We start from the raw sequence: 1153433 nt of genomic DNA, 5'->3' as shown, positions 1-1153433 counted from the left end.
GACGTGCAGGAACCTTAAATGTGTATTAAGTGAAGGAACCCAATCTGTAAAGGCTACATAGTATATGGTCCCAACAGTATGTCATTCTGGAAAAGGTAATGCTGTGGAGAGAGTTACAAAGGATTGGGGGTTCCCAGGGGTAGGGGGCTAGGAGGGAGGGATGAATAGGTGAAGCACAGAGGATGCTTAGGGCAGTGAGACTACTCTGCAGGATACTATATGGTGACACATGTTACTCTATATTTGTCCAGACCCATAAAATGAACACCACCAAGAGAGAGTGAACCCTAATGTAAACTCTTAACTCTGGTTGATAATGACGTGTCAGTGTAGCTTCATCAATGGTAATAAATGTACCGTTTTGGTGTGGATGTGGATAATGGGGAAATCTCCACATGTGTGGTGACAACGGTTACACAGGAACTGTCTGAAACTTTTGCTTTGAGCCTAAAAACTGATTTTAAAAAGAAAATCTATTTTAAAAAATTTTCTAGTGCCCTACTTTTGTACATTATTTAAATTATAAATTAAAGAAATTATGGTGTCCCCCATAGCTAATTCAAAATGGAAGCAGTATTAATGGTAAATTAAGTTTTAAAACATGTTCCTAAACGACAGTATCCCTGTTTTAGGGGAAACAGCAAATTCTTTCAAAGAATATTGTAACCCTCGTTTTGGTGTGGATGGGCACTCCTGCTTCCTGGAGCTTGTGGTCTACATTTGGACACCCAGCAGAAGGTAGAGCTGCCTTGTAATTTGCATGTCCCTTTTCCTTCCCCAGTGGTTCCCTCGGTCTCCATGGCTGCGACACTTGGAAAAGGGAAAGGCCTGAAAAGCCCTGCCCATGGCAAGGTACCTGCTTAGGCCACAGATACATACTTCCTCCTGGTTCCCAAAGTCCCTCCTGAGCTTGGTGAATCTCCAGGGACTACTTCCAAGGCTGAATCTGAGGTTTTCGGTAGATGTGACTTTGCGAGCTATCCCCTCTCATCTAACTGTGCAAACCAAGGCGAGTCATTTTATCTCTCTGAAGCTCAGATGCATCTGTAACATTTGTTTTAAAATACCAACCCCTTAGGAAGAATGTGAGGGAGAAGTGGAATAATACACATAAAATGCTGCCAATAGGTGTCAGTTCCACTCTTCTCTGTCCCAGCTCCTTGATAAAGAAAGAGATCCTATACTGCACATTTTACAGTGATTTATAAACTACAAAGCAATTTCATACACACTCCTAGAATTATCAAAGATTAGTGTTTGAAGATAACTTAACAACCATCTCACCCTGTTCCTATTTATGAATAAACACAGGTCAAGAGACTTTATGTAACGTATCCAAGGTCACCCAGTTAGATAATGGTGACATTATGATGAAAGCATGGCTGATATTTTGTTCTAAACGTACTTTGGGGTATATTTTATCTTTATTGGGTGGGGTAATATCTTATAATAATTGCTATTGTGTATAATCAAGATTTTCCCAACACTTTCTCAACTAATTCCTACAACAATATTCTGAGGTGGGTACTATTATTTTCCCATTCAAGGAGTCAGGAGTGGAGGCTCAGAGAGGTTGAGTAACACCTATAAGGTCACTCAGTCAACAAGAGGCAATGTAGGAACGGGTCTGAGAAACTTCAGGTGTGTGCTCCTAACACTGAAAGGTGTTGTCCTATTGGGGTTATGAAAGAAAGGCTGGATCGAGTTAGCTGCACTGTTCAAACCATCTGTGTGAGTAACTAACTCCCTGTGACTGGTATTTATTGTTAGAAAACATGGCAGTGGAAAGTCTGTCTGCTTTGGAGTTAGACAGATTGGGGTTAAAATTAGAACCCCAGAGAAGGAGGCTTGAGTGGACTTTGGTGTCAATCTGGCCCGTGTTCCAGTCCCAGCACTGCCACTGACCAATTATGTGACCTTGGGCAAATTACTTGTCCTCTCCAGCCTTTCTTTCCCATCTGTGAAATGGAGATAATAATAGTGTCAATATTACTGGTTGTTGTGAAGAAAAAATGAGAGTGATAATGTTTGTTTATTTATTTTTAAGTTGAAGTATAGTTGATTTATAATGTGTTAGTTTCAGCATAGTGATTCAGTTATATTCTTTTTCATTATAGGTTATTATAAGATATTGAATGTAGTTCCCTGTGCTATAGAGCAGGACCTTGTTGTTTATTTATTTTATATACAGTTGCTTGTACCTGCTAACCCCAGTAGGTAAGTAGTCTTAATGCCAGTAAATTTCCTTCCCCATGCTCATTTTCTATTTTGTAAAACTCCAATTATCAGGGATAAATGAAAAGCTAAAGGTTAGGAAAGATGTGAATTATCCTTGGGACTAACTTTTTAAATGGCTTAAATGCCCTCAACCCCAAGGTTAAAAAGCCAGATCTGTTGGTCTTCTTCAAAAGTTCAACAAGTTCATTAATTCCTGAGTCAGCTGAGACATTGGACTTAGCTTATAAGAAAAATGATTTAAACCAGTCAAAACAGAAAAAATTCCAGGAAGCCCTTGAGGAGGGAACAAAATGGTGGGCGTTTCATGGTGTTGCAACAGACGGTTGAGTGTGAGGTCTTTTCTCCAGTGTTCCTTTTGTGCCGCATGAATCATGCTAGGATGGTGAGGTCCTGCCCATGCTCACAGCCCAGTGGCTGGTGCTCCTCCTCACTCTCCTCGGCTCGCAGAGAAACAAGTGGGTGAAGCTAGTGTCTGCTGGGGGAGGGGGCTGCTGTTAGTGGGTGTCTGCTGAGGGGCAGGGATCCTGGACCAGAAGTTCTCCTAAGTGCACACGGGTAGGAAAAATCAACCATCACCGAAACCCTGCTGTGAGGGTGGACAGAGAGACCACCAGGAGGGCCCTGATGGGAGTGTGTGCCTGCCGGGTGCCCTATCCTCAGCCACAGTGCTCTGAGGTCTCCCTGCCTGGCACAAGTGCCCCAAAAAGGCTAGGCGGTGCTCACATCATGGTGGCCTCTCTCCTTCATATTCCCTCTTGGAGCACAGGGTGCACAGGGGCAGGGTGGGATGTCAGAAACCATGGGGAAGTAGACAGCGCAAGACTTCAAGCCCAGCTCCATTTTCTATCCACTGTGGACCCTGGGTAAGTAAATATATCAGCCTTTTATGTTGCTCCCTGACTCCACCATCTGTAAAATAAGAAGGAGGAAGGCTGTGAAAATTCAATGCAGAAATATGTTTGATGTGATGTATTGTGGGTGCTCCAAAAATGTCTTCAAAAAATTTAAGATAATTAATGTTAAATGGTGGAGAAATATAGAATATATCACAAGTATGAAAACAAATAAACACTAAAAACAAAAAACAAGAAACCCCCACCCCCACTCTGGCTCTCCTGGCCTCCTGTTCAAAACATGAAATGACACTCAAGGCATTGTTTTGATAATTAACCCAAGGCAAAATGAGTAGTACTATTAAAAAAAGAACCCTTTATTTAGATTCTACTGGCTTAAAACTGCCTTGAAAGACATTTTCATCAGTGACACACTCTTCCTAAATTAATTTGAGAGATTAAGTCATAAGAACTGCCTGAAGAAACTTAAAAAAATAATTCTTCCTGAATACCTGCTATCTTAATAAATATATGAATTTGCAACTTTGGTATTTTAAATTAAGTACTTTCTATTGTCTAGAAGAGTCTTTTTATAATTCTGAAAAGCTCCTTCTTGTCATCTTAATTATGACAAAATATTTAGTTTTGCAGCAAGACTGCCCTTTCACGGTTCCCCTGACTGCTCAATGATCAATGAATGAATTCTGAGCCCCTTAGTCACATACAGTTTAAGGCCAGAGCTATGAAGACTCAGAATATTCTTAAAAAAAAAAAAAAAAAAAAGCTCATTTTTGAAGAGCAGCAAAACCTGGGTCCCATGACAATTCCAACCTTTTCTTACAGGAAATAAAGATATGAAAAATACATTTTCCCAAATAGAAGCTGTAGGTTTCCCTATAGAGAGACGCAATCTACACTGCCCTGAAATAAGAGTGCTCTAGAGGGAGAGGAAGCACTATTAATTTAGCACCTGCTTTGGAACCAGGAATCGTGCTAGAAACAATAGATGCACAATCCCATTTTACTTTCACGGACTCCATTTCATTTGAATCCTTACAGCAACGCTCTGACTTAAACACCCCTTCCATTCTTGCGCAGCCTGCCTCCCAAACACGTGTCTCTCCCCAACCCTCTCTCTGCTTCAACCCCAGGTAGACCAGTGTGTCCCATGTTCGTATTTGTGGCTCATGTGGAAAGTGTAATATTTGCAGGGTACACTGAAACAAACAGCAGGGCCTTCTGAAGCATTTTGATAAGGCTTGGTGAAAAAAAATATATAATAAAAATCAAGTACTTACACTGTAGAAGATATTAAATACTGAATCTGTACTACCTTGTCAATTTAGAACACTTCAAGCTTTTTGAAAACTTAAGCCTGCTTTTGTGAACATAGCTTCATTATTTACGGGAAAGTTTATTGAGGCATAACGTACATTCAGTGAAATATGCAGATCTTAGTACATTGTTGATAATTTTTGACAAGTGAACACATACCCCTCAATCGAGACATAGAACTTTTTTTTTTGCTCTAAAAAGTTTCTTTGTGCCTACAATCAGTCAATGCTTTGCCCCTACAAGTGGCCCCTTGATCTATTCTTGTGGAAAGGACTTCATATAAATGGAATAATACATTATGTAATCTTTTGTGTCTGGCTCCTTTTATCAAGCATAATATGTTGTGTGTTCTGACTGCTCCACTGTTCCCCCATCTCACTCCCTCTCCTCAGGCCTCTCTATTCCCTGAGACACAACAGTATTGAAATTAATCCAATTAATGACCCTACATTGGCATCTATATGTTCAAGTAAAAGGTAGACTCACATGTCTCTCAATTTAAATCAAAAGCTAGAAATGATTAAGCTCATTGAGAAAGGCATGTCAAAAGCTGAGGTAGGCTGAAAGCTAGGCATTTTGCACCAAACAGCCAGCCAACTTATGAATGCAAAGGAAAAGTCTCAGAACTTTTGAAACTTTTGGTCTGAAAATTAAAAGTGCTGCTCCAGTGAACACACAAATGACAAGAAAGCAAAATAGCCTTGTTGCTGATACAGAGAAAGTTTGAGTGGTCTGGATAGAAGACCAAACCAGCCACAACATCCCCTTGAGCCAAAGCCTAATCCAGAGCAAGGTCCTAACTCTCTTCAGTTTTAGAAAGGCTGAGAGAGGTGAGGAAGCTGCAGAAGAAAAGTTTGCAGCCAGCAGAGGTTGGTTCATGAGGTTTAAGGAAAGAAGCCGTCTTCATAACATCAAAATGCGTAATCAGTCAGCAAGTGCTGATGTAGAAGGTGCAGCTAGTTATCCAGAAGATCCAGCTAAGATTATTAACAAAGGTGGCTACACTAAACAACAAATTCTCAATGTAGACAAAACAGTCTTGTATTGGAAGATGATAGTTGTGGATCTATGTACAATTTTATTTAGTTCTGTTGTATTCAAAATTGTCATATTCTCTTGATCACCTGACCCTCTTATTATTATGAAATGCCTTTCTCTCTCAATAATGCTCTATCTTGAAGTCTGCTTTTGTTATAAAATACAGTAATAGTAGATTTTTAATGATTAGCATTTCCTTTTCCATTTTCCATTCTTTTACCTTTAAATTTTCTGTGTCTTTATATGTAAAGTGTGTTTCTTGTCAACAATAATACACTTTGGTCCTGTTAATTTTTAGCCAGTCTGACAATCTCTGGCTTTTAATTTGGCTCTTTCATCCATATGCATTAATTGATACATGTGAGTTTTAAGCTACCATAGTGGCCTTTGATTTATATTGCTCCATCTGCTCTTTTGTTTTGTTTTGTTTTGTTTTTGCTCCTCCTTTTCTGCCTCTTTTTGGTGTGAATTAAGTATTTTTAGGTATTCATTTCATTTTTAGTTTCCATGTTAGTTATTATCATTAGTTATTTCTCATTATTTTTTAGTCATCAACCTAGAGATTAAAATATGCTTCTTTAATTTGCCACATCTACAATAAAAATCATTCTATTACTTTTTTATTGTTACTTTGAAAGATCAATAGTCTTTAAAATGTGTATATGTGTCTGTGTTCTAACGTCCTTTGTATTTACTAACATGTTTCCTCTTTCTGGTGTTCCTTCCTTCCTAAAGAACTGGATGTCTATCTGGTATTGTTTTAATTTGGCCAAAATAATTAATTTTGGTATTCCTTACAGAAGAGTTCTGCTTGAGACAATTCCCTCCACTTTTTCCTTTTTGAAAGTATCTTTACTTTGCCTTACTTTATTTTCAGAAAATAATTCCACTAGACCTAGAATTCTAGATTGATTTTTTTTTCCTTTCAACATTTTAAAAATGTCATTCCACTGTCTTCTGGTCTCCACTGTTTCTAGCGAGCTGTAATTTCTATTATTGTTCCCCTTTATGCAATGTGTCTTATTTTCTCTAATGGCTTGTAAGATTTTCTCTTTATGTTTGGTTTTCAGCAGTTTGATTATGATGTACCTAATGCTGCTTTTATTGGTATTTCTTTGTTTATCTTTTTTCAGGTTTGCTGAGCTTATGGAATTATGGGTTGAGATCTTTCATATATTTTAAAAAATTTTAGGTCATTCAAATTTTTTACCTGGGACTCAAATTATATGTTTATTTGAACAACTATATATGTACATACATATGTAGATACATATATGTGAGATATTATATACATATGTATATCTCATTTATCTTGGCTGCAGAGTTCAAAAATGAATTGTCTGATTGTGTTCAAGGTTTCACTGATTCCTTCCTCTGTTGGGTTCAGTCTGCAGATAAACTAATTGAAATAATGCTTTGTCTCCGATATATTTTTCATTCCTAGCATTTCCATTTGGCTATGAAATTGTCCATCTGTTCAAACTTGTTGTTCACTTTTCCCACTCTCTCACTTTATATATTCATTCTTATTTTAAAACTCCTGTCTGATAACTCCAACAGCAATTCTATTTACTAGGTTTGGTTCTATTTACTATTTTCTGTTTAAGGAAGAGTCACGTTTGCTTGACTCTGACTGAATTCAGACATGATAAATTATCAGTAGATAGTAGAGTCTGAAGGAAATGACAATGACATCTAGAAAACTGTAGACCATTTTTGTCTGGTGGGCCATTAGTGAGATGGTTTGAGACAATCTAATCGGCTGTTGACCCAGGTCTGAAAGTTTTGCTGCTTTAGGTGAATTTAGCTCACCACATGCTTCACATTGTTTGAAGGAGGAATCAGAACCTGTCCTTTAGCAGGACTTGGCGAATGGGTGCCTGGGGGAATTTTACCAGTGCTTTCCTGCCCTTAACTTTAGCAGCCTCTGTTTGCTTTGCCTTCCGCCTGTCTCAGCAATCCTGCCCTCTCCCACCTGCCCAGGCCCCTGCCTTGTACTTGGCGCTAAGTGAAGGGGTTTCTCTCAACATCCCTGTTCTGCCCTTGGACTGCAGCTGGCCCCATGCACCTGTGTTTTAGGTGAAGTGGCTTCCTCAGCTTTCCAGCTCCTCCCCTGGCAGGAAGAAGGACTGAACTTGGTAAGGGAAGGCCCATCAGTGTCTGTGGAGTTTCTCCCAGCTCTCCTTGGACCCCAGTGGGCTCTGCCCACCTGTCCGTGGGGAAAGAGAGAGGAGCTCTCCTCAGCTCTCCAGCCCCTCCCTCAGGGACGTTCAGCTACTGCCGCATGCTCAGCACCGTGACTGGAGAGCTGCTGGAGTCCCCTCAGCTCTCCTGCTCGGTCTCTGCAGTCCCCGCACACCTGTGCACTGGGGGCCTTTCAGCAATCTTACCACACCCCCAGTGCACCCTGTGGGCACTCAGGGAAGGCTCGTGGGAAGATCTGGTTGGTAGGGGCAGACCTTCTGTGTCTGAGCTCACGGGGATTTAAATCCCTTTAAAACTGCACGAAAGGTTCAGCTGTTTTTTCCTTATCAGCTTCCTCTTCCATACACAGTGCTGCCAAGGAAGAACGCAGCTCTCATGAAAGTCGTTGTTACTTTTTCGATTTTGGTTCATTAGGTTTCTTTACAACCTGAACACTCTTACAGGCTCTAAAAAATTACAATTTTGCAGATTATCTGACTTGTTCTCATTGTTAGAGTGACAGCAATGTTCTCTTGTGACATTCCACATCCCAAGTGGGAGAGGAAGTCAGCATGGCCTTTTCTACCAAGGTTTAGGTTGAAATGGTTACAAGCACATCCTAATTGGCTTTTTAATGTGCTCTCCTCAAATTCTCATCATCACCATTGAAAACAGAGTTTCACACAGAGGTGATAAAATATTTGAAACCATTTTCTTATGACCGTTCAAACATTTACAAGAGTTAAAGTTATGTTTGAAAACCTTAATAATGCTTCCTTTTCTTTTATTGGCAAATGGTACATTAAATTTTATTCTGTAATAATGCAACTAGAGTTCAAATGCAAACTATCTTCTGCATATCAAGTATTTGGAAATAACAATGAAGCTCTACTTTACAGAGCATGCATGGCAAAGCCTTCACTGGGCTGCTAACTGGGCTGTTAGTAAGAGAAGATTAGCCACAAAGCAACACTTACTGTTAAGTGTGAAAAAGAGGTTTGGGGCTACACTGCCTGGAGCTGTGTCTGCTGGGGCCCCTGGACACCTTTACCCCAAGTTCCTCCAAGGGCTGCGAGCCCTGTTCTGTGGATATTTGGAATATAAACTCCACTGGGTCCCTGGGTCCCTGGGCCATGCTGGGCAGTTCAGTGCTTTGCAGCTGGCTGCTGATGTAGAGGTCCAGATGGAACCATTGTGGATGCCTCCTGAGAAACCATGGGCCCACCATTAGACCTCATCGCAATTGGGTTACCCTTCAGGGAGCTCTAGAAGGGACTTCTGTGACTAGAAGTGCCTGGCCTTGTGTTTCTGCCACTCCAGGCTTCCTTGGATGTGCAGGGGGCTGACAGAAGCAGTGTCCCACTGTCCACCTTCCACCACTGGCACACATGGCTGGGGAGCTCAGAGACAGAAGTAGCGTCACCAGGCTTCCAGGTCCCCCAGCACCCCCTGCTCTTCTTTCACTCAATCCTGTGTTCTAAGCCTTTGTTCTCACTTGTAAGGTCACCAGATAAAACACTGACAAAAATTTCAGATAAGCAATGGATGATGTTTCAGTATAAGGGTGTCTCAAATATTGTAGGAAACACACTTATGCTAAAAAAAGTTATTCATTTTTCTATCTGAAATTCCAGTTTTACTGGGAGTCCTATGTTTTGATTTGGTTAATCTGGAAACCCTACTCACTTGGATAAAGCCAGTAATAACGCAAACTCCTGGTTATTTTAGTCCCTGATTAGCTATGTTAAGTTGACCAGCACACTCATCCTCTGTAGCCTCATCAGCTCCAGTATCAGGCAGGGTTGGGTGAAACTTAAATGAGACAATGAATGTAAGTGTCGTTGGTATATTATAACCTGCTCTGCAGAGGTAACAGACAGCATCATGACTACAGAAATGGCTGAAATGGCTGAATCTAGTTAAAATGCCCAACTGTAACAGAGAAGAAACAACCTAACTCCATATTGGATCTGTTCCTTTAGCACTGACCCTTGTGCTCTGTTGCCTGTGCTGAGTCAGGCTGGCTCCGTACCTTTTGTAAAAGAATGTTGCTTATAGCATGAAATGCTCTGCCTCCCAGGCTTGACCTTTAACACTATAACTCTTTTCCATTCACACAGATATAAAAAGTTGCAGAACAGAGAATAACATTTGTCTTATTGGAGGTTTGCAGGGACATTGTGGCCTGATCTAGGTGGACAGCTGCAAGAACAAAGGATTCTGGCACCAAGATGTTTGCAACAACCAACCAGCCACACCCCCTCCCCTTTTAGTATAAAAGAAGCCTGAATTTTAACTCGAGTAAGATGGTTCTTTGGGACACTAGTCTACCATCTCCTCAGTCTGCTGGCTTTCCGAATAAAGTCACTATCCTTTGTCCCAACAGTTCATCTCTCAATTTACTGGAGTGTTGTGCAGCAAGCCATACGAGCTTGGGCTCAGAAGCATAACCACACTGAGAAGTCCTTTTATGCTGCTCTCATTTCAGGTCACATGTCCATCCATGGGGGAGACAGGATAGCATAGTTGCAGGGTTCTAACATTGAGCTCTCTGAATCCTGACTCTACCATTTAACTGGTTGTGGAATATTGAACAAATGATTTGTAGTGTCTATGCCTCAGTTTCCCTCTTTATAAGTGGAGGTACTGTTAGTACAGAGCTCACAGGGTGCTATGTAATTGCACTTAGAATAGGGTCGGCATATGAGTAGGTCATTCCCATTTTGCTAAAAGGAAACTGATGCTCTTTCCATCCCATCAAACAGGAGATGGCCTCCTCTACCTCTTTACAAGCATTTCTCTAAGATATTAATAGAGGTTCTGTGAAGAAAGTAAGTTCCTATGATTAACAGTTGGGAAATGCTACACATCACATGCCCTTTTGAAGTTTCACAGTGTATATTTGCACATCAAAGCTTCTGAAATGATCCATTGTAGAGAAACTTGTTCCATTTATTTACCCAGGATTTCTTAAACTTACTTATACATGTACACCTTTTTTATGGCCCATCTATTAACATCCTGTAAAACTATGTTCATCTGTCAGCATCCCTGTTAAAAAATCCTTCCAATGCAAGGGAGAAAGTCAAGAGGTGTTATTGTCTGGGGACAATGGAACAAGAAGTAAAGGTTGTGGGATGTACAAACTTCCTCAATAGAGGAAGTACAAACAGTAATAAAGCTTTATGGAAGTTAGGGGTTGGGATGATCGTTATAGGTGAGCAAAATCTTTTCCTACTAAAGAGAGTCAGGAGATCTCTTCTCAAATTAGTACACAAAACAAGAGTGATATAAACACAAGCTTTGTAGGTAGGACAGGAACTACCCAAACAACTGAAAATGGGGGTGTGGGGAGCATGGGACAGAGATGCTGTCTTCCATTACCAATCCCTCTGTAAAAGCTGGTTTTTAAAAGATGTGTGCATGTACTACTTGGATAAACATTTACAAATCAGAAAAAAAAAAACAAAACCCTGTGAATTCTCTAAGTTTTCAGGCTTGGGTAACTCTAGGCTGGGCCAACCCTAGAGCAGAAGCCAAAGGAATGTCTGGGGACTAAGGCCCCCATCCCTCCCAGCTCCACACCTCTGCCAGCGAACAGAGTGGTGATCAGTCACTGCCAGCCAGCTGGAACTTCATGCACGGCTTTCTACTTGCTCCCTTTCAATTTTGTGCTTGCTTTAATAATCTTCCCTCCCTCCCTTCTCTCCTTTTCACATTTCATGCCATCCTGCAGTTCTATATTGTGGTATAAGATTAAGAAGGAACTAACAAGCCCAGGGCAACTGGCTGATTGGTGAGTTCAACCACCGTACTATCTAGACAGTATTATGACTCTTTTTCCTCCAGCAACTCCACATATGCTTGCTCCTCTGTGGCATGTTTTTTTAGCAAAAAGATTCTGATAATTCACTAGTCATCTTCTTGAATAAGAAGAATTTCAAAAGGCAGCAAGCTTTAGAAATGAGAGCCAGATGCATTGTCTAAGTCCCCTTAAATCACCAAAGGAAGTCAAGGTAGTCAGTCACTGGCTGATTAAATGATTAATTCTGCCTAGGTTTAATTTCAGGCTCTTTTGGAATTCAGCTGCGGTCTAGATTAAAGCATTCGTCTTTTACCCAGAAACATGAATCTGGTTTTCATGTGCATTTCCCATCAGGGACCAATTCTCATCCATCAAATCTCAGTTCAGAATTCACCTCCTTTCTGAACCCCATTCTCTCCTCTCCTCCTCCTTCACTTTTACCCTAGTTGCCAGGAGGTCTCATACACACCTTTGGGCCCATACCCCCTAGGCTGTTCTACCACCTGTTTACCCGCCTGTCCTCACCTTACTTACTAACAGGTACATTTTAGACACAAAGATGGTGTGTATATTCCCCTCCCCTTAAGTGTGGGCAGGACCTCTGAATACGACGATTTATCACTCCGTTGATCAGGTTACTTTATAGGGCAAAGGTGATGGGAGAGGCACTCTGTGATTACCTTGTGTTGTGTAAGACTGTCAGAGCTGATGACAGGAACCCAGCACTGCTGATGCCTTGGTTTCAGCCCACTGAGACAGACTTTGGACTTCTGATTTCAGCACTGTAAAATAATAAATGTGTGTTATTTTAAGCCATTAAGTATGTGGTAATTTGTTATAGCAGCAATAAAAACTGATAGAGATTTCAACTTCTGCCGCATTCTGTATTATTTTGGAGACTCTCGGACATTGTACTTAACTCCACTTCCTCCCCAAAGAGAAGGTGTGACCCAGATTTCCTATCCTGGAATTCGAATCTTAAGTGAACTCAGACCAGGATCAGAACCGAAGGCATCTGGAGCTTAATCTTCCCAGTGCAACATCCAGAAGAAGGCTCTGGAGTGAATTTCAACAGCTGAGACCCCGCCAGGCCCATCCTTCCCAAGGCTGATTGTTCTCATTACACTTTGAGCCAGTTAGTACCTCAGCATCTTCATAAATTCCTTTCTTTGTTTGCTTTTGGCTTCAGTTAGCCAAACTCAACTTCTTTTGCTTGCAGCCAAAACACCCTGTAGCTATCGTTTGGTCAGCATTTACCCTCTTTCTTCACATATTCTCTCCAGCTTGACTTCCCCTCCTGGGCACTGTGCTTTGTCCTTAATTCCATTCTAACCCAGTACAATAATTAATTCTTTACACTTCAACTCTTTAAGCCAACTCTCTACTTTTAGCAACATTAGCCAGAGAAACGTTGATTGTCCTCAAAAAGATTCCCACTGAGGCTGGATTACTCAACCTAATATCCTCCAGAAAGAATGGAAGGACCTAAAACCTTCTTTTCCAGCACCATCTGGCGGAAACTCTTACAAAACTGGGATCTAGAGGAAAAAATGGAGGATGGGGAAAGGGCAGAGACAAAAAGACTGAAAGCGACAAAGGGGAGAGTGGAGGTAGGAGTGGAACAGAGAGGAGGAAGACTAAGAGGTAAAAAGAGGGACAAGTAAGCTCCTTTGTTCATTCTATGGGTTATTTACAGACATCTGCTACATTTCAGGGAATGTTCTCATAGGAAAAGAGGGCCCCTGACCTCAAGGAATTCACATGACAGTGAGGATGTGGACAGTCAACTAGCAAATGAATGGACAGACTAGATGTTGTCCGAGAGTGGTAAGTCTCCTAAGACAAAGCTACAAGAAGATGACATAATGGAGAGTTGAGGATGCAGTATCGGATTGGGGGCCTGGGAGGGTCTTTCTGAAGAGATGAGAGTGAGCTGAGATCTGAATGATGAGAAGGTGATGAAAAGAATGTTCCATGCAGAACAAAAAACAAAACCCCAACTGCAAGTCAACATGGAGGTGCAGAGAGACTGGTCCAGGTAGAAAGAGGAGAAGGACCAAAGCCTTAGTGGTCCTGTACCTGCCATGGTCAAGCAATGGGAAGCAGACCTTGGGCAGGCTTGTTCCTGCTCCACCCTTTGGACCCCAAGTACACAGGCAGGGTGACTCATGGTGAGTTTTCTCTCAGATAGTGGCCTCCACCAGGCTACCCTTCCAAACATCAAGAGGAAGCACAGGGATAGCGATGCATCTTTTACAGACGAGGAACCCTAGGCACACAGTGGAGATGATACACCCAGACTGGCTGAGCCAAGGGCAAGAACCCACGGCATCTCCATCACAGCCGCGTACGCTTCCCCTTAAGCCCCAGAGATGTTCTCTGGATCCAGCTCTTGCTGCCTGCTTTTACTCTTTCTACCACATCTTAAAGAAACCTTGAGCGACATCATTCTCAGTTAATATAACCTTTATTATCTGACATTTGTATTGCTTTCCTCCTGGTCCCTGACTCTTCTTTTTCCCTTATAAAGTCAAGCCTGCCTCCCTCCACTTGGTTTATTTAGCTGCTGACCCCCTCTAGCAGTCAGGCCTCTAGAGACAGGGTCTTCTTGGCCGGAAGGGAAACAGCCATTTCAGGGTCTAAGAGAAAGGGAGGTAGGCTTTAAGTCACAGTGTCCCTTACCAAGTACCCAGGAGCATAGGGGCGCTTATTATAACACCCCCACTCACCCTGAGGCCACATATCACAGGGATTCTCAAACTTCATAGAAGGTATTAGAATTCTGTGTGATGCCTGGAAAGAACGCAGATTCCAGGGCACTACCACCAGAGACTCTGATCAGTGGCCCTGGGATGGATCCCAGGAATCTGCAGTTTAAAAGCTCTCTCCATGGATTTATTTTCTTTCAATCAATTTAAATCTGATCCTGGTGGCAGAAATAGTCTGACTTCATCTTTTAGTTCAAATACATGTGTTAGTATGAGGTTCAGAAGTATTTAAATACCCTTTAAATTTAATTTAGAGTAAAAATAAGATACTAAAACTACTGACAAATAAATGAAAGAATTCATAGTATAAGAAAGCTAAAATGATGTAGATATTATTAATTTGTCTTCTTTATAGTAAGTTGTAAAAACCACTGAAACATCAAGTTGCTCTTTTTCATTGGACTCTAAGCCTCAATCTCAGTCAGTACTGGGGACCCTCCCTTCCCAGAGGACACAGAATCACGAAGGCCCAGGCAGTGTCTGAAAAGCAGTGAGGGTCCTTTAACATCCTGTCTGCCACGGATGGCCTAATAGCTACATTTTCTAAATGTATCCCTTGAATATCCTTTGAACTGGACAGCTCTGCTGCTTCCTGGCTGTGCTCGGGTTCTGGGATGGAAGGCTGGGACCCTGGTGCCTAGTGCCCATCCTCTCCGGGTGGCCAAGTAGTTATTCCTTCCACCCCACCTGGCACCTTCTGGAGGCCTCTGCAGAGCTGTGGGCAGCGGGAGGTTAAGGTTACTGAAGGAAACTTAAGAATTCTTCTCCTTACCCATCAGGAAGCACTCAGGAATCTGCATTTATAATAAATTCCCTAGATCAGGAATTCTGATCTAGGTGGTCCTTAGACTGACTTCCAGTAATGCTGCCTTAGGGTTTGGGATTACCATATATACACTACTATATGTAAAATAAACAACAAAGATACACTATATAGCACAGAGAATTATATTCAGTATCTTATAATAACCTATAATGGAAAAGAATCTGAAAAAGAATATCTATATATATATAACTGAATCACTTTGCTGTACACCATAAACTAACACAACATTGTAAATCAACTATACTTCAATTAAAAAAATTTTTTTAAATGCTGCCTTAGGGAATATGCTCTGAATTCATTTGTTCTTTTGTTCATTTTATTCGTTCATTCATTCACAAGTGTTTATTGACCTCGACTCTGTACCAGGTGCTGTTTTAGATACTGAAGAAGGAGCAGTCATCAAAGCAGGCAGAAGTCCTGTCCCTCATGGAGCTTACATTTCTCTGTCCTTAGGCCAGTGATAAACAAGTTAACAAAGAAACATGCATAACATAGTGTCAGGTGGTGACAGGGAAAGGGATGGGGATGCGGGAGAGGGGTGGGAATGGAAGAGGGGCAGGGGCACTACTTTAAAAAGGGTGATCAGGTCTCCTGGAGAAGGCGTCAGCTGGGGCAAGGCCGGCAGGGAGGGAGGCTGTTCTCCAGGGAAGCGGGTCCTGAGCAGAGACTGGCACAGGTCCAAGGCTGGGGTGTGCCTGGTATCACTGAAGGACAGTGAGAGGCCAGTGTAGCTGGAGTGGGACTAGGGAGGCAAGAGTAGGAGAACTGAGTTACACAGTTAGGCAGGGCCAGTCCAGAGGCTACTTGGACCACGGAAGGATTTAGATTTTACTAGGTTTCAAAGGATGAACCCCTTTGGATGCCGGGGGATGACCACCACGGTGCATGCTGCTGCTGCCCTGCCCAGAGCCTCTGGGGGTCCTTTTCCTCCCTGTGTGTGTCTGTCCCTCAGCTTCTGAGTGTGTTCAGAGGACTGATCAAGCACGCTGGCGCCATCACCACAGGGAGAATTAGAAGAGCTTGAGAAGCTTAAGGCCTGCCCAGGAGCCGTGGCCAGTGCTGACTGGTGTGGCTACCAGAGTCCACCTCCTCCCATCCATACCTGCTGCCTGCCTCCACCCTGTCACTGGTGTTTTGTCACTTAGACCAAATCTTTGGTTCCAGTCCTGCTTCTGGGAGAGCCCACCTTCTGACAACTCCCAGGGTTGGCTAGTATGCAGTGAGCTCTCTCTCTGTCTGACCAGGCCCCTCGTCCCCTGTGGAGAGCTGGCTGGCAGCCTCCAGCACTGATTCTGTGTCATTCCCACTCGCCTTCTATTCCTTTGGCTTTATCTTCCTGATCCTTCTGAATTTCAACATCTCCCTGTCACCGGACATTCAAAGTGCAATTCTGGGATGGCAGACTTTCCCATCCAAGAGAGTTTTGGTCTCAGCTCTGACACCTGCTGGCTCTGTGGGCTTGGCTGAGGTGCCTGATCCCTCTGAGTCGCCCTCCTCTTAATGGAAAGTAGTGATGATCAAGCCACCTAGCCAGGTGGTTGTGCCAGTTCAATGCCAAAAAGCACATGAAGTGCCTGGTTCTCAGGAGTTGCTCAACAAATGCCATAACCTTCCTTTCCTGTCCTACCCTTAGAGCTTAAAACTCTCCTGCCTTTCCTCAAGGAGCTGAAGAAGGCTTTAAAAAATGATTACGCCAATAGCAAACATATTTTTGTGTTTACTAATACTCTGAAAGAGCGCTGAACACTTGGCACATGTTATCTCTCTGAGTTCTCTTATGTTGTCTGTGGTTTGCTTGAAATCTTCGAACCAGACAATGTGTTCTTGTACGTGTGTGACTGTGGTTAAACAGTCGCCGAAGTGCAGGTGACATTCCAACGCGGGCCCCACGCAGAGTGTGGTCTGTGAGCACTCCATTCAGGAGGCCTCCACCAGGGCTAAGGCAGGCTTCTGCTGTCTGCCTCCCCGTGGGGATCAGATGTGTTGCCTATGAGCTCAGCGAATGTCAGAAATGTTTCCTTACTGGTGAAATTAGTGGCTTGTTAAATAGCATGGCAACTGTTAGAAATGTGTTTCAATGGGGAAATAAAAACCTTCAAGATGTTTGGGCTGCATAAAATATTTTAGAAATGCTCCCTACCTTTGTGTGAGCTGGGTATCAAGAACCAGAAAGACCTGTAGCCTGAATCCTTAGGAATAACTCAAGAGGGCTAAATCCCTAATCTGTCTGGTGTCCAGCATGAGGAAGGAAGAAGATTATGGTGCCTGATGCCAATTATAACATGAACAGAATCCCTGCCTCAGCGGTCACTGTGGATCTGCCAGGCAAATGGGGGTGGGAACATTAAGGGGCTGAGAACTTCCTGGATCTTACAAGTACTATGAGTTCTTTCGGGTTTGCTTGCTAATAAATGTCTCGATGTATGGGAGGATTTTGAGATTTCCTTCCTTTGTAACCTGGCGGTGGAGAGAAGGAGTTGGCCAGCTCTTCCCTACCTCAACCATCTTCCATTACCCATATCTCCTTAAAGGAACCCAAGAAATGTATGAGATGAAATCAGCTTAGGTTGGTTCACAATAAATCCTACGATTATCTAACCCCGGTTAGAGGGGTCAAGCCACTTGTCTGTGGTCACCAGGAAGTGGCAGAAGGAGGGTCTCAGCCACACTCTTAATGCAGAGTCCACGCTCTTGATCACTGTGCTGTTCTGCCACCAGAACACCCCTCTGTTATCTGCACCTCCTCCACTTTCAGGCTGGATAGTTCTTTGTGGTGGAGCTGTCCTGTGTACCGTAGGATGTTTGGCCGTAACCCTGCCAATAACACCCCCTACCCGTGTTGTGACAATCAAAAATGTCTCCGGTCGTTGGCAAATATTCCTCGGGGAGCAAATTTGCTCCGGGATGAGAAGCACTGGTATAGATCCTACCTCCTTGACAAAGTGCTACCTCTTCTTAAAAAAACGAACAAACAAAAAAACAAACAAACAAAAATGTTTTCCTGAGTGCCCGTGCAAATCTCCACATAAGGATCTGCGTGGGGCTCATCATGGTTGCAGACCTTGAATTGCAGTTCTCTGCTAATCCTAATTAAACCCATCTCTGCTGGAGAAATGTCTGGCAGTCTGTCTGTTTCTGGTCAATGTTTTGGTGGTCTGTGCTGGGAGCACAGAGACTGCCAAAGGCTCTGGGGCTGGTGAGCAAACAGGTGCAGGACCCACCACTGAGCTTGGGGTCACTCCCTGCTTCTCTTTTCAAGCCTGGAGATTGAAGATATATCTTTCTCCTGAATCTAAGCTCATGCCCTCTTTGTGTTTGAACCCCTCCAGGCTTTATTTGGGATCTATTTTAAGCTTTCCTCTTTCTGGTTAAAGCCTTTTTCTGTAGGTGAGTACTTGTTTGGCACCTCAATCTGATTAAAAAAATTTTTTTAGTTGAAGTATAGTTGATTTACAATATTATATTAGTTTTAGGTGTACAGCATAGTGATTCTGTACTTTTACAGATTATACTCCATTAAAAGTTATTATAGGATAATGATCATAATTCCCTGTGCTATGCAATATAGATCCTTGCTGCTTACTTATTTTATACATAGTAGTTTGTATCTCTTAATCCCACACCCCAAATTTGCCCCTCCTCCTTCCCTTTCCCCTTTGGTAACCCCTAGTTTGTTTTCTACGTCTGTAAGTCTGTTTCTGTTTCAACTGAAGGTGGCTGAGATGCCTCCAGCCGATTCCTTTACGAACAGGGGCTGCTTCAGTTTAACTGTGCCAGTTCAGCCACCGGCTCATTCCTTTGGAATAGGGGCTATTCTCTGGAAACTGGCAGAAAAAGCTTTTGGGCTGGCTCCTCCCAGGCCAAGCCATCTCCTTAGAACTGGCTGGTATTAGCTTGGAAGCTGTTTCAGTTGAGCTGTTTGTGTTGCCAGCTGTTTGAGCATTGTTCTTCTCCTCTAGAGGAAAACCCCTGAGAAATGGGAACCCAGTTATCTAAATATTTGAGGGCACACCCCCACCAGGGACTCTGGCCAATTTCGTGTTTATAAACTGTGGTTCTTCTCATGGGTATTTCTAACTACATGGACGGACCTGACCAAAGGTGATTGAGAATATCAATGGCCATTATGGGGAACTCTGGAAATTCCCAACTTAATTTGCTTAAAACTGAAATTGGGCTACAATAGCTCAAAAATTTCAGGGCTGGAATGCTCATTTCAATTGGTATTCTGAAACTTCCAAAAGTTATCAGTAGCCTAAAATTGCCTCTCTGCAATGTAAGATTTTAAGGATAATTGAGGCAAACAGAAGATTAGGGAAAGAAAAAATGGCTCTCAAAACCTCAGGCTCTTCCTCCTTGGCTTCTTGTCTCAGGCTACGTCGCTGGCACCATCTCCCTCTTTTCCTTCTACCCTGCCTTTGCCTCCTCTGTACCCTCAGTTCCCTCATACTAAATCTCTCACCAAACTTCCTCTTTTCTCTGAAACTCTCCCCTTTTCTCTGAACATGTCAGAACCTGTCCTTTTAAAATTAAGCCTTCTGAGGAGTCAGAGGCTAAATCCTTAATTTCTTATATTTCCTGGACTAAAGCTGAACTGCAAACCACAGTCAAAGATTATCCCCAAATAACTGAAAAATCCTCACAGATTTGCTGAGAAATTTAATACAGTCATTTAAACTTGCCTATCTGGTTTCTCTGACTTATATCAGCTAGTTCATATGCTTGTGGGTGAAGGCCAGACCCAACATTGGATGAACAACAGCTAACTGGGAAAATTCTGAACGTTCTCTAGAATTATTATAATAATTATTATTCTCTAGAACTTATTACATGATCAGCCTCAAGCAATTGCTAGGTGACTTCATCAAGCAATTCCTAGGGCTTTTCCAAAGCCTGTTGGAACAAAATTCAGCCTTGTCACACACAAAAATCTAACAAATAATGGATTCATGACTATTACAATTGACTTCAGATTGATTTTCAAGAAAATTCAAGTCTTCCTTCAGATTCTGACTTCACCCGGGTAGCTTTTATCTCTATGTTAATGGGACTGGGACCTTTCCCTTCTGGCAAAAAGGCCAGGACAGACTGGGAAACTACGTCCACTCCAGACTTAGTGAATCTGGCAAACCAGCTCTCGCACACTCTAGGTGAGTCACCAAAAAGGAAAACTGCCAAAACTCCTAATCTTCAGCTCCAGCAGATGAAGGCTCAGAAGTGAAACCAAAACCCTTCAAGTTTCTGATGTTCCTGCAGAGCCAAGACCTTGAAAAAGAGGTTGTTACACATCTGAGTGTTTAGGTGCCTTCAGCCCTCTAACCAGCCTTCCCAGCGCCCTCCAATTCTCAACAACAGGGCTCTGAGTAACTGCAGGGGCTCTTCCTAATCCTCCTTCTTAAGCAGCTTGGAGAAACATTTCTCCAGATTGGGAGTGAGTCTCTTCCAGCCCCTGACACCAGGGTCACATTCTTGGTGTTCGGCCCCACTACTGTAAAACAGCCCCAGCCTCTGAGTACTAAAACAGTTCAAACAGTCAGATCTCTAATGAACCTCAAGAGGTTCCTCTCTCTGAAACCACTCCCTTTCACTTAGGCTCTTTGAGAGACACACACCCTTTTCTGCTTAGTTTCTCTGTCCTTACTCATTTATTAGGCCAAGTATCATATTGGACTTTCTCCCAAAGGGGGAAGTAATTGTAGAATTGGGCAGTAGTCATCAAATTAATGAACCAGGTAAATTAAAATGGCCCTTTGACATATTTCATTTGTTCTGTCTCCGATGGTACTAGAGCTGATTCTGGAAACTGATCACTTGTCCCTGTTGAATCAGCTGCCACCCTCCTTATGCGCAAAATCTCCAGCTGATACTGGCAAAATTCACAGTGCACCTCACATTAAGATTCAAATAGATCTCTCAAAACCTCTTTCCAGAGTAATCAATACCCTATAAGTAAAGAAGCCCTTCAAGGCATAATGGCCATAACAGAAGATCAAAGGCGCAATGCCTCGGTATCCCTGTACCAGCCCCTGTAACGCTCCCATCTTCCCTGTGAGAGGAACCTGAGGGCAGACGGTGGAGGTTCACCTAGGACCTCCGAGCAACAAACACTATTATTATCCTTCAACACCTTGTTGTCCTTAACCCTCATACATGACTAATGTCCATTCTCACCAGAAGTAAATTTGTTACTGTAATTGATTTATGCAGAGCCTTCCTAGCTGATGAAGATAGCCAATAACCTTTGCCTTCACTTAGGAAGAAAAATAATTCACCTGGACAGTAATGCCTCAGGGTTTTACTGAGAGTCCTTTTTATTTCTTACAAATCCTGAAGGCTGATCTGGATGATACAATGTACTCTGAGAGTTCTACTTTATTGTAATATGTGGATGATTTACTTCTTTGCTCTCCTTCCCAAGCCTCTTCACAGGCAGACAGCATCCACTTAATAAAGCTTTCGTCCTTAAAGAGACATACAGTCATCAAACAAAAGTGGTTTGCCCAATCCCAGGTTCAAATTTTAGAGCATCTGATTAGAAACAAGGGCTACACCTAGATCCATAGAGACTTCATGTTGTGCTAAGTTTCCCCAAACCCAAAACTAAGTGCCAACTGCCTGGTTCTCTGGGGCTGGTTCGTTATTGCTGAAATTGGAATCCAAACTTCTCTCTTATTAACCTCTATATGTTTTACTCAACAATAAAAACCCCAAATCAATTTTATGGAAAGACCAGAACAACATTGCCTTTAAAGCCTTAAAAGGAGAGTTTGGTGAGCCCACCTGCCCTCGGGCCTCCCAATGATCAGATTTCCTTTCTCTTTTTTTTTTATGAAAAGGAAGGGGATGCCCTTGAAGTACTTACCCAAAGACACGGGGACTGCCACTGACCTGTAGGGTATTACAGCCAGCTAACTGGCCCCTGCGACATGTGGGCACTCCCCTTGCCTTAGAGCCATCATGGCCACGGCCCTTTTGGTTAAGGCCACTGAGAAAATTATTGTGGGATCTCCTTTACCCATTTTTTTGTGTCACAAGCAGTAGAAACCCTTCTGAACTCTCATCACATTCACCATTTCTCAGCCAGGCCTCCTCACTTCCTAGGAAGTCCTTCGGCTAACGACCCCTCACATAACTCTTTTATCGTGTTAGTAACCTTAAACCCTGCCACTCTTCTCCCCTGCCTCTCTGACGAAGCCCCTCACAACTGCTCAACCCTGACAGACCACCTGACTCCTTATGATGATCTGCGGGAAATTCCTTCGGGTAACACTGACTTCCCCTTGTTTACCGATGGTTCTTCGTCACAAGGTGGCGATGGCAAGCCTTGCCCTGGGCATGCTGCTTTTGATGTTGACGCAGAAATCTTACCTGCGGCTGTTTTAGCCCAACAAGCTGAGTCATAGCCGTTGCACGGGCTTGGGCTTCAAACAAGGACAAAACCGCCAATATTTATACTGATGGTAGAGATTCTTTTGGAGTAGCTCACGAGGTTGGAATGTTGTGGAAGCAATGTGACTTCCTTACATCCAGTGAAAATGAAATTAAAAATAGCCCCCATGTTAAAACATTATTGGGTGCAGTAATTTTACCTGCCAGTTCATCTGCTATTAAGATTCTGGGGCATTCTAAACTTGACTCTTTGGACACAAGGGGAAATCAACTGGCTGATATTTCTGCAGAGAATGCTGTCCTTAAAGGGACCAACAGCAGCCAAACCTCTGTTGCAGTCCAAAGGGATATTTCCCCAAATGATAAGTTAGAAAAACTGGCTGGAGAAGCCCAACAATTGGCCTCAGAAAAGGAAAAACAAGATTGGAAATTCAACAATTGTTGGCTTAATTAAAAAAAAGGGCTTTTGTTTGGACCAAATAACAACCCAGTCCTGAAACCCCCACTCCTGGCCACTGGACATGCACTAGACTGTTGGTCTGCTGACAAAATGAGAGCCTTCGTGCATCAGTATCAGCGCGGAAACATGAACACGGCTGCAGTGGTGCTCCCTCACCTGCCCCAGTTGTCTGAAGTGCAACACAGAGGGGACTGCTTACTGCTCCAGGCTTTTTAAACTGTCTAATAGACCATTTGAGGTCTGGCAAATGGGTTTTATACAACTTTGTCCATCTTGTGGCTATAAATATGGTTAAGTCATGGTCTGTATGTTTGCACACTGGACTGAAGCCTTCCCTTGCAGATAGGCTACTGCCTGTTCTATAGCTAAAGTGCTTTTAGAAAAGATTATCTCTACATAGGGACCTCCCCCTTGAACCTCATAGCAATCAAGGAACTCATTTTTACTGACCAGGTACTTCCACAAGTCTGCGCTGTTTGGCCAGTTTAGCAACACTTTCATTAAGCTTACCACCCTCAATCCTCTGGTTTAATCGAATGCACTAATGGCATTGTTAAAACCCAACTGGGAAAATTTATAGAGGTGCCCTAAATACTTTGGCCAAAAGCATTGCTGTTGATCCTTCTAAAGCTCAGATTCAACCTCTTTGGAACTTATAAACTTTCACCCTTTGAGGTAGTCAGAAAACACCCAATGGACTTAGCTCCTTCTTCTTTTGACCTACAACTCATAAGAGAAGAGATACTCCAATATTGCAAAGGTCTAATTGCTTCTATTGAAAATAACCATACTTTGGTCATGCAATCTTTTCCTAGTGCACTCTCAGGAGATGAAAACCTTAAGCATCATACCTTGCAACCTGGAGGTTTTGTCTATTGGAAAAGATATCTCCAGAGGAATTCTCTTCAACCTCACTGAAGAGGCCCCTATCAAGTACTGCAAACCAGCCCTTGAGTTGCCAAACTCCAAGGAATAGACTCTTTGATTCACCTGGCACACTTAGAGAAAGCACTGACCCCTGACTGGACCTGCACATCACCTGGTGATCTAAGAGTAAAGGTTTCCTGGAACTGAAGCAGATGGCAACTGATGAGACAACTCTCCCTAGAGATAGGGACCAGGCCTTTTGGAAGTTTCTCCCCACATCTTTGATGATGACCTATTGCTTCAGATGATCTCCAACATCTATGATCTTGATAACATGTGGACTTCGGATTAAAAAGTGCCTGTGAATTCTCCCTCATACCCCTCCTTTTTACTCAAATGTGATCTCAATAGGTTTCCAATCTGTGTACTCTCCCTCTGACATGAGATACCGCACCTAGGAAAGATCCTTCCTGGCACTGAGGGACAAAAAGCTGCTGAAACTAGAAAACCTGACTCTTGATCAGTGATGTTTTCAGAGAAAGCTCTTGATCAGAAGGAGGAAATGTAAAAGTTAATAAACAGAAATTTCAACTAAATAGTGTTGGAAGACCAGGAAGGGGAGCTTTCATTCCCTGTGATGAGAGCAGAGCCCAATCGGGAAGAGAAAGACTCCTCTTCTTTCCTGGCGACACCTCAGCCAATGAAAAGCCATGAACCCTTTCTTTACGATAGCCCTCTAAACTTCCTTTGTCCCTTTTATAAAAGAGTTCCTCTTCCTTTGCTGTGCAAAGGCTTGCATGTGTCTCACCATGGTTGCAGACCCTGCATTGCAATTCTCTGCTGATCCTGAATAAACCCATCTTTGCCAAAGAAATATCTGGCAAACTATTTGTTTTAGGCCAACAGGACAAAGAGGGCTTTATTTTCAAAAACTCTCCAAACAGATACAAGATATTATTTGCAGAGACAAAGAGAAATAGGGAAGAGAGAGAGAGAGAGAGATTGAGAAAAAGGTATAAGAACCATCTGAGTGTTCAGTCTCACCACATCTATCTTGTTTTATATTCTCACAACCACTCTATAAAGTACATGTTACAAGCCCCATTTTAGTACTAAGGAAACTAAAGATCCAAAAATTTAGACAATGTTCCTATGGCCACACAGCTGATAATTGATAGAGGAGATTGAATCGAGTTCTCCCCAACTTCAAAGGCCCCGCCCTTAATCACCACCCAGCTAGCAACCTTTACCTCTCAAGGCAGGGCACTGGGCGAACCAGGCGGGAGATATCTGCCTTGGGACAATGCTTCTCAAACCACCTGTCCGGGGGGCCAGTTCATTTCCAATCTGCTTCAGATCAATAAATGGATTTATTGCACAGGTCTAGTTTGTATCTCTTGCCACAAGTGACTCACCGGCAAGTTTGCAACCTCCCTACTGGTCCAAATCTGCTGAGCTGATCACAGCTTGGGATGTCATGGCAAGGTCAAACTGCCCAAATTGCCAGTTTCTAATGCTCACTCTCATTCTGTTCTTATCTCCTCGTGGACTGGTAGCAAACCATTCACAGATGAAAAGCACTTTATGAACCACACTCAGTATCAGCGGTGCAGGACACGGCTCTTACGCAGACGCCAGGCTTCCAGCAGGGCCCTGAAGTCAGGGATGTGGTGCTGCTCGCTCAGCTGTCATTCTTCCTACTAACCACGCAGCAATCTCTAGGTATTTTACATCTCAGAGAATGCACAGCTGGCTCTCGATAAATAATTTGACAATGTCCTCATTCATGGGAAGAATATCTATGACTCCTTTGAGATGCTAAGTGCAATATTTTCAAAGTTCCCTTTGCTCTGCGTGTGATGTTAATTATAGTGTAATTTATGGCTGTCGCTATGCGTTTTGGCTCCGAGGCAGCTGAATTGTTCAAGAGCTGCCGGTTCAACAAGGACTTGTTAAGGAGTTTGGACATCCTCACTGTTGGTGATTGTGCTTATAATTTTTCTTTTCTTTGAGCACCCACAGGGATTTCTGCGTGCTCCTGGTAAACACATGTATTTAAATAGTCTGCTTTTCTCAGGATTATGATTTTTCACTGAAATGCAAGCTTGAGGATTTGCTGCTATCTTTTTCCATCAGCATTTGACCCCCAAGGAAACATGTTTTTCACTCTGTTTCTTTGATCTTTGGCTTTTTTCCTTCTGGGCAGCTTAGCCTCTCTATCTGTGTGCAGTTCACCTCCAGGAACACCTCAGAGCAGAAAACCGCCCTTGGCTTGCTGGGTTTTGGGTCTCAGACACACTTCTTTGGTGCCACCTAGTGGACAATTTGGTTGATTTCAGGCCTTGGAATTGCGACTCTGGCAAACCTGGGCTCATGATATTTAAGGAATACCCACAAATGTTTGGGAAACTCAGGCAACTTAAACAGTGGCCAAGGAAACGGCCGTTTAGAACAGTATAGATTTTTTTCCCCAAAAAGATCCTATTGAGAGCATGGTTTTGAGAGCCTGTCAGGTTTGGGCTTGAACTCTGGCTCTGAGGCTTGCTAGCTGGGTTCCACTGAACAAATGACTTAACCTCTCTTGGCCAGCTGACTCATGTATAAAAAGGAGATGATGACAATAATATGGTGGTGAGGGTTACTATGCTACCATAGACTGCTGTAATACGGTGGTGAGGATTAAATAAATATTTCCAGTGCACATGGCAACAGCTCACTAATTACAGCGACTGTTACTATTATTCTTCTTGTTTAGTGCCTGAGACATAACAGGTAGCTACGTAAACGGTTGTTACAGGAATAATTGCCAAGTCCAAATTAGCAGTCAGTTAGCAAACATTTATCAATGACCTTTTACGCATTCAAATCTTGTGTGTTGAGTCTGGCACTAAACAAAATACTTGGCGGTGGTTATGGGTTCTTTGCCTTTTAAGAGATGAAAACCATTGAAGTCAGTGGAGCAACACAGCCAACAGCATGGCAGTTCTGTTCATCACAGAGGCTGGGAGAGAGGAAGGGGAGTGCGGGTTGGGGAGGGGGAAGGGGGAGGGAGGAGGTAGGGAAGGGGAAGAGGGAAGGGAGCACAGGGGTGAAGCCTGGCCCAATGGAGGGAAAGGAAAAGAGTCCGGTGCCTTAGCGAATCCCTGAGGTAGGAAAGCACAAAGAATGCTTGCTGGCTGTGTAGGAGGCTGGGAGGCTAAGGCAGCTGTTTACTTAAGGGATGGCCAAATGGATGGAGGAGACATTCTCTGTCATCTTATATACTTGTTTCCTGTGGCTGCTGGAACAAATGACCACAAACTGGGATGCTTAGAACAGCAGAAATGTATTCTTTTTAAAATCAAGTGGTCAGCAGGGCCGTGTTCCCTCCGGAATCTCTAGGGGAGAATCCATTCCTTGCCTCTTCCAGCTGCTGGTGGCTCCAGGTGCTCCCTGGCTTATGGCCACATCACCCCAATCTGCCTCTGTGGTCATATAGCTCTCTCTGCTGAGGTTTTCTTGTTCTTGTTCTTTTTTTTCTTCTGCATTGAATTTTTATTTTTATTTTTTTTGATTGAGTTATAGTCTGTTTACAATGTTATGTCAATTTCTGGTGTACAGCACAATTCTTCAGTCATACATGAACATACATATATTCATTTTCATATTCTTTTTCACCGTGAGCTACTACCAGGTATTCAATATATTTCCCTGTGCTGTACAGTATAAACGTGTTTATCTATTTTATATATACCTGTTGCTGAGGTTTTCTTCTTGCCTGTCACTTAGTAGGACATGTTTGACAGCATTTAGGGGCCATTGCAAAATCCAGGGCAATCTCATCTCAAAAAACATTAAGTTAAGCACATCTGCAAAGACACTTTCCCCCAAAGTGTGTCCCATTTACAAGTTCCAGGGGTGAGGACTTGGCATCTTTGGGGTCATTATTCCACCCACTGTATCCTGTTTCATTTTGTCTCCTCTAGTCTGAATTTTCTAGCTTCCTATTCTTTACTGGTCCTCTTTTCCAGTCCTCTTTTCCTTAAATCCACTTTTCTGTTTTTCTCATTCTCCTCCATCATACCTCCCCCCCCCCTTTTCCCTTTCCTCTGGTTGGAGCTGGGGTGGTACCAAAGTTTACTGGGAAGGAAGGAGCTCTTAGATAAGCCAGGCCTTTGATGATGTCGGGCACCTGCTGATGACTCTTCTCCTTCCCCGTCTTCTTCCCTCCTTCCTTCCTCACTTTCTGGCTGGTGATCTGGGTCTTCACATGCTCTTCCCTCTTCCTGCAATGCCTCCTTTCCCCTCCACACCACCAGCCCTTTTGCCTTGGTACCACTACTCATCCTCCACTACTACTCGGTATCAGCACAACCTTGTCTAGGAAGGCTTCCCTGACTAGCCTCCCCTCCCTTGAGGAGTTTTCCTAAGAACTCCCATGACATCCTGGACTTTTTTTTTTTTTTTTTTTTTTTTTTTGGCTTCACGTCCCCTGGCATCTGGCAGGGAGCTCTGTTCAACATCTTCTCTTAGGAACCCAGGCTGACAACAGATTGGGCTCAAGGCTTGTTTCCCCATCACACTGGCTCATAAAGCTTCCACCTAGTGATGACCCATGTCACTTCTGCTGGCATTTTATTGACCAAAGCAAGTCACATGGCCACGCTTAACTCTAAGTGCCACCAAGGGCAATCATACCCATGCCCAGGAGAAGCCTGGAAACATTTCAGAGACGACAGGTAGGTGACCAGTACAAAGGTGAGCCTGCTGTGGAGTTTCAGCCCAAGCTAAGAGCACAGCATCTCTGCCCAGTAACCTCGGGCTCAGCCCGTTTGGGTATGCAGGGATACGCACGCCCTTCATGAAATTCAGGGCGGTTGTAGAAAGACAAAAGGGCACGGAAGTAACTGCCCACACTTGCCCTCAAATTCGCCTATTCAATTCCTGGCCAGTCGGGTAGGGTGAGGGAAGGAGAAATCTGCCTGCAGACTTAAGGAGTTAAGAATGGGCTAAAGGGATGGTGGAGAAGAGTATGAGGTTCCTTAAAAAACTAAAAATAGAGTTACCCTATGATCCAGCAAACTCACTCTGGGCATATATCTGGAGGAAACTCTTAACTCGAAAAGACACCTGCACCCCAATGTTCATAGCAGCACTATTTACAGTAGCCAAGACATGGAAGCACCCTAAACATCCATCGACAGATGACTGGATAAAAAAGATGTGGTGTGTGGCCTTGTGGAGTGGTAGAATAGCATGGATTGCTTACTCATTTCATTATATGATCGTCTCATTGAACTGTTGGTCATGGAAGAGGGCACTGGGCCTCAGAGGAAAGCAGCACATTTATGGACAGTCTGGGTTTTTTTGTTTTGTTTTGTTTTGTTTTAGTTTTTTCGGTTGGAGTGCATCCATTGGTAATAATACTGTTACATTTGGTGATACATAGTAAAAATAACAGTGTTAACCAAGGCAGAGCAGAGCAGGGCTGTGGGAAACCCATGAAGCCCTTGACTGGCTATGCCCTTTTTTTGCTTTGCTATCTTTTTACTATGAAAATGACTCAGGACCTTCAACTTGCCTCCATATTGTATTGCCAGCTCGTACCCAGCTGTGACAAATGGTGAGGGAAACAAGTACAGGATGTATATACATTATTTCACTAGCTGCTCTGTGACACAAAGTTAGGGTTTACACTTGCTCTATAACGTCTGGCATAAAATGCCGTTGTTATTCCTGTATTAACTGAAATTTGGATAAGGAAGGTACAGTTTTAAGTAACTTTAAACTTCTTTGCCACTGTTTTTCTGTCCTTTAAAGCAACACATATCAAGCCATAAAACACACACACACATATACACACACTGGAATATTACTCAGCCATAAAAAAGAATGAAATAATGCCATTTGCAGCAGTGGTGGCTACTTGTCATTATGCATTTGTCAAAACCCATAGAATGTACATCAAGAGTGAACCCTAATGTAAACTATGGACTTTGGTTAATAATAATGTGTCCATGTTGGTTCATTGATTGTACCAAATATGCCACACTGATAGGGATATTGAGGGTAGGGGGGTATATACGTGTGGGTGTGGAGGGCTATGTGGGAACTCTGTATTTTCTGCTCAATTCTTCTGTGAACCTGAAGCTGCTCTAAAAAAATAAAATCTATCAATTAAAAAAAATGCCATTTGCAGCAACATGGATGGACCCAGTGATTATCATATTGAGCGAAATAAGTCAAGACAAATATCATATCACTTGCACGTGGAATCTAGAAAAAATGATACAAATGAACTTATTTACAAACCAGAAATACATTCACAGACACAGAAAACAAACTATAGTTAGCAAAGGGGAAAGGGGTCGGTGGAGGGGATAAATTAGGAGTTTGAGATTAGCAGATATAAACTACTATATATAGAATAAACAACAAGGACCTACTGTATAGCACAGGGAACTATTTTCAGTATCTTATAATAACCTAAAATGGAAGAGAATCTGAAAAAGAATATATATATATGAGTGTGCATTTATGGTTGAATCACTTTGCTGTACACCTGAAATTAACATATTATAAATCGACTATCAATAAAAAAAATTTTTAAATGTATACACAGCTAAAAAAAAAAGTATATACAGCTTAAAAAAAAAAAAAAAAGAATGAGCTGAGAAGTTGTAGTTTCACAGACACATCAAAAGATGAACCTCAGTCTCCAGCCCCTCTTGCTTAAGAGGCTCTCGTGACCGGAAGAGGGGGCAACTCTGTGCTAATCTAGGCTTCTATGTGCCTCCTCCAAAGGTTCCAAGGATGTGTAGGAACAATTCTGAACAACTCTGTTCTGACCTGACAGTGTGGGGTCAGGAGGAGGGCCTGGGGTCTCACCAGCTCCTCTGTGAGGAGGAGTGTGTCTGCAGGCAGCAGAGGGGAACGCTGGCGTCTCGCTCCAGGAACGCTGATGGCTCCCCAGCGCTGCCTCTTCGCTCTCACTGTAAACAAAGTGTGACTTTGGATGTGGTGCTTTGACAGGGTGTACAGTTTCTTTCGTGGCAGAAGTGAGCTGCACTTTAAGGAGACTTGACACATGAAACTAGAGATAAATTAGGGACTGGCCCTTTGCTCTGTGAAAGGGGGTCTTTGATGTAGAAAGAGGATTTGTCATGAAATTTAAGATACTTGAAATCTGAGCTACAAAATCTCAGTTTGTATACAACTTTCCAGAGACACATGTCTTTCTTATCTAAAGCTCATCTGCATATTGGAATTTGAAGGATGAGGAGCCATTAAAATTTTTTTAAAAATGAGTAGAAAGTGACTATTTACATAGGGAAAACCCATGGATTTTGGGTCACACAGACTTGGTACCAAACCCCGTCTCTGCTGTTTACTTAAAGTCAGGCGGTCTTAGGGAGGATGCACATCTGAGTTTCTCCAATAGGCAAGAAACCACACACCTCAGGGGCCACGGGAGGAGCTTACAGGCATGTAGCTTTAACCTGGCACTGAGTTGGCTCTTGGTAAAAGTCTGCTTTTCTCTGTTCCCCAAGGAGTTGATCAGGATGGTGTCCTCATTGTGCCTATAGGCTGTGTGTGTCTCTACACAGACTTATCCAGCTGCACACAGCAGGGCGAGCAGGGTTAGAGACCGGGCTTCAGACTACAGGAATCTTCCATCTTCAGTTCACAGCAAAGTAAAATCAGAGTGAAGGCAATTGCTTGGGCTTCTCTTCCATTGCCTCTAGGAGGGTCCCAGGTTTCTCCCTCTCAAGACATCAGATGGAGGAAAAGGACTATTCATGAGGCAGAAACATTAGTAGGTTGAAAAGTCCCTAATGTTTAGGTACCAGAAACCTCCATATGTGGTTGTACTTTCTCAGCAAAGTTGACCAGGAAAGCTTCCCTGTTCTAGCCAGGGTGGGGAAGAAATGGTCCCTAGAAGCAAGACAGCCTCTGCTGTTCCTTCCTCCAGAATCCTGGATACCTGGACCTCATCTGACCACATCCATGCTTCCCTGGAAAAAAGACAGGGAAACCAGCCGCAGAGCTCTGGACACTTACAGATCATTCTCTGCCAATGATGCATGAATGTGTTTCCTTCTCCTCCTCCTCCTCTTCCTTCTCTTCTTTAATTGTTTTTTAAACAGAGATCATTATTTCCTTCAAAGAATGTATTCAACCTTTATATTTGGATGCACTGATTTTTCTTGTCTCCCCTCGATCTCTCTGATTGCTCCTGCTCAGTCTTTTTGGGGACCTGACTCACCCATTCCTGAATTGTGGAGGCCCCTGTGTTCTCCCTTCTCGTTGTCTCTTTGCTCCCCAGGCAACATGACCTTCCCCTGGAGATTCAGGAGATGCCACCTGAAGTCTCCTAAATTCATATTTGGGGCTGAGAACCACGTTCAGCTCCCCAGCATGCATCCTCACTGGGTTGTCCCACTGATGCCTTCAGGTCAACGTGCCTTGGACTGAGCTTATTTCCAGCATACACTGACCTAGTTGCTCAAGCCAGAGACCTGCAGCTCATATTTTACTACTTTCTCTCCATCAACCCTCACAGTCAAGAACTGCTTTCTCACTTCTGTCTCTTCTTATTGTCACGTCCCTAATTCAGGCTCCAGCATCTATTACCTGCATCATCATCCTGAAGCGTCTTTGGCCTCCCATCTTGACCAGCTCCAATATGTTCTCCAGAGGACCACCAAGGGTCTTTTTTTTCTAAAAATGCAGATTGGGACACTTTTTTATTTAGAAACTCCCAAGAGCCCTAGGCTAAGCTTCACTGTCCCCAGTAAGGCAAGGAATGTGCTCCGAGGTCTAGTGCCTCTCTCCGCTCTGCTTTTATTTCCCCCCACTGCCCCGCTGCATCAGCATCACTTGTCTTGCAGTTCCCCAAGCAGGCCAGCCTGCTTCAAACCTCTGTTCTCACTTTCTGCAAAGCCTTTTCTTTCACTGGACACTTGGTGAACTCGAGCGCATCCTTTGATCTTAATTTTTTCTCTATAGAGTTGTCTCTGCCTTTCGAAACGGAATTAATCACTCCCCGCCCTGGGCAACTGCTGCAGCTCATACTACTGCACCTCTATTGTTGCACTTGAAATTGCTTTTTACGAGTCCATTTTTCCTATTAGACTGTGAGGGCTTGAGGGCAGGAGCTGAGTCATATTCATCTTTGTATCATCAACTTCTGGCCCAAGGCCATATTGTCAATATTAAGTAGATACCAGGGTCCAGATCGCGAGTGTTTCACACGAGGCTTTCTGTGCATTTAGTAGGAAGAAGCACAGGAAAATCATCAGTCCAGCCCTCACGGGCCCTTCCTACACAGCTCTGAGGACTGCCTTGATGTCTGAGAGCCGCTCCCATGCCTCCTCCACAACCACAACATTCTTTCAGGCCTTTAAACTTTTTGAACTATTTTTCCTTCTCAAACTGTGCTCTATTTTGCTATCCAATATGACAGATCAGTTAATCTGGTCTAATTTTGACAAAGTATCAATGACTGATAATGACATAAATACTAACTATAGGCAGTAAACATTTACGTAACATAACTGCTCCTTGGGTTATTCACATTTTAGTAAAGATGGGTATCTTAGAGGGGAGGATATAGCTCAGTGGTAGAGTGCCTACTTAGCATGCATAAGGTCCTGGGTTCAATCCCCAGTGCCTCCATTAATCAAAAAAAGATGGTTACCTTAGTTTTTTTTTTTTTTTAAACTTGGGATTATAGTATGCATATTACTAAAATATAATGTATGATTATCAATATGAATAAAGAAAAAGAATCTCAAGTAATAGCTGAACTTTAGCTAAAAGTTCTTCCAGCATAAGAGTTTCTTAAAAAAACTTTAAAAATCTTCATAAATAAAATTATTTAAAAATCTGTTAGGAATTAGAGTTAGTATATTCATTTAACTACCTGTTTCAAATCCAGACAGTGTCTACAGAGTTCCTTCATCCTTGCTACAGTTTTGTTCAGGTCTCATCCCCTTCTATGTGTCCTAATTAATTTATACCCATCACGATCATTGTATTCACCTTGTTAGAGATTAGATTAGGACTCAGATCTGGCAATGAAATGTGGAAGAGGGCCTGCAGAAGAGTCTTGAAAAAATATATATATATTTTCACTCTTCTCCTGGACACAATGGACACCTGCAGATGTGGAAGCCACGGGGAGGGGGCAAGCAAGGGCCAACCCAACATGAGTAGCACAGGGCAGACACACAGAAGTGACCTGGATCCCCCATGTCATCATAGCTGCTGAATTAACTACTCGGGGCATCTCTACGCAGGAAGCCTTACAATGTGGGTAAACAAATCTTCCTTCTTGCTTACTCCAGTGGTTCTTTGAAAAGATCAACAAAATTGACAAACTTTTAGCTAGACAGGCGATGAAAAAAATAGTGAGAAGGCTCACAGTAATACAATCAGGAATGAAAGAGGGGGCTTCACTATTGACCTTACAGAAAGAAAAAGGATTATAAGGCCATCAATAGTTGCATGCCAACAAATCAGAAAACTATGATGAAAGAGGCCAATTCCTAGAAAGAAAAAAAACTACCAAAAGTAGCTCAAGAGGAAATAGAACACCTGAGTAGACCTATAACAAATACTGAGGTTGGATTAGTAATAAAAAAAATTCCCCCAAAGAAAATCCCAGGACCAGGCTTCACTGGTGAATTCTACCAGAAGTTTAAAAGAGAATTAATGCCAACTTTTCACAAATTATTGCAAAGGACAGAAGAGGAGAAAATACTTCTCCACTCATTTTATTTTGCTTATTTGTGCTCTCTCTTTTTTCTTCTTTGTGAGTTTGGCCAGAGGTTTGTCAATTTTATTTACTCTTTCAAAAAACCAGCTTTTGGTTTGATTGATTTTTTTTCTATTGTTTTTTTAATCTCTATTTTACACTCATTTTAAAACAAGACAAAGATAACATGAGAAAATTATAGATTAATATCTCTTATGAATATAGGCTAAAAATCCTTTACAAAATACTATCAAACTGATCCAGCAATATAGAAAAGATTACACACCATGACCAACTGGGATTTTTCCCAGAAATGCAAGTTTTGTTCAAGATACAATCAATATAATACAATATTAATAAAACAAAGAACAAAACTCCATGATACTGTCAGTAGATGCAGAGAAAGTATCTGACAAAATCAACACTCCTTTATGTAAAAAAACACTCAAACTAGGAATACAAGGGAACTTTTTCAATCTGAAAAAGGACAACTGTGAAAACCCTACAGCCAATATCATACCTAATGTTTAAAATCTTTAATGTTTCCGCCTGAGTTAAAAAACAAGACAAGGAAGCTTACTCTCAACACTTCAATTCAACATTGTACTGAAGGTTCGAATCAGAGCAGTTATGCAAGAAAAAGAAATATAACACATCCAGGTTAGAAAGGAAAAAAAAGCTATCTAGGAGATCCACACCAAAAGGATTATTAGAGTTAATTAGTTCAGCAAGGCTGCAGGATACATGATCAATGCTCAGAAGTCAACTATAATTCTATTACTGGCAATGAACAATCCCAAAACGAAATTAAGAAAATAATTCTACTTACTATTGCATCAAAAAGAATAAAACACTTTGGAATAAATTTAACAAAAGTAATGTAAAAATTTTACACCAAAAATGATAAAACTTTACTGAAATAAATTTAAAGACTTAAGTAAATGGGAAGAGATCTTGTGCTCATAAATTAGAAAACAGCATTGTTACGATGGCAAATCTCAACTTGATCTACAGATTCAGTGCAATCCCTATCGAGATCCCAACCAACTTTTTCTTCAGAAACTGACAAGATAATCATAAAGTTCATATGGGAATGCAAGAGACTCAGAATAGCCAAAACAATTTAGGGGGGAAAAAAGCTGGAGGACTCACATCTCCCAACTTCAAAACTTAGGACAAAGCAACAGTAATCCAGACTATGTGGTACTGGTGTAAGGTAGACATATAGATCAATGTAAAATGATGAGAGTGAAGAAATAAAACTTTACATTTATGGTCAGTTGATTTTTGACATGGGTGCCAAGACAATTTAGTGAGGAAAGAACAGTCCTTTTAACAAAGAGCTTTAAAAAATGACCCCTCTATCATACTATATACAAAAATTAACTCAAAATAGATCATAGACCTAAATTTAGGAGCTAAAGCTATAAAACTTTTGGGAAGAAAACAGGAATAAATCTTTGTGAGCTTGGATCAAGTAATGACTTCTTAGCTATGACATGAAGCACAAGCAACAAAAGAAAAAACAGATAAATGGAATTTCATCAAAATTAAAAGCTTTTGTGTTTCAAAGGATTCCATCAAGAAAGTGAAAACACAACCCACAGAATGGGAGGGTGTATTTGCAAATCTTGTATCTGACAGTGGATTTATGTATAGACTACATTTAAGTTTTATAACTCAAAAATAAAAAGACAAATAAGCTAATTAAGAAATGGGCAAAGGATCTGAATAGACATTTCTCTAAAGAAGATACTCAAATATCCAGTAAACACATGAAAAGATGTTGAACATCATTAGTCATAAAGGGAAATGCCAGTAAAACCACAATAAGATATCATTTCACGCACACTAGGATGGCTAGAATAAAAAAAGTCAGACAATAACATGTATTAACTGGGATGTGGAGAAATTGGAGCCGGTGGGAATGTAAAATGGTGCAGCCTCCTGGAAAGCCATCTGACAGTTTCTCAAAATGCTCAACATAGAGTTGTCATACAATCCAGCAATTCCACTCCTAAGTATATCACAAGAGAGTTCAAAACATATATCCACACATAACTGTCCACAGCAGCATTGTATGTAATAGGCAAAAAGTGGGAACAACTCAGATATCTATCAACTGGTGAACAGATTTTTAAAAATGTAGTATATCCATACAATGGAATAGTTTTCAGCTGTAAAAAGGATCAAGTACCGATTCATGCTACAACATCAATGAACCTTGAAAATGGTATACTCAGTGAAAGAAGCTAGTCACAAAGTTCACATAACATACTAATTCATTTACATGATATGTCAAAAATGGGCAGATCTAAAGAGAAAGAAGGCAGGTTAGTGGTTGCCAAGGGCTGGGGTAGGGATAGTAGCATGTGACTGACAATGAGCATGAGCCTTCTTTTTGAGGTGAAGAAAATGTTCTGAAATTGGATGGTGTGATAGTTGCATAATTTTATAAATATACCAAAACCCGCTGAATTGTATGCTTTAAAAGGGTGAATTTTAAGGTATGTCAATTATTTCTTGATAAAGAATTTGTATCAAATATAGAACGACCAGGACTAGTTAACAGGGAGGGTTTCAGGTTCTCTTCTTCTGACCCTCCTACAGAACTGAACTCGGTTGTAATAGAGATGTCCTCTGCCTCTTTGCTAACTGCCTTTGCCTCTGGATCTTTAATTGAAAGATTACTGGCTTTAATGTAATGGACATTGGCTATGACTTTTATGATGATGAACTGTATTTTTAAATTTAAGTATATATAACACACTCAGAAAATTACACCAACCCTAAGTATACAAAGTGAACACACCTGTTTAACTGTTAACCTGGTCAAGAGAACATTTCCAGCATCCTAAAAGTATAGTTTGTATATCTGTCCATTCCATAACTTTTCTATTTTTCCCTAAATGTACCTACCAACCTGAATCTGAACATCATAGATTAATTTCACCCATTTTTGAAATTTTATAAATGTAATTATACATTATGTATGTTTTCCTTCCTGACTTCTTTTCCACAATACCATGCACATGAGATTCATCCATGTTGTCACACGTAGCTGTAGTTAAGCATTTTTTGTTCTATTGAATTCACTGTATCACAAACCATGAAAATTTTTTTTTTTAATTTACTGTTGATGAACATTTGGCTTGTTATCACACTGGGGGCTATTATGAATAATGATTCTGTGAACTTTGCTACATGTAAGTTTTGGTGCACATGAGCATGGATTTCTCTTTCTATTTTTAAGTTTTATTTTTTGGACATGTATACAGGAATTGCTGGATCATTGACTTGCATATGTTTAAATTTAGTGACTAGTGCCATACAATTTCCCAGAGTGTTTGTACAAATTTATGCTCTTCTTAGCCCATGTGAGAGTTTCAGTTGCTTTACATTCCTGTTAAACTCGGTTTTGTCAGGCTCTTTAATTTATGTTAAAGTTTACACAGTGTTATCTTACTGTAGCTTTAATAGGTATTTCTATTAAATGAGCCTGGGCACATTTTCCTTTTTTTTTTTTTTTTAAAAAATTGTGGTAAGAACACTTAACATGAGATCTACTCTCTTAATTTTTTAAGCATACAGTACAGTATTGTAACTATAGGCACTATGTTGTGTAGACGATCTCTAGAACTTATTCTTCTTGAGAAGCTGAAACTTTATATTCTCTGAACAGCAGCTCCCCATCATCCACACCCACCAGTCCCTGGCAATCACCATCATCTTCTCTGCTTCTAAGAGTTTGATGATTTTATTTTTTATTTTTGTTTTTATTGAAGTATAGTCAGTTTACAATGTTGTGTTTATTTCTGACGTACGGTAGAGTGATTCAGTTATACATATATATATGTTACTTGTCATATTCTTTTTCATTACAGGCTATTACAAGGTATTGAGTATAGTTCCCTGTGCTGTACAGTAGGACCTTGTTGTTTAGGTGTTTTACGTATAGTAGTTGTAACTGCAAATCCTGAACTCCCACTTTATCCCTCCACCCCACCCCCTTTCGCCCTTGGTAACTGTAAGTTTATTTTGTATGACTGTGAGTCTTTTTCTGTTTTGTAAATAAGTTTGTGGAGTTTGATGATTTTTAAATATGAAAGTGGAATTGAGCGATATTTGTCCTTCTGTGACTGGCTTATTTCACTTAGCATACTGTCCTGAACGTTTAATCCATGTTGCCACATATGGCTGGATTTCCATCTTTTTAAAGAGTGAGTAACATTCTATTGTATGTATATACCACATTGGCCTTATAAACTCATCTGTCAATGAACATTTAGATTGTTTCTACATCTTGGCTATTGAGAATAATGTGGCAATGAACATGGGGGTGTAACTATCTCTTTGAGATACTAATTTCAATTTTGGGGGTAAATAGAAGTAGAATTGCAGCATCATATGATAATTCGATTTTTAATTTTTTGAGGGAACTCCATATCGTTTTCCGTAGTGGTCGCCCCATTGTACGAACATTCCCACCAACAGCACATTAGAGTTGCAATTTCTCTACATATTTACCAACACTTATTTTATATATATGCAAATATATAATATATATACACACAAATATATATAACATACACACACACAGACACACCAAGACCCACTGAATTATACACTTTATAAAATAGCCATCTTAACTAGTGTGAAGTGATCCTCATTGCGGTTTTGGTTTGCATTTCCCTGATGATTAGTGATGTTCAGCATCTTTTCAAATACCAGAGAAGATATACAAGTGGGCACATTTTCATGTGTTTATTGGCCATTTAAGTATTCATTTTTTGTGAAGTGCCCATTCAAGTACCTTGCGTGCTTCTATGTTGGATAAATGGCTTTTTAAATTTATTGTTAGAATTTCATTGTATAGTCTGGATATATATCCCTTTAAGTTATATGTAGTATAAAATCTCCCATTTTGTGTCTTGTCTTTTTATACTCAGAATGAAGTCTTTACATGAACAGTCATTTTCAATTTAGTCTAATTTGTTATTTTTTCCTTTATGGTTAGTCAATTTTGTGTCCTTTTCAGAAATCTTTGCCTACTCCAAGGTCATAAAGATATTCTACTATTTTTATCTTTTAGACTGTTTTATATTTCACATTTAGATAAACAATTCATCTGAACTTGATTATTTTGCATGGTATGAGGTAGGGATTGTTTATTAGATAGATAGATAGATAGATATCTAATTAATCAGCAATACTCAATGACAGAACTGTCTTTTCTCTGCTGTTTTCAGTGCCATCAGTCAAGTGTTCATATTGCATGAGTCTTTTTCTGGGCTTGCTGTCCTGTTCCATTTTCCTGTTTGTGTTTTCTTGGACCAGTACCACATTGATTTGATTACTGTGGCTTTATTGTAAGTCCTGACATCTTTAGACATCTTTGAATTTCTCTTCAATATTCCTGGTACTTTACATTGCCATATCAATTTCAGAACCAGTTTGTCAAATCATACACACCCACACGCATGTACACATTGCTGAGATGTTGTCTGGGATTGTGTCAGTTTATAGTTCAGTTTAGGGGGAATTGACATATTAACACTATTGAAACTTCCGATTCAGAAATGTGGTGTGTATACACACACATATGTATATTTATTAATTTTTGTCTTATTTAATTTCTCTTAGTAATTCTTTAGAGTATCTGTGCAGAGATACTGCACATCCTCTGTCAGATTTATTCCCTAGGAATTTTATTTTTAATGTTATTATAAATAGTATAATTAAACATTTTAAAATTTTCTAATTCTTTGTTCCTAGTATGTAGAAATACAATTAGTTTTTGTGTATTTACATTTTATCCAGCATAACTGCTAAGCCCACTTCTTAATCTAATAGTTTGTCTATAGTTTATTTTGTGTTTCTATGCACACAATTGTCCCTTATGCAAATTATGGCAGTTTTCCTTATTTTTAATCCTTTTTTCTTCTTGCTTTATTAGACTGAACAGGACCTCCAGAACAATGTTGAATAGAAATTAGTAAGTTCCATTATTGTTTCATTCCCAATTTGGAGGGAAAGTGTCCACTATTTCATTGTTAAGCATGACTTGTGCCTTTAGATCATTGTATAGATCACTGTAGATCTCATTTATCAGAGTAGGAAGTTCCCTACTATTGCTAGGGTTCTAAGATTTTATTATACATAAGTATTACATTTTATCATTTTTCCACACCTTGAATAAAAACCACGTAACTTTTCTCTTTTTCTGTAAATGGAATGAATAACTGAGCTTCAAAATTTAAACCTTCCTTGCATTTCTGGAATTAACTCAAGTTTTTCAAAAATTTTTTTTTAAATATTTCAAATGTATTTCTTCTCATATATTGCTGGATTCTTTTTGATATTTTGTTTAGTATTTTTTAATTCTGGTATCGTGTTTGGGATTCATGGGTAAGTTTGGTATGTAACTTCCCTTTCTTGTAATGTCCCTCATCAGGTTTTGGTACTAAGGTTATACTGGCATTGAAATGATTTAAAAGGCACTCTCCATTAAAAACAAAAATCTCTTGAAGGGTTTATGGAAGACTGATGTTCTTTCTTTCTTAGTGACACTTGATTTTGGGAAAATCTGCATCTTCCATGAAGTCTGAGGTGGGTTGGTTAGTTGACTCTCACTGTATTCCCTCAGCTAGATTCAGATCTTGTAGCATGGGCAGGTGTGCTTCACTGTTTATGCTCTGGGCACACACTTGTTTCCTTGCTTTATTTAAGATGTGTCATTTCTCTATCTTTTGTTTCCTTTTTTAATTTAAGCGATTCATAGGGAGAGAGTACAGCAAAAATACTTCTATTCTTCCATCTCTCAGTGAAAATTCTTCTCCTCTATTTTAATATCAGAATCCTTGCTTTACACCAAAGTAACAAATCTTTCTCTTTGGAAATTTCAGACACTTAAGGTGGGAGGGTGGAGGGACTGTTTTTGGAGGAGCATGGCTCTTAAGAAAGAGAGACACCATGGTGTTCTGGAAGACAACTGGATTGGGAGTTAGCAAGCCTGGGTATTTGACTGTCTTCCCTCTCTTGTTATCTGTGTGAGGCAGTAAACTTCTTTAAGCTTCAGTTTCTTTTCATATAAAACAAAGAGAAAAACACCAGCCTTGCCAAGCTCATTGTATTAGTGGGAGGGTCAAATGGGATAAACAATATTATCCTATCTGAAAATGCTATAGAAACAGTGTATTACTTTGATGCCTTCACATTGAACACCCTGGAAAACTGTCAGGGAGCATGAAACAAAAGGGTATCATAGCTACTGTTGCCTTTTATTCCATCTTAATGAATATCCCCCAGCTAATCTGCAGTCACAGAGGAGTCACATTAATGTGGAGCTTATATAATTCACAAACTACTACCACAGCCTGGAAAGGCTTTAATCAGTTGCCTTCACTCTTAATTATTTTAAAACCTCAATAATGGCCAAATGAGCTGCATGGCAGTTTAATTAATTTGCATGAAGCTCAAAGGTCCTGAATGAGGGCTGAGTTTACGAACACAAAGTCTAAGGGTTCAGCAGGAGCATGTCAAGCCTGAATGGATATCTGGGCTGGTCCTCTTTGGTTCCTCCCAAGTCAAGCACTGTGTGGGTGTGTTGCATTTACACAATTTCTCTCTCGCTTATTACATTAGAATTGGCCTTGAAGCCTATGAAAATGAGCTCACTTGCTGTCACTTGCTAGAGAAAAGCTTTGGAATTATCTGTATTGAATTCCAATTGCCTCTGCTTTTATTGCTCCAGTTTCTATGGTTAATAGAGAGGTGGCTGCATGCCATTTTTATTTTTCTGGAGGAGAATTGGGGCTTTTTACTTCCCACTCATCATATTGGCTAGGTAATAAGCATATTTCAATGCAAAAACTGCACTGGTGATGGGGGCACTCCTGAATTGTTTCAATCTGAGCATATGCTGCATCGAGTCAGCCCTGCTCAGTGAGACTGCTGCTCATTCTCAACCTGGGAGGCTGTCTGCTCAGGTCTGGCCCTGGGCGGAGAGGGGGGCGGATTTATTACCCACATCAGCATCTCTCTATGTTTGGAGCTGTTACCTGTCCTGTCATAAGACTTTGATATCCAAATGGTCAGGAGGGCAAAGAGGAAGAAAAAGGAAGTAGGTAAGTAGTCATTCATCTACTCTCTTTATGGGTCTCCTGTTTTCTCTCAAATGCAGCCCATTGCGATCTCCTGCAATGAAAGTGCAAGCAAGCTAGTTCGGGGGGGATAATAAACTACATATATCCCATAATAATGATGCCCTGTGTGTGAATCTGGCAGATAGTAGAAAGAGGGGTTGTTTATGCAATATCTCCTATTTAAGTACAAGTCTTCTTGCTGAGATGATTTTTTAACTTGGTGTGTGTTCAAGGCATCTGGAGCAGGGCTGTTCCAGAGAACTTTCTGTACTGATAAGGATGGAACACAGCGCACTGTTCAATATGGTAGCCACAGGCCCCACGTGACTACTGGGCACTTGAAGTGTGACTAGTGAGACGGAGAAACTCAATTTTTAATTGAATTTAAATTTAAATAGCCACTGGTGGCTAGTAGCTACTGTATAGGAAAGTACAGATCTAGACCCCACTAGAAGAGGCCCATTTAAACTTGAAATAGCTGAACTCTGACCTTGTCCATCAGCACCGAGGATCACATCCCTCACAGCTCCCTAGGCTAGTCTACAATGTCATCGCTGTCACTCTCACTTAGAATTATACAATGTCAGATCTTGGTGTGCAGCACATCAAATTTACTGAGTTCTTTGCTATTTTCAACCAAACGTACTAAAATCCCCATTGCTGCACATTCTAATGGTAGAAAATAGTATTTAAAGAATGACCTGAAAGAGCCCTAAAAGGCTTTCATTTGGACATTTGAGGGAATTTTAAGCTCTGCTCAGGTCTGAGTGGATCTCTATCATAGAGAAGAAAAGGGGAAAGTGTAAGGAGTTTTCTAAACCAGACCAGAAGCATGAAAGTGAGGTGAAGGCAGTGGAACGTGGCTTAGAGATGGGTGAGAATCTTGATTCACTTTCTCTGTTTCTTAAGGGGGAGCCAGGTGGGGAAGGAGCCTCTACTTTTACCTTTGGGGGGATCTATTACCCCACAGCTTCAAACACACCCTACTGTGTCCAAAACCCAAGCCCAGCTAGAAGACCTGAAGGGAGGAGGAGGAAATATTTATTATTTAAGTCAATATTTATTTGAATGGCTACTGGGTATCAGGCCCCTAGGCAGAGAATCTAGTGAGCAAAGAGGGATACTGTCCTTGCCCTCATGGAACGTGCAGGCTAGTGGTCCAGGCAAATAGGATCACATGATGACACCAACAGCTGTGATGAAGGAGAAAGAAATTTACTGGGTGCTGAGGTTGTGCTGACAGAGGACAGGCACTGAGGAAGGAATATTTGGCTGAGTGCTATGGGATGGGTCTCATGTCTTAGGAAGTGTCTCTTGGGCTTGAAGATGAAAGGACAGAAGATTAATCGTTCAATCACTATCTTAGTATTTGAGGCACTCCATTAGCTATTAGTACAAGGTGCAAATGTGACTAAGATGATTTCCTCCTTTGAAGACTAGGGTGGGGAAAACTGGGGCGAGTAAGTGTGTACAAGGTAAATGCCAAGACAAATGCTAGAATGCAGTCAAAACCAAATGGGGGTGGGGGCTTAAGGGACGGGGGTCAGAAGAGACAAAGATCTGCCCTGACGGAAAGGTTAGGAAGTCCTCGCTGAGAGTGGGCTTTAGACTGGAAATTGGCAGGAGGCAGTGGAGCCATCTGCCTCAACTTGACCATGTGGGCTTGGGCAGTGAGCACCAGGGCTGACACCACCCTACTCAAAGGAGGAGACTCTGGTCTTGCTACCTGCTCCCTTGTAAACCCCACATTGTTGTATAGTCTCATGGTGGTGGTGGGAGGGCAGATGTCAGAAGGAACTCACCAATGGCTAAAATGTAATGTTTCTCCAGCTAAGCAATAGAGCTTAGAACTAACTGAATTTGGTTTAGAGGAAGGATAAAGTGATCTTTGTTGTATCTTAGGGCTCAGGAGTAAAAGTCATGCTTGTGGTGCATGGTTCCTACCCCCAGGGAGCTTACTGTCAGGAGGGTGGGTGGACAAAAATGGGTTAATATTTGCCACAGTGCAGTTAGTGCTGTAGATGAGGCATCTTGTAGGGCATTCAGAAGGACAGGCCACTCGGGAGAACTAGGAAAGTCTAAGAGCATGAAGTGACATTCGTGATAGATAGCTCATTAAGAACAGGTGGGATCCCACAGAGGGCAGGGAAAGGCGTGCCGGGTGGAGAAAAGACTTTGAACAAAGGCAGGTGAAGCATGGGCCAGGTTCTGGGACAGAGATGAATCTGGTACTTCTAGGACAGACTGGCAGAGCAACCCCATCTTTCCCTGGCTCAGGGTCTGATCATTCCCTACAGGGGCAAGTCCCCATTGAAAATCACTATGTTTTCACTATATTCCCCCCAAATCTGGGATTTTTTTATTAAGATATACTTCATGTAGTTTGTATGACAAAAATCAATACAAGTACTTATTATCTGAAATACAGTGAAATATTGGGTATGCTTTTTATAAATGGCAAAGGATCTTTAAGAACCCTCCCTTTAGATTCTGATTCACTGCTGATCTTCCTCCTCGTTTGAATGTCATCAGACTTTAACTGCGTACATTTAAGATATGTGTATGGGGAGCCATGAGAGTTAGATCTGGGAAGTTTGGTTCAGACTAAGCAGTTAATACTGCGTGGACATAGAAGAAAGCGTTAGGATCAGAAGACTCAGATCAGAGTAGGATGGACTTAATCAAGGAAGACATCTTGGGAATGGCACTTTGAACCAGGCATTGATGAGCCCAAAGAAAAGATTGTGAAGAGAGAATAGGGTAGGGAATGAAGCCCATTTAGTGCTATGTTGCTGAATAAGCAGATAATGAATAAATAAATGAATGAATGCAGGTGATACGAAATTATTCAGGTAAAATATCCTATGGATAAAATGAGCTGCTGAGAGACAGTTTCTCCAAGGATGAATGAGTCACAAAAGGGCATGGCTCACATTTGGAGCTCTGTAGGTTGACAGCAGATAAAGAAAAAACAAAGTTATTATCGCTACTGTCTTGTGAGAAGAAAAGGTGTCCTCGGGGCTAATTGAAATTGAGTGCAGACACCTGACTGGTTACCTGGAGTTGGCAGGAGCAGTTGTTTGACTGAGGGGTACCCTGGGAATTTTATCTACTCTCTGCTGAAAATCAGAGAGCTCTTCCTTTCATGTGAAATAACCCCAGAAAATCTCCTGGGCCTTCAGCAGATTAACTGTGAGCAAAATTCAGACAGAAAATAGAGGCAGTGGTCAGGTTGTGGTATCAGCTGTTGAACCCAGTGTATGGAATTGGATGTAATTCAGCAGAAAATGATCTTCAGGGTGAGAAGCCCACCTAGTTGGGCTCCCAGGACTGAAGGAAAGTCAGTAACTTTGATGGTCCAGCTACTCAGGGACCACAGGCTGGATGGATTAGTATTGGGAGGGAGGGAGAAGCTTGTTTTATCTGATGCAGGCCTCCTGCCTAAAAGCCAACCACACAGAGGTCAGCTTGGGGGCTGGCTTTTATCATGTGGATGTGGTCATGAGATACTTTGAAGGTGGCCCTTGTCCAAGAGTTGTGCTGCCATTTTTAAAGACAAGGCAAAGTACAATAATATTCTAGAAGGCTTGAAACCTGGTCAGCTCCCCTTTCCCTGCTCAGGTTCTGAAGGATTTGAAAAATAAGACAAAAGAGAGGCAGGTAAAAGCCAGGATGGAGAGCACAACCTTGAGTTGTTAATGCCTCCAGAATTAGGCACGCTCATCCCTCCCCGCACATGCTGGAACAACCATGCCGTGGAGCAGAATCAGAAACCCCCTGCCCACCAAGAGCAGCTTGTTCCCTAGAGGAGAGGAGGGGAGCTGAGACAAGCAGGTCCAGGGGTTCTCCAAGCTATCAATCTGGCCCTTGATGGGATGTGGTATCAGCAGCATGAGGAAATAATACTCTCCTCTGGTCTCCTCTGGTATCTGGCTGAACCAAGTGATTTCCTATGTTTTTGTTGTTTTTGGTTGTTGTCTTTTTTGGAGGGGGAGTGTAATTAAATTTGTTTATTTATTTAATGGAGGTATCGGGGATTGAACCCAGGACCTCGTGCATGCTGAGTATGTATGCTCTACCACTGAGCTATACCCTCCCCCTCCCCCCAAATGGTTTTCCTGATTCATTTAGGTACCGACTCAGGACTCAGGGTAGCAGCTCTCTCTACCCCTTCTCGTCCCCACCCCTTTTAGACCTACGATGGGCTTTGAAATAAACCAGCTTCTCTGGGGCTTGATAGTAAAGAAGGCAGCTGTCACTCCAGTGTCCTTGAAAAAGCACACACAAGTGCTTCAGAGGTTGAGTCTACTCAATTCCATGACCATCTTTTGGATCTACTAGAGGAATTTTGGGTTCTGGATACCAGGAGCTGACAGTAAACCTGTACTCTGGACTGGCTACATGATTCACAGGGCCTAGGGTGAAGGTGAAATGCAGGTCCGTGGTTCAAAAGTTATTAAGAATTGTAAGGCGGTGACAACATAGCACTGATTCAAGTTTGGGACCCTGTCAGTGCAGGGCCTGGCGCACCTGCAGAGCTCCCACACCCGAGAGGCCAGCCCTCGGTGCTTGCGGATATTACCCAGGGTCTCTGGGCTGTTTCCCTCACTTCCTGCTCTCCAGTTGAAGGCATCTCTCTCTCTGTCGCTCTTTCTCTCTTTCACTCACACTCTCTCTCTCACACACACACACACGTTAGATGTATTTTATGTGTAACATGTATAAAAGAAATTGCACTTATCAGAAGTGTACAGCTTGACTGATTTCCACAAGATAAACACATTGATGCAACCAGCCTCCATATTGGTTAACAGAGGGTGACCGGAATCTCAGAAACCTCTTTGTGTTCCTTTCCAACCATTACCCAGTTTCTTTTGTGATTGGCTTTTTTCATTTAATTACCTTTGTGAGGTTTACCCACATTGTTGCACGCAGCTAAGTTCATTTATTTACATGGCTGTGTTTTAAGTCCTTGCCCTTATTCCTTGAAGTGATTTACTCCGTCTACAGTTGATGAACGTTTGGGTTGTTTCTAGGATTTGGCTGACACAATTAGTGCACCTGCGGACATCTCAGTGCCTCTCCCCTGGGGCATGTGTGCGCTCATTTTGTTAGAATTGCTGGCTCACGGAGTAAGCTTATGCTAAACTGTAGTGGTTACTGGTATTTCCCCAAAGTGACTGACCAATTTACCCTCCTATTAGCAGTAAATGAGACTTCTATTTGCTTAATATTTGTGCCAATGTTGGCTTCTCTTCTTTTAAAAAGTCTTTATTTTGACCATTCTGATTGGAAGGGTATATGAAAATGGACTTATTCATTTGAATAAATGAAAATGGATTATTGCCTAATTTCAGAAAGGATGGAACTATTCTTACACTTACATCTATTTCAGCTTCTCTCCGTGCAGTGGCTTCACTTTCTTGCACTATTTTCCCTCCACTTGGTGGCAAACAGAGCCACAGCAAATTCTATTGCTGTTAGAATTTGGGAAAGGAGAATGCTTCAGACCAGAGGAGTCAAGGAAGACTTTGTGTTGAAACTTAAGCTAAGATTTCAAAGCACTTGGAAAAGGTGAGGAGGAGAGGAAAGGATTCTCAGGTGCGTTAAGGTGGATGGAGTGGTCATGACCAAGCTGTTCCGGCTGCAGTGGCAGATTCAGCTTGGGAGCCACGGTTGGTGTGGCTGAGGGGTTGCAGGGCCACAGTGCAGTGACTCCCTGTGGCTGAGAAGCTGGGCTGCTACCACTGGTTTGCTCGTGCCTGGTTTAGGAAAATCAATCTGACCGAGGTCCACTCAAGGGAACCCAAGGGGAAAGTCTGGAAGCTGTCCAGGACGGGAGGAAAGAATGATGGCGGGTCTGGATTAGGGTTCCTAGTAGAATCAGAAGACCAAAAAGGAGTTGTACATATTTGGAAGGAAGAGTTGATGGTCCTTGGCCATATTCCTTGTTCTACCCTCTTCCAGTAGAGAAGCACCAATATAAAGATATGCATATGACGCTCCTTTCATGAAATCGTTGTCTAATTGACTAACAAAATGGTGGCAAAGCCTCTTAGGCCTAAATTTAGGAGAGTGTTACAGGATAAAACTAGTGCATTTCAGCTGATTTCATGATTTCTCATGATGGAATGGAAGCTCATTTTATTTATTTATTTACTTCTGTAAGGATACGGAGATTATTGTGGTAGTTTGAAGCCTCAAAATATATTGGATATATTTGCTTGTTTGTAGCGATGGCATGATATGGGCTATTTTTGTATAGATCTGTTTCTCCGTGGTTGCAAGTGATGTCTTCCCGTTCATGTCTGCTGGAAAATTTGCAAGTCACCACTTCAATTTCTTTCGCATTTTAATACTTGCATCTTATGCTATTTGTATTTGAAGTTGACTGTCTCTCTACAGAGATGTATGTAGTTCTTTTCAATATTTAAGACAGTATCTCATTCTGCCTCATCCCTAACTACCTATTTTAGGATGTAGGAGATATGCACCTAACTCCCTCTTGTGTGTCCAGAAGATATGACCACGTGTATAGAACCAGCTTTCAGTGGTTTGTACTGAAGGGAGGTGGTGGTGGTAGGTGAATGATCAGGGGTCCCCAGTCTTTGCCAAGATGAGCCACTCTCTTCCTCTCTTGAAGCCAAGTGGTTGCCTTTGATGCATGGGGGTGTCTGTGCATGTGGGCATCTTCAAGATAATCTGTGGTGGGTGAGTGGTTTAGGAAACAGTGCTGTGAAAAATGGCTCCCATTGGCCAATGGACAGCAGAGGTTTTCTATTTCTAGAGTGACGGTTTCATGCTCTTTTGTCCACCAGAAATATCCATGAGCCTCAAGACTAACCATCTACCCTCACTGGGCCTTGGTTTCTAAGTCTCTAGGATAACATTAAGGCCAAATGACCTACTGTCCTCTCAGTCATATTGTGAGAATTGCACATATGGGAAAGGTCTGTATGCTGTAAAGAATTTTTGCTTTTAACCAAATAAAACCTCCAGAAATCCTTCAGACATTCCCTGTGAGACATTTCTACTTGGAGTATTTGACTCTGAAGAATTAGAAAGACAGGAAAAGAGAATATTTATTACAAGTTCTTATTTAGGCAGAGTTTGCTTATCCTGTTTATCTAAAATAAGAGCCAACAATCTGGAGTAGTTTTGATTGGATATAAATATTTCTCCACATTTGAATGGACACCGAGGGTCTATTCCAGCATTTGGGCCAGAACAGCTGCATGTTCTGGAGGAGAGCGAGGTTTTCTGTGTGTGTGCAGTGGCTGTGTTGTGGCTGGTGTCATGTCCCCACCCCACTAGCTGTAGCCATCCAGCAGCCTCCCTCTGCTCTGAGCTGATGGTGGGTGTTGAGCCCTGGAATTAAATCCTAAGAGAAGTCAGCTTCTGCTTTTAGCCAACTCAGGCCACTCTGGACATTTTTAACTCTGAGAAAAGCTGGTCTGTGCTCAGGCGCCGTTCATACTTTGGGAGAGAAGAGTTATCACAGCTAATGTTTGTTGAGAATTCATGCACCAGGCATCATTTTAACCATAGTCCTTCTGTTTACTCATTTAATCCTCATAGCACTTGAGGGAGGTAGTGTTACTGCTCCTACTCTACAGAGGAGGAGATCGAGGTATAGAGAGGCTTAATAACTTAAGTCCAACTCTGCAGTAAGTGACAACATGGCTGGCATTCACAAGATGGAACAATGAGGATGATCCAGACACCGGCCAATCAGAGCCACGGCTGTGACCCCCTCAGAACAGACGCTACCTGTAAACAAAGCTGGCATGGCTCTACAGGTCCCCCCGACTGAGCATCACCCCAAGTGGGCATTTGAACCCAGGCAGTCCTGCTGCACAATCTGCATCCTCAACACTCCTCTAAATTGTCTCTCTGCTTTCATAGTGCCTCGCACAGATGCTCCATCAATAATGTGCAAAGTGAAGGTGCTCCGGTCTAACTGCTCCCTTGTCAGGAGTTCCTGTATTTTCTGTCTCCTGCCCCTCCTCTTGGCACCTATGGCAATGCCTAGATCATGATCATGCTCTTGTGGCACCATTCATAAGTGGTCTTCTAGCCTCTGCTCCAGGGTACCCCTTCTCTCTCCCTTTGCTTTCGAGATCAGGGGCTCACTCACCTCCTTCCAGCTTCTCCCCCAGACACACAGCCTGTTACTTCACATGTAAATACACCCAGCAGTTTTTCTTTTGTTGTCTCTCAAATTGTTCCATGCCATACGGTGGCTTCCCTGAGGGCGTTGAGAATTTATGGTTCTCAACAGGTGGGCTAGGCTGGTCCTGGAGAAAGTGGGGCCAGGGGACTAGGCCCACATAAGGATTGAATGACCAACTCCAGCAAGCCCTTCAAGTTCTCATGTATCTTTTAGGGAAAGAAATAGAGTTTATAGGCTGGAATTTCTCCACAGATTAAAAATGGACACAGAGTGTCTGACTCAGTAGGTCTGGAACGGATCCTGAGAATTTGTATTTCTAACAAATTTCCAGGTGCTGCTGCTGCTGCCGATCTGGTACCACACCTTGAGACCATGGCTCTACAATACTCCCCTGCCTTTAGAGCCAGCCCTCCTCTACCTGATGGGAAACTCTTACAGATGAGTTTCTCCTGGGAGAGTAAAAGGACTGGCCCATGGCTCAGGTCCTATTCCAGTCATCTCTCAGTGGCCTTGGCCACATCCTCATTATGGACACTTACTCGTGTGAAGAGTTTATTCCGACCCAAGTCCCGACACCTGGCCATGCTGGCCTGAAACCAAGGGCTGCTCGGAGTGTGCTGTGGAATGGTGGTGGCCATGGGCAGCTGGGAGTGCAGTGATCAGTCTCCACCAGGGGCCCATCAGTCACCAAGACCTGGTGTTGTCCCACTGGGACCCAAAAGGGTGCCTAATGGAAATTCTCCCTCTTACTGCTCCCTACCCCGACTCCCAAGTTTTTCTCCTTGGAACGGTCAATCTTACCTCTTCTCTGAAATCTCCATCCTTTCCAGGTAGATTACAGCCTTTGCCTCTGGGGCCCCGAGCACATCTTTACCACCACACTTGTGGCATCGATTTAGACTGTGAGCTGCTGGAGGGCTCCTCTCTCTGTCTCACTGATCCTTGTGAAAGTTCAGGACCCGCTGTAGGCACTCTCTGAATGTCTGATAAATGAAAACAAAGGCAACAATGAGGAAGACCACACAGCAGAACAGATATAACATAGGCTGGCTTTGGACTTACCAGACCTGAGTGTAGGTTCCAGTTTTGCCATTGTTAATCGTGTAAACTTGGACAGAAATTAACTTAGCTCATTCTCAGTTTTCTAATCTACAAAATGGGTACAATAATACCTTCCCCATAGGGCTGTTGTGGAATTAAGATAATATCCCACATAAAGCCCCTATCAACATGCGTGGAACACAAGAGATTCTCAGACAATGGTATTTATTAGTGAAAGGACCGTGTGCTGAGTAGATCGGGGTGGATGGGTACAGAAAGAGGAATCCTGGAGTCCCTATCTTTCAAGGTTTTATCCAATATCATCTTTTCAGCCTGAATTACTGATGTGGGATAAAGCAAGAGACTCTAGAGGGTAGATGTGTCCTGTCTGAAAGGACAGAGCCAAGGAAACTGGAAAGAGAAGACAGACCCAGCAGGCACTTCATGGCCTGGCTGGTCTTTGTTTCCATCTCTGTGTTAGTTTTTAATGGTGTTAATTCTCTTTCTGCCCTTTTACATGGACACCCTTTCTGTCTGTATCCATCAGCTGAACTGAGTCCAACAAAGGGTGGAGGCAACCGCAGTAAAACCTCAGTCAGCCTGTGCTGAGGACTATGACTCCAGGGATCTGCGTTTAATAGGTGTCTGGGGAGGCCACTGCTGATTAGTACACATGATATGTCAGGGCTGTTAAAAAAGGCTCCTTGTTCAGTCCTCTAAGCTGCACTGGGCTCTCATATTAGCTGATCTCCCATTGGTGCTCCGGAGAGAGAGGCCATGTAATGTGATGTTGGAACTGACATTGTGAGTTTCACCATCACTAGTATCACAACTGGTTCTCCTCCCATTCCAGGCATATGGACAACAGGGCTCTTGCAGTTGGGCAGGGCCATGTGTCTAGTTCTGGATGACCTGTGAGCAGAGGCAGGGGAAGCCCACACACTGCTCTCTGTCTGTGTCTCCAAGAGCATGTGATCCAGCAGGAGGCTTTATTTTAGGGGCAGACCTGCAAGATTAAACCAACCTGGCCCCTGAGCTGCACCATAAGGGAAGGTGCCTGAAAGAAGCATTTGCAACATCCCAAGTCCTTTGTTGCATTAAGCCACTGAAATTTGGAGGCTGTTTGTAACTGTCAGACAACTTGGCTCAATCTAATGCAAAAATCAATAAGAAAACATTACAAGTCTTTTCACACTTTTTTATCATCAGTAGAGTATCTGCTTTTGCTTTCAGTATAAGAGCCCAGGCACGTCAGTTTCTCATTTTCTTGATAATTTATTCTGGCCTGGAGCCATCTCTGCATTCTCCACTTCCCCCACGCAATTTTAGAGGAATCCTATTCGCCAAAACTCTTCCAGACGAGACCCGAGTGCCATCCTGGTTGGACTAAACCTATCTGCATCCCGCTGAAAGATACTTATACATTACTCATGGTGAGAAAAGAGTACCAGCTGCTTTGTAAACAGGCTTGGACCTCCGGATGGGTCATTTAGAGAATGGATCTAGAGAAATACCTGAGCCAGTAATTAACTCCTTTGTCTGGTTTTATTGTTTCTTGTGTGTTTATTGTTTCTCGTATGTTTTGATTGTTTCTTGTGTGGCCCCAAATAAGCGGTAGCAGCATAGTGCAGATGCCTAGACAAGGGATCATGAAATTGGGTTCCTAGAAGCGGCTTGGTTGGGTCAGCAGTGTGGTTGAATGTGCTGTGTCCTGGGTCACTGTTCACTACTCCAAAAGACACTGTTTCTATTGTGTCTGATGGAAATGGGGCCTTCTGGGCTCCAGGAGCACAAGGGTGACAGCATAGCATGGCAGGCCCTTAATGTGTCCCATCTGTGCCTCAGTTTCCTCACTGTGAAATGGGGCTGTGACATCCTTCCCATGCCTTTGGGAAAGACACCACACTTTGTACGTAACTGTATAGTTTTACTTTTTTTTTTTTTAACTGAAGGTCAGTATAATTTCTAAAAAATCCACCAACAATAAGGACTTCAAAAACCCCAGGATCAGAAATATGGATGAAATAAAAATTCTGACAGATAAAACATCATCTGAAACTCTCAGGGGTGTATCAGGATACAGTACGTCTGAGGACTAGCCCAGCCTCCCTAACTACCTCGCTAGGACTAGGTCTGGTCTCCTGATTATTTCTGTGAATAAAGTTTCACTAAAACACAGTCAAGCTCATTTATCTCACACAACGTTCCTGTCTGTTTTCACAGTACAATAGCACAGGTGAATAGTAGTGACAGGAATTTTTGGCCTGCAAAGCCTAACAAATGTGTGATTTGGTCCTCTACAGTAGACAAGACCAGCGGTTCTCAAACTTAACCAAGCACCTGGTGGACTTTAATTAAAGTACAGATTTCTGGGTCCACCTCTGAATCAATAGATCTGGGGGGTGGAACCCATGAACCTGTATTTTTATCAAGTCTCACTCAGGTGATGCTGATGCTGCTTGTCTGGGGACCACGGTTTAAGGCCCGAGGACTAGCGGGTTACCGTTGGCAAGTTCTACCGATGAGAGAAACGCTAATGGAACAGAATGAGCATCAGCTCTGCCTGGGGCACTTCTCCAGTTTCCAGAATGGAGTAGAGGAAGAAGCAGGTGCCCATTTCTCTGTGACTCTTTGGCTTAATTAAACAACAAAAAAAGTGCATATTTCAGGGCTGCACAGAAGGTACTGTACACATATTTGGGGAACTCCGTGAATAAGGTTGGCTATAAAACAACTCCTCAACTTGTGGGTGTGAAGGAATTCTGTAACTTTGCAGCGCCTGAGGGAAAACACTCTGTGAGTACCGTCAGCAGGTATCAACTTGTAGCTATATAATTACTGAATTCCAGACAACATGTCGAAATTCATCCAGGATCACTTCTTTCTTTTGGGTGTCAACTGCTGAGCTCTGGGAACCAGTCTGTGGGAGATGAACTCAGGCAATGATAATCAGGGTTCTTTTTTGGAGGAGGGAGGGAGAGGTAATTAGGTTTGTTTGTTTGTTTGTTTATATTAAGGTATAGTCAGTTTACAGTGTTGTGTCAATTTCTGGTGGACAGCACAATGCTTCAATCATACATGAATATACATATAATAATTTTCATATTTTTTTCACCATAAGCTACTACAAGACATTTGATATATTTCCCTGTGCTATACAGTATAAACTTGTTCATCTATTTTATATACACCTGTCAGTATCTGCAAATCTCAAACTCCCAGTTTATCCCGTCCCACCCTGTTCCCCTCTGGCAACCACAAGTCTGTATTCGATGTCTGTGAGTCTGTTTCTGTTTTATGTATAAGTACATTTGTCTTTTTTTTTTTTCTGACCTTACATATGAGCAATCTCATATGGTATTTTTCTTTCTCTTTCTGGCTTCACTTAGAATGAAGATCCATTCTAAGATCCAATCTCCAGATCTATCCATGTTGCTGCAAATGACATTATTTTTATTCTTCTTTTGGCTGAGTAGTATTCCACTGCATAACTATACCAACACCTTCTTTATCCAGTCATCTGCTGATGGGCATTTAGGTTGTTTCCATGTCTTGGCTATTGTAAATAGTGCTGCTATGAACATTGGGGTGCAGGTGTCTTTTTGAATTAAGGTTCCTTCTGGATATATGCCCAGGAGCAGGATTCCTGGGTCATATGGTAAGTCTACTTTTAGTCTTTTAAGGAATCTCCATACTGTTTTCCACAATGGCTGCACCAAACTACATTCCCACCAAAAGTGAAGGAGGGTTCCCTTTCTGCCACAGCCTCTCCAGCATTTATATGTGGAGTTTTGAATGATGGCCATTCTGACTGGTATGAGGTGATACCTAACTGTAGTTTTGATTTGCATTTCTCTGATAATTAGTGATACTGAGCATTATTTCATGTGCCTATTGGTCATTCATATGTCTTCATTGGAGAATTGCTTATTTAGGTCTTCTGCCCATTTTTGGATTGGGCTGTTTTTTTCTTATTAAGTTGTATGAGCTGTTAATATATTCTGGAAATCAAGCCCTTGTTAGTCTCATCTTTTGCAAATATTTTTTTCCCACTTTGTAGGTTGTTGTTTTGTTTTGCTTATGGTTTCCTTTACTGTGCAAAAGCTTGTAAGTTTAAGTAGGTCCCAGTTGTTTATTTTTGCTTTTATTTCTATTGCTTGGGTAGATGTCCTAGGAGAACATTTTTGAGATGTACGTCAGATAATGTTTTGCCTATATTATCTTCTAGGAGGTTTATTGTCTTATGTTTAAGTCTTTGATCCATTTTGAGTTTATTTTTGTGTATGGTGTAAGGGAGTGTTCTAGCTTCATTGATTTCCATGCTGCTGTCCAGTTTTCCCAACACCATTTGCTGAAGAGATTGTCTTTATTCCATTGTATATTCTTGCCTCCTTTGTCAAAGATGAGTTGACCAAAAGTTTGTAGGTTCATTTCTGGGCTCTCTATTTTGTTCCATTGGCCCATATGTCTGTTTTTGTACCAATACCATGCTGTTTTGATGACTGTAGCTCTATAGTATTGTCTGAAGTCTGGGAGGGTTATTCCTCCAGCCTCATTATTTTTCTTCAGTAATGCTTTGGCAATTCTGGGTTTTTTGTGATTCCATATAAATCTTAATATGATTTGTTCTAGTTCTGTGAAAAATGTCCTGGGTAATCTGCATTAAATCTGTAGATTGCCTTGGGCAGTGTGACCATTTTAACAATATTGATTCTTCCAATGCAGTAGCATAGGATATCCTTACATTTCTTTAAGTCTTCTTTAATTTCCTTAATCAATGTTTTGTAGTTCTCCATGTATAAGTCTTTCACCTCCTGGTTAGATTTATTCCTAGGTATTTTAATACTTTGGGTGCTATTTTAAAAGAGATTGTTTCTTTACTTTCTTTTCCTGTTGATTTATCATTAGTGTAAAGAAATGCAAATGATTTTTGTACGTTAATCTTGTATCTTGCTTGTCTGTGAAATTCTTTATCTCTCTTCTATTCTAAAGGATAGCCTTGCTGGATAAAACATCTTAGGTTGCATCTTTTTATCATTCATGACTTTGAATATATCTTGCCACCCCCTTCTGGCCTGCAGTATTTGTGTAGAGAAATCAGCTGAAAGCCTTATGGGGGTTCCCTTGTAACTAACTCTTTGTTTTTCTCTTGCTGCCTCTAGAATCATTTCTTTATCCTTAACCCTGGTCATCCTGATTATAATATGTCTTGGTGTGGGTCTGCTTGGGTTCTTGTTTGGGACTCTCTGTGCTTCCTGTACTTGGATATCTGATTGCTTCTTCAGGTTTGGGAAGTTTTCAGCCATGATTCCTTCAAATAACTTTTCGGTCCCCTTTGCTTTTTCTTCTCCTTCTAGGACCCCTATTATTTATAGGTTGCCATGCTTTATATTATCCCATAGGTCCCTTATATTGTTTTCATTGGTTTTTATTTGTTTTTCTCTTGCTGTTCTGATTAGGTGACTTCTGTTGTCCTGTCTTCTAAGTCACTTGTTCGTTCCTCTGCATTATCTAGCCTACTTTTTACAGCCTTTAGCTCAGCTCTCATCTCAGCAAGTGAGTTTTCCAATTTTAAATGGCTTCTCTTTATAGTTTCAGTTTCTTTTCTGATGTATTCTCTGTCTCTATTCACAGTCTCTTTTAGTTCCTTCAGTACTTTGATCACTCCTTTCTTGAAATCATGATCTAGTAGACTATCAACGTCTATTTCACTAATCATTCTTTCAGGGGATTTCTCTTGTTCTTTTAATTGGGAGTTGTTCCTCTGCCTCTTCATTTTACTTATATCTGTCTAGTTCTATAGATTATGGAGTATCAGTTGTCTACTGTGGTCCTGAAGGGGTATGTTTGTTTGTTTGTTTGTTTATCTGAAGTGGCTGTGGAAATAAAACTAAAAAAATTTTTAAAGAAAAAAAAAAAAGATTGGAGGGAGGCCAAGATGGCGGAGTAGAAGGATGCTCGCAGGTCACCCTCTCCCACAAATGCACCAAGACTCACATCCACAGACCCACTCAGCCAACCAGAGCACCTGCAGAACTCCGACAGAACATCGTCCTCTTCAAAAGATAGAGACGCCAAAAATCTGGTAGGAGAAAAGGAAAAAAGAAAGAAGAAAAGGCAAAACAGAGTGGGATGGGTCCCACGGGGAGGGAGTGGCAAAGGAGGACTGGCGCTCGCTCGCTGGGTCTCCCCTCTCCAACCGAGAGGCCAGTGGGTTGGAGGGGGAACCTCCGAGGCTCGGATCTGTATAGAGCAGCCCTTGATCGACAGAACTAAGTTAAACGGGCACAGAGGGTCCCCGCAACACCCAGCCTGAGACGAGGCCCCCCAGTTGGGGGCAGGGCCAGGCTGCCTGAGGCAGGCGGAGGACGGGCAGCTGCACTGGGGCAGCCCCGGGGGACTACAGGGGGCTGCGCGCTGTGGCTGTGGGTGCACAGGGCAGAACAACCTGGGCACTCCATAAAACAACAGGGCTGATGTGCTCTGGGGGGAAGGGTGCATACCCCCATCTCTGAAAACCTGCGGAAAGTTTTTGGGTGAAGAGAGGCAGGGCTCAGGCACAGCTGCCATATCCTCCAGTGCTTAGCACCCAGGCGGGGGCGGGGGTGAAACCTACATCTGCACCTAATGGCTTAGCAGCCTCAAAGGCCAGACAGAGACTTGTCTACAGCCCGAGGTAGATAGGATCCTTCCATCCTGGTCCCTCAGAGAACTTGCTCCACCAAGACAAACAAGGAGCTGGGTTTTGGCCCAGAGCAGGGACAGGGCTGTTCCTAGGGCTGTTCCTTGGTCTTCCCTGAGCCTGCCTGTGGAGCGCCGACCTGAGGCAGAGTGCGCAGTGGCACAGAGCAGCGGAGTGACCGGTGCCAGGAGAGGGAGGGTGCCCCCCCCCACCTTTCGGGCAGGAAAGCAGACCCTGACCGTGGTGCTGGGAGGGGGCGCGACCTGCCCTCCTACCTGGCCAGTCTGCAACATCTGACTGTGGCATCAGGAGGGGCAGTGACCTGCCCGCCTACAGCAAAGGAGAGCTGCACCTGATCCATTGTTGGGAGGAGGAGCGATCTGCTTGCTGACTGGCACTGGGAGCAGCACAGACGAGGGCACCAACGGAGGGCCTCTGGAAACAGCAAGCTGAGCTTCCAAGACGGTGAAGACAGAAAGACTTCACATTAAAAGCACACAGTCTCCAGAACACTGACCCCCGCCCCCCCTTTTTTAAAATCTGTTTTGCCTGTTCTATTTTCTATTACCCTTTTAATTTTTACTTCTTAAACAATTATATATACCCCCAGTTTTACTCCCTTTAAAAATTTTAAAAAATATTTTTATTATTTTTTAAAATTCTGCTTCAACTTGCTCTTCTATTAATCATTATACACTGTTTTCAAACCTTTTTTCTCCCTTCTTTTAAAATTCTTTATCTCTCTCTCTCTCTCTCTCTTTTTTCTTTTCTAAGTTTTATTCCTACATAGGCATTAGATAGATAAACTCCTTTAGGACCACAATAGATAATTGATACTCCATAAACCACAGTGCCAGAGAGGTATGAGCAAGATGAAGAAGCAGAGAAACCATTCCCAATTAAAAGAACAAGAGAAATCCCCTGAAAGAACAATCAATGAAATATACATCGATAGCCTACTAGATCAAGATTTCAAAAAAGAAGTGATCAAAGTACTGAAGGAACTAAAAGAGATAGTGTTTAGAGATATAAAATATGTCAAAAATGAAATTGAAGCTATAAAGAAGAGCCAAGTAGAATTGGCAAACTCATTGGCTGAGATGAGGAATGATCTAAAGGCTGTGCAAAGCTGACTAGATAATGCAGAGGAACGAATTAGTGACCTAGAAGACAGGACAATGGAAAGCACCCAATCAGAAGACCTATAAGATAAACAAATAAAAACAAATGAAAATAGCATAAGGGACCTATGGGATGATATAAAGCATGCCAATCTTGGCATAATAGGGGTCCCAGAAGGGGAAGAAAGATCAAAGGTAATTGAAAAGGTTTTTGAAGAAATCATGACTGAAAACTTCCCAAACTTAAAGAAGGAATCAGATATCCAAGTACAGGAAGCTCAGAGGGTCCCAAACAGGAAGAACTCAAATAGACCCACACCAAGACATATCATAATCAAGATGGCGAGAGTCAAGGATAAAGAAATGATCCTAAAGGCAGCAAGAGAAAAGCAAAGAGTGAGTTACAAGGGAACCCCCATAAGGCTCTCAGCTGATTTCTCTACACAAACACTACAGGCCAGAAGGGAGTGGCAAGATATATTCAAAGTCCTGAATGAAAAAATGATGCAGCCTAGGATACTTTATCCAGCAAGGCTATCCTTTAGGATAGAAGGAGAGAGAAATAATTTCACAGACAAGAAAAAGCTACAAGAGTTTAGCAACACTAAACCCATGCTAAAAGAAATACTGAAATGTCTACTCTAAATAGAAAAGCAGCAGGATGCTACAGAAATGAGAAACACAACTGGAAAGGTGATAACTCATGAATTACAAATAAAGTAAACACGAAATTATAAAAGAAGACATACCAATCATTGAGAGTGGGAGAGGGAGGCAGAGAAATATAGAATTTTTTTCTTTTTTTAAAATTTTTTTGTTCTCAGTAGGATGGGTTTGAGATCATGTTACTATCAGTTTAATAAAAACAGTTATAGTAATGGGCTAATAGATTTACAAAAAAGGGTAACCACAAGCCAAAAATTTACAAGGGAGTCACAAAAAATAAATAAAATCCATGAAAACATAAAGGAAAATTACCAAACCACAAAAGGAAGAAGAAAGGAACAAAGAGGAAATACCAAATCAACTGCAAAGATAAGTTCGAAATGGCAATAAACACACATCTATCATTAATTACTGTAAATGTTAGTGGCTTAAATGCTCCAGTCAAAAGACATAGAGTGGCAGACTGGATAATAAAGCAAGAACCTTCAATATGCTGCATACAAGAGATCCACTTTAGGGAGAAGGACACATATGGATTGAGAGTGAAAGGATGGAAAAGGATATTCCATGCAAATGGAAAAGCCAAAAAAGCAGGTGTTGCAGTACTGATTTCAGACAAAATAGACTTTAAAACAAAGGCCATAAAGAAAGATAAAGAAGGACATTTTATAATGATTAAAGGAGTGATACAAGATGAGGATATTACACTCGTTAATATATATGCACCCAACATAGGAGCACCTAAGTACATACAAGAATTACTAACAGAGATAAAGGGGGACATTGATGGGAATACAATCATAGTTGGAGATTTTAACACCGCATTAACATCACTAGACAGATCTTCCAGACAGAAAATAAATAAGGCAACAGAGAAATTAAATAATACAATAGAAAAATTAGATTTGGTAGTTATTTTCACAGCATTACACCCCCCAAAAATAGGATATACTTTCTTTTCAAGTGCACATGGAACATTTTCCAGGATTGATCATGTACTTGGGCACAAAAGAAACCTCAGCAATTTTAAGAAGATAGAAATTACTCAAGCATCTTTACTGACCACAATGTCATGAAACTAGAAATCAACAACAGAGAAACAAAGGAGAACAAAAGGAAGGCATGGAGATTAAACAATATGTTATTTAAATACCAATGGGTCAATAAGGAAATCAAAGCTGAAATTAAAAAATACCTTGAGACAAATGAAAATGAAAGCACAACCACACAAAATTTATGGGACACAGCAAAGGCAGTGCTAAGAGGGAAGCTTATAGTGTTACAGCCCTTCCTCAAAAAAGAACAATCTCAAACAATTTAACCCACCAGCTGAATGAACTAGAAAAAGAAGAACAAAAATCCCCAAAAGGAGGCAGAAGGAAGGAAATTATAAAGATTAGGGAGGAAATAAATAAAATACAGGTTAAAAAGACCATAGAAAAATCAATCAAACCAAAAGCTGGTTTTTTGAAAAAGTAAATAAAATTGATAAACTTCTGGCCAAACTCACAAAGAAGAAAAAAGAGAGAGCACAAATTAGCAAAATAAGAAAGGATAATGGAGAAATTACAACAAATAAAATAGAAATACAGAATATCATATGAGAATATTATGAAAAACTATATGGAATCAAACTGGATAACCTAGAGGAGATGGACAAGTTTCTGGAAACATACTGTCCACCAAGACTGAATCAAGAAGAAACTGACCACTTGAACAAACCAATCACTAGAAATGAAATCGAAATAGCAATAAAAAACCTCCCTACAAATAAAAGTCCAGGACCGGATGGCTTCACCAGCAAATTCTACCAAACATACAAAGAACTCATACCAGTCCTTCTCAAACTCTTCCAGAAGGTTGAAAAGGAGGGAATACTCCTAAACTCATTCTGTGAAGCCACCATCACCCTGATACCAAAACCAGGAAAAGACACTACCAAAAAAGAGAATTATAGGGCAATATCTCTGATGAACATAGATGCCAAAATCCTCACCAAAATATTAGCAAATAGAATCCAATAGCACATAAAAAAGATTGTACATCATGACCAAGTGGGGTTCACCCCAGAGACACAAGGGTGGTTCAACATATGCAAATCAATCAATGTAATACATCACATCAACAAGAGAAAGGACAAAAACCACATGATCATCTCAATCGATGCAGAAAAAGCATTTGATAAAATTCAACACCCATTTATGATAAAAACTCTCACCAAAGTGGGTATAGAGGGAACATGTCTCAACATCATAAAAGCTATATATGACAAACCTACAGCCAGCATATTACTCAATAGTGAAAAACTCAAAAGCTTCCCACTAAAATCTGGGACAAGACAAGGATGCCCACGATCACCACTCCTACACAACATAGTCTTGGAATTCCTAGCCACAGCAATCAGGCAAGAGAGACAAATCAAAGGGATCCAAATTGGAAAAGAAGAGGTAAAAATGTCACGATATGCCAATGACATGTTACTATATATAGAAGACCCTAAAAGGTCCACAGAAAAACTACTAGAGCTGACTGAAGAATTCAGCAAGTTAGCAGGTTACATGATTAATGTTAAAAAATCAGTGGCATTTCTTTACACTAATGATGAATCAAAAGAAAAAGAAAGTAAAGAAACAATCCCCTTTAAAATAGCACCCAAAGTAATAAAATACCTAGGAATAAACCTAACCAAGGAGGTGAAAGAACTATACACAGAAAACTATAAACCATTGATGAAGGAAATTAAAGAACACTTAAAAAAATGGAAAGATATCCCATGCTCTTGGATTGGAAGAATAAATATTGTTAAAATGGTCACATTGCCCAAGGCAATCTACAGATTTAATGCAATCCCTATCCAATTACCCAGGACATATTTCACAGAACTAGAACAAATCATAAAAAAATTTACATGGAACCATCAAAGACCTAGAATTGCCAAAGCATTACTGAAGAGAAAGAAAGAGGCTGGAGGAATAACTCTCCCAGACTTCAGGCAATACTATAGAGCTACAGTCATCAAGACAGCATGGTATTGGTACAAAAACAGACATACAGACCAATGGAACAGAATAGAGAGCCCAGAAATGAACCCACAAACTTTTGGTCAACTCATCTTTGACAAAGGAGGCAAGAATATACAATGGAATAAAGACAGTCTCTTCAGCAAATGGTGTTGGGAAAACTGGACAGCAGCATGTAAAACAATGAAGCTAGAACACTCCCTTACACCATACACAAAAATAAACTCAAGATGGATCAAAGACTTAAACATAAGACAAGATACAATAAACCTCCTAGACGAAAATATAGGCAAAACATTATCTGACATACATCTCAAAAATGTTCTCCTAGGACATCTACCCAAGCAATAGAAATAAAAGCAAAAATAAACAAATGGGACCTAATGAAACTTACAAGCTTCTGCACAGCAAAGGAAACCATAAGTAAAACAAAAAGACAACCTAGGGTATGGGGGAAAATTTTTGCAAATGAAAGCAACAAAGGCTTGATCTCCAGAATATATAAGCAGCTCATAAGAGTCAATAAGAGAAAAATAAACAACCCAATCCAAAAACGGGCAGAAGACCTAAACAAGCAATTCTCCAAGGAAGACATACAAATGACCAATAGGCACATGAAAAAATGCTCAATATCACTAACTATCAGAGAAATGCACATCAAAACTACAGTGAGTTATCACCTCACACCAGTCAGAATGGCCATCATTCAAAAATCCACATGACAAATGCTGGAGAGGCTGTAGGGAAAAGGGAACCCTCCTTCACTGCTGGTGGGAATGAAGTTTGGTGCAGCCACTGTGGAAAACACTATGGAGATTCCTCAAAAGACTAGGAACAGACTTACCATATGACCCAGGAATCCTGCTCCTCGGCATATATCCAGAAGGAACCCTACTTCAGGATGACATCTGCACCCCAATGTTCATAGCAGCACTATTTACAATAGCCAAGACATGGAAACAGCCTAAATGTCCATCAACAGATGACTGGATAAAGAAGGTGTGGTATATTTATACAATGGAATACTAACTACTCAGCCATAAAAACTGACAACATAATGCCATTTGCAGCAACATGGATGTTCCTGGAGAATGTCATTCTATGTGAAGTAAGCCAGAAAGAGAAAGAAAAATACCATATGAGATTGCTCATATGTGGAATCTAAAACAAAACAAAACAAAACAAAACAAAAAACTAAAAAAAAACAAAGCATAAACACAAAACAGAAACAGACTCACAGACATAGAATATAAACTTGTGGTTGCCAAGGGGGCGGGGGGTGGGAAGAGAGACAGGGATTTCAAAATTGTAGAATAGATAAACAAGATTATACTGTATAGCACAGGGAAATATATACAAGATCTTATGGTAGCTCACAGAGAAAAAAATGTGACAATGAATATATATATGCTCAAGTGTAACCGAAAAATTGTGCTCTACACTGGAATTTGACACAACATTGTAAAATGATTATAAATCAATAAAAAATGTTTAAAAAAAGATTTGAAAACAGCATTATCAATAACAGAAGAACAAACCAAAGAGAAATAAAAATGAAATTGAGACAAATTTTAAAAATTAATTTAAAAAAATTTAAAGATAATTTTAAAAGGGATTTAAAAAATAAAAAATTAAAAAAAATTTTGATTAAAAATTAAAGAAAAAGAAAAAGAAAAGGTGGGTGTGTTCCCGTGGAGACTATGTGCTCTTAATAATTTTATCAGGAGGTCCTCTTTAAGTATGTGTGGTTGCCAAGTCTCGCTTCCGTGCCTTTTGTCTATTATCCCTTTGGTTGGGGGTGTGACCAGTATTGTGTTGGCCAAAGTCTGCCCTGGCTGTTGAGCGAGGCCTCCTTTTTGTTCTGTTTGTCGCCGCTCCTGCCCTTGTCGCCCTGCTCTGCGAACTCTGCTCCCTGGTTCCAGAAGCCCTCTGGTCGCGCCCCAGGTCTGTGCTGCTCCCAGTGCACAGTCGGTGGGCAGGGCGCGCCCCTCCCAACGCCGTGACTCAGTGTTGCGTTCGAGCATGGTAGATGGGCAGGTCGCTTCCCCCAGGGCTGCTCCCCGTTCTGCGTCAGGTCTGTGCTCCGTAGGCGGGCTTGGAGAAAACGGCCACACCAGCCCTGGCCCCTGCTCTGTGCCAGAGCTCTGCTCCTTGTTCATTTGTCTTAGAGGCGCAAGTTCACAGAGGCACTGGGGCAGAATATTCCCTTCTGCCTGGGGCTCAGTCCCCGCTGTGAAGTGTGGAGTCCCCAGGTATGGGTTCAGGTTTCGACCCCGCGTTCCCCTGGGTGCTGCGCACCGGAGAATATAGCGCCTGTGGCTGTGCCCCGCCTTTCTTCACCTGAGAACGCGCCAGTAATGGCACCGTGGGTCTGAGGAGACAAAGGCTATGGCGCCCCTTCCCCCAGGGCACACCAGCAGTGTTGCTTTACTTTTTTTTCTTTTTTTTTTTTTTGTATTTTATGGGGGACCCAGGCTGTTCTGCTCTGTATACCCTCCCAGCCATGATGCACAGCACCCTGCAGTCCCTCAGGGCTGCCTCAGTGCAGCCGACCCGAGTTCTCCGCTCGGCTTGGGCAGCCTGTCCTGTCCCACCCCTGCCAGCTTGCGTCTCGGGCTGGGTGTCGCAGGGACCCTTTGTGCCAATTTAACTTAGTTCTGTCGGTCAAGGGGTGCTCCCTGCAGATCTGAGCCTCAGAGGCCCCCCCTCTGTCCCGCTGGCCTCTCCGTTGGAGAGGGGAGACCCAGCGAACAAGCGCCAGTCCTCCTTTGCTGCTCCCTCCCCACGGGACCGGTCCCACACTGTTTTGGCTTTTCTTCTTTCTTTTTAACTTTTCTCTCACTAGATTTGTGGCATATTTTGTCTTTTGAAGAACTTCTGTCAAAGTTCAGAGGGGTTCTGAGTGGGTGGGTCCATGGATGTCGCTCTTGGTGTATTTGTGGGAGAGAGTGAGCTACTAGCGTCCTTCTACTCTGCCATCTTGGCCCTTCCCCTATTTATTTATTTGTAAGAAGAAGCCACTTGTCAAAGGGAAGATGGTGGGTGGCAGGGTCACACTCGGAACAGGGAAAGAGAGGAAGTTTGCCCATGAGAATTCGTCCTGTGAAACTTTAGCTATAAAGTAAAGGAAGAAGACTGCAGTCTTCTTACCTGTGAGGATTCAGGAGCCGCACTTCAGGAGTGAGATCCTGACTTTATTGTCTGCTCCTGAAAATTCTCTCTACACAGTCAGATAGCTTGGAGGACGAAGTGAAAGCGAAGGATTCCGGTCCCTGCTGTCCCACAGGAATCGGACCTGGTTCTGGCCATGCTTGGGTTCCCTGGGAGGAACCTCTTCAGAGACAGAGAGGAGGGCTGGGGCTCACGGAGAGCGCCTCTCCCTGACCATGGCCGGAAGCTGCGCTCTCGGTCTCTTCGAGGTGGGGGGAGGGGGGGCCTCGACTCAGAGCAAACACAGCTGGTGTAACGGCTCCACCGGGATCACCGTAGCAGCTGATAGCACTTAGCCCGATCACCATGGTGGCGCCTGAAGCGTGAAGGCAATTAGGAGCGTCGTTTGACCAATGGTCCAAAGTCTGACAAATTTTTGCCAGTAGATGTAACCAGTTTCTAGGTTCTTGTCCCATCCCAGAAAGAATTCAGCGATGAGACTGGAAGGTTAAGAAATTAAAGTGAGAATTTATAAAGTGATAGGACACTCTCAAGGGGAGAGCGGGCAGGCTCAGGTGAGTGGCTGTCCTGAGATTCTTTGGCAAGTTGGTTACATAAGGTGTAAAAATAAATGGGCGAAATATTCATTAAGGAGGGAAGGTTTGGGAGCCATATTCCCTGATTTTCATCTCATCTCCACTTTCCCGAAGGGAGGAAGGATTTTTGTCCTTATTTAGTCTGGATCGGAAGTGTCATGGCGTCAGTGCCTGATGGGTACTTCTCATCTGCAAGGCTAATTTTATTTTATTTTATTGAAGTACCATCAGTTACAATATGACAATTGCTGGTGTACAGCACAATGTCCCAGTCATGCATATACATATCTATTCATTTTCATATTTTTTGCAAGGCTCACTTTATTGAAATGAGGGCATAATGAGCAAAAGATTACATTTGGACACTAGAGAATCCTGCCTTTTCCCAAAGGTCCCCTTTGTCAACCTCCAGGCCACTCATCACTCCAGAAGGTGTGACCACTTATCAGCCCAGAGTTTCCTGTTTTTCTTTCTCTGCCCAGGTATCCCTGGTGCTTACATGATATATGGTTTCCTGCATTTGGTCTGTGCCCCTCCTTTTTGCTCAGTTCCTGCCATTTGGCCTGCATCCCCCTTTCTCTGCTCGTATCTAGCTATCTGCCTGCTCTAACAGAAACAGGGATGAATTTTTGAAAATAAAACTCCCAAGCCCATTTTTTGCATCCCAGCCAAGGGTCACTTCTTGCTTTAGGGCCTGCCTTGTCCCATGCAGGCTGGAAGGACCTAGGTGATGGGGAGACACCAGAAAAACTAAGGGGCAACTTAGACGCCTGGATATTCCCTGCTTCTCCTTTGTCTCCCTGGAGGACTCCTTACCCTATAGATTCAATTTTAGGGCCACCTTCCCTGTCTTCTCTGAGAATCCTCTCCTGACCTTCCCAGTAGGGCTGGTCTCTTCCCTGTTTGGGCTTCCAGAACACATCTTGATCGCAGTACTTTCTGCATGGCTTGAACTATCTGGTTACATCTCTGTTTTTGCCTCTGAACCATATCCCCTTTATTTTACTTATTTAAAAACACGTAAGTTTTAATTCTTCTGTGTGCTTAACAAATACAAACTCTCATTTAATCTTTGTTTCTTATTACTATTGTTTCCCCCCACCCCCAGCTTTATTGAGATATAATCAACATATAACATTCTGTAAATTTAAGGTATACAAAGTGGTGATTTTATATATACACACACACACACACATATATATATATAGCAAAACAATTATCATTAGTTAACCATAAGTTTAGTTAACACCTCCATCATAATTACCTTTTTTTTCTTTTTTTGTGTGTACTGAAGATATTTAAGATTTACTCTCTTAACAACTTTCATGTATATAATACAGTGTTGTTAACTATGGTCACCATGCTGTACATTAGATGCCCAGGACTTCTAAATGGAAATTTGTATCCTTTGACCAACATCTCTCCATTTCCTCTACCCCCAGCCCTAGTCAACCACCCTTTTACTCTATTTTTATGAGTTCAGCTTTTTCAGATTCCACATATAAATGAGATCATTCAGTATTTGTCTTTATCTATCTTTTTCACTTAGCATAATGCCCTCAACTTCCATCCATGTTGTTGCAAATGGCAGGGTTTCTTTCTTTCTCCTGGCTGAGTAATATTCCATTGTATACATGTATGCCACATCTTTCTTATTCGTGTAGCTGTTGTCACTTAAGTTGTTTCCACGTCTTAGCTATTGTGAATAATGCTGCAATGAATATGGAGTTGAGATACCTCTTTGACACTGATTTCAATTTCTTCAAATATATACCCAAAAGTAGAATTGCTAGATTTTGTGGTATTTTAATTTTTGAGGAACCTCCATCTTATTTTCCTCTGTGGCTGCACCAATTTACATTCCTACCAATAGTGCACAAGGATTCCCTTTTCTCCACATCCTCACCAGCTTTTGTTATCTTTTTTTTTTTTTTTTTTTTGGATAATAGTCATTCTAACAGTTGTGAGGTGATATCTCATTATGATTTTGATTTGCATTTTCCTGATGATTTGTATGTTGAACACCTTTTCATGTATCTGCTCGTATGTCTTCTTTGGAAAAATGTCTTTTTGCTGGTCTCTTGCACAATTTTTAAATGGAATATATATATAATTATTATTGTTATTATTATTACTGCTATTGAGTTGTATTAGGTCACTACATATATTTTGGGTCTTAACCTTTTATCAAGGTCATGGTTGGCAAAAATTTCCCTCCATTCTGTAGGTTGCTTTTTCATTTTGTTGATTGCTTCTTTTACTTTACAAACATTTTTAATTTGATGTAGTCCCACTTGTTTGCTTTTTCTTTTGTTGCCTTTGCTTTTGGTGTCATACCCAAAAAATCATTGCCAAGATCAGTGTGAAGGTGCTTTTTCCTTGTTTTCTTCTAGTAGTTTTATGGTTTCAGGTCTTACATTTAAGTCTTTAATTCATTTTTAATAAATTTTTATGAGTTGTATAACATAAGCGTCCAATTTATCTACCTACATCAATATAGAATTTTCCCAGCACTATTTATTGAAGATACTATTCTTTACCCATTGAGAATTCCTGGCTGCCCTGTCAAATGTTAGTTGACTGGATATGCAAGAGTTTCTTTCTGGGCTCTCTGTTCTGTTCCATTAGTCTATGAGCTTATTTTTATGCCAGAATCTTAACTACTGCGCTACACCACTCCCTCTTAATGGTACCATTTTTGTTTTTTTTTAAATACATTTTTATTGAAGTACAGTCAGTTTACAATGTTGTGTCAATTTCTGGTGTACAGACAATACTTCAGCCATATAGGAACATACATATATTCATTTTAATACTCTTTTTCACCATCCATTTATGTTTTATTTCTAGTTTCTAACACCAGGCCTGGAACAGGGAAAAACTTAAATGTTTATGAAAGAAAGAATATAGTGCTTATTTCTTAGAAAGACAGAGGACTGAATACTTTTTTTGAATCAGTACTTACATATTCCATTTAATGGAATCTACACTGTTGTAATTTATTATGTTATTTTTCTCTGAACCTATTTTCCTAGCAAAAGTATGTATGTATGTATGTATGTGTGTGTATGAAAAATCCTTTGTAGTTTACTGTTACATATTTTTCCCACTGTGCTTCCCCCACTGTGCTTTTGTATTTTCACTTAAAAAAAGTGAGAGTAGGAACTGTTCCGCACACTCTTAAATAATGAATGTCAGTATCCTCTAATGCCAATCCTCTATGCCAATGAACCCTCTCCCCTCATTCTTGAGTGTATGCCACAAAGAGTTAGTGCCTCTGCAGCCTCTCTTTCTGCTATGTATTTTGTGTTCTAGTAAATGATTTTTTTATTGGAAGTATAGTCAGCTCATAATGTGTCAATTTCTGGTATACAGCATAATGTCCCAGTCATACATAGACATACATATGTTTGTTTTCATATTCTTTTTCATTATAGGTTACCACAAGATATTGAATGTAGTTCCCTGTGCTATACATAAGAAACTTATTGTTTATCTATTTTATATATAGTAGTTAGTTTGTATCTGCAAATCTGAAACTCCCAATTTATTCCTTCCCACCTCCTTTCCCCCCGGTAACCATAAGTCTGTTTTCTATGTCTGTGAGTCTGTTTCTGTTTTGTTAATAAGTTCATTTGTGTCTCTCTTTTTTTTAAGGTTTCCACATATGAGTGATAGCATATGGTATTTTTCTTTCTCTTTCTGACTTACTTCACTTAGAGTGACAATCTCCAGGTCTACCCATGTGGCTGCAAATGGCATTATTTTATTATTTTTTATGGCTTAGTAGTATTTCATTGTATAAATATATCATAGCTTCTTAATCCAGTCATCTGTTGATGGACATTTAGGTGTTTCCATGTCTTGGCTATTGTAAATAGTGCTGCTGTGAACATTGACACTGCATGTGTTTTTTTGAATTAGCGTTCCCTCTGTATATATGCCCAGGAGTGGGATTGCTGGATCATATGGTAAGTCTATTTTTAGTTTTTTGAGGAATCTCCATACTGTTTTCTATAATGTGTATATCTCTAAAAAATTATTTATTTAACAGTTACTGACTAAAAAAATGTGTTAAGCTAAAGACTTGAGCCTGTGTTAAAGAAATAGGTAGAAACTCAAGTTGGATCTAAAAAGACAGGCAGTGTTATTCTCTAGACGTAGCAATGTCAACCACTAGTCCAGCTCTGAAGTATAATATTCTATCAGCAGCTCTTCACCCAGGAGAAATTAGAGAGCCTCTTCAATTACCTTCAATAGAGTTTCCCCAGATTTCTCACCCATGAACTTCCTCTTGCTTCTCATTGGCCACTTTTGTGTCTCTTATTCACCCCTAAATGCAAAGGTGATTGAGAAAATTAGTTACGTTTTTGAAAGGGACATATAACCATGCCGTGCATCTTTGAGCTTTGGTTTACTGTTTCCAGCATGTATAGTCACTCTAGTAACTCTCAGAGTGAGGCAGACAAAGGCAGACTCAGAACTGCCTGCATGGTGTGTGAATCAAGGAACACTTCGTAGGTTCAGAGGCCAAGTCACACAGCCAGGGAATGACAGAAGCTGGAAACAGCGTCTTTGGGCCTCTCCGAACCTTTCCACTCTTACCATACTTCATCTGAGAGCTCAAACTGCTGTCAACTGACAACTCACCGAGTATGAATGAGTGTATGGCTCGAGGCACTAAAGATTCTTTCTAGAACCACATGAGCTCCAAGTGGCCAGTAGGACATTTCTATCCCTAGGGTGTCAGATAAGAATGGAAAATGTGCTGGGGGCTACTTTTTACTTCCCAGCCTCAGGACGATGCAAAATGGCATAGATCATTCTAGAGACAATTGAACCAGTATCTGTCCTTACTGCAGTCATAGATTGGGATTGGAATACGGGTAGAGGGGAAGTCCTCTATATTGTAAAGACACAGTTATAGGCCAGAAAAAAGACATCGAACTGCATGTACACTTATAGAACTTAGACATTTTTTAGGTGGGGCAAACATCACGGTAACCAGATTTTAGACAAAATTTTATAAAATCATGAATGACAGAGTCATATAATTGATTTTATCCCATCTTTGAGGCCAGCTCCATCCTGCAGCTCTACACTCATTAGCAGATTTAATCCAGGTAACAACCTTCCAAAGCGATTGGTTATCACCTTTGCACAACTGAGGACACTAAGGTTTGGCAAGTGAGCAACTTGCCCTGGGACACAGAAGGTGGCTGGGCTGAGTTTGAGCTGCTCCTGATCTTGTGTTCTTCTCACCACACTATGCAAACCTCGCAAGGCATTGTTAACCTTTTCAGTGCAAAGAGGAATCAGTTTCTTTTTCCAAGTACATGAGCATGATTTGATACATTAAGCCGACCTAATTTCAATACTATAATGAGAGGGAGGAATTCAATTTCTCACCGATTATTTCACATCTACGAAAACCACTTCAAAGGCATTAACCGTCTCTCAGACCTGATCAGGTTTGTGCAAGTAAGCGCTGTTTCTTCTAAAAAGATTTGTGTGCTTGCCCAGGCTCAAAGATATTAAAACCTAGCACATAAAGCTCATTCCTAGAGGTAGAAATACAGGTACTGTATATAATACTACAGCAACAATCATCAGATGATCTGAAGTACTCTCTAATTCCCTGGGACTCGTGTGGGAAATCTGCCCTTTCTCCATGTCTGCAGTTTTCCACGAGGTGGCACCAGATACCTGAGAATCAGTTGCAGAGAGAGCTAAACTGAATTAAAGTGAAGCCAGCAGGCAGCGCAGGTGTGGAGGGATCTCTGTACTGACCTCGGCACCGCCAGCCTTTAAGCATCCTCCATCTATTCCGGGACCTCTGGGCTGGTTCTGAGGTGCAGCCTTCCGAGAGTCAAGATGACCCACGACATGAAAGGTGTAAGGTAAGGGGGCAGACCATTTAAAGGTGAGGCTGGCTTCCGAAAATGGAGAGGTCTGCTGCTGAAGAGTCAGAAAGAAACAACAAAACAATCAATTTCTTTCTGTAAGGAAATGGCCTCATCAAAGACATTTCCCCAGGGATCTCATCGTGTGTCACCTAAATGTTTAGTCTAGGGCTGTCTAGGGCCCAAAAAGCCACAGGACAGGGGACAAATATCACCTCTAAGTGGTTTTCTTCTTGAGGCAAAGCTGGAGCAAAAAGAGAAGAAAATGAAAATCAAAACCCAAATCCAAACATTGTTTTTGGATCAAATTACATTAAGGTTTGCTCACTAAAACACCTATCTGCAAAAATACAGGTGACCCCCTCCCTGCTGTGAAGTTGAGAGCAGCCAGCCACATGTAGCACAAGGCATAGTCTGTGCCAGCTCTGCTGTGAGCTTCCCTGCACTGTTAGGTGATGTCCGTCCTTGTCCTTATTTCTGGAGCCCTTTTAGGTTCAATTTCCACATCCATAAATCAATTTCACCCGCAGCCCTGAGTCACTGGGCTTTACCCAGGGGCTCAGAGTGAACACTTCCTCCTTCAGATGTTTCTATTTCTCCCTGTTTAATGCATTATGAATTTGGCATAGACACAAGAATGTTTTTAGAAGATATGTTTATAAATGTTATCGAAATAATAGCACCTTGAAGCCATGTGCACACTTAGAGACCTCTAAAGCAGTTCAGTTCAGAAACAGACAAGCAGAGCATGTTTACAGGGTCCCCCTTAAAGTGAATATTATTTGCCTTCACAAGTCCACGTGTGTATACGTGCACTTGAAGCTCAGGGTGGTATGTTCCCTATGCCCTCGCTACTCAAAGTGTGGTCCATGGACCAGCAGCATCGGCATGAGCATCACCAGGGAGCTTGTTAGACATGCACCACTCTGGAACCCAGAACTACTGCATTAGAATCTGCATTTTAATAAGCTCCCCAGGATGGATTTGTATGTTCTTCTGAGTCTGAGAAGCGCAGTTCTCGGAGAATCTTTTTAAAGCTAGCTCCAAGAGCTGATAGTCCCACAGGGTGGGGAGGACCCCAGAGCTGGGTTCTGCATCCTGGGGTAGGTATCCTATATTATTATTAATCATCAGGACTGTGTTTTCTCTCTCGTTGTTCTATTTGCAGAGAAAAGAGGGGCTGAGTGGGGGGTATCAGCACATCACATTAGATGATAATCAGTAGAGGCTATGTATTTGTGCTATTTTAGGGCACGAGGTGTGGATTAGTGACCTTTTGAGAAAGACCACTCTTTGATGAGTGAGTAGTGGGCACCCAAGTGTCCTGGAGGGAGAGGTGGCAGGAAGGGGCAAGAAAACAGTGGAATCTCAACAGAAATGTTAATTCAGGCTGCCAAAGACCACCTGGACTTCTAAGGTATCTCCTTAGATGAGAGTGGGGCGGGCAGTCTGAGCTGGAAACTCCCAGCATTTTCAGGCAAAACCAGGGAGATCAGGAGACCGAGGAGCTCTAGGTGTTGCCCAGACTGTGCCCAGGGACTGTGCCCAGGGACTGTCCCCAGGACCACTCTGTGCTAAGTGAGACAACTTGGCCATCCTGGTTAGGTGGCAGGTGGGGACAGTGTGCAGGTACACAGCTGTCACAGCCAAGAGGTTTCTGTGCCTATTAAATGAGCATATTGGAGACCCAAAGGGACCATTGCTGTTCTTTTCCTGACCATCACTGCTGTCCACCATGGAGCAGAGGCAGATCACTGTCTGTCTATGCACATATTACAAGTGCTTTAAATGAGCATCCAGCCTTTGCCTGGGATGAAGACAAACTCCTTCTCTCTTTGAAATTCTCAGGCTAGTGGATATAATCAAATCTGATTTTTCTTCTAAAATAAAAGCAATATTAACTGCCACTCTTAAGGAAATAATTGGAGTGAGGGAGGAGGTATCATCCACCAGAAAGGCAGGCCCACCTAGATGGGAGGAAGGAGTGCAGGTGAGTGGTGTCCGGGTGGAAGCAATGACCCACTCCTTTTCCGTATATGCAAGCATCCTTAGAAGTCAGACCGCCCATTCAGAGCAAGTGTCATTTCCTGACCTACCCCTGAGTCTCCAAGGCCACCCAAGTCCTTGGAATTTAGTCTTGGCACAAAAGGAGGAAAGAGCATCTCTCTTTCTCTCTCTCTCTCTCTCTCTCTCTCTCTTTCTCTCTTTCTCTGTCTCTCTCTCTCTCTCTCTCGTCGGCTTCCTTTTTCCCCTGGAGGCCTCAGTTACTCATCAGGCTCCAGTTTCTATCTGTAGAATATTACCCAGAGAGAAATACAGCCCTGAGAGAAAATGGCAACAGCTCACATGGGGCCTCTGCTTGGCGTGTTTGGGCCTTGAAACTTGGTCAGAATCCCAAATCTAGTTGTTAAGGCCCCTGACAGTCTGAGGCTCCTCTGTGTGCCTCCCAGGCACAATTTGATGGTCCAGAGGCCAGCCAGCCATCACTTCTGGTTGCCTCCCCCATGCAATGTTGGCTTCTGTGGGACTGGGACCTTACAGTGATTCTGTCTCTGCAGCCTGGTTGGTTGGCTCACCTAGTTCTCCAGATGTAGGTGGGGGATTCTGAACCACTGGATGGCTGGGGCCTGGCCAACTGTGTTATGTGTCTTTTTATTCTGATGTTTTGGCATCTGAGGCCTTGCAGAGTCTGGAGACTGCTCTTGCGGGGTTAGCAAATTCCTAGAGACACTAAGGCGCCTGCCAGGAAGCGCACCCTTCTTAGGCAAACCAGCCAATCCAGAGCTCACACCCCATCACCCTCTCCATCAGGCTTTTATGCTCTGGGCCACTGTCTTCTTGCCTTAATCACACACAAGAGGGCCAGAGACTAGACAGGTAGGGACAGCTTCTGTGCCCCGTAGCCTGCCCAACATACTAAAACTAGCCAGTCCTTGGCTCTTCACCCTATTGCACCACTTCCTTCCCATGGAATCCACAACAAAGGCTTTTGCCTTTATTTTCTCTTTATTCTTTGTCTCCTGACTGACCATGGTTCTTCCCTGTGTGGCCCTATATGGCCTGCTCTGCCTCCTGCTTCTAGAGAAACATGAGTATAAAAGCTTCACCCTTCATGACAGTCATTTGACCCCATGTCTCGCCATACCTGATTAAAACAAACCTGGGGTACATTTTAAAACCCCACCCTTCCTACCACTAGATTGAGATTGGGTCATGCCCCTTGAGCCCACAGTCCATGGTGTTTCCTGTCCTGGGAGGCACACCTCCTGCCTTCCTGCCTTGCAGCCTGGAATTACTCCCCTACCCATGCACATTTTGTAATTTTTTATTGTCACTTTATTTGATATCCTGGGGCCAGCGACATCTGGAAATTGAGAATATGACTATAATGCACACTTCAAACAATGTACTTGACCCAGTGAGATGCATTTTCCCAAACTGCTATTGTTTCTGTGGAATGGATTCCAGGAGTAAAACTGCTGGGCTGGGGGATATGGTAATGCAGTTAATTTGGGTAGATGTTTCCAGATAACTTTATAAAAAGGCTGTCATAATTCACATTTCCACCAGCAAAAGATGAACCCTTTTCCTGCAAGTTCTGGAGGCTCTTGACATTCCTGGAATCTAACCCGCCAGCATCCCAGGTGGTGAAAAGGCTCTTCTGCCAAGAGTTCCCGGAGGTGGGGCAGGGCTGTTGGCAGCTCACAGGTGTTGGGGCCACCTAAGAACCCAGGCCGACTGGTGAAGACAGGGGTGGCTCCCATGGGTCTACCCATGGTGGGTGCTGCTTCTCTGACCTGAGATCATGCAGGTGACATTGTTTGTGGTCCCCTTCCCTCTCAGCTGGGACTCCTAGCTCAGACCACTCTGCAGGAGGGGCGGTCACTGCTTTAGAATCAGTTTATGGGAGCAAGAGGGGAGAAGCTTCCTCTCAAATAATTTCTGCCAAATTTACTTTTGTGATAAGTTGAATATCAAGGATTTAATGGTTCTTGGGTTGATTTTTTTTTTTTTTTAATCTTTCTCAAACCATTTTGACTTCCAGGTCAGGACTGGTCTTGGTGACAGTTAGCTCCTGTGGGATTTGCTGGTGGGACCCAGGACACAAGGTTACTGCTTACTTCTCAAGACCGTGCCAGTGGCTCCTCTTTCTATGCTCTAGGGCTCGCTTTTCAAAATATATTATTTTCTTAGAAAACTGCACAATTATTATTTTATAGGGAAAAATACAGCTAATCAAGAGGAAAAAATTATTTAAAATCTCACTAATCAGAAATAACTTCTGATAACATTTTGGGTGGATTTTTAAAAATTTATTTTTATTTATTTATTGGGGGAGTGGTAATTAGGTTTATTTACTTATTTATTTATTTATTTATTTTTAACAGAGGTACTGGGGATCGAACCTGGGACCTCATGCATACCAAGCATGTGCTCTAGGCTTGAGCTATGTCCTCTCCCCTACATTTTGGGTGGATTGTTCCCCAGATTTTTTCCATGAAAAAAATGATTATTTTTAGTTTATGATCTGCATATATCAACTTAAGAAAATCATGTGCATCATTCTTTGTCAGCATATTGGTTTATAGCAGCACTCACCATGGACACATAAGTGTTTTGTCATGCTTTACATATTTAACTGATTTCCTATTATTGGTTGATTTTCCCAGATTTTTGCTATTGTAATATCGTCTATAATAAACATCTTTGCACATATGTCTGTATAATTGTCCAATTATGTCCTTAGGCAAAATGCCTAGGAATGAGATTGCAGAATTAAAGCATAGTTACTTTTTTTAAGAGCTTTTGAGTTGAACTGTACTCCAGAAAATGTGTACCAATTTACCTTCTCCCAAGAGGTATCTGAATAACTGTTTCCCTGAACTCTCTCCAACAGTTAAGAATTATTGTGTTTTATCTTGGCCAGTTGATAGATACATTTAATATACTTATCAATAAGGGCAGTAACCCTCTATCCTCACTTCCAATAAACCCCTGTCCTTCACCACCTCCCCATCTAACACGAAGGGCTGAGAACTTGGGGTCAGCAGTAAGAGAGACCGTGTTTGTAGGACCCTGGGTAAGTCACAGGATCCTTATAAATTTCAGTTTCCCCAACTCTAAGATGGAGCAATTTAAAAACTTTATATCACAGATTATTGAGAGTTTAAATGAAGTAATGCAGAAAAAAAATGTTTAGCACATGGTTGGTACAACATGTACTTTTCATACACATCTTTTTAGAGAATCCTCAAAATGTCATCTGGTCTGTCTCTTAACTTAAGCGAACCCTTACTCAATCCAATGGAGACCCCTCTTGAAAGAGGCAAGACCCTAAGAAGATATATATATATATATCTTCTTTTTTATATATATATATATATGTATGTATATATATATATCTTCTTTTATATATATATATATCTTCTTTTTTATATATGTATGTATATATATATATCTTCTTTTATATATATATATATATATCTTCTTTTATATATATATATTATATATATATATATAAAATTTAGGAGCAGTTCTGAGCACACCACATGTGATTCATCTCTCTTCCTCTCTCATCACACACACACACACACACACACACACACACACACATCAGTAAGATTTCAACTTGGCCAATACTTCACAAAGACCAACAGTATGTAAGATTAGTTTCTGGGGAAATTTGGGCAAATCGCGTTACCTCTTTGTACCTCAGTTTCCTCATCTGTAAAATGGGGATATTAGTATCTACCTCATTGAGTTATTCTGAGGATTAATGGGTGAGTTTTGTAAGGTACTTAGACCAGAGTCTAGCACATGTAAGAGCAGTGTGTTTCCTAAGTAAACAGGCAGATGCTGGCCCAGGCTGCCTGTAGGGCGGCTGTGTGCTCACTGCAGAGTTGGCTCCTGATCCTTGGTGGGAGAGGAGTGAAACAGCCATGCAGGGAGTAAGATTAGTGGGGAGGGCCCACAAGTTGGGGCTCTCTGTACCGTACAAGGACAGAGGAGGATGCTGGAGGGGGAGCTCCAGTTTCTCCGCTGCACACATCAGGAAGGAGGGAAGGAGGACACATACCCACGTGCTGTCTTTCAGTGAAAGAAGAGGGGCAGGAGAGAGGGAGATTTAATCCAGCTTCTTTGAAGGGAGCTCTGCCAGTCTGATGAAGGTCAGATGACTTGATGAAATGTCTGTCTCATCTTATCTCCCTCCTTGTCACTTCAGCTCCAGTGTGATGGTTCCCCCGAAGAAACTTGAAACCAGAGTCCAGGTGAGATCAGAGAGTTACCCATTGGCCCCACCATGTGAGACTGATGAGAAAGTCATGGGACTTGCAGCTGTCGTCACCCTCTTCCTCCAGAGGGACAGCTACAGTGTCCTTGGGCTGAGGTCAGGCCTCAAGCGAAGGAGATGTGGGGTCCCTGGAGAACTTTAAGCAGAAATGTCCCCTGTCATTGACATTGGTTTCAGGCTGGCCATCTGGTTGAGAGCTGAGGCTCTGGAGTGTGCAGAGAAAGACCCCAGTGAGTGCGGTGGCTTTCTCGTATAAGGCCTCCTGTCACCCTGGCCCACGTAGGGCAGGAGGCAGAGCAGGGAGGGTGTGTGGTGTAATTTGGTGGGGGTGAGGGTACTGCAATGTGCCTTCCTCAAGTGATGCTGGCTCCCAGAAGACTTGTATTTGTGTGACAGAGAGTGTTTTTAAAATTTACATTGGGATGCCTTGGGGGTAAGTGGTGGGACCTGCCCTCACTCTCTCAGCCATCCCCTTTTATCTGATCCCTTGCCTGGTTCCCAGGGCACTTGGCTGGCTCCCGTGGGCCTTTGGGATGGCGGTGCTCATGTTGAAGAGACTCTGAACCTTGTGTAATTCTCACCAAGTGGCGGCCGAGCTGGCCTAGACCACAAGGGATGGCCTCTGTCTCTCTTGCTTGGCCTCTGACACTCTGCAGGGTCCCGCTCTCTACTCCTGCCCCTAGCTCGAGGCACCTTACACTCTCCATCTGTGTCTCCAGCCGTGGGCTGACTCTGGATTCTTGATCACTCAGTACCTGATGCTCCTCTAAGAAAGCCCTCAGAAATTCCCTATTGTCTGGATTATTGTACCCCCTGAGCCCCCTTGCCCCAGGTAGGAGCTCCTCATAGAGGGACAGCCCCCAGAACTAAGACCAACTTCATGACGCCCCTTTGGGTGACTGTGAATGGGCACCCCCTTAGGGTCTGGCTTGAAAGCGAGGTGGGCTCTCCCTGTCCCTGCTCCACCACCCCAGCCTCTCTTGGCCTAGTGGGTCTAGAACCCTCATCATGACCTTGGAACTTCACTCAGTTTTTTGATTCATAGTTTGTACTCTATTTCAGGGGCTTTGGTTATCAGACTCAGCTGTCGGCAGATGAAAAACAATGAATTGTAAAGTAGAACAAAAGGTGTCCAGAAGGAAAGGGACAGTCAAAAGGTGGCAGAAGTGAAGACCACTGACATACTGTGGTGTGGAGTCATAACCTGCGTGGACCCAGCTGAGAGGCTGCCTGCAGCCCCTAGGATGGGCTGTTGGCATGAGCCCGCCCGCCAGTGAGGGTTCTGTTCTAGCAGGAGTCTCTGGGTGGGGGATACTTTTTACGTAGGCAGGTGCACTAAGGGGACCACGGAGCTTAGACTCTCATTCCACGTCTGGCACCAATCGATCAGACAAAGCTCCACATTCCTCTTGGGGAGACGGAGTCAGCCCCTCTGTGTCTGGTGGAAGCCACTTTGAAAACGAGACATGGCCTCTTGGTTCCCCTTCAGTCCTCACTGAGGTGTAGAAGGGACTGGGGCTGGGGCCTGAGAAGCTGGGCTGTGTAGTGAAAACTTTTAGTTTTGTAGGTATTCATCTCTGTTTCTTAATACCCATTGTAAGATGCATCTGGATTTCAGAGATGTTAAAATGGAAACAACTATGCATCTTAGAATTGATGGCACACATTATTCATATGGGACATCCTTACCTTGGGGAGCTCAAGCCTGCTCGTCATTGTATTAACAGCTCCAGGAAGTCCTGGGGTGAAGGCACCGGCTTCACTTCGGGTTCTCCTCTCCCAGGCTGAGTCCATCAGAGAGCCCTCTCTATGTGCTCCTACAGCATTCTTTGGAACTCGTATTCTATGAGACATAGTTTAAGTCACCTTAAGTCATTTAGAAAAGTTTAAATTATATTCAGTGTGTTTTCTTCATTGGCCTAAGGTTTGTGATATGATATATTTTAGAAAGATTTTTATTAAAAAATGCTTAAGAAAATGTCCCTTTTAGGTACAGATTTGCATAGCACTTCAGGGAGCTTGGGACACTTCTGGCTTGCTCAAGGGACTAATTTGCATAAAGGGCCCCAGGCTTTGGGGAAACTGCTGTCAGGACTTCCCACATTTAAATGGAGACTGTGTCCTTCAGAAGGGGTGACATAGAACATGTTGCCATCCAAGACCCACCAAGCGCCAGAAGCACCTCCTATCCTGCTCTCTTCCTACAGCTAGTGACTGGTGCCCGGCTCCCCTGCCTGACAGTGCGACAAACTCTATAGTGTAACGTCCACTCTGGAGCTGTCTACAGACTCAGGCTGAGGCTAGGACTTGGCCTCAAACTGCACCCTTGCTCAATTTCTTCTCTTTTCTTATCTTCCTCCTTGACTCCCTTACCAGGTTTTCCTGGGATCACCTCCTTAACAAAGCACTAACATGTGAATTCTTGTCTTAGAGTTTGCCTCCAGGGATCCTCAACCCAGATAGGCACTAAAAATTAATAACTATTTTTAAGTATCTTACACATTCAGTTTGCCTTAAAATTTCACCAGCGTGTCATTGTTTCTTTTAATAGTTGCTTTTTGCTTCAGGATATGAATATGGTCTGTAACATATCAATGGGGTGAACTTTAAAACCCTTTTTAATCTTTAGATTCCCTTTCTTTTCTTTCCGGTTGCAGTTTTGTTTTGTTTTGTTTTTGAAGAATGACGTTCCTTTCTGTGAAAGTTTTCCTCAGTCTGGATTTGAATGCTGGCATTCCTTTGGTGTTATTTAACATATTTCTCTGTCCTTCTTTTTCCTGTAAATTGGTTGAGTCTTGAAGTGGGACCAACTCAGGTTTGAATTTTGGCCAAGACTCCCTCATAAGAGCTGTTGTGTTCTTCTATCAGAAAATGCCTAATTTCTGGTTGTTTTTCTCTTTGTGATGTTGGTGTCCATCGATGCTCAATACTCAGATACATTAATTCACTGGGGCTAGCTAAAAATTCAGATTCTATTATTTCTTCTTTATTAGCTTGAATATCCTGAGACATTTCCTCTTATCAACTGTTTGGTTACTTTGAAGTACAGTTTGTAAAGGGAATTCAAAGAAGAAATGTTGATTTTATCCTTTAATTGCCTATTTTCAAAATAATGAGTTGGTTCCTCAGCATCTTTGATAGAGTTCTTACCATATTAGATTTCTTTTTGTATCATGATGAGCTCAGGGATTTGTTTATATGTCATGTTTTCCAATCCGCTGCAGTTTTATGAATTTTCAAAAGTAAATGTTATCCGACTACATACTTTACTTTGTAATTTCCTGTTTAAAAATCTTCGAAGTACGTCTTGCAGATCATTTCACGCTTGCTTGTGCAGATCTACCTCATTCCTTTTCACTGTGACTGAGTGTGACACTATATACATGTCTGGGGGTGTACACTAGAGTCTTCCCTGGTAGGCTAAGCCTTTGTGTACATTATTTCATATGGTCTTTGAGGCAACTTTGTGATGGAAGTATGGAATTCTTATTTTTTGGATAAAGAAATGGAGCCCAAGGTTACCCAGCTTCGAAGGAGTAACCTGGGATTTGAGCCCAGTTCTGCTTCAGAAGTCCTATGCTTGACCACTAGGTCTCTGGCTGGGCCAGCCCAAGCTACTTTCCTGTTCCAAGACAGTTCTTCACACGTCCCCTCCTCCGTCTGACGCCAGTCCTCCTCTGAGCTTCAGGCTGAACCGCCGGCCTCCTCAGGAATCCCGTTCTAATCAGTTGTCCCTCTTGTGTATACACATCTGCTCCCAAGTGGATCTTTGCCTCAGCAGTAAAACATGCTCCATCCTAAGAAGACAGCGTGCCCTGCCCTTGGCTCATGTGCCCTTTGAGCACGGCCCACCTCTGTCTCCCACGGCTGCTGTTTACTTGATCACATCAGATGAGAGTGAGATGGTCTGTGAACTGGTTCTGTGTTTGCTCCTTGAGTGACCTTTGGGCCTTTGTACCTGCCCTGGAGGGACCATCTCAGCCCACCCACTGTGGTGAGCTCAGTCTCTGCAGAATCCTCGTAAGACCACTTCCACCTGCCCTTCCTTGAGTAGGTCCTGAGGAGCAGGTTCATTTTGGAAAGTCAAATGTGGCCTTTGTACTCCTGGCTTGGAGATGTTGGGAAAATTGCAAGAGAGAAATCTTGATTTGAAGAAGCTATTCTTCTCATAGTCAGGGAATATCTCTTTTTCCATCCTAAATACTCATTCTTTCTTGGTGGAATCTTCCTTGACATGCTCAGCCTTCATTAGTACTTATTTTTCAGTACAACTGGTACCAGTCCTCTGCGTATTTTGTTTTGCGTTAATAGCTAGGTTCGAGTAAATACATTTGTCAAATCTTTGAGGATTGGCATGTCTTCTAGTCTTTGATTCCCTCACAATTATGGGCACTCAGAGTTGGTGGAGGATGGTTTAATTTATTGTTCTTACCAGCCTTTGGGGGCAAATGAACTATACTAACAGACAACTCAGACAGCCCAGGCTTTAGATGTGTTCTACTAATTTAAGTGATCAGACTGTGGTCATATCCCTGGGCAATGTCTTGCATGAGCTCCCTGCAAAAGCCTATTTCTGACACCCCTATTGTCTGCGGTATCTGCCTTAGAATTTCCTCGTGTTTCTGTATTCAGGGAGCAGCACTGTTTTCACCACAGCTGGATTATGGAAATTTATGCTGTCCAACGTTTTTAGCATTAATAACTAGGGTTGGGATGGCATTGCTTTTGCCTGCCAAAAATCCCTTAGGCCTTTTAGGAATATATTTTCCTTGAAAGGCCACCCCACACCCATAATCAGTCCACGTAGTTCGGGTAGGCCTGATCTTCCCATCTCTTGCCCCAGTTCTGGGTGTGTGTGGATCACATGACCCAAGCCAGGCAAACAAAGCTCAGCCTTTTGTGGCATGACCAGGAAAGGCGCATTCGCTGTGTGTCGGGTTTGTAAGAGCAGAACTAGTTGGCTGCCATGAAGTGAGAGCCTTTCTGAGAGGGATGCCAACACAGAGTGGAGTAGAGAAACTGAGAGCCAGGCCTGATGATATCGTGTAAGCCCCTGGATCCTGCGTGCCTGAAGCCAGACCATCCCCTGGATTGACAGTTATGTGAGACAGTTGGTTCCTCATTTTGCTCAAACCAGTCTGTGTACATTTTCTATCACTTTAGAGCTAAAGAGCCCTCACTCATAGCCTATCTCTCCCTTTTAAGCTAGAATGTTAGAGGGGTACAGTGTTTGCAGGGGAGGAGCTCTGTTAACTTTGAATTTTGCCATGAGTCTCCTGCTTTCCTTGATATTTTGACAATGGTCCCGTGTGGAAAGAGGGACAAATCAAAGCAACAGACCCATGTTGTATGAGAACCTCTTTCCCCATCCAAGGAAGACTTTAGTGCTGGGTATATCAGTTATAAATATGTTTGACCTTAGGTAAGAGGCAAATCCAAGAAGCTGAAACCAATGGGCATGTATTTTGTTATGTAACAAGGATTCAGTAGGTGGGTGGTTGTTGGTGCAGATGAGGAATGTAATAATGTCAGGCCAAATTCTCTGCCAATCCCTTGGTTTTGCTTGGCCTCCTTCCTTCATGCTGTGGCCTCATAGTCATAAAGAGGCTGCTGCCACTCCAGACATCATATCCATATTTAAGACAGAATGAAGATGGAAAGGAGAAGGGTGGTACTACCTCCATTGCTCCTCTTTGAAAAGTAGAGACTTCCCGAATCTCTGTGCAGATTTCTGTTCATGTCATATTGTCCAGAACTCAGTAATGTGATCACCCCTACCTTCAGGGAAGGCTAGGGAAACAAATGTTCAGCTAGACATATTGATTCTCCTACCAATATCTGTATTCTTTTCATTAAAAAGAGGTGAGGAATGGATCTTAGCTGTGAACATGTGTCTGTTCTCCCACAGCTCCCTTGGCATGACTTCTCTGCCAGGAGGCTCCTCAGACTTATTGCGAAAAGACTCCAGCAGGTCTTCCTTGCCAGCTTGTCAGACCTGCCTGAAGCCCAGCTACAAGTCATTCTGAGTCCTCTCTATATTTGACAGAAGTGAACTCATCTGATAAGACCAAAGGCTAAATTACAGATACCAGTGTTCTAACTTACTGGCTGTGTAAAAAAGGTATAATAAAAATTACTGCAGGTGGTACCAGAAAACTTAAAGTGCCTAGCATACAGTTGGTGTCAAATGAATATTAATTTCCTTCTCCCTCTCTCTCCCTGTTGGTGCCCCCCTCCTCCCTTTGACCCCCTCATATCAGCAGGAAAGGTCATTGCAATGAGCCCTGGGCATCTCAGCTCTTTACTTTGTGACCCAGAAGACTCAGTAAAGGATCTCAAAGAACATGCCAATGTCCCAGACCAAAGGAAGCCAGAAATGTCACATCACTTTATTTTCACTCAATTCACAAGCTGTTCAGCCAGAAAACTTGAATCTATCTCAAACCAGGCCCAATTAGTTCTGGTGCTTGCCTCACGGATCTGCTCATTATCCTGTAATAACGTGATCAATACTGCCCGCTTGGCATGGAGCAGGGTGTCCACAAGATGCAAAGAAACTAAGCGGTCTTCCGGTATGCGGCGTGGCGGGAGGGAACTGATCCTAGGTTTTCTTTTTTTATGGTAGAATCCACTCCCCAGAGGCGGATAAGCTGGCAGCCTACGTGGCGTAGTTTGAGAAGGTGAATGGCAAGGACTCTCCCCCACCTTCTCTTTTTCCTTCTTGAGAGATCACCTGCTGAAGTGGAGGAAGCACTCAACATGAAGCCAAAATACGAATTTGAATTCGATGTTCCATCGACTCACTACATGATCCAAGGCAAATCATTCAGCCTCTGTAATGCCCCATCCTCCCCGGCAAGATGGGTTGTTGTGAAAATTAAAGAAAACTCTGAGACGGTCTGGCATATGGTTGATTTCAATGCATGCGTTTCTTCTCCTGCCAACACAGTAAGAGCGCCCCCTGCGGGCCAGGTACTCTCAAGACGTTAGGTCATGAATTACCGTAAAATGAGGAAGTGGGGAAAATCTCCACTTACAGGTGAGAGCACGGAAGCCCTGAAAGTCTAAATAACCTGCCCCAAATCCCACATCGGTTACTTGGTGGAGCCCATATTTGTACCCAGGTTGGTTTTATTCCTTTCTATTCACTGACAGTCGGCTTACCTGAGAGCCCTTTTACTATTCCTGGCCTAAAATCTTATGACCGTCACATTTTCATTTTAATAGGAGGTCAAGCCTTAGACTAAATGGAAAGTCTTAATAGTGACATTCAAGGCATCAACAAGTTAGGTGAGGAGATTCACCAACTGACCAAAGTTAATTTGATCTATAAGACATGGCGCTATTATAAACCCACTCTGCCTAGAGATGGATCGTGGAGAAATAAGAGTGCACTCAGCTTCCCTTGCCCTCAGGCCTTTCCAAGGGGTCCACTCCTGTCCACTCCTCTTTCCTCCCATAGGCTCTGGCTCGGGGCACACCCTCCCTTTATTAAATCCCAGCAAATAAGGCAACATTTCGCTCTTTCCCATCGATTGCCTTCAAAACAGTACAAAATCCCTTCTGATTTCTTTATGCCTCAGAGAAACAAGGAAAAGGTTAATCAAACATCCACTACTTGATAAATTGTGTAATTCTAGGAAAATCCCCAAAGTCACGGTGGGCATCGTCCCTGCTGACATATAAAGGTTGCTGATCTCAGTTCTCCAGTCTTCTCGCCAGACACACTCTCAATGCCTCCTTCGGAGCATTCAGCTTGGTTTACATTCCTTTTGTTCTCTTTCCCCCTCCTCTTCTCCGAGAGAGTATCTCCCAGCTTCACTGAAATCAGTCCAGGGTGGTTCCCTGTACTCCTGGTTTGAGCCTTAGCTCTGTATGACTTTGGGTTCGTCATGCCTCTGGACCTCAGGTTCCTTCTCCAAATGTGGGTAAGCGCATCATCTCCTCAGGGCGGTGTCATGAAGATCCCGTAAGAATGTGCTCCGCGTGGTGCCAGCTCATGGTAAACGATTCATCTGTGGTAGCTCTAAGAGTAACCACCATCCTGTGGAAAAATCCAAAGGAATGTCTCAATTTTTGTACTCCCCCCATCCCCACCCAGGAACTACAACAGCGGAAAAAACCCCGGCCAACCCAGACCCCAGCGTTCAGAAACCATTACTATTCTGTATCTTCATGACAAGGGGAAAGAATCATATTCACAAAGATAAATCATTTCATTCATGGAGGAAACACACACTAGCTGGAGATGTTATGATTGAAGGACTAAAGGAGAGTCCTGTAAAGAGACTGAGGACATAATATATTGCCACCATATCATTGGATAAATTATCATGTGTGTGTGGTTTTTTTTTTAAGGAAGTCAGCAGACAATGGAGTGAAAGATTTGTCTGGATTTTTTCCTCTGCATTTTCTTCTTTGATCTGAGATCAATGGTGCTGTTCTTTGAAGAGCTGGTTCCTGAGGCTCTGATGAGCTGCAGGTGGCTTGCTGAGCTGTCGAGTGATCATTTATCATTCTCCATTACGTATTTTGCCAACTCCAAGGTGGAAGTTTGGAAACCTTTTTGGCTGATTTATGAATGCAAAATGTGACAGGTACATTCTAAGTCTTTATTTGGGGCCAAAGGATGGCCCAGCCTGCTTTAAGCATGAACGCACTCAGATATCTATCAAAACATTTAGGGTTGCTAATGGGGACGATGTTTGTGGACCACCCCAGAGGTCACCCAAACACTGCAAATCATTTACAAATGAACAGCTGTGTTCTCTACACAAGCGACGGTGTGGGTGGAGACAAAAAAGCATATATTTTCAAAATTTCCCTGACAAGTGGGATGCTATTTTTGTGATTCCTGTAAACTAAACCATTCAGAGCATAATTTTTCCCCATATTTGTCATACACATTAGTAGAAAAGATCAAGGAAAGTTAATGAAATTATTTTTATATTTTTGTAGGAATCTTAAATACTAGCTGAATTTGCTTACACATGACTTTTGGACTTGAAATTTTGAGGGATAATCCATTAGATGAATTACTCAGTAATTTAACATATTCACTTTAAGATTATTCAGATTAAAATGACTTTTATATTTTTTCCAATCCAATGTTTCCATATTCTTTGAGCCCAAACTGTTAGTTACAGGAGCACCATGGCCTGCTGAATATTTTTTTGGACCAGCCTAATGAAGAGAATTTTCTGTGATGATGGATGTATTCACTCTCTGTGCCATCCAATACTTAGCAACTAGCCACATGTAGAGCTAGATCTGTAGTTTAACTTTAATTATTAACATTTCAATTTCAGTAGCACATGTGCTGGTAGCTACTTTATTGGACAGAGCAGGTTTGGACTATTCTGTGGGAGGGATATCAGAGGACCGGGTGTTCTGAGCTTGGCTGAGGCCACGGAGAAGAGCCTTACATCCTCTCTGGTTCAGGAATGAGAAGCAGCCTTGCTGTGTGCCCACTGGCTCCCATCTGTCCAGCCCTGCCCAAGTCTCTCAGTCCCAGAGCCTTCCCTGGAACCCCTAATGAGATGCTCTTCCTTTCTGACTATGGGTAAGTCATCATCCCTGCCCACTGCTGGTGCTCTGCGATGCTGCCCTGCATAGCTAGCTTTCATCCTGTAGGTCAACACGCTGTGTCCCCATAGACTCTAAGTGGATGGCAACACTGGGCCCCTGGAAGGTCTTGTCCTAGCACAGGAAGAACCAACCCAGGCAAAAACAAAGCAGAAAGGCCACAAGCCAGGGCTTGTGGAATTCATCCCAAACTCACCTCGACCTGCTCTGTACTGGCACTACTCCCCACACCACCTTCACTTCCCCTTGCTTATTGGGAACTCATTTGTTTCCCTTCATCTTCTTTCTTCCATTAAGGTCTCCTAGCTTTGACCCTCCCAGTCGGTTTCCACACTAGGATCTCCCTCTAGTTTCCAGTACCTTGTGAGTTTCCCACTGTGCTTCCTGGGAACTGACCTCTTGTGGTGAACACAAGTGTCCTCCTGAGGTGTGAGCCAGGCCAGATCCTCCAAGGTGTCTGGGGCTCTGGGGTTGTCTTCCTCCTCCGTTAGGTATCAGGGCCCATAAATATTTGTTGATAATAGGGACAAAAATCTTTTCTTAAAAAGACATTTCTATTTTGTTTGGTTTTGAATCGCCTCTCAGTTGTAAAACACATGCAGTTGCTTTGAAGATGCAAAACCAAAAGAAACGGCAACATGGGGGGATCTAAGCTGTCCATCCAATCTGTTGTTGTCAACCTGCAGTGAGGTTTGCCAGTTGTCATATTCTCTGTATCCAGCAATAAATAGAGTAGCGTGTTGTGGGAAAGGCAATCCGTAAGGTAAGTGAGCCCACTTGCTTGTCTTCAGTGTATGTGCCTTGTAGCCCTAAAGAAATGAGATTTTCCCCTGGGAAGGGGCAGGAAAGGTGTTTGTGGAGATGAGAGGGGCAGCATTGCCAGGTTGGAAGGGTGAGTGTACCCTAGGGCTGTATTTTATCAGACACGTGACCAGATGGTCAATGCTTTGGACATACATTGGAAAAGTGCTATCAGAGGCTTCCCAGGGCAATTCTTAATCAGGAAGAAAATGTTTTTAAAATTTAGGCAACATTTAATCCCTCCTTTGAATGGAGTGCCCAGTTGTAAGGCACTGGATGGTCTCTACACGCGCACACACACACATACACACACATAGATGTATGTACTTGTAAAGAATGAGAGTGGAGTTGATAGATGACTCTTACCACATTCAGGAGTGAAGAAACATGGGTTTTCCTTATTTTGCTTGGTACTGATATGATTTTCCTATGAAGTGCATACCTGTGGGAGGTGGGGAGCCCAGAAGGGACTTAATTTAATCTAAGGTAAACTAAGCCTGAGCCAATAGTTTGAACAGTCTCTCTAGGTAATTTTGTTTCTTTGGGGTAAGCGCTGCCTTTCCTATTTCTACCCCTCCCTGCCTTCTTCCCTGCCCTTGAACCACATGGCATCTGGGTGTATGGAGAGAGGGATGTGGCATAGGTGACCTGAGGGGTAATGGAGGGAAGGTGGGGACTCTTGCATCCACAGGCATCCTCTGGGGGCTCCTTAGCCTCTGGTGCAGTGAGGCAGGACCGGCATGTGTGGGACTGTTACCACTGACAAGGAACCAATGAGGTTGACCAGATGGTTTGACTTGCTGGCATTCACATTGCTGACATTGGCTCTCACCTTTTCTAACTGGTCTCAAAGTTCCCAGCCATCTTTAGGGACCCCAGATTTCTGCTGAGCCATATGGGCTTGTAGCACCTCCAAAACCCTCACTAGGGCCTCTGATGCCCTACATGCCACACTAGGAGGGCACACACAAAGCCAACTCCTGCTGCAAGTGCTGAGACATCCCCCAACAATGGTGTAAGGGGCTATTGAAAGGGTCCTAGTCAGCTCAGGCTGCCATAATGAAATCCTCAGACTGAATGGCTTAAACAACAGAAATTTATTTCTTCACGGTTCTGGAGGCTGGATGTCCAAGATCAAGGTACTGGTAGGGTTGGTTCCTGGTGAGACCTCTCTCCTTGGCTTGAAGATGACCACCTTCTTTTGGTCCTCATATGACCTCTTCTCTGTGTGTGCACATCCCCGATGTCTCTTCCTCTTCTTTTAAGGACACTGGGGGTAAACTTAATTGTCCCCTTAAAGGCCCTGACTCTGAATATCGCCACATTGGAGGTGAGGGCTTCAATATATGAATCTGGTGGGGGGGTAGGTGGTGGGGACACAATTCAGACCATAACAGGGGACTTCTTTTGGAGGCTTTTTCCATTGCACCTGTGGGAGCTGCCACTGGCTGTCATGTCTTGCTCCCAGCCTCATCTATACCTCTCTGGATGTTTCTAGACTGCCTGCACCTTCCAGAGAAGTGCCCAAAATGAAGACGTCACCATCCTTGTCTCTCTCCCTCCTCCTTCCCACAACCACTGATGAAATTCTACAATCTGGATCTTTTCCTTCTTCACTCCTGATAGGCTGCTAAAAACATCTAGAGGCACCTTCCTTTCTGGGCTTTCAAGCTTTTTGTCAAGCCAGAAGCTATTGTGACTCTGCTCTGTTAGAAGCCAACTCCTCCCTGAAGCACAGAGACCCATGTCTGGAAGTCCCAGGGACAAGGAGGGTCACGGGATGGGAAATATCTTTGAAATTATCTAATAAAAACTTCACCGACCCACATAGTATTTATGCACAAACACACAACACCTTTAATGCCACATCTTTTGCTTCCCTCAAATGCAGTGGAATTATTTGTGTAAATGTTAATAATTGGCAGCATACATGAGGGATTAGTTATATTTTAATAATTATAAGAATGTCATTCATATCCATGGATGGACCTGAAGGGTATCATGCTCAGTGAAATAAGCCAGAGAAAGATAAATACTACATCCTTTCACTTAGATATGGAGTCTAGAAATTTTTTTTTAAAGAACAATGATAACAAAACAAAAACAGACTCACAGATACAGAGAACAAACTAGAGGTTACCAGAGGGGAGTGGGGTGAGGGAGGGGCAAAAGAGGTGAAGAGGACTAAGAGGTACAAACTACCAGGATGAAATAAATAAGTTACAAGGATGTAATGTCCAGCCCAGGGAATATGGTCAATAGTTTATAATAACTTTGTATGGAGTATAATCTATAAAAATGTACAATTATGATGCTGTACAGCTGAAGCTAATATAATATTGAAAGTTAAATATACTTCAGTTAAATAAAAAAGAATGCTATGCTCTGAAAGTGTAAGATTCCGAACCCTGGGTGGTAGGGGTGTCCTGAAGGAGTTTGTTACATTCGCTTCTGGGCTCTCCCCTGTCCTTCAGGCCCCAACAAGGGAACTGGTGCCACGCGTTAGGCAGGCACCTTCCGTGGCGCTTACATGTGAGAAGTGAATTCTCAAGAGCACCCGGCAGCCTGCCCTGATCATCAGGCTTCAGTGTTCCCTCATCTCTCTCACCTCTCCCTGCATGTTCTTATACCCAGGCCCACCGCTCCACTCATGCCTCCACCTCCCAACTTGACATTTAAAAAGAAACGGTTGTGTTTGAAAGGGTAACATGTCCACTTGGTTCAAAATGCAAAACAATGAACAAAGGTGACAGTGAAAAAATTTTCTGTCACTCAGCCTCCCCCACCCCGTCTGCCACAGCTTCCCCACCGCCCCAAAAAAGTAACCACTTTTATCAGTATTTTTTTAGTGTATGTGGGTGGGAAGCGTTTAAAAATCAAATGGAGAAAATATGAATTTAGATTTTTATCTTTCCTGCTTTCACATAGAAAAGGTTATATAATATACATACTGTCTGTACATTGCTTTTTTCACTTCATTTTTAGGGAAAACTTTCCATTTTTTAGCACATAGTGCCATATTTTTCTCTTTTTTAAAAAAATGGATGCAGAGTATTCCATTCTTTGGCTGTTAAACTGTTTAACTAGTCTTTAGCTATATAAGCTATTTAACCATAAACTATTTAACTAGTCTTCTTTTGAGAAACATTGAATTATTTCCAAACTTGGTATAAACAAAAGTGCAATGCATACACTCGTATACATGTTGTTTTGGACATGTGTAGGTATGTCTCTAAGAAAAATTCTAAGAAGGTGTATCAATAGGGCTACGTCTATATTCTCTGGTGGTTTTGCTAGCTCTGGCCAAGATGCCCCCTTCAGAGGTTGCACCAACGTGCACTCTCACCAGGAACCTTTGAGAGGCAGACTTGATCCAATCATGCAGTCCTTAAATAACTTGGATGGCGAGTCTCAGTGTGACAGGCATGGAGCTGGGTCCGAAGGAGGTATCAGGCCATTCGGGGGCTCGCCCTCCCTGCTCCTCCTCCTCCGATGCACTAGATTCAGAGACCTTCAGTTTTGGTCGTATGCATGGAAGCACCCCCAGGTGACAGGGGTTTAAAATCACCCAAATTGAAGGAATTTACCCCAGACCTCTCCTTCTGAGCTCTTGCAGCTGCTGCTTTTTTGTTTATTTCTCCTGATGGTTTTTTTTTTTTTTTTAAATATAGTGGATTTAGTTTCAGGTGTACAGCAGAGAGATTCAATTATATATGTATGTGTGTATATGTATATATATATATATATTCTTTTTCAGATTCTTTTCCATTATAGGTTATTCCAAGAGACCGAATATAGTTTCCTGTGCTATACAGTAGGTCCTTGTTGTTTATCTATTTTATATATAGTAGTGTGTATATGTTAATCTCAAACTCCCAATTTATCCCTCCTCCTGACCCCTTTCCCCTTTGGTAACCATAGTTTGTTTTCTATGTCTGTGAGTTTATTTCTGGTTTGTAAATCAGTTCATTTGTATAATTTTTTTTTAAGATTCCACCTATAGGTGATATCATTGTCTTTCTTTGTCTGACTTACTTCACTTAGTATGATAATTTCTATGTCCATCCAAGTTGCTGCAAATGGCATTATTTCATTCTTTTTTGTGGCTAAGTAATATTCCATTGTGTATATACCACAACTTCTTTATCCATTTATCTGTTGATGGACATTTATGTTACTTCCATGTCTTGGCTGTTGTAAATAGTGCTGCAATGAACATGTGTCTTTTCGAGTTATAGGTTAATGGCTTTTGACCCTGACTGCCCATCCATTCTGCTGGGGTCTCCTGGTCACCATTCCAGCTGCACTCCTGGCCATTGCTCAGCCCTGCTCTCTGCTTCTCTTCAGGGATGCAGATGGTCAACCTTTAAGTCTGAGTGTGTCAGGGAGGAACTGAGAGAACAGAGTCTGAGCAACACATGCCAGAGCAAGTTTCCTGGCTGTCTTTACCTGAGGTCGTTGGAGCTGCCTCATGCCTGCCTGGGCTTGTTCTCCAAGTCTTTGCTTCAGCAGTAGAGGAAGGGGTCCCAAACATAACCACACACAGGGCCATCTGGACAAAGTACATGAAGGCCCCAGGCAGAGGGTCTCTGGGAGAAGAAGAAAGTGCTGGGATGCTGGAAGTTTCCAGAAAACTGCCTTCTTGTGGATATACTTCAGAGAGCCAAAACATTTGATATTAGCAAGAGAAGCTAGAAACCTAGACTTTGGTGTTAAATTCTACAACCTTCAGATGTTGGCAATGAGATCCTAATAAAATATCACCACCACCTGTGATAACAGCTTAAGGGACTCCAAGTAGCCCATCGGAGAATCGGGTTTGGTCTGTGGCTATAGTTTGCACCTCTCGCTTAGCCCAGTGTCCAGCTTCTCAGGAACATCCCAGCCTTTTCGTTTCTTCAGGCCAGGACCCACCACAAGGTGATCAGCCGCCATGCAGACCTGCTGCCCCCAAGGTACTGCTTGTTAATATTACTGGCTCAAAATAACTTTTCCAGGACAATAATCTCTTCTATAAAATCTTGACTGCTTTTAAGGTCATCAAATTACAATAAAATTTTTGTGACTTTCAGGGACACCTGCCTGGGATCCCAGTGCCCCACCCGCCATGTCTGTTTGCCCCGGGGCTTGGTTTCTTCTCTTGGGGGTGGGGTTGGGACAAGGGACTTTCCCTTTTGCATTCATGAACATACCAAGGCCGCCTCCCAAAGGCAAGACCAACACCATCTCACATGTCTCTGGCCATCTTCACCACTGCTTTCAGAGCCTGAGGCAGACTCATCTCGAGTCACAGCCTCCACCTTGGTTCTTTCTGGAATAATCTTCCAAGGAACCCTTTGCTTGATCCTGCTTCTCTTGGAATTTCGTCCTCGGAGCAGCATCTCCTTTCTTCTGAGAGGTAGAGCCCAGGAATGGAAAGAATATATTGATTCTGTAGCCTGTATTCTCCCCCCAAGCCTCAGTGTCCTCCACTGTAAAATAGAGTCAGTAATGGCAGTGCCCTCTCAGCTTCACAGAGCAGTAGTGAGAATCAAATTGCTATATGTGGAAATGCTCTGTGGACTGAAAAGGGTTGCAATGTGTATATTTTTTTCTTCCTTATTTTTATTTATTGCCCAAGACCATTACAGCTATAAAAAATGGAGACACTGAAGACATTAAAAAAAAAGGACCTGCAATCTCGCTATGCTAACACACCCAGTTATTATTTTCTGGTATTTTGTATTCTCTTCCCGTTCTCACCCACATGAAAACAATCAGAGGTGATCCTGAGCTGAATCGCTTCTCCCTCTAGGCTGCTCTCTGCCCTTCTGTTCCCCAGCATATGGGAGGGGAGCAGAACCCACCCCCTCGGAGGATGCCTGGTGAATGATTTATCACTGAGTGCTTTTAAAGAGATGAGGCATTTTCCACAGCATGAGCAGCCTGATGCTGAGTTCACCTACCACCAAACAGATACACAACGGACAGAGAAAGAAACAGATACACAATGAAATAAATACTCAGACAAGACTTCTTCACAGTGATGATTTATTTTTCAGAGTATCTTACAGTTTTCAAAGGGTTTTCGTATGTGGTGTCTTGTTCTGTCCTTTTAACAGTGCTGGTGATGTAGGGAGAACAGAGCTCACACATTTATTGTTATTTTACAGCCGAGGACAAGAAGCCCAAAGAGGCTGGGTGATTCATTCAAGGTTACGGTTAGTTTGTGCTAGGGTTGGGTTTGGAACCCAGATTTGATAGATTCTTCTCTTGCTCTTTAAGTTTCTGTTGGTTTAATTCTTAATTATAATCTGTGTTCTCAGTGATTATGTACTAGTCTTTCTTTTGTATCAATCCCTCCATGGTCTCTCTTAATAATTTGACTAACAATGTATGCTTAGAAGCCACATTTATGGTTATCTGGATAATAAAAAATGTCAGATATAGCTTACTGTAACCCTTTTTAATGAACCCCAGTGAGCTCCAAATCAGGTGGCTTTGCATTTTCTTGGAAGAAATGGGTCAGAGACTTGAGGTCTAAAAGCTTGGTTGTTACTACGTAAGTACTCTACTTTGTTATTGTGAAGTTTGCCGATTACTTTCCCATCTATTCTTTCCCACTGCCCTCACTGCATCTCTTTGAGGTAGTTACGACAGCTTTGAATCCCAGGTGCATCTGGGTCTTCAGACTTTCGGGGTCATAGTCCACTTGAACTTCCAAACAAGAGTACTCAAGTCTCCCTTCTTTGTAGTGCAGAAGGGCCCACCCAATGAATGGGTCCATGAATTTCCAGGGGAGACAAGCTTGGGGCAGGGGATGGACAGTGGAGTTCTGTTCTGCCTCAGATGGAGCTTACAGCCCTGGGCCAGCCTACCCTGCTGCTATCTGCTTGCAGGATGCTGCCTGACCCGCCCAAGCACCGTGACCCCCTCCCCATCGCTTTGTCAGCAGCTTCCCTTCATCCTGACAGTTCACCACTCATACCAGATTGCTGTGGTTTGCAGACTTTATTAAAGTTTGGGGGAGAATGGAAAGTAATTACGCCACAGGTAGAAAACCACTTCAGATTCTCATTCACAGAAAGCTACTGAGCACTTCTCACCACAGGGCACTTCTTATTCACCTGCAGCCACGTTGTCCGAGCCTTCACTGCCTACAAGGTCCCCGGTCATTCCTTTCTGATGACTCTTTACCCCTTTGTCTGGGTTTATGTTTTCTCTCACTGTGATTTGCAGAAAGATTCCTTTCTCCTTTTTTTTTTTTTTTTTTTTCAGACCATGCTCTGGAAGTTCTCACCTTTGATTCTTAAAGAAATTCATTAAGGTATTTTTGCCAAATAAAGAGCTATCGCCCCAGATTTGAATTCCTAATTATACAAAAGTGGCTGTAGTGGGTTCTCATATTAAGCACTGATTTTTCTTTCCTTTTCATGAATAATTATTTCCATTTTTCAGATGAGGAAACTGAGGCTCCGTGTCTTTTAAAAAAGGCTTGTACGAGCACCAGAGCTAGCAAGTGGTGGTGCGGAGACCTTGTTTTCTTACTCTACCCTTCTGTTTTTAAGAGACGTCAACGTTAACTGTGTTTGTTGTCATGATATCAAGCCGTTATCTTAATTTGCTTTTCTCCATTAGAAGTGATTACCTCGAAGAACACTTTGCATTGACTTTCTGCTGCTCAGAATTCAAGGAGCAAAATCACAACGTGAAAGAGCAACGGATGTCACGGCTGCTGTTAACACAGCTGAGTCAGGCTGTTTATATTCCTTGTAAAAGTAATTGTCTCATTAATCTTCACCTCAACCACCTAGTCCCGTTGCCAAGGTCAAAGATGCAGGTGAATTGCAAATACGTCCTCATGCACACAAAACACAGTCCCCACACCAGGTTTCTGTGAAGTGGCAATGACTGTTGAAGTGTCTGAAGCTGGAGATGGGAGAGATGGAGGCCCTCCTTCTGTGAACGTCCAAGATGACCCTACTCTCCATAATACTGGAAACATGTTGTGCATGTTAACCAGGCACATAAAGTCTTGCCGGGCAGGGGAGGGCTAATTTCCTGTGGTATTCGGTTCTACCAAATCTACTCAGTGTTGAATTAAATGATACACTTTTACTCCATTCCTAGGCAAGAATTTCCTTTTTAGTGGTCATCCTGCTGTCACGAGAAAGGCAGTGACAAATGTGAAAGAATCCACACAGATGAGTTTTTGCTTCCGTGCATAAATTACGGCACTGGGTAATAACTGGGAAAGAATGTATCACGGCAGGTCACTGATTTATGGGCTAAGCTTAGAAGAAAGAAATGAGGAAAAGAACCCTTAGAGGTGGCTTACATATTTTTAGGAAAGAGGAACAAGTGTCTGCCTTTAATTTGATTTTCTTATTCAGCAGTTATTCTCTGGGCCAGGTATGGTGTTAGATACAGGAAAAGCCACAGCTAACAGGACCCTGAGCTTGTTGCAAGGAGCTGACGGGTGAATATGCTATGACTGCTGAGATGTGCAGATAGTGCTGTGGAAGAGAGACAAATCCAGGGTGCCGTGAGAGCACAGAGCTGCACAGTCTTGATGGGCAGAAAGAGCTTCCTTGAGGAAGTGTGACCAAGCAGGACCCTATGGGTCCTTCCGGAACAGGCATTCCTCCCCACCTCCCCCACCATGTCCTCTGCCTGCCTCTTGTCTGTAGAAAAACGTTAGCCTCCTAGGCTTCCCTAAGTTCCAAAGAGTAGATTTAATCAGCGAAGTGAGAAAATGCAGAAAGGAACAGTCAAGCGAGGCAAAATAATAATAGTTTAGCCATTAAACAAAGTCAAGGACTTTCAGTTCTTCCTCAAGGGCTATAGATAATATTCTAAGCAACATTCTTTGGGTTGTTTTGCAGAGACTGTACCACCCCTCCCCTGCCCCAAGGTGGAAGAAGTTAACTGTATGCTACCTACAAATAGGTAGACCCCAGACATTTTGGAACCAGAAGGTTGACAGTATTGACTCCCAATTACCTCACCACCAACCAATCAGAAGAATGTCCATGAGCTTGTCACTCACCCCACAAACCCTCCCCTCTGCCCCTGTCCTTCCCTGAAAGCCTTTGGGGAGTTCGGGCCTTTTAAGCACTAGCTGCCCTGGACTGTGTGCTTGGTGCCCTGCAATGAACACTGCAGTTTCCCTCACCACAACCTGGCATAAGTAGATTGGCTTCACTGAATACAGGTTAGGGGTGAAACGTGGGCTGGGGACCCATGAGCACTCAGCCCTGGAAGTATTGGGAGTTAAAGCAAGCATCCAGGGTGTGTTGTGTAGACTGGGATGAGGAGGACCCTGAGGAACCCCAACATTTAAGAGATGGGCAGAAGTCCCCAAAGGAGGCTGGGGAAGCAGGTCCCAGAGGTGGGAAGGGGAGTGGCACCATGATGCCCTGCCTGTTTTTCACTTGGGGGATTGGGTGCTGCATTGTCTCAGTAAGAACCTTCAGATGGGCTGGCCCAAGAGATGTCACCAGCCAGGCAGAGCTGATGTGACGTGGGTCACATGGCATGTCTGATGGTCAGATTCAGCTTCACAGCTGCCAGTCTGGGACCCCCAAAACGAAATCAGTTCGTTGATTCTACAGATGAAGAAACTGGCAACTAAAATTGTTCAGTGACTTGCCTGGTGACTCACCTTTGGTTATTGTCAAAGCAGTGGGAAAACATACGCCAGTCCGGAAGGCTTCCCCACGCACCACATTGCTTCAGCTTAGAGCAGGCATCCGCAGCCTCCATGCTGTGCTAGGTTTTAAGGATGATGGGGAGGATGCAATGCTCATTTACCTGTGAGGATCAAGTCATTAAACCCCTCCGTGCTCTACTGAAGAAATAATGCTCAGAAATAATCCTTTCCATGCACTCCTTTCTGTGTGTTTTGTGAACAGAGGCTAGTGTGTTTGTTCTTCCTCCACTTGGTAGAGATGGTATCCTTGTATTCCAGATTCAGAAAGCAGTAAGACAGACCATTCCAGAGATGACCAGCCACAGCTGGAATCCTTTGGCAACAGGAGACCTTAAAGTTAGAAAGAAACATTCCATCCAACTGCACGGGCACTTTTGGGGGCGCCTGCTATGAGCCTAGCACTGTGCAAAAAGGGGTTTTAGTTTTTGACTTTTCATTTCTTTTCATGTGAATGCAAGAGGTTGAGGGTGGCCAGGTGCTTCCTACTAGGGCAGAAACAACACCAAGCTTATCTTTTACATCTTGAGGAACACCTTACAACTTTTCCTAAGCCACCACAGCTTCGGAGTGAATAACAAATGATTTTCTCTCTAAGCTTGCCAAGCATAGCTGAGGCCCCCATCCAGAGCTTTGATTGCCTGGAGAAACAGAATGGATCTAGTAAATTCCTTCATTCTTTCATGCTTTGAATAACAAAGATTTCTCTGTAGGGAGTTGCTAGACCTGGCTTACAAAAATCCTTTATTAAACTGGATTTCCCTTTGGCCTCAGGCAGGACAAGCCCATTCCATACACTGCCCTGGGCACCCGGTGCAGAGGACTCGCCCTTCCTTATGTTCTCTCTTCCTCTCTGATTTGTCAGATTCTTGGGCAGTTGAACTTGGGCCTCTGGAACTTGTGAATCCAGGGAGAACCCTCAGGTAGAACTGAGCATGCAAATGGCAGCCATTGCTGACTTTCCTTGTGTGTATCCGAAACTATCCCTGCCCCCTACTTCCCTCCCTGGGCAAGGGCTCCCTGCCACCCCCCCACCCCCCACCCCGCAGAGAAGCCAATACTATGAGCCTGGCTTATTGAGAAAAGAAATATTTGTTGCGAGTTCAACTGGCCAGAAGATAGAAGGCAAAGTTCTCAAGCCTGTCTCCTCCATCCAGGGTTTGGGGTGAAATTTAAGGGGATAGGGGAATTTCAAACTTGGAAGCTGATTGGCTGGTTTCGAATCTGCCCACATAAGCTACTCCCAATGCTGGCCGCCAGATTTTCCTTATTGAAGGACTTTTCCCTTCCTAAAGGATTCTGGTGGCAGCATTTCTATTCTTTGAGTTCCCAGACTGAAGATTCTTGGCTCCAGGCTCATCCCGGAGATGTGGGCTCCTTTCTTGCACATGCGCAGTGTTGTCTCTGTAAAACAACTCCAGGTTTGGTTAATCAACCTATTTAAGGAGGCAAAACCAGTTTAAGCTGGTCGATGTGCTTTTACTCCCTCCCTTTCCCCTTCTTGCTTCTATTCCTAGTTTCCATTTTCTTGCTTCTCTCTTCTTTTTCTTTATAATTTTCATTGAAGTATTGTTGATTTGAAATATTATATTAGTTTCAGGAGTACAACATAGTTTTCCATATTTTTATAGACTATAATTAATTTAAAATTATTATCAAATATTGGCTAGATTGCCTGTGCTGTACAATGTATCTTTGTAGCTAATTTCTTTTACACACAGCAGTTTGTACCTCTTAATCCTTTACCCCTATCTTGCCCTCCCTTCCTCAACCAGTAACCACTAGTTTATTGTCTATATCTGTGAGTCTGTTTCTGTTTTGTTATATTCACTAGTTTATTTTTTAAGATTCCACATATAAGTGATATCATATGGTATTTTTCTTTCTCTTTCTGGCTTACTTCACTTAGAATGACGATCTCCAGGTCCATCCCTGTTGCTGCAAATGACATTATTTTATTCTTTTTTATGGCTAGGTAGTGTTCCATTTTATATAAATATACCACAACTTCTTTATCCAGTCATCTGTTGATGGACGTTTAGGTTGTTTCCATGTCTTGGCTATTATAAATGCTGCTGTGAATATCGGGGTATATGTGTCTTTTCAAATTGTTTGCTTCTCTATTCTTGCTTCCCTTCCTGGTTCCTATTTTCCCCTCCTTTTCTGCATCACTCTGGTCACTTGTCTTTAATTGATTCCCTCTTCTTGCTTCCCCGGCTTCCTTCCTTTACCTTTCTTCCCATTCTTGCTTTCCGTTTCTCACTTCCCATCTTACTTTTTGTTCTCACTTTCCTTTTCTCACTCCACTTCTCCTGCCTTCTGTTTCTCGACTCCTTTTTCAGCCTTCCCTTTCTCAGTTCCCTTCACTTGCCTTTCTTGCTTCCCCCTTATCAGTGTCTTTTTCTCACTTCCCTATTCTCACTTCCTTTCCTTGATTCCCATTTCTTGCTTCTCTGGTCACTTCCATAGTCGTACTCCCTTTTCTTGTTCCCTTCCCCTCCCTTTTCACCTCTCTTTTCGTGATTCCCTTTTCTGGCTTCTATTTACTCCTTTCTCTTATCTTGCTCCCCATTTTCACTTCCTTTTGTCCACTCCCCTTTCTTGGTTCCACTTCCTGGCTTCCTCCTCCTCACTTCTTGTTCCTTGTTTCACTTTTCTTAACTTTTGTTTCTTTCCTTTCTTCCCGTTCTTGGGTTCTTTCTTCTTGTCTTTCTTGGTTCCCTTGTCTGTTCTCTCCTTTCTTGCTTCCCTGTCCTGGCTTTCTTCTCTCCTTTCCTTTTTCTCACTTTTCTTTTCTCATTTCCTTTTCTCCCCCCCCCCCCCCCCTTTGCTTCCCTCCTCTTGCTTCCTTTCTGGTTTTCCCTTCTTGCTTCCATCCCATGACCTCTCATTCTGGCTTGTTCACATTCCTCAGCTCACTTCACTTTCTGGCTTCTGTTATCTAATTTCTCTCTTGCCCCTTCATTTTCAGTTTCTCCCCTCACTTCTATTTTCTTCTTTCCCTTTCTGTTTTCCACTCTGATTCCCCGACTCTGCTTCCCTTTCTCTGCTTTGTTCACATCCCCGTCTTACTTTCTCCCGGCTTCTCTGCTGCTGCTCCCTCTCCCCCCACTTCTCCCTCTTTGCTTCTCCTTTCCTGCCCCCTTTTCTCCTTTCCCTATTTTACATCCCCTCCCTTGTTCCTCTTTGACCACTTCCCTGTTCTCAATTCCATGTCTTGCTTCCCTTTCCTACTTCTCTATTTCGTTCTCCTTACTGGCAGTTTTTGCTTCTCTTTTCTCACTTGCATTTTCTTTCTTCCTCTCTCTTGCTTCCCTTCTCTTGTTTGTCTTTACTCACTTACTTTTTTGCTCCCTTTTCTTGTCTCTTTCCTGGTTCCCTTCCCTTGCTCTCCTCTCTTCTTTCTTTCCTTCCTGCTTTCACACGCTTCCTTTTCTAGCTTCCTTTCCTTGTATCCCCTTTCCATTTAGTTCTCTCTCTTTCTTTGTTTCAATTTTCAGTTTTATTAGGTAGAACTGTTACAATTTGACTGCACGTATACAATATATTGCATGTAAATACATATACACAATATACTGTGCATATTTTAAAAATTTACATATATGTACTGTTCATTGTTTCTAAGAATGTTTAGAGCTTTATCTTTTTAAATTTACATAGTTATCAAAGGAATAAAGCCAATCACATAATAAGAATTAACCTAAAAAGATACCTACACCCTGCTATTAACAGCAACATTATTTATAACTGTCAAGATATGGAAGCATCCTAAGTGCACATCGATAGATGAATGGATAAAGCAGACGCAGCATATATATAGAATGGAATACAACTCACCCAGAAGAAAGAAGATTTTGCCATTTACAGCCCTTCATTCACTTTTTTTCCCATTCCTTGCAGCTCTCTTCTTCTTTCCCTATTTTGTTCTCTTTTCATGCTCCTGTTTGTAACCTCATTTTCTCCCTTTCCTTTCCTTCCCCTCTCTTTCTTCTCTTTTCCTGGCTTCCTCTCTTACATTCCCATTGGCTCTTTTTTATGCTTCTGTTTTCTCCCTTACCTTTTCTCATGTCCCTTTTCCTGCTTTAATGTTTTATGTCCCTTTTCTTCCTTTCTTTTCGTTCTTTCCTATGTCTCTTCCCTTTCTTGCTTCTAGTTTTTGCTGTTCCAGTTTCTTCAGTTCCCTCTTCTCATTTCCCTTTTCTTTACAGTTACTTGCTTCCCCTTTTCTGTTGTTTCCTCTTTCCCATTTCCCTTTCCCGCCTCCCTTTTCTTACATCTTCTATCTTGCTGACCTCGTCTTGCTTTTGTTTCCTACTCCTTTTCTGGTCCCACTTCCTTCCTTCCCTTTCCTTGTTTGTCATCTGTCACTTCCATGTGCCTCTTCTTTTTGCTCACATCCCTGTTCTCATTTCTCATTTCTTCCTTGTTTTTTCTTTCTTTTATCTTTCTTCCCTTCCTTGCTGCCCTCTCTCCTTCCCTTTTCTCATTTCCTTTTCCCCTTCATTTTCTTTTTTCACTTCTCTTTTCTTGCTTCTCTTCTCTCATTTCTCTTTCTAGTTTCCCTTTTCTTGTGTCCCTTTAAAAATTTCCCTTTCTTATTGCTTTTCTTTTTCCTTCCCCTTTGGCTTTTTGTTGTTCTCTTTTCTTGCTTCCCTTTCTGATTCTCTATTTTCCTTACCTTTTATTTGCTTCTGTTTTTAACTTACTCATTTCACTTCTTTTGTCTTGCTTCCCTTGGCTTCCTTCCTCTTTGTAGTTTTTCTTTCTTTCTTCTTCTTCTTTAAAAAAAAATTTTTTTTTTTGCTTCCCTCTCACTTCCCTTTCACTTCCCTTTCACTTCCCTTTCATTCTTTCTTTTTCTTGTTTCTCTTTTTATTCTTGCCCTTTCTGGCTAAATATCCATCTTTCCCTTTCCTGTTCTTCTTACTTTCCTTTTCCCTTTCTCTTCCTCTCTCTTCTCATTTCCTCTGCCCTTCCTTCTTTCTTTCTTCCCATTTTCCCTTTCTTCTCACATTTCCATCCATTTTTTTCCTTTTTCTTTCTTTCTCCCTTTTCTTTCCTTTTTATTTTCATTTATTTTCTCTTTTCTTTCCTTTCTTCCATTCTTTATTTGTTCCTTTTGTATTTTTTCCTTCCTTCTCTTTTTTCCTCCTTCTCCTCCCACATCTGTTTTGTTTTGTCTCCCCCTTTTCTTCTTCTTCCTGGTCACCACTACCTTCTTCTCCTCCCCCTCCTCCTCCCATTTCTTTTTTGTCTTCCTCAGTCTATGAGCGCTGATGTCCATGGGATTCATGGAGCCGTTACCCAAAGAGCACCTCCCTCCCAACAAGCTAGCGCAGCACTGAGCTCCCGCTTCCACCCCGTTAGCTGTGTGGCCCTGGCGGATCCGCCATCCCTCTGGGCAGTGTCACTCTAGGTCATCCAGTTGTCAGGTGAGTTGCCCTGTCTTTGTGTTAGAATCAAATCAGCTTGAAGTTCACTTACTGTGCACTGGGGGACCCACACCTCTTCAGATTTTAGGTACGAGGGTTCCTTTGGCTTTCCCAGTGGACTCCAAGCTGTGTGCCTGCTGTGATGTTCAAAGGATGGCACTTTTCAGTCTTTCGCCATCTGTATTCTGAACTGCAGCCCTCTGCGTCCCTGGCTTCCTTCTGCAAACCTCTCTCACGTGGTGTTTCTTTCTATGGCCGACTGTACTGGTGGATTGGGGCCAGCGAGAGGCTTTACCTCTCCATGTGACCGTGTGGGTTTCATCTCTCTCTAAAGCAGAGGTGGCAAACTTGTGGCCAACAAGCTACATCCAGCCAGAAAACAAAGGCAATCCATAGACCTATTATTTAGCTGTCCTGGGGTGAATACAAACTTTTAAACTAGTTCTAGCATTTGAAAATTAGGAAATTTCATAGCAAGATTCTGTTTTCTGGCTGCTCTTGAAAAGGAGCCCTCATTTCTGCGCAATGGGGTGCAGCTGAGGGTCATTTTCTCCCTTAGCAGAGCCTGGCTGTCCAGTTCATCACGCCTTCCCCAGCCTCTTCCCTCATTCTCTTCCTTGTCTGGTACACAGATGCACTGGGGGAGAGGGGCTGTTCTCTTTAATAATGCTTCTCCAGAGCATCCTGTTTGTGAGCCAAGTCCTCTAAGATCAACTAAACACTTCCCTCCTGGCACATTTCTACCCTTGAAGCAAGGTACCAGGACAGACTGTATCTTCTTAAATGCATTATTTAATTATTGCTGAATTATTATTGCTTGAAATAACATCAAGTGTCACCATCCTGACATAACCTTACCCTATTATCCCCATATGTTATCAAGATAAAGTGCTGTTTTGGGTGGGATACAAACTCAGGTAAGTAAAAATTCTTAAAATACTTTAAAAATTGTTAAATATTTATCTCTATGAATTTCAGTATTTTATCTTGGTTCTCGCTAAATATAATGGCATGTTAAATTCTTGCTTGTTGCCTTTAACCAGTTCATCAAAATTTTCTCACAAAAAGTTTTCTCATGTTGTTGAAGTTGGGATTTCCTTTTCCTGCCCAGCCTGAGAGTCATGCCCTGCATAAGGACACCGGTCCTTTCTTGGGCACATTGTAGCTAATTGAACCCCTGATGCTCTCTGTCCTCCTTTCTATCACCTTCTGTCCGCTTCTCCATAGCCTGTACCACCATCTAACGTGGTGTATCTTTTCCTTTATTGTCTGTCTTCCTCTATTAGATGCAAAATCTGTGAGTGCAAGATGTTTCGGGGTTCTGTTCACTCCCGGATCCGAGTGTGGTCCTTCATAGGCTCTCAGTAAGGATTTGTGGAACCAGGGAATCCTGGGCAGAGAGGGAGATGGTCTCTCCCAGTCTCTGCCACAGAAGAGCCACTCAGCTCTGTCAGTCGGGTCCCAGTAGGAGACGCCAAGCGCTCCAAGCTGGGTGATACATGGAGAGTTTACATGAAGGGACGCTGTTTACAAAGGTGTGGGTGGGGCTGAAAGGGATGCACAATGCATTATGTGGGACTAGGGTCCACTGGGAAAAAAAATACACAACCTAAAAGTTGAAAATTATATTTTACTGGGCAGACTTGAGGACTTAAGCCTGGGAGACAGCCTTTCAGATGGCTCTGAGGGGCTACTCTGAAGAGGCAAGGGAGGAGCCAGGATATATAGGAAGTCAAACCAAAAACCCAGGTAGTTGAACATTAAAAGAATACTGCTAATTAAAGAAAACTAGACATCTAAAGTTAATTAATTTAGCAATTTTTTAAGATCCAAGGGTCTGGATTCATTGAAATCATTCCTTTGATCTGCACCTTAACTCTCTGGGGCCAGGTCCTGCTTTTCTCCATCCTGAAGCCCCTCAGGGTGCACAGTCTGGGGTGGCTGCAGTGGGTGATGGCTGCAACATCCTTTATTTACTGATATGGCAGGTGACAGTTTTCATCCACACTAGCAGTACTAGCCTTACCACCCCTTCACTGAAAGAACAAGGGGAGAGAGCCTCTCCTAGACCCTAAAACATAGCTACTTGCAGAGGGCAGCTTGACAGTAGTGTGGTCTTTGGAAGAGGGACTCAGGCAACCTGAAGAAAGGCTCTGACCTCCAGCCCTTGCCTCCACGTTAATCAATCCCAATGGAATCAGAGGAGAGCCCATTGATATGATCCAGAAAGTCAGCCTCTGGGGCACAGAGTCTGGTGCAGGGCACGGAGGACTAGTGGAAAGCAGCCAGCATAAAAGCTCTCCTGCTGTGCTTCCAGAAGAATCATCTTCTTTATCAAGCAGAGCTGTGGTCAGCAGCCAGCAATGGGGACTGTTGGGAACCTGGGATGGGGCCTCCTGGTTCAGTCAGTTAGGAGACAATTAAGTCACCAAAAGTCAGAGTGCATGAGCTGTTCAAAGTCTATGCAAACAGCAAGTCTGGGGCACAGCCTATAGCGGGTGAGGGGCAAGGGTGAAGACAGGGACCAAGAACCCGGAAGCCTTCAGCGGCATGGGGCTCCCAGGGCAGGGGACTCCACAGCCTGTCCGGCCACCAGCCTGCCCAAGGGCTGATGGCTGAGCAGCTTCGGAGGCTGCTGCATGGCTTTCCTTGGTGCTTCTCCATCCATCAGCCTGAAGTTCTCTGCTGTGTTGCAGCCGGAAGGTGGAGCTGTGACCATGAAGGTGGGGGCTGGCAATTGGGTTTCTGGCTGAAAATCTGTCAAGGGAAGACTTTCTGTCTGTGGGGAGGGGGCTGGGGATTCACATCAAGGGACTGGAAAGTGAGTTTGGTCCTCTCAATCCACTGCCCCTACCTTCACAGCACTTAGTCCCTTTTATTTCTCAGTAACGTTCTCAGGCTGGTGGCTCTTGCCTCTCCTCAAGGCAGAATGAACTGTTTCTGCATCATTGATGCCATTACTCTTGGTGTATCCTAATGCTGGGGTGCACCTTGTAATGTAATTGGCTGTCTGTGGGCTCACTTCCCCCACGTAGTCAAACATGTACATGTTCACACAGACACACGCGCATGCCTCCTTTGAGGGCTTTGTTCATCTCCATATCCTTATACATAGTGCCCGGAACATGGTAAGACATCAATAAATGTTTGTTGTATGACTAAGTGACTGAATGAGCATTGACCCCCCTGTAGGATTATCTCTCTCTCTGTCCACCATGTTCTAGTTCTTACCTGTCCCCTCCCAATCATGAATGCTTAGGTATGTTTCACCGTTTCTTCAAGGTCCTGCTGGGTGACTGGCTAAGTAATCTGATGGCAATGCACCAGTGGATGGGATTGGATGATAGGTTTCCCTCCACTGGCAGTTTTGCCGACAAATACCTTGATTTCTTAATCCACGCAGAATGGTTTCCCCATGCGCCCTCTTCAGCAATCCTGTTGTTTCACGGTGTTTCCGGTCAAGCACACTTGTCTCCTGTGCCACTGTCAGCTGCCTGTGTTGCCTACCCACCGTGCAGCCTTGAGTGGACTCCTCCTCAGTCGGATTGCCCATCTTCCCTTTTCCCCCACCTTTCTTATCCCTGCAACATTTCCCAACCACAGCGGCTACCTGGGACCTGGGAGTTCTGTCCTGAACTTCTCTTCTTGTGGCCGGGTCCACCGAGGGTGCTGTTTCTTATCCTCCTGAAGACATTGGACGGGGTCTTCCGGCATCTCTGAAGGTGATGTGGGAGAGATCCGTGTGTATTTGCGCATGTGTGTTAAGCCTAAGCTACTCATGTTCTAAAAATCTGATGGTGACTGAAGGAGCAAGCTCAGCACACGGAGATCAAAACGAAAGAAGTGCGAGCTTTCCTTCCCAGAGGGGCAGCAGCGCGGGCGTCCACCGCGATCAGAGTCGTTTTGCAGACGTTTGTTCTCATCCGGTTCACCCACCTTCCGCCACCTGACAGCTGGTAATGCAGAATCTGCTGGTTCAGAGGCTGCTCGTGGCTACGGAAATTGTAACCCGCTTACTGTGTGTAACCAGTCGCTCCTCTGCTTGTGTATAATTCCCCACAGGAGCTGTTAGCCCTACATGTGCTAGGCTTTTGACAAGTGATTTTTTGCACATAGAGGATTAAATTATTTCACAGGGGAAAGAAAAGAACTAGGAATGGGAACATCGAAGTCTCCAGAAAAGAGGAGAGACAGCCAGGTCACAGCCGCTGTTTTTTCTCTCCAGACGCTGCAGGAATCTCTTCTAAGTTTGCTGGTTTAGGGAAGTGACTCTGATGTATCAGATCATTTTCCTAAAACAGCCTTGTTCAAGGACCACAAGATTAAAGGTTTGAACCGAAAGAAGAGCCATAAAGAGCCAGGCCTCCGGAAGATTCTTTGGTAGAAGGAAGCCTTGTAGACGGCCCTCCCTGGTTCCCACAGCATCTTACCTGCTGAGCACCTAGCGTGTTTGTTGCTTTTTGCTTGTCAGTTGTGTCCTGTAAACTCTAGATTTCTTGATGACGTTGATTAGACTTTATCTGTTCTGGTAACTGTGTCTGCGACGCGGCAGCTGCTCTAAGTGCTTAGTTATGAGAGCAGTGATCAAATATGCGGTCAGAGCGCTGACATGCTAGCATTTTTAAGACCCTCTTCTAATACAAAGGAGAGAGACAATGACAGCCCAGAGAATCACCAGAAGAGAAGGGGAGTCTGGGCTGCCTAAGGGTTACTTGTGAGGAAACCGGTGTGTGGCTGAGGCCAGCTGACCTTGCTAGTTCATGCTGGGGTGGTGCCATGCTTTAGAAACTTGGTGAGCAGGGGAGGATACAGCAAAGCAAGCTCTAACCCTAACCTAAGCCAAGAGCATCACTTTGATGCATAGAACATGGTCTAGGTGTCCAAAAACATCACTCAGGATGAATCACCACTGACCCGTGTGGGACCAGTGTTCATTCTGTTACGATATTTGAGGTGGTGATGCCGTGGGCAAACTGAGCCTTACAGTTCTCTTTCTGCTTGGCATTTGAAAGTCACATGGACCCCTTGGGTCTGAAAAAGGGTCTAGGATATCAAAGAATCATAGTAAATAGTAGTATTAAGAAGGAGCATCTGAACTTCCTATTGGTAAGCTCTAGTGATTAACTGGAAAAACAGAGAAGATTTTTTTGCCCCCAAGTTGATGTGGCTGGCCAGACACAAAGTTTCACATGTAAAATCTTTAGTATCTGTGGACCATTAAGGTGGAGGTTCCAGAAAGCACACAGGAATGTGAGCCCACACACAAGAAAAGGTTGGGGGTAGAAAAACAAATTTGGAAATGATCAGCATACAGAGAAGACTGTCTTAAACTTAGCTTAATAGTCCACTACCTATATGGTAGGGGTGAAAGTTAGCATTGGCTGAATGAGTAAATTGATGAATAAGTGAATGAGTCAAGGTCTAACTACAAAGCCGTATAATTAGTTTTTAAAAGCAAATATGCTAGGACTTATAGCCCAGATTTTTCTCTACTTCAAAGTAATCATCTTGGATTTATTCCTGCAATATCTTTATTGCCCAGGGTAGTTTCAAGCTCCTGTAGGAATTAACTGCATTCAGAGCACATGTTTTTACTTATCTTCAGTGGTGATGACTTTTTAATCCGTTGTGGGTGAGGGTGATTTTTGGAAACAACGGAAAGCAGTTCGTAGCCACCTTTGGTGAATGATTTGAGGAGTAGGAGAGAGAATAGAATTTTGGCCGTTAACCGTTTTAAATTTTAAAGTAACAGAACTTAATTTCTAATTCTGAAGTCAGTATTAAAATGAAAGTACTAAAATATTTGCATCTCAAATAAGAGCCTCCTGTGGTGCTTACTTTGAAGTCCAATATTGTATTTGTTTTAGTATAAAAACCTAAAGCAAAAGAATATTTTATTTATATATCTATTTAAAAATTACTTTAAATGTAAAGTTTAGGTCTTCAGTGTTGGCTGAAAGTATGATTTCTTAACTTCTTGTCTGTCCTTATTGGAATTCACATTCTCTCTCCTTTTTTCTGAACCCATTTATCATTCCTGAGGTCATAACAGCTGTGGTGTGTAAAATGCCCTATAACTAGTGACGAGCACTGCTGACAACAGGACAACTCCAAGAACCAGCAAATGCAGGAGATGTGGTCGATACCTCGCTCTGCTTTTGATTCTTATATCTTTTGTTACATTATCTAAGCCCTGACTGGATCTGACTGGGATGAAAGAAAGTCTTTGGCTGGATGGATTCTATACCATTAAGTGTTCATTAAGAGAATCTGACTCCAGTATTGGGGGGGGGGTAGGAAAAACCCCAGTGTTAGTGGTACACTCAGGAGACCTGGGTTCTAGTTCTGCCAATATTAAAAATAACTTTACATTTTTTTTAGATTCCACAAATAAGTGATATCATAATAAAGGACACAAATGAACATATTTACAAAACAGAGACAGACTCACAGACATAGAAAACAACTTTATGGTTACCAGAGGGGAAAGGGAGTGAGGAGAAATAAATTGGGAGTTTGGGATTTATAGATATTAACTACTATATAAAATATATATATATAATCAACAAGGTCCTACTGTGCACAGGAAACTCTGTTCAATACCTTGAAATGGCCTATAATGAAAAAAATATGAAAAGGAATATAAGTAAATGTAATATCTTTATAATGACTGAATCACTATGCTGTACACCAGAAATTAACACTGCATTGCAAATCGACTATACGTCAATGAAAAAAAGATTTTACTTTGGCCCCTATTGTTAACTGCTGTGCTGCTACTATTACTACTACTTCTGTATTTTAGATTTGCACAGAAATTTTTATATATTTTGTGCCAACTGATTTTTACAGCAGCCCTGTGAAATAGGACATCAACGGACCAATTTTCAAGTAAGTAAAGTGAGTATGAAGTAAACTTCCATGTATTCAAGCAAGAATGACACTTACAAATTACTTTAGGTCTTGGAACTGGACTCTCTAAGATCCACTTATCTTATAAATTTTATGCTCTATTCTTTTAATAGAGTGCAATATATCATATATATCAGAGTGTAGTTCTGTATTTCATGAGTGCCTCAGAAATAGGGGGTCATGGGGAGACACTCTCCCATGGTAAGAGTTATATGTGCAACAAGCAAGTTACTTAAAATTAAATACTTAAGGGAGAAAATTAAGTCATGAAAGTGTTTATTCTGAGCATATTTTAGTCTTACCACTTTACCCTCTAGGCTGGGTAGAATCATTACTCTTATCTGAGAAGTTGCTATGGAAACCAATTTGTACTGTCTCCCTTCGCCATGGTATTTTTCTCAGGCACGGCTCTATCTCTCGAAAATCTTAACAGCAGTGAAACAGACATTAAGCCCCAGAGGATTAAAAAATAGGATTTGTATTTCTTTTCTCCATCCTCACCCTCCTCCCTTCAAAGGCATGCCTATTGACAAATCGGTGGCTCACAAATTCCACCAACAATGGCCTATTTTCCACTCAGACTGATGCTAACACGGGGCTGCTGCGCTGATGAAGGGAGGACTGTGACTGCCGGGCTGCGGGTCTCCTGCTGACTACAGTCCCACCTGCCGTGGACACAGGTGCTCTGTCTCGGTTTGAAGGATGAGAGCCATTCATCGCACTGGGAGGAACAGAAGAAACACAGAATTATTGTTCATCATCTTCAAAATGATCAAGCAGGTAGCAGACAAAAGGATGAGAGAGAGGCTCATTTTATTTTTAGAGTTCTGAATGCACTGACCAAACAGGCATTGGGGAAACTTGAGAAGAATCTGGAAACACCGTGTTTGTGGCATTCTTGATCTTGGAGGTGACTTTTCATTACAGTCTGATAAGCCACATCAGCTCTATCCATCACAAGCTAGTGGGGTGGTCCACACGAGGGTTCTTGCTACAATTATTGTCTAAAAGTGATCTCAAAACATAGTGATGTAAACTGGCAACCATTCTATTTTTGCTCACCAAATTGTGAGTCAGAAATTCAAGGCATTTCCGGCTAAGAAGCTCTCCATTGGGACCTCTCATGTGGTTGTAGCCAGAGGTTGGCTCAAGCTACTGTCATCTGAAGGCTCAGCTGGGCTGGATGTCCGAGATGGCTGAGCCTCAGGGTGGTGTTAAATGCTGTCCGTGGGCTGGTCATCCAGCCATGACTGTTGATTGATGGCCTGCACGTGAACCCCCCCAGGACGGTGGTTTTACAACAGTTGGATTCCTTGCGTGGTGGCTGACTTCCCCCAGATGCAGCATCCCAAGAGAAGTAGGGGTCAGCTACATGAGCTTGGTGGACCTAGCCTCCAAAGTCTCAGAGCATCGCTTCAACCATACTTTGTTTCTGGAAGCAGTTATAAGTCTGCAAAGACACAGAAGAGAAGAACAGAGACCTTAACTCTTGATGAGAAGGCTGTCAAAGAGTTTATGGTCATTTAAAAAAAAAAAAAACCCTAAATAAATGAGTTTTCTGGAAAATTGCTGAAGACTTTAAGTGCCAAACTTTTAAAGCTTAACTCTCTGTTGGTAACTCAGATCTTCATTAAGAGCATCCGTTAATACATTGTGTGGGAGTAAGCGTTATCCCCAGGGCATATGGAATAGAGTAAGTTTTTTTTTAAACTACCTTTTGCTGAGTGCTTTCTCTGCTCCAAGTGTTTTACATGTTTTAGCTCAGTTAATTTCTGCAATGCTCCAGTGATGGGTAGATACAGTGTTAGCTGCATTTTGAAGGCAAGGGAGCTAAGGATCAAAGACAAATTGCCCAAAGACATGTAGCTAATAAGCCTCAGAGGTGGGTGACTAACTCTGGAATGCTACATTGCAAAAACTTAGATTTTTTTTTTTTTTTTTTTTTTTGCAGGAAGTTAGGGTGTTCTTTTAAAATCCTTTTTGGAGGCGATAGGGACCTTCACAGGCTCAGCCCCTACTTCATGCTCTCTTTTCTGTCTTAAGGACGGCCACGTTCCTCTCTTCTGTGATGACACCACCACTTCCCCTACACCGTGGAATCCTTTCCCCTAAAAATTTGATTGACAGAGATATCTGTCTCCTTAATTTTCCCTCCACCTTTTATTGCTGCTCCCAAGGCAAACTCAGATACCCTTTCTGCTTTAAGCATTTACTGCTGATCATCCCAGAAAAGACAACAGCAATTTTACTTTTGCGAGCTTGAGATAGTCCTTGGAGGTTTGGTCTCTGGCCAGAAGTTCTCGACTGCTTTGTTGCTGTAGCTGGCAGGTCTGAGACTCCCTGAACGAGCTTAGAAATAAGGCTATGTTTTGGCTCGTGATACCCACGTGGAGACTGCCCTCCTCCATCTCCCCAGCCTATTACTACGAACCCTTCCTGGTGTTGTGTCATGGGACCCCGGGACTAGGTCACTGCCGATGTGTGTCTTCCACTCTAGTCTCCACCTCTGCTGCCCGGCCACGCTTCTGCTGCCTGTGATCCTCGCTGGCGCCCTCTGCTGCCACCACCAGTCCTACCTCCAATAAGGGTCAGTGGACAGTGAGAGGTCATTGCTCTGCCTGTTACCACTCTCCTCCAAGTGAAGGACAGGTCTTTCTCTGGATTCCCCACTGCACAGCCAAGGCCAGGCGACTTTTGATAATAAGTTGGAGGTTTAGGTATACCAGAAGGGTCACACACCTCGATAAGACCTAGAAGCTCTTACCAGATGACAGCCCTCTCTGGGGGTCCATAAACACAAACTGCCTTTCACATTAAGGAGAAGGGCCCTCCTTGGCCTGGCTGCTGGGCTTCCTCAAACACTAGGACCCAGCTCACCTCTTCACTGGGAGTGCTCTGTGGTTTGTGCACTTTAAAGTTCTGGTCCCTACAGCTCTGAAGACCAGAGAGAGCAGAAAAGATTTCCCCTTCTCTGAATCGAAGTCCCATGCCAGGTGTCTTTGTTTTCTGCCATAAGGATGACTTCATTCCAGGAAGACTGATGGTAGGAATATTCACTTCCCTTAGGGGAAAATCATCTCTACTCTTGGTAACTTGGCTTCTCGTCATTTTTTTTTTCTTGGCTTACTTCTGAGGTTTGGAGAGTGGCAGTTTGGGGATAAGAGACACCCGCCTAACTGGGATGATGAAAGGAGGATCGCCTCCATTAGCTCATCACCACCCCCGAGCTCTGCAAGGGGGAGACAGGACTTGGCGAGGAGGGAGCAGGCTGTGTGCCTGTATACTGTCTGTATCCTGGCTGGGAGGACAGGAGGTCGGGCCAGGGTGGACATGGAGATCTCCTTCACCTTAGGTCAAACTTTAAGAACACTTGGGGGAAGGGTACAGCTCGGTGGTAGAGTGTGTGCTTAGCATCACGAGGTCCTGGATTCAATCCCCAGTACCTCCATTTAAAAGAAATTAAATAAATAAACCTAAGCACCCCCCTCCTCCCCAAAAAAACCCTACAACAAACAAACTTATTTTAAGATCACTAATTAGAGAGCTTCTGTAGGTCCCTTGGAAATAAGGGGTATAAAGACAGGCATCTAACTCACACTCAGGAAAGCTTACAGTTGTACCTCGTGGAGTGAAGGTCAAGGTGGCCTTGGAAGCCCCCCAGGTTGTATGCATATGTATTTCCTATGGGTCTCATGTGGATTCTTTGAAAAAGAAGCAGGCATCGGTTTTCTTATGCTGCTCAAGGGTACCATCTGGAAGGGTAAGGTAACTCCCAGTAGGAGGAAGAACCCTAGACAACCAGGAGTGGAGGGAACATGGGAAGTGGACAGTTGGAAAAGACATCATTTGCAGCAGGGTAACTGCCTGCAATGGGTTCTCTGAAGAACCTCCAAACACCCCCTGGGAGGCGTAGCCCTTCTGCAATGTGACACGTCCAGAGGGCTCGAGGGCCCATCACAACTGTGCTGGCCACATAGGACTGCGCTGTCTTCCTCTTCTCCCAAGCCCAGGCCAACCCAAAAGTGGCCAAGTGTGTCAGCTACTGAGGAGGGAAGGAGGTTATGTATTAGGAGGGTAGTAAACTTCTTATCAAGTCTCCCCTCCCTACTGAGGGCTTCTAAGTCTGAAGCAGGGGGCACTACAAACTGGGAAGGCAAGAAGTTCTGAATAGCATGAAAAATGGAAAATTCAATATTATACTAAAGAAAAAGTTTTAAAAATGATACTGAAGTGGGCATTTTCATACCGGAAGAATGAGTCTAGTCGTTGTTTTCGGAGTATGTCTTAAGAAGCTGTGGGATCTCAAATCCCACAAAAGAATTATACACCACAACCAAGCGGAGTTTACTCCAGGTATGCAAGGCTCGTTCAGTGTTTGAAACTGAATACCAATTATTGTAATCCACCACATCAACCAGCTAAGAGGAAAAAATGACAGCATTCTATCAACTGATACAGGAAAAAGCATTTGACAAAATTCAACACCCATTCATCGTAAAAACTCTCAGCAAACTAGGAACAGAGGGGAACTTTCTCAACTTGATTAAAACCTCAGCTAACATCATACTTCATGATGAGAAGCTGGATGATTTTCCCCTAAAATTGGGAACAAGGCAACAATGTCCCTTCTCACCACTCCTATTCAACATCACCTTGAAAGTCATACTTGGTGAATTAAGACAAGAAAAGAAAATCAATCAAGGGTATAAAGACTGGGAAGAAAGATGGAAAACTGCTTTTCTCACAGATGGCATGTTGACTATGTAGGAAACCCCAAAGAATCAACAAACCCTTGTGGAATGAATAACCAATTATAGCAATAGTCAGAGGAGGAAAAGCTAATATCCAAAGGTCAACTGGTTTCTTATATGCTGGTCATGAACAATTGGAATCTGAAATTTAAGAAGTACCATTTGCATTAGTGTCAAAAGGGAAACTTTTAGCCATAAATCCAACAAAATATGTTCAAAATATTCAGAAAACTATAAAACCAATGGAAAAAAATCAAAGATACAAATAAATACTCTGTGCACATGAACTGGAAGACTCATTATTGTTAAGATGCTGATTGTTCCCAAATTTATGTACAGACTCAATGCAATTTCAAAATCCTAAAGAGCTATTTTGTTGATATTGACAAACTGATTCTAAAGTTTATATGGAGTGGTGAAAAACCCAAATGGCCAACACAATAGTAAAGAGCAAAACTGAAGGACTGACATCACCTGACTTTAAGACTTACCACACAGCTATAGTAATCAAGAAAGCATAGTATAAGAGAAAGAACAGAGATCAATGCAGAAGCGTAGACCGCCCAGAAGTAGACCCACGCAAATATAGTTAACTGATGTTTGACAAAGGAGAAAAGGCAATTCAATGGAGAAAGAACAGTCTTTTGACAAATGGTGCTAGAAAAACTGTACAACCATATACAAAAAGAGAAATCTAGACACAAACCTCATACCTTTCTTAACTCAAAATGAATTATAGGCCTAAATGTAAAACAGAAAACTTTTAAAAGATAGCAGAAGAAAATCTAGATTAAATTCTGGGTTTGACAGTTTTTAGATATGACACCAAAACCATGATCCATGAAAGAAAAAAAGAGTTTGATTTTGTTATAATTAAAAACTTTGCTGTGTTCCTAAGACATCATAATATCATGTGCACATAATATGATACGTTGAAAGTGGCACTTTCCCTCTGTGATCTTCCTCCCCAAAACGCACTACTTCAGTCTAAATCATGAGAAAACAGCAAACAGATTTTGGGAGAGGTGCATCCTACAAAATCTCTGACCAGTACTTCTAAAACTGTCAAAGTCACCCAAAACAAGGAAGGTCTGAGGAACTGTCAGTCAAAAGGAGCCTAAGAAGATTTGACAACTAAATGTACTGTGGTGTCCAATATGGGATCTGGGAATAGAAAAAGGAAATTAGGTAAAACTAAGGAATTTGAATAAAGTATGGGCTTTAGTAATAATAATAATTATTTATATATTAATTATTAATAATATATAATTATATAATATATTAATAATTATTAATAATATATTATTATTATTATCCATTAGTTGTAGCCCATGTAACATGCTAATGTGAGATGTTAATAATAGGGGAAAGTGGAAGTGAGAGGTACATGGAAATTCTCTGTACTATCTGATCAATTCCTCTATACACCTAAAACTGTTCTAAAAAGTAAAGTCTATTGATTACAAAATAAAGCTGTGGATTCTGTATCTATCTGTGATCTTATCTTGGCCGTAGGGAAGAATAAGTCAACATAGCTTCAAGTTAAAAGACGGGAGTTAAAGCTCTTCTTTGCCATCAACTCTCCTGTGACCCTGTGACGCTTGTTAAATCTCTCTAGAGCCCAGTCGATTTATTTGTAAAATGGTGGTAATATAATTGTATTCACCAGGGCTCTTCAGAGAAAGAGAATCAGTGGAATGTACTATATATGCGTAGCTATAGTGCATATATACTTATATAGAGTGCATCCTGTTTGTTGTATTATATGTCATATTATAAGGAATTGGCTTATGGAAGCTGGCAAGTCCCAAGTTCTGTACAGGGTCAGCAAATTGTCGACCCAGGAGAGCTGATTGTGTGGTTCCATTCTGAAGGCCGACAGACTCAAGACCCAGGAAGAACCAATGTTTCAGTCCAAATCTGGAAGTGGGAAAATGCCGATGTCTCAGTTTGAAAGCAGTCAGGCAGGAGGAACTCTCTCTTATTCAGGGTAGGGTCAGCTCTTTTGTTCTAGTCAGCCCTCAACTGACTGGCTGCGGCCCACCCCCATTAGGGAGAACATATGCTTTACTCAACCTACTGCTTTAAATATTAAGCTGAGTCAAAAATACCCTGAAAGAAACACCCAGGATAATGTTTCACCAAATATCTGGGCGCCCTGTGGCCCTGTCACATTGACACATGAAATTAACCATCGCAACTGTCTGCTCACATAGTCTTGTTATGATAATCAAACAGGATGATTAATGTTCCAGCACTTTGTGAAAACATAAAGTGCCTAGCTATCAGTTTTGGATGATTGTTTGGAATAATGGATAACTACTTCCTTACAATTCCAAACCTCTTCCATTAGTATGTTGCAGGGATTTTAGATAATTTTATAGAACCCCCTCTTTGTGTTTTTGGTGCTGTCTTCTTATGTCCTGTGTGCAGAAAGCAGCCTGGTGTGCCTGTGAATCGTGAGGCCTTCTCCCTCCCTGTTCTGTCCAATTGCTTAGGTCTTTCTCTCTCTCTGCTCCTGCTTGCATTGTTGTTTTCGTCTCAGTTCTCGCTCTTTCACATTTGAACCCTGTGCTTTGCTCTTGAGTTCCTGCTTGCTCTTACATTTGGTGCATCAGGACTGCCTCAGGTTTCCCACTTTGTGTCCATCCACACGGCCCACAGACTCGGTTCCTAGCCACCTCTGGTTAGCCCTTGCTCCCTGTCCATATCATGTTTATTTCCTGGGAGCCCATCTCTGACCAGCGCCCTGCTAGCCAGTATTTTGGCAGGAGCCTGACTCCTTGAACGCCTGTAATTGCCCTTTTTATTTTGTCAGGGGCCCAGTCTACCCTTTTGCAGCTGGAGGGCAGAGAGGAGAAAAAGGAAGAAAAGGAAACATCGGATCACTTGGCCTCGCTTGTCGAGATGCAGCTGTGATGCGGGGTGTATGGAGTCCCTCAGACTCTCTCAGGACCCTCTGTACCTGGCTGGGTACACAGGAATCGCTGATGACCTGGCTGGACACACAAGTGAGGGAGCTACTCTGTCTCCATTCTGAAGTCTGCACGTAACTGATGTCATTACTAAATAATTCCCTTTCCACTGGCTGCTCTGGTTTTCAAGTAGGAAGAAGTTGTCCCCCTAAATGGCTGACATTGGTGACTCTCCCTCTCAGATTGCACACATAACAATGTCCCTAGCCTAGCTTCATTTGCGTCTCAGCAGGATCCTGGAACTCATGGGTCTAGCACTGGAGATTAACAGCATGACTAATGTTGGTGTCTAATCAGTGGCCAGCTTCCCCAGTGGCCAGGCCTCGAAGTCATCCCTTTAAGCTTGGGAGTCTGGCTCACTTTCGACCCCAGCCAGCTGTTCACATCTTTTCTAGCAGCTGCTAAGCATGCAAATGAGAACTCTTTCAGGAAAATAGTTCTATGGCTATTACGGACCTCTGCTCTTATCGCAGAGAGGAAATCCTTATCTCTGAGTCACAATTCAAACGAGAGAGCTGCATAATGTATCTCTCTCCTTTAAATTACAGGGAATCAGTGGTCTGTCCTTCTGAAAGGTCCTCTCCCTCTGCCTGAATGAAAATGGTTCCATGTTGGGAATGCCTAAGGATGCTTGTCGCTAATAGGACCAGAGCATCCTTAGCAGGCAGGGTGGCCAGCAGGAGCCACAGATATTTCAGATACTGTTGTCCCTTGAGATCTCCTTGAGGTGCCTACACTAATTAGTCTATTCCTGATGTTCACATCAGATAAATATCAGGGAGAAACACTTTGGTAAAAGGAGGGTTTTGGAAGCATCTCCCACGAATGAGAAAATTAGAATGAACATGCCCACCTGTTATCTTTTGTGGGTGAACTGGACTCTTCATGCAAAGAAGATGATAAAAACAGTTTCTTTTCTGCAGCATATTTCTCAGCCTGAAGGCTAGATATCAATTTGCAGGGATTTGAAAGATCGATAATTGTGGCTAGTTTGCTGATTTGTTTTTTTCTGCTGTGCCTTCCAGAAAGATTATGACTTGGCTATACTTGTAAAACAGCTTGTTCTCAGGAAGCTTTCAATGACTCCAACTGTTTTTTGTGTGAAAGCACAGTTACTAGTCATGTTTGGGGGAGTCAGATTTTAATAAGTGCCAAGTCACTCCTGTAAGTCTTTGTGTGGAATGTCACTGTTGGTGACAACACATTTCCAGAAACTGCATCCATGGAGTGGGACTCTGATACGGGTTAAGGACAAATTCCATGTTCAAGGATGTGTATGAAGCTATCTTTCTAGGGAAAGAACTGTTAGGAGAAGACATAATGAAGGAAATCTACATGAAATGACGAGGGACAAATGTTCTTTTAAAAAAACTGAGATAAAATTGACATATAAGATTGTATTCGTTGCAGGTGTACAACATAATAATTTGATATTTATATGTATTGTGAAATGACCATGACAATAAGTCTAGTTAACATCCATCACCACACAGAGTTAAAATTGTTTTTTCTTGTAATGAGAACTTTGAAGATTTACTCTCTTAAGCAAATGATTTCTGGAATTTCGGTCCTCAGAGTGCCTTCTGATGTGGCTGGAATGACAATCTACCCTTGGAAAGCTGAAAACGAACTGGGGTGGGGCCTAGAGGTAAGTGAAACGGAGTAGATTGCATACGCTGGCCCCTGACTCCAGCTTATCAAGTAGAGATCACGCTAAGCTTTGGCCCCAAAGCCCTAGCAAGTGTTTACAAAGCAGGGATTTGCCTGAAATGCCTTAGGCCTTAAGAGAGAAGTTGCCTCTGGCCATGGTAAGCGATTAATGGAAACTCAGAAATGTCAGGGTCCTGGATCTCAACCAGTGGAGGCTGACTATTTAACATCTCCTAATGAAGTGCCATGGACTAAGTTATGAGATAAGGTTTTGATGCTGAGAGGTACAGTATGGTTCAAAACTCATGTTTGCTGGTTTCCCACTTTACCAAGCATCCCTCACACTTGTCCTCCTTCCTGAATCTTTGCATAAATTTTGATACTCATGATGGATGGATATGTTTGGCCTACATACCTCAATAAGTTGACAGAAAGAGTTTCTGTATTTAAAACTCATGACATATCACATGCTTTGTCTAAGTGCCATGCTTAGGAGCTCAGCTATTGCAAGTGAAGGGTATGCTTTGTTGTAAGCTGAGGCACAGTCTACCCTGTGGAGTGTGGCATTGGCTCCACTATTGTATTAAGTACTATGTACTAATTAATCCAATCCCAAGTTTCGTGTGATTGAGACAGGAGGGAAGGGGACAGGGCGCAAGCATTAAAAGAATGACACAGCAATTAGCACCAAGATGGTGGAAGGTTCAACTCCCAGGCAACCTTGAGCTTCATTAGATGCTCATTTTAATACAACAGCTGCTAAATGGTACTCCCACAGGTGCCAGGACAGTTTTAAGGCTGACCGTAAAAGGTTAAAAAGTGGGTAATGGCTCAATTCCTGGGAATCCCAGTCCCTTCTCCAAAGTTGTTGGAATAATCCTCCCACTTGTTAGCATATAAAGTTATCAAGCCCGTAAAAACTAACAGCCCCGCACCTCATGGCTGCTCTCCCTTCTGAGTAAGATGGCCTGTACTCTGTCTGTGGCATGTGTATCTCCTAGTCTCCTCTGCCTTTTCTCTGGACTTCTGAGACATCCCCCACTCTGTCTGTGGAGTATGAATCTCTCTGAATAAATCTACCTTCACTTTACTATAGCTCATTGTTGAATTCTTTCCTGCGTGAAGCCAAGGACCCTCAATCGATGGGGTGCATCCCAGGGACTCACTTGGGACCTGGGACATGACCATTTTCTCACGCCCCACTTTCCTTGTTCATGATTAATGGAGCAAGAGACAGGAAAACAAATTTGTGAAACTAATTATTCAAAAGGTATGTAATTTACTGAAAGGAAAACAACTTACTAGAAATTTAAAAAAATTTTTTTTAAGTTTTGGAGATAGCAAACAGAGATCTTAGATGACTTACTCATGGCATCATGGAGTTTTAAGGGGTTTGGGGATGAAGGGTTATAAATAGGGCATCTGCCATGTTCCTTCATAATGTTCCATGAGTCCTTTCCTGTGCCGGATGGACCACAGGGCTGACCATTTCATTTTGCATTTTGAGTCAGTGCTTTCCCTAGAGAGTTAAGAAGATATCTTAGTAACTAGAAGAAGACATGCCTAGGTGACATTCTCAAGTGTAATTTTGAACAAAGACAAGAGTTCTTTTCCCATGGTGCTTATGCACAACCTAGTGATTAATTGGTGGGTTTTGTTCTTTTCTTTGGCTTCTGGAGGAGGTGCTGGTAATAAGTGGGACTCCCTAGAAGAGCAGCAGAACTGGAGAGAAGAAGGAGAAAGAAACAGATATCAGATAATTTATTCCTGGATCCTTTGAAATATTGACAATATGTCCTTTCCCAAGATAGACGTAAGCCTGACTTCATGTAGGTGAGCCTCAATAACCCTTTCTCAGGTTCAAACAGCCATCCTTAAGCCCCTGTGCTCTGCCACGAGCCTTTTGAAGACTCACTCCCAGTCAGGGCAGTTAGACACCAGGTTCTTACTCTGTTCTTAAAATGCATGATTTGATCCCAGTTGTTCCTCTTACTTTCTGAGCTCATATCTTATTCAGAACACCTGCTGTCCAGCTATCTGCTATGACTATTTTTGGTGTTGCTTATCCTGACATCTGGAATGATGGACTGCATCGTCAGCTCAGCTATGTATGTTCACAACCGTGGACTGGTTGAGCTGGCTGCTCTAGGGACTGGCCACAGGCTGGCCCTCATGTCAATGTTTCTTGGCTTTATTTGAGGCCATTTTCCATTCCTCTATTTTCAGATATTGGCATGAAGACATGGTAGATTTGGAAGACTTGGTTGCTTGAGAATTTCAGTTTCTACTTTTGGATGGAGTGGCACAGCTGTGGGGTTAGATTAGCTCTTGGAATTTTCTGGCGTGTGAGATTTGAGAAGTCAAGGGCAGGGAGGAGGAAACCCAGAATAATTAGTTACAAAGTCATCCTCTTAACTTTGTTCTCAGCAGGTATGTAAAGTTGAGATTGGCAAGGACATTCAGTGCTGTGGGAACTAGGTTTTGTGCAGTTGCTGTCCCTGTCTTGGCTTGTGCCTCCAGCGGGTCACTCACCCTCTCTGAGCCTTTGTTTCATTTTCTGTTAATAGAGACTTTGAGCTGGATGTTAGGCATTTAGCTTAGGCAATCACTGTCTGGAACTCACTGAAGTCTATCAAATTGGATACATCATTATGGATGTTGGATGTCTTTTTTGGAGGGAGAGTATCCAAGACTTTCATCCAATTCTAAAGAGTCTGTGACCAAAATGATACTATAAATGACTGTATTGGATGGTTTCCATGGCCCATTCCAAACCAGATGTTCCAGGATCCTGGAACACTTTATAACAAAGAAAAGCAGACATGAAGCCCAGTTCCTAATCTCTGCCTTGTTACAGAGCTTTATCTAACTACTTCCATCCACACTGACCTCTGCCTCTATTAATCTCCTATATGCTTTAGTTAAATCATTCAGTTATTTATTCATTCACTCATTCATCAAATATCTACTAGAAAGCCAATGAAGAAATATTGAGTACCCACTATGTGTCAGACACTGTCAAAACGAAGCCAGATCTTCAAATTAGCCACATTCAATGAGCCAAAAAGCATTTTTGGAATCCTTACTATACTTTAGGTACCACCCAAACCAGTGGATTTCAATTTTGGCTGAATATTGGGGATCACTAAAACTCTCATGCCCAGGCCTCAGTCTAGACTTGTTAAATCAGAATTCCTAGGGGTTGGGACCCAGAAGGTGGGATTTTTAAAAAGTTGTCCCCCGGCCCCAGCTGATGCCAAAGTGTAACAAAGGCGGGGAACTGGTGATGAGAATGGTGACCCCTGGCCTGGAAATGGCATGATGGAGCTAAGAAAGCACATTTAGGGAACTCATACATGACTGTTTATAATTTTCACATTGTTTCTTGGTGCATTTGGAATAAAATCCAAAACATGGCTGCAAGTCCTTAGATGATCTGGCCTCTGTCCACATTTATTCATCCATTTAACAATAGCTGTTACACGTCCAGTTTGTACCAGCCAATGACCTAGGCAGTAAGGATAGAATCATGACAAGTCAGACAAGTTCTTTGCTCTTTCGAGCTTACATTCCAATGAAAGAAACATACCATTAATGTGTAAACACAGTTATTGATAAGAGAGTCTCAGTGATTAAAAAAAAATCAGACTAGTGGACCTGAGAGTGACAAAGTGGTGGAGGGCTACTTTAAGTTGACTGGTCAGGGAAGGGGTCTCTGAAGGGAACAACTTGCAGCTGAGATTCCAATGTCTAAAAGGACTCAGCTTTGTGAAGATCTGGGGAAAAGGACTCTAGACAGCAAGAACAGCATGTGCAAAGGTCCTAGGGCTAGCAAAATAGAAAAGGGGAGAGACAGTGAGGAGGTCTGAAGGTGGGCAAAAGCCAGGTAATTTAGGGCTTTGTGGGCATGGTTTGGGTTTCCTTTTAAATGCCCTAAGAAGTTCTTACACTATGGCCCCATTTCAGAATCAATCATTTGTTGTTATATTTTATTAAGTACAAGCAGTCCTCACATGATATAGTACTGCATGACCAAATCTCAGTTACCCTAGAATCTTGCAAAGCAAAGACAAGCTTCCTATATGCCCAAGCTCCATGTGACATGGTACCATGCGAAGTGAGGACGATTGTATCTCTCAAAACTCTCAAACTATTTTTATGCTAGTCTTATTTTCTTAATTTAATTGTGAGATCCCTGGGGCAAGATGAGGAGCCCTTGAGGTACTGGATTATTGCTCCCAGCCATTCACTACTTCTGTGTGACTAGCCTGTGCCACCCATGGGAGAAGTAGACAAACTCACCTAATTGACTCTGGGCTTGGTCTCGTGACTTGCCTTGGCCAGTGGGATGAGGACTGGACATTTGCTGTGTTCAAGCAGAGTCAGTAAATGTGTGCTCTGCTTAACTTCCCTCTGCTGTTCTTTTTTTTTTTTTTTTTTAATTTAGGTATAGTCAGTTTACAATGTTGGATCAATTTCTGGTATACAGCATAATGTTTCAGTCATACACATACATACATATATTCCTTTTCATATTCTTTTTCATTATAGGTTACAGCAAGATACTGAATATAGTTCCCTGTGCTATGCAGTAGAAGCCTGCCATTTATCTATTTTATATCCAGTAGTTGGTATATGCAAATCTTGAACTCCCAATAAAAATATGGAGTGCTTCACAAATTTGCATGTCATTGTTGCACAGGGGCCATGCTAATCTCTGTACTGTTCCAATTTTAGAATACATGCTTCTGCAGCGGCACCCTCTGCTGTTCTTAAATTATTGTCCCCTGCACATCCCAGAGAGGAGCTCCTCCTTCCTCCTGGTCCCACAAGGAGGAGACATATCTTGCTGAGCTAAATGGAGCCAAGCCATACCCAGCAGAGCCAATCAGAGTTGAGGTCAACCCATAGCCCATAAGTAATGTGGGCAAGAGATAAACATTCGTTATAGTAAGTCACTAGGAAATGGGGTTGTCTGTTACTGCAGCAAAAACTGACTAATACAATCTAGGTGGGACTGAAAACACAGTACTCTTGAAATAGTTCTGAAATATTTACTGGTTGATTAAATGCAATCAGGAGCGTGAATGCTGGAGTCAGATGGCTTGGGTTTAAATCCCTTCTCCGACACTTAACAACCTAATCTTGCTGTCCTTGGTTTCTTCATTTGTGAAATGGAGATAATAGTAGTACTGAACTCAAAAGGTTTCTGTAAGGATTGAATTAGTTTGTATATATTACTTTATATACACTCATATAGTGGTTTTTGAAACACATATAGTGCTTGGAGTAATGCCACGAAACACAGAGTCTGCTGCCATTATTATTATTATTATTCAATATTTATCCTAGTTTCATTTTTGACAATATAGTAATAATTATTATGCATTTTAAATTTTATCTTCATTTTATATATTGTTTAAAGTAACTTCTTAGCAACCACAGTTCATTTTGTCAGATCAATTTTGTGTCGTGTATTTAAGAGCTTCCCCTTGCATGTAATATTCCCCTGCACTCAGTGGACATGTTTTTATTCTCATCTTCCAGGTCAAAGATTAAAAGTTTCAGCAGAACCATGCTTTTGCTATATATATATCTGGTACTTGAACAAGTGGCAAAGTACTCTTATTCAGGGAAAACTAGTTAATTAAAAAAAATCATTCTAAGTGAAGTAAGCCAGAAAGAGAAAGAAAAATACTATATGCTATCACTTATTTGTGGAATCTAAAAAAAAAAAAAAAAAAAAAAGACATACAAACTTATTTACAAAACAGAAACAGACTCACAGACATAGAAAGACTTATGGTTATTAGGAGGATAAGGGGGTGGAAAGGGATAAACTGCGAGTTCTAGATATGCAGATACTAACTAATATATATACATAATAGATAAACAACAAGTTTATACTTTATAGCACAGGGAACTATATTCAATACCTTGTAGTAACTTACAGTGTAAAAGAATATGAAAATGAATATACATATGTTCATGTATGACTGAAGCATTATGCTATACACCAGAAATTAACACAACATTGTAGACTGACTATACTTCAATAAAAAAATTTATATATATATAAAGCTTCAAATGTAGGTAATTTAAAGGTGAAGTAATGATAGTCTGGGGGAAAGCAAATATTGAATATGAGAGTGGTTATTGATGAGTAGAACTAATGGCTAAAGATGAGAAATGAATTAGGTAAAAATGCAACAAAAACGGAGATATTAGCTGTACTCTCTGTACCTTAGATATTCAGTTAATTCTTGTTAATAATGTTGATAACGTTGCTGGGGATGCTGTGGTATAGATTACAAGGCTTACTTGCTTTTTACATTAGTAGCCATAGAGTTTTATAGTACTGCTTGTTTTTCAGCTTTTCCTCTAAAAAAATAAAATGTTGGCGTCTGCCTCTACAAACACAGAGTGAAATGAAATGTCAAGCAATTGAGGACATTCCAATATTGGAAATTGAGAGTACATGACCGAGGAAGAGACGCTCATATTTAATAAAAGTGATGGACACCTGCTTAAAACCAAAGAGCAAAACCAAGACTCCAACATACATTTTCATTTTAGAGACAAATAATCTGAAAGTCAGTAAGTCTGTCAGTACAAAAGTTGCTTTCATTTTTCTTTCTCATTCATTGGTGATGCCCATTCATTTAAGGCTCTATTGTATGACGTGTACCCTTCTGTATGGCTCACTGTGTCTCAGTTAAGCTTTCTTGGCCCACCATAAAGCCTAATGCAAGCTAAAGGTTTTCCTTTCCTTCCTTTTTCTTTCCTGGGCACCAAACCTAAGCCATCTACATTAGTGCTTTATACTCAGTTCCTGAATAGACATTTGTCACCTAGAACTTCTTCCCCAGTTTCCCAAAGTTTTCAAAACATTCACTGTCCCTTGAAATACTTTTAAATCCCCAAATATAGACCTTTCAGTCAGAACTGATACTGCCCCAATGTAACCATTGATTGCCTGGGTTTTTATTTTTGAAATATCATCAGACAGTGGATTTGAACAGAAATGGGAAATTCATCCAGCTTACCGGGTTTAGCTCTGTGGTAGGTATGTTTAGCAGCACAGAAGTTTTTCTGGCGTCAGAAACCGTAAGACCAGAGGGAGAATCATTGCTGAGATTTTTTTGCTACAGCTCATCTTTGGGTGAGCTGATGATAATTTAGCAATAATAATAAAATGAGAAACAAAACTTAAAGTTCTTGGGAAACAGTCTGAGAGACTGGAAAGCTCACGGACTTGAGAAGCAGGTTATCTGTGCTCTGGTCCCATCCCTTCATCGAAGTATTTTAGGTCTCATTTTCCTCGTCCAAAAGTGTCCCAAGCATCCTTAGAGCAAAGAGAAAATAATGTTTTCTCATGCAGGAGCCACTTTAGTGTCATACTTTGCATTTTGTTGTCATATTTCTTTTCTTTTTTTTTTTAGTTAATCCTGGTTTGTAACATTATATACGTTTCATGTGAACGTTATATTTCGACTTCTGTATACACGACAGTGTGCTTACCATCAAAAATTTAGTCTCCAACTTTCATTTAACAGCTGACCGCCTCTACCCATTTCACCATGCACCCCACCCCTGTAACCACTACTCTGTTCTCTGTATCTATGTGTTTTGTTTCCGTTTGGTTTTATTTTATTTATTTATTTATTTTTTATTCCACATAAGAATGAAATCACACGGTTTTTGTCTTTCTCCATCTGACTTAGTTCACTTAGTGTAATATCCTCAAGATCCAGCCATGTTTCTCAGTGTCAAGATGTTATCATTTTATGGCTGAATAACATTCTGTTGTATATATACACCACATCTTCTTTATCCAGTCGTCTGTTGATGGGCACTTAAGTTGTTTCCATGTCTTGGCTATTGTGAATAATGCTGCTATGAACATAGAGGTGCATATATTTCTTCAAATTAGTTTTTTTGTTTTCTTTGGATAAATACCCAGAAGTGGGATAGCTGGATCATACAGTAGTTCTATGCTTAAATTTTGAGGACCCTCCATACTGCTTTCCATAGTGGCTGCATCAATTTACATTCCCACCAATAGTGCACTAGAGTTCCATTTTCTCCACATCCCAGCAACACTGTTATTTCTAGTCTTTTTGATAACACCCATTCTAATGGATGTGAGTGATATCTTCTTGTTACCATTTCTTTAGTCTCATTTAACGTGGAACACATTCCATCGTTCCTTGGCTTTGATGGTCTTGACAATCTGAGGAGCACAGGGAACATATTACATAGAATGTCTTTCAATCTATTTCTAATGTTTCCCCAGGATTACATTTTGAGATAATGTTTACTCAGGTTTTACATTTTGAGACTGACCACTTTGTCCCACACCCTTTTGTCACCAACAAACCGCAAGATGTAAACCTCCTAAAGGCAAAGTCTTTGTCTAATTTGTTCACCTATTTTCAGTGCCTAGTACAGTACCTGACACATGGTGGGCATTCAGGTTGGCTGAAGAAAAGGAATGTTTTTGTACTGATGTGTGACCTCATGGGAGTTCAAGTTCAGAAATAGTTTCTGGCTAGGATTTGTGAAAGTGAAATGCCATGAGAATCAGAAAACTGAGGCCGCATCGGAAAGCAGTCCCTTTTTCTCTCAGCTAACATTCCCTGTGTATTTGCTAATTTCTCTCCTTTCTCCTCATAGCTGCCTCCTTATTGGCACGTGGCCCTAAATATTTCCCCCTGTTTGCCTCATGACTCCCATGGATGGCTTATAACAGCTTGCTGCCCTGATATCTCTGTCTCTCAGTTCTCAGTTCCTAAGAGAAGAATCTGCTTAGCTGAGCTCATCTGTTGGCATCAGGCCCTGCAAGTTATAGGTGACTGACCAGCCTGGGATGGGCTGTTCTGTCAGGTAACCATGCTTGGTCTAGTCAGCTGTGGCTGGGGTGGGCAGAAGATACACACAGTACAGTGCATGGCTTTTGGGGGAGTTGAGGGGTGGATGTGAGCCACTGAGGAGACAAGTCACGACTGGCACCTCCGTCAGGGCCCCAGCAAGAAAAAAAAATGGTATCAATCGAAGAGAGTTTCATAAAGGGTCTATTTCAAAGGTGTGGGCTGGGCGTAGGGAAACCACAGGGAAGTGCAGTACGTGGGGCTGGGAAGCCTGCAGAGGAGGCAGGAGCAACTGCTGGAACTCAGAGGCAGTGAGGGCTCCTCCCCAGGCTTCTCCCCTCTGTAGGTAGAGGGCGATACCCTGACCTTTCTCGCCCTTCCTCCTCTGCTCTCCTGTCAAGGTTCCCCTTAGCCAAACCCAACTGGGAGCCAGAAGGCAAGGAAACCATTTGGTTCAGCCCATATAATCAGCCTGCCTGGGCAGGGAAGAGGGCGGAGACATGGAGAGTGGACATCATGGGCAAATCGAGACATCCGGCACAAGGGCATGGCCAGTGTGATGGCAGTGGAAGGCAAGGATGTGGAGGCAGAGGATTTTCACAGCATCACCCAGAGGCAGGACTCACAACAGAACTCAAGTCTCTCTTGGTGCAGGAACTTTTTGAAAAGCCTAAGCTTGAGAGTATTTTGTGGAAGTAGATCTCTGATATATGTCTCTGTTAATAACTTACCCTCAGTTGTGTTATTGTAGGTGTAACTGGAGTATCCTTAGAGATAAATCATCAAATGTGAAATAAATTTTCAAAGGCCACTCAGATAGAGTGCTCTAAGAACCTGGAGTTGCTACCATTAGAGTCATACTTTGGATTTAAGGCAAAAAAATTCTTTCATAAAAAGTGTGTGTGTGTGTACATATGTGTGTGTTTGAATGCACATATGTGAAAAAATATAGATTTGTGTACATATATGCATTTGTATATGTTTATAAACATATGGATTAGTCATGGATACCTTAATAACAGTTAATCATTCCCAGTAAGTGAACAATTCCCAAGCAGGGCAGTGGTAATGGGAGAGATGTAACAGGAATCTTTCACGGAAGACCCACTAGAGGAAGGAAAGGAATGTCTAAAGCTCCTTTAGAATTTTCCTTAGGGTTTTTTTTTTTTTTTTAAAATGGAGGTACTGGGGATTGAACGCAGGACCTTGCACATGCTAAGCATACACTCTACCACTTCCCCTGGGTGGCCAGTCTTGTGGGAACTTTTCATAAACATCTGGATAGCCAGCACCCCAGCTGCACATCTTCAATCAGTTTGTCCTTCTAACCTAAAAAGCATTTCATCTTTCTCTCTGAGTTCAAAGCACACCCACCCATGGGTACAGCTCAAACCCCCACTAGGGGTCCCCACCGCCCAGCTCCCCCATATTCACATAAATTTCCTCTATATTTTCAACAGTAGCCGTGTTTTTCTGGGCAGTTACTCTATGCCAGGCATTCTGCTGAATGCACTAATGATTAGTGCCTTTCATCCTCAGAACACTCCTCTGAGGAAGGGATCTGTAGTCCTCAAATAAGGAAAGTGAGACCAGCCCCAGCCAGCCTGCGATGGATTTACAGCCCTGGGCTTTGTGATTCCACCCGCAGGCTCCCAACTCCAAGCTACCTGACTTATTAGTGTGTATCGAACGTAAATTCTCTTTTCTTACGCTCCTAGTTTTTAAATACTTTGCAGATAAGAATGATCTTTTTTTTCTTTGCTATTTCTCACAGTACATAGCACGTTGCACAAGCACAGACCAGGCACCAAATGAAGTGGCCGGACTGAGAGGGTCTTCCTTCGCTGCGCACACAGGCACCTCCCACCCCACTGCACTCCCCTCGCTATCAGACCGGGAAGATGAGGTTGGATTGCAACATCCCTGCCCTCCGACAAAGGGGAACAGGTAGCTCTACACAGAAAAGATAAATTCAGTGGCATTTGGGAATGAATTTGGACCTCTCTGCCTGCCCTATTTGAGGGCGTTGCTGATGATCTCAGCTCTGGGAAGCTGGAGTCGTGGTTCCAGAATGACCACCACCTTGCTACCTTCTCTGCTTTCTTTTAGTTTCCGTGGCCGCCGCTTTGTTTCACTGGGATTGGACCACTCCATCTCCACCTATACAATCCGCCTCCCTTCCCTCTCTCCTGGATATCCCACATTATGCTTCAGGCATAATCTTGAATACATCACTCCTTGGCCTAAATGTCTTCAGTTTTTCCGCTTTCACAGAAGAAAGTGTACCCTCCTCAACATGCTTAGTAGGCCCTCAAAATCTGGCCTGACCCAGCCTTTACGGATTCAGTTGCCCCACACCTTCAGGAACCTGACCAGTTCCAGGATAGGAAGACTCGATGTTGTTGAGATGTCAGTTCTTCCTAACTTGATCTATAGATGCCACGCAATCCCAATAAAAGTCACAGCAAGGTATTTTGTGGATATTAACAAACCGATTCTAAAGTTTCTACAGAGAGGCAAAAGGCCCAGAATAGCCAACACCGTACTGAAGGAGAGGAACAGAGCTGATGGACTGACACTACCTGACTTCAAGTTATACTGGAAACCCAATCGGATTGCTTTTGGCTCCCAAGACATGTAGTGGATAGTGGGCTGAATGGTGCCCCACCGAACCCCTACCAAAAAAAAGTGCGTCCACCCCTAATCCCTAGACCCTGTGGATGTTACTGGACTTTAGAGTCATTTCAGATGTAACTGAGTTCAGGATCTTGAGAGAAGTGGCTCATCTTGGATTATCTGGTGGGCCCTGAATCCAATAACAAGTGTCCCTGTAAAAGTGAAGCCAAGGGAGATTTGATGAACAGGAGGGGAGAAGGCAATCTGACCACAGCAGTAGAGACTGAAATGATGGGACTGCAAGTCCAGGGATGCTGACAGCTCCTAGAAGCTGCAAAAGGCAAAGAATGGGTCTCTTTTCAAGCATCTAGAAGGAGTATGGCTCTGCTGACACCTTGATTTCAGACTTCTGGCCTCCAGAACAGTGGGAGATAAATTTCTGCTGTCTTACGCCATCCAGTTTCTGGTAATTTGTTACGGCAGCCACAAGAACCTAATACATCAGGCCCCATTTACTGACTGACACCTTATTCGCCCTCAACAGCCCCGCTCACATGTGCCCTCCTCCACACAGCCTTCCCTCATCTCTCAAGCTGATTGTTATCTCTATTTTGTGTTATAATCTGTGCTTCTCTCATAAGGCTGAAACCATTGGTTTTGCCAACCAACATAGCTGAGTTAAAAATCCTACCTCTGCTTCTTGCTACCTGTCAGTAGAGGGATGGAAGCAATTTAACCTCTTTGAGCCTGTTTCCTTGTCTATAAAATGGGTATAATAACACCAATTTTTTACACATATCAGTGCTGTACTATATGTAAGATGCTTGGCATAGAGTGAACATTCAACACTGATGATTATTATTATTAGTTATTATTATCACCATTATCACCTTTGTAGCTCCTTCCATGCTTTTGAGTTATTTGATCAACCTCTCTTCCCCCCTCCTGGACCACATTTCTCTTAAAAAAATTTTTTTTTAATTGAAGTGTAGTTGATTTACAATGTTAGTTTCAGGTGTACAGCAAAATGGTTCAGTTATACATATATGTACATATACTTTTTTTTCAGATTCTTTTCCATTATACGACATCACAAGAAATTGACTATAGTTCCTTGTGCTCTACAGTAGTGGACCACATTTCTCTTGATGGCAAAGATTAGAATTTTCTCATCTTGCCTCCTTTCCTCCTCTGCCAAATGATTGTCAAGAGAGCTTGTTGGTGAGCAGTCTTCTATAAATATTTAATAAATTCTATTTTGCAAAATAACCATATCTCTTGGTCTTATTTTGTTATTTGTGAAGTGGCAATCACACTGTACTAAAGTCACCTTCAAGACCTCTTTCATTTCCATCAGCATCAGCCTGTGAGCCCATGTTCTAACATCAAGTCGGCTCTGTTGGTCATGGTAGAGCATGAGTGTGTGTGTGTGTGTGTATGTGTGTGCGCGCGCATGTGTGCACTTGTGGTGGGGGATACATTTGAAACCAGCCAGCCAAAACAGAATAAAATCTGCCAAAGTAGACTGTGGCTCTTGGACACTGCTCTGCTGCTCTTTCTGTTCTGATTTTGGAGATGTTTGCTACTTTAGGAAGTAACTTTTTTTTTTTTCTAAATTTGAAAATTAGCACTTTTCTTGAACATCATTATTAAGGATGGATACTTGCTCTGGAGTTAAATTGCCTGAGATCAAATCCCACCTCTGCCTCTTAATCTCTGGGTGGTCCTGGAAAAAGGACTTAGCTGCGCTTTGCATCAGTTTCTTCATCCGTGAAATGGGATGACCAGGGTTGTTGGATGGATTTAATAAGTTATTACAGGTACTTAGGACTTGGCACATGATGAGCATTCAATAAATGTTAGCTATCACTGTCACTACCACCACCACCACCAGGACTGTCATCGACATCATAATCTTCATAATTACCAGCATCACTCTAAATCCATGCTTACTAAGAACTGAGCAGGGCCATCATTGGGTTTTGTTCATGAATTCACACATACCTTATCGTGAGGGCCTGGTTTCTCCTTCCTCCATTTTTTTTTAAGTTTATTATTGTATTATTTAATTATTTTATTTTGGGGAGAGGTAATTAGGTTTATTTATTTTTGGAGGGGGTACCGGGGGTTGAATTCAGAACCTCAAGCATGCTAAGCATGCACTCTACCACTTGAGCTATGCCCTCCCCTCTTCCTCCATTCTTAATTGCCCATTTCTGAGCAATTTCCAACCTATACCATTAGGACCTAGCTCTATAATTGGAAGAGAAAGCCTCAGTAGGGGGTGGACAGATAAGAGAGATGCTTGTCACTAAGACTTTGCTGTTAATTAGATGTTCTAGCAATATTGTATATCTCAGTGGAGGAGAACAGTTAAGTTTTTCTGTTTCTGGGCTGAGCTGCAGAACATAGAACTGGTCTCAAAAGCCTATTGGCAGCAACCTGAGTCAAGACTCCTGGGCTACCCATTCCCACCACTAGATAGCGCTGTGCCCATAGATTTAGATTCTTCATTATTGGTTTAGAAAAATGAAAGCAGCTCACAAAATATACAGAGGTTTCTCAATACGATTATTTGGTGTGAAAAGGTACCTCCCAGGATTAAATTAAGAGCTTTTAGAAACAGTTGGTGGATGGGACAATTTAAATATTTCTTGTGTTTTTTAATTCCTGGTAAGATGATTAGCCAGCAAGCAGAAAATTGGTGAAATTCCTTCGAAAAGGGTGAAGTTGCTGTAATAGTTCTCTTAATGAAACAGCAATCACTTTCTTCACCCACCCTTTCTCCACCTTTTAATCCTGAAATATAGTCTTTCCACCTGGGCCAATGGAAATTTGAACTTGGTTTTAAAGATGACTATTAAGTGATACCAACAAAATAGTTGGATTAGATTTATACCTAAGTAGCAAAAGTAAATTAAGTAATTAAGGACACTGTCCTTCATGATTTCCCTTTTGGATGTAGGAATTTTAGAGTGCCTGGAATTTGCAAACGAGGAGATCACATATGTGAAAGTAATTTGTAAAATATATAGTTAAACTATTAGTGTTGCGGAATGTAAGTTCATATGCCCAACGCACCATGAGGCCAAACAAATTGAAACCTCAGAGTTTGGAGCAGAGAACGGTTTATTGCAGGGCCCAGCAAGGAGGACAGAGTGGCTCATGCCCCCCAAAATCTGGAACTCACTGAAGGGTTTTAGCAAAGCATATTTAAAGGCCAGGTGAGGGAGGTGAGTCTCAGGTATATCAGCTCCTGTACAATTCTCTGATTGGTTGATGTGGAGGTAACAGAGTGCTCAACAGGATTCACCCCTAGGCGCCAGGTCTGGGGCCACATGCCCTTAAACATCAATTAGTTAATTTCCTCTCTTTGGTGATGGTTTTTAGCATCTGAAAAACTCAGGGAATATACATGAGACGTTGTCATCTGGGTGCTTCACAGAGGGGCTACAGCAGAGGATATGGGGGAGGGGTCTGTCCTGGGAAGGCCCCACAGGGTACTTTATATCAATAATTACATTAGTTACATTAATGTACATTAGTTACATTACTAGATTACACTAATGCTACCCTTAATTACATTTGTGTCACTGAATATGTGGGAATTGTTTATTGAATTGTGATTTTGATAGTTGCCAGGGAAAATTTCGTTCAGGTGGGTAAATAATCACCACGCGTTCGCGCCTGCGCAAGCCACGAGAAAGCGCGCCTGCGTGAGAACACGAGAAAGCGCGCCTGCGCGAGCCACGAGAAAGCGCGCCTGCGCGAGCCACGAGAAAGCCCGGGGCGCTCGGAGGGGCGAGAAAGTTTCCAAGAGAATTGGACATGCAGTAGCAGAGAGAAGAGAAAGCAGCCTCACAGAAAAGATGAATCTGTGATTTCTGCCTCAGAGAATTTGCAGCATAAGAGGAGAAATAAACCATCAGCATCTATAAAGAGTAATCTGGTAAGATATCTAGAGGCAAAGGTCAGTCACTTTGGGGCAAGGTGTAGCGTGTGCCCCGGCTAGTAGGCTGCATACTGACCTGACGAGAAGGAAAGACGCTTAACGATGGAAACTTTCACAGAAGGGACGGATTTCAAGTTTTGTGAAATAAAAGAGGGAGACAGGTTTTGGTGAGACCTGGGAGGACAGCATTCGGCGGTGGGAGTTTGCGTTTTGGGGAGAAACATGGCACCTCTGAAGGTTCAGTGGTGCAGGGAGGGCAGACGCGCGGTGGGGAGGGGGCAGCGGGGCGAAGAGTCCTGTGGAAATGACGGTGTCTCCACAGTAAGTTCTAACTTTTTGGTGAAAACGCTTTCTCTGAGGTTGCCCATTGACCTGTAGCATTAGGAGTCCTGCTCCCCATTGGTTTTCAGCTCTCAAGGCTCCCACCGAACTCTCTTCTAGAAGCATGGAGCCTGAACAGAGGCGCGCTCACCCAAGTCAAGTTGTTTGGTTGAGTGCTCACTGACTTTTTGTAAATTAGATTTTCTTTAGAAATGAGATTCAGGGTAATTTTTTTCCCCCCAAATTATTTCCTCTCCAGGTTGTTCCCGTTTAGGAAATCAATGTGAAGCGTCTGCCTGTGTTTGAGAAGCGGGGATAGAGGCAATTGAAATAAAGAACGGGAGAGGATCATCAGAGTGGCAGGGTGTCTGTTTTAGCAGCTACCAGACCTTGAGGTAGCCGTCTCTTCTGGGCCAGTTTCTCCATCAGTGAAATGGAAATCGTAGTACCTGATGTTGGGGAGCACGTGGTTGTGGAGTGGTAAACAGAAGTGAAAACTCTCTGCAGAGTGAGGAAGAGGACGCAAAACAAAGGTGAACATCATATTTATAAAAAGCTGTAATAGATACTTATGGTGTCTTCATTTAAATGCCTAACAACGTATGTGGGAAAATGCTTAGCATTGAATGGAATGCTGTTTTATTTTTTGTCCTTCGTATCCCTACTCTTATAAAACCTGTATTTATTAAGCACTGATAACGTTCAGTTCAAAGCCCCTTTCTTTTACCAAACAGCAAAGGCGAGGCAAAGATCTTTGAATAAGCTCTTTGCTATTTTTATTATTACATGATTCCTTTTTCTTTTTCTTTTTTTTTCCTTTTCAGTGATAAAGAAAGAGAAATACAGAAAATTGGTTGTAAGAAAGGCATGATTATAAAATCTTTTTTAAAAATGTGTTTGGGTGCTCATTAAACGTATCCAGTTACATCACTGCCCAGTGAGTCAGCCCATAACGGCAGCATGTTTCCTACAGCATCTCAAGGCTGCACGTGGTCCTTTACTGGCCCCTGGAGTGCTGTCTGGGGCCTGTCTCTCCAAGCTGGCAGTGCCCAGTGGAGCCTTCAGAGGTGGCAGTGGCTGTGACTGCTGCTTTACATGTGGCTGCTGTTTTGAATGTGGCTGCTGCTAGATTTTAATCATTCTAATTAACTTCCTTTTTTAATTGTGCCAGTTTTCAGGGTATCTGAAACGAGGGGCATTCATTTCATTTGGGAAAAGGAAAACCAGCCACTATCTGTTCCAGGCTGTGAGGTTTTTTCAGGAGGGGCAGAAGTGCACTCGTGTTAGGTGGTGCTAAGAAGGGGGGGAACTGGCCCCTCACTCCCAAGCCGTGGTGGGGAGGGTATTGGGTTCGTGGTACAGTCCAGGGTCAAGAGCGAAAGGCAGAGTAACCAAACACACAAGCAACCTAAGAAGCAGGGCTTGGGGGTATGGAGGATGCAGGAGTTGATGATTCTGGGGGAGTAGCCTGAATGGCAGGAAGAAGGGTCAGGAGGTCAGCACCTGGGGAAGCTGCCAGCCCAGACCCAGGGGCAGGAGCAGTGTGGAGACCTGGAATCAGATCAGTGGACAGAAAGTCCCTGTGGGCCACAAGTATCTGCTAGACCTGGTCCCTTTGGTTGGCAAGTCAATTTTACCTTTCTACCGTCAACCTCCACCAACCATCTTCTTGGAGGTAGAGGCTCACAGAGGTAGAAGAGGCTGAAAACTGCTTTCTGATACCCAAGGCTCGATGCAGACATTCTCTGCTTAGGATGCCATGCCCTTTCCATGCTTGTCCAATGCCTACCAATGCTCCTGGCCTCTCTGTCCACGTTTCCTTTTCCAGGCAGCGTCCCTGGGTTGGTGCCTTACCTCAATGCACCTCCAGCGGCCACGGTGCATTCTTTTGTAATGTGTCACCACTTATGGCCTCTGAACTCCTCAAGGGCAGGTACCCACAGACCTGGCATGGTGGTTGCTGCAAATGCGATGCCCAGTGTGTACTGAGAATATGCCAGGCGTCTAAAGCAGGGTTTTCAAAACTATAGTTATTTTGATGCCACCTTCACCATTTTTGCCCTCCCTGAAGGACCCCTTGTCATTTAATTTAGCATTTTTCATCAAATTGATTTGCCATCAAGTTGTTTTTTGAAAGCCTAGCTTTGTTGTAAGTACTAACATCTATGAGAGGACAAGCTCGTGATGCCAGTGATAATTTTTCTAATGTGCATTAAAATGAATGCATAAAGACTGAGGCAAAAACTTCTACATACTGATCTTGCCTGCCACCGACGCTGACTGCACGCACATGCCCCAGGGCCCTTACACTAGCTCTGGATGACCCAGTTCCCTGCTGCTGCCCCCACTGACAGCATCAGTGTCACGTGGCTGCTGCCATAAATGTCACTACTCCCATCAAGCCCACCTACTGCCCACCTGCTTGCTCCTCAGCCCCTCCGGCCTCCTTACCTTTCTCTGTCTAAAACGAATCTAGCCAGCCTCCTAGTCCTGTCTGGCTTTGCCTTTGGATGTGAATGGTGGATTTTAATCTGTGACAAGGTCTTAAAGGTTATTAAGGTGATACAAATGAATGGCAACCATGGGCTCCAGGAAATGGAATTTTTAGGCACACATGGCAGATTGTCTAAGGAAGAAACCTGCCATGGAGGAAACTTTGGGCATTTCTCATTACTTCTGCACAATCACCCTTAGGTGAGAGATTTCTTGCTTCTTTAACTGAAAATTATTTATTCTATGTAACCTTTTCTATTTCAGGATTAAACCATTCTAGTGTCGCTAAATTTTGGTCCGCTAGTTATTTTGTATTCCACACCCCTCCCCTGCTTTTTAAGTGAATTACCCTTATTTTTCTTTCTGGGTTTTTTTTTTTTGTTTGTTTTTGGTAGAACAGAGGTAGGAAATTGATCAGTGACTTCTGGGGAAATTAAGGACTCAGTGCATAGGTTTGTGAGTATAACTGTGCCCTGTTTCCTGTGCATTTCTCTGTGTATGAGAAACACACTCAAATGCTTTATAAACTCCAGTGGCCAAAAGCTGATGGGAGGAGCATTCCTCTGGGGTCATGAGATCAGGTCCAGATCCTGCGTCTGTGATTCCTAGCTTTGTGACTTTGAGTAAACCATTGATCTTCTGTTACTCTATAAGCTTCTCATCTGTAAGGAGGGATAGTGATATTTTCCATAATCTGTTTATCCAAGATTACGGTTATGGTGAGAAGTAAAACAGTGTATGTTGTCCTGAGCCTGCCAGCATCATCTCAGAGTGGCTGACACAGAGCCTGGGTCTGGTTGTGCTGCACGTGTTGGCAGCCCAGCCAAGGGCCACCAGTCTCTCCTCTGTAAAAGAGGGTGGGCACCGTACAGTGTTAGGGCTTTTGTGGATGCTTCAGACACTGTGAGAAACCCAGGGGAAGACGTCAAAGATTCTAAAATGCCACAGATCTTTCGAGTCATTGTACATTACACGTAGATGTAACACAGATGACACTGACTGTAATATTTCTCTTATCCTTTCGGTTGGGTGAACCAAGCCCACAGTGTTTAGCCATTGCATTCTAAGGTCTCCTTGTTTTGGTCCCATTGCTTTAAAGAGTCTGTAGAGCAGGCTCTGAGCCAACTCGTGGGCAGTGTCTGCCAAGATTGTCTGAAAGCCAAGTATGAGCCTCCTGGGCCAACAGTGGTTTTTGGCCCAGGGAGGCCACAACACCTCATATCCAGCAGAGAGCCCATAAAACTCAGTGGAAAAGAACAAAAAGAGACATTGAAGTCAGTCTAACTCAGAGGGAGTTTCAATGGAGTCTGGCAGATAGAGGCTCAAATTCTGGAATCTTAGGTCAGATTGTTGCCTCCGATCACAGAGGTGACGCTCCCAGGTACTTAGTGACCTCATTTTGCTCTGGAGAGACACGGATAGGTATCACAAGACTCTCATCTGACCAGGTCTGAATGGCAGCCTCTGTTTAAAGACAGATGTCTGACAAAACGAGCCAGGATGATGTAGGATGTCAGGAGAGCCCTGAAAAGACAGGGGGGCCACTCAAACAGTGCTTTCCTCTGTGCCGGCTGCAGCCAAGCCGAGGTATCTGGAGGCTCCTTTCACCAGCTCCTATTCTCCCTCCCCCCTCAAGCAAAATGATGTAATTGTGATAAATAACCTCAATGAGCATCCTGGCCTGCATAAATTCATCTTTGTTATTTGTGCTTCGCTTGAAACCTTTGTCATCACAGGTCACGCCTAATCCAAATACATGCCTAAACTTAGTTCTCGACCTGCAATGTTACTAGTGAATTATGTGGGTTTGGATGAGGGTAAAATATTGTTAGCCAGCTAGTCAGCTGGAGGAGGGAGCACTGGGTGTTCCCAAAGGATCTGAATGCAAACACAATGTCTAATATTTCAGCAAGTGCCCCCCACCCTTCCAGAATCATTGCAAAACCCAGCCATTAGGGCTGCTACTGGAATATTAGCACATTCTTTCTGCCTCATTGCTGGGAATTGTTTGTAAAGTTATGTTGTGGTAGTGTACTAGAATGATACTAATCATGTCCAACTCTGTTATTTCTTTTACACAAGGGACTCTGTGTTAGTAATCAACTCAGAGCCTGTCCCAAAAATCAATTTATTTCTCTCTGTGACTTTAGGATGGGATTTCTTCTTTAAAAATCACACATTGTGATTACAGTTGACCCTTCTCTAGCTGAGAGATAAATTCAGAACAGAAGCCATCAGTCTAAAACATATTTCCAGGATCATTTCTTTGTAGGAAGAATCGAATGAGTAGTGTGTGTAGAATGAGTGTCTTTTGAAGCAGCATTAAATCTGACTTAATGCAAGTGCTTTAATTATATGAAATGGCAGTGTCTTTTTCTAATTAAAATTTTGGGTTGGAGGCTAGATAACTCTTGAATATTGTAAAAACTTCAAATAGTACCAAAGATACTATTTTTTGACCTGACCTGACCCTCAACCCTGCAGTGCACCTGCCCTAGGCAGCAATTGTTACCCATTCTTTGTTATCACCACAGAGATGGTCTGTGCATATGAAATGCATTAGTGGGCAAGTTTCATGCTCTGCATTTTGCTCACTGCTGTATCTCTGGCTTCCAGAATAGTGCTGGGCACATAGGAGGAGCTCAACAAATATTTGTTGAATGAATAAATGAATAACTAGGAATATAAGCACAGACACACACACAATTGGTACTATAATATTTACGCTGCTTTGCACATATCATACATTTTAGAGTTATATCTATAGAGTTGCCTCACTCTGTTAACAGGTGCCTTGTGTTCCTTTGTAGGAACATGCATAATCTCTTTCTACCAGCCCACTAATAATGGGTACTTAGGTTGTGTACACTTTTTCTCTACTGAAAAAGAATTTTGCAACAATATCTGTGTATCTATGTCTTCACGTACATTTTGAATTTATTCGTAAGATAAATTTCTGGTTAGGCTCTGAGATACCTGTAAAATAAAATTCTTGGAATTACTTGATCAAAGGATATGAAATGGCTACTTTCTAAGTAACTAGCCACTGCAAATTTTAAGGAGAGCCTCCCGTATTCATTGGTAAATGCAAAACTTTTCTCCATTGTTCTTATTGTCCGACACCCTCATCTCATACTCTTTAATTGGAGGATTCCTAGTTAGCTTTTCTGAACCACTTAAATGTCACTCCTTCTCTGGAAATCTTCATATCACATTAAATTATTATTTACTTATGCACCTGTTTCTCCAACTAGAGTGAATATTCCCTGATGACCAGAGCTGTGTCTTGTTTCATTTCCATGTCCCCAGTGATTGGCATTACTGCCTGCCATATTGTAGGTACTGATGAAGATTTATTTAATGGCGAACATCACGGTGAATTTTAGCAAGTCAGTGTGGAGAACAAAAGTATAAGTACTCCTCAGTTGAGACTTCGGCAGTGGTGGAAAGAAGAAACATATTTGAAGTTAGTACTGTGAGACTCAAACAGGATGGGAAGGTTCGGTGGGCCTTGGATTCAGCCAGGCCAGGGAAGCCACCTAGATGGTCAGCTTAGCTGGGGCCTGAAAGTCAAGGGCTTAGGCTGTCGGTAGGTGAAAGTTAGGCAATTGGTCTGGAACCACATGGATGAAGATACAAGAAGGAAACAAGATGAATCAAACCCAGGCAGTTATTTGAGCAGAACAGATAGGATGAAAATAGGGTTGGGAGGTAAAGTGAGTTGTCGGTGCTCCAGGGAGAGTGTCTCCAAGGACCAAATGCAGCAGCTTCGGTTCAGGTCTGGTCTTCTCAGCCAGAAGGAATAAAGTCATATTTCAACTATTTCAAAGTGGGTGCTTTTTTATATTGGGCAATACATGAAGTAGAGATTTCCTAGGAGCTAAGAAAGTATATTAATCATCTATTGCTCTATAATAAATGACTCCAAAACTTAGTAGTTTAAAATAACAAACATTTATATCTCATTGTTTCTGTGGGTCAGAAATCCAAGAGTTGCCTAACAAGGTGGTTCTGGCTCAGGGTCTCTTATAAAGTTGCAGTCCAGCAGTCATCTCAAGGTGGAATTTGCTTCCAAGCTGACTCACGTGGTTGTTGGCAGTTCCTCGCTTGCTGTTGGCTGAAAAACCTCTGTTCTTCCAGACAAGCCTCTCCATGGGCTGCCTGAGTGAACTCATGACATGGCAGCTGGCCTCAGAGTGGGTGATCTGAGGGAGAGCCCAAGACAGAAGCCGAATTCCTTTACAACCTAATCCTAGTCTTAGAAACTAGCAGTCTTGAGGGGAGTTCCCAAGATGGTGGAGTAGAAAGACCCTGAGACCACGTCCTCTCATGAGCACACCAAAATTAACAACTACAACAATTACAGAACAGCTATGATGAAAGAGACTGGAACCCACGAGAAATGATCTTCTACAACTAAAGATATAAGGAAGGAACCACAACAAGATGGGTTGGGGGGAGTGGAGTCACAGTGCAGTCAAGTCCCACACCCTCAGGTGGGTGACCCACGAATGAGAGAATAATTGCAGAGACTCTTCCTGAGGAGAGAGGGGCCTGAGCCCCACATGAGGCTCCCCAGCCTCAAGGTTTTGCATCAGGAAGATGAGTCCCTAGAGCATTTGGCTTTGAAGGCCATCGGGGCTTACTTCAGGAGAAGCAGAGGAGTGTGGGAAATAGACATTCCACTTTTAAAGGGCACACACAAAATCTCACACATTCTGGGACCCAGGGTAGAAATGGTAATTTGAAAGGAGCCTGAGTCATACCTGCCTACTGATCTTGAAGGGCCTCTCAGAGAGGTAGGAGAGAGCTGGAGCTCACCCTGAGGAAAAAGACACTGGAGGCAGCCATTTTTGGGAGCTCATTCTACCACGTGGATGGTGGCGCTGGCAAGCACTGTTTTAGAATCCTCCTAGCGTATTAGCCCCTAGGACCCAGCCCTTCCTCTACCCACCAGCCTGTAGACACCAGTACTGAGATGTCCCAGGCCAGTCAACTAACTGGGTAGGGACATAGCCCCATGCACCAGCAGACAGACTGCCTTAAGACCCCCTGAGCTACAGCCACCCTTGGACATGGCCCTGTCCACCAGAGGACCCAGGTCCTGGCCCTACATACCAGTGTGCAGGCACTAGACTTGGGATTCCAAAGGCCTTACAGCCAGAGACCTCAGGATGCAGATCCACCCACCACTGGGCAGGTAACACCCTGAGAGTCACCTAGACTCCATCCTCACCTATCAGCCAGCCTGCTCTAGCCTCAAGACCAGCCTTGTCCACCAAAGGGCAGACACCAGCCCCAGGACAACCACAACTCTTCAGACTGCCATGGCAGGTTCCAGCCCACCCACCAGCAGAATAGCATCAGTTCTGTATCTCCTGGGCCCTGCAGCTGGATGCAAGAACCTGCATCCAGGCTCCAATGAGCCAGCACTAGACCCAGAACCTGACTTTTCCCAAATGAATGGTAGAGGGGCATCAGCTGTGGGGTCTCCTGGACCCCAACTCCAACTATCAGTGAGCCAGTACTAGTCCTATGGCCCCCTGGAGTTCTGCAGCCCCCCCCCCCAATCTCATGAATTAGCCCTGACAACCAGCAGCAGGCAGCCTCCACGTAAGGCAGGACCAGGCAACAAACCAGACTGGGGGCCAGCCACACCTACCAGACTGCCCACAGTAGTCAGCTCACATAGGAGGCACCCCTAGAGCAAGTATCTCTGGTGACCTAAGGGGTGTGTGCTGCTGGGTTGAATAGGATGTCTCCTACAAAATGTCAGTTCTCCAAGGCTGGGAATGCTATCAGATGGATCAAAATAAAAACAGTATGTTAAGCAAAATGAGGTAACAGAGGAACACGTTCCAAACAAAGGAACAAGATAAAACCCCAGAAGAACTAAGTGAAGGCCATCTACCAGAGAAAGAGTTCACGGTAATAATCTTAAAGATGATCAAAGAACTCAGGAGAATGGATGCACATAGAGTGAAAAGTTACAAGTTTTTAACAAATAGTTGGAAGATACAAAGAATAACCAAAGACAGATGAAGAATGCAATACCTGAAATGAAAAATACACTAGCAAGAATCAATAGTAGACTAAATAGTACAGAGGAACAAATCAGTGAACTAGAAGACAGAGCAGTGAAAACCACTGAAGATGAACAGAAAAAAGAAAAAGAAATGAGGAAAGTATGAGACCTCTGTTGCAACATCAAGTGTTCTAACAGTCACACTGTAGGGGTCTCAGAAGGAGAGAGAGAGAGAGGGGCTCAGAACATATTTGAAGACATAATAGCTGAAAAGTTCCCTAACCTGGAAAAGGAAACAGACATCCAAGTCCAGGGAACACAAACAGTCCCAAATAGGATTAACCTAAAGAGATCCTCACCAAGATGCACTGTAATTAAAATGGCAAAAATTAAAGATAAAGAATATTTAAAGCATCAAGGGAAAAGCAACAAGTCATATAGAAGGGAACTCCCATAAGACTATTGGCCGACTTTTCAGCAGAAACTCTGCAGGCCAGAAGGGAGTGGCACAATATACTTAAAGTGATGAAAGGAATGAACTTGTAACCAAGAATACTCTACCTAGCAAGGCTCTAATTCAGATTTGATGGAGAGATCAAAAGTTTCACAGGCAAGAAAAAGCTAAGAGAGCACCATCAAACCAGCTTTACAAGAAATGTTATAGGGACTTCTCTTAAGCACAAAAGAAAAGGCTATAACCAGAAACATGAAAATTACCTTGTATGTGGAAGCTTATCAGTGAAGGAAGATGTATAGTAACTGTTAGTAAATTAACCACATATAAAGCAGTGAATAGATTAAAAGGTAAAAGTAATAAAATCATCTATATCCACAATAAGCAGTGTAGGGATACACAAAACAAATAGATGGAAAGTATGATGTTAAAAATAGTAATCATGAGAGGAAGAGGGTACAAATGCAGGTTTTTTGAAATGCATTTGAAATTAAGACATCAATAACTTAAAACAATCATATATATATATTATATATAGCTAAAGATAAACCTCATGATAACCACAAATCAAAAATCTATAATAGATACACATACAAAAAATAGAAAGGAAATCCAAACAGACATCAAATCACAAGGGAAGAGAAAAGCGAGAATAATAAGGGAAGAAGAAAGGAACAAAAAAGAACTACAAAAGCAACCCCAAAACAACAGAATGGCAGTAAGTACATGCATATGAATAATTACTTTAAATGTAAACGGGTTAAATGCTCCAATCAAAAGACATAGAGGGCTGAATGGATACAAAAACAAGACCCATATATATGCTGTCTACACAAGACTCACTTCAGATATAAAAGGAAATCAAAAGGGTAGCAATACTTATGTAAGATGGACTTTAAAACAAAGACTGTCACAAGAGACAGAGAAGGATGTTACATAATGATGAAGGGACCAGTCCAAGAAGAAGATAGAACAATTGTAAATATATACGCACCTAAGATCATGTAAATACATAAAGCAAATATTAAAACGGAAATGGGGAAATTGATAGTAACACAATAATAGTAGGATATTTTAACACATCAATAGACACATCATCCAGACAGAAAATCAATAACAAAATACTGAACTTAAATGACACAACAGGCCAGATGAACTTAATAGATATATTCACACCTTAATTTGAAAATACACATGCACCCCAATGTTCATAGTAGCATTATTTGCAATTGCCAAGATATGGAAGCAGCCTAACTGCCCAACAACAGATGAATGCATAAAGATGTGATAACACACACATACACAGAATGGAATAGTACTCAGCCATCGAAAAGAGTGAAATTTTGTCATTTGCAACAATGTGGATGGACCTGGAAAGTATTAACACTTAGTGAAATAAGTCAGACAGAGAAAGACGAATACTGTATACTATACCTTGTATGTGGAATCCAGAAAATGCAACAAACTAGTGAATGTAACAAAAAAGAAACAGACTCACAGATGTAGAGCACAAACTAGTAGTTACTAGTGGGGAAAGGGAAAAGGGGAGGGGCACGATTGGGTGAGGGATTAAAACATAACAAACTACTATGCATAAAATAAATAAACTACAGGGATATATTGTACAGCACAGGGAATATAGTCAATATTTATAAGAACTATAAATGGAATATAATGCATAAAAATTGTGAATCACTATGTTTACTCTTGAAACTAATTACTACTGTAAATCAACTTATATATACCTCAATAAGAAAAAAACCCCGATGGTCTTATTGTAATCTAATCCCAGAAGTGACATACCATTACTTCCACCATATTCTATTGCTAAACACACTGACCCCATGGGAGAAGGCTCCATAACTGTATGTCTACCAGGGGAGGGGGATCACTGGATGCCATCTTGAAGACTGGCTATCAGGAAATGAACTGCACAACATCAGACCTCATTGCAACTAGAGCAGGAAGACTATTAGGTACCAAATCCACTTTTTATTATTGCTTCCTTTAAGAGCTGTTTGGCCTTTTCCTCATAGGATCACTGCTACTTTCTGCACATCTTCTGCAAATCCATTCCACCCTCCACTAGTTTTACTCATTGACTTCCTCTTTTTATCCCACCCATTGGCTTACACATGGCCGTACAAGGAAGGGCTCTCTGGTCCTACCCTGCTCATGCTCATATGACTTTATTTCTTCTTCTTAACTGCTTGGCACCTCGGTTACACAGTTCTACATTTCTACAAGATAAATCTGATTGTTCCAGCTCATCTTTTTACATCAAATTGCACGTAGAAGGCCAGGGTCCAGTGCAACAACACTTGGGGTAGATGCCCCCTCCTGGCTATCAGCCATTGCTATGGACTTGCATTTCATGGTTCCCAACAGGAAACCTGAGACATGAATATCTTCGGCTAGAACCAAGTCTCCTAGAAGTCTTGTGGACAGGGCAAACAGTGACCAACATCTTTAATGATTAAGAACACAGACTCTGGAGCCTTCCATAGTAGAGCCTGAATCTTGGTCTCCAGTTTACTGGCCACATTTCCTTAGGTAAGGTAGCTATGCCATCTTTGTAAAACTGGATGTAACAATAAAAGTATAGTACTTGATAGCATTATCATGAGAATTAAATGAGATTGTTTTTAACATGTTTGGCATTCTGCTGGGAACATAATAAGCTTCAATAAATGCTAGCTGTCATTTCTACTGATATAGCTTATTTTGGGTGATGTTGTTGGAGCCCAATAGATGGAAGAAGAGTTGTCTCCATCAATTTTACCCATTCATTCATTCATTCAACAAATATTTATTGATAATTCTTCCTTACTGTTGGAATTTGCTTCTTGGTTATATTATAAGCATTAAAACTGTACCTATTGTGGATTCATTATCATGTTATTCACAAAAGCTCTTTCAATATTTTTTTCATTTAAAAAATTCTCTACAGATGCCCAGTTCTCTTGGAACCTTTTCTCACTTTTCATAGATAATATCTTGTCTCTTTTACCAAGCAAGGGTAATAGTAGGTAATGGAAAGAATCCTGGACTTGGCACAGGAAGATGTGAATTTGAATCTTGGCTTTGCCTCTGACTGGTTGACAAGTTACTTGTCTTCACTGAACTGGTTTTCTCCTTTATAAAATAGTTATAATAAAACTTACCTCACCTCACATAAGAGGCCATGGGGTGTGGTTGTTAAGAACAGACTCTGAAGCTAGCTCATCACGTTCAAGTTCCAGATCTCCCTTTCACAAGTTGACCTTGCACAAGTTACCTTAGTTTCTTTAAAACAGAATGTTAATACCAGCACTATGTCCATAGGATTGGGTTGGGAGGGTTTGATGAGCTGATATAAGTAAACCACTTAGACCAACTTGGCAACAGTAATTGGGGCATAAATGTGATCTATTTCTGTGCAATTTTGCTTGTGGCATTAAGAGCCAGTAATAGCATTTTACTATCTTCATCAGACACAGGAGGAAAACAAGAACAAACATTCAGAAGTTGGAAGTTCCTCATGTCTTTTCCAGGGATGTTTTTGTCTCTTATTTCTTGCAATATTAAAAAAAAGTGCCCTTCTATGCTGCTACTACTATTTTCTATCTCTTTATCACCAGATTCATGAAAAGGGAACCACAGTTACACTTCCTTTTTCAACAACTCCTGTCTCCATTGACCCTCAAGTCTGGTTTCTAGCTTCCTGCCCACCTTCACTCACTCTTCTTTGCTGAAGTCACTTCCTTATTGGGCACATAGAGTCTCCTCTTCTGACATAGCACCACCTGCCTACAGGGAATCTTTCTAAACATCCATATGGAATTCTGTCCTACACCCCACCTCCTTTAAAATTTTTTGGATCACCTTTTTTTCTTTTTAACATCATACCCTAAATTCCCAAGTCTTTCCTCAGTAGCCTTCTCATCAGTCTTACAAGTCAGTCCTCTCCAAAGTCTTACGTTCTCATCTCTGTGAAGGGGGCTTCTGATGTGTAGTTCTGACTCCAACTTTCTGAGTTCAAGTTCTTTGAGCTTTAGACTCAATACATCAGAAACAAAATGCATTATCCATCTTCCAATCTTATTGTTCACGTCTCCTTATTTCTGTAAATGGCATCGCCCTTGTCTTTGTCACCTGAAGTTCAGAGTCATCCACTCATGGTTCATTCAACTATTTCAATGTCTATTTTGGGGCAAGCATTTGCTAGGTGTGAGAATGCAAAGCTGCATCTGACACAGTCCTTAGGCTAGAAAGAGACAGACGTGGTGGTGGTGGAAGAGTCTGGTGAGTGTGGAGAGAGGAGGGGGTGCCCGAAATGCCTGAGGAGATGGGGTGGCAGTCAGAAAAGCCTACAAGGAAGAGGTGCAGCTTGACCAGAATGTCACAGGTGAGAATATTTTCAAAAAGAGCTAGGAAATCCAAACAAAGGAGAGTTGGAGCCAAGACAAGAGAAAAGAAACAATCATGAGCTGCCAAGACCTGACCACCTCCCCAGCCAGCACTCTGTCTGGGGATGGGATTCCCTGCAGACCTACACAGATATGTCTCTGCCATTTATCTTTTCCTCTCTTTCCCCAGTTCCTTATTCAGTTCCCCCATCACTTTATTATTTGTTTGATTTTAGTATTAACCTTTAACTATGAAACATTTTAAATACATACAAAAATAGATACTATAATAAACTCCCATGCACTCATCACAGTTTCAATAATGATCAACTCTCACCTCCCACCTAGATCCTTCCCATCTGTGTTTTATTGAAGTGAGTATCACACATTATCTCACTTTATCCACAAACATTCCTAAAAGATAAGGAATGTTAAAAAAACACAACCACAATGTATTATTTATAGCTAAAAAGTAACAATAGTTTCTTAACATGATCATATACTCAAATCTCATAAAAGCTTTTATTTTTCAAAATTTATTTCTACCAGGATCCATTTGAAGTCCAAGTTTGTAATTGGTCGAAAACTTTTTAAAATTTGTTTTAATCTCTAGGTTCTCCCTCCATTTTTTTTCTTTCCCTTGTAATTTAGTTGTTGAAGAAACCAAGGCTTTTGTCTTTAGATTTTTCCCACGGTCTGGATCCTGCTAATCGTTTCCCTGTGATGTCATAAGAAATGTTCCTCTGTCCCTTGTATTTCTTATGAATTGATTGGTAGATCTACAGATTTGATCTACAGATTAAATTATTTTTGGCAAGACCAGTTATTTTTGGTACATCACTTCTACTTGTCTCTTTTAATATCATTGATGTTTGGGACCATTCATTCATAAGAAAGGACAAAGTGGCAATACTCTAACTGCTAGCAATCCTTATTCATCTATCAGCAGAAATACTTCTATGAAGATAAACTTCCCTTCACGTGGGTTCCCAGTGGTACATTTCACAGAGGAAAGACAAGATCAATGCATGATTCTTTCCCTTACTTACTGGTTGGTTTCCCGGTATCTCCAAATAACGACTCATTAATGTTTTTCTTTTATATCAACATGAGATTGTAGATTTAATATCTGTGATGTGTTTCAGTCCCCTTCAGTTATGATTCTGATTTGTTGCTCGAATTGCTCTGTAATTGGCCTGTGGTAGCTTCTCCAAGTTGGCCCCAAGTTCTTTTTGTACAACCCTGTGGTCTTTGACAGCTTCTTTGATTGCTTCTTTGGTAGCTTCTTTGTTATCTGACATAACAGGATACTCCACACCCATCTTGAACATTTGCCCCAGGCTTGGAGCCAGCCATGTCTCTGAGGACTCCTGGTTTCTTGTAGTGGGAATGTATTCCAAGACCACAGCTTGGGTATTAGGGGTCTCCATTACTTCTAATCTCAACTGCCATAGCAGCCTGAACCCACCAGCTTCGGATTGCTACTCACTTCACGGTCGTGCTACTTTTCTGTTGCAGGATTGTCCAGAAGCCCAGAACTAGTCATGTCTTTCTTGCATGGAGCCATTTCACTAGCCTCCCTGATCCATCAGGTCCATCAGCTGGGCATCCCAGCCTGGTCCAACCTGAGTTCCTAGCTGCAGCCTACTTCTCCCCTGGGCACCCTGCCATGTATCAGCCAGACTGATCTACTAGCTGTTTCATGATTCTGCCTCCTATTTTCTCACCTCTGTGCTGTTGTTCATGCTACATATTCACCTGGGCCAGCCTTCCTCTAAACCTATGTTTTTAGATGTCCTTGGAGACACAGCTGATTCCAAGTCTGGGGCAGGAAATGCACAAGCCATCCCTTAAATGTCATCTCTGCTTGCAGGGGCTGGGCTGATCACCTCATAAGGAAAGTTCTCCTTTCTCTGAATTCCTGGGACTATGTCTCATGGCACCAGACATACACATATCCCCAGTGGGACTATGAATTCCTAGACGGCTGAGATCCTGGCTTCTTTATTCTTTAAATTCCCAGTGCTAAGTATTTTTCCCTGACACACAGCAGATATTCCATTACATGTCTTTAGAGTGAAAGACTGCTCTGATGACTAAATGAATGACTTATGTTCTCCTTGGTGTCATGGTTATTAGGTTACTGTCTTGTTCTCATCTACTTCCGGTCTCACCAGACCACAAGCTCCTTGAAGGGAGGGGTGGAGCTTGTCACCTTTGCCTCCCTTTTAGCTCCTAACACAATGCCTGTCTTAGCTTAGAGTAGCCACTCATTGCATATTGTTTGCGTTGAATTTATTTATAGCCACAAGAGAGGAATTTAAATCCAAGACTCACTCTTGACCCATTCTTTTCTGCCTTAGTGGCAGAAGATTTCCAAACCCAAAAAAAGCACAATTCCATTTGCCCAGTTTTGCCCCTGTGCAGTTCAGGATAGGCGAGCTTAATATTACAATTCTTTTTTTTTTTTTTTCCTTCTTGCTTTTCTTTGGTATTCTCTCTGAGGTATCTTGTGTGATTGAGGCTCTTCTAAGCTCACTGCAGAGGCCCAGCACGACAGTAAAAAGCTTCCCAGAAAGCAGTCCAAGAACAAACAAGCAGTGACCCTGGGGATGACAGCACAAAAATGCTATTGACAAAAGATGGGCAGAGAGCGGCTGCCTTTATTTGGACAGAGTGAGGAAAGAACTCAAAGTGAGTCTGTTAGCCAAGCACACCCTGGGTGTTCTATTGCTCTTTTGGGGAGAGTCGCATGCCTGTAATATCTGGAGCCAGGGCAAGGATCCAGGGCGCTCAGCAGCTGCCCAAGGGCCTTCTGACCACAGCTGTGGAGATGGGGGATATTACGTGGACCAAGTCACCCAGCCTGCTGGCCGGAGTTGGGGCTTGGACTCCAAAGGCTGAATTTTTAGGCCATGTTCTTTCTGCCGTATCAATCTCTCTTTTATGAGGAAGTCCAGGGTTGCTTTTTTTTTTGTTTTGCCTGAGGACGTACAGAAGCCAGCAGAATATCATGGAACCTGGATGTCCTGAGACCTGCTTTTTGATTTCTGTTCTTTCAGTAAGGAGCAGCAAGACATTAGTCCTCTGCCCATTCTTTTTCCTAGTCTCTTTTGATACCAAATACCTGATCTCAGTTACCCCTAAAGCCCTTCTAGTTCTGATTTTTTTAAAAAATTAAATTCTCGACTTCCCTGCTACTGGAAATTCTGCTAATTAAAGTAATTTCTAAAGTGGCCTTTAAAAGATTGTGGCTGATGATTTGAAAGAAACCGTCACCTCTGGAACCCTCAACTCTGATTTTCAGGACTGTTTGCATGATGTAGAATCTTTAGCACACATGGCCTATGCCAGCCTCCTGGCCAGCCTTGGAGAGCCCAGCCCTGTCACCACCCTCCTGCGGTCCCAGTATAGAGAACAATCATTTGTACTAAGAATGTTCCAGCTACCCAGAGGAAGGGAAAGATGTCTGGGCACCAGGGATTAAGAGCAACAATTAAGTTCTTTTCTGAACTCCTGAGTATTCATGTCAGCTGGCTGAGGCTGTTATTACTCTGGGAAGGTTGGGAATTTCCAGTTCCTAAATGCCTCCCCCGTGCCCGGCATGGGACTGTGTGCTGTGTGGATAGTCTCTCACTTATTTCTCACAACAGTTCTATGAAGTCGTTCTTACTATTTTCTTCAGTTTATTCATGAAACCAGTAGAGAGAAGGTGCTCCCTGAAATGTTATTATTATGAAGAAGAAGAAAAAAAAGAGAGGGGTAGGGGAAGGAGATAGAACAGGCTTAAAGAGAAGTAATTTGCTCACAACTGTGTAGAATAACACTCTATAAAAACGTAGCTTCTCTGATTCCAAATCTAGTGTTTTATTTCCTCCTAATAGTTAAAGTTCAAGAGTCCTGTGAATATCTCCCTTCTTCCACTAGCATTTTCTGGGTTAAGTCACTGAAGGGCTGTGTGAAAATGCAAATGTTTCCTTTGAGAGGGAGGAGATGGGCAGTCTCTGTCCATCCTTTCTGCCTCGGGAGGGATTCCTTGATCAGATCAGTTCCACCTTCCAGCTCAGGCACCTGGAGAAGCAACCCCGGGAAAGGAAGCATCTCATCTTTGTAGGGAGAGGCCCGAAAAGAGGCACAGCTGGTCCCAGGCCCATTCTGCTCACCTGTATCCCACTTTGGGGTGATGTGTTATAGCTCAGTCCTCTGCTGCTCATAAGCTGAATGTGGCTTATCTCCATCACATGACCTAACCTAACTGCTGAGGAGGGAATTATGCTTTTGATTTACGCAGCTGGGCCTTGTTCTAGGCATCACCGACCCCCTCCAGCTGCTGCTGACAATAAACCACCTGATTTTTACTCCCAAGAATGGGTAGACACAGATGTTATATTTTAGGTCATGGCGGGGTAGGGGGCACTGTTAGTCATTGTTGCTCAGTGGTGTGGACAGGCATCGGTGAGCTCCGTTTTGGTGTGACTCGGTCAACATCGCTTTCTTGACATGGGGCGGTCCTTTCAACCCTGACTAGCCAGCTTGCAACACCATGAAGTGAACATAGGACCAGAATGCTAATGACTCAACACACTCTTTGTCTCTACGGTGAAGACATTTATTTCACATGCTCCTCTGACAGAGACTCTCCACCCCACATTCCTCCCGCACTGGGAAAGAAATGCTTTCTTTCTTAAAGGCAAAACTGCGATGGCCCAGGGTAGCCCTAGAGTCAGCTGAGGGGCTGCCTCCCCCCTTCTCCTCTCCCTTCCCAGCGCCACCTTCTCACCAGCTTCATCATGGGCAGGGCCGAGAGGTGGTGCTACTTCCTGTTGAAGGCTTTGGCCAATAAGCATGGGCAAACCCTGTTTACTTCAAACCTACTTGTGCAGCTGAAAGAAGATTTGCTATCATTTGACTAGAAGGCCAAGGACCGCTGAAACCAAGTCCAGTTTGTTCCCTACTGCACTGCATCCACAAGGACCTCTCCCTGGCTGTGGACCCAGCCAATGGCAGGAGCCCCAGTTCAGCAGCTGTGCCTCCATCTGCATTCAGTTCAACTGATAATTCCTTTCTGACCTTGCTGCCACGTGTCCCTGTGGGTAATTTTCCAGCAATAAAACCAATCTCTTCAGGTTTTATCTGCCCTAGACCAACCCCAGAGGCAGACTTCTAGCCCATTTTTTTCCTTTTTATTTTATGTGTGTACATATATATATGACATATATTATATATCATTTATATATATATAAATTGAAGTAGTCAGTTTACAATGTTTTGTCAACTTCTGGTGTACAGCATAATGCTTCAGTCATATGTGAACATACATATATTCATTTTCATATTCTTTTTCACCATAAGTTACTACAAGATATTGAATATAGTTCCTTGTGCTATACAGTATAAACTTGTTATTTATCTCTTTTATATATAGTAATTAGTATCTGCAAGTCTCCAACTCCCAATTTATCCCTTCCCACCCTTTTCTCCCTCTGGTAACCATAAGTTTTTTTTCTAAGTCTGTGAGTCTGTTTCTGTTTTATAAATAAGTTTGATTTTTAATGATGTCCTTTGGAACTGCACCAGTCTTCAGCTCTGCTTTGTTATGACCTTCTAGAATTGGGTTCACCCATGGTCTCACATTTCCACTTATCCCTGCGTTCCTATGTTTCAACTTCTGGTAGTTGATTTTCCCATCCCTCCAGTCTCTACAAAGGAGACTGGATGGGCCTAGCCTTGTTGGCCAGCTCTGCAAGTTTGCATTGGAAAGTGAGAAGACCCCTTACCCACAACTGTATCATGTAGGGTCAGAAGTGAAGGTCAAAACCAGTGTTGTAAGAGCAAGGAGATCTGATGCAAATTTTAGGAGCCACTGAGTATTGTCAGGTTGGGTTAGTCGCTCAGAGGAATGAAGATGAAAATGAGAAACAGTGAGCAGGAATGAACAGATAACACAACCCCTAAGCAATGCGTGGTCCTTCAGTACTGGATTTTGCATATTTCCATCAGAGTTTGTGTAGATGCGGTAGCTCCATTCACAAAGATGGGGCAGGCTGTGCCTCTAATAGGTAAACCCCTACTTCTAGGTCATGTCACTGCTGTACTTGGATTTGACACTCAGGTTTAATAATGAGAAGAGTGAAATCACAATGAAAGCACAGGCAGCCACACATAATATCTTTTTTATTATTCTGGGGACCTCGAAGAACTATTGGGGGAGAGTATCTTTTCTCCCTTTTCTAGATGCCTAAAGTCTGGCTCTAGTTTTCTTTAGCAGTTGACTTTGTCAAGCTTACTCCAATATAACAGCCTTTTGTGTATTTTTTTTTTTTTTTCGGCCAAATCCCCTTGGCCTCTGAACTAGAGCAAACTCCACTGAATGATATTGCTGAATAGCTCGTGGCATGTTTACCATACATCTGACTTTCTCTGGCTGACCTCACTGAAGGGGGCTGTTGCCTAGCCAGGGACCCATTTAGAGTGGCAGGGGATGAGAAATTATAGACCGTCCAGCCTAACCTCAGAGGTAGGCAGATCTGAGAGACATTAAGAAGAAATGAGATCGCAAAACATCTGGAGAAATATGAACTGACAAAAACTAGCCATTGTGGTTTCATAAGGGTAAATCTTGTTTGACAAATGTGGTGGGAAAAAGAGAGAATGAAAGAGATAATATGGAAAGCAGAGGGTATGAGACAGTGGACATAACATATTAGAATTTCCCAAAGACTTTGGACAAGGTGTTCTAGAATAGGTGCACGCATTGGGTGGCACCTTTAGGCTTCCTACAGGGGTACATTTCAATCATTGCAATAAAGAGCTCAACTCTAGCTGAAATCACCCCCTTTCTTTTCCTAAGGGCACGGTCTTAAATCCTCAGTTATTATACACTTGGGTAGTGAGACTAGAACCAAGTTAGACTGTGGAGTTTAAGACCTTCAGCTTTCTTGTCAAGGTGGTTAAAATAATAGGTTGGCTTTGGTGTGCCTACAATAGTTCTTCAGGAAAGACAACTAGTCTTCTTGAGGAGGACCATCCAGACACTGATGAAACAGATTTTTAGTTCAGTGGTCAGCCAACTACAGCCCACAGGCCAAATCCGCCTGTGTTTGTAAATAAGGTCCTACTGGAACACAGCCATGCCCATTCACTTCCATGTTATCTATGACTGCCTTCATGCTGCAGTGGCAGAGCTGAGTAGTTGCCATTACATGGCCCATAAAGCCTAAAATATTGATGGTTTGGCAATTTACAGGAAAGTTACTAATCCTTAGTTTATCTGTAATCGAATACTTTATCCAATCAGCCATTTTACGTAGTCCCACAGTGACTCCATCACTTCATTTTGTTCTATTTTTTTCATAGCACACGTCTAATATAAACAACCTTGTTGATCTTTTACTTATATTTACTTATATTTTGACTATTTTCTCCAAACAGAGACAAAGCTCCTTGAAAGCAGGGATCTTGCCCATTCTGTTCATCATGGTATATCCCTAGCTCCAGGCACGTAGAAGTTGTTCAATCACTAGTTATTACGTGAATGAATGAATGAATGCAAGTGAGGAAAGTGGAGGTAAGAATGAGACAGTGAAAATGCTTAGTGATTGATAAGGAACAGAATAATCATATATTTGTATTTTCTCGTTAACTGGCAAGAGAACAGTAGTCTCACATTAGTTGAAGAAATGTCCAAATTGATCTACCCATTCTGTTATGTCAGATTATAACCCATCCTAAGTTCTCCAGTGTATGTATTTCTCTCCATGGTTCATAAACATTTTCAGGAATGGATATCACACACTTACCAGTGGTGGCCTGGTGCCTTCCTGGGCCTCTTGTGTCTGTCTCATTGCTGAGCTCCTGATGTCTGGGCCATGTCCCTGAGATGGGAAGAATGCCCACTGCTCGATGGAGGGAGGCAAAGAGAAATCAGGTCCATGGTATCATCCCAACTTAACCTGTTTGCCGTTTGGAACTTGGGTGTTACCTACATTCTATTTATTTTTACTTCTAGAAGGCATCCTTAAGAAATTGACTGCTGCAATTATATACTCTTGCAATCTAATCATCAAGTCAGATGGAGCTTTGTGGTCTCAAGAAAACAATGGAAGAAGCCTCATAAGAGTTAATTAAAAAAAAAAAAAACTCCACTATTTTTTGAGTGCTTGGAGAATAATCTGCAAGATTAAAAGGTATGGCTCTAACCCCTGAGTTCAAGTCTTTTTCCTGGAGTACTCCCCAGTGGATCTCTGAATTAAGCATAGTTCAGTGGGTAGCATGGCATTTTGTTAGATATGCCGCCACTTGGGAGAGAAGACAGGTGCTTATCTGCATAAAAATTCTCTTTATTCTGTGGATGTTTTAATGTGTCTTAAAATGACTGTCACGGGCTACTAGGGTCAAACCAAAAGGACTCGAGCCAATTTTAACCAGGCTCCACTGGTCAAAGATGAAACAATTTGAGTATTAAATAAGGAAATTAACTGCAATGGATTGATATTCATCAAATATAATGAAATCTATGAGTTCAAAATGACATTGGGGTAAAAAAGAAAATGAATTGCTCACCATTGGAGGATGTTAGGGAACCAACTCATTACTATGAACACTAAGGGGAAATTATTAAATATTTATGTTTTCTTTCCTATACAAGCTGTACCACTGAATAACCAAATACACAGTAGATAATGGGAAATTTATAGAGGTAGCCAGCTAGTAAGTGAAGAAGAGATGATAGCATTGGACTATCACCATGATGGAAGCACTAATGAATGAGTGGATCTCAGTGCTGAGTGTGAATGGCTGCTAACATCACAAAACGACACAACAACACATTGTGTGCCTCCTGATCAAAGAACACATCACCACCTTTGAAACAGTCTTGCTAACAGATGAAACTTGAATCTGATCAAACCTCTAGATACAATGACCAATTTACAGGAAATACAGAGGACAGAGGATCATGATAGAAGATACTGCATGAATACAGTTGGCAAAATCCAAACTGGGAAGCTCTATAAGTTAAGTGATCTTGTTTCTTCACAAAATAAATTGTAAGAAAGAGAAGAAGATGAAGGGGAGGTATGGATTGAAAGCAAGTTAAGAAATTTCTCAACCAGTCATAATGTATGTGTCTTATTTGCATCCGGATTCCATAAACTATAATAAATTATTAACGTTTATGTTTCAGTTAGAAACTTGAACACTGACTAAATTTTGAATAAAGGAATTCTTGTTAATTCTTTAGGTGTGATGGTCAGAATAGCCATCATTAAAAAATACATAAACGATAAATGTTGGAAAAGCTGTGGAGAAAATGGAACCCTCCTACACTGCTGGTGGGAGTGTAATTTGGTGCAGCCATTATGGAAAACAGTATGGAGATTCCTCAGAAAACTAAAAATAGACTTACCATATGATTCAGAAATCCCACATCTGGGCATATATCTGGAGAAAACTCCAATTCAAAAAGATACATGCACCCCAATTTTCATAGCACTGTTTACAATAGCCAAGACATAGAAGCAACCTAAATGTCCATCAACAGATAATTTGATAAAGAAGTTGTGATATATACATCATATGTATATATTTATATCACACACACACACACACACACACACACACTAGAATACTATTCAGCCATTAAAAAAGAATAAAATAATGCCATTTGCAGCAACATGGATGGCCCTGGAGACTATCATACTAAGTGAAATAAGTCAAGTATCACATGCTGTCACTTATATGTAGAATCTTAAAAAAAGGAGACAAATGAGCTTATTTACAAAACAAAAACAGACTTATGAACATAGAAAACAGACTTATGGTTACCAAAAGGGAAGGGGGAAAAGATAAATTAGGAGTTTGGGATTAGCAGATACACACTACTATATATAAAATAGATAAACAATGAGGTCCTAGAATATAGCTCAGGGAACTATATTGAATAATTTGTAATAACCTATAATAAAAAAGAATATGAAAAGGAATATGAATATATATATATATAACTGAATCACTATGTTGTGCACCAGAAACTAACACAACATTGTAAATCAACTGTACTTCAATTTAAAACAATTAAAAATTGCAGTCCAAAAAAGATTTTTTTTAGGTGTGATAATTGATATATTTTAAAAAGAGTCCTTTTAGAGATACTGAAATATTTAGAGATGAAATAATACGATTTCTGGGATTTCTTTTAAAGTAATACAGAGCAGAGAGGTAGGTGAGAAAATTAGGTGAAACCAGATTGGTTGTGAGTTGAAAATTATTGGATGATGAGTTCATGGGGTTTGTTGTACTGTTCTCTCTACTTTTATGTATGACTGATGGGTCCATTATCCAAAAAAAATTTAAATGACTATCTTGGCAAAAAGAACAGTGGTTGTTCAACTAGTTCTTTTAATGGCAGATAGAGAAGATGACATATGACTATAAATCATTCACTGTGAAAGTTATCTATGTGAACCTAGGCTATATAATTAAATAATGCTTTATGTACAATGTAATGTTTTTATAGTGTAATATGAGGTTATAATATATACTAGTTAATCACCAGGTTATCTCAGTGATTTAAAAATATTTAATCACTTAAAATAATTTGCTTAGTGGAATACACAATACTGTTTTACTACTGGGTAAACAAGGGCAGTTATGATGGTGAAAACACAAGCCTCATCGATTAATTTGTTCTTTTGAAAAATATTTCCCAAGAGTCTACTACTCTATGCCAGCACTAGGCTAGGCTCTGAGGATAAAAATCATTGAAGTCATGGTTCCACCCTGGAGAAAACTCATTGTCTAGTTGGGGAGACAGACAAGTGAAAACCACAGAACAGCAGCCACGTGGCTCGTACACCAAGGGAGTGCAGTCAGCCTGTCCTGGGGAGAAGGATATTGGCTGAAAGGCTGAGCCTTCAGTGGGTAGAAGGCAGGAGGAGGAGAGGAGGTGGGAGGGCAGTGATGACAGCCAGGCATCCTGGGAGGACATTTACCTGGCTTTTGCTCCATACGGTGGGATTGTTGTGTGCAAGGGCAAGAGTGAAAACACATAAGACTGGTTGGGGAGCATTTAGTAGCTCAACATTTTAGAGAATGTGGAATCAGCAAAAGGCACACTGGTCTCTGCAAGGTCCATCACATCTCATCCCACAGAATTCCTGTCCTGTTCTTGACCGTGACAGCCGACATGAAGCAACGCTTCCCTCAGGAGCTGCTCCTGAGAATTCCATCTGCACACTCCCTTCTTGCCAAGCTTTCTCCTCTGCAGTCTTTCTTTCCTCACCTCCTGGTCTGTCCTCTCTCCTAGCCTGGGCTTTTTTTTCTTGTTTTTCTGTCCAAATCTCCAGAGGGCAAAGGCTCTGACTTTCTTTGCACTGAGTTCAGCCAGAGTTGGACGTTTCCCTGCATTGGTGTTCTCCAGTCATCCTCATGGCTTTTTTTCCAGTTCAGTTTGTCAACTAGAAAGGACTTTGGGAATTAAACAGTTTGAAACTTTTTTTTAAACTGGAGAATGATCTTAAAGTGGTAGCATGTATTATGTGATCACGCATCTCTGTTGCTTTGGTTTTACTTACCCCTTTAAAGGAAGAGTTAAAAAAAAAAAAAAACCCCAAAAAACTCAAGGAGTCCAATGAGGGTAATTCCTGGTCATTTACTGAGAGCTTTTCCTTGGTCAGAGCAAAACATTAGCATTCTTAGCTGTTCACTTATTTATGCTACAGGAAACCAACAGTTATGCAAAGCCATTGCCAATATAATCATGAGCTGCCATGTGGACTCTTAAGTACTGCATGGAAAAATAACTCTGAATTGGAATTCTTCCCAAAGCCAGTTTTGTTAATGCTTTGATAACTGAGATAGGCAAAAAAAAAAAAAAAAAAAGAATCTAGAAAGAAGTTATAAATATGAATGGCTGTTAAACTTTTCAGCAGGGTGATTCAGTGTAAAAAATGTAAGATATGATAGCACAAATCCTCTTGCAATAGTACTATGGCCATGTCATGTCTTTAATTTACCTAGAATTAATTGTAGGTTGAAGGTGCTTTATAGTTTAATGAACAAACAGAGCACAGCCTCAAGCATATTTTATTAACCTGATTGTGCCTTGTATTTTAGAACAGCCTGAAAACGGGGGAGACAAGCTGTGTGTATGTGTGTGTGTATGTCTGTGCAAATACACAGAAACAGTGTGGAGCACAGTGGACATGAGGGCAGAGGGTGTTGGTTTGTTGACAAAGTCATTCTCAAAACTACACATATCAATCATATGGCAATTAAATCTTGGGACGGCACATTTAGCACCCTTGTCTTTAAATGGAGTTTCTGGGGTTTTGTTGTTGTTCTTCTTCTTATTTTTTAAATAAGCTTTGCCATGCACATTTCCTGAATACACATTCTTCTTTTTTTAAGTGAAAGTCAGGAGCTGTGAATTAGACCAAGAATTTTGGAAATGAGAAGGGTTTATAAGGTTATTAGACACAATTCATCCTAAAAAATAGACAGTGAGCACCTTTTTGGACAAAAGTGCCCCCTTATCCTGAGAGCTGATGGGCAGAGACTGAATTTCTAGGACTCAAATGACAGTTGCACTTCAGAGGGAGATCATTTTGTCCACACATCAAGCGAGCCTTCTTACAATTTTCATCAGTGGTTACTTGGCCATAGTTTCTCATTTATACTCACACCCTCTATTCAGTATGCCAACTCCACTTTCCTGGTCTCTTGGCTGCTTCAGATGAGTTGATCCATTTCCAATCTTAATTCCAAATTGCCAAGAGAAGGAGCAAGGAGGGCTCAACATGGTGATGATGACTACGGAGGCCAACGATGGTAGAGACCAATAAGGCACCAGACACTGCACAAAGCACTTAACTCTCACCTTATTCGATACTCACCACAAGCCGTTGCGGGAGTACTAATCATTTTTCCCTTAATGTGGGCGAGGAAACCAAAGCGTAGTGTAGCCAAGTCAAGACCTTAGGACAAAGATGCACGCATGGCCACACTGGGCCTCTAGCTGACACTAGAGCCTGGCTCTTGGCCAGCGTGCCCTTGGGTGCCCCAGGTCTCCACTCACCTTTCACCTTTGCTGAGAGACGAGTGATTTCTCTCCAGAATCCTGGATATTCGTGTTTCCAAGATTTCCGTCAATCACATTTATACACTTTGCTTTTCCAAATTAAAAAGCAATATTTCTAAACCCACTGGAAAAAAAGAGATAGAATGTCTTTCCAGATTTGAACATTTGATTGTAATGGTGATCATGCTTATTATAAAAACTTAAATATTATAAAATGGTAATAAGTGAAAATTTTTTCTTGTTTTTTTTCCCTAACTCATCACATTCCTTAGCATCCAATCACCTATAAACCCAGTTCCACTCACTAGATGTAACCAAGGTAATTTGAAATCTCTCTCTCTGTCTTTATCTCTCTCTCTGTCTCTGTCTTATTCATTGCTCCTAACACGCGCACTACTTGGCAGGGTTAATTGGACTTAACTCTGGGGCTAGCCTCCCTGTATTCAAATCCTGATTCTGCCATTTATTAGCTAAGTGGTTTTGTGCTGGTGATCACTTCATGCTTCCATCTCCTTATCCATAAAACAGAGATAATATTATCTACATCACAGGTTTATGTGAAAATGACATGAGTGAATATATAAAACAGTTAGAACAGGGATCAGCGCAAGATAAACCCTCAATAAGCGTTCTATCTCTGTGTGTATACATGTGTGTTTAATACACACGAGGTGATAATGTATACGTTATTTTGCATCTTGTCCTTTGGACTTAACAACTTATTATTTTAGTAATATAAAATTTTTTTTTAAAGTTAGACAATATTTCATTCCATAAATGTGGCCTGTTGGTAGACTTTTAGATGTGTCTATTTTTTAATCTTCTAAACAATGCTATATTAAACTTCTAGGTACATAAATCTCTATGCATTTGTTTGAGGACTGCTGTAGGATAAATTTCTAGACATGAAATGGCTGATAAAGATGTATGCACATTTAATATTTTGGTTGAAACTGCCGAAGTGCCCTCCCCAAGGGCCATATCAATTTATGACTCAAAACATCAATACTGGATGTGCCCATTTCTTCACAATATATAAACTATATTCCTCATAATATATAAAACCCTGCTGATTATGAGAGTATTTTTTAATCTTTGCCAGACTGATAGGTGAATATCTTCTTGTTGCTTTAATTGCATTTCTTTGATTAGTAGTAAGCTTCAACTTTTTAAATGGGTAAAATGACTACTTGAAGTGGTCTTTGTGAATTGGCTGTTCTTATTTTTCTACTGGGGTTTTTTAAATTGATTTTTAAAATGTTTAAATAGTAAGAATTTTAATCCCTTATCAGTTGCATATATTAAAAAGTTCCTGTGTGTTTGTTGGTCTTTTAATTTATTTGTTATTTTCACCTCGTGGAAATTTGAAATTTATACACAGACAAATCTGTGCATCTTTTCCTCTCTTGGTTAGAAAGCTCTTCAGTGTCTCAAGTTCAGTTAATTCTTCTGCTATTTTTTTTAAACAGTTTTTTTAAAAATATTGAAATATCTGAAATAAGGTATCTCTATGAGCACTATGGTGTGAGGTGGGGAATTTAACTTTATCCCTAAAAACGGGCAATATTTAGAGAAGATGAAGAAACAGGAAAAAATATATTTGGAAAAACTTTAGTACATAATTATTCATTCATTTAGCCAATTAGTGAATATATATTTCTTGAGTGTTTATCCTGTGACGTGTACTATATAGATCAACACGGGTCGATAGAACTTTTGGTGATGATGGAAATATTCTCTCTGAACTACTAAATGCAGCAGCAATGAGCCACGGGTGGCTATTGAAATATGGCTAGTGTGATCAAAGAACTGAATTTTAAATTTAAACTTAAATAGATGTATTAAATAAAATTAATTTAAATTATTTACTTAAAAATAAATTAACTTATTTATTTAAATTTTATTAAATAAAGTTAATTTAATAAATTCAATTAAACAAATTTAAATTTAAAGCAAAGAGCTACTTTTGGCTATATTTTATCATGTAGGGTAGAGAGGCTACAGATGATGGTGAAACAACAGAATTGTGACTGTGTGTATTGAGACACAAAGAGAATGTGTGTAAGAATGCAAAAGGTATAGCTAAATGCTTTCTGTTAGAAATTGTCAAAATTTTAGAAAAAGTCCGATTTTGTTGTCTCCTGATTTAAGGATAGGAAAAAGAGGAGGTTTAGGCAAAAGATGGGATGCACGTTTGGTCTTGAGATTCCTGGCTCCCCAAATGGGAAAGAACGAGTCTGCTGGTTAATAGCCCTTCCTTTTCAAGCTTTCAAACTGTGTCTCTGCCTCCGTTCTGCAGACCCCACCTCTTTTCGACATACCACACATCTCTTTTTCAAGAAGGTTATAGCCAACCTACAAATCCGATGACCTATCTCTCTGTTAGTTTCTTCCTTCTGGGGATAAGGATGAGCTTCTTTTAAGAAGTAAGCCAAGAAGATACCAAATGTGGAGCATTCTGGATGTGGATTCTGAAATCTCTTTGATCTTTTCTGTAGGGTCCCCTTAGTGTTTCAAGAGTTTGAAGTCCTGGCTCTGAATTCACTTGATACTGAATTGTTCAGAGAGTCCCAATGAACACTCATTTGATGATGTTAACATGCAGCTGCATTTGAATGGTGAGAAATCCTGCGGATTCTAGGCAGGGAAACCTTTCTTTTCCTTTCTCTTTTTAAGAAAATAGGCCTATTCCTCTGTGGTGAACCCAAGCTGGTTAGAATTGTAGAAAGTTATTCTTGTGGCTCTGGGAGCAAATGGATGTACATGGGGGAGGAGATTGTGGGTGAGAGGAGGATGGGGAAATACCAGGCTGGTGCCAGCAGCTTGCATGTGCAGGTGACGGGAGCCACGTGCAGGCTGTCAGGCATCCGGGCACCAGATTTATTACTGAGGTAAGAGGCATCTATTATGTGCGGAGCCTGCTGGTCACCTGTCGGGTGGAAAGCTGAGGCTGAAAGCAAGCTGTCCAACACTGAGGAGATAACTGCTTTATGGGGAATCAGCGGCGGAGGTGTTACGGGAAAAAAAAAAAAATCCTATCCTGCAAGGTGCACCTGCATCTTTTTTGGAGATAAAACTGGAGGAGGAGAAAACAGAGGCAAGCGCTGTCAAAGTGCTAGACCTTGAGGTTTAGAGACTGTTTGACGTGGCATCTCATCAAACTTTAATCATGAAATTCATTCAGATTCACTGAGATGATTGGGGTGATAGGAACTGACAAGTGGCAGGAGCCGTCTCGGTTCCAGGTGGTGATTTATGGGGAGGCAGAGCTCAGAGTCCCGCCAGCTTCCCCCACCAGCCTCACTTAACAACTTCATTAATAACCCAGATAAACCAGCTTTCTAGTTCACAAATAGCATCTGATATTAAACCGAGAGGTGTTGGAAGTAAAAAGGAAATCCTTAACAATGGGCTCACGTGGAGGGAAACAGAGACTACTGACCAAGTAGGATTCTATTCGTATAGGGAAGATGCAGAATTTTTTTTTTTATCATCTCCAGACACATTGGAGGAAAGAATGGAAATCCTTTGAGTAACAGCTATTGATTATTGAGTACCTGTGCCAAACACTCTCACTGAGTCCTCACAGCAACCTTAAGATGTGGGCTTTTTCTTCTTTTTTCTTTCAAATGCTGTAAATGGAGGATCAGGAAGCAAAGTAATTCATGCAAATAGTAAATGCTAGAGAGAATCTGCATTTTTAGCAGGCTTCCCAGATGATTTATATGCACGTGGAAGTTTGAAAAGCCCTGGTCTATGTTCAGTGGACGGGAGAGCAAAATCCTAATGTAAACAGGTCCCTGGAACCTTCTCATTCCTGCCCTTGAGTCATCCTAGCGCCATTAGCTTCTCAGTCAAGGTCATCCCCCATCTCACACAGCCTTTGGTGCCCATTCAGGAAGTAAAGGGAAGTTTCCAGAGCAAATAACTCTAACCTTTGCTGCATTCATAACCTGTATTACTGCTAACACAGCACTTAGCACACAGAATTGGAATTGCTAGTCTAATTGTTGTTAATTTCCCACTAGGCTCTGAAGGCTTGGAGGGAAAGGGACTGTCTGTTACCCATCTTTGTTTCCCTGACAGTGAGCGCAGAGCTTCACCTGGCCCTGAGAAGATGCTCAATAAATGCTTATTGACAGGCTGTGAATGAATGAATGAAGCCTGGCAAAGATTTTTCTTCTACCTGGGCTGTGTCTCATTGATGACTTCCCCTAGATACTTGAAAATGTCTGGAAAGCTCTGGCACTCATGCGCTACCCTTAACCACAGGTATATTTTCCTTCTAGGCCCCAGCAGATGCTCTCTTCTGGCAAAAACCAAAGAAAGGAAATCTGTGGTATCCCCTTGACAGTGAATTTAGAAATAAAAACCAGTTGTAAATAAGAAAAATACTTTCACAGATGGAATTTTTATGTTCTCATTTCTCCTGCACATTGCAATTTGTTGTGAAAAGCTTAGGTTAGGATACATTTATTCACTCATTCAACAAATATTTATGGAGTCCTGTTAGGCACCAAATGTGAGAGTTATTCATGTGATCAGATATATATCTTGCCCACCCTTGTGGAGCAGAGACTGACAAGAGTGATAAGACTTAAATTGGAATAGGTCAAAGTAGTTCATGAAGTTCAATGGACATTTATTGAGTCCCAGCTCTGCACTGTTCCAACTGCCTAGAGACAAAGATGCTTCAGACGAAATCCCTGACTCAGAGGCGATCACTACCCTCTGAGACCAGCTCATAGACAGATCATCCCTCTGCGGTGGCAGGGGAAGAGATAGAGGGGTGCCCAGGATTGTAAAGGAGAACAGTGGGGGACAATGAATGGGGCGGGGGTGTGTGTGCAAAGGGAAGTGGAAATTAGAAGGGTTCCTGAGGGAGGTGATGCCTGAGCTGAGTCTTAAAACATGAGTAGGGCTTTTCCAGGCAAGAAGGGATGAACATGAAAGTCAAAGTTTCTCTGACTCAGTTGAAGGATCAAAACAGCTAAGTGCGGAAAGAAAGAGGTGCTGAAGATTATGGGAATTCCAAGGAGGGACAGATTGTCCACGTCTCAGAGACAGACAAGACCTCGTGAACGTTAAGTAGGCTTTGTGTCCCTGAGACAGGGAAGGGACATTCTATGCTATGGAAAGTAAGCGGATATTCGAGTTGCTCCTTTTCTTTTCCAGACTTGGTCTTCCTTGCTCGCTCAACTCTCATCTTTTGAAGTTTCTAGGACTACAAAATTCAGCTACTAAAAATAACATGCTTTTCAAGTTTAAAAATTACATACTAACTACTATATATAAAATAAACAACAAGATCCTGCAGTATAGCACAGGGAACTACAGTCAATATATTGTGGTGACCTATAATGACAAAGAATATAAAAAGGGATATATGTATGTTCCTGTATGACTGAAACATTATGCTGTACCCTAGAAACTGACACAACATGATAAACTGACTATACTTCAATTTTAAAAATTACAGATATGTAAGCATGAAAGATCATCATGAGATTTAGTTCCTGTATCAGTTCATTGTTCACTGAAGTCAGTTGGTGTCGTCCAGGCAGTGGACGAGAAATTAAGAGACGACCGATGCACATCTTCACTTTCTAATCTTGTCAGCATGTCTCTGTAACTAACGACACCAATAGCCTCTTTCAAAAATGGCTTCCAGACTCTAAATTTGAAAGCCCCTGGGGAATATGAAGCCTGGCCCAAATGGTTCTTACGGCCCAGCCACATGCTACAGTGGATTCTTTTTCTTTAATTTGAGAAGGTATCTGGCGAGGATATTAAGGGCCTACCTTGTGGTTTGAGTGGGACATCTCAGTTCTAGTGCACACACTGCCTTTTCCTTCTATATTCTATCATATTAGGGTTCCACATGGGGACCGAGTGTGGTCCATAGTCTCCAACAGTCTCTAGGACCTTCCAGTGAGAGCAGAAAGCTCTTCACTGCCCTAGTCCTTGGGTGGGAATCAGATGTGAAATTTGCCCATTATTACAAACCAATAATAAAACACTAGGAAAAGCTTGCTGCCTTTCTAAAGTATTGATGGGGAGACTCGATTGGAAATTCCAAGGCACTTTAGAGCAGAAAAGCTCTCAAATGAAATGATGTGAAAGAGGAATCCCAGCAGCCTTGTGTGCATTCTTCTCCTGTTCCCCAGCAAGGTAGAAACGCCACCTCAAGATTTCTCTTATTTTCATTTTTGTTGTGTTTTTGAGATAGAGTTCTTCTGTGCTCTGGGGCTCTCCTCTTTGGTACGTAAGATGTGAATTACGGGTCATGTGGAGGGTCTCAGAGGGTTCGTATGACTAACAACTGCTCATAAATATGAGTCAGGTCAGAAACTCCTGTGACGATTCCTTGCTGCCTCTCCATAAATCACAGCCAAATTTTTCATGAGAGGATATTCAGGGAAGCCAAAGGTTACGTTCTCCACTTTCTTTTGTCAATATGTCACAGTACATTGGACCCAGAGACCAGGTCCCCACACAGCTGGTGGTAGAGTCATAGCTGTGGTCTTTATTAAGATTTAAATCACTTTAAGTCCCATTGCTTTCTCCCTGGCCCCAGATGTAAAGAAGATGTCCAAAACTAAAAAAAAAAAAAAAAAGAAAAAAGAAAAAAAGGATTTTCTTTTAAGAATCAACTATTTCTTTTAAAAGTAAAGCCATTGTTGACATAAGAATGTGCAGTTTTTTAGGTTACAAAATCTATACTACATGATGATTTTTTAAAGTAAGCTCAAATGTTATGTAAAAATATAATGATGGTTCCCCATTGTGGCATTTTTCATATTCAGTTCAAGTGGTATATGTTAGAGGATGTGTTAGGTGATTTACTTCCACAAAGTCAAGTGTAGTAGTCTCGGTGATAATGGTCGTAGTTGTGGAAGGGCTGCCTTTACAGTAGAGTGGAGTGTGGATAATTTTCATGTCATTACTGCATAAAACCCATAATTCTTAGCAGAAAATCCATTTACACGTAGCTTTAGTGGCAAAAAACTTGAGCAGATTTTGAAAGCTGGGTCTCATATTACCTAGCTTTCATGAATTAGACATATTTACTATGAAGTAATATCATAAATACTTAAAATTGAACTACAGCTGTCAAGATGAATAAAATAGCCTTTATGATCCTGAATGTTTCCTTTTATGACTAGATTTAGTGGCTCTGTGTCCCTCAATTTCATTAATTCATCAAACATTTCATACTCAATAGTACAAAATAAGACAATGCAGTGTTTTTGCTTTTAGTGTAATTTTTAAAGCAAAATTGTATGCATGTGTTTGAACTTATTTTGGCAAGGGAGGGGGAATGATTATTTTTAATCCCCAAGATTTTAAAGTAAAAATAGTAAGCACCCTTCTTGTGAAAGTACTCTCCTTTGATTTAGAGATGCACTGTATTATCATGAATGAGCAATTCAGTTGCTTGAAGATTGCAGTGGGATCAGATAGATTTGGGTGAAAATTTAGGCTACACTGTAGTCTTAGGCAAATCAGTTAACCTCCTCAAGCCTCAGTCTTTTCATCTGTAGAATGGGGATAATACCTAACTCTCAGGTTTTGTAAGGATTAGAGGTATTGCATATATAATTAGAAGAGTGCCTAGCTCCAAGTTGGTGCTGAAAGGTGCACCTATTATGTGCAAAATACATGTATCTATTGTACAACAAATGCAAAATATAAATGCTAAAGAAATATATGTCTTCTATATTAGACACTGTGTTATCTACTGGGAGTTTAAAAAAGAGGGAAACCTAGTTTCTATTCTCAGAGAGTTTATGATTTGGGGGAGAAGGGCGGGCAGGAGAGATGCACATAGCAAACTATTAAAAAACTATAAAATGAGTCAGATAATGTTTAGACTTCTCCATGTGGGATTACGGACAGTGCCTGGGAGCCCAAAGGTAGGAGTCAGTAATTCTGGTGAGGGTAAGGGAATGGAGTGAATCAGTGAGATATTAGGGAAAACTTTATTTTAAAAAAATCACATTTGAGTTACCCTAAAGAATAAATGAAATTTTGAGAAATAGTAGAAGAAAGAACATCCCAGCAAAGGCAGACAGCATTAGAACAGGTGCAGTGGCACAGGACGTGCCCACAGAGCTCGAACTGTCACTTGGTTCTTCCTTGGTCTCAGCCTGCCAGGCCACCCTGCAGATTTTGGAGTTGCCAGCTTCCATAATTGTATGAGCCAATTCCTTAAATCAATCGTCTACATAGATAGATACATAGATAGAAGACAGATAGCGATACATAGATACATATGTGTGTGTATATATATACATACTTATATAGACAAACCTACATCCTATGATAGACACACACACATATATATACATCCTATGTATAAATATCCTATATATGTTTGTGTATGTATACACACACATACTGTTTCTGTTTCTCTGGAGACCCTGACTAATACAGATCTGAAATTCGTATTTAAGCATTTATAGAAGATCGAGAGGACTTGCTTCTATTTGGATATGAATTAGGGCAATCCCCAGGATCAAGGTACATTGTTAGTTTCAGAGCCCCACGAAGGAGACTTAACTCCATTATTGGCATCATCCTTTGTTTTGGTCAATTCAGCGTTCCTGGGGGTTTTCGATCGCCCCCTGCCCACACAGCCCTCCAGCAGCGGAGTTGGGATGTGATGGAGTTTAGGCGCACTGACTGGGTGCCACACTCCGGAAGCTGCCCAAAATGGTAGCATCTGTCAGCCTTCTGTTTCCCTTTCCTGCTTCAGGAGCCAGGGAGAATAAAGCACATGTTAGCTTGTCATGTTTTGTACACGGCTGTCCGAATCCCTTAACACCTAGATGCGCATTACCAGATGCCAAGCTTTGCAGCCACTTGAGCTGAATTATTCTTAAATGAAAGCTATAAAAATCATAATATCTTTCCATGCCCTGCAGAAGCTGATGTGGGCTGCATATAAAACCAGGCCTGGCTGCATCTCACTGGTGCTTTTATTATCATAATAACGTCTCATATTGGATGGCTGCTTCATTTACTGCTTCATTTACTTTTATAAGTATTATCTCATTTGATTGTCACAAATATTAGATATGGAAGGAGTTCTTATCCTAGTTTTATATCCATGCACATATGGAAGCCCTGAGAAGTCAGGTGTATGTGAGCACACGGCTGATGGTAATTGGAGGAGCTGGGGTCCCCACCCTCCCCTTCCTGTTTTGAATCCCAGGTTATTTCCTCCTGCCTCTATGCTCTTATCCTCCCTCCTTCAGTTCTATCTTTCAAAGATATTTATTTATTAAATTCTGTGTCAAGTATCGGTCCAGGTCTTTGAGGTACAGGGGGATGATAATAAGACAGACCTCTTCCCGGACCATTTCCGTGGACCGTGTCCATGGAACTTGGAGGCCAATATAGAAGATGGGTGTAAACATACACACAATTAATTCCAGTTGTGAGAAGTGCCACCAAAGAGAAACATAAGAGGCCTTTAAAGTGTATAAATATGCTCATTTATTCAGCTTTGTCTCAGAATAAAATGTTACCTATAAGCAAATATTCCAGACAACCCTATCTTGACCCTTCAAACACAAAACTTCCAGTTTGGGTGAAACAGGGTCTCCAGTTTGGGTGGGCTTCCTTTGAAAATACATTAGCACCTTCTCTGCCTTCTTAGGGGCATGTAGGATATACGTTATCCTTTTATTGACCCCTGGGTCAAGGACTGGTCTCTGGTTGGAATACTGTGTGGAATTCATACTCAGCAAGAAGCAAATGGCACACACACTCAAATAAGATAAATGAGGAGAATTAAATAAAGGGAGTCCTTACAAAGATGTGGGCAAATCTAAAGGAATGAAAGAGGGAGCAGTTTCCAGAACCTAGATTGTGTAGCTGTAGGAGAGAGCTGCCCACCAGGAGCTGTTCCCTTCAGCCAAATACACACCCCCTCACTCACCCCTTGCCGTTCAGTCTGCTGAGCCAACCAGTAGCCACTGGGTGGGGAGACCTGTTGGAGATGCCCATACAGCTGCCCTCTGTGGGCAGGGTGAGAAGGGTGAGGGGGGGTCCAGACTGGCAAATGGTAGATGAACAGCTTCTTCTGATCGCTGCTAGCGGTCTGCCTCTAACGGCCTCTCCTGCCACTATTTTAAACTCCCATAGTCCCATGAATGGTCTTCCTGCTTGCATGCACTATTGCTGCTGATAACGAAATCCCTTTTTTCCCCTGGCAGCCAAAGTGATGTTAGGAAAAGCCCATAAACCAGGTAATATGCTCCCAACCTCCATCTTGCTGCTTAAAACAGGTCAATTGCTTCCCATTGCCCTTAGATGAAAATCGACTCTTCCATAACCACAACAGCCGTGCCTCCTTTCCTGGTTTCTTTGGGTACCGTTCTCTCCCTTGTCTGTTGCAGGCTGGCCTTCCAGGTGCTGTCTCAGCTAAGCTTGTTCTTGCTTCAGGAACTTGACATTCTCTGTTCCCTCTGCCTGATGGTCCCTCGAAGCTGGTGGCTCTTCTCTTCCATCTCTTCCTCTTTCTCCTTTTCCTTTTCCTCCTCCTCTTCTTCCTTCCTGCTCCCTCTCTTCCTCCTCCTCAGTATTATTTTATTATTATTATTAAAAGCAACTCCTCCTTTTTTTGAGGTATAACATCATACACTTCAGGGCCCACCTTTTAACTACACACCTTGGTGAATTTCTGCACGTGTGTACACACCCAGAAAACAACCACCCTGATCAAGACAGAAAGCATTTCCAGGCCCACAAAAAGCTCCCTGGTGCTCTTGTCAGTCAGTTCTCGTCCTCAAGGTATGAAAAGATTCTGTGCTCTGTCATCAGAGACCAGTTGTGCCTGTTTTTGAACTTCATCCCAATGCAGTCGTCCATGTGCTCTTTGTATCAGGCTTCTTGTGCTCAACCTAGTGTCTTCCAGATCTAGCCCTGCGGTTCTTTGCACCAGCAGTTGGTTGTTTTTGTGACATAGTATCCCATTGTGTGGACAAACTAGAGTTTACTTACCCAGTGTACTGCTGAAAGATGTTTGCTTATCGTTTCTGGTTATCATGACTGGTACTGCTGTAGACAGTCTGTTGGGTGTATGCCCAGGACTGGGATTATTGGGCCATAGGAAAAGGGATCTGTTTAGCTTTAGTAGATGCTGCCAAATAGTTTTTCCAAAGTGGCTGTACCAGTTACCCTCTCAGCAGCAGGGTGTGAGAGCACATCCTTGTTTGCACTTCGTACTGACTGGGTCATTTTAGCCATTCTGGCGGTGGAGAATGATGTCTCAGCATGGTTTTAATATGCATCTTTTTTTTTTTTTGCACCTCTATTCTCTTTATTTAAAATTTTTTCACATCCACTTATTTATTTTTTATTGAAGTATTATCACAATGCATCAATTTCTGATGTACAGCACGATGTCCCAGTCAGCATTTTTCTGATGACTAATAATGTTGAGCAAGATTCCATATGCTTACTGATCATGTAGATAGCCTCTTTGGTGAAGTACTGACCAACTGCTCTACCACTGAAAAAATTTTTGATTGCCTGTCTGTTTCTTATTGACTTCTAGAAGGTCTTTATATATTTGGATATGAGTTCTTTGTCAGACACCTATATCACAAATATCTCCTTTTAGTCTATAGCTGGTCTTTTCACTCTCTTAATAATAATAAAAAGAAGTTCTGAAGTCAAATTTAGCAACCTTTTTTTTTTATGGTCAAGGTGTTCTGTGACCTGTCTAAGAAATCTTTGACTATATCACTTATGGTAACCTGAACAGAGAGACCTGCACTGACCCCTCTATGGAATGGCTCTCTGTCCAGGTCCGAGCTGACCTCTCTGGGCCTGGAGCGTGAGAACAAATGGAGTCCTTTGATGCTCTTGCTGGTGGACCAGCAGCAGTGGCCTAGGGTTCAGACTGATATTCAAACTCACAAGCCTCAGTTGGCTTTATGGAAATCAAGGACAAAGCAACAAGACAGCGTAATGTGTGTGGTCACAAGAGACAGAGCTGGGAGGGTAGGGACTAACTCAGTTACCAAAAGCCATAAGCTTTGAGGTCCTTTGAACTTTAAAATAGTCACATATCCCCTGTGGTGGCTTCTGAGGGGCTCTGCCCAGATCCCCCACATCAGAACCAAGGCACTTACTTCCCCCTCCCCTCATTTACCCCAGAGATGTCAGCTACTGACAGCTGAAAGCTGAGTCCCTTTCTGGTGTCATCCCAACGTAGGAAGTCAGAAGCATCCTTTCCTTCCTAAGAGATCAGCCAAGGCCTCTTTTGCAAATAAATTGCAATTCACTTTCTCCCCCTACCTAATGCCCTTGCTCCCCCCTCCCCACACACAGATGTAGATCCTAGGAGCCCTCTTCCAGAAACTTCCTTCATGCCAGTCTCCCTCTGAGAATCTGCTTCCCTAGTCCCACCCAGGGACCCGCAGGGTTGCATGACTAATACCCCTTCTCTGCTGTAGCTGTCACTCACCAGTAGCCTGTCCTCAGTTCTCAGTAAAATCTCAGTAATGAGGTACAGGTGCTTGGAACGTGCCCCGTCCTCTGCTGAATTTTCACTCCCCTTGGGCCCAGTGGAGGGATTCTCCCAAGTGATTCCCTGAGGTAATGTTGACTAAGGGTCAAATCCTCAGGCATCTCTGAGGCTGGAGGGTGACCACAGAACCAACTGGTAACCTTTTTGTTCTCAAGTGTGCGCGTGCATGTGTGTATGTCTCGATGGATGCACACATATATGGGTGTATGTAGTAAGTTAGCAAACTTTTAAACAAAATATATTCTAACTTCATACCCTGACAAAGCAGGAAGATCAGGATCATATTTAGAAATCTCAGATTCATTGGTGTTTTGTGTCACAACTAGGCAGCACAAAGAGAACCAGCCCTTGACCCATGACCAGAGGCCACCCAAGTTTTCCTGCCATCTCCCACCCTGTCCCACACCCCAAAGGCCCTTCACTCCCTCCACCTCCATAAGGCACCAGCTACCCCTCAGGCTTAGAGGTGCACCTACCTTGGGAGCGATCCATCGCTTGGGACAGACCCTAGAGGTAGGCTGGAGCCCCATGGACAGGGCAGTGGAGATCCCAAGTCCCTGGAATGCAATCTACAAGGGAGAGAGGGGGCGTGCCTTCATGGCCCACAGTTTCCTCGGCCTCCTTTCTCCACCTAGCATGGGGAGGGCAGGGCTTTGAGAGCCAGGGCCAGGCTAGGGGTGGTGGCCCTGCCCTCTTGCCGGCCCTGTTCAGCACATCCCTCTCCTATTCCAGTGTTTCTTCACCATCTTACGCTCTGAAGTTATCTCATTTATTGATTTTTTTTCTTTGTTTACTATTAGTCTTCCCTACTAAAATGGATGGTGCAGGAAGGCAAGGCTCTCATCTCTCTAATTCACTGTCGTATGCCCTGGGCCTAGACCAGTGCCTGGAACATGAGTGATAAAACAGACATCCAGGCTTCTTACAAATGCTCCTGAAAGACTCACAGACATGGAGAATAGGGCCTGAGGGGTGAGGTGCAGTTAAGGGGAGCAGTGACCCTTTTGCTTGCGCTCTGGTTTTTGTTGAGAGGCTTGAGGTGACAAGATGACTAATCCATCTCTGGGGCTTTTCTGGTTGTAACAGTAAATTTCTGCATCCCGATGACCTCTGAGTCCCGGGCAAATGGAGACCCCTGATGGGACACCCCATCAGGTTTGGTCAGGAAGCCGATTGAAAAAGAGTTGAATTTCTCTGATAGTTGAAGGGCCAATGCTGTCTTCTCAGCACCTCCTCACAGTGATGAAGAAAAAGGCTGTTTCTCAGAATTCAGTGAGGCTGAAAGATTTATGCTGTGTTCTGCACACATCAGAATTGGATTAAACATCATGTGATGAGCCATTTTCAGAAGCACGTGGCACCAAGATGGAAAATGTGAGCTTCAATAAATAGGAAGTGACTAGGACGGCATCTCATTTTCAGCAGCTTTCCCTTCATTATGTTCTTGGATAATGCATGGCTTACTGTTCTCCCTCACTTTCTTTAAAGATTTTATGAAAATGCACAAGTTGTGGACATTTAGGGCACCACTAATGATGAAGACTTATTGTCCTTTATGCCAAATTGAAGAGAACAGAGATGACAGTGTCTGAGGAAGGTCTGGCAGCAACAGCACCATGCCCAACACAGCTGCAAATTCCAATGAAAGGAGCAGAGCTCCATCCAGGAAGTCTTCATGCAAAGGACAGTGCTCAGAGGGTGCCCCAGTCCAAAAGCAACTTCCTGCTTCAGTAGAACGTTTAGCTGCGGGGCACCCCTCTCTGTGGGGTACTGCCTGGAATGCTTTCTGCTGAGGGTTACAGGGACCTGAGCAAGAGCTGCTAAACTTCTTGAGGGGGTTAATTTCCATCACATAAAGTAAAGCCACACAGTAGCCAGTCCAGGACAGCAGCTCCACTGTGCCAGCAGGGACAAGTTGTTTATCTTTCTGTTTAGTCTTTCTTACCACGTGGTTTTTGTCCTCATGCTTATTTCATGGTTGCTTTACCACCTACATTTGTCTCTGTTCCAGTCAGGGAGGAAGGGAAGACTGAAAGGCAAAAATGTGAGTGCCAGGGAGTTAAAAGAGCTTTCAGAGAGGCATCATCTTACAATTCCTGTTTGTATCTCATTGGCTAGGGCTGTGTCACATGGTCACTGTCCATCTCACAGGCTAAGGCTGTGTCACTTGGCCTCTTATGGCTGCATGGGGTGAGAAAGTAGAGTTTTTCAGCTGGGAACATCACTGCTTTCTATCCTACCTCTACTTCAAATTAGACTCCTGTTAGTGGAGAAAAGGAAGAGATATGGGGTAGGCAGCCAGCAGTGTTTGGCATAAGAAGAGGGCCTCCCCATCTCCTGATCCAACGTTAGCAATCTGTGTCTGATCAGGATGTCTGCTGAGATGGATGGTATGTACACAGTACAGTATAAGTTCCAGGCTACGCGTTACACAAAGTCCCCGGGTGAGATGAAATACCAAGTGAATGAGGATAAGCAGTAGGAAGACTTCATGCACCTTCTTGAAGATAAAAAAAATGTCATTGAAGGCAGTGCAAGGAAAAAATAATCCAAACTTTATTTAGAAGAAATAGGAGATACTTTATAATTAATTTAGCACATGTTCCGTGCAGCAGCTAAAATTATGACTTAATACTGTCCTATTGTTTTGAGAGATAAAGCTAATCTACTATTTTTGCTATCTAGATGATCATATTCTCATTGGTGGTATAGGACTATTGAAGAAAAAACTAAATAATAACCAACTGGATAAGTTTCCAGTAAGAGAAGGGGAGGTCACTGGGCTGAGGTGGTCAGGAAAGACAGGCATGTCTGAAATCTTGGATGGAGGATTGGATTTGGGCAGTTGGAGAAGATGGTACAGGGGTCACAGGGTAAATGTAATCCTGAACTTGGGATGATTTGTTCTGGGTGATGAAATGTGAGAAAACCAGCTTACAGGAAAGTGTGCAGAGACTGCCTACACATTTTCTCCCCATTTTCCTTCATGGGAAAACCCCCACTTTGTTGGATATAGTAATGTGTCCACTACATTTCCCAGCATGCTTTGTAGCAAAATGGCCAATGATGTATAACTGGAAGTTTCTGGGGGAGACTGGTACTCCCAGGACAGATCTTTAAAACATCCTGATGCAGTTGTAAATATGCACTTTTGTTGTTGTTGTTGTCTTTTCCTCTCTTCTGCTGCCTAAAACATTGATGTGATGGCTGGAGACACAATGGCCATCTTATGACCATGTCTTCTTGAAATTGAAACCATAAGATAAAAATTACAGAGCAAAAATGTATAGTGTCTGGGACCCTGCTGACCAAGCAAACACCATACCAATTCTGGACTTCTTTTATGAGAGTGAGAAAATAACTTTAAAAAAATGGATGTATAGTTTCATTTATAGTTGATTTATAGAAAATAAACTTTTATATTGTCACTATTATATGGAAACCCTGTTACCTGCAAGAAAACCTAACTCAACCATAGGTTAGGAGATTAACTTGGAAAAATAGGGTCAGACCAACTTATGGATAAGATGAAAGACACTACAAATTTTTTAGCATTAACTGAGGGCACTGAGAAAAGACATTCTGAAATACATTGTGGATATTCTGAAGTAGATCCTTCCCTTTTCTCTCCATTGAGTCTCTAGCCACTCTGGGGTGAGGCATGGCCAAAGCTGATTTAAAAAATACTGGCTTTGGGGATCCTCTTGACAGCCTGTTAGTTCTCAGCTGTGATATTTCTATGCCTGCCAGTGACATTGTGGTAGGCAGCTGTTCCCCTGCTGTTCCTTGATGCCAACATAAACATACCAGAAGATTTCAGTGGTTCTTGGCTCAAGAGTTTAGACAACATGTTCAAGAGGAAAAGAAAGAAAGAAAGAAAAAAACACGGTGGGGAGTGAGGGGTATTTACAGTTGAGCATTGGGCCCTAATCCCCAAATTTGGCCACCTAATGGACTTGCACAGAACAGAGAAGCAGGACCTTCCTTAGGACTTGCTTTAGGGGGCCCAGTGCAGAGGCTCCTTGGGCCTCTCAAGGGCCTTCCCGAAGTATCCTCTGTCCGTTCCTAATGATCCCTCTTCCTTCCCAGGTCAGCTGGATTCTGCAGAAAGCAGATGCTGAGATTGAGTTAGGAGCACAGGAGATTTGGGATATGGGGACAGGGGAGGGAGAGAGGTGATATCCGCAAAAGATGAAATGGCAAGATGGTTCAGAGAAAGATGACCAATCTCAGCCAATGCAACAGAGAGCTTTGGTGCAAAGATGCCCGTTAGAGGGGTCCTGCTTTGGGCAAATTCCCTTGCTGTCAGTGGCTGACAGTTGCCCAGAAAGAGTGTGGTCTCAGCGAAAGAGCTGAGATCAGGCCTGAAGGTGCTTAAACAGCTGGAGGCCATCAGCGAACTACTCTTCCCGCAGCTGGACAGCAATTCTTCTTGAAACGATCTTAGCGACACCTCCCTGGCTGTCACAGCCCCCTTTCCACATTCCTCTCTATTAAACCCTCCCTCTCCAGAGTCCCCCTACCAGACTTCTGGGACCATCTACCCTCCCTCCAAGACCATCGAGTTCCAAGTTCTCTTTTGCACCCGACATGTTTCTCGGCCTTGGATATCTTACTTGCTCAGTGATGTGGCATCTCTCCTCTGCAGTTTCTGCTACCATATGCTGTGGACAGCGCAACACTGTTTTAGGGTCTCCCAGTTCAGGGGCTAGGAGGGATGAGGGTGAGCACTGGTCATCTGAGGGGCGGAGAGGACCAAAAAGAGAACTTCCACTCTGGCTGCAGCTTGTTCTCAGCTAAAATGTGGAAAATGCAGCAAATCTCGCAGCTCAAAGATGACTCTTTTTGACAGACCTCCATTCACATAGTATGAATACTGTTTCCTCAGAACTGTAACCTGGGCTGTGCTCTGCTAAGAACAAAACTGATTCTTTCCCAAAGCAATCTGTGTTCACTGGACCCCAAAGGGAGCTTCCCTGAGGAGGAGGAGACCTGTTCCAAGTCCACTCTGGCACTCCAGAGAGACCCCATTCCATCCTCAAAGTCACCCCACAATGTATGACACTCATCACTTATCCAGGCGGCCAAGATGCCATGTGCTGAGGTGATTGGAACAGAGGGAACCAGGCGGCAAAGCCCCGGTGCTTCCTGGGAGTCAGTGCTTAGTAGGAGTCTGGACTTCATGGACCCGTCCATTCATTTGTTCAGTATCCGGCACATCATTTGTTCAGTATGAGCCAGCTGGTCCCTGATTCTAGGTAGTTTTGTTTTAGTGGACGCACAGACACTAATTTCATTTGTGATATTAGCTAATGTGGACCAAGCTTTGCCAGACTGCTAGCTTCTCACAGCACTCTATGAAAAAGTAGATTTTAGTTTAGTCTATTTTATTTTTTTAATTGAAGTATAGTCAGTTTACAATGTTGCATCAATTTCTGCTGTACAGCATGTTTCAATCATACATATACATATATATATATTTGTTTTCATATTCTTTTTCATTAAAGGTTACTACAATATATTGAATATAATTCCCTGTAAAGTATGAACTTGTTGTTTATCTGTTCCGTATATAGTAGTTAGTATCTGCAAATCTTGAACTCCCAATTTATCCTTCCCATCCCCTTTCTCCTCTGGTAACCATAAATTTGTTTTCTATGTCTATGAATCTGTTTCTGTTTTGTAAATAAGTTCATTTGTGTCTTTTTTTAAGATTCTACATGTAAGTGATATCATATGGTATTTTTCTTTCTCTTTCTGCTTACTTTACTTAGAATGATGATCTCCAGGTCCATGCATGTTGCTGCAAATGGCATTTATTATTTTTAATGGCTGAGTAGTATTCCATTGTATATATATATACACCACAGCTTCTTTATCCAGTCATCTGTCAATGGACATTTAGGTTGCTATCATGTCTTGGCTATTGTATATAGTGCTGCTATGAACACTGGGGTGCATGTATCTTTTTGAATTAGAGTTCCCTCTAGATATATGCCCAGGAGTGGGATTGCTGGATCATATGGTAAGACTACTTGTACTTTTTTTTTTTTTAAAGGAATCTCCATACTGTTTTCCATAATGGCTGCACCAAACTACATCAAATCTGTGCTTTGCTGCTGATGGAGCTGAGGTTAGCAACATTCAACAATTTACTCAAGATCACACAGCAAGTAAGTGGAAAAGCGGGGATTTAATCTCAGGCAGTCTCATGCTGGGGTTCACATACTCAATTGCAAGGCTCAGATGAAGAGGCACAGAAGGTCTTTAAAGCAAAGGATGGACTGTTGAAATTCACATGGAGGAGGGAGTATGGAATCACGTGCTGCTGGGCCAGGATGCCACCAAAGGCACTAGAAGGGACAGCATGCTAGATCCATGCCTAGCTGCTGATGCCAGCCCCTAAGAAAGGTGTTGCTGAGTCCTGGATCGTTATGAGAGATGCAGCTGGAATGATGAAGGGGGTTCCCCTTGAGGACCGATTAATAAAAATAATCTGCTGTTAAAAAGATGAAAGAGAGAGTTAGCATATTATTCCAAGTTCATAACACCCACCACTGGGTTATGGACACTATGAACACAGACTTATTCTTTCAAATTCAGAAGATGAGAAACAGGTGGCCCCTCTGGTTCTGGGACAAAAAGAGGGACTTGTTGCTTCCCACAGCTGGTGGTGTGGGGTGAAGGCTGGGGGCTCTCTGTGGATCTGGAAGAGCAAGCACTTGGTCCTTCCTCAGGCCAGTTCTGAGGGAAGCTGTGGTTTCCAAAGTTCTTACAGATAAATGGTAGCTTTTGTTCAGACGACATTTTATGAGACCAAAAGGAGCTGCTATGGGGGGAGGGGAAGGCCTCCCAGTTTACAGCAGCCTCTAAGGCAGCTCCAAACCTGGAGCAGGACTGAAAACCACAGGGAAGATTCAGGTGCTGTGTCTGCATGCAAGCAAAATGTCTTACTCTTGTTATACAATAACACTTCTGGGGCATCAGACAGCCTGAGAACCTTTAGTGGTCATCAAGCATGAAACTTCCTGGAAACAGGAAGTTAAGAAGGAGCAGGATCTAACAGGTGGTATTTGAAAGCCTGGGAGAAAGTCCTGAGAAGATGCTGCCCTGGGCATGGCCAACCTGCTAGATGGACTTGGAAGGAGAGATGACCATGAGGTGGTGGATTTAAACACACACATCTGCTTCCTTGGGATGTTTGGGTGGGGAATTAAAGGGAAAGTCCCTGTTATCAGTTCAGCCTGAAATTGTGCAATGCTGGTGATTTGTGAGGGTGGGATATTACGATCCAAGCATATGGTCTGGGATGTGCTCATATATAGTCATAAATTAGGATACAGCTGGGGGTAAGGCTTTCATCCAATTAGAAGATTTGTGATGCTTATTTTTAATGTTTTTGGTTTGTAAGTCAGAAGAGAAGTACAGACCACATTTGGGCTGACTTTCACTCTTAGAATGAGATAGTAGCTTTCAAACAATGTTTGCAATTGCTTCCAAATATTTTTAAGGAGCAGAATTCTGTTTTCAAATTAAATCTTACTTGAGATTCCATGATCTTGAATAGACAATGCAATATTCTATCAGCGTAAATTTGTTTTGTTAGGTCCAAATGTATAACATTTCCTTTGTAGAGAGTTAATCAGGGAGAAAAATGGGTCTGTTTTGATGATCCATAATATTTGAAATTAGAACTTAATATCACAATCTTTTAAATCAGTTCCAGAATACAGTTCCATATGTTTTTCCCTTGTTATCACAGATTTGATAAACCAGTGCTTTACACAAACAAGGGGCAGTAAAATTTATGTGTTTTTAAGTAACTTCTCGTTTAGTCCCCAAATACTCTTTAATTAACCAGAAGAAGCAGAAGATATTTTATCCTAAGTTTTCTTTCAGAGTAAGTTTTATTGGTGCACAAGTTGGTATACTAGTTGTTTCCCATGAGCTAAGTTTTTTAAAATTTAAAAACTGATTCTTTGGTTAGTTTTGGTGGTAATATCCAGTGCTATCTCTTTCTTCTGAATGGTTTCCCTATCTCAAGTTGTACCTGTTCTTGGGTCATTACAGAACCTTCTGGGACAATCTGGGTGTCGCTAGTGGTCTATCATTTTACTGGCGTTTAATTTGAGTTCCAGGTAAACCAGGAGCTTGATCTGGTTTTCCTCTCAATATATATTACCCATTTTCAAATTGTTGTCTTAGAAAACATATACCTTTTATCATCATCAAACATATACATCTGATGCACTGACTTTACTGCCCACCAGCCCAACATTTTTTAGACAGACTTTGCATAAAGCATCGTCTGGTCATCTTTGGTTAATGGAAGAGTGTACTGAGATTAATTGAGGACTATCCCCTATGGATCACAGATTTCTAACTGTCTTTGCAATATCCATTTTGCCCTTCTTTGTAAAAACAGGACCCCCCAACAATGTACCCAGCTGGAAGAAATTTCCCAGCCTTGACATGTCCTAGTCCTGGTCAATGAGATATCAACAGAGTGTTACATTGCACTTCCAGGGTATTCCTTATGAGAAATTCAGGTCTAAGGTATTCTCCTTTATTGTCCTTTACACTTTCCCCTTCCTTTGTCCTGGAATGTGAATGTGAAGCCTGGAGCTTCAGCAGTCACCTTGGATCATAAGGTGATCTTGAGAATGACAACTTAAGGGTAATAATGTAGAAAGATAGAAGAAATCTGAGTTCTTGATCACTGTGGAACCATCATACTACCTCTAGAATTCCAACTCTGACTTTGTCTTTCACTTCTTCTTTTCTAAACTGTACTTATATGTAACCAAAACTAACTGACTGATGCCATCAGACAGTCCTGGTCTAGAAGGAACTATGAATGTTTAGGTTGGTAGGTGTTCCAGTTAACATCCTTTTGATTGCATGTAATAGACATTCAAGTAATGGCAAAGTAAGTGCTTATTTTATATACTAGACAGTCAGAAGGTAAGTGGTATCAAAGTTGATTCAACAGTTCGGTAATCTCACCATGGATCCAGGCTCTTTCCTTTCTTCTGCTTTTCCAACCTCTGCATTTAGGAACTGTCTCCTCCTCTCACTCTCAAAATCTCTACACACAATCACACTGGAGGAAGAGAGCAGAGAGGCTGGACCTATCTTTGAGCATCCCTATATATTTTTCTATGATCAAGGAATATATTTTTCCAAAATACTGTCAAGCGGACTTTGCCTTATTTGCCAGACCTGGAACTCTTGCCCACCACTCACTAACAAAAATTGGTGTGCTTGACTTAAAAGCAAATACAAGTTATCCCTTAAGGTTGTGCACTTTGAAACGTAAGCAAAATTGAGATTCTGTAAACTAGGGGAGAAGAAGTAAATGGCTCCTGGATCAGTAACATAATCGACTTTCCTAAGAGATTTTTTAAATTGCAGGAGCAGGTCAACTAAAGAGCAGTGACATTAATGGAACCTACCAGTTTGCAGGGCATCCTGGGACTCGCCTCTGCCCACAAGGGAGGGCGGAGTTAACTCCCAGGCTGGCCCAGTGGAGGCCAGAGAACAGTAGCAGCCAGGACGTTCTTGGGCAATACTGAGAGGTAAGGGCTCCCAAACCCAAGTATCCTCCTCTGGGAGCAGGTAAAGCTACAGGGGACCCACCGCTCTGCAAAGTCCATGTCCACTAGCCACATTCACCTGGTGCTGGCGGGAAATGAGGTGGACTACATTAACAAAATGTTCACATAATTTAAAAGGCTAAAGTGTTGAATACTTTTCCCTAAGATAAATATTATTCGGCCTTCTTTGCTAAAATATATAAAATATTTTAAGCTATTTTTTTTGGTAGGTCACGGTCATCTTTAAGAACATCAATTTTCTAACAGCTTTATTAGGATAAAATTTACATACCATAAAGTACACCTATTGAAGTGCACTAATGTTTAAGTGCAGTGATTTTTAGTGTATTGAGAGATGTGTAACTATCACCGCTAACTAATTTTAGAACATTTTCATCACACCCAAAAGAAACCCCATACTTGGTAGTCACTCCTCATTACCTCCTCCACACCCCCCACCTCCCAGCCACAGCCCGAGGCAACCACCAACCTACTATTTGTCTCTGTGAATTTGCCTCCTCTGGATATTTCGTGTAAAGTGTATCACAGAATATGTGGTCTTTTGTGCATGAGTTCATCCACTTAGAATGTTATTGAAGTTCATTCACATTGCAGTCTGTATCACTACTTCATTTTTATTGCCAAATAGACTTCCGTTGTATGGGTGTACCACGTTTTGTTGTCTGTGGGTGGATATTCAGATTGTCTTCACTTTTTGGCTATCATGTAAAATGTTGCTATGAACATTTGTACTCATGGTTTTGTGTGGACATGAGTCTTCATTTCTAAGAGCATCGATTTTTACTGTGTTTAGTAGAAGAGGATAATGTTCAATAATAACATACACATAAATACTTGTAAACGTAAGATAGAGTATGACGTCTCCTCTATGTTGCTTATTAGTGTGGCCATAGTGATACTGTTTAGAACCACTGAGAAGGGTTCAGAGGAGGCAGAGTTCCAGTGAGGGGAAGTGGGGAGCAAGAGGTTGGGGGGTGTGTGTGTGTGTGTGTGTGGAGAGACTGTGTATGCACATGTATATATGTATCTTGCTTGAAGCCTCAGTGTCATTGACTAATCAGCCTTTTCCCATTGACTTGCATCATAGTATCAACTCATTTTAGCAAACAGCCTCTCTGCCCTGCCAAAGTACAAGGCACTGTGTGTCTTTGTAGTTCAGCTGTGGCTATGAACACTTTCTCTAATGTCTATCAGCTTCCCACTGTTCTCTGGCAGCTGCCTCCAGGTTTGTAAATGAGTATTTTGTAGGTTTGAGTATGGGTGTAGGCAGCATAATTTCAGAATGTTTTTATAAAGTGCTTAATCTTTTTATAAATCAGGGAACATTTTTTTCTTTCTTTTTTTGCTAGGTTTGGATATGTGTGTATATAGATGGAGAGTAAAAATTACTACCTTTTAGTGAGTTATCTTTGTTGCTAGGCAAGTGATTTTTTCACCCTGGCTGCACATTAAAATCTTATGGAAAAGTTTTGAAAATGCCCTGTCCCACTCCTAGAGATTACTGATGTAACTGGTCTGGGGTAAGACAGAGACATTCATTTTATTCAAATATCTCCAAGTAATTCTAAGCCACATCCCGGCTTAAGAAGCACTTATACCAGACAGTGTGATGGGATGGGTGCTTTTCATGCATCATCTCAAATCTGCTCCATAACCTGTGTGGCGGATGTCAATACAACCTATTACAGATTTTGGAAAGAGTTCTTGAGTACCTACTATGTGCCTAGTGCTTTGCATCAACTCATTTAATAACCACAATGACCCTTTGGAGTGGGCGCTATTATCACCTGCATTTTATAGATGAAGACGCTGAATCTCATAGCAGTTAAGTGACTTGCTCAACATTGTGTAACTAATAAATGGAGGAGGGGAGGAGGAGGAGTTCTAACTGGAATCCACAGTCTTAATCCTCATGCTCTATTGCAGAGGAGGAAATGAAATTCAGATTTGTTCCAGAAAAATAATTTATTCACAAAGCTAGGAAACCAGGCCTCCTGACTTCAAATAATAGCAACACTACTTTAATACTACATATAATTAGGAGTTGTAATATACTACTACTACTAGTAAAGTGATCATTTCTACATTTTTCTAGCATTTATTGAGAACTTACATGATTCAGGTACTGTGCAAAGGACCTTATCTCATTTAATTCTTCTACCAACTTACTGAAGTATCTCCTGTTATCTCCATTGTCTTTTTGGGTGGGGGGTAATTGGGTTTATTTATGTATTTTTAATTAATTAACTATTATTTTTTTAAGTGGAGGTACTGGGGATTGAACCCAGGGCCTCGTGCATGCTAAGCACGCACTCTACCACTGAACTGTTCCCCTCCCCCTTTATTGTTTTTTTCAGGTAGGGTAGCTGAAACTTAGAAGGGTCAATGATGATGCCTGAGGTTTTGGTGGAGCTGGGATTCAAACCCAGGTCAGGCTGACTACAAACTCCCACTATTTCCATGGCACTCTATGTATATAAACACGAATGCACACACACAAGAATACTGATACTCTGTTCAACCCTTCCAGTGACTCCTTCATAGAGGCAATCAGATTCCAAAAATGTTTTAAAAAGTCATCAAAGACAGTTCTTATTTGAATAAGTGGTTCTTGATGAATATTGGCCCATATAGAAAAAAAAAAGATGAAGGGAAAAGTAAAAAAATTATAAAGACTTAGTCTAGGCTTCTGGGGCCAAGGATAAGTTTCCCTCATGTGTGTACGAACCATGTCCAAAGTTTGGGTGCATTGTAGAGGCCGGGGAAGCTCTGAGTGGGAGGAGGCACAGTGGAGGAGGATGAGGAGGAGGAGGAAGAGGTTGTCCAGCCAAGAGGAAGAGGGAAGACTGGAAGATGTGTAGGGGACCACAGATCTGACCCAAACTACAGAACTGATACTTAGTCCTGGTACAGGAAGGACTGATTGGCAGTTAATATAGAGGAAGGCACGTGGCTCCATAGGACGAGGGGGCAAAATTAGCTTCCCGTCCTGGAAACAGGCAGACTGGAGGTCTTAAAGAGATGTAAAACTGAGAGGAACAAAGGAAGGGGCGGCACTGGCTCATAGCTCCTGATGACAGTATTAACTGTGGGTGAATGGGGAGTGGGAGTCACACCTTTGCTCTTTCAGGAACAAGAAAAACTGGGGAGGACTGATGAAACTAAAGATTCGTGAGCATCTCTTGACAATATTCTGGACAAAGCACATGGGAACAAAGCACAAAGGGTACATGGCTTGGGTCAAACTGACAAAATGGAAGAGACATTGAGAAGTGGGGTCACTGACCCCGTAACCTGCAACACAATCACAATCTTTCACTGATGAAAGATGAGCTAGACCGTGTTGAGAAAGGGTCTGGTGTCCAATTCTGATAGCACCCAGCCTCCAGTGGGTGACTCTGGACCACGTGGTACCCTTGGACACTTCTAAGTTTGGGCATTTTTGGCAGCCGTGTCGAATTCCATGGACTTCCATCCAGAGGTGATGAATTTATTGAACAAAATGCGTTCTATCTGGAGAACAGGTCCGTTCACAGTCCATCTGGCCCAGTCTCTGAAAGCCCGTGTTGTTATTTTTCTCCCTGGGTGTGTGAGTGTGTGTGTGTGGGCACACACGTGTGAAGGCTTAGGTGGGAGCTGGAGGTAGGGAAAAAGGGGAAGGTCAATATTTATGAGTGGGTTTCTAAGATTTTATTTTATTTTTCTTATTTCCTTTCCACGATCCACATATGCCTTCTGGTGTTGAAGGCCCCGTGATTTCGCATTTACAAGTAACTCAAAACAAAACCTTATTATAGGAAATTAGATTCTTTGGCTTGGGCTTATTTTTCATTTTTGACTTCATAAAAATGGAAAGAAATTCTATTACCAGAGAGAAAGCTTTCACTTAGAATGTTATTAAAACACATAGCCCAAATGCCTGTGATATAGACTGGACTCTTTCTGTAAAATTGCAAATATATTCAACACGTTGCCTGAGGTTCCTGCACACCTCTCTCGCGGCCCAGCCCATAGAACATGCCTTTTCTCTTCTCTCCAGGCTGCAGGTCTCTTCTTGATTTCTTCCTCCTTTTAATTCCTTGCTGTCAGGATAAGGTACGTCTTCTCTTTACACATGACTAAACTTCGCCTGGAACCTGCTCAGATTTCACTGGGGGCAATCTCACACTGGGCCTTCAGTTCTAATTATTTAAACCACATGACTAATCTATGGAAAATCCCCAGGTTTTAGCCATTTTCAGACAGGCTGACATCTCTGCCGCAAAGATGTGATTTTTTTCAAAAGGCTGACTTTCTTGTTTGTTGTTTTTCATTTATACCGTTCGCCGAGCCTGTCCTGATGAATCCTGTTGCCTTTGCCAAATAGATGACCTATTTTTCCAGCGTCTGGTGTGAGTGGGGATGTTGTCGCCCGAGTGTTGAATGCAGAGCAGCGGTGTTTATCTGATGCCCACTGTGTGCCTAATACTGCAGCTGGCAGCTTCAAGTAAACTGGGAAGAAAGCACTGACAATATATTTGCCCTCAAAGATCTCACCCCCTAATGGGGAAATGGGGTGAAAGACAAAACATTGAAGAAAACAATTTAAAAAGAGGAAAGAATCCAATACCAGTGACTTAAAGTGCCCCAACTTTGGCTGACTGCCACGAGGGGACTCCCCCCACTTTCCGGGAGCTGAGACTGAGCTGGAGGAAAGGGAACAGGATGGAGGGTCACATCTCAGGGACATGCTCTCCAAACTACAATTATTCAGGGGCTGTCACAGTTTCTGCCATGTGCAGGTCCTTATAGTTTTTGAACACTTTACTGACTTTTTGTAGGTTACATTCATTTATTTAAAAAAAAGATATTTAAAAATGAGAAGGGAAATGAGTATCAATATTATTCCCTTAAATGTAAGTAGGTAATAACGAAGCATAGGTATCTTTGTATCCAGTGTATAAATACAATGAAAAGAAAAACAACATTGTCACCTTTCAGCTGGCTTCTGCTGCCCTCAGAATCGCCAGCTTGAGGCTGGTTGTTATGCTACACTGGGAAGTGAGCCACTGTGGGGGAGGCGATAAAGCCACAGCAGCACAGCTGAGGCTGCTTTTTGGTTGTAAGAAGGGATGGGAAGAGGCGAGAAAGGGAAATGATGTCCCCGATGTTGTCGGACTATTAGGTAACCCTGTGCTGTGGTTATTTTCCCCTGGGATGTGTGTACAACTTAAAGGTACCTGATGTCTGGCCCGGGAGAGGCCCTCTCTGCCTAGGAGAGGCGCCCTAGGGAAAACCAGTCTCGGTTCGGAGGCTGTTGCTGCTGAGGGTTGCCGGATCCAGGGACCGAAGCGGTTCAGCTGTGCTTTAGGCAAAACCATTGCCAGCAGGTCAGCTCCATGCGCGGAGCCAGGCTTTCCCGGGGGCGGAGCAATTCGAAAGTCACCCGTGCTGTGACAGTCCACGCGGACAGCGCTGTCGTTGCCCGGAAGTGCACCTGTGGGCAGCGAGGAGGCGGATCCAACCTGGGGAGAGGAATGAGGCGGGGTTGATGGGCTGCATGGGCACTGGGCGTGTGCTCCGAGCCCGCCCCAGTCTGGGGACCCCACGGGCTCTCCACCTTCCGGTTTCCTCCTCTGTTTCTTTGCCCGGCCAGCCCCTCGACACCTGCCTTTCCTGCTCTGCCAACAAGTGGAGCTTCGACCCTGGCTGCTCCTCCGATGGCTACTTCCTGGCTCCTTGCTGTTCGGCCCACACAACCAGGGAGACCCTAAGGTTAAGATTCTCATAAAAGATGTTAAAGGAAGCAGAATAAAACACGACTGCAACAATGATGATCAGCCCGGAGAAGATGTGGAAAGGATGATGCCTTCAGGAGTTTGCCCCATCCCTGGCTCCTTCCTGCTGAAGGATTCAATCTAGGGTTTGCTCCTCCTGAAGTTCAGAACTGGCGGTGCTAAGGAATTCCACTTTCCTTGCACGCCCCACCTCAGCTACCCAGATCTGGGTGGCTGAGTCAGTCCCCAAGGCCACAGCTTGTCTATGACACGAGGGAATTCCAAGTCCCAGATCCAATTAACAGCAAGATAGACAAAAGAACACGGGAGCCCAGCGGTTGAGGCTGTCCTTCAGCATCCCCAGGGATGGACCTGCAATCCTGTGATTTTGAGCCCTACTGACAGCATCACAGTATAGGCATCTCGGACATCAGGGGTGGGCGGAGCCCTTGGTCAGGGCATGGCCTGAGGGTCTGTGGGCGGTGCTGTCAGTGTCCACTGCTGGGGCGCAGTGGGGCGTGCACCCTCCCCAGCAGGCTTCCTTTCCTTCTGCCCTGCTGCACCTGTGACTACTTGTGCACCTCTTCACAGCTCTGATCGCACTACATCCCACGGATGGGCTCGAGTCTGCTCCTATCTCCAGACTGTGGAATCTTGGAAACTGTGTTCATGTCTTATTTTTCTCTACCTTCCCCTACCTACTATGGCATTCAACAAAATGCCAATGTAGCAGTCAGCGTTCTTAGCTGGTTGCATCCAAACCTCCTTTACTTAGTTTAAGCAGAGTATGTACAAATGAAATATATTAGTTCAAATGTTCACAGAGTCTGTGGAAGGACCAGCGTGAGGCTTGGAGACCACACAGTCGGGAACAGTGTCTACCCCTCCCCCCAAGCCAGGAGGCTAGTCAGTAAAGACCCTGCTTCCACCACTGAACACAAGAACCTCAGATCCCTGCCTGATGCTGGATGATGGACAGGTGTCTCTGCCGCTAGTGACACTTCTCAGGACCTCTCCAGGCTCCACTGGCTGGGAAAAGCATTCCTCCCGATGCTGCCCTATTAGCGTCTCTTTACATCGACATCTTTTGTGAGTGCCTCTGATTTTTGAAATTCAGGGCTGGGGAAGACATGTGTCTCTAGTTTCCACCGTGGGAAGCCAGGGCTTATACTGAAGCTCATTCTCCAAATCCAGGAAGGCTGTTTAAATGATAGTGGAGGCCACGAAGCCTGATAAATTCCAAATGATAAATGAATGTTGAAGGAATGAACTAGAAGCCTTCATGCATTTTTTTCAAAATTCTTTAAAATGGACCCAAACTGTTGTTTTGTATTCACGCCCATCTGGCAGGAGAATCAATGTATAGGGGGATTCCTACAGCTGCTGGAGTAGCTGAAATTTTGAAAGCATCTGCTGGGTATTTGAGGGAGAGTGACCAGAAGGACCCCATTCAATTTTCACAGTGGTAATTCACAGATATTTCTTAAGCACCAACTGCGTGCCAGGTTGTGTTTTGGATGGATTCCCACCAGTCTGCTTAAACTCTGAGCCACACACTGATGATTTTCCACACGATGAATGAACAAATGGGAAAACCCGAGAGAAATTACAAGGGATTTTCATCTGCATTGCACTGTGATGTGGGAGCTGGTCCCCTGGTTATATGGCAAGTCAACTGGAAAATGACTCCAGGCTGACCTGTCTCAGGAAATGTTCGAATTTACATCAGTTCTGCGAAAAGGCAGAAGCTGTCTCCTTCTTTGTGGCTGTGTTGGCGTGCTTGTATCACATCCACACAGAATTAAGACTTTTTAAGGCATCAGTTCTGCTAGAGGTGGTTTTGCCTCTATCAGCTTAGGCAGTTTTACTGAAGCTGAACACTATAACATCAAACAAAACAGTCAGCTCTGATACCCCGAGCCCAGAAGCTTGTGTGTAACTCTGCCTGCAGGGCTCTGTAACTCTGAGGCTTATGACATTGACAAAAGAATTCATTGAGAGTGACTGACAGCAAATTCCAAAATGAGAATAGCTGTTTCATCAGTCATGTAGTGTGGTGGGGGAGGGGAGAAGTACAAATAACCCAGTTTCTTCCACTAGTTTATAATATCCTCCCCCCATATCAGAATGTAACATCCCAACATTAGGACAAAATGAAAAATATAATTGCCAGGAACCTCAGAAACCATGAAACAACAATAGTGAATGAAATCAGCTACACAAATTTGTGAAACTTGTTTTTGGGTTCTATATTTTTTCTGGACATGGTAAAATTTTCCAATTTTTCATCATGATGGAAACCAGAAGCGGGGTAAACTCTTTTCAGCACATCGTGGGAAGACTCTACTCCTGCCTTCTCAGTTTATGCCTTCCAGTCACAAATCCTTCATCCCTGATGTGGGGAAGGGAAGTTGAGGATGCCTGTAATTTACTACAGTAACTTAAACCCATGTAATTAAAAACCAAAACAAAACAGTGCAATCCTATGAACACATACTGCTAAGTGAAGCATCTGTATGGTACCCCAGCAAGCTCTTAACAGGTCTACAGCTGCCATTCTTGCTGCTGCTTCTGCTCTGCTGCATTATCCTCCTTTAAATACCCGAGCTCTTTCCTGGTTCTTTGTGCTTCAAGTACTGCCTTGAAAGGCAATTCCTGTCTCATGTGGCTGTCTTGTTCTCCTCTGACTTGTATCCTGTCTAGTGTTCAACTTTCCCAAACCTGGGAATGTACCTTGTTTTGAGCTAAATGTGGGTCTTGTGTCTGGTGTGACTGTTTTGGCAAGACCCCTCTTTCTGCAACAGGCCACTTGCCAGCCCAGATATCTGCAGTCTCAGCAACGGGAAATCTGTCTGGAATCTAGTCCTTGTCTTAGCAAATCCTGCCCAGTCGATATTGGACTCGCTGGTTCTGGTAGCAGATTAATGTCTGTGATGGAGAAAACTGGGGATGTCACCTTGGAATGTAGGTTGATATCAAATCAAGGAGGATTTTGAATGTTTATGAACGAGTTCAGGGTTCATTGTGGAGATAACACAGAGTGATTTTTTTCTGAGCAAGGTAAGGACGGGGTCCCAGCTGTATTGCAGGAAGCGACGCTAGACCTATTTCCAGGACACACAGGACAGGGCATTGTGGTAACTATACAGATGGAGTATAATAAAGGTGTAAATTCAGATGGGGGCTGCAGGAGTGGAGGTGGAGGAAGGTGAGAGAAAAACAAGACATGGTATTGAGTTTCCATCTGAGTGACCGGGTGAAGCTGAATCATGGGATATGCTGGCTGGGCAGGTAGGGTGGGGAGAGAGGATGTGTGTGCTCTTGGATATAGAAACTTCGAGTAGGAAAGGGATGTCTGTGAGGAAAGATCCAAAGTCACTGAGATGAAGGCATGGAGCTGGGGAGGAAGAGTCAGTGTGTTAACGTCGAGGCTTGTTGGTGGTGACATGGCACCGCTCAGGTGCTCTGGGCAGACAGGTCTTTGTGCTCCAGGTAGACCTGAACTTGACCTCCAGGACACCCTCCATGGCTCTGGAGTCTGACACAGACAACACACACAGTGAAAGGAGTACAGGCTTTCAGGCGGAAGAACTAAATTCAAACCTAGCTCACCTGTTGATGGGCTGCGTGACCTGGGGCCGGTTACCTAACACCTGTGAGCCTGCGTCTCCTCATGTGTAAAATGAGATTAATGAGATGCTCCGTGGCAGGGTTGTGAGGCTTAGTGATGCTTGATTTCAGTGCTTCCATGTTTCCAGTCACAAAGCTGGTGTGTGGTCAATTGTAGCTGTTATTATTACCAGACTTCAGTGTTCACAAATGATTACAATATTTTGTGAAGTCATTGGGTGAGTCCCTCTTATGTTTTTACAGTGTTTTCTTTTTCACTTGGATATGCTTTATTTAAATTTATTTTTTTTTAGCTTTTTAAAATTGGAGTATAGTTGATATATAGTATTATATAAGTTACAAGTGTACAATATAGTGATTCACAATTTTTAAGAGTTATATGCTGGTTATAATTATTATAAAATGTTTGCTATATTCCCCCATTGAACAATATATCCTAGTAGCCTATTTCATAATGACTAATAGTTTGTACCTCTTAATCCCCTGCCCCTATTTTCCCCCTTCCCTACAATAAATGGGACCTAATCAGACTTAAAATCTTTTACCCAGCAAAGGAAACTGTCAACAAAACTAAAAGGCAACCTAGTGAGTGGGAGAAATTTTGGCAATTGATGTGACCAATAAGGGGTTAATACCGAAAATATACAAACATCTTACGTAACTTAACATCTAAAAAAACCAAACAATCCAATTAAAAGATGAGCAGAAGAACTGAATAGACATTTTTCCGAAGAAGAACTGCAGATGGGCAACAGGCACATGAAAAGATGCTCAACATCAGTAATCATCAGGGAAATGCAACTCAAAATCATGATGAGATACCACTTCACACCTGTCAGAATGGCTGTCATCAAAAAGGACACAGATAGCACATGTTGGCGGGGATGTGGAAAAAAGAAAACCCTTGTGCACTATCGGTGGGCATGTAAATTGGTGCAGCCACTGTGGAAAACAGTATGGAGGATTCTTAAAAAACTAAAAATAGAACTACCATATGATCCAGCAATTCCGCTTCTGGATACATATACAAAAAAACCAAGAACACTAATTCAAAAAGATACATGCACCCTAGTGTTCACAGTAGCATTGTTTATAATTGCCAAGATATGGAAGCAACCTATATGTCCGTTAACAGACAAATGGATAAAGAAGATGTGGTAAAATCTTATTTAAAATTAAAATTTTAATTCAATTTTAAAATGTTTTAAAGTTAAAGTGAAATTGTATATTTTTAATGTGTAGTTGATGATAATTTGATACATATACATATCACATAGTGAAATGATTATTATAGTTAAACTAATTAACATATCCACCCCCTCACATAGTTACCTTTTTTTTTTTTGTAGTGAGAACGTATGAAATTTACTCTCTGAGCAAATTTCTAGTGTACAGTATGGTATTATTAACTGTAATCCTCATGCAATACATTAGATCTCTAGAACTTAATGCATTCTCCATAACTCTAGCTTTGTACCTTTGACCAATGTCTCCTTGTTTTCTCCACCCTCTGCCCCAGCCCTTGGTAATCCCCATTCTGCTCTCTGCTTCTATAAATTCAGCTTTTTTAGATTGCATATGTAAGTGAGGTCACACAGTATTTTTCTTTCTCCACTGTATTTTCAAGTTCACTTGTTTCAGTAAGGCTCTAGTGACTAGGCAGGGTAGGAAGTATTAACTTGTTTTATGGAGGAAGAGCCTGAGGTCAGAGTGGGCCAGGTGTGTAGTGACACCACAGGCTCAGGCCTGCCCTTCACACCCACAGAGTTGACCAGAAATCTACAGCTGTGATTTCATCAGAGCCTTAGAATTGCCCTCTTTACTTTGAATGGGAAAATATCCCTGGGAATGCAAATTAATTATGCCTTAAGTAACCACCTGGGGATGGTTGCTTACTCACTCTCCTCTTCTGAGAAAAACAAGTGCCCACCCCCACCCTCCAGCTCTTCATCTCTCTGTGCAATTGATTTGTGCTAATCCTAGAACGAATTTGCAGATTGGAAACCTTGTTCTCTGTAGTCCAGGATTCCACCTCCAACCCTATCTGCATCTGGCCAGACTGCCTGGAAATGGGGGGTGGGGGGAGGGGGAGCGGCAGGCAGCGGGCCCTTTGCCTGAGTGATCCTGCGGGGCCTTAAGTTGCAGAGGGCCAGGGCGTCCCTGCCATGTGCGCAAGCACATAGGTCAGTGGGGCGGGTCAAAGGAGAGGGTGCAAGAACCCGGGAACAAAGACCTGTCCCTCACGGCTGTCCATTGTCCCCAGTGGAAGCCATCCATCACGCGGCTTTCCTCAGCAGCTGGATAGGCCAGCTGCCTCCCCCAGGATCTTTTCTTTCTCTTGCCTGCCCCAGGAGCACTTGATGGCTGTCTTTTCAAAGCGATTTCCTCTTAAGACCCTTACACACAGCGTTTTGAATGCTGTGAGGCTAGTCTCATTTTGGACTCTTTTGAAATTTTTCCATTGTGGTGGGTGGAAGAATACAAACCAGGGCTCATTTTGGCTGATCCTTCAGAAGTTGTCTTCAACAAGATGGGGGAGCCTTGAAGTCAGGTTTTTAGTGTGAAGACACGCAATGCTTTGGAATGTCCCCTTGTCATGATGAAGTAGAAAGAGCAAGCAGCATGCATTGGGCTGTCTGTTGCCTGCATGAATCCAGTCCTGTCTGTTTTTCCGTTACTGATGTGATAATATGAGCGCTGGGCTCCCAGTGAATCTGTAGGCAAATTGTAATTGCATGTACACATCACCCAGCCCTTGTTAAAATGTTATTCCAGAACCCTTCCCAGAGCCATGAGTGAAATCTGGTTATGATTCCGTCATGATGGAAACTCACTGCATGTATGTTGCAAGGTAACAGATTAGATTTAGTGACTCAAATGAGCAGTTCACTTAGATTTAATGGGACTGTAATTGTACAGCAAATTTTAAATGCCCTTTTGATTACTGCATCACGGTAATATCGAAATACATACTTGTCATTATGTCTTGATGTTTTAAAAACAATTACATCAAATCTAATGAGAGGGAACCCAGTAAGAAAACCCAATTACTCCTCAAGGGTGCCAGGTTTTCCATTTCAGCTCTGTGCTTTTCACTGACCTTGGCATTTTTCCCCCCAATTGTGATATAAAGATAATACATTGGGTTGGCATAATTAGTAATTATTCTCATCATAGGCTTTTTCGAATAAGCACCTCTAATTATCCTGTCTACATTTTCTTCTTCAGGCAGCTTCCTACTACCTACATTTGTTTTTCTCTCCTTCCCCCCAAGACTGGTGAAGATATGAAACAGATATACCACGGTTCCCTGGGATTAATTTGTCCTTTAGTTTAATTCAAGAGTTTGAGTGCCTGCCATGTGCCAAACTTTAGATTAGGGGTTGAGATACAAAAACGAATTCAAACATTATCTGTATTATCAGTAAACTTCTCTCTTTTTGTCCTTCTCCTCCTCCTCCTCCTCCTCCTTTGTCATCATACTGGTCATAGTCCTCCTCAGCAGCTACTGAAAAATTACCCTATGGAAGCCACTGTGTTAATTTCTTATCTCACATCTCAGCTCAGTTACATCTCATAATAACCTGGCAATTAGGTGCCATTATTCCCTCTGCAGATGAGGAAATCAAGACTTCAGGAAGCTCAATACCTCTGCATAAGAGGTGAGTTCAAGGTGAGGTCTGTCTGATGGCAGCTTGCACCCTCAGTACCACAAATCTGTATGACCTTTCATGTTGCTTTGTTATCCTCAACATTTGGAATAACTTTCCAGGACCTGCTGAATAGGATGAAGTTCCTAGGGTGCTTCCTAATGGAGCCTCAGTTATGTTTTCAAGCTCCGGCTCCAATTCTGTGCACTGTGCGTTAACCCAGTAGGTAGAACTACCCAACTTTCACCCACTCTCCAGACCATCTTGCACATGGCTCCCTTTGTCAGAAACGCCAGCCATGCCAACCAACAATGTCTTTTCCTTCCCTCCTCCACCTGTCAAAACCCTCTTCCAGACGGCTCCAAAGCCCCATCTCCCTGAAGCTCCCTCTGACCCTTTAAGGATCAGTCATACCTTCCTCCACGAATGCAAATCTTGGTGGTACTTCTCTTGTTGTTTGAAGCTGATTCTGCCTTGCTAACAATTAACTTTTCATCCCCAATATCCTCCTCTACTACCCCACATGCTCCCTAAACAGACCTTGCCTGTCTTGCTAGCTCCATGACACCTAGTACAATGTCTTACGAGTTTCTAAAATTCTCCATTCAAGGGTTCTTTATCAGAGTAGAGTCATTCAGGGAGGACTCAGAATGCTTTTTAAGAAATAGATAACTAACTACTAAAAGTCTAAAGAATCATAGAAAAGATAAAGCTATTGTCTTATGCAACCCTAAGGCTACTCATGGACAGAAGAGGTTTAATTTTTTTCAATTTATTTAGGCGAAAAACAAAACAGCAAAAACAGTTTACTTATTTCTCCTACCCTTATTTGCTTCTGGCAACCACCAGTCTGTTCTTTGTATCTATGAGCTATGAGCTTAGTGGGGTTTTTTGCTATTGTTGTTTTGTTTTTAGATTCTATATGTGAAAGAGATCATTTAGTATTTGTATTTTTATGTCTGGCTTATTTCATTTAGCATAATGCCCTCAAGGTCCATCCTTGTTGTCATAAATGGCAAGCTTTCTTTTTTATGGCTGAATAGTGCTCCAATGAATATGTATACCACATCTTCTTTATCCATTCATCCATTGATGGACGCTTCATAGCTCAGTTATTGTAAACAATGCTGCAGTGAATATGGGAATTGCATATATGTTTTCAAATTAGCATTTTGCTTTCTTTGAATAAATACCCAGAAGTGAAATTGCTAGATCATTTGGTAATTCTATTCTTATTTTTTGAGGAAACTCCATCCTGTTTTCCATAGTAGCTGCACCAATTTAAATTCCCACCAGCAGTGCACAAGTGTTTCCTTTTCTCTGCATCCTCACCAGCATCTATTATTTATTGTCTTTTTGATAATGGTCACTCTGACAGGTGTGAGGTGATATCTCATTGTGGTTTTAATTTGCATTTCCCTCATGATTAATGATACAGAGCATCTTTTCACATAGAAGTTGGCAGTCTGTGTGTCTTCTCTAGAAAAATGTCTAGTCAGATCTTCTGTCCACTTTTTTAGTCAGAATTTTTTTTTTTTGCCATTGAGTTGTATGAGTTCTTTATTATTCTTATCAGATATATGATGTATAAATATTTTCTCCTATTTGGTAAGTTGCCTTTCATTTTGTTGATGATTTTCATTGCTGTGTAGAAGCCTTTAGTTTGATGTTTATTTTTCCTTTTGTTGCTTTTACTTTTTATTGAAGAGACTGTCCTTTCCCCATTGCATATTCTTATCTCTTTTGCTGTAAATGAATTGACTATGAATATATGTGTGGGTTTAATACTAGGCTCTTTATCCTGTTCCACTGATCTATATATCTTTTTTATGCCAATACCATACTATTTTCATTACTATATAGCTTTGTAACATAGTGTGAAGTCAGGAGAATGTTGCTTCCAGCTTTGTTCTTCTTTCTTAAGATTGCTTTGGCTCTTCAGGGTCTTTTATGGTTCCATACAAATTTTAGGATTGTTTGTTCTATTTCTGTGAAAGATGCCATTGGTATTTTGATAGGAATTGAATCTGTAGATTGCTTTGGGTGGTATAAACATTTTAACAATATTAATTCAATTCATAAGCACAGAATATCTTTCTTTTTATTTGTGTTCAGTTTCTTTCATTAATATCTGATAAGTTTTCACTACACAGGTCTTTCACCTCCTTGGTTAAATTTATTCCTAGGTATTTTGTTCTTTTTGATGTAGTTTTAAATGGCATTGTTTTCTTAATTTTCCTTTCTGCTAATTCATTATTATTGTATAGAAATTCAACAGATATTTATGTGTTGATTTTGTATTCTGTAACTCTGAGTTCATTTATTAGTTCTAACAATTTTTTAAATGGAATCTTTAGAGTTTTCTAGATGTAATATCATGTCATCTACAAATAGTGACAGTTTTACTTCTTCCTTCCTAATTTGGATGGCTTTTCTTTCTTTTTCTTGCCTGACTGCTCTGTCGAGGACTCCCAATACTATGTTGAATAACAGTGGTGAGAGTGGGCATTCTTGCCTTGTTCCAGATCTTAGAGGAAAATCTCAGGTTTTCACAACTGAGTATATTTTAACTGTGGACTTATCATATATGGCCTTTATTATTTTGACAAATGTTCTCTCTATACCCATTTTGTTGAGAGTTTTTATCATAAATGGATGTTAAATTTTGTCAAATGCTTTTTTCTTCTTTTTCTAGTGCCTTGAAGTATAAAGTTAGATTGCTTATTTGAAACTTTTCTTGTTTCTTGAGGTGGGCCCTTATCACTGTCGACTTTCATCTTAGAACTACTTTTGCTGCATCCCATAAAGTATTGTATGTTACATTTCTGTTTTCATTTGTCTCTAGGTGTTTTTTTAATTTCTCTGTTGATTTCTTCTTTGACCTATTGGTTGTTCTGTAGCATGCTGTTTAACCTCTCATATTTCTGAATTTTCCAGTTCTCTTTGTGTAATTAATTTCTTATTTTATACCATTGCAGTTGGAAAAGATGCTTGATATGATTTCAATCCTTTAAATATATAAAGACTCATTTTCCTGCCTAATAATGAATGATCTAGATTGGAAAATTTTCCTTGTGTATTTAGAAGACTGTGTTTTCTGTTGCTTTTGGTTGGAATGTTCTGTAAATACCTGTTAAGTTCATCTGGTTTAATGTGTCCTCTAAGGCCAATGTTTCCTTATTGATTTTCAGTCTCAGTGATTTGTCCACTGATGTAGGTGGGATGTTAAAGTCCCCTACGATGATTGTGTTGCTGTTTATTTTCCTCTTTACATCTTTTAATATTTACTTTATATAATTGGGTGCCTCTATATTGGGTATATAAATATTTGCAAATGTTGGATCTTATTGGATTGACCCCTTTATCATTATGTAACACCCTTTTTTGTCTCTTATTGTAGTCTTTAACATGTATTATGTCTAAGTATAGTTAGTCCAATTTCTTTTAGTTTACATTTGCATGTAATATCTTTTTTCATCCATTTGCTTTCAGTGTGTGTCCTTATATCTGAAGTGAGTCTTGTAGGCCACATATAGATAGATCTTGTCTTTTGGTTTTTGTTTGTTTGTTTGTTTTATTTTTTTTAAATCCATGCAGCCACTCTCTTTTACTGGAAAATGTAGTTCATTTACATTTAAAATAATTCTTGATATGTATATGATTATTGCCATTTTTAAAATTGTTTTCTGGGTGTTTCTATTGTTCCTCTCTTCTTCTCTTGCTTTATTCCTTTGTGGTTTGACAACTTTCTTTAGTGGTATGGTTACATTCCTTTCTCTTTCTTTAGTATTTACTAAAAGTTTTTGCTTTGTGGTTACCATGGGGCTTATATACAACAGCTTATGTCTACAACAGTCTGTTTTAAGTTGATAGCAACTTAAGTTTCATCCCATTGTAAAGCACGACATTACCACTTTCCACTCCACCTTTTATGTTTTTCTACCCAACATTTTACATCTTTTTTCTTGTGTATCTCTTAACTAATTATTGTGATCAAGTTATTTTTACTACTTTTATCTTTTCAACTTTTTACTGGCTTTATAAATGAGTAATCCACTACCTTTACTATATTTTTACCTTCCCAGTGAGATTTGTTCTTATATATATGTTCTTGTTACTAATTAACATCCTTTCTTTTTGTTAAAGAAATCCTTTCAACATTTCTTATAAGGCCGATTTAGGGGTGATGAACTCGTTTAGCTTTTTCTTGTCTGGGAAACTCTCTCTCTCCTTCACTTCTGAGTAATAACTTTGCCAGGTAGAGTATTCTTGGTTGGAAGTTTATTTCTTTTAGCACTTTGACCATATTGTGTCACTCCTTTTTTTGTCTAGCAAAGTTTCTGGTGAAAAATCTGCTGCTAGTCTCATTCCTTGTACATAACAGTTTGTTTTTCTATTGCTTCTTTAAATAATCTCTCCTTGTCTTTAACTTAAAAAAAATTTATTTATTTATTGTATTATTTAATTATTTTATTTTGGCGGGGGAGTGGGCAATTAGGTTTTATTTCTTTTTAGAGGGGGTGCTGGGGATTGAACCCAGGACCACATGCATGCTAAGCATGTGCTCTACCAGTTGAGCTATATCCTTCCCCTAAACTTTTGACATTTTAGTTATAATGTGTCTTGGTGTGGGTCTCTTTGGGGTCCTCTTATTTGGAATTCTCTGGGTTTCCTGGTTCTGGATGTCTGTTTCCTTCCCCAAATTAGGGAAGTTTTCAGCCATTATTTCTTCTAATAAGGTTTCTGCCCCATTCCCTTTCTCTTCTTCTCAGAGCCCTGTGATGTGAATGTTAGTCCTTTTCATGTTGTCCCATAAGTCCTGTAGGCTATGTTTACTTTTTTTCATTCTTTTTTTTCTGCTCTTAAAGGGAAGTTTTAAACAAACAAAATTAAGGGGAACAAATTATACCATCCCAAAAAATACCACTTTGGCATATTGGGTTTTTTTAATTAAAGTTACATAAGAACCAACAAGTGCAAGAGAGACACTCTGACCTCCTTTGTCCTCCTAAAAGCAGGAAATACAACTTCCATGTGAAAGATACCCTCCCTATTTCAAGAAGGTAGAAGGCATCCTTATCCCGAGAGATAGGGAATTTAGGGCCAAGAAAACTGTATAAACAAACCTTGTTACTTCTTCACTAATTTTCTATACTAAACCTAAACCACTTTGTCTTATAAATCCTTCACAAATTTATTGTTTTCTTGTCTGAAATTTATAATTTCTGCCTGCTTTGGTCACTTCTCTGATTCTTATATTTTTATGGACTCTCATATGTACAAAATTAAATTAGTTTTTCTCCTGTTTATTTGTCTCATATCAGTTTAATTATTACACCAACTGAAGAACCTAGAATGGAAGAGGAGAGAAATTTTCCTCCTCTACAAAAATAACATGAACATGAAATAAACAGCTGAGCATAGTTAGATATAAGGTCCTAACCCCAACTGACCTTCAGATATAAAATAATAGAAAGGCACCATTGTGGATTTGTAAATTCATTTATGCTCATAGGGCTAGGCTATGTATACTCCCAATTCCAATGTTGGCGAGGAGAGGTTTATTTTCACTCTAAGACATTCTTAGATACCAGCTCGGTGTCCTATAACTCTTCTCAATTCTGACACTATCTCTGTGGAGATAGCATTAGATCTCGCAGGTTAAGGGCTTAGCCATACAAGCCCGTGTTCTTCCCTTCAGATGCCAGTTGTAAGTCTAGGTTGTCACCTGTTCTTCTGACTGACTGGCTACAGATGGGGGAGTTCCAGTGACCCACTTTCTTTGGGTTTGATTAATTTGCTAGAGCAACTCACAGAACTCAGAGAAACATTTTACTTACTAGATTACTCGTTTGTTATGAAAGGATATAACTCAACAATAGCCAGATGGAAGAGATGCACAGGGCAAGGTATGCGGAAAGGGCACAGAGCTTCCGTGCCTTCTCCGAGCACACCACTCTCCCCAAATCTCCATGTGTTCACCAACTCAGAAGCTCTCCAAACCCCATCCTTTGGCTTTTTATGGAAACTTTATCACATACGCATAATTGATTAAGTCATCAGCCATTGGTGATTGATTCAGTCTCCAGTCCCTGTCCCCTCTTGAGAGGTCAGTAGGGGTGGAACGGGAAGTCCCAACCCTCTAATAACATGGTTGGCTCCCCGTGGCAACCAGCCCCTATCCTTAGGTGTTTTCTAAAACTCACATCATTAACATAACAATACACCTTTATAGTTATTATTTAGGAAATTCCAAGGGTGTTAGGAGCTCTGTGCCAGGAATGTGGAAGAAGACCAAAGACATACTTCATATTATAAATCACAATATCACAAGCCTTGACTTTAGGGTTAAGTAGCCCTCTTCTGTGTCACATGCCCCTTATGCCCATGTCTCTTGATGCATTTACCATATGTAAATTCTTTGTCTCCTCTATTAAATGGTGAGCTCGCTGAGTGGTTACTCAGTGGCATGTGCTGAAAGAAACAGTTGTTTGAATTAAGGTGAGTTTTGAATCCATTTTAGTAAATAAAATTGCCTTCCTAAAAGTTGGGACACTACAGTATGGACCACACTCTTATGTAAATAGCTCTTAGGTTTTTATATAGACCATCTGAATGTTGGCAAAGTGATGATGATAACTAACACTGATTGTATGTGCACAGCACCCAAGATTCTACTAAGTGCTTCTATTCTGTTCTCAGCTTCTGTTAGTATCCTTCTACATGTAAGAAAACTGAGGCATCAAGTTTAAGGAACTTGCTCACAGTTAGTATCTAGTAGGGGGCAGGCTTCAGCCAGAGCCCATTCAGCACAATAATGCCTAGGATAGTAATCTTACCCTACCCGTGCTTATGATTTAATTCTTTGCAAGTGCTTTAGCACATTCTCATATTATTTTTGTTTACTGAGCATCTTTAATAACTGCACTTTTTCCTGGAGGAGCAAGAATAAAGAAGTGGTCAGTTAACCTCGAAGACTTTAGAATCTATTTGGAATGATTTCAGGCACTGACCATCTGGATTCCTTTTCTGACATAGTTAATGTATATTGTGACATTAGATAAACCATTTAATTTCTCTGAGATAAGCTAGATGGTAGGGTTGGAATTGAATGATTAGGAAAAGGTCTAAGGTACCTTTCATCAGCAGAATATAATGAAAGTTCAGTGTGTTCCAGATCTCACAAGGTAGGTGTGACAGAACCAGGCTACATCCTGGGAGTTAAGCAGCTCGTTATTTAGAAAGGGGCACTCTCGTAAAGCTGACACCGAGCCCGTTTATATGGTATATAAGGAGAAATTTTACTTGTGTCTTTTGATTCAAAATTTAATAAAATTTACATCTAAAATGAATATCTTATTCCCTTGGTTACGGTTGCTACATATAGCTACACAGGCCATGCAGTGTGCCACTCCAAGGGGCACCACTCACAAAAACTGTGATGAAAATGACACTCCTGGAATTGGATAGTGTAGCAGCCCAGTCCTTGACAGCTCCCATAAAAGCAGACCCTGTGGCATTGTTGATATTTTTTCTATGTTAAGGAAACACTCCGTATTATAGAATGAGAGATTATTATACTGGGAGTGCATCAGCAGGTCTGTGTGGTGCAGTGGATAGACATTCCTGATCCTCTAGACCTTTTTTATCTCTCGATCCAGCCTCCAGCTGTTCTTTTTCTGTACATAAGGAAAGTTCTCTCTGATGTATTTGTGTCAATATAGCGAAGCTGAAAACACATTCCCCAGAATTCTCTTCCCTGCAGAGTTCCTAGTTAGCATAACCCTCAAGAAACATTTTGCACATGACTTGGGAGAAGCAGTGAAGGGGTGGTCTTTTTTTTTACACTGAGAAGGTGAGTGCAGTGCACAAGGGCTATTGTGACTCACCTGTGTGGCTCCTTATCTGCTATGACACCTACTTGGTATGGGGAGTGGCTAGGCCCACTAGCTAGCTCCTTCTGATCTTTTGCTTCAGCTTCTCTGAATCCTGAACTAAGTGCATCTTAGCACCTTGACGGCAGGTGCCAGCTAATCACTCAGGAACCAGCCGTCATCCAAGTTGAAGGTCTAGAGGTGGTGAGAGACAGTGCAGGTGGCAGTCTTTTCTGGTGACTTCCAGCTTAGCTCTCCAGGTTCCCACTTGTCCTTACTTGTCCCACTTCCTACACTGTTTCCCTTCCCAACTGGCTGCCCTGTGGCCTCTAGGCTCTGGCACCAGGCACAGACAGCAGCTTATACAGCCTGTGTAACTAGCTGCCCTGCTGTGTAAGGTGCAGTCCTTATCATGTATGTTTCCTAGTTGGTCTATTCTCTGAGCAAACCCTGACTGGTATGGGCCTCAACGTTCTCCTCTCCATTTCAACTACTACTGTCTTAGAACGTGCCACTGGTCTCACAGCTGTTTCCACTTCGGCCTCCTACCATTCATTCTCTACCCAACAATTACAGGGATCTTTTTGTAACATAAATGGAATCATATTACTTCCCTAATCAAAAGCCCTCCAAGGCTTCCCTTAATGCTTAAGAACAAAATCCATACAAGTCATTCCAGGACTGCCTGCAGCCCCACTCACCTGTTCCACATGTCTCTAATTTCTGCCACCTTCCCTCTTGCTACTATCTTATACACACACGGCCCTCTCCACCTTTCTCTTCCAGAGCAGCTGTGAAACATGGATGAGGAAGAACTTTAAGCAAGGTTAGAATCAGTCTTAACACCATGAAAACAAGCTTATGATAACCCAAATACGATGAAACCATGAATTTAAAACATTTTGGATTATGATCCATAGTAAAAAAAACTTACATTCAACTTAGTACACACACACATACACACACACAAAACAGTTATTTCATTAAATAAAATAATATGATTCATATGTGGTCTGCACTCTGATCCTTCTTCTCTAAGCTATTCCCTCCTTATCCCTCCCTGTCTCTCCCCTTCCCTCCTCTTCTCTTCCCTTAGAAAAATGTTGGCCTTGAACCACAGATTAATTTTATGACTCACTGATGGACTGTAACTTGCCGTTTGAAGTACACTGGATACAAAAAAGAGGGTTGGAGTAGGGGAGTAGGGCTGTTAGGACTCTGAACCCTGAGGACCACTAGGAGAATAAAAAAAATTGTCTGGTGGTAGATCACTGATTTTTGTATGAAGTTTCTGGTTCAACCTCTGTCTTCTCCATTTGGCTTGCTCTTCTGGAAAGGAATCAAGACCTGGGCTGTAGGTTCTAAATGTTTCCTCCGCTTCTGTGTTAAAATATAAGTCTCATAAGGGCATGGTCCATGTTATCTTGTTCACTTTCTAAGTATCGGTGTCCTCATCTTAAAATTGGAATAATAATAATTCCTGCCTCATGCAGTTATTGTGCAGATTATATGAGGGAATGTAACGAAGGACTTAGCACATGCCTGCACATAATGCATAGCTAACAAACATCAAGGTGTGGACTAGGCAATCCCTAAAAGGCAGATGCTACTAGCAGCATTTTGTGGCATAGAAACAGAGACTCATTGAGCTAAAGTGAAATTGCCCAAGATCCCACAATTTTTCACTGTTTTATTTTCTGGACCTAGTTTGGACCACTAAAGGGAAACAAAGAAGCTAGTCAGATAGGGATTGAAATACCTGTGAGACTGTGACTTAGTTACGTGGCAACAATGAGCTACTTAAAAGGGAAGCCCAGAATTGGACACACATTCAAAGGCAGCCCAGGAGCCCGTGGGCCACCCCAGTAGGTCCAGAATCTGCCCCCAATGAGTGTCTCATTTGCAGGCCAAGCAGGTGCCAAAGAGAAAGGAAAGAGCTGATTTCAAGGCACCTAGATTCTGTGCTCTAAAATGTCCATCTGATGCTTCACTCTGTCTCCCCAAGGGAGACGAGAACGTTCCTCTAATGGATATCCCTCCAGTGGGACCTATGGCCTGGGGAAAAGAGCTTCCCTGCAGCAGTCCGCAGACTTTCTTCTCTGCTGGCAAATGGAGTTAACCATTAAGCCTGTGGTCCACCAGGAGGGTATGATGTCCTCAGGGAAGGAGATCAGTATCTCTCAGGGCAGGCCTACCCCCACCTTTTTGACACTTATCTATTGCCTCAAACAAAAATCCAGTATTTTTCCTCCTGAGAGCACCACTAGGCACTACTGAGCACTTTCTCCCTGAAACTCTGAAAAGGGTTAGAGCAGCAGATCTGGAATTAAACCTGGACCTCCCTGAATTCCCAGCTGCAGTTTTGGAATAAACTGTGGTCATGGCATTTGGGGAGCACACCTGGAGGGCGATTAAGGCAATCCAGCAGGGCTCAGGAGGAAAATGGTAGAACTTTTATTGATTGATTTTTATAAAAAATGGGAGAAAGAAACCAGCCTTTACTAATATTAGATATATAGATATGTAGATTTGGGCTGTATGGCAACAAGTCCTTTGCCTTCTAATCAGGCAAGATGCTGGAATGAAGAAGGGCGTTCTGCAGCTAAGAAGGCTTGTCCGTAGTGCCCCCACTTGGTTTCAGTGTACCATGTTAGGTGTGCTGGGTTCACTACAATTATGTGCTATGCTGCTTCCTTTTAATAAAACTTAACCTTCACAGAATGGACAAATGTCTTGAAATGAATTCTACAAAACAATCAAATAAAACAAACAAGCATATGAGCATGTCATAGATCCAAGATGATAAAAGCAAGCCTAATCAGGTCACAAGAAAGTGGAGTAGCTGATACTTCTACTTCTGCTTCTAGGATGAGAACATCTTCAGTGACATTGCAAAGTAAGAACAACCATAATCTTGTAAGATCTGGTAAGAAATGAGACAAAGCATTGAAAATTATTTGCAGGAAAACTGGTTGAGAGAATGAATTTACACCCAGGTTTAGGAAGGACAACCTTAACTCCAAATGTGTACTTTTCCTTGAGGGATTAACTATTGGCAATATGAAGCAACCATAAGTATCAAAACATATAAAATAATTCTTATTTGAGATTTGTTATACTTACAATCTGATGTAGGTGTATATTAGTACAGTAGTACACGTAAAATTTTTACACATTAAATTTTGAATGTCTACATATAGATATATAAAATTTTACTGAGGAAGTAGACAATCAAATCAGAACAAATTTGGCGACCACTCTCATAGAAGCCTGCAAGCTTATTGCAGACTGCCCCAAAGTCCAGCAGAAAGGAATTCTGGAACCAGATGGGAAACCCTGTTCTCTCCAGTGAGGGTATGGGATCAGTGAGGGCACCTCAGGGACCAAGCAGAAGTCAAGTTAAAGTTGGAAGCTCCCTTTATATTTTTCAAGGAGCCAAAGTTTGACCATACACACGTTTTCTTACTGTGGAACTTCTCAGAGCTTTAAAACATTAACATACATTGAGAATCCTTGAGAGGTGGATAATATTCAGCTTTCCTTGAGTGATGACAAAATCTTTTGTGCCTGTGTGTGGGTGCCTGTGTGTGTGTGCTGCATCTCAAAGGCTGTTGCTTCATAGATCACTGTTTTGAAGAAACAGTGAGATAGACAATTATTTCTCTTCTCTTCTCACATTTCATTCACAAATGATACCAGTAGACCCTTTAAGCAAATGCCATTTTGTCATGAGCCTTTCCCTCCATGGACCTCAGACAGCTCTAAATAGGGACAGCTCTATTTAAAGCTGTTCACATAAACTTTAGGCAAGAATGTCCTAAGGAAGTGTTTGAACATGGTGGTTTGTATTCAAGAGCAGGTGTTACATACACATTTTAAGGGGTGGTTGGTTTTCCATCATATAATTTGAAAGAACTGGTTGCTCACTTATGCATGGGTGACACAGCCCCATGGAAGATGACCACTCTTGGTAACAGCCATGACTAAAGAACATTCCTGTTAGGCCTGGTGGTGGTCAGAATAATGCCCCGCCTCCCCACCAGGGTGTTCACTTCTTAATTCGCAGAGCCTGTGCGTATGTTATCTTAGACTTTGAGATGTGATTAAACTAAAACTTTGAGATAGGGTGATTATCCTGAATTTTCTGGGTCCATAGATATCTGGTGTGATTACTAATGTAATCACAAGGATTCTTAAAAGTGAAGAAGGAGGAAAACATAATCACAGAGTTCTTAGAACTGGAAAGAAGCAGAGGATGTGACTATAGGGGAGTGGTCAGAGAGATACGGCATTGCTGGTTTAAAGATGGAAGAAGGTCAGGACCCAACTAATGGGTGGCCTCAAGATGCTGAAAGAGGCAAGGAAATGGATTCCTCTCTAGGGTGTTAAGAAAGGGACACAGCCCTGCTGACACCTTGACTTTAGCCTTGTGAGAAGCATGACGGACTTCTAAACTACAGAACTGCAAGATAATACATTTCTAGCCAGAGTTTGTGGTAACTTGTTACAGCAGCAATAGGAAACTAATACACCCCTATGGAAAGACCTCTCTGGCTTTCTTTTTTTCTTTTTCTTTCTCTCTCTGGGGGTTGCCTGGACATACCTTTGCTCCTGCAAAGGTAGTATTTACACTCAAACTTGCTGAAGAATTCCTGATCTCTCTGAACCCAGAGTATCTCAGGGCTCCACAGACTACTGGCATGGCTCCCTCTTCTGGAGTGGCAAGAACTGAGATTTCTACTTTGTCCTGGGGTAGGGATCCTCCTGGCTCCTCACCACAGGATTCAAGGAATGCAGAAGGCAGCATTAAACCTTGTTTAATTATTCTAGTTGTATCTGGAAAATTCCTCCCATTTGGAGAGAGGAAAAGGAAATTAATCTTTAACTAGATTAAAACTGATTCTGAATAGTTGTTCTCAGGATTTGATCTACTTATATTATCCATCTGCTTAAATCAACATCTTCCCTCCTCTCAACTCCTGAAGTCTAATCATTCGGTAATTGTTATTGTTGTGGTGGTGGTGGTGGTGGTGGTGATGTGTGTGTGTGTGTGTGTGTGTGAATTAGCCAGATAATCATTTCAAATCACTTCTTAAGTACCAAGATAGCAGAGACAAACCTTAGAGTGACATGTCCATTTATATACTTTAAATACTTTATTAATAACATATCTTCTTACTCTAGTTTAAAGAATTGTCCCATTCTTTGTGGTAACTTCATGGTGACTTTGTAAAAGGTAATAAATGCAGTTAGTACAATGAGACCAGTAATAGTCTTTCAAAAATTATGTATCTGACAAGATCAGTAGTTTAATAGCCAGTTGCAATTTTTGTAACTGCCCTACATGTAGAATGTGTGCTGCTGTTCCCATTTTCTCGGCTTAATCATCAACTTTTTACATATTGGAGTTTGAATTGATCTTTCATAAAAAACTTTCTTAAGAACTGGAAATTTTCTCAGGTACATCAGATTGTTGTTATTGGCTTTTTCTTTGTGATTGTGTTTATATAAATTAGAACATTGCTCTCAATCCTAAAGGTCAAATGTATGGGAATTAAATTAGTTCAGTCTCAGTGTACTTGGAGAAAAAGATTTTGAAAGTTTCTAGGAAATGACAAAATGGTATTTTTACTCCAACTCCTTCTTTGAGCTATTCATATCTTTCTGATACCCATCCTGGTATCACAGATTTGAACAGTCCAGATTCAACACTGTAGTATCTACCATGCCACAAAGTGTTTACAATTCTTCTTTGAACTGACATCTGTTACGAATAGCACACTACTTGCAACAATGTAAAAATGGCTTTTTGTGTGACACCTTTATCACAGAGGCAAATGGTATGCATTATTGACTTTGAGTGAAAGCTTGTCTCTGAGTCCGATGCTACATATTAGTGATAATAAAAATCTACCTACTGGCATTGCAGACTGAAATACAAGTATCTTGCGGCAATATTTCCTGCTAAGAAACAATGTTGACATCTCTTGGGTACCTTTTTCTTTTCTGACTTGTATGGAAATGGGAGGGTTATTGGTTTGCTCTGATAACTTGCTTGGCATGTACAATAGGGTCAAACTAGTTATCTTCTTGGCTGACCTATTTTAGGAAATCCTGCAGATATTTGCATTAGAAGGAAGTGTTTACCATGACAGACACAAATCTGATCCATAAAATTCAATCACGAGGACTTTCTTTTCCCTCAAAATATCATTGATTCACAAAACCTCACATTATGACTCGACTTTCGGAAATGCTAAGACACTTCCAAAAGGTTTCAAAAAGTTTTTATAACTTGTGCTGCCCAAACTCTTGGCAGAACAGGAGCCAGAAATATTGTGGAGGAGAGGGAGTGGGTCATAGGCTGGCTCCCTCAGTTTCTCCCCCAGGACCAGTAACAGACGTGGCATTTCCTCCTCCTGCTTTAACACTTTGCAAAGTCCCAGCTCCACTTCTCAGAGGCAGTAGTTATCATCTTTTCCTTTGCTTTCAACCTAGATCTTCCATGGCTCTTTCTTCTGCCTCCCAGTTTATTTAACTTTATCTTATAAAAATTTTCTCCCTCCATTACTCTTGGGGATTTGAAGAATGACAGTTGTGAACCAAATTAAAAAAAGACAAAGACATAGGCTAGAGTGTGAAATATCCACTTTTAAAAAAATTGTTGTTGTTGGTAAAGCAAGGTTGAAGACTGTAGCTATGATCTCACACTGAACAACAAAAATCTCTTCTCTCCCACCTCCTCATGATGTAGGATTCTACCCTGGTGAGTTAGTTTGCTGTTTAGAGGGGGAAAGGGCACAGAAGGGAAGGAACTTGACCTTTGGGCTCCCAGGCTCCAAGGGAGAGAGCCAAAGAGAGCCTAAGACAAACATGCATAGTGACTCATTTTCCCAAGGTCACCAATTAAATAAATGCTTCTTTCCTTGGGAAGGGGAGAGTGAAGGGGTTGAAGAAAAATAGAATTTCTTATTATTTAAAATTATTTATTCTTAAAAAAAAATAAAAGTAGAACAGCCATACAATCTGTATGATCTACAGCACTTCTGGGTGTATATCCAAAGGAAATTAAATCACTATGTTGAAGAGATATCCACACCCCCATGTTTACTGCAGCATTATTTACAGTAGCCAAGACATGGAAACAACCTAAGTTTCCATCAACAGATGACTGGATAAAGAAAACATAGTACACCCACACACATCCATAATGAAATACTATTCAACCAGAAAAAAAAGGAAATCCTGTCATTTGTGACAACATGGATGGACTTTGAGGGCATTATGCCAAGAAAAATAAAAACAGAGATAGAAAAACACTGTATGATAACACTTATATGTGAAATCTAAAACAAAGAAACAGACAAATAAAAAAAGAAACATAAATAAAAGAGATCAGATTTCCTGGTAAGGAATAAATCTGCCCTCTGTCTTGGAATTAGACTCTTCTTATCTCTGTCCTCTCAGGGCTTTTTTTTTTCACTATACAAACATTCTTGAAAAGATAGTCTGAGACAATAGCTGATATAAAATGTATAGAAACATAGTGGAGAATTGCCTATCAACACAAAGAAGAGATACAACAAATAGAAAACAGCTAGCAAGGTTGTAGAGTTTAATCCAACCATGTCAAAAATCACATAAATGTGATCAGATTAAATAAACCAGTTAAAAGACAGAGATTGTCCAATTGAATAAGAAAGCAAGACCTAACTGTGTGCTATCTACCAGAAACCCACCTTAAATATAAAGACATCAATAAATTAAAAATAAAAGAATGGAAAAATACATGCCATGAAAACATCAAACATAAAAAAGTTGGAGTAGGTACATTAAACAAAATAGGTTTCAGAAAAGGGATATTATAATACGGGATATTGCAAAAAGATAGAAGGGTTGAGCATCCTGGAAGACACAATAGTCATAAACGTGTATGTCGCTGGCCACAAAACTTCAAAATAAATGAAAGAGTAGACACATTCACAGTAATCATTGGAGATTTCAGCACTCTGAGTATTTAATAGAGCAGGCAAACAGAAAGGCAGCAAGAATGTAAAATCTGAATAATGCTATCAGCCCTCTTGACCTACGACATTTATAGAATATTCCACCCAACAGCACGAGACCACTCATTCTTTTCAAGTGCACACAAAAAATTCACCAGTGTAGACCATCTATGAGGCCCTAAAACAAACACTGACAAATTTAAAAGGAATAGAAATCATGAAACTATGCTCTTGGACCATTACAGAATTAATCTAGAAATCAATAGAAGAAAGATATCTTAAAAACTCTTAAATACTTGGGAATTTGACTTATTTCTAAATGGACAGGTGTGTTAGGAAATCTCAGTAGAAATTTAAAAATAACTTGAAGTAAAATGAAAATCTAACATAAAAATTTGTGGGATCCAGTGAAATCAGTACTTAGAGAGAAATGTATAACATTACATGCTTGCATTAGGAAAGAAGGAAAGTCTCAAACTGGCACTCTAAGCTTCTGCTTTAGGAAAGTGGAGAAGAAGAATAAAGTAAACGCAAAGCAAGCAGAAGGAAGGAAAATATAAATACAAGGGCAGAAATCAATAGAATTGAAAACAGATAAACAATAGAAAAAAATTCATGAAACCCAAAGCTGGTTCTTTGGGGGAAAACAACAGCCACAAAAAACAATAAAATTGAATTGATAAACTACTAGGCAGACTGACAAGAAAAAAAAGAGAGAAGACCAATTGGAGTTTTTCAGATTTTCTATAAAAGTAAAATTATATCAAATGATAATTGTTTAAAAAGATACAGGACTACTCTCTCAGCATAAAAGATGAATGTATCATACATTCTTAGTAAATATGTGCTGAACTAAATTGAACCTGATACCCTAGTAGCATAAAGCAGAGATTAAAAGCTGATAATAAAAGGTTTGGTTGTTGCCAAATTTGTTACCTCAGAGTTGAAGCACTGTTCGTGAATTCAAATGTATGCCTGCAGTTTAACAGATTACTTAAAATAATTTTTGGAAAGTTATTTCAGGAAAATATTAGAATTATACATTTAAATTTTGATTCTGATCTTTTTAACCAGAAAAACTGGTCATAAGTCTAATGTAAGGGCTCTTAAAATTAGCTGGGAGTTCACTTGAATACATGAGTTCCAGTGCACCATTTGAAGCTCAGTGCATTTAGTGAGCTTTGTGAAATATGCCTTTGACCTGGAGTGGGATGTGTGTCTCTCTTGGATGAATATCTAGGGAAAGTTCAATTCCAATTTTATTTTATTACCTGGAGTTAATATCGCTAAGGTCCCGTAAATACTTCTCTTTCATGTTGCCTTTATACATTACAATTGCTTACATGGTTGTCACAGACACGGCTATATTCATCATTAATTTACCCATCAAAGAAAAGTTACTGCTCGTGAGGAATTCCATTCCCAGTGTCTACCAGGTCCTCTTGTACAGAACAGGTGCAGGCAAATACAAAACCCTGGTCCTGTGCAGTGTCCTTTTGTACTTGAGTTTTACTGAGAGAAGCATATGTTATTTTAACCTTTTCCTACTGTGCTCAGCATGAAGAATTCTTTGAAGCTGGTCTGAACCTGTTTTGTTCCTCCCCATGGGGTCCCCTTGTCCCACAACTTCTGTTCCCCCATCCCTCTGGGTGTTACTCTTGTATGTATTTTTCTCTTCCTCTGCTCACTCCCAAGCTTTATCACTTTACTTTTGACTTTGGCTTTGTTCCTTCAAACTTTTTGTTTTTATTTGACAAGCCCTCCAGGGGTAAGAGCAAAAAAAATCCAGGAGCATAGTGATTGAAAAGAAACGTCAAATTCCCAGTATTGCTCTGCTAGATTAATTTGTGTTGAAATTTTGGATGATAATGAAAAAAACCCTGTATTTTGAAAAGAAACAACCCAAGCTGTATATAATACTGTTATAATACTTCCAAAACATTGATTTCTACAAGCTTAAGTGGAAATTTCCATACACAGCTTCTCCATTGGCAGTCCGTGAGTTACTTTCACTTATCTTTAATTAGCTTTCATATACTTTTTGGCTAGACAATCTAAGGGTCTTTGGAGCCCACTATGGTCCTGGATTGATGGAAATCTAAAGACTTAACGTAGATTTCAGCCTTAATGTGTTTTGCTTTGCTATTTGGACCAATACCAGCTTTGTGGGGAGAAGGTGACAGGCTTGGGAGGCAGAAAGTCAGAAAGGAAGGAGGCAGTTAATAGAAAGGTGAAAGACACAAGGAAATGCCATTCTAACACTTTTTAGAATGTCCCAAATTACCTGATACCCTTTAGATGAATGTTTCTCAGTATGTTTTATACCCCAGCCCACATGTGCAAACCCAGATTCACAGGCAGATCTGTGAAACACAGTCTCATGAAACAGTACCTTGCCTTATGCCTGAGAAATACTGATGCTTTCTCTTCCATGTCCTTTGAAATTGTTGCTTACAAGTGACTAAACTGATTTCATGACTCACTGATACATGGCAGCCTGCGGTTTGCATAACACTGCCGTTGCGATTGGGACTGTTCCTTACTGAGGATGAATTCTTGCGTTTTCTTATTTTTCAACATCGTCATCGTCTTCTTTTTCTCATCTCGAGCAGTGGTCAGGACTATTTGTTAAATGGATCGTGACTTCTCCTGACCTAGTTAAAGGCTTGGAGATGTAAATAAAGGGAAGATTGAAACCCTGAAAGCCCAGGGCTTAAATGTCAGGAAAGTAGATTCACAGACCAGACCTGCTGGGAACGAATGGGAGATTATGTGACAATCAGGAGAAAGAGGTAAAAAACCTGTTAATCACAGTCAGAATCTGAGAGTTTAATATATGCAAAGTCCCCATTCTGTTCAGTAAAGTGCATGAATTTGCAGATAAAGAAATATTTAGATTTCATCCAATACTAGTGCGTTGTATAGAAGGAGATATTGGTAGCCTCTCCTCAGCAAGGAAAATAATGGACTCTAAGAATTTAATTGAATCCGCCCATGAAACAACAGGGGTAAATGCCATTAAAGGTTAATGTCACTCCTGAGTAACAGCCCCACCCCCATTCCAATCAAAAAAGCAAGGTGACTCTATTTTACATAATAGGGGGACTGCTAACTCTGGGGAAGACCTCAGCTCATGTTCCAGAGAAAGAACTTTCTGTCATTCGTGGGAAAGTCACCTAAACTGAGCGGTTCTCCACTATGGGCTGCACATAGAATCATAGGTGAGCTCTTCATAAATACTGATTTAGATGAGCCACCAGGATGAGTACAACTTAAACGAAAGGAAATACATGCTTGCAATGCACAGATGGAAACAAATACTGAAAAGGAAATCTGAGCTGAGGACCCACGACTGACTATTGGATTTTGCCCTCCATCCCACCCGTTCCCACTCCAACTGTTCTGAGAGACTTGGAAGGCAAAGGATGTCAAACTTTACAGCTGAAGCCCTGGGAAGTCCATTCTGTTAGGTAGTTAGATAAGTGAGGGCACCGATAGACAGGTGGAGGAGAGGGAGGATGGTCTGGAAGATGGTGTTATGCCCGCCTCCAGCATAAAGGGGCTTTACTTCTAAGTGAGTGCCAACCAAAAGACTGGCTAAACCCCGACAGCCGACTGTGCAGTAGCAGAAAGGACTTAACCAGTGCTCATTGTAATATAATTCATATTGCAGTTTAGCCCCCACTCACTTGGGCTTTTCTACATACACCATGGGTAAGGACATGCACAAAGGGGGCCAAACATGACGAAGCATTCCAGGACAAGAGCCATCAATCAAAAGACCTCCTCTAAGAAAGGGTGTGAGAGAAAGGGGAGACAAGGACTGCTGTTTCTCCTCCCTTGGATCAGCCTGCTTCCCATTCTTGGAGGTGTATTTTTCCTTTTTTTCAAAATAAAATTTTAAAAATCTTTAGCTACACAAGATGCCATCTCCCGACTGGAAACTTATCTTCCAGGTATGACAAGAACCGGGGTCTTTGCCTTTCGGAGTACCACCTCCTATGCAGAGTGTGGTCCACACACCAGCAGTTTCAGCGTCACTGGGGAGCTGGTTAGAGAGGGTGGAGCAAGTAACTGTAGCCCTGGATGTCACTAAGAGATGAGTGGAAGGCCCCCTAGTCCTTGGGACATGTTTCAGAATAGAGAGGCTCAAGAAAAAGGCTTAGACAGCTCCTTTTACCCATCCCTGTGTGACTGAGGGGAAGAGGAAATTGCCCAGCATTTGGCTTTCTCAGATAATTCCCGCTATAAACACAACTGATAATGAAATTTCTGAATCACATGAAACGAAAGTCAGAGGGTTACTTGCTTCCTGTAATACGACGTAGGCTCTGTAAGATCAGGGAACTTTGTTTTATTTATTGCTACATCCCCAATACGTAAATCATCTTCATTCCCTCCACCCCCACACAGACGCGCACGCTCATACATACAAGCAAACTCTACGTGTCGGTTTGGATAGGATAGGCTGTGTTGTAAGTAACACGCAAGACCAGTGTAGTTCAGCAGAGGAGCTCTGCTCATGGTGTTTACCAAGGTCCCCAGGTTGATGGAGGCTTCATCTCAACGTGTGCTTGGCAGGTACCATGGCACAGGTAAATCAGCTTTTAAAGGCTTCAACCCAAAGTGATATAACGCTTTCATATCTCTTTGGACAAAGCAAGTCACATGTCCATGCCAGCCTTGAGAGGGCAGGAAAGTGGAACCATACTATACAGCCAGAAGGAAGAGGCGGAGGAATATCTGGTGAAACACACTAATGACTACCAGGACTAAATAAAGCTTATGAATCCAGTTCTATGGAAACACTGATGAGAGAACAATTAATTTTCCTAATTTAGGTAAACAATACAACTTTCAACACACTTCTCAATGTGGACCTGTTCCAAGAAATTGGAATTGTTTTTTACATAGACATATTCATTTTTTAATGCAAGAAAATATTCTCTACTTCTGGAATGAATCATATGTTTCTCTGCTCTTTTTCTCATTTTATTCCCCCTATATGGAATGTTCCCCTTCTTCATTTCTTCAGGCATTTGATAGATTTTTGTGATATATAGAAATGTGGGCAGGAGCCTATAATGTGAGGTAGATTCATAGCTGATAAATGATTTGAGGTTGTTTGGATGAGGATTTCCAGTTGTCTGCCAAAGTTTTCGCTCTCCTTTGACAATTTTTATCATGAATTTGGATGAAGACACAAAAGGAATATATACCATTTTTTCAGATGACATGACATTGGGAGGGCTAAGTCATATGTTGACTAAAAAAAAAATTCAGAATCCAGAAAGATGTTGTAACAGAAATATAGGGAAAACCACAAGATGAACTTAACAATAGGCAAATGAAATCCTGACTTTCAAGTATTAAAAAAAAAAAGGAGAGACAATTACATAAATACTTTATATATTTACATATCACTTTGTTTCAATACAGAGGTATGATAATGTCTAAAAATATGTGGAATAAAATAAGGTCATCTAAAATTAAAGTAGATGAGATAGAATAAAGAAAAGTTGGGACAAAGAAGGAGCTAAGAAAGGAGGTAGAAATTATCTATCATAATAATATATAAGATATGGGCAAGTATATAAAAACAGGATTGATAACACAGCAATCAAGATGATTGTGGACAAAACAGAGTTCAGCATGGCTCAGGATGGAATCAGGACAGGGTGATGAGGTCATCTTATGTTTGCGTTCTGACTGATTGGTAAGTGGATTCCTGGAGCAGTGTGAGGGGAGAGCTTCTGAGACTGGCTCTAGCAGGAACGGATTTGACCATCTAGCAGTCATTAGTGGAGATGGGGCCGCGTGGCACTTGTGTTGGGTATTTGGCAACCTCAGGCCAAATCCCTCCATTTAGTGCTAGAAAATGTCCACAACCAGGGGAGCAGACGTCAAAGCAAAATGGTCAGGAGTGAGGAAATCAGCTAGGGCTCAGTCAGGTGGCAGGTACGGCGTTGGGTTCATTCAGTACCAATGCCTAACCTCTCTTAGTGTGTGGAAACTATGTGCGTCCCCTTTTACAGGCCCTGCAGCCTCCTTCATAAGTCTGTGGGGAGCTTGGTGGATGCCAGGATGTATTTGAAAGATTCGGCTTGGGAAGAGCAGACCCTGATATGCAAGTTTTCCATTTTGGAATTTGCACCATCAGAGAGTCTTTGTTATGGTGCCTTCTGCTCCCACTCTCCATCTGGACTTGATAGACCCTGGGTATTTCTCAAGACAGAGAAGAGGATGGTCTCTCTGAAAACTGCAAAGTCACAGCTCCTCACTTTCTACCTCTGTCACCCCAGGCGGTGTTTCCTGCACTGTGAGTTCTGAGTTTCACTTAACCAAGTTCTAGGTAGGTAGTTTCCTTCCCCAAAATGTAGAACTTGGAGAGAGATTTACATGGAGTAGATAACATGGGATGAAGGTATACCAATTAGCTTTTGCTACATAAGATGTCACCAAAATCTAGTATCTTAGTAACTTTTCTTATTTCTCATGATTCTGTGAATAGGGTGGCCATTTCTTTTGGTCTTAGAATGTTCAGTTGATTTCTGCAGTCAGCTAGTGGCTTAGCTGTGGCTGAGTGGTCTAGGACCAACTTCTTCACCTATCTGGTTGTTGGGTCGATCTCATCTGAGTGAGACTTGATCATGAAAATTTCCCAAGAGTAGCAAGAGAGGGCAAGTCCCAATGCACAAGCATTTTTCAAGTCTCTGCTTGCATCAGATTTGCTGCTGTCCCAGAGGCCAAAGAAATTCACAATGGCTAAGCCTGAATTCAAGAGGTAAATATGTAAACTCCACCAATGGATTCAAGGAGAGGGGAAGATATTGATTCCACTATTCCTCCTTAAAAGGAGCTGCTAAGTCACTTTGCAGAGAGGTATGCATATAGGAATGGGAGGTCTTTGTGGCCATTTTTTGCAATCTGCTACAGAAGAGGCTCTATATTGAGCCACCAAATCAATCCTCACAGATTGTTCTCCCGTTTCTGTGTTTTAAAATTAGAACTGGAATCCCACTTTCCCCTTGAAACACTTTCAAAGATGTCTAGGTCCCTGATGGAAGGTTTATTCCTGGAAATTGGACCACCAAGGTATGATCATGTTGGAAATTTGGTCCTAAACATTCAACTTAAAAATAACCTTTAAAAATACAACCCACTTGTAATTTGAAGTCCACCTATCTTGTTGGCTGAAATAGCGTTGCAGAAATGGGCTAGTGCCTTTCTTTAAAAAAAAAAAAATCATTCTATACTCTGACAGTAAGAATTCCTTTCTGAGGTGGATCCGGATGATAACCTCCCGATTTGAGTTTGAAAGTTGCCCTATTTCATTTTTGGCTGGTTCGAGTCAGAACTGCTATTTTCATTATAGAGCCAAATGATTATTTATAGTTCTCCAGGATCATTCTTTATATACCATTAGCAATGACATGCAAAGCACAAGGGACTGAATATTTACATCCAAAATTCTGAAGTGAATATTCTCTCTTTGGCAGATACAATTGCTCAGGGCTGTGAGATCCAGTAATAAAGAATCATATATCATTTCTGGATCGTACATTGCTGCAGCGATGGCTTTGGAGCAGCTGAAGCTCTAAATCTCCCTGCTTCTCACTCTGTGTCTGAGTGTGGCTGAGGGTTGCTTCGGTGTTGTCTGTTAAAGAACCATGGAAGATGAAGAAACCTTTCTCTGCTTTTTTTTAGCTAATGGCTAGGAGTTTTTATAAATGCAGTATTGTTATAATGTACAGCATGGCAGGATTAAGGGTTCAATGCCTAAAGTATTTCTTAGGCATTTAGGGAGATTCTGTACTTAAGGTTGCTCTGATAATCCATGGGGCAAAAGCCATGTTCCTTGGCCTTGGTCAGCTTTTATACTAATCAGGGTGTAAGAGAGGAACATAAATAATTCTAACAGCAGACAGCACATGCTGAATCACAAAAAGAATGTCAAGAAGGGAATATGAAGTTCAAAGGAAGGAAGGAGCAATATTGTTCAACTTACATTCATAGCAATGATGACACGGCATTTTATCATTTATTTTCTTGTCCCCTTGAAGGCAGAAGCTAAGTCTTCACTGGGTTTTATCATCTCGATTGCCTTTCAAAGTGCCTGCCACCCAGTAGAATAGATATCGATGAATGCTTGCAAAATGAATAAATGCATTGATTCACTTAGCAGGAGGAAGAAAAGCTTTGTATATATGCAAAAATTTGCAAGGTGCTTAGAAGAATTGGCAAACAACAGTGCATTTGGGAAGGAAAGCGTTTGCAATGGAGGGCACAGACTGTGCAAAGATTTGCAACTGGGAAAGTACAAGGTTTTTAGGACAAAAAAATGATCTAGTTCGGCTGCAGCGTGGAGGATGCGTTTAGATCCTAGAGCTTCCAGGGTAAGGTGCGCATTAAGCCATGCAATGTGCCTCTTTGCTCCTTCCCGGCCCTCTTTAAGGGATAAGCATCAACACATCCATTCTGACCTTGATTCCAACTGGAGCTTTGGGCCGAGTAAGGCAGAGCGGTAACAAGGAGAAGAGCCAGCAGTGACATCAGCAGTGCATGAGCCCTTAGGCAGCAACCATCATCATCATAAAATGACAATAATGGCCCCAAACTTATGAGCTCACACTAGTCAGGCACTGTGGTAACCATGTAACAAGCCCATCTTATTTTATCCTTCCAACAGCCCTAATTCTTGCTTTTACAAAAAAAAGCAACAGCTTCTACAAGGAGATATTTGAATATAAAAGTCAGTCACATTGGGAAAAAAGCCTAATTGTATCTTCCCTTTATAGTCCCCTATAAGTTTCATACATTATTTGGTTCTTATTAAAATTATACTGATAGCATATATCACTTTTTATGATAGAAGGGAGGCAGTTCAGCGTAGTGGTTAAGAACATGGATTCTGCTGTTACACTATGTAGATTAGAATTCTGGCTGTGTCACTTTCTGTGTCTATGACTGTGGGCAGGAAATTTATGCTCTCTGTACCTCAGTTTCCTAATTTGTAAAGTATGACTAATAATAGAAGAACCTACTTCATAGTGTTGTTATGAGAGTTAAATGAATTGTTATTTGCAAAAAGCTTAAGGACCACTTTGTAATTTCTGGCTAATGTAACTCTTACAATCTCCATTTTATGAATGGGGAAACCAAGGCACAGAAAGGCTAAAAAAACTTGCCCTGCACCATAGTTAGACAGCAGTGGGACCCAGCATAATGACTTCAGGGTACCAGCTCTATGCCCTGAAGAAACCTACCCTATCATGGGCCTTCGATGGTCCATCAGAGTTGCATCTTTTATGGTTGCAACCTTGGCATGGTCTTACAGACAGACCCAAGCAAATAATCTTAAGTGAACTTTCTATCCCTTTTTGTTGGAAGAGTTTTTAAGCTGACAGCTAGTACCAGAAAGGGCACCAACCTCTGGTCTGCAGAGTGCTGTTGATTACTTTCTCTGCACAAGGCACAGAAGTCAGGGATTCAGAGAAGTAAATAGCAACGCTTCTTAGCTCAAAGAGCTTACAACCAAGTATCAATAAACAGATGAAATATAGTCACTAGAAAATCCCAGCATAAGGCATATTTTACTACTATTTGCCACTTACCATAGACAAGGAGAGAGTAATTCCTACTTCACTGTGGGCTGAAGTGATGGGGAATGGAGACTTCTCTGGGGAGAAAGGAGTCACCTTGAGCCTTGGAAGATTCAGCCAAGAAGAATTATATCCCTGGGGCTCAGGTCGATATGGGAGGGGGAGGTGTGTTTATGTGTAGAGGACATGCCCAAAGGGTTACAGTAGGAATATGTAAAGCAGGTCTGCAGTTCAAGTGAGATGGTGGGCAGATTGGAATGAGGAAACAAAACAAGGAAGCAAACAGTAGCCTGAGGACCTACACATAAACGTGAAAGGAAGTATGACATTGAGGTTGTGGGTCTAAAACGAACCCCACTGGTTCATCTGGCAATTCAGAGCACAAGTGCTTTGATATTTCAGTCTTGCTTTTTTTCCTAAGTGAATATAATCTTTTACACAGGTTGACTGAACCAGGAACTCTACAGTGTTCAGATCAAAAGCTTCATTTTTTAAATCTCCCCATTGTTTATTACCAAGGAGTTCTATCAATATGAAATCAGAAGGTATATTTGGCTCAGTGTTCTTCCAAAGGACCTCAGCCTAGAAAATATCCTCTAATCACTATCACACTATTTTGATCTTAGGCTTCAAGGTAAATGGCTTTTCCTTTGGTCATTTATTGATTTCCTCTTTGTAAGTGTTTTTGTTCCCATATATCACCATTTTGCACACATCTTGCTAGATCTTTGGACTTGATTGCTATTATAAATTTCACTTTCTTCTCTTACATGGCTCAAGCCATTTTTTGAGTTAAAACATATGAATAAGTAATAAATAATTACATTATTGATCGCTTCCAGACATCTTTGCTGGATGTGAAACTATTTCTATTTACTAAACTTAGCATATTTGTGTAGTTAAAAATTAGCTCTAGTTTTACTGGACTTGTATTAATTTTTTTTTTCTACGACATTCCCAAGTGCTTCTTTTCCTAAATGCTTCTTTTCCTAAACGTCTTTCCTATAATTTAACGAAAAAAGACAAAAGTGAAATGGAAGGAAGACATTGAAAGGTGACAGAGGATAAGAAAAATGCTCTTTAAATACAGTGACTATGAAAGATTAACTTTTTCAAGCACAGCCAGACATAAAAGTTATTGGTTTTTTTTGCTGTTTCTTAAAACACAGGATACAATTTCTCTCTGAAATGATCCTTAAAGCTATTATATTATATGCGCCCTTTTCATTAAGTTATTTTAAAGGTTTATCGCACTGGTTAAGTCTGGTGAGCAAATTGGCTTGTGAGCCCATGTATTTTCTGGTTTCTTCCAAATGTCATTGGAATTCAGTAACACTCAGTTTGGAAGCCCTACAGAACAATTCGATGATGTTATTTACCATTGTAGGTATTTACCATTACAAGGCCTTTCTTAGGCACCGATTTTGCTTATGCAGCTAAATTTAATGTCAGTGGGATCCTCAGTGCATGATTATAATATCTTTAAGCCCAGAATACTTGAGGTCTGTGAGTAAGAATGCCCCAGTTGTCTTTGTGTTAGTGGCTTTAATCCAGAGATGACAATGGAAGAAAAGATGAATTGACATGAATTAGGGTCCACCAATACACTGGACATTATGACCTATGTACTCCTTACAAAGTCATATTGTCATCCCTCTTTTGAGATGAAGACTCTGAGACTCAGAGAGGTAAAGTCACCTACCCGGGGTCACACAGTTAGTAAATGGCAGAGCAGAGGCTGACCTTGGGCGAGTCTGACTATGAGGACTACTGTCTTTCCAGCAGGACCTGTTGCATCTGCCTGAATAGGAGTTTCCTTTGTAAGGAAGAAATATATCATGCAGAGGTGGTTGGGCAGCTGGTCAACCTGGAAACGAGCCTTTGGAGAAGCTCGGGTCCAGAATCTTTTCCTCCTTCCCTCCTCCTTCCTTGCATGGCCACCTCCAAACCTATCCTTTTCCTTCACTTAAGCCCCGGTCACTGGGGAGGATTAACATGATAGTGAGTAGCCAAGGCAAGTTCTATAGGCAACAAATGCCCATGAGACAATCTCTAATTACAAGACGACAAACACCATTTTTTTAAATTGAAGTATATTTGATTTACAATGTTGTGTTAGCTTCAGGTATACAACACAGTGACTTAGTTATACATATACATATATATATTCTTTTTCATATTCTTTCCCATTATAGGTTATTCCAAGTACTGTACAGTACATCTTTGTTGTTTATCTATTTTATATATAGTAGTGTGTATATGTTAATCCCATACTTCTAATTTATCCCTATCCCACCCCCGTTCCCCTTTGGTAACTGTAGTTTATTTTCTATGTCTGTGAGTCTATTTCTGGTTTGTAAATAAGTTCATTTGTATCATTTTTTAAAAGATCCCACACATAAGTGATACATATATTTGTCTTTTTCTGTCTGGCTTACATGACTTAATATAATAATCTCTAAGCCCATCCATGTTTCTGCACACCAGTTTGTTTTTGAAGGTACTCAAGGTTGGCAGAAAATTGTCAGTTTGCATAGTATGCTTTAGGAAAACATCTCTCTGGGAAAAACAAACACAAAAACAAAAATTAAGGGGACCTGTACACACTCATATGAGGAATGCGGAAAAGTCACTCCCGACTGTTGGAGAAAGTAGTAGAAGCCCAGGCAGGTCGATAAAGTGAGGGCGGATGCAGCTGGGACTCTGTGCACAACGGCTCTGTCCCTCAGGGCCAGCACAGGATGCTGCCAAGATGGGCAGGATGGGCAGTGGCTAGGGATGAGATTTCCTGGTTCGGATCACAGCTTTCCCACTCACATCATTGCAAGTGAAGACAGCTCTGTCTCGGTTCTTCTATCTGTAAAATGGGACTAATAATGTTATCCACCTTCACAGAACTATACTGTTAGAGGCATTTGGAACAAGACCTGCTACAAAGAAAGCGTATTGCATGGTTGACTGTCAAATGTACTACTGAATTGCCTTCTCAGGTAGTCAGTAAGTGAAACCCAGAAAGATACAAACAAGGTCTTACCACGACCCTACACGTGACAAAACTTAGGAAGGGTCGCTTACCAAATAATGCATTTCCTAACACCGTAACAATTATCTTCCTTACCCTTCACTACTTCAATGAATTCTTCAGTGATCAAGATAAAATGGAAGTTGGGATTATGTACTTGTTTGAAGCACCTAGTATCATATGTGGCCCACCATTTGTGGCTTACCAAAATATTGGTGAATTGTTGATTCACCCCTAATCTTCTGGCAATTCTTTAAATATCAGTGCTTTAAAGTGCAGTCAGTGACTACAAATACAATTCAAAGGATTTCTCTCTCCTCTCTTGATGTCCCTTCCTCCCAGCTATAAATCGTTATCTATTCACTGGATAAACAACATCTGAATTCCTTGGGGCTCACCAGCCCACTGATTTCACTAAAAGGCTATCTCATCCAGCTCTGGATCTGGAGTCTGGCGTCTGAATGGCCAGCAAGATTTATTTTCCCTGGTGTTTGGAGCTGATCTATTTTACCAAAGCAAACTGCCATTGAACAAAGGAAGAAATCCAAGGGGTGGAATCATTTGCATAAAATAAGTGAACTCCATCAAAAAAACCCATTTGTTTTATTATCAGAGAACTGGCCCCGGGCTAGCCCTGCCCATTGCAGATGGCCTCACTGACCCCTCTTACTCCAGTTCACACTGGGATGCACTGTTTACCAGCAGTCTACCCATTCAAGTCAGTGTCATGGTTTTGATACAACAAAAAAAAAAAAAAAAAAAAAAAAAAAAAATGGGGCTAGAGAGGATGGCCATGTCCCAGGTCTCAGGCAAGTCCCGGAATGCACCCTGCCCGTTGAGGGTCCTTGGCTTCACACAGTAAAGAATTCAAGAATGAGCCACTGTAGAGTGAAGGTAGATTTATTCAGAGAGATGCACACTCCATAGAAAGAGTGCAGGCCATCTCAGAAGGCCAGAGAAAGGCCAAGGCCTAGGAGATACACATCCCATAGGCAGAATGCAGGCCATCCTTACTCAGAAGGGAGAGTGGTGGCCTCAGACAGGAGATCGGCTAGGAAAAATGAGATGGGCCCCAAGATGTGCAGATGTTAGTTTTTATGGGCTCGGTAGCTTCATATGCTAATAAGTGGGAGGATTATTGCAACTACTTTGCGATTCCCAGGAATTGGGCCATCACCCACCTTTTGACCTTTCGTGGTCAGCCTGGAAACTGTCCTGGCACCTGTGGGAGAGCCGTTTAGCAGCTATTGTATTTCAATGTGTGTATACTGAAGCTCAAGGTCCACTGGGAGTTGAATCTTCCACCATCTTGGTGCTAATTGCTGTGTGATTCTTTTAATAATTGTGCCCTGCCCCCCTCCCTCCTGTCTCAGTTACACACCCAGGAGTTCTGACCTCCTTAGGCACCTGACTTGAGGGATAAGGAGGCCCCATTAGAGGCACCGGCTCATCCAGCATTATTAGCATGAGCCTCCTGCTTGCTTCTGGTTGCTTCACTTAGAGTTTGTGGGCAGGGTATTTTCAGAAAAACATACATAAAGCTGGGTTTAAATTTTGGCTCTGCAAATCTCTGTAGTAATGGTGTGTACAGTCATTTAACACATCTGAGCTTCAGTTTATGAATCTGTAAAATGAAGATAAACACCATTTATCTAATAGCATTTTGTGAGTATTAATGGAGACAAGGTAAGTTGTGTCCAGCATAACACCTATCTCCTAGCAGGTTCTGGGCAAATGTTTCCTACCTTGTTTTCTCCTTATCCTCCTTTCTTCCTCCTTCCTTCTTTTCTCCCCTCCCTCCCTTCTTTTTTTTCTTCACAGGCAATCTTTAGTTTCCCTGGGGCTTCTTGTGTGATTCTAAGTGATAGCTTCTGGGGTAATTGTCACTTTCAGGGGCTGAGATATGACCCCTTGAGGATGAATATCAACCCAAGTCCTGCCCATCAGCCTTCAGCCTCCCTTCCCAGTCGTGGGACACTCCACAGCTGAGATCAAGTCATTCGCCTCCGTCTTTAGGTGTGATCTTTCTCCAAATCTTAATAATCAGTTTACCTCACCCCTAAGACTACTTTTGTTATCTCTTGGGCGAAATTGCCAGCAACCAGAGAAGTTTGGCCTATTAGTAGATGCTCAAAAAATGCTCAATGAATCAGAACTACGAAAGCCAAGCTGCAGCAGCTCACAGAGTATGAGGTACAGATTCTGAGCTCCAGATGCTTTCGAATCTTGTTCATCAAATATCTCAATAAGCCTGGCTTCAGGAAAGACAGCTAGGTGTCAGGTTAAGAGCTTGGGCTCCAGAATCATATTGGCTCTTCTCTGTGTCCTCCAACACAGTTCTTAATCTTTCTAAGCCTGAATTTTCCCATCCGTTAATGGGTGATAATAAGGTAGTTTTAGAGTAAATAAAAATTTGCCTTCAAAGCATTTAGCATGGAGTCAATCAGACAGGAGGAAAAACAAACAATGGCTAGTCCAATGTTGCTGAAGGCAAGTTCGAGCGCCTGCTGCACTATGAGACCAAACAAACCGAAATATTGGAGTTTGGAGCAGAGAAAGGGTTATTGCAGGGCCGAGCAAGGAGGACGGGGTGGCTCAGGCCCAAGAAAACCCTGAACTCCCCGAAGGGTTTCAGCAAAGCATATTTAAAGGCCAGGTGAGGGAGAGAGGTCTAATGTATGTGATCAGCTCATGCATAATTCTCTGACTGGTTGATACTGAGGCAACAGGGCGGTCAACACTATCAACATTAGGCATCAGAAGGTGGAGGAGGTGGGGCATGTGCTCTTGATTAATTTCTTCCCTTTGGTGGTGGTTTTAGCATCTGAAAAACTCAGGAAATATACATGAGGTACTATGATCTGGGTGCTTCAGAGAGGAGCTATAGCAGAGGATTACAGGGAGGTGTCTGACCAGGGAAGGCCCCGCTGGGTCCTGCTTTGTTACAGTGAGATAGTCTGTGTCGTGTTGGATTAGGACTCCACAACCCACCAGATCATCCTAGTAGACTGCTCTGCATTCCCAGGACACAGTTTCCTGCTTTCTGTCCATGTCCCACCATGTGCCCTTACGTGGTCCCAAGATGATGGGCTATGGTCTAAGAACCTCTGAGCTTGAAGGCCATACTTCAGAGTGTGGATGGGAAGGGCAGGGTAAGCGGACACGCTCTGGCAAGGAGCTGAAACACGATCACTTCACTATTCCTTGGACACTATGAGCTTCTCAAACCTGCCTCTACTGTGTAGTAAGATTACCAGGATACATACTAAAGCTCTATAAATGGCAAAGAGGAATTTATGTCATGAGATCTAAAAATTCCTCGATGGCCTTGTTCTATGATGACTATGCCATGTGTCTCGTGTGAGATCGGATTTCCTTACAGACCCAGCACAGCCACTGCGTGAAAAGGGCTCAAAGGAGTAAGGCAAGGAATTAGAATTTGAGCATTTGAAGCAAGTCTGGAGGCATAAAAGCCAACTAGATTCAGGAAAATATCTAGGAGTCAGCAGGCAAGTCAGAATGGGGGACTACTTGGGTGGTCCAAGGTAGGAACGGGTATAGCAAACGGAAGTGTGCAACTTGGACCCATTGTGTTATGGACTTTCTGGAAAGTCATGAATTGTTTCTTGCCTCAGTAATCTTTTTTTTAAAAAAAATAGTTTGGACTATAGTTTCTAAATTCTACTCTATTTCTCCAACACTAATCTGTTTTATTTGTTAAGGACCAGTGTCAGAACATGTTAGCAGTTCAGCTAACAGATGTGAGATACCAGCAACATTAAGTATTTGACATCTGAGACCAACTTATTTTCTAAAAGAAAAATTCTTGTTTGTATGGTTTTTGCTAAGGCCAGAGGAGCCCAAAATCCAGGTGTAAGGGCTGGTCTTAGAGAATACCTTTGAGAGCAGAAGGAGACCCATGAGAACTTATTTCATAGTACTCTGGTAACTTGTGGGCTGTTCGGCCTCATAGCAGTAGGTCAGCAGAGCCTTTGAGGCTTTGGCACTGAATTTGACTTTGTCAAACCATGAATCAAGGCTTAAGGAGAATTTAAAAATAGACAATGGCTACACATGGAGCTCTCTGCCCACAGAATGACACAGTGGGGGCCTGAATACATAGGAAACCAAAAAAAATCTCTCTGAACCAGTAAGATGAAGTGTGGTCACAGAACAGTGAACCATCAGCTCAGGGCAAAGCAGTCAGAAGCCCCAGATCCCTCTCACTGCCCAGTAAACACTGAACGGGTTCCTCTTCCTAGATTGCCCTCCTCAATCCTCGCAGTTGCTCCAAAATCTAAGGTAGAACACTGGGCAAGACAAAAGTAGGATGTCACCCATGCCCTCGGTATGATCTTCCCAGCACTTTTCAGCTTCACTCATGTGTTGAATCAGATTTATACTCTTCATTCTGAAGATCAGCTACATAATTTGCTGAGCCCTGTGCAAAATGAAAATACAGGACTTTTGGTTCAAAAGTAAAGAAATCCAAGATGGTGCCAGCACAGGATTAATCCAAGTGCAGGTCTTGAGCACTGGGCTCTGTATGGGTTGGATGTCCATGGAGATGGCACTCATCTTTTCTCCCAACCTTTTGTTGCTCTGCTTTTCCAGAAAGAAGCCTGTTCATACACTATGCTAGTTTTAGTCTTTGAGCTGTCTGACAAATTCACCCAAGCAACTTGCATACATCATATTTTCTCTTGTACTGTCATGTTATGAACCACAGACAGTTTTATTGAAGTGAGGAAAAGGCATCAGAACAAACTTGACAATGTTTTCTGGCTCACATTTTCCACTGAGAGGCATCCTCAAGGTGCCAAGAACTTCCTACATATTCTGAGTCTAAACGAGGGGTTCTTAATGAGGGGTGAAAATCAGGATTACTTGGGATGCTTCTTCAAAATATACTTCTAAATTTGTCAGCCCAATTTACATAGGGTGTTTCAAAGGCTTTTGAGCAAAATATTGGTAAAGAACTACTTGAAAAGAATTCCATTTATTTGTTATTTTAGAGGCATAAAGAGTATATATATATATACACACACATAAATATATATGTATGTATATATATATATTCTTTTTCAGATACTTTTCCATTATAGGTTATTACAAGATATTGAATACAGTTCCCTGTGCTGTACAGTAGGACCTTGTTGTTTATCTATTTTATATGTAATAGTATGTTTCTGTTAATCCCAAACTCCTGACTTACCACTACTCCCCTTTCCCCTTTGGTAACCAAAAGTTTGTTTTCTATGTCTGGGAATCTCTCTCTGTTTTGTAAATAATTTCATTTGTATCATTTTTTTAGATTCCACATATAAGTGATATCATATGATATTTGTCTTTCTCTGTCTGATTTGCTTCAGTTAGTATGATCATCTCTATGTCTATCCATAAACTGACATTTTTTTCAGAGTGTTTTAAACTTTTCTTTGGCTCACAGACTCTGGGTGGTGATGATTATCCACTTTGACTCAGAGTGAATTTATTTGTGACTGGATTTAGTGGAGGCCACAAACTAATTATTGCAGTCAACCTAAGGAAAAAAATAAAAGGAATGAGGAAATGCCACAAGTATTGGCAATATTTATTGCAGCATATGGCTAATGTGTAAAGAGGTAACAGAACGATGTATCTCAGGGGATCATTCAAAAGGAAAATTAACTTTTCAGGCAAACCGAATTATGCATTCTGCCCCCTCCTGTAACGCTATACAAAGTCAATGTTTGTGAAGAGTAGAACTGGGGGTTATAAATCAAGCCTTTCATAAAAACGGTGTGTCTGCAGGGAATTTTTTTTTTTCGTTGCCATTTTGGCTTTTAGATGAATGAAGAATTTTCTCAGCAAATTATTAATTACTCCTTCTTGCCTACAGAATTGAGTTCACTGTAATTCTGGAGGAGTCAATGGTATTCAAACTGCAGCTTTTGATGAAGTAATTGGCTGCTTCTGGGGCCTTTTTCAGCTGCCCTGGGCGTGCTTCACATGTAAACGACTGCCAAATGGATTCTTTCGACATTCCAGCCAATTAAAATACATTTAAAGTGCAGCTGGTGGAGAGGCAGGCCGGGCGATTGTGCAGAGGACTTCAGGGCAGAGAGACAGAAAACAAACTTTGCGGGAACCCCAGCTCGCGCAACGCAGCCAGGCGGTGGGGGCAGTGGAGAAAGTCCCCAAAAGAGGCTATCTTTAGCTCCCGTCAGAATCAAAGATGACACTTTGAGCACCACCTTAAAAGACACAAAAGAAGGAAGCGTGTTTGTTAAGGTGTCAGTTTTCTCCCCCTGCCTCTTGAAACTCCGCGTTGGCTGGTTGCCCAAGGTGGTGCTGCATACAAATATTGACAGAACACAGCAGTGTTTGTTAAACCCAGCCGGGGAAGCCAGTGATTAAAACTCTTGAAAGAAGATCCGAAAACCCCAGGAACTCTCTCCTGAATAGCCTTAGAACATTGACCGAATGAAAGAGTGAATTTCGTTGACCGAATGAAAGCACTGAGTGGGCTAAAAGGGAAACATTCACCGTCCCTGTCTGCTATGCCTTTTCGGTAAGGACAGAATTTTCTTTTCTCTCTCTCTCTCTCTCTCTTTTGTTTTTCTTTAATGTTTCTGTTGGTGCAGAGGCAAGAGCTTCCAACAGCCTCAGTAAGCGCTCGCCGCCAGAGCTCGGATTTGCAGAGCGCACAGTTTGCCTGTGATTTTTCCGGAAGACATGAGTGGATTGCAATGTGTAAATAGACGCAGGGCATCACCCAGCACGCACGTGGAGTCAGCCCGGGCTTTTCCGGAGTTCAGAAGGATACTTGTTTTAGTGTTTGCCTCTGCTGCTCTGTCCCAATATTTTCTGCCTGTGTCCTGGTGTCCTGAGATTGATTGCAAATAGATTCCTCCTTGGATCCCATAGGTATGCTGCAGGGGCTTGTTTCATTTTTCTTTTCATCGCAAATACTGTCTGGTTCATTCTGCCAGTCCCACACCTATGCACAAGAAGAGTGTTTTCTTCCTCCGGGGTTAATATTCAACCAGACACAAGCATTTTGTTTTAGGAAAGCACATCCCAAGTGTTTGGAAATGCCTTGCTTTATCTTGACTTTCACTGGAGAAGCTGCTAAGTTCGGAATTTGTTCTGAATCGCTCTTTTCTTATATTTTAAGGCAGCAGCTGCAGCTGCACTGTCTCTGTGGTTCTGCAAGCTCAGTAAATACCCAGCTCCGCGGGTTGGACTCCAATGTCCATCTTAAATTCCTGAGAAAGCTCAAGTCAGAGCATGGCTTAGCAGGGGTATTGATTCCTACCCTTCAATTTACCAAAGACACACAAAGTTCCTGATTGTTTCCTGTCGTAGCTGGCCACGGTAGGGCCTTTTTGGCTACAGGTCTGTTCATTGCAAACAAAGAATCTTGCACATTTCACGGTGGAGGATCGCATTGCAGTGTCCTGAGCTCAGTTAAATGCGCTTTATTAATCTTTAATGTGCCAGTAGCTGTGAGGCTATGCCAAACTGAGACTTTCCAAAACTCTTGGAGCTACCTGCTGCCAAGATAAACCGTGGTTGGCCCAGAAGGGATATTTTAAGGAAACTCGCAAGAGCAAAGTTTTACCTATTAAGTTTGTCATGAGTCAATGAAAGACATCTTAAATAAAAGAGAGTTCAGAACGAAATGCCTCAGCTGTGCCCTCTGTGTGAGAGCCCTGCTGGTGGGAGTCCGTGTCCTCACACACACAGCGGTCTATGTTCCGTATGGGGAGAGCATAAGGCGTTCTACTGTGTGGGTGTTGGGTTGTGTTGATGAAATGGATGCTGTGTGAATGCAGAAGGCCTTCCTGCCTGTGGCAGTGTCTGATCCCAGAGACAAACAAGGCTACCCATGTGGTGGCCACTTGTCCAATGTAACCATTTCAGACATACCAGAAGAGCTGGTGATGGGCAGAGCTTACAGAAATCCACTTGGACAGAAATGTAACTTTGTACAGAAGAAAAATGGCATGGTATACCTCAGAAAATTGGGCCGTGGAGGTGACCTTAGAACTCAGAGGACAATGGGAACGTCTGTGTGACTGACCACGTCCTGGAGAATGGACAGTGGTGGCCTCTGGGGGCTGTGGGTTGCTAACTGTGCTAACACAGGGTCATGGTGTCATCATAATTCCCTGAGGATGTAGATCATAGTTAAAATGGACCCTGCCTATAAACACCAGTCCTGTAAGCTGAGACTTCATCTGTCAGGGTTGCTGTGAGGAGAACACTGAATTGGAGCTGAGAGGAGCTCCAAGATCCTTTCTGATTTAGAAGCAGTGATGTAAAGACATTCTACACACATGGAAGCAGTGATGAGAAAGGGTCAAGAGTGAGGAAAGCCCAACATGAAGTGGGTAGTTTTGTTGTCTTCAGAGTCAAGCCCAGTCTTCTTCCTGTGGCCTGGGACAGGGCTGACAAGCTAGGTGGGTTAAATCTGATTGCCATGATTTTTTGTAAATAAAGTTTTATTGGCATGCAGCCACACCCCTTTGCTGACAGAAGGTCTTTGGCTGCTTTTGTGCTACCGCAACAGAGTTGAGTAGTTGCAGCAGGGACCCTTTGGATCCACAAAGTCTGAAACATTTAGTATTTGGCCCTTTACAGGGAAAGTTTTAGAAGCTAGAGATGGAGAACAATGCTTCTCAAATTATCTCATGGACCAGTTTTGTTTTTGTTTTAATTTCCAGCCTGTTATGGACTGATCATTTTATTAAGTATGGTAAAAATGTTGCTTGAATGTTGTGGCAATATCAAATTGCTACAAAATTTCTCTGTCTTTACTTACATTTTGTACTTATCATGGATCCTCAACAAACAGTTGGCAGACTGCTGCCAGTCTGTGGGCCACACTTTGAGAATCTATAGCCCCTGCTGAATTTTCTGGTCTTGTGCCATTTGTCCCAAATCTCCAATCATGCTGCTGTTCTTTCTGAGGATTGTATTCAATAAACTCTTTTCCATATTTAGGCTTGTGCTACTGATGTTTGCTCAACCTGGACGTCTCTAGATCCTCCCTTAGCTCTTTTTCGCTTAAGGGCTCTGCTTCCTTTCACTTCACCACTCCACCTGCAAAATCTTCCCACGTCTTACATCACTCTTCCTTTATAGCCCTTGTTACAACCAGTGCTTGTCTTGTGGGTTTATTTGTTGATCTTCCTATTCGTTTCCCTTTGTTGTTTTACATTCAGTAACATCATCCATTTCAGCAGGTTCGAGCAGAAAGGAATTTCATATTGGTTTTAGGTGGCGTATAAAATCTTGTAGGAGGAGGTCTACATCCAATCTAATCACTGTGCTAGACCTTGGGCGTCCAGTGATGAGTTAGAGAGGTAATAGTCGAGAAGGCCTGTAATCTACATCCAACCCCTGTGGCAGAGCTTCTGAGACCATGCCTAGAACAACAGAGAATTCAACCACTATAGCTCTGTCCCTTGCTATATGAAGCTAGGATTCAGGAAGCTGATGCCACCACTGCTAGCTCCATGATTACGCTGCCTCTCCTGTCATCTCCTCCCCACAAATGAGCATTTCTGTTTCTTGAAACACGTGCGGCTAGGGGCAGGATACTGGGATTTTTGCTAAAGAGATTGCAGAGTTCCCAAACCTCTGGTAGGAACAGCAGATATATAGCATCTACCTCCTGACCTTCACTCTGATCTTCAAATCCCACTGGGGCAGGGGTGTTCTTCAGGGTGGAATCTGGATCACGGCAGAACTTGAGCTAAGAGAGAGTCAGGAAAATGCCACCTTAGGTTTTTTTAGTCTTTAATGTTGGAAAGGAGTCACCAGAATCTGCCTCCATCCTCTGTTAGAATGGAATCTCCATGAGAGTAGGGACCTTGTCTGCTCATTCATACCCTACACCAATGCTAAAATAGTGCCTGGTATATGTAACATGCTCAGTCAATGTTAATCATAAGAATATATGCATGAATTAATGACACATTCCCCAGAAGTCTGTGATTTATGTAGGAGGGTGGCATGTGTCATACGTGAGGGAGATTCATGAATATGAGCCAGCCTGGGAAATGTCTCTACGGTGGGATAATATCACCTTTGGAATATACTCATGTAGTGAGTTACACTCAGTCTGCTCAGGACTGGGATTATTCTGGTTACCATCTAATATCATTTACTGAGGACTTACTATGAGCCATATACTACAGTAAGTGCTATATATGCATAACTCATTAAATCTGCAAAAAAACCTTAAGTAGGCATTATTTCCATTTACATAGAGAAAGCAGAGACTATCAGTGGAAAAGTGACTTCCTAAGTCACAGAGCTGGTGAGTGGTAGAGCTGGATTGTATCCCATGACTTTTGAAATCTAAGTTTGCATCCTTCACCTATCGTTATAAACCTGCATATGATTTATTTTTCTGGTTGTTGTTCCTTTACCTAAGACTCTCCTGTTTTGTTTCCATCCTAGTGTCTGGTTAATCTACTGATTATCTACTTTGTGCCTTAGCAAGGTGAAATCCAGGCATCAGGGCTGAGATATTGGGACAGGTCCCTGGTCATCATTACTGAATATTGCAGAATATTAGCAATGAATCTGTGGGACTATAGGTGAGCATATAATAGGAGTCAAAAAGAACTAAATATACAGTGATTAAGGTATCAAAAATTGCTCTTAAGACAAAAACCCTAGACAGCAGAATATTTCTGTTATAATTGGACAAACTTCTAGCCTCATTGTATATGTTTGATTAGAAATTTCAAGTCTTTGTCTTCTATTTGGTTGAAATTCTACTTCATACCATTTTCATTAAACATAATAATTGTGACTTGTCATTTTGTAACAGAGAATAAGTTGAAAATTATTTTTATATTTAAAACATCAAAGAACTCAAAGATACCTCTGGAGAAAGACACTTTGTCAAGGGGTGGGAGATCTACCAAAGATTATTTGACAGCAGTATCTATGATGAGACAAACCACTTAAATTCCTGACTGTAGTGCCTATAAAAATGCTAAAGGAAAGAGGAGTACTTCTGAAACGGTGGAGTAAAAACCTCTGAATGTCTACTCTTCCATAGAAACAAGGAGAACACTGACAAAAATGGTCCAAATCAACTTTTTTGAACTTGGGAAATTAAACAAAGGCTTAAGACAATCTGAGGAGCATTTATTCAGGAAAAAACAAAAACAAAACCAAAACCCTGAATCTCAGTTCAAACAGTGTGCTTTGTGTCATTTGGCTTGCCCTATTCCTAGGCACCTCTTCCCAGCTCTGAGGAAACCTTGAAAATTAACAGTTTTTCCATCACGGTAGCTGTGAAAATCCGTAGTGTAGCAGCCAGTGGAGGGGAAAAGCCTGTTTCAAGCTCTACAAAGAGCTTCATTCCCAGAGAATTCGCATGATATGACCTGTCTGGTAGCTCCTTGGGAACTCCCACTGGTAGGTCTTGTTTTTTATTTGACCTGATTCAAAACTCATTGCAAAGAACTTTTCTCTTGGGACATTTATCACAGAAATTAACATTGCAGCTGCCTGAGGCAGCAATAAGAGTTGGGGCAAACAGGATGATAATCAAAAAAATTCTAAATGAAAAGCAAGGGGAGGAAATGTCCACTGGGGTGTTGGAAAGCTCACATGTTCCTGGAAACATAAAAGGCGTGCACGTGTGCAGAGGTGTGCACATTCTCAGGAATGACCTAAGAAGTCCCTTACCTCTCTCACCTATAGCTGACCTTGAGGTTCTGCACAAGCAGGGAATGAAAACCAGGGAAGAAGTGTAAACAGCTGGCAAATTGAAATGTGCCCCACTATACACAGAAATCCCCTCAGCAAAGGATGAAAGACTTATTGGCTGAAGGCATTATAAAAAAGATCTGCCCAGCCATTAGCTGGCCACTAAGCTAACCACACATGACAAAGAATACAGACTCCACAGAGTAAGAATAGGGAAAGCACTAAAGAAATAGCAAGAACAATTACAGCAACATCAAACAGAAACAACAGCAAAGCTTGATTGGAGGACAGATCTGATTTCCAGAGTTACCACAATAAATTATTTTAAAAGTTCAATTTTTAAAAAAGCTTATGAGACAGGCAAAGAAGCTGGAAAATATGTTCCAATCATGGGGGTGGTGTGGCGGGAAAGGCAGTCAATAGAAATTATCTTTGAGGAAGCTCAGGCACTGTACTTACTAGACAAAAAATTTAAGGGGTCAGTGATCATAACTATGTTCAAGAAACTAAAGGAAATAATGTTTAGAGGAATAAAGGGAAATATGAGAACAATATCTTACCAAGCAGAGAATATCAATAAAGAGAAAAAAGCTTAAAAAGAAGCCAAACTAAAATAAAAACTTCACTGTTGGGTTCAACAGCTAGGTTTAAGTAGTCAGTAGAAAGAATCAGAAAGTTTGAAGATAGGTCAAATGAAATTATTCAATATGGAAATATAAAGTAAAAAAAGAATAAAAATTAACAGATCCTCAGAGACCTGTGGGACACCATCAAGTGTACCAGTGTACACGTTATGGGAGTCTGAGAAGGAAAGGAGAGACAGAAAGGGGCAGAAAGAATATCTGAAGAAATAATGGCTGAAAATTTTATATATTTCATGAAAATGGGAATTTACATATCCAAGAATCTCAATGAATTCCAAGTAGGATAAACCTAAAGAGGTTCACTCTGAGACATAATCTAATTGTCAAAAATCAAAGAGAGAATCTTGAAAGCAGCAAGAATATAGAGCCTTGTTATATGTAAAGGAGTCTCACTTATACTAATAGCCAGTTTTTCATCAGAAACCAGGGAGGCTAGAAAGCAGTGGAATGATATATTCAAAGTACTGAAAGAGAATCCTATATCCAGCAAAACTGTTCTTCAAAAATAAGGAGAAATTAAGACATTACCAGATAAGTGAAAACTGAGAGAATTTATCAACAGAACTTTCCTTCCTTAAATTACTAAAGGAAGACATTCAGGCAAAAATAAAAGGAAACTAGATAGTAACTTGAATCCACACAAAGAAATAAAGAGCACTGGTAAAATATAAAAGACAATTTACATGTATTTTTTGTTTATAACTCCTTTTTTTTTTTTTCTGCCTGATTTAAAAGATACCTGCAAGCTAGAAGTTTAAAACTATGTTGATGAGCTCATAATGTAGAAGAATGTAATGTTTATTACAATAAGAAGACAAAGAAGAGTATCTTTATAGGAGCAAAGTTTTTGTCTATTGAAATAAAGTAGATATTAATCCAAGTAGATTGTTATATTAGATAATTAGATAATCTAGATGAAATAGACAAATTCTTAGACACAAAACTACTGGAACTGACTCAGAGAACAAACAAAATATCTGAATAGACTTTTAATAGGCAAAAAGATTGAATTAATGATCAACAGACTTACTACAAAGAATAGTGGGCCAGATAGCTACCTGGTGAATTCTAGCAAACATTAAAAGAAGAATTAAAACTAATTTTTCACAAACTCTTCCGAAAAATAAAAGAGAAAGGAATACTTCCCAACTCAGTCTATGAGGCCAGTATTACCCTGAGACTAAAGAAACAGGAAATAAAAACAATAGTCTGATAATGTCTTATGAATATGGGCACTATAATTCTCAAAATACTAGCAAACCAAATTTGGCAACATATTAAAAAGGATTATACACTATGCCTAAGTGAGATTTATTCCAGGAATGCAATTTTGGTTATGCATATGAAAAAACAATGTAACACAAAAACATTAATAGAATAAAGGCCAGAAACCATGTGCTTATTTCAATAGATGCATTAAAAACCATGTGACAACATCCAACACCTTTTAAAACTCTCAACAAACTAGGAACAGAACTGCCTCAACATGATAAAGAGCATCTACAAAAACTTACAGGTAATATTACACTTAACAGTGAAAGGCCTTTCCCCTTAAAAAAAAAAATATATATATATATATATAACATGTCTGCTCTCATTACTTCTATTCCATATAGTTCTAGCTAGAGCAATTAGACAAGAAAAAGAAATAAAAGGCACCCAGATTGGCATAAAGATGTAAAACTATCTTTATATGCAGGTGATATGATTTCGTATATAGAAAATCCTAAAGAATTCATTTTAAAATAGAATTAATAAGTGATTCAGCAATATTATAGGATACAAGATCAATATACAAAAATCAGTTGTATGTCTACACAACAGTAATAAACAATTTGAAAATGAAATTAAGAAAAGCAATTCAATTTATAATAACATCAAAAAGAAAATATTTACAAAGAAATTTAACAAAAGAAGTCCAAGAATTACGCACTGAAAACTACTAACCATTGATGAATGAAATTGAAAAAGACCAAAATAAATGGAAAGATATCCCATGTACATGTATTGAAAGACTTAATATTGTTAAGATGGTGATACTCCCCATGTTGATCTAGAGATTCAACAATAATTGTTATCAAAATCCAAGACACCTTTTTTCTTTTAGAAACTGACAAGCTGATAGTAATATTTATATGGAAATGAAAATGACCCAGAATAGCCAAAAAACAATCTTAAAAAAGAAGAGCAAATTTATAACTCATAGTCCTTGATTTTAAAAGTTACTGGTAAGCAGTAGTACAAAAAAAGTGTGTTACTGGTATAAGATTAGACATGGAGGTCCATGGAATTAGATTGAGAGTTCAGGAATAAACTCTTATATTTATGGTCAACTAATTTTTGACAAGGGTTCCAAGACAATTCAATGCAGAAGAAAGAATCGTTTTTCAACAAATGGTACTGGGAAAGGTGGATATCCACATGTAAAAGAGTAAAGTTGGGACTCTTAACTCCTAACTTACGCAAATATTCAAAATGTATCACAGACCTAAATGTAAGAGCTAAAGCTATAAAACTCGTAGAAGAAAACATAGGAGTACAACTTCATGATTTTGGATTAGGTAGAAGTTTCTTAGATATGACACCAAAAGCAAAAATGACAAGAGAAAAAATAAAGACATCATTAAAATGAAAAGCTTTTGTACCTCAAAAGACATCATTAAGAAAGTGAAAAGATAGTCCATATGATGGAAGAAAATATTTGCAATATCAGATAAGGGACTTGTATTCCATACGATGATATATTATTCAAGCAGGATATATAAAGAACTCTTACTATCAACCATAAGACAAATAACTCTTAAAAAATGGGCAAAGGATTTAGTCATTTCTTCTAACAAGATATACAAATGGCCAATAAGCACATGAAAATATGCTCAACATCATTAATCCTTGGGTGAATTCAAATTAAAAGAAAGTGAAATACCATTTTGCACCCATTAGGATGGCTATAATGAGAGAGATGAACAATAACAAATGCTGGCAAAGATGTAGAGAAATTAGAACCCTCATATGTTGCTGGTAGGAATGTAAAATGGTACAGCCGTTTTAGAAAAGATTTGACAATTCTTCAAAATGCTAAACATAGAGTTCCCATATAATCCAGCAGTTCCTCTCCCAGATATATACCCAAGAGAATTGTAAACATATATCCACACAAAAACTTGTACATAAGTGTTCTCAGTAGTATTATGCATTATTACCAAAAAGTAGAAAGAACCCAAATGTCTTACATGACAAATAAACAGAATGTGGCATATCCATACAGTGGAATATTATCAAGCCATATATTGGAATTAAATACTGATGCATGCTACAATACGGATGAGCCTTGGAAACATTATGCTAAATGAAAGAAGCCAGACACAAAAGGCCACATACTGTATGATTCCATTTATATGAAACGTTCAGAATAGACAGAGAGTAGTGGTTGCAAGGGGCTAGGAAAAAGGGAGATTGGAAAGTGATTGGTAATTGGCATGGTGTTTCTTTAGGGGGTAATAAAATATTCTGAAATTAGATATTGGCGATGGTTGCATATCTCTGTGAATATACTAAAAATGGAATTGTGCTCTTTAAAAAAGATAACTTTATTGTATAGTGTTATATCTCAATAAATATGTTATTTTAAAAATTGCTAAGGGGAGAAACCAGAGTAATTGGACACTCCAGAATCAGGTCCATCTTTCCAATTTTTGAGCATGAGGCAAGAGTGCAAATAGAGGTCTACATGCCATACATTAAACATTTAAAAATTATGAATCAAACACCATCTTAAATATATTTTCCTTCTTCCACTTTGACAAATACACCTTTGTCCAAAAACAACTTTGTACTGTTGGCTATGGGAAGTCAGAAAAGACTTTAAGAAGAACAGTAATGTAATCATATTATCATTTATGTAACAGCTTGTTGGCAGTCCTTTCGAGGTGTGAGTAGGAGAGAGCCTGGGGACTGCAGTTAATAAGTGAGGATGATGGTCCCACCAGGAACTGGGGAGGACTCTAAGCAATGTCACAGGTATAGAGACAGTGTGACAGATACAACAGAGATTCTAAAAGCTGGGTCAGCAGAAATGGATGGGGAAGGAGGGAGGGGAGAGAAGAGAAAGAGAGGCCAATTGACCTTTAGAGCTTCAGTGACTCAGGCTGGTGACATCATTGCCTAAGAGAAAAAGATGAAGGAGGCTTTGATGGACATGGAGGAGTCTTGGGAGCTGGGCTTTGGATATGTGAGGCTGGACATCAGGTGGAAGTGACCAATGAGTATTTGGAAGTAGATGTCTGTTGCCTAGAAAAGAGGCATGGGCTAATAAAACAATTTGGAAGTCATCAGAATTGTCAAAATCCCAGGAGGGAGTAAGATTTCACAAGGGGGAGAAAAAAGAGTAAGAAGCAAATGGTAAGAGACACAACAGAGCAGTACCATTAATAATCAGGCTGAAATGTTTCTCCTAAAAACCAATCACAAATATAACACCGTTTGCAGGAACTCTCATGTTGTACATATAGCAGGGTCTCAATCACACGGCAAGCTTGAGGCTGTTGGTCAGAAAATGGTGATTATACTATGGTCCATAACCAGTAGCGGTTGGGATAGAACAACCAAAATCAGCTGAATTGTATGTGGAAAAACATGTAACTGAACTTTTAATTTATATATAACATGGAGCTTTTATCTTAAAAAAAAAAAAACTAATATATGTGTATATAACTGGCTGCAGTTTGCTTGTTAGGATTGTTTTTGTGTGATCACCTGTGTTTGAAAGAAGCCAAACAGGCTGTTAATTGCCTTAACTGGATGACTATGCCATTTAATGTTATTACAGGATTTTATACCTTGAAAGTACTTCAGAACCATTAATTAGACATTCCTTATCAGCTCCCTGCATTAGGCATTACCATCCTGTTTTTGTTCTTGCTGCCACTGCCGTTGCCCCACGTGCTATAATTGATGAAAGGTTACTTGATTGGACTTCATCGGGAAAAGCACTTTGAACCAAGAACCTGCCTAGTCTTTGGTTACTGAAATAGCGTTGATTCGAGTTTGGTGTTGCAAGGTTTTCTGTGTGTTTATTTGTTGAATGAACAAAATTCGCATGTTTTCAGTGGCTTAAGCTGTTGTCTGAAACACCCTTCTGTACTTTGATTGGCAAAACCCAGGGCCATTACTACCTCCTGTCATCCCAGGCCCAGTCTCAGGAGTCCCCGTCTTCACATCACCAGGAAATGGCCCAACATTTGGGCTGTAATCTCGTTTCCTTGGTTTCCCTGGGATTTAGCAATTCTAAGAGAAGCCAGTATCTGTATAATAAGTAACTGGACTTAGTTGGTGGAATACGAAAAATTAAGAAGTTAAATGTGTTAAGCAGGTTTTTAACCTTCAATCAGCAGCAGTCACATATTTTCAATGAATCATGAAGGAGCTAGTTTTGGGGAAAACCTTAAAAGAGGTAAAGATAGCATGCCTCTCCATGTTTGATCCTCCTTCTCTTCTGCCCTGGCTTCTAGAGGTCCTACAGCAGGATTGCCTGTCTCCTCCTGCTGTGATTTATAAGCCATGTTCTTTTATGCCCTTATCTGCATCCTATTTTATTACTCTGAATGGATATAAAGCAGGTTGCTATGAGGTAGATTATCTCACAGTCTGATGGTGGAAGTGTCAAATGGTGTGGCTTTTATGGAAAGCATTCTAGCAATATGTATTAGAGTATTTTGATCTATTCTATTTTAATTTATTCAAAGGAAATAATATGTGGTATGTACAAATATCTACCTATAAAATTATTCATTACTATATTATTTATAATGCTAAAATAAAGAAAACAACTATCCATCAATAGGGGAATTGTCAAATAAATTATGGATGGAAGAGAGCTCTTATAAATCTATAAGAAAAAAGATTACAATCCTAATAGAAAATAGTTAAAGAAAATGAAATGCAGTTTACCAAGGAGAAATATAACTGGCCGAGTAGCTTTTGAGCAGATGTTCAAGCTCATTAGAAATGAATGAGATACAAATGAAAGTAATGAGATATTATTATGTTACCTATTATTAGCAAAGATTAAACCATCCTAATTGATGAAGAGGTGAAAATCAGGCCTCCTCATTTACTCTTGGTAGGAATAAAATTGGGACAAATTTGAGGGGGAGTAATTTGGGTCAGAGAGAGCATAATTTTGACCCAGCAATGCACTTCTAAGAATGTATCTTAAATAATCAGAAAGTCTACGAAGGCTGTGTATAGGATATTTATAACTGATATTATAACTGTTATAACCCTTATACTAGTGAATAAGTAACAGTTATACTAGTGAAAATGGAATAATCCAAAGTCCCTTGGAAGGTGGTTGTTAAATAAATTGTAGTCCAACCCCAGGGTGCAACACCATACATCCATTAAAAAGTGACACATATCTAGTTGATAGGAATAATGCCTTTGATATAGTAAGTGGAAAATGTAAACTAGAAATAAATGTATATTATAAACTCATTTTTTAAAGCTGCATCTATCCACGTGTATATGTCTGCCTACAAACGAAAATTTGAAAGTACTTCCACTAAAATGAGAAGATAATTTTTACCCTTATTGTACACTTTTGTATTGCTGAATTTGTTTTTAATTCACGTATATTAACATCATAATCAGAAAAATGCAGCTTCATCATTGTAATCAAAGAAGTAAGATGTTACCTCCATAAGATGAAATACAGAGAAATTTAAAACAGTGATTTTTGAAAAACTGTCAATGAAATGATGCTAAATAAAAAATAATTACAGAGAAAAAAGATGGGGAGGAAATACATCAAATATTAACAGTGTTTATCTAAAATACATAAGAGAATTACAGCCATAACTAAATTATTGTAATAAATATCTATTGATTTCATATTCAGGATAAAAATGTTTTAAAAACAATTTAACAGAGGTATTTGTATTGTGACCAAGTTCTCCATACTCTCTATTTTTTAGGTGCCACAGATCAGAACCTCATAGTTATAGCTACTAACACTCACATTAAAAAGAAACTATTATAGGGGGTAGGGTATGGCTCAAGTGGTAGAGTGCATGCTTAGCATGCAAGAGGTCCTGGGTTCAATCCCCAGTACCTCCTCCAAATATAAATAAATAAATAAACCTAGTTCCCTCCCCCTCATAAACAAACAAACAAAAAGTAAATGTTGTCATGCCAGATATTCGTCATAAGCCAATTAAAAAATTCTTGTATGTGGAAACTTCTATAATAGTGCACCCTATAGACACTGTAGTAGACAGATTTTTAGTTATTGGATCTTCCAGGGAATTAGGGGGAAATGTCACATACACACAAAATACTTCTGCACATTTAGTATGCAATTCACAGACTTGGGTAAATGGTAAAAACAAATTAGGAAGCATATTATTATACTGTTTGCTTTTTCAGATACAGAATTTGGAAAATTTGGTAAGATGTATTTTTGACCAACTCATCCAAAGTAATAATTTACCCACCATCATATTATCTTAAATTGATTTATTCCTATGAACCGTCTTCAGTTGTGTCATCTTAGAACACCTTTGATTTTCACAATCCTATGAGTTAGGCAGGGCAAATATTTACAATTCATGGCTGAGGAAAGAGTTTCAGAGACATTAATTAACATGGCTCAAGATATCAAACTGGAAAATGGAGGAGCTGGGATCTGAACTCACATATTTCTGATAATCCAGGTTAGTTACAGTTACTACTGGGAATTGAATCAGTGTTTACTGACTCCAAATCCATGTGTACCATACCATTCTGTTCCCCCAGAAGCTTAAAATGCCTAGGGATTGAATTCTGATCTGTCTTCTAACAAGACACTGGTGAGCATAAAGAAAAAGAGAATTCCAGGTAAAGGAATGAGTATGCTAAGGCATACACCAGGAGAAGGGGTTTAGGGGTGGAAGGGAGATGGGTAGAAGCTCAAACTCAATGTCTGCAAAAGTGGTACAGGTGTTATAAGTAATGGAAGCCTGCCAGGAGTAAGAGAAACAAAATCATGATAATAAATGAGAGCACCATTGGATCTCATTGTGGTGTAGACTGCAGGGATTCCTGAGGAAGTGGGTGACTCAGAGAGCCTGTCCTGCTGAATGTCTGGGGGATGTAGCTGATACTCAGCACCAGCAATTGTTGCCAAAAAGAAGCTAGCTCTGCATTTCAATTTTTTAAAAAAATGTTTAAAAGAAGCTGTAAATTGGATTTTTTGGTCAAATTTTCCTATTTTAAAATACTAGCATTAATTTTAAAATAACTTTTTTTGGTGGGAAGGGATAAATTGGGAGTTTGAGATTTGCAGATACTAACTACTATATATAAAATAGATAAACAACAGGTATCTACTCTATAGCACAGGGAACTATAGTCAATATCTTGTAGTAACTTGTAATGGAAAAGAATATGAAAAGGAATATATGTATGTACATCTATGACTGAAACATTATGTTGTACCCTTCAAATTGACACAACATTGTAAACTGACTATACTTTGATTAAAAAAATATAATATTCTGCTGGCTGACTAAAACACATCTGAAGGCCATCAAAGCCTTCAGTTTGTGATTTGCTGGTTTGTGATTTCTGGGTTTACTAGTCTGTCTGTGGGTGTACTAGGCTCTTGACCAAATTCAGTTGCGTTTCCTTGATGTCTTAATTATACCACCGTGATTCTTAACATTAGTCCTTACACATTAGGAAATCCCTGCTTTCCTCTTCTTCACACCCACCTAAACCAGCCACCCCTACCCTGGTTCTTACTCAGGTTCCATCTCAGGGATTGGAAAGGAAGGTTGCCCCTGAGAGGACAGCCCCAGTGTATCCCCAGAACAGTCTAGCTAAACACCGCTGTAGGTGAACTCTGAGGACTGACCCTCAGGGCTTGGGAAGGGTGTGCTTTAATTAAGTTACATTTCTGTCTTTAATTATTATCTAGACGAGAAAGTTTTGCAAGACTGTAAATGTATGGTAGTACCTTGGTGATACAAATCACTCAGGTTTTCTTCCTCCAGGGAGAGTCCAACCAGGAGGTACCGAGGAAAGTGCAAAACATGTATGAGTGATGGCACTAATTGCCATGTTAAATCTGCAAAACTGGATTAAACATGTGACTATGGCCTTGACCTGAAATTGGCAAAGATGAATGTCCTCCGAATTCCATAGAAAGGGTCTCAACAAAGGCAAAATGTACACTTCTCTCTCACACACACACTGTTTAGTCCAGTGAACATTCCAATGCATCTTTGAGGACATCTTCACTTTGGAGATACTTCCCTTCATAAACCATCTCGGGACTAATTTATAACATAACCTTTAAGTATGTAATGTTCTTCCACTTACAGTGAGTTTTTGATCATGATTCTTTATAGAATATTTGGAAAATATCACAAAATATAGGGAAAATGATAAAAAAAAAATTACATTTAATCCCACCATCACCCAGAGACACTCACTGTTACGACTCTGGCATGAATATTTAGCCTTTTTGCTATACTTTCATGAAAAACAGACAGATAAATGAACGAACAATAACAGCAAAACATCCGAAAGCAAACAAACTCTTGACTTGGTATGAAGAATTTGAATATCAAGAAATGGATTTCTGTGCTAAATTCATTCAAGATAAGTAAGCAGAAAGGAAAAATGCCGAGGTGAGACTAGAAGAAAGTCAGAATCCAACTAGTCAGAGGGGAGAGTGAGCACTTCCTCTGTAACACTGTAAGCACGCTTTGACTGGAGGGATGAAGGTCGAGGAAGACAGAACCATTTGGGGTGTTAGATACAGTCATGACAGGTGAGAATACAGGTGAGACACATATGAACACAACTTGCAGCTCTTTATATAAATATAGAGGATTCTTACAAAATAATACGTCTTTCATAGCTTTGGGTGGGAGGGATTCTTACCCTAATCCCCCCGAAACACCTTTCTTTAGTCACTCTGTCTCCAGTACTTTCTTCCTAATCAAGCAATCATCATAAGTCAAAGCAAAAAATCTAAACTATTTTGAGCACTTACTTACATGTGTATTTGTATGCAAAGTTCCAATGTGTACCTTTTAGATCTGTCCTCTATTATGTATATACACTGTGTCATTTAATTTTTTAGTAACTTCACTGAGATGTTATCTACATACCACTTAAAGTGTGTAGCTCAGCATTTTTGGTATATTCACAGATTGGGTAACTATCACCACTATATCATTTTAGAACATTTTTAATCACTCCTCAAAGGAACAGCCTACCTATTAGCAGTCACTCTCACTCACCCCAAACAAATCCACTCTATTCTGGTACTGGACCCTTATCTGTTACATGATTTGCAAATATATTCTCCCATTCTATTATGGCTTGTCTTTTTATGTTTTTAATGGTATCTTTTGAACCGCAAGGGTTTCTAATTTTGATGAAATCAAATTTATCTATTTTTTTTTTCTTCTTTTGCTTATACTTTTATTATCTTTAAAAATCCTTTGCTTAACCCAAGGTCATGAAGATTTACTTCTGCGTTTCTTCTAAGAGCTTTATAGTTTTAGCTCTTACATTTAGGTCTGTGATCCTTTTTGAGGTCATCTTTGTATATGACATGAGGTAGGTAGGAGTCAACTTCATTCTTTTACAAGTAGATATCCAATTGTTTCAGCACCATTTATTGAAAAGACCATTATTTCCCAATTTAATGCCTCATTTAATTTTCACAATAGTCCAGTGAAATAGGAATTACTACCCCTGTTTGCAGATGAGGAAACTGAGGCTCAGGGAGGTTAAGTGACTTTCTCGATGCCCTGAAGAATTCCAAGTAAGAGGTGGAATTTAATTGGACTCCAAGGGAAATGTCCTTTCTAAGATGGGCATCTATTTCATGCCAGGTAGTAAAAGAAACACACTCACGAAAGAATACTCATCATTTGATGCCTTTCAATTTTTTTTTTTCAATTAAATAGACCCTTCCTGAGGAGCCATGAGTGTTGAGAGCTCCAGGACTAGGAAAGATGAATAAGCATCTTTGTTATTTTTAAAAGCTAGTAATAATACAGTAGAAACAAGGGAATTCCCTGTAAGTAGGATGGCTGTAGAAGTCAGGAGTTTTGGTCAAAACAACAGAAAGCAGCTCAGAGAGCCACAGTCAGAGTCAGGAGGAGCCTGGAGGACCAGCAAACAGACCAGAACGAGGCAAGTCCAGCGGCTCAGAAGCAGGGAAGGACTGTCTTGGGAAAGTAAGGTCAGGACATCATGGCCATTGTGGAACCCCACTGTTGACACTGAGTGAACCTCCTTGTCTCCGAGTTTTTGCATCCGTAGGTCTAGATTCAGAAACAAAGTGGGAGTGTTGGTCTAGCTGGTTGAGCCTAAGATGTGTGGCCCTGCCATGTGGGCAGAAGGGGCATGCCACTCAACATCCAATCCTTGGCACACACAGTGAGGCATCCCCCCAGATAACAGGGGGAGGGGATGCTGGAAATGCCCACTCCCAAGACAGTAGAGAAACCATTCTTCCCTCTGGTATTCTAATTGCTTTCTTTGTATCCATGAGCCACAGAGTCAGTTAGTCTCTGTCTTATTCTTATTCCTCTGAGTATTTCACATGCCCCATTTTCTTAATGAGGATATAGTTTCTTTCTGGTTAGGAACTGTGTTTTCATACCACTACTATGCATCCTCATAGCACCCTGAATACAGGCTCATGTATTTTCAAATGGCTGATGATTCCTAGGATACCCCAGGGACCACAGTCCGTCCTTCAAAACCCACGTGTTGGATTCTGGATAGCCAATTTCTAATCTTCAGTCAGATTTTCCTTCCTGCTCCAGATGATTCTAAGGCCCCAACCGTGACATCAGTTGAGGGTGCACATCTGGATGGGCTCAGTGAGAGGGGACTCTGGGCTAAGTCATCAGTTTCACCTAGCACACACATTGCTGCTAATATTGCCTTCGTCTTGAGCTTTCTAACTCTTGAAGGTAGTTCTTTTTAGTGCTTCTATCATCCATCACATTTCTGTGAAGTTTTGGGTTCTTTCCCTTGTTTATCATCAGGGGCCAGGACTGGTTGCCTTTTCTGCTTTACCAACCCCCAGGGAGATGAGTGGAATCCCCCGAATAGCTGAGCTCTGACTCAGAGCTGTGAGGACCTGCTCCCCTGGCCTCTCCCCACTCCCTCCATCATTTTCCGCAGTTTACAAAGCCCTGGGGTCGTGTGATCCACTCACAATATAAGTATCCGTGGCTGCAAAGCAAAATAACATCAGGTTCTTATTTTAATCCTACACGTTCAGCATGAAGGCAGCTAGACAATGCGGAAAGCATCAGTTCGTTGTCGTGTCATGTCCTGCTCTAGTTTTTCTTGTCCTTGGGAACTGCGGGCTGTAATGTCTCATCTTTTTTAAGAAAGTAGTTGCCTACTGTTAGTCTTTGGAAAGAATATGCAGGTTTTGCAAGGGACAGGACAGAAGGCCAAGGTTAGGAAAGATGAGTAAGTGCAGTCATTAATTTGTAAAATGTTCACAAAGTCTGCATGCTGACCCCTGATTGAGTGAAAACACATGGAACGGGTCTCAGTGATTTGGACCATCAACATTGTTCATTGCTGGTTGGATAATACATGTAGCCAGCCTCTTCCCTTCTTCCCCAAACACGTATACCCTTGCCCAGCAGCTGTACTGCCAGCCTTGTTCTTCGTGAGTGTTACTGAGGGTCCTGCAGAAGGTGGGGGGAGGGAAAGCTGATCAGGATACACAATGAGTTGTGTTGTGTTGGTGTCCCAGGGGGACAAAGTTGTTTTGTGATGGTTGTGTCGGCGATGGGAGAATTGGGTGGGGGAAAAAATCTCTTGTTCATTAGGGTTTGAGTCTAAAGAGAAATAAAAGATGTCTCCAATTGTGAAGCTTTAAGTAAATCCTCTTTGTATTTAGAGTCTAGACAGATGGAGGGGATCTTACACTTGGTAACTTTTATTTTAATTGGGACTTGGATTGTTGGTAATTCTTTGCTCCATTAAGACAAGAGCTGTCCCAATACCATCTCTGCCTGGGAAGAGATGGAATTCTGAAGCAGGGAATGTTGCCGGGAGGGGTAGAGGGGGTGGAAGTTTATCTTTATCATTCCCCATGACTATTTTAGGCTTATCTGTCTTGTCCTGGAGGCTACTTTCCAGACCTTATGTACCAGGCAACTGTTCCCTGCCACATTTTTCAGATCTGCTGTATGAATCTGATGATGGAGCTTCATTAATACTTACTAATTGAGCACCTACTGTGTGCCAGACACTATTTTGTGAGCAAACCATAACAATAGCTACTGTATGAGTATTTACCACGTGCCACGTGCTTTGTGTGTCTTACGGCGCTTCCTCCACAAAAGATGGCTATTTTGCAGATGGGGCAACTGAGGCTCAGTGAACTTGAATTACTTGTCCAAGGTCAAATGGCTAATGGGGGTTTTAAGATGGGAATAGAGGGACTAGAGGGACTCAGTGCTCACCCTCTCCTACAAATACATAAAAAATACATCTGTGAAACAATTCTCACAGAATACCTACTGAACTCTGACAGAAGATCTCATACAAGTAGAGCTACGAGAAAAATCTTCACAAAACTGTATAAACAACAAGAACCTACTGTGTCCCACAGGGAACTATATTCAATATCTTGTAATAACCTATAATAAAAAAGAATATGAAAGGGAATATATACATGTATAACTGAATCACTATGCTGCACACCAGAAACTAACACATTACAAATCAACTATTAAAAAAAAATAAAAATCAATCAAAATTAGGATAAAGTTAACATCATCAAAAAAGTCTCAATGTGAGAGGTGGCAAATGATGCAAAGGGAATTGAAGGCAGATTTATCCTCATACAGTCAACTAAACTCGGTGTTAAAATAATAATTAGCTGAGGTCACTAGCCACTCTAAAGGTACTGGAAAAGACAGAAATTTAGATAGAAACTGCTCAGGCAATGGATTCCAAGCTTGGGAGACAACCTGTCTGTGCTTCTTATTCCCTCAGTAGGTTTTACAAAGTTTTTGGCCAGAGAAAACCTGCAGAGCAACTTGAAAGCTATATAAAGCAAATGTGTAACGCTGTTGGCAGTGTTCTGAAGGTAGCTACCAAGAATGCATTCTACAGGGAGGAATAAAGAACCAATAACTGGCTGAAATCCATTTTGAATGGAAAAGCTTTAATGGAGGAATTCTCCATCACTAAGTTGCTGCTTTCCGTTTAATTGTCATTGTTCGCTGTTTTATTTCTAAATCTTCTTGCATGTACATACGTGACTACATTGGCAGGCAGTGGAAGTGTATGTTTATGAACTATGTGTTCTCCTTCCTTAGAGAGTGAATAACTATGTGACTATACCCCACACCCTCTTCTCTTGCCATGTGATTATTCCTGGTTTTGAGTAATATACAACATACATCTCTATTAACATTTGAGAACTAGTTTTCCCTAGTATGTTTTTCCTAATTAGGAATTATGTGGGTGAATCACAATCCTTCTACTTTAGTATGTCAACATAGGAACCAAACTTTATGTGCTTATCAGGTGCCTTTCATGGCTTTTGTAAAACGTTGAGTCACTAAGCCATTCCCAAAAGGTCTTGCAGATGTGTCAGATCAAGGGATCATCTCCTTTGAGCCATACTTTCCCACTTAGATGTTTTCTTCTGTTCTTTTCTGAAGATGTCTTCAGCAGTTGTTCCTGCCTGTGGGCCATGAACTCCATGAGTGGGAGGAGATGCCATATTATTGAGTAAGGTGTGTAAATTCGTATGAACTCCAAGCAGCCATATATGTGCTACTATTTTTCAAAAGCATAAAGAAGTATGTAACATAATGTAATGAATTGATGAATTATAATGCCCTTTAAAATTTTTTAAGTGCTCCTGAACTCATAGTAAGTTTTAACCATAATCTATTTTCTGAATCAGCAAATGGGAAAAAAAAATATCCCCTGGAAGGTTGTGAAAGTTTTTGAGGTTAAAAAAGGAAACTTCATAATCAAAAAAGTATGGATTTATGCCCTACCTCAATTCAAATCTGTTTAAAGTATTTATACCATTCATGGCCTGGAATATGGACTTTAAGTTGATTAACTTATTTTCCTTCACTTTCCAAAACAAAGAAATGAAAGTCTGAAAAGGTTCATTTCCCCCCACTGTTTTTAAATCTCCTTTGTTTTCTTTCCCTAATCTCCTTGTATTGACTAGAAAATTTTTTTGCCCTCCTTTTGCCTCTAATGCAAAGAAGAAGGATGCTTGTGTTTTATTGTTTACTATACTTGGCAGTTAGTTTCAGGTAGGACTTCTTTGCCATGTTACGGAAGTACTCTTCTATCTCTGATTCACTTTAAATGAACAGAAGTCAGGAATACATGTTGAATTTCACAAACAGCTTTTTAAGTTTCTACAGCTATATAGAAGCTTAACTTCTTGATCTAGGATTGTAATAAATGAAATCACAGTGAACCATTCTTGTTTATGATCCCTTCTTTTAAAATTACTGATCTTGATGTGTTACTCTTTTATTTAAGACTTCATAATGAGTTTGGCCAATAGATTTCCTTTTTTTTTTTTTTTATTTACAAGCTTCGTCAAGATTGCTGTCAGGTTTATGCAAGTTTGACGAAATTAATTTGGATGGCTTTCGTCTTTCTCTGTGTTTCAGGAACTGTTTATATAGACAAGGCAGTTAAGCGCAGCCCTTGAGCCCTTGGGCTTTGGGGATATGTACAGACCTCAGTTCACATCCTGGGTTGTTCCTTGCCACTTTTATAACCTTGGGCAAGTTACTTAACTTGTCTAAGCATCACTCATCACCTGCAACATATAAACACAGCACCTATCCTAAGGAGGTTTTGTGTGATTAAATGAGATTATATAGGCAAAGCCCTTATCACAGCTCCTGGATCATTGTGAGCTTTAAATAAATGTGGCCGCTGTTCAGATATTGATGATAAAGTTGATGATGATGAAATTGTTATTATTGCATGGAAATTTTCTTTTCCTGGAAATTAGTGTAACAATGAAAGAGTTTTTAAAAGAAAGATTTTGAGACAGTTTTCCTCAAGTTCTTCTTTAATTTATTCAGTTTTCCTATTTTTATTCAGTTAATTTTAATATTTTTTTCAAAAAAAACCTTGTCTTTAGATTATTGAGCTCTTCAAAATTATTAGAGCAAACATAAGCTATAGAGATTGCACTCTATATATGTATTTGTATTATATATAGTTCTCTTTATATTTGTAATTCTATATATGTTTATATGTATATAAAGAAAGAGAAAGAGATATTCTATATCTCTTCTATATCTCAATATTTAGAGAACTGTATCTCTAAATATTGTCATATCCACTTGATAATTTCTATTTGTGAATGTTTGTTATCTGTTTTCATCATCGTATTATCATGGGTTTATTTTTATTGTCCTTGTGGAAACAAGACATTGAGTTTATTTGCAAATTGTTTACACTTTCTGTTTTCAAAATCGCTTTCTACTCTATCTATATTAACCTTCCTATATTTTTTCTTAGTTTGTATATCTACTTTTTGAATATAAATGTTTGGTCATTTATTATTTATTATTAATTTTTTGAATATTAAAATCATATAAAGATGTTGGTTTACCTCTGAGTCCAGTTTTTCCTGCCTCTCACAAATTTTCCTGTATAGTGTTGCAACTATTATCATTTTTAATTATTCTATAAGTTTAGTTTTATTTTTCTTTTTGATCTGAGAGCTATTTAGGTAAATAAATACAACTTTTCAAGTTTTTGTTTTGCTTTAGGTGCTATTATTTCTTAACTTATTTCCAGGTTTTTTGTTTTTTTTTTTTTGGCAGATGTCAGAGAATAATGACCATCTTTTGCTTTAGCAAGTGTGATTTTTATTTTGATTTTATAAATGATAAAATTTGGTAAATATTTCATCAGTGATGGAAAAGGAAGTATATTGTTTTGTAGCTCATGGAGTTTGTAGAACATATAAAAATGTGTATGTATACATATATATATACACACACAAAACAACATACATAATCAGTCATTATTATTTAGATCTTGTTACTATTTTTCATTCTGTCATTTGTTGCTTCAAGAGCAAAAAGAACTGTGGTAAAACCCACTCATTCTTCTCTTACTATGATTCTGTAAATTCCTCCTTGCATTTCTGATATTTTCCTTTATATACCTTAGTTCTGTGTTATCTGCATCATGAATATCAATGGCTATATCTTGCAAATACTAGTATTAGTAATACAAATACTAAAAACAACCAGTAGTCTTTGAGCATGACCCGTGTGGAAGGTATTGAGTTAGGTGTTTTAGTTGAATTTTCTTATTTAATACTTATAACAGATATATAAAATAGATAGCTATATTTAATATTTCTAGTGATATATTTATCAATCCAATCCACTGGTAGGTTGTATTTTTCATTAACAGCCATAAAAAAAAACACAATGTTTTGTTTTACGTAATGCTTTTTGCCTTTAGCACTGCTACTTTCTTGTTAATATTGTGACTCTTGCTTCCTTTTTGTCTGGATTTGCCATGTATATCTGTCTAGCTTTTTAACATTTAACCTTTACATCACTTAGCATGGTGTTGGTATACAGTAGATACCCTATAAAAAACGTTTGTGGGATGAACAGGTCTCTTGGAGTCGCTTTGTTAAATGTGTATCTCTTCTAGGAGGCATATAATTGGATTTTGTTTATGATCCAGTGTGAGATGATTGTTAGGGGAGTTTAACCCACTTACAATTATTGTGTTAATGATATGTTTGATTTACTTCTGACATTTAGTGTTTTGTATTTTTTTTAATGTTTCCTTTATTTTTCTTTTGCTTTTACTGTTGCCATATGGACTGTGAGCTCTTTGATTAAATATACATACAAATTGGAGCGGAGAGTGTACATCTTGTTTTAATTCCACTTTTGATTGACATCTGGCTTGTCCTACAGCTGAATGCATTTACACTCTTGGCACGATAATTGAAGTTTCCATTGCAGCTGCTGCTTCCCCAGGCTTTGCATTCATGTGCCAGCCTACAGTAAATTATGTTCATGGTCATGAATTTCTCATTTTGTTTATGATCTCATTTGAAATAATTTATTCGTTTGAAAATGAAACATATTTGTTACATTGTGTAATCTTCTCTTCATTTGTTAGTCTTATCCTCATCATATAACAAATGTTACATGATTTGTATTGATTATCTGATGTGCACACTGTGCTGAACTATATGAATTTGTAGGTGAAAGAAGAGGAATGCCAAGTAGTCTCTTGTTCCTGTTTTCAAGTTGCTTAAAGTATAATTGGTGGGGACAGTCGATGTATATCTATAAAAAAAGTTAAATAACTCAAAAGTTAAATTAGAAATGATATATCTGGCACTGTGTATAAATAAATGTCAAATGAGAAACATGCACAAAATGTGCCCTGATTTCAGAGGTCTGAAATACTGCCTAGGGTTAAAATATTCAGAGAAATCTTCTCTGAGGAAGAAGGAAACCGTCCCAAGGTTGGTGAACAGTGTGAGCAAAGTTGTGGAGATGGGCATGTTCAGGGCATGTTCATGAGATGGCAAACAATGCTCATGGTCACATCAGAGGTTTCATGCAACTGGAGATATTTATTAGGATAAATGATTCATTCTACAAACATGTCTTAAGCATTGAGTCCCTAGAGAGCATACAGAGGGCATTTAACCGAGGTGTAGGGGCAGGAGGGTGTCAGAGAAGGCTTCCATATAGAAGTAATGTCAGAGTTATATCCTAAGAGATGAGTAGGAGTCCAACAGGTAAAAGTTTCAGGGAGGGATGGAGAAGTTGGGAAGAAGAGTTTTCTAGGCAGAAGATGAAGATATGAAGGCTTATAGGTAAGAGAGAACATGGTGCTTTGAAGAACGGCAACTATTTCCCTATGGTTGGCATATGTGAGTGGGGGAATTGGGTGAAAAGTTTGGAAGGAGAAATACTGGCTCAGAACGTGAGGGCTTTGGGTTCCACATAAAGCTTTTGCACTTGATTTACAAGGCTAGGGGAGCCTCGAAATAACTTGAATAGGATAGCAGAGTTGGTTGGAATGTGGACTGTAAACAGGTGGGGAGATTGGTAGATTATTGGATTAATCCAGGTGAAAGATGTCAAGGGACAGAACACTGGCAGTAGCAGTTGGGATATAATTGAGGATGATTAAAACATTTGAAGCTACAGTTTGCAGGTCATGGAATTGTGGAGTGGGTGGAGATAATTTCGGATATATTCAGAGATATATATGTATACAAATACAGATACATATATATACACAATTAAAAGACTTTCCCACTCTTCATGACATTTTCCTACTGAGGTGAGAAAAATGGGGCTTTAAATGTTAGCATTTTCTCAAGATGGTCACGAATGTATAATACTGACAAAATGACTAGGTCAGTAAAATACGTATAAATGCACAGACTTGATGAAACAGACTTTTATTTAGCTACTCATCCCATAAATGGCCAAACAATTAACAATGATAAAGTTTGTTTTAGTCACAAAGCCTCCCAAAGAAAGGGAGATTTGGATGCCTTGCAACAAAATAAATTCCTTTCTTCTCAGATGACATGTAAACTGATGTCATTTCTCATTCCACTTAAAAAAAAAAAAAAAGAAAGATGAAACTTGCTATGGTTTGCAGTATTCCAATGATGACATTCTTCCTCAGAGTAATCTAAAAAAAGACATTGTGAACAGAGTTGTACTTCCCCTGCCAGAAATGCAAGCCTTTCATATTTAGCCATTTAGATAATGGTTTCTACATGAACTTTCATAACATTTAGTTACTGCCGTAAATGAATGGGCCAACCACTTTTTGAAGCCAGGAATCCACTTCCTCGGCAGTTCGATTCCTCACAGCATTCTCTCAACTTTATAAAGGCTGCTCTAAAAGTAGTATTTCTCTTTCAGACTTCAGAGGCAACGTGAAAAATCACGAGTATCTTGATTTTTTGTCTGCTTATGAAATAGTTTAGCCTCACTCTACAAAGACGATGTTCTAGTTATAAATATCTCAAGTCCCAGCCCCCCCCTTTTGAGGGTATATCAGCCACGTTTTCCTGCTCCTCCCCTCTGACTGACCAATTCACATATTCTGTGAGTTGTTGCAACAGGCAGAGACTGTCTAAATCTGAGATGAGACTTTTCTATATGCACATTGGGGTAAAATGGTGAACTGTGATGTGGGGTTAGCTGCTAATGAGGGCTTAACCAGGAGAGATGTGTTGATCGCTAAGTAGAGAAAGGCGTCTTGCTAGAATAGTTTTCCCCTTTACACAGCAGAGGTGATTCTGCCCTGGAAAGGTTTGAATCCTAGGTGGCTTTGCTGAGAAGACATCTGGCTGGTGGAAGTCCCGCCACCCACTCTGGTCCCTACGTGCTGAGGCACGGGATTCCCTCAGGTTGAGCTGGTTAAACTGGACAAACCGCAGCCTCCCAGAGCAGTCTATCAGGCCATGGCCTCGGGGCTGGCTCCTGCCCTGGCAGGAAGCTGTACCCACGTGCTTGCCTTCATCAACTCCCACTCTGTTAGCACCAGGCACAGCCAGGCAGGAGCAGGAGGTGGACAGGGCAGTCGGTGCCTGACTCTGGCCTGCTCTAGAAACACTATTCCAGACTCTTCCCAGTTCTTGGCTGGCATCCTGCAGTGAACTAGGATTACAGAGCAAATTGCAGGAACCTCAGTCTCGGTGGCCAGAAAACAGAACCAGAGGCAGCTGTGGAGGAAGAGGGCTGCAAAAGGTAAAATCATCTCTTTCAAAATAAAATTAGAATGTTTAATGACAGTATTCATAAAATATTTTTATACAACAAAATTGTGTATTTTCTCTCATAAAGTAATCTTACTGCTTAAAGAGGAGAAGAGAACTTTAATAAAATAAGTAGACAAAAAAAAAAAACCAACAACAATTGGGACATTTTACTGTGAGAAAGCAGAGAAATATCCAGTTGTTAACATTGGCTGCTCTTACAGCTATAAAGAAATCTCTGGTGTCCATATGAACAGAGATGCACATAATTGCAGAAGGTCCTCAAATCCCAGAGGACTCCCAAAGAACTTCTACTTGACTCTACAGTTTAACTGTCGTATTTATCTACCTCTCTCTATGCCTTCTTGCTGAATAGGGGTAAAGAGAGAATGGAGCAAAATTCTTGTTTTCACAGAGGGCACAGGAGAATGGGGGAGTCATTTCCCTAAGAGGTAACAAGTGTTATGATGCAAGTACCGGTGTGGATTCTTAGACAATTTAATTGTCTTTATGTCCCTAGGGTCTAGCACAGGGCTTGGCTTGTGGTAGGTGCTCATATTTGTTGAAAGTTGTGCTTGTGGATGTAAAGCAACATGAATCTGAGCCACTTAAACAAACACACTAATTCTTGAAATGATTTTCATTCACTCCATGTATGCATTCATTCACTGGGGAATTACTTAGAGCTACCATATGAGACCAGAAGTCTATGTAATGAATATTAATGCAATTCCAGACTAAATTTTGACATTTGCATAGGTAATCTAGAAAGTGTGTGTGTGTGTGTGTGTGTGTGTGTGTGTGTGTGTGTGTTTGCCGGTGAAGTGATACTGTGTATAGAGGTTGTTTCATATATTGAAAGATAAACAAAATGAATTATTTGTTGCAAAATCATGCTTCATTAGTTAAAAGGAAACTATTATATACTCCCTAGGCCAATGAAGAAATGATTTTATGAGATGCTTGTATGAATTTATAGGCATCACAGTGCTATAGAATGACTCCAGGACATTCTGGAGAATGTCTCTCTTCCTTTTGACTCCCATGTAGGTGTCCTGCAAGGGACTCTCTATCTCCTTCACCTAAGAGAAACTTCCCTCAATTTTTATAGTTTTCCTCCTTTGCTAGAGTGTTATGTGCTGACTCTGCTTTCTTATGTCATACTCATTTATTTAAAACATTTCTGATGAAATATTTCAGAAAAGAATGTGTAAAGAAGATCATGGTGAAGACCTGTGTTTCACCACTCAGCTTAACAGAACATTACCAGTAAAACTGATGCTCCCGTGTACCCATTCCCAGTTACACCTCACTTTCTGCAAATATGCAATGATGCCACCCCTATCTTAAATTAGGATTTGGTAATTATCATTTCTATATTATTCTTTACAGTAGTATTAGATATGTACACATGCCTAATCTATTGTTTTTCTGTATTTTTAAAACTTACACAGTGGTATTATACTGTATGTGTCCTTTGGTTACTTGGTATCTTGGTATTTTTGTTCATTATTGTGATGGTGAGGTTCATCCATGATGCTGGTGTTTCATTGTGTGACATTCCACAATCTGTTTATACATTTGCCTATTAATGGATGTTTAGTTTGCTTGCAGCTTTTGTGTCAAGAGATCAAGGCAGATACGGGCAGTATCACTTGATGCAAAATGGGATTTATCGGCAGGAAAGTAGTCAGAGGTCGTGTCTCAGCATCCTTTTTGGAGGCGTTCTTGGGCTGGAGTGCATTTGGATGCATTGTGGGACAGGCCTCCTGCAGCCGGTGCCACCTGTGGGATGTTCCCACCCTGTTGCTTTCCCTTTCTGTGAGATAATCAGAAGAGCCTTGGAGGGCTTGGAAACAGACTGCTTTGGCGTCAAACAGTTTGAGGGTAGAGTGGAAGCTGTTTGCAGTTGTTGGGGCCATAAGCTGCCTAACACCTGGAGGTTTGGGGGCCATGGGAAGTGCAGCCCCTTCTGGATGAAGCCTCTGATGCAGTTAGCATCTTAACAGGCAGTTTAGAAGGAGCGCCTTATTATTTGTCATGTGTCACTACAAATCAATTTTTTCTTATTTCAAATGTTACCGTGATCCTGTCTCCTTGTGTACATGTGCAGGAGTTGTGAAGGTTACACACCGAGGAGCACAATTGCTGAATTGTGGGGATTTTGCCTTGTCAGATTTCCTAGATGTGGCCATTTGCTCTTTAAATAATTGGACTGACTTATACTCCAGTAATATGTAAGACTAATACACTGCTCCACATCCTCCCCAACAATTGATACTGTCCAGATATATTAATTTTTGCTAATTTGATGGGTGATATAAAATGGTACCTCAGAGAGGTGTTTTTATTATGGTTCAAGTTGAGCGGGGGATTATATCTGCTGGTCATTTCTGTTTCCTGTTTTATGAATTGCTTTTTTCTTCTTTTAACCATATTTCTTTTTCCTGTGAATTATTTTTGTCCTGACTTGTAGGTATTTTGTATTCTGGATGTTTACTGTGCGTGGATCTGTATATTGCAAATACTTTTCCCATCCTGTGACTGGTTTTTTGCTGTTGTTGTTGTTATACTTTTTAAAAACATTTTAATAGTCTTGTGATGAACAGAAGTTAAACATTTGGATATAATGACATCATAATTATTAAGCCTAGTTTCAAAGATCTTTTTTATTCTTAATTACTCTGACTTTGGCTTTAGTTAATTTTTCCTCTATTTTTTAAAAGATTATTTCTATTCCCTTACTAGTTACCCTTAAAATTCTATATGCATGTGTAACTTAATCTAATAATCTCTTCTGCTATGAAAAAAAGCAATCTCATTAACTCTTTATTAGTGTACAGTATTTTAGTTCCACCTTATTTTTGTACTTCCCTAATTTGACACTATCATGTTAATTTTTTGGCCAGCCACCGATGTTTGATTGGATTTATCTATATATTTCTTTGCTCACCATTCATTTCAGACTTTCTGTAGTTATTCTTTTAGTGAAAGTCTATTCATGTAGACACTAAAATTTTTGTCAGTAAATATATTTCTTTGACTTCATTCTTGAGTGGGAATTTAGCTAGGTATGAAATTGTAAGTTGAAGTTACTTTCTCATGACTTCTGAGAAATAATCTATTCTAATTATTTCTTTGAAGGTGTCATTCTAATATGTTTTCTGAAGATGCTTTCTCTCTGGCTGCATTTAAGATCATTTTTGTCTTTGGTGGTCCATAGTATTGCTATGGTATGTCTACGTGTGGATTAAAAAAAAAATAGACATACACATTTTCCTTTCGAAGTTCTGTACTTCCTGAATCTGAGGATTCATGGCTTTCATCAAGGACGTTTTTTTGGTCATTATATTTTCAAATAGTGTCTTTTTCTGAAACTCCAATTAGATTAATAAACTGGAAGATAGATTTTTTAAAAAGTTTATAGAATGTAGCAAATAGAACCAACCAGATGAAAAATATGAAAAGGAATTTTAAGAGAAATGGAAAATCAAGTGAATTTAAAAGAAAATTAATTCTGTCCAATTTGCTTTTTAAACCATTGAATTTTTCATTACAATAATTACATTTCAATTACATTTTAATAATTATATTTTAATTTATATACGTCTAATTTGATTTTTCAAGATTATTTATGTTTTGTTATCTTTTGTAAACTTTAATATATGATGTTCTGGAAAGTCTATTTTTTAGAGTTTTAGTTTTACCAACTCTTTCTCTTGGTGGCCTGTGTGCTTAGATACAATTTTTTTTTTTTTTTGGATTAACCTCTATTTATTGATATAATTAATTTCTAATTTCAGGTGTATGGTACAGTGATGCAGTATTTTATAGATCATTTTGAATTGAACTTACATTGGATTGCTCTGTGGGAATGCTGAGAGCTTTGGGTGTTTATTCCTTAGCACTTGCTTCTACCACACACCCTGGGATGCTACCCAATTAGGACATCATTTGGTTAGTGTTTTGGCTTGTGGTTTTCCAAACCTTGATGTTTGTGTAAATTTGAGCCCCAAGCTCACATGGAATAGGCCTGTATTTAAAAATTCTTGGCTGTGGGGTAGGGATGGGAAAGCCAAGATGACTGCTCTAGGAAATAAAAAACTTGATTAAATTTGATTTTCCAATAAATAATAAACACTTTTCAAAAAAGTTTTAATTTGTCCCATGAATATTTACCCTGGATTGTATCTGGCTACTTAAGGCTAGAAGATGGAGAGGTTTTGTTTTCCTAGAAGAGCTGGAACTGATATGATAAATTTCCATATTATTTTTCTCTGTGGGTGGGTAGAGTTTTGTTTTGTTTTTTTTTTTTTTTTTTTTTTTTTTTTTTTGCAAATCCATCATTTCATGGAGCATCTAGTCTTTCAAAGTACTTGGGTTTTCATGGGCACCTAAGTTCCACCTCCCCACATTGTGGAGGCTTTGTGCCCTGATCCCCAAGTTCTAGGTCCCTGGAATGGGAAAATTCCATCAGCGTAATTACTCACCCAGCATTTGCCTTCCTCTCTGATTTTCTGCTTCCTTTTTTGTTTGTTTGGTTGTTTGGCTTTTTTTAGCGCTTAGGATTTTTCCCTTCCTTTCAAGTGAGATATGAGTTTAAAAGGGTATTTGCTGTGTTTTCATCAGTTACATATGCTGGAAGCTGAAACGTTTCTGTTAATCACTCTTTAACAAGCCCTAACCCTTACCACTGATCTAAAACTGCTTTCTGAAAATTCTTCCTGGGATGTGTTAGTGCTAAATCCACTGCCTCTTCTTGAGAGCTGCCTACCTGAAAGCTCTCTCTCTCAAGTGTACTCATTATAATTCTTTCAATTTTTTAAATTTTTAAAACATTTTTTCTAGTGGAGGTACTGGGGATTGAACCCAGGACCTCATGCATGCTAAGCATGTACTCTACCACTGAGCTATACCCACACCCTGAAAGCTCTATTTCTTGACCACCTATTCTCATTCACTGACTTTTGTGACTCCAGTTTCTTCATATTGCTCTGCCTCTCTCACCAGCCACTGTCAGTCTTCTCTAATGGGTCTTTCCTTCTGCTGCTTCTTTGGTATAGACATGCCTCCTGGATGATCAGTATACTCCTCAGCTCGTGTCCTGATCTCTAAACACTGCAGGCTAGCTTTCACATTGTTTTCTATGGTAATCTTTTTGAAAAACAGCTCTCGCCCTTAAAAATCTTTGATAACTTCTAATTGCCAAAATATATAATCTTAGCATTAAAATTCCTCCATAATGTGACTCTTAGCTGCTCTTTCTCCAACTTTCTCAGCTACCAAACTCTTCACTGCACTTCTCTGTGTTTTGTGGACCATGTTGCCATTTCACTCCGTCTTTGTTCAGAAGCCTGGAGCATCTACTGTTTGCCGCCTGCATATTGAAACCTTCCTTCAAGGTTAGGCTTGGATTCACCTTGGTGAAGGTGTGACCCATCCCCGCCTTCGGCTGCGTGCTCACTTGCGCTTTCTTCATGCTTTGGACACAACACATATATTCGGTGCCGTCTATCATAGTTATTTTCATATCCCTATTTCTTGCATGTTTTTGGGTACAAGCTGTTTTTCTCCCCCCCATCTTATTACCTTAATTCTGAGCACAGTACTGTATATCTGGTAGCCTTCAACACACTTGTTGATTATTTAATCAAGGTGCTTTTCTATAATGGTTATGAGGACGTATTAGATAGACTTATAATTATCACACTAGTTTTTATTCAAAAAATGAAAATCAACTTAGAAAACTTGCTAGAGCTGCAAAGCAGTGTGACAGCGTGAATCCTCATTTTCAGTGTGGAAGAGTACTTCCCTTACTCTCCTATATTATCAAGGGAGTTTGATTTCTGTGATGGATCTTCTTACGGACTGGTGGTTACATGACTGGGGATTCCTAGAATCTCATGAAAAGGTCCCCCAGAAAATGCCTAGAACACTCTTGACCTTTGAAGTCTGTTAATTCATTTCCCCAAATTCCCTTTCTTCTTTCACTACTTTAAAATGATCACAATACATAAATTAAAGTAGAGGTAGGCAGCGTATGCCTCTTTAGCGCATTTGTTCTAATACATTGCACCATTAGATCACCTTCCAGTGTTTATAACGCCTGTGAATCTCATCCTCCTTCCCTCTTCTCTGTCTGTCTAGGTGTCTAGGGTTGCCAGATTTTGCAAATTGAGGGCATCCAGCAAAATTTGAATTTCAGGTCAACAGTTCATATTTTTTAGTCTATGTCTCAATATCACGTGGGACATGCAGTTAAAAAAAACAGTCATTGTTGATCTGAAATTCAAATTTAACTGGGCATCTTGTGTTTATCTGGCAACGCTATGTCTGTACTACTTCTAGTTTCTTGTTGCTTATTGTCATAATCATCTAAAAAGTACAACTAGTTTTCCGCATTCAGAAATGAAGATTCCCTAAAAGTGATTTTTCCCTTGGAAAACTCTCAAAGATTGCCTAGCTTACAAATTTTAAGTGTGGAGAGGAATGTCACACGGCAAGAGGATAATTAATTCTAAAGCAGGGTGGGGGAAAAATAGTATTGTAGTGAAAAACTGGTCTCAGCTGTGGGAGTTGACTAGTATAAGTATGTCTCTGATAATTTTTCCAGTACAACTAATGTATTGTGGCAGGCACATCTGGGTGACACACATTCTGTAACTCAGTAAAAATGCTTGGGAGAAAGCATGCATGTGTGTATGTGTTGAGTTAAACAGCCCTTTGTTATGAGGGAGTGGAAAGGGGCCATGAACACTGCGCCGAAATGTGAACTAATTGATGGACAGTATAATCACCACCTTAGTTAGCACCCTGGGACTCTTTTCATGCTGGCAAGCTGTAAATTTAAATGGAAACCAAAAGGCTAGTGGTCAGCCCATAGCTTTGCATTCCATTACTTCATGGATGAAATATTCAGTGAGTAAGAGAGAAGCTTAACAGATAATAGCTGGAGAGGAGCTGCATGGTGATCAAGGTAAGACTGAAGTGGTGGGTTAAAATCTCTATCTAAACATGTACAGATGAGAGTTTCTATTTGAAGGATTAAACTCTGTTCTTTGCTCAGGATGCTCTTCTAAGTGCTGAGCAGCTCCATGATCTCTTATCTCCAGCCCCAGCCAGGAAGTATAGTCTTTTTGAGATTATCCAGTTTGGAGTAAGATGGATCTATTCATGAGCCCCATTGATCAGGGTGTATTTATCTGTTAGATGCCTACTCTTTAGTATCACTGAAAGTACTTGAGTTTTCCAATCAGACTGATTTGGGTTTAAATCCCACCCACCTCTGCCCCTTGAATCATGGCATCTACTTTCTGAAACTTTTTGATACTCCTCTATGAAATGAAGTTGCCTGAGGCTACAAAATAAGGTCACCTTGTTAGTTTTCTTTAATCTTCAAATGTTTTTTTAAGTTACAATTACTTACTCTTTCAGTTTCTGTGAGTCAGGAATTCAAGAGTGTCTTAGCTGGGTGGTTCTAATTCAGGGTCTCCCATGAAGTCGCAATTAGGATGTTGGTAGGTTGTAGTCATCTGAAGGCTTGACCAGGGCTGGAGGACCTGCTTCCAAGAAGGCTCATGCCCACAGCTGCTGGCTGCAGTTCTCACCATGTGGGTCTCTCCCTAAGGCTCCTTGAGTGTTCTCACAACATGGCAGCTGGCTTCCCCAGAGTGATGATTCTCAAAGGGCAAGGAGGGGGTCCCAGTGTCCTACCACCTGTTCTGTTCTCCGCTGTTACTTCTGTCTTGTTCTGTTCATTAGAAGGAAGTCAGGAAACCCACCCACTCGAGGGCTCCACCAAGTGACCTTGCAGTTCCCTGGGCTTGGTCTTGTGACTTGTTTGCTTTAACCTTCATTTTTAATGTCCATTTGGGCTAACTTGAATTCTAACAGTGGAGTTGCCAGATAGTGTTCCTCAGCAGCTTCTGAAAGTTTTTCAGAGGCTTGGCCTCATAAATGCTCAGAGATAGACTTGTTCTGCTGCATATAACTGTGCTGCGGCAGCTGCTGCCCATGTGACATGACCAGTTAGATGGTTCTTCCCCTGGTGACTGTTAGTGATACCACACTCCACCTTTCGGAACAGGACACTGCTCACTTTGTGGCCTTTCCCTCCAAGTCTTGGGACAGCCCTTCCCTAATTCCCCGATGCACAGCTGAGAAAAAGCTGTGTTTTCCAGAAGAATTTACTGAAGTTTGGAGGATACAGAAGAGAAATGTAACACAGAAAACAACTTAAAACTGCTTCTAGAAGTGCCTACTTGTAAAGTTGAACTGGCCACAGACTCAAAGGAAATGGAAACCTGCCCACTCCAGTACTGTCCAAGAATTGCCTTCTTCAGTTTTCATTGACTGCCATAATATTAACCCTTTTTAGAGAACGATTAAGAAGTAGGAACTTCCGTTCCCTTCGGAGAATGGAAGACCCCAGCCCCACCCACAGGGGGATGGTCTATCTGGCCATGGGGGCAGATGACTCACTTATACTACTAGCCTTAGAGAATATTTCCCAAAGTCTAGTTTATTACTGCGTCTATCCCAGCATGGACCTTGATTTCTAGATCTCCTCCAGTGTCATGTGACCAGAAGCTCAAACTTCTCCATCTTTGTGCTACACCTTCTGCTAAAAAAACTGCTCACAGAGCAACATCACATCTCTTTAAGGACAAGCAATGATTTGAAGGCATATGGCCATCTAAGTCCAAGTTTAGAAAAAAAATATTCTGTAAAGGAACTGATCTTCAGAGATGTAATTTTAAAATGCAGCTGTTTTTCATTTATTAAACAGAACATCTCAGTCAGAACCTTCTCCACGCAGATTGCTGTGACATATTTACATATTCACTTTTGCTTTACATTGAATAACTTCAAAGGACCACACAGAAGCCAGGAAGAGTCTCCCCAAAGACAAAGTGAAACACTGCATGCAAATTTTAAAATAGTGGTTTTAAAATAAGCCTTCAGGTCAAATCTCCATCTGTGATACAACACACACATATTTGCATAATTGAAAATCACTTTACATATAACTATAATCTGCTTTCTTTAATTTTCCATTGTAAACATTCTCCAATGTCATTAAATTTTTTTATCATTGATACAGTTATAAATGATAAAATAACATTACATTTGGAAAATGTGATTTTTAATGATTTTACGATCTCAAATCTGCAGTTGTTATTATAAGTAACCATTCTTTTTTGTTGGGCATTTAGATTATTTTCAATTTATTAATATAAACGATATTAAAACCAACATCTTTGTGCATATAATTGCCAATTTTTCTGATTACTTCCAGTAATTCAGCTTTTATTAAGAAACCACTTCAAACTTAATGGCTTAAAATCACAAACATGTATTATTTTTTCATGATTTTGTATGTCAGTGGAGCATCTGTTTTTCTGGTCCAAGTTGGCTCTGGTGGTCTAGGATGGCCCAACTCACATGCCTGCCATGACTGGCACATCTGAGGTCATTGGGCCTCTCTCCCTCTGGTCTCTCACCCTCCAGGAGTCCAGCCCAGACTAATTTATGGTGGCAGGAGGGTCCCTGACAGTAGGAGAGGGCAGGCCCCATTCACAAGTAGTTTTAAATTCTGTGTTCATGTCACATTTTCTGAAGTCCAGTTGGCTAAAGGAAGGACCATGGCCAAAGCCAGATTCAAGTGATGGAGAAACACATTCTATCTTGTGATGGGAGGAGGAGCAAAGTCACCTTGAGAAGGGGCCTGCATGCTGGGAGGGATGATGGAGGCTGTGGACATATTTGCATACAATCTACTGTATTTTCCTTGAATACCTGGAAGTAGGATGAGTGCCTCATAAAGTATGAACTTTTTTCTAATGTTTCTTAATGTGTATTGCCAAACTTACCCTAAAGACAGTTGGTACTGATTTGCATTTTTAACAGCAGGCTGTTACAGTGCCTATATAAAAACAACTATGCCAATATTAAATATTGTACATTTTAAATATGTGAATCATATGTTATTTGCATTTCTTTAATTACTCATGGAGACTAATATCCATTTATATTCTCTGCTTTGTGAATTTTCTTTTTATACCCATTTTCCTTGAGATCTTTGTGTTTTCCTCATTGATATATGCATGCCTTTTATAAGGATTCACATTAAGCATTAATGTGTCAGAATTTGTACAAATATTTTTCCAGCTTTTTGTTTTTAAAGATATATGCATTTTAAACTTTTATATAGTCTATATATTTTCTTTTGTGATTATTTCATTGCTTTTAAGGTAGAAAACTTATTACTACCAATATAAAAATTTTTATTCATCTACATAGTCTTTATTTTTTCTGTGATATCCTTTTTACACATTTAACTATTTAATTCATCTGAAATTTATTTGGGCATGTGATATTATATCAACTAACTTTTCCTCAAATAGCCACTTCTCTTCAACTTCATTTAAAATATAAATACTTTTTTCAAAAACTTACTCTGAACAATTTCAAACATATACAAAATTAGAGCCAATCATACAGTGAATCCCTGTGTATCTATCAATCAGATTTAAAAATTATCAACTCATACCTGATCTTATTTTATCTATTCTTACTTCCTCACAATTTTCAGATTATTTAGGAAAAAAAAATCCCAGGGTTGAGGTAAAATTAATCAGTAGTCAATCTAAGAAAGAAATGGAAAATTTTGTTTGAGCCAACCAGGAGACAGTCTCCCAGAGAGCTGTTCCAAAGCTGGAAAGGGGGAGGTCAGTATATATGTGATTTTGGTGACTGGGTGCATGCAATCAAACACACCTTAGTAGAAGGTGACTGCTATTTGGGAGGAATAGGTATCTTAGGTAATGGTTGTAGTGCTTTTTTAGGAATGAGAAAATGCAAGAAACTGGGTTCATAAAGTTTTCTCCTGAAAATACCTAATTGTCTGAAGGTCAGTTTGTCAGTTTTCCCAGAGTACAAAATGCCTCATCCTGATCTTTGCCCTGAATTCCTTTCAGGGTGTACTGTAGGTCAGCGACTCTAGTGGCGGATGACTGGATCCTTGTGGAACTGGATGGTGGGCAACATTCTTTATTTTACAATCCCCTCCCTTTCGGTCTTAATTTTGACCAAGGTTTGGGAGGCATTTCATAACCAATTTGTCCTAGGGTGCTAGGAATGTTCCTTCTCAGATTAGACAAGGATTTCGTTGATAGGCAATTCAGTGTGGCCCTGTTAATAGTAACCAAAAGCCTCTGGACCGCCAGTGTTACTAGTCTGTATGGTCCAGGAAGTGCTTCCCTCTTATTGTTTCTTACTGTACCTAGAGTTACACTGTTACAATCACTGATCTTATAGAGCTTCGTATTCGATGAATCCTCTCAAGCCACCTAGTCTTCAGTATTTTTATCAGAGGCTCAGTCATACATTTGGTAATGCAAGAAATAGTCATCTTGTAAAATAGGCAGAATACAAGTAACATAGCTATCAACATTAATAAGGTCATAAGTATTTCTGCTAAGGACTTCCACTGGGTGTGGCCCCGTATCTCTCCAGGTCATCTGATTAGTCTGTTCTGCACTGATTGCTCTCTTAAAGGGAAATAATATTTTGGCATCATACATAAAGCTCAACAAAGACATCTGCATGTACCAGATGACTTTGGATCACTGTGACCCCTTAAAGGTTGGAGAAAGGTATGTTATCTTGTACGGAGTTCCCTGACTAGTGCCAGAAAGAGAAAAACTGATCTTCATGGTTGAGCCGGTATTTCTGCCATTGGGGAGGTCTGGTTAACACATGAGGCAGATTCACAGTGCATGATAGATGAGAAGGAGGAGGTCACAGGGCAGAGAAAGATTTTATGCTTAAATTTTTTTTTATCTTGCCTTAAAATATAAATTTTTATTTCATCACCAGACTTCCTATCATTTCACATCTATTTCTAAAAGATAAAGACCCTCTTAAAAACATAATAATAGTATCATTGTTATACCCAAAATATTAATAATTCTTTAGTACAAAATTTTCACACTTGTGTCGTCATTTTTACACATTGAATAGGAATCCAAGGAAGTAAATACATTGTAATTGGTTGATATATCTCTTAATTCGCCTTAGGCTGGTAAGTTTCTCTCTCTTTTGTTTCCCTTGTGATATATTTGTTGAAGAAAATAGATTGGCCTAGAAACTTTTTCATATTCTAGACTTTGCTGGTTGAATCCTATGATATTGTTCACCATGTTTCCCTGTGCTTCTATGTCCTTCAGCTTGATTAGATTCAGATTTTATTTTTAAGCAGGAATATTTTCTAAATGATATCATTGTATATTTCTCTCATGTGCATATATTATCAGGTTGTCTCCCTGTGAAGGATAATAATCATGAATGACTACTGCCTAGATCCATTAATTCATTGTGGATCTAGGGGGGAAATATTCTAATTGTATCCTTTTAACCTCATTTACTAGTAGAATAATTTAATAAAAAGAAACTTTCCCTCACCTACTAGTTACTGTGGCACAATTTAGAAAGGAAACCCTTGATTCTTTGCTTTTGTTTAATTGCTTTCAAAGTGATAAGTTCTTCAGCATCCTCCAATGGTGACTAAATATATTCTTAAAATATTATTTTGAACTTTTACATTTAAAGACATTTAATATGTTTCAATCTGTTGCAATTATTATTAATGAGGCTCAAATTTTTCTCATGTTTGCCAGTGGAAGCATCCTCTTCAAATTGGTGCCTGAATCCTTTTGGCCTGGACTTCAAAGTCTTTGGAGGCTTCTGTGCTCTCTTAAATGACAAGATGTTTCAATCTCCCTGTGTGTATCTCCTGCCTTATAATGGGATCGTTTATTTATCTGAGAAACCCTGGTTCCTTCTGGTGGAAATTGGTACTTGGAAAGCCCAAGATGAGTTCTGGGGGGCTCATTGTTAGAGATTTGGTCATTGTTTCCAGGTCTTTTTCATTATTCAGAGCTAAGAAATGTCTGTACAGTGTTTACAATAAAATGTATCATGGATTTAGATAGATTTTTCTGATTCATATTCAGGATCACAAAATTTTAACTTAGCCATATTGATCTTACACCTGTATTTCTTTTTCCAAGGCTAAAAATCAATTCGCAGTGATGTCAACATAATTACTAATTTGCTTTAGTTTATAATATATATGCAACAGTCTCAGAATAACTGCCAAACTTATCCCAACAATTGATTACTGAAAAGAGTTTAAGACTTTTGTTAGTTGTTTCGAGTGTGTGTGTGTGTGTGCACACATGTACACGTGTATCCCCTCCTGACATATATTCCTCTAAGATGTTTAGTGAAATTCACTGACTGATTCCTCTCTATACCTTATGTGGACAACACAGACAAAGGCTACTTTATTTCATTTTGCTTTCAGTTTTTAGGGTTTGCTACGTTTTGATCAACCTGTAAATTTTTTAAGGTAAAATTTTGCTCTTACAGCTGTATCTCATAGTTGGAACATTAAAGCAGAAATGTCATTAAGAATATGGTATGTGTAATGTGGCATGCAAAATCATCACACGTGGGCTGAAACGTGCCAGGGTTCTGCATCCTGAGTCTATAAAGGGCTGTTAGGGCAGGAAATGGATTCACCCAAACAGCATCACAGTGCTGAAGGGGCACCAAGTGAACAGTCCAGTAACGTGACGGCTTTTACATGCACTGAGAGACGTCGTGTAGCGACTGCGTTACAATTATTGCCAACTTGTTTACTGTTGTTTTGAGCCTTTTAATTCCTTCAGCTATGCTGCCAAAATTCAAGAGTCTGAAAGTGTGCCCTGAACAAAAAACCACAGAGGGAAGAAGGGAGCGGAACAGGACTGGTCGGTGGCGGTCTTACCCCGGCAGCCTGGAGCTCCATGGCACATCTATACCCAGGGTTTCATCCTAGGAGGGACTGAGAAACTTGTGGGTATGACACCTGGGGGACAGAACTTGGTTCCTTGGCAACGGATCATGGGAGAGGGCTGCTTCAGAAGACTCTGAATGTTCTCTCCAAGGACCCATGTAAGAGCTGTGAGAAACTAAAAGGACTGCTTTCTTCAAGTGTCTTTTAACACTCTGAGAACACAACCAATTCCAGTTTTATAGCCCAAATGTCATGATGTGCTGCACAAGTTTGAATAAGAGCCTTTTTTTCCCAATTCCATAAAGGGACTGCTGGACCACCCTTAATACAGAGAAGAGAATGAAGAGGGAGACCTCAGAACAGGACAGAACAGAACAGCAGAGCTGCCTCCAGATGGGACAGAGGCAGCTGAAGAGGGCATTTCTCAATGAACTTTAGGAAATGGCACAGGCATCTCTGGAGCAAGCAGAAGCGTGAGGGCTGGAGCCCCCTCCCAGCCAAACTTTTGTGCTCGAAGAAGTTTCTGACTGTTTCACATCCCAGATGATTCTATTTCCAAGCTAATATGAACATGCCCTGTATGGTTTTCAATAATTGAATGGGAACTAATTATCTTTGCTGAGAGGTGGAGCTAGATACAAAGTAAGCACCACTGTTATTGCAACCTTAATTTTAGTCCAAGCCTGGTATTGATGGAGGATAAACAATCTTCCTGAAGAAAATCGTTCTCCATAATCACAGCAGTGGGCACCTGTATAAATCTTTCCCATTACAAGGTTATTTTGCATCCATTGAACATGAAAGGAGTGGAATAGGCCTCTCTCGTATTGTGAACTTTCAGCCAGGGAAATAATTCTATCAAAAGCCATAGAGTTGTTGCCAGGGAATGTCGGCGTGGAATGGAGGAGGATTTGACTCTACTGTTCTATGATTTTTCCCTATGATTCCTGGGGAGGTAAGGAGGAAGTGACTTCAAGGTGGGACTTGGTCTAGATCTAAGTTTAACTTTACTTCAGCTGTGAGGATGCTCTACCTAACACTCATAAACTGTTTTGTTTGTTTATTTGTTTGTTTTTGAGGGGGAGGTAATTAGGTTTATTTATTTCTATTTGGAGGAGGTACTGAGGATTGAACCCAGGACCTCGTGCATGCCGTGCATGCCAGGCATGCGCTCTACCACTAAGCTATACCCACCCCCTCCATAAACTGTTTATTCTCACTATTTGCTTTCTTGATGCTGTAAGTTTCCTTCATGGAAATGTGTTCTGTAGCATCCATTCTGATAGATTCCTTCTCAGGACCTGCTGCTTACCAATGCTACGTAGTAGGTGCTCAGTCCAAGGTCCTGATGGGCTGGGTGATTGAATCCATTCAGTCTTTCTTGGATGTCTGATATACAAAGCTAAAGTAGTTCTAGGCATCAATTGGATCCATTTCCCCATCCTTCCCACGCTACTACATTGTGGCAAGTATAGGAACATAAAATTTGCATCTCTACTTTTCTTAGCATTTCTTAGCACCAGTGTATGAACAAGGAGATGAAGAGAAGTGGAGTTCTCCCACGGAGGATGTTTACATTGACCATGAAAAAGAGCTTAAAACCATAAGAAGTAAAATGCCAGCTTAATGAGTATGATGTCTTACATTTGTTCCTCATTTTGCAGTTTAAAAAGTACTTTGTGTATTCTCCGGGAGGCCAATAGGAGTGATTGATTATGTCATGAAGTACCACACTTTCAAATGTTCTAGTAAAAGAAGACAATGCTGAGTATATTTGAGATTGAAGATTTTGTAAGGATAAAGTTGTGCCTTTTCAACCTGGATGCTCTTAGTAGTTTCAGGTTTTGCTTTTTCCTGTGGGAATTAATCAGTTGTGTCATTTGCTGTGAGACTGAATCCAGGTATTTTACCCAATACTTCCCTCTCCTTTTCTTTACACAATAAGATCTTACTTCCATAATGAAGCTTGGGGTATCTCTCTAGAAGCCTTTTTGACATTTTCCGGTTTCAAATTTCCATATCTTCCCTATGAATTCCAAAGTTAACATAGGTGGTGTTGGGGTTCTCAAAAATATGGGACATCCATTATGTCCTATGAGTGCTAGCCAGAGGAAGTTTACTCTTTTTTTAAAATTTTTAAAAAAATTTTTTAGTTGAAGTATAGTCAGTTTACAATGTTGCATCCATTTCTGGTGTACAGCTTCAGTTATGCATATACATACATATTTTTTCATATTCTTTTTCACCATAAGTTACTACAAGATATTGAATAGAGTTCTCTATGCTAGACAGTAGAAACTTGTTTATCTATTTTATATACAGTAGTTAGTATTTGCAAATCTCGAATTCCCAATTTATCCCTTCCCACCCCCTTCCCCTTGGGTAGCCATAAGTTATTTTCTATGTCTGTGAGTCTATTTTTGTTTTGTAAGTAAGTTCATTTGTGTCTTTTTTTTTTTTATTAGATTCCATATATAAGTGATATCGTATGGTATTTTTCTTTCTTTTTCTGGCTTACTTAGAATGATGATCTCCATGTCCATCCATGTTGCTGCAAATGGCATTATTTTCTTCTTTTTATGGCTGGGTAGTATTCCATTTTGTGTATATATATACACACACACACTACATTTTCTTTATCCAGTCATCTGTTGATAGACATTTAAGTTGTTTCCATGTCTTGGCTGTTGTAAATAGTGCTGCTGTGAACATTGGGGTGCATGTATGTTTTCCAATTAGAGTTTCCTCTGGATATATGCCCAGGAATGGGATTGCTGGATCATATGGTAAGTCTGTTTTTAGTTTTTTGAGGAATCTCCATACTGTTTTCCATAATGGCCGCACCAAACTACATACCCACCAACAGTGTAGGAGGGTTCCCTTTTCTCCACAGCTTCTCCAGCATTTATTGTTTGTGGACTTTTTAATGATGGCCATTCTGACTGGTGTGAGGTGATACCTCATTGTACTTTTGATTTGCATTTGTCTGGTAATTAGCCATAATAAGCATTTGAAAGTTTAGTCTGTGTGCAAAATGAATAATGTACATATATAACCGTAATGGAATGTTGAAATGTCCCTCCTGATGCCTAAGAAGTTTGACTGATTTGCCAAAGCTGGAATCCATGGGTGATACGTACACCCACATTCTATAGGGTACTGCCAGACACTTCTACGTGGGACATGCCATAAGAGAACAGATTAGGTCAAAACCACCATCCTGCCCAGTCTACAAAAGAGAAGGTTAGGATTTTGGAGACAAGAATTATTTGAAGGGGTTTAATAGAAGAGAGAATGTTTCAGCTCTTCTGTTTTAGAAAGAAGTGGAGGTCTCTGAGAGCCTGCTGAGCCCACGGGGAGAGCCTGTGAGTTGCCATGCTCGCCTCCCCCAGGCTTTTCATCTTTAGTAGAATATTTTAAAGCGAATCTCAGACATCATGTCATTTCGTGGGAGGGTGATAAGTCTTGCTGTATTACTGAAGATAAAAGACAGACTCAAAAAAATGACACAGGAAGCCTTTTAGAGGGGAGAATTCCTTTTGTCTCTGACTGACAGCCAAGCAAACAAGTGGAAACATAGAACCTCTGGGGAACTGAGGGGCCCACGAACCTGCCACCCTAACATATACTGCAAAATAAAGCCAAAAAATGAAGGTGAATTCTCCCCAAGTGATCACCTGCCTGTTCTCAGCTGCACTCTGGGTCCCACCTTGGGAGACCATGGCTGCTATAACTTGGGGGAGACAGGAAGGGAACAAGAAATGGGTTTTTTTTGCAGCTGGTAGAGGTGGAGGATGCAACAATCCATTTCTCACAAGTATCATGAGATGGATGTGTCACATGTCGGCAAAGAACAGAGAAGCTCTCCACCTCATGTTCTTGAATGCAATGCCCCCTTTCAGACATTTAGACTGTGCTAGTATTTCAAATTTAAATCCAAGGTCATTCCTCTGGGCAGGAGGTCACTCTCACATTTCTTAGAACAGAAAAGAAAACAGCACAAAAGCCCCGAAAAGCCCTGAAAACAAAAACTCTGTCTTCTTCCCCTCTTATGGAAGCACCTTGTTAACCCCGTGGTCCCCTCCGACCAATACAGATTGTATTTTCATGGAAATCTTGGTCAGTGGGAAAGAGTTCCTAGTCTAAGGCAGAAGGCTTTCTCATGTAATTTTGTTCCTGTTTGAAAAATAATGCAAGTTTACTGTGGAAAATAGAGATATGTAGAAAGAAGGAAGATAAAGTAACCCATAGTTCTATCACTCAAGAACAAGCATGGTAAACATTTTATTTTGTTTGGGTCTGTTTTAAAAAGCTTTGGGGTGAGTGTGTGTGTTTGTGTGTGGGTATGTGTGTGTGTGTGTGTGTGTGTGTTTATTAACTTTTAATCAGTGGAATAATGGTAGACTGTTTGATGGCCTTCATTCTTCACCTGGGAAAAAGACTATTCACCCTTCTTCCGGATGTGGGGTTGCCTGGAACTTTTCGGCACCCCTACTGCTCCCCATTTTCAGGATGGCCTGCCAAGAGGGAAGAAGGAAGTGGCCTCTTTGGGCACTAATTGCTGTGTTCGGTGGCAGTATGGTGATCAGAGATGCTTGGACAGTAATGTGGGGGTCTCTTAGAACACTGGTCCTTGAACCCAGAGTTGAGAAGTTATCTCCTCCAGTTTCCCTCTTCCTCACCATATAAATCCATCTCCAATTCATCTTCATCTGAACACAGTTTGTTACCCCCTCCATCTCTTTCATCAATCCTTTGGACTACAGGGCACTTACAGGATTGGCTATTGTGCAAGAATTATGCCTCTTGTAGTCATCTGGCCACAGTTCTGCAAAGACATCACTCCCAGTGTGTTTCTCCTCATGGTATTAAGGAAGGAAAAGATGATCTAAGAGCAAGAACCCATCTTCAGCATGAGTTCTGGGGAGAAAATCAATGCTACTTATTGACAGTGAAGAGGAAGGAGACCCAAGAAAACAGGAAGGGAGACTGACTTACCTTAGGATCGTTGGCCTCATATTGGGATTAAGTGGGTTTCTGAAGGTTAAAAAGTACCACATTTTTAGCTGATCCAGGAATTTAAATTAAAATTCCTGAAGAACTGCTCTGGGTGGGTGGTGCCCTTTTCTGCTAATTGACTTATTTATCATTGCTGTTTGTTATGAATAACTCTTGACACACCCTCTCCAAAAGCTGGAGCTTTATCATTCTGGAAAAATGTTTCTAAAATGTGTGATGGGGACTTGTTATGTATCTACAACTTCCTTATTCATTATCTTGGCAAGGTTTAGGGGATAAAACCCAGTCCCGATGGGCTAGCTTGATGCAGAAGTCCAAACCATCCAGTGGAGATTATCCTGGACATGAAGTTAGAAGCCTGGTTGTCTTTAGAGAGTACCAGCCTGGAAGATTGGCCACAGCCCCAACTCGGCGCTCCTCATGGTGCCAAGCCAGTAATAGCGGAGGGGGAGAAAGAGGGAAATCTCAGATGAAAGTGTGGTTTTTTGAGTTGGTAACAAATAAGAACCAAAGCCTTCACATAAATGACTTATAACTACTCATTCCTTGAAGAAAAAAATGGCAGAAATTGTCCATCCTTTCCGAGATTATGAGGTGCCTTGATAATCAGAACCTTGAGAATTTCAAAATGAAGAAAACACAGTTTGTTCATTCAACAGACATTTGCCAAGTGCCTTCTATCTGCTAGCGTGGAAATGTAGAGATGACAGTGAATAAATTATTTTCTCAAAGAGCTTCTAATCTAGGGGTGGGGAGGGCTTAGCTCAGTGGTAGACTGCGTGCTTAGCATGCACAAGGTCCTGGATTCAATCTCTGGTACCGCCCTTAAAATAAATAAATAAATAAACCTAATTATCTTCTCCCCCCCAAAAAGATACCTGAAACAAAAGAGAGTTTTTAATCTAATGGTAAAGTAATACAAGTCCCATGAAGCAGCCTGAAATTAGCACTATGTTAGAAATACAAAAAAAAAAAAAAAAAGCCATTGTAGGGGAAATAAAATTATACAGTTCTGATGCCTGGTACACAAAACACTAATAAATGAATGAGTGAATGATATCAGGGCATGTATCTTTAAGGGAATGGGACATTTGAACTGATCGTTGAGGAGGAGTAGGATTTCATTAGGAGCGGACTAGACAGTGTGTGCAAAGACCTAGATGTGAAAGCACATGACATGATCAAACAGTGCCAGTAAACTCAGTGTGGTTGGTCTGGGAACAGAACGAGGTGCTAGCAGCAGCACATCCCATGAAGGATCGTGCATACCTTGTAAAGAGTTTGAACTTCAATCTCTTGATAATGGGTGACTAAGTCTCTGAAGAGGAATGATACATAATTTGACTTGTTTTAGGAATACAATTCTGAGAGCATCTCAGGAAAAATTGTAAAGGTGAGTGAGATGGGCAACATTCAACTATGATAATTTGCATTCACCTCTATTAATGATTACTGAGTCTCAGATGAAACCTTTGAGGCTGTCGGTTTTGGACTGTTATCCTCATTTTACCTAGAAGAGAATATACTTGGAGAGGGGGTGAGGTTTTCCCAAGGTGGCACACTGAGTGATGCAAAGCCACTCCAGTTCTGTTCCTTCATCCTTAATTCTGTTCCTGGTGCTGCCTGCACAATTTCCTTGCCTTGAAAGAAAGGGATGGTGCAATTCCGGGATCTCCTCGTTATGACCATGTGTCTGCCTCCAAGCTACTTGCTCTCATTGTAGATTAACACTAAAGGAGTATCAGGACCTTGAGGCATAAAGTTTTTGATCAAAGAAGCAATGTCATTATTATTTAGTTTTTATAGATAAAATTTGTTACCATGATTTATCAAATTCATTCTGGACTTTTGTGCTCTTTTTCTTCACCAAATATGCATGTGATTCTTCTCTCCTTGGTTTCCTGCCATTTGGATAACTGTAGCTGGAATTTGCTTGTTAATAAAATGCCTTATAATAAGAGCTATTAATTAATTTGGTGATTAGTCCAATATACTTTAAAATAACAAATAGTTAACACTGATTCCATACACTTCTATAAGCCCTTATTCCCACAAAGTAGGTGAAAATTTTTTGAAAATGGCTCAAGTGTATCTTCAGAGAGCAAAGCTATTCAATCACTAGAAAAGACATCTTGGAGAACAAGAGGCTATTAATGAGAATTTCAGTAAGAAGAATTATAGAGGTACAGCTTTATTTCAGTTGAGTTGTTTTATGTGACTAAATGCTGCTTTTTATGAGTTCCATCAAATAGAATAAATAACTTTATCTTGAAAACAGACAAACTGCTAAAATCAGATTCCTATTAGGTATTCATTGGAGCCACAGATTTTTTTTTTAATCACTTTTTTCTCCCCAAATCACTGAACCTTGATATTGGAACAGGAATTTTCTAACAAGCTGTGAGTTAATATCAGTACGTTGTTATTGGGTTTCATCAGCATTAAACTATCATGTTAAAAGCTGAAGCCCGTGACCATGATACAGTCATTAAAATGAGCCCCAGACTCACCCTACAAGAAAAGACACGTGAGGATTTTCTTATGGCTACCTGGGTGGGATGAGAGTGTCAGCAGGGATGGCAGAATTTGAATCATACTTATCTGAGATTTGTAGCCTTTTTAAGCAGGTGCTTAGAAATTTCAACATTTTGTTTAGGAAATCTGAGGTTGGACTTTAAAACTTATGGGTGCTTTTTTTTTCTTTCTGTCATGTTGAAACTTTGGAAGCCTGAAAAATACCCTTCGGCACGTTCAGATGAATTTCATAGTGTATAGTATGTATAGTTATTATTCCCAGGGGGCTTCTTCAAAGAGTCTCCTGTCTCCAGTCCCTTTCAACTCCCCTCACCTCCCAATCTTAATCCACTGTTGTCTCAGCTTGTTGGATTTTGGCAAATATGTGGATCTCATTGATTCTTTTTTTTTAAACTGAAGTATGGTTGATTGACAATGTTGTGTTAGTTTCTGGTGTACAGCATAGTGATTCAGTTGTACATACATATATTCTTTTTCATATTATTTTTTGATATAGGTTATTATGAGATATTGAATGTAGTTTCCTGTGCTATTCAGTGGGACCTTGTTGTATATCTATTTTGTATATAGTGGTTTGTATCTGCTAATACCAAACTCCTAATTTACCCCTCCCCCTCCGCCCTTTGTCCCTTTGGTAACCATAAGTTTGTTTTCTGTTTGTGAGTCTGTTTCTATTTTGTAATAAATTCATTTGTATCATTTTTTTTAGATTTCATATGTAAGTGATATTATGTGATATTTGTCTTTCTCTGACTTACTTCACTTAGTATGATAATCTCTAGGTCTATCCATGTTGCTACAAATAGCATTATTTCATTCCTTTTTATGGCTGAGTAGTATTCCATCGTGTATATATACTACATCGTCTTTATCCAGTCATCTGTTAGTGGACATTTAGGATGTTTCCATGTCTTGGCTATTGTAAACAGTGCTGCTATGAACATTGGGGTGCATGTATCTTTTTGAATTAGAGTCTTCTCCAGATATATGCCCAGGAGTGGGATTGCTAGATCATATGGACGAATTGATTCTTGAGTGAGAATCAGCTCTCCCTCACATGGTGGGCATGGGAGACTGGTTAGACTTTGTGAGCTGGCTGAATAATAGACTGAAAATATGCAATTTTATTCCAGTCAAGTGGACACACCCCATCCAGGTCCAGTGACCATCTCCAAGGTCTAGCAGTAGCTTGGGAAGGAAGTGGTAAGCCCTCCTTCTTGACTCAGAGGTGATCAATAATTTGCTCAGACAATTTTTGTGAAAAGACTACCTGGAAACAGCTTTTTGACATTTTTTTCTCAAGTCAGAATTACTAAAGTTGAAAATAATGAGGGTTTTCTGTATACTATGGATACTGACCTAATAAATTATAAAAGCACGTTAAAAAGACTGTAGATTTCAGTCGATTTCAGGCTCAGTTTGGAGATACAAAGAAAAAAAAGTATTAAGGACGGACTCAGGTCTTTATCCCTCATTCTGAATCTCTCACAGCTACCTTTATATCATCTGATGTCAGTGGTGTGGTATTGATTAGGAAAAGGAACTTTTGGAGACCAACTGACTTGTACCTTGTGGCCACCGCCATTTTTTGTTCTCTTGATTTCCTGATAGACAATATCTGGAGAAAAAAACCCACTATGCCACCGAAAATGTCCCAAGCTGTTGTAGCCTACAGCTGGGTGGAGGGGCGGTACCAAGCAAACACTTTTGGATTCAGTGTTTTGAGAAGCTTTAAGGCCAGGCCCAAATCTCACCCTTTCCGGGGCTCCTTTCCATTTCTGGAACTGGCTTCGAGGGCAGTGGTTCTCAAATTTGGGGTGCATCAGATTCACGGGGCAAGTTGGTAACAGTTCTGAGACCCAGGCCTCAACAAGTCCAGGACACTGTCCTTTATTAGCTCTCCAGGTGACTCTGATACGCACCAGAGTTTGAGACCCATTGTTTTGGAGGCTTTCATAGAGTCAGACACCAAGTCTGTTCTTCATTGTGGACCCAGGTCTTTTAGGGGGTGGATGGGTGTTTCCACATCTCCGATGTACTTATCACTGATACCGAGAAGGCAGGATGAGCTTCCCCCTTGCATTTACAGACTAAATTCAAAACTATTTCAGGGGTTGTTTGTAAGTTCTTTGTGATAAACAGGCTTCCCTATTTAAGTATGTTAAGAAAGTCATTTTTCTATAGACTTCTTGGAACCTTTAATATGTTTATTCTCATTGCGAATTCCCAAGAGATGTTATAATATGGGATATTTATCGAATTTATTTGAAACTGGGCTTATTCATAGAGCTTATTGTTAGACATATGATGTTTCATAGTTTCTTCTTTAGGAAATTCGATTTTAGAGAATTTTTAAAGCTATGTCAGAATTTAAGTTATGTTTGGCCAATGCTAGCAAGGCCGAGGTGAAGACTGTGGCCTTTTCCACTGGTTAACTCATGTGAAAATAGCACTTTTTTCCTACATTAATCTGCCGATGCAGTTGTGTCCTTATGCAAAGTGATAGTCGGCTTCAATTTTAGGGATTGTATTCCTTGGTACTTTTTAACATTTTATGATGGTTCTTTGGCTCATGGAGCCTCAGAGGAGGTCTCCTGCTGTCTTTTTCTGGTTGATTTACCCAAGTCATTGCAGTTCTGTAAGACACGTGCTAAAACAGCAAAGAATGAAATTTTAAATACGCCCAGAGAGCTGAGATGCATTTGTAACACTTTGTTCTTTGGGGTTTTCTCAAGGAATAAGATGCCCACATAGGAACAAATCAAATCAACACAAGCGAAGCATGGAGCTAGGCAAAACCCCAACACAAATGATTTATATTGATATATCCTATATATAGCAAGGTTTAACAAATCAATGAGCAGAGTTCTTTCTTGCAACAGTTTCTAAACAGGGCCCTCTGACTAATTCAGGGACCATGCTTTCAGGCTCTTCCACCAAGTTATCAAATCCACCAGTATCCTCCAGCCTTGCCTGCTCACTCTCCTCCTTCTGCGACCCTCCCTCATGCCTTCAGCCCCTCCACAAGTTGCTCAGAAACCCAGCCATGAGGTCAGGGACCGCCGCATTGGCTGTCAGAGTCACTTCAAGATTGAACCCCAGCTCAGTGCCCAGACCACACAAATATCCCCACCTCCCCTCGCCCAAGGCAAGGATCAAGGCTTTTCACACTTAATTGCACCAGGCAGAGGATAAACTTAAATTCACACAGACCAACCAACCAATGTAAAGAGAGCAAGGAGGCTGTTATATGAGATGAAGGGGCCCGTGGCTGAGCGAATCGGGCTGCAAGATCCAGAGAACAGCTTATTTGGTGAGAACACAGTGCCCGCCCGTCTGCTAAGGAGCTTAAGGCAGCGGGTAGGGATTAATTCTACAAACAGCCCTGGGAGGTAGATAAATCTGTATTAATTAAAACTGCAAAATGTTCTCTACCTGCTTCGTTGCAATCTTGGGAAAGAAAATATCTCTCCCAGAAAGGCATGGGAAGAAGGAAGACAAAGATGAAGGCATGAAATAGGTTCATTTTTCCTTGGCACCAAGATGCTCAGAAGAGAAATGGTCAACCCTCGGTGCTGAGCAGGGGGGCTCCTTGGACCTCTAACCACTTCTCCCGTGTCCCTCTTACTTAGCCCCAAGCAGGAGCAGGACAGGGAAAACGACATAGGACATTGTGCTGCAAGCCAGGTCTGAGCCCTGCACAGGTGCTGAGTCTCATGCCCACGTTGGTCCTGTGCGGCGGGCTGTGTTGTCACCCGTCCTCCTTGCAGAGGGAGGAAACTGAGGCCTCGAAAGAGGAACTGATACAGTCCAGAGAACTTGAGATTCAAACCCTCTTGCTGTCTCCATAGTCCTTGTTTTTATTTGCTGCTCTTTTGCCTCTCGGTGATAACCAAGTATGGTGAGATTCAGGGAAAGAAAAAATCAAAATCACCCCGTGCATCCTCATGTGATTGCATGCAACATCCTCAGGACTAGTGGTCCGTAGTGCTTGGTGAGCCTGCTCATTGCTGTCATTCACTGATTTGCATGTTTCTCTCCTCATGTGGATGTTTCTCTTTTCTCACCTGCCTTACCTGCCTTTCTAGACCCCTCCTTCCCCCAGGGACTGTTCCCAGACCCTGCAATGAGCCACCCCTCCCATCCCTTCATATCTCTTGCCTCTCCCATGACTTACAGTAAAGACTGCACCACACGGTCTGTCTGGCTCCTCAGAGTCTAGTCCAAGGTTAAATAGTTGACAGGTGCTCAGGAAACTGCCTAATTGCTAGAGAACCAGCATAAAGATGCAGAAGAAGCCAGGCAGTGGATGAAACCTCTTAAGTCATAAGTGCCACCAGCCCACTTCTAGGGGTGAAATGCTCTTCTGGGAGCCTCTTAGAGGGCTGTGGCATCCTGCAGTTCACGCCCTGCCTATCTGATCATTTTTTCCTCAGCTGATGCCATGGTTTGCACATTTCAGCTGCACAGTAAACACAGACACTCTTTCCCCTTCATCTTCTCTCTGGATGAACGTGTGGGAAGGGTCTCAGTTCATCTATTTCTACAGCTTAAAGCGCCTCCCCCCCCCCCCACTGTTGCCCTTCATCTCAGCAAAGGGATAAAGCCCTTCTGCCTGTTACCAGAAGTTTTGGGATCATCCTCCCTCCCACTCCTCCCCTGACAGTCTGCACAATGCCTCTCAAATCTGTGTCCTTGCTTCCACTCTGTCTCTAGTCTAGTCCACCCCTCCGCAGCCTCTGCAGGGCCGGCTCACTTCTGCCCCTTCCTCTAACCCAGGGGCTGGCCAACTATACAGCCAGCAGGCCAAATCTGGCCCAAGGCCTTCTTTTGTAAGTAACATTTGATTGGAACACAGCAGCACCCTTTGTGTATGTATTTGTCCAGGGCGCAGAGTGGAGTCATTGCAAAAGAAAACTTACAGCCTGCAAAGCCTGAACTGTTGCCTCTGGCCCTTTGCAGAGGAAGTTTGCAGACCCCTGCTCTAACCTCTTCTCAGAGCTGTCGCCCGACTGCTGCCAGAGACAGCGGTGCTCTCATTCCCTCCTGAGCAATTCCTCTCCCTCACCTGCAAAACAGAGATGCATCAGCCCAGGCCTTGCCGTCTGGTTCCCACCAGCCCTCCTGACCTCGATTTGTTACAGAATTAAGTTGTATGGACCCTGCTCAGACCCTGGCTTGGCCGAGGCTCTCTGCCTGGGTGGGGGAAGGTTCTTTTTCTATTCAGTTTGATTATGTAAATAAGGAAACCCAAGCTGAGATCAACATAGCACAAGCTTTATTTAGTGGCCAGAGAATGGAGAAGCAGGAACTTAGTTCGCAGATCAACTTCTGGCCCACCTGGCGAGAGGGATTTGATTTTATAGAGTAAAGACAACGGAAGGAGGAGTGAGGCTGATGATGGGAAGGTGTGGCCATCGGTCTACGAGGGAAGAAGCAGGGCTTTTTCTGAGGGAGTGGTGTGCCCCTCTCTTTTTGTCTTTTTTTGGTCCTGGCAGCCTATAGGTGGGTCATTTAATAAGCTAATGTAGTAAAGTCAACCTATGATGCGACTCAGGGTCTGTTGGAGGGCAGATTTGTTGCCATCTTGGTCCCAGTTTGTCCATGTGGGTTTTTTGGTTTGTTTGTAGCTGCTATTATTATTATTATTATTATTATTATTATTATTATTATTATTATTATTATTATTATTTTATTATCACTGAGTTATAGTCAGTTTACAATGTTGTGCCAATTTCCAGTGTAGAGCACAATTTTTCAGTTATACATGAACATACTTATATTCATTGTCACATTTTTTTCACTGTGAGCTACCACAAGATCTTGTATGTATTTCCCTGTGCCATACAGTATAATCTTGTTTATCTATTCTATATTATTATTTTTTTAAATCTCTGGACTGTTTAACTTAAAGATTTATGTGAACTCCTACTGGTGGGGGTTGGAGGGTTGTAAGCGAGGGCACACCTGCTAAAGGTGTGGGGTTAATGGGTTTTGAGCAAAGACCTGAGCAGCTCTGGCAGCAAAATCCTCCCGCATCTCCATCTGCACCCAGTCTCCAGAACTACCTCATTGTTCATCGTTCCAGAACAGCCCCTGTTCATTCCTCTCTTCTTTGCCATGCCCAGATCTCCAAGGCTCAGATACCACCTCCCCTGTCATCTCTATGCTCAGAGATGCTCCGACCCACTGGTTTGGGATGTTCCCTTCGCTAGATTCCCATCTGCTTCCCTTTGGCACTTTCTATGATGGTCTATTCTGAATAGATGGTCTGAAAGTAGCTCCTCACTGGTCTCCTCTTCTATACTTATGCTCCCTTGAAGTCTGTTTTCCACAGAGCAGATGTATGGATATTTTAAAAGCATCATTCACATGACATCGCCTCCTGCTCATCTGAGCTCTGTCTGACCTCCTTCTCCCCTCCCACTGGCCATACCCGTGCTCTACCCTGACTGCATGCACCTTCTTGCAGCTCCCAGACATGGCAAGTTTGTTTCCATCTCAGAACACAAAGTGTTTTAAAAAACCCTTCAAGGTAGGAATTTAACAAACAAACAAACAAAAACTTGTTTCCCACTGTTTTCCAAGGTCCTGGAACCAAAGGCACATTGTTGTTGCTAAGAAATATGTACTGAATAAATGATGAAGTGGGTGAGTCTTCCTGGTGCCCCAGTCTGGCAACAGTCACTGGATAAACACATCTCACAAATCATTCATTCAGCGGCCAGCAGGCAAGGCTGACTGCCTTCTATCTCAAAGGTCTGATTTCATCCTATCAGCACATCTGCAGACAGCTCACTTTGCCCTCCTGTGATTCCAGGGTGCCTTTGGGTCTGTGTGGACCGCGCGTGGACTCTGCTGGGAGGGGCTGAGACTGAGTGGTGGGAGGAAGTCAACTACATCATCCTCAGGAAGAGGATCTGTGGGGACTGTTGGGAATGTGGTGGCCAGGTAACAGGTAACATGGCAGCTGTTGAGGTTAGAGGTGGGAATCAGCAGAATGCCAGGATGCACATTGCAGAACAGGTGCGAGAAAGCAGCTCCCACCTTGCCTGCAGGAAGGGGCTGGAGTCTGCTTTCAACTTGGAGCAGCAGACCGGGGCCTCGACTCACAGGAAAGCAGCCAGGCATGCCTCGGTGACCCCTTCAGAGAAGGAGCCTCCTGTCCTTGTCCAGCCACCCCTGTGGGAACAAGGGCAGAGCTCACGCCTTGGGACCTGTCCTTCTGCCGGTATCAGGGGCCCAGCTGTCAGGAAGGATTCACTTGTGAAGAACTTTCTCCACTTCTTCTTAGCAATAAGGCCTTTTCTCAAATGGAGAGTGAAAGTACCACACATCAAGAGGGAGAGGTGCCAACCAGGCCTCCCGTTCAGGGAATTTATAATGGAACTTTATTTTCCACCAATTTACAGACGAATCCTGGGCTCCCGGCTTGTAACTCGGTCAGCTCTGCTTCAGTGGACACGTGAGCAGTTCTCAAAGGCGCCCCTACAGCTCATTGTTCGGGGTCTGGCCTCGGAACAAAAAGGGGTTTGTGTGCTCGCTGTGGTGTGTGCCAGGGCTAAAGTGTCTCTCTCTTTCCCTAGAGGCTAACTTTTTTCTCTTTCTTTCCCTCCCTCCCTCCCTCTGTCCCTTTCTCTTTCTCTCTCTCTCTGTCTCTCTCTCTCTCTCTCTGTCACTCTGAGTTCTAGTCTTTAGAAACCAGAAGAGAAATCTTCTATCAGGCAAATGCTCATGGGATCAAATCCATCTCACCTGAAGTTTTAGGCCCTAGAGTACATACAGGTGGTTTCTGAACTGAACTCAGTTTCTGGAAGATCGTTATTCGATGACGGCAAAGCACACTCTTTTTCATGTTGGCCTTTTGCGTGTTTGCTTAATATCGTCTTTTGCGATGAGTTTACTCCCTCAAGAGCCATGCTTCCGGACACATCCTCCAGTGGTTCCCCTAAGAAATCCCCACCTCATTGGAGACATGAATAAGCAGAGAACCATCGTTTAGACTGGACCGTGGGCAGACCAGTGAAGCTGAATTTGAGCCAGCCAGCAGATCTGACAGGAGGCGGCTTCCACTCCAGCCTTTCAGAAATCTTCTGGTGTTCCCTCACCTCCCCACTGGGTGTGTGACTGATGGGCTCTGAAGCCGTTGCCAAGCGTGGATAAGCTGATTGGAGTCCTCCCAGAAGGCAGTGGGAAAGCCCTTCTTCCCTCCCCATTTCTGATTTCATGCCTTCCGGGGCAGAAGACAGGCTTTTCAGGCAGAGGCATGTGGAGGTGGTCCCTCCCCACATCTCACCCAGGGTCCCAGACACGGAGGGCAAGTGCTTCCCAGCTCCGTCTGCTCCACCACCACTGCTGCCTACCCTTCCACTCTCTTCCCTCTGTCTCCTTTGCAGTCAGCACAGTCAAGGCCAGGGCTACCTTGAGGTCAGTGAGGTGTGTCTTTCATGCAAGGTGATGTCTGCTTATTTAATTATTCTATATACCTGGTCCTTACAAAAGGCTCTAGTCAATGCTCCTCTCCAGCCATCAGTCAGGAGACACCCTCCTGCTGCCAGGCCAAATTCCCAGATCCCCCACCTCAACTCTCCCTTTGGGCATTTCGCTTCTCTGTGCTCTCCCATTCTGTGCATCCCTGAGGCAAACCCCCGGCAGGAGAGCGTGCCAGCCCTCCCACTGCTCCAGAAGGGTATTGGGCTCTGGAACACATCCTCAGGCTCCTTCCTGCCACACACAGGCTGCTTTCAACAGGTCCAAGTTTGCACTTGAGATAAAACACCTGCCGTCTGCTGTGGGTTGAATTGGGTCCCCCCAAGAAGAAGTGCTGAAGTCGTAACCCCAGGGATATCTGCGCATGGGACTTTAATTGGAAAAGGGCCTTTGCGTGTGTAATCAAGTTAAGATGACATCATGCTGGATTGGGGTGGCCCTAAGTCCAACAGCTGGTGTCTTCATAAACTGAGGGAGGTTTGGGGACACACTGACACACAGGGAGAGTGCCGTGTGGTGTCAGAAGTTGAAGTGATGGAGCTATATATGCCAAAGAGCACCAAGGATGCCAGCAAGCAGCAGAAGCTGGGTAGGTGGGGGAGGAGTCTTCCTGAAAGCTTTCAGAGGGAGCATGTCCCTGCTGACACCCCGATTTTGGACTTAAAGCCTCCAGAACCATGAGAGAATAAACTTGTGTTGTGTTAAGCCACCTCATTTGTGGGAATTTGTTACAGCCACCCTAGGACACACTATCCCTGCTTTCTGCGTTTTCTGCCCTGGTCAGCATCCCAGGCACTCGGTACGATGTTCAGGCTGCCTGTTTGGAGAGGTGGGGTGGTCTCCACCTCATCCAATTTGGCAGGGTCAGTGGGGATTCAGGGGAAAGGAGACCCACCCTATAGAGCTTAATGCAACTGAGTTCTCATCAGGGAGGAAGGCTCTTAGACTGGCCTCACTTCCTGGCCATCATTGGACCATTGGAGTTGTGAGAGCCATGGGGCTCTCAGCATGTGGTATTCAGACTAACAGCATCAGCACCACTGGGCCTGCTCCAAATTTGGCCCTTTGAATAGAGGGGAAGACAAGGAAAATTCTCAGTGATGTGCAATTGAGCTGGGTTCATCCATTTAGGGCACTGTACAGGGTTTGGGAGACAAGGCCTCAACTTGTGAGGAAGAGGGTTACATTTTCCCGGGTGGGGATCTTCAGGGCATGGTTGCCCCATGAGCCTGCAGTGTGTACTATGTGTTATGTGGCTGGTTGGAGATGAGGCATTTCCTGCTGAGAAATAATAGTAAAGCGCACTCATTGTGGCACAGTATCCAGGCCCAGGTCAAGGTGCTTTTCAAATATTAATTCACAAAATCCTCCCAGCCACCTGAGGAGTAAGGTACTCTCATTACTCCCATTGTAAAGGTGAGGAGACTAGGCACAGAGAGGTTCAATAACTTGCCTAAGTTTACCCAGCATCATAAGTGATGGAGCAGAAATTCCCGCTGACAAAGTCTGACTCCCGAGTTGATACTCTTAACCATAGCCTTACTTAGAGCCCTGTTCTTTCCCAGTTTATCCAGATGGATATTCATACTACCCCCAATTTCTACATCATTGGGTCCAGACCTTCCTTGCCCCCTGGCATCCTGTGGAAACTCCAGAGATGTGAGCATCACTGAATGGAAAACGCAGTGAGCACGAAGCGTGGGATGAAGGATTTTCACCTTACTCAGGAAAAGCCTCATGGCCTATGCACTTGGCCATACTTGGAATGAAAGAATTGGCATCCATTGTCCATTAAAAAAAGCAGAACAATGAGGAGGGGATGGGGCGGGGGAACGCCAAAGATTGTGGAAAGGACTGCAGCAGCCACCTCTTTTAGACTCAGGGTTTCTCAAACTTGAGTGTTCATCAGAATAAACTGGAAGGCGTGTTAAACCACAGATTTCTGGACCCACCCCCAGAGTTTCTGATTCAGTAGGTCTGAGGAATCAGGCCCATGGATCTGCATTCTGTCGTCTCTAGGAGATGCTTATGCTATTAGTCTGAGTACCACACTTTGCGAATCATTATTTGAGGCTAATTCCCACTTTGCTTTGGTGGAGGCTGGGGTAGGCTCCTTAGGTAATCACAGAGACTGTATATGAAAATCTTGGACATGCTTTTTCTCCCAGTTATACTATTGGCTACTTGTTCAGAGGAGCAAATTTGTCAAGCAGCAATTTTCATGAAGATGGGTGAACAGAAAATCTTTGCAGCGTTCATCTAGAAGGGTTGCCTATCAGCGGGCCTCCATCTCTCCTGCCGCAGAATGAGAGGAAATCGCCATGTGTTTTGCATGGAGGATGCAGGATAGGTCACCTGCAGAGAAGGAGGAATTCTCACTGGTCTGGGATAATCTGAGTCTGACTCTTTTTCGAGGTGGGAAGGTTGACAAGATCCCTCCTCCCTGCCGCTCCATCCCTACAGTCTGTGATGCTCAAAGTCAGGTGTTTGTTTATTCTTTGTAACAGTTCCATTTGGTGCCACAGCCTTACTCATCTCCCACCGCGTGCCCCGAAAACTCCCCAAAGTGACCCCTTGTCTAAAGGAGAACTTGCTGTTTGCATTCGGCCCCTGAGTCCACTTCTGATTTCTCTCAGTTTAGAGCAACATTTTGTTCACTCATTCATGCTGGAAACCTGCAAGCCACCTTGACTCATCTGTCTACCATCTCCCCGACATCCCATAATCACAGTTTCTACAGTCGGATTCTCCTCCCCTTTTCCACTCTAAGGTTCAAGATCATGTCTCTGTCATGTCTCACCTGCGCCATTGCACTGGCCTCCTAAGTGGTACTTCTGTCTTCAGCTCTGCAATCTCACCTTTATCCCCATCACCTTCGCAGTATGATTCCTCTAAAACAGGGGCTGGCAAACTAAGGGCATGGCTAGATCCGGCTCACCCTCTCTTTGGATGACCCACGAGCTGAGAATGGTTTCTATGTTTTTTAATGATTAAAAAAATTTAAAAGAAGAACAGTAGTTTGTGACCCGTGAAAATTCTAGGCAACTCAAGTTTCAGTGTTGATGGATCAAGCGTTCCTGTAAAACACCGCCACACTCATGCGCATACGGATTGTCTGGGGCCACCTTCATTCTGTAACATCAGAGCTGTGGAGCTGCAACAGGGACTTTTGTACAGCCCACAAAACCTAAAGTATTGCTATCTGGTCTTTTGTAGCAAAGATTTGGTGACCCCTGATCTACAAAGCACATCTGACCAAGTCACTCCCCTGCCTGAAACCCCTGCAGGGCATTTCAGAGGCCTCGAGGTGAAGTCCAGGCTCCTTCACATGGTCTGCCAAGACCTCTGTAATCCATTCTGTGCCCACCTTGCCCCCTTTGGTTCCCAGCTTTGCCAGCTTAAATGCCACGAAGGGCCAGGCTGTCAATGGTTAAAAACAAATAAGCAGCAAGTAAGACTGAACTAACGGCTTGCTTTGGCAGCACATATACTAAAATAGGAACGATACAGAGAAGATTAGCATGGCCCCTATGCGAGGATGACATGCAAATTTGTGACGCATTCCATATTTTTCACCAGTCAGAATGGCCGTCATTCAAAAATCCACAAATGACAAATGCTGGAGAGGCTGTGGAGAAAGGGGAACCCTCCTACACTGCTGATGGGAATGCAGTTTGGTGCAGCCACTGTGGAAAACAGTGTGGAGATTCCTCAAAAGACTAGGAGTAGACTTACCATATGACCCAGGAATCCCACTCCTTGTATCCAGAAGGAACCCTACTTCAGGATGACACCTGCACCCCAATGTTCATAGCAGCACTATTTACAATAGCCAAAACATGAAAACAGCCTAAATGTCCATCAACAGGTGACTGGATAAAGAAGATGTGGTATATTTATACAATGGAATACTACTCAGCCATAAAAGCCAACAACATAATGCCATTTGCAGCAACATGGATGCTCCTGGAGAATGTCATTCTAAGTGAAGTAAGCCAGAAAGAGAAAGAAAAATACCATATGAGATCGCTCATATGTGGAATCTAAAAAACAAAAACAAAAACAAGCAAACAAACAAACAAAAACAAAGCGTAAATACAGGACAGAAATAGACTCATAGACAGAGAATACAGACTTGTGGTTACCAGGGGGGCGGAGGGCAGGAAGGGATAGACTGGGATTTCAAAATTGTAGAATAGATAAACAAGATTATACTGTATAGCACAGGGAAATATACACAAAATGTTATGGTAGCTCACAGAGAAAAAAATGTGACGAGTGTGTATATGTCCATGAATGACTGAAAAATTGTGCTGAACACTGGAATTTGACACAACATTGTAAAATGATTATAAATCAATAAAAAATGTTTAAAAAAAAAAAAGACTGAACTAACGGAGTCATGCCTTGGCCCCTGGTGAACCGGAGCATTTGTGCCCCACAAAAACATGCATTTCAAGAAGACAATACAGAATGAATGCCATGTGAGCCATGGGGCATCCGTTTGCCCCATGATGCTCCGAGCCTCTTTGCTTTTGACCTTACTGTCCTTCACCCAGGACTGACCTTCTTTCTAACACCATCAACTCAATGCCTACTCTTCCCCCAGGAGTCACCTTGTGGCCACTTTGCACAGAAAGTCGTGTTAGGTGTCCCCCTGGGCACCTGCCATTGTGTCTATCACTGTGTGAATTCCATTGTGTAGCAGGTACTTATTACTCATTGGTTTCTGCTATGACAGCCTTGACTCCTTGATGGTAGTGTTGCCTGATTCAAGTTTTATGCTCAGTGTGTGTTTGTAGAATGACTGAGTGAGACCTAAGTGAGGAAATAATTAACTCAGTGACTCAGCAGTTTCCTGTGTTCTGCACACAGAAGTAAAGTCATCCAACGTTATCTTCTTTGTATATTAAAATACTTGTATTATTTTTCACCTCTTGATGAAAGTTACTTTAGAATTGGTCTATCTATCTCATTCTTTCTTAACAACAACGTATGAGAAAAGGCAGGTGGGAAGAATTATCTCTGTCCTGTAGATGAGAAAACAAGGGCAGTGGAGTATGGTTTGGTGCTATCAGGGGACCAGATAGCTAGAAATTCATTCCTTTGACACTGGATCACATGACTCTCTCAGTTCAGTTTCATGTCATCAAAAATGTGTTCAGTACCTACTGAGTGTCAGGCACTAATCCTAGGTCCTAAAGATCCAAAAATGAACAAATCATGGTCCCAGGCTCCAGGAAGTCACAGTTTACCCTGGGAGATGAGCTTGTCCATCTTCTGACTGCAGCAGACCAGGGACCCCCCTAAGAGGAAAGATGAGAGGGGCCTCGGCTAGCCTGTGTGCACATGCATGAGAAGGAGAGAACACTTTTCTCACTTAGGTTAGATGTCTTCCCAGCCATCAGATGTCTGGAGTCAGACCCTGCCCCTGGTGGCGATGATGTCAGCATGTAACCATTATACCGTCCTTTCTGGGTCGATCACGACAGCAGTAACTTCCCCTCCTGAATTCATCATTCTCATCAACTCACCAAAGAAGGGCTAGCTCCACATAAAATGATTGTACTGAAACCACAGGGAAGTTTTGGAGGAAGAACATTTTTACTAATTGTGGATTGGAGAAGAGTTGGGAGGAAAGAAATCTCAGCCTGTGAGCATCACCACATCTCCCTGTGAGGCTCTACGTGGGTCTGGTCTCCTGGCTGGACTCTTGAGAGTGGACCTGCCCCGTGTCTGTGGATGCTCTTCACACATTCACGGGGGAAGGCAACTCAAGATTTCTCCTAGGACAGAGCTGAGGGCTGCTCTGGGGTCCTCCACCATGCCACCCTCTGCATATGGTATGCCATTCAGTCCCCGCATTGTCCCTGTGAGGGAAGTCCTATCATTACCTCTGTTTCACTGAAGAGGAAACTGAGGCTGGGAAAGGTGAAGGAATTTGGGCAAGGCTGAAATACTGATGAGTGTGGACTTCCATGCTGTACACCCAAATGTTCATCTGGGTCCTGGTTTTCCCCAGCCTGTGGCCAGAGGAGGATAACACAAATAATGCAGGGAGTTTTTAAAAAGAAACTTTTTAGTATTCACTTTTTACTCTGGAATATTACTCAGCCATATAAAAGAAGTGAAATATTGCCATGTGCAGTAACATGGATGGACCTAGAGATGATTATACTAAATGAAGTAAGTCAGACAGAGGAAGACAAACAGCGTATGATATCACTTATATGTGAGATCTAAGAAAATGATACAAGTGAACTTATTTACAAAACAGAGATAGACTCATAGACATTTAAAAAAAAAACAAAACTTATGATTACCAAGACAGAAAGCGGGTGGTAAATTGACATTTTGGAATTAGTGGGTACAAACTATTACATATGAGATAGATAAACAAGGACCTATTGTATAGCACAGGGAACTATATTCAGTATCTTGTACTAATCTATAATGAAAAAGAATCTGAAAAATTATATATATAGTATATATACATAAAACTGAATCACTTGGCTGTACACCTAAAACATTGTAAATCAACTATACTTCAATAAAAGACAATAAATAAAAAGTAAAGAAAAAATTGCAATCCGCTTTAAGATTTTTGAAATTTGTTCTTTTGGAATTAAAATATTCTTGTGTGTGTGTGTGTGTGCATGCGCAATAATGTCTCAAGGAGTATATTATTATTTTTTTGAAAAATTTGTCATGAAATTCCATCTACATTACACAGCTGATTAGGTTCCTTCTTCCTTTCTCTCTTGTGAAGATGGCCAAGAACTTTGTAGGCACATGTGTGTGTGCATACATACAGATATATTTATGTACATGTGTCTATAGAGGAATGTGCAACATTAAATACATTTTAAAGAAGCAGTTCTGGGTTTCCCTTGTGGATTCTGCTTCAGGTTTGTTGAGTGATAATCTATTTAAAATTATGGTAGCAATGACTGCTTATCTGGTAACCACTGTGAACTGCTGGATCTTCCTCAGAAAGATAGTCCAGGGCCCCACTGTCCATGGCTCACAGACGGTGTTGGACCTGTATTTTAACAGGACTGACCCAGCTGCTTTCTGCTTCAAAGATACTGTATATTTTGTCTCCGGGGGCCTGGACTAAGGTTGAGAACAAGGCATAATTAACTCCAGTGACTCCCCATTCAATCCCTGATAAAGCTGATGTGTTTATAAAACTCCAAATTAAAATCTCTAAATGTCTGCATTTCAGACAAAAATAGACAAATAAAAAAACATTTTTCATCAAAACCTGAACGTGAAACTTAGCCTCATTTTAAACAAGGAAATAAACGAACGCTTCCCTTTATAACAGGTCTCGGGACACAAAGTGTATTATGAAGAAAAACCGTAGATGCCTTTGTACAAGTAGACAGGTGTTAATCTGGACGTCCCTGTTTTTGTGTCTACATGACATAGTGTAATGAAACTGAGAAATTCAGCGAACGGTTTGGTCTTGGTGATATCAAATCGTTGTTGATGTTCTAATGACTGGTTTCCAGCATTGTGAGAATGCAAAATCTAAGGTACACAGGAAGTAAAGAAATTGATTCCCAGTTCCTTGCTAACAATTCAAGGGTCTGAAAGGGCGATGGAGAGAGAGAGTCCGAGGACATGCCAGGGAGAACAAGACTCAGCAAGGAGAGGAGTGAGCTTGGAGGCCTTAGGCCTTGTCTGACACTCGGTGTTGTATAAAGAAATATCTACACACATAAACAGCTTTCATTTTGCCTGAGGCTGGCCTGGAAAATTCATCCTCTGGCTAGGGCAATATAGCTTTTTAGCAACATAGCCTGGTATGTACAATCAAGCACTTGGGTTTGAAACCATCTATAAACATTCATTGCCAGGGAACTGGTTAAATAAACTAGGGTACCTCGATTCAAAGAATTCTAGGTAGATAGTATACATGGATGTAAAAATTGTACAAGGTATATTGTCAAATAAAAAATATTTTATACTCATATGTATGTAAAATAACCCTATTTATATTTTTTAAAAGGATAAATAGATTTGTGTGCAAATGATTGACCCTTTTTGGAAGGACATACAATACATAGTTACCAGTAGATAATTATCCTTGAGGTCTGATTTATCCTAGAAATGAACACATTTGTTTTGTTTTGTTTTCCTTTTTGCCTTCTACTCTTCTGCATAGTTTGAAAAAAAAAAAGCCCATCATATGCATGTGTTACTTGAATGATGAATCTTAAGAAAACAATGAAAAACCTGGACTTGTGTCTCCTTTATGAGTTTTGCTGTGTGACACTAAGTTTTCTGAGCTTCAGTTCATTTTCAAGGGTTGATAAGAGGAATGGTTTTGACACGTGTAAAAGTCCTCTGCACATTGTAAAGTGGGTCCAGGTGTTTTCACCTCTTTTGTTTAGATATATCCCAGGAGCTTTCTATTTGAGTGGGATGGAGCCAGATGCCAACAGTGACAGCCGTAGCTAAAGTTTTCTCCAATCTGTTACCAAGGGATGGGATTTTTCAGGCTGTGCTTTCCCTCCTGCATCTGACCGCTGCCTGGGACCCCACCGCGCTCTCCCCACTTTCCTGGAGACACGTGGCTCTGTGTTCCCAAGGCAGTGGGAGATGCCTGAATTATGCCTGAATTATCATCGGGAGAGTGTAGGAGACAGCAGCAGCTCCCCTGGCAGCCGAACGGGGCAGCTGTTTTCTGAGACACGTGACTTCATGAAACCTCTGTTGGCAAACACATCGCCTAATCAGGAAGGGAAACCCAGCAATTCAAACGCTTTATGAGGCCCCAGCTTAGCTCCCACTGTTTATTTGGGCTCTTCGTTGAATGTTGATCACTAGGCTCTAAATAATGATTCATTGCTCCACCTGACTCGAAGCCCTGCTTTATCTTCCCAGGCGGGGAGGAAGTTCCCACCAAGTGGATCTTGGCTCTATTACAGCTTCTCTGTAGTCCAGGCCCCAGCACAGGAGTGACACAAGTTCAGAGAGGGAGAGACACACACCCACGTGTACAGGCACTCACACACATACACCATTCACACATCCACAAACATACATGCACAATACATGCTAGTCACACACATAACATACTACAGGCTCAAACACACACTACACTCTCACTGTGGCATAGACACTATGAACAAATGCTCAGAAATAGGAGAAACTATCCAGAAAACTGCTTATCAAAACAGAAGAGTCTCCTGCTGCAGTGAGTCAAAGGGCTTGGCCAAAAGGGCGATTTTTCCTCTAGATATCTAGGGGGCAACTGCAAACAATAACAATGCCTTGGGCGAGGGTATTTAAAGACATCTGACATTTCACTAAAATGGGACTTCACCAGCTACGCCTTCTTTTGGAGTTACTGTTACCTTCAGGTTGGGTTTTGTGGTTTACTGGCGCTGTCAAGGATCGCTTCTCACCCACAGCCAATTACAGCACTTTTCCCTGAAAATGTTGAAAGGAGGATGCTAAGGTACAGAGGTGGAGGATCTCAGGAGACAGAGGTGGAGGATGCTCAGGGCACAGAGATGGACGATGCTCACGATACAGAGGTGGAGAAATCACCCTGTTAACCAGGTCCAGCCAAGCTGACACTTCCCGGGAGAACATCCTGGACTTCAGGGAGGTGAGGCAGGACAGGGCAGAGCTGAGGGGCCATCAATAGAGAGGGGAGGCAGGAAAAGCGTCTCAGTGGGGCTCCAGCAGGGGTGGACCTCTGCCCCAGCCCACTGGGGGTCTTTGCTATCCACAGCCTCCTGGCTGAGTTGCTTTCAGGCAGCAGGGAGAGACCTGATAAAATTTCTTCTACCTTCAAAAATAACATTGGTTTGGGTTGCATGTACATTAGGGAGTGTCTTCTTGTCTCCCTGTCTCTTTGAGGTTGTCAGTGCCTGTCACCAGCAGGCAGTCACTCACTGTATATGGAATGAAAGAATGGCAACCTTTCTGATGCCGCAGTCCAGATATTTCTGTATGGTTCCCTACATACATATAAAGGGGCTATGTCCATCTGGTGGGCATGAAGACGATTATAATGTGCCTGCACATTACCTCACTGTCTGAATATCTTTTCTTCTTTATTTATGTGCACTTCCTTGGTGATCTCATCCAGCCTCATGGCTTTAAATACCAGTTATATACTGACAACTCCCAAATCTATATCTCCCTCCTAGATCTCTCTCCTGAGTCCCAGGCTTCTATGTCCCATGGCCTACTGGGCACCTCCAATTAAGTGCTTAATAGGCATCCAACCGTAGCATGTTCGGAAGGACTCCTGATTTGCCTCTGAAACCTGTTTCTCCTGTAGGCTTCCCCACTCAGGAAAGGCAATTTCATCTTTCTGGTTTCTCAGGTAAAATCCTCAGACTTATTCTTGCCTTTTTTTTTCTTTTTTATAATTTTTATAATTGCTTTACAGTGTTTCAGGTGTATGGCAAAGTGATTCAGTTATACACATATATGTATTCTTTTTCAGATTCTTTTCCATTATAGATTATTACAAGATATTGAATATAGTTCCCCTGTGCTATACAGTAGGTCCTTGTTGTTTATCTATTTTATATATAGTAGTGTGTATCTATTAATCTCAAATTCCAAATTTATCCCTCCCCACCCTTTCCTCTTTGGTAACCATAAGTTTGTTTTCTATGCCTATGAGTCTATTTCTGTTTTGTAAGTAAGTCCATTTGTATCATTTTTTTAGTTTCCACATATAAGTGATATTATATGGTATTTGTCTTTCTTTGTCTGACTTACTTCACTTAGTATAATAATCTCTAGTTCCATCCATGTTGCTGCAAATGGCATTATTTCATTGTTTTTAATGGCTGAGTAATACTCCATTATGTATATGTATATACCACATCTTCTTTATCCAGTCATCTGTCTGTGGATACTTAGGTTGCTTCCATGTTTTGGCTATTGTAAATAGTGCTGCTTTGGATATTGGGGTGCATGTAGCTTTTCTTTTTGTCTTTTCTGGATATATGCCCAGGAGTGTGATTGCTGGATTATATGGCAAGTCTATTTTTAGTTTTTTAAGGAACGTCCATACTTTTTCTATAGTGACTGAACCAATTTAAATTCCCAAAAACAGTGTAGGAGGGTTCTGTTTTCTCTACACCGTCTTCAGCATTTATTATTTATTCTTGCCTTTTTAATTTCTTGCACACTCGTATTTACCCCATCAGTGTGTCAGATCTACATTTAAAGTATATCCCAAATCTGAGCACATCCTAACACCTCCACTGCTGAGAACCACCCACCATGTCACTCCCTGGGTGACAAATGTCCTATCTGATGTCCCAGTGTCCTCTCATATGTCTCTGTGGTTCACCTTTCCCCAGAAGCCCTGGTGTTCCTTTAGAAATGTAAGTGAGATTAGATTGATCTTCTGCTCCAAAACCACTAGTGGGTCCACATCTTGCTTCAAGTGGAAGCCAGGGTCCTAACCTTGTCCACAGCAGCTACATGATCTTCACCTCATCTCATTTTCCACCTGCTTGTCCCCTCATTCCCTGCCTCCACATGCTGGCTTCTTGCAGTTCTTCCCCAGCATCAAGCAGATTAGCATCTCAGGGCCTTGGCCTCGCTGTTCCTTTTGCCTGGAACAGGTGTCCCTAAATATTCATATGGTTTATTTCCCCCTTTCTTTCAAGTCTGCTTCAATGCCTTGAATTAGAGAGACATTTTCTGACCAATCACACCACCTCCTGTCACTCTTGCTTATTCTCCACAACACTAATCCCTGCTTTGTATGATAGGCGTATTTTTGTTTATGTGTTTATTGCCTAACTTCTCCTTCTAGAATGTAAGCACCATGAGAGAAGGGACTTGATGGATTTTGTTCCCTTCTACACCTCTGCTGCCTAGAACAGTGCCTGACTCCCAGTAGGCACTCAGTAAAGTTTTGATGAATGGAGGAAGGAAGGAAGAAAGGGAGGGAGGAAGGAAGGAATCATGAGTTCCATTAGGACAGAACCCAAGCCCGTCAGACTAACAGACATTAGAGCAGTATTTCTTAAACCCTAATCATGGTCATTCAATAAGATAACAACAGGTTTATACTGTATAGCACAGGGAACCATATTCAATATCTTGTAGTAACCTATGGTGAAGAAGAATATGAGAATGAATGTATATATGTTCCTATGTGACTGAAGTATTGTGCTGTACACTTGAAATTGACACAACATTGTAAACTGACTGTACTTCAATAAAAATATATTTTAAAAATGCATTTTATATTATGACACAGTTGACAGATATACATATATTTAGTATGTGGCTTGCACTGTATTTTCTTTTCTTTCCTTTTTTTTAATTGAAGTACGATCAGTTACAATGTGTCCGTTTCTGATGTACAGCACAATGTCCCAGTTATGCACATACATACATCTATTCATTTGCATATTCTTTTTCATTAAAGATTATTACAAGATATTGAAAATAGTTCCCTGTGCTATACAGAAGAAACATTTTTAACGTCTATTTTTATATCCCTCCCACCCCCTTTCCCCGGTAACCATAAGATTGTGTACTATGTCTGTGGCACTCTATTTTCTATTTCTTTGAATTCTATTTTAACATTTTCTAATTTAGTTCCATAACAAAATACTGTTCTGGACTCGTCAAACTGATTTAACCGCTGACGGGTTATGAACCATGGTTTGAAAAACACTGCATTAGAGGAACTGGAAAGTCTTGCTGGGGGATAAAGGTTAAAATGTAAATGAAGTGATCAGTCATGACACCATCTTGTGAATTAGAAAATCAGACTGCTTTCTTTGTAAAAATTTGGCATCTTTATTAGAGTCGGGGAGAAAAAGGCAATTCTCTGGCATGCGTGCTTTGAGGAGAGAGAGTCATGGGTTGGATGCTGTTGGCAAGGTGTTTTTAAAATTCAGCTGACACTGAAGGAGGACTTGGGAGAGAAAGGTGCGAGGAAAACGTCATCATCACAGTGCAGGAAAGTGGGTTAGGGCCAGCTCTTGCCCGACACTGTCCACATATTCAGACGGGGACAAACCCAGTTTCAAGCCCTGTCTAGATCCCTTCTGTCAGACTGAGGACTTTTCCCGTCCTTCCCTTCAGGTGGAGACTGTGTGCACAAAATGGAACGCCTCTTCTGTCATCCCTACCAGTGCCTTTCCCAGGAAGATGTAATTAGTTCTAGATTTTTCCATTCCAGTGTTCTCTACCAAACTGAGCGATGACCAACTATGTCATACTCAGGTTATCTTCTCAGAAGCAGCCATGAGGCATTTCAGTTGGTCCTACAATGGTTGTTATCTGACAAGGAACCTTTGTGATGTGCCAGGCATTGTTCTGAGTAATTTACAACAACTCTGTGCAGTGGTGCTGCCGTTAGGGTCTGCATTTTACAGGTCTGAGCATGATTACATAAGTTATCCAAGGTGACCTCATTAGTCAGTGGTGAACGAGGATTCAAACCCAGGCAGTCTGGCTCCTGAATTCCTGTTCTCACTCACTGCTTGTTCTTTAAAAATGTGACGACTGATCTCATAGTGACATTGGAGCCAGCCTGCTGCTCATGAAGGGGAATGAGGTTCCAGGGCACTGGTGTTAGCCTGTGAGATGAGGGCCAGGGCACATCCCTAGCATGCATTGCTTTGCCCCCGTTTTTCCCTGAATTCAACTTCTTGTAGAAGTACAATCAGCCAAAGCTAAAGGACGGATTGTCCAATTCAGAGATCGTGATGTGGTGGTGGACCTCTTTTGTTTGATCCACTAGTATTTTTAAAACTGTAGATATTAATGCCTTTTGCTGGCCATGAACTTTCCTCTTCATCGCAGTCACCACCATTCCTTACCTCTGCTCTTCACTTATGTCCCCTGCCTTGTTCCTGAAGGTAATTTGTGTGTGCGCATGTGCATGTGTGTACATGTGCATGCCTGTGTGTGATATTGCTGTCTTAAATAGGATCAGGTGCCAACTGACTCTGCCCTAGGTCTCTTAACATGACGTGGTGCATGCTACTCTGCTCGTACCACCATCCTGAGGATTAAGAGGAGGCAAACTGGGCATGAACTCGGCTAGTGTTCTTTTCACAGTACTTGCCATCGAATTGAAAGTATATGGTTCCCATTTGTTGGAGGAGAACCCCCTGGGAGCATCAGACCTTGAGGAACCATCTGGTACCTCTCTTCCTGAAGTTGACATGTTATATGTGGGCCAAGCCAATAATAAGTGAGAGGCCATTGAGGAAGGAAGTCAAGGTGATGGTAAATCACCTACATAAAGCATCAGTTCTCAAGGGTGAGTGGGGAAAGAAGATAAGCCCTCAGGTCAAGTGCAGAACTGGCCAGGAATTAGAAGCCGAAGGGAAGGAAGTGATTGAGGATTCGTTGAGAGTATTACTGGCTTGCGGGTCACATGGCCCTTGTGTTAGCAGCTTGCTGGACAGCTCTGAGACGTGGGCATTTACATACACAGAGACTGTTTGGCTTTAACTGATCATTAATACGTATTTAATGAGGCCCTACTAAGGGTCTGAGCTAATTGTACCTGAATGAACTTTTACTATTGAAGATCTAAGCTCTTAATGAACTCCGTGCCAAAGTTGAGGAGAAAATGCTAGATCTACCTCTTATCTCTAGTATCGACTCACACTTAATCCCAGGCTCTTGTGAGGGCCAACAATGCTTGTTCTGACTTTTTCTTTTTTAATGATCAGCACCATGCCAAGATATTATTTATGCCAAAACACAGACACTTGGTGCCAGAGAGGGAGATGGGAAGCGTTGGAGGAACCTTTTTCTCTACAAAGATTGCAGAATGGAGAAATTAAGAGCAACACAGATTTCTCTGTAGTCCGACAGACGGTTTGAATGCTGCCATTGATATTTCCTACCTGTGTGTACAGGGCGGATACTTAAGCCCTCTGAGTCTCAGTTTTCTCATGTGTAAAATAAGGTGAATAGTGCTCATAGTACATAGAGTCACTGTCATAAAAACTATTAAAGGAAATAACATGGAAAATGATTTGCCCATATGTCATAAAGAACTGTAATTTTTTATTATCAGGGTTTCTTGAAATACTTGGAGGAAATCTAGGTGGAGGTGGTCTATGACCTATGACAAAATGATATTTTTGTATTTTCCTTGCAATAGAATACTAACAAAAAGTAAGAGAACTGACTGGCCTTCCCAGCTCTAACCATGATGTGGCAGACCGTGTAAGCTACCAGAAGTAGTAGACAACAGAGTCTGCAAAGCATGGGCTTTGATTCAGGCAAACTTGATCTCGATCTCTATTTCTTAAGTGATTCTGGACAATCTAGCTAGGGTTCACAGAACTCCATTCCTTCATCTGTAAATGTGGATAATGTTTTTCCTAGGTTTCTTTTTGTTTGTTTGTTTTCATAATTTAATTTCCGAGGTTTCTTACAATAAAATACTGTAACCATCCCTAAAATGTCAGTGATTTCTCTTCACTCACTTTCAGTGCTTATCTCTGTGTGTTCAATGAACACATGTATATCGTGTGTTAACTTACAATTTAAAAAAATGGGAACTTACTGTTTATTAAATGTTGTATCCTGCTGTTTTCACTTAGCTTTATCTTGTGACTATTATTTAATAAATTGTGCTCCAGAATCTATTTATAAATGGCTGCATTATAGTCCACCTTGTGGAGGAACTAGTTTATTTAACCACGTGTTGTTTGAAATGTAGATTGTTCCCCTTTTTTTTCATTTAAAAATATGGTCACAGAGAAATTTCCTATACATTAATCATTTTTTTCCATCTCTGGACAATTTCATTTTGATCATTTCCAAGAAGTGTAATTACTAAGTCAAACGATATGCCAAATTGCTTCCCAGAAAGGTTATACCAGTTTACAACTCCTGCTAGCATTGTAGGAAGGTGCCTACTTCACCATGATCTCAGCAACAGTGGGCATCACCCCAAATTCTGTTCTGCAAGATGATTTTGTCTGTGAAAATTGTTTACTAGCTGAATGGAGACATCTTGAATGGATAGCAGTATTTCCCTAACTCAACCTCTTACCTGGTGAAGGCTGAGTGAGACTTAGAGAACTGTTAGGAGTTCAGATTTTATAACAGGTTGACTGGACCACAAGACTGGAAACATGCCATTCACTGGAACAAAAAGTGAAACCAGAGGCCTTTTTACTTTGCTTTCATTGAAAAACCATTGGCAACCTAGATTATCACCATATGTATAATGGGGACATTTGTGTCTGTCACTTGGAGGGATTTTTGAGTAGAATTTAATGAAAAGTTGATACATCTAGATGCCTGCAGAGCTGCACATGTTACAGCAGATCACCAGCTAATTACTATGTGGTTAGCGGGGTATAATTGTGTGGGGGCTGGGAAGAAGACATCTGGTAGTAGCACCTTTTAGGAGACAGAAGTAGCAGCCTGAATTAGATGTAGCTAAAATAGGAGTGGATGGTGATGGAGTGATTTTTCGGAGAGCATGCATGACTCTCCAGAGCAACCCTCACACCCCCTCAGGGAGATCCTGGCAAGCCCCAACTTCACCTAGAACAGTTGTTCTCCAACTTTTCTTGCATCAGAATCACCTAGGTTGGACCATTGTTGAGTCCCAGAGTTTCTGATTCAGTAGGTGGGGTTGAGCCTGAGAATTTGCATTTCTAATAGACTCCCAGGTCCTGCTGCTGTGGTCCCTGGACCACACTTTTCCACTGGCCTATAGGATCCCCCTTGCAGCAGTTTAGCTATCATTAAATTAAACCACTGTCTGCTGTGGGTTTCTGTTTTTATTCATAGGGAGACCACTAGTATTTGCATTCCAGCAGCATTAAGCTTCACCAAAAAGCAGTCTTTTAATTATTTCCCCAGGACATGGTATTGTGTCTTTGGAAAATGTACATACAGTAAGTATATCTCTCCTTGATCCATATCTTCATCTGGTGTACACATGCGGTTGAATGTGAATAGCGTGAGCATGCCCAACATCAGAAAAAAGGAATATTTTTCTAGCCAGTGTTAGAATAATCTCCTGCTTTTCAAAGCAGAGTGTTCAGATTTAACAATGACTTACAATGAAAAGTGAAATTTCAGCCTCACTTTAGGCAAATGGGTGCCCTCCTGTTTCCAAGGGCATGTCTCTTCTCCGAGAGCTCTGGGTTTGAGTGGCCTGGGAAAGATAAGGAGACATGTCATGATGTCAGAGAGGCCCTCAGCCCATAGACACAGAGCTGTGGTCAGTGAGCAGACAGCCCTGTTTGGTTCAGCCCTGTTCCAGGGAAATGGCTCCAATCCAAACACATGAGCAGGCCAGAAAGCAGGGTTATGTAATTACCTGGATGCTCAGCCTGCCACAGCAGCTGTTGGAGAAAACTGTCACAGTTGGTTTGCCGAGGACCCAGGGCTAGATGCCTGCTCCGGGAGGACGTATTCCCAAGCTGACACCTGGGCCTCGGGACAGCCAATGAGGTTCCACCAAGCAGAACAGAGGGGTCCAAGTTAGACAGTGTGTTCCAGTGAGAAAGACTCACTCTCTGTAGGAAAGAGAGAATCCCACATGACATGAAGCGGACAGGGAGAGGGAAGAAGTGCAGACAGACGTCCAATTAGATAACCATCTCCAGCCACGTCTTACAAGCACGCAGCGTTTTGATGCCATTCTCCAGGATCCCAGATGCATCTGAGGCATTTCCTTCCCGAGTTTACTTTTTAACTTTTTTAAACTCCTATTGAAGGGTGGGGAAACAAATGTCCTCATTCACTAGAGATTTGTTTAAGCAGCAATGGAAGATTAACTTGTGATGAGGTCATTCCGTGTGAAACAGAGTTCTGAAAAAGAGTGTCAGGGGCTAATGTCGATATGATTACATTCTTCTTGACTAAAATCGTATTAGAAGGATGGGCAAGAGGAAGGGAAGAAGGAAGAAGATTAGAAGAAAAGAGAAGAAACAAGAGCTTTTCTGATTTTTCAAAAAATTCAGTTGAGCTTTTTAAATAACTGATTGCAAATAGCTATTGAGTTTGGAACTATTTATTTCCAAAACTCTGAGTGTAGGGGGGGGCGGTGGGGGGAGAGAGAGAGAGAGAGAGAGAGAGGGAGAGGCTGGGGAGAGAGAGAGCCTTTATACTGATTACACATTCTGGGTGGATCGTATATTCATATATTTGCACAGATGCCTGAGACATGGTCTTAAAAAATAATGACTAATATTTTAATGATATCATTGTGTATTCAGGATCGATGCATTACATGCAAAAGCAAAGCCCATCCACTTTATTCCCTTACCTCTGAGGGCATGCACACTGAATGTTCTAAGGTACCAAGAGGTGATTAAAGCTTGTGGGGAAATACTCCATCTGTCTCAGAAATAAACCATGCTGATTTGTTCTAAATGAGTAAGAGGCTTCCCTGAGCTTTCAAGAGACAGTCTGCATTAGACACCGTGATTTATGCCGCACTGCAACTACATCATGCCAGCTAAGGTAGGGGCAGCCGTCCCCCCAAGTTATTAGAGTTGTTCATTTCTCCTTAGTACCCCATGGTGCACAGGGTTTCCATGGTAAAAGAGAAAATCGCTGTTTTCCCTTCTATGCTTCCATCCTAGGGTTCAATTTCCACATCCATCTGAACACTACACAGAGCTCAGAGAAACAGAGGTACAGGAATTTAGATCCTGCTTGACTAAAGACTTGGAATATGAATAATTTGTAATGGAAGATTTATGGAAAATTTATTTATCTTCAACCTTTTCTGTTTTCTCCTACAGAGAAGCAGAAGGTAGAATGGGTTTTAAAAATTCATCATCCAAGAAGCAGTAGTGGCCTGGGTTATCCCAATTCAGTAGTAACTCACGAGTGAGCAAACAATTCACCAAGGAAACCAGGAGACTTCGGCCTCCTGAGTACCAGGGAAGGAATCCATGGCAGCCCCTGTAACCTCTGACGGATGTGTTGACGATACGCTCACTGGTTTATTAGCTTCTCTATAGTATCACAGTTGGATAAAAGGGAAAGAAAACAATTTCAGCTCTATTTTTTATGTTGACATGTCCAGAAGCCAGAAATACTCATTGTGTTCTTTATCTATCCTATTTGCTGGGAAGGAAAAGAATTACATTTTCACGGTGAAACCATAATGGTGAAGGGAAGATGCGTATGTGATACCCACAGGGATATTGACACGGACTTCTGAGTCTGGGCCTGGGTGTATCTCGGTTTAACACAGAGGATTTCCTTATCTAGGGGAAAAGGAGGGCCAGCAAAATATTTATGTAGTCTACTGATGATAGAGGGCGATGTTTATTGCCGTGGGAGGAGGGCATTCATCTTCTCACTCGTTTCCCTTCCACTGGGTCATGTTTACTTCCTGTTTCTGTTGAGAGCTCTCTTTATGCCTGCGTTCCCATCCTTTTCTCTATCCAGGTATATTCACTTATCTGCCTTCATATATGGATCTACAGCTGGTCAACCCCGAGCTGGCCTCCTGCCCTAGGAAGCATGGAGGCTAGACCAGAGTCCTGCTAGAGAATCAAGGTCCCTTCTGGGATGTGCTGTTCTCATGTCCCATCTGACCTGTCCCTTTGAGTCCTGTGTGCCATAGTTTCCTCATTGCCTCATTTCTCTCTACCTTCCACCTTCTTCTCTAGTCTCCCTATAAATACCTGGAGTCTTTGTACTACCTTTGTTACCGAATGCAAGTTCATGTGCTCTATGCACATTGAGGTCAAAGAAACTAAAACATCGGAGTTTGGAGCAGAGAAAGGGTTGTTGCAGGGCTGAGCGAGGAGGACGGGGTGGCTCATGCCCAAGAATACCTCAAGCTCCCTTCAGGGTTTCAGCAAAGCATATTTAAGGCCAGGTGAGGGAGGGAGGCCATAGGGTACATGATCAGCTCGTGCACAATTCTCTGGTTGATGTGGAGGGAACAGGGCAGTCAACACTATCAGCCCCTAGGTGCTAGGAGGTCTGGGGGCCACGTGCTCTCAATCATCAAGTAGTTCATTTCTTCCCTTTGGTGGTAGTTTTTAGCATCTGAAAAACTCAGGAAATATAAAAGAGATACTATTGTCTGGGTGCTTCAGAGAGGACGTACAGCAGAGGACATGGGGGAGGGGTCTGTCCCAGGAAGGCCCCTCAGGGTCCTCCTTGGTTACACATTCACATCGCATACAGTGGCATTTTGGTGGAGACTTTGGAGCCAGCTGCTTTGATGAAATCCTATCTCTGCCCACACACTAGCTGTGCAACTTTGAGCAGGTTACTCAACCTGTCTGTGCCTCATCTTCCTCACTGTAAAACAAGGATAATGGAAGGAACAAACTCACACAACTGTGGAGAGACTTAACTAAGCCAAGACATTCACAGCGCTGTGAAAGGCATTTGGCACACACTCAGTGCTGTATAATTGTTTATGGTCATCACAGTTCCTGCGGTTATTATCTGACCTTATGCATCCTCTTTAATTATTAAAGCTGCCATTCTGCTTTAAGTGTATGTTTCTTTCAGATGATCTGTTTGGTTGCTTCCACACTGCAGCATACCCCATGGTTCCCCAGATTGTAATTTCTCACCCTGATTCAGAGTCTTAGTTATCTAAAAAAACAGATTTTGCTGATTACACTGGAGAAACCATACTTTCCCCTTTTGTGCTTAAAGTTCTCAAGGTCTGAGGTTACAACTCGGGTTGAGTTCTCTGGAAACAGAAACTAAGTCCTATATTGGTTGGGTTAAGTGATGGTGGGAAACTGATTGGAGACAGATGCCCGTAGATGGGCAGGGAAGAATTTGGACTGGACATAGGGGGAAGGTGAACCTGTCCCTTTGAGTCCTGCAAGTCCAGAGGTTAAATTCCCGACTGAAAGATGCAGCCTTCCCAGGAAGAGGTACCACAGCATCTCTTTATAAAGACTTCACAGTTTGGCCAAGTGCCTTTTACTGGGATGGGAGGGGGAAGAAAAAGAGGTCACCCAAGGATGAGGGATAATGCTGTAGGAAGGAGTGGCAGGGAAGATGGGTACACAAGGATGGAATAGAGGTGTATGTTACTATGGGAAACCATGCATAATCTTCACATAGAAGGGGCTGATGATAGTCTGGGGGGTATTAAGGGACTTGTATAGAGACACACCATTTCTACTTGCATTTTTTTTTTTTTTTTGAGGCTTTGGGATGTTGCGAAGAGAAACTGTGGTAGGTTCAGCCCTCTTGTTTTGCCCGGACTGAGGGGTGTCCCTGGATGCTTGCCTTTTAATGCTAACCTTGGGTCCTAGGTGGGTGAATACAAAGCCTTTTCTAAACCACGTCACGGAGTTACAACTGAAGCCATAGGGTAATGGAAGGGCAGAGGGCTGGGAAACCATGGGCAGATATTTTTCTGTTTAGTTTAGAGTGACAGGAAACAGACATTATTGATGGTTCCTGCAGTGCTTCCCACATACTTGGCAGCTACTAAATACAGATCAAGAGGAAACGAACTTGAGGGCAATGAATTAAAAGAGAAAATGATTTGGAAGAAACTGCTGAGGACAGGGAAAGAAGGGTAATATAGGCAACAAATCATAATGCACCCGAATACTTACAATGCCACAGAGGTCGGGCCAGGTCCTGAGCCAGTGTCTTTGGTCCAGACCGGAGTGCTCCTGCAACCATATGTGTTATGGAATAACCCTCTCTCTGTACCTGCCCTCACCTCATGGACTCTGGAATATCCTTTCCTTCTTTCCTTCCTACTCGCTCACCAAAGGGGTGATACCTGTTTCAAAGTTAGTGAGACGCCCACTTCCACCTCAGGCATATCTGCTCCACCCCTCTCCCACAGTGAATCAGCCTCTTGCAGGACCGACATGTTGTAGGGTTGGTTTGGAAGTTTGGTGGTGACAGTGGTTGGGGGTGGTGTGGGGTTACCTGCTTCTGGGAGTGCATTTCTAGGGGTTGCTTAATCCAAGTCCAAGGCCCAAAGGGTCTGGTGGAAACTGATCTTGAAATGAAAGCAAGATCTGCTTACTTTGTTTCCAAAATACCGAATGTGTTACTGGAAAGGCTGACAAGCTGATACATTTCACTAACTGTGATCTTTGGACTTTCTAACCTCATATAAAGCATAGTTCACACTCAGTCAACAATTCCATTTCCAGTAAGGAACTAGGCTCCTAGCTAATAACTAAGTTCTTTGTATCCAAGAGGTCGGTGCTCAGTTCCCTGCACTTTATTGTCAGGTTGCCTTAACTTTCGTAAACACACAATCTCAGTTACCACCTCTCCCCCTTGGACTAACACTGCTGTATGGACTTTATTTATTTGTTTTTTTAGCAATATAGGGGTGGAAGTATCTTTTTTCGGTGTATTTTTCCATTATATCTCCCAGTCAGGAGACACCCGAAGAATAGTGTATGAGCATTCATAGCTGCTCAGAATCCAAAAAATGCCTAGAGCCCAGAATTCAGGGGATGATCCACAAGGACCTGTAGACACTGTAATCTGCTCCATATGGAGTGTTTGGTGAATGACTCGGTGGATGAAAGAGCAAACTCAGTAACAAATTAAAGATAATGATTTCAAAGATTAATGCCTCAGTGTAGCCCTCAAGTTCACATGACATTCGTTAGACAGTAATATATTCTTTTCTCTGGACTCCCAACATATTGTTCACTATTATTAAGTGATGCTGACTGCATCTTGGGGGAGCAGGCAGATAGGATCATCTGTATCTGACATAGGCTTGGAAGATGGGTGCTGAAGAAGGGAAAGAAAGAAGACAGAGAAGAAAGACAGGCAGATTTCCTCACCTGAGTACCTGATGCCTTGCCTCCCCACCACCCCTGTAACTGATGTCCCAAGTTGGATCAGATCTACCTGCTGGCCCTGACCTTTCAGGCCTCCTGTGACTTTCAGTCTCTTTCTCCAACTGGAACAAACAGCTTGTACCCACCTAGCACCATGCTGACACAGAGGGAACTACTGTTGAGGTATAGAATATGGTCTCTACATCAAGATGACGACGCTCTCTCTGGTTGGGAGGTAAGAGTTTCCTACTAAAAGCAAACGTGAACGCACCAGTGCTGGCCGTGCATAATGAAGTGCCAGACTGGGTGGTGCAGAAGGTATGGGGCCAAGCAGCTCAGAGGGTCGAAAAAGGATGAAGTGGACAGGGAAAGCCTAATGTCATTTGGCTCCATTCACCTGTGAATGTGTGTCCTCCCTTGGCTCTTTTTGGCAGGTGGGAGTAGGGGTGGGCTGGCCGGATGGGCTGGAGGCCCTCTCCTAGGGATGTCACTCTCTAAACTGTCGTATATAACAAAAATCTGCCCACGATTTCATTTCAGAAGTATCCTATTGCTAAAATAACATTCTAAAGCTCCTTATGATACTAATGACACTCTTCTTTTGAAACAAGAATTTATCATTTTGATATTTATTCTGAAGGTCTTCGCCATATCTTAAAGCAATTTTAAGGTTTTAAAGCAATTTAAAAATTTAAACTATTTAAAAATGTAAGTGATTTTTAGTCCTTAAAATTTTTTCTTACTGAAGTTCATTTGATTTACAATGCTGTGTTAGTTTCAGGTATACAGCAAAGTGATTCAATTTTATATATATATATATGTATACACACACACATATATATTATTTTTCAGTTTTATATATATATATATATATATACACACGTACATTCTTTTTCAGATTCTTTTCAATTATAGGTTATTATAAGATACTGAATACAGTTCCCTGGGCTATACAGTAGGTCCTTGTTTATCTATTTTATATATAGCAGTGTGTATCTGTTAATCCCACACTCCTAATTTATCCCTGCCCCCTTCTCCTTTGGTAACCATAGTTTGTTTTCTAAGCAATTTCTAACCTAACAATAGCACCTTGTGACCTTGACCAATAAGACTTGCGTTGTTATAATCATTCAAGGTAAGAAATAATAACTAATACACTGAATGGTTCTACTCCTTTGTTAACAGGCAGGCTCTACTTTAAAATAATTTCCCCACCAGCAGATTTTTAGGTTTAACCATAGATGATTGTACCTGGAAAAGGCTTAATCTGTTTTAAAGCAATTCCCTGGGATGTATTTAAAGTATAAAGTTTAAAACTGCAGTGATGACAGAGCTGAGGGACTTTATTATCGCCAAAGGTCTCACAGCCAGGATTTGAGTCCCTTGGGCTTTCTAACTCCTAGGAGGAATTATGGAGGATTTTAATACCACAGTTTCCTAGACAGAGGGCCATATCTCCACACCATAGTGAGCTTTGCCTGGGAGTGTGGGGACCAAACGGGCACTTCCTTTAGGAGTGGAGAAGAGGCCAAATATGCATCATCCCTGCTTGGATGGTGCCTGGTCTGCCCGTCTGCCTTGGCCCTGGACACCCCGCCTGGGGCCGCTTACAGCATCCTCTGCAGTATCCGCCCTGCACTCCCCAGGTGCTCTTTGCACCTGAGCCTGCTGCTCTCCCCTGCACCTCCCCTCCATCTCTGCCCTCTCTATTGACTTCCCAGGGCTGTTTAGTTGGGGACATGCTGCAGAGACAGCTGCCTCTCCCTCGCTGATCTGTAAGAATGCCTTTTTACTAAAGGGCCTTTGAGGAATCTTTGCCACAAAAGTAAGGTGTTTCAGGAGCCTAAAATGTTAGGCCACCAGACGAAAGAATTCGGGTGTGTGCTCATTTTGAGAGTGTGTGTGCATGCACTTGCAAAGGGAAAAAAGAGGAAAAAGAAAAGGCACAGCCCTCCTCCAGCCCACCCCTCCAACAGACCCCTGACCCGCCTTCCCTACCGCAGTCCCGACTTTTGTCTTTTTAACCTAAGAGGCTTTGTCAGCATGAAAGGAGAAACTCTGGGGCCTCTTGAGTATGCTGAGTCAGCCCAGGGGTCTGTGGCCTTTTGGGCAAATGCAGGCAAAGGTTTCAGAGCTTGGGAGGCTGTCTGCTTCTGCCCTGGGGCACATCCTCGCTGGAGCATCCCAGCTGTTATCAGTCTTTCCACTTTGCCTCACATCCCAGGTATGAACAGGTCCCAGCAGGGCTAGTATGTGCCAGAGCCCAGGGTTTCAGGAATCACTGGGAGTTGACTGTCAACGCCACTCAGCGCTGGCTTTAACACAGGTGCTAATCACACAATAATCCTGGTCTCCAGCACCACGCTGGGAGAGCCAGTAGCTGTCCCCATCCCCTCCCTTGGCTTAGCGCTATCACTGATTTTAATGGCCTCTCCATAGCTGGTGAAAATTGAACTCAGGGCCTTTCTATTTAGACAATTACCATGGCCCACAAAGTGCTCTCAGTTTACAGACAGCCGTGTCCCTAGAGGCCTCCTGCTGGCTCTGGTTTCAGGACTCTGTTCTCAGGTTAGAAGGAGTGCAATGTGCATCTTCTAGTTTATTAAATTGACCTACCTCTCCAAGGCAGCAGCATCGTTGGACCTGGCTTGGGATCGCACAATTTAATGCTGTGTGTTGATTCATGGAAAACTAAAGTCACGGTAAGAATACAGTTTCCTCCACCTCGCCTGTCTTCCCACCTACTCTCACCCAGCCCCTTTGATTTGGGGCTGGCAAAGTAGTTAAAAATGTCAAACTCACAATATGCACTGTCAACAACACAATGAAGAGGCTGAAATAAAATCCTCCAACTTCGGGTGATACTTTATACTTCCACGGGGGCCTTTCTTCAAGAGCTTCCCGGGTCTTAGGGAGCTTTAAACCTCACTGTACATCCCAGAGATGGTCCTGGAGCCCGAGCTGGTGGAGAAAGCAAATGTGTGGGGTGATAGCGCCCCATTTCCAGGGCAGGTCCCAGGCAAATTGTCAGAGTCAGTTAAATTTTTGATCTCTTCCCTCCACCTCCTCTTTCAATAGGCATCTGTCATATCAGCCCCTTCTCCAAAGGCTCCCGGTGTCCCAACAGTTTCAAGGACCCAGTAGATAGGCTACATGTGTGTCTAGAGCACCAGTGCACAGCCCTCCCTCCCCCACTGGAAAAAAAGCAAAAAGCAACTCTAGGCTTGAAATGTGATCTATCACAAAATGCATCTAAGCGTCATTATGGGAGTAATCTGAACTTTAATCTGAACTTTGTTGGACTTCTTCACTCTTTATGGTTTACTCTTGCTTTTGTTGGATTATGTGTGGGGACTACGGTAACATCTGCAGTGATGAAAGGTTACACACGTCTTTATCCGTCTATGTGTTTAGGACTATTCATGTGGCACCTGTTGGGTCTTTCCCTGGTGCATCAACTTTGTGTCACATGTGATATATTGGAGGGAAGTGTTACCAGGAATTTGCTAACTGATGACAGTGCTCTTTCCTAAGGAACATGGAGAAGATCTTTATCGATGTCTGACTGTAGACAGAAGGGTCATATATTTACTTCTCTCGCTATAAACAGTGCTTCTTAAAATGTGGTCTGAGGTCCATCTGCATGAGAAGGATGTGGATCACTTTCTAAATATGCAGATTCTCAGGGCCCCTAGGGACTCATACTCTCAAAACCATGCTAATTTGTTTGGGGAATGCTGAGGTCTTCCTAGGTTATTCCTTCTCACATCTCCTCTGTTTCCTATTTCCTTTTTTACATATTCTTTCTCGTATTCTTTTTCATTATAGGTTACTATAAGATATTGAGTATAGTTCCCTGTGCTGTACAGTAGATCTTTGTTGTTTATCTATACAGTATAAAATTGTTGTTTTATCTATTTCATATGTAGTAGTCAGTGTCTGCAAATCCCAAATTCCCAATTTGTCCTTCTCTACTCTTTTCCCTCCTGATAACCATAAGCTTATTCTCTATGTCTGAGTCTCTTTCTGTTTTGTTAATAAGTTAATTTGTGCCATTTTTTTAGACTCTACATATAAGTGATATCATATGGTATTTGTCTTTCTCTTACTGGCTTACTTCACTTACTCTGACAATCTCCAGGTCCATCCATGTTGCTGCAAATGTCATTATTTCATTCTTTTTTATGGCTGAGTAGTAGGTATATATATATATATATATACACACATATATGTGTGTGTGTATGTATGTGTGTGTGTATATATGTATATATACACACACCAAAACTTCTTTATCCATTCATCTATTTATGGACATTTAGGTTGTTTTCATGTCTTAGCTATTGTAAATTGTGCTGCAGTGAACATTGGGGTGCATTTATCTTTTCGAATTAGAGTTTTCTCTGGATATATGCCCAAGAGTGGGATTGATAGATCATAGGATAAGTCTACTTTTAGTTTTTTAAGGAATCTCCGTACAGTTTTCCATAGTGGCTGCAACAAATTACATTCCTAGCCACAGTGTAGGAGGGTTCCTTTTCTCCACACCCTTTCCAGCATTTATCGAATCATATTAACTCTTGTAAGGCAGACTGCCTGGCGACAGGCTATCTCAAGCCCTTAGAAGCCCATAGAACCATTATCTCCATAAGAAAAAATAGATGGTAGAGCAAAGGAATAGGAGTTGCTGAAGGTTCTCAGTGTAAAGGGAAACAAGCTGTAAATGTGTTATTTTCTCCTTCCTGCAGTTGGATCTTGTGTATCTCCAAGGGCATCGGGAACTTACTCCACAGTGACTCTCTGGGACTCAGTCATGTGAGTCTGAGTCCCACGGTCTTTGCCCCTGTCTTTAAGTCCTGCAGCCTATCTCCTCTAAGAGCTAAGCAGAGGGGCTGGGTTACAGAAAAGAGAAGTCACACTCGTTCAGGATTGAAGTCTGAAGGTCACTGCTGTATGTCTGTATATAGGAATCAGAACTGAGTACTTGAATCATGGCTGCATGCTTCTAATTCCAATTTGCCACTCTTTGTATTGCTTTACCAACTCTCTTTCCAATATTTATAATCCTCTGAGGGACCTAGGTCTCCCCCTGGGACACCGGAAGATCGGGCAGAGTTGAAATGGTGAATCTACCTCTTACTATTTGTGATCATTGTCAAATCACTTAAGTAACATCCCTCTCTGAGCCTCAGTTTCCTTGGTTGTAAAAGGGGAGTGATAATGATAGTATGTAACTCAGTGGGATATTTTAAAGATAAAGTCAGTGATGTGCTTAGACTAAATCGCACATATAAATGCTTAATAAATGGCAGTAGTTATACTTGCTTATCAGGATGAGAGGAGGAAGGAGGGGGGAAATCAAACAGTGGAGGTAGAAACTGTACCTGTGATGACAGACTTGGTAGGTGACACCACCAGCGAGCATCTCTAAGGGACCTCTTGGCTGCGTTTCACACCTTGGAGATCTGATTACCATCTCTGACTTTAGAGATTTTCCAGTTTAAAACAGAGAACACTTAAACATGAAGAATACAGCATAAGACTTGAAAAGAAATGAGTTTAGGTAAATAGGATAACTATGCATGTTCTGACTGCCTGGCAGTCTTCCACTGGGGAGGGCAGCCTCACGGGGAGAGAGGAAATTGCCCCAGTGGAGGACTAGGAGGCACCATAAGGGAAGGTGGGCCAAGCATCTCAGCAGGTGGAGGTAATTTGGGCGGCAGCCGTAATGATCACGTGGTAGAGGTGGGGAAGAAAGCCCTGCCCATCCCCCATCCCTTATTTGTTTTTCAAGTTTTTTCCTTTAATTTTTTTACTGAAGTGTAGTTGATTTACAATGTTAGTTTCAGATGTACAGCACAGTGATTCAGTTACACCTATACATACATATAAATACTTTTTTCTTTTTGGATTCTTTTCCATTTCTGTTATTACAAGAAACTGAATATAGTTCCCTGTGCTATACAGTAGGTCCTTGTTGTTTATTTTATATATAGTAATGTGTGTCTGTTAATTCCCAACCCCTAATTTATCTCTCCCCACCATTTTCCCTTTGGTAGCCATGGTTTGTTTTCTAAGTCCGTGAGTTTGTTTTTGGTTTGTAAATAGAATTTGTATCATTTTTTTTAGATTCTCCATATAAGTGATAACGTATGATGTTTGTCTTTCTCTGTCTGACTTATTTCAATATGATAATCTCTAGGTCCATCCATGCTGCTGCAAATGATATTATTTCATTCTTTTTTATGGCTGAGTAATATTTGTTTTTATACTAAATCATTAAGTCAGGTTAAATTCTTGTATTTAACTCTCAGTTAAGAAAGTGTGACTCTATCACACCTGAGGGGCTCCAAATGTACCTTTAAATAGAACCTGGCCTCAGGCTCCTATGATATGTGGATCCCAGCAAAATAAAAACAGGCATGAAATGTGGGCTGTGCTTTTCTTTTTCTTAAAATTATTACAGACATAAGGTATCTTCTCACTACGAGGTAACATAGGACTCCAGTATGTTTTCTCTAGAGGAATGGAAACTGTGCTTGGGGAAACGTATCTTACCTGGGTGGAAGCTTTCCATTATTCTTTTTTCTTGGACTTTTTTTTTCCCCCTCAAGAAAAACATAGTATCTAGCACATGGCTTCTGCCTGTGAGTTTCCACCATGGAGGCCCTAGAGGTGTATGCAGGGGAGACAGAGCTGGGTTTGGTGCCCTCATTCCAGGCCACTGACTTTCAAAGCCCCAAGTCCCTCCTTAATCAAGCTCTGAAGACTCTTTGTGGATCAAACTTTCTTAACCTCCCCCTGAAAGAGCTCCTTGAAGTTAGACCAGCCATGACAAGGAGCTAGGCAAACCTCTGTCCTCCCCAGGTTTCTGACTTTCCCTCCAGCACCTGCTTGCAGCCAGTGAACTGAACCAGAGCGGTTCTTACTTGTCTTACCTTAAAACTCCATTTGTCAAACAGCAGTGGGACAAGGGAAAGGTCAGCACTTTATGTTCTGAGCACTTAACTTTAATCATTTCTTAAAGTGGACAGAGTCCAAGAGGTTTCAAGTCAATCCTTTAATGTAAGGGAACGGGGGTCGGTCATTCCATTGGGAATAAAAACCCAGTGTCTGGTTCTTCCTCTTTACCCCGATCTATCCCCACACATGGCTGTATCTTAGTAGAAGCTCCATAAATATACTTCCAGTCAGTAGCTCTTCACTGAGCACCTACTCGATGTCAGATATTTGTTGAAGGAATAGCTAGGTCTCTCCTTTTGGTTTATTTTGAAAATTGGACAATCATGTACTTCTATGACGTTTTAAGTAACGAAAGCAGAACATGCTCATTGAAAAAAAAGTCAAACCACTCAGAAGCACACAAAAGTGAAAATTCCACTCACCCCCCTACCAAAGATAACCACTACCAATCTTGTGTATAATTCCTATCATATGCTACAGTTTGCTTGTTTCATTCAACAAGCTACTGAGCTACTTCTTAACATGTCAATATATATGCGGTTACCTCAATTTTTTCAACTCCTTTTTTATACTATACATGGACCATAATTTGTATAACTTCCCTTTTCTCATATTGATGAATATTTAAGTTGTCTCTACATTATAGGTTTACAAATAACGCTGCAAAGAACATTCTTGAGCTTATATCCTTAGGCTCTTTTGTGAGCATATTTGTAGGGTCACTCGGGAAAAGTGGAATTGCTAGGCCTAAGGGTTTGTACTTAAACTTTAAGTCCTTCTAACTTGCTTTTTGTAAATATTGTATTGATTTAAGCCTACTAGTGACATACAAGATATGTACTGTCTTTAACTGATTCCTACATAAAAGTGGAATATTTGGGGGCCTTGATACCCTGCCAAATCAATATTCTGGTACTGCTCTTTGAAAAATATAATTTTTGGACGTGCCAAAGAACATCCACTCAGGTGGTGACCAGTGAGATGCGAGGTCACTGTTCTCCAAGGGAGGGTGCTTAATCTAAACATCCACCCATTCCATGGACTCACTGACCTTGTTCCTTCCTGCCTCAGCCCTCAAGGTCCTTTCACCCCTCCCCCATTTCTGCTTACGATTCACTCTGGCAGGAGATTTAGGTATAAACAAGTAACATGACACAATGGTTGCCCTCAAAGACCTTTCAACTTGAGTTGGGGGGACAGAACACAGATGGCTAAAAAACAAGCTAAAAATACAAATCAGTATATAAAAAGCAGCAAATAAATATAAATAGCATCATTATAGCAGTTCAGAGGAAGGAAGGAAAACGGTGGGCTAGGGTGCCCAAGCTTTATGGCAGAGACATGGTGTAGGATTTGTAGACTTTTTAGGTGGGGGTGGGGGTGCATGGGGAGAAAAACCACAAAAACCATAAGAACCAGCTCACAGAAAAGAGATTCCTTTAGGGAGTGTAAAATGGTAGGGGAAGTGTCCAGTTTTAATCTTGCTAGTTGGGAGTGGGTGGGGCTTGCAGTACAGATTATTTGAGGCATTTGGCCAAGGAGGTTATTTATGGATTAATTTTGGGCATGATGGGGGTGGTGTATGTAGGTCATTATAATTTTGAGAATCTGAAAAAAACTTTCACCACTCTTCTCAGAAAAAAACTCTGCCCGTACGCACGCACATACACACACACACACACGCACACACACACACAAACAATTTTGGCTGTATCTCAGGGAGGTCTCCCTTCTACCTCAAGTTGAAAAACTTTATACCTAAAAAGAGTTGCAATCCTGGACAAGCCTCCCAGAAAAAAACATGTTAGCCAGGTTTATATACACATACACACGTATACATATATATAATAGTAAAAGTTATGAGGCAACATAGACATAACTAATGTTCATTTATTCATAATCATGAACCTCTGAAGCAGACTGGAAACAGGTGGGTAGCAACTTATTAGAGCCTGGCTGGCACCTCAAAATTCTCCACGGCATCAGTGTCTCCAGCATCAGTTGGTAGAGGCGATTCTCTGCCTTTTTCAGGAGAAAGGATCTGACCTGAGGGAAACCAGGCTCTTGAAAATTTGAATCAATGGGGCTATTTACGCATGTATGACTGGAATCCGCTCAGAGATGCCGATTTTTTGCTGCAGAAAAGATACTCTTGCGCCCCACCCCCCCCCCTTTCTTTTTTGACAGTCAGTTAATAAAGACTCAACAATAAGCAGCTGCCAGTGATGTCATTTGGGACTTTGTCCACGGAGCTTGTATTTACAAGCTCGGAGCAACCACGGAGCCCGCAGCAGCCGAGAGAGCGGAGTCTCCGCAAACTTGCTCCGAATTCGCTGCCGGAACTTTGCTGCTGCTTCGGCTGTTTCAGAAAAACGGCACTCTGAGCCTGGCCTTTTCATGCTTCACAAATAAACAGAGGATAAACCCGGGAGGAAATTTTTAGCTGGAGAGAGCAGTTCCTGTGTCGGTCTCCAGGACTGTGATAAGTGTTGACTGCAGAGCTGACTACAAGTAAGACTGTTGGATTTTTTTTTTTTTTAAACTCTTGTAACAGTTTTTCGTGGTTATACAGCTTGCTTTCCTTTAAAAGTGAGACGATGATGTATCTGTATTTCTCCAGGCTCTCTCGCTGCCACAACAAGTATGCATTTGTTCCAAGTAGTAATTACAGTGCGTTAAGGTTGACGGGGTAGGTGTAGAGGACTCCGTGTCTCAGAACAGGCACCAGGAGGTAGATGATAACAAGATACTGAATTCCTGATCTTCATTTGCGTCTGCAGGGAGGTTGGAATTTTTTAAAAAAAATAAAAAGCAACCGACCATACAGAAAACTATTACGCTGACCTAGGAATTTTAATAGAAAACTATAAAGACTAATTTTTGATGAACTGTGTGCTGGAAAGGGGAAACCTATTTTTGTTTTTTGAGAGCTTTTTTGTTTGTTTGTTTGTTTGTTTTTGTGTCTGATCTTTTCTGTAGTTCTTAGGTTTCTAATACGTGTATATTGTTCACAGTGGCATGTTCCCTGCTGCCTACACCCTCTCCCCAAACACACACACACACACACACACACACACACACACAAGCTCATTCATTCTCAGGGAGTTTGGAAGTGTAGACAAATGTTTTGAAACTGAAACCCTTTCTATCTGGATTTCTTCCCTTTAAGTACCTGGAGAAATGGCCAGTGTTCTAACCTGTCTTCTGAGTTGCAAACCTGAAGTTATGTATTCCTGAAAAAGCCAGGCTTGGACACCCAGCAAGGTCGGAAAGCAAGGTCTATATCCTCACTTTCACTTTCCTCCCAACTCTTTCAAACTCTCCGAATCTTTCTGGGGGAGGAGGAGGAGTGGGCTCCTTGTGCCGCCAGCCTGGACCCGGGCTCGCTGTCATCAGGCTGCCCTGGGTCACCTGGATGTACTATTTAAGGGCCACGTGGATTTGTCTTTCTGCTGCACGCTTCTAGCGGCTGGGTTTGCTCCTGTGCCTGCAGTTCGGCCCCTCATAATCAGTAACAAACCCCAGCTGATGCCTGCCATCTAGACTTGACAGCCATGCTGCACAGATTGGCAAGTGGCTGTCAGTCTTTTACCTCCTGCACGTGAGCCCCACGACTCACTCCTGGAGACCTGGCTGGTCCTCGATTCAGCTGTGACATCAGCAGCCCACAAGAGCAATGACAGCTTTCATAGCCTTTCCCCTTTTCTCTGGTCTCAGAGAATTGTAAGAAGCCAGTGCCTGAAAGGTTCTAAACCATTCTGCTGTTTTCTATGGAGTTCTAAGGTGGGCAGCCTCCTCCTGTTTGTGTGTCAGCTTCACATTTTTCCATCAGTGCACACTCTCTTGGATATGTTTTATATATGAAAGCTCAGTGCTTTCTGTGAATTTTACTTTGGAAAAAAAATAGGGATTTGCTACTAAAACAGTTTCCAAACTATTAGTCAAAGCTTACTTTTTACAGAAGAAAACCTGAGGCACAAGGAGGGGAAATGATGTGTCCAAAGTCACCCAGCAAGTTGTTGGCAGAGTTCCAACTAGAAACTCAGCCTCCCGGGCTTGTCCCAGCATGCACTTCGCATTTCAGTTCTTCCAGGTTCTAGAAGCGATAGGACCCATACGTGGTTATTAGACCTTCTTGCAGGAACTGGGCTGAGTGAAGGTGTGGAGATCGATGAAGGTGGTTGGTAAACAGAACATTCCTGTTTTGTCTTTGACTGTGGGTATGTTTCTTACTGTCGCTGTTCCTCATTGTTTTTGCTAGAGAACCCAAGAGGACTGTGTGATTATTTGACAGGTTTTGACCTAGGGGCCAGCCGGACGGTTCGGGCAGTGGAAGTGTACGGAAGGCGCTTTTGCATCAGGTGCAGGTAGAGAGGCCTAAGGTGCTTCCCAGCTCTGACATAGGCTGCTTCGGCTTTACCTCTGCATCTCAAGCTTCTTTTATCGACCGCGCTTTACTTTTCTCCCCCCTCTCACGCCGGCACCCCTCTTGGCGGTGGAAACTTCTCTTCATTTTCTCATTGATTCTTCCTCCCCCTTCATTCTCTCACTGCAGCCTGGACCTCTGATGCTAACTTTCAACTAGATTCCACTAACACCCTGCGTAATCTCTTTCTATGGAATCTTCCTTGCGCGTGACACCCTTGCCTGTGGGGTGCCTCTGTGGATTCCTCAAGTCGAGTGACAATTTTCTTCTTTGGACCCTCACAGTATCCTGGGCTGATTTCTGCAGTGGATCTGAAGCTCTTTGCCACAGAGTTAGTACTTCTTTCCATCAAAAGCAAGGGTTATGTTTCAGTACTTCCTATATCCACAGCACCTAGTACAGAGTGATTAAATGTGTAATATTAAATAAGTGAGCAAATTGCTAATTTTAAGTATCCCTTTTCCTGCATCAAACACCCATATCTCTGCACAACAAAATTGCTCTTAGGTGTGCTGAGTACCTTGAAATTCTTTTTTCTTGTGGTTGAAGGCCCTCAATGCCAGACCCCTCAGCCTGCAAACGGCTATTCCTGAAGTGATGCCAGCAATCTACCTTGCCTCCTTTCTCTCCACTCCCGCACATGTACTGTGTGTCTGTCCCAGAGGTTCCTGGCCTGACAGTTCACCTGTGTCTTCTGTCGTGGGTGGAGGGGCAGCCTGGCAGAGCCATTGGGGACTTGGGTTCTGGAACCAGCCTGCACAGCCTCAAGTCCTGCTTCTGCCACTGTCTGGCTTGATGATCTTGGTTAATTTGCTTAAGTTTTCTGTTGCAGTTTTTTCATCTTTAAAATGTGGCTGATAAGAGTGCCTACTTATGGGAGTGTGGGGTGGATTAAACAAGTGAATAGAGCAGAAACACTTAGGACAATCCCAGGCCTAGATTAAGTACTAATGGGTATTAGCTGTTATCGTTACAGTTTGCCTTGCCGATGGCCATGTCCCACCCCAAACTTAATGAATCAGCATCTCCAAGGGGAAATTCAACCCTAGGTATAAAGAGTTCCTCAGATGATTCAGGGCTGAATTCCTGTCTTGGTTACTAGGAGCTGCTTTCTGTTACTGGAACATTCTGGGCTTGGGTGTTCCTTAGCACCTCTACACCTTTACAGTCTTGGCCACGGCACCTCCCCTTCCATCCAATTTATCCTCCAGGCCCTCGCCAAATTTGTCATCTCATGCATAGCTAAGCATATGGCACAGAGTTCCCAATAAATGATGACAAAAAAGATGTGTGAATGCATGCTCGAGGGATACTCCCAGAGAAGATTTAAACTTTTTTCTCCATAATCACTATTGACTGATGACTATACCAGGCACGTTTCTGAACTCTTCGAGTGCGCTATCTCGTTGTGATCATAATACTCATTTTCCAGGCAAGGATACTGAGGTTCGGAAAGGAGGGGGAATGTGCAAAGGTCACGTGGGTGGTGAAAGAGGTCACACGGCTGGTGAAAGAGACAGAGGCAGGATTTGAACCCTGAGCCCATACTCTTAACCTTTCATTGTACGGCTTTCTGGACACGTGGAAGGCAGTTTTTCTTACGAGCTTTGCACATGGTGGAACTTCGATTTTTTTTCTGGTCTTCTGCTGGATTGATGGTACTGGCAGAGCAGTGAATCAGATAAACACTTCTAGGTGCCAACTGACTGAACTGGTGATTCACATTTTCTAGTCTTTCAGAAGGCTCAAAGCGCATGCCCAGTCCTTTGGGATTTTTGTTTTAATCTCAGACAAAATCCCTTTGCAGATTGGCCCAGGTTGATGAGTAAACATCAAGATTATATGCACTCGTGGTGTAGGTGTTGATAGGCTGAGTTCAGCGTGGTCAAGAGTGTAATCCAGGGGATTTAGTTTAAAAAGAAAAAAAAAAGGAAAATAATTGTCGGTCATTTGGTTGGTCCATAGAAGATTTATCAAGGGAGAGTAGTATTTAATGATAGTGGGTTTAAGTAGCCAGAGTGGTTGAAGCTGACCACTGGCAAGTCATAGAACCAGTTAAACACAAGATGCCTTGTAGCCTTCTTTTTCTCTACTTCTCTCATTCTAAAAAGTTTAATGCATTTGGAATTTTTGGATTCTCAGTTGTGCTTTCTTTATAGATGAGATGATGAATCTCACAGATACATAGAACGTTACCCACAACATTTACTATACCCCGATACATACTTGTCTAATGAAGTGTGTCATGTCAGTTTGGAAGATTCAGATCATACAAGGTACTTCCCAGTAGTTACATAAATTAATCTGGTATTTTCAGGGCAAGAAACCAGATCTCTCCTCTTAGAAACAAACTTTCTGGATTAGTGATTCCTCTGAGTAGAATTTGGATGCATTATAAGAACCCAATGGACTGAGTTCAAAAAGAAAGTCCCAAACCCATTTTGGAACATAAGCTTGGATAATAGTATGGCAGATAAATATCATGGTGTTGGAAGAAGAACTCTGAGTTCTGAAGCGTGGGAACAAGTGTTGCTGTTGAGATGCATGTCTGACAGACTGTTCCACGAAGGGTACTTGCTTCATTGGCAAATGGAATCTAGAAACATAGAACATTGATCCAGGATAGTCCAAAAGATATGTCCTAAATGGGTTCCATTGTCAGTGCTAATCTGTTTTTAGAAACTTCAAAAAAATCAAAGTAACACATGCTTGTAATTTAGAAAACCAAATAGTACTAAAATTTCTACATAAATAAGAACTTTATAGCTTACACATTTAATTTGTATGTCATTTGACATAAATTATAGTACTAAAATGTTTATATATATATAAAATTGCATATATATACACATATATATATAAATGAAGATATATATATCTTGCAATCCCCTGAGACACTCTCCCCATCCCATTCCCGAGTCCTGCTTCTCAGAGTGTTTTCTTTTAGCTGCTTTCTCTGTAATACTTTTAAATAATGTTTTTATATCTATTATAATGTCAAACTATTTTCTATTATGATAGATTACAACATGTATCTCTCACACCTCCCACACCTTTTCTGTTCTCCAATGAAGTGACATCTCAATTTTGATTACATGTATATTCAGTGCTTATTTTTATCATGATTATAAATAAGCTTATTGTTGAATTAAATAATTTATTTTCATATTTCCTTTCTGTTAAAGATAGTTTTCCTAAAGTTATTAATTGCCTCATTTAAAAAATTAACTTGGTGTGCTAGGAATCTAGACTTGAAATTTCCCACTTGTTCTAACAGCTCTTCGACAAATGTGTCAAAGATGACTTACTTTTAAAACATTCTTCTTATATGAGTAGTTGAATTCTTAAGTCCCCGTATATCATTTTGGGGTTTTTTATATTTTAGTCCATTGTCAAGCGAGAGAAGTTAACTATTTGTTTTTGCTGTATCAAAAGCAATTTAAAAGGCCTACCTTCAACATTTCTTTTACTCTAGTTATAGTCAACTACTCATATGGAGGTAAATGGTCAGAAATGATCTGGTTTATTGGGGTTTGTAAATAACACTCATAATTTAGTTTTATGGTTCCATGAATACTTGATACATTTTAGTATAAGAAATAGCCTTTGTTTCTGAGTACCTTTGACAGCTAGAATAGCTTCATCAGAGGAAAACAAATGATGCTTCATGTAATGTTATTTTATGAATAACTAAATGAATGGCCCACTTAAAATGACATTTATTTCTTCCCTTTCTCATTTTCTTCTCATTCTTTCAGGTCAGATTTCTATAACCCAAAATGTGAGATACTTTACTATTGGGAGTAGTTAAAATAGTTTACTTAAAATAATTTGAAAGAGACTGTGTTTTTGGAGATTGCCAGTAGAGGGCCTTATTAAACTGAATAAACTTTCACATATAGACCAATTGCAGCAGTTAACCTTGTGAAAGAAGCCATTGTTTTAGGATACCTGATTAATAGCAGCAAAATTACTGAAGCAATTTTTTAAAGTGCATTATAGTTCTTTATATCTGGAGAAATTAGAAGTCTTAACTTTTCATTTTCATGGTTAGGGAAAATTGGAGGATGCAGATTATTAATAGCCCATCTACCAAACCAGGACTTTGGATGCTAAGTCATGAAATCTATTTGTGACCTTCTTTTTGAGGTTGGAGCCCTGGTCGCTGAGCCTTTTTGGGAAACTGATATTGGCTGTTCAATATCAAGGAAAGAAATAATGGTGCCCCTATCCTAGGAACATTTCGCACTGCTTCCCAAGTTTGCATGAGCCCCGCTCGCAACAAAATGGGTTTTCTGTTCCCTGCACCTGGATCAGAATCTTCTCACGCAATCATGTGCCTTTGATTCAGACACAGGAAAAGAGAGTCGGGAGGAGCTGTGAGAGCTGAAGAGCATCATTAACTTCTCCATCGTGACATGTTCTAGTGACGGATAGAGGTGGGGGGGACTTGAGATGTCTTTTTCTAAAGTCAGTCAGTGGGTTAGCTCAGAGCTAGTCTCTTCCTACTCACTGGCTTGTTTTCAACTTGTCCTGCTCACCAAAATCTCTTTGTTCCCCACTACCTTCACTCGGCCAGTCACTGCTCAGCCCAAATGGCCTTCCCCAAGAAAGCTGTCCCTGCTCGTTGGATACTCTTATAGCCCCGGGTCCTTGTTTTGTGTAGCACACATCGCTAGTGTAATTAAACACATGGTCAGGTATTTGATTAAGAACATTTCCCCATCTAGGACCTAAATTCCACAAAGGCAGAACCTGTGTCCATCTCATTTAATATTGTAGCCTGAGAGCCTAGAACAATGGTTGGTGAATGGTAGGTGTCCAGCAAGCATTTGGTGAATAGATAGATGTGATCAACTCTTCAGGCTATAATTTAGTACTTTCTCCTCTCCATTTTTACACTTCTGAAAGCATCCCTTTTTATAATTCAACTGATGACATTCAATATGTTACCGAGTCTAAGCGCGTACTGCTCACTGCACGGCAGGCCATTAAATTGAGAGACAGTTCGTTAGGGCAAGTTCCCAGAGATGGGCCATTATGTATAAGTTAAGCTTATAGGCAACATCCCTTTAGTGACGAACTTGTAGCAAAAGCAATAGAATATAAAGGTTAAAGTAAAAGAAACAGATCCAGTATGGAGTCAGGTTTGTTCTTCCCTATTACACAATCTCCTGGAATTCAGAATTCCTTGGACACAGGGCACAAAGGCAAAACATTGCTTTATAGCTTTCTTTTTGTTGTTATTGTTCTTTTTCAAAATTATTTTAGCTATTCTAGTTCCTTTGCCTCTTCACTTAAATTTTAGCATTAGTTAGTCTGTACCTACAAACAATCTTGCTGGGATTTTGATTGGAGTTGCATTAAATTTATAGATCAATTTGGGGACAGTAAAATCTTAACTATATTCAGTCTATTGACCCATGAACACAGTATTGGGTCATAGTTTTCTTTTCCTGTACTGTCCTTCTATGATTTTGTATAACCGAACTTTCAACGAGGGAGTGAGTGTTTACTTCCAGTCGTGTAAGCATCAATTTTCATGGCATTCGTCCACGGTGGCTCTGTAGGTGTGACAGTAAGTGAAGAAGAGGATGAAGACAAAGGTTTCTTTCCCTCTCTCATTGATGAGGACAAGGGAGTAAGTAAGAGGAAGATGTCTTGAGCTGAGTAATGTTCCCCTTTATGTTTTCCAGGTCGGGCTGGCAATTTTCTGGATACCCTTTCCTTGAGAGGCTATATTGTGCACTAGAAAGACCAGGATATTTGGAGTCTGTTAATAGGGATAAAACGACAAAACAAATGGCCACAGCTTGTGCCCACGTAACATTTACCTTTAGATACAACTGGGTTCCAGCCTCCGTGCTGATCTCCATCCACTTTGGGAGAATTATTTCATTTCCTTGAGCTCAGTTTCCTGGCTGGTAAAATGTAGTCCTATCAACAGTGACTTCACCTAATGTTTATTGAGTTCTTGCCACGGGTCTGGCCCTGTGACATTTTCTATTTAAATTGTCTCATTTCATCCTCAAAATAGTCCTCTGAGATAGATGTTCCTATGAGTTCCATTTGATGGATGAGAAAACCAAGGTGCTGAGGGTTCATTTGTTCAGACTGCACAGTAAGACTTTGAACCAGATGTTTAGATTATACTAACCTGCTTATCGTTGTGAGGATTAAGTGAGATAAAGTACCCAGAGTGCCGCACAAAGTTAGACTCGCAGTACGTGGTAACCACTTTCACTTTCATTGAAGACATCATGAGCCCTTGTAAGGAGGTGATTGCTGAAGGGAAATGAGAAGTCTGATGTCAGCACTTTGTGTCCTGGTCCTAGGGACTTGTTTAATCCCAATGCCAAATGCCAAAAACCCTGTTTACTCAGCATTTTGCCACATACCGGTATTTGCAGCCCGGATCAGCCACCAGGGAGACTGCCGCCCCTCCCCTTCCTGGGCCGTGAATACGTCTGTGAGGTTCTTACATCATAGATGGGCATGTGGGCATATTTTTTGTTGCTCAACACTTTGTGTCTGTTGATGTGATGCCCCTGGCTTTATCATCTTTGCATTTTGTTTGGCGAAAACTGCCAAATCCTATGGTCTTAGGTATGTGTAGAACTACTTATGCGAAGTGCAGTGGAACCAGGTTATGAAGGCGGAGGGGTATAAAATGTGTCCGGCTCCTTTTGGTGGGGTCTTAATTGATGTGCATTTTCTGCATCCCTGGACCACTTCCCTAGTTCCTCTTGCCTCTTTCCTCTTCTCCATCTCTCTCTCTCTCTTTACCCTACTTTATTTCTCTGTCCTTGTCTCTCTAAATCTTCCCTCTTCTCACCCATCCCTCTGTGTTCTCATCCTCTTAGTTTGTTTTCCTCCTTCTTTATCTTAATTTCCTTCTCCTCTGCCTCCTGCTCTCCAGAATGCCAAGTAAAGAAGTGCTGCTGGTTAGTGTTTCTCACTGGCATGGACCAGGCAATGGAGAAGGGAGTCATTTCAGCTTCCTACTTCTCCATAAACTTCAGATATCCTAGGGCTTTATTATAATGCTGATTCTATTAACGGACAAATCTGAACGCTAAGCCCAAATAAGAGAGAAACCGAAAGAGCAAGCAGCATGATGTAGTGGAGTGAGATCTGGACAGAGAATTGAACAATCCGGCTTGTGGAATCCTGCCACCAGCCCACTGTGGAACATGGGGTCAAGTGGCCCCATCTGCAGAGCGAAGGCGGTGGGGTGGGGCGCGGAATCAGATAGTCACAAGGCCATTTCTGGCTCTGTGATCCTGTTATTCCTTAACATGCAGTAACTACGGTCTGACTCACAGCAAAGACAATTATGCAGAGCTCTCAAAGCAGGGCCCCTCCCCCAGGACAGTGGGCGCAGGTCTGGGCTGTGAGCAGGAGGTCCCTCACAGCATCTGAGATCCCCAGAAGTCCCCTTTTCCCAGAGTGCCGAAGTGATTCGTCACTGCACAAGGCTGTGCGTCTTCACAACAGATGTTAAAGGATCACTCATGAAAGGGTGTTTCTCCAGAGCATTTAATTATAACCTCCACAGAAGATTAACAGATGTTATAATTGTCTTTACTCTTTGATTAAATAGTTTCTGCATGAGTAGCTTTCTTAGATTTTCCTTCTCTGTTTTGTATGGTCTTTATAAAGAACTGACATGTGTCCTCAGTTTTCTAGAGAGAGCTCCTCAGAGGGCTTGGTAAGAATCTTTGCAGATTCATAATTTCATTCTCTCTTTCCTTTATCTATCCACTCTCTCTCCCTCATCTGTGTATCTATCAATCTGTCTGTCTGTCTGTCTGTCTATCTATCTAGCTATCTATATATCTACCTATTTATATCAAGATGGGGTGGCACAAGCTGTGCTTCTGTAGACTGAACCATTGGTTATAAAGGCAGCTGGGTGACAGGAATAAGAATGTGGCTAAGAAAATGGACATTCTATTTACCATTTGTCCATGGAAGTGACTGACACCCATAAATATCCTCTCAAAAAAATTGTGCAAAGTGGGAAAAGAAAATCCGGCAAACCTTGTGCAGCAACCAAGCATGCCAGGTGCCAAGTGTGCAAACGAGCATGTGAGCAGAGAGGAAAACCACCTCCATGATGTGAATGTCCGCAGAGTTCCTTGGCTGTATCTGCTCTGGAAAGATATGTTATCAGGCAGATGCCTTATCAACGCCAAAAGCGTTATTTTCATTCCATTATTGAGAACCCAGGATTCTTTCTTTACTTTAGATATGTGGCTTGTGTTCTGGTGCCCTTTGATCTCACCTTCTCTTCAGCCCATCAAGAAGAAGGATGCCAGTAACTTCACAGGAATAAGAACGCTGCTTTCTCAGTGTCCAAATTAGTATGTTTTTTCCTTGAGAAGAAAAAATTATCAGGAAGGGGTTCAGATACAAGGTCAATTTATGGCTGATGAGGACAAGAGGAAAGGAAGTGAGAAATACTGAATCAGTGACTTAGAGGGGTCTGCTTCATGATTGTCCCCACCTCACCATATGGAAACATCTGAAAAGGGCTCATAAATCAGGGCAAAAGGTCAATCCTTAGGTCAGCTCGAGGAGAGAGACCAATTATTAGCTTCACCAGAAAAATGTGTATTCAGCCTTTAGTTCGAGAAAAAAATGGAAGACAATACTTAGGTTGTTTAATCAAATAGACCCCATGGAAGTTTGACCTGTTTTATCTGTACTTGCTAAGGAAGAAGAGGGAAAAACTATTTTCTGAGCATACGATGGACTCTGAATGGATTAGCTGCTAGAAAATCAAATGGGAAATACCTGTCTTTATGGAGTTCACAGCATCTTGGAGGAAAGGAGTTAATCTCATGTGGGACATTTAAAGAACACTGATTAAATTCCCAGTGAATGATCAGAGCTTTGCCAAATTAAAAGGTTTTATAAGTAGGTGGCTAGGATCTTGAACATTCTATAACCTATATTTATAAGAAATGGCTAAAGAAATTTGATTTATTCTGGATATTTGGAGGAGGAAGAGGATTTTAAAACTTATTTTTGAAGTAGGATATACACACAGATAAGTGCACCTAACTATATGTTGGATACATTTTTACAAGGCAAATGTACCTGTATTATCAGATCAGGAAATATCACCAGCATCTCACCAGCATCCTACTTAAGTTCCCTCTTTGTCACACACCTCAGGTAATCAGCATGAGGGCTTCCAGGAGCATAGATTAATTTTGCCTGTTTTTGCACTTCAGATAAATGGAATCACCCACTTTATATAAATGGAGTTACACAGTATGTCTAATTTTCTTTCATTCAAATTGGGTTTGTGTGACCCATCCATATTACTGTGATTAGTCGTAGAGTTTTCATGCTCATTGCTGTATAGTATTCCACTGTGTGACTCTATCATAATATATTCTTTCAACTGTTGGGGGCCTTTGGTTAGTTTCCAGATTGAGACCATTACAGATAGTGCTGCTGTGAATATTCTAGGACATGTTCCTTGGTGAACTTACACCCATGTCTGGTGAGTGTGTGTGAGTGTGTGTGTGTCTCTCTCTGCGTGATTGCTGTGTCACAGGGAGTCTCGAAGATATAACCAAATAGTTTTCCAAGGTGGTTGCACTAGTTTGTGTTCCCACTAACAATATATGAAGGTAAAGGTGGTATTTTAATTTACTCCAGAGAATACTACTTAATTTCTTCTACTACTTGAGGGTAGAAGTTAAAGAGGAGTGATTGTGGCCTATTGTTTGGCAGAATTTTGGATCATTTGGAAATTAATAGACAGAAACTGGGACCTTATGAAATAGTTCCTTGTCTCCTGAAGTGCTCAGACAGTGCTGGGATGGTTTTCATTGAGAAGGGAGGTCAGCTGGAGGATTCCAAGGCCTCTTCCATCCCTGGACTTTGTGAATCTAAATTAATAAGCTCTATGGAAACTAAAAGATGCAAGAGGTTAAAAGTGGTCATTGCCACGGACCAGATGGTCAGATGATCGGAGACCAGATGTGAGTAAACAGGAGTGATTACACAGTCAGTTCTGACTCTGAATGAGGGAGAGGCCATTCAAGGAAGGGAGACAGGTACACGGAATGGAGCAGGAAGTAGTGGAATTGAGTGGGATCATAAAAAGAGATAATGTATTAGCAGATGAAAAAAGGAAGAGTAGTTTTCATCCAGCTACAAGTTTATTTTAGAGCATGAATGGAACACAGGTCGACACAGTTTTCTGTGCTGAATGCTTAGAACCAATTGCGAGCCCTGGAAAGCAAAGCAGAGGCATTTGCTCAGTTCTGTCTGAGGTGAAGGGGTGCCTGTAAGATGCCCTGGGGGAAAGCTGTTGCACAGGGTGGTGGCCAGATAACACTTGCCAGGGTGCAAGATCAAGGCAACATTTCTGCAAGATGCATTGGAGGCTGTGTAGGGTGTGAACTTTTGCCACTGTCTCTTCCACATGTGGGATCCCTCTGATTTCTGACTTCAGTTCATTTACACTTCAGTATTCTCACTTCCCCTAGAGCAACTCCTGGTGCCTTTTCATGATGAATCTCTGTTACAGGTTCCCCAGTCACCAGCCCATGGTACCTGGTATTGCCCAGGCACCTCATTGAACTTTGTTCCCATTATTACCAATTCCCCACGGTCTGGGGCAAGTTGGTGGAGAGGGACAAACATGACCCTTACTTGACAGAGTTATTTTGGATCAAATTCCATTGAACTCGATTTTATTTCTTTCACCTTATTTTGATGCTGTGTCATTTTATGATTCCTTTGTAAAGACGTGCAAAATATCCTGTATAAATCGTACTAGGAACTGACCAGAGAGAACTAAGAAGTCTGCCCATGGCTCCTTTTTACTTCAACTGCCAGGAAGTTCAGCACCAAATTTATATGTTTAATTACAAGTGCTCTATTGGCTCATATAGCCTGCAAATTTGCAATTTTTCATTCCCTCATCTTGTCCTTTGCAGTAGACAGAATTCTGTGATGGACCCTAAGAGGCCAGTCCCATGTTATACACACACGTGGTGTATAATTCCCTCCCGCTTGAGTGTAGGCAGAGCCTGAGAACATGATGGAAGTCACTCCTGTGATTAGGTTACGTTATGTGGCCAAGATGGAGAGATTTTTGCAAATGTAAAGTCCCTAATCAGTTTACTTGAATTAATAAAAAAGGAGACTTTTGGGGGGGGAGTGGGCCTGACCTAAGCAGACAAGTCCCTTAAAGGGAGTCTAGAGGTCAGAGATTTGAAGCCTCGGAGATTCTCCTGCTGACCTTGAAAAAGCAAGTCGTCGTGAATTCTACAGATGCAAGGACAGGAATTCTGCCAACAGCCCCATGAGCTCAGAAGAAGATGCCAAGCTTCAGATGAGACCTCAGGCCTGCTTACCTAGTGAGACCTGAACAGAGGTCCGAGATAAGCTGTTCTCAGATCCCAGACCCATGGAAGCTGTAAGATAGTAAATGTGTATTATTCTTTTTTCTCTTTTTCTTTTTTTTTTTTTTTGATGGAGGTACTGGAGATTAAATTCAGGATCTCGTGCATACTAAGCACATGCTCTATCACTGAGCTGTACCCCCAGCACTTAAATGTGTCTTATTTTTAAGCCACTCAATTTGTTATGCAGCAGTAGATAATTAATACATATTTTTCATTCATCTCTAACTCAGTTTTATCCTTTGTTTGTTGTGTATGTGGCATCTTTAATTCCTTTGTGATTTGATTAAAATTGAATGGATTGATGAATAAATTAAATAGTGTCCTAGGACTCCCTCACATCTCCTCCAGGGTAACAAGGGATGGTGGGCGTGTCCCATTCATGGCATTAAACTCCTTCCTATCTCTGTGATTTGGCCCATGCCCTTACCTCTGTTGGAAGTTCTTCTTAGAATCTCCACTTCTCTAAACTTCACTCAGACTTAGAGGCTCAGCCTGAGTCCCTCCATCCTCCATAATTCTTGCAATCTGATTTTTGGAGAATTTTTTTTCCATTTCTAAATCCCTACAGCTGTGGTTCCCAGTCTGAAGGCTGACAGCATCATAATCACTTCAGGGAGGTTTTTAAAAATACAGATTCCTGGCATTCTCTTCCTCTCCACCTTCCCCAGGAATTTTGGTCATCACTGAATTTTTGAAAACCTTCCCAGGTGACGTCACTGGGCAGCTAGGTTTGGCAACGGTTGCCTCGTCATTCTTACTCAACATCAGCTCTGTGTATAGTGTCCTGTGCAATTTACTGCCTGTGCTTAAGGTTCTCAAAAGTTGAAGCCAAACGTATCGGTCACCTCTAGCCTGGACAGCATAGTGTACACTTCTTTATTTAATCTTAACTCTGGTTTTATTACTTTTCTACTTGTATCTTCCTTTTAGCTTTATTTCCTCAATTATTTATTTTATCATCTTCTTTTGGTGTGTATTTTTGTAAGTGATCACAGATCCTTGAAGGGAATGAGATTGGAAATAAATAAACAGAAAACCAATGTTCTCTTTCTTGATACATTAATGTACATGAGTCTCATTTCCTTGGCAGCAGTAGAAGCTTCTAAACCACAGACTCTGATCTGTCCTCTCTTCATGACCTCATCATACTGTGTACAATGTGAGCATAGAGGAACAGTGCTCAGAAAACTAGACTGATGGGTGGACGGTTGAGACAGAGTTCTTGCTTTGTACAAATAGTGTTCCTCCCTCTCCTTTCCACCCTCACCTTGTCTCCATCCTCACCCCCTTCTCCTGTCTTTTGAAACATTGAACAAAGAATTGCTCTTTTCCCTGGACTCAAGCATTAGAGGCTAGCACAATGCATAGATAAGGTTTTACAATTCATAGGAGGGCTCTTTGTCTCTTTCAGGGGGTTTCATCTGCCTGAAATGGCTTTACACTGAGGTAGGGTTTTTTGGTTTTGTTTTGTTTTTTAGCCTCCTGGTTCTGTGAACAGGCACATTTTAGACCAGAGCTGGAGGTGTGGGCAGGGCACGGGGAATTAATCATCAGATACTGCCCTTTTTCATTCCAAAGCCTATTCAACGTGCTGCATTCAGGATGGTAACCATGCCCTGCTACCAAGGCACACATCAGTGACATCATTGGGAATGTCACAGTGCAAGCTGTATCTGATGTGTGGAACACAGTTGTGTGGGGCGGCGGGTTTATTGTACAGAGTTGCAGAATGCTCTGGGGAAGTTCTCCTGAGACAGTCATAGTGGGAAGTGTGATAAATTGTACTCCTCTAAATACTCTCTTTAAGCCTTTTCTACTGTTTTGATAACATACGGTCTCTTGGGCAGTGATGAATCCCCTGCCTCTCCCTACTTGTCTCTTCTGCAAATCTCTTTTTACTTAGATTCCCCTTGGGATGGGGGGGGGTACTTTTTTTTGCCATTGGCTTTCTCCTGAATGTATTTGGCTGTGTCAGAAGATCTGAACTGGCCAGGTGGGTGTGTACAATATACTGTGTGTGTGCATGTGGGTGTGTATATATGCATATTGCACATACATCTGAGTTTCAGGGTTTCTGTTTCTGCCATTTCCATTAGACAAAAACAATATTATTCATCCTCAGATTTCCAAACTAAAGTAATTACAGTATATGAAAACCTAAAATAATCCCAGGGCATTTTAACTAGCAACATTCATCTTCTTTCCTACCAAAATTAAAAATACTTTCTGTTTGAGAGATGTTTGTGCCTTTTCCTCCAATGTCTTTGGGATTATGCTTAAGCCATTAGAAGTCTTTTCAAAGATACATGTTTGGACCATTGAATTCTGCCTCTCTCCCCTGTCCCCATCACCCTATGTTCTTGTAAGGATACAGAATTCTGACATATGACTCAGAATGTTTCAGTTTTGTTTCTTGGATGCATGCTTAGTGCTCATGGAAGCATTACACAGCGTCAGTTCTCAGAGCTAGCATCCTTGTGGAGAGGTGCTCAGTGTGGTAGTGACTGAAGCTGACTGGACTTGGAGGCTGCCCTTGTGGAACAGCAGGACCGACAGGCAGCCATGCAACCCCGACAGACACTAGACCATGATGCTGATCCACTGAAACAAAAGTGCATATGTTTAGAGACCATGCCTGCCTTACAGTTTCCATTACTACCTTCACTCTCTGCCTCGGTCTCCAGCTGATTAAATCTGTGCTGACCACAAGCAGAGGGAAGTGGAGGATGAAGCGTGTCGGTCAGTTTCCTTGATAAAGCAGCTCTGGGTGCAGAGTACCGCTCTGGGAACCACCTTCGAATGAGGCAACCCAACTCGGCTGTTTCTGCACCTCCTGCCATGTTGACTTCAAACTGGAATAAGCAGAAAGTTTTGCCAAGAATAGCCTAAGCAAAACGTTTAATATTCTGTGACAGATAATGAAGAAAATTGGGTGGAGAAAAAAACTGATTTTAGCCTCAAATTCTGCACGCCAGCAGCCTTCAGTATTTGACTCCATGTCTCTCTGTTTTTTTGGTGGAGGAGGCTGCATCCTTCCTGAGACGTGATCAGGACTTTGCATAAACCCTTGTTGCCCATCGTGCCTTCTTTAATCAGACTTTCAGAACTTTCGAGAGTTACGCTTAAGGGAGGTCGTGGTTAGCAGGGCACAGGAGAATGAGGGTGTGGGAGTTCTGGGTTAATGACACAGAATGACTTGAAAGTGAAAGTATAGGCAGGGGACACTTGAAGAGAGTTAACAGTTATTTCCCCCTCATTTGAGAGGATATAATTGGGAATGTGTGAAGAGGAAGCTTCCCTGTTTTCCCTATTGGTTCCTATATAATTTAAAACTTTTTTACTTTGAGAATATATTTATGTATTACTTTTGAGAAAGATCTATGTGTATGTGGTGTATATACATGTATATTTGTTTGTATCTATTTTAATAAGAGGATATTCTGAAAAAAAAATGTTCTGTGGGATTACAAGAAAGGGATTTATTTTTTTTTTTCCAGATAAGTAATCAGAGGTAAGCAAAGGTAATATAAAAGAGGAACAGAATCTCAGCTTTTCTCTGGTTGAGGTACAGTTTCCAGTCATGGTAATGTTTAATTTGAGATACAAATCAAAGCTGTTAAGATCCAAATCGCCAGCTATTTCTAAGTAGATGTGAAGCAGCATAAGTTATTTGCAAAGAACTCCATTGCTCGGGAGTTTAATTTTCATCTCAGACTAGTTGAGTTTGTCCCAAACATTCAGCACTTGGGGTAGGGATAACTTGACAAGTGAGCTGTGACCCTGGTCCTGGAGGGTAAGCAGTAGTGGGAAGGAGGGTAAGACATGTAGACGCCTGCTATTTATTGATGAGACCTCATTCCAATAGAAGGCTGAGAGGAGCACTCCAGAGAACACATGGTGGGTCTGCAAAGGGAAAGACAAATAGTGATTGTTTTGGGGGAGATAAGAAATATATTTTCATGAAGGAGCATAAGAAACAGATCTTGAGGTCTAGGATGGGTCCAGGAGAAATGCAGATGGAAGAGGGGTGATGGCCTAGGAGCATCATGATTGTCAAAAGACTAGAGATTTTGATACTGATGAGAGTTCATTTCTGGAAGTTAACAGTGATTAATAATGAATTGAAATGATAATATTGGATGTGAGACAATGATATTGGATGTGAAACTTCCAGGGATCTACAGAAAAGACAATTTTGTATGTCTAATTTTAACAGCTGACATTTCTTGAACACTTACTGTGTGTTGAATACTGTATGTCCACCATGTGAGTGATCTTACAGAATCCTTTTGGCGACCCTGCGATGTAAATAGTGTTGTGATCCCACCGATGGCATCGTAGTGTTGTGATTCACATTTTAGAAATAAAAGTTGAGACTCAATGAAACTAACTTTTACAATATTATAACACCAGATCTGAAGAGCCCCAAAATGCCTGATTTTATTTATGCCAATATTGCACCCAGAAGTATACAACCTCCAGGTTTTGTGCTAAAGGGAGTACCTGGGAGTTTCAGTTTTACTTTCAGTAAATAAGAATGTAACACATGGCTATCCAAGTGGACTGTTAAAATGGTGACAGGTTGAAAATCACAATGTAAAAGATGTCCCGGAAATCCGTGTGAGGGTTGGCTCCACCCTTGTTATGACAGTGAACAGGGAGGAAAGGAGAAGTGTGGACTAAAAGCCGGAGCTCCCAAACATGGCTGCCTGTTCTGAAGCTGGTTAGTTGGAGGCCATAGTAAGTGGGTGGTAAACCGGACGGTGTGGGGTGAAAGGGAAGTGGTGGAGGACATTTAACAATGTCTCTAAAGATAGCACTTCAGCTGAAGCAAAAGATCATGCATGCTCACAAAGTTAAGCCACTGTAACAGAACTTTGGGAAACCACCTACTTAGTTAACAATAAGGGATGGCTAAAATCCATGATGGTACATCCCAAGAATGAGATGCTATGCAGTTTGTAACAATCGTTCAAACTACTATATACAGAATAAATAAACAACAAGTTCATACTGCACAGAATAGGGTACTAGATTCAATAGCTTGTAATAACCTATAATGAAAAAGAATATGAAAAAGAATATGTAGATATATATATATGTATAACTGAATCATTATGCTATACACAAGAAATTAATATAACTTTGTAAGTCAACTAACTACACTTCAATAAAAATAAAATAAAATAAAATAGGACTGTGGAAGAATACTTAATGGCATTAAACGGTACTTGCTACATATATGTAGGTGGGGAATTTTATAGTACATTTTCTCATTTTTGTAAGTATATTGTTGCAGACATTTGTCATGTCTGTGGCTGCTCGTATCTTATGAACAAGTCTTCTGTGTTTAGGGACATTCCCACATTATGATCACCTCCTCCCCAGCACTGAAGCCAGAATCAAATTTCCAGCCTCCCCTGCAGTTAGAATGCAGGTGTATGACTTAAACTCCACCAACCAGATATATACTATATGAGAGAAATCATGCCTGAAGTGAGTAAAGCATGCAACCCATTCCTTTGCCAAGCTTTCCGTTTTATTAAATGGGTGATGACAGGAATGGTGAGATTTTAGTAGCGGCTGTGGGGGGAGCTGGGTTTGGAGGGAATGGCTGTGGTTTCCTCATCAGCCCAGTTCTGCAGTGTGGTTTGGGGGATTGTTTCTGGAAGCTTAGTCTTTAGTCTAGTTCCCGGCCCTCCCAACCGTTTTGTGAGTTACCCAATAAGTTTGTAAAATGTCCTTTACTTCTTAGTCAGCATCAGTTACAGCACAGTGATACTAGTCTTTTGTTACTGCTCTTTTTCTTGTTTCCTGCGAATATTCACTCAACAGAAAATTATCAACTGCCTACTATTTGCTGAGTAAAAAGCCAGGTACTAAAGATAAAGATAGCTGTGACACTTTTTCTATTTCTAGGCTACGTTTTATATGTAATGTAGGAAAGTTTCTTTAAATAATTTTGGCAAAGACTTTTCACAAGGATGCATGAGGATATTAATAGTTTAAAGGATCATGGTGTAATTAACATACATTACATAAAGCTTATTTAACATTTTTTATTGTAATCATCTTTGAGTTAATTTCTTTTGCTATATTAGACTATTTTCTCTGTGGCTGTGGCTCTCATCTTTTGTCCTCATTTACATAATTCCCCACTTCAGCTAAATTCTCTTACTTTTCTCTTTCCCTTTTTCAAAAAAGTAACTTGATTGTTAAATTTGCTCTATTATTACGTTCTCTTTGTAATTAAAAGTTATAGCAAAGTAAAATCATAAACTTTGAATATCCTTCAGTAGTTTTTCAGTGAGTATCTGGGGAAGGTAAACTTTTTTGTTTTGGTGAATCTAAAGAGTTTTAACCTTTTCTCATTCCTGGATTGTATTTTAGCTGAATTTGGGATTCTAGGTTCATAGTTACTTGCCTTCAACACTTTGAAGGCATCATTCTCTTGTGTCCAGGCATTTATTTTTGCCAACTAGAAATATGTTGACAGTCCAGCTGTCTAACAGACTTTCATTTATATGTCACTTTGAAAAAATCTCTAGTTAAGTATTAGGATTTCCTCTTTAGCTTGGTGTTTGTATAGTTTTGTAGATGTTGATATGAATATTTTATTTATTTTTTATTGAAGTTTTGTCAGTTACAATGTGTCAACTTCAGATGTACAACATATTTCAGTCATACATCTACATACATACATATGTTTTCATATTCTTTTTTTATTTAAGTATAGTCAGTTTACAATGTTGTGTCAATTTCTGATGTACAGCATAATACTTCAATCATATAGGAACATACATATATTCGTTTTCATATTCTTTTTCACCATAGGTTACTACAAGATATTGAATATAGTTCCCTGTGCTATACAGTATAGACTTGTTGTTTATCTGTTTTATGTGTATTAGTTAGTATCTGCAAATCTTGAACTCCCAGTTTATCCTTTCCCACCCCCTTGCCCCACTGGTAACCATAAGTTTGTTTTCTATGTCTATGAGTCTGTTTCTGTTCTGTAGATAAGTTCATTAGTGTCTTCTTTTTTTCTTTTCTTTTTTTTAGATTCCACGTATGAGTGATATCATATGGTATTTTTATTTCTCTTTCTGGATTACTTCACTTAGAATGACGATCTCTAGGTCCATCCGTGTTGCAAATTACATTATTTTATTCTTTATGGCTGAGATAGATAGATAGATAGATAGGTAGATAGATAGATAGATAGGTAGATAGATAGATACCACAACCTCTTTATCTAGTCATCTGTCGATGGACAATTGGGTTGTTTCCATGTCTTGGCTATTGTATAGTGTTGCTATGAACATTAGGGTACAAGTCTCTTTTCAAATTTGTTTTCCCTCCAGATACATGCCCAGGAGTGGGATTGCTGAATCATATGGTAAGTCTATTTTGGGCTTTTTGAGGAATCTCTGCAGCCATTATGAATTTATTTTTATCTACACTGTACTTTCAGTCATAAAGACACATGTTCTTCAGTTTTGAAAACTTTTTAGCCATCACTTCTTAGAATATTTCTCGTATGTTATTCCATTTTTTTGAAATTCCTTAGATTCATTTTAGAACCTTTCAATCAAATTTTCTTATCTCTAATTTTTTCTCTGTGCTTCACTGTAGGTGGATTCATTAGTATCATTTTTTAATTCACTAATTTGCTCTGACTGTCTTGTTAGACTTTATCTTGATTATGGTATTTTATTTCAGACAATAATTTTCTTCTAGATTTATAGTAGATCCTACTTCATACTCACTTGTTTGCGCTTTTTATTTGCCTCTTCTTGTATCACAATTTCTCATTCTTTTTTATGAATACTATTCCACTTTTATATTTTGATTTTTACTTATTCTTTTTTCAGCTGTGAAGTATACTTGACAAATAAAACATGATATATCTCAAGGTATACAACGTGATATTTGATATACAATATACCCTGTAAAATGAGTACCACAATTGAGCTAATTAAACTCATATAGTTATGATTGCATATGTGTGTGTAGTGAAACATTCAAGATCAACTCTCTTAACAAATTTCAAGTATACGATATAATATTAATTACAATCACCATTCTGTACATTAGATCTCTAGAACTTCTTATTCATCCTGCAACTGAACCTTGCTACCCTATGACCAACATGTACCCATTTCCCCCACCCCCTAGTCCCTGGATCACCATTATATTCTCTGCTTTTATGAGTTTGACACTTAGATTCCTTATGAAAGTGAGATCATGAAATATTTGTCTTTCTGTATCTGGCTCATTTCACTTAGCATAACATCTTCCAGATTCATCCATGTTATTGAAAATGGCATGATTTCCTTACTTTTTAAGACTGAGTAATAAATATCCTGTTGTGTATGTGTGTGTATCTACATACACTTAGGTTGTTTCCATATCTTGGCTATTGTGAATGATGCTGCAATGAACAAGGGAGTATAGACATCTCTGTGATACAGTGATTTTGTTTCCTTTGAATATACCTAGACGTGAGATTGCTGGATCATATGGTAGTTCTGTTTTTAATTTTGAGGGGAATATCCATATTATTTTCCATTGTGGTTGCACCAATTTATGTTCCCACCAACAGTGTACAAGGGTTCCCTTTTCTCCACATCCTTGTCAACACTTATTTTTGCCTTTTTGATAATATACATTCCCTTTTTTTTTTTAGGGGAAAGCCGCTTTATTTTCTTCCTTATTGAATTATAGTTTCTGTATAACATTATGTAAGTTATAGATGTGCAATTTAATGATTCATAATTTTTAAAGGTTATACTCCATTTATAGTTATTATAAAATATTAGCTATATTCCCTGTGTTGTATAATATGTCTTTGTAACTTATTTTATACCTGAGAGTTTGCACTTCTTAATCCCCTACCCATGTATTGCCCCTCCCACCTTCCCTCTCCCCACTGGTAACCCTAACTAGTTTGTGCTCTAGACCTGTTAGTCTGCTTCTTTTTTTAATATTCACTAGTTTATTTTTTAGTATATCAGTATATTTCATATTTAATTTTTAGATTGCATATATAATATTCACTAGTTTATTTTTTAGATTGCATATATTATCCCTTAATAACCCTTATTTTTTATCCCCTTCCCCTATCTTGCTCCTTCCCGCTTCCATCTCCCCATTGGTAACCATTAATTTGTTCTCTATATCTGTGCTTCTGTTTTATTTCATTCACTAGTTGTTGTATTTTTTCAATTCCACATATAAGTGATGTCATATAGTATTTGTCTTTCTCTGTCTGAATTTTTTCTCTTAGCATAATGCCCTCCATGTTGTTACAAATGGCAAAATTTCATTCTTCTGTATGGCTGAGTAGTATTCCATTGTATATATATAACATATCTTCTTTATCCATTCATCTATTGATGAACACCTATGTTGCTTCTATGTCTTGGCAGTTGTAAATAATGATTCTATAAACACTGGGTGCATGTTTCTTTTCAAATTAGCATTTCTGTTTCTAGGGGTGGGAGTTGTGTATAAACCCAAGAGTAGAATTGCTGGGTCATATAGTAGTTCTATGTTTAGTTTTTTGAGTTTTTTTTAAAAACTAAAACATACTGCTTTCCACAGTGGCTGCACCAATTTACATTCCCACCAACAGTGTACAAGTGTCCTCTTTTCTCCACATCCTTGCCAACATTTGTTATTTGTGTTCTTTTTGATGATAGCCATTTTGACAGGTGTGAGTAGTATCTCACTGCAGTTTTGATTTGCATTTCCCTGGTAATTAGTGACATTGAGCATTTTTTCATGTGCCTGTTGGCCATCTGTATTTCCTCTTCAAAAAAAAGTCTATTCAGTTCTTCTGCCCATTTTTAAATTGGGTTGTTTGTTTTTTTTGATGTTGAGTTGTATGAGCTGTTTATATATGTTGGATATTAACCCTTATCCGTCATATCATTTGCAAATATGTTTTCCCGTTCAGTAGGGTATCTTTTCATTTTATCAATGGTTTCCTTTTCTGTGCAAAAGCTTTTAAGTTTAATTAGGTTCCATTTGTTTATTTTTTATTCTTTTTATGCTTTTACTCCTGCTTTAAGAGTTGGAGCCAAAAAAATATTGCTGTGATTTATGTCAAAGAGTGTTCTGCCTATGTTTTCTTTTTCTTTTTTTTTCATTTTTTAGTTTTATCAGGTAGACTTGTTATAATTTGATGGCACATACACAATATATTGCATGTAAATACATATACACAATATACTGCACAGATTTTTAAAATTTACATATATGTACTGTTCATTGTTTCTAAGAATGTTTAGAGCTTTAGCTTTTTAAACTTACATAGTTATTAAAGGAATAAAGCCAACCACAAAATAATAATTAATTCAAAAAGATATATAAACCCTGCTATTAACAACAACATAATTTATAATTACTAAGTTATGGCAGCATAATAAGTGCACATCAATAGAGGAATGGGTAAAGCAGACACAATATATATATGTAACAGAATACAACTCACCCATGGGAAAGAAGAATATTTTGCTATTTTTGGCCCTTCATACACTTTTTTTTCTTACTTCAAAAACCAGAATTTTATAACTGGCATGACCATTTCCATTGCATCAAAAACAACAAAATATCTAGAAATAAACTTAACCAAGGAGGTTATTACCTATACTCTGAAAACTGTAAAACACTGATGAAGGAAATTGAAGATGATACAAAGAAATGGAAAGATAACTTGTGCTCTTGGATTGGAAGAATCAACATTATCAAAATGGCCACACTACCCAAAGCAATCCACAGATCCAATGCAACCCCTGTAAAAATACTCACGACATTTTTCACAGAACTAGAACAAACAATTCCAAAATTTGTATGGAAGCATAAAAGACCCCGAACTGCCAAAGCTATCTTTTGTAGGTCTTTTTTTTTTTTTTTTTCCTCTTTTCTTATAGTTTGATGACTAGAAAAGTTCCCTTAACATTTGTTGTAAAGGTTGTTTGGTGGTGCTGAAATCTTTTAGTTTTTGTTTATCTGTGAAGCTTTTGATTTCTCCATCAAATCTAAACTAGATTTGCTGGATGGAGTATTCTTGGTTGTAGGTTTTTCCCTTTCATCATTTTAAATATATCCTGCCACTCCCTTCTGGCCTATGGAGTTTCTGCTGAAAAATCAGCTGATGACCTATGGGAGTTCCCTTGTATGTTATTTGTTGCTTTTCTCTTGCTAATTTTAATATTTTCTCCTTAGCCTTAATTTTTGTCAATTTGATTTCTATGTGCCCCTGTGTGTTCCTCTTTGGGTTGATTCTGTGTGGAACTCTCTGTGCTTTCTGGACTTGGGTAACTGTTTCCTTTCCCAAGTTGGGGAAGTTTTTGGTTATCTCTCCAAATATTTTCTCAGGTCCTTTCTCTCTCTCTTCTCTTCCTGGGACCTTCTGCCTATGTTTTCATCTAGCAATTTTATAGTATTCCATCTTACACATAGGTCTTTAATCCATTTTTAGTTTATTTTTGTATGTGCCATTAGAGCATGTTTTAATTCATGTTTTTACATGTAGCTGTCCAGTTTTTCCAGCACCACTTATTGAAGAGACTGTGCTTTCTCCATTGTATATTCTTGCCTCCTTTGTCATAGATTAATTGACTATAAGTGCAGATAATACTTTTCCTAACAGGTGGGAGATGATATCTCATTGTGGTCTCAATTGACATTTTTCTGATAATTAGTGATGTTGAGCACCTTTTCATGTACTTGTTGGCCATATTTGTATGTCTTCCTTTATTGTCAGTTTTGGTTTGTTTCATTATTTTTACTTGTCAGTGAATTTTCCCTATTTTTAAAAATTTTGGTTCTCTACTTAGTATTAGTTTTCATGTACTTTAAATTTCCCATTTCATACCCAATGTGAACTTTTCCTCCTTTTCTCTGCGTACTCCTTTCCATCTGGAGGATTTGTGGATGCCTCTGGAAGGCTTACCAGACCTGATGCATCTGTCCTGCAATGTAAAATTAGGCACACCTCTGCTAAAGCTGAGCTAGCAAATGACTTGGTCCAAGTCCTATCTTTGGGACACTCTTTCCTACTACTGTACAGATCACCATCCTATGTTATCTATAGCCTTGGGTAGCAATTAGTTTGGACCAACCTTCTTTCAAGGTAGCTTGCTTCCTTTTGGCTCCAAAACTTCTGGAATTTTTTAAATGTCTAAAACACATTAGATGTCAAACTCTCTCATTTCTGTGTGCCTCTGTACCCAGAACTCAGTTGGCCCCAGACTTTAGTACTCTCTTCTTTCTCTGAGCTCAGTTTCTGGTTTGAAGAGGTGTTACATACACACATATACATATATAGGTAATGTAAATAGGGAATATATAAACCTGCAACAGTTATGTATCTTTCTCAGCTATTATTTAATGGGAAGTTCTTACTCTGAGATCCATTTATCCATGGCTGGACTGCAATGTAATCATAAATCCTTAAAACTGTGCACAAAAATGTATGCAGATTAAATGTTTATATTTTTCCAGGGTGTTGTGTATTTAACTTCCTCTGATCCTCAGATTTTTCAAGAGCCACTGACCGGGTGTGACTCTTTCCTTTTGATTACATGTTTTCTTTTGAATACATGCCAGGAAAAGACATAGTAATGAAAATTTATGTGATTTTTCTTCCAAGGTGTACAACTACATTTTATACTTTTAACAACATTAGAGTAATTTTAAAAGACAATGGTAAGATGGCAACTTTGAAAAGGTTTGAATGGCATCCCCCAAAGTGAAGTTGAAATTTATTCTTTTTTGTTTTGGCAGTCAAGGGAAATGCTTCCTTTAATGGGAAGAATGCAAATATTGAAAGCAATAAGCTGGCAGTGATGAAGGTATTTATTTATGTGTTAGTTTGTGTTAGTCTTTTAACTGTTTTTCTGAGGTTGTGGAAGTTAAATGCAGTTTTTTTGTTAGATAGGGATAAGTGTGTTTTTAGCAAATGTGGGCGCTAAGATGATTTTGGTGTTGTGCATTCGGTAGGTGTTCAGTGCTAGTAGTGCTAGTAGAAGATGAAGAAGTCTGTTGCCATTTATTCTTAATTATTTAATTGATTAGACTAAGCATCCAGCTTAACTTCCATTCAAATATACTATATACAACTCTTGTGAGTCTTTTTATGAATTAATAAGAATACAATTTAAAAAGAGAAAAATATAAATATATTACTTAGAACTAAAAAGGTGCATCATTTAAAGCAAAACACACAAAAAGTTAGAATAATGGAAGTATGACCTAGTGTTTCATCTTGAAGCTCAAAAGGGATACAGTACAATGAACAATCCAAAATTGTAATTAAGAAAATAATCATGTTTATAATAGCAACTAAGAGAATATAACACCCAGGAAAAATTCAGCAAACAAATTGCAAGACTTATACATCACAACCCACACAACATTGTTGAAAGAAATTTAAGAAGACGTAAACAAATAGGATGACGTCTTTTTTCATGGATCAGAAGACTTAGTTTTGTTAGGATGGAAATACTCCCCAAATTGATCTACAGACTCAGTGCAATCCCTATCAAAACCCCAGCTGGCTTTTTGCAGAAATTTATAAGCTGATGCTAAAATTCATATAAAAATACAAGGTATATGTCTATGGAAAATAGCCAACATGATCTTGAAATGAAGGCTGAAGTTGGAAGACTCATACTTCCAATTCAAAACCTGCTCAGAGTTACATTAATCAACATAGCATGGTACTGATGTAAGACTGGCCACAAAGATCAATAGAATAGAGAGCATAGAAATAAGCAATTACACGTATGGTCAGTTGATTTTTTATTGAAGTATAGTTGATTTACAGTGTTGTATTAATTTCTGGTGTACAGCATAGTGATTCAGTTATACATATATATATATGTGGTTTTTCATATTTTTTTATCATAGGTTACTACAAGCCATTGAATATTGTTCCCTGTGCTATACAGTAGGACCTTGTTATTTATCTATTCTGTACACAATAGTTTGTATCTGCCAATTGATTTTTGACAATGGTACCAAGACAATTCTGCAGGGGGAAGAAAAGTCTTTCCAGTAAATAGTACTAGGACAATTGGATATCCACCTGTAAAAGAATGAATTTGGACCTCTACCTCACATCATACACAAAAGTTAACTCAAAATAAATCATAGACCTGGATAAAAAACTAAAATTATAAAACTTCTGTAATAGAAGTAAATCCTTTTTTAGTTTGAAGTAGGTTTCTTAGAAATGATACCAAAAGCATTAACAGCAAAATAAAAAATAGATAACTTGGACTTCAGCAAATTTAAAATATTTGTGCATCAAAGGCACTATCATAAAAGTGCACTTTTTTCTCCCCCCAAAATGGGAGAAAATATTTACAAATAGTATATCTGACAAAGGGACTTGTAACCAGCATAAAGAAAGAACTCTCGGTGGGGTGGAGAGGGTATAGCTCAGTGGTAGCATGCATACTTAGCATGCACAAGGTCCTGGATTCAATCCTCAGTACCTCCATTTAAAAATATACATATAAATAAATAAACCTAATTACCAACCACCCCAAAATAACAACAACAACAACAACAAGAAAGAACTCTTATAACTAAACAATGAAGTGACAAATCACCCAATTAAAAAAATGAGCAAATGTCTAAATAGATACCTATTCAAAGAAGATACACAAATGGCTAATAAACACATGAAGAGATGCTAAACATTATGTCATTAAGGAAACAAAAATCAAACCAAAACTAGATGAGATAGATAGTACTTCACACCCACTAGAGTGGCTATAATAAAAAAAAAGATACACAATAATAAATGTAGGCAAAGTTGTGGAGAAGTTGGAACTCTAATACATTGCTGGTGAGAAGGTAAAATGGTATAGCCACTTTGGGAAACAGTTTGACAGTTCCTCAAGGTATTATCTAAGAGCTTCCATTTAACCCAGAAATTCCTCTTTTAGGTATATTCCTGAGAGAAATTTAAACACATATCCATACAAAAAATTGTACATGAATGTTCATAGCAAAAATGTGGAAACAATCTAAATGTCCAGTAACTGAAAAATGGATAAATGTAATTCATACAATGAAGTATTATTAAACCATAAAGAGAAATAAAGTACTGATACATGTTGTAACATGGGTGGTTCTCAAAAACATTATGCTAAGTGGAAGAAGTCAGTTGCCAGGACCCCTCATCATGGTTTCAGTTGTGTAAAATGTCCAGAATAAACATCCATGGAGACAGAATGTAGATGTAGTGGTTGTCTGCAACTACACGGGGGAGAGGGCATGGGAAAGCACCACTGGTGTGCACGTGGTTTCTTTTTGGAATGTTGGAAACTTTCTAAAATTAGATTGTGGTGATGGTTGCTAAATTCTGTGAATTTACTGAAAGCCACTGAGCTATATACACTTTAAATGGGTCAATATTATGATAAATGAATTGCATCTCAATAAAGCTGTAAGTGAAGAGATGCAATGAATTTAAAAATTAAAGATTTGAATCTATTTAAATTGCTTTGCAGATCAACATATTTTAGGGCCAAAAGGGACCTTAGAGATCACTTATTTTCTTTTATGTGTGAGATGAGGAAACTGAGGACTAGAGATTTTAATTTGTTGAAGATATGTAGGTAGTTAGTAATAGAACCTTAAATTTGAATTTCCAAAATGTATCAAGATTTGCTAACTGCCACAGAAACTATCTACACAAAATATGAGGTGTAGATGTGGTTGTAATTCAGGTGATTTAATTCGTGTGACCTATCAAATTATTCACATGACCTTAATTATTTTTTGTGTTGATGAGGCAGAAATTCTAAAACTAACAAGGGAGAAAAAAGCAAAGACAACCAGAAGATTACAAAAGTATACACTCACATACCTTTAAGAATCTGTTAAATTAAGGAAATATATAAACTGTCTTTGAAGGAAAGACTTTTCGATCTTGTGCTGTAATGGCATACATCAATATCTAAAAATTATTCAGTAACCCTAGTAGTATTTTAATTTTAAAGTAAGGAGAAAAGATCTTTATGCTTTCAGGGCTTATTCTATAACTTATGATAATTGCTTCCACATTTTGACTTCACATAGAAGGAGAAAAATTTATCTTTAAACAGAAAGTTTGGATTTCCTCTATTTACAAAGACAGGTTGTGGGAAATTAAATCCCTCCACATTGTTGTCCTTAGTTTTTTGCATTAGTATTTAAGATCACAATCTTATTGGAGTTTTATATTCATTCAAAAATTTTTTTTTAATTATCAAATTTTAGAGGAGGAGGGGGGTTTGTGAGAATGCATATAATCACAGTTTGCACACTTGTAGTTTATAGACCGCACATTTCTCAGAGATGTATTTTATTTGGGTTGTGAAATATATTTTTTAAATCTAAGTGATATTATTTTTAAATTGAGGGATTTTACATAAACATCTGAATTTCTGGCTTCTCGTGAAAAATTGAAGGGTTTGGTAAACTTGCGTGGTGGTTTTGGCTTCCCTTTTTGGACAAGCTGTGCACTACCCAGATGGACACAGTTTCTCACTTTTCCCATAAGTTACTTCATCAAATGAGTGGGCACCTAGTGAAATAATTCAGAACTCATTGTCACTATGGCCACCTTGTATTGGTCAAGAGTCATTAAGTCTTACTGATTACATAAGAGAACCAAGTTGACTTTCCCCAAAAAGGAAATTGAGAATCCTTTAAGTATTTTACATCTTTAGATTGAAACGTTCTCAATGGGGACAAAAACTAGTTCTTTGGACCAAAAATTTAAAAATCAAAATGGGTTGTGTTCCCCAAAAGGGTCATAGTACAGAAGCAGATATGCAGTGTGTCTGTGCTATTACAATTTCATGGGGGAATGGGAGTAATTAGGAGAAAATATTAATAAGGAAGACTTAAAAATTATAAATAAAAAGAGGAAAAAAATGTAAAGGGGGTTGGGGAGGTGACACAAAACTGAAAAAAGTTTGAAAATCCACTGAAATAGAGGGAGGACTCAAGACTCTTGAAAGAATAATTCCTGGCCTAATATTTTCCTATCAGATGTAGCTCTTTCTAATACAAAGATCTTTGAGTAAATGTATATAGAAAATGGTAATCAAGTAGAGTAGACACACTGCCTTCCATCCATCTGCTCAGGCAGCTATGTAATACAGTTACAAAGATCACCAAGCATTTCTTTTTTCCTCAGTGTTACTGAGATAGAGTTAACCTATGCCATTGTGTAAGTTTCATGTGTACAATGTGATGGTGTGTAAATGATTACCACAATAAGGCTAGTTACACCTCCATTACCTTATGTAATTACCATTTTCTGTGTGTGTGTGGTGAGAACATTTAATATTTACGATCTAGCAACCTTCAAGTATACTGTGGATTAACTATGGTCACCATGCTTTATATTAGATCCTCCAAATTTATTCACCGTAAAACTGGAAGCTTGTACCCTTTGACCAACATCTCCCCATTTCCCCCACCCCACAGACCTTGTTGACCATCATTGTGCACTCTGCTTCTATGAGTTTGGCTTTTATAGATTCCACATATAAGTGATATCATACAGTCTTTCTCTGTCTGATGTATTTCATTTAGCATAATGCTAAAGGTATATTCATGTTGTCACAAACAGCTGAATTTCCTTCTTTTTATGGCTGAATAATATTCCATCAGATATCTATCTATCTATCTATCTATCTATCTATCTATCTATCTATCTATCCATCTATATCTTTTTTATCTGTTCATCCATCAGTGGACACTTAGGTTGTTTCCGTGTCTTGGCTATTGTGAATAATAGCTGGAATAAACATAGGAGTATAGATATTTCTTCAAGATAGTGATTTCATTTCATTTGGCTATATACCCAGAAGTGAGATTGCTGTATCATACGGTAAAAAAGCCAGAGGAAAACAGAGATTTTAACATTGCTTCCATAAGCATAAATTACTACAGTAAAACTGTTTTGGGAGGGCAATTTGGTACTGCCTGGTAAATGAACATGTACGTAACCTATGACCCAGTCAGTTCTCTGTGAGAGAGAAACTTTTGTGCCTTTGTTTAGTAGGATGCATGAACAAAAATGTTCATAGCAGCATTGTTTATAATGTGAATGGCAAAACACTGTAAACAACTTAAATGTCTGTTTTTTTGGCAATTGGGTAGGTAAACTGTCATCAAATCCATTTCATAAGATTCTTAAAATATTTTAAATGAATGAGAACTCCTTTTATCAATATGGATAAATCTTGATGTCATAATGTTATGTGGGAAAAAATTGCAGTCATGTTAGGTGAAAAACAAAAGTCAATACTGAATACAGAAAGCATGATAACATATATATATAATCTTTAAAAAAGCACATTAAACAGTGCTGGGTATCATTCTTGGTACACAGACACATAGTGAAAATATAATTCATGCACAGAAGGAGCTTCCCTACCACAGGACAGTGGCTAACGGGGCAGTGACTGTATTTATAATGTTTATTTCTTTATTTTTTAAAGAAAAGATTAATTAAAGTAAATGTGGCAAGATATTAGCTTTGTTAAATATGTGTGGTGGGTACATGAATATTTGTTACTTTATGTATTTGGGGGGTTTGTTTATTTTTTTAATTAAAAGTGAGACTTTTTAAAGCACCATTGGGATCCAGGAATGTATAGACATGTCCTCAACTTGGTGATTGGTAGGCACAAAGTGACCAGTCTCGTCCTCGCTGGTGAAAAATGACAACTGACTCCACTGAAAAATGACAGCTAACTCCACTGCAGTAAGGAACAAAAGTCCCCACTATCAATTTGCTCTCCTAACCAAACCAATAGGACCAAAGAAAGAAATAAGGCAATGTGAGCCTTTGTCACTGGTAGATTCAAGAAATTACTAAAAATTTCTAAATACACTTGTTAGGTTTATTTTAGAGGCAGTGACTGTACTGGTGGGTTGGTGAAGAGAGGACCCAGAAGAAGGCATTTAAATCTCAAGATCTGGGATTCCAAGTGTGAGCAGAAGTTAACACAAGAATCACTGTACATGAGCGACACTGTAGTCCATGAAGTGCCTTAGATTATGTCAAGAACTAAGTCATCATAACATCTAGCTGGATGAGCATAGCTTTGGGAGAAAATCCTTAAAATTTCACTCTTACATGTACACAGATTAAATTCTCTACGTTTCAGATCTTTTACTGTCAAAGTGCCATCCACAGACCAGAAGCATCAGCTTATTAGAAATGCAGAATCTCAGGCTTTACCAAGACCCACTGAACCAGAATCAGCATTTTAATGAGACCCACCAGTGATTATTACTCTTGAATTTGAGAAGCACTGATTTATCTGCTGGTCCATACAACTTCTCTTATTCCAGAGCCTTCCAAGCCTAAATAAAAAGAAACAACCCGTCACATTGGAAAAAAAAAAAAGCCCAAAGAATGAGAAGTTTTGATGTTATTATCTATAGCTAGGAAGAAATGATAAGAAGAGAAAAAAATGACCATATATACAAATATAGGTGTGTATATAGCACATATACATATATTTACCTAGCATAGAGAAATATACACATGCACACAAAAGCAAAACCTAATCTTGACTCTTTTTAGCTATCAGTTTATGTGGGTGGTCGTCAAGTGTTTAACTTTTAAAGAGATTTTAGCTCACTTCCCTCCCCACAAGTTAATAGCACTCAATTTAATTAAACACTGAATCACAGAAGATGAACATCTTTGAGATATTTCTCGTATTTTTCATTTTGGCACCTATTATGACTTAGGACGTGTTTAATGTCATATTCTATGTTTTTGGTTTATTAAGAATTCTTTCTATTGTTTTCAGCCTGCTGATGGTTTTTTAATCCCTTATTTTTGATTTACTAGGTTTTTAGCATTTTTTTCCCCATCAGGATTTTTGGGGGCAGGGGAGTTGTGGAAGCAGGTTAAAAAAGAAAAAAGAGTAAATAAAGTGAAAAGAGCTTCCAGGTAGTGAGGAATACTCTAATTACCAGCTAAAGCCTTAGCAAAACTGCATTGGCTTCTGATCTATTTTACTATATCCATTCCCTGAATCATTCTGGTTTTTCACTTGTGTGCAAAGGAATTTAATGGAAATAGTAAGTTTAGCAATGTATGCGGACATCCTACTAAAACCTTTTGTTGGATCCTCCCAAAACATTGCTTTTCATAAACTGTTTTCTTAACAAGTCACATTGCCTCTCAGCAGGCCTGGCAGAGTGTAGAGCATACTCTACCCAACTGGCCCCAGATGGAAAATACTCTCTTGAAATTGGATGGTTTTTTAAGTGTAGCTCTCCATGGCCTTCTCGAAGGAAAAAAAAAAAAAAAAAAAAAAAAGCTTCAGCAGAGTGCATTTAGTGGCAGGTCTATAATTCCCCCAGCATCCCACGTATTGGATGTTTTTGCTTTTGGCAGTGGAATTTTTCTAATTTAATTAACTCATTAGCGTTAGCAGATGACATTGTGGAAATTCTTTTCCCTAGTCACTTACTGAAATAGTCTTCCAATCCACTGGGGTTATATGCACACTCTATTTATTTTTAAAAGTTATTTATCTGTTTCATTTCTACACTGGCTTTCCCCTTAAGAGTTTATGGGCAACGTGAAGACATTTCACATAATGAACTACAAGCCTTTCTTAAAGCGATAAATGGAGAAGGGGCCGAGGAGTGAATTAAAAAGTGGGGGAAATCTTTACAGAGAAAGACTGGGAGAGAAACGACAGATGGTTCCAGGAGAGCAGCTAGAGCTGAGATGCTTATCCTGGTCCAAGCCCCTGCCATTCTGTCTCTTGGTTTTTAGTTCATACACTGTAAAAATACAGCGATGGTTTGCATCTGGAAATTAGCTGGCGATACTTCAAATGATAATAAAGGCAAGTTTTCCAGGATTATCCCAACCAAAAGTGAATCTTTGCACTGAAACCATTCACTTATTCATTCACATTTTTTAACCTTACTTTCTAATATTGATACAAAAATCTTGCCTTCTTAGATTTATTTGAAGATATGTACTTGACATCTTCCTTCCTTCCTTAATTTTTCTTTCCTTTTTGTTCTTGCTCTCTTTCCTCCTCCTCCTCCTTCTCCACCTCTGCCCTCTCTCTTCCCTCTCCCCCTCCCCTCCCCCTTCTTTTCCATTCCCTTTTCCTTCTTTCTTCTCTCTGTCTTTCTTTCTCTCTTCAAGGCCTGACATAGGGACAGGGACAAACAGACATGGAATAAATAAATATTACTGAATTCTGAATGAAAGGAATTCTGTTGCATTACTCCTAACAGTTATTGGCGATCTACTCCAGGATTTTAAAACAGGCATCATTTTAAACCGGAGAGCAATCTTGTTAAGATGACAGCTGTTATGATTATCTTAATTTTACCCACGACGAAATGGAGGCCAAGAGCTGTGAAAAATTGTCCAAGGTCACAGAAATTGCTCAAGGTCACAGAACCTTTTACTTAGAGAATTTGAACTCAGGACTGTCCTGGATGCTGCTACCCAAGATGATGATGACATGGGACAGTCAAAATTGATGCAGCTCAAGCAGTGATGAGGGAATTTCTCTGCAGTTCTCCAGCAAACCCCTAGTTTCTGTCACAAATAAGTAAATACTAGGTGGTAGAAAGAGTTAACATTGAATTGTGCATTTGAAAAGGGTGAATCTTACGGGATGCGATTTATATCTTGATTTTTTAAAGATTTAAATAACAGGGGTTGGAAATTACTGAATTTTGAACATTTTAGAGGTTCCAAGAGCTTTCCCTGTCCTTCGTTCCTAAGGACCTTAGTTCACATTAACATCGATTCTTTAAACTGTTCCTCTTTCCTGAAGCTGCATATTGAACCATGACCAAGATTTCCAGACTCAGATTTCACTGTATCCCTAGTTCCCTGTGTTGGAGGTGCCAGTTATCGGAGGAGGAGGCCATGGGACAGTGTTTCTTTGGAGTCTGTCCAGCATTTAAATCATCAACTATAAGTTACCGGCTAGCTTCTAGGATGAGAAGTTTAATAAATATGAGCTCATGAAACCATTATGCTTTGTGAAATAAATCAGATAGAAAAAGGCAAATACTGTATGTTATCACCTATATGTGGAATCTAAAAAATACAGCAAACTAGTAAATATAACAAAACAGAAATAGACTTACAGACCTAGAGAACAAACTAGTGGTTACCAGTGGGGAGAGGGAAGCGGAGAGGGTCACGATAGGTGTAAGGAATTAAGAGGTACAAACTAGCTATAAAATAAGTAAGCTACAAGGCTGTACTGTACAACACAGGGAATATAGCCAATATTTGACAATAACTATAAATGGAGGATAATCTATAAAATATTTGAATCACTGTCATACACTTGAAACAAATATAATATTGTGAATCAACTAAACCTCAATAAAACAATTTGAAAAAACCAGTTTTAATCATTATGCAAAATTTGCCTCCACTTCAAAGAAAAAACCTGTTGTTACGTCCCTTAGAGAGAGTTTCCAGCCACCAATTTATCTGGCAAGGATGGGATACCACATTTGGGAAGTCTGTTAGCATTCAGTCTTCTTCTAAATCAATTTCAGGGTGCTGTTAAGATTTAAATAGACATCTTTTGGTTGAAAGTCACATAATCTGGTTTTTTTTTTTATACTTATGTGTAGAACAGAGACAGCAGTCTTCTGTTTAGTCAAAGTGCACAAGCCTACACACACATGCACTCACTCACGTACAATGCACATGTGCACATGCGCACACACACCCTTATCCGTATAACTCCTGAATGGATGTGTAAATAGCAGAAAGTTAATTGAGCCGATACATCTTCCAAAAGGAAACTGTTGTGTGTATGTGTTTATAAGGAAAACCGATTGCTTTCCTTTGTGTAGACTTAATCAGGATGAAAAGATTTCAGTACAAAGTTGACAGGAGTTTCAAATGTTCTGTTTGGTAGCTATACGCAAATCTTACGGATTTGTAAGTTTTCCCTCCTGCTGCTTGCACTTGGACTGAGAGCAAGGTGCTTGTGGAGAACAGCGGGGAGAAAGGAGTGAGCAGGTTTGGGAGCAATTGTGTCAAGATTTTCTAGTCTTGTCCTTCATACAGGAGGTTCTTTCCCTCCTTTTCTAAGTGATAGCCTCACCCTGAGTTTCTAAGATATTTGCACATTAATTTGGAATCTAGATTTGATATTTCTGGCTTGAGTCAACATTATTTCCTCCACAAAGCAAAAGACCAGTTTAAGTAGGATGATTAGCGAACCTGAGAGAGTGGGGATGGGGGAAAAGTGTGGATCCAAATTGTTTGTATTTAATGTTTCTCATCTTCAGGGCCTGGGCTTGCAAATTAAAAATCGCTTGTTGCACTGGCTAAAGAAAGGCAATTATTGCTGCCAGCAACTGTGCGTCCCTCAGCCCTTGAGAAAGGGAAGGAGATCAGAAAGGGCAGTACCTTCTCCCTCTCAAACCCATGCTTCACTGGCTGTGTGTTGGAGTCATTCAGGGATCTTAAAAGGATGATGAATGGGTCCCACCCTTGGCGATCCAGTCATGATTTATGCGGCCTGGGGATGCACTTTGGTGACTCCCCAGGTGACTCTAATATGCAGCAAAGTTTGAAAATCACTGCTTTAACCAGCAGTTGCCACTCTGGCTGCTGTCCCCATGCTCAGGTACTGGTGCCCGTGCACCTAGACATTTCACATGTCTGGGGTGTGGTCTGGGCATTGGTATGTTTTACAGACTCCCCAAGGGATTCTAAGGAGCAAGCAAGTGGAGATTTACTGACCTCCCTGGTCAGCAGATTTGTCTTTGCCCTTCTAATTTGTCTTCAGCATCTATTTCAACTCTGAAATTATTCTTTGTATCTTTATATCATGTAGGAGCCAGTGTGCTGGGTGCTCAAGGGAGATGCCAATGAGTTTGACACAATCTTTTTTCTTTGGATGCTATTAGGCGGCACGCAATCATATTTTACATTGTTTGTTGCTTAACGGAGCCTGAAAAATATCTTGAATCTAAATGTGGAAGGGTCTTTCATGTGTTATTGCATTGGAACCTGACAGTAACTTGGGGAGACGAGATTAGGAAATGCAAACTCGCGGAAGTTAGGGACCATGCTCAAATCTACATGGCAAAGAGGGCTGGGAGCCAGAGCTTCCAGTGCCTTTTGGTTCCACCATTTTCCTCCATTTCTTTCCGCACCAACATTAACATTTCAAAGCAGAGGTGGGGATTGAGGAGTCAGAGAGGCAGAAATTGAAATGGAGAAAACCATTCTCAGAATGTGTGTGAGTGGATGAGTGTGTGTGTGTGTGTGTGTGTGTGTGTATGAGAGTGTGTCCCTGCATGTGAGGAAATACGCCTTTGAGGTTTACTTAATGGTGATGTTTGGTTATTGTCCCTTGAAAACTATGCGATCTGTTAAAATCTAACAGAAAAAAGAAAATACGGACCTCTTTAGGAATATTAAAGGGTCTCCCTGGCTCTGAAAGGCCATTACTATCTGTGAGGAAAATTAAAGAGACTTTATTAAGGTCAACTGAGATTTCTACTGATCCAAGAAATAGTATTTTAATCAGCTAGAAAGAGGTGTGTGTGAGGGAAAATCACTATCAGTGACCATCAGGCAGAAAAAGATGCTTAATATCCTGTCTTCCTTAAACACTCTGACCATTTTCCTCCCCATGGAGGGCAGGAGAGGCATTTAGCCCATCACTAGGAGGCAGATGCATGCTCTTTATAACCAGAGTTGTGAGAAGCCATAGAAAAGATAAGAACACAGCTGGATTACGGTACTTTGTTAAGTCCAGGAAGGACCCAAGCAGTAAGGTTTAGGTTGACAATAGTTTTAAAATCATGATAAAATGTTTTCTTTGAGGCTTGGATGTGTCATTGTATTTGTCTAAGAAAGTGATTTCAGTGTTACAAATGTGCGTAGCATTTCTTTGCTTTAGCGATGTTACATTGCCGCCCTGCTCTTTATGTGTTCATGAAGACAGCTGTACACATCCATGCACTCAGTGATTCATGCAGACAAGAAAAGCTCATCGAGTGTCTGCCATGTTGCTATACATCAGGCATTATACTACCGAGGAGAACGTCAAATATAAAATACCGTTCCTGCTCTCCAGGAGCAAAATGCCTAGTCGAATTTTTAATTCAATGCCGATATTTAAGAAGGCTCACATGAAGGAAGCCGGGAATTGCACAAAGAAGGCTGGCTGCCTGTCCAGTGGTATCTCTATGATGTGCGGATCAATCGCAGTCAACCCTGAAAAAGAGAAACTACTCTAGATATTTCAAGCAGAGAGGGATTTAATGCAAGGAATTGGTTATGAAGCTTTTTAGGTCTGCAGGAGCGAAAGACATCCAGTGGTGGTACTCAAAGACTGGGAAGCAGCTACTGCCCTTTCTTAGAATGAGTGGTTGGAGGAATCACAGAACTTCCTGGAGCCTGTAGTCCCCTGCTCTTGATCCTGCATGTCTGGGGCTGGAAGCAGAATGCCTTCTCCCTTCCTGTTACCTTCTGATCTCGCTCTGCCTCCTATTGGCAGAATCCAGCCTGATCCACTGACTAAGAAGTCTCGATAACGTAGTTTGTACCTCTAGGCCTGTGATATGGAGAAGTTGTAGCAGGGCAGGCAGGGGTGGGTGGTGGTGGTAGAGGAATCCAACAGTCAAATAACCAGCAAGGAGGGATGGAGTCTGGGAGTAGCCACTGACACAGAGAGTTTTTGCTCAGTTTTTTAAGACTCAGAAATTTGGTTTTATTTGATCACTGAGATGTGATCAGCCTTTGAAATCTGACTGAAACTAACTCTTACAGACAGAAATGTTATTCTCCCAAAATTCATATGTTGAAGCCCTAACCCCAAATGTGACTATATTTGGAGATAGGGCCTTTCAGGATATAATTAAATTTCAATGAAGTATTAAGAGTAAGGAGTCTCATTCAATCAGACTGGTGTCCTTATAAGAAAAGGAAGAGACACCGGAAGCATGTGTGCAAAGGAAATGGCCATGTGTGGATACACAGAGAAGGCAGCCAAATGCGAGTTAAGAAGAGGTGCCTCACCAGAAACCAACCAACCATGCCAGTATCTTGATCTTGAACTTCCAGCCTCCAGAACAATAAGAAAAGAAATTTCTGTCGTTTGAGCCACCTAGTCTAAAGTATTATTCTGTTATGGCTGCACAAACTAATATACTAAGCAAATACGTAAATGATGAATATAAACAGTCAGATGCCAAATTGGAAATTTGTACTAAAAATGCAACTTTCCAAAAGATTGCCTACTTATGTTTGCTGATCTACACATTCTTCTTCTGTAAATAAAACTACATGGGAATCAAATACAATCAGAAGGCTGCTTGATGACGGTGGTCTCTGAGCAAGGGAGTTTGGTGGATGGTATGAATGGCGAGTTTCATATCAGAGTGTCTTTGGGATCCGACATACTCATTTTCCCTCTAGACCCGCGGCCCTTGCAGGGTTTATGTATGTGAGGACATGTGCTTTCCCCACAGCCCCGGCAGCGGAGAGTATCAGCCTTCCTGACTTTGCCTTTGTGGGCCCCTCTTCTTTCCATATTGACTCGTCCTGCCTGCCATTTTTTTTTTCCTTTTGGATGGCCTTGCTTTGCTCCTCTTGGATAACTTACTTCGATCCTGTCCATGATTGTTTTATGATTTAATTCACACATTTTCAAGGTCTTGAAGTTGGAGGTAGTACATGCACTTAGGCTGGTAACTGGCCAGGGTGCATTGCTGCAGCTGCACTGCTTGTTTTCATTGACTATGTCCTTCTGATCGGTCAGTATCTGTGGCATATCAATTGCTAAGTGTTTTTGAATGTCAATCTCTGCCTGTAATAATTAGCATCATATAGTATGAAAAGAAATTGACCAGATAAAGCTGTTCAGTCAGCCTTCTACATAGCAGACTAGACTGAGAACTGTCAAAAACATCTCTGTTTCTCAAAACAACAGCCTCGCTAAGCCTATTATGCACCATGAAATCCAGTCTCTAGAGCTGCTGCTTAATGAGTTTAATCATATTTACCAGAAGGGATAATCAGTATATCTAACATTGAAAGCTTGCCTACTGTGTGATCTTTAAGTGGATCATCACATTAATCATCACAACAACCCTACTATGAAGAAGGTCCTATTGTTAATATCCTTTCATAGATGAATCAGCTGAAGCTTAAATAGGTTAAATAACTTGTTTACCATGATCAGCGAGTAAGATGCAGAGAATCAACCCTAAGATTTAACCACTGTGTTTAGAACAAACAAGTGAGCTTGGCCTCCAAGACTGTGCATGATCTAGGTGTCGCTTCTGTCTCAGAACTTTCCCCACACACTCTCTCCCTAGCTCTTTGTTCCTAAGAAACTGGTCCCCTGTCCAGGGGCACACAAACCTCTTTCCCAGCTCCTTCCCAGTTGAAAGACTGGTCCCTCTACCTATAATGCTCTTTACCCATGTTTTTACATGGCTGTCTCCTACCCTTACCATTCTAGCTTAAATTTTCTCCCCTTCCACATACTTGACCCTCTGTTACACCAACTGGGGGTTGTTCCTTTGTAGCAACTGCGTATCACATTTTGGAGTGGTTTGCTTGTTTATGCTCTATATCCTACCACAGAATATAATTTCCACAAAGGCAGGGACTTGGTTTCATCTGTATGTGACTTTGTCACCAACACCAAAGTACTAAGTCCTCCCTTCATTAGGCACTTAATAAATATGTGCTAAATGCCAAAGTATTATCGATTGTGACTTACCCAACCTTAAAGCTCTTTGGAACAAGACTTAGGAGGGCATGTTTTTTGATGGAGGGGAAGTCTCAGGGCCTGAGTAGTCTCGGTAGCTGGATTCATCATTACACAAAGTATTCTGAGCTACGAGCGCATACAGTCACTGAGATGCGGATGGGCCTGCAAAGTGGGTGGGAACAGCTGAAAGCAAGTAAGATAAGCTCCCTCAAACAAATCTCAGTTGACTAATGGTTTTACCTAAAGTATCGTCGTAGAACTACTTTTGTTCTGAAAAATTTTACTGACAAGCAAATACTCAGAACTTACTGTATGTAAAGAACTGTCTCAGGTGATGATAGTGATTAATAAGGAAAGTCCCTCAGGACTTCTATGAAACTTGGGAGCAAAAGGAATGAATCATTGCCAAATGGAGTAACTAAGAAGGTCTTGTGAAGAGGGTGGGACTAGAGCCAGGCACCGGGGCAAAGGGAGAATTAGACCAGATGGAGGTGAAAAGTATGATCAAACGCGTGGTCTCAGGAATGTGCTTAGTGTGTGAGGGGGATGGTAAAAGACTGGTTGGCAGGAAGTAGACAAACATGATGTTGCAAAAATTGGATTTTATCCTGAATTCAGAATGGACTAGGAGTCTCTGAGTGAACCAGTAATGAATTAAAATGAGTATTCCTAAAGGTGAGAGATGGAATGACTAAGATGGAGGAGGGTCCCTATACTGGAAAAGAAGCCCAGCAGTTTCCTGCAATTGACTGTAACTTGGGCAGACCCTGCCTGGGGTACAGCTGTCTCAACCCTCTTCCTGGCGGAGGAAACCAAGAGAAGGCAGCCACATACTGTGTGCGGGCTGTGAGGTCGACTCTGTTGCATCCTCGTTAAATTTGGAGCAATTGAGATAATTCTAAAAACTATTTCTTCTCAATTTTATTAGAAACTGGTATAGTATTTTATTAAGTTCACCTCTTCTATATCAGCAGTACAATGGCTGATATAAAATGTGTTTTGTTCTGATTATGAGCAATTTTTGTACCTCACAGTACCTTCTGAATCATCAAAGACATATTAAATTATGTCGACTTGTATTTAAGGTTAACTGGTTTTTAATGTAATCTGTGCATAATTATAACTTACATGTGAGCTGTAATTTATTGCCTTTAAACCATTTCACGTACGTAATTTCATTGCCATTGTTATGTTTTTGCTGTTGAGAAAGATGAGCTTCAGAGAGCCTAAATGACTTGTCCCAGGTCACTTGGCTAGTGGATAGGAAAGCCTGGGTTCAAACCTATTTCTTTTTATTTTTTCCTTCCTTTTTAAAAATTGAAGTATAGTCAGTTTTCAATGTTGTGTCAATTTCTGATGTAAAGCATAATATTTCAGTCATACATATACACAAATATATTCGTTTTCATATTCTTTTTCATTATAGGTTACTACAAGATATTGAACATAGTTCCCTGTGCTAAACCTATTTTTTTTTTATTTCAAGTGTTTTACATCTTGGTGAAAACTAAGCCAGTGCTTAATACATGTGATACATCCATACTAACCAGAATACTGAATTATTCTAGATCATTCTAGAATAAGCAGTCTCATTGGAGTGCAGGGGTTAACTCTATCTGATTTTTTTTTCCCAGAGTGGGGAAGGTAATTAGGTTAATTAGTTAATTAATTAATTAATTAATTATTTTAATGGAGGTACTGGGGATTGAACCCAGGACTTCATGCATGCTAAGCATGCACTCTACCACTGAGCTGTACCCTCCTCCTCCACTCTCTGATTTGATGACATGCAGTGGGGGCTCCAATGTTCATTGACAATAATGATGTCATCACCATTTATCAACCTGTCCCAAAGGCAAGGCATCTTATCAGATTCCTCAAATATGTTTAAATGAAGTATTTTTTAAGTTAAATATTGACAGTAACATGCATATGTCAGTTTCCCCGCATTGGGTCTCGGACTCAACAGCTCTTGGATATGGAGCATGGCTCTGCCGGTTTGATCTCATGGAATTTGCAGACAGCATTATGTGCACAGTAACAGAATGATCCTGCCGGATGGAGAGAGGTCGGGTGTGAAGCAATCGTGGCATGAAATGGACTGTTTGCTTTTTTCCACAGTCTGCTGATTCGACCTGCAAACCCATTCCCCAACTCCATTACAAAACCTGTGAAAACACAGGGGCCTCCATAAAGGCGTCTCTGATATTGGCAACTGGTTGGATTAAGAGAGCCCAGTTCTCAGCTTATGATTTGGGTATTTGGGCTTCGACCCTTGTTCCTGGTTAGAAAGTTAAAAACAAGGGTCTAAACACTGTTCACTCAGTAAAACACATGTTCGCTTTTTGCAGTGACCCTGGAAACAGAAGGGGAATTCTTATAAATCACAAAGGAAAATAAATAACTTCACCCATGGAGGGAAAGAGACAGCTTGAGAAAAGAGACTTTGGAAAAAGGCTGTCTCTAGATAGCAGTCTTGTGGTAAGTACTAAATATTCATTTACCCCTCTATATGTTTTGGCTTAAAATGCATTATTCTTTGACTGTTACTTCCTGAACCTGGTCCTGTGCTTTTGAAACCTTGATTCCAGTTACCCCATTAGCAATATCCCCAGAGATTTTATTTCACTTGTTTTTCACAAAGTCAAAAGCCAGCCAATTATTGGAATGTTTGTATAGCGTCCTAATAGGCAAATGTCATAATCTGTCAACATTATATATAATTACATTAATTCCAGCTGAAGTAGATTTTAACCTATACAAAAACACTACTGTACAGCTGATGCCAAGTGCCAAGCCTATATATAGTGTTCCATCACCCATTTATCTTCACTTTGGTAGTAAGTTGAACAAGAATTCAGTAGAGTTTCAAATATTGAAGAGTGAAGAAAATCTCTGAGATCTTCCTAGGTATGTAAAATATGTTCAATGATCCATAAACTCTTTGTAAAAGTTTTAATGCCTCTTTTCATTAAACAACTTGGTTGGGTTTGCGTTCGCATATGAGTACCTGGTCAGTCAAAGGAGATGGACTAAGTCACTGATTTCTGAAGGTTGGCCATTCTTTCACAGTCTCTGAGCTCAGACGTGTGGGTCACCTATTCAATGATGCATATGAGCTGAGCCAGACATCAAATGAAGCAAGGAACTCCTTTCTCTTTTGGTCATCCACTGAAATAGAGATGTAGCTTAGTTCCTTCTTTTGCATGTTGTTTTGGGACGTGTTTTATTCATTTGTGTACGCCCCGCACCTGGCTCAGAGTTGGAGTCAGAAGAGGTGTCCAATACAGTATCTGTGGAATTGATTTATCAGTAGTCCTTTTCCAACTCTGCTGCTGTAGGTCTGGCTTTGTCAGTGTCTAGATTAGCTATTTACCCCAAGACTGCTGAGGCTTCACATCACAGACTGTTCCTAAATGTGAGTTTCTGGGAATTGAGGAAATAATTACACTGAAGTTCTGTGTCTAGTTCTTCACTTATTTTTAGAGTCAACTTCCGTGTCTCTGGGCTGTGCACAGAGCAACATACCTTCAGAGGCTAAGAACTCTTATAGGATTTTAAATACTTCTCCCAGCAGTAGGATCGTCTTCTCATCTCTGAGGTCTTTCTATCTCCAGGTTAAGTGTGGTGAAAATAGTACGTGTGTGCACATGTTCACGTGTGTGTGTGTGTGTGTGTGTGTGTGTGTGTGTGTGTCTGTTATGTGTCTATACCCTTTGCAACTTCTGGGGAAATTTAGAATAAAAAGATAATTTCTCAGCCTCTCCTTTTTTTCTTTGCCAGAGAAAATACTTCTTACATATCAACCTGCCAGTAGGGTCTGTCTTATGCGTAGGCGGGGACAAGGGTGCTCGTGTTGTATGAGAGGAACAGCACAAGACGGATTCCCTTAACTCAAAAGTGTCGTCCTTGCTGATTAATTCCTAGAGCCCTCAATTCTGCCTTACGTCCCGGAGAAGATGCAAAGACCCTAGAAAAACAAGCGTGCTCCGCTGTTGTCTTTCAACCGTTCGCAGTAGTCCTCATTAATAAAAGGTCTTGCATCATCCCCAGATGTCAGCCAGTTGAGCAGAATTTTGATGAGGGAGTTGGGAAACAAAAGGATGAAGAGCACAGAGTGCTGGCCTGCAGGGTTGGGCTGGGGCAGGTGGGGGACGGGAGGTGGATTATCCCCAGGGCATTGGGCACCTGAAAATCAGAGAAATTTCAATGGAATTCTTGCCTGCATTTAAATTTGCCTCAGGGACAGATTTGACTGTGAGCATCAATCAAAGCCCATCCTATTACCTGTGCTAGCTGAAAACCCTAGACCAAGCTTGCTGGTCCCCAATGATATGTCCCCTGAGTCTTGTGGGGGCTTTGAATCTATTTCTTGACTTACAGCTTAAAAGAACATTGTGAAAATGAGAACGTGTTGCTTGACACCACCTGTGAAACGTCATCCCGTTAAATCTCTCTAAATGATGCTTAGGAGAGCTTTTACACTAGTAAAATGTCGTCCTTATGTCCTAGAGGCACATTGCGTGTGACATCAGCACGTGCATATTGGGAAAATCCTGAAAAAGAATGTGCTCTCCTATGACTATGTCCCACTGTACGGGGATGCTTAATGCTGTTCATCAGTCTACTACTTCAGCCCTGTGGCTATGATTTCACCCTCTGATTTACTGTTACATTCTTTCCTCATATAAGATGCTGCCCCTGGGACAATGACGGCAAGATTTGTGTTGAGACCCAGTGAAAGGCCCTTGAGTAAATTTTACTGTGATTGTCAGAAAGAGAGATAGGGGATGAGATCAAAGCCAACTGGCCCCTAAAGGACTTGAACCCAAGACCTTGCCCTCCTCTTTGGCTCCATGCTGAAACCACACAAATAACTAGACAAGAAGCACACAGGGCTAATTCTCCATCAAGGTTGCTGTGAAATACAAGGAAAAAAAAAAAAAAAAAGAGAAACACCTGACATCATATTACACACTCTTCATTCCCAAGGCATAATTATTTTACTTAATTTTATTCTGTTCTGTGTTATTTTAATACCGTAGATTGCTAAATTGGGAGTGGATTATCTGGTCCCCTCACTTTGCAGAAAAAATTGATAATAATCAGCAAGGTTAAACACTTTTCCTGAGGTGGCACAACTAGGGTATAACCAAGAGTAGAAGTGAGGTTTCCTACCTGTCACTTCGGGTCCTTGTCTTTCATTCTGTAATAATAACCCAGTAAGAAAAGAGCCTTTGGAAAACTGAACAGAGGAAAGAGAAATATACTAAACTCTGAAGTCTTGAAATTCCACCACCGTAATGATTATGACCTGTAATTTGGAGAGTTAGAAGGCCCAGAGGTAATTTCCACTTTCAGATTTTACAGGGAAAAAAAATTCCTTAGCATGTACTGCAAGAATAGGGTACTATTAACTTCATTACATTTTTTTCATCTTACATAATCAAATCATGAAGTGTTGAGTAGAAATTATAGCTTCCTTGCAACAGGTTTTAAAATTTTTATGCTGGAGAAACCACAGAATGAAAAAAACAAAAACAAAAAACCAAAAACAAAAAAAACCTCACAGTCCAAATCCTGAAAAAAAAAAAAAAAAAAAAGCTCCAAATGGGAGATGTGAGTTTGTGGTCCTTAGTTACAGGACCTTGGTTACACATGCTTTTGGGACGTGACACAGGGGAGAGTTGGAGTATGTGTGTGTGTGTGAGTGTGTGTGTGTATGTGTGTATGTGTATACCCCGGTAATGCTACAGTATTCCTTGATGTTGATGATTTTACTTGATAAGTCACCCCTTTAAAGAAGAAAGTGATAGGTTAAGTGCAATTGAAATGAAAAATATGGTTCAATGTAGGGAGTAAAGACCCCAAGAGAAAGACCAGCGACTACGCATTTGCTTCCCCCAGCAGGAGTGGGCCAAGTAGCCGCGTCTTCACGGCAAGTATCGTCTTCTCTCTGATAACAATAAACATCACCCCAGAAATCGAGGCCTCTTCTTGACCCAGGGCTGTTCAGCCCACCCCAGGATGCTTTTTGATCAGAATAAAATCAGCATCTCACACTGTGCTTTTCTATTTGCAAGAATCATTCCCAGGCTGTGTGTCTGGGTATTTGCCACTTGTGGCTGCGATAGCATTTAGCGGACGAGAAGGCTGATGGCTGAATTATCTTTTGTACTGGCTCACGTTTCAGAGCACAGATTCTCTTTTAATTTGGGGGAAAAGTACTTTTTGCTTTTAAGCACAGAAAGGAGTAACAGCTTCTCTTATGAATGATGAATTCCTGGTGGTCCCCTCAATCGTTTCTCCCTCATGCAAAGGGAGACACAGGGATGGTCATACTGGCTCCTCAGATATGACAGCAGCGCAATTTTGATAGACTCGTGGAGGCATGAAAGGCCCCACACAGGTCCTTCAATTCATCCTTCAGCCTCTTGATGGTTGGCATCCAAATCTTTAGAGTCATTAGGCCTTGTCGAGGCTCCTGTTAACTATATCGGTCCAAAAGCATCATGGAAACCCTGCTTTACATTTGAGACATTTTAGGAGTTATCGGATGTGCTGGACAGTTGCTACTCTCCCCTCCAGATCCCCTCCATCCTTCTCTACCTGGCTATGCACCCTGGGAGGATATACCACATGGACCTTGTCAAAAAGATCCCTGGTATTTTGGCAAGTCGTTGAGTTTGGCCAATGGGATGACCTAGCAGGACATCAGAGGTTGGGAGAAGAGAAAGGTTGTGATGATCGTTTTCCTGCTCAGCTCGTGGACCACAGTGACGGGCTATTCTGCCTAAGGCCCCAGTGCGGGGCAACCCTCTCCCACCACTCTAGATGCAGGTCTAACCACAGGGTTCTGTGTTCTGGTACCTTCTCTCTCCCCATGGCCCCTGCAGGCTTTTGGTAGTAATGACTCCTAGGTGTTGCCAGCCCATCTCCTGTTGGTTTGGCTTTAGGTCTGCTCCCACTTTAATAAATAGATTCTTTACCAAAATCTCCTCAGTCAGATGGTTTGAGTGTCATCTTTCCTGCAGGGTGCCCCTAACTAATATAAGGAAATACTCCGTCTCAAAGGGTTTGTAGTTCATTTGTAGACTCTGACCTAATAAGCAGCAAAAATAACATAACGTGGAGAAGGTAAACAGGCATGATGCTGACAGGGATAAGAGTAGAGACTGTTCAGGAAGGACATAAGGAGGCACCATGGAAAAGCTGTCGTTAGATCTGTGCTTTGGAACAATGGAGAGATTTTGGTGGGTGAAGATTTGGAAGAGACAGAAAAGGCAATCCAAGGATCTTGTCCTCTGCCCTTCGTGACAACTCATTTCATGGCTGAATTGCTTTTTCCTGGGAAAACTTCTTCCTCATATCAAATTGTGATAGTTAATTTTATATGTCAACATGTTTGGGCTAAGGGATGCCCAGATAGCTGACCAAACCTTATTTCTGGGTGTGTCTGTGAGGGTGTGTCCGGAAGAGATAAGCATTTGCACTGGTAGAAGGAATAAAGAAGACTGCCTTAACCAGAGTGGGTGGGTACCCACCTGATGTGCTGAGGGCCTGAAAAGAACAGAAAGGCAGAGGATAGGTGAATTTGCTCTCTGCGCAAGCCAGCATATCCGTCTTCTGTCCTCGGAAGACATGGGTCCTCCTGGTTCTCCGGCCCTTGGACTCAGACTGGGACTCATATCATTGGCTCCCTGCTTCTCAGGCCTTGGGGTTTGGAGTCAGCTACACAAGCAGCTTTCCGGCGCCTCCAGCTCATAGCAATGGGACTTCTCAGCCTCCATAATCATGTGTGCGATCTCTTACCATAAATCTCTGTATTTACACACGTACACACACACAGAAACAGAACTGTAAACTGACTAATACACACATTTGAATCTCCACTCTTTTATCTTCGGTTATTTCTCCCCATTTAGTGATTGGAAGTTATTCCAAAGCAGGGGTCAGCAAACTCTGTAAATGGCCAGAGATTGAGGAGTTGAGGTTTTGCCAGCCCAAATGAGCAGTCATAGGCACTCCCCTCCACCGTGGTGGCGGGAAAGCTGCCCAGACAAGACATGGTAAGTGGCGGGGGCTCATGTGCCAGCAAAACTTTAGCTACAAAGACAGGCAGCAGGCTGGATTCTACAGGCTCTCTGAACACGTTAGAGAAATGGGGAACTTGAAAGCCCTGGTTTGCTTTCCCTGAGTGCTGACTTTCTGAGTAGTGACTTGTATGTACCCTCAGGATGGCTGAAACAGCAAGGCAGGCAAAGGGGTGGGTTTGGGCTGTTAAGCAAAGATGCAGGTACTCAAGTGGAAAGAAGTTGAGCAAAGGGAAATGTTCTAGAAACTTCAGACTCACAGAGACTTTTTCCTAAGCACAAAATAGAGACACGGTTAGTGTTGCTCAGTGCAGCCTCTGGATTGCGAATACTAAGGAAAAAACTGCATCTTGTAATGCTCAGCATTTCTGTAGCTTTCTCTACTGTCTTGGTGCTGCCACCTCTCACTGGAAGGACACTGTGCAGAAGCTACCAGGTTGCTGGAGATTTCTAGCTACTCAAATCCCAGCTACCCTTGACCTCTTCTACTAATGGAAGCATACATAAAGTACGGTTTACTCAGTGCCTCTGACCACTGGGCAAAGGCCAAGTTGTCCTCTGGGAAGCCTGACCTTTGTTCTCTGGGATCAAAATCCCTTGAGATTTCCCAGGTAAACATGAAGTGGAGCAGGGTCAAGGAATGAGAGGGAGCTTTTTATTCCCCAACTGCTTCATTCCCTGTAAAAGGGCGGCTCTCCTAACCATCTTCTAGGTGTCCTGAGAAGAACAGGCCGGGCAGGTGAAGGAAGGTGTGGTGATGTCTGAGGATCCAGCCAAGGCCTTTTTTAGGAAAAAGCAGCAGTGGAGAACAGACTAGCTTTGGTCTGGGCTAGTAACCTTTCTCAAGTGGTATGCTGCATCTTTAACTGTGCCCCTTGAAAGTAGGCAGTGGTAGAACTTAAAGGATGTGTCAGATCTTTACCCAGTGAATCTACCCACCAGCATAGCCGAGCCCATCATGACAGGTCAAGAGAATGCTAGAGAAATGTCCTGTCCAGCTGCCCTCCAGCAGCACGGATCCCTGGGAACTATGGATAGATTTGGGGCAGATGGGTTGGGAGAAGGCAGGAGAGGCTTGACCAGGTGGGCACAGCCCATGATACCAGGTTGCTAAGAGTTTTAAAGTGGCTCCAGACAAACAGAAAGAGATCAGAACCCAGTAAGAACCATACTGGGAGGGAGGTTAAAGATTTCAGCAACATTACTCCTGAGAACAGTGTCTGAATGGAGGACAGGACAGAGGAGCAGACGTAGAATACGTCCAAGTGGTGGATTAGGGTACGTCAGCCGTGGGGGCTGGTTGACTCTAACTTGGAGGCCACTTCAGCCGACATCTCAGCAAGTTCAGACAGAGAATCATGCATCGAGTCTCCACCAGGCTGGCTTCCTCCCCTTAGTAATAATAGCGGTAGTTCATTGAGGCTTACTCTGTGCTGGCTCAATGCTTTAGATGGAAACTGTCATTTAATATGCATGGCAACCCTTGAAGGTAGGAACTCTAATTATTCCCATTTTTCAAATAAGGAGTCTGAAACTTAATGAGCTAATCAGGCTCCCTCAAGGCTATAGGACGGCAAAAGGAAATAGAGTGAGTGATAGCTTTGGGATTTCAACTCGGGTCTGGCTACCTCGAGACTACGCTGTGCTGTATAGCTTGGGGGCAAAAAATGGTTTTCTGCCAGTGACTGTGAGCTCCTCACATGGAGCTTTCCTACCTTAAAGGGCTCCAGCCTCACTTTAGCACATCTGTTGTATCTCTGCCTCCTGATGCGGAGAGGCTAGGCCTGATTTTGGTAAAAGAGTTGTCAAAGGGGCAGAGGTGGGGAGGCAACTGTAAGCATTTTTCTGAGGAGTGAGTCCGTAGGTATAATCAGATGCTTAAAGGTATCTGACTCAAGAATGGTCAGGTAGCTCCACCTACCATTCGTCTAGTAAGTCCAGGCTGTAGCACCTGCACACAGATGGCTTCTCTTGCTCGGGTCACAGAGCAGGATCTCAGCCACACCTGACTCTGTCACCTGTGCTTAGCTGCCGCAGGGAGTGCTGACTGCCTGCCTCGGAGGTAGCTCTGTGCATATGTAGCATCTCAGAGATCACTAAATCAAAATAGGAACTGGGAACGTTTTGAAAACCCTTTGCAAGTGCTTTGTATAGAGAGATGATGAAATGATACTGCTTCTATTGTAGAAATAAGTATAAATGGAGCAGAGATGTTCGCTCCACATGTTCTGTGTTTTCTTAGAGCTCAGAGGTCTGCTTGTCATTCTCCCGGTGTCTCACCATCTTTCAACAATGGGAGTCATCAGATCATACGAGTTTCCATGGCAACCGAGTTTTCTACACCATCCTCTGGCAGCCTAAGATTATTCCCGCAGCAGACTCTCTAGTGCTTTGTCCATCACAAGAGGTAGAGCTTTCATCGATCTCCTTAGAAGCAGGTCCTCAAACCCAAAAAGGTAGCTAGGTATTCTCTCTGATAGGTGTTTGCTTTTCTTTCTAGAGTTTCTAACTGATGCACACGGGAATTAAGCACCTACTAGGTCTCAAGCACTGTGAAGCCAGTGCTGAGAAAGGCAAAGCATGATTTCTGCTTTACAAAGCTTTAAAGATTCTAATCACATATACGAAAATCATAATAATACCAGAAGGCATACAACTGTGAAAGCAACAAGAGTGATGGGATTTAGAAAGAAGAGGTTGCTCTCTGGCTGTATTGACCAGGGTGGGCTTCCCCAGGGAGGAGAGCTTTCATGTCCCCCTTTAGGAAATTGGTCCAGATTAATCTATGGTGTCTCTCAGTTCCTGGAAGCAGAAATTTAAGAGAGCCACAATGTCTTAAAAGAACAGACTATGGCTCCAAGGTGCCTGGCTTATACTTGAGGAATTGCTGAGACCCTAAGAAAGCTCTATTGTGAGCTTGAATTATCGTCTTAACTTTCCTCTTTCCCCCTCTTGCCACCCCTCCCCACCCTTCTATTAATATGCACTTACCCACACATCCTGGTGCCAGGCAAAATGTACCTCACAGATAAATCACTTTTATTTTCCTTTCTTCTCCTTCATTTATCAGCGTATGTTATACCAACTGTATATATATTAGCTGCGTTTCAGCAGCTTAACTGTCTGACACTAATTTACCACCCTGCACTATAGTTCATTATTATCAATTAATATTTATTAAGCATTCCTGGGGTTCGTGGCTGTGAATTAGGCAGTGTTTTCATTATTTTCTATTGCGTCGCCATGTTCCGTTGACTTGGCTCAGCCTAGCCAGTATTTATGATCTTTCTGCCAATGTTCTATTCATGTGACAGCCCTCATATTCATCCCAGTTTCAATTAATATTTCAAGAGCAAATCCAGGAGCCATCGTATTAAAACGCTTCACTTAACACCAGATGCACTGCCTCGATCCTGCCCCTTTCATGTATTAATTTTGCAGTTCTCTCCTCACACAGAATCCCATTTGTCTGGGCTGCTCTCTACAAGCCCAGACAGTGGTTCCTGCTGGTTCCTTTGCATTCCAGGCAGTTCCAGATGTTTCCTCCTCATAAATTTCAGCCCCTTAACTAGGCTTAATGGGTCATAATTGTCCATTTCCAAAGAAGCCTCTGAGGTTTGCTTGCCTTCTGTTTTTCAGCGCCTTTTTGGTTCTTGGTTGGAAGCCGTTGTCTTCAGCTTGGTAGGTTTCCTAATACAATTAATCCATTGACTGCTATCATGCACATGGATGTGTTGAGGGAAATAAAATCATTTGGTCTGGTGAGTTCTGGGACCCATCTGTCAGAGCCAGCAGATAAGGAGGCTCAGGGGCTGTTGGCCTTTTTGTGAGATGGAGTGTGCTCAGAGGCTTGCTATCCCTGGAGACGGTGAGGCCTGGAAGGCTGGTAGGAGTCGGCATGGATGGTTGCAGTGCTGAGCTGAAGTCCTTGAAGGCACCAACTAGGTATGACCGGGAAGCAGCTAGTACAGTCATCCCCTCCTTCTTGAGTGGAATCCTAGCTAGATGGCAGTGAGAGGAGCTATTGGAGATCTCCGGGCCACATTTGCAGCTCTGCAGAATGTCTGACCTCATTCCTGTTTGGTGAGGTGCAGCAGGGAGGAAGTGAGGGGAAGAGAAAGCCACGTCTCACATGGTTAGCATTTGTCATCCTCTTAGGAGGACCTGAGTAAATTTCTATAGTTTTGCCTATGAAGATTGTGCATCAACAATCTTGCTTCCTTACTTACTGTGTCAGTCGAGGTTCTAGAAGGAAACAGATGGCACATTGAGCCCGATGATGGAGGAGCATTTAGTAAGGAGTCTCTTTGCCAAGGGGCAATGGGATGCAGGGACCTGACATGACAGCAGTGCAGCACCCCGAGGTTGGAAACAGCGGGGAGCCATTCAGTTACCTTGCTAAGCCTAAAAGGGCAGGGCAAGGGGAGGAGGTGGCTACAGAACCATGTGCCCATAAGGAGGGAGCCACTTGGCAGCAAATGTCACCTTAGATGGAAGGACACAGCCAACCAGCAGGGAGGGGATCAGGACATGAAAACTCCCACCATGGTCCCCGCCTGCTCTCCAGGCTCCTGCCTGCACCTCCCATTTGTCAAACCCAATTGGAAGCCAGAGGGCAAGATGCCCACAGAGCACCCTGGGGCCCAGAGCAGGGTGGAGAAGGGTAGACAATGGGTGTGTAGGGTTCGACAGGAAGTGTTCGGTGCATTTATCCTACATAATGTGTACCCCATCTCAGTCCCTCTCTTCTGACATTTCTGGGAGGAGAAGGATACACTCTCCTAAATCAGACTGGCTTATTATTTACATATCATTAGAAATGGGTTCCTGCATGTGACTTTCTAGTCGGATTTACCGACTTGGTTTGACCAGAACAATATGATGTCACACCTTCAGAAGAGGAGTTCCAGGTGGCCAGTGACATGGTCTTCTCTTCAGGGGTCCTGATAAAAATGCCTGGTGCAGGGTAGGTATGTGTGGTGTGATGGCTGGGGTACAAGGAATGTGGTACAGCGGATTCATCACTGGGTTGGAACTCTAGGTCTGCAGATTTGAGCTTGAGGTGAACCCTTTAGTAGATATGTGGCCCCCAGCAACTTTGGGAAACTCTCTGAATCTCTGTGTCCTCAGTAGTGGGGCTGCCATGGGGGTAACGTGAAATAAAGAAGAGGCTGTTTTGGAGATTGTCGGGCTGTATGCAGATGAAACGTTTTGCTGTTACAGCAGTGGTGTAGCTCTTACCAGCTAAATTGCAGCTTATCAAAAATCTGTGCAGCAGAAACATGCACTGAGAGCCTACTACATACAGAGCACTCTTTTAAAAGGGTACAGTGGAAAGGGATCCCATGTAATGTAATGGAAAGAGCATGGGCTGGCCAGAGAATTAGCCTGAACCGGATTTGAATCTCAACCTGCCAAGCTTGGCCATGCTGCTTACCTTCTCTGAGCCGCTGTGTTCCCCTCCACATGAAGAGGTGCTAATCTCTTCCTGGAAGAGATGTGGGGAGAATTAAGGGAAAGGAGTCAGAGTGCTCAGCGCTGTGCTTGGCGTGCCTTCTCCTCTGTGCTGAGAAATATGAGCTGGCAGCCATGGGGACCCCAGATGGCAGTTTTCTTTGTCTGCAGATGGAAGGAGGCATTCAGAAAAGATGTTTTTTCTTTTAAATATGTGGTTTGCATTTATTCATATATGATGTTTCAAACCTGAATGGCAGATCCATGATGTTATCAGCCAGAAATGTTCACCCAGGTTAACTACAGGCTGTGCCGAGCCCAACCTCGGATTCCTTCCTTCTTAGTCCAATGGCTCAGTATTGGACCAAGGCCCCTATTAATGAGCTGTTCTCCAGATCCTCTTATATGGAGCGTTATATTTTTCTGGAACTTTTGGCCTACTGCTGTCACCCTTGAAGCCCAGCCAATGTCTATTTATAACAGGCAGCTTTATTCTAAAGGCCTCCCAAAGTGCCCGTGGTCTTCCAGGCGAGCGTACAATGACCTGCTGTGCGCAGGGTCCCGCTGGGTCTTCGGCCCCAGGCCCTGGGCCCCTGATAGAATCAGGCTGGAGGCCCGGGCCCCAGAGTCCTCCTTTGTCTGTCTGATGCTGTCAGTTGCTTTGAGCTGTGCCAGCTCAGAGCAGTGGGAGATGAGATTTGGGGAAGGGGCTGGGGATCATTTCCCATGTGACTCCCTCTCTTTACTTCGATGGGGGAGAAAAGACTCGGACGGGTCGACGCGGGAAAGATTTCCCACTACATAAAGAGAACGAAAAAGGAAACGGGGGCCCGGTGGCCTCTTGCCAAGCCCCAGGAATGCGCCAGTCCTGGGAATTGGCCCCTGGCCAGCCTCCTCAGAGGCTGCTGACTTGGGAAAACTGGCCCCCTGGCCGCTGCCAAGAATGCAGACAATGGTCTTTTGGAGAGTACACTTTTGAAAGTTAGGCTTTTTGTTTTATGATCACCAAAGGTAACATTTATTGGGCACCTACATATGCATGCCAAGAGATAAAATGCATGATTGGAAGTCAGTGTAACTTAAACCGAGCAGAAATGCCAGGGTTCTCGTATAATCTTTATAGCCTGCTTCTAATTAGGGCCTAATCCTTCACTCAGGTACATGGCTACCTTAAACGTGAGCACTGAGTGGTACTGAAATTCTAGAATCAAAATTAGTTTGTAAGTGCTAAAGTGAGCTGGATTATGTCACCTGAGAAGGCTGACATAAATGAAATCAGTTTCTCCAGTTGTCATTTGGTTGAGAAAGGATTTTGAGAGAATGAAGCATGGAACTGGTGTGTTCTGATGAAGGGGAAGAGGCCAAGATCCAGCCATTGGTTCAGGACAGAGTAGCTATGACATATAGAGTAATGAATTCTGAGATGGAAAGAGGGGGACCGATTTACACACTCCCCTCAGTGTGTAATCACATTGTATGAAATGAAGATGATGGTGTTATGGAAAAATCAGATGACCTTAAAATATTCCATCTGATTTTTAGTTCCCATCTGAATTAGTGGTGTTGATGTTGATGATGATAATGATAATAATAATGATAATAATAATAATAGCAACTAATTTTTATTGCATTGTTTTTACAAAGCATTTACTGTATCCTTGGTGCTGGACTTAAATATTTCACTTTTGTTAGCACGTTTAATTTTCACAAGTCTATAGGGAGGGACTATAATCTCCCCATTGCACAGATAGAGAAACTGAGGCTCAGGAATTAAGTGACTTCTCCAAGATAACATGACTAGTAAACACTAGTAAAAACATGGGACTCCCCATGTAGCCTGTGGGAGAGGCTTTGCTTTTTAACCCCTTGTTCTGCGTGGTCTCTGTTCTGCTTTCCCTGAGTCCTGGGGCCAGAAGCTAGATAGAATGACTTTTAGACTTGAAATGCTTCTAGAAATGTGGTGACCGCCCCCAACTGTGCTCCTTTGAAGGAGCAGTAGGGAGGCCTGCCCTCAGTTGCAATAAAAAAAAAGGCAGTCCTTTCTCAAATCTTAGGGAAATAGTAAGATAATAGGTACATTTTCTCAATTTTAAATTTTCCATTGAAATTTAAAAAGACTTTTAAGAAATTATGAATTTGTTCTGACAGAAACAGAAGTAAAGAGACTAGTATGATGAACCCCCATGTAGCTTTGGCAAAGTTTCAACAACCCTTCAAAGCTTTTCTAGAAAACAGAAACCTTTGGCATCTGCTTCCCCCAACCAAGAAAGGTCATCAATGAGCATGAAAAAAAAAAGGCAGTCTTACTGGAAAGCTCTCGCTTCTCATACCTGCCCTGTCCACGTGTATCCTGAGTACATTTCAAAGTTGAAAAGTGTTCCTCTCTGGGCTTTGATCGGGGGCTTTCTGGCTTCCCTTTTTCATGGCAATGTGACGGGATGCTCTCAGGATGCTGTCTTCTGTAGGATCTGTGCCCGTAGCTTCAGGGGCCATTTTACAGTGGTTCTTCTCAATGCAGATCCCCCTTGGCTTGGAGCTCTTTACGTCACGTATCAGTGTTGCCTCCCTCATGCTTAGAAACCTTCCTCTGTATTGCAATGAGATGTCCCATCAGGATTCTGAGCAGTGGGAAGCATGGAGAGGCACCAGGAAAAGGGGCAGGGCGGAGACCCTCACACCTTGTTTTCAGAAAGTTCTATTGATGCGAACTCAGAGTTGCACAAAAGATGCATCAATGGTTGCTTTTTCCTCTTTCCAGAGAAATTCCTCACATAACAAAGGACTCACCAGAAGGTTTCTTTAAATAGACTTTCATGCATTTTAAACTGAATTGAATCCTCAATTCACTTTGTGGTAGTGGTTTCCCATGGAGCTACATGCTCAGCATCAGACCTTTTTGTTCTTACGGCAGAAAACAGATCACAGATGGTCTTTGGGGTTGGAGTTCTTTTCCCAGGAGCCCTGACGGGGCTGGAGAGCCTGTCATCATGCAGGGAGGGAGTTTTCAGTCAGGGAAAGAAGAGGAAAGTCCCCACCCGGACTCCCAGGCCTCGGCTCCTCCCTGGAAGAGTCTTTCTTCCTTTCCTCCCTCTTGACAGCCCCGGTGTGCTTCCTGATAAAGAATGGGTGGTATCTTACAGCTCATCCAAGCCACTCAGACACCTTCATTACCCTCCTGCATGTCTCTGAAAGACTCTTCTGGAATGTGGTCCTATAAATGTTGTTCCCTCCTTGCAGATTATATCAATTAAACATACTATGGAGCCCAATCCTCTGAATAAATGGAAGAGAAAGTAGAAAGGGGAGAAATAGTTTAGATGTAGATTATTACTCATTTGTCACGTACTGGACCTGGCACTGACCTCTGTTACATATTTGAATGAATCCTTTATGCTGGAGAGGGTGTGGAGAAAAGGGTGCCGCCAGTATGGAAAACAGTATGGAGATTCCTCAAAAAACTAAAAATAGATTTACCATATGATCCAGCAATCCCACTCCAGGGCATATATCCAGAGAAAACTCTTAATTTGAAAAGATACATGCACCACAGTGTTCATAGCAGCACTATTTACAATGGCCAAGACATGGAAACAACCTAAATGTCCATCAACAGATGACTGGATAAAGAAGTTGTAGTATATTTATACAATGGAATACTACTCAGCCATAAAGAAGAATAAAATGATGTCATTTGCAGAACATGCATGAACCTGGAGATAATCATTCTAAGTGAAGTAAGTCAGAAAGAGAAAGAAAACACCATATGATATCACTTATATGTGGAATCTAAAAAAGAGACTTATTTACAAAAGAGAAACAGATTCACACACATAGAAAACAAACTTATAGTTACTAGAGGGGAAGGGGGTAGGAATGGGTAAATTGGGAGTTCGAGGTTTGTAGATACTAACTACTATATATAAATTAGAGAAAGAACAAGTTTCTTCTGTATAGTACAGGGAACTATAGTATCTTGTAGTAACCTATAATAAAAAAGAATATGAAAAGGAATATATGTATGTACATGCATGAATAAAACATTATGCTGTACACCAAAAACTGACTATACTCCAAAAAAAATCCTTTATTCTGGAAATATGTATTGTGCTTGATTGGTCTAAGAATTCTTTGGTCAACAAGGCAGATACTGTCCTTATCCTGTGGAGCTTACACTCAAATAAGTTCTCCCAACAACCTGTGAAGTGGGTATTATACTTCCTATTTTAGAGACACAGAAACCGAGGCTCAGGAAGGTTAAATAACTTGCCCCACGTCACACAAGTTAGTAAGCATCAGCGCTTTGTTTCAGTCCCAGAACCAAGTCTGACTGAAAGCCAGTTGCTTGGTTTTTCTCTACCCGTACTCTTTGCAACACTCAGTGAAGGCTCAAATCTATATTTCTTTGATAATTGAAGATTCTCAGGAAATAACAACAACCAAAATCCCCTGGTTTGAAATGAGGAATGAACTAGGGTGAGACTTAGTATAATAGTAGCCGAAAGATACTTAATCTTTTTTCCAATGTGGTTACTGGATCCCCAGTGGGAAATTGGAAAAGTGTATACAGTGGTTATTAGTGAAAGCACAGCCTTGCAAGTCCCCCATCTGGCATTTGAAGTCCTTTGCCCAGAGAGGATCAGCCACCCTGTTGATAAGCATATGGCTGCAGGGCCCCCTTAGAAATAAAAGACTGGCTGATAGAAATGACATCCAGCTCTTAGTGTCACAAAGTAAAACCCAGCCCCGCTCCTGCCGAGCTGTGTACCCTTCTCAGATCCTTTCACCTTTCCTGAGCCTCTGTTTTCTCTGGGACTTATGTCAGAATCAAGTGACACAAGGGCAAAACAACAAAAAAAAATTGAGAAAATTGAGAAAGTTAAAAATTATAGCCTAGTAACAGTGCAAACCGTCACAACGTAGAAACAGGGTGAGGAAGAGGGGCGTTGACTGTTCACAGTTAGACCCCCAGTGCTTTGGGGAGGGCAGCTTTCAAAGTGTTCCTAGAATGGCTGAGTGAAAGAAGAAATGAAGGATAACAGTCACTCTAATAAAATAAAACCAAAGTGTCCTTGCAGTGACAGTGGTTTTGTCCCTTTACTGTGTCATGATAGCCACTACGTAAAGCTTTATTCTAGTGAGTACTGTGAGCGAGCCATACACACACTTTTTTTTTCCTATAGAGAACAATTTTATTTTATTTAAAAAAATGTTTATTGAGGTGTAGTTGATTTACAGTGTTAGTTTCAGAGGTACAGCAAAGTGATTCAGTTATACATATACATATATATGTATTTTTTATTTTCAGATTCTTTTCCATTAGATGTTATTACAAGAAATTGCATATAGTTCCCTGTGCTCTACAGTAGGTCCTTGTTGTTTATCTATTTTATATACAGTAACATGTGTCTGTTAATCCCCAACCCCTAATTTATCCCTCCCCACCCTTTCCCCTTTGGTAACCGTCATTTGTTTTCTACACACTCTTAGTTACATAACCAATGGTGGCTGGCCCCTGAGAGCTGGAGGTGCAGCTGTCTACTCTCAGATGCCCAGGAAGCAGCTCTCACATCTGGATATGATCTAAGATCCTGGCAGATCCCCGCCATCACATATAGCAAGGAAAAGGGAACCCTCCTACACTGTTGGTGGGAATGTAGTTTGGTGCAGCCATTATGGAAAACAGTATGGAGATTCCTCAAAAGACTGAAAATAGACTTACCAGATGATCCAGCAATCCCACTCCTGGGCACATATCCAGAGGGAACCTTAATTTAAAAAGATACATGCATCCCAATGTTCATAGCAGCACTATTTACAATAGCCAAGACATGGAAACAACCTGGATGTCCATCGACAGATGACTGGATAAAGAAGCTGTGGTATATTTATACAATAGAATACTACTCAGTCATAAATAATAATAAAATAATGCTATTTGTGGCAACATGGATGGACCTGGAGAATGTCATTCTAAGTGAAGTATGCCAGAAAGAGAAAGAAAAATACCATATGATATCACTTATATGTGGAATCTAAAAAAAAAAAGCCAAACGAACTTATTTACAAAACAGAAACAGACTCACAGACATAGAAAACAAAACTATGGTTATCAGGGGGATAAGTGGTTGAGAAGGGATAAATTGGGAGTTCGAGATTTGCAGATAGTAACTAATATATAAAAAAAAGATAAACAACAAGTCTATACTCTATAGCACAGGAAACTATATTCAATATCTTGTAGTAACTTACGGTGAAAAAGAATATGAAAGTGAATGTATGTATGTTCCTATATGACTGAATTATTGTGCTCTACACCAGAAAATGATACAAAATTGTAAATTGACTATACTTCAATAAAAATATATATTAAAAAAAAGAAAAGGTGTCTCCATCCCAGGCCCCACCTCCTCCAGGAGCTTCAGCGTTTCCCAGACACGTCTGCAAGCTGACCATTTATCCTTCCATGTATCAAATTTTCATTGGGCACCTTGTGTACAAGGCTCTGTGCTCCTATTAAAAATTTTAAAAAATCAAGCTGTCTTAAAAATTCAGATTTTTTTTCTTGGAATTTCTGCCCTTCTTCCTTCAGAGCTCTGCGGAGGGCTCCTGTGGAAAACTGCACAGATGGGAGTCACAGAAGCTCAAAGCACGTGCTGTGAAGAGCTGCGTTCAGGAATCCTTCCCTGCTTTGGCCCTTCATGGATGTCGAGAGTGGAATGTGGGTGTATGACATTAAGAAGAAAGAGGGCAGAGAACAGAGTCAGTCTTGAGGCTGGAATAACCCTCTAGAGACAGGATAGTGACTTTTCAGCCAAAGGAAAAAGAGAAGCCAGAAAAAAGGAGCAAACAATCATAACCACACTCACACATACAAAACTGCTTTCCAATAATTGGATCCAGTTTCTTCTCTGCTCTCTCCGCCCTCAGAAAATGAGCCAGCGTTTCTGTGATGTCCCAGGGTGAGCAAGGACCGTGGTCCATAGTATCTGCATGGGTGGGGTGCAAGGGCCCCTGAATTGGCACATCTCAACCTGAGCATTATAACTTTCTGCCTATCTCCAAAATGGGGTGAATTCAGTACATTTGAGAAAAGGCATTTATGAACCAGGTGAAGATAGGTGCAAATAGACTAGACAGAGCCTTGTGCGGAGTTCTGAGATGCTGGGGAAACACAAGGCCAGACACCAAAGCAGCAGGCACTGTTGGACACAAGGTGGCTGGGCTCTCAGACATGCTCCCAGGAATGAGGGCTGCCGGTCAGGGGTTGGATGCTAATGCCCCTCCCCTACCGAACTTGGTGGTAGGGGTCCTTGTCCCGTGGTTCAGATAGTCCCAGGATGACTGGAAATGGATCAGGGCCACATGGTGATATTTCTTAAAACTAATTATCTGAGAGAATTCATGGAAAATTGAATGGGGTGAGGTTTCACACTTGACTAAGTTCACCATCATCCATGACAACGTGCAAATTGATCCTTTAGAAAAGTTAATAACTTAGCCGCTGTTAATAGTAACCAGTTAGATCTGAACATCAAGGCTAATCAAATCAAGATTTCTGTGTCTATGTTCTTTGTAGACACACCTATATAATGCATTGATTAAATGAATAAACACAACTTTAATTCTGAATGTATAATTAAAATGCTTGGGCTCTCTGTTCATATTTTATAAATGAAAAAAAATTTTATTAGTAAAGTTAAATTTGCTGGAGTCTCAGTTCAAAACACATCTGTGGGATAAGTTCTTGTACTTCTGTTTGGGTGAGACATTTTAAGGATACGATTTTCGTATATCAATTACTGAGTTCCTTAGTTTGATTCACAAGGGTTAAGATCTAACTTCTATTTTGAGTCTGGCCAACTCACTTCTATAAGAAAATGCATTCATGGTTATCACTGCCATGTTCCCCATCTATAGCCCAGTGCCCAGCCCACAGAGGGCTCAGTAAATGCTTGGGGAGTGAACTGCCTAGTGTCTGCAGACTCCACACTTTTGATCCCAGCTTTGTCACTGAGTCACTCTGGACAATTCTCCTTTTTCTTCTGAGTTGTAGCTTCACCTTTTTGTCTTTGTGATTAGAGGATGGGGTCCAGTGTTCTCTCAGGTTCCTTGGATCTCAGTGATTCTGTGATATTAATGCCCAGCATGAAGAGTTGAATAAATGGTCAGGCCTCACTGGTTTGGAAGCTTTGGAGTAGACTGTCTGTGTGACCTGATATTTTTTAAAGGACTGAAGCTTAAGACTTTAAAAATTTATATTATAGTTGAACCAACAGCAAATAGAAAATTTTTTTGTTGGTTTTGAAAAATAAACAAATCATTTATGATTGACATTGCCTTGCCAATCTAAAATCAAGCATATAAGTTCTTTTATTTTTTAAGTCCTATCTTGGAAAAGGAAAGGGAGGGGAGAAATGAAAAGACGGAAGAGTTTGAAGACTGTCTGAGCATGATTGCAGTGAGGTCAGTAGGAAAACAAGCTCCGCTGGCTCCCAGACTCAAGGACACGACTGCAGAAGGGTGTGGACTAAGCCTCTTGGGGCAGGGACCGCTCTCTTCTTCATATCCCTTGAGCAGGGTAGAGAGCCTGGCCCAATAGATGCCAGTTGAACGAATGATGACAAACTGCTGAACAATGGCTGTGGTGCTGAGGGTCTGGGGGAAGGTCTCCAAAGCCAGCGAAGCCCCAGGAAACAGGAGTGGCCTTGACTGATGGCTCCCACTGGGTACCCATTTTGAACTTGAGAACTTGGTCAATCAGATGAGTGCGTGGCATCAAATGATCTTTCTCGGCACAAAGTAGATGTTCAGTAATATCTATTAAATGAATAAATGCATAAAGAGACATCCAAGTTTTTAAATGCCTTGGGTCCTTTTCATAAAATTTCATGTTTTTGTGGCAAGATGACCTAGACTCAGCAGACTTCAGATTGAATAATCCTACATTTCCAGGTAATAAACTACCAACTCATGAATGTTTATAGTGTTTGTGCTTCTCAATCCTCGTGAGTAACCTGAGAAACTATTTGAAAAATAGCTTTGGGTCTGAAACAAGCTGGGATCCACTCTTTACGTCTGAAAGGCAGGGCTCTGCAAAATGAGAACGCTTGGGCTTTTGTGTCACTTTTCCTTGGCATTGAGCTGTGGGCTGCTTTTTGATGAGGGGGCAGGAAGATGTGTCTGCTTGGCATGGGTTGCATCGTATGACCTTTGAAAACATGTTTAAGAGATTCCATTTAGTTTGTGCGTTTTTAGAACCCAGAGATCATTGAGATAGAAAGATGAGTATTCTCTTCTCTTGTGATAGTAATTTAACTTGCAAATCAGCTTTTGGGGTTCAATATTTATCTCACATACAGATAATACAAAACTTTTCTTTCTGACTAAAGGCTGGTTCATTTTACCAGTGTGGTACTGGGTCTCAAGTGAAAAGTAACTCATAGTCATTTGGTGTAAGTCCTTATGACTTTGGTCACATCTGCAAAAGTTGCAAGCAAAAAGATAAAGCCATCGACACCTGGCAGGTCCAATCCAGTAATTGGAATGTTACTAATAAATTCCCAGTTAGTCTTACAGGGCTGCCTCCTCCCTATGCAAAGAAAACAGTCTTGGCTTGGCGACCTGTATTTGAGCTCAGATAATATTGTCACCCAGCAAGTTCTGCGAATCAAGAGGTCACAGACTTGTGCATGACTGCTAGATTTCAGATAGGCCTGGGTTATTCTTGGAGCAATAAAACAATTGTATCTGTGGAAGCCGAAATAATGAACTATCAAAGCTTGTGAGATAATCAGGTCAAACGTCGGGGTATGAGTTGATCACCTCTTGGAGAAAGAGGACAAACTCCTTCACCTTCTTCTAGACCTTCAGGTCAGCACAGCTGAATGCAAGACAAGACACAGGGTGAAAATCACTTCTTCTCTTACAGAATGTCTTTGCTGCTTTTTCTTTTCTTTTCCTTTTTATTTTTTTTCCCACCTCTCCCCTCTGATCCCTCCTTTTCTTCCCTCACACACATTCTACATAATTGCATGTAAATATAAATATCCTGAAAGGAATCCATGAACTTGTCTGGACCCCTTTCTCCTCCCCGGGACCTTGTTCAGCAATTTGCTTATCAGAAATCTTGTCGCTCTTCCCTTCCAAAAGATGAAACTCTGAAAATGACCACTTTAAAACACAAGGCACAGGTCTCAAATGCTAAGCATTTACAAAAACAACCTCAAACTTGTAGCATATTTTGCTTATGGGCTTTTTTTTTTCTTTTTTCTTGACAAAACCCTCAATCCCTAAAACCTGGCATGAAATTTCAAAGGCTCAACCCCTATGAGAAGCTGTAAGATCAGAGAAGTGGAGAATTTTAAAGCTAGAAGGGGACTTAGATATTTGAATAGATGTTAAGCATCAGCACAGCTCTGCGGGTCACATTCCCTCACTTTGAACATCCTGGTTTGTGTTACCTGAGGTTTTTCGTGTCTCTCTGAGGACCCAGAGATAAAAACCCCTGCGGTTCCTTCTCTGTTATTTACCAGAGACAAAGGCCTGTATCAGAGCATGGTTAGCTATGCTTTGAACTTGTTTGCCTTCTTCCCTGTTGGTCACAGTCATATATAAAATTTGGAAACGCCAAACTTGCCCAAGGAGTAAACAAATCTTCTGGAGGTCTCAAGAAACTTATACATGGTTCTTGGTGCTCGGAAACGACAGATAGCTGATCCGCTGTTTGAAGCCATCCTTTTTTATATAGCAAAAGTGTTCTCTGTGGCAGGGTGATCAGTGAGGACCGTGGAAGGAATGCCGGAAGAGAGGGGAGAGGCGGGGCCCCTCTTAGCGCTCTTCTGGGTCGTCTTCCTGATGGGATGCTCTGTAGCAGGGGTGTGGGGTGGGAAACCCTGTCTGTGAGCATCTTGTTCAGCCCATTCATAGCTCACTCATGACTGAAACTTGGCACGCTGAACTCCAGGCAGGAAGCCATAGCAATCCGTTTCATACCAATGTTCAAAACAATCTCCTTGTAATGAGGGCGGTATTAAGAAAACAGACCTTCTGCCTCATTCTGGCCAGGGCTCAACGATGATAGGCTGTGCTGTAGTAGGGCTTTTCTTTTCTCTTAGATCAAATCTTAACAGTTCTTTATCCTCAAATATAGATGAGCCATGTCTGATATTTGGAAAATGAATGTGTTGTGTCAAATTGTCAATGTTAATCTTTTAAAATTGGCAATTGCCTTCGCTCAGTTATATGTTCTATAACTGATCAGTCTGTACAGTGCTCGGTTTCCATGGGAATCAGCTTTGCACGTTCATTCAGCCCAGAATCTGAATTAATTCCGGAGGTTGTTGTTGTCCTAAGCAATTCTCCTGATAATTAGAAATATCATCCCTGTTGCTCCGTTAGACAAACATTTCTCTTTCTTGGGTTTTTTGTTTGTTTGTTTGTTTCAGATGACTAATCTTACTATGCCCACTTTCTGCAAGAAGTAGTTCTTTCCAAAGATAATCAGATTTTGTTTGTTTGTTTGTTTTTAAACTTTGAATCCATAGTAAGAACCTCACTCCTTCCTTCTTCTCATAAGCTGATCAAATTTTTTCAAGTAGATGATGATTTGTAATCCTAGTACAGAAAATCTCTAATTTGAGATGACATCAAAATCACATAGAAGGCTCAATAAAACACAGATCATGGGTCCCACCCCCAGAGTTTCTGATCCAGCAGGTCTGGGTGGGGCCGTGCATGTGTAACAGGTTCCCAGGTGATTCTGATGCTGATAGGCTAGGGTCACACCTTGAGACCCACCAGCTTTGTCAATGTTAAGTTGCCCCCAAAGGACCACAAGGCTCAGAAAGCATCTTTGGAGTTGTTGCTATGTGCTTGGTTAGCACCGTCCTAAATTTGGTCAGATGTGTTTCTACGATCTTGATTATATGTAAATTACATCCAAAATAGAAAGGAATAGATAGTGGGACCTATAAATAGTCAGGGCAAGAGAGATGAACATGAGCTAGAGGACACAGAGTGGACTTTGGAGAAGACCGTGGACTTGAGCTGACCATGTAAAGAATGTAATTTTCACAAAGCAGGTGATTTTCAATCAGAAATTAATAAGAAGCACAGACTTGGGTTCAAGAGTTGCCTCATGTGTCACCCATAAGGTTAACCATTTCCTGGGTGAGCAGGATTTCTACTTTTTCTACGAGGCTTCCTCCTGCTATCAACAATCAGGGATTCAACAAAAATTCAGCAAGGGCTGCTTTGTTAATGTCTGCTTGTCTGTAAATAATGTCCAAAGTTGACCTTGTTTACTAAATCATCTTCAAAAGAATTTTGTTAGATTTGTTTGACTGAACCACTAGTGAAAAACAACAAAAAACACCTATTGTAGCCTTGAATATTGTTGGATTTTGTGAACACTCCTGGTTTTAATGAACTTCTGAATAAACATACAATGATCTATCAAAGCAAGTATATTATTTCATTTCAATGAGACCTTGAGCCATTGTGACCTTATATGAGGCAGGCATAAAATTTTGTCTGAGAGTAACCAGTAAGGGAATATTTTACTGTTGGTTTATTTTAAATGTAATGTTTAGCTAGTAATTCCACCCTGGTGTAGTATTTACGACTCAGACTCAGATGAGTTAGCAGGTTTATTCCTAAATTTGACTAATTGACCCCCACCTACCCCTTCCATGTCTGAGTCTCTGGATTGAATCCGTCTACATTATCCTAAGGTCTTTCTATACATACAGAACTACAGCCCTTCAGAAATAGGCTGTCATGAAATAGCAGTTCCAATAACTAAAGAAGCAGCTTTGTCATTGGACTCTACAAATCACGGTAAGTTTTAGTCCTAATTGTTCTTGGCAGGTGATGGCTGGTTATCAGCTCCTTTAGAGTGTGAGAATCTGTGCACATGTTGTTTGGTCAAATCCTCATGTCAGCTGCACTGAGGGTCAGTTTGTTCCTGGTCTGCACATCTATAGTTCTTGCTGACTAGAAGACAAGACATCCTGTTGCAGAATTCTGTCCAAGATTGCATTTTTGGTTTCCCCTTTCAAATATAGTAATTGGATAGTTGTGCTTTCCTTCCCGTAGACCAGGAACCTTGTCCACATTATGGTAGGACACATTTTCTATCCCTTCCACCTCCCAAGTGGCATTAGCAGTACAGTTGGTTTTTTTGAGTACTCAGGTGGCTGTTTTCTGGCATCTGGGAAATCAGCAACTACATTGTTAGCAGGAAGAAGAGGAAGGGAAGATCTGAGAGTCAGAGATGTTTTTATTCATTCGGTTGGCAATCATTTAGTGAGCATTCGTTGTGTGATCTGTGTATGTGTGTGTTCATATAAATGAAGCAGCCTTTAACCTTGGGGAGAAGTAAATGAACAAATACATTATCATCCAGTGTTATGGTTACTGTGATAGAAAGAGAAGGTGCTGGGGACACACAAAGGTGAGTGGTTGGAAGTCTGCCTAATGGAATCAGGGAAACCTCCAGTAGGTTTATAAAATAGAGGGAAGATTGGCAGGCAGATGATGAGGGAAGGATGTTCTGGACAGAGAACAGTGTAGGAAAAGGCCCAGTAGTGAGAGAATTGGCGAGCTTCTGGAATGGCAGGTGGATGGGCAGAGCTGGGAGGTAGCACATCACCAGAGGAGCGCTTGGATGTGAGGCTGGAGAGGGTGACAGGAGCAGATCTTGAAGGGTCTCATATTTGGTGCTGAGGAATTGGGTTTTCCAATACAATCATACAAAATCAGGGTTGCCTTTTAGACTCACATCTGGGATGAAATATGGAAGATGGATTGAAGGGGTGCATGACACGAGGCATGAAGACTGGGTAGGAAATGTTTCTGTCTGTTTAGGAAAAACCGAAGGAAAAGTTGAGCTGAGGCCATGGCAGTGGGAGTGCACGGAAGAAGGCTGGTCTGAGAGAGAGGACTGGGAAATTTTAGTGGATGAGAAGTGAGGGGGAGGGAAAGTGAGAGGCTCCAGTTTCGGGGCAAGGTAGAAGTTAGTCCCTGTTAACAAATTTGTTGGTTAGCTGGTCTGGCTTTTGGTGTGGTGAGGATGGACCAGCTCAATGAAGAGACAGTCTCAAGAAGCAAATCTATGTCTCTCTAATGATAAAAAGCAATGGAAAAAGGGCTCTATATGGGTTTCCTAATCACCCTTCCAGAGGATGCAGTATGGTCTGTAGCATCATCTCTGGACAGGAAGGCCAGCCAAGGAATGAATATTCATGTAGAACCAACTGTAGAACTACCAGCCTGTTCTCATAAATCCATCCTTCCCTGATATGAGAATGAATTATTGAGTAAACAAGACAGACTTGACCTCTCTCTCTTTGGTTTATTGCTTCCCAGAAAGGGAGCAGTCTTTGGGTGACGGAGCACTGGGGAGTTGGCTGAGCTCAGACCTTCTAGATCCTCCCTTTTGTCACCGTCTTTGTACCTAACCTTGGTCACATTGTCTATTCAGTCTACTCACTTTTTTTTCCTTTTGATGTCACAGTCCATCCTAATTTATTACTCTTCTCTGTACTGTAAGCAAATGGAAAGGTTAGCTATCTAAAATAACTAGTGGAAAGTTTTTAATTGTGTGAGAGGAGGATGACCGAACACAAACTACGTTATACCTGCAATATGAAATGTGCTAGGAATCCACTGGAAAACCCCCCAAAGAGATTCTCATTCATTCATTCCTTTTTTGTTGTTGTTGTTCAGTATTGGGCACCTACTATGCACCAGACTCCATTCTCAGTGCTTGGGATCCATCAGTCAACAAAACAGATACAATTCCTTGCTCTCGTGGTGCCCACAGATTGGGTTTACAAAATATTTTAGTAGCGTCCATGCTGTCACGGGATTTCATAAGCTTGCCAAAGTCATGGCGAAGGTTATATGATCATCTTGAACAAGCATAGTATGGAGAGATTTAGTCATTGGCTCATGTAATTGTTACTTTTAGCTCTTTTTTCTTTTTCTTGTGCTCAGTCTGGCTTCTTCCTGCCCTATGGATCTATATTGGCGTTCATGCCTACCTTATTCTTCACCTGCTGTACGTCTGCCTCCGCTCACCACACACTGAAGTGCATCAGTGAAATGTAGATCCCATCAAGTCCAGAGGTCATTTGGAATTGCACAAAGTTGCAGGCCATGTCTCTTAGGGCACGGTGACCTAGCTATACCCAACTTTGCACTGCCACTGGGTGAGATATTCATAATATCATGTGACTGCTTCAGGTAGAGGAACTTAAGCTCAGATAGATACAGAGCAGTTTGTCAGATTTTCCGCTGCAGAGACCATTAATGACCTTCGCCTTGGAAAGATACACGTGGGACTCTGATAGCTGAGAGCTGAGTCACATGTACCTAAACAGGGGCCCTCTGCTTGTGACTTCTGTTCTGGAAAACGGCAGATGGCTCTGACTACTCTGTGGCCTTCCAGTCCAGGAGGGAGTTGGCAGAGAGAGGTACTTAGTCTATGAATTTCTTTTTAAAGGAATTGTGGGTTCACATAACTGGATTTTACATTAAATTACCCGGAGGTAAGAGCCACAGAAGCAGAAGCAGGAAATGCTTTTTTTTGCCCATGTATTATCTCATGGATTATATCCAACACCCCTGTGAGGTTAGCATGATTATTCCCATGTTACAGATGAGGAGATTGAGGCTTGGGGGATTTACATGACCTGTGTTCTTGGTCATGTAACTAGAAAGTGGCAGAACCTGGAAGGAATCTATCCCTGATAATGCCAAATCCTGTGCTTTTTGGAGCATGTTATGGGGTCTTCAGAGACCACTGATAGGGGACATACTGTATCACAGGTACTGTGGGATAGGACTGAAAATGAAAGGCACAGCCTCTTGCCACAAGAACCCATAAACCTGCAGACTGCAGCCACCCTTACCAAATGCTCTCCTGCACTGTACCCACCTCACAACCAAGCCATAAAGTAGGTAGTAGTCTAGCACCCCACTTTACAGGGGAGGTTGAAAAACTAGTTTACAACTGGTGAGTGGAGGGACTGGAATTACAATTCACATTTTTCCTGACTTGATTTCTTGATTTTTACTGAGGGCTTCTCCAGAGATGACATGGATCGACGTGCAAAAAACCAAAAAAAAAAAAAAGAAACAGAAACAAAACCAAAACCAAAAGCAAAACCACACACACAAAACAACAACAACAACAACAACAACAACAACAACAACAAAAGCTAAGTCTTGCATCTGGTGCTGGTGGAGCAGTTATTGTGCAGAGCAGTAGAGTCAAAATAAGAGTTGGGTGAGAGAAAGGGGTAAGCATTCTGGCCTAGGGTAGCTGGGGAGGCTGGAGAGAAAGCTTTCGGAACATGGGAGTCCCTGGGGAAAATGACACAGGGTGAAAAATGGAAAAACAGCCCTCCTCTAAGAAGAGCAGTAAAAATGCATGAAAGTCAAGCCCATTTACAAAGGAAATGCATTAAACTTTCACATGCCTTTATGAACAGACATGAAATTGCGGACCCACGGGTGGCAAATACCCTGCAGTCCTCATCGGGCAGGCCCTGCGGGGGGCAGTGACTGTGCTGTCTCTTGTTCCCACCTTGGCCTGGCCCATTTGGCTTGAGCTGCTTTGGTCATCCGGAGGCTCTTAAACTAGGCTCACATCCCAGAGTGGAGGCTGGCTAATTCTTCCCATCTTGTCAAAACTCCCTCCCTCACGTGGTAGGGACCTCCATTCAGGGAGCCTTCCCTGACCGCTGTGTCTGAAATAGTTCATGCCAGGTACTCAAGGACCCAGTTGCTGCTATATTTTCATCCTGGGCAATTGTCATCCCTGACGTGAATTACATACTTATTCATGTATGTGTTGTCCATCTCCCATAGCAGGTAGCAAACTCTACCAGAACAGCTTTTTATTCCCTTTTTTCCCTAGTGCCTGAAACAGGGCCTGGCACGTCATAAATGTTCCTTGGTAGGTCCTTAGGTGCATCAGTTGCCATGTTCATTTCACACTGAAGGCTCCAGCATCCAGGGCGCTGGATGTTTAAATGGATTTACTCGGTGCCCAGCAGAAAAACAACAACAGCAACAAAAACAAAGCTACATGTTGTATGTGATTTCTCTGGGCTGAGATTGAGGTCATCTGGAATCTGCTTTAAAATACAAACAAGTGCAGTTGGCCCTTGAACAAGGCATGGGTTAGGGGGTGCAGCTCCTCTGCGCGGTTGAAAATCTGCATATAACTTAGAGTGAGCCCTCAGTCTCTGTGCTTCTTCTGCGTCCATAGTCATTTCGCATCCCCAGTTCCCATCTGAGGATTCCACTAACCTTGACCATGTAGTTCTGTAGCGTTTACTAATGACAAAAATCCGCATGCAAGGGGAAAAACCCACGTGCTTCAAACTCGTGTTGTTGAAGGGGCAGCTGTGGTTACATGGGCAAAGAAAATGATGAGATTCAACTAACGATTGTATTTCTGTGATTCTATTTCGCTGTAGAAAGACCATGCCAGTGTGAGTTAGGAGTAAAGATTACTAGACAATATAGTTGTAATAGTTGTAAGAGCGCTCATGAATCTTTCTGGATGGATGATTATCTGTTCTCTCAGATCTTCCAGGAAAGATCCCTCATTAAACCCATTTTTAAGTTTTATCTCCCTGAATATAGGCTAGTTCCTCAGCCTGTCCCTCCTTCACTTAGAATAATTTCTCCTTTGGGGCCTTTTCAGATGATCTTGCCTCATGTCTGCAGAAAAGTTGAATGTGTACATCAGAATCCTCCTTTCAGATGAGCACATTTACCTGCAGTATCCATCTGTTGTTGACCGATTTCTCAGCACAGTTCATAGTAGAACCAGTGGAAATGCCCCATCTTGTGAGACTCCCAAAATGGAGGTGTGCTGTGATTCCTTTCTGTGATAAGAGGGATGAGATGTAAGGGGAACACTTGGCACGTCTAGGCTGGATGCACAAATGTGCATTTGTTGCCCTAGGGAACTCTCACCATAAACTTGGAGTCCCAATTTTGAATGTTTAGATTTACTCACTAAGTGGTCCACATTAGGGGCTTACAGACTAATTTTTGGCTGCTTAATAGAGCTCTAGTCAATGTGTGATCAACAGCTACTTGACCATCCCAGAATAAGTTTCTTTTTCTTTTTTTTCCTCAATCAAATATAATTGGGTGATTCAGGAGGTCGAAGGACCTGGGAAAAACAAACAAAATACATTTCTCTAAGCTGAGTAACTAAAACACTCCAGGAAAGTAATGGTCACAAATCACAGTAGATACTGTGTATTGAGTGTTTACTCAGTGTCATGCACTTTGATGATAACGTTTAAAACTCCTAAGTGCATCTGTCTCCATTTGGGGCAATTAATAGAACAACAACAACAGCAGTTGAAGATCAGAGAAATATTAGGTAATTTATGGAAGGTCCTGGGTCTGGTACTCATCCAGGGTGAGAATAGAGCCCCTGTGCTCTTTACCTACGTGCCATGCGGCCTCTAGTCCAAGGCCATGCATTCTTCCATCTTGAATTTGTGAGCCTTGGGAAGGCAGCTTCAGTTGGGCGCCATGGAAGACAGGAGGGGACTGTGTGGTTGTGGATCTCTGTGAATGACAGTGTGTGGCTCCCTCAGTGCTGCAGGTGTGACCAAGGGGTGAGAACAGCTTTCTCACCTTCCCCTTAAGCAGCCCTCCTGGGAGGGGGAAAGAGGTGGCCATAAAGCTGGGTGTGCTTCAGTTTGCCTCATCTTCAAACCCCTGAATGCACTTCTCTAGGAGACTGGAACTTAAATATTTGGCAGTGTTCCTCCCAACTCTCCTACTGCCCAGTAGCCCACGTTCTCTACACTTTCCTACAATATAAGATTTTTAGAATTAGATGGAATTCTTACAGACTGTCTAGCTCTACTTCTCCACCCTCTGTCCATTTTCTGGAAGAGGCCTGGAGATGCTCAGGGGGCATGCCCAGGAAAGCATGACTAATTAGCATCTGAGCCAACAAAAACCTTGATTTTGCTAGTTCCCACTATGGTACCAAAGTTTTCCTATCACTTCTCAGAGGCAACCTTTCAAATCCTGTCCTTTTTTTTCCCCTGCCTCCCTGCCTATTTTCAGTTGCTCATTGTTCAAATGTCTCCCCTCCCTACTCTCTCTACTCCTCCTAAGTTTTCCTCATTTTTCCCTTCATTGTGTCTATCTCTTCCCATGCTATTTTTGAAGGCACATTAATGTTGAATAATGTCCATTCCAACAGCCAGTTTTAGTTTGTATTTTCTTTGTGGTAGGGAGGGAAGTATGAAAGAAATGCAGGCTATGAACAGCTGTTATTGAGTTCTCCAAACAGGAAAGTGCCCTGCGCTATTTATAAGCCCCTCTTTCAGAGATGCAGAACTGGGCGCTGCCTTTCACCCCCGCAGTGGGCTGGGCTGTATTTTCCAGGGTCCAGTGGAGAAAAGCCGTAGTTATTGTTTCTTCAAGGGCTTGTCTCCTTGAAAGATCCAGCCAATGACTGCCCTTATGAAAAAGTGGGGGAAGACTGAATTATAGGAAACACAATGACCTATTGAATGAACTGGTGTCCATCAGTGATTCCAGTGAATAGGTTACTGATTGTTTGTATCAGAATCAAAACAAGCTCTTCATCAGGCCTGACCCTATTTAACTACATCAAAATCTGGGCTTTTTGTGTAATTGCCAAGAGGAAAAGATATTTTTAAAAGTTCACTACTCAACCTGTTATAGAATAAAAACTTGATAACCTCATGCGGTCAACTCAGCTGACTAAACCCGAGTTCTGTATTCACATGTGTTGAATGCTAACCCATCTGTTGTCTCTGATTCTATTTCAGATGGGATGTTTAAGAGTTTTGGGACTTTAAATTGCAGGTAAGCACATGAAGGATTGCCAAGAATGTACCTTGGGTGACAGAACAAGTGTTTGTCATTATTGTCACATGGCCAGCTTCGCACTGTTGGAGTTTGAGTTTTCATTCCAAAAGAATAATAATAAAAAAAAAATTATAGTGATGCTGTCACTGCTAACAGCAATAATCATAGTGAAAAATTTCAGATAAAATTAAATGAGGAACTGAGGGGTCTCACCTAGGATCTTTAAGAAAAAAAAACAAAACCAGGGTGTAGTGTATAGCTCAGTGGTAGAGTGCATGCTTAGCATTCATGAGGTCCTGGGTTCAATCCCTAGTACTGCCCTTAAATAAATAACTAAATAAATAAATCTAATTACCCCCACTCACTCCCCTAAAAAAACCAAACAAGGTATGTGATACTTACCTACTTTAGCATTTAGTATAGTCACTGGCAACTCAGCTTTCTGAGAAAAGATACAGTGGACTTTTGTAGGATGATGAGAGACTAGCTGTAGTCTATTCTCTTCTATGTATTTTCTATGTAATCTAGTCTATGTATTTTCTTCCATGTAATCTATTCTTTCTGGACTTCATCACTACCAGTATCTACAGAGCAGCCCTTTGATATAGACACAGACATGTGGTGTCTGTGTGCATGTGCACACACACGTGTGTGTGCATGTTTGCCACTTAGCTACATACTTTGGAAGTGATTCACTCAACTTCCTTAAGCCCTAGTTTTCTTCTTTCAGATGAACCAGCCATCCCATTTACCTCACAGAGTTGTTGGGTAGGTCTTATATGGTAACCAACTCAAAGACGTCCTTGAACATCCTTGAACGTTACAAGTGCTGACCTACTATAAATCAATACCTCATTCATAATTTTGAGCTAACCCTACCATCCCAATATTCAGCAAATGGGATACCACAGAAGTTGTTTTTCCATGACTGGTGATAAATTTGACCAAGCGTTCCATATATAACTGTTGGGTTCCTTTATAATCAGCTCATGCCTGGGAGAAGAGCCAATGTTAATAGTTTATTTTGTGGCCATAAAACATTTTTTCTTAGTGAAGTTAATGGGCCTAAATTTATGCCTTTGACCTTGCCACTAGTTCCTAGCCAGGGGATAATTCGGACACTTGGGCCACATTGCTGGTCTCTAAAGTTTGAAGACCCTGTTGATTTTCTTAGAAGATGCTTATCTAGTTCTGCCAGCAAATGTGGATTCTTCCTCACAAATATGGTCATCTAGAAGCTGCCAAAATCTGATAAGATTGATTGGTTTCATGCTTATGGGTAAATTAGTCCATTTGGAGAGTTCTTGGAACACACCAACCATCTGACTTTCCACACTTCAGTGATTTAGAGGGCCAGGTGTGCTGTCTAGGGGAAGAAAGATTCCAGCCTAAATAGTTCTGTTAGACTGCCTCAACATCTTTCTTTTCCTCTGCAGAAATAGTACCAGTGTAATTACATCATCGTTTGTTCACCATGTCTGTTTTTCTTATGAATGTAAGTTACCTGTGGTCAGGAAACATGTTTGTCTTATTATGCCTTGCCCTTACCTAGCACGTGGCTCATTAAGTGGCACATTGAAGGCTTCCATGAGGGATAAATATATGATGGAGTGATAGACATACACAACATCAAGCCAGAAAGGGTTTTATTTCTTCAATTTGCAAATGAAGAAACTAAAACACAAGGATGTCAGTGATTGGCCTGACTTGGCCATTCTGTTAGTGGCAGTGTTGGGACTACGAGCTCCATTTCTTGACTCAGTCTATGGTTCTCTTTATGGTACCATGCTTATATTAGGATTGCAGTCCATCCTTTCATATTAAAGTGTCGCTTCTTGGTTCTAGGAACTAAATTAGGGAGAGATTAGGGAAAAGGCATCCTTTTATGTGCACTGGGGTCAGGACATGCCAGTTTGCTAGTGGCAGCAGGTGGCCTTAAGGGGGAATTTACCCACTATTGAAATATTGAAACACTAGCAGTGAACTCTACTTGCCTTGAAATTCCTAGAAGCAAATCACAACCACATGAAGACAGGGACTAAGCCAGATGGTCTCTCCTAGTCCTTTCCAGTTTTCTGACTCAGTCCTGATGATTCAGCCAGGTTAGAAATAACTTTACATCTTTCCCCCAGGACCATCCCCCCTCTGCCCCAGAAGAGCAATCAGAACTACAAAATCAAGGAGCAAATCCATCATTGGAAAGTCTTTTTAAATTTCTTGAATGGCTTTTTCAACATGGAGGATTTGAACAAAATAATGATCAAATGATTTCCCATCCAGGCTTTTCTTCCAAAACATAAATCCAAAGGAAATTAATAGAATAAAGTTATAATCACAGGCACTAAAATTTTAAGTGCTAAGGCAATATTTAATGTTCAGATGCGAGACTCTTGCTGGGGTTTTCAAACCTGGCTGAATTTCAGATTCACCAGGGAAATTGGTCCAAACTGCCAGAGATTCTGCTTCAATAGTTTTATGGTGGGACCCTGTGATCTCTTTTTTTTTTTTCCTGTTAAAAGACCCCTGAGTGATTCTAATGATGGACTGCACTTGTAAGCCACTATTCTAGAAAATCTTAAGAAACCTTCCACATGGCAAGTTCTATTTTTGAACCCATTGTTCAAAAGCAAACCTGTTGTTCAGGATTCTATTTTAGGAGATAAAAGGCCTGTTTCTTTGTAGGGTATTAGCAAAGTTCTCCAAAAATTACTCATCTTTAGTAAAATGTTGGATTTTCCTCAGCATTTTTTTCTTTTATAAATCCAACAGAGTATAAAATACACACACCCAATGGGAGGGAAGGGGCGTCTTGGACTCATTTGCAAGTTTCTTAGTCAGTGGATTTTTATGACCTTCTTGGAATTTGGTCAGCTAGACAGAGACTGCTCCTGTACAGAGAAGTTCTGGGAGCCAAGGAGCTTCAGCTTTATTTCAGCAATTCTTTAGGGTAGTTTATGTAACATATTAACTTATGAGATAGACTCGCAGTCTGGAGAAATCGTGACAGTAAAAGATACAACAGATTAAGAATTAATAAGGACCAGATGGACTATAATAATGTAGATGCTCTATTTGCAATTTCGGATGCAGATTTTAGAAAAATGACCTCTTTTCAGGACTAGACTTGTGTATTTGGAATCACTTAGTATTTAGATAGAAAATAGATGATCGGAAGAAAGAAAGATGATAGCTAGATAGGTGAATGGATGATGGATATACTTGGACTTAATAGGAGTCAAACCTGTTTATTTCAAGTGGCAGTGGAAAGCTGCGTGATTTAATGGCTAAACAGTGTCTTGGGAAACCAAGAGACATGTGTTTAAATCTTGCATCTGTTCTCCGCTTTCTTACCTGGAGAAGTAGAAAGCAATTTGCATTTTCCTCTGAAGATTAGTCTATCACAGGAGTGGTCCTTCAGTGAGAAACCACAGAAGGTGTGATTTCAGAGGGTGGTAGGTGAACTAACGGAGAAGGCATCAAGCCATACAGAGCCTTCGTTTCAGATACCCAGGCAGTTGTCAAGGAAATGCCAGATTTCAGCTCTTCATTGTGCCAGGTTTGGGCATTGGCAGAAACACCATGAATCACTGCCAGATGACTGAGCAGCCCATCCATAATGTTAATTTCTTAAGAGCCATTTAATAAGACTGTCAGATGTTTCAGAATTTCTTGCCATGGAAAACAACAACCCCACTGCTCATCAGCGAGATTTCTCTATTTGTGTATATGCAGAACTCTCCTCCTGTTATCCAGTGGTATCATATGGGCCCACTTGAAATAAGGCTGGAAATCAGTTCAGTTCTTTGGTGGTAAGGAACAGAAATGGAACAGGAATGGATATATATAAGTGAAGTGAGGAAGTTATACTTCAGTATCAGAGTACAAACTGGGTAGTCTTGCCTTGTGAAGGATGGGCAGAGGGCAGTGTGAACATCTCAGTATGAAAAACTGTCTTAGCTTGGGTTTTCTCCAAGGCAGAACCTAACTTAAGTGCTTGGAACAGGCAGTTTATTTGGGAAGTGATTCCAGGGAACAGCAGTAGGGGACAAGCAAAAGTGAATGAGAGGAGAAGAGGACCATGCAAAGGTGCATTAATGAATTGGCCACCTCTGTGGGAGACCAGTGGTCCATCTTTCTGGTGCCCAATGAAGAGTAGCATTGTCTACCCATGGATTCAGAGGTACACTGCTGGCCCTGTGCTGCCTCTGTGGGGTTAGCTGCCTTTCAATTCCAGGATCGGCGTATCTGAGTGTGCCCTGGTGCAGATGGCTCTAGCTATAGCATTAGTGAAGCTCCAGGACCAAATAATGGCAGGACAGTTTCCCCCAAGGGAAGACAGCAAAAGGGTGCTCTTACCAAAAGATGGGGGAACATTGAGTCAAGTAAAACCAACAGATATTCCATAACTGAAGCTTGAGGGTGTTTGTTAGAGAGAGACAGAGAGACAGAGGGGGAGAGAGAGAGGTACAGAGGGAGAGAGACAGACAGATAGAGACAGAGGGAGAGAGAGAAACACTTCTCTAGTAAGTTACTGGTAAGGACCTGGTAAGTTACTCATATCACCCAGACTTCCGTCCATGCTGTTCTTTCTATTCCTCCTCCATTTATCCACATCTTAACTAACCCCAGGCTCACATTCTCCACTAAGTCTTTCAGAGTGATATATTTCTCATCAGTGCGTTCTTTGTTCTTTCTCTAAAGTCTTATTGCAGTGTCACCACCACCAGGGTTAAACTTCAGTAGTTCTCTAGGTCTTTAATGTTTGAGTCAGTTTCTTTCCATGGTGGAGAAACTTGAGTTTTAACAATCCCCAGAACTGAGCTAAAATTATTATTCCACCACTAACTGGTTATGCTGTGTTCTCTGAGGGAAAGTCACTCCTTGGACCTTGAGATTACCTCATCAGTGGAAGGGATATAATAGTAAACGCCTTATAAGTTCATGAAAATTACATTAAAGTGTACTGATTACTTTTGCAGAGTAACTGAATACATGGTAGGCATGTGATAATTATTACTTCTGCTTTGGTAACTGGGCCTTACACTTCATTTGAATATTCCTCCACAATCTGGGTTCAGAATGAGTTCTCACTAGGGTTCAGGGACACTTGTTGGTTATTCGTGCTAACTCAGTCGTTGAAGATCTTGCAGCTGAGGTTATGATCCATGGGGCATATCCATTCATGATGTATTTAACCATTATACATTTTTTTTAAGAACTGAATTAAAGGCAAACAATTTAAAATTCTAGATAGATCACTTATAAAAATATGGATTGCTGCTACTTTTGAAATATCTGGCTCACCTTTCTGCTTGGTGAAATTAATTGGACCTGGTGCCAGCTCTACACTTCAGACAAGATGTGAATTCTCCAGTTTGCCACAGCCCTCAGCACACCTTAACAAGATGTTATGCTAGGTTTTCTTTACCCGATCTTTATGCATTTGTTTTTAAATTCCGGCTTCTTCATGAGGGTAGAAAAGAGATGAAAAGTTAAAACACATTTTGGTTGACTATGGTTAGAGTGGTGAAACCACTATCTCAGATGCTTTACCTTAAATATTTGCTGGTTTATGTGTCAGCCGTACTTACTCAGATAATTGTTAGAACATCTGCGGGAGCCCTCGTGGCATGATCACCCCCATTGAGGGAAGAGAAACCTAGCCTCTAAGAGATTACAGAAAGTCTCCAGGTCCCAGTCCTGGTAAACGGTGGAGTTACTAACTCCAGATCCAGTGTGCTTATGTCTGTTGAAGGAAATTTTAAAGAATGCAATAGTCATTGCCATTAAGGAGTTGACTATCATATGAGGTTTCTAGAAAAATGCAAGGAAACATGTCAGGAATATGTACTGGGAAAATACGTAACAGTACAAAACTAGCTAGTGGTGTGAACAGAGTGCAAGGGGCTTGCAGGCATGATTAGGGCCAGGCAAGAGTCATCGTGATAGGTGTGAAAGAGAAAGTGAGTTTGAAGCCACATTCTGAAGATTTGGTTCTTTTTGCAGGGGTCCGTATTTTCCCTCTGGGCTTTAAAGGTATAATGTGGATCCATCTGAAACTGGGTAACAGGAGGGTGTCTATGGAAGACATTTAAATATCATTAAAGGTCATGAAAACTCAGTAATTAAATGGAAGGTGTGTAAAAGTTATGGGCAGGGCACCAAAAGCAGCTTGGTCTTCCTGGAGCAGAGAGAACAGAATGTCTAAGCTGAAATAAACCAGCAAGGAGATTTTATCAAAGGGAGAAGGTACATCTCTCCAACTGCTTGCTAAGGGCAGTCGACAGGGTTCCTTGACCTTGAGCCTATAGCAGGAGCAATCAACGCATCAAGCCACTATGTCAAAGCACCTGGACTCAAGGTCAATGCTCCCTTCTCCTTTTTCCCTCTTCTGAGAAAGTAAAGTTAGGGTCCTGTTGCTCACCAGCTTAGCAAAAAGTGTTTATCTTGTCCAGATGAGTTCAAGCCAACCTTACATTTTCTCCATAAGGGAGAAATCATGATTAAAAACGTACTTTGGGAAAGAGTATTGAAACTGACCAGGAGAAGAGGAAATGAAGGAAGGAAAGGTTGTACAAGGCAAGACTGGGTAGACTCTGTTGTCACCTGAAGGATTTCAAATAGGGGACCGTGGCATGAATTCCTGTCTCACATCTAGCTCCTGATGAGAAGGTGTTCAGGAAGAAAGGAGGTAATTAAAACAACATCCTCAGCAACTACCTTACTCATTTAAACACTTTATGTTGGAGGATCCGGGAACTCAGATGTATTTTCCTATAGAAAATATCCATTCATAATATAAAAATCAATGTGCTGTGTAAGAGCATGAAGGACATTCAATGTGAATGGGGAAAGGCAAACTAAAGACGGATAACTATTTAAACATCTTAAAATACAATTTTACCTGTTAATTTTTTTTTTTTTTTTTTTTTTTTTTTTTTTTTTTTTACTTTTACACTGATGACTCTCTTGGCTCTAGGGGAGGGATATTTGAAGAGTAAATTAAAACTAGGAGGATTAGCTCCTCTCTAGATGGTGGAGGCACAGAAGGCAGTGTATAGAGCCATCACATGTTGCTGGGTGACTTATCCGCCATTGATAAGGGCTCTGGAAACTGAAGGATGCTGTCAGCAGAATCAGCAGCTTTAATTACACTGGCGTGAGAATCGTCAATATGAGGGCAGCCTGATGAGAACTGATGAACCTTGGTTAATAAAAAGCCCTACGGGGTATGAAGTTATACTTTCTAATTGAAGAAAATCACCATCATTGTGAAGTGTTTTTTTCTTCCTCCATGCTTTAATGCTTAGTAAAAGATGAAAGGGAAACCTGACTTTGCATTCCTCTCTGCAGCAAGTTTTATTTACACTGAAAGTATGAATCAAAGGGCACCATTGGCAGTACCTTCTTATTAGGAAAAGACCTTCAGGGCTCAAGAAACTCTCTGATTAAATTCAATTTTAGCTTTATATTGGATGGTTTTCAAATCACATGTAGGCTGGAGGCTGGACAACTCCAGGAGTAAAGGAGAGGCATGAATGGAAGAGAAAACATTTTCTGGTTTGACTTCCTCTCTATCAACAAGGCAAAGTACAGAGTTGTTTCTTGTTGTTGTTTTTGTTTTAGGGCATTTTTTTTTAATAAATAGGCAGGAGACAGCTGGCTCTTGGATTGATGAATAAATCTTCCTGTTTCTGAATGCTGTGATAAATTGCATGCATGTGAAAGATTACCTGGAGTTATGATAAGGGAATACTGATGTCTTTAGTCATTGTCATGAATCACATCCATCATTTCCCTCTTGAAAGACACGCCAAGATAATGCTGCTTGATCCAAATACTTCCAGTGTTTATATTAGATTACTTAGACCAGCATTTTTTTCTGTACATCTGTTGAAAGCGTGGCTGAAATCTGGATGTGTCATTGTGGGAAATCTAACATGTTACCGAGAAAGTCCGGACAAAGGGCAGTTACAATGTGGAACAAAATACTGTTTCCCATGTCATAAAATGAGAGCTTACTTCCACTTGTTCGTTCAGTCTATCTTCCTGCTCTCTGTCCTTCAGCAAGGATTTCTTGGGTGAGCTACATTTGCAAGTAAGAGTAAAAGAAGTCGAAGACCTAGTTTTTGTATTTGAGCTTCTTTGCTTTATAGTGGGGGTCACACTTATAGAAATAATTTAACTGAAATACATGTTTCATACAGATTTCATATAAATTTTAACAAAGTCATAAGATGGGGAGGGAAGCCTGTACATGTGTGTACACATGGGTTGGGGGTTGCACGCATGTCTGGGGAGCTGCACTGGGAAACTGACATTGGACTTACCTTTTAGAAGACCACGTTGCAACTGTGTGTTGCCAGCTTATGGGCCTTGGGCTGAATTCCAGCAGCATATGGTTTCATGGTTTTAAATTTTTTGAATCCATTGCTGATGTCTAAGAATCTGGAGATTTTGCTTAGAAATCTGGAATTCTGGCTTCTTTTGAAAACTTGGGAAGTCTTGCCAGTAGCCCCAGGAGGATAATAATAGTTGGGAGCTGGGTAGAGGCTGCTCCTTTAAACAGAGCTCTCTTCATGTTGTCATCCCCTTGCTTTATGCACGTTTTACTGCTACTTGGTCTAAGTGTATATTTGAGTTTGTAATGTTGGAGCAGTTGTTTGCCAATAGGAAAAGGAAACTTGGATTTAACGGAAGCCCTATTCAATGAGGAGCAGTTCTGAAAGTAGACAGGAACTAAGCATAGTTGGCAATTTTTGCAAGGCCGGAGAGTAATTTTCCCTGGAAAATTCTACAAGATGAGGCTGGAAGAGTACACTGAGCCCAGATTTTAAAATGTGCACAATGAGAAACTTCAAGATTATCTCACAGAGCAGCAGTTTTCAGAGCATGGCCTCGAGAACAGCAGCGTCAACATCCCCTGGGAACTTGATGGAAACACAAATTGTCGAGCAGCACCCCAGACCTCCTAAATCAGAGACTCTGGAGGGTGGGGCCCAGAAATCTCTGGCTTAACAAGCCCTCCACCTGATTCTGATACATGCCAAGGTTAGACAGTGCTATAAGCAATTAAAAAAACTAATACAATTTTTAATTGGCAAGCTTTAAGATTGGACTGGTAGCAGTGGTGAGAAATTGTTAGCATGGAAACCAGTTAGCAGACAATTATTATCTAAGTAAATGATGATAAAAGCCTGGATCGAGGCAGTGACCATGTGGGACCCAGTGAGAAGCAGCACAAGGCGTGAAGGAGCTTTCTTAGGCAGCACTGAGGAGGACTTGGGGTGATTGGATCTGGAGGGTTGAGAGAAGATTCCTAATGTTGTTGCCAACCTAGGAGATTGGGTGGGTATGGGTGCCATTACCAGGGTCCCATTACATGTCCGTCCAAAGGGCAGAGCAATTTCTAGGAGAAGTCAGTGTTTAGTATTTGGGAAGATGGTGAGGATTCAATGCGGATTACATGGTATATTTTTGCTGGTTACTAGATAAACGTCTGGGGTCCTGGAGAATATTTGGGAAGGTGAGGCCTTGATTAGAGATGAGCTCACCCAGAGGAGGAGAGGAGTGTGGAGAGAGAATTATTCATGAAACCCAGGAGAACTCCAACTGTTAAAGGGTGGAAAGTGGAGGAGGAACTTTTAAAAGAGAGAAGGGATAATAATCAATTCTAACAAAATTACCAAAGTACAGAAAATCTATATGCAAAAAGATCTTTATCAGAATTATTTAAATGAGAAAAACCAAAAGCCAAAGTAATGTTTGATAGCAAGATAAATTATAAGAAATCTGAAGGAAAATTATAAAGGTATTAGAAATGATAGTTCTAAACCCCATAATACGGCATAAAAATAATGTTTATGATATCACAAAAACAAGCAAAATTTTAAAGCACACAACATTCCACATAAAATATGATTGCAGCTATGTAAAATTACATGTAAAAGGTAACTTGGTGCATTAAAATGGTAGAAGTAAAAGCATTAAGATGGGGAAACCATGGATAAGTTTATTTTTACTATCAGTATTTTTCATGTTGCTATATTTCAATAACTTCTAAAAGTTTACTCAATTAAATTTCTGAATCATGAACACTAAGTTGAAATAAAAAGGAAAAAACAAGTTTATTGCCAACTAGCATTTCAAACTAAAGCATAAGTTATGGTTTTGAAAGTTTGAGACTCAAGAAAGACAACACTGAAGGGGGTTTGATGTAGTCAAGCTCTCATCTTATCCTGGGCATTGTAGAGGGAGCCCTGATTAGGAAAGAGATAACAGGACTAGAGGTAAGGGGAGAGGAGCAGTGTCTAATCAACAGTACCTTAGGGAAAAGGTTGACATACAAGGAGGTTAGCTTATGATGAAAAAACGTTAGAGGAAGCCACGTTATCTGCACACTTGAAACGTCAGTGCTCCAGATAAAACACTGTCAAAGATCATCGAAGATGCCATCTTTCTGAATGTTTATTCCCCAAACAACCACTTGCGTTTCTTCCTGCCTGGTCACTTTCCCCCTTCATCCCAGGTTTTTACTCCCTCTGATTTCAGTACCTGGTAATGGTTCTAGCACTAGGTTCCTTGCAAAAGCAGATGACGTCTGAAATAACTGGCTCCCTAGAGAGGAATGCCAGTGCTTCTTTCCAGGGATAAGGGTTGACAAGATAAAAGCTGGTCAAGTAGGCAGGGGTGTTTCACGAAGGGCTTTCTGCTGTTGCATCCTTTTGGGTACGAGTACCGCTGGCCTGGGAGAATGCAAAGCTCTGAGAAACGTTGATGACTGTGGCAATTCTAATAGTGCTTAGAGCCCTCGGACAAAAGGGGAAAGATGTGCAGAAAGCCTGAGAGAATGGCACTGTGATGAGTATCCCTTTCTGTTGAACACAGAGCATAAAATAATAAAACAATACTACAGATTGTTGGTTAGAAGGGAGTTTTATGAGTTTTACAAGTGAGTTCTTAGATAAAACTGGTAAAATTGAATATCCTACCAAAGAGAGTCCTCAAAAGCACTTTGTGTTATGTTAATCTTGGTAACTTTTGGAGCTGGAGAAGTCAGAGGTGGTGGGGTACACAGCTGTTATTGATAGGGTTCCAAACCAAGGTGATGGGACAAGGGTGAGTCTCGATGCACTGATGTGTGCCTGGAAGATGCCAGGAAGAAAGTATTGAAGGTGCCTTGAAGGTTATAGGGAAGTCCCAACCCAGTTTGGGGCCAGCTTTGTCCAGTGTTGCTGTGTGTCTGAACAACATGGTGAGGAAGAAAGAGCCTGGGTCTGGAGCCAGTAGACCTAGGTCTGTGTTCTAAGTCAGTGCCCCACATCTCTGTGACTTTGTTTCTTTACCTATAAAATCTTTGTCATCATAATGCCTGCCTTTGTGGTAAACGTGAAGTGGATTATTGAGGAAAACTGCCTTTGAAATGACAAAGTGTTATGCAGGAGTTTCGTCATATTTTTAGAGTCATGTACCTTGGATTTAACTTCAGTATATTATATATAGTCTCTCAGATTATTGTGTTTCTGTCTTCTTGCTCAGCATAATCTGTTTGTTGAACCTTTGAGATATCCCCAGAAGCCCCACGGGTCTCATATAAATTGCCAGGCAGCAGACTGAAGTCTGGTATGACCCAGGGCCCATTGTAGGGGCGTGGGGAAATGCAGGTTCAATAACCCTATTTGCAGTCACTCCACATGACAACGCCAACCTAAAATCCCCAAGCTCTGTCCAGTGGGATGCTTGCTGAAATATATGGTTAACAGGAGGAAGATATTGGATTATAAATCTTTGGAAGTAAGCCTTCTGAGATAATAGCTGATGCAGGAACCCCAAGGGAAACTAAATTCTTTAATCGATTGAAAACTTGCTTTGCAAAAGCTTTTAAACATTTAAACACCATCATATAAATCAAGTTAGATTATATCCCACCAAGGAATAAAGGAGTTCTTGCCATGTAAAATATTAATTTATCTTTTTAAGACAGAACAAACACTTCATTTAGAAGAACATGGGCTGGGAGGTGGTGGAGAGTGCAGAAAATGTAGTTGACCTTGGATGCCTACTTAAATGTCTCAGGTCTTTGGGAAAAGCTAAGGCCCTTTAATACTGAAACTTGGTTCCAGGGTTTTACTTGAAGTCGTTCTCATGTCTTTGATTCTGTATTGTACAGCAGTGGTTCCCAACTATTTATTAGAAAATTATCTGCATTTGAACAATTGATTTCAGCCTGGAATTTAACAGCCTGGAATGGCAAAGGAATGTTTGGAATAACATTAGATTTTAAAATATAGTTGCTCTTCGAGAACAACAACGAATGAATCACAAAAGGGCAAAAGCCTATCACATGGCCATGTCTTCATTTCTTACAATCTGCATGGTCTAGGGGTAACTCTGAAGCCAGCCTGGAAGGCCACCAGAAAGGAAACTGTATACTTAGCAAAGTTATAGCCTGATTTACATCTGAAAAATGTAGACTATGCTCATTTATGTGCAAATGTAATGGAAAAAGGCTGTAGGTAAAGTGGCTAACACCTAAACAAAATAAACACTTAATTTTCTTTTATTGTATCCTGTGACTATTAATAATATTATGGTACCAAGTCAGAAACATTAAGCCAAGCAGGGGAGCAATAAATGTTTCTTGACTGCACACCACAGATGATATTAGCAACTAATTGCTCTGGAGCTCACATAAAGTGCAGATGGAAGGACAAAGAAGAGGTTGGGTGAAGTCAGCAGTGGCAGCGAACAGTTTACAGGTGAACCCAGTAGCTAGAGGGCTGGCTCAGCAGGAGCAGGGCCTGGGGAAGATACCAACAAAGGGCTTTGAAAATCGCTGCTTTTTAACATGTCTGTGCCTGTTGACGTATGGCCATTCTTAAGCTTGTAAGGCTCTCAGTCTTCATCTCAACTGACATTATTGTTGGAGAATTTGCAAAACTGTCTATCATTTGATCATCACCATAGCTCACTGAGCTGAGTTAAGATGACCGTGGTTCTTCCCATCTTACAGAGGAAGAAGTCAGCGTTCTGCATATGGTCACAGGGCAGATAAGACTCAGGAGTAAGACTAGGCTTGTGATTCCAGCTCTCATATTCTTTGGATGATATTCCTTAAATCATCATCATATCAATATCATATATATATAATATATGTATATATCATCAAAACATCATATATACACAAAAGTATATATAGATATATTTATGTATGTGTATGTATGTATGCACTTTTTTCATTTTTCAGTTTTATTAGGTAGAATCTTTACAATTTGACTGCACATATACAATATATTGCATGTAAATACATATACACATTATACTGCACATTTTTTTAAAAATTTACATATATACACTATTCACTGTTTCAAAGAACGTTTAAAGCTTTAGCGTTTTAAACTTACATAGTTATCAAAGGAATAAAGCCAACCACAAAATAAGAATTAATTCAAAAAGATACAGTGTATTCATGTTTGTATCATATAACATGGTATATAGGGCTTTGATCTCTGGTGGTATCTTAGAAAACTGCAAATAATCTTCCCAGGAAGAAAATTGAAATGTTGGTTAAAGTGGAAAACAAACCAATGTCATAATTTTAAATGTATTGCAAAGCTGGCCCAAAAGCAAGGATTCTATAGAAGCCAAAATGTAAACAGCAACAGGAATTTAGGAGGGAAGTGGGCACCCAGACACTTGAGGGTGTCTGCCCATCTATTAGCTTCCACTCTGATGGCTTCCTGGTGTGATGTGACCTGCAGAGAAAGCTCAGGGCCACTCAGGGTGAGACCCACAAGGGCTGTGATCTCAGAGTGGTGAGAGCTGGAAATAAATGTGCTGCCTAGAAGAGCTCCACAGGAAACTTGTCTGTAAGGGCTAACAGGACATAAATAATTTAGTTAAATATTGTTTAGCATTGATGGGCAAAAGCAAATATATTCCTTCTCTGGAAGAATGCGACTTCCACCCAGGCTTTAAAATATTCCCACAAAAAATGTCCATAGAGCATGAATTCACAGTCAAAAATCACAAAACACAAAGGGAAACATGGCATGGGAACTGAAAAAGGAAATAGGCAGCAAACTCGGATCTTTGGAGGCTTTGATATTGGATGTATTAGGCACATCATATAAAATCTGTATGTTTCATGTTGTGGTTGAGATGACTAGCTCTTCATAAAATTGATTTTCACCTATTCCATAGTAACAGAAGTAGATGGTATGTGACTGCCTAGTTTGATGACATTTCCCAGTTCCCTTTGCAATCAGACATGCAATCATGTAATCAGGTTCTCATAAATAGAGTGTGTGTGGAAGTGAAGTGTATCACTGTCCCCTCTTGCCCCATCGCACTTGGCTGGAGCCCAAATGAGCCAAAACTCAGCTTTAACTATGCACATGTTGACAGTATCCTAGAAGATGGAAGAACAATGGTGTGGATGGGACCTGGGCCCTCGAATGGGCACAGAAACACCTGGACCATTCACACTGAGACCAGGTGAAAGAGACAGAAGCCTCTGAGCTCTGTACGTCTCTGTATTGTATCGTCCAAGCTCTAGCTTTACCCTTACTAATAATACATCTTCGCTGAAAAAATAGCAGAGAAGCTTGAACACATAAGCAAAATGAAAACCACCGAATAAATAAATAGATCAATGCATCCATTAATCAATAGATAGATAGATCAAGGAGAGAGATTTGAAAAAGAAAGAAATAGAACTTCCAGAAAAAAAAAATTCATTCAATTTAGACAACTTGGAAAACACAAGAAAATATTAAGTAAATGGAAAATGTTATCCACATTTCCAAAGATAAATACTGTTTACATTCGGAGGTTCTTCCTCTGATGAAGATTGACAAAGACCAGAACTCATTCTCTTGTAGCTCTCCGTTCACTGGTTCACGGGCCCCACTTCATCTCCATTTGGCTGCAATGAAATTTAGTGCTTTGTGTTGCTTGCGCAGAAAGAACATCATTTAGATTTTCTGTGGCCCAGCAGAAGACTCACCGAAGTCTCCTCTTTATAAAACTCATTTGGAAAAATAATTTTTAATATTTGTTAAACTCTAACAAGAAAGATAACTTTGTTTTTCTCTAAAAATTATAAAGAATGCAGTGATTTTTCCTAAATATTATAAATTCTATATTTTGGCTTAATTTTGAAATATTATTGAAACTTTAAATATTAGCTATTTTGTAAAGGAGGTATTTTAAGGAGAAAAATACCTGTAAGAGAGGGGTTTTTTCCCTTAATGAAAATCTTGATTTTCTCAAGATTAAATTGCCTAGCTCTTATTAATTTATTTGAGTGTGATTTCTGTTGGTTAAAGGAAAAAAAAAATTTATATTATAATTAATAGTTTGCACATGACAATGCTAGTTAAAAGTTAAATGACTTTCATGCTTTTATAATCATATGCAATCTGTTCATGTTAGTCTAGTAAATGAGCTACACTTATTCTGGTCTAAAAAGTTTAGATTTTGATTTCATTTAAAGTTGTAATATGAAGTAAATTGGTGGATATTTCTGAACTTCCTTTGATACTTAGTAGTAATAAGCTATTTACAGCAAAGTCACCGTTAGAATACATTGCTAAAATAGGTAATATGCATAAAATCAAAATATACTGGCCTTCCTCTTAAGATTTATTCTCCCATTAATCCTAAAATCAGGTAGCTCTAAGTAAACCTCCAGCAATACAATAATTCATTAATGGCTCTATTTCAGTCCTACATGTGATTCAGCTCAGTAAGTGAGCAATTTGGAACTTTTGCTGAATAGCAGAGTGGGTCACTAGGAATGGAACCTTATTGGGTGTGAGCTAATTTCACAACACGTGTATAAGCTAATTTCCCTGTTACTTTTGGAAGGGTTAAAAAAGAAAAATGTAGTCACTGGGCTCTTATTTATCCGTCTAGGGGGACAGAGTACAATCTAAAATCATAAAACTAAGCATTAGCCCCAAATAGCACTTTTTTTCTATCTGCTGATTGGCGAGTGAAAGAAAAATGAAGTGAGTTTGTTTTCCTCCTTTTCCATGCAAGTCTTATATTTTTCATGTACTTGAAGTCATTTCCAATGATCAAACAGACATAATACTGAACTTGATATTTGAAATAGAAAGTCTTTTGTTCTACATGGACCGATGCACATTTGAGTAATACTTTATGTACAAATGCTTCCTAAAGTGTAAACTTCACATTCCTGGCCAGGTGTGTAAGATACTCATTATTATTTGTAGACTTTTACAGGCATTTAGGATGTCCACAGAGTCTGGCCCATTCCTGTTTTTCAGGATGCCAGTACATTAAAGAATGTAGAAATGACAACCAGTTAGAAAAACTGATGCATTTAAAATATTTCCACTGAAGAACTGAAGTTAAATCATGCATGTGAAATGCTGTATCTCTCCATCCAGAGGTATAATTTCAATTGGAGAAGCACCAGAAGTCTATTGGGGAAGAAGAGGCCTGGACCGAATAAATAGCCCTCTAGTTCCTCTTGCGATAGACCCCAAAAGAACACTGTAGAAATGTATTCACATATGCTAAAGAGACAAATTGCTATCTCTGAAGTCTTGGGCTTTGCTTAGGCTCACATCCCAATAAGGGATAAATATACAGATGGTTCTGTGAGGAAAAATGCCAAGAGAATCCTTGCTCAGCCAGATGCCAGCTGCTTCAGCTGCTGTGGGTCCTGCCTTTGTGCTAGTTCTTCTTCTCATGAAGAAATAGCACAGGACTGCAGAGAGTTCACCCAAAGCTGGCACCGTCCATAACAAACCAAAGATGGAATACATGCGTACTTAGACTTCATGGGGCAGGAAGTGCCTCGAGTCTTCTTTTGGGAGGTTATGGTGGTCCTGGGAAGCCATTGTAAGGGTTTTCCAATTTGATGTCTTTAGGCGGATGAAATTCTCCAGAGGCCCACTGATAACTTCCCCATCTCAGTTGAACAGTATTGATGAACCAACCATCTAAGCAGGTTAGACCTGTGTTCTCAAATCCTGAGGTTGTCATCAGCCTCCTCTTCACCCCTCCCTAGCCTGTCTCCTTACAGTCCTGTCGCACCTGGGAGTGATTTCTTCGTGAACTTTCTGAAAGAGTAAATACAACAACAAAAAGCCTCTATTTCCCTTGTCAAGGACTTATTTTCCCCTACGGAAGGTTTATGGGAAGGTGACACTCAGAATCTAAAAGACAGTGTCGCACGGTGTGTTTAGAAGCTACGTGTGGTGTGTGGTCAGGGGCTGACACACTCCTATTCGCTGCTGCATCTGTTTGGATCAGATGGCAGCCGGGATGTTGCAGTGGTCACTCAAATTCTCTCTGCCTCTGCACATCTGAACCATCTAGATGCCTCACACATAATGGTGCTCATGTTGTAAAATTGCCCTTGATGCTTAATGGCCTTTTAAAATTGAGTTTGGAGGTGGGATCAAGAGATGGAAACCTTCGTGGAAGGAAGGAACACTGTTCTCATTGTTGAAAGAATTTCATCTTCCAGAGCCCTCCATGATGAATGCCGGCTCCCTCTTCTCTGCCCTGACAACTAGTAGGTTGTCACTAATGCAATAAAGTTGACTCTACCTAGTACTTGTCAGTACCTAGTCCAGTCCAGTGACAGTGGACAGCCCGTTCTAAACTCAGTAAGTTTCTCTTTAACTCTGTTTATTTATCTTAAACTAAGCAAATCTTTGTTGATGCTCGTGGAACTCAGAATTTTTTAATGTAGCCACCAGGCATGGTTGCACATGCCAGCTGAGCACATCACAGATTTATTGGCTGCAGTAGGAGGGAACAGAGGCCTGACATCAAGGCTGACCACAGGAAGTGGTGAGAAAGGGCAGGCACGTTTACATACTAATTTAAGCAAAGGAAAAGGGAGAAAATCATGTTTAATTTTTGTCCTAGAAGAATTGTCTGAAATTTCAAGGTATATTATTTTCTTTCTCTAACAAATTGTGATGTATAGCATGAAAAAAAATGGAAAAGTAATTTGGATTTACTCACACTCTTAGTAAAAAAAAAAAAAAAAAAAGAGAGAAAACAGGAAAGGGAGAAACTGGCCCTTTAAGAATAAATGTTTGCATTTCCTTTTTCAAATTACACAAATGAATGCTATTAAGTGGACTTATTGAGCTGCCTTACGCCTCTTCCCACTTGGAAACTCATGAATGTTATTTTTGATGTATACTATTGATTGCTCTGAATGAAATAGTTCCCATAAGATCTTGTTCCTTCAGGGTATCTAAAAAAAAATAATTACTTTAAAATTTATCTTCCCATCATAAACATTTTACACTTGTCTTTGAGCCAGCTGTAGGATCTTTAGAAAGTATCCCATTTTGAAGTATGAAGATTAAGGCTGCGTTGCCATACTGCCTTGGACATGTTATAAGTGTTTCTGTGAACATCTTCCCCTTGGTATCGAAAGAATTCACAGTGGCAGTATTTGAAATCTGACCAAGGGAAGGAGTGACTCTTTGGGGTGATATTGTAGCTTTGGCTCTCCAAACCCTAAAAGCCATTATCTTCAAATGATATAAATTCGGTTACAAAATGGAAAGATGATTACATGATTAATGGAGGTTAATAAAGATCATTGAAATCTTAGCCTGGATGAGGCCATCAGAAACTATTTAATCCAATTTCCTTTGGCTCCAGGCAGGCCACATGGGAACCACTTTGTCAGATGGAATCTCTCTCCTCATCACAGACCTCTCTAGGGAAGTTAAGTCCTGTTTTTGCATGAAATATGATGCATCCTGGTCCTGACTAAGTACCTATTCTTACCTGGGACTTCTTTGCTAGTGTTGCTCATTAGAGATTAAGCTCTTGGCTGTGGAGTAATGAAAGGAACAGGAAGGACAGTGTAGGAATTGAAATGCAGAGATCTCATCCCACTAATGACATATCCAACTCTCCCAACTACTTTAGTAAGTGTTTATGTGGCTGCTAAGAGTACGATGGGTGAATTTGCAGGATTAACCTCCATATGGTAAATTCTACTCTCCTCTGGTTCAGAATACCTAGAAAATATGTTAAAAACAACAAAAACAAAGAACAAAAAGGGCCAGCTTGAAAAAAAAAGTTGTATTTGCTTTATCTAATCTATTCTCACTAATGGAAAAACAACTTGATTAATGTGTTACTGATTTTGGGTCAGCAACCTTCTTCAAATTCACTAGTAAGACTGTGACATCAATTAGAAATGGGGTAAACAGAAACAAACTCACAGACATGGTAAACAAACTGATGGTTACGGGGCAGCGGGGAGTGGGTAGGAAGGGATAAATTGGGAGTTCGGGATTTGCAGATACTACTACATAGAAAAGAGATAAAACAGGTTTCTACTGTAGAGCATAGGGAACTATATTCAATATCTTGTAGTAACTTCTAATGAAAAAGAATATGAAAAGGAATATATATATGTTCATATGTGACTGAAACATTATGCTGTACACCAGAAATTGACACAACATTGTAAACTGTACTTCAATTTAAAAAATGAAAAAAAAATTAGGAATTGTGTACACCTGCAAGTAAGAGATCTAAAACACCCTGACTTAAACAGGAAGGATTTAATTTTCTCCTGTGTAATGTGAATTCTGGAGGAGGCGATCCAGACCTGATGTTGGTGACTCCCGGATGTTATCAGGGAGCTGCACTCCTTTTTTTTTTTTTTTTTTTTTTCTGTTCCACCACTCTTAGCACATGGCTTCTATTCTCGAGGTCTCATCAAGGTCACATCAGGTCACAATATAGCAGATGGAAACACTAGGCAGGAGGAAGAGGGGGAGGGGAGGACAAAAGGGCACCTGCCAACTCAGACACCTTTAAATAGGTTTCCTGGAAGTCCTTGCACAACAACAGTGCCTTCAGCTTACAGCTCAGTTGTTACCCCATCCTCAAGTGAGCCTCAGGAATGTTCTTTTTCAGTTGGGTACAGTGCTACCCTTGTAATATGGAAGCTTTGTTAGTGAAACATACAAGGAATAAGGAAGATTTTCCAGGAAACTCCCAGTCTCTGCTTCAGGTTCTAGCCTTAATTTTTGCTCATGTGACTCCTTACCTGGGATCACAAAGCAATGATTTCATTGCTCATAAAACAATAAAAGTTCAGAGAATGAAACAAGATATGACACACCATCACTCCATAGATACAGAGCCCAGATTTTTATTCATTTTGATATTGTTTCATGTAGTGAATTTCAGTTTCTTCTCAGCTACTGTGGTTGTGAAAATAAGTTACGGTGTGTTTTGGCCATTATACTTCTTAAGCAGGGGATTTATTTACATCTAACCCTGACTGTTGTGAGACTTAATGCTGTGAGGTTTTTCCTTGGCAGCTATTTGATTGTCAAGCTCTAAAAAGAGGTTTATGTTCTTTTTTTCTACAAGGAAAAAAATTGACTTGTTTTCTCAAAGTGCAAGGACTTTTTCGTTCATAATCCTGTATGTCCCCATTTCCTATTGTCTGGGATGTGGGTAAAAGTGGTGAAAAGAGCATTGGAATATGGAGGTAACTTAGCTTCTGATCAGAATTTTGAGCAAGCAGAAAAATCCAAGATAGAAGAAATAAGAGGAGAAACCGATTGAAAATTAGACCAAATGGAAAATGATAATCATATAGTAGATGTAATTATTCCATTGAGTAGAACTTCCTGAGCAATGGATTTGATATGTAGGGCCCAGTGGTAAAAGTGTGGGATAGTGAATTTGGAGTAATAATGCGGACGTTAGGATATCTGTCCTCCCAAAGGACTAAAGCCACTTGTCTATAATAAAACCTAGAAAGAGGAGAAGCCCTAATTCCAATATTCATAAAGGCGTATCAAACAACTGAACTTGAATTTAAAGAGGGATGAGATGGACATGAACTGTATCTACATGGGGCATTTTAGGTTTTACAAAAAGTATCTTAACTGTGAAGACTTTAAGAGATTATAATCATACCAAGAAAAATTGTGGAGCCTTTGTTTTTGGACTACCTCTATAAAGAATACCCTGTTCTTTTTGGTATTACTTGGAACAAACGTAGGTTTGATTAAAATTTTGTGGCTAGTAGAAAGCTGTATTTCATCCAATATTTTAACAAAGACTCTGACAAATCATTTTGAAATACATTTTGAAAACTGAAACACAGAGTTGGGTAAATTTGATCTGCAAAATGTCTTGATTGTCAAATAACTACTGTTATATCTTTGAGAGTGCGGTGAGTCTGTGGACCTGGGATTGTTTTCATGGCCTCAGTATCGCCTCTGGTTGCGCTAAGTATAGTCTGTCCCTGGACCCAGTGCAATCAGTGGATGCAAATATCTTATTAGTTATATTTAATGGACACAAATATCTTATGAGTCATATTTCTCAGAGAAAATTACCTAACACCTTTCTCTTTGAACTCCAGGCTCTTTTGAAAATTACCATTTGGTCTTTCTATCAGTTTCAAGTGGAAACTTGATTGCCTTTACAATCTGAAGGAATCAAGCAATCGGCCATGTTTTAAAAATATTTCCACTCAAGCTGAAAATAATACACCAACGCTGAGTATCATGTCGCCTATTTGCTCAACTCACACACTTTAGATAAAAATATGAGACCATCTGTCCAGATGTTTTCTCTATGTGATGGGTAATGTCCCAGTTGTTTCCATTTTGGATTGATTACCAGAAGTGAAAGCGTTATCCTGGGGTGTGCAAATGGTCTTGAAAACTCTGGGTAAAATATTTCAACCTATTAAAAGAAAGTTAGAGAAAAGCAGAAAATCCCTGAGAGGAGGTAGGGCCGCCCCACCTGTTTATCTAGACAGCCTTGAAATTTTGAACCATCTGTAGAATGTAGAACTGTTTATCCTTAACTGGGCTTCCTTGGTATGACAGGTGTGATTATTTTGAAACTCTTAGCCACGTCAAAAGCACTTTAATTCCTACAGAAGCTGAGATCTGAAATACTGCACAGACTCTTTCCTTGAGCAGAGAAGGCCTTAAGTTTACAAGTATGTTGTTTGATCTAGAATATTGACAGCCAACATTGATACAAATGACTGTTTGATAAATATTCCATGGTTTGATATGAGTATTAAAGATATGCCCACCTCAAAGGAACATAGAGCACTGATACAGATTTCTAAGGTGTTCCTCCATTTTCTTGTCCCTAATGACCTGATTCAGGTAATAAGCACAATATATATCGATACCTTTAGTGTGTTGAAGTATAATTCTTTAGCAAACAATTTCCGTGTAAGTCACTGAATTCAAAATAAGTCAGCAATGCTTTATGTGTGGTAATCACACACAGAGGTGGCTGATTCCACTGCAGTTGTGTTGTCCAGCTTGTGTAACCTGCCCCTTGAAAGCCAAATTCTCTTTTTTAATGCTGTTTAAAAGAGAAGTTTGAACAATATTAGCTTAATTTCTTAATTTCCTAGCCATAAGTGCCTAGTTTCTTAGCTTCTATTCATACTATTGAAAATGAACATATACTCTCCCTTTTACTGATTTGCAACTGCTGACTGACATCACAGCAATTTAATTAATAGCAAATATTGCTGTGTTCAAGGTAATTACTAAATTAGAAATATGTGACAAACTCTTATATAGAAATAACAGGTTTGAAAGTGATTAGAGATGGTTCTTAAAACCCGACTTTCTCCTGTGTCACATCCTTATTTTCAACTTTTTTTCATTGACGTATGTTATGTTAGTTTCAGGTGTACAACAGTGATTTGATGTTTGTATCTACTGTGAAATGATCACCACGATAAATCTAGTTAACATCCATTACTATTTATAGTTACAAAATTTTTTTCTTGTGATGAGAACTTTTAAGATTTCCTCCCCTAGCAACTTTCATATATGCAATACTGTGCTATTAACTACAGTCACCATGCTGTATATTAAATCCCAAGATGTGTATTTTATAACTGAAAGGTTTTACCTTTTGACCCCCTTCACCCATTTTTCCCATCACCCCTCCCCACCTCTGGCAATCACTATCTGTTAGTCTGTTCTCTGTATCTGTGAGTTTGAGTTTTTCTGTTTATTTTATTTTTTCAGATTCTACATATATGTGAGATCATATGGTATTTTCAACTTTATCTTTGTAATTCATTTTTATATGTTTCTGATTATGAAAATAATACTTGTTTATTATAAATATAGGCATGCAAATTCAAAGAAAGAAAACTCACCTAACGTTTTGGCCACTTGCCCTGCCTGCCTTCCTTCTTTCCTTCTGACAGTCCATCTGATCGTCTGTCCATCCATTCATTTATCAGAGATCACACTGGGTATATAATCTTTCATTTTTCTGTTTTCATGAACACAGTCTTATCCATGTTTTCCAATGGAATTATAAAATTTGAATAAATATTACTTTTACTGGCTACATTATATTCCATTAAATGAATAGGTCTTATTCTGTCAATTTTTAACTGAATTTCCTTCCTTCCTTTCTTTCTTCCTTCCTTCCTTTCTTCCTTCCTTCCTTCCTTCATTCCTTCCTTCCTCCCTTCCTTCCTCCCTCTTTCTTTTCTTTCTTTCTCTCTCTCGTAAGTAACAGTGTACATATTTGCTTATAAGAATTTGTCCATATCTATTACTAATGTCTTAGGAAATTTTATCATAAATGCAGTTATTTCATCAATGCTGTAAAGGATATTTTCTTCAGATTCTTTGGAGTAGGCAAGAATTTCTGCTGAGATGATTGCTGTTCTGTCTAAAACTCTTGGTTGGTTTGAGGAGATGGGGGCTTCCAGGGTTCTTTATCCTGTGGTTCTATAAATGTCTTGAAATAGATAATAAGTTCCTTTTGATAATCTTTGCTTGTAGGAGGTTCTGCCTGCCATCGTGTGTTCAGATTGAGGCGATCTGATGACTAGGGCGAATCATCCTACCTTGTTTAACTTCGCTGACTGCTGTTCTGCCTTTAGAGTTAGGTGGTGAAAATAATAAAATACTTCAAGTTCTATTTTTTTCCCATAAAATTAAAGCTATTATTTGATATCTGACTGGATAATTTATTTGGGAATTTTTAAATCCCTCCTGCGTGGAGTGTAAATTCTCTTCTTTAACGGTGACTTTATTTATGAAGCAATACTAGGAACAGGAGGGAAAACATGAAGAGGAGAGGATCCCTTAGGGAGTGCAGTATCTAGGCGTGTGAAGAAATATATCGTACTAAGTTGCAGTAAGTTGAAAAGCAGCGATTTCTCATGCCAGAGAATTGCAGCAGATAGAAGGTGACACCCTGGGCTTTTGTACAAGCTGGGTTTTGGGCTGAGACTGCACGACCAGGGTGTGGAAAAATGTGCCTCACTTTGATGACATACTTTTCTTGCATGTTTCACAGTCTAACTCCTGACCCTTCAGTCTTGTCCTGAATGAATTGACAGATAGATTTCACAGCACTTTCTCTGATAGCCTTTCTTTCATGTCAACATCTTACATTTTAGAAATCGTTGAGCAGGGGCCATTCAGGGGGATTGTATCCAGCAGGGAACGTAGCAGCTGCCCCCGACCTCCTCCTCCCCACCTCTGTGCTGCTCCGATGCATGATTGTGAATTACGTTTCTCAGTGAGGTTCGGTGACAGTGCCCCATCTTATATTATCAGCCATAGATCTCAATTTATAGCACATGGATTATTCTCCATCAGTGGGTTTCCTTCTTGGGCACATACTCCTTTTAATCAGGGCTTCCCCCGATTTCATATTCTCCCTCTCAGGGATGCTCCAGAGCTGCGGGCTGTTTTTCCCTTTCTCGGAGTCTCTCCCAGTGGGCTGCATTTCACGCTTTGCTTCTTCAAATGTTCCCTTGTCTTGGGAACAGGGATACCCTTCAGTGGGCCCTAAACTTGCATAAATGGGAAACAGTTCTCTCAAGGAGAGGGGGTTGCATTTGACCTGGTGTTGTTTTTCAGCCAAGCATTATTATTTTTGGCCTGCTGGCTGTTTTCTTCTCCATCTTGGAGAATTGCAATATGAATGCAGTGGAGTGAGTGGAGGAGCTGTTTCAGGGGACTCATTGGCCAGATCACCTGTCCTACTGAAGGCTAAATGGGATCCTTTCTTTTCTGTGAAGTTTCTTCTGTAAATTGGCTTGTTCAGGGCACCCGTAGCCCCCGTCACTCAGTGTGTGTGTGTATAATTCTGTGTGAGGGAAGACCACCTACAATTCTGTTTTAGAAGGGACATGTTTGTAGCTCCCATCACTCCTTTTCTGCTGAAGAGACTTGTCCTTGGTGGTACCTATTAGTGTGAATTGGCAAAGCCATACAGGTACTTTTGCTCAGAAGACGTGAGACTTTGTAATTCATTTTCAGGTCCGGGTCTCTGGGATTGTGGGGTTACCTGGCATCAGTCAGCACGAGGGATGCAGGTCATCAGTGACTGTCATTGTCACTCTCTCTGTGTTTCTATGGAAAGGGAAGGTTTAGCTTAGAAATCAGTGTATTCTTAGCAAAGTAGATCTGTTAACTTGGCAGAAAAAAACAGTGCTGTGCCTTTGTGCAATTGTTACATGGCCGTGGGTGGCATTCCAGGGAAAAGATCCATTAGGAGACAGGCGAGACCTCACAACTCCTTTTTCAGCAGAAAACGGCTTGGCTTTCACTGATGAAGTTGATTACTGGAAAGGAGACTCATGAGCCACTGGCGTATAAGCTTTCTGATATCTGCACATGAATAGATCCCGGCTCAGTTCATTGACATGTGGGCCTTCAGTTTCTTCGCAATGTGAAACGTGGAGAGAGGTGAGGTGTGAACTGGTTCCCAGGGAACTTGCATTGCATTTAACAAGTGCTGCTCCTGCAAAGGAAGCAGTGAGTTCCATGACCACAACGTCAGAGTCAAGGGTGGCTTCTGGATCGCACTTAAGCATTGCTGACTGCACTCAACAGATTGCAAGATCTCTCACTTGCTTATAGAGTGCCTTCCATGACACTGAACAAGCTGCAAGAAGCATAGTCATGTTGCAGATCAATTCTATGATAGAGCGTGTGTGTACCATGAGTTAAAAAAGCATTTACCACTAGGACAATAGAAAAGACCAGGAAAGAGGAAAAATGAAAAAATATACTACATAATATGTTCTCTCCAGTAAGTGGAGAGGTTAATTTTAAAATTTAGTGAAAATTCCTTAAAGTATATCTTTACTTCATATTTTCTCTTTATTAACATGTTACAGCATGTTCTTTAAAGTGCAATAGTATCTTGCTAATGCTGTTTACCAGGATAAGCTATTCCAACTTAGTTCTAACTGAATTATTTGCTTTTCCAGGCTTGTTCTTCTAATAATTATTGGAATATTGTGTGTGTGTGTGTGTGTGTGTGTGTGTGTATGTGTGCATATGGTGTTGTGTGTACCAACACTAGGCATAGTTGGCAGGGTTTGGTGTTATAAGGGTTACACAAAAACAGAGTATTATCCCTGCCTTCTCTAAGACTATAATTTAATTGGAGGTATAAGAATACCACTCAAGAAATAATTGTAAAACATGACAATGAGTATATTACTTGGTGCTAAGTTGTGTGGTTCTTATTTTAATGACTGAGCAGTGGCAAGAGGGAAGAGATGAAAGTAGACTTGAAGTAGACTGAGGCAGGGGACACACTTGGCATGCCCATAGGATTTGGGCAGGGAGGAGGGAGAAGGTGAACATTCTCCATCTGATGCCCAGTCCGTACATTTCTCCATATGATAACATGGTGCATTCATCTCCAAGACTACTATAATGAATCACACACACACTGTGTGGCTTGAAAGAATGGAAATGTATTTTCTCACGGTTCTGGAGGCTAGGAGTCTAAATCCAGGGTCATCCTGGCTGTGTTCCCTTTGAAGGCTCTGAGGAAGAAACCTTCTTTACCTCTTCTAGCTTTTGGTGGTTGCCAGTGGTTCTTGACTCATGGCAGCGTCATTTCATTCTCTGTCTTCATGTTCACATGGCCGTCTTTGTCTGTATTTGCATCTAAATCTCCATTTCCTCATAAGGGTGCTAGTCATTGCACAGAGCCCAGCATGACCTCACCTCAACCTAATTTCACGTGCAAAGATTCTCACATTCGAGCTTCTGAGGGGATGTGAATTGCAGGGGAGGGGGCACTATTTAACCCAGTATGCATAGGTTGAGCAATACATTCTTCAAAATGTATTGAAGAACAAAAAATTTTTCTCTGTCTTGTTTTTTGGCAGAACATTATTTTGGTTTTAGCATGTGGAAACTTTTCAGAAGGTTTCTCATTTTCCCTTGTAGAAAAGGTAGAGAAATGTGATATGGATGCAAATACTGTGTGATAGATTAGATCTTGTTTGAATTATTGACCCCGAAGAGAGATTGATGTCAATCAAAAGAAGGTTTTTGTGGCATGCCCTGTACTCTTCATAATCCTGTTAATGTTTCTGGTCAATGATACAAATGAAGGTAGTAAAAGTTACTTCTATCCCATGTGAGGATAGCACATGGTTGAATTTTTTGAAGTTTAGCCAAAGAAAAACGTTAAAGGATAAAGAGAGGTGAAAAAGGATGTTTAATAGAAAGAAATGTAAAGTTTGGTATGGTTCTAAAATCAAGTGTACGTTAGAGCATCAGAGGGCTGTTGGCTTAGTAACAATATGTATTTAAATAGCCAACAGTAAACTCAATTCGAATGGCTCTCCAAAAGGTAACATGTAAACCAGAAGCTGCATTAATGGAATGAGGAAGATCATCATTTTCTTCTACTTCAGGATGGTCAGATTATACTGCAAATAACTGTGTTCAGTGGAGGTTACCAAATATTGAAAGAAATTTGATGGACATTTTGGAATGTATTCAGAGAAGAATGGCCAGGGGAGTCAGTGACTCAAAATGACACTACTTGAGGGAATGCATGGAACTTGGAATGTTAGCCTAAAGGACAGATGGAAAGAATCAGAGTGGACAAGTGGGCTTTCTTTTAAGTCTTCAAAGCTTGTTTGTATGTGTGTTTGGAAGAGGGATTCTACTTTAGCCTGTATTGTCCCAAGAGCCAAATTAGGACAAATCAGTGAGCGTTCCTGGAAGGTATATCTTTGATGCCTTGTTAACAGGACCTCTATGCTGAGACCCAAGGATTGCCTGGGAGATCGTGATTTCCTAGAACTGGAGGTGCTCAAGCTAGATGCATAGCCACTCACTCGACAGAGTTCTCATGACAATTCAAACAGTCAACGGAAGTTGTACTAATTGGCCTCTGAGAGGCCTTATACCTCTGAGTTTTATAACTTCTTTTGAAAGAAAAAGCTATAAAACTCTGTAAGATTTGGAAGAGGCATAATGGTGTTAATTACACATTTTAACCTCCCTTTATGGTTCAAATCAATATAGCACATAAAAGAGAAAAGGTAATAAAGTCAAGATGACACAATCTATGATCTCAACTTTGACATGAAATTCACTTCAGATTGGCCTGTGCATCGTCGAAAAGGAGCGTTTTGGAAGCTGGAGAGTTATATTTTTAAAAGGAACTGCTGTGCCTTAGGGCAAACTGTTATATTTCTTTGTTCAGAGAATTTGAGGTTGGAAGGGACCTAAAAGTTTACCTATTTCAGAGATATCTAGATTTAGTATTTCTATCTTTGGGAAAACATACATTCTCTGTAACCTATACAATGCCATTCATGTATTCTGATGATTTCCCATTATTTTACTATATTCTATAATTCTTTAAATATTCTAAGTATAAAATAGATGATTTTCAAGCACTTTTGCCTAAGGCACTGGAGCACTGAATCTTTAAGCTAAAGCTGAAGGAAAAAGGAGCAAAAGCTAGGTCAGAAATTCAGTTTCTAATACACATAAGATGAAAGTCAATGGCAGTTTAGGGAATGTTTTTTCACTTATTCATTCACTGATCCACCAAAGAATTACAGCACCACTGCTCTGATAGGCAACAGGAAAGTAAAAAGGGCAGAAACCATCCCTGATCTTGCACTTTTGGTCTCATAGAGAGAAATCACTTCACACTGTATGATAAGTGATTTTACAGAGGAATATACAAAGTACATGGAAGTGTCAAAGAGTACCACACCCACAAAGGGAAAAAAAAAAAAAGACCACAAAAAGCAGCCTGTATCTTTGTTCACGTGTACATCTTGTCTATGTCTTTGTAAATGTAGCATCTTATCTACCTATGTTATTTTACAGAAAGGGGCAAGATGGTTAGAAAGATTGAGAAGTATGTAGACTAAGGCAAAAATAGCTCTAGAAACTTGGGTTCCTCTCTTATCAACAAGCTTTTTTTTTTAAGGGGGAAAAAATGCTTTGAGGAAAAGCTACCCAAACATGCCCTTCTAGACCGAGTTCAATTTGCAGCCTTTGGAGACATCTTAAAGCACACCAAATCACGCACTTTCTTGTGCTGCTTTTGTTTCTGATTAAACAAGTCTTTCCTCTTGACTGCTCAGGATCAACAGTTGGATTACTTGACATGATTCTACACAGAATGGATTAGTTAAACTTGAGCTTGTTCTTCCTCTCAGGTCAATGAAATGCATGCACTTCCCCATATGCCAGAATGGTTCAAAGGTTTGATTTATGGTGAAGAGCTTCCGGAAGCTTACAGATTGTACCAATTGAGCCTCTTTTTTCCAGAATAAATATCAAACTTCTTATTCATATGAATGCTGACACAGGGGAGAATACATTCAGCAGGAGAATAAGTCTTGCCTTCATTACGGAAGTTAGCATCAAAGTACTATGGGAGGAAAAAGAAATAGAAGTATACACTCGAAGTGTACAGATTTAGGACACTGATTGGCCAACCTATCTCTGCTTTTTTCTGTTGCTGTGTCTGTTGCTTCCTGACAGTCTATTTATAATATAGTTAATAGGTGTGTTTGCTGTAGTCTGATGAGTATTCTCAGCTGTGACCTTAAAGCTGTAAAAACCGAATGGCTCGTGCGTGTGGCCAGAACCATTGGAAGTACCGTATGTGGAGCCCTGTTGCAGGAGGGTGGACAGACTTGCTACCCTTTGGAGCATCAAGATGAGGCCATAGAGAAAAGCAAAAGATGACACTGCCTTGGGACTGTGAGTTCTCCTCCACTTAAAACAAAGAAACAGACTTTGAAAATAAGTTACTAAACAGATTAACTTCAGATTTATTACTTACACAAGAAGACTATTTTGCTAAGAGAATGAGTTCAGAAACCTTGTTATTTCTTTCTGAATTCTCAATGTAGCTCCGTAGAAGATGCACATGGAGTTTTCTCTTAAATACGGAGCCTCTCCTGGGTCTGTGGTGATTTAATTACAGGCCACCCGCAGCTTAGTTGAGGGGAGGGGAGGGGTGGGTGGTAGGGAGAGTTGGAGTTGCGAGTGACAGTCACTCACGTAGGTGCTCCTCTCCATGAAGCCGTGAACTCTGCCCACACCCCATCAGAATCACCATCTCAGCTGTACCAGAGGCCCTGCTTGGTCAGCTCGTTGCTTAACTGACCTTCCACATTTCATCTCACTGGGATCGTGCTTGAAAGTCACCGTGAGGTCTTCCTTCCCATGCTTTTGATCTTTTCTCTGGTTCCCTTTTTTTCTCATCCATTAAGTATGTACATTTCCAAGCTGTGTTCTCCATCTTCTCTCCACCTCTGCTCCCTCCTCCCCATCACTTCTCACTGCCTCTCCCTGCCGGCCCCTCTCTCCCAGGGTCAGCTTATCCACTCCCCAGCTCCAGCTGCCACTGCGCAGGTGCCCTCTAGATATGCACCTTTGGCTCCCATTACTTTTGCAAGCTTCAACCTTGAGTCTGACCTGCTTTTAGGCATCTTTGTCTGGTTGATCCAGGGCACAAGAAGGGATTGCTCCCTGGCAGAGTCAAAGAGCACCTTGTGTTCAGTCTTCTGAGGGACACAGATCTGTTACAGACCAAAGAGCTGAGCATTGTGTCATGAGAAGAATTTCGAGTTTGAAATTAGAGCATCTGAGACTTTAATCCAAGATCTGCCAGAGGCAGCCTCTATTTTCTTGCTTCCATAATGGTGCTAGCAATAACAGCTATATCACAGATTTTTTTATGAGAATTAAGTCATATATATGAAAAGCATTTAAAAACTATCATTTAAAAAAACTCTAGTTTTATTTAAAAACTAGTTGCTTTGCATTTTATTTTTAATAACTTTACATTCCCCAGAATACCTTACATACTGTAAGCTTTTCAGAATTGGTATTGAATAATTATGGGGAATAAATTCATCGGATTCAACCTGCAAAACCTTCTAATCATGAGTTTCTTCTTTTCAAAAACTCATCTCTCATATTCCTTGAGATATACCTAGATACGGGAGCAGTAAAACTTGAGAGAGAAAGTTAAATTATCTAATACTTCTGCAGCTTGCCTTCTTGTGTAAGGAGAATGGCCTTTTAGTGAATTGTTTCCTTTCCCAAGCGCATCCCCCAGTCACAAGAACGTGCTTAGTGTCCTCATGTGAAAGAAACAAAATGATCCAAGAAATCACTACATTAACTAGCATTTGTTCTGGCCCCTTGAGATCTTAAAAGGCAAAGAACTAGTTAAAACAATTCTTCACATGGAGATCACAATCCTTGGGAGAATTATACTGGGTGAAGGTCTAAGAAAATCAGCTGAGGAGGAAGCATTCCGAGAATAGATGGATTCAAAAGAGCCAGGAGGCTACCACCTGGCCCAGGTGTCAGGCCTTGGGTTCAGAGATGCCAGCAATCAAGTGAGGGGAGAACTCTGAATCTTGTCCTGCTCGAGTCAATATAGTAGCACAGCAAAAATCAGAGTGTCAGGAAGGGAGACCCAGCCTCTGGCAATCCACATGCCCACAGAGAGACTTTCAACAATCCCTTGGTTTTCGATTAGTGTCTCCTATCTGTTATCTGAATTTATCCTTTTAACACCCCACTGGGATAAGGAAGGCAGGGTTCATTATCCTCTTGTTTGACGGGGTAGAAAGAGAGGGACAATGGGCCTCAGCTTCTCTCTTGTCAATTGTAGATTAAGAAGGTGTTTTTAAGCAATACCATGAGATGTGTAACTCTAAAAAACCAATCCTTCCAGTGTTTGCCTTAAAAAGTTCTTTATAATTTGACACACTTTCCTGATGCCCTTATGTTAGCAGTTGCATTGTGCTTAAACAGCCTGAAGATGCTTGGGGACTTCTCTAGATCACCTCCTCAAACTTGAGAACATGAGTTCTTCATTCTGATCTCTTCCCTCATCCGAAGAATGGGATGAAATTTTGGAGGCCTGGCCACCTACCAGGAGGACTCATACTGATCAATCATGAGAATGAGAATTTTGGATAATGAAGTAGACTAAAAGAAAAATCACAGGCCATTTTTAAAAAGCAATATTTATACACTTATCAGGAATTGAAATGCCACAAAATCCTATATTTGCTATGTTTTTCTTGTGCATTGATTAAGCATCTTGCAAGCAATTAGGATCAGCCAGTTGCCCTGGGCAGTCATGTGAAATTGTCTGAAGCATACCGGTGAATGAGCTTGCTGGAATCTTGATATCTTGGTTGAAAAGTCAGCTGTCAAGGTCAAAGACAGGAAAGATCATTTGGAGAATGCCAATGGACTCAACTGGTTCCTTTGCTCATCTTTCATCTCCTCCCCTCTCCCAGCAGAGAAAACAGCTCTGGAAAAGAAAGAGCAGGTTTGAAGAGGAAGCAGGAGACTCAGGGATGAGCTGGGGCAGCAACTGATGGAAGCCTGCTTGAAGCTTGGGGATCAGAGGAAAGTGTGACTGTTCAGGGGTGTGGCCTGGCAGAGGCAGCAGCTGCCCTGGGGCATGTGCCGTGGGCTGTGCAGCACAGTGGAAATGATGGTAGGGTGATTCATGCCAGAGAAGCTGCAGTCAGCTCAAAGATCTCAGAAAGTTCTTGCAAGCAGAGCGCAGAAGTGAACTGCAGGAGAGAGAGGGCCAATGGACAAAGGGCCGATCTTATGAAGGAACATAAGAAGGAAGCAGAAGGGTTCCTGCTGCGGATGGGCCGAACCTCAGAGTCATCACTGAGGAGCATGGTTGTTTGCGTTTATTAAAGTCCAGACAAGAGGAGACACATTTAGAGCAAAGGCCAGCGCTGAATGGAGAGGGAGTGGGCAGTGGACTTCTTCCTCCCTCTTCCCTGTAGGAGTTTGTGAAGTTCACACTGACCCCAGCTAGGCAGGGCAGGGGGAGACAAAGGAGAGCATCTTTATGCTAAATGTGACATTCTCTAAACCTGAATCTCTGGGGAAATGGGCTTGAGAAAACTGTGGAGTGAATAGTTAAAGATTTTGGTTTTGATTTTTGCCATCCAACAGGATAGGTCCAGGCTACATCTTGGTAAATGTGTTTGAGACTATGCAATTCATATCACTTAAACAGCTAACATCTCAAGGCAGCCTCACATGTCTTTTATCTTTATCACACAACTGGTGTAGATAATGTTTTGAGACAAGGGCTCTGTGGCTGCCTCTTTTTCCCAGGTGAGAATGCCTTCAAGCCTGCAGACTTTGCCATTTGAGCAGCAATCTGAGATAGCCAAGCCCCAGGAGGCCCAGCCTCTGTGCTGAGCTGGCTAAGTTGTCCCTTTGACCATGTTTTGACTTCATCTCAAGTCTCCCCTTTCAGTAGTTCAACAGACATGTACAAGGCATGTCATGTGTGCCTAGCTAGCACTGCGCTGGGTACTGGTTGGACTAAAGGTGAATAGTGCATATTGGCAGCACCAGGAAGCTGGCCACCAGCCCAGTGGGACAGCAGCTTTGGGGCTACCAACTATGAAGCAGTAGAATATGAGAGCCGCCTTCAGTGAGGGGAGTCGTAGGGTGGGCCTTTGGGAGGCTTTATGACAGAGATGATGCCAGCATCCACTTGGTGACTTGTGCCTCTCCTGGGCTGATTAGGATGGAAAGGTACAGCAGAATGGGGTGGGGAAGAAAGGGAGAGACAGGGAGAGGATGAGAGGGAGAGAGAGGTTCTCCATATTATATCTGCTCAGCAAAAGACTCATAAAGCCCAGGTACATTGCAGTCAGTTCCATGGGCAGGCCCAGCAGAGACCTAGCAGCAGTGTGAGGCAGACAGATGAAGTTTTACCTGGCTTGGACAGCTTTTGGACTTTTCTCTAAATGATACGTAAAAGCATCAATTAGAAGTTGAAATGCCCATCTTTCAGTATTTTATTTCATTTATTTATTTATTTTTTACTGATTATTGGACATGATGCTGCAGCCTGGCCCTCACTTCTTTATTCTTAGCTAGGTTATTCCCCAACCATCTCCATCACTTGAGCATCCCTTGTCTGTTGATCAGATGGGGATGGTGCTTTTGCTATGCTATTCAGTGCCTAGCAGGATTTGCCAGTCATGCTGCCAAAAGGTGACTTCCTTCAGCCCAGACTCAGAGGAAAACAAACACACCTTGTCTTTTCTCTTCTCCCCTCACCCATGCCCTCTGCCTACCACCTGCAAGGCACCGTGACTAGCATGCTGGGCGATGGCATGAAGTACCAAGTTTGGTCCATGCCCCAAAGCTTACAAGCTGCACAGAAAATCAGAGCATATACCCAGAAAGCAGAGCTAACATTCAACGCCGTAGGAATTTGGGGCCAGATAGTGGTGTTGACCAGAGTTGTCAGCCACTACACTACTGACCCTCTACTGTGGGGCTGTCCTATGCATTGTAGGATGTTTGGTGGCATTATTTCTCTACCACTAGAGGTAGCATCCTCCCAGTTGTAACAACCAAAAATGTCTCTAGACATTGCCAAGGTCTCCTGGGGGACAGAATCCCCCTTAGTTGAGAAGCACTGGTACAACGTAAGTACGTCAGATGTCAGAGAGGAGCTGCTAAGTGGCTTGTAACCATTACAGGAGTGTGGATCTCTGTAGTGACTCAATGATGGGGACAGTTTTGTTGTAGGGGAGGTCTTTCCAGAGGAGGGTTCTCTTTGTCATTAATCACCGCCCCCCCCCAGCACCTAGTCTTTGCATAGCTATCTAGAGTCATTAATTCAGCCCAATCACTGCCATTCTATTTTATTTCCCCTCTACCTCCTCCCCTTCCTTCCTGCCTTGATTTGTATCCCTGACTCCTTTTCTGTCACTGAACAGAGCTCAGGTGTGAGGCAATGCCTGCCCTTTCAAAACACCAGAATAGCCTCCTTTGTGTCTGACACCTCCACCAAGGACTCAGGTTTCATTTGACATCTATCCGATGTTCCAGTGAGGGCTGCAGATAACGCTCTGGTAATCTGTCTTCTTCCGTACTTGATTTAGATTTTCCTATGAAATTGCGCTGTCTGCTTTCTTCAGTCGGTCTTTTTATCCTTACATCCTGTTCCATCTGAAAGCCATGTGGCCACAGTTCTCATTGTTTCCCTGATTTGAAATGCATTTGAATCCTATTCGGGAATAAGAAAAAGAACAATACCTGGGAGAGTTTTTCATGGCAGAAGGACCAAAAGAACAAGATTGATACAGAGAAGACTATAAACATATAAATAAAAATCTTGGATATGGTATGAATTTCCCCTGAGCTGGCCTGGGAAATGACTACAGGAACTGGGATATCCTACGAAGGTTACATGTAATTTTTTATTTGTATTTTTGAAGGGAGAAGGTGATTAGGTTTATTTATTTATTTAATGGAAGTACTGGGATTGAACCCAGGACCTTGTGCATGCTAAGCATGTGCTCTACCACTGAGCTGTAGCCCTCCCCACTGAAGGCTAGATTTAAAAGGATTGGTGACCAGAGAAGAGGGGTGCAGTGAGGCCGGCAATGTGACAGCTATGTGGGATGGTGGTTGGTAGAAGAGGTCTGTTTCAAAGAACTTAAATACTGAATTGGTCACAAAGTCAGTTTATTATCTTAGTTGATTATTCATTTTAATGCTGAGCTCACTCTATTCCTTTCCTCAGAGTCCCCAAATTATTTTAAACACTACAAATTCACTGATGTGCGGCCGTATGGATACTTTGTGCCAAGTCTTTTATTGGCAAGTGTTTTGTCTCCCGATCCTGTGAAGACTTCCAGCTAGTTCAGTAGCGTACCTTGTGCTGATCTAGCCCATCTGCTGGAAAAGACTTCATGTTTAGACTCTGATGAACTTCGCTGGAAGTTCCCTTGAAAGTTCAGTTCGATGCCAAGCTCTGAGTCCAGACCCTTGCTCCTCAGACATCTGTTTAAGATGGGTCACTTGGTCTCTCCATTCAGGTCACCTCCAGAGAAGACTGATATTCCTGCAGTCTTTCAAACTGAGTATCGGACCAAGCTTCAGTTGTCTTTTCCCTGTTGGTTTCCTGGCTGGTTATGGCAGATCATAAATTGATAGGCTTTTAGGTACTGCAGGTAGTAGATGTGTGAGTTGTGACCCAGAAAGGAAAAAAGTTAAACTGAGACAACTCTGGGGTGTGTGTGTGTGTGTGGTGGGGCTATCTATGTGTATTAGGTTCTTTTATATGTGGAGATTTAAAGACAAGAGTATATATGTTTTCTTCACAGAACCATGGATCTAGAGTTTTAAAAGTCCTTTAAAATTGACCAAGTTTGTTTGTATGTCTTAAGTAGGATTACCTTAGTAAGACTAGCCACACATTTTCTGTTTCACTCAGAAGGGATGTACGTGTATTAACTCACCTAACCCTTATGACTATCTGGGGAGGTTGATACCATTAGTACCTGTATTTCACAGGTGAGGACACTGAGCTGTAGAGATGTGAAGTGATTTACCCCAAATCCCACAGCCGGAAGGTTTAGAACTGGAATTTGAACTTAGGCAGTCAGGTTCCAAAGTCCTTGCTCACAAGCACTGCATTCTAGTCCCTCTCACGTCCTAAGACCTTTGTGAAGTCAGTGTTTCTGTTCAACAAAGGAATGACTATGACGGACTTCTACAGCATGCCAGGCACCGCGCAAATGTCATATAATATCATCACAATATGGGTGTCGTTTAGTAGTATTATATCCGTTCTACAAATGTGGAATCTTAACTTGGGCTCACAGAGATGTCAAGGATGAAAACTATGGAAATTCCAGATCCTGTCTCTCAAATGAGTATCACCTCCTACCATCACACACACACACACACACACACACACACACACACACACACACACACAGAATTCAGCTGCATTTAGAGAAACATGAAGTAAACTCCCTGCTATGTTTTGTACTGTGTGATCACTGAAGAATAGACGGGCTGGTCAGTCTGCCCTGGAAGCACTCACACAGTTGCTGTGGACACAATATACAGATAGAGATATGAAACCATTATCTATTAAAATGCCAGCATTTGAGATATAGAAGAAAGATATCCCAGAAAAGCTTTCAGAAGGGAGAGTTTTATGAAGATGGTAATTATAGGAACTGCACTCCTGGACAGTTCTTGTTTTTAAATATTTGAATTAATTGCTCATTTACTTTGTCAGGTCTCCTATCACAATTATTGGTCCACAAACAATGCTTTTGTGGTTACCAGAGCTGAATAAAGCCTTGTGGAGGAAGACAGTCTTAAACTGAGCTGTGGTAGCTGGGAAGCGGGCGGGTGGGGCTGAGATGAGCAGGTGATGGGTGTGCACTGGGTTGACAATTACAAGGATCGTGGTGTCTTTGATGGGTATTCAGGAGAGGGGGCAAGTCAGAATGGGATGCCCTGATTATTCTTTGTGGCGTTTTTCAGTTTACTTTTCCTCGATAGGCAATGCTCAGTTATCACACAATTTCCCACTCAGTCCTTGAATTGCTCAAGAACGATGGCCCAGCCTGTTCAAGGATCATATAAATAAATGGCATTGAAAGGTCTTTGCTCTTATATACGCCTCGCCCTTTAAGTGTTGAATTGGCACCATTGCCCCCTACATCTTTTTCTAGCTTTGTTAATCTTATTTTCAGCTTCTGCAAAGAGCAATATAGCCAAGTACAATCATTAATTGAATATGATTCAATCTGGTCCCATCTTTAATAAGAAACCAAAGAAGGAAATTCAATTAGGCTCACCCTTTCCATTTCAAAAGATCAAGTCTTCCCCTTTCACAGTTAAAATTATGAAAGATTATCTTCTTAGTGGAAGGCTACAGGAAAATTTGGATTCCTGTCAAATATTTAGTGTAATATCCCAGGATCGGGATTAATATAGCCTTTCAGCAGCTTGCTCTGAATTTCTGTCGATGTAATCTCTCTTTTGGAAGCTTTTGAATAAAAGGCATTCTCTAGCCTTGCGTGACTCAAAGTATTCAGCAGAAATGGTAACAAGATCAAACAGTTTTAGGACAAGTTATCATGCCTTCTGGTCATGAAAATGCAGACACCTCAATCTCATTCCCATAGCTTGGTGTTGATCCGCTCACTCCTCAGAGAAAATTGAAATTTTCGAAGCTGGGTTTTAAATCTGTGTGACTCTTTCGGGGTTGATCTAAAATCACAAACAACAGCAGCAGTTAAAATAAAACAAAAACAAAATAGGATAGCATAAAAAAAAAAAACAGCAAAATCATCTCTGCTGGAATTTTGTTAAATATGCCTAGAAAGTTTTATTATTAATAATTACTATTATTGTTGCTATCAGAGTTAAGATTTATTGCATCATTTTAGGTTCCTGATCCTCTGTGCTTTATTTTCTCAAACCTATGTTGGTTTGATTTCAAAGGCATTGGCTATAACCCCTAGACTGTAACCCCCAAATTATATTGCTTTTCAACCCTAGTTGATAGGCCCATTTTGTGAGAATGAAGTATCTCCTATTATATTTTATGCAAAGGTACCCACAAATCTGTTTTGGGAACTGGAGTTATGTGTAAATAACTGGGACTATTTTGTCCTCCCAAGCTTTATTTTGCAGTCTGATGGCGTGATGTGCTACAAATATAATCATACAAGAGTTTATTTATGCAAAGCTTTCCATGTCATTTTCAATGAGTTCTGCCTCAAAGCACTGTTCAAACAGTAACACTAGTGTCCCCTGGTATCCCCGCTAAAAAGGTAAATATTTGTAATAGGCTTACTGCGGTCATATTCCCAACATTGGCAAGAGTGTTCATTTCTTTCTATGCCATGCTACCAGAAGCTGGCACCCACCAACATCTGTGGCTCACACCGAAATCTGAGTCCCGGGTTGGTGTTTTCTTTTCCACCAACAGTTTCTAGTTAGCAGACGAGGCGTGGACTTGAGTCTCTGTATTGCAGAGTAAAGAAATCACACTGACTCCATTAGCAACTCCAGTTACAAAGATCCCCAGAGACAACCAGGCTGGAATCTCTATAGTCAAACATTCTAGAACAGAGCTTTCCCCAGGTATTTTTAAATGCAGGCAAATCTCTCCTTCAAGGGAAATATTTGTAAATCCAACAAGTGAAATAGATTAAATAATAAGGGCCACTGTTTCTTCAGGGCTTTCTCAGTGACAGGCACCGTGCCACTCTCCCCGCATAGTTTTCCTCACTTAATTCTGTACGATTGTATGAGTAGGACCATTATTCTCCATTATAAAGCTGGCTTAGAGAATTTCAATAACTTACCCAAGTCATGTGCCCTACCAGTGGAGGGACACAATTCAAATGTGGGTAGCCTGACACCAGAGCCCAAATCCTTGGGCACAAAAAGCTGATCCGCCCTTGTGAGAACAGATACAGACTGGGGGATCACCCACCTGATGGCTACGTGGAACTTCTCCAGCATCCTTTGGGCCCAGAAAACACACAGTAGTACACAAAGTGATAGTAAGCAGGGACTCAACTGTATTGTCTGCAATCAGATTTTTAAGGCGTGCCACTTTGTTTCTTTAGAACTTTTAAAAAACTTTATCAAATCGTTTTTTTCCCAGCTTTAGTGAGGTATAATGGACAAATAAACATTATATACATTACGGTGTACAACGTGGTGTTTTGATAAATATATGCATTGTATACGACTGACATCTCTCCGTTTCCCCTACTTCCCGGCCCTTGGCAACCACCATTCTACTCTCTGGTTCTGTGAGTTTGACTTTTTAAAATTCCATTGTATAAGTGAGATCATGCAGTGTTTGTCTTTCTCCACCTGGCTTGTAATGTCCTCCAGTATCACCCCTGTTATCACCTATACAGGATTTTCTTCTCGTTTAAGGCTGAGTAACATCCTACTGTGTGTCTGTGTATGTGTGTATGCACACATTTACATACATATTTCGCATTTTCTCTATCCGTTCATCCATCGATGGACATAGGTTGGTCCCATTCCTTGGCTACTGTGACTAATGCTGTCATGAACATGAATGAGAGTGCAGCTATCTCTTTGAGATACAACTTTGTTTAGATTTTTGAAATAGACCTTCCTAAAGGTTGCTTCTGAAGATGATAAGATAGCTTGCCAGTTACATAATATCTTTCTACTTTCCTGCATTTTTTTGAGCATATAAACATATATCAAGTTTTAGGAAGTATAATAGGCATTGAGATTACAACAAAGAATATGAGTTACTGACCTCACAAGTGGGGTGATCACCAATTTATCACCCATATTAGTACATCCCTGGGAATAAAATGGAGCACTGTTAGTAATTAAAAGGGGACAACAGGTATAGGGCATGAGCTCTGAGAAAACTGGCTCACAGGGGACTGGGTGATTCCTGGGTAAGTACCCTTTTTCATCATGTCTTACAAATGCACTCACAGAGATATGCACAGGGTGTACCCTGCACAGAGGAGTGGTAACCAAGCAAGTTAGGACAAAACAGACTTCTTAGAAGGTGATGCTGAAGCTGAGTCTTTAAGGATGAGTAGGTATTTGCAAGGTAAAGAGTGGGGATCAGCACACTAAGCAAAGAAGAGGGAATGAGCCCAGGTATGAAACGGCAAGTGGTGGGTGAGGAACTAGCAGCCACGGGAGTGAGAGACGTGAGGCAGAGAATGACAGGGCATGAGTCGAGAGGCTAGAGAAAGTTAAGGAATCTGGACTTCACTTTCTAGATGATGGGTCATCACTGAAGAGATTTTGGCAGAGTGGACAGATGAACATGGTAGACAGAGCACCCTGGTGCTTCTTCAGGGTGTGGCTTTAGGGGGTCCAACCTGGAACCAGAGAGAAGAGCAAGAAGACTGATTCTCCAGTCTGACTCTGCAAACGTCACGTGGGGAGCCTTAAAAATACTAATGCCTGGGCCCTGCCCCATCCTGAATAAAACCACATCTCTTTGGGTGGATCCAGGCCCTTTTTTTGTTTTCAATTCCCCATGTGATTCTGACAGACAGTCTTACATGAGAATTCCTGAGCTAGAAGAATCTCCGTTGAAATACAAGAAAGAGTGGCACTTTGGAGTATACAATGGTAGTCGGGGTAGAGGGGATGGATTTGGAAAAAATATTTTGAAAGGGAAATATAAATGTAGGAAGAACTGATAATCAATTGGATAGGGTTGGAGGGAGGGAGATGAGCTGTCAAGAACGGTTCCCTTCTTGGGGGCCTGAGTAGAGAATGGTGTCTGCAACTGAAGTAACAAATTAATTAAGAGTAGCTATTTGACATGGGGAGACAAAGAGTTAACTTTTGGTGATGTGGAATGTCAGGTGTCACAAAAACAGTTGTGGAAAGTGTGCAGAGTCACAAAAGCTGGGACCAATGAGGAACCCCAATATGTAAGTGGCAGGAGAAGGAGACAGAGAAGAATAGAGTTGTCAAAGAGAATCACCTAGCCTTCACCATCCAATATGTTGGCCACTAGCCACAGGCTGATATCTAAATTGAAATCCATTCTTCACCAGATTTGATTAATGGGAAAGGCCCTGCCTCTTTCAACCAGAATCCTTTGTAGGTCCATACCTTCTCTGACGTCATCGTATGTGTTCATTCAGTCATTTGCTCATTAACTCACTCATTCACTCACCCACCCTCTTACCCCATCGCTGCCCAGGCAGGACACTAGTGATGCCACACGCAGATTGTAATGAACACCGTAGAGTCTGGCTAGGTTCCAACTTGGTAAAGCCAGTCTGTCTCCATTTCCAATGATGTGAGCTGGGTGTCTAGCCATCCTATTATCTTGCGGTTCCTATTAAACACGTGGCTCTCTTTGACTCCAAAAACAACTGCATTTTAGTGGTGAGTGATGTGACGACTAAGTACACGGATTGAAAAAAAAAAAAGAAAAATTAAAACGTCTCTGGGATTTTCCAGGATAAGAAGTCGTTATAGACATTGTGTTGTTTCAGATGTCTTGGAGATTAAATAGGCCTAAATCAGCTCCTGAGCATTTTATTAGTGAATCTGTGTCATTTGAAAATCCTTCCCTGAAACCTTCCTACCCACTCTCCAACCCCCACTTGAATGAAGAAGTAATTAGGGATGAGATCAGAATCTCCACTTCATCTTGACCCATTCCAGATGGTGTAATAGTCATGGCTTTATCTGTAAAGAGTAGAAGGGCAGGCCAGGGCTTTGCCAAGAAAATAGTACTTGGATTAATTCAGTCATTTGGATTTGCCTTAAGACCCTTACTTGTCTTTTATCTAATATTATTCATTGCTCTCTCATTATTCATTCTGCTGATGCATTCAGGTGCATGTGCTCTGCACCTGGGAGTTGTTTCTGAAAGTCGCCTGTCAGTCCTGCATTGTTATGCTTTGAAGATACAAGGAAATGTCGTTCTTTAAGAAATCCTAGTAGAAAATCCTTTATCAGCCTTCCTCTCAGCAGTTGTTTATGTGCACTTACTATGTGCCAGACTGATGTTGAGTTCTGAAGAACACACTTTTATCAACTATACTCTCAAGATGTTCATAATCTTATACGGAAAAATGCATGGTTCTATGTGTTGGGCACTGTTCCAAAGTATGTTTACATATTTAAGTCATTCATCATCACGACAATCCTATGGAATTGGCAATATCATTATCAACCCCATTTTTCAGATGAGGAAACTGGAGAATATAGAATTTAAGGACACATTCCAAATCATACAGCTAATAAGGCTGAACTGGGACTAGACTGAGGCTGTCCAACTCCAGTCTCTGTTCTTAACTACTATGTTTTACCTCCTGGGATCTCCAGTGGGAGATAAAAGGAAAGCTTCCCTTGAAATGTATTTATTTAAAGACTGTGTTTATTGGTTTATCTATGGTTGACATTTAGCTCTCTACATCTTAATGATTCTGGAAAAGGAACATTTTAAAGATACTCTTTTTCTTCCTAGCAAGCATCGCCAGCCAAATAGAAAGGAAGGAAGAGGCAAACATTTAGCTCACCATGCATACCTCGGGTTATCTTTGAGAATTTTTGACCTTTTAAGTCTAAAATATTTTTAGAACTATCCTTGGAATCTCTCATTTCAAACATTTAAGCAATGAATATCTAGAACAATGAGAGATGCTTTGTTTTGGAAGTTGCACATAAGTATTTACACGATAATACCATCTTTTGCTGGACTGTACAAACCAGATTCCACCTTGAGCCCTGTTACCAGTTGACTGGATTATCTACACATCCATAAATGTACCTAGTTTCCAAACCAAAAATCCTGGAGCCCTAGAAACATAAAGAAGTTAGAGAGACCATTGGTCCCAGAGCATTTACAGAGCAATTTTATTAAGACTTGGGTATCTGGGAAAGTTTTATTTTATCACTCTGCTATTGTCTTGAATCTGTCATTCACTCAAGGGTTTTTGTTGGCCTTAATTCAATTCTGTACCTTCTGGGCTATCAGTGTGTTGTTGAGAACTTTTCCACCCAGATAGATAACAGGATTTGGTGACAGCTTTCAATTGTATTACCACTGAAACTTTTGTAGGTATAGGATTTCTTTGTGTAGGTTGGTCCCTGACTATGACTTACTTAGGCTCTTATTTATTGGCTCATAAAACTGGCCTGACTCTTTGGAGTGAAAACCTCCAAAGGTGTTTATCAACACACAGGTAAATAATCTTATGGTCTATCATGTAAGTCCATTTAGTAGAGATCCCTAGCCAATAGAAGTATCACCTCATTTTTAGCTTTCAACGCTCCTGTTGCAGTTTTGAGAAGGAGTATCAAAGTGAAAGAATCAAATTGCCAAAGAAGTTATGGTGCCAAAATTTCTTTTAAGTATCTGAGAAAGGCTCCCATACACAGAATAGTGGCCAGGGCTAATCCTTCCTCAGCATTCCTGATGTACAAAAAAGGAAATATAAGTAGTTAAATGGAGGAAAATATTCAATTTACCAAATTTATGATATTCTAATAGCAACAAAATATTAGTGAGCATTCCATTTTCCACTCAAGTTATCCACTCTTTAAAAAAAAAAAACTTTCAATAGCTGATCTTCATGAGCAAGTGGTAAAACTTGTTCTTGTTTGTTTCCTCATGACATTGTTCATCTGTAAGGAATTTGGCACTGTACATCAAGAGCATAAACATGTTCTGATTCTTTGACCCATTATTTCTCCTTTTGAGAGCTTAAAATATGGAGAAATCGCATGAACAAAAGTATTAAATACAACAATGTTTAAAATACTAAGGTAAGAGAAGGAACAATACAGAGGCAAACATTTAGCCTACAGAAATAATTACAGATGTTACAATATGCCCATTTTACAGATGCATGAAGTGGAAAGATTCTTCTCATATGACCCATTCCACATAAATATTTATTGTCTTCTATGAGCCAGGCACTCTTGCAGGTTCTGAGACTATGCTGATGGACAAAATCATTACCATTTGCTACTGAGCCCATGAAGCTTACAGTCCGGCAGGGGAGTTAGATATTAGGGAAATTAACATGCCACCTTCATGGCCAGGTGCCTGGGGGTCTGGGGCGGGGGTGCAGTTTGATGGTTTAAAGATTGGCCTTAAACCTGCTGCTTGACAGACTTGTATTTGGAGCTGACTCAGTCCGTGTGCAGTATGGTAATCTTCATGTTGTGTCTATCTGTCTATCCGGGGTTTAATGATGACATCAGGCCATGGGAACATTTGAGCAGCTGGAGGAAGGGAGGTGTGGAACTTTCAAAGTGCTGGAGGGATCAGGGCTGCTAGGAGATCTGAAATCCAACGTTCTTAAGCTCAGCTGAGTCTTCTGTTGACATAACTAAGTTTAGGGTAACATCATTTCTGCTTTTCTTGTGTATGTTTTTTTTTAAATCCTGTGTACTGGAAACAAAATATGAATAATTAATGAGCAATTTTTATTATATCTCATGAAACTATAATATGCTGTTGCATGACACAGATATCGCGGTAGTATTAGCCTTGCAGCTTCGACTGTAAACTGTGACGTTCCCTCTTCAAAGTTTAATGAGCTCTTGCTATGACAAAAGGCAACATTAGGCCCTTAAAGAAAATTCCTTTTTCAACCTAATTTGCAGATAGAGAAGGAAAGTTTAAGGAATGATGTAATGATAGACTTCATGATTTGGGTATGTATCTGATTCAAATGTTGGCAAGTGTGTATATTTCAAGGGGAAATAAATTTATTTTTCCTAAATAGAACCTTTTCTTATATGAATTTCACCAGAACCCACTCTTGGGTTCTTGGGTTGTGCGTTCTTAATTTTTATTTTCACATAAATGAATTTGGTTCTCCTCATCCGTAGGGAAAACTTACTCCTTGCTTCTTGTTTTAATGAGAAAAGAACTTGTTTCCCCACCTCATTTTCTTCTTTATTAACATCACCTCCATCTCCCTTCTCGTCTGATATCAGTTGTGATGAGGAAGCATTTGCTTCTGCGGTTTAGGTATAATTGCTAAAAAAATAAAATAAAATAATCCTCTTATGTATATACAAAATACAAACCTTGGTCTGCTATCTAGAAGACCACTCACTGAGCAGGGTTCGCTGGCTCTCTGTGCCTCTGGGTTGGTATAGGCATCGTAAATCAACACGTTCTTGCTGACCGCTGCAGAGATCTCAAGCCATCTTTTCAACAAATTCAGAATGTTTTCTCTAAGAATGAGTCAGTGAAACAAAAAGACCACATCAAAGAGGCAGCCAGGCTCTGTACCTTGGAGATAGATCTTTCTCTCCCTTCTTCAGCCTCCAAAAGACTAGGGGTGGGAGTGGGAGATGGTTAAAATGTGTCATCTGCGCACGCAGTAATGAATTCTATGCTGGAAGGAGATTACACATCTGGAGACAACTTGAAACAGCCCATTTAAACATAGGAAACATGGACAGTGGGGCTGACCAAGCTGGCAGAAGGGCTGGGTTCTGTTGGTATTCGCCTTCCAGGGATTTATTATTTCAAAGTTCTGAGGTTCTATCAAATGCAGTACTGGTTTCTTATATGTCTCTTGGGTATGTGGGCATCTTAGCAGAACTGGATACCTGAATTCATGGACCCCTAAAAAGTAAAACTGTTTCCATGATGAATCAGAACTTTATGTAGCCACAATTTTCTCTCTCTCAAAAAAAGTTTTTGGAGATTTTTATTTTAATTTTCTCTCCTCTTACTGTATTGTATAAATAGCACTACTATTTGTTTATATTTATCTTCTTTTCAGTTGCCTTAATATAGTCTCTGAACTTTTTAAAAGATTTTGTTTTATTTCTTGAATGTCCTACATGTACACAATTTTATGAGTAATTATTGTTTTTATATAGCATTTTCCAATATTTGTATATGTATTTCATCTTCACATTTTATTACATCTGCTAGCTGCTCTAAAGCAATGTTGAAAAGTATGGCAGTGATAGAGAGCATCCTTATTTATGACTTTAATGTGAATGTATTTTGTTTTGGTTTCTGGTAAATACTTTCTCATGCTTAGGAAGCTTCTGTTGTTTCTTTTACTTAAAGTCAAGAATTTTTGCAAAGTTGTAGTAAATGTTTTTCATCATCTAATGAAATAATCACATAATTTTTTTCAATTTGTTAATATAATTTCAATTGATAGATTTTTTTTTAAAATGTTGAATCACCCTTATATAACTAAAATAAACTATACTTGGTAATAGTTTATTATAAGGCTGAATGCAGTTTGCTAACATTCTAATTAATACATTTAATTTTATAAATAAAAATTAGACTTTCTTTTTCTATGCTAGGTTTATCAGACTTCAGTATTAGGATATACTGGCTTAATAAAGTGAATTATAAACCTTTCCTTTTTTCTTTCAGATAGTTTAAATTATACAAGAATTATCTATTACTTTACATTTGATAAAATGCAACTGTTCATTTTATTTGCTTACTTTAAAACAATAGATCGTAACAACATTTAAAATTTTTTTTCTTCAGTCTTATTACTTTGGTCATCTATATTTTGCTTGAAAAGTATTCAGTTCCCAATGCAATGTCAGTAAATTACATATAATCTTTTCAATTTTAAGATTATTTTCCTACTAGTCAATGTCTTATTTCTTCGTCTTCATGTTGTATGCTTTTATCTTTTTTTCTTAATTGGGCTGCCAGAGAGTCACTTATTTTCTTTGTCTTTTTAAATAAGCAGCTTTCAGTTTAATTGCTCCTTTGTTTGTTTGCTAGCTTGCTTTTTGTTTTAGTGTTGTCTCTCTATCTGGAACATCTCCCCTGAGATTTTCACAGGGCTCTCCCTGGCTCATTGTGAGAGTCTGCTCTCAAATGCCTCTGGGAAAACTTTGCTGCTCACCTTTCCCATCCACCCTCCCATCCCAGGACATTCTATTGGATATCACATTACACTATTTAAATTCTTTATACGTTGTATCACTGTCTGAAATCATCCACTTAGTTTTATAAGGTTTCAAGTAGACTTTATTCATTAGAAGAGTTTTGGAGTTACAGAAAAACATGAGAAGTGGGTGCAGAGAATTCCCAAATACTCCACATCCAGTCTCCTTTGTTACTAACATCTTACATTAGTGTGGTATGTTGGCCACAATTAATGGCCCATCATTATTAACTGGAGGTCAGTTTAGTCAGATTTCCTTAGCTTCACCTAATGTTCTTTTCCTCTTCTGAGCTCCCATCCAGGATATTTCATTGACATTTTGTTTTTGTGTCTCTTTAGGCTCCTCTTGGCTATCCCAATTTCTCAGTCTTTCCTTGTTTTTGATGACCTTGACCATTTTGAGGAGTATTGGTCAGATGATTTGTAGGATGCCTTCCACTGAAACTTGTCTGGATTTTCTTTCATGATTACACTGTAACCCGGGGTTTTGTGGGGAAGACCACAGAGGTAAAGTGCTTTTTTTCATCACCTCATATCAAGGGTGTGCACTCTCAACAGGTCACCGTTGACATTTTCCTTGATCACTTGGCTGATAAGTGTTTGTCACGTTTCTCTTCAGTATAGTTACTATTTCACTCCCCTCCCCTCTTCCATATTAAAGAGTAGGGAGTTACGTTCCTTCTCATTGAGAATGGAGTATCTACATCAATTATCCACTCACTCATTTTTTTGTTCATCTATTTATGATTGGTGGTCCTTCACTGGCATATCCACTGAATCTAGAAGAGTAGCAAAAAAACACAAGGAACAACAAAAAAACTCCTAGGCACCGCTCAGTAAACATTTTAATGTATACATCGATTACTAGTCAGGTTATTTTAGACTTTTTTCCCTATCCTTTTTTCTTTAGGTTTATTTTGTTTTCTTAGGTTCCTTAATTCCTTAGGTTGAATTTGAATTTAATTATCTTTTTAAAAATAAAAACATTTACTATATTTAGAAAATATTTAATGTTTTTTTTTCTGCATTCAGCTGCATCCCAGTTTTGAGATGAAGTATTCTTAATTGTTGTCTTTATGTCGGAATAACTTGTACTTTGTATTTTTTTGCATTTTGATACTTGGCTTAGTTAGAGGACTATTTTTTCATTGAAAAGCACTTAAATTTTTCTGGGTTTTTTTTTGTTTGTTTTTTTGTGGGGTTTTTTTGGTCCTTTCCTCATTCACTTCAGGGAATTTTAGTGTCTTCTTTGTGGCCTCATACTTACTCATTTTTTGCAAATTTATTTCCCATGAACAAAAAGAAGGCTATGCATTTCCTGTTCTTAGGGTACAAAATATCCATGTGTACCTACACAAATAAAACTCTGTGTTCAATCTCCTGGCTCCCTATTTAAAATATTTAGAATTTTGGATTCAGACATCTATTGTATTTGCTGTTACAATATGCATCTTCTGTTTTAGGAAGCAAAATTTTTAAACCTTTGTATTATTGCGATTCGATCGGTGTTAGTGTTATCCATTTCGAGTTCCCTTTAAATTTTAGTTATTCTTTGCTTATAACATTTATTTTGTTTTGCTTTGTTTTTGCTTTGTCTTCCCTCTCCCTTTTGCCACAGGGCATTCGTCTCCACTGCCCTCCAGGCCTGTAGTGCCCTCTTCTGCAAAATCCCGCGTTCCCTTATTACCTGGCACAGTCCTAATGCTGACAGCTCCCCAGATTATCTTACAAAGAGGGATCATAAACACGCTCTTTTGTAACTCACTTAGCCCCGGACTAGTATGTCCGAATTCCCCGTTCATCCCCGCATAGGTGTTTATTGGGCCCCTCAGAGTAGACCCCTTGACCTGTATGTCAGACACTTGTTCTTTCTCCATTTTTGCCTGCCCACTGGTGCTTCAGATGTAAACCTCATGCCTAGGAGTCCCCACAGGTTCAGTCCCCCACTCGGGGAGATGCCAGCATCAGAGGAGGGTGACCGACCAGGTGTGTGCAGAAGGGGTCTCCAGACCCTGACTTTCCCCTTTGAAGTGGACCCTGGCATCCTAAAGTCCTCCTTGTAGGAAAACCATTGAATCACGGGCCTCATTTAGAGTTTAACTGCATTTTATGGTCTCCTCGACTATGAAGCTAAAGTTCACAAGGCCTAGAAAGCATAAATTACAATAATGCCTTTCATTTCCTTGGTCAAAATGCTTTTTTGAACGGCAGGAATGTTTTTATTTTGATAACTCTCTCAAACGCTTTTCTAGAGGCTTTTTCCCCACTTTGCCAGGCTTAAACAAATTCTAAAACAGGGCTTCTCAAACTGTCGTGGCCTCAGTGACCCAGGGATCTTTTAGAAATGCAGATTCTGATGCAGGTCTGGGGTGGTCTGGGTTTGCACATTTCTAATAAGCATTGGTGATGATGGCATTGCCGATCCTGTGGTCACACTTCGAGTAGCAAGGTTATAAAGTCCTTTTGAATTTTTTTTTTCAATTTTGTTTTTGGATTTAGTTTCTGAATCTCTCAAAAAAGAAATACACACACACACACACACACACGAATATTACGCAGCCATAAAAAATTGAAATGCCATTTACAGCAACATGGATGGACCTAGAGATTATCATATTATTAATTGAAGTAAGTCAGACAAAGACAAATACCACATGGTATCACTTATATGTGGGATTTAAAAAAAAATAATGATACAAATCTTATTTACAAACCAAAAATAGATTCACAGATATAGAAAACAAACTATTGTTACCAAAGGGGAAAGGGTAGGAGAAGGATAAATTAGGAGTTTGGGATTAACAGATACACATTACTACATATAAAATATATAAACAATAAGTATAGCACAGGGGACTATACTCAATTTCTTGTGGCAACATATAATAGAAAACAATCTGTATACATATGTTTATATATACAGATATATACACATACACACACACACACACACACGTATGTATATGTATAACTGAATTTCTTTGCTGTACACCTGAAACTAACACTGTAAATCAACTACACGTCAATAAAAATACAGACTTAAAAAAAAACCCTATAAGATGTACACATTTCATTTTTTACATCAAACTTTTCACTGACCTTGAAAACCCATATTTATTTTCTAGGCCTGGCTATAAATACTTATTTTGAAAGGTCAACTGAGTTCTACAGAATCAAAATTTGTTGGCTCAGAGAAGATGGAAAATAATTGATCACATGATATGAAGTTAGTTCCCAGGACAGAGTTCAAACATGAGCTGAGTTATAGTGAGTTGAGTGACCAACCCGTGGTCTGTCAGACTTTCTTGGTGTCAGCATGCAAAGTTATGCTCGTTGGGAACCCCACACCCCACTCCTTGCCAGTTAATAGCAACTTGAGAAGGACTCTTCTGTGACCTTGAACATGTCCTGTGCTCCCAGAGTGACTGTTTTCACGGGTCCGGTTCTCCCTGCCACTCGTGAGTGCTGGTGAGTAGCTTCAACAACCAGTCACTTTTCCTTAATTACTCCTCATAAGGGGTCGGCAGGCCCAGGGCCTCCTCACGGGGAGGAAGTGCTTGGCCCAGGGTCCCAGCATATTGACTGAGGCTTCAAGTTCTTTGTCTGTACTCACAATGAGCACGCAATGCCACTTCCTTTCTAAAACAGAAGAATACTTATTAAATTGGCTTTTGAGCAATCAGTTTTATTTTGGAACTTTAAGATGACTTGTTAAAAACAAACCCCCGCCCCCAAACCCTCTTTTTCTTCTATTTTGTAAAGTTGGGTATGCAAGAGTTAAGCAGGACACATTTTAAATATTCTGTCTTTGGAAAACTGAAGTTCTTCGTGGTTGACATCTGAAAATGTCAGTCTGTTACATTTGCTGGTTATTATCCGTGGGATGTTAGTTTCTCACCACCTATGATATCAATGCTATTATTTGGTATTAGTAAAATTTACCAAAATTGCCTTTAAAAACAAGCAAAGTTCATATAGTATCTTGTCCCTGTAGCAAGACTGCAAGATAAATGACACAAATCCATTCAAATTGGGTCCAGAAATTCCTGGGCATTGGGCAATTAGTAGTAACAATTGTCCCATTAATAATGTATGATCTTTCTAATGCCAAGTGTGTTATGTGTTATTAAGCAAAAAAGATGCTGAAAAAGTCCTTGTTTTTTTTTAAGAAAAAAAAGCAAGCTTGCAGGTGATAAAACTGCAGCTCAGTTTTGTGATGATTCAACATGCAATGTGGATTTATTAAAGACTGAAATCAAACCATGTTTCCAGGATGTGAAACAGGGGTCGGGAGCGGTGCTCTGCTGAACATCACTGACGGACTGAAAAATGTCTTTGGCCACAACCAAGTCGGAGGCGTTCGTTACGGGTCATCAGTTTTCATTGGAATGGTGGCAGTGTCAGTTAGTATTTGTCAAAACCTTAAATACCTTGTAGTAAAATATTGCAACAGACTATAAATGTTCGCTTTAGAAACACTTGGGGAGGTCCACACGTGGAACTGGAAAATTGCCTGAGAAACTGACTAACAGAGAGGCCTCCATGCAGAGATTATCTTGAGCTTGGAACATATCCCAGATTAGATGTATTGAGATCCCCGCGCTGTGTTTTGCAATTCAAATATCTTGGCACTTTCCATGGCAGTCTCTTAGGCCCCCAGTGGTGGGGTCCTTTGAATATTCACACATAAATGGGGAGCTTTGTTCTGTGGAGCATAAAGGTGAAGTAAATTTTGGTAGAAAAGAGATTACGTGGGCATCTTTGAGAGCTGTGCTTTGGTGGTAAACTCAAAATCCCAAAGTGAGTAGCTTTTGAGCCTTTTGATTATAGACAGAGTGAAAGATCACAGTTTAGCATTGCCCAGTGGCTCTGTAAGTCTGTCTATATTATTTAAAAGAGTCATCAACTGCTTATTAAGTGTTAGGGACTTTTGATTTAGAAAAGTCATAGAGAGATTAGAAGGGTATGTAGCAGATCCCTATTTATTTGTGGCCAAGTCATTTTGTCCCAGATTAATTCCTTTGACCAGGAAAGAATAGTACTCTGTTACCCCAATTCCTTTTTCCCTGGTCTTACAAATAGGTCCCAGGCAATCTTCTTTACTCATTAAGTTTACTCGTCGGAAGATCTGAGAAATTACCCATGTTTGTAACACCAAGGGGTCTAGAGACTGCAACCAGCTTTCCCTGTTGAGACATTTTTGTTCAAATGTTCATTCTTGAAAACAGCTGGATAGGACAGAGGTTGTTTGAGGGTAAGAACATGCAACAAGTGACAAATACATCCTAGAGCTCTAATGCACACCGTAGGGAATGTAGGCAACAGTGTTGTCGTATAATCAACTTACTAAGAGACTAGATCTTAATATTTCCAATTGCTGAAAAAAAATGATAATTATGTGATGTGTTAAAGATGCTAATTATTACTACAACGGCAATCATATTCTAACATATAAATGTACCAGATTAATATGCTGTACATCATATAGACACAATGTTCTAAGTCAAATATAATTCAGTTAAAGAAACAAGAAATAGCTGATGATCCAACTCATTAAGAAAAAACCAAAAATGGCTGCCTTCTTTGGTTTCATACCCTGTATCTTGCCTGGGGCACTTACATAAGTCATTCTGCTAGTCTGGAGACTGAGAGAGCTCCCTGTGTTGAGTTTTAGCTCCTTGAGGACAGAGGACATGTATTTGTCCCCCGTCTTTCCGGATCTAGTGTGGCCCATTAGAGATGTCACTCTGAGGGTCGCCATCTTTGGAAACCCTCTCGTCTCATTCGCTCCATCTCTCGGCAGCCATCTGGAATGGGGCACCCCCTCTCCTTCTGTGGTCCAGCATCATAACACATGACACATTGTCTTGTCTGCCTGGGGACTGGATCTTTCATTTCTGTATCCCCGGTGCCAAATTCAGTAGGTGCTCAATACATGTTGAATGAGATGAAGAAGGGAAGGTACTTGATGACAGTTAGTTGAGTTGAACTGAATAGAGCAGGCACACCCTGTAGCTATCACAGGGGTGGGATTTAGTGCAGGTGATATAATGTGACTTGACAGGGTAGTTAAATATTGACAAGCAGGAGGAAGCAGACTGGCCCTGTGAGAAAGAGGAAAGGAAAATCTGACTCGTGGCTGTCGGATCAGAGAGCTGAGGCTCCAAGGGGCCAAACTGGGTGGCTGCAGTGATCCCGGGATGACCCAGTGAGGTCACTCACTGGTGAAGACTTCTGCTTCAGTAGCGGTGAGGATTGGAGCCCATCGGGAAGATATTGGATTGTGATGTGAGTAAATGCAGCCTCCATGCCTGTGGCTTGGAGATGGCTGGCATCCCAGGCGCTCTCTGCTGGCTGCCCATTCCTATATCGCTCAGGCTCATTTAAGGCAAGGAGTGTGAGGTCTGAGTCTGTCTCCCCTCATCCCACTTTACCACGCTCCCAAGTGATTTGTGCTTTAGCATAACCTCCTGAACTGACGGGTTGGATGCAGGTGCATGCGTTCTGAATGCTCAGTTGAGGAATTTGTCTGTATGAATTCATTGGTAAGTACTCTTTGATGCTAACGATGAGAGGCAGGCCTACCAGTCGAATTAGGAGGGCATGAACATGTTTGGGGCTACCTGGATACTGCTTTATACATGCAGGGGGTGGCATGGAGAAGGAGAGGTCCACTAGGCAATGTTTATTGCTCTAATATTGAATGAGGGAGAAAGCTGAGCTGAGTTCAGCGAGAGAGAATATGAGGTAAATGAGAAAATGCCAACACACAGCAGACAGAGAAATGGTTTAGGAAGTTCTAGTCCTGCATTTAGAAAAGGACATGTGTCACCTTAAGGAAAAAAAAAAAAAGCCCTCATTTAACTTTAGAAAGACTGTTTAATCAGCTGGTGTATCGCAGGTTAACTTTTAAGAAAAGAAAAGCTAAGTCTCCTGCTCGTAAATTAAGTAGTTGACATGCAGCAAGAAGAAACAGCCAAGACAAGTAGTTTCTATTTAGTTCCTTGTCTTCGAGAGGAGAAGATGCTGTGTGACTGACATGGCTTCAAATCTTAGCTTTGCAAGTAACTAGTTAAGGCAGCCTAATCTCTGTGAGCCTCTATTTTTTTCATCTGTGAAATGGGCAGAATGAAACCTACTGGCAAGTTGCTGTGAGGCTTGGATTAAAATACACACACACACACAGACACACACACACACACGAGTCTGCCTGGCCCATAGCAGATTCTTTCAAAATATCAGTCCCCTTTCCCAATTTCAGAAGGCTTATCCTATTTTATCTTCCTTTAAATAACAGCTTTATTGAGATATAATTCACGTACCTTAATATCTACCCATTTAAAGTGTACTATTCAATAGTTTTTAGAATATTTACAGACTTGCATAACCATCACCACAATCAATTTTGGAACATTTCATTACCACAAAAAGACACCTCATACCCATTTGTAGCCATTCCCCATCTCCTCCCGATGTCTCCAGTCCTGGATGACACTAACCTACTTTCTGTCTCTACAGATTTTGTCTATTCTGGACATTTTATATAAATGGAATTGTACAATATGTTATATTTTGCAACTGGCTTCTTTCACTCACTCACCATACTGTTTTCAAAGTTCATCCATGTTGTAGTATGTATCTGAACTTCATTTATTTTTTAGTTGGCAAATACTATTTTATTCTATAGATATAAAGTATTTTATTTATCCACTCATCAGTTGCTGCAAATTTAGGTTGTTTCTACTTTGGGACTATTATAATACTGCTTTGAAATTCACGTACACGTTTTTGTGTGGACAAATGGGTCAATCTTCTCTTTTTAATATACTTATAAAACTAGGTCCGTCCCCCACCCATCATCTTGAGAAGTTATGTGAGAGCACAGTAGAAAATACTGGGGGAGGCTACATTTTACCCAGAGGAAACTGAGGAAAATGGCAAAATGGTTATCACTCTCCTTTAGAATATCATGATACAGCAAGTGAGACTTTGGCAATGTTTAAAGTCCTATGGCCACGTGGATAAAATAAACCGGTCCCCTGTTCTCGCTCATGTGAATGTTTATGTCTCGAGTTCTATATGCATATCATCATTACAGACTTAAGAGTGTGTCACACATGCAGGTAGACATTAAGTTTTTTGTCTGTCTTTGCAGAAGCTATTGTGACTCCTAACTAGGAAAATAGAAGCAGCATATGGAAGGGATTTCAAAATCAAATGTTCCAATGGCCCAAGAAAATAAGATAGATGAATGAAATGGATGGTTCAGATAAGCAACCGTGTGCTCCTGGTGATTCATTCTAGATCACCGATGGCCTCGTGTCATGGTGACATTAGGGAGTGGTGATGACTGCAGCAGACTGGGGAACACAGGTCCCATTTAAAGGGTCAGGAAACATTGGAACTCCAGCTGACTGTGCTTCAGTAGGTATATGAGCTCACCTGACAATGCCCACTAAATTTTCAAGGCAATTGATTTTGAATTTTAAAAAAATACCCTTTGTAAAAAAAAAAAAAAAAAAATCCCCTTGTGAACCAAATGAAATGTGACTTTGGCCTGTATTTACCTCACTGGAGATCCATTTGTGGCCTTTTAAGTGGAGGAAATCATACTACTTGGTGACCACCACATTTTCCCAAGGGAGCTAATTGAGGCTAATTCCAGTGTAGACCCCTGTAATTGTATTATTCTTAGTTTGCCCCCATTTCTGTGCCCCTCTGTTTCCTATTTGGAAAGTAAGGGTGTTTGATGAGATATGCTTATTTGATCTTTTGCCTCTAACTAACTAGAGTTGCATTAGGACCGCCCAGTTCAGGGTTCTTATTCCAGCAGCAGCAGCATGGCCTATGTGATGGATTGAAGTGTTGCCAGTAGATATAACTGGTGTCCAGGTTCTTTTCCCATCCCAGAAAGAATTCAGAGTTGAGACAGAGAGCTTAAGTGAGGATTTATTAAGGGATAAATAGCACACTGTCAAGGGGAGGGCGGGCAGGCTCAGGTGAGCGGCTGCCCTGAGTTTCTTTGGCAAGTTGGTTACACAGGGTGTAAAAATGAATAGACAGAGTATTTATTGGGGAGGGAAGGGTTTGGGGTCGTATTCCCTGATTATCATCCCAGCTCCACCTTCCCTAAGGGAGGAGGGATTTTTGTCCTTATTTGGTCTGGATGGGAAGTGTCATGGCGTCAGTGCATGATGGGTACTTCTAACCTGCAAGGCTAGTTTTATTGAAATGAGGACACAATGAGCAAAAGGTTACATTCGGACACTGGAGAATCCTGCCTTTTCCCACCTTTCTTTGTCAGCCTCCAGGCCTCTCATCACCCCAAAAGGTGTGACCACTTATCAGCCTAGAGGTTCCTGCTTTTCTTTCTCTGCCCGGGGACCCCTGGTGCTTATATGATGTATGGTTTCCTGCATTTGGCCTGTGTCTCTCCTTTCTGCCCAATTTCTGCCACTTGGACTGCGTCCCCCTTCCTCTAGCTATTTGCCTGCTCCAACAGAAACAATGTCCAACTGATGACAAACCTAAAAGGCAGGGATGCTCTAAACAGCCTCCTTCACATCTCTCTTAGCGTAGATCTGCCTGGGACAAAGTCTCTCAGCTTTTGGCTAAAAAGCTCCTTTAGTTTACCTTCATTTTGGAAGGACATTTCCTCCATAGCTAGAATTCCAGGTGGAGGATCTTTCTTTTTTTTTTTTTTCCATTGTGCCTGTGTATGTCCTCAGCCTGAACTCACTCTAGGGGTAAAACTTTCTATCACTTTATTGCTATGCTCAAACACTTACATTTATTTATTTGTCAATTTTGTGCTTATTTAAAACACACCTCTTCCAAGTTCCAAGGGCAATGGGAGTTCTTTAGTTCTGATGTTTGAGGTTTTCATGGTGAAGTGTTCCCAGTTGAAATGCCCAAACACGCAGAGACTGCAGCCCCGGTAACAATGCCCTGTGTGTTTACCTCACACTGGTCCATGCCGCCCAGCTGTGCCTGATGTTGGGCTGCAGCCCCGGAAAGACAAGAAGGAAACAGCAGCCTGGACACCAGCTTGGCTGTGCTCTTGAGTTCTCCATGGTCCTTCTTGCACAGAGGCTGGTGTGTAAAGAACTCATTAAAACAATGCTGAGAGAGCCACGTGTTTTAGTATTTGAGAGCAGCCCTGAGGTCCGAACAGTCCAATTACTACATGTGTGGGTTGAGTGTGCTTTTTGGTCCCTTTCTAATTTGTTCCTTCAAGCAGTCCTACAAGGTAGAACAGAGCAGTTGTCCCCATGGGACAGACAGTTAAGGAAACTGAAGATCCGTGCTTGTTCGAAGGCTCGGAGTCAGTTAGCAGCAGAATTGAAATCAGGATGCCTGTCACCCAAGGTCTTTGTCAGTCACTTGGCCACAGTGACAATTCCCTTCTCAGCTAAACAGATCATTAAAGCAAATCCAAAGCTGTCCTGTATGGCAGCTTCTACTACTATCTTATGAGAAGACGTCAGTCAGAAGGGGCAGCAGGTGATGGCCCCAATCCTGTGTGGCACATGGTTAAGTGAAGGGGGCTCAGCCCATTCTTCCTCTCTATTCCCTGTGTCCAGACAAGTTCGCCTATAAAACTCTCAACTAAAGGGTAGGGTGTGGGTGGGTATAGTTCAGTGGTAGAATGCATGCCTAGCATGCACAAGGTCTTGGGTTCAATCCCCAGTACCTCCATTTAAAAAATAAATAAAATCTAATTACCTTCCACTCCCCCCCCCCAAAATAAGTAAGCATACTTATAAAAATAAGTATTCCACCCCCCAAAATAAGTATACAGTGCTGTATGTCAGGTATGTCCCAATAAAACTGGAAAAGGAAGATGGTGTAGCTCAGTGGTAGAGCGCATGCTTAGGATGCACAAAGTCCTGGGTTCGCTTCTCAGTACCTCCATTAAAAAGCAAAAACAAAACAAAAACAACTCTTGACTGAAAAATCTTAGTTTTAAAACTGGAAGTGGTTTTCTCCATCACCAGGAGTAGTGTTTAACAGTCCTCACTGTTTGAAACTGCAAACAAATTTCTCACAGTGTTGTATCCAGTCATTCTTTCCTCCTCCTCCTCTTCTCACTCAGAATGCTGAACAGCTGGCCATACTGAGGACATAATAGCCCCTCTACCATCAACCCACTCCACCTCCAGCTTCTCTTCCCCGGGCGAAATAATACAGGGGCCATTTGGCCTTTGCTCCCAGGTCCTGTTTTGCATCCTTTGATCTCCATTGTGGGTCTCCTCTGAATCCTCCCGTTAGAGGCCCAGGAGGACAATAGCTCCATCTTGTAAAAAGGACACTGAGGCCTCTCAGATGAGAGGTCACAAAGCCTGGGGCTCCTATCCCCACCCCTCGGATTAGCATTTTTCCCACATTGTGGCTACAGCGCTAGCTCTCAGCTGGGCAAGACACCTGCCACCATTCAAGCTGTTGGCCGGCTGGTTGGCAGACTGACTTCCTGAGCTCACGAAATCAACCTGGGAAAGGGAGTTGGAGGTTGATTACACGCTGTGACGTTTGCAGGTTCACCTTGTGGGACAGAAGTGCATGCCTTCCGGGGGAAAGGCAGTCGGGGGTTAATGGGAAATCGCTGTTTGGGGTTGTCACAAATCATGAGATGCTGGGAGAGCTGACCCTTCTGGATCCTCTGGGGCTGATCGGAGCAAAGTGCCAACTGTCGGGGCCAATAAATTGGAAAAACCAGATGAGTCAGATGGAGGAGAATGTGGTCCTTAATAGAAACAAAAAACAAAACAGTACATTCTTTTTATTTTAAAATACACTCTCTGGGGCAAAAAGAAAGCTATTTCCATTATTCACGTAAAAGGGTAAGAAGAAAAGTGTTTTTCATTTGAAGCAACATTTTTAAAGCGGGGTATCTGGCAACTCTTTTATTGAAACTTGTATTTCTCACTCTCATTCGAAGCACTGCCCCACCCTTAGATGCATGCAAAACCAAATGTTTGGCAGGGAGAGGGGTTTTGTAAAAGAAAAAGATGTTGCCCTTGGAGGCCTCTTTTTCTTAAACTTGAGAAGTTGCATGTTGTTTTGGAGCTGGAGTTTTCTCCAGGATATACTCATTTGGTCCAGGGCATGAGATGTTTCTTACACAAAGCTTAGAATGATGAATCTGGACTGAGTTGAAATCCGACTGAGTGATAAAAATAGAAAAACAGCCTGTAAAAATCCTATAGGATGGAGTCATTTCCATATGACACCAAACTATTTTGGATAATGCCAGAGCGGATTATGTTCAATGCCAAGTTGGATATTTGTTCCTTCCCTGCAACTCCTGTTTAACAGGAGGGGTCGGGGGCAATCTTTCAGATGTAGTCGGTTGTTTTCAAGAAGCCTGTGCTTTCTGTTTGCTGTGATCCTTTTCATCAAGAGGACGGCTTCTTTTGTCTTCTAAAGGCACCACATCCTTGGAAATCCTGAGGCTTTTTGCAAATATGAAAAAGTTGTTCTAGAATATATGTTTTTTCTCTGTAGTTTGATAGGTGATCTCTGAAAAAGCAAATCTAAAGGGATTCTCTACTGAGCCTGTGTGGAAAATTCCCCAAACCTTGTATTTGGAAAACAGAACGTGTGTTTGCTAGGAAAGGATGACTAGAACAAAATTCCCACTCACTTCATTCTCTGAAAGAAGGGACTGCATCTGTCTTGTCTTCCGCAAGACCCCAATGCTCTGCACAGCTTGGGTACAGAGAAGGGTGTTCTTGACATATCTGTTCGATGTGTGATAACCTGCCATATCCCAAAGAGGGAGGGGAGGCCTGAGCTTTATCCAGGCTGAACAGAAATCTGAGATCACTTAGTAGCAGAGAACTGGCACTAAATAGAAAGTAGAAATATTTTACTCATAGGACTGTTGGTTTGACTCACTCTGAAAATCAAACCAAGTTGCTTACAATCAATGATGTTGTACTTTGGCTCAGATTAACTCATCTCTGGCAATCAAAACCATATTTGATTGCTATCTGTACTTCTGTCTGTAACTATAAATCCATTCAGAATAAGTGTGTCATTTCAAAAATGAAAAGAATAAATCATTCTTTTTTCCCCAAAAAGTCTTAAAAGGAGAGACTTTTATACAGAGAGGGGATGTGTGGTTGCAACAAAATATCTGAATGAGAAATACTATACTGTACACCAGAAACTAACGCAGCATTGTAAATCGACTTGAATGAATGAATGAATATATAAATAAATATAAATAAAAATAAAGGGTATAAATGACAAACCAAAGGGGAAAAAAAAGAAATACCAATATCTCCAATACTATTTGGGGGTAGCACTGTGGTTTGAGTTTTGAAGTTTACCTTAATTAAGGAAACTGAACATTATTTGCATGGTCTGCTTGCTGCCCAATGGTCAGAGGAACCCCTGGTGACCAAACACACTTGTTCAAAGTAAGAGCCAGAGCCCCTTTGACCTTTCAGTGCATTGTCTGTGGGAGCGATGGTCAGCTGGCTCCCAGAGTGAGCTGGGCCTGCAGCTGCCCTGCCAGCTGGCCGTCACACACGTGCAGCAGAGAACTTGGAGGGGACTCACGGCCTCCCCAGATGCCTTCTGGCAGGGTCCAGCTGATGCCCCACACAGCACAAACCAGTGTTACATTTCAGATGAAATGGCTTAGTTTGGGTGTCCTAGATGTTCCTTTCAATCCAAAAGAGTGAGCACCTTGTGTTTGCAACTTAGTTTTCCAAATGCACAAACTGTGGTCCCATCAGGAGCCGCAAGTGACAGCCAAATCACAGACTCTGAGCGTTGTGCAAGGAATTCCAGGTATGCAGTCTCTTCGGCTGTGACACAGTGCAAATGGCATTGCTAATAACCCGTTTTACCAGCAGGAACTGAGGCAGCATCAGTTGGGTGGGATAATTGGGTGGAATTAACCTGTGTAACCAGACTGAATACATCTGAAGACGTAATAGACAGAAGCAGCGTGGTCTGTGTATTTACCAATTTGGAAAACAGCTAAGCATAAAGGGAGCATATTGGGGGTCAAAGTTCAACACCAGGGAAGAATGAGAGAATCCTAGCAGTGAATTCTTGACACAAGAGGCCACGTGACAGACCATTAGCCAGGACCTACATCTGCCCCTGAATTTTAAATGCAGTTTAACTCTTTTGAGAAGTTAACTCATATATTAAAGAATATGTAGAAGCATCATGCTTTTCCCCCGCTTTATAGTTTGTGTGCTTTAATACTCCACCCTGGCAGACTTCTTATGAGGAAAATCTGATTTTCTTGGCTAAGACTGTGGGAAAGTATCACTCTTAGAATGACCTACAAACAGGAAGAGCTACAACCTCTGACCATTATGTTATACTGTGAGGAGATGGTAGTAGAAGAGATGGACCATATATTGAGCAGACTACGGATCGTATGAAGTATCTTTTAATAAATGCAAAGATGGAGCTAAATATGTGAGTCAATTTCATGCTCTTTTTGGTGCAGCAAGAACGAATGACCTCAATTCATCCTCCCTGTCTTTACCCCATTGGCTTTTTTGCCCTTTGCTGCTTAGTGAAAATGGGAACATTGCATTGCCCTTGAGGTAAATGCTTCCACTTGAGCAACTTGCCATGTGGAAATCAAAGGGGTCAGATTTCTAATATGGAAAATGCTTTAATCTCAGAAAACCAAAAGGCAGATCCCATTAGGAATGACACCCTGTCTTTGAATCATTGAGTGTGCGTCTGTGAGAGTTCCAATGAAATCCTGGACCTAGAGATTTTCAACTTTGGCAAATTAGGCCTTAACCTAATTCCTGTTTCATAAATAATTTCAGAGCATCTGTGACTTTTAAGAACTCACTGTATTTTATATGGCTCCTGAGTTATGACAGCAATTGCAATAGCCCGACATTTAGTATGTCATTGATTTTTCTTGGAACCCATCCTAAGTGGTTCTGTGACTATGGAAGAATACTATAATGGTACCTATTATGTGCGCAACCCCAAGGGGACTGAGATAGTGAGGTGTCCTTGTTTTGTCATTTATGATGCAATGTTAAACTCCAGACAAATTGTGCAAACTCAGATGACCTCTTGGGCGACCTCGCCTTCAACTCTTTACAGAAGAGGGTGAGAAATCTAGTGTCCAGAAGGACCAGACAAGTAACATAAATAGGCGAAGCAGTCGGGGTGGAGAATGGGGCAAAATGAAGATTTTGCTGTTTGTCTCGAGGAATCAGATGCTACTCTGCTCCTTCGATTGTGTGATGGAATAACACATTGCTATGGGAATGTGGTATGACCCCGGGGTTGCCAGATCTTCCCATTTTTCAAGAGCAGCTGGAGAATAAAATTTTTATATGAAGTCTTCTGATTTATCAAGGTTAGCTCATTTTCTAAAACTTTTTGGTTTAGGTAATTTTAGATTTGCATGCAGTTGCAAGAGAGAGAACAGAGAAATCCCATACACCTTTCTTATTTCCCCGAATGGTAACATCTTTCATCCTATAGTAGATCATGGCCAGGAAATTGACATTGATACAATACGCTGACCTACTGGCTCATTCTTCTTAAACTCTGTACAGATCAACCAAATTACAGTTGAAAGATGGAGTTAGCCCATCTTCCTACACCTCCTACTTGCAACCTCTGTGTATTACAATCTTGCTTAGCTCAGAGCACCAGCCTATGCCTCCAGGTTCTCATCACTGAAGCTAGAAAATGGACTTCTCCTTGCTCTTTCCTCCTCAATGCTTTTCCACTCTCCTCCTGCCTGTTAGTGTGTGCCCAGCATGGGCTGTGCTCTAACACCTGCTCCCTCTCTCTACATCACCACATGCTGGCCTCAGCTTCCACTGAAACTCGCTCAGCTCTGCATGTGTCCTTCAGACAGGCCTGTCCCTGCAGGCTCTGGCCTCGGACATGCCTTCTGGTCTCACAGGCTTCTAACATTTGCTTTCTTCAGATTCCTTCCCACCTTCTTTTTCTCTCTCCCGCCCCACTGAAGGCAAACACTTCAACATGGTGGGTGTCCCAAGTATTTGTTTGTGCTGGAATTGGGAAATCTCAAATATTTTATTAAATGGAATGAGCCATAGTTTGGGGATTACAACTATGGAATTGTTTTGCTTTTCTAACAGCTGTCATAAAAAGTCAGTTTTCTACTGTAAATGGCTATAAGACCCCCATGATATTGGGGGGGAAATGCCAGTAAAGTCTTAGAGTGTTGAGGATAGAAATAATGTGCCTAGATTTCCTTCTGTTTGTTAAGTGAGGAAAAAGTGAGAGTCTTCACTGAGTGTTTGTTGATCGTTTTCACACTGACCTGGCTGCTTTTTTCAACCCAAGTGTGGGAATGGTTCTCATGCCACCAGGCAGTTGTTCCTTCTCATCATAGCAGAAGGTGGGAAGAGGCATGACTGGGGAAGAAATGCTTTATTGAGAGACCTGAGGTTTCTGTGTAACAAGGGCAAGGTCAGAATAAGGGGTTCCGAATGGGGAAGAAAGTGCCGGGGAAGAAAACAGGTGGCAGAGCCGAGTGCCTGCACCAGCACGCAGTGACCATGCTGACCAGTGATGGGTCCCAATCCAGAGCCAGCTGCCCTCTCCCCATTGCTTTATCCCCTGCTGTTGAGTGTGAACAAGTTGGAGGCAGGTGCAGGGAAGGTTAGTTTGAAGCGCCATCCGTGATGATGGTAAGATTTCTCACCTTGCAGAGATAGTGACTCTGAAGTGTGTGTGTATCATGGAAAAGAAGCAGAGGAAGAGGGGAGGGCCAAGAGAGTGGACTCAATAAACCCAAAGTCGAGTTTTCCTGGAGTTAACAACTGCATTTTGGGGCTCCCACGCTGTTGAGCTCGTGGATCCTTGGGCTTGTGTCTTCCTTGCCAAGCGAGAAAAAGAGATTTGAGAAGGAGAAATGGGCAACATTGTCTCTGGGTCCACCCCATCCTCCTCAACCAGATCAGAGTGCACAGAGATCTTCTCCTTGTTCTGTTTTGTACCACCCCTCACTCTGTATGCCCTGTGCTCAATGTTGACTGTAAGATCTGTCTCCGAGGGTCCTAACCAGTGCTGCCCGCCCCTCCGCTGGCCCCCATGGTAACGAGAGGTGACAAGCTCCATCCTTGAGCACATCCATGCTTAAGGTTTACCAAAGCCCTCTCCATGACCCCAGGTGTTTCTCCTCCCCTCACCCATACACATGGCTCTCCAGCAGAGAGGACACGGCACAGGATGGTCCTGGTCTTCCTGCTACTGACACAGCAACTGACAAAGACCTTGGACTTCCGTTTTCACATCTGAAAATAGAAATATATAGTAGAGATTATTACCATCTTTATTTCATAGGTGAAGAAACTGAGGCTAAGAGAAGTGTAGGAGAGTTTCTCAACATCCCGCAGCTAGTAAGTGGTGGTGGCAGGTCTGTGGGCAGAGGGGAGGACTTGATATTGATGGAATTTCAAGTACCTGTCACAGACTCCCCTGTCACAGAAGGGGAGAGGAGAGGACTTCCCTTGGCTATAAAATAAATCAGGTCCCCCCTAAATCCCTGGGGGACTTTTAATAACTCTCAATGCCCAGGGTTCTGATTTAGTCTAGGGTAGATTTGAATATAAGTAACTGTTAAAAGCATGCAAGGATCTTAATGCAGAACCATGATTGTAATTCACTTACCTACATCAGCAGCTCTTCAATGAAGCACCAGAATTGCATGGAGGGCTTGGTAACATACTCTCGTGGGGCTCCACCCCTGGAGTTTCGGATTCTGTAAGTCTGGGGAGGGCCTGAGAATTTGCATTTCTCACAAGTTCCCAGTGAAGCTGTTGCTACACCTCAGAGTTAGGGACCATAACTTCGCACACACCTAAATGGAAGATTGGGATGGAGGGAGAGCTTAACCTGCATTGCGTACATGCTAGGGGCCCAACAGAATGACTACGTTACTTGATTTAGCCAACAAATAGCACTTCATCTTCCAGGGAACCTTTTGATTTAGTTCCCATTTAACAACCTCAGAGAGATTAAATTTGTGCTTCTCAAACTGGGATATATGCAGATGTGGCAGGAATTATGAAAACCACACAATGGATGGTGCATAACTTCTTGGGCCACGAATTTCATTGGTATCAGCTGAACTTTTTGCTGCACAGGCTTGAACAGTTCAAAGGGGAAATGTCCCTGTTACCTGTGCATTGATTATCTTAACTTTGTTGTATACTCTGGGCCAGCTGAGCCAGCAAGGAGCAGTAGATAGTCAAGTCCTGGGTCTAAATTCTCCCCATTCGACTTCCTGCTTGACACGAAGAGGCAAAAGGGGATTCAAATGACCCTTTGGAGTTACTATCACCCTGTGCACACAGTCACGTTCCAAAGCAACCTTGAGTCCTTGCTTTACTGCGTCTGTGATTGGCTTTTATAATGAAGAAGATGGAGTTTCCTTCATTGTCTAGTACTATTTTTGTTAGTCATTAGTTCTGCTAAGAGGACATTTCATAAATAAGCTCTTACCTTATTCCAGTTATTATGTCTAAGGGTTTTTTGGTCATTTTGATAAAAAGCCTATTTTTTATGCAGTCTATAGTTTGATCTTCCATTGCAAAGCCTGAGTAAATGCATTTATTCTACAGTCGTCTCTCGCAGGTTTCCCCATGGACATTCACTTTCCCATCTTTTTTGGGTCAAGAGCTCCTTTATGAATCTGATGACCAATGTAGACTCTTTCCTAGGACAGTACACACACCTACACCCACAGAGCCTTGCTTTTTGGAGTATTTGCAGACCATTGAATCCCACGCATGGATCCTAGCCACTCACCCCAGATGAAGAACCCCTGCCCAGCTCTGAAAGCTTCTCCATGACAAAGTTTATGACTTGTCTGAACTTGAGTCTCTGGCTGGCCAGGAGGGCACACAGTCAGTGTCAGGGAATGAATGGTTTCTACAAGACTGTTTGAGTAGGAAATGTGCTTGAGCACTTGGAGAGTTACTGTGATCTCAGTATTTTGTTTGTCACGGTGTGTCAGGACATTACAGGTGCGATGAGATACCCCGGGACCTCTGTTGGCTACCCAACAGGAGGAGTACAAGGAACATTCTGTTGAGTTCAGTGTTAGCACAATGTCAGCATCCTCTGCTCTCTGACATCAAGGCTGTGCTGGATGACTCCTTGCCTGGTATTTCCTCTGTTTGATTTGGGGCCACAAACCCTTGTTATCCTGGCTTCCATCTTCAAAGCTGCCTCCTAATGCTGCTTCCTCCTCCTAATGTTGCTTCTTTTTATTCCATGTGTTTTGCTGTGGTGCTGGCTTTCAGTGTGAGTTCCAGAGCTGCTTTCCATGATGAACGCATCTCAGTCAGGGGAGGCTCTAACCCTGGGTATGGAGGGCTGGATGTTTTTGGAAGGTGAAGAAGGGATAGTAATTTCCATGTTATGATGTCTGCAATATAGTTCAAAATGCTTTAGACCAGCATGATTTTATGTATGTGCTGGCTAGTTTAAATTTCATCTTAGGGGACGAGCAGATTCCCTCATTGAAAATCCCCATTCTAGGAGTGGACAGTCCTCCAGGGCCAGCTTCTACAAGCATTTCAGCCAGCTGCTGGAGGTTTTGTGAATGTCAGACACTGTTTTAATTAGCTTGATAAATTTCAGAAATGGACTTATTGGTGAGGTCCAGGGTATTATGCACTTGGTATATGTGGGTTCGTTTTTGATAGATACAGACTGATTGATTTATTCATCACAGACACAAACGGGGTTGAAGAACCTAGGAGGCCTGTAGCTCACTCTTTAGGGATGACACTTGAATCTTAACTCCTATATGTCCTCTGCCAAGGCCTTGATACAGAAACTCAAAGTTGCTTTCTGCCTCTTAAAAGGCCTGCTGCCTCTGGCATGTTTGGTGGCTGCCTGTAGAAAACATTTCATGACAGGGAGACACGAGCATTAAAGGACGGACCTCTGGCATGTCCTTGAACTTGCTCTGCTAGTTCAGAGACCATTTTTATGCCTGCTGGCTAGTCTGTGTTTATTTAGTAAATGTTTACGTTTGTGTAAGAACATCTGATCTGAGGTTTGCTTTCATTCTAACCCGGTAGCAAGGTCAGACTTCCTGGGCAGACGTCATGATCTACCAATAGGAACCTCGGTGTTTTGTGTGACCACATTGGCTGAGGACCGTTCATGGCACTTAGGCTCTGTGGAGGATTTGCTTTCAAGAGAGATTCCATATATGAACTTGTGCTGTGATCACAACCCAGAAAGAAACACAGTGGCTACATTAAGGAACATTTGTTTCTCATCCGTGGCTCCTTGGGTCAGCTGTGGCTCTGCTGGGTCCTTGGCAGGCTTAGCTATGCTTAACTCCAGGGACCAGATGAGGATGGTCTGCTCCTCACATCTTTTCCCAGAACCCAGGCTCAAGGAGCAGCTCTACTTGCTCTTGGGGCATGCTGTTCTCCCAGGGGAGGCAGGAGCACAGAGGGTCAGGCAGAAGGGCTCTGCTTGGAACTAACACCATGTGACCTCTGTCCATGCGTCACTGGTCAAAGCCCGTTCAGTGGCAAATCCCAAAGTCAAAGGTGGGAGGAGGTGCTTTTTACTTCTCCCTCCAGCAGGAGTGGGTGGGAGGGGGGAATTATGAACAGAGAGGACAATCTGTCACCCGCCAAGTTAAATGATAAGGCCTTTCAGCATCTCATTAGTTCCTTGAGCATTACCAAGTTAGTGTGAATTTCTGTGCATTTGCAGGATGGGAGTGAGGCAGAAATATCAAAGGCACAGGCCCTTGACCTGGAGGAGCTTTAAGTCTCAGAGAGGAGACATTATTTCTGCCTCACAGAGCAGTTCACCATGGAACAACATTCAGGCAGAGTTGAAAAAATACACACACGTAAGATCAGGTCACTCAAGATGGCGGCTCTCTTGCTCTCTGTACATTCCCGGTTCCACCAGTCCTTGCCTCACCTACACCCAACTCACATAACTGACCTTCCCTCTTAATCATAGAGCCTAATCAGTAAATAGCCATGTACTTGCCCCCGGCCCCAGCGAGTGAGTGTTCTAATCTGTAGATCAGAGGGCCCCATGTTGATAGTTTATCAAAGGGATGAATTCTCCCTACAACTGGTAACTTTCCTCTCCCCACCCACCCACCCTGGAAGTGAAGACTGCTGCCGTGTTCTGCCCACCATGTGGGGGTGGATACGCTCCAGACGTGTAAGACCCCCCTCTTCATTAAACCCCTGCTGGCTCTGTTGCTGGCTCCGGGCTCTTTCTTGGGGCTCAAGGCTGGGCAAGCACAGGGCTGGCAGGTCTGTGGGGTGCAGCCCAACAACATACTACTCACAGAGAGAATGCGCAAGGTGGGCCATCCAAAAACCCATCGTGAGAGTAGTAACAGTTGGCCCAGCCATGCTCTGCACCACTAGGGGACCAGGTGTTCTATGACTCCACTCTTTGTCATCACCTCCCATCAGATACTCTTCCCCGACTCGGCAGTGGGAAGTAGAAAGGAAAATGTCTAGGAGGCCAGACCCAGGCCAGACCTAGGTCCCCAGTGACCTGTACAACTCAAGGCAAACTCAACTTTTCAGGGCCCCCAGATTTTTGACTTATAAAATGGGTCATGCAGACTAGCTCATGTCATCTGTGACTCCAAAAAGACAGCTATGATCTGCCCTTGGGTTCCCTTTGGTCCAGGTGCCCTTCCATTAGGGCACCTCAGGATTGTGAGATGATTCTCACCGGTCCTAATGCTGGCTGTCCTTGACCCTCTCTTTTCCTCCCCTCCCTAAACACCAACTTTAAATCAAGGTCACTTGCGTATGTTGTTAAACAACACAATTCAGCTGAGTAATATTTTTTAAAGATCTTATTGGCTTTATTCAGTGATTCACAGATCAGGTAGCATCCCTTCTAGCAGGCAGAAAGGAGCTCACAGGAGCTGTCCAAAATGGAAGACTTTATAGGCAGAAGGGGGTGGGACAAGGAAGTTACTAGCAAAGAGTGGATTTTTTGTCACCTTCCTTTGGGGGACACCAGGAGTCTCTCAGGCAGATTGCCTCACGGGTGCTGACCAGGTAATTCCAGATTGACTGGTTTAAGATTCCACTCCTGGGAGAGGCTGAAACTGTAATTAAGTTAGGTGTTAAGTCTTGGTTGAGTGATGTGAGTTTAGCAAAAGTGACCCCATTTGGGGCCATCTGTCTCTTTTTAAACAATGTGTACAGTATACATATTTTTATTTATAGTCTAGCACTAAACTTTCACCTTTCACTGTTAGATGGTTTGAAGTTTAAGAAATTGTTGCATTTTAGTTGTAATGTTTTCTTTGTTTTGCATTTTCAGAGATGACATTTATTTGGTATCTTCGCTCAGGACAGTCACAGTGTGATGTGGATTTCAAAACAGCCAGTTGAGAGCTTAGGGACCCTCATTTGTAGCCCGGGGCTCTTCTAAATAAGCCCTGGGCTCCACTTGTTAAGTGAATGGTCTGGTCATGTCTCCAAATGGTGGGGTGCTGGAAATGTGCCTCTTCCCCCATCCTCTCCCATTCACCCACACCCAGCCCCAGGACCCCCATCCCACCGTGTGTCAGCCTTCTTCCCAGGCTTGCTAAATTGTTTTGAGCGCTGTGGTAAATGGATTATTCTTAGATGGAAGCCTGGGCAAATCTGGTTTGGACTGGAAATCACTCAAGGTTTTAAAAGCAGCCAACAGGAGGGCCTAGGGTTAGTTTGGTTTCTGTTTTTATGGTATACCGGCAAGCCCTAAAAGAAAACAATATAGTTATCCTGAGAGCAAACACTTGTGTTTCTAAGAAGACTTGAAAACTGACACTGATCAGCACCTGAACAATAGAATCTCTTTCCTTGCAAGTTAAGGTGAAATTCCTGGAGCCCTTTTTTCATCTTTTATACCTGGCAGATAAATATTTCTTATCATCACAGAACTCTGGCTCCTGTACTTTTCAGATGCTCTTGTATGAGTTCACTTCTCTGGCAAAACAGACGTGGCTAGAGAATCAAGTATGAACTTGGGGCACAGAAATGCCACATTTCCCATTGAGGGAGTGCTTGCTGACTTTCTGTGTTCTCAGAAAGCTTGGATCGTGTTAAAAAACATTGCTAAAGTCTACTGCCTCCCCTAACCCTCAGTGAGAGAGAAAACAGTTTGGATTTGATTGACATCATGCAAATCCCCTGGGAGGCAGGGCCAGGCTGAACTTGAGGTGGACTTTGCTGCTTTGCTGTGAGGTTAAGGAGCTACATGGTGGCCTGGGTCAGTGTCTCTGGGAGTGCCACAGTGTACTCACTGTCTGCCCACATCTGTGAGTTTACTCAGCGGAAAGCTGTATCTGCATTCCTGCCACAAAGAGATTCCTAACTTTGATCTTTTATTATCCTAATTAATCATTAAACTTATTTTCTCATTAAAATCTTTTTTCTAACTGTTTTTCAGCTCAGTCTTTCCTCTCTCCCTTTCTTCCTTCCATCTTTTTTGAGAGTTTTTTTTCTTTTCTTTTTTAAGCAGATTGGAGCCATATCACGAGGCAGGCCTGGCCTTGAGCAAAACTGTGAAACAGGAAGGTCTGATTCCAAAGGCCTCCCACCTCCCTTCCTTTCCTCCTTGTTATATAGTTCATGTCCTTTCTCACCTACAGGAGTTCAGTGCCTTCACCCTGAATCTAGTTCTCCAAAGCAACCCTGTCCCCTACTATCCTGCTTCGGCATATCTTTTCTTGTTTTGCTTTTCTCCAGAAATCACTGCTAAAGTTTCCACAAAAATGATTCCATCTTTTAGTGCAAATCCACTTAGTTAAGTGAAAGGAAATTGGCTTCATTCATCTGGGAGATAAGAGAATCACAATCTGTATCAATCCTGAGGTGAAACTGCCCCAAATCCCCTCTTCCCTCAACACTTTGGTACTGCTTCTAATTTGAGATGCTGCTGTTGATTTATTGATGACATGTGTGATTGAATAAGATCCCAACATAATGGGAAAAGATAATAGGCTGGAGTTCGTAGAGAGTGCTTTTTAAAAGCAGTGGATCTTCAAATTAGGGACTTTATAGACTGTAAATTATCCCTCTGAGGTTTGGATACTATCAAAGGATGACCTATGTACTCTATTTGCCAAGAAAGCACATCTTATGAAACAGTCCCCATTCATTAGTTCAACAATGTATTGAGTGTATTGAGTACCTACCATATTAGGTCCTGTTGTAGTCACTAGGGATACAGTGGTAAAGAAGGGAGACAAGCTGTATCTTTTAGGGGTTATGCCTCTAAAAAGAGAGACAGCAGCAGTGCAGGAATGCCTGATAGGTGTGATTGCTAGGAAGAAAATTAAGCAAGGTATGAGATCTGGTGGGACCAGGAGGGAATTGGTGATTTGTATGGGGAGGTCAGTTAAGACCTGCATGAGAATTAAGACAATAAAGATACTAATATAATAAGGACCCAGGCCTCCCAAGATCTGGGGGAGGTACAATCCAGGCAAAGAGACCAGCAAATTCAAAGGCCCTGAGGCAGAAATGAGTTTTGCATGACTGAGAAACGTGGAAGTAAGTGGAGCTGGAGTAAAACAAGGATATTGGTAGAAGATGAGGTCAGAAATGTAGGCAGATAACCATAAGTTAGTTTTCTATGTGTTTGAGTCCTTTTGTTTTGTAAGTAAGTTCCTTTGTGTCATTTTTTAAGATTCCAAATATAAGTGATATCATATGGTATTTGTCTTTCTCTAACTAACTGCACTTAGTATGATAATCTCTAGGTCCGTCCATGTTACTGCAAATGGCAATATTTCATTCTTTTTTATGGCTGAGTAGTATTGTTACCAGGGAGGAAAATGAGGCAGGGGAAGGGATAAATTAGGAGTTTGGGATTAGCAGATACAAACTACTATGTATAAAATAGATAAACAACAAGGTCCTACTGTATAGCACAGGAAACTATATTCAGTATTTTGTGGTAAACTATAATGAGAAAGAATATGAAAAGGATATAGATATATAGATATAGATATAGATATAGATATAACTATATCATTGTGCTATATACCAGAGACTAACACAACATTGTAAATCAACTATATTTCAGTTAAAAAATATATATATAGGCAGGGGTCAGGTTGTATCTGGTCTTGGAGGTCATGCTGGAGAGTTTGAATTTAACTCTAACTGAAGTGGGAAACAGAAAACTGGGGGTGGTCCCCTAAATGAGCTAATTTGCATAATTGAATGGGTCATTTACATGCTGGTGGAGAACTGACAGAAGAAGTTGAAAGTCCTGTAACCTAGGAGTCCAAAGGAGAGCTGAAGAGAGGAAGGCAAGAGGGTTATGTGCTATTAACATCATTTAATAAAAGAAAAGACATAGGAACATCCCAAAAGTCAAGAAAAAAGGGCAGTCGTTTACAAAAAAAGAAGTGACAGATTTCCCCTGACATAATACAAACAGAGAGAAGTATAGTTTTTCTGCTTTTAAAATGAGAACAACAGCAAGTTTTACTTCATAATATTGCTTTGCATGTTACTGTGTTTTTTAAATATATTGCTCAATTTGGGGGTTTTATTTCAGTAGGATAGGGAGCTTTTTATTGGGCTCTTTAAAAAATTATTTATTTGTTTGTTTATTTATTTAGGAGGAGATAATTAGATTTATTTATTTATATTATTTATTTATTTAATGGGGGTGCTGGGAATTGAACCCAGGACTTCCTGCATGCTAAGCATGTGCTCTACCACTGAGCTATACCCTCACCCCTTCTTTTTTTTTTAAACAGGGCATAAAATTGCACATACAATGCAACTATGTAAAAGTATGTAGAGAAAAAAATATTAAAAGGAAATACACTAAAAAAAATAGGATATGGAGGCCCAGTGTCCATTGTCTTCTGAGTCATGGCCAAAATGTAGATTTAATGAAGTATGTTGACAACACCCGAGGCTAGTCTCTTAATTCATTCAATTCAGAAACCTCAGGGGACAGGGAGGGAAACTGAGGCATGATAGCCTTGGTACCTGAGCTGGGGAAGCAGGCTGCCGGCCGTCTGGGTGTGCAGAGAAATGGGATGGGGGCCCTGCACAGGGCAGTTAACAGGCTCAGAACCAGCTGGGGAAAAGTCCCCTCTCCATGCACACCCTCTGGCCTGGCTGCAGGCCAGCTGTGGGAGCCCCACTATGAACACATCACATACCAGTTACATGTTTTCACTTTCTGCACCCTCTGAAAGGTGGGAGGAGGATGGACTGAAATGACATAGGTCCTCTTTGTTCCCTTTTGCTCAGAAGGGAACTGGGGCTGGTGAGGTGAGGTGGAAGAGTACTTGGAGCACGAAGGGGAAAGTGCCCAGAGGGGGATGCTCTGTAGCGCAACATCTTGCAAAGGATGTGGCCAGAAGGGCCACAGAGACGGCAGTTACTTGCATCATCCACTGTGAACACTAACATCAGCCCAGAGTTATTAGAATTACGTCCATAGATGGGACTTTCCTGAAAAATCTATTATGTTTCACATGAATGTGAAGTATAGTCATTTTGAACCAAGAGTCTTATGTTAAATACTAGACGTGCAGATTTTTAAAAACTCAATAAAACATTGGTGGCTAGACTAAATACTTTTAGTAATGCATACATCAAATAACTTACAACACTATGCGGTCCTACATAGCCACCACAGGCCGTTTACTTTACTCTTACAAGGTGCTGGGCTAAAGTACATTTAATTAAATCAATTTCTGTGTTTTTTTAATACTGTGGAAATACTAATTGTCACTAAATAGTGATGCATGGCATTTTAATTATCCAGTCATCATTTCCTTTATAAAATGAATGCCTCAATCTTAATGAATTTAGTTTTACACTATTTGTTTTAGAAATGAATTTTTGCAGACCCACTTTATTGGAAATGACCTTGGACTTTCTTAGCTGTCTGAAGCATAATCAGCAAATTATTTTGCTACATGGTTTCTGTGGGACGATTTCTTCTCTCAAAGCTGTTCAAAGATCAGTAGTGTGCCACTTTGGGTTTGGAAATCTTTCTCTGTTGGGACCTAAAACTTGAACTCTGGTCAATTACTTCCACAACTATAATAAGCTTTCTGTTTCCTGAATTTCACTAGACATTCTTAGGGAAATGTGGCCAGGTGAGTAAATAAAGATGTATTGCCACCAAAGAGCTTTATCTTATATTTTGCATTGCTATTAAATTTTTGTCCCTAGGTGACCTCCAGCTCCTCTCTTACCTTGTAACCTGCCCTACCTCTATGACCTAAAGGGAAATTAGTTTTTCCATCAGTTTCCAAATCCACCATCTCAAACCAAGTCCTTACTTCCCATCTAAGCTCCTTTCTCATCTCCTCCCCACCTCTGGATGACCTCCTTCTCATGAGAACTTTCTAGATGGATCTGCCTTCTGTACCATCAGAAGGTTGAGTACACATAACTTTATTACTAATGCTTCATTACAATATACTTATTTTTAATCATGTTAGAGATTATATTGGTTAAAAAAATCAGCATTGTATACAGAAAGCACAACTTTAATGAAAAGCAAATTAAAAAATAAATGGGTACCATTTAATCATTGTAACATATTACCATCTACTTGGTGGCTCGAAACAACAGAAAATGTCCTCTCTCCTTCCCGGAGGCCAGACATCCAAGTCAAGTTGAGCAGCGCTCCCTCTGAAGGCTCTGAGGGAGAGCCTTTCCTTGCCTCTTCCACTGCCTGGCTTGTGGCTGCATCACTCAGATCTCTGTTTCCATCTTCACGTGGTCTTCTTCCTTCTCTACCTGTCCTCTTGGTGCGTCTTCTAAAGACACTTGCCCTTGGATGTGGGGCCCACCAGATAATACAAAATGATGTCATCTGGAGATCCTTAGCTCAAATACATCTTCAAAGACCTTTTTTCCAAATAAGATCACAATCACAAGCTCCAGAGGTTAGGATATGGACATATCTTTTGGGGAGACCACAATTCAATCTGCTGTAATATTCTTGGCGAAGACACTGAGCTTCAGGTGTTGCTCCCCTGGCAACTAGAAGCTGGATTTGGAGAGACTGAAAATTGCAATCTCCATTAATACCAAACAGTTTTACATGTAATTCTGTAAAAGAAAAGGATGAATGAGTTTAAGATAGAGAAGGGGTGGGAGAAGGGAGGGGGTCGAGGGCAGAGAAGATACTTAGCACCCAAAGGAATTTAAAAATAATTTAAGTATACTGGGTAAGGAAGATTGAGATTAAAAATGGAAAAACTTTTGTTTGCCAAAAATATGTTTTTGCAGACATATAGTATTACAGACCTGCTTTATATATTTATGTAGCAATTCAATAGGAGCCAAAAATGTGGTCAGTATCAATGGAACTTTTCTGTTTTAACTTGGCATGACTTTATGTGTAAACTGACCAGTTTTCACAGTTACTTAAGCATATTTAAATTGGGAGAACTACTGAGACCTCCAAGTCCCCCCTTTTTTCATTAATTTTGAGATACAAAAGTCTATCTGTACTATGCTATGTGGTCAGAAATGGAGCCCACACCAGTTACTTGAAAATGTGATGAATGAATCAAGTTAGTCCTCCTACATATATTTCTAAATATTATTGAAGGTTTCACACTGTCTCTTTTAATAATCTGCAAAAAGTGTTCTCACTGAAGGGGATTTAGCTTCAGTGGAAACATTAGGGGGAAAAATTAGAACCTCATATAAAACACTGAAAAAAATTCCTGAAGTGGGCTTCTCCATATTTGGATTCTTGCCTATCAATATGGACAGAATCATATGAGAGCTTTTCTCTCCCTGCTGGTACTGCCCGCACCGCCCTGGCTCTGTAAAGACGGCTGGTCTTAATCTCAGGGTCAATGAGTCATTCTTTATCTGTGAGCCTCGAGCCCTCCCTAACCTGATTCTCTCTTCCTCCCCCAAAGACCCCTCCCCTTGAACTGCCCCAACTTCTTTACAGCCTCTTTTTCTCTCCCTCCACCAGGCATTTGTGTAGCTTTTGTTCCAAAGCTGTGATTATAAGGTGCAGAAACTCACTGAGCCTAGGTCAGATAAAGAGTGAGTGTGTTGGGTTGCAAGATTCCAGGGCTCCCTCCAGCAGGAGGCACGTTTGGCAGGAATCGAACCTGGGATCCGGGAAGCCCTCAGCGAGCTGGGAGGTGGTCTCTTTCTTGATACTTCTCTGATTTTCTCTGTTTCTTAATTTCTCCTTGGCCCTTCCATCCTCAAATTTTTGTTTTTCGTCATCGTTACACTTTGAAAAGTGGCCTCTGCGGGGGAATCTTGATTTATGTGACTTTTGACACCGTTATCTGCGATGCCAGCGCCCTGCCAAACTCCTTGTTATAAACTTCCAGCCACTTTCTCACACTCTTTGCTTCCTGTGATTGGCTGCCTTCGAGTCAGTTGTTCAAAACTTGTCCAGTCACATGCATCCAACGGGCCCCGCCCTCTTTTGCTGCAGGGACTGTTAAACTTGGGTTGCCTCCGTCTCTCCATTCTGCTTCCCACGTACTTCCATCCAGTGGGCTTTCCTCCCACTCACTCCATATATTTTTCTCCAAGGACATTAATATTGATGTATCAGACACTTTTGCCCTCCTGAACATTTATCATTGCTATTTTTCATGCTCTCCAACTAGAGTATGTATTTGTCTAAAACAGACATGTTTTCTTCCACTTCTTATGCTCATTATGTTGAAAAAAAGATGGTTCAGAATGATTCTGTTGACTGGCTTTATTGGTCAGATTTCTATTTTGTATGAGACAATTTGGATAATTCAGTAAAAAACTTTCCTTTGGATGATTAAAATGTCTCTACCACATGTCAGTATGCCTGATTTCTACCCAATATTACAATATATCAGTTGTTTCCTGTCTTGAGAGCCTCTTCTGGATGAGTCTGTTTCTCTTCCAGAAGAGTCAGCTGTGATATGAGTGAAGAAGACGTGGTGGTCAAGTCCCTAGGGGTCAGGAATCAGAGAGGAGAACATTTGCCTGGAAGTAACTCTTTCCTGAGTGTCTCCATCTCTCTGATGAGCAACACCAGGCGCTGGCAGAATCACCACCCAGCCAGGAGTCCTTCCTGAGTAAAATCTTCCACCATGAGCTGATGCTGAGCAGCAGGCTGACCCAGAGATAGGACTTTTCAGAAGATTCTCCCCAGATCAACTCCACACATAACTAATGCTAGAAATAGCACAGAGCTCTCTTCCTTTGGTTTAGCTCTCCTTGCCTAAGACTCTCCAGAGAGAGTTACATATAATTACCAGCAGCAAGGACAATGGTAGCCGGGGCATTGCCTTCATTGCAAGTTAGTAAAAGCATCCCTTCCTGTAAAAATTAGAAAACTGTCCTAAAGTACAGATTTATACTGGAACAAGGACTTGCAACCATTTACTAGAGAATTGGCATAGTAACTATAAAAATTTATAGTGGTTATGTGGGGGCACGCTTGTCTACAACCTGCCCGATAATACCCAGCAACCCCAGAGGACTTTATTATGCAATCCTCAAAAATACATCTGTGTTTTTTCTGCAAGCAAGTTTTGAGCATTAAGGATGCAAGAGGCAACAAAAATACCCCAAAAGACAATGAACATCAAGGTTAGTGAGGAGGAACAGACTGGGAAATGAACATATCCTTCATAATTGCACTCAGTTCCCATTGAATTACAGAGAGAGGGTGGTTAACAGGAAGGCTATCTTTGGAAATGTTTTCAGATACACTGAATACACTGTTCTTCCATTTGAAGAGCTTACAATCAAATGATCAGATGGACTGAAACATGAAAAGACAAAAAGGATCATTTTGGATTGCTTTCTACAGAGTTGGGTAAACAAACAATAAAAAAAAACTTTCAAAAAAATTTATTATTTTGGGAGGAAAGGGTGTTCAGAGTCTTAGAGAGAAAAAAAGATACTTGAGAGATTTTTAAAATTATTTTTAAGAGGTTTCACTTTTTGAAACAAGGAAAGAAGTTTGACTTTGTTGTGCTTTGTTTGTTTTATTGGAAGAGTGGTCTGACCTGATGTGGGTTATTCGAGCTGGGTGTAAATAGTTACTGGTGACCTGTAATGTGCAAGATTCTGGCCTTATTTCTTTCTGGAAGTAGGTCTTTCTCGGTTGCTTTCCCCACCAAATCTTCACATCATTCTTGCGTGATAGGGATTTCCTCTCTAGGTGACACAGGAGGGAAGCTCAGAGCAACGGCAGAGCTAAATTTCAATCTAAGTCCATCTAACTACAAGCTTGTGCCTTTCCCATTATAACTGCTGTTCCGTAGACTTAGCTGAATGATAATAATGCTGAAGATATAATCATGTATCATGAATTTAATGTATCTCCCAACAATTCATAATATTGGAAAGAATCTCTATTTAATTCTATCATTAAGTTGAAATGCTAACACCCAGAATGTGACCTGGGTGGAGACAGGATCTGTACCCATGTAATTAATGTAAAATGAGATCATCAGGATGGGCCCTAATCCAATCTAAGTGGTGTCTTTATAAAAAGGAGAAATGAGCACAGACACAAATGAGGCAAATGCCATGTGGAGATGAGGGCAGAGGTGGGTGATGTCAGCAAACCCCTAGAAGCTGGGAGAAAGACCTGTAACAGAGTCTCAGAAGGAACCAGCCCTGCCCACACCTTGGTCTAGACTCCTGGCCTCCAGAACTGGGAGAAAGTAAATTTCTTTTGTTTAAGCCATGCATTCGTGGTACGTTTTTACTGCCACCCTAGGAAACTAATACACTCTATGTCTTTACTCAGATGATCAGAAGCCAAGGCTAATACCCTAAATCTCATTTTGATGTGAGAAGCTTGCAGGACCCACTATCGGTTTCGGGAGACGGAAGGACCAGCGTGGGATAGGTGATTCTTATTCAGTAGAGCCAGCCGGTCGACGTGGCTGGGTGAGCTGAGGTGGCGTAAACAGGTACCTCTGTACATTTAAAAACCCCGTGCAACCACGTTGTACATTTAGTTGGAGTTTTGCTTTATGCTTACCAATTTTGTTTCTACCTTTTATTGGAATGGGCAAAGTTCATTGAACTTTATCTACTTTGATTAAATTCCAAGCAGAATTTTTATGACTACCCCCAGCTTGCCAATGTTGCTGGCCATGTCCATCAGATTTTACATGTCTTGGTGATTTAGCTACTCCTTCACGATATTCCCATGGGCAATGGATGTGAAAATTAAAAGAAAAAGAACATTTGAGGGATAGAGGGAGGGAAAGAGACATAAAAATGATGTGCTGGGTAGGGGGATAATTTATCTTTGTTATGTGTGTGACGGTTTGGGTCTTGAGGAAAATGGAAGGTGTTTGGATGAAAATAGGATAATTTTCTATTGATATACACAACTTAGATAAAATTACTGAAGGGCAGTCTCTCTCCTGCTTGTTAACCACAAAGCCAAATGGTAACCAACACCGTTGATTCAATGTGAAAGTTTTACTTAGTCTTACGTGTTCTGACCCCAACAAGCCTTGGCTATTCGGTTTTCAAGGAATCTTTAGCCTCGGCCATTATATGTGAACAAAAGAGCCCTCCTCATAGTGTCAGAGAGAGTTTGTGTGAACAAAAGTCTGTGGAGGACATTGAGCTCGTTACGTAATCCTTCCAGCCCGTCCACCTGTCCCAAGTGGACAGCACCATGGAGATGGAGACTGGCAGGTGCCACAGGCATGCTCCTCACACATCTCAGCCTGGATCCCTCATCAACCCTTTAGTCATCTTTAATGTGTTCGTCTGAGCCGTCTGTTCTTAAGTAAGACATGCTTTTCATGGAGGGAGGGTATAACTCAGAGGTACAGTGTGTACTTAGCATGCATAGGGTTCTGAGTTCAATCCCCAGTTCTTCCACTAATAAACAAACAAATAAATAAACAAACCTAATAACCTCTCCCTCCAAAAAAAAAAAAAAAACAAAACAAAAATTTTTTTAAATATTTTTAAAATGATAAAAAAAAAAGAAATGTTCTTCCCATCTGGACGAATGCATTACGTAAGTTACTAACTGGTGTCTCATGGATGATAATAACTGTAACAATACTAGCAGCTAACATGTAGGGAGTATTTACTATTGGCAGACACACTGCTAAGGATTTTATTTATCTCATTTAATAATTCAAGGGGAGTCATATGATATCACTTATATGTGGAATCTAGAAAAATGACACAAATGAACTTATTTACAAAACAGAAACAGACTCACAGGCTTAGAAAACAAGCTAATGGTTACCAAAGGGGAAAGGTGGTGGCAGGGAGGATAAATTAGGACTTTGGAATTAGCAGATGCAAACTACTATATATAAAATAGATAAACAACAGGGTCCTGTTGTATAGCACAGGGAACTATGTTCAATATCTTGTAACAACCTGTAATGAAAAAGAATATACATACATATATAACTGAATATATATATATATATATATATATCTGAATCACTATGCTGTACACCAGAAACTAACATAACATTATAAATCAACTAGACTTCAATAAAAAAATTCAAGGGGAGTAGTAGGAATAATCTCTTGTATTATTTCAAGACCAAGGAGATAAATTTGCCTTTTAAATATTTCTGTCCACTGAAACCAGCCAGACCCTGCATTTGGCATTTTCACGTATGATTTAAAACTTCGATCCTATCTCCCTGGGTCTATCTTTGAGGCCAAGGAACTGTAGTTTCTTTGGTCTGTTTTCTCCTGACACCTTCCTGGTGACCTCTTTGATGAACTGACCTGTATTTCCCTGTATATGATGTAAATCTGTATTATAGTTTTGGAGTTTCCTCCTCCAGAATGGCACCTGGATTTCTGTGAAAAACATCACTACTTATTTATTGGGTTCATTTGCAAGGTTAGGATAAACTTTTCCAAACTCCATACTGCAGGGTTCTAATATTTCTTCTAATGTTCTAATATTCCTTTTGCTCCACAAAACCCCTTTGGGGTGAACACTATAGTAATGCCGACTTTAGTCTTTATGGGTTTGTTTGTTTATTTTATTTGTTTGTTTGTTTGTCAAATAACCCTTTATTAAATCATTTTTCTTTGTAATTCTTAACTAGCTGGGCATTCCACCACGCCACCGTTGATGTTATCCATGACATCATGAGAGTGGTGGCCATCAACAGTGCAACCCACAGCCTGGGCAGTCCCGGGATTTCTTTAATGGTTCCAGAGAGTTCTCTAGCTAAGGATCAGTGCTGCATCTATCAGGCCATGTTGACAGCCTCATCAAATGTGATGTTTCCCCTGTGCTTAATATTTTTCTGCTTCTCTCTGTCTCTTGGTGGTTCCTTGAGGGCTTTGATGATCAGAGCAGAGGCAGAAGGTACCATGTCAGTCTGGGCCTGTCTGTTCTGAATGATCAGTCTCACTGTAATCCTGAGACCCTTCCAACCACCGGTGGCCTTGGCTATGTCATCACCAGCCTTTTTGGAAACAGACCCAGGGAGCCAATTTGGGGGGCCAAGGCAGGTGTGGCACCAACTTCCCCAGCAGTGTATCTCAGGTATATGGCTTTAATCTCACTGGGGTTGAACTTAGGCAGCATGATGGAGGTGGCTGGTGTTGGATGAACCCAGATTTGGAACGACTGAAGAAGACTGCATCTTGGCCCCTTTCAAGCCAAAAGCCAAAAGCCAACCCTAGTCTTTAAATCATTACAGTGTGTATGTCCTTGCTGGTTTCTAAGTCCCCTGACCTGCAGCTCCCTCAGCCTACATCCTGTACCCCCACACCCACCTCTTTCACCTGACTGATGCAGATCCATTTTTAGCTCTTCTCTTGGGTGGCCCATCTCCTCAGAGAATTTCCTTGGACCCTCACATCTGAGTTGGGGGCCCTTGCTAGATGTTTCCATGCACTTGACCTACCATAGCCCTATCTCACCATTTTGTAATTGGGTATTTACTGTCTGAATACATCTTACAGACAATTTAAAGACAAGGACTGGATTTGGTTCACTGGTACCTATTTAAAGACAAGGACTGGATTTGGTTCACTGGTACCTAATACAGTATCTGACTTCCTAAAGTCAGGCCAGAATATTTGTTGAAAGAGTGAGTGAAGATTGCATGTCTACATCCTCACGCTTACCAAGCTGTGTGATTGCCTGTGTGAATCACCCATTATATAGAAAGCATCTCTGGAAAGATGGCAGGGCTCTTTCTAACGTGTCTTTGTGTGCTGAGTGCCCAGTACAAGGCCAGGTCACAAATGGGTGCCCAGTGAAAGAATAAGCAAATGGAGACCAAGATCCCTAATAAGAATCTCTTACATCATCTTTCATCTTGTTTCTTGGTAGTCAGAATTCAGAGGCAAGGAGAAGCTGTGATACTTGGTTGACGTCTTGGTTTCTTTCTACCACTAATGACCTTTAAACAAAGCATAGCAATTTTCCTTCCCAATATTTATAGCACCAAGCTTCCTAGTTTTCCTTTGTTTGGCTTCATAGATAGCAAGATGACTTAGACAAGATCCCCATGGTAGGGGAAAGGCGAGTGAAAATGTTACCGATTAGTCTCTATTTGTTTTGGAGGCTGGGTTACACAGAATTCAAGTGTTAGAACTAATATTTTTATAAATATCAAAACCTGCTGGCCTTACATCTGTCTGTAATGCTTCACTAACTCAGTGTGAAAGATGAATATAATTGATGTGTGGTTATAAACAGCAGCAGTCCCCCAGATATTCCAGATCCATTTTATAGAGTTGAAACATGCTTGGGTTTAGTTTGTAATTAAAACTGCAAGAATTTTTTATTAACTGTGGCTTGTAGTGCAGTGGTTCTCTGAATATTTCTAGGGCTTCTGATGATGACTGCTAGGCAGGTGCAGATGAGCATGAAACAATGTGCATCTATAAGCACTTGTTTGATAACTGAAAGCTTTCATGTGCTCAACTCAGGTTCAAACAGGTTGGAATGAAGAGGCGGAACCAACAAGTTCTCAAAATGCTGCTGGCTGTAGGATTTTAACAAGGTCTAACTGAGTTTATTACTCAATGGCTCAGTGGTTTCTACTCAAATCTCTAACAAAGTAAGCATCATGTATAATCGCTCCTTTGGAAAGGTCTGTTCCACTCATTCACATCTTTGGCATAACATCCAAAAGTCTAGTTTCCAAAAAGAGCTGGTTTATTTGAATGCGGGATTGTCAGGCCAATCAATAGCTCTTAATTCAGCAGACCAGCCTCATTACTTGTCTGATTGTATAACTTGGTTTCTATACTGAGATGATTCTAGTCCATTTTCTGCTGAGAGCTGTTTCTGAAAAACAATCAAATTATGGAAAGCTACAAGGTCAGTTTTAGGCTCTGTAGCCTTCTCAGAGTGTCGTTTTACATCAGTCTTAAGACAATAGAATACACGGTCCCTCTAAATTCTTGGAAAGCTGTAGTGAGCTAAATTTTCCCAATGTTGAGTTAAATTTTCTTATTTGTATATTGAGTGTAATGGACCTTTGGGGTACATGTTAAGAGTTTGGGAGAAAAAAAAGCTATTTATGGACTTTGATAGATGAACATAAAATAAATTTATTAGATTTTAAGCTTTTTAAAGGGAGGCAGTGTTCATTCATTCCATGCGTAGCTACTGAGTACTTGAGATGTACCAGCTGTTGTGCTAGATTTTGAAAATGTAAAGAAAAACATAAAAAACCAATAACAGTACAGTCATAGTTACTGTCTTTAGGGAGTTGACCATCTAATGGGGAAGACAGAAACAAAGACCCCTAATTACACTCTTATTTTTTACTGGTATAATAGTTGAGATAGGCATTTATCATAATGACAAATCAGTTAATCACAGAGTGTTTGTATGGTGGGAGTTTCAGTTTTGCAGACAGAAGTACCTGAGCAAAGCCATGGGGGTGGGAGTGAGGAAGACCCCAGCTGGCAAAGGGAAGCTGCAAGCCATGTTATGTTGTAACCGAAATTGTGGTTGTGTCATTCATACTAGTTGAGGCTGGAGAGTTAGGTCGTGTCCGACCTTGGAGGGCATTGCATGCCTGGTTAAGGACCTTAAATTTTACTTTTGAGCAAAGGAAGACCAGTGGCATGAGTCACATTTCCCTTTAGATGATTTACCCTGGTGATTCTGCTGAAGATGGAACTAGTTAGCAAAATAAAGTCAGAGAAACCCATCAACATCCTTAGAGAGAAATGATGAGGCCTGACTCAGGGCACTGGGCACGGGCTGTGTGGATGGACACAGTGTTTTGGAGACGACAACAAATTTAGAGGATGAAGTGCTAGGGGAGAGGGATGGGAAGTAAGACTCTCAAGTTTGAAACTTGGGTGACCAGATGGATGATGGGGCCACCAACTAAGAGGATGCACAAGAACTGGGTTCAGTGGACAGTCGAAACATATTATGGTGCATTGAATTTGCTTGTCCATGGATCAGCCAAAGCAAAAGTCCACTATGTAGTTAGATATAGTAGTCCGTATATCAAGGTGGGTATCTGGACTGAATATTTAGACTTGGGGGCTCCCAGGAAGTAGATGGTAATTGGCACTATGATAGAGGCAGAGAGCTTTCTGAGGGAGAGGGGAGAGACTGCAAGTGAGAACCTGGAGGCTGAGAATATTCAGAATGTCAACCTAAAAGAAGGATACGTCTGTACCTCTAGATGTGCTGAAGGACCAAACACAGGTGTATATAAAATTTTCAATAATGACTAAATTATCCATAAATAAATTCTGAATGAGTGAATGAAAGTGAAAAGGTACAATTAGGTAAAGAAGTTTTAAGGTGGTGGTTCTCACCCTTGATTGTACAATGCAGTTCCTGAAGAGCCTACAAACAGTTCTCAGTGACCAAGCCCCACTCCTCAAAGATCTGACTGACTTGTCCTGGAGTGGGGCCGAGACACAGGTGCCAGCTCGTGTGTGTCTATTTTCAAGTCTACAAGTGATTGCACTGCGAAGCCAGGGTGCAGAACCACTGCTCTAGAGGAAACAAGAAGCAGCTGGGGAGGGTAAGGAGGTGGGGAGGTCCTGGCTGGGGGAATGGAAAAGGAGCCAAGAAAACATCAAGCAGTGTAGTTTTAGGGAACAGGGAAAATTAAGCTTAGAAAGAACATATTTCATAAAAAACCAGGAGAAGCTCTTTTCCTAAGAAAGAATTAACTGCAGGGAGCTGGGTTAAAAGGCAGAACTGGAGTGGAAATAGGTCACGTTCCTCCAGGCATCAGATGTGTGTATGTGGTTCTGCGTCCTCCCTGGTAGGCGTGTAATAAGTACATTAATCCGGAAAGTCAAGGAGTTAGTCATCACTGACTGGTACCCAGAACATTCCCAGGGGCTAAAATAGTCTCCACTTTTAAAACAGATGCCGCTGGAAACTGTCTTCTCTCTCCTGGAGTCTGAAGGGTTCCAGGCATGGACTTGTCCTGTGAGGTATAGGTATGTGGACCCAGGTATTGACAACAGTGGGTCTGGTTGCCAAGAATTGCCCAGAGGCCACAGTCTAATTTCTTTCCATACTTCTACGGATAGACAAGTGTCACCATATGAATGTCACCACCCATTCTTTATTCTGGGTATAAGTTGGGGTAAAGTAGAAGGCAGCTTCGGTGCCGAGAATTTGATCGAGATGCTTCAAGTATTCTCGACATAAGGGAACAGTCAAGATGTTACTTTGGTGGCCTGGAAGCCATACTGTTGTCACAAAGCCTTCTAGAAGGTTCATTTCGATTTCAGGATTCTACTGTTGAACAAGCCATTAGATATTCACTTTGATAAAAAAAACAAAGTAATTTTGTATGAAAATAATCTAGTTTGTTGCTCAACACAAGTTCTCTGGAAAACAAAAACACAGAGAGAGAGAACAAATAAGGGCGAGGGGGTGGAGTAAGGGAGTGGGGAAGAGAGAACCTGTACCCACGTGAATTTATGAGCAAGCACAGGACCGAACGTTTTCATTGTTTTAACTCTGGAAAACACTTTGATCCAGTTGGCTGTGGCATGGGTGGCTCATTCAGGACAGTTAATGATCATATTTGGATGTTTAGAAACTGCTTCAAGCACTATGATAAGGAGCAGGAGATCCTGGTGTACCCTGTTGTCCATCCATGCTGAGTCTAGTCAACCCGAGAGCAGCAGGAACTGCCCGCTGGTGGCCTCTGTTGCTGACAGTGCTCAGGCTAGTCATTATCCCATACCGGCGACTGACGTGCGTGCCTAGGTACTTGGAACCTCTGCCTCGAATTATGAGGCTGACACTGGGTGGGAGAGTAAGTCTGAGATGACAAGACATAATACATCATGGCGGTCATGTCTGAACCCAGAGGAATGGCTTGGCTTGGATCTTAGGATATACACAGCTCTCAAGAACAGACCACTTTGCAGAAATATGCTGGTGAGTTTTATGGGCGACTGACAGAGCTTAAGGAGCTACTTTCCCTTAGAAGTCCTAGAATGCATCCTTCTTATATGTCCCCCGAAGATGCAAATAATTATTATACTAGTTGCTTCATAAACAGTGGGATAAACTTAAACACCAAGCATTTATTTTCCCTTCCTCCCTCCCTTCCTCTGTTTTTTCCTGTTTACTGGCTACTATGTGTTGGCTTTGCAGTAGGCACTGAGAATAAAGTGGTGAGCTACAAAGGACCCAGACCCCAGACCTGTTCTCACAGAGTTTGCAGACTAGTGAGAACAGGGTGATGGATGAGGAGACAGACATTTATCAAATAATGTCCTAATGAATGTATAATTATAAACTCATACAAGTCCTCCTAAGGAAACAAATACCCAGGAGAGTATATTACAGAGCAGTGACCTACACTGGTGAATCTGAAAAGCCTTCTTGGAGGAAGTGAGTTTGAAGCTGAGATGTGATGGATGGAAAAGGAACCAGAAAGAGGAGGTAGCATGTGTAAGGGCCCTGTGGTAAATGGAATCGTGAAGAGCCAGGGAACTGAGAGAGGAGCAGCGTGCTGACATGCAGAGAGGCAGGAGATGTGGGTGGGGCCAGATCTTGTAGGCACTTGAGGGTCATGTTAAAGCTTATGAGAAGGTATTGAATGGTTTTAAGTGGAGGTGAGTGACATAGGATTTTGATTTGGAAAAAAGTTACTCTGGCTACTGTGTGGTGGGCACATTGGGGAGTGGGACAAAATAAATGTGAGAAGATTGGTTGGTAAGTTATTGCAGAAGTCTAGGCAAGAGAGGACAGTATGTAAGACCACCATAGTCATGGGGGAGATAGAGAGATGTGGATAATTTCCAAGATATCCAGGGATGAAATGCATGGCAAAGTTGATTGGACTTGAGGTTGAAGAAAGGGAGGAGTCAGGGATGCCCCCTAGTCTTCAGTCCTGCATAACTAGAAGAGGAAGACTAGCTTCATGTTGCTTTGGCATGGGTGTACAGTGCAAACCCTGAGTTAATGTTGAATGTCTTCAGTTTGAGCATCTCTGGGAGACCTAAGAACAGATGTTCAGCAAGTACAGCCTCAAAGCTGACCTGTGAAACATCCCCCCCGATATCCCCATATACCAGGCTCCTAGAAGTAGTTGTGCATTGCCACCTAGAGGAACCTTGCATTCTGAAGCTTATCTTCACTCCTGATGGCTGACTACAGCCTTGTACCAAAAAGAATGATCTGCCATTATGCTAGTTTGGTTTATCTCTGGAACTAGGGGTTGATGTTATTCTCTGTCTTTCTTCAAATGCATATATGTACCCAGTCTATCCTACCAGTGGCTGCTGTGGTTTTAGGAGCCATTGGTACAGTGGGAGAAATCCTGGTTAGATAGAATTGATTCCCAGATGGGCTCCATCATAACTAGCTGTGTGACTTGGTCATTGTGATTTCTCTAGATCAATATTTCCTCCTATGTGAGAGAAGCAGTTGAACTAGATAGTCTGTAAGAGTCCTTCTGGCTCTAACATCTCATTGATCCTAATTTCTAATCTCAGTCTCCACAAGTCAAACAGCTTGGGGAGGATAAATATGTTTCTAGATAGAGGGGGAAATCTTTGGCCATTTCCTAATCTCTCATGTTTGGTTTGCTCACCCAGTGGAGCCTTAAAGTACCTGTCATTCATTTATCATCGCTTAATCATGTTACTTATCATTTCTAGCAACTTTTAAATAGGGATGGACAAGCATTTGTTCTTAAATGCTAACTTTTATTCATGGGCCATGGTTACCTGTGGTTCTCTGTTGAGGGTTCTGCTGCAGCATCTTGGCTGGGAGAACAATGTACCATAATTGATTGGTGACGTCTGTCGTTGGTATGGGATGGGAAGTGGTTGCATCTTAAATGTGATGCCTTGTCATCCCAGTTCTGAGAACTGGATCCTGTATTTGCCCTGCCAATGCATGAGCACTTTCTGGTGGCTAAAAGAAGGAATCACAGGATTATACTTTCCCAAACTTACTCAGAAGCTGCAAATTTCTGCTATCTCTTCTTGTTTTACTGTGTTAAGTTCCAGTGTCGTTTCCAACAATTTGGTGGGGTAATAGGGAGGGGATGACCATATGTCTGGTTCACTTTGTTTACTGGTTAACACTCTTTCACACTTCCTGCAGAAAATATAAAACGTCTACTTTTCTGTTTGCAAAAGGAAAATTCAATGAAATGAAATCTATCTTTCTTTATATGTGAAGAATCATGCAGAATCTCAGAGTTAGCCTTCCAAATTAGTCCTTCTCAACTAATGGACATACGTATCAGCTGGGGATCTTGTTAAAATCCAGATTCATGGATTCTGATCCTAGAGATTCTGATTCAGTGGGTCTAGATGGAGCTTTTGACTCTGAGAAAGTGCTTGTCTGGGACCACACACAGAACCGAAAATGTCTAAACAGCAGTAATAACTATACACAGACGAAGATGGAGGTGCATGACTTGAAGAGCTGAATGGTTGATAGTTGGGCCAGACCCCAAACTAGTTACTTTTGACAAATAATACTGCTTCCTAAATTCTTGAAACTAATTTATTTTTATATGATTTGCTTCTTTTTCCTAAGAGTAAAACAAAGGGGAAAGAATGCTAGTTGATTGAGGTCTTTGATTAATTGTATTCCGGTCAAAGTTGCATTGAGCTCCTAGAACTCTCAATACGTGCCTCATGGTGTGGTTACTTAACTGTACCTTCTTGTAAAAATTGTTTCATTCAACTACAAAAATGGTACTTTTTCACTGTAAGAAATTCAGGCAATGCAGAAATACATAAAAGAGAAAGGGAGGACATCCTTTCCCAAACTCTACCCTTTGGATTTAAGAACATCATTACACAGTTTCATGAGTTTGGTGTGAACTTTTAGACTTTTTCCCATGCTGAGTCAATCTTGTCTGTGTATTCACATAAATAATTCAGAACGAAAAACAAATAAATACCTTTTTTTTCTTTCTAAAAGGAATTAGACTTTTAGATTTTCTCTCTCCTTTTCTCTCTTGTACTTCTGCACTTGGCTTTTTCTGACATTTAAAATATAATATTTTAAACATCTTTCCAAATAAGTGCATATGCTTATTTGCTTGCTGGTGTATTCATTGTGTTAGGCTGGTTCCCTTCATCTAATTATAAATCCTACTTTTGATTCTTTTCCATTTCCAAAATACCTTACACAGAGATGGGTGTGAGATTCCTGGTAAATACATTTTACTGCAGTTTGAAGTGTCCTGACTTCACAGTGTATCACCTTCTCAGATCTGGGCTGTCACATTAATAATGCTTATTCATTGATTCCATAAGTATTTGCTGAGCACCCTACTATGTGCTAAGTATTGAGTATCTACCTGTGACAGACACTGTGGACACAAAAGTGAGTAAGTGCAGAGGCAGTGGTCCCTGCCTACACTGAGCCAGGGGTGTATTGCTGCGGTTTTATTCTGGAACGTTGAGACTTGGTATTTTGTGGGATTTTGAAGAGAAAAAAAAAATCCTGGTATCTTTCCTCCCTTCATTTGACATGAAAGAATGAAACCATCACTGGTGCCAGAATTTCTTCCCCAGCTTTGGCTGGAGCCCAGTTTGGTGAAATACATCTGGAGGTCAGATGCAGGGTGGGGTGGTCCAAAAACTAATTCTCTCTCCGTGAATGCTTCAGAGGACACGCAAGGGCAAGACTAAGAAGATATTATTTTGTACCGAGAGAGATACGCACGTTGGGATTCACAGGAAAAGCGGTGAGCTTTATTAATTTATTTCTTAGGGCAATGGAGTGTGAAATAGTGTTTTTTTTGACCAATGCAAAGGTGGAATATGAATTCATGCTGTGAATTCAACTAATGTTATACATAAACCCTATTTTGCATGAGGCACCATTGGCATCTTAGGTAAATAGAGTTCTATCATTGTACAAAGACCGCTGTTACTGATGAAGCAGCTCTTAATAGCACAATTATGTTATCTGGATATTGAGAGCACCAGGATTTATTCTTCTGTGGCAGAAGTTACTTTATTATTAGGATTTCTTGTAAAGCTCGTTGATTGAAATAATTAGAAACAAATTGCTCACATCCGCATTGGTGGGATAAGCTCCTTAACACATCACCACTTCACAATCATTCCAGATAGGACTTCTGGAAATATACCCTTACAAACTTATCAGGAAGTATGAAGACTGTATAGGTTTTAAATTTAATACTTGATAATCTTCTGACAACAGTTGAGCAGCACCTAATGAGCTTAGCCTCTCTGCAGTTAAGATGTTCTGAATCGGGGTGAGGCGGAATAGGGGGAGGTTTTTGTTGGTTTCAGTTAATTTCCGAGATGGCACATGCTGCTTTCCCTCTGATGCCCTTTCTGGGCTGTGGACTGCTCCCTATGCCCTGACGAGGAGGCCTGGGAAGGAAGGTCGGACAGGTTAATTATACCGGCAGCTCACCTGCTGCTCAGACGTGCCACACCCCACGCCTGTGATTGCAGGCTTGCCAGGGAAGTCAGCTCTTTCTATCTGACTTCAGGCAATTAGATGCAAAAAAAAAAAAAAAATGGCATCCCCAAGAAGCTAGGAAGTTGAATTCAGATTCTCCAAACTGGTTATTCTGTGAAAATTTGAGACTTACATAAGAACCCAGATTGTTTTATGTCTGTAGTTTACCTAACAAGAAAAAGAAACCTCGTTGAGAGGATCATTTTAACGTCAGCACTGGATATTTTTTCAGTCCACTGACATGCCTTATCTTATCTCTTTGGTTAAGTTCAGAGTTTTCCAAACTTTCGTCGTTTTGGTATAACCTTCATGATTTTCCTTATCCTAGTGAGACCTGTGCTGTCGCTGACTTTAGTTATAATTTTTCTTCATGTCAGCTCTTTTTTTAACTTAGCATACCATAAGCAAGACTATTCATGAAACCAGGTTGGTTTTATTGTGAAACAATTATACAAGATTAGTTTTATTTTTTATTTTTTTAATATATACTGAAATAAATATATAGCTATGACGGTATAAGTATATTTTTCCGTGAGCTGCCTACAATTACTCTACAAAACCCTAGCGATGTACATAACACATCTTGGGAAACCCTGCTTTTGTCCAAGCTTGTTCTCCCTGTACTTGCTGGTATTTAGAGTGGTTGTGAATGCACCACCAGGCGCCTGTTTGTCTTGCTAGCTGCCCAGGTCAGAGTTTTCACTTAATTTCTGCCATCAAGGCCAGTCCGGGGCTTACACATGGGCTGGCGCCATCCTGAGTCCAGCCCAGCCCTCCCCTGCTTCTTCTCGGTACCCTGCCTTCTGGCTTCCTGTAGATCACTGTCCTCACATGTCATGAACTCTGTACAACACTCAGACCACTGCCTGTACTCCCAGCCTCACACTGCTCGGTGCATGGTAGGTGGTCTGTAGATGCTTTCCAGGAAACTAAGGGGGGCGGTGGGTGTCTAGCCAGGCAGAAATCAAAAGTGCTACTTAAACCCATTTTCTGTCTTCCCCTGGCTCTACCTTGAGGCTCTTTATGAAATGCTTTGGTTGAGTATTTTTCCCTTCCTTTTCCTCCCAGTTTTCAATCCTGGTGAGGGATAGTATGGGGAGTAATGTCTTTTTTCTTACTTGCTTAGTGAATTTTCAATAGCATAGTCGCTGGCAAAATTCTTTGCTGCAGCCTGCACCAAGAATTACATGACGTTGTTATAGCATTTTTGCTACACTTTCTGAAGCTTGTATGCTTTTCAGAATCCATAGATACACTTAATAATTTGAAACTCTGATGAATCCCAAAGAATTTATATTCAGCTCTGGAAATTATAGTAATGCTGGGTTTTGTGACAGGCTTTCTCTTTGGGTTATGTATTATTTTGGCAGTGTTAAGTCAAAATAAGGAATAATAGGATGATACGAGTTTCTAGTAGCTTATGGTAGTGAATGAGAAAGCCCAGCGTATGGGAACAAATTGCAATGTCTCCAAAAAACAGGATGAGGCGCTCACCTGTAGGATTTTTGGTTTATTTGTTAGATTTCTCTGATACCTTTTATTCAGGGAACTCCTGAACATTATGTCTGATATCTAGGGCTTTTCTGCCCATGCTGCTAGATGAACACAGTGCCCAGAATTGATTTCTGGCCTCTCTACAGAGCTGTGAGTTGTATGTACTTGCCCACGCCCCCCCCCCACCCCGAATCCAAGTTCCTTATAGGAATGGGGTGTGTCAGCAGCAATGCTGGCTTTATTTCACACAGGAATCCCCAGTGGTATCTAGTGCTGCTGCAGACCCACTCTTATCATTAGGCCTTTCTCCCTTTTATATTTGTTGTCTCCATGTGATCAAGCAGGGAGATACAGGAGACGAGATTGGTGGGGGGTGGGGGGGTATAGCTCAATGGGAGAGTGAGTGCTTGGCATGCATCAAGGTCCTGGGTTCAATCCCCAGTGCCTCCATTAAGGAGAAAACAATTTTTTTAATTAAGTTTTTTTTAAAAAAAAAGAGATGAGATAGGAAAGTTATATAATCCCTAAATGCTCTGGGCTTGATTCTGTAGACAGTAGGAAGCCACTGGCAGGTTTTAAGCAGGAGAGTGGCGATCAGATCTGCGTTTTAGAAAGATCACTGCAGCTGCAATTTGGAGGGTAGGTGAGAGAGGAATGAAGCAGGCAGCTTGGTGAGGAGGTCTCTGCAAGGGTCTCGGTGAGGCTTGATAAAGATAGAAGTTTAGCAACAGTGGTCGTGAGGATGGAGACAAGGGCATCTATTTCGAGTGTATTTAGAAGGTAGACGCAAGAGAACTTGGTGGCATAAGACTCCGGCTAGTGGGGAAGAAGGGGGCCTTGAGGATGACTCCCTGGTTCCTGTGAGTGGGGGAATAGTGATGCCACATCTCCTGGGGTTTTCGTCAGGTATAAACATACTGAGGTTCAGGTGTCAGTCACCATTTATTAGAATTTTTCCCCAATTTCTACACTATTGCCTTTATACATTATTTACTTTTATGAGTTTGAGGAGACTGAATTTGAGGCAGCAGCTGCCATGTAGGAGAGATCATTCATCATTTCTGATACCTACCTCATTCTGAATTCATGTGTTCATTCATTCATTCATTCATTCGAGGCGTGTTGGGTATTTATTGATACTGTGTGCCAGACTTGTGCAGAAAGCAGAACCCTGACACCTCCTGCTCATTTCTCTTGTACCTGTGCCTGACTACACGGCCCAGTCCTTCTTGGGGGGAATCACCGTGCTTCCCTGCACGCCTAGCCAGGCTTTTGATCCTGGAGAGCCAGCTGCCCTGACTTGCACTTAATGGCCACATTCCGAAGCATTTTCTTTCCTGCCTGTGCTGATCTTTCAGACCTTAGACCTGTTTCCCTTTTTAGACTTCCTGTGTTCATTTACGTGCCTGCTCTTAAAATGTTGGCTTTCAGACTATGATCCATTTCTTTTTCAGATATTTTCATTTCATCTGGCTCATTTCTCAGTGCTGGCCTCCCCTGGGCTCCTTCTGTCTTCTTAAAACATTCCCCACACCCTAGAAGAATACCAATATGATCTCATTTTGGAACAGGAGAAATTATGGTGGGTAAACTCTAAAATGCCAAAGAGAATGTAAGATTATGGGAGCAGTGTGTTTCTGAATGAGCATCTACACTTGAAATGGGAGTGGAAGTTGGAACAGGGGATTTTTCCACTTACAAGGGGTTCCTCTGAGGGATTTGTCCCGTTGCCAGGTGAGCACTACTCTCCACTGCCTGCAAAGCTGTGGCAATACAACCATCACCACCCCCACCTCCATTCCTCCAACTGTAGGAAGGGCATTGGGATAGAAAGTGACTGAATTTATGAATTTGGTGTTGCCCCACCTAGGGAGTTTGAAATCTAGCTGTTGGAGTGCCTTTTGACCTGGGGGGTGATGTCTATCCTTAATGGAATTTCAGGAGCCGTCTGAGTATCTCTGAGCAGGGGAAAGACAGTTAATTTTGCCCTAGGCAGAAAGTCTAATGAGTGTTTTCCTGAGGCTGATGACTTGTCCAGTTGTGTGGCTCTTACTGTAATGTGCTTGGGAGATGGTTCTTTCCCTAAAGACCAACAGCATAGAGAAAAGAATGCTTATTTCGTGATCAGTTTGCCATCTGTGTGACTTGATGTTAGTTGGAGATGGGATGGAGATGGGTGGTGGGAGGAGGAGAGGGGATGTGAAAGAAGAAAAGAAAAGAAAAGAAAAGAAAAGAAAAGAAAAGAAAAGAAAAGGAAAGGAAAGAAAAGAAAAGGAAAGAAAAGAAAAGAAAAGAAAAGAAAAGAAAAGAAAAGAAAAGAAAAGAAAAGAAAAGACAAGACAAGACATTCTCCACCATTGGAAGGCAACTAGCGTGTGCTCAGTTAAGAGAGATTTGAGAGTGTGAGAAGACTAATGAGGGGGCTTTATCCAGTTAGAAGGGGCCTAAGAAGGAGGCACTGGTGAAAGAATTATAGGATCAGCTCTAGATGAAGGCCCAAATCTAGAAGAGAAGTGTGTTGTTGAGAAGGAAATTTCTTCCTGAAACAGATGGGTAGCTAGATCCAAGTGGAAGAGACTTGTCCTCCCTAGTCTAAAGGGAAGAGAGAGCTGCTCTTCTGGAGGGGCTCAGAGAGTTAAAGGTAAACGTCTATTGGTTCTTCCTAGCAATAGCATGCACAGCTGGACAGAACATCCTAGGTAATTCACTAGCCTGGGCGTGGGTGATGCTAAACTCTAAGGTGGTCCTCAGTACGGTTTGCGGGAAGGATTTACTAAAGGGAGGGGGATTATTGCACAAGCGAAGGGAAAGGTCACTATTAAGGGCATGAAGTCTAGGGAGGAAAAAAATCTCCTTTTCTTGGAAAAGGGAGTGAACAGTGATGAACCCCAGGGCATCTTCTCCCTGATCTTTCACAGGACACAGCCTGAGAAGGAGCAAAACCTCCAATCTGCCTCAAAGACAGATTTGCTTAATTCCAGGCCTGGGGTCAGGATCACACGTACGCTGCTTAGTGACTTTGAGGATGGAGCAGCATAAGCATGAGAGGACTGAGGTTTCCAAAGAGAGGAAGAGGAAGTTCAGCCAACATTGATGGGGAGCCATACCGCACTGGCTGCTAACAAAGGCTGCGAATCGCCTCCCTATGGCTTGTGACTGGTGAGAGCAGCTGGAGGTTGATTGTCAGAAAGTTTTATAAGCCTCTTGCCCAAACCAGACCTTGTGAGGTGGGAGAGGCCCACCATTCAGGTGCACGTAGATTAGTCATCGCGTGTGGCATCCAGAATTCTTTGCCAGAACGATGAACCCACAGAAATACTGGGGCACCGGCCCTGCCCTCAGGGAGGCCACCTGAATCCTCAATTGCATATATGAAGCCAAGGCTCATTGAGTTGTAATTTTAAACGCCTAATTCAGCAGGTCCCAGATCAGAGCGCTTTCCTCTATAAACACATCTCTTTCATTTTGCTTCTAATGATGGCATCACATTTGCTAATCCCTGAAATCTGGACATGAAGTGTGTGGAGGAATAAACTGTGTGTGAGGTGATGGTATTACACAGAGGAAGGAGAGAGGAAGACATAATTCATTCCACTGAAATACAAGACAGTTTCTGTTAGTAAATTTGAGTTTTGTTGTCTGGAAACAAAAAGTTTTGCTTCATTAGTTTTTACTATGACATTTCACTCTTTACTTTTTTTTTTATTTTTGAGAAGCCGGATGTTAGTTATGTTTGACAAGGGGGAGCCTGTTTGATAAATAGTGTGCAACTTTCAGTTTGCTTATTGTTCTACAGAGCAGATGCAATGGTTTTCCATAGAGTCTTTGAACCTAAATGTTCTGTGCCTCCCTCTTCATGCTGGTGCTTTCCAGGGAATGTGTCTGTGATGCGTGTGTGAATATAATCATCTCTCCTTAGTCCTCCTTGCGGTTTAATCCCTTTAACGGCAAGAGTGCGTTAATGGTATTGTGAAACACGTGACTCCTAGAATAATTTTTTTTGAAACTTGAAAAAATATTTCTCTTCTGAGGAAATGAAGAGATTTACTCTGAGGTCTAGAGGCAACTGGGAGAATCTAAAAGGGTCCTCACTTTGAAGTATGTGTTCTCTCAGCCTGTCTGTGCTCATCTTTCTCAGAGAAAAATTTCATTTTTCTTAGAAAGCCAATCTGGCTCACACAAGTCATGCCCACGCAAGGCCAGTCCTGGCCCAAATAGTGACATTGGCCGGGTCAGAAGTCCACTCCCCTCCCTCCACCCTTATCCACCTTTTCTGTCCCTCAGTTGACCTTTGACACTAACCCTTCATCCTACCTCTGGTGTCCTGCATCTGTACTTTCCTTCTGTCGTTTTCATCCAAAACCCTAAGTAAGGACTGGATATATGCTTTTATACTAAGATTTATGCATAAAAGCATAACAGAGTGCTAATGATATCTAACGTTAGTATTTACCATGTGCCAGGCTTTTGACATAGATAAATATGTACACTAAGTATGTACCTTATAATATGTACATTAGGTCCATGATATCATTTCAACAATTTTATGTTCTGGGTAGTGTTTTTATCATTCCTATTTTATAGAGGAGGAAACTGAGACTTGGAAAGGTTACAAAACATAGCCCAAATCACATAAAGTCAGCAGAAGAATTAGGGCTGGTACCCAAGAGAATCTGATTTTAGAAGCTTTTCTTTTATAGATGCTTATAGTATATTATAAATAAAAGCTAAGTATTAAAGGAGTTCTGGGGAATGTAACATATTTAAAGAGAGAACATCTTACGTTAGTTGAATGAATATCTAATGTTGGAGCTTTGAGCTGAAACCAGTCATGGTAGAGACATCCTTGATGTCCATGGGGGTGTGGTGAGTTGGGGTGGGTGAGGAGGAAACTTTTGAAATCATGGCATGGCTGCTACCCACCTTGCCAGCTGGTATCATCCTTAAAACTAGGCTGGGAGAGCAAACGCAGAGAGGGCTGTCTCAGGAGCTGTCCTCATTGAGGAGTTGCCAGGGGCTTATCTCGTAGCCTGGCCTGTGTCCATGTAGACTGGCTGAGTCATCAGACCCTGACCTGAGCTCACCAGAAGGTTTCTTTGACCGCCTTCCCAGCCTATGGGGGAAGTGTTTGCATTATCAGAATCACCACCACCAGAACGTCTGGGCACCACTGAACTGCAATTGTGCTGTTTTCCCTGAGCCCAAATGAATTCTACAAAGAAGACGTTGGTATTGGAGAGAAGGCTGCAACCCAGAAGGTGCCTGTGGTAGTAACTGGTCAAAGAAGAGGAAGTTCTGAGTTACAGAGATTGCGTAGGCTTACAGCGAAATGGGAATGTTGAGGGATATTTGAAAGGAAGCATAGTAGGAAATTGGTCGATGATTTTATTCATCATATAACATGTGGTAGTCTGGGTCCCCAAATCTGTCCAGACTCACTTGGCCTGGAGCAGGTCTAGGAATTTGTACTTATTTAAAGCACCTCAGAGTGATTTTGGTCAGTGAATCTTCAGTTGGTGTTGAAGCTGGCAACAGACATCAAAGATACTTCCAAGGGTATCAGCCTTTGAACCCAAGAGAATGTTTGTTGTCACTAACAGAAATGGCAGAGCCAGTGGACATGGGGAGAAGAAACATGAGGTTTGGAACAAGCATGCAGTGATGAGATATTGAGAAAGCATCCTGTAGTCATTAGGAAACAGGGAACAGGTCATTTCTATTGTCTCTTCCTTGCTTAGAATCCCACATAGTTCGTTTTCTACTGTGGGAGAAAATTGCATTCCTTAATCTGGCATTTGAAGGTCCCCAGAGTGGGTCCATCTGCCTGGCCCATCTAATCCCCCATTATTCCTGTAATGAAACCCTCATGGCAGACACCGCAATATCCTCACTGACCCAAACCAGCCACACACTTTCCCATCTCCACCGTCTTTGCTCATAATGATTGACCCTCCGGACACTCTCTCCTTCCTGAGCTGCCTGTGTATAAATCCTACTGGTCTTTCAAGGGCCAACTCAAATCTCATCTCCTTGGCCAGCAACACACAACTTTATCTCTTCTCAATTTGCTAGCTCAATTGACCTCAGAATCTTTATTTAACCTTGAATGTATACATTCATTTCTTACTAAACTGTGTTACAAACACTGAGGATAGGGACCTTAGATTAATTCCACTCTTCATCCATTACACAATCTAGTGAAATGGTCACTTGGTAACTAATTAAGGGCAGGGTTGCAGAGAGGCATTTGTGGAAGCCCTGAAATGCAATGAATTTATGAGAAAATGTAACAGCAAATGAGCAGGATTGGGACAGCCATAGTGATAGAAGAAAGATGTCCAATCAAGAAATACTCAAAGGTCTGGAGACAGAACCAGGAGAGGGCAGCCCATCGTCAGCCCGGGAAAGGAAAGAATGTTTGAGAAGGAGAGATTGGCACTCGGTCTTTACTGATTCAGAGGTTGAAGCAGATGTGCATGAGAACATATATTATTTTTATAGTAAAATAGAGGATGTAAAAATTTTACATAGCAGACTGTATATACAAGAACTCACTCTTCCGTTCAGATTTGAAGAAATATTTATTGGGTGCTTACTGGGTGCCAGACACTGTGCATATTATCAAGCAATATTATAAACAGGGCTGTTCCTAACTTCTGGAGCGGACATCATTGCAGCCAGTCTCTGTGCACCTTGGTGCCGTTCGGAAACCATGAGTTATGTTATTTCACGTTGCGTTAAGGAGCACGCGGTGTTCGTTTTCATGGAGATCTAACTGAGCACAGATGGTGTGATTGTGCCTTCTTGCCCAGGGGTTTAACTACAAAACGGGGGCTACCTTTTCTCTCATGCTCCTGCGTGCTTTGATTATATGCTTGAGTATTGAGTTCTTTTTAAAACGAAGGCTTCAAAGAATCCTCGTGGCAAGAAGTGAGAGGCTAATTTCGAATTCATGACTGACGGTATGTTGTACAAATACTTATTAATGCAAAACCAGCAAGTTTCCTCTTGTGTAAGCCCAGAGGTCATGGCTGATGAGAGATGATCGCTTTTATTTTGAATCACAGATAGATGTTTTCAGATCTGACTTCTTATTTCCTACCTGAGACTCTACTGAGAAGCAAAAGATTTATGTTTTACCATTCTAATGACCGGGAATCGTGCCTTCCGGTGCTCTCCATTTGGTTAGGAGGCGTATTATGAGACTTGGCAAATTCACTTGAATGAATCTCATTTGTTACTTTCAGGTCAATAAGCATCTTATGCATTCCAGCACCTGCAACACTTTCTTTGTCATATCCCATAACTTCTAAACAGGGCTCTCCCTGGAGAAGAGTTAACCCCAAGAACTATCATCCTTTAAGTCTTACATAGGACGTAGTTGGGTGAAAAAAAAATGTAAAGGATGAATCCATTTTGATGATCCGGCATTTTCTGACAAACGCCAAAAATACATTAGGCAAACTTTTAAAATGGACTTCATTAACTTCTTGAAATTGCGTACACATTAATAGGATTTTTATTATGAATTCTTCTAATTTGTTTATAGTAGGCTCTGTAAAGGGGGGAGTGTCTTATTATTTTTTTGAGTCTAGCTATGCATTGATGAGACTCATTAAGCATAATGGAACCGGGCAATTTATCACCCAGATTAAGAGCCCTTTGCATGTCACCTCCATTTCCCCTTTATATTTAGAGGCACCTCCTTGGTATCAATCAAGGGCTCAGTGTAATTTCCCAGATTTCTCAGTAACAGAATCTGCATCGCAAGGCATGTCCTTCCTTTCCTGCACTGCCCTTCCTCCTGCCCGCATCACATGAATACTCAATTCTTTTCAGTTAAGCGAAGTTGTAAAAAGTACACAGAGTTAAGTTGTTTGGGTAAATGTAATCTTGCCTTTTCTATCATTTCTTTCCCAAGCCTTTTCTGGTCATATTTCTTCACTTGAGCCTTGTTCTTCGGGAAACTATCAGAAATCAGTGCCCTTTACAAATGCTAAATGTCTCTTTCTTGTTATGAATGGAACATTAGCCACCTAAGGTCTCCTGTCTTCCCTCCTCGTGACTAATAGGATTGTAATTTCATCAAGGTCTCTGATGACATCAAACCCCCTACCAGTGAAATGTTAAGTGGATTTGGATGTCACCTGATCCCTGAGATGAAATTCAAAGCTCTGTCTATTTAAAGGTTCAGAGGCAGTGGGATCTCAGCTAAACTGGCCACTCTGACCCAATCGAGGTGTCCCTGATGGGGTGGACTGGATGAAGATAATAAAACCATTTGTTAAGAAACACTCCAAACAAAATATAGAATCCCTAAGCAGACGCAGGGAAGACATGATGACTTGTATTTTAGCCAATCCTTAACAGTTATAATCTCCTCTTTCTCTTTTACAAATAAATCGAAAGAAAACATTCAAATGCTCTTTAAGCCACATATGATCCTGTTCTAATATGCAAAGAGAGCACATTGATCAAGTGGTCATATTTTAAGGTCTTTTTCCTTAATTTTTTTTAATTGTTGTTTTCCTTTGGTATTGACTTACTTGTCTTCCACATTTTCATCCTGGCCCCGCATTTGTGAGAGCTGCAGGAAATGAAAGGAGCATGGTTTAATGTTCAGAACAGAGTAAAACTGTCCTGCAAATTGGAAATTTGAACCTGGCCTCTTGGTCTTGGTGCACAAAGCTACAAAGCTAAATAGTTAGTGTAATTTTAATGAACAGGAGCACTTACTGTTTCCTTTGTTCTGCTTTCCTGGCTAAGATAGTGAACCTCATCTTAACCATCTGATTCTGTCAAGGGATGACTGTTTTCAGAGACATTCATTCAAAACCTTGCGATCTTTGTGACTCAGCCGTTTACTGCCCCCACCCCCCCACCCCAATTCTGATTCCTTGTCAATTTACGTGGCCCGTCATCTCTTCCATAGCCCTGTAGCTGGCCTCTTGGATTCCAGTCCCCCCGGGCCAGCCCTTCCTACACTGCTGGAAGACACATGTCAGTTAAATCATTTTTGCCACATGGTTTTCTTGATGAGAGTTGTTCCTGGCTTCTGTTTCTTTCCACATCAAATCTAAACCACTCTCCTTGGCTTTCAAAGTCTTCTGTGATCTGTCTCCACTCCACCTGTCCAGTTCTGTCCCCTTTACTCCCTAGCACATGCAGGCTTATTTCTACCACCAATCATGGGTCATGCTGCCTGGATATGTCTTTGTGGAAATGTCCTTCCTAATCTAAGCCTTTACAAAGCATATCCATCTTTTACCCAGGAAGTCTTGTCTGGCACTTATGTCTTAGCTTCTACTCCTCTGTATTCAGAGGGATTTGTGATATGTACGGTATGTTATTCTCTTTTATTTGAGATTTACATATACTTGTAAACCACCCCAACACACACACACACACACACACACACACACACACACACACACATTTCTTAAAGCATTTGCAGCAGTTACTTAAATAGATAGCATCTTGGACTATTGACCATTGCTTCCTACTTATATTTCTTATTTCCTCCACTCAGTCATTAGCTCTCAAGATAGGGACCATACCTCAGGCTTCATTTTGAAATGTGGCATGGAAAAATGGCGAGAAACGCAGGGCTGGGAGCCAAAGGACTTGACTTAAAATATAATTTTGCTACAAATCAACAATGTGACTTTGGTGAATCATTTGAACCCTGGGAGATTAAACTTTTTATAAACTGTTAATAATTGCATTTTTCACCAAGGTTTAAGAACTTTTTTTCCCCCACAAAAATAATACTTTCTCACTCTAAAAGTTCAAATAATATAGAAATGTTTAATAAAGAAGAAATTACAAATCAGCTGAATTTGCACTACCCTGAGGATAGACACTATATTAACATTTTGGTATTTATCATTTCACGTATTTTTTTAAATTGAAGTACAGTCAGTTACAATTTGTCAATTTCTGGTGTACAGCACAATGTCCCAGTCATGCATATATATACATGTAATTCCTTTTCATATTCTTTCTCATTAAAGGCTATTACAAAATATTGAATATATTTTCCTGTGCTATACAGAAGAAATTTATTTTTTAATCTGTTTTCATATGTGACTAACATTTGCAAATCTCAAACTCCCAAATTTATCCCTTCCCATCTCCTTTCCCCCAGTAACCATAAGATTGTTTACTGTGTCTGCAAGTCTATTTCTGTTTTGTAGATGAGTTCCTTAGAGTCTTCTTTTCTTTCTTTTTTTTTTTAGATTCCACATATGAGTGATATATTATGGTATTTTTCTTTCTCTTTCTGGCTTACTTCACTTTGAATGATGATCTCCAGGTCCATTGCTGCAAATGGCATTATTTTATTCTTTTTCTGGCTGAGTAGTATTCCATTGTATAAATATACCACGACTTCTTTATTCAGTCATCTGTCGATGGACATTTAGGTTGCTTCCATGTCTTAGCTATTGTATATAGTGCTGCTATGAACATTGGGGTGCAGGTATCTTTTCGAATAAGAGTTCTCTCTGGATATATGCCCAAGAGTGGGATTGCTGGATCATATGTTAAGTCTATTTTTAGTTTGCTGAGGAATCTCTATACTGTTTTCCATAATGGCTGTACCAAACTACATCCCCACCAACAGTGTAGGAAGATTCCCTTTTCTCCACACCCACTTCAGCATTTATTGTTTGTGGACTTTTTAATGATGGCCATTCTGACTAGTGTGAGGTGATACCTCACTTTGAATCCATGTGTGCACATGGGTAAGAGATTTATCTGTCTACCTACTATCCATCTATCCATGTACCTACTTAATAACAGGGAAGATACTTCTTGGCAGCTTTTTTCACTTTCCAATGCAAGATAGACATACTTTTACTTCACCAAATTATTATGGCATTGTATGGATATTAAAGCATATATAATGCCTTCTTAAACACATATTTTAGAGAATGACCTAGGAGTAGATGTACTACTGAAAGGGTATATACTCTCCAATTTGCCATCTTTGATGAGATATCCCTATCTTTTGTTCAGAACCTTTCGTTTAACTCCATCTTCCGAACTGGACATCTGTTTGCTGGCTTCAGGTCAGGGTTTGGACTGAATTCTCCCCTCCTAGCATCTCATGGCCTCTGGTTTCACTTCCACACTACAGATGCCCTGTCCCTTAGCCCCAGTCCCAACATCCAGGATGTTCTAAAAGTCAGAAGTTTTCTTTTCTTTTTTTTCAAAGTTTGGCACAACTCAGTTGGCAGAAAAACCCAATGTAAATGTAAAGCAAACTATAGTTTTTACGTAATTTATTTGATGCAAACATTTATACGTTTCACTTCAAAAATATCAGTATCATTGACTGAGTTGCCACCCTGCATCCTTCCTGGGAGTGATACCTAATATAGAGTGTATGTTCTCTGTTAACTGTCTAATAAACACAAGCTATTCTGAATTCCAAAATGTATCTGGTGCAGAGAGTTTTGAATAAGAGTTCAGTCCTAAGTGTCTATTTAGGTCTACTAGAGGTCTACAAGCCCTGTGAGTAAAATCAGCACTTTGTTTTTCTGTTGGGCATTGCAGCAATGGTTTTCAAGCTTGTAATTTCTTTTTGGGCTTTAGAAAACGTCTTCAAATAAAATCTTACCTAGAAAACCACCCCACAGCTAAGATATAAGTCAAGTCCCTCTCCCTGGAGGGGGAGCCCCCAAGATCAGGGTCTGTGGGGTCCCTCCTCCACTCGCCCTGAGGTTGCCTCTGCTCCAGGCTAGTGAAAACAGCTGCTGTAAGCGTTGACAACTTCTCAGGCTCTGAGATACCAGGGCGGGCAGGGCGGCAGCCACGGCAACTTGGGACAGGGGTCTGCCCTTCCACGGCTGGGAAGGGTTTTGTTGTTGATGTTTCTGCTGTTTTGTTCATACGAAGAGCTTGGTCAGAGGGACAGGAGCTCACATTTTGTGTGTAAGAACTGAAAGGGAATTCCATAGACGCTCAGGTTATTTCAAGGTTGAAACAGACACATGGGAGTTGAAGACCACTTGTCTTAAAATCGATTTACCCATCCCTATTTGGGTGATGTCATTTTCAATGTTTTTATGTAAGTAAGGCCATGGTGAACATAAATGTACGTACATTATTGTATATTTGTATTACAGTTTCCTTGTGATACATTCTGAGTGAAAGTGTCGTGTGTGCACTCTGAAACTTTGTGCGTAGTGTCAGACTGTCTTCCAGAAAGATCGAACCTGTTTACACCACATATGACCCTTAATGTCCCTTCAAATCCGAATTTTCAAAGACTTATTAAATCAATAGTAAGTGTTTAACAATGCTTCCTTACTGTTTTTGCTTTATTTCTGGAATATTATAATTTTTAAAGTATCATATGAATTTAATAAGCACTGGAAAAAGGGGGTTGTATCAAAACAAATATTTACTTAGTTGTTGGTATTTGATTAAAATACTTGGTTAAGGTTTTGATCATCAATATTATTTTTAAAAATCTCTAATACATTTATGACTTTATTTTCCTTACTCTTTTACTATTGAAATTTATAAAGAAAGCCCTCAGAATGGTAATTATTAATTAAAATAACTATCATAAATTGCAGAAACTAAACTTTCCAGAAAAATTGGGCAGACAACAATTTTCCCCCTTTGGCAGATTATTTTTATTTTTAAGATGAACCACTCTCTTTTTCCTCTGTCCTTTGATTATATGTTTTAAATATATGGTATCAGGAAAGTGTCTATAACTGAAATAATAATGGCATATTGTTGAATAAGGTATTTTCTGTAGAAACATCGATGACCAGAATCTTACAAGAGTATTTTAGGGTCAGCAAGGCACATCTCTGCTACTTTAATTGTTAAATTTTTTTTTTTTAATTTCCTCATGACAACTGAATTGTAGAGTGAACACATTTCAAATGGAATGAAACTAGAGTTTTCAGAGAATATAAATCTAAAGAAACATGAAGGAAAAAGGTTGAAATCCATAAAACTTTAGAAATCAGATCAATAAATAAAAGAGGCTTCTCCTGATGGTCTCTGTAATTATGCCTGTGTGAGGAGAGTGATGGGTCTTTAGTGTATTCACAGCAAGCTCTTTTTATGTTCAGTCGCAGTTTTGAAGTTGGTACATGCTGAACAAGAGGTGAGAAAATCAAATCCCCTTGCCTTCATGGGACTTATGTCTTTTAACCTAAATATAGAATCAAGGTGTGTGTGTGTCTGTTCATGCACACATTTTCCTGTTTGGTCAAGTATAATGATGGGGTTCTGGAAGACTCCACTTAGTTCATGAAGAGGTTGAAAGGATTAAATGAAATAACATTTAATAAGCACTTAGCAGGGTGGCTAGGACATAGTAAGTGCTTTATAAATATTAATTGTTGTTCCTGATATTATTACTGTTAAAATCTCTTTTCCTTTATTCAGCTGTAAAATGAAAAATTATGTCCCATTTCCGTTGCAAGGACAAAACAGGCAGTTGTATCTAGAACACTATGTGTCCCTGGCACACAGTTGCTTCTAAATAGGGTATTGTTACTACTGTCATCCATCCATCCATCCATCTATGCATCCATCCATCCACTTATCCATCCAACCGTCCGTCCATCCATCCATCCAGTATTTTTGAGAGTCTCCTACGTACTGGAGATCGGCGTGTCTTTAATGTGAAAAGCACTGCTGTTAATCTTTGAAGAGGCAGAGAGATCATAATGAGATATGTCTCATATGTGTAGAGCACCTTACAGTGCATATAGAGCTTTCTCACACATTATTTCATTAGATACCTCTTGAACCATTTGCTGTAGTTATCAATTTCTATTAATATGGATGGTGACACTATCAGAGAGGTGGTGAGACATCTTAGCTTATGTGACTAGGCAGGGGGTTGATGAACTTTTCTGTAAAGGGCTCAGCAGTAAATATTTTAGCTTTGTGGGCCGTGTGGTCTCTGTGCAGCTGTTCAGCTCTGCCACTGATGCACAAGAGCTGCTGTAGACAGCCGGTGAGCCAATGAGTGTGACTGTGTTCCAGGGAAGCTTGATTCACAAAAACGTGCAGTGGGCCGGATTTGTGAGCCCCTGAGCTAGTCGGTGGCAAAGCAGATACTCAGCCTTAGATTCCTGACTCCAAGTCCAGGCATGTCATCATCCTCTGTTGCCTCATTTCAGCACGGTTGTTAGGGTGAGAACACCACAGTTCGCCTCTGCAATTTCACTTAACTAAAACAAGCATCTAGTCCCATTTCTATATCCTGCTTCTTAGTCACCAAGAAATATTTTATTAAAAACTCAGCAGAAGTCCAGATTCACTTTGCCTCTCAGTGCTGCTGCTTTTATCCAAAAAGTTAGGAGTGGGAGAGTGGGAGTTTTTCTTAGGGAGTCCCTGAAATCCCAGTGACCATTGATTTTTTTTGTCCTAATTCTCATACACCCTCTTTTAAAACATTGCATTCTAGAAATGTTTTGTTTCCTTTTTTTTTTGAGGGGCAGAGGACCAGCCTAAAAATTGATTGGTAGCTTCTAAATGCAGCTTTCCCCTTTGATATTGCAAATAAAAAACATACTGAGATACCCTTTAAAAAACAAACACATTTTTCTGCTTCTAATGTGGAACCCTCTCTGACACATCGTGATTCCCCAGAGATTGCCAACAACGCTTCCGCAGTCCCATCTGAGGGCCTTCCATTACCCAGAGTGTAATTGACTGGGGAGGGTTGGATTTATTCAAAGCTGCTTGCTGATCTCCCACGGGATCTCTTCACTTATCTTGGGCTTCATGTTTTCCTCTTCTTTTCGACATGGAGATCATTTGCTTTGATAGCAAAGGTGGAAGCAAAATAGAAATTGAGTGCTTCTGCTTTCTCATGAGCTTCTATTAGCATTCCATCATCTGCATCAAGCAGTAAGTTAAACCCATCCTTGTTCTCATCTGACTCTAAACACTGTCTTAACCTAACATTCTTTGTGGAACTCATCAGATTTTCTAAGCCATGGCTTAGCCTGGACTTTTTGACATTCTTTTTTGCAGATTTATGTTTCTATTTCTTCCCTGATTATCTGTCCTTCTTTTCATAATCCTAGTGCTTCTTGTTTTCATGTAATCACAGAACCAAAATAAGTTTACAAATTGAAAATGTTCAAAGCGATAAAATCCAAATATATGACATGAGTTTAATATGACAGAGCTGTTTTGCTGAAATATTTGCTAGACTTGCCATGTGAATGTGGTCTTCTATGGTCTTTTTGACTAGAAATAGATTCTTTTGAAGTTGGCTGCCCTATACAGCCTCGTGATGGATGTTGGTCCAATTGTCTTTCTGACTTTCACCCCTCGAGCTACACAGTGTTTATTAGCTGAATGTGTGTGCATCATTTTTCCTTCACTCATGTCAGGGATATGCCCTTTATCCATTAAGTCTACTTCTGTTCCCTTTTTATTCGTTTTTTCAAAAGTATCATGAACAAAAGTACAAAGAAGACACTGAGCCACATGGCAGTATTCATTCAGAAGTTATTAGTACATTCAGAATATATTTAATATTTGTTTTGATGTCACTGAAATGAGATGGAAAGTTTAAAGGTATTTATTGAGGTTTTTGTGAATCCATAAAATATGGCTTTTGGATACTGAGGAAATCCCTGAATCAATGAAATTTACATTTAGGATTTTGTTTAAGGAATACTGACTGAGACAACCAAACCCCTTTGGTTTTTTTCTAAATATTCAGCCGTTTCCTCCCCAGATTATCCTCCTTTGTTTTCTAACCATTCTTGAACTGAACATGTCTCCTTAGACTCTCAAATTCTATAGGTTGTTTGTTTTTTTGGTTTTTTTCTGTAGAATTTCAGAGTCCCTGGAGATCTGAGTGCAAGTTTCTCTGCTTTTATCATTGTTCTACGTGAATGAAAAGCAGGGTGTATGTTAGTTGTGTAGTGGGCGAGGCTCTCCCTCTCATCTCAGAGGCCTTGCTCCAAGAAGAGATCCTGCCCCCCATCCCCCACCGGTTAGCTGTGTGAGAAGAGTCCACAGCTGCCTCTGAGGCCCCAGTGAGAAGTCTCCAGTCACCAGAGTAGGCCCTCGCATCCTGCTCGAGGTTGACCACCGCTGTCTCTGACCACTGCTGTCTCATACCTTTCTTGTGTAAGATGGTTCTGAATTCTTCCTCTGAGCTGGTACTTTTTTCCTTCCATGAGAAGACCCTCAAATCATTCATCGGTTCCAGTTCTTTCCCAGCTCTACGCGTGATCCTCTATTGTTTCTGGAAACATGTTTCCCTTTTCACCAATTGGGACATAGAGAACAATGCCCAGGATCCATCATCCGCTCAGGTACTTGTCGGACACTAAGTGGCATGTCCAGTATGGACGATGCTCTGACCCTGGGAGGGAGCACTTCACTGCATTACCATCAAGACAATGAAAGACTCCCTTGCTACCTGGACTTAGCCAGTGTTCCACCGAACTTGAGTTCCTTGTCAGCCTACCTAAAATTCCTGCAGGAGCCCTGACTTGCAGGCTGGCTCTTGCCAAGCCTGTTGATGAAGGCTTCCTTTTTATACTTCCTTTATCACAACCTGGGAATTGGCATTTTCTTCATGTCTAGTCACTCTTTCTCTTGCTCTTTTCTGTTCTTTCTCTTCTTTGCCACCATCTTTTTGGTGCTATTATACAAAATAATATGAGCCCTGATTAATACAAAATGATATGAGCTCCACTTTTTAAAGGGATGCAGAGATACTGGCTCCCTCTCTGGAGCAACTCACTCAGTCCCTCCAGCTCTACTCACCTTGCCTCTCTTTACCTTACTTCTTCTTTCTGTTCCTATTGGATTTCTATCTGGATATCCAGGGTAGCAAATTATTCTGCATGAAAACTGTGCACTCTCTTCAGCATTGGTTGTTTGAGAAATTGGTAACTCAGTTGTTTTTCCAGCAAAGTGTTGCTTAGGAATTGTTCCTATAGTTGGTCTATTTATAATTGGAAATTTGACTTCAACATCTCTGTCTCTGGATGCTGTTCTCATGATGGCAAACTGCTGGATTCATCATAATACTCTTCCCCCTACAGCTGACTTAGAAATGTTTCTCTCCCAAAATCAATCAAGAACCTAAAATCAACTATGCCAATCTAGGGACCAAGAGAGAAGTCCATGTGACTTGTCTAATGATAATCAGTGTGATATTTCAGGACTTTTTATATTCCAGGATGGCAGAGGGGAGGTCAGGCAAGAAAGATAGAAAACCCGGACCCTGCTGGGTGGTGTGAAGTTTGCTCTGTATTGTTCAGCTCACAATCTTTAGTCTGGATTGCCTTTGACTAACATCAAATAATCAGTTTCACCCATTGCTCTCACCTCCAAAAATTCTATGCCATAGAAGAAGGACAGATAAGTGATTTTTAATAAGGTTGGTATATCTGCCCTTAATTTTATACAATCGTTAAACACATTCTCCAGAACTGTGCTTTCTAAGTTATGGCATGGCCAAAATATATATACTATAATTAGTGATGGAATTTTAAGAGATGTAATTGTAGAAGAACTTCTTTGGGGGTCTTACCCTAAAGGATACGAGCAAGCATTCTGCTGGTATTCAGTAAAGTACCATATTAGAAGTTCTTTCCAAATCATGAGCGGTTGACCTGGCTGCTCGGAAGTGCTTCATCTTCATGATGAATTCAATAACTTTTCTGGTCGTGTTATTTATAAAATGACTTTTGCTTATAGATATTCAAATGTATGCAGTTGGTTATAATCCCAGAGAAAATAAGGGGGGGAAATGGATTCCTGAGTCATGAGTATGGAGAATTATCTCAAACACAATAGCTTTTCATCATGACAAATCACATAAAATCTCCATAGCAACTTCACATAATTATGCATAAGATTTCTGTGTGGTAACAAAACTAAGCCCAGACGAAATTGTAAAGAACAGTGACAGAGGCTGAGACAGAGGTGGGGGTAGGTGGCACACAGGAAGATTGAAGGGGGACAGTTCTAAGATGTAAAAAATGCACAAAGGACAAAAAAGATTGCCTGCTTTGTGCTCTGGAGAGTACTGATTAAGTCACCGCATTGACTGGAAATTGGAGACTGGGGGCAGCGTTATCTGCTGATAATACGGAGGTGCTTGCTGGAACTGTCATTGTTAAAGGATCCTCAGCATTTCTATTATAATTTTTTTCTGAGTTTATAACAACTATAAGAAAGTCTCTCTAGGCAATACATTGAAATACTAGACTGAAATAGAGAAATGATTTTATAATTATTTTTTAAATATGAAACTTGCTTGAGCTCTTAGATTTAAAAAGAAAAAAAAGAATTAAAACACTCCCAATATGCAAATAATATCAAGTTTAGTTACTGTGAAACAGAATTGAGATGCTGTAACATAAATGTTGTTTGCAATTTAAATGGTTATTTTTCACAAATGTTAGCACATATAACTAACTCATCCTTGGGTATTTTTCCTATCTGAGTCCCCAGTGTAAAGTTATTTACTAATAGATCAGTGTCAGCAATATAGCTTTTGTTAAAAGCCATTTATAAAGAGTGTTGCTGCCCTGTGATTATGAAGTACGTTAGTAGCTTAATTCAGCAATTCATATAAGAAAAAAGAATGATAATGTCTGGAAACTCCCAGGTCACAACAGAACATTGAGTAATTAGTTGGTGTTGATGGTAAAAGAACATGATGATGTTACATAATCAATTTGGTTCAACACATATTAATTACATCGCTACTATGACTCTGATTTCAGAATGAGTTCTGGAAGCATCAGGATGACTGACATGGTTTGTGAAATGAGCACACCTGGAGAGTAGAGTAGTATACAGACATGCAACTGGTTAATTTCAATGTCATGTGGCAAATGCTGAGATATTCTTAGGCTTCTATCAAACTAGAGGAAAGGGACACATAACCAAACATCTCCTAGAGGAGATGTGATAAGTCTTAAAGGGAGAAAGTGTCAACAAAGCGAAGAAAAGTGAGGACAGCATTCCAGACAAAGGAAGTGGCATAAACAAAGGTATGGAGTTGTGAATACATGCAATGTGTTCAGAGAGGCAGTGACTCTCTCTTTAAAATTTCCAGAGCTTAAAGCAAAGAGTGAAGGGAAATGAGATCGAATCTGCTGGAGGGACACAGATCATATCAGGCCTTTTCTGCCAAGCAAAAAAAAAAAAAAGTTGCTCTTAAAAAGATGAGGGCTGTTAAACAGGCACATGAAAAGATGTTCAACATCACTAATCATCAGAGAAATGCAAATCAAAACTACATTAAGGTATCGCCTCATACCTATCAGAATGGCTATCATCAAAAGATCACAAAAAGCAAATGTTGGTGAGGATGTGGAGAAAAGGAAACCCTCATGCACTGTTGGTGGGAATGAAAATTGGTGCAGCCACTGTGGAAAAGAGTATGGAGGCTCCTCAAAAAACTAAAAATAGAACTACCATATGATCCAGCAATTGCATTCCTTAGTATATATCCAGAAAAAAACAAAAACACAAATTTGAAAAGATACAGTGCACCTCAGTGTTCATAGCAGCATCATTTACATTAGTTAAGACATGGAAGAAACCTAAGTGTCCATCAACAGATGAATGGGTAAAGAAGATGTAGTATATGTATACAGTGGAATATTACTCAGCCATAAAAGGATAAAATTCTGCCATTTGCAACAACATGGATGGACCTAGTGAGTATTATGCTTAGTGAAATAAGTTAGACAGAGAAAGACAAATACTGTATGATATAGCTTATAGGTAAAATATAAAAAATAAAAGAAACAGTTGAATATAACAAAACAGAAACAGACTCACAGATACAGAAAGCAAACTAGTGGTTACCAGTACAGAGAGGGAGGGCAGAGAGGCAAGGTAGGGGAAGTGATTAAGAGATACAAACTATTATATGTAAAATAAATAAGCTACAAAGATACATTATATAGCACAGGGAATATAACCAGTATTTTATGATAACATCAAATGGAGTATAATCTATAAAAATATTGAATAACTATGTTGTATACCTGAAACTAACATGATAGTGTAAGTCAACTATATGTCAATAAAAATAAATACATGCATAAATAAATTAACACATACATAAAACAAAACATTAAAAAATAAGATCTCTTGGTATCTTTTAGAGCCCCCAGCACTGTTCTCATGTTAAATGTAGTAGACTCCAAATATTGTTTTTTGAAATACTAAAATGACTTTAGATAATTAAATCTTTAAAAGAAGAAGAAGTTGAAGGGGCTACTGGAATATCAGTGTTTAAAGCAATTTAGCAACATGACAGGATTTACATTTTAGAAAGATACCTTGACTTCATTTTGGAGAGTGGAATCAGCAGGGAAAAATTAAAGCCAGAGAGATGGGTAAAAAAGTCATTTTTGAAGCACAGACCTTTCCAGTGACCCATTATCTCCTTTGTCCCAAACATCAGGAACTAAGTACCAGCCCCATGCAAGCCCATCTGTGCCCTCTCCAACCAGGAGAATCTTTATTCAAATTCATTATTTTGGTGGTGATCTTAGCTATACCCTCTTATAATTAAAATGTTAACTAACTTGGCTTAATTTTGTATGACGGAAACTACTCTCACTTTTGAGACAGATTTAGTCCATTTTTTTACTTTTAAGCAGAACATCTCAGTAATGATGGACACCGAAGGATTTATTCTGTTTTAAAAGACTGTAAGAAAAAAAAAGTCTATTTTTTGCATTAGTCTCTCTGTATGTGTATATCACCCAGCTAATAGGAATAAGTGTTGGGTGACTACAATTTTGAAGAATGGACAAGAAACAGAACATTATCTAGGATTGGGAAAGCATGCACTCATTTATTCATTCATCTGTCCATCAGATATTTTTGAGGGCCTACCAGATGACAAGAACTGTTCTGAGTAAGAGTGAAGCAGTCTTGCACACATACACATACACACACACAAAACGCTAGCCTTGTCCTTGTGCAAATTACAGTTTAGCAAGGAGGACCAACATTGATCAAATAAACTGTATTTGCCTTTAAGTAATTAATGCAGTTCTATTTGACAGTGTCATTTATCCAAGTCTTGCTTTTCCAGCTGATCAAGAATCTCAGTTCCTTAGCATTTTCCAGCTCTCCACTAGTTGTCCTTGAATAGAATGAGAAAGAATGTTGACATTGAACATGGCTCCCTGCATTCTTGGGAAAATAGCTTCAAGGCCTCCTCACCTTTTTCATAAAATGCAAATACTAATTTTATGATTTCTCCTATTATCCCTAAGTCCTAATTAAAAAGTAAAGTAGACTCCAACTTCAATTGCAAAATTTTAGGTATTTCTCAAGAAGTATAAATATTTAGTTTTGACTCCTGGATAAATGAATGACTTTCTTGTTTGTGGGGTGTCAAGCTTTCTTCAATTTCAGCATAAGTTAGCGCATTCCTCAATGTGCAGTAGTGTCTTGATTGGGTGATACAGTTCTGAGATGCCCTGACTTACATCTGTCCTTTAGTTTTCAGTCAGCTATATGGTCCTTTAACTCTAGGGGGTTAGACGTATTGGCCAAAAAATCAGAGTTTGGTCTCCATCATTCATGCCCTTGAACTCTCCCCTGTTCCTCTGACAGCTCCAGGCAAGGACAGTGAAGCTGCAGGGGAAGTGGTGAAAATGGTCATTAAAAGCTTTACTTTTTCCCTCCCTTAAGTAGTCAGTACTTATCTTATTAACTCTGCACAGATACAGATAAAATATGCATTTAAAAAAATAATTGTTCTACAATACTGTGAGAGGTAGTTAATAAAAATATAAGGCACAAATGTGAGATGGGATTTGATATATAGGGACGTTGCTCCTTCAAATGTGAAAAGTAGAATCGTGGGTTTTAATATGATCCTTTTGCAAAAAGATCTCATTCAAAGAAAATACATTAAAAAAAAGAAAGTGTTGCAAATACGTGACTTGAAGTGCTTATACTCCACACACAATGTTTGTAGAATCTCTCTGCTTTGCTTTGAATTTAAGAAGACTTCTTGGGAAAGCTGGACACTGAGGTATCTTTGCAGCAGAATTTCTGGGAAGAAGTTGATTTTTCCCAGTGTATGGGTATTTAGAAAAAGGCATGAAGACAAGACAAGGTGAGGGAAAAAAAGAAAAGAAAATCTTTAGTAATCACAATATTGTAAAAATCTTTTGATTCAAAATAAACTGGGACTTCAACTCCAAATCTGTTGTAGCTGTAAGGATAGAAAAGATTTCCAGTTCTGTCTGAACATTTTGAAAACAAAAATTCCAGGAAAGGATTAACTCTTGTGGGTGATATTAGCATCTCATATCTGGAGAGTTTCTGTCTGTTAATGTGCATCGTAGTAAGATGATTTGTCAGTATATACACGCAAAACTTTTTATTCAAACCTCATACGTTTTTTTTGCATATAAAGTGGCACATTTATACTCAACAATAACTACCCCTGAAGGAGTGATATTTAATAGGAGAATACAATTATCCCAGTCAGGCCATAAACATTTTCTTTAGAGCAATGGCTACAGTTTAAGATAGGCTCATAATCCCTCATGTAAAGTACCGGGCTAGTACCAAACCGAGCTAGAGAAGAATTTAAGCAACAAAATTATTGTGATTTCATTTGAATAAAATATCTGTTTTCACTTATTCACCATTTTAGGAGCTATAAACATAAAGGTCAATGAGCTATTAAATTTTTATTTCAGCCTCAAACAATTATTTTCAGTACAAACGTTAAGAAGTGTAAATATTTTATTCCACACCACGTTAACCACCCAAAATTGTTTTATTTTTCAGTTAAGATGATGGTATTATGGAGAAACTAGTTGGAATATATCTCGTTAATGATTCTGGTCTTTCAGAGTGGCCTCTTCAGGGTATCTTATTATACATTGTCTTACCTTACGTACATCAGCTCTTTTTTGACTGAGTATTGTTTTTCTGAGATTTTAGGACGTATTTCCCAGATAGCTATAATGTCTCAATATTTTAGAATTCATATATGGTCTCGCAAACAAACTAGAAGAAAATGGAAGCTAAATTATTTTACCTATCCTCTTAATTTTGGTAAAGGTATCCTATCAGGAATCAGAAGGCTTGGGTCATCAAATTGGCCTCTATCATTAGTAGACTGGGTGACAATTCAGTTATCTTCTACAGAAATTTCTTATCTGTTAGTTGACGTATTGGACCAACTGTTCAGAATTCCCCACGCTAAGACTGCTGGAGATTTTGTTCCTTAACCCAAGCTGGCGGGTAATGATTATATCAAAGGAGCACATAGGCAAGAATCAAAAAGAGAACTGAGGTCACAGAGGTGGAGAAAAGAGTCTGAACGAGTAATGAGGGAGCCTAATGTAGGTACCACATATTGAGCAGAAGGAAGAATTGAGGTCAGTGAGATGTGATGCTCTGATGTATCCTGCCTGGCCAGCTCTCAGAGAGAGCTGTGCTCAGAAATCCAGGGAAGGGATTGACATGGGAGACGTGGACTCAGTGGTCTGTAAGATGCCTTCTAGCCTTGAAAGCCGTAGGAATGTCTTCTCTCTGAAGGCCATTGGGTAATAATCCAACTTCTTCCCTCTGCAAGTGCTTCATGCCTTTTGCTAACACTAGGACATAATTCAGGCTTTAGATTTGCAGGCTGATTTTATGAGACCTCAATACTAATGCTCTCTCTCTCTTTTTTTTTTTTTCTTATCAAAGTTCACTTTCTTTGAGTTTGTGAATAACCATCTTCTAATTGAGAACTCAGTGTCCTCTGCTCAGTCCAGGTGTATTTGAGTATGGCCTGAAGTTTCTTCCCAGGCTGGCCCACCTCGCACGTTGGCTTAGTCCTCAGTTTCTAACAAGACAAGCTCCTTGGTTTGGCAGACAGTGGGGAGTCACGAGACAGGCAGCTGACATTGAATATTCCTTTTTGGCTTTGATTTTGCCAACATCTGGACAGTGCATCTTTAGCCAGTTCCTCTGCATATGTTCTTCTGGAAATTCCATTTAAATTGACAATGGGAAATGAATTTGGCTATTATCAAAACTGCCGTATTTTGGCCCTGAAGCCAGTGGGATTTCTGGCCAGAATCTTCTGTGGCAGATATCTCCCTGAGTTTGGGGAGTCCGTATCAATCACTGGAGGACCCAACTGATCAGATCATTCTCTGAAGGTGAACGCATGCTCTCTTTTGTATGTGCAGAGAGCACCTACCCTCACCCTCCTACACTCAGCCACTCAGCAGCCCCAGAGTGGCGAGGTTGACATTGTCACTATTAAGGTACTACCAGCGTCCCCTGCCAAGGATGATGCAGCCAGGGTCAGGAGGTCAGGCATCGCCGTGTGCTTGGGTGCTCCCTAACCTTTCCTCCTTTTCTTAGGTCTCTGCCCCTGCACACTCTTGACATACGTTTCCTGCTGTTGTCTGTGCCTTATAACTTATGCCAAATTGTGTCTGGGACAGCTCTTGCCTTGGGAACTCCAGTGCCTCATCCATCCATCCGTCCATGTATTTATTCAAGATACATTTATTGAGCATCTACTGTATATCAGGTGCTGTGTTAGATGCTAGGGGAACAGCAGGGACAGAACAAACATCCCTGACCTCATGGAGCCTCCATTCTAGTGGAGAAGACAGATTATAAGGAAAATAAAGCAATGTGTGTAGAAGGTGATGAATGCTGTGGAGAAGTAAAAGGAGGGAGGGGATACAGTGTTGAGCTTGTGGTTTGAGGAAAGCTCTCTGGGAGGGAAGACTTGAAGGAGAGAGGAGGTGAGCCAGAGAGAATCCAAGAGAGGAGGCAGGTGGTAAGGCGCCAACTCCACTGCAGAAGTGTCCCAAGGGGTAAGGGACACCTTGGAGGAGTCTGAGCAGGAGAGTGAGCTGATGTGATTTACATTTTAACGGCCTCATTCTGGCTGTTCTGAAAGGCAGAGGTAGAAGCAGGGAGACCCATTTGGAGGCTGGTGTAATAATCCAAAAGGATCAGAATGTGGCAGTGGATGTGGTGGGGAGTAGCAGGATTCTGAACATATTTTGAAGAGAAAGCAGACATGCTTTCCTGATGGATGTGTTGTGGAGTGGAGAGAGGGGAGATGGAAGAGTCAAAAAAGACGCCAAGTCTGGCCTTGGTCATGGCCAGGTTAGCATTGCCTTTCTGACATGGAGAGACCAGGGGAGCAGGTGGAGGAGACCATGTCAAGTGAAGAGTGTCAAGTCCTCAATGTATGTCTTTTATGAAGGAAATCATCTTAGACAAAGGGGAAATGATATATTTGAAAGATCTTTAGCCAAATAATATTAAGAGCTAACATTCACCCGATGATGCTTGGGTGTACATTTTCTCACTTGACCCTCACAAGAATCTTATAGGGTAGGTGATTTTATAAATCATTATTATAGTAAATAATAATTATTGTATTTAATGAATAATTATGTTATAATTATTATATAACTAATAATTATAATTGTTATAATTATACAGTTATAATAATTATAATTGTTATTATATAGTGGATGAGTTTATTATTATTACTACTGTAACTGCTACTACTATTTATAGATAAAAAAATTAAGACTCAATGAAGTTAAATCATCAGCATAAAGTTCTTCACTTTATGGGTACCAAGTTTTAAACTCGGGGCTATCTCTCACTCATGAAAATTAGGTTTTAAGTGCTTAAATGAGCCACAGGGACAGCAACCTACAAAGATGATACAAGTGATCTTTGCTTTTGCTTTTTTCTGAAGCCATTAACCGCTTGCTTTGGTTGCTCCTGAAGCCATCAGCTGAGCTTTTATCCATTCAGTCCATAGCTATGAAGGAACTTCTATATAGCAAGCTCCATGCTGGTTCTGAGGATATGATGTTGTGTAAACATAAATACGCCCCCTACCTTCTTACAGCTTACTCTTTACTTATAGAAACAACTATAAAATTACAACTCTGGTAAGCGATTCAAAGGAGAGGTCCAGGGAGTGGTGAGGGCATTTAACGAAGAAACGTCACTTAGTCTGGGAAAGGAGTGATGATTTAGCTGAGCCGAGACACATAGCAACTAACAGGCAAAGATGGAGGGGAAGTGTTCTAGGCATAGACGACAGGGCCCTGGGACAGGAAGAAACATCATGTATCCTGCATCCTAGGCCAGGAACTTAAAGAAGGTCTGTGTCACAGGGGCTCAGGAGCGAGGAGTAGAGTGATGCAGAACAAAAGCTAGAGGTCCCCACAGGCAGGACCAGACATCAAGAACTCATCGTGGATGAGCATATAACCTGTCATTCAATCTGCCACACTTTTGAGGGCTCTCATGTACTAAACAGAATATTTCATTGGCACTACATGTGAGAACTAGGTCTGTCCTGGCCACAAAAGACTGATAGTCTCACTATTTGGAGGCCAGTTTGAGCTTTAGTCCTTATCGTAGGAGTGAGTGGGAAATAATTAACAGGTTTAGCAAAGTGGAGAGGATTGGCATGGTCAGATTTGCATTTTTAAAGGATCATTCTGAGTTTAGTTAATGGTAAAGTACCAACATCCATTTCCTAAATGTTAAATGTATGGTTATGTAAAATGCTATCATTGGGAAAGCTAAGTGAAGGGTACAGAGAACTGTGTGCTTTAATTTTGCAACTTCTTGTGAGCCTAAAATTATTTCAAAATGAAAGGAAAAGTTAAGTTTACTCTGGTTGCTGAGAAAAGAGAAGTGATGGGCCAGTTGGAAACACAAAGTTCAGAGAGGAGGCTAGTTGTATAGACTGTGCCAGAGTTGAGGGAAAAATAGTCTGGAGGTGTTAGAAACCAGGGAACTGGTCCAAGAGATACGGAAGATGAAATGCCACCAGGCTGCTCCGGACGTCTCATTTCTTTGCTCCCTGAGATGTCCTACCAAGAGGATCCCCAGAAGAGAAGATGGGACATGGCGGCTGCCCTTCTAACACAGTTTCCCTCCTGCTGACTTCCAACCCTCCTCTCCTAGGGCAGGTGGAGTAGTGCCTGGGAAACTCAAACTCAGTCTTTCATGCTGTCATTATCTCTTCTCTTCTTTCTAGGGAAACAACATTACATTTCCCCCAGCCAAAGCCCACAGAATGGGAATTTACAGGCTTTGAATTTACTGCAAACAAATAATTAAAATATACCCTCTCTTCTTTTTGTGGCTAGAGAGAAGGCAGGAAAAGGAAAGACTTGATAGGACATTTTTAGATGAAGGAGTGAGGAATAAAGAAGGATGTGTGCTCAAAATAAGCTGTTTTTGAAAAAAAAATGTGCTTGAGAGTTACTTTGGGGAGAGCGTACTTTATATTACATCCAACAAGAGAGAGGCTACCAATATTGGAAGACCTAATGAGAAATATGTTAGTATTTGATTATTTTTTCCTTATGTATTTGCATGCTTTGGGGGATTTTCTAAGCTTTAGCTCTTTGTTATGCTCTTCTTATTTCTTTTTTTCAGATTTTTAAAAATTTTTGTTTTTATTGAAGTACACTTGATTTACAATGTTGGGTTAGTTTCAGATGTATAGCAAAGTGATTCAGTTACATATATATACATACTATACATATATATTCTTTTCCAGATTCTTTTCCATTTTAGGTTATTGCAAGATAATGTATATAGTTCCCTGTGCTATCCAGTAGGTCCCTTTTGTTTATCTATTTTATATACTGTAGTGTGTATCTGTTAATCCCAAACTACTCATTTATCCCTCCCCCTCACCCCTTTCCATTTTGGTAACTATAGTTTGTTTCCTATGTCTGTGAGTCTATTTCCGGTATATCTTCTTATTTCTTGGAAGTCCTTCCCAATTAGTCAGAAGGTTCCAGTCTTGATAGGATAAATGTCCTTTGCAGGATATTGAACCTCATTCATTAACCATTAGCACAAAATTGTCGTCTGCATTGTTTTTTACAGCATGGGGGTGGCAGGAGTTAAGAGAAAGAGGTTCTTTTGCTTTGAGCAGTGTTTGGGGCTGCATTTTTCATGATCAAGAGCATACAAATTGCAGTACGATGTGCAGGTTAGTGGTACCTCAGTGACAGTGGTGGGCGTTTAGGGATGGAGGGAAGCGATGATGTTGGTACAGTATTACTGTAACAGTGTCTTTATAGTTTCTGAGAAATATTTCCACCCCAAAAATAAGATGCAGATTTTGTGTTTTGTCACATTAGATAGAAGAGTAAAATAAATGGATAGAGATTTTAGTATTGGAATGATTTCTAAACAAAATTCTCTAAATAAAACTATATATAAGAATAGCCTCCTGCTTACTATATGGTTATCTTCTAATAGTCACTTGTTAGAAGCTTGGAATGGATTTTTTTCAGCTTTATTGAGGTATAATTGGCAAATCGAAATGGTAAATATTTAAAATTTTTAACATTTTTTATTGATTTATAATCATTTTACAATGTTGTGTCAAATTCCAGTGTTCAGCACAATTTTTCAGTCATACGTGGACATATACACACTCATTGTCACCTTTTTCTCTGTGAGCTACCATAACATTTTGTGTATTTTTTCCTGTGCTATACAGTATAATCTTGTTTACCTATTCAAAATTAAATTTTTTTTTGAGAGGGGAAAACATGTAAGACTTACCCTCTTAGCAAATTTCAAGGAAACCCTGGAGGGGAGGGTATAACTCAGTGGTAGAGTGTGTGCTTAGCATGCACAGGGTCCTGGGTTCAATCGTACCTCTATTAACAAAATAATAATAATAATAAGTAAGTAAATAAATAACCTAATTACCCCCCTCAAAAATGAAATCACTAAAAAAAATGTTCCTCAAGGAAATTCTGCCATTGGTATCATTTGTAATAACATGGAGGAACCGGGAGTAAATGTGTTAAGTGCAATGAGCCAGACACAGAAAGACAAGCACTGTATGATTCCACTTACACATGGAACCTAAAATAGTCAAACGTCACACCCCAAACAAACTTCTCAAGGACTTCCCACCACTCTGGCTGTTTTCACGTCATTTCCTTTATCCCCAGTGATCTTTTGCTTCACTCCATCTCAGCTCCTGTGTCCATCCTGAACTGCCTTAAAAACTCACAGTGCAGTCATCCCACTCACAGACCACACCCTCTCTTCTCAGATGACTTTGACTTTGGCAAGTATCCTCACCTTTATCACCTTTATTGACTCCATCACTGCCTTTCCTGTCTTTTTTTTTTTTTTCAATGTAGTTCCATTAGAAATAAATCCGTACGACCACACAATCATTAAATCAGAATCACTTGGGGTGTGGCCCAGGTGTTAGAATGTTTGGAAGCTCCTAGGTGATGATAATGTGTGGCCAGATTGAGAAGCATTGCTCCATCCTCTGAACATCAGAACAGCCAGTTCTCCTAGGTGAGTTCATAGATAAATCTCTTTTAGTGTGTTAGTAAGTATTAATGTGGTTTTTAACAGAATCATTCTGGAAATGGAACATCCCTTAATAGCTGTAGCTTCAAGAAAACGGAGCCTAACGGGAGAGATTTTTGGTCTGTGCTTCACACATCTCCCTTTCGCTCCTTAAAAACTGAATCTCTGTTGTTGTTCTCTAGGGCAGTGGCTCTCAAGCTGTTGCGCCAGTGGCGTGCTCACATAATCCTAAGATCATGAATCGTTGGGTGACTTCCAAATTTGCATCTTCATTCCTGACCTCCCCCGCCGAGCTGTAGACTTTGTAGACTGCCTATTTATTATCTCCACTTGGATGTCCATGACTCTCACCTAAAATGACCAAAACCAATTTCTTTTTAAATTTTTAAAAAATTTTTAATTTTTTAAATTGAAGTATAGTCAGTTTACAATGTGTCAATTTCTAGTGTACAGCCTAATGTTTCAGTCATACATATACATCCATATATTCGTTTTCATATTCTTTTTCATTATAGGTTACTACAAAATATTGAATATAGTTCCCTGAGTCTTTAAAAATGTGAATCAGGTCACAGCCCTGCCCTTCTCACAATTCTTTACTGACTTCCCGTCTCATGTATAAGCAATTCAGATTCCTCCCAGTGCCCGCAAAGCCCTATATGATCTAGCCCTTTTCTACTGTCTTCTTTCTTGGCAGTCTTTCTGCTCCTCAGACACACAAGAAAGGAAGATATTTCCTGCTTCAGGCTCTTGTGCTCACTACTTCTCCCCCACTACCCCTAAGTCTCTACTTTGTGATTCTTTTCTCTTTGTTAGCACCTCTGTTCAAATGTCATTAGCTAAAGAATTATTCTGAGCATCTGCCTAAAAGATCCACCATTCCCTGCAGCACCTGCCCCTTAACCTCGCTTTGCTTCTTCATGTTGCATCCAGGTGTGAGTTGGAGCTGGCTCGTACTGCTCTACAGAACCGACTGTACACATCACATCGATTGTGACATCATGTTGGTAGTTTGTGATTGTCCCAGATGGGGAGTGTTTACACTACAAAAGCTATAAATCCAGAGGTCCCTTACTGAAGCGTACACCACTGCTTCTGACTCCATGGATTCAGATTATAGACTTGGTTGTTTTGGTCTGAATCCTTCAGTAGAATTTAGGCTCCATGAGCAGAGGGACTTAGTATGCCTTTTGTATATGATCACATTTTTAACTGTCTATGATAGTACCTGGATACAGTTGGCATGCAGTCAGTGTTAATTGGATGGATGGATGGACGGGTGGGTGAAGGAGCAACTGAGTGAAAATCAGATTTTGGTGATCTCATACCAATTTTCAACAATAAAATTTTTCAAAGGCTGGAATTCTTTTTCTTCTCCCTTGTATTTTTTCTTAAACTATTGGTCTCTGTAATACTTCTCTGCTCTGAGAACAGGGTTGTTTCTTTATTTTTTTCTTTTTTTTTCTTTTTCTTTTTCTTTTCACATTTGATTTCCTTTTATAGGCATATCATATTTGTCATTTTCTGCTAATAAATTTTTTCTTTCATGTATCTCTAAATTAAGTGGTTTTTTTGTTTTGTGTGTGTGTGTGTGTGTGGTTTTTTTTGGGTTTTTTTTTTTTTTTTTTTTTTTTGGTATTCTTCAGGGTGGTCATAAAGTCTGGAAACCCAGGCAGATACACATAATGAATAGTCTGTGGATATGACATCACATTGCATGATCTGATGATCTGCCTGGTGACATAATGTGACAAGCTGAATGTGTTGTCCCCTATGAGCTGTGCTCAGTTCAGTGCTCTGTGCCAGTGGTTCCGAGCACAGTGTTAACACAGCATGTCCCTCAATCACACACCTGCGCCTCTAATGCATCCCCTCAGAGGTTTCGTGTCTCTGATTTTCAGTGAATGAACTTTTGCTCTTAGTATATTCCATCTTGGAAGATGGAATAAGGGAGTGTAGGTCTGGTGAGCCCACAGCCCATGTGCCAGGGTCACGTCCTCCAGTGTAGTTTTGGAGATCATCTTCTCACCTGTCTTGCCTCTTACTATTCTGGCGCGAAGAGATGGTGCGCCATCCAGTGGGAACCACTCTGGTGACCTCCTCACCTGTCAAATGTGGGCACTTAATTATCAGAACACAGTGAGATCTGTCCAGAAGCGCTCTGTGTTTTCAGACTTTGAGGCTGCTTCAATAACGAACACAATGACCCTCTGGGTGCTTTTGTGTCTGAGCACATTAGAGAACCTTTTTCCTAGAAGAGACGCTCTGGTGGATGCAGGACGGGAAGGATCCTCCCTAGACATGCACAATGCAGACTCTGGCGGAGGCTGGGTGGGGAAGGGACACTGTTGAGCAATAGTCACAGTACTGCTAGGTACTTTTCAAAGGACAAAATACCTTTTAAAAAACATAATAGCACAAGGCTGGATGAGAAGAGTCATTGAAACTGTCCAGGGCTCCCTAACTCTGGTTCATACAGCCAGTTCTGGGTGGGATGAGGAGGACTCATGGAGGAAGGCGGAGTTGTTAGGCAGGCTTGTCTCTTGGCTCCTCTTAATTAACCAAAGCTCATTCTACTCTGTTTGTGTCCCCAAGGGCAGCACTTGTCACAGTGTGGACCATGCATCATCTACAGAAGATTATCTGTGATACTGGTTATAATGTAGGTCCCTGGGTCTCACCCCAGACCTACCTCATGAAAATCCCGGTAGATGTTAATTTTCTTCACTTCTCCATTTCCTTTCTCTGAAATCCTAAAAAATATTTAGGCTTGTCTTTTATTCTTCCATTCATCAATCATTGCTGATAATTACTAGGTTGAATCTTATGAACTTGCCAGTGTGCCAAGTGTGAGTGGCAAAAATGGTAATTGAATGTAGTCCTAAATAATGCTGAATTCCAGGCCCAGTCCCAGGTGCTGGAAATGCAAAGACAAAACAGTCCTTGACCTCAAGGCATTCACAGTGTGGGTAGAGAGACACATATATGAATTAATCCGGTGTGGTTATGTGATGATAATTTTTAAAGGACATTTGATCACATGTATTGTGAAATATAGCTAACTTTTAAATTATTGAGATAAATTCTTAGATGATAGGTTGGTACTAGGTTATTAAGAGAAGTTAGCATTCCCTTAATACTTAGCCTTAGTACTCATTGAACTTGATATCAAGAAGAAACACGTACAGGAGAGTGATCATCTTCAATAGTGGGTACCCAAGGATGGGGAAACTAAGAGTATCGAGGTCACCTGAGGGTCTTATTTGAATTACATGCTTCTTGTCCCATAAGAGCATCTGCTATATTCCTCAAGAAGGAGAGCCCATTCCTCCATCTCCTTTAGTAGTGCTGCCTGAGGAGTTACTGCTGGTGACGGGAGTGAGGCATAGCCTTTGGGTGTGGGTACAGGAACACCAGTGAGGACTACTGCTCACTTCCAGAGTGACAAGCCAAGGATGGGTGCTGGGTCTGACCCAGATGGTCATTACTTCTGGTGGTGTTATATTTTGACAGTTTTCAGCTGTATTTAGACTAGAATAAATGCCTTTTTTGTGGGATAAATGCCTGTACTTGTAGGAGATAACAAAGGATAGATTTGATTCAATGGTCTTAGTAATTTCATTTAGGAGCAGATGGTGGTTAATGAAACTGACAATAGTTTAGCGGGGGGGAAAAGACCTGTGAACATCTAGAGTGGTTTGAATGAAGCATGTGACATGAAATAGTGTCTAAATAGAACCATTTTGGCAATGTTCCTTGGGAAGTCTAGAAACAGTGATGCCCCTGGGGAGGGGAGCTGACTGACCACTGAGTTGGGAAGCAAATAGGAGTGCAGTGAGGCATAAGAAATGGAATGTGTAGATCCTAGAATGCCTTCTCTTTTTCCAAATGTACTTTTAAGATCCAGATTAATCCCATTCTTCCGCACAGCAATCTCTGTCTAACATACCATCTCTAATTTTGATAACCTTTGCTATTTTATATCACTCAAGTTATGTTTATTAAGGTCTATGGTTGTGGAAGCAATCATTTGCTGCTGCTTTCTTGCTTGTCAGTCAGATTTTAAAGATATTTGAGGACAGGTTTCTCCACACTTTGTCGTGGACTATCTAAAGCCATTTTTGTAAAGCAAACAATTGAATTATATAAGATACAGCTTAATGTAAAATAAAGTCTTCAAACATATTTGTAGAATGTAAGGAGAAGGGGAAATAAAGAAAAAGGCTTAGAGTCCCAATGTTTAAAATACCATAAGTTCTTTCAGTAAAACTTAGTTTGGCCAGAAGAAAGGACTTTTCAGGAAAATGAGTTCTTTGAACATTATTTGAGATGAAGAGAACAAGCATTCTTTTTCATTCCCAAAGTGATAGCTAGAATGTATGATCCTTAATTTAAACAAAAAAGGCATTTCCTGCCAAGCTATAAAAAAAATTGCTGGTCAACTCCAGATAGTTGTGAATAACTTGCTGTTACTACAATCTGATGTATGTTTCAAACACTTGCCCTTTGCTTCATGAAAAGCCAGGCTCTGTGTGTGTGTGTGTGTGTGTGTGTGTGTGTGTGTGTGTGTGTGTGTGTACTGGTATAATTAAAAAACATAATAATTTGCTGGCCAGGGGGTATATATTTTGGGAAGTTCAATAAAGACAAAGTGTGCAGGGCATGGGGGGAGGGATTGGCTTTCAAACCCCAGTAAGCTAAAATAACCAGATGAATGTTCAGCCAACAGGCAGTGGATTTGCTTCTGAAACCAAACATATAAAACTAAAGACCACACCAAGGTTTCTAGAATTGTAGCTGATCTACACTGATGCTCTTAATTTATTTTCTACAAAATGGCCTACTTATGGGATGGGACAGAAAGGGCAAAATCAGTGAAAGACAGTTTAAAAAGAAAGTGAGATTAGTATTCTAAATAACTAGCTATTCTTCTGCAAAGTCACCATGCATAACACTTAATCAGTTGCTAATTACGAACTGAAGAATCACCTTGTCAGGACAGCCTAACTTTTTCACGCTGGCTCTAGATTTTCTTAATTATTTCCCCCAATTGGTATTGAGCAGAAGACAATCCGTCTTGGTAGAAAGAAATTAATGGTTGCCATTGAGAGTACTATGATGTGCGGTTGAAATATGGCGCTCCAGTTCTGGTCCCAGCAGCCCAGCCCAACTTGTTCAATTAGCTGCCCTTCACGCACATAAAAATTCTTAAATGTCAAAAGTTAAGGAATTCTTTGTTCTGCCTTGTTCTAAAGTCTGGCTCTTCAAAGACCAAAGCAACCCACTGTTTATATATTTTATTAAAAATAGCTCAGGGGCATGAATTCACAGCCCAGGGGACCTGTTTCATAGAACTCTTTTTTTTTTTTCTTTTAAGTGACTTAACCTTGTGTTCTTTTTAAAGATCAAAAGAGGAAAAGTTCCATAAAGTTCTCATTATTCCTAGGAGATTCTCTCTTGTGGCAGATTTATTTTCAAAAATGTATACAACTTGAGGGTTCTCTCTGTTGCTCAAGGGACTTGAGGGAGGGAAGAGAAACAAAGGAGATGGTTAGTTAAAGTTTTAAGAATTTATATTATAGTATTGACTTCAGTTGTATCCCTGTGTGTAATGACAGCAGGAACAGAGAGAAGAGGTACATGTCCTTGGAACTTAAAGAAGCTTATGTGTCACAACATGTTCTCTTGCAAAGTAGGGCCACTTCTCTGCAGTGAAACAGGGAATATGTGGGTTCTAGTCTTGATGGCTCCACTACACTCTAATTAGATCAGTTATGCCTCCATTGTCTTTCATATCAAATAGGACCTGCTACTCATTGTATTGCTTTTGTTCGAATGCTCTAAGAATGAAAAGAATGGATCAGTGATAGAGCAATAGGACTTAAAGTCTTAGAATGCCCTATGAAACTGAGGTACGTTATCCAGGTTGCTAGTATATGAGTCAAAGCCTTCTTAGGCTATGGATGATTATGTAGCTTACTCTGTTGGGTATTTTTTAAGCCATTTGTAAATTGAAGTATAGTTAATTTACAATGTTGTGTTAGTTTCAGGTGTATAGCAGAGTGATTCAGTTATGAATATATATATATATTCTTTATTAGAATATTTATAAATAATAGATAACATTTATCTATGCTTTGTCAGATTCTTTTCCACTGTAGGTGATTACAGAATATTATTGTTCATGAGCTGGGATGCAATGACATTAGTAACAACTGGTGTGTCTTTATAGGACGCCCCCCCCATCTTTGAGCATTTACTGGTGTCCGTAGGGGACGGCCTGTTCTATCACTTTGTGCAGAACTTAACTGTACTCCTCACACCATTAAAAACCAGTGCCTGTGAGGAGAGATTGCTGTATTTTTTTCCTAACCAAATTTGAAATTTGATGGAAACAAACAGAAAATTCCATAAACTTATATAATTCACTTTATTTTCCCATAATGTCCTTAATACATCCTGAGAATCTTAACTGTAACTTGTTAATATTAAAATCCAGATTTCTTGAAAATTTGGTTCAAACATTTTACTTGATGGAATAAGACATGTTTAAACATATGAATATAACACATATTATAATAATTGCTTATAGCCTAAAAAATATGTTACTAATTTTGGGGGTAAAGTTGTCTAAGGATGTACATTTTCTGCTATACCATGAAATTCTTTATAAGAATGGTTCATTCTATCCAAGGATGTTGATTTTTGATACAATGAGTATATTAGTTTGCTCGAGGTGCCATTACAAAGTTCCATAGACTGAGTGGCTTAAACAGTATTTCCTACAGTTCTGGAGACTGGGGTCAAGGTGTTGGCAGGTTTGGTTTCTTCTGAGGTCTCTCTCTTTGGTTTTCAGGTGTCCACCTGCTGGCTATGTGTTCACACGGTTGTCTCTGGGTGTACCTGTGTCTGATTCTCTCCCTCTCTCTGTGTCCAGATCTCCTCTTACAGGAACACCAGTCATAATGGATTAGGGATGACCCTGAAAATTCCATTTTAACTAATCACCTCTTTGAAGGCCCCATCTCCAAAAACAGTCCCATTCTGAGGTTCTGGGGTTTGGTATGAATTTTGGTGGGACACAATTCAGCACAAAACAACGAAGAAAATTCTTTCTACATCAGCCTGGTTTGAACCTGTAAGAGACATTGAGCAGAGCATTCATGCAGAACTCCAGTTTACTGACTCTCCCTTCCAGAAACCTGCCTCTTAAACCAAGTTGCCCTGAATTTGGAGCATCCAAGATATGAGAAATCTCAAGCCAATGAAGTTTCCAAGGCCAGAGAAGTTTAGTTTAGAAGTTCAAAGAGCATAGCTCAGCAATGGCAGAGCTAGGTCTAAAACCCAACTGTGCTGAGGATGGACTGAACATGCCATATGGAAAATAAAACTTGTCCATCTTATTGACATATTTGTAAGATGCAATCAATCCTTACAATAATAAAATGAAGAAGACTGGGGGTTGGGTGGGGAGACATCTAGTACTGCCATATGACATGAAGTTTGTTGGTTTATGACAGGAGCCTCTAAAGGGTCTGGCAATTTTAGTCCTTGGTATTTATTATAACAATGCCACTTAGGTCTCTCTAATAGACACCTAGGACCAGGGGACAGTTCTGGGTGACATTATTTAATGAACACCTCGTCGGCTCCTAGAGTAGAGAGACAGTAGGGCTGGGCCTCTGCCTCGGAGAGTTTCTGCTGCCTCTCACTTTTGGAGTGGGAGCAATTTTATAAGCTATTCCTTTAGCAAAAGAGAAGTTGTTAACCTAAAAAGTATAACCCTTCATTCTATAAATGAGATATTTCAAGGCCAGGGTGGTGGGAGATTTTTTCAGATCTCCCCATATAATTATTAGCTGATTTGAAATTAGGATTCCCATCTTATCTCACTGAGTGATTTTCCCTTTCCCTTCAGTTTGCTAACTCCGTTAATATATCTGAAAATATTATTTTTATCTTTGCTTCAAGTGCATCTTCAACCTGCAATTTTATGTATTTTCCTCTACAATTCACTTTAGTGTAAAAACCAGGGGAGGACATTCAGTTTGATTTGAAACATTACCAAGACAATCATGCCAAAGGGCACAATTATCATGGAGCTCTATCCTTGTGATAAAATATAGTCCCACTGTTTGCATTTGGGGGGATTCAAGGAATGACAGAGCGTCTCCCTTTGAATGAACAGACCTGAGTCTGAGTCCTGAGTCAGTCACTGACTCGCTGTTTGTTAGAACACAAATTCCATCCCTTGTCTGAGCTTGTTTCCTTAACTGAAAAAAATACTAATACAGTAACTACTAGCCAGAGAACTGTAAGGGACAGAGAAAATACGTTTTGTTGAGTTTAATGCTAAGTACAGCCACGACCTCCAGTAAATGGTGACAATCTCTTCCCTGCTTTTCAAACTCTAAGAAATAACGGCTGTGTTAGTAGAAAGAAGGTGTTGATTTTTCAGCCCTCCTTATTTGTTGAAAGCCTACACCTCTTCATTCTTAGAATATCAGATACTTGAGACTATAAAATAGAGAAATGTCTACCTATTTCCGTGCTGACAGATATAATAATCAGCAATGTCTTCTCAAGAGCAAATTCCTGACAAACACCAAATGCGATATAAAATGTCAGACTTGAAGCCTGAGTAGCCATTCATTTTGTTTTGAGAAATTTATATCCCAACTTTCATACTCTGATTAGCATAGGAAATCCATTTTTGGAACTGAAATAGAAAATAAAATATCAGTTCTAATTACTTCACTTAGCAAAGTGATTCTTAAAGAGGACGATAATTTTCTTAATCGGCATAATTGATTATAATAGTAATGTGAGAAGTAAATAATTATTGAAACTCGTCTTTGAATGGACCTCTTTACCACAATGCAAAATATGCAAAAATAAAGATATGTATGCACTATCAATATATCATTAGGCTAAATTTTTTATTTAATTTTTTTATGGCTCCTTATTCTATGCATTTTTATAGAGCAAGTGACAGATTTAAAATGAAGGAGATTTACAATACAGGTAAAATATACACAGGATTAAGGGGCTTTATGTAATTGTTTTTCTTTCAGTGACATACCCAGCCCCCAATTGCCAAACTGATTTCTACTTCTCTCTGTGCGTAAATTATAACATTCATTGTCTTTGCTTGCATGTGTTTGTCCAACTGGATGGGGGAGAGATGTACTCTTCTCAGCTAGAGCGCCAACTAGTGGTCACATAGGAAGAATTGCTAGCAATTAATTTTATTTTATTTATTTTTTTGCATGTGTAAGTCATTTTTTTTATTTTCATTTTTTCTCCTTTTTCAGTTTTATTAGGTAGAATTATTATAGTTCAACTGCACATACACATTATATTGCATGTAAATACATATATACAGTATACTGCACATGTTTTTTAGTTTACATATATGTACTAATTATGTTTCTATGAACAGATTAGACCTTTAACTTTTTAAATTTAAATAGTTATCAAAGGGATTGCTAGCAATTTAGGAACTAGGCTTTGGGTTGTATTTCTATGGGGAAGGATAGTAATCTGCTTGTTTAAAGAAACATTTTTTGCTTGGATTATGAGTGAGAGGGGAAGAAACTTTATCACAGCTGATTATAGTTCAGAAAGCAGATTGCCTGCATCTGAATCCCAGCACCATTAAGATATTCCACAGATACTGACAGTTGGGCAAGTTACTTTACCCCTTGGTGCCTAGGTCAGAGCATTTGTAAAATGGGGATGACACCAATACTTACACCATTGGGCCACATGAAACTTAACACTCAGCACAATGAATGTCACATAATTAGCACTCAGCAAATGTTTGCCATTATTATAGAAGGTACTGAGCAACCATAAGTAAATGAACGTGTGTTTGGATTTCTATGTATCTTCAATTCACAGCAGAGACCCAGTTCACCCAGGGTTGCTAGGAGCTGCTCTCTCCTACCACTATATGGAAAATCTAATACCAGGAAGCTGTTTTCTGCACTGCACCAGTGTGAGGGGCACCCTAATTCAGGAATTTTGCTAATTACTTTTTGGAAAGGCATCTGGTTCTCTACACTTTAATTTAGCATGAGCTGCTTATTTCGTCTTTAAGACTCACCGCAGCCCTCTTGAAGGGGACAGTTGCGAATGGAGAACAACTGGATAACAAGGCCAGTTCTATGTGGCTTTGTACCTGGAGAGTTTGCCCATGGAGAGTTTCCTTCCTACAACTGAAGGAAATTATTTTTATGTACAAACATGGAGAAATGATAAAAGGCAGTGTAGAGTGATAGGAGGAAATGGATTTAGGAGCTAGGCAGTCATGGGATTGAATCTCCACTCTGCCAGTCACCACCTTTGTGACCTCAGACAAGGCATTCAACTCAAGCCATCACTTATAAAATGGGGGTAATAATAGCTACTTCCTGGGAAGATTCATAAAACAAGATTATGAACGTAAAGTGCCTATGCTGGCATCTGTCCCATGGCGTGCCCTCAGTGACAAATCTTTGTAACCACCACCACCACCATGAGCACTGCTGTGCCAACTCAGTCCCCCAGGGGAATGGCTAACCCTTACATGGGGCCAGCTTTACAAGTGTTAATTCATATGATTTTCTTAAAATCCACATGAGGTAGGAATCGTCATTGACATTCTACCCATTTTACAGATGAGGAAATTGAGACTCAGAGTGGCTGAGGGACTTGCCCAAGGTCAAAGACCAGTGGCTGTGGGACTGGTCCAGGGTCAAAGAACTCAAGGAGGGATGACTCCAGCATCCACCCTCATAACCACTGAAATAAACCATCTCTCAAGGGAGTGGTCACTGGCGTTCCTCCCCTGCATGTCCTTCTCATGGTCCATTGGGTCCCTTCTATAGCACCTTTCACACAGCCTTGTACCTGATTGACATATGCACACGTCTGCCTGCCTGGGAGGCTGCAAGATTCTTCCTCATGTCTTCGTCACTTTTAGTTTCTCAAGGGACCCAGTGCAATCCCTTACTGTGTAGGTGAGCAACAAATAGTATAAAAATTGAGGCAAAGAAGAATTGAGATTTTTTTCTGACTGTACCTTCTTATTGCATGGTGTTTAGTGATGCAGTCTGATTGGTTCTCAGGACTTTTTCAGACATGATTCTAGAAAGTGTTGAAGGAAGATGGGAAGATGTGATAGTGCCACCACTCCTGACTCTGCTACTAATTCAGTGGTGTTGGAAAGGTGACAGTGAGTGGTACTATGGATAGCAGTTGTTGACGTGAATGACCACTGGGTATTTCTGCGTGACTTCACTTCCACACTCTTGTTTGTTGAGTTCCTCATGGTCATGATGGTTCCTTGTTATGGGAGGAAGGGAAGAACAGTCACATTCGTGGTAATGTGTTAAGGGCCAAGGGAGCTTCAGACTCAGGCCGAGTGACTCCAGCGCCTGTGCTCTGCCAACATACCATGTGCTCACCGGTGACCTCTTCAAACTCCAGGTTTCCTCTGAAACAAAAAAATAAATATCTGGATCTACACGTCATCACCCCCTACATTTTTTTTGTCTAGAGCAACTCTGGAATGACTGAACCGCCTACTGCCTAGAAAACTCTTGGAGCTGCTAGTCAGAATATTGGAAATTGCACCTTCTGAACCGACTCTGGGAAGATTTAAATGTAGAGGCCTTGTGTTCATTCTGCCAGTGAATATTAAAGGAAAATTCAGAGAACCAATGGCAAATTTTAGGTTCATAATTAATTATTCTGCAAAGAGCTGGCAAGGAGCTCATTGTTGGGTAATAGAAACTCTATTTTTTAAAACCAGGATTTTCTCTCAAAGGAGAACCTTTTCAAGAAGCGGTGTCAGGTGGTACCATCTCAGCAGTGATGGATTCAGTCACGAGATGCTCAGCCCACAGCCAGCATGTGTGACCCGCTGCTGGGTACTGACATGCTGTCTGACTCTGAGCAGGTGACTGAACCTCCCACCTCGGGGCCCCCATCTGTGGAGTGAGGGAAAGCTTACAGCCTTGTTCAGAAGTAAAACAAATAGCAGAGTTAAGGAAACATTGAAAGCTTTGACTCAGGAAAACTAGAGAGGCCAAGGGTGTTTGCATGAATATGAATTTGTGTTTACTTTGTCATTGACCCCATAATCATTAACATTTTTAAAAAATTATGTACAGTGGCAATTTTTTCTAAAATGTTCAACTCTTAAGCATAAACATGCCAATCATTGTACCTTTGTATGTTGACTGTGTGATTATTGGGTAGACTGTATGACTGTGTGATACAGAGGGTCAATATTCTAAAAACTTCTCTATATGAGAAGCTGGGTGGAAGCTGAACCACCAAGAGGCTGACTCCAAGAAAAGCACTGGCATTCGTTAGTTTGGCTGAAATGAGAATATGCACTTGAGCATTGATTCTTTCTTCTAAAAACAAAGTGTTAAAACTGATTCTTGTTAATTCGATACTTCAGGTTTTTTGGATTCTGGTTAATAGAGGCTTGGCGTATTTATTTAGAAGGGAATGTTTCATTTGGTGCTTGCTGGTATTTAAAGGCAATTTCTCTGGCACAGAGAGGCAAAGGTGCATTAAAAAATGACTCAGGCAGAAATGTTACATTGAGCATGTTTTGTCAAGGCACTTGACTCTCAATTAAGATGTCCCCTTGAGGGACAAAGCTCTCCAAGATGACACTCTGAAGGTTCCCCGAGGGCGCATGCTTTCTTATCACCTGGGATCTCCTTTCTTGACTGTTCCGAGACAGCGGAGTTAGGGGTCCACACGTGTGACACACACGTGAGCTAAACGTAGCTGCCTGAATGGAAAAGAAAGAGATGTCGTTCCTGACAGTTGTGTAAATAGCACCTGCTCCCACCCGCTAGAAAACCAGCTGAGAAACAGCCCAGCCTCCCCTCCAGGGCTGCCGTCCTCAAATCAGGGGAACAGGAAGGGAGAGTCAATACGTTCTCCTCCCAGTCACCGAGCATCGCTTTGTGTGTGGGAACGTGGCGAGCTCCCTGGAGGGAGGATTCTAGTTACTGGAAGAGCTCTCTGGTCTGGCAGCTTTCCACACCCTTAATGGGCACCTCAGGTGACATCAACCTGCAGCCTAGCTGCTGTCGTGAAGGTTCAGCCACTTAAAACCTGGGTTGACGGTTTATGCACTTCAGTGGAAAAGCAGTGCCCAAGCCGCCCCCTAGATTTAGCGAGGACACAATAATTGCTTTCCCTTCAACGGCAGGTGATGCATTTGCCACCGTGGAGTGTAGCGCGCGGCTGCTCTCAGTCATAACAGGAGCAACGGGAGGAAACGCGGGAGGAAATAGAAAATGTCAAAGAGCTCGAGGTGGGAAATTGCATTTTGCAGATGCCATTAAGCTCTGCCAGGAGAGATGATGAAAATGCTAATTGACAGATTTAGTTATGTTTTATTGTCTTCCAGTTGCTGAGTAAGTCATCAGATGATGCTGTTTAATCATGAATGTAAAACTTAAGAGAAATCCATCAATTGTTTGCAATTCATCTTTTACCCTCTCCACAGAGATGTCTTAGACTTCTCTACCCTGCCAGCAAGAAAAGGAGAGAGAGGATAAATATTTATATTCAGCTCAAGAACTGTTAAAAGTTAATCTGCACAACACAAGAATATTAATTGAAGTGTAAAAAAATTGATATCAGTCAAGGACGATTAGGATATCTTTTGTATTTTACCTAAAACTACACACACACACACACATACATGGCACGCACTTATGCAAATGTATAAGTGGGGTTTCTTCATCTGTAAAATAAATATAATACATGCCACACTGGGGTGCGTGTGTTTGTCTATGGATTAAATAAGTTAATATTTATGCACAATAGTACAGAGTACACAATAATTTTTAGCTGCCACTAATACTATATAATGCAGAAAGTTATACATTAAAATAAAGTTATAATTAAGACTTGCAAGTTATTTTTTTCTTTTTGTTAATAGATATGTTATGCCACAAAAAAAATTCTTTAAAAAATGTATTGATGTATTTCATAAGGAAAAAAAATCACTTTTTTTCTTGCTCGCATTCTCTTGCAAATCTGAAAAAGTAATGCCCAGTATTACACTCTCTGTACTTTTCATAGTATCTTAGCCACTGTCCTCTCAGATTAAAGATTAACTCTCAGGGGTAACTGAAGACCTTTAAATGACACAGATTCCTTGGACTTATTCCACATCCACACACCAGAAGACCAGAATCCGTATTTTAAGACTCCACAGATGATTCATGAAGCTGGACAGTGCAGTGGCCTTAGGTGACTACTCCTTTTCTGCACTTTAAGAGTACAGGGTGTAGAGAACTGTGTTAGTTCAGGCCACCATAACAAAGTACCAAGTACGTATATATTTATACAATGGAATACTACTCAGCCATAAAAAAGATAATGCCATTTGCAGCAACATGGATGGACCCAGAGATCATCACTCTAAAAGAAGTAAAGCCAGACAGAGAAAAAAATACCATAAGATATCAGTTATATGTGGAATCTAAAAAAAAAAAAAACAAATGAACATATTTACAAAACAGAAACAGACTCACAGACTTAGAAAACAAACTTATGGTTACCAGGAGAGAGAGGGAGTAGGAAAGGATAAATTAGGAGTTCAAGATTTACAGATAATAACTACTATATATAAAATAGATAAATAACAAGTTTCTTCTGTATAGCACAAGGAACTATATTCAATATCTTCTAGTAACCTATAATGAAAGGGAATATGAAAAGGAATATATGTATGTACATGTGTGACTGAACTATTATGCTGTACACCAGAAACTGACACACACTGCAAACTGACTATACTTAAAAAATTTTTAAAATGTTTAAGAAGCAAGGTACCAAGTACCACAGACTGTGTGGCTTAAACAACTGAAATTTATTTTTTTCACAGTTCTGGAGGCTGGAGGTCCAAGATCAAGGTGTGGGCAGCACTGGTTTCATTCTGAGGCCTCTCTCCTTGGCTTGTAGATGGTGGTCTTTTCCTGATGTCCCTACATGGTCTTCCCTCTGTGTGTGTCTGTCCTAATCTCTTCTTCTTAACAAAGACACCAGTCATATTGGATTGCAGCCCACTCTAATGACCTTATTTGATATCCATCACCTCTTTAACGACCATATTTTCAAATACAGTCACATTCTGAGTTACTGGGGGTTAGGATGTCAACATAACGATTTTGGGGTGCACAGTTCAGCCCATCACAGAGTCCTTTGTCTTCCTTAGTGTTTCCAAAATTCTGGAGCACTCAAGGTTAGAAAATGTACATCATCTATTCCAGCATTAGCTCTGATGAATAAATTAAATAATAGAGTAATCATTTAATGTGTCATGGTACAAGTATTCTCCTGAGCTTCTAACCCGAATTTTGACAGTTACAGTGAGTTTATGTTATGCCCATTGTTAAACCCATCCTCCCTCCCATTCCTCTTCAAAAGCCTTGCCCATCTTGCACCTCCAGCTTTTGTCAGATTCATCCTTTTTCTCTTCTCTAAGGCTTGACTATTCCTTATTAAAGGTAATGGTGTCCTTGGTAGGTAAATTTTACCTCTGGCTCCTCTGCTCACATCTCTATTATTTTTTCCTTTTGCCAGGTCACCTGGAAAACTGTGATGTATAGGATGCATATCTGATACTCTCTCTTCTTTTTTAAAAAAAGTGTTTTTTATTGAAGTATAATCTGTTTGCAATGTGTTAATTTCTGATATGCAGCAAAGTGATTCAGTTATACACATATATATTCCTTTTCATATTCTCTTCATTATAGGTTATTACAAAGCATTGACTATAGTTCCCTGTGCTATACAGTGGGATCTTGCTGTTTATCTATTTTATTTTTTTAATATATTTTTTATTAAAGTATAGTCAGTTTAAAATGTCACGTCAATTTCTGGTGTACAGCACAATACTTTAGTCATATAGGAACGTACATAGATTCATTTTCACATTCTTTTTCACCATAAGTTACTATAAGATACTGAATATAGTTCCCTGTGCTATACAGTAGGACCTTGTTGTTTATCTGTTCTAGACATCATAGTTAGTATATGCAAATCCAGAACTCCCAGTTTATCCCTCCATCCCCCTTCCTGCTGATAACCATAAGTTTGTTTTCTATGACTGTGAGTCTGTTTCTATTTTGTAAATAAGTTCATTTGTTTCATTTTCTCGATTCCACATAGGAGTGATATCATATGATATTCATCTTTCTCTGTCTGACTTACTTCACTTAGTATGATCATCTCCAGGACCATCCATGTTGCTGCAAATGGCATTATTTTATTCTTTTTTATGGCTGAGTAGTATTCCATTGTATAAATATACCACAACTTCTTTATCCAGTCATCTGTTGATGGACATTTAGGTTGCTTCCATGTCTTGGCTATTGTAAATAGTGCTGCTGTGAACACTGGGGTGTGTGTATCTTTTCAAATTAGGGTTTCCTTCCCTCTTCTTTTTGAGTGCTGTCCCAGCCTCCCCTCCCTTTCTCACTGACCACTTGGACCTCCGCTTTCCCCTCATCATCCCCGGGCCTGTGGACCGTGAAGTGAGAATAGCTAATGAGGCAAGACCAGGAGGCAGAACCAATCCTGATGGCTTTGTCAGCAAAGCCTATCTCTTGTAACAGCCCAAGTGTCCCCTCCTCCTGCTTCTTCATCAACTTAGTGGAAAACCTGATTCCACTTTTGGAAAGTTTACTAGAGAAAATTTAATGGCTGATGTATGTGGGTAAAGGAAACAGTTAAAGGAAACTTTAAATGTTTCTTTTAAAACTAATTTCCTTTTATTGTCTTAATTTTCTTTATAATACGAGGTTCATAGTCACTACAGGGCATTTCCACATAAAGGGTATATTTAATCATTTGTCCTATGGTTATGAACACCCGAGGGGGAGAAAATTCTAATATTTTGATTACTGTAAATTTTTACTTCTAGGAAAGTTCACAACATTTAATGGTATTTCAGTGCTACTCATCTGAGTTCAAAATGCAAGTTCATTTTAAATTAAACATGAGTCATATATCTAGTCTACCCTTCAATAATATATATATATATTTTTTTTTTTTTCCCATTTGTAGATGGGTGTGTGGACCTCTCTGTATGGGTTGGTTGCTTTCACTCCTTGTTACTGACACATAATTGAGTTCACAGTGTTCAATTTTTCCCTCCGTGTTTCTGTTATGTGTCCATTATTTAATGCTCTTAAATATTTAAAACTTTGGCTGTCAAAATATGTCAAGTACCGTCCAGCTGTATCTGGTGGCAAGAGAAGTCAGAAAGTGTCCATCACTTTCAACTTATTTCTAGTTCTGTCTCTGTCCTTGAAGTCTCAGGGGTTTTTTTTCTCTTAAAATACATTAAGTTTTAAATATCTTGATTCATGAGAACTCAGTTGCTCTGTTTAAAACAAGATAGACACAAATCCCCAATGACGTCAAGCTTCTCCATGTTACCTACATTCTCTCAAGCCTCCATTCTCTATTTTCTACCCGAAACTAGTATAATGAGAGGATATTCAGTGAATTTGAAACTGAATATAGAGTTTGCAATCTTAAGGACCCCTCTGTAAAATCAACAGGGAAAGAGTAAAGTAGTCTGCCCAGCAGTGGGAGAAAGCATGTTGGAATGGAAAGAATACAGCTTTAGAGGTTGGTAGACATCGTTTCAAATCTTGGTTCTACCAAGAAGGTCACCTTGGGTTGCAAGGGGGCAGGTGGAGAGCAGGTGGATTATCCTGGATGGAGCTTCGAGGATGTGGACAGGATTTGTTTTGGGTCTACATCAGAGTTTCTTAGCCTCAACACTGTTGACGCTTTGGGCTGGATAGTTCTTTGTTGTGGAGACTGGCCTGAACAAAGAGGATGCTTAGCAGTTTCCCTGGATTCTACCCACCAGTTGCCAGTGCCTCCCCAGACCACCCTTTCTGACAACCAAAACTGTCTCCTGGGGTACAAAGTCGCCCCCTGGTGAGAAATCCTTGTCTGTGTGTTTACCTTCAGTCCTCGCAGGAGGAGCCCTTTAGGGGTGTATATCCCTACTATCTTATTAAGAATCCAAAGCTAAAGAAGGGAAAATATTTAAGGACTTCTCAAAGGCCCTAAGAATTTGAGGTGTTTGTATTAAATATATTTACCAGTTTTTATAAGATATAAAAAAAACCTTAACAACTGCTGTTTTCCTTGATCTTAGAGAAACAGGATTATCATTTCTATCCATTTCTTCCATTATAACACTATCCTTCCATTTCGTGAGCTCTCCAAAAAATTGTTAGTTACGCAGACCAGTCAGGAGATTAGATTACAAGCTGCAGCACAACCAAGGTCAAGAATCTGCATTTTGTTTTTGAAACACTAAGAACAGGAAATGGCAATGCCTCTGGGTTGTAGCTATTAACATCTCTTTGCCTAGAATTGAGATTTAAATGCTTCAGAGGTCTTTTCTCACCTAACAATGGAGAAAAAGGTTTAAAAAAAAAAATTCCATATGCTAAAGATGCAGCATTTGGTAGCAAGCCTCCAGGGAGGAAAAAGGCAAAAAGAAATAGCCCTGGGGTGCACTAGTGCATTTTCACCCACTGAGCCCCAGAGTAGGCAGGAAAAGAGCTAGCAGCAGAGGGTACAGCCTGGAACTCAAAATTCGATTCTCAGAGTTTCCCATTTTTGTCAACCTTCAGAATCCTCTGGGTTGCCTGGTAAATTCCCAAGTCTCTTCTGGAGATTCTGATTCAGAAGGTTTGAGGTTATGCCCAGAAATGGTGCTTTTAGGAAGCTCCCCAGGTGAACTTTATGATCAAGTAGGATTAGGAAACACTGAGGTCTAAACTCTTGGTACTCAGAATGTGGTCCCCAGGCCAGCAGCAGCAGCAGCAACTTGGAAGTTTTTTAGAATCAGATGCTGAGTCCACAGGTATGAGGTGGGGCCTGGGATTCTGCATTTTTTAACTAGCACCCAGGAGATGCTGATGGTTCAGGCTTGTGCATTCCACTGTGAGCAGCGTGGATCCTGGTGACTTGAGGCAGGAAGCAGGATGGAGAATGAGCCATCACTGAATCCCGCTCTGTGGGTGACAGCAGGGCTTTCACAGGTTATCAGAGAAAGGGCAGAAGTCCCTGGAGAGAGGGGTGCGGAATGATAGGGTTCTTCACGTTAATAACCAGAATGTCCAGAATTCCAGATTTCTGCAAACTATTTCAAGTGAGAAGCTGGGAAATATCTCTGAGGGAAGGCAGACTGGTTATCGGCTGTTTCAGGACTCCTGCCTCCCTCCCCCAGTTTACCAGTCCTGCAGCCGGTCTTCTCATACTTCAGTCAAGGGTATCTTAAGGAGTGGCTCTTCCTCTGCCAGAAATGCTGTGCGATCCTTCCCTAAAGTGGTCCCCCCCACCGGGGCGAGTGAAAGTAGAAAGCTGCATGGTTATAGCGTTTATCCATCCCTTGTAACTGCTGAGAGGCACATCTGTACTGGGCCCGTAGTGACATCCATTGGATGGTTTCACCTTCAACTGACTCTAGCATGCACCATCAGCAGCTTTTTATCGATGCAGTCAGGTAAAAGTGAACATTTCAGGCATATGGAAGAGGGAAAAGGTAGCCAAAAGGTAGTGTGTGTTAGACCCAGGCTATGGTGAGAACTCCAACCAGTGCAGAAGATGGTAGCTTCAAGGCTAGCAGAGAAGAGGAGACACCATTCACACTTTAGTTCCAGTAAAACATCAGTGGCTTTGATTGGGTCCAGTGCCTATCTCTGAACTAATCAGCATCTCTGGGGAATGTGGTCCCAGGCTCCACCCTGGGAGCAGGGAAAGAGGATCACAAGGTAAAAGAGGAGTGAGTCCCCTGAAGAAGGGGGCTTCATGCTTTCCAAAGTCACAAAAATCACTGCATGCACCCACCAATAACGTGGAGCAATGCAATGCCCCGTAAACCAGTATAGAGTGATGCTATAGACACGAAGGATGCAAGTGCTTAGGGAAGGCTGGAGCCGAAGTAATAAAAATGAGTTACAGTACAGAGAAATCCCCCAGGAAACATCATTCTCAAAGATCCTATACAAAACAGGAAAGCCAGTTCCTGGTAGAAGAGTACCTTATTGTCAGCTTTGCGGACACTCAGGGGATGGTACAAATGCAATCTTTGCCAGCCGCGGTCGTCTCATTCTCTACAGTATTCGGGCCCATCCTTTCCTGGTTGGTAGCACACGCTTTGTAGATGCAAAATCCTGGCTCCAAGCGCCCTGTTCCCCCTGATTAGCTGTATATAGTTGGGGCTTGCCGTGTTAAAGCTATAGTTCCTCATTTATACAGTGAGAGCACACTGCCTCCTCCCTGTTTCCCTCCCTCCCTCCCAGGTAGTTGTCAAGATTGTACATGGCAGTGATGCCGGGGACTCTGGTTTTATCACCATTATGCCCAATAGCTCCTCGCACTACACATAGGTATTCAGCAGTCTGTTGAGTGAATAAACGAATGAATGAATTCTAAAAGTACTTAGCAAACAATATATGCTTTAACGTAGGTATTTTCTTGTTTTCTTACTTCATTACAACTGATGCTCCTGTGTGATTCTATAGCAGATTCCTTCGATTTGGCTAAAATTGAGCCTTCTTTGTGCAGCCCCAGTGAAATCTTTGCAGAAGTTCTAGGAATTTCTCTCTTTGCTTTGGTTTCAAAGCACACCGACAGGCTGCACAAGTAGGGAGCTCAGCGGCTGAAAGTCTCCCGAAGTCTTTCCAGCAGTTGGGTCTGACTCAGCTGGCTGTGAAGCAGACTTTCCTACTTCCGACAAAATCCTTTAAAATACTTTTTGGTGTGTCATTCTAAATAAATATTTTAAAAAGATTTTCTGAATGAGTCAGTTTTGCTGGTACATGTAAGGTCAGAGAAACCTAAGTGCCCTTCAAGGCTCTTCACTCTGAAAGTACAGTGTTTCTTGTTCCCTTGAACCATCCCCAAAGGTGGGTTACTCTGTTTGCACTGTAGACCTGGTTTACTCCTCACCCACAGGTGGTTTGTGCAGGAGCAGGTATGTTGACATGCAGTCCAGCCTTCCAACTTTGGGTGGAGCTTGGAGACCCCGTGGGGTTCAAAGGATGTATACACGGACAGGTGTTTTGAGAAGCCAAACGTGGAAATCAAGATTTCTTTTTGGAGCTCAGGATCTATCGCACAGAGTTACAGTGATTTGGAGCCACTGTCCAGAGGAGTCTCTGGAGTTTCTTCTTTGGGCATCGTTTCAAATTACTGATGCCGGGCCCTGGGTAGGACTGAGTCCTCACGGTGAGCAGCTGAGATGGGCTGAAGGTTCTGGTCCTGTAGAAAAGCATGAGGAGTGTTTGTTTTTGCTGCTGCTGCTGTTGTTATTTATTATTATTATTTTTTTAAACATAGGTCTCCAGAGCCTGAGCCCTTTAAAGATGTGATTTGGGCTGGGACAGTGAGTGTATTTAATTTACTTCTCCGTCAGATTCCCCAGACAATTTTGCTGGTGCTGCTCATTGATTTTGCTGCCAACCCTGCTCCCCCCTCAACTATATGCCAAGAAGTGAGGTGGCACTCAGGACATGTGTGCCTTGAAGCCCACCCGGTTGGCACTAGTAAGAGCTGGTACACAACGTGCAGGGCAGGGATTTTGGTTTCAATCAGGTGACTCACTGTGTTCAGTTGTCCAGTTTGTGTGTAATCATCCTCCCCTTGACTTTAACCTCACACCTCCCTTCCTCAGCCTGGTCTCCATCTGATCTTTGCTTCCAGAAGCTTCTCCAGCAAAGGATAGGGAGGAAAACCTCAAAATGCTGAAATAAGACAGATGCTTGCAGCTGTCACAGAAATGTGAGCAAAGAAAGTGCGATTCCACACATGGGTTTCAATGATACATGCAGCTGATGCTCGCTGATTCCTTCCTTTGTGCCGGACACGATCTTAATAATGTTTGCGTGCTTTCTGACTTAATTCATTTTTTCCTGGCTTCACATGATCACTGAATTGGAGTTAAAGAGAATTATCAAATACCCATCATTATTTAATTTATTGTCTTGTTTACTAAATCATCTTCCCTACTTTTACCCAAACTGGGGACTGTTGGAACACATACTGGCGATAAAAATTCAACAGATGTTTGTTGAATGAGTGGATGGAAGGGTGGAGGATGGGGCATAAATGAAGACGTCTTTGCAGCTGGTCTAGATATAAGAATGTTAATTAAATCTTTCTTTCCATACTCAAAATCATTGAGGCCTTTGAACCTAGATCTGAGGTCTAGTCTAGTGGTTCCCAAAGTGGTTCCTAGCCCAGAAGAAGCAGAAGCATCACCTGGGGTCTTGTTAGAAATGCAAGTTCTCAGGTCCTACCATGGGTAAATCAGAAATTCTGGAGTGGGGCCCAGGAGTCTGTGTTTGAACAAGCCCTCCAGTTGATTCTGCTGCCCCCTGAAATGTGCTAGCCACTGACCTGGCTCCACCTCCTCATTTTATAAATAAGGATGCAAAGGATGCAGAGGGATCAAGGTCTGTATGGCTTGTAAGTGTCCTAGGACCTGATCCCAGGACAGATTCTGAAATGCAGTGTTTAGAAGAATATTTTGTATAGGCAGTGAAACCTTCAGCACAGAAAAGTAATTTTTCTACTTTCATTTTTGGTGATTTAAACTGATATTTTTATAGTCCTAAAGGAAACTGCTGGAGGAAATTGGTTGCCAAAGATTACAGGTGAGGTGTTTTTGAAGTGTGTCCATATACCACTGGAGATCAAAAAAGCCCAGTGAAAAGAATTGTGAGACTGACATGACAACTGTGGACTGAGCAAAGATTCTTTTTAAAAGGGCTGTCTTGAAGATTACGCATTGGAGGAGCTAAATTGATGGGCAGGGAAAGCAATCAGAACATGTGGAATTCTTAAAAACTTTATTGACAAATAATTTTGCCTATATTATGCAATTAAAAAAGCCCTTTACAAAAATAAATAAATGAACTGATTCTTTGTTTTCAAATACCCACTCAAATATTGTTACTTGAACTCTGAGTCCAGGTTTCTTTCGCATCAGTAAAATAGAGGCAGAAGTATTTATTTTATTGATATGTTATAAAAAGATAATGAAATTTTATGACATTGTATTGAACATAAAGCATCATGTAAAATGTGATTTTTATAAATTATTTTCCCACAAGCTCAGTCTTAAATAAGCCTAGCTCTTACCTGCCTCTGGATCTCAGTCACAGTTAGAATGATACCCTTTTGTTGTAAAATATGTCCGTATAGTTAACTATATGCAACCTTCCTACCTCTGTGCTGTGTCCCATTATCAGAAGCCAATGGTCATGTCTCTAGCAGAACAACATTTGTATAGTCGGTACTAAAATATTGGCTGATTTAACTACTGGTGTTTTTATAGATTAGAAGGACTATTCCTATTTAATCAAATCTATTGACGTTGGGCCGAGCAAATCAAGTATATGTAGAATAGGCTTTACCAAAATGATGAATGAAGGGTTGATGTTCACTTTATAAAATGATTCTATTCAAAGTATAAAAATTAGATACACTTGCCATTTTTACAGAAACATAGTTTTTTGTGTAAAGTAAATTGCACAAACACAATTTAAGGTTCAGCTAATTAAGTTTAATATTGGGCTAAGACAAGGCATAAAGTGAAGAAGGCAGTACTGTTCAGTTGGAGTGAATTCAATAACTATGGCTTTGGAATTGGAGCTTGATCTGGTGATTGTTCTGGTTTTGTTTTGTATGTGTGTGTGTGTGTGTTTTTAGGGGAAGTGGGATAGAGGGTGAAAGGGTCAAACACATTGTATGTGGCTAGGGAATATTTCATTGTCAAGTTTGGGGTGTATGTAGCAAGAAGAAGGTATATATTGAGCTATTGAAACCAAAGAAGTCAGGTGCTTTTAACAGTCAGTCTCAACAGGAAACTACATGTCTCCATGTATCAGCAGCCAGGCAGACACGGCCCTTCTCTCATTCATTCCCCTCTTTTCTTTTTACAACGTATCTCTGCCATGTCTGCCTTCTTATCAAGTCTGTCAAAGGGATGGTTGCAGCTTTCAAATACTGGCATTTCCTTCTGGCTTTAGTACAGCTTTGGCTTCCTCTTTTAGCCAAAAACATGATACTAAATTCCGTCTCTGTCATTATAGAGGCAGACCCCGGAGATAGTGCAGGCTCCGTCCCAGACCGCCGCAATAAAACAGATATTGCAAGAAAGTGAGTCACAGGAGTTTTTTGGTTTCCGTGTGCATATAAAAGTTATGTCTATGCTATACTGTAGTCTATTTTGTGTACAATAGCATTATGTCTAAAAGAAAATCTTGTATATCCTTTAATTAAGAAATACTTTATTGCTCAAAAATGCTATCACTTGAGCCTTCAGCAGGTCTTGATGTAACTTCAAAGATCATGATCATAGATCACATAACAAATATAATAATAATGAATAATGAAATAATGAAAAATTGAAATGCTGTGGGAATTACCAACATGTGACACAAAGTGAGTCAATGCTGTTGGAAAAGTGGCGCCAATAGACTTGCTTGATTCAGGCTTGCCACAAACTTCAGTTAGTGAAAAAAAATGCAGTATCTGCAAAGTTCAATAGAACACAATTAAACAAGCTATTCTCAATACAAATATAGCAAAGCACTTTATTAAAAGAGCAACATATCATGTCCAGTGCTTCAAGATTCTCTGAGAAAAGACAACATGGATGTTCAAAAAGTACAGCATTCTCTTCTCATAGGAGACAGCAAAGTATATAAACTGGGATATCAATTTAAAAACAGTGTGGACTAAATACATACCAAGAATGAATGTAACTGAGTCCAGCCTGGTTTAAGGACCCCCGAAGAGTCCTGAGCAGTAATTGACCTCACAGCACAGTATCCAGGATGGGGGCATGGCTTTGAGGCAAACTGATCTGTCTGTAGGGCTCTGGTCTGGGCATAGTGTTGAGGGCAGGAGTGATCAGGGAGAGAGTGAGCCTTTGATTCCAGAACAGCCCACGTGGGATAGTGCAAGACCTGGGCAGTGAGTGGACTCACTGTCAGAAGCATCCACTCCTTTAGTGGATGGTGGATGAGTAAAAACTTTCCCTGGAGTTAGGTGGGGTCAATAGCACTAAAGTTTAGGGATGAGCCTATTCCCAGATAGGAATTTGGAGCACTTTTTAGAAAAACTGAGGCCCAGTGATGAGAAATTGTTACCCAGTTAAACTTGGGTCTGCTCGCCCGTGCATGGTAAAGCCAATCTACTGACACTGGGTTTCAGTGAAGGAAAATGCAGCATTTATTACTGGGCACCAAGTAAGGAGTCCAGGAAGCTAATGATCAAAAGGCCTGAACTCCCCAGTGGCTTTCAGGGAAAGGCTTTTAAAGACAGGGTGAGGGAGAGGACCATTGGGTGTGTGATCAGTGCGTGGACATTCTTCTGGTTGGTTGGTAGTGAAGGGACCAGGAGTCAATGTCACCAACCTGGTTCCAACTGGTCAGGGGTCTACATGCTTGTGGGCAACATACACTTAACTTCTTCTACCTGGTGGGGGTTTCAGCCTCTGCAAAACAGCCCAAAGGTGATGGCTCAGAGTACTATCTATAGTCCTTGAGGAGGAACTGAAGGTCTTCGACTTTATTTAATGACTAAACTACAATTCTTTTGTCCTGCTTGACTGTTTTCCTTCGTTTCTGCGTTTTCTCATTTCTCTGATTAAATTTATTCTTTGGAACCGGGGAAGGCATAGGATGTTAACTTTTTTCTTCAAATAAGAAGCAGACGGAAGACACTGGGATTGAGGGGTCTGTCCTGGGAGGGTCCCATGGGGTCCTCCTTGGTTACAGAATGGACAAAATGCTGAGAGTAAGAGAAGAAAGTGTGATCATGATGTTGTGACCACCTTGACCCAGGTTGCCCAAGATTTCCCCAGTCTTAGCACTGAAAGTCTCATACCCCAGGAAACCTCTGTCCTGGGCAGGCAGGGATGGGCTCCAGCACCAGTGGCCAGGAAGCATTAGAGCCTAAGTCCCAGACTTCCTAGAAGGACAGCAGACACAGAACTCTGCCATCAATGGATGGGAAGTCCAGAGCCCACCTCCTAGTGGAAGTGTCTACAGAGTGAGGCAGGGAGAGCCAATAAGCCAGAAGGCTAAGTTCTCTCCAGCCTGTCAGCCTATGGCACGCAGGAACCAAGTAGTAATTAGATTTTAGAGAGATTCCAAGATAGATGTTTGGCCTTGTTTTGCTGGTAAATATTAAACGCTAGCACTGAGTCCTTCCAAGATAAGTAGAGGCTAAAGGGCACTCTATCTGGTGAATGACAGCCGAGACGGGCGGCCTAGTCCACAAGCAGAGGTCCCATTGCTTCTACTTCTTGTGACTCTTGCATCTGGACAAGTGAACACAGAGTCCGTGGAACCTTCCCACCTCGCAGTACAGTTGGTTTTGCTTGATCCGAGTGAATAACAGTACTGGAGGCTGGAATTAGATTCACCTGCAGTTTACCCTCAATTTGCAGCCTTTCAGACATAAAAATGAGGGTCCTTTTCATGTTAACTAGCCTTATTCTTGACTGTGATTTGTTATCATAGCAAACTTAATTTTGCATGAAAAGCAGGATAACTAATTACATGGCATCTGCATACTCAGAACAAACTCCCCCAAAATATTTGCATAAATTTCTTGATGTTCTTTTTGACTCGTTAGCAACCTCATCATAGTCAATTGCCTTTCTAAACTGATTTAACACGTCTGCCTCGTCTAAGTGTGGCTAATTTTCATCAGAAATAAGGTTTGGGATAGTTAATTTATTATCCACTGGTAAGTGAACTATCTGCTTTCTGACCCCAAATAGGTATATTTTTTAAATGGAGTTCTTGTCTTGGATGATTGTCCCAGCACAAAGCGCTGTCAGGACTCTTAGATCTCAAGTCCATTCATTGAATGATATTAGCCACTTACGGCTTTTAGAGGAAATACTGAAAAAATTAAAAAGTAACAGCCCAAGTGCACCTGCTACTACCGTATTTATCATGGATACTGATCCCATGCTGATTTTTTAAATAGCACCTATATCCTTAGTACAAAAGTCAGTTTCACAGCAGTGCAGGTATTGGGTTTTTTTTGCATTATTTTAATTAAACTTGGATTTTTCACCTGATGCAATGAAGCAAGTCACTTCATGATTCTCCATTCCCCTACCTTCAAAAATGAGATGTTTCAAAAAGAAACCTGGAGTGGTTACTTGGTGCTGAGTGCAACTCAAGAAACTAATTATAGGCTTAAGTGATTAGTTAATCTTGAAAATTCCAGGGGTGGGGCACGCATGGGTAATGAATATAGTTACCATGAGCCGTTTAATTTATTAATCATTTATTGAAAATTGTTCTCAAAGTAGAGTGAGGTCAGAATCGCCTGGGGGAGACTTGCTAAACACAGAAGTGAGGTGGCTCTGGGTATGAGGTCGCGCTCTAAATTAAAAATTGCTATGTGTTACAGTATTTCTTTAGATTTTCCAGTGAAAGCATTAGACTCTGTAACCATGATCTAACACACACTTAATTTGCCTTACCCTTCAAGAAAGAGAAACTTCTTCTCTCTGAATCAGAGAGTTTCTGCTGTCGGGGCAAAATGGTTTTCTAATTACCTTTCAAACAAGAGACAGTGCTGTTTCCTTCAGGCTGTATGAACCCTCTGGGTTACCACTAATAAGAGTACTTTTTAATCAGTGGAGTGGTAATTGTTTTATACTACAAGACAGCTGAAGCACTTTGGAGGGTAAACTCCAATTTCTTCACATATAACACGGTACAGCGTTGAGAGTGGAAGGTTCCAGGAACAATGATATGTAATCTACTCTCTCTGAGAAACATGGAAAAGTTGGCTACTGACTTTTTAATTGGGGTATCTTCTAGTTCATAAGTCCTTTCTCTCCATCTTCCAAAAGCATGCTGAAATCGTCCTAGGACGACTGGCAGTTGATGCCATAGGCATGATTCTCCTAGGAATCTGCTTACCCTGATATTAGAGAATCATCTAAGGCAAAGGCTCAGGGCCTCTGGAGGCAAGGCTGAAGGAGAATTGTTCTGCAGTCTCAGAGGAGAGCATGTTTTCCCACCGTTCCATTTCTTTACTTTCTTCCTTGGCAGAGCTCAGTTTGCAGACTACAAGAAGGGTTGCCCCGTGAAAAGAGTAGACTCCCCCAGATGCAGTCTCTGTTTTCAGGAGGCAGGGCTCCCTTGCCAGAAGAGCATCCTCACTCTCACCCTCCTACCTTTAGTTCCCACTTGTCATTTTCGTGGTCCTATTTCCTGAAAATGAGGAGTGGCAGCCAGATATGTCTTGCCTGGCCCCCGTGTCTGTTATATCAGTAATGGTCTTGGTGTCAGGAATCATACTGAAATACCAGTTAACTTCAAGGAGCTAAGTTTCTTTCTGTAAAGTCAGTCTTCCTGGAGGATGCTGGGCCAGTTCAAGAATCTTCAGCACTAGATTGCCACAGCTGAGAAATGACAGTGGGCGGGAGGGCTCTCCATGTTGCATTGGAGGTCCTCCAAACTGACAACCCTGATAGAGAAGGTTCTACTGAATCGGCTCCAGTATCTCCTGCAGTTGCACCAGTGCACTCCAGCTCTGCTTTCCTTCTTGCTTAGGCCCCCAAACCCACCCAGAATCCATTCCCCAAACCCTACCCGGCCTCCTGGCCCTGTGTCCCCAGGAGGAAATTAATTTTCAGTACAAGACAGTTCTTTTTTCTCCTCAGTTCCAACTTCGCTGCTACTTTGCTCTTTGGTGTGTGTGAGAAGGAAGGTGGCCACAGAATACTCTGTTTGAATTAATCACACAGACTGTTGCCCAAGAGACCCCTTCTACTCTTCTATGTTGCATCCAAGGTTGGAGTTTTTCTGGTTCAGCCCTTATGTTCATGATAGCTTTTTCTTGGGACTGTTTTCGATTGTGGCTTTATAGCTTTTGTCAATCACATTAAAGTCTTTGACTTGGAGAATTCGTCATAACTTTTTAGCCCTCTCTCATGTTTTGCATTGATAATACAGACGTAGCCTATGTATGTGCCCACATGCACGTGTAACCTGCGGAATATTACATCTGAGAAGGTTGCTGAGAGAGGATGGTGGAGCTCTTCAGGGCCACCGTCCTTATTTCCTGAGGCGTGTGCTGGGGGGACACTTCTGGTCTCCCGTGACACATCGTTTGCTGTTAGTACGGAGACCAGATTGAGGTGTAAGAGGAAGACGTTGTGGTCAGTGGTGGTAACTCATACGTTCTGCCTTTTCTTGTTTTAGGAAACGCAGCAAGACAGAGCTAGTGTTTCCCTTCACCCAAACAAGCCTGAATGTTTCAATACTTAATAGCCTGCAGCCACAGGAGAGTGAGGAAACTCAAGATCAGGTCCATTACTTTCGTTTTCTTATTTTTATGAAGAAAATATACACATAAATGTGATCTGATTCTGAGCACTACCCACCCTGACCCAGAGGCAGTGGAGAGGAAGTCTTTGAAACACATCACTCTGGGGAGGAATGTTTTCCTCTCCCGTGATTTATGTACAGGGCCCGCGAGTGAGAAATGCAGTGTAACAGGCAACGTACTCAAATCCTTGAATCCGCAAATGCTTCCAGGCTCAGAAAATAAAATCCAAACAAGGTTTATGTGTTAATGCATAAATGCATAAATGCATAATCTTCTCACCCAGTAGGAAATACCCATTCCTTCAGGGAAGTCTCTTACCAAGAATGAAAACAAAAATGTTGTAAAATATTTTTACAGCTCCCTTGTGTGGCAGGTAGCATCTTCCTGGGATATGCAGCCTGAGTTTTCTTAGAAGAGCTCCTGGCTCTAACATGGGTAGAATCATCTACTCTTTTTCTAAAACATCTTTATGTTCCCAGTCTTGTTCCCTAATAATATGGGAATGTCAACAGACTCCAGCGCTCTGGCTCATGGAGGTAGAACAGGTATTGTGAGTGGAACAGGGGTTGTCAGGGAAAGGTTTGGTTAGTTGATTGACTGTTGGGGATTGGTTGGTTTTCTTTCTTGCTTTAGGCCCTCAGAAATGACCGAGACCTCCATTTGGGAGACCATTCTCCAGGAAAACTGGCAATATCTTCCTCCCTAGTTCTTGTTAAAATTAGATCTCTGGGGCTCCCCTGACTCCCAGATTTACAGAACCAGAATCTCTGGTCTGGGGCTTGGAGTCTGCCATTTTTCCTCTCAGGAGCCCTGGCCTTTAAGAACCACACAATGTTTTCTATACAGCTTTGTTCATACTTTCTCTCCAACCCTAGCAGCGAACTTTCTCTCCAGTCTCCCCAGCGAGGACTCTGGAGAGCCCATTCCAATAAACCTGCTTCCATCGGGCCACTAAGGGCTCCATGTTGGCAAATGTCATGGTCAACTGTGGGCCTCTCTTGCTTGATCCTTGACTGTGTTGGACATTCCCTTCTTGAAACATGTCGTTCTGGAAAACTCATCTCTCTTCCTCTCCCACTGGCTTCTCCCTCACTCACTGGCTTATTCTCCTTTTCCCAACCTTTAATTGCCAGGTCCTTTTCTCTTTAGTGATGTTCCTTCCTCGGTGAACTCATTTCAGTCTTGTAGCTCCAGATAGTATCTGTCTATCGTCTAGAGTCCCAGATTCCTGTCTCTCAGACTCCTCTGCTGAAGACGAGTGTCCTCGTCAGCATCTCCTCCCCCATATGCAGTAGGCATCTCAAACTTGACTCACGGCCTCTGCACAAACAGGCCCGGTCCAGATCGCTCAGTGTCACATCATCTGACTGCTTGAGCCAAAACCCAAATGCGCTCTTTGATTCCTGTTTCCGTATTCTCACATTCAGTTCATCAGTAACGTCTCTCATCTCGATCTTCAAAACACATCTGGAATCCAACAACCGCTGATTCTCCCTGTGATGTCCCATATCCAAGTGACTGTCATCTCTGAGAGCCTCCAGCTGGCCCCCCTGCTTCTGCTCTTGCCCCCATTCCTACAGTTAACAGCAGCCAGAGGGATCATTTTCAAACTTCGGTCAGAGGGTTTCACAACTCACATCAAATCCCACTGAGATTGCTCCTGCTTCACCGAGAGCAAAAGATGAAGTCCTTACGAGGATTGTGAATCCTTTGTGATCTGTTTCTACCACACACCCCACCCGTGTCTGGGGGCCTGTGCTGGGGGCCACACTGATCTCACTGCTGCTCCTAAAACTTCCCCACCTCAGTCTTTGTGCCTGTTGTTCCTCCGTCTAGGATGAGCCACCAGGATGGTCACCTGGGTTAGTTCCCTTATTTCCTTTAGGTCCTCGTTGCAGTGTTGTCTCTTCCTGTGCCAGTCTATATTAATCCCACCCTCTACTTCAGTCCCTCCTTCCCCCTTCTCTCATTAACTTTCACTTATTCACTCTGCCGCCTCCACAAAAATGTAACTTTCATGAAGGCAGAGACTTTTGCCCATATTATTCATGGCTGGATACCCCGACCTGGAAGAATGCCTGAACGTGATTAACGTCAAAAATATTTGCTGAATGATTGAATGTGGTTTTCTGTACACTTGGAAGAAAGTGAATGGTCAGAGGTCAAAGTCATCTCTGTGACCATAAGCCAGTGATTCTCAGACTAGGTTTCCAGACCAGCAACCTCAGAATCCCCTGGGAGCTTGTTAGAGATGCAGGTCCTCCGGCTGCATCTCACACTCCCTGAATCCAGAACACTGGGGCTGGGGACCAACAGTCTGGTTTAACCCGCTCTCCAGGTGATTCAGATGAACTGAGGGAACCATTACTATGACTAAACAAATGTGCTATTCTCCCCAGGTGATACTTTAGCTCAGTGCTCTAGTCTCTTAAAAGGCCTTCAGCCTCGAACTGTGAGTGACATTGGCGCAACTTACCTCCTGGCACCTGTCTGCAGTCCTGTGCTAAGATTGCAGAGAGTTTGTATCTTGGCCTTTTCACAAAAAGCAAGGAGCTTGGCTTCCCCAGAGTTCCAGGACAACCTTGGGGGAATAATAGGAGATAAAATTAGAACAGAACTAGATTTTGAAGAGCATGGACTGCAGCCGGCTCAGGAGGCCATGATGCACGGTAGTGAGTGACGTGGCATTCTGTGAGCCAATATATGAGTGGAAGGAAATGTGAAAAGTGCGGTTTATTAATACAGTGGATCCATTAGTCAATTCCTGCTGTGTTTTGATGTGATACTGAGATTTAGAATAGTCCTTGAACTTTCTGTGGCCAAACTCTTCTACTTAAAGTTGCTGGTGGCCTCACTGAGGCTTTCCACTTATAAAAGGATCTGTCCGTGTCTCTCCATCAAAGCAAGAATCAAGGTTGAAATAAGGACCCTGATAACCATATCATTTATACTTTTATGGTGACTGATTTTTTTTTTGTTGATATGTAACTACACACAAATACACACATATATATAATCTCCTGCCTTGCTGACAAATAATGTTACTGACTTGCAGAACTTTAGGATACATTGATTTATTTTTCATTTTGACTTAAGGAAAAAAAAAACTAAACTTAAAATAAGTTATTTTTCCCATTTCAATGAATTCCTTATTTGACCAATATATACTTATCTCCCAAATTGCTATAAAAGCAGTATGTAAGAAAATTATACAGGCAGCTTAGAAATACAGTAATCACTTCTCTTTTTTACTTTAAACCAAGTATAACTTTTATGTCTTTTCCTCAAAGAAGATCTAGTTATCAGTAATAGCATCTTTGTCAAATGTAACAAAAATTAAAATATATTGTGTCTGGATTCATTCCATTTCTTGGAATCGAGTGCTGAATATGAAGCAGTTTCATTTCTGCCCTTGGCCTTGTTGAACTGGGTCAGGGAAATCAAAGCAAAACCGAAGTCAAACTTATAGAAAATATACAATTAGTCTGAGTTTGGAGGTTTATTCCTGACTTTGTTTTATGGCTTTGCAGATAGCCAGACCCCACTAAGTGCAGGGCTGGGGGAGTCACTCTGCCTCCAGCTTCCATTTTACCAGCATCAAGTCTACGTTGAGGGCAGTTAGCAGTGGGAAGGACATTCTCTGTTTCCACTTGGCCGGGGGGCAGTGGGAAATGTGCTGGATTGAGAGACTATCTTAAATCTGTCATTGTTTGACCCCAAAGAAATCATCTAACCATAATATGAGCCTTCATTTTCTAAATTGAAATAGTGACCATGACTCAAAAATGTTGTGAGAATTAAATGAGCTTGGATTCCAAAGTGCTTTGGAAAATGACTATAAACTATCAAGTAATCAATCAAGTAACGTAGAGACAAGTTGGCAGCTTAGTACTATATTTCCCAGTGAAATGTCCATTTAATTTCAAAAGAACCATATTTTGCACAGAATATTTATTCTGTTACTTACCATATAGGCTAAGCTGCTGTAACAAAGAGACTCCAAAATGTGTTTTACATATGATGGAAACGTTTCACATGAGAGGCCAAAGGGAAAGATTAGGATGGAGAGAAAGCTACTTTAAATCAGTCAGTTTTGCCCTTCTGTCTCTGGGCCCAAGGTTCTCACCATTCCCAGCCAGGCAAGCAGCATGTCTTTAGGTTGGAGACTCTTTGGATATTGCATGTACCATTTTTGCTTACATGTCATTGGCTTGAACTCAGTCATGTCCACACCTAACTTGCGGGGAAACAGAAATTCCAGCTCAGGAGCCAAGTGCTCAGCTGGAACAGGGGAGGAGTGGAAGCTATCTTTAAAAGAAATATACTGTGGGAGACAATTTAGTAGTCTCCGACAAATTGAGATGTATTGTACCATAATGTTCCACTAAGCTGTACTCATAGTTTCATTTGCATTAATTGCATTGCCTTGATACCAAATAGCAGGCAATAAAACTTTTCCATGGCCACATGTGCTATTTGTCTATATTCTGTCACTATTAATTCATATTAATGAAATTCGCAATTCGCGTATGTGACAAGAGATTAAGAGATGTTTTCGGCCTGTGGGGTTTACTGTTCATCACGCTATCAATTATCCCTCTATTTGACAACAAACTTTGGCTATGACTTTTTGCATTGCATTGAAATCTTTGGCAGCCTGTATAATTTACATAGCATAGATAAGCAAAGTAGCTCAGTCTTCCTCAGGATTATGAGATCAAAGAAACACACTGATTTTGCAAAATTGTCAATAGGTTATCTGTGAAATGCCATTCCTGGTTTGCACTAATAGAATAAAAATGAGTATACAGTAATTTTGGAAAACTGCCTGATGTCTCTATGACTATTATCACCTTTTCAATTAAAAAACAGTTCTGGAAGTCCAAACTGATAGCCTTATCATTTCAGGTTTTCTTGTCCTTAGACTGACTGCATCTAGCTAATTAATTTACCCATTCATTTATTTATCACACCTTTGGGGTATTCGAAGCCAAGTATTGGAGGATGCAAAGATGAAGTAAGACATGCTTTGAAGAGTTGGGGCCCATCCAGAGGGACCTATTTGGTAAACAGCCAGATAACATTGGACCTCAAGAGGGTGATCTAGCCTGTAGGTAAATATCTGGGAATCTCTGGATTTTGAGTGATTGTTGAAGCCCTAGTAACCTACTGGATTTTTCAATTGGAAGAGCGTCTATGATAGAATCTTACTCTTGATGCATAAAGGAATTAGAAGAAGAAGGAAGAAAAAAGACAAAGATCTCAGAGTGATAGAAGAAGACAGGAAACACTTTTTACAAAATACCAGGGAGAAAGAAAGTGTTAAATGTCTTCCTGCAGGAACTGTTCATGCAATAAAGATCACTCAATATCCTGAAATTCCACCTTACAGAGGCCACTGGTGGCTTTAACAGAGCAATTCTACTGAAGAATTTGCAGTAGAAGCAAGATTTGAGGAATAAATGGGAAAGAGGAATTAGAGATGGCTAATGAGAGATAATGGCAGTGACATCAATCTTTTAGAGCTGATTTTCCTGAATTGATTTCTTTGTGTTGTTTAACATTAACAAATATTTCACTGGAAGAATTTATGTCTACACAGATGCCAGTCAAGTATGAGGCACCTTTTGGTCTATTGCTGTGTAATTCCCATAGGGGATATGTTTTAGTTTTTTGCATTTATACATGTAGATATACCTCTGCATTAAGGTGACAAGATAGTTTTTGAGGGCAGCATCCCTTGTTATAGTAGTCATTTCCTAATTGGGGAAATCCCTGTAACTAGTGCTAGTGCTGTTGATTTCAACAGCTGGCCTCTAGCATGTGCTGCTTTGCCCATAGGTAAACTGGGAATCCTACATGAGTCATCACAAAACTGCTGACGGGATTTCCCAAGCTCTGGCATAAATTACGCTGATTATAACATGAAGATTATTTGGAGGGATCTGGAGCTCTGCAAGCTTTGATAGAGTATTATATTTTAAACTCTACTTGAAGTGAACGATACATCAGATCCTCCCATCATTAGAATTCATTCATAATGGGCTTTGCTCAGAACTGACCTAGATCAGGCAAAACGAGGTTCACGTTAAGTGGGCTTATACTACATAGACGTGCAACATTCAGTCTATCTATAAAGCTAATTGCTTTAAATGTCTCATACTAATTGCCCTGAAACACATGCATTAAAGACATGAAAGGCAAATTTCCTGAAATATATCTGCAAAATGATTCTAATTTGCGTAAGTTTTAGCCAAGGAACAGATGCTACACCTTTGTAAAAATTTTAAAACATATTATACAAATATGTCTTGGTGTAACTTGGTGTTCCTCCTCAGCCTTAACTTAGGTGAATCTCTTTTAGCAGAATGCTGACAAGGGCAAGTGAAAAAAACCAAGGGGTTTATTGTTTCAAACACCAGCTTAGCTTTAGAGTAATATAAAAGAAATTGTTTTATTGCAGTATTTTAGGTCTAGCTTTCTAAAATTTAATTATAATTAAACCTTTCTGGACATTTTCTGGGACTGTATTTTTCTAAATAATATTCATGACTTTTTTAGTTTGTATAGTGAGCATATAATATTTCAAAACTAGAAAGAGAAAAATATACAGAAGAAATTAATTTAGCCCACTATACTACTGTATATATGTGCTTTATTCTCTTTTAATTGATTATACATTATATATCTCAAAACTGTGATAAACAGGATTATGCAGTTTTACATCAGACTTATTTCACCTGTCATTATACTATTATCCATTTTACTATACATTCTTTAAATTTAAGGAATAGTATAATTCTTTAAATAGGTAAAGTGTGCTTTGTTTTAAGCATTCCTTTATTTTTGGAACCTAAGACATCCAGTTGTTTTATATTGCTAGAAATAATATTTTGAATATCCTTTTTTTTTTTCACTATTTACTCAGAATGATTTTTAGACATGGAACATCTGGAGCAAAGGTACATGTATGTTCCAATTTCCATGACATATTACTAAGTTACCTTCCCCAGCTGTTAAAGGTGTAGGCAAAACACAGCCTTGTACTTAAGCTTTTCTGATTAGCAAGTCAAGTATAGAACAGTAACTTTGTCTCTGTGTACAGAGAGAGTTTTGCATCCTCCTGTTTCCCCCGTTGTCTTCCATCTTCCTGTTTTCCTCTTTGTCTTCCTTCTCCCTCCGTCCACCACAAAGTTATGTAATGCGTACTCTATATCCTCCTTCTAGGATGTTTACGTTTAACTGTATAATCCTAATTACATTTTTAGAAATAAAAAAATCTGTTTAAATTATTTTGAATTTTCTTTTTGCATTGTGAATTCCATATTTTCATTTGCTGTTCAGTATAGAATATATGTGTACATTCACACATGCACATGCATACATATATACATATGCATCTTTGGTATAATTTTTTTACTCATCTCTGGGATATTTGTATATGTTTGCATATATACACAAACTTTTAAGAAAGTTTAAGATATGCACACATATTTTAAAAAATTATTGAGATGTATTTGACACTATTATGTTGGTTTCAGGTATACAAGATAATGATTTGATATCTGTATGCATTGTGAAATGACCACCACAATAAGTCTCAATACCATTTGTCACCATAGTAAGTTAACTTTAGAATTTACTCTCTTGGCAAATTTCAAGTAGGCTCTACAATATTAACTATAATCACCATGCTGTACAGTACATTTCCCCATCACTTGTTTATTTTGTAACTGGTAGTTTGTACCTTTTGACCCCCTTCACCAGTTTCACCTTCTACACAACCCCTTTCCCTTCTGGCAACCACATTCTGTTCTCTGTATCTATGATTTTGGTTTTGTTTTGCTTGGTTTTTTTTGTTGTTTGTTTTTTTTTTTTTAGATTCCACATATGTGAATCATATGGTATTTATCTTTTTCTGACTTATTTTGCTTAGCATAATTCCCTCAAGTTCCATCCATGCTGTCACAAATAGCAAGATTTCATTATTTTTATGGTTGAATAATATATTCCATTGTGCGTGTGTGTGTGTATATATGTATGTTATTTTATATATATGTATTGACATTTTAAATATAATGCACCTTGGTGTGGATCTCTTTAGGTTCATCTTATTTGGAACTCTCTGGGCTTCCTGGACCTGGATGTCTGTTTCCCTTTCCAGATTAGGGAGACTTTTCAGCCATTATTTCTTCAAATAAGTTCCGTCCCTTTCTCTCTTTCTTCTCCTGGGACCCCATAATGTGAATATTAGTCCTCTTAATGTTGTCTTATTGTTCCCTTCAGCTCTCTTCACTTTATTTTTTATTTGTATTATTTTATTTTAGCTGCTGGTTTGGATAGGTTCCATTACCCTGTCTTCCAGACAACTGATTCTTTCTTCTGCTTTATTTAGTCTGCTGTTGAATCCCTCTAGTGTATTTGTGTGTGTGTGTATTTATTGAGGTATAGTAGTTTATAATGTGTCAATTTCTGGTGTACAGCATAAATGCTTCAGTCATACATGAACATACATATATTCATTTTCATGTTCTTTTTCACCATAAGTTACTACAAGATATTGGATATAGTTCCCTGTGCTATACAGTATGAACTTGTTGTTTGTCTATTTTATATACATTAGTATCTGCAAACCTCAAACTCCCAGTTTATTCCTTCCCACTCATGTATTTTTTAGTTCAGTTATTGTATTCTCAGCTCTGAGACTTGTTTTGTACTTCCTTATAATTTCTCTCTGCTGAAGTTCTCACTGTGTTCATCCACTCTTCTCCTGCGTTCAGTGAGCATTTTTATGATCGTTAGTTTGCATTCTTTATCAATAGATTACTTTTCTCCATTTCATTAAGGTTTTTTCCTGAGGTTTTGCCTTGTCTTTTTCTTTTGGAGCACATTCCTGTTTCCTCATTTTGCCTGATTCTCTGTTTCTATGAATTAGGTGAAACAGCTGCCTCTTACAGTCTTACAGTAGTGGTCTTGTGTAGGTGATGGACCTTGTCATTCAGACTTGCCCCGGCTATTGGTTGTCTTTTGAACCTGTGTGATTTTTTTTTAAGCAGCCTGATTTACTCTTGATAGGTTCCATTGTTCTGAGGGTGTATCAAGACCTATCATTGTTCTGAGGGGAAGGATCTCATTTAGCACTTATTGTTAGGCTAATTGAAAGCCAGACCCTCAGGCAGCAGCTTTTGAAGTATGCAAATATACAGTCCAATGGATCACAGTCATAAACCCTGCTGGTCTCCAGACTAGGAGATCTGGAGGTGATTCCTGGGCAAAAGTTGCACAAATCAGGCCTTCGGACAAGTATATAAACTCCTTTCTGGGTGGTATCATTGCGCTGCATTGAAGCCAAGGAGTATACAAAGACAGTGTCTTGCATTCCCTGTAAATGACTCTCTACTCTGTAGATACAGATAGAGATGTAGATGGCAAACCTGAAGCCCGTCCCTCAGGTGCAATCTCCAGAAACAGCAAATAGTCCTTTTTCCACGAGAAGACTGGAGGTATGTTTCACTCTGCTGTCTGTGCTGTGTCCTGGGGTGGTAGCCTGCCAAGAACTGTCTTTCCAATTGTTACAGTCCCATGGAGCCCAGGAATGCAAGCCCCCTTGGCCACCAGGTCCAGGCAGTCGGGGGGCATCCCTTGTAAGGATTGCTCGAATCTCCTGGCACTAGAAGGGGAGCTGGAGTATGCAGGAGTGGGACACATCCCTTGGCTTCAGCATGGCATCAGGAAAAACCCTCGTCTCTGCGCCCCTGCCAGCTCCAGCAAGGGAGCGAGAGCGCGGTGACTGCTCACACTAGCTGGTCCCAGCCAGGGAGCTTAGCAAGGCAGTGGGAGGGTTCCGCATCTGCGCATGCCCGCCGCCGGTGCCAACAGGACAGAGGGAGGGAGCAAAAATGGCGTTTGCCAGCACCTCCATCTCCAGACACGTTCCCAACTATGCTCCTCCAGCAGATGCTTGAAGATTAGAAAATGAATCTCCTTCACGTATAGCCCAGGCACTTTTCAAACTGCTGCTTTTGCACTGGGTTCCAGGGTGAGTGAGACCTCATGCAAGTCTTTTAAAAGGAGGATCCGGTTCCCTTTGGGTCCCTTGGACTTAGACCCCGTTGGTTTTCTAAGTCAGACATTTTGGGGGCTCGTCTCTCTGTTTTATGTTGCAAGGGCTGGAGTGGCTGGTATCACACACAAACCCCTTGAACTTCAGGGAGAAGCTCTGGATTTGTGAGTCAGTCGCTGCATCGGGGTAGAATTTTTGGTCAGACCCTGTCTCTGCCGCTCCTTCCCATCTCATTTATTATTTGTTGTGGTCCTATAATTATTTATTGTGGAGGACTATCTCAGCTTGTTCTCAGTTTTTTCAAAGGGAATTAACTGTTCCACATGTAGCTGTAGATTTGGTATGTCCATGCGGCAAGGTGAGTTCAGAATCTTCCGAAGCTGCAGTCTTAGACTAACCCCTCCCCCACCCCGCCATTCACAGGTGTTTTTAATTAAGGTAGGTGCTGGAATTTTCTGAATTCATCTGCGCCTGAGAATATCGTTCTGTTGCTTTGTTATATAGCAGCCACTTTGGTGGCGATATTTATGGATTAAGACTCAAAAGCTTGACTATGTGTCTTATTTCAATGTTCATTCTGGGGCCAGAAACTATGCAGCCAGCTTTTTAAAAAAATCCTTGGTGGGAAACGCGTTTGTCTGGATGTTCGCAGTCTCCCCACTGCTCACCTCTGCCCACCCTCCCCCATACTATTTTTATTCAGCTCTTACTCAGGTGGATGTGTGGATAATTTTCCATAAACTCTACTTGGAATGTGAGGAACCTTTTTGATATGCAAAATCCAATTTTTTCTATATTCTATTCTAAAATATTTCTTTAATTATCCTTTTCGTCATTGTTTACATTCCAAATCTCGTCAAATACTCAAAAGCTATAATTGTTAGACAAACCTACATTTTCTGACCTCCTATACCTCATGTCTCTATTCATGTTCATTTTCATCCTTTAATTTAGATTGTTTGTCCTTCACAGGACTGTGTATGTGTTTTTACCGTCAATTCTACTATTATATCTAAAGTGGGTTTGTCACAAGGAAAATGAGTAGAATACAATGTTCATCAAATAATAACTGTACTTTGAATGAAGTCTTTGCACTGAGTAACATGGGAGGTACGTGCTGGGCAAAGCAAGCCTGGGAAACTGACATTTTTCATAGATAATGCTACAGACGTGAACACTGACACCAAGGACAATGGGGATATGGGTGTTTGTTTTTCTTCAAGGTTGTAGCAGTTTTCATCTTCACTACCTGTGTATGTACAGTAATTGATTCATACCATAGCAATGGGAGAAGGCTTAGTAAGTACAGTCAGGCCTCTGTCCATGGCTTCCACATCTGTGGGTACAGAGGGCTGACTCTGAAGGACTTGAGAGCTTCCTTGGATTCTGGTATCTGCAGGGGATCCTGGAACCAATCCCCTGTGGATACTGAGGGTGCCTGTATTTAAGTACTTGTCTTGGAAAGTGATTTATTTCCAGATGAGATACTGAGAAGTAGACTTCATTTGTGTGACTACTTAGTGTCAATACACCATGATCCATTACTCACTCTTCTCCAAAGTACCATTTCATGGTGTGGAGAGTCATCCCATAATAAAAATAGCAATGTAAAGACCAGTAAGTTTCCATTTTGCTGTTCCAGTTTATATTCCCTTGATGTTCTTAGCTCACCCAGCACCTTTTTCATTTCATTTTATTGTTTTCAACTCATCATGTTTTTAATTTAATTCTTTTTATCTGAGTATCTTTTTTTTTTTTGAAGCTTTCTGCACATATTATGGAGAGACATGCCTTCCTGGATACTACCAAACATGTGAAGTTTTTTTTTTTTAATGCTTTCTTGATCATTTTCAGACTGATACCTTCTCCAGTGATTGCAGGTGATGCTTTCTTCCCCTGGTCTTCTAGGACTTCTTAGGTTCTGTGTTGTATGTTTTCAGTTTACTCATTCTGGAATGATCCATGCAGAACCTGGGACCACCAACAGACAGTCTAGATTCCAGTTTCTGTCAGTCTGCATTTTTGAAGACTTTTCTCCAAGGTCTCCCAATATCTAATGTCTTTCAGGCAATTTGGGGAGCAATGTTATACTGGGGTAGAATTCTGCCTTTCTTTCTGCCTGTGCCTTTGATGCTTTGGAATATTGGAGTCCACATTAAGGACATCCTTTGGGTATGCACTTTGTACCTAAGCTCTCGCTGTTGACACAGTCACTCCAACATTGGACTTGCTGTGACTATAGTTCCAGGGTAGACCACTGCCAGCCCCACTGCTCTCACCCTCCATTGTTTCCTTGGAGTTAATTTCCAAATAGGTAAGTGATTCCCAGTAGAATAATCCTATTTTGTTCTTAGAGAATAGTAGGGATTTATTGTTAGTTAACTAATATCCCCAATTCAGGGGCCAAAAATGATAAATGTATGAGGGTACTGCCTAAATTCTTAGGGTAGGGTACAGACAGTACCCCAAACATGCAAGTAACATAAATTGAATGTTAGAAGTGAGCATGCTATGGAGAAAAATAAAGCTGGAAATAAATATGGGGGGAAAAAGAAATATGGAGAAGTCATAATCCCAGTTTCTCAATGTCGTGTAGTTTAAGACTTCTTATAATAGTTATTTTTATGGAAAATTGGTTAAAGCTATGTAATGCTAGAATCTTCCAGTATTGTTATGTGAAATAGCTTTTATACCACAGTCCAGTGATACCTACTTGTAATGATTGAAAATCCGTATTACTATTAGTCTCTAACTACCTATTCTAATATTCAGCAATTTAATTGAGGAAGCATACACTTAAAAATCTTGAAGTTGAGTCAGAGAAAGGAAAATGGGTATAGCTTTCATCTTGCAGAGAGGTATCCCTTTTGACAAGAGGTTTGATCCTATGGAAGAGGCTCTGCTCCCTGCTTGGCATGTGGTGCCTGCTTACACTGTTTTATTGAATCCTTACAGCACCTCTGTAAATGATTATTTACCTGTCTGAAGATGAAGGAAATGAGGCTTAGCGAGTTAAATAACTTGCCAGAGGGGACATAGCTAGTAAGATCTGAATCTAAATCTCTTTGATCCAAAAATCATATTTGTAATCACACCTTTCAGCTTCCACCTCTGACTTGAGCTAAGGAGAATGAACACAGTAACAAATCTCTTGGTCTTAATCTAAACTGTGTTCCAGAGCTGGCACCTGATTTGGCCCCTACCTACCTCTTCAATTTCATTTTGGACTACACACCCCAGGCTCTGCTCCAGGCCCCGCTAGCTTCTTTTCTGTTTCTTAAATACCACATCTCGGGGCCTTTGCATATGCTGTTTCCTTTGCCTGCGGCATTCCCCCACCTCCCTCCCTCCCAGTGTCTGAGTGCCTCCTCCTCTTCCAGGTCCTAGCTCACATATCATTTGCTCAGAGTCCTCTTCCAGCCATGTTGTGTGAAGGAGGTGTGCTCCCCATTTAAAGTCCTTCCTGTCACCTGTTCTAGCATGTAACCAGTCTGAAATTGATCTGCTGGCTTATTTGTTACCACTCTCTCTACAGAATATAAACTCTTTGAGGGCAGGAGCTTCCTCCCTCTTAGTTATTACTGTATCTACTGAAGTTAGAACAGCACTTGGCATATAACAGATGTTGCAAAAAATTGAATGGAGAATGGATGAGTGACTTTGAAGTTTATCTGTTTGTTTCTACTAAGGAACACCATGTTTAAAATTTTTTTCAATTGAATTTATATTCATTCAGTTTTTATTCCATTCTATTTCAATTGCATTTGAAAATATTTTTGATAATTTTGAATGTTCTAAATCATGTTTAAACCTTGATAAGTATTCTTAACATAACCACAAACCATTGCTACTTCCTGCAGAAACAGATTCCCGCTTTGGTTGTGATGGCCCAATGATCTTGTTGAAATAACTAAAATGAATATGAATATTAATAAGGATAAAACTCATTAATTTTCTGCGATAGAATTATAGTGTTATAAAATTAGAACAGTTTTAGCTAGGTGAGGACTTGGGACACTCTCCAGTCTAACTGGAATATTGTGGAGAGATAAGAAGGCTTCTCCAAGGAAACACAGGTGGATCCAGGCCCAGAAACTTGGAACAGGATCCTTTCCATTATATTAGGTCAACTCTTCCTGTGTTTCTTCCACTCCTTCCCTTCCATTATAGTAAATATTTTATAGGAGCAACAGATTGTATGTATCATTTCATCAAAATAAATCTGTTTTTCAGAAAGGAAAGTTCCTAGTTTATCTCAAATCCATAAAAAATGAAACAGTAACTTTCATGGGTGCCTTGACACTGAAATCATTGGACATCCTTCCATCTAAGGCAGTTGTAATGTAGACACAGGGGCCTGCTGGCTAGATCTTTAATTAGAAAGGGAAAGAAGTGTCAGGTTCAGAATGAAATAAATCATACACAAAATTTTACACATCATATTTTTCTACATAGTTAGCAATTGAAACTAATGTAGATGAACCTCATATTCAGGAATCCCAAATTTTAAAAAATCAGATTTAATAACCGCTGGATTTTTGTGAACAATTCTCAGGCAACAAAGGAGTCCCTAAATTTTCAGAAATATTTCTTGAAAATACAGCTTGATTTACAAAAATTTACCCACATTTCTAAACAAGGTAAACTTCGTCTTTATATCTTCTTAGACTAAGCCAAAGATTTATTTTCTATGAGTCCAAAAAAAAAAAAAAGGAAAACCAAAACCAAATTACATTGTTTTGTTCATTTAAGGAGATGAAGGAAAACGGGCCTGTGCTTCATCGAAACGTATTGGTTTGCCCAGTGAATGAGGCCAGTGACTATATGGAGCTTCTGTATGATTGAAAAACTGTGTTTTTGCTAGGAAGTGATTTGTGTAAAATCAGTAGGATCAAGACCTGTGTTGTCTGCTTCATTGTCACTCTTCTAAGGTCAGCAGCAAAAGTGAGATTGGCTTCCGTATTTTCCCCCTTACTTTTATACAGCAGAACAGAGCACAATGGAGATGACTATGAAATTAGCTTTTTTCTGTGAACAAGAGGATTTTTTGAGATTTGCCAATATTAACTACTATATATAAAACAGATAAACAAGTTCATGCTGTATAGCACAGGGATCTGTGTTCAGTATCTTGTAGTAACTTACGGTGAAAAGGAATATGAAATTGAATATGTGTATGTTCCTGCATGACTGACACATTGTGCTGTACACTAGAAACAGACACATTGTAAACTGACTATACCTCAATAAAAATATATTTTTTTAAAAAAGAGTATTTTTATGCTGACTTGCTGAGAACTCCAGTTCCCTTCAGTTCTTTGTTCATAGCATGATCACAGATTACAGGGAAAATATTATTCATCCCCAAATGACCATGCCTGTAAGTCAAAGAAGCATGTACTGCTAAAACTGGGAGAGGCCAAGGGATGATCTTGTCCAAAATCTTCTTCTGGAGATGAAGACAGTCTGGGAGTCCTGGTGACGAGTGTAACGGGCTTTGCTTTGTCTTCGTGTGTGTGTGTCTGCAGGAATACATGGACTCCAATAAATACATCGAACACCTGCTGGCTCAGCTTGAGGAGCAGCACCGAAGTCTCTGGAGGTGAGTTAAATCACGTCCTTGACTTACAGCAGCATCTTGAGCTTTGATCTCGATCCTGGAAGCATGGAGTTGGCAAATGGTCCCTTCTTCCACTTGGTGCCAAAAGCACCTGTGGGGACAAAAACCATCCGAGGTGACCTAGACAACTCCGCTCCTTTAATTAAAGTACAGCAGCGGTGCCAAACGCTGTCGTTGAGTGAAGGACCTGCGCAGAGCTGGGAGGATGGTGGAAATGGTAACACGTGTCAAGGTCAAAGAATTAGTGTGTCTAAGGCCACACAGCCAACTTATATGGCAGAAACTAGAACCCAAATTCTCTGACCCTGGCCTGCTTCAGTATTATTTAAGTTCTTCTGTATTTAAAAGGTTGAGTACTTCTGCTTAAACTTTCAGCTTCTCTTCATAGTAAAGGAGAATACATATTTCAAGAAAGCTGTTTGTACGTCTCCCGTGTTTAGTTTTTTTCTTCTACGTGGTGGGTCGTGATTCTAGGCAAGGAAGGTATGTGCGAACATTTGTACAGGTAAATTGGAAAAAGAGGCGAGTAGCGCTGAAGTCATAGTCGCACGTTAGTTATTCCCTGGGGCCTCTTGGGAACTGAGATTGTTGTGATATTATCTGGATCTTTGGGGTCCATGTGGTCAGTGTCTTCGTAGGTGCTAGTATAGATGCTCAGTTCCTTTTACTAAGTTCCTATGGCTCTTGTTATCTGGAATAAACATGCTGGTGCTTAATTACATGACACCTCATGTTGTACCAGAAGTATTTAATAGAATTAGCTTTGTCTCCCGAGGGTCAGTAATCCCCCAATGTCCTTTATTTCTTATCTTCTCGTGGCATGGAAGAGTGCTCTCTCTGTACGCAGAGATATTAGGCAGGTAAGTATAAGCCCTCCCTGTGGCTTTCTTGTCCGACTGCATCCGAATCCATCACCCTCCGTCTCTGTACCAGATGATGCTGCCTCTTTTACATGCGCCCTCATAACAAGTCCTAATAACCTTGAAGTTCGTCGTCCCTGAGGAATTCTAGTTCTCGGGTAAAGTGCCTGATACTTTCATTTGTTCTCCTCTTATGTTAGTTTTCCTGCTAGGAAACAGATCTGTGGTTATAGTAATAGGTGATACTCTATTTCTCTACACAGTAAAAACTGCTGGTAGGGTACCGCAAAAAGGTACAATTTTTAAGTCTGCTGGTCACTAACAGACATATCAGTTACCTTTATATAACTTGATACTATATTTGTTAGATTTGTTTTTATAGAGCTGTAACCTGCGGTTGATACAGTTTTCTTTTGTGAACCAGTGTACTATATTAATAAAACTAACAACGGTGTATTTATGGCTATATGCCTTTTAAATTGTACTTTCCATAGATCTACTACAAAGTACATTTAAGAAGTTACTTAACTGAATTATAATATTTTCTTTAAACTATTTGTATAGAATATTTTCCCCTACCTTTCAAAAGAAAAATACACAAATGACAAATACCATCTGATGAAAGAAATTTGAGTTTAATTTATTCGGTGTGTCTTATACACATCGTTGAAGAGGAGTAATGGTTTCATAGGTTTTTGAACCAAAAATCCTGCATGGAAAAGGATATTTTCCTGCTTTCTGAAGGTAGTTAATAAAAACCTTTGGTTTTCTCCAATACGATTAAATTAAAATCTCATTTCAGGTGCAGGCTTAACCTAACATAAAGTGAGAGCTCAGACTTTTGTGTGCAATCACTTCCATTTTCCCTCAGAAATAGAATTATTGCTGGTGAAGAAGCAAAGCCTTATATATAGTGTCAGAGGATCTAATAAAAAAAAGCTTCATTTGAATAACAATAAAGGGCAATAATGACATTTGAATAGTCAGGAAAACTACCAGTGAGAAAATGGGAAATGGTAGTATTGAAAAGAAAATGAAAACCAATAATAGCAGGTTTATACACTATTTATTTAATCATGAAATTATGCTTGATTATATTTTGCAAGCAGATCTTGACTGACTTAATGTGATAGGCTTTCTGATGGTTATTACAATATCACAACTGGGGCTGTAGCGAAATGGATTTTCGTGAACGATTTGTGAGTGACAGTGAGGTGTGGGAAATTTTTTCAGGCTATGATTGAATTTTGAAAATGCTTTCTTGAGTTAGGATAGACTCTATGCTGTGCCATGGATCATGGGAATGGCATGTCCTGTCCATCAGCACAACTAAGGTGTCCGAAGTGAAACAAACGTTCCCATAACTCAGGGCACACTTCTTCTGATTTTTAGTATGCCTTTAATTGGTAGCTGTTACAACTTTCAAGGAATACGTTACTTGCCATTGCTGCTGATACTAACTGATGGCTTTCTATTTATACTTAACCTATAACTGAAAAGAAAAGATAAATTCTGAATATTTAGATCCTCCAACAATAATTGTAGTCCAGCATTGATTTTTGGCCACAATCTTTGAGGACTGATCAAAAGTGTGGTAGACACATATCTTACTATTACTGCCTCTTGCTTGGTGATAAAAGAATTAGACAAATGGTACAAGATTGGGTTCAAGAATTAAAAGTCTTATTTTCGTGGAGGAATCTCCTGGGCTTTAATAGGTTTCAGTCATTTCTTATAGCATAACCATCTGCTGTGACACAAATACATTGTTTTAATCATACTCTCAAGATAACTGGTTATTTTGGGATCCTGTTTAGTATTCTACTGAAATAGACTTATAATGTATCTCTGGGTTTTCAAATTGCAAAGGAATTTGTGGAGTTCAAATATAACTGTCTAGCAGTGAGCATTTAGCTCAACTGTCTTGTGATACCAGCAGAAGAAAATTTCTGTGAATTCATCTGAAGAAGAGGGTGGAGACAGAATCTCAAACCTAGTCTAAGACTTGAGTCCAAGTCTGAGTGGGTTTAATTGGCTCTGCGTCTCCCTGCCTGAAGAGGAAAAATAAACACACACAGTGACAGCTTGTTTACTAGTTTATGTTAAAATGTGATCATAAATTTCTGTACATTTATTTGTTTTAATGAGGAAAGTTAAGATTAGGGAAAAAAAGGCTCTTTTGCACTTAATGATTTTATATCATCTGTTACTATTTCTGATTTGGCTAAATATATCTGTGATTGACAGGAAAGAGTGTAAGAAACCAACTGCTGAGAATGTCTTTCTACTAATATTTTACAGAAATCTTTAACAATTTGCAGCCTCAAATTAAGAGTCGCGAACAAACAACAACAGTTGGAAAAAAGAAGTTGAATTCATGAATATTTATGGAATTAATTAGTCTTTCATGTCACATATGTGAAATTATGTATGAAAAATGCAAACAGCATGACACTATAGAAATGGAGATAAGACTGGGGTGGAGGTTTTGGAGACAGACTCTTGTCCTGGCCTGTCCACACTGGCTTTGGGGAACATCTCTGAGACTGAAGTTCCTTATTTATAAAAGGAAGGACTCAGTATGACCAGTATTTAAGATAACTGAGCACTGAGATTATATGAAGCATATAATATCTAAAATAGCATTACTTATACATAATGGGTACAGATACGTACAATTTTTTTCCTCTAATACTTACACAGTTTGATCATTATGTCATATTTAATACACGCCATAGGAACTGTCAAAGACCATCAGTAGAAATGACTAGTATAACAGATACCTAACAGCTTGCCAGTGACTGAACCTGAAAATGTCAGTGTGTTCACTTCAGATTTTCATAGCTCGAATTAAAGACAGTGTTGTCAGTAGTCCGGAATTGAATGAAGGATAAGGAGGTTTGCATGGCCAAAATGAAATGACAGGGTCTTGTGAGTGCAGCGGGCCAATTGCCAGCCTGCAGATGCCAGACCCAGGTGTCATGTGAACAAGCAGTGTTGAGGCTAGGGTCTCTCAGTCACGGCACTAGTGACATCTGTGGCCAGGTTATTCTTTATCACGTTGTCCTGTGCGTTCTAAGATGTCAAGCATCATCTCTAACCTATGCCCCCTGCAGGTCAGTACCATCCCCTCATGTGACAACCAAAAGTGTCTGCAGATATTTTCCAAATGCTTCCTAGGGTCCATCACCCTCCCCTCTCCCTGGTGCTCTCAACATCATCTACATAAGCATTTTTAAAGCATATTCCAAGGAACACTATGTTATAGATGTTTTAAGAAAAGTAAGCGTATTCTGTGGTCAGATTTGAGGTTTACTGGGTCAAGTCAAGTGTTAAGATTTTGTTTTAATGGTAGAAATACTCAGAGCTATTTATATTGCTAATACATGCTATGCATATCAAATATAGAATATAAAGTATAATTTTAACTCCTTTTAAAAAATCCCCAAATCTGATCTTTCTTGGAGCATCTGCTCTGACTAAGGTTTGAAGGAGCATATTTTGGGAAATGGTGATCTATCTAGTTAGAAAACCAAATACAGACAAATAAAGCTTGTACCGTTCTTCATCCTTCTCCCCTTACTTCATTGGTACTGGGATGGGTGACCTGGAGAAAGAGCAGCAAGTAGCCTGAGGACTCTGGGTTGTTGGTAAAAGGGGAAAATAGATCTGTGGGAAAGCCAGTCCCAAGTTTATCACCATTTTCCTGAGGGGCAGCCCAAGCCTCAGTACCAAATTCCAAGAATCTGGAGAAGTGTTAATTACATTTGCCCTGGTAAAGCATAGAACTCTGCTTCCTCAGTGGGATAAATGATGGTTTCCTACATTACCAAGGGGAGTAAAACACTCAATTGAGAAGCATGTATAGATCTTTGGGGACAATAAGAATCCCTAAAGCCAATCTCTTCCAACAATGAAATGATGGTTTTAATGTATCCAAAATTATTTAAAATAGACCTGTGCATTCTGGCTTATTTAGGATTCTTTTTATTTTATTTTATTTATTTTATTTTTTACTGAAGTGTAGTTGGTTTACAATGCCAGTTTTAGGTGTACAGCAAAGTGATTCATTTTTATACACACACACACACACACACACAGTGTGTATATACACACACACATTTTCAGATTCTCTTCCATATAGACTATTAACAAGAAATTGAATATAGTTTCCTATGCTATACAGTAGGTCCTTGTTTATCTATTTTAAATATAATGGTATATCTGTTCATCCCATACTCCTAATTCATCCCTCCCCACCCTTCCCCCTTGGCAACTGCAGTTTGTTTTCTATGTCTGTGAGTCTATTTCTGGCCTGTAAACAAAATTTATATATTTTTTTAGATTCCACATATAAGTGACATCATATGATATTTATCTTTTTCTGTCTGACTTACCTCACTTAATATAATCTCTAGGTCCATCCATGTTGCTGCAAAAGGCATTATTTCATTCTTTTTATGGCCAAGTAGTATTCCATTGTGTATATATACCACATTTTCTTTATCTAATCATCTATCGATGGACATTTAGTTGCTTCCATGTCTTGGCTATTGTAAATAGTGCTGCTGTGAACATTGGGGTTCGTGTTATCTTTTCAAATTTGAGTTTTCCCTGGATATATATATATCCAAGAGTGGGATTGCTGGATCATATGGTTAGTGTATTTTTAGTTTTTAAAGGAACCTCCATACTGTCCTCCATAGTGGCTGTACCAATTTACATTTTATTTGGGATTCTTAATCTAAGCAAAGAGATAGAAAAAAAAATGAACAGAAACTTTGTTTTCATTTCCCATCATGATTTGAAATGCTGCTTATCTAAGTTGAGTGAACGCTGAGATAAAATGATCCATACTCCCAATACTCATTCATGTTCTCCTTAATTTTGATATATTTATACATTTTGGGGTGGAGGTAATTGGCACCAGTGCCTAAAGTTCACTTCAGCAGAAATCTCAGTTTCTGTAAAATGTGAGTGATATTAAAACTGCTTTCTGAGAGGCTCCATGCTATCATTCTGCCTCTGGGAAAAGAAAATGCTTTGCTCAATGTTATCTAGAAATTATCTTGTAGTTGTTAATAGAGTTAAGAAACCAAAGCACATATGGCCTGAGAAAAGTCAAGCCCAGGGCCTCTCAGAGATTTACCGTCTATGTATCTTGGTTCTTAGAATCGAATTATGCAGGCATCTTAAGAATTAGCACGTCTCTATCCTCCTGGGGTTAATTTATGTAGACTAAGGAGATGCCAAGTATTAAACAGGTTGCTTTGCTATAATCATACACTTCCACTGGGAGATCTTAATTGGCAACAAGGAAAATTGCTCTGCATGAATTCTTAGTGGTGGACACCAAATAAAATAAGAACAGTGATTTGTTTTTTAAATCCCTTCAAGAGAAAAAGAGGCAATCTCTGGGGGATAAAATGTGTAGCAAACAAAGAGCTCAGCGCACTATAAGAGCAATAAAAGCAAAACCTCATGCTATGCCGACTGAATAACAGCACATGGTTTCCCATCTCTGCATCCCGGTCTCACTCTGCTGAGGTCAAAGGAGACCAGGGCTAGCCAGCTTTACATGATCTCCCCCTCCTCTCCAACCCTTGGGCTGGATTTCTGAATCATCACCGCATTCTCGGGCAAGTACAGCACAAGGGCCACCCTGGAAACCCATCAATGTCATTTCTCAATTACCCACCAGGGGTTGTTCCCGAGATGCAGACAGTCCCAGACCCCTGCCAAGATAAGAGTATTGCCTCTAAGTCATGCCCTCTCCCTAGCACAAGGGAGAATAAATCAGGGCTCTGGAAATTGGGTACTGCCACATGCTTCAGCGGTTATGTCATCCCTGGTCGCTGGTGGGGAAGGCTGCGGGCTGAGCTGTATCCCCAAGGATTCTTATTATAGACTGATGGTGCTGCTTTAGAGGAACAAGGGAGCATTTAGGCTTCTTCTCATAGCTCTGAAGCCCTGGTTAAGTAACATCTTTATCCCTAAGGTGACTTTTCTTCAGTAACAGAAGGGGCTAATAGAACTAAATCCAAAAGGTATCTGGATTGGCTAAACTGGAAGATCACTCAAGTTCATCTTTGATCTTTTACTTTAGGATTAATAAACATTATAGTCCATTTAGGTGACCTGTGTGTGATCTACATGTTTATCTACTTACAAAAGTTGCCTAGTATTTGAACCCAGGTCATCGGGGGGCAAGGAGACGCCAAAAATGGCAGAGTGAAACTCTACACCAACTTCATATATATATCGTTCTAGTACCCCGCCTCCGCTCTTCAATTCTGGGGAGAGATGTTGGAGCCTCTGTGAAAAGAGGAAATACACACTGCATTTTTGCCCCCTCGGAGGCTTTAACTGTGATACATTGTGTGCTTTTGTATTACAAATTAGATTCATAAATAATCCGGCAAAGAGACGAGGATGGAAAGTTTCTCTGGAATTTATATATATATATATATATAAAAATACATAAATATGATTTCCTGGCCCACTCTTTAAACTAAAGGTCCGTGCTAATCCATCAGAGAATATATATGTAGGTCCCAACCTAATAAATGTATAAAGTAGACTATTTAAAACCTTATGGGTTTTATCTTTTCCTCTTCACTACAAATCGTGTTTGAAAGAAAAGTTCACATACACTTATCAAGACTATCCCACCAGGGCTAGGTGGAGGAACCTATAATACACATTTCAAGAGACGTCCTTCAAGAGTCCAACGTTTTCCCCAGGAGCTGGTGATTTGATCCAAGTCCTGAGTAGGACCAGATCTGGGGGAGTAAGAGCAGATGAAGAATTGGTTATTGACTAGATTGGAACTGAACTGCCTTTAAGACTTTTGAGTATAACTATATGTGAGATGATTAGAAATTCAGGTCTCGAGCTCTTTATAGTTAATAAATAAACCACAGTATAGATAGGAGCATTAACCTACAAACATGAAACTGCCCTCTGTTGTACCTGGGGAAACATCCCCACATTAAAGATGGATTTATTGCAGCTCTGGGAAAGTGGAGTTGAGCAGTGTTGTACAAGTAGGTCCGTAGATGATCTGGAAATAATTCTACTACTAGTTTAAATAGGTTTGCATTCTTTAAGAAACATTCTGAAAGTGCCAAAAAATATTTCAGTGTCAGTAGAATTTGGGGGTTACCCAAAGAAATTTACCACTATTTAATCTAAAAACATAAGGGCTTAAAACCCATTTGTTATTTTTAGATCCGTGCTTATCTTAATATGACAGCCAGGAACCAAATGTGATTTATTTATCCGGAATTAAAATAAAGAGCCTCGAGCAAAAGGCGTTTTGTAGATTTATTGGGGGTAATAAAGATCACAAATATTCCCCACTAAGTTGAAAGAAGTAAAACTCCAGCAGGCAACAATATAAATGACCTGCTCGACACAAACGCATGTGTTGAAGTTTAAGTGCACCCACGGTAAGGAATGACAGAGTGCCTTTTTTTTTTTTCCTGGAAGGAGGGATGAAATGGGTAATATACCATTGCTTTCTATTTAATTTTAATTTTAATGGAAAAAAATTGCTAACTTGTTAGTGCAGAAGCATACTTGAGATTTTTTTTTTCCCTAAGGGATGGATTGTTAGGTTATAACTCTACATCTCTCTCTATATGGGTAACTCTGGAGTTTAAAGGCATAAATTTATTTATTTATTTTGGTTACTCCCTCCCCCCATTCTTTTTGCGCCTTCTGTATTCAGAGGCTGGGGAGAGAGTTTTAGTACCCCATCTCCACTCTTCAATTCTGGGGAGAGATGTTGGAGCCTCTGTGAAAAGAGGAAATAAACACTGCATTTAAACCCTCAGAGGCTTTAACTATGGTACATTGTGTGCTTTTGTATTACAAAATCAGACTCATAAATAATCCAGTGTAAGAGCTGAGGTTGGAAAGTTCCCTGGAATCAAAGAATCAATTGGGAATAGGGTAACATTGTAAAGTAGTTGATAGAAGCACCCTCTGGATATCTCAAGGCAGAGACAACTTCTAAGAATGCATGTCTGTTGCAGGGTTGGTTAAGGGTGGCAGCTTTTGGCTGGCTGCATGGCCTCATGAGGTTGCTTCATGAGAACCTAGCTTCCTTGCTGCTCGCTCCTTGATTAAGTGTCGTATATGAACTCTCTTATGGAGATCAGCCTAGATTTTCACCAAATGTAAGTCGGCCTGAGAGGAAGTTAAAGCCACTCCACTCTCAACTATGCACTGCTACATCAGCCAGATTTTACTACTATGGGGCATCTCTCACTTAGTGATGTTGTTTCTTGCTCCAACCGTACCACCCCACCCCCATTCATGAGGATGACACTTCACCAAAATACTCCAAACATGTTAACAGTGGCTCTGTCCCTGTCCTCAGTGACCTTTATACCAGTTCCAGCTGTGAAGCTCTCAGTCACATACTGTCTTATTTTGTCACGAGAGGAGGTCTTACTCTCTAACGTCTTTGACTTGTAGAACCAGGTTTTCCTGGACCTCACCTCTCTCTCATAGTGTTTCACAAAAGATAGACAGCTTCAAACATTTCACTGACCTTGAAAGCAGAGAGACAACTGGAAGTATGTTTTAGTCATCTTTGTACCTAACTGACTTAGCATATTATACTCAAAACACTGTCCTGAAGCTGCTGAAGGAATTGATGATGATTTAAGAAGAATAATTACTAAGAGCTCAGGTGTTTTGTGGGGATGAGGCCGCCTTTATTGGTAAGCCCAGGCAAGAAAAAGATCAAGCAAGGAGAGCAAAAAGTCCTTTGTCTCAGGGGTGTGCAAATACTAAAGGAGATACGCAATTTCAAGAGAGTTACTCTTAGAAAGTTAAAGATGGGGACACATAATGAAGATGTGAATGTATCGTTAGGGATGTGTTAAGCTAGGAAGAATGCTTATTTCACCAGACTTTTATTTTATGCTTCTTTCAAAATTCAGTCTGAACGTAAGAAGTTCTGAGCCATGTCATGTCTGCATGATGGCTCACTGCACATCATAGGAGGAGCTCCAACCAATAATAATAATCAAATGTGTATTTCTGCCCCCAGTTTTACTCCGATTGTCTACCAATACTATCTGGGCTGCAAACAACCTTATCAATAGAAGGAATGAAAGAATATCTCGTAATTTTGAAAAAAAGGATTAAGAGACTATGAGAGGTTAAAACATTAATGATAAAAATCACACCCTAACATATATTATTTTTTTACCTTGGATAAAGTGAGAGAAAAATCATCGACCCATAGATCAAGTTACTTTTTTTTTTTAACATTTTTATTGATTTATAATCATTTTACAATGTTGTGTCAAATTCCAGTGTAGAGCACAATTTTTCAGTTATACATGAACATATATATATATATATATATTCACTGTCACATTTTTTTCTCTGTGAGCTACCATAAGATCTTGTATATATTTCCCTGTGCTATACAGTATAATCTTGTTTATCTGTTCTACATTTTGAAATCCCAGTCTGTCCCTTCCCACCCCCCACCCCCTTGGCAACCACAAGTTTGTATTCTATGTCTATGAGTCTGTTTCTGTTTTGTATTTATGCTTTGTTTGTTTTTTAAGTTACTTTTAAAAACAGAATCGGGACTTGACCTGAAAGGCTAGAAATGGGGTACTTCAGAGAAGGTCTTAAAAAGAATTTTGTTAAGATGGACACACAATTGGAGTGAAGGGAGTTCAGCACAATAATAATGACATAGGTGGCCAAACAGAGTTTTCAGAGGATTTCAATGTGGAGGACAATGAGGGGGAATAAACCAGTGAAAAAAGAGTAAATTATCACTTTCATTAGCAACGTGCTTTAGATAACAGGTGAGGAGCCCCTTTTCCCTTTATCTCCTAAAACATGACTGACATCCACGCTGTCCAGCTGGGGTGGTGTTTGGTAGCACACTAGTAATCGGGGTCTCTGGGCTGATTGGTGACTCTGCTGTCCTGTTTTACAAATATTCGCGGCTCCTTCTGTGCCATGTGAAGTTCAAGTCCTGATTCTGCCACTTGCTGTGTGGTCCTGGGAAAGTCCTTTAGGCATTCAGGCCCTTGGCTTCCCATTAGTAATGAGATAGGGTTAATATAAATGATTTCAGGAATCCTTCTTTAAGCTTTACAATCTGTAATTCTTACCCGTTACCTTGTGGGCCAGCTGAAGGGTTGGGTGATGAAGATAGAAGTGATAAATACATGGAATTACTGAGAATCGAAAGTGACACTTTCCCTTCTTAAAAGAAGGCAGAAAATTATTGGCATTCACCTAGTTTTCTTTAAGCGCTAACTCTTGGACTGTGAGTTGGCACTGAACCTTCCGGAGGTAATAAAACAGCACACCGGCAGACCTAGGGCACCAGAGCAGGGTCAGAGTCTGGGACCACTTTCAGAAGGTTTTGCAGGAAATTGTTCTATTGAATAATGTTTAAGTTTCCACAGAAGCTGTGAGCACAGCATGGTCCAAAAAAAAAATCAATTGCACAATATTAGCGGGAAAAAATCAGCTCTGGGGTTATGGTCCCTATTAAGGGAAACTGCATTGTCTTATGATGTCTCTTCAGTATTCCCTGGAGATTCACAGACTCACTGGCTCATTGAAAGCCAAAATGTATATTTACCTGGATTTACTCATTTTTATTGTCTAATTGATTTTCCTGTATCTCTCCTTTGGAAATAAAGACACAAATGGGGTCAGTTACAGAAGGCCACTCTAAAAGAGAAATTCTTTGGATCACATACCCAATTTAGGACTTTGGCCTTTGGGATCATTTGTTACCAAGATAATATAATTTAAAATGTACCAAAAGTTGCATCTGTCTAAAAATACCTCTTCCACTGGACTGCCTGGAATTCTCATGCTTGAAATAAGGGAAATTGGGTGTCCAGAAAATCACCCCTGAAATATGTACTTGCCATCTAATAGGAGATTTGCATTAATCTCTTATCTTCTTATAGTGTATTACAAGAATTCATTTGCCAAATTAGATACCTGTGGATATCTGAGTCCTGGAAATTTTTTAGTGAAGTTAAGCAAAGAATGTTTAGAATGGAAGAAAGAAAGTCCTATGAGAAATGTTACAGTACAGCTATATATAAAATAGATAAACAATAAGGACCTGCTTATAGCACAGGGAACTATATTCAGTTTCTTATAATAAGCTATAATGGAAGAGAATCTGAAAATACATGTATATATATATGTATGTATATGTGTCACTGAATAGCTTTTCTGTACACCTGAAACCAACATTGTAAATCAACTACACTTCAGTAAAAAATTAAATTAAAAAAGGAAATGTTACAGTAGGAATCTAAATATTTCTATTTCTAGCCACACACATCCCTACCAACCCTGACCTCCTTTATTACTGATTTTTTTCCCACACACACACACTGCCCCATTGTCAATGTCTCCATTCCAGAAAGATAAATCCTACCCATCCTTCAAGGGAAAGCGTAGGTCTTCCTGATCTACAACTCCTCACATGGATTCCTCACCCTGCCTGGGCTCCATTTTTTTTTTTTTTTAAACTACCCTGAATTTGAGACTATGTCACACATGTCCACACAATAGTTTACATCTTGCAAAAACTCCAGAATTATTCCATGTACCTCAATTTTGACCTACAAGTATTTTCAGCATTTGGCCTTCCACTTCTGTTATATATCAAATGGTGGCTAAGCATATGGTCGAACATAAAAGGTATTCAGCTAATACATCCTAATTGATTTTCTTGAACAAGGAAATTTACAGTTTTATTTGGTACTCTTGCTGATAACACTGTATCAGGAGTACTTGTTTCAGATGTCAGTTAAGGACATTACAAACCAGGGAGCATCCAGAAGGTCTGTGACTAAAATGATATGAGGTGCTGAGTACTAAATTAATAGTGGTGAAAGGAATTGAAGATGTTTATTTTGACAAATAGAAAACTGAGGTTTAGACCTACAGAACTACCATATGACCCAGCAATTCCACTCCTGGGAATATATCCAAAAAGCCAAAAACACTAATTTGAAAAGACACATGCACCCCAACATTCATAGCAGCATTATTTACAATTGCCAGGATATGGAAGCAACCTGAGTATCCACCAACAGATGAATGGACAAAGAAGACGTCATATATATATATATATTTTTACGTATATATACAATGGAATATTACTCAGCCATAAAAAGAGTGAAATTCTACCATTTACAGCAACATGGGTGGACTTGGAGGGCATTATGCTCAGTGAAATAAGTCAGATACAGAAGGACAAATACTGTCCAATATCACTTATATGTGGAATCTAAAAAATACAACAAACTAGTGAATATAACAGAAAAGAAGCAGACTCACAGATACACAGAACAAACTAGTAGGTACCAGTAGGGAGAGGGAAAGGGGATGGACTACTAGGGGAGGGGATTAAGAGGTACAAAGTATTAGGTATAAAATAAGTTACAAGGATATGTTATACAACACAGGAAATCAAGCCAATATTTTATAATAACTATAAATGGAGTATAATCTTTAAAAATTGTGAATCGCTATATTGTACATCAACTATACTCCAATAAAAAAAAAGTGCAGTGGAGAAGGGATTAGCAGTATCCTGGGATATTCAGGACAGAACTGGTTAACCAGTTGTCTGTGTTAGACCCTGAGAGGTGACAACTCAGTACTAGAAAGAAATGTTCTGGTACTTACTGCTCTCTAACAGGGAGGAGGGTGTTCTTGAGGTAGTGAGCTCTGAACCAGTGCAAGTGTCCAGGCAGAGCCTGGGTGACCATCTTTCAGATGTCATGTGGAACGGGTTCTGTGACAGCGGATGCGGAGAGGCCAGATGCTCTTCCCATCATCTGATCATCATCCAGCTTTCTCTCTCAGGTCCTAATACCACCGTCAGCATCTCTACTTGTAATGACTGTTTCCTCTTCTGTGTCCCATCCCTTTTAAACATTAAGACAGTTTTACATGCTTGGCCTCAGTCTTCACTTTTCCAAAGGAAGCAGCATAGGTTCTTCTATTGCTCGTCATACAACCTACATTTCAGACCCCACTGAATCATGGCCACCTACTGGACTTACTTTAGCTTGTCAATATTCCTCTTAATAAATGGGGTTCTAATATAAACACAATATATTTTATTATGACCAGATTACAAGCCCAGTTTCAGTCATCCTTTGAGAGAGGGTTGTTATCCTGACTTTATGATTTTCCCCCCCAGTGGCACTAATTGTTAATAACCTTTAGGCAAAATACCTAAAATTCCAGCATTGCGTCATGCATATCCGGTTACTCTCTCTTGGACTCAAAGAATATAAATCATTATTTCAAGAAAGGGCAAGGAGTGTTTTAAATTTGGAAAATCTGTTCTCTTTTTGCCCACTGCTCTTTTATTTCCTGACTTTTAAAAATTGCCTTGTCCTGTTTCACATCTTCTTTCTTCCAATGCCAAGGCTTTATTTATAGTTAAGAGGTCAGAGAAGAATTAATAATTACAAGTAAATTAGGTCATTCCTGACCTTAGTAGAACTTTTATTGGATGATTACTCTGGCCTTCAGAAGGAAGAAGGGAATGGGTTTCAGATTATCACTGAAATGAGCAATTATTAATTTAACATTTACAATCCCAAGGTTAAGGAGTATTAGGAAGGATAATGCTAACAAGATAAAAGAAGGGTCGTGAGAAAGTATTTTAGAGCCCAGCCAAAGTGAGTGGAACTACTGGGTAGTCTGTGTCTAACAGGGGTCAGAGTTGGGCATTGTAGATGTTATTGGGGTTCGCATTTAGGTTTTTCCAATTTCAGGCATATTGTGATAGAGGTATTTGCATTTTACAAGGAAGATACTGCTTTCCCTATACCTGTGGCCAGAGGAAAGGGGAGGTGAGGGAAGATACCACTTTTTGAAGATGCATTATGCTAAGAGTTTCAGATCATTTATTTTGGAAATCCAATTCCACTGCCCATTCTTTGTGTGTATCTCCCTACCCCGAGGTTTATTTCTGGTCCATTTACTACAGAGTAGGAGAGGTTATTTTTCTGGCTTGATGCTAAACCACTGTTATCGAACTTTGATTTCTAGGCAGTTTTAAAGCAGAACCATTATCTTCCTCCTCCTAACTTTAAAGTTAACATTGGAAAATCACTTTCAACTTTGGATAACAGCTGAAAAATGGTTGCGCAAAGTTTGCATTCATCTTTGTCACAGTGGTAGAGATTTTGTAATAAATACCACGTAGATTATTTTTCCTGTCAAAAGGCTGCTGGACATTGGAGTAAATTAATTAGCTGGGACTGTTGTCAGATGTGGATGTTCTGATACTGTCACAGAGAAGGAATGAGCTGAGATTGGGTGAGAGGCAAAAGCTGATTCACTACTAGGCAGCAGGAAACATTCTGACAGAGTCCTTAGGGTGGCTCGGGAAAATCATTTGGGAAACCAGATAGGTAGGTGTGGCAGTGGGCTTCTGCCCCTTCTGAGCCAGTGTGATTTTCTTTTTCCCAAGAAACATGCAATTAAACTCATCCAGCAGTAGGTTAAAAATGGAAGTGTTCTAGGTATAGGTCTAACATAGGCCATGCTATGCTGCAGTGAGAAGAGATTTTTGAATGGCTGCATGGATGTTTGTGTATATTGATGGGAAAACCACAAAAAGGTCAGAGGTTCAGGGTGTCTGGAAGGTTTCCTGCTTCTCATTTGAGCAAACCAAAGAAGAAAGTGTGGATAAATTCTTATGAAAACTTTCTCATGGGATTTCCAAGACCTGATTCTTCATGTAAAGTTAGAACGGGGAAATACCCTTTATGCTCCTGTTTGGAAACAAGAATATTTAGATATAATTATCGTGGTTAAAAAGAAGTCAGAATTGGTTCCTTGAATGTCCATCTTCTATTCATAAACCCAGTAGCCTAGCAGTTTCTTGTGCCATCCAAAATAAGGCATTTGGAGGCTTTTCCAAATGGAAGCAAGAATTGTCATGGCATATCCTGCATCTTCTTTATCCATTCATCTATTGATGTGCACTTAGGATGTTTCCATACCTTGGCAATTATAAATAATGTTGCTGTTAATAGCAGGGTGTATGTATCTTTTTGAATCAATTCTTATTTTGTGGTTGGCTTTATTCCTTTGATAACTATGTAAGTTTAAAAAACTAAAGCTCTAAATGTTCTTAGAAACAATGAACACTATATATATGTAAATTAAAAATATCTGTAATATATTGTGTATATGTATTTATATACAATATATTGTATATGTGCAGTCAAATTGTAACAATTCTACCCAATAAAACTGAAAAATGAAAAAAAAAAAAAAGAATTGTCATGGCATGTCATGGCCCTGGGCCATGTCTTTGGCAGAGGTGGCAAAGTAGGGACTCTTTGATGTTAATTTTAAACATTCATAACATGACCCAAACACAGTATTTTTTTGATTGAAGTATAGTTGATTTACAATGTTGTTAGTTTCTGGTATACGGCATAGTGATTCAGTTATACATACATTCATGATATATATATATTCTTTTTCACTATAGGCTATTACAAAGTATTGCATAGAGTTCCCTGTGCTAAACAGTAATACTTTTTTTTCTATTTTATATATAGTAGTTAGTATCTGCAAATCCAGCAAGCCCCAATTTATCCCTCTCCTTCTTTCCCCCCTGTTAACCTTAAGTTTGTTTTCTGTGTCTGTGAGTCTCTTTCTGTTTGAGTAAATAAGTTCAATTGTGTCATTTTTTAAGATTCCACATAGAAGTGATATTATATAATATTTTTCTTTCTCTGTCTGACTTACTTCACTTAGAATGATGATCTCCAGGTCCCTCCATTGTTGCTGCAAATGGCATTATTTTATTCTTTTTTATGTCTGAGTAGTATTCCATTGTATGAATATACTACAACTTCTTTATCCAGTCATCTGTCGAGGGACATACAGGTTGTTTCCATGTCTTGGCCTTTGTAACATTGGGATGCATGTGTCTTTTCAAATTAGAGTTCCCTCCAGATCTATCTCATAGGCATTTCTGCTGGGCCCAGGTCAGCATTCCAAGGCTGCCCTCCTCTGTTTTTGGCTCTGAAGAGCAGTGTGGCAAGTACAAAGCTTAAGATGAAACAACAGTAACAGTTTACTCTATGCTGATAACTCTTCTAAGCACTTCATAAGTATTAACTTGCTTAATCCTTTTATTTCTATGAGGTTTAGTATTTTCAGTTTACAGATGAGGAAAGTGAAGCACAATTAACTAATCTGGCCTGAGGTTTGAGTCCTGAATCATTATCCTAAACATTCAATGAGTTGTTAGTAAATATTTCTGTTCAACCCCTTATGGGCACATGATAGGGTTGCAGCTCCTGCTCCCCTGTGGCTGGGAGGGGTCATGTGACTCATTCTGGCCAGTGAGTTGTTAGTAAAAGTGACATTCCAAGTTGAAGCATTTATTGTACACGTGCCACCCTCCAACATGCTTTTTCTTTCTGGCATCACAACCAGCAATGCTCAAGACGGTGTTTTATCTAAAGCTAGGGTCAGAGAATGACTACCACGAGCAGAGGCCCCTGCCAATATGAGGTGTGAGGAAGAAATAAGCTTTCATGTCAAGCTATGCGTATCTGGGAGTAGTTTATTACCATAGTATAAACAAGCCTATCCTGACTCCAGTTACAGGCCAAACAGTATAAAGTCAGAACAGATTCTCTGTGTTGCCTAGAGTTTATTTCCTAAAAAGTAATAATTTGTTATGGTGCTACCTTATTTCAATCCCTTATATACCAATTTCAGCTTTAGACTTTTCCTTTATGTTATCCCCAATATATTGCCATAATAAGTCTCAAAATTCTGTTCCTTTCATAAGAAACTCTGGGGCCCATTCCTTCTAATATTTCTTTAAGTTTACTATAAGTGCCCAAATAGCAAAATAGTTTTGCAATTTTAAGATTTTATAGGATAATCTAAAAATTTAACAAATGTTATATTCCTAATTCATAAAAACAGATTGAAAAAAATTCATGTTTACATTTTGGGAAAATACAATAATCTTGAATGCACAAAAGACAAAATGAAACTATATAAACAACTATAATTCTCTTTGTAAAGAAAGTTACATTGGCTATCCATTCATTAGGAACACTGTATTTTAATTGTCGAGAAGTATTCTTAGCTGTAGTTATTGCTGGCTATAAAAAGTTAATTTAGGTTTAATTTTAAAAGTTAATTAGCTAAAATGACTCCTATTCTTACTATCAAAAATGGAATGTCTTAGATTCTGCAAGAGTGTATATGCTGTAGAAAAACATATCAGAAACTTGAGGGCTCATTAGAATCTATAACATGCATTTTAATTACCATAGTTGTTTCAAAATGTAACTCAAAATTATAATCATTAGTAGTCTTTTAAAGTATAGTTACTCATGTTTATAATTATAGCTTGTAAGAGGGCAATATTTTCTAGAGTAGGCGGGTGGTCAGCAAATTTCTTCCCTTAGAGGCCAGACAGTAAATATTTTCGGCTTTACTGGCCATATCCTCATGGTCATTGTCATAACTACCCAAATCTGTAGCTGGATCTGAAAAGGAGCTACAGACAACGTAAGTGAGTGGGTATGACTGTGTTCCAACAAAATTTTATTTGGTAAAATAGGCAAGATTTCACCTATATGTGCCAGTTCCTGATCTAGAGTAAGTTTTTAAAATACACTCTTGTTTTGTTTTGCAACCTTCTACATACCAACTCCTGAATAAGTAAAGAAGGATTATGACTCATCATACATTTGATTTCTTGTCTCCAAGTCTGTCTCAGGCATCCTTGAGAGCTGCTCTTGTAAGCCCTGGGGCACTAAAAGTTCCACCAGGCTGATGGCCAGGATGCTGAACAGTGGATGTGGAAACCTCACAGCCAACTCTGAGTTCTCCCTGTAAATCCCTTGTGTGGTCCTGAATATACTGGAAGCTCAATTTCCCCATCTATAAAGCTAGCAGGAAGAGCGGTACCAGGCTCCTTTCAATACTCTTTCTATGATTCTATTATGAGAAACATTAAAAAATTGAAAATAAATCATTAATCAGGTAAATATTATAAGGGTTAATAAGATCCTTGTGAAATTCTTTTAGCACCTAGTGAAAAAGATACCACATGGCTAACTTTTTGGTAGAGTTTCTCGTAAAAATGTTAATTTTCATAAGACTGCATTCCATAGGTTGTTGGAAAACCATAGATGCTATCCCTGTGCTAGAGGAGAGGATTGGATAATGAATTTCCTACATGCAAGTCTGGTTTCAATATATGCCAACTGCCGCCTTATACAGCCATGTCAGACATGTGAGGATGCTCATCTGAGCCTTGGATTTGTTGGGCTTAGGCCAACTTAACATAAGTATGTGTGTCCATGACGGCCATTTTCCCCCTTCTTTGCACTTAGATTATTATTTTGCTTACAGGTTCCCAAATATAAAGGGAGGCATTCTGATAAAAGCAACATATGGGTCTATAGAGATAGTAACACACATTACATACATACATACACACATACTGACATATATATATGTACATGTAAATTCATACTAATATATGTAATAAACACACATTAGCTTAAGGAGCCAGACTAAAGATAGGATGAGAATACAAACAGGAAATAACCAGAAAATAAGCTGTTAAAAATTGAAGTCATGATCGGTTTTGGTTTAAAGACCACAGAGTTTTGATTTTTAAAAACCTGGCACAGTATCTGATTGATAGTTGCTTAATAAATGATGGTTGAATAACTATATTAATGAAAGAAGTTTCAAAAAATGGAATGACTGGATAGAGCCTGGATGTGTATTTATCTGTATTGTTACCAAGCCCCAGGAAAATACCCAGGCACTACATAAGTGCATTCTGCTTACAAATTTCATAAATGACAACGATGCTATCATAGAGCGATGATCGACTCAGTTGTGACTGCAAAAGTGTGGCAAGAACAGTGGAATCTTGCTCTAAGTAGCTGTGCCAAATTCAGCCCTGTGCCCTAGCCTCAGAGGTTTAATTATTGAAGGAATCCAATTTCTCTAATTAGAACTGGCTGTGATAAAACAGAAACTTCAGAAGAACCATGAAAAAAGTATAGTAGACAATGATCTGGGGTAAATCCAAAATTAATAAGCCATATAGTGTTAGTTATATGAAAGCTTTATTTTAAGAAATGAAATTTCTTATAACAAATGCTTATTTAGCCCTAATAATGTTCAAATCAGCAACCATTTATTCGGTACTACTACATAGAAAATAGTGTGGAAACTGCCCATAAAGGCTTAAAAAATTGAATAGTAGTTTATAATCCAACCAGAAAGATAAACCATAAAATAAGGGGAAAAAAGAAATCGATGGAGAGTAGGGATAAGTTAGAAATATTTTAAGCAATAATTGACAATTACAAACAATTCAGCAATGACTAATCATGTGCCTATGTCGTTTTGTAATGTTGAAAGTGTGCTTCCATTTAGAGAAAATTTCAAAAAATGAGAGTACTCACTCAAATGATAAATACATACATAGTTTTGTTAGATGTTGCCAAATTTTCCTCCAAGAAGGTTGCACCAATTTATATTTTTTACTGACAGTGTATGAGACTGCGTATTTATGCACACATCTCCCCAGTAGTAGGAGTGTAAATTTTCTCCAGTAGAAGAATGGTATCTTAGGGTGGTTTTAATTTGTTTTTCTCTAGTTATCAGTGAGTTTGAACATCTTTTCTTATGTTCAGAGGCCGCCTTCATATTGTTGTGTTCATTGTCTGTCCTGACTTTTGCTCATTTTTCTATTACATTTTTGGCATTTCCCTCTCATTTTAAGAATTCTCTGTGTATTAGGGATATTACCTCTTCTCTGTGATCTACTACAAATATTTTCTCCCAGCTTGTCAATAGTCTTTTGATTTGGGGGGTTTGTTTGGCTGTACGTATTAGACATAGTAATACCCCTCAAAAATGTCCATGCCCTAATTTCCAGAACCTGTAAACATTTTACCTTATGTGGCAAAGGGTACTTTGTAGGTATGATTAAATTAGCATCCTTGGTTGGGGGGAGATTATCCTGGATTATTCAGGTGGGCCCAGTATCATCACGAGGGTCCTACAGGCTAAGAATTAGTCTTGCCTGTACTGAGAGGGATATTTGAACATGGAATAAAATCAGAGAGCTGCAGCATTACTGGTTTTGAAGATGGGGGAAAGGATCATGATCCCAGGCACACAGGCAGCATCTAAGAAGCTAGAAAAACAAGGAAACATCCTCCTCCAGAGCTTTTGGAAAGCCGTGCAGCCCCCTACTTTGATTTGAGACCAATGAGACCAGTCCGGATTCTGACCTACCAACTATAGGATAATAACTTTATGTGGTTTAAGCCATTATGTTTGTGATAATTTGTAACAGCAGCCAGAGAAAACTAATATACTATGCTATTTTAAAGATTTTAGGTAGTCAGATTTATGCATCTTTTCTCAAATCTGGAGTTTGAATCATTTTTTGATAACCATTCCTGTCACCTTGATTATACAGGAATTCACATATGTTTTTTTTTCTGGTATTTGCAGGGTCTCACTCATTACATTTAGGTTCCTGATGTAACTGAAGTTTATGCTTGTGTATGGTTTGAGGTATGAATGTAATACTCTTCTTGGTCAAGTGGCCAACCTGTTGTCCCAGCAATGTTTATTGGAAACAAAAAAAAAGAGAGAATAACCCATTCTTGGACCTAGTGAGTTGAGATGCCATCTTTATCATGTATGTGTATTTCCATGTGTACTTGGGTCTATTTCTGGACTTCATAATCTGTTCCTGCCTGCCTGTCCATCCATGCACCAGCACCACACAGTTAGGAGCCCTGACCTTCTGTCCAGTCAAAAATCTCCATTTATTTGGCCCTCCACCAAGGGTCCAGCTACACCTTCAGATTTAACCAACCGTAGATCACATAGAACTGTAGTATTTGCTACTGAAAATAATCCATGTGTAAACAGTGGACTCGTGCAGTTCAAACCCGTGTTGTTCAAGGGTCAACCATTGTATGTTTACTGTACAGTGGAATTATTTTTTCCTTTATATCTTTTCTTTCTTGGTGTTTTCCTGGGTATTCTTGTGGGTTTTTCATATGAACTTGAGTATTAACTTGTCTAGCTCCAAAAGAATCTTGTTGGTACTTTTACTGGAATTGTATTACTTTTATACAATAACTTAGAGAGAACTGACATCTTTATAATGTTGAGTCTTTCTGATAGATAAGAGGATGCCTTCTGTTTCTCCAAGTCTATTTTTGTGACTTTCAGGAGTTTTAAACATTTCCTCTGGTTTTGTATATTTCTTCATATGATTTTCCCCTAAGTATTTTATTTTCTCTGTTGGTAATGGAAATGAAGTTTTCTATATTAGTATGTCCTCTAACAGGTTATCATCAGTGTATGTGAAGGTGATTGACTTCTGTATATTGACTTTTGCTAACTCTGAATTTCTATTGAGTTAATTTTTATAAGTGATTCACTTTATTTTTCGTGTCGTCTTCAAATATAGTTTTTACTGTTTCTTTTCTAATTCTTATGCTTCTCTTTGATTTATCTTATATAATTGTGCTTGACTGCAACATAATGGTGGCTGGTAGTGAAGGCAGTGGGTATCCTTGCCTTGTTCCTGATTTAAATAGGAATGTCTCAAATATTTCTCCTTAAGTGAGATCTGGTGTTCTGACTGAGGGGTTGTGTATGTGAGTTCTATCATGTAAGAAAATACACATCAATTCCTATCTCTTGAGTTGTCATCAGGGAGGATGTTAAATTTTGTCAGAGGATTTTAATACTATCTACGTAGAGAATCACATGATTTTTCTCATTTGATTAATTAATGTTGTGTAGTATATTAATGAATTAATTAATACTGAGCCAAATGCAAGTGGTCTTTGGTTATATATATATATATACACGTATGTACGTGTATATATGTATATTTAATGCAGTGTTGCATTGTTTTGCTTATATTTATTTAGTATCTTTGTATTGATATATGTAATGACATCGATACATATTTTTGTTTTCCTCTTTAATTGTATTCATCAGGTTAAATTGTTTTCTTAATTCCTGATACTGTAACAAAACACCATAAACTGGGTGGCTTAAGAACAACAGTGATTTATTTCTCAGATTTTGGAGGCTGGAAGTTGGAGGTCAGGGTACCAGTGTGGCTGGGGTGTGGTGAGGGTCCCATTCTGGACTGCAGACTGCCAGCTTATCCTTGTATCCTCATTATCACTGTATCTTACATGGTGGAGAGCAGAGGGAGGAAGCAGGCTCTCTTTTGACCCTTATAAAGCCCCTAATTCCATGAATGAGGCTCACCCTCGTACTTCATCTAATCCTAATTAGCTCCTAAATGCCCCACCTCTTAATACCATCACATTGGAGGGGGAGGGTCTCAACATATGGATTTATTGTGAATGAACACATTCAGTCTATAACAACTGTCAGTTATGCTTGCTTCATAGAAATGGAAGGTTTTCCTTCATTTTCCATGGGAAAAATATGGAACATTAGAATAGTCTGATCTTGGAGATTTGTTAGAATCCCCCAGTGAAACCATATGGGCCTATAGTTTTTTTTTTTGTTTTGATAGGCTAGAATATTAATTGCTTTCTTTATTCTTCTAGAAATGTTAATCTAATTAAGCTTTCTGTCTCTAATATTGTTAATTTTGGTAGGTGTCTTTTCCAAAGAATTATTCCATTTTATCTATTTTAAAATTTATTTGTATAGAGATAAGATCTATAAAATAGCCTCTTACACTATTTTTTTCTGTTTTAGTGATTATTTCCTGTTTGTCACTTCTTATCTTGTATTTGTGCCTTCTTCTCCTGCTCCACATTTTTTAAAAATTTGATGAAGTTATGTAGAGAGGTCAATTGGTCAATTTTTTTTTTATGTTTTAGTTTTTTTATTGAAGTATATTTGATTTACAGTGTTGTGTTAGTTTCTGGTTTATAGCAAAGTACTCAGTTATTTATATATATATATTCTTTTTCATACTCTTTTCCATTATGGGTTATTATAGGATATAGAGTATAGTTCCCTGTGCTGTACAGTAGGACCTGGTTGTTTATGTATTTTATATATAGTAATTTTTATCTGCTAATCCCAAACTCCTAATTTATCTCTCCCTACTCTCCCCTTTGGTAACCATAAGTTTGTTTTCTATGTCTGTGAGTTTGTTTCTGTTTTGTAAATAAGTTCTTTTACCTCATTTTTTAATATTCCACATAAGTAATTTCATGTGATATTTGTCTTTCTCTGTCTTACTTCACTTAGTAGCATAATCTCTAGGTCCATCCATGTTGCTGTAAAAGTCATTTAATTCTTTTTCATGGCTTAGTAGTATTCCATTGTGTATATATACCTCATCTTCTTTATATATTCATCTGTCGATGGACATTTAGGTTGTTTCCATGTCTTGGCTATTGTGAATAGTGCTGCTATGAACACTGGGGTGCCTGTATCTTTTCAAATTATAGTTTTCTCCAGATATATGCCCAGAAGTAGATCATTTGGTAAGTCTACTTTTAGTTTTTTAGGTAACCTCTATAAATGCTGCAGCAATTTACATTCCCACCAACAGTGTAGATGGTATCCCCTTTCTCCACATCCTCTCCTGTATTTGTTATTTATAGACTTTTTAATGATGGCCATTCTGACTTATGTGAGGTGGCACCTCATTGTAGTTTTGATTTGCATTTCTCTAATAATTAGCAATGTTAAACATCTTTTCATTTACCTATTGGCCATCTGTCTATCTTCTTTGGAGAAATGTCTATTTAGGTCTTCTGTCCATTTTTTTGATTTTTTTTTTTTAATTGAGTTGTATGAGCTGTTTGTATGTTTTGGAAATTAAGCCCTTATTGGTTGCATCATTTGCAAATATTTTTTCCGATTCCTTAGGTTTTCTTTTTGTTTAAAACTGTGTAAAAAATACTTAGAAATAAACCTAACCAAGGAGGTAAAAAAACTTTAATGCTGAGAACTATAAAATATTGATAAAGGAAACTGAAGGTGATTCAAAGAAATGGAAAGATATCCCATGCTCTTGGAGTGGAAGAATTAGTGTTGTTAAAATGGCCATACTACCCAAAGCTATCTACAGATTTATTGCAATCTCTATCAATCATCTCATACAAAGTTAAAGACATAGAAATAATTGTTTTTCTTTTTGATAATAACTCTTAGGATTTACTCTCTTAACAACTTTCATATATAATGTACAGCAGTGTTAATTATATTAATCATTCTGTTCATGGCATCCCTAGTACTTATTCATCTTATAACTGGAAGGTGGGTACCCTTTTGAAGGCCAAGAAGGCAAGGGCAGTGTGAGTGGCATCGGCCCCTTGATGAGCTAGGCCAGCTTCCGTTGGCTGCAGTTGGCACAGACAGACCAGAGGGCCTAGGCTTGGTGACAGACCAGAGTCTCTTCTGTTTTTATCTCCCTCTTTCTCTTTCCGGGCCTGGCCTCCACCCATGCTCTCTGGCTGGACTCGTGGCAGCCCCCACCTGCCTTGGACTGAGCTCCCTGCTGGTGGCTGGGCAGAAGATAAGCCTCTTGTGCACAGCCCAGCCTGATGCTCTCAGGAGTCAGCCTGCTGCTGCTACTCACCCTGGCTTTCCACAGCACTTCCCCCACCCCACAGTTAAACCCATGATTCTCCCGGGGCTGCAATGAGTGAGGATGGGAAAGCATTTGTGATTAAATGGCTGGAGTTTTACAGCCAAGTGAACAACAACAAAAACAACAAACTAATAATAATAATACAGTGACTTTTTGTATGTTCCACGTATGCTGGTACACGTGTGTGAGACTTGCCCTTGTGCAGCTGCACAGATGTGGGGTGGTCATGCCTTAGACTACTGAGCACCTGCAGTTTCCTACAGAGATCCAGATGTCCCCACCTGAAACGTGTCAGCGTTTTGGTTTCCGTGAAGCCTCACCTACATGCACTGTAATCAGCATGGTTCTTATTTTTCTATTGTGATTGATATGCATGCCATAGCATCTCAGTTTTGTTTTAATGTGCATTATCCAGTAATGAGATCGAGCACTGCCATTCAATGATTTTTTTGTGAACTGCCTATTTATATACTTTCCTTAAAAATTTTTTTATTTTCTACTTATTTGTAGTTCTTTATAAATTTGGGATAGTGATTCTTATTAGGACATATATGTTTCAAAAAGATTCTGCTAGTCCATGACTTAACTTTTCATTTTCTTTATGGTAATTTTTTTTCTCACAGAGGTTCAAAAATTTAGTAGTGAAACTTCATTATCCTTCCCAGCCTGATGATAGAAAAATATTCTTCAAAGCAGCCTTCAAAAAGTTTTATAGATTTGCTTTTTAACATTTTGTGGGTTTTTTTCAGATTTTGCTTTTTAAGAGAAGGTTAACCAAAAAATTGAGAAGAAGACATATTTCCTGTATACCCTCTGCCTTCACACTTGCATATTGTTGTTTTTTAAAAAATCATGAATAAATGTTGAGTGTTATTAAATTTTTAGTCATCTATTAAAATGATTATATCTCTTATTTTCTAATTTCTAAATGTATATATTTGAAATTAGTAGATTTTCAGGGCTAAATCGTCTTTGCATTAGAGAGTAAACCTTATTTGGCCATGCCATATTATTCTTACCATTATTATTGCTCCAATATTTATTTTTTACATCAGTGGATTCAATTTTATTTAGAAATTTTAAGACTGCATTTATTAAAATTTCCTTTCTCATATGATATATGTTTACTTTCAGTATTTAGGTCATTCTAGATGACCCATAAAAGTCTCTCCTCTCTCCTTTTTCTCCCCTTCTCATCATTCTTTCCCCTCCTCCTGTCTTCTTTTTCTATTTTCTAGAACTATTCCTGTAAGATATGGATATTAGAGTCGTTGTATTACTTTCAAGCTTTGTAAAAATTGCCTTAAAAACATCTGGGCCCACCATTCAACAATAAAAAGACAAATAATCCAATATAAAAATGGGCATAGCAACTCAAAAACAATTTCTTCAAAGAACATATATAAATGACCAATAAGCATATGAAAAGATACAGAACATCCTGAGCCATTAGGAAAATGCAAATCAAAATCATAATGAGATTACCTCTATACCCACCAGTATGACTATAATCAACAATAGTAAATAAAATAAATGTTGGAGAGAATGTGGAGTCATTGGAACCCTCCTGTATTGCTGATGGGAATATAAAATGGTGTAGCTGCTTTGGAAAACAGTTTAGCAGTTCCTCAAAAGGTTAAACATAATTATCATAGAACCCAGAAATTCTACTCCTAGGTATATGTGCAGGAGAAATAAAAACGTCTGTCTACACAAAAACATGCACATGAATGTTTTTAGCAGCATTATTTACAATAGCCAAGGAGTAGAAACAACCCAATGCCCCGTTAAGTAATGAATGGCTAAATAAAATGTGATATTTGCATACAGTGACATATTATTTGGCAATAAGAAGGAGTGAAACACTGATACATTCTACAACATAGATTTTGAAAGCATTATGGGAAGTGGAAGAAGCCAAACACAAATGGTCACATGCTGTGTGACTGCCTTTGTATGGAATGTCTAGAACAGGCAAATTTACAGGGATGGAAAGTAGATGATTGGTTATCTCTGGCTGGAGAATGAGGAGTAACTGCTACTCTGTCCTGTGGGTTTCTTCTTGGGATGATGAAAATCCTTCTAAACTTTAATGATGATGATGGTTGCACAGCTTGCAGATGCTAACAAACAAATGAATTGCCTACTGGAAATGGGTGAATTTTATGGTCTGTGAATTATATCTCAATAAAGATGTTTTTAAAATGTAGGCCTATTTGTTATACAGGGGTAAATTTTTATTTTCAACTGTTGAGTTGATGTGTTATTTAAGATTCCATTGATTCTTGAGTTTGATGGAAAGATTTCTCAAATTTTCGGACATTGATCATTTTATCTATGTTGTTATGTTTATTGCTATAAAGTTGCTCATAGTGAAGCTGTTCTGTTCCTTTAAGTCTCTGTTGTATCCTTAGTTGTGCAGCTGTTTTTATTCCTAAGCTAACTGATTTATGTCTCCTCTGTTTTTCATTGATCTAAGCAGGTATTGTTTTATTGATCCTCTATTAATGTTTTGTGTTATACTTTATTAGACTTTGATTTTATCTTTATTATTTCTTTTATTCTACTTATTTATTGATACACTTTTTCTGTTCTCTTTGCATATTATTTTTCCATTTTTATTCATTTCCAGAATATGCACTAAAATTATTAATTTCTTTCTATGTACTGCCTTAGTTATTTCCATCTTACAAGTTTTGATAGTATTCTGATTTTAAGACATGAACTTCTAATTTTTTCTAATTCCTTTATATTTAGTTACTGATACATGGTTTTTAGAAGTATGTATTGTTTTCAACTTTTATTAAAACAAAATTCAATATATAGAAAAACTAAAAGACCAGGGCAATGAAACACTCATCTATTCACAAGTTAGAACATCAATAAATGTTAAAATTTTGTTTAATATATCGTTTTTCCAAAGTGAGTGAGAGACACAATGATACTTCACCCTGAATCCTTTAGCGCTTCCTTTATAACCACGATATCATTTTTAACCTTAGCAAAAGTAATAAAATTTCTCTTATCCCATACCAGCCTTATTTGAATTTCTCTAATTGTTTACAAAGTGTCTTTTATAGCTTTTATTTTGGACCCAGATCCAATCCCTTTAGTTTCATTTAGTTAGGTCATGTCTCTTTTATCTATTTTCAGTCCCTCTACTCTGTTCCACCCATAGACACTGACTTTTGGAAGAGCTCCAAAGCACCCTGTATGTCACTGTTTCCTTGTGGTATCATTTATCGGATCCTTTATCTTCCATACTTCTTGTAGGCTGGCAATTTTGTCAGAGCCCTTGCTTAGATTCAGGTTAAATATGTTTTTTGCAAGAATACTTCATAAGTGATGCAACGCACTTTTCCAGAGCATCATATAAGCAATAATATATGATGGGAGCTCGCCCTTGTATAATATAACTTTTCCTTTGGCAATTAGTAAAATAATCAGGAGATGATATTTGGTGCTGAATAAGTATTTTATTTCCCATCAGTCTTTTACCCAATGGTCTTGACATCTATTTCTGATTCTTATTTGGATCGGTTATTTCATTGGGTCACAAACCGGTGACATTTCTGAAGTAAGCTTCCTCTTCTCAGTGGTAAAACACTGTAATTCCCCTAGCCAAAAAAAAAAAAAAAAACAACAACTTTGTTTTAAAATTATTTTTATTAAGGTTTAGTTTACATACAATAAAATTCACCAATTTTTAGGTGTACAGTTTGTTGAGTGTGACAAAACATACAGTTTTGTAACCACCACAGACATGATATCAAATATTTTCCAAATGCCAAAAATCTTCCCTTGTGCCTCTTTGTAGTCAAATCCCCTCTCCACTCCCAAGCCCTAGGCAACAACTGATCTTCCTTTTGTCTCTAGATTTTTTTTTTAGAAGCAAATGGAATCCAACAAAAGCCAGTCACAAAGTATGATATTCTTTCTTTAGCATAATGCCATGAATGAAATTCATACCTGTTAAGTTTATCAGCAATTGGTTCCTCTTTATTGCTGAGTGGTATTTCATGGTATGTATGGATCTACTACAGGTTGTTTATCTATTTACAAGTTGATGGAAATTTGGGTTGTTTACAGTTTGAGGATATTATGAATAAAGCTGCTGTAAATATTTGTGTGCAAGTCTTTGTGTCAACACGTGTTTTCACTTCTCTCAGGTAATTACCCAGGAGGAGAATTGCTGTCTGGTCTTTTTAAGTGTACGTTTAGCTTTATGAGAAACTGCCAGTTGGTTTTCCAAATTTGCTATACTGTTCTGCATTCTCACCAGCAATGAATGAGAATTTAAATTGCTCTACATCCTTGTCAGCACTTGATGTTGTTAAGTCTTTTAATTTTGTCAATTCTAGTGGGTGTGAGTATATGTAATTGAGATTTTAATATGCTTTTCTCCAACGATTAATAATGATGAGCATCTTTTCATGCAATGAGTTACCATTTTTATATCTTCTTAGTAAGGTTGTACTTAAATCTTTTACTCAGTTTAATAGGATTGTTGTTTTAAGTTGTAAGATTACTTGTAGAAGTGTATTTTTTTTAACTTCTAAATGTATATGAGTTGTTTCTTTGTTACTAATTTAAGTTTTATTGAACATGGTCTGAGAAGATGTTCTATATGAAACTTGTGGGCTAGAAATCTTTGGCCTATTGACTGCTTACCAAAAAAGAAACATACCTATTCCTTCTCAGAAATCTTGTCCTATGTCAGTATTTCTTGAATTTAAGAATAGACGACCCCTCCAAAATCATCCATGGGCCATAAGTTGAGAAATACTTTGCAGCCTAAGGCCTTTAATCCTTCATTGATTCATTTCTTGATTCAGTACACACTGAATACCTTTCATGTCCCTGATCTTTACTTAGGTGCTGGAACACTCTGGATTATGTTATAAACAGACAAGATTATTATAAAAAGACAATAGATAATTAAGTTTTCCACTAACCTTGATCAACTCTCTTATAGCCTTCCTATATGTTCTTTTGGGTTCTGTATGAAGACAGTCATATCGGGAGACTGATTAGCAAGTCACTCCCTGCTTCTTGAAATACATTCTTTTCTAGGTTTCTGGGAGTCTGTTCTCCTGATTTGCCTTCTCTCTCTCTGGTTGCCATTTGGGGTGGTCTCCTTTGCTAGTTCCTCTTTATCTTCTTGACTTTCTAGGTTGAGATGTCTTTCAGAATGTAATCCTTGAATGTCCTCTTTTTTCACTGTACTCTCGGCCTTAGCGACCCACCCAAGTTGATGAGTTTAATTTAACTATCTATACTTCATACAACTCTCAAATTTACATCTCCACCCTGGGCTTGTGCCCTGAACACAGTGTTCAGCTGCTCTCTCAGTGTCTCATTTTGGTTGACAAACATCGATAATAACAATAACAACCACCAGCACCAACCCCACTAACACAAGCTCTGCCACCAATATTTATATAGTCCTTAACAAAAACCAGGAACTAGTCTAAGGGCTTTACATAAATGAACTATTTAAAAAATTTAACTTAATAGGCATCATCATTTTAATACGTTCAAAACTGAACCCCTGATTCTTCCACTGATATTTGCTCTACCCATAGTCTTCCCTATTTCAATGAATAGCAACTCCATCCTTTTGGCAGCTAAGTCCAAACACTGGGAATTATTCTTTACTCCTTCCTTGAGTTCCAAACCCCCTTTCCTGAGCAAATACTTTTAGCTTTAAATTTAAAACCATCCCAAATTGCCACCACTTCTCATTAGTCTTCTTGCTATAGTCCTGTCCAAGTCATCCTCTCTTACTGGATTCTTGCAAGGGCTTAATGACAGACCTCCCCTTTCCTTCCTTCTTTTTCTCCTATAATTAATTTGCAATATGGTACCCAGAAAGATCAGGAAACAAAAGTCAGATCAGGAAATTCCTCTGCTCAAAACCTTCTGTCTCTGCCCTCCCACATCATTTAGAGGAAGAACCAGTCTATAAATTGCGTTTAAGTCCCACTCAAAGATCTGCCCTCTCAGACTACACCCATTAACCCTCTTCCATTGCTCTGTTCCATCCCTACTGCCTCATTGCTGTTCTTAGACCTTGTCCAGGTACATTCATCTGCATGGCCACTGCACCTGCTCTTTCTGCTTAATAAGACCGGCTTCCCTCAGAAATCTGCATGGCTTGCCTGCTTCCTCACCTCCTTTATTTACTAACTCACCCTTAGCATTTCCAGTAGGACCGTCAATGACAATTCTATTTAAACTTGAATACCACTCATCCCTCCCTGCTTTATTTTTCTCCATAGCACTGACTCCTTTCTAAAAGAAAATATTATTTCCTTACATATTCTTTTCTAATGTCTCTCCAGAATGTATGTTCCACAAGGTCAAAATGTTTTGTCTGATTTTCCGCTTATATATATTTTCCAGCACTGACACATAGTAAGTACTCAATAAATGATGAGAAATAAATGAGTGAATTGGACAAGATATATTTTGAAGTTAGAATCAAGGACATGATGAATTGGAGGTGTAGCCATCAATTTAACCTATCTCTTGCTTGGCCCTGATGCAGTGTTTAAACTGCCAACTTGAGGGAAAAACAAAACCCACAGCAGAACACAGCAGGATGTACCTACAGCCCAGGGTCTGACTCTCCGCTCTGCTCTTCTCTCCCTGGACAACATCGATTTCCTGGACACTGGTCCTTAAATTATTCACCAGCATGATACTTCATTCTGGTAGAGAGGACCTTTTTTTGAAATATCTGTTTCTTGGTACCGTGTTGATCAATCTTTTAACAAAAATTTTAATAACAGTAAACACATTAAACAAATTGACAATGAAAAATCACAAGCTTGAAAAATTAATACAAACATCTTAAAATCAGAGTGGTGGTTGTCCTTAACTCCCATTATTTACTTACTGTGGAAAGTAACAAGTGAACTTCATTTTACCTCACATGTCAAGCCGTGGCGATGTGTATGATTTTAATCCTGACCTGCAAATCAAAACTCCAAACTATCAGTATTCATGGAGTGCCCATCACTGCATACTGCTTTTGTAAGTACCACTGGCTGTAAAATAAGTAGAAGACACAGTCTGTGGCTGGATAAATGGGGGTTACTGTGGCTTGCCCACATTTCTCAACTGTAGGATAAAGCGAAAGAATGATTTGAGCGCTAATTTAAAACACTATTCAGTTTTCACAGTAAAGTATATTTATTTTTGCCTAGCTCTTATACCTATTGAATAAATAACTTAAAATTTTTCCTCTTCAACTTTTCAACTAATGATTTGTCTATCCAACAAATTATTTCCCTAATAAATAGTGTCATTCAGGCTAATTGAACATTTCCAGCACTTCAGAAGAATGTACAAAACCAGGCATAATCCCATCGGTTGTATTATTTATGCTTTAAGATTTATGTATATCTAGGAGTGCTGTTATTTAAAAAAAAAAAAAACTTTTGCTGTAATCCTAGTAAGCCTATCACCAGTAGAAATGTGTGCGGTTATACTGCTGTGGCATATTAAAATAGGTGTATTATGGAAAGGAGCACCTTATTTCATCTGCAGAAGAAAGTATTTTAGTTTGAGGAAAAAAATATGTTTTAGAGGTCATTATTTTCTAATAAAATATTATTTCTTTAAAAAGAGCATTTCCATAAGAATATGGGGAAAAAATAGGAGAATTCTTTAAACTCAGACTCGGGTTAAACTGACTTCAAGCATTTTCTTGCCCAGAGCAGATTTTCCTTTTATCTCTCAAAATGCCAACAGGAGGAAAAGGACCCAGCTTCAACGAGAAGTACACGCTGGTTCTCCCTCCCTAAGCTTGATTCTCAAATGTACTTGGAAACCAACTTCTGACTCCAGACAAATGACTGTTAGTTCCAGCTCTTACCTGCCAGTTAGGATACTGTACTTTGGTTATCCGTGCCAGTCTCCGGATCAGCCTGATGCTAAGATTACAGGACCTGTTTGTTTAGTTCATTAGCAGAAATTCGTTCCACCCAGACTGAGCAAGCAGCGGTTTGGGATGCGGGTAAGGGGTGGGATATGCCAGGGGCCTGCCGGCATACACTGATTTTTCTTAGTGGGAACTGGAAAAGGAAAGCACTGTTTCTCCTTCTGGATCCCCATTTCCCCTTTCAGTTCCTCTGTTTGGGGCAGACAATAGAAGCCTCTAGGCCCCCCTCTCCTCTCGCGGTTCCCTGTCGCCCGCTCACCCCCTCGCCCCCTCCTACCCTCCCCGCCCCTCACCCACAGGCTTCCCCAACTCCGGCTCCAGGCAGAGATTTGTCAGAACCGTTCGGTTGAGACTGATTATGATTGCAGCAGATGGGCTGGATTTGACAGCCTGATCCTAAGCAGCTTCTGGGGGTGGGGGGGACGCAGAGGGGCGGGGAGGGGGAGTGGGGGGGGGCGGGAATCTACGAGCCGGAGCCTCCTGCTAGGAGCGCACGGAGCTGCCCGCCCGGCCCTCCGGGGGCAGCTGTTTAACGCGCGCCTCCAAGAGGAAAGTGGCACGCGGACCTGAGGGGCCTCCCGGAAGGCTAGGCAAACTTCCCATTGCCGAGAGGGCACTGAGACACTGGGAGGCAGGCGCAGGGAGACCCGTGCAACACAACAAAGCGGAAGAGCGCACGGAGGCTCCGCGGCCAGGCGCGGTGGGCAGCGGGGTGCGCGTGGCCCCGGCTCCCTCTGCGAGCCCCGGACATGGCAAGTTTGTCAACTCCGGGCTCCGCGGCTAGCGCCTGGCTGCCCCCGAAGTGACAGCACTGCAAGTCCGCCCAGCCCGCCCCCGACGCACTGCAAAATGCTCCATCACAGGCCAGGTAAGGAGACGCCGGCCCGCTCCCCTCCCCGGCCCGCCCCCAGCGCCCGGCCGCCCGCGGTCTCTCCAGCCCGGTCCTTCAGCTCCTTTGCTCCCTCTAGTCCCCGCGGACTCCCTGCCTCTGTGCCTCCCTCTGCGGTCTCCTCGGCTCCTCTCAGCTCTATACCGCCCTCCCTCACCGTCGCCCTTACTGTTTTCACCTTACCGATCCCAACAGCAGGGGGAGAAGTTCGGGGAGGTAGCGCGAGGTTACGGGATCTCTTCCCCAAGCGCCTGTACCTGGACCCGGAAGGAAGCGATGGGTAGGAGCCCAGTGTGTGTGTTTTCACCCACCTTCCCGCTCCCATGCAGTCCGAGCCCCACATAACACACACACACACACACACACACACACACACACACACACACACACACACACACACACACACACACACACACACACCCTCCCTTCCACCTGTGGGGCCTCGGTTGTGTGCTGGGTGTGCAAATGAAAACAAGCACACGTGCAGACACAGTTCCACGTTGGCATCCTCCAGAGACTCCTTGAAGGGTGGCGGTGTGCAGGGGTGGCAGGGGGAGGGCGGATCTTGGTTACTCCAACCCACTCAAGCGAAGGACCAGTACCCCTCTTGCCCCTTGGCCTTAACTTCTGGCGCCCCCAAGGGGGCTGGGAGGCTGCTGTACTTGGCACGCGCATTGCTTGGCCACCCGAAACCCTTCATCCCCGCTGACCCCAGAGGCCAGTGGCCTGAGACGCTCCATCCCCGCCCCCTTGCCAGGCCCATCACCAGTGGGTTCCTGACTTTGTCTACCCAGCTCAAGGCCTCTAACTCTGGCAGCCCCAGCTCGCCAGGAGCTACTAGTGTGTGGCCTGTTGCTACTGGCAACTGTCTGCCGAAAGCTCAGGCTGCAAAGCAGCTTAATGCTGATTGATGGGCAGAAATACGATATATTCTGCAGCTTAGCCACCACACTGGTGCAGGGGCCCTGCCGACCGCTTGCTTCCTTTCCTAACTCTAGGCCGGGCTTCACCCCACCCCACCCCACCCCTTGGTAAAAAGAGGCTGTAAGGATATCCTTATTCCCTAGGGGTACACTTGGTGCCTGAGTTTGCTTTCCTGAGTAATCATCAGTCTCCCTGAGCTTCTCTTCTTATTCTCAAAGTTTCTGTTGAGTGGGATAAACAAGACTGCTGTTTCTGGACAGCATAATTTTCCTTTCTATTGTCAGCCCCCCACCTACTGACACACCCCTTCTTACACATAGGTACTTAAAATAGATCACTTCTTTAATAGCCAGTACTGTTTCTGCAAATGCTCTGGAAAGCATTTTCCAAAAACTATTCATGCATGTCATACCTCTTCTTTAGCTACCTTTCTCCTCCCGCTGCACTCAGTGCCTCTTCCCTTTTCCCACAGAGAGTTGGTCATTTCCATCCTGGAAAGTTACACAGCCTGGGGAGTAGGCCTGCATTTGGAATGCTGGATACCTTTACTGCTCCTGTGTTTTTGCATATTCACCCTACCCCCCAGACTTGTTATCCTTTCCCTTTTCTGGAATGGCAACCTCATCCTCTAAGCTCTTGTGAATGGATAGAAATTTCTCTGGACTCAGAAACTCCTGACCCAAACTGTATCCCTTCTCTTCCTCCCCAGTACTCATGGCAGAGGGCAAGATGTCATTATCAATGAAATGATCTCTAAAAGAACTTCTGTTCTGCAATATTTTTCTGAGCATTTCAGTATTTTTGGCAAAGTATTTGCATTATCAGAATTGTCATGGCTAGCTTCATTTTGCCTGTGGACATTAATTTGGAAAACCATGCGAGGTTTTAAAGCCATTCATTTATTCATGCCAACAAAACTTTCTTGAGAGACCCAACTGAGGCCCTGAGTTAGGAATGGACCAGAAACAAGCCCCAAACGGCTGTCATCATTTTAAAGCCTCTATTATAGCTGAATTGCAGTGATTGCCACGATGGTGAATATTATAACAGCACAGTACATTTGACCAGGACTTTACAGTTTACAAAAGGCTTTCATAGGCATTATCTCCTTTAATCCCAGCAGCAGGAATTTTAAATAGCAGGGATTCCACCAAAAGGCCCAGTAATGCTCCCCAATCCTGCTTAACCAAAAAGAAAAAGAATCTTGCAGATCATCCCAACAGCTGATGGAGCTTGAAAACACAGAATAAACAATTCAGAAGAAGCTTACAAAGCTTAGTTACTGGAATGCAGCTTGGGGAAGAGAAGTGAAATGCATGTAACATGCACATCACCAGAAGGCATCCTGCGAGGAAGCCCTGTCCTGAGGTGGCTGGCTGCAAGAGGTGGAGTTTTCCTGGGCCCTGGACAATCCCCTTATCCCAGGATCTAAAATGGGATGAAAGTGTTAGTGCAAAGTTGCTGGGAGACTAGCAAATTAAGCAAAATGAGTAGGTAATGATGTTACTTTCTTTAGCTACAAGGCATTCTTGAGATATCCACAAATTTCTGGTATGTATTTACTTCAGAAATGAAGCAATTGTCTGTACTTAGACCATAAAACATGAGTTTGTGTGTCTTGTCCGAGCCATAGGAAGACAATCAAGGTTTTGGTCATCTTCTAACCCATGACTTTGAAAACAGGAGCTATCTTTGAAAACGGGAGGATAAATGGAAATTTCTCTTTTTTTAATCATTTATGGGGGAAATGTGCAGAAAGTCTTCGTGTAGGTGTGTTCCTTTTCTCTAATTCTTCAGCACGGAGGACAGCTGTTTCTCCCTTCTCAGCTGTGAATATCATTCATGACTTTCCTCCAGAAACGATTTCTAGAATGCCAACTGATAAATAGAACATTTGGTTGGCATTTCAGACATCATAAAAAGCCTCTTGTGTATCACTTTGAAAAGTTTTATTCAAAGAAGGTTTACAAGCAAGATGGTATATCATAAGGAGCCTGTTAGGGCCGGAGGCTGGCTGTGGGTCTAGACTAGATAATGGACAAGCCAAGAAAGCAGTCATAGAGCAAGGTCTGTTGTAGGAAAGAATGGAGTTACCCATTGTCAAAGAAGCTTTTTTTCTGTTTAGTACCATGAGGCTTTGTGGAAGCTTTTAGATGTGTAGGTTTTTTGTTTTTTTTGTTTTTTGGGGGGTTTTTTGCTGCAGAATTTGTTTTCTCATGCGCTATACTCTGTATTACTCTATATTGGCATTCTCGTGTATTATTTTCATTCTTAGACGTAACATTTTAATTTAGAGCTGAACTTACATGTTTAGGTTAATTGTATGTCAGTGGAAAAACACATAATGAAAAAATATATTCATATTTGGGAAATTTGATTGGCCCTAGTGATCCCTCCTCTGACGGGACTTGCACAGCTTCTACTTGATCTCCAAGGTTTTCAAGTGAAGTTTAAAGACAGGTGCGATTAATTCAAACCTTTGGCATCCTCCTCTGACTTTTCTATTTAATGGGAGAGACTTGAGTAGGGAAGTTGTGGACAGTTCTGATGATGGCTGATGCCACCTTGGTTCAGGGTTGTCAGTCACCCCCATGGCTTTCTCATCTAAGGCCCCATTATTTTTTCTTCTTGGAGTATAGTCAATTTACAGTGTTGTTTTAGTTTCTGGTGTAAAGCATAGTGGTTCAGCTATACACATATATATGCCTTTTCATACTCTTTTTCATTATAGGTTATTATAAGGTATTCCTGTGCTATACAATAGGACCTTGTTGTCTGTCAGGTTTCATGAAAATTTTCTTTGTAGTTCCACACCCTCTCCAACATTTTTCACAGAACTAGAACAAATAATCCTAAAATTCATATTGAATCACAAAAAAACCCAGACTTGCCAAGGCATTTCTGAATAAAAGAATAAAGCTGAAGGAATAACCCTCCTAGACTTCAGACAATACTACAGAACTACAGTAATCAAAACAGCATGGTATTGGTACAAAAACAAACATATGGAACAATGGATCAGAACAGAGAGCACAGAAATAAACCCACAGACTTTTGGTCAACTAATCTTTGACAAAAGAGGCAAGAAAATACAATGGAGTAAAGACAGTCTCTTCAGCAAATGGTGTTGGGAAAACTAGTATGTAAATCAGTGAAGTTAGAACACTCCTTCACACCGTACACAAAAAATTCAAAATGGCTTAAAGACTTAAACATAAGACAAGACACGATAAACCTCTTAGAAGAAAACATAGGTAGAACATTCCCTGACATAAATCTTAGCAACGTTCTCCTAAGATGGTCTACCCAAGCAACAGAAATAAAAGCAAAAATAAACAAATGGAACCTAATTAAACTTATAAGCTTTTGCATAGCAAAGGAAACCATAAACAAAACAAAAGACAACCTACAGAATGGGAGAAAATATTTGCAAAAAATGAGACTGACAAGGGCTTAATTTCCAGAATATATAAACAGCTCATACAACAATAATAAGAAGAAAACAAACAACCCAATCCAAAAATGGGCAGAAGACCTAAACAAACAATTCTCCAGTAAAGACATACAAATGGCCAATAGGCACATGAAAAATGCTCAGTATCGCTAATTATCAGAGAAATGCAAATCAAACCTTCAATGAGGTTTGGTCAGAATGACCATCATTCAAAAGTCCACAAATGGAGATTTATTTTTGACATATTTGCGAGAGAGGGTGAGCTCCATCCACATCCTTCTATCCTGCCATCTCGAAACTCCTAAAAAACTCCTCCTGAGGCCCAATGATTGATTCATTTGTTCAATAAATATTTGTGGAGGAGCAATTTTAGAGACCAGGCTCTGTGTTCCAAGCCTCCCTGCTTTTTCTGCCGAGCTGTGCCATTTCATCTTATCCAACAGGCCTGTCCCTTTGAAATATCTGTTCATTTTGCTCTTTGGGGTTCCTGTAGGTGTGGTTTAAAGGACACAGAATGTGAGTGGTTGAGAGGCTTTCTTGCTGCAGTGAAGTCCTACAGCATTGCTGCTGAGGGCTGCTGCCTCCAACTGGGATCACGTCCTAAATATTACACCCTTCCAACCTTCTTTCTCCCAGTGAGCTCTGTTCACGTGTCTCCTTCTGCTGAGACTTCTTAGGTGATACTGGATTAAGTAAACAGTGCCTATGATTTTGTTACTCATTCAGAGAGCATAGCTGTTTCCTATTACTTGATAGAACATAATCTTCAGAGTGCATTAAGGAGGATGTGGTACCCAGATTCTCAGGTTCTCTGACAGCCGGGAGGGTTGAAAGGAAGGGAGGGAAACGCATCATTGTATGCTGTGTTGAAAGTTGTGGAAAACAGGTTGTAGCACTTATGCTATAGGTTAAGACCGAGGCCTCTGAATGAGTTGTGCACACAGAGTGGTATTAAAACTGCAAGTTGTGTAGCAGGTGGTGAAGAGTTTAAACCTGGGAGTCTTGTAGACCTGGACTCAAATCCTGATACTGTCATTTACTATTGATGTGATTTAAGGCAAAGTTATTAATCTTTATAACCTCAGTTTCCTTATTAATAAAATAGGAAACAGTATGCATTTATAAGATGTTCAGTACAAAATCCAACATATTTCAAGGGCTTAGAATAGTACCTAATGCCCAGAGATTAGCATATGCTATCTGCTATGGTCTTTTTTTTTTTAATGAAGAAGTCGATTTACAATGCTGTGTTAATTTCTGGGGTACAGCATAGCGATTCATTTCTACATATATATACATTCCTTTTCATATTCTTTTTCATTATAGGCCATTACAAGCTATTGAATATACTTCCCTGTGCTGTACAGTAGGACCTTGTTGTTTATCTATTTTATATATAGTAGTCAGTCTGTAAATCTCAAACTCCCAATTTATTCCTTCCTACCCCCTGCTACGGTCTTTTAATGTTATTTTCTTTCTGGTTGGTACCTAGTAAGACTGTCTTTTTCACATTTGCCTCATCTCTGAGCCGTCTCCCAGGACCCCACAGAGAACAACCATCACAGGGAAATTACAGTTAAAAGCCATCACAGCTACTTTCAGAAGGAGCACATGCCTTCCACCAAGTAGGATGTGAGGTGATACCTACTTCTCTGAGGTGCAAACAGTTTAGTCTATAAGATAAAGCTAGAAAGTTTCAATTAACATTCAGTTCATCCACTGCCTGTGAAAGGCACTGTGCTGAGCTGCAAGGGATGCAAAGATGAAAGACACAGTTTGTTCTCAGCATTCAAACTGGAAGGGAGGAGGTGTCGGTCTGATAAGAAATAATAATTAATAATAGGATAATAATAAGGAACATCATCATAAAAAAGACACCTGTCACTTATTAAGCCCTGGGTGTGTCAGAGACATTATTTATTAAAGGCAGCGTAATTGGTATCTGTGGGATATAGACTTATTTCTTCATAATAGAGATATTATATGATAAAGGTAAACTTACGTTTCATAGTGGTGGTGTTACCAATATACTACTGGTTGCAAAGATAAGCTTATCAGATAAGCCTAACTCAGGTGGTTTTTGCTGGTGCTCTGAATGAGTTGTTTGGACATATTGGAAATGATTTATTTAATAACTACACTATCCAGGGTTGGATTTGGGTTCAACAATTTCTTCATCCCCTATACTCTGTTGATAGATAGCATTATAGAAAAGAGAGAAGGAAAAGACTGGGCTTTGTTAACCAGCCAGCAAGGAATTTATTCTCTTCCCTTTCCTAATTCTTTGTTCATTTTCATTGCAAGTGTCTCCAGGGAAAATGTCTTACTTCCTTTGGAAAATTCTTCCTTCGTCAAAAGTCCATGTTATCATCAATGGTTTTTTTGGATTGATTTCTGGTTTTTCATTGCATAACCTTGAGGCTACCAACATTTTTCTCTAATTTACTCATATCAAGTTTATAAACACACGTGTGCCTGTGCCAAATGGTAAGTGTGGCATTGTGAAATAACATAGATTATTGGCTACTGGCATCAGAATCTGATATCAGATTAAACACGCATTTCACCTGATACAAATTCAGACAACTTGACTTCTCCTAGACTGTTCCTCTTTTATTTTCCCTTTTAGTCACTTCTTGTTTTTTTTTTTCACCTAAGTGTGTTAATATTCTAATATTGTAGTGCTGCTCTCCCCACTTCCTCCCAAGTGACAAGTGTGCACACTCAACTGTCACTCTCCATTTTTTTCCCATTGAGTTTGTAGAAAATGAATTGTCTTCTCAAATTTCTGGAGTGGTGCTTTTATGTTAGAAATTCTAAATTTGCTTCAATCACTGTAATATGAAAAGGGCATCAGGCTACCTAAATACTTGTAAGTATAAAATACTTATAATGAATTTTAATTATTCATAATGATATTTTAAGGGAAACAGGTGTTAAGTTGTAGGCATAGATTGATCTTTACAACTCACCATCCGCTGTGTTCCAGTTTAAAGGAATTACAGTACAAAAAAGAATTCCAGCCAAACACAGCATTTCTATGCATTGCCAGCAGGCTTTCTTTCCTGCCATCTTTCATTCACTTGTTTATTCATTAATTTACTCAACAGACTGTGATTAGGTACCTACCATATGTCAGGCAACGTGTCGGACTTAGAGTGACTGCAACCAGTGTCCATTCTTCTAATACTGGGCACTTAGCAACAGAAAGTCATTAGTTCTCAAAAGAGAGAAATAAACAAAAGAAACACACACATTTGCCATCACATGGCTCTGTCCACTTCCTGCTTCTGTGACTTATTTTAGGTGATCTCATCCTTGTTGCATTAATACAATTAATTAATTAATTTAAATTGTTCTTTCATTTCACTGAGACTTTTATTCAGAAGATAGAATCCTTTGTTCCTCTGTACCTCTTAGCTTATCCTCATTTTCCAATACATTTCCAGTTGTCTTTTTCACTCCATTCTCAATGCCTAGTAGGCATTCCATAAATATCTGTTTACTAGGGGGCAAGAAGAAAAGAAAGTTGTGAGGAAGCTTAGGATTTATTGCGTTAGGAATTAGCAAATTATCTGATTTGTGATTTAACATATCCCCAAAGGACTGTCATTTTTCTTTTCTCCCTGCAAATCATCACATCTGCCTCCTGTCATATGGAGGAATGCATCTTCTTTTTCATTGGCCTGTCCATTTTAGGGTTTGATATACACAGCCATGTGCCTGTGGCTTCCCCTTAGGTATCGCGGCACTGGTGATGATTTCCTAGAAGTTTTGGAATCCCGATGCTGCTTTGTGGACATTCCTCACTCACTATGCCAAATTGCAATTAGTGTGAGAACTTTGTTCTTTCTTAATATGGCCTCCCTCTTCCTCTTCTTACATTGACATATTTGGAGATATCAATCTTATTTTCACTGAGAGAGACCATTTATGAATCCTTGTACTGCATAGACCTTGTCCCCAATTTCATGAACTTATAATAAATCATTGCAAAACGTCATTAGTTCTAAGTTAGTTATAAAATTCATTTTAAGATACAAATGTCCTGGAGGAGCTTACTATCTAGGTGGACTAGAAAACCCCCTGTAAGGTGACAAAAACATTTAGTGTGGAGCTGGTAAGGCAGTAGAAGGAAATCAGTGTAACAGAAGGTCGGACGATGAAGTGGTGAATGAGGACCAGGGTGGCTGGGATGGGGCCCCTGGGGGCAGGAGAACATAAGCTGACCACAGAGGGACTGAGAGCTGAGAAGAAAGAGGGAGACAGATCGAGTCTGGAGAGGGCTTGCACTCCAGCTCTGAGGCAGACTCTTGAAGCAGCCCTGGAAGAGAAGGACGAGCTGAAGGCGGAAGAGGAGGGGAGGTAGTGGTGACCCAGTGTGCTCAGTGCAGGCGTGCTAAGCAATTTGGACTTGGTCCTCTGAGCTAACATTTCCCAACACATGTCTCCCTGGAACAGTAGTTCTGTACTCGAAAGAAAGTCCCCACGGTTGAAAAGTAAGAAAAGCCAAGAGAAATGTGAGCAAACTTGCTCTCCTGTGGAAGTTCTCAGAAGCTTCAGTATACTAAGCTGCGTTGTTCACCTCCAAGTTTCCCCCAAAATTTTTGATTGCTGAGTCCATATTTAATGTGGCATTCATGAAGTCTGCTTTGGGAAATGCTGTTGGAGGTCATGGACGATCTTGAGTCAGAGGCTGTGTAGATGAAAAATGTGTGAACCTGAAGACGGTGCATAGTGGGTTGGATCTGGGGGCTGGGGCACAGGATGACTAGGAGACTGACTCTGTCCAGCAGGACCAGGGTGGAAGCTTGGCTTGGGAGGGTGGCATGAAAATAGGAAGGAAGGGATAGGTTTCATGAGCTCTTTGAGTATAAGAACCTCCGTTCTTTTCTTGAATGACCAGATAGACAAGAGTTACCAGGATGAAGAATCAAGAAGGGCTGCAAACTTTTAGATTCTTTCCCATTAGGAGCCTCACCCAGCAAACTCTATTTTGAACTTCTGTATCTTCCATGTGACAGGGAAAACTTGATGAGACAGGGGTGTCTTTGCAGGCATGCACCTTTTTGGAGTGGAGGCTCAGTAGTCCAAATACTTCCTCAGTAAAATGCACTTAAAACACAGCCCCGCTGTTTCAAGCCACGTGTCCAGTATAACGTTGCCGTAAATGACCCCACACAGCTATTGGAGTTCCCTGAATTGGAATTAGCCAGTATTTGCCAAGGGAGTGGCTGCAGTGCAGAGAACTGACTGCACCCCACTGTTGGGAATCTGGTTCTTTGTCTGGCTAAAGGGCACTTTTGTTGGTTTTCTCATCATGGGGAGCTTTATCCAGTATGACAGTGGGCACAGTGTAGGAGTCACACGGATTTTGCCACCAGGTCTCTTGAGTTTATTCATCCCTGGAGATCCAGAGATTCTGGCACTCGGGTTGAGTCCCATCTTGTGTCAGTTTAATCTTTGTGCAGGAAGTCATGCATCTGGCTTTTGGCTGTTCACGTAAGATTACACAGAATAATGATTTTTCTTTTTCCATGATTATTTTCTATTTTTGAGAAACGTTCTTAGCACCTTTTTCCCCCAGAGAGACAGCAGAATAATGCAATGGTATAAAATGAAAAGCGTTGCTGCTTTTTCTCGAGAATTGTTCGTGGGAGCAATTAGTGATGATAAGTTTCCCAGTTTTCTGACATATTTGTGAATAAATGCATTTAACTGCTGGATAACTCGTTTATTCCCTATATTTACTTCTTTCTGTTCCTGCACCTACTGCATTTGTGTTCAGGTATTTGAAAGCTTGCAAATGATTCAAAGTAGTTGTGGTCATTTGTGTGGATATTTCTGAATAGTTTTGTCTTTTGTTGTTTGGAATTTCATACAGTGTCTGAATCCTTTTGGTTCTCCACTTACATTGCTTATTTGCACTTCTCATGGCCTTGAAAACCCTGACTTTGGCTTTTGTGTTCTCCTTGCCTGACAGCTCTCTGCCCCTTGGTGCCTCACTGTTAACTTGTGCTGTGTAGACATGCCAGTGTCCTTGAGCACGTTGACTACTCAGACTAAAGAAGTTTATGTTGATGCCTGAATCCTTCATTTGGCTGTCACTATTGGCTAAATTTACTATATAATTGCAAAATCCCTCCTTTCCTTTTTTAAGTGTAACACCAGTGTATTAGAAACTGATGGCTGTAGAGGGTAAAGATGAGACTGTTAAGATGGATCCAGCCCAGTTGTCCGGCTTTTGTTGTTGATTCATTGGGCTTAAATGGCCTTCTGTTGCTATGTGAACCTAGGAGAGAAGGCATGGAGGATGAGGGAAACAGAAAGAGAGGACACAGCTTAGAAGGAAATAACCTACCTGGGCACGGTTGTCAGTGACACAGTTGTCTCGTGTGCTAGATTGAAGCAGAAGTTTTTGCTCTTTTTTTTTTTTTAACTATATGATGTATTGTCCTTTGATTTCATATATTGTAGAATGATAATCAATGCAAAATAATCAAATGTCTACTGGTTCCTGTGGCCACATTCATTTTGTAATTAAACGGTTATAATTTACTCAAGATTTTTATCTTTTTCATTCTTTTTATGAAACCACAATTTAATATGCTTGTGAGAATACTGACCCTTCCTTTTTACATGTGGATTTAAGAGGAATTTCAAAGTCTCATAAATGTTACCGGATAAAAATAAGAGCAAACATGAACATGATATTATTAATACTCATAATATAAAAACAATTTTAGCAAAGTTGGAAGAAAGGCATGCCAAACCAACCATAGTTAATCTAGGGTGGTTGTTAGTTTCTGGGCATAACTTTTCTTAATGGGATTGTTAATTTTAATGAAGTTCAGCCTCATTGCCTACTCACAGCTTCTATTTCTGTGCTATTAGATTTAACAAGAGTGGGTGATACTCACTTTTGTTTAATGAATAGATGAAAATGTCACAGAAGTATAAGCATATACGTGTACTTGTTGTACGTATTTCACTAGCATAATATGCTCTGAGTACCATCACTCAGAGACTAAGTTGCATGTTTGAAATCAAACAGAGCAGATTATATTTCCAAATTTATCCTTGGTTTATTTAAAAGTTTTTATTATGGCATTAAAGAGATTGCTTTATTTAGTTTTAATCTACTGTTGTTCCTTCCACTTTGCAATTGAAACCATGATATTTAACTTAGTCATATCCTAGAAAATATATGTGCTTTGGGCCTTTGGGAAAATGTCATCTTAAATCTATAAGGAAAAGCATGCTTCTTATCACTTGTTATTTCATACTCAGGAGTGGGCACATAATTTGTTTATGAATAAAACTCTTATTTTTAATTCTATTATTTAAGCTTGATACATGTATTATCTTATTCTGGTCCTAGATTTTGTTTCCAATGAAGGAATGTTCCATAAATTTTTGAGACCACCAGTAACATCGTTTGGTTTCCAAAACAAAAGCTACTGAAAGGAATGTAGATAATGACTTCAGCTCTTAGCTGCCACTGGCCACCCAAGGAGCAGAGCGTTTCTTTTTATGAGAATTCTTAAATCTCCTTTCATTTAATAGAATAGGTAACTTTATATACACATTTATTTTCTGCTGTACAGTCTACATAGCCATGACCTATTTTGTACTTCATTTCTGGTATCCAGTACCACGAGGAGACCTCTCTTCGCCTATGTCAGGACTGTATTCTCAACATGCATTCCATAAAGCCATGGCTCACACCTTCCCCTTCTCCCCGCAGGACCCAAACTCAAATAAATCAATGGATCAGAGGGATGGGGATAGAGCCATTGACTGGAAACCAAAAGTTTTCTGCTTTTTACAACCTTCCCTCCAAAAATATTACAAAGAAGTGATGTATCAAATAGTTGACTCTGAGATTATTTCCCATTTTTAAAAAGTGATGTATCCCAAAGCTCTGGAAACAAAACAGGGTTTATATGAATATTTATCTTGGAAGGAGGCAGGAAAACACAAATAGTTTGAAACTGAGAACTGTGATAACTAGGAAGTAGTGAAACCTCAAGTTAATTCAACGTCTCTTTGCATTTGTATTGGACGTTTTTTTCTTTTGCGTCTTGCAAAAGTTCTTCATGTTCAGTATATCATTTTGATCCCACAACCACCACAAAACTATAAGAAGACATTATTTTCACTTTTTTAAATGAAAGGCACCTTTTGGTATTCAAACGACTTGTTCATTTTTACCCAGCTAGTGATTAGATCAGAAGTCGAGTCAGGGTTTCCAAGCTCCTAGTCAAAGCTATTTTCATTATAACACATGGTTTCCATTTATATTATTTAAAATAAGTGCCTAATTATTAGGAACACTTTTTGGTTACCCCAATTCTCCTATTCATCAGAGATCAGCAATTATATAGTATCTTTTGTGAAAAGGGCTTTGTGGCCAGAGCTGGGTTTCAAATCCATCTCTTCTTGACCTTGGATAACTTACTTAACCCCTCACCCAACTTCGTTGTAAATTGGTGTCGTAAAGCCCATGCCAGACTATTGTGAAGATTAATTCAGATGATGTATGTAAAGGATATAGAGAAGGTTCAGACAATGATAGCTTTTCTCGTTCTCTTCCTCCTCTTATTGCTACGGTTTTCCATAATAAACAATTCCTGAACTTAGGGTTTAAAACAACTGCTGTTGTAGTCTCTTTCACAATTCTGACTTGACTGGGCGCAGCTGGGTGGTTCTTTTGCTTCTTATGTTGGCTGGAGCTGCCATGATCTGGGGGCTCCATTAGGATATAGTAACCCGGTGTAGGGGCTCCATCGGGGTGAGGTACCCAAGATCACTCACCCACATGTCTGGTGCTCCAGGGGGATGGCTAGAAAGTGAGGCTCAGCTGGGGTGCTGGGATGGCTGGGTCTACAGCTCACTCCATGTAGTTATTCACTTGGTCTTTCTAGCAGGACTTCTTACATGGTGACTCAGGGCAAACACAGAAACTTCTAGAATTTCTTAAGGCTAAGTCCTGGAAGTGGCAGGACTGTTCTACAGTGCCATGTTCTACAGGTTATAGAGATTCACAGGCCTAACCTATTTTCAGTGAAGGAGGGGAGTATCCTAGGGCATGAATACCTAAATGTATGGGTCACTGGGTGGTCATCTTTGGAGGAGACCAACGATCATAGTCATTATGATTATTTAAAGGTTTTAAGGATGTCTTCCCCATGCCTTTGCAGTGGCGTCATGGATAAGACAACTCCAGTCTATCAGTGAGCAGAAGATTTATATCTCTTTCTGCTACTCCATGAGATAATGGAAGACAGATTACCTGATTGCTCTTCTAAAGAATTTGCCGGAGTCCATTGTTCTCTCTCATGATGAGGTTTACACAGTAGAGGAGCTGGCAGGGAACGTGTCTCAGTGGGGTTTTGTAATAATACCACCTCACATTTGCATTTTTAATTTTAAACCACTTTTGCATCCATTTCCCTGCCCCCTTTTTCTCACTGTAATACACATAGGTTTGGCCTACATACCCATTTTACAGATAAAGGAACTGAGTCTAGAATTTTAAATGCCCTTTCCAATGGCACTTAAGCTTGAAAAAAGCAGAAATGGAGTCCCATCGCAGGGCATCTGCGACTAGGCTATTGCCTCTCCATCTTGATTCTGTCCGGGAGATAAATGTGATGAAATGGGAGAGGGGCAGGGATGGTGGGAGCAGCAAAGCAGTGTCATGCGTAGAGGGTGTTGTAGGGACAGCCAGGGTAATAGATGGAATGGGGGCTCTCAGTTTGTTTCCTAATTCTGCCCCTTTCTACTTTGTGAACTCCAGCCTTTAACTTTTCTATTCTACAGCCTTCATTTGCTTTATTTGTAGGATGTACTATCTAGTCTACGAAATAGGGAAGAAGAATACTTGCCTTCATGACTTTCCAGCCTTGTCATGAATGTTAAAGGAAATAAATTAGGTGCAGGGTCCAGCAGGGGGCCTGGCCTACAGAAGATGTTCCAGGCATGTTCGTTCCCTTTTCCTCTTTCCTTATATTTCTGAAGGAACCTGCTTTCTCGGGCACAGAGCTGAACACAGATTCTATCTTGAACTACATCTGCATTCTCAGTATGCTTTGTGTTATCACAAATGAGCAGGAAAAGTTGGGGGTTGCTTTCCTGCTTTCCCATCGGGGAATTCTGTCACGGTTGCCCATTTCAGAGAAAGACAACTTAGGAAAGTTGGCATCTTTACCATGAAACACAGAGCTGGTTATTCTGTAAGAGGGCTGGTGATGTGAATGAACCTCTCTGTCCAGAAGGTGGCCGGCAAAGCCTTCACCTCACAAGCCACAAAAGCCAGAGTCGGCAGGTCCACCCCGGGGTCGCCGCCCACCTCAGGAGGATGGGGAAGGACTGTGGCTTGCTTTTGTAGACGGCTGCTTCAGAAGATTATTCTGAGCTTTGGGATGAATTCCACTGGCAGCACATCAGTTCTGAATTTAAATTTGTAGGCGACATGTACTAGAACTTGAGACGCCTCCTCGACCCTCCTTTTGGCTGGCATTGAAGAGAAGCTTCTCCATTTGCAGTTGGTGGTGCTCCCAGGCAGCCCGACTCTGGCCCCCAAAACTTCTGTTCTAGAAAGGGCATGGCTGGGCTCGCTCTCCCAAGGATGCGGGAAAATATTAGCGCACCTTCTTTGCCTAAATCAGTGTCAGGGCAGAACAGTGTCCTTGGAACTTAAAAGTGACTCTTTCATAGCGGCGGTGCTCTGCTCACAGACCTCTTGTGGTCTGATCTGAGGGTGTCTGGTGGTGCTGAGAGGGGACCAAGTTCAGCCAGTGACGGGACGTCTGTGGGCCGGGGTGTTGCTGGGAGGTTGTGTTTTTGTGCGTCTGCTGGGCTGGGACCAGAAAGAGAGCCCTGTGGTGAGGATGGAAGAGTCTCCTCTCTCCAGCTGCTTCTAGGCATGGTTTCGTCCAAAGTGACTTGAGCAGATATATTTATTTCTTCTTTTTAAAGACCTCTGGAAAAAATGATTTTATAGCTTTTCTAAGGAACGATACTAACTACCAGGAAGTCTCCCCTCATTGCTAACAAACATCTCTCCGGTCTGAAAATCAAGCTTCTGTTCTCTTGTTTGTTTAGTCGGGGGATGTGGGGATTAGACTATCATCGCCCTCTGAATAATGATGCTCAGGTATTGGAAGGACATTATTTACTCACTGCAGCGACCTTCCCCCTAGGTTTTACACTTCCAGTTCTGGAACTCAGGGTTTGTGAAATAATTTTTTCCTAAAGAAATTAAAATAATTTTTTAGTGGGTTGTGGCCAAGGCCAAACATGAGGAGATTTCCTCGTAGTTTCAGGATCTAAGACCTCCGTTTCAGAGAACCACTCAGATAAACAAAATGAGGTTGATTGTTTGTGGGGCATAACAGACATTTGTATCATGTCTGAGTTTCATGGCTATTGAAAGGAATAAGCTTTTAAAAATAAATGGTAAGAGTTTTTGTTTCTTTATATGCACTGAATTCACTTGCGTTTTCTAAACTTAACATCTAAATTCTGATTGGGTAACAAACTGCTGCCCTAAGTTAAAGTTGGGTAGCGTGACTTGCACAGTCAGTAATGAATGATCTTAGTTGCTTTTTTTTTTCAAGGGGGGAGGCATTTGCTATGTGTAGGTGGTGTGTTTAGTGTTATTATTCCCCCGTCAAACCCGTGTGCCTGTGAACTTATTTACAAAACAGAGACACACTCAAAGAGAGAACAAACTTATGGTTACAGGGGGGAAGGTGGGTGGGAAGGGATAAATTGGGAGTTTGGGATTTGCAGATACTAACTACTACATATAAGATAGATAAACAACAAGTTCATACTATATAGCACAGGAAACTATATTCAATACCTTATAATAATGATGAAAATATGAAAAGAAAATATATATTATATACATATATATATATATATATAACTAAATTACTATGCTGTACACCAGAAATTAACACACTGTAAATTGACTATATTTCAAAACCAAAACCTTTTCCTGTTAGGATCAGAGCCATGTCACCAAATAAGGCTCAGCACATTCATGCAAGACTTGACCTGTCCTGGAGAGGCCTGGCCTGGCCTTGGGGGAGCTTGGAGGCAGTTTTAGGGTCTGGGCCAACATATATATGGTTGTCTGTTTTCTAGTCCACTGCTCTGACAGTGACTGGCAGCAGATATTTGCTTTAAAGGCAAATAAAAATAAATCTGAGAGAACTTGTTTCCGACATGGATTCTTCCCTACTGAGGAATCAGCAGGCAGTGAGATCCCCAGGGCAGGGGCCGGGAGCAGAGCCTGCCTCAGAAGCAGATGGCCTCATCCTCTGTTCCCCTGTAGGCTTCAGGAGGCATGTCTGGCTGGTCTGTCAGCACCCTCTGAACAGGGCAGCCACCCAGGTTCATCTCTGCTGAGAGACTGTGAACTCAGCCAAGGACAGCATCATGTCCAGTCCCACGGGTGAGTTGGAGGGCTGGGCCACCCGGGGTTTGCACTAGGAGGAAAGATGAAGTGGGCCATCCTGCCCTGCCTGCCCCGGTTCACTTGGGGCCTGGGCTGCTCTCCAGCTGGCCCGCCTGAGGTCAAGGTTCTGGGGGCTTGGCCTCCCAGGGGCTGTCCTGGCTGCGGGCTTCCTCCCTTCTCCATGGCCTGTGTTCTCCCTTGTCCCACATCCTGGGGGCACTGCTCCATGGTCAGCTCACTGAGAGATGGATGTTTCTGATATAGGCTTATCCCATAGCTGTGGATTCATACAGACTCCATCTGGGAAACATTCTGCACATTTTATCAAAACCTCAGAGGCTCAAACCTAGTGTTTTCCCTCATGCTCTGGAGTCCTTGCCCTGATTTCATCTCAGGAACCTGGTGTTTTCAGATAGCCTGTCATTCCTCTGGTTAAAAGCCCTCCCCTTAGGTTGAAGTGGAAACCAAAACCAAAACCCACTCTTTGCCGTAGCCTAGGATGTGGGCCTGATGGGGCCTACCTTCTCCTCCACCTTCCCTTTTCACCCGCCCTCTTTCCTCTGCTTGCAAAGCACATTGCCAGCGGCCTGTCTCCCTCCTCCAGGCTCATGCCTCCTGTCTTTCAGGTCTTAGCTTAAGCCTCCTTCTTCCAGAGGTTAGGTCAGGGCCATCCCCACCTGCCCCTAAATGTATGCTTCCATGGGCAATGTCTTCACTTGGTCTGTGGCAACAAACACCATGGCCGGGGTGGCTTAAGTAGTAGACATTTATTTCTCATAATTCCAAAATCAGGTGCCAGGCAATTTGGTGTCTGGTAAGGAATCTCTTCCTGGCTTGCAGACTGCCAGCTTCTTGCTGGGTCCTCTCCTGTAGCGCTTTTTGTAAGGGCGCTAATCCCATTCATGAGGGCTCCACCCTCGCACCTTCATTATCTCCCAAAGACCCACCTCTATATACCTTCACATTGGGGGTTAGAGCCTCAAAATGCCAGTCTTGGGGGGACGCAACATTCACCCCATGGGGGGCATCATACGCCTCTTCTATAATGCTCATAACATTTGCTGTTGCTGATTTTAGGTCAGATGGCCAGCTTCATAAATGGGGAGACTGTGTCTGTGTTTTCTTATCAACATGGAGCACAGAGCTGGCACATTGCAGGTGCTCAGTAAACATTTCCTGGGAAGGAGCAAGAAACCAAAGGAAGAAGTTTGCTGGGATCATGTCAGGCTGTGGATAGTGGTCCCCAGAGCAGTCTGGGGGAGTGTGCTAGTCTCCTAATGCTGCTGTAACATATCCCCACACACAGCGCTGAATCCAGAGCCAGCACTCAGTGAGGGCTTGCTGATGGCCAGATGGGGTTCACCGCCATGACAAAGCTGGAGGCTGACTGGAGTGCTCTCCAGAGTGGGTCTGCTTGCATGCCACTCAGCTCCAGTTGTCCACGTAGCCTCGCTGACTGATGAGGGTACTTTCAAGTCAGAGTCCAGCCAAGGCCAGATACCTTTGGAACTGATTGCATCTGGAAATCCATGAAGGATCCTTGATGAGCGGGGTTGCCCAGAATGTATCTCCCCACTTTGAGGAAGTTGACAACCATTGTGCCCTCTCAGGCATGGAGTGGGGAAGGGACCACCAGGGCCAGGACAAGGGTTGGCAAGAGAGGTGCCTGGGGCACAGCATTTAAGGAAGCATCACTCTGGAAGCACCTTGCAAAGTGCTTCATCTGTCCACTTGGGATTTTGATGGCTACATTTGCAGATTCCTGTCTCCTTTCTGTGTATCCCAGGTGAATACCTGCACTGATCTTTTCTACATTAGAGTTATGGATGTAAAGGCTTTAGATATGTTATTTTTTGTAGCAGAGCCATGGTGAGAACTGGTAGAGGTGCAGGATGTGATGAGAGGATGTGGTTTATCTCCTCTGGAGGATTCAAAGGTAAAGAATGGGATAATGACGACTGTATTTATTTCCTGTTTCTACTCTAGCAACTTATTACAAATTTAGTGGCTTAAAACAGTACAGACATATGGTCCTAAGATTCTGGAGGTCAGAAGTCCTAAAGTCAAGTTGTTGGCTGGTCCATGATCTTTCTGGAGGCTCCAGGGAAGAATCTGCTTCTTGCCTTTTCAGCTTCCAAAAGTGGCTCCCATGTCTTGGATTGTGGTCCTCTTCCAGCACTGGGGTCATTCTGATCTCAGCTTCTGTCATCACATCTTCTGTGTCTCCATCTCTCCTGCATCCCTTGTATAAGGACCCTTGTAATTACATGGAGCCTACCTAGATAATCCAGGATAATCTCCCTATCTCAGGATTTTTAAGTTAATCACACCTGCAAAGACCTTTTGCCTGTAACTTGACAAATTGACATATTCAATGATTAGAATGCAGACATCTTTTTTGTCGGGGGAGTGTGCATTACTTTCCCAACCACAACTACCTAAATGAGGATATGAAGGCATCAGGGATGCGGTACAGACTGCGGGTGGTGGGGGAGGGGATGACTTAAAGGACAACCCATAGTCCAGGATAAATGAATTCAGAGGCATCTTCCCTGGAAGACTCAGAGGAAGGAAGAAAACGAAAAGGTAAGATACTAGAGAACATGCAAGTGTGGTGCCAATCGGAATCTCTGTAGTGAGGAGATCACTACTTCTCTCTGAACTGTTATCAGCTGGAATTGAGGAAGGAAGAAGTAGGTTTTCCCAAGGACCAGGGTTGGGTCTGTTGACATGGTAGAGGATTAAGCAGGTGCAGTCAAGGGTTCTGTGTGTGCTCTGTACTGGGTCAGTCTGAGCCAAAGGTTGCACTGTCAACCTGTCAACTGTTCAACCAAATACAAAAGAAAATTTTAAAGTTGAAGTGCAGTTCCACATTATCTAATCTTGCCCTGAATTTTATAAATTAGAAAACTAAAGCCTAGAAAATTCAAATGGGTTAATCAATGACACATGGCAAGTGTCAGAATTTGGATTAGAAACCAAGGCTCTTGGCCCCAGTGCTGCCTTTTTTTTTTTTCCGGTATACCAGAGTTCCTCCTCTGAAATGATGTTACATGTTAGGGTCCCATATACAGTTCAGCACCTGCTATAGAGGAAGGGCGTGGGAGAGGAGCGTGGGGCTAGGACACACGCCTGCTATATCCATCCCCAAACCACAAGTTGCCTTTGGTTACATGGCATCTTGGGTGGTTTTGTTTGGGAAAGAGGTAGATAAAAAGAAATTCTCTGAGTAGCATATGGCAGGAAGTGGGACACGCATAGTGCCTCTGTGTTTGGGTGTAGATTTAGAAATAGATAGTCCCAAACAATAACAGTGTAGAGAAACTAACCTGCTTAGTCAGTGTAGCCTTATAATTGCACCATCTTCTAAAAGTGACTCTGATGAAATCAGGGGAGGTCATGTGACTGGCTGACATGAAAGCAACTGCACATTGACAAGTTCATTACAGTTTCCCCTTTCAGAGTCAAGTCCATTTTCTTCCTGGATGGTAAGAGAATAGTTTCTCCAGAATGTCCAGGCAGCCTTTTGGGATGAATTCCTAAACTGCTTTGAACACTTCATCAGTAGTGTGATGGGTCAATTAGTATGCAGTCAACACATGGCCTTATGGGCACAGCAACTGCAAATACCCAGACAGGACCTTGAAAGTTTCAATCCCCCTTTCCTAATATAGTAACATATTTGGAAGTATTTTAGAGTAATTCTGGAACAAGTAACGTGAGACGGACATGACTTCAAGTAGCCTCAGCAGAAAATAGGATGTGAGCGGGGGGAAATTGCAAAACCATAGGGTATGGGGTAAGGCAGAAGAGGAAGTGAATATACACTTGAGATATTCCGTGAATGCCTGCTTCCAGGTTGGCAGGTTTCAAAATGAATGAAGGCCTTCTCCACTCCCAGTATAAGCTTCTAGAAAGAAAACATATAGTCATAGATTTCAGTGGGTCTTTAACTATTCATGGATATTGTCCCACAATAAATGCTTTGTGTAGCTGATTGGAATGCTTTTACTGCTAAGACCTTGGGTTCTTAGTGAGTTTTCTTTTTTAATGTAAAGCAATGGGGAGGGGGCCGTGGGTAGAGGCAGCTTATTGGATTTTAATTTAATGCTGTAAAGTTCGAAGGGGTTAGGAAATTTTTATGTACTTTTAATTGAATGCTGCATAATTTTAAGGAGGTAAGAAATTAACACAGAATAAAATCACTCTGTGTAAAAAATTATTTTTAACATTTGTCACAGTTTTTATGTCAACATCATTAATGGCACTAGCATAAAACAGCCGTTAGTCTTGCTAAAGCTAGATTTGTTTAGTGACGGTGATGTAGAAACCTAACTGTCAAGATAAGTTAAAGAAAAGACAACTCACAATCCTGCCTCAAATTGCCGGTTATTTGACCCTTCTTAGGCAGGGCTATGTGTATTCGGTGTTTCCAAATGGAACTCAGTTTATAAATACAAATGGCCATTACTTTAAATGGTGCGTGTGATGTAACTGGTTTTAGCTGCGAGGTATCAGCATTTGTTAGATAGATCAGGTGGGGTGTAGGAAATGATTAAATCCCAGCCTCATTTGATGTTATTGAAAGGGTGCTGGATTGGGGAGCCCCTGGGGAAAGGACATTCAGGGAGCAGCAAATTACCCCGAGGTTTAAACAAGGACTGGGGAGGATCTAGATGTCATCTTACTCTAGACTTTTCCTCTACACCCTTACTCTAGACTCTATACTGTCTATCTGTCCATCTATCTGTGTGTGTCTTCATCATCCCGTGTTCTTTGGCACACATTCAATGCTTTGCTTATTAAGATACATTCTGTGAAACTCTACTTCTAGAGGGATGTTTTTCCAACCTTTTTGACTGCAAACCACAGTAAGAAATACATTTTATATATGAACTCAGTATACACATGCATGTGAATATATACACATACACGACACATACACACACATTATGAAAACAAGTTTCATGAAACAATGCCAAATCACCCAGTGAAACTTTGAAGGCAAGCTTGGTGAGTCAGCCGTTGCATACATCCATCATATCACCTCCGCCATATGTCACCCACTGATTCCAGATCGGTTGCAATATGCACATTCTTCCTAAGGAACTGGGTAATGCACTGTGGTGTCTTCTAGTCTTTTGGTCTACCCTTTACTTGAGAAATATTGGTTTTAGCAAAATGGGTGAGGAAAATTGGTTGCAGTGAAATGGTTTGAATCTTCAGTGAATATATGGCTTCCCACAGTTTGAATAAGTTTGCAGAAAATTGCAGTAAATGTAGTGGAATGAATAAATACATCTTTTTCCACAAACTTTTTTTCATGCCATTGTTCTATCTAAGGGTGGACAGTGATTTTTTTTCCATTAGACAATAGCTTGGTAGTCAGTGTTTTCATCCCCAGCGGCTCCTCTCTACTGACCTCGCCCTGCAGGTTTAGTCTGTTTACAGTCACTGTTCATCTCCCCACTTCCCGCACCCTCCCTTCCTGGAATCATTCTCTCTCTCTCCTCAGACTGGGAATTCAGTGTTTGCACTTGCCTCCACTTCATCCGGCTCTTCCATGAGACATTTCTAGATGAATTCAGTCCTCAGCTATCCTTCTTTCCCAACCCCTGCAGCACAGCAATGGGAAGGCACGTTAGTTGTGGTACTGGCATTATAATCCTTTAGTGTCTGCCATAACTCTCTTTTTTTCTTGATAAAATTAAATCATTAAGTTATGAAAGTTTTGTATTTTCTACATCTTTGCCAACAGACAAATGATATTTCCCTTTTTTTTTTTTTAACTTAACCACTTTGGTGGGTAGCAGCCGTACTGAATTGTGGTTTTGTTTGCATTTCCCTGAAAACTAATGAAATTGAGATCCCTATGTTTATGTACCATTCAGATATCCTTTCTTGTGATACGGTCCATTCAAGTCATTTGCGTGTTTTTCCAATTTTCCATTTTCCAATTTCTATTTTCTCTTTTTACTTATTAATCTGTAGTAGTTCTCCCCCGTCCCTTTTATCCTACCCACTTACATGGTGCTTTCTTGCAGCTTTGTTCAGTGGGTATCCTGTGAGAACTGTTCCACGTAGGTGTACTTTTGAAGTATTTGTGGGAGGAGGTGAGCTCCCTGTCCTTCTATTGCGCCATCTCGATCTCTGCCCCACCTTGGAGTCGTTCTTTATATATTACGGATTCAAGTCCTTAATTAGATATCGGTGTTGCAAGTGTATTCTCCTACTCTGAGGATTACCACTTCATTTTATTGAATGTATCTTTTGAGGAAGAGAAATTCTTATCATTAATAAAGCCTATTTATCCATTTTTCCCTTTTATGCTTAGTACCTACTGAGTCCTCTTTAAGAAACCTTTGCCTTTTCCAAAGTCACAAAGATATATGTTCTTATGATTTTTAAAATGGATACATTGTTATCTGCAATATTTGTAGTCTCTCAGGAATAGATTTTGGTGTATGATTTGAGTAAAGGATCATGAGTCATTTTTTTTCCTTCAGTGGATACCCAGCTGACTCCAAACCACACAATGAAAAGACTGCCCTTTCCCATTTTCCTGTCTTATCTTTGTCACATATCAAGTGATTGCTAAGTGTGAGTCTGTTTCTGACTCCATTTTATTCTATAGGTCTGTTTGTTTATTGTTTGCTTGAAACACACGATCTCAATTCTCACATTATAATAATTATTGAAGCAGCGTGTCCTCTAGCTTCGCTGTTCTTTAAGACTGTCTTTGAGTATCATAGCCTTTAATTTTTTAAGTGTCATGCTAGTCATGCACAATATGGGCTGTGAATAAATTTTATGGGAGTGAACGAGAAAGATGGTGCAGACAAAATCAATGAGAGAAATGTATGCATTTCATAAGTTAATAGTTACTCTATTTTGATTTTGCAAATTTCACAGTTGGGGTTGTTGATGAGAGAAGGTTGTATACTGAGAAATAGATTCTGAGGGGGTTTGACTAAGGAAAATAAGAGACAATAAAGGTGAACTAAAGTGGTATTTAGAGTAGGAAAGCAAACATAAAGAATATCTGTCTTTATCAAATTGTGTACCAAAAGAATGTTTAAGTATAATTAAGATATTAAATGGTAAAACTCCAAAAATTAGAGTTAAATCACATAAAAACAGATTTCTGAAGAGAGTTCCATTTTGAATGGATTATAATTAAAATCCACATGGGGAAAAAAGTCAGACTATAGACTTGCTTTATTTTGTTTTAACTTATCTACCACTTTCCTATTGGGGAAGCCACATAAGAAAAATCTTAACTAGAAGGAAACTCTTAACCCTGAATTGCCATTCACAGCCTGTGGCCACAGAAACATGTGGGCTGAGGACATTATAAGTTATGGGAATCTACAGGCTTTCTTACCTTAGAGGAGGAGAAGTAGAGAAATTTAAAGAAGGAAATGCTATATTTCTTGGAGAATATCAAGCAGATTTAACAAATGTATACATGTCATTGTTTGGACATGATGACTCTTTGCTGCCTTATTTAGAGATACCTTCATGGGTTTTCTAATTTAAATCCATGGTATCACTCAAATATGATAGCTTCAGCTTGCAAATACCTTAAGCTGGAGAGGACTTAAATAAGTTGAACATATTGAAAAATGAAGCCTCCAGCCATGGAATCCGTGAGGGTGAGAAATAGTTGTTATTTTATATGGTTTGCAGGAAAGGGGACCAATTGGCTTTTAAAAGATAGCTTCCTAGCTACTGGGCTGATTCAAAAGAAAATGCTGTCACAGCATTTTCCCCCTTGCTATACCTTTACTATTTTATGGTAGCTACCAAGGTAAGTATTTTTCAGGAGCTGGTTATGCCAGAGATGAAATGCTATGAAATTCCTCAATCTAGGGTCTGTTGGAAGCAGGCTTGCTTTGTTGTGAGAATCCTGCCATGTATCCCAGATTCAACTAGAGCTGCCTTTCTGTTCAAAAAAGACTTGTGGAAACGTCTCTCCAGGTGCAACTTTGTTGAGCTCCTCCCTACCAACTGAAATTCTATTTCATGATTTAAAAAAAAATAGAGGCTGCCCTTAAATTATAGAAGAAGCCAGGTATATTACTGCTCTTCACCTTTTTTTTTAAGATGGGTACAAAGAATGATTTCTCAAAGGACCCTGAAAGTGATTGCTTTTGACTTTCATTATAATAAGGTCAGCCAAAGACAACATACACTTAAAATATAAAATTAATGTTGTAATGATGAGCTCTTCTTTTTTTTTTAATTTTGGAACACAAGCAATCCATTGAAGTTTATCATATTACTCTAGTTTTATAATCACTTAGCATTTGTGCCCATGAGGCCCTGATCTTCTGTATAAAGTACTCTATTGTATGAACCTTTTATTAAAATATCTTCCCAATAATGATTTGTGATATATGAGAGGAGGAGGGATAGACATTCACTTTTGTTAATGTTTATGTGTCTCTCAAGTTAGAATTGTACGAAATTTGAGTGCCTGTATTGTTTTTTCAAAAATATTTTCCCAATCATTTATTTATATCACTTTTCTTCCCCCCAATCGTTTATATTTCTTTGAAGGCTGATAGATCCAAGCTGACTTCTAAGAAGAGTCTGGCTGGTACTGCATGCAGTAGCTGCATCCTTCCCAGGGTTTGCCCAGGTTTGCATTGAAACAGTTAACGGTGGCATCTCCAATAACCACTTACTCTAGCCACTTTTAGTAAACCTACAGCCCAAATAAGAAGTGTGAACTGGCTCTTCAAGTGCAGCTTCGAGACAAATACCCTGCCTCCTCATTCTGAGGTAGCTCCTTTGAAGCCCCTTCTAGAAATTCTAGAACCACCACTGTTTGACCATGGATGTCCCCTTCTTTCTAGAGCCAATTTCTTCTTTTTAAAGCACATTCACTTTTGTGATGCAAGGCAATCTCCCTTTCTTTACAGTAGAACATGACTCCGGGAATAAGTCAAAGTTATTTTTTCTGTCTGTACTGTCGTTTTTGTTTGTTTGTTTGTTTGTTTGTTTAAAGAATAAAAGAAAAGAAAATGGAATTTACCAGGTTGATTCTGACAGCATTGGTTATTTTCAGAAATTGCATGAGTAATTCAACATAGAGATTGAGCCCTTTTGTCTTGATTGTGTTTATTTTTAATGCCCCCAATAGCCCTATGATGCATATCATTCATCTCATCCTGAAATTCAGTTATCTAGGAGACAAGCTTGGGGAAGGCCAATTGGACAAAAACACATTCCTGGGGTATCTGAGAAAAGGAGCGTTATTAGTCCTCCTGCAGATACAGGGCAGGAACAGAGAGCTATGTGGCAGCCTGGATCAAAGTAGAGGAGGAAAAGCCATTTACTCCTCAGAATGAGAGGAAAAAGAATCTCCCTAGACAGGCATATCTCCCATCTCTGGGAACTTCTGCTGGAAATGAGTGATGATCCCAGGATATGACTTGGTGCCTCCCTTGCCGAGTGCCAGAACAATGCCTCTAGTTTTAAATACAAATTGTATTTTGCAAACATGATGTAAATAAATCTTCTTGGGAAGACCCAAAAGTCAGATTTCAGGACTAGAAATCACTAGTGATTTTGATAATGTTTGTAACTATTTTGAGAATGTTTGAGCTGCTCGGGGGGAGGATATAGCTCAAGTGGTAAGGTGCATGCTTAACATGCATGAGGTCCTAGGTTCAATCCCCAGTATATCCTCTAAGAATAAATACATGTATAAACTAATTACCTCCCCCCACCCAAAAAAAAAATTAGAATGTTTGAGCTGCTCGGCTATAGTATGAAATGTTCATGTACATTCACATGTGGATTTTTGTTTATTACTGCTGGGTAGCACTGTTGATTCTGAAATAAAACTCCAAAGAGGGAGGGGAAGGAAGTTCTTTGACCTCTGAAAGCAAGTGATCGCTCTCTAAAAGCCAGTTTTTTTTCGCCTGTTAGTCCTAGATGGGAAACAGGAAGTGAAGCCCAGGTTGAGGATTGCATTCTAGACTAAGAAGATGATAAAGTGAGAAAGTTGAGAAACTCATGATTATTTCTCGTGCCACGAAAGTGTTAACTGCTGATAAAGCTGGGAGAGTGGATGCCAGGGAGCAACATGTAATCAAATGCTTTTATTCACAATAAGATGAATCTTCTATCCTGAATGAAAATAGAGGCAAACAGCAGCAGTCCTGTGTGTGCTTTGTAAATCACATTACTAGGGCTTGCTTAAAGCATTCACCTAGTGTTCTATATGGAGGTGGTTGGTGGGACCACCATATGCCGGCTTGGGCCCGAGCCAGGGAAGCACACAGGAAGCCTTTTGCATTCCAGCCGTCCACTCCTGCCTGGCAAAAAGCACTTTTTGTACGTGGCGTCAGTGGCTGAGTTATCCGTACACAATGGGAAGCTGAAATTTCATTTCCACGTGAAATTAGTGGATAATGGCTTTCAAGAGTCACTGAATAAGCATGCCCAAGACACAGTCAGCATTTTAAGTCTGTCTACAGGACGCCAGCCATCTGGATGAAAAATAAATCAGTTATACAGCTACTTTGGGGGTGTCTGAGATGAGATGTGGGGGAAGGCAAAATGTAGGAGTGCATTGTACCAAAGCTTCTGCTCTTCTCCAGAGCTTTGATGTGGTCAAGGTTGGTCACTTCTGTGATTCCGTGTCATATTTGTACTGGCCTGCTGTACCAACCGCAGATGCTCCTGCCTTGATGTCCAGTTGTAATGTATTGTCTGCTGTGTATATGTTCAGTGCTTTTATTTAAGTATTTTATTTTTTTTTCATCTTTTCAAAATATACCTGCACGTTAATTTTGGAGTTTAGGCTCCAAGAGAGTAGATATTCTATCTGCCTAGCTAAATTTGTAATTGTAAAATAGGCAAGTCTAGAATTAATACTTTCCCAGGATAATGAAGTTTATATTTTCCCCAAATGATGATGATAAGCTGTCCTTTTCTGCTGGTTTAAAGATTGGTTGTTAAAATATGATTTTTTAAAAAAATCTGATTTCATTTTTTTCTTGAGTGTGATTTGAAGAAATGAGGCCAGGGTATTTATTTTGAGATCTTAAGATCTTGGTAATTTGTCTATGTGTAATAATTAAAACTTGAGCATGAAACCAGAATGAAAGAAGCAGATGGAACATCCCCTAGGTGAGGATGAACATTTGTTCTAAAAAATGGAATAAGTGCCAACAAGGTGTATAATCATCCTCTTTCAATTGCACCTGATTTTGCTTTTTTCAAAATGTTGGCAAATCAGCGTTTCAGCTTTATTTACCTTGCTTTGGTTTCCTTTTAAAATACTTTGGAATTTAACATATGAACAGGGTATAAATGAAAAGTAGTGGTATTTGAAGGAAATCAGTGAATGGACTATAAAATAATTCCTTGGTTTAAGAATTTGTTGGGGGGATAGGAAAAATCAGAATCTAGCTGGTACAGTCGATACTTCAATTTTCCTATAGTCAGGTTCTATAATAGAAAGGTTAAGAGTTTGCAGGAAAATATGAAGCATCAGTAAGTTTTCTTTAATTTGCTAGAATTCCACGGTATAGTATTTCACGGAATATATTATTCAAAATACGCGTCAGGAACAGAACTATTTGTTTCATGCTCCTGTAATTTTGTTGATTCACATACTGCTCTAAATAAATAGGCCATCAGCTGGAGTTTCACTATCCTTTGCAATTTCAGCTATGCCCTGAAAACGTATTAGTTATAATGGGATTTGGCTTGTAACTTTATAGCGTGAGCTATATGCATTAATTAATTTTGAGGCAGCTGCTCATTAAAAATTCTTTCTGGTAAACATAATAAGTGAGCATATTTTGGAAGATGCCAGCACACGATGTATTAAATGGATTTTGATAAGTGCATTTGGTTGATCTGATTGGCAGGTACGAAAAAATTCATATTTATGGGAATCAGCATGATCAACTATAAAATGGTATTTTAAAACTAGTTTTTGCATTATGGATTTTATGTCTGAGATAAGGACCCAGTAAAGGAATTGGAGTTGATTATTAACCTGGAGTAGGAGATGTATTCCAAAGTAATGCATACAGACAGATACGGGATAGGAGGGGACTTACAGACCCTCTTTGATCCATTCCTCTGGCTTGGTGATGCAGAAACTGAGACCAGAGAGGTTGTGATTTGCCTGTAACTATATAAATGGTAGAAGAACAGAAAGCAGGAACTCAGCCTCTGACACTTGATTTTTTATTTTAAACATTTTTTAAATTGAAGTATAGTTGATTTACAATGTTGTGTTAGTTTTCAGTGTACAGCATAGTGATTCAGTTATATATGTATATATGTATGTTTTTTATACTCTTTTTCTTTTTTTTAACATTTTTTTAATTGAATTATAGTCAGTTTACAATGTTGTATCAATTTCCAGTATACAGCACAATTTTTCAGTTATACGTGAAGATACGCATATTCATTGTCACATTCTCTGGGGGAGGCGGGTGGGAAGGGACAGACTGGGAGTTTGAAATTTGTAGACACTGACAGGCATATATAGAATAGATAAACAAGATCATATTCTTTTTCATTATAGATTATTACAAGCTATTGAATATAGTTCCTTGTGCTATACAGTAGGTCCTTGTTGTTTATCTGTTCTGTATAGAGTAGGTTGTATCTGCAAATCCCAAATGCCCAGTTTATTCCTCCACGCCTTCCCCTTTCCCCTTTCCCCCCGGTAACCTGTAAGTTTGTTTTCTATGTCTTTGAGTCTGTCTGCTTTGTAAATAAGTTCATTTGTATCATTTTTTTAGATGCTACGTATAATTGATATCATACAGTATTTGTCTGTCTGACTTACTTTATTTAGTATGATAATCCCTAGGTCCATTCATGTTGCTGCAAATGGCAATATTTCATTCTTTTTATGGCTGAGTAGTATTCCATTGTATATATATACACCACCACTGCTTTATCCAGTCATCTGTTGATGGACATTTAGGTTGCTTCCATGTCTTGGCTATTGTAAATAGTGTTCCTATGAACATTGGGGTGTATGTGTCTTTTCCAATTAGAGTTTCCTCTGGATATATGCCCAGGAGTGGGACCCCTTACCAGAGGGCACTGAGGAAAGAAGCCTCATTAGAAATGGGCTTTCAAGGTCACTTTAAATACAGCCCAGTTGGTCAGAGTGGGCAGAGATGCTTCATGCTCAGCAGCAAGGCCCCCTCAGCCCTGGGATCCTGGCTCTCAACAGATGTTCAGTGTGCGGGGGCCTGCTTGGCCAAGGTCTACCTGGAGGTTGAGTTCTCTCAGCTGATCCTGTTTCTCTCCAGCAACCTCTTACAGATGGACTGTTCATATTCGGATCCCAAGCCTGGGAGAGGACGTACAGTCACAGTCCTGTTGTATTAAAAGCAGAGGGACACGAGAAAGGGATAAAATAGGTGCTGCTGAAATTGAGGTGTGTCACTTCAGAGGGAAAGGAAGGTGAGTAAACTTTCCATCACTTGACCAAGCCAACTAACGCCAAGATAATGGAAATCGTGGTCTCTCTCTCGCATGAGAGCACGTCAGTTTTCAATGGCAACAGTTGGGGGCGCTCTCCTTCCAATGCCTCTACCAGCCAGGAACACCACAGGCAGGATCCAGTACCTCCTCCACCTTCTGGCCAACTTAGTGACTTTCAGCTAGTCGTGGTTTGGACAAAAGAAGTGACGACAGTGAAGGTGAGAGATGCTGTTCCATACTAGTCTGGGTTAGTGAGATTTCCCTCCCACCCGTATAGATTTATAGTTGCATTATTTTTCAAGTATTCCTATTCACTGGAGCTGAGCTGATTGATACGCTGGCCTCTGGAGCAACTGTGCTTTAATGTGGCAATGAGGCCCCTTTTTAAGGATTATTTTCAGAGTACAACGTTCAGCACAAATAATGCTTTGCTTCCTCTGCAGTTCCATTTTTCATTGTATTTATCACCTTGCAATGCATTTGTTAACAAGTCTGTCTCACCTACTAGATGGTGAACTTCAGAAAAGCTGCTCTTTGTCTTGTTCTCCTGGGCATCTCAGATGGCTGGCCCAGTGAGGAACTCCATAAAAATGTGTGGAATTAATGCCTATTGAATGAATGAATAAGTTGTATGTAAATAGATGCTTTCAAAATCTTGAAAGGCTTTTTAAAAAATTCTTAGTACAGTGTTCTGAAACTTTAGTCTCCTTTAATATCATTTATTTTTCTTTTATCTATCTAATATTTTATAGAACAAAGAAATATCTGCCTATGCTCTTGGTTGTGAGTGAGTGAAATCTGAATTAAAGTGGTCTTACCTCTACCAAGAGTTACTTTGTAACACTTTTATACACACACATACACACACACACACAAAGATCTATCTCTGCTTAGGAATATCATAATTTGTTTCTCATAATTAATCAAGGCAGAGGTTTTTTAAGCAATACACTCTTATTTCCTAAAGGAAATTCTCTAGCTTCATCAAATAGGAGCATTTCTTGTTGGTGCGTTTCCCCTTTTATGTGTGCTTTATGTTGAAACCTTGGATTTGTTACTATCAGGACAACTTTGTAATTGCAACCGATGGAGGTAATAGACTTGTCACTGACATGCTCAAGTTTGAATTGCCATTTTAATTGGATTTGTTTGAAAGTTTTATGCATAAAAGGCTGTGATATTCTAATTAGCAGAGTTGATAGCCTATTTCTGACAGTATTAACCTGAGCAGGAACTTGGATGCCTTTTGATTGATTCTAAATATCTTAATATTTCCCACTCCTACTAGGATATTGACTTCAGCAATTCATTTAAATGCAATTTCATTTTACATAGCCTCTTATATGAAGTACAGTGAATCTGAGGTGGATGTTTTTAATTGTGTTGTTTGCAGACACCTGAGAGAACACTGATTTTGCATTTAGGTGGGTAAAATTCCTTAAGTGCCTACTTGTGCTGGTCACTTCGCCAGCGTTTTCAAAACCTATATTTCCTCAGACCTAAAAACAACTGGTGAAGTAAGCACAGTCACTTCTATAATTCATGGTAGTGAAAGTCTATAAAGTTGCTGCGAACATTGACTTAGTGAATTATAAACCATCACTCCTAAGGGAAATTGTTAGTTTTCTGTGAGCCTCTGGTGATAACATTTCATCATCCAACCAATATGTAATCTTCATGTGTGTTCTATGTGTGTTTCTGTTAAAGACACCTTCTTTAATATACATTGTTGATTCATTAACATTAAACTCACAGCTAACAGCATATAACTCATACCTGAATAAAGCTTCTCTAACACATGTATTTTATCTGTAAGATACATCACAGCCTTTTTGTACTTAGGAACAATAAATAGCATTTCAGCACTACATTTGGGGGCCATTTTAAACAGCAAAGCCACATAAGTGCACAAAGTATGGCACTCAGTAGATCGTGAAAAGGACATGTTTCCAGTGTGAGAGCTGGAGGGTGGCACCCTGTTGAAGCTCAGCTAGCGACATGCGCGTTGGTCACTTACATTTTTCGGATGCTCTGTTCATGTCTGCAAATGATCATGAAAACACCCCAAGTATTGATTTTGGGGTTGCAAATAAATGTTATTGAGTAGGCAAATTTGCAAATGTGTAATGTATAAATAATGAGGAAGGACTATATCACCTGAGTTTAAAGTAAAGAATCTGAGACTCAGGTAGGTGTTCAGTGACTTCAGTTCAGTTAAGTATCTTCTAGGACCTAATGGGCTTTGAGCAGGATGCTGGGGAAGACACGGTCCATGATTCTAGACTTTGCCCCGAGGTGTCAGTTGGCCTAAAGATTTATGTCTATATTCATATAGAGTTAAGAGCGAAGTGCTTACTCTGTCTGAATAATGTTTACACCTTAGTTCTTGCTTTGACGTTCTTCTAAAAAGCAAAGCCAGTCTTTAAAACTTCAAATCTTTTAAAAGTAGAATTTGATGTCAGGCCTTCGGTTGCCTCCTTCTGAAAATTAGAATGAATTCATAGAGTTTAGCTCACAGCCAAGAGTTAAGAGTCAAAAATGGAAGAGACGTCAACAAAACTGCAAGGCATGTTAGATTTTGTTCCTGGCAGACTTCTCCAGGTTTGAGCAATGTGTTAAGGAATTCACAGCGGTTGGTACTGGCATCAACGTGCCTAAAGCTGGCTTATTCCTCAGGCAGTGTCAGTGTCCAGAGATCAAGACTTGTCATTTTTCAAAACAAACGCATCAGAGTCCAGGAAACTAATAGTCGTGTGGTTTGAACAAAATACTGAACTAACATGTTTTATTTAATGACGCTAAGTTTTATGGATATGTAAATTGAAAAGCACTTAGTTGTGTCTTCAGATTACCAATGTTGCTGATTTGACCCGTTCAGAATAGATGCCTTGAAATTCTGCCTTGAACTTCAGTTTCTCTAAGGGTCTTATCACATTGCCACCATCCCTTGTAGAAGTTGAAATTCTGTCCTTGAACCTTAAACGCTCAGCTGACTGCCAGCCCTGAAATCCCCTTCATAGGATCCTGCCTTTTGTGAACATTTGGGACTTTTTCAGATCCAGACCTTTACCCGTACCCTGTCAGAATGTGCTTCTCTGAACTGCCCGCCTGAAATTCCTGTTTTGAACTCTTACGAATGCTTCTAAAGAGTTGGGTCATGGGTTGTTCAAAGGTCCTAGCTTTGCCGTCCAGCCTTTCTGGCTACAGACCCTGCTGGGGAATTATTGCTGGCATCATCCTTGGTTTGATCCTGTTTCCAAAGCAGAGTAAGATTCAGTTCATAGCCAATAATGGATTAGGTTCCACAGAAATCTCGTCTGGAGGGATGTGGTTTGAAGGAGTATAGTACAGTGGCTTACAGCATAGGCTGTTTCTTTGGAGGGTCTGGTTACTCATCTGTAAAATGGATAGATTTGCAAGGATTCAATAAGATAAAAAGAGCAGGAACATCTAGGACAGTAGCTGCCACATTTTAATGCTCACTAAGTACTGGCTAATTGTATTATGGATTTTTTTTACTCTTTACAATCTCTAGCAAATTATCAGCATAGTCTTTGAAATGCCCTTTTAGGCTGTACTTCATATATAAACTTTTTAGTATTTAGACGTATTTAGGTGCAAATGTCATGCATATAAAGTTCTGAGTTTGGAAACATCTATATTCAATAGACTGTTTTTAAACTTGGACTTGTGAAAATATTCACTCTACTTGGATTTTTTCTTTCAATACAATGTAACTGTACTCTGCTGCAGAATAATATCAATACACAGATGCGGACCAGAATATGAAAATAACTCCACTTACAGAGTTGAACATTCTATTTATACTTGCAAGAAGTGGACATTGGTAAAATCAGGGACCAAAGTAGTATTTTGTAAGTTCTAGGTTTTGGAGGGCAGGGGCCATTGTGAATGTGTGTACTTTTCAAAACTCTGTGTCTTCCATATTGACTTAAATGTAGTAGGTCAATGAATATAATTTGAATGAAGAATTACGAGTTGTATTGTCACCCTTTCTTCTATTTCTCTCCAAACTTTCTCCTTTTCTTTAACATTCTCCTCCCCAAGTCATGTACTGGCCTTGGCTGATTTCGACAGCACTGCAGGTTTTCCCAGTGAGTAGCAGTTGTCTGCTCTTGGATTCACATAACACAAAACCTGGTTGGTTGAATAGATTCAGTGTGGCCCCTTCTGCAAGGGCTTATCTTGTTCACTGGTTGCCTTGTAATTGTTCTTACTTTGAAAAAGCATTTATTTTTCATCTGTGCACTCAGATTATATAGAAGGAGACTTTTTCCTATTGCGGTATATTCTTATCAGGATGTTTTCCTTCTATTTTATAAATAATAGTATTATTAGACATCGGATGAAGCTCTCTTGTAGTCAGTGCCAAAGGAAACAATACAATAGGCATGTGCAGTAGGGGGTTAGCCAGATAGAGCTGCTATCTTGTTTTCCTTGCTTGCCTTTAATCAATGCGCACATTCTCTTAAAATGCTCTTATCCATCTTTTGTGAGCACTGTTTGTGAATTTCCTTCCTTTCTTCCTTTTCTTTTTGTGACAGCGTTTCTGTTTCTTTAATTTATCAAGGTGTCACATATAACAGTCTTATTGTATTGTGCTAAAGACATTCTCCATTTGCAAGAAAGTCTGTCTGTTGCTGGGTTTCCTTTTCTTTTGGACTAACTAGGACGTTGCTAGTTATTTTGCCTTTGATCTTAAGAATGTGTTTCAGCTCCAGACTTTGTCTATCAGGAATTTTTTTTAATGGGTTGAGCCTTTTTCCAAAGCAGATATATTGTCCTCCTTTAATGGAATTCCAATCTATGACCATCTGTTTTTACTGTGACTTTTGACTGTCACACTGTTCTTGTACATGGGTGTCTACAGAATCCTTTTCTCTTTGTTTTGTTTTCTCTTTTGTCTTTTAGACACAAGAACGTAGCCAGGGAGCAAGAAAATAACAAAGCATTTGTGATCAAGGGTGTGTTTAGCTACAAATGTCTGATTTATCATTACCCACTAAAGACGTACATCCTTTCTTTACCTATTTAGTTGTAGGAGAGACGATTTCACAGAAGCCACACAAAACTTTAGTGAATGTCATTCTTCTAGGCTTGGGAAAATGGCTAGAATCAAAGTAAAGGGAATAAATCCTTTGTAATTTACACATTCTATTTGTTTTCATGTAAAATTTATTAACCTCCAATACATTTCTTTTGGAGAAGCAAATTTAGAAGCCATTAAAATGAGGAATGCTATAAATAACTTTTGGTTTTATTTGCTACCAGTAACAGTCAAAAGCAGCTATAGCTACCTTTAGTGTGTTTTATTTTCTGAAGATTGATCCTATTTATTGCCTGTTTTAGGTTTTTGTGGGATATGATAGCTGTTCCAATCATTATTATTTCAGAGAAAAGAGCTGGTGAATTACTTATCTAGCAACTACCTGCCAAATAAGCTTTTTGATGTAACAAATAACTTGATCTCTGTTTTATATCTTAATTTAGTTAAGTCCTGATACTAACTCAATCCTACCAACTTACTTAAGATTTGAGCGTAGTAAATGGGGCTCTGTTCCTGTGTCTTTTCTTAGTAAACTCTGGCTTTTGTGAACAGGTCAGATTAAAACCCAGTGAGATGCTCAGTAGCATCAATTAAACATCAATTAAAAATCCCAGCTCCATCAGGGGAGGGTATAGCTCAAGTGGTAGAGCACATGCTTAACATGCATGAGGTCCTGGGTTCAATCCCCAGTACCTATGGTAAAAATAAACAAACCTACTTACCTCCCCCAACCACCAAAATAAAATAATTAAGTAATGCAATAACAAATAAATAAAATATTTTAAAAATTCTAACTCCAGCTAGAATTATATGGGTACCATCACATCGAGATGAAAAATAGGGACTTTGGAGCCAGATCCTGAGATCATTACTTACTATGCCCAATGCCTTCAGGCAGATACATAATCTCTCTGTGCCTTATTTTCATTATCTGTAAAATGGGGATAATAAGAGTGCCTACATTAGATTTAGGATGAAAATTAAAACAATTAATAACTAACTGTAAAGTGCTTGGAATGTAATCCCTATGTGAGTGTTAATTATTGTTACGATTACTCTTACTATCCTCCTTCTTAAATGGAACCACAATTTGTCCCAAGACTACTGCTCACTTCTTCAAACATCTTTTGCCTTGAGGACGGCGGGCATCTGCCATCCTGCAGAAAATGGCTTTTTATTGTCTCTTTGAACCACTCACTACCTGACTTTCCCTTCTCTGGTTTTAAGATACAAACAATGTCTTCATTTTTAACATTTTTTTCTCTCTGTCACTGTGATAATAAAACAGATAATTCAAATGCTTAGGTTTCATTACATATTAACAGAAAGTTTACAGTAACCTGTTGTGACAGAATTAATTTTGTGGCCTGGTTGTTGGGTTATTATTATTCTTCAAAAACATCTGTTGTTGTTTGCCTGTGAGTTGTTTTCCTGTTTTCTGAAACATCTTTACCTCTGTTGAGAGTATCCTACATGGTCGTATATTTGAGAATTGTTTTCCTTCCCATTAGGGTCTTACCTCGTGTAACATATTAAATTATTTCACAGATTGGTTTCTATTCATTTCTCGTTTCTTAGACGTTAGATACTGTTTTCTTATCAGTCTTTTTTCTTTTCCCTCTAAAATCCCCTGCTGTTGGTTTTGTTTTCCCTTTTGTTAGCCACTCAGCTCAGACACTAGCTGGATATTAAATGTATTTGGCCACGATTATGTTGTTTACAAAAAGATAGGGAAGTAAGAGTTTCTGTTTCCCTCTCTAATTTTCCTAAATCGGCATTCCTTTTAAAGTGCCTTTAAAGGATTTACATTTTTTTTTTTTGAAATTTTACCGTTGGTATTTTGAACAGTGACACTTGCTGGTCATGGTGTGAAGGACAGGAAATAGAGGAGGAAGGTGAATCCTGATTCACTGGTTTCTCCTAAGCGTACACTCTGGCTTTCCTACTACACATGCTGCGTGGCCGTGTGCACAGTGTTTCCTAGTTGATGGCATTTCTAGAAGCGTGCTCAGTGTGAATTAAGTCATGCTGATAGTGAAGACAGTAAGACAATCTATGTAAAGCAATATTTGGACTAAAAGCTAGTTACATTTTCTAGAAAGAAGTGAGGAATGTGCTTAATGTAAATTTTTAAGTCACAGCAGTAATGGAAGGGTCAAGACGATATGAAGAAAGCAAGATACAGGCTCGATTCTAGGGACACATTTTAACAGGAAACCTCAAATGGAGTTAGTCCAGTTGAAATGAATGCAAAAAGTATTGAGTTATGAAAAAGAAGATATACATGTGTATATAACTGTATCACTATGCTGTATACCAGAAACTAAGACAACATTGTAAATCAACTAAATTTCAGTAAAGTAAAATAAAAATGCCAACCTCCCTGGAAAAAAAAAAAAAGAAAAAAAATAAGATACTTGGTTGTGTATTTTTGCTATAGGTCTAAGTAAGGATTAATTAGAAAATCTATAGAAACCATTTTCCAGTGAAAGGACACCACTTACAAGGATGTGATCTTAGGCTCTTGGATCATTTTCTTCCCTGAGGACATTCCCCAGCCCACTCTGGGGAGGAGCATGGTTAAAACTGTGCTATGTGACCCTGACCCCCAGGCCAAAGCCAGTCAATCCAGAGTGTGTGCCGCACTCAAGCTATGCCACTCAGGATCTCATTCCAGGGGATCTTAAATGTGAAACTGGTGGGAAACAGAAACCAAGAGCCCCCAGAGCTGAGCTAGAGCATCTTGGCAGCATCTCATGAGAAGGTACATGGATTCTTGCTGCAGAAGCCCCTGGACGTTCCCTGGTTCCTGCTCTTTGCTGGTTTGGTGGTTTGGTGGTTCAGTTGCTCCTGAAATACCAAAGTCTGTTCAATGGAATGCCTCCTCTGTCTTAACCTCGGTGGAGTCTGTTTCTGTTACTCACAACAAGGAGAAGCCAAACTCATACAATCCGTATGAAAAGATTAAGAAGAATCTAGTGATTCTTACAAAAGCTCAATAGTGAGAATTCTGAAAGGAAAAGTAGGTGAGCTAGGTTCTGATAGAATATGGATTAATATGAATTGGCAAAAGGTGAAAGCTTCCAAAATAACTCTTACCGAAGGCTTTAAGGCAGGTTAATAAGTGGAATGGTTTATATAAATCAGAAAGTTGACAGTGTTTCTAAGGCTGGGTAGTGGTTCACTGTGAGAGACCTGAGTTAATGGAGGCCTGGTCATGGGTTCTGTCTCTAGACAGACCAGTTCCAGGACTACAGGTCACCCCTAACTCCTTGTTACTTGCAAGTGACCAGTGCACATCCCTGCAATGAGAGTGGCAGCCAGAAGGTGAGTTCAACGTATTTGCAAATCAGAAGGTGGCAGCCAGAGAGTATTTACGAACCATCTCCACTCCAGGAACCAGCTAAGCCAGTAGTCTTGTAATAGAGCAGAATGCAGCACTGTGTCTTCTTCTAGATATCACAGTAGACTTAGTCAAAAGCATATGAAGATGAAGATAAAAGTACTTAAAATATCTTTGTGACTAAGATGATGTGTACATGTAGAGGTTTAGATATTAAGTGTACCATTTGAATCATTCATAGAGTCTTCTTGAACTTTCCTGCGAAGTGGCAAGTAAAAGAAGTGAGTTTCTGCAATTAAAAAAACAACAGCAACTTTGCAGTAAATAGTTGCATAAGTTCCTATGTTTGCGTTCTGGCTTATGGCTCTTAACTTGTGTGGAATGTGACTGCCATTTTCTCTTTTAAGTCTTCTTTGATTCTTCTGGTCAGAAGTAAACCCTCCTTCTGCTGAAAACATAGTGCCTTGCTTGGGGCACCCATTATATTTTACCAAGCTGTGTGTGTATTTGTAGATAGAGAGATGGATTAGGTTCAAACAAATAGAGTTGATAGATTTTATATTAAGTACATCAGAATGTATTCATCTGCTAGGGCTGCCCTAACAAAGTTCCACAGACTGGGTGGCTTCAACAACAGAAATTTACCGTCTCACAGTTCTGGAGACGAGAAGTTGAAGGTCAAGGTGTTGGCAGGGTTGCTTTCTTCTGAGGGCTATGACGGGGTATCTGTTTCATGCCCTTTTCTAGCTTCTGGTTTGCTGGCAGTCTTCGGCATTCCTTGGCTTATAGAAGAATCTTCCCATCTCTTCCTTTATCTTTACATGGTGTTCTATTTGTACCTGTCTTCAAACTGACCCTCTTTTTTGAAAGATTCTAGTCCTATGGTATTGGGGTCTACCCTACTGACCACATTTTAACTGATTGCCTCTGTAAAGACACTGCCTCCAAATGAAGTCACATTTTGAGGTCCTTGGAGCTGGGATTTCAACATACGAAGTCATTCAACAATTTTAGGGGGACACAGTTCAACCTATCACACTGGATATAGACACATTATCTGTCTTCTGAGATATGATGCTTCCTGATTATAGGAATTAAGCCTTCTTTGTCATTAGATCTTCCATAGAGTCTAGCAAAGAGCCTCCAACACGTTAGGCAGTGTAATATTTGCAGAATGAAAGTATGGCATTGCCAGTCTATCCTAAAATCCACCATTTTGTTGAGCAGCACGTGCCTTATGTGTGTGGCTCACTCTACAAATGAAGAAGGTTTTGGAGCATAAACTATGCTGTTACAGCCCATCCACCAGGGCTTCCTTCATTACCTCCTTCAGCTTCTTCCTTTAGGAGCTCAGAAGCCTTGTTTTCCTTGGTCTAGACAGATGGCTTGCATCTACTCATTGATACTATCTTGGGACCTACATGAAAATAGAGACAGAATGAGATTTCAGGGCCATTGATAATTGAAAGCCGTGGAAACCAAATTAATTGTCACATAAGGGCTATTGTCACACACTCCCACAGGTATGTATTGCTCCTTAGGAGATAGTTAGCATGTGTTTTCTTTTCCTGAAGAAATCTTTTTCCATATTCAACTACATATAGCCCGTCACTTTTGGACATTACTGAAATTGATGGAAGAAAAAAAATCGAACATTATTAATGTTATGTTTCAATTTTTCTTGATTGCCAGAGAGAAAACCAACCTAGATGTGTCTTTTTAGTGGAATTTTAATATTAAAGGAAGAAATCTGGGCATATTACATGTGAACATAGGAAATTCCACACTTCTTAGAAAACATGGAAACATAAGGATTCTTCATTCAGGGATATAGGGTTTTCAGAAGTGAAAATCAAGTTTGAAGAATTCAGTGGTTCTTCAATGATTCATAAAAAAGTATATCTCAAGGAAATCTCTTTTAAAGTCCTTGAATTGACTATACTCAAGGAAGAAGTTATTGTAAGAGTTAAGACTCAAATTTCCTATGTTAAAGTTGGGGGAATTTTTTGTCATAATATGTACTTTAGAGGCACACTAGGTAGGAGACCTTTGAGATTTCCTTCTGCCCCAAAGAGAAGAGAAGAAAATGGGGTTGCTTTAACTCAGTATTGTGTTTAAAAAAGTTAGTAGACTCTATGTTTATGAAAAATGTCATGAAAACATGTATTATTCTACTGAAAGCTAATAGTTTTAAGTAGAAATAAAGGGAGGAAACCTCAGAAAGACAGGTTTATTCCTTTACTGGTTTATTTATTTACCAACAAGAGAACATGGTACATCTAAAATGTGCAGAAGGCCACATGTGTAATGCTAGCAGTATGTTTTATTGCCATACTTTGTAAGTTCTGGGGCGTGGGACTAGCCTCTGACACTCAGTGCAGAGGAAGGCAGCCTGTGATTGTGCCTCAAGTCCATGAGGCTGACATCACCCTGAAGCACGGGCTTTCAGTTACTGAGGATGTGTTTGTGCCTCAGACACATAAAGACCCTGAAGTCCCGGCTGTCTGGGTCTTACAGCCCCGGAGGGGAGAGAAATAGGTAAGCAATTGCAATACACTGGATGACACAAATGGCCGTCTGGGTAAGTCAACGAACCACTAAAGGAAAATGGAGGTCGAATTTGAGACACCATTTTTGACAGCGGAAGAGCATCCCTTGTTGAACAGTTTTGAGAGTACTTACATGGTGTGATATTTGGCGAACTTTTAGGAAAATGGGGAAAAACATTTAGAAAGCTTCCGAAAACTCAATGAGGGCAAGCACGTGGATAGAAAAAAACCTTCAGAAAGGCAGACAACTGAAATGAGGGTGTGTGTTTATTTTTACTAATGATCACTGTATTTATTCCAACATACTGAATTCTCTAAAATGTTTCTGCATTAATTTTTTTTTTTGGTGAGAAGGGGATTGGTTAATCAGCACAACACACTGTTATTCCCCTCCTGCTCCCTCCCACAGTCAGTGCGTATGCACGCTGTTTTGTGAAGTCCTACTGCCTCTTAGTTTTTGCTGCACAAAATCCAGTCAGGGTCACCCATTTAAAATGCACCCTCAACGTACTGACTTAACTGCATTGTGATGTTCATTGATTCCTCTAAAGCATTTCATACAAGGGTAAATTTTTGGCATTTATAAGTGTTGGGGCCAAACACGGACATGATGCATTGGAAAAACGTCTGAAGCAGTTTCTTTCATTTGGGCTATAGCTTCCAAAGTTTCTCTAAATCTGCTCTCGCTCTGAATATCTAAGTGAATGAGTAATTAAATGATCTGCTTTGGAAAGGCTAATTAATTTAACCATTACTCAGGGACTGTTGCCGCCGATCTCCCCATCTGCCCACTCCACAGGCGCACCTGGCACTTGGCTTCCTTGTGCCTCCATGGCCGGTGCCTCCCTGGGACGCCTGTGTGTGCAGAGAATGGCTCGAAGCCTCCTGGGGGAGCAGACCTGCTCTTCCCTCCCACACACCAGGTCGCCACCATGCTCTTATTCTAGGGGCCCACTCAGAGATGGGGACGGCGGATGATTTATTGAAACTTTTCTCCAAGATTTTAGAGTGTGACTCTCTGCCCCAGCGTGTAAATGAGAGTAATCATTTATCTCATTTTCTCTTGAGCATGTGGTGAGATCTGTAGAGAAAAAAATATGGGGAGGGGGTGTTCATTGGAACAAACCTTGTGCCTGAGCATAGGACTATATTGGGAATTTCGTTTGTATTTTTCTTCTACTTTGCTGGAAATGTAGGTTCAGAGTAGTTGGAATTCAAGTGTCCTTGACAAGTGAGATCAGTGGTTTTCACACTGATTGTCATTAAGACAACTGAGAATGTGTTTCATCCTTAGAAACCCCCATTATTCCTTGCATGATTGGTGATTCCTTCCTTAGCAGTAGAAGCACTGGTTAACAGGTGACGGTAAATACAGAGGCACATGTTGTAACAAATGAGACTTGAACTACATAAGTATTCATGGCTATTTTGCACGTCTGGAAAAACGTGCATGGTTGTATTTAAACTTAACAGCAAAGGTACGTGGCCATATTTTCCAGCCTACTGTAGCCTCAGTTTCCCCATGGAAGGTAGTTCTAACTGTATATTAACAGCACTTGAACCATGGACCAAGGGGCTTCCGGGGTCCCATGACTTTTTCAAGAACACAGAGGTCAAAACTGTTTTTGTAAGAATACTAGGATGTTATTTGTCTTTTTCACTCTCATTCTCTCATGGGCATATAGTGCTTTTCCAGAGGCAAGTCAGTGTGTGACACTGCAACATTCTGAATGCAGAAGCAGATACGGGCATCCAGATGTCATCTTTGTTAGCCAGACATTAAAGGCATTGGCAGAAGTGGAAGGTGCTCCCACTCTTTTTACTAATTTTTGTTTTGGAATCTGCAGTTATATTTCATAATTATATGTTGTTTACCTGTAATGGAGTTATTATTATTATTTCAAATAAATTAGTGTATCTGTATATATAAACATACTTAAAGTCTTGGTTTTAATTTTGAAGATGTTAAATATTGATAGATTTTACTCACATTAATATAAGCTCTTTGGAGTCCTCAAAGATATTTTTGAGTATAAAATCATTCTGAATCCTACAAACTACTATATATAAAATAGATAAACAACAAGGTACTACTGTATACCATAGGGAAGTACATTCGATATCTTGTAATAATCTATAATGTGATAACCTATAAATTTCTCAAAGACTATGAAAAGAACGTATATCTGTATGTATAACTCTATCACTGTGCTGTACACCAGAAACTAACACAACATTGTAAATCAGCTATGCGTCATTAAAAATAAATAAATAGAAGTCAAAAAAAGAGTTCTGAATCCAAAAAGTTTGAGAATCATTACTGTGTATCATGGAGCTGATAATAATACCTACCTCATGGGATTGTTGGAGGTTTAAATATTTCATTTATTTAGAACTGTGCTTGACATACTAACTATTCTATAATATTAACCATTACTGTTATCTTATAAAATCGCGATAAGATGTTATCAGAATGGAAAAGACCGAAGAAGTTGGTCGAGCGTCTCTGAAAAAGGTGACCTGGCTAAAATCATGACCCAAAGGCACAGAACTTAGAACTGAACTGAAGCCCAGTACTGTCGCCAAAGACTTAAGGGACTCAGGGAGTAACAGTCATGGCATGTAATAGAGTCCCTTTATAATTAAAGTACTTGGGAAGACACACCTGTTTTTCTATATGACTTGTTGCTTAAAAGCATGAAATTTAAAAAAATACCTTCTTTAGAAATAGTAGGGTGCACCTTCCTATTTAAAGGCAGTTAAATTTCTATTTTTTTGATAAAATTATAACTTAACATTTATTTTAAAAGTCAGCTTTGAATACAGCTTTGAATACGAAGCACCCGTTTTGTACTTAGTGCCTCTTATGACACAGGTGTGCTTAGATATGCTCTCTATCTGTTAGACCTGGAACTCTATGAATGGAACCATTTTATTTATCTTTATGTCCTAGTTCCTAGAACTGGGCCAGGCCTGGAATAAAATCCCATTACGTGTTTGCTAAATGAATTAGAATTTCCATCATCATTGGATTATACAGTCAGGTAGCAGAATACACTGTATAGCACAGGGAAATATACACAAAATGTTATGATAACTCACAGAGAAAAAAATGTGACAAGGAGTGTGTATATGTCCATGAATGACTGAAAAATTGTGCTGAACACTGGAATTTGACACAACATTGTAAAATGATTATAAATCAATAAAAAATGTTAAAAACAAAACAAAACAAAACAAAGAATATTCTGAATAGAGTAAAACAAAGATAGATGTATGTATTATGTAATACATAAAAATAACTGAGTTTTAAACACTTCAGAATATAGGAGTTTAACCCAACAACCAGAACTAATATGAAGGCACAGTTTTGGCTGGGGGCGGGGGGATTCTTTCATGTCAGGATTCTTTAATGTCATAATATCTTTGCCAGTAAAGGAAATTGACTTGGGTTTGTCAGATGCCCGAGAAATTATGTTTTCTTTTCAAATGCTTAGCTGTTCTACTTCGTTCTTCTAGAAAAATCAAGTAGAAGTTGCACAAATGAGCTGGCAGTTTGATGAAAACACAAAGAGTATTCACTCTATTGACAGCTTGCTCGACGTGTGTTTCGATCTCCATCTTTCAAATGTGCCGTGGGTACAGAGCAGTTTGGGGCGATGCGACTTACAATGAGGAGAAGTGATTCTCCACACACTCAGTGCCAGTGCTGCCCTTCCTCTAGGGCAAACTCATGGGGGTACCATCTGCCTGGTGGAGAGCAGGGCTGCACAGTGCTGTCATTCTTACCCATTTGGAATGGGTGCAGGGCTTCCTTGAAAATGGCAATAGAACACTGATTTATCTCCAGACAGGCCTGCCTTCCCCACTTCTGCAACAGATGGCTGTGCAGTGCCCTTAAGTTTGAGGTCTCTGCACATCACCAACTGAATACAGTCTCCCTTGGCAAGCTGCTTTCTCCTTGGGGAACACTTTTCTAAACATATAAATCTCGTAGGTCTTATCTGGGTTTTACAAATGCCAACATCCTGTTGGTATCACTGTGGACAGTCTTCCCGTGGGCTTAAAGTGCAGATGTATCGGAGGTATTCTGAGATCCATGGTTCACATAAATAATTTTGCTGTTGTTTATTATGACCTCTAATTGAGATTCTCTGGGACTGTATTGAAGGATTTAGAAACCTGGGGCTCATTTGCCGTTTGGGTGTAAAATTGAATGACAAAAATAGCTCTGTTTCATCCTTCTTGGAGGGAGAAATTCTTTTTATATTTAACTGAAAGAGAAGTATATGTTGTGATCTCCTTTGTTTTATTGAGTGTTTATTCTTTATATCCTTCTTTTATCCCTATTCAATAAATAAGTGTCCACAGCTCTTGGTAAAATATCTCTGGGCGTTTGTTTTGCAATCATAAAGTCGATACTCACTTCATAATGAGACACTGGCTTTGCGGCAAACACAGAACAGAACAGTGATGTCATTGCAAAAGCCCAGTTGTCAGCTTCTAGCAGAAGGGCTAAGGACTTCAAACAGGAACAGGGGTATTTGTGAGTGTGTTTAATTTGCCTTGAGTAGCGTGCAAGTCAGGGATTCTTTATTTTTTACACAAAGCTGTTTCTAAGAACTCTGAATTTGCATGAAAAAGATGCTGGTCCCAGTTGGCTTCACACATACATTGGGACCAGAGGGGTTTGAAGATATGGTTTGCCAAGGGACCACTGAACCCAAGGGCAAATGAGATTACTGTAAGAGAAAAAGACCTATTTATTTTTAATACTTTCAGTTCATAATTTGAGGCCAGAAATATTAACATCTGGAAATCCTAAGAATTTTTCTCATAGATGATTTCACCCATTCAACAACTCCATCACTTCCTTAATTTTAATAACGAATGATTATACACAAAAAATACAATTCCTTCTTTCATATACACAAATAATACAATTCCTGCTGAAAAAAAAAAGCTTCTGCTGACATAAAATTTACACACATGGAATACCAAGAACTTGAAAGATTTGGGAGATTCAAAGTATTGAACCTCAAGAAAGAACTTTTTTGTGTGTTTTATCCTTGAAATCCTCTTTTCAAAGGAAATGTGCTCCAACTACATCAAATAATTCCTAGTACATAAAATTCGGGTGCCCTTAGCTGGCACTGGTCTTGCCTACCCACTCCATTGAAGACGCTAGGCTGTTAGAATCCTTAGGGGTCTTGGCTCCATGATGTTTTGTGTGTTACACTTCCTGAGTAAATGATTTAGAGCAATTACAGAGCGTGAACCCAACGAGGCACTCGTGTTTGCTGTTCATGCAGGTTCTCCACCATTCAGCCGCTTTCAATGAGAGTGGTTCCTATGTAGACTTCAGCAATCTTCCAGCTTGTAAATGAGGAGGACCAAGGAACAGCTAGGGTTGGGGACTGTCCTTCCTGTGACCCAGATTACTCTGAGATTCTCTGTGTGTCAGTCACACATTTCCACAAGGCTGTGTGAAACTGAGAACATCTCTTCACATGGGGGGAGGTCAAAAGTTGTCATTCCCAGTTGTACACATTTTACTCTGTTTCACCAGATCAAATGGCTAATGTGATGCCACTTTTGAGATGTTGGTTTTCCATGTTGGTTTAGTCACACTTTCTTTATTGAAAGCCAACAAAATCTGTGGACAGACCACAACATTTTATGGTTTATTAATATTTTCCTGCTTAACAACTGTGTAATGTCTAAAACCATTGAAGTTTTCTTTCAAATTGAACTGAGTAAGATTTGACTAGCACTTATACTGTGCGATAATTCTTAACAGTGCTACAAAGGAAATCTCTTTTAAGGATAAAATAGTAATGTTTGTAACCTTTAAACTGTATCAGGATTATTTTGTCACTTGGTAGGATGATAGTAATAACATAGACTGTTGCTTGCTTTCTAGAAATGTCTTCTTTGTGCTAAACTACTCTTCTAAATAATAATAGGCTGTTGGCGTATATATTAAATCTTTCTCTGAAGATTCAGCAATCAGAAATGATGATTACAGGAAATTTTCCAGAATGTTCTTCCATTTCTAGTTCTGTACCTGTCTTCTGGGTGAAGTTCTCAAAACGTGGTCCTGAGACCCTGGGCGCTCACAAGACCCTTTCAAGGGATCTGCATTGTCCAAACTATGTTTGTAATAACACTAAGCTGAAGTTTGCCCTTTTTGTCTCACATTCTTTTATGAGTTTGTAGTGGAGTTTTCTAGAAGCTACATGACTTAATATTACACTGTCAATATTTGTACCAAATTAGTCTATAAATTATTACTCACTGGGATGTGGGCTCTCACAACAGGTTGAATGCAGAAGCAGATCTGAGAATCCAACTGTCTTCTATCAAGGCAGATGTTAAAGATATATTTGCAAAACTCAAACGATTTGTTACTCTTCTCATGACATTTTTTCTTGTTTTGAAATATGACTGTTCATAAAAATGTTTAACTTATGTTAGAGTGGGTTTGTTAATTTTTAATGAATTAATAAATATGTTTTAAAACTACCTGTTTTCATTTATATGTGGTAAATATCAATGAATGTGACCCACGTTAAAAAAAAAAAAAACTCTCTTGGTCAACATTAGTAGCTATAACCCAGATAAACTTGAGCTCGTCTGGGTCCTCAGTAATCTTTAACCAAAATATGTGGGAACCTCTGTACTGTCATCCCCTCATTCCATGTTCTTACATAGGAATTTACTGTATTGAAGCTTACTCAGGTATTTTCCTGGTAATCTACGGACGCCATGCTCTTCATCATTTTAGAATGTGTGTAAAAACGCTTTTGTGGCCAGTCAGAGCCAGAGGTGCCCCATGGGAAACATTGTGGGTGCAAGTGTGTGTGTTGTGTACTTGTAAAGGCAAATTGGTAGCTACTAAAAATTCCATTATACTAGGCAAGTTGATATTAGATTCTGTGACTGATTCCTCACTCAGCAAATCACAAACATTTATTGTGTTTCTACAAAACGGCCCTTAGTAGGTGTTACAGAGATGGACTACGTGTGATCTCAACATTCAGGGCAGCAGCTGGTGCAGTGAGATAGTAACTACACCACAACTTACCACGTGCAAAAAATACATCAGTCAGCAATTTTGGCTGCCACTGTTGTGGTCAAGGAGGAATTTATGAGCTTATTGAGGGAAAAGATATACCAAACAAAGAATCAAGGGAAATATGAAACAGTGTGTTTAGAGTTTAGACTAGTAGTTAGACGTCTCCATATTCAGTATACAGGGAAAACAATGAGTTCAGGTATTGTTATATTAATTTAATTATCATCCTTAGCACTAGAGTGGCTTGCGGGTTCTTTTAATTTAGTTTGGTAGAGCTATACATCCCAGTGAGAAATAATCTATAGATTAATTTGGTACAAATTTTGACAGTGTAATATTGAGCCTCCAATCTATGAATGTGGGGAGGGTGGAATGTGTGTGTGTAAAAATCTCCTTTAACTGTTCTAAGCAGTGTTTTGTAGTTCCTAGTGTAGCAGTGTAACAAGTATTTGATTAAATTTATTGCGTAAGTATTTTATGTTTTTGACACTATTATAGATTCTTTAAATTTAATTTTCCAACTGTTTGAAGCTAGTACATAAAAACACAATTGATTTTTATGTATTGGCTTATGTCCTGTGAGTTTGCTAAATTATTAGTTGTATGGTTGTTTTGTAAATTCCTTAGGATTTTCTTTTTAGAGAATTATGTCATCTGTGAATATAGACAGGTTTACCTCTTCCTTTTTGATATTTGTGTAATTTCTTTTTCTCACCTTATCAAACTGGATAAGAATTTTGCTGTCTTTGAACTTTACATAAATGGATCATAAAATATATACTCATCTGCATTTGCTTCTTTCACTCAGCAGTATTGTTGTGATGAGGTCTTGATCATTCCTTTTCAGCACTGTGTAGTGTCCCAGTGTGTAACTATGTTGGGGTTTATCCGTTCTCTTGTCAGTGGGCGTGTACGCCATCAGGTTAGGGCTACTGAAGTAGTCCTTCTATGAACACTCTGGTACATGTCTCTTAGTGAACATATATATGCATCTCTGCTGGGTTTACGCCTCAGAGGGGGCTTACTGGGTCACAGAGTATACAGAATATTCTCCTCCAGTGTTTTTTTGGTCCTTAAGAGTATTTATCATGTGTTTAATTTTCATGTTAAACTGGAAGTCAGCCACATTCTTCTCTTTCAAATCTTTGCCCCTTTCATTTGACTTTTCATCTGCTCAGCAGGACTCGGGTCAGAAAACACGTGTAGACTCTGCCTTGCTTACCTCAAAAAGAGGCACGTGATCCTGTCTCTTTCTGGCTTCTTCCCATCTACTTGGTTGCCCCTCTCACCGGGTACAAGCAGGAGTCCTGCCCCAGGCTCCCAAAACTTACATATCCTTCTAAGGTCTCCTGGTTCTAGTTTTCCTCCTTCTGTTCTCTGTCTTTAGCTATGTAGTCAGGGAGAGAACTATTCCTACTTTTTAGTGCTACTCATCGTTAACCAAACTAAAATGCATGCCATCTTGACAGTCTTGGGCATCTCAAAGACGCAAGCAGTTAGGAGGGGAGAAATCCTCTCCCTCATTTGGGATTTAAGTTTCCTCCTTTCTGTTTGCATGTAGCTGATCCTATGCAGAGGGGAGGCTGAGACATGAAATAGCTCCCAAATAGCTTCACATCTTGAAAGCAGTAGAGGACTTCAGGAGAAGCCCTTGCTAGAACTCAGATTTGAGGATTACTGGAAGAATTCACTTACCCCTTCTTCATCTATCAACTCTTTTAAGAATAATTGAAAAGCTGGCCAAAATGAAGATATCTGTCACTTTACGAAAGTGTTCTTACAATTTTGGTGAACATTAAATGCTTTGTAAGTGAAATCAAAATTACAATTATAACGGATACAAAATAAAGCCTGTTGTAAAATAAAGCATACTTAAATAATCTGATTTTTAATTCTAGATTTTCATATTCCTTAGACCCTGAAAAGTGACATGCCGAATTTTTACTTAGGCTTTGAACTAAGGAAAGCTTTAAGATGGATCCTAATATTACTACATACCAGATGGGGCTCCATATGTTACTTATCCTCTCTTAGCCTCAGTTTCCACATCTGTGAAATGGGGATAATAAACCTTTTGTAGGGTTGTTGTCAGGCTCACAGGGGATCAGGTAAAATGACCAGCACCATGCCTGTTGTGTAGCCAGCCTGCAAATGATTTTCTATCTTTATTTCAAGAATGGTACAGAGTTAGGTTTTGTTTGCTTTTTGAAATTCAGAATCAGCTTAGGGCAACAAAAGAAATACAAGTAAAAATATTTATGAGCAAAGTTGATACCAAAAGGACAACTGAAATATCTTAGCCACAGACAATTTATTGACCAATATATGCGTTAATGAACTTAAAGGGGACCTTTGACTCACATTCAACATGTATTTGGTGATTATAAAATCCAAGGCAAAAAAAATCTCTTTCATGACACTCAGTGAAAACAATGCACTAGTGACCAATCACTTTAAATATTTATAGAAAGTTTAGTGGAGGAAGTGAGCTAAACCAAGGAAGGGGTTCCTCCGGAGACCTCCAAAGAATGTTTTGAAGCCAGGCCAGCGTACCTCTGCTCTGAGAAGGATGGTCAACTGATCACACGCTTTTATTTCTCCAGGGAGAAGTTGGCTGTGGCCCAGCTGCAGAGGGAAGTTGCCCAAAGAAGAAGTGAGGGGGCCATGGTAAGTCCTGGCTGCTTGGTTCTGATTCCGAACCTTCCTTCTAAAGGTCTCTGGCTTGAAAGGCATTTTGTCTCATTAAGGATTTCAAAGGAAAATATTTGCTTGCAGTAAACTGCCTGCTGTATTGGTGAATAATGTGTGTGTGTTTTTTTTTTTAACTGAAGTATAATCAATTTACAATGTTGCATTAATTTCTGGTGCATAGCATAGTGATTTAGTTATACATATATATATATATATATATATTCCTTTTCATATTCTTTTTCATCATAGGCTATTACAAGGTAAGGAATATACTTTCCTGTGCTATACAGTAGGTCCTCGTTTATCTATTTCGTTTATAGCAGTTTGTATCTTCAAATCCTGAACCCCCAATTTATCCTTCCACAGCTTCCGATTCCCCCTGATAACAGGAAGTTTGTTTCTATGTTTGTGAGTCTGTATCTGCTTTGTAAAGAAGTTCATTTGTGTCATTGTAATGTGTTTATATTGCAGTTTAGACAGCTCGGCCATTTACAAGAAAGAGAGGGAAATATTAATTGGGAAAAATAACTCTGGCTTTGAAGAGGATGTTCAAATGTTCAGAGGGTTATACGGCTTTATTTCCTGACGTTCCACTGGGTGTCCAGGCTTCCGGCTATGAGGACATGTCCTGTCCATAGAGGAGAAATCTGAGATTTTTAGATAAGGAGAGACAGTTCAGCATAATTCAAGCCTCTTGAAAAACAAATGATCTAAAAGAACACTCAGAGGTTAGCTAATGTAATCGTCTTTTAGCCTTCTCCTTCTCTCCACTATTTGCAGTGTATTTCTCCCTGTTGGTTTCAGTGTGTATCATTTAGAAAACTGATGTTTCCTTGTGTTTTGAATTGTACTAAAAAATCCATATGGTTGTTTTGGTCCATAGCAGCTTCATTTTATAGACTTTTTTTGCCAAAGTGTCTGCCTTTGTGCCCCTTTGAACATCAAGAGATGACTGTCTGGGGACCTGGGGAATGGACTTGTGTGGATTAACTGCTCCTGCTGCCTCTGAGGAAAAAAAGATATTACCCCCAATTTTTTTTCCCCACTTAATGACCAAACAGTGTCATGTGTGCAACTTTTCAGCTAAGGCTTTTTTTTTAAAGGGAGAAATGACACATTTTCAGACCCTGAAGCTACTTCCATTTGATTTCATGAGAGTTAATGGACAATCCATCCACTGAAAAGAGCAGAAATTTGTAAAATAAATTGGTCTTGCACTGCTCTCAAGATGGAAAGCAGAGGGCTGGAATAAGAGGCTGAATGTTGAGTGGGTTCTGGAAGGCACGGGGGTTCTGGAGCATGCTAAAATACTTTAGGAGGTGATCACATTGTCGGCTCGGCTAGTGATATCAAGGCAAAGAGCATCTTGACTGTTCAAACAATATAAAGCAACTGCTCACGAGCATCTTTGAGCCAATGAAATGGGAGTAAGTTGGAGAAAATGAAGGTTTAGTTAAATGGTCAACTGAAAATATTCAGCCTGGACTGAGACTGTGAGACAGGAGGGAAGGAGGCAGGGCATAGCCATTAAAGGAATGACACAGCAATTGAGGATATGATATAAACTGGTTAGAACCAAGATGGCAGAAGATTCAACTTTTAGGAGACCTTGAGGTCCAAGATGGTGGAAGACTTGACTTCTAGTAGACATTGAGCTTTATAATTTGCTCTTTGTAATATACTAGCATACTAAATGGCACTCCCACAGGTGCCGTGACTGTTCCGAGGCTAACCATAAAAGGCCAAAAAATGGGCAGTGCCCCAATTCCTGGGAATCCCCACCCCCTCCTCAAACTAGGTGGAATAATTCTCCCACTTGTTAGTATATGAAGTTACTGAGCCTGTAAAAACTAACAACCCTGCACCTCGTGGCCACTGTCCCTTCTGAGTGAGACACCCGCACTCTGTCTATGGAGTGTGCATCTCCCTGAATAAATCTACCTTTACTCTGTTATGGCTCACTCTTGAATTCTTTCCTGCATGAAGCCGAGACCCTCACTCGACAGGGTGTATCCCAGGGGCTCACCTGAGACCTGGAACATGACCATCCTCTCACACCCCATTTTCCTGTATCAACCGCACTATGAAATGTTCCTGAGCTGGGCCATTTGGTAATGATAGCATCTTCGTTAGAGCTAGCTCCTGTTCAGCGCTTCATCAGCCGTGTTCCAAAGTGGAGGTGAGCAAGTGATGGCTTTTCTGGGTCTGTTTCTTCATCTTTAAAATGAGGGGGTAGGGCATTCTGTTGATTCTTATTTTATAGTTGGCTTTATTCCTTTGATAACTATGCAAGTTTAAAAAGCTAAAGCTCTAAACTGTTCTTAGGAACAGTGATCAGTACATGTATGTAAACTAAAAAAAGGTGCAGTATATTGTATATATATATTTACATGCAATATAACGTGTATGTGCGGTCAAACTTAATAATTCTACCTAATAAAACTGAAAAAGGAAAAAAAATGAGGAGATAGGACTTATAGGATTCAATTAGCTTAGTGAATCATGCAAACGAGCATTTGTTCATGTAACATTTTTTTAATGGGGAGATTTTTCTGGAAATAACTAAATTTAACCTCATAAGAACAGGCCCCTGAAGAATGGATCTTTCTGACCCTGACACTGAATGAGCCTGAGTTGAAATCATCTCTGGCAGATAACTGTCTAGTTTTTCGTGAAACACCCCCCCCCCCTTTTAAAACATTGTAGAGGTAATTGTTCAGTGTGGAAAGTACCCAGGAAATACCAGCACGCAAAAAGTGACTGGTTGCTCAAAAAAAGGAACTTTGGAAAAGTTACCAGTGTTTTATGACACTTATTTAAATGATACTAATGAAAAATCACATTTATGTGTTGACTGATTTAACAAATAACTTGTGGAGCACCTACTGTGTCCCCAGCACTATTCCAAGCATTGGGGAAACATCAAAAAAAAAAAAAAAAAGCCAACATCTGAGAGCATACATTGTAGTGGTTGGGGAGACAGACATTTGATGTAATTAGTGTCACATGGTGGAAGCAGCTATGAGAAAATGGGATCAAGGTCAGGGAAACTGGAGTGCCAGGGGATCCCTGTGAGCGTTCCTGGTAGTACATCACTGAGAAGTTAGCATTTGAGCAGCGCTTGGGGAGGAGGCGTGAACCGCAGTGATATCTGGGAGAGGAGTGTTCCTGGCCGGGAGTATTGCCTGAGGAACAGCACAGAGAAGCAGGATGGCTGGAGGGCAGTGAGGGAGGGGCTGAAGAGGAGAAGGTAAGTCACAGAAGTGATGAGGGGCAGAGGGGTAAGTCATCCAGGTCCCCAGAGATCTCTGGCTGATGCCCTGAGTGACATGATCCTTTGGAAGGCTTTGAGTGAGTGCTCTGATCTGATCTGATTTACTGTTCTTCATATAACTGTTTCCCCCAGTTCCATCATTTATCACTGTTTCCCCCAATTCCCTCATTCCTTAGAAACACTTAAGCCCTGATTTTCATTCATATCCATTATTTCCCCTTTTTCTCCCTTTTTCTCAATATTGTTTCCCTCTTTCCTTACTTAGCCCACCCTCCCCACCCTGGAGTTTTCAACTTAACTATATTCCATTAAATAGAAAGCAGTTCATCACAACCAGATCACCTTATGCTTTTAAAGAATAATACTTACAGTATTCTGTTTTTAGCCACATGAAAGGAAAAACAGTACAAAAATGTTATAGAAGAAGTATTTTTCTAAAACTATATAATCGAGGCAGATCATTATTTAAAAAATCATCAGTGAACCTGTTATAATCACAGTCTTAATGCATAGCATGCCCTTTTAAAAATGTGACTTTAGGCAATAAATCTCTTTACTTATATGTTGTTAAGGTAGTACCCAAGGTACCATTTTTGAGCAATTGCTTTTAATTTTTTTTAACACATTGTTTATTTTGGAATAATTTTGGAGTTACATGAATTTGCACACCTGCACACCCTTTAACCAGTTTCTAGTGTTAACACTTACATAACTATGGTGTAATTACCCAAACTAAGAACTTAGCATTGGCGTATTACGATTAACTAAGTTCCAGGTTTTATTGGAATTTCACTGGTTTTTCCAATAATGTCCCCTTTCTGATTTAGGGTTCAATTCAGGGTACCACACTGCATGCAGAAAGGTTTCTTTTTAATGGCTAGGTGATACATATGTGGAGGAAAGAATGGAATGAGGTAAGTCTGCATTCAGAGTCTGGCTTCATCAGTAGTTAGCTCTGTGACCTTGGACACATTCCTTTACTGGTTTTTATCATTTCTCTCTGTGCTTTTGTTCTGTTAACTCAGGGCTTTACTTGCGAAATCTGTCGTTCAGCCTATTAGATGTTTCCTCTTTGTTTCTTTGTTCTTAATTTGTTCTTCCATGAAAGTAACTATCGCCATAAAAACTTACCTTTCACTATTTCTCACAAACTGCTATGAGATCATGTTTCTCTTTATTCTGGGAGATTGTGTTTCAGCTTGAGTTTCCTACCATTGGCTCAATTTACTGCAAGATCTATTCTGTTTCCTTTTTTATTGAGATAAAACTGACATATATCATTATATGAGTTTGAGGTATACAATATAATGGTTCAACATTATGTTCAGGTTTCCCCTGCTATCTGAAAGTAGATCATTCCTATGAAACCTTCAGTAAGCTGAGACGGTGTAAAGCTTCTCCCCAATTACCTTTTTTCATAATAATTCAAATCCTCTTTGGATTTCAGTTAGCAAAAAAAGGTACAAGTATAGGTCCTTCGCAGAAGTGAAGTCACGCAAAGCAGACTTTCAAAAAGCAGGGGCTACCTGTATATTGCAAAATGATCATCACAATAAGTCTAGTTAATATCTATAGCCACATTGTTATCAGTCTTTTATCTTGTGATGAGAACTTATAAGATATACTCCCTTAGCAACTTTCATAGCAATACAATATTATTAACTTTAGTCGCCATGCAGTATGTTACATCCTCAGGACTTACTTTATAACTGGAAATTTGTACCTTTAGGGTCCTTTCACCCATTTTACCCACCCCCTCCCATCTCCCTACTTCTTTCTGGGTATCTATGAGTTTGTTTGTTTTTTGTTTTTTTTTAAGATTCCACATATAAATGAGATCATAAGGTATTTGTCTTTCTCTATCTCATTTAGCATAATGCCCTCAGAGTCCATCCATGTTGTTACAAATGGCAGCATTTCCTTCTTTTTTATGGCTAAATAATATTCCACTGTATATACTGTATACCACGTTTCTTTTATCCATTTATCCATTGATGTACACTTAGGTTGTTCCATGTCTTAGTTATTTTAAGTATGCAGAAGATGAACGTGGAGACACACATATTTTTTGAAGATAATCATTTTATTTCATTTGGATAAATACCTGGAAGTGGAATTGCTGGATCATAAGGTAGTTCTATTTTAAATTTCTTAAGGAACCTCCATACTGTTTTCCATAAAGGCTGCACCAGTGTATATTCCCATTAGCAGTGCACAAGGGTTCTCTTTTCTCTACATCCTAGCCAACACTTAGTTCTTGTTTTTCTGTTAATAGGCATTCTAACAGGTGTGAGATGATATTGTGACTTTGATTTGCATTTGCTTGATGATTAGTTATGTTGAATACCTTTTCAGGTACTCAGTGTCCATCTGTATGTCTTATTTTGGAAAAAATGTCTCCAGGCATACCTTGGAGATATTGCAGTTTTGGTTCCAGACCTCTGCAATAAAGCAAATATCACAATAAAGTGAGTTACATGAATTTTTTGCTCTCCCAGTGCATATTAAAGTTATATTTACACTGTACTGTATTCTAGTAAGTGTGCAATAGCATTATGTCTAAAAACAGCAATGTACATACCTTAATCAAAAATACTTTCTTGCTAAAAAAAAATGTTAACCATCTTCTGACAATGCAGGATTTCCACAAACTTTAATTTGTAAAAAACACAGTATCTGCAAAGCACAAAAAGTAAGCACAGAAAACAAGCTATACCTATATTCAGACGCTCTGCTGGTTTCTGAATTGGATTGTTTGTTTGTTTTGCTGCTGACTTGTGTGAGTTCTTTATGTATTTTGGATATTAATGCCTTATCAGATATATAATTTGCAAATATTTTCTCCCATTCGGCATGTTGCCTGTTAACTCTGTTAATGGTTTCTCCTGCTGTGCAGAAGCTGTTTAGTTTGATATAGTCCCCTTGTTTATTTTTGCTTTTGTTGCCTTTGCTTTTGGCGTCAAATCCAAAAAGTCAGAACCAAAATTGATCCCAAGGAGCTTACTGCCTGTTTTCTTCTATGATTTTTATGATTTCAGATCTTATATTCAAGTCTTTAATACATTTGAGTGAAGTTTAGTGTACAGTGGAAGATAGTCGTCCAGTTTCACTGTTTTGCATGTGGCTGCCTAGTTTTCCCAACACCATTTATTGAAGAGACTGTTTGTCCCTTTGTCATAAATTAATTGACTATATATGTGTGGGGTTATTTCTGGGCTCTCTAATGCTGAACTATGTGTCTGTTTTTATGCCAATACTGTACATTTTTATTTGTAATATGTTTTGAAAGCAGGGAGCATGATCCGTCCAGCTTTGTTCTTCTTTCTCAAGATTTCTTTGGCTATTCAGGTTTTTTTTTTTTTCTCTGTGTGTGTGTGGTTTCATACAAATTTTAGGATTATTTATTCTATTTCTGTAAAAGAATACATTGGAATTTTGATGGAAATTGCATTGAATGTGTAGATTGCTTTGGGTAGTATGGACATTTTAACAATATTAACTCTTCCAATCCATAAGCACAGAATATCTTTCCATTTATTTGTACCTTCTTCAATTTCTTTCATTAGTATCTTAGAGTTTTTAGCATATAGATCTTTTACCTTCTTGGTTAAATTTGTTCTTAGGTATTTTATTCTCTTTGATGCAGTTGTAAATTTGATTTTTTTTTAAATTTCTCTTTCTAATAGTTTATTATTAGTGTATAGAAATGCAACTGATTTTAGCCTCATGGGAAGCTTGGACTTGTCTGTTTGTGTTAATACATTAATGTTAGCAGTGGCCATGGCAGTTGAGTTTGAAGTATCATCCAAAGAAGAGAAGCATCTCAGACAACACATAATTCACAATGTTTATCATTGGCTGAAATACATCCATAATATATCTCTGGAAAAAGAACCAGGAGTGTTATTTTCTTGTTCACAACAACCAACTTAATAAGTTAAAAAGCTATGTCTTTCTAAGAGTTTAGAATGATAAGTGCCAAACTTGAGACATATTTCTGTGTATGTGCTAAGTTTTGGAACTAGTCCCTGCGTGTTATTTTATTCATTTAATTATTCAACCTATCCAGCAGAGAATAAAATGAAGTCCTTGCCTTCGTAAAATTTATAATATAAAATACTTATTACACAAATACATCAATGTCGTACTTCTCATGATCTCTGTTCACAGTCAGTAATGCCAGAAATCAATAAAACCACCCAAATTGATAACTTTGAAAATTTTAATAAAATATTTTAAATTATTCACTTAAAAATTATTGAAGTATAGTTGATTTACAGTGTTGTGTTAGTTTCAGGTGTTCAGCAAAGTGATTGGTTTTATATATATATATATATATATATATATATATACACACACACACACACACACACAAATACATACATACATATATATGTTATTCACTTTTAAGCAAATAAATTATAAGAGAAATGTAAAATATTTAAGCTGAATGATAAAAACACTACATTTACTCAAACTTATGTGATGTAATTAAATCAAAACTTATGGTGAGATGTATAGCTTTAAATGTATGTAGTAGGAAAAGAAAAGATTTAAGATTGATCACTCATCTAACTCGAGCAGAAATAAAGAAGAATACATGTAAAGAAAGGAAAGAAATAATGAAATAAAAAATGGAAACCAGTGAAGTACAAAATGAAGAAATAGTGGAAAATTTTCTGCAACACTAATTTATCCACATACACATAAAAATCATAAGATAATTAGACTTGTGACCACTGGGTATTTGATATTAAGAATTATTGTCAAGTTTAGATATAAACTTTATATCATGGTTGTGTGTTTCAAAGAATTCTTATTATTTAAAGATACACACAGAAATATTATCCATGATGTCTGGATTTGCTTCAAAATAATACTGGAAGAGGGAAATAGATGGAGATTTAGATGAATCAAAATTCACCATATTTGATAACTGTAGAAGTTGAGAGTTTACTGTACTTTTTGCTACTTTTATAAATGTTTACAATTTTTCATAATAAAAGTTTTTTAAAAATACCCCCCACCAAAAAAAAAAAAAAATCTGCCAGGCTCTAATGATTTTACAGAGGAGTTCAACAAAACCTGTAGTGTAGTAGATAGTATTTTATACAAACCGGTACTGAAAGAAGATGAAAGAAATATCCCCAACTCACTGTTAAAAAAATAAAAACTAAACTTTTCATTTATGAAAAGTTATATATATATAAAAAGATTACAAAAGATAGTATAGAGATTTCCCTTATTCCTCATACCCAGCTTCCCAATATTAACCTCTTATTTTAGTGTGGTGCACTGGTCACAACTAGGAACCAATGTTGCTACGTTGTTATTAACCAGAGCTCATTCACTATTCACACTTCCACAGTTTCACCTAGTGTTCTTTTCCTGTTTCAGAATCCAGCCAGGATAACTGCTGCATTTACTCATCATGTCTCCTTAGGCTCTTCTTGGTTGTGTCAGAGTCTCAGAGTTTCCTTGTTTTTGATGAGTCTGTCAGTTTGCGAGGAGTACTGGTTAGCTGTTTTGGGAGATTTGTCTCAATAAGATGTGTCTTATGTTTTTCTCATGATTAGACTGGGATATATGTGGGGGAGGGAGACCACGAGTTAAAGTGCCATTTTTATCACATCATATCAAAGTTGCATATTATCAATATAACTCATCATTATTTGGGTCAGCCTTGGTCACCTGGCTGAGATGGTGTTTGTCAGGTTTCCACCGTGAAGCTTCTCTCCCACATTGCCTACCATCCTGACCTCTTTGGAGGGAAGTCTCTCTGCACCGCCCACACTTAGGAAGTGTGGAGTTGTGTTCCTCCTCCTGAGGGGGGAGCATCTACAAAAATGATTTTGAATTCTTCTGCATGGGAAATTTGTCTGTTCTTCCCTGTTTATTTATTAAATCATTTATATTACTATGGATGTGCTGATACCTACTTTGTACTTTGGGTTATCAGCCAGTATAAACCATGTAATTTTATTGCTCAGTTTGTACAGCTTTGGCCTTCAGGAGGCTGCTTAATTGTTTGGCTCTCTTGTCCCTCTGACACACTCTCATCATTGTTTTTGTTTGTTTTCCTTTCCTTTCCTTCACTCTCCTCTCCTACTCTTTTCTCTTCCTTCTTAGCACTTTCTTACTTTCTGGCTTTACAAGATGCTTCTGGCTCGCCTTGTATATTTCCTGCCAGTCTCAGAATCAGCCATTTCTCTAAGGACCACTGGTTTCATTTAATGGACAGGGTATTTGAAACCAAGATTTGGTTGCTAGGTGCCAACTCACTTTTATGACGCTTGTTCAAAGTGGTCTTTATTTCAAGAATTGGTTGATTGCTTAACATTAGAAAATCAATTAAAATAATTGACAACAGTTATAGATTAAATACAGAGAACAAAACCTCAACAGATATAGAATAAAACGTTTAATAAAGTTCAGTACCAGTTCATACTAGGTTTTTTAAAAATATAGTCAGCCAAGAACAAAAGGATGTTAAGGATGTTTTCTTAAATTGATTATACTTAATGGTGAAAAGTTAGAAGCATTTCTTTTTTTTTTAATTGACGTATAGTTGGTTTACAATGTGTTAAATTCTGGTGTACAGCATAGTGATTCATTTATACATATGCATATATATATATATATATATATATATATATGCGTGTGTATATATGTATTTTTTCCTTTTCATATTCCTTTTTGTTATAGGCCATTACAAGGTGTTGAGTATAGTTCCCTCTGCTATATATACATTGTTCCTTTGAAAATCCATAACCAAACCAGAATGCCTCCAGTCACTTCTGCTATTTATTTTTACACTTCTGGGTCTGACTAGCATGATAAGTAAGCGATGTAAGGGTTGGGAAAAAGCACAATTTGTCTTATTTGCAAATGATGATTGTCTAAATAGAAAATCTGAGGGACTCTTTAGACAAACTTTTAGAGGATTGCTGGAAATAAAATGAATATGCAAAAGTAATAGAATTCTTACGTATCCATCATCAACTCTTAAAGTAGTTTTAAAAGACAGTACTTGAAATCATTTTTTAAAAAGGCATATAGGAATAGATCTAGAAAGGAATATGTGAGATGTTGATGGAGAAATTGTTGAAGAGTATAAAAAGGGGACAGAAAGTAGTGAAGAGTTATGTCATATATTCTTGGAAGGGAGAATTCTATACCATTAAGGCATCAGCTTATTACCCTCCTGCATGATTTATACATTCTGTAATTCCAATTAGAACCCCAAAAGCGTCTTCACAAAATCCAAAAAGCTAATTTCATATTAATATTAAAAATGTAGGTTTAAGTATAGATGATATGATTTTAAAGAAAGATAATAGGATGTGTTCTGTCCTACCACACATGAAGGTTTATCATAAAGCTAAAGCAATTAAATCTGTGTGGTGGTGGGTTTATTGGATATTCCAATAAACTAGGAGAATAGAATGGAGAGCCTCGAGTAGAGCCACTTACATACAGGAATACATAATGGAAGTGGAATTACAATTCAGTGGGGGAAGAACGGACAACTTTAAACGACTCCTGTGACAATTTATATAGCAAATTTATACCATTTCATTGCTACCAAGTATAATACACAGAAGTAAATTTTGAATGAATCAAAAACTTAAAGCTTAACTTAAATGTTGTGATTTTTAGAAGCAAATGTAAGGACATATCTTTATAATATTGAAATGGTGGAGGATTTTATTTTAAAAACTTAAGATAAAATGTACAAGACATAAAGAGAAAGACTGACAAATCTTAACACATTAGAAGTAAAATCCTGTTTAAAAGAAAAAGGAAAAATATTATTAGCAAAGCAGAAGAGGGTGCTCTTGGCTGATACAAGAGATTTGCAAGGCAACCCAATCAGAGAGTGCCGTGACCATAAACACTGAAAAATTTCTTGTTCAGAAAAATGCAGATTATAGATTAAAACATCACTGGGATAGCATCTCATGCCCATGTATTTCGAAACAGTTTTAGAAGTCTGAAAATGCCCGTAGGCAAGCACGTACAGAAATTGGAACTCTTCCGTATTGTTGAAAGGAGTGTAACTGATGTAGACACTTAGGAAACATTTTGTGTTGCCTAGAAAGGTGAATGTGGAACACAACCTGTAATATAGCAGTCCAAACAATGCTTATTGACATACAGGTGGAAGAACTCTAATATGTGTAGGAACAACACACGCCAAGTTGAGGATGTTGGCTACTTCTGGGGAGGGAGGAGGCCTTAAATTATGTCCATTCATTTAATTTTTTAATGAAGCAAATATCATAAAATGTTTAAAAATTTGGGTGAAGTTAAGTGACATCTCAACATTTCTAAATATTTTCTGAACTTTTAAAATATTTTGTTACTAACAATCTTAAGTAAATGTAAATAAGGTCAAAATTAAAAAATAAATGTAGGGGTAGGGGAATAAGACATACAAGCTATTAAGTACAAAATAAGCTACAAGGATATATGGTATAACACGGAGAGGTGCAGGCGTCCCCCCAAAAGGGTGTGGTCCATCCATGGCAAGTGACGACATCACCAGCTTCCCTTTGGCTCTCCCAGGCAGAGAGGGAGCATCCTTTTCTCGGTCGGAACCCCAGGATCAGGAGGACTTGGGGCCTGTTAGGAAGAGAATGAAAGGAGATGCAGATGGGGATCCCAACCTGGACCTGCCAGCGGGGGTCGCAGACCAGGACAGAGACACCCAGGCCAGCCTTGAGGTCAGAGCTGCAGCCGTGAAGCCAGACAAGATGGAGGAGACACTCACCTGCATCATCTGCCAGGACCTGCTGCATGACTGTGTGAGCCTGCAGCCCTGCATGCACACCTTCTGCGCAGCCTGCTACTCGGGCTGGATGGAGCGCTCTGCCCTGTGCCCCACCTGCCGCTGTCCAGTTGAGCGCATCTGCAAAAACCACATCCTCAACAACCTGGTGGAGGCCTACCTGCTGCAGCACCCGGACAAGGGCCGCAGCGAGGAGGACATGCGCAGCATGGCCGCCAGGAACGGGATCACTCAGGACATGCTGCAGCCCAAAGTCGGGAGGGCCTTCTCGGACGAGGAGGGCAGCTCCGAGGACCTGCTGGAGTTGTCAGACGTGGACAGTGAGTCCTCGGACGTTAGCCAGCCGTACGTTGTGTGCAGACAGTGCCCTGAGTACCGAAGGCAGGCGGGGCAGCCTCTTCCCTGCCCAGGGCCTGGCAGTGAGCCAGGGGCACCAGCAGCCCCTGGGGATGCGCCGTCAACATCCACCAGTGTTGCAACAGCCCAGGACTACGTGTGTGCCCTGCAAGGAAGCCATGCCATTTGCAACTGCTGCTTCCAGCCCATGCCCGACCGGTGGGCGGAGCGTGAGCGGGACCCTCGCATCGCCCCCTAGCAGTGTGCTGTTTGCCTACAGCCCTTCTGCCACTTGTACTGGGGCTGTGCCCGCACCGACTGCCTTGGCTGCCTGGCCCCATTCTGTGAACTCAACCTGGGTGACAGGTGTCTGGACGGGGTGCTGAGCAACAACAACTACGAGTCGGACATCCTAAAGAATTACCTGGTGACCAGGGGTTTGACGTGGAAAAACGTGCTGACCGAAAGTCTCGTGGCTCTGCAGAGGGGAGTGTTCCTGCTGTCTGATTACAGAGTCACCGGGAACACCGTGCTGTGCTACTGCTGCGGCCTGCGGAGCTTCCGAGAGCTGTCCTACCAGTATCGGCAGAACATTCCCGCTTCCGAGCTGCCGGTAGCTGTAACATCCCGTCCTGATTGCTACTGGGGCCGCAACTGCCGCACTCAAGTGAAGGCCCACCATGCAATGAAATTCAATCACATCTGTGAACAGACGAGGTTCAAGAACTAAGCATCCAGTGAGGCACCCAGATGGCTGAGGAATATTGGAGGTCGAGGACAAGTGTTTCAGAAAATACCGAATTCCGACAGTTTGAGGGCATTTTACAGCCCCCCTTAGGGGACACTGGGGTAGGGGGGGATCTCCGCGTTGGGCCCTGTGGTGTGACTTTTACTTTGCGGAGTGAGACCCTCGGTAAGAAGCCCTCCAGTGGCCTGGGAGGCCCAGGGCGGCACAGGACGGCACAAGCTGTTCTCCGAGCTCTGGGGCCCGAGAAGCAGCCATGACCTGTTCCCTCCCGCTGAGATGACCACAGGCCTGCCCTCTGCACCTTCCCGCACCACTGCAACACAGCCATCCCTCTTCAGGAGAAGCGTCCTGGGAGAGGGAGGAAAGTTTGTCAGGAGCGCTGTGTCCTTTGAGGAAGGGGAGGCTGACAGGCCGTGGGCGTCCAGCACGCCTGCTGCAGGGCGAGCCAATGTCTCACGCTTGTGTTTTCATAGATTTGGTGCTTATCCTCTAATAAGACTTACCTATCACAACCAGTAGCACAAATGATATAATTTGTAGTGTACAAATTGGACTAAAATTGGGGCTAGTATGATATTTGAAAGAGTATGTCTCTGTCGATTACAAACAAGTCATCAGCCATCCAGGGCTGCTAACCCCAGACCCCCGGCGTCGAGGGCACGGTCGGGCCTGTTTCTTGCTCCTCCCCTGTGTTGGGGGCTGGGGGCTGCCCAGGGGTAACCCTCTGGCTCCTCTGGAGCAGCCCCTTCCCACCAAGAGCGTGAGGGACCCGTGCTTCCCTGAGTCCTCGCCCTCTCCTCCTGCGTTGGGTGTGCCGTGTCATCCGGAACAATACTTGAAATTTTGTTCTTTGTTTAAAAAAAAAAGTTTGTTTATCCTTTGTCGAAATCACTTGTTAGGTTTGTCTGCAAAAGGGTAACTTTTTTGCTTCTCCTCAGGAATACAATTTTCAGCTTTGTCTTGCTCTTGATGCAGACTGAGAAGCAGCGCTCTGGAAGAAGGCTGCCTTCCTGCGTCCCAATAAACAAGCCGTGTCTGTTTCTAAAAAAAAAAATATAACTGGAGTATAACCTTTAAAAATGTGAATCACTGTGCTGTATACCTGTAACTTATATAATACTGTGCAGCCACTGTATTTCAGTGAAAATGCAGTTAACTATGTGAGATGATGGATGCGTTAGTTATCATGATCTTATATAATGTATATGTGTATCAAATCATCACTTTGTACAGTGTAAATATATGTCAGTTATTCCTCAGTAAAGTTAAAAACTATACAAAAATAAAAAATAAATCAAATTTTAAAAGCTGTCATACTATCAGAAGACAAGATACAAGAAATTAGAAGAAAATATTAGATTGCTCAGAGGCAACTCTTAGACAATATAAGATATTTTTGTGACCTGGGCATAATGAAGTCAGGTGTTCACATGGCATCAGGGCCTTGAACTGTGAAGGTAAAATACGGAGAACAGGTACACTAAGAAGCATGTGCTTTTATTGAGCAAAATATGATGCAAATTGAGTTAATAAATTAAATACCCTTTTAAAAATTTCAACAGATGCATTAGAAAGACATACAATTCTAGAAACTGTCAGAGAAATCTTTAGAATAATGCTTAAGATTAGACAGCTGTATTTTAAAAGCTGTGTCAGTCTAGAGCCGTGAACTCTAGGGCTCTTTCAAGCAGAAATTGTGTTCCTGAAGCGAATATTCTTACTCACCGGTTCACCTCTTGCTAACCCCAGGCCTAGCCCGCAGGGGATTTAGGTTAAGATCTTCACTCCTTTTATTCCAAGTCCGAAAATGGAGATAGAAGTGGTATTCTACCAGGAAGCCTGGGAACCATTCAGAATTTGTTCCATTTTCAAACAGGGCAGGAGTTTTAGAGGGCTGCTTACCTAGGTACAGGGAAGTCCCAGGGTCCTTCCTGGAATGGCCTCTGTGCCTCTGTGTTTTACGTTTGAAATGGGGACGGGGAGGCTTGGGACTCCATGACACGTGGCACTTTGCCTTCTTCTTGTACTTAAAAAATTGAAGTAAAATTTACAAATGGTGAAATGCTCATATCTTAATTGTCCAATCTGATGAGTTTAGATAGATGTGTCCCCTTGTGAAACCATCACCCCAAATGAGACTATCGAAAATATAGACTATTTTTATTGCCACAGAAAGTTCCTTCTTAACCCTTCTCAGTCACACCCCCCAACTCCTGCAGAAACCACCATTTATATACCTCAGATAATTCAAGTATTAGTTTTGCCTGTTCTTGAATTTGATGTAAATGCTGCCATAAAGTATATATTCTTTAGTGTCTGGCTTCTTTCCTTCAGCCTAATGTTTTTGAGATTCTTTATGTACTGTGTGTTTCAGTAGGTTTTCCTTTTTGTGTGTGTGTTTTAATAGTTTTTGTAGTCGAATGGTATTTCATTGTATGAATATGTCACAATTTGTTTATCCAGTTTCCTTTTGACAGGGAGGAGATGGGTTCCACTTTGGTCTATTATAAATAAGGCAGCTATGAAATTCTTGTGCAGTTCTTGTGGACATATCAGTTTGTTATCTGGTATGTGATTTACAAATGCTTTCTCTTATTAAGTGTTTTCACTGTCTTTATGAACAGTGTCCTTTAGAACACAAATGTTTTAGATTTTAAAGAACTCTGTTTTTTTCTTTTGTCACTTTTGGTGTCATAGCTAAGATTTTTTTCCTAACCCAAAACCATGAAGATTTTCTTCTAAGAGTTGTGGCTCTTACATTTAAGTCTGCAATCCATTTGGAGTTTTTTTGTGTGTGTTGTTTGAGGAAGGGGCTCAACTTAATTCTTTGGCATGTGGCTATCCAGTTGTCATAGCACCGTTTGTTGAAAAGACTATTCCTTCCGCCACTGAATTGTCTTGCACCTTTGTTAAAATCATTCAATGTGAGTGTGGAGGTTAGGTTTTAGACTTTCAGTTCTACACCATTGATCTGGGTGTCTGCCCTTTAGCCAGCACAGTGCTGTCTGGATTCCTGGAGTAGCCAAGTAACACACAAACTACCGTGTAGTAAGTTTTGAAATTGGGAATTGCATCTTCCAAACTCATTTCCTTTTTCAAGATCATTGTGATTATTCTAGGCCCTTTGCATTTTTATATGAATCATAGGATCAACTATTTAATTTTTTGTAAAAAAAAAAAAAAAAAGCCAGCTGAGATTTTAATAGTGATTTCATTGCATTGGTCAGATTAGTTTTGTTGGTTTTGGACTTCATATAAATGAATCTAGCGTATGTACTCTTTTGATTCTGAATTCTTTCACACAATATAATGTTTTTGAGCTTCATTCATGTCTTTGTATGTATTAGTAGTTCATTTTTTTACATTGCTACATAGTATTTCATTGTGTAAATATATACACTTCATTTATCTATTCTGTTGTAAACTTTTGTGTGGTTTCTAGTTTTTAACTATGAATTAAGCCACTATGAACATTCATGTGCGAGCCATTATTATGGGCATATGCTTTTATTTTTCTTGAATAAATACCTAGAAGTGGAATTGTTGGACCTTATGTTAAATGTGCGTTTAACTTTAAACATTTTGTAAGAAATGGCCATTGTGTTTTCCAAAGTAATTGTTCTGTTTTACACTTCCACCAGCGATATATGAGAGTTTTGGTTGATTGACATCCTTGCCAATATTTGAAATCGATGTTTTTTACATTTTAGTACATGTAATGGATATGTGGTGGTATCTCATCATTGCTTTTTAAAGAAGTATAGTTGATTTACAATATTATATTAGTTTCAAGTGCACAGCATAGTGATTCAAGACTTTTATGGATTATACTCCATTTAAAGTTACTACAAATTAGTGGCTGTATTTCTCTGTGCCGTGAAATGTATCCTTATTGTTGATTTTATACATAGTAGTTTGTATCGCTTAATCCCATCTTGCCCCTCCTTTATTCCCTCTCCCTACTATTAACTACTAGTCTCTATATCTGTTGAGTCTGTCTCTGTTTTGTTATATGTATTCATTTGTTTTATTTTTTAGATTCCACATATAAGTGATATCATACATTATTTGTCTTTATTTGACTTATTTCAGTAAGTGTAATACTCTGTAATTTCATCCACATTATTGCAAATGGCAGAATTTCATTCTTTTTTATGGCCGAGTAATATTCCATTGTAGGTGTATCTTCTTTATCCATTCATTCATCAGTTAACACTAAAGTTGTTTCCATAGCTTGGCTATTATAAATAATGCTTCTATAAACTTTGAAGTGCATATATCTTTCTGAATTGATGTTTTCATTTTCTTCAGATACATCCTCAGGATTGGAATTGCTGGATCATATAGTAGTTCTATTTTCAGGTTTTTTGAGGAAACTCCATGTTGTTTCCCATAGTGGCTGCCCAATTTACATTCCCAACAGTGTACAGTGGTTCCCCAAAGGAAGAAGTAAACTGTCACTATTTGCAGATGACATGATACTATATATAGAAAATCCTGAAGTCTCCACCAAAAAAAAAAAATTATTAGAACAAATAAATGAATTCAGTAAATTTGCAGGATGCAAAATTAATATACAGAAATCTGTTGCTTTTCGATACACACACAATGAACTATCAGAAGGAGAAAGCAAGAAAACAATCCAGTGTAAAATCACATCAGAAGGAATAAAAGACCTGGGAATAAATTCAACCAAAGATGTGAAAGACTCATTGTGATTTAATCTGCATTTCCTCGATAATGAAAGATGTTGAGCACTTTTCACATACCTATTATTCATGTGTGTGTATTAAATTATTTTGCCTATTTGAAAGAAGTAAGTAGTTTTCTTATTGAGATGCATTATATATTTTGAATACAAGTCTCTTGTGAAAAATATGTGCTGCAGATTTTTTTCCATTCTTCGGTTGCCTGTTCATTTTAAATAATGTTATCTTTTGATAAACAGAGATGTTTTAATATTGATGAAATTCTGTTTATCATTTTTTTCACAATTAGTGCATCCTGTATTCTAAAGATCTGTGCCTACCCCGTGTTGACAAAAAATACTATTTTGAGTTGTCCTCTAGAAGCTTTTTTCTGATTAATGTGTAGCTCCATGATGCTTTGGGACTTAATTTTTGTCTATGGTATGAGTTAGGTGTTAATATTTGTTTTTAAAAACATAAATATCCACATATTTTGTTGACATTTTCTGAAATGACTTTCCTTCCTCTATTGAATTGCCCTGTTGCCTTTGTTGGACACCATTTGCCTCTGTATGTGCAGGTCTATACCTGGACTCACTTCTGCTCGCTTTATACATTTTTCTATCCCTTGTGAATACTGCATTGTCGAATTATTGTCAATTTGTAATAAGCTTTAAAATAAGATTGTGTAAGTCTTTCAATTTTGTTCTTTTTAAAGGTATTTTCATTATTCTAAGTCTCTCTAAATTTCCTGTCCAACATTAGAGCCAGCTTGTCAGTTTCCTCAAAATACCTCCTGTCATTTATTTTACAATAGTGTTGAATCCTTAGATAAATGTGTGCAGAAGTAACATCTTAACAATATTGAGAGTTTTAATCCTTAAACATGATATAAATCTACATTTATTTGCATCTTCCTTAATATCTCTCAGCAGTATTTTATAGTTGTCCGTGTAGGGCTCCTGAACATCTTATTGTTACGTTAAATCCTAATTATTTTCTGGCCTTTGGTGTGAATGAAATGAGACTTGTTACAAATTTTATTTTCTAAATGTTTGTTGGTAGTTGTTTTGTTTCAGAACTGTAAAAATGGCGTTCCACTTCCTTCAGACTTCCATGACTTCTGATGAGATATTTGCAGTCATTAGATTTGTTGTTCTTCAGTTTCCTTCTCTGGTTCTTTTGTTTGTGAGTCCGTTTGCTTTGTTTTGCCTTTAGTTTCCTGCAGTGTGGTAATGTGATGCTTGGGCATAGGCATCTTTGAAATTTTCCTGTTGAGGTTCACTGATCTTCTTGAATCAGTAAGTATATAGCTTTCACCAAATTGTTTTTCTTCAATTTTTAAAAAAATGTTGCGCCACACTTTTTCCCTTATGCTTCTGAGACTATGATCATATGAATCATATGATCATGTGAGTCTATGATTTTTTTTCCTCTTTCTTGAATAGATCGGATAATTTCTTTTGATGTATCTTCATATTCATTGATTCTTTCTTGATCATCTCTATTCTGCTATTGAGTCACTTAGTGAATATTTTATTTTGGATTTTCTGTTTTTCATTTTTAAGAACTTATTTATTCCTTGCACCACCTATTTCTTATCTGAGATATTCTATCTTTCCATTCATCTCAAGGTTGCTCTTCTTTCTTAATGAATGGTTATATTCTCTCTATAAAGTCTTTTTTTCCTTAATAATACCAGCATCTGTATCTTCCAAGGATTGCTGTCTGTTGATTGTCTTTTTCTCTTCTGAGTTCGGAATTTCCCAGTTGCTGACATGCAGAGTAATTTTTGACTGTATCCTAGACATTTTGAATATTATATCACGAGACTCTTGGTGTTACTTTAATATGAAGGAGAGTATGATGTTTTCGTTTGTTTACTTTAGCTGGAAGTTGACCAGGTTAGGTTCAGGCTTTAAGTTCTGGCCTGCTTTCTGTGGACTGAGGTTCTAATGTCAGCTCACTTTTCACAGTGTTCACAGTGCTGTTTGGATTTGTTCTATGTATGCCTTGCACAGAGGTCAGTCTCATTTTATAGCTATTACCAAATATATTACTAAAATAGAAGTGTGCAGCTCAGAGATAAGCCGAGGAGTTCATACACATTGCTCTTTCGGTCGTCCTTCTTTGTGTGGTTTCTCCGACATTGTTTTTATCTGCGGGGAGGCTTCCTTCTGATACTCCACTCAGGAGGCCAAGGCTTTAGTTTTCCTTTTCTTCTGCACACTTCTCACAGTTGCATCTGCATCTGGAGTTAAGCAGTCAGAGACAGAAAGGAAAAAGCAGCAGAAATTTTCCTCTCAGTCCTATCATTGCAAATAATCCCAAAAGAAAGATCCCCCAGAGTTTTGGATACCAGTCCTGCCAGTGGAATGCCATCCTTCTGCCACCACCCTCCACGCAGAATTGCCTGGGGCTGGGGAAGGAGAGAAGGGGAAATGGAAATCAGCTAAAAGTTAGATGCCCCCGACTCTTTCTGATCCTTATGGACTCCCTCTCCTGCTCCTTGAGCCAGAAAGAGAACTGTTCCCAGAGCTTTTCCTGTCCACACTTGGTGTGCACTTCTGAGTTTTGGGGCTGTTGTTGAATCCAGGTCAGGTGATACCAGAGGGGAAAAATCGTAAACTGACTACTGGTTCAGTAAAACCTCTAGTCTCTTAGCCATACCTAGTACGCTTCACTTTTCAGAGTCCTTGGAGAGCGCTTCTACACATCTGTCCAGGGTTTGTATCTCATTCAATGAGAGCGGTCGACTGGACGGTGCTTGCTCCATCTTTCCTGGAGCCAGAACCCCCAAGTGATTTTTAAGCCAAAATGAGTACCTTCCTTCAACAGTGCTTGGACTCTGAGCTCTATGGAAGCCGTGGGGATTTCATCTCTGATTTATCCCAAGCACCAGTGTTTGGAAACATGGCTGACATCCGGTGCTCTGCTTTACAGCCCAACTGATGGCATTTTGAGTCCCCTGGGATGTGTTCCTTGCTCCCTAATCCTACTCCCAGCATTTCTGTGCCTTAAGTGCTATTCTCTACTCTGCTTCCCTAACCCCAGCATTAGAGGGATGTTGCAGTATATTCAGTGAGGTTTCGGAGTGCCTATTTGCACCTTAGCTCTTTTGCTTTTATTCACAGTTTTCGGAAAACGTATACATATGCTCCTCAGGGTAATTCTTTCCCGGCTCTCAGCAGTCCATCACCAGCAGTTATCAGTCTGTGTCAAGTGCTTGTTGAAAGCTGAGACTTTGCTGGGCGTTTCTGTGCCCTGTCCTCAGCTTTAGTGGTCCCTGCTGCTCACATACTTCAGGAGGACTCTTTCTCAGCTCTGCTTCTCTGACCCAGTATTTACAGGTGATGATTCAATGAAGGGTCATAACAAGAAGTTGACAGGGGATATAGACTGGTTAACTTTTATTTATTCACTTCCCTTTATAAATTTAATAAAACCTTAATTGCTGTTCACAAAAACAGACTGATTTCAGGGCATTTGAAAAGAAGAAAAGGGTCTTCATACAAAAATTAATAATTTCTCTTTTTTGATTAAACCTTTTTGTATTTCTAGGAAACTATACATTCATATGAAGTTGCAATAAATAATGCAGAGAGATTCCAGTGCATCATTTACCCAATTTCCCCAATGATAATCATCTTGTAAAAAAAAAAAAGGATATAAAATCACAATATCAGTTGACATTGATACTGTCAAGATAAAAAGCATTTCCTTCACCATGTGGATCCCTCTTGTTGTCCTTTTATGGCCACACCCACTTTCCTCTTGCTCCCATCCCCTCTTTAACCCCTGACAGCCATGAATCTGTTCTCTATTTTTATAGTGTTGTCATTTCAAGAATGTTATATACATGGAGTCATACATGTGACCTTTTGAGATTGGACTTCTTCACCCAGAATAGTTCTCTGGAGATTCATCCAGGTAGTTGTGTGTGTAGTTCATTCCTTTCTTTATTGCTAACTAATATTCCAAGCTGTGGATATACCACAATTTGTTTAATCATTCACTTGTTGAAGGACATCTGGGTTGGGTCCAGTTTTAGGCTATTATGTATAAAACTGCTATAAACATTCAGGTTTGTGTGGGAACCTAAGTTTCCATTTCACTGGGATAAATACCTAGAAAGTGCCATATGCTGTTACATGATTTTGACTTATTGATAACATTTTAATCTTTTTGCATAGCTTTTCTGTTGGTTCCTCTGAGTATTACAATATATATCCATAACTTATCAGTCTATTGGGGTCATCATATTACTATTCAAGTGCAGAATCTTACTTTCCTTTATGTCATTTTGCCTTCCCCCAATTAAAAATAAATGTCATAAATATTTTCTCTACAAACATGTAGAACCACATTACCACATAGGATTATGACACTGTTACGTATACATGACATAACCTATATATACATACATATGCATAACCACATAGTATTATAATTTTTGCTTCAACTGTCAAACAAACATAATTAAGAAAACTCACTAGATGGAAAGTCTATTGTATTTATTCATATTTTTGCTTTCCATGTTCTTTCCTTCCAGATGTTCCAATATTTCTTCTTCTATCCTTTCTTTTCTTTTTGGAGAACTTTGTTTAGAAATTCTTTTAAAGGAATTTCTACTCTCAACAAATTCCCTTCAGTTTTCCTTCATTTGAGAATATTTTAATTTCCCCTTCTTTCCTGAGGGATATTTTTACTAGAGAGAATTCTAAGCTGACAATTTCTTTCTTTTCAACATTTTGTTGAAAATGCCATGCTGTTTTCTCCTGGCTTCCATGGTTTCTGATGAGAAATCTGCTCCAGTTATAATTGGTTTACCATATAGACATTGTATCATTTTTTTTTTCTCATTGCTTTACAGAGTTTTTCTTAGTTTTTCATTTTCACAAGTTTGACTGTGTATCTTGGTGTGGATTTCTTTGGGTTTATCTGTTTGGGATTTCCTCAGTTTTTTTAAATCTATAAGTTTATGTTTTTTGTCAAATTTGAGAAATTCACCCTTTTTTTTTTAAGTGCTTTTTCAGCTGTACCCTCTTTCTCTTCTCATTCCAGAACTCTGAGGACATAAAAGATAGACCCTTTGTTAGAGCCCCACACAACCTTGAGGTTCTGTTTTATATTTTTTCAGTCTAATTTCTCCCAGTTGTTCCAATTGTGTATTATCACTGTATCTTCAAGTTCTTTCCTCTGGCCTCCATTTTACAATTGAACCCATTCATTGACTTCTTTATTTTGGCTACTGAATTTTTCAGTACTGACATTTCCATTTGGTTCTTGTTTCTATCTTTAGTTTCTTTGCTGAGACTTTTCTATTTCTTTGCTAAGGCACATCACCTAATTCTAGTTGCATTCGTTCCAAACATGTTCATAAATGCTCATTTTAGCATACTTATCATGACCACTTTAAGATCTTTGTCAGATAGTTCTAACGTCTCTGTCTTCTTGGGGTTGGTGTTTATTGATTGTCTTTTTTTCATTCTGTTTGAGATTTTGGTTTCTTGTGTGATAAGTAACTTTTTTCAAGGACATCAGGACCTTTGGGTATTATGTTGTGAGACCCTGGACCTTACTTGAACCTTCTGCTTTGCCTGACTTCCATTGACACCGCCCATCGGGAGAAGTGGGAGGCTCTGCTTTGTCACTGCCAAGTTGGCGATGAAGTCCAGGTTCCCCATCAGCCTTCATTGGTACACAAGGGGGTGCTTCTCATTACTGCCGGGCAGGGATGGGAGTTCAGCTCCCCACTAGACGTCTGCCAATATCCTCTCTGAATGGGAAAGGGGTAGGAGTACCTTGTTACTGATCTCACATGGCCTCCACAGACACTAGGGGTGTTTGGCCTCATTACTACTGAGCAAGATGCTGTCTGAAAGATGCAGTCTCTCCCCTAGTCTCCCCCTGACACCACCCCAGCAGGACGTGGGATGGGGGTTGGGGTCTCATTCCTGCTAAGTAGAGGTGGAATCCAGGCTTCCTGGAGTCTCCACTTCCATGGTGAAGGTCAGGGAGCTCATTACCACTTGACAAGGATGAAAGTCTTCCTTTTCTATCTGGCTTCTTCTCACACCCCTATGGGTGTGTTGGGGTGCCTCTTATATGAAAATAAGTATGGAAATCTCAACTAGAAAATACCAGGGATAGAAGTGGAGACCTCAGAGACAGGCCACTCCTTCACAAACTTGTAGTATGAAAGGCACCCCAAATTGAAGTGATAGCTGAAGGGGGGTTATGGGATCAAAGGAAGAGTTTTGGGGTTTGATTTGTTTTGTTTAAACAATTGCCACAGTGTTTGCAATCTGAGAACATCTGTGGTTGAAGAGGGTCAGGTGAGGCTCAGGGCGCTGCGCAGAAAGGGCTTGGGCAGGGCGTCCTGGAACCCCACTTCCTGCCCCTCACAGTGCTCCTCACAGGGTGGAGGTGGGCAGGGGAGGGCAGAGCAGGGGCTGTGATTAAACCCCTGTTCTTTGGCGCATAGTGTTCCTTTCTTCTTTCTCTTTTCTTTACATGCCATGGCAATGAACTCTGCAGGGTCTGAATCATTGTCAGCCTAACCAAATGCTGTGATCATGGAGAGATGGAAAAGGTGGACTTTACGGAGGCTTTTTGAATCATACATGTAGGGAAAAAACCTGCTGTGTCACTACAATCCATACCGTGTTGACTCCATTATTACCAACCTTAAATCATCTGCAACCTGGATTGTTTAGCTTAAACCCACAATAACTTTTGAGCTGTTATATTTATACTGGGACTTTCAGGTTTCATATTTTAAAAATACTGGTTTCTTACCATTTTGAGGCGTAGAGAGTTTGATATAATAATAAAACTTTCAGCTCAAAGAGGAATTTGTTATAGAATATTATTTATGTAGACTTATCTGTATTTGCTTCTAGGATGTAGACTTCAGAAGCCTGTGGTTAGGGGAGAGGAGTGGGGTCTGAACAGGCTGGATGGACAAAGAAATTACTGCAGAGAGAAATATTGCAAAGAGGCTGTAAATTCACATTTAAACTAGTTTTTAATAGATTTTAAAAACGTAGTCATTTTAATATACATACATTCATGCTTTTCATATAAATGCTGGTATTATTGTGACAAGGAAATATAAAATCATTTAAAAATGAATCCATGGTTGCTTTCGTTCATCAGGTGTTTTCTAAATCAAATGACATAAAAGAAACAGAACTCTCACTTGGAAATATTTGAGGTTGGGAATCATTGTCACACAATTTTAAAGTTGATTAAAAAATAGAAATGCCATGTTTAACTAAAGGAATATGAGTAATGTTCTATCCAAAGAACAGAACATAAGTGTAAACTTTAAAGCAAGTGTATTTAGCAAAGGGCACTAGCAATTTCAAAGGTTTTTAAAGTGATGTTCAGTGCATTAAAAAAAAAAAAAAAGTGGTTCCATCTGTTACTTTTTATTCCTAACAAAAGAGGGGAAAAAGGGAGATCATTTTGATCAATGTCCTTTTAATTCTTGGACTTGGTATAAAATCAATCACAGCGTTATGGCAATTCGTTTATAGTGGTTGAAGTGATACGATGCGGCTTTCAGGGTAACGTGGGTCTCACTTGCTGAGCGCCTGGGACTTTGATTTGCCGTATTACCTGCTGTGGTGTAAGTGATGCAAAATAATTATTGCGGCTTCCTTGTCGTAGTGGCCTATTCCACACCTGCACCCTTTTGTTGGGAGCCCGACAGGGATGCTGGATTTGAGGTCTCCACTGAATAGATGCCCTCCCTGCATAGTCCTCCCACCCCGGATTGATTTATGGATGCATCAGGGTCTTTGTTAGCATGTAAACCCCTAATTAATTTAAAGCCTTCTGTAGAGAAATTAAACTCCTAGTTAAGATTTTTAACAGACTCAGATGGTGCTAATAATGGGAAGCAAGTCCTATTAATGGATTTACCATGGTCCCTGGCATTCGTCCTTTACAATGAGGGCTGGTATCTGGAGCTTCGGGTGTACCCTCAAATAAAGGATGGGCTGTCAGGAAATCATTCTGTGTTGCCTCTAACCCAATTAGGCTTATCATTTGGGTTCTAGCCTCCCATCTGTACGGTGAGAGAGGGAGACAGACAGAGGCAGACATAGAGCAGAAGAGTAGGGTAGGGAAAGAGGAAAACCTATTTGGATTGCATAAACCTGTCAGATGTTTCTTTCCGACTTGCGACTCCCAGTTGAATATCTGCACTGGAGTTAGCCTTGGTCGAGGTCACAGTAGAGAAATCAAGGCAGTTTGCAGAAAGGTCTGAGAATAAATGGAAAAGTGACCTTAAATCACCACTCAAAAAGTCTTATTTCTTTATTGTGAACAACGAATTCTAAATGGGTTAGGGATTTAAATGTAATAGGAAACTACGTAAGTACTTTAAAACCTAGATGGATTTTTCTTTAACATTGGTTTACGGAAAAGCTTTCTAATTAGGACTCAAACTCCAAATGCAGTAAAAGGCTGATATATTTCACATAAAGATTAAACATGTTTGCATGACCAAAAACACTATACACAAAGTCAAATGACCTCTGACAAACTAAGGCAAAATATTAGCTCTCTGTATCACAACAAAGGGCTAATGTACCTAACATATAAAAAATCCTTAAAAAGTGAGGGTCAAAGGGTCAAAAAACCCAATAGAAAAAAAAATAAGAAAGAGACATGTACATATAATTCACAAAAATGACCCATAGGCATATGAAAAATAGTTCAACCTCAGTCCTAATTAGAGACATGCAAAATAAAACAACGCTGAGATACCATTTCTCATCTATCAAAGTGGTAAGAATTAGATATATCACACCATATTCTGTTGGTGAGGCTGTGGAGAAATACTGTCATCCATTGCTAGTGGGATTGCCAGTAAGTGCATCCTTTTGAAGGGAAATTTGGTAATAGCCAACAAAATTATGTATGCACTTACATTGAGACCTGGCAATCCTACTTTTAGGAATCTACCTTTATGATACACCTGCAGTGATATAAATGTATATAGCACAAGGTTATTCATTTCAGAATTTTTTGAATTACAAAGTACTGGAAACAACCTAAATGCCCATAGCACGGAGATGGGTAAAATGAACTATAGTCACATGGTGGAATATTATGCAGCTGTGAACAATGACAAACAAGGACGATCTATATGAATTGATCTGGAGTGATTTCCAGGGCATACTGTTAAGTGAAAAATCATAATATAAAGAAATATATATACAGTATGGTACTCTTGTGATAATGAGACCCATAGAAGTATATATACATATATATATATGAAAATATGAATGTATATGCTAATTTTTTTTAAAGAAATACATGAAGAATAAACCAAAAACTAAAGTGATTACCTATAGGTATTGGTTGGGAAAGGAGTGGAGAAAAGTGGTGGTGGGGGAAGGACCAAGGTAGAAGGGATGAGGAGGGAGTAACATTTCTCTGAGTATAATTTTTTGTGTAGCTCTAACTTCTTGAGTCATAGTCATGTTTCACATACTCCCCATATGCCCCCCAAATAGCCACATAATTGAAATCAATCAAGATGTGCTGGGAACCCCAAATAAAATACAAACAGTAACAGATTAGCCAATGATATTATAGATTTTAATAATAGCTAAAGTGAACGAGGTGGTGAAGAAAAACCAAACTAAGTAACTGTGAAAAACAGATTTTTGATTGGATGCTGTAGGGCTGAAGACAAAGAGAACTGCACATAACTGTTGTGATCTAGTAGTTCAGGTGTTTCTCACCGGGACATGGGCTGGCAATTCTGAAACTACTTTCTTTGTAGATTAGAATTAAATAATTATATTGTAGATAATGAGAACCCGGTTTTTATTGTTGGAGAAAGAAGTTATATATCAGGAAAGGGAGAGTGCTGAAACAAACCCCTTGGTGTTTGGGATCAGAGGTATCAGTAAAAACTCATGATTATTCATATGCATGTGTGTGTGTATATTTCACAAATACACACATACATACATGCTCATTTTATATACTCAACCTCTCTATATGTATATATACATACATCTATGTGTATATATGTTTACATGCACACGCACATATATACACAGGTGATGTATACAGAAATATAGATACATGTGTATGCATAGGTTACCGTATATACATCTATTTCCTAGTTCTGTCCATTGAAAGGGCTTAAAGCAGTGGCATTCTAATCACAGTGAGTACGACTGGAGCCCGGATCTTGATTTCTAAATACCACTCTCCAATCAGCTGAACTGGCACTCTTTAGAGGAGTGATTGGCTCCAGAGCTAGAGCAGCAAAAATACAAGATGTACTTGAAATATTTTGTTTTGCCAGAATGCAAAGAATCACCCCCAAATTGATGGGGAATTCTCAAAAGAACACAGAATCCAACCTGAAGGAGCTTTTAATGGTCAAAGCTAGAGCAATCTGATCAGCCAGATAAATAATATAAATATAAGTAAGCTCAGAGTTGGACTTTCAACCTGCAGACTAGAATAAATTTCCATGAGTCTATACGGATGGATTCTGAAATTAGTGGGCATAAGTTTGAGGAAAAACAGAATTTTCATAGTCTCAAAGTATCTCACCCAAAATATATGTTACCTACAAAGGGAAGATGGCAACTTCACTATAGAGAGACCTCAACCACCTGACCAAGATCAACATCTCCAGTCAGTGGTGTCATGAACCTCTGGATATGATGCACTAAGAACGTTTTTTTGTGGTTTACTTGTCTAAAAATACATAAGCTGATAATGGAAAAAAAATCAGAAAAACCCAAATTGAGGGGCATTCAACAAAATAACTGATACGTACTCTTTATGACTCTCAAGATTATAAACGTCAAGGAAAGACCAGGGAACTATTATAAACTGCAAGAGATTAAAGAGACTTGCCAGTAAATGCAACATGGGATCCTGGATAGGGTCCTGGAACAGAGGAAGGATATTAGTGTTAGAAAAAAAAAAGATGACATTCAGATAAGCTCTTTAGGTTAGTTAATGGTGTTATACCAGTGGTAATTACATTCCAGTTTTATCACTGAGAAAGAAAGAAGTAGCACCTATTTTCTCTCTTCTCTCCATTCTTTTTGTCCCTTTTGCTGGTTTCCATATTTCCAGTACATCTGTCATATGTGGGTAAGAATGATGCTGAGTATTTCCATATCCATTTCCCTTCTTCCAGCTCCCCCCAGGGTTGCAGCTTGCCTCTTTATAAGAAAGAACAGAAAGGGAGAACATGTCCCCAAGTTGTCTTTGGCAATATCCCACCCCCGACCTCCTGTCATTCCCCAAAACAGAGTTAACCTGACCTTCACGGAGAGTAGGGGGAGCTGTCTTCAGAGGCCAAATAAAACAGCAGCGGGGTCTTCACTGGTCACCCCGGGCACGAGAATGGAACCCTCTGCCCTCCTGAACTTGAACTTTCTCCTTGGAAGCACAATGCATTGCTTCCAGCGCTGCAGCTCTTTCGTTAAAGACATGATAAATCTGGGTCGTATCCTCCAGCAAGTGGTAGGGTCTGTGATCCAGAAACATTGGGATCACTCAGGAGTGAATATAATTTAGCAATCTATGAAGTGTTGAGACAACATTTGGGGGCCCAAATGGGCTCTTCTGTTTGGAGTGTGAGGACTTCTGTTTGGTCTGGTTTGGTGTTTAACCACTTGGCCTCTGTCGTGCCCAGCCCGTTAGGGTTTAATAAGGCAGCAGCACACGTGTGCACCACCATGACGTAATTTTGTGTTGCTGTTGAAAGTACATGAACACAGAGATTTGGCACCACTCTATGGTTGTCTGCGTTTCTGGTGTAATGATAAAAAAAAAAACATGTAATTGGGGCTTGAGTCTTTATTTCTGATAGACAAAAAACTCTTTTCAAAGCCTCCCTTCATAAAACTGCCATGTTGCTATGTGATCAACGGTGCTTTTAATGTTGTAAGTTTGATCTCATGAAAAATCAAGATATCAAATAGGCATTTTGACATATTGGCATATTTATTGGCTTGGTCCCAGGTGAGTTCTGTTGATGGTAGTTTTTCAAAGCAGTGTTTAGTCCTTCTGTCAATCCCAACACCCATGAATGCCTTTAAAGGAATGGCTTCTTTTCAGGAGACCCAAGGATCAAAAGACTATTTTTTATTATTTGAAGAAAGACTTAGTTAACCCCAGATGCCTTCTTTGAACATAGCCCTTGGAGAATTCCTTTGTTAGTGTCTCATTTTTCTCTACTCAAAACAGGACTTCTTTTTTCCATTTTTGTGACTGCTTTTCAGTTACGCCATATTAACATAAGTATCCAGATACAGTCCAAGAACGATGGAGGGGCTGACGTTGTCTGATTCACTTGTCAGGGCCATTGTGTTAACACATACTTCTGGAGGTAAGAGAGACAGAGGCTAATAAGCGCCTGCTCGCCTTCTCAGATTTTATTGATTCAGGCTTTCCACCAGAAGAGGGAGCCACATTCATTTAAAATCCATGTTGAGTTCTTTTCTTTCTCGGCAAGTTCTGAGTGGAATGGGCAGGGTCCTCTGAACATAATGGAACCAGATCTCTCCTTTGCAGTGGAAGGGAGACAGCCTCAGAGACCAGCATCAGGGCTGATGGCATGAGGATGCTTTCAGCCCTGGAATGAGCAGATAGGTCCTGATGTGTTTTAGAAGTAAAGCTATAATAGCAAAAATAAATAAACCAAGAACAACATCAGAAATTTTAAAACTACACACTTATTCTCCAAAGCCCATATTTTTACTCAGTTGGGGAATCAAATCACATCTCTGTTGGATTAAAAGGATTGGATCGCTAATTAAGCGTGTAATAGCCTACTTTTCCTTATCATTCCACAAAGACAACCCTCTCGTCTTTCGTGGGATTGATGTCACAGTATGAAAAATAGGTTGTAGCCTCTGTATCAGGATTTGAGATATGCCTTCAAAGGCATCCTGCCTCAAAATTCTCTCTACCTACCTGCTCCAGTGTCTAAAATTCCAGTGTGAAAAATGAATTCATTTGAATTATCACATTTTACTTCAGAGAGTCTTAGAGTTGTAATTATTTCCAGCATGGTAATAGATTAACCCATCAGGAGTCATATAACTGTGTAAGCTAGCTTAGTTTATTAGACTTAGGAAGCTTGTCATCTGACTGACTAAACCAGGAGATGATTGTGTGGTTTTACTTTTAATTTAATTTATGTTTGCTAAGAATACTAAACATGAGCTCTACCTTCTTAATGAAATTTTAAGTGACGGTGTAGTCCTGTTGACTCTGGACAGTGTTGTGAAGCAGGTCTCTGGGACTTCTTTGATTGCTTAACTGAAACTTTATGCCTGTTGATTAGCAAATGCCCATTCCCCCCACCTCCCCACCGCTGGCCCCTGGCAGCCACCATCCCACTCTTTGATTCTGTGAGTTTGGCTACTTTAGACACGTCCTATTCGTAGAATCATGCAGTAGCTGTCTTTCAGTGACTGGCTTATCTCACCTGGCATGTCCTCAAGTTTCCTCCATGTTGTAGTTCCTTCTTTTTTTTAAGGCTGAATAATATTCCATTGCAGGGATATACTGCATTTTCATTATTTATTGGTAGATGGACATTTAGGTTGTTTCCATATCTTGGATATTGTGACAAGTGCTGGAATGAACATGATAGCGCTGTTGGAATGGTTCTGTTTTGAAGAGAACTAGGGAGAGCTTATTCGTATGTTGAGAAATGTCTCAGGGACCAACCGAAGCATAAATAAAGTGAGACCTCACAAAAGACAATATGGAAAGGAAGTTTAGGAACAAAGATTCATCCCTGGTACCACGGCCCTGAGAGGAGTCTTGTCAACAGTCCCTGTAAAATGGACTGTGTACTTTCCCGTCATTGCCAGGACACGGGTGGAGTTGCTCATTAGAATCGGGAATTAGCTGTTTCTTCTCCATTCCCTCACCTACCTATAACAGCATGAGTACAGAGCTGAATAACAGAGCCATAAAGATAAGGGTTATATCACTGAGCAGAATCCTTTGTTTTAGCCGTTGCAGAGTTCTTTGAGAACTCACACCAGTAGCAACCACGATATACAGTGGATAATGGTAACAGGGGCTAGTGTTTGTGGGACACCTTTTCTGCACAGGCTCTGTACAAGGGCTTTATTATTATTGTTGTTGTTTTTTAATTGAAGTATAGTCAGTTTACAATGTTGTGTTAATTTCTGGCGTACAGCATAGTGATTCACTTACACATACATACATATATATATTCCTTTCATGTTCTTTTTTATTATACAAGGTACTGAATTTAGTTCCCTGTGCTATACAGTAGGACTTTGTTGTTTATCTATTTTATATATAGTAGTTAGCATCTGCAAATCCTAAATCCCAATTTATCCCTCCCAACCCTCTTTCCCCCTGGTAACCATAAGTTTGTTTTCTAGGTGAGTTTGTTTCTGTTTCGTAAATAAGTTCATTTGTGTCCTTTTTTTCTACAGCCACCCATGGAGGTCATGGTTATTATTAATACCCCAGTGTACTAGTTCAGAGAAGTTAAATAGTCAAGTCCCACAGCTAAGAAGTTGCAAAGCTGGTTTTTGAACTCCACCTGACCTCATAGCCCAAGTTCCCAACTCTATGCCTTCCATTTTTACAAGAATTCCCCAGAGGCAATGAAATAATACATTTCCCCCCAAATTTCTCCTTTTGACATGCCTGTCTTTCCAACCATTTTAGAGAGAATTGCTTTTGTATGAATCACTAAGACATTTCGAAGATAATATGCCCATACTAAAATTATTTTAAAAGAAGTCATCCAAGGGGAAACATGTTCTAAAGTTAATGTCTGGTTATTGCAGTTTCCTTATGCTATACGTTGGGAATATAGTGTATCTTTTGTAGCTGTGGGCTTGTTTATTGCTTTACAAATAAACCTACGTTGCACAGCGTTGCCTTATGTTTGGTGATCCTTCAATGCTTATTCTCGCAGCTGTGTTAGGTATTCACTGTTACCTCTGAACTCTGCTGGGTCTATTTCATATCATTCGTTTTCCAACTGCACAAAAGCCATCCTATGTTGTAACTGAAAAACAGACGATACCCACTGCTCTAGGTGGCACTCCTGGGGAGCTGGCTGGATGAAGGTGCAGGTGTGAACTCACTACACACACATACACACTAATAGCTGTGCGTGGGAGCCACTTTAATGTAAAAGCATTGGGCTCAGCAGTCCTGATAAACTCTCATCAGAAGTCCCTGCAGGCGGCAAGCAGAGGCTGGATGCTTACAGCAGCAGTCCTGGGTTAATATTATCACAAAAGGGAAGTTGTGTATCACCACTGACAAAATATAGAAGAAACTCTCTGAGAGGGAGAGATAGATGACAGACCATCTAGTTGCTATGTCAGTAAAGCTCCACAATCGCCTGGGTGAACTGTCTTGAAAGGCAAACAGATGCACTGCTTTCCTGGTGCAATTGGGCCTAATTGGGAATGAAAAGATTTCCATCTTGATTGGCGAGAGTGAGACTGACTGTCACACATCTCGTTGGAGTTTGCAAGGTCGGGGCGGTGGTGGTGGTGGGCTTCTAGAAACATAAAAGCAGTCAGAGCATTGGATATGTTGCCCTTTGATTTACTGCAATAAACCGGCATTTCAGCGTCAGGGTAATTAGACAAGATTGCTGAGAATTTTTCAGGAGTCTTTGTCTCAACTTCGTGATGTTTACTCAGTTGTATGCATCTGCTGCTGCTGGCAAATGCTGGTACATTTTTCTTGTATAGTTAACTTTATCCTGGGATGCTAGGTCCAGGGCTGTAGTCTACAGCTTGACAAGGATATTGATGAAGAATGAAGAGAATGAGTAATATGACCCCTTAGTGTCAGGGCTGCTGGGAGGGAGAGGAAACCTTTCCATTTGCTGGGCTGTGTCTAGAAGATGAGGACACTGTCCATGATGCAGAGAGGAAGTACAAGGGCTGGGTAAACTCTTGGACCACACATTGAGGAATCACTCCACTCTTTGAGGAATAGTGTCAGTCTCTTTTCTATGAAAGAAAACTGCATCATTAACAGAAAGAGTAAGTGTGACCTTACAAAAATGGAAGAATAATGAATATTAAACACAGATAATGAAAATATGTATATTGTATCTTGTTTCTTTTTCTTCCTGGAGTGAAGGAAGAGGAAGCTGTTTGGGGGCCTTAGCTTCAAGTCTCAAAGTTCCTCCTAGGAGTGATGAGTTTATAGAAAACTGAACTCAGTGATTCTCGACTGACTCAAAGGCGGAAGTGAATTCTCCAGAAAATCTAACAGGTGAAGCAGAGGAAGGGGGCCAGGCATGGGGGAGGACCGGTTCTGAGGACTCAACTCTGCCATAGAGCTCTTCCATTGAGCCACTGCCCAAACAACCCCTTTATTTTTGGGAATTCCTATCGTGGAAGAGTCCCTACAAACAGTACAGACATCTCTGTCAAGAGTGTACAGGAATGAATCCATTAGAAGAAACCTGGTCGGGGGCTTTTCACATGGAAATATGGTATTATTCCAGACAAGGGAGATTCAAGTAAGATCTATGATCAAGAAATTTATATCAACTGAACTTCACTCTTGAAGACTAGTTTGACAAAATATTAGGTCAAGGTCTATGGCTTCATAGAGTGGTTGTTAAGCCCATGGGCTCTAAAACCACGTTGTCTGACTTTGAATCTTGACTTCAGCTTCGTAACCTTGAAAACACTCCTTTACCTCTCAGGTCTGAGTTTCCTAATCACAGGGTGGAAATAGTTCTAGGGCTACCGTGAGGATTTGATGAGTTGTCATAATAAAGTAGTTAAAATAGTGCCTTGCACATAGTAAGCACACAATTAAAATTAGATTTATGTTCTGTTACTACTTTTCTTCTTACTATCATATGATGACATGGACACTGAGTTACTGAATCAAATCATATTTATAAAAACTTGTCATGAGCAGGAATGTAACTGGTGAGGAGGTGGGGAGCAGGAATGTATAGTGGGGAGACACTTTTTCTCATGTGAATAAATATAAAATTCTTTCATAGAAAATTAAATTTTCTACCTTCAGAGTTCATGTGATCAAATGTTATCATATTACAAATAAAGAAACTAAGTCCCAGTGTTACTTGACTTGCACAAAGTGAAATGGCTGGTTTATGCCAAATCTGGAATTAAAAGCAAATTCCTGTTCAGTGTGCTTTGATCCAGGGTATCACGGACAGGTGGTTTGGAATCCGCGCATCAGAATTCATTGCTTCTGTTCATTATATACTACTTCAAGCAAATCTCTGAACCTGCAAAGAATCATTTTCTCATTTATAAAATAACAGGGCTTTCTGTCCTATATCCCTTTCAGGGTGGGAGGGTCAAATACATGATTTATGAACTCTAAAGAAGCCTGCAAAAGGTAATCTTCGGTTATTGTTACATCATTCAATATGCAGTTTAGAAATGCTCCGCACTGGGATTGGTCTTAATGATGGGCAAAGATAGGATGTTTTCCGATGATGGATCTTAGCTCACTCGATGATAGCTCACTCATTGTGCTGCCTTCAACCCTGCAGTGATATTCAGATCATTGGACCAAACAGGTCAGGGGGTAGTTTTTTCAGGTTATCACCTGCCATCCCAATACCAAGTATGGCTACTTAAAATTTGTATCCCTGCAAAAGAACTTGACTTTTATCACATGCTAACTCCCTTGCTTTTATGTAAGTGGATTTCTGTATGAGACCAGAGTTTGGGGGGATTTCTTTACAGACCACAACCTGTTAACCTCAAGACCCAAAAGGGGCTAGAGCCTCAGGAAAGCATTTGAACTGAAATTTTAAATTTGCTCATGATTCACGTTAGTGGTGCTTAATTCAGAGACAGTCCCAGGTAATCTTGTCGTATATAATATGCCCCAGTGATTGTAAACCATCTCAAAGGTGAAATACGGAAGGTTGACTGCCAGAGACTACAAACAGGAGAAATACAATTTTAAATCATAAGCCAAAGAAGTACCAGCCTTCTAAAAGCAGATTTCAGGTTTTAAAGTCTTTCTGTTATCTGTGGTCCAGTTCTTCAGTTTATGTATGTGATGGATTTTGAAGAGAATTCAAGACTATGCTGAAATGAAAGACATTTTATAGCTTGGATAATGTGAACTATTCTTTAAAGATTTTAAATATAAAAGTGATTAAGACAAATCAGAAATGAAACATTCTTCATTATCCTAATATGTGTATCTGTGTTTAAATTTAATATAGGGGAAACTAGCCTAGGGCAGTAATACAAAAGACACGGGGAAATTATGTAAAGAAAAACATGTATTTCAGCAGTATTCAGAAGGACAAAAATTTATAAGTAATGTAAGTGACTTAAAACCAAGGCAGTGATTAAGTAGAAGATAGCATAGCCAATCTGTGGTGGATCATGCAACTATTTAAATTTTTACAAAGGCTATGTGGCAACATAAAAGAAAAATGATTCATGATACAGTATTAAACAAGATGCTAAATTGTATGTAAATGATTACATCTCTAAAGTACAAACGAGGTAAAATGACTAATGTGAACTATACTGCATTAAAATAATGGTTTTTAATGTCTTCTTAGCTCCTCAAACTGCAGAGTTCCTTCTCTCTGGGGTGTTCCTCTTCCAGTTCTTTGCATGGCTGACTCATTCCCATCCTTCCATTCTCTGTAGGTGTTGCTTCCTCAGACAGACCTTCCCTGATGCCTGCACCCCATTCCTTCCATCACAGTCCCCCACTGGGTACTGCTGGAGCATGGTCCTCAGTTTGTCTGGCATCCCTGGAGAGCAGAGACCACATCCCCTTCATCCGCACTGTTTGCATAGCACCAAGCACAACACCCAGTGTAGCGTAGGCATTCGAACATCGGTTGACTGATGAATGCTAATAGAATTAACAAAGAAATAATATAACTTTTGGACATAAACTAAACTGAAAAGATAATGAATAAATCAGAGCCCAGCTTGGTAAATTTTGTCATGGACAAGCTTGCTTTCATAAGAACTAAAAGCTTAGCATTCCTACCTGGGATTTGCCTCATTGGGCACCAAGGTACCTAAGAAGCTAATTCATCATCAGAAAGTGACTGGAGATAGTAGAATTGAGTGCCAGGGGTGGCAGGTGATCTTGAAGGCATGACTCCTGGATCTTAGTGACACCAGAGGGCCACCTTTGTTTCACAAACCATGGCTTAGACCCGTCAGAGTCCAATGTCTCTGTTCCCTGGACCCCCTGTCCATTCTGTCTCCCTTGCCCCTTCCATCTTCCTAGTTCTTTTTGCCTGGACTTCCCTTCTGCTGAGAGAGCCAGTTCACTTCCCTTTCTCTCTCAAGGCATGCAGCTGTAGTCCACTTATTTTCACTGCTATACAGTTTAACATTGCATGGCTCTACCACAGTGTATCCATTTGGCTGCTGTTAGAAATTTGGGCTGCTCCTGCAAACAGTAGTGAACATGACGCTTTAAAGTTTCTTGAATGTACTCCCTAGTATAATCGCTGGATCATAGGCTGTGAGCATCTCAAGCATTACCATAGAACGCTGGCTGGTTTTACGAGGCGGGAGGTGTGCAGGCTGCGGTCCCACCAGCAGCACTTGAGACTTACATCTGCTGTACAGCAGAGTTTATCATTATTGGTACTATTGACGTTTGGGGCCAGTAATTTTTTGTTGGGGCTGAAGTAGGGGCTGCCTGTGGACGACAGGATGCTTAGCAGCACTCTTGGCCTCTGCCTACTAGATGCCAGTAGCATCCTTCCCCTAGTGTGACCACCAGTAATGTCTCCAGACATAACCAGGTGTCCCCCGAAAGAGGGGAGGGAGGCAAAACCTCCTCCTCCGAGAACCGCAGCTCTGTGTCATTGCCAGCACTAGGTACCATCCAGTCTCTTTTCACACCAGTTAACACCACAGATCCAGAGTGTTGGGACAGACCGACTGTGCTTCAGAGGAGGAATTTCTTTGAGCATCCAAATGCAGATTATCACTTCATGTTACAATGTTTTCTTATAATTGTCTTCTAAAACAAGTTACTTTATTTCCATCTTTTAGGGCTACCCACATGCTCCAGGTTTTAATTTGGGTGGATTCATGGAATGAAGGGATTCCAAGGAGACTGGAGGGCAGGGGGTTTGGAATCCGGGCAAGCCAGACCCAAGTGTGGTTATTTAAATAGGCTGGAAGTCTGCACGCCACATCAGAGAACTGCCAGGAATGGGTACTTGATTTGCAGTTGGGATGGTAATGAACAAGATGAGGAGAAAAGTCTTACCAAACAATCACCAAAACCTCCACTCCGTGTTTATACATATGTGTTACAAGGTGTAACACTAGGAATACGTAATCATGAATTCTGTTTGCTTGGTGCCCTGTGACTATTTTATTGAATCTTCAGCAAAGACAAGGAAAAGGAGGCAAATTGGTACCCAGGGGCAAACAACCTCACCACGTCCCACTGCTAGGAGGAGGCAGAACCTGGATTCAGACTCCACTTTTGATCCAGAGCCCAAGTTTTTACCTTCTGTTAGCCTCCCCCCTCCCATAGATACAAGTGTGGTGTCATCCCTCAGTATCTGGAGGGGACCGGTTCCAGGGCCCGCTGTGGTACCAAAACCCACGGATGCTGGAGTCCCCTAGCTGGCATCCCATACCCACAGGTGCTGCATCCAAGGGTTCAAACACAGACTGTACACAGATTGCACTGTCTGTGCTAGTGGAACAGAGCCTGCAGGTGCGGAGAGGCCAATTGTCTTTGGAAATGGAAACAAAGCAGGAGTTTGGGTAAAGAACTTTTTATACCCATTGGCACCATAGTTTTTGTGGCTAGGCCACTGTAGGTTGTTGAAAGCAGTGAATTTACCCAGCATGAAAAAATGTTTACATGCCTCTATGGGGAACTTCTCTGTGCTTTGTATCCCCAGAGCTTGGACCTGTACACAGTGAACCATTAGAAACTGAGTTCTTGCCTGTGGGCTTGGAATTGTTCTTTCATTGTGTGCCGTGCCTAACTTCCTTTATGTTTGTTTTCTTACGCATTGCTCTACTTAAAGTAGATGTTCTCTTGGTGCTTGTTTTGTTCAGTTGAGATCGCCCATATGGAAAATATCTAAGTTTAGAGAACCCAAACTTACAAAACAGATAAATTATTCAGGCTAGAGACAGAAAAAAATGTTCTTACCCAGTTAACAGTGCTGCCTTCAAATAACCATGAATTGGAATTCATTGAAATGACAAGTTAAGGCGTTAAGGTAACTGAGACGTAAAAATAAAACTTCCTTTGAAATAAGAATAGAGGTCAATAGGAAAATGGAAAATGTTTAAACAAATAAACAACAGCAAGCAAAATTAAACTCTACTGCTCACTAAACCTTGTCAAGAGCACAGAGGTAAATATCATCTGAGCATCTCTGCATTATAAAATTCCTTGGGCAGAAGCTATGCACCTTAGAGGCCTAGTGCCAAATGATTTTTATTCTGGAGCTTTCTTCCAACAAAAATATAAAGCTGGCCTGACTTAGTTTTGACCAACAACCACCAGTGGTAGGGAGCTATAATAGTAAGATTTTTCAAGATGTCTGAGAACTTTTGGCTAGTCAAATATTTGTCCCCATTTTTCAAATGGCTTGTATTATTGTCTGTTGCAGCTCAGGAACCCAAGAATGCTTGGATTCCCATCATGTGAGGCTTTTTTGACCTGCTGATAAACGAGGACTTGAGCTCAGTGCCCTTGTACCTCTACAAACAGAGACAGTAAAGTTAAAGCACACAAGGTGACTGTGCTCCAAGGAGACCAGTGTGTCGGGGCCTGCAGGGCCAATCACACAGGCAAACGCAGAGCAACCAAAATGCCAGGATGTGCTCCTCTGAAGTGAATGCCCTTTAACTCCCCCCGAGGTTTCCAAAGTGCTGTTGAAGGTATTTTCTTTTTTACATTTCTTAAAACTTAATCTTGCATCTTTTTTAAACGTGTAAAGATAAACATTTCAGAACCTGTTTCTCCTCTCTTGGGATGTAGCATGATGCCCGAGTCTCCTTGGGCACTTCTCTTTTATATTCTCCTTTTGTGGAACTGAGAACACCGCCCTGGTTCTCTAGTGCCACCTTTAGGTCACAATGATGCATTTCCTCACATGGCAAACAGTAACTCACAGCTGTTTGGAGAATCCTACTCTTGAAAAATACTTGGCTTACAAACAACGGTTATTTTAACTGCAGAAAGTAATTTAAGAGGAGTCACTAGTGGCTTTGAAGGCTCTCAATTTTTTGGCTCGTATTCTTAAAGGACTATATGTTTGTGAAGGCATAAAGACTTGAATAAGTATTTCCTAAACTAAAAAAAAAAAAGTATTGCATCAAGCGTGTCAGGTCAGTGTTTCTATAAAGGAATAAAACTTTCCCTTTCTTCCCTTCTTGGTTCTTTGGCTGGTCTAATAATTAAACTGACATAAGGCAGATTAACGTAAGAAAAACAAATTTAATTTCATACATACAAGAGCCCTACAAAGACATAAGATGCTCCCCAAGTGTCAGGCAATTGAGGCTCTGAGGCCATCCTGAGCTAAGGAGAATGGGGTAGGGGCCTGGGGCTTCAAAGAAGGAGGAAGAGAATTCACAGGGGAGATGGGAAGAGCAAATGCTTGATAAACAGAGGTTTGCCCTGCCATGCAGATGGTAATAGCTCTCTTCCTGGTCCCAGCCCCTTGTCCAAATTCTTTCAGGCAGTTAAGGGAGAAGTAAAAGCTCTTCTTGAGTCTCTTGGGTCTTGATCCTCTTCAGCTTGAAATAATTCACATGCCAAGGAAGCGCATTCTGGGGTGGCCTGCCCTGGACCTCATCACCTCCTTAAGAGTAAAAATGGCACGTCCAGTGTGGAGGTTGATTAGAGTAATAAGTCACAGTCCCAAGGGTGTTCAAGAAAGACTTTAGGGCTTCTATAGATCACTTTTATTTTTTTCCTCCTCTCATAGTAACACTCTGTATTTACAGGGATAAATAAATGTCCTACTTCTTTTCCCAAAAGAAAAGTATTGTATTTATACTTCTGCTTTCCATAGAGCAATCCCTTTTCAACTTAAGATGCTATAACTCTTGTAAATGTGGCTACAGTCCTTTTTTAATTCAAAATGTTTTTCCATGCAGATCTTTAATCTTTAGCACAGTGCTTTCTGTGAATTTTAAATGCAGTAATTAAATGACTGCTTACAAAAAAAAAAAATTCTCTGCTGACATTACTCCTTGGCTGTGATAGAAATCATCTAAAACTTTAAAAACGTTTCTTCTTGGCCTCTTGTCTGTGTAGAACATCCTTTCTGAGGAGGTTAGTGGTGTGGTTGCGCTTTCAAAAGTGGTGGGTACCTAATCATAGGTTGTGTGTGTGCGAACTCTGAAGGAGGGCACAAAGTAAGAACAGGAAGCAGTAAGTACAGATCTGATCCAGATCATCCCGTGAGGAGGGAAAGAACCGTGTGAAGCCTCTGGAATCTGAACCTACATTTCAGGGACTTTCCAGGAAACTAAGACAGATGTGTACTTTTCACCTTGGCTGTAGATCCCTAGTGCTTGCAGTAGGAGACGTCTTTGTGCCAAGTTCCGGGGCTCCACGTGTCTTACGCCCGGCTGGCGTGAAAAATAAAGTAAATCTTCCTCAGAAAGCCTGAGCTTAGGGAGTGCAGTTACTTTTCAAAACTTGAATCCCACTTGAGAGCTTCTAAGACTTAATTTTTAAAATGGTTTATGTCTTTATATTTTCACCTGAAAAATATTCTGGCTACCAAAGACCACGACAGTGCTTTTGCTCAGTGGTGTGCTGACATGTAATGCCGACATCGGAACACTAGGTGGCGCTTTCCCAGCTTTGGTTGGAAGGCTGTCTCGGCGCGTCAGCAATTGAGTTCTAAGTGTAATGTGTACATGTGTACGACTCTAATACCACGTAGTATTTGCCAAGTCGCTGGCCCACTGAAGGACCCATATGCTTGCATTAAAAATGGGCCAGAAGTGTATTTCTATGGGACAAAGTCTACATTTTGCTTTGAATTCACTGTTCTTAGATTTGTACTGTTTGAATATATTTTTAGATGGACTTATTTTCAGTGAATACATACAGGGTTCATGCTGAGAGGAGAACACGGCTTTAGGTGCAGGAAGATTAAGATGAGTCATGGGTCTTGGCTCCAGTCTCACAGAGGATGTCAGTGCAATGGTTGCTCAGCAGTTGATCAACAAGTATAAGATAGTTTATTACTAATATAACATGTAAAACAGAAAAGCCTCCCTTGGAGCGGATTATCAGATGGATTTTTCCTAAAGGAGAAAAGTCTGGAACTCAGCCTTGGAACTCTGTGTAGGAAGTTCTAAGAGAGGAAGGAGGTAATAAACAGGAGGGAGGATGAGTAAATCTCATGCTTTAAAGGTCTGGTTTGGACACACTGGAATGTGAGTTATTGGCTGGAAGGCTTTCAGTGTTGGTCAGAGCTGTCAATAGATACATACAGTTATCAAACCTTATTTTAGCCATTGTAACACGTTGAATTGTACACCCCCTCTCAAATTCATACGTTGAAGTCCTAAACTCACCCCACGCCCCCAGGTCAGAACGTGACTTTATTTGCAAATGGAGTCATTGAAGATGTAGTTAGTTAAGATGAGACCCTAATGCAGGAGGGTGAACCTCTAATCTGCTGAATGGAGTCTTCATAAAACAGGGAAATGTGGACACAGACGTGTGTATGTGAAGAACGCTGTGTGAAGATTGGACTTCTACTGCCACAAGCCAAAGAACTACCAGGATTAGTCTTTAATTGCTGCAATAACAAAATTATGTAAATTTGGAAGATTAAAGCAATATGTATATATATTTTTCTTTTATGATATATATTTACTTTTAGTGACATAGTCAGTTTACAATTTTGTGTCAATTTCTGGTGTACAGCACAATGTTTCAGTCATACATGAATATACATATATTCATTTTCATATTCTTTTTCACCGTAAGTTACTATAAGATATTGAATATAGTTCCCTGTGCTATACAGTATGAACTTGTTGTTTATCTATTTTATATATAGTATCTGCAAATATCAAATTCCCAATTTATCCCAATTTATTCTCACTCCCTTCCCCCCCTGGTAACCATAAGTTTGTTTCCTATGTCTGTGAGTCTGTTTCAGTTTTGTAAATAACTTCATTTGTCTTTTTTTTTTTTTTTAGATTCCATATATAAGTGATACAATGAGGTATTTTTCTTTCTCTTTCTGGCTTACTTCACTTAGAATTACATTCTCCAGGTCCATCCATGTTGCTGCGAATGGCATTATTTTACTCTTTTTTATGGCTGAATAGTATTCCATTATAGAAATATACCACAACTTCTTTATCCAGTCATTTGTCAATGGGCATTTAGGTTGTTTCGGTTCTGTAAATCAGAAGTCTGGGTTGGCTTGACAGGTCCCTCTGCTCCTGGTCTCACAAGGCCCAAATCAAGAAGTTAGTCTGCTTGGCTCTTATTGGGAAGTTCTGGCAAGAATCTACTTCCAAGTTTATTCAGGTTGTTTGCAGGATCTGGTTCCTTGCAGTTGTAGGACTAAGGGCCTCATTTTGCCTTAGCTGGGGACCACCCTTAACTTCTAGAGGCCTCCTTCCAGTCTTAGCATGTGGGCTGCTGTGTCACAGTGAGCAATAGTGCACCAACTCCTTTTTTCACTTGAAGCTCTCTGACTTCTCCTCCTGTCTCATCTCCCTGCCTCTAGCCAGAAAAACTCTCTGCTAAAGGCACATGGAATTAGATTAGCCCCATCCTTATAATCCAGCATAATCTCCCCATTTTAAAGGCTGTAACCTTAATTACATCTGCAAAATCTCTTCTGATTAATTTACAGATTCCAGGGGTGAAGGTATTGACATCTCTTGGGGTTGGGTGGGTGTGGGTGTTGTTATCCAGTCTCCCACAGTCCTAAGAGCCAGAGTCCTATGTTGTATCTCTTCTGTATTCCCTCTCTCCTCCATCCTGACCACCAGTGCCTAAAATAGTAGTAGGTTCTCAGTAACTTTAGTTGCTGATTGATTAATTGAGTGATTGATAATCAGTGAGGTGCCACTTTGTGTTATTAAAACAACAGCTAATAATCTAAATTATATTTGGGAAGGCTGTTTTGTTGATTGAACATAAGATTGAGATCCCCAAATGAGGGTATGTAGACTAGCCAGTGGTGGAGCTAACTGATAAATGAGGTAATAGGGGTTTTGATAGAAATGAGACTAGGGAAGCTCCATTCTTCTGAGACGTGCATAGGACACCTGGGAGCTCCTGTTCCAAAAGGTGGCCCCTTGTTCATGTGTCTGGCACAAAATCTCAGTGATATTTTTGAATGATCAAATGAATGAATACAGCACAATGAATTTTCTTAACTCATAATTCAAAGTAAGTTCAAAAGGTGAAACTTCCATTCTGAAGACTGAAGTGTTTCTATTCATGTTCTTAAAAGTAAATGGAGGAAAATGTGTAATCATCTTGGCTTTCCCTTAACAGCCCAGAAAAAATATATTATCTGCAGGCAGCAGTTTTGTTTTCTTCGTATTTGCCCACATTACCTGTCTTTACAGCTGCATCCAATATACTGAGATCAAAGAACACAATGGTAGCAAACAGACTCAGCATTTGCCTCAAATAGGTTCCAATGAAAACTTCCCTGAGAGCAAACAGAAAGGGGAGATGGAATAGTTTAAGTTTTCTAAAGGATAATTGTCTGAATCTTTCCTAGCTCTCTCTCTATGGATCAGTACTCCTCTCTGGCTCATTTAGAAAGGCATCCACCCTTTAGTTGAATTGCATAAAGTGTTTTATGTCATATAGCAACCAAATTGCTACCCCTCAGTGCTTCATGAGATAAAGCATTAGCTAGTGTACCTTCAGTTAAAGGGGGATTTGTAAGGCAAATGGAGAATCATTTTCTCAGTTGGAAAATACCTTAATTCATTGCGTTACAATGATTTTTTTAAAGGAAAAAAAAACAGAATTCATTGAATAAGTGTTTCCATTAATGGGACCTATTTAATAGTGTTTTTTACAACTGCTCCATCTGTAACATGAGGTCTTTGTTTCTCTTCTGTGCCTTTTCTTCTTTTATACACTATCCTAATGTTTGTCAAAGTGAGGGTCAAATATAAAACCCACCAGCATTTTAAACAACAAGAAGTGCTTATTAATATGGAGATTCCTAGACCACAGACACATCTTTTGAATTGTAGTCTCTGGGAGGATGTCTTGAAAAAAATCTTTAAAAAACACAAGTGTGAAAACCAAGAATTAAAGCACACAGTGCAATTGCTCTTTTCAAAACAAACCCTCAATAAAATTAGCTACATATGGAATCGTCTTCCCTTTTTGAAATCTGTAAAACCCAAGCAGATGGGAGCCTTTTCCTCTATGTATTATTATTGCCCCAAAGTAGGAGCATAGTAAGTACTTTAGAGGCATTCCTTTTCACAGGCAATGAGGATACTCATTGAAGAAGGGTGTGATGAGTGCCATTACTGCACAGTGACAGTGACTGTGCTTGAGGTTTGGTGGATACAAGAAAGCAGAATACCGTTTGGTAGGCCCTTGGGTTACCTACAGCCTCATTTGAGAGATAAGACATAGATACATTAAAAACAATGAAACTGGTAGATTTCAAATGTGAGATATAGGCAGTAACTATTGAAAGTATTTGAGGAGATGAAAAATCATTGAAGGTGGGCATAGTAGTAGGAACAGGATAGGAGTGAGGTTCTAGCAGATACCTATGCAGATGAGTAGCAGATGGTTTCAAGCAATGGGGATAGTAGGACAAAGAGTTGGAGATATTCAGAATATGTTCACAGTACAGGTAAAGAGCACCTGGAGTAGAAAGTTAGCTTCAAGAAGTTGTGAGATTGATGTGAGAAGTTAGTGTAGGACCAGCTTGTGAAGAATCTCACATGTGAAAGCTAAGAAGATTGGGTCATGTTAGTTGGCTAACAGAATGCCATCACACGGGAGAGAGTCGCAATCAAAGATCTAAGATATAAAGTGAAAAGGGAGATTGGAGGCAAGGAAATAGGTGAAAAGTTTAATATAGTTATTTTGGTCACAAATAATATAATTATTTGTGAAGCAGGGTTGTGGAAATGGGAATGGAGGTGATAGATACAAATATTACTGTGGAGGAAGAACCAACACCCAGCATGCTAATGGTGAATCTTTGCTTATTGGAGCAACATGTTTGAGAAAGAAATTGGGATTTGGAGTCTGGGAGCAATGTATATGAAAGGCATATGTAATCTATAAGGTTCTATGTAAACTTCAATTTATTTGTTTTTTTGAAACACATAATTTGGGGCCATCTGGAAGATGCCTGGTACATGCTATGTTAGACTCTGGAGGTGCAAAACAAAAAAAAGACATGCTCTTTGCTAAGGGGCTTCCAGAATTGTAGAAAACCCAAGAAGTTGAACCAACAATTCCAAGAGGTCGGAAAGTGTTACTGAGCTTACAAGTCTGGGTGCCTGGGAGGAAGCTATTAATCACAAGAGGGAGCACAGCAGGAGCAGCAGGCTTGGAAGGGAAGAAGGCAGGTTGACTTTTCCACTTGTTGAATTAGGATACATTGTACCAGTTGGTATTCCAACAGAAAATAGATGACACATTTGAAATAGGATAATTCAAGAAGGGTTTATTACATAGAGACTATTTACAAAAGTGTAGAAACATGTTCCCATGTAGAGAACAATTCCTGGAACCTGGAGTTCTTATATTAAGGTGCTCCAGAGAACAAGAGGTACAAGGTGTGAGTGTGTGTTTGTGTGTGTGTGTATGTGCATCTATCTATCTATGTATCTATGGAGAGATTTATTTTAAGGAATTGATTTACATGATTGTGGAAGCTTAGCAAGTTCAAAATCTGCAGGGTAGGTTGATAAGCTGGAGACACAGGGAAAAGTTGTAGTTCAAGTCCAAAGGCAGTCTGCTAACAGAATGCCTCCTTTTTCTGGAGAGGTTAGTGTTTTCCTAATAAAGCCTTCAACTGATTGGATGAGGCCCACCTACATTATGGAGGGTAATCTGCTTTGTTCAAAGTCCACTGATTTAACTGTTAATCTCATCTAAAATATACCTTCACAGCAACATCTCGGATAATGTTTGACCAAGTACCTAGGTACTAAGGCCTAGCCAAGTTGATGCATAAAACTGACTACCACAGTCCTGTAGAGTGAGTCACCTTGAGAGGAGCAGTCACTTTCAGTGGAAAGACGTTAGAAGTGTTCAGAAGTAACCTTTCAGGGAGGGAGCTGTGGCAGTGGTTCTCAAAGTGGTGTTCTGAACAGCAGCAGCAGCATCTCCTGGGCACTTGTTAGAAATGCAGATTATCAGACTCCACCCTAAATTTACTGAATCAAAAATGTCAGGAGTGGAGCACAAACAACTAGGTGTTAATAAGCCCTCTTCTGCATGGTTTTGATGTTCTTTAAACACAGCCTATTGAGAACTATTGAGTTAGGTAAATAAATACACCTTCCTCCCTGCTTTCTCCCTCTGATCTCTTGCTGGGGCTCCTGTTGGGCAAGATGTGGCAGGAAGCCAGAGAGAACAAAACCCATTAATGAAGGCCAGATAGGATAGCCTCCCAGGATAGGGATCAGTGTGGAAAAGGGTGGAGAATCTAAAATCCACAAGGATACTGTGGAAACAAGTTTTCTCTCTGAAACAATCTTTATTTTTACCAAAGATAGCCAAATAAAGAGTAATTCACTTACAAAATAAATGGATTGAATAACTTGGCCTGGTTATCTATATTAAGTACAGCAAGGATAATGATTTATCATATAGACTCTTTTCAAATCTGCTTTGCTGGAGCTTTTTGTAAGGAATCTCCTAATTGAGCTTTTAATAGTCTCTCAAGGCTAAGAAGCCAAGCCAAATATTTGAAATTAGACTTTGACTGCAGTACCTATAGATTTGAGTAAATTCCTTTCTTTTAAGCTCTCAGATTATCCCGAGGTTCCTGGGCCTGCCTTCTTACTCATTGGTAAGGTTGCTGGGAATCCTTTAAGCTAGGTACGAGTCCAGTTTTTTCCAAGGGCTTTATTGGTTCCTTAAAGCTGCCTGGTCGTATCTGAGTCTATGTATATCTCTCTCAAATAGGACATTTCAAAGTTTTGGTAACATAATCAATATTTCCAGTTGTGTCCTGTTATAAGGAGAACAGATTCTTACTGAATTTATGCACATAACTATATTGCCAAGAAAGGAAGAATACTCACTAAAAGTTTCAAATTCTGGAAGGATCAGGTAGGGAGCAAAAGAGAAATGTTTTAATTCTGCTTACAAAGGTATTATTTTTAAAATTGCTCTAAGTTAAGCTAGCTTAAGAGGAAAGGCTTTCTGTTATCTGGAAAACAAAAAAATTATAAGAACCAGCAATATTTTAAATAAAAATTCATTAAAAATTATAATCATCCTCATCAGTTCATTCAGTGTCATATAATTAATCCTTGTTCTACTTAATCTTGTGTTAAAATTTATGAAGCCATCAGTTTCTTTATTAGGGTTCTATAAATTCTTAGTCATTTCAGTGGTATAATTTGAAAGTCATCAGAAACTTGTATTCTAGACTATTAGATTCCTTTCCATGAATTTCTCTGAAGATTAAGCACTTTTGCAGGAAGCCTTTGTAAAACAATAACTGTTAATAAATGATAAAAGACTTTAAAATGGACATGGTTAAAGATCTTGATGAGGGTTTATTCCAATGCAATTGACAAGAAAATTTGGTTATTTTTCTGACGTACGTTTAAGATAATAACTAGAATTATAAGTAATAAAGTTATACCAGGACTTAGCAGGTTTTTATGAATTTCATATAATTTCTAGAACACTTATATTAATAATGTTTACACATACAATATAACCTAAAAGTTTATCATCACTTGTTTGACAATGCTTCCCATGTAATTTAACATACCAAGTTAGCCTAATTCGTTTAATATCTCCCTTTTATAAGGAGAGAAAACAAATCTTGCAGAGACTCTTTGGAAGACTCCAAAGTTATTTCCAGGTCAATAAGACTTTATAACTTGATTTTTGGGGAAGTTTGTCAAAAATATCAAATGGTTTTAACGTACTTGGTCAAATAGGATCATAGGTCACAATGAAACAATATTTAGTTCTCCATTTAACCATGGTGACAGTTAAAGACTTCACAGGCAAATACAAAAAGTTGAATGGTTGTAAGTAAAACATAGTTTTTTCTTTTAGAGGAAAAACTCATTTTTTTTTATTATCAAACACTTGATTAAAAACAACGTGATACAGAGGAAATTATTTTGGTGAGACACAAAGTCTTTGCTTTCTAGGCAGATTATTTTAAAATCATTTACAATCTCTTATCAGGAGAAGACCAGTAGTCCAATCAAACTTTGTCCTTTAAGCAGATGAAAGAAAATACTCAGTTTTATGTAAGTAAGTACAGTGTTGACAGTAAAGTTTGTTTTTAAAATCCTTTTAACAAATTCAGTCTTTTCCAGCTTGATCACATATAAAATTACATTTAATAAACCTTCTGCAACTTTTTATTCCTATTCAGCTTTTGTCTTTTTTTATTAGGGCAACCACTTTACTTTAAGACAGAATTATTTCCCTTCCATCAACAATGTGCAACTTACGTTTCGTATCTTATCCAAAAATACGTTTTACTTTTAAAGCACACAGAATTATTTCCACTATTGGTTCTAGTAGTCTTACTCACATATATTAATTAGAAATCTTAATTTTTAGTGACAACTAAGAAGTAAGCAATTGTGAACTGCCTGTTTTATCAGCATTCTTTATAAATTTTTGAAAACATTTCATAATTTTAAAAAAATATTTATTTCCTCTTAGCATAATATTTTAAATATGGCCACGATATACATTTACTGATAAACCCAATTGTCTTTAGTTCCTGTGAAATAAGAGGTTAAAAATAGGTAAACTTAGATTTGTTTAGAAATTAATGTCTCAGTGTTTTATTTGAAAATCATCCAGATGTTCAATGAGTTCTTATCACTTAACCCAGCAAAACTCTAAGGTTTTAAGTTACCAAAAAGATTTTAGACAATACTTTTAAATATACATACCGTAATGCATATTATTGTTAAAAAGTTCATCTAAATCATTTTATCTTACTTGCATCTATTTAATTATTTTCAACAATTAAACTTAGATTACTCTCAAAAACTTTATGAGACATTAGACAAAGTGACTCATCTTCTCAAGCTAATTTTCCTTCTGACACATTTTGTAACAAAAATAAAGGAAGCTATTTGACTTTTAGTGAAACCAGGTGGATGAAAGTATTATACTTAATGTTGATAATTGTAAAGCATGTCTGTATTAACTCACAAATTTAAATTAGATTTTATTTACCAAAAATGTTCCCCAGGTTACTTTAACTTGAAAATCATTTGGCTTAGTTTCTGTTATATTTTAATTTATATGAGCACTTTTTTGTTTTAAGCCAATTAAATTAACTTAAAAAGCCAATCTTTTACAAATTAATTTTGGTAGTACCATCTGAAGGTAGAAAAATACCGTGTCTATAATATACATACACAAACAAACATACAGACACAGAGGTCTCTTAGCTATCATTTGAAAACTTTAGCTATGAATCAGGTACAATACAAAATTTACTAGTTTATAAATAATGGTAGGAATAGATTGTTTATTTGCTCAGATGTCTACAGTCTTTTATTACTTGTGGTGAAGACTTTTAAGATATATATTTGTCCTTGACTAACATTCATAAGGTGGCTGTTGTTTAGAGTTTGGGCAAGAGAGCTCTTTTGGCAGTTTATGTTTGAAAAGCTCCCTCCCAAGGGAGGAGGGTATATATAGCTCAAGTGGTAGAGCATGTGCTTAGCATGCACAGGGTCCTGGGTTCAATCCCCTGCACCTCCATTAAAGGCATAACTGAGTAAATAAATTTTATTACTTCCCCCTGTGAAACAGACAAAAAAAAAAAAAGTTGTTTTTTTTTTTTTTTAAGTTTTCTTCCCCATCCCCCTTTTTTTCCTTTTCGTTTCAAGCAAGTACTAGTTATCTCCTGGAGTGTTTACATTTCAAAGACACGGTAAGATTTACATGTTCAAGGGATAGAAAAAGAAAATATAACTTTTCCCCTAGGAGTTTTAGAGTATATTTGTCTATTATCAGAAGTTTTATGGTTATCACTATTTAATGTTTTTCTTATTCTTCTGAAGTACAGGACACTTTTATTTCCTGTACTTGTAAGGAAATTTCCTGTATCTTGATCTTTTACCATATCTACAAGTATTTTGAGAGAAACAGACAAGGTTTTGGGAATGGCAAAGACAAGTGGGCCCTGACTTGCTTCCACAGCTGTATTTCTGATTTTGTAGATTTGCAAGGCAAGGATAGTTGCTTCTATTAGCTCTTGAATATTGGTTTCTAGCTGATCCATTTTCTGATTATTTGTAGGAGGACCTGGGAAATTGCTGAAGACATGGGGTATTTTTTTAAAAAAGGGGGATTTAAATTGGATTTTTTTAAGTATAATTTCTATTTTATCTTGTTAGGTAGTCCCTAAGGCTAGCCATTATATATCTATATCTATAGCTATATCTTTATCTATATATATGTATATACATACACACACACATTTCCTTTATCACGTTTTAATTTGGTTTTAGAAAAAGAGCTCTCTATTTTGTTTTTCTTTTAAATATAGTCAATTTATAGAATCTATTGTCTGGCCATTGGCAAGTAGGATGTTTTATTAATCTCAAATAGTTACTGAAACTAAGCCTTTTCATGACTTAACCAAAGATTCAAGAGGCATCTCGAATAAGCAGCCCTTAAAAGATCTAAAAAGTTCACTCCTAGAGTTAGTCTAAGAAAGTAAAAGCCCTTTGTTGCTATAGGTGGTAAGAATGGTGTAGTGAAAATGGTGTTCCCTCAAGAGTGTGGGATGCCTCCCGTCATAGATCTGCTGTGTGACACTGGGCAGACGCTACTGGAATGGGATTTTCCCAGCATTAACAGAGCAGCAAAGGTTGAGATGATAAAGGCCCCTCATGGCCTGGAACCCCTTATGACAAATTCACCTGAGAGCTGGCACAGCTGAACAAGGAGAGTGCTGCTCATGACTTCGTGTTTCGGAACCCCAGTCTATTTGACCGGCCATGAAATGCACCACGGTAAGCGTATCTTCTGGATGGCAGAGACTGGAGAGGATATTCTCACTGGTCATAAAGCCAAGCTCTCACGACCTAGAACAAGACAGAAGGAGAAACCTCATTCAGTTTTTCCTTAGAGGATCTATAGTGAAGTTTGTCTAAACAGGTGCCAAGTCTGGTGAGAACCCTTAACTCACCAGTCTGTGAGGTCAGCTTGAACAGCAGGCTGATAGGGCCTTTGCCTGCATTTGCCCTCTGGTTTCCCCTCCTTATGACAAATGACACAGAGGACAAAGACCGAAACAGTGATGACCTTTGGGAGGAAAAGGATCAATACTCATTACCAAATTTACCAGAGCTGCTATGTCCAAGAAACTAGTTCCACACGTATTTTCTCTTGCTAATCTAAATTTAGAAAGAGAGAAAAAAAAGATTCTCGTCACTTTGACTTCCATCAGATCCAGCAGCCAGAGATCCAGGAGGCTGACTTAGTAAGAAGTCCCCTTTGCTGCTGGTTCTTGTCAGAGGTCCCAGGATCTCTCTGTGGCAGCAGCCTCAAGGTGGGGCTGGGCGGAGAAGTGGGGGTCTAGCTAGCATCTTGCAGACGATGCCAAATGTTGGCGAGGGGAACAAGCCCCTTTCCAGTGCATTTGATTCTTTTGGCTGGTCTAATAACTAAATTGACACAGACAGATAAACAGGAGAAAAAACCAAAACAAATTTAATTCATATGTTTGCAAGTCTCATAGAAATGGAATCTCCACAGTGACCAATCAGGCTGTTTATAGAAGGGTTATTATAAATTATTTTTAGACAAATAATTATTCGTGAGGATTTAACAAAACAAGGGGGCTTGTGTGGGAGTAGCACACTAACAAGGAAATAATGATGTTTGTTTCTTCCTTGGCCTTGAATCCCTGACTGCTGACAGAGGTGCTTTCTATCCTCCTGGTTAGGGAGGATACCTTCACACGGGAGATTTATTTCCCACTTTCAGAAGAAAAGAGGGGAGTCAGAGTGTTTTTCCTTGCACTAGCTGTTTCTTAAATAATTAAAATTCAGAAATAATCAATATGCCACTTTGGAATATTTGGGGGCAGAGTGCCCTGAGCCCCCACGGTTGCTGTATACATTCATGTGCAGGTTTTGTGTGGACATAAGTTTTGAATTTATTTTGATGAGTTCCAAAGACCATGATTGCTGGATTATATACGAACCCTGTGTTTAGCTTTGTAAGATACTGTCACACTGTCTTCCAAACTGCTTGTACCATTTTGCATTTTCGCCAGCAATGAATGACAGTTCCTATTGCTCCACATCCTCTCCAGCATTTGCTGATACCAGTGTTTTGGATTTTAGCCGGGCTAAAAGGTGTGTAGCGATACCTAGTTGTTCTTTCAGTTTCCACTTCCCTAATGACATATGATCTGAGCGTCTTTTCTATGCTTATATGCTATCTGCATGTCTTCTTTGGTGAGATATCTGTTCAGATCTTTTAAATTGGATTGTTTGATTTCTTATTATTGAGTTTTAAGAGCTCTTTGAATAGTTTAGATACCAGTCCTTTATCAGATACGTGTTCTGCAAAGATCTCCTCCCAGTCTGCAGCTTATCTTTTCAATTTCTTAACAGTGCTTCTCATACAACATAAGTTTTTCATTTTAATGAAGTCTAGCTTCTCACTTTTTTCATGCATCAGGCTCTTGGTGTATCTAACTCACCTGTTTTTTCTCCTATTTTTTTTAACTTTTTAATTGAAGTGTAATGCACATACAGAAAAGTGAATGTATTGCTAAAGCTCACTAAATTTTCATAATGGAACCTGTAAATGAGCATCCAAATAAACAAACAGAATATTACTAAATTCTTAGCCATCAGTTTGAAAGGAATGTTAACTAGGACATTAATTTATACTTTGAACACCAGAGGCACAAAATAAAATGATTTAAAATGACGGTTTTACTTTTATTAAAAGGGGTGTCACTGACTAGATTTGATTTCTATCCAGGACAGGAAACTTGTCTTAATTCTGAATTGAACTGGCGACACCTACTGAGTACCTGGCATGAAGAAAGCAATTACTAAATAGTCAGTGCGTGAATTAATGCAGGCAGTGGGGTGTATTAGGATTAAGAAAACAAATCATCATGTCAGTGGGCAAGATAATCAAAGAACCAAGGATGGAGGAAAAAAATCAGGGTCATTAGAGATGAAAGGGTAAAAATCATTCATTGACAGGCATCAACATAGCTACAGCTTGGAAACAATGTTGCGTACGTAAGAAGGAAACTTGTAGACTGTGAGGTACAAGCTAGCATTTGTGCGAATACAAACCATATTGTAAATTGTATAACATATATACATACGTCATAAAAATAAAAAATAAATGACTTTGGATTTAAAAAGATCAGTAATCAGTCAAAGATACCTATTTGTTGGCCATGTGCTATGTGTACTTCAGCAAGCAAATGAAAGACTCTTAGTGGAGAAGGATGTTAAAGGCGGGGTAGAGGGAGTGGTAATTGGTATGGGGGTAGGGGAAGGCAACAGACGGCACTGGGACTTAATAAAATCCGTCAGTGGTTTTTTGCCTGAGCTTGACATTAACCTAACTTTTGCTATAGTTTTATATTTGATTTAGAGAACCATTTTTAAAGGGAATGCAAAAATAATGGAGAAAGTTGGCAAAATAATTAAGAACTGGTGACGAGCCACAAGATTCATCATCCTTCATACCATACGTAAGTGTGGAGATAAAGGGTTGTCCCTATATGAGAGGTGGGGTGTCTAGTAATACAAGACTAAAGGCTGACCTAATTACTTTCTCCTGAAATAAAGCATTTTTATGAAGAGTTGTGAGATTAATTGTTTCTTGGATTGGTAGAAGTCCAAATAATAAGGTAAGGAATTAAATTAAGACACACACTACTTTGATCCATCTTGAGGGAAAATCTTCTTGACTACCAGGTTGGTAAACTGCTGAAATCAAGAAGGAAACTCAGGATATCTTTTTCTGGGAGACCATTAAGAAATGGGGAGGTAATGATCAGTTCTGAGCAACCGAAACACTTCCCTGCCTGTTAACAGAGACCAGGGTGAGGCAGTCACTCATGGTCCCCAAGTGCCATTTTTACTTTAAGAAAAGGCAAAAGTAAAAGTAAAAATTAAACATTAATGCACAATTTGTGAAATGCACAAGTTGAACTGAGGACATGCTGACATTTAATTAAATAACAAACTCTTTAAAGGCCCTTAATGGAAGAGCTTTAAAGGATATCTGTTTCATTTGCATAAGCACCACAGTGTGACACCTTGCACTATACTGCCTTTCAGATTGGTTATCAGTCAGTAAAATTTGATGTGATACAGCGGAAATGACATCCACGGTACCCATCACCCTATAAGCCACTGGCTTTTGCTGGCAGCGGAGGCTTCTCAGCAAACTCCAGAACACCACTTTCACAGGCAAATTCTATCAGCCGGATGGCATTTTCTGGTTTTATTTGATCTTGAAAAACATTTCATTATGTTTAATTTAGGGAAATGAGATTTCTTTAATTACTATCAGCAGCAGCTATTAGAAGCTCAATTACATTTGCAAATTCATTTTTAAAAGCTTTATGGTTTTCAGATAAAAAATTCAAGATCTAACTGCACCCATTAAAAGTTACGGTTCTTCCCTTTGGTGCCCATGCTTCCAAGAGAGAAGCTATGTTTTATGGTGGAAAATAAATAATACTAGACACTGAAGATTAGCCTAAATAGGACTTCGAATTACTCATTTGAATAAATTAGATATTTCATTAAATGCATTGGTTTAGCAAATGTGTTTATCGAGTCTCTTCCTCTGGGGTTTCGTGTCCACCAGGCTCTGCGGTGTGAAAGGTCAGTGTGTCCCAGCGGGAGGAGAGGCAGCTCACAAGCTGGGAATGCAGATGCTTCTCATCTGTGTGCCTGCCTCTCCCTGCTTATAGTCCTGCAGTGAGTTATTTATCACCACGATCACGTCTGGAGCAGTATTTCCATGAAGGACTGTAAAGGGGGTCCACGTAACCTCCGATTTATTGGTCTCTTGAATACTATCAGTGGTTTTTTAGAAGAGACTCCAGTTTTATGTGTTTGGGAGCTCCTTATGCATGTAATTAAACAGTTATTGGCAGTAGGAAAACTTTCCCCAAAGTCTGGGTATTGGCCTTGTTCTCAGTCAGAGTAGCATCAATAGGTTATTTCCCACATAGATTATAAAGAGAGAAATACGTGTATGTATTAAGATCTAGACAACCTTGGCACCTGTAGTGAGGGGCCCTTGAGAGGACTTGGATCTTCTCCCACATAATCAGATTATATTTCATCTGTCGTGTCTAAAGGAGCACCTTGTGCATAGCAGGTATTTAGAAAATGCCCGTGGATGTGATTTGTTCAACTCTTCTCACGTCGGAAGCAGCCGTTTGCTATACAGTTACAATTAGACCAGTGTTTGCCATCCACTTGGTGGCAATTTTGAGCTAAGGCATAGAGGTGCTATCTTGGAACAAGAAATAGAGAGCATCTTTTGAAAAACCTTGGGGTTGGTTCATTGAATTGCTTCATTGTAATACAAAACCATCTCAGTTGGCAGTAAATATCAACTGCTGCTAATAAAAATTGTAAATGCCTTCGTTGCTGTTTGTCACGGATAAACACACGCAAGGTTCAAATGATTTAAAGTCATTGTTCCTTGGGTTCTTTTTTTGCTAATAAACATGAAGGCGAGAAAATGCCATAACTTATTTAAGGTGTATGCACTTGAAGGGCTTATTTTCATGCTTGTGTACTTGGAAATCTTTGGCGTTATTCTTCCCAACTTGCTATAGCTTCTACCAAGACCACGAAATACTTACTGATGGAAAATAGAGTTATATGCTTTCGGAATTTGGTGTTTGAGTGGATTAGTATTGGAGGGGGAGATCACGCATGGTGCATGTTGGTGGCAATCTTAGGTTTGTTGCTGGCTGTTCATGCCTCAAGTCCACCATGATTCCCAGTGGAAGTTGTATTAAGAGAGTGAATTCATTTAATGAACAAATAATTGGAAGTCAAGTGCTTGCAAGAGCCAGAAACTCATCTCTTACAGTGTGTCAAATGGAAGTCCCACATAAAAATACACATTGCATTTGGGGTCCAAAAGCACAACAGCTTTTTTTGTAAAAAAAAAAAAAAAAGTTAGCAGTGCCATTTCAAATTGTCGTGTGGAACAGACTCATGAAACACTCATCACTGTTTGCCTTCTGTACCCTCATTTTATCTAGTGACTGCACTTTAATAACTTTGTCACCAAAGATGTAAAAATGAACAGGAGCAGTGTGGTTGCAACGATTTGAAACAGTAATAAAGGACAAAGTCAGGTTAATTGTTATTCTCAGAAAGCTTATGATTCAATAGCTGTCTAATTTAATAAAGTCTTGTTACAGTGGAATGATTCAGCTGTAAGAAACTTGTAAAAAATTGTAATAAGCACCAGAGTCAATGCGATCTTTTAAAATTCTTGGGAGTAGCAGTTTTTCATGCTGTCCACTCTCAGGAAGGCTGCGCTGGGCTGCAGAGTTGTTTGTCAGTGCCTGGGTTTATTTTTGTAAGAAAGTATTGATTACAGAGTGAGAAACATTTAGTTTAACAGCAATCAATGATAACAGACAAAAGGACGTTTGAAGTTTTGAAGTCTTTAAAACATGAACTGAATACACAATCTTGGGAGTTAAATTATTGGGAAAAGAGGCATGACCCCAGGGCTACACCAGTTCTAGATGGTAAACTTATTTTTTCTCTCCTGAGTCAACTCAGACGTTGTGAAGTAAGAGGCTTAATTATTGGCTCTATAGGAAAGTCAACTTATTTAGCACACAGTAAATATAAAACTTTTGGTAGAGAGACGAAGAAATAATTTTTTCTGCCATCACCTGTAATCTACACACGAAAGGATCTTACTGTACACTCTGAGTTGTTTGATTTTAATGAGTGGTTAGACTTAAGATTTTATTTCAGCATCTTAGAATATATGATAGAAAAGCATTTGAAACGTCATCCATCAACATTAAATCTCATCGGTTCTTGGAGTATTAGGGAAAAACAGAATATTTGTATGCCTGACCAATTGTTTATCTATCCATATGTTATGACTAATAGTCAAAATTATCTAGTAATGAGATCAGTTTGACATGAAGTAGATCCTTTGGAAATTGTTGATTAAAGTAACTTGAATAATGTCTAATATTAAACAACACTGGCAACAAATGACTTTATACTGGTCTCTCCCAGGAGAGAGGTGCGTATCTATTCCTGAATGAGAATAAGAAGAGACCTTGGCTAATGACTCAGCACCAAATGATAAAATGTAATCCTATGTATAACACAAAACTGGTGCCTTTGTACAGAGAAGTGATCCCACAGGAGATGATAGATTTTTTTTCCTAGAACACTGATGAGCACTAATATTTCATGATTTCCAGAATTGCTAAAAGGTTCATCCTTTCTGGAAAATGCAAAATTAATTTTTTGACTGTTGACAGTGGCTACAATTTCATTAAATTTGGGGGCAGGCATATAAAGTTGTGTTAGTTTTTCAAAAATGGTAAGACCATTCCCGAATCCCATGGCTGCTGGGGTGTTGATGGGTTTTGGATAAAAGAAATACCACCTCCTGGAAAATTAAATGATTAGGATTCACTCCTTTTTATGAGATGTCAGCTGGTGACTGTGATTAAGGGTCTGTAGACTATGACTGAGCTGCCCCCTCCCCAGCTGTTTTTGGAAGTAGTTTATTGGAATACAGCCACACCCATTAGTTACTGTATTTTCTATGCCAACTTTCTTGCTATAAGAGCAGAACTCAGTAGTTGCCACAGAGACTGGATGGCTCATAAAGTCTAAAATATTTACCATCTGGTCTCATATTGAAAAAGTTTGCTGACCCCTGCTCAAGATAGTCATTTTCTGCCACCTATTTGATATGTGATCATTGGAATATTCTTAATGGCAAAGATCATCTCTTTCTTTTTTAAGTCTGTCTCTCAAATCTCTTTTATACCCTACCGTCTCTGACAGATCATGGAAAGGGAGAGGCTTAGTGACAGCTGATTCACAGGTTGAGATGGTAGTCCACTCGACCAAGACAGAAATTCTTTGGTCCTTGTAAAGAGAGGCAGTCAAGCTCTGTGACCCTGGAATCGGATTGCCTAAGCTCAGACCCTGTCTCTGCTGTTTAGTTCCTGTTGCCTCAGCTTCATCATCTTAAAAAAAAATATTGCTTTGGAAAGTGCCTACAGTCTTAGCATGTTGTGAGGAGTCAGTGGATAACACGTGAAAAGTGCTCAGAACACTCAGTCTGGATTCATCATTAATATCATTCTTATTTGTGATATAAGAATATTCCTTTGTTTTCTCTTTTATTCTCACTCACTTGATTTGTCCTGGAACTGCTTATGTAACTTCTCCGTGACTACACAGGCACTCTTTAAACTTACATATGTACACGTTTCCTTGTCTTACACATCAGTGGGGCTGCTGTCACCAGCCATGATTCAAATTTAATGCCTGTGGCCACAATCCTGTTGAGTAGATGGATCCTGTCTATATAAAAAGGAAAATAAAGTAAAACCAGAGAGTCCCAGTTTTATAGCACTTATACTTTTATTTATTCAAAACCTTCTTCTAAGTAACATTCAGTATACCGAACACTTTGTAAATTGTGAACTATGTGTAATTCTCCCTGGTCTACGAGGTGAGGGCTGTTGTGCTAAAGTCAAAAATTTTGAGAGTCCTAGCTTGTATAAAAGTATGCACAGTGCACCAATATTCAATACCTGTAAAAGGGGAGGAACCACATTTCATAATCTGAAGACTTGGTTAAAAAAAAAAAGAAACTTAGCTTTTAACATTGTTACTTTCTGAAGAAAGAAGCAAATTTTTCTTGGAGGAATTTTAATGATACTAATATAATAATGATTAAAATGTTTTATGATCTTGCCAGTTGCTTTTCTATCTTCATGTAAGGGTTTAATTTTGAGCTTTTATATATAAAGGTTTATAATGCAAAGGAAAGTAATATATAAATGTAGATAACAGTTTTAGATATAAGTCCTACAGGAACACCATTCCCCCAGGCTCCTGAAACCTTGCTCTTCACTCAGTTACCTGGGAGGGGAGACTTTGAAGAGGGGATTTGATCTCTGCACTGTGACAAAGACTTGGGGTGGGCTGGATCACCCTGGACAGTTAGCACCTTTTAGGACTTCAGTTGGACCTGGTGATCTAAAGTGCCTTTCCAGGTGTAAATACTCCCATTTGCTTTTGACTGTAAGATCTACAGAAAGATCTATAGGTTTCCATGGGGAAACCTAGCTGAACAGCTTGATTGTGTTCATTCAGTGTGACTGAGACATCCAGGAGAGACCACTTCCAAATGACAGAGGACTGAACACTCAGCTAGGAGTGGAAACTGGGAGAAGCCAGGGGATTACAAGAAAAGTACCCGGAACACAATTTCTGCTGCTCACTTAAGCTGCGTACCAAAGACCTGTAGCCATGAGGTAGCAGTTTCTGCTGTGAGCTTTTCTATACCCTGCCATGCATCGGACAGACATTCTATTAGTGGTAACTGTAGTCTACATTGGCCTGTTTTTCATGACTGTTATTTGTACCATGTGGGGCCATGTTTTCTATTTGCTTCCTCTTGTGACTATTTCCCACCACTCAGAAACTGAAATTATCATAATCTTCTCATCCATTTATGTGATTAACCGAAGGTTAAGTATACTTTTCAAAGAAGTGCTCAGATGGTTTTTTAAGGATATACATTTTCCCTTTCTATAGATTAATGATACTCACTCAGCTCATTTATAGGTCTTTAATGATTTCCCCATAAAACTAATATTTCTATTTAACCTTACGTCTCCGAAATAGCACAAACTATAATTATTCAATGTGTAATATTTTCAGTTTCTTGTAACTTCGGTAATAGTAGGGAATGAAATACTAAAGCATTGAGCCAAAATTTGTGATTAGTTCCACTTAGATCTTTTAAATATTATAGCTGACCTTTGAGTGAAATGATAGAATGGGAAAGTTTGCATTTGCTAACAAGGATAAAGGGCACTGCTAAAAATCATGTTGTTTTAAAATTTCATTTTTCAGAAATAGCCTAGCATCATAAAATAATGGAAGTTGGCTACGTGAAAGTCAATCCAGATGTCGTCAGGGCCTTGTTTAAAAAGAATATTTGGAGAGAGTTTTCGAGAATGAAATTGGAAGTATGAAGGCATTCTAGTGTGTTTTCCAAGTGAATAAAAAAGTATTTGTGAGAAATTAATATTAATTAATGATGTTCCAGAGCCATTTCTTGAGCAGATTTAAAAGGAGAGCTACAGTAGTACCTCATGCAATCTGTTGCTGACATTATAATTACTCTCCTATTTTAGAGGAGTGAATAATTATCATAGCAAATACTTTAATTTCCCATACACATAATTACACCCATTCACTGAAGAAAGGCAGGAACATAAGGATTCCAATCACTGGGGAAAAAAAAAAGATTCTTCATCTGATTAGATTTTTCCTCCTACTATTCTGTAAAGTCTAGTAGGCTGAACAAAAGAACAGTAAAATGTGCTGTCCTAAAAAATGTAATGGAATTATACATGCTTTTTAAGGAGGCCACAACAAATCTAAGAAAGGAAATTTTTGATTTCATAGTTGAGGAGTGAAAGTGACTAATCAAATAAAAGATTTGAATATGAAGTTGGGGATTACAGTCTATGGGCTGTTAGGAGAGGGCAAAAAATGAGACCAAACAAAGGCAACGGTAAGGGGAAGAAAATGACAAACAGGGTACAATGTGTCTGTGGGGTTTTTAAACCAAAGAAAATCTCACTACTTTGTCCTCAGCGTGATCAGAGCCTGAAAGTACAGGCTGCCAACGAAGGGAGAGGAAGTTGTGGGAGCTTAAGAGGATTCCATTTAAATCAACAGGAAGGTACTGGCACTTCTAGAATGCTCAGCAACGTGCTACCTTCTCTGGGGTTTCTTTACCAAGGGCAAGGCTCAATCCCTGCCTGAAGAAAAGGACACTCTTTGAGGAGATGGGGGATAATGATTATATAGGAAATGCTTAGCAAATGATGTGACATCATGTAATTTAAAAAAGCTAAGTCGACTATTAGGAGCATGAATGTACGGGATAAACCATAAATTAGGTGGGCAGTGAAGCAAGAGAGACATCAGGGTAGAGAAGGCAGGGCAACTGTTAACTTTTAGAGTAAATAAAGCTGAAGTTCGAGATTGGAGTGTAGAAGAGAGAATAAAAGATCTCGGAATCCTCTACAGTAAGGAGCGAGGAGAGAAATACAATCACTCGTAGTTTGAAATGGAAACTAAATCTGCTGAAGAAATCCATTCATTTTCCACTGGTCATTGTGGAGTAAAGACAGGAAAAAAAAAAGAGTGGAGGTGAAATGAAGAATAAATAAATCTAGGGGCACGCAGATTGGTCTGGGGCTGGAAGTAAAAATCCTAAAAAGAACTGAAAATTTCCCCCTTCCTTGTATGAAATATACTATATCCATAGAACAGAAAAGAAGACAAAAATAAAAAAACAAATAAAAACTACAAGTAGGAAGGCACTTAATAAAATTGACTTCTGAGAATCCCCAGAGGGATAGAATAATTAATAGCTACTGTTAATTGTGATCAATTAACATGACAACTGAGAAAAATCTGTGACCAGAGGAGGAGAAAGAGTCATTGACTTCTTATAGAAGGAGCCTGTGGTCTGGTAAATGAAGCTTCTTTTCTAAGTAAAGTTGAAAATTGAGCCTTTAACCAAATAAACTCAAGGAGATGATTGGGCTAAGGGAAGGAGTGTGTCTGGATTTGGCAGTTGACAAGGAAACCAAGCTTCTACTCATTTGATTACTCAGTGTCTTACTTTTCTCCGTCAGCCTACATCATCACCATAATCACTTTGAATGATTGAAAGACTTTCCTCCCAAAGACTTGGGAGGAAATGGTTTTCTGAGAATCTTGTTGAAGCCAGAAAGTCACTGAGTCAGAAAATCCTGTGAAAAGGCCTTTTCCAACTCTAGGGACCATTGTTTAATTGGTTAGTTTTTTTTTTTTCTTTTTTTTAGTAGAGGGACTGAGAATTGAACCCAAGACCTTACGCATGCTAAGCCCCCCCCCCCCCTCCACCAGGGACCATTGCTAATGAATGACAGTAGCAAAACAGGAGCAGCCCCTGCTGGTCCCTACTGGTCCCTGTCATGGTAGTCTTTGACTTCCGGGGTCCACCCTGAGGAAGAATTATCCTGCTCAAATATGTCATCCTGTCATTCTCCTCAAGATCTACTGAGACCTGTGGTTGTTTGGAAACTGACTGGAACCAATGCCTCTGGGGTCACTGTTTCACCACCTCACTTCTCAGTTGTGTGATGCCCAGTATTACCATTTTAACATTGCCTGTTTCATACTAGACAAGAAAACCATAGCCTTCACCTCTAGTCTATAGCTTTACCCACCTCATTATCATACAGGGATGCCTGCCACCCTCAGTCATACTTAGTATGAAACCCATCCTATGACTGACCCCCAAAATATTTACAACCCCTTGTCCTATATAAATACTATGTTTCATCTTGTTATAGTCTTCATGTCACTATATTTATGTTTTTTTCTTGCTGTTGTAGAGGAGGAGAAATTCTCCTCTACCTTCTTTGGGTCTTTGCCTGGATCTAAGAATTAAACTGATTATGACAGATGAGCAGAAGGAAAACAAACACATTTTATTAGATTTTTATGTACCCATGGGTGCCTTCAGAAGAAAATGAAGACTCAAAGAAGAGATCAGAGCAGGAAGCTTTTTATACCTTTTAGATTAAAAAAAAATAATTAATTTGTGAAGGATTGATAAGACAGAGGGGTTTGGGCTAGAGTTACTAAGTGGTGACGAATACTAGTAAGTTAAGAGTTAGTTTAACAAAGTTTGTCTGTATAGATTTCTTGGCCCCAAATTTTCTGTCTCTAGTGATAAGAATGTCTTCCTTCCTACTGGGAATGGGGAGGATACGTCTCACGTGAGGGTTTTATGACCTGTTGCAGGGAAGAAGGAGAAAGGGTTTGGGGAAGATCAGAGTGAACTTCCAGCTTCTCAAACTCCTTCAGCATCAGATATTCAATATGTCAAGGTGCTATGTTTGGGGGTAACAATGTCCTAAACCCCATCACTGTGACGGTGGCCAATTTTATGGATGCATACAATGTGAGAGTGGAAAGGGACCTTGGCATTTTAGAAGGGGGTCCAAAGAGGGTAAGTGAATTTCCTCAAGTTGCCCAGCAAATTAATGGAAGAACCAAAATGATAGTCACCCAGACTGTTAGAGCAGGCAGATAGCTAGATATGAGCAGAGAAAGGGGAACACAGGCCAAATGGCAGAAATTGGACAGAAAGAGGGGCATAGGCCAAATGCAGGAAACCATCATGTAAGCACTAGAGGTCCCTAGGCAAAGAAAGAAAAGCAGGAACCTCTGGGCTGATAAGTGGTCACACCTGTTGGGATGATGAGTGGCCTGAAGGCCGACAAAGAAAGGGGGGAAGAAGCAGGAATCTCAGTGTCTGAATGTAACCTTTCGCTCATTATGCCCTCATTTCAATAAAATTAGCCTTGCAGATTAGAAGTGCCCATCATGCACTGACACCAGGACACTTCTGATCCAGACTAAATAAGGACAAAAGCCCCTCCTCCCCTCTGGAAGGCAGAGGAAATCAGGGAATACGACCCCGAATCCCTCCCTCCCCAGTGATTCTTCTGCCCACTCATTTCTACACTCTAGGTAACCAACTTGCCAAAGAAACTCAGGGCAGCTGCTCACCTGAGCCTGCCCGCTCTCCCTTTGAGAGCGTACTATCTTTCCCTTAATAAATCCCCACTTTACTTTCTTAACCTCTGCGTCGTGTCTCTGAATTCTTTCTGGGACGGGACAAAAACCTGGACACTGGCTACATCTGCTGGCAACAAGACTACTAGCCTCTACTGGACTGCTTTCATTGGGGTCATGGTGCAAATCAGGACACTTTAAAGTGATGAAAACTGTGGGAAGTGGATCAATGTATAACTTTATCTTCTTTTTTTTAGCTGTATGGTTATACTAAAATCAAAACTGCATTACTTTATATTATGGATACAATATTACTATTTTATTCTTCACTTGTATTTCTAGTTGATAAATAGAACAGATCAGTGACTCTTTGCAAAAGACAGTTTCATTTTCTCTCTTTGTAGGAGGCCGTGCTTTGTCATTATTTGTTCCCTGGTGCCTTTATAATCCGTATCCATCCTGACGTAGCAAACCGTCATTTTATCATGCTCTCCTGCACAACCCACCCTGAAAATACTCCTCCCATAAAGTTCACATCTGTAGCTTTTGATAAGTAATAAACATATCGATAATTTTTGCCTAAGAAAATGTCATCATAGGGAGTGATTCACCTGTGGTGTGTTCCTTTTCGAGGTCCTGTCTAGCATTGAGGGCATTTTTAAGATCCTCCTAGGTGCTCATTTGTCTTCTTTACCCCTGAAACTTCTCCTTCTCCCACCCCCACCCCCCCTTTCCTTAATTCTCTCTCACCCTTTCCTCCTTCCTCTCAATTTTTTTTAAACCAAGCTCTGTAAATTTTTTTTCTTTTAAGAATAAAAGCTTTGTCTCTCTTAGGCGATATTATCAGCACTGCGGATGTATTTTGGGCTGCTTCTCTCCTAGCATCTCAAAATCTGATTTTGTTTCTTGTTACAGCCAACTGTACAGGCTTTAAAAAAAATCAATTCTTAAGTTCCTTATCTGTTTCTCTGCTTCTAGGATAACTGAGTCTTTCATAACTAATGGGGATATTGAATTCAGGGAGCCTCACGGGGAAAATATATTGCAATTTGTGTAAAAAGCAAAAATGAGGCTGCAATTAGAGGTAATAACTACAGTTTAATTTAGACCCATTTTTACATGGGCTTGATAGAAAGTGGTTAATGTAGAGTTTTTCCATTAAAAACTAGTTTTCATGAAAACATAACAGTTTAATTTTGTTACTGATGTGCGTTTGGTGTATGGACTTCTGAAGAAAAATAATCGTTTGTCAATTTTAGATTCTTAGTAGATAGCAAGAGAATTAGAATGGTTATTCTGGTCTCTGTGTAATCTTAAAATGTTTCATTATACATTGGGTGTTGATTGATGAACACATGGCCATACCTGTGATTCTCTGGCCACCAATTAATAAGCAAATCTAGGCAGAAGTTTTGATTTGCTTATTGGATCTTACTGCCATGTCTTCTACTTGTGTTATTTAATCAAATGTACTTTTCTAATAGTCTAAGTTAAAATCCCCATTGCCTAGTATATGGTTTGTTTGCTGGATTCTGCATTTCTTGAATGAGTTCATATATTTTTGTCATCAATACCCAGGAATATTATTTAATCCGTATGACCTTCTCTAATGGCTTTTGTTCATTTCTCACTATCTTTTAGGCCCTATTATTATCCAAGAATGTTAATTATTTCCCGTGATTCTTTGATTATAAAATATTACTCAACAAGAATATGATAGCTCAAATACATTTCAGGAAATCTTTTGAAACAGAAACGTATAGTGAATATCTTTTTATGTAACATCACGTACCTTTAAGCATCAAGTCAATGTAGAAAACCTCTGGATGAGTTGATGTCTCATGTCGCTCACTAAGCAGGACTTGCATGGAGTCTTGGCACATGTGTGGAGATGCCTCTCATGTGATGGTGCCGTGTTTCCCCAGCACATGACCATGCATGGTGGCACTAGAATTGTCACAGCAAGTGAAGAAAATTCCTCTTTCTTTTCCAAACTCTGAATCTTCTGTAACCAACTTTGCAGGAGTATCACCCACTGATGTCACTAGAATCACCAAATATAAGTAGACCTCAAACAGAGGTATTTATTGACTTTCTATATTTGAAATCAAATGGTAATGCCTTAATATTAACCCCTGAAGTTTTGACACATCACCAATCCAGCCATTTGTTTAAGATCAGACTCAGTGATGGGAATAAAAATAATACCTTATAGGGAAGTCCAAACACAAGGTTATACGTGTTCTAGATGACATCTGTGATTCAATTACCCCCTCAGTTCTTACATTAAAATGTAATTTAAAATGTACTTCCTCTCAGTACTAAAGTTTGATTTACTTAAAAAACACATTTTTTAGCTTTTTATAAGAAATATATAACTACAATATTCATTTAATATGTAGTGGTCATTAAAGACAAAAATGCCTATAGTATTTATCAAAAGTAACTCAAGTATATTAGACAATCTAAGCTATATGGTTCCAGTTCATCATATCTTATTTTTATATGAGACCTTCAGGATTTTGCAGTGCTTTACCATACATTATTTTACTCATTCCTCTCAGTGATAGTATAAAATTGGCGTAGGCGGTTTTATTCTCCCCAATATGCAGAAGAAACTAACTTAAAATCATTAGGTTTTAAGTTAAGTGGCTTGTCTAAACCCAACTGATTAGCAAATGGTACAGTCTAAACTAGCAGGTGCTAGCAGTCACCATTCTCTACTTACATATCTTCCCATTCTGTTATTCAGCCTCTGAATTCACTTCTCTCTCCACACAGTAGTCAGCTGATCTTTGCAGAATCTTTATCAGATCCTGTCACTCACTCGATTAAACCTTGGTAACAAGTTCCCATTTCACTCAGGATACAATCACACATCTTTAATATGTATGACCTTTTTGGTCCCCTGGCTCCTTATGCCTGTATCCTGTGCTAGTCCTGTCCCTTTGCTTACCAGGCTCCAGGCACACTGGGCTTCTCTTTGTTTTTGTTTTTTTTTTTTTCATATGTAATGAAAGATTTTCCATTTACTACCCCTTCTGCCTACAGTACTAATCCCTTCTCTTCCCCAGATAAATCCTAGTCATCACAGAGATCTCAGTTTACATATTAATTCCTCAGAGAAACCTTCCCCTAACCCACCAAACAAAATCAGTTCCTCTTGCTGTCATCTTTCAGCAAACCCTTAATTATCCATCAGTTTATATTGATATATTTATCTAGGTGATAGGTCATGTAGCCCCTGCTGTCTCCACCAGCGTGTGAGTCTACTGCAGTCAGGAATCCCATCCATTGGATTCATTGCTGGTCTCCTGCTCTGCTCCAGTTCCTGGCACGTAGTAGCTGTTCAGTAAACATACATGGTCTGAGTGAATGAATAATCCATGTGGGTGTGTACACAGCTCTTTTTCTAAGATGAGTCGTCTGTTAAATTAGGAAATAATCATAGAATCTATACATTTTTCTCCATCTGCGGGTAACATACAGATAGAAACGGCTTTTCGGAGCCTTGAAACGATTTAAGCAAGTCTTAGAAATTTATCAGGTGAGGAATTTAAAAAACAAAATGGGTCACCCAAGGAAATTGTGGAGTCTCCTTCACTTGTGGTTTAATCAGAGGTTAGTAATTGAGGATATTTAAGGTCTATATGAAGGCTATGAGATATGGACAAGATCATTGGGTAGAACAAAGACTTGGAATTAAAATACTTTTCCTTTTTTTTTCTTATGTTTGAATCTCTGTTGAAGGTCCAACTTTACTTGTACCTGGAAACTGAAAAGGTTTTGGAATTCTACTCTTGATTTAGAATTCTCTTTCTCCACCATGATATATAACTCTGCTATAATACGACATATGTGTTCCCTTAAAAAAAATCACTGCACAGGGCTTGTGGGAAAAATTAAACTAGGGACATAATACTCAAAAACTTTGTCAGTGACTCATTAAAAAAAAAGATAGGCATCTAATAAAAACGGCAGCTAAGTTTTACGATGTTAAGTGGTTAAGAAATATGTAAGTAATACAATAAAAATGGCACTTTACCTTGAAAAAGATGTCATGGGAAGGGCTGTAGCTTGTGAGTTATTGTGAAGCAGTGAAGAGAAGGCTGCCTGAAATCAGAGGGCAGGTGGTACCATCAAGTGTGGATGGAATGGCTTGTAATATGTGTGGTGGACCAAGGGCACTGGTCCGTCTATCTGAGATGGATGTGATTTGTGTATTTCTGCACTGGCTTCAGCGGGGTGCTGTTTGTTGTTTCACTTCACATTTCTCATGAATGAAGTTGGGCATAAGCAAATGTGAGATTTGCATTGTGTTGAAATTGTCCCTTAATATATCCATTGCACAAAGTTGTACTTTTAAATAAGTGTTAAGAGGTGGTCCAAGATGGCAATGTTGGAAGATCCAGAACTCGCCTTCTCCCACAGACACGCCAAATCTAGCCAATCTGTCCCTACTTGAGGATGACTTGATTTTACATGTAAAACCCTAAAGACTGTACCAAAAAAAGAACTGATAAAACTAATAAATTCAGTAATGTTTCAGGATATAAAATAAATAAATAGAATTCTATTGCATTTCTCTACACTAACAATAAACTACCATAAAGAGAAACTAATAAATTAATCCCATTTACAATTGAAGCAAAGAGAATAAAACACCTAGGAGTGAATTTAACCAAGGAGTTGAAAGACCTGTGTGTTGAAAACTACAAGACATTAATAAATGAAATTGAAAACACAAATAAATGAAAAAGTATTCTGTGCCCATGGATTAGAAGAATTAATATTAAAATGTCTATACTACCCAAAGCAATCTGCAGATTCCATTCAATCCCTATCAAAATTCCAATGGCATTTTTCACAGAAATAGAACAAGCAATCCTAAAGTTTTTATGGAACTACAACAGACCCCAAATGGACAAAGCAATCTTGAGAAAAAAGAGCAAAGCTGGAGGCATCATGCTTTCTAATTTTAAATTATATTGCAAAGCAATAGTAATCCAAACAGTATGTTATTGGCATAAAAGCAGACATGTAGATCAATGGAGCTGAATAGAGAGCCCAGGAATAAACACACACATACACAGTCAATTAATTTATGTCAAGGTTGCCAACAATGTAAAATGGAGAAAGACAGTCTCTTCAATAAAATGTGGTAAGAAAAATAGACCGCCACATGCAAAAGAATGAAACCAGATCACTATCTTATACCATACAAAAAACTTAACTCAAAATGGATTAAAGACTTAATGGAACATAAGACTTGAAGCCATAGAATTCCTGAAAGTAAACATAGGTGGAAGCTCCTTGACATTGGTGTTGGTGATTATTTCTTGGATCCAACCAAAAACAAAGTCCCACAAATGTGACCACATCAAACTGAAGAGCTTCTGCACAGCAAAGGAATCCACCAACAAAATGAAAAAGCAGCCAACTGAGTGGGAGAAAATATTTGCAAATCATATATCTGGCAAAGGGTTGATATCCAAAATATAAAAAAGCAGAGCCTGGAAGGAGCCCTAGACTTTGAATAGAGAGGGCTTTTTAAGCAGATAGGAGGAGCATGGTCAAATTTGCAGAGGCACAGGATGTGTAAGTATTTTTAGAGCACCTTGATTTCATTTCCAGGAAAGGTCTAATGTTTCCTTCATGGTCTTCAGGAGACCTTTTTCTCCATGAGTTGTACAATGCATCAGGTTTCATTTGGATAATTCATGGTACAGAGTCATAGTTCTGATTTATTTGGAAACTCAAGTCTCTGCTTCCTTTCTTTCCCTTTAAGAATGTAGGTCCCTTCATACAAAAAAACAAACAAAAAAAACCCCCAAAACCCTAAGTTACCAAAGGGGAAAGGAGGGGAGGGGTAAATTAGGGGTTTGGGATTAACAGATATATACTAGTATATATAAAATAGATGAACAACAAGGACCTACTGGATAGCACAGGGAACCATATTCAGTTTCTTGTAATAAGCTGTAATGGAAAAGAATCTGAAAATTGTGTGTGTGTGTGTGTGTGTGTGTATGTGTATGTATGTATATTACTGAATCACTTTGCTATACACCTGAAACTAACATTGTAAATCAACTATTTTTCAATTAAAAAAAAAAGATTTAAAAAAAATCTATGTCCCTTATAATCAGGCGTTGAGTCTTTGATTTTCATCATAGAGTGTATATCCTGTACACAAAGTGCTTAATTTTGTAACAGCCATAATCATAATAGCATGACTTGATAGTTTTTAAAGCAATGACAACAGCAAAACAAAAACAAAAAAATTGGTTAGTGTGGCTGAGTCCGTAATGTCAGGATCTGAGCTTGTATGCTTTATGAAGTGAGTTCCTGGAGTGAATATTTGCCAAGCCATCTTTCTTGGGTCATTTAGTCCCTCTTTTAATCCCTGATGCCCATTCATAGGGATCTAGTTTTCTAGGATTACAAATAAAGTGGGCGACTTCACCGATTTCTATCTGTGAAAACCTAATTGGACAAACACAAACGAATTCTTTAACTTGATTCCCATCAGTTCCGTAGTATAACTAAGTTGAAATTCCTGGTCCTTCTATAAAGATCAGTAATGTTCCCTTTAGAGCATATACCGGAGTTGGAAGAGATGAAATAATTCTGAACAAGCACTAATGGACTCACTCATTATTACTTGAATTGTTATGCATTTGGTAGTATTACTCAGTCATGGTGTTGGGGGTCAAGAGTTTCTTGTCTTGTTGCAGAAAGAATTCAGAGACAAGACGCGGAGGTTAAGAAAGCAAAGCAAGGATTTATTAAGGGTTAGGTAGTACGCTCCCAAGGAAAGAGCGGGCAGACCCAGGTGGGTGGCTGCCTCGAGTTTCCTTGACAAGTTTTTATGTGAATGTAAAAATGAATGGGCAGAATATTCATTGGTGGGGAGGAGTTTGGGGTCATCTTTCCTGATCTGCATCCCAGCTCCACCTTCCCAGGTGGGGAGGAGGGATTTTTCATCCTTATTTAGTCTTGATCTGCAAGTTGGATGAGGTCGTAATGAACAAAAGGTTACATTCGGATGGGGGTATCATAAGCAAAGGTTACATTTGGATGGAGGTCATAATGATTGAAGGGTTACATTCGGATGGTGGGAATTCCTGTCCTGTCCCATCCTTCTGCCTCCAGGATACTTATCAACCCAGAAGGTATGGTTTTTTATTAGTCTAAAGGATCCTGTTTTTCTTGGTCTGTCCCAGGACCCCTGCTGATTAAAAGATGTATGGTTTTCTGCCATTTGCCTGTGTCCCCCTTTTTCTGCTCATATCTAGCTTCTGGCCTGCTCTAACAATGAAACTTCATCTCTGCATAGGAAGGCACCTGGCTTAGGGGAAGTCATTCAAGCATTAGAGTCAAATCAGCCAGGATTGAAAACCTGTTACCTTCTGGGGTTTTTTTGTTTTGTTTTATTTTTTTGGTTTTTGGTTTTGTCTTTTTTTTCTTTTAACAACAAATTACATAGATGTCTCTGATCCTTGGTTTCTTATATAATAAGAGATTAAAAATAGAACCTACTTCATGGGGTTGTAATGAGGATGAAATTAATTTAAATGTAAAGTTCAAGTTAGCACTTAGTAACCAACAGCTATTACTAATTTTTTAAATAATATTTAAGAAGCACCTTAAAAGTCATCCCCTGTGTGCCTCTTATAGCATGAGAAGCTGATCCATGAATTGGAAGAGGAGAGACACTTACGTCTGCAGAGTGAGAAGCGGTTGCAGGAGGTGACCCTGGAGTCAGAGCGCAGCCGGATGCAGATGCGTGGCCTGCAGCAGCAGTTCTCCAGGTATTGTTCTGTCCTGAGCATCTTGCTTCAGGAGGTGCAATGACACCTTTGTTTGAATTCCCATGCATTTGAGGAGCTAATGACCAGCAGTTTAGACCTTCTAGCCAAGCCATCCGGTTGCATTTGGACCCATTTTCTGGAACTTTCCATGGGCGCCTCAGTCTTTATTGAAGTTGGTTGTCTTTTCTTCCCCAGTGGCTTTCACGGTATCTTTCAGTAAGATGTGGTGGCTTTGTGGCCTATAGGCATGTCCTATGGAAGGTCAGCCAGGAGGATGAACTTTTACTGGTCCTCATAATCCTATTTCAGGTGGCGAGAGTGTGAATCGTCCCATAAGCTCTTATTCATTACTTAGAGTAAATATTTAGGAACAGTTTTTAAAAAATCTAAATCAATGAGTTTCTTTCCTTTAAAAAGATGTAACTTGAACTTGAAAGGATCCTGGAAAAGTAGTTTTTCTCTGATTTAATTCCAGCACAGTAAGAATCTTTCAGCTTTCAATTACAGTTAATATGGGGCCAGGTGAAAGTTCAACCTACTATTTAAAATCTATTCAGTTTTATGAAAAAAACATAAACTTGCTCAATTACAGTCCTGGGACCAGATACAGGCCCCCTGTGAGGGACAGTTTGCTTTCATTTCTATATTTCATTCACCATTTGCAAAACTAGGAAAATAATTTTGTTTCTTTTCTCCCTCATGAGGATATTCCAGGCAGAATCAGGTTTGAGAAGTAGCCGAAATTTTTCCTTAGCAAACTGTGTGGGTCTTATCTTTAACTTACCATCGGGATTTGGATATGATCAGTAATGGATAATGTGCTTCCTCATTATGAGACTTTTATAATGACAGCTTAATTTTCAGATGTGTTGGAGGGAGAGGCCAAAATTGAGCCTTCAGATGATTTATCTCAGGGTGGCTAATACTGTGAATATTTGCACCTTTGGTTTAGAGGCTTCTTGGAGGAACAGGGTAGGAAGGATGGATGACTTCTCTGTGTTCAGAGTCATAATTTAACACCCTGCTCAACTCTTCGAGCCCTTGATAATACAGGTGCTGTAGAAATGCACCAATCAATACTTTAATGAACGCATGTCCCACCCCTCAAGGCTATTACTTATACAGCCCGGTGCTCAATTTTTCATTCTGTTTGATGGTAACTCTCACTTTATGTCTCCCAACTTGAAATAGTAGATCCTCCCCCACCCTCTGAAGCAACTTTAAAACAAGTACTCTTTGTAATACTTGCCATCTTCATGATACAAGAAAGGAGGCGGCAGATCTTGCTACCCTTGTGCTGTCTAATTGAGATGTCTCTGTATTCGGGCTATTGATTTGCAAGGCGTGAGGCGCATGGCGCAGTGAATTATTTTCATACGATGCCAGGTCACTTGCTGTAAATCAAATGACAATCCCATACAGATTGGGGCTGCACACGAGTCAGGGATACATCCTAGACTGAAAGAGAAGATAATTATGTGTAAAACAAACAGTGTTGGGTTTTTCCCTACTGCTTTTGTGAAGATTTCTGCGCCGCCCCCTACCCCCGCCAGGGCACTCAGTTTTCTTAGGAAGGCTTCACTGAAATTGAAAGTTCAAGTCCAGTTACAGCCAGGCAACTAACGAAATCAGCAAAAGATGAGGTGTGTAACACATAGGATCATTGCACAATAACTTCAGTACGCCCACTAAACCATTTCTGATGGCCTTTCACATTTTTAACTTTAATTTGTAATATATGTCTGATTGTTTATTTAAATATTCCTGTTACTATAATCTAAGTCTTTGTAAAATTCTCAGTGTTACAGAACATGTCTATAGCACATCACCCTTGGACATGGTCAGAATCTAAATGCTCACGTAAATAAGGTCTATGGTCCAAATAGTTGCATTGATTTTAAAATTGTATATTTATAATTTTCTCCTTTTTTTCCTGGGTAGACTGGTTCCTTTTGTGCACAGTGATATGTGAGATGTCATGTAGACCTACCTTGAGTATTGTTCGTGGGATGAGTTTTCTTTTAAAAATAATGTAATAACCTACCTTTTCAAAGGGCGTGAAGTGGCTTACAACAAAAGGTAGTTATACAATAAGACTTTAAAAATAAAAACAGAAAATAAAGACCCAAAAGGGGGAATGTGGCAAGTAATCATACTTACACAGCCCAGCATGTTTTCTGAATGTGAGCATTTAGTTTAGCTCTAAGATTCCTGGCAGACAAGTTGAAAAGGAAAACACAAGGGGATATGTAATTCTTAATAGACAAAGGCTATGACTTCTTAAAGAGAGAAACATTATCTCTGGTAATAAACTCATAGTAGAATGCCTCTCATAGTCCCCTTCAGAGATGGCATTGAAGGATATAATAGACAATGGTCCAAGATGGTGCAAATTAAAATTAATTTGTGAAAGTATTACTACTTATGCTGTGTCACTTATGTCTGCAAAGTTAGGCAGTTTCTGGATTTCACAAACCACATGGTTTAAGAATGCTGGGTCTATGCCTAAGTGGAAGCAAGTAAAGCAGGAAGAACTCCAGTGCTCAGAGTTCTCCAGTCAAGCACTCATCTTCAAGTTCATGGGGACACGTAAACATACACGTGTTATACCTTTCGAAAACCTCTTTTATGAACCAAGAGCCCAGAGGCGTGCGGTGCTGAGGCCTGGGCTGGGTTGGGTGAGGTATTTTCCTGGTATGTGTGATGGAACTGTAGCCATGGGAACATCTAAGCAGTAGTTAAGGAGATTCTGAGTCTCAGATTCAGGGATGATATGAGGCTTTGAAGGGGGAAGCAAATAATGAAGTTAGAAGCTGGGACAGTGAGATGTGTGTGTGAAATAGAGTTCAGGTGTCAGAATGAGCAATTCCGAATTGGTTTGAGGCTTGACTTTATGCAATTTCAGTTAGGTATTGGGCCTGGTGGCTTAAAGGCACCAGGCAAACCTGAGCTTCTGCGATTATCTGTGATAATGAGTAAAGGGATCCCTTAGGTGATAAAAATCTATAAAAGTGTTTGAATGAGTAGTTCTCTTTTATGTCACCACCAAACCTTCATCCATAATCTCTTCTTCCCTCTTGACCTCTGATTGGGGTACAATGGTCAGCAGTGGTCCAAAATTTGGGCAATTAAAAAAAAAAGGATATGACCAGAGGTTACATAATTAGCTCTAAGCTCATAAATCAGAAATTGCCTGCACGGAGGGTGATTCAGGCAGCCATATCAAACTTGATTCAGACCATTTACCTTCTCTAATGTAAATACAAGGAAGAAAAAAGATACTTTCAAATTAAGCCTTCCCCATAGATGAAGACATGAGTCAAGCCGGAGGCATAAGGTGGTACTTACAGGCAGGTGATGGTACTGTTAGGGCTGGCCCTTCCTTTTCTTATTACTTAGTGACATAAATCAAAGATGCTTTCCAGATGTCATAATGATCACTTAACCCTTTGTCTGTGTGGTGTACGTGTCTGGGCTTATTTTATGTGGGATTAGCTTTGTGATTCACCCTATAATTCCGTCTCCACCATCCCTGTAACTGTTTGAACTGTGACTGTCAAGCCAGCCAAGGTTAATGGTGTGAATTGAGGCTAGGGCTCTGCTTTATATCCTATGTAAAGATAATTAGTGTTTGAACCACCAGCCTCACTCCTCCACCTTGAGTGAATGCAGTTTTTATGCTTCAGTTCAGCATACCTGGAGAAGCACTTCCAGGACACTGTCTCCAACTAGACAGGGTATATGAAGGTGGGATAACAACAATTTCTAAAAAACAGACTTGGGAAGAAAGAAATAAACAACTCTACAGAGTACTGATTTCATGCAAACCATGCATGATTTGCACGTGTATTTGAATCGGTTCCTTTGGAAACAATCTAATGACTGTGTAGGCTGTTACTGAAAGCTGCTGTTCTTATCAGACAATCAACCGCTTTTATTGTGTGCACGATAAGATAGGAGACAGGATGCGTCCTCAGAAAGTCTACTCCAGTGGAGCTGCCTTATGTACATATATGAACAAAAGAACACATTTATAGTTTAGCTATACATGAAGGGAAATTTTGTCTAAATTCTGGATACCCAGACTTCATATTTGTCGGTGGCGTGTTATCATGCAATGGCATGAGGCAAATCTGATGAAATTAATGATTGTAGTGATACTAGCAGTAATGATACCCATGTGTATGGTGTGGCAGCCCTATGCTGCAATTTATTTGAAGTGTTAAATTAGAATCAACCTGGTAGACTCACCATCAGGCAGACATGTTTTGTAAACTATCAGCAGTTAAGCAAACTATATCACACCCAAAACATCAGGAACCCATCAGTTTCCCTGCAGCCTTGAAATGTTCCATGCATGAGTGTGTGTGTGTGTGTGTCCATGCGTTTACACCATGCAGTGTAAATTTTAGTAAAGGGAGCAATGAAGCTTTATCACCCATGATTGACTAAGGTAGTTAAAAATCACCCAATGGAATCCAAGCTTTCGCTCTCTACTTCCAGGATTTCTCTGCACCCGTTTTGACCTTCTCCCTCCGTGCTGTTATCTGCTGCCTTGAAGCTGTTTCTTTCCTTATTGTAAGGGAATTTCTCCTATCACAGTTGATTGCCATGCTCAAGTGCAGTCTCCTGCATGCCAAACTTGAAGGAGATGTATGTACATTGAGATGGTTTTACTACTTAACTTGTTCACTGGCTGCTGTTTACATTATTAGCTCTCAGAGACTTTATGGGGTCCTAGGGTTCATTTCCTGCTGCCCATTTGGAAGCTGTAGGCACCTGACGTAGAAGTGTGTGTTGAAGAAGGTAATAAGCCCTTAAGTGCCCTGCACACGTATTTCCTTCTACCTCTGTATCTGTCTGATACATTAAAAGAACATTTTCCGTACGTCTTTAGAAGGAGTGAGACATAACAAGAGAAGAGCTATCAGCTGACCTTTCGGCATCAGGGCTCCTCTGCCCACCTTCTACACTTGTTCCCGGCTCTGACTGTTCGTCAGCGGTAACCCATCACAGAGGCTGGCTCTCCTGAGTGCCTCGATCCTCCTGATGAACATAGAGGACAATTTCCTGTTGATTTGGAGTTGCTATTTCCATACCATCAGCAATATTTCTGGCTGAGACTTTTTGTAGAAGTGGAGGCCTCTCATTTGCCTCTCTGGGTGCATCTACCAGAAATTTAAAATGGCAAAGCAACATTGCTCAAATGATACCTTTTCTTCAAATGGCAAAAGATGGAAGAAAAGAGTTTACAGGGCATCTTTTAAAAATGGTTGGTTAACCTAATCGGATCACAGTTGGATGTCAGAAATGTGTATCTGAGCAATCTAGTGTGTACATTCTCGCTCGAGCAAAGCAGAGAGAAGCTAACACTCTCACTGCTTTATTTATATAGAGAATGGGGGAAAAGGAGGCCTTTCTCAGCTTCCTGAGCAACTACTAACTTAATGTAAAACATTCCTTCTTCCCTTTGTACTTCTGTTTCTGTCTAAGACACGATGACCTTGTAAGTTTTTTAAATTCTTAACGGAGCTCTATATTGTCGAGTAGACAATGTGAAAGTTACGTTGCCTATTATTCATTTGTGGTGGAGAAAACAATATTAACTTAGAGTATAGTTCCAGCTTCTTTTCAAAGAGCTCTAGCCTATTGAATGGGTTTCCTAGGACCTGGTGCTAGTCCCACCTCAAACTAGCTTAATAACTGTGATTAAATCACTTGACCTTTCTGGATCTCATTTTGCTCATTTGTCAAATGAGGAAGTTGAATTGCATTATAGTCTTAGAATGCTTTTTAGGCTTTTCTAAAAGACCACGTGTTAAGAACTGAAATGTGTTTCTTGAGTGAAGTTATAATTATACTGTGATAGCTAGACTTTCTTGAAGTTCTAGTAATCAGGCTTTCATGTTAAGGATGTGGAGTGGATTGTCTTACTCTCCACCTTGTGATGACGGTGACAGTCTGTGGGACTGGATTTTCACCATGTCTGTTTGGTTACTTGACTCTGGAGAAGTCGAGATGAGAAAAACTGCCAAGCCCGGATGAACTATGTCTGTTGAGGACTGCCAAATTGGCTCCTGAGGACCCTGGCCAGTATAAGGAAGGTCAGATCCTCTGTGGTGAACATAACCGTTATAGCTCTTGGCTCTGATGTTGTCTGCTTTAGGATTTATTTGAAACAGTTTGGGGAAAAGCCTGAACAGAGAGAACTTTATGACAGCCAGAATTGTTTTCATTTCTAAACAATTTTTCTGAAGAAATAGCCGTCAATAAAAATACCAGCAATTTAGTCTCATCCCAACATTTTGTTCAATTACCTATTGTAACTCTTTATGTGTTACTACCCCCACTCAACACACTTTTTTCTTTTAAGAAAATAAATGCAGGATGTGGGAGAATATGTTTTATTTTAAAATTGGAAACTCAATTCAATTCAATTCCTGCTCTAAGTAGTATAGGCTTTTTTGGGTCAGGTTTACAGAAAATCCATTTTTAAGTGGATAGTTTGATTTGTTTTGACAAGCACATACCAACATGTATGTAAGCATCACTGCATTCAAGATATGGAATATTTCTGTGCCCCTGAAAAGTTCCCTCATTTCTCTTTGTTGTTAGTTCCTCTCAATGCCCTAAGACCCTAGCAATGACTGACCTGATTTCTCTCTCTATAGTTTTGCCTTTTCCAGAAATTCTTATCATTGAAGTTATAAAGGATTTAGCTTTTTATGTGTCTGGCTTCTCTCACTTAGCAAGTCTTTTGAAATGCATCCCTGCTGTTGCACATGCCAGTCCTTTATTCCTTTTCATTACTTAGTAGTATTCCATTTGTTTATCCATTCACCTGAGGGTGGGTTTCTTCCAGTTTTGGGTGAGTATAAAGTTGCTATAAACATACAACTTTTGGGCCCAGGTCTTAGTGTGTTTTCATGTCTCTTGGGCAAATAACTAGAAATGGGATTACTGAATCATATAGTAAGCACATGTTTACATTTACAAGAATCTGCCAAACTGTTTTCCAAAGTCCCTGTGCCATTTTGCATTCCCACTAGCAAGGTGCAAGGAGTTCGAGTTGTTCTGTGTTGATAAATGCTTCTTGAAAAAACAAAACACAGATACAGAAAATTACACAGAAGAAAGGTTTGGCTTAATAAATTACTCTAAGGTGAACATTCTCATAATCAACACCGAGTCAAGAAAGAAAACTGCCAGCCACCGAGAATTCCCTCCAGGTGCCTCTTCCTAATCTCAACCTTCATCTTCCCCAAATAAGTAATTATTATCTTAACTTCAGAGCAATAACCTCCCCTTGTTTTTAATCAATTTTTTTTTCATTTTATATGCATCCCTAGACATTATAATCTTGTCTCTTTTTTATAAAGCTGACATATCTTTAGGTAACCAGTAGGTTACCCTCCATCACTTGCTGCATCTTCAAATGTATCTGTTGAAAAACCTAGAGCATTTGGCCTATAGAGTCTCTCAGAGTCTAAATTTGTTGATTACTATTCTTGGGGCCATCCAACATGCTCCTCTGTCCTCTGTATTTTCTGCAAATCAGCAGGTGTTTCCATGCATTGCTGTTAATAATGATCTAAATAAGGAGTTAAAGGTTGCTGTGGCCTGTCTGTCCAAGGGGCAGAGAACATTCCTCATATCCCCATCTATGTTTTATACTACTATTGATGACCTTTGCCATGATGCTCATTCAAAATAGATTTGTTTGAATCTGGTTGAAGAATGAATGGATGACTAAAAGAATGAATGGATACCTTCTCTGAAGCACAAAAGGTGCAGCCAGCATTGTACTATGAAAGACTGAAGTCAAACACATGGAAGAATTTTCAGGATACTGTGTTTATAAGAGAAAATTGCTTTCAGGGGAGGTTTTAGAATGGCCATTTCTGGGGATCTTTAAAATTTTGGTAATAGTCATCATTCTTAGAGTTATAAACTATGATGGCCTGGGAGGATGAGGCACTGATTTCCCATTCCTGGGTTTCTGTGATAGAGTGCTCACCTATAAAAGATGAGTTGTCTGTTTCAGAATCTTCTTTGCAGAGTTCCTGTCTGCAGGGCACTAAATGGAATTCGGTGCATTGAAAGTTTGCTTCCCATAGGGTAAAGTTTACTTTCGGAGAGTGTTTTATGACCCTCACATAACATTTACACCAGTCTGTCTAGGGTAGCTTATTGGACAAAAGCCAGGCAGCAGTCTCAGTAGTGAGGATTGTTGTTCTGACTACCTTTTTGGTCCACAGGCAGTGCATTTAAAATGAGTGGTATTCCCGCAGAGTATATCTCCGTGTGCTGATTTTCAACACTTGGAAGGATTCTTTGAGATCCTTTGTTTAATTTGTGAAAAATAATTCAGTTAAGATGGTCCTTGTTTGTAAATGTCTACATCTGTTGCTAACAAACAGCCTAAAGCTTTTAAGCATCTTTCTAGAGAATAAAGTAGGGAATTAGCTATGCTGAAGCTATAGGGCTCTGATAAAAGAAATATGTTGTAGTTTTCATTAACTTGTATTTGAGAATTCTTTTCACAGTTCTTCTGACCAAAGGTTTTTCACCTGTTGTTTGTAGTAGCAGCAAGTGACAGGATATATTTTCTCAAAACACCAGTATGAGTTTGACTTTGTGTAATTTCTGTGACATTTCAAGCTGTTAGATTTTATCGTGTTTTTATTAATATTGATATAAACATGGCCACAAAAAATGATGACTTTTACACTTATTTTTCAATGTTTCCAAAACGATTCCCTACATTATTTCACTCAATTCTCATTATAACCTTATGCGTGGTAGGTGGGACATATTATAATATCATAATTTAAATAAACACAATATTGAAACTTAACAAATAAAGCAGCTTGTTCATGGTCTCATGGCTAGGTAGATACATGTCTAGATCCTAGAACTTCTGAATTCTGGTCAAATACTCTTTCTGTTCCCACATTCATTCATTTTGTAGTTTATGATCTGTGATAGAAAATGAACTTTTGATTGATAGCAGATGCAATTATTTCATACAGATCTCAGCCTTGATCATAAATTCACACTTTCTGCCACTGATGGCATTTCTTAAACTCAATCGTCATCTGACTGAGACGGCACCCAAGAGAAACATGGACCAGAGGGATAAATGAAATTATATTAAATGAAATAAAAAAACTTGGCAACTACCATTTTCTCATTTCAAATTCATAAACAAAGTCCAATAGTTGTACCTTTAGTGCCTCTTCTACGGTCTCTACTTTCTTAGTATATTTTAGACTGCGTTACCAAATTAGCGAGGCTGATGATAATGGTATTCCCAAATATCCAGCCTACACTCAAATTATAATTACATTTATTACGTGGACTGTTTAGTCATTGAAGTTGGCCAAGATCACCCGGATCTCCCCTCTGCAGCTGGCTTGGACAGTATGTGTTTAGATAACAAAGCCCGGTTCCAGATTTACCTTCTTGATCCCTTTTATAACATTCTGCTTTCCTCACTTGACAGTTATACTGACTTTAGTCACATAATTATATATTTTTCTTGCTAGCATTTTTAGACCTCAATATGATGTATTCCCCCTAATAGACTATCAACTTATTATGGTTCTAGACTGATATATGGTAGGTCCTCAGTAAATACTGTAATAAATGAATAAAGTAATACTTCCAATGGGCCATGTTGCTATTTTAAGCTATTGTTTATTGAGCCTTCATTGTGGGTGACATTTGGCTATTCTGGTGCTGTATCCTGTTTGCCCAAATAATTTTCCGACGTCTAATTTATTTTGATTTTATTTAATTTAGAATTTTTTCATTTGGGTAGTGTTTCATTCAGAGTAAGATTTTTCAGGTGCTATTGAGAGCAAAGTGTGACAGTCTTTTTTTTTTTTTTTTTTTTAATGACAAGATTGGTTTGACTCTGTGCTAAGCAAAGTCGGGGGCACAAGTTAAGTCGATCCTGTCCCCTGCCCTTCAGGATCTTATGGTGCAGATAGAGTCATGCTCAGAAAAAACCTAAGGTTAGATGAAATCAAATCTTTGCCGCAATAAAGGGAAATAAAAATGAACTTGACAAACTCTTCTAGCCAGAAAGGGATTCATTTGAGACCAGTATTGAAGCATTGTGGAGGTGAGGAGGGTTTAAGAGAGAACTGGAGAAAGGGCATTTTAGATGGGTCTAAAGGTGTAAGTATCCCAGTGGGTTTCAGAAGCAGCTGACAGTTGGGGGTTGCTAAGGCTCAGATCCTGTAAGTCCCTTGTTCAAGCATGCTAACCCTTTGAATCAAGTCCCTGTCATCTCCTTGCATCCTGTGTCATAACAGAATGCCAGGCCCTACCTTCGCAGTGTTGATCTTGGGAACATCTCAATCACACAAGTCAGTCTTACTTTGAACCCCTTCCTTGAGCCCAGCGGTCACCTTTGATGTCAGAAACACCTTAAGAATTGATTTCTATTCCCTCAGCAATTCGCATTGTTGTCAAGAGAGTCCTCAGTGAAATAGTAATATATTTACTATACTTCCAATATTCATGACAGATATAATACTTACAAGTCTATTGCCTTTTCGGAAACAATCACCAAAGCACACGATGTGTTATTGGGAAACACCCTACGGGTCTTTGTAATAGATTTGAATGACTTCAAGATTCTGCAGACCCAGACTTTCTGAGCAGGCTCTGAGTACGGAGTTGAGTGGTAGAGGAGTAAGGCTGTAGGGACTGCTTCAGGGCACCTAAAGCACATTAGAGGATGGTCAGGACCTGGAGATCACAGTGATGGTTGAGAACATCCATCATTTAAAAAAGCCTAGAGAGGCAGAGGACCAAGTCTGAATGCACAAGGAGAGAACTCTCAGATGTGAACAATGGCAAAGCTGTGCACTTTAAACTTCTCTGATGACCCTTTAAACATAAGATACCTGAGATGCATATGTTTAACTCATTTAGGTGTTATTAACATTTAAGGAGAGCTAACAACGTGCCAGATGCTAGTCCATGTGCCAGGGATATTGGAATGAAACAAAAGAGAGAAATGTCTCTTTCTTATGAAGGAAACATAATACTACATGCAATTTAATCCTTAAAACATTCCTATTATCTCTCTTTTGTAGATGAGGAAAATGAGGCTCATATGGGTGGAAGAACATAACTGTCATTACACAGCTAGCATGTATTATAGCTGGGGTTTGAACTCAAATAGCCTGGCTCTTAACCATTACTCTATACAATTTCCTGTTTCAGTTACCTACAAAAGAGGAAGGGAGCTAATATTTATTGAGTAGTAACCTTGTACTGGTTACTTTTGGGGATGCTTTAGACATGGAATCTCATCCGGTGAGGAAGCACTAGTATTCCATATTTTATAGATAAGAAAAAGACCCAGAGACGTTAAGTAATTTACGAAAGGTCACACAGCCACTAAAGAGCTGAGTGAGGATTCAGCTCCTGTCTATCTGCCCCTTAATATACATTTTCTTCCTATTGTACACTACAAAAACTAGTAGATGTTAAGCTTCTCAAAAATTCAGTATTTGTTGCAATGCAATCTTTATCTTTTGAGCAGGCATATATAGTTAGTGTTTTGGATATATACCAGCTTAATGAAATTTTTCTCCCAGTGTTTTCAAGAATCTGTGTGTATCTATTCATTGCTTGTCATATGTTCTACTTGACTGACAAGTTTCTCTGTCATTTTGTATAAGGCACAAAACATTGTTTTAGACATATATTTTCAAGCCAATTCACCCTAAAACTTATAAAGGCGTATAATAATTAAGTTCAAATAGCATTGCACCTGTTTTCAGAATTACTTGATTAAGGAAGCTTTAGCAATTTGAGAAATTCATCTTGAGTTAAATTTGAAGTGACTATTAGATGTAAATATGGTGATTTATGAAGTCTCATATTATTTCCATTATACTACTTCTCAGAATACTCTCATCTAGATTTCTTCCTTAGTTTCAACATTTCAATCAATATTTTTCTTCTTATTTTCATATACATGCAATCAGCACATCACCAGAAAGAAATACCAGGTAGAGAAGGGTGGATATATGTATATGCTATGATTTATCTAAGAAGGAAGTGGGATGTGTGTACATATGTGTATATACACATGTAAACAAATGCATGAAAAGAGGTGTATTTGGAAGGATAAAGTAAAACTTTCAAGATAGTTAACTTTAGATAGAAAGAGAGGATGGGACAAGAATAGAAGCTAAATTTCTCTGGATAAAGTTTGTTTTGAGGATTTGGCTTTTAAAATATGTGAGGGTTGAATATAATCATAGCATAACACCTAATTTAAAAATTCTGAAAAATTGAAAGGACAACAAAACACATAAATCTAACTGTAAATTTAGTGAATGACAAAACTACACAGAGAAGAATCATTTGAAGTGACTTCAAGACATAGAAGTTCATACATTCATAGAAGGATATATTAAAGACAAAAAGAAATACAGTTATGCTGTACACCTAAAACTAATACAATGTTATATGTCAAATAAATAAATAAAAATGAAAATGAGAAGAATAATACATTCAGTTATCTGAAAAAGAGAAACAAAAATGTAGTTGTCTTTAATAATCGTATTTTTGGAAGTAGTGTTGCTGTTGCTATTCTGAGACTGTTTTTAGAAAGACTGAGTATCCAATTTGAAAAGGCTTCTACCAATCAAAAACATCTCAATTTGTGCATCAATAAGAATAAAAACAGTAGCGCATTGAAACACATCAGCAATGTCAAAATCCTTTTGTTCATAATGATACAAAACAGCCTCCAAACAACCTTTAGAGGATGCTAAGGAACCAACTAGTTATTTTCAAAACTGATAAAAAAAGTAAAAGGATCAGGCATCTATCCTGTCTTTCCTTTAAGAACTGTAACAAAATCACTGTTGAGGGGCAAGTTTCTCTTTATTTCAGCTAATAAATAATATAAATTCAAAAAGGAATGATATAATTAAAATATATTTTGTAACCCCTAATGTAACAGTGGATTTAAGTAGTGATCACCATTGGCTGATAACATCACAGGGAGAGACAGCTGTCTGTTATGTGTATCCTGATGGAAATACACAGTGCCACTTAGGAAACCATCTTGCCAAAACAAAAAACAAAAACAAAAGTAAAAAACCCTGAATGTAATCAAGCCTGCAGACCTAATGACCAATTTAAGGAAACCTCATGAAAATAGGTGGTCAGAATTCAAACTACGGGGACTTCTACAGGACAAACAACCTGGTTTCTTCAACAAATAAACTGCAAGGTAGAAAAAAAGAAAAGGGAGAAAACCTATAGATTAACTCTCCAGAGACATTGTGTGGACCTGATTTGGATCCTGATTTGAACAAACAGTATAAAGAAAACAAATGAGATATTGGAATATATGAACGGGTTGGAAGATTTGTATTCTTCTTGGCCATTTTATACAGTTCATGCTTTTTAAGTGTGGTAATATATTATTACCTTTTTAAAAAGAGTCCTCATAGTCTAAACATATGTGCTGGCACAAATATGTGACTTGCTTTAAATAATCTGGAAGGAGGATGAGGAGTAAATGTGAAACCTTATTGGCCACAAATTAACTATTCTTAAGCTATGTGATGGGCATATGAGAGTTCTGTATGCTATAACCTCTACGTTTGAAAATGTCTGCAATTTTTCATAAAAAAATAAAGAAGAATATCTCAGAAACATATTCCTTGTTGTGTCTTACTAGCTATAATCATAATATTACTAAAGAAATTAACAGAATTTAATATAATTACTTTTTCATTTGTAAGACTATACTTTTCTAAAATTAACTCTAATATAGCCCCACCCCTAACATTTACAGGGGCCTTGAGTAGAAGTAAAATGGTAGCACACGTTCCTCATGTCAGGTGTTTGAAAGTCACAAGTCAGGTTAGCAAACTGCCAAAGAAAATATGTTCTACTCCCTTCCCTTGAGGAGTATAACGTCATCACATCCTGGAAGGCCAAATTTGAGTTTAAAATTCTCAGATTCTTTTCTGTGTTTTGTACCAGGACAGGTTTGTAACTCCTGGCCTGAGGCCTGATCCTTTGGTCACCTTCCTTTCTCTTCCTGTTCCATCCCCATCTTCCTTTACCACCAGGGACCGCAGCGCACCTGTATGTATGCCCCAGCTTTCATGTCTACGCCCTTTTCACATCCCCTGTATGCTGCCTCTTCTTGGGCCTTGAGGGTACACAGAGGCCTGTGCAGATCCTAGAAGCAGGCACAGGGCCATTTGGAAGGAAATTCCTGGCTCACAAGTACGCAGAGCATCCTGAGGCAGAAGGAAGGCACAGATTCTGCCTGGGCACATCCTCTTGACCATGAAGAATCCTCACCTGGTGGAAATTAGTGATTAATGGAGGGTCACAGCAGAGCCCTCTGAAGTTCAGGGCCCAGAGCCAGACATCTTGTGCCTGAGTCCAAGGGAGATAGTGTTACTGAGTCCAGACTCGTTCTGCTTGACGCACAACAGGCCAGTAAATCGGGACATGAGGTGATGGGGCAAGGGACAGTGACTTCACTCGTAAAGCCAGCAAGTCGAGAAGATGGCAGACTAATGTCCTGGAGAACTGTCTTCTCCAAGTCAGAATTCAGGCTCCTTTTATACTAAAAAGGGAGGGGTGTGGTTGGTTGTTGCAAACTTCTTGGTGTAGGAATTCTTTGTTCTTGGAATCCTTTGTTCTTGTAGCTGTCCATGTGGGTCAGATCATGGTGCCCCTGTAAAACCTCCAACAAAACAAACGTTATTTTCTATTCTGCAACTTGTTATATTTATATGAGTGCAAAAGTGTTAATATCCTTAAAGATCAGAGCCTTGAGAATATGCTGTCCTGTATATTTCAGGCTATAGGCAACATTCTTTTACAAAAGGTGCAGAGCTAGCCAGACTAAGCCTAGAAAACAGGGCACAGGGTTGAAGCCAAAGGAACAGATCTAATATAGAGTCAGATTTGTTCTTTTTCTATTACAGTAGGTCTCTGTTAGGTTAAATTCTATAATTCTTACAAGAAACCCTTAATTTTGCTCACATTGTTTGACATCTTGACTTCTTTGTGACATTTAGCTTTTGCAAATATTAGCAACAATTCAGCTAAAATACAAACTGAGCATTAGTCTACTAAATTTTATTTTTTGCTCTCAAAGTATATTTAGCAACTTCCAAGGATTTAGCTGTCCATCCACTTTGTGGAATTAACACCAGTTCAAACCATATTTGACAAAAACAAAACAAAACCAAAACACCTAACTTTCTCAACCATCCTTAAAGGAAGAAATGATTCTTGTGTGAGCAGCATCCAAGGCAGGGGCACTGGCCTACTGCCTGAACTCTACAATATGATGCTACTGGGGTAGGAGGGGGCTGCTGTTCTGTTAAGTTGGCAGAAAACGTTCCCAGAACAGGGAATGTAATCCCATGGAACAGAATTCAATAAGGATAACTGCCCTGGTTGCCCTCTGGTCCATCATCTGGGGACAGTTTCATTCTAAAAATTGCTGAAAGTTTTAAGGCCAGCAGTGGACTCCATGCAAACATCTGGCCCTCAGTCAGTTCTTATAGAAATAAGACAATCAACTATGGGACAGTGTGCTCCACCATGGTGACCTTGGGTGCAGTTTAGTGGCATCTGGACATTGTAGGAGGCAAATTATAGGATAGTACTGACAATAGTTTTATATTAAGCCAAATGGCTGCTACTCATCTGTCTACACAAAAGCGTGGAAGGGATTCCAGTCTTCTATGTCTGACTACAGATGGCATTGCCATTATTGTGGCTGGTGGTTTCAGCTGAAAGTTAGCATCAGAAGTATAGCTACTAATTATACTGTTAATCTATTCCTTCCACAGATTTTTTAATGAGTGATTTTACTGTGTATCAGATACTGTTACATACATTCTGCATTTGTGTGTGTATGTGTACTCATTTAATCCTTGTGGTTAACCAATCAAATGAGTAACATCATAACTATTTAAAGATGAGTAAACATAGCCATAAAAAAGAATAAAATAATGCCATCTGCAGCAATATGGATGGACCTGGAGATCATTCTAAGTGAAGTAAGCCAGAAAAAGAAAGAAAAATACCATATCATAACACTTAAGTGTGGAATCAAAAAAAAAAAAAAAAAAAGACACGAATTTATTTACAAAGCAGAAACAGAATCACAGAAATCAAACTTAGGGTTATTGAGGGGGAAGAGGGTGGGAAGGGATAAATTGGGAGTTTGAGATTTGCAGATACTAACTACTATGTATAAAATAAACAAAACGTTTCTATTGTATAGCACAGGGAATTATATTCAATATTCCGTAGTAACCTACATGGAAAAAGAATATGAAAAGGAATATGTGTGTGGATGTGTATGACTGAAACATTATGCTCTACACCAGAAATTGACACAACATTGTAAACTGACTATACTTCAATTACAAATTAAAGATGAGTAAGCAAACTCAGCTAAGGATATAAAACCAGTAAGAAATTCTGTATCATATTTGACACATAGTTTTCCACTCCCAAAGTTTTATGCTTTTTCTATACATTGTACTGCCTTGATCATCCCATTTTCTTCTATGGAGAATTTTGCTCTTCTGTATCCTTGCCAGAATTCTGTCTCAGAACCCCTCACATAATCTCTTAATTCACCTGGAATCTTATTATCTATTCTCGAGGTGTTCTGCCACTCATACTCTGCCATGTCCCTCTGTTACTAGAATAAAAACACCATATGGTTTTCCAATTGTCTGTCTTTTACTGCATGGTCACTATCTTGTATTTCTCACTTAAGCATCCTATTAACCGCATATTCATCACAGTTCAGCCTGAGTGAGTTCTCGAGTGAAATTGGAACTGATTACAGTGAAGAAACATTTCCACTTACCTTGCCCCTCCCTGCACCAAAGATACCAAGGCTCATTCTGCTTTGGGTCATGTTACTGTAATGGGGACTATTCTTATTTCTGTGGAAATCATGACAGAGGCCTAGGGAGGTGGTGGTCACAGTAATATTTGTAGAGTGGTGTTTCTACCTGTGAAAAGTCCACGTGGCTGTCCTGATGACTCAGGTTCGTGTTGATTAAATGGAAATGAGCTGATCTTATTCACTGGTTGATTCATACCTGTATTCTATCTCCCCATAAATTCTGTGGACCTTAATACATCTTGCGTATCAACTTGGCCTGGGAATGCAGTTGGTACCCAGTAAGTATTTGCTGGTTGATAAGTTGGGTCCACAGTAGCAATGATTAGATGTGGCTTTAGCTAAGGTGGCCAAGGCCTCAGTGAGATCCAGCTCAGAATGAGTACAGAGAAAGGTAATTGTACAGTATTACCTGCTTTCAAAGTGCTTTTTGCCTGTAGCAGTAGTTCCGAATTCACCTTCACTTAAATCGGTCACAGTAGAAAATGTGTGGGAGGAAGCTTTTTTCTCTTTCTCTCACTTGGTGTGTGTTGTGAGCTAAATTGTGCCCTCCCCTAGATTTACGTGTTGAAGTCTAACTGACCCCCATGCGACTGTATTTAGCCATAGGTTTTGTAGGGAGATTACTAAGGTTAAATGAGGGCATAAGGGTGGGACCCTAGTCACATAGGACTGGTTCCCTTATAAGGAGAGGAAGATGCACCAGAGTTCATTCACTTTCCATCTACATACAGAAGAAAGACAACATGAGCACACAGTGAGAAGGTGGCCATCTACAAGCCAAGAAGAGAGTCCTCATCAAAGACTAACCCTGCCGACCCTTTGATCTTGGGCTTCCAGCCTCCAGAAGTAAATCTCTGTTGCTTAAACCACCCAGTCTGAGTCATTATGTTCTGGCAGCCCCAGCAGACTAACACAGTGTGTGAGAGTAGACGTGCAGAGCTGTTACCCTGCCTTCATATTTTTGTATGTGGCACACTTCCCCGGGTTCACAGATGAGAAAAGCCATGAGTTATGTGTAATATCCAGCATGTCACTCCATCTCCTATCCTGTTCAAGAAAATACAGTAGGAAACATGTGCATGAGGCTAATGTGATTATCAAAAATGATACTCGCATTTTTCTTACCCTAATAGATAGAGGTACTGGGTTGACAAAATGCTAAAATACTTCCCTCCCAGTTGAGAAAAGCTTAGGTTTTCTAAACCTCCCTCCTCTCAATACCCTCTGTACTAACAACGTTTCTTCTCTAGTTCTCTGGACAGCCCCATCATCCAGCACCTGGGACAGCGGCAACCACTCAGGCCAGCATCCCTTCCGGTTGGTAGATGTCCAGGCCCTACTAGCTGCAAATACTTTATCACCCCTACTTATTTGAGAAATAAACCTGAACTAGCTTTGTAAAGTAAGTCATTTGCAAGTTTTAATACTTTATTAGTAACATATAACTAGAGGGACTTTGCAACTGGTTGCAAGTCACAATGCCACCACTGAGAACTGTTGCAGGAACTCACAAAAGGAAATCTGTGAGTCTGTGAATGAGACCCTTTAAGCATTTAAGAGACTGGCTTATGAACATCTTCTGCAAGTCTTTAGGGGATGAGGGATGATAGTAAACCCCAGTTACTGTAAGACTGGCAGATGATGAATAATGTACTTTTGTTTTACTCTTTGGGTTTCATCTTTTGATCTGAAAAAAAAGAAAAAAAAGCAAGTCCAAGGAAATGAGTAATATGTGTCAGTTAGGGGCATAATCATAATAATTTATTTACTTGAACGACCGTCTTTCTGCATGTGTCTATGGCTACTTGGTACAATAATTCAAGTTATGTTGCTGTTCTTTTTTCTGAGCTTCATTTTAGGATATTCCATGATATGTTTGCATGGAAATGTTTTAATATTTGGTTTTATATTTTTTCCAGAAAAACTGGATTATATTGAGGATGCCTAATGGAATCAATTCTTGATAACTATTTTAAACCCCTTAATTACTGGAATGCAAGAAAATGCTTCATTTTAAAAAGTGATTTTTTAATCTTTTATTTTTATAACATTTGCATTTGGAAAGATTACTTTTTTTGTTTACAGTTATTACAAAATACTGGGTATATTCCTCATGTTGTACAATACATCCTTGAGCCCATCTTACACCCAATTTTTTGTACCTTCCACTCTCCCACCCCTATATTGCCCCTCCCCTCATCTACTGGTAAGCTGGTAACCACCAGTTTGTTCTCTGTATCTGTGACATATGCTCTTTTCTGTTATATTCACAGTTTGTTGTATTTTTTAGATTCTACATATAAGTGATATCATAAAATATTTGTCTCTCTCTATCTGACTTACTTAACTTGGCATAATGCCCTCCAAGTCCATCCATGTTGCTGCAAATGGCAAAAATTTTGTTATTTTTTATGACAAAAAATAAGTAGTAGTATTCCATTGTGTATATATATACCCCATCTTCTTTATTGAAACATCTGTTGGTGGAAACTTGGGTTGTTTCCGTATCTTGGCAATTGTAAATAATGCTGCTGTGAACATTGGGGTGCATGTATCTTTTCGAATTAGTGTTTTTGTTTTTGTTCACATCTATACCCAGGAGTGGAATTGCTGGGTCACAGGGTAGTTCTGTTTCTAGTTTTTTGAGAAACTTCCATGCTGTCTTCCACAGTGGCTGTACCAATTTACATTCCCACCAACAGTGTAGGAGGGTTCCCTTTTCTCTACCTCCTCACCAGCATTTGTCATTTGCATTCTATTTGATGATAGCCATGGGTGTGAGGTGCTATCTCATTGCAGCTCTGATTTGCATTTCCCTGATGATTAGCGATGTTGAGCATCTTTTCATGTGCCTGTTGGCCATCTGCATTTCCTCTTTGGAAAAATATCTCTTCAGTTCTTCTGCCCATTTTTTAATCATGTTGTTTGTGGTGGGTTTTTTTTTTTTTTTTTTTTTTTGATGTTGAGTTGTATGCACTGTCTATATATGTTTGATGTTAATCCTTTATTGGTCATATCACTTGCAAATATTTTCTCCCAGTCAGTAGTTTGTCTGTTTGTGTTGTTGATGATTTCTTCTGCTGTGCAAATGCTTTTAAGTTTAATTAGGTCCATTTATTTATTTTTGCTTTTATTTCCTTTACTTTAGGAGATGAATCCAAAAAATATTGCTGCAATTTATGTCAAGGAGTATCCTGCCTGTGTTTTCCTCAAAGAGTTTTATAGTATCTGGTTTTATATTTAGGTCTTTAATCCACTTTGAGTTTTTTTTATATATGGTGTTAGAGAATGATCTAATTTCATTCTTTTACATGCAGCTGTCCAGTTTTCCCAGCACCACTTATTGAAGAGACTATCTTTTCTCCATTGTATATTCTTGCTTCCTTTGTTGTAGATTAATTGACCATAAGTATGTGGGTTTATTTCTGGACTTTCTATCCTTTTCCATTGATCTGTGTGTTTCCATTTATCTATGTTTTTGTGCCAGGACTATACTGTTTTGATTACTGCAGCTTTGTAACATAGTCTGAAGTCAGGGAACATGATTTCTCCAACTCCATTCTTCTTTCTTAAGATTGTTTTGGCTATTTGGGGACTTTTGTGTTTCCATATAAATTTCAAAATTACTTGTTCTAGTTCTGTGAAAAATGCCCTTGATAGGGATAGCACTAAATCGGTAGATTGCCTTGGTTCATATGGCCATTTTAACAATATTGATTCTTCCAATTCAAGAACATGATATATCTTTCCATCTGTTTGTGTCGTCTTAACTTTCTTTCATCAGTATCTTGTAGTTTTCAGAGTACAGGTCTTTTACCTCCTTAGATAGGTTTATTTCTAGGTATTTTATTCTTTTTTGATGTGATGGTCTATAGGATTGTTTCCTTAATTTCTCTTTCTGGTACTTCATTGTTAGTGATAAAGTTCTTTAAAAATATCAAACTCAAAATTACAATAGCTGTTTTTTGTAGCACGCAGGTATGCTTAAATGAAATCTAGGCTTTTGAGCTCCTACAAAAACTATACATGAAATTTTTAAAATATAGCAAAATCATGAATTTAACACCTTCAAGTATTTTACTTTCTATATCCATATGTGGTAATTATTTAATAGTTTACTTTTGCAGGCATACAGGAGATATGATTCTCATAATTCTCTACCAAAAGCATTACTGATTTAGTGGTCAAGAATTGTTGATTCCCTAATTTATTACTGAGGATAATTTACAATATTTTGGTTTCCAGTAGCACACATTATTTCCAAATTGCTTTGTAGAATTTTGTTCCCATAAATTCTGCAGCACAAATCACCTCATCTGAGTTTAAAGGTCTGACTGTATCGCTCTTAGATATATTACAGCCAAAAAAAAAAAAGTCTGAATTCTATAAAGCACTTTTATCCTGAGATGCTCAGGGAGCTTACATTGTTTCAATTAATGTTCCTGTAATTTGAGAGCTTATGATACATGATCAGGGACTTTTCATCCACTCTCAAGAAGGGTTTGGTAAATTGCTTCTTTTACAAATCAATGCAAGAGTGATTTGTTGGACCTTAGCAAGATGTGGAAGAAGGCACAGAGAATGAAAATAGACTTGATAAAATTGTAGACCATGGCATACTTTCCCTCAAATACTAAAGATATTTTTATACAAGGAAGAGTTAATGGAGGTCATTACAGTGAGAGTGGAAACTGTTTTCTCTCATTCATTCATTCAAGTTGATTGTGATCATGTTTGATCCTTGGTCAGGAGGAAGGATTAAAGAAATGTGAGAGCATGGTTCTTAGTGTCTGAAGGGGCTCCCTGAAAGACTGTTCTTAAAAAGAGAGGTGCTTTCCTGGAGCAGTGGCATGCTAACACAGACAGTGTCTTCAAGCATTTTCTCTCATTCCGTGCTGGTCACACCCTAAACAGAATGCTCCTTGTCTTGGCAAATATTTCTGTTTCAGCTTTGTACAATTTTCAGACTTCTTTGATTAGGACAGACACAGAGGAGAATTATGCACACTGCCTACTTCCTTATAAATCAAACCTGTGGAATTCCAGAAAATGGGAAACTAGGATAGTCTTCAAGTTACATTAGTGAAATTATTATATGTTCATCATCTTCTCTGAAGAGTCCATAAAAGAAGGGAAGGGAACTTGTACTACAGCATGAGGGATTTAGGCTAGAAGTAATGTAACTATGTCCTAGTAGTAAAGATGGTTAAATGTTAGGGAAACTATTGGAAAGACATTCTTTTTTTTTTTTTAATGAATGCATGGTTAAATCATATTCTTGCATATGTCCAGGGAGGTGAACTAGATGACTTTAAAGGTTATTTCCTACCTTAGAGAAATAGTGTTCGAGACGGGCAGAAATAAGAAGATGGTGAAATGATTGTCAGCAAAGCCAGTTAGATGAGGCCTTAACCTATTTTTTAAAGGTCTGTTTCTACTAGATTTGAGCTTCCCAAGGCTGAGGGCTCTATTTATACCTGTATCCATGGAACATACAATAGGACCCATCTCAGTGGCCACCCAGTAAGTGTCTGACTGGAGGTGCTTCCTGGTTGGGGGGTTTGCCAAGGGCATTTTCTCCACTCCATGCAGATGGGCCACTGTTTTCCAGATCTCTCAGTATGAAAATTCAGCAAATGCACATATGGCTTGACTAACATTAAATGAACACATGTTATTTCCATTTGTGCTGTTTTAATGCAAAGCTCCTTGAAATAGTGAGTTCCTCTGCTGCTTTTGAGCTAGACGTCAAATATTCAGAATGGAATTGACACTGTGTCCTGCAACTTTGCTGTAATCCAATGTCCATGGGAAGCAAAATACACAAGTGCAGAGTCCACGATTGAGCTTGCAGCCACAGTCATGACCCATAGATCAGATTGGAGTCCATCAGTGCCCTTTCAGGTGCTGTAAGTAAGGTGATGACAAGGAGCTTGTGGGAGCTGGCTCTGGTCTCCCCAGCCCCTGGGACTTCGCAGAGCAGAGGAGAGGTTTGCTGTAGGTTGACCTGCAGGCAGCCAGAGCTTTTAGATGATCCCTTCTGACCCAATATTTTGGAAGCTTTGGTGATTTAAACATGACCTTGTCACACTACACTATTTTGGATTCAGGCAGCTTTGGAGTAAGCTAAAAATTGCTCCCATCTAAAGCCAGGTTAATGCAAAGATTGACATTTGAAAAGAAAGCAGTGAGACAGTGTCATATACAGGAAAACTCACCAGAGTTTTGGTTTCAACCCCACAAATAAGGTGCTGGATGAACTTGAGTGATTCCTTTCATTTCCTGGGGCCCCAGTTTCTTCATTTCTAACATAAATCCTTGGGTTCTTTCTCACTGTAACATTTTATGAGTCAATAAAAATTTTCAAACTTCCAGAGCAGCTGTTTCCACAAATCTGTTCCCACTTTCAATAGTCTGGTCGGACTATATTTTTAAAAAACTGCTATTTCTACAGTCACACAAGTTCTGCCTCACCACTTCCCAGCAGCATTTAAGGGAAAAAAAAAAAAAAAAAAAAGAAGCAGAACATCATTAGTTAGAAATGGCTGAACTCAGAGATCACTCTTCACATGTTTTCTGAAACAGGTGACCTTTTCTTGGTGTCTGTGTGAATGGGAAGAAAGTAGTTATGTCCCCTCTGGACAGTAAGTAAAAACAGCCCCTGGACAGGTGCCTAATAAGTGCTCCTCAGATAACTGCCCACTGAGTAGGCATTGCTGGTCCTGATGCCTCCTAAAAGATGTGCCCCAAAAGATGCTCTTCCCTGATCACTCCTAAAAGTTGTCCTCTGGTATAGCCCACACTATGCTATATTTCTCCAATACAGTCAGCTTCCTGTGTTTTTTCCTTTCTTAACAGGGAAGATAGCTGCCAAGGGAAGGAAGGAATAAAATACAAGGTGGGTGGGTAGGGGAGCAGAGCACATATGGTAGTATTTTGGCTTGAGTGAACAGGATTTATGTTTTATTTCTATGGCTCTGAAAGCTTAATATAAACATGTTGGGAGAGGAAGAAAAGAAAAACAAAATTTATGCTAAGAATATAAGCAGGAAGTTTCAATAGAGTAATAACAAAAACATTTTTAAAAATTAGTGTTACCTAGTTCCTCCTTCAGACCCTCTAAGCACCTCCTGTGCCTGTCAGGGCACGTGCTGAATGCCATTTGGGACCCACTGGATTTAACCATGGAAACCAGTGTGTCTTCTTAGAGTTTGGTATCCTGCTACTCAGCATGGTGGAATGCCGAGTAGATTGACTCTGTGTCTGAGCTGTTTGAATGAAGAGCCGATGAAGACAAGTAAAATGGCTACAGCAGACAGAGCCCAATTTTGAGAGGGAGACGAATAGAAGGAGGCAGGGTTCAAAGGAATAGCTGGAGGAAATGCTCCCAGGCAGAGTGATAAAGTCAGGTGGAGAGATTCAAATGAAAATTAGTATTTTATCCTCTTCTAGATGAGGACAATTAGAATTCCCCAAACTCAAACCAGTGAGAGGGACAGTCATTATGTCCACGTGTTTATTGTCCTTCAAAACCACTAGCAAGTAAATAAAAAAAGTAATGTCCCTTAGCCAATCTGGGATGAAATAATTCTAAGCATCTGTGTTCACTGGTTGAAGGTTAAAAATAAAAGGAGAGTCCTATGAAGAGACATATGTTCATGTACAATTTTTAATGAGGATATAAATATCTTAGGTGCAGTCAGTGGGGAGAATCTAAAGAGATCTGTAAAAACATGAAGGACTAACATATCGAGCAGAAAATAAAAGACATAATGTGATTTTCCTAGAAAATGAGGTGAGGTTATAGTTGCATGTGTCTACAAGACAAAAGAGAGTTCTCCCAGAGGAGGATGACTGCCGCTTTGCCCAGAGAAGTGGGGGAGAGAGAGAGGCAGGCACATGGCAGGAAGGCTGTGCAATCGTTAACAGTTCTTCTGTTTGGCCTTCGCTACAGAGGTTCATAGTCAAAGGATGCTAATGCAGTAACAGTTAATGAGCAGGTGGGTGAGTTCTCATCTGGAGCAAGCAGGTTAAGACACACTTCAATAATTGAATGTGTAAGTCACTGAGGTTTGATGAAATTCACTTAAGAGTCCTAAAATAAACAGTTGAATGATCTCTGAGTGTTTAGGAAGGATGTGTATGGATGAAAAAATGGTAAGTTTGTTGTTGCATAAGAAGATTGAGGTATAAAAGGCTATAGGAAAACGTAGATTAGAACAGTAATATAAAAGATTAGGGGCTCATGTCTTGAAGGGAATCAAGGAAGAAAAAAAGCAGAAATGAGATCTAAATGGAAAGCGTGGCCAGTCTCACCTGCGCTTCTGCAAACTCCTGAAATTGATGTCAATTTCGTACATGGTTTTGAGCACTCATGATTCTGAAGCCAACATCTCTGCTGGGCTTAACAAATCAGTTGCTTAGGAAGAAATGATCAAGTTCAAATTTAGAAGCTATGAGTTTCTTTATAAAGCAGAGAAATACCGGTCTCACTAGTCACCCCTCCAGTTTTCTGATCAGTAATGGGGGACATAGTCAAGGATGTGTCACTAAACATTTGGCAAAAATTAAATTTTCAGCAGGTAGAAGTCCTGGTGGGTTTGTAGGCACATCTGTTTGGTGCTGTGTTCAGGGACCAACCAGAGGTGGCACTGGAGTTGGCCTGATTTCTCTGTGTTAGTTAATAAGGATTCATACCTTTGGCTTTTTTCTGAAATTTGTAGCTTTCTAGATTCTTTAATTTGTTTCAGGTTAAGAGGGCAAGAGCCCTCCATCCACTTGGGAGGGTTAACTTTTAGCCAGAAATACTGAAAGATAGTTCCTAAGGTCACAGTTGTGGGCAGTTGAAACAAGGGCGTGGGGTCTGATCAAAAATAGAAGTCACCTCATTTAGTTTATTATTAAAAAGAAAATACCTTATTAACTCCTTAAGTGGATGAAATTGTGTCTCTTTATCCGGCCTTGTTTAGTGTTCATGTGAGTAAATTCTACTGAACCTAGCATTCTGGGACATTGTGGAGATAAGAAGGTATCAGAAACCACAATAACAACACCCCAAATAATAACTTAACTAGCATTGATTATATACCTGGCATCCAGTGTGTGCTGAAGATGTTTTCTATCTTTTAAATCTCACAATAACTGAAGAGTTTGGCACTATCATGGTACTCATTTTATACGTAAGAGTACTTAACCGTGTTGAGTGACCTGTCCAGCATTTCACCTTGAGCAGGTGACTTCAAACCCAGGCCGTCTAAATCCAGAGCCTTGATTCTTAACCGCATGGGTTTTAGGAAATAGTACTCAAAAAGTAGCCATAAAAGAAAATAGTGGAAAATGAAGGTAGGACTTCCGAAGATGAAGATAACTTGCACTGTTCATTCATGTGGAAAAGATGGAAGGCAAACATAATAACCAACAAATATGTAAAAATATGTAATGAAATTGCTAAGGGTAAAGCTATCAATCATTCTCACTGCGGAAAATGAAAAGAAATGAGCTTTTAGCACCACAGAAATAGGGTGAAGTAGCAGACATGACTCGTAGATGATAAAATGTCAGAGCTGAAAGGAACATCCTCGGATCCCAACCCACCATTTTTTAAATGGGGAGATTGAAGCTCAAAGAGGAAAGGTGACATTTCCAAAGTTACCGATTGAGTTCGTTGCCTGCTGGGACCTGAATCCCGTTCTCCAGGAGCTCAGTCCCAAGTGTGAACCACTGCAGATTCTTACCAGTGAAAAGGACTCCTGAGACCAGCGTGTTTGAGTACATCCATGGCTGTGCATTAATTTGCATGCTTATCTGAACTGTTGATTTAAAATGATGCAGTTAGCAATGCCAGAGCCAAAGGCATGTTTGTGGATGCAGTAGAAGATGTGACTAAGTGGTGGTGGGAGTTGTATTAAAGCAAAATGCAGTTTGAACTTGGACTTTGAAATCAAGATCCTGAAGAAAGAGCTGAATGAAGTTGCTTAGACAAATAGCGGTTTATCAGACACGTGCAGGAAATTAACAAAACAAAACAGCTCCTTCCTTCCTTTTTTCCATCTTATTCTTTGACCTGTCATTTACCAGAGTTAAAAGATTCCACTGATACAAAGAAAAACAAAAAGAAAGAAAAAGTCAGTTTAGCATGTTTTACTCTTTGTGACCTCATGCTTTCTCCTACAATCACTGCATTCTTTGCTAAGATTTTACAAAACCTTTAAAATCACTTTTTTTTTCCTGAAATAGATTTTTTTCCCCACAAACTCCTTTTTCTCCCCAATTTTCAGAATCGGGTGTGTTTTGGGAGCCTGGCTGATAAGCCATTGAGGATGTTAGTGACTGATTTGAATGTCATGTGATAGATTCAGCTTCAGCACGTTGTATCTTTCATTCCATTCTGCAGCCCAGAATCCCTGGGGACATCTTTACTTCTTAACAGCCTTCTCTACTTAGCCCAACATATGCCTTCATATGGACTTGAAGCCTCAATGGAACAGTCTTCCAATTACATCCAGAAACATCCTTTGATATCAGGGGCCTGCCTTTCCACATGCCTCACATGCCTTAGTATTTTTTGTTATTTGAAAGGAAAAATGTTATTTTTGTCAATCAGTGTTTGTGTATTAAATCTATAGGACCAAAAGTATTGTTAAGAATACGAACATCAACAAAATATTTTTAAAATGGTTAACTTTAATCTCACATCTGTACTGGAAAAATCATTGTGAAAAAGCTTTTTGATATACAACTTTATTTTTCCAAGCCACAGACGAGAGTTCATTTGAACTGCTTAAATAACAAGTATTCCTACTAATGTGATTCAAAGAGAAGTGACATTTGAGATATCACTTACGAGTTTAAAATAAATGAGACGCTTTTTGCAGATTTTTGCAAGTTTACTATAAGAAATAAGAACGTCTTACCCTGTTGCTACAATCTAGTTCTTACTTTTTTAATTGGAGTACCCACAGCTCAGGAATATTTGGAGAGCAGAAATGTAAATTACTTCAAAGGCAGCACACTGCCATGCCTGGACCCTGGAGTCCCACTGCCTGGGCTGAATTCCAGTTTGCTTTTTACCAGCTATACATCCTTAGACAAGTTCCTTTAATGCTGTGAACTTCAGAGTTTTTTTTGTTTGTTTGTTTTGTTTTGTTTTTGTAAAACGAATCAACTGCATCTGATTATTGAGGCGGCTAAATAAAATAATGTATATTAAGTGTCCCGTGCAGAGTAACAAAAGAGCTCACTAAAATTGAGCGGGTGATATATCACTATCAGATGATGAGTGATCAGTAGCTAACATTGAAATGACAATTCAAACTACCCAGTAGATCAAGTGCTTGACCACATGTCACTTTTGAGTGACTCGCCTTGGGGAGTTTATGGCTGGGGGAGGGAGTATGGTTACTTTTCTTGAAATGCTTGTTTCACGTGGATGACTGGAGGGACGTTATTGACATATTCCCATGGTTCATCAGGAGTAATTCTCCATCCACCCGCTAACCCCCATTTTGGACTTTTCCAACTACTGTCAGAAGACCAGAGGAATTCGGTAGCACAGAAACACTGAGGATCCATGGTCCAATGTAAACTTGTCCTGCAAAGGGCCAGACAGTAAATGCTTAAGGCTTTGTGGGCTGGACAGTCATTGTCATAGCAACTTTGCTTTATAGCACAAATGTGGGCACCAATTATAGGGACAAGAAGAGCTGTATTCCTGTACAGCTTTATTTGCAGAAGCAGGCAGAAGCGGTGGTTTGCCTTGTAGGTCTTCATTGTCCAACCTCCTACTGTCGGGAATTATTGTAAGGAAAGGAGGCTGGGGTAACAGTGGAGAAAGGTGAAATCATTCATTAAAGGAATGTAAAATGAAGACCAGCAGATCTGTGAACCTCAACAAGCGAAAAGGGTTTTATAAGTATATTCTGTCCTGTCTGCCTAAGCTTTTTGCTAGTCATTGCTGGGAATATAAAAATAAAGATATTTGAGACGTAGTCTGTGTTTCTTAGAGTTTACAGTTGACTTGGGGCAAATTTAGCAGAGAATCATAGCTAGTTAGTGGCTGTGACCCCAATAATATCTACGCAAATTTCTCTCCATTGTCTAAGTAAGTTGCCAGGAAGATGAAGGCAGGATTCTAAACATAGTGATAAACACTAGAGGAAATCAATTAGCTTTATTCTGAAGAGCTCAAAATATTTCCTTAATATAATTTCATTTACCTCTGTTACATTATTTTGAACTGGGCAACCAAGTCAGAAAAAAAAAAAAGATTGAATCCATATGCAGAAAATAAATTCCAGAGAGATCGTTGGGTAAATTAGAGATAAATTCAAAATTTGAACCCATGGCTGTTTTCATACCAGTTCAAAGCTATTCTCTCCATATGTGCTTACTCTCTTAATAGCATTTGCATTTTTCAGTCATTTACAAAGTTATTCTTGGGGCTGAGAAAAGCTTGTTCTAAGAACCACAATACCTTGTACAATAGTGTTCTTCTGTTAGGAACTAGCATCCAGTCATCCTAAAACAATAGGAAAAAAAATAAATCACTTTCCATAAATGTTTGTTTAATGTCCACTTTGAAGTACATGATTACTTTACTAAGACACTGCTGAGTCTGGGTCTGATGAATTGCTACCAAGTTTTCTCCTGAGATGTGCTTGCAAGTGCTTTATAGTCTAAGCATATTCCATAAACAATTAAATACCAATTTATGCTCTTACTCTTCATGATTTCTTAAAATGTTGCAAAAAAAAAAAAATCTAGCAATCAAGTAACATGTAGTCCTCTGAAACTGGTAATGCATTTCATTTTTCTAGCTCACCACACATATGTAGCCTGAATTGCATGCATTATTTTGAAAGAGAATTAATATCAATATTTTAAGTGTAGCCAAGTGTCTTTAATTACACAGCTGTATTGTTCAGATATGACTAATGTGTTAACCCCATCATCTGGTATTAGTTATTTAAAGTGGATAGTTCAGCTAAATTTTTTTTTTTTTGCATTTTAATATTTACTCATTATTAAGGTTGACCTTTTAATGAATATTTGTCTCTGGCTTTAACTCAGTAACCATTAGCAGTAAGTTTAATTGCAAAGTTTTTATGAAACATAACTCTAAAATCGTGGGAAAATGTCAACACTTTAGAATAAGTGGCTAATCATTTTAATTCTCTTGGTATTCCTGCAGCATCATTAATCATGATAGAGTCATTCGATCCTAATATGGATGTAATACCTAATTCTGCAGAGATTCAGCTGTAATTTAGCAACAATTACTGTCCACTTATTATAAAGTGGTGCCGAAAACCCTAATGCAATTACTTCAGTGCATTTAGTTACATTATACAATAGCACTGGAGTTTGCACGTGTTGCAGAAACTTTAGATTGATGTATTTGATTAAAAACACATTATGTTGGAATTTTTTTACTTGAAGTGTTTTTGCTGGTATTTCAGAAGGCACTCCTCACTCCATTTTTGGAATAGTTCTAACTTACTTCAGTGCTTTTGTTAGATATGTGTGTGTGTGTGTGTTTGTGTATTTGCTTTGGGGAATGTAAGCTGTTTTGCTTTTTCTAAACATGTGAAATTTTTGAAGAGAGTATAATGGAAAGATTGCCAAAGGTCAATGACTTTTCAAGTGACTTGCCAGGAAGAAGCTTGTTCACTGGGATAAGAAAGCATCAGCTGCCTTCCTGGGTAACAGAGTTCACCCAGATGGAGAAAATGGAATCTCCAACAAGTTTAGCTCTGACAAGTCCCCTGATGAATTATGCTAGTCACCATGTGCTTCACGACATGTGTTCTTTAATCTTCATTTCATAACACGCTGCCAGTCCCCTAGGGCCAGGTGGCTTTATGGTTCTGCTGTGCCTCTGTGGGGTCAGAGGCATGTGGCCATGCTGGGCAGTAGGAGTTGATTGCTGTTATATTCTTTGTGTGTTTGGCCTCTTCTGTCTTAAGAAGCAGTTCCCACCCCGTTGTAACCACTCATCAAATGCTCAGGGAACTCCCACTTTCCTTCCCTCTTATGGAATCTTGTTCACAGTAGAGAATTTGATAATCTAATAGGAGAGGTGGGAAATTTGATTAGGTAAACTAGTTAGATTTGTATTACTACTGTTGCCAGAAAAATTAAAGTACACAACATGAGAGTTGTGAGTTAAGTTTTCACTGGGGGCAAAATGAGGACTACAGCCTGGGACACAGCATCTCAGATAGCTCTGAGGGACAGGTAGCGGGGGAGGTCACTTTCATAATGATTTTAGTGAAGGGAGGTAGTGAGCGCACATTTTGGCAGGGGCTTGCTTAGTCACAAGAAGGCTGCTGCTAGTCATGAGGAGCAGATGTTTCTACTACCGATTTTAGTACTTTTCTAGGTATGAGAAGATGCAAGAATTGGGGCTCAAAAGATCTTCTGAAAATACCTTACTATCTGAAGGTCTGTTCTGCCAGTTTTCGCAGAGCACACAGTGCCTTGTTCTGATCTCCACCATGAGCTCCTTTCAGGGTGTGTTGAAGGTCAGCAGCTGCAATGGCTAGTGACCTAATCCTTGTAGAGGCAGAAGGCAAGTGACACTTTTTATTTGGCACTACAGAGGAAGACCAGAGCTGATATTGGGGAAAAAAATATTATCTACCACACGTAAGTGCTATATAGGAACAGTCGATGCCTACACCTTAGCAAATGTTTATTAAGACAGTTCTCAATAATCGTGTTCTAGATATTAGTTAAATTGACAGCCCCCCCAACTGTGACCTGTGATATCAATATCAATATCAGCTATGATACTTGAACGTGAATGGATAACACTGTCATCTGCAGAACAAGGTGTCTGTATGCAATCTTATCTATTGACATTGTATGCCCCCCAGGCTGGCACACACTCCAACTACTTAGCCTCCTCCAGTGGCACTCCCAACACTTAGGTGAGGTCTGCTCATGGAGCATAAACTCAACTTCTATTTGTGTAATTGTTCTACCACAGGAAGGTATATCTTTGTATCTTAAAAATAGTCACCTACGACAGAATATTAAACACTCAAATCAAAATTGCCTTGTGGGTTATCAGGAATTCTACATCAGGTCCACCAACACTCCTTTAGTTATAAATTGGTTCGTATTAGATTGGCTGACTCTTGAGCCCTGGATAATTATTTTTATTATAGTGAAATTCTAGAAATATATTGATCAGGAGATATAGGATAATATTATACACTGATAGTAGGAGCATAAATTGGTAGTCACTCTAGTGGGTAATTTTGCAACATCTATTAAGTTTAGAGTGTGTCCGTCCCATGACTAAACAGTTCTACTGCTTGGTATTCACTCGTGTGACACCTCCCTCAATGTACACGAAGAGGCGCATCAAGGATTAGTTGTGGCAGTTTTGTTTGTAGGATTGAACCTCATGAAATTGCTGATTGTTTGACTAATTTTGACATAAAAATGGCAGTCTCATGTGGATCAATTTAGGAATTTAAAAAATGTTCATCAGTAGGAGAATGGTTAAATAAACTGTAGTGTTCATAATTTATCTATTCATGGTGTATCTATTATAATGTTATCTATTATTGCATAACAAATTATTGTAGGATTGAACCTCACAAAATTGCTGATATTTAACCAGTTTTGACTTATAAAAATGGCAGTTTCATGTGGTTCAATTTAATAATTTTAAAAGTTCATCAGTAGGAGAATGGATAAACTGTAATGTTCATAATTTATCTACTCATGATTTATCTATCATAATGTTATTTATTATTGCATAAAAAACTACCCTAGAACTCAGTGGCTAAAACACCAAAGATTTAGTATTTCTCACATTTTTTTGGGCTATCTGAGCTAAGCTGAGTGTTTTTTCTGCTCTACATAGAGTCTTTTTGATATTACCTGGAGCTTGGCTTGGGCATGGCTGGGTTCTAATTTCTCTCCTTCTCTACCTACTTCCCCCTCCCTTGCCCTTCCTTCCCTCTCTCTCCCCTCCCTCTCCCTTTTCATGCCCCCCACCCCACCGCTGCCACCAGTGGTTTAGTTTGAGCTTTTATTCTTGCTACTTGGATCACAAAAGGGCAAAAGTAGAAGCTTCAAGGTCTCTCAAGACCTGAACTTAGAAATTCTAGAACATTACTTCCACTAGATTTTATTACTGAAAACACATCCCAAGGCCAGGTCAGACTCAAAGAGAGGGGAGATAACAAAGTGCCGGGTTTGTAGGATGATGGCAGGAACTGCCATCTTTGGAGATGATGTCCCACATACACTATGGAATATGGTGGAGCAGTGAAGAAGAATGAGTTAATGTGCTTAGATTTATAAAACATGTTCTTGAATAAAAGCAAACAGCAGAATGATGAGTGGTACAAGTTTTCTTTTGCTGTGTTCTAAAGTCCCGCAAATTGAGTGGCTTAAAACAACACCCGTTTAGTATCTCACACTCCTGTAGGTCAGAAGTCCAAGGGGACGCAACTCTGTTCACAAGGCTGAAATCAAGTTGTAACCCAGACTGGGTTCTTACCTGGAGGCTCTAGACAAGAATCTGCTTCTGAGCTCATTCAAGTTCTTGGCAGAATTCAGTTCCATGCAGTGGTAGGATTGAAGTCCCATTTCCTTGCTGGCTGTCCATGGAGGTGACTCTCCCTTTCTAGAGGCCGCCAACATCTCTTGGCACGTGATTCCTTCCATTTTTGAAGCCAGCAATGGTGCATGACATTCTTTTCATGCTTTGAGTCTCTCTGACTTCCCTTCAGCTACTACCTAGAGAAAACTATGCTTTTAAAGGGCACGTGTGATAAGATTAAACCCACTTGAATAATCTCTTTTAATTAACTCTAAGTCAATTCATTAGTAACCTTAATTATATTTGCAAAATTCCTTTTGCCACATAACATAACATCATAAGAGTGTGATAAGTCGTCATATTTATAGTTCTGGGTAATAGACAGGAAATTTTAGGGGAGCATTTTAGAGTTCTGCGTACCACGTGTCAACACAGAGATAGCACCCGAGACAATACCAAATGCATGTGAATATACTTGGAAAGGTACATGAAACATCACTAAGTGATAGCAGTAGTTACCTCTGGGGAGCAGACCAAAAATTGGAAGGCAGGTGGTATTTAGCCTTAATGGGAATGCTTTAACATTTTATAAGGAACTTTTATTTCTGTATTAATGTAATTAGAAAGTAAAATGTATTAAAATTGAATTTGAAGGATCAAACACTGCACCTCCTATACCAGTGCACACGGGTGCCCTCCTTCCTCTCTCTGCGACCGTCTTCTATTATATGACCACCCTTGGATTCACCTGCTAGCATTGTGCCAGTCTGACCCATCAGTCTTGTCCAGGGCCAATAATGACCAGTTGGTGCCTTTATAGACACATAGGTGTTGTAATATTAAACTATTTTCATGTTGGTTGACAAAGAGCCACTGCCCCAAGCTCCCCTGAGTGTCCTGAAACCACCTGGAGTGTCCTTCTATCCTAAACTTGAAACAGCCTGCCACTCCCTAAGATGCTCAGACCGTCTTCAAGCCAGCTGGTAAATGGCTCACACCTGATATGGCAGGGCCCCCAGGACTGCTCCAGTGTTCAGGCTAGTGTCCTTTCTTCCTCACTGGACAGGGCTCACCCAGTCTCACCAGTTTCCATATTGTGAGTGTTACAGTTTGCCTAGTGTGGGTTCTACCTCTCACATGCCTCTGTCCCCTTTCCTCTATCAGATGGTACAGGAGCAGGAACCATAACTATTTTCTCTGTAAACCTCACAGTAATTGGTATGTGTCCTGGCTGCTCTGACTAGCTGTACCAGAAACCACTGCAGAGAAATTGATATGCACTCTCCTTTACCATTTAGAAGGCAGAGAAAGTCCTACATTTCCATTAGAAATAGTTTCTACATTAGGAAAAGCAGTTGAACGCATCCTTAGATGTCAAGATGTTTCATTATAAAAACCTTGCAGGGAGAAGGGTGTGTTTCCCTGTCTCCACAGTAAGTAGCATCATGTTTTACTGACTTTGAGCTTCACTCAGAAATCCTTGCTGGATGTCAGGCTTCCTAAATAGTAACTTGGGTAAGTTCAGGCCAGCATAATTGGTGTGCGGGCACTGCTATTCCCAAATGGGATGACTTTTGTATTTAAAGGTAACCCAGGAGTTATCTACAAAGAAATAAGGTCCTCTGTCCACAGAATAAAAAATCTTTGGTGTATCAAGGCAATATCATAGCCACTACTTAATTAGAGGTTTTTTTTTTTTAATTGAATGAAGTGGTGATTTATTTTTAGCCTTCACGAAAGCCAGTCTTAACAACTGTAAGAGCTAATATTTATTGAACAGTTATCCTGTCCGGGTACTGTGCTAAGCATTTTGCATGCAGTGAGGAAGGGATCATTGTTATTTCCATTTTGCAGATCAGGAAATGAAGGTGCTGAGCTCTTAAGTAAATGAACCAAGGTCATGGAACTAGAACGAGGCAGAAACTGCAGTAAAAACAAAACAAGACAAAAAACAAAACCACCTGGCATCTGAGCCCCTCTGTTCAGTACTGTCTTCATCAGATTGCACTAGTTTGTGGGCTTCTCCTTGATCTGAGCCCCTAAATTCTCATCATTGTGTGTTTGCCATCTTGTTACCCAATGGCTGGAAGCAGTTGATAGAAATGGAGTTCCTAAGGCCAAAGCCAATGAAGTGACTCATTATAAGAAAAATGGGCAAAATTAATTATCCCGGTGGCTTACTGGCTATATTCATCTGCTATCACTGCCATGACAGAGTACCACAAGCTGCTCTGAGAGTGGCTGAGAACAGCAGAGATTTATTCTCTCTCATTTTGGGAGGCTGAAAGTCTGAAGTCAAGGTGTCAGGAGGGTTGGGTTCTCTCAAAAGGCTCTAGAGGATTCCTCCTTGTTTTTTCCTGGCTTCTGGTGTTGGCCAGCCATCCTTGGCTTGTAGCTGCACTTCAGTTTCTGCGTCTGTTATCACCTGGCCATCTTCTCTGTGTGTGTGTCCCCTCTGTGTCTCCGTGTGTTCAAATCTCCCTCTTCTTATAACGTCACCCATAGTTGGATTTCAAGCCCACCCTAATCCAGTGTAATCACATTTTAATTTGACAACATCTGCAAAGATCCTATTTCCACGTAAAGTCAGATTCACCTCTTCTGGTGGGCAGAAGTTTTGTGGGGATACAGTTCAACTTAGGAAACTGGCCAAGAACTGATGGTGATCAAACACTGAATCAGAGGCTGTGGAGATGAGACCGCTGAAATAGAAATTTTAAATACAGGGTGTAGAAGAATCTGAAACATTGAAACATTTTCTTATTCTGGAAAAACATATATTGCTGCTGATGTGAATCTGACAAATGTTTTGTTTTTTTTAAAATCAAAACATCAGTAAATACTTGTATATAAATATTCAGTCTTAATATATTTATAAATACATTTCTCTGTGCTGGATACCATGCTGGGCTATAGAGAAAATAATGGTCAGGAAATATATCCAAAGGTCCTTCTCTCAGGGAGTTTGCATTCTTGTGGGGAAACCTTTATTTGCCAGAGAATCACAGGAGTGAATGTTCAGCTTTAACAAGAAGTGAGTGCCCTGCAGAATGGAAGACAATTCTATTCCACGTTATGTAAAGGAATCAAAAGGTTTCCACAGGGAGGAAAATCTTAAGCTAAGATCTGTAGACTGTATGGCAGGGAGGGGAGGGGCCTGGTGGAGTGTTCAAGAGAGAGAGAACAGAATTCATTTCTCCCCAATGTCCAGCCCTGTTTAGGGAATAAAAGCCCTAGGGAAAAACAAACACATAAACAAAGCATGATATTAAATTTCTACCCTGGCTGGTGGCTAACTCGCCTTGTATATGTCTCCTTTGGTTGCTGTAACAAATGACCCCAGACTCTGCAGCTTAAAACAACAGAAATTTATTCTCTCACAGTTCTATAAGCCAGAAACTCAAAATCAAGGTGTTCACAAGGTGAACTCCCTTCTGCTCCATCTGGAAAAATCTGTTCTTTGCCTCTTCTAGCTTCTGGGGTCTGCCAGCAATCTTTGGCTTTGTGGCCATTATCATTCCGATCTCTGCCTCCATAGTCCTACTGCCTCCTCCTCTGTGTCTGCTTCTTTTCCGTTTATCTCAAATCTGCCTCTGTCTTTCTCCTATAAGGTCACTTGTCATTGGATTTCGGGCCCCCTTGGATAATCCAGGATGAGCTACTCGTCTCAGTGTCTTTAACCCAATCACAACTGCACAGCTTCTCTTTTTCCAAATAAACTGCCATTCACAGGGTTCCAGGGATTTGACGTAGATATCTTTTCAGGGGCCATTTTTCACTCCACCACACCTGGGATGGCTGATAGCTGATAGCAAGGCAGGTTGAAAGACAGGTTGGAAGACTCAGAGCTAGGGGAGAACTAGAAAGTAGAATAGTAGAAGCATGCGGCTCTTCTAAAAACCATCCCAGAGAGCAATGGTCTTGAGTAGGACAGAACTGCTCATTAAGTGATATTTTGAAGACTTGTTGGGGCTGTGTTTTTATCCCCACTATCATAGGTGTGCCGTTGGCTTTAACATATAGAAGTCAGGGAAGCTGGGTGTCCTTCAATGTATGATGAAGGTTCCCGAGGAAGAATTGACCCTATTCCTGCTGGACATTAATGTATATACAAAGAAATGCCTCCATTTTACATGTACAAAATATTTTTTTGCATAGTTTCCCAGAATGCATCTGTCTTGTACATTGAGGGCACTTAATTTTGTTCAAAGCCTAGCAAGGTTTTCAACATTTTGAGAAACTGTGTCGCCAACAAGATCATCATTTGTACCATTAACAAGAAAACATTCCGCAAGCATCAATCTACATTTGTAGTTGTCGCATACAAATATGTAATAGAGGAGATAGGTGACTCTGATTAAGACACTTAAAATTTAACATTATTAAATTAGTGGAGACAAGTTAAGCTCAATTAGACCTCACTGAATTTTATTATTAATGCTTGTTTTAAAAAGATTTCATATTTTGTCATTTTATATATATATATACACACAACATCATTTATATATAAATGTATTTGTGTACATATGTGTGTATGTGTGGGTATGTGAAAAATTTGGGTAGTGCCATGCCAAGAAATCCATAGGTTATAGAAATTCCTTATTAAAAATTATTTATTTTGGATTTTTTAAAATTTTTTTCTGTATTTTTTCCATCTTATTCTGATTGTGTTTCAAGAGATCACCACATAATTGTTTCAGCTTCTGGAATTATTCTTCACATTCATCCTTTCACATTCACCCTCTATTTCTCATGACCTGTTAAAGAGGATGCAGTCCAAAGTATTTTTACGTACCGTTGATGAAATGCACACTTCAGCAGCTGGTGGAATTTTAGGAGAAAAGATATTTTTCTATGGTATTTATTGACCCTGTTGCAAGTCATTACTTGAGGGAAAATGTTGACACTTCACTTATATGTAAGGTTCCAGTCATTTATGAGAACATCATACGTCTCAAGTCACACACATCTCCATTTTGGCAGTCTGTAATTTGTCTCGGCAGGTTCTCTCTAATTAACACTGTTTCCTTCTGTTTATCATATACAAATAAGCCTGATCTGTTGTTATTGAACCAAAGTGTAGTTATTATTTTTAGCATCAACTTCTACCTCTGTTCTTTTATATCCTGTACTTCTTGTATGGAACGTAAAAAAATCACTTTGCTTCTTTTAGATCCCAAACTGTCCATTTTAATTATAGGTAGGTGCAAGTTTCTGCTTAATTCATTATGTATTCTAGGATAGCCTTTCTCAGTACGTATGATTTTATTACAAACAACTTCCCTTTTATTTCTCCTTTGTATTAAAGCTAGGGCATCGTATTGATTTTTTTTCTTAAAATAATGTTGTAGGAAAGTTATATTATCTGTTAATTTTATTTCAGGATAGTAAAGGGAGCATTGCATAACATTTGTTATAAAATGGAACATTGCCTCCAATAGGGTTGAAAACCATTGCCATAAATAATATGGCACAATTTAAAATGTGAGAACACACATGTGTTAAGTGAAAGGCAGAAGCAGCAGTCTCTCTAGGAGTGGTAGGGGGGTAAGGAAGGTCAGAGGAGATTTAAGAATTAAGAGAGGGCAGGGAGAGGCTGTCTAGACAGGCTTGGTAGGGGAGAGAGACCTCAAGCTTCATTTGAAAAAAAAAAAAAAAAAAAAGAGGAATGAGAGGTCTTGGGCAGAAAGAGCAATTCTCCTCCATGTTTGAGGGGCAAATGAAGCAAGGCTGGAAAGCAGAGGAATGAGGGCTAAATGCTGGCGTCCATAGATATGCCCCTAAGATTTCTGCAGAACTGTGAGGGAGATGTGACTTATAGGCAGATTATATATACTATATGTCACGTCCCCATGAGTTAAAGAGTCTTGACATCACTTTTATATAGTTATCGAAGAAGACGGTGTAAGATTTAACCACAGGCTTTGTTTAGGTCCTGTGCTAAATCTAAAGCATGAACTATAATTGTCTTCATTTCAGGCTGTGCATATGAAATTCTAGGAATCAAGGACTTAGTATTTCCACAGCAGATCAAGGCAAAGAATCTATAGTTAACCTTTGCATTGCGGAAGAAAAGTAAAATAATAGGACTTGCACACAAACAGGGGAGTAGAACTGGGCTTTGATAACATGATGAGAATGAAGAGGAGAGAATGAATGAATGAGAATGAACATCTACCCCAATTTATAGGCTTACATTTATTTTTTTGTTAAACTCAGTGGTCTCTGTCCCAGTAGAACAGCAGATCCAAGAGGAAAAGGACCCTGTCTGTTTTACTAAAAATATGTACAAACACCGCAGTGTCAGGAACGGAGTAGTTGCTCAATTAATATTTGTTGACAGAAGGAATGACTTGGCTAGGAGCTCTTGAACATCTACATTAAACATCTGTGTATTGCCATTCCAGGTTTAATGATCTGCTGCTGCTGTAAGAATTATTAATGTGGAAAATAATGAGATTAGTTCCAGTTGTGTGGTATTTTCATTGTAAAATGTCTGCAGAGCTATTAACAGCAAAGATGTGCATCAAGTTCCACTGTCAAAATAAATGGCTAGCACACTCCCAGGCATCAGTGTGTGGGGGAAACAGCCAAGCAAAATGTGTAGCAGAGCCTACATCCTGTTAGAATACAGATTAGATCATTAAAAAGCAACACATTTCATCCATTTACCAGTGTTTGCATACAGTGAAGTCTATTAATTGAATGAGTATGGAGAACACTGCTATACCATCTCACTCCATCAGAGAATTACTTCTCTGTCCTTATCCAATAAATTCTGGCTTTAATCCTGAGAATTGATAGAAAACAGAAATAGCAATTTTTAAAAAACTGTTCTTTTTGGTCTTTGCATTATTTTGTCACTGGATTTGTAAATTTCACTAGTGACTTAGTTAGAAAATGCCCTGAGAAGGGAGAGTCACACATTAGATCTGAACTCATTTACAAGAGTAAATGAAAGTAAAGTAGGTAGGAAAGTTCCAGCATCCTCTCTTGCTATCAGAAGGAAAGCTAAGTGGAACTGGGCAGCAGATAAAACAGCAGTTTGTTCATTCAGACTTTTAATTAAACTCAGAGATTAATAGATCTCAGAGTGAGGTGTAAAAACAAATTATGTAGCCAAGAATTCTCCTTGGTTCCACCTTTTATGCTCCCTACCCTTGAAAAGTCACTTTCTAGGTTTTTTTTAATGTAACCAAGTGACGTCAACGTGGTAATACCATTATTCCATAAATAAATTCCCACATCACGGATGAGGCATGGAAACACAAACCATCTACCTGTAGCATCATCTCATAGCTCTTTCTTTCTCCTAGTGCTCCCTAAGCCTTCCATGAATCCAGTTTCATCTTTCATAATCAGTGCCCAGGCTGACATACAAATAATAAGTTGGTTATCATAGTCTTACATCTTCAGGAAATAAATGTGATCTCTTCATGTGTTATTTTTGAGAAAAAGTAAAGAGAACAATATAAAGAATGTGAATCTAAAAAATAATAACAATTATAATAAGGACGCAAATGAACTAATTATTATTTTGATGTCTTGAATATGTGTAAGCACATTTGACTGTCATTTATGATTGGATTACCGCATTCTGTTAATTCTTATTTTGTAGTTGGCTTTATTCCTTTGATAACTATATAAGTTTAAATATCTAAAGATCTAGTCTGTTCTTAGAAACAATAATTAGTACACATATGAAAACTAAAAGTACAGTATACTGTATTTATATATTTACATGCAATATAATGTGTATATGCAGTTGAACTGTAATAACTCTACATAATAAATCTGAAAAAGGGAAAGAAAAAAGAAAAAAATTCACACTTACATGGAGGAAAAAAAGAATGCATTGCAAGTTATTTTAACGTGGTATATCCCTTCGGCTTCAAAGGAAAAATAGAATAGATCTGAGCACCAAATAAAAATAGCAGTTTGTTTATTCAAATACTCCCTCCATAGAAAGAAAGCATTTCAAGAACTGAAAGTTTCTCTTGTCGACACTCGATGAGTGAGCAGCACCCAGCCTGTCCAGGGGCTCAGTAAATGACAAAGAATGACCCACATGATTTTAGGAGACCTTCTAGTACAGCTCCTACAACTGCAATTGAAGACTCTGAGCCAGAGCTGTGAAGTGGTTGATCTAAAGCCACACAGAAGTGATGATTCTCTAACTGGAAACTGAAAGAAGAAGGTTCTGGTAGCACATGTGGATTGTCCAGTTTTGGGGGAGTCTGTGCTTCCTGGTTGGTTGTTATCTGTGTTATACGTTGGGGACACTTATTGCTGATAGGGTACCACTCCTGGCTTTATTTACTTTCCCTCATCTACATCTCCAAAGGGAAGGGGTGACATCTGTTCCTGGTTCTCATTTGGGGTCTGTATATTCTAGTCTTCCTTCTACTGTGAAGTCGTCCAGGGATGGGGTGATGTTTCTAAACAAACGATGAGCAAACCCACCTGACCACAGACCTAAGATGCATGCCCATAACAGCTTCATTAGTAACAAAGCTCTTACTTGATTCTGTATTTACTTAATATGTCACTTTCAGTAGATTCGAAGTCTAGGAAGAATAAATAAGGTTTTTTTTTCTTTTACATCTCCCAGAACTCTAATCTAATAGTATGAAAAAAATTTAACCTCCTCAAATCAATCCCATCACTCAAAGATAAGCACTGTTAAAAAATCATGCATTTTCTTTCATTGTTTCATTGTGTATGTTAGTGTGTGGTGATGTATCTGATTCAATGTTGAAAAAATAATAATCACTGTGATTATGAAGTTTCTCTTTCCATTTTTTAAATTTAGAATACCAAAAATTTAAAGGCAACCAAGGTGGTTACTGCTTTGTCATTCCCTGTTAAATGCTGAACCATCTCTAAAATGTTGCTGAAAGTCGGAGATTTCTGATGCTCTTTAAGAGAGTCCTGGACACTTTTGGGACTTCTCAGCCATGCTGTTTTTCAGCACTCCTCGGAAGCAAATATCAATGCGGGTGCTATTGGATACTGTTAACATCGTTATCCTAATCCTGGGGTAGCAGACCACAACCCACAGGGCCAAATCTGCCTCTCTGCCTCCCCTCCCTCACCTGTGTTCATCGGGCCAACTAGCTAGAAATGGTTTTTACATTTTTTTAAGAGGTCTTAAAAAGAGAAGAATATGCACTAGAGACCTCTGTGGCCCACAAAACCTAAAATATTTCACATCTGGCCCTCTACAGAAAAACTTTGTTAGCCCCCATCATGATTATATTTAAATGTATTATGAGTATTCAAAATTATCCCTCCACTTAAGAAGCATGCAAAAAACGCTTTGTGAGAGGAATGTGTCAACAAAAGCCAAAGTGCTGCATCTAAGTGTGTGGGTCAGCATGTGCTGATGCTCTGAGATGCTGAGGCCATCATGGTGGCTGGAGGCCTCGTGAACGAGGTGGCTTTCAGGGATGGAAAGCTTTATTACTTCATATATTTACTTCAGTTGAAGGACAGGGGTGAGATCAAGCCTTTGGAACCAAAGATCAGAGACAGATACCATTTAGCTGTGTTTAAGGCTGGCAAGGCAAGAAAGATTCAGAGCCCAAGGAAGATACTTGGCTAAGCATTTTCTCATGGTGTCACTTTTATCATTGACATCAACACTGCAAGACGTGTGGAGTTTTGCAGATGAAGAAACTGAGATTCTGGAGGTTTGAACCACCTGCTTTTAGGTCACATAGCTAGCAAATACAATCCAGGCTGGAAACAGATCTGACTCTAAATATCCATGATTGGGGGAGGGTAATAGCTCAGTGGTAGAGCACATGCCTAGCATGCATGAGGTCCTGGGTTCAATCCCCAGTGACTCCATTAAAATAATAATAAATCAATAAATAAACATATGTACCTCCCCCACACAAAAAAAATCCATGATATTTTGTCTCTACCAAGTACATATTTTCTATGTTCATCTTACATGTGTTTATGATGTCATTACATTAAAAGGTGATGGTAGGCTCCAAGGTAAAACTGTACCATTCTTGCATTCTGGATTTGTTTAATTTTCTTTGTTGTGACATTCAAGGTCATTTCCATGACTGTGCCTACTTCCCTTGCCACTTTCCTGTCCCCTGACTTTTTTTTCACAGTCACCCAGGGTGACATGATGGTTTCCAAAGGTACTGAGTTCTGTAAGCTTCTGTGTGTTCCTGAATGTGGCTCCCTCTGCCGGGAAGGCCCTTCTCAGCTTCTGGGCTCAGAAACTCCTATTCATCCTTCAAGCATCACCTCAAAGATCACGTCCTCTTATGGAACATCTCTGACTCCTCCAGGCAGTTACACAAAATTCTCTAAACTCATAAGGTTGTTCTTTTATACATCTCAGGCAATCAGAAAAAGTCCTTTGCCTTTTCTCCTCGGTTGACTGATTCCTTAAGAATCAAAATCACTTAGCACAAATCCTGACACATAGCTCATCTTCTTAGATTCTGGGGTCTCATTGAGGACAAGAACAAATAAACAAACGGATAAACAAGGAATGAATGAATAGTAAGAGTTGCTTTCCCACTCAGGGCTGCTGTTTTTATGTTGTACAACCTGCAGAACTCAGTCTGTCCCTTGGTTCATTAGGACCTCTCACCACTCTGATCAGGTCCTATCAGATAAGGCACTGTCATCCATGCCAGCCCGTTGCTCAGCTTTCCAAACACTGTGGGATGAGTCCTAGTTCCCGTAGGGCCTACATACAAGGACTTAAGTGAGTAAGATTTCATCTCAGCCTCAGGTGTCCAACAACTGTTAAGTTTTGGCGATACCATAGCCATTCAGTGCTGTGTTGAGACTTTTCTCCTCAGTTCCCAGCCTATCCCTGGTAACTCTGGGTCCATTGTTATCTGTGAACTGGATTAATCTGTTCTGGGTAAGTCCCTCAGTGGGCTTAACCTTGAAAGCAGCCAGGTAGCCTAGAAATGGTTGCTAATTAAATGCTTTATCCCCCAAAATACCTAAGGGACTTTTAGTTTAGTGTGCATGATGTTTAATTTTATCTCAGCTTGACTGGGCTAAGGAGTGCCCAGATGGCTGGTAAAAATAATTTCTGGGTTTGCCTGGGAGGGTATTTTGGGAAGAGATTAGACAGCATTTGACTGAGTAGACTGGATCAGGAATATCCCTCTGCCCTCACCAGTGGGGATGGGAATCATCCAATCCATTGAGGACCCAGTAGAACCAAAAGGTGGAGAAAGAATGAATCCCTCACGTTGGCCCAGGATGCTCCTGTTCTACTCTTGGACATAGGAGCTCCTGGTTTCAGACCCTTGGACTCGTAGACTGACACCAGCAGCAGCCCCTACCCACCTCCTTACTCACGTTATTCAGACTGAATTACACCACTGGCTTTCCTGGTTCTTCAGCTTGTAGGCAGCAGATCATGGGATTTCTGGGCCTCTATAACCCTGTGAGCCAATTTCTAAAATCAATCAATCAATCCTGTTGGTTTTATTTACCTAAAGAAGCCTGACAAATAATACAGTGTGGATTTTTTGTCTAATATGCTAGTGATCATAAAGTTCTGTAATCTTCCAGTAGGAGAATCTGAGCAACTACCAAATAGTTATTAATACACTGATGACTGAGTTTTCTTAACACCATTTATAGACAGGATCACCAAGGCCCCAAAACTTACAGGGTGTTCTGCAACAGAGCACTCAAGATACTCTCTTTTCCCAACTCTGCAGTCTCTGTGGCAACTCTCCTCATCTCTATCTGCGTTTCTTGGTTTCCAGGGAGGAACAGTGGCCCAGAGCAGGGTGCAGCATTTACATGATGACTCAGTGCAGCCAAGCCCCTATAAATATTGCATCATTTTAAATTTTCATAAACTGTAATACATAATGGCTCCCGTAGTACCAACTATCTTCTCTCCACAACATATCATGCATTTTTAACTATCTATAATTGCACAATTAAACAGTAGGCCATTGGGGCTCACAGGGCACATGAGCTTGAAATGTTTCCACTTGGATAACCTAGCACCAGGGACAGTTCTTGCCTGAGGGGATGTGAGTCTGTTCACCTAGATGCCCACAGGAGAGCTCCCACTCTCAGTCCACTGTTTCTCAAGGGAGTGGAACTCTTAACTCAGCTTGAACTTGGCAGAAGAGAATAGGAAAGGTGGAAACTGCAGCACCAGCCCAGGAAATGGGGAGGCAGTCCCAGGCAGGGACGAGATGGAGACAGTGAACTAGGTGCCTCTAGGCATCCACATCATCCCTACCAGCAAATGTTCTTTTAGTGAAAAAGCCCCGAAGATGTCCCTCTTTGGCTCAGTGGGCTATGTCACTTTCCAGAAAAAGCCTTCAGTCCTGTGCATGTTGCTTCTGTGCTTCAAACCTATATCAGTGTATATTATTTTAACACATCACATAGGTCAGATCTGTGTCAACACAAAGAGAACAGACTGAAACAGATGATTCAATCCTGAACAGTGTGTGCTGAGAATACCTACAATATTTTATATTGGGATCAAATATTCTCTGCTGGTATTTTTGATGTGTTTATTCAGTAACCCTTCCTTCACTTAAAACTGCTGTAAAATCTTTTCTCTAAAAAGTATCTCCTAAAAGGTCATCCCCTTACCCTGTGACTTTTCACAAACAAGGCACTAATAAAGAAAACATGTTTAATGTTATATGCATCTCTGCTCACCCATAGCATATAAGAGTATGCTCTGCAGTAAAGATTCGTTGACTAATAATAACCATGCTACAAATATATCTTGCTTTGCAAGTTTTTTTTAAATTGAAGTATAGTCAGTTACCATGTGTCAATTTCTGTTGCACAGCATAAAGTCCATGTCATGCATACATATATATATGTATATATACATATATTTGTTTTCATATTTATTATAAGATATTGAACATAGTTCACCATGCTATATAGAAGAAACTTGGTTTTTTTAATCTATTTTTATACATAGTAGTTAATATTTGCAAATCTCAAACTCCCAAATTTATTCTTTCCCACCCTCTTTCCCGCGGTAACCAAAACAGAAACAGACTCGCAGACATAGTAAACAAGCTTTGCAAGTTTTAAAAGGCATTTCGAATCTAAAAGTTTATTAACAACCAAAGTAGAGAACTTAATTTTACCATGGCATTTGTGTTAGCTTGGATGGAAGGGATCAGAAAATAAGCAGATGCTGTATTTTGGGCAGATTCAGAAAAAGACTGTTAAACAGGGAGTTTTGGCAAATACCAAGTGATGGAGATCAGTTTGCCTGTTCTTTTGTGTTTTTCTGAATTCCATTCTGGCCCTATTTTTAGCTAGTCTTTCTAATGTTTCACTGTAGTTTTTGCATTGGTATTCAGATTTTTGGAGGAATAAACTGTCAGAATTGGAAGGAGGATGAAAGTTAGACAGTATGTGATCTTGCTTATAAAAGACTCTTTACTTAATTAAAGTATAAACTTGCTTATAAAAGACTCTTTACTTAATTAAAAGATGTATTCTGGGTTTTGTTAAATAGAAAATGAAAGAATTTCAAATGTACCATGGGTTGATTTTACTTTTGGACCCTACCATGTATACCTTCTTCAGTACACTGTCCACCTACATTCTGGATGAAGCCCTGCCTCGGGGCTCCCTCCTGTGCAGTCCCATCTCTTTGCTTCTGATGCTCCTGATTCTAGAACATCCTCTGCCCATCCTCTTTTGCAACCGAAGATCTTCTTCATTCATGATCTAACTCAAGTTCTGCCTCTCAGTGAAATTTTCCATTTTTTTAATCCCACCTTTTCTCTCTCCTCTGAAATCCTTCAGTACTTACATCTTCCTTCCAGGACTGTCTCCCAGTGCTGGAATGCCTTTTTTGACTCTAATTCTTACATGTCTATTTGTTATATCTCTACTAGTATATTTTAAATTCCTTGAGAGTAGGCAGCATGCCTCACAGTGTTCAATAAATGCTTGTGAACTGATTTTTCTTTAATGGGTGTACCATTTGTTTCTACAATGGAATACTACTCAGCCATAAAAAAGAATGAAAGTTTGCCATTTGCAGCAGCATAGGTGGTCTTGGAGGGCATTAAGTGAAGTAAGTCAGACAGAGAAAGACAAATACTATATGATATCACTTATATGTAGAATCTAAAAAGTAGAACAAACTAGTGAATATAACAACAGCAGAAAAAACCGGACTCACAGATACAGAGAACAGACTGGTGGTTACCAGTCGGTAAGAGAGAGGCAACATAAGGGTGAGGGACTGGGAGGTGCTAACTATTGGATATAAGATAGGCTCAAGGATGTATTGTACAACATGGGGAATATACTTAAGATTTTGTAATAACTGTAGATGGAAAGTAACCTTTAAAATTGTATAAAAATAAAAAATATAAGAAAAAATAAACAACACCCCCCCACAAAACCTCAAATGCTCATTTAGCAATTTAAAGAAGGGACTAACATTTTCTGTAAAGGGTAAGATAGTATTTTAGACTTTGCAGACTGGAGGGTCTCGGTTGCAACTACTTAGCTCTGCAAATGTAGTACAAAAGCACCTGTAGACAGTATGTAGGTGGGTGTGGCTGTGCTCCAATCAAAATCCACTTACAAAATAGGCAGTAGGTGAGATTTGGCTGGGCCCTGATTCAAAGCATAGAAAAACCTCTCTCACAGAGTACTCCTTTTAACCTTCGAGTGACTAACAGAAAAGACAGTGTAAATAGTATAAGATAGACATCATACTTACCAGTCCAAGGAAAGAATATCACGTCAGCTTTTTCCTGAAATGTTCCAAAACATCCCCAGTAATGTTTTGATGGTTTCTCAGAATATGAAAATCAAGTGATGACTTTTATTTTTAAGTAATATTTATTCTGGGCACCCTCACACAGCTGTCAGGAGTATAAATTGGTCTAACATTTCTGGAAGCACTTTGACATTATATAGCATAAATATATTCATAGGCTGTATCCGTTTATTCTCTTCTGGAAAGTATGCTGAAGAAATCATTAGTTCATTCAATATATATTTATTGAGGGCCTACCATGTGCCAGGCACTGTGCTCAGTGTTGCATCGCTATGGAAGTTAGCCAAGGTTGAGCGATTGGTTGTTAATTATGATATTGTTTACCACAAAGAAAAATCTGTACCAAGTCTCGTATTCAACAGGGGGGAGAGTTAAACTCTGGTATACTCATATAATGGAATATTTTGCAAGCATTAAAAATAATATTGTAGAAGAATTTTTAATTACATGGAAAAATATTCCAATATAATATTAAGTGAAAAGTAGATTAAAATGTATTTGTAGAAATCTTTTTAAAAGACTTTAAAATATAAAAATAGGCTTAGCTAAACAATCATGTGGACCAGGAGATTGTCATTCTAAGGGAAATAAGCCAGAAAGAAAAACAAAAATGTCACGTCACTTATATGTGAAATCTAGAAAAAAAAGACAAATAAACTTGTTTACAAAACAGAAACAGATTCACAGACATAGGAAACAAATTTATGGTTACCAGAGGGGAAAGGAGATGGGAAGGAATAAATTGGGAGTTTGAGATTTGCAGATACTAACTACTATATATAAAATAGATGAATAACAAGTTTATACTGTATAGCACAAGGAGCTATACTCAATATCTTGTAGTAACATATAGTGAAAAAGAACATGAAAATGAATATATGCATGTTCATGTATGACTGAAGCATTGTGCTGTACACCAGAAATTGACACAACATTGTAAACTGACTATAGTTTAATAAAAATATGTTTAAAAAATCATGATAATGATAGTCACCAAATATTAAAATGATTTTCTCTTGATGGCAAAATTCTCAAAGATCTTCCCCATCTTTTTGCTTCATATTTCATTAAAAAAAAAAAACCATGTATCATTTATGTCAAAGCAAAAGGAAACCTAAAAGATATTTTTAAGTGGGCAAAATTACTAACAATAAAGCATGGTACCTGTATAAAGAAGTTGAGGATGGCTTTCTGCTGGGCAAAAACTGAAACTCATATTCTAGTGCAGTTACTTCTGAGTTGTCTGTAAGATTATAAATGTTCATCTCTATGCACATTCAAATATTTAGATCTTTCTCCATTAACCAGAATACTGTGTAGACTTGAGTTTTTTTCATTTCATTTTGACTCACTAAGGGTTAACCAGAAAATCCTTTGTTTCGACCCTGCTCAGTCTCCAAGTCTCCTTTGCTGCTGTGGCACATACAGCCTTATGAACATAATTGAATTTCTCTCTGATGATGCAGTGTGTTGCAGGACCTTAGGGCTATAATGCGAACCATCAGTTATCATCGTATAAAACAAAAGATATAGATGTGGAAGATACAGAATATTGAGCCGAATGTGAAATGATTCCAGGATAGCCTCTGGAAATTGCTTTGCCGAATAAATCCCTCATGTCAGTGAGTTTTTGTTGTGTGTCTTTTTTCTTCTAAAAGCTTGCTTAGTTCTGGGAAGAACAAAAGAAACAATCCCAAGATTTGAACTTTCTAGTTACTCAGAGCCTGGTTACCCCAGATTATTATTCCGTACCTTCCACCTCCTTTTTATCTCCTATAAAATATGAAATACCTGCTCCTTCTGTTCTGACATCTGGGGATTTCCATGAGTACTGGGTGTTTATCTAGCCTTGACTGGAGCAGACCAGGATTGTGTCTTGGGGACAAGAGACCCAAAACATCTTCTAGTGTTTCATCAGCCCACATCCTTACCTAGTTGAAATCAGGTTCAAATGAACAAAGAGCAAAGGCTCTTGAGGGGAGAAGAAGTTGTCAAAAAGGGCAATCAGTGATCTAAATAGGACCTAAATTTTACATCTGTTTAGGAGGATCTTTTCTGTCTCTGTCTGGTGTTGGCATTAGAGTGATGAGTTAGGAGTGAGAGAATGAACACAGGAGAGGCACATCTCACTCCTTTTGTCTTCCTGAGTATACTCGGCTTTTCTGTCTGACTCTCACACTGCTTTGAGTCTCTTCAGCTCTTAGGATTTCCACCATTCCTCAGCCCCCTCCTCCCCAGCTCACCATCCAGCAGCAGAGCCCCCGAGGGAATGGTCCCACCCAGAGTGGGCTCTGACAAGGATCACAAATGTGCAGGTTCCAGAGTGCTGCATGATATATTAAAGGTCTGAGCATACATTTAGCCTCCAGCTTCCCAATTACTATGTGACACGTGGAATTACAGATGTGTTGAGGCGCTCATTCCCCTAGGCCCTGGGGACTCCAAGAAGCTTTTTCTATTTATGCCGGAGTAGAATGCTGATACAGTTCGTTGGCTCTCTGTATCTGCCTGTCATGGGGGTCTTGGAGCCAATTTTCCAAGGATACCTAGCAATGACTGTGTTTTCATATACTATATGCATCGTGACTTGAAAGATTAGGAAGCACTGATTACATTCGCCAAAGGATGATCCAAGAACATTTCTTGCTGCAAGATAAAATACCTGGCAAAGTTCAGGGTCAAGTACACGTGTCCATCAGTGCTCTCTCTAGTCAAGAAGAATTCTCTCATTTTATAGCTAGGGATCCTGAATCAAAGATGTTTAGTTAGTTGTTGATGGAGCTGGGACCAGCACGTTGGTTTTTTACTTCATTTTTCAGTCTTCCATTTTCTGCACGAGCAGCAGCTAAAGACACTTGGGTGAAGACTGATTTCTCAGACATAAAAGCATCACACAGTTGGTGAGAGTGCACTGTCTTGGAAGTCAGAAGACCTGGGTTCATGCTCTGTTTCTGCCTCCTGGATGAGTCACTATATCCTAGTTTCCATTCTGCAGATGAAGACGTCAAACATTCTTCCAGAGTGTGCAAAAGCTGGTGCAGAGCAGCAGAAGCTAAGAAGAAAAAACTTGAGCAAGTTTTAATAGCTGGTTAGTGGGAAGCTCAACCTCCAACAGAGATTCTTCCCTAGAGCGTTGACCCTCCCTGTGTTTTCTACACCACTGCATTTCAAAAGACACAATTACATTAAGAGAAAACATTTTGTCCCATCATCAAGGCGTGTTTTTGTGTTGGCAGGAAACAAAATGCGAACAGCAGTAAGTAGTGAGAAATTTCTTTTTCTGGCTTTTACCAGAAAGAGATTATTTCTGAAGAGTCGCCATCTGGAATGTGTGAAGTTGTCAAATGACCTTTCATCACGGTGTGCATCCAAGCTTCTGGAACAGGGTCAGCAAGCAAAATCCTCACGTGGAGAAGTGAGAATCAACCTAAAAACACATCTTTTTGCTCCATTTTTTTTTTCTGGTCCAACAAGCTGGAGAAGAAACACCCATGGTTAATTCCAGTTGGATTTAGCTTAACTGTATTAATCTTGAAACTCTAAAGATTCTTTAATTTTGAGGAATGGAGTGTCTGTTAGTATATATTCAGACAACTGTGTTTGTAATAACAGTCATATCATACTGCTTTTCAGAAGTATTACAAGTATAGCTCTGGCTTTATAAGTATGTGATTGGAATTCTTTTCTCTATTTTTTTTTTTCTTGTTGAATTCCATTGACTTGAATTGCTTTTCTAAAATAAGATTCTCTTGGGGGGAGGAAAGGTATAGTTCAGTGGTAGAGTATGTGCTTAGTATGCACAATGTCCTGGGTTCAGTCCCCAGTAAACTCCATTAAAAAGATAAATAAATAAAATAAAGTAAGATTCTCCAAACAGCTAATACAAAAGTTGTGACTTGTCCAAATAACTAGACTGTTCTTTGCCTACCCAATGGTCACTCTTCTTTTTCTTCTCCTTTATAAGACCTCTATATTATTGACCATGACAATGAGTGCAGCTTTTAAAAGCTACGGTTCCCAGCCTTCTTTGCAGAAAGAGGTAGTCTGTGGAATGTAGGGTAGAATTTGTTCATAAAACTTCCAAAAAGGCTCTTTAATGGGGCTAACTCTGCTGACAGACACCGTTTGGCTTTCCCTACTTCCTTGTTCCTCCTTCCTTTTACTATTGGACCCGATGGTTGAAGCTCAGTAGCTATCCTATGACCATGACTGACCTTGAGGGTGGAAGCGGTTATGATCTAAGGATTACAGAACAGAACAGTAAGTAGTGGAAGCCTGAAACACTAGTGACATCATGTACCCACTATCATCTGGGTAGTTCAGACAATTGGATTGCCCAAATTTTAGGTAAATGCAAAATAATCTCATAATTTGTGTAAACAACCGTTAATGTGGCTCTCCATTACAAGCAACTGAACACTCTTCCTAACTGAGACAATAATCATGCAGATGGAGCTGTGATGCTAAACTTTTAATTTACAGTGAACTTTCTTCTTTTCCATTATATAGAATTGATCATCATGTGATTGTAAAATATGTCATTTAGAAAGTTCGTGCTTTGGATTATAAAGTGCATAGAGTACAGAGAAGTAAATTAAGGACACAAAACTCTAAGGAGTGTTTTATTATTTTTTTAATTTACATATATAAAATCTACTTTTTAAATGTACAGTTTCATTTGTATTTATGATAAATACATAAAATTTATGCAAACGCCACTGCAACTGGGATACAGAAAAGTTCATCACTCCCCAGAATTTCTCGTATGCTACCCTTTTGTGGTCATTTGTATGGGTTTATTTTTTGGACTCCATTCTCTTTCATTGATCTGTGTGTTTATCCCATTGCCAATTCCATACTATATTTTACTTGCTGTAACATTATAGTAACTCTTAAAATTAAGCAGCCTTAACTTTCCAAAATTATCATTTTCAAAAAAAAATTGACTTTTCTGAGTCTTTTCCCTCTCCACATAAATTTTAGAATCACCTTGTTAATATATCTATTTTTTGGAGCTACTGTGAATATTGCTGTTCTTTAAATGTCAGTTTCCAGTTGTTTATTGCTGATATATAGAAACACAACTGATTTTTATATATTAATCTTGTATCTACAACTTTCTAGTTCTTAGTTGCACTTATTAGTTCTAAGGAATTATTTTTTTGGTAGATCCTTTGGGATTGTCTAAGTAAATAACCAGGTTGTCTGAACAGACAGTTTTATTTGTTTCTTTCCAGTCTGGATTCTTTTTCTTGCCTTATTTCTTTGGGAGTTTGGTATGATGTTTAATATGACACATGAGAACAGACATCTTTCCTTGTTCCCAATCTTAGGAGGAAAGCATTCAGTGTTATACCACTAAGAATGAGGTTACCTGTAGATTTTTTGTAGAAGTTCCCTTCTATTCTCAATTCACTAAGAATTTTTATCATTAATGAATATTAAATTAGACTTTTAATATTAGTATTAAAAGTAGGACCTTGTTATTTATCTATTTTATATGTGGTAGTTAATATCTACAAATCCCAAACTCCCAATTTATCCCTCCCCACCTTCTTTCAACCATGGTAACCATAAGTTTGTTTTCTATGTCTTTGAGTCTGTCTCTGTTTTGTAAATAAGTTCATTAGGGTCTTTTTTTTAATTACACGTATAAATGATATTATATGGTATTTTTCTTTCTCTTTTTGGCTTACTTCACTTAGTATGACAATCTCCAGGTTGCTGCAAATGGCATTTTATTCCTTTTTATGGCTAAGTAGTATTCCATTGTGTGTGTGTGTGTGTGTGTGTGTGTGTGTGTGTGTGTGCATATGTGTGTGTGTGTGTGTATATATATATATATATATATATATCTTCTTTATCCAGTCATCTGTTGATGGACATTTAGGCTGCTTCCATGTCTTGGCTATTGTAAATAGTGCTGCTGTGAACACTGGGGTGCATATATCTTTTTGAATTAGTGTTTCCTCAGGATATATGCCCAGAAGTGGAATTGCTGGATGGTAGAGTAAGTCTATCTTGAGTATTTTAAAGAATCGCCATACTATTTTCCATAATGGTGGCACCAAACAACATTCCCACCAACAGTGTAGGAGGGTTCCCTTTTCTCCACAGTCTCTCCAGCATTTATCGTTTGTGGACTTATTGAATGATGGTCATTCTGACTGGTGTGAGGGGATACCTCATTGTAGTTTTGATTTTCATTTCTCTGATAATTAGCAATACTGAGCATTTTTTCATGTGCCTTTTGGCCATTTCTATTCTTCATTGGAGAAATGTTTGTTTAGATCTCCTGCCCATTTTTGGATTGGGTTGTTTTTGTTTTGTTTTGGTTTGTTATTGAGTTGTATGAGCTGTTTGTATATTCTGGAAATTAAGCCCTTGTCAGTTGCATCATTTGCAAATATTTTCTCCCATTCCGTAGGTTGTCTTTTTGTTTTGCTTATGGTTTCCTTTGCTGTGCAAAAGCTTATAAGTTTAATTAGGTTTCATTTGTTTATTTTAGTTTTTATTTCTATTGCCTGGGCAGACTGCCCTATGAGAACATTGCTGAGATTTATGTCAGAGTATGTTTTGCTATGTTTTCTTCTAAGAGATTTATGGTATTTTGTCTTACGTTTAAATATTTAAGCCATTTTGAGTTTATTTTTGTGTATAGTGTGAATGTGTTTTTCTAACTTCATTGATTTGCATGCAGCTGTCCAGCTTTTCCAACACGACTTGCTGAAGAGATTGTCTTTTCTCCGTTGTATATTCTTGCCTCCTTTGTCAAAGATTAATTGACGACAGGTTTGTGGGTTTATTTCTGTACTCTCTATTCTGTTCCATTGATCCATATGTCTATTCTTGTGCCAGTACCACACTATTTTGATTACTGTAGCTCTGTAGAATTGTCTGAAGTCTAGGAGGGTTATTCTTCTAGATTGATTCTTTTTCTTCAGTATTGCTTTGGCAATTCTTGTTCTTTTGTGATTCCATGTAAATTTTAGGATTATTTGTTCTAGTTCTGTGAAAAATATCCTGAGTAATTTGATAGGGATTGCATTAAATCTGTAGATTGCTTTGGGTAGTATGGCCATTTTAACAGTATTAATCCTTCCAATCCAAGAGCATGGGATGTCTTTCCATTTCTTTAATCATCTTTAATTTCATGTTTTATAGTTATTTGCATGTAAGTGTTTCACCTCCTTAGTCAGGTTAATTCCTAAGTATTTTATTTTTTGATGCAATTTAAAAAGGGATTTATTTTTTACTTTCCTTTTCTGATATTTAATTATTAATGTAAAGAAATGCAACAGAATTCTGTATTTTAGTCTTGTATCCTGTTACCTTGCTGAATTCATTTATTAGCTCTAATAGTTTTGTGTGGCGTCTTTAGGATTTTCTATATATAGTATCATGTCATCACATATGGTGACAATTTTACCTCTTCTCTTCCAATTTGGGTCCATTTTACTTCTTTTTCTTGCCTGACTGGGCTATGGATAGGACTTCCAATACTATGTTGAATAGACTGGTGAGGGTGGACATCCTTGTCTTGTTCCAGATTTTAGTGGGTAGGCTTTCAACCTTTCACTATTAAGTATTATTATGCTGGCTGTGGGTTTATCATAAATAGCTTTTATTATATTTAGATATGTTCCCTCTATACCCACTTTGTAAGACATTTTATCATAAGTGGGTGTTGAATTTTATCAAATATTTGTTCTGTGTCTGTTGAGGTGATCATGTGATTTTTGTTCTTTCTTTTGTTGATATGGTTGATTGATATCTGAATGTTGGATCAGTCTTGCATTTTTGTGAAGAACACCACTTGACTGGGATATATCATCATTTTTATATACTGCTGGAATACATTTGCTAACTTTTTGGGGGGAATTTTTACATCTGTGTTCAATGTACAGTTCTGTGGTTTTCTCTTGTCTGATTTGGGTATTAGTGACAATGCTGGCCTCATAAAATGAAATAAGAAATGTTTGCTTTTCTTTTATTTTTGGAAGAGATTGTGTGAGAATTAGTATTAATTCCTTCCTTAAGTGTTTGATATAATTCACCAGTGAAACCATATTAGGCAAGAGTTTTCTTTATTGGAAGGTTTTTAACTGTAAATTCAATTTCTTTGGTAGATCTGACTATTCAGGTTGTTTATTTCTCCTGTGTGGATTTTGATAGTTTGCATCATTCAAGGAATTGTTTTATTTCATCAAAGTTGTTTAATTTATTACTATAGCTTTGCTTATACTATTCCTTTATTATAATTTCTTTACTGTCTATAGGTCTGTAGGGATGTTCCCTCTTTTGCTCCTGCTATTATTAAATTGTTTCTTCTTCTTCTCTTCCTTTTCCTTCTTTTCTTCTTGCTCAGTCAAAACCAAGAAACTTGATCAATTTTATTGACTTTTTCAGAGAATCACTTTCTGGTTATATTGTTTTTCTCTATGTTTTTCTCTTTTCAATTTTATTGATTTCTGCTGTAGTCTTTATTATTTGAAGCTTAAATGATTGATTTGGGAACTTTCTTTTCTAATACAAGTTTTTGATGCTGTAAGTTTCTGTCTAGCAATGTTTGTAACTTCATCCCACAAATTTAAATATGTTATATTTTCATTTTTATTCAGTATAAAAGGTTTTCTAATGTCCCTTGAGACAGACATCCTCTTTGATCCATGGATTACTCAGAAATGTGTTGTTTAGTTTCCAAATATTTGGCCATTTTCCAACTATTTCTGTGATAGGTTTCTATTTTAGTTTTGTTATCAGGAAACACACTCATTATGATTTTAATTATTTTGAAGTTGTTGGGGATTATTTTATGACCAAGTATATGTGCTATCTTGGTGACTGTTCCATGTGCACTTGAAACAAATGTATATTCTGCCTTTGTTGGTTAGAGTAGTCTGTAAATGCCAAATGGGCCCTATCGGTTGATAGTGTTGTTCAGATCTTCTCTATCTCAGTGATTTTCTGTTTGCTTGTTCTACCAATCAGAATTGTTGCAGTTTTTTATTGTAATTATGAATTTATCTATTTCTCTTTTTTGTTCTATCAATTTTTGCTTCATGTATTTTGAAGCTCTGTTGTTAGATACATACACATTTAGAATTGTTGTGCCTTCTTGGTGAATTGACATTGTTATCAATATGTAATATTCCCTTTAATCTCTGGTAATTTTTCTTGCTTAGAAATCTAGGTTGTCTGCTGGTAAAATCTGCCAGACTTTCTTCTGAATAATGTTTACATGGTCTGTCTTTTTTCATAATTTGAATTTGAGCTTGCCATATCACTATATTTAAAATGGATTTGTGTAGTCAACTGAGAATTGGATATTGTTTTTGCTATCTAATCTGAGAATCTGTCTCTCATTATTGTGTTTATTTTAATCTAATTACTGATATATTTGGATTTAGGTCTTCCAATGGTTTAGGTCTTCCATTTTATTATTAGTTTTCTGTTTTTCCCTAGTCTTTTGTTTTCTGTTTTATCCCTCTCTTTTTTCCCATTTCTGCTTTTGTGTGTATTATTTGAAATTTTTTAACTTATTGGTTAATTTTTAACTTATTGGTTAACTAATTGGTACATTTCTACATAGATTTTTTAGTGATAGCCTTAGGATCACAATTCTACACCTCATTTTTCATAGTCCACTTAGAGTTAATATTTTACTTCTTTAATTAGACTATAGAAATCTTTAACCACATAGGTCCCTTTACCTTCCCCCTTATGTAGCTGTTACATGTATTACATTTACTTTCATTGAAAACCCCAAAAGACTATATCAATATATAGATATATATAGATACGTAATCTATATATGTATCTTTTTTTCCCTTTCAACAGTCATGCATATTTTCAAAAACTTAGATGGAGAAATAGTATATTTAGTATATTTACCCAGATATTCACCATTCTTCTTTCCTGAAGCACCCAATTTCCTTCTGGCATCAATTTCCTTCTTCCTGAAGAAATCACATTAGCATTTCTTTTAGAGCAGGCGTGCTGACCATGGGTTCCCTTAGTTTTTCTTCACTTGAGAATGTCTTTATTTTACCTTATTCCTGAAGGATATTTCATTAGATACAGGATTCTGGGTTGACAGACTTCTTTCAGCACTTCAAAAATATTATTTCACTATCTTCTGACTTCTGTGGTTTTTTATTAGAAATCTATAATTATTCAAATTGTTGAATCATTCAAATGTATAATGTGTTGTTTGCTTCTAGCCACTTTTAAGATTTTTCTTTATCTTTGATTTCTGGTAATTTGATTATAATGTAGCTGTATGTAGGTTTCTTTCTTTCTTTCTTTCTTTTTTTTTTTTTTTAACTGTTTGGTGCTCACTAAGCTTCTTATACCTGTCAGTTTATGTCTTTTATTACATTTGGGAAGTTTTCAGCTGTTATTTCTTCAAATATTTTTCTCTTCCAATCTTTTTCTCTTCTTTTTCTATGACTTCAAAGACATGAATGTTAGACATTTGGATATTATTCCACAGGTCTCTGAGACTGTATTCTTTCTGTTCCTTGTTATTTAAATGAAATAGTTTCTATTAACCTTTTTTCAAGTTCACTGATTCCTTCTTCTGCTGTCTCTATTCTCCTATTGAGCCCAAACAGTGAATTTTCAATTTCAATTACTGTATATTTAATTCTAAAACTTCTATTTGGTTATTCATGTGATTTCTTTCTTCACTGAAAATTCTGTCTTTCCATTTATTTCAAGAGGGTTTGTCCTTACTTCGTGGAACATGGTTATAAGAGCTGCTTTAAATTATTTGACTAATAATTCTAACATCTGCTTCTTCTCAGGAATGGTTTCTGTTCACTGGTTTTTCCATTGAGATTTAAATTTTTCTCATTTTTATATGCTTAGTAATTTTGGATTGTATCCTGGGCATTTTGATTATTATGTTAGGAAACCTTGTGTTCTGTTAAAATCCTCAAATAATGTTGATTCTTTTTTTGTTTTAGCAAGCAGTCAACCTGGTGAGACTTAGAACATGAATCCCCGTCTTTCCTCCTGTGACAGTGGTTCCAGTAGTTCTCAGAGCTTTTGTAGTACTATTTAGAACTGTCCAGCATCATGCCAAGCTGGCACCCATCTGGGACTTGGGCAGTAGTCTACATTCTAGTTTCATTCTCAAATCTCTTGATATGCTGCTTCAGAACAGATCTAAACATGTGTATCTTGGGAGCAAGTCAAGGGCTTTATGCCCAGGGTTAGGGGATCCTAACGTTCAGCTTCTTCCTCTCCATGATTTTCTCCATACTTTCCAGCTCTTGGGGAGGCCCTTTTCCCTGTTCTGGATGCAAAGTTTGATTTTTAACCTATCTGTACTGTTGCTGCTTTCCAACATGGGTCTGCTTTTGTCACAAAGTGGGAAAAGAAAAGGGAAACAATAATAAGAATTCTCTTCACATTCTTTTGACCACAGAGACCTCTTTTCCCAGCTCCTCTGTTCCTCTGACTTTCTCTCTGAGTTTTAGGTATCAGAATGTTTGCTGCCCAACAGGAGTGCATCCTTGTCACCAGGGCTCCACTCAGTATGTGGCAGGAAAACTAAAAAGAAGGAAAGGAAAGGAGAGGAGAGGAGAAAGGAGGGGAGGGGAGGCAGGGAGAGGGAAAGGGAGAGCAAGGGAAGGGAAGGGAAAGATTGGATTTCCATATATACTTGTTAACCTACAAAGGTCCCCTTTCCTTATCCTGTGGTCTAAGAGTAATGGTTTCTCTTGGATGTTTCCTGGTTCATTCCTGCTCTACAGTTTGAAAATTTGGGCAGTCCTCAAGTGTTAGTCAGGACGTATAAAAAGAACATAAAAATCAAATTCATTGCCTTATGAGTTATTCTTTGAGTTCTGACCCTTCCTAATCTATCTGCTACTTTTTAAGTTTTCAGAGTTCTCAAAGAGTTGATATATATCTTTTGTTAGTTTTCTGTTTTGTTTTGTTTTGTTTTTTTATAATCAGTGAGATGGAGAGAATATGCTTCCTGCGTCTTAGAATTGGAAGCCTTACCTGGGCTTTTCTGTAAATATGAGGCTCATTTTTCTATTCTTTTGACCAACTTTTATGATTCTTAAAATGTCATATACTTAATAGTTCTTGAAAATGACTTAATAGTTTAAATTTTTTTAACATTTTTTTTCACAGCAGAAGTTTGCATTTGAAATACCATTGATTGCTATATTGGCTTGCTATTGTAATGCGTTTAATCATAAGCTGCTTGTGGACAGGGACATTGTTTGTTTGGCATTGTATCCCATCTCCTAGAATAGTTCTGGCACACAATTGCTCAATAAATATTTGCCAGTGAATTGAAACTGGCATTTAATGGCCATAATTAAGAACCTAATAATTTAGAATGATTAGAATGTTGGGATTCTTCAAAAACAAAACTCTATTTTTAAAGTGCCTATTTATAAGAATGAATGACTTCATCTTTTCAAGAAAAAAAATTATTATTTCACCCACCAATATATCTTACTGAACTTCAGACTTCAGTTAGAAACTTGACTAGGTTGTTGGCTTGTGACCAAGTGGAAAAATCACAGACCTGTATCACTGGGAGGGACTTGAGCAAACATCCAGTCTCCTCCACTGGGTGTGCCTGTTGGTTAGGGCAGTACCTATCTGTAAACGAACACGCCCAGAAGTAGGTGGTTCTCAAACTTGAGCAGGCATCCGAATCACCTGGAGGACTTGTTCAATATGGATTGCCTGACCCTACTCCAGAGTTTCTGATTCAGTAGTTCTGAGGTGGTGTCCAGTGATTTTTATTTATGACAAATTCCCAGATTATGCTGATGATGTTGATCCAGGGACCACACTTTGAAAATAACTGTTCTGAGGATGATGTTCAGTTGGCCCATCTCTCCTAGTGAAAGCAGGCTAATAATTTACACCAAACTTGTTTGCTTCACTTGTCATTCTAGGCAGAGATTCATTTTCGTAAATGAGTCTCTCCTTAAATCTATAATCTGTCCCATCTATGTGGGGTGGGGGAGACTCAAGAAAAAGCATGAACTACAGATTCAGACACATTTCAGTTCAAATCCTGGATCCTACTTTTGCCAGTCATGTGTTTGAATCTTTACCTCTCAGTCTTATGTTATTCAGATATATCAAGTATAGAATAGGAATAATATTGTTCCCATTTGGTAAGGTTTTCACACGGATTCAATGAAGGAACATACTAGTCCAGGAAGTGTGGAATCCTTGTAAATGCCTGGCACTGAACTAGACCCTGGGGATGGAATGAGAGCTCTCAAGTTGCCTAGTTAGGCATACAGTGGGAGGACATAGAGAAATGGGAGCTGGGGTACCTGTGCTAGTCTGGAGAGGTCAGGCAATGTGTCCTAGAAATAGGAGAAACAAGGGAAGGCAGGAGGGAGAAGGGTCAGGGAATTAGAGGAGTCTAGATAAAAAAAGAGCATGGCAAATACCCGAAGCAAGAGAGACCATGAAACATGTAAGAAAGGACCCAGCACAGAGTAATAAAAACAGTAGCTTACTCGTAAGGAGCACTTACTCTCCAATATTATTAATTCATTAATAAATACAACGTCCTATGACACAGTTTGTGAATGGCAGAGGTGGGGATGAGAAATAGGCAGCCTGCTTCTGAGCCTCTGCTTTTATCCTCTGTGCTCTTCTGTCTTTATATAGGAGGCTCTCAGGAAATGTTAATTCTCTGATTTCCTCTCCCTTTCACAGCATATGGAATGCATTGATATTTTTTGCTGCATTTCAAAACTCAGCTAGTGTATATTTAAGATCATTGGCAAGAAGGTTGGGTTCTATTTTCTGCCTAAAAATCCGTAGACTCAGAAAGAATAAGACCCCTTCCATGGTTCTGTCCTCAGAGCATCTCAGCAAACCAGAAGACAGCCCAGCTTCATTCATTTTATCTGTCTTCTATTAAGTAGAATTTGCCCAGCAAGGGTAATATAAAGACTGGAAGTTCCTCCTGTATGGACGTTCCACCCCTCCTGGTACACGTGCCACTGTAATTCAATTTGAGGTCCTTTTGCTCTTGGTTTTCCTGCTTCTGTTTTACCCTGATAGTACCTTCTTTTTCCCCAAGTTCAGACACTGTAACTTTTCTATTGCTCCCTGCCAATAGGATTGGTCTGCAGTTAAAACTTTCTGGAAATGAAAAGTTATATTCTTTAGCCTCTGTAGTGTCATCTTTTGTCTTTCTTATGCTAAAAGCTATCTCATTAGTTTTCTCTAAAGTAGTTGATGGGTGTGTGATCAACTCTTCTGGAATTATAATTGGCTAGAGTGACCTTTCATGTACATTTAAACCACTAAATTGTTAAGATTAATAAGTATTCCTGGGATTGGATACTCACATAATTTCTGCAAAAGCAAGCGCGCGTGCTCTCTTTCTCTCTCTCTGTCTCCCCCCCCCCATATATATGTAACTTATATACATAATGAAATAAAGTGCCTCTGCCTATACGAAAGTGTGCACATATATACACACCCCTCCAGGACACTCTACTGTCCGTACGTGCATGAATTTGGAGGTTATTATGTAACTTTTTGTGCTATTTCTCATGCTGAGACTCCAGTAGCAGTGACTTGAAGAAGGCCCTCTCATTCCTTACAGAAGCCAGGTTTCCTCTGGAGTTAGAGGGTGGCGGTGTGGTGGTGAACATTTCTATCTCCATGGGAGGCTGAGCCTCTCTAAAAAAGCAGAACTTTGAAGTTAGTCCTTAGGTAGGCTGCAGAGAAGATGCAGGAAATATTCTCTTGCCCTCTTATCTTGGGTGCAGATGGATGGATGTATAGGTACCTCTCCTAGCAAGTGGGTGCTGAGACTGCCTCCCTGTAACCACCACCACCTAAAAATTGGCCCAGAGTTCAGATGAGAAGAATCTGCTGACCTTGTGGACCAGGCATATCTCATTAGCTGTATCGTCCCATTTTAATTTACTCCCCCTCTTCGGTTTCCACCCATGATCTTTATATAGTAATTCTCCTCACAGCCTTGAGAGTGCTAATTGTATGTTTCGTTAAGTAAGGAGACCGTGTTCTCATACCACCTTTTACAAAAGGAAAATCATAAACTGACACTAAAATGACACTTCTTTTCTTACTCATCAGCCAAGTCCATATGTGAATACTAATCTCAGAATTTGCCAAGTTGATTTAACTCTGGGTCTAATAATCACCATATATGCAAGGTGATAGCAAACGCATTGCAAAGGTTTCTCCATCCAGATATGCTCTCTCACAGACCTGCCTTAGCTGTTGACATTTCTACCTTAAATTATCACTTTGGAATACATAATTAAGGATATCTATTGAAAAGCAAATACTAGATTCTGAATGCAGAATATATCTGTTGAATGAATCAATGACATTTATAAAATGTTAATTGAGTGATTTCTATAATTTCTATAATCAGGTACTAGAGTTTCGTTCATCCCATTGCTCTGCTAACCTGTTATTTTATATCAATCACCCGTACTTTTATTTTCCTGCCCTCATTCATTCAGTCAACTCACTTTCAAGCAACTTCCTTGTGAGCTATTCTCATTTTTCCAGCCACAGTAATCCTACTGTCTAATGGGGCAGGAAAGAAACTGCAGGCTTTACTATAATACTATTATTTTTTTCATTCCTTGCTATGCATTAATAGGAATTAAAAGGCTGATGAATAAAACTGCAGTATCTGTATACATCTGGAATGGGTAACCCATTAAGTCACAACAGCCATCAATGTCTTAATTTTTGTGTTTTCATCAATTACCTAATAGGGAGGAGGTCCTTGGGGGAAGGAGATACAGGATTTTGATTGGGAATCAGAGGGCAAATCTGGAGGGTGGGATGTTGCTGCCGTCAGCATGTTACCTCTTTTAGTGGTGATTTCTGGGCAGCTGAGGTTCAAGATACCCCAAAGAAGAAAAGCTTTAGGAAAGAAGTTTAGAAAGATATTAAAATAACAGTAAGAATACAGTCTTATCTCCCAGTGCTGTTCATTTGTAAATCATTTTCTACTTAGGCTGGAAAGGATCTATAGAAAGATCATAAGGCATCTAATCTTCAGCCTCTTCATTGAATCCTGAACACCTTGCCATGTAATGTTGGTCCCCAAAATCTCTATCACTTACTTCTTGGGCTGCAGTTTTGTGACACAGCGTCACAGTTTACGTTCACTATCCAATCGAGTAAGCAAACCAGACAGCTATAATCCAGAATCATAAAATTCCTGACTTCAAACTTGGAGTGTAAAGGGTTAAAGATTCCCTTGTTTTACATTTAGATCCATCCCTAGCTGGCTTTTTAGGCTAATTCATGATGTGTCATTTTGCTAGTTACAGATTTGTTAGTTGACCCTTAAGGAAGGAATCTTTCCTGGTTCTCTATCTTCTGAAATCTTTAACTATGCATGGAGTTAGTTTCAGACACCTGGGGGTACCAGATCAATGACCTAGTGTTATGGTTCAGACTCCTTTGTGTGGTTCACTGTTTCAGGCCTTACCCAGACAACAGTGACCCGAATGGGGTCAAATAATTCCTTCTTGGACCTTCAGACTCAGAGTTTGAGTTACTGTTCTAACAGCCCAGCATTGATCTATCTCTGGAACCATATCTGGAAGGAGCCCCATGCTGAGTGTGCCTGGCATCCTGGAATTGAGCATCACAGCGTTGCTCACTGCCATCCACTTGCCTTTCTTCCCACCTCCGACAGTCTACTCAGACTGTGGCCATCTTATTACTACTATTGTCACTAGAAGAATATGGATGATATAAGACGATTGTTCACCCAAACACTATAAAGATTTATATTATACGAGGTAATTTCTGAGTGGCTCTGAGCGGGATCAGGGAGGACCTATATAGCTCTGTCTTGCTGGTACCAAATCTTGGACCTTGTATGTCTGAGTGAACCCTTAGCACTCATGTGCCCACAGAGATTCACGTGGTCCTAAACCCCACTTTTCCCATCAGACTTCTACTTCAGTTGCCTGCTGAGCACACGTAGTGGCTACTATGATGCACTACCCAGACCCTTCCATCAGGACTTCCTCTTCTTTCCTCCAGCTACTGGGAATACGTATGGAAGACAGCTCTGCCGAATCCCTCTCTGGAAATCTCCATTATGTAGAGAAAGACATTTTGCCCAACTTCATCTTTCTTCCTGGGGGTCACCCCACATCCAGTGACTACTCCAAGAAGGGCATAAAGGTCTGGTTGCACTACCCCAGTTGGTGGCAATTCTGTGGGTCCTTCCTAGCTCCAGAGTGATTTTCACCCAGTCTTCCCTTCTAATAAATTTCCTACATGTTAATACCATCTCAGAGTCTTATTTCCCAGTGAGACAATCTGCAACTGCTCTTCAGTGAACAGAGCCCAGTGCATGGCCCTGTAACGCAGACTGGTCTGCTCAGGCTCTTGTAACCTGACTGCCCCTACTCAGCCTCTCCTCTGGCTGAAACTTGTCCTTATACTCCCAGCTGCTGGGAGCCATTCTTCTTTGCATGTATATGTCAGCTGTGATAGCACTCATATGTGGAATCTAACAAATGACACAAATGAACTTATTTATAAAATAAATAAGAGACTCACGGACATAGAAAACAAACTTAACGGTTACCAGAGGGGAAAGGGGATGGGAAGGAATAAATTGGGAGTTTGTGATTTGAAGATACTAACTACTATATATAAACTAGGTAAACAACAAATTTCTACTGTACAGCACAGGAAGCTGTATTCAATATCTTGTAGTAACCTATGATGAAAAAGAATATGCAAACAAATATATGTATGTATATGTATGACTGAAACATTATGCCATACACCAGAAATTGATACATTGTAAACTGACTATACTTCAATTTAAAAAACTAAAAGTGAAAAAATTAGAAAACAATGTTTTCTGTCTTAAACATAATAAGTTTAGGTGACATCAGAATATCTTAGTTCGGATATGTAATAGGCTATTAAAATATAGAATGGGAGCTTACATAAGAGATCACAAAAGCCCAGAATATGAATGGAGAACTTCTAACTCTTGTAACAAAATGCTGATGTCACACTCTGAAAACCTTGTTAAATAGTAGCGACAAAAGTGGCACATAATTTTCTCCTTTCTGATCAAACTTGCGTTATCTGTTCCCTCAAGGTCTCAGGAAAACTCTTAAATGGGGTACCAGCTAAGTAAAAAAAATGTTTAAAATTAAAACTTGGCCACTGTTGTACCTAAATTGAGGTAATCTCTCTGAACAAATTTAGATTCCACTGGAGTAGGAGGCTTTTAAAAGAAGGCTTTTATGGTAAAGGCTAGCTCTGGTTTTAGCATTTCCTTCTCTTGCCCCATCCTCCTCACTTCTACCCAACCATTGCAAAATTTTTTGCAGACTTGTTATTCTAATGTTTCTGAGACCAGAGTGAAAATGAATCAGGATTTTGGCTCTAAGAAGGTGGACAACATTTCCTTTTTATTGCATGGCAATGAGTTTGTTCTTATTCAGCTAAAGGAACATACAGCACTCAGCATTCCAATGTTTGCAGTGTTTTTCATCCATGAGTGTGTGTGTGTAAGTGAATCTGTGAGTAAGAGGGAGAGAGAGAGGGAGGGAAGGAGGGAGAAAGACAGAACAAGTGAAGGCCTGAATGACTTGGAAACAAATTTGGTGGGTTCTCTTTTTAATGAGTTGCATTGGCAATATCTAGCTGACGATTCTAATTCATCCGGAGAGCTTACTTTGTAGTTTTTGTGATGGATTTGAGTTTAATTGTGGAATTGTAAGAAGCATTTAAAGGGTAAAAAAAGAAGACAGTTTTCTGGATAATAAGAAAGAGGAGCACGTATTGAAAACAGAGAAATATGATGACGAGGCTGTTTCAGTTGTGGTCTCTTTAATATGAATCATAATTTTTAAATAGCTTCTTTTGTTCGGTAATTAAGCCTTGCATTTGTCTCCTATCATATTGATGTACTAAAGCTCCAGATTTCTCTTGCTTTATTCCTAGTATATATTCTAGTCATCAGTTATGTTCCTTTCAATTGTAATTATCTTAATGAAGCATACGAGGGAAATTCACACACACACAAGTATGTATATGGATGCACACGTGAGCACAGACACACACGCACACAGACACATGCCCTTAGCTTTTTATTGGAGCATTTGACATTAGGGGTGACTAGAGCTAGCAGTTACCATTAAGAGGAATGAAAAAGGAATCAGATGATAATTTCTTTGCAAATTGTATATTACATTGATATAAACAGTTCTCTACCAAACATTCGTTATCTCATGCCCTGTCTCACACTGTCATCAGACTACAAGTGAAGCACCCAGACAGTTCTCTCCTGCAGCTCCAGGGAGCTTGACCTGTCAGTGACTTGGCTGAGGTCACCAGGCCACCTGATGCACTTGGACAGGTGTCCTGATGCCTGGCCAGTCGCCTTTTAATTGCTCTCTCCTCCCTCTGAATTATATTTTGATATCCCTCCATGTGATAAACTAACTTATAAGAAAGAACAGTTTCTATTAAAGAGGAAAAAGACAGAAATGCCTTTTTTCCCACAGCTTTTTTCACCATTTGTGCTTTTGAAAAATGACAAGAATGGCTGTTAGATTGTGGGTTTATGAGATGTTTCCTTTTCACTTACTCTGGTGGCTGGCGATGAGAGAACATCCTTCTCATAACTTTTAGGCAGTAAACCCTGTAAATAAGAGGACAAGGCCAAAGGACTGTTCATGGTTCTGATCATTTTAATCCAGTTTGGTTGTTGCTGTTCTGTTAAAAATAGTGCTTCTAAGGCCCGTTGAAGCCCTCTGATTTAATCACTTGCTAAGGAGGCTCTTTGTGCTGGCCTGTCCTTAGATGGACTGCTCCATTTACTTTAATGAACTTCAAGTTCTGGCAGAATTTGAAATAAAATACATACATGCTGTGGATGTGGTTACTAAATGGTTATGCTCAAAGACACAGAGTAGAAGACAGACTCTTTTTTGTAAACAATATAGTGTTTGGGTAATAATCATAGTTGTTGGTGTTTTTTTCCCTCTAGCATCTCATTACTCCTTCTGTAAATCATATCCCACCCAGAGCAGTGATGGGCAGTATCATTTATTTTCATGTGAACAGTAATTTAAAACTTTCTTATTTACCAAGCTTTCTTCGACTTTTTACGACATTTGTAATAGTTCTTTGAGTTTATCTCTTCCTTGAAGTGGTTTTGCTGCAGTGAAAGAAAAACTCCGTAACAGTTTTTCTTAATATGTTTTTTTCAGTTGCATAATCGTGGGGAAGTGGCGTTATCTGCTTGCAAGTAACTTTGGTTTTCAGTTCAGCATTCTTTCTGGCACGTACGTGATTTTTATATTGTTAGAAGACCCTTTTAGAAAGATTTCTTCTCATAGGCAAAGCTGTAATAAAACAAACACTGCACTTAAAATATCAGGGTACTCAAAGCTTTATCTTCCAGTTGCAATCACTGTCGCGTGGGGTGGGGGATAAGCTTTGAAAGCAACCGGATAAAGCACTGCAAGTTTTGTTTACATCCAGTTCAGTTCTGGGGTGATGTTTTTACTTACAGGTTTATAGCTAGCAGTGAAAAGCCATGCTAAGACAGAGACTGTGTGAGCATCTGTTGATGTCAGCATCTTCTCCCTGCCCTTCCTCAGCATCCCTGTTAGGAAAGGAATGGAATAGGAATCTAGACTCATGAGTCACTGAGGCTGAGTCTGATTCGGTGGCTGCTGGTGTCTGGGACGGGATTCCATGGTGTGTAGTAACCACGGACAGTTCCTGAAAGAGCAAAGGGCCGGTTGGGTGTTTCCAGTTCCCATACTTTTAATATGTCATATAGCAGGTCTTAAAAGCTTTTTGTTTTGTTTTGTTTTTCCTAATTCTCAAATGTCAGCAATTTCCCCTCACAAAATATATGTTAGGTCATTTATATTTCCCTACTTTTAAACAAATTGAAAACATATCTTGGGCAGGAGAGTCAAAAGTTGATAGTAACTCACTTTGCTCAGCTTATATTGGGTCTGTAGGGAGTAGAGAGAAAGATAAACTGTCAGGGCCTTCCTAGGTGTAAGGAAAAATGAGAATTAACATGCTGAAAAGGGCCTGAGATTATGGTTGTGCATTCTAGAACAAAGAGGTGAGCAATTGATGGCAGGGGAAAAAAAAGGTGAGTGTGGGTTTTCCTTTATGCTAGTCACAGAGCTCCTCAGATCTTCGCCACATAAAAGCTTTAGAGGAAACTCATATTCAGTTATCAGAAATTGCTTCCCCTTGATTTATGATCTGGTCAGGCTCCTTGGTAAGCTGTATGAACTCTCCCTCCGAGAAAAAGAGAAACTGCAGATGGATTCGGCACATATAAATGCATGTTGGCAGTGGGTATATAACTTCAAACAGCTCAGACATAATAAATTGAGTTCCCTTGTCAATGCCAGCTGAATAAACACATTTGTAGTAAATAATCTGACAATAGAATTATTGATTATAAGTCCAAAATTTGACATTTGGAATCACATCTCCATTCCACTCCTAAGGAAGGGAGCAACTCCTGGTCCGTTTTATAGGAGCAACTTAGTAACATCTCTGGCAACTCAGCTCCTTCCTGCTGTGATTAATTAATCTGGAATCACTCTGATGTCTCTCTTGGGGGGATTGCATTAACCTTGCTTTGCGTATCTGGAATAATAGGTACAGCCAGTGCTTTCACAGGAGCTGGGTTTTGCCTGCCTGTTCTAGTGCTTTCTGCTTTGAAGTAGGAAGAGGAGCAAACCCAGGAGAGATGAGACCAATTACAGTGTGTCTGACGTATTCAGATTCTTAACTCTGCTATTTAGACGTAACTATACTGATACTACAGTCTCGTTATTTGTTTCTCTACCTGAGTCAATTTATGGGTGCTTCTTACTGAATCTTCTTTGGTTTCATAAAGATTTCTATGTAAACCTTGCGAGCAATTGACCTATAAAGATTGATTCACCAAGAATATTATTTTACAGAGCATTTTCGTGCCTCTAACTTCGTAGAAAATTAATCTCCCCAGGAATAAAATTAAATGTGAACTATCTTTTCAATGTCTTTTTAAATATGCAGCCCTGCTGTTAAAACTTTTTCCGGCCAGCCACCAGATCACATACCTAAGTCCCTCTCCAAAGAGGAGCAGAGCGAATCATTCATTTCCACCTGCATAATTTGCTTTGTTTTTCACTTTATTGAGTGGCTCATTTGAAGGACATAGGAGTGCCTATTTCTTCATCACAGAGCCGAATCTTCATATTTCAAGTTATGCTTTTGTACATTTCTCTAGGGGAAGTTAGCCATAGTCATTGGCCCATTCTTTTGAAAATGCTGTTCAGAATCTGTGCTACAAATCCGCCTAATAACACTTACCTGACCTGCTATATGTTGCCAAAGAGGTTGCTTTATCTCTCATCTAAGGGGAGGGGTGGGGCCAGGCTTCCTGTAGTGATACATTAATTTCTTCTTTGGTCTCTATTTTCTGTTTAACCAGAGCTCAAAATATCACCAAGGATAAATAATTGGCCTTTTGTCTTCGCCATGGAGGTAGAAGTTGAAGATTCAATTTCCTTTTAAAGGTTCTGTCCCTGCCAGTATTGTTCCTTATAAAAGCATAATGCCTGGGGTTCATTTATAACACTTGACTTACTCCACCTCTAGGGTTATTTACGTTTTATCATTATTACTCACCATAAAAAGTTGAGAAAACAGAAACGCAGCAAGACTTGAGTGGCACTTACACAGCAGATGTGAGTCAAGGTGTATTTTTTCATATGAACTGACCAAAGAATCAGTGGATGTGATCCAAGAGTCTTGTCATTTTTCAAGGACCCCCTGATGTTTGGAGGCAGATAAAGGCGTGGAGGCAGTGAGGGCTTTTCTGTGTTTGTGGAAGACGGGACCGCCCCAGGGCCCAGCGGCACCAGGCGCTAGTAGTAAAGACTCAGTCCTGTAAGAGGAGAAAGACTTTGATCAGGTCTGAGGTTTGTTTGTTTGTTTTGTTTTTCTTTTTTCTTTCTTCCTCTGAGAACTCTTCTTTTTCTCCTCTTCATTTTCATTTTCACTTTCGCCAACCTATTCAAAGAAGAGGTTTGGTATTTCCAGCAGACAGCGTGTCCCTGTAACTCTGTCCCCTGTCCTCACGTCCAACCCGAGGCTAGCACCTCACTCTCCTCTCCGTCTGCTCTGTGACTTGGGCAGGACGATTTCCTTCTCTGGGCCTCAGTGTCTTAACTGCGAAGTGGAGAGAAAATCTTCTCTCTTCAGAAGGTTTTGAAGATTCAATGAGATAGTACAGATGAACTCCTCAAGTACAGTGCCTGGCACAGGACCCCAGAACAGTGATTGACTCTAAGTCTAACCCAGTATAACATCTAATTTGTAGACAGTCTATTAATGAAGCAAAATTTTTTAAATGTTTTGGAGTATTTGGGCATTTGTGGACACGAAAACTAGTTTTGCTTCTCCCTTTTCAGTAGCTGTTACGGACGCGGCCCCTCTGTTTACTCAGGTGTACCTTCACAGCCGAGAGTGCCAGTGGTCTCTGTGGTATTCTGAGGATGGGGTCAGAGCAGTCCCCACATCCAGCAAGGAGGGTGGAAGGAAGCCTGCAGGATGAAGCCACCAGGGGAAGAAAACATCATGGGAGAAATTCAAAGATATTCAGAAGGCTGCTCAGATGCTGGCTCCTGATAAATCTCCAGTCCCTCCCAGAGAGGAGACTGACGTCTCTTTATGCTGGCGTCCGTTACAGGCAAAGCCAACACTCCTTACCACCGTAGGCACGTTTATCTTCATAGGTCTTAAGAAAGGAAAATTGGCCCACGTTTGACATCTCCATTCAATTTTACTACTTTAGAATCTTGATGGCTTTTAAATAAAAATGGGGAAAGGATGAGTTGGCAGCAAAGTGGATTTCAGGGACAGCTAGAAAACAGGAGGGAAGACAGCCTCTTATATTTTGATTAATCTGGTCCATGAAAATGTGTACATGAATATACAGCTATAAACTATATTGACACTGAGCGCTTTTCCTTTGGAGGTGTTTATACGCAGTGATATCTGGAATTTTGAATAAGCAGGTTTTCTGCTCAATAAAAATCTGATACGATAGGTGCCTTCTTGGGGACTTTTTCAAGAGAATGCTTTTCCTTTTGAAATCACCTCTTCTCCAAATGGCCTTCCATGAAAGCTTGATATTTTTCTTTCCTAGAATACACCCACCACCTGCTACTTGTGTGTGTATTCTCGTAGTTATGAAAGAAAATAATTTATTATATATGCAAGATATTGCATTTATATCACAATTTAGATTTTTAGAAAATCTGCTGTGAAGTGTAATTCCTCATCTTAAACAGCTTAAAGTTCAGTTCTTGGGGTGATTTTCTTAGTTCAACTGAAGCCTTAGAAGAAAAGAATTTACTTTTTTATGCATTTATTTGGGGTTAACTTGATTTTGGTCCTCCCAGGGTTCTCTGGCTGTGAAAGCAGTCAGTTGTCCTGGTGGTCATCAGATTCATTCAGCAGATTTGATTGGTGAGACGATTTTCCCCTTTCTCCCTCATTATCTTATACTCAGGAAGCTGCGTCTTTGATCAAAGTAAAACAGCCATTCCTGATATTCTTCAACTTTGCAACCACAGATTTCTAAGCACTACAGACAAACATTTTCAAATAGAATTACCTGAAAGAAGATCTTTCTTTAAAAAAAAAAGTTACACTATTATCAAATGTGCACACTCATCTTGTGTCTGTAAAAGAAACTACAGGAAAGATTTCCTACTTGGCATCAATAGTATGCGTTTAGTAAATGCTTGTTGCCTTAGAGAGTAACAGAAGTCCATATAGTCCGTAACTACCCTGGTTATATTTAGCATAATATCCCCACCTAGAATTATTTAGCATTTGATATGTAATTGGCACAAATCTTCACCAAAAATTAAAAGCGACACAGATAGACTTTAATTTTAAGGTTTAACATTTAAGAGAAGAAAATCGGATTTTTTTTTTTTTACCCAGCCCTTAATATTTTTAACAAAACGAAATTTTAGAATCGATCAATCAGTATTCTTGGATGACTGTTACATACCATTCTGGTTGCAGTGGAGAGTTATGGAAGAATATGAAATTACATAATGGGACAATTTGAAAGTAATGTATGGTGGATTATAATAAAGGACTAAATTGCTACAGTGGGGATAATGAGTGTTGGAATTCAGAGAGGAGATACTGCTTTTTGAGGAAGTTTTCATGAAGAGGCTAGAACTGAGCTGGTCACTGAGCGAGAGGTTCTGGCTAGACATAGAAAAGCAAAAAATAATTTCAAATGACAAGACCATAGTGAAAATGGTACAGATAGAAGAATCTACATCAGATGGAAACTTCAGTCATTCTATTCTCCTGCCTAGAATACCAGTTAATGTTGGCGATCCAACAGTAGCCTGCTTAAATATGTGAGATAGGAAAATAGGAAAGGAGAAACAGCTGAGGGATGGGCAGAGGGATTTGTATCTGTCTATCTTTCTGTCATCTATCTATCCATCACATTTGGTCTCTTAATAACTGTTGCAAGTAATCTTAAGAAGAAAGCATATTCTGTCCCCATAATTAAAGCTCACGGTGAAATGAACACCCTCTAAGAGAGGCAGGCAAACTTCAAGAGCAGGTTGGCCAGATGGAAAATTCAGAGATCTCACCAAAAAGAACAGTTGCATTTTCAAATCCCTCACCAAAAGGACAGATGCCGTTGCTGGGAGTTATGTTTTCTTGCAGCTCTGCATCTGGCTGTTGTAACGAAACCCAGAGAGGGAATAACTGATAGACTAAATAATGTAGTAAATGTCACCGGTATTATCATTTCATCGTCTGCATGCACATTTCAGAGCTTAAATTCTCGACAGTCATTATGTCTGTTTTGCTTTATTTTGACATTAATAATTTTTGTTTGGACCGGTATAAAGTGGTACCTTTATTCTTTAAATACTCTGGTATCTTGTAGCATGCCATTCTTGGCCTTTTCAGTGTGGCTTTCCTACTTTGAGATAAGAATGAATTCCTTCAGATTTTTTGCTGCTACTTACAAAGAGACCCAGCTTTCTGTTTTTCACCCTATGTATCACCTTGATGTCTGTTTTCCACTCTTTTGGTTGGATGATTCATTCAGATTCCCCTTTTTGGCTGATTGGACTGCAGTTCCTCCTTCACCCATGGATCAGTGTCCTCCCTGATGTTAATAACAGCTCTGGAGTCTTAAATGAGAACTGCCTTCCTCCAGTTTGATCTTTTGTGATATCACCATTCCTCACTCCTGTCTCCCCACCTAATTCTCTGAATTATAATATTTGACTCCAGTAAAAGCAAGGCTTTCAAAATAGACTTTCAAAGGAACATCTGTGGAGATGATTATTAGGCTTCCTACAAAAATGTGTCAATTTAAGATTTTAGTTGGGATGTTTTGTAGGTACTTTTAATCAGGTTTTCAATTTTGTGTGATGAAATGAAAATACCTGCCTGCTTACAGACTAAATCCTTAATAAATGTCAGTAACTGGCTCATGATTTTGCTGAATGGTGAATCCTGGCCATCTAGTAGACACATAATGGCTGAGGAAATCCCAAACTGGAGTTGATAGGAGTGGGAATATGTCATTCTACCTTGTGAAAAATAGTTTACTTTCCAGTTTTGAATGTCTTCTTTGGGCTGTTTTATTTCTCCCACCTCACTAAAAACAGAGACAGACTCACAGACATAGAAAACAAACTTATGGTTACCAGGAGGGAACAGGGTAGGAAGGGATAAATTGGGAGTTTGAGATTTGCAGATACTAACTATTATATATAAAATAGATAAAGAAGAAGTTTATATTGTATAGCACAAGGAGCTGTATTCAATATCTTATAGTAACATGGTGAAAAAGAATATGAAAATGAATATATGTATGTTCATGTATGACTGAAGCATTGTGCTGTACACCAGAAACTGACACAACATTGTAAACTGACTATACTTCAATAAAAGTATATTTAAAAAAGAAAAAATAAAAAAACCCCACTAAATTCACCCCATCATCAATGTATTAAAGTTCAAAACTCAAACTCCTTGACCTGTTTGTGAATTCACTCTGCCCACCTTCCCTAGGATGTTGGCCAACTGAACATTATGTAAACACTCAGTAGCATGCCCAGTGCTTCAGCTGTTCCATGGAATACAGGTTCTTGTCACAGCCACCATCTCGGCTTGTTCCACTGGTAAGTGGGCCCAGCACAAATGTCTCACTGACGTTAGGGCTCCTCCCAATGCCTCAGCTAGCATAAACTTCCTCTATTCATCTCTCATAGCACATCATGCCTCTTAGTAGCCCTTAGCATATTTTGCATTGTTCTATGATTATTTCTCTTTATATTCCTTCCGCTCGGGGCAGGGATGTAACATAGCATTGTATTCCAAATACTTTATTGAACAGCATATGATCTCAGTCAGTGTTTGTGGAAGGAGTAATTGGGTTTGTAAGGTAACATTTTGGAAGAAAGCATTTTAGAAGTAATGTATCATTAAATACTGCCTGCATTTCCTTTCTAGCTCAGAGAGTTTTACCCTTAAATTTTGTGCCAGCCCCTGACTTGCCTTTGCCATCTCCCTTTATTTGGAAAAACACTACACGATCATGATGTGTGTGCTAGCTTTATCTATCATATCCTACCTCTGTTCATCCATTTATCTCGCATGAGTTCTTGAATTTGAATTCTAATGGCAATTAACATGAAGTTTGAGATTAAATTACATCTACATATATTTATATTGTGGCTTGCAATTTTGTGTTTTATGGAATGCTCTCATTATTATTTCTTTTGCAGTTTAAATGGATTACTTAAGAATTAGGAGACAAAGGAATTAAAGGATTTACAGTGTAGCATAGCAAAGAACTGTTTCCTTAGTAACTAAAACCAAACTTGTACGAAGACACCATGAGCTAGAGATTGCTTTGAAATCTTTCCCTGTAAGCAACTTAGACCTGAAAAAATAAAATGGAAATCTGCCAAAGAGAGTAGAAATCATAAGGGAAACAGATTAAACTAGTGCCGTACATGGCACAGGAGGATTTAGAGAGTAAAGAAAGTTAACCTTTAATTTTTTAAAGGTCACTTTGCACATTTGTCTAATTAAATTTTTATATCTATAGCCAAGATATATTTCAGAAAGGAAATCTTGGTGGTAAAATCAAGTCTGAAAGTAGAGTTGTGATTAAGTAGATCAAGTAGATAGCCAGCACCTTCCTGAAAATATGAGTTGACCAAAACATTTGATTTATTTATTTATTTATTTATTTTTTGAGGATCTTGGATAGCCAGGCTAGGAATGGCAAATCTCCAGCCAGGAGACAAATTCCGACTCAAGCAGATGGCATCTTACTTTCTGGACAGTGTTAATTTTGTCAGGAGAACTACAGTCCAGGAAGGAATGAACCATTCAACTTTAGAGTGAACCCTCTCCTAGGATTAAACAGAGACAGAGCTGTGAAGAGTGGTATACCAGCTGACCAAATAAAACACGGGCATCAGGTGGTTAGTTTATTACTCTGTTAATAACAGCTCCAGTGAATAGGGACTAAAATGTATCTCCAGGTTAACTGCACTTTTTCCCCTCCCTCTTTTCTCTTCTACATTTTTGTTCTCCCGTATGTCTTACCACCCATCCCAGAAAGCATGCCAAAAAATCAGTCATAGCTTTATAATTTTGGTTATATTTCTTGCTGATGCTCTGTTTAATGACTGCCTTCTTGCAACTTTTTGCTTCTTCCACTCCTTCCAAGAAGCTTAACTTAATTGTATTGAGTGTTTTTCATTAATTGTTCACCAATTTAGAGAAGATAACAGATTTTTTTTCCCTTGAGGTAAAATGGAAATGCTTTTTACTGAAAACCCTCCATTTTCCACTCTTTTGCCCATCCCCTGCCTCCACCTTAACATCCCTTTCTAGAAAGGTAGAAAACCAACCTTTTGTCCCCATATCCATTGCCCACCATCAGCTTTGGAGTCAGAACACTCTGGTATTTTTGGCCTGGCTCCAGACCTGGGGTTTTCTGGTACGTGATTAATCTGTGAGATCCTAATTTGGCTACTGGACAAGGCTCAGAGGAAGAAGAGGCTGCCTTGTCTTAATGATCTTTTATTTTGTAATTGATAAAAAGTAAAAGCAAGGTTTCCTGAGCCTCTGATGTAGGAACCTGGAAACTTCACTTCCACAGCTGATGAAAACCAAGGATAAATATAATGTCATAAACTCTCTAGGGCAAGATGCTCCTTTGTACAGGAAAAAGGCAGTTTTGTTCATCTTTATAAAGCCCTGGTTTTCCTGGCACCTAGTGGTCCTTCAGTTAAGGTGTATTGAAAAAACATATATGTAAGCTTGGGTATTCCATTTAATCTCTCTAGACCTCACCTTTCTCGTCTACACAAGGTAGTAGTCAATCAGGTCCGTATGATCTTTGAGCTTTTTCTTTTTTTTATTCATTCATTTATATTCATCCATGCAGCATTCTTCAAATGCATCCTGAAAGCCTGCCTACCAGTTTTAGGTCCCCTGCTCAAAGAATTTTGATGGCAAGTTTGGGGAGATATATTTGAGTAATTTTAGGGATTGACAATTTCAGTTGTCAGTTTCAACAGATTGACAGTTTTGTCATGGGCTTTAATCCATACATCTGGTCTCTTTTAATGCATTGAGGCACTAAGGGTAAAGATTTATTGCAGACCTGGTTGGGCACACTGTGAGTGCTAGCAAAACATCCCCGTCGTAGTCCCCAGGACTTACAGTGCCCAGCACGTGTTCCAGTTTTAACCTATTCAGTATTAGAACTCTTCCAGCTACCTCTCTTTCACCTTCTTCACCACCCCTTAACTAAAGGTTTCATGCAGTAAAAGTAATTTCTTAAGACCTTCTTGGTCATCACTCACCTCCCCTGTGTTAAATATTAGAAACTTAATCTGGTTGTAGGGAAGCCAGCTGTCTATAAGTAAGGTTTTTAGGGCTGCTTAATTAAAGAAAAAGAGTTTAATTAGTTAAAGAATAAGTTTAACCCCAGCTCAGATGTAATCTCAGAGGACCACGCAGAGGGAATAATTAGGAAGCTGACTTTTATTTCTCTGCTCAGTCTCAAGTCAGTCTTTTTCAATAGAGAAGTGGAAAACATCTGATCTTGAATAACCCAGACTCCCAAGAAGATTAACTAAGAAAAAAAATCCATTAATAACGATTACTTTACCTTTAGAGTATTAAAGGATTCAGATTCCCAGGGTTCACTAAATTTTAATGATTCCAATAGCATTTCTATCTGAGAATCTCAAAGAATTTCGCAAATATGTGCAGCTGCACATATGCTTCAAAGCAAGTGCTTTTATTCCTCTTTCTTTCTGGTGATAAAATTATGACAAAGGTTAGCAAATATTTTCAAGTATCAAAGGCTGTTTGGTGATAAATAAAGACTATAGGTGACCTTTTGTTTATTTCATCACTCAAATAGTTAGTCTACATTTTACAAAACTAGTGTAAGCCAATTCCCCTGAGAATGTGTGTATGAATCTTAAGGGACATATTTTAAAATAAAAAATGTAGAATAATATTCCTGGACTAATGTTTCAGAAAATAAATAGCAGCAGAAAATAAATGTGCTCTGAATTACAATTTCATGTATTATATTCCAGGCTGAATTTAGCGGATGGAAAAAATTTTGTTGTTCCTTCTCCGAATAGATTTAGTACAAAGGGTGTTAGCATCTTTGCATGGTTTTCATTTTACAAATAGGAAAGATTACTTTCTTTTAGCTGGGAGAATGCAGATTTCAAATGGTGCAAAGGTTGCTCATTTACTTATTTTTCCTACCTAAATAAACTCCCGCACATAAAACGATCTCTCTTTTTCTCTCACTGGCACACCATTCTAATGCCTTCTTTTTAGAGTGTTGCTTTCTCCCAGCTCTTTTTCCTCCTTCCTGCCCACTGAATCTTCTACACACAATTAATTAACGTGTTTCTACCGAGCCCTAATTTTGTTACCAAGACTATGCCAGGTGCTGTGGGAATCCTCAAGAAGTATGACACTGAGGTTCCTCCCATCAAGTGACTTACACTCCAGCCAAGGGACTGTAAAAATTATTGAAGGAGCTGAGCAACCTAGCAGGTGCCAAATTGTCAGTTACCAGGAAGAGGAGCGGTGGTCAGAGATAGGCAAGGCCAGCAGAACAGGCAATGGCCAAATCCCCTCAACTCAATGGAATGTATTATCTGTCTTTTCTTATTGGGTCTTAGCACATCAGACTGAATCGACAGTTACCTGTCTATGAATATTACTTTTGTCTTCATTCTGTTGGAACTTCTGGGAACCAGTTTTATATCTGTATACCTTTTGTCTTTAGCACTAGTCCAGGGCACGATAGTGACAGTGTTCGTCAGTTAGGTTTCTTTGAGTCAAATATCAAAAGATGACCTGGATTTAGGTTGACTGACCAAAGCATGCTGGAGCCCTAGAGTTACAAGCAGAAGGCTTGGTGATGGAGCTGAGTAGGATGGGGATCTTCAAAAGGGAGAAGAATGTCCTGGCCAGGGTGCACTACATCCATTCATTCCAAAGGGAAGGGAAACCAATTAGTGTTTTCCACCGCTTACGCTCCATGGCCACTGATTGCTGGGGTGCACTGTATAAAACCTGCCCATGCTCAAAATATACAGGTCGTTAAGAAATGTTTTAAAATATGTCATTGTGAGGACAGGCTGAAACAATGAATCATAAAATCGTTTTAGTAACTTAAAAGCATTTTGAAAAGGTAGATATTAATAGTGATTATTGTTGTTATTCTGTTTCTAGCCAAGTATCTGCGGGAAGTGCCACATTTCAATACTAGATGAAAACAGGTCTGGTTAGATGTGGCAATGTGAGTGTTGCATCACCAGGTGGGATTTTAATTTGCCTAATAATTATGTTCATTCAGGAATCCTTATATTGTCCAGAGAATTTGTGGTAGAGGACATTTTATTAATCTTACAAGTTATTCCTACGTGGCTTTTGTATAACACACATAGCCTTCATTCACTAATTATTATAATTCTCATAAGGAAACAAACCAATGATGATGGCTTCTGAAAACTTTAGTTTTTTAAGTTAAACATATTGAGACATCAGTCAGCGGAAGGTTAGTAGCTCTGGGCTAGGTAACTGATGTTTAACGCTTTAACACAATGAACTACACGTATTGCTGGCTTTCTGTATGCCAGGCATATTAAATCCTCCATAAAACTCTGTGAGGTAGCTATTCACGTTTGGATTATTTTAAGAAGACAGAAAGGCTAGAAGATATCCCAGGTGATGGTTGAGCCTGGAGCCCCAACGTATAATAGGGCACTCTTCTCCCACTGCACTTAGCAGAGAGCACCTCCTTCTAAACGTATCTCATGCAAGGGCTGATGTTTGTCATCCCTTGAGTGCTGTGAACCTCACATCGTGGTGAGGCCCCGTGACTGAGGAAGGTGTGCAAATCACAGTCTTAAAGTAAAAGAGACTTAATCCTAAATTGGCAGGGACTCTAAAGACATCAGTTTAACAAATATTTTTAAATGCCTACCTTTTGTAAGGATCTTTCTCTTTACTCTCCAGTGTACATGCAGACCAAAATTCTTCTGGCTGTTTTTAGATGTGGGGGTTCATTGATATCCTCAACTTTGCACGTCATTTTTTAAAAGCTGAATAAGCCTTGCCAGTGCTACTAACTCCAAATGAGTCTGATTGCTGGTTAACCAGAATGCTTAGTGTGCAATGGGTGTTGCAGTGTGAATAATTGTAAATGCTTGCTCCTTGGTCCCCCTTGCAAACAAGCCAGCTCCACCAGCTTCATGAGGTTTTCCTGAAGTGTTTACAAATTTTAAATAATTAAAATTAAAGTGAATGGAAGTCCTTTGTAATTATGACTGCAGTGACATCATCATCATCCAGGCAATGGGAAGGGGGTGGGGTGGGGACAGATGGGCTCTTTCCTATTTAAAGTCAAAATAGTTATGTTGAAAAAAATGATACCAGATATTTTGGAAAGTTTCTCTTGTCAGTTAGCCATAGGAAAAAATAATACTTTGAGAATCTATCATCCAGCACATTTTTTATTGTCTTTATCAAACACATACAGATTAGATTCACTTCATGGGAAGGTTTTTAGATCATCATCGATCTTGGCGGCCTTAATGAATATTAAAAGCTCATGAGAAAGCAGTGGTTTGGTTCGTGAGCAGGTAGTAGATTTCATGGGCATGGGGGGGCAGAGAGCAGCTGAGACTCTATACAGAGAGGTTTTTGAAAAGTGCCCTATACAGCACTGTTTATAAGTTGGTCCTTAAATAAAGAACTTCAGATTGGAAAAAAAAAAAGCATACCCATCAAGTTCACATTGCAGGCATTGCAGGCATGAAAATTAGCTGGAAGACAAGGGCAGGGTACAATCTGCAATCTTCATGGCCAGCTGAAGTAGCCAGAAACAAATGTAATTGAATTTACTGAGGACAAGTGCAGACTACTGCACTTTAAGTGACTCTCTGTGGCCAAAGAGGGGACAAGGGCAATACACTCAGAGATTTTTCCTCGGCAGGAGTTGTTTTGATAAGCTAAGCTATTAATTTACTTGGACTGGGAAGATAGAGCTAACAACAGAATAGGCAGCTACAGGGATGCTTGGCAAGATCACCAACAAAAAGAGCATCAAACTCTCCTGAGCTTTTGTGTCTCTTCCCTTCTGGAGAGCACGTGTGCCAATGTGTCTATTTCCAGAAATTTTTTCTTTCTTTTTCTGAAATCATGTAAATCATTTGCAGTACTTTGCCAATTGCCCTAAAAAAGTTTTTAAACTATTTCTAAGGGCTGAGTTGTTTTTCTCTCTTTAATGAAATGTGAAAATTCATTGGAGGGTCTCTACTTTTAAAGCCTTCATTTGTTGTAAGAATTTAAATGTTGTGAAGAAACTTAAACCTTTAGAAAAGTTATCTAGGAAAATAGATTTGATTTCTTCATTTAGGTATTTTTAAAAATTAAATATTTTGGTTCAAAATTGTATAGAGAATAATATAATGAACACATATCATCTCCACCCAGATTAAGAAATAGAGGGTTATATAGAGAGAATCGAACTGTGGTCGTCCTTGTTTTTCTCCTTGATCTGATTCTCCTGCCTCCCATCTCAGAGTTCATCTTAAATTCAGTGTCTATTAATCCCACACATACCTTTTTACTTCTACTACATATTTATGGACCCCAAGTCCACATGTAATGTTTTCATTTATTTTTTATGAAGGTAATCATTAATTACCCATAAAGTACACAAAAGTAAAGCTGAACAAAAAGAAGGAAATTAACCTCTAACTGGAAATGATGTTGACCTTGAAGGTCTCCCTAAATTAGTCAATTTAATGCCACTCCAATAAACATATCAGCAGGCTTCTCATGGGTAGACATAGAAATGCGTATAGATGTGTGTATGTGCAAGTGTTAGTATTCATATGTGTATTTTCTAACTCTAATAAGAGACCCTGGAAACAGTGACCTCCTGGAAGCAATGAGCAAACGTATGGCCCAGGACTTGGGTTCTAAATACCATTTTCTAATGAAAGGAATCAGGAGTCCTTAGGAAAATGGTTGATTCCAGATCTAAGGCTGAGAAAAAAAAAAAAAAAGAGCCTGAAATATCTTGTGGTGCCAGAAAGTAAGGAAGAGCTTGAAAACTGATGGGCCACCTTGATGGGAACAACAGCAGCTTGAAGGAGCTGCTGATGGCAAAATCTGGGACAACTTGAGCAATAAAGTAAATGACAATATTGGATTATAGCCCCTGGAATAAAATAAATACCCATGAATCCATTCTGATGTGAAAAATCAAAGATAAATATGTGTCCTCTTGGCTAAAATCAAGGGTAGTGTCTGTTATTAGTTTTCCATTTATAAAACATGATGAACGTGGTGACGTACGTATGTATCCTGCAAGTTTCCTTTTTTTTTTTTTTTTTTTGATTCAACATTTTTGGTGAGGTTTAGCCATGTCGATGGTATGCCTGTGTTCTCTGCCACATAGTATTCTATTACATGGATGAGCCACAAGTATTTATATTTCCTTTGTGGCACTTACAAAAAGTGCTGCTATGAATTTTCTTGGCCATGTCTCCATGAGAACTTGTGCAAGAGCTTCTCCAGGGGCGTATAAATAGGGAGGAGTGAAATTGCTGGGTTGTTGGGCATGCTCATTCCTGACTTCACTAGATCTTGCCAAATGTCTGTCCAGAATAGTTACCTTAATTTACACTCCCTCTGGGAGTACTTACATTCTTAGAGCTCTACATCCTGCCAAGTTTTGGTTTTGTCAGATTTAATTTTTTAGGTCAATCTTGTGTTTGTAAAATAATATTCATGGTGGCTTTAATTTCAATTTACCCATTACTACTGGAACAGAGCATCTTTTTACACATGTATAGGCCATTTATATAGAGTTAATTTTCTGTAAAGTTCCTGTTCACAGGCTTTGCTTAAATTTCCATTGAGTTGTCTTCTTCTCTTTGGTATGCGGGATACCAGTCGTCTTCTGACTGCATATATAGCAGGTACCTTCTTTTATTCTGTGGCTTACCTTTTCAAAATTTTATTTATGTCTTTTGATGAACTAGGTATTTTGTTTTAATGCACTTACATTTATCACATTTTTCCTTCATTATTTGTACTTCTAGGGGTCCTGTTTAAGGAACATTTCCTATCCTAGATTCATAAAGATATTATCCTCTACTAGAAATATTGATTCTTATGTATGGTTTGAGGTAAATGTCTAATCATGGATAAATACTTTCCCAGTAATTAATTGAGTAGTCTGTCTTTTTCCCATTGGTCTGTGGTGACAGTTTTGTCAAATATCAAATTTTCATGTGTAGATGGGTCTATTTCTGGGCTCTTCTCTCCATAGCTTTTGATTCTTTAATGAGACTTAGTATTTCATTGGGCAAGAACTACATCTTTATAGATTATTTCAAGCATACTGACATAGGTATCATTGACTCAGCCTATCTGCCAGGCAATAACAAAAAGAACTAGTGCAGAATTCTCAGCTGTGTGTTCAGCATTGAGCTGGAAAGAAGGCAAGAAAGTACACAGGAGTAGAAAATATGTGATAATGTCCTTGCCCTCATAGATGGATAAGGAAGCAAGTGACAAACTGTTTCAGATATCCGCTCCGAGCTAAACTCAGAGTGAGAAGCTCTGGGTAGTTTGTTAAAAATCATTCTTGGTAGACAGCGTTATTTCTTATGCAACAGTTAGAGAATACTTTCAGACAAACTTTTTTTGTGTTAACTTGTACATTTTAGTCTGGTGTCAACTGAAATAAATGCACAACCTAAAAGTTGTGAGTAATGTTTTATTTGGTGGACAATTTTGAGGACTCAGCCCAGGATGACAGCCTCTCAGATCACTCTGAGGGGCTGCTCCGAAGAGGTAGGGGAGGAGCTAGGTTATATAGGAGCTTTACAACAAAGGCCAGGTAGTTGGAACAATAAAAGATTACTTGTTAACTAAAGAAAACCAGGCATCTCAAGTTAAAGAATTTAGCATTTTTCTGTGTATGGGAGGAAGCAAACATTTGGGCTCATTGAATTCATTCCTTTGACAAGCACCTAGCTATCTAGGGCCAGTATCCTGTCCTCTCTTATTCTGAGTCCCCTCAGGGTGCACCATTGTAAGTGGCTGCAGCAGCTGGGCTGCAGGCCTATCTTTACTAAGGGTTGGCGGCAGCTGCTGATGACTTGATGGCTTCAGCATTCTTTGTTTACTGAAATGGTTTGCAGTATTTTTGTTCACGCTAGAAATGCTAGAAAAGTTCGAGGAAGTGTTAGGCACAGTATGTAATTTATTCGTTCATAAAGAAGCAAATATGATTAAAGGTAAACAGGAGGATAAATACTGGTTAAAACTGGGTCTTTTTTTAATCTCTTGAAGTCTGTTTCTCTTTCAAAAGTTCAATTAGTTCCTTGGCAAACATTTCTAACTCTTCTTCACAAACTAATAGGTGACACAAAACGTTAAACCCCCAAACAGAAACCTTACCATGGCTCTCTAGAATTCTTCATCCAATCCCAGTGGACCTCAGGTGGGAAACCCTGCCCACTGGAATGCCAGACTTTCCATCCAGTGACTATAGAAGCCAATCCCAGGTTCCCTCACCACTCATCTGGACGTCCACAGCATGAGCCTGGATCTCACCACTGAAATTCCTGAGGTCTTTCTTTGATATAGGAGCACTGTGTCTCTCACTTGTAAAAGTTGTATTCCTCGAATGATGTTATATTGAATTACCTAATTAAATGGTATTTTAGACTGTACCTGGGATTTGGTTTCATCAAATAGGGTCACATACACAGACACAGAAATGAATGTTATGAAAGAAAAACTTTATATAGTCATGGGTTCCCTAGAAACAGAAGGCCCAGCATACCATGCAGGGCCCCACGGGGAAGCACCAGGCTTAGTCAGGAGGCAAGGAGAGGGAGGGGAAGGCGTGGACAGGGCCTTCATTATGATTTCCTCAGGAAAGGTAAGGTAAGATAAGCAAGTTTAAGGTTGGCTAGTTGCAATAATTTCAGTGAGCTCTGCTGTAGGGCCTGTCTCTAGTGGTCTGCTACCTTGGCCCTGGGTGATGAGGGCAGAGGAACATTACCTCCTGGAGTAACAGAACCAGCATAGAGGAGGCGATTGGGAGGAAGGGGTGTGGACTGGTTACTTTGCATATGAAAGGCACACTTCAAAGGGATGTTAGATACCTGGGAGGGGCAGGGTCTCCTGGGTAAGCAGGGACTCCCGATTCCAGAGCACCAAGAATACAGAATATAAGGGGGGGAAAGTTAATACAAATGGCTACAGCCTTATTTTATATTAACATAATGCTATTTTTAATATTTCAAAAATCCTAACCTTGAACCTATCTGATGCAGTTCTTTAGAATTTTTGACATATTTAATGATTCTATAAAATTATTTCTCTCAATGTAAAAATCTAGGGAATCTCCAAAAAGAACAGTGATACTAAGATGAATTAGGTAGAGTAAACCTTGAAAGAAAGGCTAATTTTCACTCATCTATTTAATTGGGGTTAAAATAATAATGCCAATGAAAAGTTGTCCCAGTATGGTTGAATCTGTAAGATTCATCATATCTTCAATTAATATTAAGCATTCATTAAGGGAAATAGGAAAAGCACAGGTGTGTGGTCACACACACACACACAAACATCTAGATGAGTTTACAGAGTAGTTAGACAGTTCCTGTTAGACCTCAGAACACTAGTATGTGAAACAGAAACAACTGTGGAAGAAGGATGTTTGTCAGATCCAATGACCTATCAGAGATATTGTAAAGAACTATTATAATTACTTCCCTTTTCACTGAACGATTCTTTGGTTTCATGTAGAAATTATTTTATTGTCAGCTCACCTTTCTTTTGGAAGAGTCTCTTAAACCAATTAACATATGGGCTAAGAAAAAAATCTACCACCTGCCTGTGTAACCTCCTCCCACCCTGACCACTTACTTTCCATTTATATATACCCCAGCAGCCCCTTAGCGAGACACCAAGCAATTAGTAAATGCTCACTCATATTTGCCAGACATTGGGCTTTTTGTTGTGTTAAGACCCTTGAATACATAGAGAAACTTGAAAATCAGTGGAAAAACACCTTCCTATAAATTTAGATTATATGGTTGTCTTTTATAATAAAAACTAAGTCAAATCCTTACATAATAAAAATTAGTAACATTTAGTTATCAGATAATCTTCTGATCCAATCATCAAGCATGTCATAAAAAGAGGCAAATCAATGGAGTAAATGATATTCTTTAGTGTGTTTGTCATTCACAAAATGTAAATTGCAATGAGAATAATGTTAAATGAGAATTTTCATCAGGAAAATACTTTCTGATAAAAACTCAATTTCTTTGCTTATTTTACAAAGAAGGTGCATAAGGGCATTGTTTATTTCTCTCTTGAGAGACTGAGAATGTTCTGTTTAGAAGAGACAATGTTTGCAGTTTTAATCAATACAGAGCAAAAGGCTTATATACGTTCACCACTGAATACGTTGGTCAAATGTTTGATTAAGCTGGTTTTTTCCTGTGATATATAACTCACCTCATGTAATTTTGTAAGTTCACTTAGCAGATGAAGCAAAACAACCTTTTCTCATACGGAGCTGGGTTCAACCTCAACGCAAATAAGACAATTTCAGTTCATATACTTCATAATAATGATCAACTTCAATGCCATATATATATACATATATATACACACACACATATATATACATACACACAGACATCTCTCTCTTGCATAAATGTATCTTTTAAGTATCTGTCTACTGAATCAGTGTGGGTGGTAGGGGGAAAAAATTCCTGACATGAGTATTCTAATAGTTCATGCAGTAAATGAAAACTCCTTGTGAAATTCCTGCTTTTAACACTACTATCAGCATCTGAATTTTAACTGAAATAGTCGTCAGTTCTCGTCATCAGGATGGACAATCATTCCCACCATAGTGACTAATTTTGTGACTTCAGATTCTACAGTTTGTTGTAGAGGGAAGTCATGATTTTTCCCCAGTTCAGCTCAAGTATGTGCAATAGGTGTCTTGCTGGGCCCGTAGCACTCCTGACACAGTTTGCCTTTTCTTCGCCTAAGTTTAGTTTCAGAGCAACTCAGAGAGAAGTAAAGAGCATCTCCTTTTCAAAGTTTCACAGTTGTCACAAGAAGAACGTGCATTTTTTTAGTCCACCAAAGAATCTGAAATATGCAAAACTCCTTTTGGGTGTTTTACAAACTCATCGCTATTCTTAGGCTGTTGCTTTGCATAAGTTAACATTTGTCATGGTGCTCAGGTCATTCCGAACCTCTTATCTACTCCAAATTTGAATGAATAGCCCAGAAATTATCTAGGAGAAAATGCAATAACTTAATTATTTTAGAGAAATAGAGAAATTGCATGTAACCAGTACTGTTGCCTGTGTTGCATGATTCTGTAAGGTAGATCAGCCCAACTCTTCACAACCTCCCATTTCAAATGTATCTAAATCAATTCCCTTTTGTAAAGGGACTCATTTTCATGGCTGTCTGGTGTCAACTGAAATAAATGCGCAGCCTTAAAGTTGAGAGTTATGTTTTATTTGGCGGGAGGACTCGAGCCGGGATGACAGCCTCTCAGATCACTCTGAGGGGCTGCTCCGAAGAGGTAGGGCAGGAGCTAGGACATATAGGAGCTTTACAACAAAGACCAAGTAGTTGGAACAATAAAAGATTACTTGTTATTTAAAGAAAACCAGGCATCTCAAGTTTAAGAATTTAGTGCTTTTCTATGTCTGGGAGGAAGCAGACATTTGGGCTCATTGAAATCATTCCTTTGACAAGCACCTAGCTATCTAGGGCCAGTATCCTGTCCTTTCTTATTCGGAGTCCCCTCAGGGTGCACCATTGTGAGTGGCTACAGAGGCTGGGCTGCAGGCCTGTCCTCAAGGCGGGGAGGTGGGGAGCAGGTGCGGGCAGCAGCTTCTGATGACTTCGTTTCAGCATTCTTTGTTTACTGATAGGGTTGCAGTTATTTTCGTTCACACTGGTTACACCCAGATGCCTCAGATGAGATGCCCTTCCGCGTTAACCTTCACCATTCTTTCAAAGGTTGGCAACATCCTGTGCAGATAGATTTTTATTTTCCCTTGCTTTTTTAGAAGACAATTTCTTTTGCGAACCAAATTGGTAGACTTAAATAGATTTTTAAAGGACACATGTATACCTCTATAATGAAGTATGCAATTATCCTGGTATTAAGGACATATGCACTTTCCATTTAACTTAATTCAGTAAACTTTTATTTATCCCAGCCTTGTTCAGGCAGTGTTCTGAGCATACACAAGGATGGAGAATGCCATAGCCCTGATTCTGAATGATGTAGTCCAGCAGGCGGATGGCATTCACAAGTAAGTGCATCACAGTGCAGGATGTGCGAAATATTAGAGGAGAAGTATAAACACTCAAGAACCAGATGGAGGGAGGATCAGGGAAAGTTTATAGTCTGTGCCTTTTTAGATGGATCTTTATTAGACAAAAATTGAAGGCTGAAGAGTATTATAGCCCACTTTTATTCATTCTCAGTTCTATTAATGAAAGGATGCCAGATGTACTTCTGAATGAATACAGAGATTGAAATAGTTCTCCTCTGTAAGTGTTTAGGCTGTCAATTCTGAATAAAGGGGACCTTGGATTTAAAAGCAGTGTTTGGAGGGTATGAAATCAAATCAAGGATCTTCCAAATTAAAGCTGTATTTAAAATACATTTAAAATATATTTAAAATCCATGAGCTAATGTGTCTGATCAGCTTCGGTTTCTGGTATATTGATGTGTAATACTTTCCTATTATGAGTAGATTTTTTTTCCAAACAAGTCTTGTTGATTTTTTAGCACCTATCTATTTTAGGGAAGTGTTTGTCCAAGTGTGGTTCCTGGGCCACCTATTAGTCAGGAGATGCTTATTGAATCAGAATCAGAAACTTTGGAGCTGAAGCCCTAGTGTCTGCATTTTAGCTGTGTCTTATCCCAGATAGACTTTGTCTGCCAGAGTCCGATATCATGGTCTTACACTATGGAAATTGTTCAGAAAAGGAGTGGACTTGTATTTCTTTTCATATATTCCTTAAAACGTAGTTTTAGAACCATACATCTCCCCTGTTATTTCCATTTAGAATTTTACTGACTTGTTCTAATTTTCTTCTTAATGCCTATTCAGTATATTTTGAGTAAATTGTCCAGAAATCACTAAATAGTTAAAAAATAGTTAGAAATTAGAGGACAGCTTTTCATCATGACCACTCTCCTTAAGGAGTGTGCACACTGTACTTTCTCCCAGTCTTGCAAACTTGGTGGCTTTGGTGCTCGCATTCAGAGTTGGCCAGTGGTTGCCTGGTACCTGGGACCATGCTGACATCAGCCTCTCTGATAACTGTGCCTGGCTCTGGGCTGTACCCTCCATGCTCCAGACCAGGCTCAAGGCGGGCTGCTCTTCTTTTCCCACAGAGGTACAATCTCAAGTACAGATTTAGTGTGTTACATACAGGAGGCGGGACAGTATGTTCCTAATCTCCCAGCATCTGAGCTGCTAGATTAGGGCTAAACCTTGCTGTGCAACTGTGTGTGCAGAGTTGTGGGAGGATTTAGTTGTGAATGACCTTGAGGCAGTTTGTCTATTGCCTGGAGTTCAAGATCAGGAGTTCTGATCCTTTCAAAAAATAGTGGAGCCATGTGGTTGTGTTTGATGGTTGTTTGCAAAAGACTTAAAATATCCCTTGACTTTTAAAAATTAACTAGCCAAAGTAAGCCAGAAGAACTTGTCTTGATTTGTGCTACAGAATTTCAGCCTCCAAAATATTCCATCCATAGGGGAGCTGCTGAGGTTTATATTACATAACTGAATAGACTTCTCAGCAGTAACGGTATCACCTGCATTTGTCTCCCACCACCTGGCAGGTTATTTGATCTGAAACTTCCTGATGATCTAAAAACCCATGATCTAAAGACCCATGGCCAGACTGGGTCTTACCATTGCTCTGGGACTCCTCTGGCCCTTGTGAATGGAAATAAGTTGTAGACATGACTTCTAAGCTGTCCATACCTTCTCCTCCAGTTTCAGTCACATGGGTTCCTTCGTCTCAGTGATCACTTCCTGGTCTTGTCTACTTGCCTTCATTTAATGAAATCCTGTAAGGCCCTTCAGTTTTCCCAGAATTGAGATTCTGTGATGTGCTCTAGGTTTCTGGAGACCTTTTCGCAATCTCTACTACCTGCCCCAATTGCTTGCCTGTAGTGGATTGAATGGTGAGTCCCCAGAAGACATCTCCATACCTTATATTCAGAACCTGTGAATATCACCTTATATAAAGGAAAAACTCATTTTTTTTCCTTCCTATGTAAAGAAAACCCCAGTTCTTTCCTAACATGTGTTTCTTCCCTGTGTGTCTCCCTTACTGTTCACACCAAACATTTCACTTATGACACTTTTGGTCACCAAATATGTGTAGGGATTCTCTGTGACACCAGCTGGGTGTTCTACTATTCAACTCAATTTTAATGCTATCTACCTGGAGATAGTGTCAGATTCCATGGGTTGAGGGATCAGTCCCACAAGACTGCTCCCACCCCACTTCAGATGCTAATCACTATTAGGTCTCCGGGTTACCCACAACTTCTGTCCAATTTGGCTTCAAATCCAAGGTTCCCATCAGGCTTGGTTGATTTTCTGTTGCAGCTCACAAAACTCAGGGAGACACTTAAGTTTACCAGTTTGTTAAAGGATATGATAAAGGACACAGATGAACAGTCAGATGAAGAGGAGTTTATGTCTAGGTCTGGGAGGGTCCTGAGCATCTGGTCCCTTGAAGATGCAGTGCATCGTCCTTCTGGTGTGGATGTGTTTGCCAACATGGAAGCAGCTCAAAACCCATGCTATTGGGATTTTTATGGAGCCTTCGTCCAGTTGGCATGATCAGTCATTAACTCCATTTCTAGCTCCTCTCTGGAGGATGCGGAGTGGGGCTGAAAAGTCCAAGCTTTGTGGCATGGTGTTTCTGGTGAGCAGCCCCCATCCAGGAACCTATGCAGAGTCACCTCATTAAAACAAAAGATGTTTCTAATGTTCTTACCCCTTAGGAATTTACAAGGGTTTTAGGAGGTCTGTGCTAGGATTAGGGGGCAGAGACCAATATATATTTTCTATTATCTCACACCTTATATGGCAAAAGAATGAATGTTACTTTATATGGCAAAAGATGTAATTAAGTTAAGGACTTTGAGAGAAAGCCCTTATCCTGAGTTATCTGGGTGGGTCCTGAATGCGGTCATAAGTACTCTTATAAGAGAGATGCTCAGAAGAAAAGATAGACAAGGAGGCAGTGTGAAAATACAGCAGAGAGAGATGTGGTCACAGCCAGGGAGTCCCGGCAGTGACCAGAAGCTGGAGGAGGTGAGGAACAGAGCTAAGTGAGCGTGGCCCTGTGGACACCTTGATTCTGGACATCTGGCCTCGCGAACTGTGAGCAGTTAAATTTCTGTTGTTAAATGTCTTAGTTTGTGGTCAAAAATGATCACAGAAAATTAATATACCACCTGATTTGTCCACTCTCCCGCTGGCTGAGACATGGATCAACACCCACTGCCATGCTCTGAAAACAGCCGTCCCCTGAACTGGACTTGGTCCAGCTGCTGGCTGTGGAGGTGGGCCTCTCATTACCATAGGGCATTGGATGTGGTGGTTTTATTGAGAGGAACATTTGGAAGCTGCTGTTGTAATCCTGTGCCACCCAAATGGCCACATCAAATGTCAAAGCACTGTTAGTGTTTTCTTGTGTGGAGGGGGTTCAGCAAAAAAGCATGTATGGCTGATATCCTAAACTCCGCCTCTATTTTCAAGGCTCATCTTGTGTCTGAGTGTCTGTCGTACTTATGATTTTGTAATAAATGTTTTTTAACAGCTTAGTTTTTACATCTTATGGGAATTTCCACATGTTAACCTGGCTTCATCCAAATGGCCAGGCAGAGCATCCTGTACTTCTCCTGAGTTGCCTGCTTGACTTTTGGGTCAGAGGTGAAGCTGGCAGATCCCATCCCCATTTTCAAATATAATGATATCTGTAAAATCTAGCTTTATGTCATCTCTTGAGGACTGGGTGAATTTTGAAACAGGATGAACTCCCCACAGCAGGCATGATCAGAAGGAGATGGAGCTGAACTGCTCCCTTGGTCGGCCCGTCAAATTCCTTTGCCTGGTGGGCCCCTGCAGCAGACACTGAGTGTGAGACCCCGGTTGGGGAATCTGGTGTCCAGGTGCTACCTGTCATCCTAAAAACAGCCACAGCCCCTACACTCCATCATTAGCCATCCCTCTGTAAGCTCAAAGTCATTCTGTCTCAAAATCAGTTCTCTGATGTTGTGACTTGATGAGAAAATCTCTGTGATCAAACTTGATATTTTCTTCCCCAAAACCTAATCTATACTAAAGAACACATTTCTGCATGTATATACCAGGGAACACATTTCTGAAACACACTGTTTCTGTGCAGGAGGGGGATTTGGCGAAAAGCTTCTGCATATACCTGTTTGCTTTGACAGCTGCATACATAACTAAGAGGATTTTCATGATTTGGGCAGCCAGTCTGACTGGGGCCTGAGGGATATTTTCTTTTCTAACAGGGTTAGCTATATAACCAGAAAAATCCTTGTTAGCATTTCTTTTGGTCAAATGGGTTTCCAAAGTCGATGATGGCTTACTTGAGACAGGAAAACAAATGTGAGCATTTTCCGGCAGCGTGTGTTCTTCCCCACGTTCCTGTCTCTTTCTGCTTCCCCCTGAGCAAACTGCTGGGTGCTGGGGGCAGCTGCTAGCCTGCACCATTAGATGGGCAAGTACCACTCATCTCAGGGACCCGAGGAGCTATTTATTATTGAGATCTACCTAGTAGATTCTCAGTAGATATTGACTGATTCAGCCTTGTTAGTGGCAGGTCATACCACACTGGGTAGCATTGCTACTCTTAGATGCGCATTGTTTTTTGAAAGGCCTATTCAATAGGTGGAATGTTTGTGTCATCCTAAAATTCAGTGTTGAAATCTAATCCTCAGTGTGATGGTGTTGGGAGGTGGGGCCTTTCAGGATGACTAGGTTGTGAGTGGTAAGGCCTGCTGAATGGGGAATATGCTCTTATAAATAAGGCCGAGAGCCCTCCCTGCCCACGTCTGCCACATAGAGCACAGTGAGAAGACGGCTGTCTGTGAACCAGGAAGCCGGTCTGCCCTAGACTCCAAATCTGTTGGTGCCTTGATCTCGGACTTTCCAACTTCCTAGACTGTGAGAAATAAACATTGTTGGTAAGCTATTCAGTCTGTGGTACTTGGTTATAGCTGCCTGAGCTGACCAAGTCAGCCTATAAAAGCTGGATTGGACCCATAGTTACATTATTACCCAGTGATAACGTTTTTACCCTGAATCTCTCCCTTCTCTCCACACAATTAAGATAATAGTGTTGTTCTGGGTTTGAATTCTTGTTCCGCTTGTTCCAAATGTTCTGGGGAAGTTACTTTACCTCTGTAACCTTTATATGATAGTCTTCAAAAGGGGACAATAATACCCACTTCAGAAAGTGGTGGCAAATGAAACGTCATAGTACATGTGACATTTCACACAGTATCTGACATAAATACCCATCAATGTCATTACTGTGCTTAATGCTACAACTGCTGATATGGCTGTAAAATGTATATGAAATTTACTTACCTGATGAGTTCAACTTTCTAGAGCACAGCTGAGAGTATGAAAAGGAATCCAAAGTTTTCTGTGGTAGTAAAAACAAATGCCTCAGGTCCATACGCTGAATCACATTCACTTTATTTTTCAGAGAAGGCTGTGCTTCTCACTCACAATCGGTTTATTTCTATTTCAGATACATTGTTAACCAACTTGGTTATACAATTTCTAAGTTCATAGCAACCAGTAAGGGAACTATTATGTGGATATAAATAATTGTTAGAGGCACGTATTGTAATAACAGTGCCAGGCAAATAACAAATTGAAAAAGGGACAGGACTTTTATACATACCTAACAATTGATAGTTACAGCGACTGTTTGAAATAATCCTGGAAAAGTTCAATTATGTTCAAATCATGCCAATAAAATTTCAAAGTACGTGGGCCATTTTAGGAAAATAATTACCAAAAGATTTTTTTTAACATTTGTTTGATTGACTAGGTAGTTCATAGTTTCCTGGAAAATTTACTTATTTGGAATGTTTTACTTGTTTTTATTCCTCTAAGAATAAAAATGTTGGGGATAATAGTAATTTATATTATTAAATTGCCTGGGTTATGAGAAAATATATTCTGAGGAATGTTAAGTAATTCCCTCCCAGAATTTTATTTTGAGATCGTTAAACATAACATAGCAGGAGAGGTTCAGTGTAATGCCCTGCATGTAGTATTTTGTAAAAACACATAGAACTGCAAATTTTGAATAACTGAGAAATTGAGTAAAAATTAAATGATTGAATAATTTTGAAATTAATTATAATTATCATCTGTTTAAACTGTGCTTTCGCATGTAACACACATTTTTCGAGAAGACCATTGTTTAAGTAAAAACAAACAAAAAAAAACTCCTCTTAGAATCACAAACATTTTATTTTTATTTATTTATTATTTTTTTAAATTTTTAAAATGGAAGTATAGTCAGTTACAATGTGTCAGTCTCTGGTGTGCAGCACAGTGTCCAGTCATGCATATACGTACATATATACTGGAAGGAATTGAGAAGTATTTGTCCAGTCTCCCTTCCAGCACGAGTCCCCGGTACAAGTTCCCTATGTTATAGCTGCAGGAACATGAAGCCGTTTGGATATTGCATACTGGATCCAAACTGCTTGGGTGCATATCCCACTAGACCTCTTAACAGTCTGTGTGACCTTGAGTTCATCACTTAACTTGTCTGTCTCATTTGCTTCATCTAATTACAGACGAGCACAGGTAATAATAATAGTTACTCACAGAGATTACTGTCTTGAAAATTAATATGATTTAACACATGCAGAGCACTTAGAACAGGGTCTGGAGTATAAGTGACAGTAAATTGTTGTGTTTAGTGACTTATAATCTCCCATACTTTAAATTATAAGTTGCACTGAGAGAACAAGAAACTCAAGAGTGTTTGCCATGTGGTTCATGGGTGCTACCTGCAGGGTGATGTGTGTGAACTCACTGGTCAGTGTAGAACCGTTAAATCTCAATGCTTGTGAGAGTTTTGACATCACAAGTTATTTCCATGGTTACAAGCTCAAGGGAGAAGTAGACACAGGGAGTCATCATTATTACCAGAAGGATGTACTGTGCTGGCCTGTGGTTGGATCTCTTGTCCCCCCAAGTGCACTTAGTCTCAGGGAAGTGAGTCTCTTGCCCACAATCAACAATGTGAGTCATAGCCACTGGTTAGGATGCGTGGGTGTCAACTGTGTTGGAAGGTACTCTGGCTGAGGCAGGCAGGAGTGGGACAGGGCAGAAGAGATAGGATGGAGTCAGATATGATGCTTACAGGTGGCTACATCCATGGTTGGGATATAGCTAAAAATACTCGTCAGAGGGGCAGTGTGTCTCCAACGAGCACAACTGACTGGAGTGATGAGGATTTTGTCCATGGAGAGATTAGGATCAAAGTAACAGGCAAAAGAGGCGTTGGCAGAAGGAATGTGAAGTCAGCACCCAGGATGATTCCCTGGGCACCTTCTGCAGCACTGGCCTCCTCAAAGTCAGTTCAGCCTCTGAGACAAGCTCTCCTTTGATTTAAAATGCCTGGACCTAAAACTGAAATCTAATAAAGCAAGTTTAAATTACTTTAAAGAAAGCTGCATCTTTTTCTCCCAAGAAGTCTTCACAGGTTTTCTTTCAGGATATCAGCAAAACATCCTTTAGGTGCAAAGGCAGTTCGTTTTCTGAATTTTTGGACTCTTTGCATTATTACATTCTTCTGCAATCCCTCCTCTTTTTCTCAAGCCAAGGAAGTTTCTGGAAAGTAAGTCCACAATGATCCCCCCTTCTCCAATTGTGTGTGTTTTTTTTTTTTTTTTAAGATTGAAACATGTAGTTGGCTATGATTTTAGACGGCCATGACCAGAAAATGTGCTACCATCGCTGAGTGATGGTCACCCATAGTGACCACCATCCCTGGAGCTCAAGAATGAACTTGGGTCTACAGTGGCTCTAATGGAAACATTCCTAATAGACTATGCTAGAAAATCCTCTGTTCACATTAATCCAGGGCTTTAGTTACTCAGGAAGTTCTGCATTCACTCTTTTGGTCTTCTCTTTGCTCCTTGCTGACATGTAGTGGAGTGTTGACACCATAATTAACAAAGTGTCAGGGTTTCCTTTAGAACTCATTTCTACCCACAGCACCCGTAAGCGTCTGCTGAGTACATCTCACACCTCTCATAGGAACTGAAGCTTTCAGAAATTAGAAGTAATACCGTGTTCATCGCCCTACACACATTCTTCCTGCCATAGGGTCATGTTTCCTTGAATGGCATGATCTTAGTTTTCTGGTCTTGGAAGCATGCAAAATAGAAGCCTGTGCTTTCTCAAAAAGTATAAATAGTCTCAAAAGGAAAAGAAAAGCAAATTATGGATCAGACAGATCATTTGCTGGCTGGTTATTAGTTTTATGCTTGAGACATCAGCCAGCATTTAGTCATCTTTGGAGATACAGGCACTGACATCCATTTTACCTAACATAAGAAAAAGTTTGGGATATTCGACTGTTTTTAAACCTTCTTGCTACATCATACTTCAGCCAGAAAAGGCAGTGGGAGGAATAAGTTTGGGGAAATTGGATGGTAATAAGGATGGTAAAGGGAAGGGAGAAAACTCGTTTCTTTGTCCCTTTCTCTAGGGTGATAATTGGACTAATTCACCTGGTATTATCATTCTTTTCAAAACACCTAAAAGCATAGTCAGAAATATCAGGCACATATAAGACTTGGTTATCTTTTCAGACCCATTATCATATTCTCTGTGGCATGTAGTCAAGTGCATTATCACTCCGGGACGATGTACGCTGGATCCCTTTGTAACCTGGTGTGTGGGGCTCAGCGTACATGCTGAGCATCTGTACCAGGCAGTGGGGAATGAGTTCCAGATGCAAGAAAACATATCATAAAATGTTCTCTCGTAAATTAACGAAACTCTTGTTCATGTACAATTGATACATAAGAGGAGAAGACTGAGAAAACAAGTTTCATTATGAGTGAAGCAAGAAAGCCACTCAGTTCTGCTTCTATATTTCCAAATAGCATCTAATGATGGAATGATTATATAGTAAATCACGTTAATTACTTTCTTCCACAGCTGTTGTTTTCAGTACGGGGAAATTATAATTGTTTAAAATAAGTGCATAACTTTCTTCCACAGTTAGTGTACTAAATACAAGTAAATGAGGTTTTCAACGTCTTTCTAAAATGTTTTGTTTATCCTTAGTAAAAGATAAGTTAACTATAAATTTTCAGAATTAAGCAAAATGCCATAGTTTACATTTGCTTTTTAAGGTCTATTATTTTATTGCACAATGAGTGCTGTATTTTTAGATAATTCTATGAGGTATGGGTATAACTTTCCTTGGAATTATTCTGTTTTGATACCTTGTGAGTGCCTAGTAGTTATCATCCTTACATTATATTCTACTAAAACATATACAGAAAGAGTTTGCTTTTATACGGCTTACTTATTTTAAATTTGTGTAGTAAGTGAAGATATTAATTTCTTTTGTGTGTGTGAGTTATTTTTAAGAGTCCTTTGAATGTTCTGTGAAAGAGTTTGTACTATATCTACAAAATTAATCCCAAATCTGCTTTGAAGAGCTATGAAATACGAGCAATTCTTTTTGGATCATAGATCTTTACACTCTGTGATTAGATATCCTTCATGCTCTTATATGGGTTTACAGTCATGTCAGTGAGAAACAATTGATACATACATATGTGTCCCAAATATAAAGAATGCACATCAAATGTATCAAAGACAGCCAGTCTGAGAGAGAAGATCTGCATTGGGAAGAAGTTTCTCATTGATTATCAAGAAAATGGTATGTTTGCAACCAAGCCATTCTTAAAGGAAACGTAAAGAGAAGAGGGAACAGGATGAAGAAAAGTAAATAAATTACAATAGAATATATGTAAAAAATACAAGAAAAAATATTCATAGGTCTGGAAGACAGTATGAAAAAGTGTTGGCAAGAGTCAATATGAGGAAAACTTCACCATTTTTCTTGTTTGAATGGAGAGGATATGTTTTAGCATTTGGTTCTTATGTTAGTTATCTATTGCCCTGTCACAAATGACCCCAAACTATATCTTGAAACAACACATATATTTATTACCTCATCTCACTGTTTCTGTGAGTCTGGACTCTGGCCCTGGCTTGGCTACGTCCTTTGCCAGAGTCTCTCACCAGCTGCCTTGGATGTGTCTGAGGGGATGCAGTCACCTCCAGGCTCCCTTGGGGAAGGACTGGCTTCCAAACTCCTTACTTTTGATGGGATTCACTTCCTTGGTGGAGGCTGGTCACTGACAACTTCAGTTCCTGGCCACGTGGGCCTTTCCAGCATGGCAGCCTGCTTCATCAAAGCATGCAAGCAGAGAAGACAGTACAGAGAGTTTGCCAGTAAGACAGAGGTCACAGACTTTTGTAATGTAATCACGGGAGTGACATCCCATCAAATTGGCTGTGTTTTGTCGGTTAGGAGGAAGTCACTAAGTCCTGCCTGTCCTCCAGGAAAATACATGATACTTCTCAGGTGTGTGGTGTATCAAGAGGCAGGGATCATTGGGGGTCATCTCAGAAGTATGCATACTGTTGTCCTTTACTTTGCTCAACAGCAGACATCACCCATGGATTAAGTATCATGTACATATGTGCATGTACATACACATATATACAAATATGTATCATGTTTATCAATATATGCATATATAGTCAGATCTTCATAAATAGAAATATATTGGAAAATTATTTCATCAGGACTTTAGACAGAAGCATTCCAAGATATATCCAGCCCCAGAAAAAATATAAAGGAGACAAAAGACTATCTTTCTTCCTTCCCACTCCCCTTTCTAGGGACCCATTTGTTCATTTCTGGGTTCCTCTTGCCTCTGTGTCCACTTACCCAATTTCCTTCTACTGATCCCCAGATTCACTCTCTGCTAGGGAACCCATGTTTCTAGGCATTGAATATCTCCATGGTTCTTTCTAATAAAATCTCTGCATCTTGTGACTTGTTTCTCCTCTAAGGGCAGCACTTTCTGAAATGTTAAAATGCCTAATTCATCAAATGTATTTGCTCCTGGTGTGGCTAGCTGATCCATTTTCCCTCACAAGTGGCAGAAGGCCAGTCTACACTGTTCATTTCACGAGGACTTTCTTAAGGGGTGTGTTGGGTGGAGGCTTAGTGTGCGCTCTGAGGTGGATGGGAAGGTTATTTTGGCGCTTGTGTCATTATCAAGAGTGTCCATAGCACTTGACATTGACCTTCCTGGTGCGGTCAGGCTGGTTTTCTAAGGTTCTTCCATGGGCTCCACCATTTCCACCCTTGTGTCTTTGCACATGCTGCTCCCTCTTCCAGGTGCAGCCTTCCCCCCCTTGTCTGCTTGGCAGATGCCTCTTCACCTTTCCCGGCCCCTCTCAGATTTTACCTTCTGCTGTGAGGATGTCCCTGACCCCTTGGGGCAGAAGTATTCACACAGCCTGCCTTCTGCCTAACCTATATCTTGCGCATCTTGAATGCAGCTCACTACATTGTATTTATTTTGAACAAATTCTAGTCTTCTGGGCTTTTAGTCCCTAAAGGTCAGAATGCTTTTAATAGAATAAAATAAAATTTAAAAACAAAACTGCGCTGCCCTGAGCTCCAGCCAGCTTCCCTTCTTAACCAACCCCCTGTGGAACCTCACACAGCCCCACCGAGTCCCTCCAGCTTCCCTTCACCTTCACTCATTCCTGTCATTGTCTCTGAATCCTGCTGACTCCTGAAAAGGGCTCTTTGGCCCATCACTTTATTTCCATTTCCCCTTTCCTTTTTCTACTGTATCTCCATCCAGCTCTTCCCCATCTGAACTGAGTGGCCCTTGCCTCCAGCTGACTATGGGACTCAGCTCCCAGAAACATTCTTCTATAGGTAGTTTACTTCTCTAAAGCTCTGAATTTTTTTTTTAATTGATATAAAGTCAATTAAAATGTGTCAATTTCTGGTGCACAGCACAGTGTCCCAGTCATGCATATACGTATATACATACATACATTTGTTTTCATATTCTTTTTCTTTAAAGATTTTTATTATTTCTTATCTAACGTAAAGTCAAGTCCCACCTCCATTCCTTCATATTTAATGTTCTTTATGCTGTATTTCTTGGCAACCTTCTGTTAAAAAACAAAAGTCAACTGAGTGAATCTTAAATATCTGGCTGGCTTTATTCAATGATTCATGCATCGGGCAGCATCCCAGCTAGCAAATAGAAAGGAGCTCCAAAGAGCTGTAGCAAATGGAAGACTTTTATTGGCAGAGAGAGGTGGGACAAAGAAGTTACCAGCAAAAAATGAATTGTTTCAGACAAAGTCACTTTTTTTCAGGGGATCGGCAGGGGTCTGTTAGGTGCATTTCATCACAAGTGCTGACCAGATAATTTTAGACTGACTAGTTAAGATTAAATTCCAGGGAGAGGCTGAAACTGCAATTAGGTTAAGTATTGAGTCTTGGTTTTCTGACATGCACCTTAGCACAAGTGCCTCCATTTTGGATCTGTTGTCTCTTTTTTAACAATTCCCTTTTGATCAGACTCTTAGCTTAACTGAGGGATGTGATCAAAATTCTCACGACATTAGTGCCATTTCTGGCTACTGCTCTGAGGTTCTCACAGGCTTCGCTGATCCTCTGTGTGATATGAACAAGTCATGACATTTTGGCTGAGTCTCTATGGTATTCACAGGTCACAACTTCAGATTCACATTATTTTAGTTTTTCATTCTCTGTGTTCTTTCTTTCACATTCTAGTCTTAGGGAGGTCATTTGCTTGATGGTTAGTGGCTGTGACCATGCATTTAAACTTCTGAAGGAAGACAATGCACCAAGGAGACCACTATGATTATTATAAGCAGGATAATTCCCAGTGTCTGGAGTGCACTTCAGCACAATGATCCCCAAGATCCAAATCAATCAAAATCAAATAAATCAAAGAAGGACCCCATTTGAAGGAGTCACTTTCTTAAGCCAAGTGGCTTGCTCAGTGATCTTATGTAGCTGAATTTCATCTTCCTGAGATGTGTTAATTCAGGTACAGCAAGGGGTGTTGGTCACAGCACAGACACTTCCTTCTTCAGCTAAAAGATAACCAAGGTCTATCCTAGTATCAAGAACAATGTTGGTCTTGCAAAGATGAATACTGCTGATGAGATCTTTTCATGATTGAGGCCAAATCTTATTCAGATAATCATAAGAATATGGAGGTGCAAATGGTCTATAATTTTATGGATGTTTGTGTCTAATTGGGAAAATACAGTTACAATCTGAGAAAGATAAAAACAAAACACTGGATACTCTGGCCGTAAAAGTTGAACTCTGTGACTTCTAAAAGGAACTGATTGTAATTTATGGCAACATTGAGAATAGAAGAAAAGTTGGTCACAGGGAGGACCATGGGGTCTCTGGTGTCGTGGACAGGTTGGAGTTTTTGCTGATAAATCCAGCAGTCTGAAAGGTTACCTTCTTAGCAATGGCCTGAGAGATATGAGTGGTGGCATTACCTTTCCAGGCCAATGCCACAGTAAAGGAAAGACAGAGAAGAAGAAAGGGCTTCATGTTTAAAGTATGAAGTGTTGATTTGGCATCTTGGGGGATGACTTACCTAGACATCAGTGACTTCTCTTCTTGGTCACTTTGGTTTAGATGTGAGATGTGTACTTTCATAGCAGTGTCTGTGGTCAGGAGCACTTGCTAAGATCCTTTCTATGAGTCTCACTTTTGTAAAAACTTCAGATTAAAACAATAACTGTCTATAGATGATGAAAGACTTAAAATGCCCATTGTTAAAGATCTGATGAGAGTTGATTATAATAAAATTGACAAGGAAATATAATGTTATGTTATGTGACACAACATTTTAAAATAATAACTGTAATAACTGGTAAAATTATACCAGGACTTAATCAGAGTTCCAGGAATTTTATAGAATTTTTGGAACACTTATATACCTATGCAAATACAACATAAAGAAGGCTCAGAATTCCTTCTTAGTTAACAATGCTTCCCATGTGATTTAACACATCAAATAAGGCCAGTTAGTTCAGGGTCTCTCCTTTTGTTAGGAGAGAAAACAATTTTTTTGTGTGCATGATTCTTCAGGGACCCTCTGTAAAATCTCAAAGTTACTTCAGGTCAAAAAGATTTCTTTTAGAATTTGATTTTGGGAGGAAGTTTGTCAAAAATATTAAAAGATTTTAAAACAGTTTTAAGCTGGTCAGTTTGGATCATAAGTCATTGTGAAACAATACTTAGTTATCTGTTTAACCATAGTGACAGTCAAAGACTTAGAAGACAAATATGGAAGGCTTAACAAAACAAAATACCTTAGGTCTTTATAATAGAGTTGACTCTTTTTTGTTTTTCTTTTTTCTTTTCAGTTTTGTTGAGATGTAATTGACATACCGCACTGTTCAAGTTGTGCAGCATGATGATTTGACTTACATACATCATGAAATGATTATATGATAATTCTAGGGAATATCCTGCTGGATTTCATATAGATACAAAGTGAAATAAATAGGACGATGGTTTTTTTACTAGTGATGAGAACTCAGAGTTAATACTGTCTTAACAATGTGCATATATACAGAGATAGCAGTGTTAGTTGTACTTATAATGGTGTACATTATATCCCTAGTACTTCTTTATCTTATAATTGGTAGTTTATACCTTTACTTTCTTCATCCAATACCCTCTCCCTCACCTCCTGCCTCTGCTAACATCATACTTGATCTCTTTTTCTAAGTTTGTTTGATTTTAAAATATAATTGACACTATATTAGTTCCTATTGCACAACATAGTGATTCAGTATTTTTATACATTTCAGAATGATCACCATGATAAGTCTAGTCACCATACAAAGCTACTACATAATTATTGACTATATTTCCTACACTGTACCACCGTGACACATTTACATTGTAACTGAGAGTTTGAGCCTCTTAATCTGTCCATTTATGTCTCTCCTCCTCCTGCTCCCTCCCCTCTAGTAACTACCTGTTTGTTCTCTGTATCTATGACTGTGTTTCTGCTTTGTTATGTTTGTTCATATGTTTAATTTTTTTAAGATCCCACATATAAGTGAAGTCATATATGATATTTCTCTTTCTTTGTCTGACTCATTCACTTAGCATAATACCCTCTAGGTCTATCCATGTTGTCACAAATGGCAAGATTTCATTCTTTTTTATGGCTGAGTGATATTTCATCTTCTTTACCTATTCATCTGTTAATGGACACTTAGGTTGCTTCCATATCTTAGTTATTGTAAATAATTCTGCAGTGTATGGGGGTTCATATATCTTTTTGAATTAGTGTTTTCATTTTTTTTGAATAACACCCAGTAGTAGAATTGTTGTATCATTTAGTAGATCTATTTTTAATTTTTAAAGAAATCTTCATACTGTTTTCCACAGTGGCTGCACCAGTTTGCATTCCAACCAACAGCGCACAAAGATTTCCTTATCTCCACATCTTTGTCAATACTTGTTACTTGTTGTCTTTTTAAATTTTTTTTAAATTGAAGTATAGTTAATTTACAATGTGTTTCTGGCGTACAGCACAGTGATTCAGTTATACGTATTCATGTATATTCTTCTTCATTACAAGGTATGATAAGATACTGACTATAGTTATCTTTTTGATAACGCCCATTTTATCAGGTGTGAGACGATATCTCATTTTGGTTTTGATTTGCATTTCCCTGGTGATTAGTGATGTTGAGCATCTTTCACATGTCAGCCACCTGTATGTCTTCTTTGGAAAAAATGTTTATTCAGGTCCTCTGCTCATTTTTTAATTGGGTTGTTTGTTGTTTTTTTTATGTTGAATTGTATGAGTTCTTTATATTTTGGATATTAATCACTTATCAAATATATAATTTGCAAATATCTTTCCCCATTCAGTAGAGGGCCTTTTTGTTCTGTTGATAGTTTCCTTTCTGGTGCAAAAGCCTTTTAGTTTGATGTAGTCATATTTGTTTATTTTTGCTTTTGTTTCCCTTGTCTGAGGAAACATATCTAAAAAAATATTGCTAATACTGATGTCAAAAGGTATACTACCTATGTTTTCTTCCAGAAGTTTTATGGTTTCACGTGTTACATTTAGGTCCTTAATCCACTTCTTAAATAATTAAATACCTGATAAAGACAACATGAAACACAGGAAATTATTTTGACAAGACAAAATCATTGCCTTCTAGGCAATTACTTTAAAAGTAAACATTTTACAGTTTCTTATCAAGAACCCATTAATAGCTCAAGAAAACTTTGTCCTTTTAACAGAGACAAAAACCAAATTGTAATATTGCACCAGCTTATTTTTTAATATAAAACTCATTTTTTTACTTAGATTTATTTTAATCTTGGCCAGCTTGACTGTGCATAATATACTTTTCCCAAGATTCCTTTTCCAAAAATCTTCCACAACTTTATTTTTTACATTCATATTTTGTCCTGTTTTTTTCTGTACTATTCTGAAATAACTAGTCTCACTTTAGGACAAAATTACTTTTTATCCCCCCTGAACAAAAGTACATTTCCATTCTTGATACCTTCTTTTACCAAAAACACACTTTCTACTGTCCCCCCATATGGAGATGTTTCCCTTATTATTTCTAGTGGCTTTAATTACATGTATTACAATTTTTAACCCTTAAAAACCTAAATTTCTTGTAAAAATATAGAAGCAAACAATTGTGAACTTTTACATTAGCATGCTGTGGTTTGTGAATTTACACATACTATTATATATTTTTAGGAACATATGCTTTCTTATAGTAAATTTTTTAGTGTGGTGTAAACGTGTTTACTAATAGACTTAAATATCATTTGATTTCCCTGTAAAAATGATAACAGGGAAATGGGGCACAAGAGGGTGGCCATGTTCCAGGTCCTGGGTGAGTCCTGGGACGCACAGAAAAGAATTCAAGAGTGGCGAGTCCTGGTAGAGTGAAGGTAGATTTATTCAGAGATGGACACTCCATATAGACAGAGTGTGGGCTGTGTTTGAAGGTGAGAGAGAGCCAGAGGCCTCGGGGCCTGTTCTAGTTTTTATGGGCTCCATAACTTCATATGCTAACAAGTGGGAGGATTATTCCAACTACTTTGGGGAAGGGGCTGGGATTCTGAGAAACTGGACCACTGCTCACTCTTTAACTCTTTATGATCAGCCTGGGAACTGTCATGGTACCTGTGGGCATGCCGTTTCCCATGCTAATATGTTACAGTGAGTGTATAATGAAGCTCAGTGTCTACTGGAAATCAAGTCTTCCTCCACCTTATGCCTCAAGACCCACTGGGAGTTGAATCTTCCGCCATCTTCGTGTTAATTGCTGTGTCTTTCTTTTAATGGCTGAGCCCTGCCCCCTTCCATCCTGTCTCAGAAGGAATACAAAACTGGATAAAACTTTGTTCAGTGATTAATGTTTCACTATCTTATCTTACTTAGAAATGATCTAGGTATTCAATGAACTCAATTTAACTCACTATTTAATTTAACTTAGCAAAACTTTAAGATTTCAAGTAACCAAAAAGACTTGGGAAACTACTTTTTGATAAAGTAGACGCACCATAAAACACGACTATTATTGAAAAGATTACCTAGAAAACTCTTATCCTGCTTACATTTATCTAATTCACTTATTTTAACAGTTATGTTTAGATTACCCATGAAAACTTCTAGAGACATTAGACAAAGTTAGCCATTATTCCAATCCTTTTTTCTTGCTAAAATATTTGTAAGAGACATAGCATGAAATTACTTGGCTTTTAGTAAATCTAGGTTAAGTAAAACTATTATATTTAATTCTGATAACTCTAAAAAATGCCTGTTTAAATTAAAATAAATTTAATTTAATTTAAAATTAAAATCTTAAACTAGTTCTTCTTTACCAAAGATTCTCTCTGATCATGTGAACTTGAAAAGTATTTGGGTTCATTTCTGTTATGTATCTGAGAGGTATAGGAATATTTAATTCATGTCAGTTCTTTATTTTCTTTAAGCCAATTAAATCTCTTTTGCATATTAATTTTGGCTATACCATTCAAAGCTGGAAAATACATCTACAACACACATATATATAGATGCACATAAACATACAGAGAGATGCAAACAGAGGTTTTACTGCTTTTGTTCTAAAATTTTAGCCATGAATCAAGTACAATAATGCGTAATTCACTTGTTTAAAAAAAAGGAAGTTGGATCCAAGTTGTGCTCCTAGCAGAAAGAATAAGTTAAGGTTATCTCCTCAATGACTAACGCTTTTTATTAATACTTGTATAAAAGACACAAGATTTTTCATTTAGCCAAATTCCATATAACCTTCCCTCCTTTATTTTTTCTAATCAGAGTTACCTCCTGGAGGTTTGTATTTCAAGAAAATAGCCTAAATAAGAGTTCCTGGAAAAGACCAGATAGAATATTTACACCTCAAAGGCACAGGAAAAGAGTGCAAGGTCTTCCAAGAAGGCCTTTTGTTTCCTTAGGTCAGAATTCTCATGGTACTCATTATTCCTTTGAGATAAATAGGGGAGATTTTGGGATTGGTAAAAGGAATAAGTGGACTCAGATTGTTTCTGGAGCTGCATTTCTGCTTTTGCAAAGATTTGTAAGTTAAAAACAGTTGCTTTAAATTTTGTTACCAAATGAAGTTCGTGTCCCTGATGCACAGTGAGGCCAAACAAACCAAACGTCAGTCTGGAGCAGAGAAAGGTTTATTGCAGGGCCGAGCAAGAACAGGTAACTCATGCTCGAAAAAAACAAAACAAAACAAAAACCTTGAACTCTCCAACTCTCCAGTGGTTTTGGGGGAGAAGTTTTCAATAGGCAAAATTTGGGGTGAGGGCTACAGGGTGTGTGACTTTCTTCTGATTGGCTAGTGATGAGGTAACAGGGTGTTCCAGGAAGCTGAAGTTGCCATCCTCCATCTGGGTGGGGTTCTTAGTTCTTGCAGAAGAACTCTAAGATACTGTTAAGTCTATACCTTCAGGAGGAACCAGGACCTGCCCCAAGGCTATAGGATTGTTTCTTGACTATTCCTACCTTTTTTCTGTATCCCCTCCCTTCCCTGATTGGCAGTTGTTTGAATCTGCCCTTTGGCACTCAGGGAAGGTCAGGCAGGCTGAAGGAAGCCTATTTCCTACAAGAAATGGAGGACACAGAAAGGATTTGTACCAGGGGGGACCCCACAGGGTCCTACTCCATTTCAATTTCTCAACAAACTGGATTGCAACTTAAATGACATTATAGGTTGATCCTCCCATTCAGCTACATTATTCTCTGTCTGCTTCTTTTTTATCAAGGAGATGATTTCCAACTAAGATGTAAATCAAAAGATTTATACGTTTTGGATTTAGAGCTGTGTGTCTTTGGAATGTTTCAGTAAATTCTCTCACAGTTGCTTCAGAAGGTTTTTCTTTCTCTCAGGGTGCAGAGTGCTCAGGTATGGTTATAAGTTCAGTTAGACCAGTGACCTCCATTCTCATTTTTTTGCCTTTTTATAAATCTATTAATCTCAGGATTCAATCTGATTATAAAAACTTTTGAAGATCCTCTCTGAGTTTAGGAAATTATTTAACTCCAGGCCTTGACCAAGGAGTGAAAGATACCTGAAGGGGGTTGCCCATAGCCTTGGGTCATCTTATTTTAAAAGGTTTAATAGCTCTTTAGAGTAGAAATACAATGCAGAAATAGAATTACTAAAATGACTACTCGAATAACGGAGGATGGAACAGAGCAGTAGGGGTTGCATCAGTTTTACAGTCTTTTTTTTCAGGTGCCTTTTATATATTTGAGTTTTCCTTGATCTTTTGCAGTGAATTTTTCAATGAATTTGTTTAGGGATCTTGAAGCCTTTTGGAAGCTTGTGAATCCCAGTTGAAATAGGTATCCCATTCTGTTTGGTTTCGAAATACTTGCTTTCAGATGCACTTCTTAAATAAATAACGTTGTCTAATTGGAATGTTCCCCAAATAACCATTGTAATCTTAGGTTTTCTTTAGTAAGATTTTGCCATTTTTGTAGCTATTTATAGCTTCTGGGACCATAGTTCTTAGACATAAAATAAGTAGGTGCTGGGAGGTCAAGCACTGGACCCTTTGGAACTTAAGAGCCCATTTCTTTTGCTAAGTGTTTGGGTCTCTCAGAGCCAAACTAATACCTAAGGGGGTCATGCCACTGTGTTGGGAATCTGTGTTTTGGTGTTTTACAGTGTACCTTGTTGCATGGAAATTTTCTTGAGTTTGGCAGGTGACCAGGTGTCAAACTAACCCATTTCATAACCAGCTTATCCTAACATGAGTCTTAGAGTCAGGTGATGAGAGGTGTAATAGCCTTTAAGTGCACTATCTGTGTGCACCAATTTTGTGGTTTGGGGCTTCCGAGATTCCCGCTAGCAACAGTCTTTACCTCATGTGCCCCTTCCCACACCAGCCATAACCAAAGAGATATTACTGTGGACTGGCCACAAGAAAGCCTTGTACAAACCACTGGCAACTCCCAACATGGAACTGGGGAAGGGACTGAACCGTCACACTCCAACAATTCCAATCAAGTGGATAACTATGGACTGAACTACCATGGACTCTGGGAACTGGACCAACGGCTGGGAATTCCAGTCAAATGAGGAACTGCAGACTGAACCAAGGGCTAAGGAATTGGGTTCTGGTTGGAACTGTCTGCTAGCTTAAGCTAACTTAGCCTAGACTAGAAAGCCATTTAGATGAGGAGCTCAACACAAGGAGAGCAGAGCTCGGAACTGAGAGGAAAGAACTTAACCACAGCCCTCAGAAATGGAGAGAAAGAGAGCTCAAAGGATTGTGGGTACCATGCTGGTGTTTCTTATTATCCCCGAAACCATCAGAAGTCTACTTCTGATCCCACCACCACTACCATCACATCTGTTAAAAAGCAAAACTCAATTGAATAAATATTAAAGATCTTATTGGCTTTATTCAGCAATTCATGAATTGGGCAGCATCCCATCTAACAAATGAAATGGAGTTTCACCAAGATGTACAAAGTGGAAGGCTCTTATAGGGAAAAAGAGGTGGGACAAGGAAGTTACTAGCAAAGGATGAATTGTTTCAGGCAAACGTACCTTCCTTTGGGGGATGACAGGTATCTGTTGGGAAGATCACCTCACTAGTGCTGACCAGGTACTTTTTGACTGGTTAAGATTATATTCCTGGGAAAGACTGAAACTGCAATTACGTTAGGTATTAACTCTCAGTTTGGTGAAGTGGGTTTAGCACAATGACTCCATTTCTGCCCTGTTGTCTCCTTTTTAATACTTTGTACCTTCAGTTGAACAAAGATGGACTCACTCAGAGTTTTCTTTGACTGCCTTGATGTCTAGGGAAGTGCTAGCTATGTGGCAGATGCCTAATAAATTTTTGTTAGATGAATAAACAACTTCAGGTATAATTAGCCAGATGTGTCATCTACGGAGTAACTCACGTATAACAGGCACAATTTACATACGTGTAAACTGAGGCACAGGGAGGTAATAACCGGCCCAAGGCCACACAGCTGGTCAGTGGCAGGGCAAGACAAGAAAGCAGACTACAACACCAGCGTGGTTCTTTGAGCAGCATGTGGGATCTGACCCAGACAGGTGTTTCTGAATTTCACTATAAAAAGGGGTAAACCAGAAAGTGTTAAGTGGAAGATTTTTTTTTTTTTGACAGTAATTATCAGACATTTCAGAGATGATCACATTTCAACATTATTCTATTGTGATCTTATCTACAATTAGCTGCATTTCAAGTGCAGCTTCCTTCTCTTGGGGTTTGTTACTTTGGGCAGCGTTCTTGATGTTTTGAGTGGAATTTTAGGCTCATGCAGGGCACACTGGAGTTGAGTCTCGCATTCCTGTCAAATAGGAGGGACAAGCAAAATGCCCCCTGCTCAATCTTGTGTGGCTTCTTCACTCTTTTCTAGGGATGTAAGGTCAAGGAATAATCAGAGTTTAGGGGGAAATGTTTGAAGGACTCTTACACGGAACTTAATTAGGAAATTTTAATTATGGTGTAAACCAGTGTGAAGGGAGAGACAAAGGCACACGCATTTGGGCCCAGGACCCAGAGCAGGTGCGGTGCGCTTCAGTTTGAAGTGCCGTCTGCTGTCACTGTCCTCCTGCTGCCCTGATGCTTCCCACCACTGGTCAGTGCCCCCTCTTTGTTTCTGTCTCCTCCATCAAAGTACCCTGTTGTAGGGGAACAAAAATAGCTTTCCCTCTATCTTTTTGAGTTGTTATCTGAGACCCTCAGTGATAAAAGACAGATTAACCAGAAAAAAAAGAATACAACTTTATGAAGATGGATACCTCACATCTACGTGGGAGATGCTTAGGAATAATGAGTGATTCGCAGAGGTGGCTCTGGAATTCGGGACTAGATATCATCTGAATAGGGAAAGGGGAGGGAGGGTGTAGGCCTCTTAGAGGGGAGTAAACGATTTTCAGGAAAGATGAATGGGCACTTAGAAGAATAGGTGGGAGGTGTGATGGTTTGTGACAAAGTCTGCCTGGGTGCGGTGGCAACGTCTCGGTCTAGTCTTCTTTCCCGTGACGAGTCCGTTTCCCCGGGTGATGAAACTCCCAGGAAGGGGATTGGTGACAATTCAGTTCCTTTAGGAGATTCTGTCCCTAGGTAGATAGGGGGACTTTGAGGAAAACTTCTTGCATTTGCTGGTTTTCACATGCCTGCAGCTCAAAACAACTCATTTGCCAAAGCAATATGTTTGGGGTAACATGTCCTAAACTCCTACAGTCAGATTTTGGAGTGATGTGTTCTGCTTCCCTTCACTGTCAATTAATTGTTGCTTCAGAAGAATCTGAGAAACTCTTCTCGGTGATTGGAAATGATAAAAATCAATAGGAGCTGCAACATACCAAGCGCCTCCTGTACAACAGACCCTCCACCGTGCGCTTTCCTTATATTATCTCCACTCCAAGTAGCAACTCGGTGACGTAGCTCTGACTTGCAGTTGCTAACAGGGAGGTAAATTTCATAATATCCTCCTATAGAATAGAAAAGGACAAGAAATAGGATTCCACCTCAGGTTTATCTTCACTCCAGTGGTCAGACCTGTTTCTGCTACAGATGTTTTCCTTGCAAGGCCTTTTGCATTTTTTTGAAATAAATTTGTTTGTTTGTTTGTTTGTTTAGTATTATTTTTTCACCACCAAAAATGTATTTTCCATCACCATACAGTTGATCTCCTTTACCTATTTCACCCTCTCCCCGGCCCCTTCCCCTCAGGAAACCACCACTCTGTTTTCTCTGTCTACATGTTTTGCTTGGTTTGGTTTGTTCATGTGTTTTGCATGTGTCTGTCTGTTATGTTATTCATTTTTTATATACCACATGTGAGTGAAATCGTACAGCACTTGCCTTTCTTCCTCTGACTTATGTCACTTAGCATAATACTCTCAAGGTCCATCCTCGTCACAAATGGCAAGATTTCATTGGTTTTCCTTCTGGCTGAGTCACTCCATTGTACATGAGCACCACATCTCCTTTATCCATTCACCCTTTGATGGGTGCTTAGGTTACTTCTGTATCTTGTCTATTATAAATAATGCCACAGTGAATATGGGGTATAGATATCTTTTCAGACTTGTGTTTTCATCTTTTCTATATAAATACCCAGAACTAGGATAGCTGGATCATATGGAGGTTCTAGTCTTAATTTTTTGAGAAATCTCCATACTGTCCTCCATATTGGCTGCACCAATTTACATCCCCATCAGCGGTATGAGGGTTCCCTTTTCTTTCATGCAACCTAAGACTTGTCATTTCTTGCCTTTTTGATAACCATCCTGATAGGTGTGAGGCGGTATCTCACTGTGGTTTTGATTTGCATTTCCCTAATGATTAGTAAACAATAATTTAAGCTAAAGAAATTAACCTCTAATGGTTGACTTTCAAATATCAACAAGGCTAGAGTGTTGAAAGTTTTTTAGGCATTCTACACTCATCACACCTTATAGGCCAGTTCTCTGTAGCTTTGTATAATGCCAACCATGAGCTGGTTTCTTTTTAAAATAAAATTTACCTTGAATACTGTAGCTAAAGATTTGTACTCCTCCTGTCTTTGAGTATTCACGAAAAGTAAATTGGAAAAAAAATCTTGGGAACCTATCTTTTAAGGGCTTTTGTTAATTATTTTGGCCCCCTCAGCACATGACAGCTGGACATTTACTGAGCACATGAGCAACAGGAACACCTGGGTATAATTCTAAGTACTTTAAATCCCTTAAACCCATATCATCCTCATACCTCCTGTAAGATGCAGTAAGCATCCCTGTTTTAGGGGTAAGGACACTGTGGCACAGAGGTATTAAATCTAGTAGAAATAGAACTCAGGCTTTCTAGAACCAGAACTAGTAGTCCTAACCATTTTCCCCCCTGCCTTTTTGTGGTGATCTTTATGCAAATAATGTATTGTCTCTTGGGGAAGATAACTCTGTAACACACACAACATGAGAGCTGTGAGTTCAGTTTTATTTGGGGAACTTTACCAAGGACTATCGCCCAAGAGACAGCCTCTCAGATAGCTCTGAGGAGCTGCTCTGTAGAGGAAGGAGAGAGGTCAGTACACATGTGATTTTGGCTACGGAAAACCCACAAGCCAGTATACATCTCAGTAGAAGGTCACTGCACGTCATGAGGAACAGGTATCTCAGTTAATGATTTTAGTGCTTTTTGATGTATGGGAAGATGCAAGAATCCAGGTGTATAAAAATTCTTTTTTTCCTGTTTCCCCAAAGCACAGAATGCCTCATCCTATTCTCCATCCTTAACTCCTTTCAGTGTGTGTGTGGTCAGACAGTGACTGCCTTGGCTAATGACTGAATCCTGGTAGAACCAGATGGTGGGCGGCAGTCTTTGTTTCATACAGCCAGAATACAAATATTCTGATAGCTTTGACTCTAAGACAAAACCTTAAACAGGCAGTGTGCCCACGAGACCTCAGCCCTTTCCTGTGTGATTTCCTAAGACAACCTGATTGGAAGGAACTCCTGAAGTGGGTGGGCGTGGGAGGGCTCTGTTGTTCCTGCTAACGTGGATCAGGGGTAGAGTTGGATGACCATGTTCCATTTGGGCTGGGATATTGGCAGATATTGGCACACCCAGGACAATTACAGAGAACAACAGAGGATAAGATGTGAGTGATAGACTAAGTGTTATAGACAAAAAACTCTGGAAGAGACGCTAGGACGGAAAAATCAACAAGACCTAAGAGGTCAAGGAGAGCTTCCTGGGGAAGTAAGGACTTAGAAAGGTTTGGAAAGACTCCACCTTGCCCTCAGTCGCCCTCCATTAAAAACTTTGATTTGCTGCTCTTTGATTTTTTACCATCTTGTATGACCATCCTGGGAAATTAAGTGGCAGGTGAGAAGTGGTATCCATCCATTGTAAAGCATGATTTTGATTTTAAAGCTGTGTTCTCAGGCTTCCATTTCAGTCCGTGGAGATTTCTTCAGTGTCACCACTTCCATTACGTCAGGGAAAGGGCAGGGAGGAGGGGAGAATCCTGCTGCACGAAAAGAGTCCTGGGTCACCAGGATTCGCCCTCGGAACAAGTCTGTGTTCTAGTTCAAGGAGGAAGATTTAAAGTGTTCGAAAAGTTTTTTTTTTTTTTTAGAATCTGCAGGCAAGAATGCTATGCCTTGCTCTCTTCATTTCTCATCAGGCACCTTCAATGATGTTTCCATTCAAAAATAATGGAGCATTGCGGGGGGTTAAATAATGGTAATCGTGAACTATTCCGCAAACTGAAGTTTGAATAGTTCACCTGAACTTAGTTGCAAAATGAAATACTGTATTTGTGCATAGCCCTCTGGTCTTCCATTAGGAAAGGAAAGTTATATTACACTTCCAAACCCTGACCCTGGCTTTGGTTTTAAGGAATTTCCATAATGAGTCTGAATACCTAGGGGTTTCCCAAAGAATGTGAAATGCCAGAAGAATGCATAAATGCCTGGAAGGTGGCTAGGATTAATTTACTGGGAAATGGTTACCTTCAGAAAAACCTAAGAAGGAAAAAAATAAAATAATACAAATAGGTCTTGACATGAGACATTAGCAGATGGTTTTATATAGCCACGGCGTTACTGTCTTAGCACTTTGTTAATAAAAATTCCACAGGCGTTGTTCATATTATGTTTGTCAGGAAATGATCATATAAATAAAAATAGAAGATTGGTGTGAAAAGAATATAAATATTGAGCGTATTTCACACCGCATATCAATCAGTTAACAATGGGGTAGTTTCCTTGCCCTTCGCCATTATTCAATGCACATTTAGAAAACGTAGAAGGCATTATAAATTTGTTATGTCATTCAATTGCAGGTTAAAAGGTGGTTTCATTTGAGTTGCAATCCATAAATATTGCATTGCCATATCTCCTAGTTTTCTGTCAGTATATGTTTTCCTAGTTAGGCAAGCAAATGTCTTCTCTGTGAAGCTGATCACCTTGGATGTGGCCAGCAGCTCTAGCTCTGTTCTATTGGCCAAACTCAGCTCTCCCTTCCCGAACCTTCCAGACACACACTTTAAAGAAATATAATAATAAAAATCTTCTTACACTGAGTGTCGTTAGCAACGTGTCCAGACTTGGAAAACCTCCTCTTGTTTTATGATGATTCATTTTGGATAACAGACCTCACTTTCTTCTGTAGCATTAATACTGTTTAATTAAGCATTCCAAAAGACCAGTCTCTTTATCTTATTTTGTATTTAGACAAAGAACATGCCAAGCCTCTGCGGAAGGCTGCTAAATTATTTCTTAATACAGAAGGCCTGTGAAGATTTGTTTCTATCAGGTTGTGGTGAAATGCACATCTGTTCAGCTAAAGAGCTTCTGTTTACCAAAGCAGGTAGAAATAGAACCTTCTTTATTTTCATCAGCCTTTTGTACCCCTGTGACTGTATTTTCAACATTCCAAAATGTATTGTAAATCAAGAGACAATGTGTGATGGTGATTTTTGCTGCTTACACACCAAGCTCTCTCTTGTGCGTGGGTCCGGGCCTTGGGCCCATTGCCATACACCTGCCGCTGGACAGCAGCTCTGAGTTTATCTGGTTTTATTGGTTGGCATGGGGCCACTGCTTTTACTTGCATCAGAACTTTCCTAAAATCAAGAGCAAATTTTAGTCTTTTCCTTTTTCCTTGATTTTTCCTTCCTGTTTCCTTTTTACCTCCTACTTCTCTCCCCAGCTCTCTGTGCTCCTGTCCCTAAGCCACTCCAGACACTTAGAGCAACTCAGATATTCCAAGCTCTTTTGTGCCTTTGCACAAGCTGTTCACTCTTTCTGGGCATCCTTCTTTCAAGTTTTTCCATTGGCTAATCCTCACTGACATTTCCTGCCTCAGCCTACAGTATCAGTTCTTTAAAACCACTGCTGGTGACCCGCCTCTCTGCTCTCAGCACATGTACCTCTCTTGTGGTATGTAATGTGTGTCATTGTGTGGGCTGACACACTTGTTCTTGCCCCATTAACCAGTAGTAAGTTCCTTTTCAGTAGAGACTGGATCTTTTATGTTAGTGTATTTTGCACCCAGCAATGTTAAGATCCAATAATTTTTGGCTGATGAGTAGATGGATAGATGAATTATGTTTAGGTGAAAATAAAGTGTCTGTTCCTTGGTCTTGGAGATGAAACACATTAGACGTGCTCACGGGCTTATTGAAGCTTTACAGTTTAATTGGGACATTTCAACATAATATAGAGAGCAATGAAAGGAGGGCACTGAAAGGGAGGGGTTGGTGGTGCTTGGAAAGTGGTTGGACTTGGAGGGGGAAAAGGGAGGAGTCCAGAAAGATGCTGCAGACCTTTCATCCTGAGGGGTGAGGGGTGGGGTGGTCTCAGTATCTGTCAGGCAGAGAAACCTGTCAAAGTACCTGCAGCACAGAGGATTTAATCCAAGGAGTAAATGCCTGTGGGAACGAAAGGGAGGGTTCAGGGAGCAAACATGGGGGACCTCTGCTAACTGCCAAGTTCAAGCTGAGGTGTGGTCCAGAGTTAGGAGTTTGTAGCTGCTGCCAAAGGTGGAGAGACTGTGTGGACCACTGCCAATGTCACAGCAACCCTGCAGTCCCGAGATGGGTAACAGGCAGGGGAGGGCAAGTCCAGTCATCTGTGGCAGAACTTGACATTGTCAGAGCCCACGTGGCCTCCACCACTGTTGGCAGGGGAGGAAAACATACGCTTCTTTTCAGCCTTCAAAATATGGTGATTGCACCTCATTAGCAGATCCTGACAGCTGGCAGTGGTGTCTGAGAAGGTGCAGTTCCCAGCCTTTCTGCTCCTGAGCCATCAGGGAAAATAAGAGAGGCAGGAAGGCTGCCAAGGGCCAGCAGACAGGACCAGACTCAACAGGGAGGACAGGAGAAGGCAAAGAGTCTGGGGAGGACATGACTGGTGATCGTGTGTGTGCTGAGTGTGAGGTCCTGGCAGGACAGCAAGTTGAGCATGTACAGTAGGTTATCAGACAGCCAGATCTGGGCTCGGAGATTTAGATTTGGAAATATGGAGCAAAGGAGTTGCTGGAGGAGACCGGAGAGAGAGACAGAGACAAACGTAGAGCAAGTAAAGAGAAGAAGAACGGAAGACTGAGATCCTGGCTGTGATGTGTGTCTACCACTAGGCAATGGAAGAAGGGAGAACACAGTAGGAAACAGAGGAAATAGAAAGGAGGAGAATGTGGAAAATGCAGTCATGAGGGCAAGAGAGCAAAGCTTCAAGAGGGAAGTAGTGGCCAGTGTAGGCAAATGCTTAGCTCAAAAGACCTAGATGAGATTACTGAGTGTGGTGATTTCAGATCTATTGATGATAAGAAACTACCCTGAGCATAGGCATCAGGGCAGAAGTTGGGTGAAAGGTAGTTGTTGAGATTAATTTGATGGGCAAAATGTGAAAACAGAACATTTATGTATATAAACTGTTCCTTAATATAGGTGATGAGGAGGGGAGAGAAAAGAGGAATATATTGCAAAAAGAGAGTGGGGACCAAGGAAGATTCCACTGGGATAAAGTTGATGTTAACTTACTTGACATCTGATTTTGAAAGAAAGGAGCTCATAGTGATGGAGAGAAAGAGGGAGAGGGAGAGAGAACAGCTGCCGAAGAGGCAGGATGAGAGCAAAGGTCCGGAAGAGATGGGAGAGGATGGAATCCAGGGGTCCAGTAGTAGCCATGGCAGAGGGGCTCAGGGACTGGACCGCCATATCTGTAAGTTTTCTAAATGGCATTGCCATTGAGATGATCATGGATGTACTGAATTTCCGCCCCCAGAGAGTACAGTGTGAAAGCAAGAGCCAGAGCCACGTGTTTCACAGAGTGATAATCATCCAGTGTATCTAAATAGAAAATCTAGACATGAGCATCAATCAGTGTGGATACAAATGCCCTCTTCTATACAGTTAATAACTGCCGTCGGGTAATGACAGCTCCATGTTGCAGGCTGTGGCTGTCATTCATACTCACCCAGAAGAAGAAGAACATTGACATTTGATTTCCTCAACTTCACTAATCAATTTCTTGGCTGTAGAAAAACTTCAATATTATTTTAGAGCCCCTATTATGGCCTAACAAGAGATGGATAATTAAGTCCTAGGAGACCCATATTCTAACAGGTTACTGCGGAATGGGCCCTTTCCCTACCCTTTCCAATCTGGGAGCAGTCTGTGCACTTTATAATTAAATGTGTTCTTCTTCTGTATTTGGAGGAGGCAGGGATGACTGGAAGTAAGTCAAATGTGCTGCTTGTTACTCGCTTTTGGACATTTGTGTAGTATAGGTCTACAGAGTTTACCAGTATTACAATAAACCCTCAAAGATGAACATAAAGCAGAGATCTGCACAGTTTCTCGTGTATTTTTTGGTTTGTTTGTTTGTTTGTTTTGGGTTTTTTTGTTGTTTTTTAGAGAGAGGAGGGAAAGGACTTCGGGCCATGGAGCTGAAAGTCCTAAAGCAGCATAACTTTAAGATAAAAAGCAGTTAACGTTGTATATATCTATGCATGTTTCATGATCGTTTCTAGCAATTCAATCAGCATAGTATATTACTACTCATCATTTGCATTTAAAAAATCCTGTCACTTGGCAGATTTTGAGTGTTTATCAATACTTGGTGTCTGTTATTTTTTTCTTTTGCAATAAATCTGAAAACTGTGCTGTGTTCTCTGGTGCATTTACATATCAAAGAAAATTGCTTTTTTGAAGTCACACGTTCTCTGCCCTTTCCCCCAAGTATCCTCCCTTCTTTCTTTCTGTAGTATTGACAATTCAAGGATAAAGGGGTACTAATTTCACCGAAAGTCACTCTGTTTCCAACATCTATTTCATTGGGCAGAAATGTGCAATAAAGGTGCTGTGTAAAAGCTTGAATTCCACGATAAAGAAATACTTGAAGACAGTAGACTCTGATTTAATATTAACCTTGTGGTTAGAGAATTTTGCAGTTATTGGTATTAGTTTAATTAGACTAGTTATTTCTTAGCAACAGATATTCTGATGTGGTTATTCTTTATTTTCTCATAGAATCTAACGTCAAGAAGGACACACTCCCAACAAGGTCCTGCTGTAGAGCACAGGGAACTTCATTCATATCTTACAGTTACCTTAATAAGAAGAATATGAAAAAGGAATATATATGTAAATGTATAACTAAATCACTATGCTATACATCAGAAATTAACACAACATTGTAAATTGACTATACTTCAATTTAAAAAATTAAAAAAAATTTTTTTTAATGAAGGACACTCTAAATACTGGAGGAAATCTGAACATCCCAAATTGTGGGGAATAAATACACATGTACATAGAACATACTGGGACCAGTGCTCCATTTAGGAATATCTACCAACTGGGAGAGCATTGCCTAGAGGCTCTGGTTGACATTGCTTGAAATATATTTAATAAACTTCCATGAAACAGTGAATATAACTTTAAATGGATGTGATTCAGTTGGAAGAGGCTTAACTTGTCTGGTGAACAGCAATATAAAATGCTTTGCATTTGATGAAAATGCCAACACCTGTACAATACCAAAATAGAATGCACTTATATTCAAGAGACATACGGACTAGTATGCACACACTTAAAACATATTTCTCATTAAGAAAACTCACAGTAAGCAGTAAGCAATTTAAATTTTGTAAACAGAATCATTAGTTTGAAAATCCCTTTTCCATCAATCTCAATCCTACTCCTTTCCAAAAATTCAGCACCTGCCAGCACCTCCAAAGAGTCTCTCTTAGCCTCTTGGATCTCTCCACCCCATGGCATCTTCTCCAGGCACTTCTTACACGAAGGGTAATTGTTGTCTTCCTGTCTTCCTGTCTCCCAAACTGAACCATTTTTCTTTATTCGAGTTGCTGGATATAGCACAAAGCACATAGGATGCATTCAACAGATAAAGAAATAGATAAATGAATGAGGGGTTGGATAATGAATGAATGAGTAAATGAGGGAATAATTTATTCATATTACAGAAGGAGTTGTTGTTTATAAGTTTTCCACCATCAGAATTAAAATTAGATTTGTCTAAATACGCTTTCCCTCTGATTCTCAGCATTGGTTGTGCTCCAGATGAAGCTTTTCAACATATAACTCCACAACGTAGGGCTGTTCTGTCCACCCAGGATAAATTGATACCCCACTGAGATAAGAGAAAAAGACCTGAGATACACACTGGGGCTCCTAGCTAGCTCACAAAATAGTTGTAGAGCCAAAAAACCTGTACGTGAAATTGTTTCTATGATATGTAACAGTGCCAAGTAGTATATGAGTAAGTGTTTTAGGAGGACATGAGGACATAACAGAGATGCCCATAAGTTAATGCACAAGAATATGCTCATAAACATACAGACTCTTGGCTTCCACTCTCAGAGATTCTGGATCACTTGGTCTCAGGTGGACCTGGAAATATGAACTTTAATGAGATTCTCCCCCTATTTGCACCCCTCCTGGTGATTTCCCTCCAATGTACCAGGGAAAATACTTTTTGGTGAACTAAGGCCACAGTTATCAGGAAAACAGGAGATGGGATTTAAGCTAGAGCTTGATAGATGCATGATATTTGGGTAGGCAAGGAGGAAAGGGAAGGAATCTCCTTTTTCTTATGGTAATTGGCAGGAACATCTCTATCCAAATACCAGATGATTATGATGATTGACAAAATACACTTTCGTGACATCACAGTGTAAGGCATATTACTCTGATGTTTCCTTTTTTGTTTTTACTCTAATGTAAAAGCAGATTTGAAATTGACTCCTTTTTTCCCCTAGTTTTCACTTTTACCTGTTAAATCTTGACAAGTTTCTACACTTCAAAGTTTCTAAGGGATCAAGCATGCCAGTTACTACGGTATCTTGAGTCGTGATGGTATTTGAAACAACTGTTGGGTGAATAGTAGAGGAATAGGAAATGCCTCCCTCTGTTTAACACCACCTAGAAACCATCTCTTCTGTTTTCCTCAACAATGCAACTTGGAAGGTTTTGAAAGTTTTGTGGAAGTACAGGCTGCTTTTCCATGTTTATTGATAGTTACCGTATAATAGGCTGCATCAAAAACATGTTTATCAACTGTCATGCTGAAAGCTTGTTAGCATGTTCTTCAAAGCAGTGCAGACTTTGAAGACGTTGGTTTGAAGATTCTCCATCAGAAGGATTACATTTGTGGACAATTCAGAGAGATCCGAGAGACCGTGTGTGTAGGCTGGCAGTCAGTTTGGCATGAGTGAAAGAAAGGTGACAATATGTAGCTGGGACATGAGAGAAGGGCCTCAATAGTGACAACTCAGACACCCAGCAGAGGGAGGTAAGTAATACCCAATGGGGAAAGGCCAACAGGACTAACACCTGCTTGCCTTTCTTGAGTTTCGGAACTCAGTCACCTAGAGATGACTGTGTACAGTCAGACAGGGAGGGCAGGTAATCACTGAGGATTAGTTCCATATATGTCTTCAATTATGACAATGCATATGTAGAAAACATTATATTAGCATCAATGTCAAGGTTCTCTTCTCTGTCCTGGGTCCTCAGAAAACTAGATTTACCCTAGCAGTTAGTTGGGCCAGAACAAGTTCTGGCCAGTGGCCTTTAAATTGAAGTGAATTCTGGAATGAAATAGATAAAAATTCCTACAGTGTTCTCCAGTTTCTTTTTTCACAGAAGTGCTGAAGGCCTCATGTTGAGAGGGGGAGGTAGCCTGAATATTGGAATTATTCCATTTACAGGAGGATCATAATATTTATCATCCAACCAGGACAATGTTGGAGTGAAAAGTGTGCTATTAATAATCATGCCAGGACAGCAGACATAAACTAGACTGTCCTAGGAAACCAGGACATAGAGGCACCCTATTCATACAGGACAGCTGGCTGCCGAGGTACCCAGACCTTGTGTAAACAAGAAATGCAGTCATTTCTTAAGTCACTGGGATGTTGGGGTTGTACTGCAGCATAACCTATCCTATCATGACTAATAGAGTAGGTTATCCTCCAGACCAGTTATTGTCTGGAAATTGGAGAGACATTCTGTACCTCTTCTCTACTTTCTGAAAAAAAGGCGAAGATGGCAGGTGCCTCTATCGAGTGCTAACTTGATTGGCTCATGTTCCCAAGAAATCTTATTTTCTGTCCTTACATCACCACCAAAAGATCTACATTTCACAGGGCCTTGACTTCTGAAAGTTTGTTAAAGCCATAAAACAAACAAGTACCAATATTTTTGTCTCATTGCTTCTTCATAACATCTCTTGGGGGTAAGTAGGACTGACATGATATACCCATTTCACAGATAAGGAACCTGAGTCCTAGAAAAGGTAGGAGATTTGTGCAAAGTTACATAGCTGGTAGGAAGACCTACCTGTATACCACTTTAGGGAGTGCAGGGGCCTCCTGTACATACACTGACTTTACTGTGGCCACAAGAGTCAAGGCTAGGAGAGGATTTGGTAACACCACTTTTCTGGATGTGCTATAGTTTACATTACTATCTGCTTCATTAGGAGAAGCCTCTATTTCTCTGAAATATTATGGCTCAGATATCATAAGAAGCATGTGAGTTAAAGAACAGGCCCATTGAAGAATGCCTTGTGGCATCCATGAGGCTCCAGAGGCCAGTGTCATGTATTTTTAAAATATCTCTTTGCCACTATTGCATCTTCTTGCCCCAAAATTTAACACTATAATTTGATCCCAGATATGGTCAGTTATATTTTCCTGCTCTTCCTTCTCTAACATTCCCACAAAAAAAAAAAAAACAAAAAAAAGGACAAACTAACTGACTGTGCTGCCTTGGGCATTATTCAGATCCAGTGTACTCTTGGTTTGACCTCTCTAAGCTTTAATGGCTAAAAACTTGTCAAGGTCCAAAAAAAAAACCCTTTAAGAGGTGGAAAATGAGAATCAAATTCAAGTTTTCCAATGAGAATCAAGTCTAATCATTTCATTCAATTCTTAATTTTTTCTGGGTCAAAATCCCAAGCAGATCTTGAAGCATGACAGAATAGATTGTGGTCGTTTTGGTATATTCTAGGGGGTTATAAGCATCTGGTGAGGAGCCAGTTACAACGGTGGAGAAAATGATAACTTACCTGAAACATATGTTGAACTTCATTTTGACTACCTGACATCCTTACATTGCTAGATTTAAGCTTTCAAAAGCATGTTGCAAAATAAGAAAGAAATCTTGATGGATCAGCCCACATTTTATTTTTTCTTGACCAAGGTAAAATGGTAAAGTTATCTTTATAAGAAATGGGGAAAATGAGGCTCCAAGCAGTTACATTAATTTTCTAAAACAGAACAGCCTCTAATTAAAATTGAATGTGTATTCTCATGACATATTAAATAAACTATTTTTATTCCTATCATCAGCATCCAATAAGATTAAACATTGAGGGCCAATAATAAATAGAATTGTCTGTTATGTTCAAAGTTTCCCTCACCTTTGAATATTGAGTTATAAAGATCCATCCCGCCAAAATACATTTATATTAAAAGTAATTGTTTTGGCAATTCAAAGTCCTTTTTGAGCAGTATAAGATTCAAAGAACATTTGTGCTTCAGGCTACTCAAGAAAACAAAATTGAAGAAAAGAACTAAATCTGGATTTATTTGGGGAAATCTACTATTTTGAAGAATTCTATTAGGACACATTATAAGAGTACATTTAGTAGTTAAGGAGGCAAGCTTATGAATTGGACATGGGTGATTATATTAACTGTTAATTATTTTGTATTAGTGAAACCTGATAATCATATTAATTAATAATTCTTGCGTTAATTAAAAACTCAGCTCCATTGAGGGAGTAACCCATCCTGTAGACCTCTTGTGGATTCTTGGGATACAGTGCGAATCCTGCCTTCAGGACAGGGAAAGCTAGTGAGATGTACTTCTTTCTGGCATCTGCTGACACAGGTGGGATCCCCTCTCTCTCTGTGTCTGGATGAGTGTGAACTCTATAAAAACACATGAATCTATAAATGCAATTTTGTATTCTGCCACTGTTGTGCAAAAACACTTGAGATTCGCTCGTTAACATTCAGGGGATTCCCTTTGACTCCATGTGGAAATTTTCCCCTGAATGCATATCTCTGCACGCCTGCCCTCTCCAAATCCACCTCTCACATGCAGTGAGCTCCCGACTTGGGATCAGCACAGCTTGCCTGTGAGAAAATTTATGTCACTTTCTGCTCACAAACAGATGGCCCTGGAGTGAATATGATGCAGTAATTCAAATTAGACCAGCACCTTTCGATCTGTTTATGAATGGTGTTGCATCCCCATGAGTGAATTAGAGCACTGTGATTTCTGGGCAACGGTATTATTCTTGCAAAGTTGCTGCTGAATTAAAAATATATATCATCTCGGAAAGAAGTAAGAAATCCCAGCCCTCCAACATTTATCCAGAGTGAGTTTCAGTTTCAATGCAGTTTTTAGTTATCGTCGCTGTAGATTTACTATCCCTAACTATTGGAGCCGGGATAAGCAGAGATTGGGTTAAGAACTTCAAAGTCATGGCCGACCTGGGGATTGCTCCTGCTTACATGCTTAGATGCGCTAGCTGTTCAGGGAAGAAACTCTCATTTGCTTAGGAAACAAGTTGGTGCAGTTGGGCAGAGTCCAGTTCTAAACCAGTAAAGTTTCCACATGAACGGTTTTCTCTTGAAACTGAAAACAAGTCAGCCTTTCTTTTCACTCCCAAACTTGAGGAAAGCTTTGCACTGCAATTAAAATGGGAGGTAGGATGGGTGTTGAGGAAAGCAATGGAATTAGAATGGGAAACAGAAGTTTAAAAGCAAACGATATGGGAGGTCATGCAAAATATGTTCTTCATTAAGATAATTCTCCCATCATTTCTCTCTTAGCAGTAGCGCACTGGGCTCCAGTCTGCTGGAAATCTAATGGTGGTAAAGTGTGTCCAGGCTAGAAATTGAATCTAGAACCCTGACCTCATTAGGATAGTATTCGAACCATCTAAGCTAATTAGTTTCAGATGAAGCATGTGGACCATAGATTGCATATTCAATGTGGCCAAAAAAAAAAAAAAGAGTAGGGAGTTATTTCTGGGAGGTAGTTTGTTTGTTGTACTAATAACCACAAGCCTTACATCTTAGCCCCAAGTGTCACAGCTTAAGACTTAGCCCCTCTAGTCTTGCTGGTACCTCTTACTTGTTACGACTTCTCTCTGACCATTTAGATCTACATATAGATCTGACAAGAAATGAATGAGTGACAAGTACTACTGGATTCATTCCCTCAAAAAAGAATTTATTGAATACCCACTCAGTAATACTAGCTATGTTTAGTTGTTAGAGAAAATGAACAAGTCAGTCACTGACCTCAAGGAACTCAGAGAGCATTAATAAGATGCTATAAGGCTGTGACAAGAAAGAGCTCAGAGTGGAAAGAAAGCACAAAGGGAGGACTGCTCCTTAGGGAAAGGAGACCATCCAAAGACTTGGTGGTCCATTATGCTCAGGCATAAAACAGGCCCTGGATTTTACCTTTCCAGGCTTCCTTCAGATTCTGTGCTATTTAAGAGGCTGCCTGGAGACCCAGTGGGCCTACTTTAAGGTCTCCTATGGTAGGTCCAGGGCACTCTTGCAGAAGTGTCTGGAAACAATCTGTCAGCTCAGCATCCCCTGTGGAGGTGGTGACCAAGATTCAGAACTGTATAGTGAATGGATGCTAAGGTGAGGTCAGTCTGAATGCCACACACACAGCCAGGCTCTGACCAAACAGAACGAACAGACCAGGAACAGCCTTGAGACCTTCAGACACTGAGCCAGAAGGGCCAGCAGCAAATCTGTTGGCAAGTGACTTCTCTCCAGATGTAAGATGACACCACACCCAAGTCTCCTTACTCTATAAAGATTATGATCCACCCAACCAGACCTGCATATTCCTAGAAACATCTACGGCAGAAAAGCAGTTGCTTCTCTTCTTCATTTTTATCCAAAAGATAAATGGCTACATTTAAAAACACACAAAACTTTGTCAAGAATTTATTATAAAAACTTTTAATATATGACAAGTTGAATGAATTTTACAGTGAACACTAAATACCCACCAGTCAGATTCTACCACTCACATTTACTATACTTGCTTCACTGCGTATCTGGCTATCTCTCTCTCTCCATCCATTAATCCAGTTGTTGATGCATTTCAGTGTAAATTTCAGGCATCAAGACATTTCACCCCAAATTATGTACATACTTGAGCATGTATATTGTTAATTAAAGTTCCGTATTGTTTATGGTGCTTTTTTACGCTTTCAAGATAAAATTTATACATAATGAAATTCATAAATCTTAAATGGATGAATTCCAACAAATGCATACAGCCGTGCAATTCAAAGCCCTGGGGAGATACAAACCATTACTGTTATCCCAGGAAGTTCTTTGTGTCCCTTATCAGGCAATCCCTGCCCTCCCCTGCCCTCCATGGCAATCACTGTTCTTAAATTTTTCATCATAAATTAATTTTTCCTGTAGTAAAGTTACATGTAAATGGAATCATGCAGAATTTAGCCTGTGTGTGGCTTCTTTCACTCAGTGTAATGTTTCGAGCTTCTTGCATATCATTACATGAATCTGCTTATTCCTTTTGATTGCTGAATAGTATTCCAATGTAAGAAATATATACAGGTACACTTTGTTTTATTGTGCTTTTTTCTGTTGTACTTCCCAGATGCTACATTTTTTACAAATTGAAGGTTTAGAGCAACCCTGCGTTGTCAGATGATAGCTTTTTTAGCAATAAATTATTTTTAATTAAGGTATGTACATTATGTTTTTAGACATAATTCTACATTTAACAGACTACTGTGTAGTATAAACATGACTTTTATATGCAATAGGAAGTCATTTGTGTGACTTTTTTATTGCAGTATTCACTTTATTGCCATGGTCTAGAACTGAACCCACAATAATGCCGAGGTATGCCTATAACACTGGGACAGGCGGGAGGGGGCAGGGCACAACCACTGAAGGAACGACACAGGAATTGAGAACAAGACAAACTGGTTAGAACCAAGATTGCAGAGGATTTGACTTCCAGTAGACCTTGAGCCTCATTGTACACCCACAGGCACCATGACAGTTCCTAGGCTGACCAGGAAAGGCCAAAAAGTGGTGGAAGGGAGTCCCAATTCCTGGAAATCCGCATCCCTTCCCCAGCATATTTGGACTAATCCTACTCATTATCATATGAAATTATTGAGCCCATAAAAACTAACAACTCCACACTTCACGATCGCTCTCTCTCTTGCCCTCTGAGATGGCCTGCTTTCTGTCTGTGTAATGTGTCTCTAATTTTACTTTAAACTAAACACACACTTACGTCTCGGCTTCTCTCCCTCTCACCTTTTGAGATGGCCTGCATTCTGCCTATGGAGTGTGTATTTCCTAAACCGTTCTCCCTGCTGAGTGAGATGGACACACTCTGTCTATGGAGTGTGTATCTCTCTAAATAAACTTGCTGTCACTACTGTGGCTCGCTCTTGAATTCTTTCCTGTGCAAGGGCAAGAACCTGTTCTCTGGCAACAACAAAGCTGTTTATATAATCCTGCTGACGGACACTTGTTTCTCAATGGATTTAACAATTCATTTTGAAGTCCATCACGTTAGCGAAGTCTAGCATTGAACTAGGATTTTGGAAGAATGTTAATGTTGGGCTTGAGAAAAAGACTAGTTTGGCTATATACAAAAAAAAATGAATTATACTTTTTCTGAATATCCCAGGGATGTGCTACAACTGTTAATAGGCACCCAGTGAAAGACTTTCAAGTGTTTCTCTTTTTTCCCAGCATATGTGGGAAGGATGGCTGTACTTACTACGGCTGTTGACCTTGCAGGATGAGTACTGCTCCCCATATGAGGTCATTGCCATGATTTCTCCAGGTGAAGGAGAGGTGCTGCAGTGACTCAGGCCCCTCTGTCTTCTTTCTATTTGAACCCCAGTCCCCTTCTTCTTGTCTTTACAAGAAATTTGATCATGGCAGTACCCTTGCTTCAATCAACCCTAGTTCTCAAAGTGAGCCGATCAGGAGTCAAATACAGCAAAACACAAGGAGAGGCAATTTGCAAATCACAGCCGCAGCTGTCCACAAACTTCACAGTGTAGGTGAACAAAAGAGGACATGGCACGCACTTTTAGCAGAAGTGGCTAGGTGATGGTCTTGCAGCCTCTCCCATTAAAAAAATATGAGGGAATATTGGGTAATTGCATTACTAATTTTATTATTATTTTATGTGATTAATCGGCCAAGACAAATGTTAAAATATTTCTTCAAAACAAAAATAAGATTGGGTTCAGCTGAAAGCCTCATCAGAGACTAGTTTGAGCTGGAGAGAGTATCTTCTTGTTATGTGTTCATTTCGTTCTATTTCATTCAAAAATAACACGCTAAGCTGAATGAATATCTGATCATAGGAGTCACCAAAGAACACTTCTGTCTAGTGTTCTGATCAGTCCCTGGAGTGTCATTAGGCAAACTAGAGGGCTAGACTAGGGGAGGAAGGAAGGAATGTGGAAGAGTCCACTTCCCTTTACCTGATGTTAGAATAAACAGCTCCCCGTGTGCCCTGGGATCATGTTTTCTGATAGTACTTTTGTTACTGAATGAGTCAAGTTCTTCGGGGCCCAAATCATATTCTCTGACTGTGAAGAAACTCCTGACATCATCCGACCCTGAATAATTAGGTAACTTCCTCCCAAGAAAGGATTCAGAAAACTATCATCTTTGAACATTTACTTCCAGAAGGATCTTCCTTTGTGATGTAGGGAGACCCTCTCCCCAGTCATCTGCACTTTAAAAGGGGGTCTGTGATGAAGGTGGACCCCTAGGCACAGGGAGAAAATTTTGTGTCAAAGCCTCACTAATCCTCCTCTTGTGTGGTTTTGAATTATTATTCTTCTCATATGTTCTTACCTAATGTCCTATTTTTCTAACTTTAAATGAGTACCTCCTTTAAGCAAAAGCTTTGTTTTTTCTTCCCCTAGAGGAAATACTATAGTAAAACTTTATTAATTAAATGATCTGTATCTTAAAACATAAAACATATTTATAATTAAATGAAATTCTGACATTTATATCTGTGTTACCTAAAATACAGTATTTGTATATGAATTTGAGGTCTTTTTTCTGATTTGTGTTGGACTTAACTTTTTACAAATAGTTCATTTAACATACATTAGAATTTATCACATCTCACTAAGTATAATTTTGGCCTATGTAATTTTTAGTTATGGCAGCTACTTGATTGGTATTTAGAGGAAGAAAGGATTTAATCTCAGGTCAGGCAAAGGGGAAAAAAAAAAAAACTAGAAGACGTTGATTGAGGTCAGTTTTTAACAATAAATTGCACCAATCAGCAACTTTAAAAAAAGAAAAAAAAAAGATCTCTGCCCAGGCCTGACCTGGAGAAAGGAATTGGCTTATTTTCAGTCACGTTTGGGAAACAGATGGTGGAATTGCTCTGTGTACAGACTAGTAATGCAGTCCCTCACACATCAGCCATCAAAATAATAAAACGAGTAAAATGTCATTGGGCATCAAAGTACAATGGATGATGCTTCACAGTCTTTGATTTTCGGGAAAATAAATAGAGACTTTGCTAAATGAGAATTTAAAAAAAGAAGATGTCATTAGAGAATAAATAATGGCATATTCTTATCAGGTTGAAAATATTTTCTCTGTGACCAGATTCATAAAGGTTATGAAAAAAGGAGACAACTTAATTTTTTACCAAGAGTTGGGTTGGGTCCCTGCAACTCTGTTCCAAGCTGTAGCTTGAAAATGTAATTGGTTTAATTAATCACAAAGTTGTGCCAGAAAAGTGTTCACAGTATTACTGTGGATCTAGGCTGCCTGAGATTCTGTTTTAACAACTTCCTGTCCACCCCCTCGTTTTTCTTTTTCTTTTTTTTAAACTACAAAGACAAGAAGAACGGGGGAAAGGTGAATAGATGTTTTTCTTTTGGATCCAGCAACTTGTGGGTAGACCTTTTAATTATACAGAAGAGAAAAGTCAGCATGATATGAACTGAGACAGAATTGTGTTTTAATTTATTGATAACAAAGACAAGATTCTATTTTAAGTAAGTTCTAACTCGTGGGATGTATTTAAGGCAAATGTTTATAAATGAGTGAAGTAAGGATTGAAACAAGAACAGCTTCCAGCCTCTGTGCTAAGGTAGGAAGAAAGCAGACTAATATTTAGGAAACGAGAGGCTGGCTGCTGATGTGTTATATACAAGCTGAGTATCTTGGGCAAGTTATTATCATTATCATTACTTTTCCTTTTTATGAGAGATTTAGCAAATATCATGGGAAATCCACTACCATTCAAGAGATTGTCTCTGTTTATAAAAAATGAAATAAAGTATTAGAATTTGGCTCTTATCCCTCACTATTTCAGAATTTGCACTTCATCCCATCTATTCTTTTCACATTAACTTACTTTGTCTCTTCTACCCGATCTTAAGCTCTTCCCAGGTCAGAAATAATATTGTTGCTTTCTTGGGTTTAGCATCCAGTAAGTGTTCACAAAGTTAACTCCTAATTAGGAGTTAAGACTCTTTGTTTAAAATTATTTCCCTGAGTGTAAATAGGGCCTGGAAGAAAGAGGATGCTATGTTTATAGTCCTAAAAATGGTCTCATCCTAACTCACCATCCAACTAGCCATGATCCCATAAGCCAGCCATTTAACATTTTTGGGCCTCAGCTTTCCCATTTATCTCTGTGGTATCAGAGATATAATGATATTTTTAAAATACATTATAATGATCAATAGATAAAAGAGTTCTTTGACAAGTTAAAAGTACTATTTAATTTTATTATCACTAATAACATATGATTTGTGAAAATACAGGGAACAGATTTTGCTTTCCTGGCTGGATGCACAAAGAGATCGCTTGGATAAATGTGTGGTCACAAATCATTCTCTGTGCACTCATAATCACTGTTTACCATCTTCTCGAAATCCTGGAAGAATTCTGGTACTGTCCTCTATGATAGCAGAATTTCCCCAATTATAATCTAGGTTTGGATTGGCCCAGTTCATCTGCAGTTTCTTCACACTGCTGCTAAGAAGTGATAAGCCATATGAGAAAGCTGGCATTCTGAACCCCACCATCTTGGTTACTTGGTTGCCATTTTCAGAAATTCACAGACTTCCTAGAACCCATCATTGCCTTGCTAGAAGCTGGAGTGAGAGAGAGATGCTGGATCAGCCTGCTTTCCCCTGCCCCAGCTCTCTTAAACTAGTATCATGCTGAGTCACTAACATACATGCCTCAGGATGGGACTTGAAGAGACAACCAACTCAGTTTCTGGGCATGAGAGCACTGAGTTCAGTGTGTTAGTTCAGGCCGCCTGTTCTCAGAGATCTGGTCCATGAATCCTCCTGAATGAATCCCAAGGACAAGACCATTTCAGCACAGTTTGAATATACACAGTCAATCTCTATTATAGAGTAAACACTTAATATTTTTAAATGAATTAATAATAAATTGTTATAATAATGTCTACTGAGTACCTACTTTATCCATAATTGGGGAGAGCGCATAAGAAATATATGACATGGTTCTCCACCAAATGTTGTCATTTACTTCAGAAGATAAAGCATGCAGACATGAAATCTTTGAGCATTGAAGTGGAGAGTCTTTAAGTGATAGGATGAATGATTTAAGTAGAGGGCTATAAGAACTCAAAGAAGTGAGGGACCAATAAAGAAGTCTCTTAGGAAGTAAAATTTGAGGTGGATGTTGAAAAATGGATGACGGTACATGAGAAGATGAAAGGATGTTTGCAATCTAAGGAGTACCAGCATGAGACAATGTCTGGAAATGGGATGGGTGTGTGTGTTTTACTCTTTACTTCTGGGTCATGAAGAGGAGGGGAGGAAGGATTTGAAGTGGGTAGTTAAAACAAAATGGGATTATAGCATACCATATATGTTGGAATAAGACCTGTAGACATACTCATAAATGAGCATGGAGATGTATTTGCAAAGATTTTATTAATTGAATTTGCAAAATTTTTGAAGTAATTTAAATTCCATCGGCAGAGGAATGGTTAAATAATTTATGGTGCATTCACATCATGGAGTATTAGGAAGTAGTTGAAACAAAGTGGATCTTTGTGTGCTGACATAAAAAGACCACCATGGAAAGACGTTAACAGTATATTAATGGTGAAAATGCATTCATATAGGATTTGTCGACCTTGAAAATTGATTTTAAAAAATCAAAGTGGTATCTCAGGAAGATTGCTGTGATGGCATTGTGTCAAAAATGTGTGCTGTGAAAGTGACGAAGGATGTTGGGAGCTGTTTGCCTGACAGATGGAGGAGGCCAAGGATACAGACCTGAATGGTAAAGAGAGAGATCGAGAACCCAGAGCCATTCTACAGAATGATTGTAAAGGAATTCATGACAGATTCTTAATAGAAAGGATACAGGACAGAGGAGAGAAAAGAGATTTCCAGGTTTAAGCTTAGGAAATATACACTAAACAATGATTTCTATGACCTGAAAGAGACCCACGTTAATAGGAAACATTCCTTGAAGAAATTATTTTTTTTTATTGTTTTTCAGGATGGAAGAAACAGTACGAAATCTATTGCAGAGTCAAGGACCTCCAGAACAGAAAAAAGAAGAAACTGTTAATATAATGGTCTATCAGGTACATTATGTTTCTTGTTCTTGGCTGGGTGCCGGTTGGCTTGTTTTTCTGGTGCTTCTCTAACTCCGTCCTCCCTAACCCAGAGATCCATAAACAAGGATGATCAGACCCCAGTGCTGGGAGCTCATATATCACTTATTTGAGGAATCCTGTACATGATTATTTAACTCATTCATTCCTTGAACTTGGACTGTCAAAGGAATCTTAGATTTGATTGTAGGAAGGTGCAAAAAATAAGCATATAGTGATACAGAAAGACCTGTGGATGTATTAGAGTACTCTGGTCTGGGCTAGAAGAGAGGGATCTACAGTATTCTCCTGCAACACAGCAGACAGAGCGGGTCATCCTGATGGGGGAGGTAAGGAATTCTTCCCAGAGGTCTGACATTTAAGCCTGATGAGTGGAGAACAAGAGGAAGAACACTCCAGGCAGAGGGGAAGCCTAGGCAAAGGGGCAGGGGTATGAATGCACATGGCAGGTTCATGGAGAGTAAGAAACTCACGGTGACTGACAAGTTTGATGGTGAGACTGAGGGTACGCGAAAGAGCTGGCCAAGGTTATGTCTGTGTGCTGTCCTCCTTGGTGTGACCTGGTGCCTCAGGTGATGCAGAATCTAAAGAAGTCCAAGGAGAGTCAGTGGTCAGCGCAGTAACAAGTTGCCATCTTCTGAGAGCCCTTATCCCACTGTGGTTTGAAACTAGCAAAGGGGCCAGACTGGGAAGCAGGGCATCTAATCTGAACCTGATCCGAGCTGATCACACAGCTGAGAAGGCTCCGGGAACAGAAAGCACAGGCACTCAATCTCAACCGATAGAGGACTTTCATTGAAAATCACTTAATCCTGTCATGACTGGGACATTGTGCTGTACACCAGAAATTGACACATTATAACTGATGGTACTTCCATTTTTAAAAATAACTTAAAATCACAAATAGACACCCAGTATCTATTGCTCAACTCTGCCAAGAGAGCTTTAAAAATCTAAAGAAGGCAGGGAAATAGGCCGAGACTTAAGGTGATCATTGGGAGCCCTAGGGTTTTGCTAAAAAGCAAGTGGGTTTGGGAAAGCAAGCATAGGAACCTGGCTGGTCAAGATAATTTCACACCAGCTTCCCTGAATTCACAGGTTCTGGCCTCTGCAACCCAACTTGTGATGACAAAGACTGAGAGAAATCTAGTAAAAGCCACAATATCATATGAAGATAAGCGATCTAGGCAGAGTTTGTCTTAAAGGAGTCTGTGTCCTAAATAGTTGACTCTTGAGACATATACAGAGAGCATGGCATGACCATGGGGACCACTGTTCTCCATCGCCAATGAAAACAATATAAGGAGTCGACTTCAACGACCTCAGAGGAGATTCAAGTGAGCTCCATAAAAACAGTAGAAAAACCACTAAAATCCATTTCTAGGGAAAGTGTTCAGATTCTTCTTGAGGGCTGGTCTTTACCTAGGGAATGCATGCATGCCCAGGTTTTCCTGATACGTGGTTGCCTACAGTTAGGATAAGGATTTAAGTCCTTCTGGCCCTGAATTTTTCCAAGGTATTATATCTGCTTTGGTGGAAAATTGAAGTATTAAGTGAAAAATTGGACTTGATTCTGCATTAGGTGGTTTGGTTTAGCCTAAAATAGTCCTGTGAACCTGAAATATAAGTGATCTGTTCCCCTTCACAGGTAACAGTAGGCTTCAATTAGAAATAAATAATTTAGCATCACTCCTATGCTTTTTCCAATCTCCTCAGTGCAGCTCTGTTTCATCCAGGTTCTTATTTTATGTTAATCATTCTTTACTAATCCCTTCACCATTTATTAGCCGAATCTGTGGTATAGACACTTATCATCAGAATTTGTTTTGTGAAGCTGGAAACTTTTAGAAAAACAGATATACTTTTTAAAATGTGTTTTAAAACTATTTCCTCTTAGTAAACTTGTCTGTTGGATTTGGGAAATCCGCTCTTCCTTGTAGGAAGGAAGCAATTATTAACTTGAATTAGTGTTACGATGAAGGGATTTTTCAGCCATTACTCTAGTGGGCCTCAGGCTCATTATCTGGAAAATGGGAGAAGAATATGTGTTACATGACCCATGAAGGTCATTTATCCATTCAACAGATATTTATTGAGTTTCTAGTATGTACTAGGCACAACTTTGTCCTCTGGGGATTCAAGAAAGGAAACAGAGAGGTGGCACTGAGTCCCAGGAAGGTCCTTGTCATCTCACACATTCTAGTATTCTAAATCTGGCTAATAGTAGCAAAATAGGTCATGCAAGATATACATGGCGATACTGGTGGAAGGCATAGTTAACACTTCCCTCAAGCCAAATTCTTTGTTTCGGGCAAGAGCTAGGAAATTTATTGCTTCATAATACGGAGGCTTATTAGCACACCTGATTCAAATTTTCCAACTATAAGATTTCTCCAGCAGGAGCCAGAAGCCCATGCAAAGAAAGCTTAGGCCCTTGGGAAAGCTGGTGTGGGTTTCATTTTCCATCATGAAAGTATTTGTTCTGAGGCTTTTATCATTGAGTTAGCATAATAACAGCAGAGTAATAGCTTTCTGTGTTCTTCGCCCATGCTAATTGCTCTGCATGCATTAAATGGTGGTCCTAGTTTGTTGAAGGATCCTGTTCCTGAAGACTTCGCATAGTTGGTTATTGTATAATTTAGAGATTGCATAATTCCACATGGACTCTCTCAAAGATCAGTAGGTATTTTTGTTCAGCAGCAAATCAGACCTGCCCCATGGCCATCAGTGGTTTACAGTTCACCAACTTTGCCACTGTGAATTTCTTGATTCCTTTTTCATTTGGAGAATTTGCATGATTTCAAGGTTTGGGCATGCAGTCACGTTAATAGCATTATGTGACCGCAATTTCAAATTGGCCTGGTTCAGTCCCATTGAATGTGACTAGACTGTAGCTCATTCAGTCTTCACAACACCTCTGGGCAGGAAGTCCTGTCCTTGTCTTACAGATGGGGACCCAGGCTCCCAGAGGTGAGTACTTGCTTGAAGATGCAGCCTAGAGTGGCTTAGAAGGGATTCAAACTCTGGTTGGTTTGACTCCATGGCCACAAGTCTTTATGTGGAGAAATTCTGGAGAAATTAAATGATAGGGCCAAGTTACCCAGCTAGTTATCATCTAAGCTGGGACCTAAAGAGAGGCCTTCCCACTGTCTACCTAGAGCTCTCTCCATTCATTCATCCATTCATTCATTATTTCATCCATTCATTTAAATGACAATTATTCATTTACTTTTGGACCTAAATGTATTAGTTTTGTATTGCTGCTGTAACAAACTTAATGGCTGAACACCACAATAATTTATTTTATTTTATTTTATTTTATTTTATTTTATTTTTATCTTTTAAAAATAATTATGGAGGTCAAAAGTCTAAAGTCACAGTTCTGGCAGGGCTACATTCTTTCTGGAGGCTTCAGGACAGAATTATTTCCTTGCCTTTTCCAGATTCAAGCATTCTTTGCCTTTTGGCCCTCTCCTCCATCTTCAAAGTACATCGCTCCAAACTCTGGTACCATTGTCATTTCTCCTTTTCTGAGTTTGACCTTCCTCCCTCCCTCTTAGATGGACCCTGTGATTACATTGGGCCCATCCACATATCCAGGAGAATCTCCCCATCTCAAGATGTTTAATCTAATCACATCTGCAAAGTCTCTTCTGCACTAGAAGGTAAGGTAACAAATGTATTGACAGGTTTCAGGGGTTAGGATGTAGACTTCTTGGTGAGGGAGCATTATTCTGTCTGTCCACTAAACAGCACATTAACTTAGCAGGCTGGCAGTACCTACCAGACACCAAGCTAAGTGCTGGAGATACAGAGATGCCCACCTGGCAGAGGCCTTTTCCTGGAAAGCTTAGTTTGTAGGATGCTGGAAAGTGGGGAGAAAGGCAGATTATTGAGTATCTGCAACAATATGATGGGAGCCAAAAGAGCAGTTTACACGAGTCTTGGGAACACGAAGGAAGATGCCACCAAAGCTGCCACACTGCTCCCTGGAGACCCTGCATCCTGCCTAGGTCTTTTTTTCAGCAATCCTTTCCCTTGTCTTTAGTCTCTGTTGTCTCTTCAGATGAACTCAAAGGTCCCCACAGCCTGCTTTTCTCAGAACACCCTGTATCCCCAGTATTTTAATACAACATCTGACTGTCAGGACACATATGTTTAGTGCTTTATGGTTCTCAAAGTGCTTACACCGAATGGATCTCATTGGTTCATTCCAGCAGCCTCTAAAGTAGATATTATCTTGCTCGTTTTTAAGGATGAGTCTGAAAGAAACCTATTTCAATTCTGGCAAATGCCGAGTGGGAGAACTGGAAATAAATCACAGATTTGCCTAAGTGAGATCCATGGAATAAAACTGAGCAGTTATCTGTGGGATAATTTGATGGCAGGGTTGGGAGTGGACACAATCTGAACTTCCCAGCTCACAAAGTCATTGTCTCAAAATCCAAAAACTAAGTGAAAGGAAACTGAGATAAATTATTAAGCCATATAACGTTCGTGCCCGACATTTCTTCTGTGAGAGAGACAAGCCTGTGACTAAGAGAAATAGTATCATTAGATGGAGGGAAAGTGGCATACCTGATGCCTAGGACAGACTCATCTCGTTAGGGGGAAATAAAAGACCCCAAAAGACTGTCTTTAGAGGCGCCTGAATCAGGAAAATCATCTTCTGTTTTCCTCCTGCTGTTTCTTTCTCCAGCTCATTTTCTCTAGGGGCTTGGAGGTTTCTTCTGTGTCATGTGGTATATTCTCATCACCCAGTTCACCACTGCATTTACTTAAGTAGTTAGGAAGCATGTTAGGGAAAAACGTTCATGATTTGAGATGAATGGGGGCAATTAAGTGTGAATGAAATGGAGCAGCTGGATGAGAGGCCATCAGTCCTTCAGCTTCATCTGTCAGAATATTTCCACACAAGCAAGCTGGCTAAGAGAATGGTAACCCTGGCGACAGATCACTCATTGCCTCCTCTTGTGTCCAAAGCTGCCCCTGTGCTGCTTCGTTGTAGCCGGTCGACTTCCTCTTGTTTCTGCTTTTCTATATGGAACATGAGTTGACCCCACCTCAGCTCATTTATTTAGAAAGAAAAGAAGGGGACAGATAAGTGGAAACACGAACAAGAGGAAAAAAGACCCACATGTGGATACGGCTTCTGCCACCAATAAGACTTTTGACCTCAGTCGGTCACTTAAACTCTTTGGGTTCCTCGTTTCTCTTATTTGTGAAAGAAGAGGTCTTGGACTAGATTAAGGATCACAGACACAGATACCTACAGTTGCCAAATAATGTCAGTGGTTAAAGTGGCCCAGATATAAGAACAATCGTGTGTCTTCTAAGGATTTACATTCTGCTTTTCCATTTTTGATAAGTAAATAGGTACAGAGTCTGTGATGTTTGCTCATTTTTTGTTTATTTATTTTTTAATTAAAAGGCAAAATCCTTGCTTTTAAAAACCATGCGGTAGGAACCCATACCTGGCTTAAAGCCAGTAGGGAGTGGTGGGGACTGTGGTGGACTGACTAGAGAGCCTCAGTCTGGTCTTAGCGCAGCAGTCGCAGCTCCACTGCAGCACATTCAGATGACTCAGAAACACACCAGTGTGGGCAGGTGGCCGTAGGTTTCAAAAGAAGATGAAAGTTCCAGTTTTGGTGGGCAGTTTCTTAGTCTGGAAATAATGGCTTATTTTTTCCTATACATGGGTTACATAAAATGTGTGTTAGATTCAGGGCAACACTTAGCACAGAAAGATGACTTCTAGGGTTTCTTCTTGCTCTTTCAAACTCCAGGATTTCCATGCTTCTTTGCATTCCTGTGAGGCTGGATCTGCACAAAGTGTGGTGTGGGACACAACAACCTACAGTGCTGTGACCCACTGTTCGTAACACATCCCGAGCACCTTCTCTGCACCTGTTATCTTCTAGTCATTTTACAAGTGTGAGCTCATTGAACCTTCACAAGAACCCTTTCAAATTTCCTCATTTTACAAAAGAGGAAGCTGAGCACAGAGAGGTTGGATTGCCTGCCCAAAGTCACACATCACCGGTGTTAGGTCTGTCGAGCGACTTGGCATACTTTCCGCCAACTGAGTAGGTCGCCATAAAAATGGGGTTTGGGATTAACATGTACACATTACTGTTTTACTATAAAATAGACAAACAACAAGGACCTACTGTAGAGCACAGGGAACTATATTCAATTTCTCATAATAACATATAATGGAAAAGAATCTGAAAAAAAAAATGTATCTATATGTAAAACTGAACCACTTTGCTGTACACCTGAAACTAACATTGTAAATCAACTACACTTCAATAAAAAAAAAAATTTAAAAAAATGGAATACAGAAACTTGGTCAGGCGGTGCTGCGAGTCACTGTCCCAGTAGAGGCACAGAGAGGTAGACATAGCGCTCAGCAAGGTTGCAGAGGTGTCCGTGTCCAGCTCTCCTCTTCACCCCTTTACTCTGTCCCACTGTCTCGGAGAGCCCTGGACTCTGGTTTCTGAGCCTGGCTCCATTGTTTCCAGTGATAGTCGGTGTTCAGTTATCAATCTCTTAGCCTGCGTTTCAAGCAGTATGATATGTTACCCAAGTTATTTCCATCCGAAGAAGCTCAAAATGACTTTTCCTTAAATAGTTCTTTAAAAATATTCTCAGATGTGGTCAAGCAGGTGATGCTTGGGGAAAGGAAACCTTTCTAGTCATCCTAGAATCTGTCAGTCATCCAGTCTATCCCCAGGTCCTTTTATGTACATGGAAAACACCTGACACAGGCTGGGCCCTTCCTCACCTAAGTCTGAGTTCTGTCTGGCAGAGATGTTACTTAATTTTATAAATTGTAATTCTTATTGGCAGTAGGAATTTTTTTGTTGTTGTTTATTTCGCCTTTTTTCCCTGTAATGACTTGTGTAGTTGAAGCAAATTGAAAAATGTAAATGCCCTAGAAAGAAAAGTTAGGGTTGAAAAATTACATTACATAATCATTTATAAAAGGTACTTTTCTAGGAAAGCTTTTTAAAATAGTAATAGTCCTAGTATATTTAAAGTGTGAATTTTCCAACTTCTAACGTAATAACATTTCTGTTTCATGAACATATGTACATATGCGAGGCAACACTACTGTTTATGATTTTCAGAAGCGACAAGGTTCCTGATTCTGTTTCCTGGCTGAGTATCAGAATCACCTTAGGGAACCATAACAGATTTAGCTATCCGGGCACCTCCTTATATCTTCTGACTTAGAATAATCTGTCTTATTTTGTCATTTCTGAGTTGGATGGGTCTTTTTCATTGCTCTGGTCCATAGCTGGGTTGGGAACCAGTGAGGTACTTCAAAACCCATCCAGTCCACCACCCCTGCTACCTACTTTTGCAAAGGAGAAAATAGAGTTGACGTTCAGAGCCCAGTTCTGAGTCCAGTGCATGCTGTATGCATGTCTACTGAATCTGTACCAATCCTTTCACCCTCAGTACCTGTTTCAGCAGGTCCCGTGGCAATTAATTAGTCAAGAGAACGGAACTCTTTAGAACTCTTCCAAGAGCTTGATCGTAATTCATACAAGTGATTCACAAAAGTGTTCTTTTCCTTTTCTTTAACCTAAAACAAAACGTGGTAAACAAATGCAAATCCGTAGGCCAGCAGTGAATACTTTCGGTGGGTGCATACCATTTGGGATAAATGATCTAAAATTCTACTGAGTTGTCTGTTGAGAGAGTGGCTAAGCCTTTACACGGGTATTTATAAAATTCTAAAACACAATGGGATGGGAAATATTTTTATTGAGTGCTTTTATTTATGTCTGGGCCCTGTAATCTCAGGAAGTCTCAAATGCCTTTGATTCTGCTTTAAGAAATTTGGCCTTTTCTCTGAATTGCTGTGAACTTTGAATTGCTGCTGAAGTGGGTAATGGTAATAAAGGGAGTATTTTTATTGTGTGTTAAGTTTTAAAGGGCTCAAACTGTTCCTTGAGGAAGTTTCCTTCCTTCCTCTTTTTGTTTGTTAAGCAACATCCTCTATTCATATAATAAGTTTCACTAAAGGAGGCAGAATTTCTAAAAGCCAAAATGATGAGATTCAGCACAGCCAACAACATTGTACTTCATAAAATATTCCTTTTCTCTTTGAAAGCACTAAGATGGATTTATGATTTTACACCCTACAGAAATATTTTCCAGAATTCCAGAAGTTTTCAAAACAACCTCATTTAGGTGCAGCCTGTCAGCACACTAAGGAAAATATTCACCACTGTAATTCCAGAGCCATATTAAATACTTTGATAGGAATAGAAAAGTTTTAGTAATATCACTACAAGTTTAAATAGTTACCTACATTCTTCTGGGGGATTTTAAATCTCGTGTTTAGTAGGTTGTGATTCTACTTTTTCATTCTCAATTTCTATCTAAATTATGTGCTCAGACCCAAATACTTTTCCTGTTAGATGTATCAACCCAAAACTGAACTCTTACCAAGTAAAAGCAGAGTATGATCTCTCTGTCCAAACAAATGTAACCTGTGAATAAAACCATGCCCTAAAAAAGCATCATCTCTTCTTAGAGATGACCTGGTTATTGCCGGTGAACACGAGACAGTTTCCTCAGCTCATCTCAGCAGAGGACCAGACTTTGTTTTGGAAAACCCAAATGGAGTCTTGGGTCGGGAGGTTCTGTGGATGGAGACCGAAAGATGCTGCCCTGCAGTAAATACGTGCCTTGGGCCGATACTTTAACAGTATTAACCAGGCGTATCAGTTATTTCTTCCTCTTAGGAAACAAATGAATTTGAGCAGAACAAAATCATGATGATGTCAATCCTTGAACTTTGATCCTATTTTCTTAACTCACCAGAGGCTGTGAAACTAAAATTCTCTTTTCTTTTTCCCTTTTTATTTTTTAGTTCTTGGCATATCAATCCTTTATGAAATAAAGATAAAATTGTGTGTGTGTGTGGGGGGAATGGACAGTGTTGGAATTAGGAAATCATTAAGAAAGAAATGGAAATTGCCTGCTAGGAGGGGAAAAAAAAGCCTTTTACTACTGAGATCTCTCTTATACTGTAACCTTTCAGCTACATTGTCCTTATTGATTTTTGCACAACCCAATGTGGCATGGTGATGAAGAGGAATCGCCAGGTATGGGGTGAGAGGAAAATGGTCTGGCCAGGGGTCTGCTGTCTGCCATTAAGCACTGTAGGATTCACATGTCCATTGGCCTGATAGGCACATCTCAGGAGATAGAACCACCGCCCTTGTGGACTGAGAAGTTTGTCCCTGAGCCTGAGCCTTGTTGCAGGCTTGGAGAAAGCAGCCATCTGCCAGAAAGGGGTCTTCTTCAGGACTAACTATAAAATGAGGGATTAGATTACGATCAGGTTCTCAACCTACACGTGCCCCAACCCAGAACAACTCCACAAAGTCCCCAGCAGCTGAGCCTGGGCCCTGGTAGGTTTAAACATTTCCCCAGGGGATTCTAATATGTCACTAGACAGTTGAACCCATCAACACCAGGATGGTAACACTCTTTCCTTGCCAGCTCAACTCCGTGAGGAGTTCAGGGCAAAGATGCATAAGGAAGTGTGACTTAGAGGGTGTGGGGAATGTAGGTCAATGGGACTTCAGTGATCGTTTTCCTTCTGAGAACTCATACTTTTGCTCTTGTCTGGAAGAAGAGGTTCTCTAATCTCAGTTCACTTGGTCCATGCCAGCTGTGCCAGGGCCCAAAGGTAGAGGATTTGCCCTCACTCACTGGGCTTTGTAAATCCCTCGGGCTCTGGAAGGGTGGAGATAGTGATGAACACACGTCAGCCCCCCCACCCCCTACCCCATGTCAGTCTGTTGGCCACTCATTCAGATATAGGCGCCAACAGTACTCTGTATTTCTTTTTCTTTTTTTTTTCTGCTGCTTTATTTTACTTACTGTCATTTATTTTTTAGTTTTCCTTGCTTTTTTTTTTGTATATATGTATTTATTGAAGTATAGTCAGTTTACAGTATTGTGTCAATTTCCAGTGTACACAATTCTTCACTCATACATGAACATACATATATTCATTTTTGTATTCTTTTTCACCATAAGTTACTACAAGATATTGAATATAGTTCCCTGCACTGTACAGCATGAACTTGTTGTTTGCTCTGTATTTCTTTCCCCTGTGAAAGCGCTAATTCAGATTCATGAAAGGAAGAAGCAAGCTGAGGAAAGGAAAGTTTTAGATGGTTAAAAAGAATGCCGTGAGCTCTCAGCAGCCCCTCACTTTCCAGAGACCACACATAAAAGGAATTATGGTTGGAGGATGTGTGACGGGGAATTTCAGGAAGAAAAAGTTTCAGGATCAGACCAGCCAGGAAGCATATCCTCTTTTTCTCACTCAGTTAGTTTTGTCATTCTGGGTAACTTAACCAACCTGAGTCTCATTTTTCTCTTCTCCATAATGGGTATAATAAAGCTAAATGGAAAGGTTACTGTTTTCAGTGCTTCCTCAGACATGATTTCATCTAACAGTTGGAGATAGTGTATGATAATATGCATAAGGCATGTGCAGTAATCAACAAATGGGAGCTATAATTATTATTAGACATCTAGCCCTGTCTATTTACTCATCTGTTTTTTCTCTTCACATAGCCAAGTGCTTCCTCTTACCCTGCCTCACTCTAGCCTACCCTAGCTGCTAGCACCGCAGAAGCTGTTAAAACCCTAAAGGTTCAGCATTAGAGAAGATGATGAAACTGTGAGAAATGTGAACATTTCAGGGGGCTAAACCCAGGGTCAGGTCCCCAGACAAGACCAGCACTTTGATGGTATCTTCTCCCATCATACAACCTTGTCTTCCCAAACCCCAACTACCAATATTTTCTCACTTAGATATGTTTTTCTGAAATTCCATCCCTTAGAGCATTATTCCATGTAAGAAATAAGGAATCAAGAAGATACACACTTAAGGAAAGGTTATTCACAGGTTAGGGTGTACAGTTAAATCTGCGGGCCTTGCTCTATCAACTCATCTCAGAAAAAAAAATGGAGTTTAGAACTTGGGATTTGGAGGGGTAAGAGACAGGAAAAGAATTTTCCAAAAGTAATTTAGGAACTTATAATCCTCTAAGTTGATCGAGTCTGGGTGAGACTTCACCTTGGACAAGGGTGCCAGGGGAGAGAGGGATCAGAAAGTAGCATAGGGATACAGAAGTGAAGAGAAAGCCGGCAAAGCAATTTACCAGTAACAGCCATCATGTCTGTGGTTTACCAAGTGCCATCTGCATAAAGAAAAAGAGAGAAACCAGTGCTCCTCTTTGTCCTCCAGCCCTCATACTCCCAGGGCGCAGACCTCAGGCTGGTACTATCATACACAACTGTTAAGGGCCTGGCACACTATCCTGTTGCCATTTACTGAAGCCCTTCTGTGGAATGCACCTGGTGTCTAACTGACAAGTTCAAAGAAATTTTGCAGCAAGCGCATTGAGTTGGGGTCATATAATGGCTTATATTCTTCACCGATCTTTGTAAATGAATAGCCAGATAGATAGCTCTTGTACCTCATGATGATTCCATTGTTTTGTAAACTGATCAAAATATGTTTTTCTGAACGGGTTCTGTTTGGTAGGTTTGTCACCCCAACCCAGTAAATTTTGTGTCTACACTAAATTAATAAAGTAGCACAATAAATTCATTTTTCCCCATTAAAGCCAAGCATATACCTAAGCCTGAATTAGTAAGCTTCTACTCTAATTATCAGTGATGATCTGAAAACAATCCCACTGTTAAGTGTCCTCCTATAACCTTTTTAAATTTCATTTGCAAAGTAACTTGTAAATATATTCTTAAGATATGAATTAGGCATTTCTCTTGAGTCATTATGTTTAATTTTTCTAATCCAGTCATTCTTATATTTTTTTCTTCTCTATGCATTTTTATCACCTCTTCTCTCCTGAGCATCTGAACATCACCATTGGAGGATCAGTGGTGAAAATTGCTCCAATAATAATTAGTGTTTTACAGCTTACACTTTTCACAGCCTCATCTCATTTGATCCTCATATTAACCATTCAAAATAGGAAGGGCATAAGTTCAAGTTCACTTTACAGATGAAGAAATTGAGCTTCACAGAGGCAGTGGACTCTATGAGTGTCATCCAGTGTCAGGCCACAGCGGACTTGGGCTTTTGATTCCAAGTCCTACGGTCTTGCAGGGATAGCATTAATTACATTCTGTACTAGTGGTTCTCATATTTGGCTGTGCCTTGGAATCATTTGGAGAATTTTAAAAGTTTGCAATGTCCTGGTTTCATCCCAAGGATTCTGATTTGATTGATCTGGGGTGTGGTTTGGGCACGAGGACTTTTTAAATCGCCACAGATCGATTCTAACGTGCAGTCTGGGTTGAGAACCACTGCACTACAAGGCGTTCAGAGTCAGCTGAGTATGTTTTCTTTCTTGCTCATGATGATAGAGGTCCCTACAGCCAGGGTCTTTTTCTCATTAACCACCAGCATTTCCCTCAAAGTAGCCAACATGCTGCCTCATGTTTAGGAAGTTTGTTGAGCTTCTGGGGAAGGTACGAGTTGAACTGATCCTTGAAAGACACTAAAATTCCGATAAATTGAAATGTCCTTTTTGTTCTATGGGTACTCTGATGAGAGACCTGAGATACCGCAACGATTCTGGGTGTTTAGGTGAGGTCAAGCAGAGGATCGCAGGCGTGCGGGTGAGGTACAGCAGAGGATTGTGGGCGTTCGGGTGAGGTACAGCAGAGGATTGTGGGTATTCGGGTGAGGTACAGCAGAGGATTGTGGGTATTCGGGTGAGGTACAGCAGAGGATTGTGGGTATTCGGGTGAGGTACAGCAGAGGATTGCGGGCGTGCCGGTGAGGTACAGCAGAGGATTGTGGGTATTCGGGTGAGGTACAGCAGAGGATTGTGGGCGTTCGGGTGAGGTACAGCAGAGGATTGTGGGTGTTCGGGTGAGGTACAGCAGAGGATTGTGGGTATTCGGGTGAGGTACAGCAGAGGATTGCGGGCGTTCGGGTGAGGTACAGCAGAGGATTGCGGGCGTTCGGGTGAGGTACAGCAGAGGATTGCGGGCGTGCGGGTGAGGTACAGCAGAGGATTGCGGGCGTGCGGGTGAGGTACAGCAGAGGATTGCGGGCGTGCGGGTGAGGTACAGCAGAGGATTGCGGGCGTGCGGGTGAGGTACAGCAGAGGATTGTGGGTATTCGGGTGAGGTACAGTAGAGGATTGTGGGTGTTCGGGTGAGGTACAGCAGAGGATTGCCGGCGTGCGGGTGAGGTACAGCAGAGGATTGTGGGTATTCGGGTGAGGTACAGCAGAGGATTGCGGGCGTGCGGGTGAGGTACAGCAGAGGATTGTGGGTATTCGGCTGAGGTACAGTAGAGGATTGTGGGTGTTCGGGTGAGGTACAGCAGTGGATTGCGGGCGTGCGGGTGAGGTACTGCAGAGGATTGTGGGGACTTCTGGTGAGATGAATCAGAGGATTATGGATTTGCTTAGAGACTTTAGGCGCCAACAGCTTGGTCCAGATCCTGGCTGAGCCGCTCACAATCTGTATAACATTTGAGGATTTACTTAACCTCTCAGGGCGTTAGAGACCTTGCTCTCAGCTATATTCAGCCCATGGGTTGGTAGTGAGTTCAGGACTTAGGAGGCAGTCGGGGGTCAGAAGACTGCCCAGGACGTTAGGAGGCCCTGAGGACGTGAAACAGGGTGGTCAGGGGGTCACTCAGGAAAATGACTGGAGCACGAGGTGGATCCAGTTCAGAGACGCCAGCCTGGATGGAGTGAGAACTAGCGGAGATGTCTGAGGAGGCAGAAGTGTTAAGGAGAACCCTGCTGGTAGGAAGCCCTTGCTGGAAATGGAAATTAGTTTCACTTGCATAAGTAAATAGGAGGGAATTATGGACACAAAGGAAAAAAGACAAGAATCTAAATTTACCCTAATTAGTGTTACCTGTTAACTGAGCTTGAGGCCTGTTTGCCTTTTATGAAATTCTAACAATTAGCAAGTTTTAGAGAATTACCAAACTAAGACTTTATGCTTGACATAATGCAAGGCAGGCCCTGGAAGAACGGTTATAAACTTGGCAGAGAGACTATGGGCAGCCAGGCCCCAGGGCTGACTTTTCACAGTGAATTCCTCAAACCCCTCTCAGCCCAATGAGTTTTAAACCTTCCATTTGGAGCTGAGTTTCCAGAGTGGCCTGAACCGTAATTGCTTGTGACTCTTTCACTAGCATCTGGGATCGTTCTGGGCACGTGAAGCCAGGTGAGTTTGATAGGCTGAGAGACAGCAAAAACTGGCCTTCATCCTTACTGTGCAGCAAGAATTATAGCCAAAGTGCTTCAGGACTAGTGTTTTCAGTGATGAGAAAAGTCAATACAGGGATCATCTGGTAGCTTGGAGACCAGAGCTGCCTGGAAGGGGTTGGATCATCTCATAATGCATCAGGGTAGCCGAGAGCATAGCCCATTTTTACCAGCTGTTTACTGTAATGTTGCTCTGCACAAGGTAGCTGGTCTCTGTTATCCACAGTTTTCTAAGGAAGGAGTTGTAGTGTGGCCCACAAAGGTCCATCACTATGTGGTGAACAGGAGAGTTAGCAAGTCTCAGGTGCTGAGAAGGAGGAAAGTTACCTCCAGTATCCAGCCACCTCATTTCGCACGTGGGGAAGCGATGTCACAGATAGCCGAGAGGCTTTATCAAGGCTGCTCTGCCGATGAGGGGCAGACCTGGGACAAGAAATCAGCTCAGTTTTGTATTCCCTCCCTCCCTGTGGCAACAGAAAGTTGCTTAGCACTGAGATGACCATGGGTGGGATCTAGATGACTGTTTATTGGAATAAGTTGGGAAACCTTTGGGAGAGCCTTTTGTCTCAGGAATCACAACTTGGCCAGTTCATTATTCTTTAAGTACAAAGATTTGCTTGGAGAAAATGCTTACTCAGGTTTTTCAGTGCACATTTAGATTACTTTTCATATATATATGAATATATATGTGTTATATATATGAATATATGTGTTATATGTGAACATGTATGTTATATATATGAATATATCTTATATATGAACATACATGTTATATATGTGAATATATTTGTTATTTATATGGACATACACACACACACACACACATATATATATATATGTATTCTGACTTTTCTAATTGTCTTTTGGGATCATGCTTATTTCTTGCTAATTTATCTGAATTTCCTTTCCTCTCTTACCAAGATGAGTCATCTGGCAGGGTTGCAGGTGTCTTCACCAAATAGCTCTTTGTCTCTCTACACCCATTGTGGCTATGAGCAGCTTGTCAGGATGTACATCCCACTCAATGACAAAGTAACACCTCAGGTGATAGCTTTCTGCTGCTTTCAGGAGTTAAGGATAAAAATAATAGTTTTAATGTCAAAAAGCACACTAGGACGACATTGCTGGTGAAATTTTTGCAGTAAAGTCCTCAAACAGTTGGGCCCTATGTTGTGCACTGAGTTTTGCCTGACTAGAGAGAGCAGGTATTATGTTAATTGTAGTAGAAAAAAATGTAATATTCTCATTTATCCTTAAGTTCCATTTAGGTACAAATAAGTGAAGCTTCTCTCTGTTCTGACATGAGCCCTCAAGAGAATTAACTAGATAATCTATCTCCGACTTTCAAAAGTACAACTAATGCACCTCATTAGAGCTTTTCTTTTAGGTAACCCCAGGAAGGAGGAAGGTGGGAGGAATAGAGTATCTTGATTAGGAATGTGTCTGTGAGTCTCCAGAAATTCCCAGGGCGCTTTAGGATAGACAGTTATATGGCTTAAAAGGTGATGTGCTTCTGTGTGAGATGCATGTGGTGGGGGTGTCCCTTAAAGGATAAACATGCAAAATCTCATTTTCTTGGAGTGAAGATCATTGTAATGGTGTTTTTACCTTCTATGCAAATAGTCTACCAGTCCATTGCTTTATGATTCTGATAGGGAAATAGTGACTTAAAAATAGTTTTCTGTTGAAAAGTACTTAAGAATATTTAAGTACCTCAGCATTAAGCTGATGACAGTGTCATCAGAGGTGAATCAGGGTAACAGTATCCCTCATTCAGTGTCATCATATACAACAACATTGGACGTTCATAGAGTGCCTTCTGTGTTGTGCAGTGTGTGGTGATGGGGGTATGATGTATAAAACATTCTAGCCCCTAGGAGTCTAACATTGTAACTGGGACCTGGTAAACAACATACAACATCCATTTACTGAATTTGGAATAATAAGTTTGCTTCTGTATATGAACTATTGTTTTGTTCTAATAATAATATTATTACTTTTTATAGTATTATTATTATGTTTGAACACTTAAAGAATTTGAACACTTAAAGCAGAGACTTCCCAATTCAGTTCAGTTTAACAAACTCAGAAGATACATATTTTTCTGCCAGCAATTGTCTAAATATATTATATATACATAAAACATTAATATACATATTTATGTGTATGTAGACATAAAACATTAATATACATGTTTCATATAATATATAGTGTATATATGTGTATATATATAAATATATTTATACACAGTATTGACTGTATTTTCTGAAACAAAAATTTGGATACAGTGGTCATCTGACAATGTGTTTTTATGGGGACAGTGAGATAGAAAGTTTTAAATTGCTTAAATTTACTTTAAATTAAAATGCTGTCCAGGAATCTAAGACATACAGTTGTTGTAGGTGTATATAGAGACATGAGTTTTATACAGGCACCCGCCCACCGCTAACTAGTCAATGACTGAATTATCAGTTCATTATGGCATGGCCCTAGATTAGCCCACAAGCTCGCCTTCCCTCTGGAGGCTTTCTGACTCCCCAGTCCTGTTTTTTGTTTCAGAAATTGGGAGTAGTGGGGGAGAGGTGACAGAAGAGGGAGATTGAATTTGAATGCAAATTTTGACATTAACTTATGAATTATTTTTAATGACGTCCAAGTATTTAATTGTAACCACTAAGCACTGAAATTCCCCATCTACATAACATTCTTACCATTTCTGGTTTCTTTCTGCTCGGGTTGCATTCAGACAACAGGCTATAGGGACATGATTTCTGTTGCTAATTTTTTTAGATGCCAAACCACCTGAGCACACCTTTCATGAAAATTACAGCTCACTTTTTCACACCATCCTGTTCCATGGTAGAGTTTCCCTTTAAAATGTCTTTAGAATTGAACCTTGTTTTTTTTTTTTTGTAAGGAAATAAATGTTGCTGATAGATGAAACAGGCAATGAAAGCATCATCTGAAAATTTATTAATGTAACTTCACAGAGCTGTTCAATATGGAAGATAGCCGGCAATACTGAGGAGTGTTTTGAGTGAAGAATGATGTGGAGTAGATGTGAATTGATATGCCAGTGGTCGTGGTTCATATTAGAGACATAAAGAAAACACTTTTTTCCCTTATCCATCACACACATTTAATCTTGGTATTTTACTATGTGCTTAGTTCACTGTGTAAGTCAAATCCAGGGATGAAAAAGAAGAGTTTTATATGTTTTGCCTGACAGTAGTAATGTTAAACTGTGAACAAATTGGGACGTTCTTTTAAAATCCTGTGATTTATCTGACGCTGCTTTCCCCTCTTTGAAATTTAGTATGCTAGTCCTGAACAAAAGCTGCTAGCGATCCCTGGGAAGGTTGTTTTGGTATTTGGCAAAGTGCTGTATCTAAAGTGACAATATCTTCTGTGCACCCTCCCCACCACCAGACAACAAACGAGTAAATAAATCACAGAAGCTGAAGCCACCAGGGCTCACTGGGGCGATTGTCAGCCAGCGGCTGGCCTCTACATTTCCATTTAGCTTGTGTTATGGTGTGTGTTTCTGTTTTGAACTAATTGAATCATCATTAACTAGGGAAGGAGTAGTGGTTTGTTAAACCTATGTGCTGATAGTCACCTGAGGCCAGACCTGACATCTCTGATAAAATCACCCACTCCCTGGAGAAATGGCCTGAAAGCCTTAAGAGAGATGCTGTCAGCAGCGTGGATCATGGTTGGATAAAGATCACAGATTCTCAGATAGAATTAGCAGTAAGGATAAACCTACAGGTGCACAGGAAAGTCCGAAAGAAATAACTGGGTCTGTGGAAAGAGCAGGCTGCTTGAAGTCACAACTGTAATTAAATTCCGGCTCTGCCACTTACTGTTAACAGGATGCTTAATAACCTATCTGAGCCTGTTTTCTTATTTGTGAAGGGGATCCAGAATGTTTTCCCTATGTCCTCATGGCTGTGTGTGTATAAAATGGTATGCATGAGGTGATATTGTTTAACTCTGAGGTGTTTACAACTATTAGATGTCATTTATTCATCTTTCATGTTCTGGAAAGAACATACTATTTCATGCTCACACCACCCAAGTCACTGCCTTATGTGATCAGTCCTAAATCAGAGCTTTCTATATTTTTACTATCAATTAGTAGGCAGATTTAACACATGGTTGGGTATCCAGAATGAAAAAATTTTGTTCCAACTTCTATGACTGACTAGCTTCCCAAAATTGGAGAGTTGGTTGTTTCTCATATTCCCATGGTTTCATTCTGCCATCTTCCTTCCTTCCTTCCCTCCTTCCCTCCTTCCCTCCCTCCTTCCTTCCTTCTTTCTTTCTTTTCAGTGCTGAAGATAAGGGCAGTTTCCATCAGAAAAAGAATGCATGAGCTGGAACACAGTATAACTCTGATTACCATTCATGCAGTGTTTCTATATGTTGGCTTCTGTGTTGGCCATCAGAGTTAAAAATAATAAAAATAGAGAGATGAGTGAATTTCTTTTTAAAAATAAAAAACAAAAAAACCCGCCTTGCAACCAGAAGATACTTGAAATTATTCCTCCCATAAGCAAATGCTCTTTTTACAGAGAGGATTTGTGTTGGGCATGATTTCCTATGAGTGTTACAAGAATCTTTCTCTAAACTCTCCCTTAATCACTACTCACCTGGCCTTTCGTTTCTTACAGGGAGGGAATGAAATGCTACAAATGCAAAGACTGGATTAGGTGACTTCTTTCCTAGGGTCCAAGAGAAGTACACAGCTTAAAAAAGATTTTTAAAAAATAAATTTTTTTAAAAGTTTTTTTCCAAGGGAGAGAGACAGACACTCTGGAAAAGAAGCACAGGGATTTTATCAGGCAAGGTAATTTCTAGGTAGATCTAACTTTAATGGCATTCTCTATTAAAATTCCTGAACTTCCATAGGGTTTAAATATGTATTCTTCTAAATTGAGTTTTTACAGATGATCAAAATTGTAGAAATTTAGAGCTATAAGGGACCTTTGAGTTAGTCTATTTCTGTTCATTTTATTCACAGATGAGGAAATTGAGGGACAGAGAAGTTATGTGACTTGACTAAAATCACACAGCTGGTTAAGTGGCAGAGCTAGGACTGGAATGTAGATTTCTTATTTCTACTTGTTCTAAAACTAAAAGGGCTCTTTGTTCCTGCCCTGGGTAAGACTAGATCACAGTGCGTTGGAACTTGATGGACCTCAAGAAACACAGGTGAGGTTGACTCGCTTTATCCTATCAGATGAAATGCCAAGATAGGTCCTCGTGTGACACACACTGCCTTCTCCTTTTGCCATAATTTGGGCTCTTTAATTATCCTCACAGTCCTGGGCTCAGACCCGGTGTCACTCCCCCAGTGATGGGGTGGAAGACAGCAGGGCCACTATATTGAGATCAAACCTGTGCACCAGCAACCAGGCAACCACATACACTGAGCAAGGCTGAAAGCCAGGTGGGGAGGGCAAGAATGTTTAAACTTCTTTCGTTACTTCTCTTGCTAGAGAAATTGTGAGCTCATTGTCACAATCACTTGTCGCTTTTCTACCTCACTTAGGACACTGATAGATAGATTTCTCCTATTTAAAAAAAAAAAATAAACCCAAAGGACAGGCAAGCATTATTTTTAAATTAGGAAGGCCTCTCTAGCAGGGAAGTTGTTTTCTTCCCATACTGGGCATAGAACCTCTCCTTGAACTGTATTGTCAATAGCTGTAGAAGCTATCGAAAGTAGTTACAAACTGTTAACGTCATCTGCTTCTGAGAAAGGGAACAAATATAACATAGTGGGCACTGGAGTCTCAGAACTCAATAGAAATTTCTCAAGGGTCTCTCATCACACTAATATAGAGTAGTTTCTATGGTAGGTCGACATCTGACATCTATTACTGAAGAAGGGTTTAGCAAGCTATGAATGAATATGTCCCAGGGTGCCTGGCTTATACCTTCTGTCCCAGTGTACTATTCATAGCTACTACCCACCTTTATTCTCCAGTGGGTATTGACTTAGGTGATTAATTATCTCTTCATTCTCCATATTAATTATAAGAATTAAATCAAATGGGCAACCTGAAAAGCTATCTAAAGTAAAAATGATTTATGTTTCATGCTGGAGCATCCTTGTCTAGAGGCTCTTAAACTTTGGCATAAATTAGAATTACCAGAGGTGTTCTCTAAAATTACAGATCCTGGCCCCACTCCTAGAGACTGTAATTCACTAGGGCCAGAGTTGGCCAGGGTGTCTGCATTTTTAACAAGCAACACTTCTTGCCTCCCCCAACTGCATTAACTGATGCCAGTGGCTGTTGGCCCACTCTCTGAACAACAATGACCTAAGAAAATGTTATTTGTTATTGTTGGAGTAACTGCATACTAAAGAATCAAAATAACAAGATTATTTACAAACTATGAGGTCTCATTTTGTAAGATTGTCATTTTAATCATGGTTCAGTCAGCTCCTACTTAGATGATTGCAGTGGCATCTTATTTTGCCCACATCTATGTTAGCCTCCTTCCAACCTGTCCTCCATACTGCACCTGAGAGCTATTGCAGAACACAGATCTTACCATCTCAGCTCCCCCAACACACACACACACACACACACACACACACACACACACACACACACACACACACACACACACACACCACACACACACACAGTCAATGGCTTCCCAATGCCATTAGGGTAAAGGCAACATTCCTTGACCTGTGAATTGCCCTCCCATCCTCCCACCTCATGGTCACTTCCTGGTTAACTCACATGATGTTAATAACCATGGGCATTTGCTTTCCTGACCTCTCTTGCATCCCGCTAGTATTGATTTTTTTTTTAAGCATCTGGAAACTCTTTTTCACAGCACACATCACAGTGTTAGTTTACATTCACTTGTGACGTTTTGATTACTGTCTCTTTCCCCAAGACTCTAAGCTCCTTGAGAGAGTCTCCATGTGTGTTTTTATTCACCTTTGTGCCCAGGCATCTTCCACAATGCCTGGCACATAAAGGCTGCTCAGTAAATCTTTTTAGGATGGATGGATTAATTAATTAGTTTAAAAGTAAGGTGACCTTCTGAAACCTTCCCTGAATCCCACTGTGCTAGGCTTGGGGGACCTGGGGGCCAGGAGATGAATAAGACACATCTTGGGTGGTCACTTTCCTCCATAATGTTTTTGACTGAATAGTAGCTGGCCATCAGTGAGGGGCAATCCTGCCCGCTCTCTGGACTAACTGAGCGCCCTGGGCTCTCTCATCTGTCTGAACTGAGCTGATGCAACCTAGACCTTTGTGTTGATTGATATTATTTTACAAAGGCCTGGTGATGCTGACTACTTGAGAACAAAAGATGAGGGCTTCCCCTAAGGTGAATCATTGCCCTAGTAACCACTTAGAGAAACTTATAGCTCCAAGGATTGCTTTATGTACCGACAAGGCAAAGTTTGATTTAAACCCTTGGATGCTAACTGAGCTTCTAAATCTTTAGCTCCCTGCATACCAGCTGGTATTTGTTGAGGCCAACAAGCTTATGGGCTCAACCATATATGAAATATGTGGGGAGTGAAAGTTGTTTGTATGGTGGCCTCACTTTTATAGAATTCACTGCTGATTAAAGTCCATAAAGAATGGAGACATGAAAACAGGTCACCTCTGGAATCAACTTACTCTGTTCACAGTCTGGCATCCTTAGGAGTGGATTTGGCTCATTTTTCTTGTTTCTCTGTTAGAGGTTTATAAGGAGAATGTATTTTATTTAAAACTAAATGTTTCTGACCTTTGTCTTGCTCTCTTTTTACCAGGTAAATCACAGGTGATTAAGTAGCAAAAGAACTAAAATTTCTGATTGAAATGATAATCTATGTGTGGATAGAATACATATACTTAAATTTTTAGAATACAGTCATGCTTTTTTGAGCATAATCTAAATTCAACCGCTGACCTTTCTGAAATCGAAAATAGTGATGTATCTTTCACTGGGGAATAGCCATATTTCCAACTCTCTCAGGTCTTCCTTCTACCTCTTTCTCTCCACTATTTTCTTCTTTTGCTCATCTGCTTACTTAAACTATGTCCTTTCCATTTGTCCTCTTTCTCAGTATTACATTACACTCTAACACTCTCATTAGTAAGGGATTAAGGAGACAAGAGTAAAGAAAAGGATAGGACAGATAACTACAGTACTTGCTGGATGTGTTTTAGGGCAGTTTAGAATTAGAACACAATGAAATGTGCTTTTAGGTCAGTGACTGGCCTGAACAGTATATGGATATGGCTTTCTTTCCTGAACGGTGTCACATCAGAGCAGTCACCTGTAGAGGACATCAACAGTACCCTGCCCATACCCCAGAACCATCCAAAGTGTTCCCACATCTTCCAGCTATTAGTGTCTGTATCTAAGGGCGCTTTCACGTGGGAAGTACAAAAAAACAAACCTTACTGCCTGTGGCAGGCTGGAAATTGACACCCCAGGAACTGCCTCCAATTATTGATTTTTTACATGTTGGTGCATAAATGCCCCAGCTCCCTCACCCCTGGTGTGGGATGATTCTGAAGCCTGTGTTTTTCCCCGCTTCCCTGAGTTTCCCATGGATTTCACTTCAGTTGCTTAGTAATACGCCCTTCAATGGCTCCCTTCCCTGAGTCGGTTCCCTACTCATGTTTTCTGCATTTCTCAAATGAACTACTTGCACTCAAATCCTTGTTCTTCAAGAACTCAAGCTAGACACTAACTAATGATTTAGCAATACTAACTGGAAAATTCAGCTGTGAGGTGATATTTTGCACAGAACCACATTCAAAAACTTTGACTTTTCCATTAAGCCCTTCATCCTCTGCCTTCTCTGCTTGGGAGATCTCCTCTCATACCTTCCTACCACCTTTGCTGCTATCTCCTGTGCTCCCTCTTCTCTTTAGTTCTTCAGACAACTCAGTTTTCTATATCTTGAAAACAAGATTTCCACTTGTCTCTTGAATGCCCTTTGGCTATAGTTCTTTGTATTTCCTTCCCTTCCCTGCCACTCTTTCACATAAGCATCTAAGAAAATTGCCTCTATTTTCTGTTTCCACTTTTTGCTTAACCACTGACAATTTGGGTACCATCATCACACTTGAGTCAAACAGCTCTCAAGTCCCCACTGACGACCCTCTTATTACAAAATGCAGAGATCTCTTTTGTGTTCTCTTGTCGTTTCTGTCACCATCGAGCATATTGATAGCATTTCCTTCCTGAAAATTGTGTCTTAAATAATTGAATTCTTAGAATTTCAACTCTGCAAGGGACATTTAGTCCAACCATTTGATTTTACATCTGGGGAAAATGGAGGGTTAAAACAGTCAAATGATTTGCCCAGCAAGGGGCAAAAGTATAAAAGCAAGGCTTTGAATCCAGGGCTTCTGACCTACCATCCAGTTTGAGAACTGCTTTTGGTAATTCCTGGTCCAATACTTTCAAAGTATTTCTAATTTTTACTCCTTCCTTTAGAGAGGTCTCCTAGCTGGTCTCCCAGCTCCTTCCCTCCACAGCCTTTCTGCATTGTAGCAGTTAGGATGCTGTTTCTAAAGTGTAAATCAGAACCTATCACTCCCCTTCTTTGCCTGCAGTTCCTCTTCACTGCACTTAAAATAGAACCCAAATCCCTTTCCATGCTTTGTAAGGCCCCTCATGGTCCAGCTCTCTCTCTGATCTCATTTCCTACTATTTTTACTCTTATAGTAACTAAGCTCCATCACATGGACTCTCCCTCAGCTGGTCAGCAAGGCAAGCTCAGCCCTGCACTGGGCATTTGCTTTCCTGTTCCTTCTATTTGGATTTTTTTTTCTCAAAGGCCATCGCATGACTGCTTCCTTCCCATCATTTGGTCTTAGCCTAAATGGCTGCCTCCTTCAACAGCCTCACACTGATTTCACCGTATCTCACATTGTCGCCAAACATACCACTGGCTACAATTATACATACAACTTACTGATTTGACTTGGAGTTTATTGTGTTTCCCATAATTAGAATACAAATTCATAGAGTATGGGAACTTTGTCTTGTTTGCCATATTTCCAGCACCTAGACCATCAAATGACCAATAGTTTGTGTCCAATAAACATTCTGATAAAAATAATGAATAAATGAATGGTATCTGAATTTTTCTTTCTCATTTCCAAGAATCCTTTCTCTCTTTTACTTTCCAATTCTATTACTCAATGACTTCTCAATGCTTTCTGCACTCTAACCAAACTGGTTTCCTCATAAACCAATAAAGACAAAATATATTCCTGACTGGGAGTCTTGATTTCAGTTTTCTCTTTGACTAAATATCCCATCCTGTGCCTCTCTATCTGTTCAAATGGTATCACCCCACCAAAGCATAAGTCACGTTGCATTTCCACAAAATCACATCTCTCAGTCATTATTGGTCACCCTTTCTTCAACTTATATAAAATGACCCTTGCATTTTATGTAACCTAAATACTCATATATAATCTATACTATCTTGAATTGTGTCCAGTCCTTTCATATAATAATACTTAGGCACTGTGCCCTAGACACCTTAAATGTGCATGTGTGTAGATATACAGTCGATCCTCATTAATTTTGGACTTTGTGAATTCACTTTCTCCCTAAAATGTATTTGCAACCCCCGGGAATCAACACTTGCAGTGCTTTCATGGTCATTCATGGACATCCACAGAGGGGTGAAAACTTTGAGTCACTCATGTTCCCAGCTTAGGTCACCCAAGGCAACACCCTGTCTTCTTTTTTCAACTCTCGTACTGAAAATGAGTATCCTTTTTTGTACTCTTATTTAGTGCCACTTTTTTACATTTTGTGCTTTTTGTTAGTGGTTTCCCTGTTGAAAAAAGCCCCTGAGCATAGTGCTGAAGTGCTGTCTAGCATTCATAAGTGCAAGAGGGCTCTGAAGGGCCTTATGGAGAAAATGGGTGTTAGGTAAGCTTTGTTCAGGCATGAATTATGGTGCCATTGGCTGCAAGTTCAACACTAATTAATCAACAGTATATGTTAAACAAGGTGTCTTTAAATAGAAACGCTCATAAAACAAGATTATATATTGATTAGTGATAAAACTATTGCAATCAGAGGCCTACAGAAACCTAACCCTATATTTCCCCTAGGAGCAATGATTCAGTATTTGTTAATTCAATGCTCATGACAACTTTATAGAACATAACTACCACGAATAATGAAAGTTGACTGTGTATGTGTGTATGTTACATATGTGGCCATTAACCTCATTTTGGCATTTAGGAGACAAAGAAGCCAAGTGTTATTGAAATTAAGTAGTGTGCCCAAGATTATCTGTCAAGCTGATAAATGGTTGATCTGGAATCCGGCTGTCATATTCCAAAGTCTTTTGACTTTCAGTTCACCACACCAGTGGCTTTTCTTTGTTTCTTTTAATTAGCTATAGAATCCTGTTATTACAGGGTGTCTGTATATATATACAGAGAAATAGAGGTAGATGATATTTTTTAAGAAGCTTGCTTTGCAGTCACAGTTTAGTGTTTAATTAGAGTGATCCCAAATCTAAAAAGTAGAAGGACCTCTGCATTTCAAAACTAATCTGGTAACTGCAGATTTGAAGTTCTTTATCATGGAAATGAAAGTCTGATGAGTGAACAAACCTTAAGAATCAAAGCTATAAAAATATAGTCATAACCTGGATTTTTGTCCTGGCCCAAGGATCTGTACCTTAAACTCACTGGGCATGTATCTGAGCTGAACTCACACATGTTGTGCAAGTGGACACACCTGCACATTGTATGTGGTTGGGCGTGCCCAGGCCTGATCTCATAAAGAACTATCACCTGCCTAGTCAATTGTGCATTTATATAAAGAAGGGGAAATTGTATCTTGAAATCTATATGAAACAGATTAACATCTGTTAATCTGTATAGTTTACAGTGTTTTATATATCTATACATATATATATTTATACCTATGTGCATATACATTAAGGCTTTTTTACATACTTCATCATTTAAAAATAAGTTATTATTATTTAAACAGTTTTGGAACCTCCAAAGCACCTTCATGAACAGTTTGAAAATCTGTTTTTCCCCCCTTTATGCTATTCTTTTCTTGGGAGATTTTATAAATACTTAGAGGTTAATTAAGCATTAAATCTTATGGCTCTGTATTTGCAAGCGATCTTAATTTAGTGCTAAGTATGAAGAAATCTGTCATCATTGATAATCAAATTTAGCCCACATGGTTGACAACCAGCTGTATTAATACACAGATTTCTGCAGCATTGTGGCTAGAATTAACTAGTGTGATGGAATGTTATTGCCTGGTTCTGTGGCACGGGGTCTTGATACATGTACAAAATGGATGAGTTTTTTTTTCTCATATGATATGCTCTTGACATTTCTTTTTCTCTTGAAAACAAGAGCCAATCATTAGGCTCAAAAGAATACTTCTCAATATTCAAAAAGCTGCCAGAGACAAGGTTGAGTGAGGAGCTTCCAAAAAACAGGGGAGGCAAGATGAGATAACATTTCCTGTCTGCCTCAAGGCTATATGACAAATCCTGGAGGACTAGAAAGGGGACTAAGGGGTCCTTAAAAGCTGTTACATTATCGAACCGAAGGAACTAATTAGTTTCAGCTTAGAATTCTGAAGTCATCATTTCAGTATTTTGTGATATTTTCTTTTCCCTTAAATTAATTAAATGGATGCATGTCCAGTAACTTTAATGATCCTATTTTGAGGAGCTAAGCTGTTCACAAGGTATCAAGGTTGGCTTATTTTTGCCCAGTTTAGAGCACAGCTGAATTCCATGGTGCTGATAAAAATGGATTGACCACGTGACTCCACCTATGGCTTTGTGGGCTGGGTCACTTCTCAAACAGAGCAGAGGACATGTGCATTCAGAAGTGGTGACCTTACTAGTATAAGCATCACTCAGAATTTATTTAGCAAAATCTTCTCCAGCCCTGGAAAGAAGGCAAAAACAGTAGGGAAATGCCAAACTTTTAAGCCTTAGACTCTTGCTTATTTTTCAGTGGAGATTATTGAAAACAATAATTCTTTCTTGTTTCAGGGAAAGCTGTCAGAGGAAGAGAGAAAACACAAAGAAGCTTTGGAAGGCCTTCACATGGTGGTAGATGAGGATTCGAGGAGTGAAGGCAGCAGTGCAGATGAGGGGAAAGAAAAGACCAAATTGCTTCTAGAAAGATTGAAGGCTCTAGAGGTAAGAAATGGAAAGCATTTTTACAAGTTTAACAAAAAAATAACTGTGTTCTACTTCTTTTATTGGCACTGCTTTTGAGTGAGTGTAAATCTCCCTCTCTTCAATTCTCCCAGACGTAGCTGGGAGAATAGCTCCTTCCCATTGTGATTCCTCTGTTAGTGATGAGCACAAAGTGAAAATCTGTAACCACTGAGAGAGTCTTGACCTAGTGACTATGACTGTATTGCCTTAAAAAGAGTACATAGGACAATAATTCATTTTTAATTCAGTCCAGCCCTCAAACTGGATCAGTTTCCCTAAAACTGCAAGCTCCTTGAGGGAGAGGATGAGTGATATTTCACTTTTTTTCCCCAGTGCCTAATGTAATGAACAAATGAGTGAATGGATAAACAAAAGATTCAATATGATGTACCAGCAATTGTGAAAAAAAAATTAATTTTAAGTGATAGAGCTATGTCTTCAAAAAGCAAAAAAGCTTGTGTGGAATTTTAACATGTAAGACATGTAAAAATAGAGGTGAAGTTGAGCTAAAGGGTGCTTTAAAGAGGTTTTCTGACCATTATAGTCCTCAAACACAGTTTGAAACTTCTGATCTATTACTTAGTGCCAGTTGACATCACTTCAAGTGTTAATTTCTGAATGTTTACAGCAGGCCTCAAAGAACCAGTTATTCATTCATATGCTGAAGGACCTAGCAAAGATGTCTTTTTCTATGAGTTGGCTTACCTGCTTTCAGTAAATTTTGTTTGCATAATAGAACTGGGACATCATTACTTTTAAGCAAGGACTGTGGTTAGCTCACCTCTTCTTAAACTAGGCACAAGGGGCTTTTTAGCCAATATCTAAAAATGTAGCTCCACCATAGGATCTACAGAATCTTAGAACTTCTTTCAGTAAAGTGAAGAAACAAGAAACAAGATCGCGAGAGATCTTGTTTTCTATGGTTGGTTCCTGCAATCCTGCCCCTAACCCTAACCTACCACGTTGTCTGTAGGAGCATGCTGTTTTTATTTTAATTTCCTCAGCAATAATAAAGCAAAATAGTTAATATCATGGACTTTGGAGGCAGATTCCCAGAGTTTGGTTTGAATCCCAACTTCTATTACTTTCTAGTTTTAAAGCCTTGGGAGACTTAACAGAGGCACAGAAAGCCTAATTTCCTCATCTGCAAAACTGGAGATAATAATAGTAACTTACCTTCCAGGGAAGTAATATGGGTTAAATGAGTTAATATTTGTACAACGGTCTCTGGCACGCGGTCTTTTCCTTCCTCCTACTCCAAGGCTCCTGCCTTTTCTTAAATCATTTTTCCCATTTATCTGGATGTAATGTTTAATACAAGAACTATGAATGAAAAACGTCAGCTGCTCCACACAGGAGTGACTGAAGGTAGGTTAAGCATGTGATGTTGTCACGCTTAGGGCAGAAAACAGGTAAACTTAGGGAACCTCTGGCAGTTCCCCTTGGGTAAAGGGCCCAGAATCACCCCTGAAGCTCCACAAGAGGCTCACACTTCTGTTGTTATTAAGATAGTTACTTTGAAAGGTGGGAAAGCCTTCTCCAGGGAGACTGAGGTTGCCATCTGAGAGCTTTCAGAAAATCATAGCTTTGTCTTGATGGTGAATTAACTGGATTTAAGAGTAGAAATGACTTGATATTACAATTTCTTATTTCCCTAGCACCGTGTACTTAAATGGTTATTTTTATTGATGATTATGGTGAGAATTGCTTTTGGTTCATCTAATTGTTACTGAGACAACTTAGTGAAAAACATTTTATTTCATCAAGCTAAGAGGTATTTTAAAAAAATCTTTGGCAGCGAATGTTTCTTAAACCCTCACTGAGCAAAAGAGAAGCAATATTTTTTTCCTTTCACAGAGATCTTTACACTTCAGGCAAAAACTCTGGCATCCAGCATTAGTTGGATGCAATAGATGATATCTCTAAGTGTCATTCGGCCCCACAATTTTAATTTACAAAAATATTTCATTTTCTAGGTTAATGTCCCCTAGTCAGTGTCACTGCTAGTTCCCTAAGATTCTTTGCTGAATAGTAAGTGAACTCTCTCCTTGCTCCCAAATCTCACTATTGTCTCCTTAAACAGACAATAAAAAGACATCATATCCCCCTCTCTCTCACACTCACACGTATTATCTGATTTTCATATGAATTTTATGTTACTTTATTTTTTTAAATTTACTAGCTGTGCTCTCTGTATAGACTCCTTTGCATAAGTGGGCAATTACTGCAGGAAAACTGAGGGCTCATTTTGACAGACTGCAGTCAGAGCTGGTCACAGACCCCCACATAGATTTATACACTTTAACAAAAATGCTCTTTTGGAAGATTGCAGGTGAATTAACCATAATGCTTCAAAATAGTTTTGGCAAATTTTGATGTCATACAGCAAGATTTTAGAAAAACAAAAAATATTTTCCATCAGTGTATTTTTGAAACAACCGTATTTGTATACCCTAATCTCTTGGTCCCTGGTGTTGTAGGGACCAGAGAAGGAGGGTTGTCAGGGTGATGGAAAACAATTTTCTTAATTTCTGTTTTGGAAATAGGTCCCAAGTAGGTATCGAAAAGGACAGGAGACACAGACCTGACTTCTAATATTATGTACTTGATTAATATCACAACAATATTTTTAAAAACAGCCTAGATTGAAGCTGAGGAGGCCCTGACTTTGAGAATTAAGTATATATTGTCCAAATACCATATCCCACAGCCTGAAGAAAGTCTGCTCCCAACCCTACTCTAGAGCTGTTCCATCTTGCAGTCATTCCTGGGGCTGAGTTCCTACACTGCTCAACTTTCAATCCCTTTCCTTGCCTTTTAGAAGGGATATCATGTGTAACAGAATCCACTTTACTCAATTTTTCCAAAAGCTAACCCCACGCAGGGTGTGTGGTCATGCAGGATACTCCCAAGACTAAGGGCTTTGCACTTGGTCTTTAGATGGTGCTTTCCTCCAAGTCCTTCAGCTGCAGGGCATTTCTCACTCATCCCTTCTCAATTCCCGGCCTCCTGCCATAGGGCATGGCCAGCTCTTTCCCTCCCACTCATGCTCCCATGGCCAAGCTCCCCAGCATTTTATTACGCAGAGCTCCATCGCTCTCTGCATCCCACCCCTGGTCTCACCCCTACCATTTCCTGGCCTCATCAAGGTATTTTGCTGAATAAGACCTTTACCTTCCCAAAAGAACTCCTGGGCCAGCCAGAAGTCAAAATAATAATGACATACACACACATTTCACACATTTTCTTTCTCCTCTTAGCAGTTGTTTTCTCTCCTCGGTGCCTTGGTTTCAGTAATTTTCAGTTGTTCATAAAGAGGAGTAGGCTACTTACCCTCATCACCCAGCAACTGTTTCCCCCGGGCATAAATTCTCATTTTTGTTTAGGGCCCCAAGTCTGGTGGAGAAACCACTTGGTGTATTTCATGTCTGTGTCATAAGGACCACATGGGCGATCTGGATGCCAGTTGTCCATTTCTGTAACTCTTAAGTGCTAGATGTGGTGTTTTCTGTTTTATTAAAAAGTCTAGATTTCCATGGCCGCTGTTTCAGAGACGGCTTGCTCAGAATAAAGCTCACCATTTCTACCTGCACTGCCATGTCCCAGGCCCTTCTATTGAAAAACCACTTATCTCCCACCCCATCCCAGACCATTGATTTACGGGATCTTCCCAGACTTGACCTTCACGGTCCATTGATCTGACTTTGTGTTTCCCTGTTCTCTACTCCTGGGCTGTGGCCTCGGGTCCTAGGTTTGCTCACGGCATGTTCCTTGAAATCCACAATTGCTTGTCTCCAGACCCCCTCACCCCACATACCAACCAGCCCTTTCTCCCATGCATTAATTGACTTTGCGCCTGGCTAGAAATCTTCGGCATCCCTTTGCTCACTCTCAACTCCCACAGCGTCTCTGATTCCCAGACTGTAGCCCGGAGGAGGACTGGCCTGAGACACCTGGGAGTTCTGAGCCTTCAGATACATGCTGATGCCTTAGCTATAGCCTCAAGGTCAGAAGAACTTGGCATCTTATAGGAAAGATTTATTTTGTGCAAGAAAACATGGCAATTAAATGTGTTAGAGTGAATAACAGCTTTCTCTGCTCAGTTATACTGTCCATAAAAGTAGGACAATTAAAGTGCTCAGCATAAGCATTCTTGTTCATCGGGAACTCCTGTTTAAAATGAGGTAGTTAAAAATAGTAATTCTCAAATCTGGCTGCAACATATAATCTCAACTATATGTTGAATTTGTAGTCAGTCAGTATATACTGAATACCTTCTATGGACAAATGCTATTCTAGACACTGGGATTTGATCAATTCTCATGGTCCCTAACCCCAGTAAATGGAGGCAGAAAGTGCATACTTAGATAAAACAATAAATAAGCAAAATACCAAATGAATAGACAAATAAGGCCCTCTGAATAAGAAAAAAATAGGTGATGTAGTAGTAGAGAATGTGGGGATGGAAATGGGAGAGGTATTTACCTACAATGGCCTCTCACACCGGGCCATGTGGAGGTAATAATGTAAATAAAAAATAGGAGACAGCTGTGTGAGGATCTGGCCGAAGAGCAAGAAGAGACTGCAAGTGTGAAAGCCTAGAGGTGGTAGAAATTTAGAGGAATAGAAGGAAGAACTTTGTTCTGGAAAATAAGACATAAGGTTTGAAAATTAGAAGAAAATGAATTCAGAGAGGTAGACAGAGGCTAGACCCTGTGAAGCCTTCTAGGTCACGGTCACAGTCACAGTAGAGATTTTGAACAAAATGATAAAGGTGAAGGAAGCCATGAGAGACTTATAACTAGGGAAGAAACGTGATCTGACCTGTGCTGTAGAAAGACAGCGCTTGCTGATTTGTGGGCTCGTAGCAGGGCAGAGATAGAGACAGGAAGATCAGGCAGGGGGTTGTTTCAGATTCCAGACTGATGTATTAGAATGATCTAGAGTGGGTACTTAAGACTAACGGGGAATAAAAATAATAGAACTAGGTACCAATATCGGTGGACAAGTGGACTAGTGGGGAATAATAATGATGACATTCACACATATACACATATACACATGTACACACATGCACTATTTTAATCTTCATAACCACCCTGTGGCATGGGGTAGATATGATTATTGTCATCCCATTTTATAGCTTAGGAAACTGAGCCCCAGACAAGTTAGGTAACTTGCCCAAGGTCATGTAGTTAGTAGGTGTGAGAGTCAGAATTTGAATTCCATTTGTATGGTTTCAGTGTGCTGTGCTGGGAAGAGATGGTCAAGTAAGAATATATTTTAGAAGTAAAACTTACTGGAATTACTGAAGGATGGGATGTGAACTATAAGAGAAAAATGAGAACCAGGGGTGACATTTAGGTCGTTGACCTTAGCAACTGAGCATGGGTTTGTTCCAAATTTTTGAGAGAGGCGAGGTTTGGAGGAGAGGTGACTTGGGGAAAGGAATGTACAGTGATAAGTTTGTTGTGTCCATGTTGAGTTGAGATGCCTATTAAACATTCAAGTGACCATGTTCGATAGGCATCTGGATATCCAAGGCCAAGGTCAGGGCTAAGGATATGGATTTGAGAGTTATCAGCATATAGATGACATTCTACGTCGTAAGATTTAATGAGGCCATATCAGAAGTAAGCATAAATGTGGGCCTTAAGGGGGCGTAGGACAGAGCCCTGGATGCCCCTGCATTGGAGGTCCAGCAGAGGAAGAAGAGCCAACCAGTGAGAGTGGAAAAGGAATGGTAGCTAGTGAGATATGAAGGAAATCAGAAAGGTGTGCGGTGTCATAGAAGCCTAAAGAAGAAGGTGTTTCAAGGGCAGCCTTGTCAAATGCCACGAGGAAAGTAAGAAAGATGAAACAGAGAAATCCTCACTGGCTCTGGCAAGGAATAGGTTAGAAAAAGCTTGATAACAACAGTTTCTGATTGAGTGGGTGGAAAGGTAAGGACATGGAGACAACGTGAAGACAGACAGCGTTTCTCCATTTACCTGTGTTAAGTGGAGCCAAGATGGGAGAGTGTCATGGCTAAAGAGAGACACACCATAGGAGCTCTATTGAAAGACAGGTGACATTAGGGCATGCTGGTGGGCCAGTGGGAACCAACCCGTGGAATGAGTGAAATCCACAATGCAGGCGAGAGAAATATGCAGGTTAGCAGTGAAATCTGCAAGCAGACAAGAGGGATGAAACCCATGTAGAAACAGAGCTCCTGAAAAGTCAGATGCCTCGAAGACAACCCAGGAAATTCCAAGTCTTTAAGTCCAAGATGGAGACTAAACATCTATGCTTTTATAAAAGCCTGCGGGTGATTCAGATGCACAGTCAGAATTGAGAACTACCGATACAGCTTTTCAAGTGATATTGAAAGCTCTTCAAAGACTTTAGGCCCAGTTCAGTAGCAAGTCCAACATGCTTTCACTGGCGTCAACACTTTTTAGTCTAACATTTCTTTTCCCCAGTCTTGAGTAGAACTTTCCCTGAATCTTCAGACTTGGATGCAGAAGCCCTTCCCATGTGTGCCCAATGCCAGAGAGCTTTTGAGCCTGAAAGGAAAGCTTATAATCAAAAGTGCTGTGAAGTGGCTTGCAGCCTGCCTCTGATGGCTCCCCTGCCATGGCTGTGAGTTTGACACACCCAGGTTTGGCATTGGCTCTTTGCTGATGAGAGAGTCTTCTGTGTAGCGTTCCTGATTGGCTTCAAGTTCTTACCTTCTTCTTCCTCTCACTTTTATCCTCTCCTGTCCTAAAGCAATAGAAAAAGAAATTTTAAAAGTTATAAAGCAGCATGCTGATGGTAGTCTGAATAGAAATCCCTGTTTCCTTCTAATCTTTAGATTCTGTGACAGCTTGCTGACAGGTAACTGCACACATCCTTATCTTAAGTTATCTGGTGTAAATCTTTCTCCTGATTAATTTGTATCCAACTGTGGGTCACTTAGCAACAACCACTAAACTAGGATTAAAGACAAAAACTCCTCTTCGGTAAAGGAGCTTGAAGTTTAAAAAAAAAGAAGTCCCTTCCTATGTCAGTATGTAACTTTGTACTAGCAAATTTCTGATTATAAAAGTAGTAAATACTCACAGTCTAGAAAATAAGGAAAATATAAGGAACTGGATAAATCTTAACTATACCAATCAGAAATATCTGCTATTAACATTTTGACATGTATATTTTCAGTCTTTTTTTCTGTGTTGTACTTAATCCAATTAGGAAATCATAAAATATTACTTTATACAGTTTAGTAGCTTACTCTTTTATATAATATATCAAAACTATTCCCCACGTTATTCAATATTCCTTAAAATATGATTTGATGGCTGTGTAGAAATTTATCAAATGGATGCCGAGGACCATTTATTTAATGACTTTCTGTTTGCTACTTAGGTTGTTGACTCTTTTTCATTATTATAATGTGGTGATGAGCATCCTGGTACTTAAGCCTTTATCCACTCATATTTTTATAGAATATTTACAGCACGACCATTCTTTTCAAAAAGTTATACAAATAGGCAGTTAGATTTCTTCATGTCCATTTAAGAAGCAGTGACTCTCCAGAATTAAGAATCCCAGAAATGAATCTGATGGGGCAGCACAGTTAGGGAGAAGCAGCCCACCCACCCTCTAAGGAGCTGCCATTATTGCTGAACAGAGGATACAGGGATGGAAGGGCCTAGGGGCTGCTAAGACAGTCAGAGATCAAAATTCTTTGGAGAACTACAACGGAGGCAATCCTTCTGTTCTTTCAAGGCTCTCTCTTTGTCATCACTTTCAGTTACAAGCAAGAGGCCCTACACGGGCTGACTTAACAAAAGAAAGAACCGTCACCTAACTAGAAACAGGTGTAACAGTGGACGAAGGCATGGATTAGTGCAGGGGTTCACGCCATGTCAGGGAGCTTTTCCCATCTCTCAGCCCTGTTCTCCTCCACGCTTTTTTCATTCATAAACAGGTTGTCTCCATGTGTTGGCAAAGATGGCAACCAGACTCTTCCCAGCTTGTATCCCACTACATTGGCAGTGCCGCTGAAGAGCTTGTTTCTCTTTCCTGGTGGTTCCATCCAAACTCCTAGATTCTATAGGGGAACACCATTGGCACGTGCTCATGTATTGGACACTGGGGGGTGGAACACCACAGCTGACAGTCTCATTAATTCTATGATTTGGCAAAGTTCTTGGGTTTTATTTATTTAAATGTCAGAATTGTTTGAATACCACTCAGAAAGGTAGATTGCTACTTAGATACTGTCTTTAATTTTTCTTCTGTGCTGTCCTCTTTCTTCTTCTCTTCTTTCTCCCCCTCTCTGTCTTTCTCTCCCTCTCTGTCTCTGTGTCTCTCTCTGTCTCTGTCTGTCTGTCTATCTTTCACTGTCTTTTCCCCACTCCTTCTCTCCCTACTTTGGCATCTCTGGGCCCAGACTGCTACTGGGTGCTGGAGCTCCAAAGATCCATGGTGCAATTTTCTCTGCCCTTGAGATACATTATTAGAAGGAAGACAAAAATGTACTAACTTAAATAATAAAAATACTAACATTAAAACAAATTAAACAGTACTCCAAGGGTCAATGGAATCCCGAGATAGAAGTAACAAACTGGATTCTGTTGGGAGAAGGCCAGGAGATGTGAAGGTGCCGTTTGAGCCTGAGGCTTCATGCACATTTTCTAGGCAAGCAGTTCAAGGAAGGGCAGAGGGAGTTGCTTGGATAAAAGAGCGACAAAGCCTGAAGCAGCGTCAGGAGCCATCAGGACAGGGGCCTGCCAGAGTCTAGGCTCATTCTGCCAGAAATTAGACTGAAAGGCCAGAAGTGCAGGGGCGTGGAGTTACCCATCTCTCCATCGCATGTGTATTAAGAGCTAATGGTGTTGATTTTAAATGTCCATGGACTGTCTAATCAAGCCTTCAGTCTGTTTAGAGGTGTTCTTAACTAACAGCCCCTGGAATCTCCTCAGGGCCCCAGAGCCGCAGCCTCATGTGGCTCAGCCCGTCTTTACAGCATAAAATAATACGGCCGAACAACCACGCCGAGCGTCGGTGCAGACAGGCCTGGGCCCCGGAGAGAATACTTACTGCGTTAACGCTCAGGCCCCCACTGACTTCGCCTTTGGAGTGTAGAAAAAATACATGCCTTCCATGAATTAAAGTCGCACCAATCACCAAAGCCTTTGATCAGCGCTCTTGTTGGGCTGCCTTTCTCTACACTATTGATGTGAGGGATCGGAGCTTGTCTGCAGTTTAAGTTCCCCCATAATAGGCAGCCAAGCTTTCCTCTTACCTTGGGTTTTATTAGCATCTGCATCGCCGTTTTACAGCAGCCCTTTTGGCCTTCCAGCTCCTGGATGCTTGTTCAATCAAGACGTAACCTTTCACCAGTTATGACTAACTGCTGAGAGGAAAGCAAAAATCCTCAGTGCAAGGTAGCAGGCCAAAGTGCATTGTGTGGCCAGGGCTGGATTTGAGTGGAAGCTTGTGAGAATACCTCAGATGTTGAGAAAAAGCTGATATGGCCAATGTTAATCTGCATAAACACATTACTTCACCCTGCTCAGATCTGTGTGGGAGCTTGTAAGAAAACCCCAGATCTTAAAGAAAGCCAATGCATCAAGGACTAATCTCCATAAATACTCGGAGAGCTATCAAAGAAGAAAAATGAACCATTGGGCCAACATTAATTGTACCCAGAGATAATTAGAACAAAGCGTTGTTAATTGTGTGTTGGTTTAATGCTATGTAGCCGCGGCCTTGTTTCTTTTCATGGAGGGTATAAATTTTGATGTCAGAAACTGAAAGCTGCTGGCTTGATTAATCAGAAGGACTCAGTTTGCTTAGTTACAGCCAATTAGGCATTTCAAACCTCACACTGCAAAGTGGGATTAAGCCTAATATGCCATGAGTATAATTAGAAAACAAAACCCCAAATCTTAGTTCTTTTTTCACAGTGGGTATCTGAGTTGTCCTAGATGTCACGCTTCTGAGTTCCTTACCTAAGTGTCATGAATAAAAATTACAAGCTGTGATTCAAAAAGCAGCATGATTGATGAACAGTCCCAGTTCCAGAACCACAGCATTCTATAAACTCTAATAATTTGCCAGGAGAAAATGTTACACAGCCTTGGGGGTAAAAAAAAAAAAATAGTGGTACCAGAATGGGGTCCAGAAAAATGCCCTTGTTATTTAGGTACCTCCTCTACAGGCAGAGTCAGTAATAACAGTCACCCCAAATCCATGAAGTGTTGTAGGAAATCCACTTACCCTCATTTCTGACGGCAGCCTTCTGAGAGTGACCTAATTCATTAGCATTCAAATCAGCCCCAACCTTACGGCATCTCTGCTGTGGGAGTGGGAGATATACAGTTCTACTTTATAAGCAAAGCACTGTGACCAAGTACTCCGATGGATCAGGGATTTTAAGATTTGAACGTGGGAGGTGAAATTATAAATACAAGCTGTCCTGGGTGTAAAAAACCTCTGCAGTATTGGTTTGGGTAATTATTCCTATTTCAGAACTATCTCAAACGTCTTTGTTTTTATTTGTGAATTTAACTTTCTAAATAAGCATTCTCAGCATCACACTCAGCTGCATTCCTGGTTTTCTAACTGGAACCCATTAGTTATGGTCACCCAGAGTAGGCTCAACCTCTTCCGTGTTCAATGTCGAGGTATTTAACTGATATAAGGGCAGAGGGCTCTTCCAGAAAGTAACTTTCTGCTGTGCTTTTAAAGAAGATGCAGCTTGTACAATGGGTCCATTGTTTGTTTTGAATAGGTAAGATCTCAACATAGCAAAGAAAAAAGAAATGCTTTTAAAATCACAGCAAGGAATATGATCCTTTTGGAAATTTTGGATCTTTTTTCTCAAGGCAGAGTCTTTTCCTTTACTTTTGTCTCATTAGTAGTCGTATCCAGGGGAGCTTTCTTAGAAACAGGAAAAGCACCTTTTCCTGTGACATCATTATTGTTTTTTGCTTTTTATGTGCCCAGGGCCAAAGTTAAATTGGTTTGGGCAATCTCATAAAATACCAAGATGATCATGAATTCATTTAGAGGAAACGGCCTCCCATACAGTGTAGGAACTTGGGGGAAGGAACTCTAAGTAATTCCAGCTTAAAATGAGAAGCAACTGCAGGCAAACAGTACGATGTGCAGATGTTTCTAAGTCCATATGATAAAATGCGTTCCTCAGAAATCCAAGTAACTGAAAAATCTCCCTGCAGTCTAGTTTTATGAGAGAGACAAATAAGAAAGTAAACAGGTTTTCTCCTCCAAAAGCAGTGTCTGCATATTTCCTGAGATGAATGTAAATTCTTGAGTGCAGACCCCATTTATGGTCTTTCCTAGCCTTCAGTGTCCAAAACCTGATCCCAAGGGCCTCACAGCAAAAGTGTAAGTGCTTCATGGATCCTCAGAAAGAATCTAAACCAGGCTCATTATCAAGTAATTATTACAATAGATTATCAAGTAATTAGCATAATAGATTTTAATAAGTATCTATTGACTACACTAATGATATTATAATTATAATAATGACATAATAATTATATATAATACTGAAACCTCTTGATGCCAGCCAGATGTAAATTTGGTAAATTCACAGGCAATACATTTCGTGGGGAAAATATGACAAGTTACTTATCTGCTAATCTTACGTAGATCTTAAACTGGCTTAGCTCACAATTCCAAGAAAGGAACTTTTCAGAAATATTTCTTGTAAAATGCACTGAAGGAGTAAATATGTAATGAACAGATTAAATTTTGTTTTGTTTAAAATAAGAATTTCTTTATCTCACATTTACCTGTTGTGACAGTTTCCAAAGAGCTGTAAAAGAGTTCTTTGTTCTTCCTCCTCTGCCATCACCCCGGAACCCTTACATTCTCCTCCACTGATTCCCAGATAAGAGGGCAGACAGACAGACAGGAACACGACATACACCATGTATGCACATGCGCATTGCACATATCTGGCCCCCCTCCTCTAGGCTGCAGGGGAATCTGAGAGTGGACATTCTTGCAGGTGACTTGAGGACTGTGAGTCATGTGCTTCCAGACTGCTAGGCTGTTTTCTTGTTAGTGAGTCTCGTATTTCACTTAGTCACCACCTTCTTTGCATCTTCTCATCCCTCAAGTGATGGAGTGGAGGATGGGAATCACTTGTTCCTCTTTTTCACTGTATTTCTTTTTTCTATTTTTTATTTTTATTGAAATATAGTTGATTTATAATGTTGTGTTTCAGGTGTACAGCAGTGATTCAGATATATATATATGTATATATATACACACACACATATATATGTATATATATGTTTCAGATTATTTTCTGTTATAGGTTATTACAAGATATTGAATATAGCTCCTAAGCTATATAGTAGGGCCTTGTTGTTTATCTGTTTTATGTAGAGTAGTGTGTATCTGTTAATCTCAAACTCCTAATTTATCCCTTCCCATCCCCTTTCCCTTTGGTAACCATAAGACTGCTTTTTATGTCTGTGAGTTTGTTTCTGTTTTGTAAGTAAGATCTTTTGTATCATTTTTAAAGATTCCACAAATAAGTAATATGATATTTATCTTTCTCTATCACTTCATTTAGTATGATAATCTCTAGATCTACCCATGTTTCTGCACATGGCAGAATTTCATTCTTTTTTATGTGTGAGTAATATTTTATTTTTTATATATACACACACACACACACACATACATACACATATGTATATATACATATATACATACATACATACCACATCTGCTTTTTCCAGTCATCTGTCAGTGGACATTTAGGTTGCTTCCATGTCTTGGCTACTGTAAATTGTGCTGCTGTGAAGATTGGGGTGCATGTATCTTTTCAAATTAGAGTTTTCATCTTTTCCAGATATGTGCCAGAAGTGGGATTGCTGGATCATATGGTGACTCTATTTTTAGTTTTTTAAGGAACCTCCATATTTCACCATATTTCTTTATTCTGATGTCTCTGGCTTTTTGTTGCTTCTGAGTCAGGACACCAAAGATTCAGTGTGACATACATGGCCTTTTCTAGGCCATTTGAATTTTCTTTTCCTTCCACGTACTAAATTGGTTACAATGAATCAACCAATCACCTTATATTAATCTTTTGATATTGGAGGGTCTAAACCTGATTTATTTGTGTCCAGGGATTACTGTCCACTTGCCAAAGTGGAGGTGTGGGGAAGACGGGAGAAGGAGCAATATGTTGAACCTGGGTCTGTAGTCATTTCAAAAGCCAAGAGGCCAGGTTCCAGCTGACCAGGACACTGAGATATGCCACTGTGTTGGTGCCTTTCATCTCTGACTTTACATGGAGGGTCTTGAGCATGGGTCTCCTCTTCTCACACAGTCTCTCCTTTGCGGTGTCTAAAGAGCTCCTCATCAGTTGTCACTCCACCTCTTCAGCTCATATTTGGTCCCCAAACCTTTACTCAGAATGACCAGTTTACGTTTTCTCCGACTGCTCCTTGGCAAGGCTGTCAGCTGCCGCAGTTTCTCTGGCTCCCTGCCAGCACCCCTGTGCTGCTGGAGGCCATGCTTCAGGGAGTCCTCAAAGCAGTGCTCCTGCTCTCTCAGCAGGCAATGGCCCCTTTTAACTTCTCTATGCAGCTATTTGGGTACCTGCCGCCAGCTGCTCTCTGCACATAACCAGCTGAGACAAATCATTTTGCAGTCAGCTACAAACCTACATGAAGCCACACTAGTCTCCAAACCAGCCATTCATAAAGGGGCCCACTTTTTTCTTCTGGAAACCTCACTGGCGTCGTTGCATCAGAAAAAGTAGAGAGAAAGGGTCCATAGAATATATAAAATAAAGTAGGATCTGTTTAGGTATAGAAATAACTAAGTCATCACTATGGTCTACCATTCCCTAAGTCAGCCCGCAGACACTTGTCACTGTTCTCCTCCCTTCCCTGTGTCCCTTGGGCATTCCTTCAGGAGGCACTATTAAGATGCCAAGATTTTGGGGAAAGACTTTGGAAGGCCCCATGCATCTCAGGTCAGGATAATTTCAGTTTTAGTAGCAAGTTTATACATTTCAGCTTTGGGGCTAATTTCATAGCAGAAAGTATATAGTAATCCTTCCTGAAGAATAAGAAGATAGCCTCACAAGACAGTGCACTGGCAACCAGGAGCAGGTGGCAACTGAATCTGAAGAAATGCACTAGATACAGCCCCCAAAATGGGCTTTTGTGAATTTGCATTTCCTTTATCTAAGATTTAAGTTCTGGGGAAAAAAAAAAGAGTCACTAGAGTGTGGGCTCCCAGAGGGCAAGGACAGGGAGGGACACTTTCACCCTGAATTCCTATTGGACAGAGTTCACAGGGTTGAATTGTAGCATTTGCTTAAGTCTCCCAGGCAGTGAACTCTGCATGTGAATGAATACAAAGGTTTAAAACAAGAAGAGGCTCCCTGCTGAAATGATGGAAAACCAAGATCATAGTCATACAACTAATCTGTTTTCCATTCTTCAGCTGCAGGGAATTGTGCACTATCTGCCAGGGGAATCATTTCATGTTAAAATTACACTTTATTATTAATACTGATAAACCAAGACAGGACAAAGCCCAGGATAGACTCACCTGTTTTGCATCCTTTCTAGTTTTCATTTATTCTACTCTCAGTACATAAATTAGCATATCTTATTTTTAAATCAGCACTGCAGTGCAGAGCCATTTAATGACTTTTAGGCAGAGTTGACTAATCCATAGGTTGTCTTTAAAAAAAAAAAAAAATTGACACCCAAGAGAAGAGCTTTTCCTAAAAATCCCAATGTTAACAACTTGAAAGTTTAGAATTCCTGTAGTTCTCTCGTTTGATTTATATGTTACAGAATATTTAATGTTCTTTAATTTAAGGATCACCACCTGTATTTGCATTCACTTTAAGTATATAACAAATAAAGAAACCATTTAACGCAACTCTGATCCTCTGGATAAAAGTAACATGCCCCTTGTGAAACTGAATTTTTTATTGTATGCGTAAGAAACACTGTTGAATTTACTTTGTCCATTTCGATCAATGCTTTATAACTCCTACTTTTCAAAAATAAAATGTGATAATTTGGCCTCATATATGAACTTCCGAAGGTGATAAAACATTCATGAAGTGAAGGTACCAGCTCACTTTTTACAGTTTTCATTTCCTTGTTGGCTTTTCAACACAGAGAAATTAGAGACGTGTGGGGGAGGTGGGAAGCAGTGAGAGTGTAGCCAGCACCGGCAGAACAGTAGGTGGTATCTTAAAGGCAGCTGTCCCTGAAAGGTCATTATGAATTCCAAAGACCAGCAAAACATCATCATTACTCATTACTGCTGAATAAAATCTGGGTGTTCACCCTGAAGACAACTCTGTATACGGTATCAGTTGCCTCTTTACCTCTGGATGCCTTAGGAGGTCACCTGCCTTGGCCCTGCCAGAGGACAGCCTGTTTCTTAAAGATTATCTTGCTAAGAACTTCACCCCCATCTCCCTTTGCAGAAGAGGGCTTGGAAATTGATTATCAAACAACCTGAGGGGCGACTGCATGGCCAGCCTCCATTCCCTTCCCTTCCAACTCTGATATTATCAGTAACTTCCGCATTTCACTAATTTCCTATATTTTTAGCTCCCTCTCCCCTCTCCAAGAGTCTAATACTAAAATGCAAATCTCTTGAGTTAACTATTGCATGAGTACAAATTTCCTGACAAAGGCAAGTAGGACTTGCCTTTACTTACGTTAAGAAAAACAAAAATTCAAATGAGATAATTTAAATATCCAATTGACTTTATCAGTGATTCATGCACTGGGCAGCACCCCATCCAGCAATAGAGAGGGGCTCTGCTGAGCTGTAGAAAAGCAAAGGTTTTTAAAGGTGGAAGGGAAGTGGAAAAAGGAAACTATTAGCGAACAATGCATTATTTCAGGCAAGGTTGTCCACCTAAGGGGAATGGTAGGGGTCTCTAAGTCTGTCAGTCAAATTATTTCACTAGTGCTGACCAGGTAATTCTAGATTGACCGGTTAAAGGTTATATTCTTGGGAGAGGCTGAAACTGCAATTAGGTTAAGTATTAAGTATTGGTTTGCTGACTTGGGGTTTAGCATAAGTGACTCCATGTTGGGCCAGTCGTCTCCTTTTTAACACCTTTTGGCCAGAGAAGTAAAAAGAGCTTATTCTTTTTGGTTCTAGACTTTCTTTGAAATATTCCCAATGCTGAGGCAGCATGGTAGAAATAAGCAGAGTCTGAACTCTGATTTCTGGGTTCAATTCCTGCTCCCATCTCTAACTTTGGCGAAGTTCATTGCCACTTCTGAGCCTCAGTTTCCCATCCATAAAATGGGAGTAATAATACAAATGAATTAAATGAAAAAGTAATATTTTTAAATGCTACCATATGGTGTGTCACAATAAGAGATATTTCTTTCTTCCTTCTTATGCTGAATAGCAGAATCTTTAGGGTTATTCCCTTTAGTTAAGACTAAGGCAATTATTTTCACTCAGCTTGTAGGAAAACTGCCCTATGAAGACTGTTAACCCTGGGCGGTATGCTTTCTTCATGTTCCAGATGATGGGAAATTATATCCATTAATTCCCAAGTGTGGACAGATCCTTCTCTCTGGGTCTTGGGCAATTTTATTGTTACCACTGATTGCCAAGTTCCCTTGGCCCACTTGTTCAGCTGTCCTGTCTTCCCTCCAAGTTAAGAAGCAGAGAAACTCCTGACAGTGCTTCTAATCATTTCCCCCTCCTCCTCTTTCCCCAGCCCACTCAGGAGAGACAAATCATCCCCCAGTGTTCTATGTTTTAAGTGGAACTAGGGGAGGACTGGTGAGTTAGCTCCTTTCCCAGGGTCCTAATTTCCTCAGGGGCATGGGTATAGGGATCACATCATCTGAGAATTTCCTTCTCCTGTTCTCTGAAGCACAACAGCACGGCATTTCCCCTGCCATGTATCTGGGGCAACCAACCAGCTCAGGGCCATGGCTCCTTGCAGCCCCCTTGACGGCTCCTCCTTGTTTTGGGACCCAAGATTTTCTCCACTGTATTCATGGGGCTTATCCTGAGGCTGTGCCTCTGGAATCAGAGTGTGCTCCCCAATCCCTGAACTCATCTGGGCAAAATCTCCCCTCAGCCCCTAGTCCCTCATTCATCTGGGCTTGGCTGCTTTCTGGGGTACTTTTTCTTTTCCCAAGAAATTTACTTCATAATTGAGATTTTATTGATTGTTTGGAGGATCAGTACACAGACATTTCAATTTGCACACAATTCTTAACATACATACCAAAAATCTGAAAAAATCATGTAGTTGTGATTCTTTTCCAAACAGTTATTCCAGCTTAAGGTTTGGAGGCAAATTTTTCTTAACAGGATATCAAGTACCAATGTCAAATGTTGATATGCTGTCACATCATAAGTCGCACCAGTTCACAATTTAACATCATATACACTACATAGTCAAATTTTCAATCATTCAGAGCATATTAACAAAGTTACTAGGAAAACTGGACTACCACGACCAAAGATGTTACAGAGTGCACAAAATTCTGACAAGGAGAGTCAAGATGAAGGAATGGTTTGCTTAAGGAAATAATTCTACCAAAAACAACATGGGAAGAGATGTAATTTAAAGTGTTCAAGACATTAAATGCACAACTGACTCCCAATTGTGATTTAAATATGCTCTGTATCATAGGATATAAAAACTACTCCCATCTATGGAATGTTCGGCTGATACACAAGACAATCAAAGCCTCCCATATTCAATATCCCACTATTTTCTAGTTGTATCAAAAAATAAACAAACAGCAAATGATTCACCTCTTTAAAAAAAGTATTTACATTAAAAAAAATGGGATGAGGTGGGATTCCCTCCTTCTTAAAAAATGTTTCTAGAGTTACTAAAAAAACTTGCATTTACACAATAGTTGATTAAAATATTCCTCTGGATTGTACAAGGAGGCAGAGACCACTGCTAAGACTGGGTGTATGCTATTAATCAGACTTGGCTGCTTTCTCTCCTGCTTTGTCAGAAGCTGGGCTCTCCTCATTTTTAGTTTCTCTGTTTTTTGCAGGTAAATCTTCTTTAGTCTCTTGGTTAGCCACCTCGGCCTGTTTTCCCTTGGCTCCCCTTTTCCCTTTTGTTTGCACTTTTTTTGTCTGAAGATTTATCCTTTCCTGCCCCCTTTTTTGGCTTCATTTCCACTTTTGCAGGTGCAGGTTTAGCTGACAACCTTGCGGATCTCCTCTTGGGCTCCTCACTCACCAGCCCTTCTGTAAGCTGGGCTGCCTGGCGTCTTAGGTTCTTATGCCGGCTTTCTGTTCCTCTTCCCTGGAGCTTCCACTCAACCCTCAACTACGTCCTTTTTATTCCAGAAAGGCAGTAACTCCTTGGGTGGGATGGGGCTTAGGGAAAATCCCAGGACATTTTTACAATGTCCCTAGAGTCATTTTCTCTTGTGTATACAAGAACTGTTTGTTTATTTGTTTCTATCAGTATAGCTAGACTTTCTGAAAGTGTAGCTCTCTGAAGACAAAGCATAGACTCTCAGGCTCTCCTCGCTGAAAGAGAATATTAAGATCACTTTCAGTTCCACCATCTTCCCCCTGATTGATCTCATTTCTCCATTTATCTTGTGAGTGTGGAATCCAGCCAGACATGACTCAAGGTCCCCTCTGAGTAGTGATGGGCAGACCAAATCTTGTCCTCCTGTCTCCTCTGCACGTGCTGCACAACTCTTAAAGCAGCCCACGTGTGTGGTCACATTCTTGACTCATACTGAGACCACCTCACGTCCACTCTCCCTGGATCCTCTTTGCTGTGTGCTGGCACCATGTCTTTTCCCCACTTTGTTCTTGCACAGTTGTTTTTGACCAGAGTGCAGGACAGTGTGTTGACTTCAGATGATTTTTCTCCTGTTGGATATATTCCATTGTAATTCATTACTCCAGGTTCTCAGGGCCTTTCTTAGCCCTGAATCTGTTGCCCAACATATATGTCCTCTCTCCTGCTCTGTGCAGATATGTTGAAAAGGTGACTCTTTCCACTGGGAAAATGAGAAACTTTATACCACTAACATAGTTTTTATAGCTAAGTAAACTCTTCTGACAAGAAATTACCCTTTTCTGAGCTTGTTTCCCTATCTGTGTAAGGAGGGATTTGGGCAGATGGTCTGTAAGATTTCCTACAGAACTAGGCATCCATGTTATCACACCTCTGCACTGTACAGAAATAAATATCCTTAATGCCAATTGTGATTTACCACCCTTAAAGCTATCATTGGCACATTTTTTAAAGTGTATATATATATTTTTGATGCAGTATGCTAAAATGGGCTATATTCATTTGCTATCTAGTCAGAAGATATTTTGAATGTGACATATAATAAAGTCTCTGTCATAATCTAATCTTAGTTGTTAAAATATGAAAGATCCTTATTTCATCAGTGGTTACACCTTAAATGGGAAGATGGGGTAAATGTTATGTTTTATCAGTAAAAAAATAAAACTAATTTGGGTGAGTATAGAGAAAGCCAGTAGGATGTTGTACTTTGGCACTATAAAGCTATAGACCCTTTACTATTTTATTTTTTCCAGTTTTATTAAGATATAATAGAACTATATAAGTTTAAGGGAAAGCATAATGGTTTGATTTAGATATATCGTGACATAATTACCACAATTAGTTTAGTTAACACCATCGTCTCATATAGATACAGGGGAAAAAAAAAGAAAGAAAGAAGCAAATGTGTATTTTTTACCCTTGTGATGAGAACTCTCAGGATCAGTCTGCTCTCTGAACTTTCATATATACCATAGTGTGTTAACTATAGCCATCATGTTGTGCATTACATCCCCGGTGCATAGATATCTTGTAACCGAAAGTTCGTTACTTTGACCACCTTCATCCAATTCGCCCTCACCCCACCTGTGGTAACCACAAATTTGATCTCTTTTTATATGAGTTTTGTTTTATTTTAGATTCTGTGTGTAAGCGAGGTCATACAGTATTTCTTTCTCTGATTTATTTCATTTAGCATAATGCCCTCAGAATCCATCCGTGTTGTCAAAAATGGCAGGATCTCCCCTTTTTACGGCTGACTAATACAACCCTTTTCTAGTTTAAAGTCTGATGACATCTTACTTGAATTAAATGGATTGATATTATCAATTTTGTACAAAGTAACAAGGCATCATGCCCAGAGATCAGCAGAGTATTGGAATTATATTCTTATGTTAATGACTTGATGCAGATTAACCAGGTTTTGCTAAACTGTTTACTTATTCTTCCTGAGAGTTGCCCATCCTATTGGCAGCTAGAAACCACCTAGTTCTGTTAGACAGAGAAAGGCCCCTAGCAATTTGTGGTATACTTGATTACTTTGGCCTGGTGAACTCTGCTAATAAATGCAGCAGGGCAATATTTAAGCCTGACTTTTGCTTGATGTAGCAGAATGCCTGGCTGGTCATGTCATCTATTGGGAATTAAAGTTGATTGGTTTCCATAATGAATTATTTTAATCAGGCTTTTGCTTAGATTAATTTAAACTCTGTTATTTCCCATTCACCTTTAAAACACATTATTATCTTTATGTCCAGAATTTTCAGATCTAAATTATGCCTGCATCTAAAAAAGTGGGCCCTTGTTTTAATCAGAGACTCTCAATAAATACCAGCAATTACATCAAAATGCAAAACTTTTTTTTTTTTTAATGTAAACAAGTGTTCTTAAGATGTGGTTCCTGGACGAACAACATCAGCATCAGCATCACCTGGGAACTTGTTAGGACTGCAGAACCACTGATTCAGAAACCCTGGGGAATGTGGCCAGCAACTGGTTTTTTAATAAGTCCTCCAGATGATTCTCATGCAAACTAAAGTTTGACACTCACTGATCTAACTGATTATATTTAATTGCCGCTAATAAAAATGTCTTCCAGTCTAATTTTTATTGAGAAATCTAAATCCTGATTAAATAAGGATGTCTAATAAAGTGTCTACCTCTTCTGCTGTATCAGTTAAGATTTGCTTATTGAAACCTATTTTTAAACATGGTAGATATTCAGGTCATCAAATGTAAATGAGCATACCTAAAGTAATTTGTCGCCTTGCAAAATTAGGAAGAAACTATAACACATTTGTGATAAATCAAGTAGTTATAACTTTAATTCAGTATTTTCCACTCTATTTAGCATCTTATAAAATGCTCAAACATGTTCGTCCAAAGGAAGAAGATTACAATGGATCACAACAGTAGTGTATGATCACAGACAATTTTGATGACCTGATATAGAACTACAATGGTTTCTTTAATCAATAATCATTTGTTTAACCAGAAAATATGTTTGTATACACTTTGCTGGACAATTGGAAAAACATGAGTCGGGGGTCTTTTGACTGTGAGTAACAACAAAAACAACATCAAAGTTCAAAGCAGTATAAAGAGATAACAGAATTTACTGACTCATGTAAATGAAAAGTCCAGTGATGGGTATTAAGTCTCAGGCATTGCTGGATCCAGGTTTCACAGTATCACCAGGAATCTTCTCCCTCTGTTGTTGGCTATGCTTCTCTTTGGGTTATTTCATTCTCAGATAGGATCACTGAGATGGTAGTGAAAAGGATCATCTGCAGCACCAGGTTTCTGGACTCCTGGTCTGGCAACCCCAGTGGGTAGAATTGTCATTCCAGCTGAATTCTCGATTAAGCTTGGAGCCCAGGGGACTAAGAGGACTGGCCAGCATGGGTCATTAGATAACAATGGATCTGGGAGCTAAAGTCAGCTTTACCTGAAACTGTGTGGACTGTGAACGAGAAAAGAGTGGTTTACCAAAGGAAAGTCAGGACAAGATGCCAGAGAATGCTAGAATGGTTGCAGAACAGATAAAAAGAGCAGAGATGCTGTGCTCAAAGACAATAACAGAAAGGTTTTTTTCCCCGAAGTACATTATCTAGTAGGTGTACTTTTTTTTTTTGCTAGAGACAGCCGTCTGATTTGGGGTAAAGAATTGCTAGATTGGATATTAGCAACCTTGTTTTTGAGGACGTGTTCTCCTCCAATTTGTCAGTCTTCACTCACTGTCTTTCATTTCCTGATCCAACAACTTGGTTTTTAGTATTTTTGCTTTTACTTCAGTGTAGCGGTTGAAGAACCAAGTTAGTTGAAGGAGGAGAAAATATTTTAAAATGTTAATTCATATATGAATATAAGTGATACTAAAGTTATGTTTGTTTCCATTATTAATGTATTTATCAGTATAAAAGTAAATTAAATATATCATAATTTATAATATAATTATAAAATTAGTGAAAAAGAAGAGTTAACAATTATAATTTTAAATGCTCTTCCTCATTGTATGTTAGAATTTTGTTTTCTTATAATAATTTTTCTGTATGTTTTTCTTAACTATAATGTGGTGTGATTACAGACTCAGCTCTTTGAAAAAGAATATATATATAATTTTACTGCTTACTTATTAAAATTTAACATTTCATCATAAGAATCTACCACAATACATTCTTTTCATAGCTATCATTTTCATGTTTTTCAGTTTTTCAGTTTCTTAGTTTCTGTATCACTTTCTGTTCCTAGAAGAGGAGAGGTAGCTGGCACTTACAGATCCTAAATCCATGTCTTTCTATTTGACGTATTTTGAGTGTAAACACCTCATGAAAGCCTGGGAGGGCTATGGTCTGATATTCTCTGAGTCCTGAGAGGTGACCAGAGTGCAGGCTCTGTAATTGGAACTGTCTCTAATCTCAGTTCCAGTTTGGTTTTTTCCCATAAGTAATTTTATGGGATTATGCCTAGCACATTAGGTGCATAATGAGTGAAAGTGGGCCCTTAAAGCAGCCCTTTCATGTTGCTGAGCAGTAGCAGTGATGAGTGCAGGTGTCTTGACTTTCCAAAGAAGGGCTTAAAAGATTTCTGCTGGCCCTCCTACCCTGCCCAAATTGTACTGTCTTCCCCTTCTGTAGTGAAAAAAGCACATCTGTGAATGAAAGAAGGCTGATCTCAGTCTACAGAGATTGTTGAATTGTTGCAATTTTGACTTTTCTTACTCAAGCCTAGTTAATGAGTGTCAGTTCTATTACTTGTGCATGAATGAGCCTCAGTAAAATTTTCAACAAACTGTTTTATAATGGTTGTAGTTATCTCTTCCTTAGCATGCCTAGCCCAGGCTCCTAATTAGAGTGGACTGCCCTCTCATCTTACCTAATTTATAATGTCAAGATGTGTTTAGTTTTAATAAATTAAACCACAGGGAAAAGACTTAGGATCAAAAGTTAAATGTTTAAGTGTTTTTAAAAGGTCTTTTTTTCACATCATCACTATTAAACAAGCGAGGAAGGTTATAAAAATTCCTCCCTTATTGCACTTTATCACTCATTGAAGGACATGATGACTTGATAATTTAAAATATGAAAATTAAAGAGAATATACACATGTATGTAATCCTCCTGCTCCTTGCCCTAGTTTAACTGAAGACCTCTTAAAAATGAACTTTGGAAAATTTGAATGCTACAGTCATACTTGGAGGAAATGAGAGGAAGTCTGATCCTATACCCACTTTCTGCCATTTCTGTTCAACTTTGCCCCATAGATACATCTTTATCGGTAAAAGTCCATCCTCTCTCTTCCTACCCTCCCTTCCCTTCTCATTTCCCTCCATCCCTCCTTCTCTCCCTTCCTTCCATGTCTCTTTTTGCCCCTCCCTCTCCCTGTCTCCAGGAATGTTGTTTCAATTGATTACTCTTCCCTTGGCTGCAGGAGGGATATTCATAAGAAGCAGGTACAAAAGAAGCATTTGGACATTTTCCTCAATAATCTTTGAAAGGAGGCCATTTGCATCTACTTTAAAAAGACATGCTGGAACCCCTACTCTAACCAGGCTGGGTCCTCTGAAATTTATGAATCTTAAGCTGATGGAGGGAAAGTCAATATGAGAACACCTGGCTAGTTAGTAGCCAATCAGACATGGAGAATACAGCTCTCCTAACTTACTTCTGAGCACCTAAAGCTTTCATGGGTCATGGATTATGTTGAAAACATAATGAAAGCCTTAGATTCTCTTACCAGAAAATGCACTCGTTGTATATACATGCAATATTTCTCAAATAATTTTATAGGGTCCCAGAACTCCTGAAGTTTATTCAAAAGTCCCATCCACCTTTGATAAGAGCCCCTGAGTACAACCATACATTCTTGTTCTCCACTGTTGCCACTGATTTCTGAAATGCCCATCTCGATTGAGTCTCTGTGGCCGAGAGGTCAGTGGAGGGAAACTATTTCAAGATAAACAGGACTTTCCCAGCATACCTTAAATTATGCCACCTTGGCAGCCACCCGCATAGACCTATGATTGGGCTTTCCAGAGTTGGAAAAGAATATGCCTTTTGAAATATCTAGTATATAATCTACTTATTGAAAACAGAACAGAGCTTCAGAGCTCAGGGGATGGAATGGCCTCGTCCAGTCCACCTTGAAACATAAGAAGCCCAGGTCTTATCAACATACAGTGTGCCAGTGAGTCTGCCCTTTATGTTAGCAAATAGGGTAAAGCATTGGCGTTTGTGCTGGGGTCAACTTGGTTGGATCATTCTTTCAAATCTGACATTCTCATTCCCTAGGGAATATTTTCCTTGGGGATTCATAATGGATGCCAGCCCCAAATTTATTGGTGGAAGCCAAATAATTTACATTCTACCCTAGCCTGTTTACATGAATTGAATAATTCAGACCACCATTGATTTTTGCAGAGGTTCTTAACAATCTGGCATGTTGCTGTCAGGAAGAGAGATTCCTTTCCCCAAACTTCAGTAGTCTTGGCACTGTAACAACATGTAGCAATCCACATTTGGTGTCCCCAGATGTCATCAAGCTTTTATACCCAGTGGTCCTAGTTTCTAGCATACTTATTTTAGAATGTAAGACATTTCAAATGTCCCTTCCCAGTAAGAAGTACTAAACCAATAATACATTATTATTCAGTCTACTTTTTTTTTTAACAAAAGTAAACATTTTTAATATGAATGAAGACAGTCACAAAATCAAGGTTTTCACATTTTTTTAAATAAAACAGTGAAGGCTTCATATCATGAATATCTCTGGCAGATGCAATCAGTCTTCCATGCATATTCCCTCAGATCCTTTTGCCATTTTCACGCATGCTCCTAACAGCCAGCGCCTGGGTCTCTTTGTGGGTGGACTGCCATCAGGTTTTCCTACCTGCAAGGAAAACCATTTGCATCTCCACAGGGGTAGCCCTTAACCAATGAAGGACAGAGGAAGGGTAGTTAAGTCTCCTGCTCACTTGACCTTGAGGGTTTGACCTGAAGTTCTCTCCAAAGGGATTTTGTCTAATATTACACGCCTGCTTGGTGTCCTTCCTTGATTATCCCCACTTTCCTACCCACCTACTCAATTCTCCTAAGGACGCTTTCTAATAAATCACTTTCACACAAATCCTCATCTCATTATCTGCTTCTGGGGAACCCACCATAGTGTCCTTCTAAAATTATAACATTGATGCCTGTGCATTTTAGGAAAAGAAAATTAAAACAAAAAAGGAGACAAGGAAAAAATACTCCAGATCCTAATGCTCAGAGTTCATGACTGTAAACATATTGGTGTATATCTTTTTTTCTGTGTGTATATATTTTTCTTAATTTTCAAAACTGGGATTGCATCAGAACAGTGCTTCTTTTATTTATTTTTTTCCCCAAGTCTGAAGGATTTTTCATGACATTCTCTTATATAGTGATTCTCAACTGTAGGGTGCTGAGGGATCCATTAGTGACTGAGAAAGAGACGGTGTTGAAGTGACCACGTAACCTACAGCCCTGCTGCTGCCACATAGAGGGGGAGATCTTTATTATGGGGGTGTGTCTGACCTGGAAATATTTTCAATCAAGTGAGCCACCAACAGGAAAATGTTAATAACTCACTGCATAGCATTCCACTCGTTAGTAAATTTATAATAATTTATCTAACTCCCTGTTATTTTGGATTTAGTTTCTTTCTATAACTGTCTTTTTAAATATATATATATATATATATGTAAAATATATTCCGATAATGATTTAAGGTGGTTTTAACTCACTCTTATGCCTGAATTCTTATTCCTGATTAATGGTAAGGCATTAGCTGTTACCAAACGTCTCAGAAGTGAGAACTTATGTTCCATTTTTTGCTCTCTCATTTTCTCTCATAGAGTGTGCCACCACCTCTTGTGTATTCTGACACTGACATACCCTTTGAACTCATCCTCTCTTGTCTACCTTCCCTGCCAATGTGGGAGTGCCTTGATTCTCTCTCATCTAGATTACTGTAACAGCCATCTGCATTTAGCTTTTTCTCTCTTGGTCCAGGTGCCATCTGCCACCAGAGTTAGCATCCCAAAAGGATCAATACACTGACCTGCCTTTCAGATTCCCCTTCCACCTGTCTTCTCCTGGTATATACTTAATCCTGAACACACTCTGTGTTTTCACACCTGTTTGCTATATTCCTCCTGTAATTTTCTTACCCTAGAAAGGGACCCCCAGAACTCCCATTTCTACTATTCACTTGTCAAAGTCATATTCCTCCTTCAGAAATCAGATCTGATACCACAGCTCCTATTATAGTTATAATAATTAGGATGCACTTGGCTACAAGTAACAGAAAGCTCAGCTCCAGCTGCCGTAAGTTTTAAAGGAGTCCAGTTACTGAGTGGGCTTCTGCCACAATTTGAAGAAGGCTTAGGCTCCATATTTTTATATAATTTTACTGCCTTTGCCCTTTTCATGTGTTGGTATCACTCTAAGATGGTTTCCCTTAAGGTAGACAAATGGTTATAGCTGATCTAAGCTTCATATCCACTTAACACATCACTCAAAATATTTCTCACAGGAGTCCCTGAAAATACAGAACCATCTTTTATGAAAGTCCCCAGAGAGCCTCCCCTTCCTGTACCTACATTCCATTATATACTATTTCCTGAACCAAACCCTTGTAGCTAGAGAAAAGCTATGTACCAATAGGTTTATCCCTGAGATATATTGACCAATCACTAGGACATGGGGGATGACATAACCCTAATTAGATAAAACAAATTAGGTTAGCTATGCCTACCAATTCTGAATCAATACTGACCAGTTCTCTGATTTCTGTATATTCACATATGAGAGATGAAACGGATGTTATGTAGATAGCCACGAAGTTCTCCACACTAGACTAGATCACAGAGGGCCTTAGAGATGGCATATTCCATTATATATCATGTGTGATTTCTTGTTTGCAAGTCTTAGAAGTGGTCACCCTTGCCCGACACCAAGTAGGTCTTTAATAAACATCTAATATATGTACATGCGTTAATAAATTAAGGTAAAATAAATTGATTTAAAAGATTTTTTTTTAACTTTGATTTTCAGAGTTAATTTTTTTTTAGTTTGGGGTCATTATTTAACTTTTTAATAATATCTTTTCCATATAGTGATTGTTATCAAATTCAGTTATCCATGACTTTACATAGTTTTTGCATGCCATCACCAGAGGAAACTAATAATTGGCTGTACATGTGTATATTTTCTCTTATAATGTAGATGTTGGACCCACGGGCAAGATTCATGATTTGGCCAGATACACCAATAAGTTATACTTAAAAGTTATAATGACTTTTCTAATCCTGTAGTTAAGATTAGAGCAAATCTCATTGTACTGTATTTGAAATAGCAATTCCAAAGATCTCAAAAGCAAAATCCTGTGGAGAAGAGGCCAGGCTCCACTGGGCAAAAAGCCCCCTTTCATGCTAATATGCCAAATGAATAGACAGTCTGCTGATGCTCTCAACAATTTATCTTGTTCTTTGGGGATTGTGCAATGAATATCTCCAGTTAAATTAGAGCTATTGTTGTAGCTTTTTATTTTTTCCTTCTCTGAACACGCATTTTTTTTCCCCTGAAAGTACATTTAAGATTCAAAACTCTCTGGCTTTTAGATACAATCATCATAATGAGGTTGGACCTCCACATGTATATGTAAATCCTAAATACCATTTTTCTGTCTTTAAATTATGGTGATAAAAAAAGCAACTCATACATTTTGATCAGGTCAAAGTTACTTCTTTGGGGGTTAAAGAATTTTAATTAGGATCATAGCCATACTGAAGGCTTTTGCCACTGCCTTTTGCAATGTTTCAAAAGAATAAATAGTACCTTTTTTAGATATAATTGAAGATAGTTACTACCAGTCCCAGAGAAACACACTGTTTGATGATTGTTCCATATACATGGAAGAATTTCTGCTTGGATTCCCACTTTGAATTTGGATGTTGAGGGTAAACTAACAGGATTCAGTTAATTCCGTTCCCCATTCACTGAGCACTTCTTAAATGTCAGGCTCCATGCTATGAACGGATTTATGGGTGAGACACAGTTCCTGCCCTAATGTGAGAAAGGGATATAGAGTACATTTATAGTGCAGTACAGGGACACGTATAATAGCAAAAGTGAGGCCAAATGTAGAAGTGAGGGCGATTCAGTCCATGGTTGAGGGGTAGAATGAAAGGATAATAAATTTGCCTGAAGGGGTGCTTTTGAACTAAGTCTGTTAACCTTTCACCCTCTTCCTCTCTTTCAATACCACATCAAGGTTACCTCTAGTTGGCAGCTAAGAGTGAATTATTGTAACTTCCCAGGGATGGGTTGCATGACCTTCTTTTTTCTGTGTTGTTTTTTTTTTTTTACTGTGTTTACTGTATGTAATGGGTTCCAGGATGTGTGCCCAGGAGTATCATAATACACACATGATAGCCTACCTCTCCCCTTCTTACAAAAGGAAACCCCTTCCTGACACAGGCTCAGACACGAGAAAAATAACTAGCACAGCTAGCTATTGTTCCTACCATGTTGTTCCACTTTCTTTTTTTTTTTTTTTTCATATTATTTTTCACCATAAGTTACTACAAGATACTGAATATAGTTCCCTGTGCTATACAGAATGTACTTGTTGTTTATCTATTTTATATATATTAGTCAATATCTGTAAATCTCAAACTCCCAATTTATCCCTTTCCATCCCCTTCCCTTCCTGGTAACCATAAGTTTGTTTTCTATGTCTGTGAGTCTGTTTCTGTTTTAAGCTATTGCTAGATTTCCAAGTGCAGTGTCACCTTAACCTTTCTGGTAGGTGCCAGTGGTACCATTTTATTTTATATCCATTGGCTCAGTTCAGGTTTGACCAATTTCTGAAGGTCACTGATTTGGATTCTGGCCTCTAAAAGTGGTCAGCTTCTACTCTTCTTGGACCAATTATCCAATTTTTTGAATCCCTTTTACACCCTGTACTATTTTCCTATCTCTAACTTGATGCCTGCCTCTTGATTTATTAACTCTTGGAAAAATTTTTGCTGAAAAATGGTAAGGAAAGAAAAAAAAAAGTGGGCAAGGAAGGTGACACTTTCCTGATGAGAAACTTTTCTAATATTTATTGAAGAGCTGAAGATTTAAAAACAGAGGAGGATATAGCTCAAGTGGTAGAGTGCATGCTTGTACTAGCAAGTACAAGGTCCTGGGTTCAGTCCCTGGTACCTCCTCTAAAAATAAATAAATAAGCCTAATTATCTCCCCCTGCCAAAAAATTAATTAATTAATTTTTTAAAAATGAAATGATCAAGATAATATTTAAAAATATATAGCAACAACAGAAATAGATAACTCTAAAGACAATAAAGCTGTAGCATATAAACTGTCCTGATTTTAATTTTTAAAATATATCTTATGGGAAAAGTTACATTTGTAAAACAAGTTGAATAAAATTGAAGTACATGAATGACAGTGAAGTGCTCACCAAAATGTGACTGTCTAGTGTGGACACTGAGATCCCAGGGGAAAGTAAAAAGGAAATGCAAGAATCACACAGCTCAGTAACTCCACGAAGTTTCTCCTATAGATGAATGTGCACTATTGTTTTTCCAATGCCTTCAGATATGGTTGTGATTAAAAAAATCAGTTTCACTTAAAAGCATTACCAAATGTAGCATGACTTTCTAGCTTATTTTTTCTCAGTCAACAACTTATAGTAAAAGTACATTTCTTATGTGAATATTCACAACTCTGTGTGTGTGTGTGTGCGTGTGTATGTGTGAGACTGACAGAGTCCTCACACATGAAAAGGATAAAAATCACTATTATAATGACACTGAGAGCTACAGAGGAATTTTTGACTCAGTTATGGTGGAAAGCTGCTGCAAGGAAGTCAAATACACAGTGGCAGGTTTTATTACCTGATTTTATTGTGTCTAGCAGCTTTCCTTCAAAGACTTGTAATATCATCCTCAGAGCTTTAACACTCTAGGATTGTGAACCTTTATAGCTGAAAGAGAACAAGATGATCATTTTACAAATAAAGGAGTTAGTGTGACCTAAGACTACACAGCTAGTTATGGTGAGTTCAGGACCAGAACTGAGGTTTCCTGATGCACTGTCATAGGCTAACTTTACATTATGAAGTGTTTCTAAAGGGCAGGATAACCAGAGGATTAAAACTGTTAGAAATAGGTTGATTTGAAGCCATGGGATAGTACCTAAGAGTACGTGGTATGTAGATGTATGTAGATGTACGTAGATTCTGGAGCTGGAATGCGTGAGTTTAATTCTTGACTTTTCCACTTCCTATCAAGTTATTTAATCTCTTGGTCCTCAAAGTGCAGAGGAAGATGAAATAGTAGTACCTATCTCATACAGTTGTTTGTAGAATTAAATGAGTCTTCAGCATTGGGAATATACATTTAGGATGTTCTATATATATGTTATCTCTCTATCATCATCATCTTCATTATCTGTCACTTCTAACTTCCCAAGCCATTTCAATAGCCTCTTGGAGGATCCTTGATGTTTCTCCATAGATAGGGAGGACTTGCCAGCCAGGTGAATGGAGATAACCTTGTCAGTGTCATCATGGTCAAACCAATGACCATACCAGTCATAGTTCAATCAGAGAAGCAGACCCAGTGGATTTGTCACAGGAACTTAGCTTACACAATTGTAGGGACTGGTTAAGAGGTCTCTGTAAGGCTGTTGTCTCTGCACCTGATGCTGTCACTTGAAGTCTACGGGGCAGGCAATCAGCAAAGGAAGATCAGCAGTAAGCCGATGCCCTTGGCTGTGAGCTGGAACCCCATAACAATTAACTGAAACTGGTGTCCTTGCTTCTGACCTTGGTTTCAAGGGTACCCTGCAAGGACCCTTCATCATAGAGCTAAACAGGCATACCTGGCCCAGGAGTCAGAAAAAGTGAAGAAGGATCCAGAGGAAGGAAGAGCAATTGCAGGCCCAGCTGCTCTTCATAACAGCAAGGTGAATCAGCTCATCAGCACCAACATGTGTGAGCTGCTTCATTTCCACCCTCCAGATCTCCCAGGGATCTTCCTTGTGACTCTGAAATGTGCAACAAAGGGGAAATGTAGTTTAGCCTAGCCAGGTTGATTCATCACAAAGCTGGCAGAGTGACCAATAAATAGTAGGAAGAAGAAGTCGACAGAAGAGGGGACAAAAAGGAGGGAAATCAAGAGGAAATGAGCTACACATTGAGTTTCATTCAGCTCTATTTCAAGGGTAGTATGTGTTGAGAACAGTAGGGCCACATTCCACAGATCTCTACATATACCTGCTCCTGGTCCCTAGAGAACTGTACTCAGCTAAATAAAGGAGGAATCTTGGGGGTTATTCCTTAGTAGATACTTTCCCCTCAATATCAGACTCACAACTATTCTCACAGGGGTAATAAATCTGATGTATTTCATTTTCTTAAAATGTGTTCCCAAAATACTTTCTAGATTTTAGAATGTGAACCACATATTGTATTTTATCTTTTACCTTTTTATTATCTCAGGCAACACAAATCAGGCGAAACCAATCACATCTGCATGGACAGCCAGGCATTCTTCAACTGAATTATAAATTTTGAAAATATTCTATATCATACAGCCATAGGTTAGATACAACGGAAGTGTTTTGTGTGTTTTTCCTTCTTTGCCTTATTTTACCTTATTTTATTCTATGCTTACTTAGTTTCTAGTTCATTTTAAGAACTTTAAAAAATATCTGTATTGGTTATCTATTACAGCATCACAAACTACCCTCAAAGTTTTAATGACCTAAAACGACAACCATTTTATTGGCTCATAATTCTGAGGACCAACAGTTTGGCCTGGTGGTTTTCATACTGTTCTTGCTGAGGGTCATGCATGTGGCTGCAGTCATCTGGCAACTATCAAAGATGGCCTGAGTCACACATCTGGTGGTTGGTGTTCATGGTCAGCTGTCTGGTCTAGAGGGCCTCAGCAGAGACAGATTATATCTCCAAGTGACCTTTCAGCCCTCATGACCTTTCAGCCGTGGTGACACAGGAGAGTGAGAACAGAAGCTGCAAGGCCCATCTAGTCCAAAATGTAAAACTCCCATGACTTTACTTCTACATTTTATAGTCAAAGAAGGTCACAAGACCAGCCTAGAGTCAAGAGGTTGGAAATAGATCTCACATCTTGACAGATAGGACCGCAAAATCACATACAAAGATGGGAAAAATTTGTGGCCTCTTTTTTTCTGTCATTTACTTCACCTTCCATGCCAGGTAATCATTGGCATATTTTTTAAGAGGATAGTTTTCCCCAAATTGATTTGTCCTTTGCTCACTGGCCTTTTTAATAAATTAATAATCACTTTCATTTTTCAATGTTGACGTCAAAAACATTGTAAGACACTATAAGAGTCTAATTGCTTGAGTGTATCAACTTCATCTCAGACATTGAAATTCATACCCTGCCCTGATAACTTGGCTCTGTCTGCTCCCCTGGACCCCCACCAACATGCCTTTGGCCATTTAGGAAATCCTATTGAATTTACTTTAGTAGTTACGTTCAAATATCAGAGTAAGTCTTACAGAGGAAGAGAAATTCCTCTGGTAACACATTTGTCTTCCTGGACTTTAAAAGATGAACTTTTAATAAGGTTTAGATATTAACATGACTGTGTTTTCCCTCTCTTCACTGACTTGAGTTTTTCAGCAAGTAACAAATAAATTTAGGGCCCCTAAATTGATAAGTATATGTGTCATGTCTGTTCTTTATATTTTGGCTTATCTCAAATAATAAGAGATGGAGTTGTTCAAAGTCTAGCAAATTCCCAAACTGTGTCTTGGTTAGGGAAACCTCATCAATTGCTGAATAATATTAATTAGTGTAAGTGCAAAGAAATATTTGGTCACTCAACAAGCATTTTATTTTAACTTAACACATATATAATGCTCACCATGTGCCAGGCATTGTCCTAAGAGCTTCAGGAATAATTCACTTGATCCACACAATAACCTTGTGAGATAGAAAGTACTATTATAACCATTTTAAAGATGGCAATGCTGAGGCACAGAGAGGTTAGGTAACTTACTCAAGGTCAGTTGGTTAGTAAATGATGAAGCTGAAATTGGATTTCCAGGCAGCCTGACCTCTTAACCACTACCTCATGCTGTTTCCCATTGTATTAAAAAAACCACACTCGAAGAACAACAGATGTTGTATGGAAAAGTATAAGGGAAGGGCAAGAGTCTACTTCTGCTTGAAAAGACAAATATATTTTATACTTGTGAAACTGGAAAACAATTATAAATCACCCTGGGGGGCTTTGTCTCTTTGCCTCTTCTGCGTGAGAATGAACAAAGGGAGCGTCGTAGATGAACTTGACTTGGTGGAACCACATTTCTTTCTTCTTAGTGATAAAACCTTGTTCTTGGTTTAAAGCATAGTAGTTACTGTCGTGAGAAGAGCATAACACCAGGTAGTCAGGAAATCTCAGTTTTATAATTTTGTATCCCCTACCGGGCTGTGTCAATATCAACAAAGTCACTTTATCATCTATAACAGACAAGCTTTAGACTGGCATTAATTGCCTCCCCAAAGTGGCAAACAACTACTCTGCCTAAGACACAGCCAGTGTCTGCGGGAAGATGAGATGCAGACCATACAATTCTGGTCCTCAAGGTGCCAGGATATTCTTACCTTCTTTGTATTAAATCTCCATTTCCCCCCCATAGATTTTTTTTTTAAAAAACATGCCCCGGTCTATCTCACATTCATAAATCTGTAGTGAATGTATTTCATAGGGTGTTTTTGGTGATTGCTGTTTTTTAGTGAATTTGTCAATTCAGGTTAGACTTCTCTAGCTCCCATGTACTTCACCAGGATTTGAGATGGGCTTCCTTGCATCTTAAGTCACTCCGGTTAACACTCAGGTGATCGCTAAGCTTAGTCAGATGAGATCCCTCATGTCAGTGGAGGGCTGTGATTCGTTGTCATTCGAGCCTTTTATAATCTAAGCCATGCCAAAGGATTAACCAAAGGACTTAGCTATAAACGGTGGCCTTCCACCAATTACACCTGTTTGTATTTTATTGTTCTGTGTTGACAAGAGGAAATTGCGTGCAATTTTAAAAGAATTAAAAATAGTTCAGTGTTTTGCATGCTGCATATAAAGTGAGACTTACTGAGTAGACATGATTAACACACACAGCACGAAAGGAGAGATCTCTTAGTAACATATTTTCTTAATTTCTGGATTTGAGGCCTTTTAAAAAACCAGTCTTTTTAAGTCATTCTCACTTCTGGCTGACTGGTTGCAACAAACTTCCTTCTACAATAGAGTCTTTTTGAGATCCTGTAACTATTTTATGGACCCAGGGTACAGTGCAAGAAAAAAGGAGTTGGTTTTTGATGGCCACTGCAGTTAGGGGGAAAAAATTCTTTTTCCTGGGTGGAATATGCCTTTTTTCTGCTCACAGAATGTCTCCTGCTTGGCATGACATTCTCAGGGCAGGAAAAGCCCCTGCCCATGAGTAACAGCTGAAGTGTACGGGGGGTCACCTGCCCCAGGGGACTTCTTAGGGCACCATGTCCCCTCGCCTCTGCAGACACTGCAGGGACAGCAAGCATCATTCACCCACCAGTTATGGGACCAGCTGCTCAGTGTCCCTCCCCTGACTCTTTAATCCCTTCTCAGGCAAACTGGACTCATGTCCAGCTTTTAATCTCTCAGACCCTATTCAGCTCTTAATTGGGGAAGAAAGGACTGATAAATTTTTATGTTCACAAAAGGTGCTTTCTAATATTGAAAATTTCTCTGTGAAGTTTAAATTTCTCAACAATCCTTTCTTATTTTTATTACAATTTTTTCTTAAATAACTCCATTAACTTTTTTTAACCAAGTAAGTTTTATAAAATCATTATTAGATTTTCTAACAGTACCTTTAAAGATTTGACCTGAAAACAAAACTGTGCTTTTTTCATTGGCTTCTTGGCGCCCAATTTGTTGTGTGTGTTCTTTCTTTTTAGCTCTTAACATATTTCACTCTCTACACAGAGCCTATTGAGTGATAATCGGTTTTGCCCCAATTAGAAGAAAACACTTCTAGTTTGTGATCCTGCAGAATTTACACCACTTAGAAATGTTGTTCACTTTACTGAGATGTAGAGTATAAATAAAGCTATGAAAATTGTGTATGTGGTGAAATCAGTGATTTGCCCTGTTCACGACCCCTTCCAGGCAGGCTGCTTTGTCAACCTGGAGCCTGGCTGAGTGAGCTGTAACACAACTGATCCCAGCTATATGAGTGAGACATAGCACACCGTTTCCTTCACTGATGTATTCCCAGTCTGTTCTCCACCTTATCCCATCTAGCTGATCAATTAATCTCTGATATAACTCATGAGCATCGTTGAAAATAATACAGCTGACATTTCCTCAGCAGCAGCAACAGCGATGGAATTCCATGTGTATGTATGAAAGCAAAGAGTCATTCATTCTCAGGTGGAACCAGGCAGCCTTCTCAATGAGAATCAGGTTTAAGAAGTAGGTTATTCTAAGCACCCTGAAGGCAAGGGCTGTGGGTGACTTTGTGCGCCCCCATAGCACCATCAGCTGGCTCAGTACCTAGCACAGAGGAGATACTCAGAAGTGTTGTGGACCAAACGAAGAAAATGCAAGTGTGTTGCTTTTAGTAGCAAAGCAGCTTGACTTGACTGGTAAGCATCTCTCTAGCCCCTGCCCCTGAAAGTCTGAAATTGTATTTATCCCATGAAAAGACAAGGCTGTTAAATATACAGATCCATGGACCACAAGCCAAAAGAACTGGGATAAGTGATGACTGAGGAAAGAGTGAGAACTTTGGTGTCAGACAGACATGTTCAAATCTCAGCTCTCCTACCCACTGACTATATGGCTTTTGATATTCCTCAAACTCTTTACAATCCCTTTCTACACTCCCCCATCTGGAAAATCAGGACAATAATGTCCACTTCATAGAGCTCTTGTGAGGATTAAATGACATAATGCTTGTAATGTGATGGCACAAAGCAGGAAACAGCATGCATGTTTAGAAAAGTGTAAGTAGTTCCATTTATTTGGAGCACAGGGAGCCCGTGGGAGAGATGTGGGAGATGAAACTAAAGAGAGGAACAGGCAGGTCATCAAGAGCCTTGGGTGGCAAGCTAATGGGTTTGAACTTCATGCTAAAATCTTTGGGATGTCGTTAAAGTATTTTAAGCAAGGGACAGGAATTCTGAGATCAAATTTGCATTTTATTGCAGTGGCTCTGGCAGAGTGACACTGGATTAAAAAATGCTGGCTCTTAACCTTTCCAGCTTCTTCTCCAAATCACTCCTCACACCTCCTCTCTGGTCTCACAGACCTGTGTACACAGGATGGGCCCTGGTGTCTTGGCCTCTGAGCTTTTGCAAATACAAGTCCTTCTTCCTAGTTTTGCCGGCAATCAGGTTCTTGTCTCGTCACAGAAAGAATTCAGAGACGAGATAGGGAGATTAAGAAAGTAAAGTGGGGATGTATTAAGGGATAAATAGTCCACTGTCAAAGGAAGAGCTGGCAGGCTCAGATGAGCAGCTGCCCTGAGTTTCTTTGGCAAGTGGTTACACAGGGTGTAAAAATGAATGGGCGGAATATGCACTAGGGAGGGAAGGATTTGGGGTTGTATTCTCTGATTTTCATCCCAACTCCACCTTCATGAAGGGAGGAGGAATTTTTGTCCTTATTTAATCTGGATTAGAAGTGTCATGGCATCAGTGCCTGATGGGTACTTCTGATCTGCAAGGCTAATTTTATGAAATGAGGGCATAATGAGCAAAAGGTTACATTTGGACACTGGAGATTCCTGCTTTTTCCCACCTTTCTTTGTAGGCCTCCAGGACACTTGTCACCCCAAAAGTTGTGACCACTTATCAGCGCAGAGGTTCCTACTTTTCTCTGTCTGCCCAGGGACCCCTGCTGTTTACATGATGTATGGTTTCCTGCATTTGGCCTGTGCCCCTCTTTTGCCCTGTTCCTGCCACTTGTCCTGTGTCCCCCCTTCTCTGCTCAGATCTAGCTATCTGCCTGCTCTAACACTAGGAGGTGCTTTTCTTCCTTTGTGTATTATTAGTTGCCAGTGGCAGAAAATCCAACTTAAACTGGCTTGAGCCATCAGGGAAATGTATTTGCTCAGAAGTAACTCCGATCATAGCTGTGTTCATGAGCCCAGACAGTGTCATTAGAATCAGGGCTTTTTCTCCATCCATTTTTCCACATTGTTGCCAATACTTGATTTTTCAGTGTGCTATTTGTTTGTTTGTTTGTTGTTTTGTTTTGTTAATAATATCCATTCTAATGGGTATGAGGTGATAATCACATTGTGTTCTGGTTTGCATTTCCCTAATGATTAGTGATATTGAACATCTTTTCATATGCTTGTTAGTCACGTGTATATCATCCTTAGAGAAATGGCTATTCGAATCCTCTGCCTATTTTTTAATCTGGCTATTTGGTTTTATGTTGTTGAGTTATAGGCATTCTTTATCTATCCTGGGATTAACTCCCTATTAGATATATGATTAGCAAATGTTTTCACATGGATTTTTTTTGAAGACTTTCTTAATTCCTGGCCCTGACCTTTGCCCTTCTCCCCATGTTTAAGAGGATCTGTAAACAATTGGAGGCCCTTTTCTACATGGCTAACTTTTCGCACAGTCAACCAATTGATAGTGCTTGATACACAGTCAAGGAAGAGGGGGAGGGTATAGCATAAGTGGTAGAGCTCATGCTTAGCATGCATGAAGTCCTGGGTTCAATCCCCAGTACTTCCTCTAAAAAATAAATAAATGAATAAAACTAATTACCTCCCCTGCCAAAAAAAAATTTAAAAAAAAAGTGTCAAGGAAAGAGGATGACTGAGGATGGTTGTAGCATGTGGGAGCAACCAGAGCACAGGCATCTCATATGAGGTGTATGCTGTTATACCTACCTAGGGAAAACTGAGACTCAGAGAGGGTGGGTAACCTGGTCTGGATAACAGAGCTAGTAAGTGGTGAAACTGGGTTATGAACCGTCTGATGACCTCCATATACCACGAAGTTCCCTTCATGTCCCTCCACAGCATAGGAAATTTAATTAGTAAGAAGTCCATTATGATAAAGGGAAGACAGTGGCCATTGTGGGACCCAGAAGGTCTATCTTTGGGCACAGCTGGGTATGGGGGCAGTAGGCAAGGAACAACACACTTGCTACTTGGATTTTCAGTTGATTCAATGACTTACACTGTGACCAACAGTGAACTTTTGGCCACCGGGGCACCTTTTCTGCCCACTGATACCCAACGTAGAGAGTCACAGCCAGTTTTGGCCTTTCTGCATAACTTTGCAGGTGCTTCCTGCCCATGAGGGAGCTGCCTAGAAGGTCATTTAGACTCAGCATCTTCAGACTTTGAGACAAATTTCTGAATGTCACATAAATCCTGAATTTCCCTAAAGCTGATGCACGGTACTGCAGGAGGTATACAGCACATCTACTAGAGATTATATTATTTTCTTCCCTCCCTTTGTTTCTTTCCTTTGTCTTCTTTAAAGTCTTTTTCTTTCCTTCTCTCTCCTATCTTCAGCTCTTGGCCTCACCCTTTCTACCTGTTGTTTGCTAAATCTGATTTCTTTAAGGTCAAGTATTCCTGTTTTCCAAAGCTATACCATTATCTTCCTTTTGATTTTACATCAAATATTGTGTACCTAACCCTATGATTGGTGTTTACATTAATTTCTTGGCTTGATAGCATTTAGCCAATTTGTGTGATGTGTTTTCAGTGAGTGATTCCCCAGCAGTGACAATTCCCAACCCCCAACTCTGCAGGGGCCCAGGCTCTGGCAGGCTCTGTGTGCCACTAGGCAGAGCACACATTCAAAGCAGGATAGACAGAAGCATTCTTAACCAGTGGCTCTGCACCTCAATATCCTTCCATTGTATGCTGTGTTACAATCTTGGGATTCCAGTGGCATGGTCAGTGACAAATTTGTAGCTAAAGTAAACACAGCCCTGGAGAGCTATGCCTCTAAGTGCACTTTTCTCTCCCTTCTCCACCTCCCAGTCCAAGGAGGGCTATATCAACAGTCCAGCCATGCATCGACATCTGTTTCTTCTCTTGTCACTGCAAATCCGCTTTGCCATATGAATGGTTAGATTGGCTAAGTTGAAATAAAGGACTTGACACTTGACAATTACTACTTCCGTCTTTGACTTTAGGTTGTAGGCCCATGAAATGAAATAATAGATCATTTCATAGTTAAAGAAGAAGTTAATCCAGACCGTTCATAACTTAACATGGTGCTACCTCTCTGAATGAATGGGAAGTATCTTTGTCTTGTTTGAAATCAGATGTTTGAAACATGAATTTTTGGACGCATCTTTGAGTTTTCATCCTGATATTTGGTACTGTATAGAGCTTTCACTGTAGGAGACCTTTAGGCAGCAGATTGTGATTGTGCAGTATTCAGGAAGGAATTTCTTTTCGTGGCTTTTTCGAAACCTGGGACCTTCAGAAAGTGTTGTTATTTACATTATACTGACCTTTGATTCAGCTTGTATTTTATCATCCTTTTCTTTCTCGTTTTAAAAATCTAGATAAGTGCAAAGCTTTAGAAAGGGACCAAAAATAAGTCAATGTTGTTTTATAATAGCATCGCCACTATCATTATTGATATTACAGTATCATCACCATTATCATTAGTAGTGTGACACTTTAATTGGAGAGGAAATGATCCAATAAATGTATCTTACTATTAATATTTAACTACTGGCTATGAAAAAAACAATATTATATTATAAAACATACATTGAATATACCATGACAGACTTTAAACCTATTTAGAAAAAAAATTTTTTTCCTCTGGCAAGAAAAAAACCAATGAAACCTTCAAAAACAGGTCATTCTGAAATATCTAAGAGTAGTTCTTTTATGGTAGTGCTTAAGTATCTGATATCTTCTGTGGAGGAAAATAAAATGAAATTGCTTTGAGTACTACCTTTCAGAAATAAACTAGCCTCTCCTCGTGGCTGAAACATCAAGAGGAAAATGGTACAAGTTCTCTCTAAGCACCTTGCAACATTGGCATGTAGGAGTATATTAACAGAATCTGATTTATAGTGATGAGTTATTAAGGAGAAATTGAAAGTTTCCCATCCCCAGGGTTTTTACATGCAAAATTTAAAGAATCCATTATAGTCCATTAGTTTAAAAGGTAAACTTATTAAATCCTTCATGATAAAATAGCTATCTCTGATTTTATGATAAAATTAGAAAGGCATGGACAGCATTTTAAGACTTGATATAATACACTTCTTGGCTCGCCTTGCAGCCAATGGTAGCTCATGTTTAATGTGATGATTTAAGGATGGTTTAAATTTGTTGTCCTGCAGAGGGGGGAGGAGGATCCCCAGAGAAACTCAATTTATGAAATTATATAAGTGGAATTTAGAGTAAAGTAACGGAGTGACTGGAGGGAAGTCTTACGGTTTGTAGCCGGAAGACACATTGAAGAGAATGAGAGTCACAGGCCTATGTCTCAGATACTAAAGGGACCGGGGGGCCGAATATTTAAGCCCTATGTCTGCAAGTAGACGCAAGTGCTCCTGCAGGTCTGTTTCCCTTGTCTGGAGTCAATCAAGTCAAAGAATGTTAATTCATGTTCTGCCCAGTATTTACCTCACTTACGTTGGTTCTTCAGGTTGATGAGCAAATAAAAATAATCATAGGTCATGAGTTTTTCTAAAACGTTATCAGGTTTTTACAACAAACTGTAACAAATAAGCAAACCACCCCAACAGATTAAAAGAGAAGCCAAAAATCACCCATCCTGGCAATAAAAGGGCCCCACTGCCTGAGACTCAGCCCTGTCATTTCAGTGCCCCTTTCTGTATAACAACAAAACACACTCACAGCAAATTGTTTAGAATGAACAATATAATGTATATATCTTATATGTAAGTTATCAAAGAGTGTATATTAAAATTAAGACAAAACAGCTGTTTACTAACATCGTAACAAAGCATTGAAGACCACTGAAAGCCTTTTTTCCTGCTGGTTTTAAGAGCAACTTGCTAGTCTCAGAAAGGAGTTGGAGGATAGATTATGCATTTTAGTTACCTTGGACAAGTCATTGCACATCTTTCTACCTCAGCTGTCTCTATAACATAGGGGTGATAGGGAGTTTCTAGTTCATCGGATTACTGTGAGGGTTAAATGAAGTATGTAAAGAGCTTAGAACAGGACCTGATCCAGAAGTACATGGAAGTCATTCCATGACCATTAGTTGACATTGTTATTATGTCTTCTCCAGTCTCAGCCTTACATCAACCTTGCATTAGAGAATCAAGACCTAAAATGGAGTATTTCAATTTGATTACCCCAGAAAGGAGGCCATGTACTTCCCCATCCAGACTGCAAGTTGATAGTGTTTCTGCCCCTCTAAAGAAGTAAAAGATGAAATAAAATAAAGATAATCTTGAGAAAATTGTCATTTGATTCCAATGAAAAACAGTAGTGATGATTCTAAATGTGATCTAGAAGTTGAATTGTAGAATTAAGCAGCTAGTGCCATATATAAACTGTACTTTCAGTCCTGGGTCAGTTTACTTTTTTCACATTTTTACATAAACTTTAATGTTACAAGTAACAAGTGTCCATTAATAGAAAATTGGAAAATCATATAAACATTCTTTGATATGATTACCCAGAAATAACCACTCCTAACAGCATCTAGACTTGCAGTCATACTTTTTGATGCATATTACTATTTCAGTGGGATCATACATTTATACTATTTGTAACATTATTTTTTGTAGTGTCACAATGGAACCTTTCCACGTTATGATGTGTGTTTTACACTATCACTTTAATGGTTAATAGTAATCCATTAGTAACAGTGACAGTGGGTCCACCAACCCCATGTATATAAATAGGGTAGTTAAGTTCCAGTTACTCATCCAGTTAGTGCCCTCTTTCACTCTTAAAAGTCACCAAGTTTGGTCAGAAAGCCTGTAGTCACTCTATGCCTAGGAAAGTTCTTAATCCTAGGCAAGATATACCAGGTCCTCCTTATCACCCCACTTTTTTTTAGCAGCAGAATTACTCATCTCTGGTTGCTGATTTTAAAAAAAAAAAGAGGGTAGGTTCTGCAGACTTGAATATTCCTGTCTTCACTTTGACAATCAGTTTCTCTGAGTTTGCCTTTATTCAGGGAGATCTAGGAATGCTCTTGGGACAACAGTGAGAATGAATGTAGTGGGGCTGTGAAATACATGGAAAATACACACATTTATTCTGAGTCACAAACCTGCCTCGCATTATATAAGTGTGTGACAATCCCCTATTGTTGGGCATTTTATGTTTCCAAATTCACTGGAGTATAAATATAACCTCCACATCTCCCTAACGCATCTGCCTGTGGGTTCACATTAGGTCACACTGAGAACCCAGATGGTGCTGACTCTTCCATCTTCCCGCATCTCCAGCCGATACAGATGCTCAGCTCACTCTTTCCTACAAGAAACCACTCCATAGCTATTTCAGAAATCCCCAGGAAGTTCATATATATGTTGATGAAGATATGTTCTCCCATCTTCTGATTGACCCTCCAACAAGCACACCCCTGGACTGAGGGCAGTTTTAAAAAGACCCCTCTCTGCTACCAGTGCTCCAGGAACCCACACAGGAACCCTGATGTCCCACCCAGCAGTCCCACCCTGTGTTGCAGTATTTTACAGCTCCTCATAGTGAAAGTTCTGCTGTGCCTGATTCCAAATATTTCACTCCTTTTGCTTTGCATTCACACTGGTTCCCAAAGAAAATAAAATAAAGGGCACCCCTTTCCCACGTGGTCCCCAAAGTGGCGTTCTGGTTCCTAGAATGGTGGTTCCCAAATCCTGTTTGAGACTGGCACCACCCACCTCAGCCCCCTCCCCCCTTCTCTGTAGGAGTCACACCTGGCCAGGCTGGGAAGCACACACCCTGCCCTCCTCTCCTTCTGTTGTGACACAACACTATACACTATTCCACTTCTCACCTTGCAGACTTCCTTTCCCAGGAAATTCCGACAAAGACTCTGGGGTAGCCCTGACCTTAAGTCCAGCAGAAACATCGGATTACCCACCCTAACCTAGTCTCATCACGGACAGCTAAACAGCAAGCACCTTCCTGCCTAATTTTTTGTGCACATCTCTAAATATCTTTAAATTCTGTCCTCAGATAAATTCTTGAAAACATAATTGCTGAAATGGAAGGCATGGCAGAGCCATTTTTGGCCATAGCTTTATTTGATGCCTGGTTGAGTTCTGGCAGCATCTTACTGTGCTACTGGGGATACTCAGGATAAGACTTGATGATTCGGCAGGCCGGGGGTGGGGCGGCGGACATAACAATAGGATTGCTCTGATGGTGAAGCCCAGAACACAGACATCTAGGGATGTACACTGCCTCCTGGGATAGATTTTTTTTTTTTTAACCCAGTGGCTACCAGTAGTATTCACTTCTCAGTGAACTATTAGAGTCACAAAACTATTGCTTTTTTTTTTTTAAATAAAATTTATGGATAGTAAAATGCACAAATCTTAAAGCTCTGAATAACCTCAGTGATCACAGAATCCAGGGGACCCCCAACCAGGCAGAGCAGTAAGACCATGTTGTGTTCTCTGTAAAACATACAGCCCCCCTGCCCCACCCTCCCAAGAATTTAGGGTTCAGAAAGTCTGTAATGGAGTTGGTATGTGCGTGTTTGGCTTTGGAGAGAAGATTTTTAAACTTCTAGTTGACTCTGATTCTGTTCTCTTCAATTCATGGGAACTCAGGAATAGAGAAGACATACAGGCAAGGTTACTTCTGCTTACCAGTGAAATCAACTCTAGGACTCAGTTCCCTGGACCACCAATGCAGGACATTTTTGTAGCTCACCTAGAAACCAGTGATGGGGTGATATACTTACTTGAATTGTCAGTGACCATTTCCCATGTAAAATGTTGGGATCCTATATGAAAAGAGTTGCTGACATGCATAATACCACTAGTATGATTTCATTTAGTTTTGTAAATCATCATCATCATCATCAACAACATAATTATGACAGAGCCTGACTGCTGAAATCGACTTTAGGTAAAATATGACGGGTGGTGCTTTTGGGTTTTTTTTTGTTTTTTGAAGTATAGTCAGTTTACAGTGTTGTGTCAATTTCTGGTGTACAGCACAATGCTTCAGTCATACATGAACATACATATATTCATTTTCATATTCTTTTTCACCATAAGCTACTGCAAGATACTGAGTATAGCACCCTGTGCTATACAGTATAAACTTGTTTATCTATTTTATATATACCAGTCAGTATCAACAAATCTCAAACTCCCAATTTATCCCTTCCTACTGGGGTTATGTTTTAAAGGTAGTATTATTTCATGAGAAGATCTGTGAGAGTGGGTCAAGGGGAAAACAGAACTATGTCAGGACTTGTAAACTTCTATCTGAAAAAGGAGACTGATTACAATTCCCCAAATTTTGTCTCATTTTTCTTATATTTTACACTCCATTCTTTTTACTAAAATTTGATACAATAAAAAACTACATAGTGAGTTATATTAACATAAAATTATTGCTGTTTTGAAGCATGTGGGAAGGTTTTGTATTAAAAAAGAAACATTTCTCTGCCTTCTTCCCCCCTGCATGAGAATTAGGCTATTTAAATGTTATTAAAAAGTTTCTTTCACAAATATGATTCAGCCTCCTAGATTTTCAGAAACATAATGGACGGCTAGTATTCACACAGATGTACTATTTGAAAGGAATTTGGCTGTCTGCTATTAGTCAGTGCTGCATTTTTATGTGTAGGAATTGATGTATGCCAAGAAAAAGGCAATTAAGACTCATGCTTATTTTTCAAGGTGCATCAAACTGGTTCAAATTTTAACCATATGTTTACTTTAAGAATCTTAGACCCCTTGGGAAATATTCCCAATTGGGCTCATTTAAGCTAAATGAAGAAGCTCATTCATTTTCATAAATAAATCTGAATTCCATTATTTTTCAAATCTACTTGTAAATTAAATACAAGAATAAGTATGTTAATATAGGAGAGAGAATGGAAAATTATGACAAGAATTTTCTCGGAGCAGTCAATGCCAGCCCTGTTTTGTGTAGGCATTTCCAAACACAGATATACTAAAAATGAAGGCTATTTATTCAAACATTCGTTCAACAAATGTTTATTATAAGCTCATGATGTGCAAGGCACCATCTGAGGCATTTTGGTGGGATGCAAAGCCAGTCGAGAGCCTCAGTAAGCTTATACTCCCCAAAATGGCCTTTCACATCTGTAGTGCTTAACCAGCCTTGTGGGAAAAGCACTGGTTTATAAATAATAACAAAAATTAAAATGACAAACATTTATTGAGAGCTGACTCTGTAGCAGACATGTTCTAAGTCCCTTTCACCTCTTTTGTATTTGCACAAAACATATCAGTAACTGTCTTTATTGCCTCCACTTTACACTGAGAGACAGAGAGGTCAATTGTCTTGCCCGCGATCACACAGCTAATAAATAGTGTCAGGTCCAAGCCATCTGGTTCCAGAACCTACTCTCTGAGCCACTGTGTGGCCGCAATAGTCAGATCTGTGTTTGTATTATTTTATTTGTTAAAGCCTGTATTTTTTTGTCAGCTAGGTCTGCATGATCACCACGTGACATTTCTGTGTGGACTGACAGTGTGATGTAGGCACCTGGCACACAGTTATTTCTCCCCGTGAATAATTCAGCTATCATCTCCAGGGCATAGCCCACTCCAAGTATTAAGTCTAGGGAAGAAACCTAAATAGTTTACTTAAGGGCAGCATACTTAATCATTAGGTTGTTAAAACCAAGTAGCTTGTAATATTCTTTAGGGATAAAATTCCAGTTCAAAAGTGAACAAGAAATCTGTGAAGTTGCACTTAGAAATCAGTTGCATACGGTCATACATCAGGAAGGATGAGAAAAAGGACTAAAGCCAGAGTATGCAAGTGGAGGATGATTCATCATCTGCTTTGAAAAGCACCATCAGTAGAACTGGTGATGTGGGACTTCAGTTATCTGAGCACCTGTTGAAAGTTTCAGATGGTTGAAAGCAGCACATCTGATAAATTCTTGACTTGTCCCTCTCAGAAAGCAGAGGAAGCAGTGAGGTGGGCAACTACTGTGCACTTAATTCTGAGCATCCAGAAGTATCTGATTCCTGGTTTGGAAGCAAAGGAAAACTTAAGGAAGTGAGTCAGCATCAAGGAAAACTAGGAAGCAGGGCACTGGTTAGATGTTTACACCCTACCCTACAACAGTCTTCAAGAAATATGATAGTAGTGTGTTGACTGAAAGGATGATGATGAAACCATGGACAGTCCCTGAAAGAAAACACAGTCCATAAAGGATGAAAGGTTCTAAAAATGGAATGTTGACCCTAGATAGTCTGAAAAACTTAGAGTCTAAAGCTTTGATGGGTTCATTGTTTGAACACAGTGCCTTACTCTCTGACTTGTGCTTGACTGAAAGGCAGTTCCATGCCAGGCCTGGCATCAGATGCACAAAATTCACTCCAGTCCCCCTATTGCTTGAAAGCAATATCTGGGGACTAAAACATGTTTAAAGGTTGTTTTCACTAAGAATTTAGATTACCTGAATTTGGGGCTCTGCCATGATTAGAAAATGCCTGTTGTATCTTGAGTTCAGGTTTGGTGACCTTTCCTAAAGGGCATCCTGCCACAGAGAGAGAGCTTGGCTGACTGCAGGCAGAGCTGTCCCTGTGTGGTCCTGCAGGAGGTCCCCACGCTGGCCTGTTTCCATCACTACCACACAGTCACCTCAGGCCAGCATCTGACAGTGGCCAGGGTTTGTCCAGCTAGGCCTCTGCTGAATAACCACGTGCACTCTTTCCTAACATGGCAATTTCACCAGTTTCACCTCATATGGCTCGGTTTGGTAGTTTCTGCAAATAGGCCCAACTCACCAGCTCAGTCAGGTCATGTCTACAACCAGGAGCAAGAGGCAGCGACTAGCCACCTCTCGGGCAGCTTTGAGGGCCTGGCAGGGGCACTAATCAGCAGCCCCAGAGTTTACAGGAGCCAGCAGGGAGAGAACAGACGTGTGGAAGAGGGACTAGTAAATCTGTCTACTTTTTGTGCTGCAGAGACACTGCTCCATTATCACTTTCAGATGGGAAGCAGGGCCTTTCTCTTCCAGTGGAGCCCACTTAGCAGAGTAAAGGCAGAGTGCCCATGCGTGTGAGAGGTGCTGGAAGACAGGGTGGCATTAATGTGTGTGTGTGCATGTGCACCCACAGTCATAACAAGCCTCTTCAACCACACTCAGGCAAATGGGAAGGTCACAGTGAGATGTTTAAGTATAATGATGTTATCCCACAGGAAGTTCAGTGATAAAACCAGACTTTTAAAGCATATGAACATTCACCAAAAGGAAGGACTGTTAAAACATACAAGAGGCACAAATTTAAAAGAATAGCGTCATTGAATACAAAAGTCAGTAATGGACCAAAATTTACCAAAATAGAATGTCAATCTAATTTATATTTTTAAAATGGAATGCAGTGGTACATAGTGGTTAATTGTATGGTTGCTGATATCAGGAACACCTGAGTTTGAATATTGATTCCAGGTCTTACTAGCTGTGCCCTAGGACAAGTTCCTTTGCTGCTCTCATTGTAAGCTCTCTCATCTGTAAAATGGGAATAATAGTAGTACTCCCATTATAGGTTTATTGTGAATATTAAATGAGATACTTTATATAAAAAATTTTTGATTAGGCCTAGCACATTGGGTAAGTGCTATTTAAAAGCCTGCTGTTAATACTGCCCTTCTTAGAAGAAGAATCATATATGATTCCTCAACCACTTGGACACTTTGGTAACATCATGAAAATGGCAGGATTTACAGCAACAGGAGCAGTGAATGGCAAAGCTAGTCACCTCTTGTTTTCTGTCTGTAGTTTCTATAAAGTGTTCCTCACATTGAGAAGGATGGGGTAATTATCCCAAGGGATGAATTATGCCCAAGATTGGTGAAGCAATAGAATATAAGTTGTTAGCTCCTCTAGGTGAGTCATCATCCCTCCAGCCCAGATACATTACATTCCAACTACTGGATATTATTCTAGAACCACTATTGATAATCTCTGAGGAAATGGCACATAGGAGATAAGTTAAAGGCTCAGAAATAGAAAAGTATAGTCCTTATTTTTATAAAGGAAAAAAAAAAATTCTGAAAACCATAGTACAGGAAGCTTGAGACTGGTGCCAGGGAAATTTCTAGAAAGGAGCAAATGACAAAGAAAGGCATAATCACTAAGGTACAGCATGGGCTTACTAAAAATAAGGTTTTTTTTTTAAAATAGGTTACCAAAAAAATGACTATTAGTCAGGAGACTGCCATAACTTGGTTGCATCAGGATTTCAACAAAGCATCTATTTTCTTGACTCATGATAATGTTCAGAGATGATGAAGAAATATGTGTTGAATGATCATTTAGTTGGATAGATGCACAATCAGCTGTCTCATTGTACACAAATATGGCCAAATAATGACTAATTAACTTAGAGAAATCTTTTCCAGAATTATACCACAGAGCTCCATCTTTACTCATCATTGCTCATCATATGTCATCAGTGTCAGGAGGATTAGAAATCAGGCTTTTAATGTAAAGAGTATACAAACTAGGAAGGGATAATAACTGTGATTTTTGTCAGAGTCAGAATTCTAAATACTCTATGATACCTTAATATCCTGAAATGGCGGCCTATAATAAACAAGATTAAATTTAACAGGAATAAAAGTTAATTTCTGCATACTTGGCTTAAAAATCAACTCATGAAATCAGGAGGCTTAAGAGCAATTAGCATTAAAACACAAACTTGGGAGGGTGGTTGAAGATAAGCTCTATATGAGTCAAGAGGGTTCTAAAAGCCAAGGCAGTCAGAGGATACTCAATGAAAGGACAATATCCTCTGCAGAGACTTAGACCTGCAGCACTCTGCCCCATTCAGACCACGTCTGAGAGGGTTTGGTTCTGGATCATCCCATTTCAAGAAAGAAATTGACAAACCAGAGTGCCCATTGGAAAAAAAAAAAAAAAAAAAGAAGAAGAAGAAGAAGGGAAAAGAAGATGGTGAGGGATCAAAACCATGTTGTAGAAAAAGATGGAGATAAGTCCAGGCCATAGCTACTTAATTTGAGAAAGGAAAATCAAGAAGAAATTATTTAGACCTGAAAACATTTAAAGAACATTCTATGGAACCTCATATGTTTAATACAGCTCTTAAGGCAATAAGAAGTTTATAAGTAAAGGTTATAGGGATGAAAATAAAATCTGATGAAAGAATTTATATCAATTAGAGGTGTGTAGAGGATGAGCTTCTTATTAGGGCTAACAAACTTTTATATATATATATATATATATATATAAGTGTTGATCAAATAAACTTCTTTTGAGAGTGAGGCTTTATAAAGAATTACCTTAAACAAGAGATCTGGCTGGATGGCTCTAAAATCTGTTTTCCAAGGGTAAGAGGCTTATGGTGGGACAGTCATTCTGCCCCTTACTTAATGCCAGTGATAGCTTCAGGCATCTGGAATAGGAAGTATCTTTCCCTCTTGCAAAAAGGAGAATGTGAGTATGTCTCTAAAAGTAAATTAGACATCTTAAGGTGCAGGTTTATTATACCTTTGAGCTAAACTGAAGAGACTTCTATAAATTCTTGGCAAAAAGAAGGTATCAAGGCTTTACTGCCCCAGTGATTGGAATCTCTGAAATGCCCCTGTTAGAGAGCCAGGTATATGCTGAAATGGTTTATCTTCTAAGTAAAGAATCAGGTTACATTGGAAAAGTGTCTATTAAACCTCAGAAATGCCTAACTTTTGTTAGGTGATAATTGGTTAGAGTTGAGGATGGGGCAAAAAAAAAAAAAAAAAAAAAAAAAGGCAGAGGGAGGATTTTCAGTTCTTAAATATTTTTATTTCTTTGCATATTTTTCTAAATATTGTCACTATTAATAAGTAAGCATTCATGGTTTTATCCATGGCTTTATTAATAAAAAGAGTTAACCTAGATTAAATACATATCATGTCCTAGGCAGTATACTGAGTTCTTTAGATACTTTATATCATTTAATCCTCTTGAGAACTCTAGGAAGTAGATACTGTTATGATTGCAATTTTACAGATGAGGAAACTATAACTTGCAGAATTTTTCAAACAAGGTCCGAAATCTAGTAAATGGCAGCTTGAATTCAAATGACCTCAGACTACCACCCTATGAACCACAACACCATAACGGTGTAGGTTCATAGAGTATTCAGTGCAGCCCAGCGGTTAAAAGCAACTGGTGCTTTGGAATCCAAAGGATCTAAATTCAAAACCTACCCTCTCATTTACTGATTCTCTGAGCTTAAGTAAATATTTAGCTTATCGAACATTACTTTCTTTCTCTGTAAAGGGTATGTGATGGGGTGGGATGGGGTGGTCATAGTAGTACCAATATATAAGATTGCTTTGAAGATTAAATCAGATAATTCATGCAAAGTATTTAGCACAGTGTCTGGCATATAGTGAATTTATCTGTTGGTGTTACTAATGCATTAACATCTAACACATAGTATACACAGTAATGGATGAATGTTGATTCAGTTACCTATGACTGTAGAAATCCTATTCATCTACATTCTGTAGATGTATTCTAGGTAATTCTGCTTACCAAAATGTGAGATATAGTACTAGGAGTGGCTAAGTTCGTTATGTTTCTACTCTTGCATGTTTGAAGTAGCCTTTTGGAATTTCAATAACAAATATTTTGATGACAGTGCGAAAGTCACAATTCTAGTACATAGTATGAATTCAGTCATTGTTTTCAAAATAGTAAATCATTCAAGTAACACCTGTCAAGAACAAGAATTCTTTTGTACTCTGCATCCCTTTTCCATCATGCAGCTTTGAATGTGGAGGGAGATTGCTGTTTTATTGCCTCCCAACCCCTCAGGTCTCCTGTCATCAACGTTCATGGCTTTCCTGTCCACCGTCAAATCAGTGTTCCTCTTCTCCTCCCCCTAGCTTGTACTGTAAGAAAGACTTGGACACCATTTTGGATGCTTGCTGACAGCCTTCCAACCACACAGCTCTCCCCTCCCCTTCTGTCCCACATATGGGCAAGCTGATGAGAAAGTCCCAGTGTCCCCTCCTTTGGTGCAGTCAGAAAGCTCAAACTGTGTAAGCTCTGGCTTTCCCAAACCGTTCTCAGACCTACTTGGAAGACTTCCCCGATCTCCCCAGAAAGGCTCATTATTGAGTAACCTACCTTCTCGGTATGTATGTGGTATCATCAGTCTCAACATCCAAACCAAATTTGGGCTAATGTTGGTGGGTCCATATTGCTTCTGCAGGGTAATGACAGCTCCAAGAACCCTTCCTTCTTTACAACATAATCCCTCATCTGGAAAATGACCATCCGCTTTGACAATTCTGTTGGCCCTTTTATTGTCCCTTATCTAGTTAAATCAGAATTCAGTCCCTTAGTCAGATGGTTGATAGATTCTTGTAAAATTTCTGGCATTAGATAATTTTCTTGCTCTGCTAGCTATTTCAGAAGATAGAATAGGAAGGAAAGATATACAAATCTGAGAAAGAAAACCATACTCCAACCTAGAGAAAATTATGGATCAGAAGTCTTTTGGTCAATTTCAAACCAATTCCTGTTTAAACTCTTAGAAAAATAAAACTAAAAGAATAATTCCATAATAAGATAAAGAATATCTTAATCTGGTAGCCAATATCACTCTCAATAGGAAAATATGCTGTAGATATTAAACTATAGTCAGGAACCATACTGCCAAAGATTAGCATCCTTAATTAATATCATTTTGGAAGTTCTGCTTCATTCTTTAATACAGGTTTCCCCCACTATCTGAAACTTAAGTATTCCTATGAAATCCTTTGGAAGCGAACATGGTATAAAGTGAAGAAGCAATTATCTTAAGACACATCTTGCTAATAGATGCACAAAATAAATTCAGATAAAGCATGGATGCTCACACAGTTCGAAGCGATGGTGGCTTGATGCTCAGCTGCTGAGTGTAGTTTCCAGGGAAAGAGCTTGGCAGGGCCACTCTCCCTGCTTGGGGTGCACACTGCCTCTATAATGTACTTTCTGCTGCAAAACAAACTCTAAACTCTATTTTCATTTTTTTGCCCTTTTTCATAAAAGTGAAAACTCTCTTTGAAATTCTTTCAGTTAGCGGAAATAGGTACTAATATAGGTATTTAATAAAAGTGAAGTGATGTAAGGAGAACTTTCAGAAACCAGAGGATACTTGTATGTGAAATCAGAAATAAAACCATGGTTATTGGAAAGGAGGAAAAAGAAATATTGTTATTTGCAAGTGACATTATCTAAACTACAAACCTGAAAAAAAATCAACTGGAAAAAACCTTAGAATTAATAAAAGAGTGCAATAAAATAGTTAGATATAAGTATTACAAAAATCAGTACTTTTCTGACAATGAGGAATAATGGTTCACAAATAACTGGGGAAAACTTGGTGTATAATTGTAGTGTAGGTCATAAAATGTTATTTAAAGAAAAGTTCAAAACCTATTTAAAGAAAACTATTGAACTTATTGACAGAAATTAAGAATCTAATAGAGACATACCATGTTCCTGGATGGGAAGGCTAAATATTACAAAGCTGCTACTTCTTCCCCAAATAATTTAAGGTTGAATTAAATTTTTAAAGAAATGAGAATCAATTGGATTATAGGTGGGAAATGGGGAAAATTTAATAAAAGTTTAAAATGGTTCCATACATCATATAGATATAAAAGAAGAAATATTTGAAAGCAAAAGGAACAACAAATGATGGCTCACACTACTATTAAAATAGGGTGGATGTTATTTAAAGCAGTGTGATTATTGTTCTAGATCAGGTAGGTCAATGAAACAGTGTAAGTTATCTGGCAATGGGCTTTATCGATTTTGAATGTTTAGTACTTATAAAAAGGATATCACACATCAACTGGGAAACAAAGGCTGGTTCTGTAAATGTTCTGAAACAATTTTACCACTATTTGAAAAGAAAATAAGATGCTTACCTGACAGCATAACATAATATAAATCCCATATGGAACAAAGAGGTAAATGTACCCAAAAAAGTGAATTTAAACATTATTAAACTTGAGGAAAACAAGTGTCTTTTTAATTGCTCTTCAGTGGGAAAAGGGCTTTCTAATTTAAAATCAATGAAGGAAGTCACAAAGGAAAAAGAAGATTTTATTGGACTTCATAAACATTTAAAAGTTATGAACATGAAAATATTATAAACAAAATTAAAGACAGGAAAAGAGAAAAGATTTCAGAACTAAATGAATTTTTGCTATCCTCAGTATATGAAGTTTAATATAAATCCATAATGAAAACATTGTGACAGGAATCTAGGCAAAGGATATGAAGAGACAATTCACAGAATAGAAAATTCCTTTAGCTCAAACACGGGGGGAAAATTAGCCTTATGTGTAATCAAAGAAATATAACATGAAATAACAAAAGACTATTTTGCCTGTGAAATTGGCAAGATGTTTAGAAGGTACTAATCAGCATTGGAGAAGGAGCAGTGACACACATTTCCTCCTGGGGAAGTAAAAATCAATGAATCCCTTCAAGAAGGCCACGTGGTAATGCGGATCAGGAATCTCTGACAACATTCTAGGACTTTCACCAGTAGTTCTGTTTCCAGGGCTCCATCCAAAGAAATAATCCATGATTTAAAATGAGATTTATGTTTAATCACAATCTTACAGTATTATTTTCAATAGCAGAAGTAGAAAATGGTTAAATAATCTATAATATAGCCCCATAATAAACTGTTGTGCATTCATTAAATATGTTACTCAATAATTTTTAATGGAGTGGGAAACTATCCACTCTATTTTAAGTGGAAAGCAAAATTGTCATCTAATAAATAAACTGTAACATACAATATATATTTTATGCTTCTAGAAAGTGACACCATAAAGTTAATGGTGGCTCTCTGTGGGTTTTATAATTTGAAGCAAATTTTGTTTTCTTCACATTTTTGTGTATTTTCTATGTTTTTTCCCAATAATCTCTTATTAATTTTGAATCAGGAAAAATAAGAACTCTATTCCTCCTGAGTAATATTCCTTACCTTATTTGTTTCTTATTTTCAAAACTCCAAGGGATAGACATTGTTTGCTCCTCTGAACATAGACATTGTCCCTGCATCTGTTTCTCTATAATATGCAAATGATGAATGTCTAACATATTTTACCTCACAAGGATATTGTAAGGGTAAAATGAGATAAAGATGAAAACATATTTGGAAGAAAAAAATGTAAGAAAAATATAATGAGTTGAGGTCTGTCAACGTATATTTATTTCTCAAGTCAATATGTTCAGTAACTTTCAGTGACTATCAGACATGGGTCTGTGCCTCAGATGAATAGTTCCTATAAAATATTAGGTAATAAATAAGTGTGTGTGTGTGTATATATATAAATTTTCCAGAATAGTGTTATCCAGTAGAACCTGGAAATATTCTCTATCTGTGCTGTCTGATATGGTCACCATGTAGCCAAATGTCACTACTGAGCATGTGAAATGTGGCTGGTGTGACTGAGGACTTGAATTTTTCATTTTAATTAATTTAAATTATTTAATTTAAATAGCCACAGGTGGCAAGTGGCTACAGCTCTGCAATGTAGCATGGCTGTGAACCAGACATCTCCTTCAACGTTTTCCATATATTATCTCATTTGAGTCTCACAACGACCTGTGATCCAGGTATTATTTATACCCCCATTTTATAGATGAGGAATCTGAGTGGTAGAGAGGGTGAGTGACTTGCCCAGGGTGAGAGTATTCATAAGTTATGGAACCAGAATTCACATCCATGTAGGTGGATGCCAGAGCCACCCACCTGCCCCCATCCATGACTCCACATTGTCTCCCACGCGTAAGCTGCACCTGGCACTAGAGGACAGTCACATGCAGGTGAAAGTGACAAACTACAAGGAAAGTTGGGGAATTTCACAAGGATGAGCAGAACAAAGACCATGTCTTATCCCTCCTTGGAGAGTCACTTCTGCATCTAATGCTTGCCGTCCTCCTACACCATGAATTCCCCGTTAGCGTCCATGAACATGAGAGCAACTTCTCAATAAGCCATCAGGGAGAGGTCTCAGAGCTACGTGTTTAAGTTGCTGACTTTGTCTTGTATCAAGCTGTTCATGTTGAAAATATCTTAGAGCTAAGATCCCAGACTGCACACAGATAAGAAAGCAGATTTGCAGAGTATATTTGAAATACTTGGGCAGCTTTTAATGTACTCTACAGGATGTGACAAATGTGTGTCTGTGTAAATCAATACGCCTTTCTGTGAAGGGACTAATGGTCTTACGTGAATAGAGAGGCAACGTACATAGAGACCAGTACTCTTGTTTCCTGTCAGTATTTTTAAAGTTCACTGTCGTAACTCTGTTCCCTTGACCTTTACCAGTGATACCTAGCAGAGATTTGAGTTGCTAGTTGAGTTCTAACTGGACATCAGCCCTCGTCCACTTTTCCCTCAGTGTGTGATAAGTGCCTCCTTACAACTTCCTCTCTCTCAGATCATGCATTTCTTAACCATGTTATGATGGCTCTTTAAATTATAATTGCCTTTCTCAGATTTAAAAAGACTTCGTTCCAGACAAATGCAGATTTTTTTTTACCTTATGTTTCAATTCAGGTTTATTATCATTCTGATGCACAATAATAATTGCTTTTTGTATATGGATGTTGATAGTGAAAAACCAGTATGCACTGAAACTCAGGAATCCTCAAATGCTGTGAAACTAATAATTCACATGCTGATAGAAAATGAGAACCTTCGGTTTAGAAAAGCAAAATGCATGTCACCTAGAAGTACGAATGTCTTATCTCTGCTCTCAAACATAAAAAGATGATGTAACATCATTATGGCTGAAAACTCTATACTAGTATCTGCAAATCACAACCAGCTCCTTTCAGACTCCTGACATATATTTACATGCAGTTAATGCACAGAGCTACTCTGCTCTTTGTTCTTTTAAAATAGTTCTTTATATAGTCTTGTCTTGATAGTTCCTAAAAGCTACATTCTTAAAAGACAGTAATTCTAGGACAGCTTTTAAAAATGTAAAGGGGCTGGCTTTTCATAAGGGATTTTAAATATTTTTTTTTTGTATAGCAAATATTTTACACTGACACAATCCTATTTCATTTAACATGTTGTTTATTTAATGTATTTCCACCCAGAGGTGAAACATTTATGTGGGATTGCATTGTGGGTATTATTTTGCTAATTAGCATCCAAATGTGGACTTGGCTTATGTAAATAGAGCTAAAAATTAATGTAACAGTGCTTTCTGGGGCTAAAAAGACAATTTCAAGTCTGTGAAGTGTTAACTGCCATCACACTAGAAAAGTTGCCTGATTAATTACAATGGTGTGAACTTGGTCATGTTTTTGAGATGATGTTCCCTCCAGAGCAATTGACTAGATAATTGTGCTCTAGCTGCCACCGTAGTAAGAGGAACTCAGCAGGTGGAGACAGCTCCAGACCCTAGCCTGGAGCTGTCTCCACCTAGCCGTCACTTAACTTGATCAAAGGGAACGTGCTTTGTGAAAGTGTCTCTTCAAGGAAATTGGGCAAAATTCTACCACCTGAAGGATAAAATTAAGATTTATTTAATACCCAATCTATGAGTGCACGTGATCCAAATGCTCAATGTGATGACTAAAAGGGCAGAAAAAATAAAAAGTAGAGATCTAATTTTGTCTGTAAAATAAAGAGTGGATTTGAAGAAGCTGAGATCTCTCACTCCTGATATTCTTGTGAATGATACCAAAAGACGAATCACAGTGGCTGAGTGGGTAGTCATTACTTAACATTCTCTGGGCTGCATTTCCTTTGTCTATAAATTTATGTGATTAGTCTCGATATCTAACTCTAAAAGTTCACAAATTTATTCAGAAAGTTGAAAGTGCCAGGCAAATATAGGTGTGATGTCACTGAGACCTATGTATAGATATATGCGCTTATATACATACATATATAAAGATCTCTGTATACACATATATATGTACCCCTCCCAGATGACATTTGGCAAAGTCTAGACTTTGGTGTCAAACTGGGTGAGAAGGATGCTACTGGTATATAGTAGGTAGACTGGGATGCTGTTAAACATCCCCCAACACAGAGGACAGTCCCTCCAGACATAAAAATGATCTGACCCAAAATGTCCCTAGAGCTGAGGTGGAGAAACTCTGGTTTGTATATGTATGAGCGTTGGGTGTGTTTTGTAGGGTGTTTTGTTATTTCAGTTTTCATCTTTCTGTCTTTTTCAGTTTGTTCCAAGGGCAAAATCAATAGTAATAGGGATCACAAACATTATTTTGATTGTCACACAAACCTGATCAGTATAACCTGAAAAACAGAAAACATTACACAGTTGCAAACAGAGTCCTCCTGGAGTTTAAGGGCATGATAGCAAGTGGAAATGATATAAATGCAACAGGTATTAACATTTGGAACAGTACTTGTAACCAGCTCATTTCTAGACAATTCTGGGACCATGTTGCAAGCCCTTCATATCACTGCCGATTTCCTTTGACATGAAATGGTATTCTACTTACAAACCTCTTCCTAGACCTTACTCTTGCTGCACTTGAATGGTTTCTAGTCTTACAGTGCTGGCTTATGCTGTGTACACACACACACACACACACACAGAGATAAATACACACACATACTGATAAACACACACATATATAAACTGCATACACACTGTCTCATTACACAGAAGAGTTTCTGTATACAGTTTGCTCTAACTAGATCAACAAGACATTGTTTCCTAACCATCTGTTGAGACATGGAAATAAGCTTTGCTGTGCACAGCCTAACATAAAACATAAAAATCCATGTTTGTCTTAATGAAATTTCGTTCTGGTTTGGTTACACTTCTCTCTGCTCGACAGATTGCATCAAAGTCTGGTTAAGAGAAATAAGACCAGCCAGGCTCTGTAAGTTGTAGCAGAAGTTGGCTGACCCTCTCATGGACTCACTCAAAGAAGGGAACAGTGAGGACCACGGATGTTCAGAATTTTATAAAAGGGATGGTTGTACTATGCCAGAAATTAAAGTATGATGTGCTTCTTCATCTCTTAAGAATTTATGATTTTATGATGATTTATATCTGGAAAATTACTACTATAAATTCAAAGAAATCTGGGATTTACAGCTGGAAAAAATTTTGAAGATGGCCTCATCCAGTAAGATGATGAGGGAGAAAAAATAAAACCCTGAGAGGTTAAAACAACTTGATCAATGTCACAGCAAGTAAATGCCAGAGCTTGAAATCATATGTTCCTGGCCATGGTCTCTGCCACATTACACTGCTAAAAATGTTTTTAACACCACTAAGTACAACCAAAAACCCAGGTCTCTCGATGTGACACTATGTGTATACTTAAAAAGTCTCTCTGAGATGTCATCTAGGTATAAAATACCTCCTTAGTTGCATCACTGGGTAAGTACACAGTGTACACAGTGATCCAATATTATCCTGGTAAAATGATGTGTAATTCAAACAGAAAAGTCTTTTAATAAAATTGGTGGCAGCCAGCTTCCCAACCTACATATCTGTTATTGCCCCTGAACTGAGCTGTGAGCTGGGGTGTTTATTCTTTGGTTATCCAGCCCTCAGTAAGGAATTATAGTTCAGCTCCCTCATCCCTTTTCACCACGGGGTCCCAGTGGCTTAAAAACATCTTCCAGCTCCCCCCCACTCACCCATTCAAAGTAATCCAGGAAATTTTAAAAGCTAGAACAAGAAGAATCAGGGTGGTGTATAAAAATATTAGCTCTCTCTCTCTTCTCATGATTTTCAAAGCAAATTCTGCCACTTGCCAATTCTCTGAAGGGGAGCGAAAGATCAGCCTCTCCCTTTTAGCTCCTGGACTTGCACACCGGGAGTGCAGTTTCTAGAAGGAGGTTTAGTTTAGCATAATTTCATTAAAGCAAAAACAGTCGGGAGTTCAGGGTGCCAAGAAGTTTACTGCAGTGGTTTACAGTACTTCTGAGTTAGTTAGGTCTGTGTGACCTAAAGAAAGCCACTAAACCTCTCTGAGCCTCAGGTTGCTCACCTGGAAAATGAGCTTAACAGTCTCTTGGTCGTGTTGCTGTAAGAATTCCGTGAGATAAACTATACTCAGTGCTGAATGCAAAGCCTGGTAATCATCGATCCTTGTTAACTCTGTCATCATAATTGCCATTTTCCAGAACTCCCTTGCTCATCTCTGTCACAGCTACACCAATGACTTGAGCCCTGGCTTCCACCTTAAATTAGACCCTCCTTTCCAACTCGTGGATGGGTCCCTTCCAGATGTTATTCTCACATCTCAAATATACAAAGCTGAACTACTTGTTTCTTCAAAACTGATTATGTTGAGAACTGTCACAAATTTGAGGGTAACTCCTTTCTCATGGCCAGAACTTATTTACATTTTTTAACTCCAGTTAGGAAATCTGGGGACACCAAATGATAGAAATAAGTCCTGGGGTGTCACATGTCCTTATGGATTCAGCTACAGGCAACAGCCAAACTAAATTATCCTTAGACACTGAATTACCTCTGTTGCACTCCCTCCTGGTAGGAAGGCAGAAAGCTCTGAGTGTGGGAGCAGCTGTGGCCCCTCATGCTGGGGACAGATGAGAGTGGACAGCAGGGCTGAGGCAGCCTTCCTCTGTCTGACTCTCCACTGTCCATCCACTCCACCAACGCAAGGCAGTTGTCCTCAGTAGAAAGACTAGAGGTTATGCATGATAATTAAATGTAGTTGCAATCTTCCTAAAGCATAATACCATTTTCCTTGTGAATTCTTAAGCAAAGGTCTTAGAACAGATAGATAGCTAGATACGAGCAGAGAAAGAAGAACATGGGCCAATGTCAGGAAACCATACGTCATGTAAATAATTGGGGTCCTTGGGCAGACAAAGAAAAGCAGGATCCTCTGGACTGACAGGAAACCACACATTTGGGGGTGATAAGGATCCTAGAGACAGACAAAGATAGGTGGGAAAAGGCTCAAATCTTTGGCGTCCAAATGTAACCTTCTGCTCATTATACCCTCATTACAATAAAATTAGCCTTGCAAATTAGAAATACCCATCATGCACCAACACCACGACACTTCCGATCAAGACTAAATAAGAACAAAAATCCCTCCTCCCCTCGGGAAGATGGAGCTTGGATGAAAATAAGGAAATATGACTCCAAACCCTCCCTCCCAATGATACTCTTCCCATTCATTTTTACACCCCATATAACCAGCTTGCCAAAGAAACTCAGCACAGCTGCTTACCTGAATCTGCCCACTCTCCCCTTGAGAGCGTATTATCGCTTAATAAATAGTCACTTTACTTTCTTAGCCTCCACGTCTCATCTCTGAATTCTTTCTGCAACAAGATAAGAACCTTGTCTCTGGTAAAAAAGTGACAGTATTCTTCCATAAAGATGAAGCGAGAGTCAGAGTGAGCCATCAGCACCACTGAAAAGGATTTCTTGTAAACGTGCAAACAATGCGGAGAAAGCTGGGAGAGGTCAGTGGGACTGCGGGCACACCTTGCTTCAGAACAAGGGTTACACATTGTTGTCATTTTTGTCTTCTCTGTGGGAAAGGAAAAAAATGTTACATGGCAAAGCAATAGACTCTTTCTAAAAATCTCCCACAACACTGTCTATCTGTCGATCTTCACTCTCTTTTTCTATCAAAGATTTTATTACCCTCACAGAGACCTAGAATATCAACCTTTGCTTCCTCTTTGGTTGTTGCTGTCCTCATCTAGATGCTGGTTAGGAGCTGGTGAATGTGTTCTGAATTCTCTCTCTAATGTATATCTCCCTCCTTCTTCCTGATGTCACTGATTTAGCTCAGGGGTAGGTTATCCTTGACGGGATGCTGTAGTCACATGCTTTCTGGTCTCCTCACCTGCCTCTGTAGTCCCTCTTTGTCACTGGTGCTTGGTAGTTAGTTAAAATACACGTTTGGTCACCATACCTCCCCTGCATCACAGTGTCTGGTTCCTTCCACTTCTCTGTCCTTAGCCTTGGCTAGTGTCCCCACTCTGCACCCTCTGACCCTGTTACATCAGACCTGGGCTGCCCAAGAACACCGAATCTCTTCCAGAACTCCTTTGCCCTCAAGCCTGCCTAGTGCTCTATTAGGGGTGTGTGTGTGGGTGTTTGTGTGTGGGTGTGTGTGTGTGTGTGCGTGCGCGCACGCGTGTGAGAGAGAGAAATGTGTTTAGAGACAAGTGCATAAATGCATTTTTACAGTGAAAAATTATAATGCAAACAATTGAGTAATTGCTACTAGGTCAACAAATGAAATATTGCTAGTAGCCCAGAGCCCATGGGCTCCTCTCTTATCACAGCCCCCTTTCTCCCCACTAGAGGCGATTATTCATCTGACTTCTGGAATTATCATTTTCTTGCCTTTTGAAAAAATAGTTTTACTTCCTATTTTTGTATCCCGAAACAACATGATTTAATTTTTCCAATTTTCACATTTGTACATGGAATCATGTTCAGAGATTATGCATATGTGTGTATAAATATGTTTAAATGTATTTCCTACTTCTTTTATTCAGTGGTATCGTTGCAAGATTCGTACATGTTATACTTTACATGCTCTCTATTCTACTGTTTCTTATTTCTGTATAGTGTTCCATTACATCAATTTATCACAACTTACCAGTTTGCACTGTTAATCTTCACTTGAATTATTTGCATCTGGGAGCTGGGAAGAACAAAGCTGCTGTGAATGTATGTGTACTGCCATCCTGCTGTGTGTGTTCACAGGCACCGGTAGTGGAGGTACCTGAAAATGGCACTGCTGGGCCAGGAGGTATGAGTCTCCTCTCCTTCAGTAGGTCGAGGCAAACTGTTGTACAGTCGTGTACTAAATTCCACCCCTACCAGTAGTGTATGGGAGATCCTGTTTCTCCACGTGTTTGTCTACACATGCCATACACGTTTTTTATGTTTGTGCCGATCTGGTGCATGTGTAATGATTTATCTTGGTAGTTCTAACTCACATGTTAAAGTAACTTCCTCGGTGGGGTAAAATGATTCCTGGAACACAAATGTCTGTGCTTGTTAACTTCCTCTTTTTGTCTTTCCGTTCCTGTATAGTTTAGAGGTCAGAGATGCCTCTTCCTGAAGGAATTCCCAGTCAATTCAACCACCAGTTTTGCCTGCTTCTTTGTAGAGTGGGGACAACCGCTCAGGTTATATTTCTCAGGCTGTATTTGTTTATATGTTTTTTCTTCAAAATAGTTAAAGAATAAGGACTGTGTATATAAAGAAAACCCTGTAGTCTAAAGGATGTATATGGACTGTCTCTTTCAGCTTCTTTATCTGTAAAGGGGGGGCTAATGTCATCTACCCCATATAGTCTAGGGGTCTTCAGTTAAATGAGGTCATAGGGTCAGAATATCAATTGATATTATGTTATGTAAATCAGTCAAGTTTTGTATAGTTCAACTACTAAAATGACAGATGGTTAATGTCACAGACATTCTTTACTCAACAGAGTGATCAGATCCTTTCATGTATCTCAGCTCTGTGAAATTTCTCTGCGACTCTTCCAAAACCACAGAATTCACTCTAGTCTCCTATTACTTGAAAGTTGTAGATCTGGTATTTCTGAAAGCACACTTGGGGAGTGAAATATGTTCAAAGGTTGTTTTTGCTAAGAATTTAAGAGAACCTGAATTTTTGGTTCTGTCACAATTAAAAATACTTGTTACATTTTGAGCACAAATATGTAATTTTTTAAGTTGCTAAGGTTTTCGGTTTTAATAGGAATAATTTGACAGTAGTATTAAATGTTTGGAATAATGAAATGTTTCTACCAGTCTTGAAAAACACACACTTGTCAGATACGCAAATCTTCACTTCCCTGAGTCAACACGAGGCTGACTCCCAAGCACAGTCTGTTCCATGCTGAAAAGACCCATTTTCCTCTTCTAGCTGGTGGAGGGTGGGGGATGGAGTCACAGGGGAGAGGAGGTCAGGTAAATCCCCCCTTAGCAAATGCAGAGACAAAGGAGGCAGCCTCATTAATTAGGGAGGAGGTACATGTACCCTTAAAAATAAATTTATAGAGCCTTATGTTTGAGTTTCCAAAATCAAACATAAATCAAAATCAAAACAGATGTTAGGAAGAAAGCAGAGATGGGAATGGCATCTGAGCTGAGACCTGATGGTCACCATTGGGGCAGACTTGTTCCTGGATGAAAAAGCAGGCACAAGTAGTCAACCCTCTGTGTTAGCAGATAGAAATGCGTGATCACACCATTTGAGAGCTCTTCTCAGGCTTTCTGATAGAAGCGATGGTGTGCGGGATGGTGTGCAGAAGCCAGCTCATGCCAGCTTTTGAGAGCCAATTGGTACTTTTTAGAGAATATCACAAGCTCATTGTGAAACATGGCAGTTATAAATTAAATTATATAAACTTATCTTGATTCAAGATAAAGGGTAATATATACTCAAAATTCATCACTTCCTAATTATGTTACAACATTTGACTTCCACCACAGTGCTCTCTCCTGTATAGTAGGAATGCTACATGAAAGTACTCTGCTCTGCTCTCCTCTCAGCTCTGTGTTTGGCAGCTGGAAATCAGTCATGATGAGAGTAATTACACCATAGAAATCGGAGAAGACCACAAAGCAGGTTCTTCTCTCTCAAAGAAACAGTTGTTCAGTATTTGCCAGCATGCTCCTGGAGAGGAGTTTGCTGATTTTCTGATGTGAGCATGTGACTCCGGCGGCTGTTGTGTGCAGCCTATTTTCAGGTGCATGTGTCAGTTACTATTCTGTGTCTGTGTAGCTTTGTTATTCTCACTCTGTGTCAGTCTGAAGGGTTTACTTGGGCTTTTCCATTCTTGTTTATAGCCGTGGGGGTGGGAGCGGGGGTGGGGCAGGCAGAAGGGGACCAGCAGCTGTGGTGATTTGCCAAAATGTCAAGACCTGTGCAAGTAGCAAGGGTTGGCAAAGCAAGTGTGAGTAGAACCAAGAAACAGAATCTTGGAAGCATGAAGCGGAAACATTCATCTCCCTAAACCAATTAACGTTTCTTTTTATAATCCTAGTTGTGGTCTACATCCACAGGATGCAAGAATTGTGTATGCAAAGGATCAGAACTACCAATAGTACGGGTCCCTTCCACGTTCTTGGCACACTGCAGGGTGTGGAAGACAAAGGTGTCTGCCTTCAAAGAGCACTGGGAGTGGTGGGGAGGAATGTGGACCATCCTGGACTATTGTGTGATGGGGTCTATAATAAAAGGGTGGGCAGGGAGCTATAAGAGTATAAGGCATCCACAAATCAGGTAGGCGACTATTTCATGTGTACAGTTTAGGAAGGACGTCGTTCTTTTCAGCTACTCGAAGACATGGAGATTATTACGATTAAGTCCTTCTAAGCCTTACGGGAAATCCTAGTAGGTGATCACTGATGATGCAGTGCCCTCTCCCAGACTACTCCCCACCCCTGCATACCTGCCCACCTTCTAGCTCCTAAAATGCTACAATTAAAGATTCACTCTTTAACCCTCTCTTAAAATGCAAATCCTCTTCATGCTTTGTTTATCAGCTTTGAATCTTAGTTTGAACGAAGCTCAGAGTGTCTCTCTGAGAGCAGGGTTATCTAGCGGGAGAGGGCAGCTGGTAAGTAGGTACCTGAAAGTGGGACTAAGAAGAGAGAGGAGTGAAGGGGCAACACAGAAGAGGGAGACCGCGGGTGCAAGGGGCCAGCGCCTGAGCGAATCTGTATGTGAAGCTGTTTAAAATACCCAGTTCTGAGGACTCTTGGCTGAAACCTTCCCAATCAACAGGACGACTTCTATCCCGGCCAGCACCCTTCCCTGTGATAAAGTATGTGAGCTGCCCAGGGTCCAGCAGGGAGTTGTTCTGTAAAGGACAGAAGGAAATTAGCATTGACTACATTCTATAGTGGGCCAGGTTCTGTGTTAGATGTTTCACATTCGTCATCTCCTTCAACCCCAGAAGAGTAGTGGGTGTGTATATCACTCCTGTTCATCAAGGAGGAGACAGACTCAAAGTCCAAGTGACTTGCCTGAGGTGATGATAAGCAAGAAGCAGCATCAGGATCCAAATAAATGCTCACTTGACTTCAAAGGCCAGGCCTCTTTCCATTGAAAAAAAATTGAAAGGAAATTAGCAAAGCACGCTGTGGCCTCCAATTAGAATCTCACATTTTCCTCCCGGGATGATAGATCCCTCCTACTGCCTGTCAGCTCCAAACATGGATTTCTTTCCAGCATATCCTCATAGGCAAGACAATTATTAAGCTTTCTTTTTGTTTGTATTATGGAAGCATTACCTTTTATTATTTTCCAGATACAATGTAATATCAAATAATACTTTCCCAAATCACACACACTTTTTTCTGTTCTAAATGCGCACACACACACACACACACACACACACACAGAAAAATATTCTCTCAGAGGCTTTTCTCCCGCAGTGAGAATCACTGATCTGGGGGGAGAGAAGCAGACTCAGAGAAAGCAATGTGCAAAGCTGTATGGTGTTTTTATCTGTATGTAGTGAAAATCATTACGGTAGGTGTTCTACTTGAAACCTGTAGTCGGTACATTGTGGAAGCAAAGAGCTCAGGGACCTATTTCACATCAAGAGACTTGTAAAGGCTTCCTGGCAGAGATGACAAGTGTGGTGACCATCCCCAATTCCAGAGAAGCATTGAGAAGCTCCTGAACAGTTCTACTACTACAGGAGGTGGGAGCCAGGGGGAGGCAGGAGGTCTGAAGCTGATCGCTCTGAGACACTGCTTCTCCAAGTGTGGTCCCCAGACCAGCAGCATCAGCATCACCTGGGAACTTGTTAGAGATGCACATTCTCAGGCTCTGCCGTAAATACACTGAATCTAAACACTGGGGATGGTACCCAACAATCTGTGGTTTAACATGCACGCCATGTCATCCTGATGCATACTCAAGTTTGCCATCCTCTAGTCTAATGCTCCACCCAAGGATTTAAATTCTGAAAGTACATAGAGGTTTCATTGCGAAGTGGTTTCTAATCAACTCTTTAAAATGAACCTGCGGACATGGCCTGCAGAACAGGTTCTCATTGCTTGGGATCCTACACTCCTTGAGCCATGGATGCTATTTTACTTGAATTTAGATCCCCAGTGACTTGTGCTGGGCCAGACTTACTGGGCATCCCTCAGATTATTACAAGGGTAAGGACATTTTGACAGTGTATCTATGCATGTATGGGCACAGAGGTTTTTTTCTAAGCCTTCCAGGGATGCATGTCTTATTCCTTTGGTGGATGGACAGAGCTTATAACTATTTCCTGAAATTTTGTAGAGTGGGAAAATTTGCCTCCAAGATGCACAGCAGCTCTAGACGTTGGCCCAGGTATGATCTTAAAAGCAGTCTGTGGGAAACGCTCTTCCACTGTGTACCGCCTCACCCCACCCCTGCCAACATGACCACCGCCATGACTAGACATGATGAGATGAATAATCCTGAAACCCCATGAGTTTTAACTGATGAAGATAAAAGGAAGAAGATTTAATATCCAGGTCCAGTTCTTGGTATCCTTTGTGTTCAGGCTTTCTACCACTCTACTAGACAGAAATGTAGAGTCTTGGATGGCGTGGCACACACGGCCACTCCCATAGGGCCTTCTCCTTAGATAGTTTTCAAAATAGAACAGACTACAGTGTAATTAAGGATATCTGGGGTTTCTCTGTTTTGTTTTTAAGGCTGAACGTGAAGTTTCTCAGCCCACAGAGTGAAGTTGTTGGGATGCACTATAATGGGCAGCTGGGGTATTTAGCTCACGTGCCACAGGACTCTGTTCGGAGGTGCGATCATAAACAAGTGCGCTTTCCCAAACCATGATTTTTAGAGAAACGCCTTTTTCCTGACCTTATTCTGACCTGTTTGCCTTTGCTAAATGGAAGGGTCTTCTGCAAGCTGGGAAGATGTCATTCTGTAAAAGGCCAGCTATTACAGAAGGGAAGCCGCAGTGTTGCAGCCCTTTTAACTATTGTGAATTGGAGTTTTTCTTCTCTTCCTTTTTCCCCTTCAGAGGACATCCTTCTCTTTCCACCTTCTTCTTTCCTCCATAAAACAAAGGATAAGGCAAGTGTGGTCAAAGTTAACCTTTGGGGGATGTGAGTGAAAGGTAGAGGGGAATTCTTTGTAATGTTTCTGAAACCTTTTTGTCCATCTGAAATTACTTTTTAATTTAAATATATGCCCCCATTTAAGTTTTCAGGTTCAGATCTTAGCCAGACCACAAAAAATGAGTAGAATTTAGAAAGGCCAATGGGAAAGTGAAGCATATTCCATCTAGAACAGTGGAACAAAAGGTGTAGCCCAGGGAATAAGAACTTGACCTTCGTGAGATGAACAGGGGTTGGGCCTGACCTGAGAGGTGGCATATGCTATCCAGCAGCAAATACGTGTTTGCATAGATGAGTGGGGACAGAGTGTAAGAGGTGAAAATCCTAGTGGAGTTGTTATTTTATGCAGAGGAAAGTTTTTTGTATAGAACTGTTCTACCTTTGGTCTGTAGAAAAGAATACTGTCTTAGTGTGTTCAGGCTGCTGTAACAAAACACCACAGACTGAGTATCTCATAAGTAACAGAAATTTATTTCTCTCCATTCTGGAGGCTAGGAAGTCCAAGATCAAGACACCAGCATGGTCACATGCCAGTGAGCATCCTCTGCTTGGTTCATGGCCATAGTCTGCCCCCTCTCACTGTGTCCTTGCTGGAGGGAAGGGACTAGCAACCCTCAGAGCCTCCTTTGTGAGGACTCCAATCCCATTCGTGAGGCTCCACCCTCATGACCTACTCACCTTTCAGAGGCCCCACCTCCTGATACCCTCACTTCGGGCATTAGGATTTCAACATATGAATTTGGGGAGGATACAAACATTCAAGCATCACAGATGTATTGAGAAAGATTTAGACATAATAAGGACTTAGCAGTTTCATGTAGAGCAGTGGTTTAGAAGCCTTGGTCCCTGTAATCATTTGTCAGCTCTAGCCAGCCTGTCCATTCACAGAGCAGGGCCTTTAAGAAACAGAGTTCCTTTTAAGTATATACTCAATCAGACCCATTTTCCATGGTACACCAAAGCAATGTAGATTTACTCCACGAAGCTCTTCAGTTTTGTAAAGACCTTGAAGGACTTCAGGGATGAAATCAGAAACATATTAAATCCCTATAATTTGGAATTATGAGAAAACCACACAGAGCAGGAAATCCTCTCAATCAGGGACTGCTAAGTCTAGCAAAAGTTGTTGATGGCTGTGGAAGACAAAGCTGAACCCAAAGACCCACTACTACATTTGATTGAAGGCTCTAATGACGTCCTCTGAGTACACTGATTTAATAACATACTTATTGAAAGTGGACAAAGCCTGTGTGGTCATTCTGTAATTCTCAGCAGTGACACCTATATTTTCTTTCCCCCTCTGCCTTATCCTTTCTCAACCCTGCCATACAAATAGTCACTATCTCTTTAAATCAAAATTAATTAAGTTTTCTTTTTTCTTTTTCTATTTTCCCCCCTTTTCTCTCCGGTTGGTAGCAGGTTAATACTGAATTTCTAATAAACACAAATGGATTAAAGAAAATCATGACTTCAAGATTATTTTAACTTCACTGGCATAATTGCTAATATCTCCATCGTCCCCTGGGATATGTAGGATTACATCAATTAAATTGGTCTCTGCAACTGAACACATTAACCAGAAATGTGACTACTATGTCTTCACCAGCATCCTTTAGGTATTTAATTTGCTTGCCTGTAAGAGATTGTCAGAGCAGTAAACGTGAGGCAAGTAATGTAAATGGTGTAATGATGGTAATTATCTGAATGAATCAATTCGAGTGTTATTGCAACGTGATATTGTGGGTAGAAGAGAAATGTAGACATCATATAAATTCCATTTTCAATTTTATTTCCTTACACAGTTTTTCCAAGATGTTAAAAGTGAAAGCTATGTAAACTGGTGTTGCTATTCCTTCCTTTCTCTCTCCATGTCATCCTTTGTGCTGTGGCCTTACTAAATGCGGCAGACCCCAGGAAAGCTTAATTTCTCCAAAGAAAGCCGTGACTTTATAAGATTGAAATTCTAGCAGTTTCTCCATGATTCATAGTATCCAAATATGGGAACCAGAAGTCACTTTGTGAAATGGCTAGTTCATTCCTTTTGCTCATTAACTACTAAAGAACTGTAAACCCAGAAAGGTTCAATGACTTGCTGAAGGTTACACAACCTGGTATGGCCAGGTCAACGGCAATGGAGTGGACCCAGCCTGCGCACCTGGGCTGGGCAAGGAGCTGAGAGGTTACACCTGCTGCAGGCAGAAGGAGATTCTGTGTGACAGGCCACAGCAAGGCCTGGAGGGAACAGCAGCAGGTCAGGAAAAGCTTTCCGTTTAGTTTGGGTGAATGGAATGATAGAACAGTCTAGGGATAACCAGCACTTAAAAATCCAAACAGATGTCAGGAAGAAGGATGGGGCTTCAGGACAGACATGTGTCAGTGCTGAGAATGGAGTGAACATGGTGGGATCCGCCGGAGGGATGGGAGTGTTGGGGAGTTAAGGGGAGTTGCTAAAACAGGGATTCGAGCCCAGAGGCAAAAGGTCAAAGCCAAGTATTAGAATTGAGACCTAAAGAAGTAACAGGAGTTTGGCTCCTCAGCCTTGAATGACAACTAGGCTGAGGTGATCCGACAATGGCTAGGGCATCTCCCAGCAGACTGTTTGCCATCCGTTGTCTTCACCTTTTGTGCACATCCTAGCTCAGTCAGGCCACCTGAGTTTCATTGTTAAGTAACAAATGGGCCTAAAGCTGAAACTTTTCATATATCTACCAAAAAAAAAAAAAAAAAAAAGATTTAAATCAACCAAGCACAAATAGAATCTTCTGTGTTACCAGAAAACAGAACACTAGGACATCAAATTGCTGTCCATAGGAAAATAAACATCAAATACCCACAGCACTCTGGCAGCAAGCCTGTGTGTCCCAGGGCAGTGGTAGCAGAGGGTACAAGGAAAGCACCCCCAGAAAGAGAAGTTGTGACACCACGAGCTCAAATCTGATCACAGGTGGAGATGTGGTTCCCAGGGCTGGCTGTGGGCAGGGCTTGAAAGTGTGTGGGACCTAAGGTGACCATCTCAGTGAGGCAGTGTTTCTGGGGGAAAGGAGGCAGAGAGAGGAGAGGTACCATTTGGAAGTGTGATTGTGAAGGGGAAAAGAAGAGGGAAATTTTCAAGATGCTATAGAAATAAAAGAGACATATAAGACCAACCTCCCCAATCATCATCCAGTAAAGAGGCTAAAAAAGGATATACAGGGCAAGGGTGGAAGAATAGCATGCGAAAGTGATCAACTCTGACAAAATAGAAAGAATGCGACTAGAGAATTGTAGGGGAAAAGTGTGAGGGGAAAGTTGACTGCTGCATGTGTAATAGGAGGGGGCAAGGCACGGGATGGTACCTAGATGGTAGCAGTAGAGTGAGACAGCCAGGGAAGTAATGACAGCCATGTAAGAACCGGTCCTAGGTGGGTGGGATGGGCTCGAAGGGGTAGGAAAGGAAGTGACTCCTCACTCCTTGTAGTATAGTTTTGACTTTTGGAATCATTAACGTTTTCCATATTCGGAAAATAAAATGAAACCAACAAGAAGAAGGGAAATTAAATTCAACTACTGTCAGAAACAAAGGAACTGAACTGAGTGTCAGATGAAGAGCATAGCCACACTAAAGTGTGTGGGGTGGGGGCAAGCTGGTCTAGTATCCTGTGAACACAGTATTTTTACTATATACCTGCATTCTAAAGAAAAAAGAAATTGTGAATTTGTCTATTATTTTTTGTAGTGTAACAATTTTGTGTGCACTGTAGGGTTAGAGAAATGAGTAAATAGAATGATGTCAGCAGGGTTGTAGTGAGGGGGGGTTTGCTGAGGGGATTAGGGAGGCAGCCGTGGGAAAGGGTAACTTAGGTCAGGATGCAGGCTGGGACCAGCAGTGGCCGGAGTGAACCCAGGTCACCTAATGCAGAGGGCAGTTCTCATGCTACCATTTCATGGTTCTTCTAAAACCTAATATGCTTTTACTGTTGACTTTTATTCTTATTATTTTGCTAATAACCTAGTAAGCATATTCTCCCTAGTAACCCATAGTAACCTATTCAACATTCAGGTACCCACAAGGCTCAGAGGAGCAGGAAAGCAGCACTTTCAAAAAGAGAAGGGAGGTCAGAGGGACTCAAGTATAGTTTATTTCTCCAATTTCTCAGTATAGTCTCATGGTCAAAAGTCACTGAGTAACAAGGGAAACAACGTGTTTAGTCTGCATTTGGAATTACGCTTTCAGGAATTTACCTGAGGTTTTTTTTTCATGACCTAAACAAATCTCAAGTTGTGAAACCGTGACAGGTCTTAATGAAGTGGATTAAGGCACTTCTTACATTTACATTTTCATCGAATGAAATAAACATTGTAATCTTTTTTACGGAACGCTTTCACGTCAGGCCATGATTTGATTTTCTACCTGTTCCGAATATCAAGTTTTGCATTTCTTTCAGTGATAATGTCTTTTTTGTGAACAAGCTGATAAGATGGAAGCCATCCCTGAAATATTTATAATAGTACTTAGAACAAACTTATCAAAGATTCTTCTACAAAATTGTTTTGGATCCTGAGGAGCTATATTTAGTAACTGTATTGAAGAAGCTGTCACATAACACAACATTTCATTGATTTAGCTGTATTATTTTTGTATCTTTACTGCAGGCAGAGAATTCAGCATTGGCTTTGGAAAATGAAAATCAAAGGGAACAGTATGAGAGATGTCTCGATGAGGTAAGGGGGATGTTGAGGTTCTGGCTAAGAGGCTGGACTAGTCAGGATTCCCAGATCTTAATGTATGTCAGATCTTAATATATGTCTATTACCAGTCTCCAGAGAACACGAGCATTTTCTCCTTCAACGGAAGGTTGTAAACATGTAGATATGGAGAAGGAATCCTTCTGCAGGCATCTGCAAATTCCTCTTGGTTACTGTTTCATATTCTTGGGGCATAGGTGGGGGTATGCTTCACTGTATGATAAATTCCTTCTGTCCAGTAAGTGTGATCCCAGCCTGTGAATGAAAAAAGCCACCTCAGACCCGCTGCATCTCCAATTGGATGCCATTTCTGAAAAAGCTAATCCTGGATAGAGTGGGTGGGGATGATGTTCACAGCTGGCAACCGGAGGGAAAAAATCAGCAAATTGAGAACAAGTCAAGAAGAGAAAGGGAAGTGAGGAAGAAAATTTGAGCAGATTGAAAGGAGACAGGGCCACGCGCATGAGTAAACTCAAGAAATATTATTTGATGATAATGAAAAGATGAAGGCAGAGATGGGCATTTCAGAGTTCCCGAGAGGCGAGGAGAAAATCGAAGTGTGTGCAGTTCCCTCATTCTCCTCTATCTGTACTGTACCAGCCAGCTAGGACCGGCCACTGGCCTCCCTGACAAGCTCTCATCTGGGACATGGCTGGTGATTGGAGTCATTCATTTAATGGGATAACTTTTCTAGTCAGTGGCCCAGTCCTCTAAAACTTGCACATATCCTTCTAGGAGATTCCATTTGAGAGTTGTTATGTTATAACTAACACTGATTTTAAGAAAATAAGAGAAACTATGTTTCATCAAGTTCCATTCCCTTACCAGTGGAAACTGGTATTGTATCTTCAGTCTTCTCCTCCTCATTAACAATTGGGAATATCTTTTCCAAGAATGCCCTTGAACTTTCTTACCCCTTCCCTCCCCCTGATATTCCCCTTGACTGTCCCAGAGGTGATGGGTTAAAAGACAAAGAAAGCAGGCTCAGATCCCACGTGTGGTGTCAACACCTCCGCCGTATTCTTCTCTCCTCCCTTGCAACTAGAAATGGTGTCTTTCCTCAGAGTTCCACCTGTACTTGGTATTTTCCAACACCAGTGGTTCTTGAAATGTGATCCCTGGACTGGCAGCATCAGCCTCATCTGGGAACTTGTTAGAAATGCAGATTCTTAAGATCCATCCCCAGCCACAGAGAGTCAGAGACTCTGGGGGTGGAGGTGGGCCCAGATAACCGTGTGTCCGAGTAATGCGCTGCCCACGTGAGAGCCATCATCCTCACAGCACAGACCACTTTGCATCACAGTTACTGATAGTGGTTGAAGAACCCACAGAATGTCCCCAGAAAATTGCTTAGTTATTTCATATTTTAATTCTTTAATATTTCCAGCCATATATATTCATTAATCAAGCAAAATGGTGTTTGCAGTCCTCTGCCCTGTCAGGATTTAAAAGGACTGAGAATAATCTTGACAATGTCCAAAGTTAAAAGAAGAACTAGTAAGTTGACATGAAAAAGGGGAGTGATGACTCAAGGTCTAGTGAGGCCAGTCCAGCCCTTCTTCCCCCTGTTCCCCAGGCTCTTGGTCCAATCAAAGTTTTAGGGCAAGACAGACCAAATAGATCCAAGGATATTAAAAGGAACAGATATTGCCCTTGGGTCATATGTATTGATCAACAAAATTTCATTTAACTCCTGCCCAGAAATTTCGAACGAGACTTAATCTGTATTCAGAAATCAAATGTATGTGAATCACACCACAGAAACTTATTTGTCACAATTTGCCCACAAGTCAACCCACCCTATCAGCCTAAAGCTCAGAGTATTTCTTTATGGATACTCACCTTCTGTTTTCTGTGTCCCCTATGCCTACTTTCTGAAGGTTTCATCAGAACGTGTCCTGTAAAACTTAGGTTTTCACCCACAAAATCATTTAGTATAAAGTTTCCACTGAAGACAGAATTTTCAGAGGGAGACTCTCTATGTTCTTAATTGCAGAAATTAACTGTTGCCAAAGAGGTGATTTGCAACAAAGAACCACCTCTGAGCAGTACAAATGTTTTGTATTCATGAATACTGGCCCCTGATTACACATGCCAGTTGTTTTGTAACTAATTGCATGAGAGTAGACAATTCATTTCCACGCATTGTAAGAGAACACTCTCCAAGGGGTAGTTGAATGTAATAATAATGCCAACTGGAAATTCTTTTCAAGGCTTTTTATACTAATTAGACAAACTAACAAGGTAAGGCTTCATGTAAGTTATTTCCTTGCTAGTGGGTTTCATAAAACATGCACAGGTGGATAAAATGTAAATTTAAAGTGTTCTGCAATCCCTTTTGCACTGATTGTTATTTTCTTGGAAATGAAGAACATACTGAAGATTTGGGGAAAACACTTGGGAGTTGGCCATGCCCTCTGTGTGTTCTAATAGAAGGATGTGTTTATTCAGAAGAAACAGATGCACATCCATAGATACACAAACACATACACATACACGTGCACACACTTTGCTACTTCGTTACCACCTCTACTGCTACCCAACCCCTCATCTCCTCGCCTTGCAATGCAAAAGCAAAACCAAGGACCAATCCTGATTTGGGGGGCCATTGGAGGTTTTCATGTTGGAATTCAGCTTCTTTGTCCAACTGTCAGACAGTTTGCTGGCAAGCAGTGAAGTGCTGTGTAGTCTCGGTATTGCCTCTGCCAGTTCCTTTAAGACCAATCTATTCCCATTTAGAGAAGTATAAGGACACATTTAAATAAGTAAAATAACATCTCTTCAAACTGCTACCTTGCATTTAGATGCATTCAGTATCCTCCAAGTCTTTTGTTTGTTATCAGCCTCACCTAGGCCCGGGGACGTCAAGGTGCCCCTGGCCTAGCAGGAGCAGTGATGGGGTGGTTAGTCCCAGAGGGATGAGGTGCGGGCAACTCACAGAGGAAATGGACTGCACTGGGGACTTGGAGGACTTACAGCACAGTCACCAAAGGGCAGAAGGAGCAGTGGGGAGGGGAGATGGTGAAGGGAGCCGAGCTGAAAGGGCATCTTTAGCAGGAGGGGCTGGGACAGGTAAAGTCTGAGATCTAGAAAGGCAAGTGGTTCCCACTTGGGCTCACCTGGGGAGCTGTAAACATACCACTGGTTGGGCCCCCCGCTTAGAGATTCTGATCTGATTCTGGAGTGGGGCCTGGGTATTAGAATTTTGAAAGCCCTCCAGGGGGTTATAATATTCAGCCAAGATTAAGAACCACTGCCCTACATCTCTGAATGCTGTGCCTTAGAGAGCATTTTCAGAAAGTGTCCACAAGAGGAGGAAAGTTCTGCCTAGCTGGATATGATAGAAGGGCAGTGGGCTCACATGGAAATTAGGGTTATTTCAATTTCTTAACAGTGAGCAAAAAAATTTACCCTGTCCTGGTGTTTCTCAAAGTGTGTTTCTGGGCCCCTTCTGCCCAGAAGGAACATGTGTCTCGATTGCTTAAATGTGATTCTCAGACCTCACTCAGCCCTTCTTAAGCAGAATGATGGGTCAGGAAATTGACAGTTTTAACAAACTTCCTAAGCACAGCTTTTGCACAGCGAAGTTGGAAAACTTGCCTCCCCATCAGACCATCAGAGTCGGGCCAGAGTTCCACAGTCAGCGAGGGTGCTATATATAGTATTTGAGTTCTTCTCGACTTCTCCATGCTCTGCACTTCAGAGCACAGGGGCAGGGAAAAGCAGACCCCAGGGTGTAGTTCAGAAAAAAGAAAAAAGCTTCAGAATTTATTTTAAACCAAGATTGACTAAAGACAGAAGCAAGTTGCTAAGAATGGTTCTTAACTTTTCTTTCGGATTCTGCTGCTATCTGCCAAGACTAGATTGTGGAATCACCATCAGCTTTCGTCATCACGTCTGTGACCTAAGTTATCTTTAAAATCATTGTGTTGATAAATGTAGATGAAAGATGACGCTGCTCATGTCTCTTACATGCTTCAAATGTTCATTTCACAAATAGATCTTGAAATCAACAGATGATCGACTTCTTGTGCCCACTCTAGACTCAGCCCACCACGGGCAGCACCTGTGTTCTAGTCACCACTATTTCTCCAAGATCCAGCACAATTTTTGGCCCAGACTAGGTCACTTAATGCATATTTGTTGAATAAGTAAATGAATGAATGGAGATTATCAGCAGCAAATTAATTTCCAAATTAGTTTTTGCTGGAATCCCACATACATATATAGATGAGTTTCCCCCACCCCAGTATTTTATAGGATTTTTTTACAGCATAAATAAATAATATAGGTGCTTAGTGACTTATATTTATACATGCATATTACGCACACACGCAGACACACACACACATATGCACACACACACACGCATACTTCTTTCCTTTACAAATAAAAGCCCATATGTTCAAACCGTCCTTCCTTAAAATGGGTTTATTTTCTGAAGTCTGAGTGACCAAATTCAGATTTAACATTTATGGGATGACTGCTTTTTATCAAGTACTGCCCAAGGCAGTTTCTCTGTTTATGTCTGTCATCGCATACATTTTCCACAACTCTTTTAGAGGTTCCCCTGCTTTACATATGGGAAAAGTCAGGTTGCTCCCCCCCCACTTCCACTCCCCCCACCACATATCAGTCAGTGATCTACACAGGCAGCATTTGAACCTAGGTCTTTCTTGTGATCTTGTCCCAGTGTTCCTCGCACCTGCCCTCAGCCACCTTAGTACAATAAACCAAGCTCAGAAACACAGAAAACTTCTCCAAAGCACATTTCCCAAAACCTGTGCTTCTGCTACCGGGTTTTTAACTTACCTTGCTGATATGACAGTGGCTTTGCATTAAAATAAATAAATAAAATAAAATAAATAAATAAAATTAAAAAGCACATTGTGCTGAACACCAGAAATTGACACATTGTAATTGACTGTACTTCAATTAAAAAAAAAAAAAAAGCACATGAGTGGATGCAGGCAAGACCACCAGGCAGGAGGCCAGGACTGTTAAGCATAGTCTACTGAGCTCCTCAGTCCCCCACCCTCAACCCCACCCTTGACCCTGAACCTCTTGCAGATGCAGTGAGAGTAGGTTCCCTCTTAGAAGAGACTCCGAGGCAGGGCTTCTCGTTCAGCCTCAGGGACCATTTTGCAATAAAACAGCAGACATCTCTGCAGCCTGACTTCTCCCTCTGCCTGCCCCCTTTCAGGGGAATGTGGGAGAAATCATGATCCCTCTACCCTTGACAGGGAAGAACAAAGATGTGTGGGTCGAAGATGAGCCAGGTGTCAGAGGAGCTGGCTCATCTGAGAGAAACCTTCCTGAGAGGAAAGGAGAGGTGGACTTGGGCCCTCTCTGTGACGTCCCTGTCCCTGTCCCCCCTGCAGCCCTGCTCCTCTCCTACATGTGAAGGGGGGAAGGTGCCATGTTGAGCCTCAGGGACCTTGTTACACAAGCCAGGGGCTTGAGGACTGTCAGCTTCGCTTGTGTCTCAGGTCCCCCTGGCCCAGCCCAGCTGTTCTTTATTTTTTCTTTGGAGAGGAAAGCTGTCAGATGACACTGGAAGGGATTTGTTCTCATTAGCTGGGCCTGCGAGTGTGTGATGATTTGCAGCCCAAGTGCTAAGGGCATGAGGCACGATGCTCTGGTGAGGGCAGGGACCCATTCCAGGGATCATCTTGTGAACCTATTAGAGGTTGCAGGCGCAAGCGCCGAACAGTTGTTCTGTTGATGCATCAGAGAAGCTGAGCTGGTCATAGTAGTAACAAAACCCAAGAAACGATCTTTATAAACAGTGCCAAGGAAAGCGTTTGTATCACCTGCCTGCCTTTCTGCAAAGAACCTGTGAGCTCTGATGGGTAATATAACCCCATGTCAGGAGGTAAAGAAATAATGCATTCACATATCTTTGTTCAATTTTCAAGTAGAGTAAACACTTGTCCAAAGTACATGCCAAAAGGAACTGTATCAGAGAGAGTCTGCAAGCCTATAGGGCAAACACATTTGGACTACAAAGATATAACATATTTACTTCTGTAAGCTCTTACAGATAAGATACTCATTTATGACTCCCATTAAATCACGCAGAGAGCTATTTTATGCGGCCACCATTCTACAGACTAGTTTAAGTGAGGAACCAGTTTGGGGGAAGAAAAGAAAATATTGATATTAGGCAGTTTTACGAGAATGTAAATCAAATCCAAAGTTTGTGATCCAAAAGGATTAAATTATTTATGGTATAAATTAACTCTGATACATTGTTCCTGATTCAAGCAGCATGAATAGATCAGTTCTTCTGTTGTTGTTTTTTTAATTTGCAAGAATAAAATACATGATATATAGTTTGACTTCAAATTCTCAGTTATGAATTGGAATGAACATTTAAAAACTGAAAGATTTTCAAGATTATGCTATTGGCCAATTTCTGTGGGCTGAATAACATTTATCACCATTGTGATTAGATATAACAAAGTGATAAAGGACAAAGAAAAAGCACCAGTTACAGAAAATATGGTTTATTTTGTTCTGTGATAGTTCTTAGATATGCTTTAACTTGGCCTGTACTAAAAGAAAATACTTAAGAATACTTTTTCTTCAAAACTGCAGTTAGTTTCAAGAAAGGCCTTTCTTTTTTACTTGATGTGAACAATGTAAATTTGAAAAGGATTCTGATAGAAAAAAAAAATCCCTCTTGTGCATACAGTTCAACTAATCTGGTTCTAGTCATTTTACTGCTGTGGTGTGAATGTCTGCTAGCCACAAGTTGATGACAGCCTGTATTTTAATTTTCAGTGAGGCTTACTGGTTGCCCACTGTCATTAAGGATGTGCTATTTTGTCAATATTGAGTCAAGAAACAATTAAGCTTCATGAAAACATTTTTTTTTTTACTGTAACCTGTTGCACTATGCTAGACAGAGAAACAAGCATGCATAGTTTAGCATCACCAAACGTAAATTTGTTATTGAGAGAAAAATAAGATAAAAGTGTGGTCCAGCCTTCAGCTGAATGGGAGAATTACCAAGATGATTTCATGATTAGATGCATATCACACTTAGAAATGTGTTCTTGCCAGCCTCCTTCTAGCTATGTTCTCTTTGAAACCAAGGAACACATCCCGGTCACCTAGCTTTGCAAATAGAGACTCTCTGCAGATTTGTGCTGGATAAATGAAGGAAGAAATGAATGAACAGAAATACCTTATATTTAGGATATTTAAGTATCCTGACTAGATCTTTATTGCTGTCAGTTTCAGTTATCACACTAAATGTTTATAGTTTATGTACTGACTAAAAACTATCACATAATTCCCCTATCTACTATAGTTTGTCAATAAAGGGCATATGGGTACATAGCTTCAAGGCTGTAGTGAAATTTAGTAAGTGACTGTTTGTGAAGTGCTTCTAAAATCTGCAGGTGAAAAAGAAATCTTAATACAAATATATATAGAAATAATGAATGATTATCTGGAAAAAGTGCCAGATCCTTGAAATACCCAGAACATGCTATTAGTTTTTCACATGGTTCTTAACTGGAATTGTGTCACCTGTCTACTCCTCAGCCAGTCACTGAGAGGGATGGAATTACCAACAGTGGCTTAATTAATCAAGATTCACTTCCTTGGGCTGACAGGGGCCCAGCTTTTCCTATCATCGCAAGCTGCCTGATACCTAGAGAAAATTGAGATTCTATTAATATATTAGTGACAATTATATTTGGTTATGTATTGGAGGAAATTCAACATAACCGTGGCTATTTGACTTCTTCCTCGTATTAAGAAGTTCAGAGATAGTGCAGTTCCATGGATCATCAGGACCAGGCTCATCTGATTTTTCTGCCCCCAAATACTTAATATGTGACTTCCATTGTCAAAGTGGTTGCTGAAGCTCCAGCCATCACTTTTATATCCCATATAGGAAAAAAAAAAGGATGAGCCCCCTCTTTCTGTGAGACTTCCTATAAGTCCAAGAAAATAGACTGCTAATTACTCATTGGCCAGAAGTTTGCCACATAGTGACAAGGAAGGCTGGGGACTATAATTGAATGTGCCTAGCCAAAAAAATCAGGGTTTGTGGCTTAGGGGGAAGGGGAGAATGAAGGATGGAGTAGACAATTACCAGACTCCATCACAGGTAGCAATGACAAGAGGGTGGCATAAACAAAGATGTGGAGCAGGAAAGCAGAGCATACAGAAGAGGAGTTGTCCCTGTTCTGCACCATTCGACCTGTGTCTATTGCAAGTAATTTTAAGAAGTGAAACAGTCACACAGCAAAAGAATAGGAAGGAAAGGCAAAGGACGTTTGTAAATCAGCAAAGTGTAGAAACTGTGTACAGATAATTAGGATCATGTATTGCACTATATCATTTTTTAACATTCTTAAAGTACTTTACGTATGAAAGGATATTATTTTTCCAAGTATGGAAATGTGAAAGTCAAGGTATGAATGATCTTTCCAGTCTAACCATCTTAATTAGCAACAAGGTCACCTTTGGAAAAAAGCAAAATATTACCTACAAGGCTAGGCTTATTATGAAAAGAATCGGGTCCTGTAGAAGTAGAGGAAAGAGGCAAATGAGCTAATTAGCTATATAGTCAGCTGTGGGAAACTTATTGGTAAATTAGAATCCATGCATAGAAAGTCTCATTATTATAAATGGCAATTCTTTTCTTTATTTTTTAAAGGTAGCCAACCAAGTTGTGCAAGCTCTGCTCACTCAAAAGGTAGGTCACTTTCTGGCTTTATTATTTTCAAAGCATTTATGTGAATAGATTGGAACTCATACTGTCAGACTAAAGGAAACCATGATTGATAGCTGCAATACTTTTCTATTTATTCTGTTAGGTTAAAATTGTGTGTGCTTTAGATGGCAAATGAAGTAACATCAGTGACCAATAGAATCATAAAATTTAAACTCCTGGGAAAGTAATAGAAAGCCTTTTGAAGATGAAAGATTTCCAGAGGCCCACCCAGATGAATAGCAAACCTATCATTTTTATTTAGTAAATGCAGATATTAAAGAAGCTGATGGATTCCTCAGGTTCCTATAAAATGAATAGCCTCTGATGGCCAGCATTAAGAGAAGCCTAAAATTCAGCCAGAGACCTTTGAGGTGAGGAAGGTGGTTTAACTTCTCTGGGTGATTTAACTTCCTCTTCTGTAAAATAGGGGTAACAATCCCCACCTCCCAGAACTACTGTGGTCATCCTATGAAAGGAAGCAGGTGGGGCAGTTCCCACAGGAATAGGTTTGTGGTAAATATAAAACGAATGGTGTTATTTGTATACTTGAAAGTTACTGAGAGTAGATCTTAAACATTCTTACGACAACAAAAAAAGAGTGTTAACTATATGAAATGATGGATGTGTTAATTATTTTGATCTTGGTGGTCATTCCACCATGTAATGTATATCAAGGTATCACATCTTACACTTTAAATATATACAGTTATGTTTGCCAATTACCCCTCAGCAAAGTTAGGGGAAAAAACAAATGGTAATTTCTGAGCATGAAATCTCTAGACCTTCTTTATCATCTTATTCTACCTTCAGATCATTTTATTGAGGCACAGTGGGGAAATGTAGGTGGTTGCCCAAATGTGGCTGGTTTGGTGAAATTTTATTGAACCTGTCTCATCTTTTTCTAAGATGTATCTGAGAGGCTAAACTCTGGTTCCTTAAGATCTTGTTTATTCCAAGTTACCTCTCTGTGAGATATTTTAAGAGAAAATCTTAAATCATGTGGCATGCTCAGGAAGATGTGTCTAATGAGAACAAAATAATTCATGACATTTTTTTGTTTGTTTTTTCATTGAATACAGTTTTATTAGGAGTTGACTACTTCTCATCAAGATACTTAAATAAATATTATTTTAAATGTATACTGTAGAAGCATTATGATAATATTTTTGCTAAACTTTCTCCCCCAACTACTTCTGTCAAAATATCATGCTTCCTGCTACAAATGATTTTAACTGGTTCAAATTTTACATTAACATTCCATAAACAGAGAGATATGAGAATGCTTATTAGGTTAGAATTAGGTTCCACTGTGAGTAACAGAGATCTAAAATAATAGTGGCTTAAATTGGCTAAAATGTTATTTATTTCTCAGATGTAAATTTATAGGTAGGCTGTACAGAGCTGGTATGATAACTCTGCTTCATAGAGTTCATAGTGTTCTCAGCATCCTGGTTTCTATTGTGTTATTCTGTGGGATGTGCCCTCCATTTCCAAGGTCACCTCATGGCCCAGAATGGCTGCTCCAGCTCCAGTCATCACACCCACATTTCACCATCAGAAGGAAAGAAAGCCAAAGAAAATGGAGAGGGTAAAAGGCACACACCAGCTGTCTCTTAAGAGAGACTTCCAAGGTGGGAGAGGGTATAGCTCAGTGGTAGAGTATGTGTTTAGCATGCATGAGGTCCTGGGTTCAATTCCCAGTTAAATAAATAAGTAAACCTAATTACCCCTCTATCTGCACCACCCCCCACAAAAAACAGAGAGACTTCCACTTAACATCTCCTTAAATGAACCTTGGTTACTCAGCCACATCTAAGGAAGCTGATAATGGGGTCTTTATTCTGAGTATGTGCCCAGCTGAAAATTGATTGTCACCTTATTGTAGAAGAAGGGGATGCTGAGGGGCAGCTCATGATCTCTCTCACAACATATTTGAATGCCTTTTCTTTTTCAAATTTAATTTCTCAATCGCTTTCCTCCTGTTGGAAACTCGACACTCATTTAATATAAGCCTAAGGAATGTTGCAGCTCTGTGTGTAACTATTGAAAGTCTTCTCATGCCTATCTTTTTTTTAATGGTGCCTCAGGAAAGAGACAAGAAAGCTGTCAAGCCGTCTGGTACAATATAAAGGAAAATGGGACCTTTCAGGTCTACCACAAAAAATAGCTACACAAATTCAAGTAATAACTAGTAAACAGATAAATCTACCTTGGTACAGTTAAGCAGTAGGACACAGAAGGATGTGCTTCCGTGAGACAGCATACCTCAGGGACGCTATGAGGCAGGAAGAGATGCCAGGGCTTTCGGAAATTCTGGAAGAATCATGTTCTGCAGAAACATGTGCCTCCCAGTTTTTATCAAGACTGTAAAATGGCTACAAAAAGGCTAAAATTTCTTTTTAATTAAAAGCACAAAATAGGAAATAAAATGTCCTCTGAATGCAGATGAGAAAACTAATTCTAAAGAGGGGTGTAGCTGGCACAGAGTGAAAACAGAAATCTTGAGTGATTTATCCAAATAAGAAAGAAAGAGAGAAAAAAGAGAGAAAGAAAGAAAGAGCAAAAGAGCAAAAGAAGAAAGGAAGAAAAAAGAAAGAAAAGAAAAAAAAGAAAGGCTTTGAGGTGAAATTATCACCGTCACTATACAGTTCTGGAATATATCAGCTGTTATGACACAAAAGCAAATCTGTCATGGGTGGTTTCAGCTCCTCACTGTGCAACGCCAAAAACCGTTTTTCTGGCATATCATGAATTGACCCTGATAAGCATCTTGAAGTTACAGAGTGTTTTACCTTTCCAAATACTGATAGAAAAAAAAAAGTATTTCCATAAATTTAGCAGTTTTTGTTAAATGTGCATATAATGTCTTAGTCAGGTAATTCAATTTATCTCAGAAACCCACAGGTTCTCTTAGGAGAGCTGACTGTCCCTCCTTTAGATCAATAACACTAAAGTGACAACGTTAAACCCAGCACACTTCCATTTATGCCTCCAAATCTTAAGTCCACATCTACAAGTGCAAGTGAAATCAATAGTGGAGCTAAACTCATATTTTGGTCTGAAATATGTTTTATCTTCATTAAAATTATCGGCACTGAAAATGTAACTCTCCTAGGTTCTTTTTTTTTTTTTGCCACTAACACCAAATTTAGAAGAAAAGCATTTTTCGCTGGAGTTATTTCTAAGCGTATCAACAACCTCAGCCTTCTCTGCAAGTTCTTAAGAATAAGCAAATATGAATGGTGTTTTTTCTTTACCAACATGGAGTAAGGCTCTTGTGTGGTGGAATCTAGCAATATAGCCAACCGGATGAAAACAGGACACAATTTTGTAGCCTGACACTAGAAGAACTCCAGACTCCTACATATTTCCCTTGTAGGAGGGGTGCTCAGGCCATCCTGGTCCATCCACTTGACTAGCAATGTTGTGTGTAGCATCTGGTTTTCCTGCAGAGGGTCTGTTTATGTTTACTGTGCACTTACAAGGAGTTAGACCGCACATGCAGCACTTTAAATGCACTAAATTGTTTTCTTCTCACCGCAATCTTGCGAGATAGGACTACAAAAATAATTTTCCCATAGTTCCAATGGCTAGAAGTAGCAAAGCCCACATGTTAACCAGGATTACTGCACTCAGACGCCATGCTCTTACCCTTGGTGCCATTCAGCCTCCATAGCTACATTCAATCACTTATTGTTTTCCCCAGCAAACAGAGGAGATGCTATGAAAATCAACAGATGGGTTGAAATTAAATGACTAGTTACATAAATTATTAGGAAATAAAACAAAAGGGCAAGGTAGCTAGTGGATTTCTTAAAATTTCTGGAAGCATTACCAGTCCTCTCTAGCAAGGACATACAAGATGTGACATGTATGGTGTCAAAACTGACTGTAAATTTGGAGTCAAACTTTCTCAGAATCAGTTTTATTTTAGACCCTAGAATTTCCCAGTTGTCAGGGACCTTAGCAAACATTTAATCCTGAGATTGTCAACTAGCTTTGCTAATGGGTTCAGCTCACTGTAATTCCATAAACTGTTCAGCCATCACAGATTAAAAATGTTTTAATCCGACTGTCTCTTGGCTGAAGGCTTGCACTATTCAGTTTGCCACAGGACTCACTGCTTCCTATTGATTAGGACTGGCCTGATTCAGTGATGCAATTATGTTACCTGTCTTGCCTTAATTAAATATTTGATGTTGAGGTCCTTGGTGAGTCTGAGATAGGACCAGCCTTTTCCAGAAATGGCTTTTGTTTTTACAGAAGTATTAGCATTCTTGAAAGAGACAGGGATATCTCAGTGACCAACACTGAGAAGCGTTGTAACTAGGGGAGGCTGGTGGGTGTGGTGTCCAGTAAGCTTCGGGGGAGGATTGAGGTGGCCCTTGACAAGCCATCTCATGATGCAGCCGAGACCTGCATTGTCTTGAAAACCTTGCTTTGTGCAGTAGCTCCATTTACAGATCAGAAGACTGACGCGACACCAGAATGTTACTTCCTCAAGGTCGCATCGGTAATGAGGACCAGAGCCCAAGCCTCCTAACTCCCAGTCCAGTGTATTCCCATGATATGCACTGCCTCTGAAATCGCTATACCACTGTAATACCATTTTTCCACGATAAAACCAGATTTAAATAGTTTTCAAGAATATGCCAATGATAGTATCAGTATACCTCAAACTTCTAAGGAACTAACATTTTCCTAAATTTCCTTTAGCCTGGAGCTGGTAGTGTTTTGCTCTAAATGCATAAAATAACCATACTCTGTAGCTACTACATAGCAGTGAATCCAGAATCATCTTCAGCCCCAAGCACAGGTGAAACTTACCAGGGTTACAATGTGTGGAACCTCTAAGAAAGTCATGGTTCGAGGTTATTCAGATACATAGGGCCCTTTTAGACCAGCATATCTGCCTTGTTCAGTATATTTTCCCTTCGCATCCAGTGGTGATGCCTTACTTTGTTTTCAGTGGAGAGTGGCATACAGATGGCAAAAACAGGACTGGCTATTTCTTTGAACACAAAGACCATTATCTTTGCTTACATGAGATTAAATGTAGTCACATCTTTGGCATTATTTCTTCCTCATAAAATTGTACAATACATCCCCTTTTTTGTTTCAGAAGATGCAACCCTATGTTTTCAGTGGGGTTCACCTCTTGAGGCCTGAGACATACTAGGGAGTCAGAAAAGGAAGGGTTGTGGGCGAGGACAGTTGATCCAGCCCTTGGGGGAGCTGTGGTCTCAGATGGCGGCACCCAAGCCGGAGAGGTCTTTCATTCCTAATGCCTCGCCCGAGAGGCATAGTCTCATTCTTGCCCCTGTAACTGACAAGGTTAGAGTAGCAGCTCTTGCCCCCACCCTAAGTGTGTCATACCTCCTTTATGTCAGTGGGGTTTCAGTGTGAGCCCAGGGAAAGCAATGACGGCCAGCTGCCACTCTCTGCCCAGGTCTCGCTGTAGCAGTCAGAAATTGTTGTTTCTCTCTCACTCCATCTATCCAGTCTGGTTGTGTTTATGTGTGTGCACATGGGCACATGCGTGGTTTTGATTACAGTTTCTTGGGACAATAACTGTCTGGCATCATTACCATCTGCATCTTAAATGAAGAAAACAAGAATGTTGAAACAAAACAGACAATTCTTTTATGTCTACAAATTCTCTGTCCGGCTCAGTTCTGTTGGTCAGTGATTGTAAGACCAGTGTCGCAGTCCTAGAGCCTTCTGTTCCCCCTCTGCTGTGCGCTGATCTAGACCAGCCAAGAGTGATGAACGTGTCTCAAGGTCGATAAATTGTGTTCCTGCTAATGAACTTTAACTGCTTTAAGTAATAGTAATGGCCATGGAAATTTGGGCACTGGTACAAAAACTTGCTTTAGAATGTATTGATTTTTTTTCTTTTTTAATCCATCTGAAGAAATCTTTTCAAGTTAGTCTCAGTTTTGCTGTTAAAAACTGTGGCTGCTATTCCTTCCAAGTCTCCTTTCTTCTTGTGCATCCACACTGGTATGCTTCTGTTTCCAGACCTCTCCCCGCAAATGAGAATGATTGTGTTTTCCCACCCAATAGGTACTATTAATATTTATTTACCTCACAGTCAAGTTTTATTAATTACTTAATTAGCAGTAGTGAAAACAATTAGTGTTTGGGAGCAGGAAGCGTTACATACATGCTAAGAACAAAAATAGACTAAGTAAGACACAGGGGTTGAATTCTAAATAAAGAAAACAAATTTTGTCTTTTCTTTTGAGCAGTGTGGAGGCCCCCACAGTGGCCTCTGCCAAGTGGCGTGTGGCTCACGCATGCGCGCACACACCCCTGCCCCTGCCTTTACGGCTGCTGCCCTCCCAGCACTTGCTTCAGAGTGCCTTATTCTGAACATGATATCCCTTTGCTCTGCTCTGCATTTGTAGGTAGCACTCAGTTGAAAACATCCTATGCATAAGCTTCTCATTTAATTTAATTTCATGGTGAGGCGAGTGTAAACTGTGCAGTGAGCCACACCTTGTCCTGTTTCTTTGCCTCCTGGAAATAGAATGTATCAGCCCAGAAATGAGGGTCCATGCTCAGGTAAAGCGCCAGAAGCTAGATCTCTCTGGCTTCACACTTCGGTTGTCATCAGAGTATGTCTGAAACAGGCCCACTCACCTCTGTGACTCCTGCTTAGAACCTGGGAAGCAGAGATGTTGACTGGTGCTCTCCTTGGCTTGCAGAGCCTTAAGCAAGGCTGGTAGCTGCCCCCCATCAGAATATGTAGGTAGACAAACTCTCAGCATTGGGAAACTTAAAATTCTCTCTCTTTTTTTCTCTTTCAACCAGTACCTGGATTTTAAAAAAATTTCTTTTTATTAAAGTATAGTTGATTTACAATGTTGTGTTAGTTTCTGGTGTACACTATAATGATTCAGTTTTATATATATATTCTTTTTCATAATAGGTTATTACAAGCTATTGATTATAGTTCCCTGTGCTATACAGGAGGACCTTGTTGTTTATCTACTTTGTATATAGTAGTTACAACCCTCTTTGTCACACCATCACTAGACAATAGAATTCATCATCACAATACCCTCTAACAAAATTATCACACAAGTTTATTAAGCTCTTACTACTCTGTGTGGTGCTGTGCTAGGTGATGAAGGTGTCAGAGCAATATGCTTGCTCTGTTGTTTATGTGAGGATCTTCTCGGGCTTGCCTTTTGAGAAATGTGTCATCTAATTAACAAGATACGTCCAGAGCATGAAGAAAATCAACACAAAGTAGTATATGACATTAGCTAAATGTCATATGAGGCATCAAGGGCTTACTGGAGTTCAGAAAAGGAAACAAATAAAGTGGTGGAGGATGCCAGATAAAAGTATCAGGAGGAGACAGGTAGAAATTGAACTGGACATCAACCAAAGAGCCAAACTTGGGCTGGAAGAAGTGGGTGGATGAGAAGGGAAAGGGAGGTAGAGGAGGGAGGAGGGTGGCAGAATGCATGGTACTTTGAGAACTCATTCTTTGCATGTTAAGAGCAGACGTGTTTTTTAAAAACAGGAAATAGTGAAAGACAAAGTTTAAAATGGAGAAGAGTCAACTATTGATGAACCTTGAATTGGGGCTTGATTCTACCTGGTCTTCCTTGAACTCCATCAGGGAGGATGTAGACATGTCAGTATGAGTCTCTTTATCACAAGTTAGTTTGGAAGGCAGCCCCTTAGTGGGATTCCAGAGAATTGTACAGCTCCTGTGTGTCAGCTCCCCTCATGAAAGTTGGAAAGAGGTCTCTGTGGTGTTTGAACTATTCAAAAGGGTTGCTCTAAGAGGATGCCAAGGTCAGGGTCCTCTACTTCTTCCCCAGCATAAAGACTAGAACAGCCCAGAAGAAATGGAAATCCACTAGTTGAGAGGTTGGACAAGTTTCAAGTGGCCTTTTAAAGCCTTCACTTCAGAGTTATTTCACTCCGTCCAAATGCATCACTGACTCGATTAGCAACCACACTGAGAGTTTCAACTTATTTCCACAAATGACACCGAGAGGCTCCATCAAAAGTGATAGTTTCTTTAGTTCATCAAATCTCTATTCACTCTAAAAACATTATTGTCCTTGTGGTTTGTGCTTTATGATTGCTTTTATGAAGACAGTGAAAAGGCAAAATATATAGGTGGAAACTTAAATTGACTTTCTATCACTAAGATTTACCATTTTCAAAAATAGCATGCTAGATTAATGCACTTCTGATTTCAAGGTGCTTTTTTTTCTTTGCATTGGTCTTCCCTGAACATAATAATTCTATCAGACAATGGGCTGTGGAAGAAAACATTGTGTGCAATTTATTTCTGGGGTTTTGAAGAATAAAAATACAAAAAAAAATTTTTACTAATGCGTCTGGAATATCAGATAAAATATGGTTATAATATGCAAAGTGTCTTTCAGTTATAGAATTTTTTGTTTTCCTTTCAATGTGTTTGTTGCAGGATCTAAGGGAGGAATGTGTAAAGTTGAAAACAAGAGTATTTGATTTGGAACAACAGAATCGAACGTTAAGCATCCTGTTCCAACAGCGAGTCAGACCAGCTTCTGATCTGCTTCTCCAGGTATGTGTTTATGTGGAAAACAATCTTTGCTACTGAAATGCTATTGACAAGAAGTGACTTCAGTTCAGAAATTACCACTCTCTCCAAGGGCAAGACATATTGCATCAGAACCTCAATTCTTTCCCCTCTCAAGTGATGTCATTAAAATTGAATGTCTGTTCAGTCGCTCACCTTTTAAAGCTAATTTTGATAAAGAAATGCATCAACAAATAAGAAACAGGTAAAAAGGACAATCAGAAGTATCACTCTAGGAAACTAACTGAAACCGTGGAATGGAGTCAGGAAAGCATTGATTGCTTTGGGGACCAGCATTAATACTCTTGCAGTCCATGATAAGCAACGGAGAGTTTTATGTAATGCCAAAGTGAGTTTCTTTATTTCAAACTCTCTGTAATCAGAATTAGAGCTGAGGCTTGTTTGGCGTTCACATCTCTCTGTGTGCAGTCTGCAGCCTGCCTCCTCACAGCCTAATACTTCCTCTCCTCCAGTTCTGTGTTTTACAGCTTCTCTCTAAGTGTTCTCTCTGCACTCTTCCTTTACCCGCCTTCATAACAGGCAAAGTTGTGGAAATCATTTGAGTCATTTTAGAGTTGTCCCTGAGAAGGCACGAGAGAATATATCTGACTGGAGGAGAAACATGGATTGGCAAAGGGGTCTGGAAGGCTGATCTTTGCTGTTCCCTATTTTTTAAAAACCCTATTAATGTGCATCATTGCTCAAGGATAACCCCCAGCTGCCTGGTCTAATTGGCTTGGAAAGGGAAAAGACAGAGGTATCCTCCAGACTGCATGCCACCACTGTAGCCACTAGCCATGTGGCACTATTGAGTTTAAAAAATAATTTAAATTAAAATTAAATTTCCCTGTCAAACTAGTCACATTGCAAGGGTTGAAAAGCCACCCATGGCCAGCAGCTACCATATTAGGCAGTGTTTATATAGAACATCTCCATCATTGTAGAAGTTTCTCCAGGACAGAAGGTTGAGACAGTCTTGTTAATTTGCCCTCTGAACTTTGGCACAAACATCTTTCCCTGACTCCTTGGGAAAATAATGAGAAATTGCAGTTCGTTTCAGAGAAAGAAAGATGTGTGGTAAAGCTGAATATCAAAGTGTAATTTTCCCCCCAAATTAAAATAAAGGAGCTCCCTGAATTGTAAAATAGATCTCATCTCTTAAATTAATTTTCTCTCTGCTTTATCTGTTAGAGCATAATTCATAATTTAAGACTTAAAAATTGTGTGGAAAAAAATCATCTATCTCTATTCTGTTTCCTGATCGTGGCCCCGATAAATATTGGTCATAGAGAATCTTGCATCTGTAAAAAGTTGTACCTCGTTTGCTCTCTCGTAATCAAGATCCAATATTATAATTACTTTTAACAGCTGTTGCACGTTCATGGATTTTTCCGTTTGGCCTGTTTTCATTTAAGGCTTTTCTAAAACAACTTTTAAGGATCTACAGTCCCTGTTTGTGAATCATGGTGGTTTATTTCCATAGTAAGCACACGTGCCATAGATATTTAAGCTTTTTCATTGGCTGTCATGAATTTCTCAAATACATATCCACACACTGGGATGATGTTTGTGCTAATGACAGAATTCAGTGGTTTATTCTCTTGGTGTTTTCAGCCAACACACTGTTTCTCCCCAAATAGACCTCACTTCCAGGAGCTGTTCTAATTTAAATGGAATTTGTAAAAGACGGGCTGTTAATAGTTCTGTGAAGTAGAATAATAACCATAGGATCCCTGCCTTCTAACATTTTATAGCTCACAATCACGGACAAAGTTGCTGGCTTTTCAGGTGGTCTGTTATTTATTTGGCCCGTGATTTTGTATTTTCTGGTGGCACAAATACATATCATGGAGAACTGGCTATAAGCAGTCTGAGTTTGTTTTGCATCTTTGGAAACTCTGTAATAATGTGTTGAATGGAATAATGAATAAATTACATATATTCAGTCTGCAAGAGGAGTTACTTTACATATACCTAAGAGAGGTTTATATCTTTACCTCTTCTTCTGGATGTTTCCTGTCTTATATGGATGCTTTGAAACTATGCGGCCATGCTGGTCCAGCCCAGTCAGCTTGAGGGTCTGACCGATGGGTGCCGCAAACCCACCAGTGTGCCTGGTCCTGGTGTTACAGACCTTACAGCTTTTGCCCATGGACTGGATATTCAGTACAGTAGATTTCTAAGTGGTTTTCTACATGTGTTAGAAAACTACTTTAGTTGTAATCTGCTGAATACAGCCTAAGGATTCTCTACAGTGTAAGTAACCACCTTCTAGAAAGATTGTTGAACACATTGTGATTTTAGTAGATTTGAGTAGATATGTGGTAAATAGTAGAAAAGAAAAGAACTTATAGAAAGTTAATTCTTTGTCCCTCAAAAATAGAGAAGAGGTTACATGGATATTACTTAGTGAATTCTGGTATAAGAGGAGCAGAAAGGGATAGTTCTAAGGGTTAGCTGACAGATTCTGGGAAACTTGCAAAGGGAATCAGGTCCATGATGGGAAAGAAAAGACTCTTAACCTGAAAATTAAAATCTTAAGAATGGCCATAAACTCCTCTTTTGGGATTCCAATTTCCAGAAAAGCATCTCTGGGACCATGGGTGGTAACAAATCAGATCAAGAAGACCCTTTATATTAAAATCTACAATTTTAGCTAAATTCTAGTGAATTGCAAGACCAGTATAGCAAATAAAATCCAAAAGTAATGTTCTTAATGGAAATGGAGTCCCTAACTAACCTTATTTGAACTTACTGGCCGCATAAACCAATGCTCACCATTTCCCCTTATAAATCATGTTAAATAAGACTCTCAATTTACTGAACATTGGCAACTAGTAGAGAGCTCTCTACTAAGTGCTTCTTTTACCAGTTGAATTGAATTTCCACCATGAATGAATTATGTTTGTAATTCAGTATGTTCTTTTGAGTAGTGCTTGTCATGGTAATTACGTAATTTTGTAACTACCTTATAAACTGATACAGTGAGGTACAAAAAGAATTGTGTCTATAAAACAAAGTTGGGTGCTTCAAAAGCATTATAAAGGCAAGTCCCTAAAAATGTGTGATCAAATGAAATATAGATGTCTGCCTGCAAGAAAAAAAAATTGTGGGAGATGGGGAATTGTATTAAATGTAGTAGAGGCATCCTGCATGCAAATTGCTTCTCAAGTGGTTTTAATTTCTTGTTCCTCAGTAAGTAAAACAAAACCTGAAAATCATAGACAATGAATAAAGCATGTGTTTGATGCCTCCCCCACCCCCCAAAAAAGACACTGGAGGATCCCTAAGCAAAGAAGCAGCCTTGGCCTACCAAAAATGTTGTTTAACAAATATGTAGTGCTTACCACGTGTCAGATACTGTTCTACCACTTTTACAGTGTTCACCAATTTAATCTCCATTATAGTCCTATGAGATAGGAACTATGTGTACCCATTTTTTAGATGGGGACACTTAAGCACAAAGAGGCTATGTCACCCAGCTGGTGACTGACAGAGTAGGGGTTTAAATCTGTGGTCAGGCTCTACTTCCTCCCTTTCACGTCTTGTCTGTGCTCCCTCTGCACGGATTCAGTACTCTGACAGACATGATTAATTGGCCCACCTGTGATCGAATCAGAGGGCTTCTGCAGTATAATCGCAGTAAGGAGCCTACCATATTTACACATTTCTGAAAGCCTCTTGATTGGTGGCATCCAAGATTTTCCCCTCTACTGTGTGTTCTGCTCTTGTCTTGTTTTGGACACCAATGTTATCATTATCTCAATGGGACATTATTCTCATATTTTCCACCTAATACAATTTTTCTTTTCCTTTTTATCTGATATTTCTAAGAGTCCTATACTCATATCCTTGGACCAAGATAGAAAGAAAAGAATGTTATAGCATAGATTATTCTCACAAACAGTTGAGAATCTGACAGCTTAGAACCAAGGTGTAAAAATTTGCTGTCACTTCTTAGAGTGTTGACTTTTTTTTTTTTGCTAGTGTTTTATTTTATATTATTATTTCAGAAGAGATGAGAGGATTTTAAAATTCTACTTGTGCTTCTGACATATTTTTCCTTCCCTAAATCTTTATTTTCAAAGTGTAGATCTATCCACAGGTCTGATTTGGCAGGACGCTGTGTTACACACTTAACTCTTCACCCCTCCTCAAGCAAAGAATCCTGTTACCTGAGAAACAACTCAATTCTGCCACCTTTCAGGGGCTTTCCAGGGTCATAGTGGTCGTAATCCAGCCTTCCCTCTGCTGGAGCCCCTGTGGTATGGTGATCCACGCTAACTATAAGTAGTTCAGTGCCCTGTATGCAGTTACGCAGTCCTAGTGTCTTAACGGTACAGATGGTAGAAGTCACGCAGTGCAACCCACAGAACTAGGGATTTCACGCTAACTTTCATTTCACCTAAATAGTAATCTCCTGAGGGCAACAGCTCTGCTGCTCATTGCATTTTACCCTCCCACAGATATTGTCACCGTTCAGAATACGTATTCAGTGTACACTTTAATGGCTTAACACTTAATTCAATATTTTTAACAGAATTTAATTTTGTATATATTGGGGAGATGTTTCTTTTTGTTTGTTTTTTGTATGCAGCAATCTGATTGCCTTTACTTTCTCTTCCAGTTTTACTGAGGTATGATTGACATGTAACATTGTATATATTTAAGGTGTACAGCATAATGATTTGATATACATATGTATTGCAGAATGGTCATCACAATAAGTCTTATTGACGTCTATCACTATTTCTTGTGATGAGAACTTTTAAGCTCTCTTAGCAGATTTCAGATATACAGTACAGTATTATTAACCGTAGCCACCATGCTGTACATTATATCTCCAGAGCTTATTTATCTTATAACTGGAAGTTTGTACATTTTGATCCCCTTTGTCAGTTTCCCCAAATCCTTACTCCCCCCACCAATCTTTTCTCTTTCTATGAGTTCTTTTATTTTAATATTCCACATATGAGATTACACAGTATTCACCCCTCTCTGTCTGACATTTCATTTAGCATAATGTTGTCAAGATCCTTTCATGTTGCTGCAAATGGCAGTTTCATTCTTTTTTATGGCTGAATAATATTCTATTCTGTATACAAAAATCTATAAATATATCCCTAAAACATGTATCTTATATATCTAAAATATATATAGCATATATATCACATTTTCTTTATCCATTTATCCATCAATGGAGACTTAGATTGTTTCCACATCTTGGCTATTATAACTAATGCTACAGTGAACATAATGGTGCAGCTATCTCTTCTTTGAGATAGCAATGTCATTTCCCTTGAGTTTATGCCCATAACTGAAATGGCTATATCATATGGTAGTTTTATTTTTAGTTTTTTTGAGGAACCTCCATACTGTTTTCCATTGCGGCTGCACCAATTACATTGACACCAGCAGTGTACAAGGGAACTCTTTTCTCCATATCCCCACCAGCACTTGTTACCTCCTGTCTTTTTGCTAATACATTCTAATAGGTGTGAGGTGGTATCTCAATGTGATTTTGATTTGCACTTCTCTGATGATTAGTGATATTGAGCACCTTTTCATGTATCTGTTGGCCAGCCATCTGAATAATTCCCTTGGTAAAAAGATTTATTCAGGCCTTTGCCCACTTTTTAATTGGATTACATGGTATTTTGCTATTAGGTTGTATGAGTTCCTTATTTATTTTAGATATTAACCCCTTATAAGATATATAGTTTGCAAATATTTTCTCCCATTCAGTTGGTTGCCTTTAATTTGATTGTTTCTTTTGCTGTACAGAAGCTTTTTAGTTTGCTCTAGTCTCATTTGTTTATTTTTGCTTTTGTAAGCTTTAGGTGTCACATACAAAAAAATTGCCAAGACCAATGTCAAATAGTTTTTTTCCCTATGTTTTCTTCTAGGAGTTTTATGGTTTCAGGTCTTACATTTAAGTCTTTAATCCATTTCAAGTTAATATTTATGAGTGATGTAAGATAGGGGTTTAGTTTCACTCTTTTACATGTGACTATACAATTTTCCCAGAACCATTCATTGAAGAGACTCTCTTTTCTCCATTGAATATTTTTGGCTCCCTTGTCAAATATTAATGACTGTATGTGCATGGGTTTACTTCTGGGCTCTTAATTCTATGCTATTGGTCTATGTATATGTTTTTATGTCAGCACCATACTGTTTTAATTACTATCGCTTTGTAATACAATTTGAAATCAGGAAGTGTGATACCTCCAGCTCTGTTCTTTCTCAGGACTCCTTTGCTGTGGTTCCAAACAAATGTTAAGATTGTTTTTCTGTTACTGTAAAAAATGCCATTAGCATCTTGATAAGGATTGCTTTGAATCTATAGATTTTTAATTAATAATTAATCTAATAATTTTTAACAGGATTAATTTCTCCAATCCATGAACACAAGATATCTTTCATTTATTTGTGTTATCTTTAGTTTCTTTCATCAGGGTCTTACATTTTTTTTAAACATTTTTTATTGATTTATAATCATTTTACAATGTTGTGTCAAATTCCAGTGTAGAGCACAGTTTTTCAGTTATACATGAACATATATATATTCATTGTCACATTTTTTTCCTCTGTGAGCTACCATAAGATCTTGTATATATTTCCCTGTGTTATATAGTATAATCTTGTTTATCTATTCTACATTTTGAAATCCCAGTCTATCCCTTCCCATGCCCCGCCCCCTTGGCAACCATAAGTTTGTATTCTATGTCTATGAGTCTGTTTCTGTTTTGTATTTGCTTTGTTTGTTTGTTTGTTTTTTATATTCCACATATGAGCAATCTCATATGGTATTTTTCTTTCTTTTTCTGGCTTACTTCACTTAGAATGACATTCTCCAGGAGCATCCATGTTGCTGCAAATGGCATTATGTTGTCGGTTTTTGTGGCTAAATAATATTTCATTGTATAAATATACCACATCTTCTTTATCCAGTCATCTGTTGATGGACATTTAGGCTGTTTCCATGTCTTGACTATTGTAAATAGTGCTGCTGTGAACATTGGGGTGCAGGTATCATTTTGAAGTAAGGTTCCTTCTGGACATATGCCCAGAAGCGGGATTCCTGGGTCCTGTGGTAAGTCTATTCCTTGTCTTTTGAGGAATCTCCATATTTTTCACCTCCTTGGTTAGATTTACTCCTAAGTATTTGATTATTTTTGATGCTATTATAAAATGGGATTTTAAAAAATTTCTTTTTGAAGTATTGTCAGTTTACAATGTTGTGTCAATTTCTGGTGTACAGCACAATACTTTAGTCACATAGGAACATGCATACATTCGTTCTCATACTCTTCTTCACCATAGGTTACAAGATACTGAATATGGTTCTCTGTACCATACAGTGTAAACTTGTTGTTTATTTATTTTATATGTATTAGATAGTATCTACGTCTGTGAGTCTGTTAGAAACACTACTAATTTCTGTATGTTGATTTTGTATCCTGCAACTTTATTCAATTCATGATTGTATCTAATAGTTTTTTGATGAAATTTTTAGATTTTCTATATATAAAATCATATCATCTGTAAACAGAGATAATTTTACTTTTTCTTTTCTGATTCTCATGCATTTTATTTATTTATTTATTTATTTATTGTGCTTGAATGCTCTGACTAGAACTTCCAGTACCATCATGAATAGGAGTGGTGAGAGTGGGCACCCTTGCCTTGTATCTGATCTTAGAGGAAAAGCTTTCATCTTTTCACCTTTGAGTATGATGTTAGCTGTGGGCTTATCATACATGGCCTTTATTATGTATATTCCTCCTATACACATTTTGTTGAGTTTTTATTACAAATGAATGTTGAATTTTGTCATATGCTTTTTCTGCATCTATTGAGATGATCATAGGATTTTAAAATTCTATTATGATATAGCACACACACTGACTTGCATATGATGAGCCATCGTTGCATCCTAGGGATGAATCCCAGTTGATTTTGGCCTATGAGCCTTTTAATGCACTGCTGGAACCAGTTTGCTAGTAGTTTATCTAGAATTTCTTCATCTATATTCATCAGGGATATTGCCTGTAGTTTACTTTTCTTACAGTGTTCTTATCTGACTTTGGTATCAGGGTGATGCTGGCCTCATAAAATGAATTTTGGAGTGTTCCCTTCTCTTCAATTTTTGGAAGAATTGGAGATTTGGCATCAATTCTTATATCTTTGGTAAAAATTCACCAGTGAACTATCCTTGGTATTTCTTTGTTGGAAGGTTTATGGTTTCTTACTCAATCTTATTACTCATTCATGGTCTGTTCAGATTTTTTGTTTCTTCATGATTCACTCTTGGTAAGTTGTTTGTGTCTAGGAATTTTTCAGTTTATTTAAGGTTGTCCAATTTGTTGGCATATAGTTGTTCATAGTAGTATCTTATGGTCCTTTGCAGTTCTGTGATATCAGTTGTAATGTCTCCTTTTTCATTTATAATTTTATTTATTTGAGTCCTCTGTCTTTCTCTTGGTTAGTCCAGCTAAAGGTTTGCCACTTTTATTTATCTTTTCAAAGAACCAACTCTTAGTTTTGTTCATCTTTTCTATGGCTTTCAATTTTGTTTATTTCTCCTCTAATTTTTATTATTTCCTCCTTTCTGTTATCCTTGGGTCTCATTTGTTCTTCTTTTTCTAATTCCTTGAGGTGTAAAGTTGGTTTATTTATTTGAAATCTTTCTTTTTTAGTGATGTATGTATCGATCAGTATAAACTTCCCTCTTAAAACTGCTTTTTCTGCATCTTGTAAGTTTTTGTATGCTGTGTTTCCATATTCATTTCTCTCAAGATACTTTTTCTCTTTTGATCTCTGATCCATTGGTTGTTGAAGAATGTGTTTTTTTGTTTTTTGGGTTTTTTACTCCATGTTTTTGTGAATTTTCTGTTTTTCTCCTGTAATTGATTTCTAGTTTCATATCATTGTGTTTAGAAAAAATACTTGGTATGATTTCAATGTTCTTAAACTTACTAAAACTTATTTTCTGGCCTAACATATATATGATCTATCTTAGAAATTGTTCTGTGTGCACTTGAGAAAAATGTGTATTTGGTATTGGTGAATGAAATGTTCTGTGTGGGTTTATTAAGTCTATTTGGTTTACAGTATTATTCACATCTACTGTTTCCTTATAGATTCTCTGTCTGGATGATCTGTCCATTGTTGAGAGTAAGGTATTAAAGTCTCCAACTATTTTACTGTATTTCTGTGTATTTTTCATTTTACTTTTGTTAATGCTTGCTTTATATACTTAGGTGCTCCAATGTTGGATGCATAAATATTTACAGTTGTTACATATTCTTGATAGATTGATCCTCCTATCATTATATTATAACGTTTAGTATCTTTTGACCCTTTTCAACTTAAGGTCTGTTTTGTCTGATATAAATATAGCTAACTTTGCTTTCTCTTTGTTACCAGTTGTTTGAAATATCTTTTTCTATACCTTCATTCTGTCTGGTTGTATCTTTAAAGCTAAAGTGAGTCCCTTGTAAGCAGCATATTGTTAGGGTTTTTTAATAAATTCCACCTATGTCTTTGGATTGGAGAATTTAATACATTTACATTAAAAGTAATTATTAGTAGGTGAGGACTTACTATTGCCATTTCATTATTTGTTTTCTGATTGTGTTGTGAGTACTTTGTTCCTCGCTTCTTATCTTACTGATTTATTTTATGGTTTGATGACTTTTTGTGGCAGCATACTTTGTTTATCATAATCTTTTGTATAAATAATACAGGTTTTTCATTCGTAGTTATCATGAGGTTTACATAAAATATATTTATAACATTCTATTTTAATCTGAAATAGCTTTACTTCAATATCATACATAAACATTATACTTTTTCTTCTCCCTTCTCACATTTTAGGTTATTAAGGTTACAATTTACAGACTTTATAGAATGTACCCAATAAACTACTTGAGTTATGATTTTTTTTATTATTCTTTTTAGTTATGGTCATTTTTAATACTTTTCCTTTAAACTTTTAAGCTGGAACTATGCAACACCATTACAATATTAGAAAATCTAGCTTTGTGTATTTATTGTTACCAGTGAGTTTTAAACCTGCATTCAAAAAAAAAACCTGCATTCAAATATTTTTCTGATGTTAATGAGATCATTATTTAATAATCATTTTATAAATATAATCATAAATATATATGATATAAATATAATCATAATATAAATATAAAATAGTTATTTTATTAAATCCTCTAGAAGAATATTGTTTCTCTTGAGTGTGTCACATAAGTCCCCTAGGCTTTTATACTTTTTCTTTCTTCCTTTTTTTTTTTTATTCAAATGACCTATTTTCTAATTCACTGATTTATTCTTCTGCTTGGTTGCGTCTGCTGTTGAAGTTCTCTATTGAATTCTTCAGTTCAGTCATTGTATTCTTTAGCTCTAAGATTTCTGTTCGGTTTTTTGGATAATTTCTGTTTCTTAAACTTCTCATTTTGTTTATGCATTATTTTCTTAATTTCATTTAGTTGTCTGTGTATTCTTGTAGTATACGAAACTTCTCTAAGAGAATTATTCAGAATTTTTTTTGTCAGATAATTCATAGATCTCCATTTCTTTAGGGTCAGTGATTAGAGCTTTATTTGCTGTTTATTTGTTTTGATGGCATCATGTTTACCTGATTGTTTGTAATCTTTGAGAAAGCAGTTTCATTTCCCCTTCCAGACTTTACAGTCTACTTAAGCAGAGGCACTTCTTTACCTGTCACCTCAGCTTGGGGTTCCAGACGGGACTGCTGGTAACAGCCTTGGACAAGTGGGGCTTGCTGTTATGTTCTCTGTTTGGGTGAGGCCACTGCCTGAGCTCTGAGTCCGGAGGTGCCACTGTCTGGGAACAGTTGGCTGGAACTGCTGGCTCGGTTCTTTGCTCAGGTGCAGCTGTAGACTCGGCTCCGCAGCTGCTTGCCTTCACAAACAACTTCAGGTTGCTTCCTGGTCGGGCGCTGTACTCAGTAGTTGAGGGGGCTTGCAGGTTTGCTTTCCTGCCTGGCCAGGGCCATAGAACAGGCTCCCTAGCTCTTATGGCTCATTGTATGGGGACCAAGATCAGGCAGAACCATCCACTGAGCTCCCTGGTCAGGCAGAGCCACTGGCTGCATTCTCTGCTCATGCGCCCCTCCCTGTCAGTGCCGCTGTAGTTGGACTACTCAGCCTCCTGGGTGTTCTGCTTGTGCCTCCTGACCAGGCGAGACGGGGGGCTCAACTCAGCAGTAGGCAGGGCTATATGAGCCTGCTTCCCTGCCCAGGCGTGCAGAAGACCAGGTCCTAAGACCAGCACAGCTTCTCTAGATACCAAATCAGGCAGAACCATGCATCCAATATTCTGGCTACACGTGGTCACCAGTTTGGCTCTGCAGTTGGGCAGAGCCACTGGCTGAAGTCTCTTCCTCCACTGGGAGGAGAAACTTGGTCTGCCCAGATCCCAGTGCTGGTTACTGTAAGCCCTGCCCACTTCTCTGTCCCAGTGTGATTGCCAATGTCCAACCCTGCAGCTTCCCTGTGATCCCCATGGGGTGAGACCCACATGAGCCTTCCAGGGTGTGGCTCACAATGCTGGGAAGGTAGATATCCACCTTGGGCTCCTTTTTTTCCCACTAGAGAAACCACAAGCCCCAGGGGCCCTCTCAGGGTGGCCCTGTGCCATCCTGGGGGGTGGGTGATGAGAGAAGAGGCTAGCCCTTCCTCTGACTCTTCCAGTGAGGGCCTGCTCAGTCTCTGTGGTCCAGAGGGGAGCTTCTGCCTCCCCTCCATGTTCCAGGAGTCTCACAGTGGTGTCTTGCCTATGTTGGTGTTGCTAGCTGGTCTTCTTGTGAGGGGGACTGAATTCAGAATTGACCTATGTCACCATCTTGATGATATCACCCTTAAGGGAGATGCTCCTAATCACAATTAAATTGTAATCTCCTTGGTTTGAAGACCATGCCCTTTCCTGTCCACTTATGTGTATTTTTCTATCAATCACCTGTACCTAAATGCCCAATTCATATTTTTAATCCCTTTATTTATTTCTGAGAAGCAAAGATTTGGAGGAATTTCCATTCTTTGCTCTTACAACTTGCCATTGTATAAGGAACACAGCCTCACAGAACTACATAGAACTGAACAATCAAACACTGAGCCCAAAACCATCACCTCTGGGATATTTGGCCATTAGAGAAACTGGAAAATGCCAGCCATATCACACATTTTTATATGTATGTATTTTGCTTTTTTAAAGGTCTACATATCGGCCTTTTGGGTACTTTCCAGATATATACACTTAAGAAAGACGAAAAGAAAAAAATCACTAAGAGGACATTAGAATAATATGGAAAACAATAAGGGAGGAGGAGTGGGTGAGCTAGTGGGTGACTGGTGAAAGGGGACACAGTTCTTGAGTTCTGGGATGGAAGTGTTTCATTCTGATTAATGTGTGCCTCTCTTGAGCCACAATCTACGAAACAGTCAAGAGAAGAGCCAAGAAAATACACACAAGTTCAGGGCGGCTACCTGACTTCCCACACTACTAGGATGTAAGTTTGCCTTATGAGTTTCTGAAACTGATTAGCTCTTCCCTGGAGCTGCTTGTGTGCTGGCCACGGAGGCAGCTTCCAGCCCTGCCCTGCAGATCTGTTATCTAATTTAGAAAGACCCACAGAGCAACAGAAGGAGCAGTCTGGTGATGCTTCAGGGATGCTGGGGAAGGCCAGGCCCAGATGGCAGAGTACCCACCGGCAGTGGTCTGTCATTCTGCGTGATCAGAGGGCCGTGCTGGCTTCATTATGGACATCTGTCAGACGTGAAAACATACGGAGAATGTGCAGCAGGGATTCTCTCTTACACACTGAGCACTAGAAAGGAATTAACTTGTCTTTGGGACAGAGAGTGGCCTCTCTGAGACACAATGGACACTATGGAAGATCACACAACTCCTGCAGGGCAGAGCTGTCAGTGATGAGATGCCCCACACGAGGTTGGTTTGGGATCAAGAAAGAGCAGCAGAGAAGATGAGAAAGAATCTTCAGGGTTATGGCAAGATGTGATGTTCTCCTCTTTGTAGTGCATCCAAGGCCCTCTATGAACTTGCTTTACCCTTGATGGCCTCATTTTTCTTTTCTCCCTGACACAAATTCTTTACTCTAGTGAAGCAGAAATACTCTTACTCCACAGAGCATGACATAGGTTTTCCTTCAAGTGTTCCATTTTGTATGTCATTCCTCTGTTCAAATGCTGCTCCACCCATCTTCATCCCACCCACTGCCACTCCTCTTTATTCACTTAACCAGTTAGGAGCACCGAAAGTTTGTTAGTGCTGGGAATTCAGTGGTAAAATGCATCTCCTCAACCGCTGTGGTCTGCAAGTACCTTGGAGAACAGAGTGATACATTGAGAGACACAGGAGATGCTCTAGGGGCAGGGCAGGGTAGGGGGCACTAACTCTGTGGGATGAAGGGCCTGGAGAAGACCTAACAGAGGAGGTAATGCTTCCACATGTGTCTAGACAAATGAATAGGGGTCTGTTAGGTGGACAAGGAGATAAATGTCAGCCAGAAGGAACAGCTTGTGCAAAGATGTGAAGGCATCCTTCCAGTCCTGTTTCTGAATCCATATGCTTTAGAAGTGGTCCTGGAATAACCACCCCCGCCTCCCCATCTCCTACACACACCTGGCTCACCAGATCCCAGACTGTAACGATATGTTACTTTGTTAAGTGTGCTGTCATTTTTTTTTTCTTGCATGTTTGTTCTTCACTCCCAAGTCAGTTGAGGGTGTTTTCTATTTTTGTTTTTTATACAAAGCCTAGGCTTGTTAGTCGAAGCATCATAATGTGCTTCCTGTCAGCATTATTGTCGAGGCTATAAGAGTTCTGCTATAAGGAAGTCAGGGTTGACTCCTACTCCATAATGACTTGCTTTGGCTTTTCTTTTCATGGGGACAAGGCCTTGCCTTACTGACCCCTGAATCCTCCCAATGCATAACTTTTAACAAAGTGAGCCTCAATAAATGTTGAGTGAATTAGAGGTTAAGTGGACCTCTGGGCCGAATGGAAAGGCTTGCCAACAGCAGATGTAGAAGGAGGTAACGTCACAAAAGAAGTGACCACAATGGGGAAGAGAGAAGGGAAGGAGAGCGGTCCTTAGGGCACTGCATGTGGAAATTGAAGAAGGTAGACTTTGCAGTATTATGCGTATGTAGTACGGACGACCAGGGGAGCTGCTCTTTCCTTTTAAATGAATTCTAGTTTTGTTGTTGTTGTTTGGTTGGTTTTTGCTTCAGTTTGATCTCTTCCTGATGCTAGTGAGACCTCGGATGGGATTTCCATCTTGGAATTGTTTGTACCCTGTGGATGTAGAGAATGGTGTTACACAGATATGCCTTTGGCCGAGACACTGATGTTCCATATGGTTTCATGGATGTGAGCTGTTACCCCTATCATCCTGACCTCCTACCCAGATTTTAAGTTAGTTACCTGGCTTCCTGTTCTTTGTATCCCCCTAAAACTAGATATATTCCAAATGTGTATTAATTGCTTTGAAGAGCACATGACTGGCTCTGCACAAACCATCCTCTCACCTGAAACAATGAAAAATCTGATGTTCTAAAACCAATACTGCAAACTGAAGTGCTTTAAGAGACTGAGCCAAGTGAAGGAATAAATAAAGGAGGGTGTCTACTCAGCCACCAGCTCCAGCCAATTGTGGCCAAGTGGAATTTCTTGTTAGACATTACCATAGATTTAGACATTTTAAGAAACTGGAAATGCGGACTTTGGTGTGCAGTCTCCTGATTTTTTAAACATTGACACCTGATTCAGCTATTACAACACTGAGAAAGCCCAGTAAAACATCTGTGGGCCAGATTTGAGCTACCACCTGCATTTCTTTCCTTGCTCTAGTGATGGCAAGTTTTAATTTAAAACATGGTACAAATTCTCAGAATACCTGGGCACCAAGCTTCATAATCACATTCATAGCACAGTCAGAATACATTGCCATATTCATTATTTCAACAAAAATTCACTGAGCTTCTACTAAGGACACAGAGTTTATCATTTAATAAAGAGACAGATAATATGAACAAACAATTGTGCAGTAGAGTAGTAAATGAAACAGAAATATTTACCAACAGAGGTCCTCAGAGGAAAGAGTGATTAACAATATCCAGGGTATCAAGGAAGACTTTTAGGAGGTGGTGACAGCTAAAATGGGCCTTGAAGTATGCATAGGGGTTTGTTAGGGTAACAGACAATTTGTGGACTAAATTCAGGACTTAACTTAGTACAGAGATTTATAGTTAGGTTAAACCCAGGGCCTGACTTTAATCACAACTAAAAAGTTATAAAATTGTCTTTACCTGATTTGGTCTTATGTAGCCTTCCCAGTTCCTTCCAACAATATCAGATTAACCCACTGAGTTCTGTAGGAAAACAGAAACCTCTGAGGAGTGGCATGCTAGTTGAATTCTCTGCCACTGTGACCTTCAACAGCAGTTCTTCCTAGCTTTTAATATGAGTAGAATCTAGTTAAGCTAAATTAAGAAAACTGATGAAAAATAAAGAGCCCTCTGTGTCTAAGATTTGTTTTAAGGATTTTAACATTAAACAAAGTTTTAAGACCTACACATAAATCAACATTATATTGAAATAGACTAAGTGATTGTAATGTAAATCAAGGAAAAATGTACTTTGTGGCATGTAACACTCAGGCTGAATTTATTTTATCATATTTCAAACACATAGGAAAACCTGATAATTCTGGATTTAGTGAATTTCATGCAGTAAATGTTTATCATAGTAACCTTAAAAGCTCCCCCAGTCAAAATTGTTATTAAGCATTACATAAATTTGGGATATAAATGAAGGATTTGGAAATGCAGGGGACAGAAAGTACCGAGAAAGGAATGGTGATGTTTACCTGGGGATTTGATTATGCAGATTAGAGCGTTAATTTCTTGGCACTCAAAGCCATGGAATGTCCGTGGCAATCAGTGGATGTCCCACCAGGGAAATTTTATTCCTGGCACCAAAAGATTAAGTAACCCAAACTCTGACATGAAAGACCAGTGTTTCCAGGAGTGAAAGCAGTTTGGCTTTGTTCTGTCACCTCTCTCACCACACAAGGGTACACTTGTCTGAGACCTGCCTGACATATTTGGGAGCCACTTTCTGGAACAGGGTAGCAATTCACTCCAATGTGCCACAGCTGTCTGGGAGACCCTGGAACAGGTCTTTAACCTATCAGCCTACAGTGATGATGCATATCATTGAAGTCCATGCTGCATGGGTCAGGGAGGAGAGGGGAGGATGGAGTATACACCGAAGGGACAAGTAGAAGCCTCTGAGATCTCTCAGCAGAGCTGACCTAGAACACACTAAACCTCTATGAGATGAGGACTTCAGGCTGGTCTGAAGCTCAGTGAAGTCTGGGATATCAGACCCTAGAGACCAACACGAGTGGCCTTCAGCTGCGCTTGGCCTGCTGCAGTCACTCAGAAATACGCTAGGACTGGGCTTACCGTAGTTCCCAAACTGATCAGAAGGATGGAGATAAATATTTCGCGGGAAAGATGCTCTCATATCCTGATGCATTGGTATGTAGCTTGTGTACATGGCGGCCCCAGAACAGTGAGGACCAGTTTCAAGGGCACAGAGACATCCCCTCTCCCACCTGCCACCACTAACACATAGACTTCCACACATGGGCCCAGGTCAGATTTGCTAATACTCTGATGGAGATCTTTGCACAGGCGAGGTGGTAGGGCACATTTGTGAGACCGGGAAACCTGGGGATTGTCACTGAATCTCCTATTCATAAAACCATCTTCATTCAATCAAGTTGTAGCAGCCTTTCCTGCCTTTACAGCAGCTTGTGTCCCTTACCTGGGTCTGTTTCTATCCATCACCCTCAACCTTGTATCTCAAAAGCAAGAACTACAATAATGCCTGATTTTTCCTCAAAGTCTAGAAGTCAGACCCTCCACCTACCCAGAGGGCGCCTAGAATGAGGGACACCACACTGTACATCATGGACCCTATTTGTAAGATGGTATCACATCTGACTCATTGCTTATCTGAGATGGGCCATGCAAACAGGTCCCTGTTGCCTCCAGCCATACACTGTGGTTGATAAGCCTCTGCTTTGTCCTCCCTCACAGGCTCGAGGGTAAAAGGACCAGGAGAACGCTTACCTATAACATAATACGAAGTAAAAGGAGCAGGGTTGTATGTGTGGGGGGTTCATTAGAGAAGTCGTCCGGGCAGTTCCATCAGCTTCGGATGTGCTGCATTGAGGCAGAGAGGTGGTTTCCACAACTGGCTGGGGGAAGAGACTTGGTCAAAACTAGGGTTTTCCAAATAGGTGTCTGACAGTTACATTGATAAAGGTTGCTCTATGCCTCATTAGTAGACAGATGTCATCTCACTGAATCCTTACTACTAGGCTGGAGTATTATTGCCTTTTTTTTTTTCTTACAAATGCAATAAAAAAATTCCTTGAGGCTTCTTCTTAGCTAGGGCTCTTCTCCTGGTCCAAAGCATCCGGCCCAAAGTACCCAACTGCCGGCTCACACCCTCTTCTCCAGTTCTCATCACTTCCCCCTGGCCTGCAGAGGAAAGGCTGTTGCAGTAGCTGTCAGCAAATCAGCCAATTAAAAGGCATTTAAGGGTCTGTTTGGACTTGGCAGTGTGCTCCACTTTGGACAAATCAAGTTACGTCCACTTGGGTCATATCCTGACAACCTGAGTTATCGACACCACCATTTTGGGCATAAGTGGTATTTCCCCAAATAAGGATGATGACTCTTAATGGCCTAGTAACACGATCAAATCACTTTCCCTGGAAACATGTTTATGCCAAGGAATAATAGAGTCAGAATATTATATCTCCACTTTCAAGATCACGTAATCTACCCACCTTGTTATCTGAAGCTCAGATTGATTCATGCCCAGTGCAAGGTCACACAGCCTTAGGGCAGACAGAACCCAGCAGTCCTCATTCCCAGCCCTGTGCCTTTTTCACTGTGCTGTGGGTGAGACATTTGAAATTTACCTGAATTAAGGAAGAGTAAGAATTCAGCAGGAGACAAGTGCTTTCAGCCTAATGGGCAGCTTTGGGAAATGGATTAGATGAAGTGAGCTGACTGAAAACATCCGACTCCAAGGAGGCAGGTGGGAGAGGACCAGAGAGGTGGGAAGGGGGAAGAAATTATCATGTAGAGGAGTGAAAGATGACAAATACTAAGATGCCAGCAATCTTGGATTCATATCCACACTCCACCATAGTTTGGGTGGGTGACCACGGACCAGTTCCTGAAATTCCTAGAACCTTAACTTTCCATTTGAACAAATAATGCCATTAAAAACGTTGAAAACGCCCAGTGCACTGGCTGTCACATAGTAGAGGCTGAACACACGCTGTACCTCTTTCCTTTCTCTTCCGGTGAGGTTAGTGGTCTGCATCTGGGTGGCAGGGAAGCAGGGAAGGTGCAAAAAGTGCTTTGTTCAGCAAGAATTTTTTTTTTTCAGGTTATAAATTTTTTTAACATTTTTTTATTGATTTATAATCATTTTACAATGTTGTGTCAAATTCCAGTGTTCAGCACAATTTTTCAGTCATTCATGGACATGTACACACTCATTGTCACATTTTTTTCTCTGTGAGTTATCATAACATTTTGTGTATATTTCCCTGTGCTATACAGTGTAATCTTGTTTATCTATTCTACAGTTTTGAAATCCCAGTCTATCCCTTCCCACCCTCCACCCCCCGGTAACCACAAGTCTGTATTCTCTGTCTGTGAGTCTATTTCTGTCCTGTATTTACACTTTGTTTTTGTTTGCTTGTTTTTGTTTTTGTTTTTGTTTTTTAAATTCCACATATGGGCGATCTCATATCGTATTTTTCTTTCTCTTTCTGGCTTACTTCACTTAGAATGACATTCTCGAGGAGCATCCATGTTGCTGCAAATGGCATTATGTTGTCAGTTTTTATGGCTGAGTAGTATTCCGTTGTATAAATATACCACATCTTCTTTATCCAGTTACCCGTTGATGGACATTTAGGCTGTTTCCATGTTTTGGCTATTGTAAATAGTGCTGCTATGAACACTGGGATGCAGGTGTCATCCTGAAGTAGATTTCCTTCAAGATACAAGCCCAGGAGTGGGATTCCTGGGTCATATGGTAAGTCTATTCCTAGTCTTTTGAGGAATCTCCACACTGTTTTCCATAGTGGCTGCACCAAACTTCATTCCTACCAGCAGTGTAGGAGGGTTCCCCTTTCTCCACAGCCTCTCCAGCATTTGTCACTTGTGGATTTTTGAATGACGGCCATTCTGACTGGTGTGAGGTGATACCTCATTGTAGTTTTGATTTGCATTTCTCTGATAATTAGTGATATTGAGCATTTTTTCATGTGCTTTTTGATCATTTGTATGTCTTCCTTTGAGAATTGCTTGTTTAGGTCTTCTGCCCATTTTTGGATTGGGTTGTTTATTTTTTTCTTATTGTCTCGTATGAGCTGCTTATATATTCTGGAAATCAAGCCTTTGTCGGTTTCACTTGCAAAAATTTTCTCCCATTCCGTAGGTTGTCTTCTTGTTTTACTTCTGGTTTCCTTTGCTGTGCAGAAGCTTGTAAGTTTCTTTAGGTCCCATTTGTTTATTCTTGCTTTTATTTCTTCTAGGAGAAAATTTTTGAAATGTATGTCAGATAATGTTTTGCCTATGTTTTCCTCTAGGAGGTTTATTGTATCTTGTCTTATGTTTAAGTCTTTAATCCATTTTGAGTTGATTTTTGTATATGGTGTAAGGGAGTGTTCTAGCTTCATTGTTTTACATGCTGCTGTCCAGTTTTCCCAACACCATTTGCTGAAGAGACTGTCTTTATTCCATTGTATATTCTTGCCTCCTTTGTCGAAGATGAGTTGACCAAAAGTTTGTGGGTTCATTTCTGGGCTCTCTGTTCTGTTCCATTGGTCTATATGTCTGTTTTGGTACCAATACCATGCTGTCTTGATGACTGTAGCTCTATAGTATTGTCTGAAGTCTGGGAGAGTTATTCCTCCAGCCTCTTTCTTTCTCTTCAGTAATGCTTTGGCAATTCTAGGTCTTTGATGGTTCCATATAAATTTTATTATGATTTGTTCTAGTTCTGTGAAATACGTCCTGGGTAATTGGATAGGGATTGCATTAAATCTGTAGATTGCCTTGGGCAGTGTGACCATTTTAACAATATTGATTCTTCCAATCCAAGAGCATGGAATATCTTTCCATTTTTTAAAGTCGTCTTTAATTTCCTTCATCAGTGGTTTATAGTTTTCTGTGTATAATTCTTTCACCTCCTTGGTTAGATTTATTCCCAGATATTTTATTACTTTGGGTGCTATTTTAAAGGGGATTGTTTCTTTACTTTCTTCTTCTGTTGATTTATCGTTAGTGTAAAGAAATGCAACTGATTTTTGAACGTTAATTTTGTAACCTGCTACCTTGCTGAATTCTTCAATTAGCTCTAGTAGCTTTTATGTGCATCTTTTAGGGTTTTCTATATATAGTAACATGTCATCAGCATATAATGACACTTTTACCTCTTCTTTTCCAATTTGGATCCCTTTTATTTCTTTCTCTTGCCTGACTGCTGTGGCTAGGACTTCCAGGACTATGTTGAATAGGAGTGGTGATAGTGGGCATCCTTGTCTTGTCCCAGATTTTAGTGGGAAGCTTTTGAGTTTTTCACCGTTGAGTACTATGCTGGCTGTAGGTTTGTCATATATAGCTTTAATTATGTTGAGATATGTTCCCTCTATACCCACTTTGGCGAGAGTTTTTATCATAAATGGGTGTTGAATTTTATCAAATGCTTTTTCTGCATCGATTGAGATGATCATGTGGTTTTTGTCCTTTCTCTTGTTGATGTGATATATTACATTGATTGATTTGTGTATGTTGAACCAGCCTTGTGTCCCTGGGATGAACCCCACTTGGTCATGATGTATAATCTTTTTTATGTGTTGTTGGATTCTATTTGCTAAAATTTTGGTGAGGATTTTGGCGTCTACCAAACATACAAAGAAGAACTCATACCAGTCCTTCTCAAACTCTTCCAGACGATTGAAAAGGAGGGAATACTCCCAAACTCATTCTATGAAGCCACCATCACCCTGATACCAAAACCAGGCAAAGGCACTACAAAAAAAAAAAAGAGAGAGAGAGAGAATTATAGGCCAGCAAGAATATTTTTGAGAAACTGGTCTGAGAGAATAAGGTATTAGGCCCCACGTCTACTGTATTAAATCAGTTTGTCTTCACTATTGACTTGTTTTGTTGTTGATTTTGGATTTTCCCAGGAATTTGTGTTCCTGGGGATTCTCTGGAGATATTTAACTCTAGGTAGATGCTTATGGGTTTTTAGCTCAACGACTCAGAGTGAGTGTTTAAGCAAGAATATGTGTATGAGGTATGCGGAGTTGGATGTGTTAGAAAAACCCTAAATTAAGCTGTTTATCCCATCTGCTGGTTAACTTTGAAGAGGAAGGGGATATGGATCACAGAATCCTTTGAGCTTCTGAGCAAGGCTATAGGTGTTCTTTCTACATGCAGACAAAAATTTTCTTATAACCTCAAGATGTTCAGTGACCCTGTGAAGCCTGTCTATTGCTTCCTTAATTAAGAAATCAATCCTAAATGAAGACTGAATCCATGATGACAGTCTGCACCATAACCTTCCTTCTACCTTTATTCATTCATCTTGTGTTGGACACTTCTCCTTTATAGTCTTCTTTACCTCAGACCTGTTTCAAAACCCTTACCAAGAATACTAGATCCCTGAATGTCCACCTTGAAAAAGTAAAAGTACAAGTCCCCTTAAAAAAAGAGAATTGTTTTCAGTTTTCCCTTTCTATAATTGCATTTCTCTCAGAAATAGCTAAATATGGAATGGGAGGGGATAAGAGATAAAGGTTCCTATCATAGGAATCATACTACATAATAGGTATATTTCCAGGCAGTTTTAATGTGAAGAAAATCAGAATTTCAAAATCAAATGTGCTGTGCATTTTTTGATATGAGATGCAGACAGATGTTTTCCAATAAGCCTTGCTCATATTTCAGTGTTACATTTGATGTTGTTCAAGGCAGGCATAGAGATCCTTGAATTAACGTACAGCTCTCCTAATAATATGAGGGCAGAATGCCATTACCGTGAATGCTGCAGCAGAATCTGCCATAAAAATGAAGAAAGCTGAAATGAAAGAGAGGATCGACAAGCTGACGCCTCTAATGCAGAATTATCTTCCCATTACAATGTTATGTCCATTGCAAAAGAAAAAATAACTCACTGCATTAATTCCATATCAAAGCAGAACATTTGATGTTCCCGCCTGCCCTTTGTGCAGCTGGATGGATTACCATGATTGATTGTTCAGTAAGCTTCCAGACTGTTTATTTTAGTAGCTAAATCTTGCTGTGATTCTCCAGCCAGATTGCTGAAACACTGAGGATCCACATAAAATATTATTCACTTGTGACTCCTCAAAAGCAATTTTCTGATACATCCAAGTTCTTACTCTAATTAGAAGGAACCATTAAACCCATTCTACCAATGGTTGTGACCTGTTTCTGAAGAAATTTTGCATTAGCTAGTCAACCACTCCCAAAAGATCCCCTTGTTCCTCTCCCAGTCAATCCCCCATAATCTCCAGCCCCAGGAAACCACTGACCTGCTTCCTGTCACTATGGATTAGTTTTGCCTTTTCAAGAGTTTAATATAAATGGATTCATATGATATATAGTCTTTTGTGTCTGGCTTATTTTGGTTAGTGCGTGCTTGATATTCATCCATGTAGCTGCTTGAATCAGTTCTTCCACAATGACTTGATTTTTTCACTTGTGATGAGGTATGTCATGAGTACTTCCTCAAAGGCATTCACAGAAATGTTCCAGAAGTTAATGACCAGCTTTTTGGTAGTAGATGCATTTGGTGTCTGTTAAAAATTAAAAATGTTCCCGGGACTTGCTGCACTCATGCAGTGTTGCCAAAAGGGAGTTTTGGAGATAAATACGCCTGGGTTCCAATTCAGTCTTTGCTACTCACTAATATTATGACCTTGGGCAAGTAATTTCATCTCTAGGGTTCTGCTGTCTCTTCTGTGAAAGGAGAAAAAAAAAAAAACTCTTGGTTGTGTGTGTATGTTTTACAGTTAAGTGAGTTACCATATGTAAAGCATATAGCACAATGTATTAAACTGCCAACAATAGCTACTGTATCACTTCTCTGTTATTTTTTTTTTTTGCACCGTTTTTACACGTGTTTGCTTCTCTCAAAATGCTTAATGCACTTTTGGGGATTAACAACTATTCATTGGCTTTCCTTCTCAAGCATTTTGATAATTGCCTTTAGCCACTTTGGATACACCTGTATACTGTTATAGTATAAATATGACCCATTTCCCATTTTTTAAAAAAAATACATAACTGAATACCAACAGTATTTGCATGGCATGGAAATTTGCCCATTTCATACACAATTATAAAATACTACACAAATCATTGCATAGAATACAAAGATGGGTAAAGCTATGTGTAGAAGCATATACAACTCATAAGAGAGGCACAGTTAAGCTGCTATTATTCTGGCTATGTTAGAAATTGTAATAACTGTTCTAGAAGCTAGTCTAATTCTGCCACTTTCTGAGTGCTACATTGTGTGACCTTAGACAAGTCACTTCAGTGTGTCAGATCTCAGTAGTAAAATGAGGGATTTGTCAAAGAACCAGGAATCCTTCTTTCTGTTATATTTTGGTTTTTCCTGAAATAAAAAGAATAAGGTCAGAGGATGGGGGTGGGGAAGAAACTCATTGAATGCTGAGTCAGAAAAGGGATTTTGAAAATTTTTCAAAAATTTGAAAACTAGTAAGTTCACCAAGCTAAATTAACAACCAATTGGAAAATGTAATTGGAAAGGATTCCATTCATAAGATCAATAAAAAATACGAACTACCTAGCAATAAACCTAATAAGATATATGTAAGATCTAGATGAACAAAACAGAAAATCTTAATAAGAAAAGAAGGGAAGACATGAATAAGTGGAAACATATTGTATATCCATGAGATGAGAAACATCAATGTTGTAAAAATGTTCGTTCACTCAGAGCGAATCTAAAATTGAATGCATTTTCAATCAAAATTCAACAATTTTTTATGAGATTTGTCAAGCTGACTATAAAATACACCTGGGAAGTTAAAAATGTTCTCATATAGATAAGACAGCTTTGAAAATAAAGAACTACATAGAAGTACGGGGTGGAAAAATTATCTTACAATACTTCAAAATATACTTAAAAATTGTAGTAACTAGAAAAAGGTTGAGTTTGAACCAGGAAGAGATAAATTGATTGATAGAAGTCTAAAAACAAGCCTGTTTTTAAATGTGAATTTATTTTATGATGAAAGTGGCAGTGGGAAATAATGAACCATGAGTGAATGGTCGGAGGACATTTGGCAATGCTTTGAAAATAACCATCATCATGTCATCAGAGCCCTGCCTCACCAGAAAGAAATATAAATTTTACACGGCTTAACATCCTAAATATATAAACAATATAAATGCTGAAGAAAATGTAGAAGACTGTTATTTTCGATCTCAGTGTATTGGGTGCTTTCTCAATCAAGGCATAAAACCAACATATAAAGAAAAGGACTGTTACACTGTGAGGTGGCCAAGCATAAAGAGCTTGCTCCCCCTGTGATGAGAACTGGTTCTACACACGAGCTGCTTCCACATCTCAGCACCTGTACCTCCAGGGCGGCGCTGGGGTTGGCTCCATGACCAAGATCCATGGGAGGCATTAGAGAAACAGCGTCATGCCCAGCCACTCTAGCTGAGGCTCCAAGAGCGTGGCCCGCCAGGTCCTCCAAGCCCTGGAGGGGCTGAAAATGGTGGAAAAGGACCAAGATGGGGGCCTCAAAGTGACACCTCAGGGACAGAGAAATCTGGACAGAATCACGAGACAGGTAGCAGCTGCCAACAAGAAGCATCAGAACAAATGATGCTGGGTTAGTAAATTGACTCATTTGTTTAAAAAAAAAAAGTATAGTGGGGAAAATAAATGAGTGAGTAATACCTGAAAAATGCAAACATAAGGAAAACAGGTATGAAGGAATTACAACAGATGAAGTGAATTTTAAGGATAAAAGCCTTAAAGAAATCAAGAGGGAAGTTAGTAATGAAAAAGCATGTCATGAATAAAAATGTAATAGTCATAAAATTATATGCACCAAATACAATAGCAATTACACAGCAAAAACTTAAATGCAAGGAGAAAAAATAAAAATCATTACAGAAAGCTACTTCAAAAGACAACGACATGGATTTTTTTAGAATTCAACATCTATAATAGACAAATAATAGGCAGGACATAAAGAAACGAATAATACAACCAATAATCTTGATGTAATAGCAATATACAATACTTTACATCTTTTCAGTAAGTAATATCCATTATTTTCCTGTGTCTGTGGAACATTAGGAAAAATCAGTTATGCCTTAGCCACAGAGAAAATCTTAATGAAATAAAAAATGTGTGAATTTTACAGGCTGATTCTCTGATAATAAGTAATAAAATTACAAATAAATAATAACAAAGTGATCAAAACATATTCATACTTGGAGATTATAAAATATACTCCTAGACAATCCTTGGATCAAAAAGGATAGCAAATGTGGTATTACAAACTGTCTGTGAGGCTGTATAAAGAAATATACTTCATAACAAAATCTGTTGGACATAGCAGAAATTTTATATGAGACATAGAAAAAATAAAAATTGGATAACATTAAATGTCTTTAATATTAAAAAATAAAGGAAAACAATAAAGTGACTTAATCTTCATTTTAAGAGATTAGGAAAGGACAACAAAATAAACGAAAGAAAATTGCAAAGAGAAATTAACAGTAGAAGCTGAAATTAACAAACAGAAGATTTATATATATGTGTTAGTATGTATATTTCCAAAAGTATTTTTAGTTACTAATAGAATAGCTAAACCTCTCATTTGACCAAATAAAGAGAGCTGAACTATATTAGAATGAGAAAAAAAATAGTCACAGATACAAGAGAAGGTAGAAGTTTACAAGAAAATAATCATAAAGTCTGTAGCAACAAATTTGAAATAAATAAATTACTGCCTAGAAAGGTATAAACTGAAAAATGGAGGATATAATACAAGAGATTGGAAAGATGATTAAAGATCTACTATTGACAAAGTTCCCAGGAACAAATGAGCTTACAGCTGAGCTTTATCTAACCTTTAAAAAAGCGTGTAATACCCATATTATCTAAATCATTTCAGACCACATGAAAGATGAAATCATCATAGCTTTAATACCAAAGTCAGGTAAAAATAGTACACATGTGGAAACTATAGACAAATATTTATGAATTTAGATACATACATTTGAAAGAAGATATTAGGAAACAGACTCAAGAAATGTCTTTTAAAATACGCTATAATAAAATGAGGTGATTCCAGAAATGCCAGGGTGGTTCAATATCAGGAAATATGTCAACATAATATGGAATAACAACTTCAACAAATTAAGGTAGAAAAACCAAATGGCCAAGATAAACAATATGGAAAATGTGCTTGAAAAGCTCAATACTCATTCCCAACAAAAATTCTAAGTAAAATGGAGTAGATGGACACAATTAAATATAATAAAGAATATATAACAATTTTGTAAGAAAACATATATATGTATTATGCTGGCAAACAAAAAAACCCAGAAATCACTTCAATTAAAATCTGTAATTAAACAGTAATACTGATACCGCCATTATCCTATGTTGTATTAGAGGTCCCAGTGAATTCAGCTGGACATGAAAATGAAATGTCAAGTATAAATTTTGGAAAAATAGCACAACAGCTATCTCTTTTACTCACTTTATAACTCAAATTTAGAAATCATCTCTAATTAAAAGAAAAACTAGTATAAAAGTGGTACTTATTCAACTGAAAATAAATAAAATAAAAATTAATACCTCTTGCCTATTCTTGCAATAAAGCACCTAGAAATAGAAACAGGAAAAAAATCCCTTTCATAATCTCATAATCAGGACTAAAACAATAATATACTTAGGAATAAATTTTAAAAGAAATGTACTGAACCACATAATAAAATTCACCAAGGCAACTGGAATTGAATTAAATTATTTTGATGTTGTTTTGGTGAAATAAATGCCTGAGAAAATTTAAGAAAAATGTAGAAAAAGAACAATCAGGGGAATCTGTTTTACGAGGTATCAGAACATACTGTAAAGTTACTGTATTTAAAATCAATATGGTATTGTCATAGGAATAGACAAACCAACCAGGGGAACAAAGTACAAGATTTAGAAATAGATCTTAGTGTCTACAAAAATCTAATACATGGTAAAGTCAGCATTTCAATACTGCAGGAAAAGAGTGGCTTGTTTGAAAGATTATACTTATATCTGGTAAAAAAAAAAAGCATATATAAATAGATATAATTGGTTATCTTAAGCTATACAACAAATTTTAAATAGATTAAAGATTTAAATGTAGGGCGGATGTAGCTCAGTGACAGAGTGCATGCTTAACATGCAGGAGGTCCTGGGTTCAATCTGCAGTATCCTCATCCAAAAAAAAAAAAAAGATTTAAATGTAAAGGAAATGACATTTTTTACAAAATAATATGGGATATAGTCAAGTAATTAATATTATATATAAAGTAATGAAAACCGGGAAACTATCAAAGAAAGATTAACATATTCAATTAAAAAATTTTTTGTGTGTGTTAAAAAAAAGTACCATTAACAAAGGCATTAAACAAACAATAGATTTGGGGGGGGATGGTTGCAATGTAGAGGATAAATATCTATAATATACAAAGAGCTTTTACCAATTAACTAGACACACATATTGAGCAAGGCAGTTGACAGAAGTGCAAACCCAAATGGCCAACAAACATTTCAAAAGATGCTTAAACTCACTAGTATTCAGGGAAATGAAAATTTAGGTAACAGCTATTTCAATCCAATTATATTAGCAATAATTAAGAAGGGAAATTATAGTTTTACTGTTATGGATGCCATGGAGGGGGCACTTTTCATGAATGTGAAGTGTTACACATTTTGGAAAGCTAGTGAGCAGTATCTACTAAAATTGAAAATAACTTCTTTTTCAGCTAGCAGTCCTAATCCCAAGACTCTGTGCCATAGAAATATGGCATCAGTCTACAAGAGATAATAGGACAGAAGAGGAAACAAAAACACATGAGAAATTTCTATAAGTTTTAGGGAAAGGAAAGCAAATGGAATAAATGATGAGAGCTGAATTAATGAACTGAAAGAAGCTACAGCCTAAGTATTAGCACTGAGCAAGTTGCAAGGGGAAGCACCTCTCTCTGCAGAACTCTTGAGGGGTACTGCTCGGAGATGCCCAGGTGCCAGAGAGAGAGGTGTTGAAAAAAGTCTTTGTGCAGAGTGGCTAGACACCCAGATTTGCTTCCACTATCACCACTCACACTCATATACAAAGAAATAAAGGAAATTGAGCAGAAAGGGCCCATACTCAGCGATTCCAGTATAGCTGAAGGCTGGGATGAATAAGAAGGATGAAAAGAGAGAGGTAAAATAGAGTGTACAGGCTGCACTATAGGGAACCCCTAGCTCCGCCTCCACCTCTGTGCAGCCTCCAGAACACCGATGTGCAGATACATACCATCCTGCTCTAGCCCAAGAAGGAGGTTGGAGGATTCATCTCAGTAACTGAACAGCCTCCAATTCCTGCCATTTGGGGATCTCCCCAATGGGAAGGTCAACTCTTCGCCCCCTCAGTGAAGCCCAGACAGAAACAGAGCTGCCATGCACAGGGGCATGTAATCAGCCGTTAGCAATGCATTCTCATACACGAATGACAGTCCAGGATGACCAGACATTTGAGGATGCATTCAACAATGAAAGACACCAATACAAACAAATGGGGAAAAGGACCCAGAGGTCCCAGAAATAACTCAGTAAGCAGAGGAACATTGAAAAGAAAACGTATGAGAGAAAAATGCTAAATCTATTGATAAAGAAATTGTTACTATGAAAAGAGATTAAAGAAATTTAAGAATTCTTGGAAATCAAACTATGGTAACCAAAATAAAAGACTCAGTAGAAGGGTTGAAAGATTGAAAAAAATTTAGAGATGAAAAATTAGAGTCCAAAAATAAGGAAATTAGAGGATCAATGCAAGAGTAAGAATAATATAGATACCAGAAAGAGACCACAGAGAAAGTAGAATAAGGCAATTATGAAACAAATAAGGTAGTTTCTAACCAAGGAAAGGCACAAGCCTTCAGATTAAGGGCCAATGAGTACCTAGCCCAATGATTTAGGAAACACCTACATCAAGTGTATTATGAAATTTTGAGTTCTTAAAGAGAAGCGAAGCCTCCTTAAGGGTAGGAGTGCCCAGGAATAATGGAGCAATTACAGGTAACAATATGGGAACTACAAGCTGAATGGCATCAGATTTCTCAGTAGCATCACTGTTGAGCTATAGTGGAATGATGTCCAGTCTACTATAATCAACCAAATATCAATCAAGCACAAGGGCAGACTAAAGATATTTTCCAGCTTACAAACACTCAAACAAACAAACAAAAAACCAGCATTTGTTCCATTTCTTAGAAGATACCCCAGAGAAGTAAGTGGGAAGAGGTGGGATTCAGTTAATAGAGGGTTTAACACAGGAAAACAGCAAATGGAAGGCTCAGAATGATGGCGAAGGGCAGTCCCATAAACAAACAAAATAAAATAATGTACAGCAGGCCTTGAGAGCAGCTAGCCCAGAAAGGGCTCAGGGAAGAGGGCTCTAGTGAAAAAAAAAAAAATAGAATTTTAAAAAAAGAAACTTTATCTATAAGAATGTGGAAAATATTATTGACAGGCATTTGGAGATTTACAGGACAAATACAGGCTTTAAGAGCAAAACAGAAAAAAAAAAACTGCTAGGAAAATAAGAGATTGTTTATGAAAGAGGTCACTGTTTTGAAATACTATTATGAAATAATGTATTATGAATAGTCACTCTTTTGTTAGTTGTCCAGTCAATGGTCATGATAATGATACAGTTGCTATGGGTTTAAATAGCAATTGGGAATCCCTATGTTGGGATAGGAAGGGGAGGCAGGAGGTGAGGGTATGTGATGGGAGAGCTTAGTCTTTATTTGCCATGGTGTAAAGTCAATGGATGATGTCTAAGCTGATCAGACAAGAAATGACTGTAAAACATGTTACCAGAGCATTTTTGAGAGGCGGTGCTTGGTAATACGTATTGCTTAAATTTGAATCCCAGTACTGTAACTTACTTTCTCTGTGACCTTAATGAAGTTTCTTAATGGCTCCACATTGCAGTTGCCCCATGGGTAATACAGGACAATAAGAATTAAATGACTTTATATAGATATAGTTTTATTATTTAAAAAATTTTTATTTATCTTATAACTGAAAGTTTGTACCTTTTGACAATGTTTGTTTTTCTCTGTCTGACTTAATTTATTTAGTATAATGCCCTCAAGGTCCATCCAAGTTGTCACAAATGGCAGGATTTTCTTCTTTTTATGGTTGAATAATATTCCATTGAGTATATAGATGTGTACATGCACTGTATTTTCTGTATCTATTCTTCCGTTGATGGATACTTACATTGTTTCCATGTATTGGCTATTGTAAATAATGGTGCAGTGAACATAGGAGTGTAGATGTCTCTTTGAGACAATGATCATTTCCTTCAAAAATATACCCAAAAGAATTGCTGGATCGTATGGTAGTTCTATTTTTAATTTTTTGAGGAACCCCTATACTTTTTTCATAGTGACTTCATTAGTTTACATTCTCACCAACAGGGTGCAAGGGTTCCCTTTTCTCCATGTCTTTGCCAACACTTGTATTTCTTGTCTTTTTAATAATAGTGATTCTAACAGGTATGTGATATTCCATTGTGATTTTGATTTGCATTTCTGTGATGATTAATGATGTAGAGTGTCTTTTAATGTGTCTGTTGGCCATCTGTATCTTGATATCTTGTTTTCTTAGTAAAAATGTTTAAGTTTCTATGCCCATTTTTTCATCAGATTGTTTTTTCTGCTATTGAATTGTATGAGTTCTTTATATATTTTGGATGTTAACCCTTTATCAGATACATGATTTGCAAATATTTTCTCCCATTCAGTAGATTGCTCTTCATTTTGTTGATGGTTTCCTTTGCTGTGTGTTTATTTTTAGAATAGTTTCTGATATACTGTAAGTACTTTGTAAGCCATAATTATGATTATTATTCCAAAAACTGAAGCCAAATGTAGGGAGGAAATGTGGTAGTAGAATATATGCCCAAGAGGTGGAGATGGATGGGATAACAGACTTCTGTTTTTTGTTTTAATTATAAACCATTTAGTAATATTTGAATTTTAAACTTTTATATTTTGCTTGAACAAAATAAAATTAATTGACATGAAATTAACTGGCAGTTAAAGATTAAAAGGAAAACTATGAGAATAGAGCCATGATGAGTATAATAACTATTTGAATGAAAATTGGAACAAAGAAATTAATCAATCCTTTAATAGCAGGGAAGTGAAAAAATCAACGCAGACCTCCCCAACAAAGAAGGAAATTTGAATAAGTCTGAAGTAGGGAAAAAGAGTAAAAATGCAAATAAATGACATTAGAAATTAGAAAATGGTTGGAACTACAGATGAGAGCTTTACACCAATAAAATTGAATGCATAATGTTCTAAGGAAGATAGAAGAGAAAAATCATCTCAGGAGAAGGTTGGAAACATTAGACCAGTGACAAGAGAAGAACCTGAAAGGGCAAAGATTTACCCCTAAACAAAGCAGCAGGCAGTGTCACACGAGTGCACCACCCTATCCTTTTGACATAGATGATTGATACCATTTTTTTAACCATTTCAGATGGAAAGTTTCCCTACTCATTCCACAAGGCTAGGTGAACCCCGATGCTGACATTGGACAAGAAAAGCCAACACAAACCTGAAATATAAGTCTCTCACTTATGAAACATACGTGGAAGAAAACATAAATAATTCTAAACATTGACAAATAACACCCCATGGAGTCTTGCCTTTCATTCCAAGTTGGTCCTTTCCTCTGAAACTGTTCCTGTGAACAATGAGACTGTCACCTAACACCTTGTTTTGGTGACAGTTTGTTGTTGCCAACCACAGATGCAGCTTCAGAGTTTCCCCAGAGTTTCTCTGTTCTGTGGTCTGGGGGGTAAAAGGATACAGTCTTCTCATATCTGCCTCTGATGGAGTGAGGTCCACAGCGAAGTTTGACCTGTGTTGGGAAGCAGGACACACAAAAAGTCTTTATCTGGCTTTCAGTTCTACTTTGTTGCTGCTACAAACAAGGTTCTCTTTTTCCACTTCTTCCTATGCCCACTTCCCTCAAGTGGCTCTTTACAGTGACCCCTTACGGTTACACATGGAAAGGCGTCTTTAGAGCCTAATGAATATGCAGGTAAAATACATCTATTTCACTGTCCATCGGGGCAGGGGAATGAAGAGTAAACCAACCCCCTGCTTAATCAACAGAACTTTATGTCACATGTCCGAAAAGTTGGAAAAAAAAAATGAAGTAAAAGCAAAATGAAACAAAATGGCTTGATGTTTTGCCCCCTAGAACAATCACCATGAAATCTTTAGAGAATATCATTTCATTTTCTCTTTTGTTCTTCTTATCAAATTCTGTGGGTCCCCTTGTTTTCAAATGTATTTTTAACCTCTTTTCAAGTGTGCACGTTGTTTTCTTTCAAATTTAAACACTTGAAAGTAAAAGGACTACCTTCTTCTCTAGTTTACATGGTAATTCCAGGAAGAGGTGAGAACTGGGGGCAGAGGGTGTTTTGGGGATGCTCAGCACTAAAGAAAGCCTTGTACTGTTGCTGCATGAAGGAACTGGGATGTGATGTTTCCAGCCCGCCAGCTGGTGAGCTCTCTCCTCCTTCCTTCCTGCAGTGCAGTCCTTATGAAGGTCAACATATTGTTTAAAATGAAAAAGACCAATGATGTGTTATTAAGTGTTACAACAAATTATTTCCAAGCAACGTTCATTCCAACAGTACAAAAATCTAACTGCAATGATTCCATTTATGTAATTCTCTACATTAAAAAAATAAAAATCATATTCCATATAATCATCTCAATGGCTGCCAGAAATTATCCTTCATTACCTAATTAAAAAGAAAAGAATCTTAACAAGCTAGAAGATGCTTAATAATAGTTATCTATTAGAATCCAACAGCAAGTATCATTTTCAATGTTGAAACATTGAAGCATTTAAATTAAAATCATAAAAAATACAAACATGTTTATATCTATTTATATCTATATATCTATTTATATCTAATATTTACTGGCCAACCCAATAAGAAAAGTAAAAAGTAAGTGGCATATGTATTGGGGAAAAAGGCATATTGCTATCATTATTTCTGAATAATACGATCTGTGAAATCTAAAAATATTACTAGAAAAACTTAACAATTAACAAAATTCCCTAATGTATAATATACAAGTACAAAAAAAAAGCTACACCATTTCCAGATACCAATAATGACTAATTAGAAAATTGATAAGGGAAATTCATTAAAAGTAGCAATGATAAACGCCATAAAATACCTATAAATAGGTCCACTTGGGAGCTCTATAAACCATATGTCAGGCAAACTATAAAACTGTATTGGACAGTATGAGATACATAATGTAGAGGGTACAATGCCTGTGGAAGACTCAACAATATCAAGATAATGTCAACTTGGAAAAACACATACACACACACACACACACACAACATAAAAGCTGTGAATCAAATGTATTCAGGAGGAATCTTGGTATCTCTTCTACAGAAATGCTTGCACACGTGCGCATAGAAATCTGTTAGGTGGTTTATTGCATTGTTCAGAAGAACAATGACTTGGAAACAACCAAAATAGCCCTTAGGGGGAAAGATTCAATCAAGAATGCTTCTTCCAGGTAATGCATTTTTCACTATACAGTGATAAAAATTAGTCAGATTTATCTACATCTACTAACCAGAAGGAGTTCCAAAATATTGTATTACGTATAAGAAAGCACATTGTACAACAATATGCATAGTACTGTGTCATCCATTTCTGTTTTTGAAAAACGTGGGTTGGTATGTGTTTTAAAATGTAGGTTTATTATTACTCAGGTTTGGTGAGGCCAACAGATGAGGAGGTTGCCATTGAAAAGATAGTTTGTTACAGGTGCTGAGAGGGAGACCTATGCTATGTCATGCAGGGCTACATGGAGAAGCACCAGGTTGGTCAGGAGGCAGAAAAGTGGGAAAATGTGGACAAGAGGCTTTTCTTGTGGTTACCCCGGAAGGAACTAGTGAGGCAGGGTAAGCAGGTTTAGGATTGACTAGTTTGAATAATTTCTGGGGTGTAGGGACTCCCTTTAGGTGCCTGGTAGCTAGCCCTGGGGTGATTAAGGCAGAGATCAAAGGTAATAGAGTAATAGAGTGTAAGAGCCTGAAAAAGAGGGCATTTGAGGGTGTAGGTTCTCCACTGGTTACTTTGCATATGAAAGACACCGTCCTCAGTAAGTTGTTTACTGTGTCTAGGAATTGACTAACCCTGGGAGAAGTAGCCTCTCCAGGATCAAGGAGTTCCCAAGATATCAAAGCATCAGAATTATATAAAACAAAAAAGCATGAGTAATGTAGTGTGCATTTGTAAATTCCATGCATCATAAATGTTCTGGAAGGATGCACACCAAATATAAATAATGGTTACTTCTGGGAAAAAGAACAGAACTGATGGGAGCAAATGGGGTCATTGTAAAGACTTTCATTTTTACTCCATATATTTCTACAGTACTTGAGGTTTTTTTATAAGAATATATTCGTGTATAATTTTTTAAATTAAAAGACCATTAAAGGCCACTGATCCTCTTTATATTCTTTTGATAATTCCTATTCTTTGTTCTTCTCTGAACAACTTTAGGAAGTGATTGTGCAGAAGATGAGTATGTACCCTTTTCAGTCCCAGTGAGAGAAAAGCTGTATTATTTTTGCTTCTGCTGGAAGCAATATTAAGGATATTCAAGTACTCAGTAGATACGTAGAACAAGCTCATCTGTGCTATTATCTCTGCGGTGTGATCTGGGGAGTGATTCATGTCCCCATAATAGCTCTTTTGCTATTGGCCACGGAGCCCACATTCCAGTTTAGTCTTTTGTTCTTTGGAGTGAGGTACTGTGCACTCTTCTGAGTTCCTGGCAGCACTGCAAGGGGGGAAATTGCCAGCAATTATGTGTCCTTAGCACCTTAGCATAATTACCAGAGCACCAATGAGCCAGATTACTCTCCCTGCCTCCTCTCATCATCCCTTCAAAAAGCAAACAAAGAAAACTGGGAGTCCCACTTTTAGGAACTTTCTGTTACTTGCTTTCACTTCTGTGCATCTTTTTAAAAATAATTTTTAAATTTAGAAAGGAGTTGAAGAGGGTCATGTGGGAATGGATTTTTCAATAAAGCCTTAGTAGAGAAATGAAGGAAGCTGAAGGAAGGTAAAATTCAGACTGGTCGGGCTCTTCTGCTCCTTTTAGGAAAAAGGTACTGGGTCTAGTTTGAGTAAGAGCAGCAGAAAACTTGGGCTTGATCTGTTGTGTCTTTGGACAATCGTAAGAACTAAGAAGGGGAAAGTCAACAGCATTAGTTGTGAAATCTGAACATGTGGCCAGAGCACCAGATAGAGTAAGTCAATGCCTCTTATAGGTATAGCAACATCCACAGAGCAAAGCTGAAGATAAGTTTGCATCTGTTGGAATTGTAAAAGGAAGCGATTTGGAAAGTCTGCAGATCAGTTGCTTTCCATGTGAGGTCCCTGTACCAGCGGTATCAGCATTCTCTGGCAACAAACTAGAAATGCAGATCTCAGATTCACCACAAACCTTCATAATCAGAAAGCTTGGAATGGAGCTGAGTGATGAGTTTATCAAGCCTTCTGGGTGATTCTGAGTTTGAGAACCCCTCCTCTAGATTTGGGGTCCAAAATGTTTTTTCTGCAAAGGGCCAGATAGTAAATATTTTAGTCTTTGAAGGCTTAGGTATCTGTCAGAACTGGTACTCCCTCTGCCACTGTAGGCCAAAGCAGCTATTGCTAATACATAAATGAATGGTTGTAGCTGTGTTCCTTTAAAATTGAGTTTATAAAAACAGGAATTTGGTCCATAGGTTGTAGTTTGCAAATCCCTGTTCAGGATAATAATAACAGCTTATGAGTATCTCTCGTGGGGCTGGTATGATGCATCATATAAATCATCTCTTGTTTCTCCGGTACTCCACGTGGTAGGTGCTGTTGCTCTTATCTTACAGGTCAGGAGATGAACCTCAGCCTTTCCCAAAGACATTCAATTCACAAGCCCAGAATTCAGGCCTTATTTCCCTGCAGAGGCCATGCTTTTTTTTTTCACTTTAATGTTAATTGAATGGAAACTAATTGCATTGTACCTAATATTACTTTCATTATGTAAGTAGAACATAGCTGGCACTTCTTCATTTGATGAGCTGACTTTCTTACTGTTTTAGCAAATATAAAGGAATATTCATGAGTGCTTTTCTCTGGTTACTTATCATCTCAGGCTCCCATCTCCATTTCCTCTGTAAGACATGAGATCTCTCAGCTGAGAGCCAAGATGACACCACACTATTGCTGGAAACCAGAGTGGGAGGAGAGACCTGTCATACAGAGCACTGCCCGGAGCACACCCACACAGGCCTCACAGCGGGGCCTGGAAAGGCACTGGGGTAACTGGGCATCTAAGACAGGACCCTGAGGGAAGGCTGGACAGGGAAATGCTAACAGGAAACACCTATTTCTTAGTCTGTGCACAGTTACCCATGGAAGGAAGGCAGTGGGAGGGGTCACCTGAGAAAGATGGCCGCCTCCTGGGCTGGCCCACACAAGTGCACCGTGCTCTCTAAGGAGAGTCACTGCCTGTGCTCCATATGCCTCACTGAGAGCTCTGCCTGCAGCATCTCCACTTACCATCGTAACATACTCCGAGGAAATAGTTCTGTTTTACAAGAGGTAAGAGGAGACAACTTAACTTGGATGTGAACTTGAGTCTGACTTCAAAGCCCATGTCTCAACTACTCTATCGCAGTGCTTCTGTACACTGAAAACAGGTGCAGCGTCAACGCTGGGCCTCATCAGGGCTTTGGAAAGCCCAAGTAGAAGCACCATCCAACCTCAGAAACTCAGCCAGAGTATGTTTAAACCTTATCTTAGAGGCCTGCATTCAAAAACAAGAATCAGTAAACAGACTTCGAGGTCAGTACAGACTCGGAAAGTCCTATGAACTTTTAGTGTGGTAGTAACAACTTCTTTTTTTTATTATATATTTTTATTGAAGTATAGTCAGTTTACAGTTGTGTCAATTTCTGGTGTCCAGCATAATGCTTCAATCAGACATGAACATACATATTCTTTTCATATTTTTTTTCACTGTAAGTTACTACAAGATATTGAATATAGTTCCTTGTGCTATACAGTATAAACTTGTTATTTTTCTATTTTATATATATTAGTTAGTATCTGCAAGTCTTGAACTCCCAATTTATCTCTTCCCACCCTCTCTCCCCAACCCCGGTAACCATAAGTTAGTTTTCTATGACTGAGAGTCTGTTTCTGTTTTGTAAATAAGTTTGTCCTTTTTTTAGATTCCACATGTAAGTGATATCATAAGGTATTTTTCTTTCTCTTTCTGGCTTACTTCATTTAGAATGACATTCTCCAGGTCCATCCATGTTTCTGCAAATGGCACTATTTTATTATTTTTTATGGCTAAGTAAGTAACTGCTTCTTACTGTATCATACTTTGTAGAATAGAGGTTAAGGGCACATACTCTGAAGCCAGACTGTTTAGGTTTTTACCTTGAGCAAGTAATTTTCCCTTTCTCTGCTTTAATTTCTTCATCTGTAAAATAGGACTAATAACTATTTCTCCCTCACAGGGAAGTCGTGAGATTGAAATGACATATGTGGACCTGGACCCAGCCTGACCCACAGTCATGTTGATTGTTGCTATTGTAATTATTTTTCTATGACTGTACCTGCCTTCTCTGTCCCCAGGTGAATGACAGACGCACTGTGATATTTACCACACTCTCTATGTGGTCTTCTGCTCATGCATGAGAAGTAGTTTCTCATATACCAGCACCTCTGGGGACACCTGGAGTGTTCGTTTGCCCCTAAATATGAGCTCTTTCTCCTCCCTGCCTCTGCTCTTGCCTTGTCTTTCCCACCTTGGACAGCACCCTCTGCATTGCAGGTGCTTACGAAAGTTTTGTTGGACTACACTACGCTGAAGTCTGCTCTCAGCTGCTGGGGAAACTCTCACTTTTTAAATGTTATGTCCTGGTACTATTAACTCTTGCTGTCCCCACCTGCCTGATCTCAGATTTGCCACAAACCCTGCTTATGGGCCCTCTAGTTTTGTTCATGTGTTCTCAATGAGCAGTAAGTTCTGACAGGATGGCATTACACCTTGGAAAGGGAGTACTGGGGGCATATTGTTGGATAATGCAATGTCTGGGAAGCTCTACTGACGTTTCAGGGTTTGGAGGCAAGGATGCCAGACCTGGTCCCTTGTATCTCCCTGCCTCAAAGTTCTTGCCAGGCCTTCATGTGTGCACGTGATCATCAGAGCAGAGAATCTAACACCGTGTCACACAGAAATTCAAAGTATTTGGGGCGTGGTTTTAATATAAGCTGAATTTTCTCAGCTATAAGTTCAATATCCTTCAAGAATAATTGAACTTTGTTTTATTTCCAATTTACCAGGCATTGTTCACTGTTGCAGGAAAGCACATCATTGATTGCAGTGGCGCTCACTGTATTTGAGTTGCCAGCACAAAAAACCTGGAAGAGTCTGTATGTATGACTGTTTCATTTGTGGTGATTCCACTGTGTGAGCATCTGACCACTTCATTCTGTCCTACAGCGGATAATGCCTGAGGATTTGCATATTGAAAAGCATGTTGTTCTATTCTAAATTACATATATTTTATTTTTTCTGTAAGTTCAAGTTTGTACATTATATTTTTTGAAAGTAATGTATTTATGACAGTGATAGGGCAGCAACTCAGCAAAGGGCAACTCAGCAAAGGGCAAAGGTGCATAGGGTAAGTCTGGAGGAGATCTGCCACAAGCTGTCTGACTCTCCTATTCGAGTCACACAGGACATGCAGCGGATTGTGATAACGTGCGTGGACCATTGTCTCCTATGGAAGCTCAGTAGAGTCTCAGTACCCAGGATTTTTATTAAGGGCTGGTGATATAGGCACCCTTTGCCTTGCATGTATCAACATTCTAGACTCCCAGAAGGAAATCAGGTGTTCAGCACAAACCGTATCATTTGTACAAACAGTTCAGGCCCAGTGAGCCCCTCTGATGAGTGAGGGTAGTAGTGGGAACCCTCCGAAATCCAGATTCCAGCACAGGGCCAACCTTGTAATCCAGACTTTCAAGAGATAGCAGTCAGGCTTGCTGTGTTAATTTTTTTTTTCTGTGCAGTGGATTACACTACTTATGAATATCATTGATGGACAGTAAATGGGGAATTAAAAAACATTCGTTTAAAACAGAGACAGACTCACAGACATAGAAAACAAACTTACGGTTACCGGGGGGAAAGGGGGTGGGGAGGGATAAAGTGAGATTTAGGATTTGTAGATACTAACTACTATATATAAAATAGATAAACAACAAGGTCCAACTGTATAGAGCAAGGAACTATATTCAATACCTTGTAATGGCTATAATGAAAAAGATAATAAAAAGGATATATATCTGAATCACTATGCTGTACACCGGAAAAAATATTTTTTGTTTGCAAGGGGCATTAGGTCTGATAGATAGAGAACCACTGTCTGGAAGAAAATAGCCCTCCACCCCCTCGATACCCACCTGTAGAATGCTGGAGAGATGGCCAGAGCTGTGAAATTACAATTTTTTTGTTTTTAGCTTCATGTACCTCCTATCAAATTTTTAAGCCAGGTTAATTTCTGTTTTTAATATGTATTACTTCCTTCTACTACCAGCAGTCTATTAACAGGAAGGCAGCAAACAGAACATTTCTTCTCCTGGATTATGGACAAACCCAGAATGGCCTGTTTTTACCCCGCTTTTTTATCTGTAAACTCCCTATTTACCTGGGCATAGTTGGTACTCAATAGATGACAATTCTCTGCTACTCTTAGAGTTTTATCACTATTTGCGCCTGTAGCAAATCTGAACTTTAATTTTTCTTTTAAACCTGAAAATCTTACTGACTACAGTTGTGGGTTACAGACATGATTCTGACTTGAGAAGCAAGCATCATTTCATCCGTTAGGGCAAAGCACAAGGCAGGTAATACAAATAAAAGTATAATCTAGTGTCATCAGGTCACCTCTGAAAGCCCCCTGCTCGACTCCGTGCTGTAGAATAAAATAACAGCTCCAGCAGGCCCTCCCCGAATACAATAAGCATAAACAACAGGTGTGCTGATTAATTGTTTTCTCATCACGGTGCATATTTCACACCCCATAACTCCCAAATGAAATACCAAAAGAGTACATAAAATTAAATGATTCAAAGATTTGAAGGGTTTATCCTTTTCATGGTAGAGTGGAAATCCATTGAAATCTTGGAACTGTAACCGTAACCACTATTACTGATGTCCCCAAATACATCATATTTATTTTTGCTTTAAAAATTGATCCTTGAAATGAAAATGGAGAGTGCACACACACACACACACACACATGCAAAATGAGGCATGTACACATTCAGTGAGAGCAAAGCAATCCATACTTGGATTTTACAAAAGGAAGAGATTAATTATCTCATCCCTCCTGTTAAATGAACAATTAAAAACTCCAGGCAAGTGTAGCATTATATGACAGTGGTTTTTGTTCTTCCATTGCTATTTTCAAACTCACCTTTGACCTTTGTAAGCATGGCTGCCTAGAAAGGACTGAATCAGCAATCACACTTGTAGCCTTTCAGTGTCCTCTTCGCCCCACACCCCACCCTGCATGCCTTTCAAGCCAGATGAACCTAACTCAAGTTATGTTAAGTGATTTTTAGCACATGAGTGTGTTGCATAAGAGTCTGTGGTACCATCTGTTGTGGAAACAACGATTCTGCTGGCATAAATCCATAAGGCTTGCCTCTCCCACCCCACGATTAGCCCACAGATAGTAGTTAAAATGAAATGTAAGCAACAGTGAAACTTGAAACAGCCAGTCAAGCAACCCATCTCCTTTGTATTGAATTCTACTGGTGGTCCCTTTCCTCCCCGTATGATTGCCCTCTGTTATCGTGGTTGGATGCTGGTAGCTTTGGGGTCCTTATGCTAAAGCCCGGTCACTATTGGATGAATTTCTACTGACTGCTGAGGATGTGAAATACTATATTTAGAGATAAAGTCAGATCCTTAATGTAACTGAAGAGACCACTAATGCTTTAATTCTTAGTCACCTCCCCCCGCCGGGTTATTTTATCTTCCTCTTAAGGGCAGACTCAGCCATGCAGACATGTGAACTGTGTCATTAACTAGTCTTGCCATAAACCATGCCATCTTCATTATCATGCATTACATTTTTGCAGATGGTCATCCTGGAAGTTCATATTAAATTTGGTGGCTTACCTTGAACACGCTATATGTCATTAGCCATTCACCTATGTAAAGACACAGGAGAGAGGGATGATTTGTCTGTGTCCTGTGGGCAGTACAAGGACAGTATCATATTATGAATTAAAGCCCACTTAACTGCACTGGAAGTCGAGAAAGTTGACTTCAGGGTATTAGGTTCCGAGGTGGCGAATACGGAGTGGCCTTCCGGAGACTCCTTTTTGCCTCCCACATTTGTTCCTTCTGGCTGACACTTCAGGTTGACTCACTGAATCATTCGGGACAGGCTAGGTTATAATGTGACACAACCAACCACAGAATCTGTATGACTTCAAACATCAGGAGTTATTTCTTACTCATGTCACAGGGCTCTTGTGGGTCAGCAGGGGAGCCCTGCACATCTTAGACACTCAGGAGACAAAACTGATGTAGCAGGAACCATCTCAAAACTTGCTATTCCACCAGGCCAGGAAGAAGAGGATTCTGGGAGACCTCATATCACTATTAAAAACACTCTGGTTGAGGGGGAGGGTATAACTCAGTGGTAGAGTGAGTACTTAGCATGCACAAAATCCTGGGTTCAATCCCCAGTACCTCCATTGAAAAAAAAAAAAAAAAGCGTTTAACATGAGTAAGTAAATAAATAAAAATGCTCTGGTCTGGAGTACCACCCTCACAATTCACTGGCCAGAACTAGTCACATGGCCCCACCCAATCACAACAAGGCTGGGAAGCACGAGCAGGCATGTTTCCAGAAGGAGAGAGAATTAGATGTGCTAGACAAGCAGCGCTCATGACCACCACACTCCATCCTTCTTTCTTTCCTCCATGTCAGAGACTCGAAAGTCATATATGCTGTTTTTCAGCCTCCTTTATCTCCCAGGAGAGTCCACATGGCCTGGTTCTGGCCAGTAAGACTTAAATGAATGTGAGACTGCAGTGGGGAAGCTTTTGCTTTTGCGATAAAGGGGGTTGGACATAGCTGTGGCATTCTTCATTCCTACTTACCCCTTCTTCCTATCTGGAAGGCGGAGGCAATGCCAGCATGGGTAGTAGCCATCTTAGCATGAGGTCCCACTCCCCTTGCCAAGAAAAAACATGGCAGAGCAGAAAGATGGAAGAGTTTGGTTCCTTGATCATATCAGTGAACCACTATACCAGCCCTGGACTGCTCACCTCTGGACATCTTGCTGTGTGAGACATACAAACTCCTATAGGCTTAAGACCCTGTAATTCGGGCTTTCCTTTTTTGTAGCTGAATGTCATCCTGAGACAGTCCTTTGTTTTGAACTTCAAAAGAAAAACATCCCTTTCAGAAGGAATTGTTACCCACAATCACCTCAATAAAATTAAAATATTGTTTGGAGATTTCTAATACATGACCCTAATTCAGACTACTTTTTGCCACTTGGTCCTTTTGGCTAGCATTTCATGTTGGCTCACTTTATCAGGGTAAGCTAGGTTGTGATGCAGTAACAAACACTCCCCAAACCTCAGTAACCGCCTACCTCTGGACTTCTTGCTGTGCAAGAAAGCAAGTATCTGTATGTTGAAGCCCCTGAAAGTCAGTATTTCTGCTGCTTATAGATAGATGCAACCCCTACTAATACAGTCTTGCTTATTCTTGAATTTAAAAGGATATGTTACCCGCAATCTGCAAATATTTTCAGGTTTTCTTATGAAGGAGAGATGATTCCATGTAATACTTCGTTAAGAGTTCCCAGTGTATTCCCCATGGTCAGTTCCATCCATCTGAGCAAAGAAAAACTGCTAAAAATGTATTTTATAAAATTTTCCATTTTCTTTCCTCTTTCCAAATTGAAGAACTCTCTAAAAGAAATCCTTTGATAAAAATAGAAAGCTCCTATTCTGTGATTTTTAAAAAAAAATCTGGTTTTCATGCCTTTTGAGGGGTACCTGGGACACTTACAGAAAAAAATTTGTTGGAAATAAAATGAAGAAAGAGAAGAGAATATACTCTGATTCTGAAAACTTTATGAACACCTTGAAACTAGCTATGAGAATACTTCCCTATGCAGAAAATTTCACAAACGTGGCTGAAGTCGCTCAGAATGCAAAACACTTTAGAACAGAAACTGTAACTTGCTTAATATTAACCTTGACAAATTCAGGTTCTGTCATGTGAGTGAATGAATGCCTCCATTCTTGAGAATTTGGGACCTTGAACATCCAAATTGAAGTAGGATGGCAGAAAATTATCTTTCTCTCTCCTTCCACCTTCCTTCCCATCCCCATTCTCTCTTTAAATTTTTAACAGATTAAGTGAATGACTTTGACAAAAACGTAATGAGAAAGTCTTTTCAAAAGCACTGTTGGATTCTGTACTCCTCTCCACCCATGTTTCCGGGAAGGATAGCACTTTGCTTTATGACCAGGTATCGATCTCTAATATATTTATTGAACCTTGTCTCTTCTTTGCCTCCTACAGGCAAAGGGTGAGAGATAGATAATAGTATTAATTTTCCAGACATCTGCACATGTTTTAATGGCCTTTTGAAGTTTGAAAATAGTTTCTCTGTGAGCCCACCACAGGGCTAAAATGCCATTAAGGTCTAGATTGCAACAATACATAACAATCATAGCTGAAGAGCTCGGCTTGGCAATGAAAAGGAAACTCATTTATTTTACTGGATATTCAAATTCATGTAAGGTCCTTGCCCAGCCAGAGCCAATGCCTCCAGGTTCTGGAGGGAAATGACAAGGCTCAGGATGGCTGAAATCCACCCATCCTTATTCATGTATGTGGAAAGTCATAGTGGTGAGAGGTCTCCACGTCACTTGCAACGTGAGATGGAGGATTGAGGTTCATAAACACTTTTTAGCCTTGGTTCCTTCTTTAAGGTCAGAGAAGCCTATGGTCTCCTCAGAATAATGCTTTTAAATGCACCAAATAAATGATACAGGATTAAAAGGGAACCAATTACACTGAGGGACAGTTAGTAAAATATTGAAAAAAATCTTTGACATAGTAATACATGTGCTTCATTTCTAAAGCATGAAATAACAAGCTCAAGTGGCAGTTCTAACTTAAGTTTTAGGTAATGATTCCGATAGATAATATCTAGAGATATTTTCAACAAACTGTAATGCGACGTGAAGATGTCTGTGATTTCTATTAGTGACAAAGTCACCAGTTTCTTTAACTGAAGTTTAATGACTATGTTTGTAGCTGAAGGAAATGGTAAATTCTAGTTCAAGTTTAGTGAAACTAAAAATTCATTTTCTTCCCCCAAACTCACAAATGCTCTAAATTCTATCCATGGACATGTACAGTCTCATATAAAGGAGCCCTAAGAATCTGCATTTTCCATTTCCTAGGAGGTGCCCGTCTGTGAAGTTACAAGGACAATTATTTGGATTATTCCTCCTAGAGGAACAAGTGCAGAGTTTATTAGACTTCAGAAAATATTTCGATGACTATGCCTCACATTTTATGTCACTCCTGACCATTTCTTGGTGGAGCATGTACACTGAGTTGCATTCTGGGGAGTAGAGATGGGTCCTCTGGTGACAACTGGGCCCTCTTACAACTAAGAACAGTGTGGGGCTAGAAGCACCTTGAAGGGTTTGTTTCTCCCTCTTCATACAAGGGCACCTGGGCAGGTGTTAGGATCCTAGCAGAGACAGTGACATTTTCACCTGCTCTACCCAGCTGGCCAAGGTCACCACGTGGAGGTACCTACTTTGTAATCTGACATCTGAAAACTCTCTCAGAAGAAAGGAAAACTGTTTTCAAGGTGTATTGGGTATATTTTCCTTAGGATTCAACATTGGTTCTCCCATGGAACATGGTTTTAAGGGATAATAACTTCAAATTAAACTCTATATGAATGTATTTTAAATTCTTAATATTTGAGAAAAAGAAGATGTAAAACCAGGAGAATTTTTTTTTAATTTCTTGTGGCATACTAGAGGAACTGGTTTAACCTGTCCCATTACATAGTGATAAAGCAGCATTTGATAACAGCAGCCTGTGTGATAAAATGATTATGGCAACAGTGAAAAAGAATCTAATAAGAGAATTGATCTGTGGATTCCAATTCTGTAAGAGCCAACATCAGTCAGCATAAATGTCAATAATGAGATCGTATTGAGAACTGCTTAATCCTTTCAGAAGATTCTGGCGTCTAGTGACAAATTCAAGAAGTAAATGTGAAAAGAAATTGAAGATTCTTGCAACAACTCCCATTGACCAGAAAGCAGGCTACATGGTATTTTGGTGGCACATGACAGGGTCTGTCTGGGTCTAGGCTAAAATTAATTAGAGAGAGATTGTTAACAGGATTTTCATATTGTACAAGATGTGATATCACTACTGCGTGGTGCAATATAATAACAGTTGTTATGGGGGGGGCGGGTAGGTATAGTTCAGTGGTAGATCGCATGCTTAGCATTCACGAGGTCCTGGGTTCAATCCTCAGTACCTTCATTTAAAAAAAATCAAGGAAAAATATAACAGTTGCTACTGTAGTTAGGAATTATAGTTAGACATGGCAGTTTAGGGAGGGGGCGGGAGAAACTTAACGCTCTTATTTATTTGTATTTTTGGGAGGCATGTGTAGACAGTGTAGTGACAAAGGAAACTGCCAGTTCTCAGGAAAGGTTATATGAGGTAAAATTCTGAAGTCATCATTGGCTGTTTTACACACCTTCATTGATGGTGCAGGGTTTTTACTAAGAGCTGGTCCTCAACCCTGTGTCATGTTAAGGACCATGGGTAACAACAAGACAAGTGTCAGCAAGTCAATTTCAGAATCAAAAAACCAGGGAGTGTGAAGGCTTATGGAGCTGCTAAGGAGAGGGCAGGAATGTCGGGCGGGTGGGCAGAGAAAGAAGAATGTGAATATAAGACATGGCTCTGCCCACTTCCACCTGGGGCCGTCTTCCTGCCTTGGCAAGAGATTCCTCCCAGATCTCCTGTCTAGGCAAGAGTTCCTTCTGAGGTGTGGGTGGCCCTTCTGTGGGGGCAGGAAAGGAAATATAGGCTGAAACGGAGAAGGCACTTCTAACCTTCTGATCATGAAGCAACTCTGACTGAGAATTGACAAAACTGACTTTCAAGTAATATCTGCCTCCCTTTGCCTTGCTATTTGTATTTTTCCTACCTCTGTCAGTTACCCTCTGTTGACACTTTCCGGAGTCTGGGATCTTGTGTTTCAAGCTGTCATGATTACTTATGTGCTACCAAAAGGGTGGTTCTTCAGTGGAGGTGATTCTCATATGAGGAAGCTGTTTCACAGCTGTTTGGGGTTTGCAGTGGCAGGAAAGGGTCACTACTTGAGGACAGACAGGAACAACAACAACAAAAGCATGCTGTTCTGTTACTGAAAAATGATGTTGAATTTCAAAATCCCTCTCTTACTCCAGTAAGCTCAGTAAGGGTAGTATAACTAGATCCTTGTTTGATTCTGGGGTATCTCTCAGAGTCTAATGATTATAAGATAAGGAAGTATCCGGGGCCCGCTTCATGGGTAATTACAAAGGAAACCAAGAGACCAAGAGATTTGTAAGCCTGTGTGGTCACATGGGGGTTTAGAAGAGCCCTGTACTTGTTTTAATGCTATTCGGTCACCAGCTTGAAATTCTTAATATCTTTTTCACAAACAGGCCCCTGCACTGGGCCCCACAAATTATGTCACCAGTCCTGAAAATGGCTAACATCTATTGAGCATTTAATATGCCCCAAGCATCTTAATGAATTGAGTCCCTATCACAACCTTATAAATTCGGGAATTCCTTCTCTTGAACATCCAATCTTCAGTAAGTTCCTGTGAGCTAACATTGTTATTATTATTTATAAAGGAAACTAAGACTCAAAAGATGAAGTAACTCACCCCAAGATGCACAAAGCCAGGATCTGAACCCAAGCAGTATAATGCCTGGGGCTGCATACTGTCCAGCCTCCCTAGTTATAGGTATAGCAAATGGATAGAGTAGGTAATTTGTGAACCTGAACCCGGGATTTCTACTGAATGTTTAACAGCTAGATTTGTAGTTATTGTCTTTGTTTTAAGTATATCTGCTAGTCAATGGTTTGGGTCCAATGGATTCCAGTTAATTGAGGTGTTTCAATAATGCAGTGAACAAGGCTCCTGGACCTGAACTTCGTGCTAGTGTCAAGCCGGATGACACACTGGACTAGATGACATCTTCTGTGACTCAACCTCTGGCTTTCTGAATGAGTGATTTACATTTTACACAATGACTATATTTTTATGCACTCAAGTTAAGAGGACATCTTATTTCATTCATTTTTGATCAATAGAAAAGTATTTATGAAAAGAAATACACCATCTCACATAAAACAGCTGAACAAAAAAGTAGAGATTTATATGGAATAAATGTTTGAAATCCCTGGAATTATTAACATGAGGCATTTGAGGAGAACTATTTGTGGTCTCCAACTCATAGTCTGAGAAAAAATTATTGTCTTTAAAAATAGCTGATTAGTAACAAGTGTTCAAAACAGACCCTGAATTCTAAACAGTAATTACTTCTTGGCAATTTGGATTTTCCTATAGTTTCACAAGTGAGTCTAAGGGCAGTTTCTTATCTCTAGAATGCTCATGACTTTGTAATATTTATTGTTCTAGAACCAATTCCTCTGAAAAATAACTCACTTTTGGTATTCTCTGAGGTTGAAAATGTTGCCCATGTTATAAAATGAGAGGAAACTCAGACAAAGATTACTTTGCATCTTTTAAGAAAGTTTCCATCGAAGCAATTTATGAAAATAAATAAATCTTTAGAGATTTGAGAACACAGAACAATTTTAGGATTATGGTTACTGGCGATTGTCTCAGAAGAAAAGAGAGAGATTATGTTATTTGTATTTATGCATCAAAATATCCATTTAATACTTCACAATTTCCACCCTAGGAGATTAGGAATTTCTCTTTCTACCTTCTTTTTCAGTGTCTGGTTTGCAAATCCATAGTGTTTACTCAACATGCTTGATGCCAACAAAGTATTCTGTGCCTATAGAGTTGAGAAAAAACAGTAGAAGCATTGTTTTATGTCTTGTGAAGATGACTTTTTACTGAATTTTCTGATGCAGTTGTAAACTCCCTAATCTGTCATACAAATATTTGTAATATCACATCGTGTACATTTGCCTTAGATGTTACAGCTGAGTCTTTAGTCAACTTACTGGAGGAGTTGCTGGGGAAACCGAGAAGCAATTTTGACTTGAAATTCTGGTATCATTTCTCTCTCAGATTTTGTTTTCAGCAGCTTCTAATACATCTGAAATAAACGTGTGCTCACACACACACAATTGAAATTTAAATATAGAATATATTTAGCAAACTAATAGAAAAATAAAAATAAATCCACTTGACCTGATAAATCCTACGTAATGACTGGAAACTGCCATTTGCCAAGAAATGATTTAACTTAGTGAAATGTATTTTACAGCTAATCCTTTAATGTCTGTTTTACATATTACCCTTCCCACTGTTAATACTGAACAGTATTTGCAAGCTAGTAATTTTATGCCCTATATTTCAAATTGCTATTAGGAAGCCACATAAATAACAATTTTCAACTGCTTGTTTATAATACCATGAGGCATTTCTTACCATGGGGTAAAATAACAGTGGATTTAGAAAACTGCCTTGGGGCTGGAGCTACAGGGAAGCTGTGACGCGGATCTGTAGAAACACAGCCTATAAACCAAACGGAAGTAATGAGTCTGAAACTCTGAAAACGCACAACTTAGTATTAACTATCAAAGGAGCTGAGACTATGGACCTTTGCTCAACATTCAGCTAGAAACTGCCCTTACTGAATATGTCTTCATAAATGTTGGGACTCCAACCACTTGTCCTATTAGGACCGGGACATCGGGCTGTGAAAGGCACATGAGTGCCCATCACAAAAGTCATTGTCATCAACACTCTGATCTATTTCTTACCCCCGCCCCCATGGGGGGAAATACTGTGAGTGACTCTAAGAGCCTGTTCAGGGCCCAGTGGTTATGTAATCTCCCAAACTCTGCATTTCATTTGTGCTCATCTTTCCTTTAATAATGTAAGGAGGCACCCATCTTATAAATAATTCTGCATGATTTTTTTTTTTCTTCTCCAAAACACTGACAAGGCATATTCCCTTCCTGGGAGATTATCTTCTAGTGTCAAGCAATAATCCTTTGATGTTAATATCTCCTCGTTTTAGTTGCGAGAATAGAGCAGGACCAGGTCTGGTTTCCTGCCAACAGCCTGGATGTGTGGGTTGCTTTGGCATCACCGAAGGGGTCACTCCAGGTCTTCAGGATTAGTGACTGAGCTGTCAGGGGTGCTGGCAGCTCTTTGCACGGCCCTAGCAAGCAGCGTGAGTGAGGATCCTGGCTCGACCCTTGTCACCCCTTTAAGGAAGACCGAGAAGGCATGGAAGCCGTGTGTGTGTGTGTCCTCTGTGTCCATATTTCCTCAGGGAGTTTTCTAGTCTCTTCTTCCAGGCCTTGTTTACATAGATAAGCATCCTGGAGACCCACAGCCAAGTTCAGCATAAGGGAAAGGTGTGTAGTGGGCAAAAAAAAGAGGGGAGAAAGCATGTATTTTTGATAGAGTGATAGGGTCACATCCCAGCACTGCTACTTGCTTGCCCACTGTGTGATTTGATTCAGGTTTCTTATTGCTTGGGCCATCTCGCCATTTGCCTCCTTGAATTTGCCTCTGTGGCCCTGATGAGCTACATGCAGAAAAATATCACTTTCTCTTCTCTGGACCATTGTGTAGATTCTGCCCGGAAACAAGCAGTTGAAAATTGTTATTTATGTGGCTTCCTAATAGCAATTTGAAATATAGGGCATAAAATTACTAGCTTATAAATACTGTTCAGTATTATCTTTCTTGGCTTCTCCTGAGTCATCATTTCTTGTTCACTAAATCTCGACCTCGCTATTGCTTCCTGGGAGAAGCCCTCCCAGAGCCCCCTGCTGAGGTGTCCGTGTACCTGACATTGAGGGTGCCTGGCGGCTTGTCCTACAAGCACCTTGGCGGCGGGGACAGTGTTTATTCATCTTCTACCCTGGATAAGACGACACAGTGACAGAGCGCATCATGAGGGACAGCCCTGAAGTCTGTGTCAAGGTTCAAACCCCTGACTTGAAAACTTCCTAACTCCTCTTGTTCTTCAGTTTTCTCATCTGAAAAATGGAGCTCACAATAGTTTCTACCTTGTTAGGTGATCATAACAGTGAAGTAAGAAAAAAGTAATATAAGTGCTTAGCAAGGCAAGCAGCAAGCACTCTATAAATGCTTGCTATTTTTTCCTTAGTTCTATTTTTCAGTTAGGTCCAAATATTTATGTGCAAAATTATGTTTCCCTTAAAAGAATGTAGCAATCTAAGAAGGAAACATCACTGATACCAAAAATATTATCAATATTATTAATAATAATAATAAAGAAAGTACATTTTTGAGTAATGACTGATTTATGTTTAAGTATGGTAAGTGAAGATATCACATGGTACTTAGTTATTTCTATTTTTTAATCCTAAGTTGTTTATCTTGTCTAGTTAATTAATATTGCTATTTTAGTAAATTGTTTATAACCAGCTATTATTAGCCAGATTTAACTGTAGAAATACAGAGTATGAGCTCTGCTGTCAGACTACCTGGGATTTAAATACTATTTGAATGACCATAGGCAAGATTTTTATCTCTGGGCCTCGGTTTCTTCACCTGTGAATGGGGATGGTAACACTCCTTACTGTGAATTGTAATAAGCATTTCCAAGGATAGTGTATGTGAGGCAGATACTCAGGGCTGAGAAGAGCGCCATGTTTGCAGCTGTTGTTGTTACTGTTGCTGTTATTATTATCTCTTTCTCAGTTCTCTGAGAAATGATCTAGGCGGGAGAATTCTCAAGGCAACCCAGTTCACTGGATGGGAGCGACCCAAATTATGGGCTAAGCACTTAGGCAGGAATAAACAACTCATCTTGCAAAAGAGACCAAGGAGGATAGCAATTTCCTTCCTCCAGGGGAAAAGGGAGCCGAACGTGGTGGAAGGAGTTTGGACTCAGCAGTAAGGCAGATCTGGGAGAGAATCCTGGCTTTACCATCTCCTGGAATATAGCCTAGGGACTCTGGATGCCATCCTTAGCTTTGGTTATTTGAGTTCTTCATCCCTAAAATTTAAAGATCTTAGCTTCTTTCGCACTGTAGCCTGAGGATTCATGAGATAGGATCAGGAAGAGATTGCACTCATTTCCCCGCTGACCCCCAGGGCAGGAGGTAATTCATTTCTTCCTAATAAACAGTACTTTGGACTCCAGTGACCATCAATGCAATTTCCAATAGGTCTGGTGAAAATAGAAGGTCAAGATGTTTTTCTCCCTAATCCCTTTTGTTCTGTGAAATCAGAGGAAAAATTTGTTCCCCTATATGTCAAAATCCAAAAGCTTCAGAAATCCAGGAGACGTTTCAAAAATAAAGCTTGATTAAAAATGTAAAATGCAGTGTAGATAATTTTACAAAACAGCAGGGGCAATTGGAAAGCACTTATTAAAGTACCTGTTAAAGTAATTAGTGATAAAAATGGAAATTTCAAGTACTTCTGTATCTCTTAGATCCCAGAATAGGCTCAGTCTGTGCTAAATCACTTCCTCTCTCAGATCAAGAGTCACAGACAAAAGGGAAGCTTTGAGAGTTTTAGGACTGGCAGGCAGGTGTGAATCACTCTTAGCAACTAGCTCTCCTGCTGGTGTGAGTGAGCTGCCACAGAAACCCTCACCCTACAGCCTATCTCCTGATGGACATCTGTCACTTTGCTGCTATACATTAGATATTTCTGATTCCTGTTTGTGTAAAAAGACCAAGAGACTTGGGAGCTTGGCAGGGAGAGCTGACCCCGTGTTGCCTGAGCCTTTACTGCACAGAGTATTCTCTCGTTTATATTTAACTGTGTTACCACACTGACCTCTCCCCACCCCTATCTCAATAGCACCCTTCCTGTACCTGATCTCTTTTGCATATTCGGCCTTAATATTCTTTTTTTTTTAAACACTTTTACCAGTTTTTCTTTTTTAATTATTTTGGGAGTAAGTAATTAGGTTTATTTTTTATTTATTTAATAGAGGCACTGGGGATTGAGCCCAGGACCTCATGCGTGGTAAGCGTGTGCTCTACCACTGAGCTATAATATACCCTCCTCTCTGCCTTAAGAGTCTTCTGTTCTTTCTTATGTGTATGTTCAGGTCCCTTGTTGAGATCCTAGGCTCCGCTAAGGGCTTCTGTGAGTCTGTTCATAGTTCAGCGTCAGGAATTTTACACAGTAGGTCCTTCATACATGCTTTTTATGGGACGAATTAGAGTGGAGGCCCCCACGGGCAAGGTCTGCTGTTTTCATCCTCATCCATCATCCTGCTGGTCCTCACCCTGCGGGTCCTTGGGGCACTGTTAATGGCATCTCAGAAGACAGGACAGATTTGAGACACTCCAGTCATCAGTCTCAGCTGCAGAAACCCCAGATAAGCTTCCTAGTCACCAAACCAAATGCTCCCTTAAGCAGCCACTGGATAATCAGGTTGTCATGGTGGTAGAGACCCTTGAAGAAGGTTTGGAATATAGCTGTGGAATAATTGTTTCAAAAGCATTTTATAACCTTGGATCCCAGAGAAGGAGGAAAAAGGATGTAGAGCCATGTCACTTGCAGAGGCACCAACCAGAGCAAAGCACAGGCACTCGGGGCTCCTAAAGACTGACATGCAAGACAAGTCTGAAAGTTGTCAGGGAAAATAATCATCCCAGCAAGGACTGTTGTAGATGGCTGGGAAAAACTAGCTATAAAAATTTCAGACTCTGAAGGGCAATCACATCTTGATGGACATATTTTTTTGAAGGGCCTCTGAGAGAATATTCAAAAGACGTGCTCTGTGTCACATCAGCAGGATGACCGAATGTGGATATTATGTTTTATCTTTGTATCCCAAAGTGGAAATAATGGCATAATTAATTAAACATCAGCTTTCATCCAAAAATATTTTGTCCTAGGCTCAAATTTTTGTGAATTTAAGAAATGACCATATAATACTCAGTTATGTAATATGCAGTTATGTAATATTCAGTTTTATAATGAATTCTTAATGGAACAGAATGAAACCTATGAAATGTGAACCAGGGGTCTGCCACAATATCTCTTGATGGGATTTCGAAGGGCTGATGAAAAAAATCACATTTCTGAGTGTGGCAAAATGTAAGTAAAAATGTATGTCTAGTATGCAAATAAGGTAAAACTTGGGGGGGGGTTGGATGATCATTTGGTGAGTCAAGCTTCTAAAGAAAAATGACTTAATCAGGCTTTGAGCTATTTTGGGAGATTTCCTTGAACTTCCTTTCAGAGCCTAACGCATACCTGTGAAAACTGCCTTATTACCCAATAGAGGGAACAAGGCTTATTATCACTTGGTTATGTCTAATTCAAGCCACATTTAGAGCAAGTCTCTTAAACATATACCAAATCCACCACAAACGGTTTCTACCCCTCTAACAGAAGATATCTAGAAAGGTGAAGTCACAGGAAAACCTAAGAAATTAGCAAAATCAAAAGATGCTCAGAGGATTTCCTAATAACAAACGCACTTCAGACTCGCTTCCTTGCAGTGGGATTAAAGGAGATGAAAAAGCGCCCAGGGCCAGCCGAAGGCTGAACTGAGGGAACCGGCGTGGTGCTCTAGGAAGCTCTCTAAAAGCTGTGAGCTGAGATGGTCTCCAAGGTGGGAGCAAGGCAATTTGGAAACAAAGCCACAGCTGAGAAGTAGCAAGTTCTGCCTCCAAGAAGTCAGCCGAGGATGCAGGCCACTAGGTCTGTGAGGGAGGGTGATCCCTAACCAAAGTCAAGTACAAATGAGCAACCAGCCACGAGGATGGGAGCAGCAGCACTCAGCAAGGCAGCGGCCAAGAGCAGGTGGGCGTAGGCACCAAGACAAGGAGTAACCAGGGGCCGCTGCTGGGATTGCATCTCTTGGCGGGGATGCTGAACGGTTAACGATACCAATGATGAAGGGGTCAATTCCAAGAAATTCTCCCACTCTTCTAAATGTCCTACCATGAACCTTTGAGAATAGAAAAATACCTTCTAATGGGTGGTGGAGTGCATTAGGAATAGAATTCAGGGAAATGTGGTTGGGAAAGAAGGCTTAGCACCAGATCATTTGGTGACAGCAGATGTTCTAACATCATAAATAAAACAGGAATTCAGGAACCTTGGGCACAGGCATCATCCCCTTTGACCGAGAGACCTTTTCCACCAGGAAGAGAAAGCACCTCTGGGAAATATAAAGCAGTCTGGGGTAGAATTCAGGTTATGAATACTGGGGTATCCGCCAAGGTTGGGTAAGTTAAGGGGACTGAAGCAGGGCAGATTAAAAACACTAATTCACATCCGTGCTTTGTCGCTGAACCTAGATTACTTGTGTTTATAGAATCCATTCATCAGATATCTGCCATATTCACTCCCGTAACTTCTCTTTTGTACAGACACTCGGTTTTCATAGTTAGAGGGGAGGATAATTAAATCCATGACCGTGGTATTAGATGAATTCTCTCACCAAATCTGAATGAAGAGAAGAGAGCAATGGTTAAACCATCCTTTTCGTGTGTTCCTCTCTACATTTGAAATCCCAAAGTGAGAAAATTCACACGTTCCTTTTCAAACTTCAGGGAATACACTGGTAAATACAAGAGCTGCTTATTCACCCTATTTCACTTGGTTTTCCCATGGTTTCCCACGTTCCCCACATTTCTCAGCTGATCTGCTTTGTAACCTCACCCGTGTCACAAAATAAGGATTCAGTGTCTTCCTGGCCTCAGCAGTCACTGCCTTACAGTTAAGACATCACATTGGTACTAAGCAAAAACCCAGAGGCAGAATTCTATTAAATGCAACAAGCCTTGGCTAAGCATCTGAAGCAGTGCAGCTCTGGGAGTGAGGAGAGAAAGAGAAAATCGAAAAGTAGCCCTCCAGCCCTGCTCTGAAAGACCAGGATACCGTGGTCTCAGTCTCCACTGCCATCGTTAACTGGGGACAGTCCCTGCTCCTCTGAAGGGGCCACTCCACCTCCATCCCACCAGATAAAGGACAGCCAGTCTCGGGCCCAGTATGGAGAAGGGGACATTTCTCTGCCTTGAATTACAGATTCAAACCTGCAAAATAGAAAAATAGAGCTGGCTAACAGAAGGCAGAGTAATCCACCAAAGGTCATTAACCCAGTGTGTATTTCTGGCACTGGCTGTTCTGGCCTTGCCAGGTCCCCATAGCTGACCTTGGTATTTCACTCTGGTATGAGGCATGCATTCTGACTATGATTGGAGATACACCACAGGGGCACATTTGTCACACATATCCCCACACCTGCCCCTGCATGGTGACACAAAGTAGGTCTCCTCCCCATGAAGCTGAAAATCCTCAGTGCAGGAAGTCACCTTGGTCTGCTGACATCACCATATATATACATGTGTGAACACATGTTTGCAAACGTGTATATAATGTGTGTATATACCTGATGTGTGCAGGTGTATATATGTGTGTATGTGTGTATTTATTTAGTGGCTATTCTGTATGCTACAGAATGCTTATCTCAGAGAAGGGTTTTATCAGCCAGTTAATCATGAGAACAAACAAACCCTCAAATGATTAATGGCTCAAACCCAGTATAAGTTTTTCTTTCTTTCTCATAGAAAGTCTGAAAGATGTATCACTGGTCTAAGGGTAGCTCTGTTCCATTGACTATTCAGAAATCCAAACTCCTTACACCCAGTAGCTCCATCCTCAACCTGTGGTTTCTGCAATTGCTACACTGAGTTGGGTGCATCAAGCTGATGGAAAGGGAAGGAGCACCAAATGTGGGTGATATTCCTGGGCCAGGGCAGACATCACTTTTGTTCACACCCCATTGGCTGGAACTAACCCTGTCACATGGCCACACCTACTGCAAAGGAGGCTGGGAAATGCAGTCTAGCTATGTGCCCAGGACACCATGCCAGTCCCTGACACAGGGACAAAGCAGAAAGAGAGGTCTTGGCCTGCATTCTCATGGAGCTGGTTACCCTATTGGGAAATAGAGCCTGCAACACAGGAGCAATTCAACAGTCATGCAGTTAAGATAAAGGGCCAAAATGGTGGAGGGATGTAACCCAGCCAGGTGGGGAATCCAACGTGGGCTGGAGATGACAGACAGCCTTGCAGGCCAGTTTCAGTGCAGTCCTGAAGAGTGAGCAGGTTTCAGCCAGGTGGGCAGGAGCAGGGAGGGTGTGCTATGGGCAGATGGACAAAAAAAGCCCCAGCTCAGAATTGAGAGGGGTCCATTTTAGAGACAGCGAAACCAGTCTGGTGGGAAGGAAGCAGTAAACTGTGACCATCGAAGGAAGCATTTGAGGGAAAAGATCTCAGTGGCCTCCGGTTTGGGAATGTGTGAAGCTAGGAGTCCATTTCTAAGACCAAGTGGAATCTGAGTTACTGAGATAGTTAGTGTAAGATGTGATGTGAGGTCAATTTCAAACCTATACCAAGTGATTTTGCTACTGCTCACGTCTAAAACACACACACACACACACACACACACTCTCTCTCTCTCTCTCTCTCTCTCTCACTCACTTCTGTCTAACTCCAGAATTCATCCAGATTCGTAGGTTAAAGACTTCAAGTTTGAACACTTTCCAGTGGGAGATTTACCCAGATGGACACTAACAGTGATCATGAACTGTAAGTAGGTGTGTGATAGTGAATTGCCCTCTAACTAAGCTGGTGGATTTCTCTGAAGAGGCCACGGTATTCTCCTGTCGGTTATAGTCATCCCAGGACTTTAATTGAGTTCCCCTTGTAGACACTCTACCTGTTTTTCACTGAGACCTGAATTATCATAGATAACACCATAACACCAGTTTGTAAAGTGATACTCTCTCTCTCTCTATGAGAATATATTTATGATAATATTATATGTGTATAGAAAAATACAAACCTTTCATAAAAATTCTTACTATAAGAAGTACAATACCTGTGAGCTCAGGAACTTTTGTGGTTATTTAACCAAGAAGGAGATGTGTGTGAAAGGGTGATATTTACGTACCATTTTCTTACCTACAGTCTTAACACAAAAGTCCATCTTATTTTCCTGGAAGTCAATTTTTATTTTCCTTACATATATGGAAACTGTAACGACAGACGATTCATTTGTACCTTAGCATTTAAGAAATTATATACCAGCAACTCTCAGTTATGACAAATAATTGGTGTAAGGCTGTGTACATTTCACCATACTATATTATTTATAATCCTTCCTGACTTTGGCAGTACCTCTCCCTACCTGTGACGTAGGTTAGGTAGCCTCTTCCATCCCTCTGTAGCAGGCGAGGAATCTGAGACAAGAGGTTCAGTTACATCCCGAGGTCTGGTAAAATTTATGCCCTAGGGCTGAAACTCAGATCTCCTTGCCCTAGGATCTGTCCCCTCTCCCTCATGACCTTACCCATTTCAATGGAGAGAACTGACCATTGGGATAGAGATCACTGAAGCATAACATCGTTTAGGAAGACTGGTTTATACATACACATATTCATGCAGAAAGCACGATGATGACATCATATATCTGATAAGAATGAGCAGAGTAAGTCAGATGTCTATACTATAAGGACTCTTCCTCCCAACCACGTGATATACCATTCAAAATCATCATTTCTTTTGTTGAATGTCATTTCCCATAAGTTCTTGGACTGTTCACATATTGATAAATGTATTCTTAGGTCTCAGAATGTTATCATTCTTTTGGCACTCTCTCAATCTTTAAAACGTATATGTGGGTGGCGAAAATATAGACATTTTTTTCTTTGTGGACTGTAACAAGCACCAGTTGAGTACTTACTGGGTATTATACATTGTGACAGGCCCTGGGGCCTAAAATGTCTTTGCCCCCTGGGAACTCAGGTTCTAGAGGGAGCTTGAGATAAAGATTATAAAAATTGTGCAGAACCAACATCCTGGTTCTATTGATGTCTTAGCTCTGTTGGAGAAATTAGAATTTTCAAAATAATGAACAACCCGTTATTTAGGATTTATACCCTTTTTGGTGAAAGTAACTCCACAAACACAGACTGAGAGAAGCAAGAGTGTAAGTTTGAGGAAAATGATTTGACGCTCCACTGATAAGGAGAACTGATCCAAAGCAGGAAAAAAATGCCTTCGTTCCTGCAGATGCACACAGAACAGTCCTATCACACAGGGCTCACCCTTCAGTGCTCACTGAGTAGATGTTTTTTTCCTATTTTCCATTGAAGTGTAGTTGATTTACAATGTTAGCTTCCGGTGGGTGTTTGTTGAGTGACAAACTAACCAAGTACATGAGGCTTTCACACAAGTTGAACCTAAGGGAAGTCAAATGGGGAATAGAGTCAATATAGCTCATTTTAGTGGCATTTACGTCCCTGCTAACAACATAGTGGATCTGCTGGAACAAAGTGACCCTTGGGCAACCCCTGCACTCTAGAATAATCCCAACATTAGTTAGTGGCAGATAATCAGTCATTTCCCAGCTCAACATCAGTATGCAGCAAAGCCTCTCCAGGGAAGAAAAGGAATAGAAAAACTTTTCAGAGGTGAGGAAGGCATCTTAGCCACATTATTTACTTACTCGATTCGATTTTTCGTGTCTGAAAGCACAAAAGTTGTAACCAAGACAAACCAGGCTACAAGTACCATTTTTAAAATGTCATCAGCCTAGCAGAAACATGAGACATAAATCACGAGCTTTATTGTATTTGCAATTAAACAGATCAAATTTAATGTCCACAGAAAAGCCTTAGTAATTAGTATAAAGATTAATATAGTGAAATGTCCCTGGTTTAGCAGGCCACCCAAGCAAAGCTGAAATAAAGAATGGAGTATATAATCAAATAGCATGTGAATATTAATGCACAAACCCTCCAAGTCCCCAGATCCCTGATGCAATTATTTTCTATTCACATTAATTGTTCCTAACAGATGACATTAATGACTTTGAGTTAAAATGTGTGCAAAGGAAGATTTCACAAGATCAATGCTGTATAGGAATAAGGTCACTTTTATAATTATTTGCTCAAATTTTAACCAGTACTCAGCATAATAAGGTTAACACAGTGATTGTTTCTTAATGTGAATATCAAAAGTTAATTTTCATACTAGCCAATAAGTGTATTGGGGTATCCACATTTTTCTTGCTATTCATTTTCCCTACTCCGTATTTTCCAACACATATTGACTAACTGTGAAAGTGTGATTATTGTTTATAAGCTGTAATTTGCACATGTATATATATAGAACACTCAATAAACTCAGATAAACTTTTTTGAGTTAGGATATGTGTTATCTAATGTAGAAATATCAACTCTTTGGAGATTTATCTGTCCAAGGCAGGATTTTGTGACGAACAATTAAATCAATGCCATTCGAAGTTTCTCTCTGTTTTTACCCAGAAACTTCACTCACGCATCTTAGATCTTTCATCCGGGGATTTGCTCTCAGATGTGGAAAGAAGCCGAAGTCTGACGCAGTCACGAACTGATGTTGAGATGCACGTGAGTTTCCCCGTCGCCCTCAGAACACTTGTTTAGGTTGTTATTGTCCTTCCATCAAATAGGATGTCACAAGTGAACCATAAAGTGCATCCTTGAAGCACTGTCAGGCAGATAAAAATACCTTCCTTTCTTGTGTTCTCTGAAATTCAGTATCATGTCCCCCAGCTGGCAGAGTAAGCAGGAAGTGTCACTCTCGGCAGAAATGTCATAAATCTTGCCTTATCCCCAAGATACCTTTTGGAGTATTGATTACATCTCAAAGTCTCTGAGAAATGGTCAAGGAACTTTTTATTAAAATCCATGTCCCATATTACTCATCTTACTTTTATGATATATTATGTATGAACTTTTAAAAATTCATGGGCTGTACTTTTTTTTTCTTTAGCTAGGGTTAGCTTTGTGCTTATTTGGCAAAACTTTAACCAGCACAATTTTTAACTCTCATTGACATAAAAAAGTAATTTGAAACACAAGAGCCAAATAAATATATAATGAAAGATGTTAGGCTTAAAACAATGACAAATGAACATTTATGGATAACTGGCCTTTTATTTTTCTGTATACAATTTATAAGTATAGATAGGATAGTCTATATCAAAGGTGAATATTGTCAAGTTTGATTGGAATTAAATTTCAGTGGATTTCAGTGGAATGCTGTCACTTTAAACATTCATGAAGACCTTAACAGCATCCAATCTATAACATGGCCTTGAGAGCAGGAATTTTTTAAATGCAGTTTTCATCCAAAAAACTCTTGCCTTCATTATCTCTGTCTCTCTCCTTTTTAAACTAAAATTGTAGATTTTTGCATTGCATTTCTCATAGGAAGCATGTTAAGGCATTTGAGTGCTTCAAGGAGGTAATCTAAAATACATCATGGGAAAAAAGACACTGGATAGTGCAAATGGTGTATTTTGCCAATTAACATAATTAAGATAATGTTGTAATGGAAATCAATATACATCTTTTGGCAAAGAAGGTTAATAATAAATATTATCTGTTACTAATTACAGTCTTCTCAGTAGGGTGTTTGACAGTCTGTCTATGTCCAGGAGTTCTGCTTATGGTCAAGGGCCTTCCTTGGAGGTATAGCATAGTGGCTAGGACCTGGGCCCAACATCATGTTATATAGGCTGGATGACCTTGAGCAAGATTGTAATACCCCAGTGCCTCAGTTTCCCTACCTGAAAAATGAGAAAAATGCTATTTCTCTCCAATTTCTAAGAGTTGTGGTGAAGGTTAAATGGGGTGATACATGAAATGTATATAACACAGTACCTGCTGACAATTTGGGGCCGTGATGAGATCTCTGCTGCCTCAGCACTCTTCCGTCCTTAAATACGGGGCATCACGCTGCAGCCACAGTGGACATGGCAAGGATGGAGAGTGAGAATTGAAACAAGCATCTGCCAGTGTGTCTCTCCAGAAGCTCACATCCCTGATCCCTGGAAACAAAGTGCAGCGCTTTCAGCTGTTGCTCATCACAATTCCTGTGTGCTGAGAACATCATCACGCTAAGGTGTCAGACCGTGATGGCATATTAAGAAGTATAGTGCAGGGTCCCTTAGGGAGACTGTAAAGTATAATTTGGTTGAAGACCCAAGGCATGTGGGGTTTTTTTAAACATTTTTAGTCATAATAGCAAAATCTAAATGTTGCTAAGCATTATTATTACTAATAATTACCAAGTATCACTAAGCATGATGTTACTAATCACCGGGGGCTACTGAGTCTTCACAATGATCTTATGTGGTAGGTGCTTTCATTATCTCCATTTAGGGAGAAAGGAACTGAGGTATGGCAGGGTTAAGTAAATTTCCCAAGGTCAAAGAGTTAGCAAGTGAGAGAGCCAGGATTTAAACCTTATAAATGGCCCTGGGGTTCAAGCCACTCAATCACAGAACAGTCATTTGTTGGAGCAGATAATCTTACAGGATAATCATGTGCTGATAAGGGAAGAAACTGCAAGAAAAAGGAACTCACTTTGCAGCCATGATGTCAGAGATTCTTATGAATTTCCAACATGTATTGTCCATGATGGGGGAAAGGTAGGGGGATGTCCCAGTAGAAAGGTCTCGTTGCCCCTTTCTCGTCTTTGCAAGAAATTACTCTGTAATCACCCCACCCCCACCCCACCACACACACCCTCTCTCCAGTGCACTGCTCCATGGGAGGGCTCAGACCACTCCCTTCATCCTGCTCAGCACAGCCCAGGTCAGACCATGAGATACACAACTTGCTACCAAATAATGCACATGAAAGGTAGCCTCTTCTCAGCTCCTCCTAGGCTAGGGGCTCAAAGTCTGGGTCCTGGACCAGCAGCATCCAAGCAGCTGAGAACTTATTAAAATACTACATCTCAGACCCAACCTCAGAGTTACTGAATCTACATTTAATAAGATCCGGGATAATTCATATGCACATTCAAGTATTCAAAGCCTGGCTTAGAGGACACTTCTCTGCAGAACCACTCCCAGCCCCACCTGCCTCCACAGGACAGTGATGGACCTCTCCCACCTCCCCACAGCATCCTCTTTCACATCTGGGCCTCTCAAGTTCAAGGTCAAGGGAGAGGCTGCAATTCCTTCCTCCTTCAGCTCAGTGTCTGAGTTCTAGTTTCCTGTCATCTTACCAGCATCTCTACAGAGGTACACACATGAGTGATGACTGGCCAAGTAAGCTGATTTGTTAAAAGAGGCCTGGGAATTGAGTTGAGTTGTAAAAATAGATGTAATTTTGACAGGTGCAGTAGGAAGGTATTGGTGAGAAAGACAGAGGGAAATCCCATATAGGCTTCAGCATGCTGGGAAAAGTAGAATATAAACGGTGCTGTGCAGAGTGTGAAGAAGGCCTTCGGAGAAGTTTAGATCTGATGGCTTCGCAGGACACAGACACAATCTCTCTGGATAGTAGACACGACTGTCAGAGCAGAGGTAGTCCTAAGCAAAACCCAGCACCCTGCTCCCTCAGAGAGAACAGGATGGAGAAAATAGAAAAGTGCACAAGTGAAAGTGGGCCATGATGGGCTGTTTCTGAAAGTCTGTTCAAGGCGCGTTTCAGGTGTGTGCAGGGGCTAAAGCCTGGAGGTCTCGTCCCTGTGCAATGGGACCACTGGTTGGGGGCGGCGGCCAAGATACAGACGTGAACGCCCCTTAACTAAGTTACACCTGGCAATAAACAAGGTCACAAATCAATAGATACCACTGAAAGCTGGTTTTTAAGACAACTTTCTCCTTTCAATGATATTTAGAGCCAAATTTCAGGGGGGAAAATAGGGTAGTAAAATTCCTTGGCGTTTTAAGATCACTTAAAGAGATTATCATACAGCAAAAATGAAGTATCAATAGCAAGGCAGATGCCTGATGTTGAAAATCTAATGTTATTAATTGTAGATGTTGACTAGAGAGCAGATTAAACATGCCCTCTGCCCCAATGCAGGGTCTCATTTTTACCACAAGTACTCTCAGCACAACCTACCTCACCTTCCTTCCCCAAGCTGGTGTTCAGTCACCGTCAGCTGGAATTGCATTTGGAGAACAGTGATAAGTACTCAGGTACTAAAGGCGCCCATGAAGTGACAATAAATTGCATAACTGAGAGAGTTTGCTATTCTGCAAGTGACACAATGACAGATGGTTCCCCACCAAAGAGTTTCTGGGACAGAGCTGTTATAGATAGAGGCCAGGAGTGAGAATGTAATGGAGAGATTCCATCCTAGTGATCGGGATGCTAAATTAATTTAGCCTGTCCAGTGAGTGGAGCTTCATCTGTTCCATTAGGGGCCGATAATGTGGCTGTCAGGATGTGCCTGGGTATTTACAGCTTTGTCACCTGCACTTTAAGCAGACCTGCTAGAATTCTCACTGCCTGGATCCTTCTGTGTGGGACCCAGATCTATCGATGTGAGAATCTTTACCATTTGGACAGCCAGCTGATGTGAAAAGTTCTAGAATCCTCAGAGCAGAGCCTCATGATTCCTGAGTTAGGGGCTCCACTATCGTACATGGCTCTCTGGGCATTTGATTCCTGACTGAGAAAGATGCTGTCAGAGCCACAGGGGACCACAGGAGTAATCTGGTAGAACTCTCCCACCCTATACAGAAAGATATTAACACCCATGGAAGTCAAATGCTTTCTTTGTTCAACATCTCATATCTGGCGGCATGTGTAGCCTGCAAATCGGGTTGCTAGACTTCCAGTACAGTGCTCAGGTTCTTGAACCCTTAAGCCAAAGTTGCTACTCTGTCTTCTTCCTTTTGGATCATTAGAGTTAGTTGATGCTGATCTGAGTCTTTAACCAGTACTGGATAAAATGGGAAACTCTCATTGTCCTAATTCTGCCTAATGGTGATGGCAGCTCATAATAATTGAGCACCTGCTTGGGCCAGATACTGGACTATTTGCTTCTCATCTAGAACCGCATTTGGTCCTTGCAATAACCCTATAAGGTTGGCAGTATTATCATCATTCACTTTTAAAAAGGAAAATGTGGCTCTAGGAGGCGAAGTCATTTCCAGGGCATGTTAGTAAGGGGCGGCGCCAAGAATGCAACCTCTCATCTGTCGACCCCAAAGTCTGTGCCTCTAGCCACAGTTCTGTATTCGCTCCTACCTCACTGTGGAGCTGGTGTTTCCTCTCCCCTATGCAAAGTCCTAGCTCAGAGCTGCCCTGCTTTTTTAGGAATGCCAGCTGAACGCAAAACCAAGCACCTCTGCTTTGAAATGCCCTGGCTTGGCGGTTGCCATCCCTGGTCATCTCTGTCCTCGAAATAGCTGCAGCAGCAGCGAACTGTCCCTTTCGAGCACCTGCAGCGAGTACTCCAGCGGCTCCTCCTACACGTGGCATGATGGGAAGAACCTCAGGAAAAGGGTAAGGCTCCCTTCAAGGCACTCCAGCATTAGCATGAACCAGAAAAGAATCCTTCTGGTAGGAAGGTGGAAGGTGGAAGGTGGGAAGGAGGGTAAGAAAGAAACGACCATTTACTGAGCTCTTGTTCATGTATGCCTCCCAAAACCATATAGAGAGGTATCAGTCTCCCTGTTACATAGAAGAGAAAACTGGCTCAAAAAGGTTAAGTCACTTGCCAGCAATCCCGCAGCAATGGTGACTCGACCCCAGACGACGTCACGGGAGGGAAATTGAGAGAGAAAGATGTCTTCCTTCTGTGCTTTGGTGGAGCCCAGTAAGTTCACAGATTTATGTCAGGTTGGAACTGGAGCCCTGGCCTAATGGAACTGACCATACTTCATACCAACTCAGACATTTTCAATTAGTTTTATGGACATTCACTATCGCTGTGATGCTCAGAGAGACTTGTTAATTTGCCCTACAAGCATGAGGTCACGTGCCAAGCCATTCCAGACTGAGCATCCCATGAGATCTCAAAGAGAATGTATGTTTTCTTCTAGAGAATAGGGAGGGTGGTGCATTCTTGCAGAATAAATGCCCCAAAGTTTGGCATGAAGTATCATTAGCTTTATAGGAATTTACCCCTCAAAAATAGCATGTATTACATTGACCTCCTCTATTCAATGCTGTAGCCTCATAAAACACTAATTGACTATAAATCAAAGGGTGGCATAGTAGAGAGAGAAAATGCCAGGGTGGGTGACAGGCATGATGGCTTCGGGAGGATCGGGTATGCCCCTGCTTAGATGCCAGGAGTTCCTTTAGCAGATTTTTAAATAACTCCTATGGCTGGGATGAATCCTGTCTGCAAAGTGGGCTCACACAACTGAAGATTCCTTCATGATTTGAATAAACACCTTCACACGCTGGTGTAAGCCAAGAATTTGGAATAGCTGTTTTTGCAGTTTCCTAATGCTGAAGAAAAACAAAGAGTAACAGAGAATGGAAACCCTGAATCAGAATTTTTGGAGGTCATTTTTCTATCATCTGTATAAATTTAGTTTATTACTTCAAAAGCACAGAAACCAGGGGAATTCCACAACTGCCAGAAAAATTGGTTGAGGGAGTAGGTTTGTCATACTCTGAACAAGAACTCAGAAAAGGATTTCCAGCCTGAAATGAGAGCTTATTGCCTTGGACTCAGACGTACAATGCAAAACGTGGAGCCTGGGGTATTATCAAAATTGCTCCTTCTAAGGAGCTGTTCAGAGTTGTGAATAATGACTTCTGGGGACCTGGCCTTTAATAGGCTGGGGAAATGGCTTGGAGGGATGTTCCCTCTCCTTGTCTCTGAATATCGCTGGCTCCCAGACCCCTCGCTCTGCTCTTTCCATTCACACCTCTTCCTCTCTTTCTCTCAGCCTTTTTATTTTCTTTCTTCCTTTTTTTTTTTTTTTTTTTTTTTTTGCTGAAATTTTTCCAGTTAGACCAATCCTTGATCTTCTAGGGACATATCTTCCCTGTAAGAGGAGAAATAAGGTTCTTAAGACACTTCATATACACTCTGGCAGCCATCCTCTGGAGATTTAATAGCGTCCCATCTCAGAATGGCCATGAGGTATCAGCACGCCTGTTCCATCTCACAGAGAAAAGCCTCATTCTCAGGGATCCAGCAAACTAGACTCAGGCCCATGAAGACACTTTAAATTGATATTATTTAAAGAAATCCTTAAGCTCTTACCATGTACCAGATACTCATTTAGTATTAACTTACATAATAAATCCATACAATATAAATTTGAATGTGAACACAATATTAGCTTACATAATAATAAGTATATGACCAGTGGCTCTTTTGTAGTTCATAAGTATATTTTTTAAGTATTGTTTTTTGTAGAAACAGAATGGAAACCTGCATGAAATAGAACAACCTGCCCTCCGTGAAGGACTCTGGCTCTAAATAATGATTAATTAACACATGCCAGCTTTGTTAGCTTTTCGTAAGCATTAGCTCATTTAATGCTCATGCTAGTGTATGGAGTGGATTCTCCTAATTCCCCCATCTCACAGAGGGGTAAATTGAGGTACTGAGAAGTTAAATATCTAGCCCAAGGTCTCATAGCCAGGTAGTGGCAGAACTGGGCAGTTGGTTCCAGAACCTTAACATGTAACCATCCTGCTATACTGACCTTGTTGAAATAGCCTAAAACTTGGAGGAATCCCAGTTGTTGGGATGGGTTTGTTTCCATTAAGAGCAAGAATGTCCTTTAAAAAAAAATAAGAGCAAGAATGTCCTTTAAAATAAAATGTATAAAACTGTTGTCTAGTCAAGAAATAGAAAAGAACCCAGGCCCAGGCCCCTGTCTTATCAGTAGCATCTTTCAGTCAGCTCCCTCCTCCCCAGAGCAGCTCTCTTCCAATGTTTCCCTGCAAAGAATGAAGCCGCCTGTGGGAAATGCCAGTTCCACGCCACCATCTCCCCAACAAGGAAATTATGCTTTTTTTTGTTGTTTTCAAGTTTCAAGATTGTTCCCAACTTTTCTCAACTTATTAAATATCATACCCTTCTGTGGAAAACTGACTGAGGAATGTGGCTAATCTCACAGGATGGGAAGCCTGGGCCCCAGGAGGTTGGCAGCCACAGTCCCTGGGATGAATCAGAACACAGCATGGGCAGGCTCTGGGAGGGCAGAGAGGAGGTGGCTGGGCAGACACTGAGCACAACTCCCATGACTAGGACAAATCTGCCCTTCTCAAGCCCTTTATGGGGTGCTTTTGCCTGGCTTCTCTTCCTTATTGTGAACATGACATAAGGACCGTGGAAATTCTTAGAAACCCAAGCTGTGGCAGTCTGCTTACTGGTCAGTCTCTATGGCCAGACTCACTAATGGGATTTCTTCTGATTTCTGAAGACATTCTTAATGGCACAGCGGAGGGGGAGGGGGAGGGGGGGTGCCACCAAAATGGCATCTATCCGCAGCAACTTCTGACCCTGGAGAATTTTCCAAAGAGAGTATAGAATTTGACTTAAAACCAAATAACCATATAACAAATACAAAACAAATAAACAAGACATGTTGCTAGCAAGAGTCGTTTTTATGTAAAAGTCTTAGATATAAGCAGATGCTCACAGTTTACTAAAAAGCTGAGATTCCAATGCAAGTTTCTGACATTTGGAGGTCATTTTTCAACTTCTGCTTACTAGCATGTCAGTTCAGTCACAAGACAGCAGGGCAGCTAGCATGGAGACACCAACAGAAACTGCACCCTTAGCCAAGATTGGTACAGAGTTTACATCTGAAACCACCAGATCCATCCCTTGAAATTATTCACCATTCATTATACAGCCTTTTTTAAAAAAGTCATCAGGTCAGTGCCATCATCCTACCAACCTCCCTGAATGCCGGTTTCTGATTAAATCAGCAAATTCCATTCAAAAGAGGGGTGTTGGGATAACCTATGATCTCTATTATAACTTTGACTAATATGGAGGGGAGCATAGAGGCTACGTGTGATTCCAGTGGTCAAAATTAATTGTGCAGTCTATAGAGCCACAGTGCCTTTGTTCAAATCCCCACAGAGCCACTTTGGAACTGAGTCACAGAAAGTGTCCAGGAATCCAGAGTTCAGACATTTGCTTCATCTCTTCCTTAACTGTGTGATCTCCAAAGGGCTGATCTTCCTGAATCTCAGTTTCCTGCCTAGTAGTAAAATGGGACAGATAATGTCTCCTTCATGTTGTTCTGAAAATGAAATCAAAACACTGGCTAAGTGCTGGTACACAGCGGATGCTCCGTCAGTGTTAGTGTCCTCCTCTGCCATTATGTTTCTTGTTAGCAAAAATCTGATAAATATGGATGTCTGAGTAGAACACTGTGTCTTTTCTGTATTATTTCTTGGTCCCTGCTCCAGAACTAACACAGGTATCTGGGGAAAGATGAAGAACAGGAAATGGACCTTTCTGAGTTGGTAGGTGAATCTTTGCTGTGGGTTCTCCCAGCGAATGCCCAGCTGCTCTATGAGCGTCTGTACCAAGAAATCATTTCCTCCACTTTTAAACTAAGGCAAACCTATCTATCTTCCTAGGGCTAGGTTTTTTGTTTTTTTTAAAAAACTTTTTTTTTATTGAGTTATAGTCATTTTACAATGTTGTGTTAAATTCCAGTGTAGAGCATAATTTTTTGGTTATATTCCTAGGGCTAGGTTTATTTAAAAATAAAAAATAAAGAACTTCCCTTACATGCTTTTCCAAGCAGACACGTGGTCTCCTTGCCCTCAAGTTCTGGAACATCTACTATAGTTGTACTTCTCGTTTGCTCCCTTGACTTATGGTGACTTGAGCCCAAGTCCTCCTGGGTTGTGCGCCTCTTGAAGAGAGAGGTTCCTTAATTTCCACTTATATGTATCATATGCTGCTTAGCTTGGGACCTGGCCAAGTAGAGATAACGCTGCATAGTTAATGAATCTGTTTGCGTTAATTAATGTATGCATTTATATGTGAATACTTATCAACCACTAGGACAAATTAAGTTTAATGATGGCCTTTCCCTTTTATAAATTTCTGATCCATAGGGCTCAATCATCTCTAATATCTCCTTTTCTTTCCTAGCAGTCATCACAAAATTGGGACAAAAGGTTAAGTATTGACTCTTCACTCCCCAGTGGCTTTGCTAGTCCTACAGATGAACTACCTCCAACTCGTATCAAGGAAAGCCACATTTTGGAAGGACTCAGGAAGCTACAGAAGCAAAAATTGTTACTCGAACCCCCATCAGTGATAACCAAATGGGGTTATAAAGATTGCATGAACTCAAATGAAGGAATCTATTCTCCAGGAATTAAAAGTAGCAGCCTCAAGGAATATCCCCCCTGCAAACCCATGGACACGGGGAGCCCCTGCAAAGAGCCCCACAAGGCGTTTGTTTACGACACAGATTCTCACGATGATGCGGATGAGGACCCTTCTTCCCGAGCCGCGCTCCCAGCACTTCCAAACCAGGGCTGCGGGCTGCACTGTTGTCAACTAACCCATAGTGTTTCTGACGGTCTCTTTGGCTGGGAGCCAAATGGCAAACGCTGTTCAGAAGGCACTTCCTCGGTCTGTCCCAGGGAAAGGCCTGAGAAGCTGACCAGTTGTGCCAGCAACTGTCCCTTGGAGCAGAAGCTGTGCCCAGGTGTGCCGGTGCCACAGGTGCAGAGAGAGAGGGGCCCACACAGCCAGGGCCGCCTGGCTCTCAGTGTCCAGCTCTCAGACACCGATGACAGTGAAACCCTGGATGAGCTGCACATCGAGAGCAGCGATGGGAAAAGCCCTTCCGACGTGTCCTTGACTGCCGACACCGACAAGTCGACGGAGAATCTGGACATCCTCTTGGGATTGGGAAGATCTCAACGTGGGTCTCCAGAGGAGCAGGAAAAGCAAGTGCCCGTCCCCTTAGAGAGTAGGCCAAAGACCTTTAGTTTCATTAAGCAGCAAAGGCTTGTAAAACGGACTTCCTCCGAAGAATGTATCACTGTGGTTTTTGATGCGGAAGATGGCGAGCCCATTGAGTTCAGCTCTCACCAGACGGGCACTGTCACTGTCACCAGAAATGAAATCTCCATCAATCAGGCCCCTGCTAGACCCCAGGCTGAACACACTGAACTTTTACCTCAGGGAATTGCTCATTTCCAGTCAGGAGCTGCTGCAAAAGACTATCCCTTCTTCAAGAGGTCAGAAGAGGAAATTGAGGAAAACATTCCAAAAGCCGAGGTAGATGATGTTCCCGAAGCTCCCACAGACTCTTTCCACCCCAGGACAGGGGCACAAAACACTCAGCGACAAAGACCGGCCAAACCAGCACACAGTCCGTCATGCCAGAGGAATTCCAGGTCCTCGGTGCCCACGGGCATCTATCAGAAGAAAAATCTGACAAAAATACCTACCAGGGGCAAGTCTTCACCTCAGAAATCAAAAATCATGGAGCCTGAGGCCTCCATAACTGTCCCCTCCGCTGGCCCGGTGACTCCTGAAAAATCACCAGCTCCAGGGAAACTCTCACGATTCAAAAAGACTGAAGGCCCAGCACCCCTCTTTGATTTACAGCCAGATTCACACATTCCGAAACACCCCACCCAGCTCCCTCACGGCTCCAGCATGTCCAGCAGAAGGGATTGGGCCCAGTGCTCCACCAGACAGATTCCAGCATCACAGCTGCTGTCCAGGCCCCTCGCTGAGCCACATGACGATGGAGAGCCCCCCACGCGGGATGCACACTGTGACCCTGGGCCCGAGGCAGGGCTGAAATCACCCTCCCCTCCTTCCCCTCCAGGCAGGTCGGTCTCCCTACTCATCAGGCCTAGTTATGACTATTTGTCACCACCTCCATCTGCCAAGCCCGAGACCAGAGTCCCCAGTGAAACAGCAAGGACAGTATTTAAATCCCCTCCTCTGAAAGGATCCTCCACTCCTATTATTTATTTTAATCAGACCACGACAGAAGTGCAGGGGAGGAAACCTTCTCTGACCTTCAAAAAGCCCATCTTCTCTCGCCCTCTGCCCTCCGCAGAAACAGTGACCCCAACCCGATGCTCTGCTCATGCCCCCTCCAACTCATTTGCTGTGATGGCCTCAGGGCGCCCAAAGGTCTCTCCAAAGAGAAGTGTCCCCAAAACCCCACCTCACCAAACCCTGGGGACCACACAAACAGACACAGGGTTACGGACTTCCAAGAACTGTCCTTCAACCCACGAGCCACTGGAAATACCATCCTCGAAAAGTGTATCTCCAAGGAGAAAAGGACAATTGAATGACAGTGTCTCCACGTCACTGAAGCCTTCCTTCTTAGGGGTAAGTGAGTCACCATCATCTCAGGGTAACAGTCCCTCCTCCTCAGCATCCTCCAAAAGCCATAACTTCCCGCATGGTTGTCAAAGCCCTCATGAGCGAGGGCTGAAAACTCGCCTCCCAGTTGGGCTCAAAGTTTTCATGAAGTCTCCCCAGTTGCTCAGGAAGAGTTCCACGGTGCCAGGGAAACATGAAAAAGACAGTCTAAATGAAGCTTCTAAAAGTTCTGTGGCCATGAACAAGGCTAAGCCAGAGGCCTCCAGGATTCCAACTGGCCTTGACACCACAGGAGATGAAAGAAATGTGTCTCCACTGGATTTGCAAGCACCAGGTAGTTTGGCCGAAGGGCCTCCCCCAGAAACAGCAATGCCAGAGTCACTGGTGAACAGCATGCCTGGGGCTGACGGGAAAGATCGGGTAGAAAACAAGTCTGGGAAAAGATCCCTCTCCTCCAAACCACACCTGAAACCAGCTTTAGGCATGAACGGAGCCAAAGCCCGCAGCCAGAGTCTCAGCGCTCACGCAGGAGACAAGCCCCCGACGCCCCCCATGGAAGGAGGGCCAGGAAAGGTCCGAACTCAGATTATTACCAACACTGCTGAGAGAGGGAATTCCCTCACCCGGCAGAGCTCGTCCGCCTCCACGGAAGGCGCTCCCGACAAGACAGCATCTGCCCTGACGTCGGACAGTCTCCCTGGTGCCAGGAGGCCTCTGGGGCATCCGTCCTCCGGGCACGGCTCCCTGGGGAGCACAGGCAGCTCCAGCAGCCAGCAAGGGAGCCCAAGTAAGTTGCCTCTAAAGATCCCTCCAAAATCTGAAGGGCCCCTCACCCCACCTGGAACAGAAGAGCCACAGGCCTCGGCCCAAGGAGAAAGCCCCAGGGTGACTGGACCTGGGGAGCCAGGCAGCGACCGCTGTGGATGCCCACCCACCCCAACAGATGGCCCACGAGTCCCGCAGAGTCCAGGGAGGAGCCGGTATCCCAGCAGTCTTGAACCAAGCAGGACCTCCAAGCTCGAAACTTCTGGAAGGTTTCCAGACACTTCTACCACCAGGACTAGTGTTGTGAGCCCCGAAGCCCCCCTCTCACCCACAATCGAAGAAAAGGTCATGTTGTGCATTCAGGAGAATGTGGAAAAGGGCCAAGTGCAAACAAAGTCCACCTCTGTGGAAGCGAAGCCGAAGCCAGGGCCTTCTTTTGCCAGCTGGTTCGGTTTTCGGAGGAGCAGACTGCCTGCTCTCAGTAGCAGGAAAATGGATGTCTCCAAAACCAAAGTAGAAAAGAAAGATGTGAAAGGTTTGGGGTTTGGAAACAAACAGCTAAAATCAGAGCGAAGAAAAGAAAAAAAGAAGCCTGAGTTACAGTGTGAGATGGAAAATGAACTTAACAGGGACATTGAGTTGGCAGATGGTCCAGACAGTGGTTTACAAGGCAGAAGTAACCTGAAAACACCGCCAGATATTTTTGAGCAAATGAAGTTGGAATCGAGAAATAGACCCAGCCCTGTTCCGTGTTCAACAAAAGATACCTTTATGACGGAACTTCTGAACAGGTAGCGTATTGGCAAAAACGGGTGGCTATGTTGAGGGCAGGGCACCACCTCCCCCTGCAAGCAGAAATGTTTGTTTCCTGCACACTGAATCTCAGCCAAGCATGTTTTTCATACAAGCAGAACTGCATAGTAGCAATCTTTTATACGTTAGCCAGAATTTAAACAATGAAATAAAAGTTAGCTATAAAATGATCATTTAGTCCATGTTACTTTGTTAAGCAAACCAATGGTCTTTGAAATTAAAGAATGGTAAGTTTTATCAAGTTTGATAGAAACTCAGCCTACACTGGAAGCCATGAATGTACCACATGGCATGAAATGGAAGAAAATTACATATATGTTTTAAAGTATGTCAATCCCACTAATTGTACAAAGCAAACTTATACTTAGAAACTTTCCAGAGGTAATTACATTTCCTACTGATCTTAAGCCAGAAATATATTTAGCAATCATTCTTCAGCAGTTTTTATTTTACAACCCGCCCCATCTCACAAGCAGTTAAAAAAATACAAATAAATTATTGTATTATCAAATCTAAATGGACACACTCCTGGAATATCAGATGAAGATTTGATCAAGGCCAGTGAGACACCCTTATCACTCAAAGGTTTAAAGACAAAGAGATACATGGAGGTTACTCTAAACATTAAAGGATTGGGGAAAGTAGAGTGATTGAAGACGAACAATGTAATTTATCAGAGGAATCACTCTCTACCTGCAGAGTTGATAAGAAAGCAGCTCAACAGACAGAAAGTGGATCAAATAATGTTTCCTGCAGGAGTGTGTTAAAGGGCAGCTCCCAGGGCTCCTGTCTCACCGGCAGCTCCATCAGCACTCAAGGAAGCCACAAGAAAAACATCAAAACCAGAGCTGATATGGAAATACCGAAGGGCTCCCTGGTAAGTGCTTCACCATCTTGGTTATGAAGTGTTAGGTTCTGAGATGGGCAGGTTGGGTTCTGTCTACTGTTTGCTGATGAAACTATGTAGGCAAGAGATTGCAGGGGAAAGAGAAAGGTAAAGCAGAAGAGAGAAATCTTGATGACACTGTAGCAGAATGACGGTGGCTCGGCTGGAGCGGGCCTGGCTCCCTCCAGGAATGCTGCTTTTGTAGCTCTCTTTTCAGAAGATGATGTAATCACAGTGCAGGCAGGCGAGGCTGCAGGTACCATCTTCAAGTTGTGCTGGGGAATTTGCTTTGATGATTATTTCCGTCATTTCCAGCAATGGAAAAAAAGAAATGAAAATAATTGCAAAACAATTTAAGAGAATATTGGCTATTTTGATTATTTGACTTAAGCATTTTTCGTTTTTTCTGAAAGTTGTATATACCAATTCATCCTACCTCAAACAGAAGATGTTAAGTCTTAAGATACCCTTTTTGAAACGTGCCTCCCTATCATTTAGTCTCTTAATTACGAGGTCCAGAACTCAGGGGGTAATTTCCTTTAAAAAACTGAATATAAGGCATTTTTTATATTTCCCCAGGATATGCTAGTTTCAACTAATATTTTTGTTTTAAAATTACCTGAAATTACACTTCCTTTCCTTTCATTCTCTCTGTTCTTGCATCATCAATCTGATGATATTCATTGTTCCTTTATAAAAAATTTTAAAGCGTTCAAACAAAAAACAATCACTCTTTTCAGAAATGCTGTATCCATATATTTTTGTGCTCTAATAAAAGAGATTACAAAACTTACTATGTGCTTCCACTTTCCTAGAAAAATGTGAAATATGAACTAATTATTCATTTTTTTCTGGAGTGGCTAAAGAGTAGAGGAAATTTTAGAAGTAATCATGATTAATATTATTAGTTATTAATTATTATTTAATTATTTACTGATGTCTAGGGTTCCTTAGAGTTTCACTTTAATTTGAGACAAATGCACATTTAAATGTATTTTTTTTTCAAATAGCTCTTGACTCTAAAAAGCTATAAAGTCTCTTTTTTAAACTCTCTGAAGTCATATGCAGACTGCATTCTTTGCAAAAGTTTTTGTTTTTTTTTTCCATTTCCTCCATTCTTGCTCTTGGCTTCCATGATATCATCCTTTCTTGAAAACATAGATGTCCCTTGCCTTATAAAATCACAAATTAGAAGCATATCTAGGGCTGCCCTTGTAGTGTCACTGAAAGGAAAGAGAATAAACGTGTGGAAATGTGCAATATGCCGGAAATTCAATCCAGCTGATCTCAAACTCTGATAGCTTGGCGGAGCTCCTTATCAGAGACACTCAATTTAACTCTGCCCCATTTAATGTGGTTCTGACAGCTTGGGGTATATCTTCACTGTACGTAAGTACCAAAAAAAAAAAATCCCTATGTTTAGCTTTTACAATTTCATTTTTACTTTTTTATTACTTCCTAATGCTAAAATAATTTGCTATGCTTTTCCTTTCTCATTTGCAGTCTTTTATAGTGTAGTGATAAGTGTCCTTTGGTCCTTCCAGAATATCTGCAAGAAACATTCTTATTGTTTTCTGTGAAGTACAAAGATTCCCTAACCACCCCAAATACACATAATCAATAGGGATATGCTAATTTTTCTAGTTAGCCGCGAGAGGAAATTAGTCATGCTGGGAAGCTTTTGCATATAGAGGAATATTATTAACCTAGATAGTTGACCAGCTAGTCATTTTTTCAAATGCAAAATGCAATGTTTTATTTTTTTTTCATCTCTATAATCATTGGTGTGGATTAGACTAAAATTACTCATTTCAGAAAGGACATTGCCATAGTCCCCTTTGGGACTAGTAAAAGGATAGCAATAAAACCTATTTATTATATGTTATCAGCCTCTATAGGAAGGAAATCAGATGCAAAATAACATACGTTCTAATACCGTAGCACATTGATGTGAACACCCAGGAACCTTTTAAAATTAAGAGTTTAAGGGAATTTTCCCCTACTAGGGTTCAAGGTAAATTTTCTGTCTGCTGCTTTTGAATTGTGTGGCTAAGAATTCTCCTCATAGTAGTTATTTTGGATGAAAACAAGAGCTGCGGATAATGCTTGACATACCACACTTTCTTCTGAATAAAATCACTGTTCGAAAATCTTATAATGTTCCACCATCCTTTGCCCTTTACAAATGGACTAAAAGCACTTATGAGGGTCATAAGACATTTAAATCCTTTTAATCTATGGTGATGATCATAGAAAGATTATTTCTATACATGCAAGTCCATCCATGTAGCACACCTCCACTTGGCTCACCAGTAACTGCATATCCATTTTCAAGACTGTTAGAGCCATTCTAAAATATGTGTAAAAGTACCATTAAAGCTTCATTGAATTAAATCTTTTTCTCTTTTCAGAGCCTTAATTAGAGGCTTATGTCCCCATTTACGCCATCATTTTCAGACCGCTTAGCTCTAATTTTTGTGTATTTTAGACAGGAGCCGTGTTACTTTGTACTTTTACTTAAATTATACAAAATCATTATAAGAGGGGGAACAGGCATCCCCAGGAAAGATTGCATCAGTATTAAGTAAATAAGTCAGAAAGAAATGCACTCTACGCACTACATGTTGGAAGTCCGTCCTACCTGTGGGTTTAGATAGTTTTCTGAAATGAGAAGTCTCAAAGGAAGACAGCTCCAGGCTCCTATGTAACTGTCACCAGACAAAATAAAAATTATTAACAGAATTAACGAGACCATATACCTTCACCAGGCACTGGAAAGAGATGACCATTTTAATATAGATATTTTAATTTAAATTAGGAGTATTCTCTTTACCCAGTGTCACATAGTCTGAAGAAAGCACATATGCTAATAAAAAAGTATCAAATACAATCCCATTAAAATTGTGCTTTGGTGATAAAGTAGCATAAAATAGGACAATAATTACAGAAATTGTTATCATCTTATTAAGTTCTGTAAAAATTTATAATTTTAACATCTTTAATTGAACGATCCTGTTCTAAATGCTATTTGGACGCTAATAGGAAGCATGCAGCTTTTGCTCTCCTCCTGCAAAGTTTTCTAAATGACTGCATTTTCTAAAGGTAATGCCTTCCAGGAGGTTTCCCTCCAAAGATTACCTCTCCTCTCACAGAGGTTCATTATGTTCTTTTCCTTTTCAATGAGCTTTAACATCAAACTGTTTTCTTGGGAAGAAATTCATGTTAGGATGATCCACGAAAGAAATCTATGCAGAATTCCAAATGAAGGTGTCCCCAAATTCTGGATTTTGTCCTGCAGTTGTGTATATGTATTTGTCAGCAGCCAATTATTGTCTCCCTTTCTTCCTCTTGTGTCCTTTGTAAGCTCTCAGCCTTTTCTAATGGCAGAGGTCACTAGAATATAATGGGTACAGTGACATTTAATGATTACCTGTTAGAGAGTGGTATTTTGTACAGTTCTTGACTACAACTGCAGAGCTCAAAAGATGGACGAGAGTTGCAGAGAGGTGCACCATTAGAAGATGGCCAAAGTACTGACAGCAAACTGAAGCCAAACATAGCCCAGAGTTATTGCCTACGAGTCACCTCCTACTTCTTAACAAATGGGACATCAACTGACATTAATTTGTATCTGTTCCTGGTAGAGCAGTGGCTGAAAAAATTCTCAATCTCTAACCACCATTGTTTGCTGAGCCAAACTTCTTGGCTTTGTGACCATTCCGATCTGTGCATTCACATCTTTGCCACCAGAAGGTGGTCCCACCTGTGCCTGTCTTCGGCAGATTCTTAATCTTGAGCTGGCGGCCACTTGCCCCCAGGAAGGTTCCACAACCTTTCACCAACACCCAGCCACTGTACAATCAAGAGTGAAAATTAATTTTAATTTCAGCTTATGAAAAATATAATTAACAAGGGGAATCAGCTGCCAAAATAAATTATGCCCCTCATTTCCATAGGCAAATGGATTTTTTTTAATTACTCACCACTTTGCATTGAAATCTATTTGTATGGATAATTAGAGCTGACAAGTGTGCTATTCTAAGACACTCCCCCATTTTCCATTCCTTTGTTGATTCTTCATCTGTCCCCTTCGAATTCAAAATTTCTTCTCATGGGTCATCTGCTCCTTGTAAGTCATTAGCCCAGGAGAGCATAAGGAACTAGGGGCCTTGTCTAAACCCAGTTCCTCTGATAAACCCCCAAGAGGCCACATTTAACATTTGCTGTTAAGCACCTGAAGTTCTAGTAAAGTTCTAACAAGGAGCTGACAGGTAGGACCTCAAGATGGTTTTTATTTTCTTTCTTAAATGTGATGCTTGGAGAAAGGTGCTGGTTAAGTGCCAGAGAAGGCTTAGGGAACAAGTAGGGGAGAGAAACAGGGCACTTACACGTTTGTACACACACACACACACACACACACACACAGAGCATTTTTGGCTACTCTTAAATAAAAATATAGTTTATGTATATTTGGAAGACTGCCTACCTATCTAATTGCCAGACACTAAAAAAGATACAGTAGTTCTTGGTAAGGTCTAGAAAGGATGATGATTACAATATGGCACACTCCGAAATATTAAGTGACAGCAATGAAAAGGGGTCAGGAGTGCCCACCCACTCTAAAACTGAAATCCTTTTGTAACCTTGAACAGATCACTAACCCTCTCTGAGCCTCTTTTCCTTTATCTCCAAGATGACAGCCTTGTTCTAATTATTGGATTCCTTAGTTCAGAATTTCATAGGCTGGTGGAGATGATGATTCACCCACATTCCAGCAGGTTAACATGGCACCCTTTCAAGTATAAAATCAGTTGATTTAGAAACACCCAAAGGAAATACTATTTTACATAACAGGTGTGGAGAAGTATGGAACATATTGTTGTAAGTGTTGGAATGGGCCAAGAATATAAATAGATTTGCTTGATGTTTCTATAAATGAGGGTAGAAAGTTCCTGTTGGATTCCTAAAGGAAATTAAGGTGTTTGGAGTATCCTTCCTTTTAGGTCTTTTGGTAGCCTTGTCACACAGAGGTCTCAGAGCTAAGTCAACTTTGGAAGGCAAGTAAGTAACGCGTTAGCCTTGCTGATGCTTGTAGAGCTTTTCCATCTGCCATCCATAAATGTGCACCACCAGATACAGAACTGGTTGATGTAGCTCTTCCTCCTCCATCCTCTAACTTCCTTCCCTCAGGAAGTTCTAACAAACAAGACAGTGCCCACAGAATAGACAGCTGATGGGGAAAGAAAGCAACGAAGCATGACCTCTGTATAGTCAACCCTTAATACTGTCCTTGTGAGGATTCAGTCTCCATCTACGTACTCCCTTGAGTTTGCCATCTTCCGGCTATCAGTATGTCTGAATTAAGCATCAGTTACATTCTGATATTGGGCCCATAGCCATGGAATGTAAATCATTGGTCTTATTTCATTATATATGAAAATTAGGAGGTAGAAAGTGAAATCTAGCTCAAAGTCAGTAAGCAAGCATATGACTTTCTAAATTGCAAGTATAAAACAATAGTTGGTTAGCATTCAACTCAAGCCCCTGAGCAGATCCACTGACAAATTCTAGTGTACCCCTACTGCATTCATGGCACAGTTCACATGATTATCTTTGGCTGCGTAGGTAACTGGCTGGGATGTATTTTAAAAGAGCTAGTTAGGGTCATTCTGCCAAGGACCTCGAGCCGTCTTGACCTTGCAGCCAAGTCTATACTGGCATAGTTCAATGTGTTTAAGGAAACTTGCTGGATGTCAGACTTCTCATTTGTAAAATAGTGTGACTTTATTAGATTCTTGCTAGAGTTCCATTTGATGCTATAGCATTCGGCATCTGGATATTCCAGTGGAAATGTAAAGGGAATTTTGACCTGAAAAAAAATCTAGATAAATGTGTCACCTCTCTAGTTCACTGAGCACACATTGTAGTCGCCTCATATTTCATTATGGAAAGAACAACAACAAAATAACATTTTCTTAGAGAGTTATATTTTAGGAAAGGGTCAAGAGATCGGAGTATATTTCTTTATTCTTACTAAAATAACTTGGGGTGGAAGTTACTGTCTCTAGAAGAATTATATTTCCTTAGACTTTAATTTTTCTTAACAGTTCCGTGTTACTGACTTTATTAAATATTAAAAACAAAACAACACCAAAGCTGTTATCTCAAAAGTCTTACATAGAATCAGGTACCCTGTAAATCCTTGCTTTCAGAGCCAGAGTTATAGTCTGGAAAATATGCTCTTGTAATTAAAACCTGTAATAAAGCCAAGTGATAGAGTGAGGACAAGTGGGATGAAGAAAATATAAACTTATATGTACACATACCCCATCCACACACACACACCCCTACATGTTTGTTATGGAAGGTACCAATACTGAGGGTTGCAAACGATCTATTTTATATAATACACGAGAACTCACAGTATTTCCTTGTTACTGCAGATAAAAGAGGCAAGTGAACACCTGCAAGAGGATGAGGAAGATACAGCTGCAGATTCTGCATTTCAGAGCCACAGCATAGGTAAAAATGCATGTCTCCATATGTCTTTAAATGAGATGTTTTCTACATGCGACCTTATTTCAGACACAGCGTGTTTCTAAAGACCACATATTATGCCTCCCCCTACTGGGACCAGGTTTTAACTTCTCAAACATGACTACTTTTATCTTCTTAGACATTGGAAGCTATCATAAAATAAGTGGTCAAAGGAGAACCTAAGAAGAAAACATAGCTGTTTGCAGAGGAATGAAGTGCAAACTGATGAGAAGTGTGGCCTTGTCAATATAAAATGAAAATGAGACTGGGTGTAAATAATGTCTCTCTGAGGAGAAAATCAACTTTGAATTGATCCAGTTTCTATAATTGTCTCAGGAAGCACCTTGTGCAACTCCTGTTGGTTAAAACTGTGGAGTGGTGGCTTTCCTACATTGAGTCTTTTTTTAATGGAATATGTTTTACACATAGAACTGAGTAGATGAGGTATATACCGCCTGCCAAAATCTTCAGCCCATTTTCTTCATCATTTCTGTTAGATCCCTGATTACAGATAGTCCCATCTCTGCATCCCTTCCTTGAGGCAAGTTTGGCTTGTCAGCTCCTTCCTAAAGTTTTGCCTAAGCCTACATTGAGGGAACTCAAGTTTCCGACACAAAGGGATTTTGCTGACCTGTTTTCAGCAGCCAGGAGGTAACTGGTAATAGAGTAGCTGTCTGTGACCGCGATCCTTCTCAGGAGATGGAAGAGGTGATAACTTTAACAGCTCTGGGCCACCTCGGACACTTGCAAACTTAGTTGTTCTTTGGGCTCTAAAACTAGCGGCGAAGGCAAGCATGGTGAACATTTAGTTTTACACAAAGCAGCCAGGCATGAGAGAGTTGTGTGTTCAAATCACATTTCAGTGTAGTAGAGAGTACTCCAGACCAGGCTCTGGGGCACAACAGCCCCACAGCTTTCTGGCTTCTGGTAGAATCAGTGTTCATTGCTCCTGCCCTTTCAGCTCTCAGCATCCGCCACTCCCGGCACCATCTTGGGACATTTTGTGGCTGATTTTCTAGCACGCTCAGCAGTCTTCTGCCAACGATAATTTACAGTTTAGCTCAGAGAGTTATTGTACCCCCACAGCTTAATGAGACTGGCACATCATTATTATCCTTTTCATTTGTAATTGAAAATACTAAAGTCTTAACAAACAGCTAAAAGAGTGGAGCCTGTATAAGATTATTATTTCAGAAAGACATCCTTCAATACAGCTGTCAATGTAAAAAGCTTAAATTGGTATCAGTTCAGCGTAGTTAGCCAATATGCAAGTTAAATGTTCAGCAGCCTTCAAACATGGCACTGTGTAAAGCCCCACTGAGCCATCCATTTTCCGTAATGAGCTGTTCTTCAGCTTGTACGGTAACATACGTAAAGGTAGAGGCTGAGTTTTCTTCAAGAGAGCTACAGTAATCTAAGCATTTTTTACAGACTAGCAATTCTTTAGATCTGTGCTGTTTGACATGGTAGGCAGTAGTCCCATATACTTATTTCAGGTTCCATTTAAATTAATTAAAACCACATAAAATTAAAGATTCAGCTCTTCGGTTGCACTAGCCACATGTCTACATATTCTGTATGGTCTGTCTGAACATTTCCATCATCACACAGACTTCTGCTGGAAAGGGCTGATTTAAATGACTCTCAGGGAAGTAAATCTGGACTCTGTTTCTGACAGAGAACTGACTTGATCTTCGCATGATTGTAGACCCATCTCCTCACACTGGGGGAGATCTCTCTGAATAAGCTGCTATTGGCAGCAAGTAACAACAAAACTGACTTGCCATTACTTAAGTGTTAAAGTCATTTAATCATCATTTATAATTGAAAGTGTGGAGGAAGGCAAACATAAAAGAGGAGAAGCAGCCGAACTATGTTATCCAAAGCCCTGGTTTTTATCCCTGTGCTTGTCCCTTCTGGTTGCAAAGTGATTTCTGCCGCTCTAGGCATCCCAGCTACATTCAGGACACAAAGGATAAGGAAAAGTTCCTTCAGGATCCCCCCCCATAGAGTTCACTTTACATATCATCAATGCAAACCAGGTCATAAAGCCAATCTTAGCTTCAAAGGATGCTGGGAAAGTCAGTATGTTGCTTTTCCCTTGCTGCATGAAGTAGCAAAGAGAACAGAGTTGAAAATATTCCGTGAGTTAGCCAACCGATAATATTACCACAGGCCTTTTACAAAGTTCACCCATTTCAAGACTAAGTGAGACTCAACAGATCAAATGGTTATTTATCTTTATTGCACAAAAATAACTGAAAATATTTATTTTAGCACCCTGAGAATCCCAGTGTTCTTCGTTTTGTCTACACTAAGTGTTGCCACATGTCCCCACAATGTTTACAACCATAGAATATTTTCAATCACAGCAGTTGAGCAGATCTAAATATGTTCTCCTTCCAACCAAACATCAAATAATGTCTTTGACAAAGAGCAACAATCAGCAAAACTGTGAATCTGAATGTTTACATTTCTGCAGTTAAGGATAATCATGTTGGTTTAATCAAAATGTTATGAGTTGATCACAAGACAAGATATTGTTGTTAATTAAACCTACTCCATATTGAAATTCAAGATTCATGAATTAAGTTAAGTAATACAACTAGATTTTTTTCTTTAAAATTGCCCAAATAAATGTCAGACTTTCATGTTAATAAGCAACAAGCAAATGAATAGACTAGCTTAATAGAAGTATTAACATAAATGATGACAAACGCTATATTTCTAATTGTTCTTTCTTGCTATTTAACTGTAATAGATTCACCCAACGTATTACACTAATTATGTAATAGGATTAAATGATCAGTAGGAATTCAAATAACATTGTCTCATATTAAAAACATCAGCCAACGATAGCATCAAAAATTATCTCCTAAGAGGAGGCAAAGGATTTGGAAATTCCTTTAAAAAGGAAAAAAAAACTCTTTAGAGGAGTTTGAGGAAGAAGCCAAGCAGAATTAAATGATAACTAACCAAGAAAACAAGGCTGCCTGGTAGACTCTGGTGAAGTGAAGGATACATGGTATTTTCCCCAAATCTAAAAGAGTTACAAAGAACAATCTGTCCAGTTGCCCAGTGGACAAATGTTCCAGTGCCCCATGGTTGAATGAAATTAGTTTCCTCTCCCCCTATTGGCTGGGTGTACTCCTGGTCTCTTCTAAAGAAGCTCTTCTGGCTCCCACCACCAGAGGTTGTGACAAGGGACATGATCTAGTCCTGAGGATCTTGAGGATCGAGCTTTCTTTGGTTAGCTCTGTGAAGTGGCCTTGGTGTTCTGCCACCTGCAGAACTGTCTCCAAGGGCTCTTCCTATCCTTCTTCCATCCCTCCCCAAACTAGTCTTAGCCAGCAGCTAATGCATTAGCAGGAGGGTAATGGATACTCAATAAGTACCCCCTTTGACTTACTTAACAGACCATAAACCACCTTATTTCTGTTTTCCCAAGGGATTTCACTTTGTTACTCCTTTTCCTTCCTAGGCTTTAGCTAGCTAAGCTAGGGAACTAACTCATGTCAGTGGAGCCATGGATTAAACAGGTATTTTTTTCAGGTCATGTGTTTGCATTTTAACAAAGATTCAAGAAAAGTTTTACCTCTAGTTAAGAGCTACTCTTGGGAGCTAAAGTTTCAGGCACTCACATCAGTGGTTTGAGCAAATTATAGGGTGAAGGAGAAAGGACAGGAATTAACCTGATTTCAGACAATGTATAGCACAAGAAGTCATGCTGGGGGACATTGAGTTACCTTGTCCTATAAGCCTACTTTTGAGAGATGGCCTGCCTGAAGGGGAAGAAATGAGACAAGATTATGCTGAGTCAAATAGAGAAGATTTGGATCAGCTGGTACCATGGCCATTTTTACCTCTGTAAGACATAGACCTGGTTCTTACAACCTTATACCATCTACCCATAAAGCACCTAATCCATGGTAATAATGGTCCAGTGTGGAGTTTGATAGAGGTAGAAGGGATAAAGGAGTCAAATGATACATGGTTATCACTGTCAAGGAATCTATACACCAGGTGCAGTGAGGGTCAGCAAATGTGGCAGCTTCTTCACCCAGCAGAGGAGAGAAGGCCTGGCCTGATGCCACAGTGTCTGTAGCTGTGGTTTCTCAAAATAGAAAGGGGAGGGCCTCACAGATTCTCGAATCAAGTACCTCAGTTTCATGGAGAATAAGAGCCAGGACCTAGGTATTTATTGCATTTGAATGAAAGGAACTCTAGAACCTACTTTATTGTATTAAAATCCCAATACAGTATGGTCAACAGTTGTTGTCCATACGTGGATTATATACTTTGAATTATCCAGCCCATGATTATTTTTAAATATAAGACTGGATTTCTCTAAGTATTAGTACCAATAGAGTTAGGTTAAGACAAGGGTGAAGAAAACCCAAAAGTACAGTGGTTTAAATAAGAATAGAAATTTCTCGCCATCACACATGACAGTCCAGAGGGAGGTCCAAGCTGATAGGACAGTGCCAGGCTCCTATCTTGTCTCTCTGCTTCACATGATTTCCATTCCCAAGGTCACTTCTTGGTTCAAGATGGCTGTTGAAAACCATCCTTTATGTCCACTTTCCAACCAGCAGGAATGACGAAGGAATGAGGAGGGCTGTGGCTCATCTCCTTAAGAACACTTCCAGCAGTTGACCCATCCTTCTGCTGTCAGCCCAGGGGCTGGTGCTGAGTCACATAGCATGGAAAACATTATTCCAGGCAGAAGGCCATATGTCCAGAAAGGAGAAAAAAAAAAAAAAAAAGAAAAGAAAAAATAGAGGTTCTTTTAACTCAGGAAGAAAGAGAGAATGAATATTAGGGAACATGTAGCCATCTCAGTCTGCTGCTTACCCCTACCAAGGTTATCTCCTTGATAGGAACACAAACAAATTTTCACTGTCATTTAAGAAAGCCAAAGGAAAATAAATTTGGAGAGTTGGTGGGAAAGATATAATTAATTTCAATGATTTATGCCTACTTTCTGTTTTGCATGATCTGAACTACCACTGTTCTCTATTTGTGCAGTTAACCTTGAGTAACTTTTTGAGAAAATGTATTGAACTTGGATTAGTTTGCCACCACCGTATTTATGAGTAAATATATAATTGGTCATTCACAAAGTATGTAGAGGTTCAAATAAATCTTCAATGGAATACAGTGCATCTAGAATTTTCCTTTCTCTAAAATTAAAACCAACGGGGCACCAGGGCTTCCAGTACTGTAGCTGCCAACCAATTAAAGCCCTTGATAATTATCTGTCTTATTTCAAGAATATTACTAATTTTCCCCACTGGGAAAATTTGAAAAAATTTAGAAATGTAAAGTGCAGGAAATGACAGTTATATTAGAAATAAAATTAAAACATCTCAGAAAGTTGTTCAGACTTTCACAGCTTGTTGAGTGGAAGACTATTTGAGTCAGATGTTACATTTTGAATAGCATGCTTAATTGTAGAAAGAGTGAGCTATTGATGATCAAAACAAAATGCGAGTGGGAAGTGCAGATGCCCTCACAAACAACTTTGAGAGACTGTTGACGACTAAGACTGGCACTAAACTGGAAACGACTTAGATAATCATACCTGCAGGTGAGGAATAGGATGGAGCAGTTTTATATAATTTGGATCTTATATTAATACCTCCCAGGATGATAACATTCTGCTTTCCAAATATACAAATGACATCTAAGAGGTACCATAGAGTAATAGCTCAGGCAAGGAAGTTTCTATTGTGGGGGCATTGAGTTTACCTGTTTATAACTCCAAGAAACAAAGAGGGAGCTTTGCATCTGGCAACCTGAAATATCCATTCCACCAGTCTTGAAGGTGGACACATGGAAAAGGACTGTGTCCTTTTGACCAAGGACTAGAAATGGTAGTATTAATTTCCATCCATTGAGTATCTACTTTGTACCAAGTCCTGTGCTTGGAATATTACATATCACCCTTCTGGTATCTCACTCCCTGTGGCTGGTCCTTTGTTTTTGTCGTCTGTCAACTTGCTCCTTATGAGGGCTTTCCTTTGAATACCAGAGGTAGTCATGAGTTAAGGCTTTGGTGGAGACTTCTGTATATATAAGCAAACTAAATTCTAGTCTATGATTCCCTTTCTCTGTTTCTTCACTAGAGAGAGGGAGAATTGTAGACTTTGAGAGTTGAAATTTTGCCTTTTTTTATTTCTATAACATATTTGCTGTCTAGATTGCATCAGGGAGCTGAGTTCTATTTAGTTCACCAAACCTATATTGAGCATTTTCTCCAGGCCATGCTCTGGGTTAGAGCCTGGGGCTGTGGAAGTGAATAAGACACAGTTCCTGCATGCTGTGTGCTCCAATCTAGTAGAGAAACAGAAAAGCAAACAAACAAGTCTGATGCAATGTGATCACTGGTAAGATAGAGGCTCACTCTGCAAACATGTGAGCACACAGAGCAGGGTGTGGAGCCTGCCTTTAGTGAAGCCAGGAATGTCGGTGTTCATCTGTAAGGAAAAGACAAGAGTGGGCGAGTAGGATACTGAAATTTAAGAGCATTTGCCATTTATGCCAGTGGTTCCCAAACTTTGCAACACTTCAGAATCGTCCGGGTAGGCTCTAAAAATGCTGATGCCCAGGTCACAACCCGTAACAATTAAATCACAAGGTCTAGGGACGGGAGCCAGGCACTAGTATTTTGTAAAGATCCCCAGGTGATTCCAATATGCAGCAAAGTTTGGAAACCACCTTCCCAAGAGGTAGGATTTCATCAGCAAGGAGGACAGAGATGTCCTTCAGCTCAAGGGAAACAGCAAAGGGCTGGAGACAGGAATACGGCACACAGTAGGGAAGGGGAGTCGGCTTGCCTGGAGTAGAGGGTCATTCTTGAGGATGAGGTATAGATAGAGGTGGTTTTGTGGGATGGGCCCGGACTGTGGAGACCTCAAAAGCCAGGCCTAGATGTTTAAACTTCATCCTACAGACAGTACATGGACTATGGAGATTTTTTTCTTGAAGACTAGCACAACAAGAAGTGCCCATCCAATCACTATGATGGTTATGCTTGGACTTTTAAAATAGAAGCACATTTTCATTTCTCTCCCTTAGCCCTGGACCAACCAAATGCACCAGTCTCCATACTGTTTCCTCATGACTGGTGGGCTGTGATGAGTAGTCAGGTATTCATGTCAAAGGATGGATGGGGGGCAGAGTATAGCTCAGTGGTAGAGTGTATTTTAGCATGCACGAGGTCATGGGTTCAATCCCCAGTACCTACATTAACAAAATCATAATAAAATAAAATAAATTTTAAAATTAGAAAAAAAGTTCTTATAAAAAAAGATGGACAGCCAAGATGATTTTAGGGTTGCCAAAGGGCTCTCTGTCCCAAAGGAACTCTCCTGGAAGTCTACCAGGATGTACGTAAAATTCCTACCCCCTGGTAACTCCTTTGGGTGCAGGTGCTCCAGTTGATTCTTGTAATACAGCTGGTGTCTGGGAAGGATGCCCACTGAGTGTCACTGATTGACAGCTGCAGTGCTTCTCTCAGGTTAGCACCAGCAAGACCCTTGAGGAATGAGCCATGAGGCAGGTACATCCTCCTGCCAGGAAACTGAAAAGCACAGGAAGAAATGGTTGGACATTTAGAAAAGATAAGGGTGGTGCTCCTCAGACGAGGATCTCAGTTGCCTGGGGCAGAGGCAGACAGGAAGCCCAGGGGCCTGGCACTGATTAATCAAAGTGCTAATAGTGGAAAGGAACCCCTGAACAGGAAATGGGTGGACACATGAAATTAACTTTGTCTTTTATCCCACATTTTTCCAAAGCCTGTTGCTCTATAGTACACGGTTGAGGAATCCGAAATAGCTGTACAGAGAGTTCTTTTTTACACAGTTCCCTCAATTTCTTAAAAGACAATTAATTCACTTAAAGTAAATGTAAGAATGTGTGCATGTGGCTTATGGCATAGTAAGGAAGAGTTGGGGGGCCAAAACCAAATCAAACAGCGGAGTAACTCAGCCCCTGAACCAGAAAGTTGCCAATGTGACAGAAAGAAGTCAGACAATAGTATATATTATACCAATATCCACTCTTTATTAAGAACTTTCTATACACTGAACACTGGCTAAAGTGCTTGTATATATGTGGTCTTGTTTTATTGTCACATCAGCCTTGTAAATTAGGGACTGTGGTCACCCTTTGCCAGTGAGGAAATGGATGTCCCGAAAAGTGATGTCCATTGCTCACCAATATGGCTGGTGTGGAGTGGAGCCATCATCCAAACCCAGCTTGGTCCATAACTGTGACATCAAGTTAAATAAACCCCCAAGTATGCCAAATGATGACTAGGTACTTTTTTGGTCGCCTTGCAGGCACCAGAGAGCCAAGATCCCTTTGGTAGATCTCTTGGTCAGGGATTGCAAACTCAAGCTCTCGGGTTGATGAGTGAGTGGGCTGGGCTTGACTCTCACATGCATGTATTATATGAGTGATGGGAGTGCAGAGGAGGAGAGAGAACACGACCATCCTAGGGGAGTAGCTGCTTGTCAATCCCAGTTGTCACCGTAGAAGCCTGGCTCTATGTAGCCAAGACTTTCCATTTCTCAACAGAAGCCAAAAATCTAAATTTTTATGTGACAGGTGATACATTTTAACATGGGGGCTCAATTTTGAAAAGTAAATCTTCAGTTACTTCCTTTTATCTGGCAATATTTCAAATAAGAATTTCAAAATTCTTTCACCGAATGTCACATCTGAAAGTATAGAATATAATATTAAAATATACATATTTTCTTAAATGCATGGTTGAGCTGCAGGCAAAAATTCATCAGAGGCTAGGGACAGCAAGGAAGCTCGGATCCACAGGGGAGAGACTGCTATAGGCAGCCTTTGCTCCACGGGGTATGTGCTGGTCTGTTGACTTTGATCTAGGGTGGTCAGCTGTCCTAGTTTGATTGGGACTTCCTTGGTTTTAGCATCAAAAGTCCCACATCCTAGGAAACCCCTCAGACCTGGATGAACTGGAAGTTGGTCGATCTACCTGGAGTGTGGTATTAAGGAACAGGACTGTTGACATAATGAAAGCCTAGGGCCTGAGCAGGGTGAGATGTTAGACTGAAAGCATCCCTTCCCCGCCCAGCATGAAGCTGGATTCCTGCGAGCAAGGTGACAAACCCACCCTACAGAGGAAGACAGTGGGGAAAAGCTCCTGACTCAGCCACAACTCAGTCCTAGGTCTGGCTGGAAAAAAGGAAAACATGTCTCCTCTGAAGATCCAGAGTCATTAGCTCACACCCAGGTGGATCAGGGAATTAATCCACTCTTTCTTTGTGTCCCTAAGCCCCCATCTTGAAATTTTTAAATGGTCCAAAGTGTGCTTTTAAGAATTCCAGAGAAGAAACTGGGACGGGGATGGGATGAAACAAGAGTGGCAGGACAGAAATATTTTTAAGGCTGGGCAGTGGGTGTATGAGGGTACATTGCACTGTCTGAGAATACTTCAAATGTATCATAATGAAAAGTTTAAAAAGAAAAAAACGCAGGATCAGGGTGGTAGTCCTCCTAAGATTCTGGCAGAATCCAGCTCAAATCCTCTCTTAAGGCATCTACTCTAAAATTTATATACAGATAAATTTCCAAAGAAAATTAACTCACAATAGAAAACCACAAAAAGCATAAGGGGAAAATGACTTCATTAGTGAGTATCAGAAAAAACCAACAAGCTATAGAATGATTCCTGCGAAGACTGCGGACTAGAAAATATAAACCCAAAATATTTACTGCATTTAAATAAAAATGAAAATGAAAGTTAACAAAGGAACAGATGAGCAGTCAGATTTTTTTTAAAAGACAAGATTTTAAAAAATAGAACTTCAAATAAAGTAAAAGTTATTAGAATAATATTTATCACTACTGAAGAGAGAATTATTGAACTAGAAGATACAATTGAAAAATTTTAAAATGCGACACAGAGAGCCAAGGATGTAGATGATATGAAAAAGAGGTTAAATTAAGTAAAAGGTGATGAAATCCACATGCATCTAATTGTAGGTCCTGAAGGAGAGAAAAGAATGAACAGGATAAAAACAATATTAGTGGCTGAGAATTTTGCAGAGTTGAAGAAAGTTACCAACCTGGGATTCAGGAGCCTGATCAGTTCCAAGCAAGATAAATAAAAAGAAATCTACAATTAAGGATAGTGATTTTATTTCCTTGGATGTATACCCAGAAATGGGATTGCTAGATTGTATGATAGTTCTTTTTGGAAATAAAATCACTCTCTCAAAGAGGTATCTGCACCTTCATGCCCACTGCAGCATTATTCACAATGGCCAAGATATGGAAACAACCTAAGTGGTCTGTTAACGGATGAACGGATACAGAAATTGTGGTATATATATATATGTATGTATATGTGTGTGTGTACACATACATATAGTCTTATACTTTTCACATAGAGTTCACTTTCATTTGTATAGTCTTACCACACTATTGTTTAGTTTTGCTCATTATACAAATAGAATACTGTAACTATTCTACTGCAGTTGGCTTTTTTTCTGTCAACATTGTTTTTGCAATGAATCTACGATGGTGCATGCAGTTGTAGTTCATTGGTTTTCACTGCTGTATAGTATTCCATAGCAGAATTACTTCAGATTTGATTTATCCTTTCTACTATTGATGAACATTTGGGTTGTTTTCCATTTGTTGCTGTTATGACAATGTTGCCATGGTCACTGTGGTTTACATTGCCCAGGGTTTTTCTAGAGCCATGCCTTCAAACTTTTTTGACTAGTATCCACAGTAATACATTTTTACATCATAAACCTAGACACCTCTACATGTATACCTATACATAAATGTAATCAAATGTCACATATTCTGTAATTACAGAAACAAAAACCCACAACAAATTAATGAACAGCATGAAATCCAACAATGTGGTTGCCTTATGGAGAGGGAGGAGTGGGAGAAGGATGTAGTGGAAGGGGTGCAAACATGGCTGGAAAAGATTGAGCTGTTGACCTTGGAACTGGGGTGGACCCAGCTCATCACAAGGGTCCTTGAAAGTAGAAGGAGGAGGCAGAAGAGGGTCAGAGAAAAAGACACACAATAGAAAGAGATCAAAAACATGCATTTGTAATAAAAGAGATGCATTCATAATAAAAGAAACACACATTAAAAACCACACTTAGGTCCCATTTTCTATCTATCACATTGGAAAAGATTAAAAAGTTTGAAGATAAACTTTGTTGGCAAGGCTGTGAGGGAGGAGGCATCTTCATACACTGCAGGTAAGAGGGGACTAGGACAACCTCAACAGATGACAGTTTGGCAATATCTAATAAAAGTCACACGTATTTAATGCTATTAAATAATTTCAATTAAATAGTTTATCCTACAGACATACTTGCACATATGAGAAATTATGCATGCACCGAAGCATTGTTTATAGTAATAGGAAAAATCCCAAATGAACCAAATGTCCATTAATAGGATACTAGTTAAATGAATTCTGATAAGGGAATATTATATGTCTGTAAAAAGGAAATAAGGAAGGTCTTTACTGATATGGAACAACTTCTGAGATGTATTATTAAATGAGAACAGCAAGAAGCAGAATAGTGCCTGTGGTATGCTTGATTCTTTTTAAAAAGGGAAAAAGGACCTTAACACATACATATATAGTAAAACATTTAAATGCAGACGTGAATATGATTTTATACACACACATGCATGCACACGTGCACACACACACATAATTATTGGCATGAATAGGACTGAAACACAAGAGTCTAGTACTATTGGTTGCGTCAGGAGAGCAGACCTGGGTGTCTGCTGTATCGGCACAAGAATGAGAGAATATTTTCAGTGTAGGCTGTTTTGTACCTCTTTAATTTTGCAACCTTATAAATACAATACCCTTTCTAAAAGTAAAATACAAATTGAAGATTATGTCTATAAATTTAAAAAAAATACTGAGTTGTTCAGGTAGGTTGTGGGTATTCTTTTATGATGATGATGATTTCAGTATAACTATTTATTGTATACACTCTTGTGTTCAGAGTATATGTCACATTTGTTTTAAAAAGATAAAGTACCATCCAAAACAAAACACGTGTATGGGCTGAATGGGCATCCCCCACCTCCCATCCTCTTCCTGTCTGCCCTTTGAGCAGCTCATTAGCATTTCCAGAAGAGAGGTCAGCCGAGAGAAGAAAGAGCAGGAAAGGGACACGTCCCTGACCACCAATAGAAAGTCATACCATCAATTCTGAAGCACATCAGGTGTCAGAGGAGTACCTTAGAAAGAGAGGTTGTGGGAAACTCTTGAATTTTAATCTCTGTCCTCCATATTACCACGGATAAACCAACTTGATCAGATATTACAGATAGGCTGAACTGTCTGTGTTTTAAGTGCTGTTAAAGCCAGCAGTTCTTCTCAGTCATGAAGGTAATAAAAAATTAGTGACTGAGAAGAAGCAGTGATTTTAAAAAATAAAAATCTTGCCAAAGAGGAGCTGGTAGCTTTTCAGAAGCCATAATCAAGTTTGGAAGGAAGGCACTGTCCCAACTGTAAGAACTCAATCACATATGATTAACGAAAAACAGCCTCGATTAAGGTGATCTGTACACTCTGTCCACCGGGATTCCCAGTGCTGTGTGCAGTAAGTCTGGCACATTTGAGTAAAGACTTTAGCTTGAGACAGGTGTAGAGTGCTAGAGTGGTAGGTTGAGTGAGGGCTAATCGTCATGACGAAAACTGAGTTGTGTAATGAAATACACAACTGAGAAAAAGAGGGAAAGAGATCTTGGGAACAGGGTGCTCTTGACTTGAATGAATCCTTATTCAAGAAACATGCTAGAGAAGAACAGAATGGATGTAAAGACAGTAAAGCATTGTAGTAAATCTGTTACAACATGGACTGATCTGCGCACTTTTTAATGAGTCACAGACATGCAACTAATGCTTAACTGTTTGGAGAGAAAAGCCTGGTGGTGCCTGAGAAAATAACGTATCAATGTCAGTCTTAATTTCTTTCATCAGCCCATTGATGGAATTTGAGAAGAGTCATTTAGCAATCTTCTTACCAGCAGTTCAGTGCCTGCTCCTCTCATTCTGCAGATCAGATAAAAGGATGATGTTTGCTTTATCTTTGCTTTGCCACTCTGGTGCTGCTAAAAGCTTTTCAGGAAGGGGGAGGAACAGCTGAGAGGTTACCAGGTTATGAAACGTTGTCACAGCCAAGCCAGGGGGATTGAATCAGTTTCCAAAATGTTTCTTATGTAGCTCAAACCTATACTCTGGAGGTGTTATTGTTTGATTATAAAAGCAGGAATTTGAAGAGAGATTTTCATGCCACCATGATAAACAGTGTCTGCCTGTAACTCAATTGTGTCAACTCCCAAATGGAGGGGAAATATGCTTTGAGGTGACTTTCTGCCCATTTGAAACTCAGCCATGTGTTCTGCCCTCAGAGCCCATTCGGAAGGAATCCTGTGTGTGTACAAGAGCACATTTGGAGCGGGCAGCGGCTGCCCTGCTTTCGAATGAGTGGATTGCATTTCCAAAGGTGCCTTTTCCCCTCACCATTGACCCAGGCATCATAATGTTTCCAGGATGTCAAATTATGTGTGTATGATTCTCCTATAAGACAGGTCTCTTTCCCTTGTAACTCATAATTTAAAAAATCAAAGTACTTCTCATGTGCTGGGTTACAGTTGAATCTGATTTTAAAAGAGACACGTGGTAAGGAGGAGGCTGTGCACTGAGGAAACAAATGAGATGGGGTCCGAAGTCCAGTTCTGGATTGATGGCTTAGTGCAAAATGCGGCAAATCTCCATTTCCTCAGTCATCAGGTGAAGGACTTATTTTAGATGCTCTCCAATTTTTTTTTTTCCTCCTGGCCCAAAGTTCTAATACTCTTTGAGGAAGGAGGGTATGCCTGAACTTCTGAATACCATCCATGTCAAGTTCCCACCGCCCATGAATCTGTGGGAAGAAAGGTGTTTTAAGTCCCAGGATCTGAGTAAACTAGAGAAGTTGCAAAACTTATCCAACAATTTCTGGGCAGAACTTAGACCTCGTTCCTAATGGTAGTGTCACCACCGTGTATTTGCCTAGAGTTTTGTGTTTTTGAGAGTGCTTCGTTGATTCCCTTCTCAGAGCCTCCCAGCCTTGCAGTCACGTAGGCCTACCTCCCAGGTCCCCTTTGCCACCTCACGGATGCTGTTGTTACAGAACTCAACGTTTGTGTGCCCGACACACAGTGAGGCCAAACAAAAGGAAACATCGCCGTTTGGAGCAGAGAAAGGTTTATTGCAGGGCCCAGCAAGAACAAGGCATGGCTCATGCCCGAGGAACACTCCAAACTCTCCGAGGGGTTTCAGCTAAGTGTTTCTAAAGGCTGGGTGAGGGACGGGTGTCCTAGGGTTTGTGATCAGCTTGCACACAATTCTCTGATTGGTTGATGGGGGAGGTAACAGGGTGGGGTCACAGGGGTTAACATTATCCATCCTTAGGCAACCGTAGGTCTGGGGGCTACTTGCTCATGATCATCAAAGTAGCTGACTTTCTCCATTTGGTGGGGATTTTAGCATCTGTAAAACAACTCAGGACATGTGCATCAGATACTGTTATCTAGGTACGTCGGGGAGGAGCCACAGCAGGGGATATGGGGGAGGGATCTGTCCCGGGAAGGCCCCATAGGGTCCTGCTCAGTTACACTGTGATCTTGAACAAGTTCCAGAACCTCCCTAAGCCTTCTTCCCTCATGTGTCAAACAGAGAAACTAGCAAGACCTACTTTGAAGTATTGTTCAGATCTTTGAGTTTTTTTGCACATGAGTGCTTGACATCATGTCAGGAGTTAGCAAGAGCTCAGCTGTTGGTCTGCCTGACTGTAGTTAACAAGGGTGTGGATAACGTGTAAGTAATAGGGATATCATCTTTCTTTCTTTCTTAAGTTGTACTCATGGCTATGGTTTATCGCAGTGAAAGGAGACACAACAAAGCCAGCAAAGGGAAATGGCCCCTGGAGTGACATCAGGTAGGTAACCAGGCACAGGGTCCTCTTCCAGTGGAATCACATGGGATACATAAAATTCCCCCAGTGACAAGAGATGGCATCACATGTGAAATGCTGCCTCCCTCAGCTCCTTAGAGACTTAGAGCCCAGGATTCTTACTGGGAGCTGGTCACACAGTCACCATCTTGCCTAGCACATTTAACAATGCCATGTCCAGGAGGGTGGATATAGCTCGGTGCTAGAGTGTATGCTTAGCTTGCACAAGGTCCTGGGTTCAATCCTTAGTACCTCCATTAAAAAAAAAAAGTCCTCAGCTAAAAAACCCAGTTCCCCAGAAGGGAAATCATTGTTCAGCATAAACCAGTTTGTTTGCATAAACAATTCAAGCACAGACACCCTTATCAGTTAGGGTGGTGGCAACCGTCTCAAAATCCCATGTTTTCAGGTGCTGCTAGCAAAGGGCCATCCTTACAAGCAGGCATCTCTAAAGGTAAGCCTCGTCAACCTGCTGTGGTAACTCTTTTCTGTGCAATCAATAGCTTTGGCCCTGTCCAAAGCATCTTTATAGCAAAATTATTATCAGCAGGGTACCATACAGTGGAGTACGACCAGATTGTGGTGTTGACTTCTGCTATTCCGTCTAGGGGTTCTGAACTAAGTTGAATTTGACCTGAATGCCTCCGCCCAGTGCTGAGGCAGAGTTGTGACAGTCACTGATCTGGCACATAAGAAGGGCATCCCCGTGTACAGTATGTGGTTCTCCTGGAGACAAGGAGTTTGCTGTCATTAAGGCACTCCCAACAAGGTATTTGCTAGTCAGACAGTACAGGTTAACAGGCTCCCAGTGTGGCTTTCCACTGTGGGACTCCACACCTAGGACCCCCCAGTCTAGGATAATTCAGTTCAGTTCCTGGTTTCAGAGACACTGTTGTCAGTTCGAAACAGCTCTGCTTATCTGTGACATCAGTTTACCAGTGTCATTTGTAAGTGATCTGTGTGGAAAACACAGCAGCTGGGCCACCTTCGCTGTCTCATAGTTAGTGCTGTCAAGGGTGATCTTATACTCAACCTCGGTTTGAATTCAGGGCCCTCACAGCAGCTTGGAAAGGTAGCAGGGGGAGCTTTCGTTCAGGAAGAGGAGAAAGCTTCCAGGGATAGTTCTGAAAAAGAAACATCATTAATTCCTTTCTCCCCCACTTCCCCCTCAAGTCCTCCCCAGGTACCAGGGCTTTGACTTCTCCCATTGATACAAAAATCAGTGTGTTTCAGTCAATCATCAAAACTTTACATTTTTTTATCCATAAACTATCACCCAGATTTTTTTTTTTGTCTAGAAAGGTTGCATGCAAAAGGGATAAAAGAATTTTCACAGGAAAAAAATGTTTTTTTTAATTGAAGTACAGTTGATTTGCAATGTTCTATTAGTTTTAGGTGTACAACATAGTGATTCACTATTTTTATAGATTATACTCCATATGAAGTTATTATAAAATACTGGCTATATTCCCTGTGGTGTACATTACATCTTTGTATCTTATTTTATTTTATGCCTAGTAGTTTTTACTTCTTAATACCCTGATCCTATCTTGCTCCTCCTCACTTCCGCCACCCCATTGGTAACCAGTAGGTTGTTTTCTGTTATCTATTGGTCTCTTTCTGTATTGTCATAGTCATTCATTTGTTTTGTTTTTTAAGTTCCACATTTAAGTAAATACAAACAATATTTATCTTCCTTTTAGACCTATTTCACAAAGCATGATAGACCATCCAGGTCCATCCATGTTTTTGCAAATGGCAAAATTTTATTCTTTTTTATGTCTGAGTAGTATTCCATTATATATATCTCACATCTTCTTTATCCAGTCGTCTATTGATGGACACTTAGGTTGTTTCCATATCTTGACTATTGTAAATAATGCTGCTATGAACCACAGAAAAATATTTTTATACAACTTAATCAGAAAGAAATATGTTCAGAAATTGGTCAGAACAAAATTTGGAATTTTAAAATGTTTCAAAACAGGTTTATATAACCTATTTTGTCCTGATCATTTACCCAGTGAGCAGCCCTAAAAGGCTAGCCTTTCTGGTGACAGCTGCATTTAACAAGCACAGGGCACTAAAGCTTGTGTCACATGGGAAAGGGGAAAGCAGTAGAGTCAGGATCTCAGCCCACTGCTGGAGACTGCAAGTCATCTGGATGTCATCTTTCTGACTGATGAGGAAAGTGGGGCACAATGAGGTTTGGCACCCATAATTCACCGCAAGGTGGTGACAGGATTCATATCGAAGACAAGCATGCCTTAAGGATGGATAGATTTGGTCTTAGACGTTCCTGGTCGTAAATCTCACACATGAAGAGTAAGGCCTAAGGTGGCCTTAGAGTTCTCCAGCCAGTTCTCAGGTACTGCCTCCCCCACGTACTACAGATGAACCTGAACCACAGCTGCCAGTCATGGGCAGTGTCCCACCCACACCTGCTACCAACCCACCACCTCCATCCTCTTCCTCCAAGACGGTCCTCTGCATGGTGTTACACCCATTTGAGAAATTCCAGTTTATAAGAAAGAACTAAAGGGAAAACTTACAGCTTCTTCACTGGTAGGGGTGAGTCAGTTTCGTTCTCTGGCTCTCAAGCCTCCAGGCACAGCCATAAAGCAAGTTCAGTCAGTCACTAAATATTTATTAGACATTGACTCCATTCCAGGCATTGTACTGGACCCTGGGGACATAAAGACTGAGAATACATGGGCTCTGGATTTGATGAGCTGCTCTGATTCTGAACCAGAAACCTTACTTACATCTTTTTCTTCCACTTCAGCTTAAGATTGAATCACTCTAATATCTTGCCTCCTTACTAGCCTCTACAAAAAGGTCAATTCCCTCGCCTATGTTTTTAAAAATTTTTCTTGGATGCTACTAAAGAAACTTGATGGCTATAGATAATCTTGTCCTTGTAAATAATCAAGGACTTACATGCCTTAGGAGCTCCTAAATTATGTGAACTTGTTCTTGACGTGCTGGCAAAGACAAATAATTTCTTTAAAACAGATGGCATACAGAGCCATTGTTGAAATGTCAACTCCACTGCTGCTTATTGCCCTGCTTCTCTGGGGAGATATTTGCATGTTGGATTCACCTGGGCCCTTGGTCTGTGATACAGAGAAGTTGGGAAACTTAGTTGAGTATGACTTCCTAACAAAACCTCTTAGATAAGACAGTATGGTATGCTAATAACAGATGGTGTAGCCACGATTTTATTTTTAGTGATGATGAAACCCATGTGCATTACTGTTTTCTTTTAATAAAATTCATTCATTCATTCATTCATTCATTCTTTACAGTGATTTTCGAGATTATCAGTCTAGTTTGGGTTTTCCAGAAATAGACCCTGTGCGAAGGATTCAAGGACAAGTAAATTATCAGGAAGTACAGTAGAGACCAACAGGAGAAATCAGACAAGGAAGGGAACACAACCAATGAAAGGGGTGTTACCACTGCCAGTTACCACCAGGACTGGTTGTGTAATTTGCATCGCCCGGTACAAACCAAAATGCAGGGCCCTTTGTTCAAAAGGTTTAAGAATTTCAAGATGGCGACAGCAGAACACAAATTTACACACGTGTCGCAGGCCCTGACTGCTACTGTGTATGACACAAGTTTAATCTCAGAAAAACTCCAGGGTATAGAAGCTGAGTCTTGGAGTCTTCCCACCTTAAGAGTGAGGGAACTGGATATTCATCAGCCCCTGTCATCACTGATAAGTCAGGGGCTGCTTCTGGAGCTGTTAGCAAAAAGATGCAGTTATTGGCAATTGGAAGTTCAGCAGGGGCACACTCACATGCTGAGACCCCAGGAAGGTGGTGGACCAGCAGCGGTGGCCAGCACGCTACCCAACTACCAAAGAATCTCCTGGTATTCCAACTCAGCCCCAAGTGTCTCGAAAACTGAGCTACCTGTTGAAAGGTACTGAAGTTCCCCCCTTTAAAACTAATATCCTCTCAAACCCTGTGCTTGCTACAGGCTTCTTAGCCAGCTCCTTAGTAACTAAGATAGCCATCATCTTCTCCATGTGTAAGATACTCTTACAGTAAGGGGAGAACCTAAGATCCTGAGTTCTTAAAATGCAGCCACATTTGTTTTCCAAATATTAAGATGCCAGACAAGCTATTTCTTACCCTATGTGCCTCATTTGCCTAGTCCAGGAAGAAGGCTTAGAATTATTCTCAGTCTATTTCCACAAGAGTTGAGGCGGCTACATCAGAAAAATACAGGAAGAGCAGTTTTAAAACAACGCACTCATTCCTAAGTCATAACGTCTCAAAACTGTGGGGTGGGGGTGGATCTGGAGGTATTAGCAGGCTGGTTTCCACTGAGCTCAGTTAAATAGGCCACCTTGCATGTGTTTATTTGAAAGGGGCAGTATGTTTCAATTAGAACCACCCCCCCTCAATTTTGGCTCTTTAATCATAGCTGTGCGCCACAAACAATGGCTCCTTAATTACTGTGATAGTTAATTTTGGATGTCAACTTGACTGGGCCAGAGGGTGCCCTGGTCTGTAATCAGACATTATTCTGGATGTCTCTGTGAGGTGTTTTTGGAGGAGATTAACATTTAGATCAGCAGACTGAATAAAGCAGATTGCCCTCCTAAAGAGAGTGGGCTTCGTCCAATCGGTTGGAGACACGGATAGAACAAAAACTCTCTCCCAAGGAAGAGAATCCTTCCTGCTTGACTGCCTTTGAGCCGGGAGGTGAGATTTTTCCTGCCTTCAGACTAGACCTGGAATGGTGACTGTTCCTAGGGAGTTTGCCGGCCTTGGGATTGAAATTCCCCATCAATTCTGCTGGTTCCCAGGCCTCAGGACTCAGATGAGAACTAAGCCTTGGGCTCTCCTGGGGCTCCCACTTGTTGAGTCTCCCTGAAGATCTTAGGACTTGCCAAACCCTCTTAGTTTTGTTTCTCTGCAAAATCCTAACAAAATTACATGTAATTCAATTTTAATAGGATGATTAGAATATCTTCTGGTTAGAGGAAATTGAGCTGCTCTCATCTGTCAAGGTGGCTAAAGATTTCATTCCGTTTGCTTCATCCTGGCCAAGGAAAACCAAGCTGAAAACTTATCCTATAAACTGGGCCAGGGTGGGGAAACTGCAGATGCCAGGATCCAAATATCAGACAGCCCGCGTCATCATCATTTATGGAAAAGGGTGGAGCCCGCAGCCCTGGTGAAACCCCTGTTATTGAAAGCCTTTTAGTGTAGCAGTCCCGTTTCACGTGAGCAAACAAAGCTAAATAGTTTGACTTCAACTGACTCTGAAATCAGAGCTCATTCACGCGTCTTTCTCGTGAACTTTCTCGGGAGGCGTGTGCCTTCTGCAGAGGAGCCCCCCTCACCCCAGTGGAAACTAAGAAGATTTGAGAGGCCTGTGCATAAGGACAGGGCCCCTGGAAATCTGCATGCCAGCCCACAGCATGTTTATTCATTACATGGTATTGGATCCCCGTGAAGGAGAATTTGTATTTTAGAGCAAACTTCCTTGAAAGTCAGAAACGATGACCTCAGGGGTTCATGAGAGGCTCCTGCTGAAATCAGTGGGCGTTGCTTTCCACATAGATCCTTGTGCTGATGGGCCAGAATCGTGGATGACAGTTAGAGGGCTGTGCAATTCACATATTGCTCTGCAAGTGGACCAGACTGCCAGGGAGCCCGAGTTAAATAGCCTTCTTTCACTCCAGCTAGCATGTCCAGGAATCCACAGTGGGTGGGGTATTGTGCTGAATGTGTGCCAGGTCTTCATTTACAGATATCACTTGTGTGGAGTGTTGTGATGAAACTGCCAGGCAGAAGGGCAGTCCACGCTGCATGGAGAGAGACATTCCCACTGTTCACCAACCCCTGTAAGAGAAAGTGACACCTGAGGGTCACATACACATAGCCCCTTCCACTTCCCTCGGTGCACAGGGATCCTTGAATCCAGACAGCCTTCGCATCAAGCACCTGAACCTTGCCAAGTTGAGTGAAGTGTCCCAGGATGATGAAAGCTTTGGAAGGGAGACAGGCTGCAGGGCATGTGCCTTGCTTCTCAATAAACCGCACCTACTAGTGAGTTTGTATTTACGAGGATGATAATTCCACTTCTAGGGTGATATTCTGCAGGCATATGGAGAGAAGTTAAGATGAATTCTTTGGAAGTAGATGGGTTGAGCTGGGTTGTTTAGATCAAAGTTTCTCCTTCCCCTGCACAGTTAAGTAGATTGAGTTATCAAAAACCTTTGAAGCTTCACATGTTCTGTTTGACTGCAACCTCAGGACCCCACGGAGAGACCCACTCAGCTTCCGCCTTTTTATTCTCCTCATTGTCCATCCCTGACTCCTTCCCAGTCGGATGTGGGGTGGGGTGGTCAGGGATCACTAAGTGTCTTATGACTTGCCTGGACTTACTAGAGATGTTTTCATGCTTTGCATCCTGAGTTCTTTCAGCTGCCTTTGACTTCCGCCTTAATCCCACCTTCAACAATGCTGTCTGCTGCAACTTTCCTTTCCATTTCCCCAGCAATGCTGTTTACAAACAAGGTCTCCAAGCTGAGTTCTAGATATTTCTGGTATGTACTCCAGCATCATGATTCCGTTCAGCCTACCCATGTCCTCCTTCTCACCACAGTTACTCTCCTATTGTGATTTTTCCCCATGCTCTCACTTGGCTCCCTGTTTTAGGAACCCCTCCATTACTGTCCTTCCATTTCCTCACATCTTCTTAGATGCCTCGTTCACCTCTTTCTTCTTGTCTTCAGGAAATACACATTTCCTAAAGAACCAATAGCACGTTCAATATTATTCATCATGCAGTGATAATATCTTTCTGTTGGAAGGCCAAGTTATGACAGTTGCCCTTAGATAGTACAAAGATATATTCTTGATAACATATTTTGAATTTTTATGTATTGGCCTTGGGTCAAAATGATTGCAGATCCTCATCAGATTTTCTGTCAGGTCTTGTTTACTCTTCCTGAACACCAAAAAAAGACCAAAATATACATAAGATTCAAACATGAACTCCAGGTTCATCATTACTCCTCATTCCCAAGCCTTCACATCTTTCATACAACTTTCCTAACTTCTCAGGATTCAAAATAATACAGCAGAAACAGCACTGAACCTGGAACCGGTATACTGAAGTTTCAATTACTATTTTGTCCCTGATTAATTAAATAAATCTTTGTCTTGGTTTCTGTACCTGTGAACTGGACTACTGGTTTCTGCCTTCCCCAGCTCTGTACATGATTGTTCAGAAAGTTAAAAGAGGTGAAGTTCATGGCAGCACATTTTAAATGTAAGATGGTGGTAGGTTAGGTTGTTTGGTGGGAATGTAGTTTGGTGCAGCCATTATGGAAAACAGTATGGAGAGTCCTCAAAAGACTGAAAATAGACTTACCATCTGATCCAGCAATCCCACTCCTGGGCATATATCCAGAGGGAACCTTAATTCAAAAAGATACATGCACCCCAATGTTCATAGCAGCACTATTTACAATAGCCAAGACATGGAAACAACCTGAGTGTCCATCAACAGATGACTGGATAAAGAAGCTGTGGTATATTTATACAATGGAATACTACTCAGCTATAAAAAAGAATAAAATAATGCCATTTACAGCAACATGAATGGACCTAGAGATTGTCATTCTAAGTGAAGTAAGCCAGAAAAAGAAAGAAAAGTACCATATGATATCACTTATATGTGGAATCTAAAAAAAACAAAGACAAACAAACTTATTTGCAAAACAGAAAACAGACTCTCAGACTTAGAGAACCAACTTGTGGTTACCAGGAGAGGGGGAAGGGAGTAAATTGGGATTTAGATATTTGCAGATACTAATTGATATATATAGAAGAGATAAACAACAAGTTTATACTGTATAGCACAGGGAACTATATTAGTATCTTGTAGTAACTTCTGGTGAAAAAGAATATGAAAATGAATATATGTATGTTCATGTTTGACTGAAGCATTATGCTGTACACCAGAAACTGATACAACATTGTAAATTGACTATACTTCAATAAATATATATATAGTATATATGTATGTGTGTGGGGTGTGTGTGTGTGTGTGTGTGTGTGTGTGTATACAAAAAAAAAGTGTAAGGTGGCCCCAAAGTGCCAGAGACTCCTTTATACCAGCATCTGGGCTCTGCCAGCTACCAAAGCCACCACCATCTACCAGCCAGTTCACAATTTCCATTCCTGTTGGACTCTATTTGAAACAGTGTCGCTAAGCAGGTATATAAAGGTTTTTTCCTCTTATGTATCTTTTAAAGGAAAAAGATGCTACATTTATGACACGCTTGCCTTAAAAGCCCAAAGGCCAGTACCTTTTCAGTAGGTCCATTATGGAGAATGAAAACAGGTGGTGAGACCAGAAGGCCTGGGGATATGGTTTGATAGCATGTTAAAGGTAGATGTGAAAGGAGAATTTGAAAAGGACAGTATTTTGAACACAAGATTATCTTAAAAGTAAGACTGAAGAGAAAAAATAGAAAGTTTTCATCATACTAAATAGGTTTTAACGTACAGCAGACTATTTATTTTAAAGGACAGCTATAAACCCTCATTAGAAAGGAAGTGCTAAAATTAAAAAAAAAAAAGCCTTCTAACTTGGTTATAAATGGCTCACTAGAGTCCATAAAGGAATGGTTATTGAATTAGGAAAAAATGATGATAAATAGCAGAAAAGAGACCCTGGAAGATGAATATATTTCTCAGCGACAACTTAGACTTGGCCGGAAGAGGGAGAGGAGAGTTAAGATGATAGTGGTTGCCAAGTAGTGGAAAGAGCTCTGGACTTGGAGTTAGAAGACCTGGCTTTGAATCCTGGCTGCTGTGTATGCACTCATGTCTCCGAGACATATCTGTTCCCTGTGCATTTGTTTTCTCACATGTAAAATGGAAATTACCACTGACACATAATGTTGCTGTAAAATTCAGTTGAAATAATGAAGGAAGAATGTAGCAGATGTTACGCTTGGCTTCTCAATATTTGTCTCCACTCCAGGGGTACCACGTGATTAGGGCAGTCATGGTAAGCGTCCCTGCCAGTGGGTAGAACCCAGTCCTGAATCACTCAGTAAGTGCCATGCTCAAAGTGACATGGATTGGTCTGGGGATGAGTTTGTGACCTCAGATGGCTAATTTGCAGGGGACAGGGCAGTTGGAGGTGTGGAGAGAATCACATCCACCCAGTCAGCTTTTTTCCATCTGGTCTTGGAAGTGTAGCACTGATGGGTGTGGGCCTGCACCCGCCAACTCAGATCAACATGAAGATGAAGCTGAGACATGGGAAGTGGGGGCCAGTGTCAAGAGAACTGCAGGGAAATGAAAGCAGAGGCCCTGGATCAAGGTAGCCCTGAAGCCTGCTCTAATTCCAGACTGTGAGCTAGTGCATACTTACCATTTCATGTATTACTTTACACCAAAATCATCCTCACTGATTCAAAGTGCTCAGTAAGCTGAATACGGAAGGCAGTACTAGAATCACGTAGCAGTCCACGTTGGAGCTTTGTGGTTTATATAGGCCTCGATCCAAACCCTGGCTCTCCTTCTTGTAGCTGTGTAACCTTGGGCAACTTTATTAACCTCCTTAAACCTCAGTTTCCTCCTGTGTAGAATGTCTCCATTGCATAATGCATAGTCACCCAATGCGAATAAAGTGCTCGCCCTGCAGTAAGCAGTCAGCAAATGTTGTTATGCTGCAGAAATATGAGGTATGGTGAAGGTCAAATACATCAGCACAGAGCATGTCTCGGCTGCTTGTACAGTCGTGATTTAGTGACTCTGCTCCTTAAAGACTCTTTCTGCAAAGGAGTCTGGGACACACAGCCAGGGAAGCTAGGAGTCTGGGCACTAACCTCCAAGCTGGAGAAGAACTGGGCTACAGAGTCCCTGGGAGGCTCTCTGATACTGGGGATCCCCAATCCTACTGGGAGGCAGGTTGACAAATATAGAGAACCTGAGCTTTGAAATTGTATTCACTGTCTGTCCAGTGAGCATCTTCACTTCTCAGGGCTTTGCTTCACTCCTTTGCCAAATAAGAATAATAGTAGCTAGTTGCCAAGATTATTGAAAAGATCAAGGAGCACACAAAGCCTTTTCTGTGCTGCCTGGATCTGGGATTAAGGAACAGTCCCAGTTTCACTTCCCAATGACTCCCAAAGACCCTGCCTTACCGACATCACTTTCAGATGTCTCTAAAGATTTTTCAGGGTTATATGTGGGGAAAGCCCATTTTCCTCTATTCAGCTATGTTCAACCAAGATTGCTTGTACTTTCAGATTTCAGTAAATCTTTACTGGCAGGTTAGGCACATGATATTTAAAATCAGGTATATTGAGATATAATTTACATACAAACAAATTTTACCCACTCCAAGGGGACAGTTGAGTGAGTTTTGATTACTGTATAGGGTTGTGTAACCACTACCACAATTAAGATATATAACATTTTCGTCACCCCAAAGTATTCCCTGGTCCTGCTGACCACTGATCAGCTTCCTATCACTAGAGCTTACTTACCTTTTGTAGAATTTTATGTAAATAGAATTAATCATGCAGTGTATAATATTTTGGATTTGTTCTCTTTTGATTAGGATTAAGTTTCTGAGATCCTGGATCCATGTTGTTGTATGTATTGTCAGTTGTGTTTTTCATTTTGTTTTTTTATTGATGATTAGCATTTTGCATGGATATGCCACATTTATTTATCCATCACTAGCTGGTGGACATTTCAGTTATTTCAAGTTTGGGCCATTATGCATAAAGCTGCTATAAACATTTGTGTATGAGTCTTTGGGGGGTGTGTGTGTGTGTGTGTGTTCTTTACTTTTAGATAATAATATTATTGTTGGGTCACATGATGATTGTATATTTAATTTTCCAAGAAACCGCCACACGGTTTTCAAAGTAGTTTTACCATTCTGTACCCCTAGCAACAATGTGTGTGAGTTCTGCTTGTTCCACAGCCTCACCAACATTTAATATTCTTAGTATTTTTAATTTTAGCCATTTGCAGGGAATGTAGTGATATCTCGTTGTGGTTTTAGTTTGCAGCCCCCTAATGTCTGATGACTTTGGTCATCTTTTCCTGTGTTTATTTGCCATGTATCTTCTTTAGTGTCATATGCATTCAGATTTTTAATTTTGTATTGAGGTGTTTGTCCTCATTGTTGCATTAGAGGTCTTTTTATAATGTATCCAAATCCCTTATTAGATACAGTTTTGCTGTGTTTTTCTAGCCTGTTGCTCGCCTTTTAATTTTCCAGTGTCTTTGAAAAGAAAGTTTTTTATTTTGATCCAGCTTTAACTTTTTTAAGAATTATTTTATGGTTCATGTTTTTAAGTTCTGTTTAAGAAATTGCTGCCTAACCCAAGATCACAGAGATATCCTTGTTTTCTTCTAGGATTTTTATGACTCTCACCATAAAATTATGGTTTTTATGGTTTTATGGTTTCAGTCTATGCATTAATTGTTGTATATAATGTAAGCAAAAGGGTGAGGTTCATTTTTCTCCATATGAATGTTCAGTGCTTCTAGTACCTTTTGTTGAAATACTGTCTTTCCCTTATTAAATTGCCTTGTCATGTTTGTCAGGTCTCAATTGACAATATATTTGTGGGTCTATTTCTGGAATATCTGTTCTGTTCCACTGATCTACATGCAAATCTTTACCCAGTACCATGTTCTCTTGATCACTGTAGCCAGACAGAATTCAGGTAGTGTGCAGAGTCAGCCTTCTGACATTGTTTTACTCTTTAAAAAAATGTTTGCATTTCTAAATAATTTTAGAGTCAGTTTTTCAGTGTCTATGAAAAAGCCTGATAGTCTTTGATTAGGAGTGCATTGAATCTATAGATTAATTAGGAGAGAATGGACCTCTGAATAATATTGAATATATTTAAAGCAGATTTCTTATGAACAGCATATAAATGGGTCCTATTTTTTAAAAATCAAATCTGAGAATCTCAGCCTATTAATTGAGATTTTTCAGGCCATTTAATGTAATCTCAGTGGTTTGGTTTAAATCTGCCATCTTTCTGTGTGTTTTATTTGTCCTGACTGTTCTCTATATTTTTGCCTCTTTTTCTGCCTTCTTTTTCGGTTCTGGTTTTTGTTTTTGTGCCGGCAATTTAATTTTTGTTTTAATCTGCTTCTAAGAAGTCAAATAATTCTCTAAGATGTATAACAAAAACAGGTTTCTCTGCCCCAGTGCTCACAGGCCCCGAGCCCCACGGCCTACAGGCAGTCTCTTGTCTTCCAGCTGTTTCTTCAGGCCTTTCAACTCCATATTGCAAAGTGATGACCCTGCATTGTCATTTCTTGAGGTTTTGAAAATGTAAACTTATCTTTGGCTGTCTATTACAGGAGATTGGGAATTTGCATTCTTGACTCTTCTTCCCTTATTTCTTCCAAAAAGCTGTTGTATAGATTTTAGTTAACTTAATATGTATTGTTTATAGCCTTATGATTACATAAAGACTGTTCACTGATGTACGAATTATACTACTTACAGTATAATTTGAACCCATTTCCTTTTTTGCTCAGCTTAGGATTTTTTCAAGCATTAATAATGACATTTCCTCCCAACTGTCTCAGGTTTCTGTGTCCTGATCATTGATTCCAAATTCTCCAACGAAATTGTAAGGCCCCTCTCAATATTATTCTCCACCTAATGAAATGCATCAGGTCATAGACAATTTCTTTTAAATGTTTTCTCTAGGAGCCGCCCCCAGAGAGGCTGGGTCCTCCTGCTTCCCAGATTGTTTCTGCCTCCTTTTAAATTGAGTGTTTTTTATGATTCCATCTTATCTCCCTTTGCACCTTATTAGCTATACATCGTTGGGTGATGGTGGTGGCTGTTTTGGTTTGTTTTAGTGATTGAACTAGTGTTTAAATGTAACTTAATTACATCTTTAGCACAGTCTATCTGTAACATATCTATCTGTTACAGATTACTTTCTTATAACCCCTCCCACTCTTAATGCTATTGTTATGTGTATATTACTTCCACATGTTAGAAACCTTGGAATATGTTGTTATATTTGCTTTAGTGAATTATCTCCTAAAGAGATTAAAAATTAAGAAAAATGTTCTTTATATACAACATTTATTTACCATTTCTTGTGCTTTTCATTCTGTTGTGTATATATCCAGATTATATCCAGATTTCTACCTGATACTTATTTTTCATCTGCCTGGGAAATGTCCTTCAATGTCTTAACAATAAAAATCATCTGGCAAAGAATTTTCTCAGCTATTGTTAGTTTGAAAAGTATACGTTTTCCTTGGTTTTTAAATTAATTGAAAAGCTAATTAATTACAATTTTTAAAAGACTGACAGGCTTTGGGGTTCTTCTCCCCTGTCAAAACTTTAGAGATATTACTTCACTTTCTTCTGGCTTGCTTATGTAGTTTTTGGCATGAAGTCTACGGTCAGTTTTATCCTTGTTCTGTAAAGTATCTTTGTTCTCAGCTGTTTTTAAGGTGATGACTTTATCATTGATATTCAGCAGTTTGATAATGATGAGCCTTAGTGTGGTTTTCTCCATGTTGGTTCTGGTTGAGGTTCATTGAGTCTCTTAGATTTGGGACTTACAATTTTGATCAGATTTGTACATTTTTGGTTTTTTCTTTACATGGTTCCCCCTTTCTTTCTGGGGCTTCAATTGTACATATTTAGACCATTTCATATTGACAGCCAGGTCACTGATGGTCACTTTCTTTACCTTTTCTTTCTCTGTGTGCTTTATTTTAGATAGTTTATTTTGTTATGTTTAAACATTTACTGATCTTTTTTCCTGCTGTATCTGATACCTCTGCTAATCTGCTATGAATTCTGTATAGTGGTTTTTTTTTCATTTAAATGTAGTTTTTCCTATCTACAATTTCCATTTATGTGTTTTTATTTTAATAGCTCCTAACTATGTTGAAGTTTTACTTTATATCTTTGTACGTATTTATGACATCTACAATATTTTTAAGTTAGTGTTTAATTTCATTACTTCTCATGACTCTTTCTGTTTCTGTTGATCACTTTTTCTCTTAGATGTGGATTGTATTTCCCTGCTTCTTTTCATGCCTGGTGGTGATCTTTGATTGGATGCCAGAGATTGTAAAGTTTACATTGTTGAGTGCTGGATTTCATTGTATTCCTATAAAGATGTTGAATTTTGTTTGGGGTAACATTTAAGTGATTTGCCAATTAGTTTTATTATTCAAACCTTGCTCTTCAGTTTTGTTATGACAAGCCCAAGGAAGCCTATAATTCTGGGTATAATTTAGCCTTATTACTGTGGCTTGGCCCTTCTTAGAACTCTCCCATATGGTCCAGAGAGGCTTGTCCTCTCTGCGTGGTGGAAACATAAACTATTTTCAGCCTTTCGTGAGCTCAAGAAATTGTTTAGCCTACTGCTTCATAGTCATTATTTCTCTGACTTCGTGAATTTCACCTCAGGCATGAGCAGGTTAATACAAAGCTGAAGTCTGTAGGGAAACCTCTGCTATTATCCTTTTTTCCTAAACATTGCCCAGAAAATTCTAGCTACCTCAACCACTCACACATACATGCCTCTATTTCCTCTTCAATTCAGCAGGATCTCCAGACTCTGTTCATGTTCCATCTCTCAGTGTTTCAGTCTGGAATCTATTGCTGGGCAGTTGGCTGCAGAGATTACAGAACTCACTTCATTTGTTTTCTTTGATTCAGAGATCAGCTTCTATCCTGCCTATTGTCCAGTATCTGAAAACAGTGTTTAACAGTGTATGTGTGTTCCTTAATCCTTAATAGACAGAAGCAAAAATCTCTCTGTATTTTACCCATATTCATATCGTTTGGTCTGTTGGATCTCATTACTTCTTTATTATCTTCCTGTTGAAACAACCATGGAATATTGGAGAGTGGAGAGCGGCAGCTGAAATGGAAAGATAGGCTCATATCAACTTCAGCCTTCTCTTCATCCACATTTCAGCTACAGTCACATAAAAGAAAAATAAATGATCCTTGAATATTCACTTAAAATAGAATACCTCATAATAATTAAAATGCTGAACCAAGCAAGTAAGTCATGTTAAAGTGAATATTTAAAAACAAAAGTTGCAGTGTCTGAAGACTTAAGCTTTCTTCCTTTCTGCATATGATTTGAAAAATCTTTAATATTGAATCAATATAGAGACAAATGAAGAAGAACATCTATGAGTTTAAATTCTTATCTTTCTGGGGCCTTTTGTTAAATAGCTATAATCGTAGTAATAAAAGCAAACTAAAATAATTTGTAATTTTAGAGTATCTAAAATTTTAATTTAAAATTTAGGTTAATATCTGCCTCCTGAGCACAGTAGGCAGCGTGTCAGGTTATTAAATTAGGTTAATAATATGTAGGATACTTAGGCTCTCATAAACATCTTTAATACATTTTTCATCTGTTGCTAAATTGATAGATCTGAGTCTCCTGATGCATCTCTGTTTTTATGTGCTTCCTGCCAGATAAAGCTGTCGTGACTCTTCCTGCAGCACCTTCCCCCTCAGTTTATTTTCTTTCCTCCCTTCCCTCACTTGCCTTATCAAAGCAGATGTTATCCAGGCAGGTAAAATGGAGAGGAGAGGCAGTTGTCCATATAGTTCAGCAAACCTGATAGGGAGTTTTAGAGATTTAGAGAGACAGATGTACCCATAATAGCCATCTGTGTCTATCAGATTCACCAGATAATTGTTCAACTTTTTACTTCCTTTAGGCAGGGCAGATAGAGGTGTAGTGAATCTGGGAGAGGGGTAGATTGTTGAACAGATACAAGGATAACCTTTCAGGGCAAATATTTCCATCTTCTCTAAGGGAAATCGTGACTTACTAACTTGGGAATGTGATCTGAGAATGTAATAAGTCTGTGAACCAAGGAGAATCAGTAAACAGCATTTGTTTAGACTTTTAATATACCTTTCATAAGCGCCATCCCAAAAGTGAATCAAAGGAAGATACAAGCGAATAGCTAAGTTATAATTAGATTGGGAGAAAAAATTTGAGAACAGAGCAATTTTGTCATGGATATAGAATGAGCAAGGATAACAGGAAACAAAAGGGAGAGAGAAATTGGCATTTCTTCAGTTAGAAGAATGGTGATTAGGGGAGGGTAGAGTGGATACCTAGCATGCATGAGGTCCTGGGTTCAATCCCCAGTACCTCCATTTAAACAAACAAACAAACAAACAAATTTAACTACGCCCTCAAAAAAAGAAAGAAAAAAGAAAAATGGTGATTATACATCATTGCTGGAGCCATTGTGGTTCTGTATTTTTATGGTACTCTAGAAAGTTAGGCTAATAAGAGTAAGGTTTGTTGTTGTTGTTGTTGTTGTTGTTGTTGTTTTTGTTTCAGTTGGAAAAATATCTGAGGAGGACAAGACTTGACATATGACCAGGAAAGTGATCAAGTGGTAATCATTGCTCTGTGGGGAGTTGGAAGGGATCTGTGTTGTACTCTCATAAACAGGGACTTTGACCTGGAAGTGATGACTCCCAGAGCAAGACATAGGAATCTGGGATCAAAGTCTGTTCCTAGACCAGATGACCAAATTAAATGCTGATTGTTAAACTGTAGTGATTACATTAGCCTGCTCTTACACAGAACAGTCAATAGCACATACAAGTCTGGCCTGTGTTTTACAAGACAGGCCTAGTAGCATAGCAAGAGTTATGTGATGACCTCAAGATTTTTCTGTCTAGAGGTATAAGATTACAGAGATAGTTCTTAAAATTTGTAAAATCAAGAAGGGTTTGGGAAATTGCATAAGAAATGTCAGAGTACTAGACCAAGAGCCATCCCCAGTACCTTAGAAGACGTTGTCCTGGTATCGCTGACAGGAAGGAACACATCTTACAGCAAATTTAAGGAATTTTTTTTTTCAGGGGTTTTACCAGATGAATAATTAAATAAATTCAAGAAGGATTTCTGTGAAATTCATGGTTTACATGGGCATTTGGAACACATTTCTGACCTTTTCCAGTTTATATCCTTAAGTCATATCCCCAGATTTTATGTGATGCTACTGCTGTCAGACAGAATATGGGTTCACTGGATACCAGCCCAGCCTGAGGTCACATGTCTTTCATGTTGGTTTAAATAACTTGTCCTTCACCTTGACAAAGGAGTTTTAGGAACTGCTTTTTTTCTCTTTAAACTTTGTGTCATATTAATTCCTTTCATTTTTTCTCATATTCATTCCCTGTGTAGTCTACCAGACCCCCAGAGTACCAATTTTCCTTTATATCAGAGAGAACACGAGGGATTGGAAAACAAATTTACATTCTTCTATACACTTTTCAAATCCCAAAAAGCTTCAATCCAGTTTGAACTTAGAAGCTGAGTATTCTCCTGCATTTTATAGCCATCAAATTGAATTTACTCTTCCAGAAGTTCATCTTAATGCCACAGTCAAAAGTTACCCAACGTTTGTTAACAAACAGCCAACATAGTCATTCTGGATTACTTCAACAAAACCACAGGATAAACTTAGAATGAATAACCTATATTTAATTGATATGGCTTTGGCAACAGACAGGTTTTTTTTTAAAGTGTATTTCAGCCATACAGATGAAGAAAAGGATGTGCAAATAAAGAGATCTGCTCTCCCATCTGTAGTTTAAGTTTCTATTGCCAATACCACATGTAGCTTAAAGATGTTTGGGAACCTGGAGAGAACTCATACAAAGACTTACTTATATGGCCACTTGTATAGTAGGAAAGGATGCCAATTAATCATACAGTTTGAATATTAATCACCCATATGTTGCTCTTTCTGGCTGGTGAATTGTGTTGGGTCTTCACTGCATGTTTGGCTGAAACTTTGTAGATATGACCAAAGTTCTCAAAGTGAAGAAGAGTTTGGGTTTTAATATTTTCTGTTTTCCTAGAATTTATGAGTGTGGAAGAGTGAAAAAACAGTGATTACTAAAGTAGTTTGTTGAAGATATAAAAGAGGGTAGATCATTGGCAGAGGCGAGTGTAATCTTTTAGGACAGACATTCTGTCCCCTCACTAACTGCAAATCATGGCTTAGTAATTTGGGAATATTCCCTGAGAAGGTAGTAAGTCTGTGAACAAAGGAGAATTGGTAACCATCATTTGTTTAGGTTTTAAAAAAGCCTTTTCGGTGCCAACATCAAAATAGATTTCTTGAGGAAATGGACTCCACCCTTCCTATACAAGAGGCAGCTTGCAACCCACTCCAGGTACTTTGCTCCATATTTATAATTTCTCGTGAATGATGTGGTCCACTAACTCTCAAGGAGAGGGTTGTCCCATGGTAACTGCTTAGGCAATAACCAGGTGGCTGTTTAGTAAGATGTGCCAGCGCTGCAGCAGAACCCTAACCACACAGATTCCGTGTCTTCGATTCCGTGACAGTGTGTGTATTGTGTACCTGCAGGGGCCCTCACCTCTCCCTGACAACCCCTTATGGAAACTGCCTGAGCACCCACTTTGTAGTGAGAACTGTGCCAGGCTTATTACCCATGAACTGTGATTATATGAGGTCAGAATGTTTTTAAAAAACCCCTTGTTGTGACACAGCTAGCAGGTAGCCAAGCAGGTCACCAAGCGTAGTCTTTCCAACTCTGAAGCCTTTTATCTTTTCACTTCATTCTTCTGAATATTCAGACCAGCTTGGAACTCAGGTCAGGTTTGCTTAAGCCTGTGCTGTGTAAATCTCTTTGAACAGACACATTAATAATACCAAGAGGGGAGAGGGTATAGCTCAGTGGTAGAGGGCATGCTTGGCATGCACAAGGTCATGGGTTCTATCCCCAGTACCTCCATTAAATAAATAATAATAATAAATAAACCTAATTACCTGCCCCCCAACAAAAAAAACAAAAACAAACAAAAAATAATACCAGGAGTTTTAGTTTAGAAATTCAGGTGATTAAATTTTATGAGATAGGATCAGTGAAAAAAAAAAAGTTGCAATACTTTAATCTATAGAAGAGAAGACTGAGGAAAAAATTAGTTGGTGGCCTTTCCCAAACACTCAAAATCACTGCTAATTCAGATTCCACTAAGTTGGAAATTTATATTAATTTTCACAGTGCTGGAAATAAACTTTTCCCTTTCAGCTATTATTTTAAAGAAAATGTTCCAATGTAAAGGGATATTGTAAAACAAGTTTGGAAGGTGCAAGGAAAACCTAGTTAAGGGAACAAATTGTTTTAAAAGAGGAAAACCTCACTGTTTCATATAAAAACATATAAGAAGTTACTGAGTAATCTCAACCATTCTTGACACATGGCTCCCAAGAGCTTGCCTCTTTAAGAACTTAGTTCTTGTGCTTGTGGGTGCTGGTGGTAAATAGGATGCCAAAACTCAGCGTGGCATGTGCAGTCCTGAGGATGTGGGCCAGGGGAATGATGCTAGACCTGGGTCCTTCCGGCCCCGTGATGCTTTGAGGTGGGGGCAGGGACTGAGGAGGCTGCTAAAGCCACGTCCATGCACTGTCCTTCATCTTGGTCCCTGACCCTTGCTCTAAAGGCTTGGAAGTGTTAAGAAATCAGTCTTTAAAATATTCAGTAATTCTGAGTGATCTTATCCCCCTGGCTATCTGAATTAATGAAGTCTGGCTGCATGAGAAAAATAACTGCCCAGAAAAAGGAAGTCAGCTGTTTTCTCTGGTTGCTGAAGTGAGAACAAAAAGCAGATTGGGATTTCAAAAGGAAAGCTTCACATTCAGTTTAATCCCTGGAAGAATATTCTAAAGATTAGAGCTGTTTGTTACCCACCTGTTCTTTCACTGCACTCGGTGGAAGCTGTGTGTCAGGCGCTGTGCTGAGCATGGGTGATGGAGAATAAACCAGATGCTCTCTCAGCCTATGACTGTTATCAGCTCTATCAGCATATAATTACCATGCTGTAGAATTAAGGCAAGGTAGGATAAGGAATGGGCCTACATGGGAATTCTGAGGAGATGAATTAAACCAGCCTGCCTCCAGAATGCTAGCAGTCTAATGACACCTATTTTGAGAATTACTGCCGTTTTCTGAATAATAACTGCATGTCTGTTCCAGGCATCAATCTATGTTTATTACATGCTAAGTTTGAATCCTCAAAGCGCCCCTGTGATGAAGGTTATATAATCTAATTTTCACATGAGGAAACTAAAGGCATCTAGTGGGGCACTTGGTACAAGGAGCAGAGAGGTGGCCACGCTCACTGGCCAGCCGAGTGGGGATTGTTAGATTACACATCCTCAGCTAACAGTTAAAAAAAAACCCTGGTGGAAATGCCACCATCCCACACAGAACCTCACCCTCCTTGGCTGCTCACCCCCAGCCCACTCCTCCCTTCTCAGGCACAGTAACTTCCCTCTTTACGAAGCTTTGAGTCCAGACAGTATTCCTCACTCAAGCACACTCAACATTCTTTCCCAAAAAGGAAAGCCTAGAAATTCCCCTATCAGCTGCTAGGAGACAACACAGCTGTCCACCTCCTTCCCTACGAGATATGTATCCAAGGTGACATTAAAAAACAATCCTAAGTCCATTTAGTAAGGAACAATCCCCTACCACGCTGACATGCCCTGTAGGGAGGGACCCTGCGTGTGCTGAGATGTTGAGCCCTCTGCTCTCAGGTGGCCAGTGGCCCTGGGACAGTTGGTATTTTCTTCAGTGAGCCATGTTTACTGTGTGTGCTACAACGTTAAAAAAAAAAAAAAAAAGGACTGGTAGGGGGACTGGGGGTATAGCTCAGTGGTAGAGTGTGTGTTTAGTACACTCAAGGTCCTGAGTTCAATCCCTAGTACCTTGTTCAAAATAAATAAACTTAATTACCCCTCCCTCACCAAAAAAAAGACAAAACAAAAATCAAAAAAAAATTTTTTTTTAAACAGGAGGAGGCTGTAGCTCAATGGTAGACCACATACATGCTCAGCATGCACCAGGCCCTGGGTTTAATCCTCAGGGCCTCCATTAAGTAAATAAAGAAATAAACCTAATTGTCTCCTCCTCCAGAAAAAAAGATGGGAGTCTTTTCTATAAGTCATGTCATCCCATAAAACATCTGGGGCTTGGTGGTGGTAAGTGCGAGAACTCACCTTGAGAGACAGTTAGAAGGTAAATGGGAGGATGAGAAGTAGGTGGGAGGGCTGACCAGGGTCAGAGATGTAACTGATGGCCTTGGAAGAATGAAACCCACTGCTCCATCTAGCCACCCACCCTTTGAACTCCTTAGCAAGTCCCTGTTGGCAGCTCTTCTCACGGCCTCAAACGTAAACTTGGACTTGCTGAGGTCAAGACATTCAAGATGCAAGGCTGGCTTATCCCTTTGAACTTTATTCTTACCACAGCCATTTAATTATTTTGTGATTTCTCATAATTCACTGAGAAAAATATCGTGACCATTTAATTATTTTGTGAGTTCTTATAATTCCCTCAGAAAAAGACTGGCTTCAGAAGTACAATATCTAACACTTTTTCAGGTTACATTTTTTTTTATGAACTGTGAGAAACTTACAGTGCCTTAAAGAAACTGCATAAAGAAGGTGTCAGCATTTTCAATATAAACTCTATTTCCAAAGGTTTATGCATTCGGGAGAAATTTGCTTGAGGGTGAAACTTGGCATATGGTGCCTGAGCTCTGACTGTCCACACCTCATTTCATAGGAACTTACAGATGAGTCCTGCAAATTCACTACATTTGGCATCTGTAATTTTTAGAAATAAAAAGATGGCTTTCATAGCAGGTGATTTCTGAGTTTTATGTCAGTGCACACAATTCTTAGAAAATCAGAGAACTCAGGAAAACCAGAAGCCCTGTTCTGTAGATTCTAGTCTGACAATATTGCGAAAGGAAAGGAAAATAATCTAAAGGGGCAGATACCAACAACCGTTGGTGTCCTCACAAGGGCACCAGAGTTAGACTTCCTTCATCATTCTTCCTATCCCAGACTCCTCCTCGCCCTATTTCCTGCCTAGTGTTTCAGATCAGGCCAACAGACACAGGCTTTGTGTCGGGCCCTTCCCTGGAAAATCACTGCAAAGGTTGCCAACTTTACTTTTTGAGTCTCCATTTGGGGGGACTAGAGTAAGTGCTCTCTAAACCATAAATTACTTGCATGAGAGACAAGTTCTTAGACAAAGCCAAAAAAATATTGTCCTTGGAGGCAATGCCTATCACCAAACCAAGAGAGGTGAGATAAACAGCAGAAGAACTCTGGCATGGAAGTCTACAGATGCAATCCAAGGGGGCGGAGGAAGAGTTACTAGGCAACTGTGGTTCTCGGGAACCATGTAGATGCCAAGAATGTCAACAGCAGACTCCAAACTCAGGCTGGGAGGCACGGAACCAGCGAGAATTCGGGACCGCACCAATGCCAGAGGAGAATCAGTGGAGCTTGGTGGTTAAGAGCATGGTCTTTGTAGTTGTGCAAGGCTGGATTCAAGTCTAAACTCTTTATTTACAGCAGATGGCCTTGGGCAAGTTCCAGAACCTTGTTGAGCCCTGACTTCTCATTTGTAAGTGGTGGTAATGGTTCTTACCTCATAAGGATGTGAAGATAAAGAGATGACAAAGAAAACATTGAACTCCTAGTAGCTGTAAAAGCAGCCAAATTTGATGATCCATCTTCACAAAAAGAAGATGCATCCTGAAGGCATCCTGAAGATGCTGGGAGTAAATTATTATGGCAGGCAGCCTGGGGCACGTAGGGGCTGACACATCTCAGCTGTTACATCCCAGGAATCTTTGATCCCCGTCCCTGAACACTGGGTCAATTCTGATCCACTTAGTCCTGTGTGAGGCTGAAATGATTCAGACATTTGGAACAGCCCCAAGTACAACACATGGATGTGCTGAATATGAGGAGGGTCGTGTATCTAGGCTAACATGAAGAAAGGACACCTAGTTCTGAATAATAGGATCTTTCTTTTCTGGCAGTGCCTTCCCATGTGAGCAGCTGATCATTTCTCCAAAAGGCCATTTTGTAGTAATTGAGTCGGCTTAATTGAGGAGAAAATGAATAGAGAAGATAATGAATAACCTGGAAAGCTGGTTGAGAGTAAAGCCAACCAAGTGGAGGCCCTGAAATGAATGGGACTAAAACTTAGCCCCTGTGGTCCTGGGGAAAACTCAGACTACAGCCATATGCTCAGGGCTCCTGCAGCCCGTGACCAGTCTCTGAGATGGCTAAGCAGCACCATACTGGAGGAGGAGTATCTGCCTCTTCCTACTAAATATCCCTCTGGAGACTGAATCCTCTCTTTTGATAGGGATTTCATCTTCCTAGTGCTTCTAAGACCAAGCACCAAGCCTACTAGAACCTATAAAAGCCAACTCTGTAGCCATCCCACCCCTCTGTTTCCACCATAGTATTAGGAACTTCCCAGAATTCTACTACTCACTCAGAGCCAAGAGGTTTCAAGGAGGAAGGTCAGGAAATGGGCAGATTCTGAAGTTCAGGTACTAACTGCTGAGCATCAAATGCGACTGTGTGAGAAAGGTACTTAAGGATAAACAATTTACGTATCAGGCATCTACTGGTATCTAATAAATATACCTCGTGTTTTGTAGATGCCATCATTCATTATGTCCTTCATTTAGCTCTCCTACAGCATGCGAGGTGTCATTCTAAATTTCAGAGATTCCACAGTGAATGTATTTTTATTCTCACAACAACCCTGTAAGGAACCTGTGACCCCAAAGGGTTAAGGATCTTGTGCAGGGGTTCACACAGTTATTAGCAGAGACCAAGCTCCAAGCCACTGTTCCACAAAGCACCACCGAAATGTTAGCTGTCTAGCCTCTTGATGGAAAGATCATATTCTGGTATATTCTCCTCTGTGCCTAACATGGTGCTAAGGTGTGCCTCTTCCCCAGTCAGAGACTGGTAAGATGCTAATATAAACTTTACTAAGGATGTTTCATTCTAAGATTATCATGTGAATAGGAGACTCTGGGGTGACAGATCTTGGAACCTGTCTCGTGGCTTAGGTAAACTATGTCACATTTCATAAATTAACTATGTGATAATTTTTTTCAGATATTTTGCCTGGCTAGAAAATGTTTTGAAGGTGAGACAAAATTAGCAGAGTATGTCACATATGGTGAAATCAGTTTGATTTGTTTTAGGGTATAGTGGGATCCCTGGGAATGACAAGAAATCCAAAGGGTACTTATGAGTTCTGTCATTGCATAAAGGCAGACAGAAAGACAGAAAGTGGTCCTATGGTATTCTCCGTAAGACCTCAGATGGCAGTTAAGTCAAGTGAAGCCCACATGATAAGTGATGTTCCCTCTGGTAAGGTACCTTTTGGATGACCCTTAGAGCATGTGAATTACTTGTCCTCACAGCCAGATTGAGAGGCCAGAGACTTAGTTAACTGCTGAATGGATGCTAATTCATGCAAGAGATGCACAACTGCCTGTGTTAGGACATCATTTCAATTTGTTATGTGTGCTCATTACTCTTCTTATTTCAGTTAGTAAGTTTCACCTAAATGGTTGAAGTTATATGATTCCCAGCTGACATAAAGGTGATCAAAAGTAATGTTTGGTCTCTAGAGTTCTTTTTCTGTTATAACTTGAGAGAACCATGCAGGTTCTCTTACTGCCAGGAACAGCTGGCCTTCTTACTTCATATTACGTGAAGGGAGTATTTTCATGTTTAGCTAAATGTCTGCTTCATGCCACTCGCTGGAAACTTACTACACCATTAACATTATTTCTTCCTTCTAGAGATCCCCTTTCCTCTAGACCAGATCCGAACGCCCATGATCCTTTTCTCCTTTTACGTGAGCCGTGTCTAATCCTCACTCTGTTACTCCGTCTAGAAACGAACTGCCAGATGAGGACACTGGACAGTGGGATTGGAACCTTCCCGCTCCCAGACTCGGGAAGTCGCTCAGCAGGACGGTACTTATGCCAGCCAGACTCCCCAGAGGACCCTGAGCTGCTCCTGTCTCTCCAGCCCACCCTTTGTACAGCTTCTTCCATACGAGCCCAGACGCTTGAACGAGAAGTGCCTTCCTCTGCAGACAGCCGGGGCTCTGCAGACAGCACCATTGTTCATTCCACCTCCGACCCCATCATGACAGCCAGAGGGATGCGACCTCTTCAGAGTCTCCTCCCCAAACCAGCCTCCTCAGGTAAAATGCCTGTTACCTTCCAGATTAAATTGTTTTCCCACCAAAATAATGCACTTGCTGACAGAAATGGAAAACAAGCAGCAGAAAAGGTTTCCACCAGGAGGTCAGTCAGTGACCTCTGCCCAAAGGAAATGTGGGTGCATGAAGTCTCTCTATGTCGTCAACCAAAAATTAAAAAGACAGGTATCAGACGTTATCTGCTCTTAGTATTATTTACAGAGCTTACAGATACATAGAGGAAACCAGCGTGTGAGCATAGGTATATGGATATAGACATTGATAAAGAAAAAAGAACATACAACATGCACTTCAGATTTTATCTTTTAAAACTCAACTCTGCATATAAACCAATTTAGGCCCCAGACGTAAATTTAGCTGAAATATTGTCTGCCCTCTAACTAGAAACGTATGTCTTCTGACATATTCCTATCCTGTTCAAATGTATTTATATGTTGAGCTGTAAAAAAATAGTTTGATATATTAGCAATAGATTGTGGATTAACTGCAGTGGAAGGAGGCAGCCTTTCCCCTGAGAAGCATCGTCTTTCGCTGCAGTCAGTTGAAGCAAGCTTCCATGATTAAGGATCGGACCAGGCTAAGGGTCAAAGTTTTTTCATTGTTCCCTCAAGATTAAGAATATTTATTGCAGCTCAAGATGACACTAAATAATCTTTAACTGGTATGACTCATGTGGCATTTATGATGTGCATGAGCATATGCACTAGAATTCTGGAGGCTTTCATTTAAGATTTGATGGCGAGAAAGGAGCCACAAGTAGAGATCATACCATCGGCTTCTCAGAAATTAGGAAAGAAGACTTTTAATTAAACTTCTTTGAATAAATGTGATTGGGCTATTTCCATGGCTGAGTTCTCCCTCCATACAGGACTCCTAAGTGCCACGAATGTTTCATCACAAACTTCTGCTCATTTCAAGTCAAGGCGACATTTTAAAAGGCTGTAATGCATATTATTTTTGAAATAAATGCATTGTTAATTAATGACACAGCGTCCAGAGAGTCAGGGGCGAAATCGTAGTTATAGATTATGTGCTCCATGCCTGGGTAGTCGCGTGTGTGACCTCAATTCGGCAGCAGGCCGCCGAGCAGACTCCATGATTAAACACTGTCATTATAACAAATTGAATAGAAACCGCAAGCCTTGAATTGCTTCATAAGAAGGAGATAGGGAGGAGATTGTTCTGATCTTGCTGCTAATATTCACTGCACTGGTTATCTCAGGTTTGTGTCTTAATTAAATGGTCAGGAAGAGTTGGGAAAAAAAGGAGTATATGGTATAGGGCGAGGTCAACACACTGTGGGACATTTTTGTGCCATGCAGCCTGAAGCTTCCTGTCCACCTCAAGATATTGTCACTGTGTCTGAGGCAGGGCCGGCTTGCCAAGGCTTCTCTCTTCTCTGTGGCTCTAAAAATTAAGGAATGGAGAACAAGCTGGAACAAAGGAAAGTAGTTTAGAGCAGTCACTTCCTGTTTAATATATGGGTTTGCGTTGGTTTCTCTGTTATCCCTGCATCAAAAATGGAAATAACTGTACAAGTCTCCCCATGCTGGTGAAAATACAATTACTTGGCTTCTGCTCACAGGCAGAATGCTGTGGAGAGGCTCTCACAGCATGTCTTGTTGATAATCACTGAGGCTGGAGGGTAATAACAGCAATTCTCCTTTCTGGCATGAGGAAGGAGTCCACTCCACAGGGTAATCTACTGTTAACGGATAACGGAGGAGCTTTCTTTAATTAGTCTCTGCTAATTGCAGCCTTGCATTTACAATGTAACCCATGGGCCAGCAGCAGAACCTGGGAGCTTGTCAAAAATGCTGCATCTCAGACCCCACTCCTGATCTCCTGAGTCAGAACCTGCAGTTTAACAAAAGCTCAGCCGATGCGTGTGCACATCAGAGCCTGAGAACTAGAACTGCCCTGCCAGATCTTTAAGAGTCTGAGTGAGTTTCCCAAACCACCTTATTCAAAATGACCTTCATAAGTATTCAAGGAAAATCAGGGTTCTCTGCTCAAACATATTTGGGAAAGGCTGCAAATTCACATCTTCCCTTTGGGAATTATGACCATTCCTATTAACACAATGAAGGCTCTGAGAAGTCCTCCGAAAAGGAAACCCGGCTGTTACTTGATGCATGACACAGCCTGTGGAATAATCGGCTTGTCCCAAGCAGTTTGCCTGCTGAGCCTTTTCTAACACTAAAAGCTCATTAACATTTTGTGGAAAAGTGGTCCAAGGACAGTTTGCCTTTGGGTCTCCCAAAGTGGACCTCCTCTAAAGAGATACCTAATTCAGCAGACGTTTCTGTTAGCACAGAATTGCAGGGGACAGAAATGTTGGGAACCTGAGTTTTCACTGTATTTGGACCTTTTTTTTTTTTTTTTTTTTTTTTCTAATTTCTGAATATCTCCCCCACCCTCCTCCCTAAACTTGTAAGGAGTTGAAGAAAGCTGATTGTATTTCATATATGTTTCCTCATTTAGGAAAAATCAGTTCCCAAATGCAGAATGAAGCCGAGCCAAGGCCTCAGACTTGTTCGTCCTTCGACTACACTGAAAACACCATGGCCAGCGAGCCACTTCCAGCCTGGGGGGGCGACAGCGCGGCTGCCCAGACCCAGGTAAGGGAGGCCGACAGGAGGGCACCCTCCGCCCGCTGGTCTGAGTGGGAAAAGTGGCCTCCTTATACTCTTCCGTGGTAGATTTAATTTAAGTCAACTCTGTTGTGGGTTCAGCAAATAAAAACCAAAGCCCCAGGCTCTCCTTTTTCCCCTGAATTATTAAGTAATACGGTGGGCTCTTGGGAGGAATTCAGATGCTTCTACTTATCCGCACCCAGCCTCTTGAGGTAAGGATGCTCCACCCTGTTTAGAGGTTGTGGAATGGTCATTCCCTCTCCCAAGCCATAAAAGCACCACTTAGAATGATTTAATGATATTTATCATTATCTCATCAGTTATTTTAACCCTTACCTTGCTCCTATGAGGCAGGAAAAGCAGCTATAATTGTATTCCCTTTAAGGATGAAGAAACTGAGGTCTGGAGTGGTCAAATGACTTGCCAGGGTCAGTGAGACCTGTGTTTCTTCCATCCCCATCATTTTTGCTGGGGGTTCTCCATCCACCCTGAGATGGCCCACAAGGCCTGCTGTTGTGTGATTGGACCTAGGGTGGAACTCAGAGCTCAGCACTTTTTGGTCATCCCTCAGTATTCCCTCCTAAGCTCCCTCCCGCTTACCTCTGCCAGCTAATTACTTGGGCCATATTCAGCCTGGTCACGATTTCTCAACTTGCCCTGGCTGGCCCACTTCCAGGTCCTCGGTGGTGTCCACAGTGAGAAGAGTGGGAGGAAGGACACAAGGATAATTACCAGGGCCTCCCCGCCCCTCCTTGACCCTTCCTGCGTCTGCTGCCTTGGCTCTCCCTTTCCCGGCAGTAGGAGGCCCTACCACTATTTCTACTAGGGTTCCTACCCAACTTTGATGAGGAAATACCCAGATGAGCCCACACTCAGGTCCCCCACAGCCAGTGTGGCCAAGCCTTCTTTCATCCTTTAACTCCTCGGTATGGATATGGGGCCCTGGACAAGTAAAAGAAGAGATCCCTAGGCCCAGAGCCTCAATTTACAGCAGAGGACACCATCTCCAGAGATGCTAGACCATGTTCAGGGTCCAAGGGAAAGTTACTGTGGCACTGAGATTAGAACTCAGCCCTCTGAATTCCATGGCCAGCACTCAGAACAGGGGTCTGGAAGGCAAAGGAGTAAATGAGTGTATCCTATCATGCCTTAAGTAGGCACAGAAACGTCAGGACCCCTGCAGAGCAGTAGTTCCCACTCTTGAGCAGGCATCAGAATCACCTAGAGGGCTGCACGTCTTGCTGACCCCCACATACTCCCAATGTCTAATTTGGTAGAGATGGGGTGAGATCCAAACCCTTCTAATAAATTCCCAGATGATGTTGATGCTATTGGTGCAAGGAACACAGTTGGGGAAGCTCTGCTTCAAGAACTCTGTGCTTGTTTTGGGGACTGAAAAACTGAGAAAGTCCAGAGTTGGAGGGGAAATCATTCAGAAATGACAGGTGGTGATAAGGGTAAAAGTGTTCAGGCAATTCCAAGAAAGTTAAAAAAAAAAAAAAGAGAGAGACAGAGTTAGTGCTGACCAGGAGGGAGGTATCCCCTCTACATGTGACGGCAGGACGCTCCTCACTCAGCATTCATATCCCCCAACACACGCACCTTTCTGGGGTCCTCTTCCTCATCATTCTGCACCAGCTGTGCCCATTGGAAATCCTGCCTGGATTTGTAAGTCACAACTCTGGCTTGGAACTTACAACTCTGCTTCATCGACTGTCAGGGAGGGAAAGTTTAAAGCAAGAGTGAGCCTTCTATTTCCAGTCCCGAGCACAGTGCCTGGTTCCATTCGTGTCTGATGAATAGATAGAGGGATGAGAAAATGCATCTCATCACACTCAGGGTCCTGCTGGAACTCTAGATGGGGCTCCCTTGGAGCCACACCAGTAGTCTTGTCATCCTTCACAAACATCCCTGCTAGACCCCCAGCACCTCCTGTATTGAGCTCTGTAACCCCCAGAACCTAGAACACCACTTAGCACAGAGGAAGTACTCAACCGGCATCTTTTGAATGGCTGAATGAGCAAGTAAATGAATAAGGGAATAAAAGAAATGAGTAATTGCTTCATTTTATAACCCCAGCTGAGGGAACGTACATCCTAAAGTGTGTTTTTATAATTTCCAGCCGAATGACACCTTCCCAAGGAGACTTGACTTGAGAGACACAACCCATCCACCTGTACCTAGGCTATATGGGATGGCTGTGGAATAACAGGCTCTGACACAGTGGTCTGCAAACATAAAAGGGAGTCCATGTGGTCTTGACACTACACACAGGAGTTGCAGTCTTAGATATCAGTGTTCTGCTTGTGTGCCCTGTGGGAAAAACTGTCCATACAGTATCAACAGCCTCAACAATTCTTGAACATGGCACTGTCACTACACCTGCAAGATCCTCGTGGGTCAGGCTGTGTGTACATGGGAGCAAGAGGGGCGACTGAGTCGCTCGACCTGGGAACTGTCAGTAGACTCGAGGATTATATATAAGCCTGTCGGGCTAGTGACTGTGTACTTTCCAAAAGGCGCCTGTCCTTTCAGGGGCTGGAATAAAATTATAAATTAGGCAAACATTTATTCTTTTGTTCCCAAGGTTGATTATTGTCATATTCTCTGATACCTGAAAGCAAATGATGAGATCCGTTAAATAAATAAGCCATAAGGATTAGAACAGTGGCTCTAATTGGTACTTGAGAAAAATAGACCCCATTAAAAAAAAAAGTGTACAAAATGCAGAGTGAGTAACTGTGGGGACTGTCCTGTGCCTGGGACAATGGCAGCATGTGGTCAACTGCTTCATCCGTGCATCCCATGCCTGCAGCTCTGAGCGGACTGTACCGGCTCTGCATGAGGCAGACGGATGGGCCAAGCACACTTGTTTACGGGTGGAGTGGTGGAAATGGAGTAATTCCATGCACACAGCGACCGCCAAATAGGAACAGTTTCACATCCTCATGGAATGTTCTGCGCATTTCGATTTGCGTAAATGATCTTACCAGTCTCATATTACTCATTTAGGACAAGGTGCCCAGAATGTGTGCGTACTCTGCCAGCGGTGGCAGTGATAGTGACAGTGACCTGGACTATGGAAGTAATGGTTTTGGAGCTGGAAGGGGCAAGTTAGTGAAAGCGAGGAAGAGCGCCACCCCAGGTAACGCCCGGCGGGCACCCCGCACGTCCGGGGCTCCCCTCTCTCTGGGGCAGCCCCCATCATGCCTTTCACTGTGCTCTGCCTCTACCCCTCCTTTGATTTTACATTGTAGCTCCACATCTCTCCTGGGATCTAATTTTCTGGTACGTCCAGGAGATAGTCTACGTGCATCAATTTGTTTTCTGGTATCATCTTAATGACAATGCAGTACAGTCTGTAAGGACTTTATTTCCAAATCTGGCATCTCCCAAAAAGTCTCCAATTGAGTTATCTCCACAATGAAGCAATGACTATAAAGATAAGTTTGTTCTTAATTACATACTTTGGTAAGTTGAATCATCAGTGAGCCGTGGATGGGGTGTTCCAGGCTCTCCCACTAATACCATGCTGTGCAGCTCTGGACCTGTTAGCCACGCCGTTATGAACACGTCTGTTTACAAGGTTGAAACTCCCTCGTGTTATTTTTATTTCAATCCAAATTGGCAGTCGAAAACCCATTATCCCGAGGCATTAAAAACATTCAGATGGCATTTCCTTACACATACAAGGGGACAGATGATCCCTTAACCTAAAATGTGATCTGGGATCTGATTCTAATCCACTCCAGATTGCCAGAAATATTTTAATGATACAATGGATAATCATTTTTTTCGTACTAATCAACTCTTCTTAGATACTAATTTAGCAATTGTCTGATGAAACCGTGACTTTTTAAAAAACAAGACTGATACGTTGCTTTTGAAAAAAAAAAAAACCATAATCTAGCAACCATGTGTATCTTTGATTTTCCAAGAGTATTGGCATTTGTGACACATGGGGGTAAGATTGTCCTGTAAGAATCATCAGTAAGCTGAGCCTCCTCTTTGTTCCTTGCAACCCTACAAGTCACCAGAGAAGCAGGACCAATGGTTGGATCCTGCAAAGTCTTGCCAGAGGAGAGTGGCCAATACCCCTGGCATAGTTAGGCTGCTGTTCCTGTTAGCTCTCGGTGGTCTGTCGTTGTCCCGCACGTGGCACAGAGACACTTGAAATGTGGCTAGTGTGAGTAGGGAACTGAATTTTTAAATTTAATTTTTGCTGTAGTTTTCCTAAGAGTTCTCACTTGGGCCCTTCCACTTTTCCCTATTTTAACTTGTTTTTATTTTAATGAACTTTTAGTATTAATAGCCACATTTGGATCATTGTGCAGCACAGGGAGTGAGAATGGTTCATGCCAGTTCTAATTAAAAATACAACACGATTCACTGATAGATTGGAGGTGGGGTGAAAGAAAAAGCAGAGTCAAGGTTGGCTCTCAGGTTTGGGTCCTGGAAGGGATAACATTCTGCTTGCTAAAACAGAGAAGGCTGAGGATGGGGCTTCAGGAAGCAGACTGGTAGTTGATGCTAAGTTCAAGGTGCCCATTGAGCAAGTGGAGGTGTTGAGTGTGTGGTGGGCTGTGTGAGTCTGAAGTTGGGCAGGTCAGGTCTGGTCTGGAGACGGACGTAATCAGAGTGTCAGCGTGTTGATGGCATCTAAGACCCTGGGTCTAGGTGAAATCAGGAAGGAGACAGAGTGCTGAGGCTCCCTGTTCAGACCTGTCTCTCACTCTGGCAGTGGGGCTCCAGGGGTGGAGGAAGGAAATGGCGAGCAGGGAGGAGGGATGGTCTAAAGGCAACGTGAAAACTACTTGAAAAAGGAAACAAGGATTAAGACAAATAATCTGACTCTGAATGAGGGAGTTCCTGAGTAGGAGAGAAAAATCACTTTAGGGTTCAGATTTCTCACAGAGCTTTTAAGTGAGTTGTGCGAGAGCAGTAAGGAATAAACATCAGGTGATGGCTCTGCACCCTGGTGAACAGGGAACTTGCTCCTTTACTTTTTTTCTATCCCTCTCAAAATGAAGAGACTCTCAGCCTGAGTTTCTTTCTCTCTATACTCATCCTGGTCCCTCCAACCAGAGCAAATCCCAGTTTCAAGGAGCGGGCTTCTTTCGTTCTGTTGCTTTAGCCTCGGGGCACACGGTGCTTCTTGGGATAAGATGCAGAGGAACCCTGCAAGCAGCACAAGCATCTGCCCTCTGTCTTTAAAAGTGGACTTGTTGCCAGAGCTCTGTCATCCGCACACCCGGACCCAGCCGGCCACCCCCTGGCCGGGGTGGATCACGGTGCTGCCAGAAAGGGAAAATGTGCCGACAGCTGGCTTGGCGGTGGGTGTGTGCTGGCTCTCAGCCCACCCGGGAACTGGCGTTTAGGGTGGATGCAGCACCGTTAACTTTTCAAATGTTGGCAAAGTTGATAGGAAAAGCAAATAGAAACAATTAAGGGAAAAACACCACAAGGAACATATGCCTTGGGTGGGCAGGAGAGACGTTCTTCCCTCGGAGTTACGACATTGCCTGGCTTTCGTCACATGTGCCTGTGACGTGAGATCACCCCCACCTCCCCATTCCCTCTTTAAGTTACAAGGTTTAGTAACAGAGGTCCCCGACCAGCAGAGTGGAATTTGCCAGTGGATCTTAAAGCCTCAGTGGATGTTCTCCAAAATAGTTGGCCTTTCTCAAACACACTCTCTCCCTGGTTCCCGGAAATTTCCCTCAGGTAGGGAGGGCACCTGCCAGTGCCAGTCCATCTCCAAGGCTTCTAGAAAATGCACACTCAGTGGTCTCTACCCCACACCCTGCGCTCTCCTCTCTAATCCTTCCCATGGGCCGCTGTTCAGCCATTCAGTGCTCATCCGGGGGTCACAGCATGCCTGGGGGGGCCCTCCCTTTAAACCAGAGGGCCCTGTGACCTCACATTCCCCGGGTTCTCCCATCCACTTGCTGCTTTGAAATACACGAAATATGGCAAAAGAATCCTCCTCCTAAAACTCTGCCTGTGGGCTCATAAAGCACACAAAAATATACACATCTTTTTTTCAAGGTTGGTTTCTTTAGCTTGACTTTGAAATATGTTTAGAAAGTCCAGGTTGTTAGGGCAGTCAGCAGTGGGAGCAAGATTTAGGAGCCAGGGAGGTGGCGCAGCGGGTGAGGTAGCGGACGGAGTGAGTCTGTGGCTTTGTTTCCATGGAGCCGCCCACTCTGATTTGCCATGATGAGCATCACCAACACTCCTGCCCCTTTCCTGCAGGCAAGGCCAAAGAGAAGGCAGGACCAAGGGACAGAGATGAAGGAGAGAGAGAAAACCAGGGACAGAATGTAGGATGAGGAGGACCCAGTGGAGTTGCAGCAATGAAGCCCCAGTCTTTGCGTGGAGCAGGGGAGGGGAGTCTCCCCGCTGACTGAACTCCCTGGACCTGGTTGGCAGAAGGTGAGATAGCAATTTCTAGCGAAGGCTCCTCCCCTAAGCTTCTGATACATCTCTCTGGGTGCCTGCCCATCACCATCACATACCCTGCTAGGCTCTTCAAGGGCAAAACTCCAAGCTGAAACCTCTCTTTTTCACTGTAGAAATCTCTGCCTCCTAGTCTCTCTGTCTTAATGGATAGTCTCTCTTTTCTTTCAGTACGAACTATGAAGCTAGACGTTTTCCTTGACTCTTCCTTCTCACACCCCCACCTCCCGGCAGTCCCTGGAGGGTCCTACCAGCTGGTTTCCCTCCCAGATGCTTCTCACACCTGCCCCTTCTGGGGCCCTTCTACTGCTGCCCCCGTAGCACCTGCACCTGGTCTGCAGAGCCCCACCGCCTCCCTGTGCCCCTTCCCACCTCCAGCCCTGGCCAGACTCATTCCCCTTAAACACATCGATCCTGCTGTCACCAAAGTATAGAACCCCATCATATTGTTCCTTTGCTTAAAGCCCATCGAGGACTCTTCATTACCCACAGACAAAATCCAATGTCCTCCTCTTGCAAGTTTCACCTTCGCCTCATCTCACTGACTGGCTTCATCTTTCTCTATGTCTCATCTTAAATTTGATGCAGCATCAAAATGCTTGTCAGAGTCCTGAACACATGATGCTGTTGGGGGCCTTCGTGCCTTTGCTCTCGAGGTCTTACGTCCTGGAATGGCTTTCATTCCAGTACCCTTCTTCTCTGACCTTTATGTAACTCTTACTTAGTCTTTAAGACTGAGTTCAGAATTTTCCTCCTCTGAAGTCTTCCCAATGCTCCTCCATCAGCCACGCTCAAGTTACTCTTCCTCATTTGTTCTCTTCCCATACCTTGTATTTATTTCAATCACCTGCCACATGAGATTAGAGTGATTTCTTTGCACATTCAGCTCTCTCATTAGTGCCAAAATTACTTCTCATTTGTGTTCTGCACTGAGTACAGGGCCTATTAGACACATCATAGTTTTTTAATAAAGGTTAAACAACATCATAAGTGTTGAAGAAAAATGCAGCACAGGACTGGTTAAGGCCTTGGTTAGTTCCTTGTGCACATCCATCATCCATTTGGGCCCTTCCTTATCCAGAGAAAGAAGAACCCAGACCCAGAGCAGCTGCTGACGGAAAGAAATTGAATAAGGACATTTCTCCCCCTCTGGATGGGTGTGCTAGAGAAAGTGGTAAGTCCATTTTCCCAATCCTTCTCAAGGATGTAGAAGTAATTCCTCTTACTCTTCAGTGATTCTTAATGGAGGCTGTTGGGGGCCTATTAGAATCTTCTGTTTGGTTTTGTTTCTTTTAAATGGTCACATACCCCCTGGCTGGATTGTCATATCTCTGCCCCGATTTGAGAGTTACTGTCACAGAGAAACCACTCTTATTGATGAAAATGCCTCATACCCTTGAGATCTGAAAGAGAAAAGAAAGAAAGGGTCAGGAACCTTTGATCTTCGATACCTGTTCTTTGAAAATCTCCAAGTCGAACTGGTTAGTGGATAAACGAGATTGGCAGAACGAATTAAAGCAGAGGAGGGCTGACCTGTAAAACTAGTTCGTCTGGTTTACTCAGCAGTTATTCTGTTTCTGGGTCAATGCCTGACCTGGGGTTTGAGTGCAGGTTAGTGACATAGCCCTGCTCCCTCGATGCCTCTAATCAGACACACCGACTAGAAACATCATCTGACAGAGATACTGCTCATGCACCCTGGACGGCTGTGTTCCACTGCCGAAGGCTGTGTTGTTGGTTCCTCAGAGTGAAGAACCAGAACTCCCATTTCTTTTCAGTTTTCATAAATATACTTCCCACTAGGGCCTGCAGGTCACCACGCTCTTGCGCTGACTGTCAAAAGCTCTCTCTCCCTCTTTGGGCTCCACACCCTCAGATGCACTGATCGGGTCCAATGAGCAAAGCTTCAGACCCACAGTCCCACAGCCACCAGATGATGCTCACCTACCAAGGCCCAAGTTCCTGAACAAGAAGTACATTTTCTTCATTTCAAGGTGATCACAGTCAACGAATTACAAAGAGCCAGGGCAGATTAGTTAAAAACAATTAGTCTTGCAGTAATTAGAAAAACACAAGGAAATGATGACTATGGACCAATATTGAAAGAGACACTGAAGGATAATGGCCCCAGTTCCTGGTTAATTCCTCAGCTTGACTATTTTGAGATTCACAACTAATTATGCAGAGAAGATGAATTTTAAAAACGCTGCCACCCTGTCTTGCCAAGGCCAAGGACTTTGGCTATTAATAGAGCAATCAGATTTTGCTATATTATGGAGAATTCACACAAAGTTGCATCTATTTTAAAGCATTCATCTGGCACATGACTTAAAGATGACAAATCTCTGTAATGTGCAAAATCAGCATTGGGTTGAACTAAATCCAAACTCATTAAAATCACTCAAAGTTCCCCTGGAGAAATCTATTGTTTAAAATGGACACTACAGGTAAGAGTTATCTTTAGTCCTTCCTGGAACTTCTCTTATTTAGATCATTTTAAAGATCAGCTTTATTTTTGGCAAATCCATCCCAACTCGAGGGGAATGGACACATGCAGTATAAAACAAGGGAGTTCTCTCCTAGCATGAAAATCTCTTGGATGACAAAGAGAAAGGACTGACCATGCCTTACTGTAACCAGGGTCTCCAATTTCTCTCTGTCACCATTCATCCATCATCAGAAAACCCTTTCAGCTGTTCTGCTTGGATTTGCACGATGCTGAAGTTTGGGGGTTTTTGTGGGAAGAAGTGTCATGCACAATAACAAAACAAAACAAAATCCCCACTAGCTTCTAAAAGCCACGTGGTCAGAAGCTAACCATCAGAAAGAACGCACTGTGTCTTCACAGTGGCTTGAAAAGGGAGGCTGTGATGTGACCTGCATTTAATTATTTAAGCTGCATATTGTGAGGCCCTTAAGAAAGCAAACGTCGCGATGAACAGAATGAGTTTACCCTACTGTCGGAAGAGCAGTGTGCCGTGGCGAGGCCGTTGCTCAATTAAATTGGACTGTGGGATACAGAGGAGATGGAGAGCAAATCTGGGGACCCTAATGAGACATTTTGGAGGGAAGAGATGCCCCCCAGACTTTGTCACTCTGTGACGGACCGGCTTCCCTCCCCCCCTCATTACCACAGCACCCCAGTGCTACCCGCCTCGAGTTCAAACATGGTATAGCCCAAAACATTTAAACAGAAACTTGCAAAGTAGAATCTCAAAGTACGGAAAAAATCCTTGCTTGTTGTGGAATGGAGGATGGGGGAAGCAAATGATACTTAATGCTGTGCAAAATAGCCATCTTCGGCTGCCAGGCTGGAAGAAAACTGGACAGTGGATCTAAAACTACATAAGGAAGCAATGAATCGGATGCCACTTCATTTGTGAAAATGTGTGTGCCCCCTCAGCCTTGCACAGGGGGAGCAGAATGAAGTGGACCCTGGTAGACCTCCAAGGCCCCTGCCAGCTGGCAGCCCTGGAAGCACATCTGAGGAGGGCTTTGTGGAGCTCGCACGTAGTCCAAGTGATACCCCCAGTGTCCACTCCGGGCCACTTAGCGCAGTGGCTTTCAGACACAGTGATTGTGCCCCCGCCCCCAGGGGACATTTGGCGACTTCTGGGAACATTTTGGGTTGTCACAACTCAGAGATGGAGGGGCTGCTAAATGTCCCATAATGCACAGGGCAGCCCTAGTAGCAAGGCGTTATCCTGCGCAAGATGTCAGTGGTGCCAGGGAACAGCCAAGAGATTAACCTCCAAGTGTCCAAAACGTGCGTTGGGAGGGACAAGCAGTCAAATATTTATGCCAAACTATGACAGGGGCCAAACCCCCCTGGTTGGCCGGCAGGGGCAGCAGGCCTGGCTTGGCTACCTGACTGGGTGGTTAAGATGCGCTTCCTCAGAGGGGCTTTGGAAGGGAAGTTCCTGCTCCTGTCGCGCCTCTCACACTGGTCTGTGGAGCCTGTTCCCGAGGCCCTGAGGAGTGTGTCAGGGACACGCTGACTGTCTGAAGTGCTAAAACAGCACAGATTGAGGCTGCTACCAGTTAAGTCTCTTAGTATTTCATTCCTGTCTCTCTCAGAAAGCACATGCCCTGAGGAGGCGGAAATCCTTTACAAGACTTGAAAGTTACCCGAGGATGCTTATTCCTCACACTGCTCTAGAGAAGTAGGTAAATTGCAATTAGATAATTAAAAGAAAAGAAAAAACATAGTCAACAGGTGTTTGGGTTTCCTGGGGGACCTCAAAGTTTCCTACTTGGCTAAAAAGCACATTGTGACATTTGGAAAGGGCTCCTTGCCAGAACTCTCCCACGGAATGGTGAAGACTAGGAAGATTAACATAAATCTCAGGCATAAAAATGCTGGGTCAGTAGAAGGAGCTCTGTTGAAGAGAGGGGTAAGTGGGGAAAAGAAAGGGCTCAGGATTCAGGAAAAATCTTCCTGGAGATAATTATTAGAGTTTACAGAAAGAGAATGTACTGTGCAAATCTTTGAGGTATGGGGAGAAAGGAGATAGATGTATTCTAATAGCTTAGAGTATTTTGTTCTTGGACTTGAAGAATAACGACAATGATTATTTCTAACATTCTCCCATCCCAACTGCCCCTCCTCAACCAGCCACAAATCTCGAAACATGTCCATACTATACAGCCAAGCAGATAAGCTCCAGAAAAAACAGGGTTCCTCCCCAGTCAGCAGCCAGGAATTTTGCCAGGAAAAATGTCAAGCATCATTCAGTGAATCACACAACTGGTTGTTCTCTGTGAAATTCTTGGAACCTAGAAACCAAAAGCCATGAATCATTGGCCAGATGTGTTGGACATGCACGTAATTGGGAGTTAGGATACCTGGGTCCTAGTGAAGAGACTTTGTGATCCTGGACCAATAGTGTTAACCTTTCTGAGCCTTAGTTCATTCCATCTGCCATCCAGTGTTCACTTTGCCTCCTTCTCATGGAGTCATTCAGATATGACCATAGATGTCGCAAGGCTTCCAGCCCGCAGAGTGCTAAATCAGTGAGTGGAATTTGTTAAAGGTGCCGAGGGAAAGAACAATTCCTGGAATTTAAGGTTTAGGATAAGGTTGAGGAGGGGAGGGGAGCACAAGGACTGGCAAACTGTGGGCCAAGATAATGTGAAGCTACAGCCTCAGAAAGCTAAACCTCCATCATAACTTATCCAGGGCTACACGGTTTCATTAAGGGAAATACCATGTTATCTCTATCTGTTGTTAAGATCCAGTCTAAGGAAGGAAGAACTTATTTAAACTTCTCTGAAACCAGCCTGGCAGCATCCTTTTTCCTTATTATTTCTTTTCTCTGTAAGTAGCAATATCCCAAGCTATCACTCAGCATCATTGTTTCCAGATTCAATTATGTGGGAACCAGAAATATGGTGAGGCTGGATCAGGTGGGGGAAAGTTCCATTTTTAATTAGACCAGGAATTTTATTATAAATGAGTAAATCAGCCCACTCTTTAAGGAATTTAGTTAGAAAAGAAGACCACATCCTTTCCATGGTATGGGCCAAACTGGTTCTCAGTCTTGGGCAGGCTGAGGTCAGTGCTTGGCTCCCAGCCTCCCCCTAGTCAGCCGACTCATCCAGTTGTGAACCCCCAGAAGCATCATAAACAGTGTTTCTTTCACCTAAAAAAAATTGTTTAAATCTTTTAATATTTTTATTTCTTTTTAAAGCCTAGTATTTTATCTTTGTTTATTTGTGGGAGCAGGGAAGTAATTTGGTTTATTTATTATTACTGTTGTTGTTGTTTTTTATTTATTATTATTTTAATGGAGGTACTGGGGATTGACCCCATGCGTTTTTTTTTCCCCCACTTCTTTTTAAACCTCCCTTTTATCTTGGTTTGCTTGGTCCATCCTATGCTATATATATCACATTATCCTTTTCCATCTTGGGATGTTCCCTCACCCAGAAACCTCCAAGTATCTTCCTGAACTCGATTAGGATTCCATAGAAAGGGAGGCAACAGGGTCGATATTTTTAGGGAAGACCCAAAGCTGTGCTGATGTCATTCATTGCCCTGCAGTGCCCACGAAATCTTTGAGATACGCAGAAGGGCTCAAATACCCAACGCGAAGTAAGCCTGTGTCTTCTTGGACCATAATTTCCTTAGTGGTCTGGAGCAAGCGTCTTCCTTCGCCTAATCTGGCCTGTCCCGAGCTAGATGTCTTCCGGATCCCCCCTCCCCAACCAGGGCTGATATTCTATCTCTGTGAACAAAGCCCATAGTGACCTCGACGTCAGCCTTCCTGCTTCAGGATCCAGCAGTCTTTGCTGTTCGGAGAGCTGCTCAGAGTTTCCCTCGTTTTGAAATTTTTCAAAATTTGATTTTGTTGTTTTGATCACAGAAGTGTCTCCCCTATCTCTGGGCCCCTCACCTCATAGGTTAACCATCTTTATCGGTTTCTTGTTCATCCTTCTAGTCTTTGTGCAAACAAAACTAATGCAAATAAATACTCTGCATACAAAGGGAAGCATACTGTAAACACTGTTCGGCATCTTGTTTTGTTCTATTTTCCTCCAATTAATAATATATCCTGGAGATCATTCAGTGTCCGTACTTAAAAGTCTTCCTCCTTTTCCACAGCAGTATTGTGTGGCTGTGCTATAATTAGTGTAACTAGTTCCCTGTGGAATGGATCCCCAGAATTAGACTGTTGAGTCAAAGGGTGAGCGTATCTTCAGAGGAGCTGTGCCGTTTTCACATCCACCTGCAGTGATCAATGTGCCTGGTTCCCCAAAAACTCACCAGCAAATTCAAAGTCAAACTTTTGTGTTCCGCCAGTCTTCCATAGGAGAAATGAATTTCCAGTGTGGGTTTAGATTTGATTTCTCTTATGAAGAGGGAGGTAGAGAACTTCTGTTTAAATCTGCTTCAATGTCATTTGTATTTCTAACTCTGTGAATCATCTGTGAGTGACCTTTGCCCAGTTTTTTATTGGATTGTTTGTCTTTTTAAGCTCAATTTCTCAGAGCTTTTTAAAATTTAAGGAGATCATTCCTCTGTTTGTGATACAAACTGTCAATGTCATTCCCAGTTGCTCACTCGCTTGTGACATCACCTATGATATTCTTTGCAGTAGAGAAGATTTTATTTTCCTACGGTCAGTCTCATCAATCTTTTGTTTTGTGACAAGCCTTTCCTCACTCCAAAGTTATTAAGGAAAAAAACTCATGATTTTTTTCTAGTACCCATACAGTTAGTATTTTTGTCCTGACATATGGATCCAAGTTTGTTTTTTTTTTAATTTGAGACTATCCAGTTGTCTTATGTCAGTTTTATTTCAAAGAGATACTTGAGCAAAGGGAAGATGAACCAGTTTCTTTTATGAACAGCTGTGGAGGAGACAATTGGGTAACAGGGAAAAATGAAAAGATCCCAGTTCCTTCCATTACAGTGATTCAGCGGGCCAGGCTGACCCTTTCATCCCCGCATCCTGCAGTTTGAGTAGACTCAGTTAGTACTCCTTGGGGACTCACGATGAACCATCACTAAGTTGAGTGCTGTGGGCAACAGAAAGGAAGCATGAAATGTGGCCCTGCTCACACAGAGCTTACAGTCTAGTTGTAGAGGGAAGTTAGAAACCTTAGAAGCCATTACCAATAGCAGCAGCATCTAAAAAGTGTGGTACAGACACCCCACCCCTGCCCTGCCTGCGTATCCTGTCATAACTCCTTCTCAGTGACCCTACCTTCATGGACCAGCACAGGGTCTTATTTTCCCAAGTCAAATGAAGACTTGCTTTCCCATTTCAAATGGAGTGGATCATCTCAAAGTCAGAGCTCTGGATCTAGGTTTACGCCCCTCCCTTGTGATCGTGTGACACCCCAGGCTCACCGTGACCATCAAATTGCTGTTATCCCCACTGCCTTCCCTGCTTGTTCCTTAACAGCAGGGATTGTGACCTTTTCCACTGAAGCTCCAGCATGTGGCAAGGGCTTGCTGAGTGTTTAGTGAAGGTCTTGGGTGTAAGGATAGTCTGTGACTGTGGGACTGAGTGCCCACAGGGTTCCCAGCACAAGGAATGCAGCAACGAGGCTATGTCCCTGGAGGGACTGCTGGGGTCAGCCTTGAAGAAGCAAGTTTGAGTTGGCATAAAGAAGAGAATTTCTCTTCGGGGCTAGTGAGTAAATTGGGGAATGAAGAGGGGGTCCTAAGAGGGCAGTGACTGCCAGTCTTTCCCATAGGTAGTTAGCAGAACAGAGGCCATGTGGCTTCATGAGAGTAATTTATAATATAAAGAGGGTGCCAGCTGGCAGTGGTTGTGACCTGTCTGCGCCAGTGAGTCTGAGAGGTGAGCAGGGGGCCAGCACAGAACACCGATGATGAACAGGCTTGGATTTGCCGTTGCTGTTCCCAGAATCTGCCTTTCAACTTAAACCTGTCCTGCAGCCTTTGCTGAAAAACAGTAAACAAAAACCTCACCTCTCTTTCTGCTTTTTGTCCCCATTTCTAATAACTTAAAGCTGCTGTGTTAGAAGAAAATGTAAAAGTTACCTTGTCTAGCATCTTTCTCACTGGAATATAAGCTCCATGCGGGCAGGGGTCTCTGTTTTGTTTAGTGCCGTAGTCTCATAATTCCTGGTGCTCAGTGGATACTTATTTGATAAATGAATGAATGAATGAATCCCCCTTATCCTATCCTTCTTCAGCCGCTGCTCAGATGCCACTATCGAGAGGTAATTAGGGGACTCACCACTTTACAAATCAGTTTACTCCATTGGAAAGAACTCTACCTGTTAAAACATAGTTTTAATTGAGCTTTTCTATACCATATACTGGTGAGGGAAGAGAGCAGGAGGATCTGGCTACCATTTGGGCTACACAGTATTACATAGCTGGGGAAAAGATGGTATTGACAGACTGGGGATAAAGAGTACCTTCAGCGTACACTCAGGCAAACACCAGGTAATCCAAAGTCCTATTTGATAGAGAACTCAGCATTTTCTGAGATAGTGAATGAAAGAATATATGCATGCAGAAATGAATGAATGGGTCAACCAGATATACTAGAAAATGTTCATGAAGGATGTGGAGTCAGAAAAACTTGAATTAATATCCATAGTGTGTGATTTCACTGAGTTTCTCTGAGCCTCAATTTGTCATCCATCAAATGACAATAATAATACCTAATGAGAGAAAAAGGAAAGCATGTAATGGGACAGGAGATCCCTATTCTAGAACCTTCTGGACACACCCTTGTCTTATGTTTATTATTGAAAAACACTCAGGTGTTTCTGGACATTTAAGCAACACAGGGACTGAATGTTTTGTTTTTTTCACTAGTACATCACCAGTGCCTAGAACAGTGCCTGGCACACAGGGGACATCTAGTAAATATTTGTCAACCAAATGAAAAGCATTAATCCTGAGATAAATCATTTTCTTCAGTAAAAATTCAGCTGGATTTTCAGAACAAAGCATAAAATGAACAAGAACTTCCCAGTGCCTTTCTCAAAACTGAAAAAAAAAAAGTTTAAAAAAATTATCGTTTCAGTGCCATAAAATGTCTCTTCAGTTCTCCTTGGAGGGCAGAGTTCACACACATAATATGGTTAAATTACAAATGTTATTCAGTATAATGCCAGTTGGATCATAAGATGAAAGAAATTATGGGCTAAAACAGCTCTTTAAGTTCTGCGTTGAAGAAGAAAAAGCAAAATGAGTTTAATTCCTTATTCCAGAACAAGATGGTATTTAGCCTGGATAATACTTCTGGATTTACAGTGAACTATGTCAAATTATACTTTTCCTTTTTTCCTGCTAAAATGTGCTGTCCTGCAGAACATTATTTAAAAAAAAAAAAAACAAAAAAACCTTGACAATGATTTGGGGGAAGGGAGGAGTGTTTGACCTTTTCAGAACACTACTCCTTGGATCTACGGACATCTGTTTTTAGAGTTACATTTAAGGGGAAGGTTAGCATGAGATTTTACGAAAAGGATGTATGGTTCTAAAAAAAAGGATCTTCAATCAGTGTTAAGTGGTAATGGGAGGCATTCTTGTCTGGTTGCTGGTTTTTAAAGGGAATATTTCCAATGTTTCCCAATTTAGGATAATTATGTTTTTATAATTTGGGGTGGGTTGTAGATTAATTTTATCAGATTACAGACATTCTCTTTTAATCCTAGTTAACTAAGAGGTTTCTTTTAAAATCATGTTGACTTTTACCAAAAGTATATATACACATCAATTGGGATGACTGTATGGTTTTTACCTTTAATCTCTTAATGAAGTGAAAGATATTTATATATTTAAAAATTAAACCAGCCTTATATCCTTGAGATAAACCCAATTTAGCTATGATATAGTATATTTTGTATATATTAATAAATGTAGTTAGCTAATGTTTTGCTTAAGGTTTCTACATCTGTATTTAACTCATTTAATTATTAATTGGTATGTTATTTATTATTAACCCATTTTATTAAATGGGTTTAAATGGCTAAGTGGCATTATTTTCGTGTGCTTTTTTCATCTTGTACTTTCTTGTATTTTGCCATCAAAGTAACACTGGTCTCATAAAATGAGTGGGGAGTATTCCCTCTTTTTCTCTTCCTTTTAAGAAGTTGTATAAGTTAGAGTGACTTGGTCTTTGAATGTATGAGGAAGCTTACCTGTAAATAGGTCTGGTCTTTCTTAATATTTTCTTTGTGGGAATATTGTTAATGACTGCCACAATGTCATCAGCAGTTAGAAAACTTTTCAGGCTTTCTATCTCATCTTCTGTCAGTTCTCATAAACAATATGAATTTTTATGGGACTGTATCCCTTTTGTCTAAGTTTTCATGTTTATTGGCATCAACCAGCTGATTGAATTTACTTATTATCTTTTTGGTCTTTACTATGTATGACCATGCTCTTGAGATGCTCTAGCCCATGGGTACCAGAAGGCTTGTACTAGAATATTCTTAGCAGACAGGTTTTAAGAGTAAAAACAACTGGAAGCCTCCAGAATATTCATTAATAGGGTAATGGAAAAATAAATTTTGACATATTCACAGCATAGAATATCACACGGCAATGAAAAGGAGCGAACCACAGCTACATGCAACTCCTTGGAATTATCTTAGTAACATAATGAATGAATAGGACAAATCTCAGAAGAATGCACACAGTATGATACCTTGTTTATAAAGTTCACTAACAAGCAAGTTGAATAGCATATTGTTTGGGCATACCTATATATGTAATAAAACTAAAAAAGGCAAAAGCAAGAAATTATAACAAGAAGGTTAATCATAGTGGTTACGTCTCTAGGGAAGGTGGAGGTTGGGATGTGGAAAGAGCAACTAGGTAGACAGAAGCAATTAAAAATATGCTACTTCTTGGATTGGGCACTGGTTCCCCAATAATTTATTATATTAAATAAATACTGTAATGAAAAAGGACTATGCTTAGTCCAATGATGGTAATTTGTCATGAATATTAGATTGCAATGAATCCAGTTCTGAGAATCTGAGAGCCAAGTTTTTAAAAATTTCTGTTTTATATGAAAATGACTGCAAGGAAAAGTAACCATTAAAGAATTGCGTGATCTGAGACTTCTAGAATTCTAAGAGTTTCCAAATGTATTTTTTTATGCATTAAGTGAAAAAAGAAGTCTTATTTACCTCCAATTTCTGCCTTTTTTCCTACCTTCTTAGATGTGAGAAGATCTTTTAATCAGTCTTAAATGCCACACTCCTATTAGTTACGGTCACGTATACTTATAGGCTTCTTATGTTCTTTCAGACCAGAGTCACTATCAGAGAGTATTATGCTTTAGTGTCATAATGCCATTTGTTTCATCTTTCCTCTTCATGTCTTTCCTTCTTCCTTCTCCAGTGCTTCTTTTTGTGTTCTACCTCCCTCTCCTCACTTACAAGATCTGCTTCCCCCATTGCTAATTTATTCCTTCATATCGTATCCGACCCTGAGAAGTAGCTGTCATAACTGTAGCCTGAACCAGGAGTCTGATTTCTATAGAAGGGGGTTTGGAAAAGTCCACACATCATGTAGTCCAGTAGTCTCACCTAGAGAAGTCAGCTAAGAGGACCAAGACAGACAAGCAGATAGCAAACATCTAAGCAGGCAAGAAACTCTGTGATGAATTGACAGTAGCACCTGGAGGAGGGGAGACTAGAAGATTATAAACAGCATGGAGTCAGCCCAAAGAACCTTAGCTCGAGGCACTGCAAGATAGAAGGGAAGAATTAAGACTTTACCTAAATCAGCTTCTCATTGTTCAGAAGAGAAAAGCACCCAAGGTCACCCAGTGGTTTAGCCAGGATCAAGCCCAAGCCTCCCAGGTCTCCAGATTCAGCCTCTTCCCATCAGAAGAACTGAGAAGGTGGTGCAGGGCAGTGAGTTTTATATTCAGCCAGTGGTCTGTTGAGTCCAGGGCTTCCTGTAGTCCTTTTGCTTCAGTATCGGGCCTGGCTTAGTGGAAGGTGGGCTTGATCCCAGGGGAGCCAAGTAGGGGCACCTGACAATATCAGAGGAGAACAGCAGAGAGGGTTGGATGTGTGAGTGCTCTCCAATACTTCTTTCATTCAGGAAAAAAATGATCTTCGAAAAAACATGTATATGTATATATGTACATATGTATATACATATAAACATGTATTTATATATTGTGTGCATAGTTATATATATCTACATTTATATATGCTTCTAAAGTATTTAACACACATATGCATACATATTAACATACCCTGACACACACACACACATATATATATACATACACCCACACATATATGAGAGGTAAAGCAGTGTTAACTGGTTACTGGAATAAGCACTGAGGCAGAAACTGTAGGTGCCAGTCCTAACTCTGCCACTTTGTAACGATGGAGAAGTCGCTACTCTTCTCTGGACCTCAATGTCCTCTTTGTAAAATAAGAGCATTGGACTAGATGAATTCTAAAGTTCTTTCTGGCTTTCAGACCTTTATGCTATAAAGTGGGCATCATCCATTTTAAAGACAAACTCTTGGGTCCTCCTTTTTCTTCATAATTTTTTTCATTTCCTCCCAGTATTTCCCACGTAGAAGTGAACGCCTCCTAATTCAGAATCTGATACCAGTGGGGCTTGGCATACCAACTTACATTTTAAACCTGATTAGGCCTTTAAATGTAGATTATAATTATGCAAATGTTCTCACGATGGAAAAGAAATTAAATATGTTTTATTTATCAGATTAAATGGTACTGATAGATCAAGTAACATACAAACACACTTAACCTTTGGAGTGATCTGGAGGTCATTGGAGATCTTGACTGGAGGGATGGCAGTAGAATGATAGGTCGACAGTCTGATTAGGGAGGGCTTAGGGAAGAGTAGAAAGAGAGGAATTAGAGACAGTGAGTATATATAAATCTCTCAAGGATTATTGCTATAAAGTGTATAGATAAGTGCTGTCACTGGAGAGAACCTATTTTAAAGATAGAAAAGTTATGACACACTATGCTGATAGAAATAATCCAGTAAGGTTGAGAAAGACTGATGATGTAGGAGATACGTACAAGTGGAGGGCTGTCCTTTGATAGGAACATGCGTTCATCCATAGTGACTAGAGGGGAGGAGAATTTATGGGCAGATGCTATGAGACATGGATGGAAAATTTCATGAATTTTAAATTTTAGAATTGTGAAAATTCTCTCCTGATTGTTTCTGTTTTCTCAGGAAAATAGAAAGCAAGATCATCAGCTGAGAGTAAGTGTTAGTAAGGAGGTGTTGAAATTTTGGAGAGGATAAAGTGTGAAACAGTCTAGGATAGAGGGAGAGGCAACAGACTGGAGAAATTTAGCGGGATCGCCAACTTGAAGGTAGGAATTGTGAACTAAATGAGACCAGTGAGCGGGGTTGTGTGTTTATCTGCATCCAGATTTAGCAGCATGAATGAAAAACAGGCAGTGAGTTGGACTTAAACTCACAAAGTTCGGTCTTTATCAGGTGGTACCAGAAAGAATGGGGCAATGGAGTTGAGGGTGTTTGAAAGGAAGTGATTACAGTGATGAGCCATGGACACTAAGCTGGATAAGAGTGGAAATGTGGACATGAAAGATGTGAGGAGCCATTAAAAAGTTAGTAGAATCAATGGATGGTAGATTCCAATCAAAGGAGTGTTGAGTTGAAGCATTAGAAGGAGTAAGCTGGTAAAGAAGGACAGTGGGAGAGTGGGAAGTTTAAAATCGAGGTTCAGGAGGAGCTATAGCTGGTGATAGTGGGAGCGGGTGGAGGACGAGATCTGCAGCAGAGAGATCACAGCCAGGGCATTCAACGAATTATCTACATGGACACTGAAATCATCAAGATTTGTAGCTAGAGTTATATGGGAGACTGTGATAGAAAACAACAAGCTGAAATCTTCACAAAATTAGAGGAAATGACTAGGAGATCTATAGATGATTATAACAAGGATGGGAAGTAGATGGTAGTCAGAGGACGTGAAATTCAACCCTGAGGCAACAGGGCGGGAAAGGAGGACACCTACCTTACCTCCAGGCCCAGTGGTGCAAAGAGTACAGGCAGAGGAGAAAGTAGCCACCAGTTGAGAGGACTTCATCAGAAGCCATTTCCCCAGAGGACAATCAAATTTCAGTTAGATAAATTGGGAGTTTGAGATTTGCAGATAGTAACTACTATATATAAAATAGATAAACAACAAGTTTCTACTGTATAGCACAGAGAACTATATTCAATATCTTATAGTAACCTATAATGGAAAAGATTATGAAAACAAATACATGTATGTTTATGAACGACTGAAACATTACACTGTACACCAGAAATTGACACAACCTTATAAACTGACTATACTTCAATTTAAAAAAATTCAGAACTAGAAGATAAAGTGCAAGTTCAGAGAAGAAGCTGAGGATATACAGGAAATGTTTCTATTTGTTTACCTTGAGTTTCAAGAGCTTGGGGGCAGAGGAGGGATGGGAGACAGATAGATTCTAACAGGGGGTTACACAGACCCAAATGAAGATGATGGTCCAGGGAATGATGAGTGGCCCCAGAGTCCTGTGTTTCTTGTGATTACTGATATAAACACATATGTAGGGCTTAATAAGATTAATCTAGAGATATCAAGGAAAATGATAGTGGCAAGACTGTGGATATTGGAAGGAGGGCAGAAGAATGGGAGTGTCCTTCCAGAAACATGAAGATTTGGGGGCTCCCACTTTAATCCTGCCAGTGATGATGAGCAGTTCAAGGGTGAGGCATTCTTATCTGAGATATTTTTTGCACTGAACTCCATTTTCTCTGCTGCCAATGGGGGTGTGGAGGCCAGGGGAGGAGTGGTCTTACTAGGAGCATTCAGAGCTCCTGAGGAAAATGCAGACACCAAAGAAGATTTTTATTTTTTCACCATCTGTGATGGAAGAGTTCTTAAAAAAGCAGGCAGAGTCTAGATATGGAGAACTCAGTACAGAGTAGAGGCGAATGAGAGGATTTTTCTTCTTTTCTTCTGAGTAGCCTGAGTGAAGACACAGTTGAGTTGACACGTGTCTGCCCTGATATATTGTTTGGAATATAGACTAATCTTAGGTTAGACCCCAAAACACAATGACATAAATCAGGATAGACATCTCTCCCTCTCAATCTCAGGCCACAGGTAAGAAGATGATTCCTGTGGCCTCGTTCCATAAGGGCATCCCGGTAGTCATGTCCTTTTCATGTGTTACTTCACCACCTGCTGGGGTGTTGTCCTCACCCTCATAGCCTAAGCTGACTCACCAGCACCTCATCCATCTTCCACAAAGAGAGAAAGAGGAAATGGAGGACAAAGCTCTCCATTTTATGGACATGACCTAGAAGATACACATATCACTTCATTTAGGTCCCATGGGTCAGAATTTAGACACACCTAGATGCAAGGGCACCTACAAAATGTGGTCTTCAGCTGGGAAGCCAGGGACCCAGTTTAAACCTCAGAAGATTCAATTATTAAAAGGAAAAATAATATATTAGATATTGGGTGACAGTTAACTATCTTTGTCACTGATGTGACCACATATGAAAAAGGAGTAACTTTAAATAATAATCATTATATTTTTTAACTAGCACATCAGAACTTAGACATTTAATGAGTACTAGGGAATTATACATTTTTGTCAGTAATGCTGAATTTGATCAAAATACTATTAGAGATTTAAAGACTATGAACTTTTTAAAAATGTGTAAATATAGATTTTTATAACTGGAAAGAATTTTAATCATATATATGATTAAAAATATATAATCAATAATATAGCTTATTCCTTCATGTTTTATTTGTCTTGGTTCCTCGTGTTTTATTTATCTTGGTATCCCTAAAACCTGTTGATGTTTACACAAAATAAGTGCTCAGAAATGTTTGTTGAATGACTGAATAAGTGACTAAATTAACACTCAATTATGTCTGACCTTAGGTTAGCTTTTGGTTGTCTGAGAAGGAAAATCTAACACATTGCTCAGTATAGTATTTGTCTGTTCCCTTACGTGGACCATGTCTTCATCCACTAATGGTGAATTTGGCTTTTGGAATCAGCCCAGTGTTATTCAGAAGCAAGTATGGTGAATCCAGGCAATAATGCCATTTTTGGTCAAAAAGAAAATATGACTATGAACTAATAAGGCTGATAAAACAACTTCAAAAGAAAAACTTCCAAAGTGAGCAATTAGAATAAATGTATATATGCTAAAGCGACTATATCAAAAAGAACAGTGTTTGTTTGAATATATACATTTGAACATGTCAATTATTTAAAAATTTTTCACGACTTTGTGGAAATCTAGTCATAATGAATACCTTTTATCCTCAAATGGTGACAGACTCAGATTATACATCCTAGAAATCGCTCTGTACCTCCAATACCCATCCTGAGATTCTTAGACCCATAGTAATCCTGGAAGGAAATAATGGGGAGGCTCGGGAATCACAACGATAGGTAACCTCATAATGAAACAAGGGCACGGAGGAGATAGCTGTGATGGTGGTAGGGAGAGAGATACGATGGCAGAAAACAGAAAATACAGAGACATAGAAATCGATGTGTTCTGTAAATGGTGTGAACGGACTACAATTTCCCCCACATGTGTGAGCCTTGGGGACTGTTTGGAGTCAGAGTCCAAACTCTTAGGGGAAGATAATTGTATCTCTGGAGCTTTCTTGCCCCTCAAGGTTGACCTGTTTATGGCTGGTTAGTCTTGCTTCCTCTACCTCTTTCCCTGAGGCCAGCTAGTCACCAAAAATGTCTTTCAATTACCTGGAAACAGGTAATTTAATTTCTGGAGCCTCAGCATCCAAGAGAGGTGCCCAGGAGCAGCTGTCTTTCCTCACTGCCCGTCACAAACCCCACAAGAGTGACACGAGCTGGGAGTCTTTGGAGAATGCATTCCCTCCACTCCCCTCAATGCCTATTTGTATTTTATTTTTTCACGTGACACAGAAACATTGTTAATAATCACCCATCCTCACTGAATGGGAGTAAACTTATTCCCCCAAATGGAAGGAGAGATTCTTTTATTCCCCGCAACTAAGTCCTATTCGGTTCACTTAATTGGAGAACATTCGAGGCCATTTGTCAAAAACCCTGACAGATGTAGCCACTGTGAATCACACCACAGCGCAAAGTATAGTCATCCCCAGGTCATTTGTCATCATATAGCCCTCATTCCTTTAACTTTCAAAATGGAAATTTAGGTTAGATTCCAGTTGCCTCTGGGAAACCCAATGCTGTCCTCCAACCTCACTGTTCTCATTTTGGGAATCAAATTACGGAGAGAACATCCATAGAAAACGGTGACATTTTTTTTTTCTACAGACAGCTTCGCCATTTGTGTTTCTCTCCCTGTATCAGCCCCTTGAGAACTGAAATTGTGTCTTAATCCCTGGACCAAGCACCTAGCATAGTGTCTGGCTTAACTTTAGGGACTTGCCAAATGTTTGTCCAGCACCTTTAGACATAGCTCACAGCACCTCTTATTCCTGACCTAGAGCTCAGAAAAAGGAAAAGGGTCGTAGCAGTAGCGTCTGATAGAATACTTTGGTTTTGCAATGGATTAGCTATGAGAGCTTAGCCAAAAGCCATCTTCTCTGGGTCTTAAGTTTTTTTGGAAAAAGACATTGAATTAGATCAGAAGTTTACAAGTTTAGTCATAAGAAAAACTTTTTTTTACAAGCAAAGTATTACAGAGACCTGATACATAAGACTGACGAAAGTGTCCACTTTTGTAATGCAAATGTAAAAATTTACAAAATGTTTGTAATGTAAAAGTGTTTTTTAAAAAAGCAGGTTTGATGGGCACAGATGGCACCCTGCTCCCCCAGGTCACCATGGTGGCACCTGTGGTATTTCAGTGGAGACCTACAAGGGTGTCTCTCAACCCTAGCTAGACCTTAGAATCCTCCCTTAGGGTTGCCACATTTAACAAACAAAAATACAGGACCCCTAGTTAAATTAAAATTTCAGTAAAACAATGAAATAATTTTTCAGTATTTACCTAGGTTTCCAAGTTTACATGATACCCTGTGTTTTATCTGACAACCCTACTTAAGGAACTTTTAACCAGCTCAATTCTAGACCAATTAAATCAGAATCTTTTGGGTTGGCTGTTCCCGTTAGAATGTAAGTCCCCCAAGAGATTCTAACATGAAGCTGGAGGAGATCCACTGACTGAATAGCACAGTTTGAAGACTGAAATGGACGGTCTGTGAACTACCTCCACTTCTAAAACTGTAATTCTAAGCAGATCACAATTTGTGATTTCAGGATTTCTAAAGTAGTTCTTATCTAGAGAAAGAACATTCCTTATCACCTGGTCCCAGCAGGGAGACGGGTTAGCGTTGTATTAGGTTTGGGAGAGCCATGTGCTCCGCCTATATTTTGTGCACTTAGAACTGAGATTCCTGTAACTGTCTACTCTGTCCTACAAAGAGGGAGTGCAGAGTGGAGACACTCAGCCACTCTGCTAAGTAAGAAGGCCTAAGTACTTTCTCTAGCTTTGTCACCACCTGGCTCTGTGCTTGAGTCTCTTCCATATAATGGGAGAATAACAGAAAGGCGATAGTTGCTATATCTTGAACGTCTAAAGTGTGGCATGCAAACCCTCTGTATATATCATAGCTGTCTTCACAGCAGCAGTTCTCAAAATTGAATGTGCATCAGAATCCCATGAAAGCTTGTTAAAACACAGATTGCTCAGCCCCAGTCCCAAAGTTTCTGGTTCCTTGGGTCTGGAGTGGGGCCTGAAAATTTGCATTTCTAACTGGTTCCCAGATACTGCTGATGCTTCTGGTCTGGTGATCACCTGTTGAAAAGTACTGCTTTTCCAGCTACTCTGTGTTATTCCTCATCCTATATATAGTAAAACTGTGTCTTAAAAGATTTCCACAGTTTGTCCAAAGTCACACAGTTCATGTCCATACCCAGGTCTGCCAATTACGTCTGCCTTTTGTGCTCTGAAAGTTTGCTTTGAAGACGAAAGCAGGTTGTATAATTCTACAATGGTGCCATTTTGATTTTTAAATAGACAAATATACATTTCAGAAAAGAAAAATAAAAAGAGAACAAATATGGCTTTTTTTAAGCAGGAAAAAAAATGAGTAGGTGTCTGTGAGTGATGAGAACCTAGAATGTGTGAACTCCAGTAGCCTGTCATGTGGGTTGAGAAGCACTTCCATACCACTGAGTTACGGTGGGGAGCTGCTTTGTCCTTTGGAATTGTATTATCAGCTCATAAAGACATGGTCTACAAACCCCATTAGCATATTCTTATCAGTGGAAAGACTCAAAAGGAAAGAGTGAGCTCCTACAATATGGGGCTTGAAATACAGGCTAGTAAAAGACACAAAATGACAGTTTACTCATGGAAGTTTGAAACCATTATACATACTTTCCACATTTTAACAAGCAAGTGGAAAACTAAAACAACACAGCTTTGATTAATCTATTTGAAAGAAGGAAAAGTGAAAGTTTGATGGAAAGAAAAATGTTTTTCCTAACAACTAATTTGAAAATCAGAAAGACTCTCCCTTTCTCCAGTTGGCTTGGAAACAGCCATTTCTCTATATTTCTTGAATTCTTTTACTTTCCCAAAGGGTTTCAACTTGTATTTAAATGAAAAGTCATTTCCCAGTTTTCTACTGTCTAGAAAATAGATCAACTATATCAAAATGAAAAATGTCATCGTCTATACACTTAGCTTCCTTCAGGACTTGGAAAAAAAGATGGTACCATAAGCTGACCTGCAGAAGCCTCTGGAAAGGTCAAAATGCTCAACAGAAAACAATGATGCCATTTTTCTTTCTACTTTTGTTAGTGTTCCCAATGTCACTTTCATTTCTTGAGAAACCTCCAAGTTTTCAGAACCAGGAAATATGATCTAATATGACATCCTCTCAGCGGATTCAGTATCCTAATAATAAAAAATGACAGAGATGATGTGGACAGTTTATAGGTTACAATTCTGCTGTTTAAATGCACAAAATATCCAAAGCGTGATGTAAACTCAAGTGGCACTTATCACAGTGCTTGGTCCAAACTGATCTCCGTGCATCCTGGGAGCACATCCTGACAGCAACCCCAGAGACCAACTCTTCCCGGGTGATGGCTCTTTAAGGAACCATTATGAGAGGCGTGGGGACATGAGATCGTCAGCCACCCTAGCATCGATCTCATCCTGCCCTCTTATAATTACTCTAGTGTGTCCTCATTTATGGACTGTTAATGTGATCATTTAAAAAGTTGCCAACTGTAAATCGAGAAGAATTTCTCCTTAGTTTTGATTTTCTCATCTTCAATTCTAAGAGCTTGTTCACTCTCTACATTTATGGCCAATGAATATAGATGATTACACTTTCTGCTAATAATCCCAATAAAAAGACTCAGAGCATTGGAATCAGAAAGCCCTTTCTGTCCCTCCGTAAACTCCTTAACTTTGCTAAACCTCAGTTTTTTCACCTCTGTAATGGGTGTAACAGAATCTACCACCATAAGTTGGGGGAATTAAAGAAGATGATGTGTACACATCCTCTGTCACAGTGCCTTGAACACAGAAAGTTTTCAGTAAGTGGTAGTATAATCACTATCTCCACATGGGCCAATTAGCTTTTAACAAAAATAATAGCATTAACTGCTCACAGAAACTAGACCATCCCAGCACTCGCAAGTCTTTTGTAGGTGTAAGTCCTGGTCTAAGGAGGACTGGACTCTACAGAATGAATCAACCCACAGAAGTCTATACTCACTGCTGACAGATAGAAACCGTGAAACCTGCCCTTCTGTGGGGTCACAGTGGCCTCATTTTTATATACAAAGCCAATGCATGTGATTTGCTCAGACTATGTCCAGTGAATAAATTGTTGCTACTTTAACATAAATTTGGGAACCAGCACATGTATTGCAAACTACATTTTACCAAGAAGTGTTGAATTTGTGAAACAAACTAGGATTTATTAGCATTGGGTTGGCCAAAATACTCACATGAAAGTTAACTCCTAGTGAAAGTGATATGTGGAAACACTTAATCGTCAATAGAAAAAGAAATTCAACAAAACTTGGAAGAACGGTATACATCTCTGAAATGAGATACTGCTAAAGGTTTTTAGAGTTAAATGAAAAATAATAGATCATCAAGGAAGATATAAAATTGTATGACGTGCAAAAGGTTAAGAATCAAGTGGAAGAAATGTAAATGTGCATGATGTAGACGAACTGGACACAACTGGAATGACAAAATGTATCCTTGTATCCTGTTTCAAATAAAGGCACAATTTTATATTACTGCCCCCCCCCCCAAATCTCTACGGCATCGTTTTTTTGATTCATTCCCACTTTATGCACCAAATGTCATAGAAAGAAACCAAAAGAATTCATATTGGCACCTTTCCTCTTGAAAGGGGCAATTCCATTGAGAACGGATCATGAGCTATCATTTATTGAGGGATTATGGGTCACAAGGTGAGAGCCATGGCCAGGAACCAAGCAAAGAATCGAAGGAAGCTCCAGGATTGAAAGGTCACTCCTCCCAAAAGGCAAGGCAGCCTCAGACATTCCATCCTCCCAGATTGTTTTGCCCATCATGGATCCCGATGTCACTTTCAACAGAGCTTCCAGGACAGAGATGCTACTCTTCCTTCTGAAGCTTTTTGCTCTCTACCAAAAAAATAACATTTTTTTTTTCATTTGGAGAAGGGACTTCTTCCTTCATCATAAGCATAGACATGGCCCACGTGGGTCCAGAGATTTATTGAAGACCATGCTGGAGACTGGGGGATGACTCCTGGGCTCATCCTGGACCCATACTTTTGAGCCAACCTAACTTTCCTGACCTAACAGGGACTCTGTAAAGAGCCAATTCACACTTCACCTGATTTTACGAAAAGCTTTCAAATGAGGAGTGGGTCCGACTCTGTTCATCATGCCAAATGGCACCCTAGTTGGCACGTGTTTAATTTAGTCTGTAATTTACTCACTTGGTTATCATCTCTAAGGGAGTGAAGGGAGTTAAGCCATTTATATTCACAGCCCACCAGGTGTAATCCCCTAGCATGTTGTGGGGAGAAATTCTAGCTGGGAGTTGAATCCTGGGCCTAAATCCAGCATTTTCAAATTCTAAGGGGGAATTGAATTTGATTTTTTTTTTTTAAAAAAAGGAAAACCTTGGGACTAAAACTTATTTAAAAGAGTTTGGGGCCAAGTACATATTTGCAAGGAAATGTTGATTTCAATTTTCCACCACTCTTGGAGTCAGCCAACAGGGAGATGAGTGTTAACATGTTAGCATAGCCAGCGAGCTAATGTGTACATAAAAAGAAATGTCCCGTGAAATGTTGCATTCCATCCTTTCCTGATACTCTAAATAGAACTTCATTTCTTCTCTATTATTTTTCCTTTCAAATGAAGTATTTTTTAATATTTTACAGAATTAATGTAATCACAGTTTTATAATTTTACATAGCACAGAGTTAAGTCTTTTATCTTCAGCATCCATTTTTAAGTCCAATACAGATTAAAAAGGCCAAAAAAAAAAAAGCTTGCCCTCTTTCTTCTCATCAGTGAAAAAGCCTCAGAAGCATCTATTTGTAAAACATGGAATTTTAGTATCTGAAAATGGCACATGTTGGTAATGAGTATTCTACAAAGTACATTTCACTCTTATAGGGCTGCCAGAGTGTAATGACGAACCACACACTAGGGGCTTCAAACAACAGTTCTGGAGGCCTGAAATCGGAAATCAGGGTGTAGGCAGGGCCACACGTGATCCCCCAGCTTTTGGCAGTGGCTGGCCATCCGTGTTCCTTGGCTCACAGCCGCTCACCACCAGTCTGTGTCTCTGTCATCACCTGGGTGCCCTCCCTGTGTGTGTCCATGTCCTCACATGGCATCCCCCTCTCAATATGTCTCCCCTCGCATCTCCTTCCCTCTGTGCAGGTCTGACTCTGTACCTCTTCTCTTCTTCTTGGAAGGACACCAGTCATATTGGATTGAGGACCCACCCTATTCCAGCATGACCCATCAAAGTCACATTCATAGGAATCAAAGGCTGGGATTTCAGTATATCTTTTCAGGGGACAAAATTTGACCCATAAACATACCCAAAGCCAAAAAACTGAAGATGATAGGGTAGAGTTGATAAGACTTTTGACTTCAGTAATAACAGTCTTTTACATTCAGCATCATTTTTAAGTCCAATACAGATTCAAAAGGCCAAAAAAACCTTGCCTTCTTTCTTCTTATCAGTGAAAACACCTCAGCTTTGACCTCCCGAGTTCTTAGGACTGAAGTCAGATTTGACCTCCTAAGTTCTTAGGATTTACCAATATCATGTCCCTTAAACCAGTAGTCATTCCTTTGTAATTCCTGGTCAGAAGAAGTGGTCAGTGGGCCAGTAACCCTGGACATCTCAGATATGTTTATATATTTTTCTACCTTATATAATTAAAGTAAGCATACCAAAGGACTTTATTCACGAACTATCTGGTTCCCTTTGACAAATGGAAATTTCGAAGTATTTCCAATTCCCAGTCCCTTGCTAGTGCATAAAGCATAGGTACTGAGGGACAGGGCTTGGAAAAAAGGATGGCAGGGATGTGAAGATGAGGAAAAACTAAATTCTTGGGGACTTTCTATCTGATCACAGTCCATTCATTAACTTAGTTTGTGTCTTAACTCCCAAGCAATACAGGGGATTTCCATTTTGAATAAGTATATTGATATTACATATTATTTAATTAGAAAAGTTTTTATATATTTGTTCTTATTCTAATAATATAACTAATTATTTCTTTGTGCCACTTGTTTTCCACAGTGTGATATATGCTCATTACCTATTATTTATTTTTAACACCTTATTGTGGTATGATTCCTGTACAGTAAACTACACATATTTCAGATGTACAATTTGATGAATTTTGATAGACGTACACACCCATGAAATCACTACCACAATCAAGATAGCTAACATTTCCATCACTCCCCAAGAGGTGCAGTTTTCAAATTCCCAATTTATCCCTTCCCACCCCCTTTAACCCCTGGTAACCATAAATTTGTTTTCTATATCTGTGAGTCTGTTTCTGTTTTGTAAGTAAGTTGTTTTTTTTTAAGATTCCACATATAAGTGATCTATGGTATTTTTCTTTCTCTTTCTGGCTTACTTAGAATGACAATCTCTGGGTCCATCCATGTTGCTGCAAATGATATTATTTTATTCTTTTTTATGGCTGAGTAGTATTCCATTGTATAGGTATACCACATCTTCTTTATCCAATCATCTGTCAGTGGACATCTGGGTTGTTTCCATGTCTTGGCTATTGTAAATAGTGCTGCAATGAACATTGGGGTGCATGTGTCTTTTTTAATTATAGTTTTCTCTGGGTATATACCCAGGAATGGGATTGCTGGATCATATGGTAAGTCTATATTTAGTTTTTTAAGGAACCTCCATACTGTCCTCCATAGTGGCTGCACCAATTTACATTCCCACCAACAGTGTAGGAGGGTTCCTTTTTCTCCACACCGTCTCCAGCATTTATCATTTGAAGACTTTTTAATGATGGCATTCTGACTGCCGTGAGTTGATATCTCATTGTAGTTTTGATTTTCATTTCTCTGAGAATTAGTGATGTTGAGCATCTTTTCATATGCTTGTTGGCCATCTGTATGTCTTCTTTGGAAAGATATCTATTTAGGTTTTCAGCCAATTTTTTTATTGGGATGCTTTTTTTTAATATATTAAGGTATATAAGCTGTTTGTGTATTTTGGAAATTAGTCACCTGTTGGTCACATCATTTGCAAATATTTTCTCTCATTCCATTGGTTGTCTTTTTGTTTTGTTGAGGGTATCCTAAGCTGTGCAAAAGCTTTTAAGTTTAATTAGATCCCATTTGTTTATTTTTGCTTTTATTTTCATTACTCTAGGAGCTGGTTCAAAAAATATTGCTGTAATTTATGACCAAGAATGTTCTATGTTTTCCTCTAAGAGTTTTATAGTATCTGGTCTTACATTTAAGTCTTTAATCCATTTTGTGTTTATTTTTGTGTATGGTGTTAGAAAATGTTCTAGTTTCAGTCTTTTACAGGTAGCTGTCCAGTTTTCCCAGCACCACGTATTGAAAAGACTATCTTTTCTCCATTATATATTCTTCCCTCCTTTTGTCATAGATTAATTGACCATAAGTGTGTGGGTTTATTTCTGGACTTCCTATCCTGTTCCATTGATCTGTGTGTCTGTTTTTGTGCCAGCACCATTCTGTTTTGATACTGTAGCTTTGTAGTATAGTCTGAAGTCAAGAAGCGTGATTCCCCTAGCTCTGTTCTTCCTTTTCAAGATTGTTTTGGCTATTTGGGGTCTTTTGTGTTTCCATACAAATTTTAACTTTTTTTTCATTCCAGCTCTGTGAATAATGTCGTTGCTAACTTGATAGGGATTGCATCAAATCTGTGTTTTGCATTGGGCAGTATGGCCATTTTAACAATATTGATTCTTTCAATCCAAGAACACGGTGTATCTATCCATTTGTGTATGTCATCTTCAATTTCTTTCATCAGTGTCTTATAGTTTTCGGAGTACAGGTCTTTTGCCTTCTTGGGTAGGTTTATTCCTAGGTATTTTATTCTTTTTGGTGTCATGGTGAAGGATATTGTTTCCTTAATTTCCTTTTATGCTGTTTCATTGTTGGTGTATAGAAATGCACTGATTTCTGTATATTAATTTTGTATCCTGCAAATTTACCAAATTCATTGATGCGTTCTAGTAGTTTACTGGTTGCTTCTTTAGGGTTTTCTATGTATAGTATCATGTCATCTGTAAACAGTGACCGTTTTACTTCTTCATTTCCAATTTGGATTCCTTTTATTTATTTTACTTCTCTGATTGCTATGGATAGGACTTCCAAAACTATGTTGAATTAAAGTGGCAAGAGTGAGCATCCTTGTCTTATTCCTGATCTTAGAGGAAATGCTTTCATCTTTTCCTCATTTAGTATGATGGTAGCTGTGGGTTTGTCATATATGGCCTTTATTATGTTGAGATATGTTCCATTTATGCCCACTTTCTGGAGCGTTTTCATCATAAATGGATGTTGAATTTTATCAAAAGCTTTTCTGCATCTATTGAGATGATCATATGGATTTTATTCTTCAGTTTGTTAATGTGAATTGATTGATTTGTGGATATTGAAAAATCCTTGCATCCCAGGCATAAATCCCACTTGATCATGGAGTATGATCCTTTTAATGCATTGTTGGAGTTGATTTGCTAGTATTTTGTTGAGGATTTTTGTATCTATATTTATAAGTGATATTGGCCTGTAATTTTCTTTTTTTGTGACATCCTTGTCTGGTTTTAGTATCAGGGTGATGATGGCCTCATGGAATGAGTTCAAAAGTGTTGCTTCCTCTGCAATATTTTGGAATAGTTTAAGAATTATACATGTTCATTACCTATTATTTATTGATTCAAGAATATTTATAGAGTTCATACTGTTTAATAGGCAACATTCTAGACATTGCAGACAAAGCGAGTTAAAAAAAAAAAGACAAAGTCCCTGCCTTTGAGGATGTTATGTTTTAGATGAGAAGACATAATAAACAAACAAAATATAATATAATGTCAAGTAGTGATATATGTTATTAAAAAATCAAGCAGGATGAGTGGACAGGAAATAATGAGGGTACTGTGTCAGTGAGAGTGATCAGATAAGGTGTCTCTAAAGAGGAGACATTTGGAGAGACTTGAATGAAGTGAAACCTTGCAATGTGACTGTTCGGTGGAGAAGCACATTGGCAGAGAGTACAGCAAAAGCAAAGGCCGTGAAGTAGGGGCATGCTTGCTGTGACCCAGACAGTTACAGCTGGAACAGAGAAGAGAGGAGGGGAATTAGAGGAGAATTGAGGTGCCCACCACATAGGACCTTGAAGGCTCTGGCTGTAACTTCAGGTTTCAGTCTCAGCAAAAGGAAACCATTGGAAGATTTTGAACAGGAAAGTGATGTGATCTGAGGTACAGTTTTTAAGGGATACTGTGGCTTCTGTGTGGAAGACAAGCTGTTGAGATGTGAGAGTGGAAATGCTAAGACCACTTAGGAAACCACTGCAGTGGTGACTTGGCCCAACCATGGGAGCAGAAGACAAATGGTGGAGAATGACTGGGTTTAGGATAAGTTTTAAAAGGAGAGCAAACAGAGTTTGATGATTGTATTGTTCAGCATCTAGCATGGAGCAGAAACCATTCTAGGTCTTTCTGTAAAAGGAATTTAGCACAGGGAACCACTTACCCAGATAATGCAATAACTGAGAAGCTAAAAGGAGACAGTCAGGCAATCCAGAGATTAGCAGAATCGGGATGTTCTCATTATTCCCTAGAGATGTAGGGACAATAGCAGAAGGTGACATTAAAGCCCAAAAGCTGGACATCCGATGGGAGCTAGAACAGTGGATGGGAGGGTCTATCTGGCAGGAGATAGAGCCATGGAGGAGAGGCAGCTGCTGCCAGGAACACCACAGGTCACAGAGAAGGGAAGAAATGCCTTATTTTCTCCCCTCCTCCTGCCTTCCAGGATTCTGTCATTTGCCTTTCATTGGCTGAACCTCCCCAGAAGCCAGAGAAAGAGGGAGCCTGGGAAATGTAGTTCCCTATGACAAAAAGCAAAGGAGGGAAAAGGAGAGGAATGCAACTGAGAACAAACGCAATTTATCAGAAGACTGGTGGATGTGGGGTATCAGAGAAAGAGAGAGGTTAAAGAGAATTTCAATATACTAAGGCAGCAATATCTATATCTCACAGTAGCCACATATACTAAAGGATATACCTACTCCATTAACACATAGATATTGTGGTATATAAATATATATACAACTAGTGCATATATAATATACATACATATATACATATATGTGTATGTATATATATGTGTGTGTATATATATATACACACACACATACACACTATACACACAAACACACACACACTAAGTAGGGATGCCAAATAGCCTTGGTCTCAAATGCTAAAGACATTCAATGAGCAGAGGATGCCTGAATTACTGTATTAAGAAGGATTCCGAGGCTGTATCCATGTCCAGCGGGGGTTGGGTTACAGAGATTGGTAATCAGTGGCTGCTGTGGGCGTGGGAGGGAGCAGCTGGCACATGACTGCCAGATATTAGCCACATCTGCACTGAAGCAATGACCACCACATAGCGGAAGTAGTGGGGGCCCCACCCCTCACCTGTAGTGCTTTATAAAGGGATCTCTGTCGTTTTCTTAAAGATAATGGTAATGGCCTGTCCTGAATCCCCTGTGGAAGGAAACCGCCGTGTTTAAACTGAAGTTCATGGAAAACAAGCATTCTCACCTCCCCCCTCCTTTTCCCAGGAGTTTGAAGAGAACACAGCTCAGCCTAGTGAATATCCATTGTTCCAGAGAGCACACGTGGTGACTCACACCAGCTCTGTTCCCTTTGACCCTCTCATCTTTGTGTAAATGAATCCAGGCAGTTCATATCTGGGGGGCAGATTTCTGAGTTGACGGTCTATTATGAGGTTAATCTAGAGTGAGTGGTGTTCACTCAGACGTGGCGTGGCCTCGCCCTCTAACTATAAGCCCGTGCCCTTCCAATTATTTCCCTGTGGGCTCTGGAGTCCACCCCAGCTGGTGACCAGCCCCTTAGCAGCCAAAGCTTATGCAGACATCTGGGATGGGTCTGTACCCCAGAAAGCCTTCCATATTGGGTGGGAAATTTAGCCAAATGGGCTTTATGAAGTACAGTCAAGGATCTCTTTGGAAAGAGGTTTTTGAAATGAAGTCTCATCTTCCACCACCCAAGAGCCAGGCCCTGTGTTTTCCTGTCTGCACCTCCTCCCTGGGGGGTTGGAGCCCCTCTTCTGACACGCGCACCAGCCGGCTGGGAGCCCCTTTGTCTTCCTGTGGCTTTCACATGTCGTGAGTCTCGCTTCAGCTCCCCAGAATGAGAATTGGGGGGATTATCTTTAATACTCTGTTGATGCCTCTGGTGAATATAGATTCTAGGTTTAACTAATTCACATAGCAATTTATATCATTATTACCTCAAAATAAAAATCTTTTAATGTTTTGTTTTTAATCTCCAGTGGAGTAACAAGTTATTTTATTATTCAAATGGGGCTCCTTTCCTGCTGTGTTCAATACGATTCTTAATAAATATGTAAATTTTTAAATTAATTTACAGCATACATTGGGAGGCATGATTTTTGAAACGACAAAAATTTGATAGATTGTAAAATTATCCCCCTTAAAATCATCAGTCATAGTGAACAGAATGTACCAACCTCTTACAATTTTACAGCTTTTTCTTCATCTTATCTTCTGTTAGGGACTCACTTAAAATTGATTATAAAACAGTGTATTTTTTAGGCCATAATTCAGTCACAGATTAATTAGACTTTCAGTTGATATCCCATCATTGTATGGGATGGGAGCCAATGGTGTTTTGTAGTTGTTCAGAGTTGCAGGAGAGAAACCCTGATTGCTCTTCCCAAGTGACGGAAGCTACCAGCACTAATCACTAATCACATCCAGACCCATAAATTGTAACATCCTTCGTCACGTTTCTTTTCTAGCTAGCTCATAGCAAGAGATCTTTATTGGCCCTGACCAAGAGAGTAAAATGCACTTAAACATTTTTGGGAGGGGTGATTCTTTTTTTTCCCCCCTTTGCTTACAATGACATTTCTGTAGCCATCTCCTGAAAGATCAGAAGTAGAGGGGAGTGTATGTGTAGATATCCATACTTAGCCAGTCTGGACTTAAACATCTCTTTCCTAGTCACTTTCCAATGAAGAGCAGCCTTTGGATTAATTTCATGATTTTAAATAATACTTTAATATCGCCCAACAGGCATATTCAAGGAACAGTGTGCCAGTAATGTCTTAAACACTGAGTTAAGGAAAAGTATTTTTTCCACTTAAGAGAACTGCAGATAGACATGACACAGAAACCATACGCACTATAGCCAGCCAAGAGAAACACCAGCCCACTCACATCTAATGGAAACACTGGGTTTTTACACAGTTGAAGGAAAGATGATCATCCTCCCTCTTGCCCCCTCTGCATGCACTATTATGCCTGGTACCAGTTGTGATGTGTGAAAATTGCTACCCGTTGCATTGGTCTGCCTCTGCCAGACTGTCTTTTCCCTCTGTGCCCCAGAGTACACAGCCCAGGCCACACAGCTCCCAAGATAACCCTATGGTTTCCCTTTGTCTGAATGGGGGGGATTCAGTCACTCCAAGCCTCTCAAAATCTTTTTTTCGACTGAATTATAGTCAATTTATAATGTTGTGTTAATTTCTGGCATACAGCATAGTGATTCACTTATATATATGTGCATATCTGTATTCCTTTTCATATTCTTTTTCATTATAGGACATTACAAGGTATTGAATATAGTTCCCTATGCCATACAGTAGGACCTTGTTGTTTATCTATTTTATATATAGTAATTAGTATCTCCAAATCCCAAACTCCCAATTTATCCCTTCCCACCCCTTGTCCCCATTGTAACCATAAGTCTATTTTCTATGTCTGTGAGTCTCTGTTTTGTAAAGAAGTTCATTTCTGTCCTTTTTCTCTTTTAATTCCACGTGTAAGTGATATCATATAGCATTTTACTTTTTCTTTCTGGCTTACTTAGTATGAGGATCTCCAGGTCCAAATGTTTCAAAATCTCTTATATTCTTTAAGGACATCCAGTATTCTTTAAATTCCTCCCAGTATTCTCAAACCTTCATTCTAAGGCAATTCCCCCATTTTATTTTGTGCACAATGAGGATTTTTTTTTTCTCCCTTCACGTAAAACTACTTGGATGTTTAAAAGCCTCACTAACATATTCAGCCTTCCCATTGCTAGATAGCATAATCCTCACTCATTATGTGTGTTTTAATCTCTAACTTGTCTGTAATATTGCTGACTATTTCAAGGAGCCTAGTTTATGGCAAAAGAAATGCTCCTTGCAAAGCCCTATGTTAATCAATTTTTTTTGAAAGTCAAAATCTATTTTCCTCTTTATTTACTGGGAAAGTTATCCTCTCTACTTCCTAAATGATGGAAATCTAAATGTCTTCTGGGTGATTAGACCCTTAACTACCCCTCAGGAAATAAATGAATGTTCCCTTCCAGACTGTATGGCATCTTGTCCTTGGAACTCAGGCACTTTCAAAGACAATAAAGGGTGTTAGAGAGGTGAGAGATATGGAAAAGACAGGGAAAAGAAAGATGACCCGTAAAAAGAAATATAATTAGCAGACTCCCTTTATCTCACCAACTTTTATGGACTTTCTTATTTTTTTAATTGAAGTATAGTCAGTTTATAATGTTGTGTCAATTTCTGGTGTACAGCACAATGCTTCAGTCATGTAGGAACATACATACATTCATTTTCATGTTCTTTTTTTACCATAAGTTACTACAAGATATTGAATATGGACTTTCTATGTGCCAGGCATGTTCTGGGTACAAGGGATGCAAAGATGAATAGGGTCAGAGCACCTACCTGGGAGACTGGGCCATGGCAACCAATATACTCTACGAAGTTTCACTGGTACCATAACTGCACAGCGAGTGGAGAGAGAATAGAAGGGGCAGTGATCAAGGCTCCTGCTCAGAAAAGGATTCAGAGGAGATTTTCCTCCACCTGAGTCTCCAGAGATGAGCGGGTATTAGCCACCTGAGAGGTGGGGAGGACATTCTAGAAAGAAGAAGATAGGTAAGCCAGAACATGGAGACAGTAACTGCCTTTCTGGGCTCAAAATTCAGCCTGTTGCCATCCTCAGCTGTTTGGCTAAGTTGGTTCCAGGACCCCCCACGAATACCAAAATCCATGGATGTTCAAGTCCCTTGTGTAAAATGATGTAATGCAGTCAGGGAGACGGGAGGCTGACTGTAATATGTTGGTACCTGTATCTGCATGCTTACTGACTTGTTTTCAAGGTGTTGCTGGGTGGTTTCAATTTGCTCTGTAAATCCCTGGATCATTTGTATCCTGATTACTTTTGAGATTGCTTTTCCATCCTTGCCCCTCCATTGCCACCAGATTCTGCCTAGTTGAGCCCACTGATGCCCAAGTTTGCCTGTAAATGGAGAACTTTCTTTCTCTCCTCCCCATTCTCCTTTCCTTTCCCTCCTCCCCATTCTCCTTTCCTTTCCATAGAGAACCTTGTATCCGTGAAATATCTTTCCATTTTACTGTTAGCTTTTCATTTTGATACAGAAATAAAACACTAACTCCTGGACTTGCCGTATTCCCAGATGCGACCTAAATCCATGAATTAAAAGACTATAGATGGAGGGAGGGCATAGCTCAAGTGACAGAGCACATGCTTAGCATGCACGAGGTCCTGGGTTCAGTCCCCAGTACCTCCTCTAAAAATAAATAAATAAACCTAATTGCTTCCCTCCACCCCTGAAAAAAATAACTAAAATAAGCAAATAATCAATTAATTTTTAAAAAAGAGTATAGAAAGCAGTGATATACATGGTAATGCCAGGTGCAATGCAGCCTTGTGGCAATTCAGTCTCTTCATCGTGGGCCTGTGTTTTGATTATTCCTTATCCTGTATGTGAGTAAGTCCACAAGCTCTTATTGAAGAAAGGCCCCTATTAAATAAACCACTATAGTAACTTGAACCTCCCCCACCCCTGAAAAAATTTCCTGCAGTGTGTGGTTTGCTGAGGATGGGTCAAAGGGCAGTAGCCATCACCTTTTCCACCCCTTCCAGCCAAGGAAAGAGTAGAAAATGCATGTAAAATTAAGAGAAAAGCATGTTTCATTCACCTTTGTTCATTACTTTGTTTCTGTGGTGACAGACCACGTAATGGCCCAGGTGTTGGATGTGAGTTTACAAACAGCAGAAAATTCTGTCTTCTGCTGTCCCTAATGTCTAAAGGGCGGCTTTTGAAGGTTTTTATTTGTTTTTGTTTTGGGGATTTTCTCCCTATTTTTGGAGGGGAGAGGCAAGGAATTTAAATGCATTAAGAGGGTATTTACTGTCTGTTTAAAACACCCTCACCTCAGGGCGGGAAGTGTGTCAATCACCATTATTTTTCCAGTAGCTTCAGGCAGCCCCCTGCTTGAATATCACTGGATTTTGATAGGCTGTAATATGGAAGAGTCACAAATTAAATACAGACGAGTTTTGTTTGACCCACACATTTGCTTTAAATAAACATTGGGAGATTTCATGTATGAATTCCAGATTTTCATTTCTCTTGAAAAATCAGAAGTTCTGGCAACCATGAGCCCACATGCTCAGGGGATAAGACTCAGCTGGCGCTCAGGCAGGACTAGTGATTGAGAGCAGGAACTCTGCAGCTGGACTCCTGGACTCGGATCCTGGCTCCGCCTGGCTCCTCACAGCTGCGGGGCCTGGAACAACATAGTAGTTCCTTTAGCCTCCCTTTCCTCACATGTTAAATCGTGTAAACTGTTGGTACCTCCCTTGTAGAGTTCTGCTGTCCAGCCTTTAGGGCAAGAACAAGCCCTACATCGATGTTTGTTAAATAAGCAGTCGCTGCCCCTCTAAATGGGGCAGGTGCAACTGAGTTCACCGCCATCCCCACCACCCTAGTGCCGTCCACGCATTGTGCTTACGTCAGACCCTCTCCTGTGGACCCCAATGGCCGTGAGTTTTCTTCCCCTGGTCTAGAAAGAACCAGGCCATCCATCAGCTGTCTATGGGGAAAGGGAGGACTTGCAACAAAGATAAGGAGTCTGGAGGGGCATCCATGAGAAGGATCTTGTATCTATTCCTAAAGTTCGGGTCTGTGTCTTCAGCTGTCCACGGATACTTAAGTACAAGAGCCCTAAAAGGATGGACAGACAGCTCTTGCCCTGAGAAGCTGGCCCCTGTGCCTCCCCAAAGTGCCTGTGTCATGGGAAGGTTGCTATTTCAACTGCATCTCTACCTTGTTTCTAAGACCCTGCTTCCATGGGGACAATGAGAGAATGGCTCCTTCCCCCACTCCGCCAAGGATCCGCTGCTTGGTGGGAAGGAGGGGATACAGAAGGAAGTGGGGGGATTTGTTAGGATTAGTTTTAGCTTCTGGACCCAGTAAGTCAGAACCATGATTTTATAGATTGTTAGAAGGCGACATTAACTAGAGCTTCCTTTCCTTTAGTTAACTTGCTCACAGGTCAAGAGGTTTAAAACTTGCTCTGCCTGTCACCAGCAAAACATTTGTTCCCAGTGTTACTGGGTGAAGGACTTGCGTGTTTCTCCCCCAAGGTCCCTCCAAGGACACTGCCCCAGGAGTCCTATTGAATGAGGACACTTATCACACATAAACACACGTGCAACTCCTTTGTGCTTGGCGTACCCAGCTGTCCATCCTGGGGTGAACACATTGATGCTATCACAAACATTTTCCCTTTCTGCAATTTTTTTCCTGGAGGCAGGAGAAAGAGACCCTCTCATTACTTATCTTGAGTGTTTGATAGACCTCCTTTGAGAAGGTCATTGTCTGCAACAGTAAAATAATCATGGGATTTCCGGACAAGCTGGCAAAAGAAAAATGATTCATTGTTTCAAGAATTATTTTGCCTTCAGTCCCCAAAATGGATGAAGGCTTCTAACAATATGTAAGAGAGAGTAAGGCTTAACTTACTATATGAAAGATTACATTTTAAAGGGAAAAGAAGTTCAAACATTACATTTTTAGCTTCGCTGGAATATAACTGGGGTGAAGGCGGTCCACCTGTTACCCCCGGGGTCTTCTGTTATTGTACTCTTCCCTTTGCAAAGGGGGCCTGCCTGCCCTCCTTCCCTTCTCATCCATTTGGGCTAATGAGATTGGAAGAATTTTTTTAGGTTCTATTCAAGCAGCAACCCCTCGCCCCTTTCCCTTTTGCAGCGCCAGAACAGATAGCATTTCATCCACACAGCTCAGCCCGACCGCACGTGCCTGGCCACACCACACAAAATTATGCATCTTCACAGCCCACTATATTTTGATAGGGGTTAGGGAGGGTTGTGTAGCTGTTTAACTGCTGGGGATACTATCGTGAAATAGACCGAAAGGTAGTTTATAGTATGACTAATGCATCCAGGTCTGGTACCGAGACACCTATTGTGTTGGGTTATTTTGAAATAAAGTTTAGTGCAAGCCAGACACCCAGAATGAGGCAGCTTGACTGATAAAGATACTGAATTTTAAAATGAAAACTGGAGAAGCTGAGTGATCAGTGTGACCTTGACCACTCACAAGCCAAAGGACTTAGGGAAATAGTGATAAGACCCCTGTGAACTCCTTTGCTGGACAGAAAGGTTTTAAACGATATTTTAAGAAAATCAAAAGCAAACACCCCTTGGACCTTCTTTACAGATTAGATCTGAAATGAAAGACCCTGAGTCACACAACCAACTATTGATTTTGTTGATCCATCTTTAATCCTCACAACAATCAGGTTGTGTTTATACAGTCGTGGTGGGTAGGCATACTGCACTTCGAGCAAGGCACCTTTCACTTTCACATTAATTTAAACATTAATTCACTCTGTGCGTGTGAGACAAAAATTAAGTTTCTTTTTATTATAGCGGATGGCTGATGTAAACCTCAGAAAGTGGTGTTAAGTCAGCCTAGGTGCTTCATGAAGAGGCTCCCTTTTATAATGCAAGAGGCGTTTGTCAAGTGAATATATTACAGGTGGCAGAGAATAAAAAGCACCTGCATGCTTCCAGGTACTAGAATTTTGTCCGAAGGCAGCTGTAATTTAATCTCCTCACAGCTTAATTTCTTGGTTTCATACACCCAGCAACAGTTGTGGCTTTATCACCCAAATAGTCAGTCTTATTGCTGCCCCTAAGAATGTCATCATTGTCCTGTTTACATTCTCACTTAAAAGCACCAAAACACATCACCGAGTTTCCCCTGTCTTAAGGAGATAGAAATCTGAACTTAAGCACATTACCTGGGACTGGCTCAGACCAGGGCAAACAGCACTTGGTGCTGAAGGATGCAATTAATAAAAAGGGTAGAGCCAGTGTTGGTACCAGCTATCATGGGCCCGCTCTTCTCAGTAACACTGAGCCCCACGGCAGAAGCTTATTGACTTTGCTATTGCCCCTGGATTTCCAGGAAGCAATGGCAGCTGCTGCCTCACCGAACCGTGGGCCAAGCCCACCTGGAGGTACAGAAGGCCACCCCAGATGGCTCAGACCAGGATGGCCGTGGAATGTGAGTCCACATATCTCTGCTCTTGACAGAGAGAGGAAATTGCTTTGCCAAAGTAAACAACAGTCAGACATCCATTAATCCAAGGACTGTCCTGGTTCTTAAGGCCAGCCTGGGATCCCAGAGACCATGCCACTGCTAGTATGTCTAGGGACTGGAAAGGAGCAAGGCTCTCACAACTCAGGTGAATGTCAGAAATGATCTTTATTTTACCTGCCTCTTCATCTTAGAAAAGTAGATGTTATAGAAAAGTCGGACAAGTCTATGAGCTCCGAAAGGACACGATGTAGTGAAAATAGATCCAATAGTGATTACATCCATTGATCTGCAGTAAATATCAACTCTAAGAGATGCAAGGTGGAGTGTCAGAACCTGAAAAAGAAAGCAGAACCAAACCTAACCAGCGCACGGCCTCCAGAAGTGTGTCATCTAATTGAGAAGTGGGACATTGACATGAAAAGCGCCGACCTAATAGGCTGTATAGAAGTTCAGGGTTGAAATGGATGATTTGGCCATTTAGGCCTGGACTGCATAGAAAGATCCCTGTGGATGAAGTGTTGTAGAAACAGAAACAGCAGTTGTTAGTAACTAAAAAAAAAAAAAAAAAAAAAAAATCAAGCTATAAAACATGGTTACTACTGACAATGATATGGAATTAGAGGAAAGAAAAAACCTCCAGTTTGGGCGTGTTAAATTTAGGAGATGACTAGGCCCAGAAAGATTAAGAAAGGTGAATGTAAATACCCATTAGTTAACCTTCGGAAAACATTTGCCTGAACGATCTTAAAGACTAAAAGTAGAAGATGACAAGAAACTTAGCAAGTTTAGGGAATTATTTAAAAATTAGGATTAGGGTAAAGGGACACTTTCAGAACTCTGAGTTTGACAGGAGATCATCAGACCAGAGTGCAGGCTGGACAGGCTAGTCTGACAGGTCTCAGGGATCCATCTCCTAATATACCTGAAGCTTTGTTCTACATTGACATCCTGTTTAAAAAACTCCTTAGCATGTACGAGCCACAAGAGCAGTGACTGTCACATACTCTGCTCTGTCTCCAGTGTCCAGAATACTGTCTGGTACGCAAAAGGTGCTCAATAAATAGCTCTTGAATAAACAAATGGTGTTGCTGGAACAGCATAAACGTAAATATTAATTATTTATTTAAATACTTACTTAGATAATATGTATTCAATATTTAAGTATTTATTAAAATATTTAAAATGTATTAAAACCCAGGTGCAGGGTTGAAGTCATGATTGTCACTGATACATTGTGGCTGAACAAGGAATGGAATCCAAAGTGAAAGCAGGTGCCCATTGGCATTCTCCCAACCAGCACGTCCTTCCATTCTAGAACCCCCAGTGCTTACTGGGTAATGAGGACTAAGAGCAGCCTACAACTGCCATTATAAGCTAAAATGCAACATCCAATGTAAAGTTTAATGTCTCTAAATCCTTAGAACAATTCGCACCAAGGAATCTTCTCTTTAGAACAAGGATCAATAAATGGGTGCTAATTCAAAGTTGCCTTGGCTCTTGGGCTTTGATATGTCAAATAGCCTTGGGAAATAACTTTATCCAAAGCAAAGGCTGACCCGCTGTAGAACTGAAACATAAATTGCATTAGGAGATGAATCGCTTAAACGTGACTAGAGCTAACATTCTTGCATCCACAAATAAGTGTGTCTCTGGATGACCCTTGGCACGCAGTCTCATTTGAGTCCATGGCCATTGAAGCACCTAATAGATTGCATCCCCTAGTGCACTCTGACCCCCAAATGGTCTACCAACTTCTGTTAGAAGTAATTCCAGGTTGCCCAATAATTTATAGGTTAATGAGTAACACAGAATGTTTTCTTCTGGCTTTTGCCCACCTAGCATCATCCTTCAGAATAAAAACTTCACCCTTCCAGGTACAGTTTTATGATGTCCACCATTACGATGGTATTGGAGGTGTTCCTTTGAGGGGAGAACATCCATGAAAAAAATAGTATAATCTTTTTATACAGTCAACTGACCCCCCCCCAAATTATGTTTTATTTTATCTTGAAAGAGTAGCCAAAACTCTATCACTCCAAAGTGAAAACACAGCTATGTGGTGCTCGAAGACACAGACGGTCCCTTCATGCTGTAGTTCCCTCTGGCAAAGGTCATGGGCTCTTGATGCTACAAACGCACTGACATCTAAGCCAGGAATGGCCCAGCTCAGCTCGCTGGACAGATAGGTATCATATTTAAGACATGAAATGATGGAAAGGTTAGTCAAAGAATAAAGTCTAATCAATCTTCTAAGGCAGGTGAGTAGCATACATATTTACTTTTAAAGGCAGGAAGGTCTGATGCCTTCACTCTCATCAGCTGGAATCATTAGCCGGACACTAAAATGAAAAGGAAAAGATTAGAAGTCCCAGCCCAGAACCTGCACAATTCTCATTCCTAAATAAACATTTTGATTAATATTACTGTGCTGGAAGAAGAAAAAGAAATCTAACAGGATAAGCACGTTCCTTTTAGTGAATTTAATTATACAAGCTGATACCGGTGAGCTGGCTTGTTTTCCCAATTCTAGGTCACTGTAAAACAGTGCAGATTTTGCTTTTGGAGAAATTGACCAGTATTGGTCAAATCTGATACATTACTTAAGGTAATTAACCTATATTCTAAATTAGAGAAATCGCGACTGTGTCCTTTGCATGTTCCTTCCTATAACAATTTTGCCCGCATTTATGATTACATGCCTTTCCTTTTTCCAAATGGCCTTTCTCTGTTATAGACAAAGTTTATGATTTTCTTTATGTCCCTTTTTTCTCTTCCTACTCAGGGACCCGGTCCCACATCTTCCCCATTTTCCACATATAGGAACATTTCCCTTCTCTTTGATAAAATGACATCTCTTTCCTTCTGTCCTTTTGATCTAGTCTTTAAATTCCTTTGTGGCCACTGTTGCTCACCAAGCTGGGTTCTTTTCCTTTCTATGAGAAATATTATTTTCTAGCAGTCCTAAACTTCCTACTGCACTTCTCTCTGCTTGCTTTTTTTCCCCCTGAAAGTAAGTTCATTTTCCCCTCTGGGTTCAGGGGTTCTAGCAGAGGTCATTGAAAGTCACTGATCATAGTAAAGGACAGCTATATAGAGTTAATAATATAGTCATAAAAGCACATCTCAGCTGAAAATAACTCTTTCACCTAATAAAACCAGTTTGCCCTGGAGATACTGAAGAATCTTCAGGGCCCCAATAAGGAAACAGAGTGCCCCCAAGTGCCAAATCTATCTCCTGGCGGGTGATTGGAGGGAGAGTGGTTCTCTATCACCAATCCCTCACATTACTTTTTCAGAAGGGCAAGGGAAGAGTGATATGTCCAGTTGAGGTAACAGGGAACTGAGCACTGGGAGAAAGGAGTTATACAAGCTGGAATTTGACCAAGTTAACAGGGTTAACACCACAACTCTCAAGAAAAGTCTGGAGGGTCTTCTGTGTTCATCAAAGGTCATTCTGTCTATTTTTATGTCTTATTCAGAAAGCAGCTCCACCAGGAATCCAGTAAGAAGTGGCATTAAAGAAGAGATTAACTGTGCCTCTAAGAAAAGAGAAATGACTTGAGCTGCCTCTTTTCCCTTGAGGTTGGCCTGCCCCCAGCAAATATCACTTAACATAGACTTTGAATGTGCACAAATCTTCAACTAAGAGACCCAAGATTAAAATACCTCCTCCTCATTCCCACAAGGGCATAATACATAATCATCTTCCCAGAGCCCAAGATTTGCTCATCAGAAAAGGGACAGGGGAAATCACACCTCCTACTTAAACTCAAAGCTCAGGATTAGCCAGACCATCTCTTCCATTCGATCTGTCTGCCTCCAATTGAAAGCTCACCTCTCTTCCCCACCTGCTAAATCACCTTACTCCTGTTGCTTCATCCATGGAGAAGTGTCTCTGCCCAGACTCTCACTGCGCTCTCCCACCTTCCCTGCTTCTTCCTGGCCCAGTGCATAGATGAGTGTTAGTTAAAATCTGCATCATCACTCATCATGAGAAATGTTGATAGCATCACAGTGGTGATGCTTCTTCCCAGTCTCAGGTGTTTCTTTCCACGTGACAGATGTTCCCTAGGATAACACTGCTGGCATCTCTGAACCACCTCATTCCCTTCTCAGGTGAAGGAGGGGTGGCTTGTTTAAATAGCAAGTTTAGGAAGGGAGCAGGGGAAGCTTAGGCCTACCTCCCGCTCTCCCCACGCTCTCTGTGGAGTCAGGCTGCCTGTAAGAAATACCCACTCTGTTGTGCCCCTTCACACTGCGGGCTTTATGAGAGGACACTTGTCCCCAGCCCAGGACTGCCAGTTAGAAGCCTGTCTGCTTCTAGGACCGCTGGGAAGAAACACTTCTTTGCAGATAGAAACCTTATGTTCCATATAAGCCTTCTCAATAGTCAAGCTGATATTTTAACCTCCCATCAGCCTTTTTCTTTTATTTTATTCTCTAATTCATTCAGAACTATGTTGGGAAAGAGAATTATTTGTTGTATCACCTGAATGTCCAATGATAAATGCATAGAAGGCACAAAGTTAAGAATATTGTAGAGTCATGGAGCTTTATCGAGTGCGAAGATGCTTGGGAAAAAAAAACCAAAACACCCTTAGCAAAAAGAAACTAAGGTTCAGAGGGGTCACACACAGATAGTTAGCACAATGCCAGGAACTGAACACAGGTTTCCAAATACCTGGTCTTGTGCGCGGTGATTAAAACCCAAAGTTCGGTGGTCTGGCTGCTTCTGCTTGAGTCCTGATGCCCTAATTTAGTAGTCGTGTGTGTGTGGCCTTGATGTTTAAACCTCTCTACTCTCTGTCTTCCCATTGGTATAAATGGGGACAAAAATATTACTGTCCCACAGGGTCGGTGTAAGGATCAAATGAGGTGATCCATGCACTGCGTCCCACCCAGTACCCGACACATAGTAAAAACACTCTATCAACCTAGCTGTCATTTTCCTACCACACGTCTTGTTGAGCTGATTGGCAGTGAGTCATTATAGCAATAGAGAACTAAGAGATTGTGTTGGATGAAGTTACTGTTTACATTAATTTGTGCTAAGAGCTCTAGTCCTCTTTGTAAATCTTAGTGCCCAGCTGAGAAACGATGCTGCATTTGAAATCCAAAGGAGATCTGAATCTCCTCCTGCCATTTTACAGTAGACATACTAACCAATATCTTCAAGATATAATCAACTGATGGAAACTTACATGAAATAAGAAAAAACTAGCCTTCATCAGAGAACACTAATCCCCTGTGCTGTATCATGAATTCGCTCCTTGTCTCTCCCCTGCTCTGGGCAGGAGCGTCTGGCTGTACATGTGTCTCTCTGAAGCTGATATCATCATGCATGTATTTTTTTCAGCTTTATCACTTGAGCTTTCTGGATTACCTGACATAGTCTCTCCATCTTTTCCTTATGGTTAAGGGCACATGTCACCTTCTGGTTTATCCTTCCTGGTGTTCAGGTTATTGGTCTAGACAGCATCTCTACTTCATGATTATTGTTGACTTTGTTGACATTGACATTGTTGGAAAAAATGGTATGTGTTTTCGTGTTGAAAATCAGGAAACTAAGTTTCCAGGTCTAGTTTCACCTGAATTTGAATTTGTGTGAACCCCAGATTCTGTAAATACCCCCAGGTAAAGTATAGCTGACATCAGCCTTCCTCACCTTCCAGGCTGATACAAGAGCAAAGTGAGATCATAGATGGGCAAAGCTCTTTGGAAATAAAAACTATTCGTTGTTTGTAACCCAGGTTACTTGGCTGATACTTTCCTGAATCTGCGCTGGAATTCCTAGAACCCCCTGGGGTAGGCATATCTCTGTGTTTCTGTTTCTACAGTGAATCTGTCCGTTACAGAGTCTAAAAGGGTGAGAGATAGACCTGAAATAGACTATAGAATGGCCCACAGAAGCAGTAGGAGATCATTAAATGGAAATTTCTTGGAATGCCCTCCTTCTTACTTACTAAATGTCTTAATACTATTCACCCTTCAAAATCATTCCAAGAGCCCCCTCTTCTGTGAAACTCTCAGAGAATGAAGACCACACATTATTCATATAGTAGAGTGCTTTGATTGATTGATTCATTGTTTGACTTCAAGGAATTAGTTAATGTACAATTATCAAGGGATTTCTGGGCAATATGTCACTATCTGCTTCTTGCTTAAATTCTCATTAATAATGTCGTCATTACACTAAAGACAGGAGAATGTTTGAGAATAAGCAAAGCTATTTATTTTAAACTTGAAAATGCATTCTCACCCTTTTTAGCCCTACTGTTGTTCCCAAGCACAATCAAAGGCCCCACCAAAAAGTGAACTGTACAACTGTTGCCACCTATAGGTAGCAAATATAGTTATTCATTTTATCATGATTCGGATGAAGCACACTCTGTGAAGGAGATGTTTTATGGAACCCACACAGTCTTCATCACTTATCTTTACTGGCTTTGTTATCATTACTGTTATTGTTGTCACTCCATGATTTTTATGTCAGATGCTCCCCTTAAAGATAATATCGGCTGCTTTGTAAAACTCATTTCCAGGATAGAAGAGCTTGGGCTCTGCAAGCAGACTGCTTGGGTCCAAACCCAGACTCCACCCCGCACAGCTCTATGACCTTAAGTTGCCTAACTCCCTCCAGCCTCGATTTCTTGTAAATGGAGATGATAATGACACCTACCCCATAGAACTGATGTGAGGATGAAAACAGATAATCCACGCAGCGTGCTTAGCTGAGTGTCTGTGCAGAACAGGCACTCAATTAAATGCTAACTGTTATTACCGTGATTAGTTTTCAAAGCATCTTCACATACATTTGCTGCAAACTAATGTGCACTGTGCTGTTACTGTCCGGCAGAGCCATCGTTAGCACATTCCTGTGTGACCTCGATCCCTCCTTATGTTTTCAATTTAAATGTTATGTGACTTCAACATTTTAAGAATACCTGAGATCTGACAAGACAAAATTGAGGCTAATTCCATAGGCTTCTAACTTGAGGCAGGAAAGTAAGCTACATTTCATGCTTTTATTCTTAGCTGGCAGGACCACTGGAGAAACCCAAGCCAACAGTTGAGACTCCGCCAGTGCTAGACAAAAGTTGAATCTGTCATTATGTCTCCATCGAGAATCTACTGATGATCAGCATCGAGCTAGGTTTTTAGAGGGTAAGCTGGTGGGAGAAGGGGAATAAGGAGGTCAGTTAGGAGATTTTTTAAGAAGTGTAAAACATGATCTCTAGCTTAGAAGTTCAAACAATGCAACGATTGCTGTTTGACATACACAGTGGGGCTTTTTGGTTATTATTTTGGTTTATTCTTAAAATAAGCAAATCATTAAAATTAGAGGATTTTAGATATAAGCAAATATTGTTCTAGATTTATGGCCTTACCTTAAAAAATCAAAGATCTGAACCCATGTTTCTGCACAGCAGCAATACGCTAAATTTAAGTAGCTGCTCCTGCCTTTAAACGAGGCACATATTCTTGAGCTGACAACAGTCCTCACCACTGCCTACATCTCCCCAACACTGAGGCTGAATGACAGTGTGCCCTCACTGTCACTCTTACCGTGATGTTGGTCTCACGGTCAAGAAATATTTCACTACCCACCTCTCATCAAAACTGTGAAAATAAAAGGAAAAATGAGGAGGCCATGTGATTTTTCTTGGACTGGGCCATTCCTTCATTTCCATCACCTCCCCAGCCAGTGTAGGCCTTTGTCATAATTAATTGAAGAACCAAACCTACAAGCATGAAACACATAGAAAACAAGATGCACTGTTTTTGTCCCATAGACAGTGGGTGTTTGAATGATAAGTAACCCTTTCCCCATCGCTGCCTTAATACACTGAGTTACACTTTTCACCTGCCTGGCTTCCCTCCAAGACTACAAGCTCTTCTAGACCAGTGAGTCTCAAGTGCTAGTTAGCATGTATCAGAATCGCCCGGCAATCTTGTTAAGCACGATTGCTGCAACTCGGCATTTCTGATGTGGTCACTCTGGGTGGGTCTCAAGAATTTGCATTTCCAACAAGCTCCACGTGATGCTGACACTCCAAGTGTCTGGCGAGCACAGTTGAAGACCCACTGATCTAGAATAAGAATGCAATCTTACATTTATCTTACAATTATTCATTTATCGCACCATGGATGGAGCGCCTCCTACTGCGTGTCAGGGTCTTCAAGTGTTTTGTTTGTAATACTTACATCAACCTGAAATAAAGGTGTGTCTTACCACCATTCTACCTGAGGAAGGATGCTTGCTCATGGGCACTGATACCGCCAGTGAAAGGACTCTGAGATTCAAGCCCAGGTCGGCCTGCCTCCCAGGCCTCACTCCGCCCTCTACAGGACACAGTTTTACTCAGCTGTGTATCCTCAGCACCAGAACCTTCCATCTGCCTCTTCGTAGCTTCTCTAGTTAAGTGTTTATTGAATGAATTTGAGATCCACACTAACCAGAAATAGGCCAAAAAAGTGACTGTGGTTCTTGAATAAAGAAAAAGGGAGAAGATAGGTGAGGAGGAAATGACATTGAATGGCCTCTATTTACCTACATTTGGTACAATCAAAGCTTTCCTACTCCCTCCATGTAGTTTTTGCACTGTACTTTACAGTTCATTTTAAAGAAATGCTTTAAATTGGCTTGGCATGAAAAGGGGCTCTTGCAAGAGGTATTCCTAACTACAGAGCCGCTTTTCTGTAATCTCCTAGGAACCTGTTCCTCAGCCCATCTCTGGTTTCCAAGTAGCCATTTCAAATTGAAAATTAGCTCCATGAGTCATGTTCCTGTGCGTTAATAATATAATGAAAGAAGCACCACTTCAAGGATGAGTTTCCAATATTCCCATAGAATTAAGCCTTTTCCCATAGCAGAGAGAGAAAAACTCTGAGCCTGCTCTTGGGACACTGGAGCCATCCACTTCTGTATCTTTCTTTTCTGTTTCTATTAAATATTTAGCATGTGAGAATTCAGACTGTGGGCTATGTCTGTTTTTCCTCCAGATCCGAAAACAGTTTCCTCTTTGTACCTTTGACATCTATTGTGGCAATGGTGGGGAGGGGGGATAGAATTGCCTATGTTATGGCCTTGGACAGTAGCAATAGAAACAGAGATGGTTTGGAATATTTGGGTGGCAAAATGGAAGAAAAAATACAGAGAATCTTGTCCTTGATTACATAAGAGCATGGTTTAGTAGAAACAAGAGCATGGAAGGCAGCCAGACAGGAATTCAAAGCCTGTTCTCCATCACTTGCTGGGCGACCTTGGGAAAATAACCCTGTCACTCTGAGCCTTGCTTTCCTTCTCTTTAAAATGGGGACATGTAACTTGCAGGTTTGTGCAAAGGCTTACAGGTAAAATACATTCAGTGTTTTTTACATGGTAGATGCTTAATGAGTGATAGCTACTGTTACCATCTCTAAGGCCCTGTCCCTACTTCTTCCTTGTGTTTGGACAGAATTTTTGCCTAAAAGAGGAAAAGAAGATGAGAGCGTGTGGCAGTGGCTTTAAGACCTCCACACTTGTTGGCTTTTGCCTCTAAGCCTCCCTCTCCCCCTCACCTCAAATCTTAGGAGCTCCCTGAACAACTGACTATATTCCTGTTTACAGAGTTTACCTGCTACAGTTACCAACCATGACTGCCGTGTTTTACAAAATCCTAGAGAATACCAGTCACAGCCTATAAATATCCCTGTTTCAACTGGTATTACTGGAACCACCTGGGGAGAGAGGCCACTGAGGTGCGGATCTGTTACTATGATTTTTAAGCCCCTGGGCCTTCAAGAATCTGCAGTCACAGCCCTGGGATCCCTTTCAAATAGCATTTCAGACTTGTAGAGGGACAAAATACACACATGACAGTGCTTCTGACAAGTTCAACCTGTACTTAAATTTAATGGCCATTTAAGGGATCATATGCCTTTTTGTAAATCATAGAACTGTCATTTCTGGCTGAAATTCAATCCCTATCCATATTTAGAACAAAACAACTAAAATATTTAGTAAGAAAAGAAAGGAGTTTGAAACTTTAAGAAAAATAAGGCACTTTACCTTAACAAATTTCAAAGGGATCCATTTAAAATGAAATTAAGTGGCACTTAACTGATTTGCAATTTGAGGCCTATTTATCTCAGTAAAATGATTAAAGTCTTTGATTTATCCCTAAAATTGGCTTTTTTATTACATTAAATTATACTAGAGGATTGTTAAGGACTTGTAGGTTCTCGCTATCCCTTTAAATTATACTTTAGACAGACAATAATTGAATATTAGATAGAATAATTTGATTTTTCCAAAGAAATATGTTTCTCATATTTTCCTCTTTTTATTGCAGAAATTGAAACAAGCTGAAGAAACCAGAGAAGATCCCAAGACTAGATTATGTAAAATTTCCCTGGAGTCTTTCAATAAATATAACAGCAATACTGTGATTTTATTACAAAAAGAGAAGAACTCTCTGAGCAAGGTTGAAGGACAAAAGGAAGAAAAAGAAAAAAATGAAGAGGCTTCTTTGAGTAGCTCCGATAGGCCTGGGGTAGACAATTTGGAATCTTTGAGTGATTCTTTATATGATAGCTTCTCTTCCTGTGCAAGTCAGGGTTCAAATGATGTATAAAGGACTTTTTTCTTCCCTTAGTGAGCTGGAAGTGGAGCACTTAAGAAGCGGGGGTGGGGAGGGGGGCAGGTAGAGATGACAACAGTAAACGACTGCAGTACCAGAGCCCACGCTGTCAGCCACAGCGAGCAGCCACTGGCGCCTGCTTCTATGACAGGGCACTAAAGACACCCTATCTGTTGTGTTCTGTGAGGAGTAAAAGTAAACACACCCACGATACAGAAGTCTTAATTTTGCACTTTTTTAGGAATACGTGTACAGAAGTTGTAAATTTGGGGGGAAAAGAAATTATATTTGTTGCAAAAAAAAAAAAAAAGCAATAAATTGAATCAGTGCCATGCTCTTGAAATGATGTACTAAGTCTTAGAAGTTGATGATAATATATTTTTTAAAAATTCCAACTCAAGTTTTGGTTCAGGTCATTGTCCCAGTCCTCAAATTGTTTGTGGGTACACTCCGTGAACTGAAAACAGGGCCGGCTGGAAAACCAGAGCACTCTCTGTACAGTCTCCATCTTACAGTCTCAGTCTGATAGAAACTAATTCTAGTGCAATTTCAAAGTTGTTGCCAGAGAGATTCAGATTCTAATAATAAATGTAATTCTTTTACTGAAAACTATAAAGGTACTGAAGTGTGACACTGATCAGAAGCAATGTGTATCAGAAATGCTGTAATTGTTTTCCCTCCAAACATTTCCTTACATCTTCTACTTAGTGTATCTCTGTAATGCTCAACATTATTTGTTAATTTTTATCTTCTTGCGCTTTTTATTAAAATCTGGGCAATCTAGAAATGAAAGCAAATTCCTATTTGCGATGTTCACTTTGTAAAAAATTTAAAAGGGTGCTATGAAAAATTCTTACTTTTTAATATCCTTTTTTCTACAAAATCTGTTTATATGTAAGGATAAATTCTATTTTAAAGGTTACCATGTATTTTTTTCTAGATGTGCACTATTTATAATGGCTTTTGTACAGGAGCTTGTAAACTAGGCATAACAGAAGTATTTTTAGGATCTATATGGTTACTTTAGTTACACACTTGTTTCTTTAAAGAGTATTGTATGATCAGTGTTATTTGGTTAATTTGTGCAATTTGTTATATTTGAATTTTGTTGTCTTAAATGAAAATTGTGTCATTGTCTTTCAGATTTAAGATTCTTTTGTTTCATTTCTGAATAAAATTTATATCAATCAGTCGCACCCTCTGAAAACTTAAAAGAACCTGTTCAAGGACCCTTTGGCCCAATTAGTTATTTGAATCTCACACGGGCTTCAAAGACGAATTCCCCTAAGGAATAAACAAACTAATAAACAAACCGGCCCTGTTGCTCCAGAAATAGCAATTCAGCCAATTGTAAGATCCGCGTCTGAAGACTGGGGAGTAATGGTCAAAGCATTTTCGTCTCCCTGAGGGGTTAACCAACTAGAAATGAGAGAAGGAGGGGGGCAAAGGGAGAGAAGCCGGAGGCAGAAGGTGAACGATCTCTCCCGAGGAATTACAAGAAAGTCATTTAAGCCCATTTCCGGCCCTGCTCTGCTGGCTGGGGAAATAAATGATCAGCGTCCCGGCCTAAGAGAGCTTCCTCCAAGAGGGGGCCGGAGGAGAAGAGGGTGAAGAGGGGCAAATCTTTTGAAGCCTTTTCCACAGAAATGGATACCCCCTGGGGTTTGGGGGGAAGGGAGTGGGTACGTGCGGGATTGGGGGCGGGGACTCCGAGGCGCTCCGCGCGGGCCAGCGGGCTCCCGTACCACCTGCTGCAGGGCTCTGCGGCCAGAAACGCAAACGTAGCACGGTGGCGTCCGAGGGAGTACTCAAGGTGGGTCGCTTGGACAAGAGCGGGGCGGGGGGTGGGGCGGTCAGCCAGCAAGCGAGTCCTGGGCTGAGAAGGCGCGGTACACGGGAGGACGCGGGAGCATAGCTAATAACCCGTGGCTGTGAATAGAGCCGGAGGAGGCTGCCTGGCCTTTTGTAGGAAGGGGACGGAGGAGAGCAACTCCCGTCTTCACCCTGATTTGCTTTCTAGTGGGAGCTCATCACGGCTGTCTTCTCCTAGGCTAGGGTACCAGGGCAGTGTCACAGCATCCTCCAGCGGTGCGCACGGCGGATGAACCGACGGTTGCCCCGAGTCAACGCGCCGAGCTGGGCAAGGTCCCCACCACACCCCGCCCACTCCACCGCAGCTGAAACCAATCCGGGTAACGACCTAACGACCGAGAGGCTTCTCGAAAGAAGAGAAAGCGCAGCTGCGCGGGACACCCTAGAGAGCCTGCAGGTGTGCAAGTTTACCAGACGCACGAGAGCACGCTCCCCTCTGGTCAGCCGCCAACTCCCGGCTCCCGCTGCCCAGCAGCCCCCGCGGGGGTGGGCGGGACCCAGCTGCCGGGGAACCGACCGGCCCCCGGGGGCCAAGAGGACCGAGGGCGTGCGTCCGTGCGAGCAGAGGGCCTTTGGGGCGGCAGCCGACCTCACCTTCCAGGTCCCGCGGCACCTGCTGCGCCCTCCTCACGTTTTCCCTGGTCTCCAGCCTCGGAAAACTACTCTCTCTTTCCCTGCCAGGCGTCCCACACGCGGAGACTTGCGGA

General features: G+C 40.3%; 1 protein-coding gene, 2 long non-coding RNA genes, 2 other non-coding genes and 2 pseudogenes across 13 annotated transcripts; 3 read left to right on the top strand and 4 right to left on the bottom strand.

Annotated features, from left to right (window-relative positions):
• Positions 1-12113: 12113 nt before the first annotated feature.
• Positions 12114-66689, bottom strand: LOC141577638 (uncharacterized). The gene is made up of 3 exons (XR_012506868.1): positions 66479-66689; positions 51600-51781; positions 12114-12215 (listed from the first exon to the last, which is right to left on the bottom strand). It is a non-coding gene; the product is annotated as an uncharacterized LOC141577638 (long non-coding RNA).
• A 59031-nt stretch (positions 66690-125720) lies between these two features.
• LOC123613744 (U6 spliceosomal RNA) lies at positions 125721-125823 on the bottom strand. The gene has a single exon (XR_006721182.1). It is a non-coding gene; the product is annotated as a U6 spliceosomal RNA (small nuclear RNA).
• A 107231-nt stretch (positions 125824-233054) lies between these two features.
• NCKAP5 (NCK associated protein 5) lies at positions 233055-1152044 on the top strand. 9 transcript variants are annotated; one of them, XR_012506967.1, is made up of 19 exons: positions 321948-322259; positions 365749-365878; positions 564203-564276; positions 649644-649707; positions 722363-722496; positions 855852-855939; positions 883327-883476; positions 955801-955869; positions 964571-964609; positions 973086-973205; positions 1033434-1033535; positions 1038216-1038404; positions 1042993-1046762; positions 1047484-1047661; positions 1054114-1054192; positions 1094071-1094385; positions 1096888-1097024; positions 1147268-1147396; positions 1150567-1150702. XR_012506967.1 is itself a non-coding variant. In XM_074363534.1 (19 exons), exons 2-18 carry the CDS (start codon positions 365810-365812, stop codon positions 1104625-1104627), a joined length of 5625 nt encoding a protein of 1874 aa, XP_074219635.1. In that variant the 5' UTR covers positions 321948-322259; positions 365749-365809; the 3' UTR covers positions 1104628-1104672; positions 1150567-1150705. The 9 variants fall into 9 exon arrangements, 8 of the variants coding, with proteins under 8 accessions (XP_045364796.2, XP_074219635.1, XP_045364801.2 ...); XM_074363534.1 differs by lacking the exon at positions 1147268-1147396 and adding an exon at positions 1104580-1104672 and having other exon boundaries at positions 1150567-1150705; XM_045508845.2 differs by lacking the exon at positions 1147268-1147396 and adding an exon at positions 1100052-1100184 and having other exon boundaries at positions 321949-322259; positions 1150567-1150721.
• LOC123613751 (U6 spliceosomal RNA) lies at positions 293496-293598 on the top strand. Its single transcript, XR_006721185.1, has one exon. It is a non-coding gene; the product is annotated as a U6 spliceosomal RNA (small nuclear RNA).
• On the bottom strand, positions 473422-479294 carry LOC141577694 (large ribosomal subunit protein uL11 pseudogene; annotated as a pseudogene).
• LOC141577696 (uncharacterized) lies at positions 592659-598090 on the bottom strand. Its single transcript, XR_012506972.1, has 3 exons — positions 597722-598090; positions 596741-596815; positions 592659-596608 (listed from the first exon to the last, which is right to left on the bottom strand). It is a non-coding gene; the product is annotated as an uncharacterized LOC141577696 (long non-coding RNA).
• LOC141577693 (E3 ubiquitin-protein ligase CHFR pseudogene) lies at positions 659744-663939 on the top strand (annotated as a pseudogene).
• Positions 1152045-1153433: the final 1389 nt, after the last annotated feature.

This window comes from Camelus bactrianus, chromosome 5, assembly GCF_048773025.1.
Source record: "Camelus bactrianus isolate YW-2024 breed Bactrian camel chromosome 5, ASM4877302v1, whole genome shotgun sequence".
NCBI classification, from domain to species: Eukaryota; Metazoa; Chordata; class Mammalia; order Artiodactyla; family Camelidae; genus Camelus; species Camelus bactrianus.
Note: the sequence above shows the minus strand (reverse complement) of the source record. Positions and strands in the feature narration are given on the sequence as shown.

Bases quoted from the DNA above. Each gene is read 5' to 3' on its own strand.
- NCKAP5 (XM_045508840.2), top strand. From the start codon at position 365,810: ATGGAGGGAAAGAGACAGCTTGAGAAAAGAGACTTTGGAAAAAGGCTG. The intron at 649,708-722,362 runs GTAAGTCCTGGC...TGCCTCTTATAG, and splicing joins GAAGAAGTGAGGGGGCCATG to CATGAGAAGCTGATCCATGA. The intron at 1,094,386-1,096,887 runs GTAAAATGCCTG...TTCCTCATTTAG, and splicing joins CCCCAAACCAGCCTCCTCAG to GAAAAATCAGTTCCCAAATG.